The 1153433-nt window shown below is 39.9% G+C and overlaps 2 protein-coding genes and 1 long non-coding RNA gene across 4 annotated transcripts; all 3 read right to left on the bottom strand.

Moving 5' to 3' along the window:
• Nucleotides 1-207463: 207463 nt before the first annotated feature.
• Nucleotides 207464-1064737, bottom strand: PLCB1 (phospholipase C beta 1). 2 transcript variants are annotated; one of them, XM_042230393.1, is made up of 32 exons: nucleotides 1064269-1064737; nucleotides 1039839-1039916; nucleotides 785924-785992; nucleotides 504365-504502; nucleotides 473132-473211; nucleotides 470826-470879; nucleotides 469746-469821; nucleotides 461731-461831; nucleotides 460342-460508; nucleotides 427987-428133; nucleotides 408759-408916; nucleotides 395278-395360; nucleotides 388466-388550; nucleotides 386987-387164; nucleotides 378815-378882; nucleotides 376351-376447; nucleotides 373956-374040; nucleotides 372002-372126; nucleotides 366682-366836; nucleotides 362072-362236; nucleotides 360278-360377; nucleotides 359382-359486; nucleotides 358263-358372; nucleotides 346143-346275; nucleotides 344208-344261; nucleotides 340530-340749; nucleotides 334051-334231; nucleotides 313380-313456; nucleotides 313186-313275; nucleotides 312714-312771; nucleotides 311805-311891; nucleotides 207464-210739 (listed from the first exon to the last, which is right to left on the bottom strand). In XM_042230393.1, exons 1-32 carry the CDS (start codon nucleotides 1064365-1064367, stop codon nucleotides 210512-210514), a joined length of 3651 nt encoding a protein of 1216 aa, XP_042086327.1. In that variant the 5' UTR covers nucleotides 1064368-1064737; the 3' UTR covers nucleotides 207464-210511. The 2 variants fall into 2 exon arrangements, with proteins under 2 accessions (XP_042086327.1, XP_060253098.1); XM_060397115.1 differs by lacking the exon at nucleotides 207464-210739 and adding an exon at nucleotides 259711-301036.
• On the bottom strand, nucleotides 259711-288927 carry LOC105613810 (M-phase phosphoprotein 6-like). The gene has a single exon (XM_060397116.1). It carries the CDS (start codon nucleotides 266291-266293, stop codon nucleotides 265850-265852), a length of 444 nt encoding a protein of 147 aa, XP_060253099.1. The 5' UTR covers nucleotides 266294-288927; the 3' UTR covers nucleotides 259711-265849.
• Nucleotides 757557-769637, bottom strand: LOC132657599 (uncharacterized). The gene is made up of 2 exons (XR_009596004.1): nucleotides 761538-769637; nucleotides 757557-760579 (listed from the first exon to the last, which is right to left on the bottom strand). It is a non-coding gene; the product is annotated as an uncharacterized LOC132657599 (long non-coding RNA).
• Nucleotides 1064738-1153433: the final 88696 nt, after the last annotated feature.

Here is a 1153433-nt window from a genome sequence, read left to right as displayed (position 1 = left end):
TCTTTATAGTCCAACTCTCACATCCATACATGACCACTGGAAAAACCATAGCCTTGACTAGATTGACCTTTGTTGGCAAAGTAATGTCTCTGCTTTTGAATATGCTGTCTAGGTTGGTCATAACTTTCCTTCCAAGGAGTAAGCGTCTTTTAATTTCATGGCTGCAATCACCATCTGAAATGATTTTGGAGCCCCCCCAAAATGGAGTCTGACACTGTTTCCCCTGTTTCCCCATCTATTTCCCATGAAGTGATGGGACAAGATGCCATGATCTTCGTTTTCTGAATGTTGAGCTTTAAGCCAACTCTTTCACTCTCCTCTCTCACTTTCATCAAGAGGCTCTTTAGTTCTTCTTCCCTTTCTGCCATAAGGGTGGTGTCATCAGCATATCTGAGGTTATTGATATTTCTCCTAGCAATCTTGATTCCAGCGTGTGCTTCTTCCAGCCCAGTGTTTCTTATGATGTACTCTGCATAGAAGTTAAATAAGCAGGGTGACAATATACGGCCTTGGCATACTCCTTTTCCTATTTGGAACCAGTCTGTTATTCCATGTCCAGTTCTAACTGTTGCTTCCTGACCTGCATATAGGTTTCTCAAAAGGCAGGTCAGGTGGTCTGGTATCCCCTTCTCTTTCAGAATTTTCCACAGTTTATTGTGATCCACACAGTCAAAGGCTTTGGCATAGTCAATAAAGCAGAAAGAGATGTTTTTCTGGAACTCTTGCTTTTCCATGATCCAGCGGATGTTGGTAGTTTGATCTCTGGTTCCTCTGCCTTTTCTAAAATCAGCTTGAACATCTGGAAGTTCTCGGTTCACATATTGCTGAAGCCTGGCTTGGAGAATTTTGAGCATTACTTTACTAGCATGTGAGATGAGTGCAATTGTGCGATAGTTTGAGCATTCTTTGCCATTGCCTTTGTTTGGCATTGGAATGAAAACTGACCTTTTCCAGTCCTGTGGCCACTGCTGTATCTGTAGTGTATATGTGTCAGTCCCAACCTCCTAAGAGTAGAAGAGTTTTGGTAAGACTTAGTGGCACACTGGATACTGATTTTTGTTTTTTTATGAGCTTTCTATATTATGTTTCATTATGCTTTCTATATTATGGGTTTTTTTTTCTTTTTTTTTTGGCTGTGTCATGCAGTTTGCAGGATCTTTAGTTCCCCACCAGGAACTGAACCTAGCCCACGGTGTTGAGAGGACACCAAATGCTAACCACTGGGCCACAGGAACTTCCGTCCATTTTTTGTTTTGGTTTATCTCTACAATGATCATATGTATTTTAAAACTGTAAAGCAATACACAAAAAAGAAAGTGAGAAAGACCTACTAGCTTCATACTAAAGTAAATCTGCCTTTCTTTCTCTTTCCATTCTAGTAGAGATACTATGGAGAAGGCAATGGCACCCCACTCCAGTACTCTTGCCTGGAAAATCCCATGGATGGAGGAGCCTGGTAGGCTGCAGTCCATGGGGTCGCTAGGAGTCGGACACGACTGAACAACTTCACTTTCACTTTTCAGTTTCATGCATTGGAGAAGGAAATGGCAACCCACTCCAGTGTTCTTGCCTGGAGAATCTCAGGGATGGGGGAGCCTAGTGGGCTGCCATCTATGGGGTCACACAGAGTCAGACACGACTGAAGTGACTTAGCAGCAGAGATACTATGGAAGAATGCCTAGGACCTGATAAGCTCTATCAGGAGAATCAAGCATTTTTACCAAGACTATATATTAGGACTCAATTCAAACTTGCTGGAAAGAAGAGGGAACTTATTGGCTCAGGTCACCATAAAGGGTGAGTTTGGTGCTGACCTATGGAAAGGTAAGCAAACAGCTGTGACCTTCAGTACCAAGTGTTAGTTACTAGTTCTGATTGGAATCTATCTCACTGATCACATTTAAGTCTCACGCCCTTCCCTGTAATAACTGCTAATATCACAGACATAGACTGCATATTCAGCTGGGCCTTGAGTCAGACACCTTCCCTTGTGACTAAAGTCATGGAATCTCATGAGTGACAATACCCCTGGGGCCACAGAGGATGCAAAAGAAACCTATACTCAGAGGAAATAGAAGCTGCTGAAATGACATCGGAGAAGGCAATGGCAACCCACTCCAGTACTCTTGCCTGGAAAATCCCATGGATGGAGGAGGAGCCTGATAGGCTGCAGTCCATGGGGTCCCGAAGAGTCGGACACAACTGAGCAACTTCACCTTCACTTTTCACTTTCATACATTGGAGAAGGAAATGGCAACCCATTCCAGTGTTCTTGCCTGGAGAATCCCAGGGACGGGGGAGCCTAGTGGGCTGCCATCTATGGGGTCATACAGAGTCGGACACGACTGAAGTGACCTAGCAGCAGCAGCAGCAGCAGCAATGACATCAACTACTGTTTGCACAGTGATCACAGAAGAACAGAATTATCTTCAAAAAGCCTGTAATTCTTACCTAAACGTTTCTGTTCTGAGAAAAAAAAATGTTGAATTTTTCAATACCTCAAAATAATTGCCTTAAAATGACTGTCTTTCTTCTTATGATTTTGTGTTATTTGATCCCTGGGTCAGGAAGATCCCCTGGACAAGGGAATGACAACCCATTCCTGTATTCTTGCCTGGAGAATCCCATGGACAGAGGAGCCTGGTGGGCCCTCTGTGTGTGTCCAGGGGGTCACAAAGAGTTGGACACAACTGAGTGACTAACATTTTCACTTTCACCACCACCATGTACTTCCTGCTCCAACCATGTAAATTTCCAACTGTCATAACATGGAAGGCCCATCCCTGTAGTCATACAGCAATTGTTCTCAGCTTTGCTGAATATCAGACTCACCCAGAGAGCTTGTAAAAGCACACATTTCTGGACACCATACCTACAGCATTTGATTTGGCAAGTCTAGACTGAGAAGTTGCATTTCTAAAAGACCTTCAGGTAGTGTGGACGCTGCTGATCTGGGGACCAACGTCTGAGAATGCCTCTCTAAGGAAAGTGGGTGGAAAAGTCAGCATGTTTGTGTGTTGCAAATGCAAACAGATTTTAGCAGCGTGCTAAGGCGATCACAGTAGGACCAGGCAAGTGATCGCTGGTTTCAGTGCAAGTGTCGGAAGAAACGGAAGAATCCCTGTTAGAGGATCTTGGACAAATAAAACTGAAAAGGTTTTGACTGTGGAAGTTCCAGGAAGACTTCATCATTGAATAAAGAGATTCAGACAGAGATAAAGACCAGGTAAACGGCTTTCCCTTCCTCTCATCTTGAGCCTGAGGTTTCACATGGCCATTAAGTAGCTGCCATTAGCTAAAGAGAAAGGCATGGGGGCTCGGACGCAAACTCACGAAAAGCAGATTTGAGATCTATGTTTACGTCCAGAACTATGTAATGACGTGACTGTACTAAATTTTTTTAGGCAATTACATTGCCAAAGAATCTGTGAGCCAAGACTGGAAAAGTTTGGAGTGGCTGAACTTTCAAACAGCCTTCAGTCTGTCTCCTTCACTAGGAGGTAAGATCTATGAACAGAGGAACCTCGCCTGTGTTTTTAAACCACTGTCCCTGTGCCTAGCATGGGGCCTTGCGCAGAGTGTAAGCTTAGTAAGTATGTGCTAGGGGAAACAGAACGAAGAAAGACATTGTTCAGATACCTGGAAGTTGCACTAGCTAGAATCTGGTTATGAAAGCTCTATATATCCAGGGAAGGTCTACTCTCTGAACATCTTGGATATGGCCATGATGTTTATGAATAAGAAAGAGACTCTTTACAGATGGAGAGAACAAGCTCATGATTACCTGGTGGAAAAGTGAAGGGGAGGGGTGACCTGGGAGATTGGGATTGACATATACACATTAGTGCATATAAAATAGATAACTAATAAGGACTACTGTATAGCACAGGGATCTCTACTCAGTGTTCTGCAATGACCTATGCTAGAAAAGACTCTAAAACAGAGTTCAGTTCAGTTCAGTTCAGTCACTCAGTCATGTCCGACTCTTTGCCACCCCATGAATTGCAGCACGCCAGACTTCCCTGTCCATCACCAACTCCCAGAGTTCACTCAAACTCACAACCATCGAGTCGGTGATGCCATCCATCTGTCTCATCCTCTGTCGTCCCCTTCTCCTCCTGCCCCCAATCCCTCCCAGCATCAAAGTCTTTTCCAGTATGTCAACTCTTTGCATGAGTTAGCCAAAGTACTGGAGTTTCAGCTTTAGCATCATTCCTTCCAAAGAACACCCAGGACTGATCTCCTTTAGAATGGACTGGTTGGATCTCCTTGCAGTCCAAGGGACTCTCAAGAGTCTTCTCCAACACCACAGTTCAAAAGCATCAAGTCTTTGGTGCTCAGCTTTCTTCACAGTCCAACTCTCACATCCATACATGACCACTGGGAAAACCATAGCCTTGACTAGATGGACCTTTGTTGGCAAAGTAATGTCTCTGCTTTTGAATATGCTATCTAGGTTGGTCATAAGTTTCCTTCCAAGGAGTAAGCATCTTTTAATTTCATGGCTGCAGTCACCATCTGCAATGATTTTGGAGCCCCCCAAAGTAAAGTCTGACACTGTTTCCACTGTTTCCCATCTATTTCCCATGAAGTGATGGGACCGGATGCCATGATCTTAGTTTTCTGAATTGTTGAGCTTTAAGCCAACTTTTTTACTCTCCTCTCTCACTTTCATCAAGAGGCTTTTAGTTCCTCTTCACATTCTGCCATAAGGGTGGTATCATCTGCATATCTGAGGTGATTGATATCTCTCCTGGCAATCTGATTCCAGCTTGTGCTTCTTCTAGCCCAGCGTTTCTCATGATGTACTCTGCATAGAAGTTAAATAAGCAGGGTGATAATATACAGCCTTGATGTACTCCATTTCCTATTTGGAACCAGTCTGTTGTTCCATGTCCAGTTCTAAGTGCTGCTTCCTGACCTGTATATAGGTTTCTCAAGAGGCAGGTCAGGTGGTCTGGTATTCCCATCTCTTTCAGAATTTTCCACAGTTTATTGTGATCCACACAGTCAAAGGCTTTGGCGTAGTATGTATATATATGTATAACTGATTCACAAAGGCTTTGGCGTAGTATGTATATATATGTATAACTGATTCACAAAGGCTTTGGCGTAGTATGTATATATATGTATAACTGACTCACAAAGGCTTTGGCGTAGTGTGTATATATATGTATAACTGACTCACAAAGGCTTTGGCGTAGTGTGTATATATATGTATAACTGACTCACAAAGGCTTTGGCGTAGTGTGTATATATATGTATAACTGACTCACAAAGGCTTTGGCGTAGTCTGTATATATATGTATAACTGACTCACAAAGGCTTTGGCGTAGTGTGTATATATATGTATAACTGACTCACAAAGGCTTTGGCGTGGTGTGTATATGTATGGATAACTGACTCACTTTGCTGTACAGTAGAAACTAATGCAATGTTGTAACTGAAGTATACTCCAATTAAAAGGAAGAAAGAAACTCTTTGAAGGCAGATCTAGTGAAATGGGGACATGGACATGGAAATTGCTCCCAGAGAACAGAATCAGGGTCTGGCAAGCACTCCCCCCACCCCTAGGGTACTCATTGCATGCTCTCTGTGTGTATCTCCCAGCACCCCTTTCATGAAAGGGCAATTTATTTGGTCTCTGCTGGGTCATTGGTTAACATGTGCTGTGGGAGTTTGCAGATAAATCATCTTTTCTAGGTCATTGGGCTATGATAGGTCTTCAGCTCTGGGTGGAGTGGTCTCTGCCATCACCTGTGATCCTGGGATGGAGTGGATGGAGTGAGCATGCAGCTTTGAGTTGTCTCCCTTGGGAAGGGAATATGTTCTTGTGTGGGAAGAAAATCAAAGTAAATATTTAACACCGAAAGAAAGACGATGTGTTCACCAATCTGCTTCCTCTTTTCTGTCTGGGATCCCAGATGGCCTACATCTCCCAGTCTTTTTTGAAGTGAGGTGTGGCTCTGTGACTGACTACAGTAGTTCAGGCCTTTGTAACAAAGAACCATGACTGTACAGCTTATAAAAAAAGCAGACAATTATTTCTCTCAGTTCTGGAGGTTGGAAGTCTGAGATCAGGGTGCCAGTGTGGCCACATTCTGATGAGAATGTTCTTCCGGCTGGCAAACTCCTGACTTTCTGTTGTGTCATCAGAAGCTGGGAAGAGAGCAAGCAAGTTCTCTCGTCTCTTCTTACAAGGTCGCTGATCCCACTCTTCAGGGCTCTACCTTCAAGGACCCAACCACCTCTCAAATACCCCACGTCCCAATACTGTCACACTGGGAATTAGATTCAATGTATGAATTTGGGGAAGACACAAACATTCAACCCATAGCAAGAGACAATGGAATGTTCTCCAAAATTTCAAGCCTGAAGCGTAAAGATTTCCCCTGTGGATTTTTCTTTGTTAATATGTTGGATGGCTCTCAAAACCACCTCTTGCAAATGGCAGAGCTGCCATCAGCATGAGCCCCTCAGAGAGTGAGTGAAGCACTCACTAGCTATTGACCAGAACACCCGCACTAGATGTTGTGAGAGAGAGATAAACCTTTATCATGTTGAGCCATTGTAATATCAGGTTTATTTGCTATAGCAACTAGCATTCCTATGATTTATATCCTTATTATCCTCCTTCAAAATTGTAAACTTTTGCTGATGTAAAAGCTATCCGTCTTTGCCTGGAGTGAACCTTTAACATCTAAACTCACTAAATAAACCAGTTACCTCAAGGTCAAGTTCAAATGCCACCTCTTTTGAGAGAGCATAGACCTTGGTTTTTTCCTGTGGCTGCTGTAACAAATTACCTAAGTGTGGTGGCGCACAGTGTATCCACCTCCCCCCAAGTTTGGGAGGATAGAATTCTTTAATCAGTACTGCTGGACCGGAATTAGAGTGTTTGTAGGGTTGCCCTCCCACTGGAGGTTCTTAGGGAGAATCCGTCCCTTGCCTCTCCACCACTGGTAGCTGCTGGCATCCCTTGATTTGTGGCTACATCACTCCAATCTTCAAGGACAGCATCTTCAAATCTCCCTCTGCTCTTTCCTCATTTTGCCTTCTGCTGCCTCTTGTAAATGAAGATTCTTGAGAATATAAGATCTACCTCAAAGTAATCTTCCAATCTCAAATTGCTTAACTTTATTACAACTACAAAGACTTTCTTTTTTGCCTATTGTAGACATCCCTCATAGACTACAAGTTGGAAGCTAACTTCATTTAATTGAGAATGTCACTGTATAATTATTTTGTATTGAACTCTATTGGATGTTCCTATTGTATATAATGCTGATACCATTCAATCATTTATTCATTCAACAATTATTTATTAAACATGTTGTCCATGACAAGACTATGCTGCTATATCATGAGACTATAAGGGCAAAGAGTAGGCAATCACACCATTTTAAAAGAGTTATCAAATTGTAGGTGATATGCACAACTATGATAGACTAAGGAAACATGATGTGGTACCCATCAGGGTGAGTGAAAGCTACAATATGTAACAGGACACAAGGGAGAGATTCCTAACACAGACAATACACAGCTGAGACCTGAAAGAACTGCTCTGCTCTGGGAAATGAGAGGGAGAAGCATTTGGATAGGGCAGACAGAAGAGGCAAAGACATAGTGGTTTCCAAGAGCATGGTTTGCGCAAGAACTTCAAATAGCCCCTGATCCAACCGGAGCATAGAGAGAAGGGGCAGGAGAATCACAAGAAGTGAGACTGGATAGACAAACAGATAAATCCAGACAGAGTATTGAAAAGCAGAGACTGCTTTGCAGACAAACATCTGCATAGGTCTCCATAGCCTTAGTTTTCCCAGTAGTAGTGTATGGATGTGAGAGTTGGACCATAAAGAAAGTTGAACACCAAAGAATTGAGGCTTTTGAATCGTTATGCTGAAAAAGACTGTTGAGAGTCCTTTTACTGCAAGGAGATCAAACTAATCAGTCCTAAAGGAAGTAAACACTGAATATTCATTGGAAGGACTGATGCTGAAGCTGAAGCTCCAATCCTTTGGCCACTTGATGCAAAGAGAAAAGACTCTGATGCTGGGAAAGACTGAGACAAAAGGAGGCGGGCATGGCAGAGGAAAAGGTGGTTCAGTTCAGTTCAGTCGCTCAGTAGTGTCTGACCCTTTGTGACCCCGTGGACTGCAGCATGCCGGGCTTCCCTGTCCATCACCAACTCCCAGAGCTTGCTCAATCTCATGTCCACCGAGTCAGTGATTCCATCCAACCATCTCATCCTCTGTTGTCCCCTTCTCCTCCCACCTTCAATCTTTCCCAGTATCAGGGTCTTTTCCAATAAGTCAGTTCTTTGCATCAGGTGGCCAAAGTATTGGAGTTTCAATACTTTGCTTTTTGAATGTTGAGTTTTAAGCCAGTTTTTTTCACTCTCCTCTTTCACCTTCTTCAAGAGGCTGTCTAGTTCCTCTTCACTTTCTGCCATAAGAGTGGTGTCTTCTACATATCTAAGGTTATTGATAATTCTCCTGGCAAACTTGATTCCAGCTGGTGCTTCATCCAGCCTAGCATTTCTCATGATGTACTCTGCATATAAGTTAAATAAGCAGGATGACAATATACAGCCTTAACGTACTCCTTTGCCAAATTTGGAACGAGTCTGTTGTTCCATGTTTGGTTCTAACTGTTGCTTCTTGACCTGCATACAGATTTCTCAGGAGGCAGGTCAGGTGGTCTTGTATTCTTATCTCTTTAAGAATTTTCCACAGTTTGTTGTGATCCACACAGTCAAAGGTTTTGGTCTAGTCAACAAAGCAGAAGTAGATTTTTTTGGAACTCTCTTGCTTTTTCCATGACACAACATATATTGGCAGTTTGTTCTCTGGTTCTTCTGCCTTTTCTAGATCCAGCTTGAACATCTGGAAGTTCACAGTTCACTTACTGTTGAAGCCTTGGTTTGGAGAATTTTGAGCATTGCTTTACTAGCATGTGAGATGAGTGCAATTGTGCTGTAGTTTGAAGAATTAGATGGTTAGGTAGCATTATTGACTCAATGGACATGAATTTTAGCAAACTCCAGGAGATAGTGAAGGACAGAGGAGCCTGGCATGCTACAGTCCATGAAGTCACATAGAACCAGACACAACTTAGTGACTGAACAACAAAAGGCAAGCAGAGGCTGGATCATGAATGGAGGCCTTTGTAAACTGTGATAGAGGTTTTGACTTTATTTCATAAGTAAAGGGAGGCATACATGAGGAAACTAAAAGGAAATAATACAAATGAACTTATTTACAAAACAGAAGGTGGCTCATAGACTTAGAGAACAAACTTATGGTTACTAGAGGGGATGTGTGGCAGGGAAGGGATAATTAGGGAGTTTGGGATTGTACAACCGCTCTATTCCAAATGGATGACCGACAAGGACCTTCTCTATAGCACAAGGAATCCTTGTAACGATCATGTGGCAGCCGGGATGGGACAGGAGTTTGGAGGAGAATGGATACTTGTGTATGTATGATCGAGTCCCTCTGCTGTGCACTTGAAACTATTACAATATTATTATAGGTAATATTCCAATATAAAATAAAGAGTTTAAATAAAAATAGATTTCATAAGAGAAATAAAAAACTTTTAAAGATGAAAATAAAAGCAAAGGGAGGAGGCATCCGAGGGATTTTAAATTGAGGATTATGTGATCATATTGACACTGTGGAGACATCACTGTGGTGTGATTTAAAGGATGGATTGTTGTTTTTGTTGTTTTCTAAGTCATGTCTGACTCTTTTGTGACCCTATGGACCGTAGCCCTCCAGGCTCCTCTGTCCATGGTTCCCAGGCAAGAACACTGGAGTGTGTTTCCATTTCCTTCTCCAGAGGATCTCCTGACTCAAGGATCGAATCCACATCTCCTGCGGTGACAGGCAGATTCTTCACCTCTTACAAAACAGAAACACACTAACTGACATAGAAAACAAATTTATGATTACTAAGGGTGAGCGAGGGAGAGGGGTAAATTAGGAGTTTGGGATTAACAGATACATACTATTATATATAAAACAGATAATCAACAAGGACCTACTGTGTAGCTCAGGGGACTGTATTCAATATCTTTTGATAACCTATAATGGAAAATAATCTTAAAAAGTACATATATAAAAATAATATATATAACATATAATGTTAACATATAACATATATTATATAACAATAACATATATCATATATATAATACTATTATATATATAACAATTATATATGTATATATTCCAAAAGGTCGGGTTAAAGTTGGGCCATTATGGTCTCAAGAAAAGTGGTGGGTGACTGCTAACAATGAACTAGGAAAGGAATGATAGTAGGTGAGCTGGTGTGACGGTGAATTCAATATTTCTCTTTCAATATTCAGTCTTTCTCTTTGAATTTCTCCTCTCTAGATCCCCCTTGACATGTTCCATGTCCTGCTAAACACAGAGTAAATACTCCATACATTCTTGAAAAATGAACCTCTGTAACTGTTCAAAATCTGCCGAATACCAGGACAGATGTAGTCCATGTAACATAAATCTCTTAGAGATATATCAGTTGGGTGTACGGTCTCACCCTGGATATTACTCATGGTAGACTGATGGCTATAATTTAAAACCCCTGAAGTCTCAGTATCTTAACCCAAACAGGTTTATTTCTTGAGGCAGAGAGCCGCCATTCCCTAGGGTACTGGAACCCTCCCTGGATCCTTTGCACTTGGCTGTCGGATGAGGGAAGCAAGACACAGCAGTATCTATCAGTTCTTCTCTGCCTCAGCCCAGAAGGGACCCCCGTTACTCTGCTTGTGTTCCCCTGGTGAGAGCTGCTCACACAGATCCAGCGACTGCTAGGGGGCTGGAGGGAGCAGTGTGCCAGGAGGAAGAGAAGAGTGCACAGACTGGTGAGCCCAGGCAGCCTTGGCCGTAATATGCACGACTCCTGAATGACACTCATTCAATAATATAAAGCTTAATTAAATCGGGTATTTCTTTTGTCTTTAATGTCTTGCAGTAGCTGCAGGAAGGAGCAGTGAGAGATCCTTGTGTTCTGAATATGGCTTACCTCCCTGAGAGCCTTTGACTATGTATAAAATTAATTCTGAATCAAACATTTCTCCTGGCTTCGCATTATCTTCTGCTTTCAACCCTGTGATTGAGAGTATTATTATAGTACTCTCAGTATACAATAATATGCAATATTATTACAATAATATTATGTAAATAGGTTACAAACAGTTGCCAAAGGAAATTAAAAATCTTGCCAAAAACGCCAAATTTTATGACATCAATAAATGTGATATTGATGAATTTTTGACCTCCTACCCCTACCCAAATCTCATAAATAAGAGTTCACAGGATTAGCAAGTGAAGAAGAGAAATGAGAACATGGTTTTGAACAAATATGTACTTTAGAGGGGAACAATTTAAATATCAAAAGTTTGGTAAATTAACAAAAAAATTTTTATAATCAAACTGTAAGAGTCAAATGTGATTTGAATGGTGAATCACCCGTGAAAGTGAAAGTGAAAGTCGCTCAGTTGTGTCTGACTCTTTGTGACTCCATGGACTATACAGTTCATGGAATTCTCCAGGCCAGAGTACCGGAGTGGGTAGCCTTTCCCTTCTCCAGAGAATCTTCCTGGCCCAGGAATTGAACCAGGGTCTCCTGCATTACAGGTGGATTCTTTACCAACTGAGCTGTCAGGGAAGCCCCTGATAACTTTATAACTACATATACACTATGTATAATACATATACACTATGTATCTTTATAACTACATGTACACTAAAGTTAGCATTTGATTTATTGTCTGGGCTAAAACTATTGCAAAACTATCATTTAGCCTAAGTTTTACAAAATATATGAAATACATTAATTTTCACAATTTTTCTCTTTCGTTTCTCAGGCTTATATCAATATTGAACACTTTCTTCTGTGCTTTCAATGGAAATGTGGTCACTATTTAAAGTGGAATGAAGTTTTTCTGTACCCAATCTGTTCAAATAGCAAGAGTTACCAGTTATTGAAGAACACTGGTCATTGACTGCATTCAAAGTCAAACTTGTGTGTTGATGGAAAAGTTCTGCTTCTGCTTTGTCCAACATGATAGCCGTGAGCCATGTGTGATCTTTGATGTGGGCTGGCCCATTCCTGAGTTTTGAAGTTAAATCCAGATAACCTTGTTTCAAACTATCCAGCAAATTGGTAGACACACGAGTTCATGTAGAAGTGTTCGTGAATGTTATGATATTTTGAGAGGGAAGCAACAGAATCTGCTCAAGTGCAGACAGTGGAAGCTGGTAAGGGGAAATCACGAGACCAGGCCGGAAGCCAGGCAAGGGGCCAAGGTGAGCCCTCCATGAGTCACCAGCAGACCACGGGCCTCTTTATGATGCCATGGAAGTATGGTGATGTTAGACGTCCTGCCCATGTATATGAACATGTTTTCTGTAGGGGTTGTGAAGGTGAAATGTCAGAACATATGTAAATTGTAAAGTGCTATACAAACTTTAGGTGGGTTTTCCATTATTGTTCTTATCTCGGAGTATAATGTTAAAAGATTCCGCCACTTGAATTCCTTTTTGCTTTTAATATTCAGTTAGAAATTTTTTCTAACATCCACTGTGATTTTTCTTTGACCTATGAGTGATCTATATGAATTATTTATTTGCATTTCCAAATATTTGATATTTTTCTAGCTATCTTATATTATTAATCTAATTCCATTGTGGCCATAGAACATACTCTGTAGGATTTTGAATCAGTTGAAATTTATAGAGGTTTTTTTTTTTTCCCAGCATTTAGTCTGTCTCAATGGACCTATATCTTATATTTGAAAAAAAAATGCATTTTGCATTTATTGGGTAAGTTGGTGATAAATATCAATTAGGTCAATGTGGTTTTTACAGACTCTTTCATTTTAGAAAAAAATTAGTGCCCAATCATTTGGGGAATGGAAATTAAATATAGTAAATTCACATATGAGACTCTTTTATTCCTAAGTACTCATGAACAGTTTTACCCTGTGGATACTCTCAAACTTGGTAAGTTCTCTTACTACCTCAGCATTGCTCACTTCACTTTCCCTTTGGAAACATTTCCTGAGTAGATGAGAATGACTGACAGTATTGATGCCTAACTTTCTTCAGGTCACAAGTATTTATCACCAGAACTGCTGAAGCATCAGAGCCTTTTAAGCCTCAGCTTTCCACCTATTTCCCTGAAGGGCTTTTCAAAGCTCGAATGACCCAGGAATCTGGAAATGGTTACATTTTGCTTTTCTTAATCACTGAATACACAACCAGTTGAATCAGCTAATTCTTCTAAAGGTATGAGAAGCTCGAGTGTACGAGCAGTTTATTTTCTATGGCTACTGTTCACTACGAGTAATAGCTTCCATGGATATCAGAAAGATGGCCAGATTTTCAAAGTTCCATCTGAACCCAAATACCAGGAAACATTCACTTAAAAATCAGATGAAGTTTAATTTACATGGTGTATTTGAATTAGGGTTTTTAGCTGCAAGATATGATCTCTGGCTGATTTGAGCCAAAAATGTTAGGAATAGTAGGTATCTTACATAGAGTAGGGGGAGGACAGGTATTTGGGATTTGAAGATGAATAGGAACAATATGAATCCCAGGTGGAGGATGATTCTACCACACTGTAGTTATAGGGCCTGAGGGAACGTAAGGTGCTGCATGCTAAGTCACTTCAGTCATGTCCAATTCTGTGTGACCCTGTGGACTGCAGCCCACCAGGCTCCTCTGTCCATGGGATTCTCCAGGCAAGAATACTGGAGTGGGTGGCCATTTCCAAGTAGGAAAGGGATTCAGGCAACAGCGGGAAGAAAGAGACAAAGGTACCCTCAACAGTCCTTTCTGTCTTTGTAATCGAATATATTCATAGCTGAAGGTAAAGGCAGGGATTTGGGGGGTTTTGCTTCATATTTTAAAGTGTCAACAGAGGTGACTTGCACGCATATCGTGCTTATCTGCACATTAGCCTGAGGAATCAGAATTGGGTTTAGGGCTGGAAGTGCTTAGTCACAGCACTGTTTCCTCTGCTGTAAATGCAGAAATTTGAGTCTACAAGCCCTGGATTATCTGCCAAGAGACAAAGTCCCTATCAGCCTGTGATGCTGCTGCTCCACATCTGGCCTTTCCAGCCTGAAAGCCACCAGCCACGTGAGACTAGTGAGTATTTGAAGTGTGGCTGTTGTGATTAAAACTCTGAATCTTTCATTCTTCTTGTTGTTCAGTCACTGAGGCATGTCTGACTCTGCAAGCCCATGGACCGCAGCACGCCAGGCTTCCCTCTCCTTCACCATCTCCCAGAGCTTGCTCAAATTCTTGTCCATTGAGTCAGTGATACCATCCAACCATCTCACCCACTGTCGTCCCCTTTTCCTCCTGCTTTCTATCTTTCCCAGCCTCAGAATATTTTCTAATGAGTCGGCTCTTCACATCAGGTGGCCAAAATGTTGGAGCTTCAGCTTCAGCATCAGTCTTAAATCTTCTTAATTTTAACTAATTTAAATTTTAATAGCCACAAGTAATCAGTGACTACTGTATTAGACAGTTCAACTCTAAGTGATCACCCTTCATAAAAGCAAACACCATGTCTGTGTTGCCAAATTATTTACTTTGAATGCAGGGTTTCCCTGGTGGCTCAGATGATAAAGAATCTGCCTGCAATGCAGGAGATCGGGGTTCAGTCCCTCGGTTGGGAAGATCCCTTGGAGAATGGAATGACGACCCACTCTAGTATCCTTGCCTGGAGAATCTCATGCACAGAGGAGCCTGCCGAGCCATATTCCATGGGGTCCGGCAGAGTTAGACATGAGTGAGTGACTAACACTTTCACCTTCAGGGCCCAGGGCAATGACTGGCTGAGTGTTTGGCAGGGGGGCTTGGTATTTAAATGGGGAAAGTGAAAGTGAAGTCGCTCAGTTGTGTCCGACTCATTGTGACCCCATTTAAGTGGGGGAGATCAGACAATAAGAAGGAGATATTTGAGGAAAGACTTGCTGAGGCATGGAAGTCAGCATATAGATATCTGTGAGGGAGTATTCTAGGCAAAGACCCCAAGATGAGATAATATCTGTGGTGCTCCAGAAAGAGCAAGGGGGCAGTGTGCCTTAATGTTTACTCTTTGAATAAAGTGGTCTCTGTGGGGGTGGGGAGGTGGTTCCCGTAAGGCCTGGCAGTTTTTTAAATACTGATGGGAATTATTGGAGGGTTTTGAGCAGAGAAATGTGACATGATCTGATTTGTTTTCAAAGAGTCTCTCTGTTAGGATTGCCTTGGGCCAACTACAGATGCAGGGAGATACTGCGATAGGGAGAGACCCATGTTGGAAGAAACCCCAGTGATCCAAGCAAGGGGGAGAGACTTGGACCCCAAATGTGGGAAAGGTGGTGTGAAGGACCAGATTCTCGTTTTAGGGGTAATGCCAACAGCATAAGCTAACGGATTGGTGTTGGGCTGTGAGAAACAGACAGGAGGCAAAGACGACCATAATTCTTTTGGTTTGGGCAGCTAGACTGGTAAAAGGGCTCTTCCCCAAACTGGGCAGGACTCTAGCGCCGGGGCAGGCTGGAGAGTGTACGAGGAATTCCCTTTGGCATTTGCTGAGTCCCAGTCTAGAATGAAGGATGCATGTGCTTCTGAATCCCCAGTTCCAGGGGAACAGCAGACAGGAGCACTGTCTACCTCAGGGAACCCAGAGAAGCATAGGCTCCCAGCTCTGTCAGGGCGTGGAACTTCCCCACACGCGTTCCTGCCTGCACCCTCAGCTGTGTGTGATGGCCCATTTCCCAAAGAGCAGAGTGGCCCGCCAGCCCACTCACCGTCTATTCTGCCTGAAGGAAGCTGTCTAGACAGTATCTTTCAATCCTTACTAACCGAGTTCTGCCTTTTTAAAAATAACTTAATTGTGAGGTGGTGAATAGATTGTGTTTGCTTCCCAAGGTACTTACATTCCAAGGCTAGAAACCATTATCCAATTTTAGTGCAAAAGTGATTTCAAAATATGTATATCCTGGGGACAGAGCATTGCCTATTGTTAAGCCATTTAAAAATGAATTCCCCTTTATTTTACATGTGTTTGTTTAAAAGTAGGAGGACATGCTATAGAAAATAAATGTGAAAAACTTCGAAATTTATAGACATTGGATTAAAAAGATAAAAATTTTTCTTTCTTTCCTTTTTTTCCCCATGGAAAAAAAATCCCTGAAAAAGATTTTCTAGGTTTTGGAATGTTTCATTTAGTTAAGTCTGGGAGCCTGGCATTGGCTGGTTCTTGGGGTGGTGCCAAGAAAATTAAATGTTTGTCATGTGGTAGGACAGAAGTCCTCTTTGATTTCCTAGGAGAAAACAAACTTGGAGGAGGTGCAGCCAGCTGAAAGGGAGCAGGAGACGAAACCCACAGAAGGCCCACAGGCCTGCCAAGCTTGCCCTGTTGGAAAACTTTGCAGAGGAGGGAGGGACTGCACGGTTAGGACCAGAGTAGCCCAGGGCCTCTCCCTGTTTCTCCGCTGTCAGTTCCTGGTGTTCCAGAGTTGCTTCTGAGTCCTAAACATACCCATGTTCCTTCTGTCATGAACAAGGACTCAGGCCCCTCTGCTCCTCACATCTTTCTGGATCTCTGCTTGCCTCTAACTCCAATGTTGTTGGGGAAAATTCTGAGTTGAAGTGGTCTGTGTCCACTGGTGCCCAGCTCACACCCCATTTTACCATCCCGTACCCTCTCCTGGTGGTGAGAGCTGCTGATAGTGACTCCCAACTGCGCCCATCTCTGGAGAATTGCCCTTGGCCGATGGAGGCCACTTTTCTGGGAAAAACCTTGCTGGTTAACTCTCCCACTCAAGAGGCCGGTGACTAATCAGAGAACACAAAAGTTAGGTTCCTTTGCCCCACAGGCAAACAACCCTGCTGTGCAATTTGTGCTTCAGAGCCCACTGATGAGATTCGGGCTATGCGCCTTTTATTTATTCTTATTTTGTCTCTGCTGGATTTTCATGGGGGTACATGGGATCCTCTAGTTGCAGTCCATGAGCTTAGTTGCCCCACGGCATGTGGGATCTTAGTTCCCAATCAGGGATCGAACCCATATCCCCTGCGTTGGAAGGCAGATTCTTAACCACCAGGGCAGTCCCCAGGCTATGGGTCTTGAGACTCATCCTTGCTTGGTTCACTCCCCTCATCTAGCTTACTTCCAGTTTTCTTCCAGGTGTTTTCGGAGAGCACTCTCTGGATAACTTATGTGCAGCCTGACTGAGGCTCTGCTTGTAAGGAATCTGAGAGAATGGTCTCCTGACCCCAGAGTGAGGAGTGTAGGCTGACATCTTACCTTGTAGGGTGGGCAAACCCTACTATTTCTTTCTTGGTATTTTTGTTTCGTCAATCAAATTCTCTTGGTGTGTATGAAGGTCACAGGGAGTGAGCTGACAGGAGACCATTGGCAACTATGTATTATATAGCCAAGAGAGGATTGCTGGTATTTGGTGTTCACCTGGTTGCCACGTACTTGCTTCAAGGCTGAATTTATAGACCGATTTTACCTAACTATGGCCACAGCAATAAGAGGGCAACATACATTTTAAAACAAAGTACCAAGCAATCACAGGGATTTCACAGAAGATCATTTCTATCTGCAAAATGTTTGACCTTTAGAAATGTCCACTGAGTCTCTTCATGGTACCTTATTTTTAACCAAGTCAAAATCTGGTCTGGGTGGAGTTCTCCCTTGAAAGCACCCTAACACATTAATTTTCAAAGTCTGGTCCATGGACCAGAAGCATCAGTATCACCTGGGAGTTTGTTAGAGACGCAGAGTCTTGGGATCCACCTGAGGCCAGCTGAGTCAGAATTTGCATTTTAAATGAGATTCCCCAGAAGATCCTTATGCACAAGAAAGTTTGAGAACACTTGCCCTGAGTATATCCTAAGGGTGAATTTTGCATGGTGAATATCTGTGTAAAAATTTGAAGCTGACCGATTCCACAGAAAAACAAATGCTCAAGTTGGAATAGAAGCTCACTTATCTAGAGCTCATATACTCTCCACCTTGACTGCCAAGAGAAGAGCCTAGAACTAGGGGTTTCAGGCATCTGGTTTTAAAGTCTTCTGCAAGGTTAGTTTTAGTTGCTCAGTTGTGTCTGATTTTTTGTGGCCCCATGGACTGTAACCCACCAGGCTTCTCTGTCCATGGAATTTTCCAGGCAAGAATACTGGGGTGGGTGGCCAGTTCCTTCTATAGGGGATCTTCCAGACCCAGGGATCGAGCCCAGGTCTCTTGCATTGCAGTCAGATTCTTTACCCTCTGAGCCACCAGGGAAGGCCAAGTTTGAGAGCGATTAAAAAGGTGTAAACTGATTTCCTGGAGTACTGATGCTCAAACTATAATCCTGGATCAGCAGTATATGCACGCCCTGGTGACTTGTTAGAAATGGTTGCCAAGAGATTAAGGCTTCACCTTGCAATGCAGGAAGTATGGTTTCGGCCCCTAGTCAGGGAGCTAAGATATGGTTTGCTTGCATTGTCGTTGTTCAGTTGCTCAGTCATATCCGACTCTTTGCTACCCAGACTGCAACATACCAGGCTGCCCTGTCCATCACCATCTCCCAAAGCTTGCTCAAACTCGTATCCGTTGAGTTGGTGATGCCATCCAACCATCTTATCCTCTGTCACCCTCTTCTCCTCTTGCCCTCTATCTTTCCCAGCTTCAGGGTCTTTTCCAATGAGTTGGCTCTTCCCATCAGGTGGCCAAAGTACTGGAGCTTCAGCTTCAGCATCAGTCCTTCCAATGAATATTCAGGGTTGATTCCTTTAGGATTGACTGATTGGATCTCCTTGCTGTCCAAAGGAATCTCAAGAGTCCTCTCCAGGACCGCAATTCAAAGGGATCAATTCTTCTGCACTCAGCCTTTTTTTTATTGTCCAACTATCACATCCATACATGATTACTGGAAAAACCATAGCTTTGATTATACGGACCTATGTAGGCAAAGTAATGTCTCTGCTTTTTAATACACTGTCTAGATTAATCATTACTTTTCTTCCAAGGAGCAAGTGTCTTTAAATTTCATGGCTGCAGTCACCATCTGCAGTGATCTTGGAGCCCAAGAAAATAAAGTCAGCCACTGTTTCCATCGTTTCCCCATCTGTTTGTTGTGAAGTGATGAGACCGGATGCCATGATTTTCATTTTTGGAATGTTGAGTTTTAAGCCAACTTTTTCACTCTCCTCTTTCACTTCATGCAGAGGCTCTTTAGTTCCTTTTCACTTCTGGCATAAGGTTGGTGTAATCCTCATATCTGCAGTTACTGATCTCTCTCCTGGCAGTCTTGATTCCAGGTTGTGAGTCATCCAGCCCTGCATTTCTTATGATGTACTCTGCATATAAATTGAATAAGCAGAGTGACAATATATAGCCTTGACATACTCCTTTCCCAATTTTGAATCAGTCTGTTGTTTTAAGTCTGGTTCTAACTGTTCCTTCTTGACCTGCATACAAATTTCTCAGGAGACGATAGGTTAGGTGTTCTGATATTCCCACTTTAAGAATTTTTCGCAGTTTGTTGTGATCCACACAATCAAAGGCTTTAAGCATAGTCAATGTAGCAAGTAGGTGTTTTTCTGGAATTCTCTAGTTTTATCTATGATCCAATGGATGTTGGCAATTTGATCTCTGGTTCCTCTGCTTTTTCTAAAACCAGTTTGTACTTCTGGAAGTTCTTGGTTCACATATTGTTGAAGCCTATGTTGAAGGATTTTAAGCATTACTTTGCAAACGTGAAATAAGTGCAATTTTTCAGTAGGTAGTTTGAGCATTCTTTGACATTCCCCTTTTCTGGGATTGGAACTAAAACTGACCTTTTCCAGTCCCGTGGACACTGTTGAGTTTTTCAAATTTGCTGATATATTTAGTACAGACTTTCACAGCATCATCTTTTAGGATTTGAATTAGCTCAGCTGGAATTCTATCACCTCCACTAGCTTTGTTCCTAGTGATATTTCCTAGGGCCCACTTGACTTCACACTCCAGGATATCTGGCTCTAGGTGAGTGATCACACCATCGTTATCTGGGTCATTAAGATCTTTTTTGTAACCATCATGTTTATCTGGGTCATTAAGTTGCTTTTTGTATCATTCTTCTATGTATTCTTGCCGCCTCTTCTTAATATCTTCTGCTTCTGTTAGGTCCATACCATTTCTGTCCTTTATTGTGCCCATCTTTGCATGAAATGTTCTTTTGGTAACTCTTATTTTCTTGAAGAGATCTCTAGTCTTTGCCATTCTATTGTTTTTGATCTAAAACAAGACATGAAACAGAAGCAATAGTCTAACAAATTCAGTAAAGGGTCTTTAAATGGTCCACATTTTTAAAAAATCTGAAAAAACAAAATGCAGAGACTTGGGTATATGGAGGATGGGGTCCAGCTTTCTGCGTTTCAACAGGCCCTCTGGGTGATTCTAATGCATGCTCAAATTATACTTCTGCTGTCCTGGAGGAAACAAAGAGCAAAACGGATGACAACAGAAAATACAAAGGAAAATAAACAAAAAAACATAGGTACTGAACAGGCAGAGAGAGGTCTAGGATCGCTCAGGCTTGAATTAAAGGTGTAAGGAGGAGTATGCCAATGAAAAAAATCATTCAGTAGTCAATCTAAGAAAGAAATGGAAATTTGTATTTGAATCAACCTGACAACTATAACCCAGGAGACAGTTTCTTAAAGAGGTCTGAGAACTGTTCAAAGAGGTATAGGGGTGGCTAGTATATATGTGATTTTGATGAATGGGTAAGATGAGCAATCAAGGACTCATCTTGTAGAAGTTGACTGCTACTTGCAAGGGACAGATATTTTAGTTAATGGTTTTATTGCCTTTCTGTGTTTGGTAAGATGAAAGACACTGGCTTTATAAAATGTTTTCTTGGGAGGATCTAACTCTTTGAGGGCCAATTCTGTTAGTTTTCCTAGAGCACAAGATGCCTCATTCTAATCTTTACCTTGATTTCCTTTCAGGGTGTTATAGGTCAGTGACTACTGTGCTAATGACTTGATCTTGTAGAACTTGATGGTGGGTAACTTCATTTATCTTACAATCCCTTCCCTTTCAAATTTCTACCAAATTATAGGCATTTCTTGACTGATTTGTCTCATGGCACTAGGAATGTTCATTCCAAGATCAAAGATAAAGATTTTGTGGATAGGCCCCTCCATGTGCTATTGCTGGACTAAGCCCTGTTCACAGTGACCCAAATCCTCCAGACCGCCTGTCTTAAGTCTGTTATGGTCTAGGAAATGGTTCCCTCTTGTTGCTTCTTCCCGTATCTACAGTTACAGTTACTGATCTTACAGGATTACATAATTGGTCAAGTCACCTCATCATCATTACTTTTATATGAGGCTCAGTCACACATTTAGTAGAGCAAGAAACAATAATCTTATAAAATCAACAGAGTGCAAGTAATAGAGCTAGCAACATTAGTAAGGTCATAAGTAACTATTTAAGCTACAAATTTCAATTAGGTGCAGCCAAGCATCACCCCAGTTCATCTGGCCAGTCTGTTCTGCACCAATGACTGTCTTTCAGTTCAATCCAGTTCAGTCACTCAGTCGTGTCCAACTCTTTGCGACCCCATGAATCGCAGCATGCCAGGCCTCCCTGTTCATCACCAACTCCTGGAGTTCACTCAGACTCTCGTCCTTTGAGTCAGTGATGCCATCCAGCCATCTCATCCTCTGTCGTCCCCTTCTCCTCCTGCCCCCAATCCCTTCCAGCATCAGGGTCTTTTCCAATGAGTCAACTCTTCGCATGAGGTCTTTAAGGGAAATGATAAACTGGCATTGTACACAAAGTTCACCAAAGATGTCGGCATGCACAAGGTGAGTGGTGGGTCACTGTGACTTCTTACAGGATTCGGAAAGGAATGCTGTCTTCTAAGGAGTTAAGTGGTTGGCTCTGGTAAAAGAAAAAAGTGATCTTTATGGTTGAGCAGGTAGTTCTGTCATGGGGGAGGTCAGGTTTAATGCATAACAGATGTATAATGTACATTAGAGGGGAGGAAAGAGGTCCACGTGGGCAGAGGGGAAAAAATTATATTTAAATTTATCTTCTCTTGCTTTAAAATATGACTTTCATTTCACTGAGTAGATTTCAGTAAGTGGGGCCAGTGTTAATAAAGATACAGTCATTAAACAACTATATGGCTGGGGCAAAAACTGTAAAGTATGGAAGAGAAGATGCTGGAAACTTAGTGAGAGAATCAATACAGGGTGTATCAGGAGTTTGGCCTTTTTACTCCCAAATAATGTGGAGCCACTGAGACTCTCAGTGGTAGAATAATGTCATTAGGAAAGAAAAAAAAAAATAGTTTTACATTTGAAAGGGAGAGGATTCCATTATCTAAAGATTTAGTTTACCCAGTGATGCAGAATGGATGAAGCACTTTTCAGTTCAGTTCAGTTCAGTCACTCAGTCGTGTCTGACTCTTTGCAACCCCATGAATCACAGCACGCTAGGCCTCCCTGTCTATCACCAATTCCCAGAGTTCACTCAAACTCATGTCCATCGAGCTGGTAATGCCATCCAGCCATCTCATCCTCTGTCATCCCCTACTTCTCCTGCCCTCAATCCCTCCCAGAATCAGGGTCCTTTCCAATGAGTCAACTCTTCGCATAAGTTAGCCAAAGTACTGGAGTTTCAGCTTTAGCATCAGTCCTTCCAATGAACACCCAGGACTGACCTCCTTTAGGATGGACTGGTTGGATCTCCTTGCAGTCCAAGGGACTCTCAAGAATCTTCTCCCACACCACAGTTCAAAAGCATCAATTCTTTGGTGCTCAGCTTTCTTCACAGTCCAACTCTCACATCCATACATGACCACTGGAAAAACCATAGCCTTGACTAGACCTTTGTTGGCAAAGTAGTTTCTACTTTTCAGTATGCTATCTAGGTTGGTCATAATTTTCCTTCCAAAGAGTAAGTGTCTTTTAATTTCATGGTTGCAACCACCATCTGCAGTGATTTTGGAGCCCCCCAAAATAAAGTCTGACACTCTTTCCACTGTTTCTCCGTCTATTTCCCATGAAGTGATGGGACTGGATGCCATGATCTTTGTTTTCTGAATGTTGAGCTTTAAGCCAACTTTTTCACTCTCCTCTTTCACTTTCATCAAGAGGCTTTTTAGTTCCTCTTCCCTTTCTGCCATAAGGGTGGTGTCATCTGCATATCTGAGGTTATTGATATTTCTCCCAGCAGTCTTGATTCCAGCTTCTGTTTCTTCCAGCCCAGCGTTTCTCATGATGTACTCTGCATAGAAGTTAAATAAGCAGGGTGACAATATACAGCCTTGACATACTCCTTTTCCTATTTGGAACCAGTCTGTTGTTCCATGTCCAGTTCTACCTGTTGCTTCCTGACCTGCACACAGATTTCTCAAGAGGCAGATCAGGTGATCTGGTATTCCCATCTCTTTCAGAATTTTCCACAGTTTATTTTTATATACATTTAAATAATGAATAATACCCGAGGGTAACTCTGAAGTTATGGTCAGAAACTTCTACGGTAACAGGATCTAGTCAGACCAGTACTGGGGCACCTAGGACTTTATTTTGAGACAGTATTCTTTGCACAAAATGAAAACAGTCATGTCACCATTTCCGGGTACCTTTCAGTGTTTCATAAAGATAACTACATCTCTCTTCAAAACACTTTTCAATTTTGTTCGGATGGTATTTTTGCAAACTAAAATTCGCTTTCCCACTTACCCTTCACGCTTTTGTGCTTCTACCCATGATTTTTTTATTTGCAATAATACTGAATAAGAAAATGAAATCACAATTTAATATTCTTATAAACCACAGTGGAATTCAGCCCATGAAACACACTTACAGGTCATGATTTTCTTTCACTTCCTTGAAATTTCCTTATTTCTTTTTAATGAGTTGTGTAGATGACACAACATCACACAGCATGTTGCTCTGCCTAGTACATCACTGAGCTGAAATATAAGATGTTCAAAATGTCCTTCAGGATGGAGAAATACAGAGGATGCATTAAAATACATAATTCTATGAGCATTATTCAGTAGCTGCATTGCTTGGTGCTTTATGCTTAAATTATCAAACAGTACAAAAGCTAGATGATGTCTTAGTGACTGTAAGAGGTTAAGGGATCTCCTTAAACCCCAGTGTCAAAGGGAATAACATTAATTTATGGTGGTCATGTTAATCTCAGGTAGACTGTAGCCAGGTTAAATGAATGCCTACTCTGCATGGGCGGGACAGCCTGTACTCGAACACCTATGGGGGTTTCTTAGAGAGATTTCAGCTCTGATGACTAGCACGGTCACAATGTGTCTTAGTTTTCAACAGTACAAGTATTTTGCAACAGAAAACAAAGACGCAGTTGCTTTTGATAGCCTTTGCTAAAACTTCAAAAAACATTCTTTAATGATTCACAAAATGCTCCCAGTAGTTTTACTATTAATGTGGTCTTTTGTTGATTGCAAAGTAGAACACCCACTTTTACAACTGAAACAAATTAAAAGCACATTACTGGAATTTTTTTAGTGGTGTGTCTTTTTGACCCCATGGACTATAGCCCGCCTGTCTCCTCTGTCCATGGAATTCTTCAGGCAAGAACACTAGAGTATGTTGCCATTTCTTCCTCCAAGGGATCTTCCTGATCCAGGAATGGAATCTGCATCTCCTGCACTGGCAGGCAGATTCTTTACTACTGAGCCACCAGTATTGTTTTTAAATTTTTACTCTGTTTTTATATACCACTCATTGACAAGCACTCAAAAAACTGTCTCCTGATAGAGGAGCACGTAAAGCCACCTCTTCTGTATCCTGTCATAGATGAAACACGGCTCCTGCCATGAGGGACATGCCATATGTCCACGTGCACTGCCTGTAAAATGACTGTAAAAGCACCCACCGTCCTAAAGCTCCCATCCCAGGCTATCAGTGCATTCCAATCCCAAAGAAGGACAGTGCCAAAGAATGTTCAAACTACTGTACAGCTGCACTCATTTCACACACTGCCAAGGTAATGCTCAACATCTTTCAAGCTAGGCTGCAGCAGTTCGTGAACCGAGAACTTCTAGATGTGCAAGCTACATTTGGAAAAGGCAAAGGAACCAGAGATTAAATTGCCAACATTTGTTAGATTATAGAGAAAGCAAGAGAATTCAGAAAAATATCTATTTCTGCTTCCTTGACTACACTAAAGTCTTTGACTGTTTAGATCACAACAAACTGTGGAAAATTCTTAAAGAGATGAGAATACCAGACCACCTTACCTGTCCCCTAAGAAACCTGTATGTAAGGTGAGAAGCAACAGCTAGAACCAGACCTAGAACAGATTGGTTCAAAATTGGGAAAGGAGTATGTCAAGGCTGTATATTGTCACTCTGCTTATTCAACTTATATGCAGAGTATATCATGCAAAATGCTAGGCTGAATGACTCACAAGCTGGAATCAAGATTGCCGGGAGAAATATCAACAACCTCAGATGTGAAAATGATACCACTTTAATGGCAGAAAGTGAAGAAGGACTAAAGAGCCTCTTGATGAAGGTGCAAGAGGAGAGTGAAAAGGCTGGCTTGAAACTCAGCATTCAAAAAATGAAGATCATGGCATCTGGTCCCATCACTCCATGGTAAATAGAAGGGGCAAAAGTGAAAATAGTGACAGATTTAATTTCTTGGGTTCCAAAATCACTGCAGATGTTAACTGCAGCCATGAAATTAAAAGACACTTGCTCCTTGGAAGGGAAGCTATGACAAACCTAGACAGTGTATTAAAAAGCAAAGACATTACTTTGCTGACAAAGATCTATATAATCAAAACTATGGTTTTTCCAGTAGTCATGTACTGATGTGAGAGTTAGACCATAAAAAAGGCTGAATGCCAAAGAACTGATGCTTTTGAATTGTGGTACTGAAGACTCTTGAGAATCCCTTGGATGGCAAGGAGATCAAACCAATCAATACTAAAAGAAATCAACCCTGAATATTCATTGGGAGGACTGATGCTGAAGTTCCAGTACTTTGGCCACCTGATGGAATGAACCAACTCATTGGAAAAGCCCCTGATGGTGGGAAAGATTGAAGGCATAAAAGAGAAAGAGGCAGCAGAGGATGAGATGTTTAGATAGCATCATTGACTCGATGGACATGAATTTGAGCATACTCTGGGACACAGTGAAGGACCGGGAAGCCTGGCAAGGTGCAGTCCATGGGGTTTCAAGGAGTTGGACACCACGTAGGGACTCAACAACAATCAACATTTATCCACTCCCTGCAGAGACGTCACTGCTTCCACTTGGTTCACTAAGAAGTGAAAGAGGCAGCAAGACAGGGAGACAATGTTCTTTTTTTATTTTTCAAAATCATAGGAAGAATTAGGAAAAGAAAGGTTGAGAGAAGGGTGCTTCTGGGTCTTCCTTCTGTTGAGTCATTGCCTTTATTCATCTGTTTTGTCAGTTTTCAACAGCAGTATTGTTTTTGTCTTACAAGAGGAATAAAACTTGAGCTTGAGCCATATAGTAAGAAGCAAACCTTGAACACTGAGAAAAGTCACTTAAAAACAGATTCTACTTAGTGACATGAATCTATAACATTACTAAATATCTGAGTATAGTCACAGGATCAAAACACTGAGGGCACATTCAAGAACCGCCATATTGATATTTGTGTGCTCCACAGATGTATGGGGAAACTTACAAACAACACTTCTGGCCACGTCTGGCCACTTTTGGCCTTGATCTGAAGCATCACTTGAGTAAGACAAAGCTTTATTATCTATTTTCACAGGGCAGAAGTCTAAAACTTATTGTTCTATGGCTCTGGTTTCACTACCTTAAATGAAAGAATTTTGCCATGGACATATATTTTGTTCCAGGAAAATGAACATTTTCATATAATTCTCAAAGTGTTTATAAAGTGCAGGGAGAAAATTCACAGCCGGAAGAACATGACATTCAGAATGCCAGTGTGGGCAACAACAATATTATTCAATAAAAAACAACAAAAACAAGATGTAAGGATATTAATTGTTACCTTAGGGTAATTTAGGTAGCCTCAGATGGCATCTGCAGGCCATCTTATCAAGCACATATTTTATTTGTGGGCTGGCATCCCTAGTTGACAGTTTGGAATTAATGAGGGAAGGAGTGGGTGGGCCTCTATATCTCTCCACTAGGTGCACATAGCTCATGGTTCAGCAGTCTGAGGCCATTTGGCCCAGGGCTTGCATTTGCTTGGTTGTAGATTCCCAGGATATTAATAGCTAACATTTACCAGGCAGTGTTTTCCAAGCAGTGGGCTAAGTTTATGTGAATTATTCAACTTCATGCTTATTTCAGAAATACTTTGAGAAGTCCTGTTTAATAAGAAAATTGATATTACAGAAGACAAGCAGCTTATCTGGGGTCTTGCATTTAGGAAATAGCAGAGTGTGTTTTGAAACCTGTGGTCTATGTCCGTAACTGGTGGCCTTAACCACTGGGATACACAGTCACAGACCTGTTATTTTAAATCAGATATGCAGAGTGCAAAGTCAAATTTTTGTTTATTTACAACAATTGGGAAATTACTCCCAAAGGCAGCTAAACTAATATTTGCCTGCTTTGCTTGGTACCTACTGCATGCTCTGTTCTGAGATGGTAGCATGTAGTTTACGATTTATACTTCAAAGTTGCCATTTACTGACCACCTACGATGCCAGCCAGTCTTCTGATTTTAAATTGCTCTGTATCAAACTGACTCAACTTTCCAGTTGTAAAACAACAACTGCTTATGATCGTTATCTCCCCTGGTTCCGGAGGTTGACTGGGCTCAGCTGGGCTGTTCTGATTGTAGCCTTGCAGAGAGTTGCAGGCTGATGGTGGCTGGGTGGTCAGGCTGCAGACAGGGTGGAATCAACTTGCAAACTCCTTCACTCACATGCCGGAGTCTGGGCCGAAAGAATACAGCTGTGGGCTGAGTGCATGGATCTCTCTCTCTCCATCTCTCCAACACAGATGCTTGGGGTGGGCAGACTTCTCAGACGTGGCTCAGGTCTTCAAAGCTGTGTGGCCTGAGAGAGCATGCAGAGCCTGACACTTCAACCACATCCTGGTCATCTGTGGGAAGTTATGAGAGGGTCAGCCCATCCTCAGGGAGGGGGATTAGTCTCCACTTCACGACAGGAAGAGTGACAAAGAGTTTAGAGACATGTCTTAAAACCACGATGGAACAATTATAAACACTTGCATCGTTACCTTAATTTCCAAATTATCTGTGCAAAGTAGACATTACCAGTTGGGAGAGGAATCAGACACTCAGGTAGGAAGTGACAGAGCTCAGATTCAAACTCGGTCTGCCCAAATCTACAACACAACCCTATTCTCTCCTAAATGCTTTCATCTACCACACTCTAACACCTTAGTCCAAAAAGATGTGAAGCTTCCAGCAGAATTAAAACAGAAAATTTCAGGATAAAAAAGAGAACTGTTCCATACAAGTCGAGTAAATCAGTAGTGTTAGGTATTCATTCAATTATGAAATATGTTTTAAATGCCTACTGAATCCTAGGTGCTAGGGATATATGGATTGACAGATAGGATTCAAGCAGAGTAAGGAGGGGTAGGTATCAGTATCAGTATTTCCCACATTTTCTGCTCTCATGAATGTTAAGTTTTAGAGGAATGGGCAATTAACAGGCGGCCAAGACACAGCAATACGTTATGAGTCATGGTAAGTACTCAGAAGCAATTAAAGGGTACAGTGAAATTTGTGTTCTTCATTCCACGTGGTTCTTTAGAATTCACAGCCATATTACCTCACCCACCTTCACACGGATAATATAGCGCTGGCCAGGCCAAAAATAGTTGCTCTGGCGACAGCAATGGGCCCAAAAAATGGACACATGACTCAAGAAGTGCTAATTAGAGTGTTTCCTGGATTCACACACGCACAGAGGAAAATTCAGTTTTCTTTCTACAAGGGTTGTGAAGCGGGGGAAGCTGCGCATGGCAGTGGGTGGCCAGGTTGAAGATGCTTACCTGGCTGAAGATGAAGTGAGGCTGGCACTGAGAGGGAGGAAATGCCTTGTGGGGTCAGGGAGAGGAAGGAGACGGGCAAGGAGAGGAGAGACCTGGTCCGGGCCACCGGGAGCCTTCGCCTTCCGCAGAGTGCTCTGCTTACCGTCGCAGCCTTGCACTGCCTCATGCCTGTGGCTTGCTCTGCAAAACCCACTCAAGTGTGAGGCGAGGACAGGTCTTTCTTGTCTCCCCGGGTACAGACTCTGGGACATAATTGGTGCTCAATGAATTTTTATCTGATCAATGAAGAATGACGGATGAGTGAGCGAATGACTTTGAGAACAAAAAAATCACACAGAGGAAACCCTCTTTCGCCTCGATCTAACTAGAAGGACGGTGCCTAGCTGAGCTGAGGAGTCAAGGAAATTTAGCATTTTCATATTTTTTAAAATAACTTTCATTAATATTGAGTTTCCTCAAAAAATTAAAACTAGAATTGCCACACAATCTAGCAAAACCACTTCTGGGTTTATTTCCCAAGGAATGAAAACAGAGTATCAGAGAGATAGCTGCACCCCCATGCTCATTGCAATGTTATTCACAATAGCCAAGACATGGAAACAAATTAAGTGTTCATCAGCAGATGAATGGTTAAAGAGGGTGTATACACACACACACACACACACACACACACACACACACACAAAGGAGTATTAATCAGGCATGAGAAAGAAGGAAATTCTGTCATTTGTGACAACACGGAATAGACCTTAAATGTGTTATGCTAAGTGAAATAAAGCAGACAAAGGAGGACGGATAGGGTGTGGGGTCACTTACAAAGGAAGTCTGAAAAAAAAGTCAGACTCAGAGAAACAGAGAGTACAAAAGTGGTTGCCAGGGGCTGGAGGGGCAGGGAAGTATGGAGAACTCAGTGGACGAGCATAGACTTACCATAAACTTTCAGCTGTAAGATATAAGGTCTGAGCATCTGATGTAAATGCGGGACTGTAGTTGACAGCATTGTGCAGTGCAATTGAAATGTGCTAAGAGAATCAAACCTAAATGTCTCACCACTATCCCCCACCTCCCCGTAAAACAGATGATATGTGAGGTGAGGGATCTGTTAGTTAATTAGATGGGGGAAGTCCTTTCACAATTTATAATGTATATCAAATCAGTACAGCATACATTTTAAATATCTTACAACTTTATCTGTCAATTATATTTCAACAAAACCGGAAAGAATTTAAAAAACACACAGTATTGCAATTTCCCTGGTAGTCCAGTGGTTATAACTCCGTGCTTCCAGAGCAGGGGGCACCAGTTTGATCCCCGGGCAGGAGACTGAGGTCGCACATGCCGCTGCAGCATGGCCAAAAAATTAAAAGAAGAAAAACATGTAGTGTTGATTCAAATACTACATTATCAACAGTCATCAGTTAGTAGCATACAACATACAATCATACAAGCTGTAAGTTTTCCTTCACATGGACATGAATACAAGTTAGATAATGAAACCAAATATCCCAAACCTTTAAAACATGTACATTTTAAGGATCAACTTAGTTTAAGGAACTCAGTACCGACAGGTAGAGCACACAGAAATGAGAAAGGTAAGAGGAGTTAAAACATTCATAATTCCAGCTTTCTGTCATCATGGGCTTCAAGCCTGTAAAAATAATGGAACTTCCTTCAGAATTAAATAATAACAACCGGAGTTAGTACAGTTAGTGAAGAATCAGGCAGCTAGGGCCTGAGGACCAAAACGTTACCAGATTGGATGTGTCTTTGTGAAACCTCAGAGGTGTAACTTATTTATTTATTTATTTTTAGTTTTTTATTTTTTTTAATTTTAAAATCTTTAATTCTTACATGCGTTCCCAAACATGAACCCCCTCCCACCTACCTCCCCATAACATCTCTGTGGGTCATAACAACTGGAGTTAGTACAGTTAGTGAAGAATCAGGCAGCTAGGGCCTGCGGACCAAAACGTTACCAGATTGGATGTGTCTTTGTGAAACCTCAGAGTTGTAATTTAAAAATTACTGGGTTAATTTGCTTTTCTAGAGCAAATGGCCCCTGAAAATTATGGTGCAATTTATCATCCAGGCACGAGGATGAAAAGTTCCTGGTGGGTAGCCAGGCTTTGTCTGGTCTCATAAATTCTGGTGTTCCAAGATTTCCTCCATCCCTGGCGAGTTTATGGACGCAGTAGATTTCCATGTTATCACCTTTCATTTCCAGGTCTGGAAATATAGAACTTTTTATTAAAAAGAAATCAAAACAAACATAAAGCCAATACACAGCAATAAAAATTCGTAAAGAATGCAGACATAGAATCTGATGCTGCTGATTGTTAAATTCTAAAGGCTTCCTTCTTTTCCACTACACTCAGGAGACTACTACCCTCATGCTTCTTCCCATCCCGATCCCTTCTAAACTAGCCTTCACTTATCCACATTCAGGAGCAAATGACGGTGAGCAAAGACATTTCTCTTTCAAAGTGCCTTGATGATATAAGAGAGCTAAGCTTCAAGATAGGACCATGAGTTCTGATGGCAAGCTATCCAGTCTAGTGAGAAGATAGACAATGCATTTTGGGGCCCATGGGTTTTTACAGAAACCTTTCTGGTATCATAGCATAGCAAGTTTTGCAAATAAACCCAAATATAAGGGTCTTCAGTTCAGTTCAGTCCAGTCATTCAGTCGTGTCCAACTCTTTGAGACCCCATGAATCGTAGCATGCCAGGCCTCCCTGTCCATCACCAACTCCCGGAGATTACCCAAACTTATATCCATCGAGTTGGTGATGCCATCCAGCCATCTCATCCTCTGTTGTCCCCTTCTCCTCCTGCCCCCAATCCCTCCCAGCATCAGAGTCTTTTCCAGTGAGTCAACTCTTCACATGATGTGGCCAAAGTACTGGAGTTTCAGCTTCAGCATCATTCCTTCCAAAGAACACCCAGGACTTATCTCCTTTAGAATGGACTGGTTGGATCTCCTTGCAGTCCAAGGGACTCTGAAGAGTCTTTTCCAACACCACAGTTCAAAAGCATCAATTCTTTGGCACTCAGCTTTTTTCATAGTCCAACTCTCACATCCATACACGACCTCTGGAAAAACCATAGCCTTGACTAGACGGACCTTTCTTGGCAAAGTAATGTCTGTGCTTTTGAATAATGCTATCTAGGTTGGTCATAACTTTCCTTCCAAGGGGTAAGTGTCTTTTAATTTCATGGCTGCAGTCACCATCTGCAGTGATTTTGGAGCCCAGAAAAATAAATTGTCTGACACTGTTTCCACTGTTTCCCCATATATTTCCCATGAAGTGATGGCACCAGATGCCATGATCTTCGTTTTCTGAATGTTGAGCTTTAAGCCAACTTTTTAACTTTTCTCTTTCACTTTCATCAAGAGGCTTTTAATTCCTCTTCACTTTCTGCCATAAGGGTGGTGTCACCTGCATATCTGAGGTGATTGATATTTCTCCCGGCAATCTTGATTCCAGCTTGTGTTTCTTCCAGCCCAGTGAATCTCATGATGTACTCTGCATAGAAATTAAATAAACAGGGTGACAATATACAGCCTTGACATGCTCCTTTTCCTATTTGGAACCAGTCTGTTGTTCCATGTCCAGTTCTAACTGTTGCTTCTTGACCTGCATATAGGTTTCTCAAGAGGCAGGTCAGGTGGTCTGGTATTCCCATCTCTTTCAGAATTTCCCACAGTATATTGTGATCCACACAGTCAAAGGCTTTGGCTCTAATCATAGAGAATAATCTCTTTCCTTGAGTCATTTACCCTTTCATAAAATTGTTTTTTGTTTATTCATTAAACACCTGAGACTTATTCTTTTCTATCCCTTCCTAGATGACTACATTTGATAATTACTTAATTACTTTATGCACCAGTTTCCTCTTCTGTTATATAGAGATAATGATAGTATTTACCTGCAGGGTTATGGTGAGGGTGAATTAAGTTAGTTCATAGAATGGTCTCAGACTTGTGGCTAGTACTTGGTAGCTAGTGTTCTGGGTTCATTTTCATTACTGAGTAACTTCTGTGTGCTGGTGACTTTGCTAAGTACCAGGAATACAAAGAAGGAAAACAAGGTTACTATTCTCAAATGTTTTCCTGATGTGGGAGAATGGCATTCTAACATGTATACTATCATGTAAGAATTGAATCGCCAGTCTATGTCTGACGCAGGATATAGCATGCTTGGGGCTGGTGCATGGGGATGACCCAGAGAGATGTTATGGGGAGGGAGGTGGGAGGGGAGTTCATGTTTGGGAACGCATGTAAGAATTAAAGATTTTAAAATTAAAATAAAATAAAATAAAATATCACTGTAAGGGAAAAAAAATAAATAAAATAAAAATTAAAAAAAAAAAAGGAAAACAGTCATGCTGACAATGACAAGAAGTGCTTTAATAAGATGAATGTTAAGACTGGAAGCAAGGAAACCATGAGGTGTCCATGGCAAGAGTCAAAGAGAGAAAGGCCACAGGTTTGAACTAAAACAATAGATAAGAAAGTGAAGGCTGAGTGGGTTAGAGGAGAGGCTGGATGCGTGAGCCTTTTAGGAAGTGAAATAATACCACAGGGAATCCAGCTGGCCACAGGAGATGAGATGAAGGTGAGCTAGATGGTGATTGTTCTCCATGAATACAGGTAATGGAGGAAGAGCAGAGAGAGGTTAATTTTTGGACCCCTTGTGTCTGAAGTTGAGATGTTACTAAGGAATTGGATATAGGCACCTGGAAAGATTTAAACGGATAACAGATTTGGGACTTGCCAACTGATAGACAGGAGAAGGCTTCCCTAGTGCCTCAGATGGTAAAGAATCTGCCTGCAATGCAGGAGACCCAGATTCATTTCCTGGGTTGGGAAGAGCCCCCTGGAGAATGGAATGGCTACCGACCCTAGAATTCTTGCCTGGAGAACTCCATGGACAGAAAAGCCAGGTCGGCTACAATCCATGGGGTTGCAAAGAGTTACACAAAACTAAGCAATTAACACATTCACATTCAGGCAGGAAAGAAAACCATTCAACTAGACAGATGGTTAAGGATTTGTCCTGCTTTTATTAGGCAAGCTACAGGCTTCATTTTAATTAATGCTCAGAACAATTCTGTAAGTTAAAGTATTAGTTAGAACATGGTACCACCATGTGTGACTGAGGCCAAACAACACTGGCTTGAAGAAGAGCCACATTTATTTTTCTTTCATGGAAAAATGTAGTGCTTCATGATCTGAGGAACCTGGAGTCCTTCTCTTCTGTGATTCTGTCACCCCAAAATTCACTGCCAATGCCTACATCCAGGAGAAAGGGGAGGAGAACAGATGAACATATCCATTCCATTAAAGATACGACTGGCAGTTGAATATGTCACTTTCACTTTTGACTCTTTAATAAGCATTTACTATGTGTCAATATATTGCTCCAAGGAAGGCTAGTCTTCATTCTGAGGGATCCTTATAGCATTATCTATGAAAACAACATTGGAGACAACACACATGTCCATCAAAAGGGAACTGGTGCTTCTACACAAGGGAGTACTATGAAGCTGTGGAAAGGAGTGAGAAATAGCTCAATAAACTCTTAGGAAGAATCTCTGGATGGGTGTGGAAAAGCACAGCAGAGAAGAGCATGATACCATTTATCTAACAAGGGGCAGGTATATACACAGACATTTGCTTTTAAGAAGAAACTGGAAGATGAACCATACAATTCAAAAATTAGTATTCTATAGAGGGACGAATGGAACAGAGTAGAAGAGATGAGGCTGGAAGTCGACTTTTCTGAATAGACTGCATGTTGGTTTGGAAACTTGTAAATACTTTACATAATTATACAAGAAAAGTAAAAGCTAATTCCTAAACACCAAATGCCAAGTGAAGAAAATAAGTCTGATTATAAATTAATTTTGTCACATACCACCCTATTTTGGACTAACTTTATTTATTTATTTTTTTAATTTATTTTTTTTTTAAATTTTAAAATCTTTAATTCTTAAAACACAAGCATATGATATATCCCAAGGAAAAAAGTAAAATTGTAATAAAAATTATTTTTGATAATTATATATTGATGGTGATATTGTTATTCTGTTTGTAGAGAGCAGAATAAGGCATTGAATAATTTTGCCCAATGTAGCATTTTTAAATAGAAAGAAAAGGCATAGGGAGGTAAAAATCAATAAAATTAATGCCAAAATCTGTAGTTCTGAATTTGGATCAGAAGTTTTAATGGCATTTTCTTTTTTTAAAAAAATAGATGTGCATAACGCATGCACACGAATATTTCTTCGACCTCCTCACTGAAAACACCTGGATACAATGGCAGACTCAGTTAAATAAGTACCTCTTACATGAGAGTGTTCTCTATAAATGCCACTGCGCCACTGAAGGCACCAGGAAAATGGCTGAATCTGGGTCCAGGGCAGGAAATGTTCACAATGTGCCTGGAACAAGGAGGCTATCAAAGCTACTAAGTGCATATCAAAGGTCTCGGGAGAGAATTTGAAGAGTTGCGGGCCAAAAATGGGAAATTCAGACCATTAATAAGGTTAGCAACTGCAGTCGACTGAGCTGTATCAATTAGTTCAAAATCCAAAATCAGATAACAACAAGATAAAACAGTATTTTCTCATCTTTGAAGACTGCCAGGGAACAAATGATTATTTTGAAAACAACTTAATTTGAGTTATATTTCAGGTCACCACGCAGTTGATTAGAGGAGATGTATCTTTGTAATGAATTATAGCTAACAGTTTCTAGCTAAGAAATGAAGAAGGGAAGTTAGAATCGGAATATTGCTGTTTCATAATCCCTAAACGTTATGCACACATTGATCCAGGCAACTGTCCTCAACACCTGCTAGCATCATAAAACGCAAAATATTATGTGCTTTCCAAGCACATATACAGCACACTGTGAAGAACTCTTTTTAAACACTTGCATCTATTTTCACGTAGTGTTTAGACCTAGCTACCAAATCATAGGAAATACAGATAACAAAGGAACACGTTAAACAATATCTAGGTGATGCCGGTCATCAGACTTAAGACTGTGGGAAACCAAACAGGACAAAAAAAATCTAGCTTATCCAATAAAAGAATGTCAAGGGTGAAAAAAATTCAAGGAGTAGGTTATGTCAACCGTAAACAATGTATAAATTTTACCTTGATCTTGATTGAAACAAAGAAAGTTAGGAAACATTGAGGGAAAGTCAAAGACTGATGGACATTGAAAGATATGAGCTATTGTTACTTTTTAAGTGTAATAATTGCAGAAAGGTTATTATCTTTTAGAAATATGAACAGGTATATTTCTGAATAAAATGACATAATAGATTATATTTCTGGGATTGGCTTAAAAATAATATGGCAAGATTGGGATGAAGGATACAAATGAAACCAGATTTGTCATGAGTCAATAATTGTTAAAACTATATGATAGGGTTCCCTTTTCTCTTTACCCTCTCCAGCATTTATTGTCTGTAGATGTTTTGATAGCAGCCATTCTGACCAGCATGGGATGGTACCTCAATTTGGTTTTAATTTGCATTTCTCTGATAATGAGTGATGTTGAGCATCTTTTCATGTGTTTGTTAGCCATCTGTACGTCTTCTTTGGAGAAATATCTGTTTAGTTCTTTGGCCCATTTTTTTGATTGGGTCATTTATTTTTCTGGAATTGAGCTGCAGGCGTTGCTTGTATATTTTTGAGATTAGTTCTTTGTCAGTTGCTTCATTTGCTATTATTTTCTCCCACTCTGAAGGCTGTCTTTTCACCTTGCTCATAGTTTCCTTTGTTGTGCAAAAGCTTTTAAGTTTAATTAGGTCCCATTTATTTATTTTTGCTTTTATTTCCATTTCTCTGGGAGGTGGGTCATAGAGGATCCTACTGTGATTTATGTCAGAGAGTGTTCTGCCTATGTTTTCCTCTAGGAGAACAGTGTGGAGATTCCTTAAGAAACTGGAAATAGAACTCCCATATGACCCAGCAATCCCACTGCTGGGCATCCACACTGAGGAAACCAGAATTGAAAGAGACACATGTACCCCAATGTTCATTGCAGCACTGTTTACAATAGCTAGGACATAGAAGCAACCTAGATGTCCATCAGCAGACAAATGGATAAGAAAGCTTTGGTATATATACACAATGGAATATTACTCAGCTATTAAAAAGAATACATTTGAATTAGTTCTAATGAGGTGGATGAAACTGCATCCTATTATACAGAGAGAAGTAAACCAGAAAGAAAAACACCAATACAGTATGCTAATGCATACATATGGAATTTAGAAAGATGGTAATGATGACCCTGTATGCAAGACAGCAAAAGAGACACAGTTATAAAGAACAGACTTTTGGAGTCTGTGGGAGAACGTGAGGGTGGGATGATTTGAGAGAATAGCATTGAAACATGTATATTGTCATATGTGAAATAGATCGCCAGTTCAGGTTCGATGCATAAGACAGGGTGCTCAGGGTTGGTGCCCTGGGATGACCCAGAGGGATGGGATGGGGAGGGATGTGGGAAGGGGATTCAGGATGGGGAACACATGTACACCCATGGCTGGTACATGTCAATATATGGCAAAAACCACCACAATATTGTAAAGTAATTATCATCCAATTAAAATAAATAAATTAATTTAAAAAACTGTATGATAGGTACAGAGGGCTCATTGTATTAATTTCTTGTGATATATGTTTTAAATTTTCAGTAATAAAGATTTGAATCAGTATCTATGGGACAGAATGAATACTGGCAGAAAACTATTAATAGAAATTTCAACCATAGTATAAATAATAATGTACATTCATTTTATAGACAAAGAAATTGTGACAGAAAGGAGAAATGGAAGGATATCCAAAAAAGTAGGATATATATATACACATGTAGCTGATTCACTTTGCTGTGCTGTAGAAACTAACACCTTTTAAAGCAACTATACTCCAAAAAACTAATTTTTTAAAAAGAAGAGGGAAATGGATGTCATCCTAAGTTGGTACCTAAAATGGGCAGATTTAGAGAAAGGAACACAGAGGGAGTCAGAGGAGAAGAGGGGCCAGCAGGAAGGTCAGAAGAGGCTGGAGCTGCAGAGATGAAATCAGAGGGAGTTTGGACAAGAGGAAACTGCTCATAAAAATGTGCTTTCTCTTTTTTAAAAGAAAATTTATTAACCAAGCACTTATTAAGGACCCGCTGTTAAAGCTCACTGACCAAAGCCCTTCTGGAACACATCCTGAGTCAAAGTGAGACTGAGTTAACTTGCAGCAAAAGATAATTTACCCTGAGGTGCTGTGGGGCGCTTCTGTGGGATTTGTGTTAATGGTGGATGGTGCTACAATTGGTTTAAGGAAACAGGGGCTAATCTGGGGGGAATGTTGTCCAAACTGGGGTATCTGAATAATTTTCCTGTGTGAGATGGGAAGGTTAAAACAGGGCTTGATGTATTGTTGGTGGTCAGGAGGAGGCCCTGGCTAATTGTTTGTTGAGGGTGCCAAGTGGCCTTGACCGTGTCCTGTTTATATGCCGTGAGTGTTTATACTCAGTGGGGAATGTCATGGTCTAGTTGTCAGGAGGCCCATCCTTCACTGTCCAAGTCCTAATATGTAGAGCTTTATGCTGGAGTTGCAAGCCTGGACAGCAAGGCTCTGGCCCCTGAGGGTGTCAAAGTCAGCTTGCAGCTGCAAGGCCAATCTCATGGGATGCAGGGAGGACATCTTAGTGTCTTATAAACTGAGCAAACTTTATTTTGAATTTCGTTCTTTAAGAAGTACACACACACACACACACACACACACACACACGGAACTTCCCTGCTGGTGCAGGGGATAAGAATCCAACTGCCAATGCAGGGGGCATGGTTTCAGTCCCTGGTCTAGGAAGATTCCACCTGCCGGGGAGCTCCTGAGCCCATGCTCTAGAGCCTGGCCACGACAACCACTGAAGACTGTGTGCCTGGAGCTGTGCTCCACAAGAGAAGCCGCTTCAACAGGGAGCCTTCACACTGCAACAAAGTACAGCTCCCACTCACCACAACCAGAGGAAGGCCTGCCAAAGCAGCGAAAGCCCAGCACAGCCCAGAGTAAACAAATACATAAATAAAAACGAAAACCCTGTGATTCTTTATTTTTAGAAAAGGTACACACACAGGCATCCAGAATGATATGGGGAAGCAACAGAGATAAAAACGGTTCCCAAACAGTGTGAACAAGCATCAGTCTCACAGCTGAAAAGTGGAATAAAAACAGTCAATTACCCAGAAAAGACCCATGAAGAGAGAATAGATGATTCATTGGATAAAAAATTAAAAGGAGTTTCATTAATGGTTAGAACAATCTTCTAGATTGTTTTAGAAGCTATTAAAAGGGAAAAAATCCAAGCTGTGTTTTTTTAACGCACTTCGCACCATTAGCTTTACATGAAGAGCAGTAGCATCAAGAAATAAATGAAACAATTCAACTGGCATTGAGTGCAGGATAATTCCAGAGAATCACTACTTAAGACAAAAACCCTAGATGCTTTAGCGTTTTGGCCATTTCAACAATTTTAACCAAAAGAAGAAACAATAAACTAAAGTAACTTCCCTTGCTTTTGTAGGTTAAGCAGGTGCAGCTGCTGGACGTTTTCATCTTCTTTCGTAAAAGTGATTTCAAATTACTTTTGCTCTCTACTTCTTGGTGTTTGAAATACATATATTAAAAAAATTATATTATTGAAGATTAGTTGATTTATAACATGTTAATTTCTATTCTCTTTGCATGAAAAGTTCTCTTGGTATCTCTAATTTCTTGAAGAGACCTCTAGACTTTCCCATTCTACTGTTTTCCTCTATTTCTTTGCACTGATCACTGAGGAAGGCTTTCTTCTCTCTCCTTGCTATTTTTTGGAACTCCACATTCAAATGGATACATTTTCCTTTTCTCCTTTGCCTTTCACTTCTCTTCTTTTCATAGCTGTTTGTAAGGCCTCAATTTGGAAAACTCAGCAGTGGCCACAAGACTGGAAAAGGTCAGTTTTCATTCCAATCCCAAAGAAAGGCAATGCCAAAGAATGTTCAAACTGCCACACAATTGCACTAATCTCACATGCTAGCAAAGTAATGTTCAAAATTCTCCAAGCCAGGCTTCAACAATACATGAACCATGAACTTCCAGATGTTCAAGCTGGATTTAGAAAAGGTAGAGGAATCAGAGGTCAAATTGCCAACATCTGTTGGGTGATCAAAAAAGCAAGAGAGCTCAGAAAAATATCTATTTCTGCTTTATTGACTATGCCAAAGCCTTTGACTGTGTGGATCACAATAAACTGTGGAAAATTCTGAAAGAGATGGGAATACCAGACCACCTGACCTGCCTCTTGAGAAACCTGTATGCAGGTCAGGAAGCAACAGTTAGAACTGGACATGGAACAACAGACTGGTTTCAAATAGGAAAAGGAGTACGTCAAGGCTATATATTGTCACCCTGCTTATTTAACTTCTATGCAGAGTACATCATGAGAAATGCTGGGCTGGAAGAAGCACTAGCAGGAATCAAGATTTCTGGGAGAAATATCAATAACCTCAGATATGTAGATGACACCACCCTTATGGCAGAAAGTGAAGAAGAACTAAAGAGCCTCTTAATGAAAGTGAAAAAGGAGAGTGAAAAAGTTGGCCTAAAGCTCAACATTCAGAAAACTAAGATCATGGGCTCTTGTCCCATCACTTCATGGGAAATAGATGGGGAAACAGTGGAAAAAGTGTCAGACTTTATTTTGGAGGGGCTCAAAAATCACTGCAGATGGTGATTGCAGCCATGAAATTAAAAGATTCTTGCCCCTTGGAAGAAAAGCTATGAGCAACCTAGACAGCATATTAAAAAGCAGAGACATTACTCTTCCAACAAAGATCCATCTAGTCAAGGCTATGGTTTTTCCTGTAGTCATGTATGGATGTGAGAGTTGGACTGTGAAGAAAGCTGAACACTGAAGAATTGATGCTTTTGAACTGTGGTATTGGAGAAGACTCTTGAGAGTCCCTTGGACTCCAAGGAGATCCAACCAGTCCATCCTAAAGGAAATCAGTCGTGAATATTCATTGGAAGTACTGATGCTGAAGCTGAAGCTCCAATACTTTGGCCATCTGATGTAAAGAACTGACTTAGTTGAAAAGGCCCTGATCCTGGGAAAGATTGAAGGCAGGAGGAGAAGGGGACGACAGAGGATGAGATGGCTGGATGGCATCACCGACTCAATGGACATGAGTCTGAGTAAACTCTGGGAGTTGGTGATGGACAGGGAGGCCTGGCCTGCTGCAGTCCATGGGCTTGAAAAGAGTCGGACACGACTGAGTGACTGAACTGAACTGAAAATATTTATATATATGTATGTTCCTTTTTGTATTCATTTCCATTATAATTTACCACAGGATATTGAAAATATTTCCCTATCCTATACACTGGGACCTTGTTGTTTACCCCCTCTACATATAATACTTTGCATCTGCTGATCCCAAGCTCCTAATCCACCCTTGCCACAATCTCCCTCCTCCCTGGGAATCACACATCTGTTCTGTGTGTCTGTAAGTCTATCTCTGTCTTGTAGATAAGCTCATTTGTGTCATATTCTAGACGTCACGTGAAAGTGATATGATACAGTATCTGTCTTTGTCTTTCTGACTCCACTTAGTATGATAATCTCCAAGTCCGTCCATGTTGCTGCAAATGGCATCATTTCATTCAATTTATGAGTAATATTCCTTTGTATGTGTAAACTACATATTTTTCATCCATTCATCTGTTGATGGACATTTAGGTTGCTTCCATATCTTGGCCATTGTAAATGGTGCTACAATGAACACTGGGATGCATGTATCTTTTTGAATTAGACTTTCTCCTGATAAATGCCCAGGAGTGGGATCCCTGGATCATATGGTAACTCTATTCTTAGTTTTTTTGAGAAACCTCCAATAGAGGTCATACCAGTTTACATGGAATATGGATTTCCCATAGAGGTTGCACCAGCTTACATGGAATATGGATTTCATAATGGAACTTTTGCTTGCGGATATGACACTGATTCTAAAACCTGGTCCAGAAAGAAAGCCCCTCTTGTTCCATTTGGTGCTGTGACATAAAGCCTACCTTGAGATTCAGGTGCAGGAGGGGGCGAGGCAGGGCTCAGTCGAATTCTGGAGGAAGCAAGGTCCTTTCTAAGGAGTAGAAGCTGAGCTTACGTGTGCTGAAAGTGTGAGTGCTACAGGCAGAAGCCGAAGGGAAGAGAGATACATGGAGAAAGAAAGAGGAAATAAACAGGAAGAAATAAAGAGAGGTGGTCAGAAGAGAAAGAGGAAGCAGAAAAGAGTGAACTAAAATTAGAATGAGCACCTTCACTGTGCCAGCCACTTCGCTATCCACTTCAGACCCGTTAACCCCAGCCATTCTCACGGAATCTCATACATTAGATGTCACCGCTCATAATTTGGGAGGCTTCTCTGATGGCTCAGACAGTAAAGAATCTGCCTCAGTGCAGGAGGCCCAGGTTTGATCCCTGGGTTGGGAAGATCCCCTGGAGAAGGGAATGGCTACCTACTCCAGTATTCTTACCTGGAGAACTCCATGGACAGAGGAGCCTAGGGGGCTACAGTCCCTAGGGTCGCAAAAGAGTCAGACATGACTGGAGAGCCTTAGCATGGACATATACTTTAGAGGAAACAGAGAAGAGGCTGACTGACTCTCCCAGTAGGAGTGAGAGCTGTTGGAGGCTGCAGTCTGTATTGTCTGAGGCTTTGGATTCATGCTTTCATTATTTTTCATCAACAATCAGATTCCAAAAGAAACCAAATAGGTAACATGAAGGTGTCATTTGGATTGGGGGTTAGGAACGGTGGCCAAACAGAGAATGTTTGCCCCAATTAAAAATTAAGTATTGTGTTGGCTTTGCAAAACCATTCTGAGTGCCCACTGGTGAACTTTTCATCTTTTTCCTGTCATTTTTGCTCTCAGTACTCTCCCTCCCTACAGTCCTCCCAACTCTGATTCCTCTTTGTTCACCTCTCCTGCCTCTCAGCTCCAAAGATTCTTTCTTAACTAGAAAAATTCCTTTTATTTCTTTCCTTTAATCCACCAGGATTCCTGGGTCAGTAAAATTCTATCTACTTTCCTTTTTAACCTTGCTAACATAAATAATACATTTTAACTTGTTCCAGTAAAAGAACAGTTCATTTAGAGTCTGGATGATAGAAGCACTCTTCAGATCAGTTCAGTTCAGTCGCTCAGTCGTGTCCGACTCTTTGCGACCCCATGAATCACAGCATGCCAGGCCTCCCTGTGCATCACCAACTCCCAGAATTCACTCAGACTCACGTCCATCAAGTCAGTGATGCCATCCAGCCCTCTCATCCTCTGTTGTCCCCGTCTCCTCCTGCCCCTAATCCCTTCCAGCATCAGAGTCTTTTCCAATGAGTCAACTCTTCTCATGAGGTGGCCAAAGTACTGGAGTTTCAGCTTTAGCATCATTCCTTCCAAAGAACACCCAGGGCTAATCTCCTTCAGAATGGACAGGTTGGATCTCCTTGCAGTCCAAGGGACTCTCAAGAGTCTTCTCCAACATCACAGTTCAAAAGCATCAATTCTTTGGCACTCAGCCTTCTTCACAGTCCAACTCTCACATCCATACATGACCACTGGAAAAACCATAGCCTTGACTAGACAGACCTTAGTTGGCAAAGTAATGTCTGTGCTTTTGAATATGCTATCTAGGTTGGTCATAACTTTTCTTCCAAGGAGTAAGCGTCTTTTAATTTCATGGCTGCAGTCACCATCTGCAGTGATTTTGGAGGCCCCCCAAAATAAAGCCTGACACTGTTTCCCCATTTATTTTCCATGAAGTGATAGGACCAGAGGCCATGATCTTCATTTTCTGAATGTTGAGCTTTAAGCCAACTTTTTCGCTCTCCTCTTTCACTTTCATCAAGAGGCTTTTTAGTCCCTCTTCACTTTCTGCCATAAGGGTGGTGTCATCTGCATATCTGAGGTTATTGATATTTCTCCTGGCAATCTTGATTCCAGCTTGTGTTTCTTCCAGTCCAGTGTTTCTCATGATGTACTCTGTATATAAGTTAAATAAGCAGGGTGACAATATACAGCCTTGACGTACTCCTTTTCCTATTTGAAACCAGTCTGTTGTTCCATGTCCAGTTCTAACTGTTGTTTCCTGACCTGCATACAGATTTCTCAAGAGGCAGGTCAGGTCTTCAGTTCAGTTCAGTTCAGTCGCTCAGTCATGTCCGACTCTGTGACCCCATGAATTGCAGCATGCCAGGCCTCCCTGTCCATCACCAGCTCCAGGAGTTCACTCAGACTCACGTCCATTGAGTCAGTAATGTCATCCAGCCATCTCATCCTCTGTCGTCCCCCTCTTCTCCTGCCCCCAACCCCTCCCAGGTCTTAGGAATGTTCATATCTACCTTGGGAAAATTTAAGGGCTAGAGCTCACATGCTTTCCCAGGTTTACACAGGTTTCCCAAGGTCTTGATTTTTGATGAACAGCTTAATGTTAAAGCTCAGCATTTCCTTCTTTCTGTAGAACAGTTTCCTCTATCTTTTGTTCAAATAACAGAAAATCCCTGCTTTTTCACTCATAAACATTAAGAGAAGGAATTCAGGTAGTAAATATATAGGTGAAGGTGATAATATATCATATCTATATAAAGCTTCACAGTGTATTTTTATTTTTTATTATTTTGAAATATTTTTTATTTTTTAATTTTACTTTATTTTACTTTACAATACTGTATTGGTTTTGCCATACATTGACATGAATCTGCCACGGGTGTACATGAGTTCTCTCATTTGCTCCTCACAACAAACTTAGGAAATGGGAATAAAAGATATTATTTCTACTTTCCAGATGGACAAATGAAGACTCAGAGGATTTGTCTTATTTTGCCTAAATCATACCCCACAAAAGTTAAGATGAGAAATCCAGTCTCTGATCGTTAATTGAATACCCTTTTAAACATGCCGCTGTTTCTCTTTCTCATAAGGAAATCAATATTCATGGCAGCTAACGTTGCTTCATTTGCTTCTTTTTCTCCTAATTTGCTATCTGCTAATGTGTTTTAGGATCATATTAACTACTCAGTTTCATTAGTGTGGTGTCCTCATCTCTCATGGACCCCTGATGCAAGTATGTGAACTACCCCAGGCTAGTTAGCTGGAGGAAGAGAGATTAATGCGCCCATCTGTACTAATCTGAGGCAATCCTAGACCAGACTTCACTCCCAGATATGTGAGAGAGCCTGACCAAGATCAACAGAGGGGCCTCCTTGAGCTATAACTGCCTGCAGAAGGCAAGGTTACAAATATGCGCTACTAACCTGGAGACCTGGGAGCAATAACAAATGTTTCTTACTTTAAGATATTGAATTTGGGGTTGGTTGTTATGCAGCAGTAGCTAAATGATATAAAACCTTGTCTTGGGGACTAGTGATACAGATCTGACATAGACAAACCACCACAGTTTCTGCAAACCACTCAGTTGGTTTTAAAAGATAATATATTTGGAACCTGACTTCCAAATTAAAAAACTTTACTTTTTTTTTTTTAAGTTGCAAGACCACTTGCCTATCTGAGTGATTGATGGTGTATTTTTGTGTATAGAAATAATTTGAAGATGTGTTCAAGGTGGGCCAACTGACTGAATATTACTAAACATGAAAACCTACCTGGCTGTTGATATTTTGATGAGTAGTGCATTGTTTTAAAAATACCCAGTCATTTCACTAAAACAGCGTTTAATCCCCTGTTCCATTCATTTCAGATTTTTTTATAAGGAATCCAAATGAGTCCAGAACATAGAGTGGAATAAGAGTTATTACACTAAGCTGTACATTTTCAGTGGGAGCCATATTGCCCCTAAAGGAAAGACAATTGGTTATTTGGGGGCAAAAACCTTAGATGTTACAATGGCATGTAGCCTTCTGAAAAGCCCTAGTGCATATAAATATATAGTATATCCATGATATTAGACTTGGGGAGGAGAGGGATGATCTAGTATAAAAAAGTCTAAAAAGTCTCCTTAGGGGAGGTGATAAAAAAAAAGTTGCAAAACATTGTTCTAAGTAGAAGTTGGCACCAAATTGTAATGGGCAGTAATTTTTTTCAGCATACTCTCTTACATCATTTATTTTCCTAATTTATCGCCTTTAATGACGCTTCTCGTTTCTGTTTTCCATTTTCACTCAAAATGAAATCCATTTCTGGAATAGCTTCCAGAGTAGAATCCTTGCTAATATGTTCACCATCACCATCATTAATTATTTACTTTTTATAAGGAACCACTAGCGAACACTCTCTCTGGATAAATATATTCCATCTGCTACAGAGTTCTCTAGCCTTGTTTCCATAGAGTCCCTGTAGATGCAAGTCCCTTACACCTGACTGGTTTAGCAGCAAGTGTGAGAGAAAACAGCTGATTGATGTACCCAGATAAGGTGGTAAGAGAATCTTTTCATACTGTGGTCTCCTGGGAGGCAAGGGTTTCTGCTAGAGTAACCCTCTGCCCTCTCTCCGTCCCCTCCCCCTTATCCCTTATGGAGCAGAGACTCAACTAATAAGTGAGGCTGAAAGAAGCTGAGAATGCTTGGCTCAAGTCTTGCCCTGCAGGATCAGCTTGCCAGCAAAGAGCGTTCATCCCCATCTGTTCCTTAGGCAGGGTTTTCAGGAACATCCCCCAGTGGGGAGGATGGTGTTTCCCCAAGTACCTGTAACTCCTATGTAAGTTCCAAAGGAGCCAACTGGCAACAGAGAGAAGGTGCTTTCTTGAACTAGCCTTTTCCAGTCATGAAAGTTTTCCTTTGATATCTGATGCCTGTGTCTATAAGTTGGCTCCAGGCTTGGGTGGGTGCAAGACACTAGTTTCCTTAAATCTCCGCATGAATCTCCCTTAGATGAAGCTTTTCTAAAGCTGAGAGAGCCTTCTCAAGTTCAACTTCTTTACACAGCCCTTCAGTTAGACCTAAAATGGCTGGATTCCATAATTTATGCCTCCTACATGGCTAACCACCTCCTGTGTATGAAACACGCAAACCACAGAATACATTAGGATCACCACAAACGGGTCAAGCATGACAATCTTAGGTTAAATACCTCTGTAGAGCTCATGATAGAGAGTCCAGAATCCTTAAAAGGGAAAGTTCAGTGCTCTCCTCTTTTATCTGGAAACGATTAATTCATATACTTATTCAGCAAATACACGTGCCACACACATCACAAGCACTCTGCCTTTGCTACCCTGCCTCTTGCTGCAAGAGATGCATGTAAGACAGATTTCTAAATTGTGAGACCTAAACAAATTTGCTGCACAACTTCTGCAAAGACTTCTGCTATAATGGAAAAAAGTGTAAACCTGGTTGGCATTTCTTTCTTTTCCTGACTTAATTGTGGACCTGGAAGCACAGCTGCCTTCCTGCACCATGAATTTAATAACAATGAGGGTGAGACGAGATCAATCATGAGCTGAGCGTGTTGAAGCAGGAAGACAGAAAGAGCCAGAACTCCTCTTGGCAATTGAAATGATAGGAGTCAAAGCCATCAAGTGCCTTCCTCCAGATTCCTTTTGACTCTGTGGGGGCAATACATCTTATTTATTAAGTCTCTGCTAGTCAGGCCTTTTGTCACTCGCAGTCAAATGTTTTGCTGATATGTGACAGACGACAGTGGATCCGCCTCCTCCTCTGAAGTTGCTGATAGTCTAGAGCGACCTCAACAGAAGTGAGACACATGATGATAAAGGTAAACACAGGCAGACAGCAGATAGAAAAGGGGCCCTAATTTAGTCAAGGGTGGAATTTTTGGAATAGTTAAATCTAGGATAAAACCTGGAAAAGCGGAGACATTACTTTACTGACTAAGGTCCGTTTGGTCAAAGCTGTAGATTTTCCAGTAATCATGTGTGGATATGAGAGCTGGACCATAAAGAAGGCTGAGTACCAAAGAATTGATGCTTTTGAACTGTGGTGTTGAAGAAGACTCTTGAGAGTCCCTTGGACTGCAAGGAGATCCAACCAGTCCATCCTAAAGGAAATCAGTCGTGAATATTCACTGGAAGAACTGATTCTGAAGCTGAAGCTCCAATCCTTTGGCCATCTGGTGTGAAGAGCTGACTCATTAGAAAAGACCCTGATGCTGGGAAAGAAGAAGGCAGGAGGAGAAGGGGATGACAGAGGATGAGATGGCTGGATGGCATCACTTACTCTATGGAGATTTATAAATAAGTAGGTTTGAGGAAGCTCTGGGAAATGGTGAAGAACAGGGAGGCCTGGCGTGCTGCAGTCCATGGGGTCACAAAGACTTGGACACGACTGAGCGGCTAAACAACGTAGGGATCAGTGTTCTAGAGCGACAAGTACAAGCAATAGCAACAAGACAGTAGAGTTAGAAGAGAGGAAAGGAGTGAAGCCAGATGAGGACAAAGAGAGAGCCAAGGGCAAGGCGTGAATCAGATCAACTCTGCCCCAACCCACACCTGTTCTATGCCAAATGGCAGAACCGTATGTTAGCCATGATGCATTGTAGACAGGAGATTATGTCCAATCATTGTTTATTTCCTACTGGTCTCCTTTTCATCAAGAAACATATCTCCTTACATGTACTGAACATTTTGGGGATGATTCAATATACAAATCTCATAAGCTTTCCTTAATCTTAGCTGGGGGTAATTCAGAAGCCAAGCTTTTTTCTCAGATGTTTAACAATATTCTATTCAATATTCTCTTTTAAAGAAAACATGTTTTAGACACCAAATCTGTGCTCTATCTTCCTTGAAATTCTCCGAACTCTTTATGCTTTCATGGCCTGGTTCTTCTGTTGCCTTTCGTGATAGCTGAGTGAAATGAGGGGACTTGTGGAAAGTACTTGTAGGTGGCCATTCTTGCCTGAGAGGAGAGAAGGAGGACTCACAGGGTGGCCTAGTGAGCTGAGCCAAACAGCCCTCAGCTAGGGGGTGTCTGGGATGAGCTCTTCGACTTCACGATTCTTCTTCCAGGAGTTGCCATTTCATTGACTGCAAGTTTTACCTTCCACCTGCCCATGATTACTTAACAAACCTGAAAACCTTGGTGGCTTAAAACAACCACTAGTTATTTAACTCATTATAAAAGTTCAGTTCTTGGTTCAAGTTTGGCTTATTCTGGTTGGCTCTGCTCATGCATTTATGGATAGCTACTGGGCTGTGACCAGCTGCATTTTTGATGATTGTGGTTGTTAACAGCTGGACCACTGAGGTCTCTCATCCTCCAACCTGGTTTACATGATGCCTCAGGTTCAAAAGCAACAAAGAAGAAAGCACTGATGTGTAAGCATGTTTTAAGTCTCTGCTTGTGTTCTGCTTGCTACCTGTCCAAGGTCATATTCCTCCTCTTAATGAGAGGAGCAATGAATAACAGAGGCACATTGGAAAGAATACAGATAATAGGAGGTACTTAACTAGTGGCCATCTCTGGCAATAAGACACTACAGCTACACATTAAAATGAGCTGTGCCTGATTCCTGGGCAGGACACCAAGCCAATTATATCAGAATGTTCTGGGAGTAGAACCTGGGATCAATGCTAAATTATTTATTTATTGCCAATGGTCTAGGGCTCTATCTCCAGCTCTGGGGCACCAGTTTACAGAAGAGTTAGGCCTCCCAAGAAACTATTTTTCAGTAGGGATATATGATTTTTATTTAATTATTAAAAAACCAAAGGATAGTTGATTTACAGTGTTGTGTTAGTTTCCGGTATACAGCGCAGTGATTTATACATATGTTTATCTTGTGCTCTATTGAATAAGCTCAAGGGAAGGGAGTTTCTAAAAAAAAAATATATATATATATATATATACATATGTTTTTCAGATTCTTTTCTCTTATAGGTTCTTACAAAATATTGAGTATAGTTCCTGTGCTGCACAGTAGGTCCTTGTTGGCTATCTATTTTATATATAGGAGTGTGTGTGTGTTAATTGTCTTTGTTCAGTCACTAAGTTGTATCCTACTCTTTGTGATCCCATGGTATCAAACTCCTAAGTTATTCCTCCCACCTTTCCCCTTTGGTAACCATAAGTTTGTTTTCTATGTCTACGGGTCTATTTCTGTTTTGTAAATACATTCATTTGTGTCATGTTTTAGATTCCACATATAAGTGATATCATACAATATCTTTCTCTGATTTATATCACCTGGTATGATAATCTCTAAGTCCATCCATGTAGCTGCTAATGGCATTATTCCATTTTTTTTAAATGGTTGAGATGTGGTTATTGTTGTTCAATTGCTTAGTCATGTACGACTCTTTGCGACCCCATGGATTGCAGCATGCCAGGCTTCCCTGACCATTACCACCACCCAGAGTTTGCTCAAACTCATGTCCATTGAGTTGATGATATCATCCAATCATCTCATCCTCTGCTGCCCCCTTCTCCTCCTGCCCTCAATCTTTCCCAGCCTCAGAGTCTTTTCCAAAGAGTCAGCTCTGGGCATCAGGTGGCCAAAGTATTGGAATTTCAGCTTCAGTATCAGTCCTTTCAATGAATATTCAGCATTGATTTCCTTTAGGATGGACTAGTTGGATCTCCTTGCTGTTCCAAGGGATTCTTAAGAGTCTTCTCCAACACCACAGTTCAAAAGCATCAATTGTTCAGTGAATTGAAGAAAGAATTCACTGAAGAAAGAATTATGGTCCAGCTTTCACATCTGTACATGACTACTGGAAAAACCATAGCTTTGACTCTAGGGACCTTTTTCAGCAAAGTAATGTCTCTATTTTTTAATACACTATCTAGGTTTTTCATAGCTTTCTTCCAAGGAGCAAGCACCTTTTAATTTCAAGAGGGCAGCCACCATCTGCAATGATTTTGGAGCCCAAGAGAATAAAATCTGTCACTTTTTCCATTTTTTCCCCATCTGTTTGCCATGAAGTTATGGGACCAGATACCATGATTTTAGTATTTTGAATGTTGAGTTTTAAGCCAGCTTTTTCACTCTCCTCTTTCACTTTCATCAAGAAGAGTAGTTCTTCTTTACTTTCTGCCACTAGAGTGGAGTTATCTGCATATCTGAGGCTATTGATATTTCTCCCAGGAATCTTGATTCCAGCTTGTGCTTCCTCCAGCATTTCTCATGATGTACTCTGCATATAAGTTAAATAAGCAGAGTGACAATACACAGCCTTGGCATATTCCTTTCCCAATTTGGAACCAGTCTATTGTTCCATGTCCAGTTCTAACTGTTGCTTCTTGACCTGCATACAAGTTTCTCAGGAGGCAGGTAAGCTGGCCTGGTGTTCCCACTTCTTTAAGAATTTTCCACAGTTTGTTGTGATCTATACCGTCTAAGGCTTTAGTGTATTCAATGGAGCAGATATTTTTTTCCTGGAATTCCCTTAGTTTTTCTATGATCCAATGGATGGTGGCAATTTGACCTCTGGTTGTTCTGCTTTTTCCAAATCCAGCTTGTAAATGTGGAAGCTCTCAGTTCACATACTGTTGAGGCCTAACTTAAAGGATTTTAAGCATTACTTTGCAAAAATGTGAAATAAATGCAGTTCTGCGGTAAGTAGTCTGAGCATTCTTTGGCATTGCCTTTCTTTGGGATTGGAATGGAAACTGACCTTTTCCAATCCTGTGGCCACTGCTGAGTTTCGCAAATTTGTTGACATATTGAGTGCAGCACTTTCACAGCATCATCATTTAGGATTTGAAATAGCTCATCCAGGATTCTATCATCTCCAGTAGCTTTGTTCATAGTAATGCTTCCGAAGGCCCGCTTGACTTTACACTCCAGGATGTCTGGCTCTGGGTGAGTGATCACACCATCATGGCTGGAAAGTATTCCACTGTATTTATGTACCGCATCTTTATCCATTCAGCTGTCAGTGGACATTTAGGTTGGGTCCATGCCTTGGATATTGTAAACAGTGCTGTTATGAACACAGGGGTGCATGTAACTTTTTGAATTATATTTTTTGTCCAGATATATGCCCAGGAGTGGGACTGTAGGATCATATGGCAACTCTGTTTCAGTTTTTAAAGGAACCTGCCTGCTATTTTTCATAGAGGCTGTACCAATTTACATTCCTACCAACACTGTAGGAAGTTCCTTTAAGAGACTTATTTTATAGTTAGCAAACTCTTCAGTGGGGCTTCCCAGGTGGCTCAATGGTAAATAATCCACCTGCCAATGCAGGAGACTCAGGTTTGATCCCTGGGGCAGGAAGGTCCCCTGGAGAGGGAGGTGACAACCCACTGTAGTATTCTTGCCTGGGAAATCCCATGGACAGAGGAGCCTGGCAGCCTACAGTTCGTGAAGTCACAAAAACGTCAGACGGGACTTAGTGACTAAACAACAACAAAACTCTTCAGTAATTCAGGACTTTTTGATACGCAAACACTGTTTTGGCCCAGCTGATTGGGCATGTCAATCCAGTTAAAATTGGCCCCTGTAGATCAGATTTTCTCAAACTTTGGTGTGTATCAGAATCATATGGAAGGCTTGTTAAAACACAAATTGCTGAACCCCATCCTCAGAGATCCTTGATAAATAGGTCTGGGGTGAGGCCCAAGAATGTGCCTTGGAAGCTCTCAGGTGCTGCTGCCGCTAACTGGACAGGACATTTTGAGAAACTGCACATGTAGACATACAGTGTTACTAGTCACTCAGTCGTGTCTGACCTTTTGTGACCCCATGAACTGTAGCCTGCCAGGCTCCTCTGTCCAGGAAATTTTCCAAGCCATAATATTGGAGTGGGTGGCCGTTCCCTTCTCTAGTGGATCTTCCCAACCGAGAGATCTAACCTAGGTCTCCCGAATTGCAGGCGGATTCTTCACCATCTGAGCCACCAGGGAAGCCTTGGCCTTAGCTAAATATAGCATCTAACTAAGGTGGTCTCATTGTCCTGTGAAAGGACTGTGGTTATTACTGTGAGTTGAAGTGACTTTTGCAGGAGTTCCTAAAATCTTTTACTCCAGGACATTAAGATACAGCCAGAGAGTAAGTCACTCTGTCATAGGTCAGCAGGTCCTTTGTTGGGATAAGACTGTGCCAATTCCTGAGGCTTTTCATGGATCTCTCTAGAGCATTCACTTGACTAACAATCCATTTCTGTGCTTTCCCTCCCAGCTTTCTATTAAATGATGGGAAAAGATGGGGATTTGGAGTAGCTGCAGCAAAGCAGCCTGAAATCTCCAGTCTCAACAATGAAAGTCTGAGACATTACAGAGAGCTTATTCATCCAGTTAACAATGTTCAATCCGAACCCTCAACAGGTCTCAAATGAATGCCTCAAATGTGGAGTCTATGAACTTCACCTGATACCAAGAGAGAGTTAGTAATAATAGAGGAAAACCACTCGCTTTTTGCGAGATAAGAGCCAATGCGTTTTAAGTGCAGTGTTTGCAGCCCATGCCTTGAGCATAAGGAACAAAACATTCTGACTTTTCCTGATAATTGCAATGGAGAATGAAAGGACTCTTATCAGCACTGGCCAGAAAATTATTTTCTATTCTTTTATGTAATCACCCACCTATGGATAAAGTACACACGCCGTCTAAGTATTCCCACCCAATTCTAGGTAATGCGACTTCAAGAGTTTGTTATGCACACAGTTCACTCTCCATGGGAATCTCAAAAGCAGAAGGATGGTTTTACTTAATATATAAGCCATTGCTTGGCAATCATAGCAACATTACTAGCTTTGCCAGAGCTCGACACAACTCTAATTGCAGTCTAACCAGTGCTCAGCCTTGGTCCCTGAAGTGTTACCAATCTACCCTTGGCCCTCCCAGTAATTTTTGAAGCTTGAGGCTCCTTTCCTTTATGCCAGTGCCCCTGAATATCCTGGGTATTTTTTCTCTCTGCGATCATTCAGGACACACTTTATCTTAGACTCCATTTTTTTTTTTTTTAAAGAGATTGAAGTGTAGTTAATTTCGATGTTGTGCTAGTTCAAAGTGTACAGCAAAGTGATTTGTATTTTATCTATATTTATATTCTTTTTCAAATTATTTTCCATTATAAGTTATTACAAAATATTGAGTAGAGTTCCCTGTGCTATCCAGTTGGTCCTGGTTGTTTACCTATTTTATATATAGTATTGTGCATCTTTTAATTCAAAATTCCTAATTTATGTCCCCTCCTCCCTGTTATCCCCTTTGGTAACCATAGTCTGTTTTCTATGCCTGTGAATCTATTTCTGTTTTGTAAATAAATTCATTTGTATCATTTCTTTAGATTCCATATATAAGTAAGGTATGATATTTGTCTTTCTCTTTCTAACTTAATTTGATAATCTCTAGGTCAATCCATGTTGCTGCAAACAACATTATTCCATTCTTTTTTGTGGCTGAGTAATATTTCATTTCCAGGAGAAACCTCAGATATGCAGATGACACCACCCTTATGGCAGAGAGTGAAGAGGAACTAAAAAGCCTCTTGATGAAAGTGAAACAGGAGAGTGAAAAAGTTGGCTTAAAGCTCAACATTCAGAAAACGAAGATCATGGCATCTGTTTCCATCACTTCATGGCAAATAGATGGGGAAACAGTGGAAACAGTGTCAGACTTTATTTTTTTGGGCTCCAAAATCACTGCAGATGGTGACTGCAGCCATGAAATCAAAAGACACTTACTCCTTGGGAGAAAAGTTATGACCAACCTAGATAGCATGTTCAAAAGCAGAGACATTGCCGACTAAGGTCCGTCTAGTCAAGGCTACGGTTTTTCCAGTGGTCATGTATGGATGTGAGAGTTGGACTGTGAAGAAGGCTGAGCGCCGAAGAACTGATGCTTTTGAACTGTGGTGTTGGAGAAGACTCTTGAGAGTCCCTTGGACTGCAAGGAGAGCCAACCAGTCCATTCTGAAGGAGATCAACCCTGGGATTTCTTTGGAAGGAATGATGCTAAAGCTGAAACTCCAGTACTTTGGCCACCTCATGCGAAGAGTTGACTCATTGGAAAAGACTCTGATGCTGGGGGGGATTGGGGGCAAGAGGAGAAGGGGATGACAGAGGATGAGATAGCTGGATGGCATCACTCACTTGATGGATGTGAGTGTGAGTGAATTCTGGGAGTTGGTGATGGACAGGGAGGCCTGGCGTGCTACAATTCATGGGGTCTCAAAGAGTCGTACACAACTGAGCGACTGAACAGAACTGAACTGAACTGAATATTCCATTATATGTATATGCACCACATCTTCTTTACTGTTCATCTGTTGATGGGCATTTAGATTGCTTACATGTTCTGGCTATTGCAAATAGTGCTGTTATGAACATTGGGGGTGTGTGCATTTTTTTGAATTAGAATTTTCTCCAGATATATGCCCAGGAGTGAGATTGCAGGATTATGCAGCAACTCTATTTTTAGTATTTTGAGGAAATTCCACACTGTTTGTTCTCCACAGTGGTTGTACCCATTAACATTCCCATCAGCCGTGTAGGTGGTTTCTTTTTTTCTCCATACTTTCTCCAGCATTTATTATCTATAGAATTTTTATGATGGCCATTCCGACTGGTGTCAGGTGATACCTCTATGTGTCTTTTTTGGAGATATGTCTATTTAGGTCTTCTGCCCATTTTTTGATTTTTGATTATATATATATATATATATATATATATATATATATATATTTGTCAGGACACACTTTCTCCTAAACTTTTTTGAGGCTAAGCCCCTATAGCAGAGATGTTTTGGCCTCAAATAACATGGTTATTTCCATTTTACCATGAGTTCTCTCCCCTTCCATGTGCATATAGGAATACCATAGGGGCACCAGTTCAGGTGCATACAGCAGGAATTATTGTTAGGGAAATCACAATCTCCAAGTCTACGTTAATAACATCAATTTCTACTCAGGTCCGCAGTCCGGGAGGGCTCCCCTAGGACTCAGAAGCTTGCTTTTGCTCCTCCCTCCAGCATGTGTATATACTCCCGCATCCCTCCTTTGGCCACCACATCTGCTTTATTTCTGGAGTCTGTTTACCAGCTGTAGTAAGTGGAACAAAATACGTCAACTCATTCCCAAGTATTTCAGGTTTGGACAAAAGCAGGAAAGGGCAAGTTTCCCGGCACAGAAACCTCAGCAAGGCTGGGCTTAGCTTCCTTCACTTTCCTTCCATTCCTGCAGCACTGTCCCCTTCCTCCACCCTTTTTCTTCTACATCAACTCTGTCTTTTCCCCCTTAATAATAATCTCAAATACTTGCCTATTTCTTAGTTGTGAGGTTTCAGTCTAGGCAGAGGTAAAGTTATTCTCTTCACACTCACACTGGTTCACAAATCTCTTAGGAGGTGTGTTGTGCCAGCGATGGTAACGGAGTATAGTAGAGCATGCCTGGGGTTTAGACCACCTGCTCCTTCTGACTATTACATCTAATCCCTGGGCCAATGCACCAGAAGTCTCATGATGGTAGTTTCTTTAAAAAATATCAGTCAAATAAAATGTGTGTAACCCAGGAATTAAGCCAATTGATAATATTAACATTACTGTACACAGTAAGCGGCTTTGGATGAAATAACCACTTGTCTGGAGACTACGTACACAAATACGCTGTGGATTAATAAATAAACACCATCAGCCACATGAACATGTTTATCTCAAGCTGACCAACTTGGAGCTATTTTGAATTTTATAGGAACCACACTGCATAGAACAAAACAAAATGTGGAGATTGAGGAAATTGTTTCAAATGGACTTTCTAGTTCAAAATTTAGTCAATTTCTCAAAAGTAAAAAAGAGTAGATTCAATAATTTGCAAGATCTAATTATCATATCTTTCTTTCTAGGATTTTAAATTCCGTATTTTTTCCCTTTGTCCAAAGCAAACTCAGATGAGACCAGTTTGAATGTTTGATTAAAAAGTTTACTAAGCTTTTAATAGTGTTCAATCTCCTAATATTTGTTTGTTACCTGGAGATTTAGTTCATTTACATTTATTGTCATTACTAACATATTTGAACTCACTTATTAAATTTCATTTTGCCGTTTATACTTGACCTATTTTTAAAACTGATTTTTTTGTTCTCTTTTCTTAATTTGTTTTGAAATAAGGTTCACCCAGTTCTAACCTTTTCTCTGTACTCATTTTCTCTTTACTAAGCAAATAATTAGTTTGTTGGGTTTTTTTAGAAAATACTCTGGAAATTTTAATATCACCATTTAAACTTATAAGAGCCTAAAATGAATATCAGTACATTTATCTGCTTTCTGAACAATATAATACTTTTAAAACACTTTAATCACTCACTCAAGTTATATGTTTTGTTGCTCATGATATTGGGTCCATCTTGAATTTGTGTTTTTTGTTATTGTTTACGTTGTGAATATTTGTTTGGCTTTTGTGTAATTTATTCATTTTTCTGGTTCACAATTCCCTCTCATACCTCAGCTCTACCTTTCTGGAATCATCTGTTTTCTTCTTAGAGCACATCCTTTAGGCAGTCTTTAGAGTGGAATTGCTGTGAGCAAGCCCACTCATTTGTGTATGACTTTCTTTCTCTCTCTCATGAAGTAAGCCATGAGTGATGTAATGAAAATGTGTTGTTTAAAGTATAATGTCTAAACTAATACCCACCCAGGTTAAACTTTGTCAGTTTCTGTTTGTTTATATTTGCCCTTGTTATTGAGAAAATTTTTTTATTGCATATAGAATTTGAGATTGACCAATATCTTCTCTCTTTGAAGTTATTATCATCACACTTGTTTCTGTCTTCCATTATTTTTCAGAATAAATTGGCTGTCTAAGTTTTATTCCTTTGTTGGTAATGTGTCTTTCCTTTGTGGTTACTTTTCAGATCTTTTATTTTCTGCTTACTAAAATACATCAAAGTGTATGGAATTTATTGCACTTAATGAGATTTGAACAAGTTTGGAAAATGATAGCCACAATGTCTTGACGGGTCACGTTTTGCCTCTCCTGGCCCTCACCCACTTGATTTTCTCTTTCTGAAACTCAGTAGACACATGCTGGAACTCTTCAGTCTACCACCCATAACTCTTAACCTTTCATTCATAATTTCCATCTTTTGTTCTATGAGTTGTATTTTAGATAATTTTATCAGATCTAGCTGATGCCTCAATGTTTAATCTATCCATTAGACGTCAGGTAATTTCCCAAATTTTCCTAGTAAAAAATCTCTTGTTCCATTGTCATTATTTCAATATCATTTTGGATTTTTAAAAGTAACATTAAAAATTTCTTTCCTATTCCATATTGGTTAAAATAAACATCTGCTGTATTTGTCAGTCTTATTCTGGTGACCCCTTTTCCTGCTTTGTCCTTTATCCATCCATTAAAACCAAAGATCCAAGATTTTGCTCCCTCCAATAAACTAAAGACTTCTTCACTTGCTTTACAGATCTATTTGGTAAACTTCAGCAGGGGAAGAGCAAGAAGCCGGAGCGGAGAGAAAGGACTGTCTCCTTAGACAGACCTTGTCTGCTGTTCCTGCCACATACAGACAGAAAGCATGGTGTCTATAATAACTAAACTGAGCAATGAAGAAGTGAGAGGACCATCTGTGTCTGCATTTAAACAGGTTGTTAAAGATAGAAAATACAGACGAGGCTTTGGGGACACAGTAACTTGGCCCACTAGTGAAATGGGCCCAATAAAAATCAATATATGCCCAGTTGGATTAACCAGCTTTTTCTTTTGGGGTGAAACAAAGGAGAGAGGGAAAATATTGGCAGAAGTCCCCTCCTAAAAACGGTCTGTAGAAGACACTTGCGGTTTCCCACATCAACCATCTTTTGGCTCAGCTCTGATTTCAGCTGCAGCTGTTGTGGAGAGTTTTGTGTGAGCTCAGCCACCTTGCTGACAACATTGCATCTGAAATAAGTTGTGACTTCAGCTCTTTGCTTTGGAACCTTGGCTGAAGCCTCAGGAAGCTGCTCAGCCTTCGAGCAAGATGGTAACACTCAACACACAGGGAGGTACAGCTGGTGGACATTCTGGCTATTTCTTTGGGAAGTTCCTAGGTATGGTTCTTTGGGTCTTTTCTCCTGGGCTGCTGATATTCCCTGAGGACTGTCTTCTACTCTCCTGCCATCTGGTAGCTAATGTGGGAAGAAAGCAAAGTTCTCCATATTGAATACGTGTTTATATCATTTGCTGTTTTCCACTGGGGAATCAGCCACGGTGATTACAAAAAATTTTCATGTCCACAGCAATGTTCACAAGACTCACCCATGAACAGAACAGTCATTGAGCATTTTCTAAGTGGAAGTTACAGTGTTCATCTCTGTGATTCCACGCATAGTGGCCCTGGTTTTGCATGGCTGGCTATTTCTTTTCAGCTTAGCTCATCCACTGGAAAAATGTAAGACATTTATTATAATCATGGTAGAGGAAGAAAAGATTAAAAGAAACCTAGATATATGTGAAAGTAGCTTGATGACATTTCTCTAACATAAAAACTAATTATCGATTGTGCTTATATTTTAAGAATTTTTATTTTATTTTGAAAAATTCAAATCTTCAAGGAATAGCGAACTTGCATATCAGTTCAGTTCAGTTCAGTCGCTCAGTCATGTCTGACTCTTTGCATCTCCATGGACTGCAGCACACCAGGCCTCCCTGTCCATCGCCAACTCCTGGAGTTTACTCAAACTTATGTCCATTGAGTTGGTGATGCCATCCAAACATCTCATCCTCTGTCGTTCCCTTCTCCTAGTGCCTTCAATCTTTCACAGCAGCAAGGTCTTTTCAAATGAGTCAGGTCTTCACATCAGGAGGCCAAAGTATTGGAGCTTCAGCTTCAGCATCAGTCCTTCCAATGAATACTCAAGACTGATTTCCTTTAGGATAGATGGTTTGATCTCCTTGCCGTTCAAGAGACAAAAGAGTCTTCTCCAACACCACAGTTCAAAAGCATCAATTCTTCGGCACTCAGCTTTCTTTATAGTTCAACTCTCACATCCATACATTGACCACAGGAAAAACCATAGCTTTGACTAGACAGACTTTTGTCGGCAAAGTAATGTCTCTGCTTTTTAATATGCTGTCTAGGTTGGTCGTAACTTTTCTTCCAAGGAGCAAGCGTCTTTTAATTTCATGGCTGCAGTCACCATCTGCAGTGATTTTGGTGCCCCCCAAAATAAAGTCAACCACTGTTTCCATTGTTTCCCCCAACTTTGGCCATGAAGTGATGGGACCACATGCCATGATCTTCGTTTTCTGAATGTTGAGCTTTAAGCCAACTTTTTCACTCTCCTCTTTCACTTTCATCAAGAGGCTCTTTAGTTCTTCTTCCTTTTCTGCCATAAGGGTGGTGTGATCTGCGTAGCTGAGGTTATTGAATTTCTCCCGGCAATCTTGATTCCAGCTTGTGCTTCTTCCAGCCCAGTGTTTCTCATGATGTCCTCTGCATATAAGTTAAATAAGCAGGGTGACAACATACAGCTTTGACATATGTTGGGAGCCAGCGTGAGGAACTCCGCCCACGGCAAAGGCCATGAGGAAGGAAGCTTGGCATACGCAAAGGCGTGATCAAGCCTCAGGAAACCCCCTGTTCCCGAGCATCTACCCCAAAACCAGAGTACTTTATGGAGAGCTCTTCCCCATAACCATTTCTCTCAGAGAAGGAGTTAACTTGCAGCTCCAGTGAATAAAAATTCCTGGGCGTGATAAGAGTGTTTCAACTTACGAACTCTGGAGGTTCTCTGGCCTGCCTGATCAGCCTTGTCCGGCCGCATGTGATTGTTTACAGCCTCCCAACTGTGACAGGCACAGGATGTTTTAAAACTTTCTAAAAACAGACTCTTTTGAGAAGTTAGAAGATCATTAGTATAGTATTAGTAGGATGATTAGGAATTATATTGGTGAAGGGTTTTTTCATTTATCCTGCCAATAATTACTGCTGATTCCCTGCCCTGGGTGTGACAAGGATGTCTCAGGTCAAACCTCTCTGCTGACAGACTAGCTTGTGTGACAGCCTCTCCGCCATAAACAGCACAGAGAGTTTGGAGTATTAGCAAAGGGCTTTTCTCATTGATGAGTCAATGATTGCCATCAGGCCTCCATATCCTTAGGCACCTGGGAATATATTAATCAATGTATTTGGAATATAGAAAAGGAAATATAGTAGTTTTTGATGTTAGCAATACTAGACTTTTGAGTTAATGAATCTTCTCTTTTGTTATGGATCACTGTACTTTGTTATAAATCACTATAAATCTCTATGCTATGTAACTTTATCACTATCTTAAGACAAAATATATCTTAAGGGGAACATTGGTGAAGGGTTTACATTTGTTGAGCCAATATTTGCTGCTAAAACTTCATATTCCTGCCCTTATAATAAATATAACTAGCATATAGGAGAAATAAGTATTAACCTATAAGATTAATCTTGTTAAACCTTAGGTTAAGTAAATTCCTTTCTTGATTGTAACTCACTACACCCTCACCCTATAGGAATGCAAATTTATTTGGAGGGTGGCGCCTGATTTAAGAAAAAAATCACCCCTGGAAAAATAAGTTTTCTGGTTAACTGACCGGTATCAGAAAGAGCCATAAAATGTCAGCAGACCTCATGGCTAGAAGATGATGAAACTCATAAGACCTTTGTATAATTTTATATGAAGCACCTGATTGTGACAAGGGTCAGGTCTGCTGACCCCCGCGTGACTCTGTATTCATCCCTATGTATAACAAAAAGGTATATAAACAAACCTGAAAAATAAAGAAATCGGATCGGTTTCTGGAAAGACTGATTCCCCCGTGTTGTTTCTTTCTTGCTCTCCGCTTTCCTGGCTGAATTACCATCTGAAATGTGGGTGCTCACCAAGCCTGCTAATTCTGCCTGGGCTTCTGAGATTGGACTGGGGAGGCCTCAGTGCCTCCTCTCCTTTGGGAAAATGGAAAGACACCTGTGGCCTACGTAGGTGGTGATTGGGATTCAAACCAGTTATTCAGCCTCTTTTCTCCACTAATTCTCCTACTACACTATCTGTTTCTAATTTCCCTCTATATCTGTAATTAAATAAGTTTTTTCCAGGACGCCGACTCCGTCCCCACCTTTGAATCACCCTGGATCCACCGGGGCTGGACCCTGGCAGACATACTCCTTTTCCTATTTGGAACCAGTCTGTTGTTCCATGTCCAGTTCTAACTATTGCTTCCTGACCTGCATACAGATTTCTCAAGAGGCAGGTCAGGTGGTCTGGTATTCCATCTCCTTCAGAATTTTCCAGTTTATTGTGGTTCACACAGTCAAAGGCTTTGGCATAGTCAATAAAGAAGTAGTAGATGTTTTTCTGGAACTCTCTTGCTTTCTCGATCATCCAACCGATGTTGGCAATTTGATCTCTGGTTCCTCTTCCTTTTCTAAATTCAGCTTGAACATCTGGAAGTTCATAGCTCACATACTATTGAAGCCTGGAGAATTTTGAGCATTTCTTTACTAGCATATGAGATGAGTGCAGTTGTGTGGTAGTCTGAGCATTCTTTGGCATTGCCTTTCTTTGGAATTGGAATGAAAACTGACATTTTCCAGTCCTGTGGCCACTGCTGAGTATTCCAAATTTGCTGGCATATTGAGTGCAGCACTTTCACAGCATCATCTTTCAGGATTTGAAACAGCTCAACTGGAATTCCATCACCTCCACTAGCTTTGTTCGTAGTGATGCTTTCTAAGGCCCACTTGATTTCGCATTCCAGGATATCTGGCTCTAGGTTGACGATCACACGTTTGTGATTATCTGGGTCATGAACATCTTTTTTGTACAGCTCTTCTGTGTATTCTTGCCACCTCTTCTTAATATCTTCTGCTTCTGTTAGGTCTATACCATTTCTGTCCGTTATTGTGCCCATCTTTGCATGAAAAGTTCCCTTGGTATCTCTATTTTTCTTCAAGAGATCTCCAGACTATCCCATTCTATTGTTTTCCTCTATTTCTTTTCACTGATCACCGAGGAAGACTTTCTTATCTCTCCTTGCTATTCTTTTGGAACTCTGCATTCAGATGGATATATCTTTCCTTTTCTCCTTTGCCTTTAGCTTCTCTTCTTTACTCAGCTATTTGTAAGGCCTCCTCAGACAACCATTTTTGCCTTTTTGCATTTGTTTTTCTTGGTGATGATCTTGATCCCTGCCTCCTGTACAATGTCATGAACCTCTGGCCATAGTTCTTCAGGCACTCTATCAGATCTAATCCTTTGAATCTATTTGTTACTTGGACTGTATAATCATAAGGGATTTGATTCAGGTCATACATAAATGGTCTAGTTGTTTTCCCTACTTTCTTCAATTTAAGTCTGAATTTGGCGATAAGGAATTCATGATCTGAGACACAGCTTCCGGGCTTCTTTTTGCTGACTGTATAGAGCTTTTCCACCTTTGGCTGCAAAGAATATAATCAATCTGATTTTGGTGTTGACCATCTGGTGATGTCCATGTGTAGAGTCATCTCTTATGTTGCTGGAAGAGGGTGTTTGCTATGACCAGTGCATTCTCTTGACAAAGCTCTATTAGCCTTTGCCCTGCTTCATTCTGTACCAAGGCCAAATTTGCCTGTTACTCCAGGTGTTTCTTGACTTCCTACTTTTGTATTCCAGTCCTCTATAATGAAAAAGACATCTTTTGGGGGTGTTAGTTCTAGAATTTCTTATAGGTCTTCATAGAACTGTTAACTTCAGCTTCTTTAGCGTTGCTGGTCAGGGCATAGACTTGGATTACCATGATATTGAATGGTTTGCCTTGGAAATAAACAGAGATCATTCTGTCGTTATTGAGATTGCACCAAAGTACTGCATTTGAGACTCTTCTGTTGACTGATGGCTACTCCATTTCTTCTGAGGGATTCCTGCCCACAGTAGTAGAAATAATGGTTTTCTGTATTAAATTCACCCATTCCAGTCCAGTTGAGTTCGCTGATTCCTAAATTGTCGATGTTACACTGTCACATGGAAGTGGAAGTGTTTGACCACTTCCAATTTGCCTTGAGTCAAGGACCCAGCATTCCAAGTTCCTGTGCAGTGTTGCTCTTTACAGCACTGGACTTTACTTCCATCTCCAGTCACATCCACAGCTTGGTGTTGTTTTTGCTTTGGCTCTGTCACTTCATTCTTTCTGGAGTTATTTCTGCAATGATTTCAGTAGCATATTGGGCGCCTACTGACCTGGGTAGTTCAACTTTTAGTGTCCTATATTTTTGCCTTTTCCTACTGTTTATGGGGTTCTCAAGGCAAGAATACTGAAGTGGTTTGCCATTCCCTTCTCCAGTGGACCATGTTTTGTCAGATGTTCCAGCATGACCTGTCTGTCTTGGATGGCCCTTCACGGCATGGCTCGCTCATAATTTCATTGAGTTAGACAAGTCTGTGGTCCATGTGATCAGTTTGTTTTGTTTTCTGTGATTGTGGTTTTCAGTCTGTTTTCCCTCTGATAAAGAAGGGTAAGAGGCTTATGGAAGCTTCCTGATGGGAGATACTGACTGAGGGGGAAATTGGGTCTTGTTCTGATGGGCAGGGCCATGTTCAATAAATCTTTAATCCCATTTTCTGTTTATGGGTGGAGCTGTGTTCCCTCCCTTATTTCCAGTTCAGTTCAGTCGCTCAGTCTGACTCTTTGCGACCCCATGAATCTCAGCACGCCAACGCTCCCTGTCGGTCACCATTTCCAGGAGTTCATTCAGACTCATGTCCATCGAGTCGGTGATGCCATCCAGACATCTCATCCTCTGTCATTCCCTTTTCCTCCTGCCCCCAATCCCTCCCAGCATCAGAGTCTTTTCCAGTGAGTCAACTCTTCACATGAGGTGGCCAAAGTACTGGAGTTTCAGCTTCAGCATCATTCCTTCCAAAGAAATCCCAGGGCTGATATCCTTCAGAATGAACTGGTTGGATCTCCTTGCAGTCCAAGGGACTCTCAAGAGTCTTCTCCAACACCACAGTTCAAAGGCATCAATTCTTCGGCACTCAGCTTTCTTCACAGTCCAACTCTCACATCCATACATGACCACAGGAAAACCATAGCCTTGACTAGACGGACCTTTCTTGGCAAAATAATGTCTCTGCTTTTGAATATACTATCTAGGTTGGTCATAACTTTTCTTCCAAGGAGTAAGCGTCTTTTAATTTCATGGCTGCAATCACCATCTGCAGTGATTATGGAGCCCCCAAAAATAAAGTCTGACACTGTTTCCACTGTTTCCCCATCTATTTCCCATGCAGTGATGGGACCAGATGCCATGATCTTCGTTTTCTGAATGTTGAGCTTTAAGCCAAGTTTTTCACTCTCCTCTTTCACTTTCATCAAGAGGCTTTTAGTTCCTCTTCACTTTCTGCAATAAGGATGTTGTCATCTGCATATCTGAGGTTATTGATATTTCTCCTGGCAATCTTGATTCCAGCTTGTGCTTCTTTCAACCCAGTGTTTCTCATGATGTACTCTGTATATAAGTTAAATAAGCAGGGTGACAATATACAGCCTTTACGTACTCCTTTTCCTATTTGGAACCAGTCTGTTGTTCCATGTCCAGCTCTAACTGTTGCTTCCTGACCTGCATGTAGGTTTCTCAAGAGGCAGGTCAGGGGGTCTGGTATTCCCATCTCTTTCTAAAGCAGAAATAGACGTTTCCCTGGAGCTCTCTTGCTTTTTTGATGATCCAGCAGATGTTGGCAATTTGATCTCTGGTTCCTCCACCTTTTCTAAAACCAGCTTGAACATCTGGAAGTTCACGGTTCATGTACTGCTGAAGCCTGGGGCCAAACAGAGGTTAAAGCTTCTGCCTGCAATGCGGGAGACCTGGGTTCGATCCCTGGGTCAGGAAGATCCCCTGGAGAAGGAAATGGCAACCCTCTCCAGTATTCTTGCCTGGAGAATCCCATGGATGGTGGGGCCTGGTGGGCTGTAGTCCATGTCTCAAAGAGTCAGACACGACTGAGCAACTTAACTACCAGGGTCTAGCCCCGGTTGGATCCAGGGTATCCTTAGGGGGACAGCGTCATGAGCTAGACGAATAATTTATTTAGAGATATAGAAAGAGATAAAGAAGGAATATAGCAGTTAGGAAAACAGAGGAGAGAAAGAGGCTTATATTCCTTGGTTTACACAGAAAATCAATAAAGTCTTGAGACAAGAGACTTGCACCATTTACATAGGCCGCAGGAGCCCTCCTGGTCTCCAGAAGGAGTAAAGACACAGGGCACCTTCCCGTTCAGGTCTTAGAAGCCCATGCAAATAAGTAAACACGGCGCACCTCTGTGCTCCAGCTGGGAGTTAGCCTGAAAATGAGAGTAAGGAAGAAAAGACGACACAGGGAAACCAGGCTTTCTTGGAACTGGTCTTGGTCCTGGTCCATCTCTTGATTTTTCAGGGAAGCTTTTATACTTTAAGTTGTACATAGAGATAAATGTAAGAAGCAGAGTCACGCAGGGTCAGCTGTTCTGACCCTTATCTAAAGACAGAGTGTTCTTTGCATATCTTTGTTCTTCCAAGGGTCTTACGTTTGTTTATAATATCTTCTTGTCTGGAGACTGATTAAGATTTTATGGTCCCCATCTTTCTTTCTATTGATAAAGTTTAGTCAATCAGAAAACTTGTTTTCCCTTAAGATCTACTTAGTCTTAAAATAGTGATAAAGTTACATTCTTATATAGCAAGGATACAGTGGTTTATAACAAAGAAAGAGGAGTACAGTGATTTATAAAAAAGAGAAAATTCATTAACTCAAAAGTCTAGTATTGCTAACATCAAAACTACTATATTTCTTTGTCTACATTCCAGTTACATTGATTAACATACTCCCAGGTGCCTGAGGATATGGAGGCCTGGTGGCAATCATTAACTTAGCAATGAAACCCTTCACCAACATGATTTTTATCTTTAGAAAAGCCCTATGCTAACTAAGGTTTTCAAAATACTCCAGACTCTCTGTGCTGTTTATGGTTGAGAGGTTGTAAACAATCATGTGAGTAGTAGCAGGAGCATGGATAATCCTGTCACACAGGCTAGACTGCCAGCAGAGAGGTTTGACTTGAGACACTCCTTTTATATGCAGGAGACTATTAACTGGAGCTCTAAGTTAATTTTCTAGAGAAAGGTGGTCGGGGATAACCCCTGTTAATGTCAAAAGAGTGTAGTATAACAGACAGATTTTGGTTTCGGGGGTAGATGCCCGAGCAGATCTAAGGGACCCCTTGAGGCTTGATCTACCTTGCCCGCATGACCTTGTCATGGGTGGGGTCAGGGAGTCCCTTGAGTCCTGACTCACCTTTGCCCATCAGGGCTCTTCCTCATGACTTTGCCGTGGGTGGGATCTCCCGTGCTGGCTCCCAGCACTTAACTAAACTATGGTGGAGGTAATGAAGATAATGGCAACCTCCTTCAAAAGGTCCCATGCATGCACTGCTACAGTCCATGCCCCCAGCCCTGTATCAGGCCACCATAGACCCATGCCTCCGCTGGAGATTCCTGGATATTCACGGGCAAGTCTGGGTCAGTCTCTTGTGGGGTCAGTGCTCCTTTCTCCTGGGTCCTGGTGTGCACAAGGTTTGTGCCCACCAAGAGTTTGTTTCCCAGTCCTCTGTAAGCTCTGGCAGCTCTATGGTGGGGTTAATGGTGACCTCCTCTAGGAGGGCTTATGCCGCACCCAGGTCTGCTGCAGCCAGAGCCCCTGCCTCTGCGGGAGTCCACTGCTGACCCATACCTCCACAGGAGACACTCAAACACAGTTCTGTCTCAGTCTCTGTGGGGTCTCTGGGTCCTGGTGTGCACAAGGTTCGTTTGAGCCCTCCAAGCATCTCTGGCAGGTATGGGGTTTGATTCTAAAGGCGATTTTGCCCCTCCTACCCTCTTGCTGGGGCTTCTCCTTTGTTTCTGAATGTGGGTTATCTCCTCACAGTCACTCAAGTGCCACACCATGGAACTTGCATATATCCGTCACTTAAACACTTAAATTCACCAGTTAACTCTTTGCCACATTTCCTTTTCCATTCTTTCTCTTTTTCTGTCTGTTCCTCTTTCTCTCTTCTCTGTTTGTTTATATATATGTATGTCTATATGCATATATACACATATATATTTTATGAACCATTTGAGAGTAAGTTGCTAACCTTATCTTCTTTCCTAAATACTTTTGCTAGTATTTGCCCAGACAAGTGTGTTCACTTACATAACCATAGTACAATGATCAAAATCAGAAAATACAGCATTGACATAAGATTATTATCTAATGTAGAATATATATTCAAATTTTGCTGATGGTCTTGATGTCTTTAATAGCAATATTTTCCTCTTCCAGTGTCTACTATAGTATCAGGTAGTTTATTTAATTGTTGTATCTTTTTAGTCTCTTTTAATCTGGAAAAGATCATCAACCTTTTTTTGTCTCTCAAGACACTGATATTTTTGAAGCACACAGGCCAATTTTGTATATAATCTGGCGACATTAAAAAATAGTTTTAAAAATAGCTGATTTGAGAATGAGTAGTACTTCAAATCCATAGGCACAGTTGTAGTTTCTTTAGAATATGTCAGTTTGTGGTTTGAATTTTGCAGAAAGTTCCTCATCCTTTTGCCTTTAAATTGTACTGTATGGAGACACACGCGCGCACACACACACACACACACACATACACACATGTTTCAATTAGGAGAAAATAAATGAACTTAGGGCTTTGAGACATTCCCTAATATAACTGCATAATTGGGGTCAATGCTGTGGTGCCCCACAAAGCTGTGGTAGGAATCACTGGCTTATTGTGAAACACAGGACATATAGATCTGAACGTATCTGGCAGATCAACAATCTCAAAAACCTTTAAGTCACACATCTGGAAATAAAACTTAAGGTAATATATAAAATTAAGATTGGGTCAAGAAAAGGCATACTAAAACAAAACAAAAGTTTACTTGTCTACTTAGAGAATAAGACTGGTGATCCTATACAGTTCACACGAACAGTGATATATGGTAACCTACTTTTTATATGATTTCCCTTTAGAACTAAAATCCCAGTTATGATGAAGAAAAAAGATATTGCTTATTAGAAGGACATTTCAACATCCAAGCACAGAAGACAAGCAACATCTCCAGCAGCCCAGCTCCCCAAGCTTTGCCAACCAGTACATTTCAGTAGAACTAAAGCTCAGTCCTTGTGATACCTTTGAGGAACAATTACCAGAGGATTTCCTCTTGAGGAATTTGATTTTCATAATAAAGCGAAAGACAAATATGTTTGATTTTCACACCAAAGCGAAACCGAGGTGAATAAGAAAGACAAAGAGCTGCCAGTGGTGCTTAATCTCTGGACTCCTACAGGTTAATGGACTGACAAGCAGAAACAGGTAAGTGATTGATATTGATTCTATAAGCCTCCAAGTGTGGAGTTTCCTGGTTTGTTCTGTCTTCTGTGTAAGTATAGATAATGTGATTAGAAGGAATCAAGCATTTATTCAGTCCTGTCTTTGAATCATATGCTCCAAAGTAATTTTTCAGACAGTGGTTTTGAACATTTTAAACATCTCTATCCTACCACTCTGTACATTGTACTCTCTTAATTACGTTATATCAACTGCATTATAATTATGTCTAACTTCAGGACATTTCTGGTTTGTTTTAAAACTATATTGATTACTCAAGGCTCTGTACTGAGTGGCTCAGCATTTGTTCCAATTGCTTGTACTAATGTCAGCAGCTGAATTAAGCAAGTGTCTGTCGGATTTGGGGAAATAGAAACTCGCAATAAACTGCAAGGCATTCCAGATCAAAGGAGTGAAGGGAACTGCTGTTCATAGCCCTTTCTCAAGAAATATTATTATTCAATTTGAACTGAAGCCATAAGAAGATGTTATCTAATATATATTTATAGGATGTGTAGTTTAACATGAGGCAGCATCATAAAAAGGAAATTACAAAATTGTATTCAGTTTGGTGTTCTTATTAATGTTTGTTACCTTTCTTTTTCTGTTGAGTTGGTTCTCTACTAGGAAGATAGCATTGGTCTTTTTCTATTTTTGATTTAAATGAAAAATAGTGAAAACGTTCACAGCAATTTAACATGTTTTATTTGTGACTCTTACCTGCAGATACAGTGCGCTAAAGTAAGAGACTGTGGTCACATAAGTGAATAATTCATTTGATTACCTCATGCCTTTCCTTCTCTTTACAATTTTAATGAAATTATAGAAACAAAATGACTTTTGATCCAATGGATTTAGTGCCTTTGAGAGAACTAAAAATACAAGTTATCTATAAAATATTTTTGGTTTGTTTGAATGGAAGGATAAAGACAAGGGTGGAACTGAAATTGCCTTCTATTCTTGAGAGGCTAGGAGATGAAACTCAGAAACACTGAAGGGTTTTAGATATATTGCAAAGACAATATCAATAACAGAAACTCCACAGCCTCCCTTTTTTCCCCATGAAATGTTCCTGTTTTATTTTTGGAGCCACTTTTCTCCTGTTATAGCAGCAGCATATAACTCACAATAAGCTTTTCATTCAGGTTGAAAATTGAGGGTTTAGGAAAGTGTTCATGCCCTAAACCCAGAAGACTGTCATCCTGGAAAGGGTGTGTGATCCCCAAGTTAGAAGTAGGAAAAAGCATTGGAGGAATGGGGACATTGAAAAGATGTTTTCAAACCTTTTAAATGTCTGTTACAACTAGGAAGTATCTCAGTTTGGGGCTCAGTTCAGTAAATTGAAATGCTTTCTTCCTTGTTAATTCTCTTTCTTCTTTTCTCACTAACCTCTCTGGTCTTCCATTCCTGCTACATGATGGTATATTGACAACGTTAAAGAGAGTACACACACACAAAAGAACACACTGGTGAACAAGATGAGCCTATTGTGGCTGAAACCCAGTGGGGAATAATCAAAAATGAGGATAAAGACCTGACCTGGAGACCCATTATCCCGCAGGTCAAGGGCCAGCAAGCTACAGCCCATGGGCCAAATCCCGCCCTTGGGTTTTTGTAAGTAAAGGTCTATTGGACTATAGTTGTACCCATTTATTTACATATGATCTATGGGTGCTTTCAGAGAACCATGGCAGAGTTGAGTAGTAGTGACGGAGACCATATGGCCCGCCATGCCTAAAATATTTATTATCTGGCCCATTACAGAAAACATTTGCTGACCCCAGCTAAAAGCCAAATGTTATTTTCCAAAGGGTGGTCCCAGACCAGCAGACTCAGCATCTACTGAATCTAAGAATTTGATAGAATGCAAAATTTCCAGCCCCATCTCAGACCTAGGGAATAAAAGTATCTGGAGTTGGGGCCCACAATCTGTGTTTTAACAAACCCTCTGGGTAATTTTGATGCACTTTAAGACCCCCTGGGTCAGAAATCTCAACCAGATGTTGCTAATGAGTTGCAGGTGTGCCAAAGATATTAGGCTATGGGCCACGTGGCTGGCATCACATGGGATCCCAAAGGATCACAATCTGGGCAGGATATAATTAAAATTGTATTTTACAAGTTAATTTGGGCAGATCAACGATGATTTTCATACTGAATGAAATTCCTGTCACTCTCACAGACTATTTTATAATAACAAAAAATAACATTTTGTAACACTTAGTATAAAAGTAGTTCAGCGGGGTCTCAAAAGGAATTTTCGACTTGAAAATATTCCTGCACAAGTGGAAGGCCCATGTTTATGTGTATGTTTGTGGATTTAATACCTTTTTCTTCAAGAAAGAGAAATATCTTTAAGGTGGATTCAGTAGAGGGATATATGTTTATTTCTAAAATATCCACAGTGCAACCCTGGTATATTATACTTTGTTGTTCAGTTACTAAGTCATGTCTGACTCTCTGCGACCACATAGATTGCAGCAGGCAAGGCTTCCCTGTCTTTTACTATCTCCCAAAGTTTGCTCAAACTCATGTCCATTGAGTCAGTGATGTCATCAAACCACACTTTTTTTTTTTTAAATGTCTCTGCTTTTTATTTATTATTATTATTTTTTTCTTTTTTTTAATTTTAAAATCTTTAATTCTTACATGCGTTCCCAAAATAAACATTATCTATGACAATCCAGACAAGATAAATTAGTCCAGGGGTGCAAGATATTCAGTAAGTAATTTACTTGGAATAGTAGTCTTCTTACTTGCACGTGAATAGGATTCCACTGACAATAATTCATTGCAAGTCATATTTTCAGAACACTTTTGTTGCTTTCAGCAAAGCACACCTATAAGCTAGCATTCATAACTGGCAAGTACACCCTTGAATGTAAACTCAGTTCAGTTCAGTTGTTCAGTTGTGTCTGATTCTGCAACCCCATGGATCACAGCGCGTCAGGCCTCCTTGTCCATCACCCTTCAGGAGTTCACACAAACTCATGTGCATTGAGTTGGTGATGCCATCCAGCCATCTCATCCTCTGTCGTCCCCTTCTCCTCCTGCCTCCAAACCCTCCCAGTATCAGGGTCTTTTCTAATGAGTCAGCTCTTCTCATGAGGTGGCCAAAGTATTGGAGTTTCAGCCTCAGCATCAGTCCTTCCAATGAACACCCAAGACTGGTCTCCTTCAGGATGGACTGGTTGGATCTCTTTGCAGTCCAAGGGATTCTCAAGAGTCTCCTCCAACACCACAGTTCAAAAGCATCAATTCTTCGGCGCTCAGCCTTCTTCACAGTCCAACTCTCACACCCATACATGACCACTGGAAAAACCATAGCCTTGACTAGATGGACCTTTGTTGGCAAAGTAATGTCTCTACTTTTCAATATGCTATCTAGGTTGGTCATAACTTTCCTTCCAAGAAGTAAGAGTCTTTTAATTTCATGGCTGCAATCACCATCTGCGGTGATTTTGGAGCCCCCTCAAAATAAAGTCTGACACTGTTTCCACTGTTTCCCCATCTATTTCCCATGAAGTGATGGGACCAGATGCCATGATCTTAGTTTTCTGAATGTTGAGCTTTAAGCCAACTTTTTCACTTTCCTCTTTCATTTTCATCAAGAGGCTTTTTAGCTCCTCTTCACTTTCTGCCATAAGGGTGGTGTCATCTGCATATCTGAGGTGATTGATATTTCTCCCAGCAATCTTGATTCCTGCTTGTGTTTCCTCCAGTCCAGCATTTCTCATGATGTACTCTGCATATAAGTTAAACAAGCAGGGTGACAATATACAGCCTTGACGTACTCCTTTACCTATTTGGAACCAGTCTGTTGTTCCACATCCAGTTCTAACTGTTTCTTCCTGACCTGCATATAGGTTTCTTAAGAGGCAGTTCAGGTGGTCTGGTATTCCCATCTCTTTCAGAATTTTCCACAGTTTATTGTGATCTACACAGTCAAAGGCTTTGGCATAGTCAATAAAGCAGAAATAGATGTTTTTCTGGAACTCTCTTGCTTTTTTGATGATCCAGCGGATGTTGGCAATTTGATCTCTGGTTCCTCTGCGTATTCTAAAACTAGCTTGACCATCTGGAAGTTCTTGGTTCACATATTGCTGAAGCCTGGCTTGGAGAATTTTGAGCATTACTTTACTAGCATGTGAGATGAGTGCAATTGTGCAGTAGTCTGAGCATTCTTTGGCATTGTCTTTCTTTGGGATTGGAATGAAAACTGACCTTTTCCAGTCCTGTGGCCACTGCTAAGTTTTCCAAATTTGCTGGCATATTGAGTGCAGCACTTTTAGAGGATCATCTTTCAGGGTTTGAAAAAGCTCAACTGGAATTCCACCACCTCCACTAGCTTTGTCTGTAGTGATGCTTTCTAAGGCCCACTTGACTTCGCATTCCAGGATGTCTGGCTCTAGGTAAGTGATCACACCATCATGATTATCTGGGTCATGAAGATCTTTTTTGTACAGTTCTTCCGTGTATTCTTGCCACCTCTCCTGAGTATAAACTAGCAAGTAGTAAAAGTGCTCACCCATCATAAGGATGGAGAAAGTGGACTCTTCAGTCATATGTAGAACAGGGCCGCAGCAGAACACTGGAATTGGGAACTGGGCCTGTAGCTTACCCATGCTGAGTCTTCATGTTTCTTTCTGCAAATCTCTGTCCTGGAATTTAGGCCTACTCCAGGACCCTCAGAACTATCTCAGGAGAAGCCAGGTTATTTGGATCAAAGATGCTCTGAGAACCCCTGGTGGCTTTTGACTGTCTGGGGATTTCTGCAGTGTTCTGGGTCTTGGCCAATGGGTGGCTCTGGGTCCAGTTTGGCCTGAAACAACATTTGGGCTGGCACACCCTGCAAATCCTATCCTTACCCACCAAGTACACACACACACAACATGGAAACATGAGCGTGTGTAGACCCCTGATGCCTGTGGGGTGTGGGATGGAGCCATAGACTCTCCAGAAGAGAAACTGCTCAGGACCACTTCAGACAGTTCATGGTTGGGCTAAGATAATGGTGTTCAAACCTCCTCTCTCTGTACCTAACTGTGAGGGCCTTTGTGAGCATGCACCCCCACAGCAGCTGGCATGCTCCTCACTGCACTTAGGAGTATATACTCTGCAACATAGGTCTGCCATAAGAGAGATAGATGCAGGAGAGGCCCCCACAGGCAAATACCCTGAAGAGGTGTTTCTGAGCTCTGGGCACCCAGAGGTGCAAGAGGAGGCATGAGCTCTGGGTGGGTCTGTCCTCTGGACTTAGACTTCTTGCTCCACAAGGAACAGAACAACAGGAGGAAGGCCCTTGAGGCATGGGCCAGGACTGGGCCTGGCGACCTAGTCTAGGAGCAGCAGCCTCCTTACACGGACATCTGTGGCCAGATGACTGTTGTGGAGTCTGTTCTGTGCATCGCAGGTTGTGGGGCAACTAGATGCCAGGAACACCCCAGTTGTAGCAACAAAAAATGTCTTTCAATGATGTCTGTCAGGCTTGGCCAAGTGCTCCTGGTGGAGAACCACCATTCTACACAAAATAGCACTTAGTCTCAGCATGCGTGGATCTCCCTTGATTGACTCAGAACAAAATCCTCCTTCACAGGGTTTTATTTATTTATCTCCAGTTCATTGAGATACAATCGCCATATAACATTGTTTAATGTGTACAACACGGTGATTTGACAGATATATTTATTGCAAAATGAGGACCACAATAATGTTAGTTAAAATATGCATAGTTACAGTTTTGTAGTGATAACTTTCAAAATCTATTGTCATAACAAATTTCAAATAGACAACACCATCTTGTTAACTCTACTCACCATGCTGTACCTTTACTTGTCCTATATAGATAATAGCAAATTATTTCCCAAATTGATTGTACCAATTTATATTTTATCAGTGGCACAATTTTATATTTGCTTCATATTTTCTTAAACCCTTAGAAATCCTAAGAAAGACCCTCAGAATTCTAATTTTTGTTATCTGTTGGTATGCAGTGGCTTCCATTGTGATTTAACTTTAATTTGTCTAATTGTTAATGACACAGCATGTTTTCATGATTATTGGTCATTTGGATTTCCTTCTCTTTTGTGAGATGTTTATTCAATTCTTTTTCCTAGATGCCCATCCCCCTCAACTCCTAGCTTTGCCTGCTTTTCTTACTGATTTCTAGGTATCATTATGTACTCTTAATCTGAATGCTTTATTGGTTTTATGAATTTCAAATATCTTTTACCATGGTTTTTGAAACAAGAATAAAATGCAAAGTGAGGCAGCTCCTTCACATTATATTCTGTATCGTCTTTGTGCAAAATGGTGGTTCCTAACCTTGTTTGTTCACAATTACAGTGGAAATAAAAGTCAGAAATATGATATATTCTCAAATTTTATCAACTTACATTAGAACCAAAACTATCATTGCAATGGCTGCTTTTTCAGAGCTATGCCTCGAAAAAAAAAAGTTATCTCGTGCATTGATTCTATCAAATGCTTACAATAAAAACACAGACTTCAATTCGATCAACTCAGAAGAAAATCTATTTCATGTTACAAATCCAAAGTTGAGTGCGGAATGCAAACGTTCAGAATAGAAATGCTCCCCACTAAAATATATCAAGAATTATGGACATTGCATGTCATGCCCATTCCAATGTGTAGCTAAATCTCTGCTGCTGCTGCTAAGTCGCTTCAGTCGTGTCCGACTCTATGCGACCCCATAGATGGCACCCCACCTGGCTCCCTCGTCCCTGGGATTCTCTTAAAATCATGTTTCTATCATTCTCCCAAATAAAATAAATATAAAAATAATTAACAAGCTATCTGCTATTCCAAACCAACCAATTTAATGTTATTGAGCCTTGCTTATCTTTTTGGCTTTATTTTTTTCTGTAAATGTGAGTGTGCATATTAAAGAAGAAATTCTGCCTTAATTAGGCAGAAGATTATAGAAAATTACATAAGACAAGAGTTAGCAACTTATAGCATGTTGTCCAAATCCAGCCAGCCCATGATTTCTAAGTAAGATTTCACTGGAACACAGTCATGCTTATTTATTTACATATTTTCTAGGATAGCTTTTATAGCATTGGGTTGGCCAAACATTTCATTCTGGTTTTCTGTAAGATCTTATAGTAGCTATTCTTGAGTATTTTCTGGACATGCCAGGCTGTGACTAATCTGATTTTTGTTTCAGCTACTTGGGCACCAACACATTGGTTAGGGTGGGGGGCCCAGGAGTGTTGTGTTTCTCAAAGGATAAATCCAGGTTCTGTATATCCGATTTATCCTGAGATGGTTGCCACTGGGGGATCTTGGTAAAACTTGTCGTTGCCTTCTGATACATTTATCTCAAATCCAATTACAACTCCTTAAATGGTGTGCCCTCTCCTGTATTTACACACTCCTTATATTTTCTTCTTAGTACCAAGAAATACTTTCAGATGGGGTCTTTGGTGTGCTCATGTGGAAAGAGGCCAGATGGATATCTTGAAGTCACCATCTGTCACTAAGATGGCTGTCTTGGTATTTCATGGCGTTTAAAAATACTTAGGTATTGTTAATTGTGCTGGATCTCCGTTGCTGCACAGGCTGTCTCTAGCTGTGGTGAGCGGGGGCTCTTTTCCAGTTGCGGTGCACGGACTGCTCCGTGCAGTGGCTTGTCTTGTTACGGAGCGTGGGCTCCAGGGTGTGTGAGAGTCAGCAGTTGCAGTACACGGGCTCAGCTGCTCCTCAGCATGTGGGATCTTCCTGGATCAGGGATCCGACCCCCGTCTCCTGCAGTGGCAGGTGGATTCTTCATCACAGAGCCACCAGGGAAGCCCTCGTGGCGTTTTTATATTTTGATTTTTCTTTTCTGATTCAGGGAAAGTTAGCGATGGGATTTCAGTGTGATGCTTTTGATAGTTCAGCAGGTATTAGGATGGGTCTGAGAGTATGCGGTAGTTTGAGCATTCTTTGGCATTGCCTTTCTTTGGGATTGGAATAAAAACTGACCTTTTCTAGTCCTATGGCCACTGCTGAGTTTTGCAAATTTGCTGGCATATTGAGTGCAGCACTTTCACAGCATCATCTTTCAGGATTTGAAACAGCTCAACTGGAATTCCATCACCTCCTCTAGCTTTGTTCATAGTGATGCTTTCTAAGGCCCACTTGACTTCACATTCCAGGATGTCTGGCTCTAGATGAGTGATCACACCATCATGATTATCTGGGTCGTGAAGATGTTTTTGTACAGTTCTTCTGTGTATTCTTGCCACCTCTTCTTAATATCTTCTGCTTCTGTTAGATCCATACCATTTCTGTCCTTTATTGAGCCCATCTTTGCGTGAAAAGTTCCCTTGGTATCTCTAATTTTCTTGAAGAGATCTCTAGTCTCTCCCATTGTGTTATTTTCCTCTATTTCTTTGCATTGATCGCTGAAGAAGGCTTTCTTATCTCTTCTTGCTATTCTTTGGAACTCTGCATTCAGATGCTTATATCTTTCCTTTTCTCCTTTGTTTTTCACCTCTCTTCTTTTCACAGATGGGGAAACAGTGGAAACAGTGTCAGACTTTATTTTTTGGGGCTCCAAAATCACTGCAGATGGTGATTGCAGCCATGAAATTAAAAGACTCTTTCTCCTTGGAAGAAAAGTTATGACCCACCTAGATAGCATATTCAAAAGCAAGGACATTACTTTGCCGACTAAGGTCCGTCTAGTCAAAGCTATGGTTTTTCCTGTGGACATGTATGGATATGAGAGTTGGACTGTGAAGAAGGCTGAGCGCCGAAGAATTGATGCTTTTGAACTGTGGTTTTGAAGACTCTTGAGAGTCCCTTGGACTGCAAGGAGATCCAACCAGTCCATTCTGAAGGAGATCAGCCCTGGGATTTCTTTGGAAGGAATGATGCTACTGAAACTCCAGTACTTTGGCCACCTCATGCGAAGAGTTGACTCATTGGAAAGGACTCTGATGCTGGGAGAGATTGGGGGCAGGAGGAGAAGGGGACGACAGAGGATGAGATGGCTGGATGGCATCACTGACTCGATGGACATGAGTCTGAGTGAACTCCGAGAGTTGGTGATGGACAGGGAGGCCTGGCATGCTACGATTCATGGGGTTGCAAAGAGTCGGACACGACTGAGCGACTGAACTGACCTGAGCTGAACTGACAGTATGCATCTAACAAGCTCCCAGGGAATGTGCTACTGCTGGTCCATGGGCCGCACTTGGTATCACAGTTACCTAGTCACTTTTAGAGGTGGGAGAGCATTTTCTCATTTGCTGCTTTCTAGGTTCAGGTCTTTATTATACATCATTTGTGAAAACATCTGTTACTCACATGAGTTCTCAGAGTGAGTCTAATGAAGGCTTAATGTTAAATAAATTGAGACTATTCAAAACCAAATAAATTAGAAATCTTTGGAAAGGACTGGAGAAGGCGATGAATGGGGAACAGAGACAAACATGCTTCAACTCCTGTTCATCACTAAACTTTGGACTTTTTCCATACATTTTTCTCATGTAAGTCTTCCCCAAATACTCTGAGGTAAGCATCATTGTCCCCATTTTATAATAATAAGGAGACAAATCACAAGCTCATAACCATCCAAAGCAAAATGTGGGGAATTCTACAGGAAAAATGATCTCATTTGTTTTTAAAAAATAGCATGAAAAAAGGAAGAGGAGCAGGAACTGTCACAGATAAAGGCCTAAAAGAAACAAAGCAAACAAAATCAAAATTTTGTTTGGAACCTGATTTTACCAAAAGCAAGCAAAACAAACCCCACAAAACCCATGAACAGACACATTTGAGACACTGGTAAAATGAATTGGGGACTGAATATTAGCTATTAAGAAATTCATTAGGTGTGGTACTGTTACAATTATGTTACAAAACAGAGCTCTTATCTGTCAGAGGATGATTGGTGAAATTATATCTTGTCTAGATGTGCTTTAAAATATTCCACCAAAAACACAATAAATTAAAAAATAAAAATGAGTGTAAACAAGAATCAAAGAATCAAGAGTGGCAGAATATTGATTGATTTTACTTTTTAAAGCTATTTTGAAGCAATTTTAGATTTAAAGAAAAGTTGTGCTATTTTTTAACACAGGGTCCTGAATATATATTGCCAAACTTCCCCTAATGTAAACATCTTATGTAACCGTGCTGCTGCTGCTAAGTCGCTTCAGTCGTGTCCGACTCTGTGCGACCCCATAGACAGCAGCCCACCAGGCTCCCCTGTCCCTGGGACTCTCCAGGCAAGAACACTGGAGTGGGGTGCCATTGCCTTTTCTGATGTAACTGTGCAATAATGGTCAAAATCCAGAAATTAACATTGATATAACATTATTAACTGACCTACAGATTTTATTCTAATTTCTTCTCCCTTTCATCCTGCCAAGTCTTTTTTCTACTGCAGGATCCAACCCAGAGTCCCACACTGTGGTTAGCTGTCCTTTCACCTTAGTGTTCTTGACTCTATGACAGTCCCTCAGTCTGGTCTGTTTTTCTTGCCGTTGACACTTCAAGAGTACTAGTCAGTTACTTTGTAGACTAGTCCTCAGTTTCAGTTTGACTGATGTTTTCTCATGATTAGATTGAAGTTATGTTGATAATTACTGAAGCTGGGTAATGTAAATCTAGAATTTCATCATAGTGTTCTTTCTACTTTGGGGCATGTTTGAAAATTTCTTCACTAGGCATAAATGAAAAAAAACAAAAACAAAACTAAGACAGGAGGGTGTTGCGTAACTTGTTTAAATTGACTTAATTATTAAACGAGCAGAACTGGGATTAGAACCCAGATTAGTTTGACTGAAAAGAATCTGTGACTTTTACAGTATGAAGTGTAGGATATAAGATAAATGATATCTACTTGTTAAAGTTACTTCCATGGGTGAACTCTGTAGATTTTTTTTTCACTGCTCTGAATGTAATTAATCAGGCCCCAATTTCTAGGGACCAACCAATAATGGCTATATTGGATCAAGACTGAATTGTCTTGCAGGATCCATTATTACCTATGAGAGATTAAAACCACACAAGTTAGCTAAAAGAACTATTGAATAAATGGTGGAAGGGTAGTTCATGGGATTCAAATTCTGGAGAATAGCAGTCTTACCATGCATAAAGGACTGGGAAAAATAAAACTATAGACAATCACCTCTCTTTATATGTCTCTGTCTGTCTGTCTCTCTGTTTCATTGTCCTGCCTTCCTAGGAAATCTTTCATCACACATGTCCATAAAATAGTAACTGGATGCTTCATCTTGAGTCTATAGGACCTTAGATACAGGGATTATTACCAAGTGATTCTTAACTTCCAGGCTTCTTCATTCAAATCCTCAGTCGTTTAATCCAGTTTCCCCATTTTATGGGATAAATGATCATGCTATCCTGTGAACTATGGCTGTGGAGGGCACATATGGTACTCTTGGTAACAGGAGCCTGCATACTCCCTCATCTGTGGCTATAACAATGGGGTTGGGGCAGGGCGGGGTCAGGCTAAACTAAGAAGGAAAAGGCAAAGTAATATCTCAGCTCCACAGAATCAAGCATTAATGAGTTGTGTCTGCTGCTGCTGCTGCTGCTAAGTCATTTCAGTCGTGTCTGACTTTCATACTTGCACTGAGTTGTGTCTACTTTTTCTCAATTCTAAACCCTCAGAAGAAGTTACAGTTGCTGATTCCTGGTTTTCACTGTTCCAAAGGGAGGAAATAATTTACTAACACTAGGTGATTTGAATTTCTTGAAAAACCCACAGTTGCATACTAAGGAACTGATTTTAAGTTCTTTGAGTAGCTTGGCCCAATTCTTGACCTGGAGATGAGAAGCTAATAGAAGAAAGAGATGTGTAAATTTTAAAATGACAATACAATGAGGTTAATGCTGCAGAGGAAGTACATATAAGGTTCATAGGTATGATATGGAAGGAAATGTCAACCAGAGTGGTTGACATGAATCTTTCACTGTGTCTCAAAGCATCCATTTTAACCACCAGGCTGTTGAATTTCAGGGTGGAGGGTGGATCTGGTTACTTACCAGGAATGTTGGGTGGAGGATATGTGTGTATATATACCTTCTGCTCTTGTGGTTAACCTGTGTGTAACCAGAAGTCTGGAAGTCACAATGTTTAGAGTAATTAAATGAGTACAACACAGCTGGATTTATCATAGAACAATGGAAGAGTCACACTTTCCCCCTATATGCACAAGTAATGCCAGAAAAGTGCTACACAAATGAAGTCAGAATTTTAAATGGTCATGTCTATGTACCATTGGCCATCTGGAACATATAATAAAAGGAAATCCATTAGAAGGAAACATTCAAATATACTTGGCTTTCAAAAGCTGGAAGAACAGCAGAACCAGTTCCTACTTGGACTGGAGTTTGTTTATTTTGCTTATTTGAAATCAGAGCCAAAGGCCCTAATAGTTTTGACTAACTCTAAGTGTTTCTTTGTTTCTGTATATTTGGGTTGGACCAGTATCTGCAAATGAGACTTTGCAGATGGCAGATGACTTTCCTGTCCAGTTTTAAGGACCTTCAAAATTTCTGGGAAATTGTTGCTGAAGTCAGGTCTTCTCCAAAAAGCTGCCTCTGCATCATAAGAAGAAAAAGCATTATTTAATTAATAACCATTTACAGAGTCCCTGCTGTGCACGTAGGATCATTGTTGTGCTGTGGAAAAGAGGTGTGAGGTGTCAGCCTGGGTAGAAATAAACATGAAAAGAGTAAACCTTACCCTCAAAAAGTCTATGCTCCACCAGGGCAGATGAGTATATGCCTGAGTCCCTTCACTTTGCCAAGGGAAAGTGGGAGAGAAGGGCAACCCAGTAGTTGAATGGTATTGCAGACAGTGGGCATTTCCCCCACATCCCAGGGACACGGTTGAGCACAGACAGCCTTCCTCATCCGAGTCATATCACCACCAGGCCAGGCAGGGGCCCCATCATGCATTTTATCCCTTCAGTGTTGGAAGCGATAGGAGAGCCTTAGGACTTATGGCCTTGGACAGATGTTTGCCTTTGACACTGGGAGGATGTCCATGGTGTCTCTGCTGGAAATTGTAAGGCTGGGATTAAAAATCCAAATCTGGTCAACTTAAAGCCTCCTAGCTCAGGTCCTGGCATCTCATTCTGTAGGAGTTCTGTGTGTTCTATTACGTTATTTTTCAGAGAAGACTCCCTCTCCTCTACCCCTCCCATGGGAGAGTATACTTTACCACTCCACTGATGTTGGACTTGCTTTGGCCAATGAAAGAGAAGTAGACATGCCATCCTTCACATTCAAAAGCAGCTTTCACAATCGAGATGACTTTGTGTCTTGCACTCCTGGACTCTGTTGTGAGAAAAGGATGCCCCAGGCAGTCAGTGCTTCCTAAGCCTGGAAGGAAAGACAGGTGGAGCAGACTGAGTTTTACTCTTAGTCTGGAGCAGAACCTGCATGACCAAACTGCAAAGTCACAAGTAAGATAAAAAGGTTTGCTTTTGAAGGGCACTGAGATTTAGGGATGCTTGTTACACTACTAATTACAGCAAAGGGCGACTAACATAAGGGTATTAAACATAGCCTTAGAACCTGTGTCACTCAGAGTATAGATCTAATCGGTGGAGAAAAGTGACAATCTAAAATACTAAGCAAAAAAAAAACAACACAACAATGATAAGAACAAAACCCCACATTTATTCCACTGATAGTGTCCTTACCAGATAATAAAGTAGTTTTTGCTGCTTAGATGCCTGCTGCTGCTGCTGCTGCTAAGCTGCTTCAGTTGTGTCTGACTCTGTGCGACCCCATAGACCGCAGCCCACCAGGCTCCCCCGTCCCTGGGATTCTCCAGGCAAGAATGCTGGAGTGGGTTGCCATTTCCTTCTCCAATGCATGAAAATGAAAAGTGAAAGTGAAGTCGCTCAGTCATGTCCGACTCTTAGCGACCCCATGGACTGCAGCCTTCCAGGCTCCTCTGTCCATGGGATTTTCCAGGCAACAGTACTTGAGTGGGGTGCCATTGCCTTCTCTGGCTTAGATGCCTAGTGTTGCTCTATTTCCATGTTTTGTTTACCAGATACTACCTACTTTATCATGTAGTACCTACTCTGGGAGCTGCCCCCAACTCAGGTGGATGCACCATACTTTGTAATGAATCACCTGGAGTTTTTCTTCTTTATGGCTCACCCTAAAAATACACTATGAGCTTCCTCAGGGCAAAGTTCAGCCTGGAATATAGAAAGTCAAATAACAATGAGAATAGATAATATTTACTGAGCACTTGCTGCAGAAATGCACTATTTCCAGAATGTTACACTAACTCATTTAACCTTTTCAAGCATTTTATAATGTGTTTTTTTTTTTTTTTTTTTTTTGTAAATGAGGAATGAGGCTCAGAGAAGGTAAAGAACTTGCTGCAGGTCAAGCAGCCAGGAGACAGCTAAAGCAGGTTTCAAATCAAGCAGAATGCCTAGTGTGGCTTCCGAGTAGAGCTCTTCATCTTACCAGGGGTTCCTCACCTGGCATCCACAGACCCCTGAGTCCGTGAATAGAATCCAAGGGGGCCCTTTTATAGGAATGGGGAAAATTCTGTCTTTTAATACTTTTAACTGAATTGCAGCACTTCCTTCGATTGTGAATGTAGCCTGCAAACCACAGCCATGTTTGCAGAATCTGGAACTTTGTCACAGGGACACATCATAGATATTTTTTTTTTTCACCTAGCAGTTGTGGCTGCTCTCTCAAAATACTGCTTACTTTCTCCACTAGTAATTAGTAGTTACAGTAGTTATTACACCTATCACTCCATGCCGTTTTTCAAATATTTTAACTGTTTAAAGAAACTGTTTTTCTTTGTAATCCTTTGTTTTAAATTTACACATTTAAAAATCATTCCTTTTTACATTTTTATTTTATGTTGAGTATATTTGATTAACAACATTGTGTTAGCTTCAAGTGTACAGTAAAGTGATTCAGTTATATACATGAATCTATTCTTTTTCAAATGCTTTTCCCGTTTAGGTTATTACAGAATATTGAAAAGAGTTCCCTGTGCCATATAGTAGGTTGTTGTTGGTTATCTATTTTAATATTCTGAATGAAGCACTAAAACATGCCTCAAAATCATCATATTAAGTGAAAGAATCTAGCTACAGATAACCAGGTATTATATGATTCCATTTATATGAAATGCCCCAAAGTAGGCAAATCCGTAGAGACCAAAAGCAAATCAGTGCTTGCCAGAGGCTAGGGGAAGGGAGATGGGAAGCAACTGCGGATGAATATGGGGCTTCACGTGGGGATGAAGAAAAATGTTCCAAAATTAGATTCTGGTGATGGTTGCACTCTGTAATTATATTGAAAACAACTGAATTGTGCATTTTAAACACATATAGCACAGAAACTATATCTCAATAGAACTGTGAAAACGACAGCACATTATTCTGAGAAGGGGATCACAGGCTTCTGCAGAATCCGGTGGGGTCCCTCCGCAGATTCTGGTGGGAATACAAATTCAGAATCCCAGCCTGCGGCTGTGCCTGATGAATATGCAGGGATGTTCTGAGTTAAATTTTCTAAAAAGTGCTAGCTATCATGAATTTGAGTAACTGGATTGACACTATGAAATAAACCATTGACAGGTTGATGTGAACACCAGGGGAAAGCTCCCAGGTCACTTTAAGAGGACGGGGCCTGGTGTCCAATGGATCAAATATCCGTTGCTCTTTTATCGGGGCATCAAATTTCCTTTCACTTCTCCAGTTAAGACCTTGCTTCTCAGGAAGCCCCAGGGGCAGGAAACAGTGACTTCCTTTCCTTTCCGCCTCCCCCCATCCCGTGAAGTTGCTTCTGCCGCTTCATTGGCGGAGCGGACTCGTGTGGCTTGTTTCCTAGGGATCAGCACTGAGCCCTGAATGAGTTGATTTCATGGTGGCTTTCCTGCCCGCAGCTCCGAGATGGGGCCTCTCCTGGTCTAGACCTCGATGCCCACGGCCACACTGTCCCGGCCGAGTGGCCGCCTCCTCTCTAGCGTCGGCTCCTCCCTGAGCCTGCAGCAGCTCTGGGGTGCTTTCTATTCTTCAGAACAGCTTCTCATCTCGAGCACCTGCTCTGCTCTTGGGCTACAAGTGTTTCCTCCACCTCAGAAGGGTGCTCAGCCTGGCTAGGCTCAGCATGGACCAGCCAGGGCCTTAAGGAGCCCCAGAAACAGTCAGCAATAAATTGAGGACAGGAGTTGGTAGATAAACAGCCCATTTTCTTCAGTCCCCAGGGAGATTACTCTGCAGTGTATTCCCAGGAGTGAGCCTCAGATGTCCAAGCAGTAATCTGCTCATAAATACATTTTTTAAACCAGCTTTCCTTCCTTCCCTGTCTTACTTTGTCACCCTCTCCCCCTAAATTGTGCTTGTTGAGAGCATCTCCAAAAAAAAAAACCACCCCTCTTTGCACTGAAGATCCTATCTCAGGGTTTGACTGAGGGGGGACCCAGGTTAGGCAGAGGGGCCCACTGAGCAGCAAACTCAGGGTCAAGCAGATTCTCTGGGATGTCAGCTCCTTGGACCATGAACACTGCCATCACTCAGACGTTTGTGGAGCTGCTATTTTTAATTGCCTTCGGATCTCACAAAATATTGTATTCAGAACTGCACAAATTTTCACATACTGAACATACAGCAAATTGTGTTTTCTTTTTGAAAATTGTTTTAAACTACCAGAAGTTAATTCTGGCCAAGTCAAAAAAGCAAGGTTGGTTCAAGTAAGGTGATAGAATTCTCCTTGTATGCATCACAAATGGCTCTCAGGGGGAGGAAGTGTTATCCAGTTTACACCAGCCATAAAGCCAATCCAAACGTCGCCCGTGTGACAAATGGATAAGCAAATGTGGTCTATTCTTACAAGCAATAAATATTATTCAGTCCGAAAAAAGGATACTGACAGGTACATGCTACAACTGGGATGAACTTTGAAAGAGTTAAGGGAAAAAAGTCAGACACAAAAGATCACATCCTGTATGATTCAATTTGTGTAAAACATCCCAAAGAGATAAATCCATAGAGAAAGAAAGCAGGTTAGTGGCTTCCAGGAGGTGGGTGGAGGTGGGAGCAGGGGGAGTGACTGATTAATGGATATGAGGTTTCCTTTTAGGGTAATGAAAACATCTTGGAAACAGATTGAGGGTCATGATTATATAATACTGTGATTGTATTAATGCTAAATACCACTGAATTGCACACTCTAAAATGGTTAATAGTTAATTCTGCTGCTGCTGCTACGTCAGTTGTGTCAGACTCTGTGCGACCCCATAGATAGCAGCTCACCAGGCTCCCCCGTCCCTGGGATTCCCCAGGCAAGAATCCTGGAGTGGGTTGCCATTTCCTTCTCCAATGCATGAAAGTGAAAAGTGAACGTGAAGTTGCTCAGTAGTGTCTGACTCTTAGCGATCCCATGAATTGCAGCCCACCAGGCTCCTCTGTCCATGGGAGTTTCCAGGCAAAAGTACTGGAGTGGGTCGCCAGTGCCTTCTCCAATAGTTAATTCTATGTTATATGAATTTTCCCTCAATTTTAAAAAGGCATGCTTTACAGATCTTATTAGTTAGTGGTAATGTAGGATACTGCAGGTTGGGCTCATATTCTGACTATTTAGCAACCTTATTGTGGACCAGCCATGCGCTGGAGGGATGGTCTGGATCAGGCCTGGGAGGCAGGCCTTCTTCTATGGAGAAATCAGGGGGGCTCTTCAGGGGTTGCGGGCAGTGATTACTCACTTCTCAGTAGAAGTATCTCAAGATTTTAGCAACTAGAGAGTTCTAAGTTTCACTGGCTGAGCCCCCTTCTCCCAGAAGACTATTGAGAGACTGACATCTATATGTGTTTAGTGGAATCTTTTATTTTTTTAATTGAAGTATAGCTGAAGTACAATATCATATAAGTTACAGGTGTACAATACAGTGAATCACAATTTTCAAAAGTCATACTCCATAAATTATTATAAAATATTGGCTATATGTGGGATCTAAAAGGTGCAACAAACTAGAAATAAAAAGAAACAGACTCACAGATTTAGAGAACAAATCCGTGGTTACCAGTGGGAAGAGGGGAGAGAGAAAGGGGAAGGGGTAATATAGGAACAGGGGATTAAAAAGTACAAATTATTATGTCTAAAATAAGCTACGAGGATGTATTCTATAGCCCAGCAGGGTCTTGTACTGAGAATAATTCCTTCTTCCAGCCCAGGGTCCACAAAGAAGGCGTGGCTACAGCCTGGCTGTGTCTGGGGAGGGGCAGAGCTCACACCAGCGGTCCTGCCAGCATCTCACCCAGTGGCCACCAGTCCCTGATGCCAAAAGGGCAGGCGCTCTGCAGCAGGATGCTAACCTCCCTGAGCCCATCCCTGCTTGCAGGCCGGGGAAATCCATGCTTTGAAGCCCGGTGGAAGCACAGGCAGGAGGCTGGCTCTACAGCTGTGCTATTCTGAGAGTGTTCTGGGACCAATAACTTTGGTACACTCTCGCCCTGCTGAGTCAGGACCCCTGAGTGATGTCTATGCACATTACAATCTCAGAAGTTCAGCTTTAGCAAACAATCCCTTAGGTCACTTACTGTTTTGTCTCAAATTTTAGGCTTCTGTCTCCCACACTTGCTGATCTCTTATGGCCATAGTTTGGAATGGACATGTCTTTATATCCCTTTAGATGCTGTCCAGGAATTTTCGGGACAGAACCAACAGCAGTTCTAGGAAACCCATACTTTTTAAAAAAATGTCTTGTTTCATCTTAGAAATTCATATGAATGTTGCACTTTATTCCATGTATATCGATGTTTACTTGAACCTAAAACTGGTTGCTTTTTACCTACAAAACCTTTGCATGAAACTGGAGGCTTTAGGAAGTTGTAGTATATTTTTATTCACGATGGCTTTGTATCCCCAGTGTCATGTGAATGCCGCCGACTGCAGAGCAATGTGAAGTGACTCAGGGAGTTTGTGATTCAGCAGGGAAACCACTGACCATTTCAGGCTCTATATTAGGGTAAATATAAAGATACAGATGTATGATGAGACTTTGAATTTTTAACTTTGTGTAGTGACCACAAAATAGAAACAAAGATTTATGTGAGATATTCAGCTAAAGCAGGAAGGATTTAGAATAGCTCTATAAACGATTTCTAGGCCCAGTGACTGTCTTAGGCTGGGTTCCCTGGAAGCTGAGCCTGAGATAGGATTTGGGTGGACAGAGGAGCCTGGCAGGCTATAGTCCATGGAGTCACGAAGAATTGGACACAACTGAGGGACTGAGCCCACACACACACGCGGGCACACACGATTTATTAACGGGCCCGTTGGGAGATGGGGAGTGAAGGAAGCAGGACGAGGCTGGGAGCCGAGCAAGGATGTGTCCTTAGGGAGAGTCTTGGCCTGATTCACAGGGAGCTCAGGTGCATGGGTGTTGCCACAGAGCTGTCTCACCTTGAGATGAGAGCATTTAGTACCTAAGGCTCAGCCAGCCATCAGTGATGACTGCGGGGCTAGTCCCTCTGGGTGATGTGGTCCCTGTTCACCCCAGGGCAATTCACTGGAGAAACGAATCTTCTTTGTGAGCAGCGAATCCTCTTAGCAGCCAGTAAGGACATCTGCGTGTGCAAAGCAGTCTTCACTACAGACTGACATAGGAGTAGTCAGCACTGGTATTCCCATAATGCCATTCGTTCACTTAGAGACTCCTTCCTGTTTGATTTAATCCTCTCAATTTGCCCTGATGCCATTTTCTTTTCCAAAGTGTTGCTGGATACCACTAGTGTGGGCAGCCACTGGTTTCTGCTCTTGAAAACAAAATTCCCAGTGGATCCTGGTTATTCCCACCCAGTGTCTTGCTCACTTGTCATTGCATTCAGGTGAAGTTCCTGGGGTGGCTCCCTTCCTTCCCACTTTTGATTTTCATGTGGTCCTGCCCTGGTAACACCCATCAGTTCAGGGGAGATTTTTCCTGAGCACAGAGTCCCAAGGAAATAACAAAAGGACAGCCCTGGCCTTATCGTCCAGCTGATTATTTAAACAGCTGCCAGCGAGCTGCAGCTGCCTTGGCAAGAGTCCCCATGAGGAAGCGAGTTAGTCTACATGAGCGAGTTGCTGCAGTCACCCCACGGGGAGGCACCACTGAGTGTCCTTCAGACTCAGAGAAGGCAAGGGTCAGGCTATGCAAAATCTGGAAGTGGCTTAATCAGGAATGGATTAATCAGGATTCTTGTGTCAAAATGATCTGGAGGTAGGTGCCCCCGTTTCCTTTACTCACTCCTTGTCCACGCTGTTTTCCTCTGTACAGCATTTCCCCTCTCCCCGGACTGAGACTGGTTGGCTGTGGGCCATGAATGGAACCTGCAGTAGTCTAAACAGGCCCCAGGAGTTCAGAAAGAATTCCTGAGAACTTACAATAAAAATGATTCCCAATGCAACAACTTTATTTCTTATTGTCCTAAGAATGCACTGTAAGTAATAAACAATATGTCTGTTATGTATGTAGATATCCTTTCTGGAAAGAGCAGTCTTTAAAACAAAATTATAGTGTGTTCCAGATTCTTTGCTATGTTGACTGATAACACCTGACCAGAGAGTTCTTTTCTGTGGAGTCACTCATGAGATTACTGCTTCAGAATATATTTTGGGAAGTCTCATATTTTACATTGGTCTAGGTTCTCCATAAAAACAAAACCGATCGGAAATGTTTGATGATAGATAGATGCATGCTGCTGCTGCTAAGTTGCTTCAGTTGTGTCCGACTCTGTGCAACCCCAGAGACAGGCAGCCCACCAAGCTCCCCCGTTCCTGGAATTCTCCAGGCAAGAACACTGGAATGGGTTGCCATTTCCTTCTGCAATGCGTGAACGTGAAAAGTGAAAGTGAAAAGTAAAATTGAAGTCACTCAGTTGTGTCTGACTCCTAGCGACCCCATGGACTGCAGCCCACCAGACTCCTCTGTCCATGGGATCTTCCAGGCAAGAGTACTGGAGTGGGATGCCATTGCCTTCTCTGAGATGGATACATGGGGAGGTACTATATGAAATTTTCTTATGATTATGTTGGCTGAAAATTTCAAGGTCTGCAATAGGCACAAGAGGGCTAAAGGCACAGCCCCAGTCTGAGTCTGAGGGCCTGAGAATCAGGAGAAACCATGGTGTTTTGATGTGACTTCAAGTCCAAAGGCAGGAGAAGAACTTCTCAATTTGAAGACAGGGAAAAAAGAAAATTTTCTAACCCAGGCTTTTATTCTATTCAGGTCAACCCACATTGGGGAGGGTAATTAGTTTTCTCAGTCTACCAATTGAAATGCTAATCTCACCCAGAAACACCCTCACAGACACATCCTGAATAATGTTGGATCTAGTATCTGGGCATCCTATGGTCTAGTCATGTTGACACATAAAATTAACCATCACACATCTATTCTAATCTCCCTTGGGTTCTAGTGCCACAGGTCTGATCCTAATCACCTCTGTCCCTATGGACATGAAAATCTAGCTCTTGGGGACACAGTTTGTTCATCTGTGAAATGAAAAGTCTGAATAAGACAATTTATGAAATTCTGACTATATGATTAAATATTCTTTCATGAAATTCATAAAATGCAGTAATAATCACATTTGATCTGTCTTTGGGATAGAAGAGTCAGACCTTGATTTATATGTGGAATTGTGCATATTTTATAAAAGAGGATCTGGACCTGTGGTGGCAGAGAAAGTGAGTTGCTTATCAATAACTGTAATTTTAACCCAAGAAAAAGACTGTATTCCAAACCTTCTCTTAAAAGTTATGAAAGGCCAAAAAATATAAGTGGGAACTGTTCGGTGGGATCTGGAAATATTCCTTTAGAAATTTTTGCACCCTACTTTCTTTTCCCCCTCTTCCTCCTGCTCCTTGCCTGGAACAGAGATGAATATTTATTTGGAGTTACAGCAACCATTTTGAACCATAAAGACATCTCAAGGTTGGAAAACGTATACTAAGGACGGAAGAGCAAAAAAAAAAAAAAATAGAAAGAACCTAGGTTTCCCCTGACACCATGAAGCTTTCATATTAGCTCAGCATAGCCACCTCTGAACTTCATTATGTTGGGATGTTATTTTGAAAGTCCTTAAAGGAACTGAATTCACTGAATTGGTACCAGAGAGAGCCTAGCTTTTGGTTTTCTTGGAAGAGTATTTTACAAACTTCAGCATGCATTAGAGAGATTGTTAAAACATGCATTACTGGTATACCTCTAGAGACTCTGATTAAGTAAGTCTGAGGTGGAGTCAGATAATTCACACTTTTAATGAGTTCCCAGGTGATGCTGATGGTGCTGGCTCGGGGACCACACTTTGAGAACCACTGTCTCAGAACATCTCTAATTCATTTGAACAGGAAGAAGGAAACCTATGCCTCTTGGCAAAATGGTATCACAACCTAGATTATAGGGTGTCAGCAAAATTTAAATTTAACTGCCCAACACCTGATGAACGGTGTCCTGGGAAGGTTTCATTTAAATGAGCATGAAAGGATGGTCTTGCTGTCTTTCTTGAAGAGCAAAATGCTGAGAGGCCAGAGTTGACATCATTCGGCTTTGAAGTTCGTGAGCAGAGAGATGGCTCCACAGAAGGCTGTGTGTCGCCATTTTCAATGTGTGGCATTGTTGTTTCCTCTTACCCCAAACAGATGTCCATCAATGTTCATAATAGTCTCAAACGTTCTCTTTATTGACACCAAGATCCTGAGGGACATGTTTTTTCAGGTGAATTTAAACTAGTGTTTTGGAAAGTCACCTCAGGAAGCCTTCCAGTCTGAGGGAATGTCACTTTCCCAAGTCTCCTTGGGGCAGGCATCTCTGTGAGTCCTTTCCCAGGCTAACGTCACATCTGCATTCATCATGAGCAACTTACGTGGGGATATTGGCCAGAAAGTCCTGGGCTTTATGGTCCTGAGTTTGGGTTCAGGTCTTTAAGGAGAAAGAGAAGTGTGAGCAGAGGTGGTTCCGGTCTTAGGAACCCCCAGTCCCTCTAGACCATCTGCTTCTTCCTCTCCTCTTCAGACCTTTCATTTTCAGGCAGAACTAATCCCACCAGGTCAGAGCTCTGTGTGCTTACCAATCTGCTTCTACTTTTTCTCTTTGGCTACTTGGCATAGACCAGGTGCTCAATAAAAGTTTGTGAAATAAACTGGCCACAGTTGTACAAGGGTTTACTATTGTGATTATGTAACTATTACTCACTTAATACCATTGTATTATGATTGGTCAACAAAAAATTATAGAATTCTATATCATGAAAACTACTATTTAATATAAAACCCTGTAATCACTTCCAAAAATCCAGATGCATATCAGAATTATCTTGGACTCTTTTGGAAAAAATACAAATGCCCAGGTACTGCTTTTTTGGGGGGTTAGAGTTCCAGATATGTTTCTAATGAGCAGCCATGTTTAAAAACAATTGGACTATATGAGGCTCTTTTACTTTTATCTAGTTTGTTTCATTTTTTCCTATTTCATATTCAGTGCTCCCATTTAATTTAGTTTATATTTTCCAATTTCTCCATTTCTTCTTCTTTGTTATGTTCTTTCTCAAGCCTTTATCAAGTGTAGAAGAAAAGCTTTCATATACATATATATATATAACATATACAATACATATTTTAGAAAACATGAATTTTTGTCTAACTAAAAAATTTATGGTATTTTGATTTCACTTGCTTGACTTAGTATGGCTAGAACGCTAGAGTTCTAATTTAAAAAGATAGATAAGCAACAAGCAGCAAGGTTTAGTATATAGCACAAGGAAATAGTCAGTATCTTGTAATAACTATAATGAAAAATCATTTCAAAAATAATATATGTGTATATGTATAACTGAATCACACACAAAAAATTATTCTACTTTTTGAAATTTAGTAATGTTTATCTTTTTGCCAGTTTTTCTAAATGTCCTATGGACATCTAATAACAACATATGAGACACAAAATATTAAATATATTTATGTAGGATATGAGATCAATATAAGCTAATTAAATATAAATCTATTATGTTTAAATTATTAATGACATCATTCAAGAAGTTCCTATTCTTATTTTTTCTGCACTTGATAGAATACTCTCAGAGAAATGTTAATATGTCTCACAATGATTATATGTTTTTTCTTTTCTCTTAAATTTCTTCCGATTTTTACTTAATGTATCTTTGCTGTTAAGATGTCTAATGGTTTATGATGCCTATCTTCTTTGTGAATTGTACCTTTATCGTTAAAAATATTCATCTTTCTTTTGTTTAAAGTAAATAATTTTTTTTTAAGAAAAAATGTGCAAAGAGTGTGAGCACCATGACAGCTCAGGTTAAACAATTGGTGGCGCTTTTGTTTCCGTCTTTCCTTCCTCCATCCCTCCTTCCTTCCCTCTTCATGGGATTCTATTGGAGCTCCAAGCCAGCACTCTCCTGAGACATAATGTACCTGCAGTGAAGTGGACAGGCCTTCACGAACAGTTTGATGGTGGTGCGACCTTCACCTGGGTCAAGAGAAGAACACCTCTGTCACCCCAGAGAGACCCCTGGTTCCATTTTCAGTCACTTACTACTTGCCGGGGGCCAGCGTGAGGAACTCCGCCCATGGCAAAGGTCATGAGGAAGGAGGCTTGGCATACGCAACGGCGTGATCAAGCCTCAGGAAACCCCCTGTTCCCGGGCATCTACCCCAAAACCAGAGTCTGTTTTATGCTCTCACCTACACCTCTGACTTTACGGGGGCTCTCCCCCATAACTGTTTCTCTCGGAGAAGGAGTAAACGTGCAGCTCCAAGGCAATAAAAATTCCTGGGTGTGACAAGAGTGTTTCAGCTTATGAACTCCTCTGAAGGTTATCTAGCCCACCTGTATAGGTTCGTCCGGCCACATGTGATTGTTGACAGCCTCCCAACCTGAGAGGCATGAGATGTTTTAGACTTACTAAAGGCAAATTCTTTAGGGGAGCTGGAAATTATTAGTATAGTGGGTTGGTTAGAAATTATATTGGTGAAGGGTTTTTCATTTATTGTGTCAATACTTGCTGCTAATTCCCTGCTCTGGGTGGGACGAGGATGTCTCAGGTCAAACCTCTCTGCTGACAGACTAGCTTGTGTGACAGGATTGTCCATACTCCTGCCACTACCCACATGATTGTTTTCTACCTGTTAACCATAAACAGCACAGAGAGTTTTGGAGTATTTTGAGAGTCTTGATTAGCATAGGGCTTTTTCTTCTTGTTGAGCCAATGATTGCCACCAGGCCTCCATATCCTTAGGCACCTGGGAATATATTAATCAATGTATTTGGAATATAGAAAAGGAAATATAGTAGTTTTTAAGGTTAGCAATACTAGACTTTTTGAGTTAATGGATTTTCTCTTTTGTAATAGATCACTGTACTTTGTTATAAATCACTGTTTCCTTGCTATGTAAAAATGTAACGTTATCACTATCTTAAGACTAAATAGATCTTAAGGGGAACATTGGTGAAAGGATTTTCATTTGTTGGGCTGATGTTTACTGCTAAATCTCCATATTCCCTGCCCTTATAACGAATATAACTAGCATATAGGAGAAATAAGCATTAACCTTTAAGCATATAGGAGAAATAAGTATTAACCTTTAAGATTAATCATGTTAACCTTGGGTTAAATAAATTCCTTTCTTGATTGTAACTCACTACACCCTCATCCTATAGGAATGTAACTTTATTTGGAGGGTGGTGCCTGGTTTAAGAAAAAACACCCTTGGAAAAAATAAGTTTTTTGGTTATCAGAAAGAAAGGATCATAAAATGTCAGTGGGTCTCATGGCCAGAAGAAGATGTAATATCCCTAAGACCTTGTTTTATACATTTATGTGAAGCACCTGATTTGGATAAAGGTCAGGACTGCTGACCCCCACGTGACTCTGTATTCATCCCTATATGTAACAAAAGTTATATAAGCAAACCCCAAAATAAAGAAATCGGATCAGTTTCCGGAAAGACTGATTCCCTTGTGTTGTTCTTTTCTGCTCCCCGTTTTTCTGGCTGAATTCCCATCTGGAGCGTGGGTGCCCTCCACGTCTACTTATTTGCCCCAGTTTTCAAGCCCATGCGAGAAGGAGCCCAAGGAGGGGCACCTTCTGATATCCAAGTGGCACCGGTGGCCCAACGTAGATGGTACAAATTCCTTGTCTTGGAATTTTATTGGTATCCCACGTAAACCAAGTTATTCAGCCCTTTTTTCTCTCCTACTATTTTCTGGCCGAATTCCCATCTGGTGCATGGGTACCCACCAAGCCTATTAATTTTGCCTGGGCTTCTAAGATCGGACCGGGGTGGGGGGGCCTCAGTGCCTCCTCTCCTTCGGGAGAACGGGAAGATGCCTACGGCCTACGTAGGTGGTGACTGGTATTCCATGTGAACCAAGTTATTCAGCCTCTTTTTCTCTGCTAATTTTCTAATACCTCTCTATCTGTAATTAAATAAGTTATTTCCAAAGACGCTGACACCGTCCCCACCTTCGAATTCCCTGGATTCACCAGGGCTGGACCCCGGCAACTACTTTTGAACTTTGTATAAATACCTGGCTTATTCAACATAGTGGATTTTTTTAAATTTATTTTTTTATTGAAGGATGATTGCTTTACAGAATTTTGTCGTTTTCTGCCAAACCTCAGCATGAATCAGCCATAGGTATACATATATCCCCTCCCTTTTGAACCTCCCTCCCAGCTCCCTTCCCATCCCACCCCTCTAGGTTGATACAGAGCCCCTGCTTGAGTTTCTTGAGACATACGGCAAATTCCCATTTACTATTTTACGTATGGTAATATAAGCTTCCATGTTATTCTTTCCATACATCTCACCCTCTCCTCCCCTCTGCCCATGTCCATAAGCCTATTCTCCATGTCTGTTTCTCCACTGCTGCCCTGTAAATAAAGTCTTCAGAACCATTTTTCTAGATTCTGAAAATGTGCGTTAGAATACGATATTTATCTTTCTCTTTCTGACTCACTTCACTCTGTATAATAGGTTCTAGGTTCATCCACCTCATCAGACCTGACTCAAATGCATTCCTTTTTATGGCTGAGTAATATTCCACTGTGTGTATGTGTTGAGACTCAGATGGCACCTTTCTTAGTCTTTAAAATTGAATGACCCAATCTTGAGCCCCTATGGTATTGGACTGCTGGACAGTCCTCTGAGTTAGTAGGAAGGCCCTCCCGTGCACATCCACTAAAGGTCACAGCAAACCTGGGATGGGGGACAGGCAGTCTCAGGCTTCTGCTGGGGCCCCGTGCCTCCTCTGTCCATGGCTGGCCCACCATCTAAGCTGGCCCAGAGTTTGGAAATCCAGCACCCTGGGTTTGCAGGCAATGAGGGAGCTGTTGAGGCCCCTGGGGCGTCAGGTGCCCTTGTAGCTGCCAGGGAGGCCTGTCCCCGTGCAGGGCTCTGTCTGAGATCCCAAACCTGGGGCCCTTAGCCCTGCCTCTGCCGCCTTGTCTCAGCAATCTCCTTTTCCCAGCTGCAGAATCTGCCTCCATGTCCTCATCCCTTACTTTCCCCTGACTTTTACAAAAGCCAGGAATGAGATTGCTTTCTTCCAGCAGTTTCTCTGTAGCCTGGCCTGGGCCTGAGACACACAGATTTTGTCTGATGGTTCTCCTGAGGCTGGTTCTTCTGGGCTCTGCTAGTCTGCTTTCCGTCCTCTCCGCAAATTCGCCAAACGCCAATAAATTGCTCATTTTTGTGAATTATTAAAATCACTCTTTGCAAGCTATTTAATTCCAGTTTCTTCACAGTCACCTGGCAAGAAAAGAAAAAAATAAACCACGCAACTCAAAACCACACTTAAAGTAAATACCTGCCTAGTCTGTGGCAGAACCACAGAATGTTTGTGAGATGCACCACCATGCTGACTAGCCTTACCTCAAATTCAAGGCTACAAATACCAAATGGTCTGAAATCCTTTAATACTTCCCAAGAATGTTCAGTGTCCTGGCCTCCCTAATGACCCACTCACAACTCCTTGCCTCTCCTTAAGCTTCCCACTCAATTACTTCCCCAGCCCCAACACACACACCTTTCCACCTGCTTCACTGAGAACCTGTTTCTGATTCCTGTGAGAAATCAGAGTTGGCTAGGCTGTCGTCCCTCTGAAGCCTCTGAGGGAGAATGCTTCCCTGCTCCTTCCAGCATCTGGTGGCCTCAGCTTTTTGCTGGCTGGTGGCAGCATCACCCCAAACTCTCCTCTTGTGTGTCATCGTCTCTTCCCCTTTTCTTCCAAGGACAACAGCCACACATTCAGTGTGGACTCACTGACACCTATATGATCTCATCTTAACTAATTACAGCTGCAAAACCCTATTTCCATGTAAGTTCACATTCACAGGAATCAAGAGTTGACTTGAATGTAACATGATTCAACCCAAAGTACCATCTCTCTCCCTCCTGCTCTTGTGCAAGGCCCCTGTTCCCCTCTGTGGACAGTGGTTCATTGTGTCCCCTCCTTGAACTCATCCTCCTTACTCAGCCCATGCTTGACCTGCCTTCCTTGGAGATTGCTCCTATCAAGGTCACCATCAACTTTGTATCTTGCAGCATGATAGAAGACACTAAATTCACATCTTCTTTAATGAATGAATGAGTTATTCTTTCACAATGAACAGAAGAAAAAACTATTAAAAAAATAATAATAACCCAGGCACAGACAGATGTAATAGCACTGTCCAAATGAAAGATTCTTAACTGGAATGCAGTACACAAATCACATCACAGTATGCAGTGGCTCTGGGCAGTCCCAGACAACTTATTGATCTAGTAAAGGTTATGGCTTGACTAGGGCTGTGTCCGGGTATTTGAATCCCCTCATTCTTCTACCTTAAGTGTGGACTCTCACAAGCTGATTATTTATCTCCATTTCTATTAGTAGAAAAAAGTGGAGATTCATTCTGTCTGGAAAACACTCAGCCTCCTGATTGGTCTCCTGAGGTGACATCTTTTCAAATTCTACCTGGAAATCTTACTGTGGTCCTAGGGGAGAAAGAATTCTGTAAGCCCTGGACATAAATCAATTTTCCTTATTCTGAAGTGGTGCCTTCAGATGAATGCCAGTCTCAAATGAGACACCAAGGCAGATACAGATGAGGTTTTTATAGGTAAGACTTATTGGACTTGATAGGGGACATTGACCTCCCTAACTACTCCACCTGTTTAAGCCATTTTTTACACATTCAGAAAGTCTCTAAAATGACTGATCCTTGTTTCAACCAAAGGATGTCTCATTCCCAGGGAGACTTTTCTGTAGACATCTTAAATGGTGTAAAGAGCCTGTCTTTTCATTTATAATGAATAGGTTTTTGAAATTTGCTATTAATGTAGCTCCTTTAAAGACTTCAAAGGGAAGGAAATTCAAATCATGATAATAGTGCAAAAATTTGTGTTTCATTGACAATGGCTCTTTATCTTTTCATGAATTAAAAAATAAAATTGTATTGTAATATCCTTCCTTCAAAATATTTTCTTTCTTTTTTTAAAACACAAATAATCCATATCACAAGAAAGGATGAACAAATAGAAGGAAAGAAAATTAATGTCACTGATACACATACCAGCTAGTACCACCATCAGATTTTCATAGTATTAAGTATAAAGGGAGGAAATTTTTCTATATGGTATTACTTCCCCTCATGGCCCTAAAATAACTATGATTACTGATTGTTCAGGAAGAATCTGGGAAGCTACAGGAATAACTGTTTAAAATGCTACACCAAGCAGCAAATGATGAACTGAGTTTTCCAGGCTCAAGTGGTGGATAATGCATTTATGGAGTTATGGACAATTTTTCATGAAGGAAATGCTAAGATATAACTTCAAAGACACAGAAGCTCTATTAAAATTTTCAGTGCTAATCCTGCAACAGTCAACCTAAATCCTTTTTGGTTATCATAAGTATCCAGCGGCCTTGAATGCCTTGTCTGGAATTCTAATGCTGCTGATTATTGTAATTTGTTAGAGTCTTGATGCAGAGAGTGATCTGAAATCAGGGAAGAAATGATGGAGTTTCTGCTTCACAGATCACTTTTGAAAAGAAACACAAGTAGTGCAGAAAATGTTGATAGATTTTGTCCCAGTAAATGCTTCATCTCTATTTTTTCTCTGCAGAATTACAGGTCATTACCAGCAACAACCCATGTGACTGAATCTTCAATAGAAACACTTGGTCTGATAGCTGTGCTATTTTATGGGACAATTTTTCCAAGTGACATAAAGTAATTAAGAGTTATCATAAAAAATCAATCTAGTCAATCTCACTTCTTCTAAACTCAGAACAATATTCATGACAACTTGTTTCTAAACTATGTCATCAGCCATCAGAAGCAGGTTCTTACAGATTTGGAATTAGCAAACAATTTCTGGTGAAGAGCCTGATTGTAAGTTTCTGGGCCGTATGATTTCTCTCTCAACTACTCAAATCTACTTTTGTAGCCCTGAAGCAGCTGTGGATAATACATAAATGAGTGAATGATGCTCTACTCCAATACAACTTTACAAAAATCAGGTGGCCTGTAGACATTAGACCATCGTTGCAAAGTCTTTCAGAGTTCTCCAAGCAAGTGGCCAACCTTGGTTATTTCTTAGTGGAGGACAGTGAGTTAGAGAATATCAAGATTGGAGAAGCCAAAGGTAAAATTTTTGGAAAATATCCACTCGGCATAAAAACCACAGACCCCGCCCCCCAAAAAAAAAGAGAGAAAAAGAAAAACCTACCTAAACAGTTTGTTAGCTTTACTTGGAAAATGATGGTTTGCAAACTTTTCTTAGGTCAAAAATATTTTTTTCTCAAATGAAAATCTATCAAAATCTCAGTATATAAAAGGGATTAAAAAGAAGTACCTCTATTTGAAAGGGGAGATCTAATTACTGTTCTCCTTTGCCGTTTCAGAAACCTTCAAATATATTTCTGGAAAGTTCTGGAATCTCTTGACTAAAATTTAAAATGCTACAGGGTAATAGAAAATATACATTTGCCTCTAATTAAGTTTATAAAATTCAGCAAATAAAAATACAGGATGTCCAATTAAACTTGAATTTCAGATCAACAAGTCACACTTTTGTTGGTATAAGTATGTGATAAGTATCTGATGGAACTTCAGTTCAGTTCAGTTCAGTCGCTCAGTCGTGTCCAACTCTTTGCAACCCCATGAGTTGCAGCACACCAGGCCTCCTTGTCCATCATCAACTCCTGGAGTTCACTTAAACTCACGTCCATCGAGTCGGTGATGCCATCCAGCCATCTCATCCTCTGTTGTCCCCTTCTCCTCCTTCCCCCAATCCCTCCCAGCATTCAGAGTCTTTTCCAATGAGTCAACTCTTCACATGAGGTGGCCGAAGTATTGGAGTTTCAGCTTTAGCATCATTCCTTCCAAAGGACACCCAGGACTGATTTCCTTTAGAATGGACTGGTTGGATCTCCTTGCAGTCCAAGGGACCCTCAAGAATTGTTTCCAACACCACAGTTCAAAAGCATCAATTCTTCGGTGCTCAGCCTTCTTCAGAGTCCAACTCTCACATCCATACATGACCACTGGGAAAACCATAGCCTTGACTAGACGGACCTTTGTTGGCAAAGTAATGTCTCTGCTTTTGAATACGCTGTCTAGGTTGGTTATAACTTTCTTCCAAGGAGTAAGCGTCTTTTAATTTCATGGCTGCAATCACCATCTGCAGTGATTTTAGCACCCCCCAAAATAAAGTCATACATGTACTAAAAAATTATTTGTCATTGATCTAAAATTCAAATTTAACCGGACATCCTGCAATTAAACAGCAAGGCTATATCTTCTTCTTCTTTTTAAAATTTAAATAGTAAAAGATGTTTGTCAGTTTTTACAATCAATAGGAGACAAAAAATAAAAGAAATATTACAGTTGAAGCCATAATAGGAACACGATTAACTTAACAATATAAAATAATTACATACAACTTGAGAGGTTAAACAGACTGATGTGGTCGAATGGAAATGCATACGCGCACAGGTCTTCATCTGCCCAGCCAGTCTATGTCTTCGGTTGGTACGTTTAGTCCATTTACCTTTAAGGTAATTATCTATATGTATGATCCTATTATTTTTTTCTTAATTGTTTTGGGTTTATTTTCTGTAGGTCTTTTCCTTCTCTTGTGTTCCCTGCCTAGAGAAGTTCCTTTAGTATTTTTCGTAAAGCTGGTTTGGTGGTGCTGAATTCTCTTAACTTTTGCTTGTCTGGAAAGCTTTTGATTTCTCTATCAAATCTGAAGGAGAGTCTTGCCAGGTAGAGTAGTTTTGGTTGTAGGTTCTTCCCTTTCACCACTTTGAATATACCATGCCATTCCCTTCTGGCTTGTAGAGTTTCTGTTGAGAAATCAGCTAGCTGATAGCATGATGGGAGTTCCTATGTATGTTATTCGTTGTTTTTCTCTTGTAGCTTTCAATATTTTATCTTTGTCTTTAATTTTTGTCATTTTGATTACTATGTGTCTGGGTTTGTTCCTCCTTGGGTTTATCCTGCCTGGGACTTTCTGTGCTTCCTGGACTTGGTTGAATGTTTCCTTTCCAATGTTAGGGAAGTTTTCAGCTCTTATCTCTTCAAATATTTTCTCAGGTCCTTTCTCTCTCCCTTTACCTTTTGGGACCCCAATAATGTGAATGTTGGTTCATTTAATGTTGTCCCAGAGGTCTCTTAGGCTCTCTTCATTACTTTTCATTCTTTTTTCTGTATTTTGTTCTGAGGCAGTGATTTCCTCCATTCTGTCGTCCAGATTATTTATCCGTTCTGCCTCAGTTATTCTGCTATGGATTCCTTCTAGTGTATTATTCATCTCTGTTTATTTGTTCTTTAGTTCTTCTAGGTCGTTGGTAAACATCTCTTGCATTGTCTCCATTGTTTTCCCAAGATCCTGGATCATCTTCACTATCACTATTCTGAATTCTGTTTCTGGAAAGTTGCCTGTTTCCACTTCATTTAGTTGTTTTTCTGGAATTTTATCCTGTCCCTTCATCTAGGACACAACTTTCTGCTTTTTCATTGTGATTAACTCTCTGTAATATGCTTTTTGTTTCAGCAGCTGTGGGACAGTGCTTCTTCTTGCTTCTGTCTGCCCTCTGATGGATGAGGCTAAGAGGCTTGTGCCAGCTTCCTGATCGGAGGAACTGGTGATGGGAAACACTAGGTCTTGCTCTGGTGGGCAGGCCTTGCTCAGTGAAGCTTTAATCCAGTTATCTGCTGATGGGTGGGGTTGTGCTCCCTCCTGGTGGTTGTTCGGCCTGAGGTGACCCAGCCCTGGGGTCTATGGGCTCTATGATAGGGTTAATGGGGAACTCTAAGTGGGTTTACACCAAGGGGGGCCTTCCTGGCATGATGCTGCCAGTGCCCCTGTCCCTGCATTGAGCCTCTGCTGGCCCACACCACCATAGCAGACCCTTTAGTTCAGGGGTTTTAGTTTAGCTTAGCAGGAAGTTTTAGTTCAGTCACTTGTGGGGTCACTGCTCCTTTCTCTGGGGTCTTGGAATCTGCTTCCCTGTCAAAGATCCTCAAGACTGGAGTCTGTTTCCCCCAGTCATATGGAAGTCCTGTAATCAAATCCCTCAGTCCTTCAAGGTCAGTTTCCCTAGGGATCCCCAGTCCCTTCTTTGCATCCCCAGGCTGGGAAACCTGACATGGGGTTCAGAACCTTCACAACAGTGGCAGAACGTCTTTGGTATTATTGTTCTCCAGTCTGTGGGGCATGCACCTGACGGGTGTGGGATCTGATTTTATCCTGGTTGCACCTCTCCTACTGCCTCTCTACAGCATCTTCTTTATTTTCAATGTGGGGTATCTTTTTTCTTTAGGCGGGTTCGAGCATCCTCCCAGCTTCCCTTGTGGCTCAGCTGGTAAAGAATCCGCCTGCAATGCAGGGGACCTGGGTTTGATCCCTGAGTTGGGAAGATCTCCTGGGGAAGGGAAAGGTTACGCACTTTGGTATTCTGGCCTGGAGAATAACATGGACTGTATAGTCCAGGGGCAATTTCACTGTCAGCATCTTCCCGTCAATGGTTCTTCAACAGCCAGTTGCAATTTCAGTCTTCTCACAGGAGAAGATGAGCATATGTCCTTCTGCTTTGCTATCTTGAATTGGAAGCCTCTACTTCTTTATTGAGCCTGTCTGTGCCTTAATCTGTAATGAGATGAAAATCCTCACCTGTAAAATGGGAAATGATAGTACTTAGATAACAGGATTTTTTTTTAAGAAGTTATATTTGAAAGCACATAGAAAAGTTCCTGGCATGTAATTAAGTGTGATATATCTACCTATTAACCATCATTAGATATGTCATTTGCTAATTAACTATTAATAGTAGTGATATTGGTTATAAGTAGTTGTAACAATCCTGACTGATGTAATTGTTATGAACTGAACTGTTTTCCCTCAAAATTCACATGTTGAATCCCTAAAAACCCCTTGTGACTCTACATAGAGATAGGGGATTTCAAAAGGTAATTAAGGTTAAATGAAGTCATAAGAATGAGATCCTAACGCAATATGACTGCTCTGTTTATCCTTATAAAAAGAGGGAGAAACACTGAGGATATATGCACACAGAGAAAAGACCACGTGAGAACAAGGCAAGGAGTGGCTGTTTACAAACCCAGGAAAGGTGCCTCAAGAGAAACCAAACCTACCGGCACTTTGGTCTTGGGCTTCCAGCCTCCAGATCTGTGAGGAAATAAAGTCTGTTATTTCAGCCACCTAATCTGAGGCACTTTGCTATGGAATCTCTTGTAAACTAGTACAGTAATCATACATATGATTTCAGAATTTTTTTCCATTGGCTATTATAGAAATAGAGATATTTAAAATATGAGCAAAAGATAATATTTTAATAAACTGTTTTGGGGATTTCTTTCATTAAACACACTTTGCTATATATCTCATTTTTGTGCTAAAAAGAAGTCTCATTCTCCTTTGACATTTGTTATTCATTTTAAGTTCATTTCTGTAACTGTCCCTTATTTTAAAATGGTCCAATAGATGAAAATTAAGTGTCTTGAGGAAGTGAAGTTAGTAGTTGCTCAGTTATGTCCAACTCCTTGTGATCCTTGTGACTGTAGCCTGCCAGGCTCCTCTGGTCCAAGGAATTCTCCAGGCAAGAATACTGCAGTGGGCTGCCATTTCCCTCTCAGGGGATCTTCCCTACCCAGGGATTGAACCTGGGTCTCCTGCATTGCAGGCAGATTCTTTACCATTTGAGCCACCAAGGAAGCCTTTGAGGAAGTGATGTTTTAGTCAAAAGGAATACAATTCTAGTCCAGAGATAAATGGATTAAAATTCTGCTGCTTTAAATTTTCTTTTCTTCTTCTTCCTCCTCTTCTGTCACTAAGACTCATGAACTAGATAAGGAGTAGGCATTTACTTTTAGGTTTTTTTTTTAATTGTGTGTGTGCTATTCATTATTCCAAATAGACCAGGCAGTTAAATATAAAATTCATCAATATTCCATGTAAACTGCCCATGACAGCATCTTGGAATCAGTTCTCAGTATTGTTGAGACTGTTCTTGTGCTTTATTTCACATCAAGTTAACTTACCAGTAAATCCCTTTTATTGTTTTGTAAACTCTTAGAGGCCTAAGTAATCTCCCATGTCCTGCAAAAATATAGATTCACTTTCTTCCATTAAAAGACACTCATGATATCCAGGATTTGCTTCAAAATAATGAGGGACTGAGGGGAATGAAACAAGATTAGTGAGATGGTTTTTTTAGCTACATGATAGGTACATTGGGAATTGTTATGACATTCTCTCCGCTTTTGGATATGTTCAAAATTTTCCACATTGCGGTAAATTTCCAATGCCTCACTCCCTCTAAGTAACAGAGTCACATGTGCACATGTGCACGCCCTTTTCTGTTTGTGTTGTTCCCCCCTCTCCTGGGCATAGTGTATGTCCCCACTCCCTGGATACTGGCCTCAATCCAAAGACATTCTTTGGCCAATGAAATATGCGTAGATTTGGCATGGAATATCCAAACGTTTTAAATGAGCCTGTGTGTTTTGCCTTGGCTTCTTACGCTTGCATTCTTGACCTTCAGAAAAGTATGTCCTAGGTACCTGTTGTTCCTTTAGCCTAAGTCCTGGAGAGAATGTAGAGCAGACTCAAACTTCACTCAATCTGGGGTCTAGCCCAGCCTGATCCAGTCCCAAATGACTAAACCACAGTCACTCACCAGACTTGGGATAGTAAAACAAGTGTTTGTTTTTTCAAGCTTCTGAGATGTTTAAATTGTTTGTTATAGAGTGTTTTCATCAGAGAAACCTGACTAATACACACAAATGATTTTTCTAAATAAAGAAACAACACTATTAAAAGCTATATTCTATGTTAAGAATTGTATGCTCCTGAAAAATTTCATTTAATTAAACTTGATTTAAGTTATTTAATTGTTTTCCGATCTAGAATTCATCAATGTCCATTTAGCAAATTTGAGACCTAGTAACTGATTTTACCATTGGTCCTAAGGGTCTTGCCCTTTCATAGTAATTGCGAGAAGTGACAGAGGACCTTTTCTGTTTCTGCTTTAAGGCCAGAGACCCACTCAAACTCTGTTTAAGGACAGGATGAATGTGATGAGGATTCTTATCAGAATCCAAGGGCAGGAACCTGGCTCAGCTGATCTGTGGGGGAAGAAGAACTGGCACTGAAACCAAGGTAAAAGCAGAGTGGCCACATTTGATTGTGGAAGCTGGGTACTCAGGGTTATCTTCACATATCTTGTCTATTACACATTTTGTATTTATCATGATAATTTTCTGGCGGATGACATTAAAAGTGCCTTGTCCTATATTATAAAATATTTCTGTAAATGAAAGCAAAGTGTCTTGAAATGAAACTTCTCTGAAATTTGCAAAAGGCACATATGTGCCTGTAGTGGTTTTGATAACTTGATTTCTCTCCTGATCTCTTTGATCAACTGACTTTCTCAGGTTATTCAGTATGTTTAGTTTTTCCTAATTTCAACTTGTGCTTGGTGCATTGTATTAGGTGAAAGTTAATGGTCTTTGAGGGAAGGATCACATTTTTTTCCACTTTACCATCAGTGTTTTAATTAGGGTTTCCCCCCCAAAGGCAGAGTGTAACAAGTAGTTGATTTGGAAGGATACCCCAGGACAGTATAAGGAAAGAAGTCAGGAAGTAAAACAGGAAAAGGAGAGAAGCCAGTAAAAGGCAGCCAATGAGAAGGTGGCTTCGGGACTCAGTTCCCTGGGGGCCTCTGTGACCAGGCATGACCTATGCCTCAGGTTGCCTTGTGTGATGGCTGATTTTACGTTTCAGCTTGACTAGTTTTCCCATATGGCTCATTGGTAAAGAATCCACCTGCCAAGGTTGGAAAGATCCCCCCCGAGAAGGAAATGGCAACCCACTGCAGAATTCTTGCCTGGGACATCCCATGGACAGAGGAGCCTGGTAGGCCGCAGTCCATGGGGTCACAAAGAGTCAGATACAACCTAGCAGCTGCACATACATGCACAAATGCACAGGGGGCCCAGCTGGGTGGGCCTATGGCTGATCATGTCCATGAGAGTGTTTCTGGAAAGAACTAGCATTGAAGTCAGTAGACTGAATAAAGCAGATTGCCCTCCCCAGTGTGGGTGAGCCTCATCCAATCCACTGACAAGAACAGAAGGGTAGGGGAAGGGGAAATTTGTTTTGTCTGCCTAACAGCTGAGCTGGGGCACTGGTCTTCATCTGTCCTCAATCTGGGGCTTACATATTCAGTTCTCCTGATTCTCAAGCCTTGAGATTTGGGCTGGAGTTCAACCACTGGCTCTCCTGGCTCTCTACCTTGCTAATCATGTGACCCAGTTCCTTGTAATAACTCAAATATTTTGGGTTGTCCAAAGAGCTCATTTGGGTTTTCTGTAATGTTATATATATATATACACACACATAGATATATATATATAGTAACCCAGTATGTATAAGCCATATCTCTATATATTAGTACTATCTTATTGGATTTCTTTCTCTGGAAAACCCTGAATAATATACCCCAAAGAAATAAAGAAGCTAGGGTGTTTCTCTACTGACTTCTGTCTTTCATTAGCTGGGCATTAAACTTCTGGGCTGCATTGCAGGTAGGCTGAGGCAGCTTCGAGGCTCTGGCAAAAGGCTTCAAACAGTGAAAAGGCGAGAAGCAGATGCTTCAGGTTGGGAGCTGAAGGAGCAATCAGGAACTGTCTTCACCACAGCTGCCGATGATTCAGGGGTGGGCTGAGCGGCAAGGTAAGGGCCATACAGCTGCTGTGATCATTATTTAATTAGACTCAGAATTGGTATAAGGAAGGAAAATGTTCTTGCACTCAGTGTTTCAAATAAATTAACATTGAGGCTTTACAGTCAACCACCTGCAAAGGATATCTCAAGCCCCGAGGGAGAGGGATGGAGAACTGAAAGGTAGAAAAAAATCCAATATGACAGCCTCCAGCTCCGTGGCCCCCTTCTTCCTCCTCTATATCCCTCTGCTTGGAAGGAACAAAGACGCCAAGGGCAGGTCCATGTCGTAGAGGTGCGGCTGGGAGTATCTAACACACCCCGCCTGCCATCCGTCTTGTGTGATGGTGGGCCAAATTTGTGCTATCTTACAGTAAGTACATAGACTTTTTTGGTGGTGCTGAGTCTTCACTGTTGCATGTGGGCTTTCTCTAGCGGTGGCGGGGGCTGCTTCCTAGCTGCTGCGAGCAGGTTTCTGGCGGAGGCGGCCTCTCTTGCGGCGCCCCGCTCTAGGGTACACGGGCTGCGTGGTCGCTAGAGCACAGGCTCAGGAGCCTGGCCTGTGCGCTTAGCTGCCCCATAGCATGTGGGGACTTTCTGGACCAGGGACTGAATCCACGTCTCCTGCGTTGGCAAGTAGACTCTTAACTACTAGACCACCAGGGAAGTCCAGTGTGTGGACTTGTGTCTTATTCTCCCTCAGTTTTAAAGTTCCTTAGCATCTGCAACCGGAGAAGACAATGGCAACCCACTTAAGTGTTCTTGCCTGGAGAATCCCAGGGACAGAGGAGCCTAGTGGGCTGCCGTCTCTGGGGTCGGACAGAGTCGGACACGACTGAAGCGACTTAGCAGCAGCAGCAGCAGCAGCATTTGCAGCTGCCTCAACATTTTCCTGAAAGAGCTCTCTGGACATGTTATTTGTCAAAATCTTTCCTACAGAAAAATACAATGTACCCAGAGAAACAAGACAGTGGGCACATGATTGTCTAGACTATTATTAATTTATATTAATTGGAGGCTAATTACTTCACAATATTGTGGTGGTTTTTGCCATACATTGACATGAATCAGCCGTGGGTGTACTTGTGTCCCCCATCCTGAACCCCCCTCCCACCTCCCTCCCTATCCCATCCCTCAGGGTCATCCCAGCGCAGCAGCTTTGAGTGCCCTGTTTCATGCATCGAACTTGGACTGGTAATCTATTTCACATATGACAATATACATGTTTCAATGCTATTCTCTCAAATCATCCCACCCTTGCCTTCTCCCACAGAGTCCAAAAGTCTGTTTGTTATATCTGTGTCTCTTTTGCTGTCTTGCATATAGGGTCATCATTACCATCTTTCTAAATTCCATATATATGTGTTAATATACTGCATTTCTGCTTTTCTTTCTGACTTAATTCACTCTGTATAGTAGGCTCCAGTTTCATCCACCTCATTAGAACTGATTCAAATGCATTCTTTTTTAACAGTTGAGTAATATTCCATTCTGTATAGGTACCACAACTTTCTTATCCATTTGTCTGCTGATGGACATCTAGGTTGCTTCCATGTCCTGGCTATTATAAACAGTGCTGTGATGAACATAGGGTACACATGTCTCTTTCAATTCTGGTTTCCTCAGTGTGTATGCCCAGCAGGGGGATTTCTGGGTGGTATGGCAGTTCTATTTCCAGTTTTTTAAGGAATCTCCACACTGTTCTCCATAGTGGCTGCACTAGTTTGCATTCCGACCAACAGTGTAAGAGGGTTCCCTTTTCTCCACACCCTCTCCAGCATTTATTGCTTGTAGACTTTTTGATAGCAGCCATCTACCAGCATGAGATGGTACCTCATTGTGGTTTTGATTTGCATTTCTCTGATAATGAGTGATGTTAAGCATCTTTTCATGTTTTTGTTAGCCATCTGTATGTCTTCTTTGGAAAAACGTCTGTTTAGTTCATTGGCCCATTTTTTGATTGGGCTGTTTATTTTTCTGGTATTGAGCTGCATGAGCTGCTTGTATATTTGTGAGATTAATTCTTTGTCTGTTGCTTTGTTTGCTGTTATTTTCTCCCATTGTGAAGGCTGTCTTTTCACCTTGCCTACAGTTTCCTTCATTGTACAAAAGCTTTTAAGTTTAATTAGGTCCCATTTGTTTATTTTTGCTTTTATTTTCATTACTCTGGGAGGTGGGTCATAGAGGATCCTGCTCTGATTTATGTCAGAGAGGGTTTTGCCTATGTTTTCCTCTAGGGGTTTTATAGTTTCTGGTCTTACGTTTAGATCTTTAATCCACTGTGAGTTTATTTTTGTGTATGGTGTTAGTGTTCTAGTTTCATTCTTTTACAGGTGGTTGACCAGTTTTCCCAGCACCACTTGTTTAAGAGATTGTCTTTTTTCCATTGTATATCCTTGCCTCCTTTGTCAAAGGTTACGTGTCCATAGGTGCATGGATCTATCTCTGGGCTTTCTATTTTGTTCCATTGATCTATATTTCTATCTTTGTGCCAGTACCATACTGTCTCGATGACTGTGGCTTTGTAGTAGAGCCTGAAGTCAGGCAGGTTGACTCCTGCAGTTCCACTCTTCTTCCTCAAGACTGCTTTGGCTATTCCAGGTTGTTTGTATTTCATACAAATTATGAAATTATTTGTTCTAGTTCTGTGAAAAACACCAAGAGAAGACTGCAGAAGGGTAATGTTGATTGGATTTCTTCACACACAAGAAGGATAGAATCAAAACATAACAGGAGGTTTAGTCAATGATATGGGTTCTCTGGGCTCACATCATGATATTCCACCAACCAATGGGCTGCTCTGGATCAGGATGGATGCAATAAGCTATGGTCTGGAGAGACAGAGGAAGGAGGCTTCTCTGTGAGCCTGTCAGTGGGGACATTTCCCCCCAGAAGTCACATACCCCACAATTCATGGAGGAAACTGATTTTACTGTGGAGATGATATAGAAAGCTAACTCTCAGTGACAGGTTCTGAAGTGGGCATCTTTGACCATTTTACCCAAACTGTCTAGAAGGCATGCAGGTGATTATAATTCCAGCAGAGAGTCTATCATAACCTACACAGATGCACGTAGCTTCTTCTTTGTCTTAGGCTGGGCTTCCCACAAGCATACCCTGAGAGAAGGATTTGTGTGCAGTGATTTTTTTTTTTTTCTTCAAAAGGCAGCTTGCTCAGGAGAAACAAGAATTGGTGCATGACAGGGAAGGAGCCAGAGAGGATGTGGTTTCCGGTGAGGCTCCAGCCTCAGGCTGATCCAGTGAGGCGGCTCTGGAGCATAAAATACACACACCTCAGAGTTTGTCCCCACCAGAAGGAAGGGAGCTGGCTTTTACATTATGTAACTCAGACTGAGGGTCACAGGGGGCAAGGAGAGGTGAGCACACTGACTCTGAGGCACTTAAAACTCTTGAGAAATGGGGACAAAGCAGCTCTAGTGGCATGAAGGACGTCTACAAATAGAGCCACAATTTGAACCACTCCTGCAGGCTCAAAGGGCAGAATGTGAGGTCTATGCGGTCAGGGAAAAAAGATGACTTAGGTCAGTAGTTCTATTCTCATGTGTGAGTCATTAAAAAATGACTTCAGTTCTTTCCTCTTCCGTCTATCTATCTGCCTTTGCACTAACTCCCTTCCATCAAATTTACTTCCCCAACTCTTGATTCTAGGCTGCTCTTTTGACTTTCTTTGGCCTATAGCATGCAGTGAAAGTAATGTGCTAGTTCCAACCAATGTTTCAAAAGGTCTTATACTTGTCTGCTGTCTCCCAGAGCTGAATCAAGCTTCCTTATGAACAAGCCCAGGTTATCCTGCTGGAGGATGAGGAGCACACGATTCATTTGCTCTTATCAACCCAGCTAATAATTAGCCAACCCTGAGTTATATGAGTGAGAACATCTTAGATGAGCCAGACCCTGCAGACATGATTTGCCAGCTGATTAGCACCAGTCTGTAGATGCCTAAGCCAAGCCTTAACTTCAGAAGAGCTACCTAGCTGAGCCCAGTCCAAGTGCCAACTCCTAAAATTGGGAGAGAAAATGCTTGCCATTTTAAGCCAGGAAGTTTTGCATGGTCTGTTGCATAATATGCAATTGGTGGAGAAGGCAATGGCACCCCACTCCAGTCCTCTTGCCTGGAAAATCCCATGGACGGAGGAGCCTGCTAGGCTGCAGTCCATGGGGTCGCTAAGAGTCGGACATGACTGAGCGACTTCACTTTCACTTTTCACTTTCATGCATTGGAGAAGAAAATGGCAACCCACTCCAGTATTCTTGCCTGGAGAATCCCAGGGACAGGGGACCCTGTGGGCTGCCACCTATGGGGTCGCAGAGAGTCAGACACAACTGAAGCGACTTAGCAGCAGCAGCAGCAGCAGAGTTAGCTCATTACTGACCAGGGATTTTTGCAGAAACTAACATCTATGGCCAGTAATTTGTTGTGTAAGTGGATGTTGAAATGTTTCTAATCAATAATGTTCAGGTAACAAAAGACATATTAATATCAGTTCAGGTCAGTTCAGTCACTCAGTCATGTCTGACTCTTTGCAACCCCATGAATCACAGCAGGCCAGGCCTCCCTGTCCATCACCAACTCCCAGAGTTCCCCCAAAATTATGTCCACTGAGTCGGTGATGCCATCCAGCCATCTCATCCTCAGTCGTCCCCTTCTCCTCCTGCCCCCAATCCTTCCCAGCATCAGGGTCTTTTCCAATGAGTCAACTCTTCCCATGAGGTGGCCAAAGTGTTGGAGTTTCAGTCTCAGCATCAGTCCTTCCAATGAACACCTAGGACTGATCTCCTTTAGGATGGACAGGTTGTATCTCCTTGCAGTCCAAGGGACTCTCAAGAGTCTTCTCCAACACCACAGTTCAAAAGCATCAATTCTTAGGCACTCAGCTTTCTTCACAGTCCAACTCTCACATCCATACATGACTCCTGGAATAACCGTAGCCCTGACTAGATGGACCTTTGTTGGCAAAGTAATATCTCTGCCTTTTAATACACTATCTGCTGCTGCTAAGTCACTTCAGTCGTGTCCGACTCTGTGCGACACCATAGACAGCAGCCCATCAGGCTCCCCTGTCCCTGGGATTCTCCAGGCAAGAACACTGGAGTGGGTTGCCATTTCCTTCTCCAGTGCGTGAAAGTGAAAAGTCAAAGTGAAGTCGCTCAGTCGTGTCTGACTCTTAGCGACTCCATGGACTGCAGCCCACCAGGCTCCTCCATCCATGGGATTCTCGGGACAAGAGTACTGGAGTGGGCTGCCATTGCCTTGGTTGGTCATAACTTTCCTTCCAAGGAGTAAGCGTCTTTTAATTTCATGGCTGCAATCACCATCTGCAGTGATTTTGGAACCCCCAAAAATAAAGTCTGACACTATTTCCACTGTTTCCCCATCTATTTCCCATGAAGTGATGGGACCAGATGCCATGATCTTCGTTTTCTGAATGTTGAGGCTTTAAGCCAAGTTTTTCACTCTCCTCTTTTACTTTCCTCAAGAGGCTTTTTAGTTCCTCTTCACTTTCTGCTATAAGGATGGTGTCATCTGCATATCTGAGGTGATTGATATTTCTCCCGGCAATCTTGATTCTAGCTTTTGCTTCTTCCAGTCCAGTGTTTCTCATGATGTACTCTGCATATAAGTTAAATAAGCAGGGTGACAATATACAGCCTTGATGTACCCCTTTTCCTATTTGAAACCAGTCTGTTGTTCCATTACCAGTTCTAACTGTTGCTTCCTGACCTGCATATAGGTTACTCAAGAGGCAGGTCAGATGGTCTGGTATTCCCATTATATCTCTGGTCAATAATGTGTTAAGAAGCAAAAGCTTTCTGAAAAGAATTTTCATCTCTGTGGTGCTTCCTTTGCAGAGTTTACTGTTTTCCATCAGTAGAATTCAAAGATACTCTGAGAACTCTTTCTTGGCCCCCAGATTAAGAAAACAGTGGAATAGACCTGGGTAAAAGTGGGACATGAAATTTCCCTGCTATGTCAGTTGTTACAAAGAAGGCAATTGGAATAACCATAGCCAACAAATTGGATAGCCTAGAAGAAATTAAAAAAAAAATCAAACATGCCATTAGAAATATGCCATTTACTGAGACTGAATCAGAAAGAAATAGAAAATCTGAATAGATCAACTACTGGTAAAGAGATTATTTCAGTAGTCAAAAATCTCCCAACAGAAAAAAAAGCTAAACATTTAAAGAAGAATTAGCACTAATCCTTCTCAAACTCTTCCAAAAAGACAAAGAGGAGGGAACACTCTCAAACTTTTTACAAGAACAGCATTATCAACATATGAAAATGACATTACTGGGGAAAAAACCCACTATAAGCCAATATCCCTGCTGTATAAGGTGCAAAAATTCTCAGTAAAACACTAGCAAACTGAATCCAGCAGCTCATTAAGAGGATCACTCACCATGATGAAATGAGATTTATCCATGGGATGCAAGAATGGTTCAACACAGACAAATCAGTCAATATAATACATCAAATTAATAAAATGAAAGAAGAGAACCATATGATCATTTCAGTAGATGGAGAAAACATTTGAAAAAAATTCAACATCCATTCACGATAAGAACGCTTAACAAAGTTAAGGCATAGAGGGAACATTTCTCAGCGTAAGCCATACATGACAAGAGCACAGCTGCACACATGACAAGGGCCATATGTGACAAGCTGACAGCTAACATCAATGATGAGAGGCTGAAAGCTTTCCCTTCAGGATAAGGAACAAGACAAGGATACCCACTCTCCCCTATCCTAGTCAACATAGGACTAGAAGTCCTAGCTAAGGCAATCAGGCAGGGAAAAGATATAAAAGCTATCAGAATTGGAAAAGAAGAAGTAAAATGGTCTCTATTTATGTAAGACATAATTTTATACATAGAAAATCCTAGACTCAACCAAAAAAAAAAAAAAAACAAAAACCAACCTGTAGATCAGATTAATGAATTCAAATTTTCTGAAAAGAAAGAAATCAATCCCATTTACAATAACATACAAAAATACTTATGAATAAATTTAAGGAGGTGGAAGATCTCTAGTCTGAACACTGTAAGACACTGATGAAAGAAAGAAATAAAAGAAGACAGACAAATAAATGGAAAGGTAGCCTATATTCATGGGCTTGAAGAATTAATATTGTTAAAATGTCAATTTGACCAAAAGCTATCTATGGATTCAATGCAATTCCTATCATTATTCCAAAGGCTTTTTTTTTTTTTTACAGAAGTAGAAAACACTCTTCTAAAATTTATATGGAGCTGCAAAAGCCACTATAAAGACAAAGAAATACTGAGAAAATCAAATCAGGAGGTATTATACTTCCTGATTTCATGCTACACTATAAAGCTATAGTCAAACAGTATGGTACTGGCATAAAAGCAAAAAAATAGACTGAGGAATCAAGAGACCAAAGTAAACCCAAGCATATATGGGCAATGAATTTTTGACAAGAGAACCAAGAACACAATGAAGAGAAGACAGTCCCTTCAATAAATGGTGCTTGGATAAATGAATATTCATATGTAAAGGGATAAACCTAGATCCATACCTTACACCACTAACAAAAATTAACTCACAGTATATTAAACACCTAAATGTAAAACCTGAAACTGTACAACTCCTGGAAGAAAACAGGTATAAAGCTCCTCGACAAGGGAATCGGCATTGATTGTTTTTGATATGGCACATAGTGCAGAAGCAACGAGCTGAAAAATGGACAACTGGGTCCACATTGACTAAACTCAAAGGCTTCTTCACATCAAAAGAAATCAGCCATGAAGTGACAAGACAACCTACAAAACTGGCAGAAACATTTGCAAACCATATATCTGATATGGAATTCACATTTAAAATACGTAAAGGGCTCATAAAACTAAATAGCAAAACCCCCAAATAGCTCAGTTTAAAAAAGGCTAAAGAATGTGAACAGAGTTTTCTTCAAAGAGGATGTAAGAAAGACCGACAGGTAACATGAAAAGAAGCTTAGGTTTACCACTCATTAGGGAAATGAGGTTAAAACCATAATGAGATATCACATCACACCTGTTAGAATGGCCATTTACAAAAAAACAAGAGAGAACAAACCCTAGCATAGGTGTAGAGAAAAGGAAACCCTTGAAAAGTATCAGTGGGATTGTAAATTGGTACACCCTCCGTGGAAAACAGTATGGAAGATCCTCAAAAATTAAAAATAGAACTACCGTATGAGCCAGCAATTCTGCTTCTGGAGCTATATCCAAAGGAAATAAAAACACTAACTTAAAAAGATGTTGCAACCCCATGCTCATTGCAGCATTATAATGGCAACACATGAAAACACCCAAGTGTTAACTGCTGGATGAATGAATAAGGACATGGTATTAAGTACAGTTTAGCCATAAATTAAAGACTAAAATTAATTATATTAAATTATTTTAATAGTTATTGTTAAAATTAATAATACAAATTAAATGCTATGTAGCCATAAAAACGAAGGACATTTTAACATTTGTGACAACATGGGTGGACTTTGAAAGCATTATGCTATGTGAAATGTCAGACAGAGAAAGACCAACACTATTTATTTCACTTATATGCAGAAATTTAGCAATAGCAAATCAAAGTCATAGTAGAAGAGATCAGATTTGTGGCTCCCAGAGTCAAAGGGTGGGGGAAGGGAAACTGTAGGGAGGTGGTCAAAAGGTACAGAGTTCCAGTTTTAAGATAAAAATGTACTGAGGATGCAGTGTACAACAAGATAACTATAACTCTGCTGTGAGACAGATCCGTAAGAAAACTTGTTGAGGGTAAATCTTACATACGGTGGTGGTCATCAATCACTTCTCAATAAAACTGAAAAAGAGAAAGCATACATTAAAAAAAAGAAAAAGAAGACAGTGGGGAAGGAGGCTCAAGAGGAAGAAGCAGACCACAGTATTAACAAAGGCAACTAACTACTAGCTCAGGTCAAGCCAAACCAAAAGCCAAAGGGTGAAATGCAGGGCAAGAAGTCTAAAGGCACAGATCCAAATGCGAGTTCTTCCTGAGCGAATGTTTCCCCAGGACTGTCTCTAGAGCTCAGCTGGGTGCTGCCCCTTGTAGCTGCTCACTCTGCTTCCTCTGAACTGAGCTGATTTTTCAAGACCCTGAATTAGGCAATAATTCTTTCACTTCTTCCTTCTGAGCCCTCTGCTTTCTGTCTCAGTTCAGTTCAGTTCAGTCGCTCAGTCGTGTCCGACTCTTTGCGACCCCATGAATTGCAGCACGCCAGGCCTCCCTGTCCATCACCAACTCCCAGAGTTCACTCAGATTCACATCCATCGAGTCTGTGATGCTATCCAGCCATCTCATCCTCTGGCATCCCCTTCTCCTCCTGCCCCCAATCCCTCCCAGCATCAGAGTCTTTTCCAATGAGTCAACTCTTCGCATGACGTGGTCAACGTACTGGAGTTTCAGCTTTAGCATCATTCCTTCCAAAGAAATCCCAGGGTTGATCTCCTTCAGAATGGACCAGTTGGATCTTGCAGTCCAAGGGACTCTCAAGAGTCTTCTCCAACACCACAGTTCAAAAGCATCAGTTCTTCGGCGCTCAGCCTTCTTCACAGTCCAACTCTCACATCCATACGTGACTACTGGAAAAACCATGTCCTTGACTAGACAGACCTTAGTCGGCAAAGTAATGTCTCTGCTTTTGAATATGCTATCTGTCTACCTGTAGATAAATATTTGAATGTAACATCTAGAGATTATCATGCTAAGTGGAGTAAAGGAGACAGAGATGAATACCACATTGTATCACTTCTATGTGGAATCTAAAACAAAATGATACAAATAAATTTATTTACAAAACAGAAACAGACTCTCACTTCAAAAACAAACATTGTTACTAAAGGGGAAAGGTAATGGGAATGGATAAAAAAGGAGTTTGGGATTAACAAATACACACTACTATATGTAAAACAGATAATCAACAGGGATCCACTGTATATCACAGGGAACTGTACTCGATATTCTGTATATGAGTATGTTCCCTACTTGGGAGAGGAATCCAAAAAGTGGATGTATGCATATGCATAACTGAATCATTTTGCTATACACCCGAAACTAATACAATACTGTAAATCAACTATACTTCAATACAAAATAAAAATTAAACTAAAAAAGGAAGTGCTTCTTCCAGCCCAGCATTTCTCATGATGTACTCTGCATTCAAGTTAAATAAGCAGGGTGACAGTATACAGCCTTGACGTACTGGAAGAAGCACAAGCTGGAATCAAGATTGCCAGGAGAAATATCAATAACCTCAGATATGCAGATGACACCACCCTTATGGCAAAAAGTGAAGAGGAATTACAAGCCTCTTGATGAAAGTGAAAAGGAGAGTGAAAAAGTTGGCTTAAAGCTCAACACTCAGAAAATGAAAATCATGGCATCTGGTCCCTTCACTTCATGGGAAATAGATGGGGAAACAGTGGAAACAGTGTCGGACTTTATTTTTTTGGGCTCCAAAATCACTGCAGATGGTGACTGCAGCCATGAAATTAAAAGACACTCCTTGGAAGGAAAGTTATGACCAACCTAGACAGCATATTGAAAAGCAGAGACATTACTTTGCCAACAAAGGTCCATCTAGTCAAGGCTATGGTTTTTCCAGTAGTCATGTATGGATGCGAGAGTTGGACTGTGAAGAAGGCTGAGCACCGAAGAATTGATACTTTTGAACTGTGGTGTTGGAGAAGACTCTTGAGAGTCCCTTGGACTGCAAGGAGATCCAACCAGTCCATTCTGAAGGAGATCAACCCTGGGATTTCTTTGGAAGGAATGATGCTAAAGCTGAAGCTCCAGTACTTTGGCCACCTCATGCGAAGAGGTGACTCATTGGAAAAGACTCTGATGCTGGGAGGGATTGGGGGCAGGAGGAGAAGGGGACAACAGAGGATGAGATGGCTGGATGGCATCACCGACTTGATGGATGTGAGTCTGAGTGAACTCTGGGAGTTGGTGATGGACAGGGAGGCCTGGCGTGCTGCGATTCATGGGGTTGCAAAGAGTCAGACATGACTGAGCAACTGAACTGAACTAAAAAAAGGAATTGAGGCTATACAGACATGCGCTACACAGCAACTTTTTAGAAACTCTCTAATCAGGATATTTAATCAAGTCACTTGATGAATCCTGTGTGCAGGTGGCAGGGCCGGCAGAGACACAAGCATCAATCTCCCCTACGAGGCCACCACAGGCACTCACTGCCAGCCAGGTGGAGGGAGAGTTGCACTCCGACAGTGCACACACAGTGCCCAGGTGAGGTGTTCTTAAAACTGGTTCGTTATTTTGTGGTCTAAGCTCTGTTTTAAATTTGAGAATAGTTTACTAAATTATTCAGAATGTACTATAGGCAGAAGTGCCAAGTTCTTTTGCAGTCATTGATGGATTTGGCTTCTGGCTCCCAACACAGGGATCATGAGGCTTCCTACTGTTTAAAATCTCCAATGATGAAAGAAATTGCTCTGCCAAATACATGCACGCTCTGAATGCCACCTGTTCTAAAATCCCTGAGTCAAATTGCTAAAATGGTGTTTTTCTCCAAACCAGTGGTTACCAATAAAGATTCCGCCTAGTTTTGGGAATCAAAAAAGTTAAAGGATGAGAAAACAGAAAAGTCCAAAGTGCTGGGGGATAAAATGTCATTGTATGGGATTTGCTCTCCAGAGGAGTCCCATCTTTCAGCCAAACTGATTTGCCAGTAATGGAAGTTCATGTGCCTGGAAATAGGGTGGGCCTGCAATTCTTCAGATTGTGCCTTATACCTGAATGTGCTGGTTCCATCCTTGCTTATGGCTGAGCCCATTCTCCTCAGGGCTTGAAAGCCCCCCAGAATGCTGGTTGTCTCCAGAGGAGACAAGCCAACAGCTAAACTAGCAGGTGCTGGTCCATCCACAGGTCTTGCTTAAGGACACCATTTGAATCTGGCAAACATTTTTAAAGAACACACTCTGTGCCAGATATTGTTCAGAGCTATTTGGGCTTAAAAGTCAAGGATGGCTCTCAAAGATCTCTCCTCTCTGGCTCAATGTAGGCTGTAACCAAATCTGATGGAATAAAAATGAGTCAGATAATGTCTCATCAGACTGTGGGTGAGAGAGAGATGAAATAGATGCAATCACCAGGCAAGATGTGGGGCATCACCCTCTTTTCTGACCCTAGCCAATACTCTCAGCTTCAGACCCCCTGGCAGTGCCTACCCCGCTCTTCCCAGGCTCTCTTTGGGGCTCGGGTTGGATGACAAATTTAGGTTAGTGTCTGTGACAACTAGAGAAATAAGAATTCATCTTCTGAGGTTTTGCTTAACCTTTCATGGCCACTGCTTGAACATCCTGCAGAAGCCCGTCCTCCTAGCAGATGCCCTATTTACAATTCACAGTGACAGTTACTGCCAAAATGAATGGAACCTCTCCTCATCTTCTGAAGTTCAGTACTGAAGTCTTAGCCACCATGATGAGGACTAGCCTGCCCCTACAAATCTTATTCACTAGATCAGACATCCTCTTTCTTACACACCAGTTATCCTTGGCAAGAGTGACCCAAGGGTCGGGAATGGCTGGGAAAACCCAAGTGAGTTCAGGGTGATGCTGAGCCTGCTGCATATTTGTGACAGCAGTTGAAATTCGTTCCCTATCAGATCCCTCAGCCCAGATGCTAATAAGTAGTAGTATCTTCTCACTGCCTTTCATCGCTTCTGCCTTTCTCCTTGTTCCGTGGCAAAATAGGGCATGCAGAGGGAGGCTGCAGCAAGAGAGTTACACAATTCAGAGCTTTGGAGAAGAGCTGGTGGAGTTGCATGCCTCGGTCCTAATTATTTTCCCTTGGGCCCCAATTACATGTCGGGAGCTTTCAGTCTTTCCACACGTTTATCATCTTCAAATTCCCATGGATTATAGAAGCTGAAAAGCCCGATCCCAAAGCTTAACATTGTTTCTAGTGCCAGCAGGAGGCTTAAGGGATTAGATCATGTGGAGCCGGGAGAGGACAGTTTCTGTCTTAAGTGGGTAAATAACTGCCTTAAATACTGGGCTGCCTTGCTGGAAAATCTCCCTTTCCTCATCATTGTCAGAGGGCCCACAGCATTACAGTTTCTTACAGTGACTCTGTGATCTTTGGACACAGGGCAAAGGCTGTGAGGGGTCAAAATGATGAATGCTTTACACTGGTCTGGCTGCTCGACGTTAGTGTTTTGCAGGGTCCTAACTTTTTTTTTTTTTAAAGAAGACAGTTGAAACTTTTATTAAATAGAAATTTCATTGCATTACAAATGATGAATTAGATAAAGGAGAATTCCAGAAGATATTGAACCATGATTTTCCTTAGTTCTTAATCCCAGCATTTACCCATCTTTCAAAGGGTCATAACTTCCTTATTTCCTTTTGATATGTTCCTGGAGAATTTGGGAAAAGCTGGGCTACCTCCCCTGAGTATATTTTTAGTGGGGGGATCATAGATATTCTCTATGGAATAACACAGGTCTAAAACAAAGTTTTACTTGGATAGTATTATCTTCTGTTTATTGAATTCTTATTTAGGGCCAGAGAATATTTTAAGCTGCTCTGGTCAGGAGCTCAGTGTAAAGCACAGCGTACACTCAAAAGCAGTGATTGAAAGGAGTTTAATGAGGGGAAATATTTGGGTAAAGTAACAGTGGATATTGTCCTGCTAGCAATAGTCTTTATCACTCATTGGCCTGAAGGAGGTGGAATTTTAAAGTTCCTCCAAGAGGACCACCAGACAGGAGAACAGGGGCATTTCCTTGGCTGTCCAGTCTCCTGGAATGACTTCCCACTGGGAAAATCCAACCAGAATCCAGAGGCCAAGTAAACTGGATGGTATAGTCTTTACAGATCGGTGTCCTGGGGCACAGAGCTGGGATAGGCAGGATCTCATATTCACTTTATTGTTATCATCACTATTTTATAGGGAAACAGGTCTATAGTCACCCAGGTAGATAGTGATAGAAACTGGGATTCTGATCCCAGAGAGTATCCTTCTAGACTCTGAACTCCTTGTTATCATGTTATACTGCCACTAGGGGCCTCTGGGCACAGAACGCTGAGAGAATCCCAGTTTCTCTAGATCAGTGCTGTTCTGCTTACCACTCTTAGCAAATGTGGGTTCATCTGTGAGATCACCAGCCCCCACACTCCCCTACCCCCGCCAAGCTGACTATCTGTTCCAGGAAACGCCCTTTTATTCACGGCTGAATTTCTAGTACAGAACCATAGTAGACACCCACTCAGCATCGTTTCTAAGGAATGAATGAATTTATGGAGAAAGTCCCTTGGGCCAGGTTCTATCCTGGGTGTCACCTTGCTCCTCTCTGTAGGATGTCTTTCAGCAACCCACTCTGTTGACTTGCCTCCAGGAATCATCTGTTTTTTCAAGTAGAAAATTTTCATGTCAGTTCTCCAGCCTGGATGGGCAGAAGTTTGGAGTTTCAGGCCACAGCCACGAGTGGCCAAATGAGGGGGTCGCAGAGGCACTGAGCTCCCTCCTCCCCCCACCTGCTCATCCTGTGCCAACTTCAGACAGCCTCTCCCTCTTGGGGATGGATGGATCTTCTTCCCCTGTCTCCTCTGGCATGGAGAGTGTGAGTGCCTTACAGAGGATCTCGGGGTTCAGTCTGCTGCAGCCTTGGTTTTCTCCCTCTTTCTTTCCAGTTTCCCTTTCTTTGCCTCAGATATGCAGCTGAAAAGTAATACTCTCTGACTAAGGCTAGACCATATCTGGTCTCTATTTCTCCCATTTTTTCAAACTGAGAAAACCCCAGTGTGCCGAGCAATTGGATTTAATTAACCAATACTCAAAGGAGATTGGTGGTTGTACTTGCAAAAGGAAGCTGGGCAGGGCAGCACGGGGAGTTTCCAGGGGATGATTTATCCACCATCGACAAGAATGCTTGAAGACATAGATGCTGAGTCTCTCATTTCCAATGGCATCTTGTATTGGAAAAAGGAAAAATCAGTAATATGCTTCCCTCTCCCACCTAGAGATTTCAGGCACATGCTGCATTATTGATGGTTTTCCGTGTTCTCAGGCAGGAGAATACCTGGCCTTTGTTTTGGGAGAAACATTTCAGTTTCCAAGATAGTGTAGTGGAGCTGAAAAGTGTGTGTGTGTGTGTGTGTGTGTGCGCGTGTGAGTGTGTGTGTGCGTGTGCGTGTGTGTGTGGTGTGTACAGAAGAAGTAATTCTAAAACATCTTTTGGTCCATTTCTGTGTTTCTGGGCCAGTCCACATCATCCATGAGTGATCTCTCTCTCTCTCTTTTTCTTTTTTTTTGGTAAATAAATTGTTCTAAAGGTATTAAAAAAAAAAAACCAAAACACAAGCATGACGAATTGGTTTTTTGGAGCTGTTGTTTAATCAACTTAATATATTTTAAATCTAATTTTTTAGACTCTAAAAATAATTTTAATACTTTTGCTAATGAGAATTTCTAATACACACAGAGTACAATGCATAGTACAATGAATTCCCATTTACCCACCACCAGATTCAATGATTACCAAGATTTTGCCAAACTTGCTTCATCTATTTCTTTTTTTTTTTTAAGTTTTATTATAGATTTATTCCAGCATTCTTGCTTGGAGAATTCCATGGAGAGAGGAGCCTAGCAGGTTATAGTTCATGAGGTCACATAGAATTGGACATGACTAAGTGACTAACACATGTATGTACTTGTATGAATTTATTATGAAGCAAGTATCAGAAATGTCATTTTGTGCCTACACACTGCAGTGTAAACTGTAGTACTATGTACTATATATATGCATCTATAAAAATTATGGCCACTGATTCCCACAGGATTAATATCAGCTAATAATAAAAATAATAACCACCATTACATTATTGAGTAGTTATGATCTAGAAACTACGTATTGCTTCAGTCAGGGCATGTTTGTGACAAGAGACTGGAATTTCTTAGAACTAATTTTAAAAGCAGCATCTGTGCATCATTATCTCCCTGAACCAAGGGCAAAAGTATCTGGTTGAACCCAAAGGCATGAAAGCAGGAAATGCAAAGTTGTCAGTAACAGAAGTTTCTCAGAGCTGTCATGTGTTTCCCTGGTAAATCTATAGCAAGAGAAATCTCTGGCCCCTCTGCTTTTGTTCTCTTATCAAATTTTGCATGTATCCACTACTCCTACACAGTCCTCAAAACCTGAGGGCATGTGGTGAGGGAGCTGTTATAACAACTTCAATCGGAAGCTCAGTTTTTAACAATGTGTTGCTGATTATACCATTCCTGAGATTCACTGGTCTTGATGCTCAAGTTCCAAAGCTCTGGTTTTATGGGGTCATCTGTCTCTGGGTACAGTTGTTTTCTTCCCCTGTCTCATGTCTCTGATACTGGAGGATTCCAAAGGCAGGGCTCTGCAGTAAATGTTTAGCATAAATAGTGAAGCATAGGAAACGCTTTCTTTCCTTGGTTTCTACAGCTTATCCATGAGAGGATGTGGATGCTTGAGGGACCGAGATGAATGTGCAGCTTGGAGACAAGGGGAATGGTTCAAGAGTGCTCCATCCAGCAGGAAGAGACTGCTTTCATTTTCTCCACATAAATATCTTGCTACATGTCTGTTCATTATCCTCAGTCTACAAACCAGTTTCTTCTACCTTTGCTTGTGGCCAAACAGGTGGCTCAATCTAAGTGCCACAAATGAACGAACTAGAACTTCTGTTCCATTTTCAGTAATTGAGGGGGAAGGGTATGGTTGGCCCGGGACAGATTTGGCATTCAGTGTTCGTGCTTTATGCCGTCGATTGTGGCCAGAGCAGAGAAGGCTGAGAGACCTGCCCCAGCTACCTCTAGAGCTGGGGACAGTTCTCAGAGAAAGCACACCTAGAAGGTGTTTCTTGTCTCTAATTTAATCACCCTCGCATCTCACAAGAAAGACAATTTTATTCCCATTTTACAAAATGTTTCACAGAGGCTCAGAGAATTGCCAGGACTGCATGTGCAGAGGATGTGGATGAAGTTCTGATTCTCAATCTTTAATCTATTAATTCAATAATTGCTCCCTCAAGTCTGGAGGGCTGAGTACATTTTAAAAATAACCTCTATCCTATTAGAAAAGAGGAGTGACTTTCTGTATTTCAATATGGGAGTCACAGAATCATTTTAACTATTAGGGTTCAGCTGAAAGGTTAGGTGTATATTCCCTACGGATGGAACCCCAAGAATGATGAAAGTAACATTTTATCAAGGGATCAACAAACTTTTCTGTGAAGGGCCAGGTAGTAAATATTTTCGACTTTGTGAGCCATAGGGTCTCCATCACAACTACTCAACACTATTTTTTTTGGCAGAAAATCACTGAAGCATAAAAGCTTCATGTTACAAAGACAGTATGTGGGTGCATGGGAATCACTGTGATCCAAAAAACTTTCTTTGTGGGCACTGAAACTTGAATTTCATACAATCGTCATACATATGATGTATGATGTATTACAGTTTCATACATCACATGGTAACATTCTTCTTTCGATTTTTTTAAAGAAAGTAAATAAAGTAGAAACTATTCCTAGTTCAGAAATCAAACAAAAACAGGTGGCAGTTTACATTTGGTTAGTGGGCTATAGTTTGCTAACCCGTGGTTTAATTATTCTCATCCTAATATTAGTTTATTAAACATTGAGAAGACACCAGCTACATAATAGGCATTGTGGTGGGTACTGCATACATGATGAAAATAGATTTAGACTTTGCTTTTCTGCAACTCCCCATTAGTGGGAATGCAATATTAGTCAAGTAATCATGCCAAAATTTTTAAAAACTCAATAGTGATAAAGGCCACCAAAGAAAAGACAGAGGAACTTGAATATGTATTACAAGGGTAGGTGATCTAATTGAAGGGAATCAGAGAAAGTCCTTATGTGCCAGGAGCCAGCGTGAGGAATTCCGCCCATGGCAAAGGTCATGAGGAAGGAGGCTTGGCATATGCAAAGGCGTGATCAAGCCTCAGGAAACCCCCTGTTCCCGAGCATCTAACCCCAAAACCAGAGTCTGTTTTATGCTCTCACCTACACCTCTGACTTTACGGGGGGCTCTCCCCCAGAACCATTTCTCTCGGAGAAGGAGTAAACGTGCAGCTCCAAGGTGATAAAAATTCTTGGGCGTGACAAGAGTGTTTCAGCTTATGAACTCCTCTGAAGGTTATCTAGCCCACTTGTATAGGTTTGTCCGGCCACATGTGATTGCTTACAGCCTCCCAACCTGAGAGGCACGAGATGTTTTAGACTTACTAAAGGCAAATTCTTTTGGGGAGTTAGAAATTATTAGTATAGTTGGTTAGGAATTACATTGGTGAAGGGTCTCTTCATTTGTTGTGTCAATACTTGCTGCTAATTCCCTGCTCTGGGTGGGACAAGGATGTCTCAGGTCAAACCTCTCTGCTGACAGACTAGCTTGTGTGACAGGATTATCCTTACTGCTGCCACTAGGCACATGATTGTTTACTACCTCTCAACCATAAACAGAGAGTTTTGGAGTATTTTGAGAGTCTTAATTAGCATAGGACTTTTTCTTCTTGTTGAGTCAATGATTGCCGCCAGGCCTCTATATCCTTAGGCACCTGGGAATATATTAATCAATGTATTTGGAATATAGCAAAGGAAATATGGTAGTTTTTGATGTTAGCAATACTAGACTTTTTGAGTTAATGGATTTTCTCTTTTGTAATAGATCACTGTACTTTGTTATAAATCACTGTGTCCTTGCTATGTAAGAATGTAACTTTATCATATCTTAAGACTAAATAGATCTTAAGGGGAGCATTGGTGAAAGGATTTTCATTTGTTGGGCTGATGTTTGCTGCTAAATCTCCATGTTCCCTACCCTTATAATGAATATAACTAACATATAGGAGAAATAAGAACCTTTAAACAAATAGGAGAAATAAGTATTAACCTTTAAGATTAATCATGTTAACCTTGGGTTAAATAAATTCCTTTCTTGATTGTAACTCACTACACCCTCACCCTATAGGAATGTAACTTTATTTGGAGGGTAGTGCCTGGTTTAAGAAAAAACACCCTTGGAAGAAATAAGTTTTTTTGGTTATCAGAAAGAAAGGATCATAAAATGTCAGCAGGTCTCACTCATGGCCAGAAGATGATGTACCTTTTTTATATACATTTATGTGAAGCACCTGATTTTGATAAAGGTCAGGACTGCTGACCCCCGCATGACTCTGTATTCATCCCTATGTGTAACAAAAGGTATATAAGCAAACCCAAAAATAAAGAAATTGGATCAGTTTCCGGAAAGGCTGATTCCCTCATGTCGTTCTTTTCTGCTCCCCATTTTTCGGGCTGAATTCCCATCTGGAGCGTGGGTGCCCTCCAAGTCTACTTATTCGCCCCGGTTTTCAAGACCACGCGAGAAGGAGCCCAAGGAGGGGCACCTTCCGATATTCAAGTGGCACCGGTGGCCCAACGTAGATGGTGCAAATTCCTTGTCTTGGAATTTTATTGGTATCCCATGTAAACCAAGTTATTCAGCCTCTTTTCTCTGCTAATCTTCTAATCCCTTTCTATCTGTAATTAAATAAGTTATTTCCAGAGACGCCGACTCCGTCCCCACCTTCGAATCACCCTGGATCCACCGGGGCTGGACCCCGGCACTTATGTGTTTAAGGTAATGTTTCTTGTCCATCCCATGGGCTCCTCAAATGAAATTAACATTGCTAACTCCTCTACCTCCCCGGCCCCCACCATCACATGGTGCCATTGGCTCTGGGACAAATGGTTTATTTACTACGATGCCGGGGTCCAGCCCCAGTGGATCCAGGGAATTCGAAGCAAGGATGGCGTTGGCGAGGAAAGACTTGTTTATTTATTAATATAAAATTAGATTAGGGAGAAATAGTATAGTAGGAAAATTAAGTGGAGAAAGAAGGCTGAATAACTCGGTTTATGTGGGAAGCCAATAAAGTTCCAGACAAGGAGCTTGCATCATCTACGTTAGGCCACCAGTGTCCTCTTGAATATCGGGGGGTGCCCCGCCTTGGGCTCCCCCTTGCGTGGATCTTAAAAGCTGGGACAAGTAAGTATACATGGTGAGCCTCCACACCCCAGATGGGAATTCAGCCAGAAATTAGAGAGGAGACACGGGGGAAACCAGTCCAGCGACTTGCCTGTCCTCTATTGTTCAGAAGGCCTTTTATATTTTTTTATTATACATAGAGATCAATGGGTAACACAAAGTTATGCAGCGTTAGCAGCCCAGACTCTTATCAAAACCAGGCTTGTCTCTCTTCATACCTAGTTGTATACACAAGTCTTAGGTAATTTACAGCATCTTCCGACCAAAAGGGCCAATTAACATTTTACAGCCTTTTTTTCTGATAAAGGTTTGTCAACCAGAAGACTTATTTGTGTTGATCTTCCCAAAGTCTGGTGCCACTCTCAGAAAGCACTAAATAAAGTTACATTCTTACATAGCAAGGACACAAGAGGAGTGCAGTGATATATAACAAAGAGAAAAGTAATTAACTCAAAAGTCTAGAGTTGCTAACATCAAAACTATTATATATCTTTTTCCATATCCTGTTTATATTGATTAACATCCTCCCAGGTGCCTAAAAGATAAAGAATATGGAGGCCTGGCAGCAATCATTGAGTCAACAGTGAAATCCTGTCACCAATATGATTTTTAGCTCTTTAGAAAAGGCTCTGTATCTTTAAGATGCTTTTAAGCTAAGCTTCGTGCCTCTCGAGAGTGGGGGCTGCAAGCAATTCACAAGCTGTAAGAGGTCCAGGGAACCTGTTAGGCAAGCTAGAGAGCTATCAGAGGGGGTTGGAGCTGAAACATCCCTTTCAAATGCAGAAGACTAAAGCCCTGATTTGACTTTTTCAGAGAATATCAGAAGAGTGGAAAAGCAGGCAGATTCTTATTTTGGGGGGAGTGGATGCTCAGGAAATTCCAGGGGGAACCCCTGAAGCTTGATCACATCCTTGCATTTTGTCAGGTTTCCTTCCGCATGACCTTGTCATGGGCGGGATTCCTCACACTGGCCCCTGACACTACAATTGTATCCAGATAGTCTTATCCACCTTTGCAGCTACTTGGATTTTCACTGAGATGAGCTATCTTTGCATTTGTTTCCACTGTTCAGTTCAGTCATTCATTTGTGTCCAACTCTTTGCGACCCCATGAACTGCAGCATGCAAGGCCTCCCTGTCCATCACCAACTCCCGGAATCCACTCAAACCCATGTCCATTGAGTCAGTGATGCCATCCAACCATCTCATCCTCTGTCATCCCCTTCTCCTGCCCTCAATCTTTCCCAGTATCAGTGTCTTTTCCAATGAGTCAGCTCTTTGCATCAGGTGGCCAAAGTATTGGAGTTTCAGCTTCAACATCAGTCCTTCCAATGGACACCTAGAACTGATCTCCTTTAGGATGGACTGGTTGGATATCCTTGCAGTCCAAGGGACTCTCAAGAGTCTTCTCCAACACCACAGTTCAAAAGCAGCAATTCCTCAGCACTCAGCTTTCTTTATAGTTCAACTCTCACATCCGTACGTGACCACTGGGAAAACCATAGCCTTGACTAGACGGACCTTTGTTGGCAAAGTAATATCTCTGCTTTTTAATATGCTATCAAGGTTGGTCATAACTTTCCTTCAAAGGAGTAAGCATCTTTTAATTTCATGGCTGTAATCACCATCTGCAGTGATTTTGGAGCCCAGAAAAATAAAGTCAGCCACTGTTTCCACTTTTTCTCCATCTATATGCCATGAAGTGATGGGACTGGATGCCACTGTAGTTTATTTCATTTCTAACCAGCTGCTTTTTAATTTTTCCAGGATTATATTGAATTCTAGTCTTGTCCCCTGAGCCCTTTGGAACTTCATCTAGTTTCATCTTGCTTGCTCTTTTAATCCTTATTAATTCTCAATTCCTTCAGCTAGGTAATTGATTAAGATATTCTGCATCCAGAGTAAAATATTCTTCCCTCTTGGGTGCATAGTTCTGGTGCACAACCTAAGGATTGCTTATTCCATTTTCTTTGCTCAGAAGGCAGCAAATAATTCATTTAGTTGGCACTAGTACAATGCTCAGCTTAAGCAAATGGGTCAGAATTTCCCAGGATACAGTGCAAGCAAGTAAGATATCCTCATGTTCAAAGCATCTAGGGGCTTAATGCAGAATTAGTCACTGAAATGACTGATACTCATGTAAACTCTGAATTCACAGAATTGTAGCTGTAAACATTGGACGTAGGGTCAGAAAATGTAAGTTGAGATTTTAACCCTGCAACTTAACAGCTAGGGGACTGTGAGCCCTTCTAGGTTTTAGTTTCTTCAAATGGAGCAGTTAGATAACAATGCTTCTTCTACATTATCAGATCAAGGATCTGTTTTCATTACAGGGGAGCATCTTGTTGCTTCTTTGATGATAAATATTGAAATTTTGTTAGTTGTTTTGCATTTCTGTGACTACTTGTTACATTTTAGATGAAGACCCCAGGGAACATCAGTATAAGGAAGCAGTCAGTTACATTTAACATAGTTATTGTTCTGGTCACATAGCATGACCAAAATGATTAGAAATTCATTATTGTTCCTCCCCTCAAAAAGTGGGGTTTAATCCCCTCCCATCTAACTTGGATGGGGTTGTGTCTCGCATGTAACCAACAGAATGCAGCAGTAGTGATGCTACACATCTTCTGAGTCAGCGTCAGTTCTCCTGGGTTCTCAGGGAACATTCAAGCCAAGAAAATGGGTTCTTGCTGGAGTGCAACCTGGAGTGGGACTGGGCAGCTGCTCCTTTTGTCTGCCCTGTCCCACAGTGGCTGGAATGGCCCCTCTTCTTCACTCACCCACACTGGGGAATGTTTGCTGAAAACTCCAAAGCTGCCAGTGCTGTGCTCGCAGGAGCATTGCTGCTGTGTTCACCTGTCTTGAGGCTACTGTAAAAGAAGGACTGAAACCCAAAGGCAAGGAGGCTTAATCCAAAACTTTAGAGAATCAGAGAACTCCTGACTCCAGAGACCATTAATAAACAAGAGCTCACCCAAAAGTCTTCATACCTGCACTGAAATCAAACTCCACCAAAGAGCCAACAAGTTCCAGTGCAAGAAACACCATGCTAATTTTCCAGCAAAACAGGAACACAGCTCTGAACATTAAAAGACAGGCTGCCCAAAGCTATGCCAAGACCATAGACACCCCAAAACACTACTGGACACTTCATTGCACTCCAGAGAGAAGAGATCCAGCTCCACCCACCAGAATGCAGGCACAAGTGCCCCCAACCAGGAAATCTTGACAGGCCACTGGTCCAACCCCACCCGCAGGGAGTAGAGTCCACAGTTAAGAGGAGTCATGAACTTCCAGCCTGCAGAAAGGTCACCTCAAACACAGCAATCTAAACAAAATGAAAAGGCAGAGAAATATACATCAGATGAAGAAGCATGATAAAAAAAACCCACCAACCCACATAAAAGAAGAGGAGATAGGCAGTCTACCTGAAAAATAATTCAAAATAATGACATTAAAGATGATCCAAAATCTTGAAAACAAAATGGAGTTACAGATAAATAGACTAGAGATAAGGATTGAGAAGATGCAAGAAATGTTTAACAAGGACCTGGAAGAAATAAAGAAGAGTCAGTCAATAATGAACAATGTAATAACTGAGATTAAAAGCACTCTGGAGGGAACAAACGCTAGAATAACTGAGGCAGAAAATAGGATAAGTGAGGTGTAAGATAGAATGCTAGAAATAGTTGAAGCCTAGAGTAAAATAGAAAAAAGAATTAAAAGAAATGAAGACAACATCAAAGGCCTCTGGGACACTGTTAAATACCCCAACATTCTAATCATAGGTGCCCCAGAAGAAGAAGAAGAAAGAAAGGGCATGAGAAAATATTTGAGATAACAGTCAAAAACTTCCCTAAAATGGAGAAGAAAATAGCCACCCAAGTCCAAGAAACCCAGAGAGTTCCAAACAGGATAAACCCAAGGCAAAACACCCCAAGACACATATTAATCAAACTGACAAAATTAAACACAAAGAGCAAATATTAAAAGGAGCAAGGGAAAGTAACAAATAACACACAAAGGGATCCCCATAAGGATAATAGTTGATCTTTCAATAGAAACTCTTCAGGCCAGAAGGGAATGGCAGGCCATACCATGAAAGAGAAAAACCTACAGCCGAGATTACTCAACCCAGCAAGATCTCATTCAGATATGAAGGAGAAATCAAAAGCTTTACAGATGAGCAAAAGCTGAAAGAATTCAACATAAACAAACCAGCTCTTCAACAAATGCTATAGGATCTTATCTAGATGGGAAATATAGAGAAGGTTTATAAAAATGAACCCCAAACAACAAAGTAAATGGTAACAGGATCATAACTATCTATAATTACCTTAAAAGTAAATGGGTTAACTATTCCAGCCAAAGAACAAAGACTGGCCAAATGGACACATAAATAAGACCCCTATATATGCTGTTTACAAGAGACCTACCTCAAACACAGGGACACATACAGACTGAAAGTGAGGGGGTGGAAAAAGATATTTCATGCAAATGGGGACCAAAAGAAAGCAGGAGTAGAAATACTCACATCAGATAAAATAGACTTTGAAATAAAGACGATAAGAGACAAGGACACTACATGATGATCAAAGGATCAATCCAAGAAGATATAACAATTATAAATATATGTGCACCCAACTTAGGAGTACCTCAATACATAAGGCAAATGCTAACAAGTATGAAAGGGAAAACTAACAATAGCACAATAATAGTGGGGGACTTTAATACCCTACTCACACCTATGGATAGATCAACCAAACAGAAAACTAGCAAGGAAACAAAAGCTTTAATGATACAATGGATTTGTTGGATCTAATTGATATCTACAGGGTGTTTCACCCCAAAACAGTGGATTTCACATTTTTTCTCAAGGGCACAAGAACATTCTCCAGGACAGATCTTATCTTGGGCCATAAATCTAGCCTTGTTAAATTTTTAAAAATCAAAATAATTTCAAGCATCTTTTCTGATCACAGAGGCAAGATTAGATGTCACCTACAGAAAGGAAAAAAAAAAAAACCACTATAAACAACACAAACATATGGAAGCTAAACAGCACACTCCTGAAAAACCAACAGATCACAGAATAAATAAAAAAGTAAATCAAAATGTGCATAGAAATAAACAAAAATTAAAATACAACCACAAATCTATGAGATTTAGTAAAAGTTGTGCTAAGAGGGAGATTCATGGCAATGAAAACCTACCTCAAGAAACAAGACAAACATCAAATAAACAACATAACTTTACAACTAAAGCAACTAGAAAAACAAGAACAGAAGAACCCCAAAGTTAGTAGAAGGAAAGAAATCATAAAAATCAGAGCAGAAATAAATGGAAAGAGAAACAAGGGGACTATAGCAGAGACCAACAAAACTAAAAGCTGTTTCTTTGAGAAGATAAATAAAACAGAAAAATCATTAGCCAGACTCATCAGGAAATCAAGGGAGAAGAATCAAATCAATAAATTAGAAATGAAAATGGAGAAATCACAACAGACAACACAGAAATACAAAGGATCATAAGAGACTACTATGAGCAATTATATGCAAATAAAATGGACAACTTGGAAGAAATGGACAAATTCCTAGAAAAGTATAACCTTCCAAAACTGAACCAGGAATAAATAGAAAATCTTAACAGACCCATCACAAGCATGGAAATTTAAACTGTAATAAAAAATCTTCCAACAGACAGAAGTCTAGGACCAGATGGATTCACAGGAGAATTCTACCAAAAATTTAGAGAAGAGCTAATGCCTATCCCATTCAAACTCTTCCAGAAAACTGCCAAGGAAGGTAAACTCCCAAACTAATTCTATGAGGCCACCATCACCCTAATGCCAAAACCAGACCAAAATGCCACACACACAAAAAAAAAAAAAAAAAGAAAAGAAAAGAAAGAAAGAAAGAAAAAAGAAAAAAAAGAAAGAAAGAAAACTACCAGCCAATAACACTGATGAACATGGATAGAAAAATCCTCAATAACATTCAAGCAAACAGAATCCAACAACATACTAAAAGATCATACATCATGACCAAGTGGACTTTATTCTAGAGATGCAAGGATTCTTCAGTATTCTCAAATCAATCAATTTAATACACCATATTAGCAAATTGAAAGATAAAAACCATATGATTATCTCAATAGATGCAGAGAAAGATTTTGAAAAAATTCAGCACCCACTTATCATAAAAACTCTACAGATAGCAGGTATAGAAGGACCATACCTCAACACAATAAAAGCCATATATGGCAAACCCACAGCAAACATTATCTTCAATGGTGAAAAATTGAAAACATTTCCTCTAAAATCAGGAACAAGACAAAGGTGCTCACTCTCACCACTACTATTCAACATAGTTTTGGAAGTCCTAGCCACAGCAATCAGAGAAGCAAAAGAAATAAAAGGAATCCAGATTGGAAAAGAAGAATAAAATGCTCACTGTTTTTAGATGACATGATCCTCTACATAGAAAACCCTAAAGATACCACCAGAAAATTACCAGAGCTAATCAATGAATATAGCAAAGTTTCAAGACATAAAATTAAGACTCAGAAATCCCTTGCATTCCTATACATGAACAATGGAAAAACAGAAAGAGAAATTAAGGAAACAATCCCATTCACCACTGCATGAGAAGAATAAAATACTTTGGAATAAATTTACCTACAGAAACAAAAGACCTATATATAGAACACTATAAAGCACTGATGAAGAAAATCAAAGATGACACAAATAGATGGAGACATATGCCATGTTCATGAATTGAAAGAATCAATATAGTGAAACTGAGTATACTACTCAAAGCCATCTATAGATTCAGTGCAATCCCTATCAAGCTAGCAATGGTAATTTTCACAGAACTATAACAAATAATTTCACAATTTGTATGGAAACACAGAAAAACAAAAAAAGTAATGCTCAAAATTCTCCAAGCCAGGCTTTAGCAACACGTGAACTGTGAACTTCCTGATGTTCAAGCTGGTTTTAGAAAAGGCAGAGGAACCAGAGATCAAATTGCCAACATCTGCTGGATCATGGAAAAAGCAAGAGAGTTCCAGAAAAATATCTATTTCTGCTTTATTGACTAAGCCAAAGCCTTTGACTATGTGGATCACAATAAACTGTGGAAAATTCTGAAAGAGATGGGAATACAGACCACCTGACCTGCCTCTTGAGAAACCTATATGCAGGTCAGGAAGCAACAGTGAGAACTGGACATGGAACAGCAGACTGATTCCAAATAGGAAAAGGAGTCCGTCAAGGCTGTATATTGTCACCCTGCTTATTTAACCTCTATGCAGAGTACATCATGAGAAATGCTGGACTGGAAGAAACACAAGCTGGAATCAAGATTGCTGGGAGAAAAATCAATAACCTCAGATATGCAGATGACATCACCCTTATGCCAGAAAGTGAAGAGGAACTAAAAAGCCTCTCGAAGTAAAACAGGAGAGTGAAAAAGTTGGCTTAAAGCTCAACATTCAGAAAACTAAGATCACGGCCTCTGGTCCCATCACTTCATGGGAAATAGATGGGGAAACGTGGAAACAGTGTCAGATTTGACTTTTTTGGGCTCCAAAATCACTGCAGATGGTGATCGCAGCCATGAAATTAAAAGACGCTTACTCCTTGGAAAAAAAGTTATGACCAACCTAGACAGCATATTAAAAAGCAGAGACATTACTTTGCTGACTAAGGTCCGTCTAGTCAAGGCTATGGTTTTTCCAGTGGTCATGTATGGATGTGAGAGTTGGATTGTGAAGAAGGCTGAGCGCCGAAGAACTGATGCTTTTGAACTGTGGTGTTGGAGAAGACTCTTGAGAGTCCCTTGGACTGCAAGGAGATCCAACCAGTCCATTCTGAAGGAGATCAACCCTGGGATTTCTTTGGAAGGAATGATGCTAAAGCTGAAGCTCCAGTACTTTGGCCACCTCATGAGAAGGGTTGACTCACTGGAAAAGACTCTGATGCTGGGAGGGATTGGGAGTAGGAGAAGGGGATGACAGAGAATGAGATGGCTGGATAGCATCACTGACTCAATGGACGTGAGTCTGGTTGAATTCAGGGAGTTGGTGATGGACAGGGAGGCCTGGCATGCTGCGATTCATGGGTTCGCAAGGAGTCGGACACGACTGAGCAACTGAACTGAACTGAACCTGTTATGTAGCAATACTGCCAGCAGTAAAAACCAAAAGTGCAGTAGCAATGCCAGAGGGATATGATTGTAACCATACCAAGATGTTGGTAAAGATGCTGGAAGTGATGGTGAAATAACATAGCTTTAAATGTTATATTTACACTTACCGATTGTGACTCAGTTGTGTCACCAGTGTAAACTCAAAGAAAAAGCATGACAGAAGCACTGGGTTGAGGGCCAAGCCTTGGTGGCCTCCCATCCCCACTAGAGTGTTAGAGATAATATTTTATTCGCAGTATTGACTTCTTTGAGCTTATAAATATCATGACTGCTTCATATTGTCAAGCAAGGATTGGTTTTGCTTCCATGCATTATCTGTGAAACATAGACTACGTTTGAACCTTAGTAACCACTTTAAAATGTGATGTTTGCTTACAAAACAAAAGAAAACTGTAATAGATGTGAAGGAAGAAGAGGATTCCAATTTCAAAAACATCTGTATAAACTCCATTTTTGTAAAATGGTTTTAACCTGGTTGAATGTAAAGATGACATATAACAAAACTCAAGATGCAATTTTTTTCAAAAGTATATGGGGAGTATCTGAGAGCTCATTCATTACCTGAGACCTGATTCATTACCTGAGATCTCTCAACTTTGAGAGATCTCTACAAGGGTCATTAAGTGTGTTGTTTGATTGTTGTTGTTTATTGAAAATAGCATATATATATATATATATATATATATATATATAAATTTACTAAATATGCTTCAGTGATTTTTTTTTTAACTGCTCAACACTTCTAGGAAATGAGAGCCCAGGTATGAAAACAGAACATTGCCATTTCCCTAGGAGTCTGTCTGTATCTTCCTCTGACCTGACCACTGTTCTAACCTTTAACACAATAAATTAATTTGTCTTGTTTTTGAATATCATATAAAAATGTAATAAATTATGTAAGGTTTTGTCTGGATTTCTTTTACTCGGTATTATGTTTGTGAAATTTGCACATCTGGTCAGATGCAGCAAATTCATACAAAATTGCAGTATGGTACACCAGTATGCCAATATATAATACCATAATTTACTTACCCATTCCTCTATTGATGGCCTCGATGGGTTTATAATATTTCATTCAGCTTAATGAAGAATTTTCTGCTTTAGCTGGAGTAAGTACACTGAAGATCTTAAACATCCAATGTGATCGTTTTCTGGAATATGGGCTCACTGTGATCTTATTGTTGATCTCCCACCATGGAGAATTTCTGAATGGAAACCATTGTCTTTGATAATTTTTTTTTTTTAATGGCAAAAGATGCAGAGCTGACTCTTTGTGTGCCTTGTTAATGATCCTGGTTGAGTTACGGAAATCCTTTGGAACCAGCATCCATTAGCATACAGCTCTAAAAATGTCTATGCTTTCTGTTGAGGGTAAGTTTGTGGCAAGAAAAAAACTGAACTAAGGAAATCATTGAGCTCATAAGGCTTCACAGCACCAACCAAATCAAAGTTCTGATTGCAGTTTACAGTGTTAGTGGACTCATGAAGAACAAGTTAATGTCAGCTTCAGAAGCCACGCTGTGCAATAACTCTCTTTATGTGAAAATATCAAATGACACTACATTCATATTAGGAAATAGAATCCATGCAATTCACACCTGTTAGAAAAAAGCAAGCTCAATAACACTTTCCAACAGCAATGATGATTGTGATAAACAAAGGAGATCTTTCGGGATCAGCAAGGGTATGGGACGGAAACAGGCTGTGATGTCTCCCTACAACTTAGACCCCTATCTGACTAGTTGACTCTTCTTTTGTATAAAACTAGGAAACATTGTGTCAAACCTAAAGATTCTCTTTACTCAGACTCCTTAAGGCACACCTTTACGCAGTGCTATTTTAGGAAGGATTCTAGTTCTACACCCTCTAATTAATCTAGCATTAATTCTGCATGTTGCCGCAATGTGAATCCATTTTTCCTAAAGTTAGTTTTTTAAAACCTAGACATTGCTTTTTGGCTTGTGTCATTTTGTGGTTTGCTGGGGGTGATTTTGTATTAACTGAGGGAATATTAACTGCTATTTCAAATAAGCCCCAAATATCAGTGGTTCAGATAATAGACATTTATTTCTTGCCCACATAGTAGTATAATGCAAGTACCCTTGGTCAGCAGATAGCCTTGAAGGTAACACCCAGGAGTCCCATTCTGTGCTTCTCCCTCCCCAGAGAGGAAGAGGTTTAGAGACCTTTGCAATTTAGATAGCAAACAAAGAAAGAAAAATAGAGAAGATAATTGAATCTGGAAAGGACATCCATCGCCTCCATGCAGAGGACTCTGGGAATTATAGTCTCTTTGTGGGAAGCTGCTTTTCAGTTAAGTAGGGAGCACAAATTTTGGTGGAGAGTTATCCATCTCTTCTATAGAAAGGATGGGATAGTACATTTTATCTTATTTTATAAGGAAAAATTATAAAAGCCAATGTGGGTTTTAAGTAAAGTATAAGATCTAAGACTTCAAAATTGGGTGTGCAAGTTGAGGTTTGACAGAAAACAAAAATTCTGTAAAGCAATTATCCTATAATTAAAAAATAAATAAATAAAAATTGAGTGTGAAAAACTATAAAATTTTACCTTTTATAATTCAGAATAACTTACATTTTGAAGCTCTGTGCCTCTAGTATAGCACAGTCATTTAATTTGGGGTGGGGGCAGCTATCCAAGGTATTCCTTTTCCAAAATTTATTTGGAAAAATTCTAGCATTCTAGAATTCTAGAGGGCAGGAAGCAGGGCAGGAATATTATCACTGATTCATCTGTTGACATAGGTCTTTGAGAGATATCCTCTATAGCAGAAAGTTTAGCTCTTCTCAGAGCATGGGAATTTTCATGGTTTTCCCACAAATGACTCTCTTAGAAAAGAAATACTGAAGGGATGGCATTCTGTTGCTCTTTGTGCTGAGATCCCAGAATGCTCTCAAGCACTAATCTCCTAATCCTAATTCCAAATAGAGGAATTTAGTTAGAAATCTTAGCAAGAGAAATCCTTCTTCTTTCAAGTTTCTGGCCAAAATGTTCTGTGTAAACCGAGATCCTCTCTTTTTTCCTGAAGTTTAGATGATTCTTCAAATTTGCCAACTATATTACTGCCTTTGGACCTTTGCACTTTCCATCAATAGTGGATATCCAGGACTTAAAAACAGTATTTGGGACCTAGTCATCAGTCATTAATTTGTGAGGAATGAATTACTTTCAAGACAGATCATACAATTCCCATTTTACAGAAATAAATTCTGTGACTTCATAATGCTAAGAGGTCTGCAAAAAAATGTCTAAAACTAGTAAATGAAAGGTCCAGAATTTTTTAAATTGAAGGATAATTGCTTTACAGAATTTTGTGGTTTTCTGTCATACATCAACAAGAATCTTCCATAGGTGCAACTGTGTCCCATCCCTCCTGAACCTTCCTCCCATCTCTTTCCCCACCCCACCCCTTCTGGATTGTCACAGAGGACATGTTAGGTTCCCTGAATCATATAGAAAATTCCCATTAGCTATCTATTTTACATGTGGTATTGTAAATTGCCATGTTACCGTCTCCATACACCTCACCCTCCTCCCCTCCCCTCATGTCCATAGGTTGGTTCTCTATGTCTGTTTCTCCATTGCTGCCTTGAAAATAAATTCATCAGTGTCATCTTTTTAGATTCCATATATGTGTGTCAGTATATATTTATATTTCTCTTTCTGACTTCCTTCACTCTGTATAATAGGCTCTAGGTTCATCAACCTCTTTAGAACGGACTCAAATGTGATCCTTTTTATGGCTGGGTAATATTCCATTGTGTATATGTACCACAGCTTCTTTACCCATTCATCTGTTGATGGACATCTAGTTTGCTTCCATGTTCTAGCTATTGTAAATAGTGCTGCAATGAACATTAGGGTACATGTGTATTTTTCAATTGAAGTTTCCTCAGGGCATATGCCTAGGAGTGGGATTGCTGGGTCATATGGTGGTTTTATTCCTAACTTTCTAAGGAATCTCCATACTGTCTTCCATAGTGGCTGTATCAATTTACATTCCCACCAGCAGCACAAGAGGGTTCCCTTTTCTCCACACCCTCTCCAGCATTTATTGTTTGTAGACTTTTTGATGATGGCCATTCTGACTAGTGTGAGGTGATATCTCATTGTGGTTTTATTTGCATTTTGCTAATAATAATGAGTGACGTTGAGCATCTTTTCATGTGTTTATTAGCCGTCTGTATGTCTCCTTTGGAGAAATGTCTTTTAAGGTCCTTTTCTCACTTTTTGATTGGGTTGTTTGTTTTTCTGGTATTGAGCTGTATGAACTGTGTGTATATTTTGGAAATTAATTATTTGTCAGTTGTTTCATTTGCTATTATTTTCTCTCATTCTGAGGTTTGTCTTTTCACCTCGTTTGTAGTTTCCTTTGCTGTGCAAAAGCTTAGGTTCCACTTTATTTTTGTTTTTATTTCCATTACTCTAGGAGGTGGGTCATAGAAGGTTTTGCTTTGATTTATGTCATCAAGTGTTCTTCCTATGCTTTCCTCTAAGCTTTTTATAGTTTCTGGTCTTACATTTAGGTCTTTAATCCATTCTGAGTTTATCTTTGTGTATGGCATTAGGAAATGTTTCATGTCATTCTAATTTCATTCTTTTGCACATAGCTGTCCAGTTTTCCCAGCACCACTTATTGAAGAAGCTTAACTTTGTCCATTGTATATTCTTGCCTCCTTTGTCAAGAATAAGGTACCCGTATCTGGTTTCTTTTTCTTGTTCCATTGGTCTATATTTCTGTTTTTATACCAGTACCCTACTGTCTTGATGACTGTAGCTTTATAGTATAGTCTGAAGTCAGGAAAGTTGTTTCCTCCAGCTCCATTCTTCTTTCTCAAGACTGCTTTGGCGACTCAGGGTCTTTTGCATTTCAATAAGAATTGTGAAATTTTTTGTTCTAGTTCTGTGAAGAATGCCATTGGTAATTTGATAGGGATCATATTGAATCTGTAGATTGCATTTGGTAGTATAGTCATTTTCACAATATTGATTCTTCCTACCCAGGAACATGAAATATCTTTCCATTTGTTTATGTCATCTTTGATTTCTTTCATCAGTGCCTTGTAATTTTCTATATACAGGTCTTTTGTCTCCTTATGTTTATTCCTAGATATTTAATTCTTTTTGTTGCAATGGTGAATGGGATTGATTCTTTAATTTCACTTTCTAATTTTTCATTGTTATTATATATGAATGCAAGTGATTTCTGTGTATTGACCTTTTATCCTGTGACTTTGCTGAATTCACTGATTAGTGCTAACAATTTTCTGGTAGTTTCTTTTGGGTTTTCTACATATAGTATCCTGTCATCTGCAAACAGTGAAAGTTTTACTTCTTTTCTGATCTGAATTTATTTTATTTCTTTTTCTTCTGTAATTGCCATAGCTAGGACTTCCAAAACTATGTTGAATAATAGTGATGAGAGTGGACACCCTTGGCTTGTTCCTGATCTTAGAGGGAATGCTTTTAATTTTTCACTGTTAAGAATAATGTTTGCTGTGGGCTTATCATTTATGGCCTTTACTATATTGAGGTAGGTTCCTTCTATGCCCATTTTTTTTATCATAAATTGGTGCTGAATTTTGTCAAAGGCTTTTCTACATATATTGAGATAATCATATGGTTTTTATCTTTCAGTTTATTATATGGTGTATCACATTGATTGATTGATTGAATATATTGAAGAATCCTTGCATGCCTGGAATAAATCTGACTTGATCAGCTTTTTAATGAATTCTGTTTGCTAGAATTTTGTTAAGGATTTTTTCATCTATGTTCATCAGTTGGAATTTTCTTTTTGTATGTGTTATTTTTGCCTGGCTTTGGTATCAGGGTGATTGTGGCCTCATAGAATGAGTTTGGAAGTGTCCCCTCCTCTGCAATTTTTGGAAGAGTTTCAGAAAAATAGGCATTAACTCTTCTCTAAATGTTTGCTAGAATTTCCTGTGAAGTCATCTGGCCCTGGGCTTTTGTTTTTTGGGAGACTTTTTTAAATCACAGTTTCTATTTAGGTGTTTGTAATTGAGTTGTTTATGATTTCTATTTCGTCCTGGATCAGTCTTGGGAGGTTGAACTTTTCTAAGAATCTGTCCATTTCCTCTAGGTTGTCCATTTTATTAGTATATAGTTGCTCATAATATTCTCTTATGATCCTTTGAATGTCTTTGTTGCCTATTGTAACCTCTCCTTTTTCATTTCTATTTTGTTAATTTGATTTTTCTCCCTTTTTTTCTTGATGAGTCTGGCAATTGGTTTGTCAATTTTGTTTATCTTCTCAAAGAACCAGCTTTTAGTTTTATTAATCTTTGCTAGTGTTTCCTTCATTTCTTTTTTTTACTTATTTCTGCTCTGATCTTTATGATTTCTTTCCTTCTGCTGACTTTGGGACTTTCTTGTTCTTCTTTTTCCAGCTGCTTTAGATGTAGTTAAGTTGTCTATACAATGCTTTTCCTGTTTCTTGAGGTATGATTGTATCACTATAAACTTCCCTCTTAGAACTGCTTTTGCTGAATTCCGTAGACTTTTGGTTGTTGTATTTTCATTGATATTTTTTTCTAGGAATCTTTTGATTTCCCTTTTATTTATTCAGTACCATCTTTGTTATTTAGTATTGTATTGTTTAATCTCCATAACTTAGTGTTTTTCAGTCTCCCCACCCCCCACCCCGTAGTTGATATCTAGTCTCATGGCTTTGTGGTCAGAGATGATACTTGAAACAGTTTCAAATTTCTTAAATTTACTGAGGCTTGATTTGTGGCCCAAGATGTGGCCCATCTTGGAGAAAGTTCTATGTGCATTTGAGAGGAAAGTGTGTTCTTCTGCATTTGGATGGAAAGTTCTGAAGATATTGATTAGGTCCATTTGGACCAATGTTTCATATAAGGTTTGTGTTTCCTTATTGATTCTGTTTTGATGATCTGTCCACTGGTGTAACTGGAGTGTTAAAGCCCCCCACCATTATTATGTTAGTGTCAATTTCCTCTCTTATGCCTGTTACTGTTTGCCTTATGTATTGAGGTGCTGCTATGTTGCGTGCATAAATATTTACAGTTGTTATGTCTTCTCCTTGGATTGATTCCTTGATTATGTGCTGTCCTTTGTCTCTTATAATATTCTTTATTTTAAAGTCTATATTTTGTCTGAAATAAGGATTGCCTCTCCGGCTTTCCTTTGGTTTCCTTTCACATGGAATATATTTTTCTATCCTTTTACTTTCCATCTGTATGAGTCTCTAGATCTGAAGTGGATCTCTTGTAGGAAGTATATATATGGGTCTTGTTTTCGTATCCATTCAGTCAGTTTGTATCTTTTGGTTGGTGCATTTAATCCATTTATGTTTATTGATACATATGCTCCTATTGGCATTTGCTTGATTGTTTTGGGTTTGTTTTTGTAGTTCTTTTCTTTCTTTTGTGTTTACTGGCTATATAAGTCCTGTTAGCATTATTTCAAGATGGTTTGGTGGTGCTAAATTCTCTTAACTTCTGCTTGTCTGTAAAATTTTTGATTTCTCCATCAATTTTGAATGAGATCTTTGCTGGGTACTGTAATTTTGGTTGTAGATTTTTCTCTTTCAGTACTTTTTGTGTCCTGCCATTCCCTTCTGGCCTGTAGAGTTTCTGCTGAAAGATCTGCTGTTAACCCTATGGGTTTTCCCTTGTATGTTACTTGTTGCTTTTCCCTTGTTGCTTTTAATATCTTTCTTTGTGCTTAATCTCTCTTAGCTTGATTAATATGTTTTGATGTGTTTCTCCTTGGGTTTATCCTGTAAGGGACTCTCTGTGCTTCTTGGACTTGACTGACTGTTTCATTTCCCATGTTGGGGAAGTTTTCAACTATAATTTCTTCAAAATTTTTCTCAGTGCCTTTCTTTTTTACTTCTTTCTCTGGGACCCCTATAACTTGAATGTTGGCGCATTTAATATATTTCCCAAAGATGCCTGAGACTATCCTCTCAGTTCTTTTCATTTTTTTCCCTTTATTCCATTCTTCATTTATTTCTACCATTCTATCTTGCAGCTCACTTATCTATTCCTCTATCTCAGTTATTCTGCTATTAGTTCCTTCTAGAGTATTTTTAATTTCAATAGTTGTGTTATTCATCTCTGTTTGCTTATTCTTTGTTTCTCCTGTGTCCTTGGTGATTGTATTAACCGTGTTAAATGTTTCTTGCATTTTCTTCATTCTATTTTCAAGTCTTTAGAACATCTTTACTATCATTACTCTGAGTTCTCTTTCAGGTAGATTGCTTATTTGCTCTTGTGAGTTTCTGCCTTATTCTTTCATTTGTGCTATATTTTTCTGTCTTTTCATCATTTTTCTAAGTTGCTCCACTTGAGGTCTCCTTTATCCAGGCTTTAGGGTTATAGTCCTTTTTCCTTTTGATTTTTGCCCTTGTAGGGAATGGTTGGTTGAATGGTTTGTGTTGATTTCTTGTTGGGGTGACTTGTGCCCATGTTCTCATTTCTAGGAACTTAACCTGTCCCCCTGGAGGTCTGAGGTCTTCTGCTATTGCCTAGAGGTTGCTTTGTAGGAGTCGTTCCATATCTTGATGAATTTTTGATGTATTTATGGGTAAGCTGGTTATTTCCCTGTCTTACTCCTCCACCATCTTCTTCTGCCTCTAACTTTCACCTTTTAAAATAAAGGCAGCCACCACTAGGGCCAGTGTGATGATAATGGAGAACCAGGAGACCCATAATGGTTTCTTTCTGTAGTTCTGGGCTTTGTGAGGTTTTAGCTGAGTGCTGCTTTCTAGCAAGTTGATCTTGCTTCTGTCTTCAGGTATTCACAGATACATCCACACACTAGCTTCTTACTCCCTCCTGAGAGGTCTAGAATTTTAACCTGGACAGTCAATCTGCATTCACGTATATATGTATAATATGTTGCTTTGTCCCAATTCATCTGCAGTGCCTTGGAGAGATTCCTGGACTTGGAATATTGAAAGTCTTTGTCTTAGTATATTTGTGATTTTGGGGAAATCACTTTGCCTTACTATGTCTCAGTTTCCTCATCTGCAGACTAGAAATAATGATGCATCTCTTACTGACGACTGGAAAGTTTAAATGGTTGTACATGCATGCATGCTTAGTTGTGTCCAACTCTTTTTGACCCCATGAACTGTGGCCCACCTGGCTCTTCCATTCATGGGATTTTTTAGGCAAGAACATCAGAGGGGTTGCCATTACCTCTTCCAGGTGGTGAGTTAAGGCAGTTATGTCAGGTGTCTGTGGTTGCAACAATATATAACAGTGACAACCACACAGACAACCACACAGCCGCAGTGGCATACAACAATACACTGATTGCTTACATATATGGGGTCAACTGGGGTTCAGGTGAGCAGCTCTGCTCTTGACTGGACTCATTTATGTATCTGGGGTTAGGCTGGCTGTCAGCTGATCTAGGCTGGCCTTGGCTGGGATGACTGAGTAATTTGGTTCTTTTCCATTTATATTTCATCCTAGCAGGTTAGCCTGAAAATGTCATTATGGTAAGAACAAGGGCACAGAGGGTAACAGAAACAAGAAAATGCTCTTGAGCCAAAGCTCAAAAGTAGCACAACATTGCTTCTACTACATTCTGCTAACTGAAGCATGTCATACAGCTTAGTCCAGGCTTAAAGACTGGGGATATTGACTCTATTTCTTTAGCAGAGGAAATAGAATGGCAATTTATACGGCCAAGGGCTTGTCTATAGAGAGGAAAAACAATCGGGCCATTAACACAACATTTTCTGTAGTAATCCATAAAGTTTAGTTCAATCTGAGGGGCATTTGGGCACACTAGAAAACTTGGAATCTGTGTGACAGTTATCCTGGAATCAGGTTCATTAACTCATTTAGTTTCTTCCTTTTCCATTCCATAGGGTGAGTTTCTAGCTATCTTCTGAAGGGGAAAAAGAGGATAGACACCTCTCAGTGGAGAAAGGCCCACTCATCTAACTGGAGACTGCCCCTTACTGCCTGAAAATCCACAGTGAGTAAATTACCAATGTCTATCTCACGCTGTCATTTCTCCCAGTGAGAGAAAAGTCACTCTCTTGTTTCTAAATAAACTTAAAGCACTTCTATATTCAGAGGGCCAGGCAGAAATCCCATTAGTATAGTATCTAGGACAGTTAAGAAGCTCCTTCCTATACTGTCTCAGGGTCTAGTGAGCATGCCCTGGGTATTCTAGTGGACTTGCTCACTTCCTGACCCTTCTCTGTTATGCTGGCTCTGAAGACATTATGAGGTTAGGTGAGCTCCAAGATCATGGGATAATGGAAGAAGCAATAGGCACTTCTACTGTGGTACTCTGGCCTCCTGTTTGTTCTCTAACAGAGTATCTGAAGTAAAACACACCCCACCTTACAAGACTGATTTCCTTCTGAAATCTCCGTCTGTAATCCTCGTAGTAAACTAACTATGACTTTTCTCCCCCAGTGAACAAATTTCTCTGACACGGTTTGCTGAAAGAGAATTTGTCTCCTACCTGTTCTGGGCTTCACTGTTAAGTTTTTGTTATACTTCACCTGATTTTCCTAATTGTTTTGAGGTCTGTAGGCCAGTAGGGCTGGTTTATAGGGTCACTAAAAGTAATCAATAAGCAATCAGTATTAATAGAAAGCACTTTTATCTGAGCCAAACTGAGGACTGTAACCTAGAAGCCACGTTATCCCCAGATTACTCTGAGAAACTGCTCCCGAGAAGCATGGTTTTCAGTACAGTTTTGTATCTTGTCAAAACAAAGAACATTAAAATTGATGCAGCTGCTGTGAAGACCAGTATGGAGGTTCCTTAAAAATTAAAAATAGAACTACCATAACCCAGTAACCCCACTACTGATACCCAGAGAAAACCATAATTTAAAAAGATACATGCATACCAGTGTTCATAGCAGCACTGTTTACAATAGCCAGGACAATGGAAGCAAGCAAAGCATCCATCAACAGAGGAATGGTAAAGAGGATGGGGCACATATATATACGCAATGGAATATTAGGCAGCCATTAAAGTGAGAGTTGCTCAGTTGTGTCTGACACTTTGCGACCCCACAAACTATATAGTTCATGGAATTCTCCAGACCAGAATACTGGAGTGGATAGCCTTTCCCTTCCCCAGGGGACCTTCCCAATCCAGGGATTGATCACAGGTCACCTGCATTGCAGGAGGATTCCTTACCTGCTGAGCCACAAGGGAAGCCCAGTGCAGCCATTAAAAAGGACCAAAATTGGGTCATTTGTGTAGACATGGATGGACTTAGAGACTGTCATACAGAGTGAAGGAAGTTAGAAAGAGAAAAACAAATATTGTATATTAATGCATATATGTGCAATGTAGAAAAAATGGTATTGATGATCTTATTTGAAGAGCAGCAATAGAGACACAGATGTGGAGAACAAATGTATGAAAACCAAGGGAGGAAGAGGGAGTGGGATCAATTATATTGGAACTCACACATACACACATACATATTTATGGGTGTGCTCAGCTGCTTCAGTCATGTTTGACTCTTTGTGACCCTATGTACTGAAGCCTACCAGGCTCCTCTGTCCATGGGATTCTCCAGTCAAGAATCCCGGAGTGGATTGCCATGTCCTCCTCCAGGGGATCTTTGAGACCCAGGGATTGAACCTAAGCCACTGGGGAAATAAATAAATAAATAAATAAATATATATATATATATATATATATATATATATATCCCCTGGAAAAGGAAATGGCTACCCACTCTTGTATTCCTGCCTGGGGAATCCCATAGACAGAGGAGACTGTTGGGCTCCAGAGGACTGGTAGGTTACAGTCTATGGGGTTGCAAAAAGTCAGACATGACTGATCATTTTTCTCTTCTTTGATAATATGCATAAAATAGAAAACTAGTGAGTACCTTCTGTACAGCTCAGGGAACTCAGTGCTTTGTGGTGACCTAAATGGGAAGAAAATTCAGAAATGAAGGGTATTTGTATATGTATCCCTGATTCACTTTGCTGTACAGTAGAAATGAACTCAAGATTGTAAAGCAACTGTACTCCAATAAAAATTAGTTTTCAAAAAGAACAAAGAACATTAAATAAGTCAAGGATACGTTCCATTAAGATTAAAAAAAAAAAAAAAAAACAACAACTGGAAAACCACACTAGCACATATATACAGAGAGTCAGTATGGCCTTGGCACCTGAGAAGGGAGTCTTATTATCAAAGAAGTGCCAGAAATTCTTCCCAGGAAGAGAGGCATTTAATCTTTATTTTTAACATGGACATTATTTGCTTCTGGTCAATGTGCCCTTTTGTTTAATAGTTAAAGAAGGGGTGCAATATATGTTTGCTAGGCCACAAACAGATTGTTCTAGTCAATATAAAATTCAGTTAACTCATGTGCAAGCCAAAATAACTTCATCATACTTCAATGTATGAGAATTTCTTTTAACAATAACCCACTCCCTAAATCCCTTTCTGTACAGCAAAGCTTCAATAGGTTAACTTCGTCTTTTTTCCCATACATACTCCACCCATGTTATATAGCCTGCTCTGTTGACTATATAATAATGAGCAATTTCCCTCTCCAATAAATTTTTTCCTATAGTGTCCTAACACAACACCCCTCTGCACATATGGACAGAAATTCATTTAACCAAGTCTTTTGTTGAGCACTTAGATATTTTTTGGTTTGTCATGTTCATAAATGAAGGAGAAAGTTCTGAATGGCATATTTCTGCAAGCAGTTCTTGCTGCTGCTAAGTCACTTCAGTCGTGTCTGACTCTGTGTGACCCCATAGATGGCAGCTCACCAGGCTCCCCCATCCCCGGGATTCTCCAGGCAAGAACACTGGAGTGGGTTGCCATTTCCTTCTCCAGTGCATGAAAGTGAAAAGTGAAAGGGAAGTCGCTCAGTTGTGTCCAACTCTTCGCGACCCCATGGACCGCAGCCTACCAGGCTCCTCTGTCCATGGGATTTTCCAGGCAAGAGTACTGGAGTGGGGTGCCATCGCCTCTTCCAAACCAGTTCTTACAGATGAGTTATTGTCATTGCATTCAATGTTTCCACTGTGCAGGGGATAGAGTTTAAAAGCTATTAAACCAGACACCTGGTTATTATCCCAGAGCTTCGATTTATCCTAATGAAGCCAGCCTGAAGTTCTCTACGCAGGGAAGTCTGAAAATCTATATTCAAGGGAAAAGATGGGTGGGAACTCTCTAGCCTTCTATTCATCGGCATTTTCAATAATTGTGCCTCACTCCGACTCCTCACTAGAGTTATGGAAGAGGGAAGACAGATACTGCTATAGCCATCTTGGAGAAGGGGGTTCTGAAAATGTGAGTGCTTGGTCCAAGTCACACTCCTCAGAAATTGTGGGATCTGTCCTCCAGCTCAGACTTTTTGACACTCAGCCTGCTGTTTTCCACTGCAGTGTGTTACAGGGACTTATTTGCAATAATAATTTTTTGTAACAGGTAACTTTTATTAGACTTGTATTATATGCAAGACCGTGTTCTCAATGCTTTATATGTTTTAACTCCCTGAATATTCAAAACAATCATATGTAGTAGATGTTATTGTTTTGTTATTTGCTGAGGTAGTGACTGGGAGAGATTAAACAATTTTTCAAGATCACATGATAGATAGTAACAGAACTGCGATTCAAACTCAATTAAGAGATCAAGCTCTTAGCCTCTGTAACCCATGGATAAATATTGACTGTTAAATATAATTCAGGGTTATCATGAGGTTAGCCTGGAGCCTCACCTATCAATATTATTGCCATGCTAAATCCCAGGAAATTCCTCCTCCCCATCTTCTTTTTCCTTTTCATAATTCTCCTGTGAATACACACACAATTGGAATGTTGCTTGAGCTAACTCCAGATCACGGAAGAATGTCCTTATCATCAAAGCAAAGTAATCCCTTTTGGTAATCCTTCTATCCTCCCTACAAATCTCTTCTGGGCCAAATCTCCTTCAATCTTATTGCCTTCAGCTATAAATGATAAATTAATTGTTCATCTGTATTTTATTTCTTCTTGTTTAAAATATTACTTATTGTCTTCTTCTGATTGTAAAAGCAGTATACACTTACTGAAAAAAATATGAGAAACAGAAAAGTATAGGCAATAAAGTAAAACCATCCAAAATCTCTCTGTACTTGAGAGATAACACCCGTTAACATTTTTTCCTATCTTCTTCTGCACATCCTCCATAGAGCTAGATCATACCGTAGTACTATTTCTTGCTGGGTTTTTTCACTTAATGTATCGTGAGCATTCCCATGCTTTATTAGGTACAATGTGGCTTCTAACAACTGCATAATATCCCATTGTATTAATTAATATAGTAACTTAATTAATATACATTGATGAGCATCATTTTACACACATCTGTGTCTTATTCCTGATAATTTTTTTAGGGATGATTCCTAGAATTAAAATTGCTGGATCTAAAGTGCACACTTTCAGGTTCTCAGTGTACCAGTTGTCAAATTCTTCTCTAGAAACATGTACCAGTTTGCACATGTTTCCATATGGATTTAAAATGGTGCCTGGATCCTTTTTGAGCCTGTCTCTAAAGGACCAGAGCTCCTTGGTACTTTCTAGATCTATATCTGGCCAATCCAATCCCCGGGGATGACATTTGTGGTCACTATGGGGCCACATACACCCAGATCCCCACAGTCAGATAGACTCGTCTCTGCTCACACTAAGGTTTTTATTGATCCCCTTTCAAAATGACAAAAGGAGTCTAGCCCACCAGACACTTCTGTTCATGGGATTTTCCAAGCAAGAATATTGGAGTGAGCTGCCATTTCCGTCTCCAGACAAGTTCAGAAATACCTACAGACTTAGTAGGTAGAACTAGAACATGCATCATCAAAACTCTACTAAAATAAAAGCTGAAAGTAAAGGTTTCAAAGTAAAGAAACCTCAATCTTAACTGGTGTGTGTTCACTGAAATATTTATCAATATTTTAGATGCTGGACAGAGAGACACAGTGCCTGTCTTCAAGGAGGTAACAGTCTAAAAGTGGAAAGAAAGAACTAGACCCATACAGAGAGTAAACCAGGGCATTTACAATAAGCAGAATAGTATCCAGGACTTTTCCTGTTGTCTTTGAATGGCAGATGGTAGGAGGTAAATAATACATAGACGCTGAGGAGCTGCCAGACACATCTCAGAGGGTCAGAACCAACTTTGCTTCAACTATCTTCTCATCCCTTCCCTATTGCAGCCTAAACAGTCTTAGTGGAATTTGTTGGAGATGCAAGGATTGAGTTTTTGGTGGAAAACTACTCCCTCCTATGAGATGTGGGAAGGAGATACTCTTTCCTCCCCACAGCCAGGTGAGAAGGGCCTACGAGACTTGTTACCTGGAAGCAAGAGGGACTTGCTCACTGTGCCTGACAGCTGCATGCATGTGTAGTTCTGATCACTGACACTTTGCACAAGTGCAGGTAATTGGCAAGACATGGAGGTGGAGTAGAGCAGCGCTGCCCCCACTTTGGGCACAGAGAAGGTTTTGAGTTTTTGAGTTTGGGTCATTTGCCCAGTGGGGGCCTGGTCTGGAGCCATCTTTCCATTACCCTGAACACTCGGGTGGCAGAGGGACCCCAGCAGAAGGAGATTGTGAAGTGCACTGTGGGAGCTGGAGATGGGGAGATGAAGGGGTGTTTGATGAGCTCCCCTGGGAGCAGAGCCTCTTCCTGCCAGGAATCTGTGCCCTAGAAACAACTTCAAGGATGCCTCACCAGGAGTCGGCATTTGGACCACTAACCCATCAGGGCAGGATCACAGCAGCATCTGCGAAGATACCCTCTCTGCCATGGGTGTCTGGCTCATTGGCCATCCTCTCAGTCATTCTAAATGAGCAAGAATGACTCATCTAAGTGACATATTTCTATGCTTATGCAAAGCTGTGTCTGGAGACATTGTCCTGGCTGTAAATATGCAGACAAAAGTAGAGTTTGGTTCCTGGGAGAAGCTTGCCTGAAGAGGTGAATATGAGATCAGGACATGAAACGGACATATTTTTCTTCCTCACAGCCAGTAACCTCAGGGTCAAGTCCTTGATGAAGGATGGCGATTACCCATCTACTGTATCCAGGAATTTCAGCCTTTGCTCCTTCAAAGTGGCTTCAGCTATTTGGCAGTTTGCTTAATTTTTCAAACTGCCTCAGGCTACTTTGTAAGTGTTGAGGCAAATTTCAGTTGTGTGTGTATGTATCCCAGTATGGGATGTGAAGATTTACACACTGACCGGTACCTTAGATCAATACCAAAGGGGGTGTGCTCTCATAATAAACAAATGACTACAGCTGGAGTGTAAGCTGACTAATCAGCAAGCGTAGGTCAATGTTCAAGAAATTAACCCCAGTTTATTCTTATTCTTATATATAGGTTTATGTTCCAAGGTCTCTGCAGTTAGGCAAAGCCCTAATTTGTAATGCCTATTTCAGCTATAAGCAGAAAAATTACCACCTGAAGTCAGTTAGGGAATCTTAGTAAACATTTATTTCTGTGATTTAAAAAGATAACAAAAGCTAATTTATTTTAAAGAACAAGAGCAATAAAGCATTTTCCAAACTTATTATGGACATCTGCTGTGGGCTTGACCCTGAGGATACAAGGGGGAACAGAGTGGATGTGGTTTTGTCCTCAGAGAGCTCACAGTCTGGCAGAGCATTTGCTTGCAGCGCTGATGGTCATTCCAGTAACTATTAACTCTTTCCCCATAATCACTATTTTGTTTCAATAATTCATGAATAAGTTGCCACGAAATGTGGCAGTCTAACACAGTCACTTAATTTTTGCTCACTATCTTGTGGCTCAGAAATTGGGAAGGGTTCTCCTGGGGCTTCTCATATGGTTCAAGTCAAATATCTGGGGCAAGAGTCATCCGATGGCCTGACTGATGTTTGATGCCTGATGGGTCTAAGGTCCATGGGGGCTCACATGACTGTCAGCCAGAAGCTCATCTCGGCTGATGATGAGAGTGGCTCCATATGGCCTTTCCAGCATGGTAGTCTCAGAGAAGTTGTGTTTCTTGTATAGTAACTCCTTTTCCCAGAACAAGTGCCCTAAGAGAGGCAACAGAAGCTAGATAACCTTTCCTGACTTGGCTTTGGAAGCGTTATTCTTTGATTTCAATCAAGTCACCATAGTTGGCTCAGATTCAAGTAGAGGAGACATAGAGCTCACCTTTTGATGGGAAGGGTCTCAAAGAATTTGGGGTCATGTTTTTCAACCACCACAATCATAATCTGAAAGAGAGATTTTTCAGGTGGTAAATGGTCTCCCAAGGTTCATATGACCATTTGCTGCTGCTGCTAAGTCGCTTCAGTTGTGTCCAACTCTGTGTGACCCCAGAGACGGCAGCCCACCAGGCTCCCCCATCCCTGGGATTCTCCAGGCAAGAACACTGGAGTGGGTCACCACTGCCTTCTCCAATGCATGAAAGTGAAAAGTGAAAGTGAAGTCGCTCAGTCGTGTCCAACTCTTCACAACCCCATGGACTGCAGCCCACCAGGCTCCCCCGTCCGTGGGATTTTCCAGGCAAGAGTACTGGGGTGGGGTGCCATTTCCTTCTCCATATGACCATTTAGGGAACCTATTACAGCAGAGAAGGCTGACACCATACTCAGACAGGACTGGAATTTGAATCTACACCAGGATAGCCTCCTCCACTCTCTCTCCCTCTACAGTTTCTATAAAGCTAATTGAAGCAATGACTTCTCTACTGATTCCATTTGATATCAAACTTCCTAATAGCTATTTTGGGATAGAAGCCTATGCTACCACAACCAGTACTGGCACTGATACTTGTAGCATTTTGGAAAAGGGGAAATTTTGCCCTGCTGAAACAAGAGCTTTCTTTTTCAGATTTGCCAATCAAAACCCAAATGAGCATATTTATTCTCTGAACTAGTATAAAATTAAGAGCAGAGAACTTAACAGTTATTAAGGACAGCACGTGTCATATGCTTGTCATATTACAGAAAACACCCCTGAGGTATATTCACCAAGCCAATCTATTTTTACCTATAACCTTTTTTAGTTTCTAAGTGTAGACTTTCTCACATCCACCTGATGCCTTCCACTCTGGAAGGACTTTCCTGGGAAATAAGACATTCTCTGATGAAATTTTGAGGGTTCAGTTTTTTATTTAAGAAAATCTTTTATTACTAATATAACATTTTGACCTAATTGAGGGTAGTTTTTAAGTCCAATAAATACAGCAAAGTCAGCCTAGGTACCCAGCTAACACAATCAGCCATATAGTAGTGTACAGTAGTAGGCTTATAATATGTTTCACACAAACGATACTCAACAAACAAACACAGAAGATAAAGAAAACATTTTTAATCTTGCATTACATACCTTAAAAAGTACAGTAGTGCAGTACCAGCTGGCATTCAGGGGCTGGCACTGAGGAGGGAGAGGAGGTGGAGAAGCATAGCTGAAGGAACATCAGAAGTAGGAGGTGGAGAGAGAGCTGCAGTCTCTCTCACAGCTGACGTGATTGGACATGCGCGTGCCATTCACATCTTTGTAAGTTTACAGCCTGAAGGTTTGTATGTAGGGGATTTACAGGATACCACGTTTGCCACAGTCTCAGGAAGTAAGAAACCTCTTAAGGCTCCTCTCTCCTTCCTAAATTGTCTAGAATTCCAGTGCAGATGGGTCGCTAGCTCAGGTCAAAGGATCAGCATTATTTCCCATGACCAAGCAGAGAGGGGTCCAGAGGACTTGGTCAGTTTAAGGCTTTAACTGCTATCATGCGGTGTCATTGCTAAACACAGCTTCTTGAACACTGCCTGCTAATGTAGGATGGTGGTCTCAACCTTATAGGTGCTGGCATTATGTGCCAGGTGAGTCTCTGAAAATCACTTTTGTTTAGTGTTTATGCATGTATGTGCATGCTAAGCTGCTTCAGTCGTGTCCAGTTCTTTGTGATCCTATGAACGGTAGCTCACCAGTCTCCATCTTCAAATATTATCACATTAGGGATTAGAGCTTCAGCATGATTTTCAGGGGAACACTAGTGGGTTATGATATGCTTCCCAGGCGGCTCAGTGGGTAAAGAATCTGCCTGCAATGCAAGAGACACAGGAGGTGCAGGCTTAGTCCTCGGGTCAGGAAGGTCGCTGAGGAGAGTTCCCTGTATCACACAGTAGGTCCACGCTAGTTTTCTATTTTGTACACAGTAGTGTGTACATGTCAGTCACAGTCTCCCAATTCATCCTGCCTCCTCTTCCCCCTTGATGTTCATACATTTGTCCCCTACACCTGTGTCTCTGCTTCTGCTTTGCAAATGGACTCATCTCTATCATTTTTCCAGATTCCACATATGTGCATTAGTATACAAAAATTGTTTTTCTTTCTGACTTACTTCAGTTTGTTTGACAGTCTCTAGGTCCATCCATGGAGAAGGCAATGGCACCCCACTCCGGTACTCTTGCCTGGAAAATCCCATGGATGGAGGAGCATGGTGGGCTGCAGTCCCTGGGGTCGTGAAGAGTCAGACATGACTGAATGACTTCACTTTCACTTTTCACTTTCATGCATTGGAGAAGGAAATGGCAACCCATTCCAGTGTTCTTGCCTCGAGAATCCCAGGGACGGAGGAGCATGGTGGGCTGCCGTCTATGGGGTCGCACAGAATTGGACATGACTGAAGCAACTTAGCAGCAGCAGCAGCAGCAGGTCCATCCATATCTCTCTTTACTTACGTGGATGTTCTTATAAAATATCACCACAATGCCAAGGGGTTTGGGTTTAGAAGATTTCCAAATACAGCCAGGCACAGAGCTAAACACCTACCTGCCTTTCACCAACTTCTAGATCTTAGTTACCACCATATTAGGAGTGCTTTGAAGAATTTGGTTTCCTTTTCTCTTGATAAACCCTGGTCAAAATCATCCTAGACTATTACTGAATCTTACTGACTTAGAACTTCCAAAGACACAGGCCATCTCTAGATATTTGTCTTCTAGAATACTTCTTGGTTCCCAGTGGAATCGTCCCAACTTTTCTAAGACAAACACAGTACAAACCAAAGGACTGAGGAAAGGGCAAACTCTGTCTGGCCAAAAGGAAGTAAGGATAATAGTGATGACAATAGTAACAAACAATACATCTTATGTGTTTACTATGTGCTAGGAAGCAACAGTTAGAACTGGACATGGAACAACAGACTGGTTCCAAATAGGAAAAGGAGTACGTCAAGGCTGTATATTGTCACCCTGCTTATTTAACTTCTATGCAGAGTACATCATGAGAAACGCTGGACTGGAAGAAGCCCAAGCTGGAACCAAGATTGCCGGGAGAAATATCAATAACCTCAGATACGCAGATGACACCACCCTTATGGCAGAAAGTGAAGAGGAATTAAAAAGCCTCTGATGAAAGTGAAAGAGGAGAGTGAAAAAGTTGGCTTAAAACTCAACATTCAGAAAACAAAGATCATGGCATCTGGTGCCATCACTTCATGGGAAATAGATGGAGAAACAGTGGAAACAGTGTCAGACTTTATTTTTTGGGGCTCCATAATCACTGCAGATGGTGACTGCAGCCATGAAATTAAAAGACGCTTACTCCTTGGAAGAAAGTTATAACCAACCTAGACAGCGTATTCAAAAGCAGAGACATTACTTTGCCAACAAAGGTCCGTCTAGTCAAGGCTATGGATTTTCCAGTGGTCATGTATGGATGTGAAAGTTGGCCTGTGAAGAAAGCCGAGCACTGAAGAATTGATGCTTTTGAACTGTGTTGTTGGAGAAGACTCTTGAGAGTCCCTTGGACTGCACGGAGATCCAACCAGTCCATCTTAAAGGAGATCAGTCCTGGGTGTTCTTTGGAAGGAATGATGCTAAAGCTGAAACTCCAATACTTTGGCCACCTCATGGGAAGAGTTGACTCATTGGAAAAGACTGATGCTGGGAAGGATTGGGGGCAGGAAGAGAAGGGGACGACAGAGCATGAGATGGCTGGATGGCATCACCAACTTGATGGACGTGAGTTTGGGTGAACTCCGGGAGTTGGTGATGGACAGGGAGGCCTGGTGTGCTGCGATTCATGGGGTTGTAAGGAATCGGACATGACTGAGTGACTGAACTGAACTGAACTGAGGCATTGTTCTAAGTGCTTTATATTTCTAACCCATTATATTCTCACAGTGATTTCTTATCTTAACAGATGAAGAAACTGAAACATGAGCAGGGCAGCAGCTTGTCCATGTGACATTGTTAGGAATGGCACCAGGACATGGACCTACTAGGTATTTTGGCTCCAGAGTTCAGGTTTTTACCTGGACTTAGCTGAATGGCATCCTTTACCAGTGGGCAAAGTTTGATCCATGGACCTGCATCACCAGTAGGACCTGGGAGCCTGTTAGAGATGAGGAATCTCAGGCCCTTCCAAAAGCTGTTGATTCAGACCCTGAATTTTAACCCCAGGTGACTTTGATTTTGGACGTGCATAGCAGTAAATGGCAGCTTGCAGCAAGCAGCAGTGAACAGTAACTGGAAGCAAGGTCTTACTTTCCCAGACCAGGAGTCCTAACCACTGGACCAGAGGGGCCGGCGGTGAGGGCTAGTGTCCCTAGTCCTTGCCTGCCTAGTCAAGAATGAATTCAGGTGAGGAGGTACAAGGTAAAGAGTAAAGTAAGCTTTTGAAAAGTGCTTGCAGAAAGGTGCATGGGCAGGCTGAGAGTCAGTCACACCTTTGGGAAATTTAACTTCTTTAAAAGGGGCAGTTTTCTGGGACTTGTCTTCCCTCAGGTCCATCTCTTGCTTTGTCCTCTCCCCTGGTTAATTTGCCTTAGGACCCTCCCCTGGGGTGTGCACACCCCTTAGCCAAGATGGATCTTGAAGTGAAGGCTTCTGGGAGGGGCAAGACTCCTTACGGCCTGGAATTATCCTCTGACTTTTGGCTCCAAGGAACCTTTCTGCATATGTGTCGTGTCTCCCTTATCCTAGAAAGGGGAAGTGGAGATCCCTTAATCCTTTGCTCAGACAGGATTTTGCCTTTCTTTGTCCTTGCCATGATTATTTTCTTGAGATGCTTACAAGAGACAAAGACTGGCTATATACCCTGTTTCTGCTGTTACTTCCGTTTCAGAAGGCAAACAGGAGACTGGTTGTAAATTCCTCAACTGGAGCCCACCTCTCTCTTGTCTCAGGAAATGCAAAGAGGAGGCTAGCTGGTTGTAAATGTCCAACCCGGAGCCCATCTGTCTCCTTTGGGGGCACATTCACATTGGAGGAGTGCTGCTCCAGAGTGGTATACGTCTGCTCACCTTAACTTTGCATAACTTAGAGTCATCCTAAAGTCCTTTCCTTCTGTCATACCTAGCATCCAAGCCATCAGCAAATTCTGGCAACTGTTACTTAAAATACATTCAGAATCTAATACTCTTTCCCCTCCCCCACTGATATCACCCTATTCTCAAGCTCCATCTCTTCTCTCTGGATTTGTCAGTAGACTCCTTGTCTACTTCAGTCTTTTTCTGTTTGTCTCCCAACCAGCAGCCAGCCTATGAAGAGAGGGTGTCGTTCTATTTAGAATCATCATAGTTTCCTAGCCTACTCAGATCAAAACCCACAAGGCACTACATAATGGCCCCTTGCTTTCTCCTCTCTGACCTCAACACTTTACTCCTGCTCGCTCTGCTCCATTCGCACTGACTTCCTTACCCTTTAATATGGTAGCAAACCACTCAAGTTCCCTGTTCACATCCGCAGGAATCACCTTTCCTGCCTCTACCTGCTCAGCTCCCGGCGCAGCCTTCCTCAGCCACCTTGCATCAAGTAGCCAGACTCCCCGCATCCTAGCCTTCCTGTCCCCCTTTCTCTGTTTGCCTTTCCTCTACTGCACTTTACCAGCATCTGAATACTTTACACTCATGATTTTTATTTATCATGTCTTAGCTACATTGTAATACAAGGTCCATTCACTGCTATGAATGGTCCTGCACACAGTAGCTGCTCAGACACCTACTGTGAATGAGGTAATGAGTGAATGAAGGAGGAGATACTTAAGTACCGAAGTGAGAGTTAAAGATAAGTAGGAAATGGCAGTTCCTATTTAAAATTAAAAAAAAAAAAAATCATCCTTAGACCCTCCATAGGCTAAAATAGCAGATTTTGCTTTAGAGGATATTGTTGGTCCCATGGAAATAGAAGGCAATAATAAACAATTAAAAGTTCTTTTTGAGGCCAAATGAAGCAATGAAACAACTCTAAGTTTCTGCCTCCTAACCTAGATGGTTCAGAAGGTAGTATAGGGGTTTGGTTTTTTTTTTTTAAAGTTCAGCTCATCTAGGGGATGCTCTGATGGGTGGGGCTATGGTGGTTTCATCTGGCAGAGGCCAAGCAGCTGGTTGCTGGTTGACTGGCTGTCAGCTAGTCTTGGGTTCAGAATGTGCCAGAGACCATGTTGCAGCCTTCATGTGGTTTCCTTGCTTAGTCCTCATCACAGTTCAGTGGGGAGCATGAGGGCATTGTGCATCCTGAGTCCCTTGGTACTAAGAGTCAGGATTCCCCCTTCTGCAGAGCGTTTCCCCTGGGCTCTTACTCAAGTCTTGCGATGCTCTGTGGGTGCTGGGGGCACGTTCCCTAATACCTGGTTGAAGATGAGAGACCAAATGGTTCCTAAAACTTTAGAGACTGGGCTGAGATTTGGCACTGTATCAGGCGAGTCCTACTAGCTCACCTCCTCTCTCCACATTCTACACCGTAACAAGAAGGTGACTAGATACTACTGGCAATTCTATACTTCCGACAAAGAAGTAAATTCCAGCCATTCCCCAGAGGTATTGAATGCGAGGTATTCATTACTTTGGAGAATTTAAAATGACCATGAGATCTCCAGTGCAAATGAATCCACTCGCCTGGGGTTGGACTTAGCATAGCCAGATCTGCTAGTTTAAGAGGCACAGCAATCTGAACATCTTTTTTTTTGCCGAAACTTGGCCTCTCTTCACTGGTGCAGAATAGAAATGTGGAGACAGTTTTGGGTGAAGTAGAAAAGAGTGGCTTTTCTTGCTTTGTCCTACAAAGGGGGCCACAGTGGGCTAATGCCCCCAAGACTGTGTGGCCCACCTGGAGCGGTTAGTGAGTTTTACAGTGTTCAGGGAGCAGGGTGTGGTCAGCTCGTAGACAATTCTAGGATTAGTTGGCTTCAAGCTGAAGCTTCATGCATTATCAATCTCCTGGTTCCAACCAGTCTTGGGTCAATGTTCTTGTGGTCAACAGTGTTTATCCAGAGGTCTGCTTCCTGTGGAAACAACTTAGGAATGTGTGTCCGGCCTTTATCTATATTGTTCCGGAAACTGAGAGTATGGTGGTTCGGCTATGTGGCAGAATTATGATCTAAACGGTTAGCAGTTTCCCAGCCCAAGAGCTATTTTGTTTCTACATCTTCACATTTCCCAGCCATTAACTCTCGAGTCAGTCTTTCATTTCAATGTACATGGTTTCACTGTCTCCCTGTGGACAGGACCAGGGCTACATTGCTGGAAGGATGGAACGTCCCTGTGTGGTCCAGCTCCTACGGCGGTGCCTGGAAGCAGTTTCCCAGAATGCAGTGCTCACTCCCAGGGGTTGGCAAAGTAAGCCCAGGAGGCCAGGCCCAGCCATGCCCATGCCTTTAGGGAGGGTTTAGGGCTGCTCTGTGCTACAAAGGGAAAATTGAGCAGTTGTGACAGAGATCATAAAGCCCACAAAACTGAAAATATTTGCTGTTTTTAGAAAAATGTCCTACCTTGCCTTCAAACCTCAAAATGTCCTAGTAGATAGGACAGTGGCCACCTGGCTCCTCCTCCAAGCCTCCACGCCCTCCATAGGGTCTGCCCAGGGATCACTGCACACTTACAGCTTTGATTGTGAGAAGTCCTGCCTTCATGTCATCTCAGTATTCAGATTATGCTGGAGGACACATGCTTGCAGTGCAGAAGCTGTCCTTGCTGGGTCATTATAGACCAGGGTATTTGGTGGAGGGGGAGGGGTTTTGCTTCCATATTAGCCCCAGTGTGACTCCAGAGTATCATAGCCACTGTGACAGTGGCCCACCTCTCAACTGGGTTTTAGAAACTATTTCATTCTCACTGTATCCTCACATGGCTGAAAAAGAGCAAGCTAGTTCTGCGGCCTGTTCTTTTTTTTTTTTTAATTTTTTTTTTAATTTTAAAATCTTTAATTCTTACATGCGTTCCCAAACATGAACCCCCTCCCACCTCCCTCCCCGTAAGAGGTACTTATTCCATTTGTGAGGACTCCACCCTTGTGACCTCTTCATCTCCTAAAGACCCTGCTAAAGGGTCTCCCTAAAGGACCCTCCCTAAAGACTCTAACAGGAAGTTAGAGTTCAGATATGGAAGGGGGGCAGTACCTGCGTGAGGTTCAGGGCAAAATGAAAGTGTGGGAGTCTGTATAAAAATTATTAACAATTTTAAGACAGTGTCGGCAGTGTACTAAACCAAGCCTGGGCTTTGTGTGCCTACATGGGCTGAACACCCATGAAACCAGACTAAAGGAGGGAGATTTCACTGGATGGATTTTTTTATGGAAATAGGAAGGAAGAGAAGGCACTGGAGTAGCTGAAATGAGGGAATGTGTGGAAATTTGGAATTGTCCTTCAGGGGACTTGGAGATAATACTGCCTATGGACTTGAAAGAGAGTTACTGGGCAGAGATAAAAGCCCAGCATTTGTCAGAGAAGCTGACTTTGTAAGAATACGATTGTGACTTTTCACTATTGGATTTCAGAAGATTAGTTATAGGGCTTTAAACAACCTGAATAGTAGGACTGAGGCTTTTCTAGGTATATGTTATTGAAGATCAAAGGAACAAAAGAATAAAAGTTAGTAATCAGACTAGTAGGGATTACTAAATCCCTAAGGATGGGTCAGGGGAATTACCATGCGTAGAAGGTGTTTATATAAGGCCTGAGAGTTGAACAGCCTGTGGGTCAAGGTCTTAAAAATAAATAAATAAATAAATAAATAAATAAGTGTAGAAAAATGATGAAAAGGAAGGAAAATTGAAAGATTGTGGACTGAGATGGTATTACTGGGATTTTAGATTGTAAGTGTGGAGTTCTGAGTTTGATTAAGTCCAGGATCCAATTCTGTTGACTTGAGGCTGCTTGAAATGATAATGACTTGACTCACAGAACATCAAACTTCAAAAATGTAAATCTTAAGATCTAATTGAGATGAGTTATTCTCCTACACGGAAGGAGCATCCTTAACTACATACAGCAAATTGGGTGTTAATAGATGCTGCTGCATATGGTGTGACAGATGGGAAAATCGGGGAATGTGCTCCTCCCTCGTCACAGACGTGTTTTCTCTTGATGGCTTTGCTCCTTTATGGGACAGTTGTGCTTCTCACAGTTCCCATCTCCTCCCCTGTCTGCTGCAGGGAGAGGATGTGCCAGGGGGGATTGAGGAAGCTGGCTGGCATGTCACTGTCCAGGGAACCACAATACCATTTCTACTCTGATTTTGTAAATACATTTTTCAAACAAGTTTGTAAAAGTACTACAGACCATGTGTTTACACACAGTGGAGTCCATATATTAGGCCCTGGGGTCCCCTTCCCATTAAAACTCCTCCATAAGACTAATGCTTTTCCTTGATTCTAACAGTGAAAATTAGTCTCTCCTGTTTTGTATTTTATAAGAAAAATTATGCAATATGTACACTTCTGTATTTGACTTCTTATGCTCAATGTTGCATTTGTGAGACTTATCTATATTGTTACATTAATTGGTTTATCCATCCTCATTGCTGTATAATATCTCCTTGTATAAATACACTACAACTTATTTGTCCATTCTACTATAGGACACTTGAATTATTTCTAGCTTGAGGCTACTAAGAAGAGAGTGGTTTCTTGCATGTCTTTTGTGAATTCTATTTACATTTCTGCCACTCCCTTCTTCTTTTGCCTTGAATCTTTCCCAGCATCAGGGTCTTTTTCTTCACATCAGGTGGCCAAAATATTGGAGCCTTAGCTTCCAGCAACAGTCCTTCCAATGAATATTTAGGGTTTATTTCCTTTAGGATTGACTGGTTTGATCTCCTTGCAGTCCAAGGGACTCTCAAGAGTCTTCTCCAACACCACACTTCAACAGCATCAGTTCTTTGACACTCAGCTTTTTTATGATGGTACAACTTTTATATCTGTACATGACTACTGGAAAATCCATAGCTTTGACTATACAGACATGAATTTGAGCAAACTCTGGGAGATAGTGGAAGACAGAGGAGCCTGGCATGCTACAGTTCATGAGGCTGCAAATAGTTGGATATGACTTAGCAACTAAACAACAGCAACTTTTACATTTCTATTGTGTCTGTACTTAAAGTTGGCATTGCTGGTTCCCAAAATATACCTACATATTCAGTTTTACTCAATAATGTCAAATAGGTTTCAAAAATGATTGAGCTAATTTTCATTTTCATGGCACTGTAGGAGAGTCTCAGTTTCTCCACATCTTTGACAACGTTGGTCTTATTTGTCTATTTAAACTTCAGTCAGTCTTTTCAGTTGTCCGGTATCACATTGCATTCCTTCCTATTAACTTGGTATGGGCCTAGGACTATGCTGGATTCTGAGGGATGCTCCTAATGTATTTGTCAGGACCTCTCTACTGGCAAGTAAAGGAAACTCAACTTGAACTGCTGTAAATAAACACAGAAATAGATTTATTCTTTGTCTGAACTAAGGTATGGGAAGGAGGCTGAAGTGGAGACTTGAACACTGTCAAGATGCTTGGTCTTTCATCTCTGCCTTTATCTGAGTTTGCAACTCTAGTTTAAATAGTGTATGTATCTTGGGGGGATTTGGGGGCAACAGAATGACAAAATAAATGTAATTTTAAAAAGTCTGGTAGTGGTGTGTTGAACTGGGAATATGGAGACAGGAGGCTAAGGGGGTGGAGAAATTTTAGCATGCGGATATTTGGATGACATTGCAAATATCAAGTATCTGAAGACCTTGACAACTGAATGGTTTGTCATGATGAAAGTGGAGAAATTAGTCAAATTAGTTATGAGGGTAGAGTGATGCTTGGTTTATAAGCATAAGCCTAAAATTAATACCATCCATTTCTAATGATTAATCACTTATTCAGGACAGAAAATTCAATTGAGCACAGATCACAGCTTCTTCTGTCCTAATAAATATAGGATGTTGAGGGTTTGATCCATTGCTGTGTAATATATAACCCCAACATTGGTGGCTTAAAACAACTGTAAAGATTTTCTGGTTATCTCTCATGATTCTGAGGGCTCTGAGGGCTGCGGTCATGTTGTCAGGGAGGCTGACGTCCTCTGAAGACTTCCTTGGGCATATGTCTGGTGGTCAGAGACTGGGAGCTCAGTTGACAATGTCAGCTGAGACGCCTACACATGCTCTTCCCTTGTGGCATGGACTTCCTCACAGCCTGGTGGCTGGATTCAACAGCAAGTTTCCCAACAGACCAAGGCAGCTGTAAGTGCCTTACTTATGATATAGTCTCAGAAGTCTTACAGTGTTACTTCTTTCTGTTCTGTTGGTAAAGGCAATCACAAAACATCTGTCCATGTTCAAGGAGAAAGGAAACAGCCTCATAACTTGATGGAATGGATATCACCATCACATTGTAAGAAAAACATATGGAATGGGATTTGGTGGCCATCTTTGAAAAATTCCATCAGCTACACACCTACAGTAACAACAATTCAAAAGTGGAGGTAATTCCTGTTTCTTCTCTTTTTTTGGTGTATTTCTAAGAATTGTTAAGAACATGAACCAGAATGAGGGCAAAATGAATGGACAACAAAAGGAGAGATCAGAAGTATGAATTGTTGCCATAATTTAACCAGATTTAAGATTCTGGATATCTTTTTGGGTGTGAGTTCTGAAAGGTCTTGTAGGTCTTCATAGAACCATTCAACTTCAGCTTCCTCAGTGTTACTGGTTGGGGCATAGACTTGGATTACTATGATATTGAATGATTTGCCTTGGAAACGAACAGAGATCATTCTGTTGTTTTTGAGATTGCATCCAAGTACTGCATTTCGGACTCTTTCGTTGACCATGATGGCTACTCCATTTCTTCTAAGGGATTCCTGCCCGCAGTAGTAGATATAATGGTTATCTGAGTTAAATTCACCCATTCCAGTCATTTTAGTTCACTGCTTCCTAGAATGTCGACGTTCACTCTTGCCATCTCCTGTTTGACCACTTCCAATTTGCCTTGATTCATGGACCTGACATTCCAGGTTCCTATGCAATATTGCTCTTTACAGCATCGGACCTTGCTTCTCTCACCAGTCACTTCCACAGCTGGGTATTGTTTTTGCTTTGTCTCCATCCCTTCATTCTCTCTGGAGTTATTTCTCCACTAATCTTCAGTAGCATATTGGGTACCTACTGACCTGAGGAGTTCCACTTTCAGTATCCTATCATTTTGCCTTTTCACACTGTTCATGGGGTTCTCAAGGCAAGAATATTGAAGTGGTTTGCCATTCCCTTCTCCAGTGGACCACACTGTGTCAGACCTCTCCACAATGATCTGCCCATCTTGGGTGGCCCTACAGGGCATGGCTTAGTTTCATTGAGTTAGACAAGGCTGTGGTCCTAGTGTGATTAGATTGACTAGTTTTCTGTGATTATGGTTTCACTGTGTCTTCCCTCTTGCAACACCTACCATCTTACTTGGGTTTCTCTTACCTTGGACGTGGGGTATTTCTTCATGGATGCTCTAGCAAAGTGCAGCTACTGCTCCGTACCTTGGACGAGGGGTATCTCCTCACCACCACCCTTCCTGACCTTGAAGTTGAACAGTTCTATGAAGACCTAACGACATTTTAGAACTAACACCCAAAAAAGATGTCCTCTTCATTATAGGGGACTGGAATGCAAAAGTAGGAAGTCAAGAAACACCTGGAGTAACAGGCAAATTTGGCCTTGGAATACGGAATGAAGCAGGGCACAGACTAAAGAGTTTTGCCAAGAAAATGCACTGGTCATAGCAAACATCTTCTTCCAAAAACACAAGAGAAGAGACTACATATAGACATCACCAGACGGTCAACACCGAAATCAGATTGATTATATTCTTTGCAGCCAAAGATAGAGAAGCTCTATACAGTCAACAAAAACAAGACCAGGAGCTGACTGTGGCTCAGATCATGAACTCCTTATTGCCAAATTCAGACTTAAATTGCAGTAGGGAAAACCACTAGCCCATTCAGGTATGACCTAAATCAAATCCCTTATGATTATACAGTGGAAGTGAGAAATCGATTTAAGGGACTAGATCTGATAGATAGACTGCCTGATGAACTATGGATGGAGGTTTGTGACATTGTACAGGAGACAGCAATCAAGACCATCCCCATGGAAAAGAAATGCAAAAAGCAAAATGGCTGCCTGAGGAGGCCTTACAAATAGCTATGAAAAGAAGAGAAGCAAAAAGCAAAGGAGAAAAGGAAAGATATAAGCATCTGAATGCAGAGTTCCAAAGAATAGCAAGAAGAGATAAGAAAGCCTTCCTCAGTGATCAATGCAAGGAAAGAGGAAAACAACAGAATGGGAAAGACTAGAGATCTCTTCAAGAAAATTAGAGATACCAAGAGAACATTTCATGCAAAGATGGGCTCGATAAAGGACAGAAATGGTATGGACCTAACAGAAGCAGAAGATATTAAGAAGAGGTGGCAAGAATACACAGAAGAACTGTACAAAAAAGATCTTCATGACCCAGATAATCATGATGGTATGATCACTCATCTAGAGCCAGACATCCTGGAATGTGAAGTCAAGTGGGTCTTAGAAAGCATCACTATGAACAAAGCTAGTGGAGGGGATGGCATTCCAGTTGAGCTCTTTCAAATATTGAAAGATGATGCTGTGAAAGTGCTGCACTCAATATGCCAGCTAATTTGAAAAACTCAGCAGTGGCCACAGGACTGGTAAAGGTCAGTTTTCATTCCAATCCCAGAGAAAGACAATGCTAAAGAATGCTCAAACTACCGCACAACTGCACTCATCTCGCATGCTAGTAAAGTAATGCTCAAAATTCTCCAAGCCAGGCTTCAGCAATACATGAACCGTGAACTTCCAGATGTTCAGGCTGGTTTTAGAAAAGGCAGAGGAACCAGAGATCAAATTGCCAACACATGTCGTATCATTGAAAAAGCAAGAGAGTTCCAGAAAACATCTATTTCTGCTTTATTGACTATGCCAAAGCCTTTGACTGTGTGGATCACAATAAACTGTGGAAAATTCTGAAAGAGATGGGAATACCAGACCACCTAACCTGTCTCTTGAGAAACCTTTTTGCAGGTCAGGAAGCAATAGGTAGAACTGGACATGGAACAACAGACTGCTTCCAAATAGGAAAAGGAGTACATCAAGGCTGTATATCGTCACCCTGCTTATTTAACTTCTATGCAGAGTACATCATGAGAAATGCTGGACTGGAAGAAGCACAAGCTGGAATCAAGATTGCCAGGAGAAATATCAATCACCTCAGATATGCAGATGACACCACCCTTATGGCAGAAAGTGAAGAGGAGATAAAAAGCCTCTTGATGAAAGTGAAAGTGGAGAGCGAAAAAGTTGGCTTAAAGCTCAACATTCAGAAAACGAATATCATGGCATCTGGTCCCATCACTTCATGGGAAATAGATGGGTAAACAGTGGAAACAGTGTCAGACTTTATTTTTTGGGGCTCCAAAATCACTGCAGATGGTGACGGTAGCCATAAAATTAAAAGACACTTACTCCTAGGAAGGCAAGTTATGACCAACCTAGATAGCATATTTAAAAACAGAGACATTACTTTGCCAACAAAGGTCCGTCTAGTCAAGGCTATGGGTTTTCCAGTGGTCATGTATGGATGTGAGAGTCGGACTGTGAAGAAGGCTGAGCACCGAACAGTTGATGCTTTTGAGCTGTGGTGTTGGAGAAGACTCTTGAGGGTCCCTTGGACTGCAAGGAGATCCAACCAGTCCATTCTGAAGGAGATCAACCCTGGGATTTCTTTGGAAGGAATGATGCTAAAGCTGAAACTCCAGGACTTTGACCACCTCATGCGAAGAGTTGACTCATTGGAAAAGACTCTGATGCTGGGAGGGATTGGGGGCAGGGGGAGAAGGGAACAAGAGAGGATTGGATGGTTGGACGACATCACTGACTCAATGGATGTGAGTCTGAGTGAACTCCAGGTGTTGGTGATGAACAGGGAGGCCTGGTATGCTGTGATTCATGGCGTCGCAAAGAGTCGGTCACTACTGAGCGACTGAACTCAACTGAACTGAATATTCTGGACTGATACAGCTTTCTACCTCAGTAAAAGTTAAGTAAACTCAGAATGATAAAACTGCTGAGGTGAAGCAGGTCATTAGGGAATATCTAGCACTTTCCCCCATCTCCAGACAAAACCAAGTGTAACACCAAGGAGAGATTTAAAAATCACCCTGTCTGGAATGTACCCATACATGGAGATTCTACAGAAATTTTTGATTGTGTATTGCAGGTTTATTAAAGAATTTGTAACCTTTAAAATTTTTAAAATGCTAACAGTGTTTATATTTCCCTCACTATTACATCTCATGGTATCATTGCAATTTCAGATTCAGGTGTGAATCTGAATTATGCCAACAGATCCTGTCAATATCCATGGGGTGAAAAATCTGCTGTAAACCAAAATGTAGCTTTTCATTCTCTTAAATGTTTCTCTTTCCTTTCCAGAAATATCTTACTGTTGCAGGAAGGGGAACCCTTCCAGGGCTGGAGAGTGGACTCTTGTTTAATGCTTGGGGATGAATTATCCCAGGAGACATGCATGCTGACAAAGAGGCTTTACTGAGAAGGGGCTCTCTGGGCAGAAAGCAGCCGGGTGAGGCAACCCAGGAGAACTGCTTCACTGCACGGCTCGCAGTCTCAGGTTTTATGGTGAGGAGTTAGTTTCTGGGTTGTCTCTGCCCATCATTCTGACCCAGGGCCCTTCCTGGTGGCTCATGCATTGCTCAGCCAAAAGGGATTCCAGCAAGTAGGATTCTGGGAGTTTGCTAGGACATGTGGTGTCTCCCTTTGATGTTTTCTGAATTTCTCCAGTTGCTGTGGCTTGTTGATTCCATGCTCTTGATCAGGACAGCCGGTTGTAAAATAACTCATGCCAGTGGTTTCTATGGTGCCCTGCCAGGGTGGGTGGTTTCAGTGTTTCCTCCAACATGGATACTAGATATTCCAAGATCTGCTAACCATACAGCCACCAAATAATTGAAGCTGAAGACTTACTTTAAGAGGAGAATCTATGTCCAAATAAAACTTACTTGCAAAGAAACAGTCAGTCTGTAATATAGAAAACTGATCATTGCCAAGATGCTCACTCATCCTCATCCTCTGGATAGTAGCCTCATTGTGTGGGGTTTGCCAAGCTGTCCAGCTGCCTCCTCTCCCATGTCTGTCTCCCTCCGTCTGTCTCCTCTTCCTCCCCTGTGTGACCATAAGACCCAGGGCTCCACAGAACTTGGTTTGAAAATCATGGGTTCCTTAGAATTCTGGGCAGATGGGTAAGAATGATTAGGAGGGAGCTTTTGAAGTACTCTCTGCATGGCGTTACCATCACTATCATTATGATTACATGATGATTACACTGGGATGATTACAATATCACTATTGTAATCATCTTTAGAAACACTAAAAACCTAAAACCTGCATGTTCATAAGCTCCATACAAGGTCAAATAGAGAGGAAGTAAACAATTACCTCATTTGAAGAAAAAACAGCCCAGGCTGACAAGGCGCAAAAAACAAAGCATGGGGGAAATGATTCCCCAAATTCAGAGTTAATATTAACATTTTTAATCTATTCTATCCAAAGTACTTAATATCCCCAGGCAACAGTTCTAAGAGAGGTGAATGAGACTGGGAGTGACCAGCCTTGCACTGATTTCAAATCCAAGAAGAGAGAGGCAAGATCTGTGCCTGGGCTATGGGAGTCTCCTCTTTGTTAGAAGTTCCTTTTCTTAGGCCCAAGCTACCTCTCCAGGTATAGTGGGGCAGTCCATCACAGAGTCCTGTAAACTTCGCTGCAACCATGGCCTGCAGCCCAAAATATTGTTAACAGGCAGATCCTGATTCAGTAGGTCTGGGGTAGAGACAACGTCCCATATTTATAATAAGCCCCTAGATGATGTCCAAAGACCACACTTGGGGACGAAGTGTTTAGAGAGACATCCTTAGAGTGTTTGAATGCATTGATTTACCAGGTTACAACTACCTGAACAAGAAAGGGACTACTTGGGAATTTCTGGCTCCTCAGTTGGAAACAGTGACAAAGTCCATCTACTTTCTAATACTTACTGGTGGCTAGACAAGGTTAATTAGTGGTTATAAGTACCGATTTTACAAAAATGGAAGAGGTTCTGTATATACTCTTGCATTGCAGGCGGATTCTTTACCATCTGAGCCAAAGCCTGACTCTATGCATACATGTATATATACATAAAGAATATACTATATAATATTTAATATACTAAAGCAAACACGCATATATTTTTAAATATAAAACTTATTCCGTCCATCAAGAATGTGCCATTTAAGAATCTAGAAAGATGGCACTGATGAACCCTTATGCAGGCAGCAGTGGAGTCACAGACATGGAGAACAGACTTACGGATGCTGGGCAGGGGAGGAAGGAGAGGGCGGGCTGTATGCAGAGAGTAACATGGGCGCGTGTGCACTACCATATGTAAATTAGATAGTCAGTGGGAGTCTGCTGTGTGACTCAGGGAACTCAAACTGGGGCTCTGTAACAACCTAGAGGGGTGGAATGGGGAGGGGGGAGGGAGGTTCAAGAGGGAGGGGACATTTGTATACCTATGGCTGATTCATGTTGAGGTTTGGCAGAAATCAACACAATAATGTAGAGCATTTATCCTTCAGTTAAAAATAAATAAATTTTTAAAAGAATGTGCCATTTATACTTCCCTGTTAAACTAGTGTAGAACAAGTTTCACAGTGGGCTTTGAAAAGGAAGACAATCCAAACTAATTGCATCACTTTAGTCCCCTCGTTTATGACATCAGCAAGAATGAATTGGGTGTCTATTGTGTCTCAAGCATTGGAAGCCAAGTAAGATAATGTCCTTACCTTTGGGGCGGGGGATGGTGATTCAGAGTCTTGTGCAAGAGACAGATACCCGTTTCTAAGCAGTGTGGCAATTTTATAACAGATAGCTCCACTGAAGTTCTCTCTCCATATGTCTGAGAAGACATTTCTGTTTACAAACTTGTTATTGAGACTTTCAACAAAGCAGGTGCAAAATGAGAAAGAATTCTTACCCTGGAAAGCATATGGCTCCAGCAGATGACTGTTTTCTTAGTAGAGGAAACTGTCTAACAGTGAGAAAACATCAGAAGCTTAAGTGAATGAGATGAAATCACAAATTCTTGACAACCTGCCAGATTGACTCTCCTGTGAAAACTAATGTTTGTTGTTTTGAAATAACATACTTTCTCTTTTTTTGAGGCCCTCTACTTAGTATGTGAGTTTAGTCTATGGCCATTTGCTCAGCTTTCTCTCTCCTTGGGAGGTAATGACTTCTATGAAAAGTCCTGAGATCAATTATGGATCGTGTCCACATAATAACTTCTTTCCTCTAAGAAGATCTAAGTTTCAGCCTTTCTCTAATATTCTCAGATCAGTGATCAGAAGGTTTATCAAGCTCTCCAGAACTGTGGCCAGCTCCTACAGAACTTCTGTGAGAGTAATTTAGAAATATAGGCATCGAGTTATGAAAACGACATCCCTTCTGCTGCGGTTATGTCTCAAGGCTTCATTTTATCCTCCAGCACCCCTTCATTGGGTCCACAGATTCCGTATGCTCATGGGGCTGTCCCGATTTCCTCAATTCAGAAAACCTCCTCTTGGGTTTGACACCAAGTTGGATAAATGGCAATCTATTCTCAAATCCAGATATCTTGGCTAATGCTCTCCAAGGACTAGACATTTCAGGCATGGTTTTGATAGTCATATAAAGGAGGGAAAGACAAACTGAAGCTCAATGAAGTTTACAAGGGCCACCAACAGAGCAAACCTCCGAGTGGGACTGAGCAGGTATATGGAGAGACTCAGACAGCTCCTTGGAATTTGCCCTTCTGTCAGTGATGATCCAAGGAGTGTAACTCATCCCCCACCATCTTTTTAAACTCTAACTATACTCCTAGTACATGGGGAAGTACTCTCAACAATGGATGTCCTGCCTATAGAAGTTGTGTGTACATGCTTAGTTGCTAAGTCCTATCTGACTCTTTGTGACCCCATGGATTATAGTCCCCCAGGCTCCTCTGTGCATGGGATTTTCCAGGCAAGAATACTGGAGTGGGTTGCCACTTGCTCCTCCAGAGGATATCCCCAGCCCAGAGACTGAACCTGTGTCTCATGCATCTTCTGCGTTGGCAGGCAGATTCTTTACCATTGAAACACTGGGAAGCCCTTTTCTCAGGGAGCTTTGATATTTCTTAAGTGTCAGGAGGAAAGTGAGGGAGCAAGTTCAAGAAATGATTTATCTAGATAATATTTCACATCTGGACTATCTCAGGATTAGCACAGCTTTATAGAGTGCCCACTTGTCTCCAGATTTCATGTTCATTATGTCATTTAATTTTTTATTACTTTTAAATGATAGATCCACTTTTGTTTATTTACTTACTTAAAATTGTTGGTCATGCCCTACAGCATGTGGGATCTTAGTTCCCAGACTGGGGATTGAACCGTTGCCCCTGCACTGGAAGATGGAGCATTAACCCCTGGACCACCAGGGAAGTCTGTTTAATCTCAGCCATGATACTGTGAGGTAGGAACTTTTATTCCTGTTTTGTAGTTGAGGAAACAAGTTAACAAAAACAAAGGAACCTGTACAAATTCAAACACCTAGTTAAGTGATGGGACTGAGTTTTGACCCAAGATCTTTAGGTTGCATTTTTATTTTGTTAATCACAAATATGATTTAAATTTTTAAAAAATTTTATATTGGGGTATAGTTGACTTACACTGTTGTGTTAGTTTCAGGGGTACATACAGCAGAGTGATTTAGTTATCCATATACATACGATATTCTTTTGCAGGTTCTTTTCCCATGTAGGTTATGGTAAAGTATTGAGTAGAGTTCTCTGTGCTATGTAGTAGGTCCTTGTTGATTATCTGTTTCATGTAACACACAGTGTGACTTTAAATATGATGCTTGACCAAAGGGGCTTAGGGCCCAGTGTGAAAAAGAACACTGTTCTGAGGCGTGGAAATTGACTAGAGCAAGGTGCCTAGGACATACATTTCACCAATAATGTATCCATTGCCTCTGTACCTACCAAGAAATCTCCTGCTTGTCTGCTTAGGTTCTAGGCCTTGTGTGTGTGTGATTTTTGGAGAAATAGAAAGAACTGGAAGAAACACATATGGTTAAATAGTTGCTGGGATATTTAGGACTTCAAGAAGTTGGTGATGGGGAGAACACTCTCTCATGTGATAATATTTTCCTCTACCTTGACACCTTTATCATCTCCTTGGAAGGTTTAAGTTCATTTAACTTTTTCTAAAAACATTAGGGATTTGTGTTTCTTTGGAATGTGATCATGTACACTGATTGACAGCTGGCCATGGTCGTCCAGTTATCTCTGGGATCTGCAGTGAATAGAGAGTCTCTGAGGAGGTCCGTCCTGTCTGTCGATCCACTCTGACTAATATTTGCTTCAAGGTTTTATTGTGCAGCTTGGTTCCAGGGTTCGCTATGAAACATTAGGGAATCTCGTGGGGCAGGGCACTTCCACTCAGGCTTGAATTCACAATAAGTTCACCTTGCTCCACAATTTCCTCAGAAAAGGATATTTTAAAGGAGTTTGTGTCCTATCCCCTAGTCCCTTGACTCTGCCTTAGAGAAATGACACCATGAAAGTGGATGACTTTTCTCCTTAGAATGCACCGTGCCAGTAGAATAAGCAAGCAACATTCATATCCAAGAACCTACTTTCAGATTTCTTCCATTAGGAGGACATCTCTTGATGTGCCTAAGAAGTTCCCCTGCACAGATTACATCTGTGAAACTGGCCAAGGATCACGTTCTGTGCAGAACAGGCCGCCTGGGAACAGAGACCAAGACAAAAGGAGGATGAGAGACCTCGGAGGCAGGGACAGATGGGATGGGAAAACCTTATGGAAACTGCTTGTAAGTAATTACTTGAACATCTCATCTGAGGCATTTGAATGTCCTTACCAAGGTCATTAGCTGTGTATGGAGCAAAATCTTATTTTTAAAGTTTGACGCAGTCCGAGGAATGCTTTGTTCCTAATTTAGAGCACTTGTGCTGGGAGCTTCCAAGCCCCCGGCGTCCGCTGCCACCCACCGCGTGCTTTGCAGCAGGCCAGAGTCCGCTGGTGGTGAAGTCCCAGAGTTCGTCAGCTCCACAGGGAGCAAGAAAAGCCTGGGAGAGAGCTTGTTTTGGGGAATTATTTAGAAAGAAAATGAGCTTTTGAAAAGGACCTCTTGGGTATTAGAATTTGGATTCTATTTCAGTAAGTATTCACTTCTCTCCCCTTTCTGTTGTGGGCAGAGGATTCTTTTTTGCTCTTTTAATCTTGGGGTTGGCCACGTAACTTACTTGGTTTATAAAATGTTTGCAGGTAGGAGGCAGACAGAGGTCTTAACTGAACTTGTGCAGTTCAGCGTGGCTCTTTCACCCTGGTGATTTTTCAGAAGAGCTTCTTTTGGGTAGTTGCCTCTCCTATGAAGAGCAAATTTGAAATCAATGCATAGTCTAGTGGACCCACAGCCTAATGCAGAACCATCCAACTGAATCCAGCCCAGATCTGTGATCTGTTAAGATGTTTATTACATAGCATTATGATAACAGTAGATGACTAATACATGGAGTTAAAAATCTCTTTTTTTTTTTTTTTCTGCTTGGGGTTGGAGGTTTATGTAGACTACTATGATAGAGTTAAAACTCCTATCACACAAGGTATGGAAGAGAGCTTCAGTTAGCTTCCATCTAGAATTCTGAGACCAAAGAAAACAGAGGCTTGTGACACAGCAGGCCACACTCTAACACAAACACCAGTTGCCCTGAAGTGAGTCCACAGAGAGCCAGGGTTAGCAGACACTGAAAGGCAGTGTCAGAGCATTTAAGTTAATTTGGTCTGTAAGCCTGAAAAATTCATAGAACTCCTCTTGCCCATACAGACTACCTTGAAAACTATTTAAAGTGTGAACTTAAGTTGAAAATTGTAACTTAAGTCAAATTTAAGTTGAAAATTTAACTTAAATTTTAAAATCTCTAGCATCTCTTAAAAAAAATCAGAATGCCAGAAAATGGTGAGCTCACATTTCTTGCCGATAACAACTGTGAGAGCTGAGTCGCTGCCCTTAGTTATGCTTTTTGGCTTGTGAAGTCCCTGCTGTGTTCTGTTACTCATTTTCAGCTGTCTAGTGTGATTCAGCTGCTTGTCTCATCCTTAAGGACCAGGCATTGGAACTGTGTAATCTCCTAACTCAACAACCCTCTCTTCCTTTTAAGGAAATCTACAGAGATAAAGAAAGACCCCATGTTTAGCTCAGAGATGATTCTCAGTAGGGTGAGCCTACATCAGTTTTGCCCAGGATAGTCCAGGTTGATGTCTACTGTTCTGGGTTAGTTTATCAGTTTGCATGAAAGGCTATGGAGGCCCATCTGGCGGGTGACACTAGCTTTTAGTACCTCAGATGCACCTCACATGCCCGTTCATTCTTTTGCTCACAGCCTGATGGTCTCTGGTTGTTCAAAGTCTTACATAATGCTCAAGGGAGAGGCTGTAACACCTAGATGGCACTGGCCTTGGTAGTGATGGGCAATTACTATCACCTCATTCTGTCGGTCAGGATATCACCCAGACTCAGGGAACGGGACTTAGATACCACCCAGTGCTGAATGACTAGGCAGTTAGTGACCAGAGCCAAATCTGTTATTCCACTTGATGTGCATTCTTTCATTCCAGGAAGCCCTATCTGTCTCCATTCTCCATTTCACTTTTGATTTTTCCACTTGCATTACACTATTACATATATTATATTATTAATGAGTGAGCACCTGTGTATTCTAAGAGAAGTAAGCCAAGAATGGTCTTTTAAAGGCCTTTCAAAATATTGGAATTATGTGCAAAAGTTGTTCTTTATGTGTGGGACAGTCAGAGCTCTCTGGTACAGACATAGTTTAAGACTTTATTAAAGGGTTTAGATAGCTCATCACATCCCTATAAGGGTCTGAGAACGAGGCTTGGAAACTACACAGCTAGAAACAACTCCACCGTTCCAGCTCAGACTGCTCTGGGGAAGAACTCCTGCCCCTGCTCTTAGATGAACTCAACACACCTCACCAGCTGCCACGGAGCACAGTGCCAGGACCTCTACCCATGCTGTTTCTGAAAGCTCACAATCTTTGCCTTTGTCCTAGCCAGAATGAATCTGGGACATCGCTGCTTCCAAATGCCTTGTACAAATGGTTGGTACTAGGCCATGTGTCTGTACCATGGTTGCATCTATCAATAGGAAGTGAATTTCTAGCATTTCTTCTGGGGATATGCAGATTCATAAGATGAGAAAATCCTCAAGAACAATGTTTATAAGGTACTGAGGAGGCAAAAAACACACAAAAAAAGTCCTCCATGTGAATGTGTACATGCATGAACTTTTCTGAATCAAGGTTTCCTAGTTTTCATGATATCTTCAGAGAGGGTCCTAATCCTTACCTAATAAGAATCACTGTTATATGGACTTCCCTTGCAGAGACACAGATCTGTGCTTGTGTCCATATGTGTACATGAATCCTTTATACTTTTTAGAATTGAAGATTGTGAGGTTCAGTTTTCTACATCTCTCTACTCCAATAACATAACTCATTAGTAAAAGCCAGATGGATACAACAGTGGCATTTTTGTTTATTGCTAAACCTGTTTTGTGTCCTCCTGTGGGATAATGGTAAAATATAAAGTTCACTAGACCCGAGGAGCAGTAGCTGCGCAGGCGCAGGAGGGCCTAGAGGAGCTATCCCACGTTGAAGGTCAGGAAGGGTGGTGGTAAGGAGATACCCCTCGTCCAAGGTAAGGAGCAGCGACTGCACTTTGCTGGAGCAGCCGTGAAGAGATATACCATGCCCAAGGTAACAGAAACCCAAGTAAGATGGTAGGTGTTGCAAGAGGGCATCAGGGGGCAGACACACTGAAACCATACTCACAGAAAACTAATCAATCTAGGACCACAGTCTTGTCTAACTCAATGAAACTAAGCCATACCCGCGGGGCAACCCAAGATGGGCGAGTCATGGTGGAGAGGTCTGACACAATGTGGTCCACTGGAGAAGGGAATGGCAAACCACTTCAGTATTCTTGCCTTGAGAACCCCATGAACAGTATGAAAAGGCAAAATGATAGGATACTGAAAGAGGAACTTCCAAGGTCAGTAGGTACCCAATATGCTACTGGAGATCAGTGGAGAAATAACTCCAGAAAGAATGAATGGATGGAGCCAAAGCAAAAACAGTACCCAGCTGTCGATGTGACTGGTGAGAGAAGCAAGGTCCAATGCTGTAAAGAGCAATATTGCATAGGAACCTGGAATGTCAGGTCCATGAATCAAGGCAAACTGGAAGTGGTCAAACAAGAGATGGCAAGAGTGAATGTCAACATTCTAGGAATCAGCGAACTAAAATGGACTGGAATGGGTGAATTAAACTCAGATGACCATTATATCTACTACTGCGGGCAGGAATTCCTCAGAGGAAATGGAGTAGCCATCATGGGCAACAAAAGAGACTGAAATGCAGTACTTGGATGCAATCTCAAAAATGACAGAATGATCTCTGTTTGTTTCCAAGGCAAACCATTCAGTATCACAGTAATCCAAGTCTATACCCCAACCAGTAACACTGAAGAAGCTGAAGTTGAATGGTTCTATGAAGACCTACAAGACGTTTTAGAACTAACACCCAAAAAAGATGTCCTTTTCATTATAGGGGACTGGAATGCAAAGGCAGGAAGTCAAGAAACACCTGGAGTAACAGGCAAATTTGGTCTTGGAGTGCAGAATGAAGCAGGGCAAAGACTAATAGAGTTTTGCCAAGAAAATGCACTGGTCATAGCAAACGCCCTCTTCCAACAACACAAGAGAAGACTCTACACATGGACATCACCAGATGGTCAACACCAAAATCAGATTGATTATATTCTTTGCAGCCAAAGATGGAGAAGCTCTATACAGTCAACAAAAACAAGACTGGGAGCTGACTGTGGCTCAGATCATGAACTCCTTATTACCAAATTCAGACTCAAATTGCAGAAAGTAGGGAAAACCACTAGCCCATTCAGGTATGACCTAAATAAAATCCCTTATGATTATACAGTAGAAGTGAGAAATAGATTTAAGGGCCTAGATCTCTTAGATAGAGTGCCTGATGAACTATGGATGGAGGTTCATGACACTGTACAGGAGACAGGGATCAAGACCATCCCCATGGAAAAGAAATGCAAAGAAGCAAAATGCCTGTCTGGGGAGGCCTTACAAATAGCTGTGAAAAGAAGAGAAGCAAAAAGCAAAGGATAAAAGGAAAGATATAAGCATCTGAATGCAGAGTTCCAAAGAATAGCAAGAAGAGATAAGAAAGCCTTCTTCAGCGATCAATGCAAAGAAATCAAGGAAAACAACAGAATGGGAAAGACTAGAGATCTCTTCAAGAAAAGTAGAGATACCAAGGGAACATTTCATGCAAAGATGGGCTCAATAAAGGACAGAAATGGTATGGACCTAACAGAAGCAGAAGATATTAAGGAGAGGTGGCAAGAATACACAGAAGAACTGTACAAAAAACATCTTCGTGACCCAGATAATCATGATGGTGTGATCACTCATCTAGAGCCAGACATCCTGGAATGTGAAGTCAAGTGGGCCTTAGAAAGCATCACTACGAACAAAGCTAGTGGAGGTGATAACATTCCAGTTGAGCTGTTTCAAATCCTGAAAGATGATGCTGTGAAAGTGCTGCACTCAATATGCCAGCTAATTTGAAAAACTCAGCAGTGGCCACAGGACTGGAAAAGGTCAGTTTTCATTCCAATCCCAAAGAAAGGCAATGCCAAAGAATGCTCAAACTACCGCACAATTGCACTCATCTCACACGCTAGTAAAGTAATGCTCAAAATTCTCCAAGCCAGACTTCAGCAATACGTGAACCGTGAACTTCCAGATGTTCAAGCTGGTCTTAGAAAAGGCAGAGGAATGAGAGATCAAATGGCCAACATCCGCTGGATCATTGAAAAGCAAGAGAATTCCAGGAAAACATCTATTTCTGCTTTATTGACTATGCCAAAGCCTTTGATTGTGTGGATCACAATAAACTGTGGAAAATCCTGAAAGAGATGGAAATACCAGACCACCTAACCTGCCTCTTAAGAAACCTGCATGCAGGTCAGGAAGCAACAGTTAGAACTGGACATGGAACAACAGACTGGTTCCAAATAGGAAAAGGAGTACGTCAAGGCTGTATATTGTCACCCTGCTTATTTAACTTCTATACAGAGTACATCATGAGAAACGCTGGACTGGAAGAAACACAAGCTGGAATCAAGATTGCCGGGAGAAATATCAATCACCTCAGATATGCAGATGACACCACCCTTATGGCAGAAACTGAAGAGGAACTAGAAAGCCTCTTGATGAAAGTGAAAGTGGAGGGTGAAAAGTTGGCTTAAAGCTCAACATTCAGAAAACAAAGATCATGGCATCCAGTCCCATCACTTCATGGGAAATAGATGGGAAACAGTGGAAACAGTGTCAGGCTTTATTTTTTGGGGCTCCAAAATCACTGCAGATGGTGACTGAAGCCATGAAATTAAAAGATGCTTTCTCCTTGGAAGAAAAGTTATGACCAACCTAGATAGTATATTCAAAAGCAGAGACATTACTTTGCCGACTGAGGTCCGTCTAGTCAAGGCTATGGTTTTTTCCAGTAGTCATGTATGGATGTGAGAGTCGGACTGTGAAGAAGGCTGAGCACTGAAGAATTGATGCTTTTGAACTGTGGTGTTAGAGAAGACTCTTGAGAGTCCCTTGGACTGCTAGGAGATCCAACCAGTCCATTCTGAAGGAGATCAGCCCTGGGATTTCTTTGGAAGGAATGATGCTAAAGCTGAAACTCCAGTACTTTGGCCACCTCTGGGAAGAGGTGACTCATTAGAAAAGACTCTGATGCTGGAGGAATTGGGGGCAGGAGGAGAAGGGGACGACCGAGGATGAGATGGCTGGATGGCATCACGGACTCGATGGACGTGAGTTTGAGTGAACTCCGGGAGATGGTGATGGACAAAGAGGCCTGGTGTGCTGCGATTCATGGGTTTGCAAAGAGTCGGACACGACTAAGCGACTGAACTGAACTGAAAGCCTTGATTAACAAGAATGCTTATTTTAATAGATTTTTGTTTAACTTTTACTTTGAGAACAGAATGGCAACATCAAAAGAAAACAGAAATCACAGACAGCTTCCAATAAGGATTTGTTCTAAAAATACTCTTTCTGTGGTGAGAGTGGCTTAGAATGAAACCACATTCAGCTCAGGTTTCTACAATTTCCAATACTTGATGCATAAGCAGATTCCTTGGAGCTGATTTAGCTCACTATTTTAAAAAAACAACTTTTAAAAAAGTTGTTTTTAAAAAACAACTTTTTACTATTTAAAAAAAAAAAAAACAACTTTTCTCACTATTTTCTTGCTATTTAGGCAAAATGTAGAGTAAAACATTTTGGGAGATTCCAGACAATAGAACTTAGATTCCAGAACATTAGAACTTAAAGATACCACAAATCTGAGACTTAGAAAGGGTGAAGTGTTTTACAAGATTAGCAAGCTATGGCAGAGACTGAACTGAAACTGAAGACTTCTTATTCTCAGTGTGGTATCCTCTCCTCTGAAACACCTCAGGAAGGTTTGTAACAAAGATTTTGTATCAGTTAGTTACTGCTGTGTAACAAACCACCTAAAATTTTAGCAGCTGAAAACAAATCAAGTATGCAGGTTAGATGAGTGGTTCTGCTGCACTGGGCTCTTTCTGCCTCTTTAACTGGGCTCACTACAGGTCTATGTTCAGTGGTTGGTTGGCTTGGTGGCTTAGCCAGTCTCGGTTGGGCTCTATCACACATTATCTGATATAATGTCACATCTGATGCTTCAGCTGGGAAAATGAGGTCACTTCTGAATTCATGAGGTTCTATTCTCCTGCAGGCTACACAGACCTTTTCTCATGGTGATCTCAGGGTTCCAAAAGGTAGAATCTAGTCTGTGAAATGGATTATTGGAATCATCCCTCTCCATTATCCAAAGCCTGTCTTAAAGCCTACCCAGATTCATGGTTGAAGATGAGACATCACCCCCTTGAGGGCAGAATCTACTAAGTCACAATACCAGAACATAGAGAAGCTGTAAAAAATTAATGCCATTTGCTTTCAATCAATTTGTGTATGTGTGTTTATCACTCAGTCATGTCAGACTTTTTGAGACCCATGGACTGTAGCCCACCAGGCTCCTCTGTCCATGGAATTACTGGAGTGGGTTGCATTCCCTTCTCCAGGGGATCTTCCCCACCCAGGGACTGAACCTATCTCTCTTGAACTTCAGACAGATTCTTTACCGTCTGAGCCACCTGAGATGCCCTTTAATCAATCTGCCATAACTTAATTAATTCATTCAAACTTTATTGTCTTCTGTCACACTTTATTGATTGTGTCTGGCCTAGAGCTACAATAAGCATTAGGGATATAATAAAGAATAAAGTCAATCTTCTACTTATTTCTTAGTAAAAAAAATCATATAACCAAATCATTTGTGTTTTTTTTAAGGTAATTTGGTAGCTCAGGATAAGTTTTTTTTTTTTTTTAAATCACTGTCCTGAAAGTCTTTAGCCCTTAAATTTGATATTACACCTTCTATTGAAAATCACACAAAAAATTCAAGAGTAAAATAGTGTGCATAAATTAAAATCGACTTTAGTGAGACTAATTGACTTCTCAGAGGTGCTACCAACAGGGAACTGTCAGGCTAGATGAGTTTTTACACATCTCAGGAGAAATTGGAGCCCTAAATGCTAAATTTAGCTTCCAGGGATATCATAGGTACTTTTGACAATCTGAAGGTCTTTAGATTATATGGAGAGTTTTTGCCATTTCTATTTGATATTTCACTATGTAGTTGCTATTTCAGGTGAGATGTATGAGGGAGACTGTAGAACAACAAATGAGCCACTTAACTTTTAGACTCTAATTGACTAATAAGGCTATGGTTTTTCCTCTGGTCATGTATGGATGTGAGTTTTGGACTTTGAAGAAGGCTGAATGCTGAAGAATTGATGCTTTTGAACTGTGGTGTTGGAGAAGACTCTGGAGAGTCCCTTGGACTGCCAGGAGATCCAACCAGTCCATTCTGAAGGAGATCAGCCCTGGGATTTCTTTGGAAGGAATGATGCTAAAGCTGAAGCTCCAGTACTTTGGTCACCTCATGCGAAGAGCTGACTCATTGGAAAAGACTCTGATGCATGGAGGGATTAGGGGCAGGAGGAGAAGGGGATGACAGAGAATGAGATGGCTGGATGGCATCACTGACTTGATGGACGTGAGTCTGGATGGCATCACTGACTTGATGGACGTGAGTCTGAGTGAACTCTGGGAGTTGGTGATGGACAGGGAGGCCTGGTGTGCTGTGATTCATGGGGTTGCAAAGAGTCAGACACGACTGAGCGACTGAACTGAACTGAACTGAACTGGTTATTGGTAACAATATTTTCATGTTATCCAGATGTAGGACCTGGTCTAGGCAGGACTGAGGATGTTCTTTAGGCAAATAGCTTAAGATTTTCAAAATATACCCAATAGAAACTGAGTAACTCTCCTGCAGAGAGCAACTAAAATGTTAGATAAAGTAGAAACCAAAATATTTGCTTACAGGTAATGAGGAGATTGGGAAATGAAGAAATTTGGAAAGGAGGACGTCAAGGCTGTATATTGTCATCCTGCTTATTTAGCTTATATGCAGAATACATCATGAGAAATGCCAGGCTGGATGAAGCACAAGCTGGAATCAAGATTGCCAGGAAAAATACCAATAACCTCACATACGCAGATGACACCACTCTTATGGCACAAAGTGAAGAAGAACTAAAGAGCCTCTTGATGAAAGTGAAAGACAAGAGTGAAAAAATTGGCTTAAAACTCAACATTCAGAAAACTAAGATCATGGCATCTGGTCCCATCACTTCATGGCAAATGGATGGGAAAACAGTGACAGACTTTACTTTTGGGCTCCAAAATAACTGCAGATGGTGACTGCAGCCATGAAATCAAAAGATGCTTGCTTCTTGGAAGAAAAGCTATGATCAACCTAAAGAGCATATTAAAACGCAGAGACATTACTTTGCGACAAAATCCATCTAGTCAAAGCTATAGTTTTCCAGTAGTCATGTATGGATGTGAGAGTTGAACTATAAAGAAAGCTGAGTGCTGAAGAATTGATGCTTTAAAACTGGGGTGTTGGAGAAGACTGTTAAGAATCCCTTGGATTACGAGGAAATCGAGCCAGTCAATTCTAAAGGAAATCAGTCCTGAATATTCATTGGATGTGCTGATGCTGAAGCTGAGGCTCCAGTACTTTGGCCACCTGATGGGAAGAACTGACTCATTGGAAAAAACCCTGATGCTGGGAAAGATTGAAGGCAGGAGAAGGGGACGACAGCGGATGAGATGGTTGGATGGCATCACCGACTTGATGGATATGAGTTTGAGTAAGCTCCGGGAGTTGATGATGTACAGGGGAGCCTGGTTTGCTGCAGTCCATGGGGTTGCAAAGAGTTGGACACGACTGAGCAACTGAACTGAACTATGTGGAGGCAAGGGAGGTAACAAGACAAATAGCAAAAAGCATAACCTTATAACCTCAGAATTAGAATCTGGCACATAATATGAATAATTCAATATACTGAATTTTTTATGAAAAGAATATACTCTTTTATTTCTGTTCACACCTGTTGTCTTAACTTTCAGTAATAAAATTCAATAAATTTGATTCCTTAATCAGAACAAATTGCTTTACACATTATTTACATTTTGCCAAAGTCTACATCTATTGGAATAGAAAAGGCAAAGTATAGTATCAAGCATAATCAAAAGAAAATTCAGGTGTGCCCAGGTCTGGGTCTGCCCTTTGCTGTAGGTAACTGGGGAAGCACTTAGGGAAGCTACTCCTGGAGGATCAAAAGGCATTACATGCCATTTGATGCTGAAGACCCTCTGCCCGGTTTGGGCGAGGGTGAGTGCGTATGCATATGTGGGGCACTCTCACAATAAAAGGGAAGTAAACCTTCCCTTTTTATCTGTACTGGGGTACAGCCATACAATATGATTCATTTTTAGGAGATAACCTTAAAGATATACTTTTCTGGGAACAGTTATAGTCAAGAAAAAAGCTGAGCTTCCAATCCAGTTGCGTCTGGGCAGAACTGGTTCCTGGGAACATAGTAGATGTTTACTAAATTGTGTTAACTGAATGTACGAAAAATGTTGCTACTGGAGTATTTAAAGCCTCTCCCAGTATAAGAATAATTCCATTTTTGCCCACTTCGCTTATGAGTCTTTTGGGGGCTGAATTAAGCAAGACTGGAGCATTCAAGAAGGACAGGATGATATACATTAGGAAGGTTAAAGGATTACTCAAAAGGTTAAAGAAAATAGGATAAATCGAGAGATGAAGGTAGGGGGGAGAGAAGGCAAGAGCTTGAAATTTGGAGAGAAATGCTTTTTCTTTTTCAGTTTGAATTTATGTACATATATATGTATGCATGTAGTTATTTATTTAATTTTTAAGCAGTGCCATGCTGCCTGCAGGCTTTTAGTTTCCTAACTAGAGTTTGAACTCTGGCCATAGCAGTGAAAACACTGAGTCCTAACCACTAGACAACCAGGGAACTTCCAGAAAGAGTTTTGAGAGACTTTGTAGCATGTTATGAACCAAATCCTATTTTGGTACATTTTATAGATATTTCAGAACAAATTTATTTCCTTTGCAGCTATTTTTTGGATCTTGGACTGTTGCTGCTTTGAATGCAGTGCTCTCTGGAGATTGAGCTTTCTAGCAATTTTAAATAAATGAAATGTACAACTGTAGGTTCTTGTGAAGTAGAAATTTCTTTGGAATAAAGTGAAAGAAAGAAATTATGAAATCTTATTAATTCTAGAACACACTTTTACTTTTTAAAAATTGTTAACATTTTTAATTGAAGTCTCATTGATTTACAGTATTATACTGATTTCAGGAATGCAGCACAGTGATCCATTATTTTTATAGATTGCTGCTGCTGCTGCTAAGTCGCTTCAGTCATGTCCCAATCTGTGTGACCCCATAGACAGCAGCCCACCAGGCTCCCCCATCCATGGGATTCTCCAGGCAAGAACACTGGAGTGGGTTGCCATTTCCTTCTCCAATGCATGAAAGTGAAAAGTGAACGTGAAGTCGCTCAGTCATGTCTGACTCTTAGCAACCCCATGGACTGCAGCCTACCAGGCTCCTCTGTCCATGGGATTTTCCAGGCAAGAGTATTGGATTAGGGTGCCACTGCCTTCAAAAGTTATTACAGAGAACAAGATGGTGGAGGAGTAGGTGGACGTGGAGTACATCTCTCTCCACGGATGCATCAAGAATACACCTTTAGACACAGAAGTGCATGCAGAACAGCAGCTGAGAGTGGACAGGAGTACCTGACTAGCAGAAAAGAATGTATAGAACCATGGAAAACTTGGTAGGATGAAGGAACTAGGGGGAAAAACAGAAGTGTTAGTAGGACTGGACCCACCCTCAGTGAGGGAGGGGGCGAGGAACTGAAGCAGAGGTCCGATCCCCACATCAGGGCAGTTGTCTAAGTCAGAGGAGAAGTCATTTAAGGCTGAGAGTGAAACAGCTGATCTGTGGCAGCCTAAATGGAGTGAGAATCAGATAGTCCTTGCCTCAGCCTTGCATACCCCAGACAGGGGTGCAGGTCCTCTGCAAAGTGCAGTGGCTGGGAGCTGGAGTTTGGGGATTGTGGAGCAGTCCCAGGGAAAGGGCAGCTGTTGACTGTGGAGAGACGGATAAAGGGGATGTGAGGGAGGAGACTGTGGTGGGAAATGCCTGCGGAGGAAAGCCAGGCAGCCATGGAAGCAAGGCGATACTGCTGAGTCACATGCAGGGGTGGAGCCATCACCATAGCCTCTCTCTCCCCACACACCAGCATCAGGAGCTGAACAATAGAGGGGCTGGCCCATCAAACGCCTGAGGCACTGAACCACAGAGCAGGACCCCACCTAGGGTGCCGCTTTAACTGACTGATGCATCCATCTGAAGGGGAGGACCCCACCCAGGGGGCAGGCCTCTATGTTCCTGACGGACTGAACAACAGAGAAGGACTCCAGGCAAGGGAGCCCTCGAAGTCCCCGAACTGTCAGAGCTATGGAGAAAGACTGGCCAAAGAGGCCTTCTGATCCCCAGCTACAAGGGGCTTGAAAAAGACTCTGATAGGGCTGTAACTCCTGTGGTGGAGGCAGTCCGTATCCCTGCACACTTGGCACCGCCAGGGTCCCTGCAAGCCAAGCAGCTGCACCACCTTCACACTCAAATCTCACTGGGGCAGAGCTGCCACAGGAAAAAAAAAGTCTGTGTCTATGTGTACAGGGTCGCTTCAGATGTGTCCAACTCTTTGCGACACTGTGGACTGTGGCCTGTATGCCTGCTCTGTCATGGGAGCTCTCCAGGCAAGAATATTGGAACATATTGGCCAACACTGGCTGTTATCCTTCTCAGTTCAGTTCAGTTGCACAGTCATGTCTGACTCTTTGCAACCCCATGAATCGCAGCACGCCAAGCCTCCCTGTCCATCAGCAACTCCCAGAGTTCACTCAGACTCATGTCCATCGAGTCAGTGATGCCATCCAGCCATCTCGTCCTCTGTTGTCCCCTTCTCCTCCTGCCCCTAATCCCACCCATCATCAGAGTCTTTTCCAGTGAATCAACTCTTCTCATGAGGTGGCCAAAGTACTGGAGTTTCAGCTTTAGCATCATTCCTTCCGAAGAAATCCCAGGGCTGATCTCCTTCAGAACGGACTGGTTGGATCTCCTTGCAGTCCAAGGGACTCTCAAGAGTCTTCTCCAACACCACAGTTCAAAAGCATCAATTCTTTGGCGCTCAGCTTTCTTCACAGTCCAACTCCCACATCCATACATGACCACTGGAAAAACCATAGCCTTGACTAAATGGACCTTTGTTGGCAAAGTAATGTCTCTGCTTTTTAATATGCTATCTAGGTTGGTCATAACTTTTCTTCCAAGGAGTAAGAGTCTTTTAATTTCATCGCCGCAATCACCATCTGCAGTGATTTTGGAGCCCAAAAAAAGAAAGTCTGACACTGTTTCCACTGTTTCCCCATCTATTTCTCATGAAGTAATGGGACCAGATGCTATGATCTTTGTTCTTTGAATGCTGAGCTTTAAGCTAAATATTTCACTCTCCTCTTTCACTTTCATCAAGAGGCTTTTTAGTTCCTATACACTTTCTGCCATAAGGGTGGTGTCATCTGCATATCCGAGGTGACTGATATTTCTCCCAGCAATCTTGATTCCAGCTTCTGCTTCTTCCAGCCCAGCATTTCTCATGATGTACTCTGCATAGAAGTTAAATAAGCAGGGTGACAATATACAGCCTTGACATACTCCTTTTCCTATTTGAAACCAGTCTGTTGTTCCATGTCCAGTTCTAACTGTTGCTTCCTGGCCTGCATATAGGTTTTTCAAGAGGCTGGTAAGGTGGTCTGGTATTCCCATCTCTTTCAGAATTTTCCACAGTTGATTGTGATCCACACAGTCAAAGGCTTTGGCATAGTCAATAAAGCAGATAGAGGTTTTTGTGGAACTCTCTTGCTTTTTCCATGATCCAGCGGATGTTGGCGATTTGATCTCTGGTTCCACTGCCTTTTCTAAAACCAGCTTGAACATCAGGAAGTTCTTAGTTCACATATCGCTGAAGCCTGGCTTAGAGAATTTTGAGCATTACTTTACTAGCGTGTGAGATGACTGCAATTGTGCAGTAGTTTGAGCATTCTTTGGCATTGCCTTTCTTTGGGTTTGGAATGAAAACTGACCTTTTCCAATTCTGTGGCCACTGCTGTTTTCCAAACTTGCTGGCATATTGAGTGTAGCACTTTCACAGCATCATCTTTCAGGATTTGAAAGAGCTCAACTGGAATTCCATCACCTCCACTAGCTTTGTTCATAGTGATGCTTTCTAAGGCCCAATTGACTTCACCTTCCAGTATGTCTGGCTCTAGATGAGTGATCACACCATCGTGATTATCTTGGTCGTGAAGCTCTTTTTTGTACAGTTCTTTTGTGTATTCTTGCCACCTCTTCTTAATATCTTCTGTTTCTGTTAGGTCCATACCATTTCTTTCCTTTATCGAGCCCATCTTTGCATGAAATGTTCTCTTAGTATCTCTTAATTTTCTTGAAGGGATCTCTAGTCTTTCCCATTCTGTTATTTTCCTCTTTCCTTGCATTGATCACTGAGGAAGGCTTTCTTATCTCTTCTTGCTATTCTTTGGAACTCTGCATTCAGATGCTTATATCTTTCCTATCTCCTTTGCTTTTTGCTTCTCTTCTTTCACAGCCATATGTAAGGCCTCCCCAGACAATCATTTTGCTTTTTTGTATTTCTTTTCCATGGGAATGGTCTTGATCCCTGTCACAATGTCACAAACCTCCGTCCATAGTTGATCAGGCACTCTAGCTATCAGATCTAGCCCCTTAAATCTATTTCTCACTTCCACTGTATAATCATAAGGGATTTGATTTAGGTCATACCTGAATGGGCTAGTGGTTTTCCCTACTTCCTGCAATTTGAGTCTGAATTTGGCAATAAGGATTTCATGATCTGAGCCACAGTCAGCTCCTGGTCTTGTTTTTGTTGACTGTATAGAGCTTCTCCATCTTTGGCTGCAGTGAATATGACCAACCTGATTTTGGTGTTGACCATCTGGTGATATCCATGTGTAGAGTCTTCTCTTGTGTTGTTGGATGAGGGTGTTTGCTATGACCCATGCATTTTCTTGGCAAAACTCTATTAGTCTTTGCCCTGCTTCATTCTGCATTCCAAGGCCAAATTTGCCTGTTACTCCAGGTGTTTCTTGACTTCCTACTTTTGCATTCCAGTCCCCTAGAATGAAAAGGACATCTTTTTGGGGTGTTAGTTGTAAAAGGTCTTGTAGGTCTTCATAGAACCGTTCAACTTCAGCTTCTTCAGTGTTACTGGTTGGGGTATAGACTTGGATTACTGTGATACTGAATGGCTTGCCTTGGAAACAAACAGGGATCATTCTGTCGTTTTTGAGATTGCATCCAAGTACTGCATTTCAGTCTCTTTTGTTGACCATGATGGCTACTCCATTTCTTCTAAGGGATTCCTGCCCACAGTAGTAGATATAATGGTCATCTGAGTTAAATTCATCCATTCCAGTCCACTAGTTCACTGATTCCTAGAATGTCGACGTTCACTCTTGTCATCTCTTGTTTGACCACTTCCAGTTTGCCTTGATTCATGGACCTGACATTCCAGGTTCCTATGCAATATTGCTCTTTACAGCACTGGACCTTGCTTCTCTCACCAGTCACATCGACAGCTGGGTACTGTTTTTGCTTTGGCTCCATCCATTCATTCTTTCTGGAGTTATTTCTCCACTGATCTCCAGTAGCATATTGGGCACCTACTGACCTTGGGAGTTCCTCTTTTAGTGTCCTATCATTTTGCCTTTTCATACTGTTCATGGGGTTCTCAAGGCAAGAATACTGAAGTGGTTTGCCATTCCCTTCTCCAGTGGACCACAATCTGTCAGACCTTTCCACCATGACATGCCCATCTTCAGGGCCCCACTGGGCATGGCTTAGTTTCATTGAGTTAGACCAGTCTGTGTTCCATGTGATTAGATTGACTAGTTTTCTGTGAGTATGGTTTCAGTGTGTCTGCCCTTTGATGCCCTCTTGCAACACTTACTGTCTAACTTGGGTTTCTCTTACCCCGGATGTTGGGTGTCTCTTCATAGCTGCTCCAGCAAAGTGCAGCCGCTTCTCCTTACCTTGGATGAGGAATATCTCCTCACCACTGCCCCTCCTGACCTTGAACATGGAGTGGCTCCTCTCGGCCCTCCTGCAGCCACCACTCCTTGGGCATAGGGTAGCTTCTCCTGGCCGCTACCCCTCGGACACTGTGTAGCTCCTCTCGGCCACGCTTCTGCTAGGTCCATCACAGCCGCCGCACTTCATATCCTTCTAGAGCACTGTATTTCCTGCTGCCCTAGCCGCCAACTCTCTTTAGTACCTGGTGCTGCCAGAAACCCTGTGACCCAAGCAGCTGTACCACCTCCACACCTGGACCTCAGATGGGCAGACCCAAGTCTTCCAGGGCAGCTTCAGACGCAAACCCCATTGGATGACCCACATGGAGAGGTGGAAATAAAAACACAACTGAAACCCAGGGGCAGTGTGGCTAAGGAAGAAGACCCCAAACCTTCCCACCAGCTGTACAAACTGCAGATTAAAACCACATGATCAACTAGGCAGACTCTGTGTCTATGGATTATATAAAAGGGCATTGAGACAAAAGAAAAGTTCAGACAAAAGAAAACACACTAATTCTGATAGCTGTGGTCATTGCAGGCCAGAACACACAGGAGTAGGACCAGATTAGAATCTGAGCTGCCCCCGCAGCAGGTCCAGAGATCAGCACAGTGTTGCAGGGCACCCTATGGAGGTGAGGTGGACTGTGACTCCCAGAGAGGGACTCTGACAGCAGTGACTCAAGAAAAACATTTATTATTCTGATGTTTTGACTTGTTCTGTAGATTGTCTTGGATTTTTTTCTTCTCCCCTCTCCCCACACTCCCCACATTGTAGTTGTCGATTTTATTGGCACTATGAAATCTAATTAAGCTTTTGAGTTTTTTTCCCCGCTCAGTCACATTTTTTTATTGTTGCTATAAACCTCTGCCTCTACATTGGGCTTTTGCAGTTCTGTGGAGTTTCCTCTTTTCTTAATCTTAAATTTTTAAATCTATACTTTTTTTCTGCATTTATTCCTTTGTTTGCTTTTACTGCTGTTCTTTTCCCCTTGCAGCTAATCTTTAATGTATATAAATCTTCTTTATCTACCTCTATTTAACTTTTAATATCTATTCTTTTTTCTGTCCTTTCCTCTCAACATATATGTTAGTTTTATCTTCATTGCTTCATTCCCCACTTGGCACCTTGCTCTAGTTTCTTTTTCCAGTTTGTGCTTTAGTGAGTTTTGTTCTTAACTGGTAAATATAATTTTTATTTCCTTTGTTCACTGGGTCAATCTATTGTACTTTATTTTTGTTGGACTGTTTTGACTTTGCTTATGAGTGTATATGTATATGTGTATATTCCATTATTTTAATTATTATTTGCCTGATTTTGTAACTGCCATTTGTCTGGGGTTCATCTTTGGTTTCTCATTTTTGGGTATTTTTAAAATCTCACTTAATGCCATAACAAACCACTTGTGGAATCTTTGTTCCTGATTAAAGATCAAACCCTGAGCCTTTAGAGTGGGAGCACTGACTCCAAGACCCTAGACAGCCAGAGTAGTTACCTTAGGGGGTATTGAATAGTGAGAACTCACACAGAGAAAAGACCCAGCATCACCCAATGACAAGTAGTACCCTGTGCAGGACATCTCATTTAAAGAACAAACAAAACAAAAATACAAACCAAATCATCAGGAGACAGGATTACCAACTCACTCAGCCTTGCCCATCAGAGGAAAAACAAACAAACAAATGAACAAATAAAAACTCAGCACAAATCTCACCCTATACAAAGCTTACACAAACCACTGGACCAATCTTAGAAGAGCAGAAATCAAAAGGAAGAAAGAATTCAACCTTGAAGCCTGGGAAAAGGAGACCTCAAACACAATAAGTTAAAAAACAATGAAAAGGCAGAGAAATACTACATAAATGAAGGAACAAACTAGAAACACAGAAGTCCAAATGAATGAAGGGGAAATAGGCAAACTAACTGAAAAAGAATTCAGAATAATCATAGTAAAGATTTTCAAAACTCTTGAAAACAGAATGGAGAAAATACAAGAATTAATTAACAAAGACATAGAAGAATTAAAGAATAAACATACAAATAACACAATTACTGAAATTAAAAATACTCTAGAAGGAATCAATAGCAGAATATCTGAAGCAGAAGAATGAATCAGTGAGCTGCAAGATAAAATGGAAATAACTTCTGAAGAGCAGAATAAAGTAAAAAGAATGAGAAGAACTGAGGATAGTCTCAGAGACCTCTGGGACAATATAAAATGCAGTAACATTCAAATTATAGGGGTCCCAGGAAAAGAAGAGAAAAAGAAAGAGTATGAGAAATTTTTTGAAGAGATTATAGTTTAAAATTTCCCTAACATGGAAAAGGAAAGAGTCATTCAAGTCCAAGAGGCACAAAGAGTCCCATACAGGATAAACCCAAGAAGAAACATGCCAAGACACATACTGATCAAACTAACAAAGCCTAAACACAAAGAAAGAACATTAAAAGCAGAAAGGGAGAAGCAACAAGTAACATATAAGGGAAACCCCATATGTTTAACAGCTGATCTTTCAGCAGAAACTCTGCAGGCCAGAAGGGAATGGTAGGATATATTTAAAGTACTGACAGGGAAAAATCTACAGCCAAGATTACCTTACCCAGCAAAGATCTCATTCAAAATTGATGAAGAAATAAAAAGCTTTTCAGACAAGCAAAAGTTAAGAGAATTCAGTACCACCAAACCAGATTTACAAGAAATGTTAAAGGGACTTATACAGATAAGAAATATAAGAGAAGAAAAAAGATCTACAAAATCAATCCCAAACAATTAAGAAAATGGCAATAGGAACATGTTTATCAATAATTACTTTAAATATAAGTGGATTAAATGCTTCAACCAAAAGACACAGATTGGCTGAATGGGTACAAAAACAAGACCCATATATATGCTGTCTATAAGAAACTCACTTTAGACCTAAAGATACATATAGATTGAAAGTGAGAGGATGGAAAAATATATTCCATGCAAATGGGAAGCAAAATAAAGCTGGAGTAGCAATCCTTGTATCAGTTAAAATAGACCTTAAAGAATATTAAAAGAGATCAGGAAGGACACTACATAATGATCAAGGGATCAATCCAAGAGGAAGACATAACAATTGTAAATATCTATGCACCCAACATAGGAGCAACTCAATACATAGGACAAACACTAACAAACATAAAAGGAGAAACTGACAGTAACACAATAATAGTAGGAGACTAATACCCCACTCACACCAGTGGACAGATCATCAAAACAGAAAATTAATAAGGAAACACAAGTCTTAAATGATACATTAGATGGGATGGAAGTGATATCTTCAGGACATTCCATCCTAATGCAGAATAACACACCTTCTTCTCAAATGCACATGGAACATTCTCCAGGATAGACCACATCTTGGGTCACAAATCAAACTTCAGTAAATTTAAGAAAACTGAAATCATATCAAGCATCTTCTCCAACCACAACGCCATGAACTACATGTCAATTACAAGGCAAAAAACTGTAAGAAACAGAAACACATGGAGATTAAACAATACATTTCTAAATAACCAACAGGTTACTGCAGAAATCAAAAGGGAAATAAAATATTTTCTAGAAACAAACAACAATGAAAACATGACAACTCAAAGCCTATGGGAGGCAGCAAAAGCAGTTCTAAGAGGGAAGTTTATAGCAATACAATCTTAACTGAAGAAACAATAAAAACATCTAATAGACAACCTAACTTTACACCTGAAACAACTGGAAAAAGAAGAACAAAAAAGCCCCCAAAATTAGTAGAAGGAAATAAATCAGAGCACAAATAAATGAAAAAGAAATAAAAGAAACAGTAGTAAAGATTAATAAAACTAAAGGCTGGTTCTTTGAAAAGCTAAACAAAATTGACAAACTTTAGCCAGACTCATCAAGGAAAAAAGAGAGAAGAATCAAATCAACAAAATTAGAAATGAAAACAAGAGGTTACAACAGACAATGCAGAAATATAAAGGATTATAAGACACTATTATGAACAACTATATGGCACTAAAATGGATAACCTGGAAGAAATGGCCAGATTCTTAGAAAAGCTCAATCTTCCAAGACTGAACCAGGAAGAAATAGAAATTATGAACAACCCAATTACAAGCACTGAAACTGAAGCTTTGATTAAAAAAATCTCCCAAAAAGACAAAAGCCCAGGACAAGATGACCTCACAGGAGAATTCTACCAAACATTTAGAGAAGAGCTAATATCTATCATTCTAAAATTCTTTCAAAAAAAAATTGTAGAGGATAGAACACTTCCAAACTCATTCTACAAGGCCACCATCACCCTGATTCCGAAACCAAAGACAACACAAAAAAAGGAAACTACTGGCCAATATCACTGATGAACATAGATTCAAAAATCCTCAACAAAATTTAGCAAACAGAATTCAACAGCACATTAAAACTCTCATACACCATCATCAAATTGGGTTTATTCCAGAGATGCAAGAATTTTTCAATACACACAAATCAATCAATGTGATACACCACATTAGCAAATTGAAAGATAAAAACCATATGATAACCTCAAAAGATGCAGAAAAAGCCTTTGACAAAATTCAGCACCCATTTATGATTAAAACTCTTAAAAAAATGGGCATAGAAGGAACCTACCTCAACATCAATTCAGTTCAGTTCAGTCACTCAGTCGTGTCTGACTCTTCGTGACCCCATGAATCACAGCACGCCAGGCCTCCCTGTCCATCACCAACTCCCAGAGTTCACTCAGACTCATGTCCATTAAGTCAGTGATGCCATCCAGCCATCTCATCCTCTGTCGTCCCCTTCTCCTCCTGCCCCCAGTCCCTCCCAGCATCAACATAGTAAAGGCCATATATGATAAGCCTACAGCAAACATTATTCTCAATGGTGAAAAAGTGAAAGCATTCTATAAGATCAGGAACTAGACAAGGGTGTCCACTTACTATTATTCAACATAATTCTGGAAGTCTTAGTTACAGCAATCAGAGAAGAAAAAGAAATAAAAGGAATCCACATCAGAAAAGAAGTAAAGCTCTTATTGTTTGCAGATGACATGATACTGTACATAGAAAACCCTAAATATAATATCAGAAAATTATTAGATCTAGTCATTGAATTTAGCAAAGTTGTAGGATACAAAATCAATACACAGAAATCACTTGCATTTCTATATACTTACAATGAAAAATCAGAAAGAGAAATTAAGGAATCAATCCCATTCATCATTTCAACAAAAAGAATTAAATATCTAGGAATAAACTTACTGAAGGAAGCAAGTTGTACACAGAAAATTGTAAGACATTAATGAAAGAAATCAAAGATGACATAAACAGATGGAGAGATGTTCCATGTTCCTTAATAGGAAGAATCAATATTGTGAAAATGACTATACTACCAAATGCAATCTACAGATTCAACGTAATCCCTATCAAATGGCCAATGACATTTTTCACAGAACTAGAACAAAAAATTTCACAATTCATATCGATTCACAAAAGACCCTGAATAGCCAAAGCAATTTTTAAGAAGAATGGAGCTGGAGGAAACAACCTTCCTGACTTCAGAATATACTATAAAGCTACAGTAATCAAGACAGTATGGTACTGGCACAAAATCAGAAATATAGACCAATGGAACAAGATAGAAAGCCCAGAAATAAATCCATGCACCCATGGGTATCTTATTTTTGACAAAGGGGGCAAGAATATACAATGGGGCAGACTGCCTCTTTGATAAATGGTGCTGGGAAAACTGGACAACTACGTGTAAAAGAATGAAATTAGAACTCTTCCTAACACCATACACAGAAATAAACTCGAAATGGATTAAAGATCTAAATTTAAGACCAAAAACTATAAAATTCTTAGAGGAAAACATAGGCAGAACAGTTGATGACAAATCAAAATAAGATCCTCTATGACCCACCTCCTAGAGGAACAGAAATAAAATCAAATAAGCAAGTGGGGCCTGATTAAACTTAAAAGCTTTTGCACAGCAAAGGCAACTATTAGCAAGGTGAAAAGACAACCCTCAGAATGGGAGAAATAATAGCAAATGAAACAACTGACAAAGGATTAATTTCCAAACTATACAAGCAGCTCATACAACTCAATACCAGAAAAACAACCCAATCAAAAAGTGCGGAAAAGACCTAAAAAAAATTTCTCTAAAGAAGACATACAGATGGCTAACAAACCCATGAAAAGATGCTCAACACTGCTCATTATTAGAGAAATGCAAATCAAAACTACAGTGAAATATCACCTCACACTGGTCAGAATGGCCATCATCAAAATGTCTAGAAACAATAAATGCTAGAGAGGGTGTAGAGAAAAAGGAATGCTCTTGCACTGTTGGTGGGAATGTAAATTGATACAGCAACTATAGAAGACAGTATGGAGATTCCTTAAAAAACTAGGAATAAAACCACCATATGACATGACAATCCCACTCCTAGGCATAGACCCTGAAGAAACCAAAACTGAAAAAGACATCTCATTGTTCACTGTAGCATTATTTATAATAGCTAAAACATGGAAGCAATCTAGACGTCCATTGACAGATAAATGGATAAAGAAGTTGTATACATAACGGAATATTACTCAGCCATAAAAAGGAACACATTTGAGTCAGTTCTAATGAGGTGGATGAACCTAGAATCTATTATACAGAGTGAATTGTCAGAAAGAGAAAGATAAATATCATATTCTAACACATATATATGGAATCTAGAAAAATGATTCTTAAGAATTTATTCACAGGGCGGCAATGGAGAAACAGACATAGAGAATAGACTTATGGGCATGGGGAGGGGGAAGGAGAGGGTGAGATGTATGGGGAGAGTAACATGGAAACTTCAGTACAGTTCAGTTCAGTTGCTCAGTCATGTCCAACTCTTTGCAACCCCATGAATCACAGCACGCCAGGCCTCCCTGTCTATCACCATCTCCCGGAGTTCACCCAGACTCATGCCCATCGAGTCCACGATGCCATATAGCCATCTCATCCTGGGTCGACCCCTTCTCCTCCTGCCCCTAATCCCTCCCAGCATGAGTCTTTTCCAATGAGTCAACTCTTCGCATGAGGTGGCCAAAGTACTGGAGCTTCAGCTTTAGCATCATTCCTTCCAAAGAAAACCCAGGACTGATCTCCTTCAGAATGGACTGGTTGGATCTCCTTGCAGTCCAAGGGACTCTCAAGAGTCTTCTCCAACACCACAGTTCAAACGCATCAATTCTTCAGCGCTCAGCCTTCTTCACAGTCCAACTCTCACATCCATACATGACCACAGGAAAACCATAGCCTTGACTAGAGAGACATTAGTCGGCAAAGTAATGTCTCTGCTTTTGAATATACTGTCTAGGTTGGTCATAACTTTTCTTCCAAGGAGTAAGCATCTTTTAATTTCATGGCTGCAGTCACCATCTGCAGTGGTTTTGGAGCCCCCAAAAATAAAGTCTGACACTGTCTCCACTGTTTCCCCATCTATTTCCCATGAAGTGATGGGACCAGATGCCATGATCTTCGTTTTCTGAATGTTGAGCTTTAAGCCAGCTTTTTCACTCTCCACTTTCACTTTCATCAAGAGGCTTTTAGCTCCTCTTCACTTTCTGCCATAAGGGTGGTGTCATCTGCATATCTGAGGTGATTGATATTTCTCCTGGCAATCTTGATTCCAGCTTGTGCTTCTTCCAGTCCAGCATTTCTCATGATGTACTCTGCATAGAAGTTAAATAAGCAGGGTGACGATATACAGCCTTGAAATACTCCTTTTCCTATTTGGAATCAGTCTGTTGTTCCATGTCCAGTTCTACGTGTTGCTTCCTGATCTGCAAAAAGGTTTCTCAAGAGGCAGGTCAGGTGGTCTGGTATTCCCATCTCTTTCAGAATTTTCCACAGTTGATTGTGATCCACACAGTCAAAGGCTTTGGCATAGTAAATAAAGCAGAAATAGATGTTTTTCTGGAACTCTCTTGCTTTTTCCATGATCAGGTGGATGTTGGCAATTTGATCTCTGGTTCCTCTGCCTTTTCTAAAACCAGCTTGAACATCAGGGAGTTCACAGTTCACGTGTTGCTGAAGTCTGGCTTGGAGACTTTTGAGCATTACTTTACTAGTGAGTGAGATGACTGCAATTGTGCAGTAGTTTGAGCATTCTTCTGCATTGCCTTTCTTTGGAATTGGAATGAAAACTGACCTTTTCCAGTCCTGTGGCCACTGCTGAGTTTTCCAAATTTGCTGGCATATTGAGTGCAACACTTTGACAGTATCATCTTTCAGGATTTGAAACAGCTCAGCTGGAATTCCATCACCTCCACTAGCTTTGTTTGTAGTGATGCTTTAAGGCCCACTTGACTTCACATTCCAAGATGTCTGGCTCTAGATTAGTGATCACATCATCATGATTATCTGGGTCGTGAAGATCTTTTTTGTACAGTTCTTCCGTGTATTCTTGCCACCTCTTCTTAATATCTTCTGCTTCTGTTAGGTCCATACCATTTCTGTCCTTTATCGAGCCCATCTTTGCATAAAATGTTCCCTTGGTATCTCTAATTTTCTTGAAGAGATTTCTAGTCTTTCCCATTCTGTTGTTTTCCTTGATTTCTTTGCATTGATTGCTGAAGAAGGCTTTCTTATCTCTTCTTGCTATTCTTTGGAACTCTGCATTCAGATGCTTATATCTTTCCTTTTCTCCTTTGCTTTTCGCCTCTTATTTTCACAGCTATTTGTAAGGCCTCCCCAGACATGGAAACTTACATTACCATATATGAAATAGACAGCCAGTGGGAATTCGCTGTATGGCTCAGGAAACTCAAACAGGGGCTTTGAATCAACCTAGAAGTGTGGGATAGGAGGGAGACGGGAGGGAGGTTTAAAAGGGAGGGTTCATATGTATACCTATGACTGATTCATGCTGAGCTTTGACAGAAAATAACAAAATTCTGTAAAGCAACTATCTTTCAATAAAAAATAAATTCTTTAAAAAAGTAATTACAGAGTAATGGAGATAATTCTCTGTACTGTACAATATATCCTTGTTGGTTACCTGTCTCTATACAGGGTAGTTTATACCTCCTTGTCCCATGGCCCTATCTAGCCCCTCCTCCCTTTCCTCTCCCTACTGGTAACCACTAGTTTGGTTTCAATATTCTTGAGTCTGTTTCTTTTATGCTATATGCACTTGTTTGTTTTATTTTTAGATTCCAAGAATAAGTGATATCATAGAATATTTGCCTTCCTCTGTCTGACTTACTTCACTAGGCATAATGTTCTCTAGGTCCATCCACACTGTTGCAAACAGGAGAATTTCATTCTTTCTATGATTGAATAATATGCTACATCTTCTTTTCTCATTCATCTGTTGAGAGGACTTAGGTTGCTTATGTATCTTGGCTATTGTAAATAAGGATGTTGTGAACATTGGAGAACATGCATTTTTTTTTTAATTAGTGTTTTTTGTTTTGTTCTGGTTATATACCCAGGAGTAAAAGTGCTTGAGCATATGGTAGATCATATGATAGAGATCATATCATAGATCATAAGGTGGAAAAGCTCTATACATTAGGCAAAAACAAGATCTGGAGCTGCCTGTGGCTTAGATCATCAATGCCTTATCACAAAACTCAGGCTTAAATTGAAGAAAGTATGGAAAACCACTAGGCCATTCAGGTATGACTTAAATCCCTTATATTCATAAGGGATTACACATTATACACTGAAGGTGATGAATAGATTCAAGGGATTAGATCTGGTAGACAGAGTGTTTGAAGAACTTTGGATGGAAGTTTGTAGCATTGTAGAGGAGGCAGTAACTAAAACCCTCCCAAAGGAAAAGAAAATTCAAGAAGACAAAGTGGTTGTCTAAGGAGGCCTTACAAATAGATGAGAAAAGAAGTGAAGTGACAGGCAAAGGAGAAAGGGAAAGATACACCCACCAGAAAGCAGAGCTCCAGAGAATAGCAAGGAGAGATAAGAAAGCCTTCTTAAGTGAACAATGCAAAGAAATAGAGGAAAACAATAGAATGGGAAAGACTAGCGATTTCTTCAAGAAAATTGGAGATACTGAGGGAAAATTTCATGCAAAGATAGGCACAGTAAAGGACAGAAGTGAAAGCCACTCAGTTGTGTCTGACTCTTGGCGGCCCCATGGACTGTAATTCTCTAGGCCAGAATACTGGAGTGGGTAGCCTTTCCCTTCTCCAGGGGATCTTCCCAACCCAGGGGTCAAGCCCAGGTCTCCCACATTGGAGAAGACTCTTGAGAGCCCCTTTCACTGCAAGGAGATCAAACCAGTCCATCCTAAAGGAAATCAGTCCTGAATATTCATCGGAAGGACTGACACTAAAGTTGAAACTCCAATATTTTGGCCACCTGATGCGAAGAACTGACTCATTGGAAAAGACCCTGATGCTGGGAAAGATTGAAGGCGGGAGGAGAAGGGGACAACAGAGGATGAGATGGTTGGATGGTATCATCGAGTTGATGGACATGAGTTTGCTTTGGGAGTTGGGGATGGACAGGGACGCCAGGCATGCTGCCACCCATGGGGTCACAAAGAGTTAGACATGACTGAGTGACTAAACTGAAAGGGCAGAAATGGCAAGGACCTAATAGAAGCAGAAAAGATTAAGAGGTGTCAAGAATACATAGAAGAACTGTACAAAAAAGGTCTTAATGACCCAGAGAACCATGATGGTGTGGTCACTCACCTAGAGCCAGACAGCCTGGAGTGTGAAATCAAGTGGGCCTTAGGAAGCATTACTATGAACAAAGCTAGTGGAGGTGATAGAATTCCAGTGAAGTGAAGTGAACTCTCTCAGTCGTGTCCAACTCTTTGTGACCCCATGGACTATAGCCTACCAGGCTCCTCTGTCCATGGAATTTTCCAGGCAGTAGTACTGGAGTGGATTGCATTTATAAAATCTTAAAAGATGATGTTGTTAAAATGCTGCAATATGATAGCAAATTTGGAAACTTCAGCAATGACCACTGGACTGGAAAAGGTCAGTGTTCATTCTAAACCCAAAGAAAGGCAATGCCAAAATGTTCAAAATGTTTGAATTACTGTACAATTGTGCTCATCTCACATGCTAGCAAAGTAATGCTCAAAATCCTTCAAGTCGGGCTTCAGCAATATGTGAACTGAGAAATTGCAGATGTACAAGCTGGATTTAAGAAGCAGAGAAGCCAGAGATCAAATTGCCAGCATCCATTGGATCATAGAAAAATCAAGGGGATTCCAGAAAAACATCTACTTCTGCTTCATTGACTATACTAAAGTCTTTGACTGTGTGGGTCACAACAAACTGTGGAAAATTTCTTAAAGAGATTTGAATACTAGAAAACCTTACCTGCCTTCTGAGAACCTGTATGTGGCTCAAGAAACAACAATTATAACCCATGCTCAGTGGGTAAAGAATCTGCCTACAATGCAGGAGATACAGAGATGCAGGTTTGTACCCTGGATCGGGAAGATTCCCTGGAGGAGGAAATGGCAACAGACTCCAGTATTCTTGCCTGGAAAATCCCACAGACAGAGGAGTCTGGCAAGTTATAGTCCATGTGGTCACAAAAATTGGACATGATGAAACAAAACAATGGAATAATGGACTCGTCCAAAATTGAAAAAGGAGTAAGTCAAGGCTATATATTGTCACCCTGCTTATTTAACTTCTATGTAGAGGACATCTTGTGAAATGCTGGGCTGGATGAATTGCAAGCTGGAATCAAGATTGCCAGAGGAAATAACAACCTCAGAAATGCAGATATGAAAGAGCCTCTTGATGTGGGTGAAAGAAGAGAGTAAAAAAGAAGGCTTAAAACTCAACATTCAAAAAATTAAGATGATGATATCTTGTAATCAAGATGTCATGATGGCATCTTGCCATACTTCATGGCAAATAAAAGGGGGAAAAGTGGAAAGAGTGACTGGTTTTATTTTCTTGGGCTCCAAATCACTGCAGATGGTGACTGTGGCCCTGAAATTAAGACACTTGCTCTTTGGAAAGAAAGTGAAAGTCGCTCAGTCTTGTCCAACTCTTTGCAACCCCATGGACTGTATAGTCCATGGAATTCTCCAGGCCAGAATACTGGAGCCTTTCCCTTCTCCAGGGGATCTTCCCAGCCCAGGGATCAAGCCCAGGTCTCCCACATTGCAGGAGGAGTCTTTACCAGCTGAGCTACAAGGGAAGCCCAAGAATACTGTAGTGGGTAGCCTAGCCCTTCTCTAGTGGATCTTCCTGACCCAGGAACTGAACTGGGGTCTCCTGCATTGCGGGTGGATTCTTTACCAGCTGAGCTATGAGGGAACCCAGAAAGCTATGACCAATTTTGCAGTGGCTCAGTTGTGTCTGACTCTGTAACCCCATGGACTGCAGCACGCCAGGTTTCCTTGTCCTTCACCGTCTCCCAGAGTTTGCTCAAACTCATGTCCATTGAGTCAGTGATACTATCAACTATCTCATTCTCTGTCATTCCTTTTTCTTCCTGCTTTCAATCTTTCCCAGAATCAGGGTCTTTTCTAGTGAGTCAGCTCTTCTCAACAGGTGGCCAAAGTATTGAAGCTTCAGCTTCACATCAGTCCTTTCAGTGAATATTCAGGGTTGATTTCCTTTAGGATTGACTGGTTTAATCTCCTTGAAGTCCAAGGGACTCTCAAAAGTCTTATCCAGCACCACAGTTGAAAAGCATTAGTTATTTGGCACACAGCCTTCTTTATGGTCCAACACTCACATCCATACATGACTACTGGAAAGATCATAGCTTTGATTATATGGACCTTTGTTGCAAAGTACCATCTTTGCTTTTTAATATGCTGTTAAGGTATGTCACAGCTTTTCTTCCAAGGAGCAGGGTCTTTTAATTTCATAGTTGCAGTCACCATCCGCAGTGATTTTGGAGCCCAAGAAAATAAAGTCTGTCACTGTTTCCATTGTTTCCCCATCTTTTGCCATAAAGTGATGGGACCAGATGCCACGATCTTTGTTTTTTGAATGTTGAGTTTTAAGCCAGTTTTTTCATGCTTCTCTTTCACTTTCATCAAGAGGTTTTTTTGTTCTCTTCAGTTATACCTCTACTTTCTTTTAAATTCCATTTGCTTGAAATATTTTTCCACCTCCTCGGTTTAATTCTGTGTGTGTCTTTAGCTTTGAAATTAGTCTCCTATAGCCAGCAAATAGATGGTTTTTTCGTTTAAACCAATCAGCCACCCTTTGTCTTTTGATTGGGATGTTTGTTTCATTGACACTTAAGGGATTGATAAATATGTACTTTTGGCATTTTGTTGTTTTCTCTTTGTTTTTATAGTTCTCCATTCATTTCTTCTTCTTTTTATTTCTTCCTCTATGGTTTGATGATTTTCTTGAGTAGTATGCTGGGATACACTTTTACTTTTAACTTTGGGTTGTGTTGGGGTGTGCCTATATGTTTGATGAAAAGTCATAGTTTTATTGGCAAGATTTTTCTAGATTATTGATATATTTCTTATTGACACATTGAGTTTTTTGATTTCATAAATTTGATAACATAAATTGTTAGCTTCAATTCTCAAAGGTTCTGTGGTAAATATTTCCTTAGCAATAGTCAAACTTTCACTTGTCCTTAATAAATTTCCTTCCATAAAAAATTCACTAAATCCCAGTGAATTCAACCCATATTTATGGGACTTAATTTTTAGTTTGTTCTTGAAAGGCAGAGTCAAATCTTGGAAAATAAACAAATACATGAGATTTAGTGAAAAAAAAAATAAGCAGACCAATTACTTTTTGGCTTCACATAGAAAATAACCAGGAGCATATTCCAAATTAACTCCAGGTATTCAGTAATCAAGGAAGGAATGATAATTGAGAGAGGCTTCTTAGAAAAGCTTTGGAATAGATGAGCACATAAGGGATTGGAGGACAAAAATCAAGAAAGAGGACCCAGATTTTAAAATATTTACCCAATTAAAAATTCACAAAGGTTTTGAATAGACATTTCTCCAGAAAAGATATGGATATGGTCAAGACACACAACATCATTAGTCATCAGGAAAATGCAAATCAAAACTGCAATGAAATCCTTTCACATCTGCTAGAATGGTGACAATCAACATGACAGAGAACAACACGCATTGGCAAGGATGAGGAGAGACTGGACTCTTCATACATTGCTAGGTTCTAAAATGGTGCAGCCACTTCGGAAAACTCTGGCTGTTCCTCAAAAAATTAAATGGGGTTAATATACAAATGAGCAATTCTACTTCTAGCTATATATCCAAGAGAACTGAAAACATTTCCATGTAAAAACTTGTACATGACTATTTATAACAGTCATTATAATAGTCAAAAAGTAGAAATAATTAAAATGTCCATCAAGTGATGAATGAAGGAATGAAATGTCTATAAAAGGGTGTATTATTCAACTATTAGGAGGACAGAACTACTGATTCATGTTGTAAACTGAACCTTAACATTTTTGCGTTAAATGGAACAATCCAGATCCAAAAGGCCACAAATTATATAAATCTCATCATTTAAAATGTCCTGAGTAGATAAATCCACAGAGATAGAAGATAGCCTAATGCTTTCTGGGGGTTAAAGAGAGGAGGCAGGGAAAAGGAGGAGTGGAAAGTGACTGCTGATGAAGATGGGATTTCCTTTTGGGGAGATGAAAATGTTCTGAAATTAGAGTGGTGATTGATGAATAACTTTTGGCTATACTAAAAGCTATTGAAAGGTATACTTTCAAAAGATGAACTTTGTGTATGTGAATAAACTACTAAATAAAACTGTAATTAAAAATATATGCAGAATGCCCCAAGAAACACCTGAACTGAACGTGAATTCCAGGGGACAAAGAATGGCTCTTGAGTTCACAGTTGTGGGCAAAATGGAGCTGTTGGTATATGCACTGGAATGCAAAGTGAGACTAGCTTTCTCCATCTGTGTTCCAGAATCTACTATTTGGTGACTGATGTACTTTCATCTCTCTCTTGCAGTGTTGTGTTTTGGGGTTGGTGTTGCAAGTAAGGGTGGTTCTGTGTAGTCTAGCCCTGTTATCAGAGAGCTGTGAATAAATAATACTGTAGTTTTGAGTTAGTAACTCTTATTCTTCATATATAAATTATTTCTACATTAGCACTACTAACTGGACAAGTAAACAAATTTATTCACAATAAATGCAATATTTACTGAGGGATTTAATTATGGTGTGTTTGGGGATGAGATGTGACTTCTGATATCAAAGGTTGTCAATGGAGGATGGGCCAGTGCATTGCAGTTGGTACATACTCTATGTGTGAGAGAAATTACATGGTTTTGATGGATTTTTTGTGTCAGTGGCCACGCTGTGTCCACATCATTTTTTCTATAGCACCATAGTATCCTTTTAATCTTAAACAGGACTGGTCTTGTGGCTTATGTTCACCAACAGAATGTGTTGGGAGTAATGGTGTGCTAGTTCTGAGTTTAGACTTCAAGAAGCCTTGAAGGCTTTTGAAAGGCTTTTGCTTGTTCTCTGCTTGTTGTCTTGGACACGTGAAAAACCCATTGCTAGCCTGCTGAAGGGTGAAAAAAATCACATAAAGAAGAGCCAAATCAGTCTAGTTGTTCCAGCCAACATTCCAGACATGTAAAATAGCCCAGCCAGGGTTAACCACCAGGAACTCATAGTTAACTGCAGGTTAACAGATGAGCCCAGATGAGATCAGCCTAGCCCAGGTGAGCAGAATCAGGTACTTATCTGTAGACTCACGATCAATAGAACATTTTTAAAAAATATAACACTGAATGTTGGAGATGTTTGTAATACAGCAAGTGGTAACTGATGAAGCACAGATGAGGGGGAGCTTGGGCAGATCAACAAAAGCTTCCTAGAAGAAGTGACATTTATTTTATAAACCTGAAGTTCAATTAGAGTTAGGAAAAAGAGAGAACTTGAGTGTGTGTATAAGTGTGTTTTCAGGGGGTTCAAGGAAAAGAGAAATAGAAAGTACGAATCTAAGTAGTTGAGGGAATAGTATTTAAAAAGCCCAGAAGGTGATTGTCCATAAGGCAGGAGTGGAGAGTTACGTACAAACCAAATCATGTAAGATCTTAAACATTTATTATGGAATTTAGACTTTATCCTAAAGACAGCTGGGGTTCTTTAAAGGCTGTTAATTTCAGTTTTGTTTTTGTATGATCAGTCTGGCTCCAACATGTAGAAATGGTTACATGATTTAGAACTAGAGGCTGCAAACCATTTAGAACCTTGGCAGGTGGGAGGAGATGGAGGCTGAAACTAGCATTAGCAGAGGGGATAGAAAGAGAATGGATCTGCAGGCTATTCCACAGGGTCAGAACTGACCCAGGTTGGTGGATTATTGGAAAGGGGATGAGGGAGAGGGGACTGTCAGGGATGATGGCCACCTTTTCTTGGGCAACTGAATTGATAATGATTTTATTCTTTGATGTAGAAAACAAAGGCTATAGAGCAGGTTTGAGTGTAAAGAAATTCGGTTTGGTGCATACGGTATGTGGCATGTTGAATTTTCCACAGATGGCCGTGCATATATTTTCATGTACTTCAATGTGAGTGACATTGCTCCCAAAGTGAAATGGGTGTGTGTGTGTGTGTGCATGCTTGTGTGCAGGTGCTCAGTCTGACTTTTTGTGGCCCCTGGACTGTTGTCCACCAGGCTCCTCTGTCCATGGAATTTTCCAGGCAAAATACTGGAGCAAATTGACATTTCCTCCTCTAGGGGATCTTTCCAACCCAGGGATTGAATTCGTATCTCTTGCATCTCCTGCACTGGCAGGCGGATTCTTTACCACTGAGCCACCTGGGAAGCATTAGGAGGTCTATGAGACATTCTCATAACTCATATGTGTATTTCTTTTTCAAAAATCAATGTGGCAGACTCTTTTTTATCTTTTGTATAAGAAAACTTATGTCAAATACCCTGTCAGTGCTTGTCACATCCTTTATTTTTCAAAAATCCTTTGGCAGTTTCGCCTTCCTTACCTTTGGTCGAGGAAGGAAGGGAATAAAGGAGAGTCCTGAGTATCGGAGCAATCGGTAAGTTCAGTGCCTCTCCGGATGGAGGGGGTGGACTGACGGAGTGCTGACAACCGGGCCCTTGAGTAGAGGCATTTCAGCCTCTGGATTTCCTGCATGGGCACTAAAGCGCCCCATGAGGGTGGGCATTATGGCCCTAAAAACTGGCATCAGAGCTGCTCCCACCTTCCTGCCCATCCAAAGAAGCTTGCTCCCAACACCACGAAATAATAGCTGGGTTGTGTTAAGAAATTTTTATTGTTTCCTTTGGATTTGTGATGAAAGCACATAAAATTACAAGTGGAAGAAACATCATGCCACAAAATTGCATAGAATTATTACAAAATGTGAATTATGCATTTTAAATAATTTGAGATAGAAGAACCAAAATATGTACATTTTAAGAGCTTCAAATATTTTGTCCTATCTTTTTTTTCTTCTGAAAAGGCAAAAGTCACAATGTCCAATCCATCACAAACAATATTTATACAGTGCACAAGCGGAACAGTAAATTCAAAGTAATGCAAGCAATGGCCCTTCCTTTTGGAATTATTTAATGACTGCTTATCTATCACAGGAGTATTAATTAATGTATGGCGATACTGAAATGTTATAATGAACTGTTAGAAACCAAAACCACATGGCATGTCATTAGAACTTTGAAAACTGGTTTACACTGCCAAAACCACGCTATTCTCAGTAGTGCAGAGGATCAGAGGGGCACAGTCTAATTTCATACACAGTTCCACTCTCTATTATAGGAAAACCACAGTACAGAATTTCACACATTCAACAAGGAACAAGGCAAATACAGAAAGGCACAAACTGCACACCATACAGACCCTTTTTCTTTATCTTACTCTATTTCAAGTAATATTAATATTATTAAATGATAGTATCGCTGTAGTAGTTTCAATGATGCAAGATGGACAGTGTTACACACTACCCCCACAACTGCAAAAAGTGTTACTGTACAGATTTAAAAATGTGATTACAGGAAATGGCCAAATACAAACGTATTGCAAAATGATTACAGTCACTAAGATAATGAAATCCAACTACTAAAACAGTTTTGTGTAAATCAAGGTTATTCAACTTCAGTCTGTCTCTGGACTAAAATGTGATACGACGTTCTGTAATGATCACCATTGTGTGTTTTGGTTATTAATGCTATTGTTAATTCATTCTTCTGCAATTTTATACAGTCTGTAATTTTGTTTATAAAAATGCAGCATTCTATTTTGACCGTTCTTGCTTCCTTATGATTATGCCTTTCTTTCAAAGTGCAAAAGTTGAATGATTTACAAAAGTGTTCTCATTCAGTAGAAGTGAAGCTTTATTAAGTGTCTAATTAACACCCCAAATCCTTCAGATCAAAATATAATCATCTCCAAAGGGGATGGGATTTTTTTCCCCTTGTGTCTCCCTAGATGTGTTTTTTTAATCAAATACTCTTTCCTAATGTTTGAACTAAGCCTTCATTTTGATTAAAACTTAATTGTGATCCCTAGTTATTGCTTAAAGTTAAATAGAATAATTTTCATAAAAATATGAAATTCTTAAAACACAATTTTCAGGACACAACTAGCTTTTGTGTTTTAAAATGTTTTGCTAAGCTACAATCAGGCAGGTTTTTTGTTTTTTTGTTTTTTGTTTTTTAAGTAAAATAAAACCAAGCATCTTGCTTCAGGGCTTTAACTTCAATGTTACTTGTGTTACTCTCTTAATTATATTTTCCTCTATATAATTATTCTCTCTTACTTAAGACTTTTCAATAATGTTTTTGATCCATTTTATTACAATATGTTTCTCTTACACCACTTAACATAGGAACTTAATTAAAAAACAGTTAAGTGAATTAAATGTACATAGCAAATATATAATGAAAGATTTTTTAATGTGAGAAATAAATTGAAATCTGTCAGACATGGACAATACTAATACATTTCCATATTGCTGTCCTATATATTTTTGTATATTTTTACCATTAAAACAAGCTTAAAATACTTAAAATCCAGTTTTTGATCTTGCAAAATACACATCAAAATCATATTATAAGTTTTCAATCTACCTCAACTTGCATCAAAATCTCCGTCAACTGTTTCTTAGAATTTTGATATAATTTAATACCACATAATCTATATGTTTGACCATTTTCTCCTCTTTGTTGAATTTGGTTTCAAGTCTTGTGGAAGAGATTTGGGTCATTGCCAATTAAGAGACTCATATCCAAACTCATAGGAATGTGTGTGTGTGTTGTGCATGTGTGCGCCCTTATATGGCTGAGTGCATATATATATACATGGAGATTAACTTGTAACATTTATATGTAGATCTGTGTAGTCTCTAGATAAATATTCAATCTTTATCTCTGTATTAAAATAAAGGAACCATAAAGAAATCAGACAGCAAAATAACTGCTGGAACCTGTTCACTCTGATTGAATCTCTGCTCAACAGACATGGGCTCAATGGGTTTTATTCAATTGAACAGATCTTTGCAGTTTTTTAATGATTTTAGGCCAAGGACCAATGAATATCCAGACTCTGAGTGCAATAGTTGACTCAGATAGCACACTGCCTGGAAGTGTGCGGCCACCTTGCTCACACAGCCAAATGTACAAGCCATGTTGTCAAGTCTGGAGATGGCTTCACTGACCATCAAGGCAGAAAGCCAGCTTATTAAGTCACTGTGGTATCCAATAAAGCCATGTCAGCAACAAGTACATTGATGCTTCTATGATAAATAAATCAGCAAACAGCAAGCCACCAGTGCTTGCAAAGCAAAGGATGAAACAATTTAATATGCATGTTAACCCAAAGATATGGTAGTTGAGGGGCAGTTAGGGAAAAAAAAAAGCTCTAAGTTGGCTGTGCAATAGTGTTAAATAATGCTATGCATTTCTCAACTATTTCTATTACTTTGACATACTTTACAACAGAGCTTCAAATAAAAACATGAGCTTGCTTTTCTTCAAAGAAGACACTATCCTTCATTACATGTTCCATGGAGCCTGGAAGTCACCTGCTTTGAATGGACTATTAGAAAGAAAACCAGAAGCCCACATACATGCACTCTTTACTAGCAGATCTGCAGTAGTTTCCACATGACACATGGAGCTTGGGCACAGGAAGCTGCATGGATCCTTCTGGAACTCTCCCTCCAGGTGGATTTTAATCTAAGGGATGCCTCTCAGGAAGATGCTCCTGGGCAGTGATCTTTGTAAGAAGAGAGAGTTTGATGGAGCTGGAGCGACAATGCGTGTTCTGAAGGCCTGGCAGGAATGATCACAGAGGGGTATCAAACTCTTTTCCTGGGTTTTCTCCTTCCAATTCTTCACTGGAAGGAAGCTTCTGGTTTAGTTTTCCAGAGTCTGAGGTCATCAGGGGAGGGGCAGAGCTGTGATTGCTGTCTTCACTAATCTTCCCTTTCATGGCTTCCTGCACGAATTCCAAAATCTCCAGGGGCAGCCTTTTGAACTTGTCTTGGTATTCTTGCTCCAGCTCCACCTGTAGCTGGGAGACAGCAAGAGAGAGAAGGTGATTTTATGTCATTTGGGGTCGCACAGAGTCAGACACGACTGAAGTGACTTAGCAGCAGCAGCAGCTTTCTGTGAACACCCATGGAGGAGCTCTTTGAGAGATGGACAAAGACTGGGGAGGAATCAATTAATTTTAATGTCATCCACTGGTTCCCTACAATGGAAAATTCTTCAAGAGATGGAAATACCGGACCACCTTACCTGTCTCCTGAGAAACCTGTATGCAGGTCAAGAGGCAACAGTTAGAACCAGACATGGAACAATGGTCTGGTTCAAAATTAGGAAAGGAGTATGTCATGGCTTTGTATTGTCACCCCGCTTGTCTAACTTCTATGCAGAGTACAGCACGTGAAATGCCGGACTGGATGAATCACAAGCTGGAATCAAGATTTCCAGGGAGAAATACCAACAACCTCAGATATGTAGATGAAACCACTCTAATGGAAGAAAGTGAAGAGGAACTAAAGAGCTTCTTGATGAGGGTGCAAGGAGAGGGTGAGAAAGCTGGCTTCAAACTCAACATTCAAAAAATGAAGATCATGGCAACCAGTCCCATCACTTCATGGCAGATAAGAGGAAAAAGTGAGAACACTAACAGATTTTATTTTCTTGGGCTCCAAAATCACTGCAGATGGTGACTGCAGCCATGAAATTAAAGACGCTTATTCCTTGCAAGAAAAGATATGACAAACCTAGGTAGTGTATTAAAAAGCAAATACATCACTTTGCTGACAAAGGTCTATCTAGTCAAAGCTATGGTTTATCCAGTAGTCATATATGGATGTGAAAGGTGGACCATAAAGAAAGCTGAGCAATGAAAAACTGATGCTTTCAAACTATGGTGTTGGAAAAGACTCTCGAGAGTTCCTTGGACTGCAAGGAGATCAGACCAGTTAATCCTAAAGGACCTCAGTCCTGAATACTCACTGGAAGGACTGATGCTGAAGCTGAAGCTCCAATACTTAGGCCACTTGATGTGAAGGCTCAACTCATTGGAAAATACCCTGATGCTGGGAAAGACTGATGGCAAGAGAAGTGGGTGACAGAGGGTGAGATAGTTGGATGGCATCACTGACTCAATGGACCATGAGTTCAAGCAAACTCTGGGAGATAGTGAAGGACAGAGAAGCTTGGCTTGCTGCAGTCCAGGGGGTTGCAAATAGTTGGCCATGACTTAGCAACTGAACAGCAACAATAACAACTGGTTACCTACAGAGAAGATGTGAAACCGAGGTGAGTTGGACATGTCATTTGTCCTTACCTAAAAGTCAAGTCTGAGTTGTGTGGCAAAATAAAGTTAAAGGCCATTTATTTAATATAAATACATACATGCACAGATGGGTCTGTTGAAAAAGTTTACAGAAGTAATCTGCCATGATGTGAAGTTCTTAAATTTAGAGACTGGCAACTACTGGTAGCTGGGGTTGCAAAGTCAGCCAGAAGCCAGGCTGTGAGAGCCAAGGAGTCAATTGCAGTCGACAGATGGTCAAGGAGTGGGCTTTGTGACGTGCAGCCTCACCCAGAGGCTGGGGAGCCAACACTTCTAAACAGGAGCTCAGTGCATCTCACAAACCTGGCATAGTTAGGCAACCAACCTGAACTTCTACAGTGACTTATCATCTCTTTATTCTGATTCCTTTTTTAATTCTAATTTTTATTTGCCTCATAAACTGTTTCTGTTGCATTTTAAATTGCCTTCAGATGTATCTGTTTAATGTTCTGGAGAACTTTCAGTATTTCAAAATGATAGAACCTTTCTTCAAATGCAGACGTATGGTGGCCTCAGCCATAAAACAGGTAAAAGCCTGGAGTCTGGCTGAAGTGGGGTGAGGGGAAACGGGTGCTGCCTGCTGGGAAGCTCTGCTGAGCAGAATTCAATTGAAACCCAGAATCTTGAATAAAATTCCCTTTGTTTATTGAATGGTAAGCAGGGGGCTTAATCTTGGAAGCTGCGTGTGAGACCAAATGCTTTTTCTAAATGCCCAAAATCTTGCATTTCTTAGCAACTCACGGGTAATTCCTATGTGGATGTGATTGATTGATCCCTGATTCAGACACCCTGATGATCTTCCTGCCTTGGTTCTACTCTGAGCTCCCAGTTTTGCTTTGGTCTTGACTTGGCTGTATGTCTTCCATCTCCAACTTCAGGGCAGTCTGAACCCTGGAACGCTGAGGCCACAGACAGTCCTCAGGGCACCTGGCCCACCTTGTCCTGATTCCCTTTTCTCACTCATATTCTGGACAGCGCCAGCAGCTTGTAAATATCCCCTTTAGCTCACTTGCTTTTTGTTCTTGCTTCTATGCCAGAGAAGTATGGCCAAACTTTGTTATTTAATACTGATCAGTAATCTCTTATCTGCAATTCTAAAATCTCCAAGGTTCTGAAATTAAGAAACTTAAAAATTTGTCATAAAATGGTCTTTGTGACACTAATTGATATAAGGCTATTTATCAGTTCAGTTCAGTCACTCAGGCATGTCTGACTTTTTGCAACTCCATGGACTACAGCACACCAGGCTTCCCTGTCCATCACTAATGCCCAGAGCTTGCTCAAACTCATGGTCATCAACTCGGTGATGCCATCCAACCATCTCATCCTCTGTCATTCTCTTCTTCTCCTGCCTTCAATTTTTCCCACCATCAGAGTCTTTTCCAATGAGCTGGCTCTTCGCATCAGGTGGTCAAAGTATTGGAGCTTCAGCTTCAGCATCAGTCCTTCCAAAGAATATTCAGGACTGATTTCCTTTTTATTGACTAGCTTAATCTCCTTGCAATCCAAAGGACTCTCAGATAGTCTTCTCCAACTCCACAGTTCAAAAGCATCAGTTCTTTGGTGCACAGTTTTCTTTAAGATCCACCTCTCACATCCTTACATTTAGTTGAGTTCAGTTGCTCAGTCATGTCCGACTCATATGATTCCCCAAAACTGCAGCACACCTGCACATCCATACATGACCACTGGAAAAACCATAGCCTTGACTAGATGGTCCTTTGTTGGCAAAGTAATGTCTTTGCTTTTTAATATACTGTCTAGGTTGGTCATAACTTTCCTTCCAAGGAGTAAGTGCCTTTTAATTTCATGGCTGCAGTCACCATCTGCCGTGATTTTGGAGCCCAGGGAAATAAAGTCTGTCACTGTTTCCATTGTTTTGCCATCTATTTGCCATGAAGTGATGGGACCAGTTGCCATGAAGTGATGGGACCAGATGCCATGATCTTCATTTTTTGAATGTTGAGTTTTAAGTCAGCTTTTTCACTCTTGTCTTTCACTTTCATCAAGAGGCTCTTCAGTTCCTCTTTGCTTTCTGCCATAAGGGTGGTGTCATCTGCATATCTGAGGTTACTGATATTTCTCCTGGCAATTTTGATTCCAGCTTATGCTTTATCCAGCCCAGCATTTTGCATGATGTACTCTGAATATAAGTTAAATAAGCAGGGTTACAATATACAGCCTTGTCATACTTCTTTCCCAATTTCGAACCAGTCTGTTGTTCCATGTCCAGTTCTAATTGTTGCTTCTTGGTCTGCATACAGATTTCTCAGGAGGTAGGTAAAGTGGTCTGATATTCACATCTCTTTTAGAATTTTCCATAGTTTGTTCCACACTGTCAAAGGCTTTGGCATAGTCAATAAGCAAAAGTAGATATTTTCTGGAATTCTCTTGCTTTTTTGATGATCCAACGGATGTTGGCAGTTTGATCTCTGCTTCCTCTGCCTTTTCTAAATCCAGCTTGAACATCTGGAAGTTCACGGTTCATGTACTGTTGAAGCCTGGCTTGGAAAGTTTTGAGCATTATTTTACCAACGTGTGAAGTGTGTGTTAGTTGCTCAGTTGTGTCTGACTCTTTGTGACCCCTAGCTTGTGAGGTGAGTGCAACTGTGTGGTAGTTTGAACATTCTTTGGCATTGCCTTTTTTTAGGACTGAAATGAAAACTGATCTCTCAAGTCCTATGGCCACTGCTGAGTTTTTCAAATTTGTTGCAATATTGAGTGCATTCAGGTATGGCCTAAATCAAATCCTTTACAATTTTACAGTGGAAGTGACAAATAGATTCAAGGGATTAGATCTGATAGACAGAGTGCCTGAAGAACTGATGGAGTTCATGACATTGTACAGGAGGCAGTGAACAAGACCATCCCCAAGAAAAGAAATGCCAAAAAGACAAAATGGCTGTCTGAGGAGGCCTTACAAATAGCTGAGAAGAGAAGAGGAGCTAAAGGCAAAGGAGAAAAGGAAAGATACATCCATCTGAATTCGGAGTTCCAAAGAATAGCAAGGAGAGATCAGAAAGCCTTCCTCGGTGATCAACATAAAAGAAATAAAGGAAAACAATAGAATGGGAAAGTCTAGAGATCTCTTCAAGAAAATTAGAGATACCAAGGGAACATTTCATGCAAAGATGGGCACAATAAAGGACAGAACCAGTATGGACCTAACAGAAGCAAAACATATTAAGAAGAGGTGGCAAGTATACACTTGAATTGTACAAAAAAGATCTTCATGACCCAGATAATTATGATGGTGTGATCACTCACCTAGAGCCAGACTTCCTGGAGTCTGAGGTCAAGTGGGCCTTAGGAAGCATCACTATGAACAAAGCTAGTGGAGGTGAAGGAATTCCACTTGAGGTATTTCAAGTCCTGAAAGACAATACTGTGAAAGTGCTGCACTCAATATGCCAGCAAGTTTAGAAAACTCAGCAGTGGCCACAGGACTGGAAAAGGTCAATTTCATTCCAATCCCATAGAAAGCCAGTGCCAAAGAATGTTCAAACTACTGCACAATTGCACTCATCTCACACGCTAGCAAAATAATGCTCAAAATTCTCCAAGTGTGGCTTCAACAGTACATGAACCAAGAACTTCCAGATGTTCAAGCTGGATTTAGAAAAGGTAGAGGAACCAGAGATCAAATTGCCAACATCTGTTGTATCATAGAAAAAATCAAGAGATTTCCAGAAAAACACCTACTTCTGCTTTATTGACTATGCCAAAGCCATTGACTGTGTGGATCACAACACACTATGGAAAATTCTAAAAGAGATGGGACTACCAGACCACCTGAACTGCCTCTTGAGAAATCTGTATGCAGGTCAGGAAGCAACAGTTAGAACCAAACATGGAACAACAGACTGGTTCCAAATCGGGAAAGGAGTACAACAAGGCTGTATATTGTCACCCTGCTTATTTAACTTATATGCAGAATACATCATGGGAAATGCTGGGCTGGATGTAGCACAAGCTGGAATCAAGATTGCTGGGAGAAATATCAATAACCTCAGATATGCAGATGACACCACCCTTATGACAGAAAGTGAAGAGGAACTAAAAAGCCTCTTGATGAAAGTGAAAGAGGAGAGTGAAAAAGCTGGCTTAAAACTCAACATTCAGAAAACTAAGATCATGGCATCTGGTCCCATCACTTCATGGCAAATAGATGGCAAAACAATGGAAACAGTGACACACTTATTTTGGGGGGCTCCAAAAGCACCATAGATGGTAACTGCAGCCATGAAATTAAAAGATTCTTGCTGCTTCCAAGAAAAGCTGTGACCAACCTAGACAGCATATTCAAAAGCAGAGACGTTACTTTGCCAACAAAGGTCTATCTAGTTAAAGCTATAGTCTTTCCAGTAATTATGTATGGATGTGAGAGTTGGACTGTAAAGAAAGATGATTGCCAAAGAATTGATGCTTTAACTGTAGTTTTGGAGAAGACTTTTGAGAGTCCCTTGGACTGCAAGGAGATCAAACCAGTCAATCATAAAGGAAATCAGTCCCGAATATTCATTGAGAAGACTGATGCTGAAGCTGAAGCTCCAACAGTTTGGCCACCAGATGCAAAGAACTGACTCACTGGATAACATCCTTATGTGGGAAAAATTGAAGGAAGGAGGAGAAGGGGATGACAGAGGATAAGGTGGTAGGATGGCATCACCAACTCGATTGACATGAGTTTGAGTAATCTCCGGGCATTGGTGATGGACAGGGAGGCCTGGCGTGCTGCAGTTCAAGAGGTCACAAAACGTCAGACACTACTGAGCAACTCAACTGGACTGAACTGAGTGCAGCATTTTCACAGCATCACCTTTTAGGATTTGAAATAGCTCAACCGGAATTCTATCACCTCCAGTATTTTTGTTGGTAGTGATTTTTCCTAAGGCCCACTGACTTCAAACTCCAAGACATCTGGCTCTACGTAAGTGATCACACCATCATGGTTATCTGGGTCATTAAGATCTTTTTTGGTATAGTTCTTCTGCCACCTCTTCTTAATATCTTCTGCTTCTTTTACATCCATCCATTTCTGTCCATTATTGTGCTCATCTTTGTATGAAATGTTCTCTTGGTATCTCTAATTTTCTTGAAGAGATCTCTAGTCTTTCCCATTCTATTGTTTCCCTCTATTTCTTTGCACTGATCACTTAGGAAGGCTTTCTTATCTCTCCTTGCTATTCTTTAGAACTCTGCATTCAGATGGATATATCTTTCCTTTTTTCCTTAGCCATTTGCTTCTCTTCGTTTCTCAGCTATTTGTAAGGCTTCTTCAGACAACCATTTTGCCTTTTTGCATTTCTTTTCTTGGGGATGGTTTTGATTACCGCCTCCTGTTCGATGTCACAAAACACCATCCATAGTTCTTCAGGCACTCTGTCTATCAGATCTAATCCCTTGATTCTATTGGTCACTTCTACTTTATAGTCATAAGGGTATTTATAATCATAAGGCTATTTGTAATCATTGTTTAACCCCACTTCATGTGAATATCCATACATGGTACTGTAGCTATATTAATTTGCTTGATTATGAGGGTGACCCAGGCCCCCTTGGGGTACATCATGCTTATGGTATATGCATCATATTCTCTTTCTAAAATCAGCAAATTTATGAATTTTGAAAAACAAGAGGACCCAAGAGTCTTGAACTATGGATATGTTTAAATGACTTTTTTTTTTCTTTTCATATCAAAAAGTGCCTAATAAAGTTGCTTGGCCTGAGTATTGATAGTTCTCTATCCTCCTCAAATGTCAAATGTTGGGCATTTATGAGTATGTTTTGCTGGCATATGAATTCCAATAAGCCAGGAAGGAAACGTGCTATGACAGTGATACCCACAGGGCCTTGAGAATCACATTGCCATGATGGGTCAAGTCACCTTCACACACAGCTCCACCCTCAGGGTCAGGCGACAAACCGTGGGAGGATCAGACGCAAGAAGGCCATGGCCAGTCCCTCCCCAGGTTGGGGTTTTCACACCGTCACACTCAGGCATAAGTGAAATCTCAGTGTGGAGTCTGATGTTTTCCATTTACCTCCGTCCTGACCTCATCATGGGTTTGCCTCAGTTTTAGTTCAGCAACATGGACAATGCTTCCCAGGAATGTAGGGAAAGGGAGAAAAAGCATGGAGCCCTGCATTTAAGAAACAGCAGATTTCATTTAGGCTAGTTTGGGCAGCCTTCAGCTATAAATATATTGTACCGGACCTAGCTACCAATTTCTCTTAGATGACTGGTAGATAAGACCCCATGGTGCCTGGTAGGCTGGTACTTTTTTTAATTTATGAAAAAAAAAAAGAAATGTGAGAAAATGCCAAAAAAAAACCACTTAAACTAACATTTTCTAATAATATTTTAATAATCTAATTTTAATAATTATGATTTTCTACCCAGTTCAGACATGTGGTTGTTTTTTCCCACACCACCAAGCAGTTCTCTGTGACCAGCTGGGTGTCCTACAATTAAACTCAATTCTGACCTGATTTACCTGGAGATAGCATCAGATTACACAGTTTAGGAGCCCAGTCTACAAGACTGTGACCTGCCCTCGCCCCCACCCAGCTTTAATGCCGATCTTAAGTCCAGGTTGCCACCTGTACTTCTGCCTGACCTGCTCTAGTTTGGAGGCTCCCAGAAGCCCCTCACTGGGATCTGTTTCTTTGAGAACTTAGTGAAACATTTTACTTCCTAGATCATAGGTTTATTATAAACTGATATAACTCAAGAACAGCCAGATGTATCAAACAAGATATGGGAAAAAGGCACAGAACTTTCAAGGCCTTTCCAGGTGGGCCCCTCTGCCCAGTCTCCACCTGTTCACCAACCTGAAGAGCTCCGAATCCAGGCCTTTGGGTTTGTGGAGGTTTCCTATGCAGTCATGACTGATGTCTCTCCCTGCCTTTGGTGACTGAACTCCATCTCCAGAGCCTCTTCTCTCTCCACAGGTTGGGAGGAAGTACCTGAAAGTATCAACCCTCCAATCACTAGAATGGTTCCCCTGATAACTAGTCCCATCCTTAGGTGCTTCCCCTAAATTACGTCACTAACGTAACAGAAGGAGAAGGCAATGGCAACCCCCTCCAGTGCTCCTGCCTGGAGAATCCCAGGGACGGGGGAGCCTGGTGCGCTGCCATCTATGGGGTCACACAGAGTCGGACACGACTGAAGCGACTCAGCAGCAGCAGCAGCAGCAGCATAACAGAAGCCACACTTATTGCGCTTAATACTTAGGAATTCCAAGGATTTCAGGAGTTCTGTGCCAGGAACTGGGATGAAGACCAAATGCATATTCCTTATTATAAATCACAATATCATCTTAATAATAATAACCTAATTGTAATCATTTTTAAAATCTTAACATTGATCCAATTGTGGCTACACTATAATTTTGGTAGGTTCCTCCTTTTATCATGGGTTAGTAGTAGATTTTATTATGCTCTAAACTATTGTAATAAATTAAAATGATTAATTTATAAACTAAATTAAATGTACATTAAATGCCATATATTTCACTTTTTAAAAAGTCTTTTTATTTATTAGTGAATTACAAAAGTGCATTTATTATTGAATTTCAACTTAGAGCGTTTCTTTTTTTGTTTATTTTTCTTGTAAATGAAACACTTATTCATTGTAAGAAAACATGGAAACTATGCAGTGCAGGATCCGGCTCTGTTTCCTAAAAGCCCCATTGATTAGAAATCTAGAGCTATGCTGGTCCAAGGGTTGCAAAGTCAGGTGTTCAGGCGGAAAAGGCAAGTCAGGAAAATAAGGGAAGTGGGCTGTGTGCAAGGAAGTGGGCGTTGGGGAGGACACGCCAGTCTAAAAGGTCTAACAGGGGTGCCAGGCCCTCAGCTCAGACAGAAGCTTGCCAGATTCTAACTTTCAAGAGAAGTCAGACATGCAAATTTTCATGTAAGATCTCCTGAGTTTTTATTATTGGCAATCAATTCAGTTCACACTCATGAGTCCTATTGTGGAGAGTTTCTAACCTCTCCTCACAGACTTAAATGTGACTGAGATCAGAGGACCTGAGAGTTTGGGTCCCCACTGCGGAATTTCAGTTTGGATCCCTCTTCATTTATTTCTCCCTACAATCATGAGCTCCACTGATCACCACCATTTGCTCTTGATTACTCCCTGCTCGTGTCCAGGGGGATGATCTCCCATCTAATTGCCACCTTATGGTTCATGTACTCAAATATGTTGAGGTTCAATTCTGTGCAACTCAAGTTTTGTGTTCTGCATAGATCTGTACAAACGGGCAGCAATTCTTCACCCCTCCTTGTAGTCATAACCTTTGCAGCTCTTCCCACCAAAAGTGGGGCATATTTTTCATTTTCCTGAGTCTGGGGAAGCTTTGTGATTGGCTTTGTCCAGTAAAATAAGACAGAGACACAGAATGCAGTTCTGAGCCTAGGCCTCAAAAAGCTTTGCGTGTTTTCACTCTCACTGTTGGAAGCTTATTCAGGTGTTTTGTGAAGAAGCACAAGCTACCCTGCTGGAGGAGGAGACACATGGCCCAGTTATACTCTTTTCCATCACTTCAAACACCAGACATAAAAATGGAGCTATTATAAACCAACCAGCCCTTAACTGACCCCTCAGCCAAACAAAGACTAGAGCCAGGCTACTGGGATCAGCTGGCCCAGATTAGAACTGCCGTGCCAGTTCACAGACTCATGAGCTCAGGAAGTGCTTGCTTTATACCACTTAAAGTTTCATGGTTATTTGTTAGATCAACAGTATTATGACGATAACATATAGTGGGGGGAATCCATAAATCACACACAATTTTATTCAGTTGGTGCCATCTTTTTATTGCTATGATCTCTAAACACATTGTTGAGGGAAAAATCACCACAGAACAGATCGTCATGAGAAGGTTGATTTTGCAGGATATACCTTGGAGCTTGTCTATATTAGTAAACATGAGCTCCCTTGACCTTAGGTTTGTAAGATCTATTTTTGGAAAATGGGAAAAAAGAGGGAAGAACACTGTCAGATTTAACCTCCAATTTTAAGGCAAATTGTTACATTACACTCAGATATTAATACAAAAGGCATAGTCAGAGTTTGTTCTATAGACTGAGTTCTCCAATTTGACTAGCTAGACTCAATTTCTAAATTTCTTACTTAACTTGATTTTTCAAAAGATGTTGCCCACTCATTGCTTCTGTGAACTCTGGAAAATTAAGCAGGAAAAGGCAACACAGTCAAGTTCAAATGTGTTCGGTGCTCCCTGATTATATTGTCCAACATTTTTAAACTCAGAGCTCTTCTGTCTCTGGTATTTTTTTCAGCTGCCTTAAGAAATAGAGATCTGATCTAGTTAAGCAAGGTTTTTAGATTCATAAATATAAGTGAAAACCAAGGAGAAAGCAAAGTTACTCTTAAAGATTGGTTTACAAATGAATTCAAACACTCAGTATAGCATAAATGTGTTATAAATAAAAAATAAGCCAGATGACTGAGTTATTAAAGTGATATAATCAAAACCAATTTTTTAAGGAAACAAATCAAAATCAGAGAATAATGAGCTACAGTGGGATAATGAAGATAGAAGAACTACTGAAGCTTAAAAAAAATGCTACAAAAAATTCACAGATATTAAGAAGATAGTCACAATTTGACCTCACGTCCAATTCAAGTCATTTTACCCAATGAAGTATATCAAAGACCTTAACATAAAACATAAAGCAATAAGAATTTGCAGAGAAGACTTAGGGAAATAATTGTATAACCATGGGGCTTCAGAGATGGCTCAGTAGTAAAGAATCTGCCTGCAAATTGGGAGCCATAGGAGATATGGGTTCAATCTCTGGGTCAGGAAAATCCCCTGGAGGAGGGCATGAAACCCCACTCAGTATTCTTGCCTGGAGAATCCCATGGACAGAGGAGCCTGGCAGGCTACAGTCCATAGTGCTGCAAAGAGTCAGACACGACTGAAGGGACTTAGCACTCATGCACACACAGGGACAGTTTAAGCAAGAGAGAAAAATCATAAGCTGTAGTATTATAGGTATATTTATCTAAGTGAAAACAGCCTTTTCTGGAAAATGGGCAAAACCCAAGTGTTCACAGGAGGAGAAAAGCAAATATTCAATATATATATGAGAAGATGTTCACTCTCACTAGCAATCAGGGATGTGCAATAGCCCAGTGTCTTTTTAAAGGGCATTATATTGGTAAATTTTTTTTTTTCTGAGAGAAGCAATAACATCTAGTGGGTAACTGACACTTTCAAACATTAGACAATAATCTGATTATATTCATAAAAAGGAAAAGGTACATAGCTCTCGACTCAGCACTCCACGTTTGGGAATCTGGCCCAGAGAAATAAAAATACTAACTCCTAAGGATGGAAACACTAACATATTTACTGCAGCAGCTGCTGCTGCTGCTAAGTCGCTTCAGTCATGTCTGACTCTCTGCAACCCCATAGACAGCAGCCCACCAGGCTCCCCTGTCCCTGGGGTTCTCCAGGCAAGAACACTGGAGTGGGTTGCCATGTCCTTTTCCAATGCATGAAAGTAAAAAGTGAAATTGAAGTCACTCAGTCTTGTCCAACTCTTATCCACCCCATGGACTGCAGCCTACCAGGCTCCTCTGTCCATGGGATTTTCCAGGCAAGAGGACTGGAGTGGGTACTCCACCCCAGTACCCACTCCTACTTCTCCTACTCCCACTTACTGCAGCACTGTAGAGCCAGAAACTGAAAAAATAACACCTAAAATACCCAGAAAAACCCCTCAGTTTACTTTAATCTTTTGCCACCTGTGTATTGTCATTGTTTATCGTTATATTTTGGAGTGAATCATTTGAAAATAAATTTCAGACATCAAGGCATTTACTACCTAGTGGCAATATCTTAATCATTTAAAGAAATTAATAATTCCTTAATATTAGCTAGCACCCATCCATGTTCAATTTTCCCCATTATTACTCTTCCTAGTTTTTTCTAGTTTTTTTTAAATAAAATTCAAAGTTCATTTTGCATTTGATTGTTATGTCTTTCTCATTCTTAACACTTGAATTATTTATTGTTTTACATTTTTTATGACCTTAGATTTCTTTGAAGAACCCTATTCAACTTCCTTGTGGAATTCCCACATTCTGAATTTGTCCGATTATTTCCTTATGGTGTCATTTAAGTTGATCCTAGAAACCCTAAATTGTCTGTAAACTGGAAGTTAAGAATATAGGCTTGGTTAGACAGAGATTAAGCATTTGTTTGGGGAAGAATAGTCAGTAGGAACTCTTTTGGGGGTTGGCCAAAAGTTTATTCAGGCAGAAAAGCCTAAAAGAACTTATTAAAAAAATTTTTTTTAACTGGAGGGTAATTGCTTCACAAAATGTGTTGTCCCCTGGGGTAAAACAAAGCAAACCCGTTGTAGCTTCATGGAGCCTCCCTCTTGAGCCTTTCCACTAACCCCCTCCGCGTCCCACCCCACCAGGTCATCACAGAGGGCCAGGCCAGGCTCCCTGGGTTATACAGCAGGCTCCACTAACTACCTGTTTTATATACAGCTGGGTGAGCTTTTTGGCCAGCCCAACATATCTCGCATTGCCTCAGGGCACCAAGTGCCAGGTGGTTGCATTATCTGGTTCTAAGACTTATCACTTGGCTAAAAGTAGTAACTAACAGACCTCAATTTTGTCTAAAGTTTTTTCTTTTGAAATCAACAGTTATTCTGAGGGGTAAAATTCTATCCACCTAAAATTTCCTTAGAACCCTTTCATGAATGTGATGAGTCTTGCTTATCTCTTTGGAGGTAAACTCTTCCTTATTTAGCTCGCATTTTTCTGTAAGGAAGATGTGGAGATGAACTAGAATTCCTCCTCAAAAGGCAGGACAATTTTTTAATGATTTTTGTTTAATTACATATATTGTGGTTAAGGAGTTGGAACAATAATTATTTCAAAAGTTGGCAATTGAGTTTTCTTTTTCTTTTCTTCCTTTGAAAATAACAGGAGATAACATTTTAATTTTTAATTTCTGTTGTCCAAGTCAGTTGCAGCCATCATTCTTTCTGAAGCTCAAATTCTGCCACATGTGATCAGGGGGCTCCTTTCAGGCTGCCTCCTGGGTGCTTTTGCCATGCACCCTCCCCTCTTAGTTTTTGAGCACTTGCTTGATTTTTGAGGTTTAAAAGGTACCTCGGACATCATGTGTATTTTCCTTGCCTCAGACCTGATATCAGGCACTCTTCGAAGGAGCCTGTGCAGAGGGTAAGCCAAGCTCTGGGTGCTAAAACGTTGACTGTGACTGGATTCTCACTGTGTTTAGGCCATCTCAGGGGACAGAATGTGTATTTTGAAAAAATCACTACTATATATTTCAAATTTAAATGTTACATAATAGAGTTTTTTAACTTTGATTTTTTATTTGTGGTTTTCAAATTTTGTACTCTGTATATTTGGCTTTCTGATAACATTAAGCTATTTACTTATTTGATTTGCATGCAATACACTGAAATAGTTAGAAAATTATGATCTATCAACAAAATGACCATCTTTGCATGAAATGTTTCCTTGGTATCTCTAATTTTTTTGAAGAGATCTCTAGTCTTTCCCACTCTGTTGTTTTCCTCTATTTCTTTGCATGGATCACTGAGGAAGGCTTTCTTATCTCTCCTTGCTAACCTTTGGAACTCTGCATTCAGATGCTTATATCTTTCCTTTTCTCCTTTGCTTTTTGCTACTCTTCTTTTCACAGCTATTTGTAAGGCCTCCTAAGACAGCCATTTTGCTTTCTTGTATTTCTTTTTCTTGGGGATGGTCTTGATCCCTGTCTCCTGTACAATGTCACAAACTTCCATCCATAGTTGATCAGGCACTCTATCTATCAGCTCTAGTCCCTTAAATCTATTTCTCACTTCCACTGTATAATCATAAGGAATTTTATTTAGGTCATACCTGAATGGGCTAGTGGTTTTCCCTATTTTATTCAATTTAAGTCTGAATTTGGCAATAAGGAGTTCATGATCTGAGCCACAGTCAGCTCCCAGTCTTGTTTTTGTTGACTGTAGAGAGCTTCTCCATCTTTGGCTGCAAAGAATATAATCAATCTGATTTCGGTGCTGATCATCCGGTGATGTCCATGTGCAGAGTCTTCTCTTGTGTTGTTGGAAGAGGGTGTTTGCTATGACCAGTGCGTTCTCTTGGCAAAACTTTATTAGCCTTTGCCCTGCTTCATTCTGTACTCCAAGGCCAAATTTGCCTGTTACTCCAGATATTTCTTGACTTCCTACTTTTGCATTCCAGTCCCCTATAATGAAAAGGACATCTTTTTTGGGTTTTAGTTCTATAAGGTCTTGTAGGTCTTCATAGAACCGTTCAACTTCAGCTTCTTCAGTGTTACTGGTTAGGGGATAGGCTTGAATTACCATGATATTGAATGGTTTGACTTGGAAACGAACAGAGATCATTCTGACATTTTTCAATTGCATCCAAGTACTGCATTTCGGACTCTTTTGTTGACCATGATGGCTACTCCATTTCTCCTAAGGGATTCCTGCCCACAGTAGTAGATACAATGGTCATTTGAGTTAAATTCACCCATTCCAGTCCACTTTAGCTCACTGATTCCTAGAATGTCAACATTCACTCTTGCCATCTCCTGTTTGACCACTTCCAATTTGTCTTGATTCATGGACCTGACATTCCAGGTTCCTATGCAGTATTGCTCTTTACAGCATCAGATCTTGCTTCTCTCACCAGTCACATCCACAACTGGGTATTGTCTTTGATTTGGCTCCATCCCTTCATTCCTTCTGGAGTTATTTCTCCACTGATCTCCAGTAGCATATTGCGCACTTACTGACCTGGGGAGTTCCTCTTTCAGTGTCCTATCATTTTGCCTTTTCATACTGTTCATGGGGTTCTCAAGGCAAGAATACTGAAGTGGCTTGCCATTCCCTTCTCCAGTGGACCACATTCTATCAGATGGGCTTGATAAAGGACAAAATGGTCTGGACCTAACAGAAGCAGAAGATATTAAGAAGAGGAGGCAAGAATACATGGAAGAACTGTACAAAAAGAGCTTCATGATCAAGATAATCATGATGGTGTGATCACTCACCTAGAGCCAGACATACTGGAAGGTGAAGTCAAGTGGGCCTTAGAAAGCATCACTACAAACAAAGCTAGTGGAGGTGATGGAATTCCAGTTGAGCTCTTTCAAATCCTAAAAGATGATGCTGTGAAAGTGCTGCACTCAATATGCCAGCAAATTTGGAAAACTCAGCAGTGGCCACAGGACTGGAAAAGGTCAATTTTCATTCCAATCCCAAAGAAAGGCAATGGCAAAGGATGCTCAAACTACTGCAAAATTGCACTCATCTCACAAGCTAGTAAAGTAATGCTCGAAATTCTCCAAGCCTGGCTTCAGCAATATGTGAACTGTGAACTTCCAGACGTTCAAGCTGGTTTTAGAAAAGGCAGAGGAACCAGAGATCAAATGGCCAGCATCCACTGGATCATGGAAAAAGCAACAGAGTTCCAGAAAAACATCTTTCTGCTTTATTGACTATGCCAAAGCCTTTGACTGTGTGGATCACAATAAACTGTGGAAAATTCTGAAAGAGATAGGAATATGAAATCACCTGACCTGCCTCTTGAGAAACCTATATGCAGGTCAGGAAGCATTAGAACTGGACATGCAACAGACTGGTTCCAAATAAGAAAAGGAGTACGTCAAGGCTGTATATCATCACCCTGCTTATTTAACTTCTATGCAGAGTACATCATGAGAAATGATGGGCTGGAAGAAGCACAAGCTGGAATCAAGATTGCTGGGAGAAATATCAATAACCTCAGATATGCAGATGACACCACCCTTATGGCAGAAAGTGAAGAAGAACTAAAGAGCCTCTTGATGAAAGTGAAAGAGGAGAGTGAAAAAGTTGGCTTAAAGCTCAACATTCAAAAATGAAGATTATGGCATCTTGTCCCATCACTTCATGGGAAATAGATGGGGAACAGTGGAAACAGTGTCAGACTTTATTTTGGGGGGCTCCAAAATCACTGCAGATGGTGATTGTAGCCATGAAATTAAAAGACGCTTACTCCTTGGTAGAAAAGTTATGACCAACGTAGATAGCATATTAAAAAGCAGAGACATTACTTTGGCAACAAAGGTCCATCTAGTCATGGCTATGGTTTTCCAGTGGTCATGTATGGATATGAGAGTTGGATGGTGAAGAAAGCTGAGCGCCAGAGAATTGATGCTTCTGAACTGTGGTGTTGGAGAAGACTCTTGAGAGTCCCTTGGACTGCAAGGAAATCCAACCAGTCCATTCTAAAGGAGATCAGTCCTGGGTGTTCACTGGAAGGACTGATGCTAAAGCTGAAACTCCAATACTTTGGCCACCTCATGAGAAGAGTTGACTCATCGGAAAAGACTCTGATGCTGGGAGGGATTGGGGGCAGGAGGAGAAGGGGATGACAGAGGATGAGATGGCAGGATGGCATCACCGACTCGATGGACAGGAGTTTGGGTGAATTCCTTGTGTGCTGTGATTCCTGGGGTCGCAAAGAGTTGGATACAACTGAGTGACTGAGCTGACTGAATAAAATGACCAAGTGAAACTTGTGATTTTTTTGAAGGCTTTTTTTTTCCCCCACAGAATACATCCCATTAAGAATGTAATTACATTACTCCTAAATTCACTTGAAACAATTATATTCTTTGCACAGTTATGCTGCTTTGATACATAGATAAGGTCATTGCTTCAGTTTGTTTTCCATTAGACATTTTAGATTACTTTGCTTTTTTCTTTCTTTGCGAGCACCTGCTATATTTTAAACGTTTAAGTGCTCAAAGCCTTTTTACCTTTTTAAAATATCTCTGGCCTTTAGGAAATAGATACAGTAGTATGGTACTATAATTATCTTGCTCAATGTATTTTGAAATTTAATGCTAAAAATTAGGAAAATGATAAAACAAGTAAACAAGCAAATAAAAATTAATGAAACTTAGAATCTGTGTAAAACACAACAGAAGGCTCCCACTTAAAGAAATGTAATTTATCCAATAAGTGTAAACCAATAAATTTTCTTGAAAACAAGGATATATAATTATGTTACTGTGATAAATGAAGAAATTTGACATACAGGAGTATATGTACTTTGTTTATGAGAATATATTCTATGAATATAGAATGATTTTGAAAAGAAATCCTGATATATAAATTATGGTGGGATTATGAACATTTTTATTTTTTACTTCTCATTTTATGATAATGTGATTATTTATTTTTAGTACAAAAATAACATTATAAAGGAAAAAAATTTAATATATATTTTAAAATACAAAATAGAAAAACACAAAATGCTGAGTGTGGATGAGTGAACAGAAAAACCTGATGAAAAATTATTACAGAGACTATGGTATTTTAACCATAACGACATGAATTAATTAGCGAAGAGGCTATCAAAAACAAAAGCATAAAAAAGTACATACTCAGAGTGGATGGTTTCAAAATCAGTCTGAACAACCTTGCAAAGTTTTGTCTTATTTTTAGAATAATCTCATGAATTTATACTTTGACCAAGAATAGAAATAACAGAATCACATAAAAATTACAGAGTGAGGTCAGTCAGGTTATCAGAGGATAGTTAGAAAATGGGATATGGGAAAATGGGACTACATTGTATATCCCAATCATTCTTGGTTGTGTTTATTTGTTTTCCTCTAAATTTCTGTAGAATAAATTACAATGGGACTTTGAGTAAAAATGGCTGAGCAATTCCTTTTTCTGCTCCAAACACAGGGAAATTCTAAATGAAACAGAGTATATTCATTTATTTAAATTTGTAAATGATTTCTCATGTGAAAAAAGGAAACCCCGAAGTCATGGGGATACAGAGGAACTCAAAGCCAAAAGGCCCATGGATGGCAAAGTAGATTGGCTGTTTTGGGTGGTTTCATGTTCTAAGGCAATGGGGAGAAGGCCTAAGAACCTGGGATGTTGAAGTGCTGAAACTGAAGTCCCTGCAGAAAGCTTGGAGTCTCCACACTTGAAATGGAGACTCAGAAAACACAATCTGTAATCTTGGGGGCAAGTTAAAGAAGCTAATGATTAATGGGGCTCAATGGAGGAAAAATGTAAGCAACAAGGAATCAATAACCTAGACCAGCACAGTAGTGAGAGAAATTTCCAAATTCACCTTACCCCTGTGCAAGGGTACTCAGTGTCAATAAAACAAAGAAATAACTGTTCAAAAATTGAGATGTCTCTGGGGGTCCATTGGTAAAGACCCTGCGCTCCCAGTGCAGGGGGCCTAGATTCCATCCCTGGTCAGGGAACCAGATCTTGCATGTTGCAACTAAGACCCAACACAGCCAAATAAATAAATAAAATATTTTTTAAAAACTATTCAAAAATTAATAAAACCCAAGAGTCTCAGAGCAGAGGCACAGCAAATTCAGACTATTTGGATTCTCTACAACCCAAGATAGGAATAACCCCTGTAGATAAAGAATTCCCACTGAACTTGAACTCAAAGTTCAAAATTACAAACCACTCAGGGAAAATGCAGCATTTGTTCAACCTTGTGAATCAAGGTTGCTATCAGCAACGGAAATCTAAAGAAAATGAGTAAATGGTGATCCGTTTATTTCTAGGTCAAAATGGAAAGTACTCCAGAACAACATACAAATAAATGGAATAGTTCACGCTAATGTCGAAGAATACAATTAATTCATAATGGGTGTATATTCCTGATGATTTTAATCAAGTGCTGGACTATGGTGCATGCTTATATTTTAGGCAGATTTTTCCTAACTAATTACATCTTCTTGAAAATGATGTTAAAATGAATTTTCATCTTTTGAACAAACACCAACAAACAATATAGCCTGTTGCAAAGGGCAAGGAAAGCAACAACAAATTAAACTGATGCCATAGATCTACACAAGTGGATTCTTCATTGATGGATAGATAAGATCCTCTGGCCACATAGGGTGGTAGCATTTTACTATTGATCTTGGGCAATTTATTTAATCTCTTGGAATTTAAATAGTCTCATATATAAAATGGGAATAATATCAGTTTCCATAGACAAGGCTGTTATGGAAAGTTTAAATAAGATAATGCATGTTAAATAACTAGCATATTGTGCTTGCTTGTAAATTAATTTTGTGTAACTTTATCTCTGAAGAGAGAGAAAAGAACTCACAGATGAAGACATCCAGTACCCTGTTTACTAAGTGGTCTTTGATGTTTCCATTTATATCATTTGAGTCATTATTTGGTCAATGTAAGATAATTATGGTACTTGTTAAATCTCTCTTTTTGGACTCTGTTATGGGTTGCTGTTGATTTTTGAAGCATCTATCAACAAATAATATTTTTGAGCACTCTAATTGGTGCAAGGTCCTGTGTTTCATGCTGTGAAGAATGAAAACCTTAGAATCTTTCCAGAGAGACAAGCTATGTGGATGGAGCATAAGTCAGGCTGAATGGCTGCCAGGATAAGATGTGCTGCTGCTACTGCTGCTGCTAAGTCGCCTCAGTTGTGTCTGACCCTGTGCGACCCCATAGACGGCAGCCCACCAGACGCCCGCGTCCCTGGGATTCTCCAGGCAAGAATACTGAAGTGGGTTGCCATTTCTTTCTCCAATGCATGAAAGTGAAAAGTGAAAGTGAAGTTGCTCAGTCGTGTCCGACTCTTAGCGACCCCATGGACTGTAGCCCACCAGGCTCCTCCGTCCATGGGATTTTCCAGGCAAGAGCACTGGAGTGGGGTGCCATTGCCTTCTCCATAAGATGTGTTACGGGTGTTAAACATGAAAAGTGGATCAGAGCCTTGAAGTGACATGAGAAATACTTTATGAAGGAAGTGAAAGTCGCTTAGTCGTGTCCGACTCTTTGTGACCCCATAGGCTATACAGTCCATGGAATTCTCCAGGCCAGAATACTGGAGTGGGTAGCCTTTTCATTCTCCAGGGGATCTTTCCAACCCAGGGTTCGAACCTCATTGCAGGAACACTCTTTACCAACTGAGCCATAAGGGAAGTAGGGCTTAAATTGTTGGGCTTTCCGGGAGTCTGCTAATACAATTGGTATTATCACTATCCTGGGGCAGAAGCTTTCAAACTTCTCCCCATGTAGCATATAACAGGTGAAATTTCCAGGGTAGGGTGCTGGAGCTCTCTAGCTATAACTTCTCTTGTATAAGTACAAGTTTATTTATATATGGATACATCTGTAAGTAGATAAAGATCTCTCTCTATATATCTATATCTTTGAGTCTGCTCTAATATATAAATTAAATCTTAACCAAATTTCTTCAGTGTATGTAATTAGCCACAGATTACAATGGAGGAGCCTCATGGTCTGTGGTTGAGAACACTTTTTAAAAAGATGGCTGCCTGTTAGAAGCGACATGATAAGCAAGTTTCAGGTCAGTGCCTCTCAGTAGTTAATGTACATACAAAGCACCTGATGATTTTGTTGAAATGCAGATTCTGATTCAGTAGATCTGGTGTGGAGGTGTTGATATTCTGCATTTCTAACAAGTTCTGGGGTGGTGCTGATGTTTCTGGTCTAAGGACCATTGTTTGAATAGCACCACTTTAGACAAAGGATGTCCAACAAAGTGCTCTTTTTTGGGTTTCCCTCCTCAAATATTATTTCAAGATCTGGATTTATATTTTAAAAAAAAACCTCTTTTTGTATATTTCATACCTCTGAATCTCTGAAGTTGGCCAGTGTTCAGATTTGGATTCAAAATATTTGTTGGTGGTTATTGAGTAAAGGCAGAATGAGGATTTTCCACTGGATAGAAAGGAAAGATGGAGGGATCAAAGACAAAGTAGGCAACAGATCCAAGTGCTGAATCAGGGGCTTCCCTGGTTCACTGAAGGTCCAGTGGTTAAGACTCTGTGCTTCCACTGCCAGAGGCATGGGTTTGATCCCTGGAGAGGGAACCCAGATCTCACATGCTGTGTGGCATGGCCAACCACCTCCCTGCTCCTCCCCCCCAAAAAACCACCACCAACAAAACTGAATCAAGTGGTAGATCCAAACACTGAATCAATAAAAGAGGAAAGACAGGAGCTAGAGATCCTGTGGTTTACTAAGCATAGTTCCAAACATGTATTTGCATTTTAAATTTTATTTCAAACCAAAAGCCAAATGCATAGCTTTTATGTGTTGCTGTTGTTCAGTCACTGAGTCATGTCCAGCAGGGTTCCTTGTCCTTCACTGTCTCCTGGAGTTTGCTCAAACTCGTGTCCATTGAGTTGGTGACACTTTTGTGTATAAACTCCTCTATACATACCTATACTCCATGAAACTGCCCATTGAAAAATGTGGCTCTTCATACATCAAAGAAAATCAGATTCCTTTGACTTTTTTCCTAGCTCCAATCTCATTTCTTCTTCACTGTCCTTTCTGAAATAAATGTCTCTTGAAATGCTGCAATTTCCCAACTTAACCTGTAATTTATATCTTTTTTGATTCTTAAAATGTATTTCATAATTTCTTTTGTAAGCAATTTACAGGTGTCTACAGATTATTGTAGAAACCTTTGAAAGGGACGTTAGCAATTATATAGTCAGCTCTTCTAAGATGAGGTAGTATTGGAAAGGAATTTTAGAAATTATATAGTCAAACCTTTTTTCCCCTTAGTACAAACCTGTGACTGAAAGAAGTTAAGCGTTTTCTCAAGGACTTAGTTTGCTGATAGCGAAAGCAGGACCAGAACCTAGCTGATTCTCCTCTACTGACTGGATTGATGGTCTGATACTTACCTCCCCCTGTTTCCACCCACAGTCGTTGCCTTATAACTCTAAGTTTCTCTTAGGAAGGAAATAGGATCTACCTCTCCACCACTGGAATATGAGGTGATCACACATCGTTTTTGGCCAATAGAATGTTAGCAGAAACCACCCAAGCAGACACTTGGAAAAGTTTTCACTCCTGTTATTCTGCCATGGGCATGGGAGCATGCCTGGACTAGTCTAGGAGAGGATGAGGCCTATGGAATATAGCTTAGTCACCCCAATCATCCCAGTCACACAGCCCAAAGATCAAAGAGCAGCTGACTGGTACCCAGAGATGTGAACAAGTCTGGCTGAGGTTAGTAGAGTCACCTACATGACCTACTTAATTAATCACAGATGTTGAACATGCCAAACTAAGATCCGCTATGTTCAGCCCAGATCAGCTGAACTCTGCAAAGTCATGAATTAAATAAATATCGCATGTCAGCGAAGATCTGTGGTTTGTTATGCAGTGGTTATTGCAGCATTTCCCCATGACCCTCATAATTTCTCTCAAAAGTGTGCATGAAACTCTGGTGAAGGATACCAAAATCTGAGGATGTTTAAGTTCCAAATATAAAATGGTGCATATAACATATGAGCATTCTCCCATATCCTTTATATCACCTCTAGATTACTTTGAACACTTAATACAATGTCAATTCTATGTAAATGCTATGTAAATTCTAATAGTTGCTGGCATACGGCAAATTCAACTGTTGCTTTTTGGAAATTTCTGGAATTTTTTCCCAAAGATTTTCAATTTGAAGTTGGTTGACCCCACAGATATGGAATTCATGGATATAGAGGGTTGACTATACAAAAATGTAAGGCAATAATTATGCCATTTGGTAAGCCACTTCATCCCAGCTAACCTGTGTGTTCTAGACCTTGAAATTTTTGTGTTAGAATTGGAGTTGTTTTTGTTGTTCAGTCTGTAAGTCGTGTCTGACTCTTAGCCACCCCAGGGACTGTAGCACACCAGGCTCCTCTGTCCTCCAGCATCTGGAGTTTGCTCAAACTCATGTTCATTGAGTCAGTGATGCTATATAACCATCTCATCCTCTGTCCCTGACATCTCCTCCTGCCTTCAGTCTTTCCAAGAATCAGTGTCTTTTCCAATGAAATGGCTCTTCACATCAGGTGGCCAAAGTATTGGAGCTTCAGCTTCAGCATCAGTCCTTCCAATTAATATTCATGGTTGATTTCCTTTAGGATAGGCCAGTTTGGTCTCCTTGCAGTCTAAGGGATTCTCAAGAGTCTTCTCCAGCACCAGCTTGAAAATATCAATTATTCAGTGCTCAGCCTTTTTTATGGTTGAACTCTCATGTCTGTACATGACAACTGGAAAAACCATAGCTTTGATTAGATAGACCTTTGTCAGCCAAGTGATGTCTCTGCTTTTTAATATGCTGTTTAGGTTTGTAACAGATTTCCTTCCAAGGAGCAAGCGTCTTTTAATTTCATAGTTGTCACTGTCTACAATGATTTTGGAGCCCAAGAAAATAAAATCTATCACTGCTTCCACTTTTCCGCTGTCTATTTGCCATGAAGTGATGGGACCAGCTGCCATGATCTTAATTTTTTTAATGTTGAGTTTTAAGCCAGCCCATTTACTCTCCTCTTTCACTTTAATCAAAAGGCTCTTTAGTTCCATGTTGCTTTCTGCCATTAGAGTGGTATCATCTGCATATCTGAGGTTGTTGATATTACTCCCAGCAATCTTGATTCCAGTTTGTGATTTGTCCTGCCCAGCATTTCACATGACATATTCTGCATATAAGTACAACAGTACTCCTTTCCCAATTTTGGACCAGGCCATTGTTCCATATCTGGTTCTAACTGTCACTTATTGATCTGCATACAGGTTTCTCAGGAGACAAGTAAGGTGGTCTGGTACTCCCATCTCTTTTAGAATTTTCCAGTTTGCTGTGATCCACAGAGTCCAATGGTTTAGCATAATCAATGATGCAGAAGTGATGTTTTTCTGGAATTCTGTTTTGCTTTCTCCATGATTTGACAAATGTTGGCAGTTTGATCTATGGTTCCTCTGCCTCTTTGAAACCCAGCTTGTACATCTGGAAGTTCTTGGTTCATGTACTGCTGAAGCCTAGTTTGAAGGATTTGAACATAACCTTGCTAGCATGTGAAATGACTGCAAGTGTATAGTAGTTTGAACGTTCCTTGGTACTCTTGCCTTATGGAATGCCTGCTCTTAAAGCCTAGTGAAGTTGACTCTTCCTAAAACAGAGTTCCCCTGCTGAGTTTATGATTAATCTCTCTATTCAAAACTTTATTCCATTTCTTGTCCACCCTGGTTCCCTTTAAGACCAGGGAGTACCAAAGAAAAGGGGAGATTGAAACTGAGCAGGACCCTGCTGGGCTCTCCTGGATGTAAAAGCCCCTCTTGGTCCCCTGTTTCTTGTTTGCAGAAAAAGCCTTTAGTTTCCTATATCTTCCTATGTTCTAAAGAGCAGGCATAAGGAGTTACTAATTAAAGAAGTAAAGGAATGCAGAAATGAAGGAAACATATTTAAATAAGAAAAGAAATGATCATTTAAACAATAGTCAGTGACAAAACAGAGTCCTAGTTTCTTCTCAAGAGATATACACATGATTTGACACATACCTGTGAGTTGTTCTATAAAAAGTAAGATATCCCCACCCAAGTGGAGGATGGTGACTATATGCTGATCACAAGCACAGAGACTCCAGACTGATTGGAACTAGAAGGCTCATGGTTAAGATTCTTGTTAAGATCCCTATTACCTCATCACCTACTAATCAAGAAAGTCACTTAACCTGAAGCCCTCACCTCAACTACTGTCTTAAAAAACCCTTCCTGGAAAGCCATTGGGAAGTTTGGGCCTTTTGAGTTTGAGCTGCACACTCTCCTTGCTTGGTGCCTTGCAAATAAATGCTGTACTTTCCTTCAGTACAACCCAGTGTTAATAGATTGGCTTTGCTGTGCAGCAAGCAAGTGGATCCCAGTGTGCTTGGCAACACTAGGAATTTTCTGTTTTCAGTTTGCTGCTTTCTGTAGGAAGACTCAAATGGGGCCTATCACAGCTGGGAATAAAAATGACTGTGAAAGAGAAAAACAATTTTGATTTTAACAAAATGATTAATCATGGTCCAGAGATACTCTGTCAAACTGAAAGATGCTATTGTACTTAAAATACCAAAAGATGGTCTAAATCTTTGAAGACCTGTGCTCCAGGCTATGGAAGCTAAGCAACTTGAATGAACACACATTCTGTACATTATTAACCAATATTTTTTAAATAAGGAAGCTGAAGCCTACCATCCAAGTGGTCTAGGGCAGATTCAAGGTCTAAACCTCAAATCCTTGCCTTCTAACCTAGGCTCCATCCCTACCATTCCAGGCCAACCTCCTCCCTCTGTGAAAACATGGTTTGTGAAGATTTTAGTATTCTGCATGTTGAGAGAAGTATAACAAATAACTTCAGCGTATTTTCCTTATGTGCCTAGGATTTTAAAGTTGCTGTCACAAATAACTGGGCAGTGTCTTTTACAGAAAAGTGATGCTGAGGAGGGGTTTCTATAGGGTCTAACTGACATGCTCTTTTAATAGCAGAGTACACTGGGGAGAATGGATACTGTACATGTATGTCTGAGTCCCTTCACCGTTCACCTCAAACTACCACTACCTTGTTAACTGGCTATACTCCAATAGAAAATAAAAAGTTAAAAAAAAGTAATAACAACAGAGTAGGGGCACACTTTGGAGACACTGTGGTTTCAGTCTCTGACCACCACAATAAGTAAATATTGCAATAAAGCAGGTGGCATGAACTTTTTGTTTCCTAGTATATATACAAGTTACATTCATACAATACTATGGTCTACTAAGTATACAAAAGTATTGCATCTAAACAACAATGTACATACCCTAATTAAAAATACTCTGTTGCTAAAAATGCCAGCAATCATCTAAACCTTCCATGAAGCAGAATCTTTTTGCTGGCGACCTGTTTGAAATATTATGAGAATTTCCAAAATGTGACACAAAACACAAAGTGAGCGAATGCTGTTGTAAAAATGGTACTGATAGACTTGCTTGAAACAGGGCTGCCACAAACTCTCAATATGTTAAAAAAAAAGAGTTAAAAATCGCTATCTGCAAAGAGTGATAAGGTGATGTGCAATAAAACAAGGTATGCCTGTATGGGTTCATGGAAAATAATAACGGCTCCAATCTGGCTGCAATTAGCCTGATTTATTTCTAAACCTTCACTGGACTTTTCTGTTTGTGTCTGTCATGCTTGGAAGACACTGGCTGTTCACTTCCCATATGCAATTTTTCAGTTTAGGATCTGTTTATTTGGTCAGCTGGCTATTTTCCTGTTTGCCATTAAGTGCAGTCTAATTTAATCAGACTATTTCTGTAAAGAGTTAGCTACTCCAAGAAAGGATAAGCAAATGGAAAATTGGAATAATTAAAAATTCTAGTTTAAAAGAGAAAATAAAGATCTCTTGGGATAGAACCTATCCAGTATATATAGCTAGTAAATTGCAATGAAATAGGGAACCACAAAAATAATGATGGTAACACAGTGAAAGTAGTAATTGCAATTTTACTGTGTGTTTACTGTTTGTCATGCACAGTTCTTAGGACTTTTCATGTATGAATTGATTTAATACAAGAACATTAATTTCAAAATCTCTAAATTCAGAAACAACATAAAGCTACATAAAGCAGTTTGGTATATGGCATAAAGCAGTTTGGTATATGGCAATAGAGAAATACCAACACCTGTGGCCAAATGGAATTGTATTTCCTGTGTAAAATACTGAAATTAAAAAACGGTAACATGTACCAAAAGCCCAATAGAAGGCTCAATTTAGTCTGCAGTTTGTGGCTCCTGATTTAGCTGCTCTATAAAGAGCAAGGGCATGACAACAAAGGGTGTTTTCTGTCTACTGGAGGGATGCTAAGAAGACACCACCAGAAGAATCTCATTCTCTCAACCACAGAAACCCTGAATCAATAAAAACCTCTGGTCAATGGAAATATAAGGCCATTCAAGGGCTAATTATTTTTAGATGAAGTGTGTACATTTTCTCCATCAAGTGGAATGCCACCAGCAGGGAAGAATTGAACTTGCATTATGATTTCAATTCCTATGCTGAGTCATACTAGAAACAAATGTCTATAGTACAGATGGTGCTGTAATTGTTTCAGATAAGTGGGAGTCCCAGGGACTTGTCCTCCTGGCAAAGTCTTGGGATAGGAGCCCTTAAAACCTGCCAGAGTGGCCTCCCCAGGCTTTTTCTCAAGGAGGTCCTGCCCTGATGGGCCTCTCTTCGGATCAGTGTCCTCACCTGTACACACTTCTCTCTTAACTTCTTTTAATTCATAATTAGCCCCACTTGATCTCCAGCTAAAAATGCTCTCTCTTGACTTAAAGCCTGTGCATTTAAAAAGCAAGAGACAGACTGTGTCGAGCGTCCTTGAATGAACTCAGCCACGTCCCTGGAGAATGCTCTTCTCCTGATCACCTAAAATTAGTTTAGTTTTTTTTTTTTTTTAATATAAATGTGTATTTCACAAGTGGTTAGCTGTACTTGGGTTTTATCAGGATAATTGATTTTGATGTTTAGGGAGTGAGTATTTTCTAGACAGTCACGCCTTCTAAACACGATGTTTATGTCTTCTGCCTCAAAAGGCTGTGGTTTTAGGTTGACCATTTATAACTCGATCTGAGAAGAAACTAGACATTTGATCTCTTGGCCTCAAAGGGGTTTGGAGAAGTTGGTTGTCACTCCTGAATTCTCTACCAAAGGTCAAGTTGGAAACTATGATGAATTTTCTTAGAGACAGCAAACTGAAACAAGGCCAAGAAGAAAGGTAAATAAGAGGCTGGGGCCAGGCTACGATCACAGACAGTGGCCCTCAGGCCCTTGGTTACAAAGAGGAGCTGCCCACTCTTGCCAACTAGACTGCTCCATGTTTACTCAAAGTTGGCACATCTGATTTTTCAAAGAAAGCTAGCAGTCTGGATCGTCCTGTTAAATCTTCTGGTTTGTCAGTGTTAGCATCTATATTAGAAATTTAAAAAACACCTTGCAGGTCAATTTGCAACTTCTAGACTATCTGGGTAATATATTCTGTGGGTATGTCTTTGGACCTGATAGGTAACTATCCAGAAGTCTACCAAGGCCTCCCCACTCAGGAACTGGCTACCACCCTCTTTGCTGCATGAATGGAGACATAACCATATTATGCTGGTGTCCTAAATCTGTGGCAGGATGCTCATCATTGGGAAAAAGAAGATCCTTATATATGAGATAAGCTTTTGACCCTATTCTAGGCAGCTCCTCCAGAAGGAACTTGCTAAATAATTCGATGTCTATTTTGCTATTTCCTTCTTTATCAAAAGCTGGTGATATGACTACTAAACCCATGGGGTCTGGAATATGGAATCTGATTAAACTAATTGCAAGGTATTTTTACAGAAATGCTCTTTTTAAAGTCTTTAGGGCCAGATTCTTTCTCTGATGGATCTCTTTCTTTCTTTCTTTTTTTTTTTTTTTTGTTCATGAAGTCTACAGAGGTGATTTGGAACACAAAGTGTTTACTCTGCTAACTTTACAATTGGGGTCTTAAATGAAAAGCAAAAACGGAAAGTGAGAGTCACTCAGTCATGTCTGACTCTTGGCGACCCCATGGACTGTACGTAGCCAACCAGGCTCCTCTGTCGATGGAATTCTTCAGACAAGAATAAGGGAGAGGGTAGCCATCTCCTTCTCCACGGGATCTTCCTGACCCAGGGATTGAATATGGATCTCCCTTATTACAGGCAAATTCTTTACCGCCTGAGCCACCAGGGAAGCGCTTACATGAGTGGCAGTTAATTCAGAGTGGAGCTTGGTCTACATCACAGAAAATGACCAGACGTCCCCTGAATTTACAGTCACCCTCCTAAGTGTCTGCTGTGCCTGGATGACAGCTGCCTCGACAGGGACAGTGCTTACAGGCCCTCTTCACCATCTTTGCCCCTGGGATGGGGGGAGGCATTTGACCTGCTCTTGCAAATGAAATATCAGGATTGGCTTCTTCCAGGCATATAGGGGCATCTCTACTGTCTCTTTCCCTTTTCCAGCAGAGTCCTAGACAATAATGGATCTACATAATGAAAAGGATATGGTTATCTAAATTACCATGTGGAATCAATCATGCTGTCTACTATTGTTGAGAATCATTGATATATTTAATGATTAAGTCTTGCTAGAAAGTAGCATTAGATTTGGAAACTATATTGTAAACCTAAACACACTGGACTGTTGTCAGGTACAATGTCAGATGTAAAGTACCAGATACAATACCACTGGACTCTGGATTATGGAGGCTGCAGCATTATAATCTTCCTTTGGAGTAGATTGCCCCTGACTCTCGGTTGGGTCCAAGCCGCTGCTCGTTAGTCCAGTCTAGGGTGGGGGCTAAGCTGGCTGGGGCCCCACCTCATCCCCAGTTCTGAGTTTTGCATGACATATTTAGGATTAGGATGGCTCGCTGGCTGGCAAGGTCAACTGAGAACTAGAACTGGATTGGTAGAACCAAGTGGCTTTCCCTAAATAGCCACTTATTCCTGTGTAAATAAAGATGCCCATGACCCATCAGAAGGGCTTTTAATCCCCTCGACTGGGTGATTTCAAGAAATCACCCAGGTTTTTGAAAGTAGCCTCAGGGTTATACACACGAGGAGATGGTTACCTCATGGGAGGGTGGAAACAGAAAGTAAGATTTGGTAAATTAGCTCTGCTTGTTTTCCAAGCAGATAAAAAAGGAATAATGTTTTAATATTGGTTTGCAATAATACTACTTAATTGGAAAGTCACTCAGTTTTGTCCTTACAAGCATAGCTTCATGATAGCCATAGACTCTATGTTCTGTATACATTTTAATACAGTGGTAACAATGGAAGAAAATAGAGACTTTTTCACTCCCATAATTTCCTTGTAGAAGAGAAATAAAGATTGATGGAAAGTGATAATGCCTTTGGGATTCATAACATCAGCTCTTTCTTTTAGCTGTTAAAGTAGGTAAATAAAGTACTCAAGATTTATTGTTAGGATTATTCTCTAATTTTACTTGAAATGCAGAATAACCAAATATTTCCCAAGCAACTTTAAGAGGCTATCTTTACAGTATAAAATTGCCTAACAAATATGAATCATAAATAGCAGAAACATTTGTCATATCTACACATATTCCCTTAACTATAACATAAATCATGCAACACAAATTATGTATGTGAGAATGTATTCGTTAGCATAACACTGGCTGCTGTAACAAATTGCACCAAAATATGGTAGAATTCTATTTCTCTGTCATGTAACAATTCAGTGTGAGTATTTCCGGTTGGTAGACAGCATACTTCCACATGGAAACTTAGAGAATGATATCCTTTTCATTACGCAGCTCCATCGTTGTCTAGGATGTCTAACTTGCTAACAAACACACACTCTATACTGCTACCTTCCTTTCCCCACCTCCCTTCCCTACATTCCACCAGTTTCCTGGAATCACTCCTCAGAATCACTGCATGTACTTAAGTCCATGTCCCAGGGTTTGCCTCTGCAGATACCCAAACTAAGACATTAGCTTAGCTTTTGAATTATTAGCTGGCATATATTAGGTGGGCTTCCTTGGTGGCTCGGAGGTAAAGAATATGCCTGTCAACGCAGGAGATGAGAGTTAGATCCCTGGGTCAGGAAGATCCCCTGGAGAAGGAAATGGAAACTCACTCCAGTTTTCTTGCCTGGGAAATCCCATGGACAGAAGAACCTGATGGGCTACAGTCCATGGGGTTGCAAAGAGTTGGACATGACTCAGTGATTAAACAGCAACAACATATAAAAACTGCAGGGGGCTTATTATAATTTTGAGATTGATGTGTCCCAATGTCTAATGCACATTGATGTTATTTGACTTGCTTATAAATGACTTGAGCTAAAGATCTACCATAAATCATCCAATGCCTAGATTTAGCCAGAAAAACAGCCATTCCTGTCTGAAACTACCCAGATCTAACTGGTCTTGAAGTGCGTTATATTCAAGCAGATGCTTTTCCTGCTTTTTCCACTTGTGTCCCTGTTGAGATGTATGAATTTTTTCAGTTAATCATTGGATTGCTAATGAATATTTATTGAGCACCTGCTAATGTAAATGGTTGGCTTGAGGTAGTTGGTTTGAGGAATCGTGAATAGTGTTTCACAGTTGTCTCTTAAGGGTTAGAAACTTAAAATATAATTGGTGAGCCAAGCCAAAGTTACAAAATAACATGAACTATTCATACAAGATGAACTGCCCGTTCAGTATGTTTTATTGATTTGGGAACTGCGAATCACTGTGGGGAGACCTGCCTCTGAGCTAATCCATGAAATTAAAGCTTCTAGTTACCATGGGAATGAAATAATCACCAGTGTCTTAAGCGCAGAGAAGTTTCCTTCCACTAGGCCTTTAGCGATTTTCCTGTAATATTGTTAAATAAAAATGACTTACTATGAATATTTATGACGCTTTTATTATATGCTGGGTACTGGTTAAATGACTAACATGTATTATCTGCATCTATTACTCTGAAGTCTTACATTACTCTATGAGGTAAATACTACTATGTGGCTATGTCACACAGCTGGTGAATAATGAAGTCAGAATTCAAACTCTGTTATTATTACACTATAGTTTCTCTTATAATAACCGTCTCTTCTATTAAGCATGAGCAAGAAGCCAGTACTTTGGCCACCTCATGTAAAGAGTTGACTCATTGGAAAAGACTCTGATGCTGGGAGGGATTGGGGGCAGGAGGAGAAGGGGACAACAGAGGATGAGATGGCTGGATGGCATCACTGACTGAGTGAACTCTGGGAGTTGGTGATGGACAGGGAGGCCTGGTGTGCTGCGATTCATGGGGTCGCAAAGAGTCGGACACGACTGAGTGACTGAGCTGAACTGAACTGAACTTAACTGAACCAAAGAAGCCACATATGTGTATTTCCTTAATGATTCACTAAAGCAGAAAGTTGGTAGGAGCTTTTCTATAGAATGGAGGAAGAACAAAGGCAAAATTGATATATATGCTATAGCAAGAGAGTTCCAGAAAAACATCTATTTCTGCTTTATTGACTATGCCAAAGCCTTTGACTGTGTGGATCACAATAAACTGTGGAAAATTCTGAGAGAGATAGGAATACCAGACCACCTGACCTGCCTCTTGAGAAATCTGTATGCAGGTCAGGAAGCAGCAGTTAGAACTGGACATGGAACAACAGACTGGTTCCAAATAGGAAAAGGAGAACGTCAAGGCTGTATATTATCACCCTGCTTATTTAACTTATATGCAGAGTACATCATGAGAAACGCTGGACTGGAAGAAACACAAGCTGGAATCAAGATTGCTGGGAGAAATACCAATAACCTCGGATATGCAGATGACACCACCCTTATGGCAGAAAATGAAGAGGAACTAAAGAGCCTTTTGATGAAAGTGAAAGAGGAGAGTGAAAAAATTGGCCTAAAGCTCAACATTCAGAAAACAAAGATCATGGCATACAGTCCCATCACTTCATGGGAAATAGATGGGGAAACAGTGGAAACAGTGTCAAACTTTATTTTTGGGGGCTTCAAAATCACTGCAGATGGTGACTGCAGCCATGAAATTAAAAGACGCTTACTCCTTGGAAGAAAAGTTATGACCAATCTAGATAGCATATTGAAAAGCAGAGACATTACTTTGCCGACTAAGGTCTGTCTAGTCAAGGCTATGGTTTTTCCTGTGGTCATGTATGGATGTGAGAGTCGGACTGTGAAGAAGGCTGAGCACCGAAGAATTGATGCGTTTGAACTGTGGTGTTGGAGAAGACTCTTGAGAGTCCCTTGGACTGCAAGGAGATCCAACCAGTCCATTCTGAAGGAGATCAGCCCTGGGATTTCTTTGGAAGGAATGATCCTAAAGCTGAAGCTCCAGTACTTTGGCCACCTCATGCGAAGAGTTGACTCATTGGAAAAGACTCTGATGCTGGGAGGGATTGGGGACAGGAGGAAAAGGGGATGGCTGGATGGCATCACTGACTCGATGGACATGAGTCTGAGTGACCTCCGGGAGTTGGTGATGGACAGGGAGGCCTGGTGTGCTGCAATTCATGGGGTTGCAAAGAGTCGGACATGACTGAGTGACTGAACTGAACTGAACTGATCATGGTAGGTGGAATGGAGACAGGACATTACGTTCTTTTTTCTTCCCTTTCCTGTTCCCACTGTGTTATCCAGGTCTTACCACATTCAAGTAGATATTTATTCTGCTGAACAGTCCATAATCTTTGAAAATATTTTACATGGTCTAATAGACTTCAACTTGGAGTCTACATTGGAAAAAATACTTCAGTAAGAAATATCTGACCAATACCTCAGAATTAGAGATTCTGCAAATAACCAGACAGATAAAGAAAAAAAAGCAGGTTCTTGAATTAATATAGGTCTGAGGTAAAAAATTCAAGAGGTTTTCCAAAGAAAGCCAGAATGTCATCTCTAGAAGGAAAAGTTCTCCAACTCAGCTATGTGGGATAAAATCACCTTATAAAGCATTGCTACTCAAAGTACTTTTTTGCTTATACTCAAAGTACATTGCTACTCAAAGTATCTTAGCAAGCTTACCCCAGACCAAGAGAATAAGAATTTTCATTCTGAACAAGATCTCTAGGAAATTCATATGTACACAAAAGTTTGAGAAACATGGATTTAAATATATGTTATTATTTTTAAAATATGAATATGAAGGATTAAACTGAAAAATGTTTAAGTTGTGCTGTTTTGAAATATTTTCTATTTTTCAACAGATGTTATTTATAAGAAAGTTACAAACACAGGGCTTTTTTGAGATAAATTCAAGGTATTGAGCCAGTTAAGGATGAATCCTTTCTTCCTAAGTGCTGGCCTTAGAAGTGGATGAACCAACTACAAAGAGGAAGGGGTATTTTACTAGACACAGGGTGTTATGGAGTTATCGTAACCAAGAGGTTAGTGCAGACACATGGATAGACACGTTAACCAATGGAACGGGACAGGTAGCTAAGAAACTGGCCCAGGTATGCATGCAACTTTGATATATGAACACGGTGACATGACAGATCATTGGGAAAAAGAGGAACTGAGACATAAATACATCTTTTGGAAGACAATATAAATAAATATAATTCAGACTGTGGGGGTAGTTAAGGATTGCTTAAACAAGCCTCAATAGCTAACACTAAGCATTAAAACAAAAATTTTAACACTTAAAATTAAGAAATCTGTTAATCAAATGACACTGTCAACAAAGTAAGAAACAAGTTATAAATTTGGCAAAGATGTCCACAACAGACACCTGACAAAGATACAGTATTGAGAATATATAGAAATTTCTATAAAGCAATAAGATAAGAAAATATAACCAGTTTTTAAAATGAGTATAAGAAAGGCATTTTACTTAAGAAACACATCTAGCCAAAACCAGAGTTACAGCAAAGAAACAGAAATTAGAATACGCTCATTCTCTTTACTCATTAGAGTTAGGCAAACACCTCCATGAGATGTCACTGTATTCCCATGTTAATGGGAACTCTTAAGAAATCTGACTTGAATATTAACTGTTGGCAAGTGTCTGGATCAAGGTTCCTTATATACTGCTTAGGGAAGTGTAAAATGATAGAGTTAGTTTGGAAGACATTTGGCTTTTTCTTGTAAAACTGAAGATTTGTATTCCTTATGACATAGCAATTTCAGTGTTTGGTATACAATCAAGAAAAACTCTTGGGACTTCCCTGGTGACCCCGGGATTAAGAGTCTGCCTTGCAGTGCAGGGGATGAGGGTTCAATCCCTGTTCCAGGAACTATAATCCCACATGCTGTGGAGCAACATAGCCCAAGCCCACATGTGGCAGCTAGAGTCTGAGATTTGCAATGATGGATCCCACATACTGCAACTACGATCTGACATGCTCAAATAAATATATATATAAAGAAAAACTTATATTAGGGTACATGTGCAGGAATGTTCATAGCAGACCTGTGTATCACAGTAATAAATGAAAAATCCCTAAAGTGCCCCTCAGTAGGAGAGTGGATAAACTGTAATATATTCATGGAGTAAAATGTTGGACTGCAAAACAAACTAGAGCCACATTCAACAGTATAAACAGACATATGCAGATCTAATTAATTTTATTAAAAATTCTTATTATGTATAGTTGTGGTTCAGTTGCTCAGTCGTGTCCAACTCTTTGTGACCCACGGACTTCAAACTCATGTCCATTGAGCCAGTGATGTCATAGTGTGCACAGAGAAAAGTACATATATCCTAAGTGTAATAGATGGACACTTTAAAAGGCCACACTTCTTCATTCTTCACCTGTGCCTTTTATTTCTTGTCAATAGAAGGTGACAGAAGTGACACTGTACTAGTTCTATTTTTCAAAAGGCCCCCCGTGCTTCCATTCTTGCTCTTTGAACACCGTCACCAGCATATGAGAAAGCTTGGGCTTGCCTGTTGTCAGATGAGAGGCTAGGTGGAGAGACCCTGAGCTCCCGGAAGTCAACCTAGACCAGCCTAGAGCCAGTCGACTCCCAGTCCTGAAAGAGTGTCCAGCCAAGCTCAGTAGAGTTCAGCTGACACACGAGTGACATCAGAAAGACCAGAAGAGTCCCAACTCCAAAACTTTTTTGCTAAATGCTTATTGCTTAGGCACTGAGTTTTTGACTGGTATTTGTTATACAACCACAGATAATACAATAAGTCAATGGATTTGCGCTTTTTCTTTCATAAAGTAAGCACACTCATTTAACCAGTGCCCGGATCAGGAGAACAAGAACAGCATTTGAGAAGTTTCCCTTTTACCGCCTTTCAATTGCTAGTCACCCTGTCCCCCACCAAAAGTAACTATCCTTTTAACTTCATCTAAATGTAATAATATTGTGCATGCTTTTGTATCTGGCTCCTTTCACATAATATAGCACTTGTAAAAAGCATTCGTTATGTTGTGTGCCACTGTAGCCTATCCAGTCTGGTGGCTGTGCAGTAGACAAAGGCGTGACTATATTACACTCTATTTATCCATATAACACTTGATGGACATCAGGCTGCTTTCAACTTGGGACAAACAGTACAACTACAAACATTCTTGTATTTGTCTTCTTGGGACTATATGTGCACATTTCTGCATATATTATATTGTATTATATTATAAACAGGCCAATGGGGCTTCCCTGGTCGCTCAGTGGTAAAGAACCTGCTTGGCAATGCAGGAGATGTGGTTTGATCCCTGGGTGGAGAAGACCCTCTGGAGAAGGCAACGGCAGCCCACCCCAGTATTCTTGCCTTGGAAATCCCAGGACAGAGGAGCTTCTTGGGCTACATCTCTACGTGGTCTCAAAAGAGTTGGACATGACATGGCAACTAAAAGCAAAAACAACAAATAGCCCAGTATGGTCTTGTATGAGCCACCGAGAAGGGTGTGTCGTGAACTAAGGATTATTATCAGGTGTACACAATTCTGTACACCTGATGTAGTATCAGTTTAAAAATGTGTAGAGGTACCTAAATGAAGGATACAGTTTGATCAGAAGGGCTCCCCAAAAGCCACCAATCTATGTGGCAATTTTATACTTGAAAAGATTGAAGACCATGAAGTTTAAATGACTTGGCCAAAGTCATTCAGATATTTTTCATGACATGAATCCATTGTGAAACAACACTGTAAAGACAGTTTGGTTTTCTTCCTCTATGGTTTATGCATGGCATGAGTTCTGTTTCCTTGCAAATGCCAAGTTCTGATGTTGAAAGTGTTGCCAACATAATCTAGCATCGGAGGTCTCAATTGTTTCTTAAAATAAAATATTCCTGCTTTCTTCCATTTGAAGTGTATTCTTTCTTCAGATAAATTTTCTGAACTTTCTTATCAAACTTGCTGGAATGCAGAATGAGGAAATTATAACAGTGGGCTTTTTGTTCTGTTTTGCCAGTAATGTCATTAACTGCATCACATTTCTTACGTTTCTTAGAAGTTGGAGGCAATCCTGCCTGGGGAAGCACTGATGATTTGGGGTAAGTTCTGTTGCAGCTGGACAAACTTGGCCTTTATAGACTTCCCTCTTCAAGTTTAAATCAAGAGGAAGATTTGACCACAGAGTTTCAACGGAAAACTGGCATCGTTTTTCCATTACTTATTGCTTACCTAAGAGCACAATTCAAAGTATACTCTGGCCTTCATTTCTCTTATCAGACAATCCCCTAGAATTTGTGGGGGTGGATTTCAGGGAGGACCAGGCCTCTCTTGCCCCCTTTTATGAAATGTCTGAATCTTTCTCTCTTCTAATCACAAGCTCAAGAATGTCAATAGAGAAAGATTTCCAGATCAATTTTACACTTCTGTCACATTCCCTTCTTAATCTGATGTTTTTGCTACTTCCAAAGCAGAGAGAAATTCTAAATTTCATCATGCACACAGCATTTAAAATCCCCCCTCCCTGTTAGGTTATTTAAACTTTTCCTACATATCAATTAGTTTGAAATAATAAGTCTTTAGGCTATCCACTAATTGCTGCACTGTAGACACGATCTGTATTTAAAATTATGCCAGGAAAATTAAGCTGCAGCACAAAGGAGTCTTGGCTAACAGAGAAGGCGTCTTAGCCCTTCGGAGGAGCAGAGAGAGCTAACGGGGACAGGGAATACACAGGGGGCTCCTTTCCCAGTTTGTCATTCGCCAGGGTGAAATGTGAAAGCAGACTGCTCCAGCTGTAGGCTCCTCTTCCTTGCTTTACCGTTCGCATTTTGAATTCTTACTGTATTTGGTCATGCGAAGGCAGAAGAAAACGGTTGTCAGCCAAATGTCCTTTTCTAGTAGAAATTTATTATAAATAGTCTCAAGGCAACTCGCCTTCATAATGAATTTCCCAACCTCTCCTCCCACTGCAAAAACAACACATCTTGGGCTGTGATCTTGATTAACTTTGCAGGAGGTAAAGAGGATGGAGAGAGGAGAGGTGTGACAGCCGGCAGCCTTACCCATCAGTGCCTCGATTTTAGTAAACACGGTGGCTTTATTGGAAGAAATATCACTTACAAAGAAGAGGAGGTGGCAGGATTTCCTACAGCTGGCTGAAACCCCTGGCACTTTGGAAGTTTCATAAACTTCCCTCTAACCCTCATCAGGGCTCTAAGTTGAGCTGAAAACTGCCCGCTGAGATCTGTCCAACTCAGTCCCACCCTACTGAGCTGTAGTTTCAACAACTGAGAATCGTGGCATTGATTTTTAAAAAGGAGGATGGAAGGAAAGACAGAAAGTTAGAAGGTGACTCACAGGTGAATTTTTTCATACCCACCCCTGCCTCCAAATAAGTTTCAGTTTATGGGTGTATATTTTGCCTTCAAGTGCTCTCGCCTGGAGAATCCCAGGGACGGGGGAGCCTGGTGGGCTGCCGTCTATGGGGTCGTACAGAGTTGGACACGACTGAAGCGACTTAGCAGCAGCAGCAGCTCTCTCCTTTCCTCTCTGACTTCATGTTTTCGCCTTGTTTTGCGATAAATCATTTTGACTTCAGGTCTGGCAAAGGGAAGTGCTGCGGAGTCGTTCTCGCCCTCTAGTGGTGAAAGGCTACCTTAACGTGCAGGTCTCCCGGTTATCCTCAAAGGAGAGCGATCCTATGAGATTTTTGTAAGCAGAAACGGCATACAGCGAAGGAAGAAGCAGTTACTTTAGGACACATCTTGCTAACTGAGGCACAAAATAAACTGAGATAGAGTACAAACATTCACAGACACAGTTCACACTTCTGGCGTTTAGATGCTGAGTGTAGTTCCGTGAAGTGGCTTGGTGGTACCTCTCTCCTGAGTTGAGTTCTGCTGCAAAACAGAGGCTGCTGGACACTATTCTCCCCTTTTTTCAAAGTGAAAATCCTCCTTGGATTTCTTTAGGTTAGCCAAACAGGTCCTAATGTAGGTCTTTCATAACAGTGTAGTTGCATAAAGTGAACTTTGGAAAAGAGGGGGATCCTGTACTAGAAACAGTTTATGACAAGTAAAATGGCTGTCTGGGGAGGCCTTACAAATAGCTGTGAAAAGGAGAGAGGCAAAAAGCAAAGGAGAAAAGGAAAGATATAAGCATCTGAATGCAGAGTTCCAAAGAATAGCAAGAAGAGATAAGAAAGCCTTCTTCAGCGATCAATGCAAAGAAATAGAGGAAAACAACAGAATGGGAAAGACTAGATATCTCTTCAAGAAAATTAGAGATACCAAGGGAACATTTCATGCAAAGATGGGCTCGATAAAGGACAGAAATGGTATGGACCTAACAGAAGCAGAAGATATTAAGAAGAGGTGGCAAGAATACACAGAAGAACTGTACAAAAAAGATCTACACGACCCAGATAATCATGATGATGTGATCACTCATCTAGAGCCAGACATCCTGGAATGTGAAGCCAAGTGGGCCTTAGAAAGCATCACTATGAACAAAGCTAGTGGAGGTGATGGAATTTCGGTTGAGCTCTTTCAAATCCTGAAAGATGATGCTGTGGAAGTGTTGCACTCAATATGCCAGCAAATTTGGAAAACTCTGCAGTAGCCACAGGACTGGAAAAGGTCAGTTTTCATTCCAATCCCAAAGAAAGGCAACGCCAAAGAATGCTCAAACTACCACACAATTGCACTCATCTCACATGCTAGTAAAGTAATGTTCAAAATTCTCCAAGCCAGGCTTCAGCAATACATGAACTGTGAACTTCCAGATGTTCAAGCTGGTTTTAGAAAAGGCAGAGGAACCAGAGATCAAATTGCCAACATCCGCTGGATCATGGAAAAAGCAAGAGAGTTCCAGAAAAACATCTATTTCTGCTTTATTGACTATGCCAAAGCCTTTGACTGTGTGGATCACAATAAACTGGAAAATTCTGAAAGAGATGGGAATACCAGACCACCTAACTTGCCTCTTGAGAAATCTGTATGCAGGTTAGGAAGCAACAGTTAGAAGTGGACATGGAACAACAGACTGGTTCCAAATAGGAAAAGGTGTACGTCAAGGCTGTATATTGTCACCGTGCTTATTTAACTTATATGCAGAGTACATCATGAGAAATGCTGGACTGGAAGAAACACAAGCTGGAATCAAGATTGCCGGGAGAAATACCAATAACCTCAGATATGCAGATGACATCACCCTTATGGCAGAAAGTGAAGAGGAGCTAAAAGCCTCTTGATGAAAGTGAAAGAGGAGAGTGAAAAAGTTGGCTTAAAGCTCAACATTCAGAAAACAAAGATCATGGCATGCGGTCTCATCACTTCATGGGAAATAGATGGGGAAACAGTGGAAACAGTGTCAGACTTTATTTTGGGGGCTCCAAAATCACTGCAGATGGTGACTGCAGCCATGAAATTAAAAGACGCTTACTCCTTGGAAGAAAAGTTATGAACAACCTAGATAGCATATTGAAAAGCAGGGACATTACTTTGCCGACTAAGGTCCGTCTAGTCAAGGCTATGGTTTTTCCTGTGGTCATGTATGGATGTGAGAGTTGGACTGTGAAGAAAGCTGAGCACTGAAGAATTGATGCTTTTGAACTGTGGGGTTGGAGAAGACTCTTGAGAGTCCCTTGGACTGCAAGGAGATCCAACCAGTCCATTCTGAAGGAGATCAACCCTGGGATTTCTTTGGAGGGAATGATGCTAAAGCTGAAACTCCAGTACTTTGGCCACCTCATGCGAAGAGTTGACTCATTGGAAAAGACTCTGATGCTGGGAGGGATTGGGGGCAGTAGGAGAAGGGGACGACCGAGGATGGGATGGCTGGATGGCATCACGGACTCGATCGACATGAGTCTGAGTGACCTCCGGGAGATGGTGATGGACAGGGATACCTGGCGTGCTGTGATTCATGGGGTCGCAAAGAGTCGGACATGACTGAGTGACTGAACTGAACTGAACTGAATGTTAGTATTTTCTTTGTAGAAGAATGCTTTGGCTGGACCCCACCCAATCATACTCTGTCTCAGCACAGCAGATTGCTGAAGGGGCAGAAAACATCCCATTCTGGCTGTCATTGTTCAGCAGATTCACACAGAAGTAAGAGAATTTTTCCAGGGAAATTTCACACCCTTGCTTGTATTGAATTTATAACTTAGAGGCAGTTATCCTTAAGTCTTTACACTTTTCTCTGCTGTAAAGTATTCAGAGCAGCACTACTCATAATAGTCCATCAAGAGTGAAATGGGTAAATAAATTGTGATGTATTCAAATACACCCAACTGTGGCTACATACAACCAAGAAATGATGCCAGATGCAGAAGACTACAAACTTCACGGACCTCCCCAGTGGCTCCGATGGTAAGGAATATGACTGCAGTGCAGGAGACCCAGGTTCTATCTCTGGGTCAGGAAGATTCTCTGGAGAAAAGAATGGCTACCTACTCCAGTATTCTTGCCTAGAGAATTCCATGCACAGAGGAGCCTCATGGGCTACAGTCCATGGGGTCATGAAAGAGTCAAACACAACTGAGCCACTATCGCTTTTACAGACTGCATGAGTCTACTAATGTAGGGTTTCAAAACTTCAAAAAAAAAAAATCACTAAGTTGACTGAAGTTGGAATGGTTACTTCACTATGGAGGTAGTATTGATTGGAGCTGAGAATAAAGGAGACTTCTAGGACACTGATAATATTCTGATATATATTATAATATTAGAATTTTATTATATATTATATATAATATACCAATATTATATTATTAATATAATTATTATATTAATATATTATATTGTATATATTATTAATACATTATACACCATGTATGATATTATATATATTATGATATCATTATAATATCTTATATTGATATAAGTGGCAATTTCATTACTTTTTAAAAAATTTGTCAAGCTGTTCACTTATGGCCTGGACATTTAATGTTTCTTCCCATGTTTATTCCCTATGGAAACAGGTGAACATGGAAATAATCTATTTTACTTTTAATATGTCCATCATTTATTTGAAATGCTTTTTCCTAGATGAGCTACTTTTCAGAAGTTTCAAAGTGTCTACATATTTTTGTGCCATCTTGAAATGCGTCTGGTTGGTGGGGGTGATTATGAGGGCTCCTTCCCACTCCCCTGCTGAGGGTAGCTCATCTCTCCTCCCTGGTCCTTATCTCCCCACTGGCCTATGGACTGTTGCACTGTAAACGACTCTGTGACTTCTGGTCACCGCCCAGGGGCCATGCTAAAACCAGAGCTCACTTCCCGGACACTGGGGTGGTCCAGGGGCTGCTTGGATGTAGTGCTTGCATATTAAGCATCCTCTGTCTGGGATATCTAGCACTGGAGAGGTAGAAATGACAGGCAAAGAGTATAAGAAAACAACAAACATTACCCAGAGAGGAAAGAGTGGAGGAAATCAGAAAGCAAACAATGCTTCTGCAGGTTTGTGAGGACTTCTGGCCCTTTCCCTTCTTAGGCTCTTAAAGTGACCCTTTTCACACTTCCCAGAACAAGGAATGCCTCTTAACTTGGGGTTCGTTATTTGTCTAGGACCAACCCCTTGATGATGTGCTTTCTGAGAGCAAGGGAAAGGTGAGGACCCACAGGCCCACCATGAGGACGCTGAGATTCAGCCAGCTGCGCCTGCGTGGGTGAGGGTCCCCACTTCTCGGCCTGATGAGTCTCCAGAGGAAGGGGAAAAGGGTGATAGAACAAGCGGACAGGAGAGCTGGCGTCACTTCCAGGGAACAGCCCAGGACGGCCGGCAACAGACTCTTCCCAGTTAGAGGGGGTGAGGGTTTCTGGGTTCTGGCCTGAGGATGGCTCTGTTGTCGATGAAGTACAGCCTGTGATGGGGCAGTTTGCTCAAGCTCTTCAATTAGCAGTTAGAAAAATAATCAGACTTTCTTTTGGGAGACCTAACGAGAAGATGCCAATGTTAGTAGTTACTAGGTAGAAATGACACTTGGTAATCGCAGGTGTGGCTGAAGTGGCAGAATAATTGAGAGGCAGGGAAGAAGCACAAAATCAAGAAAAAGTGCAAAGAGCTGATGGCTCTGCTAGCACAGCTGTGGTGATCTTGGCAGACATTACTAATCAACCGTGGCCGTCTTTCTGGGTGAGTCTGCAGAGCCACGGAATCCTCATCAACATAAAGTGCCAGACATCTACCACGATACGTTGGAGGTGGTAAGGAAGAAGGAACATGTCGTCAGGATAAGACACTTGGGGACTAAAGGTTGGATGGGCACTTCGGGTTATTTGCCACCCAGTATAGCAGTGGCCAAGCAATGACTATCTCTCAAGCTAGTGTGACCTGTTGAAACAAGGCTCATACATAAGGAAATACTCATATCATAAATGACAAGGGATCTTGAACAACAGGAAACTTGCAGTTATTAACTATGAATTTCTATAGAAGGAGGAGATGTAAAGTTTGGAGTATAAAGCAGTGGTGATGGTGGTGGCGGTATGTGTCTGTAAGGCAACAATGAAAGATGGTGATTTGGGCTACAGGGAGCTCCTATGCTCATCTAAAGTGGGAACCCACTGCTCTGGTCCAGCCAGTCACTGCCAGCTGGTGACACTGACTCAATGCAGCTGTGACCTCCAATATTTCAAAAGAAGTCAGAAAACATTTTAAAATAAGAAATCCCTTGATTTTTAGAAGTTAGAAACCCGTTCAAAGAGAAAATTATAGTAAAGAAAAAGTACTCTGACAACGGTGAGTCAGCTAAATTGTTTCTGCTGTTTATTTCAGCCTGGTTGTCTGTCTGCAATATCTGGCTCATGGATTTTGCTTGGAATAGGATTTTCAGAGACAAACTTTGACAGCAGGTTGGGTAATTTCTTCAGATACTTAGGATGAGACTCACCAATCAACTGCCCTGGGGAGTTTAGCCTTTTATCTCTTCCTAACCAAGGAAAGGGAGCCTAGCCTTGTTTCTAAGGAACATTTGTCTCATCCATGATTCATGAGGGCTGTTGGTACAACTATAGCCTCTTAAATGCCAAGCACATTTCTTGGCTCTATAAGCTCAGGGAGAAAATGTCTTGTGGGTATTTTTGAGCAACTTGGTCCACCCTGAAGCTACAGGGTCTGCTCTTGCTGTGACAAACATTAACATTCACAGTGTCACCTCCTTTGGTCTCAAGGAACAGAAACTCTGCTGGGAGTCACATAGCTCCCAGTTGAAAACGGTAGCAGATTTACTGCACATGTGAGTTCTAGGAGGTCATGGAGGGGAATGGTTTGGAGAAGGACTTCCAGGTTCCAGGTGTCTTGATTCACATCTCACCTCTGCCAGTGAGGAGCTGTAGGAGCCTGGGCAGTGGCCAGTCTCTGAGCCTCAGTCTCAGTTTCCATGCATAACATGAAGATGCTGAATCAGCCCCACAGACAGAGTGGAAGGTCACAGGAGACGTCGCAGTGCTTAAGCCCCTAGAAAGAACTCAGCCCTCTTTATTCAAAATCCTGAAGCCAAGGTGGGCTTTACTTTCCAGGGGAACATCCAGCTGAAGGCAGTGCCCACTTGGCTGTTTGGCTTCTCCTGTATTTCTAAGTCACATGTGATAACAACATTCTAGCAGAAAGAGCTCCCATAAGCTGAGGGTGCAGCCAGCCTAAATTTCTAATTTTCTCAAAGCCTGTGGCCACTCTCATCAAATAAATAGTTTGGAAACTCTAGCTCTTTGGTTACCAAGCCCCCCAAACATGATGCATCTGCAAAAAGCATGATGAATTCCTGGTTTGACATTCCACGTGTGGCCTCCTCAGTGTTGGGACACTCAGGTGGTGTGTTGGAAGAAATATAGTGGGTCTTTGGTTCTTACACAGCGCTCTTAAAACCCTTGGAATTTCCCGAGTTATTGGAGTGTCTTTATATCTGAGTTAATACTGATGAGGTAACTTAGTGCCCCTGGGTAATCTCTGAATGAGACTAATCAAAAGAAGGACCAAGTGATGACAGGGTTGGAAACTTCAGGCCCTAGTACCAATCACCAGGGAAGGAAGGAGTTAGCTTGAGAATGGTTTACAAAAACTTTCAAACAACAGTGTTCAGAAAGTTTCTGCATTGGCGAAACCTTGCTGGGAGGAGGGTATACCCTAGCTCCTGGGGACAGAAGGTCCTGTAGTCTAGATGCTTCCAGACCTTGCCCTGTGTGCCTCTTTATCCATTGTTCATCTGTACCCTTTTAAACAAACTGGTTAACGAAAGTGACGTGCCTTTCTGAATTCTATAAGCCATTCTAGCAAACTGTCAACCCTGAAGAGGAAACTGCCAATTTATAGCTCATTGGTCAGAAGTATGGGGAGCTCAAGACTGGGGATGAGCATCTCAACTTGGAGCAGACTTGTGGACAGAACCTTAAGCTGTGGAGTCTGTGCTAACTTGGAGAAGTTAGGGTCAGAACTGAATGGGAGGACCCCAGCTGCTCTCAGAAAACTGGCTGGTGTCATGAAACACATCACTGGAAAACCAGGCTTTCCTTCCCAAGTGGCCCTGGGTGCCCTTTCCAGGCCCACACAGTCTTCTTTCCTTAGTCAGTCCTCCTGAGGGCAGACCTTGCTGCCATTTTGCATATACCTAAGTCTGGGCTATCACCGAGGGAGGATGCTTGATGGGAGTAAGGATGGATCTTGGACACATGTGCTGGGATGCCCCCTCTTGTGGACAGAAGATCCTCTGGGATACAAGAAAATGAGTTGACTGGGTAGTGAGGTATTGGAAGGGAAGGGAGAAGGCCATGGGTTGACAGTCTCCTTTTGTCTTGGGTCCTGCCAATATTATGAAATGGGTGGTCTTGACCTTCTGAATCACAATCTAAGGATGGTGGCTGAGAACCTTGCTGGAGTGGTTGCTAAATTGATTTAAACAGAAGTACTTAACGTTGGCTGCACATTAGAATTGCCTGGAAGCTTTCAAAATGACCAGGCCTTATCCCACACCAATGACATGAGGCTCTTAGCGGGTGGGGCCCAGGCATCAGCCCTTCTCAAAGCTCGCCTGTGATTGCAGTATTTAGCCAAGGGTGAGAGCCCTTGAGGTTAGTAAGATTAGATGGATCATGGGCCGAGGCTCAGTGTGACAGAGCTGGGGATTATTTTAGAGGGTAAATCATAGCATCCCTAAAGTGGCAGCCTCCACCTGGCTCCAGCTGACTGAGGCCAGGCAGGAAGAAGGCTTGCTCTGGCCAGCTCGTCCCAATTTTCAAGGGAAGCTCCAGGTGCTTACATGCTATTTCACACCTTGGATATGTTAGTAGCTAATTCTACACAGCAGTAGTGAAACAGCTACTGTCATGATTTGATGTTTGGGCGTCTGAGTTAGAGTCTTCCTGCTCGCAGTGTGGTCCAAAAAGTAGCATCAGTTTCATCTGAGAGCTTGTTATAAAGTCAGACTATAAAAGTAGACTTGTTAGAAAGTCTACACAGACCTTGGAGAAGGCAATGGCAACCCACTCCAGCACTCTTGCCTAGAGAATCCCATGGACAGAGGAGCCTGGTGGGCTGCTGTCTATGGGGTTGCACAGAGTCGGACACGACTGAAGCAACTTAGCGTGCATGCATGCCTTGGAGAAGGCAATGGCAACCCACTCCAGCACTCTTGCCTGGAAAATCCCATGGACAGAGGAGCCTGGTAGGCTGCAGTCCCTGGGGTCGCTAAGAGATGGACACGACTGAGTGACTTCACTTTCACTTTTCACTTTCATGCACTGGAGAAGGAAATGGCAACCCACTCCAGTGTTCTTGCCTGGAGAATCCCAGGGATGGAGGAGCCTGGTGGGCTGCCGTCTATGGGGTCGCACAGAGTCGGACACGACTGAAGCGACTTAGCAGCAGCAGCAGCTACACAGACCTACTAAATTAGAGCCTGCATTTTAATAGGATTGCCCAGGAGATTTGCATGCACATTAAAGTTTGAGAAACACTGATGAGCAGCTTAAACAGTATGGTGACAGCAAAGACCAAAGTGTAGGAGTGCTTCCTTTATGTGCCACCAGTTTGCCTGAGTTTCCTGGTTGTAGAATCGTATACCTCCTGCTGCGTTACTACAACAACCAGCGCCTGCCCTGGGAGGAGACTGGGCATCAGACAGCACCTACAGCTCTGCTGTCTCCGTTGTTAACACCAGTGTTCGTGGTCTGGCGCTCATGTTGCTCTCCTACTTTTCTGAAAGGTGAAATGTAAGAGAAGCTCTTTTTCATCTTTAAAACATTCACATTTCGTTGTTCCTCCTTCCCTGCACGCTCCACTGAGGCCCCTAGAAGGCTTTGTTTTAAACGTCCCGCTCCCTGCGCACAGCATGTTCACAGTTCATGGTCACTCTATTTCCCAAGCATTCTTCCAGCTCTCAGCACCTTTGCTATCTGGATCATGCTCTTATCTTATGATTCAACTTAATTGATGAAAAACAGGCTTTCAGAAGCCTGGCATAATGGAAAGAAAATTGACTTGGATGAAAGTTTAGCCAACTACAATTTCAAAGTAAACTTCTTGGTATCTGGGCAACAAATGCAATTAAGTTCATTAGAGAGATATCAGTCTTGGAGTGGTGTGTTTATCAGTTTCACTAAGCATGTTAGAATAATGAACCGACCCTTTAGCCTTGTGGACTTTCTTGACTATTGCTTATTTTCTATTTTGCTGATTCCTAGTTTCATTTTTTGTATTTCCTTTGTTTTACTTTCTCTGGGTTTAAGAGAAACCTTTTTACTTTCTTGAGATGGACGCTTAGAGAATTAAGTTTCTTCTTCTTTTTAATACATATATATGTATGTATATGCATGTATATATATACACACACAATATTACTCAGCCATGAGGAAGCTGGCCCTGGTCATTTTATTCAGGCTTTGAGGATGTTGTAAAGCATGGTATTTGCAGTGGTCAAATTTCATTCTATTTTACACTGATGTCATCATTTCCTTGTTTTGTCCTTATTTTATTACAGTTGGCAACAGTGGCCACACAAGCCAAAAACTACTGACAAAGGGTATTCCTTCCAGCTATGAGAAAGGTAGGACAATGCTAATGTCTTATTTACATTTACCCCCTTGTTACTCTAAAACAGAGACCACATCAAATAACTAGCTTTTGGCACCAAGCAAAAGAATCCAGTCAAAGCTGCTCCAAACAAGTTCAACATCCCTATAACATGACTCCAAGATGTTACAACAAGCATGAATCACACATTAAAGGGCATGAGCTCAGTCAGTGGAGAACTTGAATTTGAAACTGCAGAACCTGAGAGCCTCCCACATATATGTATACAACCAACAGATATCATGACCTGCATAGTTCAGATTTATTTCCTGTAGTGACATTTACCCTGGAATCCTGGTCTTAATATATACTGGCACAGGTGTTAAGAATGGAAATTACAAACCAAGAGCTGCCTGCACACGTTTACCCAGGTGCTTGCTGAAAAGCCCTTGCCAGCAAGAGGATTTGTCTTATGGAAGAACAGAATTATGAAGGCAGAAAACGCTCGGGATCCACCTGAACACAGAATCAACAGAACTGCTGATCCCACTTACTATGATTGCTCTGATTTTTTAAAAATCAAGATTGGTTTTAGAAGGAAAAAGGTGAGAACATGAGCCTCATGATTCCCACAAGAGGAGAAATAACTTGTCTGTATTTATAACAGTCATGAGAAGAGGTTCCTTTCTTTAACATACAGCCATAGCTTAAGGTAATTAAGGTAACATGATGGACTGTATTGTTTGAGAAATCACTCCATATAGTGACTTAATTGCCATTACTCACTTATTTTAAGGAAACTGCCTCATGAGTTAACAACAGGCTACTTCTGCTATAGATTGCTATCCTAGCAATGCTGATAGAAAGGTTTTTATTAGTTGCTTTCTTTTTTTTTTTTTACTTATAATTGTGGATGCTATAGCTGCATATAAAATAAAAACTGATTTCCATTTTAAAAAGAAGGGGAAGTCATTCAGTACAATGGGTGGCTCAAGTCACATTATTCTTGATGAGATTCATTCTGAAGAGGTCTCTTACTAAATTAAAAAAGAAAATGAAATCAACTGAGGATTTCATGTTCAATTTGCTCTTACAGCATTTGTGAATTTATTGCTCCAAAAAAAAAAAAAAAGCATACTGACCAAAGTTATTGGGAAGTTTTGAAAGCCTGGAAGTTTAAAAGACAGAGTCCATGCTTTGCTCTGAGATAATTCACTCAACTTCTTTGAAGACTTCACACCTTCCCTAGATGTTTGTAATATCCTCCACCCAGCTTGCAATGCCCTTTCTCCTGTGCAGCGTCCATAGACTAATCACTCTTTCTTTTGCTGTTATTAAATTTTTGTCTACCTAAGGCCAGAGTCACACAGCCTGGCTCTTATCTCTTCTCATCATTTCACTTTGTTATATCACCATAATGAGATTACCAGCCAACTGAAAGCAGGGACCAGGTCCTTCATCTTTAGATGCTCACACTAGTTTTGGATTGGCTGACTGAGGTGCAGGGCTGTGCATGGGCTCAGACAGGAGAAGGCCTATTAATGCTGCTCCAGAATAGTCTGTGAGATACTTTTGCGCCCTATGACAGCACCGCAAATGCTGAAGAATTCTCAGCAGTGAAATGAGAACAAAACACTTGGCGAAGTATGTAAGAAAAACAACACACACATCAGCCTTGAATGTTTTGGAATTCACAGCTCTAGCAGTTTCTTTTAGAAGTACTTAAAAAAAAAAAAAAAACTAATAATGAAAAGAAAGTAGGCTTTGGAGCCTGCTATAATCATGTCTGATGTCTTGTCCGACTACCTGTGTGTTGTAAGATCAGTCACTTAGCTGGTTTGAGCTCTTTGTTTCTTCATGGGGTGTGTGTGTGTGTGTGTGTGTGTGTGTGTGTGTGTGTGTAGTTGTGATAATATCTATTTCCCGGGTTTACTGGGACATGACACGTTAAATCCAGATCCTGCTGGATCATCCATTGAAGGCTGACCCTCCTCCAAGTAAGACAGAATTCTCCTGTCTAATGGTCTTTAAACTGAAGTATCTTCCTGGTTCTACAGCAACTTCTGGCTTTTGAATTTGAACTAAGACACCTACTCTGCAGATTTTGGACTTGCCAGCTTCCATAAACAGGTGAACCAATTCCTTCTAATAAATCCTTTTATATCTCCTGTTGGTTCAGTTTCTCTGGAAAGCCACCTCCACCAGGTCACTGTCTTGGTTATGCCTTCCCCAACCATCCTAGAAGTCAGGCTTCCCAGGTGGATCAGCAGTAAAGAATCTGCCTGCCTCTGTAGGAGACGCAGGTTCAATCCCTTGTTCCAGGAAGATCTCCTGGAGAAGGAAATGGCAGCATACTCCAGTATTCTTGCCTGAAAAACCCCATGGACAGAGGAGCCTGGAAGGCTACAGTCCATGGGGTTGCAGAGCGGGACACGACTTAGAGAATAACAACAACAATAGACCATCCTAGTAAGAATGGAGGACTTCCACTCCCCATCCCGTCTCTCCCTTTAATTTTCTCTGTAGTTTCTGTTTCCACCCATATTATATATTTTGCTTCATTATTTTACTTATTACTTGCTTATGAACACTTCATGGAAACAGACATTTTTGTCCATTTTCTTCCCTGCTGTATCCCCACCACTTAGAACTATGCCTGGCACACAGTAGATGCTCAATAAATATCTGTTGAATGAACGCACGTGAGAAAAAAAGTACAAGAGTTGCTTTTTGCCAAATACTGTTTTTTGAGCTCTAGAGATTTCACACATACAATTTATAAGAAATGAGGTTGTAATGGTTTAGACTACTGCACAGAGAATGTTCCAGACAGGGTTGTGCACGTGCAGGAAGGGAGAAAGACCTTCAAGATATCCCACCCAGAAAAGCAGACATTAGGAGAGCCTACCTTCTATAGGGTGGAAGGTAGCATCCCCTGATAGCATATTAGTTTCTTGTGGGGACTGTAACAAATTATCATACATTAAGGGGGTTATTCTCTTACAGTTCTGGAGGCCAGACGTCTGAAATCAAGATGTTGGGAAGACCACCCCACTTCCAAAGGCTCTCGTGGAGAACTGGTTCCTTGACTCTTCCAATTTCTTGTGGCTGCCAGCTTCCTTTGACTTGGGCATTCAACACACCAGTCTCAGCCTCTGCTGTCACATTGCCTTCTCCTCTTTTCTATGTGTCAAACCTATCCTTGCCTCAATCTTATAAGGACACGTACTATTGGATTTAGGTCCCACTTGGGAAATCTAGGATGACCTCTTCATCACAAAATTCTTCACTTAATTACATTTTCCAAGGGTCCTTTTCCCAAATAAGGTAATATTCATAGATTCAGGGAATTAGAATGTGGACATATCTTTTAGAGGACCACCCTTCAGTCCACCATAGTTTTGAAAAGAATTGGAGTTTGCTATGATTACACAACAATTCTTTATTGTTTCCAGCTGCCAATATGGGGTGCTTTCTGAGGGATGTGAGTCTTTGTCCACATCTGCTTGGATTTCCCTAAGGCCTCAGATTAATTCATATGGTTAAATGTTAAACAACTACTTCCTGAAGATCTTTGCTCAGGAAGCCATGTGTTGAAAGCATTATCAAATGTTGTCCTTAAAACAAGGAGTCAAGTGTGGGTCAGGCTTTCAGTCTGGATTCTTTCCACTCATTTTCCATAATCTTATGATAGGGATTCTTATAATCTGGCTCAAGAGCTATCATGTGCTTCAGTCCATGGAAAAGGAATACACTGCACTTTCCACTCAAGTTTACAAAATGTCAGTAGTCGTCAAGATCATCTTTCAAGGCATGATACCGTACAAGGACATGCAAAGAAATCCAAGTTCAGAATTTCTGGCTGTATTTCCTGGTGCTAGCCTTTATATCTCCTGACTGCATTTTCACCTTCCCCTGACATTCAAGAGACCTGAAACTTTTAAATAAAATTTAATTTGTTTAAAGTATTATAATGGACATTTTTTAGGACCAAGTGTTCCACAATTTAAGTATCGTCTATAACTAACTCTCCATTTCCCCGATTAAGTATAAACAACAGTTCTATTTAAATTTTAAGACCACTAAATTTTATTGCAGCCAATAATAGTTTTTATTTTGCTGTTAGAAACGGAACCACCTAAGTCTTAGTCCTCATCATCCCTAGGTCAATAACATGTTTATTACAAGGTCATATACAAATGGCAAGTAATAGCTACCGAGTGAATTCATTAGCGTGAACCTTGAAAATTACATTTTAACTGGAAGAATGGGGAAGTATTTGTGAAATTTACCTCACAAAATTCATTTATCAAAAAATAAATTCCAACTTAAACTCTTTTATTTCAGGGCTTAGCTTTTAAGAAAAAAAGGCACATTATAATAAAAGGAACTGGTGAGATTTATTCAACATCCCAATATCTAAGATATGTCCTGAGGTCATTAGTGATGGACCTCACTCTTTTATAATGACCTGACCTTCATGCTGATAACCTGAAGGCACTGAAAGCCAAGGTCAAACCGTGTAGTGATTTAGATAAATAGCAGGGAGAGTCTAAATAAGTCTTGAGAAGAGGAAAGGTCACTGGTTAGCCTGTGGTCAATATCAGGATGAAACCTGACGGGATGGCTTATCATGTGGCAGGCAGGTGTGTGAGCCAGTGACAAAGCCGGGCCACCCTCTCCCTGCGCAGGCTGTCCTGAACTTGAGCAGATGTCATAAACTCTGAGCGTGGAGTGCCCCACCTGCAGAGAACAGCATTGCTTCTAAAGGTTGCATCTGATCTCAGGGTCATCCCTGTGGAATCTGGGCTAGAATATACTGATGCAAGCCTTTGGATCCATTTGATTGCAATAACACATGGAGATTCACATTTAAGAGGTAACCATGAGACTTAAATATTTTTAAAAAGCAGTTATACAGTTTTGTTTCATTTAGAAAGGATGGTTGTTTTGTTACATAAAGGAATATAGAAGTAATGAGTTAGCAGTCCCCTAATGTGTTCTTTATCTTTCTTCATCTTTGGTTGTGGAATAGTCTTATTCTACAAAAGATATATTGGGTGACCCTTACTTCTGCTTTCTTCTCAAGGGCATAGACACGAATAGCCTTCTAACTAGTCTCCTGGTTCTCTTTTCTACTAAAATGGAAATTGGACCATGTATCTTCAATGGTTGCTATTGTCCTCTGAGTAAAACTCCAAAGCCCTTATGGCTTCTTACAATGATCTGCCTGTTCTGGGTCCATATTCCTCCTCAGCCTCATCGCCACCCTAATGGACTTCTTTCATTTCCACCAGCAGTCCCCTCACCTCTGGGCAGCCATACCTCCTCTCCCTCTACCTGAACCTCTTCTCACAACTTCTAGAGTCCTCACTCTTACTCACACCTGCTAGTGCCTCAGCATTCACATCCTCTAGAAATGACACATGGTGAAGCTAAGACTCTGTTTTGTTATTAATATTAACAGGTTATTTCTTGATACAACAGTTATATGTCAAAGACCACTGGTCCAATAAGCATTTAAAAAGAGACTTAGGGTTATAAACATAGACAATTTGAAATAATTATGAAAGACAGTTTGGCTTCATGATATTTTCTGACAAAGCCATCCATCTATCTGGTCTCAGGTACTGTACGTGGTGAAAAATCACCCAGTGCTTCCAAAACTGCCACTCTGTGCTCAGTTCAGTTCAGTTCAGTTGTTCAGTCGTGTCCGACTCTTTGTGACGCCATGGACTGCAGCACACCAGGATTCCCTGTCCATCACCATCTCAAACTTGCTCAAACTCATCATGGAGCTTGATGGACCCATCAAGTCAGTGATGCCATCCAACCATCTTATCCTCTGTTGTCTCCTTCTCCTCCTGCCCTCAATCTTTCCCAGCATCAGGGTCTTTTCCAATGAGTCAGTTCTTTTGCATCAGGTGGCCAAAGTATCAGAGTTTCAGCTTCAACATCAGTCCTTCCAATGAATATGCAGGACTGATTTCCTTTAGGATTGACTGGTTGCATCTCCTTGGAGTCCAAGGGTCTCTCAAGAGTCTTCTCCAACAACACAGTTCAAAAGCATCAATTCTTTAGCACTCAGCTTTCTTTATGGTTCAACTCTCACATCGATACATGACTACTGGGAAAACCATAGCTTTGACTAGATGGACCTTTGTTGGCAAAGTAGTGTCTCTGCTTTTTAATATGCTGTCTAGGTTGGTCATAATTTTTCTTCCAAGGAGCAAGCATCTTTTAATTTCATGGCTGCAGTCACCATCTGCTGTGATTTTGGAGGCCCTCACCTCCCAAAATGGTCTCTCACTGTTTTCATTGTTTCCCCATCTATTTGCCATGAAGTGATGAGATCAGATGCCATGATCTTCGTTTTTTAAATGTTGAGTTTTAAGCCAAGTTTTTTTATATATATGAAAATGGGTATTTATTATAGAACAATGTCTAAAAAATAATTAAAGGCTTAAGCTTAAACAACAATGAAAAACATAATTCCACACATTGACATTGACTTTGTGGCATGAAAATCCTTAGCCCGAAGAGGCAAGTTTGTTCTTGATGAATTAACATATCACAAATTCTCATGACATGATTCTAAAATATATGTATGAACTGACTTGACATGTTTATAAACATAAGGGCAATTTAAACACTGGTATTAGTTTTCATGAGTTCAATTTAAGGTCAGTGACTGGAGAGTTATATTAAAAAAAAATCTGAGATAAAATATTCTTTAGGAAGGTACCACATACCTATGTACATTTGAAGATCAAGGGTTAAAAGTCCACTCTTGATGAACACTGTTAAGCAAAGGATGTATAACATCCATCACACGTCTGTTCCAAAAGCAGGATGTTTCCAAAAGTATACATTTCTTTACAAATAAACATTATGACATTAATAACTATAGAGGAACCCACAGAGTTGAGTTCCAAAATATGCTCTCATCCCTGAACTATATCTTAAGGCCTCCACTTTAACCTTGGGGCTTTCAGAACATCTTCTTTACTTTAATTCTTCTTTACTTCTTTACTCCATTTTCATCTTCTTCGTAGATGGCACAGTCTCTTTTCTTGGCAAACTTTTTCCCAATTATCCCCACCAAGGTCTCATATCTTCTAGCCATTTCTTCATCTGACACATCAAGCTCCACTGTTTGCTCTTCAGCTTCTTCTGCTTTGTTCTTAGCGTTCATCTGAAGCATTAATTTCTCAACCTTAGGATTAAATCCTCTGAATGACATTCTTTCATAGAGAAGTTCTTCACACAACAAGAAACTCTGCTCTTCTATAATGAAACTCTTCTTCTCTTTCAGCTCAGGCAAATCCAAGTACCAGTGCTCTTCACTAATGATTTTCTTTTCTTCCTCTTCTAGTTGTTTCTTGGTTTCCGAGTCAAGTCCCCTTTGCATGAACTTCATGCACAGCAAGTTCTTGGACAGCTTTGTTTTGTGCTCGGCTGCCATACTGACTCCCACCGGGCGCCACTGTCTGCAACTCTTAAGCCAAGTTTTTCACTCTCCTTTTTCATTTTCATCAAGAGTTTCTTTAGTTCTTCTTCACTTTCTGCCATAAGGGTGATGTCATCTGCATATCTGAGGTTATTGGTATTTCTCCCGGCAATCTTGATTCCAGCTTGTGCTTCATCCAGCCCAGCATTTTGCATGAAGTACTCTGCATATAAGTTAAATAAGCAGGGTGATAATATACAGCCTTGACGCACTCCTTTGCCCATTTGGAACCACTCTGTTGTTCCATGTCCAGTTGCAACTGTTGCTTCCTGACCTGCATACTGATTTCCCAGTAGGCAGGTCAGGTGGTCTGTATTCCTATCTCTTTCAGAATTTTCCACAGTTTATTGTGACCCACACAGTCAAAGGCTTTGGCATAGTCAATAAAGCAGAAGTAGATGTTTTTCTGGGACTCTCTTGCTTTTTCAATGATCCAGCAATGTTGGCAATTTGATCTCTGATTCCTCTGCCTGTTCTAAATCTACTTTGAACATCTGGAAGTTCATGGTTCATGTACTGTTGAAGCCTCCTTGGAAAATTTTGAGCATTATTTTGCTAGCGTGTGAGATGAGTGCAATTGTGTGGTAGTTTGAACATTCTTTGGCATTGCCTTTCTTTGGGATTGGAATGAAAACTGACCTTTTCCAGTCCTGTAGCCACTGCTGAGTTTTCCAAACTTGCTGGCATATTGAGCGCAGCACTTTGAATTGAAATAGCTCAACTGGAATTCCATCACCACCACTAGCCTTGTTTGTAGTGATGCTTCCTAAAGCCCACTTGACTTCGCATTTCAGGATGTCTGGCCATAGGTGAGTGATCACACCATCCTGGTTATCTGGGTCATGAAGATCTTTTTTTGTATAGTTCTTCTGTGTATTCTTGCCACCTCTTCTTAATATCTTCTGCTTCTGTTAGGTCCTGTTATGTCCATACTCTGTGCTCCAGAGATCTCAATAATAATTTCAAAATGCTTTCAGTAATAAAAAGTTTTATGCTAAGGTTTTTGTTTTGTTTTTATTTAAAAACCAAATGGCTAAAATAAAGCCAAATAGCTTATACATATCTAGTATCTTCTACTCTCCCCATTCTTTAATATTAAATCAAATAAATCAGATGCATGTCAGTGGGAAATTTAAATGTCAAGAGGGATGATATTTACAACTTCCCTTTTACTATGGAAATGTTGGATCAGAGTGCTCCTCTTAACATTTTAATGAATCAGGGACACTGGATATATCTGTTGGCTGGAGGATATAAAGAAAGTACAAACTAAGGTAGGTATACAGGAATCGGGCTCTCAAATCTTAGAGCCTGAAGTATAAGTGTTTTGTTCTTAGCCTGAATTTCCTCCAGCAGCCAAGGACAGGTTGAGGTCAACTGACATGAGAGGTCAGTGGGTGCACATTTCTAAGGGGAGACTTGTACGCATGCCTGAACTTGAGTCATGCCCAGGAAAACCTAGACAGCAAGCTTTGGGGTCATGGACTTTTCTTAATGATTTATTCCTGTGAAGTCAGTTAGGCTTAAAGCTAATGCTAAAGAATTAGAGGCTTAAACAAGAAATACATTTGCTGAGGATTTCCCCTGCCCCTCAGATACAATCTTGTCCAGCAACATATCAAATGCATAGGCTGAGTTCCCTAGGGTGCTTTGTAACAGCCCAGTCAACTCACAGTATAGAAGACACAATCCTACTCCCACAGAAATGCTCGATAGCCTTGTGGCATTTCTAATAGAGAATGACTTTATTAAGTTCTTGCACGGATTTAAGCCTGGCCTAATAAGAGACTACAAATTCGTCTTAGTGAACGTAGTATTCTCAAGAGGTGGGAAGAGAGGATAGAATAAGAGCTGAAGGATGCCGAGTTGGCTCAGGTCCCACTGCAAACTAATTTTTCATTGTCTCAGCCATTAGCCTAAGAGAAGGTTAAAAAGATAATTGGCATTGCTGTCAAGAGGGTAAGTGAATTTCCTTGTTTCATATTGTCAAGCCTTTGAGAGAATATAATTTGCCTTTTGACAATGAGGAGGATAGTGGACCACAGAGAGAAGTGAGCTTTAGACAGTATTTTTTTTTTTTTTAATTACAAAAAGACACTGAGAAAGCTGAAGGTTTCATGAAGCCCTTAGGATTCATGTTAAAGGTGACCTCCCAGTACTTCTGGAGGCTTAACACTCCAGTCAAATCCTAAAAGGCAGGGTGGTGTCCTACAGCAATCAAGTCAAGACATGGGTTCTGCACACGTGTTCTCTTCCTCTAATGTCCTTTTTCAAACCATACAGGTCAGTCTCTAGTAAAGTGGGTTGTGACCCTGTTACGGGGAAGAACAAAATCTGACTACATGTTGGATCTGTTTCTTTTACTTTAACCTTTTCTACTCATTGCTTCTGTTCACTGCAAGGACACTGTCTATACATAATGGCCTGTCTCAGGGAACCCTGCACTTCTGCCTGAATGTTAAACCAAAATGCCTTTTGTTCAGGGTAACATCTTGACCCCTACTCCTGTGAACGCATACAGGAAGTAAGAAATTAACATGTCTCTCCCCTGAGGCTGGCCATTGGAGGAGATGTTTGCAAGACTTGTGACCTTTCTACTTTACTGTTCCATTTCTCCCCCGCTGGGTTCTATAAAAGAACCTGGCATCCAGACCCCCCAAAAATGGTGATTTTGAGATGATTAGTCTACCATCTTTTCAGTCAGCCTGCTTTCCAAATAAAGTCATTATTCCTTGCCTCAATACCTCGTCTCCAGTGAACTGGCCTGTCATGTGGTGAGCAGAGTGAGTTTGGACTTGGTAACAACACTATTACCCTCCCTCCTTTAACTCAAACATGGGCAAACTTTTCTGAAGAGCCAGAGTGAATATTTTAGATTTTGCAGGCTTTAAGGTCTCTATCATGGCTACTCAATGGGGCTGCTGCCAGGGGAAAAGTCATAAACAGAGTGAAAAGGATGGGGTTCAGCTGTGTTCAACAAACTTTATTTAATGACACTCAACTTTGAATTTCGAATGACTTTCCCTGCGGTTAGTGGTTAAGACTCTCTGCTCCCATTGCAGGGGCCCTGGGCTTGATCCCTGGTCAGGGAACTAGATTCCACGTGCCACAACTAAGCATTCCCACGCCACAACTAAAGATCCTGCCTGCGTGCCACACAATGAAGATCAAAGATCCCTGCTGCAACTAACTAAGTGCAACCACAGTAAATAAATACATATTTAAAAAATTAAAACTTTCTTCCTTTGATTATTTTTCAATCATTTCAAAATGTAAAATCATTGTTAGTTTGTGGGCTCTGCAAAAACTGGCAGCAGCCCTGATCCCTGGTTCAGAGCTGTTTCATAAAACTTTCTGCAATGGTGGAAAAGTTGGATATTGGCACTGTCCAATACTGTAGACACTATTGAATTGTGGCCAGTATGATGGAATAACTTAATTTTTAATTTTAGTTAATTTAAAATTAAGTCACTATTTGTGGATTAGTGGCTTCCATGTTGGACATGCAGTTCCATTATATTCTTTCCTATTATCTTGAAAAAACATTATTTCCTCTTACCTATATTAAAATGAACAGCAAAAGAAAAGGAATCCTACCTGCTGCTTAAGTTACACAGTGCTCTTCTGGGGATATCACAGGCTGGTGTCTTGGTTTTAATTACATAGTAAACATGGGCAAACACACAGAGAACATGTGAATATCCATTGTGCACACATGAACACAATGCAGCTTTCTTGGCATGACATTAGTATCATGTTCAGTGAATAAATAATCATGGAAAGAAAACCATGTTTATCAATAAGGATCTTTCCATCTCATGCACTGCCTACTATGTGAATACAATATTGGACAATGAAAACCATTCTATAGCATGAACTTAAGCTTTTCTGTTGGTTTCTTCAATTATCTGTCACAAAATTCTATACTTTCTTTAGCTGTACTTTGCAATAATGAACTTGCAAAACTGACTGAATGGGTGTCCTCTTCTAAAATATGCAAATGGATCATTTCTAGGTAAATGACAGTGAAAACTCCAGGTCATCTCAAATAAAATCTCAGAGCGTCTCTGGGCAGCACCTCATGCAGATCTCACAGATAGATCAAGGAGAGAGCAACTGACCCTTAAAAGACGAAAGCATAAAGTCACTAACATAACATTCACATGGGTTTGATAACAAGCATCATTTAGCAGGCATATTATAAAGTCCTATTCATGAAACTCTAACCCAATTATAAAATATCCTTTATTTTGATTAAACCCATTTATGGTGAAACTTCTCCTATCATCCCTGGAAGAGGCAATTCATGGCTAACTAAGGAAATTCTAGTGTGAGAGATGGATGATAGTTGTCCATCCTTGGTAAAACAACACAAAATAAAACAAAATAATAGGAAAGAGGTGTAAGTTAGTTTTGGGAAAAAAAGAAAAAGAAAAAGACTTGCCCCTGCAATCTTGTGTTGTTTTTAGAATAATCCCAACCCAAGGAGCATCTTAAAATCTCTTCAAGGCTCCATCTGTGGTCTCTTCTCTCTTTTCATAGTCTTTCTCTTGGAAACTTCGTTTCATGCTCAGGCACTCTTCCATCTTTATATTATATATGATTTTCAAATCTTTTTTTTTTTTCCTCCAGAAGACTTCTCTCAATTCCAAATGGATATATCTCATCGTTTCCTTAACTTCTCTACTTAGATTTCAATCATACCATGTCCAGTATTGCCCTCTCCTCATCTCCAGTTTTGCTGTATCCTGCCATTCTCTAGGCCAGTGTTAGATGACAATACTCTCCCTGTTGCACACACTATTAACCCACATCACTCCTTGACTTCCTTGCGCTACACTGTCTCATCAACCCAGCACTAAGTTCTCCCTCTCACATTCTTATACTTCTCTCCATCTCCAAGTCCATACTGTGAATGTCTCTTGCTGCATTAAGAGTCCTAACTAATCTCTTGCATCCTGTTTGATCTTTCCACCCTTCTATTTGTTCTCCACTTCAGTCAATAGAAACCTTTTCAAAACCTAAATCTGATCATATCACTACCTCTACCCAGGGTTAAGGCTTATTAGAATAAAAACCAACCTTGTTAAGGCAGCAACCAAGGTTATATGGGTTTCACTTCGATCAACATTCCTTTTCCCATCATACACTCTCCTCCTTGTTCTCTGTGCCCTACTGGTTCAGTTTCTTGAACACACTATGGTCCCTGCAGCTACAGCGCCTTTGCATGTACTATTTCTTATTTCTAGAAAGGCTTCCCTTTATTTTCTTGGGCTCCAAAATCACTGCAGCTATGAAACCTAAATTAAATTAGATGGTGACTATAGCCATGAAATTAAAAAATGCTTGCTCCTTGGAAGAAAAGCTATGACCAACCTAGACAGCATATTAAAAAGTAGAGACATTACTTTGCCAACAAAGGTCTGTCTAGTCAAGGCTATGGTTTTTCCAGTAGTCATGTATGGATGTGAGAGTTGGACCATAAAGAAAGCCGAGCACTAAAGAAATTAAGCTTCTGAATTGTAGTTTTGGAGAAGACTCTTGAGAGTCCCTTGGACTGCAAAGAGATCAAACCAGTCAATCATAAAGGAAATTAATCCTGAATATTCACTGGAAAGACTGATGCTGAAGCTGAAGCTCCAATACTTTGGCCACTTGATGTGAAGAGCCGACTCATTGGAAAAGACCCTGATGCTGGGGAAAGGTTGAAGGCAGGAGGAGAAGGGGACGACAGAGGATGAGATGGTTAGATGGCATCACCGACTCAATGGACATGAGTTTGAGCAAGCTCTGGCAGATGGTGATGGACAGGGAAGCCTGGCGTGCTGCAGTCCATGGGGTCATAAAGTGTCGACACGACTGAGGGACTGAACAACAACAGCAGCAGCAAGGGCCTCCCTCCATCCACACACGCCCCCTCGCTCCATGGATCCTACAACATTTACTCAGTTATGTCCTACTGAGCTTCAGCTCTCAGTTTAAACATTATTTGCTTCAAGAAATTCCCCCTAATCTTTATCTCTCTATTAGATCATTCTGTATTTTTCTTCTTAGAACCATGTTTCTTTCCTACAGAGGTGTCTCATTCATTTATGTGATTATTTTGTCTCATACATTTTTGTGATTATCTGCTTTTTGTCTATCTCTGTCACTTCTCTGAAGTTCCACTAGAGCAGGGATCATGCCTACTTTTACAAACCATGGTTTCCCAAGAACCTTACATGGTGTTGGCACGTCAATACATTTACAAAATGTTTGAGTGGATGAGTGAGTGCAGCAATGAAGACCTGGAGGTAGTGTGATTGAGTACATGGAGGGCTCTGGATATGGGACAGTGTATAATATCAACCTTCTTTGCAAGCCCAAAGTCTTCAAGGGGTTTTCTCCTCTATAGCTAGTTTTGACCTGTGGACTCTGTGGCCCAACACCAATTAATATACAGGTTATTATGGTGTGTGCTTTTGTGTGCAGTTTATAAACTCAATCCTTCTTGCCTCTAAATTACCTTTCTTATTTTCCCTTGATCTGATTTCCCTCATTTATTTTCTATTGATTTTTGTCTTTCTATTTCTGAACACACTATTTTAATCTGTATTCCATCTTATTGGAACCTTTTAATAAAATAACATTTATAATTATACTGATTAATCTCAGTCCTTACTGTACCAGCAAAGCTCTGAAGTTCAAATTGGGAACCAGTTCTGATGGTCAAAGAAAAACCCGGTAGCCAGTTGGATACACAAGCCTCTCTGTCTTAGTATTATTATTATTATTTTTGTCCTTGAGGCTACTTGTAGTTTTTATCACACACTCTTTCTGATCCTCCCTGCTGTCCCTGAGTGTCCCTGAATTTCTGGGCATGCAACAAAATTAAGGTAAATGAAGCAGAGATAGGACTTACTCAGACTCATAGCAGCCAATGAAAGTGATAGTGAAATCATACAGCCAGTATTTAAACCTGTGCCGTGATCTTTGGATTTACCTTCAGTGCATTCTTCTGGGAGTGGGTAAATGTCCTAGGGTCTATGCTTGGTATATCAGCACTCTTTCCCAAGGTTCCCTCTCAGAGATATATTTGCATCCATCTGACATTGATTCATGTAGCCAGATGGCAGAGGACAGAGCTGGATCACTTAACACAATGTGTGACCCACTTAGAAGTTGAACAATCTGTGGTTTAATATTAAATAAAAGACTTGAGCTTTTGAGTTAAAAATGCAGATTGGTTTGTGGTTATCTTATACTCAGCATGAATAGTCTGAATGCTGAATGCATCGGTTTCAATAAGCAAGGAGATTAAGATGTAAAACTAATTTCCCAAGGATGGGTGATGGGATGTGTTGGTAGGTGTCATTACCAATTTAGTGTGGTGGTAACAAAAATCAATGAGAACCAAGAGTGCACATTTCAGCACCTAAGGAGCAAAAGGTCACTAGCAGACAACTGTGATAACCTTATGGCATTGTCAGCAGTGTCCTACAGCAGTTAGAAAGCAAAAATTCCTCAAGGAATTTCTGAACTATCTCACAGAGATTGTAGAGGGTAACTGTACCCTTTATATAGAGAGCCCTCTTGCTTTGAGCATGTTCTCTGTCGGAAAGGGTGTAAATAACAAAAAAAATATGAATGGAATCAGAGCATTCCATAAAAACAAAGATACAGTTGGGGCAAGTGTCCCTACATCAACCAGCGAACCAGTTATGTTCAAAAATGGCTTTGTTCAAAACTGGACACAAATATCTCTAATCAAATAGCAATATTTTAGCATGATATAAAACTGGGTAGAGTGTATTGACTAGGAAGCTAATTTAGCATTGTGTCAGGGATATTGCAGCAACTTCTCTGTTCTCTCTGGGTCATTTCTCATCTTTCTTGCAACAGACCAAAAGTAGAAGCATGATTTCACTAATCAGTCTTGGAATTCAGACGGGTTTTCTCAGCTGGGTTTTTCAATGACATTTATGAGGAAATGTTTAGAGAGACGTAGGACCATTATTCAGAAACTGATGCAGTGACTCATGTTTTGTTGCCTCTGATTTTTTGCTTTCTGGTGGAAGATCTGGCATTTGCTGCTATGATGGCCTTTCTATCCTAAAGCTTTCATTTTCTCTGATATTCTCATCCTTTAATCTTCATGATGTCTTGAGGTATCACTATGGAAATACCCCCAATTACCCTTAAACAGAAATACCCAGAATCTTGTCCTTAGTTCTTCAGTATCTTGGCCTCTAAATTACTCTGCTCTTAATTTTACACTGACCTCTACAAGCCTTTGCAACTAACAGCTGGAGCCCTGTCCATCCCCAGCATGAGGTTCCTGGTACTGCCTGCCTGTTTAACCTACATCCTGGCATCTAGTATAATGTCTAACACATTAGAGATGACAAATACTTGTTGAATGAAGGAAGGAAGGAAATGGCTCTTTGAAATTTAATGTTTACCAAATTTAAAAAAAAAATTATCCAGAGACAGACGAATATCATGTTATTCCTTATATGTAGAATCTAAAAACATGGTACAAATGACCTTATTTACAAGACAGAAATAGAGCCACAGATGTAGAGAAAAAACTTACAGTTACCAAAAGAGGGAAGAAGGGGCCGGGTTAAATTGGGAGATAGGTATTCATATATACACATTGCTACATATAAAACAGATATCTATAAGAACCAACTGTATAGCACAGGAAACTCGACTCAATACTCTATAATGACCTATATGGGGAAAAGAATAAGAAACAGTGGATATATGTATAACTTAGCTGTATAGCAGAAACTAACACAATATTGTAAATCAATATACTCCAAGAAAAATGAAAAGTGCTAAGTTTTTTGCCCAAAATATTTAGCAAAAATATTAATGCCATTATTTTTTTAAGTATTTATTTATCTGGCTGTGCTCTGTCTTAGTCGTGACACTTGGGAATCTTTAGTTGGAGCATGTGGATCCAGTTCCCTGACCAGGGATCGAATCCAGGTCCCCTGCATTGGGAGCATGGAGTCTTAGCCACTGGACCACCAGGCAAGTCCCCATTATTTTTAATTGACAATCTATATGCCAACCTTAGCGAAAGTGAAAGTTGCTCAGGGGAGTCCGACTCTTTGCAACCCCAGGGACTGCCAGGCTCCTCTGTCCATGGAATTCTCCAAGCAAGAATACTGGAGTAGGTTGCCATGCCCTTCTCTGCGGATCTTCCCGACCCAAGTCTCCCACATTGAAGGTAGACTCTTTACCTTCTGAGGTGCTCGGGAATCTGCCAAGTACTTAGGGCAAGAGTAAAGAGATGCGGCCCCTGCGCGGAAGTAAGGCCGCTAACAAACACGTAACCACGTGAACATGATAGGGGATAGTGCCGCAGATAAAAGGAAACAGACAGGGGCAATAAGAGTCTATTATGTAGTCTGAGAAGTTCTCTGTATGGAGTTGCTATTTGCACTGAGGACTGAAGAAACAGGAAGCAGCCACAGGGAAGTCTGGAGGTGCGGTGGCTGGCAGCAGAAGGCACAGAGGGGACCGGCGCGCTGGGCGGAGCGCCGCAGCAGGAGGGAGGGGGCCGACTGCAGAGGGGGCGAGGCCGCGGAGAAGGCCGTGGAGGAGGCGGGCTTCATTCAACACTTTCCGACCCGCCCACAGGGCGGTTAGCAAAGCAGCGACTTGATCTGGGTGAGTTTATTTTCCACTTTCTACATGGAATCATGGCAAATCATTTCAATCCCAGGAAAAAAACTAAAGATGGCAGCATATGAAGAATCTCACCTATCAAATTGAATTTAGTGCACGAAAACATCATGACTACTCTCTTTCTTCCTTTTTACTTAAAACCGGTGTTTCTTAAATATTAAATAAATATAAAAGTGGGTAAAATACTCATAAGATACCAAGAACAGTTTATTACTAATAAATATCCACTGACCAGTTTATAAAACATTGGGCTTCAAGTTCTCCACGATCTCATCTCCTCTCTGATGACTCAGAAGGAAAAGCAGTCTAGTGTTTTGCTGTTTGTTTGCTTATCATTCCCACATTTTACCAAGTTTGCATTCCTAAGCAACACACTAATCTGCTTTGCAGGTTTTTAAACTCACAAAAGTGGAAGCATGTTCTCTGGCCACTTGCTTTCCACTAAACACTGTGGTCCAGGTTGCTGTCTGTGGCTCTAAGTCAAATTTATTTGGTGGTGGTGGTTCAGTTGCTTAGTCCAACTGTTGCTACCCCATGGACTGTATCCCCCCAGGCTCCTCTGTCCATGGGATTTCCCAGGCAAGAATACTGGAGTGAGCTGCCATTTCCTTCTGCAGGGGAATTCCTGACCCAGGGATTGAACCCGTGTCTCTTGCATTGCAGGTGGTCCGCTGCATTGCCAGCAGAGTACTAACTGAGCCATCGGGGACCCCTTCATATTTATTTTGTTGCCACATAATATTCTTGTGTATATACTATTAAAATTTCTTCATTCTACTCTTGAAGTATAGTTATTTCCAATGTTTTGTTGGTATAAAGAGTATTGTTATGAATTCTTGCTCAGTTCTCCAGATGCATGTAAGTGGGAACTTCTCTAGAGAGTTTCTACCTTGGCCAGGAATTTCTGGTCCTGGGAATGTATTATCTTCAACTTTCCTAGATTGTGTCAAGTTGTTCCCCAGTGTATTTGGACCAGTTTACATTGCTAGTGATAGCAATCTAGAACTGTCCTAGGTGCACCATTTTCTTGAAAATCACCTGACATCAGCAGACATAAAACTTTTACCAGTCTGACAGTATACAGTAATATAATGTTATGGCTTAAATCTGCATTTCCTTAAGTACCAAAGAGGGTTTCCCTGGTGGCTCAGATGGTAAAGAATCCACCTGCAATGTGGGAGACCTGGGTGTGATCCTGGGTTGGGAGGATCCCCTAGAGGAGGGCGTGGCAACCCACTCCAGTGTTCTTGCCTGGAGAATCCCACGGACAGAGGAGCCTGGTGGGCTACAGTCCATGGGGTCACAGAGAGTCAGACACGGCTCAGAGACTCAGCACAGCACAGTTACCAGTGAAGTTCGGCCTACTCATGTTACTGGCCATTTGTGCCTCTCAACAGAAGCATGGAAGTTCTTGCACAGTTTCCAATTGTTTGTGTTTTTCGTTTTTTAATAGAAATTAAGTTTATATTTTTATTTTTAAATTTTGAAGTATTATACAATTGTCATGATTTTTTCAATAGTAATTATATTTTAATTTTATAATTTATTTTTGAAGTCTAATTGACATACTTTTTCTTAACCTATAGAAATCTTATATATCTTATGGACATTAATTCTTGATGTTATGTGTTGCTGTTTCATTTTTCCACTTTCTTTAAAGAATTATATATATATATATATGTATACATATCCATAATTTTACTTGTTTATTTTCGGCTTTGTTGGGTCTTGGTTGCTGCGTGGGCTTTTCTCTCACTGCAGACAGTGGGGGCTGCTCCCTAGCTGCGGTGCGCGGGCTCCTCACTGTAGAGTCTTCTCTTGTGGAGAATGGACTCTAGGCTCTGGGGCTTCAGGAGCTGTGGTGCTGGGCTCAGTATCTGCGGTTTCTGGGCTCTGGAGCACAGGCTCAATAGCACAGGCTTGGTTTTGCTCTGTGGCGTGTGAGATCATCACAGACCAGGGATAGCGCGCATGTCTCCTATAATGTCAGGTGGATTTTTCACCCAAATCACCGGGGAAGCCCTCCAGAATATTATGATGAACAAAATATCTTTAAATTTAGACCAAATTATCAATATGTCCTTTTATGTCTTGTTCTTTTTTCTTGATATTGTTAGAAAAAGCCTTCCCTTTCCACAGTTCATAAACGTACTCTCCATTACCTTCTAAAGATTCATAGTTTTATATTTCATATTTAAGTCTTAAATGTATTTGGACTTGATTTTTGTGTATGATGTGAGGTAAGGATCCAATATTTTTTTGTGCATATCAATAACCAATAGCCCTGACAGAATTTCTCAAAAAGCCTTAGTTTCTTAGATAAAATTTTGAGTGCCAATTATATCATAAGTCAAATTTTCTCAGCACATTTGTTTATAGACCACCTATTTGTGTCAATGTTCAACTTGCCAAATTCCACCAATATCTTAATTACTATATTTTCATGATGATTGTGTATGATAAGTCTTTATACTCATACTTTGTTCCTTTTAGGAGACTCAGCAACTTCTGGGCTTTTGCTTCTCCATGTAAATTTTGGAATCAGTTTGTCCAATTCTACAAATATTGAGGGGACTTTTTTTTTTGGCATTGCGTTTAATCTATAGATCAATTTAGAAGAACCCATTTTTTATGCTATTGACTCTTCTAATTCATTAGCATATTATAATAGGTCTTCTCTGATGTTTTTCAATAGAGCATTATATATTTTTTCATGATCTGTATTTAATACATGTTGCTAAAGTTATTATTGGGTACTGTATATCTGCTACAGTATTAGAAATTTTAAACTTATGCTAGCTGCCTATTGCTTACTTACAGATATGCAACTGATTTTTGTATATTGATTTTATACTCAGTAAATTTGCTAAACAGTTATTGATAAAAATAGTTTATATGGAAATCCTTTTTAATAGAGAGTCATGCTGCTGCTGCTAAGTCGCTTCAGTCATGTCCGACTCTGTGAGACCCCATAGACGGCAGCCCACCAGGCTCCCCCGTCCCTGGGATTCTCCAGGCAAGAACACTGGAGTGGGCTGTCATTTCCTTCTCCAATGCATGAAAGTGAAAAGTGAAAGTGAAGTCGCTCGATTGTGTTCGACTCTTAGCGACCCTATGGACTGCAGCCTACCAGCCCCCTCTGCCCACGGGAGTTTCCAGGCAAGAGTACTGGAGTGGGGTGCCATTGCCTTCTCCTATAGAGAGTCATAGCAATTGCAAATTATATTTTTCTTCACATAATGTCTAATTGCTATACCACTTTTTTTTCTTTTTCTTTGATAGAAGGGAATAACAGTGGGCATCTTTATCTAAGAGGAATATTTTAAGTATGAAATTTCCCTTGGATTTGAGTTTTGTCTTATTGTACATGCACATAAAAACATTATTAAAGTTTCCAGTTGTGTTGTTTTATCTGAATTTTGTATACTTTAATGATACTTTTGGAGGGGTCTGCTTGAAATATTGACTGCTAAAAGAAATATGAATATTTTCTAATAGAGAGGTAGATTCAATATTGCCAATATTTTTGCTTTATCCATTATAAGAGTGCACATTATTTTGTGCACAGAAGTTTAAAATTGTTATAGTCTGTTAGAGAACTGAAAATTTCACCATGACATAACATCCCTCTTTCTTTCTGCCTTAAAATTCATTTTATTTGATACAAACATAGCCCAAGCAGGTTTCTTTAGATTAGCATTTTCCTGGTATAGTTTTTCTTTTCCTTTCCTAGCCCTCATTCTTCACCTATGTTCTTATTAAACAAAATAACTCACTACAAATAACAACAACAGTAACATAACAAAAAAGCTGAGCTGAAAATCTTTTATGTTTATAAATGGAAAAATTTAGCAGACATACTTAGTTAATTCCTCTAACTAGGATATAGATTTGTGATTTCCTTTAGTGAAGGTCCTCTTGTGGCAAACACTCAGCCCTTCCTGCCACACTCTCACCTAAACATCTACAGTCATCTTGAGTTGGGTTGAAGGTGCGTTTATTGCTTTCACTCTAAGTGATACTCTTCCTAGATATAAATTGCTAGATTAGCAAATATTTTCCTTCAGCATGTTGATGATATCATCCCACTGGTATTTTTTTTTTCTGTTTTTTTTTTTTTTTTCTGCCAAGAAATCAATTGTCTAATTTTCACTTCCCTTTAGTTGTTTTTAAGATATGTCCTTTAAGATTTTAAACTTTTTCCTTTCCCTGCTGAAATTTCAATGTGATGTATTTAGATATAGAAATGTTTAAAATGCTTCTTGACTAGGATTCTGAATCTATGAGTTTGGGTCTTTCATCAGTTCTGTCCACAACATATTTTGAATATTTTACTATCCTCATTTTTGCTCACCTCTTCTTCTCACTCTATCTTTCATGCCTCTTAATCTCTATTTTATTTACTGTTTGACATTCTTCTACATTCCTGAGTAATATTATAGACCTCTTTTTAAATTTACTACTTTTCTCTCTATTACTGCAATGATGCATTAAATTTTATTTATTATTTTTGTCTTTTAATTTTTTTTTACTTTACAATACTGTATTGGTTTTGCCATACATTGACATGAACACCATGGGTGTACATGAGTTCCCAATCCTGAACCCCCCTCCTACCACTCTCCCCATATCATCTCTCTGGGTCATCCCGTGCACCAGCCCCAAGCATCCTGTATCCTGTATCAAACCTAGACTGGCGATTCATTTCTTACATGATAGTATACATGCTGCATTAAATTTTAAATGTAATTATCTATTCAATTATAGAAATTCAGTTTGTTTTCAAACATACATCATTGTTTTTAGTCGACTGATCTTCACTCATATTGTCAGTCTTAAAAGTACTTGTTTAACATCCTGTTCTCATAATACCAAAATACTAAGTTTTTGTAGGGCTCATTCTACAGTCTTCTGTTTCTGCTGTGGTTCTCACTCATGAACTTTCTCTATATTCACTGTAATTGCTTTGATGGGTTGACATTTCTTAGAACTTTAAAGGTAGTAATAGCTTAAAGCCTGATTTGAAAACAGCCTTTCTTATAGATAAACTGATTAGTTATAATCAGTTATAATCAGAAGACCAGAGGATTTCCAACATGAGACAGATTTGCAATAAATTCTGAATTTGTCAGGTGGTGTGAATTGACTTCAGGCTTCAAGTTCACATGAGGGAGAGCTTTTAATCACAAATTCTCAGGAAGGATTTTTTTCTACCTCTGTTTAAAAACCTACTTGTGCAAGTAACGATTTTCTTGCAGTTCTTTGAGATGATGGCTTTTTTTAAAAATTTTTAAAAAAATATAAATTTATTTATTTTAATTGGAGGTTAATTACTTTACAGTATTGTATTGGTTTTGCCACACATCAACATGAATCCACCACAGGTATACACGTGTTCCCCATCCTGAACCCCCCTCCCTCCCCCCTCCCCATACCATCCCTCTGGGTCCTCCCAGTGCACCAGCCCCAAGCATCCAGTATCATGAGATGATGACTTCTTTATTCCTGCCTTCCCTGAGATTATGTGGCTTCTTGTAGTCCCAGGTTTACGTGGTGAGTCTATTACTAGACTTCTCACTTTGGCTTCATTTCCTGTTTTCCCATTCCTCATGCATCATGAAAAATCTAAGCTCAGTAACTGGCAGATAACTTCAAGATGAAAGACAGCTTTACTGCTCTGTGTACCTCTCTGGGTATCTGCTTTCACTAGGAGCTTGTTCTTTGAGCATTCCTTGATTTCTTTTCCATTCACTGACTTACTTAAACATATTTTAAAAGTTATACAGAATCTTTGTTTTCATTGGAAACTCAGGACTCTCCAACTTGCTTTGTGATGTTTTTACATTTTAGATTCTATCAACAGCAGATGTAGGTTTTTATATGGCAGAGGAAGACAGGTGGCTTCAGGATTGCTTCAGAATCACTGTAATTCTACTAAAAACTAATCAAGTTTGAAGGGCTAATTATCAGAAATACAGTGATATCCAGAAACCATAATGGCTCCTTTTAGCCTAAACTGGCTTTTTTAAAGCTAGAAAATGAGACAAAGAGGGCACTACAAAGAAGTGGATCCAGATGAACACTTACAGAAAGGCTTACAATTTCAAACAGTCTCCTATTTAGAACTAACTTTTACCAGTAATGGAGTCTTTTACATTAAAATTCAAAATATTTTTGATCACCCACATAATATATATAGATAGATTATTTTAAGAAATACATGCAAATACATAATATAGAGAGCATATAGCACCCTGACCACCCTCTCCAATCTCAGCCCCTTCTTCAAGTTAACCACAGTTTAAAAGTTTGCTGTGTCAGAGAGTGTTGCCTATGTTCTCCTTTAAGAGTTTTATAGTTTCTGGTCTTATGTTTAGATGTTTAATCCATTTTGAGTTTATTTTTGTGTATAGTGTTAGAAAGTGTTCTAGTTTCATTCTTTCTGACATAAATCACAACAGGATCCTCTATGACCCACCTCCCAGAATATTGGAAATAAAAGGAAAAATAAACAAATGGGAGCTAATTAAAATTAAAAGCTTCTGCAAAACAAAGGAAACTATAAGCAAGGTGAAAAGACAGCCTTCGGAATGGGAGAAAATAATAGCAAGTGAAGCAACTGACAAACGACTAAACTCAAAAATATACAAGCAATTCCTGCAGCTCAATTCCAGAAAAATAAATGGCCCAATCAAAAAATGGGCCAAAGAATTAAACAGACATTTCTCAAAAGAAGACATACAGATGGCTAAAAACACATGAAAAGATGCTCAACATCACTCATTATCAGAGAAATGCAAATCAAGACCACAATGAGGTACCATTTCATGCCAGTCAGAATGGCTGCTATCCAAAAGTCTATAAGCAATAAATGCTGGAGAGGGTGTGGAGAAAAAGGAACCCTCTTACACTGTTGGTGGGAATGCAAACTAGTACAGCCACTAGGGAGAACAGTGTGGAGATTCCTTAAAAAACTGGAAATAGAACTGCTTTATGACCCAGCAATCCCACTGCTGGGCATCCACACCGAAGAAACCAGAATTGAAAGAGACATGTGTACCCCAATGTTCATCGCAGCACTGTTTATAATAGCCAGGACCTGGAAGCAACCTAGATGTCCATCAGCAGATGAATGGATAAGAAAGCTGTGGTACATATACACAATGGAGTATTACTCAGCCATTAAAAAGAATATATTTGAATCAGTTCTAATGAGGTGGATGAAACTGGAGCCTATTATACAGAGTGAAGTAAGCCAGAAAGAAAAACACCAATACAGTATACTAACGCATATATATGGAATTTAGTAAGATGATAACGGTAACCCTGTATATGAGACAGCAAAAGAGACATAGATGTTTAGAACAGTCTTTTGGACTCTGTGGGAGAGGGAGAGAGTGGGATGATTTGGGGGAATGGCATGGAAACATGTATAATATCATATAAGGAACGAATCACCAGTCCAGGTTCCATACAGGATCCTTTGGGCTGGTGCACTGGGATGACCCAGAGGGATGGTACGTGGAGGGAGGTGGGAGGGGGGTTCAGGATGGGGAACACGTGTACGCCTGTGGTGGATTCATGTTGATCTGTGGCAGAACCAATACAATATTGTAAAGTAATTAGCCTCCAATTAAAATAAGTAAATTTAAATTAAAAAAAAGTTTGCTGTGTAAATGTCCAGAACTTCTATATCTATTCTTCATAGTCATATGTATACGTATACACAGAAAGAAATACAGAGTTTGTTCTGCTTTTAAAAAATATATAGGTGGTGTCTGCACATATTTTAAAATTCTAGTCTCTTGCTTAATAGTCCAGATGTATAATTCTGCATTAAATCACTTAATGGAGATTTTGCTTCACTCCCTCCAAACTTCCACATTTTCTTAGAGAAGCCTGATCCCATTAAGACCTTCAACTTGTGACCTATAGTTTTCTTTCCAGAAACAGAAATTTCTGTTATTGGTGCTCCAAAACTTCCCAGCTTTGGAACTTACTGTTGAGTTTTCCTTTCTTATTGCTGAGCCCTTCAATCTGGTAACTAATGTCCTTCAGCTGTGAAAAGTTTTCCTATTGTATTTCTTTGATAATTTGCTTCCCTTGGTTTTCTTTTGGTTTCCGTCTTACAAGGGGGTCCTATGCTCTGGGTGCTTAGTTTTCTCCCTCTTTTTTCCCGCAAAATCAGTTACCTCCCTTCTATTTTCCTTCTACCTTCCAATTGTATATTGATCTTCTAACCACCATTATCTACTCCTTTGTATTCTTCTTTTTTTTTCACTATCATTTTATGAGAAATCACTTAAAACATCATTTCTAGGAATCTGTCCCACAGAAATATACAAGCCTCCTTAAGAATATCTACACATAGTTTACATAAATATGTGTGTAAAACCATATCTTATGGCTTCTGCTGTTTTATATTTTACATGATTATTATATGTATGTACATAGGTATATGTGATTATTGCTACTACAGAAGAAAGTTGTTGACCTTTAATAATTAAATTGCATCCAGTGCCTGTCTGGATGCAAAAAATAATATTTTTTCTCATGTAAGTTTTCAGCTGTTCTCTGATCAACACATAATTTAATATTCAAAATGTATGGTCTCACTATAACTCACTAAGATGCAACGTGATTGGGAGAAGAAAGGAGTGGGCTCAGGAAGACAAAGTAAGGAAGCAGGAGACTGATTTCTGGCCTGGTCCCTTCACTACCTGTAAGTGGACCCTCTGGGCCTCTTTTTACATCTGCTAAGTGAAAGTGTCAGCTCAGCTTATTTCAAAACCCCTTACACTTCTTGCTGTCTATGTAATTTTCTAAAATTTTCTACCTTAGGATCACCAGAGTTAGCAATAGCTCTGTTATCCCACATTTGAATGATTATAAATTCAATTTGTCCGCAGTCCATGAACACATGTTTCCATGAATAATGAGAAGAGCAGAGCATGACACCAGAGTGTGAACACAAGATGTTGTCAGGTTGGTAGAAAACTCCTCTATTAAGTCAGGGCAGATTAATCAATCAGGGAAAATGCTGCTCCTGGACACTGCAAGCAAGCCTTCAAGGTTATGTAATCAATTTTTCAATTAATATGCTTCTCTGTCCTTTTAATTGTGTATAAATTAATAGCAGCTGAGAATGAATACAGAAAAGAACACAGAAGGAAGAAGAATGGAACAAACAACAAAATAGAGCAGAAATCACATTTATCTGACATCTGCACGACAGAGAAGGGAAACGTGGTCTGAAATCAAAGGAAGCTGGATTTTTCAAGCAGTAGGCATTATACCTGGGTATAATCAGGGTAGATACAGCTGTGTAGCAGGACACAGCAAGATGTGCTCATTTTAGAACATGTTTGCTGATGTCATAGTAGAAGTATGTGTATAATAGCATTTACACATGTTTTAAAAAAGTCAATGGATTAATCAATTTAAGAGACAGGTAATACACATGGTACAAAACTCAAATTGAGTAAGAGGTTATTTAGGGGCACTCATACCCTCATCATATTATAATACAATTTCACTGATAATAGGTTACTAAGTTCCAACACAGGCTTCTTTAGATTAGAGATATGTACCCAAACAATGAGTAAGTCTGCTTCTGCTTATATATATTAATACATGCAATATATGTAGAGAAAATATTTTAAATATATATAACATATTTAAATAAATAAATAATTATATGTATGAGTATGCATCATGGATGGATGGACAAATGGACTGCTTTCAAATCCACTGCCCTCCAGTTTCAAGAGATAAAAAAAAAAAAAATTAAAAAGAAAACCCATTTTCTATTTTACTCCTTGACATGTGAGTACTATAATTCCTAGATTAGAAATCTGTATGATAAAACAGTTCTCAATAAACAGTTCCGAGGTTTTTCAACTAAATTAGCTCTAATCCTTAGAGAGAATGTTCCTGAAAGCCAGAATCTTGGTAACACAATGATAGAAAGGCATTGAGGACCCATCCCAAGTGTCTTTATTCTTCATCTTGGGCTCTTATAAAATCTCACATAATAGCTTTTACCCATGTTAGTTTGCCAATAGTATTTAAATATGCAGGAATTGTAAGTATGTAAATGATCATGATAAAACTCTGGCCAACACACTTTGTATATTTAGGTACAAAGCTTAAAAAAAAAGAAGTGATTATTTCTGAAAGTTGCAGCTGAGCCACAGTTCTGGGGATTATGTCAGCATGGAGAGGAGACTGGCAGGCCAGACCGAAAGCTTTGCTGGCTTTGTGCCCTTGCTGGGACGCACCTTCACCTATGGATGCACCTACAGGATTAACCCCTTGAAATAACAGCAGAGAAGTGGCTGTCAAGAGCCAATCTTATTAATCTATTAGGAATATCTAATTTTAGAGCTGCTCTTAACAGAAGGATATTCTGAGCTCTTACATATGAAATGGGTATTAAAAATAAATTTCTGCAGAATTAAATTCAGCAGAATTGAGCATAATTTTCAGCCCCGAAACAGTAAACATTTCTTCTTCTAAAATAAGCATTTAAGAGGTTTTGACTAAAAATCTTGCTGAAGCATTTGAGCAGAGTTCAATTTGGCAGAGAAGTTGACGGGCGAGAACAGGGAAAGGCTCGTGCCACCCAGGCACGGGTGCCTTTTGTTCCTGTGTGACCTAACCTTCATGAAACTGTCTGTCATCCACCTCACTACAAACATCTCTGTGTCACAGCAAGTGCTCGGTCAGGAGAGGACATGGTGTCCAGGAAACCGGCAAACAGGTTAGAAAACTCCCAGGTGACCCATTCCTTTTCAAATGCCTCTGAGCGGCTGGCCCTGTACAGCACAGCGCCTGAGCTCCCTGCCTGTGACGTGGCTGTCATTTAAGTCACAGCTGAGGCACTTCCCCAAACCACTCTCCCTGGAGGTATAGGAGCTGTTCTTCCAATGACGCTGAGAGGAGCTGTGCTAGCCTTTCTATTAAAGGAAATGTCAGTTTCCTTAGAGTTGCTTCAAAAGTCCAGTTCCCTATAGGGTTAGTCTTATGTTTCTTGCATGTATCACTCTCTTTAGCTGAAGTGCAGTCTTTCAAGATGTTCTTCTTATTTTCAATTCTCCAAGATGGTGGCTAAATCTCTATAGATCATGAGTCTTCAAAGTAGAGGAAGAGTAGGTGGTGGCTGAGACCCACTAGGCTTCCCTTACATCCCACAGGTCTCTGCTGTGAAGGGGCTGCTCTAGGTTTTTCCATGGACTAATGGCTACTGCCCATTTGGGATGACTGATTGGTGGCTGCTGCTTTGGTCCATGGTCTGGACCAACTGACCTGGGGGAGCCACTTTGTCTTGTTCTTAAGCTTCTACCGGCCACTCCCACCACCACCATTTCCCATCACTGGGGCATTCAGAGACATCCCAGTCCTTCCAAGGCACACATGATATGGGAGCCAAGGGCTTTGCCCAGAATCTTCCAGATGCTGGCCCAGAGAGAGGAAATCAGAGAGGGTACATACACATCTCACCTCCTGCTCTGTCCTCACTGTCCTTTCCTTCCCCACAATTCCTAGGGTTGGAAAAGGCAGGCCCTCCTTTCCCCATGCCATATCCTGAGTCCTGGGGTGGGTGGTTAGTAAGGCTCTAGCCCTTCAGGACTGGAGTTAAAAGAAACTAAAGGAATTTGGAGAAATTCCTTTCTGTCTTGAAATCTCTCTTTTCCAAGATTTCTGCCCTGTTAAGTAGGGTCTTCTTCCTTGCTAGCATCTGGTCCCATCATTTAATGGCAAATAGATGGGGAAATAATGGAAAGTGAGAGACTTTACTTTTGGGGGCTCCAAAATCACTGCAGATGGTGACTGCAGCCATGAAATTAAAAGACACTTGCTCCTTGGGAGAAAAGCTATGACCAATCTAGACAGCATGTTAAAAAGCAGAGACATTACTTTGCTGACAGAGGTCCATCTAGTCAAAGCTCTGGTTTTCCCGTAGTCATGTATGGATGTGAGAATTGAACTATAAAGAAAGCTGAGTGCAGAAGAATTGATACTTTTGAACTGCAGTGTTGGAGAAGACTGTTGAGAGTCCCTTAGACTGTAAGGAGATCCAACCAGTTCATCCTAAAGGAGATCAGTCCTGACTATTCATTGGAAGGACTGATGTTGAATATGAAACTCCAATACTTCAGCCACCTGATGCGAAGAACTGACTCAATAGAAAAGACCCTGATGCTCGGAAAAATTGAAGGTGGGAGGAGAAGGGGACGACAGAGGATGAGATGGTTGGATGGCATCACCAACTTGATGGACATGAGTTTGAGTAAACTCCGGGAGTAGGTGGTGGACAGGGAAGCCTGGCCTGCTGCAGTCCATGGGGTCTCAAAGAGTCAGACACGACTGAGTGACTGAACAGAACTGAACCGAATTGATGCTGCACACTCATTAAGATATCCTTCTTCTGCTGAATATTGATTCATCAGATGAAAACATAACCCTGCCAACCACTTCCCTGGCAGTCATTTATTTGGTAATCTCATGATTAACTAGCCTGGATCATAGGTTACATGTGCTCACTCATCTCTTCTCAAGTGTCTCTTCCTTTGATTCCTGACATCCCTTGTTACTATTCCAGATTTCTGGGTACCTTCAAGTCTGGGCTTTGAGAAGAGGGTTAGACAAGCTGTCTACTGTTCCTTGCCTCCGGCTCATCCCACTCCTGTTTCACTTTGCGCCCACCTTTCCTGTGATCCCTACCTCAAACCCAGGGCACCAAAAACCTTCTGGTCACTAAACTCGTGACACCTGGTCACTGAAGTAGCGTCTACTCAGTTCCGTAAACACTATGGGTGACTCCCTTCATAGGGAAGCCTTTTATTTCTCTTGGTTTCCTTCCCAACTCACAGGATGTATATTTTCTGTCCCTTTCAGCTTTTTCTCCTCTACCAAATTTCTTAAAATGAAGAGTTGTCTGGAACCCAAGTCCTAGGGTATTTTCTCTTTTCCCTCTCTATGCCAAGGATCTTATCCATTCTATAGTTCAGTTCAACCTAGATTCACAATTCTCAAACATTTGCACATGTAGGTTATCTGGAGAAAGGGTGAAAACTTCAAGTCACTTAATCTTTTCTGGTTGAATGCCTTCTTCTCTCACCACCCTCGTGATAGCCTCATACAATATGCTGATGATAAAATAAATTGTAAATGAACAGGGTTGTAGTCAGAAAACAAGATGTACTAGGGTGTCAATTTGGAGTGAAAAACGTGGGAAGAAATGAGTACTGTTCCTCTGTGACTTGGACAAACCACGTTTACCTCCTGGGCTGCAGAGTTTAGAGGCCATAGGTGTGACTTATTTTTAGTTTTAATAAAAGATTGAATGAGAATTGTGCCAAGTGCATTTCATTTTCAAAGTCTGAGCTACTTCTTACTGGCTTGGAAGAAAAGGATAACATTGGAGTGAAATGTTTACCACAAAAAATAAAACTTCATCTGAAAGCTGTTATTTACCCCAGTAGTTTTCTATTTTATTTCATTTATTGTTACTTAAAACTGTTAGTAGAGACAAAAATGGCCTCTTTAAGCTAAATGAGGCCAGTGTTGGCTTAGTATTCACTATGGTGCAGTATTAGCAGTGGGGGGGATATTATGTTATAGCTGAGGCAGTTTTCCAGTGGAAGACATTTCTAAGTGGGTTAGAAAAATGTTGTCAATTTTTGGCTTAGTTTTGAGGGGGCTTTTCGGTCGCTCTCCAAATTTTTTATATGTGCAGAGCCTGAGAGTTCACAGGTCAAAAAGCAGCATTGACTCTCGTGGAGGAAATATAGAAAAAAGGTTTTAAAAGGTAATAGATCAATATATATAAAGAAGGCTGAGTGCTTTCAAACTGTGGAGAAGACGCTTCAGAGTCCTTTAGAGAGCAAGGAGACCAAACCAGTAAATTCTAAAGGAAATCAACCCTGAATACTCATCAGAAGGACTGATGCTAAAGCTGAAGCTCCTGATGTGAAGAGCTGACTCATTAGAAAAGACCCTGCTGCTGGGAAAGATTGAGGGCAGGAGGAGAAGGGGACAACAGAGGATAAGATGGTTGGATGGCATCATTAACTCAATGGATATGAGTCTGAGCAAACTCGGAGATGGTGAAGGACAGGGAAACCTAGTGTGCTGCAGTCGAGTTGTAAAGAGTTGGACATGACTGAGTAACTGAACAGCAACAATATCAATGTTACATTTTAGTAGAAAGTTTAGTTTACAAAAGATGAGTAAGAATGTTTGAAAAAGGAGCTCTGCATAACTCTGACAAAAACTTATGCCATAAACAGTTAAGATTTGTGTCAGTGGTATGCTGGTCAATATTAATAGGCCATTCTCCTGGGGGAAAAATAGCCTGATTTGTAGCATTTCTTGATTTCTGTGGTGTAAGTATACCCCCTGTAGCCTATTTCAAGTTTCCAGCATGATGCTCCTGAACTGAGAGTTAGGAAGAGGTGTGTGGTAGGAATCCTTTGTAGTGATGCTACAGCCACCATAGATGTCACTTACCTCCAGGGCACAAACGACAAAGAAATGTCTTACCTAATTAGCAATGGTGACTTTGGCATATTTATTTCTTTTGTTTTTTATCCTTTTCCTTTTTCTCTTTTTTATACATTGAAGTACAACATTGTTAGTTTACAATGTTATGTTAGGTGTATAACAAAGTGATTTATATATATGTATATGTATATTCTTTTTCAGAATCTTTTCCCTTGTAGATCCCTTTGCTTTTAGTATGATTTAACTGTAAATTTATATAATTTATTTTTTCCCTGGTGGCTCAGAGGGTAAAGGGTCTGCCTGCAAAGTGGGAACCCTGGGTTTGATCCCTGGGTCAGAAAGATCCCCTGGAGAAGGAAATGGCAACCCACTCCAGCATTCTTGCCTGGAGAACCCCACGGATGGAGAAGCCTGGTAGGCTACAGTCCACGGGGTCACAAAGAGTCAGACACGACTAAACAACTTCAATTTCATGACTTCACTTTCACTTTCTTTTCACTTTTTCATAGTGTTTGTGTTTAACAACCAGCTCATGGAATCCCTGGAAAAATTTTAAATGAGTTCCTGTGAGCTAGTATAATCAACTCTAGCTCACTGATGGTTTTTCCTCAGAGAAAAAGGAAAATTAATATTAATATTTGCTTAAGTAATATTACTTAAGCAGTCCATCTTAAAGGAGATCAGTCCTGAGTGTTCATTGCAAAGACTGATGTTGAAACTGAAACTCCAATACTTTGGCCACCTGATGTGAATAGCTGACTCATTTGAAAAGACCCTGATGCTGGGAAAGATTGAGGGCAGGAGGAGAAGAGGACGACAGAGAATGAGATGTTTGGATGACATCACTGACTCAATGGACATGGGTTTGGGTGGATTCCTAGAGTTGGTGATGGACAGGGAGGCCTGGTGTGTTGCGGTTCATGGGGTTGCAAAAATCTGGACATGACTGAGAGACTGAACTGAACTGAAGCAATATTTAATTGCATTCAAGTTATGAGAGGTGGACACTTCGCTTTAGATGTTTTTTTTTTAGCTTGTTAATTTTCCAGGACCCTATGTTATATGTTAATAGACCAATAAAATACAGGAATTAAAATCATGGATTGCTAGATCAGTAGGTGATAGCTTTCTGCATGCATATATTAACTGAGTGTGAGGTATATATCTCCTCTCAGGGAAAAAAAAAACACAGAAAAAAGATATTTGTTTTCTGAATGATGTGTTTTATGAACTGAACTGTGTCCTCTCAAAATTCATATATTGAAGCCTCCAACATACTGACTGTATTTAGAAATGGAGCCATTGAGGAAGTGAAGTGAAGTGAAGTTGCTCAGTCAAGTCTGACTCTTTGTGACCCAATGGACTGTAGCCCACCAGGCTCCTCGGTCCACGGAATTTTGAGGTAAGAATACTGGAGTGGGTTACCATTTCCTGCGCCAGGGGATCTTCCCGACCCAGGAATCAAACCTGTGTCTCTCCTGCATTGCAGGCAGACACTTTACTGTCTGAACCACAGGGGAGCAACAAAGGTTAGACAAAGTCATAAGGATAGGGCCCTAACCTGACAGAACTGGTGTACTTATAAAAAGAGGAAGATGCACAGAGTTTCTCTCTCTCTCGAGTGCTGGGTAAGGACACAGCAAGAAGCCACTGCCTACAAGGAGACGAGAGGCCAAGAGGCCTCACAGGAGCCATCCTTACTGGTACCTTGATCTTGGACTTCAGACTGCAAAACGGTGAGAAAATTATTTTCTCTTATTCAGGCCACCCTGTTGGAAATATTTTGTGATGGCAGCTTAAGCTAACTAATACAACATTAAATGATGAAATTATGTGCAACTCCACAGCAGCTGCACGATCCTTGCACCACAGGCTTTTTCATAATGTCATGAGGAGTTCTTTCCCATCTGCTCCTCTGCTGGACAAACTCTGACTTCATCCTGTAGGTCAGGGGTTACCAGCTCTGGGAAACGTTCCTAGGTTTCCCCAGGAAGAGTCAGCCCTTCCTCCACTATAAACAGCTCTATTATAATGATGATAATAAGAGTTTGGTCCCAACACAAATCCTTTGTAGAAAGGTAGATTATACATTAGAAATCCAGATTCAGCATGTTACCTTTCTGGGCTGTCCATATGTTAGCCACTAGCAGCATGCAGCTGTTTATGATTAAATTTAAATAAAATTAAACATTCAATTCCTTAGTTACACTAATCACATTTTAAACATTAATTAACACCTGTGGCTACTGTACTGAACTCTGGGACATGGAAGATTTCCATCACTGCAGACAGTTCTATTGGATAGGGTTGCACTAGACTGTAAGCAATTCATGGTGGGGCCAATGTGTGTGTGGTAAGGCTTCAATCTTATTACATAATTTTATTTTCCCAGCATGTAGCCCGGTGCCTGCTATGCAGTAGCATTCAATAAATAATTGAATTAAAAGAAAAAAATTGATGCTATTTTCATAGTTGTAGCTCCTTAAGTATTCATGGTCCCTAGAGACCAGAGAAATGAACACACATATAAACATTTATTTTTATTACTGACAAGTAAATGAAAACTAAGCAATTTCATTTCCCTGGGATGAGAACACCCATATGCAGCATTAAGATATAATTATAGAATTTCTCTCTCAGGTATTCATGTAGCAATCTATAGCTGTTAACTCAGAAGCCCAGTATCGATTCTAATTTCTTTTTTCTAGGTCATCTATGCTCCATTGTTCTATAACTGACCCTATGGACTCATTAAATCTTTCAGCACGATATTTATGCAAACCTATTTAATAAGTCCTCCAACACCTTGAATTCTCTGGATCTCATACCTATTATTTTAGTGGCAAACTTCTGAGTTTAATTAACTGTATTCTTCATGGACTAAAGGAGACCGTAAAAAGTCATGCAATTGGTACACAACTTTCAGACAATCTCTTTGCTGCCACATTTGAAGATCTCCAAAAAGACACGGAATAACCCTTGGGAATCTCTTTGGGTATTTAGATATTCTACCTCTCAGAAACTTTTCTTTCTTGCTTAAATCTTTCATAATTTAGCCCAAAGCAGTTCTCCTCACTCTAACTCCAGGGCAAAAGGAAAACAAGAGCCCCCCTGTCCTATGCTCTGGAGAAACCCCTTTCTGTGCTTTAACTCAGACATAAACATTGGTCTGATCAAAAAGTTCATTTGGGAACTTTCTGGCCAACCCAAACAATCTGAAAGGAGATATTGCCCTTCCAAGATGTTGCTTTGGATTTCTTAGTAATCTCGGGGTAAATAGTAGGACTGAGTAGAAATATTATTTGAATAAAAAACTGAAAGCCATAAAAATAATTCTTTAACAAGTACAAATAGACCACAGAGCAGAGCTGTGTGTGGACCCCAACTCCTTTCTCATAATCCAGGATACGACTTTCCAAGTGGGAGAAGTAGGTAAGTTAACAAGGATGCTCTTCTAGAGCTGGGCAAAGAGAAGGATTTAAGAGGAGAGAGTGTGAAGAGATGAGAAGAAAGGTATTGTCAAGGGAAGCAAGCCCCCTCAGTCTCTGGTTGGTTTCAGCATCGACACACACAAGCTGGGTGACTGTGAGTGGAGATACGGGGAGGAGGAGGAAAGACAAGATTGGGAGGAGGTAAGGATGTCTGACCTCAATCCCAGTGCTTTAAGGAGCAGGGTGGAGGGTGTTCAGCAAGCATGGATCCTTTGAACGCACTCCTGCAGGCCCCACCATGTCTGATTCCCTCCCACAACCCCCGGCTACCATTCCCACTGGGTGCATCAGACACAGAAAACAGCTACCCATACCTCAAGGACAGGTTTCCTGGAGATGAGGCCTGTTTTCACTGGGCTGGAAGTTTTCTAACATCTAATCCTGGGAGAGGTTCTTCTCCAAGACATTTGTTAACAACAAGTGATTTTGAGAAACTTAATGTCCTGCCAATTCCTCTTGCTGTGACCAGTTTGGGGACTAAGCCCTGGTAACATTTGGTGGTTATTTGTAGAGGCTGGGGTGTGCCACCAGCAAACAAAACAGGCTTTGTTCCACATGACTGGCGTCTGGCCCTTCTAAACACCCAGAGACATGCTTCTTGCAGCAGAGAGGCTGGGAGTCTATCCATTTTACAGATGCGTATACTGAGGCACAGATGGTGTGCCCTTATTGCTTGCCTGTCCATGAGATGTTAGAAAGTGATATCACACCCCGATATCTAGATCACAAAATCATAGTTTCTGATATTCATTGGGGAGGCTGAAAGATTCAAAACATGGAGTCTCCAAGGCTTGACACTTCTTGTATGACTTTAATAAAGTAATTAAACTTTCCAAACTTCACTCAACTGTATAATGGCAAGAATAAGAGGACACATGTGATACATTTTGAAGGTGCTGGCAACATCGTAAGTACTCAGTAAATGCTGGTTGTTCTTGTTTTCATTATTTAAGTGTCAGGAAAAAATGTTAATGTGCTTCTATGGCCTTGAATTGCTCTTTTTTTTTTTTTTTTTAAGAGTGGGTAAGAACTGTAGTTTTTGTGTTCCCTATTAAAAATAGGCATAAGTGAAAGAAAGTGAAGTTGCTCAGTCATGTCCGACTCTTTGTGACCCCATGGACTGTAGCCTACCAAGCTCCTCTGTCCATGGGATTTTCCAGGCAATAGTACTGGAGTGGATTGCCATTTCCTTCTCCAGGGGATCTTCCCGACCCAGGAATCAAACTCGGGTCTCCTGCATTATAGACAGACGCTTTACTGTCTGAGCCACCAGGGAAGTCCAAATAGGCATAAAGCAGACACTTAATGTAAATTTATGGTTTAAACAAGATTAAAGCAAGATTGGTTTAAGCAAGGTTAAAAACAAAAAGGATGTTTTCTCATTGTATGTATGCATTAACCTTTAGGTAGAGTTATAAAATGATCAATTTAAATAATAACAATAATAATGAAAACAAAAAATAAATAAGTACATAAAATGAATTTCTAAAATGACAATGGTAAAGCTTTGGAAAACCATAAGTTTGCATTAAAATAGGCATAAAGCAGACACTTAATGCAAATTTATGGTTTTCCAAAGCTTTACCATTGTCATTTTTAGAAATTCATTTTATTTACTTATTTATTTTTGTTTTCAAAACCAAGCCAGGCTTCAGCAATACGTGAACCGTGAACTCCCTGATGTTCAAGCTGGTTTTAGAAAAGGCAGAGGAACCAGAGATCAAATTGCCAACATCCGCTGGATCATGGAAAAGCAAGAGAGTTCCAGAAAAACATCTATTTCTGCTTTATTGACTATGCCAAAGCCTTTGACTGTGTGGATCACAATCAACTGTGGAAAATTCTGAAAGAGATTGGAATACCAGACCACCTAATCTGCCTCTTGAGAAATCTGTATGCAGGCCAGGAAGCAACAGTTAGAACTGGACATGGAACAACAGACTGGTTCCAAATAGGAAAAGAAGTACGTCAAGGCTGTATATTGTCACCCTGCTTATTTAACTTATATGCAGAGTACATCATGAGAAACGCTGGGCTGGAAGAAACACAAACTGGAATCAAGATTGCTGGGAGAAATATCAATAACCTGAGATATGCAGATGACACCACCCTTATGGCAGAAAGTGAAGAGGAGCTAAAAAGCCTCTTGATGAAAGTGAAAGAGGAGAGTGAAAAAGTTGGCCTAAAGCTCAACATTCAGAAAACGAAGATCGTGGCATCCGGTCCCATCACTTCATGGGAAATAGATAGGGAAACAGTGGAAACAGTGTCAGACTTTATCTTTTGGAGGCTCCAAAATCACTGCAGATGGTGATTGCAGCCATGAAATTAAAAGACGCTTACTCCTTGGAAGAAAAGTTATGACCAACCTAGATAGCATATTGAAAAGCAGAGACATTACTTTGCCGACTAAGGTCCGTCTAGTCAAGGATATGGTTTTTCCTGTGGTCATGTATGGATGTGAGATTTGGACTGTGAAGAAGGCTGAGTGCTGAAGAATTGATGCTTTTGAACTGTGGTGTTGGAGAAGACTCTTGAGAGTCCCTTGGACTGCAAGGAGATCCAACCAGTCCATTCTGAAGGAGATCAGTCCTGGGATTTCTTTGGAAGGAATGATGCTAAAGCTGAAACTCCAGGACTCTGGCCACCTCATGAGAAGAGTTGACTCATTGGAAAAGACTCTGATGCTGGGAGGGATTGGGGGCAGGAGAAGGGGACGACCGAGGATGAGATGGCTGGATGGCATCATTGACTCGATGGACGTGAGTCTGAGTGAACTCTGGGAGTTGGTGATGAACAGGGAGGCCTGGCGTGCTGCGATTCATGGAGTCGCAAAGAGTCGGACACGACTGAGCGACTGAACTGAACTGAACTTATTTATTTTTGTTTTCATTATTATTATTATTTAAATTGATCATTTTATAACTCTACCTAAAGGTTAATACATACATACAAAGAGAAAACATCCTTTTTTGTTTTTAATCTTGCCCTATTTAGTGGTTTATATTTATTTAAAAAAATAGTTAACAGGGTTAAAAAAATGATTAGCCTGATCAGCTGCACCTATTAGTCTTTAGTTGATAACAAGAAATATATTTTTTATCCCTGAAGGTTTGCATTCACAAATTAAAAGATGTGAAATTTCAAGTGTTTATATGATGAATATTCTTGAGATCAGTTTCATAGCAAAAAAACTCATTCCTTCCAGCAAAGGTATGATAGTTTTAAGTACTATTACTTTTCATTATTCATTTTGTTTTTAACTTCAGTCTATCAATGGAGACACATTTAAGGTGAAGAAGGAACATTTAGGGAAATATTAAACTTGGTCCTGAGAGACTTAGGTAGGTTGATAAGAAGCCCAAGGAAAAAGGGTTCTGGGGCTCTCAAGGGAGAGAAAAGGACAAAGTTTTTTTCTACATTCACTCACCTTAGTCACAGAGATATTTCTTTTTTTTCTTCTTTAAGCCAAGAGCTAATGATTACACAGCAAAACAACTCATCTTGCTCGAGGGTATGTTTTTCTTTAAACTCTGTACCAATGATTATATCACAATAATATATTCTGCTTGAGGACATGTTTCTCCTTCTTAAGAAAGTGAAGTCGCTCAGTAGTGTCCTACTCTTCGAGACCACATGGACTGTATGTAGCCTACCAGGCTCCTCTGTCCACGGGATTTTCCAGGCAAGAGTATTGGAGTGGGTTGCCATTTTCTTCTCCAGGGGATCTTGCCAACCCAGGGACTGAACCCGGGTCTCCTGCCTTGTAGGCTTTTACCATCTGAGCCGCCAGGGAAGTCCTTCTTAAGAACCTTCCGACTAATCCTGTCATCTTAAAATGTAAATTGTAGAAGTAGATCTAGTAAGACCTTTACAAACTTGAGACATTCTTTTGATTTATTGTTAATAACTAATAGAAAAAATATAGAACTCCCTTGCAAAGGCAAGTGACAGGGCACTCTCCGTTCCCCTCTGATATCCGTGTTGGAAGCTTCCTCTGTCCTCTTTCACTAACAAAACTTCTGCCACACAAAAGCTCTGAGAGGTCAAGCCTGGTCCTTGATCCTGAAGTTAAATCTTCTTCAGAGACCATGAATCTGATATTCTTCACAGTAAGCTATCAGTACAAAATATACTTCCCATATACTGCTATAAAAGAAGAAAATTTTGCTCTTTTCCAAACAGAAAAAGTGTGGTTGTTTTAAATTTTAGCAATGAGATCTATTTTTCTATGGAAAGTATGAAATTGGCTTATTTTTATGTTGCCTTTTTATATGTGGGAAGCTAAAGGGGTCAAACTATGTGATTAGATAATTTTTTAATGTCCAAGTATTGTGGGAATCTCTCTCTCTTTTGAAAATAATTATTGTTGCTAAGCAGGAAGCTCACATTCTGAAGGGAAATCAAATTGTGAACCAGCCATTACAAGTCTGATGGAGCACAGTGACAACACTGTAACCTTTAAGTCTCTATTGCATTTGTTTTGAAAGACAAAACCTAAGTCATGTGTCTGTGACTCACTGCCATTCTGAGAGAATTCAATACTCTACCTGGGGTATTAAATGTTTCACAATAACTCAAAAATACCAGGACCAGCAAGTGCAACAAAAAAGCAATCCAATGCTTATAATAAATGACTTTAAAGGCAGCCTAAACATTGAAAACCCAGTGAGGAAGACTTCTTAAAGGTCTCCCAGACACCTTCCTGGGGAAATCTATTTACCCCTCCTACACCCCATCTTCCAATGTGAACTTTATCACAAGGTCACTTGTCATCACTGCTGGGAGGACATGGACAGAATTCATAGCCACGCTATGGTTTGACTCCCAAATAACATTCTCTGCCTCTCTAGTGTCACAGTCAATCAGTTCAGTAGCTCAGTCATGTCTGACTCTTTGCAACCCCATGGACTGCAGCATGCCAGGCTTCCCTGTCCATCACCAACTCCCAGAGTTTACTCAAACTCATGTCCATTGAGTCGGTGATGCCATCCAATCATCTCATCCCCAGTCATCCCCTTCTCCTCCTGCCTTCAATCTTTCCCAGCATCAGGATCTTTTCAAATGAGTCAGCTCTTCTCATCAGGTGGCCGAAGTATTGGAGTTTCAGCTTCAACATCAGTCCTTCCAATGAATATTCAGGACTGATTTCCTTTAGGATGAACTGGTTGGATCTCCTTACAGTCCAGAGGGCTCTCAAGAATCTTCTCCAACACCACAGTTCAAAAGCATCAATTCTTTGGCGCTCAGCTTTCTTTATAGTTCAACTCTCACACCCATACATGACTACTGGAAAAACCATAGCTTTGACTAGATGGACCTTTGTTGGCAAAGTAATGTCTCTGATTTTGAATATGCTGTCTAGGTTGGTCATAGCTTTTCTTCCAAGGAGCAAGCGTCTTTTAATTTCATGGCTGCAGTCATCATCTGCAGTGATTTCAGAGCCCCCCAAAATAAAGTCTGCCACTGTTTCTCCATCTATTTGCCATGAAGTGATGGGACCGGATGCCATGATCTTAGTTTTCTGAATGTTGCGCTTTAAGCCAAGTTTTTCACTCTCCTCTTTCACTTTCATCAAGAGGCTCTTTAGTTCCTCTTCACTTTCTGCCATAATGGTGGTGTCATCTGCATATCTGAGGTTATTGATATTTACACAGTCACAGTCAATAGTACAAAATAAAAAGATATCAAAGGGTCAGACTCTTGATTCGGCCAAAAAATTAAAACACGATAAAACATCATGAAGGCAGCGTAAAGCTTTTCCTTCCAGGTGCTTCTGCCAGAAGCATTAGATCCCTGCTATTCAAATGTGGTCCTGGAGATGCAGCAGCCAGGGTACCAATGGGAGTGAATCAGAAATACACATCTCAGATCCCATCCAGACCTCCTGAATCAGAATCTGCATTTTTTTTTTTAGGACCTCCAGGTAATTCATGATGCTCTGAGCTACAGCATCACTGTATGTGGCAATTGATGTAGAGGATGACCAAAAACTTATACCTCTTTCTCAGTAAAATAGCTGTTTCTCACTAATTCCTCAACATGTTTCTAAACTGCACTGCTTCACAGATCAACAAGTACTTTAAGACAAAACTATTATAACTCTCACTACAAATCTATTTTCAATGCATCAGAATAGAAGTTTGCTTTCTCTGTGATCATAACAAAGCCTCTTTTATCCCTGAAATGCACACCTGTTGCAATGGCATAGTTCATTTTCTTATTAGCAAATAGATATAATTATGTATTTCCTCTAGCAAGTTAAAGTCCTCTTTAATTTTCAAGCTTCAGTTCGTTCCAACTAGAAGTTCCTGGCCCAAGCTCCCTATTGGTGAGAGAGTTATAAGAGTTCTTGATTCTAAAGAATCAGTAAATCCTGAGATATCCTCTTAGGTCAAAGTACCATGCAGGGATACAACGACTTTTACTGGAGTTTTAAAAGGAGAGGTGTGATGAATTGAGTGGAGTGAGTCAAGAAGATTTTCTCAGAGTTAATTTAACCCCATTGGATTTTAAGGTCATAAGACTGGAAACCAGTGCTTTGAGAAGGAGGAATTTAAAACATGTTTCAAAAGTGGAAATAATAGTGTGAGCGTAGGAAAGATCAAGGACAAAGGGGGAGCCCGTATTGCAAAGAGAAAAACAAAAAGATGACAGAAGACAGCAATATGGAAGAAGGGAATTTACGACAGAAGAGAGAACAGTGAGGAAGCAGTAAACACCCAAGGAAGACAGGCGAAGATGAGAGACACAGCACCCACCCGACCACGGCAGGAAAGTGGTGAGAGTGTAGAGTGCGGAGCAGAGGTGCAGGGCCACGCACAGCGCCTGTAACCCGGACGGCCAATCGCCATCCTTCTCTTGAAAGTGCCCCCTCCCATCGTGTCCTACCTGGCCGGAAGGACACCGGTCTCACTGGTCATCACTTGAGAGCTTGAGGGTTGGGGGGAGTAAAGTTGGGGGAAACAGAGGGATCCTCATGGCAAGTTTCCGACAAGAATGAGGAGGAACCGTCCCCCTGTGTGGGAAAAAAAGCGAGGCTGTCATTTTTGTGACACTGAAACTGATTTCTGAGTCATCTGCTGTTTCAAATTCTCTGTCTGGGAGCTCTGTTGGAGTGCCTTCTAGAATGGAGATTTAAAACCTCCAGTGCCTTTATGCTTCAACACTTCTGTCACAGATGCAATGGAATAGGCCGTGGGATTTTCTTTGGTTCTTCCCTCCCTTTGTAGGAATTAGATATTAAATATGATCACAACTACTGTTTTTGAGAAATTCTCCATGAAAGTCCACTACTGTCGAGAAACCCGAGAAAAGACTGCACTGAGTCCCAGAGAGTAGTTGAACAATACAGTCCAGTGAGTCTTCGCTTAACAGCTATACATTTAGGGACTATACTTGCCTCTGGAAAAGACAGAACTGTTTTTTAATATGCAAAATTAGTTTCGTTATCCATCAGCATAAGTTGAATTAAAAAATTAAGTATTGAGCACCAGCTGTGAGCCAGGCATTGTTCCTAGATGCCTAGAACTCAAGAGGAGCAGTGAGGCAAAGCCCTGCCCCCATGGAGCTTACTTTCTAATGAAGAGAAACCCATACTGAGTAACAAGAAAGAAATCGGTGACCTAAAGAGAGGTAATAAATGCTATGAAAACCAGAAAGTGCAGCAGAATAAAGGAGAGAGGCGATGCCAGGGATGGGAGAGTGGACAGGGAGCGTAAACTTAAAGTGGTCACGGAAGGCCTCTTTGAAAAGACAGATTTGAGCCAAGACTTGAAAGACAGGGGACAGTTATCCAAGCAGACATGTGAGAAACGAATATTCTTGGCAGAAAGAACCTGTGCAGTAGTCCCAGGTGGAATTGGCCTGGCTTGTTGGGGCCCAGCAAGGAGCCCAGGATGGCCTGAGCAGAGAGGAGGTCAGTCAGGAGAAGCAGGGCTGCAGCTAAGCGGGCTCAGATCACGTCACACCTTGTTGACTCTGATTCTGAGATATACGGGGAGCTGTGCAAGGGTCTTGCAGAGTGGTCTGGTTTGTGTTCCCAGAGGGTGACTCTGGCTGCTGTGCTGGGAACTGGCTGTGACTGGGCACACACGGAAGCAGGAAGACCTCTTAGGAGGTTATTAAGAAATCCTGGGGAGAGACGGCAGTGACTTTGCACTGGATAATTGATCTGCAGTTGGTAGCTGAATGATTATAAACATGTCCTAACTGATTTTATAATATTTTTCAAGTCCTAGGATTATTTTCACTCCATCAAAAACAGAGACTCCATAAAAAGTTAAGACTTGAAACAGCTTATTATATATTTCCCCAAACCTAGTGAAATCATTTTCAACCAAAGCTAGAAGACAACATATTTATTTTTTATTTGTCACCAAATATATTACATGCTGTGACGACTATCTTAAATGTGATTTTTCCATGTCTTAGCATAATAAGCTAGGTCAAAATCTGTTCTGATGCCCAAATGATTAGGCACACTAAGCTTCCCCCTACGTGCATCAAGTTGTATATGTGTGTGAGAAATGGCCATAAAAAGTACGTAGTGGAAAATCCATCCAAACTATCAGAGACATGATAAGCTGTTTAACTATTCTATTGTAGAGTCAGAAAAAGTTAAAACCAATCCTACTGATAAAACTCTTTGAAATATAAAATATTATTCGTCTCGGTTTAAATTACAAATCAAAGATCTTGTCAAATTCAAAGATTTTTCTCAGCAAATGATTATAATAAATGTAGGAGCTTGTGTCAATTGATTTTTGTTGACAGGGAATGTATAAGCAGGACTTTAAGTGGTAGGTAGATTTGTTACATTAATTTGGCCTTAATACGTGGGAAATAGAGTTCTAGTTTCTTGTTCTGAGAAATTGCTTTCCTATCTGAACAGAAACTTTCTTCAGCATGTGCCCTTTTGCACTAGCCTTTTCTCTAGTTCCACATACCACTTCATCAAAAATTTCAAAGCACTAACACAATTCCTTTTGGAACTTCTACAAATAAATACTTCTCTTGGATTGAGTTTGGCCATTCTCACCCTGAAAATGTTGAAGGTCATAGAAAGATCAGATATTAGTATCCTGAGATCAATTAAATTTTACATTTAATAGTCTATTTGATTATTTTTACTATGCTAGTTATATCAGAGCAGGCCTTTAAAAACAAACTAGAGCTAAATTAGGAACAAAATATCTAATGACTGTTGGCAAAATTCATGTAAATCATGCACAGTGATAGGCACACAGCGTAGAAATAAAAGTAAATCCAAAAGGTTCTGTGGGCCATCCATGGTTTTGGACTTCTGGTTTATGGCAGGTGGGTAAAAGAAAGTCAGTGGGGTTGAAGTCCATCTCATCCTGTTCCTGATGCTAAACTCAGTGCCTGTTGAGAAGACTCAACCCCACCAATATAAATGTTATCTGTTCCAGCAGGTGTTGAGTGTTGTCTTCGGATCCACTTTCCTCCATCCATTACACCCATCACCACACTCCCACACATTTTCTCATCCTTAGGAAAGGAAAATAGGACAAAGGAAGGGAAAAGAAAGGTAATAGGGTGGAGGAAAAGGGGAGTACTCAATGGTGCCCAGGAGAATCTCAGTTTCAAATCTGTTTAAATCTCAAACTCAGTTGTCTTGTAGGGGCCAACCTGGGGAATGCCCTGCAGGTCTGAGGAGAGGGTTCCTTTCAGTTCTAGAAATGTGTTTCCATGTTGGATCCCTGTAATCATATAATACAATCTTTAAAGAAAGAAAAATTGAATAAGAAAAGTGCTGATTTAAAAATGATAGTGAGATGGTTTCATCCTGGCTTCAACCTGGCTAAGCTGGACATATGCCAGGGTTTCCTTTCTGTATGTTCCCAGTTAAGAGTGGGTTGGAGGGCTGATGAGAAAGGCAACAGCCACTTAACAACACGCATGCCTTGTTGCTGATCTGTTGACGTGTACTGGGGTGAAGCAGCTACTGGGCCTGTAGCCACTTTCCCTCCTGCTTGGGTCTTGCTTCAGTTGTTCTGACTCCTAGGCCCGCTAGGTGTGTGTGTGCACGTGTGTATTCAACCCTGTGGCAGAATTTCAGCTTCTGCAGGTTATCCTGGTGGCCAAGCCCCACTGTGGTCTTCTCTTCCAGACTTCCTGCCAGCCAGGGCCCAACATTAGATTGAGAGATGGCCTTGTGGAGACTGCACAGCCAGCCCCCACAATTACATGAGCCAATCCCCTGTAACACTTACACATAACCTCCTACTGGCTCTGCTTCTCTAGTTGAACCCCAACTGATACAGATGCTCATATGATGTCCAAACTGATACTAAATCTGATGCATTTTAGAAACACTATATGGAAAATTTCTATTTCTAGTAATGGTTAGGTTATTTGGACCATTATTCTCATTGAAAAACAACTAGAAAAGCTGAATTTGATATTAACACTATATTCTTTATATATTAACACTATATTCTTTAAAGAAACTAAGAATCACAAAAATTTAAGGAAGGCCTAAATTCCAAGGGATGTCAAAACCTATATAGGTAATTAGCAGGGAAGTTGCTTTTTTCCTAAGGGGCTTTTGCTACTGTTGGAAATTTTGAATTCATCTTTTGACAGCCTTCTAGGATAAGGACAAAATTCAAAGAAAGCCTGTGGCTTGCAGGAATGAGGAATCTCAGAGGAAACCTTTCCTACAATAAGCCAGATACACAAATCATAGATTTGAAAATAAACCAAATAGAATTTCTAGAATTAAATGAAATACAAAAGCTATGATTAATGGAGTGGATGAGTGAAATAGCAGTATAAACAAAGAATTAGGGAATTAGAAAAAGGACCAGAGATAAAACTGTCCACAGCACAAAGGATGGAAAATACTAGAAAGAGTTAAAAAAAAAGGAGACAGACTAAGAAGGTCCATTCTATCTTATATGTAAATAATGTGATGGAAGGAATTTTTTAGAATATGTATCAGAAATCATTTTACTGACATGATAGCTGAGCTCTTACAGGACTAGTGAAAGCTATCCATCCAGTCACCTCAAATGCTTACATAGACACATTAAAGGAATGTGCATAAAACATAAAGAAAATTACATAAAACATAAAAAAAATCTAAATGCATGCAAAGGAGGAAAAATACAGGTTATCACCAAAAGAATTACACTAAGATTTATAGTTAACTTCTTAGTAACAGGAGCAACTGGAGGAATCTTATTTTCAATGTGCTAAAAGAAAATAACTGCCAACCTAAAATTTTATGCCCAGTGAAAATTTTATACCCAGTGAAAGCTGCAGAATGAAGGTAAAATAAAGTCATTAACACAGAGAAATGAAAACAAACAACAACAACAACAACAACAAAACCAAGGAGTTTACCATGAGTAGACTCTATGAAAGGAACTTCTAAAGGACGTGGCAGATAATGATCCCAAATGGATGATCTGAGACACACGTATCCAGCTAAGAAGTTTGTGAATATAAAGATAAATCTAAATGAATGCTGCCTATATGACACGAAACAATAATGTCTTGTGGGTGTAGAAATCAATATAATGAAATTTCAAAAATAAATCAAGAGGAGACAAATGGAGTTTAAAAAACTGCTTTAATGTTTGAATATTGCCCAAAGGAAGTAAAGCATGATTAAACTTTACTTTAAAGAAAATAATGAATAGCTGTATATATTTTTAAAAGTCATTTCTTCACATTGATAAGAATGAAATGAAAATTTCTTCCAACTAGAAAAATAAAAAAACCAAACCAATGGATGGATCATCCAGTACTTGACAAAAAGTAGAACTGATAAGCAGCCAGTTTGCACTCTTTGGCCTGGCTTTTACGAGAGGGCCCAATGAATGCTGGCAGAGAGAATGCACATTTCTCCAGAGGATCAGAGAAGGCACAAATGAATCATGGAATATAGGAGCATCTACTTTAAATCCCTAAATTGGTCTCTCTCTGAACACTGGGAAGGCAGACTGAAATAACTGCATGTAGGTTTCTACCTCAGGGCCCAGTGGTGGGTCTGACAAGACTAACTTCACCCAGAGGGATGAGTCACTCACCCTGTTACAAAGATGTCAGAGGAGAAATGAGGAAAATCAGTCTATATTCCCCTGGTGAAGGGGTGTGTGTGTGTGGGGGGGGGACAACAGTAGCTACATGATGAAATGTTCTTTGGGTAGAAATTAAAATGCCCTAAAGCTTCCTGGAATTCTGTCTTGCTGATGAGCTAAATTAAAACAGAAAACCTGTGTTCTAAGAAGCATCAAAAACAAATTAAGTGTCAGAGAAAAAGTAAATTACACATTTATCTACTTTTATGAGGTTATGGAGATGGTTCATGAAAAAGTCCCCTGAAAAGATGATTTTTCTCATAATGATAGCCCAGCGCTGCAAAATGATCAATAGACATTGGAGGAATCACAGCAGATTCAGGGCAACTCCTGATTAATAATGCTTCAACAAGTTAAACTAAATCTCTTTGCAGTGTTCAAGAAAAAGGCAGATATCTTTTTCAGAATGAATCAATTCTGAGTCACATGCAATAGAGGTGTTATTTCTTTGCACTGGCAGTTGGGTCCTTGAGTTGTTTCTAACACTGTTTGTACACATAAGCCCTTTCCTGCTAACTTTGGCAAACCCGAGTATGGAAATCCCAAGGAAACCAGTTATGTCACTGAGTTGAAAGACTGGTTAGGGTTTATTGCATTCATCTTAAGAATTCTGAAGGTATAGATTTCAGAAGGAGAACACTTTGAACAAATCTGAAAACAGCAGACATTCAAAGACTGAATCAGATACCTGGCTGCAAATAAATGTGCAGTTGAGCATTTCTCCGGCTTCCCTGGTGGCTTAGAGGTTAAAGCGTCTGCCTGCGGTGTGGGAGACCTGGGTTCGATCCCTGGGTAGGGAAGATCCCCTGGAGAAGGAAATGGCAACCCACTCCAGTATTCTTGCCTGGAGAATCCCATGGACGGAGGAGCCTGATGGGCTACAGTCCTTGGGGTTGCAAAAAGTCAGACATTACTGAGAGACTTCACTTTGAGCATTTCTCCAGAATTTAGAACTCCATTGACAAGGAGCTGAGTATTCTCTCTTAAGAACTTAATAAATTTCCATGGGATTTACATATAGGAATGTACAATATAATGTTATACCCAATTGAGAGCCAAAATGTTTATCTATTGTATAAGTTGCCTCTAGGGATCATTTACTTCCAGTTTCCTCAACTCTCTCAAAAATTACATACAAAAGAAACAGACTTATTGAATCTCCTTTTAAATGTGAAAAAATGGATTCTACACATAAGCTTTCACACTGGGCGGGGGCAGAGGAAGCTTGCTAAATTTGGTCCCCTACCAAATACATATCAGCAGGATGAAAGTTCTTGCCCATGAATGGAAATGAAATGGATTTTTAACCTGGTTTTGACTGAGGCACCTTATTCTGTTCTGTTGTGCAATGGTAAACATGTTTGGAACTTGAATTGATCCTTCAAGATCATAAGTACATGGTTGAATAAAAGGCTATATTTTCAATTAATCTACATCTGTTAACTAGCTCTAAATCTAGCCGGAATTCCTTGCCTCTGAAGAATGGTTGTTTTTGAGCAACTGGATTTTCAAATTTCTTTGGTTAAAAAAAAAAAATTTATACTTGTTAGTTCACTTTTAAAGGAACTATTTGGTTACCAAACACTTGGAAAATCACACAGATCATGATTGTGGTTCAGGAAAACTGCAAATAGTGGCACTAGGAGAGAAATAGGAATGGAAACAGAGCACCTTCCTTGTTTACGTGGAGGTTAAGAACAGGAAAAACATGATCACAATCATTAGAATAAGTGGATGAAGAGGAAGAAAATGATTATAATCAACAGTACAGCAAAAGACATTAATGAATGGGAAGAAATATGATGCCATGTAGTGTATGATTTGCTCTAAGTGAAAGATTAGCCTTTCCAGGTTTCTAATTAAAAATTGCTTATCCCACCTGAAAAAAACACTTGAAGGAGGAACTTTATTCTCTTCGGCAACTTCTGGCAAAGTTTGTCATCTTTCCTCTTCATAAAATTCAGTTCAGTTCAGTCGCTCAGTCGTGTCCAACTCTTTGAGACCCCATGGACTGCAGCAAGCCAGACTTCCCCGGCCATCACCAACTCCTGGACCTTGCTCAAACTCACGTCCATCGAATTGGATTCATAAAATTGCAGCTATCTTACTATTACCTACTACATTGTCAACTCAATTTCCTTGTCCAACTTTGAGTGATGAAACAGTTTATAAATTTCTATATGTCGTAAAATCACCCCATCTTCTCATCTTCCTGACTGAATGGAACTCAGTCAATTAACCTTTCTCTTAGACACTGTTGGTCACTTTCATTTCCTTGAGTTGCCTCTCTTTCTATTTCATTTCTACTTTTGTTAGTGTCCCTCATATCTATGTCAGGTTTTAAAGGCCATTCCAATACCAGATGTGAAGAGGGATTATTTCAAAGCCAGTGCCATTCTATTTTTGGTCCACATCCAGCAGTTACATGAGCAAGGAGGACTGCTCTTCTGGCCTGGCCTTTCACCTGCTCGGTTTGCCATCCTGTGTTTTGGTCCTCCATTTGACAGGCACTTGACCTTATTGTTTTATTCCACTGTTTATTAGTGCTCCTGGTCATGGTCATTTCCCTTTATTAGTCACTGTGTCCTACAATATTAAAAATCATGGTTTCTTATTACAGTATGGTTCCAAAGCACATGTCATGCTTTCAAAGCACAAAATTTTTAGGCCCTGAAGAACACTTCTCAATAAATGCTTTAGTTTGCCATAGAGCCAATGATCTTCAAGGGCAACCTTCAAATCCAGACACAACAGGATGGTCATTAAGAGCAACCTCATGAGTGAAAAGCAAAGAGAAACCATGATGGTACCTATTTGCAATAAAAAATAAAGACAACAGAATGACTAAAAATTCATAAACACTTCAGATCTCTTTCTCAGGGGCCAATAAAGAAATGGAAACTTGCTATACATGTGGTAGGACACCCACAGTTAATTACCTACCCAACTGGTGTCTCTCCTCTTAACAAGAAAACATCAGTTTTGTTCAGGAGCCTAGTGGGTGTGGAACTGAGGAGAAAGTGAACTTCCTCTCCCCTTCTGGGTAAGTTCTAATTACTTTAAGCCTATCGTGAAAATTACACTCTCCTGCTTGTAATTAGTTTAGGAATGGGCATATGACACAATTCTAGCCAATGAGGGGAGGCCTATTGAGGAGATTTAGGAAGTTTTCTTCAAACCTGTAATCAGTTACAAGATGAAGACTATTTGCCTTTGAATAGTTTTATGTAAGGTTGTAATGCATGGAGCTATGGCAGCTATCTTGTAACTGTGGGTTTGCAGCCTGGGGATGAAAGGCAACAATATAAGATAACACAGTGAAAATTCTGAAAAGACTCTGATTCTTGATGAGGTTATTCAACCACTGAATTAACTATTCCTGAACTTTCACCACCTTTGAACTTCCAGTAATGTGATTTACTAAACATTATTGCTTAATCCAGTTTTAACTGGGTTTTCTGTAAAGTTGCTGCTGTATGCACACTGACTGATATATTATCCAACAGTTATTTGGTCTAATGTTTGGTTATATTAATGAAGACATTTACTACTGAAGTTGATTTTAATCATGGTGAACCAGAGCAGTAACATAAAACCTTTGTAGGGTTATTTATACTGAGATTTATGTAACTTAAACACATTTGTGATTGCATTTTATTTATGAGTAAAGTGGGCTTCCGAGGCGGTACTAGTGGTAAAGAATCTGCCTGCCAGTGCAGGAGGCACAAGAGATGGATTTGATCCCTGAATCAGAAAGATCCCCTGGAGTATGAAATGGCAACCCACTCCAGTATTCTTGCCTGCAAAATTCCATAGGCAGAGGTATGCAAAGAGTTGGACATGACTGAGTGCGCGCGCGCACGCACTTACATACACACACACACACACACACACACACGTAGAGCAGTTGACATTTTTGGACAAAAATGAAAGTGAAGCAAAACTATATGGGAATAACAATGTTTTCCAAGGGAGATTTTTTAGAAATATAAAAACTGGCTAGTGAAATATCAATCTCAAGCTAAGTATATCATACAAGTATACAAAGCAATGACAAACTGGAATTCAGACAACATGGATTGAAAATGTATGCATTTGAATATATCACTGGGGACTCATTATTGTTTAAGGCATTTCTGAAATTTCAGTTGAACTTTGATCTTTTGTTCCAAATACTTGCAGTTCATGGGGTTGCAAGGAGTTGAACACACCTTAGCAACTGAACAAAAACATAAATATTTTTAAATATAAATTTTAAACATAAAACATAAATATTCATAAACCTCTTGATTATGCATTAGTAAGGTGGAATACATTTTAACATAATTTTAGACATTGCAATGCTCTCTATTTAGGATTGATTTTATTTTTTAAATGCTCAAATGTTTGGAGCAAGAGATCCAGGTTTGACTGAAATTTCAGAAACACCTTAACAATAATGATTCCATAGTTATATATTCAAATACATACATTTTCAATCCTTGTTGTCTGAAAGAGTATTAAATTGTATATTTATATAAAAATATAAAAATTAACAGCATGCCTCAAATTATTAATTCTTGGATTTTCCTCACAGTTAGAGAATCTATATTCCCAAGTCAAAAAACTTTGAATTAGCAACATTAAATAAAAGTTCTGTCCAACAAGTATGAAAGGATAAGATCAGAAACAATGACAAAAATGTATTAGTATTTTAAATTAGCCACAAGAAACCTTTACAAAGCACATTGATGAATGGACTATACAACAAAACAAAAGTGACACTTGATCTTTGTAGGTACTTAACAGCAGAGCCTGTTAAAGAAGGTATTTTAAATTGTAGATGGAAGAACAGGAAAACTGAAAAGCACACTTTTCACAAACAGAACAATAGTCAATGACAAATCAAAATTAATAGAATGATCTAAAACTGAGGTTTTGGTAACCTGAGAGCATTTGATTTATATATATTTAGTTCATTTAAAGTTAATATTCATGAAACAATTGATTTTCACCAAATAAACATAAGGTTATTTTAAAGTGGAGCCCCAATAAACTATTATGGGGAAAAATTATTTTCTTTCTTTTTTTTGTTTTGGTTTAAGAGAATATTTTGTTAGATTAAATACCAGGGTGATTTTGGTACAAGACATCCTCTGCTGGACAGAGCCTGACATTACAATATTACATCATCTGTTTAGAGCTAAAGAGGCTTAGCTAACTTCTTTTCTTTCCTGGAAGGGAGGTAGGGGGTGAGGGGGTGGAGGGGGAAGGTGTGCTTTAAAAATATCTATGCCTGAGCTACATCCAAGACTAACTAAAATCAAACTTTAGGATCTGAGTTTCATGTATTTGCAGTTTTTAAAGCTGACCAGTACTGGGGAAGGAAATGGAAATCCACTCCAGTGTTCTTGCCTGGTGAATCCCAGGGATAGAGGAGCCTAGCGGGCTTCCGTCTACGGGGTTGCACAGAGTCGGACATGACTGAAGCGACTTAGCAGCAACAGCAGCAGTGATGATAAATGCTTACTGAATATTGCTGTCAAGATTTTTTTCCATAATTGAGAAAGTTACATGACTTTCACGTGCAAGAACTGGTCTGAGACTGTGCAAGAGGGATATGAACTAGGGAGGTTTTATTCTAATTAAATGGAAAGAAAATGAAGTTACTGTGTATGATTATTTGGTTCAGTTTACCTTGGGCTTTTCATCCAGGATCTGCTGGCGGATTTCTTTGTGTTTCTCCACGAGTTTTTCTTGCCGTTTACTTTGTGCCTCTTCTAACTGTAAGACATTTACAGAAAAAGTCATTTTCATCTAAACATTCAAGTGAATGTTTTCAGGAAAAAAAAAAACAAAAAACACCTTTTCAGATTTATGGCATGCGTTTAACTTTTTCACATCCTGGTCAAGAACTGTCCTTACAAGTATAGGAGACATGTAAGTGTTGAAGCTGGGTGAAGGGCACACAGGCGTGGCAGTGATATGACCACTGGATATACCATTCTCACAGCTTTGTTAATGTCTGAAAATGTCCATAATACCAATTAAAATTAATTAAAAACCTTTAGAAGTTGTCATCTACCATTGGTGACAACTAAAGTTTCTTTGAGGCTTCCCTGCTGGTTCAGTGGTAAAGAATCTGCCTGCCAATGCAGGAGATGCGGGTCTGATCCCTGATAGGGGAAGATGCTCTGGAGAAGGAAATGGCAACCTGTTCCAGTATCTTTGCATCGGAAATCTCATGGACAGAGGAGCCTGGCAGGCTAGCTCACGAGGTCGCGAAAGAGTCAGACACGACTTAGCAACTTAACAACAGCAGTAACAAAAGGTTCTTTTCAGGGAGGTCCCCTTGACATCATGTTGCTAGGTTCCTGACTCTAGAAAAGATTCTTAACATCTATCTTTAGATGAACCTTTTTATACAGAGGTTTGCAATTAAACTTGCAGAAACACTGATTACACACTGGCTGCTCTGGGCAGTTGCTCGGCTGGGGGCTGGAGACAAAGAATTACCACGAAGTGTGGCATTTCCCTCCAGAGACTCATACAGTACTCATCAAACATGGTTTGCAAAAGAGAGAGGGATTCATGAACATGACATACCCTCTTGATGTATTGCACCACCTCCTGGATGTATGACCGGATCATCTCTGTCTTTTCCCTGAAAATGAATGACAAAGAAATCATTACTTGAACTCATCCATCTTCGACAAACATGGGAACTGCAGGTTTCCAGATGAAAGTTTATAGAACTCTCAACTTTCTTCTTACTGCTGCAGCAAGGGAGATACAACTTGTCAGCTCTGACAGAGGTCAGGTTCTACCCAAGGCACAAGCTCTATTTTCACTAAATGGCAGGAAGGCTGTCTGACAATATCAGAAGAGAAGATAGAGCTTTTTCCTTAGGGCCTGTGGGCACCTCAGTGCTTCAGTGAAAACCCTTACAAAGTGGGTCTTTGGCAGGTTAATTTGAGGAGAAATTTCACAGACAGGTCTTTGTACGGTTGAACCGCTGTTATTCTGTAGAGGACAATCCCCGGGTAAAAGGTGGGAGAAAAGGGTTCTTTCTACTTACTCCTCCATCTGGCTTTTGTCTTTGGATTTAGCTTCTGTTATCTTCTCCTGCCTCTTTTTATCCATTTTCTTCTTTAATTCCTTCTTCTCTCTGAAGGCAAAATGGAAGCAAAAGGGAAAAATGATCAATCCAATAGCAAGTTGTACTTAATACATTTACATGTACAAATCCATTGTAAGAAAATGGAGGCTTACTTCTCACAGATTTCTTTGAGCTTCTTTAACTGATTATTCTGACATTCTTCAGCAACATCAGTCAATTTTTGAATAAGCTGGGGGGGGGGGAGAGAAAAAAAAAAAAAAAAACGCCAGGTGGCTATTTTACATGATCACAAGCAAAGCACCCTTTCTCTCTCCCATGCCACATCAAACAGTATCTGAGGTTAGAAAAATCTGTGATTGATGTTTCTGTGCTATGTGTGCTAAGTCGCTTCAGTTGTTTCTGACTCTTCTGTTCATGGGGTTCTCCAGGTAAGAATATGAGCGGCTTGCCATTTCCTTCTCCAGGTCAGCAAGAGTAAAATCGTCAGACATTTTACAACACATAGGTAATAAGGAAATAATTTTAGACTATACATTATCTAGGTTTTAATATGTAATTCTTACTATCTCTTTCTAATTGAACAGGATTTCTTAGATTATTGGGCTTGCTTTTGCCAAGTGCAATGATAGCTAACAGTGTGGACCCAGGTACCAATTCCCACTCTATGACTTACTAAAACTATGATTTTGGTCATAGAGCCTACATTTCCTGAACCTACATTTTCTTGGTTATAAATGAGATAATCAATGCCTTTCTATCTTGGAGGTACTATGAAGTTTAAAATAAAAATGAGTGTGATACAAATGTAAGTTATAATCAACTGTGATTTATAATTCTTGGTTTCCAGTTATTATTCATTGCTTAATCACTTCAAGGATGACATGAGTTACCCATCTTGGAAACTGATGTTTTGTATCCTATGTGGGTAACTTCCAAAGAGCGCTGGAAATTCTCTTCTGTGCTACCATTTTGAATTTTGGACACATTGCTATGATAGCAAGTATTTTGTCTTGCATTTATTTGCTTACCAGACTAAGCGTCAAGAGGGCAGTGACTATGTTTTCAAAACCCCAGCTCTCCACAATTTCTAGCTTTCAGTAGGTGCTCAATAAATGCTTGTCAATTACGGGAGAGTAACTGTGCCTTCCAAGCACTTCTCTTTCTTTATTCTACATGAAGAACCTATGGAACCTTCTGCCATTGCTTAGGCAGCAGTAGCAACTGGACTTAAGCCTTCTTACTGGTGCACCAAATAGATGGTGTGGACTTCCTATTGAACATTCACCCTGTTCCCCAGAGATGGAGATTCTCATATACAGCTGCCAGTTATGTATATGTGGTAGCTACAACAGTACCAAGGCAATATAATCAAACACTAGCAAACTTTCATTGATAATTTACACATGCCAGGCACAGTTTGATAAGTTTAAATGTACTAACGTATAATATTTAACTTATTCAGTCCTAAGAGTTGTCCTATGAGGTCATATTGACACATGAGGGAAGTACTTGGCAGCACTGGGTATATGTGTGTGCATGCATGCTAAGTTGCTTCAGTTGTGTCCAGCTCGTTGAGACCTTATGGACTGTAGCCCATCAGGCTCCTCTGTCCATGGGATTCTGCAGACAAGAATACTGGAGTGGGTTGCTAGGCCTTCCTTTGGGGAATATTCCAGACCCAGGGATCAAACCTGTGTCTCATTATTTCTCCTAGCGGGTAGGTTCTTTACCACCAGAACAACCACCTGGGAAGACCAGAACTTTGTACAAACCCAGATAAATTAGGCTCCTCACTTTGTGGTTGTTACCACTTTCCCAAGCTGCCTTTTTGTTATGATTTTAGAAATTGTTTTTAATAACCTCTTCTTATCTGAGAGAATAAAAGAAGCTGAGGGAGAAATTCTTTTACAGAATTGCCATAAAGAATCCACATTAACTTGACATTAACATGAAATTCAATGCACTCATCTGTGAGGCAGATTAAATCTGAACAAATATTAACTGGAGCTTAGGGCAGCAGAAAACCTATTTGATCATTCAAAAGACAGTACCTGATCATGACTGTCACAATTAAAGAAATCAAGAAATATTATATCCTGCTAATGCTATTTATCAAATGAGTTAGATGTAAAATTCTACTGTGCAGACTCTTGCCATTTCCTTGAGGATTCTCACAGCACCTCTATTCTAATTGAGAGATACCCACAGGGTTTTCCCCTCCACAGGTGACCTTCCTCCTCCCCAGTTCAGCCCAAGGAATTACAGAGGGTAATCCAGGGATCCCCAGCCTTGGTGGCAACACCAGAATCTCTTGTGAGCAACTGCTTGAAAACACAGATTCCAGGGCCTGTCCCTAGGCCTATGGCCTCTACATGTTTAGGGGCAGGGCTGGGGAATCAGTGATTTCAAAGTCTCTTCCGTTGATTCTGGATTCTTTGCCAGACATAGGGGATCTTGGTGGTCTCTCATTTTACAGCTCCTGCTAAGTCTCTGAGCAGTGCTTCTGAATTCAGTGATATCCATGCTTCTGTTTCCATGTTCTCATCTCCAGCGTTCAGTGTCATTCAGGATCACTTCTCGATTTTGCCAGCTCCTGCTCACATTTACAGCTCCCTCCCACCCTCTTTCTCAGCAACATCAACATCCAGGCAGTGAAGCCACTGAGCCTGAGATCACTCAGCCCTTCAGCTCACTCAGTCCTGAGGTTGACGTACATCTGTGTTCAGCACCCCCACAGCTGCCAGCACCAACCTCCCGCACAGTTCCGCAGAAGTTTCCCGTGTGCTGCACACCCTGGCCTTCCTCCTTGCCCCTCCCTTGGACCATCAGCACTTGCTGCTTATTCTTCTCAGAGCTGGTTCCCACCTCCTGTGCTCCCAGAACACACACATTCATCTAAACTATTCAAATCAGCCACAATTCAGCAAATATTTGTCAAATGCTTACGTAATACCTGGCATTATTCTAGAAACTCTGAGCTATGCGTTGGCTTTATAGATCCTGCTACTTGAAGTGTGGGACAGGATTCATCAGCATTGGCATTGCCAGAGAATGCAACAAAAAAATGCAAGTTCTCAGCCCCTACCACTTTGGATTAAATAAAGATCTGCATTTTAATAACGTTCCCGGGAGATTCGTGTGCACGTTATTGAAGAAGACGGAAACAGTATAGAAACTTACGGACTGAATGTTGTGTCCCTCCCAAATATCAATAAATATATTGAAATCCTGACCCTCACTGTAAGAGGTGGGAACTTTGGGTGATTAGGAGCCTTCATGGATGGATTAGTGCCCATAATTATGAAGCACCCCAACAGCTCCCATACCCCTTCCACCACATAAGGACACAGAATAAAGCTCTCTATGAACCAGGAACTGGGCTCTCCCCAAACACTAAATCTACTGGTATCTTGATGTTGTTCTTCTCAGCCTTCAGAACTGTGAAAAATAAATGTGCGTTGTTTAAGCCACCCAGGCTCTAAGACACCCTTTCAAATTCCCTCTTCTCTGTCTCAAAAGAGCTGTGAAACTTTATCTTCATTGTCTTCATTACCCTAAACTCAGCTTCCTCACCTCTGAGGCAGGGATAATGCTTTCTTCCTTGGGTGGCCCTGAAAGCTGGACAGAGATATGCGATTCCCTGGCTTCCTTACCCCGCCTTCCCTGAAAAAGGGGCTCCCCTCGCATTGCTTTCCATCTTCCCCCTCCTGCAGGAGGACTACCATTTCACTTTCTTCTCTCAAACTTTCTTCATATTGGACACATTCTTGCCTTTTGCCTAAAAACACATCTCTATTTTCTTATCCTTCAGAGCACTGAATTTTTGTTCCATCTTTGACTTTGCTTTTCTTTCTGTGCCTAAAATGGAAGACCGGCGGCTGCTTCCGCAACTGTAATGCCTCACCCTATTTCCTTCAACCCCACCATCTCGCTTCCACTCCAACCACTGGCATTTACCTGATTTCACTTTAAGATTACAAAAACTCTTTTGTTACTGAACTCATTGGCCAAGTCTCAGTAGTGAACTTTTTATTATTCTAGAGATCCACAAGTTTTTTTAGTTCACTGTACCCTTAAGATCGCAATAATTTTTTCATGGCATCCCTAAGCCAAAAGAAAGAGGAACAGTTCCATTTATCAAAAGATTAGGTTCAAATAACTTAATAGAAGGGCTTTGAACAGATTCCAATGGATGCTGCTCTGTTTCTTTTGAAAATGCAAAACATCTCACAATGCCCTTGTGAGTTCAACACAGTATCTCATGGTGCCACAGCACATGGTTTGGGAATCACGACTTTATCTTCTTGGTAGTATGTCAGCTGCCAACCACTCTCATAAGAAACTCTCTTCTCTTCATTTACAAGATCTTCAACATTTCCCACATCAGTCTTCTCCGACTCTTTTAACTGCTTCAGTACATTTTTGTGTCAACGGCCTTTGAGCATCTCTAGCTGAGGACGGCTCCCCAGCATCTCAACATCTCTCATAGAAGACGAATCATCGTATTTTCCCATTAGGTAGCATCACTTAGTTTAATAAGTGTACATCACATTTGACTGACCCCTTGAGTGATTTCCCCATCCAGTGAGTCATGGGAATTTGTTCATTTATCTCGTCATCATGTATCTCTGAGCTTTGTGTTCACAATACTCTGTGCAGATTCTCATTAATTCTGTCTGGACTTGGCAAGCATTCCCTCCTTGCCTTCAGTCTCTTCTGAACTTTTCTACTCCATACCAAATTGCATTTTTCATATGTCCCAGAGTCTTAACTGGCTATCTATCCTCAACTGTTATCTGTTGTTGTTGTTCAGTTGCTTAGTAGCACCTGACTCTTTGTGATCCCATGGACTGCAGCAGGCCAGCCTTCCCTGTCCTTTACCATCTCCCAGAGCTTGCTTAAACTCATATCCATTTTTGGATGGATGCCACTGAACCACCTCATCCTCTGTAATCCCCTTCTTCTCTTACTTCAATCTTTCCCAGCATCAGGGTCTTTTTAAGGACTCAGCTCTTCGCATCAGGTGGCCAGAGTATTGGAGCTTCAGCTTCAGCATCAGTCTTTCCAATGAATATTCAGGATTGATTTTTTTTAAGATTTATAAGTTTCATCTCTTTGTAGTTGAAGGGACTCTTGAGAGTCCTCTCCAACACCACAGTTGAAAGCAACAATTTTTCGGTGTTCAGCTTTATGGTCCAACTCTCACATCCACACATGACTACTGGAAAAACCCTAGTTTACTAGAACAACCTTTGTCAGCAAAGTAATGTCTCTGCTTTTTAATACGTGGTCCAGGTTTGTCATAGTTTTTCTTCCAAGGAACAAACATTTTTTAATTTCATGGCAGCAGTCACATCTGCATTGATTTTGGAGGCCCCCCCCCCAATTCTATCACTGTTTGCATTGTTTCCACATGTATCTGCCATGAAGTGATGGGACCGGATGCCGTGATCTGTTTTTTGAATGTTGGGTTTTAGCCAGCTGTTTCACTCTCCTCTTTCACCTTCATAAGAAGCTCTTTAGTTCCTCTTTGCTTTCTGCCACAAGGGTGGTGTCATCTGTATATCTGGAGTTATTGATATTTCTCCCAGCAATCTTGATTCCATTTTGTGTTTCATATAGCTCGGCATTTCACATGATGTACTCTGCATAGGAAGCATCACTACAAACAAAGCTAGTGGAGGTGATGGGATTCCATCTGAGCTATTTCAAATCCTAAAAGGTGATGCTGTGAAAGTGCTGCACTCAATATGTCAGCAAATTTGGAAAACTCAGCAGTGGCCACAGGACTGGGAAAGGTCAGTTTTCATTCTAATGCCAAAAAGGCAATGCCAAAGAATGTTCAAACTACCACACAATTGCACTCATCTCACACATTAGTAAAGTAATGCTCAAAATTCTCCAAGCCAGGAATGAGGGACTGAACGGAATTGAACTGAACTGTTCCTGGGGTTCTCAAGGCAAGAATACTGAAGTGGTTTGCCATTCCCTTCTCTAGTGGACCACATTTTGTCAGAACTCTCCACCATGACCCATCCATCTTGGGTGGTCCTACATGGCATGGGTCATTGAGTTTCATTGAGTTAGACAAGGCTGTGGTGCATGTGATCAGATTGGTTAGTTTTCTGTGATTGTGGTTTTCAGTCTGTCTTTCACAAAGAAAGGTAATGCCAGAGTTTATTCAAACTACCGCACAACTGCACTCATCTCACACACTAGAAAACTAATGCTCAAAATTCTCCAAGCCAGGCTTCAACAGTACATGAACTTTGAACTTCCAGATGTTCAAGCTGAATTTAGAAAAGGCAGAGGAACCAGAGATCAAATTGCCAACATCCATTGGATTATCGAAAAAGCAAGTGAGTTCCAGAAAAAAAAACATTTATTTTTGCTTTATTGACTATGCCAAAGATTTTGACTGTGTGGATCACAACAGACTTTGAAAAACTCTTAAAAAGATGGGAACATCAGAACACCTGACCTGCTTGTTGAGAAATCTGTATGTAGGTCAGGAAGCAACAGTTAGAACTGGATATGGAACAACAGACTGGTTCCAAATAGGAAAAGGAGTATGTCAAGGCTGTATATTGTCACCCTGCTTATTTAACTTATATGCAGAATACATCATGAGAAATGCTGGGCTGGATGAAGCACAAGCTGGAATCAAGATTGCTGGGAGAAATATCAATAACCTCAGATATGCTGATGACACCACCCTTATGGCAGAATGTGAAGAAGAACTAAAGAGCCTTTTGATGAAAGTGAAAGAGGAGAGTGAAAAAGTTGGGTTAAAACTCAACATTCAGAAAACTAAGATCATGGCATCTGGTCCCATCACTTCATGGCAAATAGATGGGGAAACAGTGGAAACAATGACAGACTTTATTTTTGAGTTCCAAAATCATCTGCAGGTGGTGACTGCAGCCATGAAATTAAAAGATGCTTGGTCCTTGGAAGAAAACTTAGGACCAATCTAGACAGCATAGTAAAACGCAGAGACATTACTTTGCTAACAAAGTTCTGTCTAGTCAAAGCTATGGTTTTTCCAGTAGTCATGTATGGATGTAAGAGTTGGACTACAAAGAAAGCTAAGCACTGAAGAACTGATGTTTTTGAACTATGGTGTTGGAGAAGACTCTTGAGAGTTCCTTGGATTTCAAGGAGATCCAACCAGTCAATACTAGAGGAAATCAGTCCTGCATATTCATTGGATGGACTGATACTGAAGCTGAAACTCTAATACTTTGGCCACCTGATGCAAAGAACTGACTCATTTGAAAAGACCCTGATGCTGGGAAAGATTTTAGGTAGGAGGAAAAGGGGATAACAGAGAATGAAATGGTTGGATGGCATCACTGACTCTATGGACATGAGTTTGAGTAAATTCTGGGAGTTGGTAATGGACAGGGAGGCCTGGCATGCTGCAGTCCATGGGGTCTCAAAGAGTTGGGCACAACTGAGTGACTGAACTGAACTGTACTGACCCTGACCTTGGAGATAGCTCTGGTGCATCATGTCCACACCATGGTCTGTCTTATCGAAAATACTTTTAAAACTACATAATTTTGATTTTTAACAAGCTAAGCTTTGTTCCTTTAGGAACAAATGCCTTATTGTGAAATCCAGGCATGTATTTTTCTTTTTTTTTTTTAATGTGGCTTTTGTATGCAACTAATGAAAATAGTATTTCCCTAGCATCCCAAAAATGTTTTAAAAAGGATAATATCTGTGTTTAATATGACAAATGTCCTTCCACTCTGCTCAGTTCCCCTGTGCCTCCCCAGCACTCCCATACTACAGACCCTTCCCTGTAACATTCTGCCTTTTCCAGCTATTTTCAAAAACTCTTACTATAATTCTCCCCTTATAGCATTTACTGTTTTCATTTAAACTTCTACTTAAACTCCAGGAGGCAGAGTGATTAATATCATAAATTTGTTAATAATACTGGTTTTCCAGTAGTCATGTATGGATGTAAGAGTTGGACTATAAAGAAAGCTGAGCACTGAAGAAATGATACTTTTGAACTGTTGTCTTGGAGAAGACTCTTGAGAGTCCCTTGGACTGCAAGGAGAGCAAACCAGTCAATCCTAAAGGAAATACAACCTGACTATTCATTGGAAGGACTGATGCTGAAGCTGAAACTCCAATACTTTGGTCACCTGATGTGAAGAGCCGACTCATAAGAAAAGGCCCTGATGCTGGGAAAGACTGAAGGTGGGAGGAGAAGGGGACGACAGAGGATGAGATGGTTGGATGGCATCACTGACTCAATGGCCATGAGTTTAAGCAAGCTCCAGGAGTTGGTGAAAGACAGAGAAGCCTGGCATGCTGCAGTCCATGGGGTCACAAAGGTTTAGACATGACTGAGCGACTCAACAACCACAACATTGTCGGACTCCCATTAAACTCGCAATGAGATTACATCTATGCATATATTTTCTGGTAAGGGGAAGCCTGTGTGCTTCTTTGGAAAGGAATAATACTAATCTACAGGCTTCCCTGGCGGCTCAGCAGTAAAGAATCCATCTGTAATGCAGGAGAGACAAGTTAGTTCCCTGGGTCAGGAAGACCCTCTGGAGAGGGAAGGGCACCCCACTCCAGTATTCTTGTAGGGAAATCCCATGAAGCGAGGAGCCTGGCGGGCTGCAGTCCATGGGGGTCACAAAAAATTGGACACAACTGAGAGACTAAACAACAGCAACAATAATACTAATATACAGAGAAAATCAGGAGAGAGAGGTAGATAGGCAGAAAGACATAGAAAGAGCTGTGAGTGATTTCTGGCAACTGTCTGTCCACGCCTTCCCTCCTCCCTTGTGAATGGTCAGTCCTTTCTCACGCGATCTACTCTCTGTAATTTTATAGTATATACTCATCTTGTCCAAGTCCAATATAGGTTTCCAACACTTGCAACTGAGAGAATCTTGACAAAAATAAATAAATACATAAAAATTTCACCTCTTAAACCCTAAATAAGATGAAGGAATCTCTGAGTATTAGGCCTAGGATTTCTATTGCATAAGGCATGAAAATTGAACCCAGGAGGATTTTTCATACAATAATTGAAGTGCTTTTTAACTAACCTAAGGGTACCCTCATTTCAATGTATTTTTAAGCAGACAGGCTCTACTCAAAGAGCCATTACATCATATATTAGCCACAAAACTCACCAAAGATAGAAAAGAACAAAAGATTAGTTTAGAATTCCTAGGGGAGAAAAATCAGGAGAGTACACAGTAAACTTAAATGCAGTAAATAACATTTAATTTTAACTTTTAATATGATTCTTTTTCTGACCCAAAGGAATAGACACATTTAAATTATTTTTCTTATTTATTTACCACTCATGACAACTCTCCTAGCTAAGTATTCCAAACCTTCTAAGGAATGAAAAAGAAAAGCCCTTGGGAATATAATGGCATGCTTATTCTCAGCTCCATGCTGAATTTCATTTGGTTTAGTCATTTGAGGGTGAAAGAATGGTTTCCAAGGAGAATAATAACTCCTTAACTCTAACTTGAAAGGGATTAAAAGAAAAAAGTATGTGGACAGAAATTGCCCTGTTTGGAAACTCTCCTAAGAAGGATAATTTGGGGAAGTAGGCAAAGAGCCAACTATAGAATGTTCATGATTGCATTCAGTGTTGTCCAGCTCTTTGTGGCCCATAGACTGCAGCCCACCAGGTTCCTCTGTCCATGGAATTTAATGCAAGAATACTTGAGCAGCTTTCCTACTCCAGGGGTTTTTTCCAGCTTAGGGATCGAACCCACATCTCTCGTGTCTCTTGCATCACAGGTGTATTCTTTACCACCGAACCATCTGGGAAGCCCAATAGAATGTTCATCCTCAGGCAAACTCATTTCCCTTCTCCTTCCACTCACAGCTGGAAGAGAGAGCACCTACTCTTGCTTTTTTAGACACTTTTAAATTTTATATTGGAGTATAGCTGACTAACAATGCTGTGATAGTTTCAGGCCATGGCAGACTGACCCAGCCATCCATACACATGTATCTATTCTCCCCCAAATGCCCTTCCTGACCAGGCCACCACATAAGGCTGAGCAGTCCTCCCTGGAGAGCACTTTCTTTTGTGCTAGTCAAAGCATCCATTCTGCACTCTCACCATAATTTTTTTTTCTATGAAGAATTAATTTATGTTGCATCTAAACTAAATAACAATATATATATTAAACACATTATTGATAATTTAAAAACAAGGGGAATGTTTATACTGGGATGTAAACTGGCTTTTCAAATTGAGAAATATTCATTTATTCATTCCACTCATATTTTCTGAGCACCTATGATGTGCTGGATACTGTGTGATGCTCCAACTAGGAGCTGGCAGACAAGCCCTGTCCAGGTGGAGCTCATTTCACCCACCAGCTCTCTTCTCTTCTCCAAAGGAGGAGAAAGTCTTGGACTAAATGAACAACCATCTTGATCATTTCTGAGGCAGTCTGACATACCTATGAAATTACATTTTACATTTCCATAGCTAAACAGAATTTGGAGCTGCTTATTTGAATCTAAAGATTTAAAGAATCCTTGAAATTTTCTTTTTTACTTTCTGGGTAAAGCAAAAAGTGAAAATGAAAATCTGACTGCAACTCCTAATCAATGTCAATAAGTTGGCCTAATGAATCTATAACATTTAAAATTATTTTTCACTTTTGAAATATACCAAAGTAAATGTCAGTTTCTTAGCTTTCTGGGAAATGTAAATGGGTCAATGTAGCATACTCCCTTGAATGATATTTCTGGTATCCTTTTATAAGGCTATCAACTGGAAATGTTTCGATGCATGAGACAGGGTGCTCAGGGCTGGTGCACTGGGATGACCCAGAGCGATGGGATGGGGAGTGAGGTGGGAGGGGGGTTCAGGGTGGGGAACACATGTACACACATGGCTGATTCATATCAATGTACGGCAAAAACCACTACAATATTGTAAAGTAATTAGCCTCCAACTAAAATAAATAATTTAAAAAATAAAAGAAAAAGAAAGAAAAAAATCAAGACATTTGGTAAATGAAACTCTGAACGAAGTTGAGATGTTTTATCACCGTAGATGATGCTTATGTTTTCTATCTTAACTCTTGAGCCTTGTTTCCTCATCAGTAAAATATGGCATCTAAATGATCTCTAAGATTCCTTTCATAAATTATAAAATTATGTTTCTATCATTATAAATATTTTTTTAGAATTCAATGATGATTTTAAAATGTCCTAAAATAATAAAAGTAGATATTTATGGCCATAAAATATTTATTTTAATGATAAAGGGAATTTATTTTATGATAAAAAGTTTCATTAAAAATAATTCATATATAGTCACTCGGTTGTGTCTGACTCTGTGACCCCACGGACTGTAGCCTGCCAGGCTCCTCTGTCTGTGGAATTTTCCAAGCAAGAATACTGGAGCGGGTTGCCATTTCCTACTCCAGGGCTTCTTCCTGATCCAGGGGTTGAACCCACTTCTCTGGCGTCTTCTGCATTATCAGGAGAATTCTCTAACACTGCACTGCCTGCGAAGCCCTTAATATTTCAGTAGTCCATTTGAAAGCTAGACCTAGAAGATCTGCCCATGAAGATAAACAGCACAGCATGTCAGCTCCTTTTTTCCTTAATGCAAAATAAATCATTTCAAACATCTCTCACTTACCAGATGGAGTGCAATGAGTCTTGTAATTCCAGAGGGCACAAACTAAATTATCAGACTTGTGGATTCTATTTTGGAATTATCCTTTCAGCAAAATTTCTTCCGTTCTCTAAGCTCCTTTAAGTTGGTACAAGACAGGGCTATTATTTTCTTTGCCTTGGGGATGGGTTCTGTTTACTGACTCTTTTCCCTTCATCTTACCTAAATAGTTATCAATTAACACAAAAAATACACTAAGACATACTGTGCACACTCAGACACACACAACAACAACATTTGCTTATTGCTTTAAACTGAAATCCCTGATCATCATTTTAATAGATATGAGAGTTGAATTATCTCTGTAGTCTATAGAAGTCAGAGAGAAACTTAACCAGTATTCTTTTACAAACTTTTTCTTTTAGAAATAAGGATACAGATACTTGAAATGGTGAAATGATTTAGCTCAAGCTGCATAACTAAAAATAGAAGCCATGTCTTCTCATTGTAAATCTTGTACAAACTGTCCTTTGATAAAGAATGGTGACTATGTTCTAGGCACGGTGTTAAGTTTTCCGTGGATTATTTTATTGACTCTCACATCCAAACTATGAGGGCTATGTGTTGATTTTTGCAAAGAAAAATAGCCCTAATTCTCCACCATTCCCTGCATTCACTCTTTGCAATGACTTGCAGGTCCGGTGAAAGAGATACAGTCTGTTTCACTACCCCTTGTATCTGGGTGAACCTTCTGACTTGCTTGGAGGAAGATATTATAAGACCTGTCAAAAACTTGCCGCCTTCTGCTGCTCTCAATTAGAATCCTTTCCAACTTCCATGCAGACAAGCCCAGGTTAGCCTTGCTGGATGATGAGAGAGGCGTGTTAGTCACCTGCCCAGACCAGCTGACAGTCAGCCAAACTTCAGGAGCAGAGTCTCTAGGTAACTGGCAAGTGAATCACAGACACGTGAATGAGCTCAGCCAAGAGCAGAAGATCCTTCTAGAAAAGTCAAGTTCAAATTGCTCCACAAAGAAACATGGGCTAAATAAACAGTTGTTATTTTAAGTTTTGAGGTGTGTATTATGCAACATAGCTAAAGAATATGGATAGGCATACTACTAGAAGGTTTGTCTGTCTTCACAACTGTGTTCTTAACCATGGTGAGCCTCTGAGGGTAGGGACTACATTTAGGCTGGGGCCTCGGGAATCCCCCCACCAGTATAAGAGCTGTGGTAGGCCTTCAGTAACTATAGCTTATATGACTACATAAGCATATTTTACACTCTCTAACTCGCCCAACTTCCCAAAATAATCAATTAAAAGACACAGCATAGACTCTGTAGGTCAAACGAATAAGACAGTCCAGCAGAAAACTAGGCAGTGGATATAAATTGTTTGCAGAAAAAAGAAATACAAATGGGCAATACACACATGGAAATATGTTCCTTTTTTCATAATTCAATCAATAGAAATGGCAATAAATATAATGTCTATATATTTATCCATAGCTATCTATCTATCTGAGCTTCGCAGGTGGCACTAGAGTTAAAGAACCTGCTTGCCAATGCAGGAGACTTAGAGCCTCAGGTTCAATCCCTGAGTTGGGAAGATCCCTTGGAGGAGGGCACGGCAACCCACTCCAGTGTTCTTAGCTCACACTCACTCACTCAATCTATCTGTCTAACCTAGAAGAACGTCAGTTCAATGAGTTATGCAATGATAATCAGGAAGACTGACAAATCAGAACACATTTTGACAATTATTTCATTCTTTATTTCACTACTAAAGCCTTTTATTTATTTGTCATTTCTTTTTTGGTAGAGAAAGTAAAGTTTTCAGGAAAGCTAGATCATCTATTCCCCCAGAAAAATGACCTACATCAAAGTCAGAATATTGGAAGAAGACAGATCACACCACCACAACCACAGTAGATTAGTTACTTCCTGACACTGAAGTTACTCCTGGTACACAGAGAACCAGAGACAGCAGAAAATTCAAGATTGGCTTCCAGAAAGGCTGCAGCAGCAAATAATGCTGATAGAAATCATCAGAAAAGAAGATGCTGAGCTCCCTCAGTCACAGGACATCAATATTCTTATCTTCACTGGACAGATGAGAAAACAGAAGCCCTCGGTGGGGGATTGGTGGCCAGAAATGATGACATTTGACCCCACACCCTCACTCATCATCGCTTACATCTTGATGGGCTGTTCCCTTAGCAGCTGGTCAGTATCTACCCAGGGCTTTCACTGTGAAACATAACCCTCATTCCCCAGAGTTGACAGGGAACTGGAGCACTCAGTGAACACTCAGCAGGTGCTACTGTGGGTTTGAGGCCCAAGACTGCTTGCCAATGGGACGGACGGGAGGGTATATGAGAATAATCCCCACCAGGAGATCCACGTGAAGGAAGGAGAAATGCACGGTTTGGAACACGTGGGACACAGAGTATGAGAAAGAGGAGGAAAGGTGCAGAGGACAGCACACTAAGCCTCTGCAGAGGGTAAAGAGAAGGGTGCTGTGAGAGGGGGTGCCCCTGAGAGGGAGAGAGAGGATGGAAGACGGAACAGTGGGTCTAACCCTGTGGCAACTGAGAAGCGACCCCGTGGATGTCACCGTAAAACCTCTTCTCCTTGAGCTGTGGGTATTGTGCCTTGAATGTGATGCTGGGGCTGATTCTGAGAGTAATCAAGAACCCTCAGAGGGACCGCCTAAGAATTTCTCTTACCAAACTCATATTTAAAATTAAGAGCTTTTCCTAATGGTATCAGGGTCAGCTTATGGCAGCTGATGAAAAACAGGTAAGTTAGAGCAGATTTCCCAAACATAAGAGTTCTTTCCTGAACACAGAGCCTTCACTGGGCTCCACAAACCCCCAAGATAGTTATGAAAATTTTTCGGGGGGTGCAAACACTTGCATGGGGTCAGGGAACTGACATCTTTATTTTCACTTATGCCCAACTGAAAGTGCTTCTATCATGAACACAGGCAGGAAATCACAGAGGGGATTTCCATAGGATCTGTCCCTTTTATGACTAAGAGATAACCATTCCGCTTGATGGTCAAGGTGTGAGGAGTAGAGACATATTTTCTATCTCAGCCAAGAACGTTATGTTTATTCAAAAACACATTTTGAGCAAAGGCTCTAAAACCTGTTTCTGTAACTTTAATGTATAGCAAGTCATCTAGGCTTCTTATCAAAATGCAAATTGTGATTTAGCAGGCCTGGGGTGGGACCTGAGACTCTGCATGTCTAACAGGCTGGCTTCAGGTGATTTGGGGATCTCACTGTGAGTAATTAGGCTACAGAGCTGTTTGCACATAGGATTTTAAGGCTAATGATTCCTATTTGGACAGTAGAATAAGTCCTCTGAAGCTACAGAGTGTATCAAGCTTGGTGTGCCTCCTATGAAAACATGAACAGTCACCTCAGAATATTCTTTTGGTTTTTATCAATTTTTATGGTTAGGCAAACTGTCCTCACACCTGTGTCTCTGTATCAGTCTGCTGATATCTCTGTGGTGTCAATTCTCACGTGGTGTCATGACTGGAGCACACGTTCCCTGCGTGTGTGCTGATCACATCTTTCTCATCTGTATCTCCAGCATCTATCAGAGGGTTTGGCAGATATTAAGTTGTAATGAATATTTGGCAGGGAGTTTATAGATGTGGTTTCTTTCTCAATCCTTGAACTGTGGGTTTACATTTGCATTTAATTCCCAAAGCAATTTTAGGAGATAAAATACCTTCTGCTTAATTTTCCTCATCACCCGAATACTCCTTTTTACCTGCGGCCTTCTTGCTGTTTAATTACACTTCCATTAGTCTCATTTAGCCTAAAAGGACATTTTTAATTCAGAACCATAACCAAAGATAGAATTGACACGTCCAGGTGTCTTTCAATCAAAATACTTCCTGGTAGAACAATTTCTAGTTACCACAAGTGGGGTTAAAGTTCTAATCCACATGTCAGCTAAAGACATGTCATATAAATGGAGGATGCTCTGAAATGGCTTTAGAATAAACTCTGTGTTGCTCTAAATCCTAGATGTTTGGATCTTAGCCTTCTTAATAAGGGCCCACACAATTGTGTTCAAAGGCACTGGGGCATTCTCTAACCCCAGATCCACAATCACAGTGGTGAATGAGGCAGCATTTCAAGTAGGTTCCATACATTTGGCCTGAAAGGTCAGATTGGCTTGGACACATGCATTTGCTTTTCTGAAAACCCTTTAAAGCTTTCACTATGGACTCACTCGTTCCTTCCCGGGGAGAAGGAGTCAGAAGCACGTGTTCTGGGATTGTCACCTACACTGGGAGTTTCACCAGCTCCCCTGCTCCAGTGGCCCTTCCGGTGGCTTTTCCCACCTGTAAGTTCAGCTTGGTCTTCTACAGCTCCTGCCAACCTTCTCCTTCAGGGGAAAGTCTGTCCAGCAGCTTTTTATGCCCCATCTGGTGGTATCTGATGTGGTGTCAACACTCACGTAAAATTACCCCTGGGACTTTGAGCTTGTGTAGCTATTTCTTGGGATTTCTGCACCTCATTTCTGAAACTCAAGTCTCCTTATCCCCAGGAGGCCCTTCTGGAATGTTTGGGTTTCTGTTTCTACTCACACCCCTAATTTTTATTTTAGGAATCTGCTATGAATCCTGGGATTCCCTCTTATTCCATCATATCTCTTCTGAATAGCCATGTTTCTTTTCTTGGGAAAAGGATCCTGCTGTGGACTGGTGCTCTGAGGAAACTCCAAATGATTATGCCTGCATTGCTTAGTATTTGTGGTTCAAAAACTAACTACTTTAGTTCATCACGGAAAGTCACTACATTTCTCTTAAGTTTTTAAACTGCAAAATGGGCTGACAATAGTACTAACTGGTAGTGTTCTGAAGATTAAATTGGATACTTTCTGTAAATGATTTAGCACAGCGTATGGCCCCATGGGGAGTGTTCAATACACAGTTGCTACTTTAATTTTTATGATTGTTATTATTTCTGGAGTCCTAGATATGGGTGACTGAGAAGACCAATGGTAGTAGACTGTAGCTCCCAAAGCCATTCTCTCCTGTTAAAATTCACTTGTACTTTCTCAGGTCCAGCAAGGCAATCTCTAGCTTATAGGAAACCTGACCTCTACCCAACCGTAATTTCACTGCTTGATCTTATTTCAATAGTTCAAAAATAAGGCAGCCCCTCAACAGCATGTGGAGCTTTTAAAAATAAATCCTTGAGCCCAATGTTTAGGTTTAGAGCAGTGGGTCTCAAAAGGGGGGCCTGGGACCAGAAGCGTCAGAATTGCCAGCCCCACACTAGGCTTGCTGAATTTACAGTTCAGCGTAGGGTCCAACAATCTGTGATTTAACCACCCTCCAGGTGATTCTGATGCTGCTCAGGTTGACACTAACTGACCAAGTGGAATCTGATTTTTGACAAGCTCCTCTTGTGATTTTGACCTGCTCTTTCACATACTATCACTGCAAACTAGACTAGTAATAGAACAAGAGCATTACCTTGAATCATCTAAGACACAGTCATGACGAAACTATTCACTGTTTACCACCTACCAGCAGAGAAAGCTTCAGAATTCTCTTACATGGAGAGGCCTCCAGCAATGAAATGAACAGAACATATAAATGTCTCTTAGAATCCATTTACCCTAGGTACACTAATTTTTATTATACTTACTCACTTGTTTTGTTTTTGGCATGAACTTATTTTCAAGGCTACTTTATTGCTTGATTCATTTAATTTATCTGTCACCAAACATTTATCATGTCCCTATTATGTATCAAGCCATCAACAACAATGAAATGCAAGCTGGTGCAGTAACTATGGAAAACTTTCTGGCGGTCGCTCAAAAAAGTAAAAGGGGACTTGCCGTGTGATCCAGGAATACCACTCCTGCGCATATATCTGGACGAAGTCATAATTCAAAAAAATACATGCACCCGTGTGTTCATAGCAGTGGCGACTGGCTAATGGGGCTTCTCAGATGGCATGGTGGTAAAGAATCTGCCTGCCAATGCAGGAGACACAAGAGACGTGGGTTCAGTCCCTGAGTCAGGAAGACCCCATGGAGTAGGAAATCCAATATTCATGCCTGGAAAATTCCATGGGCAGAGGAGTCTGATGGGCTATATACTCCAGGGGGTGGCAAAGGGTTGGACATGACTGAGCACCGCACAGCAGCAGCACATTGGCTACTGACAACAGCCAAGACAGGGACGCAACCTAAGTGCCCATCTGCAGATGAATGGATAAAGAGGATGTGGTACACGTATACGACGAAGTGTGACTCAACCATAGCAGAGCGAACTAACGCCATGTGCGGCAAAATGGATCGGCTTAGAGATTATCATACTAAACGAAGGTAAGTCAGAGGGAGACAAATACCCTATGATTCCACATGGTATCACTTACATATGGAATCTAGAATACGACACAAATGCACCTGTCTAGGAAACAGACTCACAGACACAGAGAACAGACCTGTGTTTGCCGAGAAGAGGTGGGAGAGGGACAGACTGTGAGTTTAGGATTAGCCGATTCAAAGTATTATGTAGAGGATGGATAAGCAACAAAGTGCTACTGTATAGCACAGGAAACTACATTTCTCCAAAGACATACAGATGGCAAACAAACACATGAAAGAATGCTCAACACCACTCACTATCAGAGAAATGCAAATCAGGACCACAATGAGGTACCACTTCACACCAGTCAGAATGGCTGCGATCCAAAAGTCTGCAAGCAATGAATGCTGGAGAGGGTGTGGAGAAAAGGGAACCCTCCTACACTGTTGGTGGGAATGCGAACTAGTACAGCCACTATGGAGAACAGTGTGGAGATTCCTTAAAAACTACAAATAGAACTGCCTTATGACCCAGCAATCCCACTGCTGGGCATACACACCAAGGAAACCACAATTGAAAGAAACACGTGTATCCCAATGTTCATCGCAGCACTGTTTATAATAGCCAGGACCTGGAAGCAACCTAGATGTCCATCAGCAGATGAATGGATAAGAAAGCTGTGGTACATATACACAATGGAGTATTACTCAGCCATTAAAAAGAATACATTTGAATCAGTTCTAATGAGGTGGATGAAACTGGAGCCTATTATACAGAGTGAAGTAAGCCAGAAAGAAAAACATCAATACGGTATACTAATGCATATATATGGAATTTAGAAAGATGGTAATGATAACCCTGTATGCGAGACAGCAAAAGAGACACAGATGTATAGAACAGTCTTTTGGACTCTGTGGGAGAGGGAGAGGGTGGGATGATTTGGGAGAATGGCATTGAAACATGTATAATATCATATAAGAAACAAATCGCCAGTCTAGGTTTGATGCAGGATACAGGATGCTTGGGGCTGGTGCACTGGGATGACCCAGAGAGTTGGTATGGGGATGGAGGTAGGAGGGGGGTTCAGGATTGGGAACATGTGTATACCTGTGGTGGATTCATGTTGATATATGGCAAAATGAATACAGTATTGTAAAGTAAAATAAAGTAAAATTTAAAAAAGATTCTCAAAAAATAATAAACCCTCCAATATAGGTAATTATAATAAAAACAAATGTACTAATTTCAAAAAAAAAATCCGGTGATAGGCTATAATGGAAAAGAATTTTTAAAACATGTATGTATACATATAATTGATGTTTTTGAACTGTGGTGTTGGAGAAGACTCATGAGAGTCCCATGGACTGCAAGGAGATCAAACCATTCAATTCTAAAGGAAGTCAGTCCTGAATATTCACTGGAAGGACTGATGCTGAAGCTCCAATACTTCTGCCACCTGATGTGCGGAATTGGCTCATTTGAAAAGACCCTGATGCTGGGAAAGATTGAAGGTAGCAGGAGAAGGAGATGACAGAGGATGAGATGGTTGGATGGCATCACTGACTTGATGGACATGAATTTGAGCAAGCTCTGGGAGTTGGTGATGGACAGGGAAGCCTGGCATGCTGCAGTCCATGGGGTCACAAAGAGTCAAACACGACTAAGCAACTGGACTGAACTGAACTGATATATAATGGAATCACTTTGCTGTACAGCAGAAATTAATACAACATCATAAATCAACTATATTTCAATAAAGGGCTTCCCTCGTGGCTCAGATGGTAAAGAATCTGTTCACAATGCTGGAGACCCTGATTCCGTCCCTGGGTTGAGAAGATCCCCTGGAGAAGGGAATGGCAACCCACTCCACTGTTCTTGTCCATTATTCCATGGACACAGGAGCCCAGCAGGCTACAGTCCTTGGGGTTGCAAAGAGTCGGACATGACTGAGCAACTAACACTTTGACTTTCATTAAAAAAAAGAAAAAAATGGAGTGTCACAATTACTGAGAAAATGTTTTGGAGGACAAAACTGATCATTCATGGAAATGATGGCATTTCCTTTCATAGGGAGCCTCAGAAACTGAGTGGACAACATTCCATACTGGCCACTTAAATATTGTCTTTTAGATTCTAAACCTAGGCAAGTGGATTGTATAAACTTTTCTGCTCTTTTTATACCACTGCAAAACTACACTACTGCATAAAAAGTGAACCATTATTTGCAGTATGTTCTTAATTTTCTTAAATATAAGTATTTTCCAATTCCTTGTAAGATTTTCAAAATATCCCCCCAAATGATTATAGCCAAAAAATGAATTAGTGAAAATAAAAATAAAGCATAGCCTCATTGGAGAACAGAGAGGAGTTCAGAAAAGATGTTAGAATAATGGAATTTGCAAAATATTAGTATAGTAGATGCTATTTGCCTCATGTAATTTCCATTTCTAAGAAATGATGACTTTGTTGCTTTTTAAAATCCAGCTCCTAAGTTTTGATTATGCTTTCATGTCAAGCATGTGTTAAATCACATGTCACAATATGGATCTGAGAAATGCATCTTACCTCTCTCCATAACCTGGTAACAAAAGAAGATTACTCAATAAGGAAGCAAAATGAAAGTGCCAGCCAAACTTGCTGCTGCCTCCTGTTAACAGTATCCAAGAGAATCAAACATGTATTCCTATGGCCAATCCACGTATGGCGAAAACCATCACAATATTGTAAAGTAATTATCCCTTCAATTAAATAAATTAATTTTAACAATATTCTTTATAGAAAAAAAGTTTTGGGTATAGACACATAAATCACATTTTTCAGGCTTACCAGTTTAATGTGTTCTCGCTTCTGGTATTTTTCGCTATAATACTGCTCTTGTCGAAGATTAAGCAGCTGCTGCTGCTGTTTGTCCTTCAGATCTACTAACTTTTGGGTCATTTCGGCATCCAGGGCAGCAAGGTCTTGTTCAATTGTTGATGAGACGTGGTCAGGGCTACTGGGTTCTGATCTGCAGAGACAAAGAGATCGGCTCACAAAATGTGCAGTTCAGAGCAAGGTAGAGAGAGGGCTGCTCAGCAAAGTCCTTCCTAGAGAGAGGAATGTGTTTGGAAATAAATAGTCAATAAACCACTTGAGACAGAGGCTGATACCCCAAGGACAAGCTTAGCAAGAGAGAGTCTCCAAACACGGAAAGTAGATGAAATCTGGGTTGTTCTACAAAGAGGTAGGGGCCGAAAAGGAAAGCCAGGTAGCTAGGTTTCCTCATGGTGGTGCCGAAGAGGATAAGCCTCTTTGGGAAAAACAATGTCTAATAAGGACTTTTTGAGGCTTTTGTTCTTTTAACATAGAATGTATAACGCAATTCCCAGCTACATCTCTTGTATGCATTTCCTATACATTTCTCCCATACAGCATTGATAATGCTGTAGGGGAGTTAAAAAGGTGCTGAATTTTGCTTCCAGATGGTACAGATTGACAACAGACAGCATACGCAGACGGCACGGCAACACTCCCACCTGACATGTTCTGTTTCTTGACATCTTTTAATAGCAAAGATTTGTCATTAACATAGTTTTCTCTGGGAGCTGAACCAACTTCATTGATATCTCCACCCAAACGTCACTTTGGTTCCAAGAGAAAGGAGGATGAATTGAGTTCATTATAATATATTTGTCAAGAGCTCACTCTGTGCAAGGGGAGTTCCTTTGAGTTATTCATAGAGAATTACACAGATATTTAGAAGTTTAGGACTAATGTTGAAACAAAACAAAGCAATTCTCACTAACTTATTATTGTGCTAAAGTACATAGTGTGGTTCCTTCAAAGTTTGTGCTCTGACTTCTTTAGGTCAAATAGAAAGAGAGGCAGTGTTGGAAACAGTACTAGGAGCAGGTTTGTTCTGTTAATTTACATAGAAACCTCTGCAGGAAGAACCACCCAGAACATCAGATTCTGTCTCTGTGCTTTCACTTGTGACCAAGTGGAAGAGGTTTCTTGGATCAGCTGGTACTGATTCCTCTTGCTTTCTCTTTGAATTAGGCCAACACAATAGTGCCCTATGGAGAAGCAGTTGGTAGAAGCTAGTGTTAAGATCCTAATTTGTCAAATAAAGCACTCAGAATTCCCTCAAAGATCTAAACATCGGCATCGCATGGCAGGATTGAAGTGGCCCTCTAGTCTGCACGAATATAAGTCTATTTATCAGCATCAGAGTGTTGGTGGGGCGACCTCTGTCTTGGCACAAACATGAGATACATTTGTCATCTTCTGTAGCAGGAAACTGAAGCAGTCAGAAGAGAAAGGTGATGCTTGAATGAGGGACAGCCACCACAGCAGAGGCACCAGGGTTACATTTCGTGACCACTCAGCAGGTGACAGGGATGCTCTGCTTGGCTTCTGGCTTTCACGATAAGCCAACTAGAAGGCACAACCACCTCCAGTTTGTATCTGAGGAAACAGGTTCAGTGAGGCAGTTTTTCTGAGGACACAGTATGAGGGAGCGGCAGTGCTGCCTGCCATAGGACAGCCATCTAGAAAGTGCGGTCTATGCTCTGGGAACAACACAGTGCCCGATGGAAACTGTCTTTGAATGATCTGCTCTTTGCATTAGGTGGAAGCTCAGTTGAGATGATAGGTATTTGAATAAGAAACTAATCTAATATAATATTGCACACATGAAACTTACAAACCAATGTTACCTCAATAAAAATACATCTGAAATGTAGTTATTAAATCATTTAGAAAGAACAAGCCCATTACATATTCAGTTCAGTTCAGTTCAGTCGCTTAGTCGTGTCCGACTCGTTGCGACCCCACGAATCGCAGCATGCCAGGCCTCCCTGTCCATCACCAACTCCCGGAGTTCACTCAAACTCATGTCCATTGAGTCAGTGATGCCATCCAGCCATCTCATCCTCTGTCATCCCCTTCTCCTCCTGCCCCCAATCCCTCCCAGCATCAGAGTCTTTTCCAATGAGCCAACTCTTCTCATGAGGTAGCCAAAGTACTGGAGTTTCAGCTTTAGCATCATTCCTTCCAAAGAAATCCCAGGGCTGATCTCCTTCAGAATGGACTGGTTGGATCTCCCTGCAGTCCAAGGGACTCTCAAGAGTCTTCTCCAACACCACAGTTCAAAAGCATCAATTCTACGGTGCTCAGCCTTTTTCACAGTCCAACTCTCACATCCATACGTGACCAGTGGAAAAACCATAGCCTTGACTAAATGGACCTTTGTTGGCAAAGTATTGTCTCTGCTTTTCAATATGCTATCTAGGTTGGTCATAACTTTTCTTCCAAGGAGTAAGCGTCTTTTAATTTCATGGCTGCAGTCAGCATCTGCAGTGATTTTGGAGCCCCCAAAAAGAAAGTCTGACACTGTTTCCACTGTTTTCCCATCTATTTCCCATGAAGTGATGGGACCAGATGCCATGATCTTCGTTTTCTGAATGTTGAGCTTTAAGCCAACTTTTTCACCCTCCTCTTTCACTTTCATCAAGAGGCTTTTTAGTTCCTCTTCACTTTCTGCCATAAGGGTGATGTCATCTGCATATCTGAGGTTATTGATATTTCTCCCAGCAATCTTGATTCCAGTTTGTGCTTCTTCCAGCCCAGCGTTTCTCATGATGTACTCTGCATATAAATTTAAAAGAGCAGGGTGACAATATACAGCCTTCATATACTCCTTTTCCTATTTGGAACCAGTCTGTTGTTCCATGTCCACTTCTAACTGTTGCTTCCTGACCTGCATGTAGGTTTCTCAAGAGGCAGGTCAGGTGGTCTGGTAGTCCCATCTCTTTCAGAATTTTCCACAGTTGATTGTGATCCACACAGTCAAAGGCTTTGGCATAGTCAATAAAGCAGAAATAGATGTTTTTCTGGAACTCTCTTGCTTTTTCCATGATCCAGCGGATGTTGGCAATTTGATCTCTGGTTCCTCTACCTTTTCTAAAACCAGCTTGAACATCTGGAAGTTCATGGTTCATGTACTGCTGAAGTCTGGCTTGGAGAATTTTGAGCATTACTTTACTAGTGTGTGAGATGAGTGCAATTGTGCGGTAGTTTGAGCATTCTTTGGCATTGCCTTTCTTTGGGATTGGAATGAAACTGACCTTTTCCAGTCCTGTGGCCACTGCTGAGTTTTCCAAATTTGCTGGCATATTGAGTGCAGCACTTTTACAGCATCATCTTTCAGATTTTAAAATAGCTCAACTGGAATGCCATCACCTCCACTAGCTTTGTTTGTAGTGATGGTTTCTAAGCCCCACTTGACTTCACACTCCAGAATGTCTGGCTCTAGGTGAATGATCATACCATTGTGATTATCTTGGTCGTGAAGATCTTTTTTGTACAGTTCTTCTGTATATTCTTGCCACCTCTTCTTAATATCTTCTGCTTCTGTGAAGTCCATACCATTTCTGTCCTTTATCGAGCCCATCTTTGCATGAAATGTTCCCTTGGTATCTCTAATTTTGTTGAAGAGATCTCTAGTCTTTTCCATTCTGTTGTTTTCCTCTATTTCTTTCCATTGATCGCCGAAGAAGGCTTTCTTATCTCTTCTTGCTATCCTTTGGAACTCTGCATTCAAACGCTTATATCTTTCCCTGAGCTTCCCTGATGGCTCAGATGGTAAAGAGTTGCCTGTACTGTGGGAGACCTGGGTTCAACCCCTGGGTTGCAGAGATGCCCTGGAGGAGGGCATGGCAACCCACTCCAGTGTTTTTGCCTGGAGAGTCCGCATGGACAGAGAAGCTTGGTGGGGTCGCAAAGAGTCGGACATGACTGAGTGACTCAGCACAGCACACACACACATTAACATATTTTGTGAAAATAACTATACTTTCTAAACACAAAGAAAGTCAGTGGGATTTTATGGACATTATGTCCATTTATTACTCTGAGGTGTTCTCAGGATTTTCGCATGTATCATAGGGAGATGGACAAACATAATCAGATCTCAGTGGCTTTGCCTCTTGGAAAAAAAGTTTCTCCTGATGCATTTTCTGATGCTAGATGCTTAAGAATTTTTGTTTGTTTGTTGAAAGAAAGTATAGAAAAATAACCAAGGGATGATGTTTCTGCATCGTCCTCAAAAACAAGGTTGAAGACATTATTCCCTTTTGCCTAATGTTGCCTGCATATGATCCAAGAGATACATTGAATCTTTTTCTTTGTGATTTATTAGTGATACCAGGAAAATGTTTCTTCCTCTTAGAAAAGAAAGCAAGTTTCGTTTAACCAGATAAGGAGAATTATCTAACCCACATTTCCTTTTCTCAGAAGCTAAGAGCTAACTTCAGGGTTCAAGGACAGAAATTACATTAAAAGGTTAGTGCTGTCCAGTTGAAATATAATATGGGCCATGTATTTGATTTTTTTTGACATCGCTATCTTAAGAATAAAAAAGAAATGGGTAAAATAAAGTTTAATAATGTATTTTGCATAGCTTGATCATTTCAGTATAGAATTAAAGTAAAATCAATATATGTTAATTTAAAACATGAGTTTTCTAGTGAAGTCTTTGGATTCTGGTGTGTATCTTGTACTTGAAAAACACTTTAATTACAGTGTGTCACTGTTTGTGGCTAATGACTCACGCACTAAGCAGCAGGTCTGGCAGCTGGTAGACAGGCTGTGTGCATGTGTATGTGTGTGCTTTTTGGGTTGTTTTCCTACTTTTATAGGATTTGATTTTCATGTCTTCTATGATAAGCTACTTCAGTATTCTATTGGAAGTTTGCATGATATGACTTATAAGTAAATAAATATAGGAATAAACAAATGACTAAATATATAGCACTAACATAGACATTCAGGAGAAGTTTTAGGCCAAGCTTTGCCTGAACTGTTTGTAACTGTGGGTAAATGTTAAGCCTTTAGTTTTCAGATTCCTCCTTGAAGAATTGACAGCAGTTCACCTAGATGGCTTCTAAGGCTGCTCCAGGCCTAAAAAAATGATGATTTTGCAGATTTTAAAACCCATGTACTAGATCTTGATTGCTTTAAAGTTAAGCACATGTTAAAGCATATGTCACAAGATGCATCTGGAAAAGGCCTCTTACCTCGCTCCAACTTGGCATCGGGATTGGAATACGGAGTAAGGAAGTAAAAGGAAGGAATGGTACCGCCTTCCTGACTCAGTTTTCATGCTCTCATATTTTCCCACACTACCATCTTAGGCACGCTGGGGTGATAACTGAATAGGTCATGTTCATTGCTATGCCCCCATTGGTTGAATGAATATGTGAGAGATGCTTCTCCCCAGAACTATCTGAGTACCTGGAACTGTGGGGCTTAGGCCCTGAAAAGGCATTATCTGGACAGAGGTCTGTGGGTTGCAGATAGGGCAGCAAAGGGTAGTAGAGATTCTCTTTTCAGTGAGACCAGTCGCCTCTTCAGTGAGGTTCTGGACCATGGCGAAATGTCATATCCCCCAGGTTGCAAGCTGCAGGCTCACCTGCATCAGTCACGTTCAAATCTTAGCAGCCCCATGGACCATATGCAACCCATCAGGTCCTCTGTCCATGGGATTTTCCCAGCAAGAATACTGAAATGGGTCGTCATGCTCTCCTCCAGGGGGTCTTGCCGACCCAGGGATCGACCTTGTGTCTCCTGCATTGTATATCAGCTGCAATATGGCTAGTCAACCAGCTGGTCTTGGGCCTACAGGCTAGAACTCAAGGGGAGTACTTCCTGTGTATCTAGTCTCAAAATCTGGTCAAATGAAGAAATTCACAAGCAAAAGTAAACTGAGGGGACACCAGAGCTGTAGAGAGAGGAGGAGGGGGTTGGGTGGCTTTCCTTCTTGCAGTGGTATAGATCCAAAACATGGTACAAAACACTGAAAATCATCAACTATATTTCAGTTTAAAAAATCAAGTAAAGACCACAACATGACAATTTGCAAAGGAAGAAATATAAATTGACAATAAATATGCCAAAAATTCAACTTAACAAAGAAGTGCAGATTAAGATACTAAAAGCATCAATTTTTCCTTGACCGGTTTGCACTTTCATATCTTGCTGATAGCTATAAACTGAAAACAGAAAAGTCTTTAAATTGATCTAGGGATCTCATTTCTAGAATTTTAAGAAAATAATTAAGAATATGTGAAAGATTTATCCATACATATTTATCGCTACATTTCTTGCAATAGCAAATAATAAAAAGAAAAAAACACCCTTATGTTCAACAATAGAAAATCATTTAAATTGTAGTTTGTCCATTAAAAAAAAAACACTGAAAATCCACGCAAATGACTTTCTTCCTTTATGCTATAAAACACAGAAAAAATACCCATTCAACTTACTTTTTCTTATTGTCCTTTTTGGCTGTCTTTTCCAGAGCTGCTCTCCTTCTCAAGTAGTCGTTCTGGATTTCATTGTATTTTGTAGTGTGCTCTTTGATGAGGTCGGTGGTTTTCTTGTGGTGTCTCTTAACCAGGTCTTTCATTTCCTTGTAGTGCTTCTTTTGAAGTTTCACAAACGACTTCTGCTGCTTTAGCTCTTCAATCGTCTGCGCTTCTACTTCTGCAACAAATGGATATGAGAGCTGAGAAGGTTGGGAGGGCTCCGTGGGCAGAGCCGTGGCTGCTGAGCAGTTATCTGTCTGACCCTGGCCCACCGGCTGGAGGGCAGGGCTTGCAGGTTGGACGGTGCTCCCGGGTGCTGGCTATTGCTTGCTAACTTTGTGACTATGTTACCAAATTTCTCAGACTCAGTTTCTTTACTGGTAAGTTTTTTAAAGGTTAGAGTTCCCCAGAAACAGAGCCCAAGGCTCTGTGTGATCTACCGCAGGGCCCTCCGGAGGGGAGTGAGGGCAACAGGTACGGAAGCAGCAGCAGCTGATGCGGTCTCGGCCAGGGTCTGCTTCTGCCTGACCCCAGGGGGCGCTCTGCAGCTGTGAACTGTACTACAGGGTCAGTTTCACCTTGAAGCAACATACTTGGCAATGTCAGTGGGAGAGGCATAAGCTCCCTGGAGAGGGGGCTTCCTTTCAGCTGGGGGCAATTTTCTTTCTTTTAATGAAAGACCTCCTACACAATCTTCATCTCTCCCTGTGGTTTGCTGCTGCTTTTGCTAAGTTGCTTCAGTCTTGTCTAACTCTGTGCGACCCCAGAGGTGGCAGCCCATCAGGCTCCCTCGTCCCTGGGATTCTCCAGGTAAGAACACTGGAGTGGGTTGCCATTTCCTTCTCCAATGCATGAAAGTGAAAAGTGAAAGTGAAGTCACTCAGTCGTGTCCGACTCCTAGCGACGCCATGGACTGCTGCCTTCCAGGCTCCTCCATCCATGGGATTTGCCAGGCAAGAGTACTGGAGTGGGGTGCCATTGCCTTTCCAAATGCTTGCAAATAGCACTACACCTGCTTTGATACAAATCTTTGATGCTTAGAACATCAAATGCATCAGGGCATTGTCAGAGATACAACTGTGTAACAAGTAGCTCAAAGAGATATAATGAGACATGCTGCATGATCCAGTACCTGACACAGCCCCTAGATATTTCTCAGATGAGAAATCCCTCTTCCCAATCAGTGTGCCTTCCATGAAGACAGTTTTCGAAAGCAGAGGAAGTTCTGAGCTGTTAGCAACCATTGTTCACTACAGCTGGGAACTGGGTGCACCAGACGGTAGAAGCAACTTGGGTGGGCACCAAAAGGATTCACTTTAAGGGTCACACAATGTCTATTTCTTAAGGTTGTTATGGTGATGATGAAATGAAAGAATTAATGCAGTTTTTTAACAGTTTCTCGCTTAACAAATGTTTGCACAGGTTCTTGAACACCATTTCTCAGGGCCACTATTCACAGGATGGACGTGGTAGGTTTGTATGTTTCTCACAACATTGCTCCAGTATAAATCAGTAAGATGAAGGAAGGTCCTTACTGTGATTTGCCCAAACGCACCATGAGGTTAGTGGTAGCTTACATGACTACATAGTATTTTATTTAATGCTAAGGAAACACTTAATGTGACAGAGCTCGATCTTAAAACAGTCTGCATTTTATGGACTTATTTAATCAATTTTAGAATATGCACTTAAAATACGTTAATATTTCTAAAACTAAGATGCATCATACAGTCAATGGATAGTCACAGTTTGTTGGTGCTTTTCCTTTTTGGCACTCCATGAGTAACGGGATACCTGAAAATGGATGGTGCCTTAAATTCAATGAATTATCATTTATTTAGACCTAGATTAAGTCATGGTTCACATGTTTCCAATCCTTGCATGTGAACTTTCCACTTCTGGGAACAAAAATAAGTTGTTATAAATATTTAGCAATGTCAAGAGATTCAGATATAATATATGCCATGAATACCAACAGACCTAAATAGGAAATGGAATGTCTAGTGGATAAACATTGACATCAGAGTAATAATTTATGTGCTTAAATGCTAAGGTTTTTAAGGAATAAAATATGCTTCCCTTTTAATAATGGATCTATTCTCCTGACATTCAATTCCTTTTGAGAAGGAGGCCAGGGAGAGAAACAGGTCCATTTGTTTAACGGTTTCCCTCAGGCCCGAGTGGACTCATTATGGTTGCATAATGACTTATTATGTTAAAATTTATAATCCTAAGGAATCGTGCTGTTTTGGTGACATATTCAACCCCGCTTCTTTAAAAAATGATGAGCAATGTGTCAGCTATGGCAAGTTTAGGGACAAGGTTCCAGGTGTCCTAACGTATGATTGAAAACAATCTCGCTGAAAGTACTATTTTTTAAAAAACCTATGGATAAAAGGCTACTTTTTGAATATGTCCTTGAACATAAAGAAAATGTCCATTTACATAAGGAAATACATAGCACTCATAAGCAAACCATCCTGATATAATCACTGCTAATATATCAATACAAATACCCACTTTTCATCTATGCATTTGTGTATTTTTAAATAATATTGCAATCATGCTCTGATTTATTTTTTTCTCTTGTTTCATGTGTGAACATTGTATTGTGTCTCATGGAATGAAGTCTATAAACACATGTTTTCTTTTCATACATCACTAAAATAATTTTGATGCATATTTTATGTCTTATTTTGGTGAAATCATACATACACATTCCTTTCAATTTTCACAAAGTGAACAGGCTTCTATAGCCACCACTTAGACCCAAATCAGGATATTATCAGACCCCAGAGGCCTCTTTGTGACTCCTGCCCTTGCACCCACCCTCAATGTAGAATCCAAACCCTTGTTTCTAAGACACAAATCACCATTGCCTGTTTTTGAACTTTATGTAGCTGGGATCGTAAAGAATGTGCCCTTTTGTGCCTGTCCTTCCTTCTCCAACACTATGCTTATAAATTTTATCCATGTAGTTCTGTGTAATTGTAGTTTACAGCTACAGATGAATCCTATTTTATTCTGTCACTAAACCACAATTTATTTCTCCACGCTCTTGGTTATGGATATTTGGGTTGTTTACAGTTTGGGCTTCTGGCCCGTAGTTCCGCTTTTGGGGTACATTTCTGTTGTATATCGGGCCAGCATGCTACATACTGCTACACACTGCTCACTTTATTAAAGAAAGCTCATACCAATTTTAGTCCTAGTAGTTTAAGAAACTTACTGACTATAAAGTAGTTCCAAACCGTATCATCATTCTTAAACACTGTGTATTCTATGGTCAAAAATAGTCCATATTCTGCATTTCTAAAACATGCTTTACTGTGGGTACTTTAGGAAGACTGCATTCCTGTTCATTGGGTCACATTTCCAACATGAAACTATTCCTTGATTCCAAAATATATGAAAGTATGTTATTTTTTATATCAACAAGGTCCTATCTGCCAAGTATGGTTACGTCTCTGTGATTACATTATGTAACATGAGTTGAACCAGGATATATCTGTAGATGGTTTTAGAAAAGAAATACCAATCATGTTATATTTCAAAGGTAAAATTTCCTCCCCTCTAAATACTTACACTGTGAAATATTCAGGTGCCTAAATCCTTAGAGGGGAAGATGGTATTTACCTGTTAAAACACTCTGAATAAGATCTTCTGTTTTGGCAGGTGCCTTTACAGAACCTAAAATAAAAAGACAAAATAAATAGCCTCCTATAACTTTTAAAATTATCTTCTTCCTGTAAAACAACGTTTGGCTCTGGTCTCTAAGTTTCTTTATTACAGATTACAAATTCCTGAAGACAATTATCCTAAAAACATTCTAAGAAGTGTCTTCATTTTGTAATTTTGGGTCAAACAAGTTAAATGTGAACCTATATGCTCCATTTATAGACAGAAAGGACATCTCTCCACTTTGAATCAAAACTCTGTCAACAAATTCGGTTTTGACAATGCTACTGCCACCTTCTGGCAAAATCAGGAGTGACAAGTGGTCTTTTACAAAGACCACTGGTAGGTCAGCGGGCAGGAACAAAGTTGCAGGCAAGACCTACTGGGTGCCAAAGTCACTGGTCAAAAGTTTAAGGAGAAACAGGATAGTCTCATGGTCTTAAAGTCTCTCCCCCAAGATATTTGTTAACTATAAAGGGGAAAAGTACAACTCTAAGTGGAGGAATCAGGCAGGTGGCACCTCAATCAAGGGACCCACCATGAGGTACAGCAACATCAGGTGCTCCTGACATGATGCTCTGGGAACAGCCTCACTTCTGTGACATTCCTGTCCCAAACGCACACCTCCAATCTCACCGTGAGAAAACACTGGGCCAATCCAAATTGAGGGGTCGTCTGCAGAATAACGGACCAGTACTCTAAAAGTGCACAGGGCATGGAAAAATGAACAGCCTGAGGGACTGTTGCAGATTCAAAGAGGCTAAGGACACATGACAGTTAATACAGTGTGGGATCCTGAGCTGGAACCTGGAACAATAAAGACAGTAGTGGAAGGCAGGCGAAGTTCAAAGTCTATGGTTTAATTCAAGGCATTATGCCAATGTTAATTTCCTGGTCCGACTCTGACCGATGTTAACACCAGAGAAGAGGGATCCATTTTTGTAATGTATTGTGTGTTATTTTAAAAATGATTCTGTAAGTCAAATGATTCTAAAATATCCAGTTAAAAAAGTCAAATGCTAAAATGCTAAGTTTTCTCTTACTCTCAAAAGCACAAGGTTATTCTTTATTTAAATGACTTATTCATATTCTAGAAACACACAGTGTTTGTGTTTGGTACATAAAATTTCCATTTGAAAATATCACGTCTTGTTTATACTTAAGTCACTCCTTAATATTATTAATCTCAACAGTCTCCTTTCTTAAGTGGCCTCAGTAGGAGCAAGGAGCTAAAGGGAAGAATTTTAGGATCATGGAGAATGGTGTCAGTTTCGCCTTCACTCTTCATTAGCAACGTGGCCTTCAAGAAGGAACTTATTTCTGCAATTTAAACCTGCAGTTTATTCATCTGTACTGTGGGGACGATGGTGGAATCAGCCCTCAGAGGCCTGCTCTGAGAGTGAAATGAGATAATCCATGTGAAGGGCTGAGCACGCTCAGCACGTGGTTGGCACTTAAAATTAGTGAAAAGTGAGTTGGAGAAAGACGGGAAGGAATTCTTGGTAGAGACTTAATTTAGTGAAGCAGAACCAAGAAGGTGCTTCTAAAGCATAAAGTATAAGGTGTTTGAAGAACCCCTCACACACCCTGCCAGCAGATGGACCAACATCCATCACTAAATAAAGACATGGGGAATCTGGGTGATATTTTGTTTTGGTTTCACAAGCTACCAGCAGAGCTAGATGAGCACTTACGAGTCTCATAGAGAGGACTTACGAGCCCTCCCTTCCTTCCTTCTGTTATTCATCCCTCAGCAAACACTTCTGGACTGCCTCCTAAGCCCCTGTGTCTCCCTCGCCTGATGATGCTAGCTCAGTCATGCTGCCCGCTTTTAGCGTGGACCCACTAGAGGCTGCTGGTTGCGTAGTGCAGCTCTTTCCTCGGAATGTTTACCTGGAGCCGGTTGGCTGTGCAGAGCCTGGGAGGGCGGTTTGGGTGTCAGGGACGCCGTGTGATTCACCCCATTTTCTGCTGGAGCTGGCCTGGCTTCACTCGGAGCTTCTGATGGGGCTTCCCCAGGATCAGCCTAAAATAACAGACATGTTTTCATTTTCCACACCTCTTACTGTTCTTTTGTTACCTTCTGAAACCCACAAAGTTACATTTGATGCCATTTCCGCAACTCATTTGGACTCCGAAATATCACATTTGAAACTGTGGAAAGCAGGGTAAAATCAGCATGGTTTTGAACCATGACTGTGGTAGGTTAATTGTATTAAAGTCCCAATATCTGTGCCTTCCTGTGTTCTGGCCCTTGAGGGTGTCATCCCACACGACAGTGGAATTGAGCATGTGATTTGCTTTGGTCAGATGAAAGAGTAGCAAACTTAAAGGAAGCAATGGATTGAAAAGCCATGTGCAAATGTTCCTTCTCTTTCTCAGACTCCTGCTATAGTCATGGAGCATGAGAATCCATGTGAAGGTGAGCTGAGTCACATAGGCAAGGACATCCTGGACCAGGCAGCCCCAAGCTGACCATGGAAACTTAAGTGAGTCCAGCTCAGATGAGCTGAGACTAGTCCAGATCAACAGAACTGCGCAGCTAACCAAATGACTCATGAACAATAATAAGCAGTTGATGTTGTAAGCCACTAAATTGGAAGACTATTTGTTATGCAGCAGTAACCAATAAGCATTGATTTTAGAGTCAGACTTATCTAGGCTATAAGGCCCTGCCACTTATTAACGGTGTGATATTGAGCAAGTCACTTAACTGTCTGCCACTCATTTTTCTCATGTTTATTGATGAGGATATGTATTGGACTGGCCAAAAAGTTCATTTGCATTTTTTGAAACACCTTACAAAAAAACCTCAAACTTTTTGGCCAACTTAATATGTACTGGGGATTATAATATTATCTACACTGTAATGTTGTTTAGAGAATCAAATAAGTTACTATTTATAAAGTGCTTAGAATAATTCCTGGAACAGAGCATATATGTGCATGTTAAAGAGACAAAACATTTAAGCTTGTATAACACTATTAATGAATAATAGTAACAAATACATTAACACCTATGAAATCTCGAGACTTCCCTGGTGGCTCAGACGGTCTGTCTACAATGTAGGAGACCTGGGTTCGATCCCTGGGTGGGGAAGATCTCCTGGAGAAGGCAATGGCAACCCACTCCAGTATTCTTGCCTGGAAAATCCCATGGATGGAGGAGCCTGGTAGGCTACAGTCCACATTGTCTCGAACAGTCGGACACGACTGAGCAACTTCACTTTCACTTTCTATGAAATCTCTACTGCATTCCCTGTAGCAGCTAGTCTGCTATGCACTGTGTAGAGCAAACATTTAATGTTTGATGAATAAACGTTGATCTTCATAAAAACAGTTGCCTCCATAATTATGTACCATCTCAGTGGTGCTTTCTGGGGTTCTACAAGTCTTTTCTCAGAATTACCTTCTGAGTTCAGGGCAGATTTTCCTGACAATGAGGCTACCCCAATGCTCTACTTTGTAGTATCATTAAAAATATAATTAGGAAATGGCCAGAAGTCATTTGGAGCCCAATGTTATGATATTTTGACATGTAATTACAGAAAGCAGGTTGTCTTACAATACCATTTTTAGAAAATGTAAGATGAGAATGAAAATAATTACTCTCATTGTAACAAGTGGCTTTTTAAAATTTATTTTAATTGGAGGCTAATTACAATATTGTAATGGTTTTTGCCATACAAGTGGCTTTTAATCTGTCCCCCAAAGCATCTTTAAAATATGCTCCAACACTGCTTTTGGTGATGGATGGCAAACTTATTTTAATTCAGTGAACAATCCCTGTTTACCTACCACAGCCTGCTCTGCTCAGAGCTGTGACGCTGAGATGCAAGAGATGTGCTGGGGTCAGTGGTGACGATGGGGCAGGGAGGCAAGAACCTAGGCCTGTGGAACTCATGATACAGAACGCTGGCTTCTGAAAGACAGCTGCTCCGAATGGGGAAGTTCTGGTGTGTTTGTGTTATTCAGTTACATCCATCAGGAAAATTCTCATTAGAATCATGATGCTCAGGAGGGGATTGCATATTTTTTGTTCAGCAAGAGACTGCAACCTGAAGGCTTATGGTTCCTAGAGTGCATGGAAATGCTAAGTGTTGCCAGATTTTAAAATGAAGGAGATTTTACCTTAATAAAATGGATTTCCTACTTCACTTGAAAAATCATATAGGGCACCACTGGACCTGCAATCTCAATCTGGGTGAGAACAGAGGAGTTTCTGCTCCTTTAGCACAATTCCATCTTGCTGATTTACCTGCCTTGGTCCTGTAGTCACTGGGTTTGCAGGAGACACTTGAGAAGAATGAACTATCAGAGATGTTTGACCACAAAATTCCTAGAGAAAGTGTATTTACGTTGCACAGAAGAGAGCTGAAGTAAAGGGAGTGCTGGAAAGAGGACTGGGTCATCAGCAAAGTTACCCCCAGCTTTGTCCTCTGGCTTGAATACTGTGAGGGAAACTCTTCCGCCTCCCAGTTGTAGGGAGTCTCCAGTCATCAAGCTCAGCCACCTGGGAAGTAGGGAGAGAAGGTGCTCTGTTCCATGGGCAATCTGGAACCCATTTATATCCGGGCAGGTTTCTGGAACCAGGTGGGGAATAAACAATTTTTTCCGGTATGACAGCTGGCTGATACCAGCCGTCTGGAGGAAGACAGGTAGGAGGACAATTTTGATGGAGCAAAGAATGGAGGTGGTGGAAAGTCGGTTTCCATGAAGGCAATCCTGTGTGGCTGCTTTTTGGCAATTAGGAGGAGTGTCAGGGGCACTCAGGCTGGAGGCATATTCAAAATGAACGCAGAAGGCTATTGCACCTATATCCAGTTTGCAAGTATTCCATGGAGATGTGTGCCCTTGGGAAATCAAGTTCAATCATTAACTCTAGTTGAGATGCAGGAAATAGAAACCTCTGCTTATCAAGGGTGTGTCCAAAGCCCTTACATTCCAGAAATTGATATAATGTATGAATTCAAAGACATTTTTTAAAAAGCAGATACATGTTGGCTTTCTCTTAAGAATCCACCTTGCAATGGAAGGGACACTGGTTGGATCCCTGATCTAGGAAGATATCATATTCCTTGGAGCAACTAAGCCTGTGCACCGCAATGACTGAGCTCACGCGCCCAGGAGCCAGTGCTCTGGGGAAGCCACCGCAGTGGGTCCCAGATACAGGACAACGAAGCGAAGCCCCCACCCCTTGCAACTAGAGAAAGCCCGTGTGCAACAAGGAAGACCCAGCACAGCTGAAAAATTAACAGATTAAAAAAAAAAAAAAAGCAGATTAACGTTGAGGAAATATAACTGACAAAAATTTTGTAGTTACAACTGAGGAACAAGAGATGGTCAAAGCCTGGAGCTGGATTTGGGGCAAGCTCTGGATAAACGCTTGGTCTGGGGGTCCTGCTCCCGGCAGGGCAGGCTGCATCACATACATAATCCCAGGGTCACGTGGGGCCCCTCGCATGTAACAAGCAGTTGATAGAAATGATGGAAATGAGCAAAGCAGACGAGATGGAATGCCACAGGCTGAAGCGAGGCTGTGCCCAGACCTGGAGAAGGAGCCGCTTAGAGCAGCGACTGCTTTCAGCCTGGGCTTCCAGGAAAGTTGGAAAACTGCATTTTTGTCAGGTGTCTCCCATCTTAAAACCACCGAGAAGCCAAACAAAGCTCATCCTCAGAGTGCCTTTGGATGAGAAGCTGCGCACCTGGGCCCTGCGCTCGGAGGAGAGAGCTCGCCCAGATTTCAATCGCCGGAGTCAGCTGTGGGCCCACACGGCGGCTGGAAACCGAGTGGGCGGGGCCACCTGCCTGCGGTCCCCGCCCACTTTCCTCATGGGGCCAGCAAAGGGCAGAACACTGAACACTAAGGACTCGAGGCCGCTTGTGTAGACTTACTCCGGTCAGAGACCTCTTAGGGTTTCCTGGAAACTGATTATAAGCTTAGTGAGAATTTATAGTGGCATAAGCATCAGACTGATGCTTAAAATATGTTGCCAACGAAGGGCAGTATATACAGATTTGAATTGGTATCTCCCTGATGAAGACTGACCGTAGAAGCGACTGTAGATCACCGTGTGCCAGACACTGTCACACATGCCAGCTTCATCTCAGCCAGCAGGGGAGGCAGTTCAGCTCCATCAGACGGCAGATTAGTTGTTCAGTCGCTCAGTCGTGTCCAACTCTGCGATCCCGTGGGCTGAAGCACGCAGGCTTCCCTGTCCTTCACCATCTCCCAGAGCTTGCTCAAACCATCAGGGGCATTCAGTTCAGTTCAGTTCAGTTCAGTCGCTCAGTTGCGTCCGACTCTTTGCGGTTCCATGAATTGCAGCACGCCAGGCCTCCCTGTCCATCACCAACTCCCGGAGTTCACTCAAACTCTCATCCATCGAGTCGGTGATGCCATCCAGCCATCTCATCCTCTGTCATCCCCTTTTCCTCCTGCCCCCAATCCCTCCCAGCATCAGAGTCTTTTCCAATGAGTCAATTCGTCGCATGAGGTGGCCAAAGTACTGGAGTTTCAGCTTTAGCATCATTCCTTCCAAAGAACACCCAGGGCTGATCTCCTTTAGAATGGGCTGGTTGGATCTCCTTGCAGTCCAAGGGACTCTCAAGAGTCTTCTCCAACACCACAGTTCAAAAGCATCAATTCTTTGGCGCTCAGCTTTCTTCACAGTCCAACTCTCGCATCCATACATGACCACTGGGAAAACCATAGCCTTGACTAGATGGACCTTTGTCGGCAAAGTAATGTCTCTGCTTTTGAATACGTTATCTAGGTTGGTCATAGTAAGTGTCTTTATTAAGATTTTGTTAAAAGTCATTAGTAACTTGCTGGAAGCCACACTGTTAACAGGGGCATTAATGTTTGAATATATGTTACAGTCTAAAGACTAGGTTTTTCTACTGCATTAGTTCACCCTCTATTCTGTTAAGAGCAACGTAAGCAACCATAATAGTAACTTACTCTATTGATGAGATACAGAGATGTATAAATGTAAACATTATTCTCAAAGAGCTTACTCTGTTGCACTAAAAAATCATTTGTGTATTAAAAATGAGTTAAATAAAGCAGCTAAACACAAGAATTGGGGGGGACCCCAGTACAATACTATAATTTCTAATATCATTGAAAGGTTTAATAATTCACATGAGATGAAATGCCAAAACCAGATCCCTTGCTCCACTCACAAGCATAAGTGGAAGGCAATACTTGTGACTTTATTTCTCCCCAGTCCAAATCTTCTTTTTCATGAGTTAGAATGAAATAAACCTGCAATCCTTTCTCACTGCACTGGAAATTACAATAGCAACAAAAGAACTAGAAATATGTTCTCAATTTAATGGCAGGACTCTTGGGATCAATTAAATTTTCAAGGAAAGAAGTTTCAGAAGTTTATTTCAGTTGCACTAAATTTTGCTTAGGTGAGTAGAGAAAAATGAGTTACAGCTCCAGTGGCCAAGTGGAAGCATTACACTATTTTTTCTTTAAAAACATGAAATAGTAGATGTTTTTAAAGCCAAGATTTTATAAAAAATATTTTTATCCTTCCTATTTCCAATATGAACAGAAAAACCTTAAAACATAACATAAGTGGATCAGCAAGAAATATAACTAGAAAGACCATTTTCACAAGTTTTAGAGAAGGAGGAAAGGCTACGTGGACTGTTAGCTAAAAAGACTTCAGTCCCAGGCATTAAAAATTGGGTCTGTCGATGAAGCAATAGAGAACTAGGATTTAGGGAATTTGGTGAGGAGGTTCTTACGGTAAAGTAAAAGGTTTTCCAAATACCAGATGTGTGACTGGGCTACTGGCGGTGTTGGGGTTCTGCCTGAGTCATCTAAAAATACAAAAGCAATTAGCCTCCAATTAAAATAAATCAATTAATTAAAAAAAAAAAAACAACACAGTGCCTTCCATGTCATTGTTAGGGTAATACTGTCTTCATTCGGACGCCGGGTGGGTGACGGCAAGGGCAAAGTCATTAGTGTCTCCAGAATATTTAGGTCAAGCTCATAATTTCACCATGTAGAGATCTAGTCCACTCAGGACTAATTCAGGCAGTGGAAGTGGCTACATCAAAACCAGCCTTTCCCTTAACAAAGAGCTTTCTTAAATATCCGTACAATTGGTATCTTAAGTTTATATTGCCTGAGTGAAATTAGATTATGTATCTGCCCTACATTTCTAAAACCTGTACCCTGATGTATGTGTTCTAAAGCACTGAGGGATGATGTATGTTAATATTTGCAGCCTACTTTTAAATGCATCAAAAGTCAGATGGAATAGTGAAAGAATAGAGGGCAGCCCACCAGGCTCCACCGTCCCTGGGATTCTCCAGGCAAGAACACTGGAGTGGGTTGCCATTTCCTTCTCCAATGCATGCAAGTGAAAAGTGAAAGTGAAGTTGCTCAGTCCTTAGCCACCCCATGGGCTGCAGCCTACCAGGCTCCTCCAGCCATGGGATTTTCCAGGCAAGAGTACTAGAGTGGGTTGCCATTTCCTTCTCCAGAGGATCTTCCCGACCCAGGGATTGAACCCAGGTCTTCTGCATTGTAGGCAGACACTTTACCATCTGAGCTCATTAGTCATCTCTAATAACCACATTAAACTGGTAGAGCTGTGGAAAATTTATCTTTAATTAAGAACTTTTGTAAAGGAATACTATACATTCATAGAAAATGTGCTAGAATGATGACCACCAAAAATGTTAACCTGATCTGCAAGATTACTGAGAGGACTTTTTGTTTCTTTATTATGTTTTAAAATTTTTATATACCATTTTATTTAGAGAAGTAACTAAAAATATTATAAAGCCTTAGTAATGACTCAGATTAGGTAACTTTCTACGACTTTACTCACCCACGATCCTGATTTATGACTTTAAAAGAGACAAAATAAATTCAGCAACTCAAATCAATTATTCCTTAATTTCCAATTATATACTGGAATTATATATATATGTAACTATGTATATTTTTTTCACATGATCTGAAACAAATGTCTATTGTTCAAAGCAATGGGGGAATTTTAAAATTTCCTACTTTTTTGGTTTGTCAATTACTTATGAAGATAATTTATTAGACTATTACAATTCTGGGAATATTTTATAGTTCAATAATGTCTTTCATTTTCAAATAGAAATGACCTTTATAACTACCAAGTTAAAAGGATTATACTAAAAAAGTCTTTGCTGCTAAAATAGTGTCTCCAGTGTCTGCCATGTCCTAGATAGAATTTTCTTTTGAGAAAACCATAGTTACTTCTTTTCAGTGGCCTCGTTCAAACAAACTTACATTATTGCAAGACAAGATAAAGGGCATGCTGGTGTTCAAAGGTGTGAAATGCCATTTTTCTCCCAGCATTATATGGTAAGGGCAAATAATTTTTCTTCTTGAGCTTTAGAAATGAGGTCAGTTAAGGGTTTCGACATTTCAAAGGAAAAAAGAAATGTATTTTCTACAGGACCATGTCAAATTTATGCAATTCAATGTGAAATTTATGCGATTCAATGTTTCTAAAATTATTTCTAAAACTGAAAATGTTCAAATATTATTTGCGTGTAACCAACAGTATACATTTACTGAAAATCCGTATGACCATCATTTTAGACGAGAAACAAAAGTAATGTTGACCTAAAATTCTACTTCTGTATTTTTGTATCCATTGCTGTTACACTCTCCACAAATAGCTTTTATTTTTTCAAAAAATCAAAGTATAGTTGATTTACAATGTTGTGTTAGTTTCAGGTTTACAGTAAAGCATTCAATTATATATATATATATTTCAGATTCTTTTCCATTATAGGGTGTTACAGTTCTGTTTGCTATGTGTGTGGTTTATCTATTTTATATATAGTTGTGTGTATCTGTTAATCCTAAACTCCTAATTTGTCCTGCCTCCCTTTCCGTTTGGTAACCATAAGTTTGTTTTCTACCTCTGTGGGTCTATTTCTGTTTTGTGAATAAGTTCATTTGTATCACTTTTTAGTTAAGTAAGACAGAAAAAATAGAAAATCACATGATATCACACATACGTGGAATCCAAATAGCTTTTTTATATGCTTTGAAAGGACAGTGACGTAAAAGATCTGCAGTCTCAAAGGCCTTAGGTCTCCTACTCTGCAAAGTGACATTTTTCTCATTAGAGAAATGGTCTCTGTTTCATTACAAGGCTTTTACCTCTATTGCTACATTATATAAGCTGAAATTGGTGGTGTCTTGAAATCTCTTCAAGTCAGAGCTCACTCCTTGGAGAAGATGGCCAATATCTAGGTACAAGTCGATGATATAGAAAGTATTGTTTTGAAATAGTAGCAAAACATAATTTTATCTGAAAATGCTTTCTTTAAATACCTATTTTTTTAGAAAATAAACTGCATCCAGTTGATTAAAGAGATTCCTGTTTTCTAATTAGAGAAGGCTTAATAGTAATCTAATTATATCTCCATAAATTATCTTTACTGTGAATTATATTTTATGAAATATGTTATTAAGTTAAAGTCAGTAGAATAGAAAAGAGTTTCGGAACTTGGAAACCCATTGATATCTACGGAGAGCCTTTAATTTCATATTGGGGTTTATATGAGCAAAACAAGAAATTCACTGAAATCTCTAGTCTTAATCTTTTCAGAGGCCATTACAAAGGAAAAAAAACACTATTATCTTTGAAGAAACACTGAAATTAAAGATGTAACTATTGTCAAACATTTAAATTCTAGTTCCCAAACAAACAAACAAAAAATCAGAAAGCGTATTCAATCTTTAATTCTAAAACAGCAGCTATTTAGCATTGTGGGATTCCTTATTAGCAGAATTGTACTTGGGATTCTTGTCTGCGTGATAAGTTGAGAGGATGTTCTCAGGCGAGAACTGCAGGGAAGTAAAGAAAACAGGCTGAGACAGGGAAACAAGATAAACCCAGAGTGGTTTCAGCTGGAGTCTAGCCTCAGCCTGATCCTATAGCGTGGCGGGTGGGGTGGGGCATGGGAGCTTGAACTGCAGCATTGAAGGTGCCCATCCAGCAGCGAGAGACCTGGGCTGTTATTCTATGTGCGACAGTCACAGGATACAGTCACCTCCTTGAAAGAAGAATCTGCTAGGCATCCCCAAGCAAGGCAGTTCCTATCAGCCTAGGCCAGGCTTCTGGAGAAATGTGCGGCTGTGAGCTGTTTTCAGCCCACCCTGCAGCAGCCCTGCAAAGGAACTCTGGGCTGGTACCAGCAAAATCTGCTTAGAGCGTGGATGACATGCTTGCTCTCTCTGCGCTCTCTGGACCAGCCAAGCAGTGAGTGCTCAGACTAACTGCTCAAATTCAAGCAGTAGACCTAACTGGTGGTGTCTTTTTTTTTAAGTGGTGTTTTTTTTATTCAGTTTTTTTTTAATTAATTAATTAATTTATTTAATTGCAGGATAATTACTTTACAATATTGTGATGGTTTTTGCCATACATCAACATGAACTGGGTTTCCCTGGTAGCTCAGCTGGTAAAGAATCTGCCTGCAAAGCAAGAGACCCTGGTTCGATTCCTGGATCATGAAGATCCCTGGAGAAGGGATAGGCAACCCACTCCAGTATTCTTGGGCTTCCCTGGTGGCTCAGACAGTAAAGAATCTATCTGCAATGTGGGAGACCTGGATTTGATCCCTGGGTTGGGAAGATGCCCTGGAGAAGGGCCTAACAAACTACTGCAGTATTCTTGCCTGGGGAATCCCCATGCACAGAGGAGCTTGGCAGGCTACAGTCCACGGGGTTGCAAAAAGTTGGACACAACTGAGTGACTAAGCACAGCACAGCAACAACATGAATTGGCCACAGGTATACAAGGAAAAGCTTTACAGACAAGTAAAAGCTAAGTGGCTTTTAACATATGAAAAAGAAACATATGCTAAGCATAGGTGTCAAATACACAACGTTGGAAGTAATTCATGTCTACTGTTAGATGTACTTTTCCAGAAGTGTAAAATTTCCCTAGAACTCCATTTTCTGCATACAAAGAAAAATATTATTTATGAAACTTTCCAGGCTAACTTTAAATTTCATCAAACAGGACAATATATTTATTGGTTCTATAGAATATGATGCTTGCAGTGTAAATAAGAGCCTGAAAAATTTTTATGTTGACATTAGATATCTTTCTTTCTTAAAGAATATTTATTTATTTGACATGCAGGATCTTCATTGTGACATGAAAGATCTTTCACTGCAGTGCATGGACTCTCTAGTTGTGGCACACAGGCTTAATTGCTCCTCAGATATGTGGGATCTTAGTTTTCTGACCAGAGATAAAACCTGTGTCCCCTGCGTTGCAAGGCAGATTCTCAACCACTGGACTACCAGGGAAAACCATATTTTTCTTTTTTTCCTTTCATTTTCTCTCATGTTCAATTAACTCGACATCTTAGATCACAAACTTCTAAAGTTCTATACAAAATAAACAAAGAAATAATAATAATGTGCTAAAAAACATACTTATATGATGTTTACTGAAGATCTATTTAAAATATTAAAGTATTCAAAATATCCAATAATAGAGATTAGAAAGATAATGTGCAGCTATGTAATGGAAGATTACAAAGTTATGAAAAGTCATGTCATAGAATATTTTACGACATGGAACTGTTTGCATTAAGTGAAAATAAAAGGTTAAAACACAGATTGTGAATATTATCCCATTCTATGAAAAAGTACTAATTGTGCATAAAAAGACTAGCTGCATGTATACCCTATATGTACAGTGCTGGGCGTCCCAGGTGCCACTAGTGGTAAAGAACCCACCTGCCAATGCAAGAGACGTAAGAGACATGGGTTCGATCCCTGGGTCGGGAAGATCCCTAAGAGGAGGAAGTGGCTACCCACTCCAGTAATCTTGTATGGAGAATCGCAGGACAGAGGAGCCTGGCAGGGCTACAGTCCATGGGGCTGCAGAGAGTCAGGCACGACTGAAGTGACTTAGCGCGCACGCGGGCACGCATGTACAGTGTTATCCCTGTGTGGCTTGGGTGTTTGGATTAAAGGTGATGTATTTGGGATGTTTCATTTCTCATTTCCATTTAAAAAATTTTCTGTGACAAGCCTAGGTTTCTTTATTCTTTTGGAATAAGAAAAAGCTGATTTAGTAATATCAACTTGAGTGGACTTGCTATTAAAGTCATCCAAACAATTTTCAAGGTTTTTTCCTATACTGATAATTCTCCAATTTTCTCATCTGTTTCCCTGAATCTATCCTCTGAATATTCAAATGAAGTATGAAAATAGCTAGTTTTTATCACTATTTGTAATGTTTATGTCATCCCCAATAATCATGAAATTCTATTTCAGTCTACACGGAAACTTCATATTTTTTCTTAAGCACGTCAAAAATTTTATTCAACTCATTGATTAGTGACTAAATCAATCAGATGACAAGGCAAATTCACCAGGATTTTGAGGAAGCTTCATATTTTTAAACTTCACTTCTAATATTTCTAGGCCCTTTCTTTGCATTATGACATCTAATTTAGAATAACACACCAATTATTTTGGGAATATATATTATAATACAGAAATATACGGTAATAATAGTTGCCACTTTGCAGCCTGTACTACGCAACAGGTACTGTGTTAAGTAACTTTGGTACTGTAAGAAATCACAAAAGCGCTTTGAAAACCCTGTACTTTAAAGACAAAAGAAAACAACAAATGACTTGATGATCAACTTCTTTTCTACATGTTTTATTCACCTTTAATCAGCAGGAAATGATCTAGAAAATTTCCCCTGAAACAGCAAGATGTCTACTGTTTAATGTGGTCACAAAAGACGATGCTGGTGGTGGCCACAGAATGCCAAAAGAGAATGAAATATGAAAAATTCAGGGTATCTTCTAGATGTTTTGGGAGATGAGGCTCAACTCCACCAAAGTGGTTTTCCAGTGTTCTCTTTTCCTTTCCTGAGGGTGAAGTTATGTAGGAAAAGCTAGCAACAAGATTTGGAAATCATGCTTCATGCCACGCACAAGACTAGAACAACCCTCTCACCTCTTTCTTCACTTCTTCTTCATCTTCCAGGGTCAAGGCAGCCAGCTGTTTAGCTCTCTGCTCCATCAGATTCACATATCGGATTGGATTTGACAAAGCTTCAATCACGTCTAAATAGGAAAGAGACATTTTAGATTGATGGTCCTGGAGATACTGATTATCCACCATGAGTCAGTCTACCCATTCATCCCTCCATCCATCCATCCAATCACCCATCCATCCATGTATTTGTTCATCATCTCTCTACTTGTCCATCCATTTCCTGATTCACCATCCATCTTCCATCTTTCCATATACCCATATAACTATCTACTTATCCAGCCAACACTTTGGAAATGGACAAGAGTCCACTGGCTGAACCTCAGGAAGAGAGAACTCAAAGGTCATCTCTGAGTCAAACTGGACAAGCTCCAACTCAGGATGTGTCAGCGCTCCAAATTTTTAAGTTTTATTTGAGCATTTCATCCAATTCAGAAACGGCCCATAAATTTGTCCTGTTTCCCACACTGGTGATTCACAGGGGAGACATTTCCCATAACAAAGGCTGCTTTATGGACTGCTGAAACAACCCAATGATTTGGCAATATGGGTATCATTTGAACATGATGCTGTCTAGCTGGAATGAGTTATGGCTGTCGTCTTCAGATTGGACACCCGCTCCAAGACTGCCATAGTCTCCACCACTTCCCAGGATCTTCCACTCAGGTACCTTGGCACCACAAGAATTTAAATGTGTGATTCCAGGCTGACATCACCATAAGTTAATTTCTATAGTTTACGATTTCACTCATAGAAAAGGTCAGGATTCTAAAACTGGCTGAAGGCAAATTCACTGCACAGACCTAGATAGTAGGTCTGTATATCAGCTACCTGATACTACACAGTACTGAACTCATGAGAATAATATTACCAATGGACAAAAATTCTCAATAGTTTATTGAGATTTAAACTAAAATTTATTCACAAAGGTTTGATGAATTACTTCTAAACATGCATACAAACAGAGGTGATTCTGAGGTCACACTCTCTTGCCTTTGTTTAGTCCAGTTTTCTTTCCACTGAGTCACAAAAATATGGATGACCCCAGATGGAGATATCCTTCCAGGTTAGGTGGTTTACCTGCATATGTGTCTGGGACATAGTCCTTCACCTCTATGTAGACAAAGAGGGCTGGTAGCATCAGAGGCTGGTTCCTCTCATTCCTCAGACAGATGTAGTGATAGCCTGGGGGGTGACATGATACTGTGCATCATGGTTTCCTATAATGCAAAACATCTACTCGATCGGAGTACTTATTCCAGGTAACTCTGGATGACCAACAGCTTACTTCTACCTCATCTTAATCATATGCTCTTGAGTGATAGGGTATTATTTTTCTCATCAAACAGGAAAATAATGTTGACTCTGATTTTTTTTTTTTCTCCCTTTCCAACCATGTTTTTCCCCACAAGAGAGAATTTGAAACCATGTGTCATAGACTGAATTATCAGTCCAAATTTGTATCCTGTATATGATTTCTTGATTTGGGGGTTAGCCTGTTTGGCCAATGGGATGTTAGTGATGTGTACAAGCAGAGTCTTCACACGCACTTGCAGATACAAGCGTGCATCCCACGGGGCTGCCGTGAGATGCCTGGGAGTGCAACTGCTTCTTCACCTGGAGCCCCTAAGTGAGCAGGTGTGGGAAGCCCACAGCCTCAAGCACAGTGGCACAGCCGAACCTCACCAAGCCCTACTGCTCCACAGACCTGTGAGCACGAAGATGAAACACCTCTTATAAGCCTTTTAATTTTCAGGTAGTTTGTTACACATAACATCTGGCAAGAGTTGACTGGCCTAGTAGTCATAGCGCATCACAAAAACATAATATTGCCAGGTTTAAATATATAATCCTATAATCCTTTTTACAGAGTAAAACAACAAATAGCTTCCTACATTGTTCTTTAATAATCTTATAAGGCAGTGATGATTTTCTTTACAACTCTGATAAAAAGTTTCCCACAATGCTATCCATACCTGGCCGAATTGCTTGTACTGGCAAGATTCGGTGACCAATAAATTTACCTCCTTCTTCATAAACTGCTATCCTCAGACAGGCTAGTGAAGGAAGAACCACCTACAGGACATTAAGAATACATATGGTTACAAGAAGGAGTGACTCCCAGAAAGAATTAGAAAGGTAATATTCAAACAGGCCCTACTTTTCCAAATCCAAGTAGAAGTTTCTGCTGAGCAAATTGATAAAAAGTTAAGTTACTGCTCTATAATTTAGATTTTCAAAAAGAAAAGGATTTCCAGAGATATGGCTTCATCTGTGTTTTATCACCTTTTCAAAATGAGGAATCTGTTCAACAAACAGACCATTTTCTTTTGGCATGAACATTCTCAAGGCAGAAATGACAAAAGTTCTACGTTTAAATACTGTGAGTTAATGGTTTAATCACAGTTTGAGCATTCACTATTATATTTTCAAAGCAAACTACCTTTGTATTTCAGAGCAAATGCAAAAATTATAAAGTAGCTTTCAAGGATAGCTTTCAAAATGAGATTACTTTATTTATTTGTAAATTCCCAAATTAGCCATAAGTAGTACTCTTGCCCGGAAAATCCCATGGATGGAGGAGCCTGTCTAGTAGGCTATAGTCCATGTGGTCGCAAAGAGTCGGACAAGATTGAGCAACTTAAAAAGAAAAAATTGCTTACTTCTTTTTCTCTCAGTGTAAAACATCTGGAGTACATATGCAGCTATACTATATCAACATGTCAAGACCATGAGGCCAATTATACCTTAAATATGTATTTCTTTGGAACATAAGAAAACTAACATTTATTGACTACTTTCAATGGGTTAGGTATTTTCTAAATGTTTTCAGTATATTAGAAAATACTCATATAAGAATGCTTATAAGACAGTATAACTAAATCCAATTAACAGAAGAAGAAAAAAAAAGCTGGAGTATAGAGATCTTTACCACAGATAGGATACCCCCTGTGCAGAAGACTGCCTTTGCAGATATTTTGGTTAGATAAAAGCAAAGTGATCAGAGTGCGCTCTACTTTCTACTGCACTTAATGTCTTCCTTTTTGTTTAAAAAGGAAGTGAAAAAGATCTGTTTTTTTGTGAAAGGAGAGGGAAAGACAAGTCAAATGTGAAAGGTATTAACTGTCAGATAGAATCCAGACAAGTTACACAGACCAACACCAGTGGTTGGAGATTCCAGGGAGTTTAATTGCTATGCTTTGTAAAGGAAGCATGGACTTCCTTTCTCTTGGCTACCATATTACTCCCTATTTACCACTCTACTTCATTCGAATTATAGTGAAGACATATCATTTATCACTTGTATTATGAGAGGCTATGAATTAAAATTACACATTATTCTGGTCTTCCAAATGAGGAATCCTAGAATTAATTGATTCATAATTAGGAAAAGTCCAAACAAGCAATTCACAGAAATTTTGAAGTTTTCAAGATGGTTTTGAAAATGCTATTATATTATTAATGTGTAAATTCCCAAAAGAAACAGTAAGTAAGTCCTCATTTCATGTTTTTTCCAGTATAAAACACCTGAAAGTGACTCTTTGCGACTCCATGGACTGTAGCCTATCAGGCTCCTCCGTCCATGGGATTCTCCAGGCAAGAATACTGGAGTGGGCTGTCATTTCCTTCTCCAGGAGATCTTCCCGACCCAGGGATTGAACCCAGGTCTCCCCCATTGTAGGCAGACGTTTTACCATCTGAGCTACCAGGGAAGTCATAAAACACCTAGAAGATGCATTAACATCTGACGTGAAGAACACAGGACCAACCTTTTTGAATACAATGGGTTCTTCTTCCCAGATGGGATTTACAGCGTTTCCTTGTGATGTTTTGGTCTTCAATGCCTTCCTCCTTGTGTCCACAGGCAAACCAAACATATCCACTTCCACGTAAGTCCCGACTTTCTTATCAGAGAGAAACTGACCTGAAATAATCTAGAAAGTTAAAAAAAAAAACAACTCTAAAAAATGAATAACAATTATACAAGAGAAAACTTCAGGGAGGGACAAATGCTAATGATGAATATTGAGCCATAATCAAAGTAAAACAGAAACAACAGTACAAATATTATTTCCTTTTTGGTTAAAGAATTGTTAGAAGAATAACGATAATGTCAGGGTTAAGGGTTAATTAATAAGACAAAGTTGTATAGGGTGAAATACATGAACAAGCATGAAAGCTTGAGACTATGGCTTTTATATTTGAGACATACTATCTATTAAAAGTTAAAGGTTGGTTTTTAGAGCCAACTGAATATAAGGATTTTTCTAATACTTAATAACTTTATAAGAGAAAAAAAATTCTCAATTTAGCATGATTGTTCAGTTCAGTTCAATTCAATTCAGTCGCTCAGTCGTGTCTGACTCTTTGTGACCCCGTGGACTGCAGCACACCAGGCCTCCCTGTCCATTAAGAACTCCCAGAGTTTACTCAAACTCATGTCCATTGAGTCGGTGGTGCCATTCAACCATCTCATCCTCTGTCGTCCCCTTCTCCTCCCGCCTTCAATCTTTCCCAGCATCAGGGTCTTTCCAAATGAGTCAGCTCTTCGCATCAGGTGGCCAAAGTTTTGGTGTTTCAGCTTCAACCTCAGTCCTTCAACATCAAACCAGACCACCTGACTTGCTTCTTGAGAAATCTGTATGCAGGTCAGGAAGCAACTGTTAGAACTGGATATGGAACAACAGACTGGTTCCAAATAGGAAAGGAGTACGCCAAGGCTGTATATTGTCACCCTGCTTATTTAACTTATATGCAGAATACATCATGAGAAACGCTGGGCTGGATGAAGCACAAGCTGGAATCAAGATTGCCGGGAGAAATATCAGTAACCTCAGATATGCAGATGATACCACCCTTATGGCAGAAAGTGAAGAACTAAAGAGCCTCTTGATGAAAGTGCAAGAGGAGAGTGAAAAAGTTGGCTTAAAATTCAGCATTCAGAAAACTAAGATTATGGCATCTGGTCCCATCACTTCATGGCAACTAGATGGGGAACAGTGAAAACAGTGGCTGACTTTATTTTGGGGGGCTCCAAAATGAAAATGAAAATGAAAATTAAATGAAATTAAAAGACGCTTACTTCTTGGAAGGAAAGTTATGACCAACCTAGACAGCACATTCAAAAGCAGAGACATTACTTTGCCAACAAAGGTCCGTCTAGTCAAGGCTATGGTTTTTCCAGTGGTCATGTATGGATGTGAGAGTTGGACTATAAAGAAAGCTGAGCACTGAAGAATTGATGCTTTTGAACTGTGGTGTTGGAGAAGACCCTTGAGAGTCCCTTGGACTGCAAGGAGATCCAACCAGTCCATCCTAAAAGAAATCAGTCCTGAATATTCATTGGAAGGACTGATGTTGAACCGTGGTTGTAGATGAAATTAAAAGGTTGCTTAAGAGTACAAATTTAACACATAGCATAGTAGAAAGTTTAGCATTTAAAAAAAAATCTTGTTCATAAAATTCAACTTGACAGAGTAGTTATACCATGCTACTCCAATTCTCAAAGTTGTTACAGTTTAATAAAAAGCCACAATAATGATAAAAGTAAAAACAAATACCAAGTTTAAACTATTAAACTCAGTTTATTATCACTCCTAACCGCACTGGTTAACCATCCACATGATTGTGGTATCCTTTGCCTAGATATAAAGCTAATGAATATTGTGGAATTAAGTGAGATTTTAAAACTACACATTCATAATTTTCAGAATCTGAGGGGTTCTCGAATGTTATAAAAGTTAATGGAGACAGACACAATGTCCTTCTGCTTTAACAACAGAGAGGGAAACGTGGAAATCAAGTGTTGGTGGAGCGGACTCAGTGATCTGTGTTATCTGCTTGACAAAGCTTCACTTTCTGAGCTCCAGTCGGTGAAAGGAGACAGAATCACCAAGATGGTGGTGGGCTGGAAACAGACACAACGGCGGCCTGGGGATGGCCATGGCGACTGGGGAGGCCAAAGGCAGCTGCTCGCTGATGTGGTTAGAGATGCCACACAAGTTAGAAAGTTATGAGGAGGACGGTGTCCGCATTTACCCTGGGAAAATGCATTTCTCCTGAATGTTCTCTGTGCCTGAGTGCATGAGACCTGCAAGGAACAATCTCTGTGTTTCCTTTGAGGTTCTACATGAGAACAATGAGCAGACATTTTATAGCAGGTTTGAAACTTCCAAGTTAAATGAGTCATGCTGGGAATTCAGATGCATCAAAGATGGTGTGTGCTTAAGATTTTTTAGAATTGAGTTTAAATTTTTTCTTTTCCTTGTTTTTATCTTTATCTGCCCAGCATGTGGATCTTAGTTCCCCACCCAGTGATTGAACCCGCACCCCCTGCATTGGCAGTGTGGAATCTTAACCACTGGTCCCCCAGGGAAGTGACAATATGCTTAAGATTTTGATTAAAACAGACTTCTTAACTAAACTAATAACACTGAGCCTCAGTGTTCTCATCAGTAAAATAGGATCATGGAACACCACCAGAGCTCAGAGGTCTACTCTGGCATTATAAAGTCTATGTCAGGGGATCGAAACAAAGGCAATACTGGGTGGATGTGAGCTGCATTTTGGCTCCAGTCGTCATGGTGAAGGCAGGATTCTCTGCAGGGTCTCTGAGGCATTATGGCCTGTCCTTTCAGAGGACACTGACATCTCCAGAGCAGTGTCTCCACTCCAGACTCAGGCAGCAGTGTACACCTGTCTGGGACTCAACTGTTTTCCCCAGTTTCTCTATGTGATTGTTTATAATCACTTACACTGTCATGATAGAATTTTCAAGAAAGAATAAACAGCAAAGCAAACATATAAAATGAGATGAATCAGCAAACAAGGACAAAAGATTATTTTGATAAAATATTACTATCAGTTTGACCTGACTACAACTATAGTTAACAAAAATTCTAAAACAGCATTTTATCTGTGAGTGATGTTTGAGTTTATCTTAATCAAACTTGACAGGAATTAAACATCCTTTGCTGAAAACAATTTCCTAAACTAAATATAATCTTGAAGCTCTAATTCTGCCAACTCCACTTGGCAGATATATGGGGTGAAATAATTTCAAATGATATCATTGAGAGACACTCCAGTGCAACTTTATTTTTAATCTCTGGTGTAACACAAATTTTAAAGTAAAAAAGGGTTCAACAAGCTTAGAATAGATATAAATTAGTGAAATTGTTATTGTTATTATTTAGTCACTAAGTCATATCTCTTTGTGACCTTGTGGACTATATAGAGTACTTTTTTAACACATTTTTTATATGCTTTTGGTTTAGGGTCAATTGGAAAATTGCATTTATGCTTTATTAAAAAGGTTTCTTAGTGCTGCAATTATCCAGTTAAACAGAAAAGAAATGGAACTTTTAAAAAGTAAATGAAACTTAGCTACAACAACCAATGGCTTATAGGGTTCACGTAAAAAGTTTTTTATAAAAATAATTTCCCATTTATAGTATATTTTCTCATAGCTAAAATAATACCTTGTGTCACCTGTAAAATCAATTTCAAAGACTGCAGAAATCATTTGTAATTAATTTTTTGAGGGTCAGATGTATGTTTAATGATGTGATTCTTGTATTTAAGCCATGAGGGAAGGCCTTAATATCATTACTCATTATGTGTTATAAATTCCTGAATACTCTGATAGATTTTCAAAAGCCATGCTATGGTAACTGGAGAACTTTTATTCAATATTTAATAATTTATTTAGAGAATACCTTTATTTTTTCTAATTTTTCTCAGTGTGGCTATTTTTCTAAAACTAACAAACAGTGGGAGGGAAGACCAGATTTCTCCAATATGAGTCACTAATTTTTGTGGTTTTGGCTTTCCTGGTGGCTCAGACAATAAAAAATCCACCTGTAATGCAGGAGATCTGGGTTTGATCCCTGGGTCAGGAAGATCCCCTGGAGAAGGGAATCCCCTCTCCATATTCTTGCCTGGAGAAACCCATAGACAGAGGAGCCTGGTAGCCTACAGTCCATGGGTTTGCAAAGAGGTGGACACGACTGAGTAACTAAGCGCATGTGTGCGCGTGCGCGCGCGCACGCACACACACACACACACACACACACAGAGTTTTCATGGTACATTTCTCTGTAGGATCATTGCACCTAAAGAAAGGACTAGCCATGGTGAATCTCAGCAACTTGCTTCACTGATTTTGGATCTAATTTTTAGCCCATTAAAAGTGGGGCATCTTGTGCATATAGCTTTTGAAAACTTTTAATATGAATTTAGTCTTCAAATTAAAAAAAAAAATACAAAGGAAGTGAAGACTTTACTGGGAAGTAAACGCTTAGTGACTAAACTGCTTTACACAAAATAGGTGTTGTTGAAGACTTTTGCTGGGTACAGTTGTGTGATGGGATGAATATACCTTAACAGATAAAGTGTTGGCCACTATGCCATCCACGATGCCTTCTGTGAATGGATCAAAGTGCTTGTCAGGTCTCCTCATGAACTCCGGCTTCAGCCTGTAGCCACTCTTCCCATTGTATTCATACATCCCCATGTTTATCTGCATAGCCAGGTCTGCGAATAAAAGACACAAACCTTACTGGGACTGTATTTACATTTGGAGCAAGAACGTCTAAGATTTTATTACAGTACACTTCTGCTCCCTCTTTAAGAAGAAAGACTTATTATAGAAACTTAGGAAACAGATAAGAAAAAAAACCAAGCTGTCATCTCCAAATTCAGAGGTAAACGACTGCCAACAGGTTGGTGTATATTCTGTTTTTCTATTTAAAACATATTCATATATTTGAATATATAAATTATATGCAGTATGTCCATTTCATTAAATATTCACCTGCTTTAATTTTAATAACTGTATAAAATACTTTTGGATAAATATACCCAAACACAGATTATACCAGGCCCCACTCTGGACATGTTCGCGTCTCTCCCAAATCTTCATCCTTACATATAATGTTTCGATTTTACCACATTGTTGTGGTGAAGTCTTTGAAGATATCATTAACGATTCTCTCAGGAGTGAATTTTCTAGGTCAGAAAATATGTTTATTGGAAAAGCCTTTTGATAATTCTTACTCAGATACCCTTCAGAAAGTTTAAATCTCCAATCCTTGTTTTTGAGGATGGACTTCTTCATACTTAACCCACAGTAGATGCTATAATTCTTTTTTTAATTTATAGGAAAAAGGTTTTCCTTTAATTTTTTTATTTGTTTGATTACTCACTACCAATATCTAATCACTCATTGACTCGTTTCTAGTGGACAGAGATTCCTGGTCAAAGTTTGCTAAGACTTGATCAATATATGAAATAAATGTCTACATTATTTGCAATTGCTAGAGCTAAACAAACAAGCTTTAAAGTCATAATGAATTTGAGAAGCTATCAATTTGTTCCAGACTGTCTGAGTTACAACTCAGCTCTATTTAGATGGACAATAAAGAAGTGACAGTAGAACTATTTCAAAGTTTCATGTAACAAGTCATTTTTAGAGCAGGGAAAAAAAGTGAATTTTTATTTATCATTTCATAAGTTATTATGACTGTGATACCAAAATTGGATAAACTACCAAATTTATGCTTGAAAAAATTAACTTCAAAAGCCTAAAAATTAATTGCCAAGTCATATTTTCTAAAAAACAATATATAAGCAAGTAGAATTTTTCTCAGGAACAAAAGGATACTTACATATTAGGAGATATATTAATAAAATTTATCACATTTCTCACAAAGAAGAAATGGACATATGATCATCCTGATAGATGCCAAAGAGACATTTAATAATATTCAACATAAATTCCTAAAACCAGTGTTGTCATTTAGGCCAAGAGTAGATTCCTTTAGTGTGTAAAAGACTGTCTCAAAGTCACAGTTAGCATCTACTCATTGGCATCATGATGTGAAATTCTCATTAGTATCAAGATGAAGTGTCAAGATGATTCTTAATAGTATTAGTTAATATTATTTTAGAACAGTCAGTCCAAGGCAAAGAAACACTGAATGGTAATAGAAAAGGAGAATTTCATTTTCCACATATTAAACCATATTATTAAATATTATAATAATAACAAGGTTATTGGCTCCAGGAAGGTAAAAAATTTATTAATGGAGAAGACTTACAAATTGAAAAAATGAACCCAAATTAACAATGAAAATGACAACCTCTAGTATAAAAGACTGGTCTCTTACCAAGATTATACAGGAAAATTAAATCTGTGTAGATGAAAGGGTTAAATTACGTGTGAAAAAGAAACTATGAAAGAAATGGGAGTAAGCATGGATTGACTTTCAGATGTGGAGCTTGTAATTGTGAGAGTAAACTAAGATTCCGTAAAATAAAACATTAATCAATCTGATCTCATCTGTCCCCCAAAATAAGACAACATGACTTTTATATTAAAAGTACGGCTATAAATGAACAGAAAAATTGACAGCAGTCCTGAATAAAAGCAGAAATGCAAAAATAAAAATCATATCATTCCATCATAGGGGATTGCAGTGCAGAAGTAGGAAGTCAAGAGATACCTGGAGTAACAGGCAAGTTTGGCTTTGGAGTACAAAAGGTAAAGGGCAAAGGCTAAAAGTGCTTTGCCAAGAGAATACACTGGTCATAGCAAACACCCTCTTCCAACAACACAAGAGGATTCTACACATGGACATCACCAGATGGTCAATACAGAAATCAGATTGATGGTATACTTTGCAGCCAAAGATGGAGAAGCTCTAGAGAGTCAGCAAAAACAAGACCTGGAACTGACTGTGGCTCAGATCATCAGTTCCTTATTGCAAAATTCAGACTTAAAATTGAAAAGTGTAGGGAAAACCATGAGGCCATTGAGGTATGACATAAATCAAATCCCTTATGGTTATACAGTGGAGGGGATGAATAGATTCAAGGGATTCGATCTGGTAGACAGAGTGCTTGAAGAACTAAGGACAGTAGTTCATAACACTACTCAGGAGGCAGTGACTAAAACCATCCCAAAGAAAAAGAAATGCAAGAAGGCAAAGTGGTTGTCTAGCAGGCTTTATAAACAGCTGAGGAAAGAAGTGAAGCAAAAGACAAAGGAGAAAGGGAAAGATATACCCAATGAAAGGAGAGTTCCAGACAATGGCAAGGAGAGATAAGAAGGCCTTCTTAAATGAAGTATGCAAAGAAACAGAGGGAAACAATAGAATGAGGAAGACTAGAGATCTCTTCAAGAAAACTGGAAATATCAAGGGAATATTTCATGCAAGGATGGGCACAATAAAGGACAGAAATGGTAAGGACCTAAGAGAAGCAGAAGAGATTAAGAAGAGGTAGCAAGAATACACAGAAGAACTGTAGAAAACAGGTCTTAATGACCTGGAAAACTACAATGGTGTGATCACTCACCTAGAGCCAGACATCCTGGAATGCGAAGTGAAGTGGGCCTTAGGAAGCATTACTATGAACAAAGCTAGTGGTCGTAATGGCATCCCAGGTAAGCTATGTCAAATCCTAAAAGAGGATGCTGTTAAAGTGCTGCACTCAATATGTCAACAAATATGGAAAACTAAGCAGTGGCCAGAGGACTAGAAAAGGTCAGTTTTCATTCCAATCCCAAAGAAGGGCAATGCCAAAGAATGTTCAAACTACTGTACTACTGTGCTCGTTTTACATGCTAGTCCGTTTATGCTCAAAATCCTTCAAGCTAGGCTTCGGCAGTATGTGAACTGAGAACTTTCAGATGTACCAGCTGGGTTTAGAAAAGGCAGAGGAACCAGAGATCAAAGTGTCAACATTTATTGGATCATAGAGAAAACAAGAGAATTCCAGAAAAACACCTACTCCTGCTTCAATGACTATGCTGAAGCCTTAGACTGTGTGGATCACAGCGAACTGGAAAATTCTTAAAAAAATGGGCAATACCAGACTATCTTATCTCTTGAGAAACCTGTATATAGGTCGAGAAGCAACAGTTAGAATCAGTCATGGAAACTCACTGGTTCAAATTTGGGAAAGAAGTACGAAGCTGTATATTGTCATCCTGCTTATTTAAAGTATATGCAGAGTACATCATGTGGAATGTCAGGCTGGATGAATCACAAGCTGGAGTCAGAATTGCTGGGAGAAATAGCAACAGCCTCAGATATGCAAACGATACCACTCTACTGGCAGAAAGTGAAGAGGAACTAAAGAGCTTCTTGATGAAAGTGAAAGAGAAGACTGAAAAGGCTGGCTTGAAGCTCAACATTCAAAAACTAAAATCATGGCATCTAGTCCCATCAATTCATGGTAAATAAAAGGGGAAAAAGTGGAAGCAGTGACATTTGCTTTTCGTGGGCTCCAAAATCACTACAGATGGTGACTGCAGCCATGAAATTAAAATATGCTTGTTCCTTGGAAGGAAAACTATGACAAACCTAGACAGCATATTCAAAAGCAGAGACAGTACTTTGCCGACAAATGTCCTACAGTCAAAGCTATCGTTTTTCCAGTAGTCATGTATGGATGTGAGAGTTGGACCATAAAGAAGGCTGAGGGCCAAAGAACTGAGAGTCCTTTGGACTGCAAGAACACCAACCCAGTCAATTCTAAAGGAAATCAGTCCAGAATATTCATCGGAAGGACTGATGCTGAAGCTGAAGCTCCAATACTTTGGCCACCTGATGGAGGAGCTGACTCAATGCAAAAGACCCTGATGCTGGGGAAGATTGAAGGCTAAAGGAGAAGGGGAGCAGAGGAGGAGATGGTTAGGTAGCATCACTGACTATGATGAATTTGAATTTGAGCAAACTCCCGGAGACAATGGAGGACAGTGGACAGTGAGGAGAGTGGAGGACAGCCTGGGGTTCTGCAGTCCATGGGGCTGTAAAGAGTTGCAGACTTAGTGACTTAACAACAAAAATAAAAACACAAACTTACAATTTTCAACTTCAACACTCAGAGAAATGAAACAAAAAAGAACAAGGAGATATTTGTCTGAATTATTACCATTATTTAATAATAATACTTAACCAAGAACACAAATGTGAGGGAAAAACATACCATACGTTGCTGATTGAGAAGAAATCTCGTGCCACATTTTTGATGTACAAATTGGCATTGTACAAAGGCTCATAAAACTTTCACTTAATTCTATTTTAGGAACTTTTCCAAAAGAACATTAGGAGATAAACTTGACAATTTATATTTCAGCCTGTTCTCAGGGTATTATTTATAGCAGAAAAAAATGTCCTAAAGCTCAGTGATAGGAAGTGTGCTTTAGTTAATTCTGAGATGTACTTAATATATAGCTATTAAAATTCATGTTTCCATGTAATAAATATATATGAAGATATATATGTTAACAAGGTATTAAGTGAAAAAGCATGTATATGCATTGCCAAAATACTTACAGATCACAAAGCCAGAAGTTAACAATGTTGAGAGAATCTCTGAGTGGTAACATTCCTGGAAGTTTTATTATTTTCTTTATACTTATTTTGAATTTATAATATTTTTTAGAGTAAATGTGTATTACTTTTAATGTTTGAAAATAAGTAAAACAAATCTAAGTAAAGACATCTATAAACTATCAGAGATAATTCCTCAATATTCAAAATGTGCCTTTTTTGTAGTGATATTTTCTTTATGAAAATGTATTTTGTTTGTTTATTCAATCCAGTCTGGCAGTCTTTCTCCTCCTTGGGATGATTTTCAGGCACTTGGAGATGCGGCTTTTATAGGATGGAAATGAATAGTGTGTGACTTACCCACTGTTTGGAAATTAAGGGCAACCATTTGGCAGCCTGCATTCCAGAAGAGCTGAGGCATATAGTTAGATGAATCCACGCGTGTTCCCTTTGGATATATCCTGCTAAGCTGCATTTTGTTATATCTGGGCCATCATGTTAAGTAGTGAATACAATTACAAAAAGAATTAGCCAATAATACCAACTGAGAAGCTGCTTCCCATCTTTCTCTGAGGGGGAAATGAATTAAAGATGGATGATCTCATTGAACTAGCGAGTAAAATATGTAAAAAGCTTTCTGAATAAACAGAATAAATGTGCTTTTATAATACAAATGGAGCATCATCTTTGCAGAGCCTTGTGGGTAAAAACTAATGAAGCAGCAAAAATGGTTGAGTCAATGCAATTTTTTGGAGACTGTTAAGGACTGGCCTAGTGATTAAGGACATAAAAGGAAATCCGAATGGAGCAAATCATGGGACAGGATGATATTGTGCTTGGCAGAAGCAGATAGCATGAACTGTACAGCTATTTTTGAAATGCTCTCTGCTCATTTTCTTAACCTTCTCAGGGAATGCTCTTTGCCAAAACTATGGTACTCTTTATGATTGATAACAAGGTTAATATAGCACAGAAGATTTTTACTCATATTTTGATTCCTACCATCATCAGTTTTCCATCCTGAGAACCTTTTGGTTATTGAATGATGCTATGTTCTTAAAACACAATTAACTATTGCTATTACCAAGCTTTAAAGACTCCTCCTGCCAATGCAGGAAATGCAAGAAACACAAGTTAGGTCCCTGGGTTGGGGAGAGCAACCTGGAAATGCAACCTGCTCTAGTATTCTTGCCTGGGAAATCCCATGGACAGAGGAGTCTGACAGGCTACAGTCCATGGGATTGCAAAGAGTCAGACACAGTGGAGCAACTGAATACACACACACACACACACACACACACACACACACACACACACAATTACCAAGTTTGGCAGAGGTTAGCTCAGGTTCTGGGCTTGACAGGGGACTTAGGCCAAAGAGGGTCTGAAATTTAATTCTGAAACTTAGCTGTATGATCCAGGACAAGTTATTTCCCTTTTCTGTGCCTCAGTTTCTTCATCTATAAAAGATATATGATTCCTACATCATAGGGCTGTTGTGAGGATTACATTAAGACATAACAAAGGTCTACCACGTAGTTAGTACTTATTGATTGCTAATGAGTATGTCTATCGGCACTTTGTTTATGGAGTTTATCTCTATTTCCTTTCCTATTGTTAATGAACTTTAAAGATGATATTTTTTCTTTTATATAACTATTACATTTAATATTAATTTTATGAAAAAATTCTAATGTTTATGCCATTTTATTTTAATTCAGGAATAAAATAAAAAAAATTGTCATCAGGAGTCTCAACAAAGCCATTATTAGTAATATATATTTATGATATATATTATATATCATTAGTAATATATATTTATATTATCATCATCCCAACTATTTTCCAATTGGATGTCTATTACATGTAAGCATGTGAGACACCAGAAAGGTGTCTCTATTATCTATATAATATATACTTTGCATACATCATATTTTATGTATGTATAAAGTACACACACACATTTCGTATACACACGCATTTTACATATGTGATCCCTAACCCAAACAGCAAGCAACAAAGCTGGCATCATCATTTCTGTTTACTGGTGAGAAAACTTGGAATTGCCAAGGGTTAAAGAGCTTGATATTGTGAAGGTAACCTTGAAATCGTCCTTTACTCCAAGGCCAGTTCTCTTCCACAGGCCAGACTATCCCTCTCACCACTACATACGAAACCTGAAACTATTTGTCACTCCCAAGTGACAGACTTTAGCCATTTCATGCACCTTTTCCTTATTAAAGACAAAAATTAAACCAATAGCACAAGACTTCATTATTGTCAATTCGGCACACGTCCGTCAAATCAAGGATACTCTACAAATTCCACCGGAGACTTTGTAAGTTGCTCAAGACCTTTGGTTTCCACAAAGGAAGACATCTCGAAGCTTCTATTTCTTTCTGTGTTAACGACAGCAAAAAAAGTGAGAAATAAAATTCAGTGTTATAAATAATAGCATATAAGAAGTAGGCAAATGTCCACGAAACTGAGGGCAAAGACCCGCAAGTAACTTTTATATTTAATTTTGTTTTAGTTTTAATTTTCAGTCTTATTTGTGTCTTCTAATATTTGCTACCTGGTTAGGTGTTGTGCAAGTTAGGGACACGGTGGCCTCAATGTTAGAAGATGAATTCTAGACATGGAGAGTGTGGCTAGGCAAGCTGATCTGTCAAAAGAGGAAGGACCTTTTGTTTTAAATCCATTTAGATTGGTTTCTTGAAGCCGTCACTGATAATTAACAATACAGACCACGACCTCATGTACATTCCTGCCAGATGCTGATTATCTCCACTTGACTATACCCACATTGTCATCACCTCAAGCTTGTAGGTACCCTTCTGGTTGAAAGAACTAATGTGACCTTAGAATTTTGTTATTTTAAAGCAGAAGGATCCTTGAACATTTTCCAGTTGGATGGCCTCATTTTCAGATTACATGTCAGGGGCCACAGAGGTGAATATCCTAGAAGGTCTCCATATTCTTGGACATGGAGCAACATCTTGAAACCAGAAGTCAAGCTTCCAATTACAGTGAGAGAAACCAAAAGAAGTTATCTTAGTTTAGAAAGGCAAAGAGCCAAACAGCTTTTCTGACCTCTTTCCAACTAGAAATCACACTGCTACATATAAAGACATGTCACTTGGAGCTCAGTGATTTAAACCGAGTTACCGTCAGGCATTGTTCCCTCTTTGATGCCCATTTTCCAGAATTAAAGCCTCATTTTTCTTCCTAGTCATTCCCACATTCCTCCTTTATCCACCTCTTCACCTTCCCCAGTTTAGTCAACTCTAAAGGAAACGCTTGCTTCTCTTATTTTGGTCCATCAAAATTCTACTTTCATATGACTATTTTAAGCACAGCTGTTAATTAAAATTAAGTCGCTTTAATAGGTTCTTTATAAACTATGTGCAGTGTTCTTTTGAAAAAAGTGAGAAAATGGTGTAAAATACAAGAAGAAAGTACTTGTTTGTAAATCTTTGGCTGGTGCTGTTGTTATGAGGTTCTTAAAGGCCTAAATGTACCAGCTCCTTCCCAGTTTGGCTACTTGTCTGGGAGCTTTTGAATCATGAATTAAGCAAACATTTAACAGCCAAAGACAGTCATAGTAATATAAAAATAAGTACTTTATAGGATGTTTCATAGCTTGCGGTAAGAAGACTAGTAGTTATAACATCAAACAAACTGTTGAAATTTTTATGTCTAAACCTTATTGAAAGTTAGGCTTCCCTGGTACGTCAGACAGTAAAGAATCTGCCTGCAATGCAAGAGACCCCAGTTTGATCCCTGGAGAAGGGAATGGCTACCCACTTCACTATTCTTGCCTGGAGAACTCACTGAACAGAGGAGCCCAGTGGACTACAGTCCATGGGGTCACAAAAAGAGTCAGATACGACTGAGCACTTTGATAAAAGGGCTCCTTTCTCTTGCATCCAGTATGGACGGGTTGTCGGATGAAGTAAAACATCAAGTGATGTGAAGTTAATTATATATTCCCCTAAGTATATGAAACATAGGCTGAACAAATGAAATGTAGGTCCATTGATTTGGTTCCATTTCTATTTATCAGGATCGATCAAGTCTCTGCTTCCTTTTAAAGGATGGCTAAATAGTTTATTTCAACACTGTCATTTATACAATTGCCCTGTGTGGTCACGAATGAAAAACAATGTAGAATCCTCAATTAACTGTACTCTGGTCAGGTATCTTTTAGATAATCATGTACAGCCTGTAGGTCTATTAAGAATTTGGGGAAAATATCATGGAATATGTTCTCATATGGTTATATAGATATACACAATGCATATAAATATATGCTTATGTATATCTGGGGCTTCCCAGGTGGCCTTAGTGGTAAAGAACCTGCCTGCCAATGCAGGAGACTTAAGCGACTCTGGTTTGATCCCTGGGTTGGAAAGATCTCCTGGAGAAGGGCACGACAACCCATTCCAGTATTCTTGCCTGGAGAATCTCATGGACAAAAGAGCCTGGTGGGCTATAGTCCATAGGGTCTCAAAAAGTTGGACACGATGAAGCTGCTTACCATGCATGTTTATTTAGATAAATAAAAATCAGAGAGTAAAGACACACATATATTAAAAACTTCATAGAATAGTGCTAATAAGGGTGATTTTTTTTTGGTCTAATTATCCTGTGGGTATAATATACTCATTCTATACTACACCAGGGGTTTTTCTCCAGGGCAAACTTACTTTTTGAAGTTTCAAATGACTCGAACTTGACTGGCTGGATATAGTTCACCAGATTAGACATCTCTTCTGTAGCCATGGCCTCGCTCCCTGCGGTCCCCTGGAAGCAGGAGTAAAAGCAATGTTCCCAGAGTCAGCATTATGTTAGGGAGGGTTCTTTTCCCAGGGCAATGATCAAATGACCCATGAGGGCAGAAAAGGATCACTCCTTTTCTGAAAACAGTTATCGCCAACAGAAAATGGATCAGAGGAGAAAGGAAAAGCAGCACCTTGCACTACACGCTGAGGGGTGGCAGGAGGAAGGTCTCTGGGTGGCTCCCCGAGCACCCAGTGCCAGCAGCATCAGGACCACCCGAAAGCTCGCGGGAGAGCAGCCTCCCAACCCTCCTGAACCAGGATCTGTAATGTACTAAGGTGACCCAAACGCACAGCAAAGTCAAAGAAGCCTCGAGCTGTGTCCCATCTGTCAAAACAGGGAGTCTGCAGGTGATGTCTGAAGTTAATATATCGAGAATTCATTGGACAAGTCATGCCGGGGGGTCACTGTGCCTGTGCCCCGCAACTACTGAAGCCCGCTCACTCTGGAGCTCCTGGACTGCAACTAGAAAGTCTGTGTGCTGCCAGGGAACAGTCCCTCTGACACAACCAAGATCCTGCAGGCCACAACGAAGACCTGACACAGCCAGGTAAATCAATAAAATAGTTAAAAAAGAACTCATCATACAATACGAAAATGAGCATGTAGGTGACCACTGGGTGAATGGAAAATTGTTATTGAAAAGGGTCGCCAGTGAAAGTGGGTTGGGGTGGACAAACAAATATTGCTTTTCTTTAGAACCTTTCTGCTCGGCCTCCCTTCCTAGCTCCTGGGCACCGATTAAGCAAGCAGCACAATGCATCTTTCCTGCTGGCTCAGTGGTAAAGAATCCGGCTGCAGTGTGGGAGAAGACAGGTTCGATCCCTGGGTTGGGAAGATCCCTTGGAGAAGGAAATGGCAACCCATTCCAGTATTCTTGCCCGGGAAATCCCATGGACAGAAGAGCCTGGTGGGGCCACAAAGAGTCAGACACGACTTAGCGACTAAACAACAATACATAGAAGGTCAGGAGCTCAGGGTCTAGAGCCAGTCTGGGGCAAGTTACTTAACTGCTCTGTGCCTCAGTTTGCTCGCCTATAAAATTAGGAAAAAATTAGTCTCAATAACAAATAGAGTTCTTGTGATTATTAAGTGTGTAAACTTATGTGAAAGAGCTCAGAAGAGTACCTGGCATATTAAAGCCTCATATTACTTTAGCTAATATTAGCTATTATATAAATACCACTTTGATGAAACTTTTTATAAAGAAGAAAGCCTACAGTGAAGTACTGATATGGGCAGACCTTTGTAGGCTGATTTAACATTTTCTCCCACTTTTAGAAGGCAGAATACAAGGGAGACAAGGTTTCTTTTGAAAACTTCTGTAGCAAGGTTAAGATTAAATGTTAATTAGGAAATATCCATTGTAAATGGTTATCCAACTAGTAAGATAGTTTTAAAATGATCAAAAGTTACAGATAAAAAGTTTACACAATTGAAATAATTCTCAGGAAAAGCTACTTTGTAATAGTTTTTCTTCTGGGTATTAGGTTGAAATTTAGTGGGGAAAATATAATCAAGACTTTAGACTACATTAAAGGAAATAATTATAAGAGGAAGAACTCCATGTCAGAACAGCTTATTATTTGTTATTTATCTTTATTAATTAAATTGTAAAGATACAATTACTGAGGCATACTTTTCAATATATTTGAAAGCAGATTCGGTATACATTTTTTGAACAGGACTCCTGCTAAATGTTTTAAAATGTCAATTGACCTATCCTTGATTTTCTTCTAGAGTCTGTGCAATTAATGTTTCTGAGTTATTTGGGGAATCTTGAACTTCTAAATATTAAATATACATAAATATTCAGTAGAAATCTCTGGTGGTTCCAAAATATAAGAATGGGGAATTCCATGAAGGTCCAGGGGTTAGACCCCAGGCTTCCTCTGTTGGGGCTTGGATTCAATCCTTGGTCAGGAAACTAAGATCCTACAAGCCAGGCAGCCAAACAAAGGTCAAAATCATCAGGAGGAAATTAATGTCAAGTTTACAAACATTTTTCCAAACCTCATGTCTTCTCTGGACTTTGGACCATGACATCCATTTAACTGCCTCAAAAACTGAAGTGGGAAGATGGAGATCACAAATTTTGAATTCATCCTCAAGATACTACATTTGATGAAAGACAGCCTCAGCAAAACTGTTCCTTAGAGAGAACTTTGCTTAACACAATACTTGGTTTAGTGATCAATTTTGCATTTTCAGTTTTAAACTATTTTTACCACTAGATGGCAGAAGGTGACCAGAACTACATTCAGAGCGAGCGGACTGGAATGGCAAGTTGGTGAAAAATCTCTGACCAGAAGTCAAGCCCTAGAAACCTACCTCATCCATTGAAGACTTTTTACAGTCATCATCATCGTCATCATCGTCACTCTCTGTATCAGCTTCTCCTGTCAAATTTTAATAACAGATCATGAAGCAAACAAGCAATTACAGGTTTGAAGCACATGTAACATGTATATTTACCAAACATTTCCTTGAAAGTTGGCCTTTCACTAAAATTATCCTTTTGGATATTTAAATTTTATTAATTGTAAAGCATTATACTGGGCTTGAATTTTTTTTATAAATTTGATGTGTGAAATTTCCAAACTCTATAAAAGATGCTTGTCTTAGCATTTTTATCTATGTTTTGCAAAGCATATGGCATCTTTTACAGTTACCTCTCTCTAGTACACATATCCTATCTTGATGTATATATCCTCTTTCAGGGTCTCTATGACCTAAAACAGATAAACGATTACTTTTCCATCTTTCCCTTTTCTTCTCAGCCCTAACTCTTCATGTGATTCTTGGCCAGCGCTCAGTGACCTTGGCTAGAGAGGACCTCATGGAAGTGGAAGTAGAGGACAAGAGATGGGACAGGAACAGGGGCTATAGCAGCAACCTGATTCTCCAGAACTGTAAGGTACTGACTATATCCTGTGATTTGTCTGCAGGCTTATTTGATGGAGGCATTGTTGTCTAAGGGCTTCCCAGGTGGCACTAGTGGTAAGAACCTGCCTGCCAATGCAGGAGACGTGAGATGCAGGTTTGATCCCTTGGGTGGGAAGATCCCTGGAGGAGGGCATGGCAACAGACTCTAGTATTCTTGCCTGGAGGATCCCACGGCCAGCAGAACCTGGTGGGCTACAGTCCATGGGGTTGCAAGGAGTTGGACATGACAGAATCAACTTAGCAGGCACACAGGCATGAACTGTTGTCTAAACAGTGCATGTATCTTTACAAATGGCATATTCTATTTAAAAGTGCAGAATAAAATGGGTGAATCTTAAATAACTATGCATGGGAATCTCCCTCAATCAGATCTCATGCAGTTTCATATTTAGCCAATATGCTGGCATTTCAATAGATTGTTTTTCTCTCCAAAGTTTAGGTGGATGTTTACATCCTTAATCATCATTACATACTTAAAGAGTCATATTGGCATGCAGCATTCTGTTCTTCACAGCTCTGGGATTCAGTTAGACCCAGTGATATCAAGTAAAAAGTAACAAACAGCATACTTCTAAATTGTTTGATTTGACTTCCCGTGTCCAGACAGTGCAATAGCATAATAAACCCAGTAGATGGCAACCTTGGCTCAACAACGAGGCAGCTTACATGGGCCAGTAAGGGCCTCCCCTTCCTGCCATCTATAAATTAACTCCCCTGCTCGGGCTCTGTAAACGGCACTGCCACTGCCTCCAAGAAGCTTATTAATGTTTTCACTTGGCTGACAACAAGAGCAGTGGGCAAAGTATTCATGAAATAATCTTTAGAGGAAAAAGTTGTCTGGGACCAACATGGTTTATTATTTATGGCTTGTTTGTTAAAGAAAGCCACATATAACTGTTTTATGAAGCTAATATTGTGTTAGTTAATAAGGGTGAATCAATTCCACTTTGAATAGAAAACACGGCTTATTCTGTAGAGATACATTCTTTTAAGAGGTCGATGCAAAATTTCTTAGAGTCAAATTTATTGTCTCAAATTTTGGTAACCACTTTTTTTTTTTAAATTAAAGAGGAGGTTCTTTTTATTGAGTAATTTAAGGTGCTTCATGGTACAACATACCAGAATTTCAAATAATCATGCCATTCTCTGCTTTATGTGGGAAAGAAAGAATTTGTCATCCTTTACTCTATGAGCAGGGACGTGGTTTCTCCCTTAGATTTTGGAGGGAACTTGAAGAAATCCTGTTGCATAATATTAATAATAATAAATTATTCTAGTTCTTTAAACAAGTGTACAGGCAAAGGGCTGGATCTCTTGGGGGAAGATCTCACCAATAGGTGCTAAGAAAAGTAGATTAGCTTTTGTATAAGAAATATTCCATTTTTCAAGTTACTTGATTTCCCAATACTGAGCACATCAACAAGCCAAATGGCAAATTAGTAGCGGTCTTTATTCAGGGGCCTACTTACATATATAAATGTCAAAAAATTTCCATCACGATAAATAAATATTGCACAACAGAGAATTGGGCTAGTTTAGGAAATCCACTGAATTACTAACAGATTGGGGCTCTTTCTCTGAATTAAGCAATAATGTTCATCGCCTGTAAAAATCATCATTTGTCTTACGCATCCAGTTAATAAGAGGGAGAGAACTGGCGAAGGCAGATGGTAAAACAACAAGCTCCCACACACAAGGGAAGACTTGGTTTACTTGGTTTACTCAAGGGATAGAATTGTGCTGGGAAATCGGTGGCCTGTCACTGACTTGCTTTCCGAAACTTCAAAAAGAACATTCTCACTGAGAATAGAAGTTATTTTTGAAAAAAGAATCAGAATTGTGTAGTTATGTTTTAAACGCACTTTTAAAAACTACCAAAAAAATCTTTCTAGGAATTACATAGTATCTGTGGACAAGGATTTTAATGTAAACAATAAATGTAATTGGTAACTATGATGGAAAAATAGAAGAAAAGATAAATCAGGCTCTTGATGAATCTTTTTTTTTCTGATTTACCTAGAGTTTATATTTTAATTTTTTAATTTTCTTTTTAAATCTTTTAATTGACATATGATAGATATACAGAGAAGTATGCATGCCACGTGTGTACAGCAATGGTACCCAGATCAGCAAACAAAATATAACCAGAAGCCTCCTTGGGTCCCTTCCAGTCACCTCGTCACCAGGAGTCACCCTCTCTTGACCTCTACAAGTCCTGGTTAGTTCTGGCATTTTCGTACTTTATATAAATGGGATCAGACAGTGGACACTTACTTTTGCATTTGATTTCTTTTCCTCAACACTATATTTCTAAATGAGAGTCATCTATGTTGTTGAGTGCACTGAAGACAGCTACACATTATTCCAGGAGGGGAATTACTGCACAATGTATCTGTCTGTGGATGCGCTATTCTGAGTGGTGCTGCTTTAAGAGTTCTCGCCCATACTTCTTGGTGAATATCTCCATGCACTTCTGTTGGCTATATACCTAGGAACAGAATTCTCTGGGGTACAGGGGCTTCATATGCCTCTGTTCAGCCTAGCTTCTGTAGATGCTGCCAAATACTTTTCCAAAGCCACTGTCCCAATGTTAGCTAATTTTTTATTGGAGAACTTTCTAGATTCAAGCTTAAAGTTTGCTTTACATAGTCAGCCTCCAATCAGGAGCTCTTCATAATGCCATCATGTCAGATCTTTTCAGACTGCCAAGATACTGCCTAGAACTGGAAAAGAACTTAGACTAAATGATAAATAAGTCAAAGGAAATGGGTGACCGCTTTGAATTCTTTTATAATCAATCACAAAAGTCTATTTCAACTTAAATCTAATATGAAAATAAATGATACTAAACATCATTTCGGATGCAGGGTAGCTCCTCCTGGCTGCCTCCCCTGACCTCGGATATGCGGTACTTCCTCTCGGCTGTTCCTGCGCTGTCGCAGCCTGACACTCTCGGCTGCTGCCCCTGACCTCGGACGCCAGGTAGCTCCTCCCGGCCACTGCCTCTTGGGCATGAGGTCCTCCTGGCTTCTGCCGCTGGCCTCGGATGTGCGGTAGCTCCTCTTGGCCAAGCTAGGTGCACATTGTAGCCACCCGTGCTATGTGCGCCGTCGCAGCTGCCTGCACTATGTGCGCCGTCGCAGCCGCCCGTGCCCCTCACGTCTGAGGTGAGGGGCGGCAGTTGGGAGGAGCTACCCCGCGTCCGAGGTCAGGGGCGGGGGTCAAGAGTGCCAGGCTGCGACAGTGCAGGAGCAGCCGAGAGGAGCTGCCCTATGTCCAAGGCCAGCGGTGGTGGCCAGAAGGAGCTACCCCACACCCGAGGCCAGGGGCAGCGCTGGGAGGAGCAACCCCACATCCAAGGAGCGGTGGCTGCCCAGGTGCAGGAGGGCCCAGGAGCTATTCCAGGTTCAAGGTCAGGAGGGGCGGTGGAGAGGAGATACCCCTTATCCAAGGTAAGGAGCAGCATCTGCGCTTTGCTGGAGCAGCGGAGAAGAGATACCCCACATCCAAGGTAAGAGAAATCCAAGTAAGACGGTAGGTGTTGCAAGAGGGCATCAGAGGGCAGACACACTGAAACTATAATCACAGAAAACTAGTCAATCTAATCACACTAGGACTACAGCCTTGTCTAACTCAAATTTAGCCATGCCCGGGGGGCCACCCAAGATGGGCGGGTCATGGTGGAGAGGTCTGACACAATGTGGTCCACTGGAGAAGGGAATGGCAAACTACTTCAGTACTCTTGCCTTGAGAACCCCATGAACAATATGAAAAGGCAAAATGATAGGATACTGAAAGAGGAACTCCCCAGGTCAGTAGGTACCCAATATGCTACTGGAGATCAGTGGAGAAATAACTCCAGAAAGAATGAAGGGATGGAGCCAAAGCAAAAACAATACCGAACTGTGGATGTGACTGGTGATAGATGCAAGGTCCAGTGCTGTAAAGAGCAATATTGCATAGGAACCTGGAATGTCAGCTCCATGAATCAAGGCAAATTGGAAGTGGTCAAACAGGAGATGGCAAGAGTAAACATCAACATTCTAGGAATCAGTGAACTAAAATGGACTGGAATGGGTGAATTCAACTCAGATGACCATTATATCTACTCCTGCGGGCAGGAATCCCTTAGAAGAACTGGAGTAGCCATCATGGTCAACAAAAGAGTCTGAAATGCAGTACTTGGATGCAATCTCAAAAACGACAGAATGATCTCTGTTCGTCTCCAAGGCAAACCATTCAATATCACAGTAATCCAAGTCTATGCCACAACCAGTAATGCTGAAGAAGCTGAAGTTGAACGGTTCTATGAAGACCTACAAGACCTTTTAGAACTAACATCCGAAAAAGATGTCCTTTTCATTATAGGGCACTGGAATGTAAAAGTAGGAAGTCAAGAAACACCTGGAGTAACAGGCAAATGTGGCCTTGGAATGCGGAATGAAGCAGGGCAAAGACTAATAGAGTTTTGCCAAGAAAATGCACTGGTCATAGCAAACACCCTCTTCCAACAACACAAGAGAAGACTCTACACATGGACATCACCAGATGGTCAACACCAAAATCAGATTGATTATATTCTTTGCAGCCAAAGATGAAGAAGCTCTATACAGTCAACAAAAACAAGACCGGGAGCTGACTGTGGCTCAGATCATGAACTCCTTATTGCCAAATTCAGACTTAAATTGAAGAAAGTAGGGAAAACCACTATAACATTCAGGTATGACCTAAATCAAATCCCTTCTGATTATACAGTGGAAGTGAGAAGTAGATTTAAGGGACTGATAGATAGAGTGCCTGATGAACTATGGAATGAGGTTCATGACATTGTACAGGAGACAGGGATCAAGACCATCCCCATGGAAAATAAATGCAAAAAAGCAAAATGGCTGTCTGAGGAGGCCTTACAAATAGCTGTGAAAAGAAGAGAAGTGAAAAGCAAAGGAGGAAAGGAAAAATATAAGCATCTGAATGCAGAGTTCCAAAGGATACCAAGAAGAGATAGGAAAGCCCTCCTCAGTGATCAATGGAAAGAAATAGAGGAAAACAACAGAATGGGAAAGACTAGAGATCTCTTCAAGAAAATTAGAGATACCAAGGGAACATTTCATGCCAAGATGGGCTAAAGGACAGAAATGGTATGGACTTCACAGAAGCAGAAGATATTAGGAAGAGGTGGCAGGAATACACAGAAGAACTGTACAGAAAAGATCTTCACTACCAAGATAATTACGATGGTGTGATCACTCACCTAGAGCCAGACATCATGGAATGTGAAGTCAAGTGGGCCTTAGAAAGCATCACTGCGAACAAAGCTAGTGGAGGTGATGGGATTCCAGTTGAGCTATTTCAAATCCTAAAAGATGATGTTGTGAAAGTGCTGCACTCAATACGCCAGCAAATTTGGGAAAACTCAGCAGTGGCCACAGAACTGGAAAGTCAGTTTTCATTCCAATCCCAGAGAAAGGCAATGCCAAAGAATGCTCAAACTACGGCATAATTGCACTCATCTCACATGCTAGTAAAGTAATGTTCAAAATTCTCCAAGCCAGGCTTCAGCAATATGTGAACCGTGAACTTCCTGATGTTCAAGCTGGTTTTAGAAAAGGCAGAGGCACCAGAGATCAAATTGCCAACATCTGCTGGATCATTGAAAAAGCAAGATAGTTCCAGAAAAACATCTATTTCTGCTTTATTGACTATGCCAAAGCCTTTGACTGTGTGGATCACAATCAACTGTGGAAAATTCTGAGAGAGATGGGAATACCAGACCACCTGACCTGCCTCTTGAGAAACCTATATGCAGGTCAGGAAGCAACAGTCAGAACTGGACATGGAGTAACAGACTGGTTCCAAATAGGAAAAGGAGAACGTCTAGGCTGTATATTGTCACCCTGCTTATTTACCTTCTATGCAGAGTACATCATGAGAAATGCTGGGCTGGAAGAAGCACAAGCTGGAATCAAGATTGCCGGGAGAAATATCAATAACTTCAGATATGCAGATGACACCACCCTTATGGCAGAAAGTGAAGAGGAAGGAACTAAAAAGCCTCTTGATGAAAGTGAAAGTGGAGAGTGAAAAAGTTGGCTTAAAGCTCAACATTCAGAAAATGAAGATCACGGCATCTGATCCCATCCCTTTATGGGGAATAGATGGGGAAACAGTGGAAACAGTGTCAGACTTTATCTTTTTGGGCTCCAAAATCACTGCAGATGGTGACTGCAGCCATGAAATTAAAAGACGCTTACTCCTTGGAAGAAAACTTATGACCAACCTAGATAGCATATTCAAAAGCAGAGACATTACTTTGCCGACTAAGGTCTGTTTAGTCCAGGCTATGGTTTTTCCTGTGGTCATGTATGGATGTGAGAGTTGGACTGTGAAGAAAGCTGAGCGCCAAAGAATTGATGCTTTTGAACTGTGGTGTTGGAGAAGACTCTTGAGAATCCCTTGGACTGCAAGGAGATCCAACGAGTCCATTCTGAAGGAGATCAGCCCTGGGATTTCTTTGGAAGGAATGATGCTAAAGCTGAAACTCCAGTACTTTGGCCACCTCATGCAAAGTGTTGACTCATTGGAAAAGACTCTGCCGCTGGGGGAGATTAGAGGTAGGAAGAGAAGGGGACGAGAGAGGATGAGATGGTTGGATGGCATCACTGACTCAATGGACATGAGTCTGAGTGAACTCTGGGAGTTGGTGATGGACAGGGAGGCCTGGCGTGCTGCGATTCATGGGTTCACAAAGAGTCGGACACAACTGAGCGACTGAACTGAACTTAAGTATCATCTAGTAGCTCTGGTATATAATTCAAGTAACTTACCATTTACATTTTAAAAGAGTTCTGGAAAATATGGATGAACTTAATGACTCAGAACTCTTCAACAATGAAAATGCATTTGGTGAACATCTTGGGTCCAGACCTGCTGTTAATGTCAAGGGATCAATGTCCTGAGAAGATTAAAACCACCTGGCTCCTCCAGAGATTATTTGGCTTATACGGTGACCTCCCCAAAATGTCCATGCCTTGTGAACATCTCCTGTGTCCTGTGAATACATGGCACAGGAGACTTTGCAGATGAGATTAAGTTAAGGACCTTGAAGTGGGAGAGATTTTTCTGGATCATCTAGATAGGTCCAACTTAATGACGTGAGTTCTTAAAAGCAGAGGACCTTTCCAAGTGTTGTTGGTGACAGAAGAAGTGAAATGGGACCTTGCTGGCTTTGAACTTGGAGGAAGGGGGCCATGAACCAATGGATGTGGGTTGTCTCTAGGAGCTGAAAGTGCAAGGAATGATTCCCTCAAGCTCCAGAGAGAGAAGCAGCCCTGCTGATGCCTGGAATTTAGCCTGGTGAGGTCACATGGGCCTCTGCCTTGCAGAACTGGGGGCTCGTATTTTTGCAGTTTTAAACCACCAGCTTTAAAACAGAAATAGGAAACAAACACAGTTTACTGTGCCCAGGTGGAAATGTTAAAAGTCCTTCTAAGTTCCTTCCAGAGCAGCCGTTCTTAAACCCACACATAACAGAGGAATGAGAGTCTACCAGCCCCTCACCGGCTCCTGGGGACGAGGGCTCAAACACACTGGAGGAGTCGCTGTACGTGTTGGAAGCTTGTTCTGAGAGCTTCTTCTTGCCACTTCCTTCTGACGACTTGTGTGATTTCTTCTTATTTTTCACCAAAATTTTGTACATTAAATCCATAGGACTTGGAAGGGGAACTCCAGATTCCAACTAACAGAAAGAAAAACACATTCTTTAAAAACACTGACCTTTCCTTTCAGATTCTATCCCTAAACCCAAGGACTGCGTTAGATACCACAAGCTTCTAGACTGTTCTTTACTACCTTCAACACAGCTCATTAAAGTATCTTAATGTAGGGGCTGGTTCATAGCTCTTCATTTTTTCACATGAAAGGTGTATTTTAAATACTGTACCCTTTATTTTTCCACCAGAAGTATACATGAATACAGCCATAGACATGTATTGGGTGATTTGGCCTGCTAACCTAAAGTTTCATGAGTTTTCTCTTGGGCCCTATGAATCCAACCATCTTGATTTAGAACAGATTGGAAGGACTCGGCTTGGATTATCAAAGGATAGAAACTTGTCACAGTGTGATTCCTGCCAGGAAGATGGCAAAGACAGGCAGGAGCTTCTGGGAAAGTCTTCAGAATCGACTTTTCAGATGATGCAATTTAAAAGCAGCAAAGTCCCCATCCTGGCAGGAGACTGTAAAGTTGCACATCTTCTTGGCCTCAGCAGAAGTGGACTGGGTGGCCTCAGATTTACCCACTGCCCTGAGATTCAAGCTGTTTGCAAGCCTTCTTTCTAGTGTATTCAGCTTGTATATCTAATGGGAAAACTCAGTTTCCCATGATAAGGATATTATATATTTTATCAGAGAGCATGTGTGCTAGTCTCAAGACAGGTTATTTTTAGACAGTCTATGGGCTCCTGTAAGCGGGTCCTCAATTCTTCACTTGCAACCAGTCTGAGGACTGGTGTAAAAACAGGAGAGACGGGTGGAGACTGGGGCAGGGGCTGAGGAGGGAAGAGGCTATGAGACCATCTTTCTGCTGCTTTCCTTCCCAAAGCAGGGAGCGACAGCTACAGGGCGGCCTGGATTGTGCTGGGCATATGCAGGAAATAGAAGCGTGGCCAGCAGGGACAGGCTGGAATGTTCCCGCACCGCCTTCAGCGTCCTGTTTTCCTGGCCCGCCTCTTTCAGAGGTGAGGTTCCTGGACGTGCTCAGAGCCTGTGCCCCGGGGCTCCCTCTGTGGGCGGATGCTGTGGTGGGGATTCTGCAGCCCCGGCTGGCTCCCGAGGGGCAGGGAGCGGAGGAGGGTGAGGGCACAGGAGGAATCAGACAGGGATTTGCCCCCTCAGGGGCTCCCCGCCAGCCTCCCGAGGGCTCACGGTCCACTGCGTGACTCACACCAAGAGGCAGACACACGGAGCGGGCTAAGGGAGCCCCGCTAACCGGGTCATAGGGAGGCGTGCGCCCCTGCGGGATGGGCTCAGAACACTTACCGGGTACTTGTCCAGCGGCTCCATGAGGAGGGCGTCGCCGAAGATGAGTCTGCAGTACTCTGCCATCTTGGCCTGCTGCTTCGGCCTGAGGGGAGAGATGCGGAAGCGGGCGGGTGATGCAAGAGAGCCTCAGCAGGGCTGCACCGTACAGGACACAGACGGCGTTCCTCCCCTTTCATCTTTCTAAATTCCTGCTTGCAGTTCCCACTTGTGTGGATGTGAATGCCACAGGCAGGTGGAGAGAGGAAGCTCTTCCACCGAGGACACAGATGGAGGGGACAGCAGGTCACCGGCCTATCCCTGGATGCTTGAATGTCCCAGGGTTAGAGACTCAGTCCCTTTTGGTTAATTTCCCAATTCTAAGTCAAATGCCAGATACTTGGGGGTAGAACTCATTCATGACTCTGTGAATTTTTGGGTGAGATTTGTCTAACAGACAGAGCTGCACTGCAAAGAAATATTTACAAGGAGGTGAAGAAACAGGAGAGGGAAGAAGGTGGACACAGAGAAAGAGAGAATCTAAAAATGCAGAAGCGAAAAGGCTGACAGGCAGAAGTGTGTCCGCTTGGGAAAGGGCACTGAAGGAAAGACAAGCGAAGCAGGCATCTTGGGGAAGGGTGTCTGCAGCCCTTTTGTGCACAAGAGGGGTGCAAAGGTGGTGTCAGCCTAATGAGATGCCAGGGGAACTCGATCTGATGGGAAAAGGCTGGAGCTGAGTTGGTGGAGCTGAGTTGGTTGGGCTGAGTTCCAGGCTCTCAACCTCTCAGGATCTATAAAAAGTAGAGGAAAATAATTGTTCTTGGAAAGGGGCAGAGGATGCTGAGGAGATGAAGTGAAGTAATAGATGCAAACACCTTTGAAGTGGAAGATGATCCCGGTGCTGCAAGGAAGCCTCTGCCAGCTAGACAGGAGGAATGAGAGCCTGCTCATATATAAACAGAGTTGATATGAGGGAACAGCCGTAATCTTTCAAAACTGCTTCCCTTGACCTTTTAAAAAGCCATTCTCATTCTGTAGGATGTAAAATATCATTATAAAGGTATCCAATTCCATCAGGTTTTATGGACTGTGATTTGATCTATAGGCTGTTGGATTCGATTTCCAATAGTTGTCTCTACGTGCTGCAATGTTAATACATATTAGCAGAACTGGGGCTGCAGTAAGAATAGGTAAGTGATAAAACTTCTTTACTACAGTTCAAGTTGATTAACAAATGCAATTCTAATTTTTATTCCTTTTACCATGACTATTATACCTGGATCACGGACCATGCTTTTTCCAGAAGGGGGATGTTTTGGGGGTTCAAATCATATTGCAATGGATCCATAGGGAAAGCACTCTTCATATCACCTTTCTAAAAAAACATATACTTAGAGGAGGTGTCAAATGAGTTCTCTGGGCTTCACATTCAAACCCAAGTTCACTACCTTCTTGAACTGCAAGGGGAGGCAAAGCAGAGCTTCACAGAACTTGCAAAACTCTACATGACAACTCCCAAATTCTCATGACACCCATTTTGACCAGTTGGATTTATCCTGTGCGACTCATGCAGCCTTTGGAATATCCTGCAATTCTCCCAGCAGTATCACTGATGGAGGAAACCCTGCCAACTGAAGAACTGATCCTAAAAGCACTGAGAGTGGTTGTTAGGGGATCATGTGTTATAGCTGAGGGACAAGTAGAAGTGGCTGATTTGGAAGAGCATCCCTGGGCATTCACAGTTCAGACATCTTTGCCCAAAAGACAGCTGGTCCCAGGGCTCCACCAAGCCAGTGGGCTCTGCAGCTGTAGATTAGAAAAGCCCATTGAGCCTGGGCCTACATGCTTCATTCTGCCCCAGGGTTCTCCAGGCAAGTGGAGTGGGTTGCCATCCCCTCTTTCAGTGAACCACAGTTTCTTAGAACTTTTCACTATGACTCATCCATCTTTGGTGGCCCTTCACTGTGTGGCTCCAGGCTTCATTGAGTTACACAAGCCCCTTCACCATGGCAAGGCTGTGGCCCATGAACAACAACAACAATGTGAATAACGACAACAACTACTTTCCAGGTTGCACAAAAGAAACTGTCCAGCGCTTCCACTTCACTTTCATGGAATGATGCTATTAAATGGGGTTTTCCTGTTCCAAGTGTGGTCCACAGATCAGCAGCATCAACAGGGCTTGGAGCTGGTTAGAAAAGCAGATTCAAGGCCTCCTGGGAAGACAGACAAGTTCCATGTTGGAATCTCAGGTTCTGAGTCAGAAAGGAAGGAAAGAAGGGAGCAGGGCTCAGGGGTCTCAAGAGGCCCCCTCTGGAGGATTCTTCTATACACTCAAGTTGGTGAACCCATGTGATGGGTGAACTAACTCACCAGGTTCCTCAAGGATGTTACTTTCCTTGAGGATTCGAACTTGAGAGCCCCAAGTTCCTTTGCTCAGAAGCCTGGAGTGAAAAGGAAGGATTTATTCCCTAACACCCCACTTTTGAATATTCTCACTCTTAGAGGAACTTCAGGGTGATGTTCCAGGTGCCCCTAAACAGGTGACAGGTAGATTCTGTTCTCTGTCATGCGGTCCCCAAATCAGACCCTGGAGAGGATTTTGCTAAACCAAAATCTTACTCAAGTAAAGAGTAAAGTCACTAAAGAATCACCTGGGCTTTTAATGCTGCAGGTGTCAGAGCTCTGTCCCCAGGCCCCTGATTCACTGAGCTGGTAGTGGAGCCTTGGAACTTGCATTTGTAACAAACCTGCAGGTAATAAACAGCTGGTTAATGAACCTCAGTGTTTAGAGCAGTGCTCTAACACTTTACCAAATCACCTGGGGTCTTAAGAAAATGAAGAGTCCAAGGCAAAGACTGGGGTGGGGACTGAGAATCTGCATTTCTAACAAGCTCCCTGATCATGTAGATGCTGCTAGTCCATGGATAAACCACACTTTGGAGAGCAAGGATCTGTGTCTGACCTAAACTCTAAAACCTGCTTCACCATGAGCCAAGATGGGGAGAACAAGAGGCAGTGTCCACGGATAAAGGAAAATGTGTTTGAAGATCGAACACACATGCGCATCTAGAGGGGACCTAACTAGAACAGAAAGCAAGCTGGACAGAAGAAGTCAGAGGAGAACAAAGCAACTTTAATTGTGGGTCATAATTGCAGAAACAAGACATTACATTTGCCATGAGAGAGCAAACGAAAAAAAAAAAACAAACAAACCAAAAATCCTAAAGCATTTAGAACATCAACACTGGCTACCAAGGAGATACAGCGAGAGGAAAATATTCACAAATACATTTTGAGCTTCAGGCCACACCAGACCCATATGGATATGTTAAAACATTGGGAAGGAGATCAGTTTTCTGACCAAGGAGCAAGCCCACATCATCCAAGGTGAACTAAACCAACCTCCTTCTCTATATATGAAATATGTAGGAAGGATTTACAGCTGCTGGCAATTAAGGACTTCATCCAAAATCTTACATTCTCTGTGGCTGAACCAGATGTGGTGGTTTCTTCACTTGAGTGTAGTGGAGAATTCTTTTAGTGAAATGCTAGTTTACAAGTTAAAAGTAGGTGGCTCATCAGTTAACTGAGACTTATAAAAAATATTATTCAAAGTCTCACTATACAAATTCAAATACAGGTGTGGAGGTGAAGCTCAGGAATTCTGCATTTTATGGGGCTGTGATATAGCAGGTGGAAGAAAATTTGTCAGCTGCTCACTGCAGATTTCTCCTTGTCACTCATTGATAGGTAGTTTCAAATATTAGGAGAGAAAATGAAAAAATTTAGAGGTTTCCTTCTTTTTTTCCAGTGTGGGTTTGTTTTGAAGGCATGGCTCAAGTGGGCTGGGACTAGGGTTCTGATTCTGGCATTTTGTATACACAGCACGAAGGAGAAAAAAATACCTGTTGCTAGAGATGGTATATAGGTTTCAGATGTTTGGGGTGTGTGTGTCCTGTGCTGAGGAAGATTCTGTATCTAGTGCATCTAGTTCAGTGGAGAAGAGTGCTATAACTGATGAATGGTATCCACCACTGGTTTGTTCAGAAATGAGGTGGGATGGCCCATGAGTCAAGCATAACGTTTTACCGGCAAAGGGGAAGCTTGTCAATTTTCTTTGGGTGTGTGACAGTCCTCCCAGGAAAGAACTGCAGCTGAATGATGTTGATATGTGTGTGAGGCTCAAGGACAATGGAAATAGGAAGCAAAAAACTTCCTCCCACAATAGAATTCAGCATCTCAGGATTTCACTGCCATTCCATCATCTCAGTGGTTTGGGATCAATATCATAGCATCCTAGGAAGGCCGTTTTCCTGATTTCTTTTGTTATTTATGCATTATTAATGAACTTTTAACAGCTCAATTTCTCATTTTTTTCAACCTGAAAGGGCTGTATTAGGGGACAATCTTTTTTATTTTATCTCCACTGTAGATTTAGTTTTCATGCTCAGTTTGGCTCTCTGTATGATTGGGGTTGAAGACTAAAAAAATATGCTGTGGTTAAGGTCATGAGCCACAAAAACATGACTACTTGCAGGCTATTGCCTTGTGGGATGCTCTGCTTGACTTTACCATGTTTGGAATGCTCATGATCCTTTGGTTTAGGCTTGGGGGTGGTATTGCTTAAACAGATGAGTTTTGAAGCCACATTAGCCAAATTTAAATCCCCACTCTCATATTTTAGCTGCATGACCTTGGGCAAGGTACTCACCCTCTTTGGGATTCAGTTTCATCACTTGTAGAATATGGATAATGATAAAAATATTTATTTCTAGGAGCACCTGGGTTTGTGGTGAGGTTACATGAACTAAGGCTTGGAACCTTGCTTGGCACATAATACATAGTCAGTAAACAGTAGCTGTTGTTTAGTTTGTGGTGCTGGTGGTTGTTGATGCCTCTCTGGCTACATGGTGAAGTCCAGTGACACTCAAGGGTGGGCACTCAAGGTTATGACACTCAAGGATGATACAAAAATTTTTCATTTTGTCTAATTTATATAGAAATGTTTCTTGAAGCAAATGAGTGCACTAGACTTAGAGATATTTCTGCAAAAAGAAGTGACATGTCAATCTTTCCAGGAAGTACGGTTCTTGAAAAAAAGGTGCTAAGGCATTGTTAGAGCCCAATCACAAACAGATGGGCCGAGATGAGGAAAGTCACATGCACATCAGAGTTGTCACAGCAAGGGAAGTACTAAATACAGCAACTAAAGAGGTTCTCCTTTCATTAGAAAAGAAATTGCAATGAAACAGAATAAATGCTTTTCTCTTCAGTTGCCCCTCAGGAGTGCAGGAGTGCTAGAAAAACTATGTGCCAAATGATTACATTATTCACTGGCTGGTTGTCTCCTAATGAAATAGAGTCATGAGCTGGTAAATGTAGTATAGATTTCCCGAGGGCAAACTAGAAATACAAATAATTATAATTTGGTTATTTCTAAATAAGGTCTCTCTCCACGTATATGTAAACAAATGATTTAACTATTTTGAAATTGCTCAAGCTGAAATTTGGTCACTACCTAACTGGTTCTTTAAGGTTTAGTGCATTCTTTAAGAATTAGTGAATTGAAGCCTGTGTTGCAAATTAGTTGGACAAAGGGAATCAGTGGCCTGGAAAAGATTTTCTACTGAAAGGAGGATAAAAAGGGATCTAAGAAATCTGTGGGCCAACCTGGGATAGGTGTTGTAGGCTTTTAGTGGAGAAAACTGGCTTAGGTGGTAGCTTAGATGTTTGATTGAAACATAGAGCTTCCCAAATGCTCTTATGAGCAGTGATGGTCAGTACTAGTCACCATAGTGTCTGACTAGTCTTCAGACATTAATGCCAGAGACTAGAATTTTAGTTTCTTGAATTTTGACTCAATGTAGATGAGAATCTTTCATGTTGAAGCTCTCTAGATTGAGTAACTGTATGATAAATTTATATGTATGTATCTGATGTAAATGTGCCTAACTCTGATCCTTTGCCTTAAAATGAATGAAAGAGGTAAGTAAAAATTACCTATTTTTTATGTGGCTCAGCAAAAAACTGGCGTTGTTTTAAAATAAAATACAAATATTAACAAATGGGAAACCAACAAAAATAGGAAGGAGGAAGAATTTGGTGGTCTGAGTTCTGTGTAAGTACAAAGTGGCAAAATATAATTAATATTTTAAACTCACCCTCCATCAGCTCTAGTGTGTATAGAACCGGCCATTTTAGGGTGGCAAAACTGACTATAAATTTGCACACAGTACCACTCCAGTACTCTTGCCTGGAAAATCCCATGGACAGAGGAGCCTGGTAGGCTGTGGTCCATGGGGTCGTGAAGAGTCGGACACGACTGAGTGACTTCACTTTCACTTTTCACTTTCATGCATTGGAGAAGGAAATGGCAACCCACTCCAGTGTTCTTGCCTGGAGAATCCCAGGGACGGGGGAGCCTGGTGGGCTGCTGTCTATGGGGTCGCACAGAGTCGGACACGACTGAAGCAACTTAGCAGCAGCAGCAGTAGAAAGAGCTAATGAAGGAGGGTTATAAGAGCAGCCACTGAAATAGAGACATGTATTATATAAGGAAATGGGTTTCATTTCACTGTAAAAAGAGGAGTCCTTAAATTAAAACCCTATCATGGCAAGAAAATAGATTCCACAAGTCCAATGGATCATTCTAATATTAATGAAATTTAAACCAACGAATCCCATCATATACAGATGAACATATGCCACTTAATATACAGCTTAATTGAGGAACAGCATAAATAATGTCAAATATCTTAAATCTGATGAACAATGATTAAACATGCTCTATCTGGAGAAAAGACTCCCTACTGAATCTGCTGAATACTTACGAGTCCACATGGTTCTCAAATGAAAGCAGAATTGGAAAAGGTGAAGTCTTAAATGCACACTCAGCAATGGCTTCGATCACTTCCTAAAAATGAGAACATACATATTCAATAAGCCAGAAGTTTAATGTGTCTATTTTTTTGAGTTAAACTCTTTAATACCATTGTCTTTTTCATTCATAGAATTGTATCAAAGGGCCTAAAATAGCTAGAGGGGGTTTGCAGGCTGCTGGATTGTAAATTTTATTACTCTTATCTTAGCAAGATAAAAGAAAGAACACTGGATTTGGGTGGAGGGGAGTCATAATTGTGAAGGGGAATGGTTCTCCTCTTTGGTAATTCCATTTTTTTAAAAAAAATAATGAAAGAATTCTAATCTCATTATAAGAATTTTGGACAAAGAGAAGGCAAAATTTTTCATCCATAAATTCGCCTGTTGAATTAAACCATTGTAGACATTTTGTTATATTTATTTCTACGTTTCTCGTGTATTTGCATAACTTAGTAAATATTTTATTTGTATTTTTAATATTGTTGTATATATTGTTTATTGTTGTTTATTTTATATTGTTTATATTGTTATGTATATTGTTTATTGTTATGTTTATTGTTTATATTGTTTAATATTGCTATATATTGTTAATATTTAAATCCAAAGTATACAGCTGAAAAATTTTAATATTCACACTTTGCAATCATCTCCCCAATCTAAGTTAAAACATTTTAATCACCCCCCACAAAGCTATGTCCCCATTGGCAGTCACTCTGCATTTTCCCAACCCCATCCCACATACTCAGACATAGGCAACCACTAACCCATGCTCTGTCTCCATAGATTCACCTACTCCTAACATTTCAAATAAATGAATCATACAACATGCGGCCTTTTATGTCTGGCATCTTTCATTGAGCCTACTTTCAGGGTTCATCCATTCTGTAATATGTGTCAGTACTTCATTTTCCAATCTATTTTTTTTTTTTTAATGTATAGGTCACAGCTTTAATATCTGTATACAATTTTAGGGAGTGGCAGTATCATAATTTATTTAACCACTATCCAATTATTAGATAGACATATTTTAAGAGCTATCATTCAAATAATTCTCCAAAGAAACTCTTCATTTTCTCCCTTAAATTTTGTATTATTTTTAAAGAATGAATTCTCAGAAGGAGAATTATCACATTAAAAATAAGAATATTTTTCTAGTCTCCTGTGTTTCTCCAAATTACTTTTCATCTTAGACTGCCTAGAATAATAGAGCAACTTTCAATGCATATTCACCAACTTTGGACATTAGTTTTTCAAAATGTTTTCCTTATTGAGCTGGTATTAAAGGATGGATCTCATTTATTTTTAATTATATCACTGTCAATACTCTTGTGGCTTCACATCCTTTTTTTTTTTTTTCTAATTTTGTTTGCATTTATTCTTTACATCTTCTCCTTCCAAGTAAGAATTTTTACTCTGATTCCTTATGCCTGAGGCCTTTCCATTATCTTCTCTACCTTCCTTGAAGAATTCATAGCTTGCTTTCTATCCATGCCAGAAAGCTATTTCTCTGGCCGCAGAGTATAAATAAGGCTTTCTAATTCTAGACTGTATTTGCATATACCCTCTAAGAAGGAATTGACTGCATGGAGCAAAAGAATCACTCACTGTTTCTTAACAGTGAATTCACAGATTGCCTTTCATACATTATTTTAGTTGATACCATCAAAAATAAGTGTGCTATAAATAGCAAGCATTGGTCAGATTTAAAACTCTTTATTTGATTTATTTGAGTGTGGGCTTTGGATTCAAACAGGCTTGTATTTGAATCCTTCTTCTTAGCCTTACAAGCTGTGTGACCTTGAGAAAAATCACTTAATACCTCTGTCCATTTAGCTTGCTGGCCTGCAAAGTGGGAGTAATAAGCCTCATTCCACAAGCTTGTTGTGAGGATGCAGAGAGAGGAGGTAAGCGATGCAGCTTGTGATGGGCAGATAGTCTCAAGGGAACCAAGGTTACTTACCTTGCTGATGCCTCCCTCTCCATTCACCCTAAACCCAACTAATACAAACATAGCTGCCATTAGATGAGCATTTACATTCCAGACAAAGATCTTATCTCATGCCATAAACATTCCTTAAGGAAAATACTATATGTCATCTTACAGATTATAAAATGAAAACTCAAGAGATATTAACCAATATGCCGAAGATCACAGAGAAGAGAGTCCAAGAAACCCCAGGAAAATCTGTCTGACTCTAGAGTTTGTGCGCTTAACTATTTTGCTAACTCCCATGCAGCTAATTGGAGAGGGCAATGGCAACACACTCCAGTACTCTTGCCTGGAAAATCCCATGGATGGAGGAGTCTGGTAGGCTGCAGTCTGTGGGATCACTAAGAGTCAGACACGACTGAGCAACTACCCTTTCACTTTTCACTTTCACACATTGGAGAAGGAAATGGAAACCCACTCCAATGTTCTTGCCTGGAGAATCCCAGGGATGGGAGAGCCTGGTGGGCTTCTGTCTATGGAGTTGCAAAGAGTTGAACACGACTGAAGTGACTTAGTAGCAGCAGCATGCAGCTAATGACCTTAGCCACCTAAGATCAAAGGCCTCGAAAGAATCACACAGCAGTAGTCACAGCAGCCAAGACATGGAAAAAACCTAAATGTCTGTTGACAGATGAATGGATAAAGAGGATGTAGTATATATATACAATAGAATATTACTCAGCCATAAAAAGAACAAAATAATGCCTTCTGCAGCAACATGGATGCAACTAGAGGTTATCATACTAAATAAATCAGAAAAAGACAAATACCATATGATATCTCTTATATATGGAGTCTAAAATATGGCACAAATGAACCTATATATGAAAGAAACAGACTCACTGACATAGAGATGAAACTTGTGGTTGCCAAAGGGGAGAAGAGAGAGAGAGGGGTGGATTGAGAATTTGGGGTTGGTAGGTGCAAACTCGGAGAAGGCAATGGCACCCTATTCCAGTACTCTTGCCTGAGAAATCCCATGGGTGGAGGAGCCTGGTAGGCTGCAGTCCATGGGGTTCGAAGAGTCGGACACGACTAAGCGACTTCCCTTTCACTTTTCACTTTCATGCATTGGAGAAGGAATGGCAACCCACTCCAGTGTTCTTGCCTGGAGAATCTCAGGGACGGGGGAGCCTGGTGGGTTACCATCTATGGGGTCGCACAGAGTTGGACACGACTGAAGCGACTCAGCAGCAGCAGGTGCAAACTATTGCTTATAGAATGGATAAACAACAAGATCCTACTGTATAGCATGGGAACTATATCTAATCTCCTGGAATATGCTATAATGGAAAAGAATATAAAAAAATGTATATATGTATATTACTGAGTCAAATTGTGTGGCAGAGTTTGGCAAAATATTGTAAATCAACTATACTTCAATTAAAAAAAGAATTGCAAATAGATATCATAAGGGAAGTGAGTAGCATATATGGGGTGAACGGAGGCTAGATTTTGTTTATTTCCTAAATTTGGCACTGTTTTATTGGCTACAGGCAAAGCACATGAGAGCCACTCTTGATTCCTCTATCACATCTTTTAATTCATATGTAATCCTGTCCAAATATATATTTGGAATATAACCAAATATTAGCACCTCCACCTCTATCATCCTGGTCAAAAATCCTTGTACTAACTGCTGGGATAGATTTTGTCGTCATCCCCACATATTCACTCCCCTTCCTGTGATATCTGTTGACAGTGGGCATGACCTTATGTTTTGTTTTGGTTGCTGAAATGCATGTGAAAATGGCACAGGGTTTTGTTGAACAGGGTCTTAAAGAGCCATCTTGGTTTTTGCCATTTTTCTTTTCTGATTGCAATGAGCCTGGTGATCTCTCATATTGGCGCTGCTTTTTCTGTATGGATTACAGATAATATAGCAAGGAGAGATAAGAAAGCCTTCCTCAGTGATCAATGCAAAGAAATAGAGGAAAACAACAGAATGGGAAAGACTAGAGAGCTCTTCAAAAAATTATAGATACCAAGGGAACATTTCCTGCAAAGATGGGCCAATAAAGGACAGAAATGGTATTGACCTAACAGAAGCAGAAGATAGTAAGAAGAGGTGGCAAGAATACACAGAACTGTACAAAAAAGATCTTCATGGCCCAGATAGTGTGATCACTATCCTAGATCCAGACATCCTGGAGTGCAAAGTCAGGTAGGCCTTAGGAAGCATCACAACGAACAAAGCTAGTGGAGGTGATGGAATTACAGTTGAGCTATTTCAAATCCTAAAAGATCATGCTGTGAAACTGCTGCACTCAATATGCCAGCAAATTTGGAAAACTCAGCAGTGGCCACAGGACTGGAAAAGGTCAGTTTTCATTCCACTACCAAAGAAAGGCAATGCCAAAGAATGTTCAAACTACTGCACAATTGCACTTAACTCACACACTAGCAAAGTAATGCTCAAAATTCTCTAATCCAGGCTTCAATAGCACATGAACTGTGAACTTCCAGATGTTCAAGGTGGATTTATAAAAGGTAGAGGAACCAGCGATCAAATTGCCAACATCTGTTGGATCATCAAAAAAGCAAGAGAGTTCTAGAAAAACATCTACTTCTGCTTTATTGACTATACCAAAGCCTTTGTGTGGATTACAACAAAATGTGGAAAATTCTTAAAGAGAAGGGAATACCAGACCATCTGACCTGCCACCTGAGAAATCTGTATGGAGGTCAAGAAGCAACAGTTAGAACTGGACATGGAACAACAGACTGGTTCCAAATCAGGAAAGGGATATGTCAAGGCTGTATATCATCACCCTGCTTATTTAACTTATATGCAGAGTACATCATGAGACATGCTGGGCTGGGGGAAGCACAAGCTTTAATCAAGATTGCCGGGAAAAATATCAATAACCTCAGATATGCAGATGACACCACCCTTATGGCAGAAAGTGGAGAGGGGCTAAAAAGCCTCTTGATGAAAGTGAAAGAGGAGAGTGAAAAAGTTGGCTTAAAATTCAGCATTCAGAAGACTAAGATCATGGCATCTGGTCCCATCACTTCATGGCAAATAGATGGGGAAACAATGGAAACAGTGAGAGGCTTTATTTTTTTGGGCTCCAAAATCACTGTAGATGGTGACTGCCAGAATGAAATGAAAGGACGCTTGCTCCTTGGAAGAAAAGCTATGATCAAGCTAGATAGCATGTGAAAAAGCAGAGACATTATTACTTTGCCAACAAAGTTCCATCTAGCCAAAGCTGTGGTTTTTCCAGTAGTCATGTATCGACGTGAGAGTTGGATTATAAAGAAATCTGAGCGCCAAAGAATTGATGCTTTTGAACTGTGGTGTTGGAGAAGACTCTTGAGAGTCCCTTGGACTGCAACGAGATACAACCAGTCCATCCTGTAGGAAATCAGTCCTGAATATTCATTGGAGGACTGATGCTGAAGCTGAAACTCCAATACTTTGGCCACCTGATGTGAAGAACTGACTTACTAGAAAAGATCCTGATGCTGGAAAAGATTGAAGGTGGGAGGAAAAGGGGACGACAGAGTATTAAATGGTTGGATGGCATCACTGACTCGATGTACATGAGTTTGAGCAAGTTCTGGGAGTTGGTGATGGACAGGAAGCCCTGGTGTGTTGCAGTCCATGAAGTCTCAGAGTTGGACACGACTGAGCAACTGAACTGAACTGAATTCCAGACCTGCATATCTCCAGTTAGGCCAATGAGAGGCCTGAAGGTGAGTGAAAACCCAAGGGTCTATCTCTCTTTGTGTTTGACCAATGAAATGCCCATGTCTTTTTCTGGGCCTGCTCTCACACACATTTGTAGAGTCCATGTCCCCACCTGTCTTTCTTGTTCTCTGGGTGGTGTTCTCTCTATTCCCGCAGTAGAGATTCTGGTGTGCCCTGAAATGCTGCTGAATTGAAGGTTTCCTAGACCTTCTTGACTCATTTATCCTGAGAAAGTGAAAGTGTTAGTCACTCAGTTGTGTCCAACTCTTCACGACCCCATGAACCATAGCCCACCAGGCTCCTCTGTCCATGGAATTCTCCATGTAGGAATACTGGAGTGGGTAGCCATTCCCTTCTCTAAGCGATCTTCCCCATACAGGGATCAAACCCTGCCTTGGGGGTGGATTCTTTACCAACTGATCTGCCAGGGAAGTCCTTTGTGTATCCTGCCTGCCCCTTTCCTGCCCCGATACTGTACACATTTGGTCTTTGCATTTGACTGAGGGCCCCATGTTCACATTGAAGCCTCCAAACTCACCAGTCACATCCTTCTCAGCTCTCACTGGGCCTCTTACCAAGACTGGGCTGTGTTTCATTTGCCACGTGGTGTGGCCTTCTGGCCTCTTCCTAGAGGTGAAGTGGAGGCCAAACGTTGTGTCTGGGCACTCCTCACATCCTCTATCGTGACAGCTTTACAAATGACTTTATTCAACCCCCCACCTTTACCCTGACTTAATAACACCTTGCATATTTAATACTGCTACTATTTAAAAGTATGGCTTTAAAAGTTTCAATTATAATGTCAGTAGCTAACATTTATAGAGTACTCACTGTGTACCATGTATCATTCTAAGCCATGTTGTATATTAAGTAGGGTCACTGAATTCTTCCCTGGTGGCTCAGTAAAGAATCCACCTGCAATGTGGGAGACCTGGGTTCGATCCCTGGGTTAGGAAGATCCCCCTGGAGGAGGGCATGGCAACCCACTCCAGTATTCTGGCCTGGAGAATCCCATGGACAGAGGAGCCTGATGGGCTACAGTCTATGGTGTCGCAAAGAGTCAGACATGACTGAACGACTAAGCACAGCACTGAACGCTCAGCACACCTCTAGGAGGTAGGTAAGCACTGTTATCACCCCCATATTCTCCTGAGAAAGAGGCTGGATCTGTAAGGGAGCTTCCCCTGGTCGTGCAGGCAATCAGTCCCAGAACCCTGGCCGGCAGCTCCAGAACTGCACTCTGAACCACAACAATCTCCTTGCTCTCTTCCTCCCAGCCTCGTCCTCCTCCTTCTCCCCATCTCCACCATAACTCTAGTCTTGGAAACCTTTCTGAACCTTTAAACATTGACTGAATTTCATCTTACAATTTTACTAGTTATTTTTCAGTCATTAACTCATGTCTGACTCTTGTAACCCCACGGACTGTAGCCTGACAGGCTCCTCTGTCCATGGGATTTTCCTTCTGGGAGTGGGTTGCCATTTCCTTCTCTAGGGGATCTTCTGGACCCAGGGATAGAACCCATGTTTCCTGCATGTTAGAAGGATTCTTAATACCTGAGTCACCTGGGAAACCCTAACAATTTTACTTGAGAGAACTTAAAAAAAAAGTTCCCTTAGAGGGCTTTTGGTTTTTCATACCTTTGGAATACTTTGCATGGAGCACCTGAGGGTGAGGATTCTGCTGAGGATGAGACCAGTCATAATTTTTAAGTTTGGTTCTTTCACATAAGCTATCCTTAGTGGACTATGGGCCTGAAAGTACCTTACTGCTTGATTGCCCCTTATTAAGCCAAAATTATTTTTTTCATAGATTTATAATACTGGATCCAATAATCTATACACTATATGTCTCACTTACTAGCTTCCAGTGGGAAAAACTGCCCTTGAAATCCTTTATCCTTGACAGACAATAGCAGGGTGTATTTGGATATCCATTTTATGCAAGCATTTATGTAGCAGTTAAATTGCATCCTAAATTATTATTACTTATCTTAGATAATGATGCTTTATTTCCAGAAATGCTCCATTTAACCACATACTCATATTTAATATATTTGTATTATATACTTCATCACTTGACTCTGTTTTCCATCTTATATAATTGCTGGGAGTTACAAAGGAACTGCCCGGGCGGGGGCAGGGGGCAGGGGGCAGGGGGCAGGGGGCAGGGGGCAGGAGCAGCTTGGGGGTAGAGCAGGCAGGTGGGCGTCCAGTGTGGGAGGAAGGAGACTGCATGGGAGCAGAGAGAATGCAGACCAGACGGCGAGTTACTATGTCATGACCATTGGAGAGACTAAGGCAGTGAGGCAAAGACCCCAGCAGGCAGATATATGGGGTGTGTAATAAATAAATCCAGAATGCAAAATAAAAAGTCCTCCATAAAGAGGCTGAATTACAGCATGTCCATTTTCCCAGAACACACCTTTTTATTTTGGCCCAACAATAAATAGGTGGTAAATGCCAATAGGAACTTTTGCTGTGGGTATATATCATAGACCTCACAAAGCTTTCCAGATCACATCGACTTAGAGCAGATAAACTGTGTGACATAAAAATGATGGACTTTTGCACTTGGTTTATTTTGCTGCTGCAATACACACTGCGGCAATAGAATATTGTCTAATTACACCATGCCGATCAGGTCCAAACATACAGGATAGCCCAGATAGGCAAACATTGAGAGAATTTTTTCACCACCTATCAACATATGGAATTTTACAGCAAAAATGGAGAAAGACAAAGCTCATGTACCTGATGAACAGAGACAAGGAAGACTAAAAATGAAGTCTCCACTATAATTTGTCTATTTGCTTGGGGATAGAAATAAAGTGAGAAAGTGTTAGTTGTTCAGTTGTGTCTGATTCTTTGAGACCTCATAGACTGTAGCCCACCAGGCTCCTCAGTCCATGGGATTCTCCAGGCCAGAATACTGGAGTGGGTAGCCTTTCCCTTCTCCAGGGGATCTTTCCAAACCAGGGATCGAACCAGGTCTCCCACATTGAAAGCAGATTCCTTATAGTCTGAGCCACCAGGGATGGAAAAAGTAGCAAAATTCTGTAAAGCAATTATCTTTCAACAAAAATAAATTAATTAAAAAATTTTATTGTTGTTCAGTCACTCAGTCATGTCCAACTCTTTGTGACCCCACTGCAGCATGCCAGGCTTCCCTTCACCAGTACCTATTATATGCCAGTTCTTTTTAAAGATTTTTTTTATGGACCACTTTTAAAAGTCTTTATTGAATTTATTACAATATTGCTTCTATTCATGTTTTGGTGTTTTGGCCATGAGCATGGATCGAATCCACGCCCCCTGCATAGGACGGTGAAGTCTCAGCCACTGTACTGTCTGGGAAGGCACTTTGCCAGACTCTTTTTAAAGTGCTTGGGAAAGATTAGAAAACAAAACAAAGATCCCTATTTTTATGGTGCTCAATGCTATTAGAAGGACACAGCTAATGGCGTTAATGGTAAAAAATCTGCCTGCCCATGCAGGTGATATAAGAGACACAGGTTCGATCCCTGAGTTGGGAAGATCCCCTGGTGAAGAAAATAGCAACATACTCCAGTATTCTGGCCTGGAAAATTCCAAAGGCAGAGGAGCCTGATGGGCTACAGTCCATGGGTCACAAAGAGTTGGACATGACTGAGTGAACACACACACACACACACACACACACACACACCGAGCCAATAAAGAAGGAACTCAATAAATGATTGAGTAAATTAAGCAGAGTGTTAGAAGGTGCCACTTGGTAAATGGAAGAAACAAAGTGATGGGGAGCAGACCAGGAAGGCGGGAGCGGGTGTGATGGCTGGTCACGGTATTAAATAGGTCCCAGGAGGCCTCCTTGAGAAGGTGGCATTTGAGAAAGACTTCAAGGAGTTCCCTGGTGGCTCAGATGGTAAAGAATCTGTTTGTGATGCAAGAAACCCAGGTTAGATCCCTGGGCCAGGCAAATCCCCTGGAGGAGGGAATGGCAACCCACTCTAGTATTCTTGCCTGGAGGATTCCAAGGACAGAGGAGCCTGGCAAAGAGTGGGACATGACTGAGCGACTAACACTTTCAAGGAGTTAAGCAGTGAGCCATGCAGATAACTGGGGGAAGACTGTCTCAGGCGGAGGCACAAACTGGCAAAGGCTGTGAGGTATCCCTGCCTAGCTTGGTCAGGAAATGGCACAGAGGCCTGTGGAGCTGCAGCCCAGGGAATCATGGGCAGGGGTACTGAGGGTGAGAGCGCACAGGGCTGTGGCCCCGTTTCTCTTCATCTCCTTTATGAAAAAGTCACTGTACCCAGTCGGTTCTGGAAAAGCAGGCTGCATGCTGACAATTAGGCAGAGCGGAACTGGGACTTGGGTGAGGCAGATGAGGTGCCTAAGTACAAAATTTAAAGAGATGCTCAATCTCAGGTGCCACCTCTGCATTTACACACCAGTGAGAATAGACACCTCTATACATTTTGCATGTAAGGCATTTCACTCACCTCCCTCTAGTCCTAATCCTGATGCAGAGAATTCCTGCTCTGTTTCTACAAAACAGGCTGGCATTTCTATTGCTCACACTCATCCCCACCCAGCACCACCACCACACACTCACTCACGTCTCTGACAGAATTATCTATCCTGCAAACGCACAATAGCAGGAAGCAGAGCTGTGCCAATCAACCGCCAGGATGACGAGTTTCCTGCTCCTTTTTGGCCGCACCTCACCCTCAACTGCAGTAGGCAGAAAGAGGAAGCAGAATTCTGAGCTAGATTTAGTTTTTTTAGTCTCTAAATCTGTCAACAAGTGTGTGCATGTGGTTGAAAAATTGTACTTCTGGAGCCCAGGAATAGATGCTCACTAGCCCGTGACTCTGGGGTCACAAATGTGATTGAAGGATCACTTGTAAGGTCAGGTGAACAGGGAGAGTCATTCCAAGCTGACTTGATGGCTGAGGCAAGAAGCAAAAGCTTCATATAAAATAAATGTGCCTTAGAATGTGCTTGGTGTTTATATTCCCCCTGTAGTCCCCCTTACCCCTAAAGGAACTCAAACAACCTTGAGGATTATAAATGTTTAAGAAAATAAAATTGCTCCTCACATGGACTCATGAGGGGCTGGTGGGCAGGGCTGTGAGTGGCCCTCCTGGAGTGGGTATGTGCACACGTGCATTGGTCCCCTAGCTCACAAGGGTTCCATCTGGATATGTTGTCTCCCACTGCATGATCCTCTTCATCATCAACAGATGGATGAACCCAAATTGCATCCACTCCACACAACGGTTGTGTGTCCCCCAATTTTTAAAAAGAGCCCAACAGTTAAGGCTGGTATCTTAGCTGACAAGGGACCATGGCAGGAGATGGGAGAGGGGGGGGACTACAGAAATGGAACCAAAATACATGGATCTTCCATTAAAGAAAAACCAAAAGACATTGAGTGCTCACCCCATGAATGACCTAGTGAAGGTAATATTGTATCAATTTTACAGATGAAAAGTTAACTTACAGAACAATTAATATAATTTGTCTAAGGACACCCAACTGATAAAAGCAAAGACAAGATTCGAACTTAGCTCTGTTGATGCCCAAATTCATAGCTCCACAGTGAGATAGAATTGAATAGTTTTCTATTGCTTTTCTTTGATTACCAGCTCAATAAAGTCTGAGCAGTGCAATGCCAAAAAAAAAAAAAAAAAAAGAAAGAAAAAGAAAAAAGGAAAAAGAAAGAAAGAGTGTTCAACTTCAGGAGCAGATAAAACTTCTGAAGATTTTCATCAGAATTAAGGTCAACCACATATTAAACATTGTTGTAAAATTTTGTGAAAGTGAAAGTCACTCAGTCATGTCTGACTCTTTGTGACCCCATGGAATTCTGCAGGCCAGAATGCTGGAGTGGGTAATTGCTATATAGTAACTCTGCTCATTGAACTTATATGCAGAGTACATCATGAGAAATGCTGGGCTGGAAGAAGCACAAGCTGGAATCAAGATTGCTGGGAGAAATATCAATAACCTCAGATATGCAGATGACACCATCCTTATGGCAGAAAGTGAAGAGGAACTAAAAAGCCTCTTGATGAAAGTGAAAGAGGAGAGTGAAAAAGTAGGCTTAAAGCTCAACATTCAGAAAGCGAAGATCATGGCATCTGGTCCCATCACTTCATGGGAAATAGGTGGGAAAACAGTGGAAACAAGTGTCAGACTTTATTTTTGGAGAGCTCCAAAATCACTGCAGATGGTGACTGCAGCCATGAAATTAAAAGACGCTTACTCCTTGGGAGAAAAGTTATGACCAACCTAGATAGCATATTCAAAAGCAGAGACATTACTTTGCCAACAAAAGTCCATCTAGTCAAGGCTATGGTTTTTCCAGTGGTCATGTGTGGATGTGAGCATTGGACTGTGAAGAAAGCTGAGCACCGAAGAACTGATGCTTTTGAACTGTGGTGTTGGAGAAGACTCTTGAGAGTCCCTTGGGCTGCAAGGAGATCCAACCAGTCCATTCTGAAGGATATCAGCCCTGGGATTTCTTTGGAAGGAATGATGCTGAAGCTGAAACTCCAGTACTTTGGCCACCTCATGCAAAGTGTTGACTCATTGGAAAAGACTCTGATGCTGGGAGGGATTAGGGGCAGGAGGAGAAGGGGATGACAGAGGATGAGATGGCTGGATGGCATCACTGACTTGATGGACGTGAGTCTGAGTGAACTCCGGGAGTTGGTGATGGACAGGGAGGCCTGGTGTGCTGCGATTCATGGGGTCGCAAAGAGTCGGACACGACTGAGCGGCTGAAATGAACTGAACTGAACTGAACTGAAGTTTCAGAATACTTTGGCTACCTAATGTGAAGAACTGACTCATTGGAAAAGACCCTGATGCTGGGAAAGACTGAAGGTAGGAGAAGGGGACGACAGAGGATGAGATGGTTGGATGGCATCACCGACTAAATGGACATGAGTTTGAGCAAGTTCCAGGAGTTGGTGATGGACAGGGAAGCTTGGTCTGCTGCAGTCCATGCGGTCGCAAAGAGTCGGACACACCTGAGCGACTGAACTGAAGTTTCAGAAATCATGAAAAGTCAATTTCATAACAGTAAATACATTTTAAGGTGTAAATATTCCTTCTGAACATATATATATATATATATATATATATGTTGCTGTCAAGTAAAATATCAGGAAATCCACTTTTCTAAACTGAATCCTGGCTGTCCCTTGAAAATCTTGGTTCTTTTTGTTTCCCTCTCAAATTATAGATGTTCATTTTATCACATCCCAAGTGTTCCAGGGCTAAAAGCCGAGAACTGGAAACTTTTTGCTCCCAATGCTCCCAATGAGGAGAAGGCAACCCACTCCAGTATTCTTTCCTGGAGAATCCCACGGACAGAGAAGCCTGGTGGGCTACAGTCCATGGAGTTGCAAAGAGTCAGATATGGCTGAAGCAACTTAGCACAGCACATTCTTTATATATGTTGTATTTCATAATGACAAAATACAATTAAAAAAAGAGAATATGCTAAATAGGCAAGTAAATTGATAGTACCTTTTATAAGACAGTTTCCTTAGATTTTGGTGACCAGTTCATCTGATGCCAATCACTCATGTAAAAACTGCTAAATTTTAGCCTCAGAAATTGCAAATATGATTAATAGCCTATGGACTTAACTGTGACCCTTATACTGCTAAACCTGCTGAAGCAGATTTTACCAAAAAAGGGGGTCAGGTCTTTCTAGCTTCTCCTCTTAGTAATATTCACTCTACCTTGAAGGATATTTCTGTGGTCATGGTGAACCCATGGGTGATGACGGGCTCCTCTTCTGCAGTTCGTCCCTTCCAGCAGTCCAGCTCCACACAGCGACAACCAGACAGGAGCACTTGGCGATACATCTCGACGGAGGAGTTTCCAGCCAGCTGGCCAGCTGTAAAATGTCAATAAAATGAATGTCAGACTCATACAAAGCAAGGAACACACTGATGGTTTCCTAGAAGAGATCGTCAACAATGGGAAAACAAAGAGTTCAAGACCTTGAGTAGTTCTCAGCCTTTCTTCTGTCTCAACATACCAGAAGGTAGTAACATAATCCCAAATGGAACTGGGGCCCCCTAGCAGTGGTTTGGAGAAGAGAGACTAGAAGGATATGTAACAATAACAGCAACTCATGTTTATTAACTGCTAACCATGTGCCAGTTATAATTCTTTGAACTTTATATATATATCACTACATTCAATCTTCACAAAAATCTGCCCAATATAACTATCTTTGTTATTAAATGCTTATTTTCAGATAATAAAAATGGCATAGAACATTTTATTTGTCCAAGTTCCCAAAGCTGGTAAGTGGAAGATCAGGATTATAACTTTAAAACTCAGTCTTGTCATTCTGACCCTCCCTATGCATAAGTATTATTGACAGGCTATTGTATTATACAAGTCAAACCTTCTGTCATTTTTGTCCAAGGCACAAATACTTAGCATAGCTAAACATTATCTTTGCAAAATGGAAATAACTTTGTAGAAATAAATTTAAATTTGACAAATGAAGTGTAAAATTTATAGTCTATAAGACACTAACAAAATTAAACAAGACCTAAGTTAATGTGGCAGCCCACTCCAGTGTTCCTGCCTGGAGAAGCCCAGGGACGGGAGAGCCTGGTGGGCTGCTGTCTATGGGGTTGCACAGAGCCGGACATGACTGAAGCGACTTAGCAGCAGCAGCAGGTAAATGGAAAGACATCCCATGTTCAAGACTTAAAATTGTTAAGGTGGCACTACGTCTCAAGTTGATTTACAAATTCAATTCCCATAAAAATCATATCTGTCTTTTTTGTACAAATTGATCCCAAAATTCATATGGAAATTTAAAGGACCCAGAATAGCAAAAATGATTGTAAAAAATAAGGACGAAGTTGGAAGACTTCCCAGCTTCAAACTTAACTACAAACTCCAATTATCAAGGCAGAGTGGTACTGGCATAAGATTAGACACATAAGTCAATGGAATAAAATTGAGACTCCAGAGATAAGCCCTCACAATTATGTTAAACTGACTGATAGCTAGGGTTCTAAAACAATTCACTGCAGAAAATCATCTTTTTAAGAAATGGTGCTAGGACAGCTGGATTGCCATATGGAAAACAGTGAAGTTGGATTCCTATTACATCATACACAGAACACACACACACACACAATCAATGAAGCACTTAACTGTATGGGCTAAAATTATAAAACTCTAAACAGAGAATGTAGAGGTAAATTTTTGTGACTTAGGCAATTGTTTCATAGATATGACACCAAAAGTACAAATAGCAAAGAAAGAAAATAGACAAAATTTACCAAAATTAAAAACTCTTTGAAGCAGAACTGAAATTCTGTAGTAAAGTGATATGAATTGTAGTCACAAGCACTTGAGAAATCTGTGGGCAGGAGTAGAAGCCCAACTATTTCTGTTTCACTCAAGAAGTCAATGGAAGGTTGTAATTTCTTGATAAATTATTTATTTATTTATGATTGCACCTTGCAGATTGCAGAATCTTGGTTCCCTGACCAGGCCTTGAACTCGGTTCATGGCAGTTATAGCTCCAGGTCCTAACCATTGGATTACCAGGAAATTTCTTTGATAAAATTTTTTAAAGATTAATAATAAATAAGTTTTGAGGCAAGCCCAATACCATCAACACAAAAATGGAAGTTTTTGGCTTTCCACATTAAAGATTTCCTGTGAGTTATCTTCTATATGCCTCCATTTTTTCAGCAGTAATTTAAAACTGATAAATCAATGAAAACTGTCAAAATGATTTTGAAATGGACAAGATCTACTCAGTGGAGACACACAGGACAGAGAAAATGGGATTAAACCTATTGGCTTAATTTTAGTTTTATATGCATCTCACAACATCCAGTATCAGCATCACAATAGGGTGACATTTTTCAGTTCTATAGAGCCCTTATGCATGGAAAGGCTGATTAAGTAGGTTTGCAAAATCTCTTTTCTTTACTGGAAAAAATAAAGCATTTTAAATACACAAATATTTGCAAAAGCAGAAATGCTGACAAAATAACCTAGAAAGTTTCTGATGCTAGATAATTAATTTGCTATTTATAATAGCTTCAAAGTTTGTTGTAATAAAGCCTTTCTGCCTAAACAAAAAGGGAGAGTGGGAGTGAAGGAGAACTGATGTTCATTTACATGTTAAACTTAAGGAGGGCTACTTTAGCTAAAGTGAAGAATTCAAATAATTAATCAGGTTGACTCATTAAAAATGCTAGCTCCTGCAGACAATTGCACAGCTATTCAACAGTAGAGCAGATTTTCTTGTGTACTACCTAGGATATTCTTTAAGTATATTACTGACTATATCCAATACTGTTACATAATGTGCAATTTCATTAATATTTTGTTAAGTGTTACTAACTTCGGTAAGGAAGTTTTTGGTGGGAAACCACCTTTAGAAGAGTGACATTGCTCAAGGACATGACATAAACTGATTAGAACCAGTTCATGTCCAAAATGGTAGACAAGTCCACTTCCACTATACCTCAAACCTCAGAATACACTCATTGTAACACATCAGCAAGTTAAATGACACCCACAGGCACCATGACAGCTCCAAGTAGATGTTCAGTCACTCAGTCATGTCCGACTGTTTGTGACCCCATGGACTGCAGCACACCAGGTTTCTCTGTCCTACACCATCTCCCGGAATTTGCTCAAACTCATGTCCTTTGAGTTGGTGATGCCACCCAACCATCTTGTCCTCTGTGGTCACCTTCTCATCCTGTCTTTAATCTTTCCCAGCATCAGGGTCTTTTCCAGTGAGTCAGCTCCTTATATCAGGTGGCCAAAGTATTGGAGTTTCAGCATCAGTCCTTCCAGTGAACATCCAAGATTGATTTTCTTTAGGATCTCCTTGCAGTCCAAGGGACTCTCAAGAGTCTCCTCCAACACCATAGTTTGAAAGTGTCAATTCTTCTGCATTCAGCCTTCTTTATGGTCCAACTCTTACATCCTTACATGACTACTAGAAAAACCATAGCTTGAACTATACAGACCTTTGTCAGCAAAGTTATGTCTCTGCTTTAAAAAATATATATATTTTTGGCTGCACGGGTCTTCGATGCTGTGTGTTGTCATTCTTTAGTTGTGGTTGGGGGGGCCTACTCTCTAGTTGTGGTGCACAGCCTTCTCATTGGTTGTCTTGTTGCAGAGCACAGGCTCTAGAGAATGAGTTCAGTGGTTGGGGCTTAGTTGCTCCATGGCATGTGGGATCCTCCTGGACCAAGGATCAAACCCATTTCCCCTGCATTGGCAGGCCTATTGTTAACCATTGGACCACCATAGCTTTTCTTCCAAGGAGCACGCGTCTTTTCATTTCATGGCTGCAGTAACCATCCACAGTAATTTTGGAGCCAAAGAAAATAAAGCTTCTCACTATTTCCATTGTTCCCCCATCTATTTGCCATGAAGTTATGGGACCAGATCCATGATCTTCTTTTCTTGAATGTTGATTTTTAAGCCAGCTTTTTCACTCTCTTCTTTCACTTTAATTAAGAGGCTCTTTAGTTCCTTTTCCCTTTCTGCCATAGGCATGTTGTCATCTGCATATTTGAGGTTGTTGATATTTCTCTCCACAATCTTGATTCCAGCTTGTGTTTCATCCAGCCTGGCATTCTGCATGATATAATCCAAGGTTGACCATCAAAAAGTTGGGCAGTGGCTCAATTTCTGGAAATCTCTGCCCTTTCTCCCAAAAAGTTGGAATAATCTTACCACTCATTAGCCCATGAAATTACTCAGCCCACAAAAATTAACCACACTATATTTTAGGGCTGCTCTTGCCTTCTGAGATGGTCTACACTCTGTCTGTGGAGTGTAATTCTCTCTAAATAAGTCCACTTCTTACCTATCACTTTGTCTCTCACTGAATTCTTTCTACAATGAGACATCAAGAACCAGAACTTCATTAAGTCTTGAGACCAGGTGTGTGATCTCAGTTAAAAGACCGTGGGCTCAAATTCCAACCTGAGTTGCATGGTTCCACACTGAAGGTATATCTTACTTAACCGACAGCAGAGTGTTTGTCATAAAAGATTCAAAGTGTTTCCAAAAGTTTTTTTTTTTAATTTGCTTGCTGCATATATTTTTAAATGGATATTAAGCATTTTAATTACCTGAGTTATTATCTCCTTAACAATGAACACTATACTCAGTAGATTTTCAATTAAGTATTACTTGTGCCTTATCAAGTGCAGTTCATTGATAATTTGAAAAAGTTACCATATCTTAGACACATTCTCTCTCTCTCTCTCTCTTTTTTTTTTTACTTCACAATATAGTATTGCTTTTGCCATACATCAACATGAATCCTCCACAGGTATACACGTGTTCCCAATCCTGAACCCCTTTCCCACCTCCCTCCCCATACCACCCCTCTGGGTCATCCCAGTGCACCAGCCCCAAGCATCCTGTATCCTGCATCAAACCTAGACTAGTGATTCGTTTCTTATATGATATTATGCATGTTTCAATGCCATTCTCCCAAATCATCCCACCTTCTCCCGCTCCCACAGAGTCCAAAAGACTGTTCTATACATCTGTGTCTCTTTTGCTATCTCGCATACAGGGTTATCATTACCATCTTTAAAATTCCATATATATGCATTAGTATACTGTATTGGTGGTTTTTTTTTTTTTTTCTGGCTTGCTTCACTCTGTATAATCGGCTCCAGTTTCATCCACCTCATTAGAACGGATTCAAATGTATTCTTTTTAATGGCTGAGTAATACTCCATTGTGTATATGTACCACAGCTTTCTTATCCATTCATCTGCTGAGGGACATCTAGGTTGCTTCCATGTCCTGGCTATTATAAATAGTGCTGTGATGAACATTGGGGTACACGTGTCTCTTTCAATTCTGGTTTCCTCAGTGTGGATGCCCAGCAGTGGGATTGCTGGGTCATAAGGCAGTTCTATTTCCAGTTTTTAAAGGAATCTCCACACTGTTCTCCACAGTGGCTGTACTAGTTTGCATTCCCACCAACAGTGTAAGAAGGTTCCCTTTTCTCCATACCCTCTCCAGCATTTATTGCTTGTAGACTTTTTGATAGCAGCCATTCTGACTGGAGTGAGATGGTACCTCATTGTGGTTTTGATTTGCACTTCTCTGATAATGAGTGATGTTGAGCATCTTTTCATGTGTTTGTTAGCCATCTGCATGTCTTCTTTGGAGAAATGTCTGTTTAGTTCTTTGGCCCATTTTTTGATTGGGTCGTTTATTTTCCTGGAATTGAGCTGCAGGAGTTGCTTGTATATTTTTGAGATTAGTTGTTTGTCAGTTGCTTCATTTGCTATTATTTTCTCCCATTCTGAAGGCTGTCTTTTCACCTTGCTTATAGTTTCCTTTATTGCGCAGAAGCTTTTAATTTTAATTAGGTCTCATTTGTTTATTTTTCTTTTATTTCCAATATTTTGGGAGGTGGGTCATAGAGGATCCTGCTGTGATTTATGTTGGAGAGTGTTTTGCCTATGTTCTCCTCTAGGAGTTTTATAGTTTCTGGTCTTACATTTAGATCTTTAATCCATTTTGAGTTTATTTTTTGTGTATGGTGTTAGAAAGTGATCTAGTTTCATTCTTTTACAAGCGGTTGACCAGTTTTCCCAGCACCACTTGTTAAAGAGATTGTCTTTTATCCATTGTATATTCTTGCCTCCTTTGTCAAAGATAAGGTGTCCATAGGTGCATGGGTTTATCTCTGGGCTTTCTATTTTGTTCCATTGATTTATATTGCTGTCTTTGTGCCAGTACCATACTGTCTTGATGACTGTGGCTTTGTAGTAGAGCCTGAAGTCAGGCAGGTTGATTCCTCCAGTTCCATTCTTCTTTCTCAAGATTGCTTTGGCTATTCGAGGTTTTTTGTATTTCCATACAAATTGTGAATATCTTCTAGTTCTCTGAAAAATACCGTTGGTAGCTTCATAGGGATTGGATTGAATCTATAGATTGCTTTGGGTAGTATACTCATTTTCACTATATTGATTCTTCTGATCCATGAACATGGTATATTTCTCCATCTATTAGTGTCCTCTGATTTCTTTCACCAATGTTTTATAGTTTTCTATATACAGCTCTTTAGTTTCTTTAGGTAGATATATTCCTAAGTATTTTATTCTTTTCATTCAAATGGTGAATGGGATTGTTTCCTTAATTTCTCTTTCTATTTTCTCATTATTAGTGTATAGGAATGCAGGGGATTTCTGTGTGTTGATTTTATATCCTGCAACTTTACTATATTCATTGATTAGCTCTAGTAATTTTCCGGTGGAGTCTTTAGGGTTTTCTATGTAGAGGATCATGTCATCTGCAAACAGTGTGAGTTTTACTTCTTCTTTTCCAAATTGGATTCCTTTTATTTCTTTTTCTGCTCTGATTGCTGTGGCCAAAACTTCCATAACTATGTTTAATAGTAGTGGTGAAAGTGGGCACCCTTGTCTTGTTCCTGACTTTAGGGGAAATGCTTTCAATTTTTTACCATTGAGGATAATGTTTGCTGTGGGTTTGTCATATATAGCTTTTAATATGTTGAGGCATGTTCCTTCTATTCCTACTTTCTGGAGAGTTTTTATCATAAGTGGATTTTGAATTTTGTCAAAGGCTTTCTCTGCATCTATTGAGATAATCATATGTCTTTTATTGTCAGTGTGGTGTATTACATTGATTGATTTGCAGATATTGAAGAATCCTTGCATCCCTGGGATAAAGCCCACTTGGTCATGGTGTATGATCTTTTTAATGTGTTGTTGGATTCTGATTGGAGAAGGAAATGGCAACCCACTCCAGTATTCTTGCCTGGAGAATCCTATGGATGGAGGAGCTTGGTGGGCTACCGTCCACGGGTCGCAAAGAGTCAGACACGACTAAGCGACTTCACTGATTGTTAGAATTTTGTTAAGGATTTTTGCATCTATGTTCATCAGTAATATTGGCCTGTAGATTTCTTTCTTTCTTTCTTCTTCTTCTTCTTTTTTTTTTTTTTTTTGGTGGCATTTTTGTCAGGTTTTGGTATTAGGGTGATGGTGGCCTCATAGAATGAGTTTGGAAGTTTACCTTCCTCTGCGATTTTCTGGAAGAGTTTTAGTAGGATAGATGTTAGCTCTTCTCTAAATTTTTGGTAGAATTCAGCTGTGAAGCCGTCTGGACCTGGGCTTTTGTTTGCTGGAAGATTTCTGATTACAGTTTCAATTTCTGTGTTTGTGATGGGTCTGTTAAGATTTTCTATTTCTCCCTGGTTCAGTTTTGGAAAACTGTACTTTTCTAAGAATTTGTCCATTTTTTCCACGTTGTCTATTTTATTGGCATATAATTGCTGATAGCAGTCTCTTATGATGCTTTGTATTTCTGTGTTGTCTGTTGTGATCTCTCCATTTTCATTTCTAATTTTATTGATTTGATTTTTCTCCTTTTGTTTCTTGATGAGTCTAGCTAATGGTTTGTCAATTTGATTTATCCTTTCAAAGAACCAGCTTTTGGCTTTGTTGATTTTTGCTATGGTCTCTTTTGTCTCTTTTGCATTTATTTCTGTCCTATTTTTTTTTTTAAAGATTTCTTTCCTTCTGCTAACCCTGGGGTTCTTCATTTCTTCCTTTTCTATTGCTTTAGGTGTAGAGTTAGGTTATTTATTTGACTTTTTTCTTGTTTCTTGAGGTATGCCTGTATTGCTATGAACTTTCCCCTTAGCACTACTTTTACAGTGTTCCACAGGTTTTAGGTTGTTGTGTTTTCATTTTCACTCATTTCTATGCACATTTTGATTTCTTTTTTGATTTCTTCTGTGATTTGTTGGTTATTCAGAAGCGTGTTGTTCAGCCTCCATATGTTGGAATTTTTAATAGTTTTTCTCCTGTAATTGAGATCTAATCTTACTGCATTATGGTCAGAAAAGATGCTTGGAATGATTTCAATTTTTGAATTTACCAAGGCTAGATTTATGGCCCAGGATGTGATCTATCCTGGAGAAGGTTCCATGCGCACTTGAGAAAAAGGTGAAATTCATTGTTTTGGGGTGAAATGTCCTATATATTTTTATCATTCAAATAGAAGGGATTTGATATACTTTTTGAATGTTGATCAGCTAATATTTTGAAAGACATGGTAAGGCATCGAGTTGAGTTTGTGAGAGAAAAAGATTCTGAAAAGTAAAACAAATCAAAACAAAGAAAGGGAAGGGGGAGAGTGTATATGTGTTTGTTTGTGTGTGAGTGTGTGTGTCTGTGTGGTGTTTACTGTTCAATATCTAAGACTCCCAAAATTTCTCTAAGGTAATTTGGTTCATTCTCAAAATGAACAATTTGTATTTGTAATGGAAACCTCTCAAAGGAAGCATTAAGAACCATACATTTATCCATAGTTGTCTTATTGCTTGGAATGCATATTTGGTTCTCCATGTTTTCCTTCATTTATGGAGCTTTTTTCCAAATATATGAATCATTACTGATATTCTCCCCTACTCCATTTCTACTTAAAGCCTCAAAGCTGGTTTATTGTTCTTCTCTAAAATTTGTAACCCCTCATTATTATATTCCATCCACTTATTATATTTTCATTTGATTAGATCAATAAATTGACCTTCTGGGGCCAGGGGATTGCTGTGGGTTAGGATTAATGATATGTCATGAGTCACTCAACCTTTGTTGTTTCTGAAACTAGTATCTGACATCATCTCTGCCTGGCTGTGAACATATTTTGGAGTACATTCCAAGCCCATGATTGAACTTTGGAGCTGAAACTCTATCTTAGATTAATTCATAATACCACCCGGAGACATAGCTCTGCAACTTCTCACTTGACTGCATTAATTTTGGGCAGCTGGTTCCATTCACTTGAGCTTTCTCTCAGATTATCCAAGGCATCCATAGGTGGAAGAGACCAAAAATTGAAAATAACAATTCCTCCATTGACAGTCTTCTGAGAAATTTCTCATCTTGTGGACTTTGATGATTGATTGCCTATATTTACATTTACTATTATTTATTGTCTTCTCTTCAGCCTCAGGGGAAGAAGGTTATAGAATGTGATGCATTTGTTAATTCAGTGGCTTTCTTCAGTAAACACTGTCTCCTTCAAAAAATGGAGATGGGACCATTTCTCCTTGCTTTAAATTCTGTGAAACCAACAGCTATACTTGAGGAAAATATTCAAAATACAGAGGAAGTGTCGTTCATCCTGACCATCTCTAGGACTATTGGTTTGATGTGATCTCTCTCTTCCATATTATCTATCTGCCAACTTATACTTAAATTGAAGTATAGTTGATTTATCGTGCCATGTTAATGGTACAGCAAAGTGAGTCAGTTATGCACACACACACACAATGTGTATGTATATACTTCATTACATTCTTTTCCATTATGGTTTATCACCATGAAGCTCTTTTGAAATAGATCTAATTGCCATGGGATGGCTTAGGCAAGTGGGAAAACAACTTTAAGCATATTCCTTATTGATTATAGGAGCCTCACCACTAGGGTCTATGCATATTCTCAAACATTCTCCATGGGAGGCAAATACTGGCGGCTTAGGATACAAAAATGACACAGGACATATTCCTTACCCTTACCATTTAGGTAAGGGTAGGTAAGTAAGGGAGGTAAATATTGTATAAAGAAAGGAGAACATTCTTATGTGTAAGAGAATTTAAACTCTCACCCCACTATCACACTTCTGGTTGCCATTTCTTTCTCTCTTTCCTTGGCATCAGAATAATCTGTTTAGGTTCTGATAAGACTTAGGGTCTCCTTCCCAGGTCTGGGGTAAATCTTAACTCTTCTCAGCCAATCATAGCCTTTCTGCAGCCCCTGCTAATGCTATTTGTATGTCATTGCTATATGGTGTAACTCTGCTCTACATCCAGTAGGAAATAAAGTAAAGTCTACTGGGTGGGGTGTGGGGAACCTCACTCACACAAAAGGCCACAAGACAGAGATGTCCCTGGGCCACACATGGAGCTTATTTCTTAGGAGGTGATGCCCTGGGTGCACAGCCGTCTTGAAACTGTAAGAGGAATGAAAAGATGGAAAGCATTTGGGTCTCTTACAACACCAACAATTCCTGATTTCATCAACCCTCAATCACTCTGCTTCTGGATTTCTTGTTGTATGAGGTAATAAATTCCTAAATGTTTAAACCACTGAGTAATAGTTTCCTTTTATGTAATCAGGTGGCACCAGTGGTAAAGAACCCACCCACCAGTGTAGGAGACATAAGAAGCATGGGTTCCATCCCTGGATTAGGAAGATCCCCTGGAGGAGGGCATGGCAACCCACTCCAGTAATGTTGGTTGGAGAATCCCATGGGATGGACAGGTGAGCCTTGGTCCATCAGGTCATGAAGAGTCAGATGTGACTGAAGCGACTTGGCACACATGTACACACTTATCGCCCAAAACATAATGGCTGTTTAAACTTCCTTTCGTTTTCTAAATGAAGAAGTTAAAGTTTAGAACTTGAACACAAAATTAAACTTGGTCTGTTTATTTGCTAAGCTCAGCTCTTTATATTCTATCATCCAACTTTCATTGGTCTGTGTGCTAACCAAAAATTGGCACTTGCCATCTGCCTCTATAAGAATTAGGTCACTAGTCACTGTACACCTTCAATACAGACTGAAAGGAGTTCAGGGTGGAGACGACTCTATGCTCTGGGAAAAAACTGGCAGAACCGGCCTTCAGGTAGTTAGATATCTTCAGGAGAAGATCTTATGAGCCCAACTGCTGCATCTTCTCATCCCTAGAAAACCATTAAAATGTCTAACAGTGACATGAGCTCCTTGTGACTAGCAGCAAGCCTCTGTTAAAGCCTCCATATAAGCCTCTGACCACACATACACCTTCAATAAAGTCATAAATAATACTATCTTCCCTCTCTCTTTGGAGCAATTTCTCAGAGCTATCTGAAATGTTGTTTTCCAGGCTATCGTCCTGATTTTGCCCCCAATAAAACTTAATTGACAACTTCCATCTTGCACATTTTTTCAATTGACATATGTGCTCTTTAAAGAAAAAATAAATTATTAAAGGTTGCATATGCCAAGGACTAAATGAGTAGAAGAGATGAAGAGAGGGAGTGACAGTAAGCCAGGGCTGGTAGTGACTGACAACCAACTGAGGTTGGAATGACTGATTCTGACAAGAGTGAAACTACTTTAAAGGGTATAGGTATATTTTTAGAGCTTTTCTGCAGTCAAGAACATACATCTCAGGAGTTGAATAATCAGATAGTTTAATTCATTAGACTGATAGCTAAAACCTCCAATGTAATGCTTTATTTCCTAAGTGGAATAAAAAATGTTAATTATTCAGAGATAATATCACTTTGCTTTTCCTGAGTATATGGAGCCATTTTCTCCCACAAGCTGGAATCAAGATTACTGGGAGAAATATTAATAACCTCAGATATGCAGAGGATACCACTCTAATGGTAGAAAGTGAAGAGGAACTAAAGAGCCTCTTGATGAGGGTAAAAGAGGACAGTGAAAAAGCTGGCTTGAAATTCAACATTCCAAAAATTAAGATCATGGCATCTGGCCCCATCACTTTATGGCAAAGAGATGGGGGTAAAGTGGAAACAGTGACAGATTTTATTTGCTTCAAAATCACTGTGGACAGTGACTGCAGCCATGAAATGAAAAGATGTTTGCTTCTTGGAAGTAAAGTTATGATACATATAGACAGTGTATTAAAAAGACATCATGTTGCCGACAAAGGTCCATATAGTCAAAGCTATGGTTCTTCCAGTAGTCCTGTATGGATGTGAGAGCTGGACCATAAAGAAAGTTGAGCACCAAAAAATTGATGCTATTGAATTGCGGCGCTGGTGAAGACTCAAGGGTCCCTTGGACAGCAAGGAGATCCAGCCAGCCAATCCTAAAGGAAATCAACCCTGAATATTAATTGAAAGTACTGACGCTGAAGCTGAAGCTCCAGTACTTTGGACAACTGAGCAAAGAGCTGACTCATTGAAAAGGACTCTGATGCTGGGAAAGATTGAGAGCAGGAGGAGAAGGGGGGCGACAGGTTGGATGGCATCACCGATTCAATGGAGATGAGTTTGAGCAAACTCAGGGTGATAGTGAAGGACAAGGAAGTCTCGGGTGCTGCAGCCCATGGGATCTCAAAAAGTCAGATATTACTTAGCAACTGAACAACAACATCTCCCAAACTGTTTGGAGTATGGAAAGATTTACTTAAAGCTGAAAAATTTTAGGTTGAAATGAATGGACACTATTCAGTCCTGCTGCTGCTGCTGCTAAGTCGATTCAGTCGTGTCCGACTCTACACAACCCAATAGATGGCAGCCCACCAGGCTCCCCCGTCCCCGGGATTCTCCAGGCAAGAACAGTGAAGTGGGTTGCCATTTCCTTCTCCAGTGCATGAAAGTTAAAAGTGAAAGTGAAGTCACTCCATGTCCGTCTCTTAGTGACCCCATGGACTGCAGCCTACCAGGCTCTTCAGTCCATGGGATTTTCCAGGCTAGAGTACTAGAGTGGGTTGCCATTGCCTTCTCCAGTTCAGTCCTGAAACAATCTTGTTTTGAGTCATAAGGGTAGATTCCTCAAGGAAAAATAATAATTTAAACCATAGTCACTACTTAATGTACTGCCAAGTCTATCCAAAACCCTAGAAAATGACCATTGTAATTAAAAATCTACTTATTTTATGTGTGCATTTCTCTCAGTGATCCAATTTTATTTTTCCTTCTGGATGTCTTGATAGTCAACAAAGGGGCAATAATGAACAGGGAAATAGACATAATAATTAATAATGTACTGCTAAATAGATTGGTTTTTATACTGTATATTTAATTTTTACACTTCCTTTGAATGCTCAAAAGAAAACATTTGAAATATTGAAATTCTCCTTTGAATTTAGACTGGCATTTCTCAGGAAATACTCCGAGGAGATAAGTTCTTAAAATGTTCCAAGGAAATAAGTAGTGTGGTCATGACTGGGACGGTGGGGGGGGGGGGCGGGGGGAGGATTGATCTTAACCCTAGTGAGAGTGTCTCTGTACGTCTTTTTTCCTATATTTGAAACACTGCAGTAGGTGCCAAACTTTCTTTGTGCCTAGCATTTTAAAGGCTCATGTGAATAGAAAAACTTTTCTTTTTCCACCAAATACACCTTGTATGAAATAATGTTTCTATAGAAAATATTTCTACTTGTTCTGGAACTGCTTGTAAAGTATAAAATCTAACTCATTTTCTAGATACTGATTTTAACATTTAGCTGGATTCTATGATGTTATTAAAATTTTATAATATTCATGATTGGCTTTTGGAAGTTTGAATATCTATATTATAGATGTTCATATTTACCCAAAGATCTCTGAAAGATGAGTTCTACATGAGGTTTATCTATATTTAGAACAAGGACACTAATAATATCATATGAATATCATACAAAGTAAAACCAAATTTTATCTCAAAAGAGGATTTCAGTCAAAATCTCAAGATCCTATATTAGAATTTATATGCTGTTTTAAAAATTAATAATATGGAATTCTCCTTAATTCTGCAGAAGGAAAATAAGAAATTTTGACTGGTAGTGGGACAAAATGTTTTAAGCATGGAAATTTACATAATGTAAACTTTAGTTTGACAATATATGGCTCTGAAAAGTGAAGAAGTTTAAAAACAACCTTAAAGATCAAAACACGATCTAACATAGGTAACAGTTTTAAAAATTGAATATTTAAAAATATGTGAATTCTAATACTACTAGAAATTTAAAAATTGGGGAGAGTTGGTACACTTGGTCAGAAATCATGTATATCAGATGGTGGTGATATGAAATCATTGTTCAGAAGTTTGGAGATAGCTATTGGAGTTCTTTCTTCAATGAAAAATAGAGTGGACCCTCCACTTTTTTAGTAGCTGAAAGACCCACTTTCTGAAAACTATTGGCCATTAATATGCTAACATCCCAAACCCAACTGAAACAAAGAAGCCAAGTTCTTTACCTTATATGTGCTTGAACAAGTTAATCAGAGGGAGGGCAAATGAAGAAATTAATTGGATTAAAAATGCTGTGGTACATAATACACAATGGAGTATTACTCAGCCATTAAAAAGAATACATTTGAATCAGTTCTGTTGAGATGGATGAAACTGGAGCCGATTATACAGAGTGAAGTAAGCCAGAAAGAAAAACACCAATACAGTATACTAACACATATATATGGAATTTAGAAAGATGGCAATGATGACCCTGTATGCAAGACAGCAAAAAAGACACAGATGTGTATAGCGGACTTTTGGACTCTGTGGGAGAGGGAGAGGGTGGGATGATTTGGGAGAATGGCATTGAAACATGTATACTATCATGTAAGAAATGAATCACCAGTCTATGTCCAATGCAGGATACAGCATGCTTGGTGCTGGTCCACGGGGATGACCCAGAGGGATGTTGTGCGAAGGGAGGTGGGAGGGGTTTCATGTTTGGGATCGCATGTACACCCGTGGTGGATTCATGTCAATGTATGGCAAAACCAATACAGTATTGTAAAGTAAAATAAAGTAAAAATAAAAATTAAAAAAAATACTTAGTAAAAAGCAGTTAAAAAAAAAACAGAGCTGTGCTGAGAAAAAGTTAACCGTATTTTGTAGTTTTATTGTTTGCATTGATATTGAACAATTTTCTTACAGTTATTATTGTGTTACCAGTAAAGCAAATGAGTGATTATGCGTAATTTGCAAGGAATCAAGACTGATAAAGGAAGCACAGCTACAGAATCAAAAATTTAAATTGGAAGGAATAGAAATGGTTAAGTGAACTCTTGTGCCTTCACAAGAAAACAAAAAGTATCTATTCTTGCTTTGTTCACTGAAATGGTCCAGAAACAACATTCCATAGCACAGGGTTCAAATTGCTGTTGCCCCTGCTGCTGCTGCTAAGTTGCTTCAGTCGTGTCCGAGTCTATGCGACCCCATAGACGGCAGCCTACCAGGCTCCCCTGTCCCTGGGATTCTCCAGGCAAGAACACTGGAGTGGGTTGCCATTTCCTTCTCCAATGTGTGAAAGTGAAAAGTGAAAGTGAAGTCACTCAGGAGTATCTGACTCTTAGCGACCTCATGGACTGTAGCCCACCAGGCTCCTCCATCCATGGGATTTTCCAGGCAAGAGTATTGGAGTGGGGAGCCATTACCCATACACATATTTTTCACACTAAAAGCAACAAGGGCTTATTGAGGGAAAAGTCTGATTCCATGCATGGTGCAGGAAGGAACAAGGTGAGTCTGTAAGACCTCTATGTGCCAGGAAACAAGGACATCTTCAAAGATCAATGGGTCATGTTAAGAAGAGAGAGCAGCCAACCTAAAAAATGTTCCCACTGACCACAGCTGAGACAATCTGACATCAAAAGGAGAATAGAGGCTATGGTTGGTGAATCTACATAAACTCTGAAAACTTTAAGTCCATAATGATATACACACACACACACACACACACACACACACACACACGCCACCAGTCAATACTGCAACTCAAATTGTTTTGGTACCATTGCCTCTCTTATTATATGGCAAATAATATAGATACTAATAGACATAAATATATTCAATTTTGGACTTAAAATGGGCTATTTGTAAAATTACTGCATATTGTGACTTCTAGATGAAACAACATCTAGAATTCACCTGAACATACATTTTTATGAGTTTTGTGGTCCTAAGTACATGATGAATGCAAGATTCAATCATGTCAAAGTCTTCACAGTTACATTTCTTAGTATCCTATTAAGTAAAAGATCTAGACTCTTAACTTGAGCTTCCATGAAAGTGAAAGTGAAAGTCGGTCAGTCCTGTCCAGTTCTTTGTGACCCCATGGACTATAGAGTCCATGGAATTCTCTAGGCCAGAATACTGGAGTGGGTAGATCCTTTCCCTTCTCCAGGGGAATCTTCCCAACCCAGGGATTGAACCCAGGTCTCCCACATTGCAGGCAGATTCTTTACCATCTGAGCTACCAGGGAAGCCCAAGAATACTGAAGTGGGTAGCCTACGCCTTCTTCAGTGGATCTTCCCAGCCCAGGAATTAAACCGGGGTCTCCTGCATTGCAGGCCGACTCTTGAGCTTCTATAGATCTCTTCAAACTTAGATGAGAAAAATGATTATATCTTCAGTGCAAACCACCATGCATAGTTTAACATTCTCTTCAGTTATGAATGTAGGTCACAAATCACTGTAGTATTAGTGGTACTGTGACTTTGTAACTACTAGAAATCACAGACATTTTCATATCATATTTCAACAGTTACAAATATCACATGCATTATTTATGATTCTTAAAAATTGTGTCATAAAATACATGAGATTTAAATTGTGTTAATAAAATGTACACAACTGTATCACAAATTTGTTTTTTAATATTTGATAAAAATATTTCAATGGAATTTATTTCCTCTTTAATTTTACGTACATTATTTTATGCATTTAACATCCTTAGAAGGGTTCATAGTCTTCACCAGAGTGCCATATACATCAATGACACCAAATAAGATTAAGGATCTCTGAGAGGGAAAAAAAATCCTTTACAAAGTGTTAACAATTTGAGTGGGAGCTGCAAAACTTTTGTAATAAGCCTAGGAAACTGAATCCAAGAAAGTGTGCTAAGTGGAGACTCTTCTTGAAGCTGTGAAACCTGTAGTAATTTTAAAAGAAGACTAAAAATATTCTAACATTCCTCCCATTGAGGGCTGTGGTCTACGTCCCCTACCTTGAAACTGGGTAGTGTTGTGACTTTTTTGACAAATAAAGCAGTGACAGTATGGAACTTCAGAGGCTAAGGGCACAAAGACAATTAAGTTTCCTCCGTGTTCTTTGGGACACTTGCTTTGGCAGCTATAAGCTGCCATGTAAGATGCCCACCTAACCTGAGGAAGTCCAAGCCACACAGGGAGGCCTTACAGGCGATTAGGTCAGCAGTCCTAACTGAGCCCAGCTATTGTGTCTCTAGCCCAGGTGCCAGACATGCTTGTGGAGAAGCTTCCAGATGATTCCCACAACCAAGGTGTTTGCATCACCCCAGGCATTGGCTTCCCAGCTGGAGCCCAAGATGACAGAGAACAGAAACAAACCACCTGCTCTGTGCCTCGTCTGAGTTCTTGACCTATAGAATATGGACCAAAATTAAATGGTGGCTCTTTTATGCCCATGAGTTTTTATGTGATTTGTTATACAAGAAGAGATGACCAGAGTGGGTTTATGATGAGCCAAACATGAATCTAATTAGTTTAATACCATGAATCTCGCTTAGTAGGCAATGTGGTTGAAACAAAACAGGCCACACAAATAGTCTGAGAGCCATCCAATTTCCAAGAAAATCATGCCATTGCAGTTCAGTTGATGGCAGAACTCAGTGTATGATTCCAATTAGATGGTCTAGGATCATATGGAACCATCCTGAGAGTGCCCATTCCAGCCTTCCAGCGGCCACATATCTGTCTAAGAGGCATTTCTACTGTAAGCTATTTTCACCAAGTACGGGCTACCAGGCCAATGCTGGATTTGATTCCAGCCAACATACATTTGTGTCTAGAGGAATGAATTCCTTTAAGGAATTTAGAAGAAAGAACTACTTATTTGTCAGATGCCTGAACCCTGTGAAAACCCCACACACATTTAGTACCTGGATCTCACTGCCATCATGTGCATGGCATTGCCGGTCTGTCTTGTTACACAAACCACATGCCCCCAGACAGTAAGCCATAAATGCACCAGAACCACCCCTAAGGCATGGCGAGCAGCTACTACTTACAGATACCAAATGAGACCCCAGACTTTACTTTGTTTGCATTATGGGTCTTAAGGTCTGACTATCTTATATTCATTTGGATAATGGATTGTGTGAAGCAAGAGCATGTAAGGTTTTTAAAAGTCTTTTTTTTTTTTTAACTAGTAGGTCTTTTTTAAAAGTTTTTCCAAAGCTAGTAATCAGAGAGTATTCTGCAATAAATATATTTTGATTATAAAAACATTTTTAGCTTATACAAATTGGTATTTATTAAACTTTCAATTCTAAACTATGTAGAGGTAATATATAGATATGTTTTAATATTTTTTCTATTTAACAATCTACTAAAAACTAGATTGTCAGTCTACTCAATTGACAATCCTCAATTTAGGGCCAAGTTAGGAAACAGAGTGTTGCTTTTTTTCCCCTTTATTATAATATTTACAACAAAGTATAAGTTGTTGCTCACAAGAAATTTGTTTATGTCTAAAACTCTGTACCTTCCCTGGTGGCTCAGTGGTAAAGAATCTGCCAACCAAATAGAAGATGCAGGTTTGATCCTGGGTCGGGAATATCCCCTGGAGAAGGAAATGATAACCCACTAACCCACTCCAGTATTCTTGCCTGAGAAATTCCGTGGACAGAAGGGCCTGTTGTGATACAGTCTATGGGGTTACAAAAGTCAGACACAACTTAGCAGCTAAACAACAGCAATAATAAAGCCCTGTCCACTTCGAGCAAAATTATTAATTTACCTTAAAGCCGAAGTTATTTAGGGTTTTGGAACTTTTCTGTAGATGAAAACAGTCCAGAGAACTAGACAGGATAATAAATGGATTGAAGTCCATTGAAGATGAATTCAGTTACATTAAAATTCCATTGGTCTGAAGATATCAGACATGGATACATTTCAGATGAGTTGAAAACATAGGAAGTGTTACAGTATTAGTTGCTCAGTCGTGTCTAACTCTGTGACCCCATGGACTGTGCCTGCCAGGCTCCTCTGTCCATGGTGATCTCCAGGCAAGAAGGATATGTGAATAAATGATATTGTTACTTTTGGGAAGAGCCTCTAGTCATGGAGCCCCCAGGTCTCACAGGAAGTGAAAGGAAATCCACCTGTACTTCTGAACAACAGAAAGCAGAGGTTGGTGACATTCGGTGAGACTGGCTACAATAATTGTCAAAGAACTATAACTCATACCTGTGAGGTAGGTGTTGTGTGAGGAATTAATGAAATAGTGAGAAAGGGGCTGAGACATATCTTCATTCAAATCCAGTTTCTCAGGTGAAACAACTCCATTTTCTTCTCCACTCAGATAGCGCATAAATCCATCCACTGATATCTGTCCTAGAGGAAATGAAGAGTTAAGAGGAATGTGAATGTATTATTTTTATAGGTTTCTGATATCATATTATTATTATTAGTTTGCAGAAAACTCTGGTAGCATCCAAGATGGAAAACAGCCACAATTGCAATTTGATATGGATAAACAGTAGTCTAGGGTCATGCTGCTTTACTATATTTATCCCCAAATGCCAGAAATAATAGAGAAAAATGTAATTACATGAGTCTCACAGACTTTGAGAGAATTTAAATACCTAAACATGGATCAACTGTTTTTAAAATATAGAATGGTTAAAATCCTATGCATGGACACCAAACTGTTTTTAGTGCTTATCTCTGGGTAGTAAAGTTAAGGGTACATTTCCCGATGTTCTCTCATAAAAACATGTTACTTTTATGATCAAAAGACTTATTCACACATGGTTTTATTATTTAAAATAAAGTGAAAATATTTTCAAATAATAATCTTTTTCCTCTGAAAAGGAAAATAAATATGACCATAACTGAGGAATAAAAATCTGAATGTTCATAAAAATGAAGGTCCTTAACATTTCTTATTTAGAATGACTTTACTTCAAATGAAAGAAATATGACTCACACTTTAGTTTACTCAGATTCTATTTAGAATTTTTCTTTTGTTGTAATATTTCTGAGGTGACTAATACAGAATATTGAGATAATTCTTTATCATTACTACAGCAGTTTTTATATAATACATGGAGAGAGCCATCTTCCTGATTTTGGTTCATCATCATAGCTTGTTTCTTCATTAACAATCAAAGCCTCAAAACCCAACCAACCAACCAAAGAAATAAAACAAACACAACCACCAGTGCATTTGTGAATAGAGAAGATCTTTCTGGTAAATGTTCAGTTTAGTTCAGTTCAGTCGCTCAGTTGTGTCTGACTCTTTGCGACCCCATGAATCGCAGCAAGCCAGGCCTCCCTGTCCATCACCAACTCCTGGAGTTCACTCATATTCACGTCCACTGAGTCAGTGATGCCATCCAGACATCTCATCCTCTGTCATCCCCTTCTCCTCCTGCCCCCAATCCCTCCCAGCATCAGAGTCTTTTCCAATGAGTCAACTCTTTGCATGAGGTGGCCAAAGTACTGGAGTTTCAGCTTTAATATCATTCCTTCCAAAGAAATCCCAGGGCTGATCTCCTTCAGAATGGACTGGTTGAATCTCCTTGCAGTCCAAGGGACTCTCAAGAGTCTTCTCCAACACCACAGTTCAAAAGTATCAATTCTTCAGCTCTCAGCTTTCTTCACAGTCCAACTCTCACACCCACACATGACCACTGGAAAAACCACAGCCTTGACTAAACGGACCTTAGTCAGCAAAGTAATGTCTCTGCTTATGAATATACTATCTAGGTTGGTCATAACTTTTCTTCCAAGGAGTAAGCATCTTTTAATTTCATGGCTGCAGTCACCATCTGCAGTGATTTTGGAGACCAGAAAAATAAAGTCTGACACTGTTTCCACTGTTTTCCCATCTATTTCCCATGAAGTGATGGGACCAGATGCCATGATATTCATTTTCTGAATATTGAGCTTTAAGCCAACTTTTTCACTCTCCTCTTTCACTTTCATCAAGAGGCTTTTTAGTTCTTCTTCACTTTCTGCCATAAGGGTGGTGTTCATCTGCATATCTGAGGATAGTATTTCTTTTTCCTTGTTGAAAAAGTTTTGTATTAATATAAAAGTAGTATGTGTTTATGGAAGAAAAATTAGGAAATGAGATGAGCAGAGAGGGAAGAAAACTGAAACTTTTCTGAACATGCCTAACTCTTCATTCAGAGAGACTTACTATTAAAATCTTAGTATATACACTTCCAGAGGAAGAAATGTGTGTATGCATGTGTATGTATAGTTCTTTTATCAAGATGCAATCATATATATATATATATATATACACTGAAAAATATATTATGAACATCATCATGTAATATTAATATTTTGAAAGTGAAGTTGCTTAGTCATGCCCAACTCTTTGCGACCCTGTGGACTGTAGGCCACCAGGATCCTCCATCCATGGGATTTCCCAGGCAAGAATACTGGAGTGGGTTGCCATTTCCTTCTCCAGGGGTTCTTCCTGACCCAAGGATCAAACCTGGGTCTCCCACATTGTAGGCAGAGGCTTAAGTCTCTGTATTATAAAATATATAGAGCTATAACATGACTAACTAATATTCCATTATCTTTTGAGTTCTCATTTTTCACTAGTATAAATAATATTGTATTTAATACTCTGGTAGCTGAATCTTTGCATAAACTTTTTCCTCAGAATGAGTCCTCTGCAATAGAATTGCTGGTTCAAAGACTGCATATTTTTCAGACTTTTAATATACATAATCAATTTGCTTTCTGTTAAAAGTTCTAGCAATTTACTCTTTCACCAATGGTTTGTCTTCTCTTCATCCAGATGTCAAACTCAGAGGTAAAAGCATGATAGCAGGGGGGCGGTCCTAAGATGGCAGAGGAGTAGGATGGGGAGACCACTTTCTCCCCCAGAAGTTCATCAAAAGATCATTTGAATGCTGAGAAACTTCCACAAAACAACTTCTGAATGCTGGCGGAGGACACCAGGCATGCAGAAAGGCAGCTCATTCTCTTTGAAAGGAGGTAGGACAAAACACAAAAGATAAAAAGAGAGACAAAAGAGTTAGGGATGGAGACCTGTCCTGGAGAGGGAAACCTGAAGGAGAAGTTTCCAAACACCAGGAAACCCTCCCACTGGCAGGTCTGTGGGGAGTTTTGGAATCTCAGAGGGCATCATAACTGGGATGGGGAAGGAAAAAAACAAAACAAACCTAGACTTCGTGCCTGACCACAACTCCCAGCAGAGAAGTAGCCCAGACACTCGCGTTCACCACCAGCGAGCAAGGGCTGAACAGGGAGGCACAGTCTGCATGCTTAGGGTAAGGACTGGGCATGAATGCCCTGAGGACAATCTGAGGGAACTAATGTGAGATAGCAACCCAAACTGTGGAATAGCCAGAGAGAGAATAAAAAAGAGAGAGAGAGGGAGAGAATTTTCCTGTGAAAAGCTCAAATCTAGGGCACAGCCTGGCCTGCTCATAGAACAAAGGACTGAGTGATCACTAGAGGAGAGCCAGCCAACTACAGACCGGCCCACCCCATGCCAGAGGCAGAGAGGCAGGTGGGAAACAGCCAGAGGCAGAAGGCAAGGGGCAATCTTGGCCCCAGAGATGGCATCCTCCACCAAACTGCGAGCAGGCTCCCAGTTGCTAACGTCTTCCTGGGATTTTGGATGGTTGACATCCATCAGGAGGGTTGCAGAGATCAGCTTCCCAGAGGAGACACATGGCACACCTGAGACAGCGCTCTCACGGTGCACCCAGGAAACCAAGAGGCTGGAACAGGGGAGGTGTTAAAACGCCCCACCCAGCTGAGAAGACTGCGCTTACCAAGCACCTAGTCATGTGAGCTGCTAGGACCTGGGAAGGGGACAAATTGCAGGCCCAACTGAATCTGTGCCTTTGTGGAGTACCCAAAAGTCTGAACCTGAGCAACTTAGACCCGGGAAGTGCACACAACCTAGGGTCCACTTTAGACAGTTCCCTGCAGAGCAACCTGGAGCCTGAGCAGCATAGACTGGGAAAGCACATATCCCATGAGCAGGGGAAACCCAGTGTGGCCCAGGCACTGTGAGCACTCCCCACACACGCCAGTAGATTTGTTTGCAGTGCTCCTTCTTCCCCACAGCACAACGGAACAAGTGAGTCTAAATAAGTGACCACCTTTGCCTCTTGTGTCAGGGTGGAAATTAGACACTGAAGAGACTTGCAAACAGAGGAAGCCAAAATAAATAAAGAAGAGGGAACTGCTCTGGAAGTGACAAGTGCAACAGATTAAAACCATGTAGTTAGCATTGACTACATTGGAAGGGGCCTATAGACCTTGAGAAGTATAAGCTGGAACAAGGAACCATCTGAAACTGAACTGAACCCACACTGCCCTCAATAGATCCAGAGAAATTCCTAGATATATTTTTAATATTATCATTTTTTTAATTTTTAAGTTCTTTATTACTCCTTTAATTTTCATTTTTATAACCTACTATTACCTTGTTTAAAAAAAGACCCCATTTTAAAAGCAAATTCATATATATATATATTTATAATTTTTGCAATTTTCTTTTGGTTTTTATTATTGTATTTTTGAGAGTCTAACCTCTACTCTAGATTTTTAATCTTTGCTTTTTGGCATTTGTTATCAATTTTTGTACCTTTAAGAATCTAATCTTCAGTATCCATTTTTACTTAGGGGTGTGATTACTGGCTTGATTGCTCTCTCCCCTTTTGACTCTCCATTTTCTCCCCGGGTCACCTATATCTCCTCCCTCCCCCTTCTCTTCTCTACTTAACTCTGTGAATCTCTCTGGGTGTTCCAGTCTATGTAGAACACTTAGGGAATTTATTACTGGCTAGATCTGTCTCTCTCCTTTTGACTCCCCCTCCCCTCCTCCTGGTCACCTCTATCTCCTTCCTCCCTCTTCTCTTCTCTATGTAACTCCATGAACCTCTCTGAGTGTTCCAGACTGGAGAGCAAATAGGGAATTGATTACTGGCTAGACTGATCTCTCCCCTTTTGATTTACCCTCATCTCCTCTTGGCCACCTCTATCTCTCTCCTCCCTCTCCTCTTCTCCATGTAACTCTGTGAACATCTCTGGGTGTCCCTCACTGTGGAGAATCTTTTCTCCATTAACCTAAATATTTTAACATCTGTGATGTATGGATGGAGAAGTCTCGAGGCTACTGTAAGAATAAGACTGAGAACCAGAGGCAGTAGGCTTAAATCCCAAATTTGAGAACACCAGAAAACTCCTGACTCCAGGGAACATTAATCAACAAGAGCTCATCAAAAAGCCTCCATACCTAGACTGAAACCAAGCTACACCCAAGAGCCAACAAGTTTCAGAGCAAGACATACCACACGAATTCTCCAGCAGGAACATAGCCCTGAGCAATAAAATACAGGCTGTCCAAAGTCACACCAAACCCATGGACAATTCAAAACTCACTATTGGACACTTCATTACACTCCAGAGAGAAGAGATCTAGCACCACCCAGCAGAACACCAATGCAGGCTTCCCTAACTAGGAAACCTTGACAAGCCACTAGTCCAACCCTGCCCACAGGGAGCAAACTCCACAATAAAGAGGAACCACAAACTTCCAGCATACAGAAACACCACCCCATATAGAAGCAACCTAAACAAAATGAAAAGGCAGAGAAATATTCAGCAGGTAAAGAAACATGATAAATGCCCATCAAACCAAACAAAAGAGGAGGAGATAGGGAGTCTACCTGAAAAAGAATTCAGAATAATGATAGTAAAGATGATTCAAAATCTTGAAAACAAAATAGAATTACAGATAAATAGACTAGAGACAAGGATTGAGAAGATACAAAAAGTGTTTAACAAGGACTTAGAAGAAATAAAAAAGCATTAATCAATAATGAATAATGCAATAACTGAGACCAAAATCACTCTGGAGGGAACCAACAGTAGAATAATTGAGGCAGAAGATAGGATAAGTGAGGCAGAAGATAGAATGGTAGAAATAAATGAAACAGAGAATAAAAAAATTTTAAAAAAGGATTAAAAGAAATGAGGACAACCTCAGAGACCTCTGGGATAATGTTAAATGCCCCAACATTTGAATCATAGGAGTCCCAGAAGAAGAAGACAAAATGAAAGGCCATGAGAAAATACTTGAGGAGATAATAGTGAAAACTTCCCTAAAATGGGGAAGGAAATAGCCACCCAAATTCAAGAAACCCAGAGAGTCCCAAACAGGATAAACCCAAGGCAAAACACCCCAAGACATATATTAATCAAATTAATGAGATCAAACACAAAGAGCAAATATTAAAAGCAGCAAGTGAAAAGCAACAAATAACACACATGGGGATCTCCATAAGGATAACAGCTGATCTTTCAATAGAAACTCTTCAGGCCAGAAGGGAATGGCAGGACATACTGAAAGTGATGAAAGAGAAAAACCTACAACCCAGCAAGGATCTCATTTAAATACGAAGGAGAAATCAAAAGCTTTACAGACAAGCAAAAGCTGAGAGAATTCAGAACCTTGTCAGGAAAAACCAGCTGTTCAACAAATGCCAAAGGATCTTCTTTAGACAGGAAACACAGAAAAAGGTTTATAAACTCGAGCCAAAAACAACAAAGTAAATGGCAATGGGATCACACTTATCAATAATTACCTTAGATGTAAATGGGTTGAATGCCCCAACCAAAAGACAAGGACTGGCTGAATGGATACAAAAACTAGACCCCTATATTTGCTGTCTATAAGAGACCCACCTCAAAACAAGGGACACACACAGACTGAAAGTGAAGGACTGGAAAAAAATATTTCATGCAAATGGAGATCAAAAGAAAGCAGGAGTGGCAATACTCATATCAGATAATATAAACTTTGAAATAAAGGGCATGAAAGAGACAAAGAAGGACACTACATAATGATCAAAGAATCAATCCAAGAATAAGATATAACCATTACAAATATATATGCACCCAACATAGGAGCACACTGCAAATATGTAAGGCAAATGCTAAGAAGTATGAAAGGGGAAATTCACCGTAACACAATAATAGTGGGAGAGTTTAATACCCCACTCACACCTATGGATAAACCAGCTTCCCTCGTGGCTCAGATGGTAAAGCATCTGCCTGCAATGTAGGAGACCTGGGTTCAATCCCTGGGTCATGAAGATCCCCTGGAGAAGGAAATGGCAACCCACTCCAGTACCCTTGCCTAGAAAATCCCATGGATAGAGGAGCCTGGTGGGCCACAGTCCATGGGGTCACAAAGAGTTAGACATGACTGAGCAACTTCACTTTCACTAACACTTATGGATAGATCAGCTAGGAAACATAAACTTTAAATGATGCAATGGACCAATTATACCTAATTGATATCTATAGGACATTTCACCCCAAAACAATGAATTTCACCTTTTTCTCAAGTGCACATGGAACCTTCTCCAGGATAAATCACATCCTGGGCCACAAATCTAGCCTTGGTAAGTTCAAGAATATTGAAATCCTTCCAAGCATCTTTTCTGATCACAATGCAGCAAAATTAGATGTCAACTACAGGAAAAATATCTACTAAAAATACAGACATATGGAGGCTAAACAGCACACTTCTGAATAACCAACTACAGGAAAAATATCTACTAAAAATACAGACATATGGAGGCTAAACAGCACACTTCTGAATAACCAACTACAGGAAAAATATCTACTAAAAATACAGACATATGGAGGCTAAACAGCACACTTCTGAATAACCAACAAATTACAGGGGTAACAAAAAAGAAATCAAACTATGCATAGAAATGAATGAAAAGGAAAACGTGACAATCCAAAACCTGTGAGATTCAGTAAAAGCAGTGTTAAGGAGAAGGTTCATAACGGTACAAGCTTACCTCAAGAAACAAGAGAAAAATCAAAGAAATAACCTAACTTTACACCTAAAGCAAGTAGAAAACGAAGAAATGAAGGGCCCCAGGGTTAGTAGAAGGAAAGAAATCATAAATATTAGGGCAGAAATAATTGAAAAAGAAACAAAGGAGATGATAACAAAAATCAACAAAACTGAAAGCTGGTTCTTTGAGAAGATAAACAAAATAGAGAAATCATTAGCCAGACTCATCAAGAAAAAAAGGGAGAAGAATCAAATCAACAAAATTAAAAATGAAAATGGAGAAATCACAACAGACAACACAGAAATACGAAGGATCATAAGAGACTACATTCAGCAACTACATGCCAGTAAAATGGACACCTTGGAAGTAATGGACAAATTCTTAGAAAAGTAAAACCTTACAAAACTGAACCAGGAAGAAATAGAAAATCTTAACAGACCCATCACAAGCATGGAGTTTGAAACTGTAATCAAAAATCTTACAACAAACAAAAGCCCAGGACCTGATGGCTTCACAGGTGACTTCTACCAAAAATTTAGAGAAAAGCTAACACCTATCTTATTCAAACTCTTCCAGAAAATTGCAGAGGAAGGTAAACTGCCAAACTCATTCTATGAGGCTACCATCACCCTAATACCAAAACCAGATAAAGATGCCACAAAAAAAGAAAACTACAAGCCGACATCACTGATGGACATAGACACAAAAATCCTTAAAAAAATTCTAGGAAACAGAATCCAACAACAGATTGTACATCATGACCAAGTGGGCTTCATCCCAAGGATGTAAGGATTCTTCAATATTTGTAAATCAATCAATGTGATACATCACATCAACAAATTGAAAGATTAAAAACCATATGACTATCTCAATATATGCAGAGAAAGCCTTTGACAAAATTCAACATCCATTTATGATAAAAGCCCTCCAGAAAACGAGAATAGAAGGAACATACCACAACATAATAAAAGCCATATATGATAAACCCACAGCAAACATTATCCTCAATGGTGAAACATTGAAAGCATTTCCCCTAAAGTCAGGAACAAGACAAGGGTGCCCACTCTCACCACTACTATTCAACATAGTTTTGGAAGTTTAAGCCACAGGATCAGAGAAGAAAAAGAAATAAAAGGAATCCAGATTGGAAAAGAAGAACTAAAACTCTCACTGTTTACAGATGTAGGATCCTCTACATAGAAAATCCTAAAGACTCCACCAGAAAATTACTAGAGCTAATCAATGAATATAGTAAAGTTTCAGGATACAAAATTAACACACAGAAATCCCTTGTATTCCTATACACTAACAATAAGAAAACAAAAAGAGAAATTAAGGAAATAATTCCATTCACCATTGCAACAAAAAGAATAAAATACTTAGGAATAAATCTACCTAAGGAAACAAAAGACCTATATATAGAAAACTATGAAACACTGATGAAAGAAATCAAAGATGACACAAATAGATGGAGAAATATACCATGTTCATGGATTGGAAGAATCAATATAGTGAAAATGAGTATATTACCCAAAGCAATTTATAGATTCAATGCAATCCCTATGAAGCTACCAATGGTATTTTTAAGAGAACTAGAACAAATAATTTCACAATTTGCATGGAAATACAAAAAAACTCAAACAGTGAAAGCAATCTTGAGAAAGAAGAATGGAACTGGAGGAATCAACCTTCCTGACTTCAGACTATACTACAAACCTACAGTCATTAAGACAGTATGGTACTGGAATAAAGACAGAAATATAGATGAATGGAACAAAACAGAAAGCCCAGAGACAAATCCATGCACATATAGACACCTTATCTTTGACAAAAGAGTAAGAATATACAATGGAGAAAAGACAATCTCTTTAACAAGTGGTGCTGGGAAAACTGGTCTACCACTTATAAAAGAATGAAACTATAACACTTTCTAACAATATACACAAAACCCAACTCAAAATGGATTAAAGATCTAAATATAAGACCAGAAACTATAAAACTCCTAGAGGAAAACATAGGCAAAACACTCTCTGATATAAATCACAGCAGGGTCCTCTATGACACACCTCCCAGAGTAATGGAAAAAAAAGCAAAAATTAACCAATGGGACCTAGTTAAACTTGAAAGCTTTTGCACAATGAAGGGAACTATAAGCAAGGTGAAAAGGCAGCCTTCAGAATGGGAGAAAATAACAGCAAATGAAGGAACTGATGAACAGTTAATCTCAAAAATATACAAGCAGCTCATGTAGCTCAACACCAGAAAAATAACCAAGCCAGTCAAAAAATGGGCCAAAGAACTAAACAGACATTTCTCCAAAGAAGACATACAGATGGCTAACAAACACATGAAAAGATGTTCAACATCACTCATTATCAGAGAAATGCAAATCAAAACCACAATGAGGTACCATTTCACACCAGTCTAAATGGCTGCTACCAAAAACTCTACAAACAATACATGCTGAGAGGGTGCAGAGGAAAGGGAACCCTCTTACACTGTTGGCAGGAATGCAAACTAGTACAGCCACTATGGAGAACAGTGTGGAGATTCCTTAAATAATTGGAAATGAAACTGCCATATGACCCAGCAATCCCACTGCTGGGCATACATACCGAGGAAGCCAGAATTGAAAGAGACATGTGAACCCCAATGTTCATCACAACATTGTTCACAATAGCTAGGACATGGAAGCAACCTAGATGTCCACCAGCAGACAAATGGATAAGAAAGCTGTGGTATGTATACACAATGGACTATTACTCAGCTATTAAAAGGAATGCATTTGAATCAGTTCTAATGAGGCTCCACTTCTGGAGCCTATTTTACAGAGTTAAGTAAGTCAGAAAGAAAAACACCAATACGGTATATTAACGCATATATATGGAATTTAGAAAGATGGTAACGATGACCCTATATGTGAGACAGTAAAGAGACACAGATGTAAAGAACAGACTTTTGGACTCTGTGGGAGAAGGGGAGGGTGGGGTGATTTGAGAGAATAGCATTTAAACATGTTTATTACCATATGTGAAATAAATTGCCAGTCCAGGTTTGATGCATGAAACAGTGCACTCAGGGCTGGTGGCCTGGGATGACCCTGAGGGATGGGATGGGGAGGGAGGTGGGAGGGGGGTTCAGGATGGGGGACACATGTACACCCATGGCTGATTCATGTCAGTGTATGGCAAAAACCTCTACAATATTGTAAAGTAATTAGCCTTCAACTAAAATAAATTAATTAATTAAAACAAACAAGAAGAGGAAATAAGCAGAGGTGAGAATCCAGATTATAAAATATTACAAATTAAAAAGACTAACAAAATTATAAACAAATGCCACTCATTAAACTTTTTTCTTTCGGGAAAAAAAAAACATAGCAAGTAATTCTCATTTTTATTGATTTGAGCATTATCACCCTTACAGCAGAAAGTGAAGAAGAACTAAAAAGCCTCTTGATGAAAGTGAAAGAGGAGAGTGAAAAAGTTGGCTTAAAGCTCAACCTTCAGAAAACTAAGATCCTGGCATCTGGTCCCATCACTTCATGGGAAATAGATGGGGAAACAGTGGAAACAGTGTCAGACTTTATTTTTTTGGGCTCCAAAATCACTGCAGATGGTGATTGCAGCAATGAAATTAAAAGACGCTTACTCCTTGGAAGAAAAGTTATGACCAACTTAGAAAGCATATTCAAAAGCAGAGACATTACTTTGCCAACAAAGGGCCATCTAGTTAAGGCTATGGTTTTTCTAGTGGTCATGTATGGGTGTGAGAGTTGGACTGTGAAGAAGGCTGAGTGCCAAAGAATTGATGCTTTTGAACTGTGGTGTTGGGGAAGACTCTTGAGAGTCCCTTAGACTGCAAGGAGATCCAACCAGTTCATTCTAAAGGAGATCAGTCCTGGGTGTTCATTGGAAGGAGTGATGCTAAAGCTGAAACTCCAATACCTTGGCCACCTCATGCGAAGAGTTGACTCACTGGAAAAGACTCTGATGCTGGGAGGGGTTGGGGGCAGGAGGAGAAGGGGATGACAGAGGATGAGATGGCTGGATGGCATCACTGACTTGATGGACATGAGTTTGAGTAAACTCCAGGAGTTAGTGATGGACAGGGAGGCCTGGAGTGCTGTGATTCATGGGGTTGCAGAGTCAGACACGATTGAGTGACTGAACTGAACTGAACTATCCTAGAATGATAAGAGATATATCACCTGTAAATGGAAAAACTGTTTACTCACAGTGTAAATCTTTTTACATCCAATAAATTTCTCAAAATAACTGATCAGTACATTCCCTAATTCTAGAAACAATATAGTTAAATCATCTTTTATATTTTCCAGGAATTAATAAATAAATGAAAAGAAGAAATCTGGTTATTGGCTTTGAATGAGTGGAGCTATTTAAATGGAAATCTTAAATAGGAACAATTATCTGCACTACAAACTGCATAAAAATCTACTCTAACATGCACCTTGATTAATATCCATAATTACAAAGGAAAAAGTGCTAAGATAGTTTCTCTTGCATTAGAAATGAGAAATGTGACACAACATTCCTCACACTGGTATATTTCTGTGACCAATTCCTAATAGAGGCAATAGTTTGTATCTTCAAATAACCGTCACCTACCAGGGTGATCATTTCAATCATGCTGATTGATGAGTACTCTTTAGTTACTACCTTTGAAACCTTCCTTTGAAATTCATTTACAGTGGAATGCCTATATTTTTTCAGACTGGTTTCAATTTTTGTAAGCAAACCAAAGCCACTTTTGGCCACTTAGGGCCAAAGTTATTTCAGTAGGTAGTTTCCAACAATATTTTGAAACTTAAAACATGTAGAGATAAAACATTTTTTAAAAAAATTGGATTTCTTCCTAGTTTTCTACTTCATCCCTTTTATTAGTAGGAATAAAGATCATATAGCAGGAGTACAAAAGATAAAGATCTGGGATGCTTAAATTAAGCTTTAGAAGCCAGGGTTTAATAGCCTTGCTAGGATCAGGGCTACTGGGGCGCCAGGTCCTGGGTCTTTCCATGCTCTGCCTCACTAGGACTTTTTAAAATAGAAAAAAATGGGTGTTATTTTTACTTATTTTTTTGTAAAGTGATTTTCAGTTTGTCATTTGAAGTTTGGGGTCACCCTTCATCTGCATTGTGTACAATAATCATTTTACTCTGATTAATGCCATTTCGCCAGCTTCTTCTCAAATGAGTTTCCATTCCTCTCTCCCTCATCTCTTCCTTCTCCTCTGTCTGCTTACCTTCGACTCACTTAACATTTATTGAATCTCTGCAATGTAACGAATACAGAGAAATATAAAGTAGAGCAAAGCCTCTGCTTTCAAGTAGATCATAATGTAACAGAAAATAAGACCATTCACCCCTTGAACAGCAGGCATACACTACTCCAGAGTAGGACATGCATGTCTCTTTGTCATCCTTGGGAACTACCATGATTCTCTGTGCACAGTTGGTACAAAGTCAGGACTTACTTTGATAATTAGTGATTCAAAATAGAAGAGAAATGGTTTTGAATCTGGAAGATCATCAAGGATGGCATAATTTTGATTCTTCTATCTGCTTAGGTCGAATCATACAAAATTGTTAAAATCTGGCATTTTTAACCTACATAAATGACAGTTTCATACAACCCAATCTCTATTGCTATTCCTCAAAGCACACAGTAAGTGCAGGTGTCTTTGGGGCCAACGAAGGAAAGTAATATGACTCCCGGAATAAAGTGTGCCCCAAGGAAAATTCACAAGTGTACACTTCTTCTAAAGGCATGCAAATATGGTGTGGCCGGAAATATCACTTTTTATGGTGCTGCAGTGGACCCTGAGTCTGTGTTTGTGTCTGATATCTTGAGAATAAACATTCTTTGATCTGATCAGCAACTTGTAAAAGGAATTAAAACAAACTGTATGCCAATATGGTATGGGTAATAGGTTAATTTTAAATTTTTAGCCTCAATTTCTATGTATTGCCTCTAGTACCTTATGTTGAGAAAGATTCTGAACCATGCTTGTGATTAATTTTTATGACAGTAACGGGTACAGGATAGAAAAGTTATGCCCAAGTGAGTATATTAAAATTATGGTCAATTTGTGCTCTGAAACATGCCAAAGAACACGTGTGAAAATTTTACTTAGTTCATTAATGAGGAAATCAGAAACATGATTAATCCATTTCAAAAGAGGCTATGAAATATTGACACATACATATATGTATGGCAGCACCCCCCTCAAACAAACAAACAACACCAAAAACAAACTTATAAAAATATTGCTAAATTTCATATAAACTTGGTTAAAGTTCTACAGGTTAATTAAATGAATCCTTTGTGTTATCTACTCTACTTTTATTGTTTCCTGGAAATCGAAGATTTTAACATAATTTTTAGTATAGATTGACATCAGTAAAAAACAGAGTTAAGTGAGTCAGTGTTTGTAAGGATTATTTACAATTAATTATATCAAATAATTTAAAAATCCCCAGTGAAGGAACTCGGAGAAGGCAATGGCACCCCACTCCAGTACTCTTGCCTGGAAAATCCCATGGACAGAGGAGCCTGGTAGGCTGCAGTCCATGGGGTCGCTAAGAGTCGGACATGACTGAGTGACTTCACTTTCACTTTCATGCATTGGTGAAGGAAATGGCAACCCACTCCAGTGTTCTTGCCTGGAGAATCCCAGGGATGGGGAAGCCTGGTGGGCTGCCGTCAATGAGGTCACAGAGTCGGACACGACTGAAGCGACTTAGCAGCAGCAGCAGCAACAGCCTCAGTGAAGGAATTTGCCTTCACTGAATAAGGACATGTTAGTTTGGAGGACAGTTCAGAATATGATTGCAGACTGCAAGTAGGCAGACACCTGGGAGTAACTTTTCAACCCCAACGCTTTGTCTTGCTAACTAAGGGAGCAAATATGCAAGACTTTTAATGTGTCAAATAATTAGACAGGGATATGTTGAAATCAAGAAAAGCCAATGAAAAAGTAAAGATAGGGAGTTGGAGGTTTGTAAGTTACAAGGCATCAGCTAAAGGTGTCAAAAGTTCATTTGCAAAAATGTAGATGTGTTTGGCATAATGAATTAGCCTAAAAATAAAGTTCTGACTAGTAAAGGCTTTCAGAAGAAAACACACCCTTAGAGGATATTCTTTCGTTGCATGTAACTAACAGCTGGAATATTGCTGTTGCTATTGACTTAAATGCACCAGTACTTTTCCACCAATGTCTTACTGTTTTTGCAAAGCTGTTTACGATTTTTTCTTTCAGGTCCACTGAGGCACGCAGAAAAAAGAAAAGCCTTGTAAATTAAGATGGGGAAAACAGTGTTTTTCTAAACAAATTTGTCAAAATTAGTAACAGTACAAGATATGTGGCTTCCTTTCCTGCCAGCGGTAACTGATCAGTGACAAATTCTTCAACTACATGAGAGAAAACTAGATGGGCTCGTATGTTTCTTTCAGTTCTAAAATTCTATGAATTCAAGTGGTTAAATATATTAGTGATAATTACCAGATAAAACAAAATGTCATGTATTAGAACGAGATTATGAAACATCAAAATTAAAAGCAATGTGATGATTTTCTGGAATAAAATCAACAGGAAAAGAAGTTCAGAAGGATAATGCCAGCTGGCAAAGGCTAAAAATAAAGCGCTTTACATATTTTCTTAATAAAAGATTGACATGCTTCCAAGTGGACATATCACTCTTATAATGGCACCTAAAGACCTTTACAAGCATATACATTATTTGAACTTCTTAGAACAAAGTAGGAAAAATATGTCTCTTACAGAATGTAGAAACAATGCTCTACAAAGATTTTTGGTTCAAAAGACGTTCTCACGTATATTGAGAAAAAAGGCTGGTGATCAAAAGTGAAAAGATCTGATTTCAATGGGGAGGAACCATCTTATAAAGGGATATGAGAGGAAAGTGGGATGACAAAATGATGGTCCCTAATGGCCATTTATACAACCTGTCATTTCTCAGCAATATCTTTACTGCAAAGAAACTGGCAAATGTCAGGTGGCTTTGGAATGTCAAGTGCCATGGCCAGGAACTGGACCTCTGCCTCCTTTGACCTCTCTCTGTCCCCTTGTAGATAGTGACTGAGGCTCCACTGGTGTCTTCCTGAACATGTCAGGAAGACGGAAATTTAAAATTCTGTTGTGACAAAAGGAGACCTTCCAGGGATGCTTTTATTATTATTATCATTTTTTTAATTAAAAAAAGTGTTTGTTTGTTTGTTTGTTTGTTTGTTTTTTTTTTTTGCTCTGCTGGGCCTTCGTTGTGGTGCACAGGCTCCTTGTTGCTGCTCTAGGGCTTTCTCTAGTTTCAGCAAGCACTGCTATTCTCTAGCTGCGGGGCTTTTTTTATGGGAGTGGCTTCTCATTGCAGAGAGCAGGCTCTAGGCCATGGGCTTCCATAGGTGTAGTGTGTGGGCTCAGTAGTTGTGACTTGCAGGCTCTAAAGTGCTGGCTCAGTCGTTGTGGCACATGAACTCAGCTGAGCCATGGGATGTGGGATCCTAGTTTCTGGACCAGGGATTGAACCCATGTCCTCTGCACTGGAAGGCAAATTATTAACCACTGGACCACCAGAGAAGCTTCTATATCTTATAGTAAATCTAAGACATTCAGCTGGATGCATTTCATGTTTATGTACTGGGGGACAAGCTATTCAATTGCCTTCTTTAAACCTGGAAGCATCCTGTGGACCTTGGGAACAATTAAGAATAGGAAGATCTGTGTCCAAAAAAGGGAGCTCTGGAGAACAGAACAGAACAATCTAAAGAGCTTTGCGGACTTGTTTTCTTATTTTCTCAAGTTCTGACACTCATTACATATTAACCCCCAGAAACCTACTTCCCGCAGAACTTTCAAGCTTGACTTCCCGTTCCAGGCATCTAAGAAAAGATATTTCAGCTTAAGTCTCTACATCAAGAAGACACAGTTATCTAAACCTCTTTGCAATTTGTTCAAACACAATAAGTTTTCTCTCGGTTTCATTTTCAGTCACTTTTTTCCCACTTCTATTCTTTGTTGAATCTCTTTCATTTTTCCTAGACCATGTCTTCCTCCTTCATAGTTAGTTTTTTCATTTTAGTGTGAGCACATTTGTCAGTAGCTTCCTGAGAAAGGGTTCCTGGCTTTTAAATTTTTTGAGCCTTGGATGCCTTAAAAATCGCTTCATGACTTTTGCATCCTTTACTGATGGTTTAGTTGGGTATAATATTGTAGGTTGGAGAAAATTTTCTTTTAGATTTTTGACAGAAAATTTGCTTCATTGTCTTTTAACTTCTAGTATGGCTATTAAGAGATTTAAAGACTTATTGATCAATCATCCTGAAAATATATATGCCCTGTTTTCTTGGGGCTTCCCTGGTGGCTCAGAGGTTAAAGCATCTGCCTGCAATGTGGGAGACCTGGGTTCGATTCCTGAGTTGGGAAGATTCCCTAGAGAAGGAAATGGCAACCCACTCCAGTATTCTTGCCTGGAGAATCCCATGGATGGAGGAGCCTGGTGGACTATATAGTCCATGGGGTGGCAAAGAGTAGGACATGACTGAGTGACTTCATTTTCACTTTCCTGTTTTCTTATTTGTTTATTTTGTCTCTTGGAAATTTCAAATATCTTATTCAGTCCCAGTTTCTTAAAACTCACATTTATGTGCTTTGCTATCGGCTTATCCCCTGTGCTGGATATTCTTGGAGCCTTTGGAGTTGGAAAGCTATTTTCCTATTTGGAACATTTTATAAATTATCTCTGTACTTATTTCTGATCTCTCTCTTCTGGAATATTTGATCAAATTTTACATTTTTATACATATCCAAGTTTTTTTTTATTTCCTTGTTTTACTCTCTAGGAGCTTTCCACAACTTTATTTCTAATTCTTTGAATGCTTTGTTTCTGTTACCCTCTATTTAATATCCAAAAGTCAGTTTATGTTCTCTGACTTTTCCTTTAAAAGTAGCATTTTTTCCCCAATGGCTTAATATATTCTATTATCATTCTAAGGATATTAATGATATATGTATATTTGAAGTTTTCTTCTCACTACATATTCATTATTTTCCCCAAGGTAGTTTTTTTCCTACTTATTTCTACTATTTAAGGAAGTTTTCCTTATATATCTAGTGATTTTAATTGTCTATTCATATTTCAAATTGGTGGACTAATAAGTAAATTGGAATTTTCAAATCATCAATATATCTGAAAGTGAATGTTAAAAGTATGAGAGCTAATAAGGCATTATTGTAGAGGGATCATCAGTCTTTGTCTCTTTGGAGTAACCCATAATGTCAATACCTTGAGCTGATCAAGTCCTGAGAAATCTGTCTAATTATTTGCAGGGAGAATAAAACCCTGGAGGCCAGCCTTCCAGAGCCAAATGTGGGAAGAGGTAGCCAGTATGTTTATGATCCTTATATTGCTTTGCTTTCAAATGATAGGTAGCTCTGCTTTCACCTGGGGTTCTTCCCCAGACTCTCTGTTTTCTTGTCTCCAATAAGTGAACCTTTAGTTTCCTTCTGGGTGGGAATTCTGTGTGTGTGTGTGTGTGTGTGTGTGTGTGTGTGTGTGTGTGTGCACGTGTGCACATGTATGCACATGCTTTGTCGCTCAGTCTTATTTGACTCTTTGAGGCCCCATGGACCATAGCCTGCCAGGTTCCTCTGTCCACGGAATTTTTCAGGCAAGTTCAGGGAGTTCTGATTATTCCTTAAATAGCTTTCAACAGATACTCCTTATTTTAGACTGGGCTCTAAACCCAATTCAGAGGAAATTAACATGATCAATTTCTGAGACTTTTAAGGTTTTCACAGAATAACTTAGGTTGGTCCCCAAAGTCTCACACAGTAACCTATGATCAGTTTTCTCAGATATGATATAGCTAGAAACCTATATGTAGCTGCCAAAATTATGAAGTTATTGTCTCTCATCCTATTATTATTTCCACACTTACTCAATTATGCCTTAAAATATCTCTTTAAATGCAATTTTCATGTAGTTTTAAGAGAGAATTTAATTATATGAATATGTCTGGACCATTCTATTTATCCTGTTTCATGATTTTTCTACTACACCAGACTGCAAATTTTTGCTAATGAAGTTTAAAAAGTTAGATTTCATATGCTTTGTTCTTTAATCCTACTATTTTTAGGCAAAAAGAAATAAAATGAGAAAAACTGAAGGCTTTCTGTCACAGACCTGCTTTACCTAGCCAGGGGTTCATGAAGAATCTCCTTGGTTTTCTTTAATTCATTTATTTTTGGTGAAAAGTATGCAGTGATTCCTATCACCACAGATGGCATTGTATGGATAATTTGTCAGCCATATTTTCCATGCTGTATCTTTTCCCAGGTAGGAGGTCAGTCACAAAGGCAGCCTGAGCTCCCAGGTACTTATCAGGTGGGAGTATTTAACAGGTGAGATATTTCCTTTCTTCTAAGACCCTCTGTATTCTCCAATACAGATGGCAACAAAGCATTATAACTTTGTCTCAGGGAATGGAGGGACAGAGGAGAGGGAAACAAAAGAATACCTTTTCTATTTGGTTCTGAGGATACTGTATTGGGTTCCTTGTCCCCAAGTCTAGGGGACATCCCAAGTCCTAAAGAAAGAAGCTTATGGCTCCTTTCCCCGGAGATGCTCCAGAAATTTCCAAGCCCTCATATTCCCCAGCAGCTGGAAAAGCAGAAGAGTTGTATTTTATTTTTTGGCCCTTTGGCAAGGCGGTGATCTAGTTCCCAGAGCAGAGATTGAACCTGTACCCCCTGTACTGGAAGTATGGAGTCTTAACCACTGGACCACAGGGAAAGTTTTATCTTTCTTCTTTCCCTCTGCCTAGCCCCTGAGGGAAGCACTAATCAGACAGCATTAAATGTCTAAAACCATGAAAATAGAAGCAGGGGACTAAAATAATTCACAATAGAGTAAGTCAATCTTCAAACAATAAAAGAGTTGATTGTCCTGCCTGACACTGACATAAGTTACCTGCTCTATTAATACTTTCTCCTCCTAACTTCTTTGATCAGTATTGCTAGAATTTCTTTTGAAATTCACAAGAAGTTTATTTGAAAAAATCCATATGCCCTTGTCTTCTACCCAGAAGCTAATAAAAGTGACTTTCAGTGATGTTAGATAACAAAAGCTGATGGTCCTCCTTGAACTGATGAGGAGGCTGATGGCAAGTCTGTAGCACCAGACTCACTCATGATACTTTACATGGGCTCTCTGACCAGGAGGGAAAAGGACAGCAGGGAATGGTTGTAAGCTAATCTCTAAACAGAATTCAGGATTCATTACTAAGGTGCCTTGTTTTGAAAGTTCCTGGTCAGGCTCTTTCCTGTTCAGTGTATGTGTTTTACTGGGATGGTTACCTTGGAAATGACCTCATCATGGCATCAAGGTAGCAACATGGGACTGCTGCTGAGTTCATCCTGAAAGCAGACATAAGGGAACAGTGGCACAGTGCTAAAGTAAAAAACAATGATAATGCTGTGAAGGGCTAAAAAAATATGATATGGCGGTCTTTGTTAAAAAAATAAATAACAACGCTAAAAAAAGAATGTATTCTGACTTAAAAGGAAATGTACTATATATATGCGAACAAGATGGTAAAGAAAAAGAGAACCAGCTTTTGAAGAGTTTAGTGAATTTAGTCTATCTCCTGTATATTACTTAACAAATCTTTATATACTGTTTGTGTGCTTTGTCGCTTAGTCATGTCCAGCTCTTTGTGACACCATGGATTTGTAGCTTGCTAGGCTCCTCTGTCCATGGAATTCTCCAGGCAAGAATACTGGAGTGGATTGCCATTCCCTTCTCCAAGGGATTTTTTGACCCAGGGACTGAACCCAGGTCTCCTGCATTTCCAGAAGATTCTTTACAGTCTGAGCTACCAGGGAAGCCCATATACTGTTTACTATAAGCAAATATTCATTCCATCCTCACAGTAACTCTATGAAGTGGGCACTATTTTTAGGCTTATTTTATGAATGAGAAACTCCAGGCAAGTAGCTTGCTCAAGGTCACATGGCTTACAAGTGAATAAAATGGGATTTGAATGCAAAGCCAGGTTTTGTGTTCCATGCCTTTAACTACTATGCTATCCTGCTGTAGAGCCCATACTCTAGTACTGGAAAAAGGCATCAATAAATCATCACCATCATCATCATCCCAACAGGAAGGGCTAGCATTACCTGGGCAGTGATCATGTGCCAGGCACAGAAATCCTATAAGAAAGGTACTTTTTAATTCCCATTTTCAGTTGAGCAAACTGAGGCTTCGAGAGGTTAGCAAGTTGTCTAAGGTCACAGGGGTACTCAATGTGAGTGCTGGAGGCAGTGCCAGGGCAACAGAAAGGCAGATGGTAATGAGTGTGACTGACGATGTTTAATCTCCATAACTTTCCCAGCACTGGCCTGGATGAGAAACAAGGATGATGAAAAGGAGAGAACCCTGCCTCTGTAGCAGTTGGCTTCAATCTGGGCACCACAGATTAGTCCTAAAAATAGCTCCAAATGTGTCCAAGGAAGCATTTTTTTTCCTGTGATTTACTTATCTCTCCAAAACGTGTGACTTTAATCTTTCTGTTAAAAGAAGCTGGGCTCAGGCAGGACAAATGACCCATCTGGCAGAGGCATAAGGAAGGATTAGCTCTTTGATTTGGCTTTGTCTATCAAGGTCTAAAATTCTTTTCCAGACTTAATTTACATTCTATTCTCTGCAAGTAATTTAGAGGCAACCACTAGCATTTTTATTCTCCCACTCACGAGTCTAACTCTTAGAAAGAAAAATAAAACACAACAAAAACACGTTGTGCCAAGATAAGGACAGCAGAAGTGCTAAACAGAGGCTGTGATATTGCTTTGTGGGTTTTGGAAAGAAAAAATATGCAGGTAACCTTTTAAAAGGAATAGCCAAATGCTTGCAAATATCTTTCAAGGCTGGAAGCACAGAGAAATCTCTACAAATTATGCTTTGGAAGACAGATGGCCTAAGAATCCTCACAGCATTATCACACAGTTGAGCTGGGCAAACTGGACAATATGCCTGCCAGCTAGCATGGCCACCAGCCTCACTTTTTTGAGTCAAATGCCAATTGGGAAGGATCTGGCACTCACATGTTTGGATGTCACTGGGATTAGGCAGTTGAAAATCCATTCATCATCATTCAACCCCTGCTCTTACTGTAATGATACCAGAGCATGTTGGAAAGTTACTGGTCCAACGGCTTAGCACCTCCTAAAACCATTTCCAAGCAGAGCCCTCAGAATTAATTTCCTTGGCTCATATTGGTTCTCAGTGCTGTGACTGTGATGTGTGTTCTGCTAGACCAGCTAGGAGAAGGTAAGTGCAGATGGTTCAGTATCCCAGGGCTCACCAAAATCTATTTGCCTGATTTCAGAAATAATCTATTAAACGCTCCCTTTTTAATTATCTTTTCTCAGGCACAAACTTTTCTGTTTGCCAACTAGCTGTGTTTTTAGGTAGTATGTGAACTTTGCTGGCTTCTTCGTCTATTTTACCCATTTCTTTCCATTCCTGGAGTTACTATACTCTATGAATGTCCTCACACATTATTATTTTATCTTAGGTTGGAAAGTGTCATGCATTCTTAATCTATCTTGATGGCAAAAACTGCTCTCTCTCTCTCTCTCTTTAGTCACTCAGTCATGTCCGACTCTTCTGACCCCAGGGACTGTAGCCCACTAGGCTCCCCTGTCCATGGGATTCTCCAGACAAGAATACTGGAGCAGGTTGTCATTTCCTTCTCTCTATAACCATAACTATATAAAAATATAAGCCCAAGATACCAATGATAATATCCACTAAATGGATATGCGTTCTACAGATCAACCTCATGACCCAGCTCTCATGGCTTCTGTGGCCCTGTTTGTAGTTCTACTTGCATTCAGCTGAACTTATTAATGTGGTTTGTATGAAAGTTCTTAATAATAAATAACACCTCGCTTTGAATTAGCACTTTCCCTTTTTCAAAGTATTCTCACATCTGCAATTTCTTTTCATCTCACTGTTCTACTTGGTAGGTAAGACAGCATTTTATTATTTAACAGGACAGATAAACTTTGACTGAGTGAGATTAAACAGTTCTTTTAAGTTGACATGATTAGATAAGAACAAAATCCAGATTAAAACTCCACATTCTTAAAGATGGGTTTGGAGTGGTTTTTTTTTCCACTAAATTTATATAAGGGCTGATTGATCATTTAAAGCTAGAGGTACACAGAGGGTAGTCTATCACATTTTATTAGTGCACCGTCACATTGCTCTATCAGAGGAGACCCTTCACAATAAACCTCAGTCATGTTCAACTCTTTGCAACCCCATGGACTGTAGCCTACCATGCTCCTCCGTCCACGGGATTCTTCAGGCAAGAATACTGGAGTGGGTAGCTGTTCCCATCTCCAGGGGATCTTCCTGACTTAGGGGTCGAGCCTGGGCCTCCTGCATTGCAGGCAAATTTTACCATCTGAGCCACCAGGGAAGCCCACTGACAATAACACAAAGGAAACCAAAATGTTCTAGATCCTCCACCAGGACGTCATGTTCCTTGGTTAAGATGGACATTGGTTTTGCCCAGGACTGAGATGATGATGCATTATTAATGGCTGCCTACTCTCTTCATTCTCACTTCCTATATTACTCTATTTGTGCTATCTGGGATCACATCTCAAATAAACTCTTTCGATTCTTTTCCCAGAATCAGCTTCTGGAAGAATCTAAACAAAGAGAAGTAGCAACATGAAGAAGAAGCATTTTAGGGTCCTTTTCTACATTTAAGGTAGAGTGTTAGGTGAGAGTTTGATTTTTTACAAACATCCTCATTTGTCTTCTTAAAACTGTGCTATCCCTACTCTGCAGGTCATTTTGCTTCTGTAACTGGAGTCCTACAGATGGCACTGGTTCAGCAAGACAGGCCTCCTACCATCTCTACAATGAATGAATGAAATTATTGGTCAGTCTCAGCTTTCTGACATTAATTCACCCTTTGCCATGGCATATATTTCAGCTTTTTTGTGAAGCATTAGGGTAGATAGTACACAGCTCGCTTCATCTGGCTTCCTTGTGGTCATCATATATTTTCCATGGAGTTGATTCCCTTTGCATTCAATTTCCTTCCCACTTATTTGGTATAAAATCAACTATCAGCCAAACTCAGCTCTGGCACACTTTGGGGCCAAGTGCCTGTGGCTTCAAGGCCTTTCTACAGCACAGTGCGACTGCTAAGCTGTTTCTTCTAACTGAGTCATTGGCCTCCATCCTTACCCCTGCTGAGAAGGGAAAAGATGTAATACTGACTGCTAATGCTTTTTTGAGATGGGAGCACTAGACATCTAGAGGAAAACAGCCATTATCTGCTTTGTCCCAATAGTTCTCACATGCAATGGCAACATATCTTGGGAAGGCATAATCTGATGAGGGAAAGAGGTTTTTAAAAAGACTTGGCAGACTGGGGTGGAATACACTACCAATTCCCTTCCCCACCTTTTAAAACTTGCATTTGTTTTTGTCTTTTATCATATAAACAACCAGACTGGTTGTTTTCTGAACAGAGGCCATTTCAGCTGTGAATGAACCCAGTTGTGGCTTTCTGGCTAGAGTTGTGATTCTTAGCAGACACTGAGGTTACTGAGAGAAAAAGACCAGGACTCCTGGACCAGGCATTTGCCTTCCTCAAGCCCACTTCCTGCCTCCTGGGAAACAAGGAAATGCAATCAGAAAAGGAAATCCAAGGAAGTTACCAAGTGAACTAACAAACAATGGACTCATAATGGCTCTCTAGAAAAAAACATTTTTTTTCATTTTTGCCAATCTCAAATATTTCAGAGAAGTCTATGAACAGACGAAACACAGAGTTAAGAGGAGCTTGGAATACTCACAGAAGCTAATGTCATTCTTCTATGACCTTCCACCCACAGAGGCTAGAAAGTCAATAGGTGGGATTTAAAGGGGATCATAATCAGTAAAATATTAGAGTGGCTTTTCAGCAGCTTTCTCAGCATAGGAACTTAATTAAGGCATGAAAAGAACTGGCTTTGTCACACAGCTTTTATCTGTCTTTGTCTTTTGGGAAGAAAAACTATCTTATTTGAGTTGATTTCTGCTCTTTTATTTCTTGTAGTGCTGCACAGATCATCTATATAAAAATATTTAAGTGAATGCCACCTTGATGGTGAGACAGATCATTAGGCCAGTCAATATCTCCTCCAGAAAATGGTTTTAAACTGAGCGTCTTGAATCTCCTGGGGTTTGGCAGAAGTGCCTTCCGAGGAAGGTATGGAGCAGAAGAGGAAACAAGAGTAGGGCAGCTGTCTTCAGCAGCAATGCATGATCCCCAATTCAACCAAACAGTGCTTCTACTGGTTGGAAAAACTGAAAGGTGTTTTTACACATTGACCAATGAGTGAGCCATTATTAGAAGAAACAGACACAAATAAAAGTATGCTGTGTCAATGGCGATCTGAGAACTACTGCTATGGATGCAAATTACTAACTTCTAAACAGATGACACTGCCTTTTCTGAGCAAGTCCTAACAGAGGGCTCCACGTGGAGTCCAGAGTAGTGCAGAGAAGTCCGCACTGGGACACAGAAAATACAGTTCTACTCTCAACATTGTTACTTCCTTAGCTGCCTCTTCTACCACCTGTGAGATGGGGCTAAAAGGATAAGTTGCTTGTAGACAAGAGATCCTGTAATTTTGAGGCTTCGAGCCAGGACTTCAGGAGTGATAACAGCTAAGACCTTAGTGACAGGTGAGAAAGGATGAGCCGTGAGCACAGCCCTTCATTTATTTTTTTTCCTCTCAGTGTTCAGCTACACTGACCTTACCCATCTTTCACTTTAGATTCTGTTAAGGCCATTTGGAGAAAAGTGTTTGCCTTAGTTTAGGTTCTTCTAAAAGTAGGCTTTGAGATAAGAATTTGAGTGCAATAGTGGCAGATAACCTAGGAATTAACAGTTAAGGGGAGTGGGGAAATAAGAAGGGAAGAAAAGGCAGCTAATAAAGGGAATGTTATAAAGTAGGTTACAGTTGTTGGTAACTGGGTTTCAAACCTACTTGAGAGCTTTGGAGGATACGGAGAATACTTATTCAACTGTCCCACACAGTGGGCAAGGAAGAGAGGTACTACTTCCCGAGGGAAATTTACTCCTGGGGATATGAAGTCCTGGACACTTGGAGGCTGGCTGTAGTTGGGCTGAGAGAAAGACCTGGAGAGTTGCAGAAGATGCTGCGGACTAAAATGGAACCGTGAATGCCAAGGGATATGGGATGAGCACTGATGTTTACTAGTGTTGGTATCATCCCATTTTACAGATGAGGAACCTGAAGTTCAACAAGACAAGTCCATAACACAACACCAGCTTCTTTTTTAAATTGTGGCATGTTTTACTTCTTGAGGATAAATAATACAGATTTATAAAAATAATCATCATTTTGATAACTTCTACCTAGTAAAGAAAAATGGTGCTGAGAAAATAATGATTTTTAAAATTCTAGCAGGAAAATTAAGTGATAAAGTAAATAGTAAGATTCCAGTATAAATCCTTATACTTTAAAATATAATTATAATTTAACTTTAATACAAATATAGATAAAATATTTATTGAGTCAGAAATGAACATTTCTGCACAGAAATGACTTGCCATATTTTTTCAGGTTTCATCATCAAATGAGTCTAATTTATTATTAATTGCAATAAGTTAAATAAGCCTGTTAGCCAAGACACAGCAGCATTCTGGAAAGTCTTGCCCAGTGCACTGAATCTCACTTTCAGGCCCATAAATGGGTTGAAATTATTTGGCATAAATACTAATTCTTATTTTTTCATTAGTTCAGACCAACAAGAGTTCAATGGGCAACAGTTAAGATATGCAACCTTCTTATCATTAGCAACTTATTTAATTCTTCCAGTAAATCTCTCAGAATATTTTCAAAGATGAGCAAACTAGGGGGTGGAAACGGTCAAAGGTTTTAATGGCTTCTTAAGGTATCATAACAGGTGGATAAACAGTGATGATAAGTTGTTGATTTCTGACCAGTTTTAGTGAGACCAGCTGTTCTATCTGCCTGGTGAGTAGTCTTTTTTCCAGGTAGCACACCCAGGCTGAATTTCAGGGAACCACCTCTCTCCCACTCTCAGTCCAAGTAGTTTAGGTATCTGACTCTTTACTGGCTCTAGGGGGAGTCATGTGACCAGTGTTTGTCCAATTGGTATACTCCATCCTCCAGGCCACAGGGGTCCTAGTTCAGGAGTGGTCCTGGGTGGCTGTTAAGCCATGCTCTGGTTTCTGGGATTTTGATGGAACTATGCATAAGAGGAGTTTCTACATACTGAGACTGGCGGGCCTGGAGCTGCTGATGGCTATCTTGCCAGGGGAGTTTGCCCAAGAATTACAGTCAGTACAGAGAACATCACTGGGAGATGAAAGATGGGTCTTGAGGACATCATTTGAGTCCCTGGATATAGTTATGCTGCAAGTCATTAACACACTTGCTTTTTGCCTTTATGCACTAATTATAAGCATATATGTTTATATGCATTAATTTCTTTCTGTGCTTCAGTTTCAGTTAAGTTTGTCATTTTTCAGCTAAAGGAGTTCCATCTAATACTGCAGTCGGCAAGACTCCCAAACCCAGTGCCCAATCTAGCACACTCTGAGTGCTTCTTGCTGCTGATGATAATGACACAATATAATTCACTTGCAGGAGTTTCTTAAAATGATATGGAAAATACAATGAGGTTTTTTCTAAGTGTAGGTGGATTTGGAACAAAAATGCTTTCTATATCTGAACTTCTATTTGCTTGGTTTAAAACAAAATAGCTCTGCTATTATTCATTTTGAGTTCACCTATTAAGCTATTAACTCACAGTATATTAATAATTTAATTGCAACAAAGCAGGGAAGCTTTCATATGCCACACCTGGTAAAAATTTAAGGGAAAGAACATGTTGAAAAAGAAAATTACCTTGAAACATTTGCTAATGTTATAATCTACTATATTAATTCAACTGCTTAACAAATACTTACGAACAACTGTTTTTCACAGAAGAATAAAAGTATGAGCAAATTAAACTGTTTTCTTTTGGTTTGGCAGCTTAAACAGTATTTGGTCTTCTTTCACAGACATAACTGCTGAATCTAGAGGTCTGTAGTCTGTTACCTAAGGTACCAGTACAAATATTTCATTTTTCATATGAATTTTACTCACTGCCTTCCTTTTAAAGAATTTTAGTGATAAAAAAAATTAACAGTTTAAGAAACATTAGTCTTCAAACTTACATTCATGACCGTTCACTAGAGGCAGGGGTCATTGTGTAGCCCTATGTTAAGCATAGTTAGGCCTCAAGTACAAACAACATGGTAAGGAAGAAACATTTGCTGACTTGGAGTCGCATGAATTTTTTAGTGGGTGATTTTAAATTGTAGAAATTAATCTAACTCCCTTGAGAACAGTAGCTTCTGCAACAAGATTCCAACTCTGTGCAACCCAAACACATGAACGTTTGGCCTTAGACAGCACAGAAACCTTCCAATTATTTATAACCAGTGCATAGCCACAGAGACCAAAACTCCAGCGTGGGATGTGGATGGCACACTGATGACAGCAGCACAGAGCATCACCAGTGCTCAGCTCTTCCAGGTTTTCACTTCATGCTTCCAGGTGCTGCGCCATCAGTCAGCTTACATATGCTCAGTCTTAGCCATTAGGCTTTTAGCTACATTCAAAGTTTTCCACTTAAATAAAAATTACCCTCTATGTTGAAATTACATAAAATGCACATAATACTAAACCTCAGCATATGCCAAGTTTGCGTGTTGCCTATTTGTTTCACACCTAACTTTAGAATACATTTCTTGATATCAGAGAGTATAAGTGTATTTTTGTTATTATATGTGTATATTCTGGCTTCTCAGTTGGTGCTAGTGGTAAAGAACCAACCTGCCAGTGCAAGATTCGCAGGAGATGTGGGTTCGATCTCTGGGTGGGAAACATCCCCTGGAGGAGGGCATGGCAGCCCACTCCAGGATTCTTGCCTGGAGCATCCCATGGACAGAGGAGCCTGATGGGCTGCAGTCCATAGGGTCACAAAGAGTTGGACCTGACTGAAGCAACTTAGCATGCATGCTTGTATATTCTGTATGTATCTTACTCCCATCATTGTATATCAAATAAAGGCAAATATGGAAGTGGTTTTTTTTTCAGATTAATGAGACTGAGTTTGGGGGTCATTTTAATTAATGCTTGAACACATTTGAAGAACTAGGCAAAATGTGAAGTACAACAGAAAAAAATATAATATTAAATTTCACTACTTATTCTCTTAGGTGTTTATTGATTAAAATGGAAACTTACATTACCATATGTAAAATATACAGCCAATGGGAATTTGCTGTATGGCTCAGGAAACTCAAACAGGGGCTCTGTATTAACCTAGAGGGGTGGGATGAGGCAGGAGATGGGAGGGAGGTTCAAAAGGGAGGAGATATATGTATAACTGTGGCTGATTCATGTTGAGGTTTGATAGAAAACAGCAAAATTCTGTGAAGTAATCATCCATCAATATAAAATAAATTAATTGACAAAAGATATTAGCTCACTGACTGAAAATTAAAAACTGCTTTTTTGAAGAGTATCTTGGTATGAGATCTTAAGTAAGTCATTTGATCTTGAAGACTTGGTTTCCTTCTTTGCAAAATGATAATGTATATTCTGAAAGTCACATAATAAATGAAAGCTAATTTCCTTGCATATCAATCAATGAAGCCATATAATAAATACTTTATTAAAATGTACTTTGTTGGACATATAAAGGAGTTCCTAAAAATACATTAAAAGTTAAACATCAAATAATATGAACTGCAAAGTCAAATAAAACTTTGAAAAAAAATTTGGAAAAAATATCTCAAAGTCTTGGGTACTAAAAAATTGAGGTCTAATCCAACTATTTCTTATTACTACAAACACATATTTCAAAATTGTTATCCTTTTGACAATGTTACATCAGTTGCTAGAAAAACAAAACAATCTTCTCTAATCTTTGTTGTTCACATAAACAGAGCCAAAGCAGCAAACAAAGTGACTTGGTGTGAGACATTACAAGTTCATCTTCCTATTGAAGTTTTGGGATTGAGAAGCGAATACCGTGGTTATGAAAAATATTTTATCGTCTGTATTTTAGAAAAGTGTGTTTAATTACCACTCTGTAAAGCATAAATTTTCATTTAGATCAAAAGACTCTTCTATTAATATATTAAATTTTCCTTTCCTACTTGAAAAAAAAATCACATCAAGGCTGACATGGAGACTCACAATCAATTACCATATTAAGGTGTAGAAAAAACAAAGTTGTGGAAAAATAAATTAAATTGCTATTTTATTTCCTAAATTTTATTTATTTATTTACTGGTTTTGTTTCATGAGATCTTAATTCCCTGACCAGAGATTGAACACAAACCCCCTGCAGTGGAAGCATGGAGTCTTAACCACTGGACCACCAGGTAAGTCCCCAGAGTTGCTGTATTAAATATACCTGAACTATATATGTCTGCATGATTATATAATTTATATCTAGTATGGCTGTAAAACGGGACTAAACACTGTTGCATCTGCAAGAGTCTAATCTTAATTTCCATTAGAATCAAAATTGGTTTCTCCCGGATGACAGAGTTTTACAACAACCTATCAGAATATTTTCCTTTGTATCCTCTACTTTGTCTGAGTCACATATGGGGGTGTCACACATTAGATGAAGTATGGACCATCAGCAGTGTGGTGTGAGGGGATGAAAAAAGGGCACAGTTTAGATTCTGAAGTGCCTCATTGGTTTCACAAAAGCTTTTTGTTTTCCTGGTGTCATGGGCTGTTTTTAGAAGTCTTGTCGGACTTGTTAAAACACTGTTAGTTATTTTTGGTGAAGTTTGGATTTCAGAAGGGAACTGTCAAGCTATCCATGAGAAATTTCCGAGGAGTCTCTGGTTTAATGATAGGGAGAACTCCGAACTCTATGGCATCAAGGAAGAAAGAGCACCAGATCTGAGGAGGCTGGAGGGCTGGCCTGGCAACACCAGCATGTGCTGTTGGGCCAGTCGTTTCCTTCGACGTCAGCAACGGTAAGAATGATGCTATAACAGAGGCAAAGTGCCTGACAAAGAGACTTAGACTAGAATGAAAATATGTAAAGTAATAAAACTAAGAACTAAAGTAAATCATCTCTAAATTCTCAACTAATAACATGTAGAATAGAATTCATAATAAGATATTACTTTGATATTAATGAATACTTCCATTTCTCATTTACAGGACTAGTTCCAGAAAAAAGGCAATATGCTAAAATAACTTTTAAATTTACTTTTATGATAACTATTCTTATTAATGACCATAAGCTTGCCAGAGCTGACTGTTACTTATGAATTGCTTGCATATTAACAGGCAATCTATTTCTTTTTAATAATTATTTAATTTCACTTTATTTTCTTTACTCCTTATGGAATATTGTCCAAGTTGGACAATATCTAGGAAATTTACAGTAACATCAGTAATATACTGTTTTTCTCAGTGAAGGAATTTCAATCCAGATGAGACTTGGTCACTAGTGATAAAGGGAGAACTGATGATCCAGTTCAGAGACAATGATGCCATATATTAATACAATTAGAAACTCCTTGAAACTGAATTTTCATGATCTTATTTTTGCAAATCTTTTCTCCAGAATCAAAGATATAAATATCTCAATAACTTTCAGGCAATTTAGTTCATCTATCTGATACCAGTTTTTTCCCCTTACAAACACTAATTTTTTTAAGCACAGAAGGACAAAGTTTAAAATATTGTTTCAAGTGGAAAAATTCAATAGTGTAAGCTAGAATAAGATAAGGTTCTAATGGATTGAATATTCTCTTCAGTTTTAGTGATTTAGAAATATCTGTGGGTCATGTCACAGAACTAGAAACAGAACCAAAAGGGCAATCTTTAAGACAGTGAGTTTCCTGTCTGAAGAAAGATGCATCCAGTCATGGGGAAAATTTAAAACAAAACAAATGATTAGACATTTAAAAAACAATGTTGCATGCACGCTAAGTCACTTCAGTCGTGTCTGACTCTTTGCGAACCCACAGACTGTTGCCCACCAGGTTCCTCTGTCCAGGGGATTCTCCAGGTAAAAATACTGGAGTTGGCTGCCATGCCTTCCTCCAGGGGATCGTCCCAGCCCAGGGATCGAACCCGCATCTCTTAAGTCTCCTGCATTGGCAGGTGGGTTCTTCACCATGAGCACCGACTGGGAAGTCCCCCAAATAATGTTACATACACATCATCACAAACATCACATAGCGATGGTGATGGCTTTGCCGCTCAGTCGTGGCCGACTCTTTGGGACGCCATGGACTGTATTCTACCAGGCTCCTCTGTCCATGGGATTTCCCATGCAGGAATACTGGAGCAGGTTGCCATTTCCCTCTCTAGGGGATCTTCCCAAGTCAGGGATCAAACCCAGGTCTCCTGTAGTGCAGGCAGATTCTTTACCAAATGAGCCACCAGATAAACATCACATACCAAACTTAAAAAAAAAACAAAAACCCTAAATGACCCTTGATGCCCATGACTATGAAGAGTGGCCCACTCACAGTTAGAACTCGAGCCTCATTCTGGTGTGGGAAAAAGTGAACTGACCCGAACTGACCTTTTTTGGCGAGGCTGTTGTTAGGTTCATACTTCTCAATCAACACTTGGACTTGCTCTTGCTTTAAAGGTGGGTAAAGTATTTCATTTAGCCGGGGATCTCGCTGCTTGAGGTTGATAAAATCCATCATCTGATCAACTGTAAGGTATGGTTTGCTTTTGGCACCACTAAAAACAGTTAAACACCAGGAAATTAGCAGGTTTTTCTGTCAAGTCTCATGCATATATTTGCATTTAGCAGTGCTGTAGAAATAATCGCCTGCCATACCTGGCAAGAGCATGGTATACTGGAATTCCTATCTTGCCCTAAACACATTGCGTTGCTCCATCACAACCGCTGTATCTCTGTGGGATGCAAACACTTTGCAATGACTGCCACCAAATCCCAAGGCCCTTGAACTATACCAGATGCAAAAGAAAACCACAGCAGGGAGCATGCGTTCTGTGTGAAGGTGCTGCGCTCTCAAGGGAGCACAGGTTATGGGTTGCTGTTTTGATTATGATGCTAAACTGGTTTAGTCATCAATTTCTCATATTCTGCTTAATCAACCTAAAGATTTATTTATTACCCATTACTAAAAAGAACCAATATGATTGGGCACATTCTCCTTTGCATTAAAACTATGCTTTAGCAAGAGTCTATAACTCTGCAGTGTTGTGTGATTCAAACTTCCCATTTCAACCCTGTGACACCCAAAGACAAGTTCAGTGGCACAGATGTTGCAGATGTTCTATCAATAACTGATGGCAATGAACTCAGCAAAGCACTGCGCTTGATTTCCATATGAAAAAAATCTTTATTTAGCCTATCAATTTTGGATTGGTCTGTCAGCATGTAGATTTCACTATATCAAGAAGGTTAAATTGCTACTTCCCCATATTTGCCTTGGTGTTTTGATTTGTTTCTTAAAAAAAAAATCATTTACAAAAAGTAATGTCTGTATAATTTCCAATATAAAAGCAAATACTTTTCAGCCAGGGGGTGGTTTTAGTGATCTGAAATTCTCATTTCACTGATGCAATGCAGAGAAGCATGATGACAGGTTCCCGGTTCAGCATTCTTTCTACAACGAGTCTATCTCTGCAAAGACTCTTGCCTACATGCCGCTCAGTTCTAGCCATAGTCTTCAAACTATGCAGAGACCCCCGAGAATATTAAGACAATGACACCCTGCAATAAGTCACAGCAAATTTCACTCATTACAAGCAGTGATTGAACCTCAGAGGTAGGAATGCGTGATTGTCTCCAACAAATGATGCAGAAACACTGCTGTTACTCATTGTACAAAGAATTTAAGACATCTCCCTCTACCACTTTGCTACAGCCACACTGAGTACCACTGAGTACCACTGTAAGCAGGAACAAATGGGTTAAAATGTATTCTCTTACAATTCGGAAAAGATGTTATCAATTTCAGGTCGAGGACAAAGGTTGTTCAGGAAAACTCTGTACACTTCAGGAGTGAAATCTTCTTGAGGTATCGAATCATTCTGGGGAATAAAATAAGAGGGTCAGTAAATGGTCTTTTTCTTCATTATCTTTCCTCCCTGTTTTGTCTCTCTTTCCTCCTTCCTTCTTTTCTTTTAAGAGCTCAGGGTAAGCATTCAAAAAGCATCTATGGGGCTAGCATTACAGGGACACTAGTTTTTGAGGTATCAAAAGCTCATTTTCTGTTTTCTCATTATATTGTAAGCTTAAGAGTTTTCTCCTTCTGAAGGGATGTTAAGGCAATTTCTAAAGTAAGTTGGACCTAGTGAAACATGATCTGTTCAGCAATTTTTTTTTTCTTTTAGGTTGCTTTTCCTGGTGACTTTAATCTCATTTTTAATTGTGATAAAATATACAGAACTTAAATATGTCATTTTCCCCACTTTTAAGTGTACAGATCAGTGGCGTGAGGAACATTCACATTGTTTATGCGCTGTTTAGGAGACTTTTGAATGAATGCATTTTTCTTTCAACAACCTGGAGAAAGATATTTTCAAAATGAAAACATAAGATTCCAATTTTGTGTCTTTTTTTTTTTAAACAGTGTTCTTTCTTTCTTAAGTAAACTGATAAGTTGCAACACAGTTTTCATAAGTAGGACACCAGTCATTATTTGTCACTGATTCCTCTCAGTTCTACTGTTTAGAAAGCAAGTCACTGATATAAAAACTGACTTCTGTGACTTAGCTTTCTGTTTAGTGCGGCTGCCATGGAAACTGGAAGCATGTATTCCAGCATTTGTTAACAGGAAGGACACTCTTCATGCCGCTTTTCCTATTTCGGGTATGTGTTTATGTGATTATTTTTATTTTTAAGCCCTTAAAGAAAACATCCTTCCTTTTACCATATTCATGTTTTTGTAAATATACTTTTATAGAAGTATCTAAAAAATATTGTCTGAGACCGCACTGCTTGCTAACAGATAAGAAAACAGCTCGCCACTTGGCAAACAGCAGGAGTCCTATATTTGAGAAATGACCACATAAAATAACATTTTCTTTATTAAATTGATTCATAGAGCAGGAAAAAAATCTGTTTTGAAAAATAGCATTTTGAGACAATCAACCAATTCATATCATTTATATATAGCAAGAAGCATTAAATGGTTAAGCTCAGTTACCTGAACACTAACTTTGAAATCATGAGTACAAGGAGCCAGTTCCAAGAAGGAAATTCCAACATATTGTTTCATGATGTTTTGCCACTCATAAAATGGGGAAAAGTTTAACGTATGAACAGGTTTCCAAAATTCCATTTAATTTATAAAGTGAGAGAAATCCTTTTGAATGTATACTTTTTTAATTGCCACACTCTCTGAGTCTCTTATAAGTAGCTTTGAAAATAGCCAACAATGAGCATTGCTATCATATTCTCTGGCTCAGAGATACAGGGAAGAGAGATTTAAAAACAAATCTCAAGGAAATACTCAGTGCCTCGTTTGGCCAACTCAAGCATCAGGCTTTACTGGAGTTGATGAACCCCAAATTTGTTCTCTTATTCTCCCCACTGTTTAGTTACTATTTAGAGCTCACTCAACTTCCCTTCCTCCTGATCTCACTAAAAGCATACAAGCAGATTTTGTCTAAGGTATCAATCATTGTCTTCCTTTTCTTGCCAACTTCCTTTATTTTTCTTCCTTCTTGTCTTAGCTTAAAACCTCTTCCTCCTACACCAGGTTTTAATTTCTAGTCTGTGCTACTATCACACCATGCTTGTCTCCTGTTTCAGTTCTTATTTAACTGTTTTGCGCCTCCAATTGTACAGTTTTCTGTGTTACTTGCTAACCTGCAGACTGACACAAACTAGGACCTGTGTGTTGCTTGTTAACTGCTCAATCTCTGTAACATATAGCAGGTCCACAGTAAATATTTACCAAATGAATGAATGTAATTTTTGAAAAAGGTGGAAATTGATAGCAAATATGCTTCCCATAAGAGATCAGATTCAATTAAAAAGAGTCCATACACATCATTTCATAAAATGACATGCTTTACTAAAACTCTATTTTTCTATTTACTATCTAAAAATTAGAACTTCTTATTAGAGGGGACACATTGATGAAATAATCTGAATAAACACAGTATTACTTTTATTACCAGTCAGATGTTAGTACCTAGAAATAGGAAAATGTTTCAATACAGTTTCATTTTTTCTTTTGCCCAACTTGACTGATGAGGATACCCTTTGGGGTCAGTGGGTAAAAATGAGGGAAAAACATTTTGGAGAAATAAGTTGAAATGAGCATGACTGAAAGCTAAAGTGAAAGAATATGGAGGAGATATTGAGGGAAAAGCTATGGTCAGTTAATAATTCCTTACATTTTAAATAAGGCTGGAATGTGCAAAGATCATTCACATTTTTTATTTTCCTGGATCTCATGGTTTGGTAAAGTGGATAGAACAGACTCATTGTGCCAAGTTTGAGCAGGACGAAATCCAAGGACGATGCTCAAGAGCATACCAAAACGTCAAATACTCTTCTGTGAACACTTCTTAACCAACCAGGTAGAGATGATACATTTTTGCTTTGTGAGTCTGCAGTCCACCTTCATATACCTTCTCTATAGAATTCACTACACAGTTTTCCTTTAGTTGTTATATTTCTGATCATCGACTAGACGGTGTGTTTTTGAACAAAGTGCACTATCTTATTTAATTCCTTTGTGTCTCCAGAATAATGCCTGGCAGATAATATACACCTAATGAATATTTGTTGAATTCACTCAGGATATGGCACCGGACCTTAGATCTGTCTTGTGGTCCAGGACTTCGTTTACCTCATCATGCCTCCAAGACAAAACAGATTATCAATGATTATTTGTTGCCATTACTATCAAACTTTATTGGAGGAAGGATTAAGAAGGCCAATACAGTCTGAATCAGGCCCATTTATTCCAGAAACTACAAAGTATTTTCATTAAAAATGAAGTTCCTTCAATTCTATGGCTGAATACAAAGAATCTACCTTCAGTACAACTTGAAGGTAGTACTGGTGGTGTTTACATTTCCAGATTCCAAAAACAGGTTATGAAATATCTACATGCCAAATTAAAAATAACAAAATGAAGTAAGCCAGACAAAGACAAATATTATATCATTTATATGTAGAATCTTAACAAATGATACAAATGAACTTACATACAAAACAGAAATAAACCTGGAGGCATAGAAAACAAGCTTATGGTCACCAAAGGAGAAGGCAAGGAGGGGTAAACTAGGAGCTTGGGATTAATAGACACACACTTCTGTGTGTAAAATAGATAACCAACAAGGACCTACTGCATAGACAAGGAACTATACTCAATATTTCATGATGATCTATAAGGGAAAAAAAAGAATCCGGAAAAAAATACATGTACATGAAAAAGAGAGAAAGTCATGTATATGCAGATAAATAATTCTCAGAGGATAATAAGAATAAATATTCATTGAGCACTTACTATATGCTAAGCATATAGTTCCAGGAGCTTTACCTGAATGCTTTAACTCCTTGTCAGCTTTATGAGGTTGGAATGGTTAGTGATCCCTTTTACAGATACGAACATTAAGGAGATGGGAGTTTACAAAACTTGTCTCTGACATCAAGTTGGTGGGGGCAGGTTTGCTATGTTTTAAATTAAGGTTTCTTGATTCCTCAACTCGTGCTGTAATCCAGAAAACTACATTTCATGCCAGTTTTTGGATATTGTTTGTATTTTCTTATTTATACTCTGTAATAAGTATTTAGCATTCAGAAGTGTTATTCTATAACATATTAATTTCAGCGGACTCTAATGAATAAGGAGTCCACATGCACATTTTATCTTGCCTAATAAATGAATCATTTTCCAGTAAATTCAGGATTTCAACCTGCTCTTAATATTTTTGTTCTAAAGAGATAAAACAAAAGTTATAGCCAGAGAGGACATGAAATAATTACAAGTAAGCTACTGATAATGAACCAAATACTTAATGTGGTTCTAAAATGGAATTGTGTATTAGTGATTTTAAGATTCACAGCTGAATAAGTAACTATATTTCTGATTTACATTCTGGGTATAAGGTATAGGAGAAAGGCAACATATTGCAGTTATTCTGGGAGAAGTTCTTTTGTAAATTTCATTCATACTATTCTTTACTAAAATATATCAAATTCTATAAATCCAAAATAATCACTTTTTGGGGGTAGTATTACATGTATATTGATAGCTATAGTAAAATTTATTATTTTAAAAAATATATAGATTTATTCCTGTTTTCTTCATTAAAAGGCCAGTGCCATGCAAAGATTATAATGTGATTCCAAATTCACTGAGCTTTTTTTCAAGTTAAAAAAGCCTTAAATCAAAGGGAATTTGGTGCAAGTAAATTATTTTCTGTTCTCAGAAAGCTTGTGGGCAAAGTAGCAATTTTATGAATATGGAAAGGTCTCAAAGTTCTCACTGAAATATATATTTGGATTATTAATAGAAGACAGTCCTTGTTTTACCTCTCTTTTTACATACAGTACTACTTTTTAACAATTAAGGTAACTTTAACAAGCAATTGAAATAGCTAAAGGAGTACCCATTAAGGAGTGTGTTATTTCAATGGATCATGTTGGTCAGGATACAAGTTCAAGCACATTAATTATCCCTAACAATGTGCACAAAGATAATGTTTAAAAAATCACAACAGGATGTCCACAGTATTTCTGGTAATGTATCTATTTACAGAACACAATTAAACCTAGTTGAACAGTTCAGTTCAGTTCAGTCACTCAGTCGTGTCTGACTCTGTGACACCATGGACTGCAGCACGCCAGGCCTCCCTGTCCATCACCAACTCCTGGAGTTCACCCAAACTCATATCCACTGAGTCGGTGATGCCATCCAACCAATCTCATCCTTTGTCATCCCCTTCTCCTCCCACCTTCAACCTTTCCCAGCATCAGGCTCCTTTCAAATGAGTTTGCACAACCACTGGCTATATGAGGCTCCCCGATATGTACTGTAATTGATACCATCTACCATTTGTGTAACCTTTTCTTCTGTGAAGTGTCTAAAACACCCCTTGTCAGTATACCTTTGGTAATTAGGAGATATTCTCTAGAGCCACTGTTCTGTAGATACGAAATTACAGCAAAGATTCAAAATATATGGCCAGTTCCAGGAAACATGTGTTTCCTCACTCTGAAACTGATTTTGTTTTTTTCTAATTTTTTAATTTTTTTTTAAATTTTATTTTTACTTTATTTTACTTTACAATACTGTATTGGTTTTGCCATACATTGACATGAATCCACCACGGGTGTATACAAGCTCCCAGTCCTGAATACCCCTCCCATCTCCCACCCCATATAGATCTTTTCACAGCATCTATTTCTACCACTCCTCCAAGTAGAGTATACTTTACTATGAATAATGAGCTTTAAAAACTTTATGATGGAGGTTGATATTTTTTTAAATCTCCAATTTGTTTTCAGAAAATTGTCATAACATTTAATTTACTAAAGATAAATATCGTTTCAATTTAAACCCAACTCCTGCTTTTCGAATCTCATTTTCCTTTAAAAATGTCTCCAGTTGATACTGTTTGAAAGTGCAAACCTATAAATAAAAGACACAGTGGATTATAAAGACTCAATTTGTAATTATTGACTGAATTCTCAGAATCCAATTGTTTAGAAAGTTGTAATTTACAGAGAACTGATTGATGGATTTGATTTTCTATTCAGCTTCTTCTATTCCTTTTTTCCCTTAGCTAGACTTATAGTAACAAGTTAACATTTTCTATCTCCTCCCCCACCACAAGATGTTAGGTCAAATCAGGTAAAGGTCAAATTGGGAGCAACTTTAGAGGAAACAAATTCTTTGCACCTCTTTCTAAATTCATGTTTCATGCTTTTTTTTCATGCTTAAATACAGTGATATTTTTACAGTTACTTAAACTGGTAAACTTTTTCCAGCCTCAGGGTGCCGCACACAGTTTTCTTTTTCTGGAATGAATTTCTCTTATTCTCAATAGCAATGCTCCATTCCATTTGTTCATGGAGTTTTCCCCCAATTTACATGTGTCAGTTGAAGTTTTTAATTGGCACCCCTAGAGAATGTGTCCTTGAATCTGGGACTGGAATTCATTTTTCTCACTACCATATTCTCAGGGATGGAGGGCCCACAGTAAGAACTCAAGAGATACTCCTTGAGTCTGAATGGATAAAGAAGATGTGGATAAAAATATAGTGGAATATATGTGGTATATATAGTGGAATACCATTCATCCTTAAAGAAGAATGAAATAATGCTATTTGCAGCAACATGGATAGACTTGGAGAGCGTCATGCTAAGTGAAATAAAACAGACAGAGAAAGAATACTATATGATTTTACTTATATATGGAATATAAAATATGGCACAAATAAATCTACCTACGAAATAGAAACAGATTCAGAGACATAGAAAACAAATTTAGGGTTACCAAAGGGAAAAGGTGAAGTGAGGGGGAAATGGGGGGAGGGGTGGATTAGTGGTTTGGGATTAGCAGATGCTAACTATTATATTAATATACAGGATAAATAAATAACAATGCTCTATTTATAGCAGAGGAAAAATCTATATTCATAGTGGAATCATTTTGCTGTAGAGCATAATCAACACACATAAATCAATGATTTTTCAATTAAAAAAATAAAAAATACTACAGGTCAAATTTTAAAAAAGAAATATTTGTTGAGCCAAGGACAGGATCTTAACTGTTACAGCTTTCTGGCTCCAAAGCATGAAACAAAAGAGCAATAATAACAAGCTTGATCATTTTCTTTTGCTTATTAAAGTGATGGGGAAATGTTTGGGGAGCCCTTCCATAGTTCTGTCCAGTGTTTGCAGCATCAGCAACTTTTTCCACAGACAGCAAAAAACTGACAGCAAACAGTCACTCTTCTCTTTTCTGTTACCTACAAAAGTCTTTAATATGTTTCATTTTTTTTTTCAAAAATATTCTCAGTAAGAACTGGCCAATGCAACAGCTCTCGACACTTTTCATAACTTATTCACAATTTAAGAATGTTTTCTCAACTTCATTCAGTGCAGCTTCAATGTTGCCAGTATGTTTCAAGAGACTCAGAGGTTCTTCCTTGGGCATAAGTGTTATTTTTGCTTACTTGTTGCTTAGATACCAGGATAAAAATAATTTGTAACAGAAAGGAGTGTTTTGCATAGAGGACAAGAAAAAGGTTTTATGCACTATACCCAGTTACCCCAGAAACAACAGTAAATTGTTTTAGAACCAGGTATGTAGAAATTCATTTAAAGGAAGGCAAATTACTTTTGTTAGGACGTTAACGTATACTAAGTGCCTCAAGGCAAAAAACCAAAAGCATCTCACATCTTTGTCCTCTCATCTATCTGTTACTTAGGTGCAAAGTAGGCAATATCCAAAATGTTTTGATTCTGCACCTTTCCCAGACAAAGCTTTTTAAGCACTGCCCTGCATAGTACATAAATAACATTTATTTATAAAAATGTACTGCCATTCTGTTTATTAACTTATCAGTCTTAAAGCTAGACTTTTAAAAGGGGGATAAAATGAAATTAATATTTTAAAATCCTCCTAATCATAATTCTTAATCATCAGTTAATACCTCAAGGAAAATCAAGAAAGGATTTGTTATTAATGAGCAGCTTAAATTCTTGATAATGTTAATATTTTTTTGCCAATACATTTTTGGCGTTAGTTGGTTATTTTTTAAAAAATTTACAAAGAACAAGGGGCTTTCTTATTGAAAATACTGGGATTACAGGATTGAAAAAGATATATAGAGACCCATATATTGTAAATATTAACAAATAAGTCATATTCTTAACTTTAAAAATGTTTGGGTAATATTGGGGCATGATATATTTTAGTATGATTATCCAGAGCTATTAAGCAGTGGTAATTTTAGGAAGGCGTCATGCTCACCCTTGAAGATGGAAGACTACAAGCCTCTAAAGCTGTCTCGACTCGCTTCCGGTCTGCTGAGAACAGGCGGTATATGCTGTGAAGGGAAAGCAGGCCAGGTGAGAGAGCTGCAGATGCCAGCCGCAACACCCTACTCACTCAAACCTCGGCATCCCTCATCTGTAAAGACTTAAAATATAACACTTGCTCCAGTATCAGCATCTGTGCTCTGAAAGATATATGTGTGTGCTTTTCAAAATCAAAGTGTCTAACAGAAAATTAATATTTTGAGACAATGATGACCCGATTAAAAAACATTGCATTAAAAATGCTTCTAGTATTAAGCTTTAAAATAAATATCTTAACAATTTTGTTTCCTAGCTGCTAGCACTGCTCTGAAAGTGTACACTGCTAATGTTATTATTAATAAATAACTTTTTATGAGCAGAAGCTCACTGGTAGCTGTCAAAAGTTGAAGGCTTTTGACTGAATACAGGTCTAGAAATGCACATTTTTTGGTCAGTGATTTTGCTTTAAAATATATAACTTAAATAATGGACCGTTTAATAATTTGGATTTATGGGTTCTATTGAAACATTAGGAAATCTATCACCCGGAAACTACCAGCCCCATGAGGAATCTGGTAGAGCTGAGTTATCCTTGTCTCTTTGAGACAGATTTCATTCTTCAGTTTTCCTTCTTGCCCCTGGGCCTGCTTTGTCATGGATGTTCCCTGCCTAACTTCTGTTGACATTTGAGTTTGCAACCCTTTCTTCAAGGGTAGTGTCATCTTAGAAGAAAGAGGCATCACAGTTGCCTAATTCCCATTCCTAGACTAGATCTGGGTTTCAGGTGTTCTTTTAGGTTTAAGAGCACAGGTCTCCCATCCCCTCCACCCCCTTCCTGCTTTGGTGTTCCATGAAAGTGATGCCACAGGGAAGGAGGAAGCCCAGGAAGCCTCTGTGAGGAAAGCAGCTGCACTGTAGGGCCTGGTGGCCACACAGCTCCAGGCTCCCCTGGACCAGAGCAGAGCCACGGCACAGATTCAGGTCTCTGAGGAAACAGAAATAGAAAATAATGGGAATTGCTCGCAAGGCTTACTTTTTGAGAGGAATGCGTCCTTCTGGAGTGACTTGCAGCTTAAGTTTAGTATACCTGTTGGAGAAGCAGAGAACAGTGTCTAATTTTTTAAAAAAAAGCTTTTTACTGAAGAATCAAATGCATAGAAAAAGGCGTTTTCATGTGTACAGTTGGCTGAATTTTCACCTATTGTCCAAGTTTCTGCAATTAGCACCCATATCAAGATAGAATCCCAGGAGCCCCTCTCATGCCCCTTCCAGAGTTGGTCCCCCAAGAGCAAACCATTATCCTGCCTTTAAACATTCAGATTAATTTTGCACTTTACAAAATAGAATCACACTCTTTTATGGCTTCTTTCACTCAATATTATGTTTTCGAGATCCATCCATGTATTTGCTTTTCACTGTGAATCTTTCTCTCTCATTGCTGTATGGTATTCCATTGTGTGAATATAAAACTGCACTTATCTCTTTCCACTGCTTCTGGGCGTGTAGACAAAGAGAAGGCGCAGGAGAGCTTCAGTTCGGTTCACTTCAGTTCAGTATTCAGTCATGTCTGACTCTTTGCGACCCCATGAATTACAGCACGCCAGGCCTCCCTGTCCATCACCAACTCCCGGAGTTTACTCAAACTGATGTCCATCGAGTCGGTGATGCCATCCAGTTATCTCATCCTCTGTTGTCCCCTTCTCCTCCTGCTCCCAATCCCTCCCAGCATCAGGGTCTTTTCCAATGAGTCAACTCTTTGCATGAGGTGGCCAAAGTATTGGAGTTTCAGCTTTAGCATCAGTCCTTCCAAAGAACACCCAGGACTGACCTGCTTTAGAATGGACTGGTTGGATCTCCTTGTAGTCTAAGGGACTCTCAAGAGTCTTCTCCAACACCACACTTCAAAAGCATCAATTCTTTGGTGCTCAGCTTTCTTCACAGTCCAACTCTCACATCCATACATGACCACTGGAAAAACCCTAGCCTTGACTAGATGGACCTTTGTTGACAAAGTAATGTCTCTGCTTTTTAATATGCTTACAAACTCTATTGATGAATATATAACTGGGACCACCAACTGCTCATGCACACAGCCATTCCATTCCTAGGTGTAGATGCAACAGAAATGCTTACAGTGTGTTCCCCAAAAAGCATGCTCTAGAATGACCATAGCAGCTATTCATAGGGAGGTGCCTGTTGGAAGTGGACATCTCCAATAGGTATGATGAGCCAACTAGCTGTTTTTCTAGCTGTAATGTGCTATATCTATGTGTCACTTTCCACCAACATTCTGTGTGGCACAGCAGATTTTCCAGAAAGTCTGTTAGAGGAAGAATGGTAAGAAGACAATTGAAACAACAACAAACAAGCAGAATAAAGGGAGGAGGAGAGGGGAAGGCATGTAGGAAGGGTCCTGAAGGTGACGAAGTAATGAGATGAGAGGATGACACGAAAGAGCATTTGAGTAAACCCATGAAGTCCTGGTTAACCGCAAAAGAAATTCATGGAAGAGTAGGAAAGCAATGTGGACTGGAGTCTTCGGTTTGGAATGATGGGTATGTCTTACAGAAGAGGGAAGACAGAAAGTTACTAAATAAAAATAGAGGACCACCTAGTAATGTTTCCATTTGCGGTTTTGATTTCAAGGCTTTCCAACCTCTTGGACAGCCAGTGTCCAAGCTGATCACAACCAGCTTTCCTACTTGCTCATCTGGCAGAAATCATTATTTTCCTTGGTCAAATAAATTTCAGAAAGACTATGTAATTCAAGAGTGACTAGGTACTCCTGATTTGCTTTTTTTCCTTTTCCTTTTCATTCTGCTTTTTTCTTTACATTCTTTTTCTCCTTTCTTACTAACAGTTACTATGATTGTCTAGAAGGACAGGAATCTGGACATCAGCTTACTGATTTAAGTTGCATCTATCAGAGATCTTAGACTCTGGAAAATTCAGTCCCATATGTTGTTCGTTCTCTTCCTCAGATTAATAATTGATACAATGCAGGCAGATGTAGGGCTGAAGACTCTCTGAGATGAATAATTTTTGATTCTGGGCATAGTTGCCAGGATTTAGAAGCATCTCCTTACTGCGTGTCAAAGGCATTGACATTCAGGGAAGCTCAGTGTAACACAGATGTAGAGCTCAGAGGAAAGAGCAATCTTTACTGGAAGTATTCCAATTCCAAGTAGTGAACCTATCAGTTCTCTAACAGGTCCCAGAGGGAAATTTATGTTTATCAATGTGAGAAGCCAGTGCAGCATAAACAAAAGACTCACAAAGGAGAAAGGAAACTGACTCAGATGAAGCAACACCCTTTGCAATAAAATTAGAGCTACTTACGCCTTTTCCAGAAATGCGTCCCTGGACATGTTTTGGGCCAGCAGGTTTGTTGCCAAACTGAAAACCTCATTTGTCCATTCCTGAAAAATGTGAATCACACTTTCATCAGCTTAAATACTGTGCAGTCATTAGACATATGTTTTTAGCGAGGCTACTAGGAAGACAAATTAGTTCAATTTGTATGCCTAAGGTTTTTTCCCTTTTTTTCCTCTGTTAAAATGAAATAATTAAATTCAAATCACTAAATGACTATTCTTTTCCTAAGGAAATGTTCTTTATCCATGAACAAAATTTTATCTGCTTTTTAAAATACCTACAGATAAGAGAACTGGTATATTGCCTTTAATAACCAAGTATGTCTCACTCCTTTTCTTGCATTATAAACACATAGAGAATTTTAAAATGTAGTCAGTTATATTTCCGACACAGCTTCCCAGGTGGCGTTAGTAGTAAACAAGCCACCTGCCTATGCAGATTTGATCCCTGGGTTGGGAAGATCCCCTGGAGGAGGAAATGGCTCCCCACTCCAGTATTCCTGCCTGGAGAATCCCATGGACAGAGACGCCTGGCAGACTACAGTCTGTACAGTAGCAAAGAGTCGGATATGAATGAAGCGACTTAGCACATATGCGTGCTTTCAACACATCTGCAAACAAGATCTTCCTATTTTACTACTCAAGTCAAAACAGCTACACCAGGGAATCTTTAAATGTTAATTACAGTTCTAGAAGTCTCTCAATGAGCTGCAGTCCCAGTGTCACACAATACTCAGTACCATTCCCTCCCCTCAGCTCTGTCCATTCCTTACTGCTGCCCTAATCCCAACCCCTACCTCACACCATCCACCTCTGATTTCTCTTGGCATCCAAAAAAAAAAAAAAAAAGCAAAATAACAAATGATGATTTGGAACACTCAACATTCTGGGCTGGAAAAAAAGTCTCTAAGAGAAGATGAGATAAGAGCTAAGTAATGTAATCATCTGATGTTTTAGTTGACTTGGCTCCCTCTTCAACGTTCAACAGCTTTTCCATCTAATTTTGTTACTTCTACTATAGCTTTTATTGTTATTTTGTGTTTTGCCTCCTGGTTTATGATAATATGCAAATAATATGCCATCATGTAATACAGAAATAATTGAGGTAAAACTTGGGGTACCAAGTGATGGGGGAGGGAAAGGGACACTCTAAGCAGAGTTTTGTGTGTTTTATTTTAAAATATTGAGTTTGTTTAGAAAAGTCAGCACAATATAAACTGCCACACAAATAGTTATCAATGACAGATGCTCCTATCCATTCAAATATAGATATGTAACTCCTTAGATTAAAGATCTTTCATTTTCTTGAGAGTCCCTTGGACTGCAAGGAGATCCAACCAGTCAATCCTAAAGGAAATCAGTCCTGAATATTCATTTGAAGGACTGATGCTGAAGCTGAAACTCCAATACTTGGGCTACATGATGCAAAGAACTGACTCATTGGAAAAGACCCTGATGCTGGGAAAGATTGAAGGTGGGAGGAGAAGGGGATGACAGAGGATGAGATGGTTGGATGACATCACTGAATTAATGGACGTGAGTTTGAGTAAACTCCAGGAGTTGGTGATGGACAGGGAAGCCTCGTGTGCTGCAGGTCATGGGGTTGCAAAGAGTCGGACACAACTGAGCGACTGAACTTAACTGAACTGAATTTTCCTTGACCATAAGGAAAGCTGAGCACCAAAGAATTGATGCTTTTCAATTGTGGTATTGGAGAAGACTCTTGAGAGGCCCTTGGACTGTAAGGAGATCCAACCAGTCAATCCTAAAGGAAATCAGTCCTGAATATTTATTGGAAGGACTGATGCTGAATCTAAAGCTCTGATTCAGATACTTTGGCTCCATGATGTGAAGAACTAACTGACTGGAAAAGAACTGACTGCAGCGTGGTGTGCTGCAGTCCAAGAGTTGGTTATGACTGATCAACTGAACTGAACTGAATTTTCCCTGAAGACTTGTAAATTCTGGGGTTATATAAAATTAAGCAAAAAACATTCACATTAAGCACAGATCAATTTTGCACAAATAAGTGTAATCAAGCCACTTAAATTATCACCTGAAATACCTTGGACTTCAAAGAAAAATCTCAGATAACAACACTATATGTTCTGTAAAAAGATTCACATTATTCTGTGGGTTATAACTTACTGGCAGAATTTAGTGAGAATGGGGAGTAGCCTAAAATGAATTGGAAAAAAGAAGGGAAGTTGTAACAAGAAAAGTAGAGTTGGGAAAAAATAAAAAAGACAAGAAAAGTAGAGTTTGGGGACTTCTGTGGTGGTCCACTGGTTAAGACTCCATGCTCAATTATGGGGGCTCAGTTATGAAGCTGTCACAGTCCAGGTGAGAAGTGTTGGCACTCTACAGATTGTTGGTGGAGGGCTTGGGGAAGGCAGGACAGAAGAGCTGTCAGGGAAGTAAACTTGATGGACACAGAGGAAAACTTTGGAGTAACTATTAATAGCTTTAAAATAAAATGTCCTCAGATTAGATTATTTTAAACTAAGAATAATAACTACTGGCACTGATTTTCAAAATATGTTTCTGGTATAATACTCAATGTTTTTCAGGTTAGGGCTTAAACTGTAGACTTTTCCAACTCCAAGGCAACCTTGAGTGTGTGTGTGTGTTTTAGTTGCTCAGTCATGTCTGACTCTTTGCAACCCCATGGACTGTAGCCCGCCAATTCCTCTGTTCATGGAATTATCCAGGCAAGAATACTAGAGTAGGTTGCCATGTCCTTCTCCAGGGGATCTTCACACACAGGAATCAAACCCAGGTCTCCCACACTGCAGGCAGATTCTTTTTCACCATCTGAACCACCACGGAAGTCTATGGCAACCTTATGCATTGGTAAAAGTATTTATAATTGAGGGCAGTGTACCATTTTGTATATTTACTGGGGGCCAATTGCACACCAGAAATAGGTACAGTGAAGATATTATGAAGAACTAGGGAGATTTAATTTGGTCTGACATTTAAGGTTGAAAGCTAAGACCTCTATTCCATTCAGTTCAACAGAAATATAGTGGGAGGTGCACAAATAATTTAAAATTTCCAGTAGCCACTGTTTTAAAAGGTAGAAATAAACAGGTGAAATAAATTGAATACTAAATTTTATTTAACCCAATATTTCAAACATATTATTTGCCATATAATCAACATAAGATTACTGGGCTATTTTCTTTTCTTCTTATGCACTTGATCTTTGAAATGAGGTGTGCATTCTCCACTTACAGCCCATCGTAATTTGCACTGGCAACCTTTCAAGGGTTCAGCAGCCACACATAGTTGGGAGTTGCGGCTGCATTATTGGTCAGGACATGTCTTCTAGATCCTTTGCTCTTTCTATGGGTTCTTTATAAAGCCAGCTGAAGGACTGCATCATCACCACATTCACTGAACAGCCACAGCTCATTCAGAAAGTAAGGCATAGCTTATTTCATCACATTCTTAGAATGTGAGCATCTAAATTTCCAAGTATGGAATTCCTAGACTCCACTGATTTCCTGTAGCCTTTTGAGGTACGCAGAAGATCTGATCCAGCTTGAATCAAAGACTCAAGGTCTCAAGCAGTGACCAAGACAACTTTAGAAACAACACAATCCTTGACTATGTACTGGTGTTAGTTCATATTATATGGAGCTAAAACAGCATGGTATGTTGTAGTCCATGGAGTCACAAAGAGCGGGACACGTCTTAACAACTGCACAACAAAAAAAGAGCATGTGTTTAGTTTGGGCTCCCCAAACCTTGAGACAGGATTTAGGAGAAATGGGTTTATTATGAAGTGTTCTTGGGCAACAATATCAGGAAGTGAGCAGGACTGGGAAGGGAAGAAGCAGAACGGTGAAGTACCAAGTAAACTCTGCAGATGGTAATTTTGGTGTAATCCTTCCCTGTGCAGAACACTATCAAAACTTGAACTTGAACTGATGAGCAGAAAGGGAGCTGGAGTTTGAAGATCCCTGTGCCTAACCCTCTTGGAGGGCACAAACAAAATTTTGTGCATACCAAGACCCAGGAGAAAGGAGCAGTGACCACACAAGAGACTGACCCAGACTTGTCTGTGAATGTCCAAAAGTCTCTGGTGGAGGCATGGGTCAGTGGTGGCCTGCTGCAGGGTCAGGAACACTGAGTGCAGCAGTGCCTGGGACCTTTTGAAGGAGGTCACCATTATCTTCATTACCACCACCATAGTTTGGCCTCAGGTCAAATTACAGGGAGTGAACACAGCCCCACCCATCAACAGAAAGTTGGATTACAGATTTACTGAGCGTGGCCCCACCCATCAAAACAACACCCAGTTTCCCCCTCAGTCAGTCTCTCCCATCAGGATGATTTCATATGCTTCTTATCCTTCTCCATCAGAGGGCAAAAAGACTGAAAATCACAATCACAGAAAACTAACTGATCTGATCACATGGACCACAGCCCTGTCTAACTCAATGAAACTATGAGCCATGCCATATAGGGCCACCCAAGACAGATGAGTCATGGTGGAATGTTCTGACAAAACGTGGTCCACTGGAGAAAGGGATGGCAAATTACTCCAGTATTCTTGCCTTGAGAACCCCATGAACATCATGAAAAGGAATGCTACTGGAGAAGAATGGAGAAATAACACCAGAAAGAATGAAGAGATGGAGCCAAAGGAAAGCAATAGCCAGTTGTGGATGTGACCGGTGATGGAAGCAAGGTCCGATGCTGTAAAGAGCAATATTGCATAGGAACCTGGAATGTTAGGTCCATGAATCAAGGCAAATTGGAAGTGGTCAAACAGGAGACGGCAAGAGTGAACATTGACATTTTAGGAATCAGTGAACTAAAATGGACTAGAATGGGTGAATTTAACTCAGATGACATTTATATATACTACTGTGGGCAAAAATCCCTTAGAAGAAATGGAGTAGCCATCATGGTCAACAAAAGAGTCTGAAATGTAGTACTTGGATGCAATCTCAAAAACGACAGAATGATCTCTGTTCATTTCCAAGGCAAACAATTCAGTATCACAGTAATCCAAGTCTATACCCTGACCAGTAATACTGAATAAGCTGAAGCTGAACAGTTCTATGAAGACCTACAAGACCTACTAGACTAATACCCCCAAAAGATGTCTTTTTCAATATAGGGGAATGGAATGCAAAGTAGGAAGTCAAGAAATACTAGAGTAACAAGCAAATTTGGCCTTGGACTACAGAAAGAAGTAGGGCAAAGGCTAATAGAGTTTTGCCAAGAGAACACACTGGTCATAGCAAACACCCTCTTCCAACAATACAACAAAAGACAACCATGGACATCACCACATGGTCAACACCAAAATCAGATTGATTATATTCTTTGCAGCCAAAGATGGAGACGCTCTATACAGTCAGCAAAAACAAGACTGGGGAGCTGACTGTGGCTCAGATCATGAGCCAAATTTAGACTAAAATTAAGGAAAGTAGGGAAAACTAATAGACCAGTCAGGTATGACCTAAGTCAAATCCCTTATGATTATACAGTAGACGTGAAAAATAGATTCAAGGGAATAGATCTGATAGACAGAGTGCCTAAAGAACTATGAATGGAGGTTTGTGACATTGTACAAGAGGTAGTAATCAAGAACATCCCCAAGAAAAAGAAACGCAAAAAGGCAAAATGGTTGTCTGAAGAGGCCTTACGAATAGCTGAAAAAAGAAGGGAAGTGAAAGGAAAAGGAGAAAAGGAAAGATATACCCATTTGAGCACAGAGTTCCAAAGAATAGAAAGGAGAGATAAGAAAGCCTTCTTCAGTGAACAATGCAAAGAAATAGAAGAAACAATAGAATGAGAAAGACCAGAGATCTCTTCAAGAAAATTAGAGATACTAAGGGAACATTTAATGCAAAGATGGGCACAATAAAGGACAGAAATGGTATGGACCTAACAAAAGCAGAAGATGTTAAGAAGAGATGGCAAGAATAACAGAAGAGCTATACAAAAAGATCTTCACAACCCAGATAATCACGATGGTGTGATCACTCACCTAGAGCCAGACATCTTGCAATGTGAAGTCAAGAGGGCCTTAGGAAGAATCACTGTGAACAATGCTACTGGAGATGATGGAATTCCCATTGAGCTATTTCAAATCCTAAAAGATGATGCTGTGAAAGTGCTGCACTCAATATGCCAGCAAGTTTGGAAAACTCAGCAGTGGCCACAGGACTGGGAAAGGTCAGTTTTCATTCCAATCCCAAAGAAAGACAATGCCAAAGAATGCTCAAGGTCAGTTCAGTCACTCAGTTGTGTCCGACTCTTTGCAAACCCATGAATCGCAGCACGCCAGGCCTCCCTGTCCATCACCAGCTCCCGGAGTTCACTCAGACTCATGTCCATCGAGTCCGTGATGCCATCCAGCCATCTCATCCTCTGTCGTCCCCTTCTCCTCCTGCCCCCAATCCCTCCCAGCATCAGAGTCTTTTCCAATGAGTCAATTCGTCACATGAGGTGGCAAAAGTACTGGAGTTTCAGCTTTAGCATCATTCCTTCCAAAGAAACCCCAGGGCTGATCTCTTTCAGAATGGACTGGTTGGATCTCCTTGCAGTCCAAGGGACTCTCCAGAGTCTTCTCCAACACCACAGTTCAAAAGCATCAATTCTTCAGTGCTCAGCTTTCTTCACAGTCCAACTCTCACATCCATACATGACCACAGGAAAAACCATAGCCTTAACTAGACAGACCTTAGTCGGCAAAGTAATGTCTCTGCTTTTGAATATGCTGTCTAGGTTGGTCATGACTTTTCTTCCAAGGAGTAAGCGTCTTTTAATTTCATGGCTGCAAACACCATCTGCAGTGATTTTGGAACCTAGAAAAATTAAGTCTGACACTGTTTCCACTGTTTCCCCATCTATCTCCCATGAAGTGATGGGACCGGATGCCATGATCTTCGTTTTCTGAATGTTGAGCTTTAAGCCAACTGTTTCACTCTCCACTTTCACTTTCATCAAGAGGCTTTTTAGCTTCTCTTCACTTTCTGCCCTAAGGGTGGTGTTATCTGCATATCTGAGGTTATTGATATTTCCCCCAGCAATCTTGATTCCAGCTTGTGTTTCTTCCAGTACAGCGTTTCTCATGATGTACTCTGCATATAAGTTAAATAAGCAGGGTGACAATATACAGCCTTGACGTACTCCTTTTCCTATTTGGAACCAGTCTGTTGTTCCATGTCTAGTTCTAACTGTTGCTTCCTGACCTGCATACAGATTTCCCAAGTAAGATGGTAAGTATTGCAAGAGGGCATCAGAGGGCAGACACACTGAAACTGTACTCACAGAAAACTAGTCAGTCTAATCACACTAGGACCACAGCCTTGTCTAACTCAATGAAACCAAGCCATGCCTGCGGGGCAACCCAAGACGGGCAGGTAATGGTGGAGAGGTCTGACAGAATGTGGTCTACTGGAGAAAGGAATGGCAAACCACTTCAGTATTCTTGCCTTGAGAACCCCATGAACAGTGTGAAAAGGCAAAATGGTAGGATACTGAAAGAGGAACTCCCCAGGTCAGTAGGTGCCCAATATGCTACTGGAGATCAGTGGAGAAATAACTCCAGAAAGAATGAAGGGATGGAGCCAAAGCAAAAACAATACCCAGCTGTGGATGTGACTGGTGATAGAAGCAAGGTCCAATGCTGTAAAGAGCAATATTGCATAGGAACCTGGAATGTCAGGTCCATGAATCAAGGCAAACTGGAAGTGGTCAAACAAGAGATGGCAAGGGTGAACGTCGACTTTCTAGGAATCAGTGAACTAAAATGGACTGGAATGGGTGAATTTAACTCAGATGACCATTATATCTACTAGTGTGGGCAGGAATCCCTTAGAAGAACTGGAGTAGCCATCATGGTCAACAAAAGAGTCTGAAATACAGTACTTGGATACAATCTCAAAATGACAGAATGATCTCTGTTCGTCTCCAAGGCAAACCATTCAATATCACAGTTATCCAAGTCTATGCCCCAACCAGTAACGCTGAAGAAACTGAAGTTGAACAGCTTTATGAAGACCTACAAGACCTTTTAGAACTAACACCCCCAAAAAGATGTCCTTTTCATTATAGGGGACTGGAATGCAAAAATAGAAAGTCAAGAAACACCTGGAGTAACAGGCAAATTTGGCCTTGGAATGTGGAATGAAGCAGGGCAAGACTAATAGAGTTTTGCCAAGATAATGCACTGCTCATAGCAAACACCCTCTTCCAACAACACAAGAGAAGACTCTACACATGGACATCACCAGATGGTCAACACCGAAATCAGGTTGGTTATATTCTTTGCAGCCAAAGATGGAGAAGCTCTATACAGTCAACAAAAACAAGACCAGGAGCTGACTGTTGCTCAGATAATGAACTCCTTATTGCTAAATTCAGACTCAAATTGAAGAAAGTAGGGAAAACCGTTAGACCATTCAGGTGAGACCTAAATCAAATCCCTTATGATTATACAGTGGAAGTTAGAAATAGATTTAAGGGCCTAGATCTCTTAGAGTGCCTGATGAACTATGGAATGAGGTTTGTGACATTGTATAGGAAACAGGGATCAAGACCATCCCCATGGGAAAGAAATGCAAAAAAGCAAAATGGCTGTCTGGGGAGGCCTTACAAATAGCTGTGAAAAGAAGAGAAGCAAAAAGCAAAGGAGAAAAGGAAAGATATAAGCATCTGAATGCAGAGTTCCAAAGAATAGCAAGAAGAGATAAGAAAGCCTTCTTCAGCAATCAGTGCAAAGAAATTAAGGAAAACAACAGAATGGGAAAGACTAGAGATCTCTTCAAGAAAATTAGAGACACCAAAGGAACATTTCATTCAAAGATGGGCTCAATAAAGGACAGAAATGGTATGGACCTAACAGAAGCAGAAGATATTAAGAAGAGGTGGCAAGAATACACGGAAGAAGTGTATAAAAAAGATCTTCATGACCCAGATAATCACGATGGTGTGATCACTCATCTAGAGCCAGACATCCTGGAATGTGAAGTCAAGTGGGCCTTAGAAAGCATCACTATGAACAAAGCTAGTGGAGGTGATGGAATTCCAGTTGAGCTCTTTCAAATCCTGAAAGATGATGCTGTGAAAGTGCTGCACTCAATATGCCAGCAAATTTGGAAAACTCAGCAGTGACCACAGGACTGGAAAAGGTCAGTTTTCATTCCAATCCCAAAGAAAGGCAATGCAAAAGAATGCTCAAACTACCGCACAATTGCACTCATCTCACACGCTAGTAAACGAATGCTCAAAATTCTCCAAGCCAGGCTTCAGCAATATGTGAACCGTGAACTTCCTGATGTTCAAGCTGGTTTTAGAAAAGGCAGAGGAACCAGAGATCAAATTGCCAACATCTGCTGGATCATTGAAAAAGCAAGAGAATTCCAGAAAAACCTCTATTTCTGCTTTATTGATTATGCCAAAGAATGCTCAAACTACCACACAATTGCACTCATCTCAAGCTAGCAAAGTAATGCTCAAAATTCTCCAAGCCGGGCTTCAATAGTGTGTGAACCATGAACTTCCAGATGTTCAGGCTGGATGTAGGAAAGGCAGAGGAACCAGCAAATTGTCAACATCCACTGGATCACCAAAGGAGCAAGAGAGTTCCAGAAAAACATCTAATTCTGCTTTATTAACTATGCCAAAGTCTTTGACTGTGTGGATCACAACAAACTGTGGAAAATTCTTAAAGAGATGGGAATACCAGACCACTTGTCCTGCCTCCTGAGAAATCTATATGCAGGTCAGGAAGCAACAGTTAGGACTGGACATGGAACAACAGACTGGTTCTCAATTGGGAAAGGAGTATGTCAAGGCTGTATATTGTCACCCTGCTTATTTAACTTATATGCAGAGTACATCATGAGAAACCCTGGGCTGAATGAAGCACAAGCTGGAATCAAGATTACTGGGAGAAATATCAATAACCTCAGATATGCAGATGACACCACCCTTATGGCAGAAAGTGAAGAAGAACTAAAGAGCCTTTTGATGAAAGTGAAAGAGGAGAGTGAAAAAGTTGGCTTAAAACTCAACATTCAGAAAACTAAGATCATGGCATCTTGTCCCATCACTTCATGGCAAATAGATACGGAGACAATGGAAACAGTGACAGACTTTATTTTTCTGGGGCTCCAAATCACATGCAGATGTTAACTGTAGCCAAAGACACTTGCTTCTTGGAAGAAACGCTATGACCAACATAAACAGCATATTTAAATATCAGAGATATTACTTTGTAAGCAAAGGTCAATCTAGTTAAAGCTATGGTTTTTCCAGTAGTCATGTATGGACATGAGTGTTGGACTATAAAGAAAGCTGAGTGCCAAAGAATTGATGCTTTTGAACTGTGGTGTTGGAGAAGACCCTTGAGAGTCCCTTGGACTCTGTAAGGGTGAGTGATCCAACCAAGGTGATCCAACCAGTCCATCCTAAAGGAAATCAGTCCTGAAGATTCATTCAAAGGACTGATGCTGAAGCTGAAGCTTTAATACTTTGGCCACCTGATGGGAAGAACTGACTCATTGGAAAAGACTGATGCTGGGAAAGATTGAAGGCAGAAGGAGAAGGGGACGATAGAGGATGAGGTGGCTGGATGACATCAACGACTTGATGATGGACATGAGTTTGAGCAAGCTCCAGGAGTTGGTGATGGACAGGGAGGCCTGGCATGCTGCAGTCCTTGGGGTCGCAAAGTCAGACACAGCTGAGTGACTGAACTGAACCGAACTGTGCCTGTCAGTCTTGGGTCATGGCTGCAGAAGGGGATGGCAATCCCCAGGCCTTTCCTGCTTTCCTTCATAGCAAAGGGGGTTCTGGTATCCAGAGGGCACAGCCAACAAAGAGACATGGTGCAGGTTGTTGAAAGTTTAAGCTAGTCCCCACAGAGGTGTTGTGTGTGAATCAGTTGGAGGGGATCTGGACAGAGCATTGCTATGGGCAGCAGCAGGATAACAAATTCCAGGAGGTTTGTTTGTGTACCGGAAGTAACTACACTGTGTAAGTGGGAGATGGGTAACCACAGGATCGGAGAACTGGTTCACACAGGTTCTGGAACCAGCCTTCTCAGACTTCCACATGCACACAGATCACTTAAACAATGATTCTTGTTGTGTAGACAGATGCGGACGCGGATGCTGGGGACTGGAGGAAGAGAATCCTTATCCCAGGGGAGGGCCATGCTGGAAGCAGGAGGATTTACAGCCCTGACCAGAAACTTGATAGAAATGTTGGACTTTAAGCTCCATACCAAATCATCTGACTGAAACTCTGCATTTTCCCAAGAAACCTGTATATATTTCATGCATGTTAAGGTTTAAGCATTCTTCTGGGCCAGGGGCAGCACTTTGAGGAGCAACCTGCTCCAGGACTTGACTTAGGAAGCATTACTCTAATCTTTGTCTACTTGCTTCCCAAGCAAAGAAGGAAATTATTTTGGCTATTAGCTTTAGAATAACCCAAAAGCCCTTCCAGCTGTATTAAGAACAATGTGGCTAAGAAGTGTGGCCAAAGCAGCTTAGAGCAGCCTTGGCTTATCATGAGATTATGACATAGTCTTTGCTTCAGGATAGATGGATCTATCTACACTGGCAGTGTCTCATAAATCCAGTGCTGGGCCCTAGTTAGTATAGCTTTGGAAGGATGGCTTCTTATTTAATCTGGAGGATTTGTATTTCAACTTTCAAAGGCAAAGTTCTGATGATTACCACTAAGCTGGGTTCAGCCCCTGCTGTCTAAATCCTGAAGCTCTTTAAGTTTTCTGTCTTAGGATCAATCTCTTCTCCTGATGAGGACTACAGAGGCCTGAACTAGAGAAAACAGATCTAAAAATCACCTGTCATGGAGTTTCTTCTGGAGCTTAAATGCATGTATTCTGTAAGATGACTTCTGCAGTTCCCTCACCCCAGAGTCGTTACTGAGATCCCAGTCTTGACACTATTAAATTTTCCAAACCTGTCACAAAGTTGTTGTTGTTCAGTCAATCAGTCACGTCCGACTCTTTGCCACACAGACTGCAGTGTACCAGACTCCTCTGTCCTCCACTGTCTCCCAGAGTTTGCTCAGATTCCTGTCCATCGAATCAGTGATGCTATCTGACCATCTCATCCTCTGCTGCCCCTTTCTCCTTTTGCCTTCAATCTCTCTAAGCATCAGGGTCTTTTCCAGTGAGTTGTAGTCATGCTTCCTAAGGCCACTTGACTTCACACTCTGGGACGTCTTGCTCTAGGTGGATGGCCACATCATTGTCATCTGGATCATTAAGACTTTTTCTACATCATTCTTCTGTGTATTCTTGCCATCTCTCCTTAATGTCCTCTGCGTCTGTTAGCTCCTTACTGTTTCTCTCCTCTATCGTGCCCATCATTGCATGAAATATTTCCTTGATATCTCCAGTTTTCTTGAAGGGATTTTTACTCTTTCTCTTTTTACCGTTTCCCTCTGTTTCTTTGCAGTGCTCACTTAAGAAGGCTCTCTTATCTCTCCTTGCTTTTCTTTGGAACTCTGCATTCAGTTTGGTACACCTTTCCCATTTTTCGTTGCCTTTTGCTTCACAAAGTTACTATGCTTTTATTTCTACAGTTGTTTCAGTTCTGTCATTCTTGCCACGGGACTTATGTGTTTGCTTAATGTTACTAACAATTGTTTCACAATGTTCAGCTACTCTCTATTAATCCTTTCTTTTGTTGATGGACACACGTGGTTTATGTGCACAAACCAACTTCCTGCTGCCTCAAGCCACACCCAGAGGTTTCTCTTGGGTAACTGCTACCGTGATCTTTTCTCTGGATGCGGCATCTTCAGCAGTACCAGATGCCGCTGCTGGCTCACCAAAGCAGTAAGGACCTTCTATGTTCCTTTTGGCAATGTAGGAGAGCTTGTATTTTCCTACATTTTAAAAAACACTTGCTATTATCAGCCTTTCAGAAAATGTTTGCAAATCTGATAGACGCAATGTGGGACCTTGGGTTGGCCTGAATTGTCATCACTGATTTACCTGTCTGGTTGGCTTTGTTTAATTCCTGTCAGGGCTGTTCCACTTTATCTTTTCTGCAAATTTCCTGTTAACATTCATTTTTCTTTTGGTTATCTGTGCTTATTGTCTTTAAAAGAAGGAAAGTTTTGTTTGTTTGAGGTTTGTGCTCAAACACAGGGTGATAGTCTCAGTCTTATTGACAAAAACAGAGACACATCTTGTAAATACCACCTACGATCGTGTCATGCCAGGTTGCCAGTTTATGGCTCCTGATACCAAGCAGCTGGAGTTACAAAGAAAAGGCAGAGTGTGAACTCTGTCCTCAGAAGCATGTATTTGTTCTGTGAGATCTTTGGGGAAATAAAAACATTCTAAAAGGAATACTCAATCAATCTCTCTGTATATATTGAATATAACCAATTATGAGCCAATGGTTACCCTAATGAAATAAAAGGAGTCACAAATGATAATCTAAAAGCAAGTATTTTCAAAGTACCTTATTTGGAAACATCAATCTATTTTTTTAAATAAAAGATTCTTGGAATAAATAATAATTTAAAATGGAATATTTTAATATTTGTGAGATATATGAAAGTCCTAACAATTTTAATAGCTTTCCATTATTTTTTAGTTTGTTGGCAAACTCCTATTGCCATAATTGATAATGGTGTCATTTCCATTACTTCTGCTCATCAGCAGGCAGCAGGTTGGGATTTGAGTAAGAAAGAACAATGCATGGCTCATTCAGGGTTGCATTGCCTGGCTCAGCATGCTTCTCTTACCTGCTGGCAGGCATCAGAATTCATCTTGCCATGCATTTGTCTTAATGGCACAGTAAAGAATGTTTTCATCATGAAAGATGGTATATGAGCTGCAAAGACTTTCATTAAAAGCAGAAAAGACTGTCTGAGTAGTAACCAAGTTTATGGGTCTATATTGAGTATTTAGAATTTGGGCAAAATTTCTGATACAGTTCCCCTATTTTAGGTGGCAGTGATGATCTTATATCTTACATTCAAAATGTTTACCTGATACAAATATAATTACCAAAACAAAACAAAAACCAAGGAGCATATAACAACCCAATATTATCAGAGTTGGGACACTAGAAAAATCATATTACTCAAATGACATAAGGGAAAGGTGCATAGTGATTTTCAGACCATGTGATTCAAATATCTTTAGTCTATAGTTGCCAAAACCACAGCTCAAATTAGCCTAGGAAATATGAGAATTTGCCAAGGACACTGGATCGTTCCTGTAACTGGAGGAAACATCAGACAAACTGCAGCAAAAAATTGTGTATTTATAAGATCACAAGGAACCAGGGGCCTGAATGCCAGAAAGACTTTCTTCATTGCTTTTTCACTTCTCTCTCTTCCTGATATCATTACTTTCTTCCTTCTTCTCCATAGTCACCAATTGCACCAAGAATTGTCACACATGGCTCCTCTCATCACTACAGAGTCTGACTAATTTCCTACTTCCAGTATGAAAAATCCTGGGGAAGGTCTCTGCCTGGTTCCTCTACCTCTAGAACAATCCATTTGGATGTCCATGAGAATCAGATCATTGGGCCTGGACGAGAAGCAGTGAGTAGAAGCATGAAGAGTATAGGAAACACTGCATATAGCCGTTCACGGGAGTGTATGAAAAAGCAGGTGGAAAAAAGGATATGGGTATCCCCACAACCTGTGCGGGATCTCATAGCTCTGTAACCATTCTTTTTCTATCCCAAGAAATAGATATGCACTTGACGACCTGAGTTGACTGCATGAGTGGATGAATGTGTAAATGAAAGGGGTTACATCCATGCCATATAATTCATGCTTTGTGAAATTAATTGTTATGTCTCCCTTGCTATAAGTATTAAACCACCATGGTTTGCTCTGGTGTTTTGGATAATAGCTTCACGCATTTCCTATTGTAATTTGAACTGTGCTGCTACAGCTACTGCTAAGTCGCTTCAGTCGTGTCCGACTCTGTGTGACCCCATAGACGGCAGCCCATCAGGCTCCCCTATCCCTGGGATTCTCCAGGCAAGAACACTGGAGTGGGTTGCCATTTCCTTCTCCAATGAATGAAAGTGAAAAGTGAAAGTGAAGTCGCTCAGTCATGTCCAACTCTCAGCAACCCCATGGACTGTGCTAGAATAGGTTATAAGAACTCAGAGTCCTGTGTGTAGCGATTTCTAACTAATAAAGTACAGAAGCTTTAGTTTTAGGGCTTAGAGCATCTGCATTGGCTTCATAGACGTGCTTTATGCTTTGTTCTGTTTGGGGCTGCTTTCTGAAGACTTGTTGCTCAATTATTTTTCCCTGGATAAGTGAAGCACACTGTAATAAATGGTACCCTGATGGACCAAGGAAGAGTTCAGTGTTCAAGTGCAGTGTTCAAGATATGGATACAAGAATCCACACTTTGAGAGCTAATAGTCTAGTATATCCCTAATCCTGCTCTTAAACCTTTTGGCATTCTCCGGAGCAATGGGAAAAGCTTAATGTGGTAACAGCAAATTGAAAAAAATCTTAAGAGAATTCTTCAAAGGGGGGAAAAGAGCAACATACTTGCTACAGAGTGGAAAAAGAGAAAAATGTTTGGTTTGGTTATGTTTCATGATGAAAGGTTTTCAGTTGTATCACTGTGAGTCTCATGCATTTTTGAACATTAGCTGAGGAGATATCCACCTCTCTCTCCAGCTAGTTCCTGAGTCATTGTTTATTTGTATAACTGAGAGAATGTCCATCAAATGTCTCAGATGAAATTTCCAAAGCTCTGTTTCCATGGCGTCACTCCACCATATTCTTGAAGTGGTTCTGTCCAAAATGCTCATCTCACTTTTACAGAAACATTTGCTATTATGAACCCTAAGCCTAGCAGTATCCATGCAAATTACTACTCTGATTGCATTTACCAAGGTATTATGTATTGTAGACAATAAAAATGTATATAACCAGGTTCTGAACTTATAATTGATACTATATTTTTTAAGCAAGTCTATTTGAGGAGATCAAATGAAAAAAAAATTTAAAAGAAAAAAACAACAGCTAATTTCTTTAGTAAGATGCATATCAAGGCTGGAAAAAGAGGAGCAATCACAATTTCTTGGGAGTTAAGTGGTGCTGCTTTTCATTAAATGGAATTTGTTTGACAAAATCAAAACTGCATTCCATGAAACTGATTAGTAACTACACACAGGTACTTGCTCATTAAAACTTAGTACATATAATTTTAAAATATAATTTTCTCAATTGGAAACCAATTTGTTTTAAATAAACTTAATTATGCCCACCATCACGTTTATTTTAAAACTTTTTTCGAGACAGATTCTTCTTTTTTTAATGAAGGAGTATTTGGCCCTTGGTAATTGACTCCACCTGTTAGTCCTTTCTCTCTGATGACTAGTCTTCGTCCTTGGTTCTGATGGCCTCACTCACTTTTGGTCAATTCTCACTGCCTATGAAGGCTAAGGAAGGGTGAGTCTTAAACACAATCTGTGCTTATCTTTTGATTTAAATTTACACTACCAATACCTGTTTATTTAATGCTTCTCATTGACTCTTATACTGTTTATGCTTTTACTAGTTTACTTAAACATATATTTCATTGGGTTTCAGAACCCTACTCTGCCACTGTCTAGCTGTGGAACCCCCTGCTGAGAGCTACCTAATTTCCATTTCCTCCTTCTGTCCTGAGTGAAACCTGACATTATTCAGGCCAGAAAATATAACTGAAAAATCTATTTTTTCCCAATGTCTCCAGCAGTGAGAGTGGCAAGGTGGCACATGGTGAGTCTCATGCCGTCAGGAGTCTACTGAGAGGCTCTGGGAAAGTGTGGTTCCTGATGTAGGGGTCCTGTCATCTTCCTGCTGGGGACACAAATAGCTGGAGTGGCACAGGCATTCCTCTTCTTAAATTTTGTGGGGTTTCTTTCATATTTATAAATAATATATTTGCAGTGCTTTTTTTAATTGACTGGCTTTAAGACTTAACTATTGATTTTCACTCTGGTTGATGAGGTTTTCTTAATTTATTTAATTGGAGGGTAATTACTTTACCACGCTATGATGATTTTTGCCATGCATCAGGATGAATCAGCGGTAGGTATGCGTGTCTCCTCCACCCTGAAGCCTCCTCCCTCCCCACCCCATCCCCCCACACTGTCACGGAGCACAGGCTCCCGATGCACTGCTTCACGCATCAGACTCCCACTGGCCAGTTATGTCACGTATAGTAATGGATATATTCAGAGAAGGCAATGGTAACCCACTCCAGTGTTCTCGCCTGGAGAATCCCAGGGACGGGGGAGCCTGGTAGGCTGCCGTCTATGGGGTCGCACAGAGTCGGACACCACTGAAGTGACTTAGCAGCAATGTATATATTTCAATGCTATTCTCGCCCTCTCCTCTCACTGAGCCCAAAAGTCTGTTCTTTACATCTACGTCTCCTTTGCTGCCCTGTATGTGGGATCATTGGTATCACCTTTCTAGATTCCATATATATGTGTTCATATACAGTATTTGTCTTTCTCTCTTTGACTTACACACTCTGCACTGATGAGGTTGATGAGGTTTTAAATCTGTTACCATATCTCCCATCTCCCCTTTCTCCTTCCTCCTGATAGAATTCTTATCACTAGTTTTCTTTTTCCCCATCACTATAACTTCAAGCAACATACTCAAACCACTTCGTAATCCACCAATTAAAGATAGTATCATTTGGCTTCTCTGTTTGTGAAAGGAGGACATTTACCTGCAAATCTTGTCACCTCTGATTCTTGTTTAAATTTACTTTCTAACTTGTCAAAGCTGAAATACGTTTGTCTTATCCAGTATCCATAATTGACTTTAATATTTTGCATATAGATTGATTCTAAAAGTTTAAAACTAATAAAAATAAAAATTTACATGACTGTATAAAAAGCAAATATACTTTTCTGTTGGGCCATATATTAGACTTTTATTATTTTACTTGCTGTAGTTATAACACCATGAACTACATGACTTTCAAAAGAGAACATTCTTAATACCAAGACAATATGGATCTTTTTTGACTGCTCCTTCTATTGTTGAAAATCCTGATATTCTCAGCATGGCTTGAGTTTAAATAATGCATTTCTTATACATCTATCTCTTTTTCAACCTTAATTTTCTTTTAGGGAGAAGAAACTTAAGCCATTTGCATTTATCTTATATCTTCTAGCTGCTGCTGCTGCTGCCGCTAAGTCACTTCAGTCGTGTCCGACTCTGTGCAACCTGAGACGGCAGCCCACCAGGCTCCCCTGTCCCTGGGATTCTCCAGGCAAGAACACTGGAGTGGGTTGCCATTTCCTTCTCCAATGCATGAAAGTGGAAGGTGAAAGTGAAGTCGCTCAGTTGTGTCCAACTCTTAGCAACCCCATGGACTGCAGCCCACCAGGCTCCTCCGTCCATGGGCAAGAGTACTGGAGTGGGGTGCCGTTGCCTTCTCCAATATCTTCTAGCTTCCTACTCATATTTTCTGAACCTATTCCAATCCTACACTTCCTATGTCAGCCTCAAGAATACACCTTCCTTTAGCTCTAACTTATTTTCTTATATTATGTTTTTCATATTTTCCTCTCTTCGGCTTTCTCTTTTCATTGGCTACCACCCTAGCTGGACTGATTATACCTGTATTTCTTATATTTTCACTTTTCCTACCCTTTTTTTATCTGTCACTTTCTAGTTGTTTGTTTGCTGCCTTCATTGTTGTTGTTTTGCTTGGTTCCACATTCTGAGAGATTTCCTTCACCTCCTCTTTCAGTAGTTCAGGAGAATTTTTATTATTGTTCCATTATCTTATATTTTATTTCTAAGAGAAATTTCTTATTTTTGTTACCCATTTTTCATAGCATCTTGTTCTTTTCTTAAGGGTAAAATATATTCTCTCTGAAGATACTTCCTAGTTTTTTTTTAAACTGTTTACTTAATTATACTAATGGGGCTTTCCCGGTACCTCAGACGGTAAAGCATCTGCCTACAATGTGGGAGACCTGGGTTCGATCCCTGGGTCAGGAAGATCCCCTGGAGAAGGAAATGGCACCCCACTCCAGTACTCTTGCCTGGAAAATCTCATGGACTGAGGAGCCTGGTGGGCTGCAGTCCATGGTGTCGCGAAGAGTTGGACACAACTGAGCGACTTCACTTTCACTTTTCACTTTCATGCATTGGAGGAGGAAATGGCAACCAACTCCAGTTTCTTGCCTGGAGAATCCCAGGGACGGTGGAGCCTTGGTGGACTGCCGTCCATGGGGCCGCACAGAGTCGGACACGACAGAAGCGACTTAGCAGCAGCAGCAGCAGCAGCAGCAGCAGCAGCAGCAGCACGACTTCACTTTATTATTACTTCTATTTTCTGTTCATCTTTGCATTCCTTATCAATCAGTATTGTAGCTTTTTTCAATAGCTTGTGGATAATTTGTTAGTTCCCATCTTAGATGGGGCAACAGAAGTGCTGGCTGGGAGCCCTGAGCATGGGAGTGGGGTTGACCAGCTAGCAGACTTCTTTTCCAGTGAGCATGTGGGTTCCAGCCACCATGGTGTGGTATCCACAAATGTTAGAATGAGAAGAACTTTACTCTGGATCCTGAACTTCGGTGCTACCCACAATGATACTTTTCAATCATTTATTCAATTTCATAAAAGACACACCTCTCAAATTTTTGATGCAGAAAGTAACTGGTTATTGATTATTCTATATGAGGATCAGGAGTAGGGAATGAAAGGCTGTTTTTTTCACTCCCACATATTACTCCATGTTCTGCTGGGCTGGTAGAACTCAAGCCTGGAGCATCTCTTGATTGTTTCTGAGCAGGTCAGGGGCTTTCTCATCTGTTACTCTCTATATAACCCAGACTGTGGTTTTCTCTACTATGACATCTCTTCATTTTCCACCCCCTGCAAACTTAGTGAAATATGTCATGTCCTAGTGACCTATCTTGTCCTCTTCATCATTGTGTATTTATGTTCCTTTATCATTATTTTCACAGTACCTCAAGAGAGATAAGATGTCATACTTGCGCTTGTTTTGCTGTTTTGGGCTAATACTATATTAAACTTTGTGTCCAGAACCAAATTTCTGATCTTCCCAGATAGGAATGTCTGGTTCTTTACTTCAGTAAATTAAATTAAAAGAACCTCTGAGATCATCCTTAGCTCTCTCCCTCATGTCATGTATCTGGTTCATTCAGTAAATCTTTTGGCTTCATATTCAAAATGTATCAGGAACCTAACCATCTCTCACCACTCTATTCCAGGCCCTCTGCTCTGCCTATCTCTGTTTCTATACCCGTACTTACAGCTTTTCAACAGAGGAACTAGAACAATCCTGTCAAAATATGTCAGCCCAAATCCATCACTTGCTCAAAACAATGTAATACTTCTGTCACTGAGAGTAAAATCATTCTCACAGTGGCCACCTACCGCTAATTGGGTCACTTGCCGACACACCCAGGCTCTCCCGCTGCTCTCTCCCTGCTCATCGCTCCCTCCACCAGTGTGCCAGGTCACACCTGCCTCAGCACCACTCTCCTCTGTGATGACCCCTTGACACACTCCAGCATCTGCAAGGTCTCCCTCATAGACCACCATGTCTTAGTGTGACTGTATCTGACCAACTGATTTAAAATTGGAATATGTATCCCCTCAAATGCTTCCAATCTCCATTCTCTGCTTTATTCCTTCCTAGCTCCTATTACCATCTTATTTATTTTGTTTATCATCACCCTTCCCCCACCATTAAGTAAGCTTCATGAAGACAATCATTTTTGTCTGTTTATTTTATCCCCAGCATTCAAAACTGTGGCTGGTACAGAGTAGGCAATGAAGTATCTGTTAAGTGAATGAGTGAATGATTATTATTATATAGCCAATACATTAGTATGTAATTACAAAAATTATTCCTAAGGGCAGCTTATTCCTTGGGAGCATTTTGATGCATTGGAAACATAACAACTAATAATTAAGGCAGTAGATGAAACAGATCAACCTGCCACTTTCAAAGGGTGTCAGGTATTTTTCCATAGTAATTAGGCATGGAAGCCAAATTTTCTTAGATTTCTTCTTCCTTTCCAAAAATTATAGCTTTTTAAAAAGTATTTTTGTGCCTTCTTTAAGGCTAGATACACAGGAAATACAATTAGGGCTTTTTCAGCTTCCAGAGAGGCAGAGGAATGAGGAAGCAGCGTATTTCTGTGTTATTGGGTGACTGGAAAGAAAGGGAAGATGCTGCTGCTTAATCAGTTTCTAAATTTTTCCTGGGGAAAAGCAGACTTGCACGCAGTAGCCCACAGTCTGAAATCATGATTATTTCTGAGTCTTAGAATATATATCCTCCCTTAAGTTGGGCATTGATTTCTCTTTGTGGCACCCTTGAACCCTGCCTGGCTCAAAAGAAGCTCTCCTTTAACGAATCAGGAAAGCCACTTGGGGAAGGTGGGTAGGTATGATTTCTGCCACAGTCAACAGGATAGCAATTGGTTGTTCTTATTTGGATGTAAGAAGAGATTAATTTCTGAATTGCCTTTTTTTCTCCCTCCTTTTTTTAAAATGAATGTTTTCTTGGGGGAGGAGGTGACTTTGAACTTTTAAACCTTTATATGTGTGTTCCAAACAGGTGACATTTTCACAATTTAGAAGTTTAAAATATATATCCTTATCTGCCCCATAATCATCCAAAATTCAAGTGCAAAATGTGGGGTGGATCTCATTTTCCAAAAAAGAACACCCATGACTATCAAACCCTAACACTAACAGAGCGATATATGGACCTGGTAAGAACCTGGGCCTTATTTATGACGGGATGGAGGAATATCCTGAGATGACATAGGTATGTCTTATTAATATGAGAAGGTGAGAATGCCAGTGAATGAAGATCTTATGAAACACAATAACCCAGAGGGCTAACTTTTCACACGTGTAAAAAGCAATATATATTCAATACAGTAATATATTTGGCATGTATATTCTACCTCCAAGGAGATCAGCACAGTTTTCCATTATGTTCCAAAGTATATTGCTGAAAAGAATATATGGTACCTTATTCTCTTTTTCTTCATCATTTTTTGTTTAAAAAGTCCAACTTATAGCCACTGCTCATCCACCATAAGTTGGTGCTAAATTCAAAAAGAAAGTGAGATAGACTTAATTGTGTACAAAAAATCTGTTAGTGTTTGAAAATTCTATCTCAACATATATGTCCCCAGAATAAAAAGAAATATATGAACTTCATGTCTCTTGAAGTTATTTTTAAATATCTATACTATTAATTTGGAGGGAAGTCTAAGAAAAGTGGAAAGTTTTTGAGGAATCAAGTTCTCTATCAGGATGGTCAGAGGACTGAGGCAGGACCATTCACTAGTCCCTCTTTCTCTTTTCTATTTCATTTAGTAGCCTATAGTTTCTTTTTCCTAAAAACCGCCCCTTTTGTGGCACAATCTCTTATTCCTTTCCCTGAACCATCTCAACTTATTTGGCCAGTTGAAGATATTTTTCCTTTTCTTCAGAAAAATGTGGTAACTGATGGGCAGAGGAGGAGGGGGACAATAACAGTGACTCTGAGTTGTGCTTGGAAGGACGAAGAAGGTGGAAGCCACTGGGCATCCTGGCAGACCTTGGAAAAGGCCCATGTTCAGAGCAAGAAATCTGGAACAACTAGTTCAAGGGCCTCAATATTTTCAACTCAAAAATAAGGGGATTAGAGCACATGATGTTCAAAGTCTCTGGAGCTCTATAATATTCCATGAGCTATTAACTGTTTTCAAGGACCCATAAGCTTTTCTCTTCCTTTCTTGGTCCTTCCATTCCTGAACTCTCCTGTTTTCCTTTCTTCTTTCCTTTTTTAAACATCCTCCTCTTCCCTGCCGAAGACACATTTATTGGGTACCTATTATCAGTTGAGACTAAAATAGATCTTGGGAACACAAATGACTAAACTATATTTTCTCACTGAGAAGCTCACAAATCCAGGATAGGGTGTCAGACATAGTGACAGATAATTATAGTTGATAAATGCAATAGAAAATAGGCCTGGCACGATCAAAGAAAAGGAAGAAACTGTCAGTTATTCATGGAAATCATGGGACAGAGGGGAGACAGGTGAGTTGTATATACGGTGAGTCCCTAAAGGAGGCTTGGAAATTCTGCTGACGGACAGAGTGGAGAAAGGACATCCAGGAAAGCATGTAAGTCTGAATGCACTCAGGTTATGAAGGCAGGAGGAATCGCAAGTGGTTAGGAATTGCTGAGGTGGAATGGTGCTGGGGTCCAGGTGGTGATTCAGAAGCTCCTAAGGGCGCAGGCTATGTTTGTTTTCACCACTGGTAACTCCCTAGTGCTTGGCACTTACTAGGCCTTCAAAGAATATTTACTCACTAAATGAATGACAATTAAATAGACAGAAAACTTCATTTTGTAGGTAATAATGCCACAGAAATGATTTGAAGTCTGATCAGATTTGAGGCTTTTTAAGGATCATTGCTAGCAGACAGACACACAGAGTTGGAGAAAAAGGAGAGAATTCTAGAAAAGGAGGTAGAAGGTAGTTACAGAGAAGACCTGTCATGGATTTGAACACGATGGGAGAGGGTAGCAGGATGCGGAAAGAGAGGTGGGAGCTAGTTAGGAAATTCAGAGAGCTTGTGACATATTTGGACAGAGGTTAAACAGTGGAAACAGTGTCAGACTTTATTTTTTTGGGCTCCAAAATTACTGCAGATGGTGACTGCAGTCATGAAATTAAAAGACACTTACTCCTTGGAAGAAAAGTTATGACCAACCTAGATAGCATATTGAAAAGCAGAGACATTACTTTGCCAACAAAGGTCCATCTAGTCAAGGCTGTGGTTTTTCCAGTGGTCATGTACGGATGTGAGAGTTGGACTGTGAAGAAAGCCGAGCACCAAAGAATTGATGCTTTTGAACTGTGGTGTTGGAGAAGACTCTGGAGAGTCCCTTGGACTGCAAGGAGATCCAACCAGTCCATTCTGAAGGAGATCAGCCCTGGGTGTTCTTTTGGAAGGAATGATGCTAAAGCTGAAACTCCCGTACTTTGGCCACCTCATGAGAAGAGTTGACTCGTTGGAAAAGACTCTGATGCTGGGAGGAATTGGGGGCAGGAGGAAAAGGGGACGATAGAGGGTGAGATGGCTGGATGGCATCAACGACTTGATGGACGTGAGTCTGAGTGAACTCCGGGAGTTGGTGATGAACAGGTAGGCCTGGCATGCTGCGATTCATGGGGTTGCAAAGAGTCGGATACAACTGAGCGACTGAACTGAACTGAACTGAACCAACCGGTGTGGATGAAGTTAAGGCAAGCTTCCAGATGACACTTCCCAAATGACTGAACTAGACTCTCTATGATATTCATACCTGCTGAAGTAACAGATGTTACCCCCAAATTCTAAAATATACCTTGAAGGCTGATGTCAGTATATAAAACATTTTTTTGGACAGCTCATTTATTTTGTGACAGCTACTTCAATAGCTAACAATTTAACAGAGATCCTCTATTAAACTTTTTTATTTTTTGCCCGAGGGAGTTAACATTTAAAAACCGGACTCAAACAGTTTGGAAAATTGGCAATATCCATCTAAGCTTTGGGCTTCCCTGGTGGCTCAGATGGTAAAGAATCTGCCTGTAATGCAGGAGACCCAGGTTTGATCACTGGGTTGAGAAAAATCCCCTGGAGAAGGGAATGGTTACCCACTCCAGTATTCATGCCAAAGCTGAATCCTGTCTCTTGGGGTGATGGGCTATCTCGCTATTATAATGCACTGAACAAGGATCTCGGATAGGAAATGGGCAGGTGGATGAGTGTCCAGGGACCCAGCCATGGAAAGGGACCTGAACCCAGAGGAAGGCATGCAGAAAATAATTTTAGATTTCTTAATCCAAATAGGGAAGGCTTCACTTCTGCTGCCTTTGCACACAGAGATTCTTCACTAATTATGAGACAGATTCCATTTCTTATTGAAATTTTTTGATGAAGAGAGGTTTCCCACTGGATCCTTGAGACCTGATAGTAAACACCAACATATTGCAATTCTGTGAATCCTGCCCCTGGTTCAGAGCAATCTGTTTTCCAACCCACACAATGGTGTTTAGGCTGCATGACCGCAGAGAGAAGTAGCAGAATTAGATGCCTCTGCGTCACCTCCCACCTCAAAGGAAAGCAGAATATTAGAAAGAGGCACTAACACTGGGCAGGAAGAAGAAAATTATTTTGTCTTCAGACTCTTTGACCAATGGAAAAATTTGCATGGACCTGATAAATGATTAACTTGTTCACATGATATAGATTTTGGGTTGATGTAGATGATCTGTCTTTTGCAGTCCATGTTAACCTTATCAGTAAGATCATTTTTGTATATAATTTTCTTTCAATTATTTATTTTGGCTACACTGGGTCTTCATTGCAGCACCTGGCTTCTCTAGTTGCTGCGTGCAGGCTCAGTAGTTGCGCTTAGTTACTCTGCAGGCTTAGTTACATGGGCTTAGTTACATGGGCTTAGTTACTCTGCAGGATGTGAGATCTTAGTTACTCTGGGCTTAGTTACTCTGCAGGCTTAGTTACATGGGCTTAGTTACATGGGCTTAGTTACTCTGCAGGATGTGAGATCTTAGTCCTCTGATCATGGATTCAACCCAGATCCCCTGCACTCGAAGCATGGAGTCTTAACCACTGGACCACTAGCCAAGTCCTCACCAGCCAGCTCTTTAAAGAAATTCACCGACTGGTGCAGAAAAAGTCTTGAGGATTTAAAAGTTACTTAGGAAACTTACTTATCCTTAGCTACTGACTTCTATCCCCTTTGTCACCGAGAAAACAGAGGCAGCCAGAAAACCTCTATCATTCCCTACCTACCAGCATCTCTACTGATGGACTCCACTTTTCCTCCTCTTATCAGTTAAGTGTCCTTGCTCCTGTCTGAGCCCAGTCCCTCTATTTGTGAATTAAGATAGATTCCGCAATTTTTTTTAAACAAAGGACCAGAGAGTAAATATTTTAGGCTTTGTACTCTATATGGTTTATGTCATAATGACTCAACTATGTCCAGAGAAAGCAGCCATAGACAATATGTAAATAAATGGGTTTGTTGTGTTTCAATAAAACTATATAAAAACAAGTGATAGGTCAGGCTTGACCTCAGGCTATACCTTCCTGAATCCTATACTAGATCCTGCCATGCTTGCCTACTTAAGGACACGCTCCAGCAGTTCTCCAGCTCTCTTATATTCTTTACCCTCCACAGGATCATTGCCACCAGCATACATGCATGTTGTGGTTTCTCCCATCTTAAAACTATCTCTTGATCTTGCTTCCCTCTTGCAGCAACCTTCTCATCTTTTCCCTGCCTTTTACATCAAAACTTCGCACAACAACAATCTCTTTTGTCTTCATTTCTCTCCACTGATTCCTGAGCTGCTGCTGCTGCTGCCAAATCGCTTCAGTCGTGTCTGACTCTATGCGACCCCATAGGTGGCAGCCCACCAGGCTCCTCCATCCCTGGGATTCTCCAGGCAAGATTGATCACTGTTGATCACTCTCTTCTTGAAATGCTGTCTTCCCCTGATTTCCAAACTCACAGACTTGCCTCACTGCCAGGCCACTGACCACTCCTTGTTAGACTGCTTCTTCTGATTCTCTCTTATCCCCTCAATCTTTTCAAGTTGGAGTATCAGTGACTCAGGCCTTGAAAATTTTCTCCAACTGTAGTTGCTTCCTGGATGATCTCATCCTGGCTCATTAAATACTATCTATAATCTGATGACTTCCAAATTGATGCATTCAACGCCAGGCTTATATATTTAACTGCCTACTCAACATATCTGCTTGGGTATCTAATAATAATCTCAAACCAAACATAATCAAAGCTGAACCCTTGCTGTACACCACCAAATGTGCTCTACTTTAAATTCTCCCTATGGAGTACGTGGTACTTCCATCCTTTCTGTCTGTTGGGTCAAAAGTCTAACATCATTCTTGATTCTTCTCTTTCTCTTACACGCAACATACAATCACAACGGTCCATGCTCTCGATGATACACTTAAGTAGATGCAGATATAGATAATCAGATTATCTACAAGCTATTACCTTATTATCTATGATCTTATCTCTACAAGCTCCCTTTTCCTTCAAGACGCTAACAATCTAATGAAAATATTTCGATAACTTCTTAACTGATCTTCCTGCTTCCATTATTGCCTCTTCCCTTCAGTCAATCACTAACTGAAGAGTTGTCAGATCATGTCTATCACCTGCTCCAAACCCTCCAGTGGCTTCTATATCCCTTAAAATAAAAGCCAAAGTCCTTCAAAAGCCTACACCACAAAATAAGAAATCAACTTCTATTGCCTTTGCTAATTTCCTTTGCTGGTACCTCCAACTTTGCCAGGAGTCCTGTATTAATACCTGTATGTGGAGTGTGTGGAGGACTGTTGGGAGTTAACAGTGGAGGGTAAAGGGAAGGATGATGATACCCTGCATCTCTCTGTAGCTCTGAGGAGGAATCAGGGCATCCCAGAGAGGGGTGCTGAAGTCAGGGACTACAAACACGGATGTGCTCATTGGTCCTCAAGGCAGTAGGAGATGCAGGAAGACGTGTGAGACTCAGCGGACAGATGTGAAACAAACCCCCTATTTTCCAGGTCTATTAAAGGGAGGTATCCCTTGAGGGAGCAGAGAGATCTGATCCTTAGGACACACAGGGTTGGCAAATTGTTGGCAACCCACTCCAGCATTCTTGCCTGGAGAATCCCATGGACAGAGGAGCCTGGTGGGCTACAGTCCACGGGGTCACAAAGAGTCGGACACCACTGAGCGACTTCACTTTCACTTATCAAGAGGAATACTGTTGTTTAACTACAAAAGATACCACTTTTATAGTCCAACCACAGAGGGAAAAATTGAAAGACACAGTTTTCTCCCCAACCCATCTTTGAAAGGAGTCACTTGTCTAAAAGAATAAATAAAAAATTCAATCTCAAGTGATTTATGTAAGAAAGAAAGCATGAAAATCTGGACAAATATATTTAGGAAAGTTGAAGTCCTGGTTCTGACAAAAAAATTAATTAACTGAACAGATTTCTCAGAAATTGATGATACTGTTGCCATTGAGCAACTTCCTTCAGATTTTTGCCTTCTCTGAGCACTCCATCAAGAAATAATCCCCTTCCTCCACCATCACACACTCTTCGTCTGCTTTATCCCCACACACAGGCCTCCATCTGACCCACGATCAGTGTGCTTCATCATCATGATTTCTCTGTTTTCTACAGAATGCTGTGTCCCTGACACTGGCACAGAGAAGGCACCTGACAGACGTGTGTTGAATGAATGAATGAGTCCAAATCCCTTTGTCAACAATTTCTTCTGGAGACATTTGACTTTTGGAGAAGCTCAGGTTCCTGTTGGGCATTCTACACAATGAGGTAAACCGCCTCCTTCAGTGTGGCCACTACACCAGGTACTATGTATGTTGGCTCCCAAGACTAAATAGAAGGTGTGATGTTATGAGATAGTACTGACAATTAGAAGGGTGGAAATTAAGTTTTCAGAGCACATGGTGCTTGCAAATCTAAACTTTCTGGATGAGCAATTTCAATGAGGGAAAAATACCCTACAGAATATCACAGTCAGGGAAGGCAAAACATATTCTGTAGCTTCATTAATTATACCAGGCAAGTAGCTGCTGGAAAAATGTCTATAGATGCAGTTCTGACAGGGAATACTACAGGGCTTGCTAATCACAATCTCTAAAGGAAATTAATGAGCAGAAGACCACAGAGAGGAGAAAATTAAAATGTTTAGAACATAAGCGCACAAAGGTTTATTGTGACATAAAATATGCAGATTTGTTTGTAATATGATATCTACATTCACTCATAGTAAAAGCCTCCCTGTAAGTTACTCTCATTTAGTAAATCCTTCTGATTGAGAGTTAATGAATATTATAAATTGGTAATTTTACTAAGAACTGAATATGATTGTATTCTAGCAGTGACATTTTAAAATTACTGTAGAAATATTTAGTATTTATTTATCTATGTTCATTCACCCATCCAATCATACATACATATACTGAGAAGTGAAGCGTATACACTCAACAGATTACCAGCTGGTACCAGAATAAGAATGATTGCAAAGCAAGTACAATGTGGCCACACAGACAGTGTCTCACTGAACTGAAGTCTCTCTAAGCACAAATTATACCATAGACGTAAATGGGTGACTTAGTTCTTGAAGATATAAAATAGATTGAGTTTTTAAAACAGCCTTAAAAAATAGCTTCTCAAGACCTCAGAGTATCAAAGCTAGATAGCATTTTATTCATCCCATTGTAAGAATTGAAGTTGCTATTATGCAACTTTTGGAAATAAACCTCTACCATAATCACTAATTGACGCTTTAGAACTGTGGTGTTGGAAGAGACTCTTGAGAATCCCTTGTACTGCAAGGCGGTCAAACCAATCAAACCTAAAGGAAATCAACTCTGAATATTCACTGGAAGGACTGATATTGAAACTGAAGCTCCAATACTTTGGCCACCTGATTCGAAGAGCTGACTCATTAGAAAAGACCCTGATGCTGAGAAAGATTGAAGGCAGAGAAGAAGAGGATGACAAGGATGAGATGGTTGGATGGCATCACCGACTCAGTGGACATTAGCCTGAGCAAACTCTGGGAGATGGTGAAGGACAGGGAAGCCTGGCATGCTGCAGTCCATGGGGTTGAGGTTGCAAAGAGTAGGACATGACTGAGTGACTGAACAACAACAAATAGTCACTAATAAATTAGAGGTCAGGACATATTATTTGGTGTATGTAGCTCAGAAAAATGCCAGAGCACTGAAGGTCAAAAAATTATAGATCGTAATGCTCAGACAATGAACACTGGCCTGACATGACCCCATAGTTGTCATCCACGATGTGAGAAGCTATATAAGGCCACAGATATGACATGCAGACTTCAACTTTTACTTAGATTCATATACGTTTTTTGCCACTATATTTATTTTATAATTGAAGGATAATTGCTTTGCAGAGTTTTGTTGTTTTCTGTCAAACATCAACAATAATCAGCCATAGTTACAGCCATGTCCCCTCTTGAAAGAAACTGTATGTAGGGTCAGGATCAACACTGAAAGTGAAAGTCGCTCAGTCATGTCCAACTCTTTGTGACCCCATGGACTATATATGGTCCATGGAATTCTCCAGGCCAGAACACTGGAGTGGGTAGCCTTTCCCTCCTCCGGGGGATCTTCCCAACCCAGGGATTGAACCCAGGTGTCCTGCATTACGGGTGGATTCTTTATCAGCTGCGCCACAAAGGAAGCCCAAGAATACTGGAGTGGATAGCCTATGCCTTCCCAGTGGATCTTCCCAACCCAGGAATCAATTTGGGGTCTCCTGTATTGCAGGCAGATTTTTTACCAGCTGAAAGCCCCAGGACCATGATTAGTATCTTACAAACTATAATCATGGAAAAAGAAACCTTCTCTTTCAATATGTTCATTTCAAGCTCTTTTAATGGCAATTGAACAGTTTTAGAGTCCAAGTTGCCCAGAAGTTCGTAGCTTCTTGTTTGATATATCCTGCCTTTCTTCTGATTATTTCTGTATTCGTCTAAAAGGCCCACTATCTTGGTAAATTAGCAACTCTTTAATGAAGAATCCTTATCTAATTCATCTTTCTAGTACATGGCTGAATAAATATTTTTTATTATTTAAAGTTTTTATTTAAATTTTTAAGAATTTTTCATCTTTCTCATATTAATTGAGCAGTTATTATGTATATAATCATAGATTAGGTGCTGTCCATTGTAAAAGAAATTGAATAGGTATTGAAAATGTCTGCCTTTGAGGAGACAGATGGAAAGAAGATGGTAAGGCTAAGAGAAAATGAGTTGGGATAAGATGTTTAGATGAAATGGAATGTGGTTTCATCTATATTTTCTTTTGAAAAGAAATGATATCAAATGCTTAATTTCTAAGGAAAAAATCCATAATTTTAACTTAACACCATGATTTGAAAGCATTTGAATCACACTTCTAATTGGCAACGAGTTGATTTTTAGATGGAATTTTAACACAAGATAAATATGTTGAAAACTCAAAGTCTTTCAAAGGAATCAGGATAATATAATAGGAATTCAGACTGAGGTGATCAGCTTCAAAGACTTCAGTCCACCATACCTTGGCCACTTCTTCTTGGAAAGCCACGAGGTTCAAGTGGGAGATGTTCACTAAGTCAGGCCCATACACCACTGTTACCATGCGATGTTCCAGGCGCCCAATGTTCCCCACATCCAGAAGTTCACGTAATTTAGGGTCCTGGATAATAAACAAAGATTGAAAAAATTAGTCAGCTAGAGATCCCAACATGGCAGCATAATTTCAAAAGAATTAGAGCTAGAATGCCCCCAAACAAAGTTTCCTTTTATTCTTTGATTTTTTTTAATTTTAACATTTTTATTGAAGTATAGCTGATTGATAATGTTCTGTTAGTTTCAGGTGTATAGTAAAGTGATTTGGCTTTTATATATATATATATATAAAGCTTCCCTGGTGGCTCAGACAGTAAAAAATCTGCCTGCAATGCAGAAGACCCAGGTTTATTCCCCGGGTCAGGAAGATCCCTTGAAGAAGGAAATGGCTACCCACTCCAGTATTCTTGCCTGGAGAATTCCATGGACAGAGGAGCCTGATGGGCTATAGTCCATGGGTTGCAAACAGTCAGATATGACTGAGCAACTAACACTTTCACTTTTCATATGTATATATTCTTTTTCAGATTTTTTCCCCTCATAGATTATTACAGAATATGTAGTGTGTATATGTTAATCCCAAGCTCCCAATTTATCCTTCCTCCCTCCTTTCTTCTTTGGTAACCAGGTTTGTTTTCTATGACTGTGTTGTAAATAAGTTCATTTGTATCATATTTTTAGATTCCACATATAAGCAATATCATATGATATTTGTCTTTCTCTGTGTGGCTTGCTTCACTTAGAATGATAATCTCAGGACAAAGTTGCCTTTTATTCTTAACAGAAATTGGTATGACTTGAAGGCTCTCACCCCAGAAAAGTCCAGAGAGGTGAAATAGCTTGCCCAAAGATTTTGGAGAAAGGATTTCTGGATCAAGATTTATGATCCTCATGGTATCATGGTAAGTGAAAGAAGTCAGAAAGAGAAAGGCAAATACCGCATGATATCACTTACCTGTAATCTAAAAGTTCTGAAATCATAGTAACAGAGACTATGGAGTGGTAGTTACCAGGAACTGGACGATGGGAAAAAATGGGAAGATGTTGGTCAAAGGGTACAAATTTCCAGATATAAGGTGTGAACATCTATTGTCCAGCATGTGATTATAGTTAATATTGATAATGTTGTATTACATACTTGAAAAATAGGAGGGGAGTAGATCTTAAATGCTCTTACCAGAAGAAAAGAAGTGATAATTATGTGAGGTGATGGAGGCGTTAGCTAACACTCTGCTGGTAACCATTTTGCAATGTATAAGTGTAACAAACCAACATGCTGTGCACCTAAGCTTCCACAAGGTTATGTCAGTTACATCTCAATAGAACTGGAAGAAAGACATCTGCAGTCAAGATCATACTGTCATTTAGTAACACATCCATTTCCTCCAATCAACCTATGAATTGAAATGCAAAAATCTCATCCCTCTCCTCATGAACACATTTTACATGAAAAAGGTGGTTCTGGCAGAATCAGAGCACAGCACTGCCATCTGGGGAGGCAGGAAGCTATCTGAGGGCACAGCGCGGGCCGCCTCCAGCATTCAGCAATGGTGAAAGCGAGGCTGCGAACACAGGCGATCATTGCTATTCAGCTGCTCAGTCTTGCCTGACTTTTTGTGACCCCATGGACTGCAGCACGCCAGGCTTCCCTGTCCTTCCCCATCTCCTAGAGCTTGCTCAAACTCATGTTCATTGAGTTGGTGATACCATCCAACCATCTCATCCTGTTATCTCCTTCTCCTGCCTTCCATCTTTCCCAGCATCAAGGTCTTTTCAAATGAGTCAGGTCTTCGCATCACGTGACCAATGTATTGGAGCTTCAGCTTCAGCATCAGTCCTTCCAATGAATATTCAGGACTGATTTCCTGTAGCATGGACTGGTTTGATCTCCTTGCAGTCCAAGGGACTTTCTAGTGTCTTCTCCAACACCCAGTTCAAAAGCATCAATTCTTCGGTTCTCAGGCTACTTTATGGTCCAACTCTCACTTCCATAAGCCGTAGTTTTGACTAGATGGACCTTTGTTGGCGAAGTAATGTCTCTGCTTTTTAGTACTCTCTTTAGGTTTGTCACAGCTTTTCTTCCAAGGAGCAAGCGTCTTTTGATTTCACGGCTTCAGTCACCATCTGCAGTGATACTGGAGCCCAAAAAAATAGTCTGTCACTGTTTCCATTGTTTCCCCATCTATTTGGCATGAAGTGATGGGACTGGATGCCATGGTCTTAGTTTTCTGAATGTTGAGTTTTAGGCCAGCTTTTTCACTATTCTCTTTCACTTTCATCAAGAGGCTCTTTAGTTCCTCTTTGCTTTCTGTCAAAAGGGTAGTATCATCTGCATATCTGAGATTAGCGATATTTCCCCTGGCAATCTCGATTCCAGCTTGTACATATCCAGTCCGGCATTTTGCATGATGTACTCTGAATATTAAAAAAGCAGGGTGACAACATACAGCCTTGACGTACTCCTTTCCTAACTTGGAACCAGTTCATTGTTCCATGTCCAGTTCTAACTGTTGCTTCATGACCTGCATACAGGTTTCTCAGGAGGCAGGTGAGGTGGTCTGGTATTCCCAACTCTTTAAGAATTGTTCACAGCTTGTTGTGATCCATGTAGTCAAAGTCTTTAGTATATAGTCAGTGAAGCAGATGTAGATGTTTTTTCTGGAATTCTCTTGCTTCCAACGGATGTTGGCAATTTGGTCTCTGGTTCCTCTGCTTTTTCTAAATCCAGCTCAAACAACTCGGCATTCTTGACTTACATACTGTTGAAGCTTAGCTTGGAGAATTTTGAGCTTTACTTTGCTAGCATGTGAGATGAATGTAATTGTGCGGCAGTTTGAACATTCTTTGGCATTGCCCTTCTTTGGAGTTGAAATGAAAACTGACATTTTCTAGTCCTGTGGCCCCTGCTGAGTTTTCCAAATTTGCTGGCATACTGAATGCAGCAGTTTAATAGTATCATCTTTTAGGATTTGAAATAGCTCAGCTGGAATTTCATCACCTCCACTGGCTTTGTTCTTAGTGATGCTTCCTAAGGTCCACTTGACTTCGCACTCTAGGATGTCTGGCTCTAGGTGAGTGATCAGACCACCATGGTTATATTGGTCATTAAGATCTTTTCTGTATGGTTCTTCTGTGTATTCTTGCCACCCCTTCTTAATATGTTCTGCTTCCGTTAGGTCCATATCATTTCTGTCCTTTATTGTGCCCATCTTTGCATGAAATGTTCCCTTGGTATCTCTATTCTAGCCTCACAAATACTGGGATTTGGAGATAGAGAAATTCTGCAGTCTTTGCAGAGCAGATGTTCTTTAGGACATCAGAAGCATGTATTTTTTTGAGACTTAGACCTGCTGGGAAAAGGATGTTTCCAAAGTTTCTGAATTCATAATAAAATCTACCATAAGGCTCTGTTGGTTTGGCTGAATTTATTTTCCTTTCATAAGACAGGTCCTGAAGAAAATGAGAGGGTCATGCAGAAAATTAGCCTCAAATGAATCACTTAGCAAATCTGCAGCCAGCTTCTGAGCAAGGAATAACTCACATTCTTATTTATTTAGCTACACGCTGGACCAACACAGCTTAATGACTTAGGCTGGTTATTCTGATCTCCCTTCTGAGGTTTTTATACACAGGCCCTTGTAAAGAAATAGAGAACTAGAAAAACAAACAAACAAAAGAGAAGAAAGCGATATCTTTCCAGCTGAGTTATTTTATTTGGTGACATTAATTTTCCCTTTACTTAATAAACTTTCTCCTCTGTTTGGCTGCATGAAGAGGAGCCCTTTCAGGTAAGTTACGAAGAGAGAAAATCCCATTTCAAAGCTGCACTCGATATAACAGAAACTTAAACTTGACTAACACGTTGATAATTTTATCAAGAACATCAGGTTTCTGTGAAAGATCAAATGCTATCACAAAAGCATAATTTGCATGACCTAGAAAAGGAAAGGAATACAGTAAAAAAAAATACTAAACAAAACAATCAGAGCAAAAAGGGAAATTTTTAATCATTTTACCATTAATGAAAGATTAAGGAAAAATGTTCAGAAAGAATGAACTTTTTCTGAAGGCTGATTAAAGAATGATACCAGCTGTTCTGTGAAACAATTAACTGCATCCCAGGTTTTGAACACCACTGAGGCAAGGTTTAGAGAGAAAGCACATTGATCAGTACTTAAATTTTTGTGTGTGTACTTGAAAAAAATTATAATCCTCAGAAACCACCTGAAACTTGTAATTATAAATCTCTAGTGTTAAATCAGTGATTGTAGAGTTCATTGATGTCCTTATTTCTACATTGAATGGGACAATTTGGGGAAATGAAAGGGCTCTGACTTTGTACCATTGCTTCCTTCCAGTGAGAGCCACGTTATCCATCCTCTGGCTCTTTCCTCTCTCGAGTATTTTCTCTTCCTTCTATACACTTTCCTGCCTGATTCACATGTCCATTAAAAATACTTTTGCCCACTTATTAAATCAATAGTTGAATATTGATTAAATCAATCGATAGTTGATTGATTCATGTATTCATCAGAATTTCCCTTGAGAAATAGGCGAGTAGAAAGCATCCAGAGAATGTGCCCAGAATAGAAAATAATTCTGGAGAAGACTTCTAGAATTCCCACTCTCCCTAACAATACTGTTAGGTACAGAATTTATAAGAAAGATGACTCTGTGGAATTTCCATAAGTTTTCCCACTAGTGACTGTTCACATATATTTTAAAAAGGTATTGGTTTTATGTAACTAATGAAGTATTTACAAGTGATATCTAGGATTATGAGGATAATGCAGGCTGGCAAATGACAGTGATGATTGAATATGAGGGGTAGTTATTTGAGGATTTATTATTATATCTCTATGTATCTGAGATGAACGTGAAAGTCGCTCAGTCATGTATGACTTTTTGCAACCCCATGGACTATACAGTCCATGGAATTCTCCAGGCCAGAATTCTGGAGTGGGTAGCCATTCCCTTCTCCAGGGGATCTTCCCAACCCAGGGATAGAACCCAGGTCTCCTGTATTGCAGGCGTATTCTTTACCAGCTGAGCCACCAGGGAAGCTGGTTAACAATTAAAGAAAGATTACTGAGCATAACATGGAGAAGCAAGACATTTTGGAGCTATTTTTTCAAGGGAAACCACACTAGTTTAGAGTTATGTCATTCTGAAAGTAAACAGAAAAATCATTTAAATATGTAAAAAGCAACTTTCTCTCTAATACCCCTTCTTGGTGAGAGATCAGAAGTTTTGAACTGTATCTTTCTTTTCCATCCTTAATCATTTTATTTCTCTTTAAAATGGACCCTTTTCTTCATCTATTTCATTTTTATCAACACCAAACTTGGTTATATTAGAAATACCTTCCTGAAGACATGACCTCACTTTTCTTTTCCCCTAAACTCCAAGTTTTCTCATTTTGAACACAACAGCCCAATCTGACATGGTGGCTTCAAGCCTCATTCTTCATTCCTAAGCAGATTGATATGTGAAGGGTATTCTCGAAAAAGATGTTGATCCTTTCAAGTACCAAAAGTTGCCCTCTATTGTTTTCCGCAGAGGAAATCCTAGGAGAATAGGCAAAAGAGGGAAATTATCTAGAAGAATAGAAAGCAAAGGTACCCAGTGTTTGCAGAAACTTGTAAGTGGAAGGGATTGAAAGTAAACATGTCTAGGGGGTTCCCTGGCAGTCCAGTGGCTAGAATTGGTATTTTCACTGCCCGGCCAGTTTCAGTCCCTGGTCTGGGAACAAAGATCCGCATAGCACAGCCAACAAACAAATAAAAACAAGCAAAAAATAAAATAAGCATGTCTTAACTGTGGTTATCTCTGGGGGACTGTTTTTCAGATCTGGGGACACGAGTGGCTGCATTTCAAAAACAAACAAAATAAAACTATGCTGTAACAGTAACAAAAATCTACAGACAATCTGCATAAACCCCTCCCCAAACCTATTCCACTAAGGAGATTTATATCTTGCTTCTCATTGGTGGAATCTCCTGACCAGTTTTCACAAAAGGATTTACCTACATGGGTTACTACGAGATTCAAACACATTTCTTGGTTCCTGAAATGGTAAACATTCTTTGAAATTTTTACAAAGAAAAAAAACAGGCTATCTCCACAACTCTATAAAAATATTAAATTTCTCTGTTGCAGAGCCTGAAAGAGTATAGCTCAGAAAAAAATCAGGTGAGGTGAACTTGGAATTTCTAGTTTCAGGAACTGTTCTCTAGAGAACAGCCCCCATGTGTCTCCACAGCTGGAATTAGCCAGACCAACAAAGACTCCTGGCAGTTAAGTGTACTTTTAAAGTTAAGTGCCGGATCATCTCTGTTGCCACAAAAGTTATAAAATAGAGACCTACCAAATAAACTCATTTTCTCTCAATCATCAGGATTCATGATTAAATTACTTCAGTTCTACTGCAAAGAAAGCTAAATCGCTCAGATTAATGATTCCCATTTCCAGGTAAAAGGCAACTGAAAAATTCAAGACTAGTCTACACCTGAGATACTGTGTGTTACTATAATTATATCATTCAACATGGTTGAAATTAATAAAAGAGAGCATCACAAGCTAAAGGATGATATTTAAAAGAGTTTCAATGTTCATTCTTTGATTTATATGATTTTTAAAGAAAAACTATTTGTAGTTCAGATATTCACAAAATAAAAAATCTTTTCAATACCTTTAGATTTCATTTTGACACAAGAAAACACTCTTGGTGCAGAAAACGTACCTCACTCATTTTTTACCCCCATAAAATACATCTTGACTGGATGTTAGGCTTATGGAGGCAATTTGCATATTAGGCTAATTTCATTCCTATCACTTAATACAGGGTTTTCAACCTGAATTACAGTTAAATGGATGTAACTTTAATCCATCATTTACTTAAAAGCCAGGTGTGTAAAAGTCTATTAAAACTCAGTACAGCAATTGGAAATGAAAGAGAGATTAGTTTTTAAACTAAAGTGATGTTAGTATGTTTATGCTTTATTTAAATCTGTTGTGAAGGAAAGAAATAAACTTATGCCCAGGATGATTTTCCATCAAAGTCATGAATTTAATTTTTGACTTTTGGAAAATAAAAAAATAGATGAATGAATCCCCTTGGAATCAGTACTTATTCTTCACTGTAAGGTTTTGCTCTCTTTTTTACAAATGTCATGAGGAATACCATTCTCTTCTTCAGGATGTACCAGTAGTTTAGGCAGCTCACACAGCCAGCAAGGCTTTTTGGATAAACACTAACCATGTGTGTGGACTGAACACCAAAATGCAGTGCCGTGAACACCCCCTCCACAGAGGGGTAGACTTGGAGCATGTTCGAGCTGTGCGTGCGTGCCAAGTTGCTTCAGTGTGGTTGACTCTGCAACCTTATGGACTGTAGACCCCCAGGCTCCTCTGTCCCTAGGATTCTCCAGGCAAGAATACCGGAGTGGGTTGCCATGCCCTCCTCCAGGGGATCTTCCTGATCCGGGGATCGAATCTGCACCTCTTATGTCTCCTGCATTGGCAGGTGGATCCTTTACCACTAGTACCACCTGGAAAGCCCAGGTGAAGGTGAAGGTAAAGGTGAAGGTGAAGTCGTTCAGTCGTATCTGACTCTTTGCGACCCCGTGGACTGTAGCCTACTAGGCGTCTCCATCCATGGGATTTTCCAGGCAAGAATACTGGAGTGGGTTACCATTTCCTTCTCCAGGGGATCTTCCCGACCCAGGGATTGAACCCGGGTCTCCCGCATTGGAGGCAGATGCTTTAACCTCTGAGCCACCAGGGAAGGTGGATGTTGTTTATCCATTTTTTCCTGTAAGTGACAATGGGGGAGCTTGAATATTTTCAGCTATTCTTTTAGATAGAAGGAAGAGTTAGGTGAGAATAGACTGACTATAGCAAAGCAAAGTGACTATCAGCAAATACTAGAAAGAAAAAGAACAGATACCGACCTTCTTATCTTACAGAGGCATTATCATAGCAAGAATCCTTATGCTTGTTTGGATATAGTGGTGATGAAGTTGCATACAATGTCCACTGCATATGGGAGACTTCCATGTATGAGTAAAGAAATCTTTCAGTGGTAAAGAGAAAGTTTAGTTGGCCCGGCTATGCATATCCATCCAAAATAAAGTGCCTTGAAGATGCCAGATATTAGTTTGTTGAGCTAAAAACTAACAAACTGTTGAAATATAAATACAATTTGATGGAGTTGATATAAAAATCAAGCAAATAGTTTAGATGGCAGAACAAACTTAAATAAACTGGCATCCATTCAAGTCATGTTTCGTAGTGATATTTTAGGCAGCCCCTTAAAATACAAAATAATCCAAATGTGAAATTAAAATAGGAAAGAAATATGGCACCTCTTGCCTTGCTCGGAAAGAATGGAAGCTAAACAGCAAAGTTCAATCATCATTAGCACAATCATCTTTCAGTTCAGTTCAGTTCAGTCACTCACTCAGTCATGTCCGACTCCTTGCGACCCCATGAATTGCAGCACGCCAGGCCTCCCTGTCAATCATCTTTATGGAATGTCAAACGCATGAAATATATAGCAGTTGTTTTTTTTTTTTTAAAGTCAGTGGGAAAAGTAGTCAGTTTCCTCCACCTCATCTAGTCAGTATTTGTCAAACTGAAAAATTCTGAAGTATAGATAGCTTGTCATTCATTCCTCAAACTCTCCCCACGGCCTTCTTTGACATATGCAGCTACCACCTAACTGTCAGCTAAATTCATATGCACAGTCATTTTCACTCCAATGCATGAAGAGCCACATGTCCAGAGGGCTAGTGGTCTGTGCAAATCAGGCAATTAGCCCTGGTATCTTCCTTCCTGTTTAAAATCCACCATAGAAAGGTGATATGCATTACAGCTTTGTGTGTGTGAGCTGCTTCTGGGTAAGTTTCAATACCACTGTGCCTAAGTTTTAGAATAATGAGGCCTGTTTGTTAAAAGCATGCAGATAACGTTTACTAAGTTGTCTCTAGGCCATGAGTACTTTATTGATGAAACTTTTTTTTTCCTATTTTGTTGTGGGATCTGCCTCCTTATATGGTATTTGACACAGTTAGAGGGCACCCATGGGATTTCTGAAACCTCAGAATGTAAGTTTAAATCAAGCATATAAAAACAGAAGGTCCAACAATTCCCTACTAATGACAAATACAAACAATGCTCCCTTTGCCATTTCTGGAAAATCTGGGTGCTTAGCATAGATGCTAAGGACTTCTGACAGTTGGAGGGAGACCGTGGAAATTGTATCCTGTTTCACTGACTGAGTTTTGGGTGAGTCAACTAAACGTAATGCAGCTTCTTGAGCTTTCTTAACCCTTCTGTGATTCAGTTTCTTCGTTACAGGAATAAATGAATAACTGTATGTTAAGTGCTCAGGGCAGCACATAATAAGAAATCAATACTTAAAAAAGAAATCAATAGCCTGAAAATGAAATACAGTATGGGGGTATCTACTGGATAATTTAATTTCTTAAGGGCACCAGAACATGTTACTACATATGGGATATATATATATATATATATATTTACCTACTTTGTGACTTACCAAAAAGGACATATATTTATATTTACATTTATATATTTACAGCTTCTACCTATATTTAAACACACACACACACTTAACTTTTATATTTTCCTTAACTTGCTCTTCCACAGGAAGCATAATTTAAAGAGTGCTAAAAGACACTTCTACAACTATTGCATTTCTGACTCCTATGTATAACCAGCTTTGACTTATTTTTTCTGAGCTTCAGCTTAATTTTCACTCAATAATGACGCCTACTCACCTTATTAGTGTGATTAGTGTGGTGACCAAAATTAAATCTGCAACTGTACTGTGTCACATGTAAGGAAATAATTTCTATATTTCTTGTGATGACTGACATAATAAACTTATATTAAGTATCACATGACAAATAGCAGTGAAAAGACTGTAAGCTGCTTATCTCCTTATCTCTCCTTATTAAAATTATAAAGCAATAGGAAGCTTAGGGGCTCTCCAGGTGGCACTAGTGCAGGAGACACAGAGACACTGGTTCAATCCCTGGGTTGGGAAGATCCCCTGAAGGAGGGATGGCAACCCACTCCAGTATTCTTGCCTGGAGCAGCCTGGCGGGCTGCAGTCCATGGGGTAGCACAGAGTCAGACATGACTGAAGCGACTTAGCGTGCATGCATAGAAGTTTATAGGAGAGAAATTTTCCTGTCAATTTGTTATAGGAAACTGAAGGAGTTTGAAGTAAATTGGATAATTTATCTAGAACCCAAATATATTGGGTTGGCCAAAATGTTTATTTAGATTTTTCCATAGCACCTTATAGAAAAACGCAAATGAACTTTTTGGCCAATCCAATAGATGGAATATGTATCTATTAAAGATTCTAAAAATATTTCAAATTTTCAGATTTATATCCTAGTTTTATTCATATCTCTTTTCTTTTCCATTATTCTAGATAAATTAACTATATTCCATAATGAATAAAGATCAATAATGTATTATTCATTCAGGAACATAGAGCTATAAAGCTCTTTATAATTCAAAGTCTGGAGGAAGTCTGATGACTACTTTTACAAGAAATAGCTAATAGCATCTAAACAAGTCCGTATTAAATATGCCTTTTTATGTACATGCTTCTCCTTGAAAGTAATAAAATGTTTTCTAAAGCTCTTTGCTATCTATCCTTCAAAATAATCCAACATTTTCCCTGAAGCCCAAAGTTGTCATCTCTAAGGCTGCAACTTTCAAAGAGAAAACAATGATCTTGAGAGTTATTTGAATGTTTCTGGTCAGTAATATTAGGCAGGTCAATAATATCTCCATGCCATTATGATATCACCAAGATTGTTAGTACATTTCTAAACAGGATTGAAAAGAGAATTAAATGAGTTTGACGCTCTCAAAACTTTACAAAAATTGTACAAAAAAGCAATTAAGTATTCCCAGGACATTATTAGCCAATTCTTTGTACTTTACTTGTCCATGCACTCAGTTTTTAAAAATTAATTAATTCATTTTAATTGGAGGCTAATTACTTTAAAATATTGTAGTGGTTTTTGCCATACATTGACATGCATCAGCCATGGGTGTACATGTGTCCCCCATCCTGAACCTTCGCATCGCATCCCTCAGGGTCATCCCAGTGCACCGGCCCTGAGCACCCTGTCTCATGCATTGAACCTGGACTGGTGATCTATTTCACATATGTAATATACATGTTTCAGTGCTATTCTCTCAAATCATCCCACCTTCCCCCATTGTCCGAAAGTCTGTTCTTTACATCTGTGTCTCTTTTGCTGTCTCGCATATAGCATCATCATTACCTTCTTTCTAACGTCCATATTATGCATTAATATACTGTATTGGTGTTTTGCTTTCTGACTTACTTCACTCTCTACAATAGGCTCCAGTTTCATCCACCTCATTAGAACTGATTCAAATGCATTCTTTTTAATGGTTGAGTAATAGTCCATCGTGTATATGTTCTATAGCTTTCTTATGCATTTCTCTGCAGATGGACATCTAGGTTGCTTCCACGTCCTGGCTATTGTAAACAGTGCTACGATGTCCATTGGGGTACACGTGTCTCTTTCAGTTCTGGTTTCCTTGGTGTGTATGCCCAGCAGTGGGATTGCTGGGTTGTATGGCAGTTCTATTTCCAGTTTTTTAAGGAATCACCACACTGTTCTCCATAGTGGCTGTAGTAGTTTGCATTCCCACCAACAGTGTAAGAGGGTTCCCTTTTCTCCACACCCTCTCCAGCATTTATTGCTTGTAGACTTTTGGATAGCAGCCATTCTGACTGGCATGAAATAGTACCTCATTGTGGTTTTGATTTGCATTTCTCTGATAATGAGTGATGTTGAGCATCTTTTCATGTGTTTGTTAGCCATCTGTATGTCTTCCTTGGAGAAATGTCTGTTCAGTTCTTTGGCCCATTTTTTGATTGGGTCGTTTATTTTTCTTGTATTGAGCTGCATAAGCTGCCTGTATATTTGTGAGATTAATTCTTTGTTGGTTGTTTCATTTGCTATTATTTTCTCCCACTCTGAAGGCTGTCTTTTCACGTTGTTTATAGTTTCCTTCATTGTGCAAAAGCGTTTAAGTTTAATTAGGTCCCATTTGTTTATTTTTGCTTTTATTTCCATTACTCTGGGAGGTGGGTCATAGAGGATCTTGCCGTGATTTATGTCAGAGAATGTTTCGCCTATATTTTCCTCTAGGAGTTTTATAGTTTCTGGTCTTACATTTAGATTTTTGATACATTTTGAGTTTATTTTTGTGTATGGTGTTAGAAAGGGTTTGTTTCATTCTTTTACAGGTGGTTGACCAGTTTTACCAGCCCCGCTTGATCAATTTTAATGTAATTTACTTTAACTTTGTTCTCAAATATCACTTACCCTCTTTTTCATCTCTTCTGCTCCTTCCTACTCTTTTCAGTCATCTTTTCTCTTCTCTATCAAAGTAGGCCCTGGGGGATTTTTTAAATCCTCTGGAAACTGGCAAACTAAATGTTTTGACATCATCTTAAGAAGATTAACATTTAATGCATGGACTGTTTTAGGATAAATTTAAAGTAACCCAGTTTCATATTAAAAGAAATCATCCTATTGTCAAGGATTAGCTCAAATTATTCCACTTCTTGAGTTCTCTAATTAATCCATTCAAATATTTGCTCTATGATTAATTCATAACAAACTGACTTGGGGGCTCAAAAATAGAGCAGTATATAAAATGGAATCAAGAGGACTGATTCATGCACTTTCCTTTTTATTTTTCTTTAATGATTCCCATTCACTACTTTTTGTGCAAAATATGCTTTAGACAATACTGGACGATTTCTTCAGAATTTCATTTCAGTCTAGTGATTTCCCAGCATTGTTGGAAATTTCAACAATTAAGGACAAAAATGAATTACACTGAACCATGAATAGGTTGGGCTTCCCAGGTGGTGCTAGTGGTAAAGAACCCCCCTGCCAATGCAGGAGACATAAGAGATGCTTGTTCAATCCCCGGGTTGGGAGGATTCCCTAGAGTAGGGCATGGCAACCCACTCCAGTATTCTTGCCTGGAGAATTCCACAGACAGAGGCGCCAGGTGGGCTACAGTCCACAGGGTTGGAAAGAGTGGACACAACAGAAACAACTTAACACACGCGCATGCAGAAATCGGTCGCCTCTCATGGTATGCTGGTACAGATTTAAGGGTTTCAAAGGTAAAAAAGAAACAAAAACAAGAACAAAGCCCCCACAGCCCTGAGTTGTGGCATTTCCTGCCTTTCATAGTGCGAATACTGTCACCACAGCAAATGTGAGCTGCCTGAATAACATCATTGAAGTCAGACGTGGAAAGAGATGTACAGCAGTGAAGAATCAAAGCTACTCCATTTTGTAAGGTTCTGGGAAGAGAGCCTTTGGAAATCCCCTGACCTCACCCCACCACCTGCGAACCAATCAGAACCCTTGGCCAGCCCGGGAAATTCGAATCAAGCCCGGGAAAGGAGAACCAATCAGAACTCAACACCTAACCCTTCATCAGAAGGTGACCAATCAGACCTGGAGACTCCCGTTTTTCGAATTTTTCGCGGGATAATACCCTATATAAGCAATGTAACCCAGAGCTCAGGGCTCCTCCCTATAGCTGCTGCGTCGGTATCGGTGGGAGCCCCAGCTCGAGCTTGGTAATAAAAACTCTTTTGTTTTTGCATCGGATATCGGCTCCATGGTGGTCATTGGGAGATTTCGTGACTTGGGCATAACAAGCAACACACTATTATATAATATTTCACTGTACAGATACAAGAGCTACAAATAGCCTCAAGATCACAGATAATCATAAAATGTAACAAAATAAATAGAAAGCAATGCTTTGAGCATTTATTACCTTTGTTTTTAATATAATTTCTTTGCTTATAAATTCACCTTTTTTAATTTGTGGTAATGGCTATGTTTAATAACCAGTAACAAATTTAGGTCTGGGGGGAGTAGATGGTATGGTCACAAACTGGGTTTTTAGTACGCGAGTCTGAGGTGCCTTGGATCATTCCTCTTTGTGAAGGAATCTGATTGCCAGAGTCATCTCTACCAGAGAATGGTTACAGAAAGCAAGTCCCTGACTTCAGGTTTACCCTGGATTAGATTCTAAATACAGCAAAACAACGTGCAGAGCAAGATGTCAAATGGATTTGTTATACTTTTCCTCATCCATGGCTTTCAGATCATTGTTCTTTAACCTGTCAAATAGATTTTTTTTTCCTTTGGTTCATATCATTAAAAGCATTCTATATTTATCAAAATGTAGCCTAAGGAAGCCAAATGAAGTATATACATTTAAAGAACAATTTTTAAATGACTTAAAGAGAGGTGACACATTTTGAATAGGTCTCCACACAAGACAGAGGTTAACAAAGATTTCTGTGCATTGTTACATTTAGTTAGTGGAAGTGGATGATTGAATTATAAAGCACTTCATCAAACATACTGATTTCTAAGGCCATTATATTTTAAGAGGGTCATTTTGAATAGTGATTTAGAATAAACAAAGCATCTTCAAAGAGTGATATATTATATATTCATGTAACTATAACAAAAGAACTATGAATTAGTGTCTTTATTATGAATTTGATTTTCCAAAGTCCAAGTGATCTGCAAAACTCTTAAGTATTTTAGTGGTATTTCAAGTCAACATATAAAACAAAAATCACTTAAGCACATAGAATGGAATTTTATGCAGCTTTTAGAAGTCATATTTATGATTCAATATTATATGTAAGAGCAAATCTAAGAAGTTATACATATGATGTTAATAATGATCTCTGTTCATTTTCAAGGCAAACCATTCAATATGATGGATTTCCAAGTCTATGCCCTGACTAGTAACGCTGAAGAAGCTGAAGCTGAACAGTACTATGAAGACCTACAAGACATTCTAGAACTAACACCCCAAAAAGATGTCCTTTTCATTATAAGGGACTGGAATGCTAAAGTAGGAAGTCAAGAAACATCTGGAGTAACAGGCAAATTTGGCCTTGGAGTACAGAATGAAGCAGGGCAAAGGCTAATAGAGTTTGGCCAAGAGAACACACTGGTCATAGTAAACACCTTCTTCCAACAGAGAAGACTCTACACATGGGCATCACCAGATGGTCAACACTGAAATCAGATTGATTATATCCTTTGCAGCCAAAGATGGAGAAGCTCTATACAGTCAGCAAAAACAAGACCAGGAGCTGACTGTGGCTCAGATTATCACTTCCTTATTGAAAAATTCAGACTTAAATTGAAGAAAGTGGAGAAAACCACTAGACCATTCAGGTATGACCTAAATCAAATCCCTTATGACTATACAGTGGAAGTGAGAAATAGATTTAAGAAATAGAGCTGATAGAGTGTCTGATGAACTACGGACAGAAGTTTGTGACACTGTACAGGAGACAGGGAACAAGACCATCCCCAAGAAAAAGAAAGGGAAAAAAGCAAAATGGCTGTCTGAGGAGGCCTTACAAGTAGCTGTGAAAAGAAGGGAAGAGAAAAGCAAAGGACAAAAGGAAAGATATACCCATTTGAATGCAGAGTTCCAGAGACTAACAAGGAGAGATAAGAAAGCCTTCCTCAGTGATCAATGCAAAGAAATAGAAGAAAACAATAGAATGGGAAAGACTAGAGATCTCTTCAAGAAAATTAAGAGATACAAGGGAACATTTCATGCAAAGATGGGCTCAATAAAGGACAAAATGGTAGGGACCTAATGAAAGAAGAAGATATTAAGAAGAGGTGGCAAGAATACACAGGAGAACTGTACAAAAAAGAGCTTCATGACCCAGATAATCACGAAGGTGTGATCACTCACCTAGAGCCAGACATCCTGGAATGTGAAGTCAAGTGGGCCTTAGAAAGCATCACTACAAACAAAGCTAGTGGAGGTGATGGCATTCCAGTTGAGCTATTTCAAATCCTGAAACATGATGTTGTGAAAGTGCTGCACTCAATATGCCAACAAATTTGGAAAACTCAGCAGTGGCCACAGGACTGGAAAAGGTCAGTTTTCATTCCAGTCCGAAAGAAAGGCAATGCCAAAGAATGCTCAAACTACCACACAATTGCACGCATCTCACATGCTAGCAAAGTGATGCTTAAAATTCTCCAAGCCAGGCTTCCATAATATGTGAACCAGAACTTCCAGATGTTCAAGCTGGTTTTTGAAAAGGCAGAGGAACCAGAGATCAAATTGCCAACATCCGCTGGATCATGGAAAAAGCAAGAGAGTTCCAGAAAAACATCTATTTCTGCTTCATTGACTATGCCAAAGCCTTTGACTGTGTGGATCACAATGAATTGTGTGAAATTCTGAAAGAGATGGGACTACCAGACCACCTGACTTGCCTCTTGAGAAATTTGTATGTAGGTCAGGAAGCAACTGTTAGAACTGGACATGGAACAACAGACTGGTTCCAATAGGAAAAGGAGTACGTCAAGGCTGTATATTGTCACCCTGCTTATTTAACTTGCATGCAGAGTACATCATGAGAAACGCTGGGCTGAAGGAATCACAAGCTGGAATTAAGATTGCTGAGAGAAATATCAATAATCTCAGATATGCAGATGACACCACCCTTATGGCAGAAAGTGAAGAGGAACTAAAAGCCTCTTGATGAAAGTGAAAGTGGAGAGTGAAGAAGTTGGCCTAAAGCTCAACATTCAGAAAACTAAGATCATGGCATCTTATCCCATCACTTCATGGGAAATTGATGGGGAAACAGTGGAAACAGTGGCTGACTTTATTTTTCTGGGTTCCAAAATCACTGCAGATGGTGATTGCAGCCATGAAATTAAAAGACACTTACTCCTTGGAAGGAAAGTTATGACCAACCTAGACAGCATATTGAAAAGCAGAGACATTACTTTGCCAACAAAGGTCCGTCTAGTCAAGGCTATGGTTTCTCCTGTGGTCATGTATGCATGTGAGAGTTGGACTGTAAAGAAAGCCGAGCGCAGAAGAATTGATGCTTTTGAACTGTGGTGTTGGAGAAGACTCTTGAGAGTTCCTTGGACTGCAAGGAGATGCAACCAGTCCATTCTACAGGAGATCAGTCCTGCGTGTTCTTGGAAGGTCTGATGGTAAAGCTGAAACCCCAATACTTTGGCCACCTGATGTGAAGAGCTGACTCATTTGACAAGACCCTGATGCTAAGAAAGAGTGATGGCGGGAGGAGAAGGGGACCACAGAGAATGAGATGGTTGGATGGCATCACTGACTCAATGGACATGGGTTTGAGCGAACTCCAGGAGTTGGTGATGGACAGGGAGGCCTGGCGTGCTGCAGTTCATGGGGCTGCAAAGAGTCGGACATGACTGAGCAACTGAACTGAACTGAACTGATTGGGTTTGCCAAGAAGTTTGTTTGGGCTTTTCCATCAGGTGTTACAGAAAAACTCTAATGACCTTTTTGGCAAACCCAGTGTTAGCAGTGCTCATGCCTACATTGTGAGATGCTATTTTTTTTTTCAGATGAAAATTAGTTTTGAATGTGAAGATGTTGCATACTCATAAAAAGTCAAGGAATTCAGAAAAGGGTAATGAAACTAAATTAACTGTAAATTCCACCAGCCTGAAGTAACCACTAAAAATATGTCAGAAAGCACCTTTCTAGGTCAGTGTTGCCTAATAGAACCTTCTGTGTTGATGGCACTGTTATGTGTCTCTGCCGTCCAGTAGGGTTGCCATTAGCCACAATTAGTATTCAAGCACTGAATACTTGGGGCTTCCCTGGTGGTCAGTAAAGAATCTGCCTGCAATGTAGGAAACCTGGGTTTGATCCCTGGGTTGGGAAGATCCCCAGGAAGACGGTATGGGAACCCACTCTAGAATTCTTGCCTGGACAATTCTAGAATTCCTGCATTGCAGGTGGGCTCTTTATCAGTGAGCCACTGAGGAACTGACCCCACAATATTCCTTTATATAAATTACCATAATTTATTTAGTATATCTTCCATCACTGGATAGGTTTTACTTTTATAAACAATACTTTAACAAACATCTTTGTATCTACATTATCATGTACTTGACTGAAGATCTGCTTGAGGTAGGGTTACGGGTATCTGCAATACATGATCTGTACTGGGATGCATATTGCTAGATGCCCTCAAAAGTTTTTACTAGCTTATAACCCCATAAATGCCTGATGAGGTCTCAAACACAGGTTGTTGGCAATTTCATCTTTGATAGTTTACTGGAAAAATATATTGTTATTGTTTTGTTTTTAAAAATTATTTGTGAGGATAAGTATCTATCTATTTATTGGCTATTCAGATGTCTTTTATAGTATGAACTGTTTGTCCAGGCCGTTATCTCATTCTAGTAGGATACTTCTCTTTCTGGTTAATTTATAAGAATTTTGCTTTTATTGACACTTTGCCTGGTATATATGTTGCAATATTCTTTTTCCAAATGTGCCATTTGTCATAAATGCTTGTCATGATGCATTTTTCTTTGATAGAAAATTTTCAGATTCTGATATTCATATCTTTCAGTCTTTTCATTTATTTTCTGATATATCATCATGTATGATATTACAGAAATAATCAGTTTATAAGAATTTGTTTTTTCTCTATCCTTTCTGTAATTTGAAAATGTTTATAAGAATCATGCATTCTTAATACATTATTGAAATAACAAGAAAAATATAATGAGGAAAACACTTTTTTTTTTTTTTTTTTAGTTATTAATAGCCTTTACTCTTCAAAGATCACATGGGTTCTCTGGAACTTTGTGTATTAGTTAAACAACCCAGGCCGCCTTGAAAACCCTGCTAACTAAATGTTTAGAAAGTCTTTCAATATGTTTTTTAATGTTCTCCTTAACATATATGATTCTTTCCTTTTGTAGTCATTTTCAGTATTGACCCAGATTATATCCCAGGGAATCTGACTGAGGAGGGGTAAACCACAAAACATCTCCTACGTAAGACAGAAGACAATTTGAAATTCGACATTTATTTGGCGTTCTCTTTCCCCTAGGACAAAAAGTCAATATTTTTCTATTTATGTTCCTTTCCCAGAAAACCTTTTCTCTAAGCCTCAGTTTTTTTTTTTTTGTTTTTATTTTTTATTTTTTTATTTTTAAATTTTAAAATCTTTCTGGGAAAACACTTTTAAAAAAACTAAAAATCAAGTTTTCTTTTAAATGGGAACTTGTGCTACCATTTTCTTTTCCATTGATAGATGGGGTTTTACAAATGTTAGACTTTGTAAGAGAATCTTGCTATTGACTGAAGGTTACATATTAGTATAGAAGGGAGCAGTCTGTGAACATACATTCTGAGTTTCCCCTTTGAGGTTATTGCAATACTCTTAGGGTTGCTTAATGAATACAGCTAATGTCCCTGAAGTCAGTACCCAAATGTCATCATTGTTGAATATATCGCCTCTAGAAGTCCTTGAAACGGCTCTGCAATGATCATGCTCTAATATCTGAGTACTTGAAGTATATACATGCATGCATATACAGAGCTTTTAAGCGTTAGATGGGATGCTGAAAAAAAATACTTGATAGTGGTTATTTTACATGACTGCTGGTTTTCCTACGTGTGTGGCACACAGCTTTATAATGTACAGGGGAAATTACAAATTTAACATAGTATTGGACACAACTTGAAGACCTTTAAACATCTTTTTTCTTTTAGAGAAATAAAGAGACTCATATTTGGACATTTAATACATACAGTAGAGCCAGTATTCAGTTTCAAGCTTCATTGCTTTATGGTTAAAAAGAAAGCAATTAGAATGGCCTTGCAGGCACCCACCTCACATCCAGATTCACTTCTACTTGATTTCTCTGTCTGGCTGACACACTTGAATGCACCACCCATGTAGGACCCACACATTCTTCCTGGAAGGTCTTTAACAGAAGGTAACTTTCTCCAGATCGTCTCAGAAAATGCCCTTGGTTCAGAAGGAAGGGTGGCTTTTTCATTAATTTAGTTGGTAGTTATAGTCTCATTTTTGCATAATGAAGCTCTGCCAGGAAGGGGCTTAAAGCTCAGAGGGCAGGCTATGGGGGTCCACAGATGCTGAGACCCAGCTGTAACTGGGGCAGAGGAGTCAGTGGTAACCTGCAGAGCTGCGGTATTCAGTGGGTCCGTGATATCCCAGGGCACTCAGGGAACACAGGGTGCTCCTTGTAATGCCTCCAGGATCTATAAGCAGAGGATGATGGGCCTCCTGCAACTCTAGAACTCCGCTTGGTCATGGTAGAGGACAGGGCTCTCGGCTACAGGACAATAAGGCCACAAGAAGACAGGACCTGGAATGTATAGGGTACTGGGTTGAGGAGGGCCAGCTAGCTTTGGCTTACCCACCACCTTTTCTCTACTGTGCCCATCCAACGAGCAACAAACATGAGGCCTTCTGGTCAGCCTTCTTCAAAACCGCTTTTTGTATCTTTATATCACAGAATCCTAGGAAACCTGCGAGTATTTACTTCTGGTGATCTTTAGTGTAAGAGTTGATTCACCTATGTACAAATCAATATTCTGAGAGCTTTAGAATAATCACAAAAATGCTTTTTTTGAGGTATTCTTTCAGTTGTTCTCCCGCCATTAATTTAACAAACTGTACGCGTCTGTTTTCCTTCTCTATACTTCTGTCGTTCAGTCACTCAGTCCTGTCCAGCTCTTTGCAACCCCAGGGACTGCAGCACTTAGGCCTCCCCTCCTTCACTATCGCCTGGAGTTTGCTCTGTCTTAGTGTTCGGAGAAGGCAGTGGCACCCCACTCCAGTACTCTTGCCTGGAAAATCCCATGGACAGAGGAGCCTGGTAGGCTGCAGTCCATGGGGTCGCTAAGGACTGAGCAACTTCACTTTCACTTTTCACTTGCATGCATTGGAGAAGGAAATGGCAACCTACTCCAGTGGTCTTGCCTGGAGAATCCCAGGGACGGCGGAGCCTGGTGGGCTGCTGTCTATGGGGTCGCACGGAGTCAGACGTGACTGAAGCGACTTAGTAGCAGCAGTGTTATGTTAGTATCACGGCATACACTTTGCTCTCAAGGTTCTGATAATTAGGTAGAGGAGAAAAGTACATAGACGCTTAGCATGTAATGGGAGAAAAGTTTTGGGAGCACTGAAGAAGGCCATCGACTGTAATTAAGGAAGTTAAAACCAGCTTTAAAACTGGTGGGTTTTTCTTCTTTTTAAATTAATTTTTATTGGAGTACAGTCACTTTACAGTGTTGCATTCATTTCTATTGTTCAGCAAAATGAATCAACCGTGTATACACACACCCCTCCCTTTGGACTTCTGTCCTATTCAGGTCACTGCAGCGCACTGAGCAGCATCCTCGGGCTGTACAGTCGGTTCTCATGTCTATTTTATCCGTAGTAGTGAATACATGTCAATCCCAACCCCCCAACTCCTCCCATCCCCCCTATTTCTCCCTCGGTGTCCATATATTTGTTCTCTACATCAATGCCTCTAATTGTGCTTTGCAAATCAGATCATGCATGCCATTTTTTTCTAGATTCCACATGTATAAAGCTGGTTGGTTTATCAACAGAAAAAAGTTGTCTCAAGACTATAGCTCTTAAGAGTTTGCAAACACATAAATAATGCTAAGTAACTGTTCTGAAAACACCAGTAGAAATTCTTGGAATGCTGATCAAAGGGTCAGTGCTTTCTGCACACTCAGCCAATAAAACTCCTTAAGCTGTATCTGACCAATAACATTACCTCCAGTTCATGTTATTAGCTCTCAAGGTAATCCTAGTCCTCATTAAAAAGTTGTTTCTATAGCTTCTACAAGTGAAAAACACGGAAATCATGCTTTTAGGAATTGAGGAACTCATAATTTTATTTATCATTAAAATAAAGCCTTAACAGAGGCTTCTAAATTTTCAGATAGACAACAAGGTAACTTGATGTGAATGAAATGAGTACATGGAACTCTTTCTTTATTTCATAACTAATAACTCAAGAAGATAGAGCCTGATGAGGCCATCTTGCACACATGTTCTCCTAACCTTTAAAACACAAGGGCTTTTATTTTAAAATAAAACTATGCACTAATACAGACTTCACACACACACACACACACTCACACACACACACACACACGTGTATATATACTTCTCTATTCCACCATCAGTTCAGTTCAGTCACTCAGTCATGTCCGACTCTTTGTGACCCCATGAATTGCAGCATGCCAGGCCTCCCTGTCCATCACCAACCCCAGAGTTCACTCAAACTCATGTCCGTCGAGTCAGTGATGTATCCAGCCATCTCATTCTCTGTCGTCTCCTTCTCCTCCTCCTGCCTCCAATCCCTCCCAGCATCAGAGTCTTTTCCAATGAGTCAACATTTCGCATGAGGTGACCAAAGTATTGGAGTTTCAGCTTTACCATCAGTCCTTCCAAAGAACACCCAGGGCTGATCTCCTTTAGAGTGGACTGGTTAGATCTCCTTGCAGTCCAAAGGACTCTCAAGAGTCTTCTCCAACACCACAGTTCAAAAGCATCAGTTCTTCGGTGTTCAGCTTTCTTCACAGTCTAACTCTCACATCCATACATGATCACTAGAAAAACCATAGCCTAGACTAGATGGACCTTTGTTGGCAAAGTAATGTCTCTGTTTTTAATATGCTATCTAGGTTGGTCATAACTTTCCTTCTAAGAAGTAAATGTCTTTTAATTTCATGGCTTCAGTTACCATCTGCAGTGATTTTGGAGCCCCCCAAAATAAAGTCTGACACTGTTTCTACTGTTTCCCCATCTATCTCCCATGAAGTGATGGGACCAGATGCCATGATCTTAGTTTTCTGAATGTTGAGCTTTAGGCCAACTTTTTCGCTCTTCTCTTGCACTTTCATCAAGAGGGTCTTTAGTTCTTCTTCACTTTCTGCCATAAGGGTGGTGTCATCTGCATATCTGAGGTTATTGATATTTCTCCCGGCAATCTTGATTCCAGCTTGTGCTTCTTCCAGCCCAGCGTTTCTCATGATGTACTCTGCATCTATGTTAAATAAGCAGGGTGCCAATATACAGCCTTGACGTACTCCTTTTCCTATTTGGAACCAGTCTGTTGTTCCATGTCCAGTTCTAACTGTTGCTTCCTGACCTGCATACAGGTTTCTCAAGAATATAGAGGGTTATATTCTGCCACAGCCCTCTATAAATTAAAATTAAAATAAAGTAAAAATTTAAGTATAAATTCCCTCAGTAATATGGAATAAAGATTGATTTTTCTATAAAGCTTAAAAAATATGATATATTTCTTAGATGCTTATGGTTTAGCTTTCATTTAAGGTTTTTTCTTTATTGGTTGTCAAATTTCTTTTTTTTTTTTTTTCAGTTTAGCTCTACTTTATTTTTTTTTTATTGAAGGATAATTGCTTTACAGAATTTTGTTGTTTTCTGTCAAACCTCAACATGAATCAGCCATCATAGTATTTTAAAATAAAACTTATTATCATGCTCATAATGAAGTTGTACCTAAAACTTACACTATATAAGAAAATATTAACTCAAAATAACTCAGAGATCTAAATGTAAAATCACTAAATCCAAAATCACTGCAGATGGTGACTGCAGCCATGAATTTAAAAGACACTTGCTTCTTGGAAAAAAAGCTATGATCAACCTAGACAGCATACTAAAAAACAGAGACATTACTTTGCCAACAAAGGTTCATCTAGTCCAAGCTATGGTCTTTCCTGTAGTCATGTATGGAAGTGAGGAGTTGGACTATAAAGAAAGATGAGGGCCAAAGAATTGATGCTTTTGAACTGTGGTGTTGGAGAAGACTCTTGAGAGTCCCTTCAAAAGTTCAGGGGACTCTGTGGTGTTGGAAAAGACTCTTGAGAGTCCCAAGGAGATCCAACCAGTCCACCTTAAAGGAAATCAGTCCTGAATATTCACTGGAAGGATTGATGCTGTAGCTGAAACTCCAATACTTTGGCCACCTAATGTGAAGAACTGACTCACTGGAAAAGACTCAATGAGTCTGGGAAAGACTGAAGGAAGGAGGAGAAGGGGAGGACAGAGGATGAGATGGTTGGATGGCATCACCGACTCAATGGACATGAGGTTGAGTAGGCTGTAGGAGTTGGTGATGGACAAGGAAGCCTGGTATGCTGCAGTCCATGGGTTCGCGAAGAGTTGGACATGGCTGAGTGACTGAACTGGACTGAAATGTAAAAGATAAAGTTACAAAAATCTTAGAAGAAAAATCTATGTGATCCTTGATTCAGCACTGGTTTCTTAGACACTGAGAGCACAAGCAACAAAAGGAAAAAGAGATAATTTGGATTTCATCAGAACTGAAAACTTTGTCCTTCAAAGAACACCATATAAAAGTAAAAAGATAACTGATAGATGGAGAGAAAATATTTGTAAATGCTATATGATAAGAAATTTAATAGATACACTTCTGGGGGCCATGGAAAATCCTGCAATCACTTTTGAAAACAGCTTTACAGTTCCTCAAGTTGCTAAACATAACATGATCACGTGATCCTACAATCCACTCCTATGTACTTATGCAAGTGAAATAAAAACATGTACAAACAAAATCTTGTACATAAAAGCTCATAGTAGCATCATTCAAAACAGCTAAGAAGTAGAAACAAAGTAAATGTCCATCTGCTGGTAAAACGTGGTCTGTCTCCACAGTGAAATAGTATACTGCAATGAACAGCAACAAAATATTTTACACAGCACAGCGTGGGTGAATCCTGAAAATAGGCTACGCTAGGCTAGAGAATCGGGTCGTGAAAGTCCATGTATTGTATGATTCCATTTACATTAAATCTCTAGAATAGTCAAATCTATAGTGAAAGAAAGTAGATTAATAATTATCAGGGTCTGGTTGGAGGCAAGAAAGGGTGAGATTGTTCATGAGCACAGAATTTCTTTTTTATAATGATCAGAATATTCTCGGGGTGAATTAATTGGTGTGAGAATACAAATGTTCACCCAGGTGCCCCCTAAAGTATCTGTGTACCTCCACAATGCTGTGAAAAAATCGGCTCTATGTCTCAGACAGAAGACATGAGTAAATACGGAATTTAGTGGTTTTGGAGAAGGTGTCAAAATATTGTTATTCTTGGTAAGTGAAGAGTTTTCTTGGACTAATAGTGAATTGAAGGGAAAGAAGATGCTTAAAACAATGGAGGCTAACTAGGAAGATGCCTTGGGGTCAGCATTTATAACAACCGCAGCTTTTTAAAAAAAATTAATTTATTTTATTTTTTAAAATATAAATTTGTTTATTTTAATTGGAGGCTAATTACTTTACAATTTTGAGGGATACTGTTAGCCTGGCTCAGTGACAACTCAGGCTAATCTTCACCATTCCCACTTTTTTTCCAAATGCTGAGGAAGAATTGATGCTTTTGAACTGTGGTGTTGGAGAAGACTGTTGAGAGTCCCTGGGACTGCAAGGAGATGCAACCAGTCCATTCTAAAGGAGATCAGTCCTGGGTGTTCATTGGAAGGAATGATACTAAAGCTGAAACTCCAGTACTTTGGCCACCTCATGCAAAGAGTTGACTCACTGGAAAAGACTGATGCTGGGAGGGATTGGGGCAGGAGGAAAAGGGGACAACAGAGGATGAGATGGCTGGATGGCATCACTGACTCGATGGACATGAGTTTGAGTGAACTCCAGGAGTTGGTGATGGACAGGGAGGCCTGGCATGCTGCAATTCATGGGGTCGCAAAAAGTCGGACACGATTGAGCAACTGAACTGAACTGAACTGAGAAGCTTCTAAACTGTCAATCTCCTCATTCTTAAGCTCTAAACCACAGATAAAAATGCTCAAACTAGGACTAACTTCTTTGGGAAATATATAGTCACAGCCTATGTCTATCTACTGGGAATCTAATCCCCAGTAACCAACATTGTTTTTGTTTTACTGCCCAGCCTGCTCTGTAAATGAAGGGAAAAATGCAAAAAAGTTGGAGGAAAAGAACACTTAACCAGCCAATAAAGTTTCTCTCATTGGGAAGGGAATCAGAGAAAGGTATTTAACTTTCCCTAAACTTAAAAGTCCTAGGAATGCTGAGGTCAGTTCTTTAAGGTATATTTAAAGATTAGGGTGTCTATTTATGTTTCAAAATATTTTAGGAACAAATATACTAAAGTAAACAGTTCACCACTCTTGTACAATTGATCAACAATTGTGGCAGTCTTCCAATTATGATTAAGTGAAAACTGAATTCATTCAAATATTTGAATCTTTAAATAAAACAAAGCTTTGTTAGGAACCCCAAATAACTACCTCTAGTTTAAAAAAATTTTACCCTCATTTACTTATTTATTCAGAAAATATTTGAGTTTCTACAGTGTGCATTTCCCTATGCCAAATGACTCATATTTATGTTTTTATAAAATGTTTTTGAAACGACATATGAAAAGCATCAGTGTCTCATGCAACAAACCACTCTACTAAATCAAAGTATCATTTTCTAAACATCAGAAAAATATTTCACTTGGATATTTAGCAAATGTCACATGGTAATGTAGAGCTATCTAATTTAAGGTGAGCACGATAAAGTCCTTTTGGGGCTGAAACAAGTTTGTCCTGTGGGTACATCCTTTTATTTTAAGCTAGAGATGATTACATTTTGAGGCCCATTTACTACCTTGAATAAGGTGAGGAATTTTGTATATCAACCCTATGTTAGAACCCCAAATCTTCACAAAATCCACAAACTTATTCTCAAAGAAATAGTTAATTCGCATGTGCTATCAGGTCTTCAGTACAGTTCAGTCACTCAGTCGTGTCTGACTCTTTGTGACCCCATGGACTGCAGCACGTCAGTCTTCCCAGTCCATCATCAACTCCTGGAGCTTATCAAACTCATGTCCATTGAGTTGGTGATGCCACCCAACCATCTCATTCTCTGTGGTCCCCTTCTCCTCCCACCTTCAATCATTCCCAGCATCAGGGTATCTTCCAATGAGTCAGTTCTGCATATCAGGTGGCCAAATATTGGAGTTTCAACTTCAGCATCAGTCCTTCCAATGAATATTCAGAACTGATACCCTTTAGGATTGACTGGTTGGAAATCCTTGCAGTCCAAGGGACTCTCAAGAGTCTTCCTCAACACCACAGTTCAAAAACATCAATTTTTGGCGCTCAGCTTTCTTTATAGTCCAACTCTCACATCCATACATGACCACTGGAAAAACCACAGCTTTGACTAGATGGACCTTTGTTGGCAAAGCAGTGTCTCTGCTTTTTAATATGCCGTCTAGGTTGATCACAGCTTTTCTTCCAAGGAACAAGCGTCTTTTAATTTCATGGATCTGTCACTATCTGCAGTGATTTTCGAGCCCACTCAAATAAAATCTCTCACTGTTTCCAAAGTCTCCCTGTCTATTTGCCATGAAGTGATGGGACCGGATGGCATGATCTAGTTTTCCAAATGTTGAGTTTTAAGCCAACTTTTCCCCTCTCCTCTTTCACTTTCATCAAGAGGCTCTTTAGTTCCTCTTCACTTTCTGCCATAAGGGTGGTGACATCTGCAAATCCAAGGTTGGTTATTGATATTACTTACTCCCTGCAATCTTGATTCCAGCTTGTGCTTCATCCAGCCCAGCATTTCGCATGATGTATTCTGCATATAAGTTAAATAAGCAGGGTGACAATATACAGCCTTGACATACTCCTTTCCTAATTTGGAACCAGTCTGTTGTTCCATGTCTGGTTCTAACTGATGCTTCCTGACTTGCATACAGATTTCTCAGGACGCACATCAGGTGGTCTGGTATTCCCATCTCTTGAAGAATTTTCCACCATTTGTTGTGAACCACACAGTCAAAGGCTTTAGCAGAAGTAGATGTTTTTCTGGCACTCTCTTGTTCCTTCAATGATCCAGTGGATGCTGGCAATTTGATCTCTGGTTCCTCTGCCTTTTTACAAATCTGGCTCAACATCTGGAAGTTTACAGTTCATGTACTGTTGAAGCCTGGCATGGAAAATGTTGAGTATTACTTTGCTAGAGTGTGAGATGACGGCAATTGTGCGGTAGTTTGAGCATTCTTTGGCATTGCCTTTCTTTGCGATTGGAATGAATACTGACCTATTCCAGTCCTGTGGCCACAGTTGAGCATTCCAGATTTGCTGGCATCTTGAGTGCAGCACTTTCACAGCATCATCATTTAGGATTTGAAATAGCTCAACTGGAATTCCGTCACTTCCACTAGCTTTGTTCTTAGCGATATTTTCTAAGGCCCACTTGACTTCGCATTCCAGGATATCTGACTCTAGGTGAGTGATCACACAATTGTGGTTATCTGGGTCATGAAGATGTTTTTTGCATAGTTCTCCTGTGCATTCTTGCCAGCTCTTCTTAATATCTTCTGCTTCTGTTAGGTCCATACTATTTCTGTCTTTTATTGTGTCCATCTTTGCATGAAATATTCCCTTGGTATCTCTAATTGTCTTGAAGAGACCTCTAGTCTTTCCCATCCTATTGTTTTCCTCTATTTCTTTTCATTGATCACTGAGGAACATTTTGTATCTCTCCCTGCTATTATTTGGAACTCTGCATTCAGTTGGGTATATCTTTCCTTTTCTCCTTTGCCTTTAGCTTCTCTTCTTTCCTCAGCTATTTGTAATGCCTCATCAGACAACCATTTTGCCCTTTAGCATTTCTTTACCTTGGGGATGGTCTGAAAAATCCAGAGAGAATGAAGAGACAGAGCCAAAGTTAAAAAACACCCAGTTGTTGATGCGACTGGTGATGGAAATAAAGTCCAAGGCTATAAAGAGCAATGTTGCATAGGAACCTGAAATGTTAGGTCCATGAATCAAGATAAATTGGAAGTGGTCAAATAGGAGATGGCAAGAACATTTGCATTTTAGGAATCAGTGAACCCAAATGGACTGGAATGGGTGAATTTAGCTCAGATGACCATTATATCTACTACTGTGGGCCAGAATCCCTTAGGAAGAAATGGAGTAGTCATCATTGTTAACAAAAAAGTCTGAAATGCAGTACATTTGTGCAATCTCAAAAATGACAGAATGATCTTTGTTCATTTCCGAGACAAACTATTCAATATCACAGTAATCCAAGTCTATGCCTCTACCAATAATGCTGAAGAAGCTTAAGTTGAACAGTTCTATGAGGACCTAAAAGATCTAGAAACAATACCTCCAAAAGATGTCCTTTTCATTATAGGGGAATGGAATGCAAATGTAGGAAGTCAAGAGCTACCTGGAATAACAGGCAAGTTTGGCCTTGGAGTACAGAAAGAAGCAGGGCAAAGGCTAATAGAGTTTTGCTAAGAGAACACACTGGTCATAGCAAACACCCTCCTCCAACAACACAAGAAAAGACTCAACTATGGGCATCACCAGATGGTCGATACCAAAATCCGACTGATGAAATTCTTTGCAGCTAAAGATGGAGAAGCTCTATATAGTCAGCCAAAACAATACCAGGAGCTGACTGTGGTTCAGATCATGAACTCCTTATTGCCAAATTCAGGCTTAAATTGAAGAAAGTAGGGAAAACCACCAGACCATTCAGGTATGACCTAAATCAAATCCCTTACAGTGGAAGTGACAAATAGATTCAAGGGATTAGATCTGAGAGAGTGCCTGAAGAACTACGGAAGGAGGTTCATGACATTGTACAGGAGGGTATTAGGTCTTAGAGTATGTGAAAATGGAATCTTCTGAGTTAGGCTTGTTGCTTACATTTCGTGCTTTCTCTAACTATTTTAAGGAAATATTCATGAATTTATTTTAAGAGATAACCTACGCACATTAAAGAGTACAGAGTGCATTGATTTTAAGTCTACAGCTTGATATACCTATTTTCTAGTCACATTTATATCTATTTTAAAAATATTCTCATTCTTCAGTCTCTCAAATTTACTCATGTTTTATCATCCTGACTGCATTCATTCATTCAGTCATTCATTCAGTGCCTATTATTGAAGGCAAACATGTGCCAGAGACACGTAAACAACACATACAATGTTTATAGACGAGCAATGGACAAACAACCACAGTGAATAAGAAAATTCCAGAAAGAGATAACTGTATGAAGAAAATGAAGTGAGACAAGGTGAAACAGCGAGTAGATTGAGGTTACAGGGCCAATTTTAGATGGAGTGACAAGTGAGGGATCCATGGCAAAGCCCAGACTGCAGAAGAAGGAGCCACACAGAAGTCTGGAAAAGGATGTTCCAGGCAGTGGCGGTGCTCTGAGGTGGGAAAGCACTGGCTTATGCAAGGAACATAAAGGTCAAAAAGGCTGGAACACAGCAGGAGAAGGGCACAGTGACCTCTGTATGGTGAGGTTAACTGGGCTGGACCATCATACGGGCTCTTGTCAGGATGGAGTTTGGATTTGTATGGAAGTCCATTTGTATGGAACACAGGAAAGCTGTTAAGCTTAATGCAGGGGGTTGACATGATTTGATTTACAATTTTGGAAATTCACTTTGCCATGTGAAAAGCTGGAAACAGGAGGGCCAATTAGGAAGCTATTTCAGTCTATTTCATGATGGTTGGATTAACGTGGAATCAATAGGGATGGCAGTGGAGTCATTCTGGATGTGATCTGGACAAGAGGCAACAGGCATTATTGAGGGATATAGTCACAGTGGCAGGTGGTGCTGAAGAAAGGAAGGAACTAGGGAGGTTTCCAGGGAGCCTTCCAATAGGGATGAAGGTGCTGCTATTTACTGAGACTGAGATTACAAAAAAGGGATGAATTTAGGAGACAGGACCAATATCACCTGAATAGACTGTTAGAAAAACTTCCTTAGTGATGTCCACCTTTGAGCATGTTTCTAGCAACTCATTCTAGACAAAAATCTTACTTACCAAAGCTGATCTAAAAGAAAATAAAATTTTTAACGGATCTCCAAATCAAAGAAAACTCTGAAATGGTTTTCAACTTCTTATAGAAAGTTTCAGGGCTCATACAAGTTTGAGAGGAATTCTGTCAAATGTAATGTAAAATCAATTTTACATTAATAATTAGAAATAAAAATGAAATTACCTTATTAAAAGCCTGACAAAGCTAACATAAACAAAAAACAGACCACTGACTTCTGAATATATATATATATACACCTTATATATATATATATATATATATATATATATATATCTCTTAGAAAGAATAGTAGCATTTTGAGCTGGAGAGGGCAATAATAATTAAATATTACTTCTCATTGCAGTAGTGGTAATCTAATGCTGATCAAGTGTTTATTCTGCATTAGACATATTTTCATATAATATTCAGATAGGAAGACAATATTAAAAAGAATATTGGAAAAAATATTGGACAGATAAAGAGAAAGGTTGATATTTTTAGTGTAAACAGAGACCTTACATATCAATATAGTGGAAAAATAATCAGTAAAAGCACAAAAACTTAGGTATAAGGATGCTATGACAAACCTAGACAGCTAGACACTGTGTTAAAAAGCAGACACATCACTTTGCCTACAAAGGTCCTTATAGTCAAAGCTATGGTTTTTCCAATAGTCATGTATGGATATTAGAGCTGGACCTTAAAGAAGGCTGAGTGCCAAAGAATTGATGCTTCTGAAGTGTGGTGCTGGAGAAGAATCTTGAGAGTCCCTTGGACAGCAAGGAGATCAAACCAGTCAGTCCTAAAGGAAATCAACTCTGAATAGTCATTGGAAGAACTATTGCTGAAGCTGAAGCTCCAACACTTTGGCCACCTGATGTGAAGAGCTGACTCACTGGAAAAGACCCTGATGCTGGGAAAGGCTGGGGGCAGAAGGAGAAAGTGGTGGCAGACAAAGAGATGGTTAGATAACATTACTGACTCAATGCACGTGAATTTGAACAAATTCCGGGAGATAGTGGAGGACATAGGAGATTGGCATGCTGTAGCCTGTGGGGGTCACAAACAGTTGGCAATGACTTAGCAACTGAACAACGACAACTAAGGATGTTAGTTCACAGTGGTACAATGATTATATTCATTTGTGGAGAATTAATCAATTAATCTAGTACATTATATCTGTAGGCTGGAATACTAGGCAGCCTTTAAAGTGGTACTGATAATATGGAAGAACACTTCCTGTCAAGGGAAATATGATATGCTAAGGGGAAAGCAGGTTTCAAACTGGAATATGTTGTGCATTATTAACTGTAGTCTGTTTGTGCACGTGTGCTCTGTGCTCACAAGATAGAGCGGATGTTATTTCTTAGTTGTGAAGATTCAGGAAAATTGTTTTCTATTTTTTATATTTGTCTCTATAATATTTCTAATATATAAATTATAATATTTCTAATATAAAATGTTTTTATATTAGAGATAAATAGACAGTTGGGAGGTTTGTATATTAAAATGTTAATTTAAAACTTAATCGTTGTTTTTCACTTTAAGTGAATCTTCATAAGATTTTTTTTATTTACTGAAAAAAATCTCCTAATGAAACTGATATTGTTCAGTAGCCAACAAATCCTTAACCCACAAAAGGCAATACTTGAAGAATTTTGTGATGCATAACTGCAGGGCACACTCTGAGAGCATATCATAAAAGATAGCATCTATATTAGAGTCCTTAAAAACAATAAACAACAAGGTCCTACTCCACAGCACAGTGAGTGAACTATATTCAGCATGCTGTGATCAATCACTATGGAAAAGAATATTAAAATTTAGAAAAGTAGATTCCATAAGGAATAAAACTCTACTCACAGAATATATATAGATGTTTATATAATTACTTTACAGTATCAGAATGGGGGTCAGATAAATATTGTATTCTAACTCATATATATGGAATCTAGAAAAATGACAGTGAAGAATTTATCTACAGGGCAGCAGTAGAGAAACAGACATAGAGAATAGACTTCTGGACATGGGGAGAGGGGAGGAGAGGGTGAGATGTATGGAGAGAGTAACGTGGAAACTTACATTACCATATGTAGACTAGATAGCCACCAGGAATTTGCCATATGGCTCAGGAAACTCAAATAGGGGCTCTGTATGGGGAGGCAGATGGGAGGAAGGTTCAAAAGGGAGGGGATATATGTATACCTACGGCTGATTCTTGCTGAGGTTTGACAGAAAACAGCAAAATTCTGTAAAGCAACTATCCTTCAATAAAAAATAAATTAAAAAAATACACACTGGATTTTGAAAACACTATAAAAAAGAATATAAAATACCCACTAATTATTTGAAAAGTAGTTACATGCTGAAATGATATTTTGGATATGCCAGGTTAAATAAAATGTTACAATTAAAGCAAAAGCAAAAGTGAAAGCTGCTAATTCTAAACGACGGAATTATTGGTTAGTATCAAGTTGAAACTCAAGTATCTATTAGTGCAAAAGTGGCTCTCAGACTTACATGTGCATCAGAATCACTTACAGGGTTTGTCAATACACATTGCTGATCCCCATCCCAGGCGTGTGATTCAATAAGGTGAGACCTGAGATGTTGCATTTCTAAGAAGTTCCTAGAGGATGCTGGTCTTGGGACCAAAATTTGATAACCACTGATCTATGAATTCAGAAACAGTTGAACTGACAAACTTTGACTCTTGTTTCAGTGTTTAAGACTCCCTCCTCTTCGTAGAGAGAGCAAATGGCCCAGTTGGAGCCAGTTGGTGATGCTAAAACCCACCATCAGGGATAGCTCAAAAAGCTATCTTGGGAGTTCCACTTCAGGGAAAGTGCAAATGTTAACTTGATTTTGGATTAGAGCCACTTTGAAAACCTTAAACATTGGGCTTAATCATAGATTTAGAGGAATGTATACCAGAAAAAGGGCACTTGATTCTTGAAATGTATTTTTAGTGACAAGTTCCTTTCGTAGTGAGTTAAGTCAATGAGCAAAAAAATAAAAAATGAACAAAAGCATCTGGAATATTTCAGTTTTCCAAAATAAGTGAAAATCAAAATTTCTTTCTTGCTAGAGCTGCTGCTGCTGCTGCTAAGTCACTTCAGTCGTGTCTGACTCTGTGTGACCCCATAGACGGCAGGCTCCTCCGTCCCTGGGATTCTCCAGGCAAGAACACTGGAATGGGTTCTTGCTCGAGCACTTATCCTGTTTTCCACAGACAATAAATCTTTCATTCTTTATGGTTTCAGGGTTCTTAATACAGTTCAAATGATCCTACAATACAAACAATGCAGTGCTTTAACAGTTGAGCTTTATATATCTGGGGTGTTTGAAGCCAAGGTGTGCTATCGACAAAAAACAAAACAAAAGCTATATGCTGGACCTCTAACCGGGGATGTAACTGCTTTTGGAGCCCGGTTCTCCAATAGGCAAGCCTTTAGAAAAATTCTATTGCTTGGGAAGAGCAAGGAAAGATCTCAACTGAGATACCAGCTTTAAACTGTTCAGTTCACTTTTAGAAGCCCTAGAAATTAAGCTTTTTTTTTTAAAAAAAAGAAAGGCCTACATATTTGACACTACTGTAATTAATGTAGTATAACTCACAGCACACAGGTTTTCTAAATCATCGAGAACAATAGATCAAGAGAACAATTAAGCATAATTTCTAAGATCCTTTAAAGACTCTCTCTGTTTGCCCTTTCAGCAATGGAAGCTTTTCTGTTAATATTCTTTGACCTGAACGCATTCCTCTATTAGAATTCTAAAAATTTTGATTTGGTTTCAGCTAGAATCTGTGATCTCTGATTAATGGTTGTGTATTACACATTTTGTGGATAAAATACTTTTGGACAGGGATAGATAAGTCTATTCATGTTAATTCACCATTGACATTCAGTGTTTAATTCAATTTTTAGAAGCGATGATATTCCTGGCATTTCAGTAAACCTATTTTAATTAGTATCTCCAACCCTCTTTAAATGCCATTTTGTAGTTTATATACCAGAAGGCAATGACACCCGACTCCAGTACTCTTGCCTGGAAAATCCCATGGACAGAGGAGCCTGGTAGGCTGCAGTCCATGGGGTCGCTGAGAGTCGGACACAGCTGAGCGACTTCACTTTCACTTTTCACTTTCATGCATTGGAGAAGGAAATGTCAACCCACTCCAGTGGTCTTGCCTGGAGAAGCCCAGGGACGGGGGAGCCTGGTGGGCTGCCATCTATGGAGTCGCACAGAGTCAGACACCACTGAAACGACTTAGCAGCAGCAGCTTTAACTTAAGGGTGTTTAAGGTCTGTTTTAAGAAGCTTTCTTCTGGGATTTGACAGTCAAACTTGCCTTTGTCTAATTAAAAAAAAAAAAGCCTCAAAACTTGGTGTCAAACTCTGTCCTTTATACAGAACATCCATATGGATATTAGAAACCTGTGCTTTGTCTTTTATGATCAGTTTCCAAACCAGCTTCATCAGACGAATTGAATTTTTATCTTAGAAAATGTGGTGCTCCACTTGAAAATGTGTTTACAATTAAAAAAAATTTTTTTATGTGGACCATTTTTAAAATGTTCATTGAATTTATTACAACATTGCTTCTATTTTTTCTTGTTATTTGCTTTGGCTGTGAGGCATATGGGATCTTAGTTCCTTGACCAGGGAATGAACACATCCACCTTGCTCCTTGACCAGGGAATGAACACATCCACCTTGCATTAGAAGGGAACGTCTTAACCGCTGGACTGGCAGGGAAGTCCCTAAAATGTGTTTTTAAGAATGTGAAATTAGATGAGCTTCAGGTCTCCTTAAAGTTGAACTCATACAGTTGTAGGAGATTAAATAGTAGTGGCAATGGTGGTAGATCTGGAAAAAGGGAAGGAGGGTGAGAGACATAAATAGAACCATTAAAGTAACAAGTTTTTCAGAACAAACCTTGTCTCAAAGTAAGGGGAGATCACACCAGTTAGCATAAGGAGGTTTAGAAGACTTGTCATTTCAAACTTGGCTCTCCATCAACATCTAAAAGCTTTCCAACAAATATGGATGCCTCCACTTTACTCTGATACAAAGGAAACTAGCTCAGAGTCATCTGGTTTAGAAATGACACCCTGGGTGAGTTTGGCTTTGCCCCATTGTTGTTTTTCAGTTGCTCAGTCATGTCTGACACTTTTTGACCCCAGAGAATGTAGCACACCAGGCTTCCCTGTCCTTCACCATCTCCTGGAGCTAGCTCAAATTCCTGTCCATTGAGTCGCTGATGCCATCCAACTATCTTGACCTCTGTCATCCCCTTCTCCTCCTGCCTTCAATCTTTTCCAGCATCAGGGTCTTTTCCAATGAGTCAGTTCTTCACATCAAATGGCCAAAGTATTGGAGCTTCAGCTTCAGCATCAGTCCTTCTAATGAATATTCAGGATTGAGTTCCTTTAGGATAGACTGGTTGGATTTCCTTGCTGTCCAAGGGAGTCTCAAGAGTCTTCTCCAACACTACAGTTTAAAAGCATCAATTCTTTGGTACTTAGCCTTCATTATGGTCCAACTCTCACACCCATACTTGACTACTGGAAAAACCACAGCTTTGACTAGAAGGAATTTTGTTTAAAAGGACAAGTAAATTTAGTTTCGATCTTTTTTTTTTTTTTTTTTTGAAATTATTTTGGTGGAGATTGAAGTGGTTATGTGAAATCTTACAGTTTCAAAAGTGACTTGAAAAGTCACCTGATTCAACATTTCTGTTTTACAGTCATGGACTGGAACATTCGGAAATGTTTAATAATTAGTCCATGGCCACTCTGCTTGGGAAAACTAGAACTCAGGACCTCTGGCTTCATGTGCAACCTGTTTCTTGGGTTTTAATTATTATGTTACATACACAGATGCCGGTATAAGCAATTCTGTATTACCGCTCCACTAATTTGAACAACTTACAACCTCAGGTAAGAGTGTTATTAACTGGGACACAGTGGTTGCAAATGTTGATGTTGTTCAGTCGCCCAGTTGTGTTCAACTCTTCCCAACCCCATGGACTGCAGCACACCATGGGACACAATGGTGAAAATGTACAACTATGTTATTTCTCCCCCATGCAAGCAGAAAGAAAAATTGGAAAATAGAAAAACAAAAGACTCCTGAGGTCTTCAATAAGGGGTGTCTCTGCTCTCAGGTTTATTTTGCTACTTCAAGTTTGGTTTTCTCTAACTCCTTGGAATGCCATGGAGTTCTCCCTTGGATGGGCTGGAATATATATATTTTTTCAGTCACACAGGATCTTATTTCCCCAACCAGGAATCAAATCCGTACCCCCTATATTGGAAGTGTGGAGTCTTAATCATTGGATCTTCAGGGAAATCCCTGGGATATATTCTTGTTGGAATTCCCCCTTACTTGAACCATAATGATATTATTACATAAGAAAGAATAGAATTAAACTACCACACGCCCTCTCGAGAGAGTCCCTGGCAGGGTATATAGTAAGAACAGTGCTGTGCATGGTCAGATAATTGTTTTAGATTCTACCAATTAATAATAACCCAACTCATTTAGTATAAGCCCTAGGAGAATTCTCTATTGGTAATGCTCAGAGCTAAGTGGATCCTTCATCATTCCCCTTTCAGAGTTCCCAACAGTTTTTATATTAGCTTTGACATTAGTCTTCTAAAATAGAAAAGAAAGCAGATCACTTTTTGTTCTTAAAATTTTGGCACAGTTTTACAAACTATATAATGCTTTTGCTAAGTAAAAATACTTTCATCTACTAAAAGATATTTTTAGGCCTGCAAATTGAATAAAAATATCATCATTATATAACTTCTGAAAGCTCATCTTCTATACTTTTAGGAACTCCTAAACTAAAACAAACCATGTGATGCTGAAGACATATGTCTCAAAGATTCCACAGTGTGTTTATATAAGGGTCTCTGTTTTTATAGCTCAGACTTTTGAGTTAATATCATGGTTCTGGATTTCTGGACTCACAAATTAAATTTTTGAATGCTATTTGCTTAAAAGGTAAAGAGGAAAACTTAAATTGCTCTTAATCTAATTTTCATCAAAACAAATATTGCAACAAATGTGAAAAGGAGACCTGTTGAACCTGCAAATTTAATATCACAAGCTTTTCCTATTTGAGAGTGATCACTAGGGTCTATGGCACATTGGGATTTGTCATGGTGAGTATTAGACTATACAAGGCCATCAGGGAGTAGGGAGATTAGCAAACCTGGCCTAGCCACTGGCACATCATCTGCTTTTTTTTTTTTCTAATTTTATTTTATTTTTTTACTTTACAATACTGTATTGGTTTTTGCCATACATCAACATGAATCTGCCACGGGTGTACATAAGTTCCCACTCCTGAATGTCCCTCCCACCTCCCTCCCCATACCATCCCTCTGGGTTATCCCAGTGCACCAGCCCCAAGCATCCTGTATCCTGCATCGAACCTAGACTGGTGATTCATTTCTTATATGATATTATACATGTTTCAATGCCATTCTCCCAAATCATACTGCCCTCTCTCTCTCCCACAGTCAAAAAGTCTGTTCTGAACATCTGCATCTCTTTTGCTGTCTCACATACAGGGTTATCGTTGCCATCTTTCTAAATTCCATATATATGTGTTAGTATACTGTATTGGTGTTTTTCTTTCTGGCTTATTTCACTCTGTATAATCAGCTCCAGTTTCATCCACCTCATTAGAACTGATTCAAATGTATTCTTTTTGATAGCTGAGTAATACTCCTTTGTGTATATGTACCACAGCTTTCTTATCCATTCATCTGCTGATGGACATCTAGGTTGCTTCCATGTCCTGGCTATTATAAACAGTGCTGCGATGAACATTGGGGTACTCATGTCTCTTTCAGTTCTAGTTTCCTGCAGCTCAATTCCAGAAAAATAAACGACCCAATCAAAAAATGGGCCAATGAACTAAATAGACATTTCTCAAAAGAAGACATACAGATGGCTAACAAACACATGAAAAGATGCTCAACATCACTCATTATCAGAGAAATGCAAATCAAGACCACAATGAGGTACCATTTCACACCAGTCACAATGGCTGCAATCTAAAAGTCTATAAGCAATCAATGCTGGAGAGGGTGTGGAGAAAAGGGAACCCTCTTACACTATGGGTGGGAATGCAAACCAGTACAGCCACTATGGAGAACAGTGTGGAGATTCCTCCAAAAACTGGAAATAGAACTGCATTATGACCCAGCAATCCCACTGCTGGGCATACACACCAAGAAAACATCATCTGCTTTTGAAGGTAAATTTCCTTTTCTACTCTGTTTCATGTTGACAAGAAATAGTCCATTGTTACATTTAGTTGTTTAACATGTTTTCTTTGTGAAAAATGTGCCTAGAATAAAAGACAAGGACTGAGATTGGTGAAATGATCCAGAAAGTTGACTCTTAAGACACATCTTCTGTGATATCAAGGTCATGGCAATTCTGTAAGTCATACTGCTTTTCTAAACTCAGAAAGTGGAAACAATATCATAAAATGTCTTTGACCCAGTTTAACTGAGGTGATTAATCAATGAGTCATGTTTATTCACTAGGTCTGCATGCATTCAGGGGGTGTTAACTGAATCTGGGGGTGCTGAGCTCGGTGCTAGAGTGGATTAAAATACAATATTGAATAAGACATGGTTCCTTCTCTCAAGGAGTTTTTACAATTTGGAAGGAAATATAAAATGTGAAAACCATGAAGAGGTATTAACAAACTGTCAAATTTGCATAGACAGGAAGCAATAAATTTGATTCGATAGGAACTGGAAATAAGAGGTAGTGTCCAAAATTGAATTTAAAGAATGGAGAATATTGAACACATGGAGCTGTCAAGGAGCAGGAGATGTCAAGGAGCAGGGTTGCCTCAAGTTTGGGAAACAGTGGAAGTAATACTTAAAAAAAAAAAATAGCATGGGGACTCAGAGGATAAAGACTTGGCATTCTCAGGTCAGTTCAGTCCACTTGCTCACTTGTGTCTGACTTTTTGCGACCCCATAGACTGCAGCACGACAGGCCTCCCTGTCCATCACCAACTCCTGGAGCTTACTCAAACTCATGTCCATCTAGTCAATGATGCCATCCAGCAATCTCATTCTCTGTCGTCCCTCCTCCTCCTAGCTTCAATCTTTCCCAGCAGCAGGGTCTCTTTCAATGAGTCAGTTCTTCGCATCAGGTGGCCAAAGTATTAGAGTTTCAGCTACAGCATCTGTCCTTCCAATGAATATTCAGGACTGATTTCCTTTAGGAGTGACTGGTTGGATATCTTTGTAGTCTAAGGAACTATCAAAAGTCTTCTCCAACACGAAGTTCAAATGCATCGATTCGTTGGTGCTCAGCTTTATTAATAGTCCAACTCTTACATCCATACATGACTACTGGAAAAACCATAGCTTTGACTAGATGGACCTTTGTTGGTAGAGTAATGTCTCTGCTTTTTAATATGCTGTCTAGGTTGGTCATAGCTTTTCTTCCAAGGAGCAAGTGTCTTTTAATTTCACCACTGCAGTCACCATCTGCAGTGATTTTGGAGGCCAAGAAAATAAAGTCTGTCACTGTTTCCACTGTTTCACTGTCTATTTGCCATGAAGTGATGGGGCTGGATGCCATGATCTTAGTTTTCTAAATGTTGAGATTTAAGCCAACTTTTTCACTCTCCTCTTTCACTTTCATCAAGAGTCTCTTTAGTTCTTCACTTTCTGCCATAAGGGTGGTGTCATCTGCATATCTGAGGTTATTGATATTTCTCCTGGCAATCCTGATACCAGTTCGTGCTTCCTCCAGCCCAGCATTTCTCATGATGTACTCTGTATATAAGTCAAATAATCATGGTGACAGTACACTACCTTGACGTACTCCTTTCCCGATTTGGAACCAGTCTGTTGTTCCACGTCCAGTTCTAAATGTTGCTTCTTGACCTGCATATAGATTTCTCAAGAGGCAAGTCAAGCGGTCTGGTATTCCCATCTCTTGAAGATTTTTCCACAGATTGCTGTGATCCACACAGCCAAAGGCTTTGGCATGGTCAATAAAGCAGAAGTAGATATTTTTCTGGAACTCTCTTTCTTTTTTGATGGTCCAATAGATGTTGGCAATTTGATCTCTGGTTCCTCTGCCTTTTATAATCCAGCTTGGACATCTGGAAGTTCACGGTTCATGTACTGTTAAAGCCTGGCTTGGAGAATTTTGAGCATTTGTTTACTAGCGTGTGAGATGAATGCAATTGTGTGGTAGTATGAATATTCTAGAAGGTTTTGTATATCTTCATAGAACCATTCAGCTTCAGCTTCTTCAGCATTACAGGTTGGAGTATAGACTTGGATTAGTGAGATATTGAATGGTTTGCCTTGGAAATGAACAGAGATCATTCTGTCATTTTTGAGATTTCATCCAAGTATTGTGTTTTGGATTCTTTTGTTGACTAGGATGGCTACTCCATTTTCTTCTAAGGGATTCCTGCCCACAGTAGAAGATATAATGGTCATCTGAGTTCAATTCACCCATTCCAGTCCATTTTAGTTTGCTGATTCCTAGAATGTCGACGTTCACTCTTGCCATCTCCTTTTGACCACTTCCAATTTGCCTTGATTCATGGACCTCACATTCCAGGTTCCTATGCAGTATCGCTCTTTACAACATTGGACTTTACTTCCATCACCTGTCACATCCACAACTGGGCATTGTTTTTGCTTCCACTCCTTATTTTCATTCTTTTTGGAGTTATTTCTCCACTCTTCTCCAGTAGTATATTGAGCTCCTACAGGCCAAGGGAGTTCATCTTTCAGTGTCAAACCTTTCTACCTTTTCATGCCAAGATGGTGGAGGAATAAGATGGGGAGACTAATTTCTCCTCCACAAATTCATCAAAAGATCATTTGAATGCTGAGCAACTTCCACAAAACAACTTCTGAAAACTTACAGAGTATACCAGACACCTAGAAAGGCAGCCCATTCTCTTCAAAAGGAGGTAGGCTGCTGCTACTGCTGCTGCTAAGTCGCTTCAGTCGTGTCCGACTCTGTGCGACCCCGGAGATGACAGCCCACCAGGCTCCCCCATCCCCGGGATTCTCCAGGCAAGAACACTGGAGTGGGTTGACATTTCCTTCTCCAATGCGTGAAAGTGAAAAGTGAAAGTGAAGTCGCTCAGTCGTGTCCAACTCCCAGCGACTCCATGGACTGCAGCCTACCAGGCTCCTCTGTCCATGGGATTTTCCAGGCAAGAGTACTGGGGTGGGGTGCCATTGCCTTCTCCATCGAAAGAAGGTAGGACAAAATATAAAAGACAGAAAGACAGACAAAAGAGTTAGAGATGGAAACCTGTCCTGGGGAGGGAGTTGTGAAGAAGTTTCCACACAGTAGGAAACCCTCTAACAGGCAGGTCTGTGGGGAGTTTTGGAATCTCAGAAGGCAACATAACTGGAAGAAAAAGAACAAAAAACCAGCATAATACACAGCTAACCACAACTGTAGAAAAGAGAAATTTCCCATGAAGGACTCTAACCTAACAACCTAATGGGCAGCCTGGCCCACTGACAGAACAAAGGACTGAGTGACTCCCGAAGGAGAGCTAGCCGGCTGGTACTGGCCCCTGCCTGTAGAGATGCACGCTTATGACAGCCAGAGTCAGAAAGCAAGGGACTGCTACAATCTCAGCCCCAGAGACGGCATCTTCCACTAAACTGTGAGCAGGCTCCCAGCTGCTGACCGCATATTCCTCAGATCCTGAATGGTTGATATCCTCCAGGAGGATAGCAGCCTGAGATCAGCTCCCCAGAGGAGACACACAGTACACCTGAGATGGTGCTCTCGCAGACCACCAGGAAACTGAGTGGCCAGGACCAGGGAAGTGATTAAGAGACACAGCCCACCAGGAACAGTGCACTCACCAAGCACCTGGTCGTCTGGGCTGCTCAGAGCTGGGAAGCCACAAAACGCATGCTCAACCCACAGAGACTGAGCCAGAAGTGTGTGCCTCCTGTGGAGGTACGGGTCAGCAGTGGACTGCTGCAGGGGCTCTGGGGGCAACAGACTTGCAAGGGTGTGCTATAAGCTCTCTTGGAGGAGGTTGCTATTAACCCCACCATAGAGCCACCAGAACTTACACAGAACTGGGGAACTAGACTCTTAGAGGGCACAAACAAAACCTTGTGCACAGCAGGACCCAGGAGAAAGGAGCAGGGACCACACAAGAGACTGACCCAGACTTGCCCATGAGTGTCCAGGAGTCTCTGGCAGAGGCGTGGGTTGGCAGTGGCCTGCTGCAGGGTCAGGGGCACTGAACGCAGCAGTGCGTGCATGGGACCTTTTGAAGGAGGTTGCCATTATCTTCACTACCTCCACCATAGTTTGGCCTCAGGTCAAGCAACAGAGAGGGAACACAGCCCCATCCATCAATAGAAAATTGAATTAAAGATTTACTGAACATGACCCCGCCCATCAGAACAACACCCAGTTTCCCTCTCAGTCAGTCTCTCCCATCAGGAAGCTTCCAGAAGCCTCTTATCCTTCTCCATCAGAGGGCAGACAGACTGAAAACCACAATCATAGGGAACTAACCAATCTGATCACATGGACCACAGCCTTGTCTAATTCAATGAAACTATGAGCCATGGCATGTAGGGCCACCCAAAATGGAGAGGTCATGGTAGAGAGTTTGACAAAATGTGGTCCACTGGAGAAGGGAACGGTAAACCATTTCAGTATTCTTGCCTTGAGAACCCCAGGAGCAGTATGAAAACGCAAAAACTTGGCATTCTAGGTTGTGACAATTCACCCAAGACTTGAGGGAAAGGAAAAGAACTGAAGTCAAGAAAGGTAAAAACTTGGTAGTTCTAAAAAGAAGTACAATATGATTAAAGGTGTGGAGACATGAACCCACATGGTATACCAGAAATTAGAAACTGCTGGGTTGTAACGGAGTAAAATGTGTATACAGCACCATGCAAAGAGAAGAGGTTGTAGTTTTTTCCCACTCCATCTCATCCTGAACAATTCTGCAAGTGGCTGGTCTAAGGATGAGTCAAACAGTGATGTCTTCTGAGGTGTGCATATTTAAGTCAGTAAACTTGAGGAGTGGCAGTGGCGTCTATCCCTTATGGCCCTTGCTCATATGATGGTATGGTGGCACTAGCTTGAGGTGTGACTTACCTCTGGCAGCTAAGAGATCCTGAAAGGATCTAGATTTGGGTCCTACAATTTGCAGATATGCATCCAGAACAGAAGTGCCAAGAGTCTGGGATGTGTTTTGCTCCAGAAAGTGGGCAAAATCTCCAAGGATCACCTTATGACTGTGACTATCACATGGGTAAGGGTGCCCAGTGGGGATGATGAGAGGATGAGCTCTTCCGCGAAGCAAAAGCTAACGAGTCTTGAGATAATGGTGGATGAAAGAGATGCTTGAAAGAGGCAATGAATGGTTACTATGACTTACTAGTCACAGTATTAAGGGAAACAATTATTCCACAGATAAATGACAATCTAGGAAAATCTGCAGTGTAAGGTCAGATGGTGGTTACTTTTGGTGGGGAGATAATTGAAGGAGCTTTCTGGAGTACTAGAAATGTTCTATCTCTATATAAGTGATGATTATGTGTGTGCGAATGTGTCTATAAATTTATCAAGACATACCACTAAGATTTAGTCACTATAATCAATATAAGTTATAGCCTGATAAAATATAAAATTTAAGAAGGTGAAGTTGCTCAGTCGTGTCCAACTCTTTGCAACCCCATGGACTGTTGCCTACCAGGTTCCTCCGCCCAAAATTTAGGAAAGAGGAAACTAAAGATGAGATATTCACAATTACTGGTTCTGAATCCTACCATTGATATGATTTATGTATTTCCACATTTATAGAATTCCTATTTGGAATGGAGCAAGGCATCCTACCAGTTACTATTCCTTCGTATTTTGGATATCATCAAATTTTGCCACTTGTTTATAATCCTTATATGATCTACTCATGTTTTTAAAATACATGTTATTTTTTAGAAAGTTATTCAAAATGATTCTTATTAATAAACTAATTCCAGAAGTGTTCTTCCTGCAGTTAATTTACAAATGCAGATGGAAACTAATATTATTTTTCACTGCTAAAGTGCTTCATTTCATTTCTCTAGGGTCTTTGTATTTTGCCCCGGAAACACTCATTTAAATGCAGGTGTGAGGATGCATAAGCTTCTTAGCAGTGACTCAGAGTGCTGACAGGCCCCTTTTTATGATTTTTCCAGACGGAGAGGAATGGTTCAGCATATTAAGTAGCTACAGATGGTATAATTCAGCCCTTAATGGCTGCTCCACGTGACTGCCTATTGCCACTGAATTGCTCTACCTTAAATGTCATGAGAATACACTGGAGTTTCATTTCTCCTTTCTCAACTTAGTTAAACAGAGGAGGATCCAAAGTGCAAAGTGCAAAATTGAAAATTCCCCTCAAAAACATTTTGAGGTTACTACTAGATATGTACAAAGAAGGAGGGAGAATTACAAATGAGATTCCAGAAAGCTCAAGAATCTAAGGGGTGCTCTTTGCTCAAAGGAAGGATGAAGATCAAAAGTTCTCTCGACAAGTCATTAGTTAGCACATAAGATATACCAGGGATCATATGTTCATTCAATGGAGGTTCTTCTGGACTGGGTATGATAAGTCATGTTCCCTAAAAGCAGAGCCTAAGATGGGGAGTCTCTTATGCTGTTTTTTAGATTCTTTTCCCTTATAGGTTATTACAAAATATTGATTAGAGTTCCCTGTGCTATACAGTAGGTCCTTAATGGTTATCTGTTTTATATATAGGCGTTACATATGTTAATCCCAGACTCCTAATTTATTCCCTGCCTCTTTCCCCTTTGGTAACCATAAGTTTGTTTTCTATGTCTGTGGCTCTATTTCTGTTTTGTAAATGGGTTCATTTGTATCCTTTTTTAAAGATTTTATATATATAAGTGACATCATATGATATTTGTCTTTCCCAGTCTGGCTTACTTCACTGAGTATGAAAATCTCCAGGTCAAGATGGGAACTCTTAAGCCAGTGATTTTTCAAAAGAGACTCTTGGGAAAAAACACATAAGGAAATAAGAGAAGCAAGATGGGGAAGGAGAAGCAGGTGGGCAAGGATGTGATTCCATCTGTGACTAGTCTCAGCATGATCCCAGAAGGAGTACTGGCACACACAGGGTACCACAGCGTTGTCCCAGCTTGTGGCAGGAGGGCTGACCTTGGATGCTACGCCTATGAGTCAGTCTTTGGCTACAGGCCACCACTGGGTGCAGGATATTACCATCCATGCATTTCCAGGCAAGGCAGCTCCCGTCAGCTGAGGACAGTTCTCAGATGAAGAGGGTGGCTAAGAGTTGTTGGCAGCCAGGACACGCAGCATCTGGAGGATAGGCGCACTGCCTTAGGAAAGGGATGGTGTGGAGCACCAGCTGCACCTCCAATGACCGAGCCCATGATGCAATGTCTGCCACACTTTTTCAACTCAGCTCTGGGCAGTGGTGTGCTTGTAAACATTTAAAACCCAGTTCTGGGGTGGCCCTGATTTGTAGTACTATTTACCAATTTCTAGCATAGGAATTCTACCAGCATAGCCAATTTTGACCTACCAGCCTGACTCCCTACATATGGAGTTGGGAAGAAATGAGCAGAATTCGCTCTTGTGAGCTGATGCGAGTTGGTACCAGCATGACTCTGGCTTACAGCATTCACATTTTCTTCCTTATCCTGCCAAATCAAGATCCATGGTCTTTGGAACTGAATGGTAGCTGAGATACAGAAGTTTGGAAGAGTCTAGATCTCTCTAATCCAGATTTCTGAATTCAGGTGGTATAGCAAAGCAGACCTAAGGGTGACCAGCCATCCTTGTTTACCTGGGCTATCTCAGTTTTGGCACAGAAATTTTCTCTTGCATCCCAGGGAAACTCCTCAGTCCTGGACAGGCAACCTTGGCTGGTGGGCCACGCTAGCATTCCCCATAAAGGGCTATATGTTTTAATATTGTTCTTTCTGATTGCCCATAGTAGTTGTCGATATTATGCGTTGCAACATTTAGCTCTATTCTGATGAAAAGTTCATCTCATAGTTATTTGAACTCAAGATATCCAAAATGGAGCCAACTATCTTTATCCCAAACTTATTCCTTATAATCATTTCTGAATGATCCAAGCAAGATTTTGAGAGTCATTCTAGGTTCATCTCTCATCTTCGCCTTCTATATCCAAATGGTCACCAAATCACTTCTGTTAACAGTCATTGGCCAGAGCTAATTACAAGGCTCCAATTTAACTGCAAGGAAAACTGGGAAATGCAGGAAAGCATGTGGGATGTGTAATTAGCACAGTGGTCTCAACTGCATGAATGTGTACTAAGGACCAGGCGCTTCATTAGGTGCTGGGGAACAGATGTGAAATAGACAAATAGAATCCCTACCCTAAGTGAGCACAGGATCCTCTATAGTAGAGCCCCCAAAACCTTTAAAAAATGAAGCTTTTTCACATTATTTTTTCTGATTAAAACTCATAAATTGTCCCTTACTGTTGGTGGGGTAAATTCCTTAGTACAGCATTTAAGACCCTCCTTGATCATGAACCTCCTGCTTAGCCTAATTTCTCACCACTTTTCCATAGGCATCCCAGGTTCTGGTCATACAGAAAGTGTTTTTAGCTCCTTATGACTAGCTCATTTCCACTTCTGTGCCTTTGAATATATAGTTTCCACTGCCTGAGATGTTACCCACACCCAAGTGTCAAATTCATCCTTGAAGGTCCATCTTGAAGATCTATCTGAAGCTGTGACTCATTTCAACAGAGTTGACTTCTAATTGTAGCTCAATAATTTGTTTTCCTATAATTTGTGCTCAGTAAATTGTGAGCCCCTTGAGAGTCTAAGTGCCATTTGATTAAAATCCTACAGCATTTATCATAGTGCCTGGCACATAGCAGGTACTAAATAAATCATCATTAAAGTGTATTTAGCTGACACTGCCTTCTACTTATCTGAGATAGCTTCCCCTGAAAACATTTTTGTCCATTCAGAGAGTGTGTCATATATTTTTCACACGTATTTAGCAGAATGCTAAGATGGTCCTGTGTTAATGTTGAACACTGGGAAAAAAAAAAAAAAAAAACACCAGAAAAAAGACAGGATACCAGAAGTCAAATGGGACTGAGAAATACTTTAAAAATATTTTGAGAATGCTGTGGTAATTGTATCACCAGGGGGCCAGTTTACATGATTTTATGAAATAAAATTGAGACTTACTGAACTCTCTCAGAACAGTAATATATTATAGCTTTAGGAATATAATTTTCAAATGGGGGTTGTATTAACCATGCCTTTTTATTTTCTACTTTTCTGATGTTTGACATCTCCTCAGGCCTTGATGGCACTGAAGGAAGTCCCCCTTCCAGGGCTAACATCCCAGCCTAACTTCCTGGCCTCTTCCAGGCCAGTAGAGTTTACCAAGAAGAGTAAACAGTTCATGCTGAAGGTTCATATACAAACCAACCAACTCAGAGCCACCCCCCCACCCCCCCACCCAAGCCCACCCCACTTCCTCTGTTGGGCCCTTCTACTCCCTGCCCTGACCACCCAGGGCTAACACTTACACCCCAGCTCCCACTGAAATTATTCAAACCAGCCAATCGTTGGCCTGCTGACCCTACCTAGCCGATTCCTTCCAGCACAAGCCACAGTAATGGCTCTTGTCTACGTTTTCCCTTTTCTGCTTTCTCCTCCTGACTGACCCTGCTGCTTCTCCATGAGACCCATTGTGCCATGGTGTGTGCCCTCCTTTCAGGCACTATGAGTAGCAAACTGTCTTTCCAGTGGCAGCTGTCTTTTGATCTGTTGGTCTCACCATAACTATGAATAGTAAAACCTACATTGTAAGACAGGGGTGGGATCATCTTCCATGAGCCAGAATGTAGGAAGGACATATAGGCATGTAGGGCATGTAGGGTTCTAGTCCCCCATCAAGAAGACACAGGCGTGATGTAAGAAGTAGATTATCTGCAAAATGGCTGTCATGATTCTGCTCTCTGTGACAATGCAAGCTTCCCTTCCCTCATGTCTCTCCCACCCCAAAGACTAACTCTGGGTTTGGCCAATGGGACAGCTAACAGAGGTTTTAAAACCCTTCCTTGCTGCTGGGAATGCTTCTGCTACCATCTGAACAAACTCAAGGTAGCCCACTGGGAGACAAAAGATTTCTTGGCAAGAGGCCTCAGCTATCCTAGCTGAGAGCCTAGACATGTGAGTGAGGTCATTACTGACTGGCAAGATGCTACCTCAGATTAGATCTGCCTAGTCAACCTGTAGAATAGTGAGAAATAATAAGTATTTATTGTCCCATTCTATTCCATGCAGCTGAGGAGACTGCCTTCCAGAGCATTACTAAAGTCTATTGTCATACTAGCAAATGGAAAAACTTCATATAATTTTAGAGAATTCAAGAGGCAGGCCAGGTGGATTCCTCTGTAGTTGCTCAATTCTTGTTATGGGAAAAAAATGAAGAGATCATAATTTGAACAGTCTCAGAACTTAAAAATCTATTGCATTTTTAACTTTAATTTGATACCATATCCTTAAAATAGAATCATGCACATATTTGAAGAATTTCTGTTCATTGCCCAGGTGCTTTTATACTTATAATTAACAAGTGATAATTAATTATATATTTGCATATTGAGAAATCAAATTGTATCCGGTAGGAATTATCATATTAATGCCATGGAATGAACTGCCGCAACAAATAACAGCTTAAAACAACAGGCAGCTCTTTGGCTCTTACTTCTGCGGGTGGGTTGTGTGGTTCTGCTGGCCCCGACCCGGCATGCCCACATGCCTGCAGGTAGAAGTGCCGTCAGCTGACTTAGGCTGGCCTTGGCTGAGACAGCTGTGGCTACCAGCTCTGCTCCACGTTTCCTCTTCGAGCAGGTTAGCCTGGGCAAGTTCTTATGGCATCCGAGGGCAACTCTAAGAGCAAGCCTGACTGCACTATGAATTCATGTCTGTGAATTTCATATTAGCCAGCATTTCACTTGCCACTATGTATCACATTGGTTGAGCTGGAAGTCAGAGCAGAAGGCAGTTATAAAGTTACATGTCTAAGGGCATGGCTGCAGGGGGAGGGAGCGCATGGCAGTGAAGAGCTGGGGCCAGGAAAACAATCAATCTCCCAACAAAGCAAACAGCAGCAAGAATATCTAAAGGAAAACAGGTGCTCTGAAAACAAACTAGATTAATATTCTACCATCTGTCACGAATGCTTGGGAATGCAGACATATGTTTATTAAATTAATTCCACTGAACTAATATTTATTCCTATCAAGATGTTGTGACTGCTCCATTTTATTATTGATCTACTCACTTGTGATTATATATGAGAGGCTTAAAGAGAGCTTGAATCATTGCTTAAAGAACAATTCGAATCAAGAGCTTCATTGCATGAAATTGTGATTTATTTCTCAGGAATCCAGGTCACAGTTGAGTTCTTTTTTTGATGACCCTGACTGGTAATGGACATAGAAGAAAAGTGTATTGTTTAAAAACCTAGAGAAAACCAGAGAGTAAGAAAGGGCTATTTTACCTAAGAATTTAATCTCATTTCTACACTCTGGATAGTCCTTTAAACAATGCTGGTTGGAACAAATTTGCATACAACTTTGTAATATATTTACTCCTCTTACAAATAACTTAGATATGTTCCCTATCATAACTTCTAATCATGGTCCTTTTAACCAGTCAACACATCCTTTGTTTTCCATTGTGTATTTAGGAGAAGTTATTTCTTGTTAATTAATTTTTATGGGTCAATATCTTTGTTCCCTTCACTCACTGTGCTTCAACAGACTGAAGACTGTTCAGTTCTGATCATGTATAACCTTCACCGAAATATAGCTTTAATCATCCTGGAGAGAAAAAGGTATCATATAGAAGTGACTGTCTCAAGTCCATCCAAAGAAAGTTGGTTCATTCAGCAAAAATATTGATGGCAGATATAATATAACCAATATATATACCAAGCACCGGACTGGCCGCTGGAAAACACAGCACATACATGCACAATGTTGGCATTGTCCTTGCCCTCACTAAGCTGTTCATCAGTGAAGACAAAGAAATGAGCACACCAAAGTAAATTACAAAGGCTTACAAAGGCTAAGATTATAGTGTTGGTAAGGTTTATTAGAATAAAGAGATGAAAGAACTCTCTATGGCCTAAAGGACCAGGTTTATTAGTTGCTGGAGCAAATTTTTAAGAAGTGATTACAAAGGCAGAGGCCCCACAGCCCACACTGCATGGACCCAGTTGTAATGAGAATCTGGTACATATAAAAGCACTAGTGGTTTTCACAAGGCAGTTAAATACAGTTAGCAATAATGAGCTCCTTGGCATTTTAACTTTGAAAACAAAATCAAACAAAGACGACACAGGGAAAAAGCCAAAAGTAATTCATAACCTATAAATTAGTTTAGAGAAGAGAATTAGCATGGTTTTCTGTATACGCACTTACTTTTAGTCTTTTAAATTTATTTTTAAGCATTTTTAATACCAGCTCTCCTCATTCTCTTTAAATACTAAACTAGGACACTATATCATAAGATAATTTTAATTAATTTTTTCTTTTGCTAGAAGATCATCAAAGAATATGTGAAACTGTCTTATACCTTCAAGACTGAAAAAATATTCATCTGTGATACATCTACATATAATACATGATTTGATTGCTGGTATTTCCCTAACAGAATTTATTTACCATTCATTCTTTATCCCCATCTCCTCTGTTAGGGTTCTCTACTTTCTTTCCATGACTTGGTCTTATAGAATTAAGATAAATTCTGCAATATTATTTACTTCCTATAGTGACCTCTGTTTGGTCTTCATCTCAACTAGAGGTATCATTCACCATCACACATAGCTTTTAAAATCTCAGAAATTTAGGAGGTGTATAGAATATTATGTAGTTCATTGATGACTAACACTTAAAAAATTAAAACAAGAAATGGCAGGAAACATGATCCCACAATTCAATTTTAGTTTGGCTAGATAAAGTTAAAAATGAGTGACTGCCTAAAAATATTACCAGGAAAAATGAGTAATGAATTCTTTCTGAGCCTTATAGATCCATGTTATACAAATTTCTAAAATGAGTTTCCATTATTTAAGTGTGTATATGTATATACATATATGTGTCCATGTATATACATATATACTTATGAAAATAAATATACATGTACTTACATGAAAAACTGGGAAACCATACATTTAAATATTGTCCGGAAATACTGTTTGAAGGTATGTCAGTATTACGTTGCTTCCAAACCTTTTGCTAAAACTGAGAAAAGAGATTCTTAATCTCTGTTTTAAAATTAAGAATATCTAGTCAGAGAGAGTTCTTTTATTCTCCTTCGTATCTTACTTATTGCTTTATACTCTGCTCATTCCAGACTGGAGGAATTGCATCAATAATGAAGATAGGCTCATAGGAATGCCTTTAACAGTCTGGCATGTCTTTGAACTCCTAAATAGCATTTTAAAAAATTAAGATATGAAATCAGGTTAAGTGCTTCAGGAGGACAAGCTAAGCTACTTGCCTTTCATGAAAATTAGATAGAAATCCCCACCAACAATCAGATGTTTTTCAAATATTACAATTGTGAAGTCATTTATAAAATAAAGAAATTATATTTCTTAAACATTTTTCTGCCCCTGAATATATGTGAGCATGTGTGATTTTAACTGGGATGATATTTTTATTGTATTGTATAAATTAGTCTAGTCTGTTAATGACCTAGTTAATATGCATATATTTGAATTATGGGTATCCCCCATGAGGCAGGAAGATTTGGTCCCCACTCAATTTGATCAATCAGTTTCAAATGGTGTTTGACGCACATCTCTAAACTTGTCATTGGTGTAAAATAAAGAGATAAAACATAGCATGGACCATTTCTGAAGGTGGGTTGAATATCAACTCTTATATAATGTTGGGGGAAAGGCAAATCAAACCAAGATGATTACAGGTCAGAATTCCACCTGAAATCCAGTCTTACTTTGTAATTTCAAAATTTCAAACTGAAATCCTCATGTGCAGATGAACATGAGCCCCTCTGTGAGCACTCAGGTGAGCTGAGAAACAACCAAGAGTTTCCCTACTTATGGTCAATCAGTTCCGTCCACCAAAGTGATGACCAAAACACCAATCCAGGAGAATTTATTTCCAGATAAAGTGCCAAGATGGGGTCACCACTTGGTCCAGGTCTAGTTCAAAGGACAAAAGGAATGTTAGCCCCACTTCTTATAACTTTTCTTTGCCCAATTTATGTCAGAGTCAAGAACAAAAACATGGCAGTCACAGGAAATCTGTCTATCCCCAGACACACGCTGTGGGCACAATAATCAGGTGTCACAGGAAGAGGACAACTGAGAACTCCCCATGGGGTCCTGATGCTGTCTACTCAGGTCTCCGTGTCTGCTTCTGACTCTGGTTGGGAATAAATATAAGTTAAGCAGTTCCCACATTGAATGCTTCACTTGAAAGTCCAAGACAGCTAATTTCTTCCTCTCTAAATATTTGAAGATGCATAATTCACTGATTTCCATAAGACTTATATATTAAAAATCAGGATGTCTGACTTCTCTGTCACATCTGTGCATCTTGGAGCAAGTCACTAAGCGTCACTCTGACCTCAATATGTCGATCAGTGATTTGGACTCAATGGCTGATTTTTTTCCCGTGTACTGGGTCTTCATTGCAGTGTGTGAGCTCTCTCTCGTTGCGGTGCATGGGCTTCTCTAGTTGTAACCTGTGGGCTCAGTAGCTGTGGTATGGGCTCTCCATTTGGCCTGGTTGCCTTGTGGCATGAAGGACCCTGTTCCGTGACCAAGGATTGAACCTGCGTCCCCTGCACTGGCAGGTGGAATCTTAGCCACTGCACCCCCAAGGAAGTCCCTCAGTGGCTGATTTACAATGGGGCCGTGGGAGGCCTCATCTGGACTATTAGCAACAAGCACTGGAGGAACTCTGTTTTAACTTCCACGTGTCTCCTTCCACCAAACCTCTGCTGGCATCCTGATCATTCCCCCGTTACCATTTTATTGTGTGTTTAGACTTGACCTCAACTGCCAGCCTTTGTATCTTTTTGGCTGGAGTGATTTTTCTATGTCCAGAGACTGCTTAGTTTCTAGCAGCCTGGCAGTGTCACAGAATTAATATCCCCTAGAAACACCCTCAGCCAGTGACTGAAGGAAGTTGGTGGATACATACTCTAGCTCCCGTGCATCTCAGGTGGGAAACCTGAGCTTTGTACTCAATCCCAGCTCCCAGTTTCCAGTGGGATTGATTCTGGTTGCCCACGCTGGTAACTAGCTCAATAACACATCCTTTATTGACTATATTCCTTCCCTATTTCACTTCCCTGTCTCACTTTCCCAAACCTCCAGTGCTATTTCTTGAGAATTCCTTCAGAATAAACAATTTCCTTTCAAATCCTTGACTTAGCACCTACAACAAACTAAGATGCTTTCCACTACTAAGTGTTTTGCAGTGAAAAATAATTCAGAATCATAAATGTTTATTTTTCTATTTTCTATGATCTGAAGATTCCCTAGTCTTGACCTTAGCATTTGCTGTGTACACTGATTGCTATTAATTTCTGAGATCTATTAATATATGCTTCAAACATGAATCAGACTATAAAAACAAATTCTTAGAGGAAATTTTAAAAGATCCACATTTATCTTACTCTTCTTTTGCCCACTAAATGATGATCATCAACTACAGACAACAAAGTGTAAGTGCTCAATTATCATGAAAAAATAGGCTTAAAAAGGAGTGGAATTCTTGGCCTTTTGCCTTGTCTAACTTTGATCATTCCCTGAAAGTCGTGACAGCAAATATTGCTGTAATCACCCACGGATACTCCAGAGTTCCACTCAGACAGAAACAATAAACAAAAATTAAAAAAAAAAAAAAGAAAAAAAGAACTTATGATTTGGGAGCTAGAAGCAAGGCTTGATTAGCAGAGATTGACATGAAGCTCAAAGTGAAACCATATAAATGTTGATCTTTTTACAGAGGGATCATAAGGATCACGTGGCCAGAGCTTAACACTCATGAATTGGAATGTAAATAATTGGGAATTCTTTTTGCTACTGATGGCAGTGTAAACTGGTACAACCACTTTGAAAAACAGATGCATATGTAAGCATCCATACATATATTTGTTTTAAAATAGAAAAAAATATATTTAGAAATAGTCTAAATGTCCAATGGTTTAGAAAAGATATATAAAATTTGCAGTAGTTTCAAGAGATCTTTTAAAGACATACACAGAGATTTGCCCCTCCCTGCAATTATATTTATATAATCCAGTATGTCTCATTGTTCTTTGCATGAAACTCAGATGAAATTACTATGGTTTCCAAAGTTCTACGTAACCTGGTATCTATGAACTGCTCCAAACTCTTCTCAGCCCACACTCTTTTTCATACCCCGTATCTTTGTTTCACAGGACTGTTGTTTCTCCAGAAACTCAGGATCCTTTGCATTTAAAAAAATTTTTTTTAATTGGAGGGTAATTACTTTACAATATTGTAATGGTTTTGCCATACATTGACATGAATTAGCCATGGGTGTACATGTGTTCCCGATCCTGAAGCCCCCTCCCATCTCCCTCCCCAGCCCATCCCTCTGGGTCATCCCAGTGCACCAGCCCTGAGCACCCTGTCTCATGCATCGAACCTGGACTGGTGATCTATTTCACATATGGTAATATACATGTTTCAGTGCTATTCTCTCAAGTCATCCCACCCTCACCTTCTCCCACAGAGTCCAAAAGTCTGTTCTTTACATTTGTGTTTCTTTTGAACTTTAAGATAAGAGGTCAGATAAGATATAGTTGCTCAGCTGTGTTCAACACTTTGCATCTCAATGGACTGTAGCTTGCCAGGCTCCTTTCTCCATGGGATTCTCCACGCAAGAACACTGGGAAGAGTAGCCATCCCCTTCTCCAGGGAATCCCTTCCCAACTCAGGGTTTGAACTCCGGGTCTCCCGCATTGCAGATAGATTCTCTACTGCAACCGTCTGAGCCACCAGGGAAGGCCTCTTATGCTAATAGACCTTCTTACACTGCTATATTTAAAATGGATAACCAACAGAGTCTCTGTGTAAAGGGAACTTGGCAAAATGTTATGTGGCAGCCTGGATGGGTGGGGAGTTCGGGGGAGAATGCATACATGTGTATGTATGGCTGAGTGGCTTTGCTGTGCACCTGAAGCTATCACAACATTGTTACTCGTCTATACCCCAATACGGATAAAAAGATTAAACAAAATACCAATGGAGCTTCTTGATCTATACCATGATCAAGATGTTTGCCTGGAAAGCTCTTCTCTTCATGCAGATCTCAACTTAAAACGTTTTCTCCTCAAGAGTCCTTTAACCAACCTCTCCAAACAGAAGAAATTCATCTTGTTACTCTAACAGGCATCTTTCTTTAATTCCTCCACATTGCGTGTCTCGTTTATACATTTATTTGTTTATTGTTGGTTTTCTTCCATGGAGATATCAGCTCTGTGAGATCAGGGACCTTACTTGTCTCATCTAATGCTGTGTATGTAGTATCTAGAATAGTATCGGGAATCAGATTGGTACATAGTGAATATGTATATACTAAATGTGTATGAACAAACGAATCAGCTTGGTGGCTCAGCTGTGCTTCCTCTGGAGATGGGTGTGCATGTGTGTCTATATCTGTGCATATATGTACCTACATGTATACATGTATATTTGCATACCATAGTAGATACTGGCATTGTCTCCTCAGCACTTATGCTCACCGTGTAATAGCCACCAATTTAGAATGGAATCAACCCATTTACAGTTGTAGAGCAGTGCCCTGATTGCCTTAAAGTCAGTCTTATCATCTGGCCACACTTTTGATTCAGTGATGGCCATGTTGTTGTTCAGTCACTCAGTCCTGTCTGACTCTTTGCGACACCATGGACTGCAGCACGGCAGGCTTCCCTGTCCTTCACCATCTCCCAGAGTTTGCTCAAACTCATGTCCATTTGAGTCGGTAATACCATCCAACCATCTCATCCTCTGTCGTCCCCTTCTCCTCCTGCACTCAGTCTTTCCTAGCATCGGGGTCTTTTCCAATGAGTCGACTCTTTGCATGAGGTGGCCAAAGTACTGAAGTTTCAGGTTTAGCATCAGTCCTTCCAATGAATATTCAGGGTTGATTTCCTTTAGGATGGACTGGTTGGATTTCCTTGTAGTCCAAGGGACTCTCAAGAGTATTCTCCAACACCACAGCTTGAAAGCATCAATTCTTTGATGCTCAGCCTTCTTTACGGTCCAACTCTCACATATAACTCAGAACTTTGGGATTTTGTTCAATGCTTGAGGAAGAGAAGTCCTGTTCTGAGACTCAGCATGACCAGTGCAGCATCTAGTTCTAGTTTCTGCTGGTATCAGAGTGACAACCAAGAGAAGAGCCTGCTTGCATGTGAAGAAGACATTCTGGAAGGCAGAGTAAAGAGAAAATAACCAACTAGATTCAACAAACTTACTGACGTTCTGGATCAAGCTTGAAGCCCAACCACGGGCTTGCCAGTTACCCAGGGCATTGGATTCATTCATTCACTGCTCAGGCAAGTACAAAGTGGATTTTCTATTACTTGCAAATAAGACACTGTACTTGACAATGGCACTAAATTCTAATTATTGTTATAGCATAGGTATTGACTTTCCTGCTAATTCTTATCTTCACAACCATAATTTTGTTGGTTATATAAATATCCACTGATTGCATTTACTATAACTTAACTATTTGTTCATTTTTCACACACAAGGGGTATTATCACTTATGCTTTAATTTCTTCTCAAAATTCTCCAAGCCAGGCTTCAACAGTACATGAACCATGAACTTCCAGATGTTCAAGCTGGATTTATAAAAGGCAGAGGAACCAGAGATCAAATTGCCAACATCTGCTGGATCTTTGAAAAAGCAAGAGAGTTCCAGAAAAAACATCTACTTTTGCTTTATGACTATGCCAAAGATTTTGTGTGAATCACAACAAACTGTGAAAAACTCTTAAAAAGATGGGAACATCAGACCATCTGAACTGCCTCCTGAGAAATCTGTATGCAGGGCAAGAAGCAATAATTAGAATTGGACATGGAAAAACAAACTGGTTCCAGATCAGGAAAGGGGTATGTCAAGGCTATATACTGTCACCCTGCTTATTTAATGTCTATGCAGAGTACATCATGTGAAATACTGGGCTGGATGAAGCACAAGCTGGAATCAAGACTGCTGGGAGTAATATCAATAACCTCAGATATGCAGATGACACCACCATTATGGCAGAAAGCAAAGAGGAACAAAAGAGCCTATTGATGAAAGTGAAAGAGAAGAGTGAAAAAGTTGGCCTAAAACTCAACATTTCGAAAACTAAGATCACAGCATCCGGTCCCATCACTTCATAGCAAATAGATGAGAAAACAATGGAAACAGTGAAGGCCTACTTTTTTTGAGCTCCAAAATCACTGCAGATGGTGACTACAGCCATGAAATTAAAAGATGCTTGCTCCTTGGAAGAAAAGCTATGACCAACCTAGACAGCATATTGAAAAGCAGAGACATTACTTTGACAACAAAGGCTAGTCAAGGCTATGGTTCTTCCAGCAGTCATGTATGGATGTGAGAGTTGAACTATAAAGAAAGCTGAGTGCTGAAACATTTGATGCTTTTGAACTGTGGTATTGGAGAAGACTCTTGAGAGTCCCTTGGACTGCAAGCAGATCCAACCAGTCCATCCTAGAGGAGATCAGTCCTGAACATTCACCGGAAGGACTGTTGCTGAAGCTGAAACTCCAATACTTTGGACACCTGATGCAAAGAGTTGACTCATTGGAAAAGACTCTGATGCTGGGAAAGATTGAAGGTGGGAGGAAAAGGGGATGAGAGAGGATGAGATGGTTGGATGGCATCTCTGACTCAATGGACATGGGTTTGAGTAAGCTCTGGAAGTTAGTGATGGACAGGGAAGCCTGGCATGTTGCAGTCCATGGGGTTGCAAAGAGTCAGACATGACTGAGTGACTGAACTGAATTTAATTTCTTAATGCTTTTTTCTCAGAAATTTAATTATTAGGTCATAATGTATGCAAATTGGTTTTCCTCTTGAAAGACAATGCCAAATTGCTTTTAAAAATGATTTGAATATTTAATACCATCAGCATTGTGCTTGTATTGGACTTTGTCACAATTTTACTTTTTACAAAAATTTAAATGCATTTAATATTTGATTTCCTGTACATTTTAATTTGCATTTTCTCTGATTATTAGTATTTGGATAATTTCTCATATATATTTTATCATTGATATTTATTCCTTTGGGAAACATTTGTCACTTCGTAGTTGGAATTTATAGTCAACTTTTCAGACTCACTGTGGCCAATGCTATCAGTATCCTAGCAATATCTTCTGAGTTCTCATCACTCCCATGTACCCAGATAAATGACTTTGACAGAAAACAACAGAAGCTCTTTGCTTAAGAGATTTGTTGCTGGTGCTCACTTGATTCAAGAATGGGACGAGCATGAAGGGCAAGTGCCCTTACACGAGGCAGAAGCATCCATTATTCAAAATCTGATAGGAGCTGGCGTATAACTACCCCAGCTTCCTCTCCTTCACGTGGAAAACAGTGAGGCCAAGTCTACATTCTCGCTCAGAGCACCCCAGTGGGACTGAGTTCCAGCTGTCTATATTGTTAGTTTCTTGGTGATTCACATCATGTTGGCTGCCTTCCCTTTCCTGCGTCATTTCTCACTCCTATATTGGTGCTTATTGACATCACCTTCCAAATAAACTCTGTGCTCAAAACCTTCTCCCAGTCTGTCTCTCTCCAGGGTATGCAACTTAAGACACACATCAGGTGAGATTTACTGTGGTATAATAACTTAATACTTATAGAGAATATGAAATCTTCCCTACTCTACATTAGAACTCCGCAAGTTTAGAATGAAGCAGTTCACTTTTCTTTAAAATAAACAGAAGTACTTGTACAATGTACATTGGCTATTTAAAATTCTTAAAACACATTCAAGAAAAAGAAGTAAAAATAGCTAATGATTTGTTATGATTTTTAATCTAAAAGGAATATTTAGGAGAAGGCAATGGCACCCCACTCCAGTCCTCTTGCCTGGAAAATCCCATGGATGGAGGAACCTGGTAGCTGCAGTCCACGGGGTCTCAAACAGTCGAACACGACTGAGCGACTTCACTGTCACTTCACTTTCATTTTCATGCATTGGAGAAGGAAATGGCAACCCACTCCAATGTTCTTGCCTAGAGAATCCCAGGAATGGGGGAGCCTGGTGGGCTGCTGTCTATGTATGGGGTCGCACAGAGTCGGACATGACTGAAGTGACTTAGCAGCAGCAGCAGCAGCAGCAGCAGCTTTGGGGTTTAGTTGTTTGTTTGTATTCCCCCTCTGGGGGAATTCTTAGAGTCTTTGATAAGTACAAATTTCTTTCTCCCTAGGCTTTAAGCATCATGCTTTAAGGAAATCTTTTGAAATGAAGGCAGCATCTGTTGCAATAAGTAGGCCCTTTCATTAAATTTATCCTGTAAGAAAAGCCCTCACAGTAACTGATTTTTGACCTCAGTTCAAATAGAGCTTTGGCTAGGAAATTCTCAGAGGTAAAATAGCAAGAGTAATGGGAACTTTTCATATTTTAACGTTTTCCAACAACCACAATACACTTTTTTCCAGAATATATTTGGTTTGTCCTATTTGAAGTTCATCTGGAATTTAGATGGTATTTTACAGATTTTATGAAGAGTCTGTTATCCAGGTATATATGACCTACTGTTCTAAGGATTCGTAACATAAAAATAAATTCTCCTTTCAAAAGATAGTTTGTTGCTAAGACAATATCACAGCTCTACATGTGTATCCTTTCCAAATACTGCATTTTAGAACTTCTAACTTCTTTGGATATTTCAGTATGAGATCCATAATTCAACTGATCTTAAATTCCCTTTAAAGTACACATTGACTTCAAAGTCATGTCTTTGATTGCTAAGCCACAACTTCTAAATAATATTTTTAGAGAAATTTTTACAACTTCAATGGGCATTTCAACACTTGTTGCTTTTGAGGCGAATAGGAGCATGTACCACCTACTAATAATGATTATTGATTAACTTATTTCAAAGCATAATGAAATTGTTTCTGATGTATACTAGTGAATTACAGGCTTACAGACATCACAATATACACTCAAAATGTATGAAACCTGTAAGGAAGATTTTGACATTATAATTTGGAGAGATGTTCCATCCAGATCTGAACATTGTTGTAGAATATTGCACTTATAAATATCATGTGTTCAGGGCTCGGGCTTTCTACAAGGCCAAAATGGGGTGTGAAGATTGGGATGTCTGAATAATTTAAGCTAAATGCTGTTAGTATAATTGAGTGAAAGGCTTCAAGTGAGAGGGGGGAGACTGAATGAAATCACCACAGACCTCTACCAGAGCCGCTGTTTTAACAGTCCTGCTCTTTATCTTGTAACTGCAATACTTGATCCCAGGTTTGCCCCATCCTAATCAGAGCTCAAGATTCAGAACACATCAATCAAGAGGCTTCCTGGAAACCTATAGCAGCGTAGCTGGCTGAAAAGTCTACTCCCTTCCAATGTTTACGAAGCAAATTCCTAGGTCCATATCACATAATGGCTCCAAATACCAATAATACCTTCATTGTGAAAAACTGGATATAGTCTGATCAAGTTGCCCGATGCAGAGCCAGAGTCACAAGTGCTGTTGTTCCTGCTCCAGCCCTCCTGGCAAATCTAAACTGTCTATCGCAGAGTAATCTGAGGAATCCCCAAGTACAAATGACGCTATCAAAACTGGAGTATCAGCATGTTCTGACTGGATCACAGAAAGGATCTTCTATATAGATGCTATGTTTCCTGAATGTGTGGTTTTTAAAAATCAGAAGTGAACTATACTCTCAAGATAGCTCAAGCTAGATACCTGAGGTCCAGAAACTGTAAAACAGGCTCCAGCACCCTGAAGTACTACATAGTCACGTATCATAGCTAATTGTGCACTAAATTTATGTTACCTCCCTGGGAATAGTCCAAGGAAACTCAATAATGCCTGTTTATTAAATTTCATGCTATGATTATCAAGCAAGCACAACAAAGCTAAAATAGATTCTATGGGAACTTCAACTGCTTAAAAGGTAGCCAACGGAAATGTTATATTTATTTGGTGATATTTAAATAATGATCATCATCTCACTCATAGTCACATGATTCTGGAGAAACATTATGTTTCACATTTCCAAGGATAAACCACACATTATTCCATTATTTCTCAGCCCTGTTTGACTTTGAAGGTGCTGGGATATCTGTTGTCCTGTGTATTAGCAAAAAGCAACTTTTAGGTGAAGTATACACTTGATTCATAGACTAAAAAAACTGAAAGTGTGGGTTCACCCATTCACTTGGCACATATTTTTTAACTTACTTATTGTAATTGGAGGATAATTTACAATATTGTGATGGTTTTTGCCATATATCAACATGAATTGGCCATAGGTATACATGTGTCCTGAACCTCCCTCCTTCCCACTCTATCCCTCTAGGTCGTCCCAGAGCACCAGCTTTGGATGCCCTGTATTTTGCAGGGAACTCACACTGGTCATCTATTTTATATATGGTAATATATATATTTCAATGCTATTCTCTCAAATCATCCCACCCTTTCCAAACGTTCTTTATATATAATGATGTCTCCATCTATTAATGAGGTACAGGCTTCATCTCAAAGAAATAAAGCTCACGAGTAGACAGTGGCTATTGTAAGGTTGTCAAATATACTATGTAATATTAGAAACAATTTGGAGGTTGAAAACTAATATAAAAATTTAAAAAGAATTATTTAAAAATATCTATGTCATATTTAAATTATGTGTATGTGTGCTAAGTCACTTCAATTGTGTTCGACTCTTTTGCAAACCCATGGACCTTAAACTGCCAGGCTCCTCTGTCCATGGGATTTTCCCAGCAAGAGTACTAGAATGGGTTGCCGTAACCTTCTCTAGGGGATCTTCCTAACCCAGGGATTGAACGCATGTCTCTGGAGTCTCCTGCCTTGGAGGCTGATTACTTAAGTTATGTAGTTGATAGCAAAAAATGAGGTGAAACTTTGGAACTGTTGAGTTTGTTTGTGTTTTCTTTTAATATATAAGAATTAATTTTCCTTCTTATGAAGCAAACCCAGAGTTGGGATTCAGGCTGATGTGGTGGCTTCATTCAGTAGGCATGCAGATCCCTTGTAAATTCTGGCTCTACCATCCTTAGCAGTGACTTCTGACTGCAAAGTCACTTCATGGTCCAAAATGGCAGTTGGAGCTTCAACCTTTATCTCTGTCCTACAGGCATCAGGAAAAACAAAGGCAGGGAGGACAAAGGGCACAACCTGGCCTTGGTAGACATACCCTCTTGGAAAAAACTTTAAAGTTCCACCTTATGCTTTTGCCTACATCACGTTGATCATAAATTAGTCACACAACCAAACCCAGTCTTTCAGCTGATTACATTGCCACCATGAAGGTTACTGAAAAAAAGGAGGGAAAGGATATTGGCTGAGCAAATACACTGTATACACTCAATTCATTGAATGAATGAAAGTCTTATTTTCCAATTCACAGAAGGACTGTTACAACTGAAAATCATTTACAAATTATCTGCTTTCCTATCTTATGGTTTAATATATTATGTACACTCCTTTGTTTTTGGCTGTCAGCCTCAGAGGTCTACATTATATGCCACCAGGAAGGTGCAGTTTCAGGCAAGTGGGAGAGGTAATGTCATTAACGGTCCACAGATTGGCCAGCAATGTGTCTCTCATAAAGGTGAGAGGATGTTTACTTTAACAATCCAGATCTCCATGACGTACTTTTCCTGATTTAGAATTTATTCTAGTAAGTAAAAATAGAGTGCCATCCAAACATAGTCATCTGAGATTAGAAATATTTTAGAAATTACTTCATTTCAGGGGTTTTTAATATTAAGATTACCCCCAATGTTGCCTAATTTAAATCCATGTTATGCTTATTAAAAATGCCACCCATTTCTTTGAAGAGCTACTTCCTGTCCACAGAGGATTCGGTGTACCATTTGGCTAAAAGACTGCATACCATTCTGTTGGGAGAGTTGGCTTCATACAAATTAACACAGCCAGAGAAAACGAGATTGCTTTGGCACGGTCTTTACTTAAATAGGCACCAAAAGCGAAAACTATTTCAATGAGCAGGGACACTTGGTCTGCTTTTTTGCTCTTACTGAAACAACTGCTTTTCCTTTCCCAAACTCTCAGATACACCCTTGCTTTACCAGGTCACAGATAAAGCACTGCTTTCTATAAAGTAGAAGTTCTCAAACACGACCATACATTTGGATCACTGAATAACCTTCCAGATTCCTAGTCCCTGGGTTTCACTTCATCCCAAGTATGTCAAGTTCCTGGAGTGGGGCTGGACATTAAAACTTTTAAGGCACCAAAACTGATTCCAATGTGCAGCCATGGTTGCGCACCACTGCTATAAAAGGACAAGGTTCAGGATGTGTGTAGAATGTGGGTTTAATTTATGCATCCCACTCAGGCAGCCCTTCCTTACTTAGCTATGATGGAGTGTGGTTAAATAGGCTAAGAGCTAACTGAGCAAAGATCTCTCCCTCCCCTCCATCTTTCCTCACCCAGGGGAAAATCTGTTAAAAGGAAATCAGAAAGCATGCTGAAGACTTTGTTTCAGTCTCGTACCAGGGAGAATTTCTTGCTGCAAGGATACCAAATTGACTTGGCTCCATAATTTCAAGTGATGCAGTATGTGTGGGAGGGTGACATATTAGTTCATGTGTGTTGACTGTAGTGAATGTTCTTCATTTTATACAAAAAATTCCATTAACTGTAGACTGGACTTTCTTTAAGGGATTTCTTATCAATGGCATTGATGATCTTGATGTCAATGTGGTTACGATATAAAGCATATTTATTCTATAAACTACAGTCTCTAATTGCATCTGTTAATGAAAGTTAATCTTTGTGCAAATTGAGGCACTGAAATAAGTTTATGAACACAAACGATGAAAGGTAATGAGTAGAGGAAAAAAGTTAAAAAAAAGAGAACACTTTACTTTTATTGACAGAATTAAGCCTTAGCAGTTATTTTAACACGACAGAACAGAAAGTGTTTTTGGACATCTACCTGAAATGTCAAACCTATTAGATTTCTAGTTTCCAGTGTTTTGGGGGCTTGGTGCCAACTTGAGCTAACTAATAGACATATTTTCAAACTGCTTATGTCCCAACTGTCTTAGAAGTACAGACCAAGAATGAGGGTCCAGAATTATACATCATTCCACTGCTCAATACAAATCTTATTTACATGAGTTATAATTATATTATGTTCTGTGTTAAAGATACCAAATTTTATAATAGAAAATGTAAATCTAGTTCCATTACTTTAGGCTAGAAGATATAGTCACACACCACAAGATGGGAAAGTATACACAGAAGTCTATCTAACTAAAAGATATATGAATAGGCCAATAATTGCTACCCATAGTGTTTAACACTCTACATGAAACCATCCTTGACAAATCCCAGATCATCTCTCCATTGCAATTTCCCCATTACTTGGCCTCTTAGACAGGACTCTGCTCATGTCTTCCATAACTTGATTAATCAGCACATTCATCTCTTGGACAGCTTAACTCTACTGACCATTAAGCTCTTTTTAGTGCTGCTGCTGCTGCTGCTAAGTTGCTTCAGTCGTGTCTGACTCTGTGAGACCCCATAGATGGCAGCCTACCAGGCTCCCCCGGCCCTGGGATTCTCCAGGCAAGAACACTGGAGTGGGTTGCCATTTCCTTCTCCAATGCATGAAAGTGAAAAGTGAAAGTGAAGCTGCTCAATCATGTCTGATTCTTAGCGACCCCATGGACTGCAGCCTACCAGGCTCCTCCTCCGCCCATTGGATTTTCCAGGCAAGAGTGCTGGAGTGGGTTGCCATTGCCTTCTCCCTCTTTCTAGTGAAAACCCCTAATTATCCTGCTGTTACGAGAGTTTATTCTTATTGTCATTCCTCAATGAACATAGTGAAAAAAAGACCATCCTGTGGCTTACTTAAAGATACTCTTGCAGAATTTGAAACTTAAACACGTATGATCTGGATAAAACATAAGCATATGGCCAAACATTGGATGGGAAAAAGTGTATGATTAGTTAGCTCTTTTTTTGACCATGGTTGCGTTTATATTTTTGAGCATATTTAAGAGTTGATTTAAAGTCTTTTTCTAATAAGTTCAATATCTGCTCTTCCTTGAGAAGAATTTCAGGTAATTCCTTTTTTTCCTGTGAATGGTCAGATGTTCTTGTTTCTTTGCATGCCTCCCTCATAACTCTTTGTTGAAAACAAAATATTTTTGAATATTATTATGTGATGACTCTGAAAATCAGATTCTTTTCCCTTTTCAGCATTCATTGTTGCTGCCTGTTATGGCTTGGAATTGTTTCTTTGTTTAGTGAATTTCATAAACCATTTGTTTTGTGGTAAAATATACCATTTTATTGTGGTAAAATTTCCCATTTTAACCATTTTAAAGTATATGGTCCAGTGGCGTTAAGTGAACTCATATTGTTGTGCTCTGCTATCATCACTATCATCATCTCCAGAACTTTTTTATTTTAGCAAACCAAAACTCTGTCCTCATTAAGCAATAACTCCTCATTCTCCTGGACAGCCCATGGAAACTACCACTTTACTTTTTGCCTTGAGAAATGGAATATCGCCTGCTGTATCAGTAAACCAAAGATGGCACAGTTATCAGCAATTACAGCCATTGCAGATGGGGAGTTGGTGAGCCCTGAGGGAACAGGAAGGAAAGAACACCTGCCATCCAGCAGCCATCAGACTGCAGCCACTCCCTAGGGTGAGCCCCGAGGAAACTCAGGATGTGGAAACACAGGACACTGGCCCCAGAGAGCAGAGGTGCAGATCACGGGAATGATTTCAGTGAGCCCAGACTCTTGCATCTTCCCATACATAAGAAAGTGCTAAATTCCTTAATTTGGGATATCTGGTATTCTTTAATTAACAATAACATTTTGAAGTTCGGACTACCTGTCCTTTGTTGTAAAAGTTCTATAAAATCTGGCTTCCCCCCTTGCCTCCTTGGAGCAGTTCTCTCAGGGTTACTTGAGATGCTATCTCCTAGGGCTTGAAGTCCTAAAAATTTCCACTGAAGAAAACATAATTCTCAGCTTCTGGGTTGTGAATATGTTTTAAGTTCACAGCCTCTATGAATTTGACTATAGTTGCCTCATATAAGTGAAATTTGTGTCTGGCTAATTTCACATAGCATAATGATCCATGTTGTAGCAAGTCAAAATTTCCTTCCTTTTTATGTTGAATAATATTCCATTGTATTTACACACAACATTTTGTTTATCCATTCATCCATCAGCGGACACTTGGGTCACTTCCACCTTTGACTATTGTGAATAACGGTGCTATAAACATGACTGTACACATGTACATGACTGCACAAAGTGGCAACTGTTACAGTGCCAACTTTCAGCACTTTGGGGTATATGCCAGGAGGTGAAATGTTGGATCATATGGTGATTCTATGTTTATCTTTTTCCAAAACATCGATGCTATTTCTATAGTTTCTGCGACATTTTACATTTTTACCAGCAATGTGCAAGGGTTTCCATGTATCTACATCTTTAGCAACACCTGTTATTTTCTCTTTCTGTTTGACTACAGGAGAAGGCAATGGCACCCCACTCCTGTACTCTTGCCTGGAAAATCCCATGGATGGAGGAGCCTGGTGGGCTGCAGTCCATGGGGTCGCTGAGGGTCGGAAATGACTGAGCGACTTCACTTTCACTTTTCACTTTCATGCATTGGAGAAGGAAATGGCAACCCACTCCAGTGTTCTTGCCTGGAGAATCCCAGGGACGGGGGAGCCTGGTGGGCTGCCGTCTATGGGGTTGCACAGGGTCGGACACGACTGAAGCGACTTAGCAGCAGCAGTCATTTCTATGGGTGTAAAGTGCTACCTCACATAAGTGAGGTACCATCACATAAGTGATGTTGAACATCTTTTTATGTGCCTATGGGCTATTTGCATATCTTCTTCTTGAGAAAGTTCTGTTCAAGTCCTTTGAGACACTTTTTCAATATTTGGCTCGCTAAGTACAACTCTATCTCAGCTATGACTTCCGGCTGGCATGAAACCTAAAGATCAGTTGGAGGTGAAAGTTATGGAATCTTCTTGAATCTTTTCTGAGCATGCATCCTACCCTGGGTATCTTCATGGCTTTTTAGATTTCTTGTTATATTGGGGTATTTTTAAAACTATTATTCCTCAGAGTAACTCTCTCTGCATGGTTTCCTCCCAGGCTTTAGGCATGGCTACTGTTTTCCCCAACTGAATTCCCAGCTGCCCCTGGTGGTGGCAGCTTGTTCATTTTCCTTTCAGTATTTCTGAGGAATGTCCCCTGTATATCTCCTTTTCTGTCCTGAGAGAACCCCAAACTAAGCAAAAATAGGCAGACGCCTTGTGTCATTCCTCCAGGAAACTTCCAGACATACCAAAATGGACAAGGATAACTCTCTGATAATAAAATTCACTTTCTCCTTCTAGAACCGGAAACCCATATTGAGAACATGGGCTGCTATCTTTACCACTGCCACCATGCTGAGGAGGGGTATGGGGCAAGGCTAGGTTAAATGTCACAGAGCTCTCATAGTGTTTAAGGGGCGTTTGCCTTGATTTACTTTTTGCTTGGTTCCTTTAAATCTTTGACCATTTTTCAGATTTAATTATGGTAAGTTTTACTAGGTTTATTGGTGTTTCTGTGGAGGAATGGACCCTTGGAGTTTCCAGTCTGCTATTTTTGCTGCCTTTACCACTAAACCTCACATTCATAACTTTATACTTTTAATAGGGTTATTCAGTTCAGTTCAGTCTCTCGGTCGTGTCCGACTTTGCGACCCCATGGACTGCAGCACGCCAGGCCTCCCTGTGCATCACCAACTCCCAGAGTTTACTCAGACTCATGTCCATTGAGTCAGTGATGCCATCCAGTCATCTCATTCTCTGCCGTCCCCTTCTCCTCCTGCCTTCAATCTTTCCCAGCATCAGGGTCTTTTATTTGTCACTTCTTTGCATCAGGTTGGAGTTTCAGCTTTAGCACCAGTCTTTCCAGTGAATATTCAGGACTGACTTCCTTTAGGATGGACTGGTTGGATCTCCAAGGGAGATTGGTTGCAGTCCAAGAGACTCTTAAGAGCCATCTCCAACACCACAGTTCAAAGGCATCAATGCTGGTGCTCAGCTTTCTTTATAATCCAACTCTCAAGCCCACACATGACTACTGGAAAAACCATCACTTTGACTAGATGGACATTTGTTGACAAAGTAATGTCTCTGCTTTTTAATATTCTGTCTAGGTTGGTCATAGCTTTTCTTCCAAGGAGCAAGTGTCTTTTAATTTCATGGCTGCAGTTACTATCTGCAGTGAAGTTGGAGCCCAAGAAAACAAAGTCTGTCACTGTTTCCCCATCTATTTGCCATGAAGTGATGGGACCAGATGCCATGATCTTAGTTTTCTGGTGGTTGAGTTTTAAGCCAACTTTTTCACTCTCCTCTTTTACTTTCATCAAAAGGCTCTTTAGTTCTTCTTCACTTTCTGCCATAAGGGTGGTGTCATCTGCATATCTGAGGTTATTGATATTTCACCTGGCAATCTTGATTCCAGGTTGTGCTTTATCCAGCCTAGCATTTCTCATGATGTACTCTGCATATAAGTTACATAAGCATGGTGTCACTACACAGCTTTGACATACTCCTTTTCCTATTTGGAACCAGTCTGTTGTTCCATGTCCAGTTCTAACTGTTGCTTCCTGACCTGCATACAGATTTCTTAGAGGCAGGTCAGGTGGTCTGTATTCCCATCTCTTTCAGAATTTTCCACAGTTTATTGTGATCCAGTCAAAGGCTTTGGCATAGTCAATAAAGAAGAAATAGATGTTTTTCTAGAACTCTCTTGCTTTTTTGATGATCCAACAGATGTTGGCAATTTGATCTCTGGTTCCTTTGTCTTTTCTAAATCCAGCTTGAATATCTGGAATTTCACAGTTCACATACTTTTGAAACCTGTCTTGGGGAATTTTGAGCATTACTTTGCTCACATGTGAGATGAATGCAGTTGTGTGGTAGTCTGAGCATTCTTTGGCATTGCCTTTCTTTGGGATTGAAGTCTTCCCTGGTGGCTCAGAGGGTAAAGCATCTGCCTGCAGTGCAGGAAAGCTGGGTTCGATCCCTGGGTTGGTAAGATCCCCTGGAGAAGGAAATGGCAACCCACTCCACTATTCTTGCCTGGAAAATCCCATGGATGGAGGAGCCTGGTGGGCTACAGTCCACAGGGTCTCAAAGAGTTGGACGCGACTGAACGACTTCACTTCACTTTCTTTGGGATTGAAATGAAAACTGACCTTTTCCAGTCAGTTTTAACCTTTTTAATAGGGTTGAATCGGATTCACATGGCAGGTCAAGCAAAGGATCATGATGTCAAGCCAGTGGTATGAGCTTTGACGTAAAAGAGGCAGTTCTGATACAGTCTGGACACACATCCCCTCCTTTTCCCCCTTCCTCTCAACTTACATCATATAATTCAGAAGCATGAGGTAAACACCAACACACAGTCTAAGACCATCCACCACCACCTGGAGGGTGGCACCTCACTGAAAGTAAGAACTTAGCTTGCGCTGTTTTAGGCAGCTTTTATGATGTAAGTACTTCTAAGACATACTTTTTCCCTCCTAGTTGGTCTTAAGACTTCTGTGGCAAGGTCACACACTTGCATTTTCTATAAATTTCTGGCTGTATTTTAATTCTTAAGTGTTTCTTTTAAATCTGATAAGTAAAAAGCAAGCGGAAACAATTTGCTTTAATGGTAAGTTTGGATCCCGTGTGTATATTAGGGTAGGTTATAGCACGTGCTGTCACCATAAATGCTACAGGAGCTATTGGTTGTCAGGGCTTCATTACAAGCATCAGAAAATTGCTTAAGTTGGAGGGGAATAGACTATAATTTCCATGTCTGCCTCAAATAATCAGTTACTGACAACTCAGACAATTCTTACCAATAAAGATAAATCCAACTTTCTCTATTCCATCAAAAATTAGCATATTATTTTCAGAAAGAATTTTTGAGTAATTTCTAGACCCGACTAAAATTACATGAAAGAACAGTGAGTCAGTCATAAGAATGAATTTTAAAGAGAAATTTAATCAGTGACCATGAGTGTCTGTGGATACGCTGAGCACCCCATCTCTGCATGATCAAAGGTCTATCTGATAATAACCAAAACATCTAGGTTAATGTTATGATTGAAAAGTTCTTTGAATTAAAGGTCTTTCTGTGATTTATGTCAGAGTGTACTGCCTATGTTTTCCTCTAAGAGTTTTATAGTGTCTGGCCTTACATTTAGGTCTTTGATCTATTTTGAGCTTTTGTGTGTGTGTGGCAGGGAGTAAATTTCATTCTCTTACATGTAGCTGTCTAGTTTACCCAGCACCATGTATTGAAGAGACTGTTAATGAAAATAAAAGTAAAAACAAATGGGACCCAATTAAATATTAAAGCTTTTGCACAGCAAAGGAAACGATAAAATGGAAAGACAACCCTCTGAATGGGAGAAAATATTTGCAAACAAAGCAACCAAAAAGGGATTAATTTCCAATACTTATAAATAGCTCATGCAGCTCAATATTAAAAAACAAACAAATGAATCAAAACCCGGCAGAAGATCTAAATAGACATTTATCCAAAGAAGACATACAGATGGCTAAAAAACACATGAAAAGATGCTATTAGAGAAATGCAAATCTAAAGTACGTGAAGTATCACCTCACACTGGTCAGAATGACCATCATCAAAAAATCTACAAACAATAAATGCTGGAGGGGTGTAGAGGAAAGGTAACCTTCCTACATTGTTGCTTGGAATGTAAACCAGTACAGCCACTACGGAGAACAGTATAGATGTTACTTAAAAAACCAAAAACAGAGCTACCATATGATCCAGCAATCCAATCCTGGGCATATATCTGGGGAAAAGTATAATTGAAAAGGTACATGCACCCCAATGTTCATTGCAGCTATATTTACAATGGCCAGGATATGGAAGCAACCTAAATGTCTACCAACTGAGGGATGGATGAAGACTTGGTACACATATACTCAGCCATAAAAAAGAACAAAGTAATGCCATTTGTAGTAACATGAATGGTCCTAGAGGTTTTCATACTGAGTGAAGTATGTCAGACAGAAAAAGATAAATATCACATAATATTGCTTATATGTGAATCTAAGAAAAGAGTACAAGTGAACATATCTACAAAACAGAAATAGAGTTACAGATGTAGAAAACAAACTTATGGTTACAGGAGGTAAACAGGAGAGGGAAAACTGGGAAGACTGGGATTGGCTTATACACACTACTATATATAAGACATAACTAGTAAGGGTGTGCTGGGCTTCCCTGGTGGCTCAAGAATCTGCCTGCAATGCAGGAAGTGCAGGAGACTCAGGTTCGATCCTGAGTCTGGAAAAGTCCTCTGTAAGAGGGCATGGCAACCCACTCCAGTATTCCTGCCTGCAGACTCCCATGGACAGAGGAGCCTGGTGGGCTACAGACCATAGGGTTACAAAGAGTGGGGTTAACAACTGAAGGAAGTTAGCAGGCACGCATGCAAGGACCTAATTAAGGCACAGGGAACTCTACTCAACACTCTGTGATGGCCTATATGAGAGAAGAGTCTAAAAATGACTAGATATATGTATATAAATACGTGAATCATTTTGCTGTACACTTGAAATTAACACTACATCATAAATCAAATATACTTCAATAAGGTTTTTTTTTTTTTAAAGAAAAAAAAAAGACAAATTATTTTAGTAATGTGTCTAATCTTTCGGGTATCTGTCAGCTTCCTTCAACCTGACCCTGTGATCACACCCATCTCTCTTCCCCCAGTTTAATCATTCTGCTTTTTTCAAATCACAAACAATTCTGCCTATTCATTAATATCAAGCAATAGGACAATAGGACTAGAGAAAGATACAAGTAAAGGGAAATGTGTATATTCCACATATTGACAATCTTTCTGATGTATGATGTCTTAGTGTGTAGAACTTACTTGTTTGGCTACTTTGAAGGATATTAAAATGTGGGAAAATTTTTCTCAATGCAACTTTAGATATTTAATATGAGGCCTTATTTTAAAGGGGAACAAAACAAAAGCAATCACTGATTTTACCAAGAAACTGATTAATTTTTTTTTAAACTTGGCCATTGACAGGGAAAGTTTCAATTATCTGGAGAATTTCCTTAAATGGAACAGTACTGATCCCAGTAATTTCACATGAATTAGATCACACCATAGGCTGAACTTGAATTTAGCCTCCAAAAGCTAAACTAGAAAAAAAAAAAAACAACAAACAAGCAGATAATATCAGTATTGTCAATCAGGAACTAAGAAGCTGGGCAATATCTTTAGTTAATGTTAACATTCCTTTATTGAGATGTGATTGATATACAGATAATGTACTGTGTAGATCACAACAAACTGTAGAAATTTCTTCAAGAGATGGGAATACCAGACTATCTTACTTGCCTCCTGAGAATTCTGTAGGCAGGTCAAGAAGCAACAGTTAGAACTGGACATGGAATAATTGGGAAAGGAGTATTTCAAGGCTGTATATTGTCACCCTGCTTATTTAACTTCTATGCAGAGTACATCATGAGAAACATGGGGCTGAATGAAGCACAAGCTGGAATCAAGATTGCCGGGAGAAATATCAATAACCTCAGATAGGCAGATGACATCACACTTAAGGCAGAAAGTGAAGAAGAACTAAAGAGCCTCTTGATAAAAGTGAAAGAGGAGAGTGAAAGAAATGGCTTAAAACTCAACATTCAGAAAACGAAGATCATGGCATCTGGTCCCATCATCTCATGGCAAATAGATGGGGAAACAGTGGAAACAGTGGCTGACTTTATTTTTGGGGGATCCAAAATCACTGCAGATGGTGACTGCAGCCATGAAATTAAAAGACACTTACTCCTTGGAAGGAAAGTTATGACCAACCTAGACAGCATATTCAAAAGCAGAGACATTACTTTGTCAACAAAGGTCCGTCTAGGCAAGGCTATGGTTTTTCCAGCAGTCATGTATGGATGTGAGAGTTGGATTATAAAGAAAGCTGAGCACAGAAGAATTGATGCTTTTGAACTATGGTGTTGGAGAAGACTCTTGAGAAACCCTTGGACTGCAAGGAGGTCCAACCAGTCCATCCTGAAGGAGATCAGTCCTGAATATTCATTGGAAGGACTGATGTTGAAGCTGAAACTCCAATAATCTGGCCACCTGATTGAAGAGCTGACTCATTTGAAAAGACCCTGATGCTGGGAAAGATTGAGGGCAGGAGGAGAAGGGGACGACAGAGGTTGAGATTGCTGGATGGCATCACTGACTTGATAGACATGGGTTTGGGGAAACTCCGGGCGATGGTGATGGACAGGGAGGCCTGGTGTGCTATGGTTCATGGGGTCGCAAAGAGTCAGACAGGACTGAGCAACTGAACTGAATCTTGTTAGTATCTTTAAAAATTTAAGCCACTTTAGTGAATATATATTTGTAGAATAGTGTTTTTTTGAGGGGGTTAATAAATGATTTTATTAAGGCTCCTATTTTTCTCTAGATTCATTTGCTTGATTATTTTTTTTTGTTTGTTTTTTGTTTTTTAAAACATTTCCACATTCCCAAATGCTATCAACAGTTGCACACAAGAATAAGAAAAACATTATGCACACAAGATTAGAAAAACAAACATGTCATTGTTTATGTGTACAAATATCAGAAACAGGCACATGGCATATACCTGTATATGTATAAGAATCTGGAGTTGTGTTTTTTTTGGGGGGGTTGATGTTTTGTTTTTCTTTTTTGGCTGCACCTCCAGGCATGCAAGACCCTAGTTCCCAGACCAGGGATTGAATCTGCATTACCTGCAGTGGGAGAGTAGACTCACTAGGGAAGTCTGGTGGTTTTGTTATTTTAATAAAAAGCATTCAAAGACTGAGAACTCTGTGGATCTTAAAAAGATTTATAGGCATCAAATTCTTGTTTTATTTCAGGAAGTTATTTCACTTTGAACTTGTAGTTGTGTTGCCCTCATTTTCCAACATTCGCTAACTGAGATTTTTGGCATGCCACTAAAACTTCAATGGCAAATCTAAACAGTGAGAAACTGTCCACATTCTGTCTTACAGCAAAAACCCAAAGGAACCCTGAAATTGCCTTTTTTGTACTTGTAACGAGTGGACCTTTAGAGTTTTGTGATTACTGTGTGTGTCATGAGAAACTATTGAATGCACACAGGTTATAAAATCACCCTGGTCCTGATATCTGACATAACTATGGCCTACACTTGTGAACTGGGAACAAAGCTCAGCTTTGTTCAGCTTTGTATCTATGAGTGTGCAGCTCAGGAAGAGCTTTTTAGACACATGCTCCTTGCTTACCAACCCAAGATTATCCTGGATTCTTAGTAACTCCCCAAGGTGATTAACACACAATCACTATGAAATCAGCTTGAAAATGCTTTTCCAGGTATAAAACTTACAACCTGGATGGGGAACTGGGAGTGCTGGGCCATATGTGAAATGTCTGCTGCCTGGGGGTGGCGATGCGGGGAGTGGCGTCTGGCTATGTACCTGGAACTTCGTCCACCACACTCACTTGGTCAAAGAGCAAGTATTCATTGTGGAATTGTATATGTATGTGTGTGGTGGGGGGAGTTGGCCTTACATTTCTTTCCCCATGAACTTTTTTAATTTAGAAAACAAAGCAGAGGCAGAAATGTAATCCCAGCAAAGTCCAATCTATTGTATTCTAGTCAGCATCCTATTTTTTGTAAGGGTAGTTCAACCTGAAATGCTGACACAATTTCCCAGAAGTTAATCAGGTACTGATTGTTTTCCCCATCCTTCAATCTCCTATTTCTCTCCTCTATCCACATTCCTAAAAATCTAGCAAATATGGTGGAACACCAAGAGCCAAGGATGTCTGTTGAGAGAAGTAATAAATATTGAGTTAGGGAAACAGAACTTCAAAGTCTTCTCTACACAGTAAGCAAAGGAAGAAATCTACCTTTATTCTTTCTAAACCGCATTTGCATTTTTAATAGTTATTTTATTGATTATTTACTTATTTGGTTGCACCAGGTCTCTGGCATGGCACACAGGATCTCCCCTGAGACATGTGGGATTTTATTTCTGTATTTATTTTTTAGTTGCAGCACGAGGACTCAGTTGTGACAGGTGGGGATTGAGTTCCTGGCAATCCTGCATTGGCACCACGGAGTCGGAGCCACTCACTGTACCATGAGGGAAGTCCTCAGAAGAAATGTACTTTGAATCTGGGTTGGGCAGGTGCCAAATTAATCACAAATAATATTAAAATATTTGGTAACCCACACAGACAGGCATACATATCATCTAGAACAGTTGGTGTCTGTAACACCAGACGAGGGTCTTGGAATCTCCTGTTGTGGCCTTTGTTGACCCTCATTTGTGGAATCATGGGTAGGAACTGGTACCAGGGCAGTGGCCAAATCCTCTAGAGACTTTGGAGAAGCAGCTCTTTACTAACTGATATAAAAGTACTTCAATATTTTAACAATTAGTTGGATATAATAGTCTGATAAGCCTAACCTTAAGCCTCAAATCTCAATTTAATCTCAGCTTTTCAAGAATACCAAGCCCTCTCTCTCAGTTTGGACTGTTTTTTCAGAAGTAGACCTTCTTACAGAAATCCAAAGTCATTCCCTCTCACAGAAAAATCTAAAGCCCAAGACAAAGATTCTAAGACAAGTAATTTATTCAGAAAATACTGATGGGCAACGGAAGTGAGAAGGGAAGGGGGGCAGTGAGGCGGTGGTGCGCAGCAGTGAGCCCTTGGACGACGGGCCTTCGTCACTGGGGCCCTCTGCGGACGCCATGGCCAGCTGGGGCTGAGGAACCGAGTATTAACCCCCGGACAGCACGGCCTGCAGGCTGCTTCTGGGAGTGCTCACCCTCAGCGCCCAAATGGACTGCCCATCAGAGAAAGCCCTGGGAAAAAAACATCCAGTTACGAGGTGGGAGGCAGCAGGGAGTGCAGGACAGACAGGAAAGGTCACCACCACCCAGAACACCTCCATCAGGCCTTTAGAAGACATGAGGCCCATGAAAGAGGAAAGCTGAGTATACATTTTAGTTGGAACCAAGAAAAGTGACCAAGTGTTTAGAAATACAAAAAATGATTCTCATAAATTAGAACAAAAGTCTGAGGATATTTACTCTCTTTAAAGCAGATATTTATTTACTGCTCTGATCTACTCATAAAAAAATATTACAGTAGATCTCTTCTCATATAAAGATTTTTTTTTTGGTAGCATTTGTTAGAGCCAACTTAAAGGTAAAATTTCTACCCTTCAGTAATACAAAACTAAAAAATCCCAATTTAGCAAGAAAGGAATTTATGAGTGATTTGTGGTGAAATGCAGTCACTAATATTTTACATTCAAGACAATTTTGATATTACACTCAATTCAAATTATTCCTCTTAATCAGCCCAGATCTTATTTAATGCAAAGTCTAAATGTCTGTTCTTTGTCCACCCCACTTCTCTGTTATAGAATCTAAATTGGTAAAGCTCTTAGTCTGGTCCTGGTAAAAATTTCATCATTCAGAGAAAGAAAGAGAGGAAGAAAGAATGGATAAGCTGTAAGCTGGGATTCTCCAACATCTTAACTGCTCAGGGTTATTCTTTTAATTCATTATACATCATGAATTTCATGTAAGATGTGCAAGAAACCATAGAAAAAACTTAAAAGCAAAGCATTGGTTTAAAGTTTGACACTTTAAAGTTTAAAGTTATTTAAGGAATAACTCAAGGCACTGTGATGGTCCAGAGAATGAAGGGAGGTTTGGAAAGCGTCTGAGCTAGGGCTTACTTTAGTAATCAGAGCTAAATGGTGTGTATAATGGAATCACTTTGCTTTACACAGATTACACAATTAACCCAACATTGTAAATCAATTATACTTCAATGAAATACATTTAAAAAGTCAAATGTCACTTTGCCGTCTGGTCTTCCCAGTGCATCCTGAACTGCTCCTAAACTGTTTTTAGTTACTAATTGGCTTAAAAAAATAAGAATACATAAAAGCAACCACTGACAACTGGGCCTAGATTTTCTTCTTTAATTCCACTTTCTCTCAAATATGAGAGTAGCTGAAGGAAGGGTTTCATTTTTATGTGCTTAATTTATCTCCTCATATCCCTTTTAATTTCTTTTGATCTTCAAGAAATATGTCTTCCTTTTCCTTTCTGCATCACTGAAGACTGTTGAGAAATGGTAAAATACTTTACTTTCTTGGAATCCTATAATTTTCCAGTGGTTAAGTCTTCTTGATCAACATTCAAGGCACAGCAAAACACTTTAACTTGTTCTACAAATATTCATGAGAACCCACCTGGGCCAGATATTGAATTAGATATTGAATATATAAAGTTAAATAGATACAACCAATGTTCTTATGGAATTTACAGTCTAGTAGTGGAGACTGTGGACACAAATACACATAAATTTACAAATGGAAATAAAGGCTCTGAAGTACAATGAGTCAGTCCATTGAACATGCGCATATAGGATAAATAGAGGATAGATAAATAGACAGACACACAGATAAAGACTGATCCTAGAGGCAGAGTCTCGGTGGTTACACAGACTTCTCTGAGGAACTGGCACTTGAGACATAAAGGTGAAGGAAAAGAATGAACCAAGAGAAGAGATGGGAGAGAAAATGCAGGCTTGATGGAGGGGCTCTCCTTCTCTCAGAGGAGAGGAGAATAGTAACAGATTGTCTGGAGAAGTAAGTGGGTTTAGAGCAAGACTTTGGTCTTGGTACTTAGAGCAATGAAACCCCCTATTGAAGGGGTTTAAATCTGGGGCTCACTTGATACACTAGTTAATCTGAAAATATCACTTTGACTATAATGTGGACAAAATGCTAGACAAGAGCCCAAGTGAATGGCGGGTAGACCAGTTAGTAGGAAGTCACTGTGAAACACTGACGAAGTGGGGATGGTTGGAAAAGAGAAAAACGAGTGCATCCAGGACATGCTAGAATAGATTTCAGAGGTGACATTCAAGAACACTGAATGGTCTGGAAATGCACTGGAAGGACAAAGTATAAAAGATGACACTTAAATCCCCAGCCTACAACACCGGATGGAAGGAGGAGCCACCATATAAACCAAGGAGGCGGCGCTGTTGTAATGCACTTGACACATTTCCCCATGCAGGAATAATTTCCTTTGAATCAACCTTAGGCTTCATAAGGAATAACTGTCTGGTCCAAATCTGTGATGGGTAATTAGATCCTCTTTTGGGTAAGACCCAAAATTTGAAAGCACTGTCATTGTTTATTTTTAAAAAGTGATCCTGAAGTCAGCTATAGAGCTTCAGCAAACAGAAGAGCGGGAGTAGACACGGAATGAGCACAGAACCCAAACTGCCGGATGCTGACTGAGTAGCCGGAAGAGACAATGAGGCTGGCTTTGCTACAGGTTTAGGGAAATGAGAAAGTTCTGCAGAGTGACAGCCTGCCACTTCTGATTCTTCAGAGAAGAAATGAGTACATTTGTTTTATCAGTGGGGCATTACAGCACTAACTGTTAATTAATGCCAACTCTTGATTTACAACCAGGAGGTGCAATTATACAGCTTCAGATACATATAGCAAAATATGTTCTGTGGAAACAGGGAAGTATACAAAGCCACTGCCAGCAGATAATATTAAGAAAAGCACAGCCAAATTCCAAAGAAGAACTCATTTGCTGTGACATTAAAAAAATAAAAACCTCTTATTTGCAAAACAGAAATGTGATTTTTGTCAGGAAGCTTTATGGTACTAGTTATTCGCTACAAACACACCACTTGAACAAGAAGCAGCCAGCCCACAACAATGGTAATAATGTTTATTAAAATATCATCAACTGCTAATTTCAGCCACAGATCTGAGATTTGTCATCCATGTTCTGAATATACTTATTTTTGTAGTAAGGTCTGTTTAGGGGGTGATTGAGCTTTGATACACAGTTTGCATTATATTCTCTTTCTCCCACATCTTAAGTGTATGATATGAGTTTGTGTGTATAATCAGAGTGGCATTCTTGGCATTATAAGAATGTTCTGAATCACAGTGTTCTCTCAATACACAGTTTAGGAACTAATTTGTGAATGTATCGTATGTTAACAAAATACAACTGAGAAGGGCACTGGAATGATCTTTGATATCCATCCAAAGTGATCACTGGACCAGGAAATCATCTCTATGTTCTAGATTGTGTAAGGCTATGAAGATCTATTGAATAGATTTTCTAGTGTTCTGCACTGTGTCAGGAAGGAGAAAACTGCATTTTCTCAATAATTTCCAGTAAAGCCACCATGTGGATTCCACATACAGCTGTCTGCTAGATTTTCTGCGATGGTGATATACAAAGAATGCAACATTTAGGTTTCTTTTTTTTGATAATTTTGCCACCTTAGGTAGGTTACTTTAACTCTTGAGCTTAAATCCCTCTATCTGTAAAACTGACATGACCTTACTCTTCTCACAAAGCCATCTTGAAGATTAAATAGGAAAACAGATGCATATGTATTCAGTATAGAAAAAATACCCAATAATATTAGCTGTCCCACTGGCACAACTAACTTGGTATGTGTTAAAAATAAATATACTATATTTCATCCAAAGCATTCTTCCAAGGATTTTCATTTTGGCTGGAAATCTGAACATCTTCTTTGATACTTCTTGTTTACCTCCCACCCGCAGGAAGTTTTAAAGTCCAGCCCCTTTTTAATATCAATGTTACTTGTATTTGCGCTTATGAGACAGGAAATGTGCAGGGCACAACCATTAAAAAATATTATACAACCATTAAGAAAAACAGAATACCACAAAAACCAGTTACAACCTACTAGGCCCAAGACGGCAGATTTGATTTCCAGGAGACCTTAATACAGTTGCGCACCATGCCAAACCTGATTCTGATCAGCGCCTCTGTACACAGTATATCATCTATGAGGACTTATCTAATTATCGCCCAGAAAGGGTTCGGCAGGGCAAAGTCTGGATGGCTCCTTCCAGCTGGTTTATAGATTGTGTGATGTCCTTCGAGTTGCTCCCTCTTGACAACTGAACTCACACAGTGTGATAACCTAGTGATTGCACTGTTTTCATCAGTCACATTTTTAAAAATAGGTAGACTCATTCATTGGAGAAAGTGATGGCACCCCTCTCCAGTACTCTTGCCTGGAAAATCCCATGGACGGAGGAGCCTGGTAGGCTGCAGTCCACGGGGTCACGAAGAGTCGGACACGACTGAGCGACTTCCCTTTCCCTTCCCTTTGGCCTCATTATATATTCACTGTAATACATTAGAATCTAAATGATGTACCCACAGGGGCCATGATTATTCTGAGGCTAATCATAAAGGCCAAAAAAGTAGATGGTGGTCCAACTCCTGGAAATCCTCGCCCTTTCCCCATAGCAGTTGGAATATTCCTCCTACTCTTTAGCCTGTGAAACAACCCAGCCCATACAATGCAATCACCCTTCACCTTGGGACCACCCTCTCCTGCTGAGATGGCCCCCACTCTGTCTGTGGAGTATGTATCTTCCTGAATAAACTTGCTTTCACTTTGTTATGACTCACTCTTGAATTCTTTCCTGCACTAGACCAAGGCCCCTTATGTGGTGGCCCATCCCAGGGACTCACCTGCGACCTGGGACTTGACCCTCCTCTGGCACCTCAGTTTCCTGGAGCACTTACCTTCCTCTCCCTACCTACTGTACTAGTTCAAAGCTTCACTTTCTTGCCCCTTGATCATTGCATTAGTTTCCTAGTTGGCCTCCCTAGCACTGGTATCTCCCAACACGAGTGCACACACAGCCAAGTTGCCAAATTCATTTTCCACTGGCATACTTCAAGTCATACTTCTGCTCAGAAATCTCCAGTGGTTTCTCATTTCCAGCCAAGAAAGGCTGGCGCATAAAGCCGTCCAGGGTCCTGTCCTCAATTCCCCTTCTTCAGCCTGGTCTCCCGCACTGGTACCCTGAACACCATACTAAAATGCCCTGTATTTCTTGGACTCCATGACCTATCTCAATCTACTCTTCCACCAGAGCTTCCTTTCCTGTTCTCAGGGGATCCCTACTCACTCTTGAATGCTCACTTCAAACACCACCTCTCTCATAAAGTCTTCCAAGAAACAAGTGTTTATCCCTTTTCCAACACCATTGTGCTACACTTTTTCTCATGATATTTTCCACATATGGTTTTGCACTCTAATTACTTTTAGACATATATGATCCATCCTTCCAGATGATACTGAATTTGTTTTATTTATCTTTTCCTTGACTGTGTTTGTTTATCTTTGCATGTAATTCCAGGCCTTGCTCATGCTAAACTCTCAAAAAATGTCATTGAATACATGAATGTAAATATCTATTTCAAATCTACTTTGTGACTTTCAAATTTGTTACATGTGTCCTTTCTTTACTAAACACATTTTTGCCTTTCTCTATTTTTTTCTTTCATTGAGAAGAATCTACCTAAAATATGTATTAGAAGTGGGCTGGCACATGCACATCAATAAAAGCTGACCACATCCTGAAATTGTCACTGTCACTAGTACCCTATATTTGGAGTCATTTCCAGCTTCTTGGTCTCACTGACATGAATGTAAACAGGGATGGAAATGTTAGTAACCACTCACATGTATATGGTCACTTTGAACTTTCAAAGCACTTTCCCAGCTCTGATGCTGCACTTGACCCTTAAGAGTAATGTGGGAACAGGGGTTCTGATCACTACTTGAGAGAGAAGAAAGTGTCTTCCCAAGGAGAGGTGACTCACCCAAGGTCACAAAGCTGTGAAATAGTAGAAGTGGAAACAGAATCTGTCTTCTAGATGCTGATTAGGTGTTTCTTCATTTCAGTATCTCACTGCATTCTCTCTTCTTTTACTCTGCCAGCTCCTAAGCTTTTGGGGATCCAGGAATGATTTTTTTTGCAGCATACAATCTTATACATGCCACACATGCTGTTTCTCCCCAGGTTTGGAGGGAAGTGTGGCTTCAACTGTAACACTTCATAAAAGGTTTTATCTCACTGCTTTATTTTACATTATTTAAATTTATCCTTGGTAGGATGTGCCTGACACTTTTTTATTTTTAACTTTTGGGGATAATTTTCATAGAATGCATTCGCTCTATGGATGCATAGATGGATTCTGACAAACGAATATGCGTGTTTCTACCACAGTCAAGATATAGACTATTTCCATCACCCTTTGTAGCCCGTGCCCCATTTCCAGGCCACTACTGATCCGTTCTGTCTACCTAACCTTTGAAGCTGTGCTTTGCATTTGTAACTGTAGGGCAGGTCAATTAGCCTTGGGTCTCAATGTACTGATCTGTACAAAAGACACTGAACATCACCTCTAAGGACTTTTTTGATTTGAAGTATGTTATTATATGAAGTATATGAGAACAATAACTCCCTAGAATTTGAAAAATAATTTTCCAATCAAATCAGAAAGAAAGGCAAGTTTGGTCATGTTCCTGAAGTCCTTCTATTCTCTTCTTCTTTCCCCTGCACTCCACCATTTCTGGTCAAAAGCTTCCATCATGTGATTTCAGAACAGGTGTCTGTTGAAGATTATAAAAAGAAAAAGGTCCTAGACCATATTCACAGCCACAAGGATACTTAGGCGAATCTACATAATACCCACTGAGACATTTGACAAAAGTGATCCATTAATGTGGAGAATGTGGGAAGAACACATCTATTGTGCTCAGAACGATCCAAAGTGGCTGCCACTTTCACTAGCTCACTGTCAGTATTCCCACTGACGCTTGCTTTTGTGTTTTACATGCTGGGGTTTAAGAAATATACCCTTTCCATTTAGGCAAAGATTAGGTGAATACCTGAGGCACAAATGGATTGTTACACGGTCAAATTCTTGTCTAGAAAATGTCATGCAAACATAGAAGCCTGGAGACCATTCACTTCTGAAATGTTGACCTGGCCATTCATATGCATGTTCAGCATGGCAGAAAGAAGAGGCAGGGGGGCCGTCTGAGACTACTATATGAGTGAAATAGACGAGTGCCTGCATTGACAGGGCATCTTGCGTGCAGTGCTCCTACTACAGAACGTGCTTTCAGTCTATTTAGAATTCTACCTCTGATTGGGAGGAAAATTACTCACAGCTGGGTAACAAAGTCACATCTGTGTTCAGTAGCTAGCTGAAACCACCTCATTCCTATTTATCTGATCTGAACTGTACTGCTATTTCAAAATCTTATGCAAATATAAAGGGAGGGAAATTTGAAGGGAAAATTACATCTCAGAAGTCTTTGTGGCTTCTGGATTTGAGACCCTGCTTAAAGGTCAGTGTTGATTCAGTACTGGATTATTAAACCATTACATGAGGCATGGAGCAAATTATGTTTTTACTCAGATACTTCTCAAAAAATGAATATAAATCATCCAAAAGTACAGTAGATTATAGGCCTTGTCCTGAATGCTCATCAGTACACACCCCTATTTCATCATCTTTCTTTCTTCACTTGGATTTGTTGATTAATTATTCAATCATCACAATCATTTACAGCACTTTTTGTTTGTTTATAAAATGAGGAGAACAACAGTGCCAGAAATAGAGCACACTTGTGTGTCCAGGAGAGTGGGGCTTAGTGACCCCTGGCATGGACATCTCCCCTCTGCAAGTCATTGCAAGTCTTCGCTCTTAGCATGTTACTCTTCTGTCCCATGACCACCAAGGGCTCAGCTCTCAAGAAAGTCTAAACATCTTGGAATGACCTTCAAAACCTCCCTCAAGGTTTGAAGAGAGTTAGCAGTTTGCCAGAAGTCATATTACTACTAAATGATGGTGCCCAGATACTATCCCTCATGGGGTTGGTTCTAAAGCCTTAACAAGTAATTTCTAATCACACAGCTTATCATACAATCTGTGTTTACTCTAGAAGTGCTTAACTGAGATAAGGGATCCAGTAAAGTGGCTCAGATGGTAAAGAATCTGCGTGTAACGTGGGAGATGTGGGTTTGATCGCTGGGTCAGGAAGATCCCCTGGAGAAGGGAATGGCAACCCACTCCTACATTCTTGCCTGAAGAATTCCACGGACAGAGGCAGACATCCTGGCGGGCTATAGTCCATGGGGTCAGAAAGGGTCAAACACGACTGAGCGATTACACGACTGAGGCAAGAACCTCATTACTTCAAATAGAAGAGACGGAACAAAAGCAATGTCGCTGTACTTCCCTTTTCAGTTTGAACGCGGGCTCTGTCATGCCTTTTCTTGTCATGTGTTTGTACACATGACACCCATGCACTGCCCAGGTCAGGCAGTCCAAGTGATAATAGTATGCCTTACTGCATGAGCAGGAGAATTATTTAAAAAACAAATAAATACAAGGAATCAGGGTTCTAAATCATTGGCTTGTAATAGCCCTGGAAAAAAGTGGTATTTTCATGAGCCAAAAACAAGTACTAACTTCAATAGCTCAATTGAAGGTGTAACAATGCTGCCTTTATTCACTCTCTGTCAACAATGTGGAGAAGGTGGGAATAATTCCAGTCATAGAGCATCTGACACAACCTCCATTCCACTTTTCATCAATGGGGGTTTATGACCAGGTGCGCGCCAGTGGTTTGGAAACATTTTTAAGGAAAACAGGCTTGTGGGGTCATTAAGGCTTGAGGGGGTAACTTGATAGATGAGAAGGAGGGAGTTGTCTGGAGGTTCCAAATGAATCAGGAGGAAAGTTTGTGTGAAAGGAGCCATTGAGCCTGACAGGTACAAGGCACAGGCTTTCTGAGACACAATGTGCTTCTAATTGCTGGCTGAAAAGTTATTTCCTTTTCTGTCTTCTAAAATATGCAAGACTTTTTCCATGTTGTGATTTACAACTGGGTTAGGTTTCAACCACCTGTGGGCCTCTGCAAACTGTGGCGTGTGTTCCCAGTGAGATAACATGTTTTGACAGAAGCTTCACCACATCAAGAAAGCTAGAGAGATGAAAAATCCCACCCTGCTCTCTGGATGAAATGGTTATTGACGAAGAAAGAGAATATCAAGGAATCGCTCATTCATTGGACCCCAAAGTTAAATAAGGACTTCAATATAAACGAATTTTTCAGATGAATGAAAAAAATCTGTAAACCTTTTTCTTTTCTGCCTTGAGTAGAGTGTAAAGAGCACTTAACATTCAAAAAAATAAACTAATATCATTCTATGAGCATCCATGAGTATGCTGTCCTAGATGGAAAATATATTGAATCATCCCTTTTACTATCAATTTTAATTGATTCTTCTTTATCAAGGCACTGAAGTAATGCTGGAGGTTCAGTAGGGAATAAGACTGACATGACCTCGACTCCATCAGGGCTGCTAAGATACGGAAGACCATTTGGTCAACTCTCAGTCTGATAAGCGTGTTACATTCTTATCTCTGTGTATTTCCATTGGTGTTTGTGTGTTTAAAATGCCACTCAGTTAAACAACAAAAAGAAAATAGGACCAACAGAAGGAAAGAGAGAAAGATGGAAAGGAAGAGAGAGAGGAAGAAAAGACCATTGTGAGCATCTGCTCTGTGTCAAGTATAATCTCAGGCACTGGCACTATAACAGCAAACAAGACAGGTGAGTCTTTTCCTATTCTCCAAGGCAGAGATTGTAATTTATTATCTTTAGTGCTGTTTATCCTAAGCATCAGCATTGCACCTAAATATGTGTTCACTGGGTCCCTGAATAAATGAACATGAACTGGTATGGTACAGGCTGGGAAAACATATTTCACAAGTTTATTGGAAATGCATCAAAAATCAGAGAAATATGATTTCAAATTATTTTCCCAGGAGCATTTCTTTAGAGTCTTCATGATATCAGACCTAGCACTTTACTAAATGGTTTCTTTTGCCATAAAATTGACTAAAGAAATGGTTGTCTGTTCTTTGCAAATGGTACTTCTGCTTTATCTGTGAGAATTAAGAGTATGGTGAAAATATTTGATGACTTTTTTTAGGGTGAGGCAGTTAAGAAGTTAGCCATGAAATGAAATGGGGGACTGGTAAGGGTAAGATATTTTAAATTTATTCTCTTACAGTCCCAGAATTGAGGCACTGTCCTTTGATATCAAGAAACAGGATTGTTAGAGAGCTTTACAAAATATCAGATGTAGCATGAAATATGGTACAAAGAAGCAAAAATACAGCTCAGTGCTGGTTTATTTGTGGTGTACTAGGACGCTTCTAATAAGTGGATTGAGTCTGTCCTTCTGTGTTGATACTTGCAAATTGTCTGTTTCACCACATGTACATATTTTAATTGACTGTTTGCTCATTAATTACAAGTAAGACTAACTGAATCCATGGAATATCAATCCCCAATGCAAACAAAATACCATTTACTCATACATTTAGACACATAATGTGAATCTCCAGTGATCCTGCAAAGAGGAACACTAGTAACTAGTCTTGATTGAGTCAGTGCTGATGCAGGTGGCCTTTAGTGAGCTCTGCTTCCTCACCTACTCTCCCAGGCACTCCACAATCATGGAAAGACAGTGTTTTTAAGGTTGAGAAACTTATCTTCAGTGGAAAATAATGTGTATCTTCTCTTTCCAAAAATTTCAATCCAAATATTAGTTTGCTAAAATGAAATGAACTGCAGCTCTGGGGTCCCCCTGCACCCCCAACCCCACAGATCAACAAAGATTTCACTCTTTATGTGTCAGGAAGAGAATCTAAAGCATGGCTTTTTTGCTCTTTCTGATGCCTGCTGTGAACATCTGTCTCTGACAGAAATCTCTCAAGCCTGACTCCCTTTCTCACATGTTGGAAACATTACCTCCTGTTGCTTTACTCCAGTTGCCCAGTGTTGAAGGAGCAGGGCACGCCTCTCTGAGCTGCCTGCCCCAATGGGGTTTGTCTCTGAGGAGGCCACAAGCGCCTCCCACAGGCCTGCCTCGCCCTCCACTCCTGCTCAGCTATGATGGCCAAAGCCCTCAGCCACTGGGTAGGTGGGGTTGTCAGGTGAAAAGCTAAGCAGAGATGATGTCGTCATTGATCTAAATTATTCCTATAGGTAAATATTAGGTAAGAGTTCAAGGAATCAGTCTCTGTATTAAAGTAAGGCCGTGCATGCGTGCTAAGTCACCAGCTGTGTCTGACTTTGTGTGACCCTATGGACTGCAGCCTGCACACAGACGATCTGTTTAAATTTTAAAAGAGTGTGCCATTTACTTTTTAAGATGAAAAGATGACTGCTCATTAAATTTCTGACAAATACTCATAGAGGCAATAAATAGAAGTCATAAATATTAGTTAACATTGTTGAAATAAAGACATATTCACAGATAGCCAAGAAAAGAATAGGTAATCCTTCCCTAAGAGATCACAAAATTAATGTACACTTCCAAATTTACTTAATGAATAGCCTCTGTTATGTAAACCATAAAATTCACAATTCTCAGATTATTTTATCAGAGGAACAAGAATGATTCTGAATTCCTGTGATCTGAATTTTGATTGAGGATCATACAGTGGATTGTGAAAGATTTTATTTAGACTATATGGGAAATTAATACGTTTATTCATAAAACTGAATGGCTTTTAGTGTGTTTTGAAGAAAGGAATTGACATAGTACAGGCAGAAAAGCAGCATAAAAGTCTGCATGTGAGAATGTTCCACGGCAGTCCACGCTCACATACAGGACTGATTAGGGTGGTGTGTCCTTCCGCCTCCCCTGCCTTCCTCCCGCATTTCCTTTCTTCTTTCCCCAAATCTCTCTTTTCTTTATTTTTCTTCTCTCCCTTTCACTGTCCCATTTTTTTTTCTTTCCTTCTGAAGACTTTTTGCCAAATTTCATGAAAATAGAAGTGAAACATAGATTGTCTTTAAATCCTAATACATTCTCATCCATACTCTCAAATTCCACAAATGGCTTTATTTTATTTCTGTTCATTGTGAGTCTTCATAATCAGTTAATATAAATTTACCATGTAGATTCACCCAGGAATGTCCTTGACAAAAGCTGACACACAAATGGTGTGTCTGTGCCAAGGAAATGACAAACAAAGGAAGGGACACCAGGACCTCGCTAGCGACTCTCTGGCCAGTTTGGGAAGCCTGGTGTGAAGGGCAGGCCTGTGAGCCACGGGTCTGGGAGGACCTGCTTCTCCTACTGATGCCTGGCAACCAAAGCTTGTACCTCACCCACCTTTTAATGGGCGAGATTATACAGTGGCTATATATTTCAGTTCAGTTCAGTTCAGTCACTCAGTCGGGTCCGACTCTTTGCAACCCCATGAATCGCAGCACGCCAGGCCTCCCTGTCCATCACCATCTCCCGGAGCTCACTCAGACTCACGTCCATCGAGTCCGTGATGCCATCCAGCCATACTGATAAAACAGCTTTCTTGCTGAAGAATCTAATATTACCAATAGTTCAGAAGAATTCACTAAGTTTCCAGTTTAGATGCTCACTTTATTTAAATAGAAATAAATGCAGGCAATGTAAAGTTGGTTCACAAAACATATTGGATTGGCAAATAAGGCACTTTCTAGAGTAAGAAAGGAAACAAAATAATAACGTCTCAGAAAAGGTAATGGGTCTCTCCACACCCCGACTTACAGGTTAAGCAGAGCCCAGTAGATCAGACTTTAACATAAAATCCACTATTATTTGAACATTGCTATATATATATATATAATATATTATTTTTAATTTTTAGTTTTAAAAAATAAAGTCAAATAAAATTAAACTGAAGCTTTTTTTAAAAAATGGCTTATGCTTCAACAGTTTCATAGGTCCTAAAATCTTGGATAAGTGGTAATGATTTTGCTTTTGATATAACATCATCACAACATTTTCAAGATACATATTTTTTAGCCTAGAAAAATTGTGAACTCTCGGCGATCCCTTTTCTCTCCCGTCCCTTCTCTCCACAGTCTGCTTGGGTGCCGCGCTAGTTTCAGGTGGGCAGTGCAGGGACTCGGCCACACCCAGGGGTGCTGCACGTGCGCGCTCAGTCGCTCAGTCCCGTCGGACTCTCTGTGGCCCTGGGGACCATAGCCCGCCAGGCTCCTCTGTCCATGGGATTCTCCCGGCAGGAATACTGGAGTGGGATGCCATGACCTCCTCCAGGGACTCTTCCCAGTCCAGGGACTGAACCCAGGCCTCCCGCATTGCAGATGGATTCTTTACCGACTGAGCCACCAGGGAAGCCCCTACTGGGGTGGTCGGGATGAATTCTTTAATGCATGAGGGGAGAAACAGAGGTTTAAGAAGCATTGATGAAATTACATAAGTGAGCATTAATTTTACATGAGCTCCACACATCCTAGCTGCCGCTGCTAAGTCGCTTCAGTCGTGTCCAAGTCTGTGCGACCCCAGAGACGGCAGCCCACCAGGCTCCCCTGGGGTTCCCCAGGCAAGAACACTGGAGTGGGCTGCCATTTCCTTCTTCAATGGATGGAAGTCAAAAGTGAAAGGGAAGTCGCTCAGTCATGTCCGACTCTTCGCGACTCCATGGACTGCAGCCCACCAGGCTCCTCCATCCATGGGACTTTCCACCCCACTGGAGTGGGGTGCCATTGCCTTCTCCGACACATCCTAGAGAGTAGATTATAAATACAAACGTGGAATGTCGGCCTCATTTACTAGGAGGGTGTGTTCTAGGAATGAGGACTACAGGTACTAACTTCAACATAACATTCTAATAGCAGCTACTATGTCTTGCCATTTTTGTTCGTAAATTTCTTTAATCTGATTGGTTTAGACTAGAGTCAAAACAGCATAAAACATGCATTAACCATATTCACCGTTTCTCTGGAGGCACAAATATGCGTTGCAAGTGTAATTTAGTATGATGTTTATCTCCCTGACATCATGCCTTTTAAAGGGGAAAGCATTGCAGAGTCCTTTTTATACAGTTTAAATAAACTGCTGACAGTGTGTACTTTCCTCTGATGAAACTTGCATTTTCATCCATTCTAGGTTCACTCCTCTTTAGGCAAAAAGATTATGATCCTACCTATCTTTCTAAAGTCTTTACTTCACTTGTCCATCCTTAGCCCTTCAGTGTATCATTCCATCAAAGCTCAGTTTTAATTTTTACTGCTGACTGTCATCTAATGAAAAAGATTCATGGTTATATTAATAGATCAGTAGAAAAGAATAGAAGTCCACAAGCAAACCAAAAATGCAATTATTTGGTCTGACATAACAAAGTAGGTGGTGGAAATGATGAATTATTCCACTACTGTATAAATATATTTTATAAAATTGTATTTATTATATTAGATACATGTATTATTTATACATAAATATATTAAATAACTATGCATTTGTATACATTTATATTTTCTATTGTATAAATACATATACTATAAAAGTTGCTGTCATTATTAGGATCTGGGAAAAAAGTTGGATCTCAAACTCACACTTTATATCACAATCAATCCAGAACAACCAAATATGTTTTATATAAAACCTGGAAGCATTAGTTATGCTACTAACAGACAGATAAGACTTTTTGATAATTGGTCTAATAGTAAAGATGTAGAATTGTTTAAAAGTACAATCTTGAATTTCGATTTAGAGGAAAAGATAACATTGTGTTTAAAAAAGTGAAAGTGTGAGTCACTCAGTTGACAAGAAGATTAATGCAATGCAAAAATAGTAAAAATGTTAATTGGTACAAAAACGTCTACTGCTAGAATGGATAAATGAACTGCAGTGTGTTCTTACAATGGAATATCGTATAAGCAAAGATGAAAGAACTACTCTCACACGGATCAATAAGAATGATCTCAGAAATATAATGTTCTGAGGAAGAAGCAAACTGCAGAAGAGTTTATACTGAATGGTTCCATTTAGGTGCCTATATTTTAAAATAATACATTATTTAGGAACCTATATATGTATGTGTGTGTGTGTGTGTATATATATATGTATACCTACTCTACCTATTCTGGAGAAGGGAATGGCAAACCACTCCAGTACTCCTGCCTGGAGAATTCCATGGACAGAGAAGCCTGGTGGGCTACAGCCCATTGAGTCCCAAAGAGTCAGACACGACTGAGTGACTAACACTACACTATGCTACCTATAAATATATACACGTATATAGAAGCGGTAAAAATATAAAGAAAAAACAGGGGATCCCAAATTAACATTCAGGACAGTGCCTCTGTCTCCTGGGGTGGGAGGAGCATTGAGATGGGTTTGGAGGGGCCCGCGGGGATTGTCCAGGCGCCAGGGACATTCTCTAATAGCACAGAATCGCCCTACAGTGAGCATGGCGCCTGCACGCACTCATTCAGTCGTGTCCGACCCTTTGTGACCCACGGACTGGAGCCCACCAGTTTCTTCTGTCCATGGGATTTCTTGGGCAAGAATACTGGAGTGGGTTGTCATTTCCTCCTCCAGGAGATCTTCCCGACCCATGGAGCAAGCTAATATCTACTAAAATCACCAAAGCACATACTCTTATAAAACTAAGTACCAAAAATAACCCAACACATACATAGTAATGTGCATCTAAGGTAATTCACTGCAGCACTGTTTGTAACAGTAAAATATTGGAAACATTCTAAGCCCTATCCTAGAGGGCTGGTTGACTCAGCTGCAGTTCAGCCATGCAATGAAATACAAGGGAGCCAAAGAAAAGATCGCTCCAGTGCCTTACGACTTAGTGCATGAAGACTTCAAAGGCACTGCTGACAAAAGATTTACAGCATTGTGTAAAATATGTCAACAGCATACGCATAAAATAGGATGAAAAATATATATACTTGTAAATTTAAAATTATTTTAAAGTATGTGAGAAATCACGATAATTGTTTGAAGGGAAAGTAACAGGGTGGATGGGAAACAGCTAAGAGTGGGCTTTTTATTCAGCATCATTTTATACATTTTTCCTTTTGTAAAAAACATTTCACTTTATATTGGAATATAGCCTATTAACAGTATTCTGATAGCTTCAGACAACAAAGGGATGTTGAACTATTTGAAGATGTTATTTCTGGAGAAGAGGACAGAATGGACTGGAGAAGGGTGTGAGAGAGACTCATGCTTTTTATCATCCATCATTTATTTGTTCCTTTTGAATTTGGTGACTGCAATACATCACTAATATGAACTACTGATAAAATAAAAGACCATGAAAAAATAAAAATAAAACCATCCAGTTCTCATTCACTAGGACTTTGTTAAGAGACTGAACCAAAAAAATCTGTCAATGATTAGCCAAATACCATAGAAATGGAATCACAAGAAGCAACAGGGTTACTGAAAACCCCTACAAATGTTCCCTGGGCATGTGTCAGAAGTTATTCAGTAAGTGTTGCTGTTCATAGTGTCTTGGAGAAGGAGTAACATATATTTAAAATAACTGGACAGAAAATTGAAATTATCTTTTTCTCAAAGATACAAGAAACTGTTAACAATGCCATAAAGAACACAGAGGTGCACATTTGTGTATATATTAGTCTTTTGGAAAATGATAAATGGAGATATAATTAAATACAATCATGAAATTACTAAAGATTTTCATAAATTTCTTGATGAGAACACAATTTAAAATTTATCAACACTTCTTAAAATAGAACAAGAACAAACAGGCAAAATAAATCAGTGAAAAGTAAAAACATCAAGTATGTGAGTTTGTTCATGGGATTCTCAAGGCAAGAATTCTGAAGTGGTTTGCCATTCCCTTCTCCGGCGGACCACATTTTGTCAGAATGTCCACCATGACCCATCCGTCTTGGGTGGTCCCACATGGCATGGCTCATAGTTTCATTGACTTAGACAAGGCTGTGGTCCATGTGATCAGATTGGTTAGTTTTCTGTGATTGTGGTTTCCATTCTGTCTACCCTCTGATGGAGAAGGGTAAAAGGCTTATGGAAGCTTCCTCAGGGGAGAGACAGACCTGAACATTCTTTGGAAGGAATGATGCTGAATCTGAAGCTCCAGTACTTTGGCCACCTGATGTGAAGAGCTGACTCATTTGAAAAGACCCTGATGCTGGGAAAGGCTGAAGGTGGGAGGGGAAGGGGACAACAGAGGATGAGATGGTTGGATGGCATCACCGACTCAACGGACTTGAGTTTGAGTAAGCTCCGGGAGTTGGTGATGGACAGGGAGGCCTGGCGTGCTGTGGTTCATGGCGTTGCAAAGAGTTGGACACAACTGAGTGACTGAACTGAGCTGATGTGCACTTGAGATATGATAAAAATCTATTATTGAAGAGACTGGACATGCAAATATCTACATGTGGACCTACCTGTGCCTCCACAATGAGAAATCATTAAGAGGTTGGTGTGTGAGGCTCTATTTTCACTGTCAAACCATCACAACTTTGGCAGAATCTCCTCAAACTTTTTTATCTTGTCTGTTGTGATCTTTAAGAGTTATATAGGAAATACCCTTTCAGTTTCTATAGGAATTGTCACAGTTTTTAATCTCCTTTTTTTCTCACTAGGGAGATTGAGAATTGAATACTACATGATCTAATCTTGGCCATATGTGTCCACAAGGAAGACACATAACCTCTCTGGGTTTTAGTGTCATTTTCTGTAAATGATAACGTCCTTTCTATGCCTACCATTCTATAATGCCAGAGTGACCACTAGAGGCTTCTAGAATTCCTGCAACTCTCATTAATAACTCCTTTTTACACTGACACAAATCAAAGCAGCATTTCCTTGAGTCTTCTCTTACAAGATGTTATCAGCTACAATGATTAAACAAATAGGACCTTATCTTCTTTTACACGAGAAGTATGAAAGTATATGGATTCTGTCATTGGTTTATCAGCTTAACAATTTCAGGACTGGCATCTTTACAGTTCTACTGAGCAGACCCTCAAGGTCACAGTATGTCTGCTGCAGATCCTGCGAAACAAGATAAAGACTATCTGCATCATCAGGCAATTCCGTGCTTTCCAGTTACAGGCAATCACTGTTCTAGTATCTATTACTATAGACTAACTTGGCCTCTTCTGGATCTCATATGAATGGAATCACACAGTATCTAATCTTTTATATTTGGCTTCTTTACCTTTTTTTGGAGATTCATTCACATTACAGTAATTGCTGAATAGTATCACATGGTATGACTATACTGTGTAATTTCTTTATCCATTCTCCTATGGATAGATATTTGGATTGTGTCCAGCTTTGTGCTACTGTTGAAATGAGATTGCTATGAACATTCACGTGCAAGTCTTTGTGTGAACTCATACATCTATTGGGTAAAAATCCAGAAGTGGAATTGTTGGGTCATAGGTCCAATGTAGGTTTACAAAATACTGCTTCCTCTAAAATGGCTACAGCACTATTTTGCAGTTATTTTTGATGACTGCATAATTCTTGAATTGATGCATCATCAAATATGTAATTTTTCTATACTGTTGGACAATTAATTTATATTGTTTTCAACACTATTTTCTTAAAACAAATAGAAAATGTTGCAATTAATGCCTTAGTGCAATTAATTTTTATCTGTGGCTGGAAAATATCTGCTGTTGGGATATTTATTTGAGACAACAGGGGAAGAGTTACTGCATTATCATGACTTTTTACTTTACAAAAATCTGCAGTAATTTACACTGCCTCAAAACTTTGAGAAATCTATTGTTTTTGTTTTAATGAGTTTTAACAAGGATAGAACTTAAGTATACAGCTCAATGAATTTTTTACAAATATAAAATTCACTAGCTATGGCCTAGATCAAGAAAGAATATCTTTAGCACCTTAGAAACTACATCTCTCCTAGACTATACCAGGGTTCACAGAAGCAACTGCTACTCTGACACTGATCCTGTAAAATGACTGTGCTTCTATTTAAACTTCGTATAAGTTAAACCAAATGTTTATTCATATTTATTCTCATATGCAAGGTTTAAAAGAAAAAGTAGAGCTTAATTTTTAATTTGATTGGAATGAGCTACCACCTAGTATTTCATAAAAATAATGGTCATCATTTGTGGAGCTCAGAGCTGCATACCAGGTGCTATCTAAGAAATTTACATCCATAATCTCATTTGATCTTTTCAATAACCCAATAAGAAACAGACAGTTGTGTCCATTTTCTGATAATAAATCTGAGGCTGAGTGGAAACTAGATTGCACAAGGCCAGTATGTGGCTCAGCAGGAATGCATACCCAGGTGTATTTGACATCATCTAGCTGCTTCTGGACACGACTGAGCGGCTCCACTTTCACTTTTCACTTTCATGAGCTGGAGAAGGAAATGGCAACCCACTCCAGTGTTTTTGCCTGGAGAATCCCAGGGACAGGGGAGCCTGATGGGCTGCCGTCTATGGGGTTGCACAGAGTCCCACATGACTGAAGCGATGCAGCAGCAGCTGTTTCTAATATCCCTGTCCATGGCTTAACAATTATCTGAGATCAGTCCTTTAGAACTGCAAACGCTTGAGCACCAGGTAAAAATCTAAACAATTATCAGAGGATGCTAGCACTAGCCCTGCTTTTTTCCACTCTTCAATAAAAGCTAAAGCCAAGGTGCCAGAGATGAAGGATCAAAGGCCAATTTACTGACAGATGTAATTACCAGGCACGATTTTCAGAATAAACTGTTTTCTTCAGTCACTACAAGCTTTACTAGAAAACTGAAACTGTGGGTGAATGTTAACACAACTTATCATATTACTGCTAACTGGGGCCATTTTTCATTAAAATGTAATTATTGCCCCCAAGACATCAGTATACAATATTATACAGAATGTAATGAATTGAGTATCCTGGAAGAGCAGCATGAATTCAAAAGTATACTTTGACTAAAGACAACTCTCACACAATTTTACCATATTGGAGGACAATAAAGATGTTCACTACCCAGGAATGGATGATACAAAGATAAATCAGAGCAAAGGCTTAGAGGTGAAGGTACCTGGAAGCTTAGGGCACCATATAAACCAAGAGATTTTCTAATCCCAACTGGTAAGATGATATTAATATGTATAACATATTAGAAATTACAAATAGGTTTTACATTATAGAAACAAGGCCCCAGTTTAAAAAAAAAACAGAGAAAATGTTAGAATACATTTGATAAAAATGCATGCACCTAGAAAACATGACATCATCAATTAAAATGAAGCAGCCAATACTTAAGCAAAATTTGAAGTCTGTGTAAAACTTCATTGCTATGAATGAATAGAGGAACCCAACTGGTTTTTCTAATAATTCCTTTAATTGACAGATGAATGGATAAAGAAAATGTGGTACACACACACACACACACACACACACACAATGGAATACTACTAAGAAACAAAAAGGAATGAAATAATGACATTTGTGGCAATATGAATGAACCTAGACATTATCATACTAAATAAAAGGCAAATATTGTGTGCTATCGCTTATGTGTGGAATCTAAAAAAAATTATACAGGTGAACTTATTTGCAAAACAGACACACAGTCATAGAAAACAAACATGGTTACCAAAGGGGAAAGGAGGGAGGGATATAAATCAGTAGTCTGAGATTAACCATGATGTATGATCACTAACCCAGAGCCAGACATCCTGGAGTACAAAGTCATTAGGCCATAGGAAGCATCACTATGAGCAAAATTAGCAGAGGTGATGCAATTCTAGCTGAGCTATTTCAAATCCTAAATAATGATGTTATGAAAGTGCTGCACTCAATATGCCAGCAAATTTGGAAAACTCAGCCATGGCCACAGGCCTGGAAAATGTCACTTTTCATTCCAGTCCCAAAGAAAGGCAATGGCAAAGAATATTCAAACTAACACACAATTGCACTCATCTCACACGCTAGCAAAGTAATGCTCAAAATTCTCCAAGCCAGGCTTCCACAGTACGTGGACTGAGAACTTCCAGATGTTCAAGCTATATTTAGACAAGGCAGAGGAACCAGAGATCGTATGTATGCCAACATCGGTTGGATCATAGACAAAGCAAGAGAGTTCCAGAAAAACATCTATTTCTGCTTCATTGACTATGCTAAAGCCTTTGACTGTGTGGATCACAACAAAATTGTGGAGAATTCTTAAAGAGATGGGAATACCAGACCACCTGACCTGCCTCTTGAGAAAGCTGTATGAAGGACAAGAAGTAACAGTTAGAACTGGACATAGAACAACAGACTGGTTCCAAACTGGGAAAGAAGTAGTTCAAAGCTGTATACTGTCACCTGCTTATATAACTTATAAGCAGAGTACATCATGTCAAATACTGGGCTGGATAAAGGACAAGGTGGAATCAAGATTGCCGGGAGAAATATCAATAAACCTCAGGTATGCAGATGACAGCACCCTTATGGCAGAAAGCAAAGAGGAAGTGAAGAGCCTCTTGATGAAAGTGAAAGAGGAGAGTGAAAAAGTTGCCTTAAAACACAACATTCAAAAAATGAAGATCATGGCATCCGGTCCCATCACTTCATGGCAAAATAGAGAAACAATAGAAACAGTGAGAGACTTTATTTTTCTGGGCTCCAAAATCACTGCAGATGATGACTACAGCCATGAAATTAAAAGATGCTTGCTTCTTGGAAGAAAAGCTATGACTAACCTAGACGACATATTAAAAAGCAGAGACATGAATTTTCCAACAAAGGTCCATCTAGTCAAAGCTATGGTTTTTCCAGTGGTCATGTATGGATGTGAGAGTTGCCCATAAAGAAAGCTGAACTGAGAATTGATGCTTTTGAACTGTGGTGTTGGAGAAGACTGTTGAGAGTCCCTTGGACTGCAAGGAGTTCCAACCAGTCCATCCGAAAGGATATCAGTCCTGAGTGCTCATTGGAAGGACTGATGCTGAAGCTGAAGCTCCAATACATTGGCCTCCTGATACCAAGAGCTGACTCTCTAATAAACCCTGATGCAGGGAAAGATTGAGGGCAGGAGGAGAAGGGGACGACAGAGGATGAGATGTTTGGATGGCATCTCTGACTCAGTGGGCATGAGTTTGAGCAAACTCTGGGAGACGGTGAAGGGCAGGGATGCCTGGCACACTGCAGTCCATGGGATCACAAAAGGACACGACATGGTGACTGAACAACCACCATAACTACTTGGCAGGCATGAAATGCAGCCTCATGTGCGCCTAGGAAGAGGAGGGCAGGATGCGAGTGCTGCTGGAGCTGCTGAAGCTATTTCTGCAACACAGGCGTCACTGGATCCTCTAACTTCACTGCTCTCCATCCTGAACTGGACTAACACCACTCATAGAAAGGTGAACTTTCACTGGTTCTCATCAGCCTGACACTGGTTTCAGTTCTAAACGTAGACAATGCCTCTGAGGGGATCTACCTCTGTTTCAAGTCTTCCCATGTTCTGGCAACCCTAGGCTCCAGGCTTTTGACACAGGTCCCTTCAGGGTCTGACACCCTCGGAACAAGATGCCAGGGTGAAGGTATCACAGGGGTCCCCAGCCCCCGGTACAGGTCCATGGCCTGTTAGGAACCTGGCCGCACAGCAGGCGGTGAGTGGTGGGCCAGGGAGAGATGCTTTATCTCCATTTACAGCCACTTTATCACTCACATGACCGGCTGAGCTCAGCGGGTTCACAAGATTCTCTTAGAAGCCTGAACCCTATGGTGAATCGAGCATGCAACGGATCTAGGCTGCATTCTCCTTATGAGAATCATGCTGAAACAATCTTCCCACCCCACCCTAGTCTGTGGAAATATCGTCTTTCATGAAACCTGCCCCTGGTGCCAAAAAGACTGGGGACTGTTAGTCCTAACAAAATACTCCTGATCCACTCCTTGCAGTTTCCTGAATGGAGTGTGATGCTATCTCTCTATGCAAATTGCCTAACTCCTCTAACCTCCTGATGGATTTTTTTCTTCCTTTTCAAGATTTGGATCCAGTCCCCACCCTTCAGTGGTTAAACTCACTCTCCATGAGAAGTGGCATACACACAGTATACAGGACCTGTCACCTTTTACCGAATGTGTTCTTCATTCATGTGTAAGAATTGTGAAGCCTGGAACTGTGTTGAATTCCTCTCTGGCCATAATAAAGGGGACGTGGAAAAGCTTTGAGGAATGGTTTCCTGGTTGAATGAATGACCTGCCACCTTGACTATGACTTGACTATTACACCCATCTTGCCTGAGATTTTAGTTACCAGACTTTTGAAATTTAAAACCCTTATCTGTAATTAGTAATATAGAAAATTAAACTAAAAAATAATGCATAAATGGATGTTAGGGCCTTAATTGCTTTCTGCTATACAAACCTGAGATTCTTAAAGAAACAATTCAATCCTAGTGTTCCAAGTTGGCTAAATATAGGTATGGCTATTTGGCATATTATAAAATTAAATGACTCAGAGCCTTTAGACATGACTTGTACTTACACATGTAAAAGGAAAACTGCCCCTGGTGGGTTAGATTGTTGTCCTGAAAGGATCACTCATTATCCTTCAAACCCGTGAAAGGATGACCTCTCTCTGCTCCATATAATCTGGGCTTGGTCATGTGACTTGGTTTAACCTCATCAGGAGCAGAGGGGTTATACACTGGGCTGAACTGTGAGCCTGGTTTTGACCAATATAATGATACTAGCAGATGCGGCGGCGAAGGCGATGGCACCCCACTCCAGTACTCTTGCCTGGAAAATGCCATGGACAGAGGAGCCTGGTAGGCTGCAATCCATGGGGTCGCGAAGAGTCGGAAACGACTGAGCGACTTCCCTTTCACTTTTCACTTTCATGCATTGCAGAAGGCAATGGCACCCACTTCAGTGTTCTTGCCTGGAGAATCCCAGGGACGGGGGAGCCTGGTGGGCTGCCGTCTATGGGGTCACACAGAGTTGGACACGACGGAAGTGACTTAGCAGCAGCAGCAGCAGCAGATGTGGAGGAGGCTTGCAATGTGCCTGCGGGTTGGAAGTGCTCTTCTATGCACCAGCCATTGCCAGGGCAAGGCTCAGAGGAGGCGCATGAGGAGCAGATGGCCCCCCAGTCTCCTCACCTGACAGAAGTGAGAATAAATGTTGTTTACACCTCTGCACTTACAGGTGTTTGTTACACATTAACACTTAATATGTGCACTTTCCATAAAGACATTTCTTTATATGGTGCCTCCCTCAAAGCCAAAGACATGCCCAGCTAGACAGCAAATTATTTCTGATTGAGGCCCTAAGCACTGACCTGATCCACACTGAGGGAAGTAGAAATTGGGAAGGAAGTTCTAATTAACTACTCTTTAAAGGGGTGATATAAGTTTCTGGACAGAGCATGCATCAATTTCCATAACTCTATGGGACACAGGAAAACAGCTACATTTGAAAGCTAGCCAACATTGACACAAATTCAGAGTGTATGACAGGAAGAAAGTTGTGGGAGAGGTAAATGATCAGGGTAACATTTCTAATAATTATATACAACCTGAATATATTTACTGTCATAATTACAATACAATTACAGTAATGGTGTCTTCATGCTAACAGTTATTAGTTTAATAAAATCACTGCTCTAATAAAGCAGATGCTAGTACTGAAACAGTGTTTTAATTGAAGGGCTATTATTACAATCACCTTAAAACAGGAACATTAAAGAAGTGGTAGTGCTGTTAGAGTGGGGGACTGTTTCTCCAGGGCGGAATATATTTAAACATCTACCATTTTTTACATAGCAATACAGTTAACTCCTGACCGATGTGGGGGTTAGTGGCACCCAGTTGTGTTTCTGCTTTCACAGGTTCAAGGAACCAAGGATGTGGAGCTGTAGTGGCTATTCATTCATTGAAAAAAAGTCTGCACATAAGTGGACCCCAAGCAGTTCAAACTCATGTTATTCAAAGGTCAACTGCATTTTCTGTCTTGACTAACGTTTGCCTTTGGTTCTCCCTCACCACCATCCCTGACTTTTATAAGTTAATTCATGTCAGTAAGTTGAAATTATCTTTTAACCTAAGACCTAGCTATGTGATCTCTAGGTCTAACCCAGAATTGCAGAACCAGAGTCTGACTACAGCAAGATTCATATGCACATTAAAATATGCAAAACTGCTGTAAAAATAGCTCCTTATCACAAAAATGTATTAAAATCTAACGTCCAAAATTACATGGTAAAATCCAGGGTTTATTTCTATATAATTGAATCAATAGTAACAATGTCAAATAGTAACAATGTCAAAGTCAATAGTAACAATGTGGTCTATGCAGCAGTTTTAGCATCACCTGGGAATTGTTAGGAACCTAGCACTTTAGCCCATCCCTGCAGGACTGTAGAACAAGCTCAGTTTTAATAAGATACTCAGGTGATTTGTATGAATATTACAGTTTGAGAAGCTGAGCTCTGTGTTTCCTTTCTAAAGAATTTCTTTACATCTGAAGCAAAATATAATACTATAGGAATATTCATTTGTCCATACTATATGGGCTATATGATGAATAAACTAAAATTTACTGTTTTAATATTTAACCATAGTTTTCTTTGCTAGGGCAGAAAAAACATTATGGGAAAATAGGCACAATATTGCTTAGGGATAGGATTTCTCATTTTTATCTTTCTTTTTAATAATGAAATTTAAAATGATTTTGCTTCTTCATCTCTTGTATCCTTTACATTCATCCGAAACTATTAATTTGGCCCTATCCTCACCCAGTAAGTTTTAGGAAACACTATGCTATTTAATGACAGCAACTAGCGGTAGAGGGAACTGAATTTTTATAAGACTTTAATGGGGATGTAACTCTTGTTTTCAGCACTTGCGGTAAGTATAGTTCAATTCAAACATTTTGAATTATTCAGGATATCCTAACACACTTGGTGCATTAAAACAAAGATATTTATATTTATATTTATAAAATGTAACTTGTCTTACTGAAACTTAACATGAAATGCCTTCTGTACCCTATTGTCATTTAATAGATTACTTTTCCTGTGGTAAATGAGTGAGTATACGTGTATGCCCTTCATTACTGCCAGACTCTAATACTGACTGAGTTCATGGCTTAAGAAATTTGTCCCCATCTATAGCTCATGTGACTTTCTCTTAGACGAAAAAATATCTCTGGTCTCTTCTCTTTGATTAATTTTGCCTGTTCTTGTCCATCACATACATAGAATAATACAGTTCAGTTCAGTTCAGTCACTCAGCTGTGTTTGGCTCTGTGACCTCATGCACTGCAGGCTTCTGCGTCCTTCACCATCTCCCGGAGCTTGCTCAGACTCATGTCCCTTGAGTTAGTGATGCCATCTGACCATGTCATCCTCTGTCGTCCCCTTCTCTTCCTGACTTAAACACTTCCCAGCATCAGGGTGTTTCCCAATGATTTGGCTCTTCTCATCAGGTGGCCAAGGTATTTGAGCTTCAGTCTCAGCATCAGTTTTTCCAATGAATAGTCGGGGTCAATTGCCTTTAGAATGGACTGGCTGGATCTCCTTGCAGTCCAAGGGACTCTCAAGAGTCTTCTCCAGCACCACAGTTCGAAAGCATCAATTCTTCAGTGCTCAGCCTTCTTTATGGTCCAACTTTCACAGCTATACATGACTAATGGAAAAACCACAGCTGTGACATATGGACTTGTTTATGTCAGATTTAAATATTAAACCCTTTTGTTTCAACATTTAAAGAAAGAAGCCACAAAATAAAAAAGGGGAGAAAAGTTGATATAAATTCTTCAAAAATCTAAAACAATTCATTTAAAGAATATTTTAGAGAAGTTGTAGTAGGTTTATATTCACACAGCTTCAATACTTTCCCCAAACACAACCACAGCGAAGAAAAGAAACTATTTAGTAACACTAACTTCTACGAAATTATTAAAATAACTTAAAAAGACCCAGATGCTGGGAGATTGAAGGCAGAAGAAGAAGGCGACAGAGGATGAGATTGTTGGCTTGCATCACCGATGTAATGGATATGAACTTGGGCATATTCTGAGAGATGGTGAAGGACAGGGAGGCCCGGCTGCAGTCCATGGAGTAGCAAAGAGTTGGACATGACGCGGCAACTGAATAAACAACAAACTGAAACTATATCACCCATGTCTAAATTGTGATTTTTGTTATGAAACAGTAACTTGTTTATAGTTTATTTACATATTGTTCTGTAAATGCTCATACTATCTCAATGAATAAGAAATAGTTTAAAAGTGGTGATTGCACACTTTATAGTTTTGGGATTAGAACTTCATCATTCTTTTAATTCCAAAATAATCGATCACTTAACCACAAATCCAATAAAATTTAAGTCATATGGACTGAAATTTTAGAATACAAAACATTTTTTCTGCTTCTACTTAAAATAATGGTTGTTCTATCTAAAAGAATTTAGGTGCATACATGGTAAAAATCCTCTCCTTTAGAAGTAGTCCAGCTGAGGTTTAATTAACTTCTGCGGAACAGTAATTAAAAATTAATTCACTTCTTCTGTGAGAAGAGTAAATTTAAAAATTACAGATTAAAAAGATCAGTATTATCACCCAAAATACAATTCAGACAATTAATTTTGTTATGAATATAGAGGATTCATTTTGACTAGTGAAAATTTCTCACTTGGAAGCAACCTGTCCCAGTTCTGAAGTCATTTGGTTACTAGAACAAACAAGATCCTCATCATACTCGACACTAAACTCCCTCTAATATCACCAAATCTTTAGGGATCAGACACAGTAGACAAAATGATGACGTCTACATACCGAGAAAATCTTCTCAGGCTCTTTGTCCCTTGTTATCCAAAAAATCTGTATTAATCAATTAGTCAAATGTTATTCAGTCTTGCACTGTGGATCATAAAATTATAGTCACTGCCAGAAATAATGGTGAGTAAGTGTTCCCTAATGTAGTTCCTCAAAAGAAAGCATAAATATAAACAAAGAGATGAGCAACAAAGCAGATGGCAATGCTTTTTCATGCCTCCACCAGCCCTTAAGTGGCTTAATGGAGCAATGGTGTACCAAGCATTCACCTGAAAATGTACATTTACTCCTGGATCTTCAGAAGCAAAGCTAGACTAAAGTCACCTCAACAGTCTAAATACTGACAAAATAACTTTTCTTTTTTTTTACTGACATCTAATATTTTTAATGGTTTTTCTCATGCCAGTGTCTTTAGTAGAGGGTGCCACTGTCTAAAAACTAAACCAACTTAATGTTAATTAACTCCACAGCTACTGTCATTTTTTCTTCATTATATTTTATAAGCAGAAAGAATAATATAGTTCAATGAATAGCATTAACTAGCTTTCTGTTAGAATATAAGCAAAATGGTAACCATCATCTGCCTTTGATTAGACCTCACTGAAGGATTTTTCATTTGAATTTGTGTTTATTTACAAAGCACATGGAAAATGCATTCAATAACCTCCCTGCTTTCAGCTCAGAGTGATGACTTCATTTCCAGTTGTCCTACAAGGATTAGTGTTTGTTCTTGTAATATACGTTTGCAGGCATTCTGAAGCAAGATTGTCGTTGTCTACCCAGACCCAGGCAGAGGATTCCTATGATGTTTCTGCTACAATACAGCATGAAGACCCCAAACGTTAGTAATAACCAGTGAAGTTTAAACTCTGAATTGCTACTACTGAAAAAGTGCAAAACTTTGGTAGTCAATTAATTGTAATTTTTAATAGACACTAAAAGAAAATACTAAAATATAAATATTTAGGCAGTCATGTAGACAAGGGTGAATTGGAGGAAGTTGTCTGCCCTAGGAGCAGATAACTGAGGAATGGATTATCTGAAAGAATTTCTAAACATCTATAACTACAAGTTTTTTTATTATTACTATCATCCTTTCCTGGCAATTCTTAACAAAGTCAGTGATAAAATACTTCCCTCTCACCTCCTCCCTTCTCCCACAAAGAAAAGTCTGTTGGCTCAAACAATTGCTGAGCTTCCTACTGAATTTTCATAAGACACATATGAAATACAATTCTCTCTCTATATATAACTCTATGTATTTGTTTGGGTCTCAACAAAATGATGACAAAATGATGACTTTTACATTCCTAGATAATCTTCTCAGACTCTTTGCCCCTTGTTGGCCATGAGATCTACATCAATTAATCAATCAAATAAAGCATTATGCAGTTCTCAACTGTGGGTCAGAATTTATAATCACAGCCACAAATGATGGTGAATAGTGTTCCATAATGTGATCATAATATTTATTTAACTATATATTCTCATTCTACCTTGACTTTAATAATTGCTTACTATGGATTGCAGCATGTGGGAAAACATACTCCCTAACATTTTCACTATCCCAAAGGGTTTGCAACGTATTACTGTTACTTTCTCAGATCAGCCATGAAGTAACCTCAGATTTACTGAGGTCAACAAATTCCTACCTAGTATGACCATGAGCTTATAATTTATGGTTGAAATCATGACACTTGTGAGACTAAAAGGATTTTGACTAAGGAGCAGGATTTATTATATTAATAGCCATGTATAACAGCTGTATTGAAGATATTTTAAAGATAAATTTCAATAATAACATCATATTTAAAATGATGCTGTTAAAGTGCTACACTCACATGTCAGCAAATTTAGAAAACTCAGCAGTGACCACAGTATTGGAAAAGGTCAGTTTTTATTCCAATACCAAAGAAGGGCAATGACAAAGAATGTTCATACTATCTTACTAGCTCATTTCATAGGCTAGTAAGGTTATGCTAAAAATCCTTCAAACTAGGCTTCAGCAGTACATGAACTGGGAACTTCCAGATGTACAAGCTGGACTCAGAAAAGGCAGAGGAACCAGAGATCAAATTGCCAATATTTGTTGGATCATAGAAAAAGCAAGGGAATTCCAGTAAAAACATCTGCTTCATTAACTATGTGAAAGCCTTTGACTATGTGAAAGCATCACAATAAACTGTGGAAAATTCTTAGAGATGGGAATACCAGACACCTTACCTGTCTCCTGGGAAACTGTAAGCAAAGGTTAAAGACCTTCAAGGAACAACCGACTGGTTCAAAATTGGGAAAGGGTTACGACAAAGCTGTATGTTGTTATCCTGTTCTTCTAACTTACATGCAGAGTACATCATGCGAAATGCCAGGCTGGATGAAATACTAACTGGAATCAAGACTGCCAGGAGAAATATCAACAACATCAGATATGCAGATGATATCCATCCACACATCAGAATTAAAACTTATATCCAGAAAAGCTAGTTAAATTCTCCTGCTGTGTCGAGTTATTCCCTCAAGAAAAATGAAAAACAGTGCTTTCCCAGTTGTCTGTTTTAGCAGATTTCTCCAGTAATAATAGCAAGTAATTTGCATGTAATCTAACCCATCTTTAATTAAGTTGTTATCCCATTCACTCCCTTAAAGGCCAACTTGTATCTCCAGACAGATGTGACATAATTACCAGCTCTAAGATTGCTTCTCAGCTGAGCCCACTGTATTTCCCCTCCTCTCTTTTTTAGATGCTAAAATTTCCATGGTTTTTTGGAGAAGAGTTAATCTCACTGAGCAATTTGACAGTTTCAGAAAATTGCCTCCATCAAATCTAGCAAAACAGGATATATTTTACAGAGCATTTCACTTGATATCCCAGCAATGAGAAATTTGGCATTGTAAAGACTTTATAGGCTTTTAAATTTATATCTGAAACACACCAGACAGATACCAAGGTTCTATTTCTTTATTCTTTCTACTTCTTTCTCCCACTAACTGGAAAAGGACATAAACATTTAATTTCTATTTTATTCACCAACTGCATTAATTTAAAATGTCTCTGGTGGGATAACTAAAATCAATATCTATTCCATACATCCCAGCCCATGTTCCCCTCATAGTCACAGAGGGTTGACACAGAGCACATTACTGAGTCTCAAGAGTGTCTTCTCCTCACTTAGAGAAGAGGCAACAGACACAAGAAAAAGAAATGACCCTGGAAGAAAGCATAGGGCAAAAATAATTGCCACCGGTCCTCCTTCAGTAAGGGCTTGTAGTTTCATCTTCATAGCAAGAACTACCCTGTAAGCTCCTTCTGGAGAGAAAAGCTACAGAAGAGCAGAGCTGCTCAGGTCTCAATGCTGTTCTGGCAATACTGGACAATTCAGACTTCAGGGGGCCTCCAGATAGTACTATTTTGTGTTGTTTTCTGTTTTCCTGGTGACTTATGGGAAAAACTGTTTTTAGGGTGAGGTCAAAGAAAAAGATAAGAGAAACTCAAAAGAAGGAGAACAAGGAGAGAGGCAGAGCAGAAAGTCTGGAGCAGGGGCTGAGGCACAGGCATATTATTTTTTAGTTATGTGAATTTCATATGACACCCTCAAAATATTGGGGCTCAGGAAACAACCAAATTAAAACTTAAAAAGACTTCTGCTTTTGATTGATATTCCTCAGAAAATATTTATCAGTGTGTTTGCCATCAATTTGATATTTTTGGACACACGGAAGAACTGCAAGTCTCCACCCAGGGTATGTCACCTGGAGTGGCCAGGGTGACTTCTGAGTGGACACTTTCAAGAACTACGACATGACTTGTCACTGGTCCTTTCTTTCTGCTACAGTAACTGGAAGAGTGATTGGATGCAACAGATGGGCGCTGCTCCGTCCCAGGGTCCTCAGAGTGAACGTGACGTGGAGCACAGCGCCTGCCTGTGCACAGGCAGAACCCGACTGCAGTGCAGCTTGACTGGGAAATATGCTTTGTATTAAACTCTTCTGCCAAACACGCAATTAAAACTATGCCTTTGAAGTAAAGCCTCATGTCCCTTCTTTCTCTCCTTGTCCCAGCTCCAGCCCTTCAGAGATGTCAGAGTGTCATCCTGCGTAATGTAGGAAAAGTAGACAAGGGTGTAAACAGGGACAAAACCGGCTACATTGTTTTCTCTCCTGCAAACTTACGAGTTTACAGGCTTTTGGATGAATGAGTTTCATATTAGACTCCCCTGGACTTTTAAAATTTTATGTTAAATGTTTGTTATTTAATATTTAAATGAGAAATATACTCCCATGATTCAAAATTTTAAAAATGTAAACAATGAAGTCTGTCTCCAAGCCTTGATTCTATCAGCCCAATCCTAACCCTCAATTCCTTTTTATTTCTTTTTAAAAATCTTTATTGAATTTGTTACAATATCGCTTCCGTTTTATGTTTTGGGTTTTTGGTCAAGCGGCATGTGGGATCTTAGTTTCCCAATTAGGCATCAAATCTACGTCTCCTTCCTTGGAAAGTGAAGTCTTAACCACCAGGGAAGTCCTTGTTCATTTGTTTGTTTTAAATATACACATGTTTCCTTCCAGAGAGTTTTACTTTTTATGTTTGTGGTAGTGTCAGGGTTTCCCTGAGAGCGCAGAAGGTAAAGAATCAGCCTGCAAGGCCCACACAATGTCATATTAAATATCTTTTTAAAGAGAGACTATTTGTAAATAAGCAATCTACATCACTGTAATTTATGAGGAAAAAAGGAAAATAAACCAACAGAGTTTGATTAAAAGTTTATGAGATAAGAAATTAAGTGACGTTCTTTTCTCTCCATATTCATCCAAAAAGTTGTCCATTAGGTAAGAAAAGAGAAGGGACAAAAACTGATATTCTTAAGATTTGGTCTGTGGAGTACTTTTCATGTATATTGATGTAGCAGATAGAGTGTCTACTGACCCTTCAGGTAAGAGAGAAATTAACGGAGTTGGAGGGAAGAAGTGATGTCAAGGAGGGGTTGGGATTGAACTACATGTAGGAGTTGGACAGAAGCATCTTGCCAGGAATCCCAGGAAAAGGAAGAGGCTATAGTTTTTAGTAAAACTAAAGCTTTACTTCAAAGGCATAGTTTTAATTGCATGTGTCCCAGGGAAAGGTAGCATCTTAGAAGAAATAAAAGAAATAGCTGATATGAGCAGCTACCACCATGGTTAGAGAGTTGAATGTCGTTCTAAGAGTCTTGACACATCGTACTATTGGAGGTGTGTTGAAGGAAACATTTCATCAATTGGAGATTGGAAAGATTACTTCTTAGTATTCCTTTACTATGGGTGGGTTTCATGGTTAAGTGTCCAGTGTATCCTCTTCTCTATTAACTAATTTGATCTTCATATTAAGCTCTACGGTGGATCTCATTTTGTCATTGTTCAGATAACGGTCAACTCAGGTTCCAAGATTTCCCAGCACATAGTTGGTCAGTAGAGGGTCACACACTGTTTAGCCCTGCCCGGGACTGTGGAAGTATAGAGACTGACTGAAATTGAGTTGCAGAGGACATTGAATATGCCCAACGTTTATGGATTTTCTATAACTTGGAGAAAGGAAATAGGAAAACATGAGACATGGTAATAAAATAAAATTAGTTTTGTGAACATATTCTAAGATTTACCAACAAAATGGAAAAATATTGTCTTGGATTGGGATCTGTACACATTCACCAAGAAATAGTCCAGGAATTTTGCTAAATGCACACAGAACAAACTATTTTCTCCCAGGTCTGGAGAGTAGCACTTGAAAAACTACTCATCACAAACAATAGAGTTACTATTAACCAAAACTTTGCAAATTTTATAATCTATGAGAATGCAGTTATTCAAAGAATAACAAGAACTTGAAAATGTTCAATGGATAAATGCACTTAGATATGGAAAAACTAAATTAAATTCAAATCAGTGGGTCAAAAAATAAATAAACATTTTATTTTCTCTAAATAAGGACACATATGCATGTAAACTATGATATATAACTGTAAATTAAAGATTTTTAAAGTGCAAACATATACATCTGCCTTGTCAATGTTAGAAAATTAGAAAATGTTAGAAATATGTTAGGTAATTCATTTTCAGAAAAATGTATGGCTATTAATACTACCTTTGTCATTCACTGTGACAGAGCTGACGGGAGTAAGAAAAGATTTAAATGTCAGAACAGTTCATGTCAAGTATTTTTCCTTTTTGGAATACTTTAAATATATACATATATTCATAGTTATGCTATCTTTAGCAGAAGCATTGTTAATTTTAGTTTATACAGTGGTATTTTTATGCAGTAGTCATTATATATATTAAAAATAGAGAGCAGTCAGTAATAAAGAAGATAAATGTTAAATTCATTCAACAAAGGAAGGGAAGTCATTGATTATAAATTTTATATCCTTTTATATTTGATTATTTATTTATCTTTGAATTGTATTCTTCATGCCCTAGAAGAAAGTGCCAACCTTAGAAGAGGTAAAACACAGGCATTATAGAAGGAAGAGAAACCCAAAGGAGATAAATATATATATAACTTGTCCCACAAATAGTAGCATATGACAAACACTGCAGTACTTTTTAATATCTTTTAGAAAGGAGACTGTCTGGAAATACTTGTTAAGACCGTAAGCATGTCCACTACCAAGCAAAAAGCACTCCTGTAGGGGAAGCTCAACTCCACAGAAGACTCATGGAGCAGCCTAGGACCTCAGCAGGGACATGACCACAGACAGGCACTTCACTTGCCTCGGCCTGAAAATCTTGTGGGGCTGGGGTTGATGCCCCACAGTGTAGGAGGGGCTGTGCAGCAGGCGGGCAGGGCCTTCTCTGCAGAGCAAGCCCAGAAGGCGGGCAGCGTCCAGTAGCCCTCGCAGGGGCACAGTGGAGGTGGCCTGGATGAGCACACTGTATCCGACTATAGCGTGCCCTTTGTCTTGGTTTCTTAGCAGCACACTGAGGGCCTCTGCTAGGCACCTGCTGTGTACAAGGCACATTCACTGTCTCTCCCAGGCTGTCTGCCGAGAAGGGAGTTCCTGAGCAAATCGATGAAGAAGTGAATTTTGAGTTGGAAATTGTGCCAAGTGATTTGGTTTGGCAGAGGTTGGTCTTTGCCATGGAAAAGGCATTATCTGTCCCAGGCACTGAAGGGAATATGCCCTCTGTCTGGTTGGTCCACGTTACATTTCTCTCAGAGCAGCTGGCAGAGTGAGAGAGAGAGGAGGAGGGCCTGGGATCAGATAATACCCAGGAGGCTCTAGGTATCAATTTGTTGTCTGGACCTGAAGGTTAGGATATCTTGGAATTTTTAAAACTGAGATATAGTTAATTTACGAAGTTGTGTTAGTTTTAGCTTGTGATGCTCCTGGACCTGTTGTAAACTATTTCAGGCATGATCTCCTTTAAGCCTCAAATTCACTCTACCAGCAAGTTAGAGTCAACCCTAAGAATTCCATGTTACAGAGGAGAAAGCTAAGTCTTAGGGAGGTTAAGCCACTTGTCCACAGTGGTAATAATAGTAAAAATGACTCTAAAACTTGGATTCAGGCAAAAAAAAAAAAATAACATCTGATCTGCGTATGGGCTTGTAATCACTAATAAGAGATCTATAATAAAGGAATAAAGGATTTGGTGAAAGTTTACTTTCCTAAATTGACAGAAAAAACAATACTTAAAGACTATGAACTCTGTGCACATGCTGCTAAGTCGCTTCAGTCGTGTCCGACTCTGTGCGACCCCATGGACGGCAGCCCTCCAGGGTCCCCCGTCCCTGGGATTCTCCAGGCAAGAACACCGGAGTGGGTTGCCATTTCCTTCTCCATATTGTGCACACAGTGAATTCTAATTATGACTTCCATGATCCCTGTCATTTTGTCATTTCTACCATCACTCCTCGGGCTTCCCCGGTGGGGCTAGTGGCAAAGAACCCTCCTGCCAATGCAAGAGACATAAAACATGGGTTCAATCCTTGAGTCCAAAAGATCTCTCTGGAGGAGGGCATGGCAACCCACTCCAGTATTCTTGCCTGGAAAATCCCATGGACAGAGGAGCCTGGCGGGCTACAGTGCATTGGGTTGCAAAGGGTCAGACATGACTGAGTGACTTGGCATGCAGCTACCATTACTATCCACAGGACAAGGGATCGTACAAAGCTCTAGATGTCACCAAGGACTGGTCTTTCATATATCTTAAATGTCTTTAAATCCTAAAGCCAAGAAGAGTATATAGAACCTATACCCAAACATTGGCTGTATTGGTGGTTAAGATATCTGAATTTTTGAACTCTCGAGAGAACAATCTGTATGACAAGAAAGAAAATTGAACAATTTCTAACATGTTCTGTGTAAATGCTTAGACTCTTATTCTTTTTCCTTAGCTTCTTTATAGCTCATGGCCTGATTTTCATAGATGTTTCAGATCAAAGTGACCTTTTCCTAAATGAATAAACTACTTTTTAAAAAGCACTGGAATACTTGATCCAGCTCAACTGTCATGCAATTCCCTGGTAAATTTCTTATATGATGATTTTTGTTAAAAAAGTTATCAGTACCTTGCTTTTAAAAAGTAGAAAATCTGAGTCATCCACTTAATATCCAACTAATGGTAAGCTGTGAATGGATTGGCGATAGATGCAAAGTTCGATGCTGTAAAGAGCAATATTGCATGGACCTGAAATTTTAGGTCCATGAATCAAGGCAAATTCAAAGTGGTCAAACAGGAGATGACAAGAGTGAACATCGACATTCTAGGAATCAGTGAACTTAGATGGACTGGAAGGGGTGAATTTAACTCAGATGACGATTATATCTACTACTATGGGCAGGAATCGCTTAGACAAAATGGAGTAGCCATCACAGTCAACAAAAAAGTCTGAAATGCACTATTTGGATGTCAATAACAATAGAATGATCTCTGTTCATTTCCAAGGCAAACTGTTCACTATGACGGCAATTCAAGTCTATGCCCCAACCAGTAATGCTGAAGAAGCTGAAGTTGAACAGTTCTATGAAGACCTACAAGACCTTCTAGAAATAACACCCAAAAAAGATGTCCTTTTCATTATAGGGGACTGGAATGCAAAAGTAGGAAGTCAAGAAACACCTGGAGTAACTGGCGAATTTGGCCTTGGAGTATGGAATGAAGCAGGGCAAAGGCTAATAGAGTTCTGCCAAGAGAATGCACTGGTCATAGCAAACATCCTCTTCCAAAAACACAAGAGAAGACTCTACACATGGACATCACCAGATTATATTCTTTGCAGCCAAAGATGGAGAACCTCTATACAGTCAACTAAAATAAGACCAGGAGCTGACTGTGGCTCAGATCATGAACTCCTTATTGCCAAATTCAGACTGATACTGAAGAGAGTGGAGAAAACCACTAGACCATTCAGGTATGACCTAAATCAAATTCCTTATGACTATACAATGGAAGTGAAAAATAGATTTAAGGGACTAGATCTGATAGACAGTGTGCCTGATGAACTATGGATGGAGGTTTGTGACACTGTACAGGAGACAGGAATCAAGATCATCCCTAAGAAAAAGAAATGCAAAAAAGCAAAATAGCTGTCTGAGGAGGCCTTAAAAATAGCTGTGAAAAGAAGGAAAGTGAAAAGCAAAGGAGAAAAGGAAAGATATACCCATTTGAATTCAGAGTTCCAAAGAATAGCAACGAGAGATAAGAAAGCCTTCCTCAGTGATCAATGCAAAGAAATAGAGGAAAACAACAGAATGGGAAAGATTAGAGATCTCTTCAAGAAAATTAGAGATACCAATGGAACATTTCATGCAAAGATGGGCTCAATAAATGACAGAAATGGTATGGACCTAACAGAAGCAGAAGATATTAAGAAGAGGTGGCAAGAATACACAGAAGAACTGTACAAAAAAGATCTTCATGACCCAGATAATCACAATGCTGTGATCACCCATCTAGAGCCAACATCCTGGAATGTGAAGTCAAGTGGGCCTTAGGAAGCAGCACGATGAACAAAACTAGTGGAGGTGATGGAATGAATTCCAGTTGAGCTATTTCAAATCCTGAACGATGATGACATGAAAGTGCTTCACTCAATATGTCAGCAAATTTGGAAAACTGAGCAGTGGCCACAGTCTGGAAAAGGTCAGTTTTCATTCCAATCCCAAAGAAAGGCAAGGCCAAAGAATGCTCAAACTACCGCACATTGCACTCATCTCACACGCTAGTAAAGTAAGGCTTAAAATTCTCCAAATCAGGCTTCAGTAATATGTGAACCATGAACTTCCAGATGTTCAAGCTGGTTTTAGAAAGGAAGAAGAAACAGAGATCAAATTGTCAACATCTGCTGGATCATCAAAAAAAAAGAGAGTTGCAGAAAAACATATATTTCTGCTTTATTGACTATGCCAAACCCTTTGACTGTGTGGATCACAATAAACTGTGGAAAATTCTGAAAAGGATGTGGTATACCAGACCACCTAACCTGCCTCTTGAGAAACCTGTATGCAGGTCAGGAAGCAACAGTTAGAACTGGATATGGAACAACGACCTGTTCCAAATAGGAAAAGGAGCACGTTAAGGCTGTATATTGTCACCCTGCTTATTTAACTTATATGCAGAGTACATCATGAGTAACACTGGGCTGGAGGAAGAAAAAGCTGGAATCTAGATTGCCAGGAGAAATATCAATAACCTCAGATATGCAGATGACACCACCCTTATGGCAGAAAGTGAAGAAGAACTAAAGAGCCTCTTGATGAAAGTGAAAGAGGAGAGTGAAAAAGTTGGCTTAGAGCTCAACATTCAGAAAACGAAGATCATGGCATCTGGTCCCATCATCTCATGGCAAATAGATAGTGAAACAGTGGAAACAGTGACTGACTTTATTTTTGGGGGCTCCAAAATGACTTCAGATGGTAATTGCAGCCATGAAATTAAAAGACGCTTACTCCTTGGAAGGAAAGTTATGACCAACCTAGACAGCATATTAAAAAAGCAGAGACATTACTTTGCCAACAAAGGTCCATCTAGTCAAGGCTATGGTTTTTCCTGTGGTCATGTATGGATGTGAGAGTTGGACTATAAAGGAAGGTTAGCACTGAAGAACTGATGCTTTTGAACTGCGGTGTTGGAGAAGACTCTTGAGAGTCCTTTGGTCTGCAAGGAGATCCAACCAGTCCATCCTAAAGATCAGTCCTGGGTGTTCATTGGAAGGACTGATGTTGAAACTGAAACACCAATACTTTGGCTACCTGATGTTAAGAGCTGACTCATTTGAAAAGACCCTGATGCTGGGAAAGATTGAAGGCAGGAGGAGAAGGGGACAACAGAGGATGAGATCATTGGATGGCAATACCAACTTGATGGACATGGGTTTCGGTGGACTCTGGGAGTTGGTGATGGAGAGGGAGGCCTGGCATGCTGCAGTTCATGGGGTTGCAAAGAGTCGGACACAACTGAGTGACTGAACTGAACTAACTGAACTGAACTGTAAGCTAAGGGGAGCAGGAACATTTTCTGCCTGATTTTTCAAGTGTCTCTAGCACCTAAAACAATGCCAAGTATATAATAAACATTTACCACATATTTGTTGAGAGACTTAATGAAAAATATCAGTAAAGAGAAAATCTTTGTGAATCACATAAAAATCTCCACAAATGTTTACTTTTATGTGCATTTCTATTTGTTAAAACACAGCAAATTTATATAATTATTCAGTTATTACAAGTATAGGGTAGTTGTATACATTCTTTGAAACACTTTAATACAGTTGACTTTAAAGGACAGATGGTGGAACACATACCAAGAAAACAAGATTATATGAATTTATTAGGTTTTTTATTAAGCACTTGATGGTATTTAATACAAGAAATACATTCAAAGTTTATTTTAGATAGACTTTAGACTTATACATGAAAGAAAAACTATAAAGCTTTTAGAAGAAAACATAAGAAGAATATCTGTAACCTACTGGTAGGCAAAGATTTTTGTGCAGAAGACAGAAAGGCAATAACTATAAAAGGACACCCTTCATGGATTATAGCCTTGTCATGGCAAAGGGGCTTGCATAACTCAATGAAATTATGAGGCATGCCATGCAGGGCTACCCAAGATGGTTGGGTCATGGTGGAGAGTTCTGACAAAATGTAGTCCTCTGCAGGAGGAAATGGCAAATCACTCCGGTATTCTTGCCTCGAGAACTCCCACCACGAAAGCTGAAGAAGCTGATGTTGATCAGTTCTGTGAAGACCTACAAGACCTTCTAGAACTAACACCTAGAAAATGTCTTTTTCATCAGAGGGGGTTGGAATTCAAAAGTAGGAAGTCAAGAGATACATGGAGTAACCAGGCAAGTTCAGCCTTGGAGTACAGAATGAAGCAGGGCAAAGGCTAACAGAGTTTTGCCAAGAGAATGCACTGGTCATAGCAAACACCCTCTTCCAACAACACAAGAGAAGACTCTACACATGGACATCACCAGATGGTCAACACCGAAATCAGATTGATTATATTTTTTGCAGCCGAAGATGGAGAAGCTCTATACAGTCAGCAAAAAGAAGACCAGGAGCTGACTGTGGCTCAGATCATGAACTCCTTATTGCCAAATTCACACTTAAATTGAAGAAAGTAGGGAAAACCACTAGACCATTCAGGTAGGACCTAAAGCAAATCCTATGATTATACAGCGGAGGTGACAAATAGATTCAAGGGATTACATCTGATAGACTGAGTGCATGAAGAACTATGGCCTAAAGTTCATAACACTATACAACAGGCAGTGACCAAAATAAAGCCAAAGAAGGAAATGCCAGAAGGCAAAGTGGTTATCTGAAGAGGCTTTACAAACAGCTGCAAAAAGAAGAGCTGTGAAAGGCAAGTGAGAAAGGGAAAGATATACTCGACTGAATGCAGTTTCAGAGAATAGCAAGGAGCGACAAGAAGGCTTTTTTAAATGAACAATGGAAAGAAATAGAGAAAAACAATAGAATGGGAAAGACTAGAGATCTCCTCAGGAAAACTGGAGGTATGAAAGGAACAGTTCATGCAAGGATGGACATGATAAAGGACAGAAATGGTATGGACCTAATAGGAACAGAAGAGATTAAGAAGAGGTGGCAAGAATACACAGAAAAACTGTACAAAATAGGTCTTAATGACCCAGAAAGCCATGATAGTGTGGTCACAGACCCAAAGCCAGATATCCTGGAGTGTGAAGTCAGGTAGGCATTAGGAATCATTACAAGAAACAAAGCTAGTGGAGGTGATAGCATCCAAGGTGATCTATCTCAAATCCTAAAAGATGATGCTGTTACAGTGCTGCACTCAATATGCCAGCAAATTCGGAAAACTCAGCAGTGGCCACAGGACTGGAAAAGGTCAGTTATCATTCCAATTTCAAAGAAAGGCAATGGCAAAGAATGTTCAAACTATGGTACAACTACACTTACTTCACACTGAGCGAGGTAATGGTCAAAATCCTCCAAGCTAGACATCAGTAGCAATGAACCAAGAACTTCCAGATATACAAGCTGGGTTTAGAAAGGCAGAGAAACCAGAAATCAAATGGCCAACATTCACCAGTCATAGAAAATGTGAAGGAATCCCAGAAAAAGTATCCACTTCTGCTTCATTGACTATGCCAAAGCCTTTGACTGTGTGGATCACAACAAAATATGGAAAATTCTTTAAAAGATGTTGATACCAGACCTTACCTGTCTCCTGAGAAACTGTATGCAGCTCACGAAGCAACAGTTAGAAATAGACAAAGAACAATGGACTGGTTCAAAACTGGGAAAAGAGTACACCAGGCCTGTATATTGTCATCCTGCTTATTTAACTTATATGCAGAGTACCTCATGCAAAATGCCAGGCTGAATGAATCACAAGCTGGCATCAAGACTGCTGGGAGAATTATCAACAGCCACAGATATACAAATGATACCACTCTAATTGCAGAAAGTGAAGAGGAACTAAAGAGCCTCTTGATGAGCATGAAAGCAGAAAGCGAAAAAGCTGGCTTAAAATTCAGCATTCAGATAACTAAGATCATGGCATCCGGTCCCATCACTTCATGGCAAATAGAAGGGGAAAAAGTGGAAGTAGTGACAAATTTTATTTTCTTGAGTTCCAAAATCATTGTGGTGGTGACTGTAGCCACAAAATTAAAAGACAGTGGCTCCTTGTAAGAAAAGCTATGACAAACCTAGACAGCAAATTAAAAAGCAGAGACATTTTGCTGATAAAGATTCATATAGTCAAAGTCATGGTTTTTCCAGTAGTCATGTATAAATGTGAGTATTAAAATATAAAGAAGTCTGAATGCCAAAGAACTAATGCTTTTCAACTGTGGTGTTGGAGAAGACTCTTGAGAGTTCCTTGGACAGCAAGGAGGTCAAACCAGTCAATCTTAAAGGAAATCAACCCTGAATATTCATTGCAGGAGTGATGTTGAAGCTCAAGCTGAAGCTCCAATACTTTGACCACCTTATGTGAACAGCCAGCTCCCTAGAAAAGACTCTGATTCTGGGAAAGATGGACGGCAAGAGGAGAAGAGGGCAACAGAGTATGAGACAGCTGGATGGTGTCACTGGCTCAAGGGACATGAGTTTGAGCAGGCTTCTGGAGATTGTGAAGGACAGGGAAGCCTGGGTGCTGAAGTTCATGGGGTCTCAAAGAGTCGGACATTACTTAGCACCTGAACAACAAATAAAATCTTTAAAAAGTACACTGGACTTCATCATAATTAAGAATTATTAATTCCCCAAACATAAATGTGATAATGAACCCTTACCTAGAATACAGAAAGAGGTCCTTAAACTCCATCACAAGAAACAGGAACAATCTAATAAAAACAGGGAAAAGATTTGAGCAGACATTTCAAAATGGAAGATTTCCAAGTGGCTAATATAAGAAACCATGATCTGGGTGCTAGGCATGATGCTGTTGCTGGAATACGATGATTATTCAACAGAACAAAGAAGTAATTTTGTTGTACATGAGTGAATATTGATACTTCTAATTCCAATGTAACATTATAGTATTTTCTACATTATAGCATTTCCACACAACAAAATATTTTATTTTAAAACACTTTAAAATAAGGACCAAAATAACTCTAAATTTTCTAGAGTGTATATATAATTCTTCCCTATATGATGATCTTCTGTACCTTCTCTTCACTGAACACCTTATATGAAGGGTCTGGCACTGATTCTGTACAGGTATACCTCCTTGTATCTCAGTTTACTGCCTTTTTACACATTGAAAGTTTGTGATGGCCTTCTGTCAAGCAATTTCTATCAGTACTATCTTTCAACAGCATTTGTTCACCTTATGTCTCTGTGCTGCACTTTGGTAATTCCCACCATTATTCTAAATTTTTCATTTTGGTTATATTTGTTATGATGATTTGTGATCAGTGATCTCTGATATTACCATTGTAAAATAATTATGACTCACTGAAAGCTCAAGAAGACAGTTATCATATTTCAGCCTAGAATATTCTAAAATTAAGTTAGGTAGATTGTTTTCTGGATATAATATTGTATACTTAATAGACTACAGTGTAGTCTAAGCATAACTTTAACATGCACTGGGAAACCAAAAGTTTTATGTGATTCACTTTATTTTGAATTTGCTTTATTGTGGTGGTCTGGAAGCAAATCTGCAGTATCTCTAAGGATATCTGTATATCTTTCTTGCTTCCCTATGATAATAAAAATTGCATAGTTTTTTTACTTCTCCCAATGTAAGTCCTGCTCAATGTTGTCTTTTTAATATTGTATTAGTGTTTGACAGGCCAGGTGGATAGATGAGAAAGCATCTCACTGAGACAAGTGTAAGAGAAATACGTAGGAGAATATTATAAAAAAGCAGTATCTGTATTTTCCCCCAAGTTATTTTTTTTACCCTTACCTGGAATATCACATAAGTCCGTTATTATAGACTTGACTCATTAGAGTGGTCATAGTAAAATAGTTTTTCTCTAAATGAGAATCACATAACTGGTTTGAAGTTCAACAAATATACATCTTGGCACAAGGGTAGATTTCAAAAGTTTATTTCTACCACTCCCTCAGCAGAATGAGTCTTGTTTTTCTCATGGGTTTTCAACCCTGACAAATGCAACAGGAAGATTTGTGGATCATCTGATCACTTTTATTCAGCATACACTCAGAAGAATGAAACCGAGGCAAGAATGTTATTTTCCCCAAGGATCTCTGCTGCAGCTGAAACCCCTTTAACCACCATTATGTGAAAAATCTAACAGGAGAGACCATCAGAAGCAAACAGGAACCATTTCAGTTGAAGATACTCTTGGCCAGTCTCCAGCTGATCTGGAAGCTGAGAGCACTTTCAGAAGTTGCTCCAACTGAGATAAACTTGGCGCAGCCTCGATCAGCAGAGCCAGACAGCTAAGCCTAGCCACACTGCAACCAGCTGAAAATGAGCCTAAATGATGAGTTGTCCTAAGTCACTAAATTTTGAGACAGCTTGTCATGCAGTAAGGCATAACTGCATTGGTCACTATTACACGGTCATATGTCCTAATTCTCTTCCTTCTGGATGTTTCTTCCCTTCAGAACGTAATTTCTATAAGGGCAGGGGCCTTTGGCAACCTTATTTTACCATGTGCCTCAAAGTCTCAAAGGAGTTTATAATTATTAGTAGCTCAATAAGCATTTGTGGAGTGAAAAAAATGAATCTGTTTCATACAATTATTTTGAAGGTTAAATGAAATAACCTATAAAATGAACATTTTAATTCTTGGCATTTAGCTTACTATAAGAATATATTTTTGTTATAGACTTCATGATCTTCCTAAAAGATAATTAGTGACCAAGGGGAAACACACACACACACACACACACGACAGTCACCATCACATAAAAAGACAAATGCAGACAGAACTTACATGTTTGTGAAAAATATAACGCCCTAGATGAACAAATGACTGTAGTGATTAAAGAGAAACACTCCCTAAGAAATAAGACTAAATGTCTGTAATGATCTCACCTGTTTACTATTTATTAACTAATTTTAAAAATTCATAAGAAGCCTAGATATTTTCCATGCCTTATTTATTTAACTTTATTTATTCAAACATAGTTTGTTTACCAGGAAAAATATCTTATTAATCTTACTGAGTTTTTTTGATCATTCATACAGATAATTGGGCTTCCCAGGTGGCTCAGTGGTAAGGAATTTGCCTATCAATGTAGGAGACACGGGTTTGATCCTTCTGTCAGGAAGATCCCCTGGAGAAGGAAAAAGCAGCCCACTGAAGTATTCTTGCCTGAAAAATCCCATGGACAGAAGAGCCTTGCGGGCTACAGTCCATGGGGTCACAAAGAGTTGGACACAACTTAGTGACTGAGTAGGCATGCACAGATAATCATTGTACTCATCAGAGAGTCAAAGTAATGCTTGGATCTTCATAAAATCATCTAAAAGTATAATCCAGCAGTCACAACCAATCCATTCTATGGTCAAGTGCATGGCTGAATCATTTATCATTAATTGGCTTGTTACTGCTGTGAGCAGCCTTCCAAAATGGAAAAAAAAAAAAAAAAAGATTCCCTTGCTTTTCAGAAAAGGCCAAGGATAAGATGGATAATTTGGATAGTAATTTCTCCTCAAAACATATTTAGTAACTGTTGCCAGAACTGTATTCAAAATATTATCTTCTAATTTACTTTCCAAAATTACTTTTGGACAGACAGTATTTACATTAATCTTTACATATCATTTTTAAGTTCAGTAACAAATATATGGGTATTTCAAATATCTGATAATGCATTGAATAAATTAAAATATTTTGCTATTAACAAGTGAGCAGAAGGTATATACAAAGTAATATGCAGATTTTCTATTTGCTTCCAAAATTAAATGTTTTTTCTACATAAAATGCATGAGCTTAAATAAAAATTTTGTAGACCTTTCCTTTTTCCAAGCAATTACATTCATTAGCACATCTAATGTATAAATAGGTATCAGATTCCTCAGAGACATATATATTACATATATATAATATCCCTGGAAATAGAATGGTCCTTTACAACCTTATATCAAGCAAGCTTCTAATATCTTCAAAATAGTTCAGACCAAGTACACAGAGATCTCATACAGGTTAGCATTTTTTTTTTTTTTAAGAGCTAACATTTATGTACCTTTTGTTTTGTGCCTTTTTCCACCTGGGGTACCGTTGCTTTTAAAATGTTGTATTAGTTTCTGCTGTACAACAAAGTCAATCAGCTATATGTATCCATATATCCCCTCCCGCGTGAGCCTCCCTCCCCAAAACCCCTGATCCCAACCATCCAGGTCATCACAGGGCACTGAGCTGAGCTTCTTGCCCTCTACAGTAGGTTCCCACCAACTATATATTGTTTCATACCTGGCCGAGAACATGCGTCAATCTCAGTCTCTCAGTTCACCCACCCTCTCACCCTGCCATGTCCACACTTCTGTTCTCTACACTGTGTCTCTAAATTGTTGCTTCGTCTCTAAGTTGTGCCTGGCTCTGTGCAGCCCCATGGACTGCAGTACACCAGGCTCCTCTGTTCTCCACTATCTCCAAAAGTGTTTTCGGATTCATGTCCATTGAGTCTATCTAACCGTCTCATCCTCTGCTGCCCCATTCCCCTTTTGCCTTCAATCTCTTCAATCTCTAGCCTAACCTTTAGTATTATTCTCAAAAATGAAGGATAATTTTTGAGGCATCCATTTGAATATGAAGGCTTGGTATGAACAAAAGACTATATGTCGCAGGGTTCATTCTTTTACTTAGGGTCCATTCTTTTACTTAGGGTCCACTCTACCACAGGCTGTCATTGACCAGTTTCCAAGTTACATCAATGCAGATAGCATTTTAAAATGTCATTAGCCAACTCTGTGCCAAAAATTAATTCTGGAAGAAAATCTACTTTCTATAAGTGGCCTTACGGTGTCTGTTGACACTGTTCATCACCTTCTCTTCAAAAGGCCCAGAAGAAAGACAGAACTGAGGACAATCTCTAATTATTAATTATGGCAAAGTTGTGATACATATAAGTGACCCCATATTTTTGAGAGTAAATTCTCCTTAAATGCTTTAAGTCTAGGACAAATCATCATCACTGCAGTGTAAAATACAAGCCTCTTAGTTTTTCATTCATAGTAGAGTCAGACACGACTGAGTGACTTTATTTTCACTTTTCACTTTCATGCATTGGAGAAGGAATTGGCAACCCACTCCAGTGTTCTTGCCTGGAGAATCCCAGGGACAGGGGAGCCTGGTGGGCTGCCGTCTATGGGGTCGCACAGAGTCGAACACGGCTGATGCGACTTAGCAGCAGCAGACATTTATTTGGAGAAGGAAATGGCAACCCACTCCAGTGTTCTTGCCTGGAGAATCCCAGGGACAGAGGAGCCTGGTGGGCTGCCATCTATGGGGTCGCACAGAGTCAGACATGACCTAGAAGCAGCAGCAGACATTTATTATATGACAGGGACAATACTTGGCACTGAAAAGAAATCAGGAAGCAAAAAGCAATGTCCAAACTCTGTAACACCCTCCTTCAGATGGCAGACAGAAGACAAGGAAGAAAATCTAGTAAATACAGACAATAGTATCTTACTGTGATAAGTATTCTGAATAAAGCAAACCATGCATAAGAGTGGTTGGTGGGAAGAGACTCTATTACTCTGAAGAGAGTGATCACAGAAGGTGTTTTGGGAAAATAATATTTTGCTGAGCTGCAAAGATCTGGAAAATTTGTGGTGAGAATCAAATATATACAAAAGCTCTGAGGTAGAAAAGAAGTTGGATTTTGAGGCCAGTGCAGGTCAGTGGCATGACTGTCAGGAGAGGCAGGTAAGGCCTGATGAGGAGAGCATGAGCACATTACGGAGATATCAGTGCTACCCGAGCTCAGCTGCACCGAGACTGGAGGGTCTGAAACCAAAATGCCACATTTGACTCCACTAATTGCTGGCTTACCCTCTCTAAGATCTTGTTTCCTTCAGTATAAAACAGACAATGACAAAACAAATTTATGCAAGTGAAGGGCTTAAAATGGTGTGTCAGTGTTCAGTTCTCAGTGGCTGGTGCTTTTCTTTTCCTTCTGTTCATGGTTTCATACCTCGTCTTCTCCATAACATTTTTTTAAGATTTTGAACTAAATCTGAGATGAGGGGAAAAAAATTGCAGAGTTAAAAAAAAGAGAAAGGAAAAGTAAAAACAATATTTATTGAGTTCAGTTCAGTTCAGTTCAGTTCAGTCACTCAGTCGTGTCTGACTCTTTGCGACCCCATGAATCGCAGCACGCCAGGCCTCCCTGTCCATCACCAACTCCCGGAGTTCACTCAGACTCACATCCATAGAGTCAGTGATGCCATCCAGCCATCTCATCCTCTGTCGTCCCCTTCTCCTCCTGCCCCAATCCCTCCCAGCATCAAAGTCTTTTCCAATGAGTCAACTCTTTGCATGAGGTGGCCAAAGTACTGGAGTTTCAGCTTTAGCATCATTCCTTCCAGAAATCCCAGAGCTGATCTCCTTCAGAATGGACTAGGTACTAAATATCATGGTGGGCTTTCTCATTTGTTGTGGCTCAATCATTATCATAAGAAATTTCTGACATAGAAAAGTATCATCTGCATTTTACAGATCAGGAGGCTGAAAGTGAAAAGTTATTGTTCAAGCTCCAAAAGAACCTAGTAGTAGAGCTGGTCTGTAAACCACAGGAGGTAGGGAAGGAAGGAAGGAAGGCATGAAGGAAGGAAAGAGAAAGAATGAAAGAAATGTGGGAGGGAAGGGAGGAAAGAGAGAGAGAGAGAGAGACGGAAGGAGACGGGAGGGAGACGGGAGGGCCAGAAAGCCAAAGGGTGGAAGCCAATTGTCCTGGGGGACAAGCATTATTGAACGCTGCCTAATAAAGAAAGAAGTAGAAACTTACGTAAAAAGTCAGCAAGGGGAGCATTGTGACACGTTGAAACAACTCCCGGAATCACCACCTGAGAATGGTCTATTTTACCTCCTCTCTTGGTTCCTAAAGTACTTCCTTCACTCTGGCAGCTGGCCTTTGTTTTCTGATTTAAGAGCAAGCTAGCGTCTGAGATGAAAGAAAATATTCAAGTACTTCAAATACATTACTAATTTTAAAATGTTAGGATGGATCCTGGCATTTCCCCCACTACAACAATACAAGACCTATCCTGTCTCGAATGCATTCTTATATTATTTAATTTCCTGATAATTATCATCTTAGAATTCCTTGAACATACAATAATTCAAACCAAAATACTTCTGAATATATACTGAAAAATCTAGAGAAAACAAAATAGAAACATTTAAGAAGTAGAAGGAAAACAGTTTTCTAAAACGCTATTAATTGTCCAGTGTATCAAATGCTCAAATCACTGTTAATTCATTTTCAAAATCTTCTAAAGTAGAAAGGCAGATCAAGGTAAGGACTACCTGATGTTCACCTTTTAATCATGCCAAAACACGTAGAATGCTGAAAACTGTACGAGAAATGAACTATCAAAAGCTACCTATTTGCTAGGTCCTGAAAATCATTCAGAGAACTTATCCCAGACACCTAGAATAAACCAGAGTCCTCCAACTATCCTAAACTGTGCCACAATTGGAAACTGCCATAAAATCAATTAAACTCTAATGATGCATAATCTTTGGATTAGATAAAAATTTAATTCATTGTACAACTTAAAGAGAAGATTTAATCAATGATATATTTACTTTCATTCTAAATTCAAAACTTGCTTTTGTAATAATCCAAGTTTGTGTTCCTTTTTTGCTACTTTCTCTTCCAAGCAATAGAACATGTAGGGCCCTTGATGATCAGAAACATCAAGAAATCAGTGAAAGATGAATGACATATAGAACTGACTGAAACAAAAAATCATAATGCAGGAACAGACTTTTACAAAAGAAGAGAGCTGCCTATGAGAATTCACACCTCAAAGGTGGCAGGTATGGATGAAGACTGGGATTTGGGGACTACCACTGGGAGTCATTCACAGCAAACTCATTTCAATGATGACTTCCTGGGAAAGAAAGATATTGGAGATAAGAAAATACAAGGATATTGGAGATAAGAAAATACATTTTATTTTATCTGAATTTTTTGACTTTTTTACAATGAGAATGCTATTATTACTCATGCACATATGTAGTCAAAAATGTAATTCAAGAAATAAACAGAAAAATGAGAGCACATATAAAATAACCTTTGTTTTATGGAAATTAAGGCATGAAAACAAAGTCCCAACTTAGACTAAATCATTACATGAAAAAAATCTACTTCTGGGAATATCTGTGCTTAAATTTAATCCTATTATGTATTCCAAAGCAGATATTCTTAGATCCTGACTTATGTCTACGTTATAATTTGAGCCCAGAGGAAATGCATCATTTTCCTCCTTTTTATCACACTGAAACTATATGCTGCTAAAATTATTCCTTAACACTGGTAGAGGAGGAAATCTGACTAAAAAAAAACTTCCTGCTTAAATTACTTACTGTTATGCCATGCTATTTTTTAAAAGGCAAGAAAAGACAGTTAGGCCAAACACATCCATAAAACTTTCTTTGATGCAAACTTTAAAAAGATTTATTTGAGCAGTGTATCAACATCGTCAGAATTCCATTTGGAATCACCATTTGGAAGATGTAGTTGACTATCCAAACTACACAAAAGTGAGTAACTCACACACGCAGTCACATGACAGAAAGGCTCTTTTCAGAATTCTAAACAATGGAGCTCTATGCAAGTCAACAGAAAGCGGGCAACAAGTTTAAGGTGCTGGTTGGATAAAAATGGTTGGCAGAGGAATTATTCATTAAAAATGAGAAGGCTTGCTAGTAAATGGTGTGGCTAAGATAAATAATACAATTTGGACCTATCTTTCATCCACCATACATGTATATGTATGGCTGAGTCCCTTCACTGTTCATCTGAAACTATCACAACATTGTTAATTGGCAATACACCAATACAAAATATTTTTGGTGTTAAAAAATAAAATAAAGACTATGTACTGATTTCTAAATCAATTTAGTTATTTCTACTTCTAAGCAGAATGGAGTAACAGAGATCAGAATAATCCTCCTACTTGAAACAACAACAGTCAAAATGCATGAAGCCACTCTTTTTAAGACACAGAAAATCAAATAAAGAACAGTGGTATCTGGGTGATGGTAAACAAACGAGGTGAGTCTTATCATAACCCAGCTATTGTCTAGAGAGAGCTGGCAGTCTGTGGTGCAAGGAGAAGGGACCTACGCACATTCCGGGGATTCTCTGAATTGAGGACGCAGAGCTGAGTAAATACGCAGACTAAGTCAAGAGGACTGGAGAAAGGAGAGCTGCAGAGAGAAGCAAAGCAAAAAGGTTTCTGTCTTGATAATAAGCAATATCTAACAGTAGGCTGGATGAATACTCCTGTGGTCTAAAAAATCTTAAATGCAAGACCCGCAAGGGCTAAATAGTTTCTTAGTAACTTAATTGTGTCTAGAACAAAGTCATGGCCATTGGAATAGAAAAAATTCTGGCAGCTAACACTGTAAAATTCACAATGTCTGAAATCCAGTTAAACCTTGACAGATTTTCAAATAAGTAGAAATATAAAATACCCAAAGAGGAGAAAAGCCAAGCAACTGAAACTGACCCAGACCACATACAAATGTCAGAATTAGCATACAATGACATATTAAACAGTGTTCATGACTATATCACACGTGTGCAAAATGTTAAGTAGAGACATATTGCTGAGTCGCTAAGTTGTGTCCAACTGTTTTGTAACCCCATGAACTGTATCCTGCCAGGTTCCTCTGTCCATGGGATTTCCCAGGCTAAAATAATACTGCAGTGGGTTGCCATTTCCTTCTCCAGGGAATCTTTCTGACCCAGCAATCGAACCTGTGTCTCCTGCTTTGCAGGTAAATTCCTTACCATTGAGCCACTCAAGTAGAGACACGGAAGATATTTAAAAAGACCCATACACAACATCATACACAAAGATAAACCCAAAATGGACTAAAGACATAAATGGAAGACCAGAAAATATAAAACTCTTAGAGGAAAACATAGGCAGAACACTCGATGACATAAATCGAAGCAATATCTTCTATGACCCAGCTCCTAGAGTAAAGGAAATAAAAGCAAAAGTCAACAAGTGGGACCAGATTAAACTTAAAAGCTTTTGCACAGCAAAGGAAACTATAAGCAAGGTGAAAAAAAGACATCCCTCAGAATGGGAGAAAATAATAGCAAACGAAACAACTGATGAAGGATTAATTTCCAAAATATACACACATCTCATATAACTCAATAGCAGGAAAAGAAACAACCCCATCAAAAAGTGGGAGAAAGACCTAAACAGACATTTCTTCAAAGAAGACATACAGATGGCTAACAAACACATGAAAAGGTGCTCAACATTGTTTATTATTAGAGAAATGCAAATCAAAACTACAATGAAATATCACCTCACACTGGTCAGAATGGCCATCATCAAAGTCTACAAACAATAAATGCTGGAGAGGGTGTGGAGAAAAGGGAATACTCTTGCACTCTTAGTGGGAATGTAAATTGATACAGTCACTATGGAAGATGGTATGGAGATTCCTTAAAAAAAACCTAGGAATAAAACCACTATATGACTCAGCATAATCCCATTCCTAGGCATATACCTTGAGGAAACCAAAACTGGAAAACACGTATGTATCCCATTGTTCATTGTAGTACTATTTACAATAGCTAGAACAGGGAAAGAACCTAGATATCCATCGACAGATGAACGGATAAAGGAGTTGTGGTACATACACACAAGGCAATATTACTCAGCCATAAAAAATAATGCATTTGAGTCAGTCATAAAGAGGTGCATGAACACAGAACCTATTATACAGACTAAAATAAGCCAGAAAGAGAAAGATAAATATTGTATACTAATGCATATACATGGATTTAGAAAGGTGGTACTGAAGAATTTATTAACAGGGCAGCAGTGGAGAAACAGACATAGAGAACAGACTTATGGACACAGGGAGAGGGGAGGAGAGGGTGAATGTATGGAGAGAGTAACCTGGAAACTTACATTACCATATGTAAACTAGATAGCCAACAGGAACTTGCTGCATGGCTTAGGAAACTCAAACAGGGGTTCTGTATCAACCTAGAGGGGTGGGATGGGGCGGGAGATGGGAGGGAGATTCAAAACAGAGGGGATATATGTATACCTATGGCTGATTCATGCTGAGGTTTGACAGAAAACAACAAAATTCTATAAAGGAATTATCCTTCAATTTAAAAATATATAAATTAGAAAAAAAAACTTCTAGAAACAAAATTACACTATGTGAGATGAAAAATCTTCTTACAAATGACACTTGAAGCCCAGATGTCTTTACTGGTGAATTCTATCAAGTATTCAAAAAATGAATAATACTGATAATTTACAAACTCTTATAGAACATTAAAATAAAATTGAACACCCCCAACTCATTTCATAGGCCAGCTTTACCTGAGTGCCTTAATCAGACAAAATCATGAGAAAAGAAAATCATAGTTCAATATGCTTTATCAGTACAGATGCCAATTTGGAAGCAAAATATTAGCAAATTGAATCTAATAATATATGCAAAAAACAATACTGAATGATCAAACGAGGGCTTTATTCTAGGAGTGCAAAGGTAGACTTATTAATCAATGCAATTAATCATAAAAACAAACTAAAAAGAAAAATCATATGCTCACCTCATGGATGCAAAAAATTGATAAAATCCAACATGCATTCTTGATTTAAAAAAAAATCCCTCAGCAAAATAGGGATTTTTATCTCTTAAATAAAGGCATCTACACGTAATTATCAATATTTAATCATGAAAATCTAAATACTCTTCCTTTAAGAACAAGAACAAGATGAACATCGCCATTCTTGCCACTACTATTTAGCATTGTCTTGGACATTCTAGCCAGTGCAAGAAAGCAAGGCAATTGGATTAGAAAGAAAGAATGACAAGATTGTAGAAAATTTACTGGAATCTATTAAAAACTATTATAACAAACAAATAAGTTTAGCATAATTGGAGTACTCACAACCGATATAAAAATCAATTTTATCTCTATAAATTTTTTTTTCTGTATATGAGAACATATAATTGAAATGAAAAAAGCAAAAGCATAAAAGCATGGAATTTTCAGCACTAACTTGGGAAAAACAAAGGGTGCAAAAAATGTGTATACTGAGAACTTAAAAAAATCATTGAAAAAAATTAAAGAAAAACGAAATAGGAACTTCCCTAGTGATTCAATGGCAAAGAATCCGCCTGCCAATGCAAGAGACCAGCTTTCAGTCCCTCATCTGGGAAGATCCCGCATGCCGCGGAGCAACCAAGCCAGGGCGCCACAACTACTGAGCCTCTGTCTGGAGCCTGAGCCAACAGGCATCAACTACTACGATCCCTAGACAGTCAGTGCCCTACAGTAAGAAAGGCCACCGCAAAGAGAGGCCTGCACACCGCAGCCAGAGTAGTCCCTGCTTTCTGCAACTGGAAAAAAGTTAGTGCAGCAACAAATTCAGCACAGCCAGAAGTAAATAGAGAATTTTTTGAAAAAGAAGAACTAAATAAATGGAAAGACATACCATGTTCATGGGTCAGGTAACTCAATATTTTTTAAATTGTAAATTTTCTCTAAATTCATCTATATAGTTAGCACAATCCCAATCAAAATCCATGACCAACGAAACTGCACAGCTGAATCACTAATTGTCTCTTCAAACTTTTGTGAGAAAATGGTTTACATTGCTTCTCCTCCATATCAGAGTTCAAAGCAAGACATGCGTCCCAGCCTTACAGCAATGGGGCATGGAGAATAGTCCTTTAGAAAGGAGGGACTCAACAGGGAAGACAGATGGAAGGAGCAGCAAATATCTGACAATAATTTAACTCACCTCAGTACTGGAATCCTCTCTTGCCTGGTTCAAGGCATTTTCCATAGTGTTCTCCCTGGATTCTTTCTATTTTACCTCCAGAGGTGACTGGATCACTGTGAATGAGTCTTCGCATGCCAGCAAGGAGGCAAGACTCTTAATCAAATAAGCCAAATATCTTCCCCAGTGGTAGCAGCACCATTGGGATAGACTCATTTGAGCTGACTCATTTGAAAAGACCCTGATGCTGGGAAAGATTGAGGGCAGGAGAAGGGGATGACAGAGGATGAGATGGTTGGATGGCATCCCCGACTCAATGGACATGAGTTTGGGTAAACTCCGGGAGTTGGTGATGGACAGGGAGGCCTGGCATGCTGCGGTTCATGGGATCACAAAGAGTCGGACACGACTGAGCTACTGAACTGAACTGAACTGAACTGAATTACCCCAGTGGAACTCCTGCAGCCTCATCTGAGAGTCCCAAATCTGCAAAGAAGAAAGGGCTCCTCTTTAGATTCAGATATGGAAGGTTCCAGGGTAAACATGATAAGCCTACAAAATTCTCTTCAAATCAGTACTTCCCCAAAGCAAGAGCTTTTTGGAGATACCCTGGTGCTGTTAATATGATCGCGGCCTTGCATCTGTGCTCTGGCCAACCTCAGTTCACCTAGAACCCCACCAGTCCACGGCTAGGGCCCACATGATTTCTGGAGGCAGTTATGGTTTTTACTACCTCCCTGATCCAATCCATAACTTGATACAATATAAACATTTTGAAAAACCTACTAAATCAAAGATAGCTTTTGAACTCCAAGAATTTATTGGAGGAAGAGGGTAAATAGAAAAGGGGTGCCAAGTTATGTGTTTTACAAAATGAGCAGCTATATAAAGATATGAAGACATTTTCACTTCCCATGACTATTTATCTTTCTAGGTCATTCAGCTGAAATATTTTAGTTATGTAATACTGATCTTGAGAAAAAGAATATTAAGTTCATAGCAGAACTTCCCTCTGCGTTCCTTTTGCACTTTGCTCAGATCCTCTGTTTTGCCATGCTGTAGACAGGTCTGATGTACAGATGTTTACTTATAAATTATTTACAGATCTGAGATCACCCTCAATCACCCCCCTACTCTCCCTCAACAGACTGTGCATTTTTTCTTGGGAGTAAGATCCATATTCTACTTCTTCTGGTTTCCCCCAGACCTTACCAGAGTGTACATACTTTTAAGGTATTCAATAAATATATGAGCACTAAATTATTTAATGTTGTAAACACTGCTTATCAGAACCATGTAAAATGAGGTATTTTATTTAGGAAAATTTTTCCTAATCTCCATCTGTCTTCTTAACATGCCACTGCTGAGATTAAACAGGACTATGAGTCTTGGTCGTGTTGCATTTTTCATTATATGAGCTATCAATTAAACTTTCATATCAATGACAACACTGTTTAAAACAGAGTCATTAAATCTAGGAAATTTACATAGATTCACTGAATTCCTTTATTTGGAGGTTTACTGTGTTTAACACCAAAAATATAGTTACCAAATGCAGTTCAATAAATTTTGACACTATGTTATGATGAGAAGACAGAAAAACTGTAAAAATGTTCATTGGATACTTATAGAACCATGAAGTTTTAAAAGATCTGAGGGGTCTAATTGAGAGCAGGGAACATCAGCCTAGTGAAAGGGATATGGGCTAACACATTTGCTGCTTTTAAAAAAACTTGTCTGTTTATGATACTGATGTTTTCAATAGTAAGGAACTATCAACAACCTAAATCTCTGATAAACATCCAAATTGCAGTATAGCATAGCTACTCAAAACAAGGCTTTACATTGTTTTATTATAGAAAATATCAAACTTATGCAAATGTACAGAAAGGTGAAAGTGTTATTTGCTCAGTCTTGTCCGACCCTTTGCAGCCCCATGGACCATAGCCCACCAGGCTCCTCGTCCATGGGATTCTCCAGGCAAGAATACTGGAGTGGGTAGCCATTCCCTTCTCCAGGGGATCTTCCCAACCCATGAGCTGAAACCAGGCAGATTCTTTGCCATCTGAGTCACCAGGGAAGCCCACACGTGTACAGAAGAGGCACATAAAGATCCCATAAGTAGTTGCACTCAACAAATATCAAGCAAGTGCTACCCTGTTTTCTCTTGACCTGTTTCATTGGCCTCACTCCCCTTCTCTGATTATTCTGAAGAAAATGTCAAGCTGAATGTTTTCATCATAAACATTAATGCAAGATTTTTGAAGAATTTATGATGAACTGTTAAACTTTATTATTTTTTTATTCAAATAACAGGTTTTTTTTTAAATTTTACTTTATTTTACTTTATAATACTGTATGGGTTTTGCCATACATCAACATGAATCTGCCATGGGTGTACACGTGTTCCCAATCCTGAACCCCCCTCCCACTTCCCTCCCCATACCGTCTCTCTGGGTCATCCCAGTGCACCAGCCCCAAGCATTGCGTATCCTGCATCGAACCTAGACTGGTGATTCATTTCTTATATTATATTATACATGTTTCAATGCCATTCTCCCAAATCATCCCACCCTCTCCCTCTCCCACAGAGTCCAAAAGACTGTTCTATACATCTGTGTCTCTTTTGCTGTCTTGCATACAGGGTTATCATTACCATCTTTCTAAATTCCATGTTTTACATGAAAACTCAGATTACAAAAATCTATACAAAATGCTAGCCCAATAACTTTTAATGTGTGTGTGTGTATACACACACACATATAGTTTGATAGAGAAAAAAAGTGGTGTTAATAAATAAAACTTTCAAGAGGGTATTATCTGAAAATTCTGAGTTTATATTTGTTTGTACTTTTCAAATTTTCTATAATGAATAGGTCCTTTGTCTTCAGTCCTCAAATGTTTTTACAAAAATGTGTCTAAATTATCAGTTCTAATGAGGTGGATGAAACTGGAGCCGATTATACAGAGTGAAGTAAGCCAGAAAGAAAAACACCAATACAGTATACTAACGCATATATATGGAATTTAGAAAGATGGTAATGATAACCCTGTATGTGAGACAGCAAAAGAGACACAGATGTATAGAACAGTCTTTTGGACTCTGTGGGAGAGGGAGAGGCTGGGATGATTTGGGAGAATGGCATTGAAACATGTATAATTTCATATATGAAATGAATTGCCAGTCCAGGTTCGATGCATGATACTGGATGCTTGGGGCTGGTGCACTGGGATGACCCAGAGGGATGGTATAGGGAGGGAGGTGGGAGGTGGGAGGGAGGTTCAGGATGGGGAACACATATACACCCGTGGCGGATTCATGTTGATGTATGACAAAACCAATACAATATTGTAAAGTAAATAACCTCCAATTAAATAAATTTATATTAAAATAAATAAATAAATAAATTATACCTTAAGAAAGCTTGTAAAAAAAAAATTAATGGTTATCTTTAAAAACCACTCCACTTTTCCAGGCCAACCTCTGAAATGGGTCATCTATTGAAACAGATAATTTCATCAACGTGTCTCCTTTGTCCAAAGAGATGGGCCATGGGTTGCTGCAGCAATGTAAGAAGAGCTCTGGCTTGGAAGTCCCATATGTCTGCTCATCCCCCTGCATCTGATCAAACCCATTAAGAAAGACTTGGTGCCTGTCCTATGTTGAAAAATGCCAGTCACCCCAGGGGAAGTAGAAGACAGCCAATCTCATCTTACAAAGTAGTTCTTCAAACCCTTCTGAGTCTGGGTCATCACCACAGACGATGCAGGGCAAGTCCTGATCTCCTGGAGAAGTCCATTACAAGAGTATCTGGAGTCTTTGCTATGTCTTCTGGAAGCACTGATAAAGGTGTAGCTGCAATCCTCCACTCCTTTCTTCCCAGAAATGCAATCAGATATGGCCAAACCAGTACCCAAAGGGGGGAAAAATGTCATGCTGGACCTATTTTGCAATTTGGGGGATTTAGTCAATGGCAACCCACTCCAGTGTTCTTGCCTGGAGAATCCCAGGAACCGTGGAGCCTGGTGGGCTGCCGTCTATGGGGTCGCACAGAGTCGGATGCGACTGTAGCGACTTAGCAGCAGCAGCAGCAGCAGTCACAAACATCTCTAACATGTGCTGCATAAGTATTTCTACTTAAATTTTAAAAATATATATGAATAAAGAAAAAAACCTGAGAATAGCAAAGACTCCACCTTTTGATTCTATTAATATCTTGTAACGGGATAAGATTTTGGATTCACACACACGTGTGCACACACAAAGGTATCCACATGCACACAAAGTCACATGGCCCATTTTTTAATACGAAAGAGAAGTGTTAGGAAGGACTTGTGAACATAAAGCATTCGAAATGCTCACATTTCTGTAAAGATGTCTACTGCTGCAAATGCAACAAGATTTGTTTCCATGTAGAGTTTAGACGGCAAGGATTATCTGAAATAGCAAAGCCAAAGTCACTTGCATTCAGTCCTGACGAGGATGCAATGATCTATTTCTACTGTTCATATCACAATGACAAAAGTGCTCTAGAAGGCACTCTGAAAGAGAATGTTCATAAACAGATACCATTTGTCTTTTATTAACATATACCTTCACAGGTGTCAGCAACTCTGGAGATTTTAGAATAGAAACAATTCAGAGGAAAAAATGAAAAATGAGTTTGCTATATGGCTATTTTATCTTACTGAATCTCAATTCTTTTTTAACCTTGAAAGTCTAAACTAGGAAAGTAACTATCGCATTGAACAAAGGTATAGATTTGGATGGATTAGAATCATAGATATCTGAGATACTCGGTTGGAGTTTACCTTTTCTCTGCTTTATCTTTCCTGAAAAGATTAAGATTCTTTTAAATTAGTGGACAAGAACAGCTTGATCAACTAATGTGCTTCCTCATATCGTAGCTAAATTATAGAGTTAGAATAGGAACTCCCAGATTTTGCCACTGCCAGGACATTAAGTATCATTCATCCAACAGATAGCGGGCACTTACATGCTAGGCGTTTGTTAAGGTTCTGGAGATGCCACAGTGGAAACACACTGCTCCCGGCCATCCTGCTTTTCTGGAATGTACGTGCAGTGGCTTGTTCAAAACAGGTTTGACTATTTATTTAATTTCATAACAAATTCCTGTGTTCCCAGAAAATATTCAGAAACTCAAAGTAATGGGTATATAGACAACGTCAAGCTACTTCTCTTTTATTGATTCCTATGGAAATTAATCTTTTATTAGTCATCAAAATAAAGATCCTTCTAAATATGCCACTAATAACAAACTCTAGAACTAAAAGCCTATAGTTCCTTTAATGTTTTAGAGGGAAGGTCTTAATCATAATCTGATTGACTATTAAGAGCTCATGGTATGGCTTGATAAGCAAATTATACGTGATCTCCATCTGTTACTATCTGGGAAAACAGTACATCTTTTAAGAACATGTTTAGTTTATGCCATAAGGGTGAAGAATAACTGTTTACTTGGTTATTACAAAGTAACTGATGGGAAATATACGATGCAAAAGATTTTGGATAAAATGGGGAAGCCAGTTAGAGAAAATGAATGTGTTCAGATAATAGCAATAATTTGAGCTCCAATAGGGAACAATCAAGATCTCACTGTATTTGGCATCTATTATTGCACAGTGAGTCAGTTCACACTGACTCTTCCTAAATCCAAGTCATATGTCCTCATTTAAAAAGCCATCTGTATTACCAAGTAGCACGTCATTTATTTCCAAATGATGAGAATTTGGAAATAGCGTGTAGCCACTTTTAAACAGTACACAGAAACTCATAAAAGTCTACAACTATTGCATTTCCAGTGGAAGCAATGATTGTTTTTGTCTAACTCATATAAATAATCTACTTCAGTGTTTTTTTAATCTCATTCTAATCTCAAAACCACACAGGGAGCCTCTGCCAGTTACAAAACCATCATTATTCAAAACAAAGCGAAACAACCATGCACCATAATAGTCACCTGCAGTTAAAGACAGGAGAGGTATGAAAGCAGTGAGTCAGGCACTTAATTGGGAGTTTCAGGGTGCTCTAAAACATGTTCTTAATGAAAGAGATGAAATATCATCACCAAAAATCAAAGCAAAATCTCCCATTATAGATGACTAATCTGATAAGAGATTAAAGTGTGAGAAAGTGGACTAATTTTTAGTTACCTAAAGTGCAATGGCCAGGGAAACCACCCCTACTAAAACATCTTGCTGCGTTAAAAGTATCCTGCAAGTTTAAGACAATAAATGATTATTCATGCCTGTGAAAACTCTGAGTGTATAGGTTTAAGGGACAGGGAGGGGACTGGGTAGGACAGAAAACACAGGCAAGCAACACTAACATTCTCATTGGCCTTGAAATGTTTTGGCATTTTATTTTGAGCATAAAACACTCCAGAGTTTTTATGCCTACACTGAAATTAAATTTTCTAACTCCACCCAGATTATTTTTCCACTTGACACGTATACTATAAATACTGCATGTGCTGACATTTGCATTCAATGCAGTAAAGTTTAATTTTTATATTTTCTTTCCTCATAACAATGTAACATTTTTTGGGCTTGAACAACAACTGAAAAAAAAAACAAAAAACAATTCCTAAAATAGCTACTTTAACAAAACCTCTATTTCCTAACACAACACTGAAACATTTTATCTATCATTTAAATGGTTCTTTCTGTGTTACCAAGTCAAATAAAAACCTAATCTATAATAAATGAAAACAGGACTAATTATCCTACTAATCCTATGTTATATACAGTCCAAAAAATTTAACACACGTTTTAAGTCTAATTTTAACAGTGTCTGCAGTCCCACATATTTTAAGGTTTATGGTGTAAAAGCAATATTTTGTATTGTTAGAAAAATTTTCAGCTCCTGCTCTTGATTCAGTGAGGTGGAAAAACAAATGTCCTGTTAAAACTGTGAAGTCGGACTAAGGTTTCCCAAAGTTGTACTTGTTTAAGGTATCTGTGGTAGACTGAAGATCAGGAAATCTTTGACACCACCCCCAAGAAGAGGAGGTGTTTCTTCTCTCTCCCACCGACAGTTCTCAGTGGCCTCTGCTGTGACCAACAGAATGCAGTGGGAGTGATATTGCGCTAGTTTCTGAGACTGAGCTTCCTAGGAGACTGACAGCTTCCTCCTCCTGTCTCAGAACACCCTGAGCCAAGGGAAGTCAGACTATCTGAAGTTGCCATGCTGGGAGGGAGTGTCACCTGAGAAACATCTAGAGAGGTCTTGCTGCTGCTGCTGCTAAGTCACTTCAGTCGTGTCTGGCTCTGTGCGACCCCATGGATGGCAGCCCACCAGGCTCCTCCATCCCTTGGATTCCCCAGGCAAGAACACTGGAGTGGGTTGCCATTTCCTTCTCCAATGTATGCATGCATGCGAAGTCGCTTCAGTCATGTCTGACTCTGTGTGACCCCATGGATGGCAGCCCACCAGTCTCCCCTGTCCACAGGATTCTCCAGGCAAGAATACTGGAGTGGGTTGCCATTTCTTTCTCCAGGAAAACAGTGATGCTAAACATTCCCAGCTGTTTCCACTCTGGCTCAGGATGGAACAAACACTGTGGAGCTATGACAAGTCTCTACCCACAATACTCTGTACACAGCCATGGCAATAACAATAATAAAACAGTTGTTTCAAGTCTTTAAGTTTTGGAGTAGTTTTTTATGTGCAGTAGCTAATTAGATCCTTCTAGCTAAGCTTCTCTATATTTCCTAGATATTTTATCTATTTTCCTTGAATTGCAGTGTATTCTGCCAAGATCTGGAGAGAATTTAAAGGCTATCTCTGCACATCCAGCATCTGTGAATATGCAGTAGAGTCCAGACATCTACATTTTTAATGCTTTCCTCCTGTAACTTAGATGTACGTTAACTTTGGAGAATCACTGGTATTAAGTTAATTAAACAATAAGGGTATTAGATTGAAGTGACCTTAATGCCTTACCAACAAACCAAAAACCTAAGCCTGTAATGCCTCAAAGTTAGGAAACTGAAACCTAATTACAACCCATGACAAACACCAAATAGACTTTCTCAAAGAAGGCAACCACTCACTACAGCCAATCAAATAATTTCCTCGCTTTCCTTCCATGTCTTCTCTATAAAAGTCCTTGCCCCAGCCCCTGTTAGTAGAGTACTCCTAACCATTTTCAGTTGATGCTGCTGATTCAAATTGATTTTTGCTCATAAAATCTTGACTTTTAAAATATGTTCCATGTTGTCTGTTAACACTGGCATAGCAGAATGAGCCTCTGTCAATAACTAGTTGTGCTTGTTCAGGTCCAGATTCATTGGCTGAAGCCCTCTGGCTCTGAAGTTCTGTGCCCAATTCTGGCTCATGTTGTTTCTTAGAACTTGGCTTGAAAAGGTACAGATGATAAAATTTGCTTATGCATATAACGGATTTCTACGTGATTAATGAATGCATATAATAGCTAAAGCAAACCTTGATTCTCAACTAATACTGGTCAAGTATAGGGACTATTTTATGTTCTAGGAATAAGCAGAAATATAAAATATGATATAGTTTCTGCCTTACTCAGCCTACAATTTATTTGAGGCATTAAAATGAATCATGAATGCAAGAAGAAAAGGAAACTTCAAAAAGTTAAATATTGAATAGCTTTTCTTTTGTTTCAGTTGTTATTGTTTGTCTTTTCTCCAGCTCCTGTCACAACTGCAGAGGTGAGAAATGAGATTTATGGATTATTTACTCCTTTAATCCAAGTTCTATGTTCAGACAAAGCCAACTTAGCAGAAAGTTTCAGATGCAGATATGTAAATTTGTCTCCAAGGCAACATTCTATGTGACAGTTATGCCTTTCACATTTCTTTTATTTTTTACTTGAAGAAACCTTAAGAAATAGCTGGGAGGCTTCTGTTTCCACGTTTACTGTAGGAATCTAACTGCCTCAGTCAGTTCCCCTTGAATGGGGTACCATGCAGTAGGAGCTCTGGGAAGCATCCTTCTCTCAGTTTTGACTTCCAGAAAGTTTAGGGCCACATGACAGCTTCATAAGAACATTCCTTCACTTAACATTATTCATAAAGAATCCTCCTGCCCTGGGCACATTTTTCAAAGTTGGAGTGAGCAAGGCCCTTGCTCTCCTGGAACTGGTATTTCAGTTGTGGAAGAATGACAACAACACATAAACACATATGTGAACAAGAAATTACTTGATTTTGGTGACTGCTCCAAAGAACATAAAGCAAAGGGAGGTGACAGAGGTGACTGAAAAGCTTATACGGACAAGGTGGTCAGTGAGACCATCTCTGAAAAACTGATATCTCAGAAAAGACCCACAGCACATAAAGGAGTGATCTAAAGATCCGGGAAACTGACCCCAGAACAGGAAAGAGGAAAGGCTCTGAGAGGTGAGCCAGTGTGGCTGTTAGGTCTGTGTGTCTGGGTTTTGTTTGCCTTGCTTTCGGTTTCCTAATTTATTTTTGGAGGGGCTCTAATTCTTGCCTTATAGTTATTTTATTGCATATACTTTCCCTCAGTCGTCTTTGATCATTTATAGAATGAAGGAAGATTGCTAAAGGAGTTAAATGGTTTTAGCAAGACACAATTCTTTGTTCAAAGCCCTACTACTTTTCCTGCAACATTGTATGCCTAGAATATTTTAACTTGAATGTGTGGTTGGCACTGAATTTCTATTGGACAGTATTATTCTCAGTGAAGTTCAGTCGCTCAGTCATGTCCGACTTTTTGTGACCCCATGAATCGCAGCACACCAGGCCTCCCTGTCCATCACCAACTCCCGGAGTTCACTCAAACTCATGTGCATCGAGTCGGTAATGCTATCCAGCCATCTCATCCTCTGTCGCCCCTGTCTCCTCCTGCCCCTAATCTCTCCCAGCATCAGAGTCTTTTCCAGTGAGTCAACTCTTCGCATGAGGTGGCCAAAGTATTGGAGTTTCAGCCTCAGCATCAGTCCTTCCAATGAACACCCAGGACTGGTCTCCTTTAGGATGGACTGGTTGGATCTCCTTCAAGTCCAAGGGATTCTCAAGAGTCTTCTCCAACGCCACAGTTCAAAAGCATCAATTCTTTGGCACTCAGCTTGCTTCACAGTCCAACTCTCACATCCATTCATGACCACTGGAAAAACCTTTGTTGGCAAAGTAATATCTCTGCTTTATTAATATGCTATCTAGGTTGGTCATAACTTTCCTTCCAAGGAGTAAGCATCTTTTAATTTCATGGCTGCAATCACCATCTGCAGTCATTTTGGAGCCCCCCAAAATAAAGTCTGACACTGTTTCCACTGATTCCCCATCTATTTCCCATGAAGTGAAGTATTATTCTAACCTTATTCAAATCAAATGGCCCAAAGTTGCTTATAAATTTAAGGTACTAACTCCATGATTTTAATCAGAAAGACCTCAAAGAACTATTTGTTCAAGTGCTTTGATGAGAAGCAGAGAAGGTTTGATCAGGTGAATCACTGGGCAGGAATTTAGAAGGATAATCTTGAACAGCAAATCACTGGAAAAAATGTGTTCCACATTTTTGAGGACCAACTTCATATCACTAATGTTAACTTTAACAATTTGATGAAACAATTTAAGCTAGCATATTAGCATGTGGCATGTAATTAATGAAACTATGAAAACATATGAGTAAGATATCACTCATCTGTGGATTCTAAAATATGACATGAGTGAACTTATCTTGGAAACAGAAACAGACTCAGAGATACAGAAAACAAACTTATGGTTACTAAAGGGAAAAGGTTGGAGGAATGGATGGATTGGGAGTTTGGGATTAGCAGATACAAACTATTATATATAGGATGGATAAACAAGATCCTACTGTATAGCACAGGGAATTATAGTCAACATCCTATTATAACATATAAAGGTAAAGAGCACGGGAAAGAATGTGTGTGTGAATATATATATATATTTATTTAAAACTGAATCACTTTGTTAATAAAGCATCAAATAACACAATATCGCTATACAGGAGAAAACACAACATTGTAAATCAACTATACTTTGATACAATACAATTTTAAAAAATAAATTATATGTATATTTATATAATGTTTGTGTGCCACATTATGGAGCAGGGAAGATGAAACAGCAGGAAAGGATGGAACAAGAATAATCAGGAAACTTTATGCTGAGACAGAGGGTCCACCAGTCATTCACAGAGCCCTACTATACACCAGGTACTTTGCACCCATTATCTGCAATGCTAACTGCAGGTGAAATTTATTATCCTCACTGTACAGTTGAACAGACTGAGGTGGGAGGCTGGTTAAATGCTCAGAGGCACACAATTAGGAAGAGTAAGATCAATAATCTTAGCAGAAAGTATTTCTGGAGGATCTCCTGTGGATAAAATATTGTATCAGCTGTTGGTCAAGAGGACAAAGTAGAAGACTTTTTATCTTGAGCTTACAGCAGAATTAGAAAGAGAGCAAACATGCTTTAATGTGTTCGAATTTAATGTATATTAGATGGAAAAAGAGGGCTGGTGCAGAAGATTGTACTCTCAAAGACTACTGGTCTGGTTAATCAACTAAAGTTTGATTTAGCCAGTCTCATTTATCTTTGTTTGTGTAGATGAAAAGTGTGTTCATTTCCAAGGCAAACCATTCAATATCATGGAAATCCAAGCCTATGCCCCAAACAGAAGGCTGAAGAAGCTGAAGTTGAATGGTTCTATGAAGACATACAAGACCTCATAGAACTGACATCCCCAAAATATGTCTTTTCATTATACGGAAATGGAATGCAAATGTAGGAAGTCAAGAAACTCCTGAAGTAACAGGCAAATTTGGCCTTGGAGTATGGAATGAAGCAGGGCAAAGACTAATAGAGTTTTGCCAGGAGAACGCACTGGTCGTAGCAAACACCCTCTTCCAACAACACAAGAGAAGACTCTACAAATGGACATCACCAGATGATCAACACCGAAATCAGGCTGATTATATTATTTGCAGCCAAAGATGGAGAAGCTCTATACAGTCAACAAAAACAAGCCCAGGAGCTGACTATGGCTTAGATCATGAACTCCTTATTGCCAAATTCAGACTTAAAGTGAAGAAAGTATGGAAAACCACTATAACATTCAGGTATGACCTAAAAAATTCCCTTCTGATTATACAGTGGAAATGAGAAATAGATTTAAGGGACTAGATCTGACACATAGAGTGCCTGATGAACTATGGATGGAGGTTCGTGACACTGTACAGGAGACAGGGATCAAGACCATCCCCATGGAAAAGAAATGCAAAAAAAGCAAAATGGCTCTCTGAGGAGGCCATACAAATAGCTGTGAAAAGAAGAGAAGCAAAAAGCAAAGGAGAAAAGGAAAAATATAACCACTGAATGCAGAGTTCCAAAGAATAGCAAGGAGAGATAAGAAAGTGTTCCTCAGTGATCAATGCAAAGAAAGAGAGGAAAACAACAGAATGGGAGAGACTAGAGATCTCTTCAAGAAAATTAGAGATACCAAGAGAATATTTCATGCAAAGATGGGCTCAAGCAACTCCTGCAGCTCAATTCCAGAAAAATAAACGACCCAGTCAAAAAGTGGGCCAAAGAACTAAATAGACATTTCTCCAAAGAAGACATACAGATGGCTAACAAACACATGAAAAGATGCTCCACATCACTCATTATCAGAGAAATGCAAATCAAGACCACAATGAGATACCATTTCACACCAGTTAGAATGGCTGCAATCCAAAAGTCTATAAGCAATACATGCTGGAGAGGGTGTGGAGAAAAGGAACCCTCTTACACTGTTGGTGGGAATGCAAACCAGTACAGCCACTATGGAGAACAGTGTGGAGATTCCTTAAAAAACTGGAAATTGAACTGCCTTATGACCCAGCAATCCCACTGCTGGGCACGCACACCGAGGAAACCAGAATTGAAAGAGACACGTGTACCCCAATGTTCATCGCAGCACTGTTTATAATAGCCAGGACATGGAAGCAACCTAGATGTCCATCAGCAGATGAATGGATAAGAAAGCTGTGGTACATATACACAATGGAGTATTACTCAGCCATTAAAAAGAATACATTTGAATCCATTCTAATGAGGTGGATGAAACTGGAGCCGATTATACAGAGTGAAGTAAGCCAGAAAGAAAAACACCAATACAGTATACTAATGCATATATATGGAATTTAGAAAGATGGCAATGATAACCCTGTATGTGAGACAGCAAAAGAGACACAGATGTATAGAAAGGTCTTTTGGACTCTGTGGGAGAAGGAGAGGTGGGATGATTTGGGAGAATGGCATTGAAATGTGTGTAATATCATATAAGAAATGAATCACCAGTCTAGGTTCGATGCAGGGTGCAGGATGCGTAGGGCTGGTTTACTGGGATGACCTGGAGGGATGGTGTTGTGGGGCAGGGTGAGAGGGGGGTTTCGGGATTGGGAACACGTGTACACCTGTGGCGGATTCATGTTGATGTGTGGCAAAACCAATACAATATTGTAAAATAAAAATAATAATAATAATAAGTAAATTGTGGTGTTGGAGAAGACTTGAGAGTCTTTTGGACTGCAAGGAGATCCAGGTAGTCCATTCTAAAGGAGATCAGTCCTGGGTATTCATTGGAAGGACTGATGCTAAAGCTGAAACTCCAGTACTTTGGCCACCTCATGCAAAGAGTTGACTCATTGGAAAAGACTCTGATGCTGGGAGGGATTGGGGTCAGGAGAAGAAGGAGACGACAGAGGATGAGATGGCTGGATGGCATCGCTGACTCAATGGACACGAGTCTGAGTGAACCCCGGGAGTTGGTGTTGTACAGGGAGGCCTGGTGTGCTGTGATTCATGGGGTCCCAGAGAGTCGGACACGACTGAGCGACTGAACTGACTGAACTGATAGGCTTCAGACAAGTGGAGGGAAAGCTTCTCCCACACTCCTTCCACCACCATTTCCTCAGCCTAGATAACTCACTCAGTTAGTAGAGAACCTTTAGAAAAAGTGGTAAAAAAGAAAGTTAAACATCCTGCTCTGTTTCCATTGGCAAACTATCTATTTGCCTTTTATAGCAGTTTCACACTATGTCACTTTCTGATTATGTTTTGAACATAATTTTTCAAAACCCACTTTATTATGTACAGTCCCATTTGGCAAGCAGCTACACACACACACACACACACACACACACACACACACACACACACACACACACACATATATATATATAAATAAATATATTCCAATAAATAAATATATATATCCCAATATATAAAAACAAGTCCTTTGTAATTAAATTGCTTTCTGGTTTTCTGAGTATAAATGAGATCTGCAGGTGGTATTCTCAAACATTTCTCTACAATCAAGACTATATGTGGTTGACTGGAGAACTAAATAATTTTGAAAATACTGCTCTTATCACTTTCAATTAGGGGGATTTATAGAATGTTATACCAATATATTGAGAAATAACCTTTTAAAATTCACTGCTATAGGTTAATGGGCATACTGCTTTGTGAAGCTTGACAAAAGACACACATTTCACCCTAGGCTTACAGAATCACAGTTTTAAAATCATTTCCTTCAAGCACAAAATAAATTGAGCTGCAGAAAAACATAGTTTTTATTGAACTGTGAATAAATGACATACTCAAATAATTTCTTAGCTGTGGCCATTCATGAAAATTCATATCACTATTAAGCTTTATTTTTTCTTTTATTTCTAAGCCAGAAAGATTTCCTGATATTTAACTTTTCCTCTTTCATAAGAGAAGGGTATATAATAGACACCAACTTTTACTTTCTTAAAGTAAAATATTATTCACAGAAGCACTGGCTTTCAATTGCTTTTATTATCTATGAATTTCAGATCAAGGAACCAATTCAAATTATTTGTTTACTGCCTACTACATTCAAAGTAATATTATCAAACTAAAGGATGAAAAAGGACAAATAAGGCAGAATCTAGTGGGGGCAAAAACAAATAGAATAAAAAATAGTTCCATCCAAAATAGTAATTAAGGACTATTACATATAAGGTGGGCTTCCCAGTGTTGCTAGTGGTAAAGAAAGTGTCTGTCAATGTAGGAGAAGTAAGAGACATGGGTTCAATCCCTGGAGGAGGGCATAGCAAACCCCTCCAGTATTCTTGCCTGGAGAATCCCCTGGACAGAGCAGCCTAAAGGCTACAGTTCATAGGGTTGCAAAGAGTCAGACACGACTGAAGAGACTTCACATGCACGCACATGTAAAGTAGTCTATGATTCCATTTCAAAAATTTAACAAAAATGAACTAAGTTCATTGTACAGCCAAGAAAGAACAATGTGAAATGCTTACTAAGGATTCAGTTTCATCAGACTAAATGCAACCCCTGTTAGCCGAAACTAATTAGGGCTTCCTAAAGCATTACCTTTTAAGTACAAGGCAAACAGCATGCACTAATCAGCTACAAATGATGAATATTGAGTGTTAGTATTACTAACACTAACAAAGGAAAGAAAACAATACTTTCAAACTAAAATATACTTATCAGAAGTCATCCAAAAATTCACAGTATTTAGTATTTTCAAATTAGTTCAATTTCACTAGGAATTTGTTAGCAGTTAATATCAGAAGATGCCACAAGACTCTTTGAAAGAAATATGTGTGAATATTTTTGTTGTCTGCCTGGTGATAACATGTATAAAACCTTAATACATTATAATTTAATTTTTTAAACTTTTTATTTTATATTGGGATACAGTTGATTATCAATGCTATGTTAGTTTCAGGTATACAGCAAAGTGATTCAGTTATACATATATAAGTATCTAATCTCTTTGAACTTCTTTTCCCTTTAGGTTGCTACATGGTATTGAGCAGAGTTCCCTGGTTTTACTTTATAAAGCCAGCCTTAACACAGTTCCTGTTGTGGTTCTCAGCTATCTTCAGAAACTTCCCTCCACCCAGCCACTGTCCCACTCCAGGGATCATTGTCTGGTTACAGTTTGGAGGACTTGATAGGAAACCCCCGTTGTATAGCAGTTATCAGTAGATATGGAACCTTCCCCTTTCCACTTGTGACAGAGGTTGTACACAAAGACTGTAATCTGTCCACACCGAAACTACTGTAAAATCGCAGGGAGGCCCCAGAGGACTCCTTCGAGGATAAACATGCCTTTCTCAGTAATCTCCTTAGGAATAGCCCCTCTCCACCTCCTCCACCTCCAGTTTCTGGACTAACCTTTTCCCAGTGCTTAAAGTTTGTTCCTTATCACTTGAACTACCAATTGACAGCTAAACTTATATTGGTAGTTTTCTGTTCATTTTGCACTGCTGAACATGAGCTTGATCTCATCCCTGAGTTTTTATTCTTGGCCCAGCTTGGGCATTGGACAGGGACTCTAACTTGCCACCCACTCAAGTACCAGTTCACAGCTGTGGAATCTTCCCGTAGCAAGTGCTTGACCCCGATGTTTTCCCTTTGTATCACTGAGTACTTAGGAGCCCCAGAGATGGGGAAGGCTGCTGGCCTGGTTGATTTCTCCTCTGTTTCTTGGCTACTGTCTCACTATGCATAAAACCTCTAGAAACCAATATTTGGCTATTTCCCTACCAGCATCACATGCTAGAGCTCAGCTTAGAGGATGCCCGTTCACAGAAATCCCAGAACTATGACAGCATACAGGTGCTTTTTGGGTACAGACCGGTGTCTGCAGGACCTGTACTATGGTGGGATCCACTACTATTTATTCCACCCACCCAACCATAGCAAAGATGGGGAGCAAAAGAATTGCGAACTCATGATGTTGTCTACATGGGTGTTCAGGCTGTGAGAGTAAGAACCATACAAACAAGTCTGTTCTAAGCAAGCCTGCAGTCTAGTGAGCCACCGTGTGCATTCTGAAGCATCTTCTGTTAGTGGAGGCACAGACATAGCACACAACCATTTTTCTCCCACAACTTTCCACTGCCAGTTTATAGTCACAGATTTTTATAAGATCAAATGTGTAGAGCAGACTTTTGGACTCAGAGGGAGAGGGAGAGGGAGAGGATAGGATGATTTGGGAGAATAGCATTGAAACATGTATACTATCATGTAAGAATCGAATCGCCAGTCTATGTCCAACGCAGGATACAGCATGCTTGGGGCTGGTGCACGGTGATGACCCAGAGAGATGTTATGGGGAGGGAGGTGGGAGGCGGGTTCATGTTTGGGAACGCATGTACACCCGTGGTGGATTCATGTCAATGTATGGCAAAACCAATACAGTATTGTAAAGTAAAATAAAGTAAAACAAACAAACAAAAAAAGCTATTTGATCAAAGATCAAACACAGAAATTATTTCATGTAAGCCAGTATTTTACAAGTTCTTGTGTGTTTTAGTAATCCTGTATCTCCTGAAATACATTTCAGCACTCTTATTGAGAATACACCGCATTTGCGTGAGTGCTGTCATTTGTCGTGTCTGACCCTGCGCAACCCTGTGGACTGCAGCCCACCAGGCTCCTCTGTCTGTGGGATTCTCCAGGCAAGAATACTGGAGTGAGCTGACATTTCCTTCTCCACACTGCATTTTTCTACAGCCTAAATAAAATATTTGCATATAAATACACAATTTGGTGGCCTACATCTATTCTATAAACAGTATACTTTGTTACTGTTAGCGTTCTAAAGTAGATAAGGTAAAATAAGTACAGTTGATAATAAAAAAGTAAAGATATTTAAAAAATGTGAATTTATTCATCATATCATTCTGTACTATTTTGAATACTATCATTAACACATTATTACCCCAAAATAGAGAACGCTTATTTATATTGGAATTATAAATCCCATTCTCTACATAGAAGAGTTGATGACAACAGAGATTTCAAATAGCATTTATTTAAAGAATTAGGCATAGCTGCTGGACTGCAAAATTGCCTCTATAAACCACATAGTGAAGATTTTACAAGTATAACAGAATGAAGTTCATGAAATATCAGCCCATAACATCCATGCAATCTTGAGCAATTTTAATTTATATAAAGAACCTGCTTAAATGAACATTTGCAGTTTTTTTAGATCATTACTAGACAAAAACTTTTTTAAAAATTTAATATTTCATTGAATCTTTATACTTTCCATTTTGAAGTTAGCAAAAATTACCAGGAAACACCATAATCCATACCCTTGAGGAAAAAAAGTAATGAAAGTGATAACTGTTGAAAATATATTTAATTTCAGAACTAACTCCCTTCCTTAATAAGAATTAGAAAAACAGCTACAATTTTCCCAATATGTGTAAAATTCTGCACCCACAATTAAAAAGGTGAGTGCTAAATTAATGTTACATGTTTAAGAGTAATTTATCATCCTATTTGTTCCCTATCATCATGTGCTGCTTAATTCTTTTGCCTTTGTTAAAACTGTTGCCTCTAAATGGAATGTCCTCCACCCTGTATCTACTCAAATCAAGGCCCACCAGCTCAGCTTAAACTGACATTGCCCTGGACTTCCCTGGTGGTCCAATGGTTAAAAATCTGTCTGCCAATACAGAGGGCACAGTTTTGATCCAGGGCCCCTGGAAGATTACACACGGGCAGTTGAGCCACAACTGCTGAGCCCATGCACCCTGGAGCCTGTACTTGGCAACAAGAGACAAGTCACTGCTATGAACAGACCCAAAGCAGACAAAAAATTTATTATTTTTTTCTTTTCATTTTTTTAAAATTTACTTATTTATTAATTATTTTACTTTACAATACTGTATTGGTTTTGCCATACATTGACATGAATCCACCACAGGTGTACAAGAGTTCCCAATCCTGAACCGCCCTCCCCCCCCACCCCAATCTCTCTCCTCATATCATCTTTCTGGGTCATCCCAGTGCACCAGCCCCAAGCATCCTGTATCCTGTATCAAACCTAGACTGGCGATTCATTTCATATATGAAATTATACATGTTTCAATGCCATTCTTCCAAATCATCCCAGCCTCTCCCTCTCCCACAGAGTCCAAAAGACTGTTCTATACATCTGTGTCTCTTTTGCTGTCTCACATACAGGGTTATCATTACCATCTTTCTAAATTCCATATATATATGTGTTAGTATACTGTATTGGTGTTTTTCTTTCTGGCTTACTTCACTCTGTATAATCGGCTCCAGTTTCATCCACCTCATTAGAACGGATTCAAATGTATTCTTTTTAATGGCTGAGTAATACTCCATTGTGTATATGTACCACAGCTTTCTTATCCATTCATCTGCTGATGGACATCTAGGTTGCTTCCATGTCCTGGCTATTATAAACAGTGCTGCGATGAACATTGGGGTACACGTGTCTCTTTCAATTCTGGTTTCCTCGGTGTGCGTGCCCAGCAGTGGGATTGCTGGGTCATAAGGCAGTTCAATTTCCAGTTTTTTAAGGAATCGCCACACTGTTCTCCATAGTGGCTGTACTAGTTTGCATTCCCACCAACAGTGTAAGAGGGTTCCCTTTTCTCCACACCCTCTCCAGCATGTATTGCTTATAGACTTTTGGATTGCAGCCATTCTAACTGGTGTGAAATGGTATCTCATTGTGGTCTTGATTTGCATTTCTCTGATAATGAGTGATGTGGAGCATCTTTTCATGTGTTTGTTAGCCATCTGTATGTCTTCTTTGGAGAAATGTCTATTTGGTTCTTTGGCCCACTTTTTGACTGGGTCGTTTATTTTTCTGGAATTGAGCTGCAGGAGTTGCTTGTATATTTTTGAGATTAGTTGTTTATCAGTTGCTTCATTTGCTATTATTTTCTCCCATTCTGAAGGCTGTCTTTTCACCTTGTTTCTAGTTTCCTTTGTTGTACAGAAGCTTTTAATTTTAATTAGATCCCATTTGTTTATTTTTGCTTTTATTGCCAGTGTTCTGGGAGGTGGATCATAGAGGATCCTGCTATGATTTATGTCGGAGAGTGTTTTGCCTATGTTCTCCTCTAGGAGTTTTATAGTTTCTGGTCTTACGTTTAGATCTTTAATCCATTTTGAGTTTATTTTTGTGTATGGTGTTAGAAAGTGTTCTAGTTTCATTCTTTTACAAGTGGTTGACCAGTTTTCCCAGCACCACTTGTTAAAGAGATTGTCTTTTCTCCATTGTATATTCTTGCCTCCTTTGTCGAAGATAAGATGTCCATAGGTATGTGGACTTATCTCTGGGCTTTCTATTTTGTTCCATTGATCTATATTTCTGTCTTTGTGCCAATACCATACTGTCTTGATGACTGTGGCTTTGTAGTATAGCCTGAAGTCAGGCAGATTGATTCCTCCAGTTCTGTTCTTCTTTCTCAAGATTTCTTTGGCTATTCTAGGTTTTTTGTATTTCCATACAAATTGTGAAATTATTTGTTCTAGCTCTGTGAAAAATACCGCTGGTATTTAAAACAAAAACAAAAGAACATGACATTGTCTTTCTCTAATTTATTTTTTTGCTCAGACTATCTATACTCTGCTGTTAAGCTTTTCCTTGATGCTTTTCACTACTCCAGAACTTAATAATGCACTACTTACACATTATTTGTTAGTTAAACACTCATGACTTCAACAAGTTTCAAGCAGGCTACTATTCCCATTGATCTCCATCATCTTTAGCATGAGGCCAGGCATAAAGTAGTTCCTCAGCAAATGCTCACCAAATTGCTCCTTGCCTCTCCTGGGTTTTAGCCAAGTGACAGGAACTGCCTCCCTGCAAAGTAGCAAGAATATGAGCATAGCTGTCTTTACGCCAAGAAATTCCAGACTTCAACTGTCTATTCAGTTTCCTTCAGATTACCTTCTACTCAGTAAATTTGAAGCTGAAAGCAAGTGATGAAAATGTTTGTGAAAAAGTTGAGGAAAAAATCATGAAAAACAAGAGCTAAAAAGAGATGGATTGCTGATATAAAGCACTAGTTACAGTGACCTGGGTGCACTTTCCATATCTTCTTCCTATTATTTTACACCATCCCAGAAGCTTCAGGTTAGGTCAAAGTACCATTATGTCTGTCTGTCTTCTTTTAGTCTTAGTATCAGGCAGAGGCCCAAACTATCAGACAGGAAAGGAGGCATTTAATACCTTACAATTATGTTGCCGTGGCAACTATCCAGGTTTGCCTCCCACTCAGTAGTGTCTCTGGAAATTGAACATGGATTAGAATGCTTGGGGGACTGTTTGAACTGTAGATTCATGTTCAGTAGATCTGGATGGGGTGTGAGAGTCTCTATGCGTGATAAGCTTGCAGGTGCCACTGCTGCGGGTCTAGAGATGACTTCTTAGATCTAGGCCCAAAAATTCTGAGTTAGAGGTCTCAGGGGGGCCCTGAGTGTCTATGGTCTTAGAACATGCTGAGTGATCTAAAGAAGATCTTGAACTGAGAAAAACTGGAATGCATTCTCATCTTACTAACAAAAATCTTTTTTTGTAACACTGGTATTTGAACAGTCCTTCATGGTAAGAAAATATTGTGATTGTGAAACTTTTGATCACTTCTCTGTGTGATAAGGAGGATGCCTCCCTTCTAACATTTCAAACTATTTGACAGTATATAACTTCCTCACCACTTTGACTACCTCACACATACACATATATAGATACATGAGCCATTTTAATACAAGACAAGGTCAAATAAGACCTCTCTACTCATAGTGACCCAAGGGTCTACAGTATTAGCCTTACCAAGGAGCTTCTAAGAAATGCAAGATTTCAGTCTCCACCTCAAACCCAATGAATCAAAATTTATATTTTTAATCAGATTCTAAGGTGATAGGTTTGCTCATTAAAATTTCAGAAACAGTGCTCAAATGAAGAAATTCTCCTGCATGTTTTCAAATGATTCACATTAATTAATTTCACAAATGGGATGATTTTAATATAGGGACCAAAGCACTTAAGAAAATTAACTTTAGCATCCAGCCAGAATGAGTAATACGAGGAATGCACTGTTGGCTTCTTCTTGTCTTGCTTCAGCAAAATAAAACTGAGGTGACAGCAAAGAGCAGAATATTCATTCCTCAAGGTTACATACAGCTTTTCTACCTAAGGGCATATGTCTTCAGATTGGCTGTGCTGACTCTCCTAACAAGGGGTAAATGACTGGGGTGTGGTTCCTTCAGGAGTGAGGTCCAGCTTCCTTTGGTACACTTACACCTTTTCTTTTAACCCTTTCCCATTACTCTATACTCTCTTGAAATTTCAGAAGTTGCTCTACTGGACAGTCTTCCCAGTAAACACTCTTGAAAAAGTAACCAGTGGAGGAGATGGGGACCCAGATACTGCTTCTAGTTGGTGCCAGAAGTGATTGTAACCACCTTAAGCTCAGAGTGTCCAGACCATTGTGTCTGTGTCACCTGGGAGCTTGGTAGAAATTCATAATCTCAGGCCCCAGCCTAGTCCTGCAAATCAGAATCTGCAGTTTAACAAGATCCCTAAGAGAGTCATAAATATCTTGAAATTTGAGAAGCAGTGGTACATGATACAGCGTTAGATAGTATCCAGGTAGAGGTGTGGTGAAGCAGCCATATGTATGATTGTGAGTCACAGAATTAATAGAAGCTATCACAGGGGGATGAAGACTTGTTCTTAAAGAAGAAAATCATGTATGCTTTGCCATATATCCCAGTATTAATTAATTCTGTGTGAGCTGATTCTACTTGTATTGGATTATCCTGTATGTTTTTATACTGCATATAAACAATGCTCCCAAATGGATGTTAACTATATCTTCTTAGATGTTATACACCCATCCAGATATACACCCATTCCATATGGATAGTGATATTTCACAATGCCAATTATCTCAAAAAATTTAATTAGTGCAATTAGTGCAAGTATCAGAACTTTGTTTTGGTTTTGTTTTGTTTTCAGAAGAAAACATGTAGAAAAAAATGGTACTTGAGTTCCAACTCTTCATTATTAGCTCTGTGGATTGAGTACAGATTGAAGTCCTCCAAATCTCAGTTTCCTCATTTGTAAATTTGGAATAGTTAAGCCATACTTTGTGGTGTGATACAAGCCCCTTGCTTTTGTTCTTTATTTCTTCAGAAACTCAGGTAAGTTCCACAAAATGGTTTCCTTTTCCACCACTTTGTTTTTTTAATTGAAGAATAATTGCTTTACAGAATTTTGTCATTTTCAGTCAAATATCAGCAAGAATCAGCCATAGTTACACCCATGTCCCCTCCTTCCTGAACCTCCCTCCCACCTGCCTTCCCGTCCCACCTTCTGGATGGTCACAGAGGCCATGCATGTGTTCCCTGAGCCATATAGCAAGTTCCCTGTCAGCTGTCTATTTCACAAGTGGGAGTGCAAGTTCCTACGCTGCTCTCTCCATACATCACACCCTCTCCCTCCTCCCCTCTCCCCATGTCCACAGGTCACAAAATGGTTCTTGAACAAATCAAAATGTAAGGAAAAAGCCTGCCTAGCACATCCTAAGTACTGAGTAAATATTAGTTTATCTTAATAATTTCATATTTTCCATGTAAGATCTTTTGATTTCAAATATTTTAAATTTCATTTTAAATTTCTATATTAATACTTCATGATTTGTCCTTGCTACATATGCTAAAGAATATATATGTATGTGCTTGTGTGTATATGTGCATGTGCACATAGTCTTCTTTTTTTAAACAACTATATATTGTTGTTAGATGTATGGAGGCTTTTGTTTAGTCAATGTTTGATTATGACAGGAATCTTCAGGAGAAAGCAGTGACATACCAAAGGATGCGGGGAGATGGTGGTGGTCTTGTGCGGAGGTCCAGTGTCAGCAGAGTCCAGGGATACCCTCAGGATGAATGCCATTGGTGAAAGAATGACACAGGGAGACCAAGCTTCAGTGAGCAAGGCCCGTAACTTTATTTGCAAAAATAGCTTTTATACCCTGACTTGTACATAGAGGAAAATGAAAGATGCAAGGTCATGCAGAGTCAGCTCAAACATTCCAGCAGTTTTGCCCTTATCAAAACCAGGATTTTTTCTGCATACCTTTCCCATAAACAAGGTTCTTATGTTGTGTACATTATCTTCTGGCCTTGGAGGCCTGTTGACATTTTATGACCCCCCCCCTTTTTTTTATAAAGGTTGATCAACCAGAAAACTTGTTTTTCCTCGAAGTGTTTTTTCTTTATACCTCTAATCTGTGTCAGCCTCAGAAAGTACTAAACAGAGTTACATTCTCATGGAGCAAAGGTGCAGTGGGGTACAACAACAAAAAAGAACTTATTAGCTCAAAGGTCTGATGTGGTTAATACCAAGGCTACTACTTGTTTTTCTTACATTCCAACTATATTAACTAATGCACTCCCGGGCACACAATGGATAAGGGATATAGGAACTTGGCAGCAAGCATTGGCTCAACAATGAAACCCTTCATCAGTATTATTTTAATAAAACTTTTTCACCCCTCGAAGGGCTCTGTATTTTTAGAATACTTAGGCTTCCTGGTCATGGTTGGGATGTTGTGAATAATCAAGAGTTGCAAGAGTCTGGATAAACCTGCCAAGCAAGCTAGAATTCTAACAGGGGGGTTTGAATTGAAATGTTCCTTTCATGCCCAGGAGACTTATCAACTAGAGCCCTAAAACTGATTTTCTCCAGAGAAAGGTGGTCAGAGATAGCCCCCTGTTAATGTCAGAAGAGTTGGTGAAAGGCATAATGTAGTAGACAGACAGATTTTGGTTTGGGGGAGATGCTCGAGCAGGTCCAGGGAGTCCCTCGAGTCCTGATCCGCCTTGCCTGTCAGGTCTCCTCCACATGACCTTGTCATGGGTGAGATCTCCTGTGCTGGCTCCCGGCAGTCTGGCCATGAGGGGAAGAGTATTTTATCCCTGAAATTGTTTAAGCATTATGATAATAAAGAGTAGACCAACTCTAAGACCACTTATAATTGTTTTAAATTCTTCATGGATCATGTATGTCCTTATTGCCTGAACCCAATCCCTCTCCACCTTCTCCAATCACCTAAGGCCCAGAAATGACAAACTGCAGTCCTCAGCCATGTCAGCACAAAGTATCATCAAAGAGAAGCCTCAGTGGGGTAGCACTGTGGATCTTTACGGTGGTCAACAGCAGCAGCTACAGGCTTTTTTTGTGTCCCACCTCACCCAAGCAGACTCCCGACCCCTCTCCCTCTCCTTCCCTGTTGCTGCTCTACAAACTTGTCAAGCACACTGACAGCCCACGGAGTTGTCTTCCAGCTGTTCCCACCGCCTGCAACCTTATCCCCCTAGATTTCCACATAATTTTCCCCTCACTTCCTTGCTTCTCTCTCTGCTTCAATGTCATACACTCAGACCACTTTTTATTCCTGTCATGTACCTCTGACCTGGCATTAGACAACAGCTTTATTTGCTTATTATCCATAAGAAGAGATATTTTATTTTATTCACTGCTAAATCTCCAGCACTTAGGTTACTATCAGACACATAGCAGGTGGTCAGTATTGCTAAATATGTAACTAAAAACCATCTCCATATTCTGTCCTTCTTTGCCAGTTGGGATTGGAATGAGAGGAAGGCTGTCATGATGTGCCTACCTAGTCTTCAATATGTGCTGAGGTGAGACACTGACCAGAGTCAGCATCATAACATAATTTTTCAATCCAACAAATTCTCTTAGAGGCATCAGTGGTGCTCTGGAGCACATTTCCTGTGTTTAAAAATAACCCACCGTGTTTCTGTAATAGGGAGGAACAAAATCTGACTACATGTTGTATCTGTTTCCTTTACTTTAACCTTTGCTTTTCATTGCTTTTGTTAATACAGTCACCAAAAGGATTCTGTCTATAGCTGTAAGCATATAATGGCATGCCTCAGAAACCCTGCCCCTCTGCCTGAATGTTAAGCTAAAGTGCCTTTGTCCAGCTTACAGGGAGACATTCTGACCCTGCAGAAAAGAAGAACTCAGCATACTCCCTCCCCCAATGCTAGCCAAGCCAGGAGATGTTTTGCAAGATTTATGGCCTTTTTACTTAATAGTCTCACCTCCTCACTCTCTCTGTCTATGAAACAAACTGTCATCCAGAGCCCAGTAAGAGGGTGCCCTAGGCCATGATTCCATCATCTTCTAGGATATCTGACTTTTCAAATAAAGTTACTATTCCTTGCCTCAACACCTCGTCTGATTATTGGCCAGTCATGTGGTGAGCCAACAAACCGTGGATTTGGTAACATTTCCGTTTGAGAAAAAAGTCACTACATTGTACAAAAGAGATTAAAGTTCTTCACCAGGTTTATGTACTGATTCTGGCTCCAACAATCAGGCTGCTGAGTGCCCAGTCTCCCTGAGAATCTGCTTTGGGAATAATGACATCATGCCTTAACTCCTCAGAATCACATTTTGAGCCACTGGGCAGTTCAGACAAAACCAATTACATGACGTCATTTTCTATTTCAGAAAGGAGGCCAGGGTGCTTGTGTAGGTCTTTACTTCCATTAGCACACTGGAGATATGGCAGGTGGCGGGATCTTCCTGCTAATGGTAGCTGTTTGAATGATCATAACTAGTCTGGGCTGTCAAAATCCATTCTCTAGCCAGGTGTGATGTTCAGCTACTCAGTCTGATGTAAGGGATTCCAGAGATATAAAAATGAGCTGGTTATTTGTTTGTAAATTGAAACTAGATCCTTTGCTCAACAAAATTTGCCTTACCAGGAATGCAAAAAAAAAAAAAAAAAAATCTTTGAAGCAATTTGAAAAAACTTATTTAGGAAATTATTTAAAATGGTATATATTAATTATTAGGCTGAATTTTAAATGCATAATTAATGCGTATGTTTATTTCTTTTCTAGATAACTAACTCCTTTTCATGACTCAAATTAATTTCAACACCATGAAAAAATACAAAAAAGCAAACATCCAGAGACAGTTGAGGCAAACATAGCTGCATTTCCTCCTTTAGGAATCCCCATGGGGTACATATTCCAGAGGGAAGATGTGGTCAAGTGACCGACTTTTAACTAGTGGAATAAGACCTAAAGTGTGTGCTCACAACCAACTTCCATTGGTGATCCTCCATGTTCCTTTCCCTTTTGGCCTGCTGCAGCTTAGCAGGGTAAACTGGAAGTCTCTATTTGAAGGTGATGAGCTATAAAATGTAAGAATCCTGGGTCTGTAAGTCATGGCCTGAAAAGAACAATCCACCATCTGGGGCATTTTGTAAACAATACATGTAGAGTCAAGTTCCTGAGATTTGGAGGTTCATGTTCTCTAGCATCTGGCATCAGAGAGGACAATGGACTCCCTCCTTTCCCTTCTTCTACCTACATCCTGTCTTTATAATCTAGTGCTTTGATGTCATCCTTTAATCATCCAGAATAACTGAGTGATCACTATAAGATCTGTAAATGAAAACTGTTGCCTGCCATAACAAAGAATGTCACCACCATCAATTCACTACAGTTTCCCTCAGAGTGAGCCCTGAGGGGACTCAGTATGGAGACAAATGGGCTGCCAGCTGCCAAGCCCTCAGCCAGGGCACCTGCCCCCACTGGTATACCCTGGGGGATTCAGAATGAGAAAGAAGAGATCCTAGCCCCAGACAGCTGAGGCGCAGATCAAAGGAATGATTTCAAGGAGCCCAGACTCTTGCATCTTCCCAGACACAGAAACGTGCTAAATTCATCAACTTGAGATGTCTAGTTTTCTTTAATCTTAATGTTTTGATGTTCCAGCTACCTGGTATTTGTTGCAAAACCCCCTACACATTCTGGTTCCCCTCTTACATCTTTGGAGCAGTCTCTCAGAGCTATTCTAGAAGCTGTCTCCGGGGCTTAAAGTCCTCAGAAAGTCCACCAAATAAAACATGATTCTCAAATTTCAGGTTGTGATTTTTCTTTTCAATCAACAAATCCCAATGATTAAGATAACTTTTTATTTCAGAGAGTCATTCTACAAAATGATGGTATTCCTGGCATCAGTGTAGCTGGTTGAGATGGCTTTAACTATTATATCAGAACTTGGTTTACACAACATCTACCTTCTACCTAATAATAAAACTAATCACCAGAACACCATCACTAGTACCATGGGCACAAAGATAAAATGAATAACACATGAAATAAGCAAAATGTTAAAGTTAAATGAAATAAAATAACAAAAAGAGAGAGAGAGAGAAAAAAAAACTTTGCTGAGTTATATGCAGTAATTTATTTTGGCCGAAAATAAATTCTACAAAGAAAGAATGTCACCGCCATCAATTCACTACAGTTTCTCCCAGAGTGAGCCCTGAGGGGACTCAGTATGGAGAAAAATGGGCTGCCAGCTGCCAAGCCCTCAGCCAGGGCACCTGCCCCCACTGGTATACCCTGGGGGATTCAGAATGAGACAGAAAGAAATCCTAGAGGTTTGCAAACAATAATATCTTTAGAATCAAGTTATCTATGGTTAATTTGCCTTGAAACAAAAATTCAACTACTTTGCCAAACATAAAACAAAAATTAAAAGCCGAATTTCCTAAGGAGCTCATCACTCGTATCCTTAGGGGAAATCTGTTAAATGATCATTTTTGCATGTATTATGAACATCGGATCATTTAAAAATCTTTTATATCTTCAACCCAAAGCAACAGTAACTGGCAAAAGCTATTTTTTGTGGTTTGGGTGAGGGCAATTAGAGAGTCAGGAACAAATAAACTCTCAATTCCTATTTCCAGAAATAGCTTTATTCCCTACACATTTATGAGAAAATTTCAGGTTCACCAAAATAATATGTAAATGATATTTCCCAGAATTACATTGGCTTCATTGAAAAGAAGTTTTTGGTCTAATTTAATAGGGACAGAGAAACTTTCCCAGCTAGACTACAGCCCATAAGTGGAAGGTTGGTCAAAGCTCACACCTTGAAAATCAGCATGTGTTGAATTTCAAGCTCTTTGAAATACCTAACAAAGAAGGCCTGCAAATTCCAATTCACTTACCAGGAGGTCAATCACAACTTTAGTGAAAAATCAACATGGCAGCTAGCAGAGAGGAATCACACACTATTTGTCTCAAAAATTCCCGGTTGTTTTCCTTTCTGCTTAATTAATATTAACTTTCATTTGGTAAAATCTCAGGCTCCTTCCAATATTAATTATGATAATGTAGCAGGCAACTTATCAATTGCTGCTTCTCCACCTGGCTGTCATCCCTGTCCTATCATCACCATCAGAGCTCCCAATAGCAAGTCCCTTTCTATCACAGAATCTAGTATCTTTAAGGGCTGCCTTGGTGGCTCAGATGGTAAAGAATCTGCCTACAATGCAGAAGACCTAGGTTCTCTCCCTGGGTTGGGATGATCCCCTGGAGAAGGAAACGTCAATCCACTCCTGTATTCTTGCCTGGGAAACCTCATGGACAGAGGAGCCTGGCCGGCTACAGTTTATGGGGGTCACAAAGAGTTGGACACGACTGAGTGACTAACAGTTTCAGGTTTTAGGAAGATATCTGCTACCTGTGATATTGTGAACAAGGAAAAACAAATCTTTGCTAATTTTGCTATAACAATGCAAAAGTAATAGCCACAGTGCTTGGTCATTGCATAGTTAAAAGAGAAAAGGAATTAAATTTGGACAATGAGATACTTTGTGAGAAAGATAGCATTCTCATGACTTTTATTACAATATATTGTTTTACAATATATTGCTTTGTCATATTTTATTGTTAGTCTCTTATAATGTATTATTTATAAATTACACCATAGGTATATTCATATTTGTCATATAATTTATATATAAATTATATGGTAAAGTGCTTCCTTTACATGTAAAGGTATTAATAAAAATTTTTGACTTACTAAAGAAAGGGAAAAAATATGTATGGTGAGGTTGCTGAGATCTACAGTAGGAAATTATACCTATGGTATAACTTATAAATAAGATATCATAAGAGACTAACAGCTATAATGTGTATATATAGGAGAAAAGGATATATATAACTTTCAGGTATCTTTAGGGATCTTGCAGCATATTCCCCAAGATAAGGGGAGACTATTGTAGATGCAAGCCCCCACCGAAAACACTTATGATGCTCATTTACATATTAAAGTTTTTAGGAAGCTTTTTAGCTAAGACACTGCATACTATTTATTGAATCTAAGGTTCTACAGACTTTCAAGCTACAGAATTGCTATTAACACCTAGGAACATTCATTCAGATATACTCATCTGAATGCAGAGTTCTAAAGAATAGCAAGGAGAGATACGAAAGCCTTCCTAAATGAACAATACAAAGAAATAGAGGAAAATAATAGAATGGGAAAGACTAGAGAACTCTTCAAGAAACTTAGAGATAACAGGGGAATATTTCATGCAAGGATGAGCAAAAAAAGGACAGAAAAGGAATGGACACAACAAAAGCAGATAATTTTAAGAAGGCATGACAAGAATAAACAGAAGAACTGTAAATAAAAGATTTTAATGACCTAGATAACCATGACAGACATCTTCCAGTGTGAAGTCAAGTGGGTCACAGGAATCATCACTACGAGCAAAGCTAGTGGAGGTGACGGAATTCCAGTTGAGCTATTTCAAATCATAAAGATGATGCTATGAAAGTGCTGTACTCAATATGCCAGCAAATTTGGAAACTCAGCAGTGGCCATAGGCCTAGAAATGTCAGTTTTTATTTTAATCCCAAAGAAAGGCAATGCCAAAGAATGTTCAGACTACCACACAATTGCACTAATCTCCATGCTAGTAAAGAAATGCTCCAAATTCTCCAGTTCAGGCTTCAACAGTGTGTGAACCAAGAAATTTCATATGTACAAGCTGTATTTAGAAAAAGCTGAGGAGCCAGAGATCAAAACTGCCAACATCCATGGGATCACAGACAAAGCAAGAGAATTCCAGAAAAATGTATCAGTTCAGTTCAGCCGCTCAGTCATGTCCGACTCTTTGCAACCTCATGAGCCGTAGCACGCCAGGCCTCCCTGTCCATCACCAACTCCTGAAGTCCACCCAAACCCATGTCCATTGTGTTGGTGATGCTATCCAACCATCTCACTCTCGGTTGTCCCCTTCTCCTCCTGTCCTCAATCTTTCCCAGCATGAGGTTCTTTTCAAATGAGTCAGCTCTTCAATCAGGTGGCCAAAGTATTGGAGTTTCGGCTTCAACATCAGTCCTTCCAATGAACACCCAGGACTGATCTCCTTTAGGATGGACCGGTTGGATCTCCTGGCAGTCCAAGGGACTCTCAAGAGTCTTCTCCAACACCACAGTTCAAAAGCATCAGTTCTTCAGCACTCACCTTCCTTTAGTCTAACTCTCACGTCCATATACGACCACTGGAAAAACCATAGTCTTGACTAGACAGATCTTAGTTGGCAAAGTAATATCTCTGCTGTTTAATATGCTGTCTAGGTTGGTCATAACATTCCTTCCAAGGAGTAAGCGTCTTTTAATTTCATGGCTGCAGTCACCATCTGCAGTGATTTGGGATCCCAGAAAAATAAAGTTAGCCACTGTTTCTACTGTTTCCCATCTATTTCCCATGAAGTGATGGGACCAGATGCCATGATCTTAGTTTTCGGAATATTGAGCTTTAAGCCAACATTTGCACTCTCCTCTTTCACTTTCATCAAGAGGCTCTTCACTTCTTCTTCACTTTCTGTCATAATGGTGGTGTCATCTGCATATCTGAGATTATTGATATTTCTCCCGGCAATCTTGATTTCAGCTTGTTCTTCCTCCAGCCCAGTGTTTCTCATGATGTACTCTGCATATAAGTTAAATAACTAGGGTGACAATATACAGCCTTGATGGACTCCTTTTCCTATTTGGAACCAGTCTTTTGTTCCATGTCCAGTTCTAACTATTGCTTCCTGACCTGCATACAGGTTTCTCAAGAGGCAGGTCAGGTGGTCTGGTATTCCCATCTCTTGAAGAATTTTCCACAGTTTATTGTGACCCACACAGTCAAAGGCTTTGGCATAGTCAATAACGCAGAAATAGATGGTTTTCTGGAACTCTCTTGCTTTTTCGATGATCCAGCAGATGTTGGCAATTTGATCTCTGGTTCCTCTGCCTTTTTAAAACCAGCTTGAACATCTGGAATTTCACAGTTCATGTATTGCTGAAGCCTGGCTTGGAGAACTTTGAGCATTACTTTACTAGCATGTGAGATGAGTGCAACTGTGTAGTAGTTTGAGCATTTTTTGGCATTGCCTTTCTTTGGGATTGGAATGAAAACTAACTTTTTCCAGTCCTGTGGCCACTGCTGAGTTTTCCAAATTTGCTGGCATTTTGAGTGCAGCACTTTCACAGCATCATCTTTTAGGATTTGAAATAGCTCAACTGGAATCCCATCGTCTCCACTAGCTTTGCTTGTAATGATGCTTCCTAAGGCCCACCTGACTTCACATTCCAGGAGGTCTGGGACTAGGTGAGTGGGAGTGATCACATCTTCATGATTATCTTCGTCATGAAGATCTTTTCTGAACAGTTCTTCTGTGTATTCTTGCCACCTCTTACTATCTTCTGCTTTTGTTAGATCCATACCATTTCTGTCCTATGTCAAGCCCATCTTTGCATGAAATTTTCCCTTGGTATCTCTAATTTTCTTAAAGAGATCTCTAGTCTTTTCCATTCTATTCTTTTCCTCTATTTCTTTGCATTGATGGCTGAGGAAGGCTTTCTTATCTCTCCTTGGTATTCTTTGGTACTCTGCATTCAAATGGTTATGACTTTCCTTTTCTCCTTTGCCTTTCGCCTCTCCTTTTCACAGCTATTTGTAAGGCCTCCTCAGACAGCCATTTTGCCTTTTTGCATTTCTTTTTCTTGGGGATGGTCTTGTTCCCTGTCTCCTGTACAATGTCACAAACCTCCATCCATAGTTCATCAGGCACTCTATCTATCAGATACAGTTTCTTAAATCTATTTCCCACTTCTAGTATATAGACATAAGGGATTTGATTTAGGTCATACCTGAATGGTCTAGTAGTTTTCCCCACTTTCTTCAATTTATAGCCTGAATTTGGCAATAAGGAGTTCATGATCTGAGCCACAGTCAGCTTCTGATCTTGTTTTTGCTGACTGTATAGAGCTTCTCCATCTTTGGCTGCAAAGGATATAATTAATCTGATTTCCGTGTTGACCATCCGTGATGACCATGTGTAGAGTCTTCCCTTGTGTTGTTGGAAGAGGGTATTTACTATGACCAGTGCGTTCTCTTGGCAAAACTCTATTAGCCTTTGCCCTGCTTCATTCTGTAATCCAAGGCCAAATTTGCCTGTTACTCCAGATGTTTCTTGACTTCCTACTTTTGCATTCCAGTCACCTATAATGAAAGGACATCTTTTTTGGGTCTTAGTTCTAGAAGGTCTTGTACGTCTTCATCAACAGTTCAACTTCAGCTTCTTCAGCATTACTGGTCGGAGCATAGATTTGGATTACCATGTTATTGAATTGAGACTGCATCCAAATACTGCATTTCAGACTCTTTTGTTGACTATGATGGCTACTCTATTTCTTCTAAAAAAAAGTCTACTTCTGCATTATTGACTACTGTAAAGACTTAGACTGTGTAAATCTCAACAAACTGTGGAAAATTCTTAAAGAGATGGGAATACCAGACCACCTTACCTGCCTTCTGAGAAACCTGTATGCAGATCAGGAAGCAACAGTTAGAACTGGACATGGAAAAATGGAGTGGTACCAATTTAGGAAAGGAGTATTTCAGGCTGTATATTGTTACCCTTCTTATTTATCTTACATACAGAGAACATCATGCAAATGCAGGCTGGATGAAGCCTAAGCTGGTATCAAGATTGCTGGGAGAGATATTAATAACCTCAGATATGCAGATGATACCATTTGACTCACAGAATTTGAAGAGGAACTAAAGAGCCTCTTAATGAAAGTGAAAGAGGAGAGTGATAAAGCTGTCTTAAAATACAACATTCAGAAAACTAAGATCTTGCAATCCAGTCCCATCATTTCATGGCAAATAGATGGGGAAACAATGAAACAGTGAGAGATTTAATTTTCTCGGGCCCCAAAATCACTGCAGTTGGTGCCTGTAGCCATTAAATTAAAAGACGCTTCCTCCTTGGAAGAAAAGCTATGACCAATCTAGACAGCACATTAAAAAGCAGACATTACTTTTCCAACAAAGGTCCATTGAGTCAAAGCTATGGTTTTTCCAGTAGTCATGTATGGATGTGAGAGTTGGAGTATAAATAAATCTGAGCACTGAAGAATTAATGCTTTTGAACTGTGGTATTGGAGAAGACTCTTGAGAGTCCCTTGGATTGCAAGGAGATCCAAACAGCAAATTCTAAAGGAAATCAGTCCTTAGTGTTCATTGGAAGGACTGATGCTGAAGCTGAAACTCCAATACTCTGTCCACTTGATACAAAGACCTGATTCATTAGACAAGACCCTGATGCTGGGAAAGACTGACAATAGCTATTTCCATACAATTCAGTTCAGTTCAGTCGCTCAGTCGTGTCCGACTCTTTGCGACCCCATGAATCGCAGCATGCCAGGCCTCCCTGTCCATCACCAACTCCTGGAGTTCACTCAGACTCACGCCCATCGAGTCAGTGAGGCCATCCAGCCATCTTATCCTCTGTCGTCCCTTCTCCTCCTGCCCCCAATCCCTCACAGCATCAAAGTCTTTTCCAATGAGTCAACTCTTCGCATGAGGTGGCCAAAGTACTAGAGCTTCAGCTTTAGCATCATTCCTTCCAAAGAAATCCCAGGGCTGATCTCCTTCAGAATGGACTGGTTGGATCTTCTTGCAGTCCAAGGGACTCTCAAGAGTCTTCTCCAACACCACAGTTCAGTTCCATACAATTATCAATGTTATAATCGATGCTTTTGAACTATGAATTGGCAGTGAAGAATTGATGCTTTTGAGCTCTGGTGTTGGAGTAGACTCTTGAGAGTCCCTTGGACTGCAAGGAGATCAAACCAGTCAATCCTAAAGGAAATCAGTCCTGAATATTCATTAGAACGACTGATGCTGAACCTGAAGCTCCAGTGCTTTGGCCACCTGATGAGATGAACTGACTCACTGGAAAAGACCTTGATACTGGGAAAGACTGAAGGCAGGAGAAGGGTACAACAGAGGATAAGATGGTTGGATGGCATCACTTACTCAATGGATGTGAGTTTAAGCAAGCTCCGGAAGATGGTGAAGGACAGGGAAGCCTGGTGTGCTGCGGACCATGGTGTTGCAAGGAGTCCAACACAACTGAGAGACTGAATAACAACAATAATCAATCCCATTGGCTCCAGAATCATTGTCAAGTGTTTGGGGCATCAACAGAAGTTATCAGAATCCAAACTATTTATATTATGGAAATTTCCTACCTATTTTGTTCCTTTATTTAAAATCTTGCAGAAGTTCTAAAGACTTATGAAGGAAGTTTTGTACAAAAATCACAAGCTTCTTATTTGGGGATAATTAAAAATAAGATCTATGGAATATTTACTTCCCCTTCTAGATAATGACATTAAGTAAAACCTGCTTCTTTGTAACTGATGCTCTGATATTACAGTGGAAGTTTAAAGACTGCAAGAGTAACTATACAAAAGTTCCCAGTTTAAACATTCCAAGACTACAGCAATGGAAATGAAAAAAAACTCTCATGTGTTAAACAGTAGGTCATATTAATGTTGTCCTGAATATAGCATAGAAGTTATGCAAGACAGGGAAAGAGACACAGATGTGTATAACGGACTTTTGGACTCAGAGGGAGAGGGAGAGGGTGGGATGATTTGGGAGAATGACATTCTAACATGTATACTATCATGTGAATTGAATCGCCAGTCTATGTCTGTCGCAGGATGCAGCATGCTTGGGGCTGGTGCATGGGGATGACCCAGAAAGATGTTACGGGGAGGGAGGTGGGAGGGGGGTTCATGTTTGGGAATGCATGTAAGAATTAAAGATTTTAAAATTTAAAAAATAAAAAAATTAAAAAAAAAATAAAAATAAAAACTTCTAGTTATAAAATATAAAAAAAAAAAAAGATTGAGGGCAGGAGGAGAAGGGGTTGACAGAGGACATGGCATCACTGACTCAATGGACATAAGGTTGATCAAGCTCCAGGAGTTGGTGAAGGACAGGGAAGCCTGGTGTGCTGCAGTCCATGGGGTCACAGACCAAAATATGGGACCATTACATTCTAAATATTTTAAATGAAAGGAGTTTGTAAAGTAGCATAAAGAGGATGGTAATTCTGACTTCTCCTCTGCTCTTCTTCCATGAAACAGGTTATAGAACCATCCAGAGGGAAGTGCCCTCCTCCTGGAGAAAAGGAGCATCCTTATATCCAAAGATAAAGAGATATCCAGAAGATTCTGAACAAACAGGCCTTCCTAAGTTTGCCCCAGTTTATAACACTTACCTGTACCCCTGGATCTATCATATGTCTTTACACCTGTCACTCTTCAGCAAATCTAGCATAAAATACTAATCAGCTATTTCTTTAGGTCCTTTTTTTCCTATGCAGGTTCTTGTGTCATGTAAAACTTGCATTAAATAAATGTGTATGCTTTTCTCCTGTTAATCTGTCTCTATCACTTTAATTTTCAGATCTAGCCAGGGACTCAAAGCGGGTCAAAGAAAATGCTTTCCTCCCCTACTCTAGTGAATCAAATATTGACCTGTTGTTACTAATTGGCAAATCTTAGTTATCATGATTAAGATTAAGACGAGGTGACAAGAATACACAGAAGACTACAAGCCTGACATCCTGGAGTCTGAAGTCAAGTGGGCCTTAGGAAACATTACTACAAATGAAGCTAGTGGAGGTGACAGCATCCCAGGTGAACTATTTAAAACCCTAAAAGATGATGCTATTAAAATGCTGCACTCAGTGTGCCAGCAAGTTTGGAAAATTTAGCAGTGGCAAAAAGGCTGGCAAAGTCAGTTTTCAGTCCAGTCTCAAAGAAGAACGATGCCAAAAATGTTCAAATTACCATATAATTGTGCTCATTTCACATTCTAGCAAGGTTATGCTCCAATATCCTTCAAGCTATGCTCAGCAGTACAGGAACTGAGGACTTCTAAATTTACAAGCTGGGTTTAGAAATGGCAGAGGAACCAAATATCAAATTGCCTACATTGGTTGGATCATGGATAAAGCAAGGAAATTTCAGAAAAACATCTACTTCTGCTTCAGTGACTACACTAAAGTCTTTGCGGGAGAAATTCAATAACCTCAGATATGCAGATGACACCACCCTTATGACAAAAAGTGAAGAAGAACTAAAGAGCTTCTTGATGAAAGTGAAAGAGGAGAGTGAAAAATTTGGTAAAACTAAACATTCAGAAAACTAAGATCATGGCATCTGGTGCCATCACTTAATGGCAAATAGATGGAGAAACAATGGAAACACTGACAGATTTTATTTTGGGGGCTCCAAAATTCACAGATGGTTACTGCAGCTATGAAATTAAAAGATGCTTGTTCCTTGGAAGAAAAGCTATAACCAACCTAGACAGCATATGAAAAAGCAAAGACATTACTTTGCAAACAAAGGTCTGTCTAGTCAAAGTGTTGGTTTTTCCAGTAGTCGTGTGTGGGTGTGAGAGTTGGACTATAAAGAAAGCTGGGTGTTGAAGAATTGATGCTTTTGAATTGTGGTGTTGGAGAAGACTCTTGAGAGTCTGTTGGACTGCAAGGCAATCAATCAGCAAATCCTAAAGGAAATCAGTCCTGAATATTCACTGGAAGGGCTGATGCTGAAGCTGAAGCTTAATACTTTGGCCACCTGATGCAAAGAAGTGACTCATTGGAAAAGACCCTGATACTAGGAAAGATTGAAGGCAGGAGAAGGGGACGACAGAGGATTAGATGGTTGGATGGCATCTCCGACTCAATGGACATGAATTTGAGCAAGCTCCGGGAGTTGGTGATGGACAGGGAGAGCTGGTGTGCTGCAGTCCCTGAGGTAGCAAAGGGTAGGACACAACTGAGCAATTGAACTGAACTGAACTGAACTGAACTGAACTGAAAGTTGTTGTGTGGAAAACAACAAATGGTGGAAAATTCTTAAAAAGACAGGAGTATCAGACTACCCTACCTGTCTCTTGAGAAACCTGTATGTGGGTCATGAAGCAACTGTTAGAATTGGGCATGGAATAGCTTACTGGTTCAAAATCAGGAGAGTAGTAAGACAAGCCTGTATAATGTCACCCTACTTGTTTAACTTATAAGCAGACTATATCAAGTGAACTGCCAGGCTGGATGAATCACAAGCTGGAATCTACACTGATGGGAGGAATATCAACAACTTCAGGTATGTAGATGATACCACCCAAATGGTAGAAAATGAGGAGAAACTAAAAAGCCTCTTGATGAAGGTAAAAGAGAAGAGTGAAAAGGCTGGCTTGAACTCAACATTCAAAAAGCTAAGATAATGACACCCAGTTCCATCACTTCATGGCAAATTGAAGGGGAAACAGTAGAAGCAGTGACAGATTTTACATTCTTGAGCTCCAAAATCATTGTAGACTGTACCCATGAAATTAAAAGATTATGGTCCTTGGAAGGAAAGCTATGACAAACCCGTGTATATGCTAAGTCGCTTCAGTCATATCTGACCCTTTGCAACCTTGGCCCATAGCCCACCAGGCTCCTAGGTCCATGGAATTCTCTAGGCAAGAATACTGGAGTAGGATGCCATGCTCTCTCTCCTACAGGGGATCTTTCTGACCCAGGGATCAAACCTATGTCTCTTGTGTCGCCTGCATTGGGAAACGGGTTATTTACCACTAGTGACACCTGGGAAGCCCCAAACCTAAACAGCATATTAAAAAGTAGAGATTTCACTTTGCTGACCAAAGTTTGTATAGTCAAAGCTATGGTTTTTCCAGTAGTCACATATGGATGTGAGTTGTGCTATAAAGAAGACTGAGTGCCAAAGAATTGATCCTTCGAGTTGTGGTGCCGGTGAGGCCTCTTGCAAGTCAAGAGGCCTGGATTGCAAGGAGATCAAACCAGTCAATCGTAAAGGAAATCAATCCTGAATATTCATTGGAAGGACTCATACTGAGGCTAAAGCTTCAGTACTTTGGCCACCTCATGCAAAGGGACAAATCGCTGGAAATGACCTTGACTCTGGGAAAGACTGAAGGCAAAAGGAGAATGGTGCAGCAGAGGATGAGACGGTTAGATCACATCACTTACTAAATGGACATGAATTTGAGGAAACTCCAGAAGACTGGAGGACCAAGGAGCCTGACGTGCTGTAGTCCATGGGGTCTCAAAGAGTCGGACATAAGCCAGCAACAGAACAGCAACAACATTATCCTGCTTGCACTTGTCCAACACTGTTTAGTTCTCTCTCCTCTCCCCTTGGTTGTGGTTGTTTAGTTGCTAATCTGTGTCCAACTCTTGTGACCCCATGGACTGTAGCCCCCCAGGATCCTCTGTCCATGGGATTCTCCAGGCAAGAATACTGGAGTGGGTTGCCATTTCCTTCTCCAGGGGATCTTCCCAACCCAGGAATCAAACCCGAGTCTCCTGCCTTGCAGGCAGAGTCTTTACTGGCTGAGCTACAAAGGAGAACTCTCCCCTCCCCTTACCTCTTCCTTTATTATTTCACTGTAGTCATTTCATTAATTACTCACTTTCAAACAAAAGCAAATGGTTAACCAGAGCAAAGTAAACAAACCTACAAAAATCATGACTCAGTTTTTCCAACTCAATTATAAAGATACCTAACCCAGTTCTAAAAAAAAAAAATGAGAAAAGGATCTGAATAAATATTCTCCAAAAAGAGAGACAGAAATGACCAACAAGCACGTGTAAAGATGCTCCCCATCTCTAAGATTGGGTAAATGCAAATGAGACATCAACTCATATCTAGTATACGGTTATAAACAAAAAGACAAATAATCACAGGTGTTGCTGAGGATAGGGAGAAACTGGAATTGTAATGCTCTGCTGATGTGTGTGTGTGTTAGTCATTCAGTTATGTCTGACTCTTTGTGACCCCACTGACTGCTGATAAAAAGTAAAAAATGCAACCCTTTGTGTACACAATCTGGAGCTTCCTTAAAATTTAAACTCAGAGTTACCATATGACACTTTCCTTGGTATACAGCAGAGAGAAATGACATGGGAGAGAGGCAGCAAAGACACCACAGATGTAAATGTCAGAACTGATCGACCTCTCCTCATTTTAGGAAGGTGAACAAATCCTGAGGGATACCTAAAAGAAAACCCACATCTGGAGACATAACAGTGAAACTGCAGAACAAGCAAGACGCTGTAAAAAGGTTGTTTTCCAGTCACTAAGTTGTGTCCAGCTCTTTGTGACCCTGTGGACTGCAACACACCAGGCTTCCTTGTCCTTTGCTATCTACCAGAGCTTGCTCAAACTCATGTCCACTAGATCGATGATTCCATCCAATCATCAAATCCTCTGTCGACCCCTTCTCCTCTAGCCCTCAACCTTTCCCAGGACCAGTGTTTTTGCCAGTGAGTTGGTTCGCTGCATCAGGTGGCCAAAGCATTGGACCTTCAGCTTCAGCATCAGTTCTTCCAAGGAATATTCAGGATTGATTTCCTTTAGGATTGACTGGTTTGATGTCCTTTCTGTCCAAGGGAGTCTTCTCCATCAGCACAGTTCAAAAGCATAAATACTTCAGCGCTCAGCCTTCTTTATGGTCCAATTCTCACATCTGTTCATGACTACTGGAAAAACCATAGCTTTGACTATACAGACCTTTGTTGGTAAGTGATGTCACTGCTTTTTAATATGTTGCCTAGGTTTGTCATAGCTTTTCTCCTAAGGAGCAACCAGAAGAAAAAGTAACTTCAGGTAGAGCAACTGGACTGATAGCCAACTTGTCAACAGCTTCAGTGGGTCCCAGACTGTGGGAGATCCTTGTCATTGTGCCAAGAGCTAACCAGTGTCAACCCAGAACCAGAGCCCAGTGAACCTTTCAGTATAAGGGATAAAATTTTCATTAAAAAGAAAAGGTAAATGTTTAACAACAGATCGTAACTAGGGAAATTTGTACAGAATGTTCCAGGCAGAAGGAAAATAATTCCAAATGCAAATGAAAAATCAGAGACACACAGAGAGGCAAACTAAGAAACCAGTAAATATACAAGTGAGTTTACATAAGCATTGATTATATTAAAATACCTATTTGTGTGGCTAAAGAAGATAAAAATAAATAAATATTGGATAATAGCTGAAATTTGAATGTTTAACATTTTTATTATTTCATACATATATAAAGATGTTGATTAAGAATTAAGTATTAGGTTAAAATTTCCAGGATAACCAAGAGATTAAAGAATATAATATGCAAATTCAAACTAACTCAACAGGGAAAAGAAAAAGAATAAACCTGGAAAAACTGAGACAAATATAGGACAGTCAAATATGAATGATTGTAGCTAACTGCATCAACATAAATAAATTGCAAGTAGCGCTACTGAATGAAAAATCAAGTTTCACAGGAATGTATACAATATGATTTCATTTATATTCAGTGTGATTTTTTGTCAAAGGCTCCTAAAACATGTAAAATTAAACAACGTATTTTTAGAGCTTTTTGGTTTGTAGTACAACTATAAAGAGAAGGATGGGAAAAATAAGCATGGAATTCATAACAGCGGTGATTGCTGGGGAAGAAAAGCTGGAGATGGGGTGGGATACACAGACAGCTTCCAAGATAGGGCAAGTTGGTGGCGTTCATGTGTGTGCTTAGTCACACAGTCGTTTCCAACTCTGTGACCTCATGGACTGTAGCCTGCCAGGCTCCTCTGTCCATGGAATTTTCCAGACAAGTATACTGGAGTGGATTGCCACTTCCTTCTTCAGGGGATCTTCCTGACCCAGGGACTGAACCTGCAACTCCTGAATCTCCTGCACTGCATCTGGGTTCTTTACCACTGCACCACTTGGGAAGCCCCATTTTATTATTATTCTTTGAATATTTTATATGTATTATAAACATTCCAGTATATATTCAAAACAAAATTAAAAGCATGTGTGCTCAAGTACAAACACACACAGACACACACACTAATATGCTGTTCTGTGCCAGGTCAGATTGTTCCTGGAGAAAAATGCCTTTATTTGTAGAAACCTTAGTTTAAGGAGACAAATGAACACAATCTGAAAGAATAAAAGTCATCATGTCAGGGAGGTGTCTAGAAATCAGAGGGCACTGGAAATATCATTACATGAACTAACGGCAGTTTTTCCATCAAAGAATGAAGTTAAACGGCGTCAGGATGCTTTTCATAGCATTTAGGTGCTTTTTATAGTCAATTGGTTAGATGGATCCATGGAAAACGTTAGTAGTGATCCATGGCAATTTATGAAGTCATATAGATTTGGGTTTATTAAAGGGCAGACATTCTGCTCTCTATCTCAGACACGGTCCAGAGCTGAAATTTGGCAACTCAGGAGGAGTTAAAATATTTGCATAAGGACAGATTTAGCCTTCTTATGGGATTTTTGGTTTTAGATAACTTTTGACCTTATAGTCAGTCTTTGGAGAAGGAAATGGCAATCCACTCCACAATTCTTGCCGGAGAAATCCATGGACAGAGGAGGCTGGCGGGCTACAGTCCATGGGGTTGCAAAGAGTCAGCCACAACTGAGAGACTGAGCACATAATCAACGGTCAGGCTTCCCAGGTGGCACTAGTGGTAAAGAACACGCCTGCAAATGCAGGAGATATAAGAAATGTGGGTTTGATCCCTGGGTCAGGAAGATCTCCTGGAGGCAACATGGCAACCCATTTCAGTATTCTTGCCTGAAGAATGTTATGGACAGAGAAGCCTGGAGGGCTACAGTCCATGGAGTTGCAAAGACTGGAAATGACTGAAGCGACTTAGCATGCAGGCATGCATAGCCAATCTTCAGATACAAAAATTTTCCTTTGGGTCACTTTATACTTCATGGAAACATCTCTCTTGCTTTACAGATATCAGGCTTTCAGAGGCTGTCCAGAACTATGTTTTACATTTTTATGGTCATGTTTTATACCCAAATGGTCATTTTTCACATGATATTTCTACAATAGCCTGCAATTCTCTGGTTTCCTCTTTGATAGTGGAACTCCTAATTATGGATGCTTGATGCAGAAAAAACAGCAAACATACAGGGTTTTCTTTTTCTTACATAACAATGTCTGCAGGTTTGTAGGGCTGTTACAGTTGTTTAGGGTTCTGGGTTTTAGGTTTTTCTGCTCTGATATTTTCACACTGTGGATTTTGTCTCCATGATCACAAGATGGTTACCAGACCTCCATTTTTTCATTTGAATGAGATTGGAATTACACAGAAAGGTATTCTCAGAGTTCTTTATTTTTTTCATTCATGGAAAGAGGTTCTCCATAGTGTTTTCTGCTTATTGACCAGTAGTAGTTCATGGTCTATCACATTTGAGACATGATTAGGAAAATAAAGTATTTTTCATTCAAGTCTTACTGTGGAGGGAGGTGGAAAGAAAACACACTGCAGTGATGAGACAGAGTTTGGGTCCTTTTTCCTGCCATAAAAACTCAGACCAAAGACAGTATTGATTCAGTCTTGAGAAATTGTTAACAGTTAACATATCATGTTGGTTTTTACTTTATCCAGACTGGCTGATTTACTTTAAAATGTAATCTATAATGAAGGTAAAGTGTCTATAAAGAAACGCTGATGAATGCAAAGAGGAAGATGAATTTTGCAATATCAAGTTTTAAACAAAACATTTAAATTATTTAATAAGGTCTATGGGCTTCCCTTGTGGCTCAGCTGGTAAAGAATCTGCCTGCAATGTGGGAGGCCTGGATTTGATGCCTGCATTGGGAAGAACCTCTGGAGAAGGGAAGGGCTACCCACTCCAGTATTCTGGCCTAGATAATTCCATGGACTGTATAGTCCATGGGGTCGCAAAGAGCAACTTTCACTTTCACGTTCATGGAGCTTATTTAAGAATATATAAAATCAGACAGCTGCATTATAAGCTATAAACACTTTAACTGAGAAACATAAAATCAATCCATCCTATTTCAGAAATGCCTTGATTTGTCTTAATCAATCATTCTTAAATCATTCTGCTGAAGCTCTCAGTTCAACGCATTTATAAATCATGATTGTACAAAGGTCACTGGATGGCTGCTCCATGCCACCACCAGTAGTAAGAAAGCCATCAATATTTTCAGAACTCAACACATTTGCAAACAAACAAACAAAAAAAAGAGCTTAAAAAGTTTATTCAGTCTCAATGGCAACTCAATGTGTTTATACATGTAAAGTGTTTAAAATAGTCTGTAAAAAAATAAATAAATAGTCTGTACACTTGCTAAATGTTAGCTATTGTGATTTTTCTTACACTCATGAAGCAAACAATGCTTTATCAAAAAAGGATGTGGGGAAAAAAAGGCTATTCCAAAGCCCATCTGCTCAAGAAAATATGTCTGTTGTTCATTTCATCACTATAAACAAGTGGGACATTAGGTTTTTGGCAAATTGGAGTGGGGTATATTTAAGATGAAATGGATTCATACAACTTCAATTACACTTAGCAAGACATTTATGACCTATATTTATTAGCAAATTTAATCAGAGAGCACACAGTTCCCAAGCAAAAATACCACACCCATTTCTACAAAAAAAGCAATGCAATGCCATACAGTGAGAGAAACTTATAAAAGCCTTCCTCCTTGACCATCTGACCTGTTTTCTCCACATGAAGGAATATACCAACTGCACATGAGTTTGTGGTATCATTTCACTTCCCAATTAAGACTGCCATCCTGTCCACATAAGGCATCTTTCTCTATAAGTTCACCAGAAATAAAAATATTTAGGGGAGGGAAAGAACACATGCTAATAATAACAACAAAAACTAGCATTTCTAGAATAAATATCACTTGAAAAAGTGATTTGACAAAAATTCTATGTGAATAACACCTGTGAATAGCAACCCTATGTGATAGGTATTACCATAATCATGATTACTATTTTGAGATGAGTAAATTGATGCTTAGAGGGATTAAGCGACTTGTCAGAAATTATCCTGTAATTGGTGGAGGCAGAACTACCTACACGCTATGCCATGTAGCTTTAAAGTAAAATAATTTTTTGTTGTATGACAGTTCTATGAACCTGCTTTCATAACTGGAGATAGATCTCTCACTAGGGATGCTGTTTATATGGACACATAATGTTCTTAGCACTATGCAAGATTATGGAAGTTCAGAGATAAGTTCAGTTCAGTCACTCAGTAGTGTCCGACTCTTTGCAACCCGATGAACCACAGCACGCCAGGCCTCCCTATCTATCACCAACTCCGGAGTCAACCCAAACCCATGTCCACTGAGTTGGTGATGCCATCCAACCATCTTATCTTCTGTCATCCCCTTCACCTCCTGCCCTCAATATTTTCCAGCATGAGGGTCTTCCCAAAAGAGTCAGCTATTTGCATCAGGTGGCCAAATTTTTGGAGTTTCGGCTTCAACATCAGTCCTTCCAATGAACACCCAGGACTGATCTCCTTTAGGATGGACTGGTTGGATCTCCTCGCAGTCCAAGGGACTCTCAAGAGTCTTTTCCAACACCACAGTTCAAAAGCATCAATTTTTCTGTGCTCAGCTTTCTTTATAGTCCAACTCTCACATCCATACATGACCACTGGTAAAACCATAGCCTTGACTAGATGGACATTTGTTGGTAAAGTAATGTCTCTGCTTTTTAATATGCTGTCTAGGTAAAAAGCCCTCAATCTTGAGATCACCCTTCTCGAGACTGGGCAAAATCAATGAACTGTTAAGACCTTATTGTAAGTCCTCTGAAGTAGTCAAATATTGTGGCAGCTATTAAAATACAGACTAATTACAATTCAGTAAAATAAAATTTCAGTTTCCCAGTTACACTAGCCACATTTCAAGTGCTCAGTACTCACATGGGGAAGTGGTCACTGCTTTGGACAATGGAGATATGGAATATTTTAACTGCTGCAGAAAGTTCTATGAAAAGGCACTGCTCGAAGGCCTTGGGACTCACGGTTGCTCTGAGCATCGTCTCATCACCTGGGAGCTGGTTTATCATGAAGAATCTCAGGCCCCAAACCAAACCTACTGAATCAGAACAATTGCAAAAGGCCCCAGCGGTTCCTATGAATGTTCAAATCTTAAATGGGGTGTTTTATAGAAAAGCTTGAATCTTTCCCCACTCAAACCAAGTAAAATATGTGAGATGGTGAGTGGGTGGAAGAGGGCAACAGTGAGGAATATTTAGAAGACTATAGGGGATTTTATATCCAGAACAAACACTAGAAGGTCAATAATAACAGACTTCCCTGGTGGTCCAGTGGCTGATAATCCACCTGCCAATGCAGGGGATGTGGGCTCGACCTGTGGTCCAGGAGGATTCCACATGTTGCAGAGCAACTGGGCCTGTGTGCCAAGATTACTGAGCCTGTGCTCTGGATCGTGTGAGCCGCAACAGCTGAGCCCACACACCACAACTATTGAAGCCCATATGCCTAAAGCCCATGCTCTGCAACAAGAGAGGCCACCACAGTGAGAAGCCTGAGCACCTCAGTTGGAGAGCAGACCCCTCTCACTGCAACTGGAGGGGTCCGTGCTCAGCAGTGAAGATCCAGCTCAGCTAAATAAATAAATAAAAATTTTTTAAAGGTCAATAATAAAAATAATGGTCATCAAATACGGATAACCTACATATCAAACAGCAAACAGAAACTTTGCTCATGTCAAAAGCAATCACTTCTTGAGGACAGAATTTTGAACTGTGTTTGGTGCAGAGAGTATATCCACCTTGTGTTCTGATAAATGTTTGAGAAGATGGAAAGTTTTCAATGAAACGTGAGCAAGCAGAACAATCTCCAGGAGGCGTCCACAGGGGTCTGAGCAGGGTGTACTGGAGGTAGATGCACTGAGGGTCAGCAAGCATGTATCTAAAAATTATGCTCGAAGCCATGAGTAAGAAGAGGATCACTTCCCAGCTCTGAGGGAAGGCCGGGAAAGTAGTTGTGGGGCCCCTTCTGATTGCTCTTGGGTGATGTCAACATGTGACTATAGCCAAGAAGTCTAGAAAATGCTGTGAAGGCTGTGATTAAGAAGGATGTACTGGAAATCACAACCCACCATGATAATGTCTCTGCTATTGCCTCATTCTAATCTTGAGTATGGAAGAAAATCTCTACCACTTTTCTGTTAACAAAGAAGATCTGCGCAAATAAGACTTTTCTATCCATAGAGACCAAACTGGCTTAGGAACACAATACATTAGTTCACAAACATCTTCTAAACTAAGAATTACCAATGAAATTGGCATAATATGAATGTAATTCAGTTGTCTGATATTTACATTCATTAAATTTGGGGAAGATATTACATAGTAAGTTGATTACATGTCTTTCACGAATTCTAGGAAATCCTATTGGTGAATATTCATATTCATCACTCCAAGGTAACCTTTAGAAACCTTGATCAAGAGTTGTACCATTCAAAGTAGTGGTTTGTGAAATAACCTTGAATAGAGTAGGGGCATGTAGAAATGTTGTGACCTGCAGGGCAGACCATGGGATGCAATGGCTTCAATGATCTGAGGCCATCTGAGGTTCCTGGAACAATCTCAATAGATAATTACCATGGTCACATTTTTCATGAGCATCATGGTAGCCACATTAAAAATGTTAAACAATATCACACACCTATTTCATAAAAGCAGACTTAACTATCATTCTCTTAATACTTGAAACCTTATACTACATAAGAGCACTTATTAGTGACCCTAAATCAAGTCTGCTCACAAAATTCAAGTGACCAGAACCTGGTAGCAACAATAAAGGCAGCTGCAACACATAGCAGACTAGAGTCTTAAGCATCACATTACACAGAACCAAACCACCAAAATAAATCAGTACTCAACATCCATAATTTACTACATAACAATTCTCTAGGAACTATATTAATCCCTGTCCAAAGAATATGATTGAAAAGCAAAAGATGACTTCCAGACTGATGCACACTCAGATCCAATACAATTACTATGCAAATACCTTATGATAAAATTAACTTGCTTAGCCAAAACGTTTTCTTGGAGATAAGTAGACAGATTTCCATGATTTAGCTGCATAAGGGGTTTCTTGGTTCACATTGTAGCCCATTGTTTTCCTACAAAGATGGATATGAATAAATACCACTGTCACCTCCTTCCCTTCAAACCAATCACATTCTTCAGAGGTACTGCTAGACTTAGCTTTGAAGCTGAAGCTGAAGCTCCGATATTTTGGCCACTCGAGGCCAAGAGCTGACTATTGGAAAAGACCCTGATGCTGGAAAAAATTGAGGGCAAGAGGAGAAGGGAGTGACAGAGATGAGATGCTTGGGTGACATCACTGATTTGGTGGACGTGAGTTTAAGCAAACTCATGGAAATAGTGAAGGACTATCTCTATATGGTGTGATGCAGTTCAGGGAGTCGCAAAGAGACACGACTTAGCGACTGAAAAACAACAACAACATCAATGTAGCCTTACACCTCCATGCAACATCTTGACAAGCAATTTACATTTTATCCTACACTGACTTTTAATTCTGTTGAAACAGAATCTAAACATTTCATAGAGTAGACACCATGTTATTAGAATATTTGGTAGAGTGTCAAGCTTTATACAAACATTTCATGCAACTGAGTGATCTTTCTGGAGTGGATGGCACATTATTATCACAGTTTTTAAGTAAGAAAAGTTATTTTTGAAGGTCAAATTCTTAATCTGTAAAGGAAGAAGTTACATAAGAATAGAGAACTACAACCGTACACATCTTTCATCTCAGGCAAGTGATGTCAGTGAGGTCATCACTGACCAAACGGGACAAGCGGCAGTAATGGACTGTGGAACTCAAGTTCCCATTTCATCTGAGAATGGTGGGGTCGCCTAGTGCTTAAGGGTAAAAGCTTCGGACACTTCTTTGGACAAGGAAATCTCCTTCCCCTTGGAATCAGCATGTCCAGACCTATGCGGAGGTTCCCTTTCTATACATTAAGCAAAGGACTTACAATTGTTGACAGATAGAGAAGCTGGAACACTGGAATTTATCATTAAGTTGGAAGTGGAGAGAATGAACACTTAATGAGCTAAAAAGTTCATCTGCTTATTCAGCAGATATTGATTGACCAGAGAAATTGAACATACAAACAGACAACAGCCAGACCATATACGACAAGACAACTCTGACCATGACCTCTGTGGTGACCAGACCATGAAGCAAACCCAAATGCTCTGCAACAACTGGCTACAAGCGATCGGTATCTGGCCAATGACTTTCATCTTTCCTATTTACGTCCCCACCATCCTTCCACCTCAGGGCCAACCAGAGGAAGCCAAGTGTGCTTCCTCAAGCACATCAGATGCCCATTTCTAGTCAGCTGAACTCCGGCTTCCCCATGCTCAGATCCTTCCAGAAAACCCTACCTGAAAACTTCTTTGTTTTACTGTAAAGGCTTCCTATTCTTCTGCCTGCCTTGGAGTCTCTGTCAAATACAAGTAATTGTTGCTGACACCCTCGCCAGGTCTAAATGAATAGTTTTGTTAATTCACATCTGCACGGTCTTCATTTATTTCCACAGACATATATTTAAAACAACTTTAAAAAGTGATCCTGAAAGTGAATGAAGAGAGTGATTTTACAAAGAGGGAAGGCACTCAGGGTGACACGCAGGATGGCATGCTAAGGACAGTACTGATAGCTGAGCATATCTGGGGGGTAAAGAGCTGCGTCGGGGTGTGTGTGTGTGTGTGTGTGTGTGTGTGTGTGTGTGTGTGCTTGAGAGTATAAGCATGAGATGACTTTGAACAAAGAATCCAGGAAGATCATGAAGGACTTTAATGACAAACGTGCAAGTCTATATACATTTATCCTCTAATTATAAGAACAATGAAAACATTTAAATAGGAACTAACGGGATTTCACTTGACTTTATAAAATGTTACTGTAGCAACAGGATGGAGGATGGATGGACGGCAGGGCATCCATGAGGTGAGTATGCCTAGGAAATCACCACTGTGGTCCCGACGACAGATGCTAAAGGCCTAAACATCGGCAGCAGTGATAGAAATGACACTTATGTTACAGACAAACCACTGCCACGGTGCAGAGTGAACCAGAGAAAACCAAGAATTACTCCAGGTCTCTAGGCCACGTGCTCATGGAGAATAAGAACTTATGAAGTAAAGCCCAACAATAACTACGAACATCTGCTAAGTGGTAGAGGTGGGGCACAAGGTCAAGATCATGGAAGCCTGGAAAGCTCGCATCACCCCTGAACATGCTACATCCCAGGCAGATGCAGATGCTTAATGACAACGGACAGTGCTCAACTTCAACTCTCTTTCCCTTTGCTGGTGGAGGTGATATATACATAAATACATGTTCTTGTATAAGAGAGTGATCGGTTAAGAAATAATGCCCTCTACCAAGTCCAAGGAGGATAATTCTGGATAAAATGCACCATATATAAAGATAGTAAGATGTTTTTCTTTCCCTTCTATGCATGTTAATTCTTTTCTTTCATATTGGAATTTATTCAATTTTCCCTGTGTGAAGTACATGCTTTTATTTTATTTTTTTTTCAATTTGTATCTTTTATTTTTTTATTTTTTTTATTTTTTATTTTTTTTTTAGTTTTTTATTTTTTAAATTTTAAAATCTTTAATTCTTACATGCATTCCCAAACATGAACCCCCCTCCCACCTCCCCTCCCCATAACATCTTTCTGGGTCATCCCCATGCACCAGCCCCAAGCATGCTGCATCCTGCGTCAGACATAGACTGGCGATTCAATTCACATGATAGTATACATGTTAGAATGTCATTCTCCCAAATCATCCCACCCTCTCCCTCTCCCTCTGAGTCCAAAAGTCCGTTATACACATCTGTGTCTCTTTCCCTGTCTTGCATACAGGGTCCTCATTGCCATCTTCCTAAATTCCATATATATGTGTTAGTATACTGTATTGGTGTTTTTCTTTCTGGCTTACTTCACTCTGTATAATCGGCTCCAGTTTCATCCATCTCATCAGAACTGATTCAAATGAATTCTTTTTAACGGCTGAGTAATACTCCATTGTGTATATGTACCACAGCTCTCTTATCCATTCATCTGCTGATGGACATCTAGGTTGTTTCCATGTCCTGGCTATTATCAACAGTGCTGCGATGAACATTGGGGTACATGTGTCTCTTTCAATTCTGGTTTCCTCGGTGTGTATGCCCAGAAGTGGGATTGCTGGGTCATAAGGTAGTTCTATTTGCAATTTTTTAAGGAATCTCCACACTGTTTTCCATAGTGGCTGTACTAGTTTGCATTCCCACCAACAGTGTAGGAGGGTTCCCTTTTCTCCACACCCTCACCAGCATTTATTGCTTGCAGATTTTTGGATCGCAGCCATTCTGACTGGTGTGAAGTGGTACCTCATTGTGGTTTTGATTTGCATTTCTCTAATAATGAGTGATGTTGAGCATCTTTTCATGTGCTTGTTAGCCATCCGTATGTCTTCTTTGGAGAAATGTCTATTTAGTTCTTTGGCCCATTTTTTGATTGGGTCGTTAGTACATGCTTTTAAAAGCAGAGAAACCTACTCCTTAACTGCTACTTCAAAGGGGGTGATCAGGTAAAAAGAAAATCACAGTGCCTTGTGAAGATAAGGCACTGGGAGCAAACTAACAACACTGTCACTTACCAGAAAGAAGCAAAAAATTCACCTCAAATCTTTTGCTCAAAAAGCACAGCAAAGACAGGAATCTACTTAACACTGTGAAGAAGCATATTAGCCATTTTTATCTCATGCCTATATCATTTCACTTGTAAAGAACTTTTTCTGCCCCGGGGGTGCAGGTTATTCTGTAAGAAACTAAGTAAAGGCAGATACTAAAAGTTCTTTTGTTTTATGGATTTTTTTTGGGGGGGGGTCCCATGTTTCAAAGGAGAAGGATAGCATGGTAAGACATACAGCAAAACTTTTCTTGCTTATAAACAAGTCTTAATAAGCTGAGATTATGAGATAAATTCTTAATACTTTCCTCTTGGCCACTTTTAAACCTAATCTTTTGTTCCTTTTGCATCAATCGTGAAAGCAAGATCAGAATCATTGATTAAACTATAATATGTATTCCTCTAATTTACCGTGCAATTTTGATTTTGATGTAAAAAGCCTTGATTTTGATGTAGACATCATTTTGATTACTGTCCTGGCTTGATTACAGTCCTTGAACACAGATGAGAATTAATACTCAGCACGAGGATGAGCACTTAGGAAGGAAGCAGTCAATCTGCATAAGCATCCATCTGCGTGATGGTGGTGAGCGGGGGCTGCCCAAGGACAAAGACCATCCACAGCCACTTCCCTCACCGCTTGCCTCCCCACCACACACCCCAGAGCCACAGAACCAAGAGTTCCAGGTCTGAGATAATTTCAACCAGGGTGCAGTCAGAGGTGGACACTGCGGGCTCAGGAATATTTATTCTCTTTGTTTTTTTTCTGCCTCTTCATCTTGTACAGAAACAAGTGCTACTCTTCCAGGGTTCACTGAACTGTGTTAACAGAACTTCCCACTGTAGAAGCTGGCTGTGTTCTGGCACATAAGTCATTATTTGTTTTAGCTCAGACTCTCTTCTGTAATATTGCTGAAATACATCACCTATATGTTAATTCAACTCACATCTTCAGCATGCCAACATGTGCTTAGCACTTTTGAGAAACACCATAAATGTTCGGAAATTGAACTTCAATTTCCAAATGAGAATCTTGATACTTGCCCAAGATAATTAACTAATAGCAGAGCTGGAGTATGAATCTAATTCCTCTCCCTAAAACTTCATATTTTTCCAATATGCTATATCGTATCTTTTTAAGTCATTTCAGCATATGTTCTCACAGGGCTAACAAATTCCATGGAGGGCCCTACTCACCTTTTACCTTGAACTTCCAGCTCTGGCAAAGAAGATTAAGAGTTGAGTGAAAATCATCTTCAGAAAAGAAAACTTAAAAAGAATAATCGCTTTCTACCAGAGAATATTTATTTCCTAGCAAAGGCATAAGAAAAGAGAGTTAAATGGAATGATGTTTTGCAAATTAATAACCATCTGAAGTACAGTTGTTTCATGAATATTACGATTTAAGCAAAAATTCACCATTGAAATGGTTTCAAATTTTCCTAGTAGATCTCATTTTACTTGGTAGAAATATTAAAAATACGACAGAACTCTAAAACTGAGTTGCAAGGGGAAACTTTGCAGAGGATATCAATCCCCCAAACATCTATATCACAGAATTTTTTTTTTTTTTAGATGAGGGAAAGAAATAAGGAAAGAAGGAAGGGAAGAAATTGCTCACAAGAAGTATAAGCCTTTTTTAAAGAAAGCAAGCTCTTGCAGGTTTATAGGATGAGTCAGAAATAAGCGAGTCCACTTAAAATTTGTATCTAAATACAAATTGCAATAGTTTCTTGTAACTAACTCTTTTATTTATCACAAGGTTAGAGTGTATTATTAAAAGGAAAATAACATTTGATATGAACACAAAAAGGTTTAGCTGAATACAGAATCCATGAATGAATACCGTGTTTCAAAAATGAAGACTGTGTTACCACTGATGAGAAGCAAGCTTATGGTTTCTGTATTATTGCAAAGTTTAGTATTCATCCAACTGCTGGGATAGGTCTAGGGCACGGGGGCATGAGGACCTTATCTCACCTTGCCCTTTGGTACACATCTCCCATGGGCATCACATCCAAATCTGTAAAGTATTTCCTTTAGGTACAAACTCTCTCTTTACAACTTAGCAGCGAAGTGATGAAGTCTAGTGTGGGGACTTCTATTAGTTGGGGTTTATTCTAGTACCACAGTTCCTTCACAAAATGTTTGTCAACTGTCTGAGGTAGCATAGATACCAGGAACCAGTTCTTATTTTTACCCACTCCAGTATTCCTGCCTGGGGAATCCCATGGACAGAGAAGCCTGACAGTTCATGGGGTTGCAAAAAGTAGGACATGGCTAGCGACTAACACTTTCACTTTCCCTGAGACATTAGTGGAGGATTAGTGGAGGATGGTAGAATTTCTCAAAGAAAATCTTCCAGCTAGATTCATTGTTGGCACAAAATGTAGAATCTCTGGTGGCTGCTTTACTAAAAACAGAGTCCTTAAAAAGAAGCATGCTTCCTAAAGGCTAAGGAAAAAGGTATGCATAGTCCAGTACTCTTCTTGAAGCATAAAGCAAAGTCCCCAGATACCAGAGGAGCAGAGGCTAAAGAAAGAAAAGATGAAAACAGTGGTACATTTGCAGAATTCTGATGTGACTAATGTGGACAAGCTTCATCACTCCAGAACCGTAATTTTTTCACGTAAGGAAAAAGAAAACAACAACATCTAAAAATGGTCCCAATGCAACGGAAGACAACACAGAGCCCAGAAATGCAGAAGAAAAGAAATGGTCCCAATGGATACTTCTACCTGCTCGTTAATTTCAGAGATTGACAAGAAATTGAAAGAAAAATATATATGATGATTTTGTTCACTACTTTCAATAAAACTTTTTGTAGCTGTTTTAATCTATTAGATCAAGGTTTGAAGTATGTGGAAAGAGATTTGGCATGCAATTTTTCAAAAGAAATGAGAACATAATCATTTCACCTACAATCTCTGACTCATCTAAGACCACAAAGGAAATAAATAGCAGACAGTTTGGGGAAGGGGCTGATAGGAAGCCTAGAAAAATGATCTTGAGATATTTCTGCTAAATCATTAGGCTTTTTGAAGATTTCACAGGGTAAAGATTCTCTTTTACTTTATTGAATAACTGAATTCCAAAGAGCAAAGTTCAATATATTCACTATTATATAATTAGAGATTTGATGCTACAGAAATAATCAGCAATAATTAACTTAGGTTTTCTGAAGTCGACACCACGGTGCAATGGACATTGCACCAAGGATGAATGGTGAATCACTACCATCAGTTATAGAGATGAAGGATGAAATAGTAGCTGAAATAGTGTTTGTTCAGTGTCAGTTCCATGACACGTTACAGATTATCTATACTCTGCAGTTTCCTCATCAATAAAATGGTGATAATAATAGAGTCTACAATGCACATAAAATGTCTGATAGAGGACCTAGCATATAAGAAGCAGTCAAGGGAAATGAATTGCTTTCATTTTCCTAAAGAAATATTTCTAAACATCTTTTTTGATCACCAGAAATGCTCACCAAGCCAAGAAAATGTATCCAATTTCTTTTAGTGTTTTTACTTTAATTTTCCCTGAAGTTTATTCTACGCTCCTTTTCCCTTTAGTTGGCATTTGAAATAGCCTATTGATGGGTTATGAAATGTCACACCCCCTGGAAGTTGCTATGCTATGGAATCAGAAAAGACTAGAAAAGAAAGGGAGCACCAAGACCAGCCCATCCAGAGGTTTGTGCCCTGCTTCTCCACAGATGAAAATTCCTTTCTTAACTAGAAGCCTGTTGACCTCAGTAATTGAGACTGATTTGGGTGAGAGCCATTTCTTTACTTTGTTTTCATCACCTCTCATACAAACAGCTAAAATCCAGACAGGGCAGGAAAGCACAGTTTGAAAAGCTAAAAATGTTCTTCCAAAAAGAAGTAGTCAGTAGAAAGGACACTCATTTTTCAAAAATGAATTACCCTTGAGATATTACACTGACATTTTCTCCAGATTTGTTCAGAAATGGTAGGCATGCTATTTCCACCTGGATGATGAAACGAGTTTATATAAGACGGGTTTTCATGGTCTTGGATCCACTGCTTGTCTTCAGTGGTGCCCTAGCCGAGCAATTAATCTGCCAGCTCAGATCTCTTCTGCTGCCTCCTGAACACAACACATCTACAGATTTGCTTGAAAGTATATTAGCCACTTTTCCAAACAAAAGTCTGCTTTCACCAAAAATATGTTGTGTGTTGAGTATCTTTGAAAAGCTTTAATTATCGATTCCTAATGGTACAAACAGAAATAGATGCAAGACTGATGTGTGCCACAGGTTTCCAGAGGCTGCTCCATCAGGGTAAAAATACCAGGTGAGACCAAAAGGAAAACACAAACATTGTGAGGTATTTTTCCCACTCAATACATTTTTCATTCTGGTCAAGAAAAGAAATCCCTTTTCAAAGGGGTTTGTTCCAAGTCAGTGAGATATTAGTACCAAATACAGTTTCTTGAAGAAGTCTGCAAAGCTGGTGACACAGAAGCCATTGTGTGCCACCCAAAGGCAAAATCCAGAAGGCAAAATCCTCTTCACAGGAAAATATAACTGGGACAGTCAGGACTTGCTGGGACAACATGTCTCAGGACAACTGCCAAAGGGCCCATGTGAAGAACGCAAGATAAATACAAACAAAGGTTGCAGCCATTTTCCTGATATTCTGTCCAACACACTAGACTCGTAAATCACAGAGTCCCAAAGGGAAATTAAAGGTCATCTTGTCACCTTTTCCTTCTATCATGCCGCTCCCCCATGCCAGCCTTTACTAAGGTTCAGTTCAGTTCAGTAGCTCAGTCAGGTCCAGCTCTTTGCAACCTCACTGACTACAGCATGCCAGGCCTCCCTGTCCATTACCAACTCCCAGAGTTGACCCAAACTCATGAACATTGAGTTGGTGATGCCATCCAACCATCTCATCCTCTGTCATCCCCTTCTCCTCCTGCCTTCAATCTTTCCCAGCATCAGGGTCTTTTCCAGTGAGTCAGTTCCTCCCATCAGGTGGCCAAAAGTATTAGAGTTTCAGCTTCAGCATCAGTCCTTCCAATGAATATTCAGGACTGATTTCCTTTAGGATGGACTGGTTGGATCTTCCTGCAGCCTGAGGGACTCTCAAGAGTCTTCTTCAGCACCACAATTCAAAAGCATCAATGCTTTGGCGTTCAGCTTTCTTTATAGTCCACTTCTCACATCCATACATAACTACTGGAAAGACCACAATTTGACTAGATGGACCTTTGTTGGCAAAGTAATGTCTCTGCTTTTTTAATATGCTGTCTAGGTTGGTAATAGCTTTTCTTCCAAGGAACAAGTGTCTTTTAATTTCATGGCTGCAGGAACCATCTGCACTGAATTTGGAGCCCCCCCCCACCCCCCGCCGCAAAATAAAGTCTGTCACTGTTTGCATTGTTTCCCCATCTATTTGCCATGAGGTGATGTGATCGGATGCCATGATCTTAGTTTTCTGAATGTTGAGTTTTAAGTCAACTTCTTCACTCTCCTCTTTCACTTTCATCAAGAGGCTCTTTAGTTCTTATTTGCTTTCTGCCATAAGGGTGGTGTCATCTCCATATATGAGATTATTGATATTTCTCCCAGCATTCTTGATTCCAGCTTATGCTTCAAATAGCCAGTATTTCTCATGATGTACTCTGCATATAAATAAAATTGATATTTCTCCCAGCAATCTTGATTCCAGCTTGTGCTTCATCCAGCCAGTATTTCTCATGATGTATTCTGAATAAAAATAAAATAAGCAGGGTGACAATATACAGCCTTGATTAACTTCTTTCCTGATTTGTACTTCTTTCTTGATTTGCTGTTCCATGTCCAGTTCTAACTGTTGCTTCTTGACCTGCATACAGATTTCTCAGGAGATAGGTAAGGTGGCATGGTAGTCCCATCTCTTGAAGAGTTTTCCACAGTTTGTTGTGATCCACACAGCCAAAGACTTTGGCATAATCAATAAAGCAGAACCACATGTTTTTCTGTAACTCTCTTGCTTTTTCAATGAACCAACAGATGTTGGCAATTTGATCTCTGGTTCCTCTGCTTTTTCTAAATACAGCTTGAACATCTGGAAGTCCACAGTTCACACAGTATTGAAGCCTGGCTTGGAGAATGTTGAGCATTACTTTGCTAGCATGTGAGATGAGTGCAATTCTGTGGTAGTTTGAACATTCTGTGGCATTGCCTTTCTCTGGGATTAGAATGAAAACTGACTTTTTCTAGTCCTGTGGCCAATTCTGAGTTTCCCAAATTTGGTGGTATACTGATGCAGCACTTTCACAGCATCACCTTTTAGAATTTGAAATAACTCTGCTGGAATTCCATCACCTCCCCTAGCTTTGTTCCCAGTGATGATTCTTAAGGCCCACTGGACTTCACATTCCAGGATGTCTGGCTGCAGGTGAGTGATCACACCATCGTGGTTTCTGGGTCATGAGTTTCTGTTTTGTATAGTTCCTCCGTGCATTCACAAAGAGTTGGACGTGACTGAGTGACTGGAACTGAACTCTGTGTATTCTTGCCACCTCTTCTTAATATCTTCTGCTTCTGTTAGGTCCATAGCATTTCTGTCCATTATTGTGCCCATCTTTTCATAAATGTTCCCTTGGTGTCTCTAATTTTCTTGAAAAGATCTCTAGTGCTTCCCATTCTATTGTTTTCTTCTATTTCTTTGCACTGATCACTGAGGAAGGTTTTCTCATCTCTCCTTGCTACTATTTGGAACTCTGCATTCACATGAGTATATCTTTCCTTTTCTCCTTTGCCTTTCATGTCTTTTCTTTTCTCAGCTATTTGTAAGGGCTCCTCAGACAACCATTTTGCCTTTGGCATTTTGTTTTCCTGGGGATGGTCTTGATCACTGCCTCTTGTACAGTACCACAGACCTCTGTCCATAGATCTTCTGGCATCTGTCTATCAGATCTACTCTCTTGAATCCAGTTGCCACTTCTACTGTATAATCATAAAGGATTTGATTTAGGTCATACCTGAATGGTCTAGTGGTTTTCCCCACTTTCTTCATTTTAAGTATGAATTTGGCAATAAGGAGTTCATGATCTGAGCCACTGTCAGCTCCTAGTCTTGTTTTTGCTGACTGTATAGAGATTTTCCATCTTTGGCTCAAAGAATATAATCAATCTGATTTTGGTATTGACCATCTAGTGATGTCCATGTGTAGAGTCTTCTCTTGTATTGTTGAGAGAGGGTGTTTGCTATGACCAGTGCATTCTCTTGGTAAAACTCTGTTAGCCTTTGACCTGCTTCATTCTGTACTCTAAGGCTAAATTTGCCTGTTACTCCAGGTAGCTCTTGACTTCCAACTTTTGCATTCCAGTCCCCTATAATGAAAAGGACATCTTTTTTGGGTGTTAAATCTAGAAGGTCTTGTAGGTCTTCATAGAACTGTTCAGCTTCTTCAGCATTACTGGTTGGGGCATAGACTTTGATTACTGAGATACTGAATGGTTTGCCTTGGAAACAAACAGAGATCATTCTGTTGTTTTTGAGATTGCACCCAAGTACTGCATTGTGGACTCTCTTGTTGACCAAGATGGCTACTCCATTTCTTCTAAGGGATTCTTGCCCATAGTAGTAGATGTAATGGTCATCTGAGTTAAATTCACCCATTAATCCATTTTAGTTTGCTGATTCTTAAAATATTCATGTTCACTCTTGCCATCTCCTGTTTGACCAGTTCCAATTTGCCTTGATTCATGGACCTATCATTCCAGGTTCCTATGCAATGTTGCTCTTTACAGCATCAGACTTTACTTCCATCACCAGTGACATCCACGACTGGGTATAGTTTTTGTTTTGGGTCCATCTCCTCATTCTTTCTGGAGTTATTTCTCCACTGATCTCAAGTAGCATATTGGGCACTTACCAACCTGGGGTGTTCATCTTTCATGTCCTATCTTTATTGCAGGATTTCCTGCTAAAATCATACTCCACATAGCAATTATTCAGTTTTACTGACAATGACAAAAAGACTTTCATTAGTCTGTTTCTTGTTGGACATCAGGAAACTAGAAAGGTATTTGTGATGACAAGCAAAATGACATTCCCTGTAATTTCCACTGTGTCTCCTTCTGACTCTCTAGAACATCTTTCCTATTGAACAATCTTTCACATTTTCATAAAGCCAACTTCACTCATCAGTATGTCTTTTCAACCAGAAACAAAACTCTCCCCAATATCCTGGACTGTTTCTCACATAACTTGGTTTGCAGACCATTCATACCCTTAGTGATTATCAGCAGTTTTCTAGGTATAATTTGCAGAGTATGTGGTCAGCACAGCTTTATGTAACTTTTTTCTCACTGAATAATCATTATGTCTTGGGATCTTCAGAGAAGAGGAATATGAGGTATCCTTCTGTCCCAAATTTCACAGTGAGGGAGCTGAGAGTAAAATCTAGGCCACTAAAATCCAGCACTCAAATTCTCTGCTTGGAACCATTTGCTATACAGCTTTCTTGTTTGTCTACCTGTTCATGGGAATGCGCCAAACTAGAAGTATGTCTCTAGCTGTGGTCTGGTTGGTACTGTCTATAGCTGGCTTTTGATTTCTTTTAATGAGGCCTAGAATGTGATGACTACTTCTAAACAGCCAAATCACAGATATCTGACACTGGATTTATGATCAAAACAATTCACTCAGTCTGTTGTCAGTCATATATGCACATTGTAATTTGTGTCCAATTTCAATGCAACTCCAATTCTACATATCCAGGATTCTATAACATTGAGACCTCTTTGAATATTCATTGTATAAACTGCGTCTCCAAAACTGTGTATCACATAACATTTGAAAATAACATCTTCCATGATGGCTTCATAGACTTTCTTGGTAAAAATAATTGGTCAGAAGAAGAAGGTTATACTCCTGAGATATAAGCCATCATAAACACCCATTCATTGGAGATGACTATACAAAGAGATACTAATCTACTTGGCTAAATGACCTACTCTTGCAGTCTCTTAATGATCATCTTGTTCTTGTCTAAGTACTCCCAAACAAGGGACTTAAAAACCCCATATCAGTCAAGATCCCACCCACTCATGCGCCCCTCCCACTTTTAATTAGAATATACATGAAGTAAAGAGACTTTACTGAAGGAATAGAACACAGTGCTCTAGGCAGGTTAGGAAAGCCATTAGGGAAGCTGGTATAGGCAGGATGAGCCCCTGTGGGGAGCTGGGTGAGAACAGATGGGGTGAAGTGGAGGAGAGGTATGATCGGAAAAGAGGGACTGTCTGTGGTTAGAGCTGCAGCCATAAAAGACGGGCTGCCTTTGGGGAGATACAGGTGAGGAGATATTCCACCAGTGCCAGAAATGTGGTGCTGAAGGAGAGAGGAGTAGATGATAAACACCCTGCATTTCCCTCCCCCTGCCCTCCAATAGCCTGATGGGTTTCCTCCTGGCCAAACTCAAACTTTCCCCAAGAGTCACCATCCCAGGGCAAGCAGCCGAGAAGGCAATGGTGGAGACTTGACCTCAGCGGAGGCGAAATGAGTAGGAGGCAGCAAAGAGTGAAAAATCAGCATCTGTCCCTTCTACAGTTTGGCTAATGGTCAAAAACTTTCTTGCCAATTTCTTTATCACATTGGTAAATGTGATTTTTAAATTGATATTGAATGACATACTCTTCCATTACCAGGTAAAAATCAGGAGTCTCACCTCATCAAGATGCAGGAACTGGCCTCTTCCACACCAGCCAACAATTCTAGAGAAAAACAGAGGCTAAGGCCAGGACCCACCATCAAGTGCCATTTGCATTAAACTTCACAATGCACTTTTAGAACAAAAATGTCAAATGCAATTTTTTCCTGTCCTCTGGAAAACAGCTTTATTGAGTCATTTTGGGTGGTACTAATATTCAAGAAAATAAAGATGACTCAGTAGCTATTTCATAATTAAATAGTATTATCCCAGCATGCTTGGTTTGTTGATATTTGGCTGTTTTACTAGTTTTTCTACAGCATGGCAGAACTACTTGAATCTCCTGGGTTTCATCAATAAAACCAAGAAGAACTGAAAAGATAATATCATATATTTTGATAACTGATGTCAAGAAATATCTACTAAATTAGTTGCAAAAGAAGATAATTTTGATTGGGGCTTTCATTAAATTTTAATATAGCTATTCATTGAACTGGACTTTAATTTTTTTTAATTAGGAAATTATTTTTAAAATAAAGAGAAAAATTAAGTATTTAAGATACATACAGACTTCTTTAGAAAATTCTCAAAATAAAATTCAGTTATACTCAGTGTGTCTTATTTTTTTCTTCTACATGAAATCAGAACTAGAACAAAGTGTATTTCTTAAAACCAAATCTTTATTTCTTTCTACTTTCATTTCCCTTGACACAGTGCTTCCTTATATTAATTATATAAGAGGTAAAGATAAGGTACCTTATTGCTACTGCTCAGCTAATCCTCCTGTATTGATTATTAAATTGGTTTAAGAAAAATTTCCAACACAAAGAACTTCATAGCTGAGCAAGCCAAGGGGAATGGTCCTTCTTCCTAACCAGAATTTGAAGATGATTGCATCCCCCACCTCCCCTTTAGGAATTCTTACTGCCACTGGAAACATGAATATTTTCAGAGCCATCTTCTGTCCTGTTTGGTCATTGCTCATGTTTCATATCTACTTGGCTCATTAATTAGTAAGGAAACTTAATTCCAAGTGTTCATGCATAACCATCTATATTTAGAGAAATGTTAAGTTACTTAGCAAACCTTCAGATTCAGTTCATTCAGTTCAGTTCAGTCGCTCAGTCGAGTCCGACTCTTTGGGACCCCATGAATCGCAGCACGCCAGGCCTCCCTGTCCATCACCAACTCCCAGAGTTCACTCAGACTCACATCCATCGAGTGAGTGATGCCATCCAGCCATCTCATCCTCTGTCGTCCCCTTCTCCTCCTGCCCCCAATCCCTCTCAGCATCAGAGTCTTTTCCAATGAGTCAACTCTTCACATGAGGTGGCCAAAGTACTGGAGTTTCAGCTTTAGCATCATTCCTTCCAAGAAATCCCAGGGCTGATCTCCTTCAGAATGGACTGGTTAGAACTCCTTGCAGTCCAAGGGACTCTCAAGAGTCTTTTCCAACACCACAGTTCAAAAGCGTCAATTCTTTGGAGATCAGCCTTCTTCACAGTCCAACTCTCACATCCATCCATGACTACTGGGAAAACCATAGCCTTGACTAGACGGACCTTAGTTGGCAAAGTAATGTCTCTGCTTTTGAATATGCTATCTGGGTTGGTCATAACTTTTCTTCCAAGGAGTAAGCGTCTTTTAATTTCATGGCTGCAGTCACCATCTGCAGTGATTTTGGAGCCCAAAAAGATAAAGTCTGACACTGTTTCCACTGTTTCCCCATCTATTTCCCATGAAGTGATGGGACCAGATGCCATGATCTTTGTTTTCTGAATGTTGAGCTTTAAGCCAACTTTTTCACTCTCCACTTTCACTTTCATCAAGAGGCTTTTTAGTTCCTCTTCACTTTCTGCCATAAGAGTGGTGTCATCTGCATATCTGAGGTTATTGATATCTCTCCTGGCAATCTTGATTCCAGCTTGTGTTTCTTCCAATCCAGAGTTTCTAATGATGTACTCTGTATGTAAGTTAAATAAGTAGGGTGACAATATACAGCGTTGACATACTCCTTTTCCTATTTGGAACCAGTCTGTTGTTCCATGTCCAGTTCTAACTGTTGCTTCCTGACCTGCATACAGATTTCTCAAGAGGCAGGTCAGGTGGTCTGTATTCCCATCTCTTTCAGAATTTTCCACAGTTTATTGTGATCCACACAGTCAGAGTCAAAGCCTTTGGCATAGTCAATAAAGCAGAGCCAGATATCCTGGAATGTGAAGTCAAGTGGGCCTTAGAAAGCATCAGTAGGAACAAAGCTAGTGGAGGTGATGGAATTCCAGTTGAGCTGTTTCAAATCCTAAAAGATGATGCTGTGAAAGTGCTGCACTCAATATGCCAGCAAATTTGGAAAACTCAGCAGTGGCCACAGGACTGAAAAAGGTCAGTTTTCATTCCAATCCCAAAGAAAGGCAATGCCAAAGAATGCTCAAACTACCGCACAATTGCACTCATCTCACATGCTAGTAAACTAGTGCTCAAAATTCTCCAAGCCAGGCTTCAGCAATACATGAACCGTGAACTCCCTGATGTTCAAGCTGGTTTTAGAAAAGGCAGAGGAACCAGAGATCAAATTGCCAACATCCGCTGGATCATGGAAAAAGCAAGAGAGTTCCAGGTTAAGGAGTATTTATTATTTCCTATTGACATGAGTTGGAATTACACTGATTAAATTCCTTACTCTGTGATCAGGTTATCTTGCAACCAGTACACTGCAGGATATCAAAAGTGTTGGTTAGAAAATGAACTCAAAGCAATTCTTTCTTATAGTCAATCTCTCTACCCTTCAGAAATTTATGTCATATTCAGGAAGTCTTTGGTTGATGGCCTTTATTATCAGACTCTTCTGTAAGTATCCTACTATGGTCTGTAAGCTTGAGATAGATACTTTCCTATAGATTTCAACTACTACCATCTAATTCTGAATTTATTCTTTTTATTAAAGAGAATCACATGGGTAAAATTTTTCACTCAAATTCGGAACTAACCATGCTTGAAACCAAGGAACAAATGGTGATACTGCCTTAATTGCATTATCAACAGTTAGAAACAAGGACTTATCTTTGGCTTAAAACTCAACATTCAGAAAACTAAGATCATGGCATCCGGTCCCATCACTTCATGGCGAATAGATGGAGAAACATTTTCTTGGGCTCTACAGTCACTGCAGATGGTGAATGCAGCCACGAAATTAAAAGGCACTTGCTCCTTGAAACAAAAGCTATGACCAACCTAGACAGCCTACTAAAATGCAGAGACATTACTTTGTCAACAAAAGTCCATCTAGTCAAAGCTATGATTTTTCCAGTGGTCATGTTATGGATGTGAGAGTTGGACTATAAAGAAATCTGAGTGCCGAAGAATTGATGCTTTTGAACTGTGGTGTTGGAGAAGACTCTTGAGAGTCTCTTGGACTGCAAGGAGATCCAACCAGTCAATCATGAAATCAGTCCTGAATATTCATTTGAAGAACTGATACTGAAACTGAAGCTCCAGTACTTTGACCACCTGATGCGAAGCACTGACTCACTAGAAAAGACCATGCTGCTGGGAAAGACTGAAGGTAGGAGGAGAAGGGGGTGACAGAGGATGAGATAGTTGGATGGCATCACTGATTCGATGGACATGAGTTTGAGTAAGCTCCAGGAGTTGGTGATTGACAGGGAAGCCTGGCATGCTGCACTCCATGGGGTTGCAAGAGTTGAACACGACTGAGCGATTGAACTGAACTGTGTACAATAATAATAACTGGAACATGGTAATCAAGAGATGTAGCTATTTATTTGCAGGGATACAATCAGATTTCTTGTATCAGATGCTTTTTCTGAAAAGACTATTAAATGACAGCACAGACTTTTGAATTTGTCCTGTTTAAAGTCTCTCTACTGTAAAATAATGCAACTGTGTTAATTTTTTAGCTGTGTGCTAGCTGTAATACACAGACTTCCCAGATATTTGGCAACACAAGTAAGCCCTGAAGAGACAAGTATTTTACTGGTTAAAAGGGTGAGAGGAAGCAACAATAGCAGTCAATTCCTGAGGAAAGTCCAGAAAACAAGTAATCTCTGGGGACGCCTTTGCTCTGAGTTCACCTTCTCTTTTCAGTGAACCAGCTAACTGTTAAGCAGTTTTCTTAGACAATAAAATGTGAATAAAATAGTTCAAAGTTTTTTGAAGAATAAAAACAAAGATAAAAATGATAAATTCTTATTTATCATCATCTATAACAATATTACCTATAGGACTCTCAAATGTTTAAGGCTTTCTCACCAGCAAAATATTGGTCACCATTAAAATGACTTTCCAGCTTTAGAGATATGTTTTCCAGTCACTGATTGATTTCTGGCTTTCAAGTACAAGGCATTTCTATCCAAATACAGCTAATTTAAATCATCCTATTTAATGGTGACCTTGATGTGATCAGCTTATATTTCAAATGCTCTAATGAAAGCTCTGAATATGTGAAATTCTGCTTTTCAGGATCCCATTGCTTCTTTTGCACAACATGTTTTGAAACTAACATAATCCTTTATATGAATCAGTCCTGTACACTTAACAAGATAATATATATGTCCCTACAAATAAACTAGCAAATCTCTAAGACACTGTAAAATAAAATAGAAAGTAAAGGTCATGATAGTTTCAAAAATGAACAAGGGATGATTTAGTCAAAGTAAATTTTTAAAACTTTAAGAACTTTGGTACATGATACATAAAAAAAGAAAGAAAAAAAAATCTAGCCAGTCAAAAGAATTGGGGAAAGATTTAAATCAAATTTAAGGCAGAATTTAGAAAACATAGTAAAAGAGGATAATATCAGAAAAGATTCAAGTTTTATTTACAGATCCCCTATCCACATATCATCTACCCAAATATCTAAATGTCATACATCTAAATGTCCAAATGCCAAGTTGTGATTTTAAAGAGTAATAAAGGTCTGCTTGGGATGTGGTCTGAATAGTATGAGCTATATACACCTTTGAAAGAAATTTCTGACAGAAAATCCAGCTTCCTTGGTTAAGTATCTGAGTATTTATGTAGCACAGTTTTTCTTCTGAAATAGTAAGCTTATGTTGATTGTATTTATGTATTTAGGGAAAAATCACATCCTGCCATCTCTTGCAGGCTATAAGAGAAGAGCTTTCTGTTTTAGGTATTGTTTGGAAATGGTCAGTAAAAGAATTCCCTGGTCCTAAGAAACACGCTAGTGTGCTAATGTTCACCTCAAAGCCCGACATCTCTACCACAGCTACTTCAGCCAATGACTCTGAATCCTGTGGATAGAAAAGACAGAGGGAGCCAGCAATTTGCTCTCTGTTAAGGGTTACATTGTTTGCTCAGTCTTGCCAAAATATTGACTGCATGTCGGCTCTATGCAAAGAACTGGGGATGCTAAGGTAGTTTAAAGGAACCTTATAGGCTCTCAGGAGATGCTCAGAAATTACTGTTGAGAGGGGGATCTGAAGAACATGGTCTTCTGAGTGTGTGTTCTGACCCTCTTATCTCCCTAGTTTTCTTTCTGGAGTGAAGTCAACAACCAGAGAGCAACAGTCAGCGTCTAGAGGGCACAGGTAAGGTCAGGAGTGCTGTGCCAAGTTCCTTAGGAAGAGCAGGCGATTTGGTTTCCTTCACCTCAGGGCCAGATGAGACAGCCAGTGGTCACTGAGTAAGCAGCACTCTCCTTGTGGTTTGGGGTGAGGACTGAGAATTTTGTGGCTGCTTAAGAAGGTCAGTTTTCATTCCAACCCCAAAGAAAGGCAATGCCAAAGAATGCTCAAACTACCGCACAATTGCACTCATCTCACATGCTAGTAAAGTAATGCTCAAAATTCTCCCAGCCAGCCTCAGCAACACGTGACCCGTGAACTCCCTGATGTTCAAGCTGGTTTTAGAAAAGGCAGAGGAACCAGAGATCAAATTGCCAACATCTGCTGGATCATGGAAAAAGCAAGAGAGTTCCAAAAAAACATCTATTTCTGCTTTATTGACTATGCCAAAGCCTTTGACTCTGTGGATCACAATAAACTGTGGAAAATTCTGAGAGAGATGGGAATACCAGACCACCTGACCTGCCTCTTGAGAAATCTGTATGCAGGTCAGGAAGCAACAGTTAGAACTGGACATGGAACAACAGACTGGTTCCAAATAGGAAAAGGAGTACATCAAGGCTGTATATTGTCACCCTGCTTATTTAACTTCTATGCAGAGTACATCATGAGAAACGCTGGACTGGAAGAAACACAAGCTGGAATCAAGAAATATCAATAACCTCAAATATGCAGATGACACCACCCTTATGACAGAAAGTGAATAAGAACTAAAGAGCCTCTTGATGAAAGTGAAAGTGGAGAGTGAAAAAGTTGGCTTAAAGCTCAACATTCAGAAAACAAAGATCATGGCATCTGGTCCCATCACTTCATGGCAAATAGATGGGGAAACAGTGGAAACAGTGTCAGACTTTATTTTGGGGGGCTCCAAAATCACTGCAGATGGTGACTGCAGCCATGAAATTAAAAGACGCTTACTCCTTGGAAGGAAAGTTATGACCAACCTAGATAGCATATTCAAAAGCAGAGACATTACTTTGCCAACAAAGGTCCGTCTAGTCAAGGCTATGGCTTTTCCTGCGGTCGTGTATGGATGTGAGAGTTGGACTGTGAAGAAGGCTGATCTCCAAAGAATTGATGCTTTTGAACTGTGATGTTGGAGAAGACTCTTGAGAGTCCCTTGGACTGCAAGGAGATTCACCCAGTCCATTCTGAAGGAGATCAGCCCTGGGATTTCTTTGGAAGGAATGATGCTGAAGCTGAAACTCCAGTACTTTGGCTACCTCATGCGAAGAGTTGACTCATTGGAAAAGACTCTGATGCTGGGAGGGATTGGGGGCAGGAGGAGAAGGGGATGACCCAGGATGAGATGGCTGGATGGCATCACAGACTCAATGGACATGAATCTGAGTGTACTCCAGGAGTTGGTGATGGACAGGGAGGCCTGGCGTGCTGTGATTCCTGGGGTCGCAAAGAGTCGGACATGACTGAGCGACTGAACTGAACTGAAGAAGCAAGGAGATGAGCTGGGTCCCAAGGACCCTGTGGGAAGGATTCCTGTACAGACGCCATGGAAAGGCAGACCTCAGAGCATCCAGCCAGAGCCAGAAGGAAGTGATTGCTAAAAGACCCTGTGGCCAGAAGACAGTGAGGGTTGCACTGAGATGCCCAAGAACCTCCTTTCATGTTGATATAAGCCATAAACATCTGTATCTATCTATATATCACATAAGGTTTTATTTCAATCTATAACTTATCTTTTACCTTTGTCTGCATCTTTGGGTTTCCCAGGTGGCTCAGTGGTAAACAATCTGCCTGTCAATGCAGGAGACAATCTCTGGGTTGGGATGTGGGTTTGATCTCTGGGTCAGGAAGATTCCTTGAAATAGGAAATGGCAATTGACTTCTGTATTCTTGCCTATAAAATTCCATGGACAGAAGAGTCTGGCAGGCTGCAGTCCACGGGGTCACAAACAGTCGAACACAACTGAGCACACGACTGAGCATGACTGGCCAAACAAAGATTCAATGGTCCTAAACAGACAATCTGCCTGCGTTTTCCTTTCGGATTTCTGAGTTTTATATTATGTCTAGAAATGTCTTCTTCCCCTCCATAAATATAAAGCATATTTTCTACATATTCTAGTAATTTTGGATTTCCCTCAATGTTTTAGAAATTTATTCCTTCTGGAACTTATTTATTTACATAGTGTAAGGCAGGGTGCCAAAATGAATTGAATTACATATAAATCTAACAAAATATAAAAGTTTTGCCCAAAACCCTTACAGAAGATACAATTTCCCAGATAATTGGAAATGTCACTTATGTTGTTGTTGTTCAGTTGCTCAGTTACGTCCAACACTTTGCAACCCCATGGACTAAAACACACCAGGGTTCCTGTCCTTCACTGTCTCCCAGAGTTTGCTCAAACTTGTGTCCATTGAATCAGTGATGCCATCCAACCAGCTCATGCTTAATTACCAAAACTAAACATATATGAAATTATGCATACATATGTTGTGCTAGTCACTCAGTCGTGTCCGACTCTTTGTGACCTCATGGAATGGGGTCACCAGGTTCCTTCATCCACAGGATTTTCTAGGCAAGAATACTGGAGTGGGTTGCCATTTCCCTCTCCATGCATACACATATAAAATACTAATATATACAAAATAAAATGTAACATAGAGGTATAAAATACATAAATAAAAGAATTCTATAAATAATAAATAAATATATGAAATAAGATATTTATAAATATATAAAGTGTATTAAATTATTCATGTAACTTACTTATGTTTGAATGCACGACGTTCAATCATTGCACAGTTTGTATAGTCTATAAAGAGGTGTGATCTCAGTATCCCTTATGGGTAATTTCTTTCCCCCAGTTGTCAATCCTCTAGGGTTGCAACAGTGTGTATATGACCTACTAAGTTCTCAAAGATTTTTCCTAATACCTAATAACTATATAATTGGTAATTTTACCTAATATTTCCTGATAATCATCTTGCGAGCACCCAAGGGCCCAGTAAAAATGGTATTTAACATAAAATTGGATATTTTTCTTTCCATTTTTGTGCACATTGCCACAGCTAACATATGCACATTTTATTAGCCATCTTGGCTCAGAAATGTTCACGATAATACAAAAATACTGCTAGAAATAGACACCACATCAGAGAGAATAAATTGATGTGAATGCAATAGGCTTTCACTCTACTAGATGACTGGTTATTTGAGAAATATATATTAAACGCACTAAGGAGAACAAGATGTGTGTTCATGTGTCTGTATAGAGTTTATTAAAAAACATTTCTAAAACAATAGCTTTATAATGAATTAGCATTCAGTGCAGCCATTCTAAATGAGTCATGCCTATCTGAATAGGTTTTAATCTCTTCTACTCCACTATTCTAGTTTTCTCTTCCTATACTAGTAAGTGATATTAATATTTTAGTAAATAGGCTCTTTGGAATGTTCTTTCTTCTAACCCTAACTCCCTCAAAACCTTCAGATGATTCTAAATATGTTTTCCAACTTCCACTCCTTGAAAAAACTTTTATTTTTTTGAAGTCTTTTCAGTAAAAAAAAAAAAAAAATCATTTATTTCCCTTTATTTGCAAATAGAACTGTAGTCCACATGGTTCTGATTAACCAACCTTGCTTCTGGCTACAACGAAGGGATTAGATTTCAAGCCAGGCTACCAGATCATCAAAGCCCATGGCCAGAGTGACTAGGTCAAGGGTTGGCCCATGATATAAGCTGGTCCAAGGAAAGGAACACCAGGGTTCTTGTTGGAGCAAAAGGAACCAAGGCTCTTTCTTGAATTTGGAGCTGGAAGTATGTAAGTCTAGCACTGAGGAGGACTGCATGGAGGGGAGCTAACAAATATTAAGATCTGAGGGATGATGGGGGAGGGGAGAGAGAAGAAGGAGAGAAGGAACAGAAACATATTAGATGATAGATAACAGATTTTTTAAAAAATTACAAACCTCTTCCCATGTAATAACAAAGCAAAAGCATTGCCTTGAAGTGCCTGCATGCTCATTTTTTGGAACACAAAGTGAGGTTTCTAGATTTAGTGAAGCAGAAATAGGCATTGATCAAAAAAATTAATGCATGTACTCACATATTCAATATTCTTAATGAAGGAGCTTTCAAAAGAAGTAAAGAATCACACATCATTATCTTTCTCATATGGAAATGAAATTTAACCCAATTCATCTAGGGATCATCTAGCATTTTGCTAGTTTATCCTTAAAGATGCTTGAAATCTTTTTTTTTTTTTAATATATGAATACATTTTATTCACTTATTTGTAAGTTAAGGTTTCTGATTTTTTTTTTTCCATTTTCGAGTCCCCCTCCCCCTTGAATGATAGTGTCCAAAGTGAGATTGATGAGCACAGAAAAGATCTGGCAACAGTGAACAGTTTTTTTTTGTTTTTTGTTTTTTTGTGTTTTTTTTTTTTTTTTTACTTTACAATATTGCATTGGCTCTGCCACACATCAACATGAATCCGCCATGGGTGCACACATACCCTCAATCCTGAACCCCCCTCCCACCTCCCTCCCCACACCATCCCCCTGGATCATCCCAGCACACCAGCCCCAAGCATTCCGCATCCCGCATCCCGCATCAAACCTAGACTGGTGACTCGCCTCCCACATGATATTATACATGTTTCAATGCCAAACCATCCCACCCTCTCCCTCTCCCACAGTCCAAAAGACCGTTTGACACATCTGCGTCTCCTCCACTGTCCTGCATACAGGGCTATTGTTACCATCTTTCTAAATTCCATGTATATGTGTTAGTATACTGTATTGGTGTTTTTCTTTCTGGCTTACTTCACTCTGTATAATCGGCTCCAGTTTCAGCCACCTCATTAGAACTGATTCAAATCTATTCTTTTTAATGGCTGAGTAATACTCCGTTGTGTATATGTACCACAGCTTTCTTATCCATTCATCTGCTGATGGACATCTAGGTTGCTTCCATGTCCTGGCTATTATAAACAGTGCTGCGATGAATACTGGGGTACACATGTCTCTTTCAGTTCTGGTTTCCTCGGTGTGTATGCCCAGCAGTGGGATTGCTCATAGTTCATCTTTTCACCTGGAGTTAGTCAACCACAATAATGGTATTTCAAAATGCACAGCCTCAATAAGAGAAGAAAAAGAAAAGAAAAGAATCCAGATTGGAAAAGAAGAAGCAAAACTCTCACTGTCTGTAGATGACATGATCTTCTACAAAGAAACCCTAAAGACACCATTAAAAAATTACTACAGCTAATCAATGAATATAGTAAAATTACAGGATATAAAATTAATACACAGAAATCCCTTGCATTCCTATATACTAACAATGAGAAAACAGAAATTAAGGAAACAATCCCATTCACCATTGCAATGAAAAGAATAAAAAACTTCAGAAAAAATTTAGCTAAAGAAATAAAATACCTATATATATATATGTATATAAAAGTATAAAACACTGATGAGGGAAATCAAAGATGACACAGATAGATGGAAAAATATACTGTGTTCATGGATTGGAAGAATCAGTGTACTGAAAATGAGTATATTACCCAAAGCAATCTATAGATTCAATGCAATCCCTATCAAGCTACAACAGTATTTTTCACAGAACTAGAACAAATATTTCACAACTTGTATGAAAACACAACAAACCTCGAATAGTCAAAGCAATCTTGAGAAAGAAGAATGGAACTGGAGGAATCAACCTTCCTGACTTCAGACTATACTAAAAAGCTACCGTCATCAAGACAGTATGGTACAGCCACAAAGACAGAAATACAGATCAATGGAAAAAAATAGAAATCCCAGAGATAAATCCACATACCTATGGACACCTTATCTTTGACAAAGGAGGCAAAAATAGACAATGGAGAAAAATAAAAATCTCTTTAACAAGTGGTTCTGGGAAAACTGGTCAACTACCTGTAAAAAAGGAAATGGGAACACTTTCTAACAACATACACAAAAGTAAAACTCAAAATGGATTAAAGATCTACATGTAAGATCAGAAACTATAAAATTCTTAGAGGAAAACATAGGTAGAACACTCTCGGACATAAATCACAGCAAGATCCTCTATGACCCAGCTCCCAGAGTAATGGAGATTTAAAAAAATAAACAAATGGGACTTCAGTTCAGCTCAGTTCAGTTGCTCAGTCATGTCCAACTCTTTGCAACCCCATGGACTGCAGCATGCCAGGCGTCCTTGTCCATCACCAACTCCCAGACCTTGCTCAAAGTCATTTCCATTGCGTCAGTGATACCATCCAACCATCTCATCCTCTGTCTTCCCCTTCTCCTCCTGCTTTCAATCTTCCCGAGCATCAGGGTCTTTCCAATGAGTCAGTTCTTTGTATCAGGTGGCCAAAGTATTAGAGCTTCAGCATCAGTCCTACCAATGAATTTTCAGGACTGATTTCCTTTAGGATTGACTGGCTGGATCTCCTTGCAGTCCAAGGGATTCTCAAGAGTCTTCTCCATCAATTCTTCAGCGCTCAGCTTTCTTTATGGGCAAGTCTTACGTCCATACATGACTACTGGAAAAACCATAGCTTTGACTATATAGACTTTTGTTGGCAAAGTAATGTCTCTACTTTTTAATATGCTATCTAGGTTGGTCATAGCTTTTCTTCCAAGGAGCAAGCATCTTTTAATTTCATGGCTGCAATCACCGTTTACAGTGACTTTGGAGCCCAAGAAAGTAAGATCTGCCACAAATAGATGCTTCCCCATCTATTTCCCATGAAGTGATGGGACCAGATGCCATGATCTTCGCTTTCTGAATGTTGAGTTTTAAGCAAGCTTTTCACTCTCCTCTTTCACTTTCATCACGAGGCTCTTCAGTTGCTCTTCCCTTTCTGCCATAAGGGTGGTATCATCTGTATATCTGTGGTTATTAGTATTTCTCCCTGCAATCTTGATTCCAGTTTATGCTTCATCCAGCCCTCCATTCTGTATGACGTACTCTGCATATAAGTTAAATAAGCAGGGTGACGATATATAGCCTTGACCTACTCATTTCCCAATCTGGAACCAGTCCATTGTTATATGTCTGGTTCTAACTGTTGCTTCTTGACCTGTATACAGGTTTCTTAGAAGGCAGATAAGATGGTCTAGTATTCCCATCTCATTAATAATTTTCCACAACTTGTTGTGATCCACACAGTTTAAGGCTTTGACATAGTCAATGAAGCAGAAGTAGATGTTTTTCTGGGATCTCTTGCTTTCTCCACTATCCAATGGATGTTGGCAATTTGATCTCTTGTTCCTCTTTCTAAATCCACCTTGAACATCTGGAAGTTCTTGGTTCACATACTGTTGAAGCCTGGCTTGTAGAATTTTGAACATTACTTTGCTAACATGTGAGATGAGTCCAATTGTGTGGTACTTTGAGCATTCTTTGGCTTTGCCTTTCTTTGGGACTAGAATGAAAACTCACCTTTTCCAGTCATGTGGCCACAGCTGAGTTTTCCAAATTTGCTGGCATATTGCATGGGACCTATGGGACCTAATTAAACTTAAATGTTTTTGCACAACAAAAGAAACTATAAGTAAGGTGAAAAGGTAGCCTTCAGAATGGGAGAAAATAACATCAAATGAAACAACTGACAAAGATTTCATCTCCAAAATATACAATTATCTCATATAGCTCAATACCAAAAAATAAATGCCCCAATCAAAAAATGTGCCAAAAAACTAAACAGACATTTGTCCAAAGAAGACATAGAGATGGCTGACAAACACCTGAAAAGATGCTCAACATCACGTATTATCAGCAAAATGCAAATCAAAACCACAAAAAGGTACCTCTCACATTGGTCAGAATGGCTGTCATCAAAAAGTCTACAAAATATAAATGCTGCAAAGGGTGTGGAGAAAAGGGAACTCTCTTACACTGTTGGTGGGAACACAAACTAGTACAACCACTATGGAGAACAGTGTAGAGATTCCTTAAGAAAATAGAATAGAACTGCCATACAATCCAGCAGTCCCACCGCTGGGCATACACACCTAGGAAACCAGAATCGAAAGAGACACATGTACCTCAATGTTCATTGCAGCACTGTTTACAATAGCTAGAACATGGAAGCAACCTAGATGTCCATCAGCAGACAAATGCTTAAGGAAGTTGTGGTACATATTACTCAGCTATAAAAAATAACACGTTTGAGTCAGTTCTAATGAGGTGGACGAAACTGGAGCCTATAGTACAAAGTGAAATAAGTCAGGAAGAGAAACACCAATACAGTATATTAACACATATATATGGAATTTAGGAAGATGGGATGACCCTATATGCAAGACAGCAAAAGAGACACAGATGTAAAGGACAGACTTTTGGACTCTGTGGGAGAAGGGGAGGGTGGGATGATTTGAGAGAATAGCATTGAAACATGTATTTTTACCATAAGTAAAACAGATGACTAGTGCAAATTTGATGCATGAAGCAGGGCACTCAAAGCTCATGCTCTGGGACAACCCAGAGGGATGGGGTAGGGAGGGAGGTGGAAGGCGGGTTCAGGATGTGGGACACATGTACACTCATGGCTGATTCACATCCATGTATGGCAAAAACCACACAATACTGTAAAGTAGTTAGCCTCCAATTAAAATAATTAATTAAAAAGAAAAACATCTTCTTTGGAAAAAAAAAAACTGTTTGAATTTTAGTCTATCTGATAGGAGAAATGGAATATTAACTTTCCTGAATCCAAAGCTTACCTGTGAGAAATAGAACCATAGGAAAAAAAACAGTGACATAATGGTGATATTTGCTAACCATAGTGGATTACAAATGAGCTAAACCACAAGTATTAGCTTTCCATTGCTGTGTAAGAAATTACCACAAATCCTGCAGCTTACAACAACAAACATTTTCTCTGTTTCCATGTCTGAGCATGAGCAAAAGCTTTGCTGAATCCTCTGTCAGAGGCTCACAAGGCTGCAACTAAGGTATTAGTCAAGCTAAATTATCAAGAAGAGACTTGACTGAGGAGTAATTCTGTTCTGTGATCATTCAGGTTGTTGGTCATGTTCAATTCCATGACCTGTGTGCTTAAAGGGCCTGTATTTTTTTCTGGCTTCCATAGATCCCAGAGGCTGCCCATGGTTCCTAGAATCTGCCATGTCCTCGCCATGTGGACCCCTGCAACATGGCCACAATCTTCATCAAGTCTAAGGAAAGTCTATGAACTTAGGGATGGCCCAGTCTCTTTCTTGGGGGCTTCCACTTAAGTCAAACCCACCCAGTGTGATCTCCATTTTAAATCACTCTAAGTCAACTGATTTGGGGCTTTAATTATGTCTTCAGAATCCATTCATCTTTGTCATATTCTACAACCAAGTCCTTAATTCTGCCCACCCTCCAGGGGGCGGGGAAGATTTATGGAAGATTTGGAAACAGAGGGTGGGGGTCAGGGGACCATCTAGAATTCCACCTACCACATCTATGTTCTACAGTTTTGTATAAGAATATAAAATGTCTTACTGTTTAGAGGATAACTACACAAGAACTAAGCAGAGTAGCAAAAGGTGCCCAATTCAAATCAGGAGGTAGCTTGTAAGTTTCACACCAAATTCCATCCCCGATGGGTTAACTATGTAGCTTAATTCCACAGGTATCCTACTGCAGACATGCCACATGTCATAGGATCAAGAGCTGTGACTACATGACAGCGTCCCAGCACAATGTGTACACAGTTTCACTAGAATGTGTGTGTGTCTACTGTCTATGTGCTTAAGAGGCTAGGTAGATAGAGTGCACATTTGGAGTCCTGACATTGTCAGTGTGAACATCCTTTCCACTAAACAGCCCTGCCTTAGGAAGTCTCAGCTGCATTACCCATAAAGGGGAGGGGACAGTCCCTCCACCTCTGTGCTACTAGGGTAAGACAGGGTGAAAGATGGCAGTACTGGTTAAGGCTACAGACTCTGGAACCAGGAAGTGACATCTGGCTCTTATGAGCTGTATGACCACACGTGAACTATACAACTTCTCAAGACCTTGATGCTCACTTCTGTTTTATAACACTAATAATGGCTTCTGATTCATAGTATTGCTGAAATGCCACATACAGTGCATAGTATATGGATACGAATTGCACAATAAATGTTAGCTCTTATATTTTTAATATATACAAAATGCTTGGTATAGTAATTTTTAAAGAAATATTAATTGAGCATCTAATCTATTCAAGGCACTGTTTCAGGAGTAGAGATATAGCAGTTAATAAGAAAGAAATGCCCACTTTCCTGATCCTACATGTTCACACAGAGACTTTAGATATTATAACTACTATTTTTTTTTTAACAATGTCCTCTGCTACATGCTGTACCATAAAAGATAGAGGCTTGGTACTTCATTACTGTGCAACCTTAGTGTCTAGTGTTTCGAACACATTCATCCAAATTTCATATGAATGAAAAAATGAAAAAAAAAACCACACAAGATGAAGACCATGCTATCAAAAATGTTTACATTTCAGGAGGAAGTGCAGACACTAACTAACTGGAATAAATTCAGGAATTAAATAATTGTCAACTAACTTTCTGTCTTTTCCAGGGACACACATTTTAGGATGTGTGTGCTTGTTTGTTAGTTTATGAATAGAAAATCAAATTCATAAGAAGGAAAAGAAATAAGCATGTTAATAACATAAACTAATAGTCACTGTGATTGAAGATCATCTTGTAATTTTCTGGTAATAAGAGAAAGAATAAAAAACATGATGGGCTGACTAATACATCTTTTTCAATAGAAGGATGTTTACTATTCTTGCAGAGAATCAGCTTATCCCCTGGTGCCACCCACAATTATCCTAGATTCATAGCGTTAGAATTAAACACTTTCAGCATCTATATACAGGCTTCTTTCACACTATTTCCTGGGACAATGAGCAGTGGAATATTATAAGATGGATACAACCATTATCATCTGATAAAACCTACCTATTATAGTAATGCTGATGATACAGAAGATAATGATGATGGTGGTGGTGTATTCATCATTTACTGATCACTCACTCAGTGTCAACTCCTCCTGTAAGTTCTTTGTATATTTTCTCATTTAATCCTTGCAACAATCCTGGGAGACAGTTGCTTTTATTACTTGAATTTAAAAGTTAGGAAACTGAGGCACAGGTGATCAGAAAACTTGCCAAAGTCCACACAGACAGAATACGGCAACAGCAAAGTCACTCCACACCACTTGTGCTTGACTTTGGAATTCATAGGTCCTCTCTTTTCGAGAGACCTTCAGAAAGCATGGGCAAAAATTTCTTCGATGTTGCAAATCAAAATAACCATATTCTCCCCAAATTTAAAACCATCAGCACTTTAACAATTAATTTCCAGGCAATTTTTCTAGAATCCATTCTTGCTCCACAGTTCTTAGAAACTTAGATTTTCCTTTACAGTTACTAGAAAGTTTATAGTTAAAATTTTACAGTTATTAAAAAGTTAAGTTCCCAGATGTTAACAATTGCACTCCTGATTCTGAAGCTTGAGGTTTTCTCTGTTGATCAACTAACATTGTGTAAAAAAAGGAGAGTATGTTGCAAGAAATTTACTTCCTATTGTAACTGTCCTCCAGAAAGTTAATTGTGTTAATAAACCATTCTGGGTCTAATTAAAAGTTTGGTTAACCTCAGCTGACTATACCCATGATGTTGAACCCATTCATTCCAGGAAACTGGTTCTAGCCAGGGCTGGTGAACGGATCCCATGTGTGATGAGAAAAGCCTGCAGATGGCACAGGCAAGGGGACTCACACTGCACACGCCTGCGGACACTCTAGGGAGAAAGCAGTCAGAAATGGTGGGTTCAGTACTAAATTTAACTCAAGACAGGAAGTAGTTTCCATGCCAGCTGAATTTTTGTGCCTCTGTGCTGTGAATTTTGGAGAAGGTAATGGCACCCCACTCCAGCACTCTTGCCTGGGAAATCCCATGGATGGAGGAGCCTGGTAGGCTACAGTCCATGGGGTCGCTAAGAGTGGGACACAACTGAGCGACTTCACTTTCACTTTTCACTTTCATGCATTGGAGAAGGCAATGGCAACCCACTCCAGTGTTCTTGCCTGGAGAATCCCAGGGACAGAGGAGCCTGGTGGGCTGTCGTCTATGGGGTCACACAGAGTCAGACACAATTGATGCGACTTAGCAGCAGCAGCAGCAGCAGCAGCAGCTGTGAATTTAGAAGGCCAAGTGATTATCTTTCCTCCTTTTTCTACTGAGAGCTAGGTGCCATCCATCACAGGTTTAATGTTGGCAACTTCAAATGACACTTCTGGGTTCCTGTCTCTTTGATCATGCAGGAAAGAGATTCTTAGAAAAGAAGCAAACATGGAATTGAAAGAAAATAGGATTTTAAAAAGACTACCATTAACCACAGCCTCTAATCATCTGACAAACAGTGAAAGTCACTTCTGAATTTTAGCATACGCTACAGACTGATTTGTGACTCCCTAAAATCACACATTGAAGGCCTAAGCGCCAACGTGATGATAAACAGGGAATTAATGAAAATCAAATGAATATAAGAGTGCAGTATTGGGGCTTTTGGACTAGTGGTCCTACATGAAGAGACACGAGAGAAGGCCTTCTTTCTCTCTCTGTACTCACAAGGCACACACAGGAGATGGCGGCCATCTGCCAGTCAAGGTAAGGAGCCTGTAAATGAACCTCACCTTGCTGGCACCTTGAATTTGGATTTCCCAGCCTCCAGAATATGAGAAATGAATCTCCGTTTTTAAATCATCCATCCTCTGGTATTTTGTTTTGGCAGCCCAAGCAGACTAATTACAGCATCCAAGCCTTTTCCAATCAAACTGTTAAATTAAACTTCATCTAAGAACTTTTTCTTTGCAAAACCTTCACATGAAAACTTGAACTCCAAAGTAAGCTTTACTGACACTGTTATCAGGAGATCTTCATACCATTGTGCAGAATGTGCTGACATGGACAAAAACCCAGAAAGGGGACATCGGGAAGAACACTGAAGCCCTCCCCACACTGCACACACCAAATACAGGTCTGAAGTCTACCACTTGAAATTTGTAAATTCTAAAATCCCTGGAAACCACAAATATGGCCAAGAGTTTGCAGTAAATTCATTTGGTGGTAAAACTTATCAAGAAAGAATGAAAAACAATTTATGGTACTCAAAAATCACACTTGGATCCATACATCTGTTGCATTTGGTTGGAAATAATTTTTATTTTTTCTCCTCCCTCTCCATCTGCCTTTCCACTGTTTCTTTTTAGAAAAGTAAAAAGTAGTGACATTCCCACTCAGGTAAACATTCTTCTAGTATAGCATTCTGATGATGATCATAACCCACTGTTCATGTCTATCCGATGACAGTGAAAATAGCCTAATGATAAGAATCTTAGAGGTTTTGTTATTCACATTAAAGAACTTAAACATTTGGAAGAATGCTTCAAACTGAGTAGGTTTTTTGATTGGTTTTCTTTTCTACCTCGTTCGGAACACAGCAATCCCACTGCTGGGCATACACACCGAGGAAACCAGAATTGAAAGAGACACGTGTACCCCAATGTTCATCGCAGTGCTGTTCATAATAGCCAGGACATGGAGGCAACCTAGATGTCCATCAGCAGATGAATGGATAAGAAAGCTGTGGTACATATACACAATGGAGTATTACACAGCCATTAAAAAGAATAGATTTGAATCAGTTCTAATGAGGTGGATGAAACTGGAGCCGATTATACAGAGTGAAGTAAGCCAGAGAGAAAAACACCAATACAGTATACTAACACATATATATGGAATTTAGAAAGATGGTAACGATAACCCTGTATGCGAGACAGCAAAAGAGACACAGATGTATAGAACAGTCTTTTGGACTCTTTTGGGAGAGGGAGAGGGTGGGATGATTTGGGAGAATGGCACTGAAACATGTATAATATCATATATGAAACAAATTGCCAGTCCAGGTTCGATGCATGAAACTGGATGCTTGGGGCTGGTGCACTGAAACGACCCAGAGGGATGGTACGGGGAGGGAGGTGGGAGGGGGGGTTCAGGATGGGGAACACGTGTATACCTGTGGTGGATTCATTTTGATGTATGGCAAAACCAATACAATGTTGCCAAGTAATTAACCTTCAATTAAAATAAATAAATTTGTATTAAAAAATATATGTATAAGCTTAATGTTGAATAAAACAATACATATTTAATCAATACACAATTATATAAACTGACTTAAAATTCAACATTCAAAAAACTAAGATCATGGCATCCAGTCCCATCACTTCATGACAAATAGATGAGGAAACAATGAAAACAGAGACAGACTATTTTCTTGGGCTCCAAAATCACTGCAGATGGTAACTGAAGCAATGAAATTGAGACACTTGTTTCTTGAAAGAAAAGCTATGACAAACCTAGATAGCACACTAAAAAGCAGACACATTACTTTACTGACAAGGGTCTGGCTAGTCAAAGATATAATTTTTTCAGTAGTTATATATGGATGTGAGAGTTTTACCATAAAGAAGGCAGAGCACCAAAAAATTGATACTCTTGTTCTGTGCTATTGGAAGAGACACATGAGAGTCTCTTGGACTGCAAGGAGATCCAACCAGTCGATCCTAAAGGAAATCAGTCCTGAATATTCATTGGAAGGACTGATGCTGAAGCTGAAGTTCCAATACTTTGGCCACCTGATGCTAACAGCCAACTCATTTTAAAAGAGTCTGATGCTAGAAAAGATTGAGGGCAGGAGGAGAAGGGGATGATAGAGGATAAGATGGTTGGATGGCATCACCAAATCAAAGGATGTGAGTTTGAGTAAACTCAGGAAATAGTGATGGGCAGGGAAGCCCGGTGTGCTGCAGTTCATGGTGTTGCAAAGAGTCGGACACCACTGAGAAACTAAACCACAACAATCAGCAAACAATGAGAAATTGTGGGAAAATATTTCCCCCTAATTTCCATTTTCCCATCTTTCTTTTGATGAAAAAGTACAATAGAAATTTCCCTCATCAGCACTGCTATAGTTCTATTAGCTTAGTTTTTGAAAAGTAAATTCTTACATCAGAGTCAGTTTGAGTCCTAACATCCTTGGTGCCCTAATGCTCTCAGTTAGCTTCATCAAACATGTTACCTGCAACCTGCATTCTCAGCCCAGCTCTGTGTCCATTCTGCTCCCTGGCAAGGTGGTCCCAAGGTTACTGTGCACAGGTGCACCAGCTCAGCCTGCTCTAGCCATGCGCCCAGTTTTCCTGAGAAATATAATCTCAGCCTTAAAAGCGATCTGGGAGAAGCTCCTGTTTCCTTTGCCTCTATGTCTGGTTTTCAAATCAACTTCAGCCTCTCTCCAGTGACCTAAACCTTTGCTGATCACCTCTACCCTCTCTACTTTAGAAATTCTTCCATCTTGAACCCAACTTGGCTCTTTTGCAAATTTAACTGAAAACACATTGCACGTTTTTCCTCTTCTCTCATGGACTTATGTTCTAGTTTAGACCTGTCTTCAGATTCACACTTTTAATTGCCCAATCATAAAGTAAATAGCCCTTGGCTTTACTCTAGGTTTCAGACTCTCAGCCCTCATCAAAGGCTTCCAGTTTCTCAGTCTGATCTGTGATTCTGTTGCCCAATCTTGAATTCTAACAACCGGTTACTGTGGCTAATGCAGATACATGTTCGAATTCAGGCCCTGACAAAAGCAACAAAGAGACTAAAGTTAACTTACTTTTTAAGCCACAGACATCAATTCACCTTTATAAGCCATTAAGGGTTCACACATAAATGTAGTAAAACATAATACCTAATCAGTTCAGTTCAGTTCAGTCGCTCAGTCGTGTCTGACTCTTTGTGATTCCATGGATTGCAGCACATCAGGCCTCCCTGTCCATCACCAACTCCTGAACCCATGGTCGAGTTGGTGATATCATCCAATCATCTTATCCTCTGTCGTCCCCTTCTCCTCCTGCCTTCAATCTTTCTCAGTATCAGGGTCTTTTCCAGTGAGTTAGTTCTTCACATCAGGTGGCCAAAGTATTGGAATTTCAGCTTCAACATCAGTCGTTCCAATGAATAATCAGAACTGATTTCCTTTAAGATGGACTGGTGGGATCCCCTTGATGTCCAAGGGACTCTCAAGAGTCTTCTCCAACACCACAGTTCAAAAGCATCAATTCTTCAGTGCTCAGATTTCTTACAGTCTAAATCTCACATCCTTACATGACTACTGGAAAAGCCATAGCCTTGACTAGACTGACCTTTGTTGGCAAAGTAATGTCTCTACTTCTTAATATGCTGTCTAGGTTGGTGATAGCTTTTCTTCCAAGGAGAAAGTGACTCTTAATTTCATGGCTGCAGTCACCATCTGCAGTGATTTTGAAACCCAAAGACAAATAAAGTCTGTCACTGTTTCCACGGTTTCCCCATGTATTTGCCATGAGGAGATGGGACCAGATGCCATGATCTTAGTTTTCTGAATGTTGAGTTTGAAGCCAACTTTTTCACTCTCCTCTTTCACTTTCATCAAGAGGCTCTTTAGTTCTTCTTCATTTTCTGCCATAATGGTGGTGGCATCTGCATATCTGAAGTTATTGATATTTCTCCCAGTAATCTTGATCTAGATTCCAGCTTGAGCTTCACTCAGCCCAGTGTTTCTTATGATGTACACTGCATAGTTAAATAGCAGGGTGACAATGTACAGCCTTGACATACTCCTTTCCCAATTTGGAACCAGTCTGTTGTTCCATGTCCAATTCTAACTGTTGTTCCTTAACATGAATACAGATTTCTCAGAAGGCAGGGAAGGTGGTCTTGTATTCCCATCACTTTAAGAATTTTCCACAGTTTCTTGTGAACCACACACTCATAGGCTTGGCATAGCCAATAAAGCAGAAGTTGATGCTTTTCTGAAATTCTCTTGCTTTTTTGATGTTGGCAATTTGATCTCTGGTTCCTCTGCCTTTTCTAAATCTGGCTTGAACATCTGGGAAATTCACAGTTCACGTACTGTTGAAACCTGGCATGGAGAATTTTGAGCATTACTTTGTTAACATGTAAGATGAGTACAATTGTACAGTAGTTTGAACATTCTTTGGCATTGCCTTTCTTTGGGAATGGAATGAAAACACCTTTTCCAGTCCTGTGGCCACTGCTGAGTTTTCCAAATTTGCTGGCATATTGAGTGCAGCACTTTCACAGCATCATCTTTTAGGATTTGAAATAGCTTTCCTGGAATTCCACCACTTCCACTAGCTCTTCATAGCAATGCTTCCTAAGGCCCATTTGACTTCACATTCCAGGATGTCTGGCTCTAAGTGAGTGATCATACCATCATGGTTATCTGGGTCATAAAGATCTTTTTTTTGTATAGTTCTGTGTATTCTTACCACCTCTTCTTAATATCTTCTGCTTCTGTTAGGTCCATACTATCTCTGTCCTTTATTGTGCCCATCTTTGCATGAAACGTTCCCTTGGTATCTCTAATTTCCTTGAACATATCTCTAGTCTTTCCTATTCTACCATTTTCCTCTATTTCTTTGCATTTATCATTGAGGAAGACTTTCTTATCTCTCCTTGCTGTTCTTTGGAACTCTGCATTCAGATGGGTATATCTTTCCTTTTCTCCTTTGCCGTTAGCTTCTCTTGTTTTCTCAGATGTTTGTAAGGCCTCCTCAGACAAACATTTTGCCTTTTTCCACTTCTTTTCTTGGGGATGGTCTTGATCACTGCCTCCTATACAATGCTGAACCTACATCCATAGCTCTTCAGGTACTCTGTCTATCAGATCTAAACCTTTGAATCTATTTGTCACTTCGACTGTATAACCTTAGGGGATTTGATTTAGGTCATATCTGAATGGTCTAGTGATTTTCTCTCCTTTCTTCAATTTAAGTCTGAATTTGGCAAAAAGTTGTTCATGATCTGAGCCACAGTCAGCTCCTGGTCTTGTTTTTGCTAACTGCATAGAGCTTCTCTATCTTTGGCTCAAAGAATATAATCAATTTGATTTTGGTACTGACCATCTGGCGATGTCCATGTGTAGAGTCATATCTTGTGTTCTTGAGAGAGGATGTTTGCTATGACCAGTGTGCTCTCTTGGCAAAACTCTGTTAGCCTTTGACCTGCTTCATTTTGTACTCCAAGGCCAAATTTGCCTATTACTCCAGGTAGCTCTTGAGTTCCTACTTTTACATCCCAGTCCCCTATAATGAAAATGATATCTTTTTTTTAGGTGTTTGTTCTAGAAGGTCTTGTAGGTCTTCATAGGACCATTGAAGTTCAGGTTCTTCAGCATTACTGGTTGGGCCATAGACTTGGATTACTGTGATAGTGAATGGTTTGCCTTGGAAATGAATAGAGATCTTCTGTTGCTTTTGAGACTGCATCCAAGTACTGCACTCTTTTGTTGAATATGATGACTATTCCATTTCTTCTATGTGTTTCTTGCCCATAGTAGTAGGTATAATGGCTATCTGAGTTAAGTTCACCCATTCCAGTCCAGTTAGTATTTATTAGGTATTATAATACCTAACAATCCCAGGTTAAGAGGATTAGAGAGTAGAGGTTAAAAGGACTGTAGAAGAGATCCTCCCATTTTTAGTGTTCCTTCCTTTTACTCTAAAGAGCATCATTTAAAAATCTTCCTAACTGAGACACATTGATGTTTGTCAGAGGTTTTACATTTTTCTGATCATCCCTCTCAGTCAAAATGCACATCATCGCTCAGTACACTGATGCGTACAGATATATATGTACCTGAAACATACACAAACTAGCACCTAACCTTATAAGCTGTGTTACACTATGTTGTTTCCTACTATATTATACTCCATTGTATTCTATTTCATTTTTTAAAAGACAGCCCTCACAATTGAATTTATAACCCACAGATAGGTCAGGATCTGAAAAGCCCTGACAGATAACCTCATTGTATGACCTTAGAGATGGATGGCACTGAAATCTATGATGCTACTTCAGAAAAGCTATAGGAAGTCTTCATACCTTCAGCTATTTTGTGTAGTTATTAAAGAGTTTAGAAAGTTTAAAAAAAATCCAAGACAGTTGTTCCTTCTCTGGAAATTAAAATTGAATGAGTAAGTGACTGGGTACCTACTCGATGTTACTAGCAAACTCCTAAAATGTTGAAGACAAGCAGGAAGGTATATCCAGACATCTCCTATCTGAAGCATGTTCCCAGGTCAGAGGAGGAAAGGACAGAAATGAGTAGAGTTGTTTACAACTTTGATCCACAGACAATACTTGTATAGACACGGATCTCCTCTTTTCTTACTGGGTGTCACGTCCTGGAGGCTTTTATGAACGTTTCTCTTTGAGGAGCCACTGATGGCTGAATCAAAAATCTAACCCACAGTACACAAATTCTTTATTAACTGCCACGGCACAGAATGAAAACTTTTTCCTCTTTAATTCTAATATTTTTGAGAACTGTTTGACAAAGATGCCAAGCAAAATTCTAGATGGAAGTCAAAGAAGCGCCTAACTTCTGACGCACTCCTATTCTCCATCACTTCTCAAAGACGGTGTGGATTGCCTGAGTCTGAAGCCACCCCTTCACTAAGGTTTCTGAACTCATCTTTAGTATTTAATGTGCCACACTTCCCTCTTCATAATGCTTAGTATGTCTTTGCAATTTAAGTGTTTTGGGAGGATACAGAATACAAACCAGAGACGAATAATCCTACTGCACATTCTACTGACACTACACATATCTTTACTGTGCAATTTCTTTCCTTTTTAAAAAAATTTAAACATAGTCATAAAAACCTTTACCATTGACCTCAGATTTACTTTTTGAGACTCAGGCCATGAAAGCTTCAGCTGAGTATGTCCATCTGGGCCCACCTCTGGTCTTATCTTCCTGCCTCAGTTTTATTTCAAACAGTTTTTTTTTTTTTTCTTTTTTTTGGAACCTGTTGCATTTTTTTGCCACTAATTTTTTTTTAATTGAAGGATAATTGCTTTACAGAACTCTGTGATTTTTCTGTCATATATCAACAAAAATCAACAAGAATTTCTTTGGAGAAATGTATTTTTTTTAGGTCTTTTCCCCACTTTTTGATTGGGCTGTTTTTTTCTTTTTTGGGGAACTTGTTGCATTTTTGCCACTATTTATTTTTTAATTGAAGGATAATTACTTTACAGAATTCTGTTATTTTCTGTCATAAATCAACAAGAATCAGTGTGTCTTCTTTAGAGAAATGTCTTTTTTTAGGGCTTTTCCCCACTTTTTGATTGGGCCTTTTTTTTTTTTCCCTGGTATTGAGTTGTATGAGCTGTTTGTATATTCTGGAAATTGGTTCTTTGTAAGTTGTTTCATTTGCTATTATTTTCTCCCATTCTGAGGCTTGTCTTTCACCTTGTTTGTAATTTCCTTTGCTGTGCAAAAGCTTTTAAGTTTAATTAGGTCCCACTAGTTTATTTTTGTTTTTGTCTCCATTATTTTAGGAGGTAAGCCAAAGAAGATTTTGCTTTATGTTTATTTTGATTTATGTCATTGAGTTTTCTGCCTATTCAAACAGTTTTTAAACACCTCCCCCTTCAGACAGCTCTCTGTGAACCCCTCACTCCCACTCAAGCTCCATCTGACCCCTGTCCCCCCTTATTCTCTAACTCAGTGAAGATCAATTATGATTAGCGAATCAAATTTCAAGGTGCTCAGATGCCAGGTTTCCTTTTAGACCCTTTAGTTGGGGGAACAGACTGGACTTTCATCTTTCATGAGTCCACACTGGGAATCTGGGTGTATCCACGTTCCTGGTCTCTATTATTCTCTTGTGATAATAATCTTTTTTTCCACTTTGGGCACTTTCTCATCCTCATTATTTTCCTCTGTGTTCTGAACATCTCAGCCTATTTGACAGTCTGAAGCTTAGAACTGTAAATGGGCTTACATTTAAATTCCATTTTCCTCATCATTTCTTTTTTGAGCTTCATATTTGGGGTGTGTGTGTGTGTGTGTGTGTGTGTGTGTGTGTGTACATACACAAGCATGTGTGTGTACCAAGGAAACTAGTTAAATTCTTTGGTTTTCATGAATAGAGTGGAAATCAAATTGCATAGATTTCCTATTTTCTTAAATACCACTGGAAAGAAATAGAACTCTTCCTTCCTGAGTATTATGATTTATTTTAAGCCTTGACCAGAAACTACTGAAAGTTAAAGTAGTGCATACTCATGGCCTTGGTCCCCAGGGAAGAATGATCTCTGTGCTCTGTTTCATTTTCTCCAATCATCCTTCCACATTTCAGGGAAAATAATCACGTTGTCACCAAGCCTCTTGCTTTTCCAGAGAAGAAGCAGTACTTTCCATGGTCTTTCCAACTTTGCATAAAAGAAGACTCTTCTGACAGTCGTGCCAGAAAAGTGTCACCATGAAATTCAAAGTGAAAGAGGGATGAACTTAAGCAGGTTTCCCCACTGCTTGCTGGAAGATACCAGAAAAATGAGAAGGAGGTTTTAAAAACAGCACAGACTTGCAAAAACTATTTTTTTTTCTAAACTTGTATAGTATAGACATAACACACCAGCTCAGTGGAATGGCAAGGCTAGAAATTAAGGGCTCATCTCTTCTGGACATAGCTGCTGATGCTGTGTAAGACTTTTGCATACATTGCTTAGAAGCTTTATATCCTTCCATTTCAGAGGCAAAGAATATGCAATGATGTTTCAAGGATGAAGATACAAGATTTCTTTAAAAAATGAAAAAGAAAAAGGGATCAGTTCCAGATAAGTGACAGATGTATTTCCTTCTAGACCTGGTCCATGGCATCACCTGGGACCTTGTTAGAAATACTGAATCTCAGGTCTAGCCCAGACTTGTGGAAGCAGAAAGACCTTTTAAAAGGCTCTCCAGGGGATCTGGATGCACTTTGTAGCTTGAGTAGCTGGATACACTTTGTAGTTGTCTCAGCTGACTAGATTGGGTCTCTCTGAGTGTTGGTAAGTATAAAGGTGTACGAGTTCTGCTAAACTAAACCATCTGTGCTTAACTCAGGCTATTAAAAAGGATATTGGTGAAGCTGGAAGACAGCCTAGAGGGTTAATGTATTCTTACCATAAAAATATTCAGAAATTCAGGTGAGAGGAGAGAGTCAAAAGGGAGATTTGGTCTTATATCAAATACTTTTTTTCCTAAAACATTCTAAAAATGCTAAAAAGAGCCCCCTCCACCACCTGTATTAAAACAATGCTGTCACAGTGAAAATCAGAGAAATTAAGTTCATCTCAACAAAATAATAAATGTGTTATTGAACAAATATCTTGTTGTCTTTGAAACATAAGTGTGTTATCTGAGCTCCGTGGAAATAAATGTTTGAGTTCCTGATCTTTGACTCAAACATAGATCTTCACAATATATTCTGCCGTGTTGTAAAATCTTGCAGTTTATCTTATAACTCACAGCTGTGGAATCAACTCCATGCTCATTACTATGTTTGGTCAGTGTTTTGAGAGTAGGGGGATAAACCGCAGGCCAAGCAGGGTCAATAAGAAATTGTAAGCTATAAGGAGTGTGTCTAATTCCTGGATTGTAGGGTGATGCTTCTGTCCTCCCAGTAGGCAGAATCTTAGTAAAACACTAAACCTTTCTTTGCAAATCCTGGGTCTCAAGCTCTTGGGCCTGTGGTCTACATTTTCAAATTCAATTCATATACATTCATTATATATTAATTGTGCTTATGATGTACAAAGTACTTTGGGAAGCTTCTAAAAGGTACACAGAGGAATGACCCTTGGAGTCTGAAGCCAAGTGCAAAGATTAATGAAATATAGTCCTTGCCAAATTGGAAGGGCAAAACTTTTCCGTTGTTGGTTTGGCTTTACTGCCAATCATAATATCAACCACCTAATCTTAGATGACGTATTATCCTAAAGGGAAAAAAGGTAAATCTAGCATAAATAGATGCTATAATAAATATCTGGGCTAAGCTTTTATGTATTCTGAAAAGCAGAAGTTTTTGTTTCTCTGAGACAAATAAAATCTTATTCTAAATATTGATAAACACAATTTCTTCAGATTCTAGAATGAGCTACTACCACTGGAGATTCAGGGCTTGGCAACGGCATTTCCCTCTACCTGAAACACCCATTTCTTGGCCTTTCAAAATGTCGTCTCTTTCAATGGTGCTTTCTTAATCCCATCAGAACAGACCCCTCAGCTTCAGGAGCCATTATCCTACACTAAGTACATGTGATAGGTCCATAATAATTTATTCACTATTGAAGAAAATGAGATTACATCTCAGAATTAACTTCTTTAAGAACTGGTTTGGTTTAAACTTTATTCACATATTCATTCATTCAATATGTTATGTAGCATTTACTATGTGTCAGGCATTGTTCTGTGCAGAGCTGTGGTGATAGGGGATGGGGGTGGTAGGTACAGCAATGAACAGTACAGATTGGTTCATTAGATCTTGAGGCTCATGGAATAGCTGGGCACATACCTGACAATAAACATGCAAAAAAATTCACAAAAGATCATTTTAAACAGTGCAAAGTGCTCTTAAGAAAATAAAACTGGTGAAGATGAGAGAAATGGTGTTATAGTAGCTACTTTATTTGAGCCATTTTACTTACTAACATATATAACCTTTGCTATGTGCTAGGATTACTCTTGTTCCTTGGAAGAAAATCTATAACAAACCTAGAGAGTGTATCAAAAAGCAGAGATATCACTTTACCAACAAAGGTCCGTATAGTCAAAGCTATAGTTTTTCCAACAGTCATGTATGGATGTGAGAGTTGGACCATAAAGAAAGCTGAGCATCAAAGAATTGATGCTTGCGAATTGTGGTGCTGGAGAAGATTCCTGAGAGTCCCTTGGGCAACAAGGAGATCAAACCAGTCAATCGTAAAGGAAATCAACCCTGAATTGGAATTCATTGGAAGGACTGATGCCGAAGTGGAAACTCTAATACTTTGGCCAATTCAGTGGAAAAGACCCTTATGATGGACGAGATTGACAGCAAGAGGAGACGGGGTGACAGGATGAGATGGTTGGATGGCATCACTGATTCACTGGACATGAGTTTGAACAAACACAGGGAGATAGTGAAGGACAGGGAAGCCTGACATACTGGAGTTCATGGGATCACAGACGGCTGGACACAACTTGGCCACTGAAATACAACAACAAGGACTACTCTTAAGTTCTTTAAAAATATTAAATCATTCATTCTTGAAAATATGACTACCAAAAAATACATTTATCACTGCCATTTTATACATGAACTCTAACCCCTAGGCATGGCTTCCCTGGAGAATTGGCACCCCACTTGGCCTGCCTATAACATTAACATAAACAAGCCTACACAACCCCTGTGGCTATGCCCTGCAATGAAATACTTTCCCTATACCGAGTAATGGGTATTACCAAATGCACATTTTCAAGGGAAAAATGCATTGCTGCATCTAATATCAACTGTATTTAAATTTCATAAGACAAAATCTTTTACTATTTTATTCAAGAGTAATTAAAATATAATAAAATATACAGGTCTTAAGTGAAAAAACTACCAAATCTGACAAATACCTATACGCATGGAACATCTATCAAGACACCGTTTCCATCATCCAAGAAAAGTCCATTCTGTCCCGTCTCAATCAACTGTATCCATTTTAGTTGCTTCTGCTGATGCTTTGCATCCAAACAGTGTTTAGATTTCTCATCAATGTGTCACCTGCCAGAACAAGCCAGTAGTCATATTTGAAAGTTACAATATCCATTGCAATTTTCAAAAGCAAGCTGACATTCTGTATTTCTTGCCCTTTTTTGTGTATATCAGTCAGTTCAGTTGCTCAATTGTGTCCAGTTCTTTGCGAGCCCATGGACAGCAGCACTCCAGGCATCCCTGTCCATCACCACTCCCGGAGCCTACTTAAACTCATGTCCATAGAGTTGGGGAGGCCATCCAACCATCTCATCCACTGTCATCTCTTCTCCTACCTTCAATCTTTTCCAGCATCAGGGTCCTTTCCAATGAGTCAGTTCTTCGCATCAAGTGGTCGAAGTATTGGAGTTTCAGCTTCAGCATCATTCCTTTCAATGAATATTCAGGACTTATTTCCTTTAGGATGGACTGGTTGGATCTCCTTGCAGTCCAAGGGACTCTCAAGAGCCTTCTACAACACCACAGTTCAAAAGCATCAATTCTTTGGCCCTCAGCTTTCTTTATAGTTCAACTCTCACATCCACACATAACTCCTGGAAAAACCATAGCTTTGACTAGATGGACCTTGTTGGCAAAATAATGTTTCTGCTTTTTAATATGCTGTCTAGGTTGGTCATAGCTTTTCTTCCAAGGGGCAAAAGTCTTTTAATTTTATGGCTGCAGTCTCCATCTGCAGAGATTTTGGGGCCCCCAAAATAGTCTGGTTTTCATTGTTTCCCCATCTATTTGCCATGAGGTGATGGGACCAGATGCCATTATCGTAGTTTTCTGAATGTTCAGTTTGAAGCCAACATTGTCACTCTCCTTTCACTTTCATCAAAAGACTCTTTAGTTCTTCACTTCCTGCCATAAGGGTGGTGTCATCTGCATATCTGAGGTTATTGATATTTCTCCCGGCAATCTTGATTACAGTATGAGCTACATCCAGCCTGGCATTCTGCACGATAATCTGCATATAAGTTAAATTAGCAGGGTGACAATATACAGCCTTGATGTACTCCATTATTGATTTGGAAACAGTCTGTTGTTCCATGTCCAGTTCTAACTGTTTGTGCCTGACCTGCATACAGATTTATCAGAAGACAGGGAAGGTGGTCTGGTATTCCCATCTCTTCAAGAATTTTCCACAGTTTCTTGTGATTCACACAGTCAAGGGCTTTGGCGAAGTCAATAACACAGAAGCAGATGTTTTACTGGAACACTGTTGCTTTTACGATGATCTAACAAATGTTGGCGATTTGATCTCTGGTTTCTCTGCCTTTTCTAAATTCAGCTTGAACACCTGGAAGTTCACTGTTCACATACTGTTGAAGCCTGGCTTGGAGAATTTTGAGCATTACTTTACTATCATGTGAGATGTGTGCAATTGTGTGGTAATGTGAACATTCTTTGGCATTGCCTTTCTTTGGGATTGGAACGAAAACTGATCTTTTCCAGTCCTGTGGCCACTGCTGAGTTTTCCAAATTTGCTGGCATATTGAGTGCAGCACTTTCACAGCCTCTTCTTTCAGGATTTGAAATAGCTCTGCTGGAATTCCACCACCTCCACCAGCTTTGCTCATAGTGATGCTTCCTAAGGCCCATTTGACTTCTCATTCCAGGATGTCTGGCTCTAAGTGAGTGATCATACCATCATGGTTATATAGGTCATGAAGATCTTTTTTGTATAGTTCTTCTGTGTATTCTTGCCACCTCTTCTTAATATCTTATGCTTCTGTTAGGTCCATACTATTTCTGTCCTTTATTATGCTCATCTTTGCATGAAATGTTCCGTTGGTATCTCTAATTTTCATGAAGAGATGTCTAGTCTTTCCCATTCTATTGTTTTCCTCTATTTCTTTGTACTGATCACTGAGGAAGGCTTTCATATCTCTCTTTGCTGTTCTTCGGAACTCTGCATTCAAATGGGCATACCTTTCCCTTTTTCCTTTGCCTTTCATGTCTTTTCTTTTCTCAGCTCTTTGTAAGGCCTCTTCAGACAGCCATTTTGCCTTTTTGAATTTCTTTTTCTTGGGGATGGTCTTGTTCACTGCCTCCTGTACAATGTCACAAACCTCCATCCATAGTTCTTCAGGCAGTCTATCAGATCTAAATCCTTGAATCTATTTGTCACTTCCATTGTATATTCGTAGGGATTTAGGTCATAATTGAACGGTCAAGTGATTTTCCCTACTTTCTTCAAGTTAAGTCTGGATTTGGCAAAAAGGTATTCATGATCTGAGGCATAGTCAGCTCCTGGTCTTCTTTTTGCTGATGGTATAGAGCTTCTCCATCTTTGGGTGCAAAGAATATAATCAGTCTGATTTTGGTATTGACCATCTGGTGATGTCCATGTGAAGTCTCCTGTGTTGTTGGAAAAGGGTGTTTGCAATGACCAGTGCATTCTCTTGGCAAAACTCTGTTAGCCTTTGACTTTGAATTTTGTACTCCCAGGTCAAATTTGCCGGTTACTACAGGTAGCTCTTGACTTCCTACTTTTGCATTCCAGTCCCCTATAATGAAAAGGACATCTTTTTTGTGTGTTAGTTCTAGAAGGTCATGTAGGTCTTCATAGAACCATTCAACTTCAGCTTCTTCAGCATTACTGGTTGGGGCATAAACGTGTATTACTGTGATACTGAATTGTTTGCCTTGAAAACGAACAGAGATGATTCTGTCGTTTTTGAGATTGCACCCACGTACTGCATTTTGGAGGATTTTCTTTACTATGATGGCTATTTCATTTCTCTTGAGGGATTCTTGCCCATAATAGTAGATATAACGGTCATGTGACTTAAATTCACCTGTTCCAGTCCATTTTATTTCACTGATTCCTAAAATATCAATGTTCAGTCTTGCCATCTCCTAAGTTGATTCAGGACCTAACTTTCCTGGTTCCTAGGCAATACTGCTCTTTAAAGCATCAGACTTTACCTCCATCATGAGTCACATCCCCAACTGGGCGTTGTTTTCGCTTTGGCTCCATCTCTTCATTCTTTCTGGTGTTATTTCTCTACTCTTCCCATAACGTACTAGGGCATCTACTGACCTGGGAAATTCATCTTTCAGTATCATATCTTTTTGCCATTTCATAATATTCATATGCATATTTTCTTCAGAAGTGTTAGCTGCACTTTGATTTTGGTTCAGTACATCTGTTTCCATACACTCCACCTGCTGACATGGTGCTTGGGCAAAGGCTTGGGCTCCATTGTCCACTGTTTGTAATCTAGAGAGTCATCATGCACAGCCCACTGAAGATGTGTCCTACCATCCTAAAAGCTAGAGAGAAGGCACAGGCAGATACTACTTGGGTTCCGCACATTCCCTGAAATTCCCAAACTATTTAAAATCTGCACATGAGGTATTTTTCGGCAGATCTCTAACTCATGGAAGCTCAGTTCAGTTCAGTCACTCAGTCATGTCCGACTCTCTGTGAACCCATGAACCACAGCATGCCAGGCCTCCCTGTCCATTACCAACTGCTGGAGTCTACCCAAACCCATGTGCATTGAGTTAGTGATGCCATCCAACCATCTCATCCTTGTCATCCCCTTCTCCTCCTGCCCTCAATCTTTCCCAGCATCAGGGTCTTTTCAAATGAGTCAGCTCTTTGCATCAGGTGACCAAAGTGCTGGAGTTTCAGCTTCAGTATTAGTCCTTCGAATGAAACACCTAGTACTGATCTCCTTTAGGATGGACTGGTTGGATCTCCTTGCAGTCCAAGAGACTCTCAAGACTCTTCTCCAACACCACAGTTTAAAAGCATCAATTCTTTGGTGCTCAGCTTTCTTTATAGTCCAACTCTCACATCCATGCATGACTACTGGAAAAACCATAGCCTTGAGTAGATGGACTTTTGTTGACAAAGTAATGTCTCTGCTGTTTAATATGCTGTCTAGGTTGGTCATAACTTTTCTTCCAAGGAGTAAGCAGCTTTTAATTTCATGGCTGCAATCATGATCTGCAGTGATTTTGGAGCCCCAAAATATAGTCAGCTACTGTTTCCCCATCTATTTGCCATGAAGTGATGGGACTGGATGCCATGCTCATGGAAGTGAAGGTGGTAAATCAGAATGAAATAGGCCTGTGCTTCTCAGTCTTGAATATGCCTATGGACTACCTAAGGATCTTGTTAAAATGCAATGTATCATGTTGATGTGTGGCTAAACCAATACAATATTGTAAATTAAAAAATAATAATAATAAATAAAAAAGAAAAATGCAAAGTATCATTTACCAGGTTGGGGCTGGGTCTGTGACTGAATTTCTAAAAAGTTCTGGGTGATGCTGATGCTAGTAGTCCAAAGACCACAAGTTGAGTACTCAGGACAAATTTAAGGTCAGATTAAATAAACATTTACCAATGAGCCAAGATCTAGGGCATAAAAGGGACTCTGCTAAAATAAATTTAGGGGTTATTGGGTTAAATTTAAAATGGTTTCTTTAATATAGGACTCATAGAACCCATAACATGCTGATGCAAATTGTTACTTATAATATATGAAGTTTTCCATGTTTATTAGATCAAGGAGCACTTTTTTTGAAGAGCGTCTGATAGGTCCACTGCCAATCCAGCAGGGTGAAAGGACCTTGTAGATCCTTCTGAACCTAAACTTCTATTATTTCTAAGGAAGCTCTCTCAAGGATTTGATTATCTTGACAAAGTAAATACAACACAAAACTTCCCATTGTTTCATATTCCTTATTTCTTTTTATGCCTTTTTGAAATTACAGATTCCACAAACTTTCAGAGCCGGAAGGCTAAGATTCTACATTGTTGGCAACTTAATGCCTAAAAACAAAGAAAAGTGGGTACCTAGATAGCTGGTACATATAGATGTAACATATAACCTATGAAAGTAAATTATTGGCATCAATGAGCTTCACAAATAATGGGTAGCTTATGGGCTTCATTCTCCCCACATTGTAACAATGCTGTTCATTCCTCTCACTAACTTAACTGGGAAACTGAGTCCTCTGTCATTTCTCTAAATAATGACTTTCCCTCAGTATGCCTCTTATTTGGGACATGACTCAGATGACAGCTGAGTTTTTAAATTTCTTTCAGAGTGTCAAACTGGTCTATCTTATTGAGGTATTTAAAACAAAAACAGACTTTAAAAATATGCACTTCTAGTAAACTTAAGAAATTCAGAATTGTGATGGCAAATTTCTCTTTCTGACTGGAATCTTTCCATTACTGTCACAGACACACTTGGATTTCTGAAGTACAGCCTTGCATTGTCTTATGACAGTCTTGTTTTAGCTACCTAAGTGCACTGATTTAATGTACAGGCTTTCAAAGTTGTATTTACTGAAGATAACATTAAAAACATCACTAAAGCTATTCAGTAAACTCTGGTTACTCTAAGATTTCATATTTATATTTCAAATACTCCCAAACAAACCTGGGGGGGGTCACAGAATATTTAAAAATTATAAACTGGAATCATGTCCTCTGCAAGGATCAGGGGCAGGAACAGGACATGCAGACCAGTGAAAGTGACCAGCTGATGGCCCACTACCTGCAGCTCGGCTCTGCTTGCTTGTTCTCATTGAGCTAATTCAGGAACCTCTCTCATTTTCATAATTATCCATAAGGTAGATGTTATTACCCATTCTTTACAGGCAAGGAAATGAAGGGCATTTTCTGTTATGAAAATGTATATTTATAAACATCTTAGCAGTATCCTCAGAGCTCTCAAGAATCAGCTCCATTAATCAGAATTACTGCTGTGACCTTATTAAATAATGGAACTTCGACAGGCTCATTTCTAATATGCAAATACATTCATAATAATTTCAGATACAAACTGATGCTCACGTAGATAACCAAGGCCTACAAATCAAAGACAATGACACACCTACCACAGTGTTAAGAGAATAGTTATCTCAGAATTTACAAACATTATAAGCAAACTGAATACATAAATATCTGAGTTACAAATAAACTGTATTTTTGAGCAAATAGTCCAATTTTCTACTATTACTTCCCTGTGAAATTACCCTAACAATCACTAACATTTTTGGATAGTTTTTATAAGGTAAGCACTGTCCCAGGCCTATTTAAGTCCCATTTCTGAAAATACAAGCTTACTTAGTAAAAAGATGTTTCTGATGACAGACACAAAAGCTACCGAACAGTGTTAGAGAAGCACCAACAGGCTCATGAAAAGGTACTCAAGATCACTCTTAGAGAAACACACTTCAAAACTACAATGAGGTATGACCTCACACTGATCAGAATGGCCATCATTGAAAAGTTTACAAACAATAAACGCTGGTGAGGGTGTGAAACGAAGGGAAACTTCTTACCCTGCTGGTGGGAATATAAATTGAGGAAGCTACCACTGGAAACAGTATTGAGATTCCTTAAACAGCTGAAATAGAGCTATCATATGATCCAGCAATCCCACTCCTGGCTATATGTGGAAAAGACGAAAAATCTAATTTGAAAAGATACATGCATCCCAACTTCATAGCAGCATTATTTACAATACCCAAGACAAGGAAGCAACCTAAATGTGCAACAAGAGAGGAATGGATTAAGAAGATGTAGATATATACAATGAAACACGGTGCTGTGCCGTGCTTAGTTGCTCAGTCATGTCTGACTCTTTGTGACCCCATGGACTATAGGCTACAAGGCTCCTCTATCCATGGAGATTCTCCAGGCAAGAATACTAGTATGGGTTACCATGCCCTCCTCCAGGGGATCTTCCGAACCCAGTGATCTAACCCAGGTCTCCTGCACTGCAGGCAGATTCTTTACCACCTAAGCTATAAGGGAAGCCCACAATGGAATATTACTCAGCCATGAAAAGAATGAAATAGTGCCATTTGCAGCTACATGGATGAACCTATTTAACATCATATTTAACTTATATGCAGAGTACCTCATGAGAAGTGCTGGACTGGATGAAACACAAGCTGGAATCAAGATTGCCGGGAGAAATATCAATAACCTCAGATATGCAGATGATACCACCCTTATGGCAGAAAGTGAAGAACTAAAGATTCTCTTGATGAAAGTGAAAGAGGAGAGTGAAAAAGTTGGCTTAAAATTCAACTTTCAGAAAACTAAGATCATGGCATCTGGTCCCATCACTTCGTGGCAAACAGAAGGGGAAACAGTGGAAACAGTGACAGACGTTATTTTGAGGGGTTCCAAAATCACTGCAGATTGTGACTCTAGCCATGAAATTAAAAGACACTTGCAACTTGGAAGAAAAGTTATAATCAGCCTAGACAGCTTATAAAAAAGCAGAGACATTACTTTGACAACAAAGTCTAGTCAAAGCTATGGTTTTTCCAGTAGTCATGTATGGATGTGAGAGTTGGACTATAAAGAAAGCTGAGCCCCCCAAAATTGGTGCTTTTGAACTGTGGTGTTGGAGAAGAGTCTTGAGAGTCTCTTGGACTGCAAGGAGATCCAACCAGTCCATCCTAAAGGAGATCAGTCCTGAATATTCATTGGAAGGACTGATGCTGAAGCTGAAACTCCAATACTTGGGCCACCTGATGTGAAGAACTGACTCATTGGAAAAGACTTTGATGCTGGGAAAGATTGAAGGAGAGAGGAGAAGGGGATGACAGAGGATGAGATGGTTGGATGGCATCACCGACTCAATGGACATGAGTTTGAGTAAACTCCGGGAGTTGGTGATGGATGGGGAGGCTTGGTGTGCTGCAGTCCATGGGGTTGCAAAGTGTGGGACACAACTGAGAGACTGAATTGAACTGAACTGAACTAGATGAACCTAGACATTATCATACTAAGTAATTCAAACAAAGATGAATATTATATGATATCTCATACATGTGGAATCAAAAAATGATACAAATTAAGTTATTTACAAAACGAAAATGGATTGACAGACATAGAAAGCAATCTTATAGTTACCGAATGGGTGAATAGGGGAGGCATAAATTAGGAATTTGGGATTAGCAGATACACACTACTATATATAAAATAGATAAACAACAAGGACCTACTGTACAGCACAGGGAACTATTTAATATATTCAATATCTTGTAATAATCTACAATGGAAAAGAATCTGAAAAAAGTATATATATATATGTGTGTATATATATGTATATGTACATATACATATGCATATATATGTATGCAACAAAGTTATTCAGATACATATATATTCATAGTCATATACATATGCATATATACATGTATGTAATTGAATAACTTTGTTGCATATATAAACTAACACAACACTGTAAATCAACTGTAGTTCAACTTTAGAAAAGAGAAAAAGGTATTACAGAAGCTGGTAAACATTGCGTGAAGTTCAGAGTAAGTGTTACAAGTTTAATTTTATACATCAAAGACACGTTAACTTTGATTTTAAAAGATTATATGAAAAAGCTTTCAAAACTTAGACATCTTATAAACAACCACTACTTACTATCATCAATGTCAATATTTTAACATCTTTAATTTTCCACATGATCAGTGATGCTTACATAAATAATAGTTGCAATAATCATGTGAAAATTACACTAATGAGCTTAACTGCAATTATGATGTGAAAATTATATTAGTGAGCTAATGGAAATATCTTAAAAGTATTTTATACTGATGGGGATTTTAAGGTTCATTGGACCCTTAGAAAGCTCAGTGTTGTTCCCTCCTCTCTGTGTAGGCAAGGTGGCTTTGGGGGTTTTGGGGAAACCCAGAACCATTTCTTCCAGTCTCTCTCCAGGATGGCTAGGTTAAGATAATCAGAATCATCAGTGTATTTGAGTCAACCCAGACATCAAAAACACTTAGTCATTGTATGAAAATTAGACTATGATTAGAGAAGAAGGTCATAAAGTAGTTATCCTTTTTCTAAAATGTAGATTTTATTTCCTCATTATAGCCTACTTTTTCAAAACCCAAAGATCACCTTTGAAAAAACAAAGAAAATAGAACAAAGAAAGCTTTCAGAAGGTGTTTCACTAAGAGACTGCCCTTCATCACTCACTACAGATTTCAATAAAATAAGAACTTACATATGCTCATTTCTAAGTTCTTTTAGGGCATGTGAACAGAAGCCATGATCTACATGTTCTGAAGATATTCAATCCCAGAGTTTCTGACTTTGTAAGCGTCCCTGATCACATGATGCTTTAAGGCTTGGAGGCGGCCTGACGAGCGGCGTGGAGGGAACAGGTGCTAATGAAGCTGGCACAAGATCCAGGAGGCAGAGCCACTCAGAGTGACAGGAAAGCAGGGTTACTAGAGCAAGTCTATCTCACAAAACTGTGGGAGCTGGTGAAGGGGTCTATGGAAGATTGGTGCTTTTGCGTTTACTGGTGGGACCCACACGGCTGTACATCAGGCAACTTGGAAAGACAGATGGGAATGAAGCGGGAGACAGTGAGGGCAACCAGGAATCTATGTCTGACTCCCAGCACCTTCAACCTTACATTCAGCGGACCTGCAGAACACCCCAGCATCCCTCACGGGAACACCCATGAGCTTCAGGCTTGAACTTGATGAAAAGGATCCACCCTGAGTTCAAGGACGGCAAGTTGCCGCCCACTCCAACTAGGCAACTGCAGACTAGTGACACCAATGTATCAAGCTTGTGGGCAGCTTGGCTTTCCTACAGGTAGGTCTGCAGGCTATTTAAGCATGCCTCAGAACATCCTTCTAGAAGAACTATTACGCAAGAATAAAAATGAGCTTTTAGTATCTGATAAACTGGATTTTCTCTTGTAAGATTTTCTGCTCAGACATTCTGTCTTGTTACAAAGTATGTGCGATTCCATTGAAAATAGGAATTAAATAACAAATCAATTAGAGAATCTAATTAGGCTGCATACAGTTTCATGGACACTTTTTATTTAGGTTTATCGCATTGAACTGAAATCATTTGTCAACCTGTAGGGTGAGCTCTTCTGTTCAGTGTTGCAGTTCTAGTTCAAGGACTCAACAAAAGTAAAGAAATGGATGAACTCTTTAATGAATAACCCCCAAACACTGGTCTTATACAGGACAAAAAAAAAAAAAAAAAAAGAACTATTGAGACAATAACGTCCTATTGCCACAATCAAGTCCACCTTGCAAAAACTACATGTGTAGTGAACCTGGTCCTTTCAGCTGTGGAAGAGGGCCCTAGGACTGCAGCACTCGAATCCTGCTCCTGGCACTCATGCTCCCCCTGGCATGCTCAACTTTCCCTTTTCTGCCAAATAGTCTCCTTTAGTCAGGCTATCTACACACGGCCCTCTAAACCCAACATAATCAAACCCAGCTCGGTTTGCATGATCCTCTTGGAAGTCTCTATTATCTATTTCTAATTCTTCAATCATTGGTTCAAACACTCCCATGTCCAGAAGAGTCCTTACCGAGGATGCTAAAAGACAGCTTTGGTGCTCCCCTGGGCTTTCTCACACACACATTCTCCCAAATATCCACAGAATCTCCTTCTGGTCCTACTCATGAGATTGTGGGTAAAATATATTCACTCAAAGGTTATGTTTCTTCTTCTTTCAGTTCAGTTCAGTCGCTCAGTCATGTCCGACTCTTTGCGATCCCATGAACTGCAGCACAACAGGCCTCCCTGTCCATCACCATCTCCCAGAGTTCACTCAGACTCACGTCCATCGAGTCAGTGATGCCATCCAGCCATCTCATCCTCAGTCGTCCCCTTCTCCTCCTGCCCTCAATCCCTCCCAGCGTCAGAGTCTTTTCCAATGAGTCAACTCTTTGCATGAGGTGGCCAAAGTACTGGAGTTTCAGCTTTAGCATCATTCCTTCCAAAGAAATCCCAGGACTGATCTCCTTCAGAATGGACTGGTTGGATCTCCTTGCAGCCCAAGGGACTCTCAAGAGTCTTCTCCAACACCACAGTTCAAAAGCATCAATTCTTCGGTGCTCAGCCTTCTTCACAGTCCAACTCTCACATCCATACATGACTAGTGGAAAAACCATAGCCTTGACTAGACGGACCTTAGTCGGCAAAGTAATGTCTCTGCTTTTGAATATGCTATCTAGGTTGTTCTTCTTAGGGATATATTAATATCTTACCTCCCAAAGGGACAATAGGTTACTTGCAATTAGTATGACTACTTGTCCTGGGTTTTATTGTAGAGCTTTCAGAATTCTGTTTTATGTAGGAAAGTCAATCTGATAATATATAACTAAATCTGATTTTATGCAATATTTTTAAATCTAAAGGACTTTTTTTTCTATAGATACTTGCCCTTATTTTCTACCCATCCAGAACTTATTGTACTTGGAACTTATGCAAATGACTTTCAGTAATTTTTGAGATAAACATAAATGAAGGCACGTAAGGAATAAAGAACTCCTTTACCATACCATGCATGTCCATTCTCTTGACTCTGCAAGTATACTTCAAATACAATATCTTGAACTTAGAAGTAGCTAAACCACACACAGGCCAAATGGAACTTCAACCCAAATCATGCCTATGCTTTTTGACATTCATTAGCATCTAGGTTGGTTTGTGTTCTCTGGAGGAGTAGGGAGAGAGATGGAAAGGGTTAGTCTCGGTAAAACAGAGATAACTGATGGTTATCTCAGATAACAGATATCTCAGATAACAGATAACACAGATATTGATGAGGAAGGGTACAGAAGAATAGTGACATTAGAGCAGGGAATACTGTTGTACTCTGGGGCCCAGAGTACCTAAGCCAAATAATTAAAGACTAGGAGACCTAAGTGAGATTCAATTGTCCTGGTTCTTAGTCCTCACTCCCCAGTAGCTCTTATTATCTTTCTCCAGGGTAACAGCCTATTGCAGAAGCAATGTCCACTATGGTCAAGACTCTGCAGGCCCCTCCCATCATCACCACTTAGGAAGTCACCAGAATCTGAGGCAGATAGTTCCCAGATATGCTGGTGTCTTCCTCCCTCGAACACCCACAGCCTCTCAGATGCCCCCCAGAGGGACTGAACCCCAGCTACCCACATCTCTGACCCAGGCGGCAGTGTGCCCTGCACTGCCCTCCTTCCTGCTTGGCTGCCCCCACTGCGCTCACAGTGGGTCTCGGGATCACTGGCAAACAGACGTCCCCAAGTTCTTGTCTCAGAATCAGATTTAGGGGAAATCAAAGTAAGACATATAGTAAAGGCTCAAATACAATAAACTGTTTAACCAACATCATTCTCCAGTTCTAGCTCTTAGGACATTGTCTTACTTTGACTTTTTTAATGATAACTTTAAAATCTCAGTCCCAAGAATGAAACTGGTAACCTGTTTATCCCTCCCCGCCTTTCCCCTCACTTCAGAGAAATAAAGAACATGCTCAGATTTAACTGAAGATGCTCAGTAAATATCAGACAGCACCTCCTATGTAAGGACTTTGTATTTCTCTCATAAATGGATAAATCAACGGATCATTCAAGGGGGCACATTTTATTCACGTTTGGAAAAGATTTAAAGTAAGCAGTTCCAGCACTATTGCAGCTCACCCCTACGGCCTCACTCTTCTGTGGGTAAAATGAGCATGTTTCTAATGTGTCTTAGCCCGTGGTGAAATAGAGAATAGAGTTTCTTTCTGAATGGGTGATTATAGCACAGTGAAAATTGCTCCAGGGCAGGGCCTTTCAAGCTTTCATACTACTTGCCTTAGGGTGTTGTTAAAATGCATATTCTGAATCAGTATGACTGATTGGGAGCCAAGATTCTGCACTTCTAATAAGCTCCCAGATGTTGATACTTCTGATGCAAAGACCACACATTGAGCTGTAAAGCTGTAAACCTGTGCCTTCCCCTAAGGCAGCTACTAGCTACATGTGCTTATTTAAATTAGAAATTAAATAAATTAAAAATTCATTTTCGTCAGTCACATTAGTTACGTTTTCTAAATTTATTTATTTATTTTAATTGGAAGCTAATTACTTTACAATATTGTAGTGGTTTTTGTCATACATTGCTATGAATCAGCCACGGGTGTACATTTGTTACCCATCCTGAACCCCTCTCCCACCTCTCTCCCCATCCCATCCCTCTGGGTCATCCCAGTGCACCAGCCCCGAGCACCCTGTCTCATGCATCAAACCTGGACTGGTGATGTGTTTCACATATGGTAATATACATGTTTCAATGCTATTCTCTCAAATCATCCCACAACATTAATTATGTTTTAAGTGTTCAATAGCCACATGAGGCTAAGTGGCCCTACCATACTAGAGAGCACAAACAGAGAACATTTCCAGCTGTGCAAAAAAGTTCATTGAATTTATTACTTTAAACATTGAAGAGATGTTCTCAGATATCTTTTATTTATCACTCTTTTAATCTTTCTTTCCTACCTTCCCCACTCCCTACTCCCCTCCAGTTCTCTACACTGTGGAGTTTTTGTTCTTGCTTTTACACTTTCATAAAAATTCTGCAATAGGGGACTCAGAGGCATTCTCTGAATACATTTCTTCTCAAAGAATTGGTTGAAACTCCACAGGCCATCTAAACAATGGACCCTCCATAACTATCCTATTTCTAGTCTGTTTTTATAAGATTTAGTGAATGACATATTCAGTTAGACAGTTTGGGGCAAACACACCAAATTTGATATGGCTTAAATGTCCTCTTAGAATACTAGCCACAGCAATAATCTTTCTCAGTTTTATTAACCAAAATACAATATTTGTACAAGCCATTCATGTCTTAGTGTCAAGACTGAGAAGATAAAGCACTTCTAATAAAAAAGGAAAGATCTCTGCCTTTGTCCTGATAGTGCTCTCTCAAACTGCCTTTTCATAAAAATGATACTTGTAATTGACTCGTATTGTAATTTCTCTCTCTAAGCTGAAAATGCTTCAGAAATAAACTTGTTTCTTGGTTAATCTGTTAATGTCTCGGAAAGTTAGGATTGGCTGTTGGATAACAGTTTTTCTAGAATAGATAGATACACCCAAAGTTTAGATGCAGCATGAATTGCCTGATTATAATGAAAAGCACTTAGGTTTAGAGAACTGCAGTAGATAGCAGAATACGCTGTAGGCAACTCTTCTACGGAAGGCGCTTGAAACGGCACCAGTTCAATCCTTCTAGCTCTTGAGTTCTAAAATCAATTTTCAGACAGGGAGCGTTTCAAAAAAAAAAAAAATAGAACATAATATTTCTGATCCTGCAAATAGAGAAGGATCTAGAACTGCACTGTCTCCTGGTTGTCCTTAACCTTCATGGTCAAACAGCGGTGATGGGAACCTTCCAAAGTTGGTCCTTTCATATTTAATTAGAGTACTTTGAAAGAGCCTGTGAAAAGTGGCAAGTAGGTATCAACTCAACTCCAAGATCTGGAGCAAATTCAGCAAAACACTCAGCCTATTTCAAGTGTTTGATAAACTTCCTGCACATTAATTACAAGGACTGGTAGTGGAAGCAGAACCTCATATTTTCAAAGGTCCTAATTTATTTATATTGACAACTTGAAAAAAGGAAAAACCCAGGCTGTTGACTGTTCTATGTTACTGCTGTTAAATTTTAACAATTAAAACAAACTTGAGAGTATCTGCTTATAGTAAAGGTTTACTGTGGCAGTATACCCATCTTTGCCCAAGAGAGGAAAACAAGCAATCCTGTACCATTTTAAACAGGAGGGTAAGGCAAGAAAGAAATGGATATTACTGGTTACACAGTTGAAAAGATGTAATATAAAATAAACTTTGAATCAATTATTAGAAATCAAATTCACATATATATGTACATAATAGAAGTTTTCTAGAGAATCCAATGTACGAAAACAAAACAAGCTTCAGTGTTTGCATGATTATCTACATAATTTGGTGAAATACTTAAGGAAGTAAACAAAATTGGAGCTGGAATTTCCACATGTGAGTCAATACACTGGGTAAATTATCTGTTAAAATGTATATAGATCACTGTGGAAATTTTTTAAACTATCTAAATTTATTTTAAAAAATCATTATGCTAAAACCCAATATAGGCACTATAGACATGTTAGTGTATTTCTTCTATATTGGTTTTCTTTGAAAAGTTCATAAACATATACATATATTTCATTATTTTAAATTAAGGGCAAACTACTCAGCTAAGTGGACAAGAAAATAGACGCAGACAAGGACTATAATCTTTATGTCAGGTGCTGTGCACATTCCGCATAGGTCTAACCACACGGAACGCCTGATGACTTTATAAGACAGGCACTGTGTTATCTCTGCTTTAAAGATGAGGAAGCAGAAGGTGTTAAATAATGGGCCTGTAGTCTCCAAGGGAACATTTCATGCAAAGATGGGCAAAATAAAGGCAGAAATGGCAAGGAACTAACAAAAGCAGAAGAGATTAAGAAGAGGTGGCAAGAATACACAGAACTATACAAAAAAGATCTTAATGACCTGGATAACCAAGACATTGTGGTCACTCACCTAAAGCCAGACATCCTGGAGTGCAAAGTCAGGTGGGCCTTAGGAAGCATTACTACAAATAAAGATAGTTGAGGTGATGGAACTCCAGCAGAGCTATTTCAAATCCTAAAAGATGATGCTCTGAAAGTGTTGCACTCAATATGACAGCAAATTTGGAAAACTCAGCAGTGGCCACAGGACTGGAAAAGGTCAGTTTTCATTCCAATCCAAGAGAAAGGCAATGCCAAAAAATGCTCAAACTACCATAGAGTTCACTTCAGTTCAGTTGCTCAGTAATGTCCGATTCTTTGCGACCCCAAGGACTGCCACATGCCAAGCTTCCCTGTCTATCACCAACTCCTGGAGCTTGTTCAAACTCATGTCCATCGAGTCAGTTATGCCATCCAATCATCTCATCCTCTGTCGTCCCCTTCTCCTCCTGCCTTCAATCTTTTCCAGCATCAGGGTCTTTTCCAAAGAGTCAGTACTTCACGTAAGATGGCCAAAGTATTGGAGTTTCAGCTTCAGCATCAGTCCCTCCGATGACTTCCTTTAGAATGGACTGGTTGGATCTCCTGGCAGTCCAAGGGACTCTCAAGAGTCTTCTCCAACACCACAGCTCAAAGCATCAATTCTTCGGTGCTCAGCTTTCCTTATGGTCCAACTCTCACATCCATACATGATTACTGGAAAAATCATACCTTTGACTAGATGGACCTTTGTTAGCAAAGTAATGTGTCTGCTTTTTAATATGCTGCATAGGTTGGTCATAGCTTTTCTTCCAAGGGGAAAGTGTCTTTTAATTTTATGGCTGCAGTCACCATCTGCAGTGATTTGGGAGCCCCCCAAAATAAAGCCTGCCACTGTTCCACTGTCTCCCCATCTATTTGCCAGGAAGTGATGGGACCAGATGCCAAGATCTTATTTTTTTGAATGTCGAGTTTTAAGCTCATTTCACATGTTAGTAAGGTAATGCTCAAAGTCCTTTAAGCTAGGCTTTAGCAGTACGTGAACGAGAACTTCCAGATATACAAGATAGATTTAGAAAAGGCAGAGGAACCAGAGATCAAATTGCCAACATCTGTTGGATCATAGAAAAAGCAAGGGAATTCCAAAAATCATCCACCACTGCTTCACAGACTATTATTATTTTCTTGGTCTCCAAAATCACTGCAGATGGTGACTGCAGCCATGAAATTAAGATATTTGCTTGCTTCTTGGAAGAAAACCTATGACATGTATAGTGTATCAAAAAGCAGAGACATCATTCCACTAACAAAGATCCATGTAGTCAAAGCTATGTAGTCATGTATGGATGTGAGAGTTGGACCATAAAGAAAGCTGAGTGCTGAAGAATTGATGCTTTTTAACTGTAGTGTTGGAGAAGACTATTGAGAGTGCCTTGCACTGCAAGGAGATCCAACCAGTCCATCCTAAAGGAGATCAGTCCTGGGTGTTCATTGGGAGGACTGATGTTAAAGCTGAAACTCCAACACTTTGGCCACCTGATGTGAAGAGCTGACTCATCTGTAAAACTCTGATGCTGGGAAAGATTGGAGGCAGGAGGAGTAGGGGACGGCAGAGGGTGAGACGGTTGGATGGCTTCACCGACTCAATTGTCATGAGTTTGAGGAAACTCCGGGAGTTGGTGAAGAACAGGGAAGCCTGGCAGGCTGTAGTCCATGGGGCCACAAAGAGTCGGACATGACTGAGCGACTGAAAAACAACAACGTGGGCAGAAAAGCTGATGAGTATGAGACTAAGAAATTTGTCTCAGCTGCCATGCTTGGTAGTGGCACAGCTAGAAACAGACTGTAACAAAGCTGTCTTTTTTACAGTGTGATTTCAGCTACTTAGGTTAAAGTGCTAATATGCTTCAAGGTGTAAAGCTTCTCCAAATTAAGCATCATTGTATTGAGGATGCCTTATCATCTACTACCTACAGATTTACACTACACTTAACTTTTAAATTGAATAAGATAATATATCCAAACATCTTCTTTAAAATATAGGAACATTTGGTAATGGAAGCCTAGCATTTCTATCATGGCAATTTTAAGAAATATTTATTTGTTTACTTTGGTTGAGTCACAGTTGTTGCACGTAGACTCTCTAAGTTGCGGCATGCAGGCTAGCTGCCCCACGTCATGTGAGATCTTAGTTCCCTGACCATGGATTAAATCTGTGTCCCCTGCACTGCATGGTGGATGCCCAACCACTGAACTACCATGGAAGTCCCATGTGTCATTGTAATTTTTTAATAAAAATTCCTTCAGAATTTATAGGTATTTCAAATAATTATGCTATATACCTAAAACTAATAACATGTTATATGTCAATTGTACATCAATAATATACAAATAATAAATTTCCAATTTGGTATATTTTTACAGCAACTATGTTAGTCAATGGCCATACAAAAACTATTGCCAAGATTGTTGAGAAAATCTCACTATACCCCACATCAAGTTTTCCCAGTTATTACTATCTTGTAAGCGCATGATACATTTGTTACAACTAAAGAACCAATGGGCTTCACAGGTGGCTCAAATGGTAAAGAATCTGCCTGCAGTGTGGGAGATTTGTGTTTGATCCCTGGGTTGGGAAGATCCCTTGTAGAAGGGAATGGCAACCCACTCCAGTATTCTTGCCTGGATAATTCCATGGACAGAGGAGCTTGGCGAGCTACAGCTCATGGGGTCACAAAGACTTGGACACAAATGAGCGAATGACACACACACAGACGGAAAGAACAAATACTGATGTATTTTTTTGAACTAACGTACATACTTCGGTGAAATTTTCTTAACTTTTATCTACTTTTTTTTTTTTTTCTGTTCCAGGATTCCACCCAGGATACTACATTATCTTCAGCCTATAAGTCTCCATAGTGTACTCTACTGTGACTGTTTCTTAGATTTTCCTTTTTGTTGATGACTTTCACAGTTTAGAGTACTGTTCAGGCATTTTGAAAAATATGTTTTGTTGATATTTTGCTTATGACTGGACTGAAATTGTCAATTTTAAGGAGAAAGACCACTAGCTAAAGTGTCACCTTTATGACATCACATAAAGGTTACATATGGCAGAAAGTGAAGAGGAACTAAAGAGCCTCTTGATGAAGGTGAAAGAGGAGAGTAAAAAGCTGGCTTAAAACTCAACATTCATAAAACTAAGATCATGGCATCTGGTCCCATTACTTCATGGCAAATAGATGGGAGGAAAATGGCAATAGTGACAAATGTTATTTTCTTGGGCTCCAAAATCAATGCAGACAGTGACTGCAGCCATGAAATTAAAAGTAGACACTTGCTCCTTGGAAGAAAAGCTATGACAAACCTAGACAGCATATTAAAAAGCAGAGACATCACTTCACCAACGGAAGTCTGTATAGTGAAAGCTATGGTATTTCCAGTAGCCATGTACAGATGTGAGATTTGGACAATAAAGCAGGCACAGCACTGAAGAATTGATGCTTTCGAACACTGGTGCTGGAGAAGACTCTTGAGAGTCCCTTGGACAGCAAGGAGATCAAATCAGTCCATCCTTAAGGAAATAAATCCTGAGTATTCATTGGAAGGACTTATGCTTCTTCGGCCAGCATGTGAAGAGCCAGCTCATCAAAAAAGACCGTCATGCTGGGAAAGCTTGAGGGCAGGAGGAGAAAGGGGATAGAGGATAAGATGGTTGGATGGCATCACCAACTCAAAAAGACATGAGTTTGGGCAAACTCTAGGAGACAGTAAAGAATGGGGAAACCTGGCATACTGCAGTCCAGGGGGGTCTCAAAGAGTCAGACACAGCTGAGTGACTATAGAACAGCAGTCATCAACCTGATTCAGTGCTGATATCCTGACCCTGGCTACTCTGAGGCAGTGGTTGGTGGGTTGCCCTAACATAAAGTTTCTCTTTCTCCCCCTTTCCATAGTTTTCTCTTTGGAAGGCAGGCAACAGGTGAAGCCTACACTTAAAGTCTTAATATTCTACCATATTAAGGGATCATTATTTACATCAATTATTTGGACTCTTCTCTATGGGAGAGTTTTCTATTATTATCTATTATTTCCCATTCTAAAATTTTATTCAATCATATAGTTATATACTCATGGAAATTTATTTAATACATTGGGTTATAAGCCAATATTACATTATTTTCTTGCTCACATGGTTCCCTTGGGAGCTATTTCAGATTGCTTTGGTGTTCCTTTGATACACCCTCATTGTTTAATTTTTTGACTACTTAATTTATGGACTCAGACATGAGCCAAGCTTATCATGTCAATTCTCTGTCACAGCTCCAGGATCAGCCACTTCTTCAAGGAGCCCTATTCTAGTTATTAGAGAATGGTATTAGAAACCAAGTTCTGGACACTTGATGTTCTTATTGCTTCTGGGGGTATTATTGCTCCTAAGTTTTGTTAGTGGGCAGAGCTTGAGAATATATGTGTGTATGTGTATACATATAAATACATATGTTGTTCTGGTGGTTGTTTAGTTACTAAGTTGTGCCTGACTCTTTGCAACCACATAGCTCCTCTGTCCATAGAATTTCCTAGGCTGGAATACTGGAGTGGGTTACCATTTCCTTCTCCAGGGGATCTTCCCAACCGTGGGATCAAACCCATGTCTCCTGAAATGGCAGGTGGATTCTTTTAACACACACACACATACACACATTTGTGTGAAAATGAAGTCGCTCAGTTGTGTCCAACTCATTACAACCCCATGGACTGTGTAGCCCACGAAGCTCCTCCATCCATGGGATTTTTCAGGCAAGAGAACTGGAGTGGGTTGCCATTTCCTTCTCCAGAGGATCTTCCCAACTTACATATATATAAAACACTTTGTTTACGTACACATATCTATATTATTTACCTATTAGTCATGTGTATCTATAGTAAGCTAAACATGGGTTCATACCAATGTCTCATTCTAGTATCACAAGATTCATTCTACCTTTCAGCGGTTGGCTATCTGTAGCAATGAAAATATTAGGAGATTATGGACTGAAAGTTAATGGCTCAATGGTAAAGAATCTGCATGCAATGCAGGGGACACAGGAGATGCAAATTCGATCCCTGGGTCAGGAAGATCCCCTGGAGAAGGAAATGGTAACCCACTCCAGTATTGTTGCCTGGATAACCCATGGACAGAGGAGTCTGGTGTCTACAGTACCTAGGGCTGCAAAGAGTCGGACACAACTGAGCCAACACACGTGATGCAATGGACTTAAAGTTAAAATGACCTTCTTAAGAGCTATTAGAGGCTAGAAACTGAATCTTGATTCTGTACTTAGTTACCAGTCTCTTATTTTCCCACTCTAAAACATTATATCATTTATCCTAAGTTCTCACCATGCAATACCATAGTCCAGCATTCATCAAAGCACTCTTAATAAAAGGATTTTAAAAAGAATGAATAACCCAGTGAAGCTGATCCTCACACAGAACTGCTGCAATTCTTGCTTTTTCTGGGAATTCACAATGAAGTTGATACAATCAAACTATAGGATTTGAGTAGCCTTACTTTTTGTATTTTATCTATTTTCTAGTGCTTCTTCAGTGAGCTTTCTTTCTGAAAAGGCTTTCTGCTTGACAGGCTTTGTGTAGATGGAATGACCTTTTGCTGTGTAGGAATATTGGAAGGCAAATGTCAACCCATCTGACTTGGGAAAATAAATAAGACCTGGTCTCTATTCACAAGGAGATAAAACATAGTAACTTGCTTTTTGTTGATTCTTAAGGCATAAAACTCACCCTAAAATAATGTGTTGAAAACACTTCATAAAAGGCAATCTTCTCCTGCATGTGCATAGCCTATGCTATGACCATGGCTCTCATGTGAAATAATGCCACCCTATTCCTCCACACAACCTGAAAGTTAGGCTTGCACCTTAGTAACTTGAATTAATTTATGTTTTCATTTCTACACATTCGAGTTCACCAAGGAAAGACAAAAGCAGCTTTTCCCACTATGGTCCTTATTGACTTTAAACTGCACATTTAGGAGATTTAGTTTCTGCAATTACTCTGCATTTTTGCTTTCTTAAATTGAAGCAATAGAACATATAAGGTAAATAAGGTGAATTTGTGGCAACATGGGTGAACCTTGAAGGTATTATGCTAAGTAAAGTAAATCAGACAGAGAACGTCAAGCACCGTATATGATCTTACCTGTATTTGTAATCTAAAACAACCACAACTAAACAAAAGCCCGACTTAGAAAAAGTGATCAGATGTGTGCTTACCAGAGGTGGGTGGTGGTGCTGGGAGGTGGATGACCTGGGTAAAGAGGGTCAAATGCACAAACTTCCAGTTATAAAATAACCAATGTAGTGCACATTTGAAAGTTGCTAAGAGATTATCTCTTAAAAGTTCTGATAACAAGAAAAATGTTCTGTAGCTACATGTGGCGATGAATGTTAAAAAGACTTATTGCGATGATCATTTCACAATACATACAAATATTAAGCTAATATGTTTATATCAATTATATCTCAATTTAAAAAAAGAGTAAATAAGGCGAATTTGTAACTCATGCTACAAAGGAAGGACTTGACTGAAGCCTCCAAATTCTCCCTCACACTTCCAGTCACTGATGTGTTGATAAATGTTAAAAAGCATATATCAAAAAAAAAAAGGGGGGGGGGGCCCTGATTAGTAGCGTTTGTTAATTCTAGAACTGTAAATACTTCGGTGGCCAATTTCAAGCTATCAACATGATGGTACAGATTTGAGCAGTGATATGCAATAGTGATCCATTATATAGCATTTCCACTATCTAGATATTATAATTGTAAATAACATTGAGAGCATAGATAAAAATAAAAATAAGCAGGACATGGAAGGGGGTACTTACTTTTTTTTAGTTAGTAAATTTACCTTCTTTCAAGGTAATGCATTTTCTTTAAAACTGATATAATTTAATAGCTTGTGAAAACTAAGACTTGCTCTTTAAGAAATACCACTAGTAAATACTAGTATTTCAGGGGAAGGGTAATTAAAAGGATATGTATTTCTTTCTTTTTTTTTTTTTTTTAATCTTTAATTCTTACATGCGTTCCCAAACATGACCCCCCCCTCCCACCTCCCTCCCCACAACATCTCTCTGGGTCATCCCCATGCACCAGCCCCCTCTGAGTCCAAAAGTCCGTTATACACAGCTGTGTCTTAAAAGGATATGTGTTTCTTAAATTGGGGTGTAGTTGCTTTACAATGTTGGGTTAGTTTCTGCTGAACAATGAAGTGAAAGAGCTCCAAGCACAGCATGCATGTGTCCCCTCCCTCTCTGGTCTCCCTCCCGCCCCACCCTCCCCCTAGCCGGCTGTCTAGGTTTCCCCAGAACACTGAACTGGATGCCCTGTGCTATGTGCGGGCTCCCTCTAGCTGTGTTACACATGGCAGTGTCCCCACACCACTCCCAGTCTCCCAATTCATCACGCCCCCTCCCCACGCCCTAATGTCCATTCCCTATGTCTGCACCTCTATTCTTGCCCTACAGAGGTTCATCTCTACCATTTTTCTAGATTCCACATATATCCACCAATATATCATATTTGTTTTTCTCCTTCTGACTTACTTCACTCATATGACAGATTCTAGGTACATCCATGTCTCTACAGATGATCCAATTTCATTCCTTTTATGGTTGAGTAACATTCTACTGTGTGTGTGTGTGTGTGTATATATATATATATATATATATATATATAGTTATATATATATATAGTTGCTTCTGTGTCCTGGCTATGGGCTTCTGAGGTCGCTCAGTGGTAAAGAATCTGTCTCCAATGCAGGAGGCACAAGGATGTGGGTTCAATCTTGGGTCAGGAAGATCCCCTGGAATAGGAAATGGCAACCCACTCCAGTATTCTTGCCTGGAAAATTCCATGGACAAAGCAACCTGGTAGGCTACAGGCCACGGAGTTGCAAAGAGTCAGACACACGGAGCACAGGCACCACACGTGATCTAGCTATTGTAAATAGGGCTGTAGTGAACACTGGGGCACATGTCTCTTTTTGAATTATGATTTTCTCAGGGTGTACATCCAGATATGCTCCAGATATGCGAATGCTGGGTTATATGTTAGTTCAAAATGCACCATTTCCCTCATTAGTAGTAAAAATGACATAATAACAAGAAAATATCTCACCCATTCTTTCTTAATGTGGTAAGATTTTTGAAGAGTAAGACTTCTTAGATTTTCTTCCTATAATATACATTTTCTTATCATGCAGAGTATTGAAAAGGAACAGGAAATAAGTCACAAGTGATTTTAATTGATCACAAAGAAGATTAGCTGTCTTAAGCTTTGAAATAAACAGTGTGATGAGGAATAAATTCAAATATCTAACAGCAAAGTCTTAGAATACTCAAACTCCCTTCTATGATTGGATCTTTGCAGATTCTTATGCATTGTCTTGCTAAGACATATTTATGGAAAGGCAAAGTATGTCTCGAACAACACTAAGAGGCTTAAATGGATGGTATTGGGGGTGGAAGGGAAGTCCAAGAGGAAGGGCATATACATATACAAAAAAACTGATTCACTTCATTGTACAACAGAAACTAACACACACTGTAAAGCAACTATACCCCAATTAAAAAAAAAAAAGTACTAAGAGATACAGGTGCTGTGGAGAAGATTGTCATGTGTATGATAAACTGAGGTTTAATAATCTGTCAAAACATTTTAACTTCCCAAATAGCTTAATAACTTGCTTCTGGGAGGAATAAGATAAAAAGCAAAGAAGGACAATAACAGAAAATAATCCTGGGAATCATCCTTTTGTCCTTTGTATAAGGTTCTTTTCAATCTCTTATATTTAGGTCAGCACCAGAACTTCTCTATGCATTTCTCTGCATAGAAAAATACAAATCACTGGACGTACAAGGCAAAATCGGGGTTGGTTAAAACCATTCAGGAGAGAAGAGACCTAGGAATGTTATGATTCCATATCTTGATTGAACACAATAGGAACCTGATGGCAACAGGTTTCATGCCCACAGATACTTCCCCAAAATAAAAACTTATGCCAATAAACTCTTAGCACAGAGTATTCTTTCCATAAAATCAGAAAACTCATTGCTTTTAATGATGGTTCAGTTCAGTTCATTCTCTCAGTCGTGTCCAACTCTTTGCGACCCCATGAACTGCAGCACAACAGGCCTCCCTGTCCATCACCATCGCCCGGAGTTCACTCAGATTAACGTCCATCGAGTCCGTGATGCCATCCAGCCATTTCATCCTCGGTCGGCCCCTTCTCCTCCTGCCCCCAATCCCTCCCAGCATCAGAGTCTTTTCCAATGAGTCAACTCTTCGCATGACATGGACAAAGTACTGGAGTTTCAGCTTTAGCATCATTCCTTCCAAAGAAATCCCAGGGCTGATCTCCTTCAGAATGGACTGGTTGGATCTCCTTGCAGTCCAAGGGACTCTCAGGAGTCTTCTCCAACACCACAGTTCAAAAGCATCAATTCTTTGGAGATCAGCCTTCTTCACAGTCCAACTCTCACATCCATCCATGACTACTGGAAAAACCATAGCCTTGACTAGATGGACCTTCATCAGCAAAGTAATATCTCTGCTTTTGAATATACTATCTAGGTCGGTCATAACTTTTCTTCCAAGGAGTAAGCGTCTTTTAATTTCATGGCTGCAGTCACCATCTGCAGTGACTTTGGAGCCCCCAAAAATAAAGCCTGACACTGTTTCCACTGTTTCCCCATCTATTTCCCATGAAGTGATGGGACCAGATACCATGATCTTCGTTTTCTGAATGTTGAGCTTTAGGCCAACTTTTTCGCTCTCCTCTTTCACTTTCATCAAGAGGCTTTTTAGCTCCTCTTCACTTTCTGCCAGAAGGGTGGTGTCATCTGCATATCTCAGGTTATTGATATTTCTCCCGGCAATCTTGATTCCAGCTTGTGTTTCTTCCAGTCCAGCGTTTCTCATGATGTACTCTGCATAGAAGTTAAATAACTAGGGTGACAATATACAGCCTTGACGTACTCCGTTTCCTATTTGGAACCAGTCTGTTGTTCCATGTCCAGTTCTAACTGTTGCTTCCTGACCAGCATACAGATTTCTCAAGAGGCAGGTTAGGTGGTCTGGTATTCCAATCTCTTTCAGAATTTTCCACAGTTTATTGTGATCCACACAGTCAAAGTCTTTGGCATAGTCAATAAAGCAGAAATAGATGTTTTTCTGGAATTCTCTTGCTTTTTCCATGATCCAGCAGATGTTGGCAATTTGATCTCTGGTTCCTCTGCCTTTTCTAAAACCAACTTGAACATCAGGGAGTTCACGGGTCACGTATTGCTGAGGCTGGCTTGGAGAATTTTGAGCATTAGTTTACTAGCATGTGAGATGAGTGCAATTGTGCGGTAGTTTGAGCATTCTTTGGCATTGCCTTTCTTTGGAATTGGAATGCAAACTGACCTTTTCCAGTCCTGGGGCCACTGCTGAGTTTTCCAAATTTGCTGACATATTGAGTGTAGCACTTCCACAGCATCATCTTTCAGGATTTGAAAGAGCTTCACTGGAATTCCATCACCTCCACTAGCTTTGTTCGTAGTGATGCTTTCTAAGGCCCACTTGACTTCACATTCCAAGATGTCTCTCTCTAGATTAGTGATCACATCATCATGATTATCTGGGTCATGGAGATCTTTTTGTACAGTTCTTCCATGTATTCTTGTCACCTCTTCTTAATATCCTCTGCTTCTGTTAGGTCCATACCATTTCTGTCCTTTAATGAGCCTATCTTTGCATGAAATGTTCCCTTGGTATCTCCAATTTTCTTGAAGAGATCTCTAGTCTTTGCCATTCTGTTCTTTTCCTCTATTTCTTTGCATTGATCGCTGAAGGGCTTTCTTATCTCTTCTTGTTATTCTTTGGAACTCTGCATTCAGATGCTATTATCTTTCCTTTTCTCCTTTGCTTTTCACCTCTCTTCTTTTCACAGCTATTTGTAAGGCCTCCCCAGACAGCCATTTTGCTTTTTTGCATTTCTTTTCCATGGGGATGGTCTTGATCCCTGTCTCCTGTACAATGTCAGGAACCTCATTCCATAGTTCATCAGGCACTCTATCTATCAGATCTAAGCCCTTAAATCTATTTCTCACTTCCACTGTATAATCATAAGGGATTTGATTTAGGTCATACCCTAATGATGGTAGACTGGCAATATTCCTTAAACTAAAATTTGTCTGCAAAGAAAACAACAATTTTACTCATACAAAATGAATGTTGCCCTTTTCACTTATTAAAAACAGGTTAAAAGCAGAAAACTTCTGTTCATACATAAATATCTACAAGACAAAAATCAGCCTGATTTACAAGTCAAAGTTCAGGATGGATTCTGAACAACAAATGAAATTATAGACAATCTCTGGCTCTCAATTAATGAAAAAGAAATCATTCTAATTTCCAATAGAATGGCCATCCAAATTAAGAAAAATGAGCCACTAGCGTCTCATCCCCACAGAGATGCAGTCTCCAGATGATCGTGAATGTGCGCTGGCAGACTGTTCCTAGGTGCTGAATAAAATTATCCTTCAAAATGAGTCCTGATTGACCTCTGGACCTAGATTGGCCGCCGGAGCAACACACCCCTGTCTCCTTCTCAAGCATCTATTGAGATTCCACTTAAATGCTATGTTTGCAGTGCAGCCTTGCCTGCTTTCTCCCACTCCTGCCATCTCAGTTCCCAGCCCCAAAACAAAATTAAAATCATGTTATCCCTGAATGCTTTCTTTGCCTTCTTATTTTATCATTTTCCACATCTGAATTTGAATTATGGACATTTGCATACTACCTCTGGCTTTCTTGTTTCAAGCATAAGAACTATGAGAGCAAGGACTTTGTTTCATTTCTCTTTTTATATCATTTGGGACAAATCATAGGGATTTTCCAGCGGGAGGTGTTTAAAATTTTTATTGAATTGTGTATGTGTGTGTGTTAGTTGCTCAGCCATGTCCTACTCTTTGTGACCCCATAAACTGTAGCTCACCAGGCTCCTCTGTCCATGGAATTCTCCAAGCAAGAATACTAGTGTGGGTAGCCACTCCCTTCTTCTAGAGATCTTCTTGATCAAGAGATCCTACCCAGGTCTCTTGCATTACAGGCGGATTCTTTACCACCTGAGCCACCAGAGTAGCCCTTTATTAAATTAGACAGTTCTAATTCAAAAAGAGTTTAGAATCTAGTAAAATATTCGATACATTGATTAATTTTTTTCCCAGCAATAAAGGGAGAAGAACTTTATCAAATCATCAAAATACATGCTTAAGTTCAAATATATTAAAAAGGAAACATTTGAATCAGTTCTAATGAGATGGATGAAACTGGAGCCGATTATACAAAATGAAGTAAGCCAGAAAGAAAAACACCAATACAGTATACTAACACATACATATGGAATTTAGAAAGATGGTAATGATAACCCTGTATGCAAGACAGCAAAAGAGACACAGATGTGTAGAGCAGACTTTTGGACTCTGAGGGAGAGGGAGAGGGTGGATGATTTGGGAGAATGACATTGAAACATGTATACTATCATGTAAGAAACGAATCGCCAGTCTATGTTTGATACAGGATGCAGGATGCTTGGGGCTGGTGCACGGGGATGATCCAGAGGGATGATGTGGGGTGGGAGGTGGGAGGCGGGTTCATGTTTGGGAGCTCATGTACACCCGTGGTGGATTCATGTCAATGTATGCCAAAACCAATACAGTATTGTAAAGTAAAATAAAGTAAAAATAAAAATACAAATTAAAAAAAACAATAAACACATGAGAAAAAAAAGAGAGAGGGAAAAAAGAGAAAACAAAACAAATATAAAGAAAAATAGGTATAAAATTTGTAAATGAAGAGACAACATTATCATTTGTTACATATGGTATCGTTATATATTTGTTAGAAAGAAAAACATCAAGTGAAAAAGACTGCAAAGAGTTCTGTGAAGTTCCTGGATATACAACAATATACCCCAAATCAGTTTTCCTTCATTAAATACAAGGCACTTGGAAATATGAATGGAAGCTCTACTTAGAACAGCATCAAAGTGATGGGATATCCAAGAAAACACCTTAAATGTGTATGTTCTATGGGCTCCCAACCCTTGGGATCTAATGCCTGAAGATTTGAGGTGGAATTGATGTAATAATAATGGAAATAAACTATACAACAAGTATAATGCACCTGAACCATCTGGAAACCACCACCCCGCACCTGCGGAAAAACTGTCTTCTACAAAACCAGTCCCTGGTGCCAGAAAGATTGGAGACCACTGAATGAAGCCTTGAGAACATTAAGAAGGCATGTAACCGACAACCTGAATAAAAATACAGACATGCTGTACTTGAATGGAAACACTCAGTATGCTAAATACATAAACTGTTACTATGTCAATCTAATGGAGAAGGCAGTGGCACCCCACTCCAGTCCTCTTGCCTGGAAAATCCCATGGACAGAGGAGCCTGGTAGGCTGCAGCGACCCCTGGTAGGGTCGCTAAGAGTCGGACACGACTGAGCGACTTCACTTTCACTTTTCACTCTCATGCATTGGAGGAGGAAATAGCAACCCACTCCAGTGTTCTTGCCTGGAGAATCCCAGGGACGGGGCACCCTGGTGGGCTGCCGTCTATGGGGTCGCACAGAGTTGGACACGACTGAAGCGACTCAGCAGCAGCAGCGGCATATTAATCTAAACATTTAAGTAATACCAATAAGTAATCTTCACTGATGGCTTAAGTGATAAAGAATCTGCCTGGAATACAGGAGAGTCAGGTTCAATCTCTGGGTCAGGAAGAACCACTGGAGAAGGAAACAGCAATCCACTCCAGTATTCTTGCCTAAAAATTTCCATAAACGGAGGAGTCTGGTGGACTGCAGTCCATGGGGTTGCAAAAGAGCTGGACATGACTGAGTGCAGATGCAGACTAGACCAGAATAAATAATCAATGGGAATTTTAGGAAAATAATATAAATTGATCTTGAAATTCATATGAAAATAAAAATAAGTGAAAAAAACTTAATGAAGTAGGACTACCTCCATTAAATAATAATATGTATTAGAAAGCTATAAAAATTAAAACACTTCAGTATTAGTCTAAACTACATAGAAAGTTCAAAAATACCAGAACATAGAGAGGCTTTCAGAATATAATCAGGATAGCATTTAAAACCAGTGAGAAAAAGAGAGATTATGCAATAATTAATGTTGGACAACAAGGTAGCCATGTAGAGTTCAATAATATTGATACTGTAGTAGACATTACGAGGTCAGTAATACAGTAAGTTCCCTGAAGATTATACAAATGAGTTCTGTTTCAGCTTAGGTACCCAACTAACACAATTGTCTATATAGTTCTGTACTGTAACAGGTTTATAATAATTTTCACACAAATAATACATAAAAAACAAACACAAGAATAAAGAAAACATGTTTAACTTTTATAGTACAGTGCCTTGCAAAGTACAACAGCTGGCACACAGGGGCTGACACTGAGCGACAGGCAGGAAGAGTTTCTGCCCAGAGGAGGGGGAGGAGGCGGGAGATGGTGGAGCTGAGAGATCAGCAGCAACAGGATGTGAAGCAAGCTGGGGTTTCACTCACACCTGACGCTGACGACATAGGTTCTGCTGGATCCAATTGCATCTACCCCTTTGAAACAATGATCCAGTGATATCGAGGTAGCAGCTCTTGTTTTCGTCTTGTCATAGATGTCACAGTTAGCGGTGGACTGCATTCTCAATGGCTGCCGCAACCTTTGTGTATTGTTCTAAGTTTGGGTCCTGTGTCACAAAATCTAACAATGCTTCTCAAATAAAGAAAATCCCCTTGCCATTTCCTGTACCATGAATCTCTTCAGTGCTTCAGTTACTTCTCCCTCTTGTCTCTCTTCTTCCCTTCTCTGGGGTCCAGTTCCATCAGGTCTTCATTCGTAAGCTCCTCACATTGCACAAGGAGTTCAGTGAAGCTGTCTTCTTGGAGGTCTAGCTCCAGCTTCTCACTGGAGGTCAGTAAGCTACTGAAGACTTCTTCAGACTCCTCGTCAATCTTTGCAAATCCATGAACTCATGAACAAGCTGTGGGCAAAGGTTCTTACAAACTCCAGTCATGGTGATGGCCATAACCTCACTCCAAGCAAAGCCAATGTTTTTCATAGTCTTGTAGATGTTATAGTCCTTCCAAAATTGTTGCAAGGCTATTCCTGATCTGTCACTCACCTTTACTGACTGATGAAAAGTGTGACATAAATAATATTTATCAAAAGTCACTATAATTTCCTGGCCCATAGGTTGGCTGAGCAATATAGCATTGGGTGTTAGATGTACTACCTTGACACTGGGATGAAAGTGAGCCATGTGTAGGGAGTGTGGCCCATTTGTCAAGCAGCAAAAGAATGTTGAATAGGATGCTCTATTCCAAGCAATATTTCTCTATCTCTGGGATAAAGTGGTGGAAAAACCAGTCTTGGAAAATGGCCTATGTAACTGAGGCTTTGGGGTTACTCTCCCACACAATAGGAAAATAGCCCATGGCTATATTTTTAAGGGTTCTTGGGTTCTCTGAATGATTAACTAAGACAGGCTTCAGTTTTACATTGCCAGAAGTGCTGCCACCAAACAGCAGATTGACCCTATCCTTTGCTTCATACCCTCCCATCAACTTTTCCTCCTTACTGATATAGAATAACTTTGCGCTGGCATCCTCTTTCAGTACAGTCTTGTCTCACCACATTAAAAATATGCTTGGGTAAATACATGCCTTCATCAAAAATTTCCTGAAGCATTTCAGGAAATTCCCAGGCAGCTACCATATCTGCACCTGCTGCCTTGCCACTTACTTTTATATAATGAAGTTTGGCTCTAGCCTGGAACTGATGAAACCTACATGGCTCGTATTAAAAGATGCACAGTCTGATTCTTCACCATGCTTCTTCTTCAAGTCTTTGTAAAGGCTTTTCGCTTTCTCTTGAATCAGCATTAAGCTGAACAATACTCACCAGTGACGCTGATTCTGCCTCCACACACTGAGAAGCTTCTCCATCTCCTCCACCCTTCTCCATCTCCTCCATCCTTTTCCATGATTCTTCAGTATGATTTCTGACATAATCAGCATGGAAAACTTCACACACTCCATGATTTTGTCCCTGTTCTTTAGAATCATGCCAATGGTTGAAAGATTTATGTTATAAGAACAAGTAAAGCCTACCATCTTTTTGCCTCACTTCAATCTCTCAATTATTTTCACTTTTTTATATTATTTTTATTGAGGGATAATTGTTTTACAGAATTTTGCTGTTTTCTGTCAAACCTCAACATGAATCACCATAGGTACACATATTGCTTAGCAGTACCACTTATATCACCGCTGTTTTTATGCTTGCTTCTGGACATCCTGGGCTTGAAATCAAGATACTGTACTACTATGTTGTATACAGTACTGCAAAGTAGACGAAAGCACAACCACTTGTACAGGATGCATGCACGTGATGTTTTGTGTGAGACGCATGAACTAACTTACGTGATTGGACATGCCAACACAAGGTCAGATCTTTGAAAGTCAGTAACCTGAAAGTTTGTACACAGCGGACTTACCGTATTTGGTCTTCCTTTCTTCTCTGGGAATATTGGAAACTATATTGCCCAGTCCCCATGCAGTTGAGCTGGACCATGTGACTAGATCTGGCCAATGAAATGTGAGTAGAGGGAATATGGGTCACTTCTGGGCTGACCCACTGAAAAGTCTCCATTGTTTCCACAGCTGCTTCTCATCTCCTTACCCAGAAAAAGCAAAGGCCTTCTGTTGAGATGGCAGAGCTCAAAATAGAAGAAGCCTATATTGCTGAGGGTAGTTTGGAAGGTTTCCGACCTCCAGCAAACAGAGGAAGTAAGAAATTTCTGATGTGCTATTCCACTGACATTGAGCAGTTGTTTGTTTTCAGGGCTACCTTAGCCTATCCTGACTAATGAAGATCCCTTTGTCACTGAAATAAAATAAGGTCCAGATGGCTTAAAGGCACAATCATAAAAAATTAAAACATAAAAAAAATCAGAAGAAATCACAAAATTTTCTTTATTATTTTAGAATGGATGACTCTTACAAGTAGCACTCCAAATTGGAAACTCATAAAGAACATGATTAACAAATATGATGACCAAAAAAATCTGGAAAGCAAAAATTCCACAAAATCAAATTAAAAAGTTGGAAATAACACATGACAGACTGCTCTTAACATATCAAAATACAAAGCAATTTTTAAAAAAGTAAATAATCCACTGGAAAATGGGCAAAGGTTCAGTTCAGTTCAGTCACTCAGTCATGTCCAACTATTTGCGACCCCATGGACTGCAGCACGCCAGGCTTCCCTGTCCATCACCAACTCCAGGAACTTACTCAAACTCATGTCCATAGAGTTGACCAAAGGTTATAGGAAGAAATAAAAATATACTGCAGAGAAGAAAAAGTTCTTCACTCATCATGGGAGAAACACAAATTTAAATAATAAAGAGCTATCAGTGTTTCATCTATCATATTTACAAAAATCAAAAAAGGTTAGTAAAACACTATTAACAATGTAAATAAATAGGCAATTTGAATGTTACTGATGGAAGTATAAATTGATTCAAAAGTAAATTGGTAATATGTTTTATAATTTAAAATACAGGTGGATACAAGAATTTTAGTTGTAGGAAATTCAAATGTACCCATATTATATCCCAACATATATTTAATAAATCCATATTGAAGCATTATTTGGCGCAGCAAACACTTAGAAATAATAAAATACTTATTAAGAAGTAACTCAAAAAATAAACGCTGGTGCATCTATAAAATAAAATAGAGTTTCTAATGAAGTAGATATATGGCATAATTTCTGAGACATATTGTTGGAGTTTAACATTTGATAGTATGCCATCATTTATATAGAGTTTAATGTTTTTAATTGGGCCAGTAGATGCATAGATTTCCTGGGCAGTGGGGTGTGGGGCGGGGGTGGGGGGAGCACTGGTGGGAAGGAAATAAGTATGAACTGTTGCTTCTGGGAAGGGAGCAGAAGAAATAAGGTAGAATGTATACTTTTTAATGAAACCTTTAACATTGTTAGAATTTATTTTTTTTAGTTAGATGCATGTATTGCTTTTTTTCCAAAAATAAAAACAATTTAAATACATTAAGCTAGACCAATTCTACTGTGATTCAAATGACTAATATAATTTGAATGCTCACATCTCAAAGGTTATAAATGGTAAGAATGGTTATGTTCCTGGTGATCACTGTTAAGAAAAATTCTGACTCAAATAAACAGGTCACAGACACTTGCTACTCCTATTATTCTTTGAAAGGAAAACTGAGTCAACCTGGAACATCATTTTAACAGTTAGAAAGGGAAACTGACAGCTCTCACCTTCCTTAGATGAAAATCCAATCAGAAAATGTGACATTTTCACCCACATAATGCAGCTCCAGTACTTCCCTGGGCCACCAGAAGCAAAAGGGCATGTAAAAAAGACTTTATGTAAGATTTGTATTCCATAAAATTGACAGACTTAAAAAGCACAGGGCAGATGCAGCATTAATCTGCTCCCACGTGTTTTATGGCTATTTAAAGGGCCTGCCAACATGAATAATGCGCAGGAGTTATTTTTACATAAAACGCGCTCAAAAATTATAGAACGGACAACTCGAGGACGGCATAGTTTTCTAAAAGTCAAAATTATAAGGCAGAAAACCACACATGTTCTCATGTTTTTATTTCTTGGATCTCGTGGTTAAATTTACAAGATGTCAATATCAATTGCTTATCTGATAATGATTTTGTTTTCGATTCCTAGGGATTAAAAAAATAAAATTAAAAATTAAACATTTTTAAATTAGCAAAGTCATGTCATAACTACATAAAATACATAAAACAAACAAGAATTGCCTAAGGGCAAAAAATTTTTCTATGAGAAGTTTAGAGTAAAGGAGAGAATAGTATTGAGTGCAAAATTCAGCAGACATATGGGTTGATAAAAAAAATTATAACTTCCTTTTGTTTTGTTGTCATTTTGAACTAATATTTCACTTTTCCCTTGTAGAATCCGAATTTAAAGTACTCCAGTATACATAACAGTCCAACTGAACAGTGAAATAGAATATAGTCCAGAAATAGGCTCAGGCACATGTCAAAAGATTACATTAATATATGAAAAGAGTAGAACCTCAACTCACTAGGACAAAAGTTAGACAGCTAAATAAATCGTGTAAAACATGGCCTTTACAATAAATGGCGTTGGCACAAGTGCACAACAAGGTGAAAAAAGATACAACTGGACTCTTAAATGGCATTGAAACACCTTGACACCAGATCAAGGCAAAACATGGACTTAAGGAAATAGTGCGGTATGGCAGTTCTATTTCCAGTTTTTTAAGGAATCTCCACACTTTTCTCATAGTGGCTGTACCAGTTTGCATTCCCACAAACAGTGTAAAGGATTCTGAGAATAGCATTGAAACGTGTATTACCATATGTGAAACAGATGACCAGTGCAAGTTTGATGCATGAAACAGGGCTCTCAAAGCTGGTGCTCTGGGACAACCCAGAGGGATGGGGTGGGAGGGAGGGGGGTTCAGGATGGGGACCCATGTGCATCCGTGGTTGATTCATGTCGAAGCATGGCAAAACCCACCACAATATTGTAAAGTAATTAGCCTCCAATTAAAATAAATTACTTAATTTAAAATTTAAAAAACAGTGTTTTGACAAAAGGATATCAAGCTGGAAGAAGATAAAACTGGATCCATACCTCAAAAAATACAATATAAAATATTTCTAGATGCTCCAAGATCTAAGTGTAAAAACACGAAACCATACTAGGAGAAAACTACAGGTGAATGTTTTTGGATACAGAAAAAGACTTTCTGTGACTCAAAATCCAAAAGCAATAAAATAAAAATTTAACAAGTTGACTCCATAAAAATAACAAGTGAAGACTTACTTGCATGGCAAAAAAATCATAAGCAATTTCAAAAGGCAAAAGACAAAGCAGGAGAACATTTTTGCAGCTTTATGATAGATAGAGGTAACTATCTTAAAGAACTGCAAAAAAAAAAAAAAACAAACTAAGGAGGCTAAACGAGCAGGTAGAAAAATGCAAAATAGATGAACAGAAGTTGACAGAAAAAATAAATATGGTTCTTAAACATATGAAAGAATGCTTAATTTCAAGCAGAGTAAGAAAAATACAAGTTAAAACTGTATTAATAACATATCAAACTGACAAAAATATAAAACTTAACAAAATACGTTGTGTTAAGGCTGAGGGTAAGGGGGGGAAGATATCCTTATACATTACAGGGGGGATAAAAGCAAATGAAACACAGTCAAAATCCTATGAAGGAGATCTTAGCAAAATAATCAATCCTAGGAATTTATCCTGAAAGGAAACCTCTGCATATGTATGGCAAGACATACAGAAAGTTTTGGGGGCTTGTTGGTTTTGTTTTTGAAATTGCAGCTTCACACAGTAAACTATTGGCAACAACCTACATGATCATCCACAGAAGACCAGCTGAATAAACTACAGTGCACCACGCAGTGGGGTACTACACTGTTGAACAAAGGAATGAGAAAGATCCCAGGACCAGCACAGAGTGCCCTCCTTGCTTGTACACCAGGGGGTGTGGGTACCCACAGGGTGCCCTTAGGAAACAGAACTGCCACTGTGAGAAAAAAGACACACGCACGTGGAAGGAGAGAAAATGAAGAACTCCATGATAACAGGCGTGATCAGATGTATTTGAACAAGTAAGTCCATTGCTAGGACTACAATTTAAGGAAATAACAATAAAGACACAAAATAATAGATGTTTGTTTCAGAGTTATTTATAACAGAAATAAAATGGAAATTGTGCAATTATTACATAGTGAATTGACGGTAAATATTTTACATTTCAGTGGATTATTATTCAGCCATAAAAGTGATAAGTATGAAAAGTATTTAGCACCGTGGCTGTACTTACCTTGTCATGTTAAATAAAAGAACTTTACTATGTCATGTATGCAAATGCATAGATGAACAGAGCGTGATCTTTTGGAAGATAAACACGTGATTGGGTTTTTCTTTTTACATATTTGGAATTATTCAAGCTTTAAGGTAACTTAGGTTTTTGTTTTTTTTTAATACAATTTTTTAATAGCTTCAATGTTGCCAAAATTGAAGACAGAATCTCCTTCCATCACTCTCTCTAGCTTGTTCTTAAATTATTCTTTATGCAAGTTCTCATTGTTGGTGACTGAGTCTTTATTAAGGCAATAATTTAGAACTGGCCCCTAAAATAATTGGCTTTCTCTCCTCACTCAGAGCCAAGAGGATTTATTTAGAGTCAAGGCAGCATAATTCTAGTGTTTCAGTGTAGTGCTAGAATTAATGGCGCATGAATTTTTTGCCTCATGCAACTAATAGCAACAAATTCTATTAAAGCAATATGTTTTATTATGATTAAAGAAAATACTGTGATGGACTTTGATTCACCACTGTCTGCATTTCTGCCCTTGAGCTAATCAGACCACACCTTATTCATTGTGGCAAAGATACCATCAACATAAGCCAAGTAACAGCCCTGAACTTCCTGCACCTCCCTGCCTCCTAGACTGCATCGTTTTGATGCATTATTTATCATCTAACATCTTGTTGCCAGATAAGCTAGCTCAGTTTACAAAGGCAAGGCCTGGTTCAGCACAACATATTACTTTACTCTCGCAACTTCATAGTTTCTCAATTCATAATCTCAAATTGGGCACAGATATTGCTAAATTAAAACCAAAACATTTTAAAATCTAATTAAAAGAAGCTTGATAAATTACTCAGTTCTTGGAGCGTTTCTGAAAATTTAGCTAAATAATATAGGGTAATGTAGCAAAGCTAAGTATCAGTCAAAACATGTACAGAACAGACAATCAATCTATATGATTTCTTATAATTTATGCACTAGAATAATAATTTATTTTGCTTTTTTCATGGAAAAAATAAGAGATCTTTTTGTACATCTCCACTATGCTCTACAGTATCCTTCAAACAAATTATGTGACTAAGAATTATCAACTAGAAACATGAAATTTTGAGCAGCTAGCCATAAAATCAGATATCCAATCTAGCTTGCTATTATTGACACAATTTATTCTTTAACATACTTTCCCAAATATCTGTCAATCATTAATTCATGAAATGTCTCACGCAATCATCTTTCTTGATGTTTTAAGAACTTTCTCTCTTTCAATATTGGGCACTGATAATTTATTTGAAATCATCACTAACTATTAAAATATGTAAAGAAGTTTTCTTTCATTGTTCAGCTATTCCACATTCTTAGGTGTATGTGTGAGACAAACTAACATGAGATGTTAATTTTACTTAATTTTTATCTAGTATCCATATTTGTAAGCATAAATATGTAGACAGTGACTTCTAGAGAATCTTCAATCTTCAAATAAAATGACATGGGTGGAACTAGATTAATATAGAAGTGTGTTTTCAGTACAGTTCACTTCAGTCGCTCAGTTGTGTATGACTATTTGTGACCCCCAAGGACTGCAGCATGCCAGGCCTCCCTGTCCATCACCAACTACCAGAGCTTACTCAAATTCATGTCCATGGGGTCAGTGATGCCATCCAACCATCTCATCCTCTGACATCCCCTTCTCCTCCTGCCTTCAATCTTTCCCAAAATCAAGGTCCTTTCAAATGAGTTATTTCTTCGAGTCAGGTGCCAAAGGATTGGAATTTCAGCTTCAGCATCAGTCCTTCCAGTGAATATTCATGACTGATTTCCTTTAGGGTGGACTGGTTAGATCTCCTTGCAGTCCAAGGGACTCTCAAGAGTCTTCAACACCACAGTTCAAAAGCATCAATTCTTTGGCACTCAGCTTTCTTTATAGTCCAACTTTCACATCCATAAATGACTACTGGAAAAACCATAGCTTTGACGTGACAGACCTTTGTTGGCAAAGTGATATCTCTATTTTTAATATGTTGTCTAGGTTAGTCATAGCTTTTCTTCCAAGGAGCAAATGTCTTTTAATTTCATGGCTGCAGGCACCATCTGCACTGATTTTGGAGCTCCCCAAAATAAAGTCTGTCACTGTTTCCATTGTTTCCCCATCTATTTGCCATTAAGTGATGGGAACAGATTCCGTGATCTTAGTTTTCTGAATGTTGAGTTTTAAGTCGATTTTTCCATTCTCCTCTTTCACTTTCATCAAGAAGCTCTTTAGTTCTTCTTTGCTTTCTGCCATATGGGTGGTGTGTCTGCATATCTGAGGTTATTGATATTTTTCTCAGTAATCTTAATTCCAGCTTATGATTGATCCAGCCTAGCGTTTCTCATGATGTAAGAGAAACGTTTCTCTGCATATAAGTTAAATAAGCAGGGTGACAATATACAGCTTTGTTGTACTCCTTTCCCAATTTGGAACCAGTCTATTGTTCCATGTTCATTTCTAACTGTTGCTTCCTGACCTGCATACAGGTTTCTTAAGAGGCAGGTCAGGTTATTCCCATCTCTTAAAGAATTTTCCACAGTTTGAGGTAATCCACACAGTCAAAGACATTGGCATAGTCAGTAAAGCAGAAGTAGATGTTTTTCTGTAATTCTCTTGCTTTTTTGATGATCCAACGGATGGTGGCAATATAATCTCCAGTTCCTCTGCCTTTTCTAAATCCAGCTTGAACATCTGGAAGTTCACAGTTCACATACTGTTGAAGCCTAGCTTGAGGAATTTTGAGCATTACTTTGCTAGCGTGTGAGATGAGTGCAATTGTGCGGTAGTTTGAACATTATTTGGCATTGCCTTTCTTTGGGATTGGAAAGAAATATGACCTTTCCAGTCCTGAGGCCATGGCTGAACTTTCCAAATTTGTTGGCATATTGAGTGCATCACTTTCACAGCATCATCTTTTAGGATTTGAAATAGTTCAGCTGGAATTCCATCACCTTCTCTGCTGCTGCTGCTGCTAAGTCGCTTCAGTCATGTCCGACTCTGTGTGACCCCATAGACGGCAGCCCACCAGGCTCCCCAGTCGCTGGGATTCTCCAGGCAAGAACACTGGAGTGGGTTGCCATTTCCTCCTCCAATGCATGAGAGTGAAAAGTGAAAGTGAAGTCGTTCAGTCATGTCCGACTCCTAGGGACCCCATGGACCACAGCCTACCTGGCTTCTCCATCCATGGGATTTTCCAGGCAAGAATATTGGAGCGGGGTGCCATTGCCTTCTCCATCACCTTCTCTAGCTTTGTTGATAGTGATGCTCTCTAAGGCCCACTTGACTTCAGATTCCAGGATGTCTGGCTCTAGGTGAGCATTCATACCATCGTGATTATCTGGGTAGTGAAGATCTTTTTTGTATAGTTCTTCTGTGTATTCTTGCCACATCTTCTTATTATCTTCTGCTTCTGTTAGGTCCATACCATTTCTGTCCTTTATTATGCCCATTTTGCATGAAATGTTCCCTTGGTATCTCTAATTTTCTTGAAGAGATCTCTAGTCTTGCCCATTCTATTGTTTTCCTCTATTTCTTTGTACTGATCACTGAGGAAGGCTTTCTTATCTCTCCTTGCTATTCTTTGGAACTCTGTATTCAAATTGGAATATATTTCCTTTTATCCTTTGCTTTTCACTTCTCTTCTTTCCACAGCTATTTGTATTGAACTCCTTATTGCCAAACTCAGACTTATATTGAAGAAAATAGGGACAACCACTAGACCATTCATGTAGGACCTAAATCAAATCCCTTATGATTATACAGTGGAAGTGTTTTCAGAGTCTTCAATAAAAATAAACTTCTTTCAATTCCTATTTTAGAGAGCAAGGATTTGCCTATGGCAAAGATAATCATTTTAATTGAAGAATAATAATCATAATGATTGAAGAAATTAGGGAAAACCACTAGACCATTCAGGTTTGATCTAAATCAAATTCCTTACGTTGATACAGTGGAAGTGACAAATAGATTTAAGGGATTTGATCTGATAGACAGAGTACCCAAAGAACTATGGACAGAGGTTCATGACATTGAATAGGAGAGGCAGTGATCAAGACAATCCCCAAGAAGAAGAAATGCAAAATGTCTGTCTGAGGAGGCCTTACAAATAGCTGAGAACGGAAGAGAAGAGAACATTAAAGGAGAAAAGGAAAGATATACCCACTTGAATGAAGAGTTCCAAAGAATAGTAAGGAGAGATAAGACAGTCTTTCCCCCGCCAATTAATGCAAAGAAATAGAGGGAAACAATGGAACAGGAAAGACCAGCGATCTCTCAAAGAAAACTACAGATACCAAGGGAATATTTCATGCAAAGATGGGTGCAATAGAGGACAGAAACGGTATGGACCTAACAGAAGAAGATATTAAGAAGAGGTGGCAAGAATACACAGAAGAACGAAACAAAAAAGATCTTCATGACCCAGATAACCACAATGGTGCGATCACTCACCTTGAGCAAGACATCCTGAAATATGAAGTGAAGTGGGTCTTAAGAAGCATCAGTACAAACAAAGCTAGAGGAGGTGATGGATTCCAGTTGAGCTATTTCAAATCCTAAAAGATGATGCTGTGAAAGTGCTGCACTCAATATGCCAACAAATTTGGAAAACTCAGCCATGGCCTCATGACTGGAAAAGGTCAGTTTTCATTCCAATCCCAAAGAAAGGCAATGCCAAAGAATGCTAACACTACCACACAACTGCACTCATCTCACACACTAGCAAAGTAATGCTCATAATTCTCCAAGCCAGGATTCAACAGTAAGTCATCCGTGAACTTTCAGATGTTCAAGCTGTATTTAGAAAAGGCAGAGAAACCAGAGATCAAATTGCCACATCCGCTGGATCATTGCAAAAGCAAGAGAGGTCTAGAAAATCATCTACTTCTACTTTATTGACTATGCCAAAGCCTTTGTCTGTGTGGATCACAACAAACTGGAAAATTCTTCAAGAGATGGGAACAGGAAACCACCTGACCTGCCTCCTGAGAAATCTGTATGCAGGTCAGGAAGCAACAGTTAAAACTGGACATGGAACAGCAGACGGGCTCCAAATTGGGAAAGAAGTACATCAATACTGTATATTGCCACCCTGCTTATTTAACCTATATGCGGACTACATCATATGAAATGCTGAGCTGGATCAATCACAAGCTGAAATCAAGATTGCTGGGAGAAATATCAATAACCTCAGATTCACAGATGACACCACCTTTATTGCAGAAAGGAAAGAAGAACTAAATAGACTCGATGAAAGTGAAAGAGGAGATTGAAAAAGTTAGCTTAAAACTAAACTTTCAGAAAACTAAGATCATGGCATCCAGGCCGACATTTTTACTCATAACAACTGCTAGTATCCCAGAACCCACGTGGAGAAATACGGTCCTATTTTTTTTTTTTTTAATTTTCTGTCTAAGAAAAAATAAAATACATAATCTTCACAAAGTTACATCTATCCATTCACGGCCAACAGTGATCAACAAGTTCTTCCAACTCCACTGGTCTTCTTAAAATCTGTAAAGCTTGGATGCAACTTACAGTATCAGGAAACACCTGGATGCTAAAACACGAAACGGCACTGAGAAGATGTGCTGGTGTGAGAATGAAAGGTGAATTTCCTGACCTCTTAGGACCAATGGTCCTGTTTCACAGGTGAACAACAAATATTTTGCTTAATTAGTTAGGCTATTCTACCTTCTATAAACCTCTATGGATGTTAATTTCAATAGCCTCTGGAAACCTCATTTCTGCCATTAACAATGATCTGTTAAGTAGCAAATAGTTCACTATGTTATTTTGTCTTTTAAATGTCACTTTTTACACAAAATCAAGGCTATTTCTCAAGGTACTTGAAATTTTATATTTTAGACAGCAAGAATGCTAATTATGTTCATATTCAGGAACAAGAGAAAACTACAGTGAAAGCATTGTTTCATCCCTGAAAATACCTTAGCGTTAGGTATCTCATTCTCAGGAAGGGGAGGACACATGTATACCCACGGCCGCTTCATTGTGATATATGGTGAAATCCAACACAGTACTGTAAAATAATTATCCTCCCATTAAAATAATAAATTTTAAAAAAATCTGCAATCTGGGATTTTGTGCTATTGTGGTAGACAAAAGGAATTAAGGAATTTTCAGTCATTTTCCAATGAAGGGTAATAAAAATGAATTTCTACTATATATTCTTTTTTATTTGTATTTATTTTCATTGAAATACAGTAGATTTACAATATTGTGTTAATTTCTGCTGTGCAGGAAAGTGATCAGTTATATATTTATATACATTCTTTTTTTAACCTTCAGGATGACTTTCCTAAAAACTTTTATTTTATATTGTAGTATAGTTGGTTACCAATGTTGTGTTAGTTTCAGTTGTACAGCTAAGTAATTCAGTTATACATATACATGTATGTATTCTTTTTCAAATTATTTACCTATTAGGTTTCTATATAATATTGAGCAAAGTCCCCTATCCTATACACAGGGAGTTCCTTGTTGGTCATCAATCTTAAATATAGCAATTTTCCATTATGATTTATCATAGGATAGTCAATATAATTTTCTGTGCTATACAATAAGACCTTGTTTATCTATCTTGTATATATTTTCAAATTCCTTCCATTATACCAAGCTGCTCGTGACTGCGGCTGGCAAAGTCACTTCAGGTATATGCATCATTTAATTCTCACAATGACTCCGTGGTAGTCATAAACATTACTTTCACCCCCCCAACTTTTTCTTCTCTTACATCATTCCACTTTTTCACCCTGTTTGTGCACATGTTAAATTACATGAAAAGCACATTAGAAGCTAATCTCCAACAAGAAGGTAATTCAAGTAATATATGCGCTTAATTACCCATCAGATTCATTGAGAGTTAAGAAAAATAAACCAACATTGAACCCAAGGCAGGCAGGCAATTAAGTCACAAGGAGTGAACTCCTAGAGTGTATCCAACATTAGGATGTATGTCTTGTTACCAATGATAATTCAACTCCCCAGACAACCTTATATCTAACCGGTATTATTCTCACAGAGAAGCTAAGAAACCTTCTCAGGATCTCTCAGTTAAGATAATGCACTGGGATTTGAATCTGGGTTTTTTTAGATAACTTTGGTCTTCCCTTTTCAAATAGTGCTTCCAATTTTACTTCAGTGGTTTCAAAGTGCAGAAAAAGATACCAACATGTTCTTAACTGAAAGTAAATTGCTGTAATATCGTGACTGCAGCCATGAAATTAAAACACGTTTACTCCTTGAAAGGAAACTTATAACCAACCTAGACAGCATATCAAAAAAATAGAGACATTACTTTGCCAACAAAGGTCCGTATACTCAAGGCTATGGTTTTTCCAGTAGTCACGTATAGATGTGAGAGTTGGACCATATAGAAAGCTGAGTGCCAAAGAATTGATGCTTTTGAACTGTGGTGTTGGAGACTCTTGAGAGTCCCTTGGACTGCAAGGATATCCAACCAGTCAATCCTAAAGGAAATCAGCCCTGAATATTCATTGGAAGGACTGGTGTTGAAGCTGAAGCTCCAATACTGATGTGAAGAACTGATTCATTTAAAAAGACCTTGATGCTGGGGAAAGATTGAAGGCGGAGGAGAAGGGGATGGCAGAGGATGAGATGGTTGGATAGCATCACCGACTCAATGGACATGAGTTTAAGTGAACTCCGGGAGTTGGTGATGGACAGGGAAGCCTGGCGTTCTGCAGTCCATGGGGTTGCAAAGAGTCGGACATGACTGAGCGACTGAACTTAACTGAATATTATTTTGATTGTTGAGAAAATCTATTTAACTCTTTACAAACCTACGCAGTTTTCTAAATAAGAATTGTAAGTCTTAGCACAACAAGTTGCTGTGATGGTCCACTAGAGACAGGTGTTTGGCTGCAAGGATAAGTATGCTTCAAGTTCATTTTTCTGCAGTTAATATATAAAACTAGATGTTTGCAGATAGGTTTAAAGTAGAGCTACAAAGGTATAAATCTCTCATGTGGAGTAAGCCACAGCAGTACCTGAATTCTGCTGTAAATAGGTAACTAACTTGCTTTTACCTGCTACAATACATGGCATGAGCATCAATTCTATATTTGACTCACTTAAAGTCATTAAGGGTGAAAGCTAAAATGTATTTAACATACACAATGGACATGAGAGTTGTATCAACTGCTTTAGATGCATTTTACCATTGAGTCTTTACAGCAACCAAATAAGATAAACATAGAGATTATTTCCATAATTCATATGGGGCAATTAAATCTCAGAGATGTGGAATCGCTTCCTGGGTTATATATAGCTAGTAATTGGCTTTGAGGCTTGACCATTTGACTCAAAGCTTGTATAAGTAATGACTACACTATAGTAGGCACTTAGATGTGCAAAGACACATGTTGGGGGCCTGGGGTATAGAAGAACGGGCACAAATGTAATGATACAAAAATAATGCAAGCTGCAATACGGAGCCTCTGTAAAAGCAATAAATAATGTGTTTTTCTGAAATAATTCCAACTATACATTTCTATCCACTTTAACAATCAAATTGATTATAAAGAAAGAGTCTACTTATTTATATTAGATCCATTGTGAAATAATCCTTCGCATGCAGTGAGAAAATATTGTTATGGCCTGAATTGTGTCTTCCATCCTTCCCCTGTATGCCTAACCACCCTCACCACAGATATCTATTAATCAGAATGTAGATGGTAAGGAGCCTGACTGCAGTGCAGGAGACCCAGGTTCAATCCCTGGGTCGGGAAGATCCCCTAGAGAAGGAAATGGCAACCCACTCCAGTATCCTTGCCTGGAAAATTCCATGGATGAAGGAGCCTGTACAGTCTATGGGGTCACAAAGAGTCAGACACAACTGAGCAACTTCACTTCATTAAAGTCCTTAATCTTTCAAGGAAATCATGATAAAATGAGGTAATTAGGGTGGGTTCTAGTCCAATACACTGAGTCTTTACAAGAAGAGGATCAGGACACAGGTAAGTACAGGGAGAGGCCCAAGTGAAGAGAGAGGGAATAGCCAGCCATCTACAAGCGGACAAGAGAGGCTTCAGAAGAAACCATGCCTGCCAACACCTGGTCTCAGGCTTCAAACCTCCAGAATAATGAGAATACAAGTTTCCATTGTTTAATTCACCCCATCTTTGGAACGTTGTTAGGCACCTGGAAAACACTCCTCCAAGAAGCACACTTCTTGTTCTATTAAGTACAGCTGGGCAAGTGGAGGGAAGACTAGACTGAAAACCAGACTTTTGATGAGGGAATATTACAGGAAAGTTCTCAGAACCTTACTGTGTAAAGTCCTTATTTGAAAAAGAGAAACGTCTATTTAAGCCGATTTTTTTTTCTTTTCTTTTTTTTTTTTAATGAGAGCAGTGCAGACTTTAACCAAGGAAATTTAAACATGGGAATCTCTGGGGAGCTTTAAAGAAACTATCAGTGCTTGAGCCCCACATAAGATATTCTGATTTAATTTATCTCGATGAGGCCTGGACATTGAGATTTTTAAAACTCCCCAGTGTTTCTCACATCTCTATATTGGAAACAAAGTTTGAAAACCCTGGTTTAGAGAGAAATTCACTGCGTAGCATTAAAGTATTATCAGCTAAATCCAGAAGGTGGCGTATTATGGCATTTGAAAGAATTATAATTGAGAAATGTTTCCCAAACGCAACTCTGTACCATTGCATGTAAAGCAGACTGCATTTAGGTTGCAGCTACACAAGACAGGAGCAATGATGGAATGAGTCAGAACCTTCTAAAAAGACCTGAAGTTTAGTTAACTCATGATACTAATCCTGTCCCCCTGCTTTCAACAGGAGGTCCACACTGGCCAGAAGGAGAACGCTCCTAGCTGTCAAGGCTCTCACCCACTATTAGCCTTTGCCAAAACTGTGACCTCTCCCTGGCCCCTCAGGAACTCTTCAGGGGCCTTTGGAACTCTTTGGCAGTAGATACTAAGACAGAGGCTTGCTATTATTTTTTAAAAACAGAATCTTTACTCAGCCATACACATATTTAGTTCACCATGTTTTACAGATGGACACACACATATGTACACCGAATAATGGAGGCATCACTCAAATATTCAAATTCAACTGTTGATAAGAGACACACCAATCCCTTTGCAAATTTAGTAATTTATACCAACATCCCAGAAGAGACTTAGCCTATCTGTGACTGGTTATGAAGAAGTTAAAAACTTGTAACCATTAGAGAAGATATTCTATAATTTAATGGTAGCTTTAAAAGCCTTCACTTATTCATTATAGAATGTCCACGAGGTTGAGGGGAAGGTGGAAGAGACCGAAGAGTTTTAAACAGAAAGATCTACCAAAGGAACCATTCCTTACCCTCCTTAGCATCCTGATATTTCTGCTACTAAATCTCCAACTAGTTACATAAAGGTTTTTGTTTCCAAGGAAACCACTGACATCTATGGAATTTAATGAACATGAAAAAGGAGCTATGCCATATAATTTACATCTGGAGATAAATGTGATTAGCTGTCAAAATGATTATGCACACATTGATAATTCTGTGAAGTTTTAACCCTTTTTTTCTCCATTTGGTAAAGACGTAAATAAACATTTATGTAAATAAAATGACAGAAGAAAATCCTGTACCCTTCTTACCCCAAATCAGCTGTGGCACCATGTCGGATAAATTACGAAACAGTTGGAACCAAGATTACGGGCCAAAGGTAAATCTCCTCAGCAATTGAGTGGAAAGAGAGAAACCTTTATCTTGTTGTATAAAGGGTTTTCTTATTCTTTAGTAAACCTCAAATATCTACATCACATTATGACTGTGGTTTCAAATAATGGTGGAATGTTCACAAATCAGGGAAATAGCTTATAATCAGCAAAGGGAGACAATAAAGAAAGCACAATTCCAGGCCTCAAGGATGATTAATTAAAACCACTGTTGTATAACATCCAAATAACAGCTCATTATGAGATTTTTTATATTGGCATCCAGATTCTATGATGAGCTATTTAAGATTTGACAACCCTTAAATAAATAGCCTATTTTGAATATTAGCAAGGAATGCTAATCATATAGGGAATATATTAAAAGTGCATATAAAGTTTTATCTTCAATAAAGTTACAAGTAAGCAAAACTAAGCAGAAAACGAGTAGCAGGAAACTACCACTTTATTAAAATGATGACTCCTTCCTCCTTTTAAACGCTCTTAGGCTTCCAAGGTATACCTTCTTCTCATTCTGCTTCCTTCTCAGTCTCTATTTTTATTATCGTAGCAAAATACACATACCATAAAATTTATTATTTTAGTGATTGTCAAGTGTTGCAGTTTAGTGACATTAAACAAATTTACATTGGTATACACTATCACCACCATTCATCTGCAGAATCTTTCATCTTCTCAAACTGAAACTGTGACCTCATTAAACAGGAACTCCCCATGCTCCCTCAATCCAGCCCCTGGAAACTGCCAATGCTATTTCTGGACTCTATGAATCCAACTATTCGAGGTACCTCTCCTAAGAGGGATCGCATGATGTTTGTCATTTTGTGTCTGGCTTATTGCACTTAGCATATCTTTTCCTAGGGTTATCCTTACTGTAGCAGTTAAAATTCTATTCCTTTTTAGGGCTGAATACTATTCCCTTGTGTGTATGTAGGGCATTTTGTATATCCATTCATCTTCTGATGGACATTTGGGTTTTTCCACCTTTTGTAAGTAACGTCACCATGGACACTGGCATATAAGTACCTTTACAGTTCCTGCGTTCCATTCCTTGGGGAATATACCAGTTTCAGTCTCTTTCACTGCTCCTCCTCATTCCCTTGAAGCCTAAATGCTGGAGATAGCATGGTTTAGATATCAGAAGTTTCTTTTATACCTATATTCCTTTAAGGCCTCCCTTGACTTTGAGTTTTGAAGAATCAAAATTATTAACTCCATGGCCAACATTTCCCCATATATTCAAATACGATACCAGGTGGAAGTCTGATAAGCATCTCAAGCTTTAAATATCCAAAAACCAAACTAAATTTTTCTGTTTAAATGAGCTTCTTCCTTCCCATCTGCATGAAAACCCAATTCCCGGACTTTCCGAAGTCAAAACACTAAAAGTTGTTTTTGAATCCCTTCTTTACCCCATCCCTCACACCCAAGGCACTGGCAAAACCTTTTGTCTTTAAAACACATTAGATTCTGGCGTTTGTCTACACCTTTTAGTCAAAAATCATCAGCAGCACTGCCTGGGCACTGGCAACAGCCATTTAGTTGGTATCCTTCTTCCTTTGTCCTCTGTGGTCTGTTTTCAAGGCTGTGGCCAGTGATGCTTTTTAAAAGCTAGGTCAGATCTTTGTCACTCGTCTGCTCAGAACATTCAGATCCTTGCTCATGTCTCTCAGAGGAAAAGCCAAAATCATTAGCATGGCCTATGAAGCCCAAAATACGTGGCCCCCAACCACCTACAGCCACCTATCTGACTTTTACTTGTCCTATACTTTGCTGTAGCCACACTGGGCACAGAGTTGGTTCCTCAAACATGCCAAGCTTGTTTCTACTGCAGGGTCTTTGTTCTTATTGCACCCTCTGCCTGGAATCCTTCCCCTTCCCTTAATTCATGTCTCTGCTCATCTGATCTCAGCAAGAGAGCCTACTCTGCCAGGGCTCTAAAAACCAGCAACCCTCTCTGCCACTCATGATCTGTGGCCCCTTATCCTTGCTTGATTCACTTCAGTGGGACGTATCTGCCATCTGTTTCCGGACCCCGAGGGGTACTGGAGGGAGCCTGCTCACAGGGCTCTAGGCTGCGTGCACATTGCTTTCGAGCTCTAGGTGATGGCAGCATCTGGTCTGAAACTCCCCAGGTTTGGAATATTCACCCAAAGGAAATGAAGAAACACAGCAGATCAGGGATTTCCTCCTCCCTTCCTCCCTTCTTTCCTTCCTTCCCCTCCCTCCCTCCGTCCCTCCCTCCTCTCTATCTCCCTCCCTCCTCTCTATCTCCCTCCCTGTCTTTCTTACTTTTGCTTTTTTTCCTGGAAAGCCAGTTTACCACCACCACATGTTTCCTGCTCCTAAAAAGAATGTTATATGAGAACAGAGTTATTTTTTCCCTAGTACCCAGAACAGTGCCTGGCAGAAGCAGAAAGTCAATGGTCATGTGTCAAAGCAACAGTGAAATTGAAAAGGTATCATTCTGCTATAAGGATTAGAAAAACAACACCCGATCAGCTTTCTGTATTTAGTTTTACTCTAACCTGCCTTATGCGACTGTGGTGATATATGCACAGGTTTCCTGCATTATCCAAAAGTAGACCATTCCTGTGAAAGTTTCCATAAGCTGAAATGGCATAAAGTGGAGAAGCAGTTGTCTTCAGACACATCTTGCTAAGCCAGGCACAAAATAAATCGAGATAAAGCACTGGTGCTCACAGAGGCAGTGCAAAGCCTGCTGAGTTGCTGAGGACGGTTCCCGGGGAAGGAGCTTGGTAGTGCCCCTCAAAGTTCACAGTATACCGCCTCTGTAAAGGCTCCTCTGCTGCAAACAAGTGCTGAGCGGTATTTTCCCACTTTTTGCTTTTATTCTTTTTTGTAAAAGTGAAAATCCTCTTCAGATGTCTTTCATTGAGCCAAAGCAGGTGCTAATGTAGGTCTAATGAAGTGGTGTAAAGCGAACCTTGGAAAAGCGTGGGGTACCTATACTGCTGCACTCTGCTGTACCGCCGCGCCACGGGGCTGTACCGCCGCGCCACGGGGCTGTACCGCCGCGCCACGGGGCTGTACCGCCGCGCCACGGGGCTGTACCGCCGCGCCACGGGGCTGTACCGCCGCGCCACGGGGCTGTACCGCCGCGCCACGGGGCTGTACCGCCGCGCCACGGGGCTGTACCGCCGCGCCACGGGGCTGTACCGCTTCACTGCTGACTGTGTCATATACCATTGCGCCCTGTTCTGTGCTGCTGTGCGCCTGGGCTGTGCCACGGTACCACTGAACGGAGCTACTGCGCTGCAGTGCCGGCACCCCCGTACCACTTAGAATTTAACTGCGACCTGGATATATACAAGGTTCTGCGGTGCTGTGCTCTGTCGTCTCCGACTCTTCGCAACCCCATGGACTATAGTCCGCCAGGCTCCTCTGTCCATGGAATGTTCAGGCAAGAAAATGAGTTGGTTGCCATTTTCTTCTCCAGGGGATCTTTCCCAACCAGGGATCAAACCCACGTCTCTTGCATCTCCTGGGTAATTATCCGTTGAGCAAGAGAAGCAGTTTACTTTGCATAAAACACAGTTTGAAAGTACAGCCACAGAAATCCTTGTCAGTGATACTGCTGCATATGTATCATGAGACCTGAATAAAGCCGGGAGCGTATAACTGTGGTGTTGCTCCTTCTGGAGTCCAAGGCAATCTTAGAACTGCTTCCAAGAAGACATGTGTAAAATTTGACATGTCTTTCTTCTTTTTAAGTTCATGATTTGCTATGACCAGGGTAGGAAGTTTTACCTCAGTTTTATAATCTGTAAGATGGAGTGCCTTGGCTTGATTAACTGCCCTTAAATGTTGGAAATAAGCAGTGAACAAAACTTACATGCATAAAATCATGTGCTCCCCCGACACTGATTTCTTCGATGAGAAAGCAGAGGCATGGAACAACCTGAGCTCGTTAATGGCAGGGCAGGCATCCGAGACCACAACTCCACTTCCCTAGGCCCATCTACTTTTCAGCACTCCTAAGGATAAGATAGTTCCTAAGAGGTAAAGGAATTACCTTTTTTAGCAGCATTTCTGAAAACTTTCTGGGACGAGTAAAGAATACCCTAGGAGATGCAGGTTCAATCTCTGGGTTGCGAAGATCCCTGGAGAAGGAAATGGCACCCCACTTCAGTATTCTTGCCTGGGAAATCCCAGGGACAGAGGAGCCTGGTGGGCTATAATCCATGGGGGTCGCAAAAGTTGAACACTACTGAGCATGCATGCAATCAGGATATGGGGTAGCCCATACAAAAAATATACTTTTTGTTCTGTTCCAGAGCATACACTCACACACATAAAAAAGTATCACAAAATTTGCTCTGCACAAGACTGATCTTTTTTATTCTAGTCAAGCCTATTTTATTTAATTAATGCTATACCACTGATAGATCAGAAACCATAGTGATACACTCTCCTTTAAAAATCAAAGCTCCTTTTGAAATGAAGATCCAGTGTGTGTATATGGCATAGATAAGACGCATGCAACATAGACTCTTCCTCTTACACGCGCTTCATAAACCTGAGGGTGCAGGGGGCAGGAGAGGAGGCAAAAGAGAGGGGAGGCAGAGGACAAAAAGGGAAGCATAAACACATTTTATATCTCAAAAACTTAGGTACTTTTAGTTTAGCTTTTCTATTTGAATAAACATTTCCTAATTTCTCTCCAATGAGAAACTGCAGACCTGCTAACCTGAACAAAAGCTGTATACAGCAAAGCAGATCTGGAATTGAATGCATTGTGTCGGGAGTAGACATTTAAAATTCGTTAACACATAGACGCTTTTTCATTTCCTTTAATGCTATTTCAAATCACAGCAGGCATAGGAAACAGTTCATCTTCAACTAGATTGTGAATTTTTCTATAATGAGATGTTGTGAAAAACAAAAATAATAGGAATACATGGATAAATACTTGCGGGGTTCTTGCGTATTTGATAAACACTATCTGCTCCACTGTTCTGCCTTCCTCTGATCATTGTGCCCACAGGAAGTCTTCCACTCAGTCTGTCTCCATGTTGCACCACCTTCTTGTCCTAAGCTTCCCAACTTTTCTCACTAATCATCATCCTGCTGCATCTAGTCTCACCAACACAATGGTCCCCTCCTACTGAGGTTTCCTCCTCCGGACCAGACGCCTCCTTCTATGAGGCGGTTATGCTTCAGTCTTTCTGGAATACTCTGTAGGAAGCTAACCTCTCTTTTGCTGCCTGCTACACAGAATTGCTGCAGTGTGGGAAGCTGTGCGCTGCCGGGGTGGTGTGTAGAGATGGCCACCACGAGGACCCTGAGGATAAAAAAGGAATTCCTTCCAGCACCTTAGAAGCCAGTCCAGTGAAAGAAAAAGACATCTATTATTTGGTAACAGTTCTTGAGCAGCTGAATGAGACTCGATGCAAACTCAGAAATTTCATTGAATTGTTCAACACATTCCAATCATTTTTAATAAATTAACTTTTCATTTATTCAGTTCAAGAAAAGATTTTCTTTTGCAATTTAAAGATCTTAAATCTGGTATTAATAACCTACTTCTTTCTTGCCTGTCCATCCACCAAGTCCCTTTCAGCCAAGCGTCTATTCCAAACTGTTTTTACAACATAAGCTTTTCTAGTTTGAGTGAAATGAAACTGATTTCTGGAAATTTGAAATTTAAATAATGATAAATAAAAAAATAATGATGATAATAGTGATAATAGTGGTTACTATTTAATGAGTGCTGATTATATAGTAATGATAACTTCAGGCAGTGGTGTTCAAATTTTGTGACAAATTTACTCTTCAAAACCCAGTGTCCACACTACACATATTAACTAGATTCTTGTAGCATCTCTCGGAGTAGAAAACAAGGGTCAGCATTTTTTAAAACTCCCCAGGGCTGACCCTTTAATTCTAATTTGAGAACTTCTCTGCTGCTAGTGGTTTGTTAATGAATTATTTGATTTAACCCTTACAACAATGTATATGAAGTATTCATTTTTATTATTATTATCTAGTGTCTAAGAAACAGTGCCCAGTTGTGGATGTGCTGGTGGTGAAGGGAAAGTCTGAGGCTGTAAAGAGCAATATTGCATAGGAACCTGGAATGTTAGGTCCATGAATTAAGGGAAATTGGAAGCGGTCAAACAAGAGAGGACAAAAGTGAACACTGACATTTTAGGAATCAGAGAACTAAAATGGACTGGAATGGGTAATTTAATTCAGGTGACCATTATATCTACTACTGTGGGCAAGAATCCTTTAGAAGAAATGGAGTAGCCTTCATAGTCAACAAAGAGTCTGAAATGCAGTACTTGGGTACAATCTCAAAAATGACAGAATGATATCAGTTCGTTTCCAAGGCAAACCATTCAATATCAGAGTAATCCAAGTCTATGCCCCAACCACCAATGCTGAAGAAGCTGAAGTTGAATGGTTCTATGAAAATGTCCTTTTCATCACAGGGGACTGGAATGCAAAAGTACGAAGTCAAAAGATACCTGGAGTAACAAGCAAGTTTGGCTTTGGAGTACAGAATGAAGCAGGGGAAGGCTAAGAAAGTTTTGCCAAGAGAATGCATTGGTCATAGCAAACACCTTCTTCCAACAACACAAGAGATGACTCTAACATGAACATCATGAGAAGATCAATACTGAAATCACATTAATTATGTTATTTGCAGCCAAAGATGTGGAAGCTCTATACAGTCAGCAGAAACAAGACTGGGAGCTGACTGTGGCTCAAATCATGAACTCCTTATTGTAAAATTCAGACTTAAGTTGAAGAAAGTAGGGAAAACTACTAGACCATTAGTTATGACTTAAATCAAAACCCTTACAATTATACAGTGGAAGTGAGAAATAGATTCAAGGGATTAGATCTGATAGACAGAGTGCCTGAAGAACTATGGACGGAGATTTGTAACATTGTATAGGAGGTGGTGATCAAACTCATCCCCAAGAGAAAGAAATGCAAAAAGACAAAATGGTTGTCTGAGGAGGCCTTACAAAGAGCTGAGAAAAGAAGAGAAGTGAAAGGCAAAGGAAAAAAGGAAAGATATACCCATTTGAATGCAGAGTTCCAAAGAATAGCAAGAGGTAAGAAAGCCTTCCTCAGTGATCAGTGTACAGAAATAGAGGAAAACAAAGAATGGGAAAGACTAGAGATCTCTTCAAGAAAATTAGAGATATCAAGGGAACATTTCATGCAAAGATGGGCACAATAAAGGACAGAAATGGTATGGACCTAACAGAAGCAGAAGCTATTAAAAGGTGGTGGCAAGAATACACAGAAGAATTATTAAAAGATTTTGATGACCCAGATAACCACGATGGTGTGATCACTCACGTAAAGCCCAACATCCTGGAAGGTGAAGTCAAGTGGGCCTTAAGAAGCATCACTACAAACAAAGCTAGTGGAGGTGATGGAATTCTAGCTGAGCTACTTAAAATCCTAAAAGATGATGCTGATATGTTGCTGCACTCAACATGCCAGCAAATTTGGAAAACTCAGCAATGGCCACAGGACTTGAAAATGTTAGTTTTCATTCCAGTCCCAAAGAAAGGCAATGCCAAAGAATGCTCAAACTACTGCACAATTGCATTCATCTCACACACTAGCAAAATAATGCTCAAAATTCTCCAAGCCAGGCTTTCAACAACAGTAAGTGATCCATGAAATTCCAGATGTTCAAACTGGATTTAGAAAAGACAGAGGAACCAGATATCAAATTGGCAACATCCATTTTATCATCAAAAAAGCAAGAGAATTTCAGAAAAACATCTACTTCTGCTTCATTGACTATGCTAAAGCCTTTGACTGTGTGGATCACAACAAACTGTGGAAAATTCTTCAAGAGAATTTGGAATACCAGACCACCTTATCTGCATCCTGAGAAACCTGTATGTCGGTCAAGAAGCAAGTGTTAGAACCAGATATGCAACAATGGACTGTTTCAAAATTGGGAAAGGAGTATGTCAAGGCTGTATGTTGTCACCCTGCTTATTTAAGTTATATGCAGAATACATCATGTGAAATGTCGGGTTGGATGAAGCACAAGCTTTAATCAAGATTGCCGGGAGAAATACCAGTAACCTCAGATATGCAGGTGACACCACCCTTACAGCAGAAAGCGAGGAAGAACTAAAGAGCCTCTTGATGAAGGACAAAGAGGAGAGTGAAAATTTGCCTCAAATTCAACATTCAAAAAATGAAGATTATGGCATCGAGTCCCATCATTTCCTGGTAAATGGATGGAGAAACAATGGAAATAGTGACAGACTTTATTTTCTTGGGCTCCAAAATCACTGCAGATGGTGACTTTAGCCATGAAATTAAAAGACACTTGCTCCTTGGAAGAAAAGCTATGACCAATCTAGACAGTATATTAAAAAGCAGAGATATTACTTTGCCAACAAAAGTCTGTATAGTCAAAGCTATGGTTTTTCCAATATCATATATGGATGTGAGAGTTGGACCATAAAGAAGGCTGAGTGCCTAAGAACTGATGCTTTTGAACTGTGGTGCTGGATAAGACTCTTGAGAGTCCTTTGGACTGCAAGGAGATCCAACCAGTCAATCCTAAAGGAAATCAGTCCTGAATATTCATTGGAAGGACTGATGCTAAAGCTCCAGTACTCGGTCATCTGATGCAAAGAGCCAACTCTCATAGAAAAGGCTCTCATTGTGGGAAAGATTTAAGGCAGGAGGAGAAGGGGATGACAGAGGACGACATGGTGGGATGGCATCATTGTCTCAATGGACATGAATTTGAGCAAGCTTCCGGAGATGGTGAAGGATAGGGAAGCCTGGCATGGTGCAGTCCATGTGGTTGCCGAGTCGGACACAACTGAGTGACTGAACAACCACAGCAATATGCAAAGAAACTGGCTCTGAAAATGTTAAAGTGTATTGAGATGCTTGAACTCCAGCAAGGAATGTAAAGTAAAAAAAAAAAAAAAAAAATCAAGAATGTGGATAATAAAATAGAGAACACAAACCTAGGTTGAACAAACTTTAAAAGCCAGAGTATTCTGAGGTTGAAATCTGTCCTGAAGGGTAGCATTTTAGGATCAAATAGTGGTTTATCAACCAAGCAGAGTACATACCCTAGTGCTGTTCATTTCTCAACATTCAGTAGACATTTATCAAACTGTGTCCGTATATGAAATATTTAACTTAAGTAGGCTGTGGGCTGCAGTAAAAGAATCAAACCTAAAAGAAGGTCTCTGTGTGCCAGAGGAACTGACTTGAACACCCAAAGCCTGGAAACAAAAAGGAGGGCAGGCAACTGACTTTAGCCAATAATGACTAGGAAACTCAAATTAGGCCAATGAATTTGCATTAAAAGACAACATTTGTAATTGTTATCAATATAGTTCTTGGAACTAATAGGCTTATGTGAAACCTGTCTAAAATCTTGGGAGAAGAATAAAATGTCTACCCTGAAAACTGAACAATTCTGACAAAACATTAAAAGACAATAAGCTTGATACAAAAATGAAAGACCAAACTATTGAAACACCATTGTATTTCTAAGTGAGTGAAACACCATTGTATTTCTAAGTGAGTGAAACACCATTGTATTTCTAAGTGATTGAAACACTATTGTATTTTCAAGTGAGCGAGTGAGTGAAAGATGCTCAGTCGTGTCTGACTCTTTGTGACCCCATGGATTATACAGTACATGGAATTCTCCAGGCCAGAATACTGCAGTGGGTGGTAGCCTTTCCCTTCTCCAGAGGATCTTCCCAACCCAGGTATCGAACCCAGGTCTTCTGCATTGCAAGCATATTTCTAAGTGATTGATGCAAATAATGGACCATTTTCAGGTGAAGCACAGAAACCGTTCTAAAAATAATTTTGATTTTTCTTTCTTTTCATTTACCCCATTTTTCTGTAGGTATTTTAACATCTTCAGCAATAAAATTTGTATTGTATTTGGCTGTTTGCTCTATGACACAATTCACCAGCAACTACCACACTGCTAGGTATCTGAAGACAATCACTCTAGGTGACTTTCCTCGCCGCATCTCCACAGCAACAGATAATTTTTGATGTCAAAGTATATGTTTTGACTTTTAAGGAATAAAGCAAAAGTTGCAGGTAGATACTCAAATAGAAAATTGCTGGTTTTATATCAATTATGGAAGGAGGCGAGTCCCTGAATGGCACCTGTACTTCCCTATTTGCCAACATTCTCTCTGTGCTACAGAAGAAGTCCTTAAAGTATTAAAATTTAAATACACTAAAGCATAGTTTCCCAGTTTGATAACAAGTCAATACATCCTGCTACTATACCTTACTAGACAATCTAAATTTTTAAAATATATGTAATGTTTTATTCAACACTTTTTGGGCCATACCACATGACATGTGGAATCTTAGTTCCCTGACTGGGGATCAAGCCTGCACCCTCCTCAGCAGAAGCATGGCATCTCAGCCACTGGATCACCAGGGAAGTCCTATATTCAACATTTTAAAACAATCTTCCAAAACTAAATAAATTGCAAACACTGCTTTAGATGTTTCTTCAGTAAGTTTTTCAAACGCAGGTAAGTTGACATTCCGTATAACTGATCCCAATGTCTGTGGGTGTTCATTGGGAACATTTGCAAAAAGATTTGACACTCTGGCTTCAGGGATGAAATGACTCCAACTACAAAACATTTGAGCTAAAAGATCCTGTTTATCTGTCTAAAAGGTAGGTTCACGTATGCTTACAAGGCTCAGGGAATTTTTCAAACACTTTAAAGCACATTTTGAGTATTTAGAATTATCCAATAACTTTTGCATATTATTTTTTAAAAAAATCCAAGGGCATAAAGCAAGTCCTATGTCCACTGATTCTATATTTGCTCATTGTTTCCATTTTTCATCAAAAATGGTACTGTTTGGACATACTGGCTTCTGGAAGGATTGGCTGTTTTATTGCATTTTACAACATCTACAACAGAGAAACTTTTAACTGGGGCAATTAATTGATGCCATGACACAGCTAAATAATCAAGGCAGCATCTGGTACGCATAGCATGCTCCACTTCCTACCTTGGGTGCCTTGGCATGCTTCCCACATCTGGCGTCTTTGACAAGGCTGAGATCTAACAGTTCCGTCTCCTGGAAGGCAAAAGTGTGAGATCGTTAAGCATCCACACAGATCTTTTTTCTTTTGTTTCATAGCATTGACATCACTTTAAAAATAATATTATCTTGAGACTTCACTGAAAATTTCCCTGCGGTTGGGATATTTTTCTCCTCTTACAGGCACTGCCTGTCAATGGAATGGGAGTGGAAACAAAAAGATACCTACCTGCTAGTTCTCAGCTTCATATATCATAATGCATTCTGAAAGTACAATGCTTTGGGTCCCCAGTCTACCCTATAACCCACTCCTAAGTCATGATGAGTCAGGCCTTCCTATTCCCTTGCTGAAATATAATCCTGAGAGTCACTCTGAGTGTTTTGAGGATTTGTGAGTCGGGTGAGGGGTTAGAGTGGGGCTTGGAGGAGGTGTCACCCCCAGCTCGCAGCATACCCAGCCCACGTGGCCAAGCTAAAGAGATGGGTATGCCTCCCATACCTGCACCTCAAGCCTTTTGCACATACCCCTTGCACCTATCTTTTCATTTATTCATTATATATTTTTGAATGTCTATAATACTCAAGTTACTCCAGGATATAAGACACATAAGATATGGCAGCTTCTCTGAATGAACTTGCAAAGTAAAGAAATAAATATATGCATAAGACAAGGGATAGTGTGTTAATGCCAACTTTAAAGTTCACTGCTATGATGGAGGAGGGTTAAAAAGAAAGATTACTTTTCCCCTAGAGGCTCAGAAAAAATATTCTGTGGAGGCATCATTGAGACTGGAGAAGAGAAGTGAGGAGATAAAGGTCTCCCTCATCTGGAGGTCCCTCATGGGCAAACATCCAGCGAAGAGAGGACCAGAGGTTTGAGCAGAACCTTGAGGTTTTCATGCCTCTTAGTTGCTCAGAGAAGGAGGACAGTGCGTGGGAAGCAGATGGGAGGGGGAGACGCAAAGGAAGAGAGGGATGAGAGGGGGATCTGTGTAGACCTACGGCCGATTCATGTTGAGGTTTGACAGCAAACAGCAAAATTCCGTAAAGCAATCATCCTTCAATTAAAAAAAATTAAATTAATTAATTAAAAAAAAAAAAACTAGTGAGTGAGGGAAGGCACAAGGGAAGACACAGTGGCAGTGCAGGAAGGGGCGCACACAGGCGGCATGCAGAATTCCACTGTGGGCACAGAGCATATGAAGAAAAGCGAGCGAGAAGACCAGAAATGGATTTGGGCAAAAGGATAGAAACCCTAAAAGTCTAGTGAGGGACACTGAACCATGGCGTCTGGGACATGCACATCACTGAGTTACACAGAGAACTCTGCCACCAGCCAGATGAGACTGGTGCAGTGAGCAAAGACATCCAAGCTGTTTGCTAGACAAGGAGCCATTGGGATGGCTCCTCCGTGCCCCCTCTCACAGCGGGAGGTGCTGCACCCTCACAGGAGGGGTGGTAATTTCTCACAGGCCCTGGCTTTTATGAGGACCAGCACATGGGATTCCCAGCCAGTTCCTTCAAACAGCCCCCAACCCCAAACGTTTGGTGCAAAATGGTCTGATTATTTTCCTGAACTGAACTGAACTGAAGGTTGATTTCATGATTGCAGGACAATAAGGGTCAAAGATATGATGGACTCTCTACATTGGGGTGCAAACCCCACAGCAGGTACAACAGAACCCCGGGCCCTTCACAGCTCTCCACGAGCGGAAGGGAGCACAGCAAACAATGCCTTTTCTGCTTTCACTCACACTGGCCTTCTCAATTTGCTTTCCCCCATTTTAGTGAATTCCTTAACCCATTATTGTGCATGACTCTGTGGAGAACCTCCCATACCCTGGTGTGTGACAGGAAGCAAAACCAGCAAGGATCTTGCAGGACAGAGTAGCGGGAGTCATCCTTCCCCCAAGGATGTACCGGCCACAGTATCGAAGGTCACCTGGTGAGAGTTAGGAACCAACAGCTCTCAAATGCGGGACTTAAGACTTCACCCAGGCAAAGGCATTCAGAGGATTCAGGAGATAGGAGATGGGGCAACTGGCCCAGGTTTCATCTTCATGGCAACAACAGCCAAAACATTTACTGAAAGAGGAGAAACAGGAAGAGAACCTAGCTTGAAGAAACTTAATCTTTTAGACAAGAACTGAGTGGAGTGTTGAGAGACAGACACCAGATAAACGTCAGGGTGTTAGGAATAAAGACGACAGAGGGTGAGGTGGCTGACTGGCATCACCGACTCGATGGACCTGAGTTTGAGCAAGCTCTGAGAGTTGGTGATGGACAGGGAAGCCTCGCGTACTGCTGTCCATGGGCTCGCAAAGAGTCACACGACCGAGGGACTGAACTGAACCGAACTGACGATAGGAGGTAGAACTGACTAAAGTAAAGAGAGAAGGCATTGACAGCTCTAGGGATTCTGGCTTCCTCACTGGGACTTGGAAGATTGGGCAAAAACGACAGTGCATAGAGGAGATGCTGGTTTGAGGACTTTATCCATTTGGAAATGCCCGTCATTAACTCACGGAAGCATTATTTATTGAATCCTGCAGTATGTCAGGTACAGACTAGATACTGAGGAGTGACACCTGAAAATATAAAGAGACACTCATGCACATAGCTAATGATTATACTCTGAAGGAGACATTTCAAAGTGCATTGCAGGCATGGACCAGAAAGGGCTAAGGCATCTTTTCAGCCAACACATAAGGATGAAAAGGAGTTTGCCAGCCTTATAATTCTGCATTTTGTGGGGAGGGCTCCAGGGAAAGGAAACCGCAATTGCAAATGCAAAGAGGCAGCAGTCCTGAGCAGAAAACAAGTCACTCTGGACACACAGCAGAAGTGCGTAGAGAGTCACCAATCCCTTCCAAACTTAGCAGTTGTTACCCGCATGTTCTCTTTGTAATTATTCATGAAATACTGACATGTTTATCAAGCTTTCTTTCCCCATAAACGGAGCATCATGTTTTATATATATGCAGAATAAAAACCACACCCAAATGCATGGTACATTCACCTAATTGCACACTAACATCTTCTATTCAAGGAAATTCTTCCTAGTTGAATAAACAATAGACTTAAAGTTTACTTATTTGTTTTTCACACAAAGCCCAAACTGAGTTCACAGAGAAACAGGCCTCAGCAGGCAGCACTCTACAGACTTTCCTATTACAGATAACGGCCACTGTTTTCTGCTTTCAGCGCAAGAGGAAACATTCATTTCCCAAGTCACAGAGGGATAGTTAACATTCATTTTGATACCACAGCAACTAAGAAACTTCTCTGTAGCGTGTGTAAAATTGTGCATGCAGGAAAACCACCACAGGGCACTCTGAGCATGGGTAATGTGGTGTGCGAAAGGCCCTGGTGGAAATCTATCCACAGACTCATTGGGCTAGGAAGACATGATTAAAACAGTCTCCCACTTCTGTTAACATGCAACCGCCACCTCTCTGGGATTTAACTACATCCTATTTGCACTCCACTAAAAAGAAAATGAGGAACACAATGGAGGGACTGCAAAATGTTCCTTGCATCATTAAAACTCTTTCTAGGTTAATATTCTAGTGTTAATAGTTTTAAAACCCACTTTCATGATGAGAAAGCAAGGAAATGGCCCCTTTCTCAATTCATTTACGAGTGACTGTTTTCCTGGTCTATGGAATTCACTATTTCTTTATTATTTTCTTTAATTATTTATGTATTTTATTTATTTAATTCTTTATTTATTTTCTGGGTTTGAGGAAGGGCCCTAAAATGAACTAGCCATTTATTTCTGCAATCATCAGACCACAGTGAGCATCAACTGTATCATCTCTACAATGAGTATGATAATACTTTCTACATCAATGGTTCTCATAGACTACACTGGAGTCACCTAGAACACGTGTAAAACATAGACCGGTTGAGCACCATTCATCAGCATTTCTAATTCAGCAGGACTTGGGTACACCTAAGAGTCCACATCTCTAACACGCTCTCCTGTGATGCTGTTCCATGGACCATAATGGAAAACACTGATGTACTCATTCACAGAATTGCTATTATAAGGCTTCTTAGGTGAACATGAGAGAGAAAACTATGTATTATATGTTATATTATGTTGCATGAAAAATTTTAAATGCTTACTTCTTTATATACGGAATGGGCAAATAAAAATGTACACGTATTAAAAGCAAAAGTGTGACTAGTGGTGACTAACCTAGGCTCAGATTTTATTTATTGAAGATGAACTATTGAATGACAAAAGCCACTCTCTCCTATTCTAATGTGTCCTTACCATTAGATTTTACTCCACAGAATAAGTGTCCCTGTTTGTCAATTTAAGCAATCATTGATTTTTGATGAAAATTGCTACACTATACAACTTTTGTGTTACACTTTGTAACAATAAAGACGTTTAGCAAAGTAAAAGAAGAAAATATGTCCTTCTCTCTCACCTCTAAGCCCACCCAACAAGGAAAGAGGGCTGGGGTGCCCAAAGGCCTGTGATCTACCTGGAACAGTCAATGAAGAATGAACTAATAGACCCCCTTTTATTTCCAAGGCATACAATGGCCCCTGAAGAGCTTAGAGACCACATTCCTGGCACCCCCGATACATACAGTGACGTATTGACAAATGCGCCTTCTCTCTAGGTCAGAATGGACAAAAGTCAATTAACAGGAATCAATGATTTATTTTTGATACTTTGAATGAATGATGAGAAACTCAAACAGAAAAGCTAGGAGAAGACCAAACTGTCTCTGATGTTTACTATTCAGCAAAAAGACTTCAATTTGTCAGCCACCAACACACTGTGAGGTAGATGAGTCATAAAATGCACTGCAAACTCAGGAAAGAATGCAATTTAAAACTCAGCCCTCTTCCAGAATACCAATTACTGTGCATTGCCACCAAATTCTATTACTCATCCAATACATTAATGTGCTTCAAGTTCACACAATATACAATCAGAGCAGCAATTACAGTCATAAATATTACACAGGGAAGATATTAATGGCTGAGTATGTGTACTTCCCCATGTGTTATACTCATTAAGTTGTTCAACCTCGATTTACCAAAAGTAGAAGACATTACTATGTTTCATTGGCTGCCAACCCCCTAAAATGTCCAATGTTTAAATAAAGCAACTTGAGCATCATTTAATGAAGTGTTTAAATTTAAAGACAAGCAGATAAAATAGCCTGTGTTCTTTAACTTGATTTCACTCCTGAGGGAGTGAAAATCTGTTTAGTATACCTCTCAAAAAAAGATCCCCTGCACCCACCTTCACCTGGTCTCTTGCTTTCTTTGCTCCCCAGCCTCAGGTGTCTTTCCCTCCCCAGTCTGCAATGGAGCCTCAGTAGGAACCATACAAGGAAATGAGATGCCCAGGTCACCAATACCAGCCACAGCAGAGGACAGAGAAAGATGACACATCTGCATTTCTTTATTTAAAAATTCTTGGTTTAATATCGTGCAAATTTCATAGAACTAGAAGGCGGAACCCTTAAGCTGTCTCTTGGAGTTACCTTTTGTAATCTGTGTACTATTAAGCCAGTTACTACAGATGCCTGTTCCTTCAATCCTTCTGTGTCAAACAGATGCCAATGCTATCAATAGCTTTCTCAGTGGGCTGTTCTTTAACCTATTGAGATACCAGACGGAGAACTCCACTTGGCTAGCAGGGACTCCTGCATCTATATAAATTCTTATGCTGGCAATAGTTGCCATGCCAAGTGAAAGGGAAAGGGCCCCAGGAGAAAAGCCAGTAACCTGTAAGTAAAGCACCTAGAAGAAAAGCACAGAAAGCAAACCAGAAAACAAACAAAAATGAAAATCTAGTCATTGAGATATTACTCATTAAATGTTGAGTCAGCTTGGAAAGGAAGTTGGATTTACTTTCAGGGTCACAGTTAAATGCAAAACAAAACTACTATTTGAAATCAAGAACACAAGAACTAGCATGTCTTATGAATCGTACTGTAAGTATTGACATAATTTTCAGACAACCAAATAAAACTGAAAAATTATTGCATGAGATAAAAGGAACCAAAATCAAGTAATATAATTAGTATGACAACAATAATAATAATTTTAACTAATAATAGAGAACCGACGACGTGCCAAAAATTGTAAGATAATTTGTACACATTATCTTGTTAGTCTTGACTGCACTACGGAAACATCAGTACTGTGTTCCTCTACTTTGAAGATAGGAGAACTAACGGAGACCTTAAATGACGACTGCTCATCAGATGAATAACTGCATCACGAATCTCAACTTTTTGCCCACCTGTAGCAAGCCGAATTCCAAGCTGACCACCAGGACTCCTGCCCCTGACTTCTGTGCCTCTTTGGAAACCTCTCCCACTGACTGTGGTCAGGACCTACAACTTGCTTCAGGGCAAAAGAATACAGCAAAGGCTATTCTTCCCTCCCACAATTATGTTACCTTATGTGGCAAATGTGAAGGAATCTTACAGGCGTCATGAAATCTCTGAACAGATAACTTAAATTTAACTAAAACAAAGACATCTTGGGTGAGTCCTTCAGAAGTGACCGGCTGTGATAGACTCGAAGCCATAGAGATGCTCACGTGCTGGCTCGGTTCTGGATTGTCTCTGGAAAGAGAAGGCCTCTAAGAGCTAAGGGCCTCAGTCCTATGGTGACAAAGAACCACAGACCTTTGTCAGCTGTGGGAACAACATGAATGAGTTTGCTAAAGGAACTCTAGCTCCAAATGGAAACACAGCCCAGTAGCCACTTTCATTGCAGCCTGTGAGACCCTAAGTAGATGAGACCGTGACCCACTTGAAACTTTGAGATAATATTTTAAAATGTGAATTGCTTCGAGCCACTAAGTCTGTGGTCATTTGCTACGCAGCAGTGGATAACTAATATACTATACCATTGTTTCCACGTTCTAAGCCATTTAATTAAAATCTAAATAACTTTACATATATGGCACTCTCCCCAGCATAAAAATGACTGCAAAGCTGTCATCTTTTTTGACACATCCTACAGGAAACAATGACTACAATGTAACCATAGACTTTTGGTACTGGAGGAGATCATAGGTGAGGAAACTGAGTTTCAGAGAAACATATATTCACTGCCAAAGATCACTGAGACTGAATACAGGATAGCAAAAGAATTCATGTTCCCCCAGATCTAAACGCAAAAAAGCAAAATGGCTGTCTGGGGAGGCCTTACAAATAGCTTTGAAAAGAAGAGAGGCGAAAAGCAAAGGAGGAAAGGAAAGATATAAGCATCTGAATGCAGAGTTCCAAAGAATAGCAAGAAGAGATAAGAAAGCCTTCTTCAGCGATCAATGCAAAGAAATAGAGGAAAACAACAGAATGGGAAAGACTAGAGATCTCTTCAAGAAAATTAGAGATACCAAGGGAACATTTTATGCAAAGATGAGCTTGATAAAGGACACAAATGGTATGGACCTAACAGAAGCAAAAGATATTAAGAAGAGGTGGCAAGAATACACGGAAGAACTGTACAAAAAAGATCTTCACGACCCAGATAATCATGATGATGTGATCACTAATCTAGAGAGAGACATCTTGGAATGTGAAGTCAAGTGGGCCTTAGAAAGCATCACTACGAACAAAGCTAGTGGAGGTGGTGGAATTCCAGTTGAGCTATTTCAAATCCTGAAAGATGATGCTGTGAATGTGCTGCACTCAATATGCCAGCACATTTGGAAAACTCAGCAGTGGCCCCAGGACTGGAAAAGGTCAGTTTGCATTCCAATTCCAAAGAAAGGCAATGCCAAAGAATGCTCAAACTACCACACAATTGCACTCATCTCACATGCTAGTAAAGTAATGCTCAAAATTCTCCAAGCCAGGCTTCAGCAATACGTGAACCATGAACTCCCTGATGTTCAAGCTGGTTTTAGAAAACGCAGAGCAACGAGAAATCAAATTGCCAACATCTGTTGGATCATGGAAAAAGCAAGAGAGTTCCAGAAAAACATCTACTTCTGCTTTATTGACTATGCCAAAGCCTTTGACTGTGTGGATCACAAGAAACTGTGGAAAATTCTGAGAGAGATGGGAATACCAGACCACCTGACCTGCCTCTTGAGAAATCTGTATGCAGGTCAGGAAGCAACAGTTAGAACTGGACATGGAACAACAGACTCGTTCCAAATAGGAAAAGGAGTATGTCAAGGCTGTATATTGTCACCCTGCTTATTTAACTTATATGCAGAATACATCATGAGAAACGCTGGACTGGAAAGAAACACAAGCTGGAATCAAGACTGCCGGGAAAAATATCAATAACCTCAGATATGCAGATGACACCACCCTTATGGCAGAAAGTGAAGAGGAGCTAAAAAGCCTCTTGATGAAAGTGAAAGAGGGGAGCGAAAAAGTTGGCTTAAAGCTCAACATTCAGAAAATGAAGATCATGGCATCAGGTCCCATCACTGCATGGGAAGTAGATGGGGAAACAGTGGAAACAGTGTCAGACTTTATTTTTTTGGGCCCCAAAATCACTGCAGATGGTGACTGCAGCCATGAAATTAAAAGACGCTTACTCCTTGGAAGAAAAGTTTTGACCAACCTAGATAGCATATTCAAAAGCAGAGACATTGCTTTGCCAACAAAGGTCCATCTAGTCAAGGCTATGGTTTTTCCTGTGGTCATGTGTGGATGTGAGAGTTGGACTGTGAAGAAGACTGAGCGCCAAAGAATTGATGCTTTTGAACTGTGGTGTTGGAGAAGACTCTTGAGAGTCCCTTGGACTGCAAGGAGATCAACCAGTCCATTCTGAAGGAGATCAGCCCTGGGATTTCTTTTGGAAGGAATGATGCTAAAGCTGAAGCTCCAGTACTTTGGCCACCTCATGCGAAGAGTTGACTCATTGGAAAAGACTCTGATGCTGGGAGGGATTGGGGGCAGGAGGAGAAGGGGACGACCGAGGATGAGATGGCTGGATGGCATCATGGACTCGATGGACGTGAGTCTGAGTGAACTCGGGGAGATGATGATGGACAGGGAGGCCTGGTGTGCTGCGATTCATGAGGTCGCAAAGCGTCGGACACGACTGAGTGACTGAACTGAACTGAACTGAAAGAAATCTTTTTCAGTATTAAAAAATAGCAGGAATATTAACAGAATAATACAAGTAGAAAACAAACATGTGTCTTTCAGTTCAGTTCAATTCATGATAAATGATTCTTTATCATGATTCTCATGATAAATGTCTTCAATGTAACAGAATTTTAAAGAGGCTGTGAAACTGGGTCAAATACGTGAAATATTCTGACAAATACCTACTTAACTTTTGCTTTGTACATAACCAGAAAGATAGTTCAGCCCCTTGTTAAGCAACAGTCGCATTTCCTCCTTCTAACTTCCTTCTTCAACTCTCTGAAAAACTTTTATATATTCATCTAATAATAAAAAAGCTGCTTAAGTTGAAAGTTAATGCAACTGAACATAAACTTATACCCATAGCACCGAACCTATATTATAACATTAATAAGACTTAGCTCTAACAGCACACATGTTTATAACGACACATGTATAACTCCATGCATGTAAGACTGTGGGAGAAAAGAGATCTAGAGCTTATAATATCAGAAAATATATTTTGGCAATTTTTTAAAATGATGGATGAAAACCTGGAGAGACTTAAATGGATAGTAACTGGATTTATTTTTAACTTATTTGTTTATTACTTTAAAAACTGAGAAAAAGACTATAATCAACAGGGAAAATCTATACATATACTAAAGATATATTCAGGGTTATAATGAAATTTTATGAAAATATGTGTTATTTTCCTAGCTCATATCTATTAACAGGATATGAATCCCCAAGGAGGGATTCATGGCATTTTTATGGACAAATAATGATACTGCATTTGCTAAAGACTCAGGGTTTTTTAAAAATTATATTATCGTGATAAATATTGCATTGTCAAATTTTTCTATTATGCTCTTTTTCAGCAAATGTCCTAATTTCAGGCTAATCGGATGAACTAGAAACAGCATTTATCATTTGGCAAATAGTTTCATAAATGTAGAAAACTATCTTTATGGATATTTAGGTGAGCATAATATCCAATCTCCATAAAATATCTCTTAAAAAGAAATACCAAAATGATATAGATTAATCAGGCAAACAAGCTGTTTCCACTTGAAAAGTCCAGATAATTTAAACATAGTCAGATTTTTCCATTAAGTCATCTAAAATGTTATCTCTGGTCTACACCTATTTCCCTATGGCTGAACAGCCAGCCAAGTTTTTTTATCTGGTAGTTCAAGCTGCTTCTAGTCTCTTAATCTTAGCATACTAGAATATTTGAGCATACCATTTATCTGCTTCCATGTACTAAACTCTTTCATTTCCCTAAACTAGTAGTTCTTAAAATGTGGTTCCTGGACCAGTAGGATCAGCAACAACATCACCTTGGAATATGTGCAAAATGCAAATTCTCTGGCCCTACCCTAGACCTACTAAATCTGAACCTCTGGGGTGGGGCCCAGAAATCTGTATTTTAATTAAGCTTTGGGGTGATTCAGAAGTAATCTTAAATTTGAGAACCTCTGTCCTAGATATTAAATGGAGACAACAGCTGCCCATAGAGAAGACTACTTCACCAGGGCTGGAACTTGTGAAACATCCTGTAGAATGCTGGACAAATTGCCTATATCCATGTAATATGAAATAACCGCATCAGAGTCCCAAAAGCAATGAGAGAACTGATAATAAGACTGCTTGAGAAAAGTCTTCAGACTACTGAGCTTATCCATAGCATCAGTATCATTACAGATTAAAGCAGTGATTTCCTTATCATGCCCTAGAGCCTGGACAAAGTCAAGGAGAGGTTCTAAAGATGCTTGGCCTATTGCCAGATGTTGTGATTCAGCCCTGTAGCAAGGTTGGAAATGGAAATACTTCCTTTTCTTTTCAATCACACAGTCATGGCATGTATGATGACTTTTAAATTTTCTGAAGTATATGAAAACATCATTTGTCCTTGCTTTCCCGAGCAATCACACTGTATTAACAGTATCAAATCACAGTCTCATGTTTTCTCCCTCAGCTATTCATTCCAACACATTATCACAGAAACACAAATGTTTCTGTCCAAAAGTCTGCTTTTATCTTGTTATGACTCTCCCAGTGTTCTGGCAACCACACATCTGCTTTTTTAAGATTCAATAAAATTTTTATGGGTTCATGAAGGATATTCTAAAGCCTTTTTAAATCTGTGATTCATGGAAATTAAACAACACACTTTTGAACAACAATTTAATCAAAGAGAAAATCAAAAGTGGAAATAGACAATATTTAAAACAAACAGAAGGAAAACACAGCATATCAGCATGTGTGGGATGTGGGAACAGCAACAACCCTAGGGTTCTGGTGATCTTTTAATCTCATGTGACATCCTGAACATGCAAGGAGTTAATGTAGCTTCTAAAATGAGATATTCGAAGTTGACAAGTATACAATAACATGTCATTTTCTTTTCCCAAAGAAGACGTCCTTCTTAAGATCACTTTTCATTTTCTGGCAAGACAAAAAGAAGCCAACAAAGCTCTTTCCAATGTTCATGTGTAGGGATAAGGTCTGGGTATGTCCAATGAGGAGTAACATGCTTAATGAATTGTCCCTGGAAGACGAATAGTCATTGAGTCAGTGAACACATCATTCCTAAAGTCTCGACTGTGTGCTCTCAGTTCATCAGAGGTAAACTCCTTCCTATTTGCCTGTTGATCAACCTAGTGCAAGTACACATAAAGAAGCCAGGTACTCATGTTGAGAACTGTAAATAACAGAAAGCGAAAGTGAAGTCGCTCAGTCGTGTCCGACTCTTTGCGACCCCGTGGACTGTAGCCCTCCAGGCTCCTCCGTCCATGGGATTCTCCAGGCAAGAATACTGGAGTGGGTTGCCATTTCCTTCTCCAGGGGATCTTCCCAACCCAGGGATCGAACCCAGGTCTCCCGCATTGCAGGCAGACGCTTTAACCTCTGAGCCACCAGGGAAGCCCCCAAATAACAGAAAAAGTTCATTAAATTCAGGGTCATGTCCTGCTTACCAGGAAATTCTAGTAAACTTCCTGTAGGAAACTTGATTGATGCCCACCCTGATGCTCGCCAGTTCCCTTTCCTGACTGGACACCATTCCCAGTGCCTGTGAGATTCTCCCTTAAGCACTGACCCTGACTGTCGTTGGTCTCCTGGAGCACTCGGCCCATCTGCATAGAGACTTGGAAGAGCCTGGGGGGCAATGCAGCAGAGGGTGAGAGCTCAGGAGGGACAGGAGCATCATAGCCCAGCCACCTTGTCTCCGATCGAGCACATTCCCAGGCCAAGGCTCCCCTAGGGTTGGCGTCTGCTCTTTCACGGTCCTGTTTCCCTCTCTCTTCTTGTTGTCTTGGGGAAGCCCTACCTTAATAAATCTCTTGCTCACTACCACTTGTATTTGGGTCTGTTTGGAGGACATGGTCCAAGACAGCTATCGTTTCCAAATAATCAACTTAGAAATTAATGTTAAAAGCATTCTGAATCAAGTGTATATAAATCTTAAAATCACATTTTTACATTTATTATTGTCTTTGACTTTTGATATATTCTGTGTACTTTTGGAATTCTTAAATTTTCTTTGAAAACAGGCTGAACTATTATGATACATCTACTAAAATGAGCATTTTTTGAGACAGTGAGTTCTTGGTCACTGTACACTGTGTTTTATCTTGTATCATCCTTAATCCAGTGTTAAAATATTTTGATTATTTCCTGGAAATAGTTATATGAGTATATATCATCTAATCTAATGTGTAAATAGTCTTCTCTTTTCGTAGTGAGAAAAGATTATAAAAAAACATCAGCTTACCTAATTTCCAAACTAGAGTTCCCTTTTGTCACATTTAGGGCTGAAAAGAAATATATTCATATCTACTACATTTTAGGTCAATTTCTTTTTGGTGAAGATTTATTCTATTTTCAACCACCTACTATGGTTTCCCTTCTTTAAAAAATATATATCCCTAGGGAGAACATACACACTTTACTCCAAAGGTGAATAAAAATAATTCATTTCATAATTTTATCAAAAATTTAAATGTGAATGAAGATGAATTTTTTAAAAAAACCTTTCTATAAACAACATCACTTTTCCAGGTATTTTCACAAATCCTATTATTTTGGTATTACTGCTTCTCTATAAGTGGTGAGGGAGTAAGTAAAAGCAAGCACAGTAAGACCTAGTGTGGGGCAGATTTGAAAGACGACGTAGGGAAGACTGTTAAACTGAAAACTTACCGCTCTTGAGGGGAGACCCCTGCAGGAGGGGAAAGAAAAGACCTAACTTCCATTAAGGGGTCAGACAAGGATAAAGATCAAGAAGAAGGCAAGTGGCTACATGAAGTTTATCGCAGGAATTTGGGGATAACATGGAGATAGCACAGATTTAGAAGGGAAATAAAATTGGGATTTACACATTTATAGGAATCAGACTTTAGTGGCTAACATGGAAAGAGGGAATTCTATTAAACATAAAGTTTAATGAACTCTAAAAGGTCACTAAACATTAAAATGTTTTAAGGAGGAATTATAGAATTTTAAATTACCAGAGTCAGATGTGGACAGCATTGGGAGGTGGGAAGTCGGCTACTGGTTCAAAGGAAGCTTGAGTAAATGAACTTGCTGGACCTTTTCAGCTTGGAGCAACACACCTATATCCTCCACATTTGCAATCCATGACTTAAAAAAGGTACTCATACTCTGTAAAATTTCTTTCACGAGGCCTAATGTTTACTCCAATTACAGCTTCAGAACAGCACGTAGAAACAAGACGGAAGGAAAATTAATAGAAGACGCTGTCTTTTTCCAACCCATCTTTGTCTTGACCTTCATATGAAATTCATGTGGCATTTCATCTCAGGAGATCAGATGTGCTGGGGTCAGCTCCCAGGCTGGCCATTACTGGGCAGAGTCACAGCAGAATGGGCAAACCCCAGACTAAAATCGGGAAGGAGGAAAGAAGCAGGGGGCCCAGGACAACCTCGCTGCGTGATGAAGCTGCGTGATGACAGCAAGCGTGCCAATGTGACTCCCTGAAAACTGACTCTGAGGCACTGAGGGGCACTGGGCCCTGGGTTTCTGTCCATGCCTTGGCATGGGGTTCGCCTCCTCAAGGCAGAACACTCTGAATACACAGAGGAAGTGTAGAGTCGTGCCAAGAAAAACAACCATAAAAACCCTTCCTGGGATGACTTCCCTGAAATGTTAAATCAGGTGATAAAAGAAGAAGCTAGGGAGAATGGAATAGATCCCAAGTAAAACTGGCAAAAGGCAGGGCAGAATTTCTTAGTATCCTTTCCTTCCTTCAAATCAAGATATTTTCCTTGCTAATGCCTCTTTTGTAAATATAATTGAGAAAAATAACTACATAAAAATTTTCATTTTTTTATGAGAAGAAAAAAGTCCGAAGAAATATTCTAACTATCCTTGGCTGCTTGAATGTTACCTTTCTGGTGTGTAAATTGCCTTTTTGCTCCAGATCATCTCCTTCAAGAATCACATATTGATCGTCATCACTGGTCACCTTTTGAAGCGAGTCCTATATGCTGACTTTAGGCAGGCTTCATACTTTAAAAAGCAACCCGATGTAATTCTTATTCTTTCATTCCACAGTTTTTCATGTTAGGTTAAACTACTCGATTCTCTAGAGTATGCTGCTGCTGCTGCTGCTGCTAAGTCGCTTCAGTCGTGTCCAGCTCTGTGCGACCCCATAGACAGCAGCCCACCAGGCTCCGCCATCCCTGGGATTCTCCAGGCAAGAACACTGGAGTGGGTTGCCCTTTCCTTCTCCAACTGAATTTTATAATCTTCTAGGCATGCATGCTAAATCACTTCAGTCATATCTAACTCTTTGCAACCCCATGGAATATAACCTGCCAGGCTCCTCTGTCCATGGGATTCTCCAGACAAGAACACTGGAGTGGGATGCCATGCCCTCCTCCAGCTGACCTTCCTGACCCAGGGATTCAACCCACCTCATGTCTCCTGCATTGGCAGGCAGGTTCTTTCCCACCAGCACCACCTGGACCAGGTTCAGTGCCCCTGGGTATATGATTTTCCAAATAAATAACTTATGAACCCTTAACAGAACGGTTGAACATCCAGAGAACAGAGCTCTTTTTCTTTTTTCATTATTGTACAACAGATTTCTTCTTGCTTAGGTGAAAGCCTTAAAAATAAATTGTCTTCAGAATTACTTAAGAAAGTAAATGCCTAGGAGAAAATTCTTGAATCTGTATAGCTCAGACCCTGCACTCATGCTTATGGAAAATATTCTAGCTTGCTTGTTCATAAGATTTGCATAATTTTCTGATTATTTTGCTTAATGTCGGAGCAACTTACTCACCTGTAGCTTTGGTCCAATCACTCTTACAATTCTAATAACCAGTTTGTCTCCTTTTAGGCCCCATAATAAAAATGTATTGTGTTTTCCAACCTAGCTTATTTGGGTTTTCAGTTTTAAGTCAGATGAATCACATTTGTTCTATGTGGGTCAGTCAAAATTAAGTACAGAAATCTCCATGTACCGAATTTGGTACTGTTCTGCCTTATGATTACGGAATTAAATTAACCTTAGTCTTAAGCACTGAATGTCTTTTGGCATTATTATTATTATTTTTTTTATTTTAGTACAAAAGCTGAGACATATCAAATACTCCAACCTTCAAGAAACTGCATAAATTCAGTAACTTTATCCCTCCCTCTTTGGTATTACTTGATAGAAAGATCATTTTACTCAAAGTACTGTCCCTAGGCCGGCAGCAGCAGCATCACTAGGGAACTTGCTAGAAAAAGAAATCTGTGGGTCCCATCCCAGAGTCACTGAAGAGGAAACTCCGGCAGTGGGATCCAGAAATCTGTGTTCTAAACAAACCTTCCAGATGATCCTGATATACTCTCAAGGTTTAGGAACACTGACATGGCCACACATAGATCAGAAATAAATAGCGTGTGGCTTTCTTGCTTGTATTGCTTCACTTATAAAAGCTCATATTCAAATTAAAGCACACCAATTAAAGAAAAAGTGCCTCATGTTCGTTAAAGAAAATCACTGATGTTAATAGTGATCAGATGCTATTTTAAAATAAAAATCTGTGAATAATTGAAAATTGAGATGCCAGGGAAGAGAGGAAGTGAGAGAAAGAGGGAAGAAAATCTACCAGTTCAAGTTCAAAGGGAAGTATGTTACAGACATGGCAGTCTTCATTTATCTCACATTCATTCTGCGTCTGTATTTAAAAAAGAAAAGTACAGCGCAAAGAGGTTCTTTGTTACATAAAATATCATTTGATGCTGAGACTGGAGTGAGTGATTTCCTTAATATTATTTTAGTAATATGAAAGCATTCCCAAGAGGTTTAACAACACTTTCTGATAGAATTATTATTAAGTCATTTACAAGGCACAGAACTAAAGGGTTAACTGCACCATGCCACTTGGCAATTCTGAAGGACTGTGTTCTCATAGTGCCGACTGCTCCCTATACCCAGGTGGGTGGGCTCCAGAAGATCAGCATTAATGGGCAGTGCAGGGTCTAAGGCAGCGTGGATAACTGTCCACTGAAAGTCTGCACTCTGCCTTACAAACTGCAGGCTATTGCAGAAAATTCACCATCTAATCATAAATCACATTTCAGAGCACCCTTTTAATTTAAGGAGGGTCACATGAGAAGTTTTCATAAGCAGAACATAAATGGAAAGGATGAGGACCATTTTCGAGCCTTTCCTCCCCCTTCTTATGTTACACAGAGGTCAAAGAGAGCCTAAGAGATACTGGAACCACAAGATTGAACACAGCCTATGTCCCTGGTCATTGGTAGAGAATAGGCATCTTTAGATCAGATACACTGATGCTGAACTCTGAAGTGAATGAGAAATACTAGAATACTTACGTTAATACTTTGACATTCCAGATTTTATCTTTTATACTAGTACCCAAACATTCACCCAAAGATGGAGAAGCTCTATACAGTAAGCAAAAACAAGACTAGGAGCTGACTGTGGCTCAGATCATGAATTCCTCACTGCCAAATTCAGAGTTAAATTGAAGAAGGTAGGGAAAAATACTAGACCATTCAGATATGACCTAAATTAAATCACTTATGATTATACAGTGGAAGTGACAAACAGATTCAAGGGATTAGATCTGATAGACAGAGTGACTGAAAAATTATGGATGGAGGCTCGTGACAATGTACAAGAGGCAGGGATCAAGATCATCCCCAAGAAAAAGAAATGCAAAAAGGCAAAATGGCTGTCTGAGGAGGCCTTATATATAGTTGAGAAAAGAAGAGAAGCTAAAGGCAAAGGAGAAAAGGAAAGATATACCCATTTCAATGCAGAGTTTCAAAGAATAGCAAGAAGAGGTAAAAAAGCCTTCCTCAGTGATCAGTGCAAAGAAATAGAACAAAATAATAGAATGGGAAAGACTAGAGATCTCTTCAAGAAAATTAGAGATACCAAAGGAAATGTTCATGCAAAGATGAGCACAATTGATCTAACAGAAGCAGAAGATATTAAGAAGAGGTGGCAAGAATACACAGAAGAACTATACAAAAAAGATCTTCATGAACCAGATAACCATGATGGTGTGATGACTCACCTAAAGCCACACATCTTGGAGTGTGAAGTCAAGTGGGCCTTAGGAAGCATCACTACGAACAAAGCTAGTGGAAGTGATAGAATTCCAGTTGAGCTATTTCAAGTCCTAAAATATGATGCTGTTAAAGTGCTGCACTCAATACATCTGCAAATTAGGAAAACTCAGCAGTGCCCACAGGACTAGAAAAGGTCAGTTTTCATTCCAATCCCAAAGAAAGGCAATGCCAAAGAATGCTCAAACTACTGCACAATTGCACGCATCTCAAACGCTAGCAAAGCAATGCTCAAAATTCTCCAAGTCAGGCATTTATCTCACACAGGAGCAAAGTAATGGTTAAAATTCTCCAAGCCAGGCTTCAACAGTACATGAACCGTGAACTTCCAGATGTTCAAGCTGTATTTAGAAAAGGCAGAGGAACCAGAGATCAAATTGCCAATATCTGCTGGATTCTGCTTTATTGACTACACCAAAGCCTTTGACTGTGTGGATCACAACAAACTGGAAAATTCTTCAAGAGATGGGAATACCAGACCACCTGACCTGCCTCCTGAGAAATCTGTATGCAGGTCAAGAAGCAACAGTTAGAAACAGACATGGAACCACAGACTGGATCCAAATTGGGAAAGGAGTACAGCAAGGATGTATATCATCACTCTGCTTATTTAACTTATATGCAGAGTACATCATGAGAAATGCTAGGCCAGATGAAGCACAAGCTGGAATCAAGATTGCCGGGAGAAGTATCAATAACCTTAGATACACAGATGACACCACACTTATGGCAGAAAGAGAAGAACTAAAAAGCCTCCTGATGAAAGTGAAGAGGAGAGTGAAAAAGTTGGCTTAAAGCTCAACATTCAGAAAATGAAGATCATGGCATCTGGTCCCATCACCTCACGGCAAATAGATGGGGAAACAGTGGAAGCAGTGTCAGACTTTATTTTTTGGGGCTCCAAAATCACTGCAGATGGTGACTGCAGCCATGAAGTTAAAAGACGCTTGCTCCTTGGAAGAAAAGCTATGACCAACCTAGACAGCATATTAAAAAGTAGCAACATTACTTTGCCAACAATGGTCCATCTAGTCAAAGCTATGGTTTTTCCAGTAGTCAAGTATGGATATGAGAGTTGGACTATAATGAAAGCTGAGCACTGAAGAACTGATTCTTTTAAACTGTGGTTTTGGAGAAGACTCTTGAGAGTCCCTTGGACTGCAAGGAGATCCATCCAATCCATCCTAAAGGAAATCAGTCCTTAATATTCACTGGAAGGACTGAGGCTGAAGCTGAAACTCCATTTGGCCACCTGATGCGAAGAACTGACTCATCTGAAAAGACTCTGATACTGGGAAAGATTGAAGGTGGGAGGAGAAGGAGACGACAGAGGATGATATGGTTGGATGGCATCACTGACTGGATGAGCTGAGCAAGCTCTGGGAATTGGAGATGGACAAGGAAACCTGGCATGCTGCTGTCCGTGGGTTGCAACAAGTCAGACATGACAGAACAACTGAACTGAACTGAACTGAATAGTTTTAGGATACTCCAGGTAATATAAGGCTCATATGAACTTTTTTATCTAAAAAAAGTAAAAGACAAACCCAACCATTTCAGATCATAAAACATCAGAGACACATTGTCCTTTTAATCATATGTGCTGTCAACTGAACCAGGCCATAGTGTATCTGGATATTGGCCAAACATCTGGGTGTGTCTGTGAGGGTATTTCTGGAATGACATGAGCATTAGAATCAGTAGGCTGACCTAGTGGCTTAGACAATAAAGAATCTGTCTGCAATGTGGGAGACCCTGGTTTAATTCCTGGGTCAGCAAGATCTCCTGGAGAAGAGAATAGCAACCCACTCCAGTACTCCTGCCTGGCACATCCACGGACAGAGGAGCCTGGTGGCCCCAGTCCATGGTTTCGCAGAGTTGGACATGACTGAGCGACTAACACACACAGGCTGAGAGAAGCAGATTGCCCTCCCCATGTGGCTGGGTATCACTGAATCCTCTAAGGGCCTGGAAACAGTACCAATGATGGCCCAACTGAGGAAGAAGAAAATTGGTGAATTAAAAAAAAAAAAAAGAACTCAGATTGTCTTTACTCACAAATGAGAAGATATTTTAAACAGGAACCCCCAAAGAAGCTGTGAAAAAACTACATCTGGATAAGGACTCCAGTAAAATTGTAGCATACACAGTCAATGTATAAGAAGTCTATATCCCAGCAATAAAAATTGAAAGTTTAAATTTTATATATATATATATATAAAATTTATAGTCACACCAAAAGTTGAAACACTTCAGGTTAAGTCTGACAATCTATGTCAAGGATCTTACATGTGAAAAACTACAAAATACTGATGAATGAAGTCAAAGAAGTTGTAAATAAACTGGGAAATATTTCATGCCCATGGATGGGAAAATTCAATATGGTAAAGATGACAGTTTTTCCCAACTAAACTACAAATTTAATGTAGTCCCAACTAAAAATACAGAAACCATTTTTTTTAAAGATATCAACACACTTAAAAAAGTTTATGGAAAAGCAAAGAACTGGGAATTAGCGAACACAACACTAAAAGGAAAGAATAAAGTTGGAAAATTCACACTGCCAGATTTCAAGTCTTACTATAAAGCTACAGCAATTACGACACTGGTATCAGAGAATACTTGCCCAAACTTCAATGGTACTTTTTCTATTAACCAGCAATCCCATATTTCTCCTCAGAGTACTGTCTCTCCACCTGGTCCCCTCAAACCAGCTTGCCACATTTCTCCATCTTACTTTGTTCCTCTCACTTGATCATTTTAAATGCCCAGCTTTCCAATTTCCATGAGAAATGCCACCAACCCCCACCAAAGCACCCTGCTTCACTTTGCAGACACAGTCATCACAGTGCAATCATCCACTCATTTCTTTGACCACAGAATTGCAAGTCAAACTGCAAACAGTAAGGTTTGTTCATAGAAAGAATCCAGACACCAGTTGCAGAGTTTTCCTGAAAATACCACCAGGGGAACTGCATGGTCTATCATGGCAGTGTGACACTCCATCAAGAGCAGCTGAAGGAAACGAGCATTAGCAGAAGGTCCTTCACCAGGATGCAGGCGGAGTACATATCATACTAAGATAAACGTCTAAAACCCCTTCATTCTGTTGACAATGTATTCACTGTATCCCATTTCCTCTTTTTGTCACCTATCTAATCTTTCCTTCTAATCTTCAAAATCTAGTTCTCTGCCCAAACTCCCTGATCTCTTTCAGTCTTTTTCAGCTGTTTCCTCTGAAGGGCTGAGGATTTCATTTCCTGTGCTAATCTTTTGCTCTTTGCTCCACTGGTTCTATTGGATTGAACTGTTACACAATGGGATGCTTTCTATTGCTTTGCGTGTGAGCGTGTGAGCGTGTGAGCGTGTGTGTGTGTGTGTGTGTGTGTGCGCGCGCGCGCACATTTTTCAGTGCTTTTTCACCTTAAAGAAAATCTCTTAAAGGCCAAAATTCCATTTCACACTTCTTTTCAATCCATATACAAATACATTTAATTGATTAATATCTGTTTCTAAGCAAAGATTCTGCCCTAATTTTAGCATGAACTGGGAAAATCATGTAAATTTCTGAGTATAAATGTCATTTAATCCTACTTTTAATCACAGTGAATGTATGTTCAGCAGTAAGTTAAAAAAACTGGTGAAAATAACAGTTTAGCTTAGACAGGCTAGAGACTCACTTCCTCCTCAGGTAAAGAAGTCCTGCAGACAGGAGCACAGTCTGGGAGGGCTGCACCACAAGGTGGCTGATGTCCCACCTTTTCTGACAGTGTCTCAGTCCTCAGCGTGTGACATAGACCTCATGGTAGGGATAGCTGCTCAAACACAATTTATATTGGCAACACTTCAGCCAATATGTGATGGAGTTTTCAACCCTCCCACTTCAGCAAAGAAGGAGGGTTAAACAGCATATGCCCTTTCTTCTAAGAAAATATCCGTGAAGGCTCACAGGCTTCTGCTTATACCTCTGAGCCAGAATTTACTCTCACGGGCACACACTAGCTGCTAGGGACATCAGGAAGTGTGAAGAGGGAATGTATATAGCTCAGTTACTAGCTGACTTCCTCTGTCTGGAAGAAGGACATTTCTGTGCATGTGTGTATTAACACAACTTGTGTGTTCAACAGTAACGAAATAAGCATTTGCTAAAAGACAATAGAGTCAGTGCATGAACAATCATGCATGAATCCCCTTTCTCTGGGATTGTCCTATGACCTTCTCAAGTACATGATCTCTCAGAGATGACTGCAAACACCTCTTTTCCAATAGAAACTTGCCATGTGCCTACATCTCCCCGCCAGAGTACTCCCAATCTTTTTCTCTTGGGCGAAAAATTGACCATCTTAGTACGTGGCTTCTTAAGGACCTATGACTTCTATGTCTTTGAACTACTTGAAACTAAAGGAAACTTGAGATTTCATAAATCTCTCATCATAGAATTAAGTGGAAATTTAACTTAAAAAAATTCATCATCCTTATGCTTTGTCCTAACTCTAATGTCTAAGTCAGTCCCTTGTAATAGTAACACTGTCAGTAAACATTGGAAGAAGCTCTAAAAGAAACAGTAAGTGTAACAATATTTTGATGAGCTGTTCTATTTATTTTTCAATCATTCCAACTCCCCTAAAATAGCCACATTCTCAACTAACAGCAAATAAAGAAGTGCCTGCATCCATTATGTACCCAGTATCATCCAACTAATGAAAATTTCCATGAAAACCAATCCAAGGCAATAAAAAAGCACGCGTGACATGTACTTTAGCTTCGTCATCTAGCTCCAGTTAGATTCCCTTTAGTCCAGCTCCGCCTGCAGCTTTGGCTTCAGCCTTGCTCCTCGGAGTTCACAAGTATGGTTTCTTTCCTGGTCAGCACAGATAATTAAAATAAGACACCTACTCCTTTGCAACAAATTGCATAACAGACATTTCAAGACAATGGACAGTATACTTTTATCCTGCATACACTAGAATTTTAATTATACAAAAACGCTTGTTTGGACATTCTTGCCTTTTATTTAATAAATAGCAAAATTCAAAGGTAAGACATGTTTGCTTTTCTTAATCAGCATATTCTTAACCCTTTCCTATTTGTAGCTTTGCACAGGAACCCATTCAGAGTTGTTTTACTGCTTAACATCAAAGCTAAGACTATCCAGGGAGCATAGGCTATTTATTTTCATAGTTTCTATATTTAGAGTCTTGGCTTTGTTTATAGTTTTCTCTCCTCCGCCCCACAAACACTTGAAAATTCCCTTTTCTCTTATAATCCTGTATCTTCCCTCTGTCTCTCACTGGCCAGCTTTTTACCGAGCTGTGCATTTCCGTTTTGAATTCTCTTCCAGATGATTCTTGCCTTTCCTCTTTGATTTCTCTCTGGAGAGGACAGAAGTTGCCTTTTGGAACTGAAGAAGTGTTCCAAGGACACAATTCCTACTGTTGTTTGTCTCTTTGGGAGAAGGAACACATTCCAAAGGCAACTGTCAAGTGCAATTTGAGCTCCCAAGAAAGAATACTTTTCACCCCCCGAATCAGTGGATATGCTTAATGGCTCATTTAAAAAGTGAACATCAGTTTTACTTTAAAGCAGGTTAGGATTCCCAGGCTCCTCCATCCATGGGATTTTCCAGGCAAGAGTACTGGAGTGGGTTGCCATTGCCTTCTCCAGGATTTGGGGACAAAAATTTTGCTTGTTACTGCCTTGATTAATGTAACAACATAATACAAAATGACAGAGGTGCATGCTTAACAGTTCAAACAATAACTAATGATTACCTTGGGAAAAGGCACAATGTGGGCCGTGCAAACCAAAAAGAACAGAACACCAGGAAACAATATAAACTAAATCTTTATTGGGCGAAGGGCCTTGTTCTGATGCGTATTTCTTAGATTTAAATTTCACTACTGAGCAAAGTACAAGGTCAACATCACAGTCTTAAAATGTCAAATTCGTAGTAATTAATTATTCAAGCCTTGAAAATCAGATTGGCTTAATTATCTCTACCACGTGTAGGCCTTCCATCAGGATATACGTGAAGGGCTGAGTTGCAGGGGCAGATAAAAACTAAAGAAGAACATGGAAGGTTGAAATTTATCAGCAGGAAAAGGTTAAGATTAGTTTAGTCAGGCTCATGATTTGGGGGTAACATATTGAATAGTGTGTCTCCATCTTTATAACATCAGGCAATTATACTCACTAAGTTCTTTTCTTTGAAAAAATATCATAGAAGTATGTGACACTATTAAAGCTCTTTTACAATTTTGAACCCTGCCACAATCTAACATAAAACATGAATATCCTTGGCCTCCCTACTTTATATCAGGACCATTTTTAACCTCTTTACACTCATTAAGCTAGAAAGCATCCACCTTCTCGCTCCAATCATTTTGAATGTTTGAGGAAATCATCACTGTTAAAGCTTGGTTAAAACTGAAGAGCAGAGAAATTGCAGACTATCTCTTCTGTCCTTTGTTCTCGGAAAAATTCTAGGGAAAGACCTAACTTCTGTCCAGCTCACTTTCAGATTCTCAGTAGACCAGTGCTTCTCCGTGCTGGTGGTGGTTTAGTCGCTGAATCATGTCTGACTCTGTGCTGTCCTGTGGACTAGAGCCTCCCAGGCTCCTCTGTCCATGGGATTCTCCAGGCAAGAATACTGGAGTGGTGCCATTTCCTTCTCCAGTGGTTGTCCATAGGGAACAGCTTTGCTGCTCACTGCTCCCCCACCTCGAGCTCTGGGCATTTAGCAAAGCCTGGAGACAGTTTGGTTGCCAGCATGATACTGGCATTTCTGGGTAAAGGACATGGGTATGGCTGCCCTTCCTCAAATGCCCAGACCAGAACCTGTACCAGCAGACGGATGGTGCACTGACCCCAAAGCGTCTGGTCAGGAGACTGATGTTATCAGCTGCTCAAGGCTTCCAAATTTATAGTCCTAAAGAGTGAAGATACTACTCATTAATATGTGCATAATTTTAAAAATACTATCTTAAAACCTCAGATGTGAAGATGTTTAGCTCCCTTTTGGGGGTAAGGACATTCTGCTTTTTTCCTTAAAAACATCAAAGTCCTAAGCACGTAGTCTGTTCCCTAACATGAACAATATATAATATCAATCCAGGGTACTGATGCTTTCAAATTGTGGTGCTGGAAAAGACTCTTGAGACTTCCTTGGACTGCAAGGAGATCAAACCAGTCCATCCTAAAGGAAATCAACCCTGAATATTTATTGGAAGGACTGACACTGAAGCTGAAGCTCCAATACTTTGACCACCTGATGCGAGGAACTGACTCATTGGTAAAGACCCTGATGCTGGGAATGATTGAAGGCAAAGGAGAAGGGGACGACAGAGGATGAGATGGTTGGATGGCATCACTGACTCAGTGGACATGAATCTGAGCAAATTCTGGGAGACAGTGGAAGACTGAGGAGCCTGACGTGCAGTAGTCCACGGGGCTGCAGACTCAGACACGCCTGAGAGACTGTACGACAAGGGTACTGATGGGCGGAAACGCAGAAGAACGTAAAGAGCAAAAGAAACTCAAATTTCAACCTGCAAGTCATTTCAAATCTTTCAACTGCATCTGTGTCAATGCCTAAAAAACCCAGAACAAACAGCCCAGCTCTGTCCTTTTTCCTTCCAAGGCCCAGTGAAGAGAAAAGGGAGAGTCAGCTCTCGACAGTTTTCAAGTGTTTACTTTCCAAAAACTCTACAAAATATGCAGAGTGAGTATAGAGTGAACCACACGTACTGAAAAATAAACGTCAGCTTGGTTAGAGCAGTTTCCCGCTTCTAATTGCCTCAGGTCTTACAAACAGAACGTGGAGATCACGAAGCAGCAGACGGTCCTCCCGGTGTGCCAAGACTGCGCCAGCTGTGCCCACAGTGACAGACCCCCACATCCTGCTCCCCTCAGTCTGCTGATGGTCAGACATTCGCCTGCAGCGAATACCTCCTTCCTCCCTCCCACATTCCTAGGAAAACCAGACCAAAGGAAAACAGGGACACGTCAGAGGCTATCGCCTTCTGGGGCAAACCACATGATTTCCAATGAGCTTAGAAAGACCAGCGTCCTGTCCGAGGAGCCCTGCACGTGTGGGCATCAGCAGGCTGAGGTGGGAACCAGAAAAGAGGCAAGGGAGGTATCAGTCTGTGACATCTCTGGGGTCCCAGGATGCAGAACCCCAGTGCCAGCGGCTGGGGGAAGACCAGAGCCACCAAGGGCTCAGATGCTCTCAGAAGCCTAGAAGAACTTGGCCATGAAATGGAAACCTAGGAAAGAAAGTCATTTGACAGACAAAGCCAGAGCATCAGGCCATCGGGAAACCAAATTTTAGTATGGCTCCATAAATAAAGGGACTGTTTCCACCCACAGGAAAGAATGACACGTTCCCTTTTATGTGTGCAAAGAAGAAGGTGGACCAAGGACAGGGTGCCCAGTTGGCACAGACTGCAAGACCAAACAAACCCACGAAATCCAGCTCTCCGGTAGGTCAGGAAAGCTGGAAGCCTGCATCTGGCAGTGCGTTCTGGAGGCCAGTCAAGCCTCTTTATGGGCTGCATTTGGAGTATTTACAGATTCAAAGAAAAGGAATTAGGACCAAGATCCCCACAACAAAACAGGCAGTAGCAGCAGCAACAAATAAGCCTCACATCTAGCAGTCTGGAAAAGTAATAGCTGGGGTCTCACAGGAGAGAACTGGCCAAACTACTGCAGAGCATAGAACAGCTCAGGTCAGGAGACAGGGAGGAAGTGTCTCTTGCTGACACTTGTCAGTTTCCCAAGACACTGGACTCAGGGCTGACAGTAAAATTCTGATGTATGGTCTGATGAGCCCATCATTGGTATTATGTTTTTATTACAGATTACTAAAAAGTTTACAGACATCATTCTTTACGTATGTTTATTCATTCTCAACAAAGCCTTCTGTTGTCTGCAGAATAAATTCTTTTATTCTGAAATAAAGAATTGCCTGAGGCCCTGATACATACAGGCATGAATGCCCAGCAGACAGTGGCTACCGCTGCCAATAGAGAGCCCAAGAAGCAGGTTTCTGACAAAATCCCGTCTCGGGATGCTTGTCCCCAGCCATATGTGACATCATGCTGAAGTGTCTAGAAATGCATTCAATGGCCCACTGAGTTTCACTGGCAGTTGTATAAACAAGGTGGGAAAATCCTCATTTTTAGGATTTTAAGGAGCATTCTGGTGATTTGATGAAGAAAGTAGAGGGGGCAGAGAGACAAGACAGGGGCTGCTACAATAATTGAGGGCAGTGGTTCTCAATGTGTGGGCTCCAGTCAGCAAGATGGTTATAAATGGAATCCCACACCTGCTGAGCCATCATCTCTGTCTTATCCAGAGTCCAGGTGCTTGTGGTCTATTAGTTTGAAAACCTGGACCAGGTAGTAAATAAGATCCTAGAAGAAGGAGTCGCTGTGGGTGTGGGGAGGACACACAGATTGGAAGAATGCCTTGGAAGGTTAGTGAACAGCACTGATATTTCATTTATAATCTAATTCAATACAAAATGTAAAACTACCCCTCAGATACCCTTGAGGACTGGGTTTGCTGGCCTGTTGAGACTTGAGGATCCCCAGGGTCTACCATAGCTGTATGACAGCGATTTTTCCTCCTGTGGGATTCCACAATCAGCCTTTCCAATTGTCCTCTTTGCCTGAAATGCAAACATTTTGGGGTTAGGGGAAGTTACATATGAATTCATTAATATAACGCATCTGAGACAAAGAATTTTTTGTCTCTTTTGGGAAGCACAGGCAAAGGTGAGGGTGCCATGTGGGGCCACCAGAGAGGCAGAGATGGGGTTTGCTGTGATCAGGTGAGCCCCAGTTTGAGGTTTTGGGGTGCCAGCTCAGAGCTCTGAGCCATGACTCAGAGCTACCTTCGCTTGCCAGCCACAGGTCAACAGTTCACAGGAGCGTGAACAAGCCAGGGGAGTGTGCTGCACATTCGGGTAAAGAAGGCAAAGTCCAGCCTGGGAGACAGAACCTGACAGGGAAAACACCTGCTCTCTCTTGCCACAGAGTGTCTTACAGCCAGCTGCTCCATGCCAGTAATTCACAGAGAGTATGGATCTCATGATTAACTAGAGTCAGAGGGAAAAAAAAACGGAGATTGGCTCATCTTCCTCTCTTTGCTTTAATTAAAAGCTACTTCCAGTTCATCCTAGATTATTGATTCATTAACAAGTAAACTAATGCATGTCTTGTAATTTATAAGCTGCAAGCTTCACAGATGTATATTCTTACTTGAAAACTTATTACAGGACTTATAATGCACTGCCTTATCATGTAATGATTCTTTGCCACACTGAACGCAAAATGAGATGAATGCCTCTCAGTGTCTGATATACTCTTTTCTGAGTCACTATAAAGCCAAACCGAAATTCTCAGCTCTCACTCCCAAGGGAACATAAAATGTTGGTTCTCCCCAGTTGCTGTCACAGAAGATGTTCTGACCCACCAAGTCTTCCCCGTCCTCTCAGAAAGCACGTGGAAGCAGCGTGATGCAGGGATTTTCACAGCAGCGACTCTGCTGACAGATCCTGGACTCAGAATGACGAGATGGGAATCTTTGCTCTGACACCTACAGTTATTGACAAGTTACTGAACTTCTCTGTACTTCAGTGTCCACATATATAAAATGAAGATAAGAGTTCCTACTTCCCAAGGTCATTGCGAATATGAAATAGATGAAAGTACGCAAAGTGTTAAGAATAGTGACCACCATGCAGCAGGTCATAAATGTCACCTATCAGTATTGCCAGATATGCAATTTGACAGAAAGTATGCCATGAAATGTTAGCATGCATATCAATCAATGAGAGTGCCAAGTACAGATAAATGCTGTTTTTTTATAGGTAGAAAGTGAGGCAAAGAAACAACAGAAGCTGCTTTGGTTAGGACAGTCCAGAACTAAGAAAGCCTCCGCAAGCAGGTTAAATGGACAAGAAGTAACATCGCCATGACAATCTGGGAGAAAAGAATTCAGGAGGAGAAACTGGCAAGGACGGTGCCTCAGAAATGATAAAGAAGAGAGAATTTCATGGAAGAAGTAGGTCCCTGAGCCACATCCCATGTCAAGTGATGTTAAGAAGTCAAGTGAGAGGAAAACAGATGACCAGGCGTAGGAAAGGGTGACTGTGAAAAGACCTTTTCAGCAGAGCTGGGAGGGAAACAGAAGGGGAGCAAGAAGAAATGGTGAGAGACGGGCACTCTGGAGTCCTGAGATGATGGATACGGCAAGTCAGCTGACTCCAAGACGGTGAGAAGGAAGCATTAACCAGAGATGGGGTGAGGCGACCTAAGGCACAGAGACAAGAATCACAGGGCCGGACTGTGTCCCCAGGGTGCGGGGATCACAGGGGAAGGAGAGATGTCCATGAGCAGGCTCCGGAGAGCTGAAGTAGGAGGCAGCAGGGCGTGAGCACATGAGCCAGACTGGGGACAGGCCTCTTGCCTGAACGCTGCACGATGAAGAGCTTGGGTAAGTGAGCAGCTGTTAGATGGCGGAGTTTAACATAAAAGCCATGACCTCTCTGTCCCCAGGACTCACCAAGTGCCCTCTGTCATCATCTGTAAGGCAGCCTTAGCATCTGTGTGATCCTAGGATGATGATAAGGTAGGGTAACCGTGTGTATGTGCTCAGCATATGCTAACAATGGGAGGTACTCTTTACATGTCAAGAGCAGAGTGAACCAATGTATTAAAATCCTAGAAAATGCAAAAGAGAGATCTATATTTAGCCTAAGGTGCTTAAAACTTAATCCTTATCCTGGCAAATAGGGAAGAGGAACTCTGAAGGGCCCCAGATCAAACAGGCAGGGACTTGAAAGTCTGCAGTGGAAATGGTTCCTGTTTTCTCTTGTTTTTCAGAGTAAGTTTCTGGCTGAGCCTTGAAAAGGGAAGGGACCTGGATAAGTATTCATAGAGCAGTTCCAAGGAGGGATTTTGACAGGAATGATCATTAAGGAGACCCAGGGGACTGGAGAGGCCACACATAAGAAGCAGAGCAGCAGGGGTCGGGCAGGGACCAACGCCTTCAGCACTTGCTGAGCAGAGGCTGTGTCACCAGAGCCCGTGCAGCACCCTGGACCCACTGTCCATCACTCACAGCATCCTCATCCCTGTCTCACAGGTGAGGCACAGAACCACTGAGATGGTCAGTGACTCACTTAAAGTTACATGCTTCTGAGACCATGTGACTCCAGCGCTTCAGGGTTAAAGGGCCAATGAACTTAATCACCAAAAATAGGACAGGGATTTTGTGAAGCTGAAAGAATGCAATGTGGGTGTGGAGAGAGAACAAGCAGAGATGAGGTCAAGGTGCAAGTGGAATGAAAACCAGTCCCAGAATTAATTCTGTGACACAGCCAGTCTGCCAATGGTGTCATTTTTAATGGAAGGTTGGCAAGCATCCCTGGTCTGCAAAGAGATTACGGAAGCAAACGAGCTCATTCTGCTGATGGGAAAGGGCAGCTACCTCTCCTGGGCACTAACTCTCATTCCATGTCTCCCATCCCAGCCTTCTCTCTTTCCTACTCTCTCCAGCTCAGGGATACGTAAGGCTGAGGAGCTGCCCACATTGGAGCTGCTGCTGCTGCTAAGTCACTTCAGTCGTGTCTGACTGCGACCCCATGGACTGCAGCCCACCAGGCTCCTCCGTCCATGGGATTTTCCAGCCAAGAGTACTGGAGTGGGTAGCCATCACCTTCTCCCACATTAGGAGCAAAGGGAGTTTATCACTGTGATCAGGACCATCCTTGTATGTTCACACACTACTGGTGAGAATACAAGTGACGCAGACTCTTTGGAAAACTAGGAGTTTCTAATAAAGTTAAATAGACACCCACCCTATGACTCAACAAGTCCCCTACGCAAAAGAAGTGAAACCGTATTTCACAAAAAGTATGTATATATTGTTTATAGCAAATTTCCTCATAATAGCTCAAAACTGGAAACAAACCAAACAGCCATCCACCGGAGAATGGATAAACTTTGTGTAACAAAGTTACACAAAGGAATATGACAGAGCAAAAATTACGAGCAACAGAACATGAAGCTACATGGATGAATCTCGAAAACAACGTGTGGAGTGAAAGGAGCCAGACCCATAAAAATATGCTGTGTAATTCCATTCAGAAGAAGGGTTAAGAATTGGTAGAACGAAGCTGGGTGGTTATTAGGAATGTGTGGGAGCAACGGGAGAGACACTGCCTGGAAAGGGCAAGATAGAAATTTCTGGGGTCAAGATGGTCTTCTTTCTTGAGCTACTCGATGGTTACACAGGTGTATACGTTTGTCAAAATTCAGTGACATATTTGAGATTTGTGCATTGTACTATATGTAAATTATGTCCCAAAGAAGGACCATTCGCATGTAAAATAAAAATATTAAGAACTGTCCTTGTTCAGGGAACTGGGGAAAGAAAACCTCTTCCCTGGTGACTTTTAAGTGACTTCCCTGGTGACCTTATAATCCTTTTTCAGGCCTGCTGATCAAGTTCACAGCATCATCACACATTAGAAAATGCAAAGAAACCAACGCATCACGGAACCTGCACCAGAGCAACAACTAATCTTGCCCTGGATCATTGTACCGGTTTTTCCCTATATGACGGCATTGATAAAAACACATATGTACCATTAACATTAACAATCGAATGATCATGCTGGGGCTCTATTGGCGGGTTACCCTCCTGCAGAGAAACAGGATGGTACATGAGCTTTCCTGAGAATGTGCCAAGCTCTATGAACAATCAACATGCCTCTCATTGTTAAAATCCTGCCTTAAATGGTTTTGGAATCATGGGAATGTATTATCTGTTATTAAAATTTAATAAACGTCAGCATTTGGAAAATAGAAACCAACAGCCTCCGCTAATTCCTAGAACTATGACTCACTCCACAAGGAACACCGATGTCCCCATGTCAACAGCACTGCTGGGCATCAGAACCTTCGTCATGGGCACCTTTGGGGCACTGGCCTTATTCCATGTCTCATCTTTCTCTCCAACTTTTAGCAGTGGCCACAATGTGTTGAAATGGGGATACTTTCTTGCTATGGACACATTTGTGGCTTAAGATATCAGGTTGTGCCTGGTCACTCAGTCATGTCTGACTCTTTGCGGTCGCATGGACTGTAGCCCACCAGGCTCCTCTGTCCATGGAATTTTCCAGGCAAGAATACTGGAATGGGTTGTCATTTCCTACTCCAGGGGATCTTTCCAACCCAGAGATCAAACCTGCATCTCCTGTATTGGCAGGCAGATTCTTAACCAGTGAGCCACCTGGGAAGCCCTATGGTGCCAGGAACTCACTCTTATTTAATTACTCCTTTTCATCTTGCTTACAGGAAAACAAACAAACAAACAAACAACAACAACAACATTAAAGAGTGAATACTAAATTTTAAGCATAGTTAACTTACTAAGAAAATAAGCCTCTTTGGAAAAAAAATTGCATATCTGAATTAACTTCTTTCTTAAAGATGATATAGAATACTTCAGGCATTATGTGTAATTTTGCCAAAAAAAAATTAAATTACTCAAACCAATGCTGAGTTGCAGATATCCTTTAGTTTTAGCAAATGTCATAAAATTATATCTATAAATTTACAAAAGTCTCATAGGCATCCTACAAATGCTTTTTTAAGTTTTATTTCATGAACCATTAGTCCAAAAGATCCCATGCATTCAAGACCTTTCACCAATAAATCAGAATTTACAACACACATCACAGATCTCTCAAAGGCTAAGCAAAGCATATTTAAAAGACTAAGTTATCACAAAAATATACTCTATTGATAATAAAATGAAAATTCACACTGTGAGACATCTTCTTTCAGATCATCCTAATGAATTATCCCAGTGTGGCTATAATGATTGCGATCACCAGCTTCAGAGCTAGCTTTCTTGGGTTCAAATCCTAATTCTGCCACTTGGAGCTGGGTGACTTTGGGCAAATTATTAGTTTCTCTCTACCTCACTTTATTTTGCTACAAAATGGGATAATAGTGCCTATTTCACAGATCCATACATTAGGTTAAATATATTTTAACCTAATATATATTTATAAATATATTTTATATTTATTATATATTTTATAGATAGATAGATAGACAGAAGGAAATGGCAACCCACTCCAGTGTTCTTGCCTGGAGAATCCCAGGGACGGCGGAGCCTGATGGGCTGCCGTCTGTGGGGTCGCATAGAGTCAAACACGACCGAAGCGACTTAGCAGCAGCAGCAGCATAAGTAAATAGATGTAGGTTTAAGTCTATGTTAAAAAAAAAAAAAAAAACTTCTAAAAAGATATCACCCAACTGTTGCTGCTAGTAAATAACTTTTAAATATGCTGTTTGAATCTCTAACTGTGACTACATTTTTTTTAACCCTATACTGTTAGTTCTTATCCATTGGAAAATTCAAGATCAGTTTTCTATTAATTCTTTCTCAGAGAGCTGAAATAACTCCCTGCTTCCCCTTGGATTTCTTCTCCACTCCAAACTAAAGGTTCCAAATGTTCTCAGTGGCTCCTGCTGTTGCAACATCCTTACCTCCCCATTCTAGATCCCTCCATGCTGAAAACAGGTCTCTTAGAAGCAGTGCCAGAATCCAGGTCACGTTGACAAGCATTAGCAATCAGCTGATATCCAGGAGTGCTTTCTTCTTAGCTAATAACTTCTTCATTTGGAAATGTCATTTTTAAAAGCCATGACAGAAATTAGTCCTAAATAACATAAATGATTTGAGTCATTTTCATTTGAGATGCTCCAAATGCATTGTCAATGCTAGGAAGAGCCCTAGACAGGAAGAGAGCAAGAATTGGGGTGTCATGGGGGAGATCTGGTCATATGCACACAGAGATACGCAAGGTTAGCCAACAAGAACAGTCGAGAACATTTAATTGAGTTCCTACAAATGAGGTGACAATTGATGTAACAGCCTAGAAAATATAAACCAAGAAAAAAACTTTAATAGGAACTAGTTAGGGGGCCAAGGGTTAGAAGTGGGTATGTAGAACTTTGTGTGAAACTGTCTTTTCGTAATTCAATGTTGAGGAAATCTAGAACAAGTCAGCATGACACAGATGGGCTGTGACAGGTCTGCCTCTTGTAACTCGGTGAGGCCTGGTCAGCTGAAGACCCCAGCTGGTCACCTCTAGCACCAAGGGAATTGCAGACACATTATATTTGTCCTGTGTATGTTGATCCACCTTCCCCCCGCCACCAACAAAAATATTTATTCAGAAACCCTGGTATAAAAAGATATTTTTTTTCCTGTCAACTTTCAAGGCTATTTTGAAAACACATATCATAGCAGTGGAGCAAAGAAAATATGCCCCAAGCAACAGAAAGACACATTTATAGTGCAAGCCTTGATGGCTAGATTCTTGTTCATTAAGGCCTGTGTTAGTCACTCAGTCGTGTCTGACTCTTTGCAACCCCATGGACTGTAGGCCACCAGCCTCCTCTGCCCATAGGATTCTCCAGGCAAGAATACTGGAGTGGGTTGGCATTTCCTTCTCCAGGGGATCTTCCTGACCCAGGGATCAAACTCGGGTCTCCTACATTACAGACAGATTCTTTACCATCTGAGCTACCAGAGAAGACTCATTAAGGCCTAGTACTGTGTTAATCTGGGCTGACACCACTGCATTCAGAAATAGCAATGGCTGTGGGAAACAGATGAGGATTCTAACCCAGTGCCTGAACTTGGAGCCCCTGCAAAGAGCACCTGGGCACAGTCTGCACGGTCTTACCAACCATGATATAAGAACAGGAGCAGCCATACATGGAAAAGCATAGGGCAGATGCATGGGCACAGGCTAGCTTAGGATGTGAATGAGAAACGAAAGAGCCAGAGCCCACAAACGAGAAGGACCACAGGCGAGTGGGCAGGATAGCAACATTTTTCCAAGTCACTGCTGATAGAGGGTTTCCTACTTCTTGGTCAAGGGCCTAGAGTAAAACCTGGAACCATATGAGTTGCAGCTGAATATTAAGTTTAATTTAGTTTCTCTTTGGAAAGAAATACGCTTCTACACTGTCTCAGTCTCAGCACTACTGACCTGTGGGGCGCATGGTCTCTCTGTTATAAGGGGCTGTCACATGCACTGTGGGGTGTTGGGCAGCATCCTTGGCTCCCATGACATGCCTTCCCTCAAGTTGTGACAACAAAAAATGTCTCCAGACATTGCCAAATGCCTCCTGCAGAGGGAAGGAGAGGGCAAAATTGCTCTGATTGGAGAAACACTGCCCTGAAGACACGAAACAAACATTTTCTTCATTGAAGAGTAACATAAGGGAAAGTGTTGGTCCCTCAGCTGTGTCCTACTCTTTGTTCGTGACCCCTTGGACTGTATCCCATCAGGCTCCTCTGTCCGTGGAATTTTCCAGGCAAGAATACTGGAGTGGGTTGCCATTTCCTTCTCTGGGGATCTTCTCGACTCAGGGATAGAACTTGAGTCTTCTGCATTACGGGCAGATTCTTTACCACTGAGCCACCAGGGAAGCCCCTTCTCTAAGAAGAGTGGCAGAAGACATTGCTAAATTCAATGACTTGCTCAGCAATTTAAAGGGGTGGACAATAACAGAATCATTGGTTCTTGACTCTGGACCTAGATTAAGGCAACAGTGCCCTTGTCTTGGGCCTTCATAGAAGATAGACTAAGTGACTCCAGATGCTATAACAGACACAATCTCAGTATCTCATCTCATTGCAAGATTCGTCCGTATAATCCAGTGAGGTGTGCCTGTCAGATGGCGTTCCTCCAGGTGCTCACTCAGGACCCCCATCTTCGGATGTCTTTGGTCCCATCATCTTTAATGCATGACTGGAACCCCCTCCATTCTATCTGGGCAGTGAGACTGAGCGGGGGACAGTGGGGAGGGCACATCCTCTGCAAAGACATCAACCAGGAAGCATCCACATAGGCCCTCACATCTTTAGGGGAAAAATGGTCAGGCAGTCCTGCACTGCTGGAAAACTTTTTCCAACATCGTGAAAAGGCGTATGTATTTTTAGTGTTTTTCTAGCCATCTGTGCCACAATTCTGTATTTTCCAAAGGCAGCCACATAAATACTCCAGCCTAATAAGAACCCTGTAAGTTAGACAAATATGATTGGACTTGTATATGTCTTATTTCTGCATTTTATATATGGTAAAGTTTAGACATGGGTAGTTCCTGTGACTTGAGGGTGATATCATAGAGACAGAACCCCAGAATCTGAGTCTCAGTGGAGGGTTTCCAACTACAGGACAGGTGATGTGTATTAAGAATAACAGAGAGTGGCATTAGCTAAACAGAGGAACGGTGTTACAAGCACTATCACTGGAGTCTGACTTGTCTGTGCCATTAACGGCTACATGTGCCATCAGACAAGTAATTTAGTCCCTCAGACTTCCCTCTCCACGTCTAGGGATAATCACAGAGGTGGAGATGAACTTTAAATTAGATGATATATAGAAAGTACTTAATACAATGCCCAAAATTTTGGTTATTGATTTTATACCGCAAGAAATAATACATGATGTATATATAAATTTACAGAATCGTCTAGCCAATACAAATCACACATTAGTTCTATGAATTTGGAAGACTATTTAGGTTTGCCCACAGGGCTTCTCTACTGTAGCTCAGCTGGTAAAGAATCCCCCTGCAATACAGGAGACCCCAGTTCAGTTCCTGGGTCAGGAAGATCCCAGGGGGAAGGCATAGGCTACCCACTCCAGTATTCTTGGGCTTCCCTGGTGGCTCAGATGGTAAAGAATCCAAGAATCCACCTGCGATGTGGGAGACCTGAGTTCGATCCGTGGTTGGGAAGATCCACTGGAGAAGGGAAAGGCTACCCACTGTAGTATTCTGGCCTGGAGAATTCCATGGACTGTATACCCATGGGGTCACAAAGAGTCAGACACGACTGAGCGACTTTCTCTTTCACTTTTCAGGTTTACCCACATTTACAAAGAACAAGTAAAGGCTCATTGACTTTGGCAGATTTGCTAGTTACAGTAGAAACCAGGAGAGGAGGCAACTGGGAAAGAAAGTGCAGATGAATCAATGCAAATTCACTCCCCTCACTGGAATGCAGCCCAGAGTACAAGCCCCACCGATGGCAAGGCAGTAGAATCATGTTCATTTAAATACCAAGGGCATCACTCAGCATTATGAAAGATGCAAGCAAGATCAAATGCTTTGTGTGTTCTTCTGTCAATTAATTGGCCAGAAACTCTAGGGCTGAGAACAGAAACCCCGCACCCAACCTCACTTTCCAGTTCGTGGTTTTGAATTATCTTATTTTGCAGATGAGGAAACAAAGGCCCAGAGAGAACGGTGCTTAAATAAGAGACAAGAATCCCAAACTCATGTTTGCTAATTCTTGGGCCAACTGCCTTATCTATGCTGCTTTCATATCTATGTTACTTTATATTCCATGTTCTACAGAGGGAAGTTATATTAAGCCACATGAGGTAAATACAGAGGTCTACAGAGTAACTTTGCAGAAGCTGTCAGTTTTTCCCATACACAAACACCTCTTCCAATTTAAGAGATATTTCTCCAAAATTTACAGTGAGTCCCCACCTTCTGTGAGCATTTGACCTTATTTCTTTAATAAAAACAAAACAAAGCAGAAACCAGCGACTTTACTCCAATAACAACCTCTTTGTTAAGGATCAAAATACTCCAAAGCCCCTCTTTCCACTGGAGGCTTGATAACAAAAAATGAAATGGTTTGCTGGATGTGGACGTCACACCTCAGTAACTTCTGTCAAAAAGATGGACATGAAAAACAGCTCTCATCAGTTTGGCAAACACATTCCCCCAACCACAAAACCTCACGAACAGCATCAGCCTGCCAAGAATAGAGGCTTCATCTTCAGCAGAATAGTGTAAAAAAGAAAAATCTCAAATGTCAGCTCTGGGTAATATGCTTCCACTGATTTTAATAAGAAACAATTTCACATGGATTGAGTCTCACTCTTTTAGGGTGTAAATCTGGCCTTGAGAGTATGATAGCAACCATAATATTCCAAAAGCAAGTCTCAGATAAAACCCTAAGAATTGGTTCTCAGGGCCAACTCCTAACTTCAGCTATGCAAGATTTTAATATCATCTAGAAGTCAAGAAAATCCCACTAGGTGTATTTGAGCTTTGTTTATTTGTTTTATTGACTGAGTTTACAGGATAAATATCTTTTGATGTGTATGTATATGTGGGTCTGTGTATATGTGTGCATGTGTATGTGAGTGAAATTTCTGCTCGTCCACTGTTTTTGAATTACAAAAATGGCTATTTCTTAGGGCTCAACTCCACATATTCAAAAAATGCCTAATACATATGAAAAATTCAATGTACATTGAAAACCTTCTTCATGCCCTAGAAGAATATAACATCATACTTCCTACTTCTCTCCTTTATAGTTCATTCTATTTTACATCCATCCCTTATGACACAGCAAAGAACTTAAAGGTTTTTATCATAGATCCAGATAATATTCCTCAGACTCAACCAATAACAAATGCCATCAAAATGCCCAGACACAGGCTTTCAGAATCTGTTATGTGACAATGAGTTTATCCTTAAAGTAGGCCTACAGAATGGTCTGTTGACTTCAGGAAACTTTGAACACTATTGAGAAAACAGAAATCCGAACTAGTCTTTTCTACAGAAACAGGAAAGCTCTAAACAATGACATGTTCATCAGAATCACAGAACTTAGAGCTAATCAGTGGATATAAGATATGAGCATTGGTCTGATGCAACTGAACCAATGAAAGGAGATTGGTTAACCCCATCCAGTCACCTAGAGCAACACTCCAGAGGCTTCTGATGAACCCTCTTTACTAAGGCAGCATGGCTCTTCTATGGCTATAAGATTCATCCTCTTGAATATCTACATGCAACAAGAAAGAACTAAGTCCTTGTTAAGCATATAGACTCAGGAATTAGACTGTCTGGGTTCAAATATCAGCTTTATAGTTGTAGCTGTGAGACTTGGTGCAAGTTATTTAATCTCTCCTTTCTCCACTTTCCCATCTGAAACTGAAAATGAGAGTAAGATATGCCCCCTCTGGTTGCTGCAATGATGAAGTGGGTTAATACAGTGTAAAGTTCTAAGAACATAGCTCAGCACAGGATAAGCAATTGATAAATGATAGCTATTATTAATGATTTGATATCACTATTTCCATTCATTCTAAGGCCCCAAATTGAATCCTACATTTTTTCTTTTTCAGCAGGAGTGAAAGAGGGTCTTTAATTAAGTGAGTTTCGCAAACAAGAAAGAATTATTCCTGAAGACCTTGTCACCTACCTATTTTTCTATTTTAAATACAAAAAAAGCATTTAATGACAAGAAAGAAATCTGAAACACAGTTCCTTTACAAACACTGAAGTAATGCTTATTTTAATGCCTGTTTCTGCTGTCAGAGGTTTCAAGAAATTCATAATGTAGGGGCCTAATGACTTGGCACTATGTTGAGCTGCTCTAAAGTTAAAGAGATCTAACTCTAGCGTATATGCTGGGACACAGCTCTGACTACTGTTCAGGTCAAGTCTGAAGCAAACTCTATCAGTGGACCACAACCCATTCAAATGGTGACTTTCACAAAAAAAAAAAACGATGCTAAACAGTCTCATTGCAAATCTAGCTTTGGGCTCCACCAGTAGAGAATGATGTCATTGCCTTTATCGTTGTATATATGACAAAATATGGTAGCTTCAAGAGGAAGCTGGATCACTGAGATTTTTCTTGCAGTTGAAAAAAGGGAATGGTACTGTTGTCTGCATGCAAGGTAGAAAGAAAACAATGGCTGCAAATGTGGCTGATAGAAATGAGTCTGTATTTTAGGCTGGTAGGAAAATTGCTGCCTGACCTCACATCTGGCAGCTCTAGTTGAGAGACTTTCAATCATTTCCAAAAGCAACTGGTAGAAAGGCAAGTAAACATTCTAGAAGTCATCTCTGAAAGACACTGATATTAACTGGGACACATGTAAAACCAAACTTCTCCCTTTACAGAATACTGGCTATAAGTGCAGGAACATAGAATTAAATGTTCTTTAAAGCATCCCAAAGCTATCCAACTGAGTGGTAGTATTGAGTGAGGATATCACTTGAATTTTGCATTCTTATTTGACTCTGGATTTTGAAAATATTGGAGCCATTCAAGGTTGACTGTGTGGATCACAATAAACTGTGGAAAACTCTGAAAGAGATAGGAATACCACACCACCTGACCTGCCTCTTGAGAAATCTGTATGCAGGTCAGGAAGTAACAGCTAGAACTAGACATGGAACAACAGACTGATTTCAAATAGGGAAAGGAGTACGTCAAGACTGTATATTGTCACCCTACTTATTTAACTTATATGCAGAGTACATCATGAGAAACGCTGAGCTGGATGAAGCATAAGCTGGAATCAAGATTGCTGGCAGAAATGTAAATAACCTCAGATATTCAGATGACACCACCCTTATGGCAGAAAGTGAAGAGGAACTAAAGAGCCTCTTGATGAAAGTGAAAGAGGAGAGTGAAAAAGTTGGCTTAAAGCTCAACATTCAGAAAACAAAGATCATGGCATCCGATTCCATCACTTCATGGCAAATAGATGAGGTAACAATGGAAACAGTGACAGGCTTTATTTTGGGGGGCTCCAAAATCACTGCAGATGGTGACTGCAGCCATGAAATTAAAAGACGCTTATTCCTTGGAAGGAAAGCTATGACCAACCTACACAGCATATTAAAAAGCTGAGACATTACTTTGCTAACAAAGGTCCATCTAGTTAAGGCTATGGTTTTTCCAGTAGTCATATATGGATGTGAGAGTTGCACTGTAAAGAAAGATGAGGGCCAAAGAATTGATGCTTTTGAACTGTGGTGTTAGAAAATACTCTTGAGAGTCCCTTGGACTGCATGGAGATCCAATCAGACCATCTTAAAGGAAATCAGTCCCAAATGTTCATTGGAAGTACTGATGTTGAAGCTGAAACTCCAATATTTTGACCACCTGATACGAAGAACTGACTCATTTGAAAAGACCCTGATGCTGGGAAACAATGAAGGCGGGAGGAGAAGGGTGTGACAGAGGATGAGACAGTTGGATGGCATCACCGACTCAATGGACATGAGTTTGAGTAAACTCCGGGAGTTGGTGATGGACAGGGAGGCCTGGCATGCTGCACTCCATGAGGTTGCAAAGAGTCCGACACAAGAGAGAGACTGAACTGAACTGAAGGTTGAATGCATTTCCTGATTTTGCATTCAAGACTGTTTTATTTGTATCTAGTTAGTTAGTTCAATGCATGCTGTGTGCTAAGTCATTTCAATCATGACTGACTCTTGGCAACCTCATGACTGTAGTCCACCAGGCTGCTCTATTCATGAAGCCATCCAAGCAAGGATCCTGGAGGGGGTTTCCATGCCCTCCTCCAGGGGATCTTCCCACCCAGGGATCAAACCCGCTTCTCTCACATCTCCTGCATTGGTAGGTGTGTTGTTTACCACTACTGCCACCCAGGAAGCCCCATTAGTTGAATAGATGTCCATCATTAGTTGGTGATATCATAATATAATATTAGGCTTATGGCTCATTTTTCTTTCTAAGCAGTCTCTCTGCTCCTTCCCCAGGGAGTCTTCTAGGAACCCTAGAGCAGCAAGAACTCTCTTGAGATATTTTATTTTGGGAAGTCTACCTCAGAGCATATTACAACTCAAAATAGCATCAAGTTTAACGTCCCCAAGGTAGCAAAGCAGTAGAATTGTAGTAAGCTATGGTTTTACATGTCTATGTATTTATTTAATTCATAAATTATATAATTCCTATATAATAATGCTTAAATATATTCATCTTCCTCGGTGGCACAGTGGGAAAGAACCTGCCTGCCAACGTAGAAGACACAAGAGGTGCAAGTTGAATCCCTTGGTCAGGAAGATCCCCTGGAAGAGGAAATGGTAACCCGCTCCACTATTCTCGCTTGTGAAATCCCATGGAGAGAGGAGCCTGGTACCCTACAGTCCATGGGGTCGTGAACAGTTGAACATGACTGGGCACTGGGCACAAAATATATGTCCTCCTGGAATAAAGACATAATAAGTAAAGCAAACCAAGAGAAATTATGCAGAAAAACAAAAATTAAAATGGAATGGCTAAGACCACCATCAAGCAATGCACCAAGAAAAAAAAGAAAGAAAGAAACATGAGTCATATGCTTCAAAATTAAGATAAGAAAAGCCAACACAGTGGCAAGAAAGGATGGCTGCAGATACCAGCAATTCCTGCATCTGCCTCCTCTTTCCATTTTGAGCACTCTGCATAAGCAGCAGAATTCAAATTTTAGCTATGACAAAGAAGTTCAGCAAAAGGAATGAGGGGAACAGGGTTTTGGTGAACAATATAAGAAAATTACCCCTAATTATGTTCTCATGCGCGTGTTTGTGTGTGCATGCAGTGTATTACCACATATGCATATATGTACACCAGTATTTATGTGTTATATACAATATGCATTCAGTTCAGTTCAGTTCAGTCGCTCAGTCGTGTCCGACTCTTTGCAACCCCATGAATCGCAGCACGCCAGGCCTCCCTGACCATCACCAACTCCCGGAGTTCACTCAGTTTCACGTCCATCGAGTCAGTGATGCCATCCAGCCATCTCATCCTCTGTCGTCCCCTTCTTCTCCTGCCCTCAATCCCTCCCAGCATCAAAGTCTTTTCCAATGAGTCAACTCTTCGCATGAGGTGGCCAAAGTACTGGAGTTTCAGCTTTAGCATCATTCCTTCCAAAGAAATCCCAGTTATTATAATACAATATGTGTTAGTGAAATGAATTAAAGATAACTGGTTTTATATGGTGAAACCTAGAACACAATAAACTTTTCAACCATCTATTAAATAATTTGCTGTTGTTTAGCTGCTAAGTCACGTCTGACTCTTTGGCAACCCCATGGACTGTAGCCTGCCTCTGGCCATGAGATTTCCCAGGCAAGAAAACTGGAGTGGGTTGCCATTTCCTTCTCCAGGGGATCTTCCCAACCTAGGGATTGAACCCACATCTACTGCATTGGCAGACAGATTCTTTACTACTGAGGCAAGAGGGAAGCCCACAGAAAAGCCTCAAGAAAGTATCTGGAGGCTTAAGTATTCCATAAGAGCATTTCAAAATTGGAATATAGAATTGTGCATGAAGCCGAATTAGGAAAACCCTTTTATCCACCAACCTAAACTATGATGGGAAAGCTTTCTCTGGTGGAGACTGCTAACTGGTCTCCAATACACAGGCTGATTTTCTTCCATTTGGTAAATGCAACGTCTAGTGTTGGTTGGACTCTTGGCCATTGAGCTAGAGACTGCATTTCCCATCTTTCCTTGCAGCTAAGCCTGGTCATTCGACTATATTCTTGCTGATAGTATGTGAACACCATGATCTATTAACACTCTAAATCACGCCTCTTAAAGACAACCACTTGTCCTCCACTTTCTTCTCCCTTTCCACAGCTGGAACAAGCATATGGTGCTGTGATCCATATTCAGCCACATAACTATGCCAGCACACATAGGGCAGAATCCAGGTAAAAGTACGCAGCATATCTGTACTACTTGGGGCAGGGTCACATTCAACTGCCATAGGTTCACACATGGGAAAGAACATGGAAAAGAAAGAAACCTTCCATCTTGTTTACATCTTTTGTTTGGGTCCTATGAAAGTATCCATGGCAACATTCAATGTTTGAAAAGTGAAAGGGAAAGTGAAGTCCCTCAGTTGTGTCTGACTCTGCAACCCCATGGACTGTGGCCTACCAGGCTCCTCTGTCCATGGGATTTTCCAGGCAATAGTACTAAAGTGGATTGCCATTTCCTTCTCCAGGGGATCCTCCCAACCGAGGGATCAAACCTGGGTCTCCGGTATTGTAGATAGACCATCTGAGCCACCAACACCTAACGTTTACTCAATATCAATTATTAACTTCTGCCTCAGTGTATGTTTCAGGCTTGATGATCCGGTATACTTTTGAGGACCTTCTGGAAAGCCACAGAAGCAAATAAAAACAAGATGTGACCTGGTTCTTGATTTCTTTTTAAAATGTGTTTTTAAAAGGAGAAGACATTGAGGGTTACCTGGAGAGACGATAGGTCTAGTAACAGGTACTCTGTGGCTTCAAAATGTCATTGTTTGGTAGCTGAATTAAGTCAGAGTAGAAATTTGAAGTAAACAGCCTATACCAAGAACAATTTTCTGAATCATGAGAAAGAAATGTATTTTTAAGGACTGGTTAAATCATAGGCCAAGGAAAACCATAACCTATCATTCCTAGAAAGCCTTAGAACACTTGCAAATTACCAGCTCTGGCCATCATTCCGCTCTGCTTCAGGAGCTGGTCTGGAATGCAAATCTTCCAGCCCTCCTGCAGGCTTATTCTTGGTACATGGGTCAACATTTATAAGCTGACAAATGAGCAATAATACAAAATTAAAACCACATAAATTGTTTTGTATTGAAAATCTATTACATAGAGGTCAATATTTACTCCACCATTTCCCAGAGAATTAATTCTTAGTGTCAAGAGTTTTAAGAAAATAGCTTAGGAATCTTTCTGAAGTTAGAGAGGCCCATGTAAACACACGCGGAGATATTTACACTTCCAAGTAGGAACATGTAACAGAGAGCAAAATATTTACTTACACGATCCAAAAAGGTAAATCGCTTTTAAAAGAATTAACTTTTAATTACTCTTAACTAGAGTAGAAAAGCAAGTAGAAGTACTTTATAGCTTCATACAGATTTTAAATATATTCTAAAATGATTTGTTCCCTGGAAAAAACAGCCTCTTTAATAAACTGCTCAGTTCAGTCACTCAGTCGTGCCCAACTCTTTGAGAGCCCATGGACTGCAGCACGCCAGGCCTCCCTGTCCCTCACCAACTCCCGGAGCTTACTCAAACTCGCGTCCACTAAGTCGGTGATGCCATCCAACCATCTCATGCTGTGTTGTCCCCTTCTCCTCCCACCTTCAATCTTTCCCAGCATCAAGGTCTTTTCAAATGAGTCAGTTCTTCACATCAGGTGGCCAAAGTGTTGGAGCTTCAGCCTCAGCATCAGTCCTTCCAATGGATATTCAGGACTGGTTTCCTTTAGGATGGACTGGTTGGATCTCCTTACAGTCCAAGGGACTCTCAAGAGTCTTCTCCAACCCCACAGTTCAAAGGCAGCAATGCTTTGGCACTCAGCTTTCTTTATAGTCCAACTCTCACATCCATACATGACTATTGGAAAAACCATTGCTTTGACTAGACTTTGTTGGCAAAGTAATGTCTCTGCTTTTTTTAATAAGCTGTCTAGGTTGGTCATAGCTTTTCTTCCAAGGAGCAAGTGTCTTTTAATTTCATGGCTACACTCACCATTTGCAGTGATTTTGGAGCCCCCCAAAAATAGTCTGTCACTGTTTCCATTGTTTCTCTGTCTATTTGCCATGAAGTGATGGGACTGGATGCTATGATCTTAGTTTTCTGAATGTTGAGTTTGAAGCTAACGTTTTCACTCTCCTCTTTCACTTTCATCAAGAGGCTCTTTAGTTCTTCTTTGCTTTCTGCCATAAGGGTGGTGTCATCTGCATATCTGAGTTTATTGGTGTTTCTCTCTGCAGTCTTGATTCCAGCATGTACTTTATCCAGCCAAGAATTTTGCATGATGTACTCTGCATATAAGTTAAATAAGCAGGATGACAGTATACAGCCTTGACATACTCCTTTCCCGATTTGAAACCAGTCTGTTGTTCCATGTCCAGTTCTAAATGTTGCTCCTTGACCCGCATACAGGTTTCTCAGGAGGCAAGTAAGGAGGTCTGGTATTCCCATCTCTTTAAGAATTTTCCATAGTTTATTGTGATTCACACAGTCAAAGGCTTTGGTGTAGTCAATAAACCAGTAGTTGTTTTTTCTGGAACTGTCTTGCTTTTTCTATGATCCAACACATATTGTCACCCTGCTTATTTAACTTATATGCATTACTTCCTGGCAAATAGGTGAGGAAACAATGGAAACAGTGACAGACTTTATTTTTTTGGGCTCCAAAATCACTGCAGATGGTGTGTCCTTTGCAATTCAGGTCAAGGGTGCTGTCCTTCCTGGAGCTCACAAATCCCCAGGCAGTCAGCCTTCCATCATCTGCATTTTCAAGCTCTTTCTGAACATTATGCTATACCACTTAATTGTGTGATTATTTGTTTGTCCACCACCATCCCATTTAACTAGGACTTCCTTGAAAACAGCTCTAGGTGTTCAAGAGCATGGACTTTTAAGACAACCAGCATTCAAATCCTAGCTACATCAAGTCATATGCATGTGACTTTAGGCATGTTACCTTACCTTCCACAGCCTGATCTCTAAAACAGGTAACATTATTAAATTGGCAAGCAAGTCTGTGGTTAAATGAATTAATAATAAATATTTCAGACAAATTACTGGCACATAGTAAGTGCCACATAAGTGTTTTTTTCAAATCAGTTCCTGATTTCATAAATGCCTAAAAACAACAAAGGTAGATTAAGCAAGCTAGCTTCAAGAATAATATGAATCTTACAAGCAAGTATTACTGTTCAAATATTTAAAACTTTTCCAATGGAAACACAACTCCATGATACACTGGGATGGCCACAACCCAACAAAATTATCTCAAGAGTAGATTCCAGAAGGATGGTCTGAAATGCAAAATCTGAGCTCAGAATGTCTGTCCTTCCTTTGAAGCCCTGTGATTGAAATCTAAAACACTGCTTTAAAGAATATATCTTTAAAACATTAATATATCTAACCAAGACATTAAGTTGTAGTAGTTTTAAGTCATTTACTTATTACAGAGAAAGTCTGAAATCTCTCTTCTCTTTCTCCTCTCCTGTTAACTCTCATGACTTCCACTTCTATGAATCGTTTGTGAATAGTGAGTGTCTTCTAACTGCTCATATCATGATTGTTACATGAAAAACTTCTGTTTAAAGGCAAAGTTTCACAAGAAAAGTAACTGAAAGCATGTCTCCTTATTATATCAGTGTCTAATATTATTTTTTAAAAATGGTATTTTCCCTCTCTGAAAATCATTTAGGAAATTCTTCTTATATAGATAGTCCCTATGAGTACCTGGCAAATACCTAGCACCCCAGTCATAGCATCGCAGTTTGGGTTTTCTTCTAGAAGCAGTGATTGTGACAAGGATTTGAGCACAGTCATTTTTTCTTGGAATGTGAAGAGAGAGAGGGAGGGAGGGCTGAAAGCCAATAAACGTGTGATATCAAGAAAGACTGGTTTTGCAGACCTTTGGAAGGATCTCATTAGAACTCTCAGAGCCAGAGTAAAACATGTGTCAAATTGTCACGCCCAAGGCTGGAGGGAGCCAGGCACTTGCACATCCATTTACAAAAGTTCCTGTTTGAGGCCTGCTCCAGTGGTTATCAACACTCAATGGCACATCCAGCTGCTACACATTCTAGCAGAGCAATTCAGAATTTTGAGAAAAAATAAAAGGAGCAGAACTCAGACACACATTGTAGATCCAAGCAGCTGGAAAGGGACTGAGCACATTGACAGGTTTGAGGGGAAAGGGAGCAGGTGCTGATGGCATCCACTATGCCTGCTCAGTCCTCTGTCCATTTATAAGTGCCAGAAGGAAAATAATTTAATAATTAGGAGAAAGAACCTAAGAAATAAACACAACCTGTGTCTGTTCATTGAGAAAGTGATTCCGGAAATGGACTGGGCTGCTGATGCCTACCCACCCCTGAGACCAAAATTACACCGAAGACCAATGAGCAAATGCCTCTTCACATCAATTACACTTTAATAAAATAAAGTGAGAGGAAATTAGTGCTCTTATTCTGTTTCAACACTTCTTTCTCAAGCGATCTCAGGACTCCTTGATCCCCAGGTAGAAGACCTGTCAGTGGCAGCTTTTGTCCAATAATACTAGGCAAAGTTTCACTCATTCAGCAAACATTTGCTTGATATTTGTGATTCATAAATTATAGTTTACAGGACAGAAAAATATCAGCCAAGTAATTGTTGGCAGATGTGATTAGCCTTTTTCGTACCCTCTCTAATAAAGTCTATTGTTTAGAGCATCCTTTGGGTTGATTATGGATTTGGGAGAATGTTGGGAAGCTTTCCTTGGTGCTTCTACAGGATATTAAGACCCATTTTTCTGCAGTATTCTGTTAGTGTGGCTTCTGCAGTGATGAGTAAATAATCCTTGTTAATGAGCTGGCAAACAACTGTGAGCTCCTGAAAGACCTTGGACTACTTCTATTCCTAGTTTTATCTTATTTTTATTTGTTCTTTCTGTTTCCTTAGTCCCCACCAGCGTTCCTTCGTGTTTAGTTCCTCTATATTATAGATGTTCTTTGAGTTAAAAAATTATTTCAGTCTTGATTTGCAGTGTTAGATAGCTGTCTTCATCACAGCAGCCTGGCACAGTGTTATGCTTGTCGCACCCACTGTAGATGTCAGCTGAATTCAAGGGAGAAAGCAAGAGTATTTGTTTCTTCTTGATTTAGAAGTCAACATCTTACTTCTGGATCTCCAGTTTTCCTGTTTAACACTGCCCTCTAGATAAATATATTTAAAAGAACAGCTAGACACCACATTCAAATTAGCAGAAGTAGTGCTGTATAATAATTTTGATAAATTAGCCTTTTTTTTTTTTCAGCAATGACCAGGCACAGCGTTAGGCCAGAGGCAATGGGACTGCAAGACTGATAAGGCCCTGTAATGATGAAAGAGCACTGCACACAGGGTTTTCAGAATCTTAAAATTCTTTGATAATCCTTTCCTCAGCATGTGGAGTCTCAGGCTTCCCTGGTGAGTCAGGGGTAAAGAATCTGCCTGCCAATGCAGGGGATGCAGATTCAACCCCTGATCCTGGAAGATTCCACATACCATGGAACAACTAAGCTGTGTGCCACAGCTACAGAGCTGGCTCTGCGGAGCTTGGGAGCTGCCACTATTGAACCTACGTGCCACAAGTGCTGAAGCCGGAGGGCCCCGGGGCCCGTGCCCTGCACAAGAGAAGCCACCGCAGTGAGAAGCCTGTGCAGGGCAACTGCAGAGGAGCCCCCACCCTTGGCAACTAGAGGGAAAGCCGAAGCAGCAACGAAGACCCAGCGCCCCCCAAAATAAATAAATTATTATTAAAAAAAAAAAAAGTGGAGTCTCTTCCTTATACATGGGGCTTTAATGATTTGCTTCTAACTGACAAAAGCCGAGGTCATAAATCAGCTGGTTGCCTGATTCTCTCTCTTTTTCTCTCTTGACATTGCCCCTTTGGAACACTGGGGCCCCGGGTGAGAAGCCCAGCTCTCCTGAATCCACACTGCTCAAATTCCACATGGAAAGAACAGAGACAGAGATGCTCACGCCCAGGAGCCCCAGCTGCTCCACACCCCAGCTGCTGATGTCTTCCCTGCCAGACAACCAGCGTTTGAGTGGAGGGTCTGCTCTGGCATTCCAGTGGTTAAGACTCTCAGCTTCCAACGCAGGGCACATGGGTTCAATACCTAGACAGGGAACTAAGATCCTACATGCTATATGGCATAGACAAAAAGTAAAGACTTTTTAAAGATAAATAAGAACAAGTAAATAAAAACGAGTCATGAAAAATGCATGAGTGGAAAAGGAGGCCTTTGAGGTAATTTGGGCCCCGGGTACCTTTTGAGTGAGGATTTCTTACAGATTTCCTATGATTATTACCTACTTGGACCTGGAATCATAACAAATAATAGTAACAAATGATTGTTGCTGTTTTACAGAACTACATTTGAGATGATGTGTTATATATCCATATACAATACAATTACATACCCATAGATAACTGTTACATTATGTGTTGTTGTTCACTGGCTAAGTTGTTTCCAACTCTTTGTGACCCCATGGACTGTAGCATGCCAGGCTTCTCTGTCTTTCACTATCTCCCACAATTTGCCCAGGTTCATTTCCATTGAATCAGTGATGCTATCTAACCACCTCATCCTCTGCTGCTCCCTTCTCTTTTGGCCTTCAACCTTTTCCAGCAGCAGGGTCTTTTTCAACGAGTTGGCTCTTCACATCAGGTGGCCAAAGTATTGGAGCTTCAGCTTCAGCATCAGTCCTTCCAGTGACTATTCAGGGTTTATTTCCTCTAAGAGTCGCATTGTGTACCTGTAAATAAATTGTCCTACTTTAAAGTACCCATGACTATATTTTAGAAAGGATGCCAAATACCAGAAAGAAAAGAATGGCCAGACTTTTCAAATGCGTGTGTAACAAAGGTAACTCTGGCATTGAGTCCATCTTGGGACTGAGTTTCCAAAGCAACTGGTGATCTGGTGTGGACTGGAAACTCTTTTCACGTGGTGGGATGGACATTTGACTGCGGCAAGTTTTTCAGAAAAGCTTCACTTCTCTAATGAACAAAAGCAGCTCCTTTCAATCCTGACACATCACAAGGTGTATTTTTTATGTCAGGTCTGCCAGACTTTGACATGCAGTCCAGCCCCGAACAATTCAACATCTGTCTGGTCAGTAGCAGAGACTCCCTCTCCTCTGACAGACCACAGAGGCTGCCCACCCTACTCAGTGTAGGAGAATTCTGAGGAAACCTTTCCGAATGTTCTCCTTCATCTGTCATTTTTCATTCAAAACACTGGAAGTAAATTTATGGGCACGTCTACATTCTGAGAAACACCATGTTTTGATCTTAAGTATAAGTGTTTTTCTACTTTATGTCTGATGGCATAAAAGCTCTTTAAAAGTAATTTAAGAAATGCTTGTAGAATATCTCTTATCTCTTTATTCTATTTTTATAACCATCTTATAATTTAATGAGTTATGTTTTTTCTTAAGGGCATCATCCATAAGAATTAATACGATTCCAGCGTCACATTCTATATACAGCATTGTACTCCACCTGCCTACTGTCTCAATTTATATATTATCCCTTCACTGGTAGTGTTCTTACACATTATCTCAATGATCTTTACCTTATAGGATGAGGCTAAGTAACCTTAGAATGCAAGGGAAATGGAGAAAAGGAGAAGGGTTGACAGAGGGAAAAAAATGATAGAAAAATTAATTGAAAAATTAGGATGGTTTACTCATTTAATTGTTGGAATCTTATGGTAGATGTCTTCCGTAGGGCTCCCTATGAAACACACCTGAGATAAACCCTGACGTGCCAGGAGTTCGTCTAGGAAAGTGGGGCTGTGGGGCAGGGAGGTGAAGGAAGCCAGAAGCCGGTACTTATTAAACAGGGACTGTTAGTGGTGATGGGTCTCCATCCTGCTGTGGAGAAAGCACCACGGGTTTGTCCAGCTGAGAGCCTGGGGACATGGGCTTCTACCAAATGCATTTGTACTGGCAGAGGACTGCTTCCAGGTGCTTTAACTCTACACTTTCGGCCTGTCCAGCACATGCTGAGAACATTTCGGAGTCCAGAGAGATCTCTTAGCTAGGAAGTCACAAGTACCTACAGCAAGAAGCAGCAACACTGCCAAGGGACCATGGGCGGGGGAACCAACACCTCCGCTGCAGCAACGCTTTTCCTCCCCAACCCCATATGCAAGGTAGACCAGAGTATGGTGGTGATCATTAACTAGGAATTTTCACTTCCATGGAGACATCTTGATGACCTGGTTAACATAGCTCTATTGCTACCAAAGTCAGTCTAATTTTATTGTTAATCCAGTACCAATGGAGTATATTTTATGTGATATTCTAAGAACCAGGGAGTATTGATAACAATATTTAAAGGATCCCTTGCCCTTTTGGCTTATTATCAGAAGCCTACTGTCTCCATCCCAGGATGCATATCACCCCTCCAATTGCTTCAGAGTCTCTCCTAACCTCCAGGGCAGCAAAACTGTTTATTGAAAAAGTTTATTTTTACTAACAAATATGCCAAACACACAGGCAGCAGAACATAAAAGTTTATATGAGGAAAACAGAGGACTGAAAAACAAATTTATGAAGTACTTGGAGAATAACAATAAGGGGTTTGATGAGTAACAACTGGGAGCAGGCAAAGGGCTGCTTGATTTTAAATCTGTTTTAAATTACAATTTTTTCACATGTGTTTACATTCTGTTATAAAACGAAATAAGTACAGAACCATAAAAACAACATAAACCAAGGAGAATACTTTTGCAAGTTGCAAGATCGTATACCGTCTTCTTTTGAACATGGAAAACCAGTTTACTACCTAAAAAATTTATTGCAATGATGTGTGCTTTTAGAGAAGCTCAGAGTGATGGGTGGATGAACCCCAAACTGAGGACAATAGAAAAATACTGAAATCCCACTCTGTTTACTTTTCTTCTCTTGTCTTTTCCTCTCCCTCCATCTCTTCCTATCCTTCTATCCTTTTATTTTTATTTTCTTTCTTTTTCCTTTATTTCTTTCCTTTCTTTCTTTTTAATGGAGAATACCAGAAACTAGGAGGCAGGGAAAAAGAGAAAGTGTGGATCAAAAGATGTAAACTTTCAGTTCCAGAAAATTAAATTCTTGTGACCTACAGCATGCATGGTGACTCTGGTCAATACTAACATATACTTGAAATTTGTAAAGAAAGTAGATTTCAAATGTTTTCACCATAAAAAAGGCATATGAGATGATGGATTTATTAATTAGTTTGATTATGGTAAACACTTCTTTGTATATCAAAACATCATGCTGTACACTAAAGTATATTTAATTTTTATTTGTCACTCATAAATCAGTCAAGGTGAAAGAAACTATTTCTCATTAAAATCCTTTTCCATTTCACGATAACATGTGAATGGATGGCAAAGGAAAGTCTTGTTAGTTAGGTACTGAGCGGGTAACAGCGTAGAGTCAGAGCCGGGTGAACAGTGCCCATGGAATCAGCTGGCAGTCATGGCTGGGTTTCCCTGAGCGGTGACCTAAAGGAAAGGGGCCGGAACAGTGAGGGGACCATGTGTGGCAGTCCTCCCTGGAGCAAGGGCTTAGGGCTCTGAGCCTGGAACGATCCTGTCTGAGAGTATATCTCGCCACTGCCGTTTATAAGCTGTGTAACTTGGAACAACACAGTGTCTATGAACGTCAATTTCCTCATCTGCAAAAAGGGAACACTCATGATGCCTGATATGTATCTTCTAAAACTCAAATGTGCTAATACAGGGGGTTCCTAGAACAGAGCCTGGCATATAACAGATACTCCATAAGCATTAACTGCTGTTGTATGGACTTTCAGATATTTGTGGTTGATTTCTACAATCCTCAGTTCCGTATGTATGTGTGTCCATGTTCCTTTGAAAGATCCTAAAGTGAAAATGTATTTACTTTATTAATAACAACACAATAATAATATAAAGAGAAGCACATTCATTCATGCATTGTATACTTCTGAGAAAAGTTCCCTGCACTGATCTAAATCCAGGCGCACACAGGTAGCCAAAACACCGAGTCACGCATCTCACCCTGTCCCTGCAAACCTGGTGCTAATACTTTCAATAAGCTGCTCCTCCCCTCCTCACGTCACAGGGGCAGTGACCCTGGGCATGGGGCTCACTCTGTGCCTTAGTGGTGAGTGAGAGGGTCTTTATTTCATCAAAGTAATGCATTACCATGATGGAAAAGCACCACTATATGGAAAAGAAAAGCATTAACCATTCCTCCTTGCCCAGAAGAGGTGTGAGGACATTGCTCCAACTGGCTCATGAACAGCTTGGAAGACTGCACGCATGGCCCCAGGTCAGCAGCCTCTCTGTACCCACACCTTCGGCCAGCAAGAAACTGGGTCTCTTTCCAACAGTTCTTGAATCTGGCTAGCCTTGTGATGTTCTTTGGTCATAAGAATGCACCAGAAGGGGCAGCGTGTCATGTGGCACCTAGACCTGCAATCTTCCTGTGTCTCTGTCTCTGTCTCTCTCACAGCCCAGCCTAGCTAATGTGTGAACATCCCTGGACCAACCTGCTGAAGGATGAGACCCGCGACTCACTCACCCCTGCCACTGTAGTCAGCCAACTGGTGACAGACAGAGGTCAACAGCCAGACACAGAGGTGAGCCACCCCAGAAGGCCAGAGCTGCCCAGCTGGCCTCTGCCCACTCCAACCCACACGTACAGGAGCTAAGTAAATGCTTATTGTTTAAAGCAACCAAGGTTTGGAATAACTTGTCATGCAGCATTATTTGGCAATAGATAACTGATACAATAGTGAAGGTAAGATTCTGATAGTAGCTTTTATAACTCCAAGACCTACGTCCTTGAAGCTGTACAAAAACAGTCACTGCATAATTCAAATATATGTGTATATGTATGTATATATAAAATACCTTACATTACAGAAGTATACATTGAGTAGACACAGATAACGGCTTCCCCTGTGGCTCAGGGGTGAAGAATCCACCTGCAATGCAGGAGCCATAGGAGACATGGGTTCGATGCCTGGGTAGAGAAGATCCCCTGGAGGAGGGCATGGCAACCCACTGTAGTACTCTTGCTTGGAGAATCCCCATGGACAGAGGAGCCTGGCCGGCTACAGTCCATGGGGTTACAAAGACATGGGCATGGACATGACTAAGCAACTTAACACACAAGCAGATAAAAATAAACAACCATACAACTAAACAAAACCTACTTGAAGTGGGGTGGATTAGCTGCGGGAAGGAGAATAAAAATGTATCACTTTGTCCAAACAGAAAATAAGTGACAATTTTTTAAAAATGAGAGACTATAACTCTTAATACTTAACAGATTATAAAGCATTAAATTTAAGGCTTTTACTATTTGACTCTCAATATTATTTGAAAATCAGACCACAGAATTATATACAAAGATAAGCATTTTATTGGTTTATCAAAGACATCGTTTTCCTACCTTTTTCTTATCTGCTCTTCAAGGAACATAATACCGTCATGCAAACCCACAAAATACACACATAAGAAAATACAGTGCCCTTGGGTAAAGCAATAACAATGAAACTTTGTTAATGGCACTCGTCAAACATTGACTGGGCATTTGCCATGTGGAAGGCACCCTGCTACCCCAGGGATGAATAAAGCAGCCTTAGTCCTTTCTTGAGTTTTCTGTGTAACTGAGCAGCAACATAGAAGTTACTTTACAAAAAAGAAGGGGGAGTTTCTAAAAAATAACATTTAGCCTAGTACTTTAAAAATATTCCAAAATGAAAGGTTCAGAAGATCTGCTTTTGACTAGTCAAATGGTCTTAATTCAGATGTACTGTATTCAGTAAAAATTTTCTCCAGGAACATCAAAGGAGGAGTTAATAATGAACTTGAGTTACTGTAAAATACAAATACTTATCTTTGACGTGATTAAAGAATTTTATAAAAACCCTGAAGGTCTTATAAACTGTATAAAAAGTTACAAAAAAATTTTTTATTAAGTCCTGGAATGAATACTAGGATATATTATGATGGAGCTCAGGCTTTAGAGAAATAATGCCTGGTTGTAACTGCCATTTTATTTATGAATTCTAAGTTCATTGTTGGCCTGTGCATTCTGATATAGAAGTTGAGATACTAAATTTAAAAAAAAAAAGAAGAAAACAATAGAAATAACTCTAAATGTAGTCTCCTTAGAATTAAAAAAATGCTAATAATGCTTGAGAGGAAATAAGAAATCAGAGTTTCAAATAGACTAAAAGAGAACAGATGAATGAGTTATTAATAATTATCTTTAAAACTATAGTTTTATTGTTACAAGGTGAATACTAACATTTTATGCTTTATGTCTTTAATGAACAAAACAACCAAAATTAAACTGAATCAAGATGGGTAAACAATTAACAGTGAAAGCAGGTACCAGAAGAAGCTGAGGATCCTCTCCTGTTGTACAGCTTTAACGATAACCTGGGTTGGTTTTTAGCTCTTATATATCAATTTTGGGATCGAATGGGGTATAGGAACTGTTATTTTAATTTTGTGATACAAAAGATTTGCAATTTCTCTAATTTCACATACTTGCATGGGTTTGGGGGGAGGGGTGGTAAAACCGCTCATTTAAGCGGTTTACACCAAGCATTCCAGTAGGTACCAGGAGATAGAGTGTGGTAAGCATGACCGCCCCCGCCACCATGGAGCTCTCAGTCCATGATGGTGGACTTTCCTTAAAGACATCATTATTGAAATGAGGTCGTGATTACAGAATGCCTATTGCAGTGACTCACAAAAGGTCTATTCTAGTCTGAGAGTCTCAAGAAGGCTTCCCAAGAACTCCCCAAGTGAGCTGAGATCTCAACAGTGGGAAGGCCTCAGAGCCAAAGGAAGATTAGGAGACACAACCTCTGCCAAGTGAGAACACTGACGAGTCCAAGGAACCAGAAGGAGACCTTAGTGAGTGCAGCAGGGTAAGCACAGCGGACAAGAGCAGAGGGCAAGGCTGGAAACCGTGGGGGAAGCCAGAGGCCAGCTCTCAGCCAGTGTGAACTCAGACCAGCACAGTAACCTCACCTGGAAAGGCATCAGAAATGAAAATCATCAGGCTCCACTCAGACCTCTAGAATCAGACCCTCTGGGGTGGAGCCCAGGGGAACTGGATGCACCTTAAAGTTGAGAAACTGAGGTTGTTTTTAAAGCTCTTCGGCGTCCTCTGCATGTGTGCTGGTTGCTTAGTCGCTCAGTCATGTGTGACTCTTGCGACCCCATGGACTGCAGCCCACCAGGCTCCTCTGTTCAAGGGATTCTCCAGGCAAGAATACTGGAGTGGGTTGCCATGCCCTCCTCCAGAGGATCTTCCTGATCAGGGATCGAGCCCTTGTCGCTTGTGCCTCCTGCGTTGGTAGCTGGGTTCCTTCACCAGTGCCGCCTGGGAAGCCCTCTGTGTACTCTACTTCCCCCAAATCCTCAGAGACTTTGCTTTTTCTCATTTCCACTCTCTTGTGTCATCCAGCCTCTGTGGCCTCTCCCCTATTTTACTTTCACAGTATCTCACTGCCTCTGTCTTTTTACTCAGTTACTCATTCATTCATTCATTCAGTATTTCTCAACAACTACTATTTGTTTATAACATATTAGCAAACAAAACAAAGATCCTTGTCCAATACCTGAGCAAATTAGATAGGCTGGAAGGTGATAAGTGTTGTGAGGGGCTAAAAGGAGAGTGTTTATAAGCAGAGTGCTTGTTTAGTAAGCAAGTGGCCTTTAATCCTCTCAACAAAGCCAATTTATAAATGGAAAAAGAAACTCAACATCCAGGAACCAGGAGTTGCTAGGTAGCTTCCATCCCATGTGTCTCTGCCTCCCCAACTTTGATGTCTCTCCATGTTACAGCAGTTGCAGCTTTGCTTACTTGGAAAGCAGACACTGAGATAGAGATATCTACACAAGCATTTATTATGAGATACCTATGGGATCAGCACCTACAGAAGGGAGGGAAAAGGAGAAAAAGTAGGAAGGGAAGGAAGCGGGTCCAGGAGGGAGAACTTAGCCTGTGATGCAGTCGCTAAAGAAGTCTCAGCCAACCCTACTGGAGCTCTGAACTGAGATGACCCTACAGAGTTTTGTCCTGAACTGGAGAGGGGGGTGGGGCCTCCTGTAATGGAACCAACACTTCCTGGATGTCTGCAGCCGGAAAGGATGCAATGATAGGCAAGACAGCTCTCTCTGGGCACCACCCATCCCCAGACAGGGGACTGCCAGGGCGAGACTGTGAGCCAGTAACTAGGACTGGTTAACTCACCAGTCTGGGGTGAGAGGGGAAAGACGTAAGTAAAAGCCCCCAAAACAGTTCCTTCAGCTTTCCCGGAATCTTCTGCTCCAGAGTATTCCACGATAGCATCTTCCCCTAGAACCGCCCCCGCCCCACCCCCCGACCCTGGGGCAGCTGTGCGGTGGGAGCACTCTGTTGAGTTCATGTCAGAACCTAAGTGAGTGTCTGCATGGAGGGCACCAGCCCTGTGGACGTCAAGAGGTGTGCCAGTGCTTACTCAAGGAGTGAAACTGCCAGGATGATCATCACTTATAACTGGAGGGAGGCAAAGAAATTAATGGAGATGAATACCATGCAGTCCCCTGAGAGCTGGCAAACTGAGTCAGGATTGCTAATCATTAGAAAAACCAGAGTGCAACATCTCAGTCAATATGGTCAATTTCCCTGGAAATCCATGAGTGGTCACGGTTAATGCAGTAAATATTTAATTCCAGCACTGACAATTGCCCTCTGACCCCACCGCTTACCTCAGCGGCTCTGAGAGCTTAGACTAACACACCGGCTCCTTCCATTGCTCTCGCCTGGCTTTCCCCCGGCTGAGCTCACAGAATTGCAGTAAGCGTGGAAGCAAGACCGACAGACACAAGAGACGGAACAAAGGCAGGATGACAAAAGAATAGACTTAGAGCTGGAAGGGGCCTCGAGGGTTGAAAAAGTCACCCTTGTGTTCCCTATTACACAGGAGAGTACTAAGACCTAAAACGGAGAGAGAGGTTATGTGGTTGTGCCTAAGGTCACATGGACAGATCTCCTAAGCTGAAGCTGGTTCTCCTCCTGTTGTAGGACAAGGTGACTAGTGGCCACTCTGTCATGCGTCAGCTTAGCTGAGCTGAATAAAAGTCCCAGCTTCCTTCCCTGCATTTCTCTGATGAGGGTGGGTCCCAAGAGATGCTGTGCAGCAGCTGGAAGAAGTGGGCGACAACCATACTGTTCCTCACACTCAGAAGGCCACACACACCATGTTTCTAGTTCAAGTCCATTGCCACTTACTTGATGGGTCTCTTAATGGATAGGCAACGACTCTGCCTTCTTCTGCTCTTACATTCTACGCCTCCTGGTCAGTCATGTGTCTAGCTCCATGAAGAGGCTTCTCCTGGATACCTGCCTATCAAGGTCAGAGGCAGTGAGAACTGTCACAGGTTCAGTCTGTTTTGGTGGCGTCTGTCCCATTCCTGGTCATGAGTCCAGCCTGTACTGTTCTTGCCCATGTTACACTTGTCTTCCCTTCCTTGTAGGTTTCAAGGTCCAGCTTCAGATGGGCAAATGGCAGACCAATAGACACTGCTTAGTAGCCCCCACAACTGTCCAAGTCACAATCGCTATAAATCCCTGTAACAAATCTGAGTTGGTCGTGCTCCATCTGGAATTAAACTTGACTGAAATTAGGTGCTGATAGAATCATTGTTCAAAGTAGTTAAAGGTATCTTGCAAGTGGTTTACATGTCATTAGACCCAGGTTCAACGATCTTCCATCCTTCTCATCAATTATTATCATCTAAGACTTCCAACTTAGGAGTTGTATTTATTTTCATTTTAAATGTACATTTTCCTCATTTGAAAATTTTTCTGCTGCTTACTAATAAATTAGTAGCTAGTATTTACTGAGTGCTTACTAGGGACCAAGAGGGCTCTTCCCTGGTGGCTCAGATGGTAAAGCATCTGCCTACAATGTGGGAGACTTGGATTCGATCCCTGGGTTGGGAAGATCTCCTGGAGAAGGAAATGGCAACCCACTCCAGTACTCTTGCCTGGAGAATCCTATGGACAGAGGAGCCTGATAGGCTACCGTCCATGGGGTCACAAAGAGTCGGACACAACTGAGTGACTTCACTCACTCACTCACTCAGGGACCAAGAACAACCCTATTAATCATGTGTAATATAGTATTATTTCTTAGTACTTAAGGAAACTCCAGAAACCTAAGATTATATAGTTTTCCCAAAGACACAGAGTTAAAAACCAGCAAAACCAGAATCTATAGACAGGTTGGTCAACTGAGGCCCCACCCTTAGCACTTTACTGCCTCTTATGAAGATACTTTGCTTGAATGATTTTAATGATTATCATCACTACTTTCCTCCAGAGCTTAGAAAATATATGGCCACTCAAAGAAGAACTAGGAATTGCTTTGGTACCAAATATGAATGGCTCATCCTCTTCTTGCATCCATAACAGACTTTAGTAAACAGTGATGATGCTCATTCCGGCTCTTTCTGGTTATGACTGTAGTTCACTTCAGTTCAGTCGCTCAGTTGTATCAGACTACTTGCAACCCCATGGGCTGCAGCACGCCAGGCTGCCCTGTCTATTACCAACTCCCAGAGCTTGCTCAAACTCATGTCCATTGAGTCGGTGATGCCATCCAACCATCTCATCTTCTGTTGTCCCCTTCTCCTCCTGCCTTTAATCTTTCTCAGCATCATGGTTTTTGCCATTGAGTCAGTTCTTCACATCAGGTGGCCAAAGTATTAGAGCTTCAGCCTCAGCATCAGTCCTTCCAGTGAATATTCAGGACTGATTTCCTTAAGGATGGATTGGTTGGATCTCCTTGCAGTCCAAGGGACTCTCCTTTAACACATTTCAAAGGCATCAATTCTTTGGTGCTCAGCTTTCTTTATAGTCCAACTTTCACATCCACACATGACTACTGGAAAAACCATAGCTTTGACTACACAAACCTTTGATGGCAAAGTAATGTCTCTGCTTTTTAATATGCTGTCTACGTTGGTCATAGCTTTTCTTCCAAGGAGCGAGTGTCTTTTAATTTCATGGCTGCAGTCACCATCTGCAGTGATTTTGGAACCCCTCAAAATAAAGTCCGTCACAGTTTCCATTGTTTCCCTTTCTTTTTGCCATGAAGTGATGGGACTGGATGCCATGATCTTAGTTTTCTGAATGTTGAGTTTTAAGCCAACATTTTCACTCTCCTCTTTCACTTTCATCAAGAGGCTCTTTATTTCTTCTTCACTTTCTGCCATAAGCATGGTGTCATCTGCGTATCTGAGTTTATTGATATTTCTCCTGGCAACCTTGATTTCAGCTTGTGCTTGCTTCATCCAGACTGGCATTTCACATGACGTACTCTGCATATAACTGTAGAGTTGTTCTCAATATCATAGCTAAGGCAGCTGGTACTGACTGAAGGTGATACTCAAGAGGCTTAGAGAAGGAATATAATGTAGGTAGAGACAAGGAAGAGGAAATCAGCACTGAATATGGAGAACAGACCTCCAGTTAATCAACATACTTATTAAGCTCTTACTGGTGGCTCAGACAGTAAAGCATCTGCCTACAATGCTGGAGACCTGGGTTTGATCCCTGGGTCGGGAAGATCCCCTGGAGAAGGAAATGGCAACCCATTCCAGTACTCTTGCCTGGAGAATCCAATGGACGGAGGAGCCTGGTGGGCTATAGGCCATGGGGTCACACGACTGAGCAACTTCACTACTCACTACTATAATTTGAGCAAGCTCCCAGAGATGGTGAAGGGCAGGGAAGCCTGCTGTGCTTTAGTCCATGGGATCACAAAAGTCATATATGACCAAGTGACTGAACAACAACATAGAATAAACACATTTTGGGGACACAAATAATTATAAGACATGGACACTGAATTTAAGAAACTTACTGGAACTTATATTGAAGTAATAAGACATTTACACACATAAAAATGATCATTAATATCAGGCAATATGTCAGTGTTGAGCAATGATACCGACATTTGGTTTCCAGGAAAGTGTGAATTTGAGCTGGGTTTTGAGAAGTACTTGGGGCTTGTATAGATAAATAGAAGATGGGGAAAAGATATTCCAAGAAGAGAAATGATTTGTGCAAAATTTCTAATGGTAAATGAAAACGATCAAAATGCATAGGAGCCAGGTGTCTGGATAGGAAAAAAAAAAAAAAAAAACAGAAAGAAAATATGAAGTTAAAATTGGAGCTTTAAGGTTCCAACTAAGGAGATTTGCATTTCACTTGATAAAATTCTAGAGTTGTGTAAACCTGATGAATCAATGCCTATAATTATCAGTCCCTCCCAGTATTCACACCTTTGCCCACTCATCTTGCAGGTTCTCCTACAGTAACCCTGGGCCTGATTATGTTACATAGCTTGGCCAGTGGGATCTCATCAAATGTGACCCAGGCAGAGTCATGAAGAGTGGATAACGCTTGCTCTCATCCTTGTTTTTCAGGAGAACATGGCTGCTGGAGAATGAGAGAGAGAGACGGTTCAGCCGTCCCGATGGCTCCAAACAATAACCAGCTGACCACCAGGCACACGAGTGAGCCTGCCGGGACCGGAAGAACAGCCGGAAGAGCGTCGTCCCTCCCGGTGAAATGCAGACGCTGCGATCATCACGCAGCACTGTTCTGTAGCTATTTGAGACAGTCTTTTACTGTTCTTGTTGATTCTCCTTACTTAAAAAGAAACTGCTAGGGTTTCTGCTTTAAACAAAATTCATGCTGCAAGCAGGCTGAGAAGCCCTCCAGGGCACCCCAACTTTTACTCTAGAGACAAAGAAATGGATTTCCCTTCCTTTCACATTTCATTAAAATACAAATGAGCAAAACATCATTTTCAAGGTAAAGTAAGTAAGCAGAGTAAAATTAAATTTTTTCCATGACTCTATCATCAGTTATTTTGAAGAGAACAGTCACTTTGCAACAAATGGTGGCCCTTTCAGACACAGCAGAGGTGACTGAAGGATGAAGTCATTTTTCCCCAGAGAGAAAACATAGAGGCTCTTGGCTCCCAGGAGTTACAAAGTGTCTGGAATGAATATGCTAATGACTCAAGGATTTATACTTCTGTATGTGTCCCTCCTGTTGAAAGTTCTACAGATGGAATGAGTGTAAATGAAGACTTTTCAGATGGTGTAAGGAAGCAAGACAAGTCAAATGTTGAAAACATGCTTTTCCTGTTTTTCTCTCGCTTATTATTAATAATATGTGGGAGGGTGATTATTCTTGGTTCTGTTTCATACAAGAAAAGTCACTCTCCCCAAGTATAAGATGCAGCTGGCTTCAGGGCAGGAAAAGATGAAAATGGCCAATACCTAATTACACGGACCTAAGCACCACATGTCAATTCATATTAGAGGCAGTCAGCGCTGCTGCCTTAAGGTGGGTCCCTTGGTCCTGAGACAGGCTGGAACCTGGGACCCTTGGCTGCAGTGCCTGCACCTGGAAGAACATCTCCTCAAGCAACAAAATACAAAGAAACTACAAGGGACTAAAAATTACTGTATGTGTGAACATTTGGGACAAATTATGGACAATAAGATATGAAAGGACCCAAAAAGGCCAACTGCCACTTCTGAAGATCTGGGAGCAAAAGCAGGGTCTGCACACGCACCTTGCACTCAACACCACCACAGAGGTGGGCAAACCACCCAAGCACCCCCTCCCGATCCAACCCTGGACACACCTCTACCTCACCCCACATAAGGAGCTCTCCCACGCCTGCCTTGGGTAGCTAAGAAAGGAAACGACTTATCTTTACTCCCTCCTGTGGGTGCAGGAGCTCCAGTAAAGCCCTGCCTGAAGTTCCTGACTGGCCTCTGATCAATTTATATTGACTGGAGAAGGCCAAGAAGCCCAATTAGTATCAGTTCCCTTAGAGTTCCTTTGAGGCCCTTCACCATTCTCATGGGGAAGATAAACAGGAAGACAAGTGTCTGAGCACAGCCTTTGCCCTGATCCCCAAGGGAACTCTGGAGCTGGACTACTTGAACAGGCCTGTTGGCTGAGGGAAGGGGTGTGGGGAGAGGGGTGTGTGTGTGTGTGTGTGTGTGTGTGTGTGTGTGTTGGGGGTGGATCTGTATTTCTCTGACAAGACAGCTCCATCAGACAAGGGTAATTCTCTGCGGAGGGAGGAAGCCTCAGAAAGCATCACAGCTGGGATGGAAACGCACAGCCTTGTGTAGGGAACGTGGGTGAGCTACCCTGTGATTTCTCCAGCAGCATGGAGTAAGAGGAGAGAGAGGCATCAGCAGAGGGAAAAAAGCCACCAAGGAGATGGACAGTGAGGAGCCCTTCTCTCTGCACCTCGACATTACTTACGGTGTGTTCCATTGCTCACTTTCCTAGCCCTCATCTGTGCATTCATGCTTCTATCAACTATGTCATAAGGACCAACTGTAACTTCAAGGCAAGAACTCAGAGCCAACTTCCGTCAGACCCATCTGCCTCATGTCCCACTTCCTCAGGTTCCTTGCCAAGTTCAAGTGGCTTTTTTCAAAGCCAAAGCATTGGTAAAAGCAAAAGATCACTCCAGAGTTATAGTAGCATTTTAGAAAGCCAAGATTTTCTGAACCATCAGTCAGCTCACTGTCTGAGAACTGATGCACTTTACAGAGATTAAAAACTAAGCTTTCCCTGAGAAACAGGGTTAAGGAAGATGGATCAAAACGAAGGCCAAATGGTCCACTTTCTAATCCAATCAAATCATGGTTGAGCACATAAAAATTATAAACCAAGGTAGTGTTTCTGGAAGCAGACACCTTTCTACAGGGATCTAGAGATTCAGGTAAATATCTGAAGTAACAGAATGAACATATCCACACATGATTTCCAAGTACTGTTGATTGAACTGCCACTAATTTTGCTACTTTAGTTCAAAGTCCAGTTTTTGTGTGTTAAGTACTGCACGCTAAACAACTGCACCATGGAGCTCTTAGTTTTTCTAAATATCTGATACAATAACCCCAGATTTTGCAATAAAAGATTTTATTAATTCATGGTGGTGGTTTAGTCGCTAAGTCCCGCCTGACTCTTTGCGACCCCATGGACTATAGCCTGCCAGGCTCCTCTGTCCATGGGATTTCCCAGGCAAGAACACTGGAATGGATTGCCATTTCCTTTTCCAGGGGATCTTCCCAACCCAGGAATTGAATCCAGATCTCGTGCATTGCAGGCAGATTCTTTACCAACTGAGCTATGAGGAAAGCATACTTTTGAGATAAAACTGAATATACATTATACAGTGAAACATACAAATCTTAACTATACCTTCCTGAGTTTTGAATGTATACACATGTAACTCAAACCCCATCCAAATATGAAACATATTTATCACCCCAATCCTTGCCCCTACCACTGAAAAGCAACTACTGTTCCTTTTTTTTTTAACCATCAATTAGTTTTCCTTGTTCTAGAACTTCACTTAAATGGAATCAAACAGTATATACTCTTTTGTCAAAGGCTTCTTTCACTCAGCACCATGTTTTTGAGATTCATCCATGTGGTTGTATCAGATCTTCAATCTTTTGTGTTGCTAGGTAGTATTCAATAGAGACATTCTAGAACCAAACATTTTCCAACGATAGTTCTGATGATTAAAGCTGATTAAAAATGCTGATTCAGAGAATTTGGAAAATTTCTAAAAAACATGATGTCTTTTAAGAAAATATTTCAAAGTGAATGGGGCAATATGTCTCCATTAGAGAGACCCACAGCCACAAAAGCAAACAAAATCTTGAAAGTTAACCTTCCAGAAATCCACTCCTGCTCCACAGTAAGATCATACACACACACACACACACACACACACACACACACATACACACACACACACACACACACACACACACACACAATCTGTTTTAATCATTTGCAAATGGCTTAAAACATACAGTAAGAAAAAAAACACCACTCCAGATCTCACTGGAGACATTTTATCTTTAAGACTCAGGGCTGGCCTAAGAAAGCCAACCGACTGTTTTTCTGTTCTTGGGCATAACAGCAGTAATATAACTTGAAGAATAATTCCCTGGGTGCTTTATTTCTGGCATACTCTCTTAATTGGCTAGCACGCTAATCCCTTTCTTAGAAGAACACTTAGCACTGGAAATGTGTGAGGCAAACACAAAAATACAAGTCCTGGTTTGGTATGCAAATCAGCACCATGGAAACCAGCCTAGCAATGCTGAGCTCAGGGCTATCTATCTGCGGGGAGCAGATGAGCTCTGAATCAGAGCCTGAAGAAAAGTGCTGTCAACAGGATTAGGGACACAGATTGCTTCTCACCCTGTGGCTCCCTTAATTCTGAACTAGGAAACTTAAACTTGACACTTCAGTGGACTAGATCATTACGGGGCCTCTATTTCTCATTTGTAGCCTCAGCTAACAAAATTCTTAGTCATTTAGAATATAGACATCAAAGTGTGACACTATTTTAGTTACTATTTCCAGATCTAAGGAACATATTTGTACAAATATAATGTTATGCTTTGCATTCAAACAATAAAATAAATGCTTTTCTTTGTCAGCTGTTATGTGGGCAACAGGGAATTCTCTTGTCCTTGGCTCTACTGGCATGACCCTTGTGGTCTAAGAATGTCTTGGGCATTCTTTTGCGGGCAGAGAGAATGTCTCTCTTTTTGCCTCATGAAGAGATATTTCCAAGGACTAATCATTGCTCTCTTAGAAAACCGTATGTGACCCTCTTGTTCACAGAAGTATTTCTCATATCCCTAGTGCCTCCCTGAGTCCACTCACCTAGACTGCATGGGCAACTTACTGCCGTATGAAACCAGAGACCTGAACAGACCTTTTGACTAAAAGCTTCTGTTCCACACGTAAGAGAAGAGTTGGTGAAGACAGTTGTCCAGCCGCCACAGACTGTATTAGAGATTTCAAAAGCCAAAAAGACAGTGACAGGAACAGTGCAGCCAAGACAACCGGCGCATGTAACAACCATGAGTCACCAGGGTTCACAGCATGCTGTCCATGGAACTCAGGAGGCCCATGGTCGGGAGGGAAAACAGCTTTCTTTCTAGCAGCCTCTAACAAAGTAATTTCTTTAATTAAGGGTGTAGATAATAAACCACTTTAATATTGGTAATATTTGTTATTTTGCCACCAATAAAACCATGACAGATGTTTTCATATGATATTACAGATATGCCAGATGTCCATCACACATGCTCAGGGCTACTTCACAATTACAGTAGTTACTCGACTATTAGACCCATGGCTAGAGCTTACTATTAATGCATTAATAAAGAGGCATACATACCAAATACATACCAGATGCACTAGGAAAGAGGTATAATTACCAAATATTGCATAATTAATATTTTCCAAAAATATGCTGACAACTGTATTTCAGAATAGTTTCCTGTTCATGTATAAAATTATATACTTAAAAATCTTATTTAAAAATCTTATTGAATTATGCCATAATAAAAACAACAAACAGCTATATGCACAATAACATGAAGAAGCCCGAAAACATTATAAGGAGGGAAAAATCCAACACACAAAAGACTGCAGACAGCATGCAGTTCACAACTATCTTTGGTGGTAGAAATCAATAGTGACTGCCTCTAAGGTAGGGTGTGATTATGCATACATTTGTCACAACTGCACATAACATATGTTAATTTTACAATATGAAAATTTACCTTAATAAAATGCTGACAACAACAATATTATTCCAGGGGCTTCATCAAAGGGGCCAACAACTCAGAAGAGGTTAACAATCCCTAATCTCCCAACAGTGTCTTGGAGCTGCAGGAAAGCCCCATCAGAATCAAACTGGCCCTTGAGTTGCCCAGACCTCATAAGGGACCCAGGGTTAGCACCCACAGACAGCCCTGCTCAGAAAGTCTCTCCAGGCCCCCATCCAGTTAGCCCACTCCACATGAACAATCTTCAAACTCAGTGTTCCACACAACCCCCAGCCCAAGACAGATGGGAGCGGATGCTTGGACACATTGCAAGGCCACAGTGGATTGAGAGAAAATCCCTCCTTCAGCTAAGGCAAGTGACATCCCACACTGAGCCCTGGCCCAGCAGAGCCCCCAATGCTGTAATGATCTTCCCACCTCTGGAAAATGGTAAGGAACACTGATAATTGTGTTCCACCAAAGGGTGTCTTCACTCTGGTTTTTCAAAATCAAATTCCAGTCAGGCTCACTCTAGAAGTTCATCTGACATCATCACTGATGGCTGAGAAAACTGAATTGAGTTCAGTTCAGTTCAGTTCAGTCGCTCAGTCGTGTCCGATTCTTTGCGACCCCATGAATCGCAGCACACCAGGCCTCCCTGTTCATCACCATCTCCCAGAGTTCACTCAGACTCACGTCCGTCAAGTCCGTGATGCCATCCAGCCATCTCATCCTTGGTCGTCCCTTTCTCCTACTGCCCCCAATCCCTCCCAGCATCAGAGTCTTTTCCAATGAGTCAACTCTTTGCATGAGGTGACCAAAGTACTGGAGCTTCAGCTTCAGCATCATTCCCTTCAAAGAAATTCCAGGGTTTATCTCCTTCAGAATGGACTGGTTGAATCTCCTTGCAGTCCAAGGGACTCTCAAGAGTCTTCTCCAATACCACAGTTCAAATGCATCAATTCTTCGGCGCTCAGCCTTCTTCACAGTCCAACTCTCACATCCATACATGACCACAGGAAAAACCATAGCCTCGACTAGACGGACCCAACCACCTTAAAAAACTTACCACTACCCGTATTGCAGAAAGCAAAAAAGAACTAAAGAGCCTCTTGATGAAAGTGAAACAGGAGAGTGGAAGAGCTAGCTTAAAACTCAACATTCAAAAAACTAAGATCATGGCATCCGGTCCTATTCAGTTCAGTTCAGTCGCTCAGTCATGTCCGACTCTTTGTGACCCCATGAATCGCAGCACGCCAGGCCTCCATGTCCATCACCAACTCCCGGAGTTCAGTCAAACTCATGTCCATCGAGTTGGTGATGCCATCCAGCCATCTCATCCTCTGTCGTCCCCTTCTCCTCCTGCCCCCAATCCCTCCCAGCATCAAAGTCTTTTCCAATGAGTCAACTCTTCACATGAGGTGGCCAAAGGATTACTTGATGGCAAATAGATGGAAAAACAATGGAAACAATGGACTGACTTTATTTTCTTGGGCTCCAGAATCACCGCAGATGGTGACTGCAGCCATGAAATTAAAAGACGCTTGCTTCTTGGAAGAAAAGCTATGACAAACTGATACCTTACGGTGAATGGTGTCGGATTCATGATCTCTGAAGAAGATTTAGCTTTGGGACCAGGGATCAGGCTCGATCACTCAAGACCTTCTGTGTAGCAGAGTTTTATTAAAGCATATAAAGGGACAGAGATACAGACACAGAAGAGGGGCAAGAGAGCCCCCTCACTAGTCTAATCAAGACCTTATACACTTTTACCAACCCACTCCCACAACATATACCTTAAGTTAACAAGATTAGAGCTGACAACAGAAAGGTTTTACCAGACCCACTCTCACAACATAGTCTTAAAATAACAAGATTAGTCAGAAGGTTCCTGTAAAGGAGGAGAAACATGTCCTTGAGCAAGATGCATCGCTATATTGACAGAGACAAAGCACTGTAGCAAAAATATGTGTCCTGTTCTCTTCTCTGAGAGCCCCAGACCCTGAGTGAAGAAAAAGTCACTCAGTCATGTCTGAGTCTTTGTGACCCCATGGATTATACAGTCCATGGAATTCTCCAGGGCAGAATACTGGAGTGGGTAGCCTTTCCCTTCTCCAGGGGATCTTCCCAACCCGGGAATCAAACCCAGGTCTCCTGCACTGCAGGCAGATTCTTTACCAGCTGAGCCACAAGGGAAGCCTGTGAGAATGGATGGGAGAGTTGGACCATAAAGAAGGCTGAGCACTGAAGAACTGATGCTTTTGAATTGTGGTGAGATCAAACTAGTTAATCCTAAAGGAAATCAGTCCTGAATATTCACTGGAAGGACTGATGCTGAAGCTACAACCAATACTTTGGTCACCTGATACATAGATCTGACTCATTGGAAAAGACCCTGATGCTGGGAAACATTGCAGGAAAGAGGAGAAGGGGATGACAGAGGATGAGATGGTTGTGGCATCATTGACTGAACAGACATTAGTTTGAGCAAGCTCCAGGAGTTGGTGAAAGACACAGAAGCTGGTGTGCTGCAGTCCATGGGATCACAAAGAGTCAGACACGACTGGGTGACTGAAATGAACTGAAAACACTCATCATCAATTAACAGAAGACAAATCCAGGTGATAATCACCAGTTGTTTATCTTTTCAAAAGATAGATGTCTCCTCCATGCCAAAGAGCCAGACAACCTGTGCACCTGGCACACATAGTGTTCCAGATTCTATGGAAAGACTTAAACTGCTTGGAGAACATGGAAAAGACCAAGGGCATCTGTTGGATTCAGCCTTCAGCATGTCTTTGGCCTGTCTTCTGGGCTGTGATGTCTGAAGCTATTTCAGGAGAATGGTCCAACAGAAAGGCTGGTTTAGGAGCTGGAAGTCGTGTGTCCAGATGGAGCTCTGTCTCTAGTGGGATGTATGACTCTGGTTCAGTCACTCCCCCTTCCCTACCTCGGGTTCTTCATCTCCAAAAATAAAAGTTAAAAACATACTGAGCCTCCAGCCCCATCAGGTTGATGATCCCAAGGGCCACACTATTGACCAGGTATCGCTGTATCTCACTGTTTATGAACTCTGGGTAGGCAAGGCATGAGTGGGGAAGCTGAAAGAAAAGCTACCGAGTCATAGGAACCACAGACATGTTTATTATCTCCAGGCTGGCACAGTGGCTGTAGTAGAAGCAGAGATGCTATATTCTCTCGCGGTTGACCCATTGGACACATAGCCATAACACAGCCATATGCGGCCATAATGTAGCCACAAGGGCTTTGCAGGTGGAGCTTACATATGTTTACAGGGCAAAAGTAGCCCGTGGCCAAGCAGGTACACGTGAGGTGCATCACAGTGCGATAAGTGGTCTCAGCTGTTACATTACCATGTATGTACAAATCGTGGGGTGAGAGAGCCTGACCACGGCCATCTTGGCCAATCTGTTCTTTCCCTACAGATCCAAACATAAAGCTATACCCAATAACACTCAGTTCTAAGTCTACAGTGTTTTTTCCCAATACTACTTGCTTTTAGGTCCACCTTTTCAAAATTTCCTATTTGGATGTTTATTCAAAATCACCAAATTTGATGCTATTTTCATATCAAAAAGAAAGCATGGATGAGAATTTGTATATGGGATTCAAAATGAACAGCATTATAAAGGCACAAGAGTGACAATGTTTACATTGGCAGGATTTATTACTGTGATTATTATAACTTTTATTAGACTAAATTTAGAGGTATGAACAAAGGTACTCGTAGAGTGCTGACTGAGCTCATGAACACTGCCTGGGTTCAAATGCCACTCCTTCCACTTAGTATCTGTACAATTTTGGACAAGTTACTCAGCTTCACTCTGTGTTTTTGTTTTCCCATCTGTAAAATGGGAAAATTTACAGTGTTTTATTCATTTAATCATTATGCAGATTAAATGGTATTTGCAAAGAATAGAGATTACTTGGAAGATGGTAAGTGCTATATATACATGCATGGAATAATAAATTAAAAGCAAATGTTTTACTCAGGAAAAAAAAATGATATGGCCTTCCTATCTCATGTGGCTTTTCATTGTTGGCTGTGAAACTGTCCCCTTGTTGAAAGAAGGTCTCATGCATAAAGTAGTAACGTATTTTGCTTGTTCAATCAAAGCAAAAGTTTCTGGATTAACTACTTTTATATTTAAAGCTCCCTGTAAAGCAGACAATAAATAGCTCTCCTGTATAATTTGTAGAAAAGAAATAAAGCACCATAAGCCGACTACATGAGTTCTTAACTAACAACACAATTAACGATGAACAGGACAGTGAAGGGAGTCTCCTAAAGACACACACACACACACACACACACACACACACACACACACACACACACACACACACACACACACACCAAAAATCCAAAACCTTATTAACACTGAAATACTGTCTGCAGGATGAAGGGGAGCAGTCTTGCCTTTATAGTCAGGTCTTCAGTGGACTATTTCAATTGATAATTGGTAGTAAAGCAATGGATTGTTCAATTCTTCCACTAGATTTGCCTCTGCAGATTCAGTCCCTAATTCATTTGAAAATGACATCGGAGAAAGAAGAAAGGCCAGTTTTACTTCATTTTATCCAATTAAAGTAAAGTTGAATCCAGAGACTAAGAACCTTTTACCTGACCCATCGGAGTGCCCTTGCCTGCAAGCACATTTGCCCAGACCCACGGGCACCCACGTCAACCCTGAGGTCTCCAGGCACACTGCATTTACAAGAAACACTATTTTTAACCACTAAATGTGGATGCTTTGTTTATTCTATTTACAGATCATTGCAGGATGCCAGCTAAATGTCCCATTTTACATCATCCCTCACCAGACCTGACAGTTGGAAACACTTAGTCCTGCTCTGCTTCCATTGTGTTTCTGAAGTCATTTGAATGACTTAAATCAGAGATAAGTATTTGCAAATGAGGTAAAAGAAAAACGATGTGTCTGAAAACTCCAAACCTCCTTGCTAAGAAACCACTCAGTTCTAGTTTAATTCTTGAGGATTAGTTAATGCTTGTAAACTGCAGGGGCAGTTCTCTGATGTACCATTTCAACATAATTTTTAAGGATTCTCTGTTTCCAAATCAAATATTTATTTAAAATGAAAAGGAAACTATGTAAAAGGACAACTCTTCATTCACTTTTCAATAAATACACAATCTAATATCCAAACAGCAATAATTGTAATGGTGTTGTATTTTACTGAGCATCTACCATGTGCCAAGCGTTACTCCTTCTCTGACAATGTAAGACATTAGCCCAGTTCCCAAGTCTCAAAAAGTCAGTACTATTAGTTTCACTTTCAGAAGAAAACACTGTGGACTGCAGACACTGAAGAATTTGCCCAAAGTGAGAAACTGACATAGCATTCAATCCAATACTTGGGTAAATTTGATCAAAAGATAATGAGTGTCTTTCTTACACTTGCCTTATATACAAGATTCTACAGGTTGGCATGACCAAGTGACTAGTGACTTGGACCTAAATGTGTCCAGGAATCCAAGTGGAACCTTCTAGACCTAATGATTTATAGTTAAGATGGAGAGGAAAGAGCTGGAGAAAGCCAAGAGAAGACAAGCCTGAGACACTTTCCACCCTTTGTGATTCCTCCTTTTCCAACAAATCACTTATTCCCCTGCAGTCTGTCTCTGTAAACTGTAACCCAATAAAGCAACTTATTCTATGAGATTTATCCACTTGCTTTATACTGTCTAAGAGTGTTTACACCTCAAAAGAAAAATGTGTTAATCTCAACAAACCCTTATCCAACCTGTTGGTGGTAGACATGGAAGAATAGCTCCTCACTTAGACTCCTGGGGTTCACTCCAGGGAGCATCCCTACCCACCACTTCTGGGCCCTCATCATCAGGGGGCCACTTGCATAGACCCCTACGTAAGTTACTTTAGCAATCCACAAATCAAGATTCCTACATTCAGATTTTCTCTTTGTAAGCAGCTATAAAAAAATCAAAACCACCCATTGCACTGGAATAGAAATGAGCATTTCAGTAAATGATTTGGACAGCTTCTAAAGGCAGAATCTACATGGCAGTGCATGTGAGCTGAGGACCTGAGGACTAAGGAAAAGATAAATAGTAAGGCTGAAGGAGGTTCAGGGAACCAGTTTTGGGGGTGATTTTTCTTCTGAATGCCTGAGAACAAACCATAAACCAGAAAGCCCCTTGCCCCATTCTCATACCGCTAGGGGTCACTAGTCATGGGGGGCCTGGCTATGCAGTGTAGGAAGGGGCTCCTCATTCATTCACCACAGGTAGTTGGAGCCCAGGGCAAACCTCAGTAGAATGGAACCTCCACGGATGGTTTTGACCCAGAAGTGCCTGATTCAAATCTTTTTTTTTTTTTTTTTCCTCTACTGAATTGTTATTCTTTAACCACTTTGAGTCTATTTCTCAGCAGGACAGACAGGGCTGATAGTGTTTGCTGAGTGTTGAGAGGCTTAATCAGGACAACACATTTCAAGTTGCAAGCACATGTTCATGTGGAACAAATTTAGAAACATGAGTTTCCCACAGGAAAGTGTAAATGGTTTCTGTCTTCTGAAAAGGTATGGTTGAAACAGACAAATAAGAGCACAGGAAATGTTGAAATGCGTGCATTCTGGATTCAAACCCTTGTCTCATTTCTCCTCATCTGTAAAATGGGATAATCCCAGTAATCAGTTCAGAAGATTGCTGTAGGGATTCATGTGAGCTCTTAGAACACTACCTGGACCACTGTATGTACTATTTATTATAATAATAATAATAATTATCATTTGCACAAGACCAGGTGGACACACACACACACACACATCCATGCCCCATGAAGCCTGTTTGAAAGATTCAGGGATGTTTTGCCCATAGAAGAGGGAGTGTGAGACATGCCTTCCCTTTTATTAAAGAGCTATTGGGCATAACAACGGTTTTGATTCATTGTGTTTGGCCCTCAGGGATAAATCAGCCTCAGTGGATTAAAGCAGCAGGGGATTCATTTTGGCTCCAGTTTAAGAAAAAAAAAAAAAAAAGGAAATTGGCCTAGCCACTCAGAGATGAAACAGGCTGCTCCTGGAGGGGGAGTTTCAGGTCACAGGAGAATCCAAGCAGCACTGGATACGCCTTTGGCAGAAGTGGTCCCTGCAAGCATCAACAGAGTGATGGGAATAGACAACTTTCCCAAATCCTCCCGAGCCTGAGGTTTATGATGATATTAGAAATAATGAGTCCAGGAACGTAGATGCTCCATAAATACCCCAGCGATTAATGTTACAGACACAAAATGCCTTTGAGCCCGTCAGATTTGTTCCCCCTTTCCTGCTGGAACCAGAACCTGCTTCTCTGTGCTTGCTAGTACTTACTGCTCACCCCTCAGAGTTGGGGAGCTGGCGTGGAAGCTTGCTCACCTCTCTGTCTGAGACGATCTTTCAAGAAAACAGCAAGAAATGCTATTCATTTGAGATGAGAACCTGGCCTTCGGTGCACCATTCCATTTTAATTCATGGCTTATTGGCAATCGCTCATCTCCTGCTGGAAATTAATTAAAGCTGGTGTTCCACAGGAGTGGCATTTGCTTTGAATACTAGACCCCACCATTGAAAGTTTGAAATGACAAAAACATGTCTCCAATTTAGGACTCAAAGAGGCATTTCAAGAGCCCCCTGTCGCTCTCAGCTATTCTGTTCCGAACAATGTGCTATAAATGTTCTCAGAGACAATGCACAGGGTGGATTTTAGCCACCTGGAAGTTCCTGCTGATTTTGCCAGAAAAAAAAAAAAAAAAAGCCTACCTAAGACTGGACATAAAAGGCCAATTTGGAGGACAAAATATGAGAACATCCCATTTGCAAATTTTTAAATGACCCTCTTAATATTATGCTTCTCTAGTTCTTTTATGAAAGAAGTAATGTAACATGTATAAGAAGGGTGGTAAAAAGTTAATGATTTATCTGCTTTGAATTTCCCGCATTTCTCTCCCATACCCCTTTTATTTCATTTTTTTTCCAAACCCCTTTTAAAATTTATGTGCATCTGCTCAGGAGGAGAAGCCCAGCCCTCCTGGCAGGGTCAAGAAGCAGCAGCTCCTTTGCTGCAAAGACAAACTGACCAAGAGACAAAACAACCCAGGAAATACAATCATGATCTTTCCTCTGAAATCCCAGATCTATATAAAGAGTAATGTAACATAAAGGGAACAGGAACCCTTCTTTCTGCCCAGACACTCTTCTATTTTCAGGGGGTGTCTATGGTAACAGACCTTCCACTTTAGGCATGTACACAGGATACTGAGATGGATCAGTCCTGCCTGCTCCAGGAAAGAATATTCTCTATTTGTTCTCCTTGTAGAGACCACTGACTCTCTCCACAAGTACCAAGCCATGTGTACCCACCTCACAATATAACGGTGCAATCCAAGTAATCTGTTATAATTCTATATATCTGTTTATCTTTTTCATCTTTTGATACCAGGACTGTCTCCTACCACTGTCAAGCCTCTATCCCTTTGTCCAGATACTATATTAATGACATAGTACAGTATTTGATCAATGAAATTGTTGCTTAGGGTAAAAAAAGACCCTAGGTTTTTTTACCTGAAAGAGAAGACAGAAATAATTTGTCTTGAAGAGTTCATATTTGGTTGGCAATAAGTTTGGGGTTTTTTAGGAAGACGTTCCAAATATTGGTGCCCATATAGCACCAATCCTATATATGAATAACGAGTTTATGAAATGAAATGAAAGTTAAAAATTGAAGAGTCATTAGAGCATGCAACTATCAACTTCTGCCAGCAGCTGTGATTTGAATTCTCTTTAATGGAAGGGGGAAAAAAACTAGAAAGCTATATTCTGCACATGCAATAAGAAGATACAATGCATTACTATTACATTTCTCATGGAAAGCCAAAGTTTCAAATACATAAAGTACAACACTGACTTCTAATGTTACATACAGTATACTTAAAAGGCTAATTTTGACTTAACCTAGCCTGTTTAAATTGGACTCATAGCTTATTTAAATTGACCACTTATCTGGGCCTAATTTCAAGTTACCAGGGCCTTGAAAAACTGTCATAAACTCTTCAGATGCTACCATAAAAGAGAAGAGGAGTTCAGTTCAGTCACTCAGTCGTGTCCGACTCTTTGCCACCCCATGGACTGCAGCAGCGGAGGCCTCCCTGTCCATCACCAACTCCCAGAACTTGTTCAAACTCATGTCCATTGAGTTGGTGATGCCATCCAACCATCTCATCCTCTGTTGTCTCCTTCTCCTCCTGCCCTCAATCTTTCCCAGCATCAGGGTCTTTTCAAATGAGTCAGTTCTTCCCATCAGGTGGCCAAAGTATTGGAGTTTCAGCTTTAGCATTAGTCCTTCCAATGAATATTCAGGACTGATTTCCTTTAGGATGGACTGGTTGGATCTCCTTGCTGTCCAAGGGACACTCAAGAGTTTCCTCCAACACTACAGTTCAAAGCATCAATTCTTCGGTACTCAGCTTTCTCTGTGGTCCAACTCTCGCATCCATGCACAACTATCGGAAAAACCATAGCTTTGACTAGATGGACCTTTGTTGGCAAAGTAAAGTTTCTGCTTTTTAATATGCTGCCTAGGTTGGTCATAGCTTTTCTTCCAAGGAGCAAGCGTCTTTTAATTTCATGGCTGCAGTCACCATCTGCAGTAATTTTGGAGCCCATGAAAATAAAGTCTGTTGCTGTTTCCATTGTTTCCCCACCTACTGGCCATAACGTATCAGACTTAATGCCATGATCTTCGTTTTTTGAATGTTAAGTTTTAAACCAGCTTTTTCACTCTCTTTCACTTTCATCAAGAGGCTCTTTAGTTTTTCTTTGTTTTCTACGATTAGAATGGTATAATCTACATATATGATGTCATTGATACTTCTCTCTGCAAACTTATTTCCAACTTTTGCTTCATCCAGTCCAGCATTTCTCATGATGTACCCTGCATATAAGTTAAATAAGCAATGTGACAATATACAACTTTGACATACTCCTTTCCCAATTTGTAGCCAGTTCATTGTTACATATTCTAACTATTGCTTCCTGACCTGCACACAGATTTCTCAGGAGGCAGGGAAGGTGGTCTGGTATTCCCATCTCTTGAAGAATTTTCCATAGTTTGCTGTGATTCACCCAGTTAAAGGCTTTGGCATAGTCAATAGAACAGAAGTAGATGTTTTTCTGAAACTCTCTTTCCTATGCTCCAATAGATGTTGGCAGTTTGACCTCTGGTTCCTTGGTCTTTTCTAAATCCAGCTTGAACATCTGGAAGGTCTCAGTTCACTTCCAGCTTAGCTTGGAGAATTTTGAGTATTACAGCATTACCAGCATGTGAGATGAGTGCAATTGTGCGGTAGTTTGAGCATTCTTTGGCATTGCCTTTCTTTGGGATTGAAATGAAAACTGACCTTTTCCAGTCCTGTCACCACTGCTGAGTTTTCCAAAATTGTTGGTATATTGAGCACAGCACTTTCACAGCATCATCTTTTAGGATTTGAAATAGCTCAACTGGAATTTCATCACCTCCACTAGCTTTGTTGTAGTGATGCTTCCTAAGGACCACTTGACTTCACATTCCAGGATGTCTGGCTCTAGGTGAGTGATCACACCATCGTGATTATCTCGGTCATTAATATCTTTTTTTGAATAGTTCTGTGTATTCTTGCCACCTTTTCTTAATATCTTCTGCTTCTGTTAGGTCCATGCCATTTCTGTCCTTTATTGTGCCCATATTTGAATAAAATGTTCCCTTGGTATCTCTAATTCTCTTAAAGAGATCTCTAGTCTTTCCCATTCTATTGTTTTCCTCTATTTCTTTGCATTGATCCCTTGAGAAGGTTTTCTTATCTCTGCTTGCTATTCTTTGGAACTCTGCATTCAGATGGCTTTTCTCCTTTGCCTTTCACTTCTCTTCTTTTCTCAGGTATTTGTAAGGCCTCCTCAGACAACCCTTTTGCATTTCCTTGTCTTGGGATTATTTTGATCACTGCCTCCTTTACAATGTTACAAACCTCCATCCACAGTTCTTTGGATACTCTATCTAACAGATCTAATCCCTTGAATCTATTTGTCACTTCCACTATATAATCCTAAGAGATTTGATTTAGGTCATACCTGAATGGTTTGTAGGAATGACGTATTGTCTTCAGAGAAAAAGCACTTTCTTCAAGTTAATTCTGAACTTTGCAATAAGGGGTTCATGATTTGAGCCACAGTCAGCTCCTGGTCTTGTTTTTGCTGACTGTATAGGGCTTCTCCATCTTCGGCTGCAAAGACTATAATCAGTCTGATTTGGGTATTGATCATCTGGTGATGTCTATGTGTACAGTCATCTCTTACGTTGTTGGAAGTGGGTGTTTGCTATGACCAGTGCGTTCTCTTGGCAAAATTCTGTTAGTCATTGCCCTGCTTCATTTTGTACTCTAAGACCCAACTTGCCTGTTACTCAGGTATCTCTTGACTTCCTACTTTTGCATTCTAGTCCCCTATGATGAAAAGGACATCATTTTTGGTGTTAGTTCTAGAAGGTCTTGTAGGTCTTCATAGGACCTTTCAAAAAAAAAAGATAAGTAGTTTCCTCAAATTAGAGAGTTGGCATGCATTCTTCTAAGAGAAATTAGTTTAATTTTAGACCTTCATTATTTTTCTTGACAAATTAAGAATTATTTGTAGAATATCTATACTAGCCAAAGCCCCAGGTAAAATGTTTCAGAGAATACAAAAAGTAGGATGTAATTCTGTTAGTAGTAGTAACTGCAGCAAGAAAAAAAAGTAGAAAGATCCACAAATAATGAAAACACATCTGAAAACAATAAGTATTCACATGTGCAAAGTTTCTTATTGTGTGCCAGGCACCATTCAAAGTATATCATGTTTATTGACACGTCAAATCTTCCCAACTATTCCTGGGAGGAAGATGCTAATATTAACTTCATTTTAAGTACAAGATACTTGGGGCAAAAAAGTTAAGTGATTTGCCCAAGGTCACACAGCTAGCCAATAGCAGAGCCAGGATTTGAACCCAGGAAGTTCCCAGTTCAGTTCAGTCTCTCAGTCGTGTCTGATTCTTTGCGACCCCATGAATCGTAGCACATCAGGCCTCCCTGTCCATCACCATCTCCTGGAGTTCACTCAGACTCATGTCCATCAAGTCAGTGATGCCATCCAGCCATCTCATGCCCTGCCGTCCCCTTTTCCTCCTGCCCCCAATCCCTCCCAGCATCAGAGTCTTTTCCAATGAGTCAACTGTTTGCATGAGGTGGCCAAAGTACTGGAGTTTCAGCTTTAGCATCATTCCTTCCAAAGAACACCCATGGCTGTTCTCCTTTAGAATGGACTGGTTGGATCTCCTTGCAGTCCAAGGGACTCTCAAGAGTCTTCTTCAACACCACAGTTCAAAAGCATCAATTCTTCAGCGCTCAGCTTTCTTCACAGTCCAACTCTTGCATCCATACATGACCACTGGAAAAACCCAGGCAATCTGATGCCAAAGTTACATCCCTGGTTGACAGATTTCCACTCTGGAAATGATAGAAAAACTGCTGATGTTCTGGAGTCTTACCATGAAATCTCAAAGCAACAGACTCAATTCTATCCTTCAAAACAAATCCACTGGCTCAAAGCATATGCACAAAATTTTCATAATATCTGGTGCTTCCTGTCGCATAGACTAGGAAGGGAGGCAGAGGGTATTCCAGATGGCGGAAACAGCATGAGCAGCAGGATGATGGGGCTCGGGATCCAGCAGCAATAGGAGCTTCATTTGCTCAGTGTACAGAGGGTGGAATGGGATGCGTAGTGGCTGGTTGGCAGAGCAGTGGATGGGGCTCAAGTACCACATTTCTTGATGACTTTTTTCTCAAAGGATTTAGATTCCTCTTGAATCCATGCAACTGCTCAATTGCACTTGTGAAGTCTGCACTGGTTATTTGTTAAAAAAGAAATGAGTATTATGGATCTTTCAAGGGCTTCTTAGTTCTTAATGAATTCTTCTGAAGACCCTTTACAATAGACAGAGGATGACTTAACTATTAAATTATGAGTTACCAAACTCAGCTCTTGGAAATGGCTTGCTTTTGAACTGCAAGAAAGTTTTACTAACAAAAATGTTTCCCTTTCAGTGGAAGATGATACTGCCTCACTCACCATTAGCAGGGTGTACATTCTTTAGGATACATTCCCTGAAAGGAGAGTCGAACTTCAGATAACAGTAGGGTTTCTCCAGCTCCCTTGACTGGTTCCTGTGATTTTAGCCGGGAGCGTAACAGGCAGAAAAAGACAGGGAAGACTCCTCTGAGTTCAGTATTATAGTACTGATTCCTGCCCGCATCTCTGGTCCAGGGAGAAAAGACATCACAGTTACAGCCACAGGAAGTGGGCATTTCTCAAAGGCTCATGATGAAGGGTCTCATGGGAAATGGGCCAATTCACCCTGGGCCTGAAGTCCTTATCTCTAGCTGCAGATGTGACAGCACCCTACTCTGGGGCACGATGAGACCCACCCCTCACTGCGGATTCTGTCCTGGAGCATATTCCACATCAACAAGCACTAACCATGAACTAGGCATTGTGCTAGACTCTGAGATGGAAGAAACAAAAGGAAGCTCATCTCTGCCCGTTGTCTCAGGGATCATAAACGCAAGTAGTAAACAGGTATTTTAAAATAACCACTTCCAAACATATGGCTATGATGTAACTGAAAGGGTGTCCTAGAGAGGCAAGACTCTAATTTGGGGGAAAGGGCATCTCTGACTTTGGTATGGCAGATTTAACGCATTAATGGGTCCATTTCATTCTCCTCTCGCCATCCATGCCTCTCGCCATGGAATCTGCAGGTTTTTACACAGGAAGCAAAGTCTGATACCCTGCCCTTTGATCTCAAATTCAAAAATGTGATTTGCTTTAAGGAATAGGATGCTAGGAGATGTGATAACCCAGAGTAACAGATTTGGGGTCTCTACTTGAGCTCTGCTATCCACATGGAGAATATTCTCCAGCTGGGCTCCTGGAGGATGAGACATAGATTAGGATCAAGACAACCCAGTCTTTTAGTGGATGCCATCCTAGATCAGCCAACTCATCTCCAGGCACCAGACAGGCGAGTGAGCTCAGCTAAGCCTGGCAGAGTGAGCAGGGCAAACACCACCCCCAAAAGACGTGAACAACAAATGCCCACTGTTGCACTGCATGCCAGGGAGGCTTCACGGTTATGAAACAGTGTTAAGTGGCAAGAGATCACTGACATACAAGGTTACGTTGGTGCTGAGCTCTAAGGAAGGGGCAGCCAGGAAAATCCACCGGAAGTCCTTGGCGTTCAGAGAAAGTGCACATGGAGGGCCGTGTGTGGATTCAGGATGGATACCGGATATAAAATCAGCAGGACGTTGTGACAGATCAGATAGTGGAAGACAGGGGAGGACCCTATGTATCCAGTGTGGGCCACTCAGGAGACAGGCATGGAATTTACTAGAAGGGGGATCGAGGAGCAGCCGTTTGGGGTGTGTGGAGACAACGGGTTCAGCGTAGACATGGAGCCAGGGAGTGTGGCAGACAAGGGGCGGCAGTGTCGGAGCCTCGGGATCAGGAGGCCCGAGAAGGAAGGCACTACAAATGTGGTTGCGAGAGGACAGCAGGTTTATCTCCACTGTGAGACCGAACGACACGCCTCTGAGCAAGGCTGCTGGCTGAAAATAAAGGAACGTCTGGGCCTGAGAGAAGTGTGTGTGTGTGTGTGTGTGTGTGTGTGTGTGTGTGTGTGTGCGCGCGCGCGCACGCACGCATGCACAGGCGCACATGCATTGTTGTTGTTGATTTGTACATTGAGGTACATTGAGGAATATGTTTTATTGCAACTTCAATCAGAAACAAAACCCAAAAGCTCAAAGAAACCATTCTAAGGCACAGTTATTGGGTTGCTTGGCTCCTCCTAGCCATTACAGTTGGTCAGCATAATGCAAAGCATAGTCTAAGGAAAGAGTCCAAAGAGATTTCTTTCAGGAAAGTCATGGAGACACTCCTGGAAGAAAACAGATCTAGAGAGCCGTGGTGGTGGGAGTGAATCAGGGGAAGAGCAGCTGCTCCAACACTGGGACTTTGTCTAAGATAAGTGAGGAAGTTTTACAGTCTCTCTTTTGCTATTTCTTCAGTAAAAAGTTAATGAATAAATGGGGTTTGTCTACCCTCCCTCACCTTCCCTCCTTCCCTCCCTCCTTCACTCTCCTTTTTTATTCTTTCCCTCTCCCTGCGTTTCTCTAATTGTAATGAAGCATGTTTATAGTTAGAATGGTACTTGAGATATCTCTTTCTTTTAGCAGAACATATGCCCCATGCATCTGTTGGGTCCTTTGGGATGCTCCACTGCATTTAAATTTCCATGTGTTGTGTAATATCATCTAAGCTTGGAATACAATTAGTGCTGAATAAATACTTCTGAAATTAAAGAAGCAATGGTTTTACATGCAATTATTTATTTTTCTGATAGAGTGCCTGAAGAACTATGGACAGAGGTTCAGGACACTGTACAGAAGGCAGGGATCAAGACCATTCCCCAAGAAACAGAAATACAAAAAAGGGAAAACGGCTGTCTGAGGAGGCCTTACAAATAGCTGAGAAAAGAAGAGAAGCAAAAGGCAAAGTAGAAAAGGAAAGATATTCCCATTTGAATGCACAATTCCAAAGAATAGCAAGGAGAGATAAGAAAAACCTTCCTCAGTGATCAATGCAAAGAAATAGAGGAAAACAATAGAATGGGAAAGACTAGAGATCTCTTCAAGAAAATTAGAGATACCAAGGGAACATTTCATGCAAAGATGGGCACAATAAAGGACAGAAATGGTATGGGCTTAACAGAAGCAGAAGATATTAAGAAGAGATGGCAAGAATGCACAGAAGAACTGTACAAGAAAGATCTTCATGGCCAAGATAATCACGATGGTGTGATCACTCACCTAGAGCCAGACATCCTGGAATGCAAAGTCAAGTGGGCCTTAGGAAGCATCACTACAACAAAGTTAGCGGAGGTGATGGAATTCCAGTTGAGCTATTTCAAATCCTGAAAGATGATGCTGTGAAAGTGCTGCACTCAATATGCCAGCAAATTTGGAAAACTCAGCAGTGGCCACAGGACTGGAAAAGGTCAGTTTTCATTCCAATCCCAAAGAAAGGCAATACTCAAGAATGTTCAAACCACCTCACAACTGCACTCATCTCACATGCTAGCAAAATAATGCTCAATATTCTTAAAGCCAGGCTTCAACAGTACATGAACTGTGAACTTCCAGATGTTCAAACTGGATTTAGAAAAGGCAGAGGAATCAGAGATCAAATTCCCAACATCTGTTGGATTACAGATAAAGCAAGAGAGTTTCAGAAAAGCATCTACTTCTGCTTTATTGATTACACCAAAGACTTTGACTGTGTGAATCACAAGAAACTGTGGGAAATTCTTCAGGAGATGGGAATACCAGACCACCTTTCCTGCCTCCTGAGAAATCTGTATGCACGTCAAGAAGCAACAGTTAGAACTGGACATGGAACAACAGACTGATTCCAAATTGGGAAAGGAGTATGTCAAGGCTGTATATTGTCAGCCTGCTTATTTAACTTATATGCAGAGCACATCATGGGAAATATTGGGCAGGATGAAGCACAAGCGGGAATCAAGATTGCCAGGAGAAATATCAATAAACTCAGACACTCAGATGACACCACCCTTATGGCAGAAAGTGAAGAGGAACTAAAGAGCCTTTTGATGGATGTGAAAGAGAAGAGCGAAAAAGCTGGCTTAAAACTCAACATTCAAAAAACTAAGACATGATGGCATCCTGTCCCATCATTTCATGGCAAACAGATGAGGAAATGGAAACAGTGACAGACTTTATTTTTTGGGCTCCAAAGTCACTGCAGATGGTGACTGCAGCCATGAAATTAAAAGACACTTGCTCGTTGGAAGAAAAGCTATGACCAACCTAGACAGCTTATTAAAAAGCAGAGACATTATTTTGCCAGCAAAGGTCCATCCGTCTAGTCAATGCTATGGTTCCAGTAGTCATGTATGGATGTGAGAGTTGGACCATAAAGAAAGCTGAGTGCTGAAGAATTGATGCTTTTCAACTGTGGTGTTGGAGAAGACTCTTGAGAGTCCCTTGGATTGCAAGGAGATTACACTCATCAATCCTAAAGGGTATTACTCCTGAATTTTCATTAGAAGGACTGATGCTGAAATTGAAACTCCAATACTTTGACCATCTGATGCAAAGGACTGACTCATTTAAAAAGACCGTGATGCTGGGAAAGATTGAAGGCAGGAGACGAAGGGAAAGAGATTTCATGCAAAGAGGATGAGATGGTTGGATGGCATCACTGACTCAATGGGCATGAGTTTGAGCAAGCTTCTGGATTTGGTGATGGACAGGGAAGCCTGGTGTGCTGCAATCCTCAGGACTGCAGAGTCAGACATAACTGAGCAACTGAACTGAACTGAATTGATTTATTTTTCTGAGTGAAAAATTATAACACATACAAAGAGTAAAAAGAACAGAATTCAAATACTTAAATAAAGAATCAGTGTTTCCCACTGGTTCATGCCATGGGGAAAAAGAAACCCAGATTCCACACTTCTATATGAAAGTCCCTGTTCAGTCACTGAATGAAGCCTTTTCTCAGTACTTTAAAGTATATCAGTTTAAACAACAAATATTATAACTATGACTGAGTCCTATCTCTTAAAATAATGAATACTTTGAGGAACAGGAAAACCATATGTACTTTTTCCTCAGTGCCTGTGAGCTTCAAGGACTGTTGAATGGAAAACAGAAGACTCTTCTGTGTTTTCAGCTTTACAATCTTGATTCAAATTCTTACTTCACCTTATTAAAGAAAACCGGCGATTGGTGGGATTGTGTTTCAAAATGACAAATGAAGAGTGGGAGAGCCTGCCAAATCACACAGAGAAGCTTTGGGCAACAAAATGAAAAAGGACACCCCTAGGTAGTGAGACAGTGAATGCACGCGGAGGTTAAAAATCAAAGGTGGCCCCATACGGGAGCTGCTCATATAACATCGGCAGCATGTACTGGAATTAACAGGTCTTTACTGACCAGAATGCCTCAGACCTTCCTGAACAATGTCAAAACTCCTTCCCCATGGTCATGTACTAATGATACCGACATCCTGAGTCCCAGGGAAGCTTTTTTTGGCCAATCAACAGCATCCTCTCTCAGCCACCCCCCAGTGATCATCATTATTATGATTTGCCTTTAAATTACTCTTTCCCATCTTCTCCCATTCCTCTTTGGAATTTCTTATCAACACACAATTAAAGAGAACACATTAGTTAGCATACTTTTTCCTACTACTTAGGTATTGATAATTTCGAACATCAGTATACTCATTTGATCTCTGTATATTGGACATTATTACCACTCACATGGCTATTCTCCTTTTTTGAATTTAGCTTCATCTTTCCTTGCAGATAATGAAAAAGGCTGATAGTTTTTAATATAAGAAAAAATCCTCAAGTGATATAGTTCAATACCAGGGCCATCTAATCCTTGATTTTACATGTAGATAAATAAACTTATTGTTACCCATGTCTGTCCAAAGTAAGGGAAAAGTTGGTACACTAATATAACACAGGCTATATCTGAGTAAAAACTATTTTGTATCAAAAGTAAATGTTTCCACAAATGGGAACCAATAAAGTGATAACTATATTAATTAGCTTGATTGCGGTAATCATTTAGTGATTTATACACATATTAAATCATCACACAACTAAATATATATATAATTAAATATTAAATATACACATTTTTATTAAATATGCACAATTTTTACTTGTCAATTATACCTTAATAAATCTGGGGGTAGGGGAAGTCAACCCAAGAGATAATAATCAGACAATGAAAAGAATAGGACACTTCTAACTGGTTCCCAAATCAATAGAACTGCTATACAAGAAAAGTAAACATTTAAACCCTCTCATTTTCTATATAAATGGCTACTCAAACATATGATACTTCCATCACCTACAGCTCATGTCTAGGTGAAGCTGGAGCACGTGCGTTACTACACACTCTCACAACCTCTCTCTGTACCTGCCCCACACTTCATGAAGAGCCCTCACTACGCCAGAGACCTTCCATCTGTGCCATGATTGGTGGTAGAAGAACACGATAATAAAGGCTGGACACACCTTGGCTGACTTAACAAAATACCCAGAGGAAGGAACACAAAACAAGGAGACGTAATTCAGGAGAAAATGACTATTCATGTCTTCCCTCCATCCTCTCCCTTGTTTCCTCAAGTCACCTTTCCTCCTAACCGCAAGACTGGTCTTTATAACTCCGAAGTTTAACAGGTAAAAGGACCTAGAACTTTGCTAGGGAAATAAGCTTGTGTTATTGCCTCAGCTGGACAAGATGTAGAGAACTCCTGGCTCTTGGTGAGTTTGTTTCTATGCCCCACCGTCCTTACTGTATGAAGGTTAAGAGGGCAGGGCACAGAGGAGTGAGGACAGCAATAATCCTTACAAGGCCCGAATAACACTGGTGGGCGATGGGGAATGACTGCAGATAATTTTGCCAGATAGCTGGACATGCTACACGTATACACACATTATTTAAGATACAGCATTGCACTAAATAAACCTGTGTATTTCTCATGTCAAGCCGCACCAAGGCTTAGCGGATGCAATTAGATTGACATATTCAATGGCTGGTTACTATAACACATATTCGTTTGTAAAATATGGCATTGTTCTGACAGATGGTCTTACCATGAAAACAACTATAGTAACTATCTTAGCATAGGTGTCAATTCCCTGACTTAGTTGGTCAAGGCAAACTTATTCAGTAAACAGTCAAAATCAGTTCAGCAATCTTTCTCCTATTTAAAAAAAAAAGTTAAAATTTATTCGTCTCAGTATGTTGAACAACTATTTAATCGTATTAAACCAAACACAAAGAGACATTCCTTCTTATGTGAATGCATGTAAAATGTAACCCACAGAATATGTACCTGAAATCCTATGTGGGAAAAATAATTGAGGATTTTATATATATTCTGAATGCAGCCAAATGATAGCTAATGTCTTTAGGTCAAAGACATAATTGAAAAACCAGTGAATCTTGTACTTACAGATCAACCCAGAAAAATGTATTAGATTTATTTATTTATGCATTTATGTATTTATGTATACTGTATTAATTATTTTTGGTTACAAACAGATTTGGTGCCTTATATATCCTAACAATATTTTTTATTTTAAGGCAGGACATAAACATGACTAAAATAAGGTCACGTTTTGCCTGGAAGCTCTGGAAATTATCAGGAAACATGCAGATAAACTCAAATTCACAATACAAAGCAAAAAACATGAAATGACTGAACAGTGAGGGACAACCTTAACAAGGAAACTTTTCTTTTTTTACATGTTAATACTATTTTGTTACTATATATATATTTATCTGAAATGACATATTACATGATATAATGGTGGTTTAGTTCCTAAGTTGAGTCCAACTCTTGCGACACCATGGACTGTAGCCTGCCAGGCTCCTCTCTCAATGGGATTTTCCAGGCAAGAATACTAGAGAGGGTTGCCACTTCCTTCTCCAACATGATGTAATATTGTGGTACAAATATGTACATATAACATTTGTATATGTTTTGTTATAAATATATACATTATATATATGCATATACTCTAAATAATTAAAATAAACACCCATTTATCCACCTCCCCAATTGAAAATGTAGACTACCAATACCATTGCACGACCTATATTTGCTTTCCATATCACAACTTTCTGTCTACACAACTGCCAGAAGAAAACATTTCCTTAAAATTCTGAGTTGATTGCAGGCCTGTGTTATTTCTTGTACAGTTTTATCAAATAGGTACATACCCATAAATAGCATACCTAAGCTTTGTTTGCTTTGAACTTTATAAAAAGTGTATCTACAGTATGTAGTTTTCTAGAATTTTCTTTTTTCAAGTTTGTATTTCTTCGATTTACAGATATTATTGCATTTAGCAGTTTATTCATTTTCTCTGTAGTGTAGTATCCTGGTGTAGGAATATACCACTAATCTCTAACTGAGGGTCATTTAGATTTTTACCATCTTTTTTTCTGTTGCCATCATGAGCATGCTATTATCCATTTTCTTGTAGTTATCTTGGTGAACCTGTGCCAGACTTTTGGTAGTCTATCCCTGGTGGATTTTGTGGATTGTACAGAATATAATGTTCAATTTCACAAAATGTTGTGGAACTGTTTTCCAAATTGCAAGAGTGATTCCCCTCACACAACTGGAAGACTAAAAGCAGTCTTGATAATGCGCACCATCTTGGGATTGACCACCTTTTACATTTTCACCAATCTATTAAGTAGACAGCGTTTCCTGGGATATTTGCATTTCTCTGACTAATGATGAGATTAGAATGACTATATATTGATCTGTTTAGCGACAAAGGAGGGAGGAAAAATTTACATCACTGTGGGGAGGCAGGGAGGAGAAGGCTGTCTTTGGTAAACTGGGATACCTTGTCATTGCCTTGCACCATAATCAGGTAATATTTTTTTTTTCTAAATATATAATTTAGGTCATCCTCTAAGGAAGCTTACAATCTCACTAAGAAAATGACTCCTGCATGAACAAGGTTCAGAATGAAGTACATTCTTATTGTCCCCAGCACCAGTGGCTGCTCTGTCATGAAATCTTTCATGACTGAACACTTGCATAAGAGGCCCTAAGATGAGCAACTCAAAAAGGATATCTTCCAACCACCTCAGGCTCCAAAGTGGAAATGATCTTTTCTGCCCCAAGCCTTTGCTTTCCTTCCTCTAGCCTTTGCTTTCTCTGCAGTGCTGTCTGTGCTGACACACATTCTCAGAATGGAACACTAAGTCACCCTCGACTCTGTTATACCTTTCATGCCTTTCATATACCTTTCATATGACCTTGACTCTGTTATACCATTTATGACAGGTGGAATCCTGACAGTTTTACCTCCTGACTGCATCTGTAGCTCAGTGAGTCTCAAAGCATGGTCCATAGACACTGGGTTATCCTAGGACCCTTTTGGAGCATCCCTGAGGTCAAAAATATTCCATAAGGATCCCCAGAGGTCATTCCTTTTTTTCAATACGTTGACAGTCACACTTTTTATACAAAAGCAACAGTGGATAATACTTCACATGAATCAAGATGATGACACCAGCTTCCAGGGTACCAGAAGTCATTGGGTTCTTCTTTCTTACACACTGTTCGAAAATATGTCCTTCTTGAAGTAGTAACACTTACCAACTTTATTAAAACTTGACTCTTTAAAGTATGTTTTAAAAAAAATTTTGTGTGGCAAACAGGAAGTATGCAGAAATATTACTCCTGTAGGATACTGAAGCATAATGGGGTTGACTGAATTGCAAAATAAAGCTGTTCTTCCCATGCAAAACCTTGCTTTTACTTGAAAAAATGCCTGACAGGAAAATCATGGTTATTCAGACTTGAGGACATAGCAGACATTTTCCTGAAAATGAATGGAGTCCATCACTTCGAGGTAAATAACTGACAGTATTTGTTGCCAGAGATAAAATGCATGTTTCTAAACAAAATGTATTTCGAAAAACTTGTATCCACCACCATGAGCTTCACAGCTTTCAATGTATATACACTTATCTGATGAGATCAGTGGTAGTAATAATATTAACGAATGAGTTCATATAGGAAATCAGTTCATGCTAAGACCAAATAATATGTCCTGGGAACTACAGCAACAACCAAAGAATATGCTTTAATATGGAAAGTTCATCTCTACTGTGGCTATTGACCATCCATTCATTATTGAGCACCTACTCTGGGCTGGGTTCTGGTATAGAATAGTAATAACAAAAAGACAAAAATTCCAGAAACCTCAGAAAAGTTCTGTAATTATTTAAATATTAATTAAGTTAGTGCTTAAAATAATGTTATGAGAAAAGCAGTATTAATGACCTCATTTTACAGTTGGGGAAAATTAGCCATAGGGAGGTTGAGTATCTTGATTAGGTCACAAGCTTTCAGGGAATGGAAACAAGAGCTTATTAAGTCTATTCATCATAGTACTATTATGCAGGACAATATGATACAGTTTAATCTCATTACAAATGCTTTAAATTACCCTCTGACTTTAGAAAAACAATAACACCAAACATTCAGAGCATCCTTAGTAAGTTCTAGGCACCCTTTAAACAGCTTAATGGAAGTTAATCCTAGGAAGTTAAGTGCAGATTATGTGCCCTTTTTACAAAGAAGTGAAAGTGAAAAGTGAAAGTGAAAGTTGTTCAGTCCTGTCCGACTCTTTGCAACCCCATGGACTATACGGCCCATGAATTCTCCAGGCCAGAACACTAGAGTGGGTAGTCTTTCCCTTCTAAAGAGGATCTTTCTAACCCAGGGATCAAACCCAGGTCTCCTGCTTTGCAGGCGGATTCTTTACCAGCTGAGCCACAAGCGAAGCCCAGAATACTGGAGTGGGTAGCCCATCTCTTCTCCAGCAGATCTTCCAGACCCAGGAGTCGAACCAGGGTCTCCTGCGTTGCAGATGGATTCCTTCCCAACTGAGCTATCAGGGAAGCCCTGATAGCTCAGATGAAGAAACTGAGGTTTAAAACTTTATGTAATTTGTCGGTGTTAAATACATAAGAAGATGAGCATTAAATTCAGCCCTTCTGCCCCTTGAGATCCTTTTGTTAACCATTAGACTATACTTTCAGAGCAGGCAATGGCACCCCACTCCAGTACTCTTGCCTGGAAAATCCCATGGAAGGAGCAGCCTGGAAGGCTCCAGTCCATGGGGTCGCTGAGGTCGGACATGACTGAGCAACTTCACTTTCACTTTTCACTTTCATGCACTGGAGAAGGAAATGGCAACCCACTCCAGTGTTCTTGCCTGGAGAATCCCAGGGATGGGGGAGCCTGGTGGGCTGCCGTCTATGGGGTCGCACAGAGTCAGACACAACTGAAGTGACTTAGCAGCAGCAGCAGGCTATACTTTCTTGTAAAGTCCAATTGTTCTTGGGTTCACATTCTCAGAAATGACAAGCCAATTACCAGTTATTAAGATTTGAGAAACTTGATGTGAAAATAGAAAGGAATCAGCTTGGCAGGCAAGCAAAACCTTTGTTGATTCATTCATCCAACCTTCATTGATATTTAGGGATTTGATGGTTACCTTAAAATTTGCTGATCTGAGAAAGTCAGCAAAAGTCTCTCTAGATTTTCTTTTTGTTCCTTTCTTTAGTCGAGCTCTGTTGTTTTAGAGCTTCAGCAGAGGGTTGTGCACTTAAAATTACGTAGAAATGGCTTGGAGACATTTGGGAGCATGTTCAAGGGCAATTTTGACTATGTGGCATTTTCTCCCCTATGGACTGACTTTACAATCATCCTTCACTGTAACTAAATCAGAGCAACATTTTTTCTTACAATAATCCAGAGAGAACACAGAAAAACCCTTTAATATCTATAGCAAAAAAACACTCCTAAAGCCATGTGGGGTGGCAGCAAGGAGGGACAGAGGATTAACCGAGTAGTCAAAATGAGTTAAGGGCTTCCCTGGCAGCTCAGTGGTAAAGAATCTGCTTGCCAGTGCAGGAGACATGGGTTTGCTCCCTGGGTCAGGAAAATCCCTGGAGGAGGAAATGGCAAGTCACTCCAGTATTCTTGCCTGGGAAATCCCATGGGCAGAGGAGATTGGTGGGCTACAATCCACAAAGAGTTGGGTTCAACTTAAAGACTAAACAACAAAAACAGAATTATTTAAAAACTACATTTCATCAGTCATAATGCTGCTTTCATGAGAATACCAGAGTGCTAACTTGTCAGCGCTTCAATTTCCACGACTGTAAAATGGGGGTAAAAACAGCACCTACGTCACGGCAAAGTGATGAAGTTGAAATGAGGATAATTCGACAAATGCTTGGGGATATTTGTCTGGCATATGGTGCACAATTGTGGTTTGTTGAGTAAAATATAATGAAAATGAAATTGTGTTACTGAATTACACAATGAAGCACACAAAAATGAACATACATTTCTCCTATCTCAGAGTAAATCAGAGAGAGGTCGTGAATCCTTCGGGCCTGTCGGGCCCATCAGGACCGTGTTCTTAGGGGGTGGCTGAGCAGACAGGCCAACAACGAGTGCTCCGGGCCTGAGTACCTTCACAGCGGGGACAACACAGTCAGAGGGGAAAGGCTTTCCCGAACCTGGAGTCTGGTGTCAGACCACACCGCTTCTGTTTTATTTTCTTCTTGTGGGCAGAACAGAGGCACACAGGTGGGCAAACAGCAGCTGGGTCTGAAAGGTGGCAAGACTGCCCACGTGGTGCCAGTCAGGAGAGCCGGTAATGACACCACAGAGCTGGCAGTCCCTAGGAATGAGCTGAATTTATTTCTCCTTGGCCTGGAATGTACTTTCTTCTTCCTCCTTCTCCTCTGACGGTGCTAAACATAAATGTTGCATTTGCAAGATTAATTTTTAAACCCATTAAAAATATTACAACATAGAAGCTTCTATTCAATTTTCAGTTTGGCTGGAAATACTTTGTTTTTTCAAGGGTCCACTTGAAGCCAAGTTGCCATCATGATAGCTTTCTGAATAAACTGATGAAATAAAAATCCCAAAGTACTTTTTAGTCTATATAATCTCACCCATAGACGGCGTCTAACTCTGTTATTCTAGACTGGGAGACAGAGTTGTATTATAAAATGTAAGATAAGTAACAGCCCTAGTTAACTGTCTCCGAGTCAGTGACACAGTCAGACTATGGGTACTGCGCAAGGTTAGGTACAAGAGACTGGTGTTGGAATTGCTGGTACACAAAATAAGACACTAACAGATGCTGAAGGTGCCCTGCCCACACCCCCTCGACACTGACCATCCTCATGTCGGCCCGAGGCCACTGCCCTAAGTGCCGAAGCACTTCCATCTCTTCGGTGGATGGTTTTCTCTGGCTGCCGTAGCTTGCCAGTCCTCTGCCCAGAAGGGCTGGGGCTTCATGCCTTTCCCCCAAGACCTAGCCCTCCACACATGGCTGATGGGAGCAGTGAATGAATATCCTAGCTGACTTGTTCCTTAGTTAGAATCACTCTAAAGTGGAAGACCTATGTTGTCTCTCAGAGAAGCCCAGAGATGGAGCTCCCATAGTGGTGACTAGTTTGACAATGAACCCACCATGAATGAGTGTTGCAGAGTCTTCTTTCCCTTTCTCTCCTCCCATTACTTACACAGGTTTCCTGGCACTGCCTTCCAAAAAAACTACACACACAAAGATCCTTATCTCAGAATCTCCTCCCCCTCCACCCCGCTGGAGAAACTTAAACCAGGATGGGGGTAATCCAGGGTGCACTGTTGAGGTTTTGGAGTCAATTTTTTTCCTTTCTGTCTGTACCTCAACAGTAAAATCAATTTCTATTTACCTTTCAAATAAAAGGCAAGTCTCAATTTTTCATAACTGTTACATTGCTGCCTTCTAACAGCTTTCAGGAAGCCTACTGCACCATTTTAGGTACACAGAAAAAGTTAATGAGACACAAGGAAGCCAAGAAATCAATTAGAGTGAATCGGGTTATAAATCTCCAGTTGCCTGCTGTTTAACATTACATGTTGAAATATCACAGAAGACAAATCAAATGATCTTGGAGAACTTATTTATAACTGTTATCATTCACCTCTATTAGGCACTGGCGCTCACTCATTTGTTACTTTTAAGCAGCTGGGAAACACTATCAGAACCCAGCACCTAATGGGTTCAAGTCATGGAGGCTGGAAGTTACAGTGCTAGAAATTCTTTCTTTGAGTCACACACACTCAATGAGTCGGAGCTTCCAGGGCCGTATCAAGGCTTCATGCATCTTGAGATCAGACACATAGGCTTCACTTATTGGCCTGATCAACCCTACTCAGAACTTCATCTTTCAGCAGTGACTTTCCTTTTAATAGCATTTAAGATGGCATATTTAGGAGTCAGTATGCCTGGGTTCAAACCCTGGTTCCACCTCTAACCAGCTGTGTAACTGGGCAAATTACTTAACCTCTCTGTGCCTCACTTTTCTCATCTATAAAATGGAAATAATAGAATCGACATCATGGAGCTATTATAAAGATTAATGAGTTGAGCTACATCCAGCAGCATTGGCAGTAGAGAACTGAATAGAAATACAATTCCTTAAGCCCCACACCAGACCGCCTCCACCGGAGGCTGCATTTTACAATCACGAGGGGACTGACTGCGCACACATTCAAGCCTGAGAAGCACTGACTTAACACATGTCAAGTGCTTGAAGCAGAGCTCAACAGGCTAAAAGTGCCCAGTTTTCACTATTATTATCTCAGCTAATGAGATGTTACCCTAGGAAAGTCTTTAGCGATCTCCAAAAACTACGTAAGTGCTTCTGTGAAACCATTCTTTCACGGCACATGCTACAGTCACCCTGTTACATATTTTCCAGTTACTTGATTCACGTCTTTCTCATTAACTTATTACCTCGTGTCACAGATCCAGTTGCCTAAAACGAAATCTTGAGGGGAAGGTACTTAGACATGTGATTTGTTGACTTAAAGAAGAAACAGATAGTGGAGGGAGGATAGGGAGGCCAAGTTGAGTTTGCTTCTGCGTGATCCTATAGCGAGCTCCAGAGTGTAGATTATATCAGTGTTTGGAGCTTTGAGGTGAGGAAGCTGGACATTCATCTTCACACCCCAGTCAATTGCTGGCCAACAACGTCCCCAGGAGGAAACTCCCAGGCACTCCTGGCACCTTTGAAGAGGAGTCAAGGGCTGTCTTCTGAACAGGGAGCAGGTGTTGGGAGTGAAGCATGTGAAAGGAGGGGGATGGGAACCCAGGACCGAGAGGCAGGGACCCAAGACCATCTGGGCACGAAGCTGACACGGTCCAATACAGCCAGGCACTACCCAGACGTCGGATGGTCCCAGATGGGCCCCTCTGACACCCTACCTCGCCCCACCCCCAGCCACTCATTCATGTAGTCAACAAATTATGTTCCGATTATGTACTAAGTGCCAGGTACTGTTTTAGAAACTGGTGATAGAGCAGTGATGAAATATGGGGCGTATGAAATCTAGTGGAGAACAGGCAATAATAAGCAGTAAGCACACAGATGTACAAGATACTTCCCACCGCTGATACCTGCCAAGACTGTATATGCAGAGTAATAGACTGACTTCTGGGGCCTGGAGAGGAAGAGAAGCTGGAACTGCAGCACCCCACACGGATCCCCGCTGCTGGACGGGAGCCCCAACTCCACAGACACGGCAGGTTTTTGCTAGCAGCCCCACCCACACTCTGCTGGGGAGAATGGTCCCTTTCTGAGGAGTACACCTTGGCAGAAGAGCACCACTCTGGGAGGAGGCAGCTGGAACGCACCCCTGGGTCAGAGAGGCTGTGGGGAGCCAAGGATGGGCTGCAGTCCATGAGGGACAACTCCTACTCCAGAGCTTGCTCAGGGACCAGGCTGAGGCGGGACGCCTTCCTCACTTCCTTCCAGCCCTACTTTGTTCGGATTCCCTCACTCTCTTTCCCCTGAGAGCATCCCCTCAATACACAGCTTATGGGGGAATCCCACTCTGCTTCCAAGGGACCCAACATAAGACAGCCACTTCTCTTCTCCCCAGAATTCTCTTTCCCTACACAGCCCTGGGCAATGGTCTCAGCCGTAAATAAGCAGCCACTGATCTCACTTGCTTACGGCCTCCAGGCCCTCCAGGAGAGGAATCAGGGTAGCAAAAGGCCCCACTTCCACTCGCACTGGCCTCCTGATGGAAAGGCAGGAGCGGAGAAGGGCAGACCTACAAGACAGACCTCAAGGTCCGCCAAGAATTCTTGACGTCCTGGTTGGGAGGGTGCGCTGCTGTCCAGCTTACTGGAGACCAGCCTGAGTCATGGAGAGACAGACGACTGACGATTACAGTGTGAATAGAGGAATCCTCTAGCTTACAGGGTGCTCAACACACACAGGTGCCAATTACACGTACCAAAACGCCAAAGGCAGCACGTACCTGTGGCCCTTTTCTCAAAGGATGGGAAGATCTCAACCCTTAATGCTTAAGCTTCACTGGTCACTAACAAGTTTTTAACTGTCCAGAGTACTTTAGGTTTCTGAGGCAGCTGGGAGGCAAAACTCGTGGTCACAGGTCAATGCGATAAATTCCTTAATCAATTACCAGTCTGTATAGGTGATGCTGAGACGATGAACAGGTTGAGAGGGTCCAGGCTGATTTTCTGTACATCCATCAAACAGATGCTATGATTCTGTTGGCTCCTTACACATGGTGGAGATACACACAGGGAACATACTTGCCTTGCCAGCAGCTTCCCAGGGGACCAGTGCTGAGGGATTGCTCTCCATCCCATAAGGATCAGAGGCACAGAACCACAGGTGCCATCTGGCTCCCTGCCCTCCCCACATGCCCAGCAAGCCTCCCGGGACAGATGAAGCATTTTAGGTGACTGCTGCTGCTACTGCTAAGTCGCTTCAGTCGTGTCCGACTCTGTGCGACCTCATAGATGGCAGCCCACCAGGCTCCCCCGTCCCTGGGATTCTCCAAGCAAGAACACTGGAGTGTGTTGCCTTTTTCTTCTCCAAAACATGAAAGTGAAAAGTGAAAGTGAAGTCACTCAATCATGTCTGACTCTTAGCAACCCCATGGACTGCAGCCTACCAGGCTCTTCCGTCCACGCCCAGCAAGCCTCCTGGGACAGATGAACATTTTGGGTGGCAGTGCGTATCAATAAGCTGGGGACACCCTATCTCCTTCTTTATTTACATCACAAATTTTATATTATTAAACATTCCTGACACCTGTAACACAATGCTAAATATATATACACAAATTTATAAATTTATGTTCGTATTACATTAAATAGTATTATATCATAGGTATATTATATGTCAGTATTATAAATAATATACAAATATATGCATAGTGTATAGTGCTAGTTGCTCAGTTGTGTCCAACTCTACAACTCCATGGACAGTAGCCCATGAGGCTCCTCTGTCCATGGAATTCTTCAGAAATATATGCATACATAAATATAAATATATATATATATATATAAAATATTGAAGTGTGATCCTTTGGAGTACAGGATAAAGAAAGTCACACATGAACAGGTTAAAAAAAAAAAAAGAAATAGCACAGTAAAAATTGGCTACTGATTTCTGAAGAAAATACATTCATCTGAATCTTACTTATCACAAAAATTTAATAAAGTCCTGTAGAACTTTTTTAAAGGTAACTATTAAAACAAAAGATGAAAAATACAGATCTGGATATATATCAGTCTTATAGGTCATTTGAATATTTTTTTCATACATAAAACAAATGGAAGAATTATAAAGAAAGCCACGGATAATTTCAACAGGAAAAGGTTTTTCAAATTCTTTAGGCTAAACCATCGTATGTCTTAAAAAGAAAACAGGAAGTTAGGAAGATATTTTCCTGCAAATCTAATAGATAAAAGGATTATTATTATTGTGAAGAGATCCTCTCAATATAAAGAGCTCTAGACCTCTGGAGTTGCACTGAAGTAAATCTTTTAGGAATATTCACGATCTCTAACATATAATAGGTACTATATACTTATTTTTTCAATAATTAACACTTAACCAACAAACAAGGAAATGGGTAGAGAGCACACACATACAATTTACAGGGAAGGCAATGTGCAGAATCCACATATGGGGTGCCGTGGGTGCCCCTGCTGATCCCCATCACCCAGCTCTTGAGTGTTGCCCGCTGACAGCTCCTAGTGGCCCTTTCTGAAAATTGCCTTCAACCAAATGTGAGCTGCCTCACCCAGAACCGACAGAACTTCAGCTAATCAGTGACTCTTTTGGGTGAAAGATGTCCAAGCAACAGGAGGAGGTAGAAAAATAATGTATGGTACTTTCATAGACTAGAAAGAAATCATTCAAATAATTTTTTCCAGAATACCAAATAATATAGAAGTATGGTCATTATAGGGCTTCCCTACTGACTCAGATGATAAAGACACACATATACATATAAAACAAACAAGAATGTATATTTGGGGAAACATTAACAGAGCAAAACAAGTGAAGCATCTGCTTTATGGCATCAATAAAATTCCTTGAAACAAGAAGTATATAAATAATGAAAAGACAAGGCCAAAGGATGAGATAAAACAGACAGGCAGAAATAATATCAGAGCTGAATAGCCAAAGAAGACAGAAGACAACAGCAAGAAAGAAAGAACCATAGCAAAATTAGTCTTTGCTACAAATAGGGTGCCTAATTGTCAGAGCAGAAAAATTAAACCACTGATACAGAAAAAAAATCTTTTAAACTCAGAGTGTTTTTATTTTAAAAAGATAAAATCAATGAGAAAGAAGATAACACACATGAAAAGTACACCCAAATAGTGCAAACTGATACTCCAGAGGCTAAGGCCAGATAAATCCAGCAGGATTAAGAATTAAGGAAAAAGCAGCTGGAAATGTTTCCAAATCTGTCCATCTAAAATAATTCCTGAGATTCCAAGTGAAACTTATAAAATATTATCAATGTCAATACATATGATAATGACTTGATTTTTACAAAAATACTTCAAGGGGATAAAAAAAAAGTCCTTAGAACTTTCAGGAAGATAAAAGCAGCAAGAATTTCTTACAAAGAAATAAAAATCAGGATAGCTGCGCTTCTTTTATCACATAACAGGTCAACAAAGTTTCAGAGAGAAATGCCTGTAATGAAAGAGTCTATACAATTATCCAAGTACTTGGGCAAAATTAATAGAATGATATTTTGATATGCATGAGAACATCAAGTTTAATATATATGAAATATTTCTCAAAAGTATCACTAAAATGTACATTCTAGTCAATAGATACAAATCAAAATTACAGCTTCAGAATGGGGGAATTGTGATAAAAAGATGAAAAACTGCTGTACAGCAGAAATTTAATACAACACTGTAAATCAAATATATTGAATAAGATTTTAAAATATAAATGTTCGTTTAATGAAAGGCTGAAAGAGTAAGCAATTTGATTTATTAGCAGATTTTATGTTACTTAATTCTAAAGGCAAAGTGACTCAGTTATACATACATACATATATATAAGTGTGTATCAGTTCAGTTCAGTTGCTCAATCATGTCCGACTCTTTGCAATCCCAAGAACCGCAGCACACCAGGCCTCCCTGTCCATCACCAACTCCTGGAGTTCACTCAAATTCATGTCCATCGATCAGTGATGCCATCCAGCCATCTCATCCTCTGTCGTCCCCTTCTCCTTCTGCCCCCAAATCCTCCCAGCATCATGGTCTGTTCCAGTGAGTCAACTCTTCGCATGAGGCGGCCAAAATATTGGCATTTCAGCTTTAACATCAGTACTTGCAATGAACACCCAGGACTGATCTCCTTTAGAATGGACTGGTTGGGCCTCCTTGCGGTCCAATGGACTCTCAAGTGTCTTCTCCAACACCACAGTTCAAAAGCATCAATTCTTTGGCGCTCAGCTTTCTTCACAGTCCAATATATGACCACTGGAAAACCATAGCCTTGACTAGACTGGCCTTTGTTGGCAAAGTAATGTGTCTGCTTTTGAATATGCTACCTAGGTTGGTCATAACTTTCATTCCAAGGAGTAAGCGTCTTTTAATTTCATGGCTGCAATCACCATCTGCAGTGATTCTGGAGTGCAAAAAAATAAAGTCTGACACTGTTTCCACTGTTTCCCCATCTATTTGCCATGAAGTGATGGGACCAGATGCCATGATCTTCGTTTTCTGAATGTTGAGCTTTAAGCCAACTCTTTCACTCTCCTCTTTCACTTTCATTAAGAGGCTTTTTAGTTCCTCTTTCTGCCGTAAGAGTGGTGTCATCTGCATATCTGAGGTTAGTGATATTTCTCCTGGCAATCTTGATTCCAGCTTGTGCTTCTTCCAGCCCAGTGTTTCTCATGGTGTACTTTGCATAGCAGCTAAATAAGCAGGGTGACAATATACAGCCTTAACATACTCCTTTTCCTATTTGGAACCAATTTGTTGTTCCATGTTCAGTTCTAACTGTTGCTTCCTGGCCTGCATACAGATTTCTCAAGAGGCAGGTCAGGTGGTCTGGTATTCCCATCTCTCTCAGAATTTTCCACAGTTTATTGTGATCCACACAGTCAAAGGCTTTGGCATAGTCAATAAAGCAGAAAATAGATGTTTTTCTGGAACTCTTTTGCTTTTTCCATGATCCAGCGGATGTTGGCAATTTGATCTCTGATTCCTCTGCCTCTTCTAAAACCAGCTTGAACATCTGGAAGTTCATGGTTCACGTATTGCTGAAGCCTGGCTTGGAGAATTTTGAGCATTACTTTACCAGCATGTAAGATGAGTGCAATATATATATATATATATTAGTGTTAGTTGCTCAGTCATGTCTGACTCTCTTTTCTTCCCCATGGATTATAGCCTGCCAGTCTCCTCTGTCCAGGGGACTCTCCAGGCCAGAATACTTCCCTTCTCCAGGGGATCTATCCAACCCAGGGATCGAATACAGATCTTGTACATTGCAGGCAGATTAATCCTGGGTTTGATCCCCTGAAGAAGGGAAGGGCTACCCACTCGCATTTTGGTCTGGAGAATTCCATGGACTATATAGTCCGGGGGTTCCCTGGCGGCTCAGACAGTAAAGCATCTGCCTGCAATGCAGGAGACCTGGGTTCAATTCCTGGGTCAGAAAGATCCCCTGGAGAATAAAATGGCAATCCACTCCAGCACTCTTGCCTGGAAAATCCCATGGACATAGGAGCCTGATAGGCTACAGTCCATGGGGTCGCAGAGTCGGACACGACTGAGCATAGTCCATGGGGTCGCAAAGAGTCATATACGACTGAGTAACTTTCACATATATATATATTATACATATATTATTTATATATATATGTATTCTTTTTCATATTCTTCTCCATTGTGCTTTACCATAGGATATTGAATATACTTCCCTGAGCTATAGAGTAGGAACTTGCTTTTATCCTTCCTATACATAATAGTTTACCTCTGCTAATTCTAAACTCCTAACCCTTCCCTTCCCCACCACCTCTTCATTTTGGCAAACACAAGTCTGTTCTCTGTACCTGTGAGTTGAGTCTTTCCCCCCCCGCCCCCATCAGTTCAGTTCAGTCGCTCAGTCATGTCTGACTCTTTGCGACCCCATGAATCGCAGCACATCAGGCCTCCTTGGTCCATCACCAACTCCCGGAGTTCACTCAGATTCCTCTTCATCGAGTCAGTGATGCCATCCAGCCATCTCATCCTTTGTCGTCCCCTTCTCCTCCTGCCCCCAATTCCTCCCAGCATCAGAGTCTTTTCCAATGAGTCAACTCTTCGCATGAGGTGGCCAAAGTACTGGAGTTTCAGCTTTAGCATCATTCCTTCCAAAGAAATCCCAGGACTGATCTCCTTCAGAATGGACTCGTTGGATCTCCTTGCAGTCCAAGGGACTCTCAAGAGTCTTCTCCAACACCCAGTTCAAAAGCATCAATTCTTCGGCACTCAGCTTTCTTCACAGTCCAACTCTCACGTCCATATATGACCACAGGAAAAACCATAGCCTTGACTAGACAGACCTTTGTTGGCAAAGAAATGTCTCTGCTTTTGAATATGCTATCTAGGTTGGTCATAACTTTTCTTCCAAGGAGTAAGCATCTTTTAATTTCATGGCTGCAGTCACCATCTGCAGTGATTTTGGAGCCCCAAAACATAAAGTCTGACACTGTTTCCACTGTTTCCCATCTATTTCCCATGAAGTGATGGGACCGGATGCCATGATCTTCATTTTCTGAATGTAGAGCTTTAAGCCAACTTTTTCACTCTCCACTTTCACTTTCATCAAGAGGCTTTTTAGTTCCTCTTCACTTTCTGCCATAAGGGTGGTGTCGTCTGCAAATCTGCATATATTTTTTTCCATGGATATGGTGATTCGCATTGTATTTTAGATTTCACATATAAGTGATATATGGTATTTGTCTTTCTCTTTCTGACTTACTTTGCCTAGTATGATAATCTCAGGTCCCCCATGTTTCTGCAAATGGCATTATTTCTAAATAAACATTTATCAGTTGCTTACTAAATGTGAATAAAGACTTGTAAATATGGTGACAAAACACATTTCGAAGAATACTTGAAACAAAAGAGCAACTGAAACTGGGAAATTATTCGAACATAATACTTGAATAAAAGAGCAACTGAAACTGGGAAATAATTCGACATGTTATGGAGAAGGCAATGGCACCCCACTCCAGTACTCTTGCCTGGAAAATCCCATGGATGCAGGAGCCTAGTAGATTGCAGTCCATGGGGTCGATAAGAGTCGGACATGACTGAGCAACTTCACTTCCACGCATTGGAGAAGAAAACAGCAACCCACTCCAGTGTTCTTGCCTTGAGAATCCTAGGGACGGGAAAGCCTGTTGGGCTGCTGTCTATGGGGTCCCACAGAGTCGGACACGACTGAAGCAACTTAGCAGCAGCAGCAAAGACGTGTTAATATCTTTATTATACAAAGAACTTTCCTAATTTAAGTATAAACAGAAATATGGGCCATAAAGAAGAAATTTAAACTAGATTCTCAAATTACTATGAAATATTTTATAGAGGTTCAGTGTTGTTCATTATCAAGGCATTTGAAATTAAAACAATAAGAGATCACTTATTAACTTTCAATCTTAAAAAATTATACTAGTTAGTAGTAGGAAACACTTGGTATAATATATACTCTTAGATATAACTGTGAGAGTCTAACTTTGTATCACAAGTCGGAAATTATTAATAAGTTTAAAATGGTCATTTCATCTCTAAGTTAATGATTTTGACATGAAAAGATTTATAAACGTGGATGATCTTAAAAATGTAAATATTTAAAAGTATGACTTCATTTAAATATATGATATATATTTATCATACCTGTATGTAAATATCATGCAGTCATTAAGAGAATATAATGAAGTTCATTAAATTTGGGGAGAGGTGTTCATAATAAGCTATTATAAAAAAATGAACACAGCATATTTTAACATGTAGTACAATTCTGTTTTACAATATCGACTCCATTAAAGTAATGAAAAAAAATGTTTCAAAAGTTAAGGGCAAGATTATCTTTAGGTGGTGAGTTTATGAGAGATGCTTATTTTCTTCTTTATACTTTTATGTATGGTGGCAAAGATCACCAGCTGTTCCCGTAGTAACAGAACCACTAATTGTACCTAAGTACATGACTATCTGAAATTAAGACTAAATTTTCCAGTTTCTGTTGTGTGACTGAGCATATATTAATGCAATTTACATGGAAGCAATGTATAATACCTCTAAGAATGTCCAGAATATTCTCTCTATTCTATTCCTCGCTGAAAGGTAACTGTGAAGGCTGGAGTGGAAGCAGCCATATTAGATCATGAGGCAAAAGCAATGTTTGATGAGGGCAACATAATACATGAAAGGAGTCCAGGTCCTCAGTACCAAAGGCACCACATCAGCTCTTGACTGTTTATCTCAGAGTAATGTGGGACAGAAATAAATTCAAATCATTAGACATTTGAATCTTTTTTATAGTAACTAGATGATATTCTTACCAATATTCACACTTTTCAAAATTTCTACCAGAAAACCTTATTAATTTTATGGGAGAAAATATAGTTTCAAAATAAAGAGAAATGGAAGTTTAATTGAAAGCAGCTTGTCTGACAACTTGGATGCACATAGTCAAAAAATAAAACAAATTATAAACTTATGATAGATTATTTTCCTTTACTTTGCTTGTTTATTTTTTAAACAAGTAGATTTGAGGTAATAAAATCTATCTACATACTTCCTCCATATTGTTGATGTCATTTTCTTTGCTGGATATAGCAGAAAATAAATGTTATTTCATTGATAACCAAAAATATGAACAAAGAGTTGACAAAATAGCTTCCTGATGAAGAAAGGAAAAGAGAATATGAGTTATACGTCGTGATTGTCTGTCAATGCAAATTTAAAATATCAGATGACTTTAAAGCTGAGAGCCAAAGAGCTCTCTTACCCAACATGGCTAGCTGACCTAACCTACGTCAAATAGCCTGGAGATATATATATGTATATATATGTATATATATATATATATATATATAACCTTGTCCCCAAAAGAGGCAATAAAAACCAAGATTAAGATCATAAGGGAGAAAGCATGATTTACATGATTTTAGGTTGCTTATGTTTCATTTTTATCCTCTTCTCCCTTTTATTATAACTATAAACAGCAGGAAGGACAACATTAATGCTTGACATACAGTTGATTCCCACAGTAGGTATTATCTATGCTGCCAGAGAAACTGCTGCATAAAAATGATACATTCTGATAGGAGATCACAGCAACCCACATCAAATGCAAACCAATGTACATAACAGTTACAAGGTGTTAAATATGAAATGAAAACCTGAGCATTTTAACACAAAATTTTTAAATGGCTTTTTAAAACTTCCTGGTTAGATTTTACTACGATAGTTTACCTAAAATTTTCTTTTTAATGAAAATAATTAGTGGCTGTACAACAAACATACTAGGAAAACACAAAAATAAAGTGAAAAATCAAACATCTCTAAATTCTGAATTACTAAGTAGACAGCATTTAGAATACTGCCTGTTACAGTAATATATATGCAATACCTTCCACAATTAGAATGGTAAAGGATTAAAGGAAGGGAGTATTCTAAATGGAGATAAGCATATCAGTTATTGTTTGTTAACTTAAAAGAAAAATAGGACAAAAGTAAAAGGGAATAATTGAAAACAAGCATACCAAAATAAAATAAAATAAAATAACAGCAGGCAACATCTTCATCCAAATTCTACCTATAATTTTGAGAATTTTTAAGGCCAAAGACACAAAGTCAATTTGGAAATGAATTGAGGGGAAAAAAAGAAGGGCTACCTAATTGAAATCTCTGTGTAGATATTTAATTTTGGATGTGTGAAGATTTATTGGTAAAATGAGTCTGACAGTTTAAAGTTATCCAGTAAACAAACATCGTCACTTCACATGCACTTTTAAAAATCTGATCTTTGCTGCAGAATTATTTGCTGAGGACAGTTCATGGTATCTACAACAAAATGGTTTTCAAAAATAATTTAAGCAAACGGGAGAATAAAGAGATATGGAGGTTTCTAAGAAAAACAGGAAGAAACTGCTTTTACAAGATTCCTACAGAGAAAACAAACTTACGGTTACTAAAGAGGAAGAAGGGGAGGGGCTAAACTAGGACTTTGGGGTTAATAGACATGTACTTCTATATATATATATATATATATATAAAGTAGATAAACAACAAGGGCCTACTGCATAGCACAGGGAACAATATTCAGTGTCTTGTAATAATCTATAATGGAAAAGAATCTGACAAAGAATATATATATAAAACTGAATCATTTTATCTGAAACACTGTAAAATCAACTACACTTAGAAAAAAAAAAAAAAGAGTCCTAGGTTTACTTAGATGACTTTTTAAAAAACATAAATAAAAAGTCCCAGTGATTTTAAGAATGGCTGCCTACATATAACCCTTGAGCTTCCTAAAGTACCGCACCTCTTCTTAAACTGACTGTCCTTGATAAGCTGTTCTGTAGATTTCCAACAGGATGTTGCTTTCAGAGCTAAATGTATATTTTCAAAAGAAAGATGCTAACATTGTTTACCTTGATTTTTTAATTCAACAATGCCATCTTACTGCAAAATGAGACATTTTCAGTGGGGAAAATGACTTTATTCAGAAATTTAATGTGTGATCCAAACAAAGAAGTCAATTTGGCTTGCTCTGAGGCCTGTCTATGGGGAGAACTGCTATTCTGGTTCAGGCCCTGGCCAAATAGTGTTCAGTCTAAAAAAGAAAGAAAGAAATCCATCTTCCTTCACAGTTTTTTTTATTTGTAATAATTAAATGCCTAATGTTCAATGACTTAGGTCAAACAGGGTTTCCAAGGGGAACTTAATACAGAAAGTTGGATTCTGAACAGAAATAAAATTTAATATTTATAGTTGAGATACATATTTTTTTATATTTGCACAAGTGTTCTTGTTTTCTGGAAAGTGATAGAGATTGAATATGTAAAATCAAGAATTTTTTTTGTAGTTATCTAATTCAGGTTAAAGTGAAAGTGAAGTCCACTCAGTCATGCCGGACTCTGCGACCCCATGATTAGTAGCCTGCACCAAGCTCCTCTGTCCATGGGACTTTTCACGGCAAGAAGTACTGGAGTACATTTCCTTCTCCAGGGAATCTTCCCAACCCAGGGACCGAACCCAGGTCTCTCACATTGCAGACAGACGCTTACCATCTGAGCCACCAGGGAAGTCCCAATAATTATTATCCCAATAAATTATTATCCTAATAATTCAGGTTATTGATTGCATATTGATATACTATTTAAATTTTTAAAAATTAAACATAATAATCACATAGCTAAAATACTAAATAGAATGGAATAAAATTTAGAAAATCGTACTCACTCCATCCAGTTCTTCACTGCTATCTTTACCACATAACCGCTTTTATTATTTAAAAAAAATTATTGTGATATATAACACAAACAGAAAACTGGATTCAAAATGTACAGTTAAAATTTTATAAAGTGAGTGCCCAGAGAAACGGAGCACTGCCAGCACCTCGAAGGACCCGTCATTCGTCCTGACCCTACCCCCTCATAAAAGACAGCCTCCACCCTGCTGCTGCTGAAACTCCGGCAGAGCCTGTGTTACACGCGTCCCTTCACTCCCACCCCTACACTCTATAGTTTAGCTTTGCCCACTTTGTCATTGATACAAATGGACTTATGTACATTTAATGTTATGCATATGTCCTGTAGAGTTCCCTGTATGCAACATTGGGTTTGAAAGATTCATCATACTGAGTGCAGCTGTAACACCATCATACTGAGTTACAGCTGTAACACCTTTATTTTCATCTCTGTTCTCTTCTATGAATGTATTGTAACGGGTTTTCCTATGGTAAAAACATACACACTATAACACTGACTATTTTAACCACTTTAAGTATAAAATTCAGTATCATTATGAGCATATCATTATGTCATAGACTTAAGTCTTTTATATCCAGGTTTCTTTTGAGTGATGTGACTTCCCTTATCAAAGAACGTCTAGATACATGGGAACTATAATATTGAACTATATATGTGACTTTCTCGTGAATCTTGGAAAAATGAAAATTCTGATTCAGAATATCTAGGCTGGGGTGTGAGCTTCTCTATTACTGACACACTCTCAGGAAGTGCTAACACTGCAGATCTAAGTGCCCAGCTGAGTAGCCTAGATGGTACAAAACATTCAAAGCAGCTTAGGGAAGCAATTCACAGCAAATCAAGTAAAACAGTCATTCATTTAAAATAATCCAGATTTATTAAGATGCTGCACTCAAAATTTTGTTGTTTAGTCACTAAATCATGGCTAATTCTTCTGTGACCCCAGCGACTGTAGCTCCCTGCCCCGCCCCCAGGCGCTTCTGTCCTGGGATTTCCCAGGTAAGAATATTAGAGCGTGTTGCCATTTCCTTCTCCAGGGTATCTTCCCAAACCAGGGAAGACAACGCTCAAAATACCTTATCCTCATAAAAAATGACTCCATGTATAGTTTCCATGTGCGCAAAGGGAATAACCTCTTGGAGAAATGCAACTTAATGAACAGTGAGCTATGCTTAAGTGAGGCTGAGATCAAGGCCAGGATCTAGCAATCGAAATGCTCAATCTAGAGGCCTTTCATGGAAGGGCCAAGGGTGTGTGGCCACATACGGGATTTCCTTACTGCCCCAGGCCTGGACACAGGTTGAGAAAACTAAACCTGTTCCTGGGGACCACTGTATTGATAGAAAGTGCATCTGAGGTCCGTCCCCAACAGAATCCATTGACTTTACTTACATCATGTTTTAACCAGTGAAACCAACATGTTCCAGACAAAAGTTCAAATGGAAAACATAGAGTTTACACTTTAAATATTATGCAAAATCTCATTGAAGGCCAAAACTCCTCAAAGAGAATGTTTTTGTTATAACAAAGCCAAATGAGGAAACTACAGTTGTTGCTGCTATAGATAATACTCATCAAGCACTTACCAAGTGCTTTCTATGTATTTGCTCATTCACTCTCATAGCTGAAGTATGAGGCAGGTTTCTCAAGCAGCGCTCCACACAGAGTAAGAAGAAGAGAAGAAAATCTAACTGTATCCTGTTATTCTCACATGTAAACAAATGGATACTCAAGGGGGAAAAAAAATCAATTAGCATTTGAAAGTACAGAAAGTCCTAGCTCTTCACCTGGAGATACTAATCCAATGTCATTCTGCCTTTCAAATCAGTGAGAATTCCTGCAGAATATATTTCAGAAAGAAAAAGACCTTCCAATTTTAGACATACTTAATTTTAGCTACTTCTTTTTTTTTCTTCGATTGTAATCATTATTATATATACTCAGCACAGTATTCAATACTCATTTAACATGGCTGTGTCTGTTCATAAGTATAAAGCATTTGAGCAACACTAATTGTGCATTATTAAATTTCAACTGAAAAACCAATACGTGCTGAATCAATATCTGAAAATTTCAGATAAAAGAAATAAGAATTGAAAACCTACAGAAGTTTCAACACTCAATATGTGAACAACCCTATAGTATAGTCTCTGCCATCATGTCTTAATCAAGTACTAGTATAATGAATTAAACAGAATTTTTAAGTTATACCCACTTGTAATATTGTTTATGTCATGTAAGAGTTAAAAACAATCAACTGATAAACTTGAGTACAGTTGGTTAGTACTGCTGAATTCTTAATAAGCAATAATAATATCCAGAGACAATGATGGTTTCATCTATAATTTATAATCAAGTGGTATAAAATGAGAGATATTTCCCTTCATCTTATATATTTCCCTCTATTCTTCTTGGGAGAATAGGAACTTAGATTTCCCAACTCTGAGGCTTTTTTAAAATGAGGTAAATGCCATGTCTAGGTGATTACCTTAACTGGCTAAGAAAATGCTTTTAAGTGTACAGGAGTGGCCCCTATAACATATGCAAAACAAGGGCCAGTAAGACTTCTGCTTAGAAAGAGCTTTTTCCTCTTCTGATTAACTAATAATGAGAAGCAAACATAAAGTACTATGGCTGATAAAACAGTACAGATAGAAACTACTGCGTCTTTTCTGTAACTGTGATTAAGAATTCTACCTCTTAAGTGTGGCTGGTCACTGCACTTGCTGTACTCTGATTCTTTATCTAACAATGGATTTGTTACAGCATCTACATTTGATTTGGGCCACTGATTTTTTTAAACCTTTGATTCAGTAACTTCCTATTACATAATAATAGCTACTTCTTTTTTAAAGTTTTCCTTTCAAAGCATTAAAGATGCTGGAGTTTTAAACCATCTTGATAATGTGTCTTATCTGACTGCTTACCATTTCCCTTTAGGGTTATAAATCTCACAGCAAAGAAAAATAAATCAAGAGGAAAAAATAAGAATTTCCAACCACAGAAAAGTCAAGGAGGTGTGAATTTTCTTTCTTATCCAGCTTCTTAGAGGTAACAACAATAAAAAAAAAAGAGAGAGAGAAATTGGAAAAGATATGAGACCCTTGACACTGTCAAGAGCTAAGAGTAAAAATATGAAAGAGGCTGTTCAGTTAAATATCCTTCTCAGAAGCTGAGCTCACACAGGAGACTCTACTCCTCCAGACTGCCTCCCCACAGAGACAACACACCACCCTCAAAGGCCAGAGAAGCAGCTTTCTGGGCTTAGGTCAAAATCCTGTACTGATTTTCAGGTTAAGATGAAGGATGAAAGCTGCTTTGGAGAACAAATTATTTTAAAAGAACAAAAACAGATAAACACAAGATATAACCAAAGCAAATAAACAAGAAATGAAACTTGACCCAGTGCAACAGCTCATACAGCTAAGAAAATAAGAGAAACTTCTGGTGCAGAGCGTTGCTGTGAGTCACTGTTAAGCTTCAAACACCAATCCTTCCCACAAGCCGATGGGGGAGTCCAAACTTACTGGGAATTCGTGTCCATACCCACAAATCAAGAAAGAAAGAGGCTGAATAAGTTTTCCTTATAGTTTCTCTTGTCTGAGAAATACAGACATGCCTCTGGGTGAGGAACATGATAGAGAATGATTCTCCCTGAAATAAGGGAGTAATCCATCAAGTGTTGTAGGATGAATTGAGAAAGCTATCTCAGGACTGAGGATGCCTGCCTATAGGAAAGGGAGGCACCCCTTGTCCTTGATACAGGACATTTACCAAAGTGTCAGAAGAGAAAATAAAGCCGAGAATACAAAGAAAGAATGTACAGGCCCATCAGTACTTCGTTCAGCCTTCTTTTTGAAGAAAAACAGAAAGAACTCAGAACTCTCAGCTCTCAAACCATAGCCTGTGAAGGGAAAACACTCTGGTCTCAGATAAAGGAAGGAAGTCCAGACATCACCAATACTTTATTAGGAAAAAACCAGAAAGTCTCAAAAGGACCATTCAATCAAGAAAAGAGCAAAGCAACTATGCAAAATATCCCAGGATACAGGTAAATAAAAGAATGTTTAAAACATCTAGGCATCAAAAACAAATACTGTATCCTTTTGCCGGGGAAAATCAGGTTCTCCTGAGACATTTTTCCAGGCAACATCTAGCGCTAGAAGATCCTGGAATAACGGCTGCAGATGTGACCCAAGAATCTCACATCAAGGAGTAGTTTAACACAAAAGAGTGACACTGGCAAAAATGGAAGCCCTCATGAAACACAGCCACTTCTGAACCCTTCTGAAATATGTCTTTACATAGACTTTGACCATGAAACAGAGCCAGTTTAGAGAGGACAGTAAACAGTTTAGAAATGCAAAGCCATGGTGAATGGTGGATGGACAATATTGATTTCACTGAAATACAGGATTAAAACTAATCAGACATGGAAATTATAGTTCTAGGACAATGTGATTTTTAAAAAGCCTGATTGTTTTAATGCAAACATGACACAAGTAACAAATACGGAGAGATGGGGCCAGGTGGAAAGGGAGGGACACCCTGGGGGTGAATGTTTTCATGCTTCATAGACAGGCATTCAGTACAAGATCGAAATTTTAAGACTCCATGTTAAAACAGTTTCTTCAAAATGATCCTATTTTTATACAACTATTTTTAATCCTTCTCACTATATTTTTATCTATATATAAATGCTTAGATGTATATTTGGAATGACATTAATCTAATGTTAATGATGGCTATTTCTGGGCATTAGGATTTCAGGTGATATTTTAAAATTTCATTTTTGTCTTATTATCTGACAAACATATACATATATACATACATGAATATATGTGTGTGCAATACAAATATAATGCCATGTTTAAAAAAAGGACTGAAAGTAAATATCAGTTCAGTTGCTCAGTCATGTCCAACCCTTTGCGACCCCATGGACTGCAGCACATCAGGCCTCCCTGTCCATAACCAACTCCTGGAGTTTACTCAAACTCATGTCCATCATGTCGGTGATGCCATCCAACCATCTCATCCTCTGTTATCCTCTCCTCCCACCTTCAATCTTTCCCAGCATCAGGATATTTTTCAGAGTCAGTTCTTCACATCAGGTAGCCAAAGTATTGGAGTTTCAGCTTCAGCCTCAGTCCTTCCAAATGAATATTCAGGACTGATTTCCTTTAGGATGGACTGGGTGGATCTCCTTGCAGTCCAAGGGACTCTCAAGAGTCTTCTCCAACAACACAGTTCAAAAACATCAATTCTTTGGCACTCAGCTTTCTTTATAGTCCAACTCTCATATCCATACATGACTACCGGAAAAACCATAGCTTTGAGTAGATGGACCTTTGTTGGTAAAGTAATGTCTCTGCTTTATAATATGCTGTCTAGGTTGGTCAGAGCTTTTCTTCCAAGGAGCAAGTGTCTTTTAGCTTCATGGCTGCAATCACCATCTGCAGTGATTTTGGAGCCCCCCAAGATAAAGTCTCTCACTGTTTCCATTGTGTCCCCATCTATTTGCCATGAAGAGATGGGACCAGATGCCATGATCTTTGTTTTCTGAATGTTGAGTTTGAAGCCAACTTTTTCACTCTCCTCTTTTACTTTCATCAAGGGCCTCTTTAGTTTTTCACTTTCTGCCATAAGTGTGGTGTCACCTGCGTATCTGAGGTTATTGTGGAAAGTTGTTAATGCTGGCTCTTTATCATCTAAAATAAGTTTTTATATGAAAAATCTCAATCAGTTTCTCCTGTCTTCACTCATCACATCTATTAATATAGGATTATTTGTCTTGTATTTCCTTTTCTATCACTTTCAGTAGTGTTTATATATGGAGATATATTTACATCTTCTATGTTGATACCCCTTGAACTGTTGTTATCTGAATGTCACAGATCAGGAAACAGGCCTGTCCAAGTACATCTTATACAGAAGAGGTGACGTCAGAACCCAGATCTGTCTCAACCCATAGTGTTTTTACCATATTATTTTAGAAATAATTTATTATCTTACTCTATTTTTTTAAATGAATCCATGTAGAAAACTAACACCTTTGAAATCTACTGAAAATCAAATTCCTGAAATAAGTGGAAAAGGGAGCACATGGGAGGCAATTCTTTGACTCGGCTCAGCCACGGGGCAGTTTGCCTGCTTATAAACAGTCTTAGGGCTTCCCAGGTGGTTCAGTGGTAAAGAATCCACCAGATAATGCAGGAGATGAGGGTTTGAACCCTGGGTCAGGAAGATCCCCTGGAGAAGGAAATGGCAACCCACTCCAGTATTCTTGCCAAAGAGATCCCATGGACAGAGGAGCCTGACAAGCTACAGTCCATGGGCTCAGAAAAGAGTCGGACATGACTTAGCAACTCAACAACAACGACAAACATTCTCAGTCTGGATGCTTTGAAGCAGCAAAGTGGGAGCATTTCACTGATGCAGGGCCTCCCTACATTACCACCAAGTTGGTAATTTATTTTCTACTGTGAAAGTTTATAAGCAAATTACTGTTGCCAAATGGCATATATGGAAAATATAGCCCCCATTTTGAAATGAGTCAAATTAACAATCAGAAATGAGTTTAAAAAGCAATTCATTCTCGCCAGTTTCAATTTCTGAGACATTCAGATTGAAGTCCATTGGAGCCAAAAGTAAGTAGCTGTTCATTAATATTAATGAAATAAAAAGCCAAGTCATAAAATGAGAGATAAATACTAGGAAATGATTATATTATCCACCAAATATCTTTAAATATGAATTTGGTTATTTGCCAACCTCCCTTATTAAAATTTAGTTCATCCAACACTAATGATGGTAATTTCTAAAGGGTAGAAATTGAGGCAATTTTTCTTACCTGTTTGATCATCTTTATTTTCTATTTATTACTACCTCTTTAGCTGGTTTCAGAAACTGTTTTCATGTGTTTATTGTCATTGCTTAACTCTTATTTGTTCTCCTTTGAGTTTCAAAATTCTGTCACTGAGTGAAAAATTCCCTTGAAAACAGGGAAGTCACAGATGCACTGTATCTTCATCACCAGATGTTTGGCATTCAGAGGAGCACAAATGTATAAGGTAGCAAAATGGCTATGTATGAATTACAACGCTGTCAATTTCAGCATTTAATTCATCAGACACTTTAATTTTTTATTTCTTAAACTAAAAGTTGTCACCCCAAATTTGAGGCAAACACAAGGTACTAAACTCCTGGTATCTGACAGAAATGGTATGGGGACATATTTCTAAATCGTTCATCGCTGCCAACAAACTCTAACTTTGGAGAAAATAGTAGAAAAAAAAATCTAGAAAGTAGTTCAGATTTTTCCAATTTGAGTGTACTCAAGGACTATTAGGAAAACATATTTTCATCAGGAATTACTGTTGTTTCCGATTTAAGAGCACAGGAGAGAGAAAAGTCTTATTAAGACTGCTATTGAATTGGAGAACTATAAACATGGTAGTTGGAATCATTCTGCTGTACCAATTGCCCCTTAGAATGAGGACTGCTGATTCCTACAATAAAACCGCTTATTATCATCTTCCTTTTTCCCTCTATTTTCTATCTTCCCAAGATGCTGTCTGACTAACAAAACATATGCCATTACCTGCATTATTTTTTATTGTGCTAATCATATATTAGTCCAATTTTCTAGCTCACACATGCCAAAGCACAATAACGTGCTCTCCATATACCTAGTACTCTCCTTCCCAGTACAAAAATCAATCTATCCAAATAAAATATATTCTTAGGTAGAGAGTCTTGCTTTTCTTCCATAGACTCAGATCTTAAAGGGCAAGTATTGCGTGTTTCTCAAATCACTGAGCTCATTTTTTTGTTTGTTTGTTTGTTTCAAAGGCTGTCTGATCAAGGACTTTAAAGAATAAAACTGTAGATCACCAGGCAACTGAGTGATATTATGCAGGATACAAAAAAAAAAAAAAAAAAAGTTTGAAAGAAACCAAGGCACATAACAAACTGTTCTTAGTCATCATTCCTTAAAAATTCTTCCCTATCCACCTCCTCCATCTTCAGAGCTTAGGTAGGTGGCATGGGCTGCTTGATAAATGTAGACTAATTATATAACTACACTTCTTTTACAAGATGTTATACCAGAGTCACCTCATTTCTCCCCTGTTTTGTAAGCGAGCTGTAGGATATGTAAGCCCATAGCAGCGGCAGCAGTGTTAAGTTGCTCAGTCGTGTCCGACTCTGTGAGATCCCACAAACTGCAGCCCGCCAGGCTCCTCTGTCCATGGGATTCTCCAAGCAAGAATACTGCAGTGGATTGCCATTCCCTTCTCCAGAGGATCACCCTAATCCAGGGATCGAACTCAGGTCTCCTGAACTGCAGGTGGATTCTTTACCATCTGAGCCACCAGGAAAGATCTACTTAAGCCCATACATCTACATTAATATTAGTTTTATTTCTGTCTTTTGATTCCAAGGCTTTCAAGCTCTAATTTTACACTTTTAAGGACAACTTAAAAGTTGTATTCTTTGAATACAAGACACTCTGCCCTGCCTTTTTTTCTATCAATCAAACAATTCATAAGCCAAGCTCTCTTATACCCCAGCTATTTTATATGCTATAGTTCTTAAATAATCTTATGCAGAAATGTCTCTACCTTAGATCAAATGAGTCAGAAAGTAATAACAATGTAAGAAACAAGGAGAAACCATAGTTTAAGGCAACATGCATTGTTTTCTTTAAAATAATTTAACCCTAATTTTTAAGTTTTAATTAATTTTAGAATATGGTTAATTCTCTCAAGGGTGGCAATAAAACAATGTGATTTTGTGATTATACTGGGGAGGGATGCAGCAAAGTCTTCATGAAAGCTCAAGATATATACAACAGATGGCCAGAAATTTCAACCATGTAACCTGCTATTGAATGCCTTAAATGTTCATGTTATACAATTGACCAAAAAAATGATGAGGAGATTAGACTAAATCCCAGGGGGTAAATGGGAGTTAGCCAGAATGTTATTATTTCCATCTCTCTCTCTCTCTCTTTTTTTTTTTCCTGACACTTCTTCTAGGCAAACCAAAGCTTCAAAGGGAATGATTCCTATCACCTTCAGTGAAACTTATTGTAAAGAAAAAAATTTAAATAGCAAACAAAACACAATGGTATGGCAAGTAACACATGGTCCTGGTTGAAGAATGTTCAGTGTTTAGGTGCAACAATGCATTCTATTGTGTGGCACCGGGGTTGGTGTCCGCTGTGGATAATTTCTTCCATATTTGCGTAGGTTTGTTTTGCTCTATCAGCAGAAGTGGTACAAGATGAGACTGAAGTCAGTTATATAACAGCAGTTCTATAAATTTTAAATGACTGAGGCATTTCATCCAAAAACAGATGACTTATTCCAGACATTATTGACAAAGAAACAAAAATCTTCCACCAGTGTTCGCTTTCAAAAAGAAGAAGAAGAACATTGGGTTTTAATCATAGACATCAAGATTAGCACACACCAGAGAGCAGATTCAAGGAAAAAGAATTTTAAAATCTTAACCTTAATAATTCTCAATCCAAGGTTTTCTTTGCAAAATTCCATTCTCTTGTTTTTCCCCAGATTAATCAATTTATTGCTTGATCTAAACATATATCTTTCCTTCCTTAAATGAAGCTATAGTACTACATGTGGACAACTGTGTCCAAAGACCCCCAAATATTAGCCAGTATCAACAGTCTTGGAGATTTTCAAGCCCATTTATGTCATATCCACCATTAGGTCATAATCAGTGTCAACTTTTTTTGGAATCTAAGTCTGCTAACACTTTTCCCTTCTCTTGAAATTTTCAAATTTCTGAAAAAATATTTTTGAACAAAAAAGGTATTTAAGAAAGGACATACAGTGTGCATTTCACCAAGTAAAAGGGAGGGAAAAGAAAGAATGAATAAGTCAATGCAATGTAACTAGAAAAGTGATTTTAAGAGGAGATCTGCTTGCAGACACTGGCACTCTGAGTATGTGAATTTGGTGCACGGTGTTTTGAAAAGTCCTCATTAGCATTTGATTTTCATGAAGGAGAAACAATTGTTTTTGGTAAATTGTTTACCAATCATTCTGGCCACAACCCTAAAGATTATTTTCAATTTAACCCTACTTTGACTCAAAGTACGCATAACTTTTATCACTGATGTGGTACCAAGAAAAGTGTCAGGCTAGGCCATGTGAATGCCCAGCCAAGTTCAATGACACCACATATTAAGAGCTAACCTACAGCTGACTGCAGACACCGGCATATATGCTGTTGAAACATGCTCAAATCAGCAGGACCACCACATTTGGACTGCAAGAAGCAACAAGTAGTTGTTGTTTCAAGCCCTGAGTTTTGGGGTAGCTTGTTACACAGCATTACTGAGGCAATAGCAAACTGATACACAATTCAACTGCCAACACACAAAGCCTCGGCATTAGCATTGACCAAGGAGAATTCAGAAGTTTGTCAGCATGTTAAGACAGCATTCAATAAAGTAAGGAACTTTAAAAGTTACACAATCTTATTTAAATTGTACATAAACATCCAGGTCAATATGGCTATTTTTACAATCAAAAAATGAATTCTAAACTCTAATCTTAATGACTTATTTTTACAATGACATTCACATGATTTCCTAATGGTGATTGTGGAAAAAAATTTAAAAATGGTTCAAAAATCACTAAAACCTGTTACTTCTGTCTTGGCAAATGCTCATCCTGTTAAGTCATTGTTATGGTGAAAAGTTTATGATTTTGTTAATAATATTGTGATAACATAGCAACATATTTGAAAATCATATTTATGCTCCACAATTCTCTGTTTCAGAAATTACAAAAGTATAGGCAGTATAGAACCAAAGAAGTTTAAGTACAAGATAACATTAAGATGTAAACCTGGGATTTACCAACAGTAATAGGTGCTCTGAAAATATTTTTGAAAGCATAGATGAAAGGATGAAAATACTTATGAAAGAGCTAGCTCTACATTCCAGCAAAGATCCCTGGTACTAAAAATTATGGAATGACCTCAACTTAGAAATTATCAGTGATATCATTTTTGGATATTAAATAGCTCTCCCACCCTTTGGCAAATCTCAAATGATATTTAGTCATTCCCTTTTAAAATGAAAATGTTTTAAATTAGATAATTCCAACAATAACTACCCTAGTCCCACCATATGCCGGATTCAAGACCAATTGTTCTATATGCATTACTCTTTTAATTTTCACAACTGTCCTATAGGCTAGGCACTGCTATTCCCATTTTATGGATGAGAAAACTGACACTGTCCAAAATCACACAGCTAATAACTGGTAGAATTGAACTCAAGTATGTTTGCTTTTAAACATTCAGAATTATATATAAAGTTAGACAAATGATAAGTTTTTGACAATTCTTGACATGATTTTGATATTTTGAATTTTGGTAATTCTTGACATGGCCAGGTCCTGGCCTTACGAAGAGTTTCTGCTCAAGGAGTTGAGAATCTGGATCCACATTTCAAGGTTTCCCTATTAATCATTTCTCATAATGCATCACAATCATAGATGTTGGTGACTCATGAAGAACTGCTAGATTTTCCTGGGAAAATATGAAGAAAATACCAAAAATCTTTAGCATGAGACTTCAAATCTGATTCCTATTAAGATGAAACATCCTTTAATGCCAATAAATATTAATCTTCTATATAGTAAACCATGAACTTTCAGATGTTCAAGGTAGATTTAGAAAAGGCAGAGGAACCAAATATCAAATTGCCAACATCCGTTGGATCATTGGAAAAGCTCCAGAGTTCCAGAGAAACATGTGCTTCTGCTTTACTGACCACGCCAAAGCCTTTCACTGTGTAGATCACAACAAACTGTGGGAAATTCTTCAAGAGATGGGAATACCGGACCACTTGACCTGCCTCTTGAGAAATTTGTATGCAGGTCAGGAAGTAACAACTAGAACTGGACATGGAACAACAGACTGGTTCCAAATCAGGAAAGGAGTATGTCAAGGCTGTATATTGTCACCCTGCTTATTTAACTTACATGCAGAGAACATCATGAGAAATACTGGGCTGAGTGAAGCACAAGCTGGAATCAAGATTGCCAGGAGAAATATCAATAACCTCAGATATGCAGATGACACCACCCTTATGGTAGAAAGCAAAGAAGAACTAAAGAGCCTCCTGATGAAAGTGAAAGAGAGTGAAAAAAAAAATGGCTTCAAACTCAACATGCAGAAAACTAAGATCATGGCACCTAGTCTCATCACTTCATGGCCAATAGATGGGGAAACAGTGGAAATAGTGATAGAGACTTTATTTTTGGGGACTCCAAAATCACTGCAGATGGAGACTGCAGCCATGAAGTTAAAAGATGCTTATTCCTTAGAAGAAAAACTATGACCGACCTAGACAGCATATTAGAAAGCAGAGACAAATTCACAAATTTTCCAACAAAGGTCCATCTAGTCAAAGCTATGATTTTTCCAGTAGTCATGTATGGATGTGAGAGTTGTACTATAAAGAAAGATGAGCACCAAATAATTGATGCTTTTGAACTGTGTTGTTGGATAAGACTCTTGAGAGTCCCTTGGACTGCAAGGAGATCCAACCAGTCCATCCTAAAGGAAATCAGTCCTGAATATTCATTGGAAGGACTGAGGCTGAAGCTGAAACGCCAGTATTTTGGCCACATGATGGGAAGAACTGACTCATTGGAAAAGACCCTGATGCTGGGAAAGACTGAAGGTGAGAGGAGAAGGGGACATCAGAGGATGAGATGGTTGGATGGCATCACCGACATGATGGACATGAGTTTGAGTAAACTCCCGGAGTTGGTAATGGACAGGGAGGCCTGGCGTGCTGCAGTCCGTGTGGTCACACAGAGTCAGACATGACTGAGCGACTGAACTGAAGAAATACATATATATATATATATATATATATATATATATATATTATATATTTATAAATGTAAAGCAAGAATTGAATTATCAACTTTGTGTTACATAGTGTAGGCAGTCAAATTTCTTCTGAATTTATTGAGTCAACTGATGTCGTATTTAAGGAAACAATCTCAGGATATTTAATGTCACAATTTGAAATATTGGATCAACTGAATATTTTGTTGACAATATGATATCTAGCATTTCCTTAAAGATGAAATAATTGTTATTAATATCTCTCAGTTAACTACTCCAGGATTTAATCTTAAGGTAACAACAGGGCTTCCCCGGTGGCTCAGCGGTAAAGAATTCCCCTGCCAATGCAGGAGCCACTTGAGATGCAGGTTCAATCCCTGGGTCAGAAATATCCCCAGGATAAGGAAATGGCAACCCACTCCAGCATTCTTGCCTGGGAAATCCCATGGACAAAGGAGCCTGGAAGGCTACAGTCCATAGGGTCGCAAAAGAGTCAGACACAACTCAGCGACTAAATAACAACAATAACACTGAAGGTTCAGCATGTGCCACACACGATTCCAGTTGCTGCGCTGCTGCTGCTGCGTCGCTTCAGTCGTGTCCGACTCTGTGCGCCCCCAGAGACGGCAGCCCACTCCCGGGACTCTCCAGGCAGGAACACTGGAGTGGGTTGCCATTCCCTTCTCCAGTGCATGAAAGTGAAAAGGGAAAGTGAAGTCGCTCAGTCATGTCTGACTCTTAGCGACCCCATGGACTGCAGCCTGCCAGGCTCCTCTGTCCGTGGGATTTTCTAGGCAAGAGTACTGGAGTGGGGTGCCATTGCCTTCTCCATTTAGTTGCTATAGACATTTACTAATTCTTCCCCATTTAACAGAGGATGGAATCAAGTCTTAGAGAGATTAACTTGTTCAAGGTCCTCAGGTAGTCAACTTATGACTGTATAATGTATATGATTGGAATGCTGACTCTATTATTTCTATACTGCATTAAAACCAGAAATACAGGGGAACATAAGAAATTCACAAAATGAAACTGGGCTTCTAGGTATCTAAGAGCATCAGTCACACCAAAGGTTTTCCAATGATTGAAGGCAATTCTAAATTTTATTTTCTTCTGCTCAGTTCTGTGCTCTAAACTGTCTTCCTGTTTCCTTCACTAAGGTTTTCATAAAGCAAGGACCTCATGGTTAGGCATTCCCCACTCTTTCTTTCCTCCAGGTGTCTAGGTATTTCTTCTGATAAGAAAGGAAGGAAAAGATCCAGCTGCTATCAAGAAGAGAGCAACCAAGAGTGCCCTGTCAGTGACTGTAATTAATAATGCATCATTGTACACTTGGAGGGTGCTGGGTAGATCCCAGGCATTCTCCCCACACCCACAGAGTTCCCTGTCAGAGGTCTCTGGGTCTGCCAGGATGACCAAGACATAGAGACTTGTGTGTTTGATAGAATATATCTCACTGATAGTTAACGTTAGTACTAATTAGAATACTCATACCCTCTGCTTAAGAAGGAAAGCGAGTTCTCTGCCTTCATCTATCAGGGTCCAGCAATTCACTACACTTTGTCCTTTCAATTATTCCAGGGTAACAAGTAACCAAATGGTCAAGATTCACTTTTCCCCACAACCTCCTTAAGCAAACAGAGTGAGTGGGTTATTCTCTCACTGCTAGATGAAAACTTAGGCAGACTCCACGGACTTTCAGTTACATTTTCCAAGGGCACCCAATCAGTACCTCGGATCATAAAAATGTCATGTTGATTTCATGTCAAGGCTTCACCTCCCATGGTACAAGGCCAGTGACAGAACTGGAATCTTGGAGGAAGGAAAGGTTCGTGATGTTCTCTTTCCCTGAGCAGCTTGGTCAGGCACTGCCTTCTTGCCTTTCCATCATGGTTCCTGACAACTGAGAAACGGTGAAGAGCTGGGGGAGGCCGGAGCTCTTCCCTAACTGCTTTAGTAGTAAGCTGAAATTAACTTCTGTAAACTCTGCACATGTTCAAAACACACAATCCACATCTCTGTCTGTCTCTCTCATTCTCACTTTCTCTCTCATGCTTTTGTGGATTCTTCAGAGATCCCTATTGTAGGTTAGGTGCTCTCGATGTAGAGCCTGCGACAGGGATTCTTGTGCACCGATTTTCGAGGGAGAGCTCTCAAAAGCAACCTCTAAACAACTAAGAGTAAGATGAGACAGAAGAAGGAGGTTGGTAAAGAGCTTTTTTCAGCTGAAGTTTATTTTCAGCCTGGTCCCTGGAGGGCTCTGGAGCACGGCTCTAATGCCTTGAGGCAAAGATGCTGAGTTTTCACACTGTTGTATTTTTCAGTCAATGGCCATGGGCAGCTTCCAGATTGATGGGAGCCATAAACCACAAGGCACTTCTGGGCAAGGAGGCTCCTGTCAGCCAGGGTGGTCCTTCAGAGCATAAGAGCAACTGAATTGCTAGCAGCTGGCACCCACAGTCGCCTGCCGATGCATGCAACTCCTCAGCTAAAGATGAGGCCAGAGCACATGCTAACCTCTCTTCCCTGCCCAGAACTCTTCTACCTGCAACTCTGTAGATGGGCACGACGTATTATCTAGCAGCTCATTTTCTATTCCCTCCTTGACATTAAGCATAGACATGCTGAGCTATACTTAGCTCTTCAGTCGAGTCTGACTTTTTGTTACCATATGGGCTGTATCCTGCCAGGCTCCTCTGTCCATGGGGATTCTCCAGCAAGAACACTGGAGTGGTTTGCCATGCCCTCCTCCGGGGGATCTTCCCAACCCAGGAATCAAACCCAGTCTCCTGCATTGCAGGCAGATTCGTTACTGTCTGAGCCACCAGGGAAGTCCCTAAGCATAGATAATCCTAGCTCTTTTCTGCTGGGTTCCAATTGCCCCTCCTGACAGCCCCCATGGAAAAGATAGAGAGAGACCCCATGTTAGCCACAGGTTATTCTGAAAAAAAGCCCAACTGAATCCTGTCTCATGACACTAGATATGTATGATTAGAATCAGAGAACATTAAGAGCTCTCACACAAATTTTCTTCCAAGCTCTAGTCTCTACTTTCTCACCATTTCCAAGCATCTGGGCTATTCCTGGTGATCTACATGAAGCAATGTAGCAGCCATTGTTTTTACACCTTGTTTTTTTATGTTTTTTACACTGTTTTTACACTGGCTTACAAGAAGTCAGTCACTCAGTCATGTATGACTCTTTGCAGATCCCATGGACTGCAGCACACCAGGCTTCCCTGTCCATCACCAGCTCTGGGAGCTTGCGCAAACTCATGTCCATTGAGTCCATGATGCCATCCAACCATCTCATCCTCTTTGCATGAAATGTCTTTCCCTTCTCCTCCTGCCTTCAATCTTTCCCAGCATCAGGGTCTTTTCCACTGAGTCAATTCTTCCAATCAAGTAGCCAAATTTTTGGAATTTCAGCTTCAGCCTCAGTCCTTCCAATGAATATTCAGGACTGATTTCCTTTAGGATGGACTGGTTGGATCTCCTTGCAGTCCAAGGGACTCTCAAGAGTCTTCTCCAACATCACAGTTCAAAACCATCAATTCTTCGGCACTCAGCTTTCTTTATAGTTCAACTCTCACATCCATACATGACTACTGGATAAACCATAGCTTTGACTAGACAGACCTCTGTAGGCAAAGTAATGTCTCGGCTTTGGATACTGTCTGGGTTTGTCATACTGGGAAGGTAATGGCAACCTACTCCAGCACTCTTGCCTGGAAAATCCCATGGACAGAGGAGCCTGGTGGGCTGCAGTCCATGGGGTCGCTAAGAGTCAGACAGGACTGAGCGACTTCACTTCACTTTTCACTTTCATGCACTGGAGAAGGAAATGGCAACCCACTCCAGTGTTCTTTCCTGGAGAAGGCCAGGGACGGGGGAGCCTGGTGGGCTGCCATCTCTGGGGTCGCACAGAGTCGGACACGACTAAGAGAGTCTGACTAAGAGTCAGAAGCGACTTAGCAGCAGCAGCAGCAGAAGGTTTGTCATAACTTTCTTCCAGGGACTTCCCTGGTGGCCCAGAGGGTAAAGCATCTGCCTACAATGCAGGAGACCTGGGTTCAATTGCTGGGTTGGAAAGATCCCCTGGAGAAGGAAACGGCAACTCACTCAAGTACGGCTGCCTGGAAAATCCCATGGACGGAGAAGCCTAGTAGGCTACAGACCATGAGGTCGCAAAGAATGCGACACGACTGAGTGACTTCACTTTACTATATTTTTCTTCCAATGAATAAGTGTCTTTTAATTTCATGGCTGAAGTCACTATCTGCAGTAATTTTGGAGCCCCCCCAAATTAAGTCCCTTACTGTTTCGATTGTTTCCCAATCTCTTTGCCATGAAGTGATGGGACCAGATGCCATGATCTTAGTTTTCTGAATGTTGAGTTTGAAGCCAACTTGTTCACTCTCCTCTTTCAGTTTTATCAAGATGCTCTTTAGTTCTTCTTTGCTTTCTGCCTTTGGTTGTGTCATCTGTATATCTGAGGTTATTGATACTTCTCTTGGCAATCTTGATTCCAGCTTGTGCTTCATCCAGCCCAGCATTTTGCATGATGTACTCTGCATATAAGTTAAATAAGCAGGGTAACAATATACAGCTTTGATGTACCCCTTTCCCAATTTGGAACCAGTCTGTTCCATGTCCAATTCTAAATGTTGCTTCTCGAGTAGGTCAGGTGATTTGGTATTCCCATCACTTTAAGAATTTTCTACAGTTTTGTGATACACACAGTGAAAGGTTTTGGTGTGGTCAGTAAAGCAGAAGTACATGTTTCCCTGGAACTCTCTTGTGTTTTTGATGATCCAGCAGATGTTGGCAATTTGATTTCTGGTTCCTCTGCCTTTTCTAAATCCAGGTTGAACATCTGGAATTTCATAGTTCACAAACTCTGGAAGCCTGGTTTGGAGAATTTTGAGCACTACTTTGCTAGCGAGTGAGATGAGTGCAGTCGTGTGATAGTTTGAACATTCTTTGGCATTGCCTTACTTTGGGATTGGAATGAAAACTGATCTTTTCCAGTCCTGTGGCCACTGCTGAGTTTTCTGAATTTGCTGGCATATTAAGCAGAGCACTTTCACAGCATCCTCTTTTAAGGATTTGAAATAGCTCAACTGGAATTCCATCACCTCCACTAGCTTTGTTCACAGTGATGCCTCTTAAGGCCCACTTAACTACACATTCCAGGATGTCTGGCTCTAGGTGAGTGATCACACTATCATGGTTTTCTGGATCATTAAGATTTTTTGTATAGTTCTTCTGTGTATTCTTGCCACCTCTTTTTAATATCTTCTGCTTCTGTTAGGTCCATACCATTTCTGTCCTTTATTGAGCCTATCTTTGCATGAAATGTTCCCTTGGTATCTCTAATTTTCTTGAAGAGATCTCTAGACTTCCCATTCTATTATCTTACTCTATTTTTTTTTTTTTTGTATTGATCACTGAGGAAGTGTTTCTTATCTCTCTTTGCTATTCTTTAGAGCTCTGCATTCAAATGGATATACCTTTCCTTTTCTCTTTTGCTTTTCAATTCTCTTCTTTTCACAGCTATTTGTAAGGTCTCCTCAGACAACCATTTTGCCTTTTTGCATTTTTCTTAGGCATGGTCTTGATCACTGCCTCCTGTACAATATCAAGAAACTCCATCCATAGTTCTTCTGGAACTCTATCAGATCTAATCCTTTGAATCTATGTGTCACTTCCACTGTATAATCATAAGGGATTTGATTTAGTTCATACCTGAATGGTCAACTGATTTTCCCTACTTTCTTCAATTTAAGTCTGAATTTGTCAATAAAGAGTTCATCATCTGAGCCATAGTCAGCTCCTGATCTTGTTTTTGCTGATGGTATAGAGCTTCTCCATCTTTGGCTGTATAGAATATAATCAATCTGATTTCAGTATTGACTAGCTGTTGATGTCCATGTGTTAAGTCTTCAATTGTGTTGCTGGAAGAGGGTGTTCGCTATGACCAGTGCATTCTCTTGGCAAAACTCGGTTAACCTTTGCCCTGCTTCATTCTGTACTCCAAGGCCAAATTTGCCTGTCATTCCAGGTATTGCTTGACTTCCCATTTTTACATTCCAGTCCCCTGTAATGAAAGGGACATCTTTTGGGGGTGTGAGTTCTTGAAGGTCTTCATAGAACCATTCCACTTCAGTTTCTTCAGCATTATTGGTTGGGGCATTGACTTGGATCACTGTGATACTGAATGGCTTGCCTTGGAAACAAACAGAGATCATTCTGTCATTTTTAAGATTGCATCCAAGCCCTGCATTTGGACCCTTTATTGACTATGAGGCCTACTCCATTTCTTCTAAGGGATTCTTGCTCACAGTAGTAGATACAATGGTTATCTGAGTTAAATTCACCCATTACAGTCTACTTTAGTCACTGATTCCTAAAATGTCAATGTTCACTCTTGCTTTCTGTTTGAGCCCTTCCAATTTACCTTGATTCATGGACCTAACATTCCAGGTTCCTATAAAACATTGCTCTTTACAGCATTGGACCAGACACATCAGACACTGCGTGTTGTTTTTGGTTTGGCTCCATCTCTTCATTCTTTTGAGAGTTATTTCTCCAATGATCTCCTGTAGCATATTGGACACCAACTGACCTGGGGACTTCATCTTTCAGTGTCTTATCTTTTTGCCTTTTCATAGTGTTCATGGGGTTCTCAAGGCAAGATTACTGAAGTGGTTTGCCATTCCCTTCTCCAGTGGACCATGCTTTGTTAGAACTCTCCACCATGACCCACTGGTCTTGAGAGGCTCTACACCCAAGGGCACGGCTCATAGGGCATGGCTCATACTTTCATTGAGTTAGACAAGGCTGGACTACAAGATGGCAGAGTAAAGGATGTGTGCTCATCTCCTGCTAGAACTCCAAAATTACAACTTGCTGCTGAACAACCACTGACAGGAGAATGTTGGATCTTAGCAAAAAAAAAAAAAAAGATATCCCACATCCAAGGGCAAAGCAGAAGCCCCAGTGAGATGGTTCAGTTCAGTCGCATAGTCGTGTCCGACTCTTTGTGACCCCGTGAATCGCAGCACGCCAGGCCTCTTTGTCCATCAGCAACTCCCAAAGTTCACCCAAATTCATGTCCATCAAATTGGTGATGCCATCCAGCCATCTCATCCTCTATCATTCCCTTCTCCTCCTGCCCTCAATTCCTCCCAGCATTAGGGTCTTTTCCAATGAGTCAACTCTTCACTTGAGGTGGCCAAAGTATTGGAGTTTCAGCTTTAGCATCAGTCCTTCTAATGAACACCCAGGACTGGTCTCCTTTAGGATGGACTGGTTGGATCTCCTTACAGTCCAAGAGACTCTCAAGAGTCTTCTTCAACACCACAGTTGAAAAGGATCAATTCTAAGGTGCTTAGCTTTCTTCACAGTCCACTCTCATATCCATACATGATCACTGACTAGCCTTGACTAGACGGACCTTTGTTGGCAAAGTAATGTCTCTGCTTTTGAATATGCTATGTAGGTTGGTCACAACTTTCCTTTCAAGGAGTAAGCATCTTTTAATTTCATGGCTGCAGTCACCATCTGCAGTGATTTTGGAGCCAAAAAAAAAAATAAATTCTGACACTGTTTCCACTGTTTCCTCATCTATTTGCCATGAAGTGATGGGACCAGATGCCATGATCTTCGTTTTCTGAATGTTGAGTTTTAAGCCAACTTTTTCACTCTCCTCTTTCACTTTCATCAAGGGGCTTTTTAGTTCCCCTTCACTTTCTGCCATAAGAATGGTGTCATCTGCATATCTGAGGTTAGTGATATTTCTCCTGGCGATCTTGATTCCAGCTTGTGCTTCTTCCAGCCCAGTGTTTCTCATGATGTACTCTGCATAGAAGTTAAACAAGCAGGGTGACAATATATAGCCTTGACGTACTCCTTTTCCTATTTGGAACCAGTCTGTTTTTCCATATCCAGTTCTGTTGCTTCCTGACCTGCATATAGGTTTCTCAAGAGACAGGTCAAGTGCTCTGGTATTCCCATCTCTTTCAGAATTTCCCACAGTTTCTTGTGATCCACACAGTCAAAGGCTTTGGCATAGTCAATAAAGCAGAAATAGATGTTTTTCTGGAACTCGCTTGCCTTTTTGACAATCGAGCAGATGTTGGCAATTTGATCTCTGGTTCCTCTGCCTTTTCTAAAATCAGCTTGAACATCTGGAAGTTCATGGTTCGCGTATTGCTGAAGCCTGGCTTGGAGAATTTTGAGCATTACTTTACTAGCGTGTGAGATAAGTGCAATTGTGTGGCAGTTTGAGTGTTCTTTGGCATTGCCTTTCTTTGGGATTGGAATGAAAACTGACCTTTCCAGTCCTGTGGCCACTGCTGAGTTTTCCAAATTGATGGCATATTGAGTGCAGGACTTTCACTGCATCATCTTTCAGGATCTGAAATAGCTCAACTGGAATTCTATCACCTCCACTAGCTTTGTTTATAGTGATGCTTTTTATGGCCCAGGAGGGGTGAAATTGTTTTTAGAATCAAATCCCATACCCACCAGAGACACTCAGAAGGCTCAAACAAAACCTTGTGCACACCAGGAGATCCCACAGAGACTGAGTCAGACCAGGCTTTGAGTGTTTCCTGTGGAGGTATGGGTCAACAGTGGCCTGCCATGAAGGGAGAGGCTTTGGTGTTTCAGACCTCGGTATGGCACAAGCCCTCTTGGAGGAGGTCACCATTAACCCCACCAGAGAGCTGCCAGAACTTCCACAGGACTGGGGAAACAGACTGTTGGAGGGCACATACAAAACCTTGTGTATACTAGGACCCAAGAGAAAGGAGCAGTGACCTCACAAGAGACTGAGCCAGACTTGCCCGTGAGTGTCGAGGAGTCTCCAGGGGAGGTGTGCCTCAACGGTGGCCTCTGCAGGGTAGGGGCACTGAGTGTGGCAGGGTGTGCATGGGACCTTTTGAAGGAGGTGGTGCCATTATCTTCATTACTTCCGCCATAGTTTGGCCGCAGATCAAATTACAGGGCAGGAACACAGCCGGCCCATCAAAACAAGACCCAGTCTTCCCCACAGTCAGACTCTCCCATCAGGAAGCTTCCATAAGCCTCTTATCCTTCTCCATCAGAGGCCACAAGAAGAGTCCTATTTTAACATCCTGATGAACTAGAATATTTTCCATATGACATCCTCCTGTTGAGGGACAGAGCACCTGGCAGTTACATGATTGTGTGGTATACCCCCGAATTCCTTGATGCAATTGCAGTAAAACCAATGTAATGCTTTTGTGTCAAACCTGGTATCATTTTATGTTCTGTGAAAGACAAAAGTATTTCACATAGTTCATTAGAGAGAAACTTAAGATTTTGAAAATGCAACATTTTAACTACATTGTGAAAATCAGAAAAAGAGAAGCAAGTTTTGAACTTAAGCAACAAAGGAGCAGTGATGATTGTTGGGCACAGTTTGAGAACTGTTGATGTGCCTGATTACACCAGCTGGCAACATATACTGTTCTTATAACACCTTTGGACTAACACTTCCTCACCGGAACCCTCACTCCCCCCACAAAAAGTATTAGTACTTCTTTTACCATCTTATTTCACTGCTTCCAAAATGAGTAAAAACATCAGAAACAAATAACAAATGTCCCTCAAATGGGAAAATGAATGAACCAACCCTGCTGGATCCATACAATGAAATACTACTCAGCAAGAAAAGGAATGAGTTACTGACAAAAGGAACGATATGGATGCATCTCAAATGCCCTATGCTTTATGAAAGGAGCCAGATTAAAAAGGCTGCACACTGTATGGTTCCACTTATTCTAATTTTGGCAAAGGTAAAATTATGGGGAAGGAAAACAGACGGGTTTTTGCCTGGGGCTGAGGGGAAAGGGCTAACTGTGAAAGGGCCCATGGGAATTTGGGGAGAGGGATGACAGAACTGTTCAATATCTTGGCTTTGGTGACAGTTACAAGAACTTAACATTTAGTATTTTAAAACATACGGAAATGTAGACTTACAGAGGCAAATCTAACTCTATGTAAATTATACGTACATTTTTAAAAATAATGCACAGTTTACCAATAAATTCTTTGTTATATAAGCAAAAAATAACATAATTAAATTAAAAACATAATTCATTCACTTATTTATAGCCTTAAGAATCTCTGCCCATTTTCAATTTGTGAGCATCAAAATCTTGAATTCTAAGAGACATTCCAAAACATTGGGTCCTCAAAAATTACTTTTAATTTATAATGAATATTTCTTCATAATTAATTAATCCTAATCCATTGCATATCAGATTGTTGGAGTATTTATTGAAAAAACATTTAAAGTAGCCCTCCAAAAAATCAATCCCATCTAAATATCTGTTTCACTATATCTCTTTGACAAGGAAGTTGTTCAGACACTGCTTGCTGTTCTCATGGACCAGGAGCAGATAAAAGCCAAAGTCAACGCATCTTTTGATTTCTCCAGAGGCATGGGGTATGGGAGGTCTTTGTCGGCTCTACGTTTTGGGGACTGATGCAGAGACTGGATATATGGCAGGAAAAGGCTGACCTCGAGACCCATTTCTTCAAACAGCAAATGAAAGTCATGCTCCACAATTTTTCCTACCACATAGCTCACCACTCTCAAAACAAATCCACAGCAGGGAAGGCGGTGGAACCAAATCAAGAGTAGCAAAGTTAGTAGTAAAAATTTTATGGTATTGGCATAACCTGTTATCCAGGCCAGCTCCACAACCAACCAATGCATTTTATGGGGTCGAAGGATCTATGAAGAGAATTATAATCACTTCCTTTTCTTTGTGGCAGAGTTCAGTCAATATTAAATTTGGTATGGAGGGGTCATTTTCAGGGGATAATTAGAAATCACCGAATGAAGATTAAAGTCCTTAAACACTGCAAGAGTGAAGAATAAGTCATGTGTCCAAGGCCGAATATACTCTATGTAAAAAGCATGCCTTATGTAATATTGGGACATTTCTGTATAATGGTTTAAGATACTTAACAGTATAATATTTGATAATATAATAATATACTCTATGTAAAAAGCATGCCTTATGTAATATTGGGGCATTTCTGTATAATGGTTTAAGATACTTAACAATATAATATTTGATAATATAATAATATACTCTATGTATATTGCTGAGAAATATAGAGGCTGAGTGTAAACTTCAGTAAATCCAGCTAATTCAAGATACTTTAGCTAACAGCTGAGAGCACACACGTTGGTTCAGAGAACTGGATGTGTGAAATCTTTTTTTTTAAGACAGAAACAAGTTCCGTGGACATTCTCAATGACCTTCAAGCTAGCATCCCCTCTATGGGTGGCGGCACCACAAGCGCGTCCGTGTTGGGGGCGGGGGCGCGCATCGAATGCTTCCAGCTCCTATCCTTTGTTCTATGTTTCTGCCTCTCAGACTCCCGATACAGCACAGAACACATGAGTTCAAGCAAGTCTGGAATGAATCAGTGAAAATGCATGAGGGTTGAAATAAAATGATAGTGAGAACGAACATTTATTGAATGTGTACCACACATGGTCACGGCACTGTTCTTATCGAATCTTCACAAAAACTTATAAATCAGGCACCAGTATAATCCCCATTCTACTGGGAGGTGTATAAGATAACGTGGGACACACAGGTAACACGTGATAGAATTCAAATTCAAATCCAAGCAGTCTGTCTTTGGAATCAGTCACCTTCCTCTACTTCATAAGACTAAATTGCTAATTATATTAGACTACATACAATAGTCACAGGCAAGAAAAGTATACACAAATGCCATATTTTGCTTAAGTTTTCCTTATAAAATTATTGCCATATAAATAGGCATTTAGCACCACCCTTTCTAATTTCCCTTCTAGTTGCCTCTAATTTCCTTTCTAATTTGTTCAAAATGAAACAAATGATTATGTAAAAATCACTCGAGTACCTAGTTATTTCTAGACTTAGTTGATGAAACTATTCTCAGCAGATTATATTCATTTTATCTGCAAGTTTTAAATGACACATTAGCCTTTCTGGCCCAAGTTTTGGGCTATATATAGCAATTATGTTCAACAGGTGAAGGTCACTTTGGAGAACGTGTCATTGCAAAAACTAGGACTTCCAGATACATCTGTGGGAAGAGAACACATGTAAAAGGACCTCTTTAAATTTCAGCCTCAATATCAAAATCTGGTTTGACTTACATCCTATTTACCCACACTCTTTTAAGAAAGCATTTATTCAGTAAGGCACGCTTTATAATGTTCTGAGAATAAACACAGTCCTTCCATTAGAAACAGTCAACTTTTAAAGCACAGTATTTATTGCGATCAAACTGAGAGAAAAACTGACCAGTTTAAGTAAATAAGCTACTTATTAGTGCATCAATTACGTTAATTTCCACATTTATCTTCTTTGTACTAGAAGTTCAGACAGAAGCAGGAAAGTTGGTCCTTATGGACATTTATCTGAAAATCCGTTTACCTTACTCTGAAGAAGAGGATAGCAAGAGAAAAACAATGTTAGGTCGGTTGCACTGATGGTTCCAGTTAATGACGTTCTGTATCTCTGTCCTTTGCCCTGCGACTGCTTTGCCATTTCTCTTATGAGGAGGTAGTCTATTTGCTCTTCCCTTAAAACTGGCTGAACTGTGACTTGCTTTAGCCAGCACGATGCAGTCAAGGTCATTCTGTTCCAGATCCAGCTTAGCCTCAGCATGCTTTCCATTATTTATCTTCCTCTTTCTCTCTCATTCACACCCCTTTCTCTAACTTCTGAACAGACTACTCGAGGATGAGAGGCAACTGGGGTGGGTAGGAGCTGAAGTGCCCCAGTCAACAGCCAGCCAACCCTTAGAACCAGAGCTTAGCAGGCTCAGGGCTGACCACACACACAAGGGAGCCAATCAAGACCGGAGCAACCCAGGATAGCCGAGGTTAAGGCACGGCCCCGCTGAGCTGGTACTAAATAAATGCTGTTGTTTAAGTTGCTTGCGTTGGGATGGTTTGCTACACAGCAATAACTGACAAGGGAAAATACATGTAAAACTAATTCAAATGATATTTCAAAATCTATAACAGCCTTTTAAATATCACCTATTTAAGATATATTTATATCGCACGGAAGAAGCTAAACTATCATTTTACATATAGTATATAGGGGGGCTTCCCAGCTGGCACTAGTGGTAAAGAAACTGCCTGCCAATAAAGGAGACATAAAAGACGCAGGGTTGATCCCTGGGTTGGGAAGATCCCCTGGAGGAGGGCAAGGCAACCCACTCCAATATTCGTGCCTGGGATATTCCATGGACAGAGACCTTGGCAGGCTATAGTTCATAGGGTCAGAAAGAGTCAGACACAACTAAAGTGACTTGGCATGCAAACAATCATATAATCTCAATTTCATTTGCTTGATGTAACTTTTATATATATTTAATTCTCAAAAAATGTGTTGAACTGAAGTGGATATCTGGTTGTCAATCACTCAATGATTTATGAAAGTGAAGGTGGAGTCACTCAGTCATGTCCGACTCTTTGTGACCCCATGGACTATAGCCTACTAGGCTCCTCTGTCCATGGGATTTTCCAGGTGAGACTACTGGAGTGGACTGCCATTGCCTTCTAGAGGGGATCTTCCAAACCCGGGGATCAAAACTGGGTCTCCTCCACTGCAGACAGGCACTTTAATATCTGAGCCACCAGGGAAGCATGTTGATATATGGCAGAAATCAGCAAGATATTACAAAGCAATTACTCTTTAATTAAAAATAAATTTTAAAAAGGTATAAAAAAGAAAGACAATAACCTTTATTCTGGATTCAGAAATAATAGGCTTATGACCTACAAATACCTTAAGATTTTTTGGTCACAATTTACATTTAATAAAATAATTATCTAAAAATAAAAATTTTTAAACAAAGATTATGGCAATTGTATTCATTGTTATTGGGTTTGTTTTGCTTTACTTTTGAGCAATGATTTTCAATAAGGATATTTTAATTTCCATCCAGTGCTTGGGTAAACATATATATATTTACACAATCTATATATATTTATATAAATATGTCTTTTATGTCTCCTGCAGTGGCAGGCGGGTTCTTTACCACTAGTGCCACCTGGGAAGCCCCCCTATATATACTATATGTAAAATGATAATTTAGTTTCTTCAGTGAGATATAAATAAATATATGTATATAAATATGTATATATTTCTCAAAACAATATCTATACTTAAAATCTGTTATACATGTATTCTATTCTACTGTTCTTTTTTTTTTTCTTTTAATGCTGATCTCTAACCAATAAACTGATTTTACAACCTACTCAAGACCTCTGGTTTGAAAAACACTGTCTCAGGAGTTAGTTTCCATCTGCTATGAATCATAGTCACTGGAAAACATTTTCATTATAAAGTACTTGCCTAAGGGTTAAGCTGTTCTTTGCTCACAATTAAGACTTTTTCTCTATTCTGAGTGGCCATGGGCAGTTTTTTCAACACAGTAATGACAACGATTAAAACACCAATACAGTATACTAACACATATATATGGAATTTAGAAAGATGATAACAATAACCCTGTATGCAAGACAGCAAAAGAGACACAGATGTATAGAACAGTCTTTTGGACTCTGTGGGAGAGGGAGAGAGAGAAGGTGGGATGGTTTGGGAGAATGGCATTAAAACATGTATAATATCATATGTGAAATGAATCACCAGTCCAGGTTTGATGCATGATACTGGATGCTTGGGGCTGGTGCACTGAGACAACCCAGAGGGATGGTATGGGGAGCGAGGGGGTTCAGGATGGGGAACACGTGTATACCTGTGGGAGATTCATGTTGATGTATGGTACAACCAATACAATATTGTAAAGTAATTAACCTCCAAGTAAAATAAATAAATTTAATTTAAAAAAAACAACTGTCTAGTGGTTTTGTGATTAGAAATCATTTTCATATACATTACTTCAAACCTCAATTGGGTTAATTGGCAAATGAAACACAATTGGGTTAATTGGCAAATGAAACACAATATTCTGCCATTAATTTTATTATTCAAGATAAAGTGAAGCTTCAGCAAGTAAGATACCTCATACCATTTTCACATGTCATAGTAATTTAGATTTGAATGTTTGATGCACAGGGATTTTCTAGAAGAAATACAAGGTCTTTGAGCCAAAACACCACTCTTCAGTTCAGCTGAGTTGCTCAGGCGTGTCTGACTCTTTGTGACCCCATGAACCACAGCACGCCAGGCCTCCCTGTCATCACCAACTACTGGAGTCAACCCAAACCCATGTCCATTGAGTCAGTGATGCCATCCAATCATTTCATCCACTGTCGTCCCCTTCTTCTCCTGCCCTCAATCTTTCCCAGCATCAGGGTCTGTTCCAATGAGTCAGCTCTTCGCATCAGGTGGCCAAATCACTGGAGTTTCAGCTTCAATACCAGACCTTCCACTGAACACCCAGGATGGATCTTCTTTAGGATGGACTGGTTGGATCTCCTTGTAGTCCAAGGGCCTCTCAAGATTCTTCTCCAACAACACAGTTCAAAAGCATCAATTCTTTGGCTGTCAGCTTTCTTTACAGTCCAACTCTAACATCCATACATGACTACTGGAACAACCATAGCCTTGACTAGACAGACCGTTGTTGGCAAAGTAATGTATCTGTTTTTGATATGCTGTCTAGGTTGGTCAGAGCTTTTTTTTCAAGGAGTAAGCATGTTTTAATTCCATGGCAATCACCATCTGCAGTGATTTTGGAGCCCCCAAAAAATAAAGTTTGTCACTGTTTCCACTCTTTCCTCATCTATTTGCCATGAAGTAATGGGACCAGATGCCATGGTCTTTGTTTTCTGAATGTTGAGTTTGAAGCCAACTTTTTCACTCTCCTCTTTCACTTTCATCAAGAGGCTCTTTACTTCTTCTTCACTTTCTGTTTCTCATAGCCATATAAAATAAGTCAACCATGTTGGACTGCACTTTTCAAATTGTTTAGTAGTAACTACTTTGAGCCATGGTCAAAAGAATTCTCAAAGTCAAAGACCTATAGTCACAAGCCATGTTTACCAAAGTGGAAGGGGATAAGGGAGGGAAGGATTGGGTTTGAAATTAGCAGATGCAAACTACTACATAAAGGATATATAAACAACAAGATCCTACTGTATAGCACAGGGACTATATTCAACAATCTGTGATAAACCATAATAGAAAAAAATAAGAAAATTATTTTTCAGTGAACATAACTGAATCACTTTGCTATAAAGCAGAAATTAACACAACACTGTAAATCAACTATATTTCAATAAAGATTTTTAAAAAGATCTGTAATGAACATTGGGAGGAGGGGGAGGCTCATGAAGGATGGGACATATATAATTATGACTAATTCGCATTGTTGTACAGCAGAAACCAATACAACATTGTGAAACAATTATCTTCCAATTAAAAAATAAGTCTGTAGTTAGAAAACAATAAGCCTAGATATAAACGGCAAATTTGTTCTTGACAAGTGTCCCTCAGAAACAAAGGACCTGCTTTATAGTCAAGTCCTAATAAGCTGTGGAAAACTCTGAAAGAGATGGAAAACCAGACCACCTGATCTGCCGCTTGAGAAACCCGTATGCAAGTCAGGAAGCAACAGTTAGAACTGGACACAAAACAACAGACTGGTTCCAAATAGGAAAAGGAGTATGCCAAGGCTGTATATTGTCACCCTGCTTATTTAACTTCTATGCAGAGTACATCATGAGAAACACTGAGCTGGGTGAGGCACAAACTGGAATCAAGATTCCTGGGGGAAATATCAATAACCTCAGATATGCAGATGACACCACCCTTATGGCAGAAAGCAAAGAAGAACTAAAGAGCCTCTTGATGAAAGTGAAAGAGGAGAATGAAAAAGTTGGCTTAAAGCTCAACATTCAGAAAACTGAGATCATGGCCTCCAGTCCTGTCACTTCATGGCAAATAGATGGGGAAACAGTGGAAACAGTGGCTGACTTTATTTTGAGGGGCTCCAAAATCACTGCAGATGGTGACTGCAGCCATGAAATTAAAAGACACTTACTCCTTGGAAAGAAATTTATGACCAACCTAGACAGCATATAAAAAAGCAGACATTACTTTGCCAACAAAGGTCTGTCTAGTCAAAGATAGTTGTTTTTCCAGCAATCATGTATGGATGTGAGAGTTGGACTATAAAGCAAGCTGAGCACTGAAGAATTGTTGCTTTTGAACTGTGTTGTTGGAGAAGACTCTTGAGAGGCCCTTGGAGTGCAAGGAGGTCCAACCAGTCCATACTAAAGGAGATCAATCCTGGGTGTTCATCGGAAGGACTGATGTTGAAACTGAAGCTCCAGTGATTTGGCCACCTGATGCAAAGAGCTGACTCATTTGAAAAGATCCTGATGCTCTGAAAGATTAAGGACAGGAGGAGAAGGGGACAACAGAGGATGAGATGGTTGGATGGCATCACTGACTCAACGGATATGAGTTTGGGTGGACTCCAGGAGGTGGTGATGACAGGGAGGCCTGTTGTGCTGCAGTCCATGGGATCACAAAGTGTCGGACACGACTGAGTGACTGAACTAAACAGAACTGAATAAAGGCATTAATGTACCATGGGTTCTTAATTACTTTAACTTGAATAATAGTACAATATATGGGAATGATGACTTAGCCTGTAATTTCCTCTTATTAATCCTAGTTTTGACACCTTTAGAGGTTTCTGTAAATAGAACTAGTATAACAGAAAGTAAGGAGACTGTTTCCAGGCGGGCATGATGTGACAATTGCAAATATTGTATATAATTTAAAGGGACCTTTTCAGGATCATTTTAAAAATAAACACATAAAGTAGTTTTGCAGATCTCCTCTAATATATGCAGGATTAATGGCCAAAAACATCTATCCTAATTTTTGCAAATGATATTTATGGCTTGGGCTAAAATTTCCAGTGGCTGTATCATTTGAGGTTTCAAAAATTGCTGCATTTCAAATAATATAAAAAGAACTGGATAGATTCACCCTGGAAAACTTGATTGCATGCGTGTGCGCTCAGCTGCTCAGTGTCTGACTCTCTGCAGCACCGCGACCTCAGTCCTCCCGGCTCCTCTCCCCACAGAGTCACCCTCGCAGGAATACTGCAGCAGGAGGCCATTTCCTCCTCCAATGGATCTCCCCGACCCAGGGATAGAACCTACATCTCCAGCAGCTCCTGCATTGACAGGTAGATTCTTACCACTGAACCACCTGGGAAGCTCAAAACTCAAGTAGAGGACTCCAAAAGATGCTCCAGTGGCAAAAAAAAAAAAAAAAAAGGCTATGTTCCAAAAAGTCATGTGACAATTTGGGGGATGGGGGAGGTTCTATGAAATGAATAAAGGCATTATACATATAATTTTTTTTCTTAAATACAAACTTTGATTTGAATATATATGCAGCAGTCTCTGTTATCTGTCAACTCGATATCCCTACTTGATGAATAAAATCCCAATTTCAGTTAGATCAGCAATGCATTCTGCCATAGGCAATCAGTCATGACTCGTCTAACTTTGATGGCTTATTATAGTCATGTGGGGATAAATACAGTCATCTTGTATCAATGTAAAAGACACAGCTCAATATAATAGAAGGGAGTGTATAAACTCACACATATAAAGTCACTTAAATGGGACTGTCCCCAATAAATTTAAATATGTGGTCACCTAAATACAAACAAGTCAAACAAAAACTACAATGGCACCATAGATATGGTTTTATCTCATACCTATTGAATTGATACTAATTTTAGCCTTGAGAGGAAGACAGGATGTAGACAAAGGGCATTCCCTTCATGCGCTTTTCCATCAAATACACAGTGTACTGGCTCGTGGAATTCAATACTCAGAGCTTTGTGCTGCAGAGTTAAATGAAGGGTGGTGGGAGGGTTAATCAAGTGAGAATTTTATCTGCCTCGGTGTGTCAATGAGGTATGATTAAAGCGATCTCAGGAATAGTGTGGTCCAGCTGCATTGCTTACACATGAAAACAGCTATTGAATAAATCTGAAATGTCTTCAAAATGAAGCTCCTATTTTCTCTACCGATACATGCGATCACTAGATCAGAATTAGCCATTACAGATCTGTAAGACCCACTTCTCATCCTATTTTCCTCAACACTCTTCAGGCATAATAGAAAGGAGGTACCATATAAGATGGAGGAGGAAATGGTAACCCACTCCAGTATTCTTGCCTGGAGAATCCCATGGACAGAGCAGCCTGGCGGGCTACAGTCCGTGGGGTCACAAAGAGTCAGACACAACTGAACGACTAAGCACAGCATGTGTGCACCATATAAGGTGTTCTTGGTGTTAGTAACACTAAAACTTGTGTTGAATTAGACATAGTTTTCCCAAATGAAGCCAGCCATTTCATGCCATCTGCAAGACCTGGATATCACTCCTTACAAATTGAAAGTACTGTGTTCCCATTGGACATAGGACCACCAGATGCCTGACTCCAAGTATTGCCCCTTGGGAGTTAAGCATAGTCAAAGATAGTATCTCCTTGTTTATTTGAGCAGCTGTATATGGAGGCCCCAAGTTCACCTTAGGTTTCTTTTTTCCCTTTCCAGTCTATGGTGGATGTATCACTCTAGCCTTGTTCTCTCATTATCAATATTTTGCGGACTACCTTCCTCTCTACCATTCATTTATGGCCATTCTCAACTCCAATAATTGCTACTGAAACAAACAAATGAGCTCAAACTTCATCATCACAAAATCTGTTCGACCTCTACAGGTTTGGGTTTGAGTATAAGTATGTAAGTTCTGCTACTGGCACATTCTCTTTCCTGTCTGAACCATAACAGATGCCTTCCAGAAGGAGACACATCCTTCCAAAATCTGCCAGGCAATGAAGATAGGAACCACTTGGAACAGCATTTATAGCTCTTTGTGATCTGAGCTCCACCTATTCTCTACTGCATCTACTCTTTATTTATTTTTTTTTAGATTTGCTTAACTTTTTTTTTTTTTGGGGGGGGGGGAGCTGCTCCTTGACATACACTTCATTCTCCAATAAAGCAGAGTCACTGGTAGCTATGGCGGCTCTGGAGGGTTTTGTTCTTTTGACCTGGTAGGGAAGGTGTTGCTTCCATACCTGAAATGACCCCCATGCTCTTATCCACCTGGTGAACTCTTCTACATCTACCAAGTCTCAGCTCCAAGCCTATGTTTCTACTCTCCCTGACAGATATAAACCTTCCCTCATGAGAATTTCCCTGTACTTGGCCTAGCCCTTCATCAGAGTATATACCTTAAGTCTACATTGTTTTATTTTTGTCTCTGCTGTAAGTGACTAAAGGGAACTGTGTCTTTCAAGTTCTGAATCCCCAGCACCTAACAAAGTCCCTGGCATATGTTAGGGCTCAATAAATATTTGAAGACTGACAACCTCAAAGTAAGATGAAATGTATCAGCGTCTAGCAATGCCTCCAGTATATTGTTGGGTTCAATGAATATTTGTTGACTGACACAGAGAAAGGAAGATTAAATTGTCAGTTCACTGAAAAAATTTGAATGGAACTTCTGCAACTGTATTTTATTGGTAGTTTTTCCTAGTTTGCAAAGACTATAGATTAAGGGGTTTTTTTTTTAAGGATTAAAAAGCCATTTAAAGATGACAAAAGCTATAATGCTGCTGCTGCTGCTAAGTCGCTTCAGTCGTGTCCAACTCTGTGCGACCCCATAGACAGCAGCCCACCAGGCTCCCCCATCCCTGGGATTCTCCAGGCAAGAAACTGGAGTGGGTTGCCATTTCCTTCTCCAATGCACGAAAGTAGAAAGAGAAAGTGAAGTCACTCAGTCATGTCTGACTCTTAGCGACCCCATGGACTGCAGCCTACCAGGCTTCTCTGCCCATGGGATTTTCCAGGCAAGAGTACTGGAGTGGGGTGCCATTGCCTTCTCCAAAAGCTATAATGAAGAGTATCTAATTACTAAGTATGCTACAGATGCAAAGGCAGTTGGAGCACAAGGTCACAAAAGCCAACAGACCACAATCAGTTCAGTTCAGTTGCTCAGTTGTGTTCAACTCTTTAAACCCCATGGACTGCAGCACACCAGGCTTCCCTGTCCATCACCAACTCCTGGAGTCTACCCAAACTCATGTCCATCATGTAGGTGATGCCATTCAACCATCTCATCCTCTGTCGTTCTCTTCTCCTCCTGCCTTCTATGTTTCCCAGCATCAGGGTCTTTTCCAATGATTCGGTTATTTGTATCAGGTGGTCAAAGTATTGGTGTTTCAGCTTCAGCATCAATCCTTCCAATGAATATTCAGGATTGATCTCCTTTAGGATAGACTGGTTGGATCTCCTTGCAGTCCAAGGGACTCTCAAGAGTTTCCCTCAACACCACAGTCCAAAGGCATCAATTCTTTGGCACTCAGCTTTCTTTATAGTCCAACTCTCACATCCATATATGACTACTGGAAAAACCACAGCTTTGACTAGACAGACCTTTCTTGGTAATGTTTCTGCTTTCTAATATGCTGTGTAGGTTAGTCATAACTTTTCTTTCAAGGAGCAAAAGTCTTTAATTTCATGGCTGCAGTCTCCATCTGCAGTGATTTTGGAGCCCCAAAATTAAAGTCTCTCACTGTTTCCGTTGTTTCCCCATTTATTTGCCATGAAGTGATGGTACTGGATGCCATGATCTTAGTTTTCTGAATGCTGCGTTTTAAGCCAACTCTCTTTTTCACTCTCCTCTTTCACTTTCATCAAGAGGCTCTTTAGTACTTCTTCACTTCCTGCCATAAGGGTGGTGTCATCTGCATATGTCAGGTTATTGATATTTCTCCTGGCAATTCTGATAAATACAATAATAAAGTAAAATAAATCAGACTGTATCACAGAAGGTGAAGTATTTATAGCGGTGATTTATGCTATATGCTAGACAGCATACTAAAAAGCAGAGACGTTAGTTTGCTGACAAAGTTCCACCTAGTCAAAGCTATGCTTTTTCCAGTAGTCATGTATGGATGTGAGAGTTGGACCATAAAGCTGAGCATCAGAGAATTGATGCTTTTGAACTGTGGTGTTGGAGAAGACTCTTAAGAGTCCCTTGGACTGCAAGGAGATCCAACCAGTCAATCCTAAAGGAAATCAATCCTGAATATTCATTGGGAGGAGTTGTTCTGAAGCTGGAGCTCTAATACTTTGGCCACCTGATGCAAAGAGCCAACTCTTAGAAAAGACCTTGATGCTGCGGAAGATTGAAAACAGGAGGAAAAAGGGACAATAGAGGATAAGGTGGTTGAATGACATCCCTGGCTCAATGGACATGATTTTGAGTAAGCTCCAGGAGTTGGTGATGGAAAGGGAAGCCTGGTGTGCTGCAGTCCATGGGGTCACAAAGAGTTGGACACGATTGAGTGACTGAACAGAACTGATGCTATATGATTGGTCAATAATTTTCTTTTTAATCAAATAATGAATAATTGCCAAGTGTTAAATGGGGAACACAAAGGATTAAGACAGCCTTTGAGACATACCTTGAAACATCTGTCTAAGCTTGCATGTCAAATCCCTGGCTTCAGATTCTTACATATACAGGGCGATGCCCATCAGATACAGAATAATAGGCTTAGACCTAAATCCTAGTTTTCAACAATTCCTGATTTGTTTGATTTTCTGGTGTATCAGAGAAAATGCACTCTTTTTTAGATAATTCTACACTAAACCTATCAAGCCAGAAATTGGAGTGATTTTTCCTGTCTGTTAGTACTCTGCACCGAAAACAATGACGGTAACTCTCTGGCAGCAGACTTAAGCCTCGGTTCCTCAGGCTCCTAATCCACTGTCCTCATTGTCATAAATTTTGAATGGGTAACACTGGAAGCATGAATAATTAGGGAGGGCATAGCTAATACACTCAAGCAGTCACATCAGAGAGATGGCACAGACAGCAATCTGCCAATAATCAAAAGAAATAAATTGAAGCTTAAGGCCTTCTGAGTATGAGAACTGATGGAGTCAGATACTTAGACAAGCCATCTCATCATTGTTGTTTCAGACTGACATACATGAAGATGTAGCTTCCATGGAGGCTCAGATTTCAGAGTGGGTGAGACCCAAAATCACAGGAAACAAGGGGAAGTGGAAAATGAGCTCTCCATTTGCGATACCTTTTGTCAATCAAAATAGGTTGAAAATGCCACATCATTTCAATAGCCTTCATAATCAATTTTGGAATCTTGCCACCATTCACTATTTAAGATTCTGATTCCAGTTCTCAAGCAGCTTTAGCGAAAGTATTTTTTTCCAGCTGCTTCCACTGATAGACAAGTTCTTAATTCAGACAAGAATAATGTACAAGGAATAAAAACCATGTTGTTGTTGTTTAATTGCTAAGTCATGTTTGACTCTGCAACTGCAATGGACTGCAACATGCCAGTCTTCCCTGTCCTCTCCCGGAGTTTGCTCAAACTCATCGAATCGGTGATGCTATATAACCATCTCAGCCTCTGCTGCCCACTTCTGCATTTGTCTTCCATCTTTCCCAGCATCACAAGGGCTTTTCCAGTGAGTCAGCTCTTCACATCAGGTGGCCAAAGTATTAGAGCTTCAACTTCATTAACAGTCTTTCTAATGAATATTCAGGGTTGATTTCCTTTAGGATAGACTTGTTTGATCTCCTTGTTGTCCAAGACTCTCAAGAGTCTTCTCCACCACCACAATTGGCAAGCATCAATTCTTTGGTGCTCAACCTTCTTTATGGGCCAAAAGCCATGAGTCACAGATAAAGTGTTTTACTAACTTATCTCCAAAATTCTCAAAATTGGTTATTGGCAATTTTTATCATGAGCCAAAGATAAGGATCATTAGAAATAATTATATCTTAAATAGCTCTTTTTTTTTTCCCACAAATATAAGTGCCTTTTTAAATATGTCAAACACCATGAGCAGCTTTTTGGCAATTTCCTATTTCTAATAATTCTCTTATTTAAATCAGCCCTCAGATTTTTTTATTATTTAATTTTCTCAACTAAAAGACTATAATGGAAAATTTCTGTAACTAGAATATTTCATTTTAACAAATATTCATGAAACTTAGTATTTCATTTCCTAAAAGAAGAATTTTAGAATTCCTTCTCAATCCTAAAACTTTCTTTGCTTTCTAAGCTGCCCATTCCTAAAAGCTCTAGTTAAAAGTTCACTCTTTTAGAAGTAAATCTCTCAGGTTAGCCATTCTTTTAGGAGGAAGAGCCCAATATGACCTGAAAACTAATCACCAGTTATTTCCTTAAAAAGAATAGTAAGAAAGCTGATTCTTGAACACAATCTTCCTTCATCTCTAACCCCCTCATCAAATATCACTAGCCACACTCAGATCACACCTGCCAGAAGATTAACAGGGGAGACTGAAGCTTGACACTGACTTCCTGGGTGCTTGATATTCAGAGATGGACTTGTTCCTACTGATTGATATTGCTTTAGTTGCTGCTCCCCAGAATATTGTATGACTTTGACCTAAGCAATAGCCTTGCCTTTGCCACTGGAGGGCCACCATCTAACCAGAGATTTGTCTTCCTGTTCCCTAGAGAGGGTGAACACTGCTGTTGCCCACCAAGATCTGCCATCTCCATCCTTTCTGTACCTTCCACGCACTTGCCTCCAGCTTCTATCTGCTCAGTTTCTAAATGCTTGCGCCCATAGCCTTCCTTGGGGGTTTCCCCAGGGTCACTAGGGCTGCCCATGCAGTATGGAGAACTGGAAGGGCCTGAAAGTTACACCAGGATGACCCATGACCAGCAGAGACTGGTGCAGGAGAATGAAAAGAGGCTCTCTCACCTCAAGGCAGGACACATTCCAAGATACATGTACACTCTAGAGCACCCCACAGACCATGGTAAGGCTCAAACTACCCCTGAAATGAAGCCGTTATTTGGCTTCTTCCCCACCCCTGGCCTGTGGCCACCACACTTCTGCATTGTTTCCTGGGATCCTTCCCTGATATTCCCCTGCACAAAACCCACATCTCGGAGTCTGAATCTGGGGAACCCAAACTAATACAAAAGGCTGATGTAAGGGCTGTTCAGCTGCCAGGAGGAGAGGGAGTAAAAGAGAAAGGAAGTCAGTATTTATAGACCCTGCACTAGGTGCTTTATATGCATTATTTCATTGGATCTTACCAAAATATGATACATGGAGTGTCTGGACACGTAAAAGAAAACTCTAAATCTAAGATAGAGAAGCACAAGAAAGTCTGCACAAGTGATCCACTGTCCTGTGGCCTCCATACCTGACATGAGAAGGGCATACATCTATTCTGCTCCTGGTTTCCAAGAGTAAGACTAATAAAGATACACAGATGGAAATAGGTACATGAAGAGATGCTCAAAGTCACTAATCATCAAGGAAATGCAAATCAAAACCACAATGAGATCACTTCATACCTGTTAGAATGGCTATCATCAAACAGACAACAAATGTTGGTGAGAGTGTGAAGAGAAGAGAACCCTCCTGCCCTATTGGGAAGAATATAAATTGGTTTAGCTACCATGGAAAACAGTATGGAACTTTCACAAAAAATTAAAAATGGAACCACCGTCTGATCTAGTAATGTCACTTCTAAATATTTATCTGAAGCCAAGAAACACTACTAGCTCAAATAGCTATACACACCCAAGGTTTACCGCAGCATTATCTACAATAGACAAGGTATGGGAAACAGCCTAAGTGTGGACTGACGGACGAATAGATATGGAAATATGGCACTGATATACAATGGAATATTATTCAGCCATAAAAAGGAAATTGTGCCCTTTGTGAAAACATGGATGGACCTAAGTGAAATAAGTCAGACAATACACTCTAACATATTTTTGCTCTGAAAAACAAAAATACCTCATAAACACAGGGAACAGATTGTTCTTTGCCAGATGCAGTGGGCAGGGAGTGGGAAAATGGGTGAAGGGAGCCCAAAGGTCCAAACTTCCGGTTACAAAAGTCATAGGATGCAATGTGCATCATGGTTAATACAGTAAAACCTGCACTGCACATTTGAAAGTTGCTCAGAGTAAACTGTAAAAGTTTTTACCACAAGAAAAAAATATTAACTATATATGGTGATGGATGGACTTACTATGGTGATCATTTCTTAGTATACACAAATATTTAATCATTATATCGTATACTGAAACTGATATAATGCTATACATATATATATATACATATATATATATAAAACTAACAGTGTTATATATTATGAAAAGTGAAAGTGAAGTCACTCAGTCGTGTCCGACTCTTTGCCACCCTGTGGACTGTAGCCCACCAGGCTCCTCCATCCATGGGATTCTCCAGGCAAGAATACTGGAGTGGGTTGCCATTTCCTTCTCCAGGGGATCTTCCCGATCTAGGGATCGAACCCAGGTCTCCTGCATTGCAGGCAGATACTTTAACCTCTGAGCCACCAGGGAATAACATTAACTACTTCTCAATAAGAAAGAGTAATAATAATAATGATAAACATTTACTAATTTTTTTTTTTACCACAATGTGGCAGACTAATACGTGTGTGTGTTGCCTAATGTCACACATCTTATAAGCGGAAAATCTGTAATATGAATCTCAGTCTGGTCAATTCCTGAATCCATACCTTCATCTACTATACCATGTGACTAAAACAAAAAAGGAACATTTACTAAAACAACAAATTTTACATGGTTTTCTATGCCTCCATCACTTCACTTCAGCTAGTGGAAATATCATGTTGAAAGGATGAGTTAACAAATATCTCATTTTAAGCTTCCAAAAGAAAAAGAGAGATGGTTCCTAGAAAACCCTCAAACAACGTGAAAATCAAATTAGACAGTGTATATGGCCAACAACCAAGAAGTGAGAAAATCTTGCATCGCAATCAATGAATGCTGTATGAAACTGACATATTTTCCTATACTTCAGGTTATTTAACTGTTAAATGCATGTCCTTTTTTGGAACAGTGGGGCAAGGATGCTGGGAACTGACAGTATTACGAGAGCATGCTAAAGATGTAGGAAGGGTACCTGTCTTGCAAAGAAAGCATGACAGTGCTCTTTGGGAAATGCACAACTTATATACATTATAAGCCGCATGAATTAGAGAATTTGGTTGTGATATAACAATTATGTAGTCAAATAGTTACATTCTTTTGAAAAGACATAAATAATGGCATGTCCTCTGGCTTCCTGAGAAATAGAAATTAAAATCATTCAATATAGACGGACTTCAATCAAGAACATGAGGATGGCTCTAAAGCCTGAGAGATTTGATTAAGCTTAGACATACAGACTGAGCCAAAAGAAAACCAGCTGTTTGCAAGCCAAAGAATACACATCTCATTTTCAGCAGAAACATAAACACAGCACTGATAAGAAATAAGTGCCAAGTTCTATGGGATAAATGGAGTAAAACTTATTTTTTCCTTTTTTTCCCCATTTTGGATGAGAGAAATTTTTCATCACCCTAGATCTTAGTCTTCCTGCCCTGTGAGTTGGTGGCAATTCCCATCAAGTGGCTGAATCTGGGATAGGCTTGTGATTTGCTCTGATTTAGAGAATTTGGAAGAAACCATGGTGATACAGTTCTAAGTGTAGGCCTCAAGAGTTTTTTTGTGTTTCCATTCTCCCTCTTGAAATTACACTGTAACTGTTTGCATACGCCTGACAAACTCTGACACCCCATGGTCCAGTTGTCCCCACAGTCCCAGTTAGAGTCAGGAAATCTCTAGGCTGCACTGCTCAGCGGACCCAGCAGCTAACACAGATTCTTGAGTGAGCCCAGATTAAGCCAGAAGAACCATCCAGCTAAGCCCAGCCCAGATTGCTGACTCACAGAATCATGACCAATATAAATGGCTGTTGTATTAAGCCACTGAATTTTGGATGATTTCCTACACATAAATAGTTATCTGATACAAACCTCTACTTTTGTTATGAACATTGACAACTGACAGTGTAATTCCAACATTTTTTTGAGAACCATTCTATTTTATGTTTTCTGTAGATATTTATGTATAAAATAAAATGTCTAGTGAGCATTACATTTGAGAGGCAGTGTTGCATGGCAGCTAAAATTATAGGCTCTCAAAATGGGACATATACAATTCTAATCGGACATCTCCTGTTGACCTTGTATAAGTTACCCCAACTTTTTTCGTCTAGAAAATGGGAAAATAATAACACAGAGCACCTCACTTGGTGCTCACATCAAACATGTAAACTCCTATATACCATGGTTTTTATTCTTTTATCTTCCCTGTATTGTTGGGGGGGGGACAGACATAAATGTTTCCCCCTTTGATGGATGAAGAGACAGGCTCAGACAATGTAAGTGACATAATCCTACTCACTGCTTTTGAATTCAAGACTTTCTCACCACAGTGCACAAAAGACCTTGCCCAACCAAAGCCCAGGCACACAGGATTGTTTGAGTAAATTATGGCATATCCACCCTATGGACAATTAGGCACCATGATATATCACTTGATTTGCTGGCATTTTCATGGAGTTTTATTGGGAGAATTAAAGCAAGATGTAAGAATATGTATATGATATTATACTATTTTTGCAGCACAAGGACAAAGAAATTTGTACCTATGGGCATATGCATACATACACATATACACATCTAAGTATATATATATAAAATAAATGTGCCTTGCCATATAAGCATAAGAAAATTAGGTAAGATACACAGTAGATTGTGACACCAAATTAGGAAGTGACATGGAGAGAAGAACCACTTCAAATAAACTGCACTAAAAAAAAATCCTACAAGTAAGCATATGATCCTATTTACATGACATGGTATATAGATATGTATGTATGTATGTATGTATGTATACATAGATATAAAATTTTTAAATAAAAATATACTGAAAATTGAAAATACTCTTTTATTGAATGTATGTAATATGGTATAAAATATAAAAATATTATTACTTATTCTACAGGCCAAAAAAAATTATAATATCTCCAAAGCCACATCATTTTGCTACTTTCCCAATAGAACCAATGTACTTCTTTGCAATAAATACAAGGAAGTTAAAGCCTCCTGTATTTGTCTCAGTACTTCATTTGCACCCATCTCCTCAATTTAGCCAAGTAGCAACCTTCTGCATTAGAATTAGCTTGTCCATGCTGACCAGAACTGGAAAGAGGAAAATGCATCATGAATTCCATACATTTACTGAGGTATAATATGCATGTGGTGAAATTCTCTAAGGCACAGCTGGGTGAATGTTTACATATGTTTACACTCATGGAGACACCATCTGAACTGAGATGCACAGCATCTCTATATCACTCCCAGTTGCTCAGGTGCCACTTTCCAACGTTATCTTCTCCAGAAGGAAAGTAAATCACTATTTTGATCTCTATCTCCAGAGATTAGTTTTGCCTCTTCTTGAGCTTCATACAAAAGGAATTTTCTGTATCTTTTGCATCTGGCTTCTTTCATTCAATATGACATTTATGAGATTTCCTTCATAATATAGCATGTATTAATAGTTCATTCTAACAATGTGTTTATTCTTTCTCTTGTTGATAGATGATTAGGTATTTGCAGTTTGGGATTATTACAAATAAAAAATCCTATGAGCATTCTAATAACTGTCTCCTTAAGAACACATGTTCATTTATCTTAAATTCATATGATAGACATATGCTTTCCTTTAACAAATACTAATAAAAAGTTTTCCAGTGTGGTCCTAACCAATTTACACTCCCACTAGCAATGCATGAGAGTTCCAATTATCCACATCTTTGCAAAACTTGGTACTGTTGGTCTTTTCAATTTTTTTGTCATTTTGGTGGTCATGCAGCATATCTTTATACTGATTAAAAGTGTATATCATTATTAGTTTGCTATATTAATTTTTACCATACAAAATCCATACAAATCTCAGATACAAAGGATAAATCTGATCTTAATGTGTAAAAGACTACTGTTTTAATTCTTCAAAAATTAGAGAACTAAAGCATTTACCACATTTAATTTTGAAGTAATGCATAAAAAGGTTGAAGAAATTGAAATTGTATTATACAAATAAATGATTAGCAATACACTGCTCTTTGGAAACTAGATGACATTTGTTTTCAATTCTAAGAGAACAGCTAAAAACAATTATTATAAGCCTTTAGTGTTTGACCTTACTACAAGTTGTGGGGCGGAAAATATTCTTGGTTTTTGATTCCACAGCCAAATTACAAAGCATTCCTCTGTGCAATCATATTCTTAATGAATAAAATTGAGTGGTTTTAGGAATTAAAGTGATTGTAAGTCAGATCTGTAGTTAAATAAGGTAACCACTACAAAGCATATGGCTTGTCTCCGTAAAGGTTCTATTTATACACATTGGATGACAACCATTAAGCAGTACATAGTCCTCTTAGCTCGAGTTATAGAGATCTAAAAATATATTTCCTGGCTTGCACCAGGAACTGGCAGAATCTCAAAAAGGAATTCGTGTCTTGGCCAAAACACAATCATTTTTTGAGACCAATGTTATCTGCATTAGGCTAAGTCCCACTAGTAGAAGTGGAAGAAATGTTTACCCCTGTATTTGAAAGTTAACCATCTCCTGTTTGCCTTTGTAGTCTAAGACACAGTTTGGGAACCATTGGCCATTGGCCATTTTATTGTAATTGGAGGGTAACTGCTTTACCCTGTTACAAACTGTGTTGGTGTCTGTTGTACAACAATATGAATCAGTTTTAAGGATACATACACCTCCTCCCTCTTGAGCCTGCCTCACATCCCCACCATCTCACCCCCTGGTCTTATTCACAGTAACATTGGACTTGCTTCCAGATTTTTCCCTACTGGAGGGACCTCATTTATCACCACTGTTTCAGTACAATATTAGGTCATGATATTTTTCAGGTGTTTCAAGACTGACCTGTCCACCTGGAAGCTCAGTCAACAAATGCAGAGACAGCACAAAATGATGCAGATTTGGATGGAAGGCAATTGGCTTCCAATTCAGTTCCTCATTGTCCGCCAAAACCCATCCCCCATCTCATCTCTTTCACTTCAAACTACCATGGCTTCCCACCCTACCAAATTCCCGTTGCCCACTGCACTTGTAGCCTACGGCCAGTGCTCACCCACCACAGACAGATCTGAGACCACATTCCCCTGACAGATGTGTTCTCCCTCTCCTCAAAATTGCACTCCTTCTCCTCCTTTATCTCCCAAAGGCTCACAACTTTGTCTAATACTTGGACCTGAAAGCTGCCTTTTCTTTATAATAATCCTGCTTGTCCTTTCAAAGTAGCTTCTGTCTGCTTTGCCGTCCCCGCTCCACTCCCATCTCCGAAGCTAGTCGCCACGCCCTATTCTGTTACCTCTTAGCTCAGCTCTGTGCCAGTCTCTCACCCTTGCAACTTACCCTTCACCAAGCTCCTTCACCTTGCACACTTCTTCTCTCAGTTAGAGAGCCAAGTGCATGCGTTTTCACTGGCTTTCAAGATACTCTGTAAGTCTGACCACACTGACCTCCCATCTCTCACTCCTGTAGTTCAAACGCCTTCTTAAAGAAGCTGCCTGTGCCATGATATACAAGATCCTGCTCCCAGGAAAGGGAAGTGAGCCCTGGAAGCTGACTGCACTCGAGGTGGACCTCTGGCCCTTGGAATCCGGCACCGAGGCCCACCGATGCTAGTGCACCTCTGCTGCAGTGGGGCAGCCATACTCAGGGCAAAGCAAATGAGCTCTCCTAGAGAGACAAAGTAGAAAGCAGCAGCAAGGTCAGAAGAAGGAGGGAAGAGACACTAACTTCCCTCGAGAGACACAGGTAGTTATCTGAGCTCTGCATTCCGCATTTCTAGCTGCTATTTCTCATCAGTTCCCACTGGGTTTCTTGCCAAAGTCCTTTGTCCTCCAAAATCATGCTGCCCAAAGCCAGGTGCACAGGGTTCTGATCCTCATTGTTAAAGCTGAGTAAGCCAAATTTGACACCATACCTGCTTGCAGCTGTGTGTCTCTGTAAAGACTCCTCCTCTGACTTAACTGCTACCCACCCCTCTTCATCAGACTCTTAACAGCGCCTTTTCAGATTTAACTCAAGCGCCACTCCACTTCTTCCTAGAGGCACTCTTTGTTCCAGCTTTCACTGATTTCTGTTGAGATGGGAGGCAAGGTGGTAGAAAGAAGGAGAAAAGGCTTAAGAACTTTTACATTTACTTGTTATATATTCCTTTCTTCTCTCAGACTCTATTTCCTAATACAGAACTTGAATAAAATAAAATTCCCTACATGAGTCTCTTGTGAGCCTACATTAGACAACATACATGAAAATGCCTAGTCAGTTCCTGGTTCTATTCAGGGTCTACTGAAAAGTTCATTGTATTTCTTGCATTTTTTGGCCTTGCATTTTTTGGTTGAACTTTTGCTTCAACATCAAGCTGCCACTAGGCAGCAACAAAGACATATCAGTCCTTCAGAAATATGTATGATGCAGGCCCAATTTTCTTCCAGTATTGGAGAGTTCAAGTGATATGTTCTTCCACATCAAGAAGTGGAGAGAACCCAAGTGAGGTTGACTGAATGCCTACCCTGGACCATTAGGTGTCTATGACCCATCCTGACCCCAGGATATGAAAGGACTTCTGGAGAGTAAATCCTCACTCCATTAAAATGGTTTTTTTTTTTTTTTTCTAGAAGCTAAAGATTTCATTTTTCAAGTATATTACTTGTTTGTATTTTTCCCATCAACTCATTCTTCAGATTTTCTTACACTTGGAAACACATCAAGTGAAAAAATGAAGATGACTTGGTTGATAAGTATATGAAAATAAAATTTCTAAACCAGAAGAATTTCAATTACATTAGGAAATACTCCAACCATGAAAATTTTAGTAGACACAAGATTACAGGATCACACAACCTGGAAAACATAAAACCAATAAGAATCTTATTTTGAATAGTTTCCCATAACTCCTAAATTGAAAATGAATTATATTATTCTTCAACTTGTTGATTTAAATGACCAATCAGAAATGGTTTTGCAAGTTAGCAAACAATAAGACAAATATAGAGCAAAGTTTCAAGGAGGCTAGCTTAATACATTGGAGAAGGAAATGGCAACCCACTCCAGTATTCTTGCCTAGAGAATCACATGGACAGAGGGGCCTGGTGGGCTGCTGTCCATAGGGTCGCACAGAGTCGGGCACAACTGAAGTGACTTAGCAGCAGCAGCAGCTTAATACATATTAATAATTTCATATACACATTTCCTACAAGCATTAATAATTTCCTACATGCATTCCTATAATAATTTCATACATACATTCCTTCTTTTATAGATGAACTAATGCTTTTGAACTGTGGTGTTAGAGACGACTTTTGAGAGTCCCTTGGACTGCAAGAAGATCCAACCAGTCTATCCTAAAGGAAATCAGTCCTGACTATGCAGTGGAAGGACTGATGCTGAAGCTGAAACTCCAGTACTCTGGCCATCTGATGTGAAGAACTGAGTCATTGGAAAAGACTCTGATGCTGGGAAAGATTGAAGGCAGGAAGAGAAGGGACAACAGAGGATGAGATGTTTGGGTGGCATCACTGATTCAATGGACATGAGTTTCAGTAAGCTCTGGGAGTTGGTGATGGACAGGGAGGGCTGGTGTGCTACAGTCCATGGGGTCACAAAGAATAGGACACGACTGAGCAACTGAACTGAACTGAACTGAACATACATTTACATTAATAATTTCCTACATACATTCCTGTAATAATTTCCTACATACATTTCCTCTTTTATAAATTTGGAGGCAGGTTGGTGCACTTACTTAGTAGTTCAGATCGTAAAGGATCTGCCTACAATGTGGGAGACCCAGGTTTGACCCCTGGGTCAGGAAGATCCCCTGGATCCCTGGAGAAGGGAATGGCAACCCATTCCAGTATTCTTGCCTGGATAGTTCCATGGACAGAGGATCCTGACAGTCGACAGTCCATGGGGTCACAAAGAGCAGGCACAACTGAGTGACTTTCACTTTTACTTTCTTTCTCTAGTGCAGGCATTAAAAATCTATCAGGGAGATAGGTCACCTGATTCCTATTCCTTAGACTTTTATATTTGCCAAGTTATATAATTTTGTGCCTCATTTTCCTCATTCCTAAAATAAAAAGATTGCTGGTGGGAGAGAAAATTAGCAGGCAGATTCTTTACCAGCTGAGCCACAAGGGAAGCCCAAGAATACTGGAGTGGGTAGCCTATTCCTCCTCCAGCGGATCTTCCCAGCCCAGGAATCAAACCGAGGTCTCCTGCATTGCAGGTAGGTTCTTTACCCACTGAGCGATCAGGGAAGCCCTTTAAAAGATAATTGCTGCTGCTGCTGCTGCTGCTGCTGCTGCTGCTGCTGCTGCTGCTGCTGCTGCTGCTGCTAAGCCGCTTCAGTTGTGTCCAACTCTGTGTAACCCCAGAGATGGCAGCCCACCAGGCTCCCCCGTCCCTGGGATTCTCCAGGCAAGAACACTGGAGTGGGTTGCCATTTCCTTCTCCAATGCATGAAAGTGAAAAGTGAAAGTGAAGTCGCTCAGTCGTGTCTGACTCCTAGCAACCCCATGGACTGCAACCCACCAGACTCCTCCATCCATGGGATTTGCCAGGCAAGAGTAATGGAGTGGGCAATGTCTATTAAAATGTAAAGTGCATATAAGCTTCTTACATTTTAATATTAGCATCTCCCTTCTCTTTGGTATCCTAAAAAAAAGCCAGTGCAAAGAGGCTTGTGCATTCCAGCACTATGCGTAACAGGGGAAATTCTGAAACAAGCCAAATGTCCATCTGACAGAATGACATGAAACAAACTATGGGGCATCCACAGGATGAAATACAGTGGTAAAACATGGGGTAACATTTGTCACCACATCTGATAAAACATGTGAAACAGCTCTGTCTGTTAATACGCAGTTAATGTCTCTAAGGCATATCATTAAATATAAAAAGCAAGTTACATAAAACATGGTGCTGTTTATTACACACAGACTAAATGGTAATACGTATTTTCTGTAGATACACCTATTCGTATCTCAGTGTTCAAGACAAGTTCAGAAGGTTGCAGAGTAGACTGATCACATAGCCAGTGCTGGTTTGGGAAGCTGAGAAGTGCCAAAGTGGACATTGACTTCATTTTGTTGCTTTCGGTTTTTAGATGAAGAAATCATTCATAGATTCTATGTATAATTACAATTAATTTTTTTAATTAAAGTCTTAGTCTAGACAATCTCAAAGCCCTTTCTGAGTTCCATGTTTGTTGAGAAAGTACGGATGATTTCTTAGTTGGAAATCTTAACATATCTCACATCTGAACACACCCAAACTCCCCTTGCTGCTCAGATGGTAAAGACTCTGCCTGCTATGCAAGGACCTGGGTTTGGTCCCTGGGTCGGGAGGATCCCCTGGAGAAGCGAACAGCTACCCACTCCAGTATTTTTGCCTGGATGGAGGAGCCTGATGGGCTACAGGCCACGAGGTCACAAAGTCAGACACAACTAAGAAACTAACACCAAACTTAACTAGTCTTTAACATTGTTAGTCTAGTATTTTGTAAAACCATATCTGATTTATAAGCAAATAGTTGCAGATAGTTACTTATCATTTCAAAAGGAAGTGACATAAATGTGAAATGGTTTTATAGATTTGTAACCAAATTCTTAGAGCCTTGGACAGGATTTTTAACACAGTTTCCAAGTTAGCATCAACAAAGGACCCACTTTATAGCATATTAGTGGCTACAGTGTTGGGCTCTTCTGGATTGAAACAGCTCAAAGTACACTGGTGTTGCTAATTTTATAACAAATTACTAACACAGAGAATGAAATGCTATTTTGTGTTTAAGAAAAAGGACTGCTATAAAGCATCATATCTTTCTAAAGTGTTAACCAATCAACTCAATAAAACAATCAATATTCTTTTCTCAAGATTTATCTCAGAATATACCTAACTTGACTTTATCTTTCTTCCCCAAGTATTAGAGAGAGGAAACACAATTATAGAAAACACTGAAGCACTATTTGGTAAAACTAAGTACAATTTACTGGAGGCAAAATGTAAGACTTTTGCAAATTACCTTTGGCACAATCGCCGATGTCTCCATGCCCATTACCGGCCCATTTGTGAAACTCTCTAAATTGGTCCCTTATGTCTTACACCTGATGATGGTGACACTATGAAAGAGTATTATTAGTACTGCAAGCAATGGCTTAAAAGTATTTCTGCATCTATCACAAGACATATAAGTGTCTGAGAACTTGTGAGAGACCTTGTTCGTGACTTTAGTTCACATTCCAACTAGGTTTTAAGTTGGATTCCATGACCTAACTGATTTTTCTTCTGGAAGAAGCTACTTCCCTGTCCCTCTCAGTCTCATCCTGAGAAAGAGTCTCTCCTTTTTTCTAGGTTCAATACTCAGCTTGACATAATAATCCAATCCCATCCTGATTTCCTCAGGACTTTAATTACGAAACTTCCTTTCTTTCTCTTGCCCCTCCAATTTCCCCTTTCCCCTGATTCCTTCTGTTCTACATGGAAATGCTCAGGCTTCTCTAAACAGAAATAAAGGCCCTTCAATCAAGGAGACTCCCCTCTGAATACAGCGTCCTTCTCCCTCCTCAGGGACTGGCTTCTGCTCCTGGGTGCCTTGATGGCTTCTTTCCTGTTATTCCGTAGACACCACTAGCTCCAAAATTGTCCATTTCTTTATACGTTCAGGCCCAGTGGCCTGTCTCATCCCTTACTGCCTAAAATCATTTGACACCATGGTCCTAACACTCCCTGAAATTTGCCCCGTTTCCTTCTTCCCAGGAGCTCACTGCCTCCTGTCTCCCCCTCTCTCATCTTTCAGGTAATGTGAGACTCCTTACACATCTTCTGTCTTGCTCTGTTTAGAGAACTCATCTAGTATGTGCCACCTTGCATGAAGAAGGCAGAAAGGGACACTGATCTTACTATAGCTTATCGGAGTGGCTTGCCCTCGAGCATACCTTCAGAGAACAGAATGAGAAGAGCTGTCCTTGGACTTGGACTTGTGCAATCAGGGCTCTCTGAACCCACGTGGATCCCCTGCTTCCCCAGTGCGTCCACTGTCGCTTTTGGCAACTGGTTCCCACATCAGGATCACGCCCTGTTACTTCTGATTCAAGAGCCAATTCCATAATCCCAAATGCCTGCTGGATATCACCTGGGTAGTCTGCCAGCTCCTCAAATCAACTTAACTGAAATCCCAGTCTTACAGCACTTAGTCCCACCTACACACTGCAAGTCACCTTTCTTTCCAATAAATTTCTCAAGGGCACAAATCATCACTTATTCACTTCATTCAACTCAGTCCTACCAGGGCCATCATGAAGGCATAACTCAGAAAGTATTCTGTCAAGTCTTTGGACCATTCACTTTCTTTTTGAGAAAGATTTTATGTCCTCAGAGAAGGAGTAAATTCTGAATTCAAATCTACAGTGCTGTCAGATTTAACTTTCTTTTTGTAGAGTCTACCTTTTATTGAATAATCTACTATTAACCAACTGATTTAGTATCTTTATTACATGTTACTTTTGTCTATTTGTTTTATAGTTGTTAGGTGTGTTTATGAACTTTCCATTTTCTTTTACTGGTGTGCTGATTTCCATTGTCGACAAAATGCTGCATTAGCTGTCTTACACTGTGTTTGAAAATTTAATCACCAACATTCCCTCTTAGTGTTTCTCAAGTAGCTTCTCCAAAAAATGTCATGTTCACTTGAGTTGCTTTCCAAATTTATAAAATAACTTTTTAACTTTGAATTTACATTCATTTAATTTGGGAATGGTGTGTATCTTCAACATTTTACTATATCTATAAATGTGGTATCTCTATTTAAAACTGTTTTTTATTCCTTTGAAAATGTTTTCATTTTTGTTTCTTTTTTTAAATTAATTAATTTATTTTTAAAAAATTTTATTTTTACTTTATTTTACTTTCAATACTGTACTGGTTTTGCCATACATTGACATGAATCCGCCACGGGTGTATACGAGCTCCCAATCCTGAATCCCCCTCCCACCTCCAACCCCATATCATCTCTCTGGATCATCCCTGTGAACCAGCCCCAAGCATCCTGTATCTTGTATTGAACATAGACTGGCACTTCGTTTCTTACATGATAGTATACGTTTCAATGCCATTCTCCCAAATCATCCCACCCTCTCCCTCTCCCTCACAGTCCAAAAGTCTGTTCTACACATCTGTGTCTCTTTTGCTGTCTCGCACACAGGGTCATCATTGCCATCTTTCTAAATTCCATATATATGTGTTAGTATACTGTACTGGTGTTTTTCTTCCTGGCTTACTTCACTCTGTATAATCGCCTCCAGCTTCATCCATCTCATTAGAACTGATTCAAATCTATTCTTTTTAATGGCTGAGTAATACTCCATTGTGTATATGTACCCCAGATTTCTTATCCATTCATCTGCTGATGGACATCTAGGTTGTTTCCATGTCCTGGCTATTATAAACAGTGCTGCGATGAACATTGGGGTACATGTATCTCTTTCAATTCAGGTTTCCTCGGTGTGTATGCCCAGCAGTGGGATTGCTGGGTCATAAGGCAGTTCTATTTGCAATTGTTTAAGGAATCTCTTTTTTTTTTTAAATGTATAGATTCCATCCACTCCATAAGGCTGTTTTGACTATCATCTTCAAAAAATTTTCATTACCAAACATAAGGAAGCTTCTCATTTCATAAATTTATTTTGGAAATATTCTCTTTATTGAATTCTTCATTAGCATTAATCTTTTTACTTGTTCCTGTATTCTTAGAGTAGATAACCATACTATATGCAAATTATAAAATGGATTTTTTTCTAATATTTATAGTTTTCAATTTCATTTTATTGGCCAAAGTTCACAATATGAATGACAGTTAAAAACTTGGCTCCTTATCAATTTAATGGGAATATATCTCCAGAATGTTACTATCACATATGATGTTGGTTGCTTGTTTGACACAGAATCTTACCATTCTTAATTTGTAAGATCTCTTAAAGATTATCAGGAGTAGATGTTGACTTTTATTCCATCTTTTTGTCACTTTATCAGTATGACCTGGGTTCAGTCCCTAGGTTGGGAAGATCTCCTCAATGAGGGCAAGGCAACCCACTCCAGTATTCTTGCCTGGAGAATCCCCATGGACAGAGGAGCCTGGCGGGCTACAGTCCACGGGGTCACAGAGAGTCAGACACGACTGAGCGACTAAGCACAGCACAGTATGATCTCATCATTTTCCTCCTTTTGTCTGTTGAGGTAGTGCTAATACGGATACTTTTCCCAGTATTAGAATATTCTTACACTTCAGGATCAATCTCTACTTTATTATACCGTATTTTTCTTATCCTGCTAGATTGTATGTATAGACACAGTCAATCTTATTCACCTAATAGACTAATTCTACATCATGGTTTACAAATGAAATACATTATACGAATGAACAGGAAGTGACGCAGGTAATATTTTCATTTCCTCAATGCTCCCCATATATTTCAACATTGTTGGAACAGAGGCTTTAAAATTATCATAGGTAATGATTTCCAAGAAAATCATAAATAAAGTACATATTCAGAAATGTCCAATAACTAGTCTCTTAGCCCCAAAAGAAGCTACACAAACTGGACTTGGTGAAATAGCACTAAAGGCGTGCTCCCTTTTAGGGGAAATTACTTCTATTATAAATGACTACCTCAGAAATCATTATTCATCTGACACTTTCACTAGGTAGTTTTGAACCTCCCAAAGACAGATTCTAACAAAGAGAAAAATAAGTTCTAACCATGATATCGTAGACAAAAACGGGTTAAGCTGTCAGGATTATGTTCCTGGTGATTCTTAATATCGTGGTATACAGAGACAGATACTCACTCACACTGTCTCTTGAGACACTGAGGATCAGCCAAGAGGTCTATTTTTAGTAAAATACTGCTTTCAACCTAATAAACCACTACTCCATAAAACTTTACCAGTTGTTGCCAGATCCACAAAGTCAAAGGAATAACAACAGAGGCCAAAAAAACCCTGGATTTTCAAACAAAAAACTTCACATTCACTAGATCCTTCCATGACAATGAGTATGTGTATGTCTTTGAATGGAGTAGCATTGTGAAACATTATATCAGGCTCCAGGAACAAGATTTAGTAGGATGTGGAAATTTTACAGTTGACCTTTAATGTAGTACTATGTTGAGAAGGAAGAAGTTCAAAAAGGGTAAAGTGTTACATTCCATTATGGCTGGAAATTTCAGGCCAGAATAAGCAAGGCAAACTCATGGCAGGATTTCAAATTCATGCACATGGCTAAACCAGTATCAACCAATTCTGACAATCATACACTGTGCATTGCTGGAAAACTCTTTCCTGTTTCTTTTTTAACCCTATGGCTCTTACTTGCTTCTTGAAACTGAGCGCTAGGTAAAACCACTTTGGAAAACTGTTAATATGTACTGAAACTGTATGTATGCAGTGTCTATTTATTAGTGGTGTGCAGGCTGGCATCCACCAGCTCATGAGCACACTGTACACATGCCTCTCCATTCTATGTTTGAGGACATGGCTGCTTATAACTCAGTAATTTCACTCTGAGTTACAGACATGCCCAGAAGACATGCTTTCTCCACATGTGCAACATAGATATGCACTAGGAAATCCACTGTAATATTATTAACAACAGCTCCAAACTAGATCTAGCCAAATGCTCGTAACTTTACAATGGACGGATGAATATTGGATCAATCACACCATGGAATACTTTTCAGCAATGAGAATTACAATTGTGTATGATAATATGGATTAGTCTTACAGATAGTATGTTGAGTGAAAGAACCCTGAGCAAAAGAGGTCCTGCATTATGTTTCCATTGATATAAAGTATGATGCAGACACAGTTAGTCTATGCTGTTCAAGGCAGGAGGTGACCCTTGGGCAGAGGGGCTGGAGCATCTGGAAGGGATCAGGGCAAGGAGGGCAGGGGTACTGAGGGTTAGGTTGGGAGGAAGTGAGGGCTTCTGGGATGCTGGGAATGAGATTACATGGACATACTCAGGTTGTTAAAGTTCAAGAACTGTGTATTTTTCTAACTGTATTTTGTATCTTAATAAAATATATACAAGAAAGAAAGATGAACGCTCAGACAGATATCAATTTCTCAAGGGGGTTTCCCCTATCTCAGACACCTGTCCACCTACCAAAAGGTTGTGAGACTTTAAACAGAAGTGTAAATATTGTATAAAATAACTAGTACAGACCCTGGCATAAAGACTGCCCCTCCAAAGTGTATTTATTCTTATCATTCTCTAACTCCCACCTTATCCGTGTTACATATCACTTTGTATGTGATACTACTACTGTGCTGTGATCATGTTTTTACTTCATTTCCATTCCCACTAGATGATCAGCAGCTTGAAGCACAGGACAACATCTTAACCATACCCACAGGGGCTAGAACAGAGTGGGTATCTGATAAATATTTGATGGGATAGAATGAAAGTCTATAACAAAGCTCCAGGACTGCTTAGCAGGTCCCAGGTGACATGTGAGTTATTTTCTCAGTCCACTTAACTGACCATGTAGTTGAGTTACAAAGGAAGAAAAATTGCCATCCAGAAATGAGAGTGTGCTCAGGCTGAGAAAGGTACATCCTGGGTTGGAGAGGAAGTTCACTTTGCTATGAGGAAATGTATACACATTTCCTCAAGATAGTGATCTTATTTCCTTTGGATCTCAAAGCAGTATGTGCACTGTCATATGCATGGCCATCTTCACAATGACCAAGATACAGAAAGAACCCAAATGTCCATGGACAGATGAATGGATAAAGAATACACACACACACACACACACACACACACACACACACACATACACACACAGTAGAATATTATTCAGTCTTAAAAAAAAAAGAAGGAAATTCTGCCCTTTAAAACAATGTGGATGGACCGGGAGGATATTCTACTAAGTGAAATAAGCCAGATATAGAGAGACAAATACTGCCTGATCTCACTTACATGTGAAATCATATAAAAAAATAAAGAGTCAAATACAAAGAAATGGAAAGTAGAATGGTGATTTATCAGAAGCTTCATTAACTACGCTAGAGCTTTTCACTGTGTGGATCAAAACAAACTGTGGAAAATTCTTAAAATATGGGAATATGAGACCGCCTAATCTGTCTCCTGAGAAACCTGTATGCAGGTCAAGAAGCAACAGTTAGAACTGGACATGGAACAAGAGACTGGTTCAAAATTGGGAAATGAATACATCAAAGCTGTATATTGTCACTCTGCTTATTTAACTTCATGCAAAATGTTGGGCTGGATGAATTGCAAGTTGGAATTAAGACCGCCAGGACTAATATCAACAACCTCAGATATGCAGATGACATCAATTTAATGGCAGAAAGTGAAGAGGAACTAAAGCGTCTCTTGATGAAGGTGAGAGAAGACAGTGAAAAAGCTAGCTTGAAACTCAACATTCCAAAAAAAAGAAGATAAGATCACAGCATCTGGTCCCATCACTTCATACAAACAGATGGGAAAAACTGGAAATAGTGGCAAATTTTATTTTCCTGGGCTCCAAAATCACTGCAGATGGGGACTGCAGCCATGAAATTAAGACACTTGCTCCTTGGAAGAAATGCTATGACAATCCTAGACAGCATATTAAAAAGCAGAGACTTCACTTTGGTGACAAAAATCGTTATAGTCAAAGTTATGGTTTTCCCAGTAGTCATGTTCAGATGCTGGGAGTTGGTTCAGTTGAGAGTTGGTCCATAAAGAAGGCTGAGAGCCCCAAAATTTGATGCTTTCAACTGTGGTGCTGGAGAAGACTCTTGAGAGCCTCTTGGGCATCAAAGAGATCAAACCAGTCAATCCTAAAGGAAATCAACCCTCAAGATTCATTGGAAGAACTGATATGAAGCTGAAGCTCCATACTTTGGCCAAGTGATGCAGAGAGCTGACTCTTTGGAAAAGACCCTGATGCTGGGAAAGGTTGAGGGCAGGAGGAGAAGGGGGCACCAGAGGATGAAATGGCTGGATTGCATCACTGACTCAATGGACATGAGTTTGAGCAAACTCTGGGAATTAGGGAAGGACAGGGAAGCTTGGCATGCTGCAGTCCATAGGGTTGCAAAGAGTCAAACAAGGCAGTGACTGAACAACAATACCACTGAACTGAGGATAAAGACAGTAAGTTATACATTATGTGTATTTTACCCACCACACATGAAAAAGAAATGCTGATACATTTCCATGTAGAGCTCTGACCATAGCATCAAGGCAATGTCAGAGCGAGAGGCCAACACAAGCTGCTGCAAGGTGATCCCAGAGTCTGTAGGATCAAATACGACCAACAGGCAGTCTGCAGGATCAAATACGATCAACAGGCAGTCTGCTAGGATCAAATACGACCAACAGGCAGTCTGCAGGATCAAATACGATCAACAGGCAGTCTGCTAGGATCAAATACGACCAACAGGCAGTCTGCTAGGATCAAACATGATAGACAGGCAGTGGCAGAGTGAGGATCTAAGATGGGAAGAGGACTTCATCATCTTCCCAGTCCAGAACAAGAGAACAGCAATGTCATGCCCATCAGAGCCTGGCATAAAGACATGGGAAACCTCTGGGGAGAAACAGTGCCCAGCCTGAAGGGCAGACATTATGAAGCCCAGGTTTTCAGAATGTTGAGAAGGGCTGATTCAGTCTTCTCAGAGGATTCTAGAAAGAAGAGCAAAGCAGAAAAGCAGACCCCGGCGATGGTGGAGACTTGGGATATAATTCCTGGGTCCCTTCTGCTTGGCTGGAGCAGTATCAGAGAGCTAAGCTGGGTCACCATCCCATAACCCTTCTCCAGTGCCAGGGCCCTTCCTGGAGAGCAGACCAGCAGCAGAATACAATGTTTGGGACTTTCGGATCATGAATTTCACTGTCCTGTAACTTTGTATTAGTTACCTATAATGATGGAGCCACAAAACTCTATGTTCATCTAGGATGCTATTGGTGACCAGAGTAGGACCTAACAAAACATCCATACATCCACAGATAAAATGAGGCGACTGGAATGCATGATTTTTGAGGTTCCTCCAAATTCTACATTCTTTAGCTAATAGCTGCTTAAAAAGCTAACAGATATGCCAACACTGGATCATAGTCAAAACAATAAAACTGAGCATCACAGGGGGACTGTCACCTCTGATTCACTCTCAGGCTGTCTTCAGTTTAGGAGACTGATGACTGTCCATCCTTCTACTGTGGATCAGCCAACCAAACTAACTGACTTTGGGAGATACATCTGACCAGAGACGATCCTTTCTGTGGGACCCTCCCTCTGGGTTGGTGAGTTCACTCAGGATATCAAATTATAGACATGAGAATACATTGCTTACTGTGCAAATAATGGAATAAAAGAAAAAGGAAGAAGGGGACAGAGGAAGAAAGTAAAGAAAGACCTGATGGTAGATTTTACAGACAATCATTCATTCAATATTTGTACCAACACAGCACCAGTCACGTGCAGAAACTGAAGAGTTATGGATTGAAAGTATCACATACACCTTGAGAGACTCCCTTTATAGAGTTTATAAATCTAAGTAGTGCTTCTCAATCACTGGTAATTTTGTCACTCAGGAAACAGACAACAATGCTTGGAGACATTTTTGGTGGCTGCACCTGGGGGTATTACCTGGCACATGGTGGGTAGAGGTCAAAGACATTGCTAAACAGTGCGCAATACACAGAGTACCTCCCTCCTTTTGGCTCAAAATGTTAAAAGTATCAACACTGAGAAATGCTGATCTAAAGGGAGAGAACAAATCAACCACAATAAAGAATGCAACATATGCATACATAGCCTTATATCTAAGAAATGAAAGGGGGCAATCTAAAACTGTGCATGTGTGTGGGGGTGGGGATATATGGATGTCTCCTCGAAATGCTTTTTGGAGCAGTTTACCCATGAGATGAACATACAGGTTAATTGAAGAATATGGGGACTTCAGTAGAGAGAAGCAAAGGAAACAATCGTGCTCAAGACAAAGGATCAGCAGGTACAAAGACACATGAGAACTCAACTATTAATATACAATCATTCATGTCAGAGGGAAGGTCAACCTGGGGCACTGCAGCATTTGGAGCTTGAGAGGTAGGCAGGGGATAGATGGTGCTGACCTCTGGATGCTGAACTAGAGACTATACTAGCACTGTCCAATCAAAGTTTCCTCCACAGAGTGGTCTTCTCCAGTGAGCATTTGCAAATCACTAGCCCTGAGGACAAACATGGAGGAAGGGATACAAACAGAAGTCACAGGGATTTTTAGAAGCCATTCCAGAAATCCAGGTGGACAGTGAGGATAGAGAAGCAAGTGCAGTTCCAAGAGGAATGGAAGGGGCATAATCCCCAAGATTTGGTGACTGAATACATGAATGTGGGTGGAGGGCATGTGCTTGTATGGTCGCTGAACCCAGCATCCTCTACAGGGGCAGAATCTGTTTTGTAATAAGAGTAATACCTCATAAGAGATGTGGGGTTTCCCTGCTAGCTCAGCCAGTAAAGAATCCACCTGCAATGCAGGAGGCCCAGATTCAATCCCCGAGTGTGGAAGAGAGGGAAATGGCAACCAACTCCAGTATTCTTGTCTGGAAAATCCCATGGACAAAGGATCCTGAAAGGCTATAGTCCATGGGGTCACAAAGAATCGGACATGCCTTAGTCACTAAACCACCAGATGTAGCTGACTTACTGGAGTGAAAGTAACTCAGTCATATTGAAATGTACTTAATTAGAATTATCACTTTCATATATCATCATATCTTATTTTTAGATAAGGTTTAATCCAGTCTCATCCTTCTATTGATAAGTCATTGTTTTGAGTGAGTTGTTTGCTGATACCATTTATTTTACTTGAATTTCTGTGAGTGGTAAAAGTCAGTGGCTATTGTTTTTATTAAGCTTTAGTAGAGCTTTGTTGCTTTACAATGTTGTTAGTTTCTATTGTACAGCACAGGCAATGGCAGCCACTCCAGTCCTCTTGCCTGAAAAACCCGACGGACGAAGGAGCCTGGTGAGCTGCAGTCCATGGGGTCTCAAAGAGCTGGACACGACTGAGTGACTTCACTTTCACTTTTCACTCTCATGCATTGGAGAAGGAAATGACAACCCACTCCAACGTTCCTGCCTGGAGAATCTCAGGGACAGAGGAGCCTGGTAGGCTGCCGTCTCTGGGGTCGTACAGAGTCGGACACGACTGAAGTGACTTAGCAGCAGCAGCAGCAGTTATACAGCAAAATGAAGCTGCCACACATATGCATACAATCCCTCCCTTTTGGTCTTGCTGCCCATTCAGGTCACCACGGTGCATTGGGTAGAGTTTCCTGTGCTGCACAGTAGGTTTTAATTAGTTATCTATTTTATACATAGTTAAGGGACCGCTTCTGACTTCTAAATCCTTGCGGCACTCTTCATTTAAGCCCTAAAATGTCCACCTTTATCGCACAACTTCAAGTTCTCTACATTAACTCCCAAACGCTGCATAATGAAATCTTCTCCAAGTGTGGCTGTATGAACCTTAAACCAAAAAAAGGGAAGGTACAGAATTGGGAATCTAGGGTTAAATAACTAAAATGTACTCATTCAGAAGTCAAGTTAGGCAGTGAAAACAACACTATTCTAATTGTTTGGTTTATGTATTGTTTGGTTTTCTTTTAAATTATCTGGAGGTCTTCTAGGGGACCTTGGGTCACCTAACCCGTGGCTGTCTAATATGCTGGCCATTAGTCCTGAATGCTGCTGGTTCAAATCGACATTCGCCATCTGTGTAAAACATACGCACTGGAATTCAAAGACTCTGTTCAAAGAAATGTAGCATACTTCAATCATATTTTATATTATTTACATGCTGAAATTATAAATACTTTAGGTATGGAGTTGAATCAAAAATATTTTTACATTAGTTTCACTTATTTCCTTTTATTTTTTGGTAATGTGGCAACAAGAATATTTAATATTACTTATGTTACCTGGTGGTGAAGAACCCACCTGCCAATGCGCGAGACACAGGAGATGTGGGTTCAGTCCTTGGGTCAGGAAGATTCCCTGGAGAAGGGCATGGAAACCCACTCCAGTATTCTGGCCTGGAGAGTCACATGAACAGAGGAGCTTGGCGGGCCACAGTCCATAGGGAAGCAGAGTCAGACACAAGTGGAGCGACTTAGCAAGCACATGTAACTTTAAGGAAAGCACCAAATCAATCCTGAAAGACTTAAATGCACAGTGTTTAACAGTAAGCCCTGAAGAAAGAAGTAGGAGGCTATAATGTAAAGAAGATAAAGAGGAAAAAGCTCAAAGAGTCCTGGGAACTTCTCCAAGTATAACCTAGAAGATGTGAGAGAAGCACTCAATTACAGTTTATTGCTATATATATATACACTATATCTATATATACATTATATATATATACACACACTGCTTCTCCACAGTGTAGAAACTAAGTGTATAATCTAAATAATAATGTGTACAATAATAATAATAATATAGTATAATATAAATATATAATCTAAGTAATAGTGTATATAATAATAATAATATAGTATAAGTATATAATCTAAGTAATAATGTGTATAATCCACAGTGTATAATCTAAGCTTAGTCATCTCTATCTACTTTTGCTTTATTGACTATGCTGAAGCATTTGACACTGTGGATCACAACAAACTGGAAAATTCTTCAAGAGATGGGAATACCAGGCCACCTTATGTGCCTCTTGAAAAACCTGTATGCAGGTTAAGAAGAAACAGTTAGAACTGGGCATGGAAGCACAGACTGGTTCAAAATTGTGAAAGGAGTACATCAAGGCTGTACATTGTCACCTTGTTTATTTAACTTATATGCATCATGTGAAATACCAGGCTAGATGAAGCACAAGCCAGAATCAAGATTGCAAGGAGAAATATCAATAACCTCAGATATGCAGATGACACCACCTTTATGGCAGAAAGCAAAGAGGAACAAGAGTCTCTTAATGAAAGTGAAAGAGGAGACGGAAAAAAAAAGTTGGCAGATGGTGACTGCAGCCATCAAATTAAAAGACACTTGCTTCTTGGAAGAAAAGCTATGACAAATCTTGACAACACATTAAAAAGCAGAGCCATTACTTTGCCAATAAAGGTCCATTTAGTCAAAGCTATGATTTATCCAGTAGTCACGTATGGATGCGAGAGTGGAACCATAAAGAAGGGTGAGCATCGAAGAATTGATGCTTTTAAACTGTGATGTTGGAGAAGACTCTTGAGAGTCCCCTGGACTGCAAGGAGATCCAACCAGTCAATTCTAAAGGAAACAATCCTAAATATTCATTGAAAGAACTGATGCTAAAGCTGAAACTCCAATACTTTGGCCACCTGATGTAAAGAACTGACTCATTGGAAAAGACCTTGATGCTGGGAAAGATTGAGGGCAGGAGGAGAAGGGGATGACAGAGGATGAGTGGTTGGATGGCATCACCAACTCGATGGACATGAGTTTGGGCAAGCTTGGGGAGTTGTTGATGGACAAGGAAGCCTGGTGTGCTACAGTCCACGGCATTGCAAAGAGTTGGACACAACTGAGTAACTGAACAGCAGCAACAAGCCATTCCCATGACAGTGTTCTCAGCATGACCCAGGCACAATGTAAAGCAAAGGTGAGAGAGATGACTGGGGCAAAGGGTGACCTCACAGAGCCCAGCATACCACACAGGGAGAGGAGACAGCAGCCAAGAGCAAACAAGTTCCAAGGGTCAGTGCACAGATGAAGGACTGGGGTTGGGGAAGACCAGATCCGGAGGGGAGCTTGTGACTAGAGGCAATTGAGAAGGTCATTAACAACGGGGGCCAGGGTGACCTCCAAAAGATACTGAGTTCTCAGTGACCACAGAGACTTGGCTTCACATCAAACAAGATGATGTGAAGGTCCCTCCACCAACCTGTGAGTATTGTTAAGGGCAAGATGCCCCTCCCTGTGCACCCAAGTGCCATCTTGTGACGGGAGGGACAAAAAGCCAAATTCTCACACAAGTGACAGGTGATGAAGTAGAAACTTTAAAAGACCAATGAGTGAGCTGAAGCTTCAACTGGAAAAAAAACTGAGAGATATTTACCTGGAAACTTCAAATGTTTTCTGTGTTCAGGGATAGTAACAGCTTGAAAATAAGATAAAATTTAATCAGGTTTACTTTTAAATTCCAGCCCCACTTGGAGAAGTGAGAACTTGAGGTGAGAACACATTGGCTATCTCTACAGAGTTCCTTTCAAGGAACCTTCTCAGGGATCAGTGAAGAATCTCTTCAGACAAGCGGAGCTAAAATAGTCCGTTGTACTTATCACTTTGTAGGTAAATCAAAGCAGTAAAACAGGAGGGGGGAAAAAAAATGACTCTATAATACCAAAGGCAAAAAAAAAAAAACAAAACCACAGATCTGCCTGAAAGCTCACCTCCAAAGCTGAAGGCGTATCTAAAGAGGTATCTTATGCAAAGACATAAGATGTCAGGAAATTAAGGACTTACTCAATTTTTAGGACTCCAAGCTATTGTAAAGCCCAGTAACTGATCTAATCTGATTAGATTAAGAATTTTTCTCTCTTCATATGTGTCAAAAAGAACCATCAGTTCAGTACAGTTCAGTCTCTCAGTCGTCTCCGACTCTTTGCAACCCCATGAGTGCAGCAGGCCAGGCCTCCCTGTCCATCGCCAACTCCCAGAGTTCACTCACACTCATGCCCATCGAGTCAGTGATGCCATCCAGCCATCTCATCCTAGCCGTCCCCTTCTCCTCCTGCCCCTAATCCATCCCAGCATCAGAGTCCTTTCCAATGAGTCAACTCTTCACATGAGGTGGCCAAAGTACTGGAGTTTCAGCCTTAGCATCAGTCCTTCCAAAGAACACCCAGGGCTGATCTCCTTAAGAATGGACTGGTTGGATCTCCTTGCAGTCCAAGGGACTCTCAAGAGTCTTCTCCAACACCACAGTTCAAAAGCATCAATTCTTTGGCACTCAGCTTTCTTCACAGTCCAACTCTCACATCCATACATGACCACTGGAAAAACCATAGCCTTGACTAGACGGACCTTTGTCGGCAAAGTGATGTCTCTGCTTTTGAATATGCTGTCTAGGTTGGTCATAACTTTTCTTCCAAGGAGTAAGTGTCTTTTATTTCATGGCTGCATTCACCATCTGCATTGATTTTGGAGCCCCCCAAAATAAAGTCTGACACTGTTTCCACTGTTTCCCCATCTATTTCCCGTGAAGTAATGGGACCAGATGACATGATCTTAGTTTTCTGAATGTTGAGCTTTAAGCCAACTTTTTCACTCTCCAAATGGTTCTATGAAGACCTACAAGACCTTTTAGAACTAACACCTAAAAAAGATGTCCTTTTCATTATAGGGGACTGGAATGCAAAAGTAGGAAGTCAAGAAACACCTGGAGTAGCAGGCCAATTTGGCCTTCAAATACGGAATGAAGCAGGGCAAAGGCTAATAGAGTTTTGCCAAGAGAACGCACTTGTCATAGCAAACACCCTCTTCCAATAACACAAGAGAAGACTCTACACATGGACATCACCATATGGTCAACATTGAAATCAGACTGGTTATATTCTTTGTAGCCAAAGATGAAGAAGCTCTATACAGTCAACAAAAACAAGACTGGGAGCTGACTGTGGCTCAGATCATGAACTCCTTATTGCCAAATTCACACTTAAATTGAAGAAAGTAGGGAAAACCACTAGACCATTCAGGTATAACCTAAATCAAATCCCTTATGATTATACAGTGGAAATGAAAAATAGATTTAAAAGCCTATATCTAATAGATAGAGTGCCTGATGAACTATGGATGGAGGTTCATGACATTGTACAGGAGACAGGGATCAAGACCATCCCCGTGGAAAAGAAATGTAAAAAAACAAAATGGCTGTCTGGGGAGGCCTTACAAATAGCTATGAAAAGAAGAGAAGCGAAAAGCAAAGGAGAAAAGGAAAGATATAAGCATCAGAATGCAGAGTTCCAAAGAATAGCTAGGAGAGATAAGAAAGCCTTCCTCAGTGATCAGTGCAAAGAAATAGAGGAAAACAATAGAATGGGAAAGACTAGGTATCTCTTCATGAAAATTAGAGACACCAGGGAAATATTTTATACAAAGATGTGCTCAATAAAGGACAGAAATGGTACAGACCTAACAGAAGCAGAAGACATTAAGAAGAGGTGGCAAAAAAAAAAAAAAAAAGAACCATACAACCACTCAAATATTCAGTGTAAATAAATTAAACACAATTCCCAGCCTTACACTGGGCATTTTAAAAAACAATTTATGCACACTTTATTCAGACCCTGTTGTTAAAAAATCCAACTGGGAAAAAAAAATCACTTCTGAAACAATGGGGAAATATTTGATTCCTAATAGGATACTGATCTAATGTAATTACTGTAACACTTTTAGGTGTGACAAAAAGAATCCTCTTCTTATGACTCAAATTGAAATATTTATGGATGAAATGAAAGGGTAGTTCAATAAAGTCATCTAGTGCTTTGGGGCAGCAGAAATTAGGTGGCTGTTCTGATGAAACAAAGTATTTATGACTTAAATTTGGGTTTTAAAAGGTAGTGAACAAATAGATGGGGAAACAGTGGAGACAGTGTCAGACTTTACTTTTGGAGGCTTCAAAATCACTGCAGATGGTGATTGCAGCCATGGAATTAAAAGACGCTTACTCCTTGGAAGGAAAGTTATAACAAACATAGATAGAATATTGAAAAGCAGAGACATTACTTTGCCAACAAAGGTCCGTCTAGTCAAGGCTATGGTTTTTCCAGTGGTCGTGTATGGAGGTGAGAGTTGGACTGTGAAGAAAGCTGAGTGCCAAAGAATTGATGCTTTTGAACTGTGGTGTTGGAGAAGACTCTTGAGAGTCCCTTGGACTGCAAGGAGATCCAACCAGTCCATTCTTAAGGAGATCAGCCCTGGGTGTTCTTTGGAAGGACTGATGCTAAAGCTGAAACTCCAGTACTTTGGCCACCTCATGTGAAGAGTTGACTCATTGGAAAGGACTCTGATGCTGGGAGGGACTGGGGGCAGGAGGAGAAGGGGACGGCAGAGGATGAGATGGCTGGATGGCATCACCAACTTGATGGATGTTTGAGTTTGAGTGAACTCCAGGAGATGGTGATGGACAGAGAGGCCTGGCGTGCTGCGATTCATGGGTCGCAAAGAGTCGAACACAACTGAGTGACTGAACTGAACTGAACTGAACTGAACATGTTAGAGTTTGTTGTGCTTCTCTTTGAGTACATTTGAAACTTTTCATAATAAGTAAGTCTTTAAAAATGAATATCAGAGAATGGATAAACAACAAGATCCTATGGTACAGCACGGGGAACTATATTCAATATTCTGCAATAAACTATAATGAAAAAATATGAAAAATATATATATAACTGAATCACTTTGCTATACAGCAGAGGTTAATACAACATTGTAAATGAACTATACTTCAGTAAAAAAAAATTTAATAAATAAACATCAGAAACAAATGATACCGAGCTAAAGAAGCCAGACATCAGAGAGTACACACGATATGATTCCACACATAGAAAGTTGAAAAACAGGAAAAACCAATCTTATGTAAGAGAAGTCACAATACTCTTGGTGAGGAGAAGATGGAATGGAGGGAGCAGTCAGGGACTCTGGTTGGTGCTGAGAATGTCGATTTCTTGATCTGGACAAGATTTGTTCATTTCGTAAAAATTATCTTGAATTGAGCACTCATCACCCACATACTCTTCTGTATGTATAACTCCATTAAAATGTTTTAAAATTTCCTCAAAAATTTGAAACATTGAGTATTGGCTACCATTCAATCCATAAACATACATTTATGGTTTAGGTGGGCTTGCCCAGTAGCACTAGATGTAAAGAGCCCACCGGCCAATGCAAGAGACATAAGAGACGCAGGTTCGATCCTGGGTTGGGAAGATTCTCTGGAGGAAATGGCAATCCACTCCAGTACACTTGCCTTGAGAGTTCCATGGACAGAGGAGCCTGGAGGGCTACAGTCCCTAGGGTCACAGTCAAACACCACTGAAGCAACTTAGCATGCACAAGGTTCACTAAGAAATTTTAGTATATAGTCTCAGTTGTTTCAATCTAACATCATAACTATGAAAACAAAATAACTTAAAAAGTATTAGTCATAAACAAAATGCTTACATGTTCTGGTCTTGTCTATTCCCAATAATGATAGCATTTATTGGAGACCCATTAGGTGCTGGCTGAATTTCTAACCCTTCAATCCATCCTAAGATGTGAGCATTATTTTTCATGTATAGAAAAGGAATCTGTGACTCAAAGGAGTTAAGTTACTTGATCAAAGCCGCAGAGCTAGTCATCCAGAATTCAAACCCACACTTACCTGGCTCAGAAAACTATGTGACTATTTCCATTTCACCACAATGATTTCCAAAACAAGCATCCATCAAATGTGAAAATTAAGTTACATGTTTATTTTACATTAAGCAGAATGTTTGTTTAAATTTGGGTTTCTGTTTTTAAGCAAAATAACTCAAAATGAAAACAATTTGAAACTGTAAGCAATAGTTTGGTTTAAAAAATTCCATCAACCTCACACATGCAAATCATGAATTCTGAGTCTCCCGAATTCATGTACTGACTCTATGCTTCTTGTAATTTCTAAAATTTAATTGTCTCTCCCCAAGCAAGTACTTTAGGGTTGATGCTAATTCCCTCACCTTAACTGAACATGCATTTTATTTTGAAGAATGGGAGTTCGTTGAATCAGACTTGGAAAAGTCACTTTCAAAACTATTAACACAATATGCCTCCTTGAAAAGGAAGTTTAATCTACATGCATGTGTTTGAATTGAGTCACTGTTAAGAATGTATGCTCTTTTCAAATTTTACAAGTATCTGACTGGATATTTATATATCCAGAACTTAATCCTTTCCCATGGAATTTAACCAAGATTTTATACCCTGGGAAATGAAGAGACCTGGACTTAATTCAACAAAAGCAAATGTGCACAGTAAAACAAGTTTAATGCTCAACTGCTGAATTTTAAAAGTTGATACACATTATAATCAATCGTAAGCAGTCATTCGTCTATTTGCTTAAGAAAAGAAAGAAAGACTGAAAGGTCAGTGTTGGGACTTTACCAAGCCTTCAGGCTTGAAAGCTCAACTCGGGTTCCTCCAAATGGCTGGCCTCCAGGGTATTTGCCAATGTGATGGTAAGAATGAATCTTTAAGTCTTGTTCAGGACAGTCTTATAGCCTCCTTCTAAATAGAGCTGTGAGACAATACAAATGTTCAAAGAAGACATTTTACTTGACTGACAAGTATCCTAAAAGGGTAAGTCTCCTGAGAACTGTCCTGTTTTCTATGGTAGAAATGCAACTAAGTCTGTATATGGAACAAAAACAAGAAAGGTTAATGAAGATGGAGTCGAAGAGAATGCCACTTAAAAGAAGCACTGCTCAGTGCTTCAGTGAGATTGGAACATTTACCTATTAGTGGAAGCTTGATCATGTAATTGAGTGAATCTGCTTGAGAAAGTCAATAAATATTGAGTTATATATATTGCTCATGAGTAAAGTGGTAGTTTAGCTGGTTTATATAAATGACTGGCCAAACATACTTCTTGGACAGTTGAACAGTATTTTTTAAAACAAACAAATATTAACCCAACATGAAAAGAATATAGTGAAAGCATTGAACTTATTTCACCAAGAAGGCCAGAGTAACCAAGGTTGAGAAAGACCATTTTTTTGTATCTGATTACAATATTGAAGATATAAGTTTAAAAAATACTTAAAATAATGTAAGGTGGGGCAATATAAAAAAAAAGTCTAACATACATTCAATTGCAGCCCCAGAAGGAAAGGAGGGAGAGAGAAGAAAGAATCAATATCAAAACATTAAAAAAAAAAAGGCTAAAATTTGCCAAATTTGGTGAAGTTATGAATTTGCAGTTAGACACTGAACGAAACCTCAGCAGAATTAATACAAAGAAAAATACACCTAGACTCTTCATTTTTAAAAAGCTGAAAAGCAGATAGAGGGGGAAAAAAAATCTTGAAGCTAAAAGAGTAAAACAAGATACTACCTACAGATGAACAATGATTTGAATTACTATCATGTGGACAAGAGTTGGACAAACATCTTTAAAGTGTTGAAAGGAAAAAAAAATGTCACCCTAGAATTCTAAATCCAAGAAGAGTATTATTCAAGAATGAAAGGAAAATAGAGACATTCCAAAGCAAAAACACTAAGATTTTTTTCTTCAGATCTTACTTCAAAAATGTAATGAAAAGACATCAAGAATTGAAATGGAAAGTTAGTCGTCAAATGAGGCTAAGTGACCAGTTCCCATAACTGTTCATATGACAAAGGCTAATTCTGGTGTTTTGAGGATGGATCCTAAAGGAAGCTCTTCAGAGTCAAGGGATATGACACAAAATGTAAACCCTGAATCTTCAGAAATGAATAATGAGCATTGGAAGCAGTAAATATGGGGGTAAATTATTTTAAAGATAATTTTTTTTTAAATTTCTTTAAAATATATAATACTTCTCAAGAAAAATTATAACATTATCCTGTTGGGATCAGAATGTATGTAGATGTAATTAGCACACAACTATTGATACTAGGGAACAAAGAACCACATGAATGGGCCTATAGGGTTGCAAGGTAACCCATACAACATGGCACAATATGAAAATAATGAAAAAAATTTAAGCTAAGCCTAAATTTCCAGACATTTGATCTTTTCACTTCAGCCTACCAAACCAAGCAAACAGATGTCTGAGATGTATTGATAAATATACAAGCCTGTGGAATATGGAATTTTCAGGTCTCTTTAAATATTGAAAGTTTTTGTGAATCTGAACTTTGACTTTAATCTCCTCTGCAAGTTTCTCATAATATTTATGTTGTAAATGCATTCAGGTTGCTATTTGACACTTTACTGCTGTTTGAGAACAATTCATTGACAGAGAGATGGGAGAACCTGGCCTGACTCACAGAAGGTAGTGAGAGTGCATGAGGAGGGTCTGGCTTGCTCCTCTCTCAATTAAAAATGCTAGAAAAAGCCATTCTGGGAGCTGACATTTAAAGTCTTGCTTTTATTTTGAAACATAAACCAAGACTTCAAAGCAACTGCAAGGTCAAGGACTTTTTTAAATTCCTCCTAACTTTCTATTCCTGGGTTCCTACTCAATAATGGCAAAAAGCTATTGCAATTACTTTAAAAATGTAATGAAAAACACATCCAGAATTAAATGAAAGTCAATCAAATGAGTTTAATTGACCAGTTTGGGTTATCATCCTCACAACAAAGGCATATTCTGATGCTTTGAAGGCAAGGTGTTTAAGAACGCTGAAATCAAAATGGAAAATGTCATTTGTTTAAGTTCTTTTTTGATACCTTGGTAGAGAAGAAATATATGGAATTGGACTATAGGACTTCCCTGGTAGCTCAGCTGGTAAAGAATCTGCCTGCAATGCAAGAGACCTGGGTTCGATCCCTGGGTTTGGAAGATTCCCTGGAGAAGGGAAAGGCTACCCACTCCAGTATTCTAGCCTGGAGAATCTTAGTCCATGGGACTGCAAAGAGTCGGCCACGACTGATTGACTTTCGCTTTCAGTTTTGTCTCAAGTTACCTAGTATAGTAAATAACCAGCAATCTTCAAAAAATATTCCAAATGACATGTACACATACCCTCCAAGCCTCATTTAATCTTAGATCATTTAATAGGATACAGCTATTACCACTTGGATTTTACAGCTGAGAGGTGGAGTATACACAAGCTCCCACAGCATTGCCAATGGTAGAACCGAGATCCCATCTATGTCAGTCTCAAATGCTCATGCTTTTAAATCTTATGCTTACTGCTTCTCTTTCCACGAATGTCTGGTTAATGATAATGGTGCCGAAGATGCTAGGTAAACTTCCAGAAGCATGAAGTCACCTCTGGTCCCGCCCTGTTCTTCACAGGAGGGAAAAACAACCACACCTTGTTTCAGTTTCCTAGAGCTGCCTTCACAAAGTACTCCACACTGGGTGACTTCACACAGTTCTGGACGCTAGTGGCCCGAAGTCAAGGTGTCAGTAGGGCCATGCTCCTCTGAAGGCTCTAGAGAGGAAGTCATCCTAGCTTCTGGAGGTCAGTGACAACCTTGGCATTCCCTGGCTTGTAGCTGAATCATGCCAATCTCTATAACGTCTTTATATGGGACCCTTCCCTGTTTGTTCTCTCTCCTCTTTATAAGGACACCAGTCATTGGATTTAGATCCCATCTTAATCCAGGATAACCTCATCTTAACTAATTAACCTGTAAAAAACAATAATATATAAGGTTTCTATATAAGGTTAGAGTCTGAGGTTACAGGCATGTGTGAATTTTGTAACTATTAAGCCCACTACACCCCTTACGAATGCAACATTTCTCTGTGAATAAACCCAAAGTCTATTCCATGTTTTCCGTGGGAATTATTAAACCTTATGCTTAGTTAGATCACCTTACCTGTCTCATGAGAAATCTACATGCAGGTTAAGAAGCAGCAGTTAGAACTGGACATGGAACAACAGATTGGTTCCAAACTGGGAAAGGAGTACATCAAGCCTATATATTGTCATGCTGCTTATTTAACTTATATGCAGAGTAAATCATGTGAAATGCTGGGCTGGATGAAGCACAAGCTGGAATCAAGATTGCCAGGAGAAATATCAATAAGCTCAGATACACCTCAATAACCTCAGCAGACACAACCTTTATGGCAGAAAGCAAAGAGGAACTAAAGAGCTTCTTGATGAAAGTGAAAGAAGAGAGTGAAAAAGCTGGCTTAAAACTCAACATTCAAAAAACTAAGATCATGGCATCCTGTCTCATCTATTTCGTGGCAAATAGATGGGGAAACAATAAAAACAGTGAGAGATTTTTTTTTTGGGGGGGGGGGGGCTCCAAAATCACTGCAGATGGTGACTACAGCCATGAAATTAAAAGACTCTTCCTCTTTGGAAGACAAGCTATGACCAACCTAGACAGCATATTAAAAACCAGAGACATCACTTTGCCAACAAAGGTCCATCTAGTCAAGGCTATGGTTCTTCCAGTAGTCATGTATGGCTATGAGAGTTGGACTATAAAGAAGGCTGAACACCGAAGAATTGATGACTTTGACCTGTGGTGTTAAAGAAGACTCGAGAGTTCCTCAGACTGCAAGGAGTTCCAACCAGTCCATTCTAAAGGAAATCAGTACTGAATTTTCACTGGAAGGACTAATGGTGAAGCTAAAGCTCTAATACTTTGACCATCTGATGCTAAGAACTGACTCATTGGAAAAGACCCTGATGCTGAGAAAGATTGAAGGCAGGAGAAGGGGACAACAGAGGATGAGATGGTTGGACGGCATCACCGACTGGATGGACATGAGTTTGAGTAAACTCCAGGAGTGGGTGATGGACAGGGAGGCCTGGTATGCTGCAGTCCATGGGGTCACAAAGAGTCAGACATGACTCAGCGACTGAACTGAACTGAATGGTTAGGACTTTATGGTTTTCAAGTTAGGTTAGGACTTTATGGTTTATCTGATTTCTTTTGATTTTAAAAATCTTATACATAAACTGGGCAAGAAATATATTTAAATATATATACCTCAGCTTTTAGATGATGAAAACAAAATTTTAAGTCACTCGAAGTCCAACACTCAGTTCAGTGTCAGATCTGGAAGTATTACCTATAATATATAGCTCCAACTCATTTTACCTCCCCAAGCCCACCAGTGCCCCATGCAAGCATTCATCCACTCCCCAAAGATAAACTACATTCTTATTCTACCCCAGGCACTGTTTTAATCACAAGATGCACAATGATATTCAAAACTGACTACTTGTCTGCAAACAGTTTGCAATCTAGACAAAACAAAAACAAAACCAAAAAAAATCACTTGTGAAATTGAGATTGTTTAAGCTGACCATACATACCTATTAGAAGTAACAATGTATTACATTTGTGAAAGAGTAAGTTTCTAACATATAAAGATTCAAATTCTTATCTATCTGTCTAATGTCACACTCTTAGGCTGAAGGAAAGTATCTAGGGAAACAATCTTGTTTTAGCAACTGAGCTTAAGTACAGAAGTGCATGAGTATGTGAACGGGTTTAGACATAAATTCAAGCCTACTTTAGGTGAACTGCCTATTCTCCACCAGACACTAACCTCTACCTTTTTTATGAAAGTTCAGAGAGAATTATCAACATCATCCTCAAATAAATAGAGCTTGGCAAGCTAAGACTACACTAAATCCCTCATGGGACAATTTGTGCCCATTTAACAGATACCTTCCTCATGGACAGAGGCCACCGTCCAGCCTCCAACACTTGCCCATGCCCCACACCTCTCACAGACGCTTCCCCAGGGCACTTGCTTGCACTAGTGGATCCCACCCACATAAGTCCCAGTTCTGCCACCATCTAACAAATATTGGCAATAAAATAAAATTTGCTTAGAATGCAACCATTATCTAGCCATCCACTTACAAATGGCTTCAGAACAAATAAATAAAAAGAAAGTGAGTTACTCTGAAAGCACATGCATTTCAATATCTCAGTGCTTGGCATAGCTTCACTAGACGACACGGGAAGTCTTTGGATTTTTGTACAAATAAGGAGATTCACACTGAGTGCTTCAGGCTGATGGAGCTGCCTTGCATCAGGATTCGTATGCTGGGATTGATGTTGCATTAGTGACATTCTGAAATGGTGAATAATTCTTGGTAACGCTCTGAACCAAATAAAGTACGATCATCCCTCAATCCACAAGGTAGTTGCAGTCCTGGAAAGCTCAGTGTATAATAAAACTCTGTAACACCTTACTCTTGCAATTATATGTAAGATGAAGTTATATGTAACTTCAGACCATTCTAAGCTTTTTTTTTTTTTTTTTTTTTTTACCTACTTGCGTGTCTGCTAGGAAACTTGAAAACTGTACAGGATATGCTAGCCCTTTCCCATCATATTCCCCAAGCAATAGAACAACCACCCTCCACAAAATCCTGAAACACATTCTAGACCATGGTACTATCTCAGACCCACTAATTCACACTCTGTGTTCTCTGTTATTTTCCAGATTTTGTTTAGCTAACTACCTGTTATTATTTACCAATACTTACATTGTGCTTGCTATGTGCCAAGACATTTTTATAAATATCAACACTAATTCATTTAATCTTTAAAACTCTATGAAATAAGTATTATTATTCTTGCCAGTTTAGGTAAGGGGAAAAAAAGATTTAGAAACCTAACAAAGACCACACAACTAGTAAGAAGCAGAAGCTGAGATTTGAACCTAGAATCAATACTCTGTACCAGTGTTGCCCACATTTAACATTCATTAAATTGCCCATCTTGTACATCCTCCCAGGGAAGCAGATGCTGCTCATCTGTTCATTAGACTTGGAATAGCAAGGTACCACACCGCACTCCCCACTGATGTCAGCAAAGACTACACACACCTGCCTTGTTCACCACGTGAGCCCCTCTGAACCTTGGCCATACGATGAGCAATCTAAATACTGCTGAATGGATGGGCGAGTAAATGGGAAGAAGCTCATCTCTTTCAACAATTAATCCAACTCTTTCCAACCTTCCTCAGAATCCTCAATTTTATGACTCATGCTCTGGTCAGATGTCTTTATCTCTTACTTTGGTAAGAAGCTTGGGGTCATGGACATCAAAAGCCCATAAGTCCTTCCCATCACCTCCAGGTTACCGCATACTCCACCCACTCCCCCACCTGCAGGTCCCACTGTGCTGCTCTCTATCCACCTAGTCTCTGTCCACCTATTTCCTTCTGGAACCATATCCCTTCAGCCTCCTCTAGCTTTCTTCCCTGTGAACTGATCAGTCAGCTTACTGTTTGTCAACTCTTTCCATCTCTGAACACCACGACCCAGTCTCTTCACCCTCACTTGTGGTGGAGACCCTCTGCTAATAACTAATCCTAGCCCCCTTGCATCAGAAGGGGTATTTACTCAGAATTACAGAACATACTTTAGCTTCTGGGTCAAGGTCCCAACTACTTTAGAAAGGAGATGTGGATAAGGGATGTGGTCTGGGAATGACTGGGAATAATGTCACCTTTAGTAAAGCACAGTGTATTTAAAACAAGGTTTAGGAGAGGTAGACCAAGGCTGCACAGCAGTCGCTCACCATCATGTCGACATGATTAGAGAGGTTATGTAGAGAAAGAGAGTGAGGCAAACCGCACTGGAGGCAAGTTGTGTACCAGTGACATGTCATGAAGAATGTCTCTGGGGAGGGAGGAGGATGCGGAGGTTCCACTCCTAATCATGCCAGGTCAGAGAAACTGGTTGACTTTAACACCATTTCATTTTGTTCTGGCTTCTGAATGTTCCACTAGCAGATAGAACTCCAAGTACGTGCATACTCATCACAGATATTTTTGTGTCCATGTATAACGAGGGGGATCATCTCAATTTCTCTTTTATGGTATCTTTCGTATGCATGGTTCTATAGTATACACTGACCTCTTTGATAGCAAGGATCTTCTACTTCCCAGAAATCTATCTTGAGCAGAGTGGACACCATAAATCTTGATCAGATTTCTATTCCTACTTAAATATACCCACTTCATATCTTTTCTCCAAATTTTCTTTTGAAACTCAGATGCATCTCTGAACCCTAACCCAGTTTTAGAAATACCTCTCAAACTGTGGAGACCAAAACAGAACACAATAAACTCTGCTTTGGCTCTTTGGAAGACAGTTTCACCATTCCAGGGTAGCCCCAGGCTCCTATCTGTTTCAAGTGTCAAGAAAAAGTCCTACAGCTTGATGCTGAGCTCGAGACACACGACACCCTTAGGTCTGTGCAGTGTTCTCATTCTCTAACCTCAAATTCTATCTTCCCCAATAAATTTTCTATACTCATCCTCTGGCTAGAAATCTATGTACAAAATACGGACTTAGCTCCATTATAGAGACTCCCTGGGTCAAAAACATACAATTTACATAACACTTTGCAAGAACTCCCAAATATGGCAGCTCTGTGACTGTGGGAGCCTTCCAGCTTCTCTGAACTTATGTCCCCATGTCCTAGAATTATGCAAAATGTCAAAGGATCTTAAAATATCAGCTAATTTGAACAAACTCTTCAAAATCATGTAAATAGCTGTTTAAATGATAAGAATAAAAGAAAGTTCAACACTGAATTTTTGAGTGCTTAGAGTATTATCACATCAACCATACATAAAGTAGATATTTCTCTTATATTCATGGTGTGTGTATTATTCCCTCATATAAGTAAAAGTATATCTATGTAAGCATATACTACATATAAAATTTAAAATACAGCAGACTATTCAATATTTTGCCCCATTTAAGTCCTTCTCTAAGATATTCAACCTTGTTTCCAGGGTTGATCATTTTGTGCAAGCTTTGGATCTGTGCCCAGAGCACTTGGTCTATATAATCAAAACAAGGCTGACAGTCACAAAGCATCCAGCAAATTCAAGTTTGTCAAGACAGGCCCAGATCTCTCAGTGTTCACAGGCCTGCCTGAGCCTCAAACTAGGACTGCTGAAGGAGAATTCCAAACAGATTGCACAATCTAGTACTCCAAGGGGAACAGAGGCAGTGAAATGTCAGCTCTTTGAAAGGGAAAAAAACTGGACTTCACCACCTTACAAAACAGAGTATGGCTATAATTCAAAGGGACCATATGTCCTACTCAGTGACAGGACCCTGTCACCTTTAGGCCCTCAACAAACAACAAAGGTGCTCCCCAAACATCCTAGCTTCAAAGTCATCCAGGAATTTAGCTTTCATTTTTCTGGTAGCTGTTGAAGTTTTCAGATTTTTACAGCCTTTTGAGATTCACAAGATTCATCAATGTAAAAAGCCTATGGGCTGGCTTCTACTCATAATCTGGTGGCAGTAGGTAGGAGGAAAAAATGGGGATGGGAGCTTTCTGGGAGTCAAGAGATCACAAAAACAAAACAGCCATTTAAGTGGCCTTAAACGCACATGGCAAGCACACAGTTTCTGCATTGAGTGTGTGCTCTGTCACTTCAATCATATCCAACTCATTGCGAACTTATGGACTGTAGCCTCACAGGCTCCTCTGTCCATGGGATTCTCCAGGCAAGAATACTGGAGTGGGTTGCCATGCCCTCCTCCAGAGGATGTTCCTGACCCAGGGATTAAACCCACATCTCCTTCATCATCTGCGTCACAGGCGGATTCTTTATCACTGAGCCACCAGGGAAACCCTAGCTGCTGCATTAGGCCTAGTAGATTAGATGTAAATCAGTCCTGAAGAAGTTGAAGTGCAGTTGGATTCACAAAAGACTTTATTAGTTAGTGGCAAACAAATAAGTTAGATGGTGAGAGACATATTTCATCCATAACTGCACCATTTTCAAATTGGCTTATTTTTTTTTTCGAAGAGGCTTAGCAATCCCACAGAAACAATCCTTAAGCAAGAAAGTGCAGAGTCTCTGAAATAATTCAGAAGCAGTGCTGGGCCCTTTGTATCTGAGAAAATAAAAGACAAGTTAAATAGCACATTATCCCCAAACCACCATCCAAACCCCATAATCACTTAATTGTCAACACAAAGGCAACATCAGAGAATATTATCACATAAATAGGAATGAGGCTACTTTAGTCCTTAAACCAAAAAACATTAGCCCTAAATTGGAGGAAAGCAATACTGCAAAATGAAGTACAAGGTACATTTCAGGAGCCCTTTAATGAATAAAGACACAGCTACTTTCATCAGCAGATATTGGACCTATTTCTACCAATATTATTTGCAATTGTTCACAAAGTTGAAACATTCCATCCAAAATGGTACTTTCCTCCCACCACCTTTGCTTAACTTTTGCTTTCTAACAGCCTTAAGGAGGAGGGATTTTAAAAACATGGTTACTAATGTCCTGGCTTTGGTCAAGTACTTAAGGATTAAATTATATTGACACTGTTAGTTGTGGACACTAAATTGGACTGGGACTCTCTGCCCAGGAGGAAATTGATGTTAGCATTATCTCTTTGCTAACCTCTGGAAAATTACTGCATTGTTGAAAAGAACTACTTCCAAAAGAATCATGAACTATCAGCTAACATAGGTAACTGGGACAAGGTGAGCAAGACAGTAACTTTTTAAACTTTAGGCATTATTTTCCTATTTTATTATAATTTATATGTTAATATATATCTAACCACTAGACTCAGGTATGACCTAAATAAAATTCCTTATGATTATACAGTGGAAGTGAGAAATAGATTAAGGGACTAGATCTGACAGACAGAGTGCCTGATGAACTATGGATGGAGATTCATGACATTGTACAGGAGAGAGGATCAAGACCATCCCCGTGGAAAAGAAATGCAAAAAAGCAAAATGGCTGTCTGAGGAAGCCTTACAAATAGTGGTGAAAAGAAGAGAAGCAAAAAGCAAAGGAGAGAAGGAAAGATATTCCCATTTGAATGCAGAGTTCCAAACAATAGCAAGGAGAGATAAGAAAGCCTTCCTCAGTAATCAATGCAAAGAAACAGAGGAAAACAAAGAATGGGAAAGACTAGAGATCTCTTCAAAAAAAATAGAGATATCAAGGGAATATTTCATGCAAAGATGGGCTCGATAAAGGACAGAAATGGTATGGACCTAACAGAAGCAAAAGATATTAAGAAGAGGTGGCAAGAATACATAGAAGAACCGTACAAAAAGATGTTCATGACCCAGATAATCACGATGGTGTGATCACTGACCTAGAGCCAGACATTCTGGAATGTGAAGTCAAGTGGGCCTTAGGAAGCATCACTACGAACAAAGCTAGTGGAGGTGATGGCATTCCAGTTGAGCTATTTCAAATCCTGAAAGATGATGCTGTGAAAGCGCTGCTCTCGGTATGCCAGCAAATTTGGAAAATTCAGCAGTGGCCACAGGACTGGTAAAGGTCAGTTTTCATTCCGATCCCAAAGAAAGGCAATGCCAAAGAATGCTCAAACTACCACACAATTGCACTCATCTCACACAGTAGTAAAGTAATGCTCAAAATTCTCCAAGCCAGGCTTCAGCAATACGTGAACCGTGAACTTCCTGATATTCAAGCTGGTTTTAGAAAACGCAGAGCAACAAGAAATCCAATTGCCAACATCTGCTAGATCATGGAAAAAGCAAGAGAATTCCAGGAAAACCTCTATTTCTGCTTTATTGACTATGCCACAGCCTTTGACTGTGTGGATCACAATAAACTGTGGAAAATTCTGAAAGAGATGGGTATACAAGATCACCTGACCTGCCTCTTGAGAAATCTGTATGCAGGTCTGGAAGCAACAGTTAGAACTGGATATGGAACAACAGACTGGTTCCAAATAGGAAAAGGAGTACGTCAAGGCTGTATATTGTCACCATGCTTATTTAACTTCTATGCAGAGTACATCATGAGAAACGCTGGGCTGGTAGAAGCACAAGCTGGAATCAAGATTGCCAGGAGAAATATCAATAACCTCAGATATGCAGATGACACCACCCTTAGGGCAAAAAGTGAAGAGGAACTAAAAAGCCTCTTGATGAAAGTGAAAGAGGAGAGTGAAAAAGCTCAACATTCGGAAAACTAAGATCATGGCATCTGATCCCATCACTTCATGGGAAATAGATGGGGAAACAATGGAAACAGTGTCAGATTTTATTCTTTGGGGCTCCAAAATCTCTACAGATGGTGATTGCAGCCATGAAATTAAAAGACGCTTACTCCTTGGAAAGAAAGTTATGACCAACCTAGACAGCATATTCAAAAGCAGAGACATTACTAAGCCAACAAAGGTCCATCTAGTCAAGGCTATGGTTTTTCCAGTGGTCATTTATGGATGTGAGAGTTGGACTGTGAAGAAAGCTGAGTGCCGAATAATTGATGCTTTGAACTGTGGTGTTGAAGAAGACTCTTGAGAGTCCCTTGGACTACAAGGAGATCCAACCAGTTCATTCTAAAGGAGATCAGTCCTGGGTGTTCATTGGAAGGACTGATGCTAAAGCTGAAACTCCAATATTGTGGGCACCTCATAGAGAAGAGTTGACTCATCAGAAAAGACTCTGATGCTGGGAGGGATTGGGGGCAGGAGGAGAAAGGGACGACCGAGGATGAGATGGCTGGATGGCACCACCGACTCAACGGGCATGAGTTTGAGTGAACTCCGGGAGTTGGTGATGGACCAAGGAGGCCTGGTGTGCTGTGATTCATGGGGTCGCAAAGAGTCAGACACGACTGAGCGACTGAACTGAACTGAACTGAACTGAACTGAATCATGTTACTTGCTTATGAAAACACACGCAGATACGCATCAACTCCACCTTGACTTCCACCTTCGCTTACATTCTTCCCTGGCTTCCTATGCACTGAAGAAATAAACATGGCCAACCAGGCAGTCTTTATTCTAGTCCCTGTTCTGGCTTGACCTTGCACCAACCTTCACCTGGTGTTCTGAGCTCAGTCCTAAACATGCTTTCAGCTCACTTTCTGCTCAGTCCCAAACTCACTTGGCTGCCTCCTGCCCTTTGCACCTTTAGTCTTCTTTGATTACAGAGCTCTTCCCACACCCCCCACCATGATGGGCAATTCTCTGTTAAGGCATCTTCAGAGGTAGGATCTGTCCCCAGTGAGCCTTTCCCCGCCAGCCACCAGCATCAGACTGAGCCAGCTCCTTCTGTACTCCCAGGCCTTTTCCCACAGGTAAGAAACACACATGCCTTCCTACAATTATCTCCATACCATCTGTTTCCCTGACCACCTGGACTGTAAGTTTCATAAAGGAAGCTAGGGAAGATACTGTTTTTGTTCACAGTTGTGGCTTCAGCCTCCAGTGCAATTCTGGACCCAATAAATTCTTGGGTGAATTACTGAATATAGTTTTGATCACTACCCAGTTTTGAGATAATATAGAGGTTTTATGTGCAAACATGGTATCTGAAGGGCAGCTGAAGAGCCTTTAGAGAGTGGAGAAAGGAACACAAGAAATGACTTGCTTTACAATTTTCAAATTTGCAAACAATAAAAAGTTCATAATATTGATTTTTAGAATGGCTTTTGTTGCAGCACATGTAAAAAATTAAATTCTCACATATTCTGAAGAAAAAAATTCACATAAGAACTCCAAACAATATAAAAGAACGTTCTTTAGGAATCTCTGTATGTGGGGTGTAACTGAAACTTTAAAAAGTGCTCTAAATGTCTTTTCTTAGGTAAATAAGCAATGGTGTGTTCATGCAAGGACACATCTATCTATCATAAGCAAACAGTGAACAACCTTTTTTCCAAGGTTAGAAACTGTAGAGATAGTTTGGCTTTTGTGTTATCTTGTCTATATGGTTTGTGTTTTCTACTTGATATCAGTTTTATAATCCTAAATATAATCCTATGTATAGATGTGAGAGTTGGACTATAAACAAAGCTGAGTCTGAAAAATTGATACTTTTGAACTGTGGTATTGGAGAAGACTCTTGAGAGTTCCTTGGACTGTTCAAGGAGATCCAACCAGTCCATTCTAAAGGAAATCAGTCCTGAATGTTCATTGGAAGGACTGATGCTGAAGCTGAAACTCCAATATTTTGGCCACCTAATGTGAATAACTGACTCATTGCAAAATACCCTGATGCTGGGATAGATTGAAGGCAGGAGGAGACAGGGATGACAGAGAATTTGATAGTTGGATGGCATCACTGACTCAATGGACATGAGTTTGAGCAAGCTCTGGGAGTTGGTGATGGACAGGGAGGCCTGGTATGCTGCAGTCCATGGGGTCACAAAGAGTCGGACATGGCTGAGAGACTGAATTGAATGTATAAGCCTAAGACACAATAATAATTAAAATCACTACTCCATGAGGTCCTAAAATAAGAACTTGCTATAAGAATAATCAGCATCATTCAATCATTTCATTTTATAAACTGAGACAGAGAGACTCAGCAAACAGACATAAAGATGGATTTGTTGGGCAAAGGCCACAAAACTGAAAGAAAAGCTGGACTCTCACTCCAGTGCTCTTTACACCAATCATATCTCCTTGATATAAATTTTGTTTAGAATAAAATATATTTAAAGTGTATAGATATTCTTTTTAAAGAAACTATGTATCAATTAATAGAGCTAAAAAATCAGATGCCATTCTAAACTTTGTAAGTTGCTTCTCATTTATTTATGCTCAGGGTTTTGATGTTCTTGAACATAAAGTAGGATAATAAAATTGCAGCTTTTTCTAATGTACCCATAATTAAGTGTCTCTGTAACAATTCTAAATCTTGCTGTCGTGCAAATTATACAAGAGAGGCACATCCATCATCAGAAGTTAAATAAAAGCATGGTCCAATAAATTAAAAAATGGTTCAATAAACAAAAATCTTGTACCCGTGCATACCAGACTGAAGGCTACTAACATCAGAGCAAAACTGCTGAAGAGGATTCAAGTCTCAGTTAATGCCCAAAGCAACAACATTCTTATTTCAGCAGCTTTTAGTTGCTAATAAGGGAAATAAAAGTCTTATAATATGAAAAGGATATTAATAGCTTAATGAAGATTGACCTAGAAAGCAGATTGTTATTTTAACTCAGGATAGAACTATAGATAATGAACTGCGTTGAATAATTTATTTTAGGAAAATTGATATAAGAGATTCTTCAATGTTTCCCAATAATAATTCATGGAAGAACTGCAATAGATTTCAGTAAGAATTGGAATAAACATATGTACCACTATAAAATACAAACTTAAAAACTTAAAAAATTTCAGCAAGCAAAGACAACTTGGTCAATATTTTCCAAATTCATTTCATCATTAATATTCACAGTTTTGCATCTTTTCCTTTTTTGAAGACTTTTATAGACCAGTCCACACCCTTGACTATTTCATTTGAATATAATTATGCATAGGGAATCTGAAAGTTCAACTTCAAGAAAATATATTAAGGCTCATCCCTGGCATTTTCCTCTTAATAACCAACTCGTCTGATATGTGATCTAGCATGTTGTTGCTCAAATGGAGATGTGTGAACAGATCAACATTTTCCAAGAGAAACGTACTGTTTACCAAGCAAAGCCTGCCCTCATCCAGTCAGACTCTTACTAAAAAGTTATTATCACATAGGCACCCAAATAAAGGGATGATAACAGGCTCCTGCATCCAAGACATCATTCATAGGCTTGTAACGGTGCTTTGGACAGTCCATCATGAGTACACTCTAAGTTCAGATATGTTGTCAATCAAGTAAGGCAATTTGAGGGCTACAATATTCATTTAACACACGTGTCTCTCCCATCCCTACCCGAGAGAATCAATGCACCCATCCTGAGGGGGCGTCCCACGAGAACAAATGGAAACAAAGTGGAAATACATCTAAACAGCAGCACAGGGCCCCTTCACCAAGATAAAAATGCACAGCAAAGCTTTACGCCTCTTCTGTCTCCCACTCAGAATTCAAAAATTAGGTGCATATCATGGCAGTTTGTATTAACATGGCAGCTTGTTTATTTGAATCGTAAAATTAAATCAGGCTTTTTCTGACAGTGATGTCCAGGTTTCTGAATTAGATTACGTGATGAACATTTTCCATAAATTGAATGAGTTAAGACTATAGTACCAAGCTTTAGGTAGAAATAAAATTATGATAAAAGCTTTTCTCAGAAAATATTATATATTCAAAGTGTATTGAGATTACCAACAAGCTGATTTTCCAAAACCTGCAAAGGTTACACTTGCTGCCTCTAGGTGAAAGTCTAACTGGTAGAGAGAATTATCTCTTGATGTCTTTCCCTTAAATTCAGAAAGTAAAAGACCTTAAAATTGGCAAATAAATCATTTTACAAGTAAAATTGTTTCCAATAATTTAACAAAATTTAGAGAGAGTCTTATTAAGAGTCTGTCAGTCAAGAGAATAATAAAACAACTTTTAGTGATATATCAGTAACATTTTTTTTATATATAGCATAGGAGTCCAAAGAATTGAGGGGCATTGCTATAAGAAAAGTATTTCTATTAGCGTCCATCTATGAGCATACTTATCAGTATGTATGTTAATAAAAGGAATACTCTTGATGCTGAAACTTATTTCATTTTAGCAATCATAATTTTCACTGTAGAAACATGAATTTTTTAAAAATAGCATTGTTTGTCTCACTAATAGGTATAATTCCAATAAAGTTTCACTTTCTATTTTAGAATTATTATAATATATAATTATAGGCATTTAATCATCATTTATCAAGAAATAGCTGTGTTTGTCAATTATAACTAATAATAATTAAACTATTCCATCCAAGTTTTCAACACTTGGAGACTATGTTCACAGAATTTTTTTAATTCACATATAAATACCCACGTATATATATACCTTTGCTGCAGAAAAAACAATAAAATAATCAATATAAGCATTTCAAGTATAACATTTTAATTAAAATTCTATAGGAGTGGTATAAAAGTTCAAGTTAAAGCAAAAACCAATCATAGATCTCTTATTAGAAGGGGACTTCAATGTTTTCCATTTTTTAGTATTATTATTTATCTATCTATTTGGCTGCACCAGGTCTTAGTTACAGCACATGGGATCTTTGATCGTCACTGTAGGCAGGTGGGATATTTAGTTGTGGCATGTGGGATGTAGTTCCCTGACCAAGGTTTGAACCTGGGCCCTCTGCACTGGGAGCATAGAGTTTTAGCCACTGGACCACCAGCGAAGTCCCAGCTTAAGTGTTTTCTAATTGGAAAATGTTGGCATTTAAAAAAAAAAAAAAGTTTTTTGATTCCATGGGAGACAGCAGGAGGGTCAATTTTGGGGATATCAATTTTTTTAGTATTTATAACAAAGGTGGAATTTACATCTTTTGCAGCTACTTAAGCTCAGATTTTAAAATGTAGACATTACCTTAAACACTTGTAAAGAGACAAACAGATTATCAAAGTTATTTTCAAGAGTGGTGTAGTTGTTCAGTGGGTATTTCACGTCCAGCTCTTTACAATCCCATGGACTGCAGTACGCCAGGCTCCTTTGTCCTCCACAATCTCCTGGAGTATGCTCAAATTCATGTCCATTGAGTCTGTGATGCTAGCAAATCATCTTATCCTCTGCTGGCTCTTTCTCATTTTGCCTTCAATTTTTCACATCATCAGGATATTTTCCAATGAGTAGGCTCTTTTGAGGTATTTCCTGGTGATCCAGTGGTTAGGAATCTGCGTTGCAATGCAGGGGGCACAGGTTCAATTCCTGGTATGGGAACTAAGATCCATCCCTGGTCAGGCATGAAATTATAGAAGGTTCTTGAGAGTCCCTTGGAAAGCCAGAACATCAAACCAGTGAATCCTAGAAGAAATCAACCCTGAATATTCATTGGAAGGACTGATTCTTTGGAAGCTAAACTCTAATACTTTGGACACCTACTGGGAAGAGTTGACTGAAAAAGACCCTGATGCTGGGAAAGACTGAGAGCAGGAGGAGAAGGGGCAACAGAGGATGAAACGGCTGGATGGCATCATTGATTCAATGCACACTCCAACAGACAATGAAGGACAGGGAAGGCTGGCATTCTGCAGTCCATGGGGTTGCAAAGAGTCAGACATGACTGAGTGTCTGCACAAGAAGGCTCTTTCAAGGGTATGTTAGCTAAAACACTTGCTCACCTTGGATCTAAAAGATCAGGCGAAGTGGAGCTCAAGTCTCCACTACCAATGATGGTTGTCTCTAAAGTAGGTCAAAGTTAAGAGACTGTGAAACATCATTAACTATGGACTGGCATTCCTGAAAAAATTGCCTGTGTCAGTTTGACTACATTTCTGCCCTGTGTAAATCAGAAGCTTCCAGGCAGAAAGAATCATGGTTTGTTCTTCTTTGACAGTACTCTCGAATGCATGGCATATGAGGCAATTAACTTATTGAATAAATGATTAAATTTCTCTTGGATGGTCCTTCCTACTTTATTACAAATTACCCTTTGGTGACAGTGTAAGCTGGTAAAGTATTTAGAGTATCTTTCACAAATTTCAAGTCACCACAGTTTTATATAATTGATTTATTTGGCTGAGTTGAGTCTTAGCTGCAGCATGCAGGATCTCTCATTGTGGAACACAGACTCTCTAGTTCTGGTGCATAGGCCTATTTGTTGTGTGGCATATGGAATCTTGTTCCCCAACTAGGAATCCAACCCATGTTCCTATACTGCAAGGCAGATTCTTAACCATGAAATCCCTCAACACAGTTTTTGACTCAACAACATTACTTCTAAGAGTCAGTACTATAGCAATATCTCCACTTGAGAACCAGTTCAGTCACTTCAATCCCTCAGTCGTGTCCAACTCTTTGCTACCCCATGGACTGCAGCACGCTGGGCTTCCCTGTCCATCTCCAACTCTCGGAGCTTACTCAAACTCAAATCCATCCAAACATCTCTTCCTCTGTCATCCCCTTCTCCTCCCTCCTTCAATCTTTCCCAGCATCAGGGTCTTTTCCAAGGAGTCAGTTCTTCGTATCAGGTAGTCAAAGTATTGGAGTTTCAGCTTCAGCAGCAGTCTTTCCAACGAATATTTAGGATTGATTTCCTTTAGGATTGACTGGTTTGACCTCCTTGCAGTCCAAGGGACTCTCAAGAGTCTTCTCCAACACTACAATTCAAATTCATAAATTTTTCAACGCTCAGATTCTTTATGGTCCAACTTGAGCACCAGGATGTATATTTAAAAAAAGAGCCCATCACTTTTTAAATAGAACTCAAAGAGAAACAATGTAGGTGTCTTAAAGAAAGAGCAGATCCCTAAAACAAATTCTAGTGTATACCAACTATGGAACTGTTAAAAAGTCACAAAACTTTTAGGAACAATACAAATAGAGCTATATATACAAACATTGGAAAGTTGGGCTTGACATTGTAAAATAAAAAAAGGAAGATGCAGCTGATGCACTTAATGACCATTTTTTTCTTTTTACAAAAACAAATATTATACATCTGGACATACACAGCTATTCAGTTTATTTTTTTAGGGTTCTTTGTCATAGTTAAGCATTTTGACTTGGCATACATACTCCCAGGTTTGGATTCCAATTCAGGCTTTCACCATATGAATTTGCACAAATTACTTTCAATTTCTCCCTGTCTGGTTTTCCCCTGTATATTATGGAGGTTTATAATAGCACCTATATCATAAAAGGTTGTAAAATTTAAATGATAAATGTTTACAAAAGCATTCAAGTAGAGGCAGGGCTAGGGTAAACACTCATCAATGTTAAATACAATGATTATATGTATTTCTAAGTTTTCCTCTTACTTAAAATAAAATATTCTGTATAGCAACACACCAAACTGACTCCAAACATGACTTCTGGGAAGGTCAGGAAATAAAGACAAACTATACTTTTATATCACATATAGATACATTTGATTTTTATTTTCCAGTAGAGATTTTGACTTTGGAGTTTGGCTATCATCAACTACTTTCATTAAGCAAGTACTACATTTGTAATTTTTAAAAAATGACAAAAGCATTTTTATGCTTATAGAAGTAAAATAATACAACACATCACAGTAAATTACCATAAAATGACACATCCTTTTTATTTTCCAAAATTACATTTTCCATACACTCATTGTTTTAAGACAATAACTAACTCCTCTGAGAGCAAATGCTACATTTGCCAAGGAAAGTTCTTTCTACTTTTATTTACAATGGAAAAGTCATTTGGTTACTGAACTGAAAAACTGCATGCTGGTTCCTGTGAACTGTTCATTTTATTCTACAACTGTTGACAAACCTCAAGGTTAAACACATTGTGTAACCTCAATACTATTTTTTTTAAAGGTTCTTTTCTTCGGCCCTCCAAGTTTAATTAAAATAGCAATCAAAGTTCCTATGGTCAAGGCGGCTGCCCCTCGAAGACCATCTGTACAGTCCATAGAACCAGTTTTTCTTTAATATTATCTCTGCCAGTATTAATCATCCTCTCCAAATATAACCACCAGAAAAGCACTTTTAGAAACAAACACATAAATTCAATCTTGACTACCTGATCATAATCTTCACTGAAAATTTTCAAGCCAAGAAAAGCTGAGGAAAATGTTCATATCAAGCAGGACCAAAATCTCCTGTATATTTTACTTAACTGATCTGTGGATTTGATTAAATAAATTAAGTTCATGGATAAAAATGTTTATTTTGTATACTAACTTATCTTAAACAGTATTTTCGTTTTTCCTTATTTTCAACAGTCTCATGAAATAAATGAAAAACACTGCATTAGTCCTCACTGCTAATTTGATTTGCAAATTTTTTATATTTGATATCTATACAACAACCTTATCAAAAAACGTGTATGAAGTCCTTGGGACAGAGACCATATTTTTATACCCGAAGAAGAGTACACCCTAAAATGGATATAATGATATTAAGTCTATATTTTATTAAGACTTCTGTGTGTGTCAGTTGTGTCTGATTCTTTGAGAACCTGTGGACCGTAGCCCACCAAGTTCCTCTGTTCATGGATTTGTTCAGGCAACAATACTGGAGTAGGTTGCCATTTCCTTCTCCAGGGGATCTTTTTGACCCAGGCATTAAACCAGAGTTTCTTGTGTCTCCTACATTGGGAGATGGATTCTTTACCACTGGGCCACCTGGGAAGCCCTTCCTGTATATTAGTAAAATAATGCCTGTTGAATCCTTTCATTAGCTTTTTAAAATACACTACATAAACAAGAGACAGGGAACTATTTGCTTCCTAGCAGCAATATGTGAGCGGTAGAATGAACCAAGCATGTCTGTGTTTGCTAATATATGGGAAAACGACACCTACTCCCTTCCCCTTCCATTGCCAACCCTTATCACAGGTTCTCAAAGAATCAGACACAACTGAGTGAGCCCACTTACACACACAGAAGTCTTAATAAAATATAGACTTAATATCATTATATCCATTTTAGGGTGTACTCTTCTTCGGGTATAAAAATATGGTCTCTGTCCCAAGGACTTCATACATGTTTTTTGATATGGTTGTTGTATAGATATCAAATATAAATAATTTTAAATTAATTGTACAGGAAAAATGAATTAGCTAAATGGACATGGGGATCGGGGGGAGAGGCTAAGATGTATGGAGAGAGTAACATGGAAACTTGCATATAAAATAGATAGCCAATAGGAATTTCCTGTATGTCTCAGTAACTCAAACAGGGGCTCTGTATCAATCTAGAGGGGTGGGAAGGGAAGGGAGATGGGAGGGAAGTTGAAAAGGGAGGGGATATATGTATACCTATGGCTGATTCATGTTGAGGTTTGATAGAAAACAACAAAATTGTGTAAAGCAATTATCCTTCAATTAAAAAATAAATTAAAATTTTTTAAAAGGTATTAGCCAAAGAAACACTCCAAAACATGATCTTGCCTTATGATCCTACACTCCAAGAATTTCTTTAAGTCAATGGAACAAGCCACTGGATCCTAGAACACCACCTACAGTGTCTCAGACGGAAAAAGAAAGAAAGACAAAAAGAAAAATAGTTTTCTACAGTTTGGTTCCAATGTCTGCCTATTCTTTGGGATCCTGACAATGAGAAACAAACCACCAAATGTTTTGTAAATGCCAGGAGTACAACAATGCTGTTGCTGCTGCTGCCAAGTCACTTCAGTCATGTCCGACTCTGTGCGACCCCACAGACGACAGCGCACCAGGCTCCGTCGACCCTGGGATTCTCCAGGCAAGAACACTGGAGGAATACAATAACCCCCAACAAAGAGCCAAATTCGTCCCCAACCTCTTCCATCCATCAGCATTGCAAATACCCCTCAAAACTATGGGGAGAGTAGGACTCAAAGGCTAGCACTTGAAAACATTATCTACAATTCCAAAGTTGTAACGTAGATGGAGAAAGAAGGCAATTATTGAAAAAGGAATGCAATTTTAAAGAGAAATAAAATGTGACATTGTTGAAGAAAATACTGGTTCTGGGAAGCACTGACTCTGAGATGCAAAGCCTCAAAACCAAGCTTTCAGCCTCCCCACTAGTGTTCAAGTGCCCACCTGGGGCCAGAGGTACTGGGTCACTGCAGAAGGGGAAATGGATGGAGTTTATCTTTACAGTGATTCAGTGATTCATTCAGAGTACAAAATTTGCAGAGCATTTCCCTTTCTATTTCAGGCCAGAGCCATGTATTACAAGTCCTGCACTGTCTCTTATAATACAAGCTAGATTTAAAACCCAGCCAGTCCATTGCAATTTATGTATTGTATTTCTTAGTGTTAAGATTAATCTTCCATTTTCTTCCCTTTAGAACTTTATTTGCAAAACTTAGAGATTTTCATGGCAGAATTTGTTGTTTTATACACATTTTTTTCACTTCAACTTTTTTTCATTATAACAACAGAAGGGAATTTTAAAGAAAAAAATAAATCATTCTTAATACCACAACTCTAATGCAAAAGCTGGCTTCATTAGTAAATATACCCTCCCAGTCTTTATCTATAAATTAACATATTTCATATATTTATTATCAGGGTGAAAGCACAATATTTCTTCTGTTTGTCTTTCCCCCTCATTTCATATCTAAATATTTCCATATTGCCTCATTTTTAAAATATATTTCTCACAGTAGTTCACTAATTAATTTTGCTGAAATACCATGAATTACATTTGCTTTTTGCAACTTTTTACTGTTCAACTCATATCTAATTATTTTGGTCTTGAAAACGCTGTAGTGACTATCTTCATGTGTGTTTACATTTTTTTCTTTTTTGAAATATTTTCTCGGGATACATTTATATGATTCAGCATAGCAATTCTGATAATTTTGCATACTTACCATACTTAGGACTAAAAATAATTTAAAACAGTGTGTTAGTGAAGACACAGTACAATGCATTATTTATTTCGTATCTCATATTTTAGGTAGAAGCAAAATCTAGATGCAGCTCCAAAAACAAATTATATTAATTTTGCCAAATTGCTCTATTACACAAGCGAATGTAACGATTTCCAACTCAAGATATGGACCTTTCCTTTACAAATGTAACAAAGATTTCTACATTCTATTATTAAACTACCCAACATCCAACATTTCTACCTCATTTTATTGAACTTGGCAATTCTAAAACTAAGCAAATTTAATGGAGAGGCAATATATAAGATTTAAACATCTTAATTCAAAATACTGGCAATATATAGTAATGATTAAAATATAAAGAAAGATAACAGGAAGATGTGAGAGGGATGAAATAACTTTGGGCAAAAAAAAAAAAAATCGCTAATATCTATACAAGCCATGAGTAGGGGAAAGAACATGTACCAAGGTGTTCTTTTCATATTCTTTTCTTCTATGAACAGAGGTCAAAGCTGGATTTGCAATGAAACATCATAGTATGATTGTAATTGATTCTTGAACTACTAAAAATTATTTCTATCAAACAGAAAATTTAAAAATCCATGGTATTATATGATAAGACATTTTTCATAGAGATATAACATCAAAGGTGATTTATTCTTATAGAATTAATTTAATTTTCATCTTATAATTTTCAACATACACAAAAGTACACAGAAGAGTATAAGGAACACTCATAGCCATAAACCATCCTCAAATTACCAACCATGGCCCATCTGTACCATATATACAGATCATCCTCTTCCCCCACTGCTCTATTCTGTTTTAATTATATCCCAAATATCATGTAATTTTATCTGTAAATAATTTAAGATGCATCTCTAAAGGTGTGGACTCTTTTTTTTCACAATAATACTTTTATTTCCAGCTTCTTTTTTTCTTTTTAGTTTTCTTAAAATTAATTAATGTATTTTAATTGGAGGATACTTTACAATATTGTGGCTTTTCCCATATATCAGCATGAATCAGCCACAGGTGTACATGTGTCCCCCCATCCTGAACACCCCCAACTCCCTCCCCACCCCATCCCTCTGGGTTGTCCCAGAGCACCGGCTTTGTGTGTCCTGATTCATGCATTGAACTTACACTGGTCATCTGTTTTACATATGGTAATATACATGTTTCAATGCTATCCTCTCAAATCATCCCACCCTCACCTTCTCCCACATAGTCCAAAAGTCTGTTCTTTACATCTGTGTCTCTTTTGCTGTCTTGCACATAGGATTGTCATTATCATCTTTCTGGGTCATATGGCAGTTCTATTTCCAGTTTTATAAGGAATCTCCACACTGTTCTCCATAGTGGCTGTACCAGTTTGCATTCCCACCAACAGTGTAAGAGGGTTCCCTTTTCTCCACACCCTCTCCAGCATTCATTATTTGTACACTTTTTTAAAAAAAATGTATTTATTTATTTTAATTGGAGGCTAATTACTATATAATATTATACTGGGTTTTGCCATACATTGACATGAATCAGCCATGGGTGTACAAGTGTCCCCCATCCTGAACCCCCCTCCCACCTCCCTCCCCATCACATCCCTCAGGGCTGTCCCAGTGCACCAGTCTGAATGCCCTGTTTCATGCATTGAACTTGCACTGGTCATCTATTTTACATATGTTAATTTATGTGTTTCAATGCTATTCTCTCAAATCATTCAACCCTCTAGATTGCTTTGGGTAATATACTCATTTTCACTTATTGATTCTTCCAGTTCATGAACACAGTATATTTCTCCACCTATTTGTTTCATTTTTGATTTCTTTCATAGGTGTTTTATAGTTTTCTATGTATAGGTTCTTTGTTTCTTTAGGTAAATTTATTCCTAAGTATTTTATTCTTTTCATTGTAATGGTGAATGGGATTGTTCCCTTAATTTCTCTATTTTTTCATTATTCGTGTATAGGAATGCAAGGGATTTCTGTGTATTAATTTTATATCCTGCAACTTTACTATATTCATTGATTAGCTCTAGTGATTTTCTGGTGGAATCTTTAGGGTTTTCTATGTAGAGGATCATGTCATCTGCAAATAGTGAGTGTTTTACTTCTTATTTTCCAATCTGGATTCCTTCTATTTCTTTTTCCTCTCTGATTGCTATGGCTAGGACTCAAACCAATTTTGAATAGTAGTGGTGAGAGTGGCCACTCTTGTCTTGTTCCTGATTTTAGAGGAAATGCTTTCAGTTTTTCACCACTGAGGATAATGTTTGCAATGGAGTCTATCTTTTAACATAATAAAACACCATCAAATTAGCAATAATTCCTATATACCATCAAGTACTCAATGTTCAAATTATCTCATAAATGTCATAATTTTCTTTTTAAACTACAATCTAAATAAAGGCTATGCATACAGAGTAGCCTAGTAGGCTACAGTCCACGGGCTCACAAAGAGTTGGACACTACTGAGCAACTTCACTTTCCTTTACTTTCCTTTAAGTACTTTAACCTATAATTTCTCTTTCTGTCATCTTTCTTCTTGCAATTTATTTGTTCACTAAGCCAGGCTGATTGTCCTGAAGAGTTTCCTATTTTCTGTAGTATGTATGGTGCCTTTATATCCCCCATGGACTAGTCACATGCTTCTCCTCTTAGTATTTCCAAAAAATCAATAGTTGGACCTAGAGGTGTTATGTCAGGTGTGATTTTTTTTTTTTTTTGGCAAGACTACTTCAAAGGTAGTGTATCAACAAGTCTTTTAATTATATAAAGGTAATATGTATATGCTAATAATGTTAGACGTCAGAGAAGAACCAGATAAGAGAATTAGACAAGAAAAAAAATTATTTTTCTTTATTTTGGCAAATTTTAGAATATTAATGCCTTCGATTTCTTTGGAAGGAATGATGCTAAAGCTGAAGCTCCAGTACTTTGGCCACCTCATGTGAAGAGTTGACTCATTGGAAAAGACTCTGATGCTGGGAGGGATTGGGGGCAGGAGGAGAAGGGGACGACCGAGGATGAGATGGCTGGATGGCATCACGGACTCGATGGACGTTGAGTATGAGTGAACACAGGGAGATGGTGATGGACAGGGAGGCCTGGCGTGCTGCAATTCATGGGGTCGCAAAGAGTTGGACACGACTGAGTGACTGAACTGAACTGAAGGTCCTGCTATATTTCACAGCAACACTCGTAAATCAATTATTTTAAATAATTTAATTTTTTAGTTTTGTCCTTCCTGATTATTATGATCAATGTATTTTAATACAAAGAATTTACAGGAAATTCCAAGAGGGATATTCAATTTAAGTGCAAAAAATATTTCCAAGATAATACTTCATTATCATAGGTGGTAAAAGTAGAGAAAGTTGAACTGAGTTCAGTGTCAGAAAAGTAGAAGCAACCAGTGCTATCGGATAAATGGTAAGGAAAAGAAAAAAGATGGAAAGGGAACCTGTCTCTTAAGCCAGAAAATCACAGTGTGTTACATAGTGTGTGCTTTATAAATAGTATTTGTTGAATGAATAATAATCATACACAAAGGGTGAATAGAGTATCCTGGGGTATGCTCAATAAACAAGTCTGTCTCTTTCTGTAGGAAATAATAGAATAAATGATCAAGAAGACATACAGATGGCTAACAAACATATGAAAAGATGCTCAACATTGCTCATTATTCAGTTCATTTCAGTCACTCAGTTGTGTATGACTCTTTGTGACCCCATGGACTGCAGCACGCCAGGCTTCCCTGTCCATCACCAACTCCTGGAGCCTACTCAAACTCATGTCCATGAGTCAGTGATACCACCCAACCATCTCATCCTCTGTCATCCCCTTCTCCTCCTGCCTTCAATTTTTTCCAGCATCAGGGTCTTTTCCAGGGTCTTCTTCACATCAGGTGGCCAAAGTATTGGAGTTTCAGCTTCAGCATCAGTCCTTCCAATGAATATTCTTTAGGATTGACTAGTTGGAGCTTCTTGCACTCCATGGGACTCTCAAGAGTCTTCTTCAACACCACAGATCAAAAGCATTGCTCATTATTAGAGAAATGCAAATAAAAACTACAATGAGATATCACCTCACACTAGTCAGAATGGCCATCATCAAAAAGTCTACAAACAATAAATGCTGGAGAGGGTGTGGAGAAAAGGGAATGCTCTTGCACTGTTGACAGGAATGTATATTGATACAGCTACTATGGAAGACGGTATGGAGATTCTTTAAAAAACTAGGAATAAAACCACCATATGACCCAGCAATCCCACTCCTAGGCATATACCCCGAGGAAACCAAAACTGAAAAAGACACATGCGTTCTATTGTTTATTGCAGCACTACTTAACAATAGCTAGAACATGAAAGCAACCTAGATGTCCATCAACAGATGAACGGATAAAGAAGTTGTGGTACATATACACAATGGAATATTACTCAGCCATAAAAAATAATACATTTGAGTCAGGTCCGATGTGGTGAATGAACCTAGAATCTATTAAACAGAGTGAAATAAGTCAGAAAGAGAAAGATAAATATCATATTCTAACTCATATATACAGAATCTAGAAAAATGGTACTGAAGAATTTATCTACAGGGCAGCAATGGAGAAACAGACATAGAGAACAGACTTATGGACATGGGGAGAGGGGAGGAGAGGGTGAGATGTATGGAAAGAGAAACACGGAAACTTACATTACCATATATAAAATAGATAGCCAACAGGAATTTGCTCTATGTCGCAGGAAACCCAAACAGGGGCTCTGAATCAACCTAGAGGGGTGGGATGGGGAGGGAGATGGGAAGGAGGTTCAAAAGGGAGGGGATATATGTATACCTGTGGCTGATTCATGCTGAGGTTTGATAGAAAACAACAAAATTCTGTAAAGCAATTATCCTTCAATTAAAAAAATAAATTAATTTTTTAAAAAAAAGGACCTATAAAACCCAGTACAGATAAAACTGAGTTTTTATTCATGCTGTAGGTAAACTCATATAGGTTCCTCATGCATCTGCTCTTTTTTTTTTGTTACACTTTTCAATTTATTCAACATTAATCTAAAATAATGTCATTGGTGTCATCTATTGCAGATCCTTAAAGTAAATTCTGTTGTAGATGTGCAAAACTTCATATTTTTTGAGCTATTCACCTTGCTTCTGTAAACTTGGGAATTCTAACTGCTTGCAAAGTAAATCTTTAGCTCTACCTGAGTAATAGTTTGTATGCATTAGGAAGATTCCTGAAGCAAATTTTCTTGTCTGTTTTTAATATATTTTGAGATGAAGGCTTACTTCTGTGTTAAGTATGGAATCATATTGTTGAGTTAGGTAGACACCTAGATTTATTTTGAGCCTGAAACTATAGCAATTCTCTTGGGCACCCCAGCTGGTACCATGAAGAATATATTTGAGGCTTCTGCTAAAAATGGCTTTGGACTTTTTCCCTGGTTTTAAAATAAAAATTGCATAACCTCGTCTTGGTCATGTATATAAAGAAGGAAATTCTATAACAGATAAGAAGCAAAGCTTATTACTTAAAATTTAAAGGTCAACACGCTTCCCTAGTGGCTCAGCTGTGTAAAGAATCTGCCTGCAATGCAATGCGGGAGACCTGGGTTCAATCCCTGGGCTGGGAAGATCCCCTGGAGAAGGGAAAGGCTACCCACTCCAGTATTCTAGCCTGGAGAATTCCATGGACTGTATAGTCCATAGGGCCACAAAGAGTTGGACACAACTGAACAACTTTCACTTTCTTTCAAAGGTTAACACAGTAAAATACAGTATCTAAAATATAAGAAAAAGGGAGGTGACTCTTTATCATGTTGGCAAGAGAGGCCTTTCTTAATAACACTCAAACCAGGGGCTAAAAAATAAATAACTGAGAAGATTTGGAAATATTTAAAAAACAATAAATAACAAAACCAATAAGAAAATATTTCAAACATTTTATGAAATATATTATCTTGATATTGGAAAAGGACAGTACAAGAATGAATAATTCTATGTCTGTCTCATTTGTGAATATAGAAGCAAAAGTATTAGCAAGCAGATTTTAGCAGTGAGCAGTAGAATTTTTCCTAACATATAATAAAAGTTGATTTTAATATATGCTAAGAACTCTCTGACAAAAATAAAACACATATTTATGACTGTTCTAAAGCCCTTAGCAAACCAGACACAAAAGGGAATTTCTTTAACTTGTTAAGGAGTATCTCCTAAAGATCTAAAGAAGACATCATGCTTAACAGTAACCATGAGAAGCAGTTCCTTTGAGGCGAAGGAAAACACAGATCCAGGCAGCTCTGCCTTTACTCAGTATTGTGCCAGAGATCCAAGTCGAGGAGACAAGAAAAAAATATGGTAAAAAGGTTTGGAAAGAAAAATGTCGCTATGTATAGATTATATACTTATTACTTCCCTACATAGAAAATCCAAGAAAATATTCAGAAAAAAATTATTAGAATGTAGAAGACAACTGATCATGATTAGTAAAGCAATATTCTAAGACTTTTTAGCATTTCCTACACACTAGAATAACCAATTTGGAAAGGTAAAAAACAAAATGAGTTCATTTTCTGTCACAAGAAGACTTTAAAAACACCTAGAAGTAAATAAAATATGAAGTCTAAGACCTTTATAAAGAAATTAGATGAACAAATACTGCTGAAACTATACTTTCTATAACATAAGTAAAGTGATGAAATTCCTGTTTCATATCAAATAAAAAATTAATTCCATATTGATTAAGGCTCTGAATGTTAAAAAATAAATATTAGAGATTTTCTGAAGAAAGTATTGGAACCTATCCTCATGATACAAGAGCTGGGATGGATTTCTCAAGCATGTCACAAAAAAAAAGCATAATCCACAAAGGAAAAGATTCATAAAACTCATCTCATTATTATGATCATATAATGGTTAAAAGATACTTCTTCATGTCAAAAAATAACATAAACAAAATTTAAAAAGAGACTTCCAAATGGGATAAGATATTCACAGTGCAAATGATTCAACAAAAATTAGTATCTATCATAAATGAACATATTTTTAATTCATAATAGAATACAGTGGTAAAATCATGATCTTTAAAAGCAATTGTCTGACTTTGAATTTCCATGTCTCCATTCAGTAGCTATGTGAGCTTAGGCAACTTATTCAGTCTCTCTGTACCTGAGTATATTGATTTGTAAAGTGGATATAAAATCAGGACCTATCTTAAAAAAGTTTTATGAGGATCAAATAAACTAATATGCATAAATTCTTGAAGAAGTACCTGTCACAGTAAGTACAAGTATTGCTTCATTATTATATGTTAAATACGAGTCATAGGTACAAAGATATCTGTCATTTATGTTTTTAATTTTTCTGTAAGTAATATTTAAGTAATTATGAAGTTAAAAGATAAGTTACAAAATAGAAGATTTTTGGCAATATAACTGATATATCATGAAAACATAAATCTATAAACTTTATAAGAATAAGATATACAACCTAGTTTAAAAAGTAGTAAACTATAACCAACACTTTATGAAAAATGATAATAGGTATAATATAAACAAGGAGGTTCAACTTCAAAGTAATCAAAGAAATAAAATGAAGCAACGAGTTATTTTCATTTTGTTGAAATTTTCCTATTACGGCAAATGTCCACAGAAGTGGACAGTTTCCTATTGGTGGGAGTTAAAATTGAGAATCCAAAGACTCAAACATATATATGTTTGCATTAATAATCCAACCCTAGGAAATATATGGTCAGAATACAAAATCAACATACAAAGATGCCAACTGCAACAATGTTGAGAATGGTGAAATTTTCAACAATATGAGACCAATTCAAGACAGTATGGAATACAGAATACAGAAGGGAACATTACTGAGCCTTGAAAAATGATCTATTGTTCTGTATTCATAGTCAAGGAAAATATTCCTATTAGTAAAAGCAAATAAATAATGTGGGTATATTTAATTATCTCACTTTTGGCAAATGTAATTGTATAAACAATTACATAAACACATAGAAAAAAATCTCAAAACATACTGAAAAGTTAACATGTTTCTGTCCAGACAGTGGGTTCTGGTGCATCTGTCTGTCTGTGCCTATCCGTTTGTCCATTACCACTGCTTCCTCCCAGGGGCCACAATGTTGGCAATCCAGGATGGATAAAGGAGTCCTTGAGAAAAGGAAAAAATGCTCTGACCTACAGCAAGACTACAAGGAATGTCTTGGAGGCTGTTTGCAAAGGGAGGTGCACTTGAGAGGCACCCCCTTCTCCAAGCCCACTTCTGAGCAACTGTCTTTACCCCTCCTCTTACCCTAGCTTATAAGAACAGTTTGCAATATTTGGGTATGAAATTTTAATTTCTTATTTCAACATGTATAGGAAAAAATACCAGACTAAAATGCTAAATTGTAATTCCATCTTTCCCCCCTTATTCTATGCTTTTGTGAGTAAAATGGAGAGTAGGCAGCTAAAATTACAGATCACCAAAAGCTTGCTCAATAATGATGCAGAAACTGAATTAGAGGAAAACTGGTCAAACAGCCCCTTGTCAAATGATACTGCAAAAGATAATTTTCTCCCTGATTATGATGAGAAGGGCACGTGATCACTTCTGTGATGTTCTTGTCAAAAATACATAACTTCCATCTAATCATGAGAAAACATCCCAAATCTCCAAAATCAAACAGAGATACAGTCTACAAAATAACTGACCCATACTTTTCAAAAGTGTCAAGGACCTGAAAGACAATGGAAGACAGAGGAGCTGTCACTGATTGCAGGAGGCTAAGGAAACATGATAACCAAATGCAACACAGAATACTGGATTGGATTCTGGAACAAGAACAACAAAAAATAGTTGAAATACAGTGATGTTCAAATTAGGTCTGTAGATTAGTTAATAGTATTGAATCAATGTTAATTTCCTAGCTTTTAAAATTATGCTATGATGATGTGAGATGTAACATGAGAGCAGGTTGTACTACCTTTGCAACTTTAGATCTATGTAGATCTAAAATTATGTGCAAGTAAAAGGTTACAAAATATATAAGGTTGTAGGATAATGAAGGAAGTCTTTAAAGCTCAGTCTCTCTCTCCCTCTTTATCTCATTTGCTTCTTTCTCTTGCTCTCTAAGCTCTAGCCTCATTGGCCTCATACTGTAAGCTCTACGTGTGGCAAGAGTAAAGCTTTCCTACAAAGCAAAGATCCACAGGGGTGCACCCCACCTCGAGCCACATTTTACCTAGACTTCAGCTCCCACCTGCTCAATGCTTTCTGAGCCCACAGACTCAGGTTCCTTTGTTATGCACTCTTATAGTATGGTCTATCATCCCCAACATCTATCTCAGTCTATAATCACCAGTATTTATTGAGGAATTCATTCACTGAATGATAAAGACTCCTTTACATAGCTCTAATGACATCAGAGACCAACTTTGTTATCTCCAGCTCCAAGGTTCTGGCACAGAGTAGATGATCAGTAAGTATCTTCAGAATAATGAATACAGAAATGAATAAATAAAGAATATCCTTGATATAAAGATCATATCACCTCTATCTGTGTAAGTTATTGCGTTATAATGAGAAGAAGCCTTATCTTCAGTGATATAAAGACAAATGACTACTATATCTTCTAAACTTCTTTTCCCCAAACTATTTTCCTTCTGCATACTTTCTTCTTTACTTTCCTAAAATATTTTTCACTTAATAGCATGTGGGAAAGCCCATCTCCATAATGTAGAATAATTATGTAAGAATGTGTTGTAGAATATTTTTCCTACTTAAAGCAGAGAAAGTGGCTTCTAAATAGTATGTACAAAATAGAATCAGTATAAGGACCCCAGAAGAAGTCATTCAAGGTCTATGGAAAGTTAGAAATTATGAAATACCAATTGAATTTGTTTACTTCTTCAATCTATTAGATTTCTCTTTAGTGAAGTTATTGCAACACTTTTTAGTGAGCAGAAGTTGATTTAGACAAACGGTTCTGTGCAACCACTGATAGAACTGCCTGCCCCTTCTGATATGAAAAAAACTATGCGTTTTCCAGCGATGACATAGCAATATACCTTTTAAAAAAAGGTTAATGTTTACTTAATAGATAATGTTTACTTAATAGATATTTAGTCTCATTAACAGATGTCTTGGTGAAAATAGATCAGTCCTCCACACCATCAAACAAACATCCTAAGAATCAAAGAAATAAATTTCATCCATGTCTCCATGTATTTTTCTTTATCACTCACTACACTTTTTGCTTGAACTATAGGTATGCAATAACACAGACATGTCCCTTTCCAAAAATCAATGTATTTCCACATCCTTAAGTCCATGATTGAGAATCTGAACATTTATTCTGACATGGCAAGCATGGTTATTTTAACTGCCATTAAATATTAAAAATGCAGCTGTACATTTATATTTTAAAAAATGACATGATGCACTTATGGGAATCTTTCCAAGACCAGCACTTCAGACTGTAAAACACAATGATAGATAGGAGAGGGTGATATGTACAGAAAGAGTAACACAGAAACTTACATTACCATATGTAAAAGAGATAGTCAACAGGAATTTGCTGTATGTCTCAGGAAACTCAAACAAGGGCTCTGTATCAACCTAGAGGGGTGGGATGGGGCAGGAGATGGGAGGCAGGTTCTAAAGGGAGAGGATATATGTATACCTATGTCTGATTCATGTTGAGGTTTGACAGAAAACAACAAAATTCTGTAAAGCAATTATCCTTCAGTAAAAAAAAATTTTTTAAAGAGTCACATCTCATGATTCTCTGGAAAGATTTATCACAAACCATATTATTTCAGCCCAAAGAGGGACTAAATTTGAAAAAGGAACAAGGGCAGAAACTGAGAGTGCCCCAATGAAGTTCACAAAAGAAAAGATCTTAAGGAAAACATGATTTTCCTACATTGAGGGTGAATACTGGATTAGATTGTTACGTATACTCCACAACATAATGGTCAAAGTAAGAGTGATGCACACAAGATAAAAGCTAGTTTTTAGTTTTGATGTTTTTTCTTTTGCATGTAACATAAAACAGGAAGCAGCTCATATGCTGTTGGCCCCACAGCGCCCACAGGGGTTCATGATTCTATCTTTCTGCTCTGCTGGCTTAGCGTATGGTTTCTAATTTCAAGGTCATCTCACTGTCCAAGATGTCTGTTGAGGCTCTGGACACCAAACTTATATTTAGGAAGAAAAAGGCAAGGGAGATAGACCCTCCCTCATGGATGAAGAGATCCATGTAAAAGTACTAACGTGTACACAGCAACTCTAATGATATCTTACTAATCACAGAACCACATCTAGCTGCAAGGGAAGCTGGGAAAACATTATTTTAACCCTAGAGGACAATGTTCTGATTTAAAATCAAAGCAACCAGAATAGATGTTTAGACAGAAAATCAGCAGTTTCTGCCATTCCTATAAGAATCCTATAGTCCTCTTTTTAATTTTTTCTCAATAACTAATATGTGAACACAGTTCCAAAATTTGACAGTATAAGGTTTACATAGTGGAAACTTTCACACCTACCCCTGGCTCCATCTGCCAGTTTCCACCTACCACACAACACTTTTATTCATTTTTTAATATTTACTTCCAGTTTCTTCATGCAAGTACATGCAAAGGAGATTATCCCTGCCTTCCCTCTAGGAGCTATTTCAAAACATGTACAGTACATAATACATGTCTTAATTCCTTCCCTTTAAAATTTTTCTTTTACAGCCTCATAGTATTGCATGGCTGGATCTACCAGGGTTGATTTGTTCAGTCCTCATTTTCAAACTTAAACTTAGTTTGAGCTGCTATCTTTTCTGTTACAATGGACTACAGTGCATTTTTTTCTACACTGTGCATAAGTGAATCTGCAAGAAAAATTATAGAAGCTAAACTTCCAGCACACAGGGCATATGTAATTTTGATGGATATAACCAAGGTGTTCTCCATATGTTTCATTATGATTCACTCCCACTAGCAACATGTGAATGTGTCTGTTTTCCCACAGCCTTTTCTACAAAATATGTGTCAAATTAACAGTCCTCTTTATCCTGGATATTTTTTTGTCAGCATCTTACTGTATCCTGTTATTATATCATAAATTCTATACGCAAAGGCAAAAATTCCAAAGGCTGGACATCGCTTTGGTAATGGGCATGCACAAAAATCCTAGCAGAGTTACAGATGTAATAAAATGTACATACATAAGGTACTAAAAATGGATATTTGGAAGTCACTCACCCATTAGGGATAATCTATTATAGACTTTCCTGGTGGCTCAGATGGTAAAGCAACTGCCTACAATGTGGGAGACCCAGATTCAGTCCCTGGGTTGGGAATATCCTCTGGAGAAGGAAACGGCAACCCACTCCAGTACTCTTGCCTGGAAAATCCCATGGACGGAGGAGCGTTGTAGGCTTCAATTCATGGGGTCGCAAAGAGCTGGACATGACTGAGCGACTTCACTATTATAGTTAAAGGATGTTAGGGACCACTTCCTTTTCCACCCTATTTTCACTAGAACTGAGAGCAAACTGGAGATCTCCAACATACACATTCATCCCCAGTTCCCGTGGTATTTGGCTACACTCAGTAGCTACCTGCTTCTTTATAGCTATATCATTTTATTTACACTGTTTCTTAGGAAGTTTTCTTCCCCTTTGTCCATGTCCAATTCCTCCCAAGTCTTCTCTGTTTGTCTCTAAGACACTCTCTTCATCCCCTGAACCCTTAGTTACTGCACTGGTGCTAGGCAGGTGGCATTTCCACCCGTCCATGATATGAGTTCTGCTTTCATACTTGCCTTGAGACTGATGCATGTCATATCTCCATAGCCCACCTGATCATCCAGGTGATGCTACACTTGTTTTCTGAAAACTCCAAATGCCAACTAAGAGGCTTTCATGTTAATTACTCTAGAGATACAGCTGATGGTGAGCCCTCCTCCTGTACCTCTAACCCATCCTCACAGGTGGGTAATCCTCCTGGCTGTGCTGTGCTTAGTTGCTCAGTCATGTCCAACTCTCTGTGACCCACCGGGCTCCTCTGTCCATGGGGATTCTCCAGGCAAGAATACTGGAGTGGGTGACCATGCCCTCCTCCAGAGGATCTTCCCGACCCAGGGATCAAACCAGTCCTCCCGGCTACACCTGCCCTTTATGGGATGCTTCATTGTTCATCTTAACCCCACCACTTAGCATCTACACTTCAGTCTTTTTTTTTTTTTAATTACTCTCTAAGGCAAAAGACCTCCACTTGGCATAATACCATTTTTGAAAAACAGACTTTAAAAAATGAACATGAGAGAGTCAGTAGAAACAGATGATTCTAATGGGTAGGCATCTCCCTAAAGTCATCAGGTAGAAGGATTTAACCTTTATTACTACTAAAATAGTGCTACATTAGAAAGTCTAAATACATTTGTGACATTTTAAAAAAATCTGATTTCCTAAAAGTTAGTTTGTATTACTTAATATTGCTACACTGACTCTCCCACAGGTTGTACTGTTAAGTTAGGAATGTTCTTTATTTTAGATAGATTTTGCCAACTTTTTATTGTATCTTAATTGTATTTGCACTAAATTCCATACTTAAAATTAGAAATCCAATATGGTGATCAAATTCCAGGACACCAGCAATGAAGTTCACCTGAAAATTCAGCTTCAAAGAGGTACAACAGTTATGGCTGGATATTAAGGTCAAAGTCAACCTTCCTTGATCTTTAATTCAAACCTGCTTTACAAATGCAGTGTAAAAACTGTGCTTGACTACGTGCCAATAATCATTTCCTTGGAAAATCATTGGGAAAAAAGAGAAAACTTCTAGGTGACTAAGAGAAGCAAAGGAGTTATTGAATAAGTGACTCTCATCTAATCAGCTTTTGGGCCATTTAGCAAGTTTATAACTGAAATTTAGCCTAGTATGTGACCATTAAATAATTAAGTTCACTTTATTTCACAGTGATATAGCATAACAATTTGCCCCAGTGCAACTAATGTCAGAATTGAAGCCATTCACTTGCATTTTCTTGTTTCTCTATATATCATATAATTTATTTTAAAAACACAATTGGATATGTATCATTAAATTTTCTGATTTTGAAAATTATACACTCTAGTAATTTTAAAATATATATATACATATATGTGTGTGTATATATATATATGTATATAAATGGAATAATTTAGAGGTCAAGAGGTATTATGTCTTCACCTTACCTCCAAATGGTTCAGAGAAGAAAAATATATGGATTGGTAACTTGGTAGATAGAATGATGAAACCAGTGGGAAAAATTCTAAAACATCATTGAATATGTATGAAGGATATGGAACTGTTCCTTGTTTTAGTCTTGCAAATTTGCTGTAAATTTGAAATATATCAGAATTAAAAGTTACCCAAAAAGATATTCAGCTGGAAAGATATTCCTTCAAAAGATATTCAGTTCAAAAATTCTTATGTGTGTATATACTCTGATCTAATGAGTTTGCTATATTATACCTTAGATTTATTTCAGACTCTCTGAGCTTCTGTTTCATCCAATGATCAGCTTTTCCCTGCCAAATTATTATAGTCATCAACTTGATTTGCTGACTATGTACTGGCCGGCTACAAATAAGCAATCAACCACCTAGGTCTACCAGACCTAGGTCACTCACTTGGGAAAGAACATTAAATATTTGAAACTGTGGAATGACCTTCAGTGAACTGCACCTTAACAAAACCTGGGTATTTAAAGAACTACATGAACATCTCCAGGTCTCTGGTTACTTATTAAATGGTTGTGTGGTGACCCTGGAGAGTTAATGCTCACCCTTAAATATCCAACTTCTACCAGCCAGGGACTCAGGAATTGAGAACAGAAAGCCATTGGAGTTTCTGGACTTACCAGGCTGTTTGTAGGTAAGCCAGTGTCCAGCTTGGTTTGCCTATAAACATAGCGGCCAGCCAGCCCAGAGGCCTTACTGTCAAGATGATTGTCTGAAACCTTCACTTTGCTGCGCCTTCATAAACACAGAGCTATATGTGGATATTGAGCTCACTGAGCACAGAATTTGTACATGACAGGGAGACCCAGGGTGTTTCAAACTTCAAAATTATAATATTAGTAATCAGGAACAATTAGTTCAAAAAGAAAGTGTAAAAGTGAACAATTTTATAGAATCAAGCAAAAACTGCTAACTTTTAAACAGTAAATGCAAAAGAAATATTAAGAAATGACTTATCTGAGAATTTCAAGTAATGTGTACACTCTGACCTATTTAATAATTAACTAGGTTTTACAAAAAGGGGATTAGGAATACGTGTTACAAACAAAATGGGGAATGCAGACCACACTTCAAGAATACAGAGGTACTAGTGTCAGCTGCCATTCAGAATTTAGTTTTTTAAAAACTAACCTACATAAGTACTCTGACTTTACTGCTTGGTATGGGGTCTATATTTTTCATATGTTTATATATCCATATACAGGGAAAAGAAGATCAGTGAAGCCACTTCTTCATATTAATTCAGGACATGTTACTTGGTTTTCACATCATGACCCTTTCTTAAATATTTGATAAAATTTATATTTTCTATTCCACACCTGTACAATTCTTTTCCTAATAAAACATTCCATGAAAGCATAGTACACAGTTATGTATTAAGGCTAATGAGTTATGAAAGAGGAGAATGACAAATACCAAAGAGGTATGAAGTTGTCACTTCTTGAATCCTTCTCATTAAAAAAAACATAAGTTTATTGAATGAATTTCACCATGAATAATATGACTGAAGAAAATCTGAGTGAAAATTAATGACATTATTATATCCATGTTTCATAAGAAGACACAGATGAAAATGTATTGCAATTCTGACAAATTTCATAACTTAATAGAAAATTCTAGTACTTTCAACCACAAGTTCATTGTGTTTCCTATGACTGGATAAAAGTATACCTGCCAATACTTCTGGTATAGAAGGAAGAGACACTTTCTATGTGTAATGTCTTTCCTTCCATATAAAATGCAAATGAAAGTGTCTTTTGCCTACAAAGAAAATTAAAATTCTTCCTAATACTAGTAATAGGAAACTTAAATCATGCTCATTTAGGTAACCTTATTTTTAAATATTACAACCACTCACCTCTTGGGACACATCTCATTTTAATTTCTAAATCATTTGATGTGCAGAGTTTTTCTCTGAAACACTTAAAAATATTTTAATTACCAATCAAATCACAATCACACTAGTCATATACTAACTGTAACAGCTAACCATATAATACTTTAAGAATTATGAGTTCACCTTCTGAGAATCCATTTCCTGGGAATCAATATCCAATGCTTAGGTGTTAATGTTTGACTATTTATCTCATTTTCTGAGACACTAACATAACTGGCTGAGACTAGTTTGAAAAGTGAAAAACATCATATTATCAATCAATTCTATCTCTGAATTGGTCTGGGATTACAAATGTGAATGAAAATGAATGATTCCCAGGAAGTTTCCACAAGAACTGTGAAACTAGTTTGTCATTTGGTGGCTATTCTTATCAGAGAATTAGCATGTAATAATGCCATAAATCTATCGTATAAAAACCTAAATGACATTCTTTTAGTTTTCAATTTAATTTTCACAGGAAAATGAATCTCTTCTCCTAATGAGATTAAACATATAGCATGAAAGGCATGTACACACAACAGAGTCCAGGTCTTTTATAACTGTTTTCTTTTTATGGAAAGCAATAACTATAACTGTGTTAGGCTGCATTATTGTTTCCTGTACTTCACCCCTCCCCGTTTATTTCCTTTGCAGTTCCTCTCACTGGACCCTCTAGGTTACATCTGTCATGTAATGTGCTTTGGCCAAAGGAATGTTCGTGGACATGACATAAGGAGAGACTGCAAATGTACTTGTTTGGTGGGTTGTGCTTTCACTCTGAGAAGAGCCTTCTTTAGATGTCTGTGGGCTTGGCTCCGGAGCTTGGGCTCCACAGTGAAAACATGCAGGAAAGACCAGAGCCTAACCCACAGCCAGGATGGGAGTGGATTTGAAGTCAAGGTTCGCTGTGAGTGCATGTGAACATTGCTCAGTCGGGTCCGACTCTTTACGACCCCATGGACTATACAGTCCACAGAATTCTCCAGGCCAGAATACTGGAGTGGGTAGCCTTTCCCTTCTCCAGGGGATCTTCTCAGCCCAGGGATTGAACCCAGGTCTCCCACATTGCAGGTGGATTCTTTACCAGCTGAGCTACAAGGGAAGCCCAAGAAGACTGAGTGGGTAGCCTATCCCTTCTACAGCAGATCATCCCGACCCAGGAATAGAACCAGGGTCTCCTGCATTGTAGGTGGACTCTTTACCAGCTCAGCTATCAGGAAAGCCCTGGGAGTGGACTTGAAGTAAGGCCTAGCTGAGTCAAGCCTAAATCAGCTAAACTCCAGCAACCAACAGATGAGAGCTAGAAACATTGATTGTAGTTGTCTGCAACAAAGAATCTGTGGTTGCTTGTTACATAAATACCTTATTAATACAGTAATCAATTATTCAATGCTTTATCTTGTCCATATATTTATACACAGGCACAGTACCACGATCACTATAAAATGTGTAACAGTACTATACATTTACTGATTTAATTACCTACTTTTGATATTTTCTGTATTTCTACATATGGATTAGGCACTGTCAGCTCTAGCACTGGGATCTTTCCCATGACACAGAAAAATTATCATTCACAACAACATGACAGGTAGAAAATCTGCCACAACTCTGCCTCATTCATCATTGCAGACTTTGCCTTTATTACAGACATAAGTGCTGAGGAATTGTCAAAAAGGAGCTGATCAGCTATAGAATTCTAGGAAGAAGAGAGATATACCTGTCAATAACCTACAAACCCCATTACTGGGCATATACCTTAAGAAAACCATAATTCAAAATGGCATATGCACCCCAATGCTCACTGCAGCACTATTTACAATAACCAGGATATGGGAAAAACCTAAAAGTCCAACAGAGGAATGTATAAAGAATATGCAGTACCTATATGCAATGGAATATCATTCAGCCATAAAAAATAACAAAATGAGATCATTATTAAACCTACAGTCTATTATAGAGAGTGAAGTAGTCAGAAAGAGAAAAACAAATACCAAATGTTAACACATATATGTGGAAACTAGGAAAATGGTACAGATGAATTTATTTCCACGGTGGGAATAAAGACACAGGTGGAAAGACCAGATATGTGGGCACAGGGGAGGGAAAGGGGATGGTGAAACAAATTGGGAGATTAGGATGGACATATATACATTAAAGTGCTGCACTCAAGCCAGCAAGTTTGGAAAACTCAGCAGTGGCTACAGGACTGAAAAATGTCTTTTCATTCCAATTCCAAAGAAAGGCAATGCCAAAGAATGTTCAAACTATTGCAAAAGTGCACTCATTCCCCATGCTAGCAAAGTAATACTCAAAATTCTCCAAGCTAGGCTTCAACAGTACATGAACCAAGAACTAAAACTTCCAGATGTTCAAGCTGGATTTAGAAAAAGCAGAGGAACCAGAGATCAAATTGACAACTTCCATTTAATCATAGAAAAAGCAAGAGAGGTTCAGAAAAACATCTATTTCTGCTTCATTGACTACACTAAAGCCTTGGACTGTGTGGATCACAGCAAACTGTGGGAAATTCTCAAAGAGATGGAAATACCAGACCACCTTATCAGCCTCCTGAGAAACCTGTATGCAGGTCAAGAAGCAACAGTTAGAACAAGACTATGGAACAATAGACTGGTTCCAATTTAGGAAAAGAATACACCAAGGCTGTATATTGTCACCCTGCTTATTTAACTTATATGCAAATAACATCATGTGAAATACCAGGCTGGATGACTTACAAGCTGGAATCAAGATTGCTGGGAGAAATATCAATAACCTCAGATACACAGATGACTCTAGCCTTGTGGCAGAAAGCGAAGAGAAACTAAAGAGCCTCTTAAAACTCAACATTCAAAATCCAAGATCATGGCATCTGCTCCCATCACTTCATGGCAAATAGATGGGGAAACAGTGGAAATTGTGACAGACTTTATTTTTTTGAGCTCCAAAATTACTCCAGATGATGACTGCAGCCATGAAATTAAAAGACACTTGCTCCTTGGAAGAAAATCTATGACCAACCTAGACAGCATGTTAAAAAGAAGATGCATTACTTTGCTAACAAAGGTCTGTATAGTCAAAGCAATGGTTTTTCCAGCAGTCATGTATGCATGTGACAGTTTGACCATAAAGAAGGCTGAGAGCCCAAGAATTGATGCTTTTAAACTGTGGTGATGGAGAAGGCTTTTAAGAGTTCCTTGGACTGCAAGGAGATTAAACCTGTCAATCCTAATGGAAATCAGTCCTGAATTTTCATTGGAAGGACTGATGTTGAGGCTGAAGATCCAGTACTTTGTTCACCTGATGCTAAGAGCTGACTCATTGAGAAGACCCTGATGCTGGGAAAGATTAAAGGCAGGAGAAGAAGGGGACGCCAGTGGCTGAGATGGTTGAATGGCATCACTGACTTGATGGGCATGAGTTTGAGCAAGCTCTGGGAGAAGGTGAAACACAGTGAAACCTGGTGTGCTGCAGTTCATGGGGTTGCAAAGAGTTGGACAGGGTAAAGCAACTGAACAAAAACAAACATACATTACCATGTGTAAAATGGACAGCTGGTTGGAAGCTGCTGTATAAAACAGAGAGCCAGCTCAGTATTCTGTGATGATCTAGATGGTGGGATGGGAAGGTGGGAGGGTGAGTCAGGAGGAAGGGGATATATGTACATAGCTGATTCACTTTATTATACAGTAGAAACTAACACAACATTGTAAAACAATTGTATTCCAAATAAATAAAAGACATGGAGTGGCAAGCCCTATCCATTCAGTTTTATTCACTTAAGCAGTGTTTTGGGTAATGAAACATTCATAAATACTCCTTTAAAATTAGCGAGATGACAAAAGTCTAGCTTACCAAAATGTGAATCAAATTACTGAAAGTAAATTAAGTTAAATCTTTTTAATCATGAAGAGAAACTTGTAGACTACATCAGCACTGTGACAGAATAAATGGAAGAAGGAACCAAAATCTAGAATTTTGGTCATGACAAAAAAGGTCCAGACAGCTGGTTGGATAGTTGAGATGAAGAGCAGGAAAAGGTGAAGATAACTCCAAGGTTTTAACTTGGGAAGGAAAATAAGATAATGCAATAAACTGAAACAGGGATATAGGGACACAGAATTGGGGAGGGGTGAAGCAATATGAGTTCACTGTGAGGGGTTGAGTTTGGAGGGCCTAGAGGGCAGCAAAGTGGATATATACAAAAGGCAATGGGAAAATAAATTTGGCATGTGATCAAAACTACAGACTGAGACTAAATAATGACTGTCCGTGTGCTAGGAATGGAAGAGGTCATCCAAGAACAAACACTAAAGGAAGAGGCCCAGTGTAAGCCTGGGACAGATGGACTCAGCCTGCTTAGATCCTCTGAAAGCCATCCATACTTATGCTAAGGCCACAGCCCCAGCTGGTGCTCCCAACCAATGCCTGACCCTAGAGATGGATACAGACCCTTTCCTAGGAGAGGAAACTCCTCTGACAGTTGCCTTTGACTCCTTCAAGTTTGTTGTACCTTCCTTAAAAGCCACGCCAGTCTAGGATACTTCCAACCAACCCCTTCTCCCTCTCTCTTTCACTCAGGGTCAAACTTGCACCACAGGCTGAAGGGTCTCCCGACCTCCCCAGCTCTCTGCAAGTTTTACTCACAGAGGTGTTTTCCCTAATTAAACCTTTTCAGATTTAATCCCATCTTGGCATCTGCTTCTCAGATCTGGGCCACTGCAGGCACATGGAGGCACCCAGCTGACTTTCCTCCCCTTGTTGTTTCAATCAGAGTGTTTTAGCATCACACAGGCAAAGAGGTTTGCAAGACATTGTGTACCTTCTGCACACAGAAAAAAAAAATTATCTATACTGCTTATCTCATAGTCAATAAAGAATAAAGCTATTAAGTAACCTACCTCTCTATTGAAAGAACATTCATACAATTCTAAACCGAAACAATATGGTAAAGAGTTAAGAATATTAGCATCAGTTTCATGATACATGCAATACAAACAAGTACAAAAACTCAGATTATCCTTGTAGTTCAGTCACATACTCATGGAATATATATATATATATATATACACATATATATACATATATATATTATATACATATATAATTTCACAAAGAATATATTAATTAAACCACTTGAGAACTAAAATTCCTTCATGAATAAATTTCATATTCAAAAGTTAAAACTAAGATTCACAAAATAAACAATACCAAACACCCTAAAAAAGAAATCCAAACTTCTGGGTAAAATTAAAGGATATGAGCCATTTTTAGTGAATTATTTCATCTTACAAAAAGTCTCCAAAACTACAGCAACAAAAGAAAAGTAGAAGGTTAAAAGAAAAAAAAAATCCAGTTCGGTAAAGACACCACAATCTCATTCCAGAAGAAAGTGAAATGATGCCAAAAACATTTTGAGGTAGAAACAAGTGAGACCAAAGGATTTAAAGTGTTTTCAAGTAAGGATTCACAAACAAAATTGTGATAGGTAAATATTCTCATTCATGCAGCAATTTAAGACCTAGAATCCTCATGAATCCTCCTTTTAAATTAGCTGCATAACAAAAATGCAGCTAACCAAAAAGTAAACCAAAAGATAGAAGGCAGGAAAGAAGAGTCTGAGAAAAAAGAAGTGATGCTGAGAATTGAATCCACTCAGCTAATGCTTTAACTTTCTTTTTGGAATAACTAACGGTCACTGACTAATAAATCACAATGATTTTGAAGAGCTAGAGTCCACTACAGGACTTCCCTGGTGGCTCAGACAGTAAAGCGTCTGCCTACAATATGGGAGACCTGGGTTCAGTCCCTGGGTCAGGAAGATCTTCTGGAGAAGGAAATGGCAACCCACTCCAGTATTCTTGCCTGGAAAATCCCATGGATGGAGGAGCCTAGTAGTCTACTACAGTCCATGGGGTCGCAAAGAGTCAGACACGACTGAACGAATTCACTTTCAGAGTCCACTAGTGCCTCTCCTGCCCAGCCATTCACACACCAGGCAAATACACTCACTAATGTCATATAACTGTCTACATGCAAATACAGACAAGGAACATTCTTATCATCTCTGTTTATTGCACACTTTCTGAACATGAACATTTTACTGATCAGCATATCTCAGAGATCTTTCTAAGTAAATACAAAGAGCTCTCCTTGCTCCTTTCCCCTCCTCCTCCCATCTCCTCCTTAGCTGCAAAACATAAAAGAATAAATTATGTCAACTAGTCCCTTACGGTTGAACACTTAGGATGTTTTAAGATAGACTTGATAAGCAACTCTGAGATGAATAACCTTGTACATATGTCATTTTGTACATGTACAAATATACATGACTTCCCAGGTGGTGCAGTGGTAAAGAATCCACCTGCCAATGCACAAGAATCAAGAGACACAGGTTTGATTCCTGGATCAGGAAGATCTCCTGGAGAAAGAAATGGCAACCCATTCCAGTATTCTTGCCTAGAAAAGCCCATAGACAGAGGAGCCTGGTGGGCTACAGTCCATGGGTCTCAAAGAGGTGGACAAGCCTGAGTGACTGGAACACATACACACCAGAGATATACAAAAAAAGGTAAACACCCAGAAGAGAAATTACTGGATTGAAAGATAAATGCACTTTTAGTTCTGGTAGATAGTACTGAATTACACTACATAAGAGTGGCACTTAATTGCACTTTTCCCAGCAATACATGATAAGGCCTATGGCAGACTTCACAATTACTGAAAATCTTGATTATTGACAATTACCATTATTGACAATTGGTAAAAAATGGAAATTCACTGCAGTTACAATTTGCATTTCTACTATTATGAATATGTTTGGGTGTTCTTTGTCATATCTAAGCACTTTTTACAATCCCCATTTTAATTTGATTACTGGTCTTTAACTTTAAATAATTTCAGGAGTAATGACCATGGAGTACCGTGGCATGGTAGAAGGCTTAAAAATATAAGAATTAATATTATAACTAATACAGATAGGGATTGTGAGAGTAAAGTGAAAAAGATGCAACATTTATCTAATATCTTAATTGTTCATGGCAATAATTACACACGGTTAAAGGGAAAAAATGTTTTGTTACATAAGTACTGACTTGAACTTCAATTTCTTTCATAACATTTTTTCTTTAATTTTAGAGAGATCCTTTAGAAACAACTTACTTTGCAGTGAAATTGTTATCTGGAGTTCAACTCTTTAGGTTATATTCAGATTTATTTTTCATGCTAATTTTATGTAAAATGAAATCTAACATGTTAATTGAATTATAATTACCATATGGTCCATTTTTTAAAAAGAATTCCTATTTATGTGTTACTTTTCTATAAGTATTAAAAAGTCAGTATCTGAAATATATTCTCCAAAAGTTAATGGTGAAGGTATCTGAAGAAAATTTTATTTTAGTGTATTATTTTATTATTATTTTACATTTTATAATGATTCGATACCATTATTCAAAAAAAGCTGTTATTTAAAAACTAGAAGTAGTCAGAATTTTCAAGATGATATATGCAAAATATGTAATTTACAGTCAAACGAACAAAACCATCTTCCTTTCTTGGAAAGATAAAGATAAAACAGTAAATTATTTTTGTTATACTAATAAATAAATTAAATTAATTAGAATAAAAATTTATCTTAAAATTTTATTTAATTTTTATCTAAAATAAAGTAAATAAATCAGATACCAAGAGTCACTTTTATCTATGTGGCTACAAATAAAACAACTGAATGTTGTTTAGATTTAATTTGAGAAATTATTTCCTATACTTCAAAATCATACAGTGATCTGTGGACCATGAAGCAAAAAAACTGAAATGTATTTTTTAAAAGCCAATTTATAATTAATTCTCTCTTTGCACATGCCATTACCTGACTAGAGCATGCAAATTTTACCCTAATGTACCTGGAGCCTTATAGACATATTTCACATTCTGAACTAAAAAGTAAATCAAAGCTTATTTTGTTTCATTTTATTTAAAGGCCCCCTTCTATAAGCCATATTTACAAAAATACAAAATTTTTCTTCTCTTGCTAACTTCATATTTGAGAACAGTATATCAAAACATACCTGCATTAATTTAAAACTGATTGGCATGGCTTTAAAATACTCTTTATGCTTGTTTGTTTTATTTAGCAGGTGAAAGATCAACTGCATTGGAGAAAATTTAGACATGGTGTACATGTAAGTGTAGAGTACAGAATTTCAAGTTAACCTAAATTTGAATTATAATTCATAGCTACTAAATTTTTTGACAAACTCTTCATTTCCCAGTAGCAATTTCATGAGTTAGATAAGTCTTTTTTTCCCATTTTACATATGCCAATCAGAGATATTAAAATATTTCCTGAATGTCAAATATCTAGTTAAATGGAGAACTAGAACCCCAAAGGCTATACAGTCCATTTCTTTGTCTGTAATGGATAAAGACAGCTGTATCTGTTATCTGCAATAATGCTGCATAAGAAACAACCATAAAACCTCAAGGCAACAGAATACATATCTAACTTTGTTCATAAGGGTATAGGCCAGATGAATGGACCTACTGATCTGGGCCAACCTCAGCTGAGCTCAGCTGTCTTGCTCACACACATGCAATCAACTAGCAAGTCACATGGTTAGCCAACAGTCCGGCAGGACTTACCTCTGCTCCACGTTGTCTGCTGGCTTCTATCAGGCAGGCCTGAGCTTGTTCTCTTGACAAAGAAGCAGAAGCACAAAAGAACTCTTATAGTCTAGGATCAGATATAACACTGCATCACTTCTATCACATTCCATTGGACAAAGAGAGTCACAATGCTAGCCAAAATCCAAGAGGTGAGGGAGTAATCTCCACTTTTTTAACGGGAGAACCAACAAAGTGAAATTACAGAGGTGTGAAGACAAGGGAAAATTTGAGGCTACATATCCTCCGCAACAGTGTAGCTGTTATATACATGGTTCACATGCTTTATTTCTCAGAGAACTGCTAGTGCTGAGTAGTTTTTGACCTACATTTCAGAAAGATATGAGTGAATACTCATATTTACTGTGAGTGAATACTACTGTGAATACTACTGCTTCTGTATGCTTACAGAGATTTCACTGCAGGTATCACTCACTAACAAAGAGATGGCATGATCTTCTTTGTAGGGACACCCTTGAAGAAAAGTCCATACCAATGGCAGTGATATTATTAGCTACGGTCACCATAAAGCTTCTGAATGGCCAGTCTATTGGCTTTAATCAACACTGAGAATCATTGTATGTCCTGCTTAGGAACTAAGTAAACTGCAAAACAGTAAATTTCTGTGAGTTATTGTGAAGGCGCTTTTTGGTGTACCAGCTATACCTCCAAATTCATCTCCCCACCCCACACCCTAGTTTTCTGTTTGCTCTGGCATTTTCCTTAAAAAAAAAAAAAAACTATTTATTGTATTAGTTTCTGTTTTCAAAAGTAATACAAAGTCATCATAAGAAAGTCTGAATATGAAAGGCATAATAAATAAAATAATTCCACCCATATTCCTATATTCCTTCCATGAAAGGAAGACCCATGTTTCTTCCAGAAGCAGAAGATATTAAGGAGAGTTGGCAAGAATACACAGAAGAACTATAGAAAAAAGATCTTCATGACCCAGATAACTATGATGGTGTGATCACTCACCTAGAGCCACAAATCCTGGAATGCGAAGTCAACTGAGCCTTAGAAAGCATCACTACCAACAAAGCTAGTAGAGATGATGGAATTCCAGTTAAGCTATTTCAAATCCTAAAAGATGATGCTGTTAAAGTGCTACACTCAATATGCCAACAAATTTGGAAAACTCAGCAGTGGCCACAGGACTGGAAAAGGTCAGTTTTCATTCAAATCCCAGGAAAGGCAATGCCAAAGAATGTTCAAACTACAGCACAATTGCACTCATCTCACAGGCTAGCAAAGTAATGCTCAAATTTCTCCAAGCCAGGCTTCAACAGTATATTAACCATGAACTTCCAGATATTCAAGCTGGATTTAGAAAAGGCAGAGGAACTGGAGATCAAATTGTCAATACCCACTGGATCACAGAAAAAGCAAGAGTTCCAAAAAAACATCTACTTCTGCTTTATTGACTATGCCAAAGCCTTTGTGTGGATCACAACAAACTGGAAAATTCTTCAAGAGATGGGAATACCAGAACATCTGACCTGCCTCCTGAGAAATCCGTATGCAGGTCAAGAAGCAACAGTTAGAAGCGAACATGGAACAATGGACTGGTTCCAAATCAAGAAAGGAGTACATCAAGGTGGTATATTGTCACCCTGCTTATTTACCTTATATGCAGAGTACATCATGTGAAATGCCGGTCTGGAAAGCACAAGCTGGAATCAACACTGCCGGGAGAAATATCAATGACCTCAGATATGCAGATGACACCACCCTTGCAGCAGAAAGTGAAGAGGAACCAAAGAACCCCTAGATGAAAGTGAAATAGGATAGTGAAAAAGTTAGCTTAAAACTCAACATTCAGAGGGGCGGTCCTAAGATGGCAGAGGAATAGGATGGGAGACCACTTTCTCCCCCACAATTCATCAAAAGAACATTTCAACGCTGAGTAAATTCCACAAAACAACTTCTGAATGCCGGCAGAGGATATCAGGCACCAAGAAAAGCAGTTCATTGTCTTCGAAAACAGGTAGGAAAAAATATAAAAGACAAAAGAGGTAGGGAGGGAGCTCCATCCTGGGAAGGGAGTCTTAAAAAAGAGAGAAGTTTCCAAACACCAGGAAACACTCTCATTGCCGAGTCTGTGGCGAGCCTTGGAAGCATAGAGGGCGACATAATAGGGAGGAAAAATAAATAACTAATTAAGACATACAGATTACGAGCCCAACGGTAACTCTCCCAGCGAAGAAGCAGTGCAGATGCCTGCATCCTCCACTAGCAAGCAGGGGCTGGGCAAGGAGGCCCGGGCTGCAGTGCTTTTTAAGGATCGGACCCGAATGCCCCGAGGGTAACCAGAGCGAACTAACTTGGGCTAGCAAACCAGACTGTGGGATAGCTACCACGCGAAAAGCTCTAACATAAGATACCACCAGGACTGCGCACAGAACAAAGGACAGAACAGAATTAGCCGGCTGCAGACCAACCCCCTCCGGTGACAGGCAGCCAGAGCCGGAAGGGCAGGAAGGGGGCAATGGCAGCCCCAGAGAGACATTAACTACCAAACTGCAAACAGGCTTATTTCTCTAACTAAGTCTTCTTGGGGTTCTGGACAGTCACCATCCGCCTGAGAAGGGGTGCCAGTTGTACACCCAGAAAACTGAGCAGCAGGGACAAGAGAGGCGATAAGTCGCAGCAACCGCGCTCGCCAAACACCTGAGCTACTCAGACCCGGGAAGGGCACAAAACACAGGCCCAACTGAGTCTGTGCCTCTGAGGACTACCTGAGTGCCTGAGCCTGAGCAGCTTAGACCTGGGAGGCGCATGCAGCCCAGGGCCAGTCTCAGACCGTTCCAGGCGGAGCAACCTAGAGCCTGAGCGGTGTGCGCCGTGAGCGGGGGCAGGCCCTGCGTGGCTGAGAAACTGCGAGCACACGCCAGTGTTATTTGTTTGCAGCACCCCTCCCTCCCCACAGCGTGACTGAACAAGTAAGCCTAAAAAAAGTGTCCACCACCGCCCCCCGCCCTCCCCCACCCCCTCCATGTGTCAGGGCAGAAATCAGACACTGAAGAAACCAGCAAACAGAAGAAGCTAAAACAGAGGGAACTGCCTTGGAAGTCACAGGCGCAATAGATTAAAACCCTGTTGTTAGTACCGACTACATAGAAAGGGGCCTATAGATCTTGAGAAATATACGCTGGACCAAGGAACTATCCGAAAGTGAGCTGACCCCACACTGCCCACAACAACATCAGAGAAAGTCCTAGATATATCTTTAATATTTTTACAATCATTCTTTTTTTGTCTGTTTTTTCTTTTCTTTTCCTTCTTTTTTTAACATTTTTTTTAATTTTTAAGTCCTCTATTTTTCCTTTAATTTTCACTTTTATAACCTACTATTACTTTTCAATAAAAAAAGACTATTTTTAAAGCAAACTTCATATATATATATATTTTTTTAATAATTCTTGTGACTTTTTTCTTCTTCTTCTTTTCTTTAATATTGTATTTTTGAAAATCCAACCTCTACTCTAGATTGTTAATCTTTGCTTTTTGGTATTTATTATCAATTTTGTACGTTCGAAAACCCAATCTTCAACACCCATTTTTACTTGAGAGTGAGATTACTGGCTTGAATGCTCTCTCCTTCTTTAAACTCTCCTTTGTCTCCACCAGGTCACCTCTGTCTCCACCCTCCCCCTTCTCTTCTCTACCCAACTCTGTGATTCTCTGTGTGTTCCAGACGGTAGAGAACATTTAGGGAACTGATTACTGGCTGGATCTGTCTCTTTGCTTTTCATTCCCCTCTTTTATCCTCCTGGCCACCTCTGTCTACTTCCTCCCTCCCTCTCCTCTTCTCTGTATAACTCCGTGAACATCTCTGAGCGGTCCAGACTGTGGCATGCACATAAGGAAGTGATTACTGGCTAGCTTGCTTTCTCCCCTTTTGATTCCACCTCATCTCATTTAGGTCACCTCTAAATCTGCCCTCCCTCTTCTCTTCTCCATGTAACTCGGTGAACCTCTCTAGGTGTCCCTCAATGTGGAGAAACTTTTCATCTTTAACCAAGATGTTTTATCAACAGTGTGGTATAGAAGGAGAAGTCTTGAAGCTACTGTAAAAATAAAACTGAAAACCAGAAGCAGGAGGCTTAAGCCCAAATCCTTAGAACATCAGAGAACTCCTGGCTTCAGGGACCATTCATCAATAGGAGCTCATCAAACACCTCCACACCTACATTGAAACCAAGCACCACCCAAGGGCCAACAAATTCCAGAGCAAGACATACCATGCAAATTCTCCAGCAACACAGGAACACAGCCCTGAGCTTCAATATACAGGCAGCTCAAAGTTACTCCAAAACCACTGACATCTCATAACTCATTACTGGACACTTCATTGCACTCCAGAGAGAAGAAATCCAGCTCCACCCACCAGAACACCCACACAAGCTTCCCTAACCAAGAAACCTTGACAAGACACTGATACAACCCCACCCACAGTGAGGAAACTCCATAATAAGAGAACTCCACAAACTGCCAGAATACAGAAAGGACACAACAAAAGCAGCAATATAACCAAGATGAAGAGACAGAGGAATACCCAGCAGGTAAAGGAACAGGAGAAATGCCCACCAAACGAAACAAAAGAGGAAGAGATAGGGAATCTACCTGAGAAAGAATTCCAAATAATGATAGTAAAAATGATCCAAAATCTTGAAATCAAAATGGAATCACAGATAAATAGCCTGGAGATAAGGATTGAGAAGATGAAAGAAAGGTTTAACAAGGACCTAGAAGAAAAAAAAAAAAAGTTAATATATAATGAATAGTGCAATAAATGAGATCAGAAACAGTCTGGAGGCAACAAACAGTAGAATAACAGAGCCAGAAGATAGGATTAGTGAAATAGAAGATAGAATGGTAGAAATAAATGAATCAGAGAGGAAAAAAGAAAAACAAAGTAAAAGAAATGAGGACAATCTCAGAAACCTCCATGACAATATGAAATGTTCCAACATTCGAATTATAGGAGTCGCAGAGGAAGAAGACAAAAAGAAAGACCATGAGAAAATATTTGAGGAGATAATAGTTGAAATCTTCCCTAAAATGGGGAAGGAAATAATCACCCAATAAACCCAGAGAGTCCCAAACAGGATAAACCCAAGGCAAAACACCCCAAGACACATATTAATTAAATTAACAAAGATCAAACACAAAGAACAAATATTAAAAGCAGCAAGGGAAAAACAACAAATAATACACAGGAGGATTCCCATAAGGATAACAGCTGATCTTTCAATAGAGACTCTTCAGGCCAGGAGGGAATGGCAAGACATACTTAAAGTGATGAAAGAAAATAACCTACATCCCAGATTACCTTACCCAGCAAGGATCTCATTCAAATATGAAGGAGAAATCAAAAGCTTTCTAGACAAGCAAAAGCTGAGAGAATTCAGCACCACCAAACCAGCTCTCCAACAAATGCTAAAGGATATTCTCTAGACAGGAAACACAAAAAGGGTATATAAACCCGAACCCAAAACAATAAAGTAAATGGCAACGGGATCATACTTATCAATAATTACCATAAATGTAAATGGGTTGAATGCCCCAACCAAAAGACAAAGACTGGCTGAATGGATAAAAAACAAGACCCCTATATATGCTGTCTACAAGAGACCCACTTCAAAACAAGGGACACATACAGACTGAAAGTGAAGGGCTGGAAAAGATATTCCACACAAATAGAGACCAAAAGAAAGCAGGGTAGCAATACTCATACCCAATAAAATAGACTTTAAAACAAAGGCTGTGAAAAGAGACAAAGAAGGCCACTACATAATAATCAAAGGATCAATCCAAGAAGAAGATATAACAATTATAAATATATATGCACCCAACATAGGAGCACCACAATATGTAAGACAAATGCTAACAAGTATGAAAGGGGAAATTAACAATGACACAATAATAGTGGGAGACTTTAATACCCCACTCACACCTTAGGATAGGTCAACTAAACAGAAAATTAACAAAGAAATACAAAGTTTAAATGATGCAATAGACCAGTTAGATCTAATTGATATCTATAGGACATTTCACCCCAAAACAATGAATTTCACCTTTTTCTCAAGTGTTCACAGAACCTTCTCCAGGATAGATCACATCCTGGGCCATAAATCTAGCCTTGATAAATTCAAAAAAATTAAAATTATTCCAAGCATCTTTTCTGACCATAATGCAGTAAGATTAGATCTCAATTACAGGAGAAAAACTATTAAAAATTTCAACATATGGAGGCTGAACAACACGCTGCTGAATAACCAACAAATCACAGAAGAAATCAAAATATGCATAGAAACAAATGAAAATTAAAACACAACAACCCAAAACCGGTGGGACACTATAAAACCATTGCTAAGGGGAAAGTTCATAGCAATACAGGCATACTTCAAGAAACAAGAAAAAAGTCAAATAAATAACCTAACTCTACACCTAAAGCAACTAGAAAAGGAAGAAATTAAGAACCCCAGGGTTAGTAGAAGGAAAGAAATCTTAAAAACTAGAGCAGAAATAAATGCAAAAGAAACAAAAGAGACCATAGCAAAAATCATCAAAGCTAAAAGCTTGTTCTTTGAAAGGATAAATAAAATTGACAAACCATTAGCCAGATTCATCAAAAAACAAAAGGAGAAAAATCAAATCAATAAAATTAGAAATGAAAATGGAGAGATCACAACAGACAACACAGAAATACAAAGCATCATAAGAGACTACTATCAGCAATTAAATGCCAATAAAATGGACAATGTGGGAGAAATGGACAAATTCTTAGAAAAGTACAACTTTCCAAAACTGAACCAGGAAGAAATAGAAAATCTTAACAGACCTATCAAAAGTACGGAAATTGAAACTGTAACCAGAAATCTTCCAGCAAACAAAAGCCCAGTTCCAGACGGCTTCACAGCTGAATTCTACCAAAAATTTAGAGAAGAGCTAACACCTATCCTACTCAAACTCTTCCAGAAAATTGCAGAGAAAGGTCAACTTCCAAACTCATTCTATGTGGCCACCATCACCCTAATACCAAAACTTGACAAAGATGCCACAAAGAAAGAAAACTACCAGCCAATATCACTGATGAACATAGATGAAAAAGTCCTTAACAAAATTCTAGCAATCAGAATCCAACAACACATTAAAAAGATCATACACCATGACCAAGTGGGCTTTATCCCAGGGATGCAAGGATTCTTCAATATCTGCAAATCAATCAATGTAATTCACAACATTAACAAATTGAAAAAAGAGGCCATATGATTGTCTCAATAGATGCAGAGAAAGCCTTTGACAAAATTCAACATCCATTTGTGATTTAAAAAAAAAAAAAAAAAACCCTCCCCAGAAAGCAGGAATAGAAGGAACATACCTCAACATAATAAAAGCTATCTATGACAAACCCACAGCAAACATCCTCAATGGTGAAAAATTGAAAGCATTTCCCCTAAAGTCAGGAACAAGACAAGGGTGCCCACTTTTACCGCTACTATTCAACATAGTTCTGGAAGTTTTGGCCACAGCAATCAGAGCAGAAAAAGAAATAAAAGGAATCAAAACTGGAAAAGAAGTAAAACTCTCACTGTTTGCAGATGACATGATCCTCTACATAGAAAACCCTAAAGACTCCACCAGAAAATTACTAGAGCTAATCAATGAATATAATAAAGTTGCAGGATATAAAATCGACACACAGTAATCCCTTGCATTCCTATACACTAATAATGAGAAAACAGAAAGAGAAATTAAGGAAACAATTCCATTCACCATTGCAACGAAAAGAATAAATTACTTAGGAATATATCTACCTAAAGAAACTAAAGAGCTATATATAGAAAACTATAAAACACTGGTGAAAGAAATCAAAGAGGACACTAATAGTTGGAGAAATATACCATGTTCATGGATCACAAGAATCAATATAGTGAAAATGAATATACTACCCAAAGCAATCTACAGATTTAATGTAATCCCTATCAAGCTACCAGCGGTATTTTTCACAGAGCTAGAACAAATAATGTCACAATTTGTATGGAAATACAAAAAAACCTCGAATAGCCAAAGCAATCTTGAGAAAGAAGAATGGAACTGGAGGAATCAATCTGCCTGACTTCAGGCTCTACTACAAAGCCACAGTCATCAAGACAGTAAGGTACTGGCACAAAGACAGAAATATAGATCAATGGAACAAAATAGAAAGCCCAGAGATAAATCCATACACCTGTGGACACCTTATCTTCGACAAAGGAGGCAAGAATATACAATGGAGTAAAGACAAACTCTTTAACAAGTGGTGCTGGGAAAACTGGTCAACCACTTGTAAAAGAATGAAACTAGAACACTTTCTAACACCATACACAAAAATAAACTCAAAATGGATTAAAGATCTAAACATAAAACCAGAAAATATAAAACTTCTAGAGGATAACATAGGCAAAACACTTTCCAACATAAATCACAGCAGGGTCCTCTATGATCCACCTCCCAGAATACTGGAAATAAAAGGAAAAATAAACAATTGAGATCTAATTAAAATTAAAAGCTTCTGCACAACAAAGGAAACTAGAAGCAAGGTGAAAAGACAGCCTTCTGAATGGGAGAAAATAATAGCAAATGAAGCAACTGACAAACAACTAATCTAAAAAATTTACAAGCAATTCATGCAGCTCAATTCCAGAAACATAAACGACCCAATCAAAAAATGGGCCAAAGAACTAAACAGACATTTCTCCAAAGAAGACATACAGACGGCCAATAAACACATGAAAAGATGCTCAACATCACTCATTATCAGAGAAATGCAAATCAAGACCACAATGAGGTACCATTTCACACCAGTCAGAATGGTTGTGATCCAAAAGTCTGCAAGCAATAAATGTTGGGGAGGGTGTGGAAAAAAGGGAACCCTCTTACACTGTTGGTGGGAATGCTGGTAGTACAGCCACTGTGGAGGACAGTGTGGAGATTCCTTCCAAAACTGGAAATAGAACTGCCTTATGACCCAGCAATCCCACTGCTGGCATACACAGAGGAAACCAGAATTGAAAGAGACACATGTGCCCCAGTGTTCATAATAGCCAGGACATGGAAGCAACCTAGATGTCCATCAGCAGATGAATGGATAAGAAAGCTGTGGTACATATACACAATGGAGTATTACTCAGCCATTAAAAAGAATACATTTGAATCAGTTCTAATGAGGTGGATGAAACTGGAACCTATTATACAGAGTGAAGTAAGCCAGAAAGAAAAACACAAATACAGTATACTAACACATATATATGGAATTTAGAATGATGGTAATGATAACCCTGTATACGAGACAGCAAAAGAGACACAGATGTATAGAACAGACTTTTGGACTCTGTGGGAGAGTGTGAGGGTGGGATGATTTGGGAGAATGGCATTGAATCATGTATAATGTCATGTAAGAAATGAATCACCAGACCAGGTTCGATGCAGGATACAGGATGCTTGGGGATGGTGCACTGGGATGACCCAGAGAGATGGTATGGGGAGTGAGGTGGGAGGGGGGTTCAAGATTGGGAACTCATGTACACCCGTGGCAGATTCATGTTGATGTATGGCAAAACCAATACAGTATTTAAAGTAAAATAAAGTAAAATTTAAAAATAAAAAGAAAGGAAAAATAAATAAATAACCCCCCCCCTAAAAAAACAAACAAACAAAAAAAACCCTCAACATTCAAAAACCAAGATCATGCATCCGGTCCCATCACTTCAAGGCAAATAGATGGGGGAAACAGTGGAACAGTGACAGACTTTATTTTCTTGGGTTCCAAAATCTCTGCAGATGGTGACAGCAACCATGAAACTAAAAGACACTTGCTCTTTGGAAGAAAAGCTATGAGCAACCTAGAGAGCATACTGAAAAGAAGAGACATCACTTTGCTGACAAAGGTCTGTATAGTTAAAGCTATGGTTTTTGCAGCAGTCATGTATGAATATGAGAGTTGGACCATAAAGCTGAGCACAAAGAATTGATGCTTTTGAACTGTGGTATTGGAAAAGACTCTTGAGAGTCCCTTGGTCTGCAAGGCAATCAAGCCAGTCAATCCTAAAGAAAATCAGTCCTGAATATTCACTGCAAGGACTGATGCTGAAGCTGAAGCTTCAACACTTTGGCCACCTAATGCAAAGAACTGAATCATTAGAAAAGTCCCTGATACTGGGAAAGACTGAAGGCAGGAGGAGAAGGGGATGACAGAGAATTTGATGGTTGGATGGCATCACTGACTTGATGGACATGAGTTTGAGCAAGCTCCAGGAGCTGGTGATGAACAGGGAAGCCTGGCATGCTGCAGTCCATGGGGTGGCAAAGAGTCGAACATAATGGAACTGAACTGAATTGAAGCATTGAGCGTTTACTCTGTGCACTATACCAAGCATTTCAGGTGTGTGATCTAATTTAATCCTCACCAGATTCTTATGAAGCAGCTGTATTATTCTCCTTGTGGAGAAGAAGAAACGGAAGCTCAGAGTGGTTAAATAGCTTCCTCAGAGACACACACAATGTTGAGATGGGTTTCAAACCCAGGGGGTTGGATTTCAGAGTCCATTATCTTACTCAGGGCATTTTTTCCAAAGAACAGTTTCAAAGATCTTACTCCAAAGAACAATTAGGGAGATTGTGAACTAATTTTATAAAGTACAGATAAAGAGATGGCAATAAAGTGAATGTTTTAACCTCAGTGGCTCCCAGCCCAATATACACTCACTGGATAATGGCCTTCCTTGCCTTTCACTGCAGGCTCTGTTGGCTCAGTTGGATACAAATATGCTGATGCCTGCATCTTCCCAGAGCACACTCAGCTTAAAAAAAGATGAGCTCAGAGTAAGGACTGATCCCTTCTCATGCTTCATTGATAAAACCAACTAACTCGTCCTCAAAACCAATTAACTCGTCCTCAGTCAAACTCATGTGTTTCTCATTCCAGAAAAATGCATTTGCAGCCTAGGACATAAGAAGTGATCTGGAAAGATTTCCACCTCTCCACTATGGAAATTCCCCCACAATCATTTTCCAGCAGTAAAGAACCCTGAGGTTTAATTTCCACTTCCCCAGTGTTCTTCCAGATTTTGACACCTGTCACTAACAGGGTGCTGCCCAAGTCATCATGGGTTGAAATGTGGCTCCACTGCCCCATCACCTCACAGGGATCCTTTCATATCCAAACACCAACGGCAGACCCAAAGTCTAGGGTATGAAGAGAGACTCCCACCGCACAGCAGTATAAGATTCAGTGCTGCATGCATGCAGTCAACACAACAGTCTGGCTAGGGTATTTAGCACTGCCTCAATATCTCAAGAAGCCTTGGAAGCCATTGGTCAGTTCTGCCCCACTGGGACACTTCACTATTACAGAGTCTCCTATCATTTGAGGAAAAGATTCCTTTTCTGTACTTGATTGCAAAAACCATTACAAATCATCCCCTTCTGTGTTTCAAGGCCTCTTTGCAGTATGGCTTTGCAGACCTTGATATCAAGAGCTGGCATCTATTTCCTCACCCTAGGAATGATTTTATTTCACACATAAGTTGGGGCAGAAGTATCTATATAGCAATTTTGATTCTAGGGTCTTGTAAGTTCCGTTCCCTCTCAGAACTCTGCCAACCCAACACAAAAACAAGATGAAGGATCAGGGACCACCTAGATCAGACCAAGTCAACAGCATCCTAGCTGCAGCCTCAGACATGAGGCAGCCATGATCAACAGTTTCATACCCATCCCCAGCTTCCTGCATTTGCCAGGGAAGCCTGGGTAAACCAGAAAAGGGGTCTACACCACACTGTCAGCCCACACAGCAGTGGCTGAAAGAAAGGCCAATATATTTTGGAGTGGTTTACTGCACAGCAAAAGCTAACTAATATATTTAATCTGCATATAACTACAAGAAATAATTAAGGGGGGAATGATAAAGGGGAAATCTCTCTGAACAGACAACCTAAAATTTAATAAGAAGATCAAACAGTGCCTTTTCTCTTGTAAAGTAGGTTTATTTATGATATGTTCAACTCTGCCACTATATAATAACATGACCTGAATGATAAAATTTTACTTCTTTTGGAAGGAATGTGCACAGGTAATTAAGAGATGTGCACTTTAACTTGGGTAACTTTACTAGCTAGTTACATGATTGTGCCAGATTCCATTCCCTGACCCTCAATTACAAGAGACAAAAATGATGGGATAGCTGATAGTTTAATTAAGGCCAAGTCCAATTCTAAAATGAAAGATTTTATGCCGGTTTGTCTTAAATATTAGCATTTTTACCACTACATTTCTATGATGACATAAAGACACTGCATTTAACCCTCCAATTAAGAGTCACTATCACCAAGGTGCCTAGCACAGCCCCAAGTCATGAAGACATGCACAGCAGTGAAGAGGATGGCCATATCTGAGTACTATGCTAGAATTTTCTTTTAAGCTTATGAGAGGCAACTGTAACCTCTTCCCAAATTTGCATCCAGTGGTGATATAATGGTAGCTTAAAATAAAATACAGTGGAAAAATTTACACCATGGAAATCAGCAAATGCCAACAAATCATTTTTCCCAGCAGGAGATCCAGTTGTTAAAACATTTACCAGGACAACATGGACACCTCTCTCATTGAGTCAACATTCTAACAGGGGTGCTAGACACCGTATAACTTTGTGCAAAATATTTTGTGACAGCTATGAGGAGTGTGGCAAAGCAAGGCAGGGAGTGATGCAAACAGCAAGAACACATCCTGCAAGGAGAGGGGAAGTACTGTGATGGCTCTAGGTGGAAGGAAGTGGGAAGGCGTAGACTCACCAGTATGGCTAGTGTGACTGCAACACAGAAAGCAAGAGGCCAAGAGCTTGACTGGAAGGTGGAGAAGGAAGGGGAGAGGAAGCTCTCCAGGGTCCAGATGGTTCAGGTTTAAGGGGGTGGCACCTTCAGTAAGGCAGCAGGACCAGGTCAAGGGTGAAGGGAGGAAAAGATCACTACCCACCTTAGAAATGCTGTCTTCTGGGTTTCAAGGGGATAAGATATTGGATGATGACATAAATCTGCAAGTCTTTGTGTCCAGATGGTAAATGAAGCTGCAAGTACAGATGTGATTCTGGGAGTAGAAAAGAATGGCGACCTAGAGCCAACCATGAAAACTGAGTGGGGTAGAGGAAAATATATGAAAGCAAAGAAGCCAAGAAAATCAAATGTTTCATAGAAATGTGGCAATCAACAATACTAATAATATTCTGATAAAACTTCAAGCACAAAGAGCTAAAAATGGCCAATATATGCTGACATACGGTTTTTCCATATGGTCATGTATGGGCGTGAGAGTTGGACTGTGAAGAAAACTGAGCGCTGAAGAATTGATGCTTTTGAACTGTGGTGTTGTGGTGTGTTGGAGAAGACTCTTGAGAGTCCCTTGGACTGCAAGGAGATCCAACCAGTCCATTCTAAAGGAGATCAGTCCTGAGTGTTCTTTGGAAGGAATGATGCTAAAGCTGAAACTCCAGTACTCTGGCCACCTCATGTGAAGAGTTGACTCATTGGAAAAGACTCTGATGCTGGGAGGGACTGGGGGCAGGAGGAGAAGGGGACGACAGAGGATGAGATGGCTGGATGGCATCAACAACTCGATGGACATGAGTCTGAGTGAACTCCGGGAGTTGGTGATGGACAAGGAGGCCTGACGTGCTGCAATTCATGGGGTCGTAAAGAGTCAGACACAACTGAGCGACTGAACTGAACTGATGCTGACATAAAGGTCACTGGTAGCTTTAGAAAGAACAGTTTGGAGTGATGGGTGCAGAATCCAGGTTGCTATGGACAGAGGAGGCAGTGAAAGGTAAGCAGAGAATACAGGCAAGTCTTTAAAGATGCTTATGTGAATGACAAGGAAAAAGAAAAGAAAGTTGGGGTCAAGAGAGTGCCTAAAGCTTTCTTTAGAGGTGGGACAGGCTTGTCAAGCTTAAGACTGATTGTATGGATCTGGTGAAAGAGGGAATATTGATAATACATGAAATAAAAGGGATAAATATTAGTTCAAAATCTTTGGGAAGTCAGGGTCTAGGACCAAAGAGGTAGGAACTGACTGGGAAAGAGGAGGGAAATGGGAGGAGAGAGCAGATGAAGGTGAAGGTGGGTTTTGGGGACTCATGGCAGGAAGGAGCTAGAGAGAGACTCTCCCTTCTACTCCCCACCGCCACACTCCCTCTCTCTTCCAGGAAGCTAGTCACAAAAACTACTGGGGGTGAGGCAGCTGGAGAAGGTGTTAATAAACAAGAAAGAGCCAGGAAAACCACTGGCTTTGGGTCCTGATAGATTTGGCTTCCCACCTATTGTGATCCTAGGTGAGTGGCACAGCCTTGCTAGACCTCGTTCATTTGATCTACAGTGATTGAGCAATCATTGTATGCTAGCAGTGGACCTGACATGCCAACCGTACTGGATAAAGTACTTAAATTTAAAGACTTCCTGACATATTGCTGCTGCTGCTGCTGCTAAGTCACTTCAGTTGTGTCTGACTCTGTGCGATCCCATAGACAACAGCCTACCAGGCTCCCCCATCCCTGGGATTCTCCAGGCAAGAACACTGGAGTGGGTTGCCATTTCCTTCTCCAATGCATGAAACTGAAAAGTGAAATTGAAGTCGCTGTCATGTCTGACTCTTGGCGACCCCATGGACCACAGGCCACCAGACTCCTCCATCCATGGATTTTCCAGGCAAGAGTACTGGCGTGGGGTGCCATTGCCTTCTCCTCCTGATATATTAGGCAAGTATAATGAATGAGACACAATCAGCAGAGCATAATGACAGCTAAGCTGAAGGGGAGCACAAGGCACACCAGGGGGGCTGAGGAAGGGCCCCAGTCTAGTTTGGCAGCGTGGGATGTCTTCTTGGGGCAGCCACACTGCCACAGCCTAGGCTTCCCAGTGCAAAATGGGGAAAACCAACCAAGTAATTAACAACACAGTCTACAGAAGGCACACAGGCATGATGCGTGCAAAACAGTGGTTTACCAATAAGCTCTCCTTTCCTTCCCTAGAAGTCCTTCTGGTACAATTGAAACCAATTACAAAATCCAATTTGTATATTAGACTAATATACAAAGTTCCATTTGCTGCACAAATTTTCACGTTCTCCTTGTTTCTCAATATATATTCTTCTCTAATTATGCACCACAACCATTCCTGAGAGCTACAGCTCCACACAGAAAAATGCACAAAACAACATACAATGATGTCTTGCACAGGGGATTGTAGAGAAGATTGCAGAAGTGTTGTCTTCTCTTTCCTCTTTCACATTTATGGGCCAGATGCAGCTGGATCCTAGATATCTGAGTCCCTGCCTTCCTTCAAATACATGAATGTCCTATGATTCAGTTAGCAATCTTGACTGAAAAGGGACAATGTCCCTTCTGAAACCAGCTTACACAATGAAGGAGATTCACTCGCTCATGGATTTGAGACGGTCTGATTTATGTCTCAAATGACATCGCTGAGGATCTGGCCCTTCACTGGTTTGTCTTCTGTGGGATCAGCCTACCTGTTAGGCTCCCAAAGTGGTATCTGAAGCACCCGAATGTCTTCATCCAAGGGAACAAAATATGAAAGTCATGTCTACAAAACATCTTTACAGGACATGATTCAACAAAAGAGAAGAAAGTCTTTCCCCATAAATTCAAAGAAACTTTCACTTTTCACTGGCTTTGATTAGACTATTCCTGACCCAGTCTCTATGCAGTGACACCCAACAGAACTTTCTATTAGTGATGGAAATGTTCTTTAACTTTACCTGCCCACAGGTGGCTATGGAGCACTTGGAATGTGGCCAAGTGTGGCTGAGGAAATGCATTTCATATTTTAATTAATTAAAATTCAAGTTTAAAACTCAACATGCCACTTTATGGGACAGTGCAGATATACAGTGGGGAATGGGTGGGTGTAGCTGACTTAGCTACTCAGTGTCCACTGCCTTGAGCTGGTGATGGAATTAAACCCCATTCATTCCACAAAGGAAAGTCATTCTGCCTGGTGTTCTATAGCCCACCATTTTTATTTCCTATAGATTAATGGCTCGACTCCACATGAAATCTTTTGCCAAGGAATCATACTGATAAATCTAACACAGCACAATGCCATGTGAAAGTCATTTTATAATAATAACCTTCTAAAGCTCAGAGTGACCTCAGAGCTCACACACTTCAAATCCATATCTCATAGAGAAGAAATGGGCTTGGGGCATCAATTACTTTGCTCTGGCAGTTATGAGTAAGGCCTGGATTTGCTGACCTTTAGCCATTTTCTACTGTAAAATCAGTCTTTACACCATAGCAATCCAACAAGCCCACTGTAGCAGAACTGACTGCATTCCACAGGAGCCTTCATAATCATTAGCTTATTGAAGCTTCCAGTAAAGGATATTGCCATAGACACCTGATATTGTACACCCAAAAGCCGAAATGAAAGAGGCTGGATCCCACAGGCCCTGTCTGACGCAGGTAGCCACATGAGGCCATGGTGGTATGGTGACCAATGTTGCCAAGCCTTCCGATTTTCTGAGAAATTCAGATTTGCATATGAACTGTCCAGATTTTTTAACGCTGGCTTTTACATTTTAATATGTTATGCAAACAAAGCAAGATCTGTCTGTGAATTGGTTTACTCTTCTGTCTGCACCCATGGTAGAGACTTTTTAAGTCTCACTTAAAATCAAAGCCTTCAGAGTAGTCGCTGCTGCTGGTGGCCATGTGTATCCATGCATGCCCACTGACAGCTTCCAAAGGCAACTTTGTCTGAGCGCTTTCTTGAAGTCTGGGGACACTAGTCTGAAGGCTCCTTGGCCACAGAGAAGAGCTGGCAGAGGTGCTGCGAACAGAATAGCCCTGGGCAAAGCTGTCTTCAGAGACACATAGGAACTGGTGGTAGATATCAAGCTCTCTCATCTCAAACGAGATAATTCTGGGGTGTGCTCCATGCCCAGAGCTCCCAGTGGGATGGAGATTTAGTTGCCCAGAGTGTTAATGGGTATCTGATAATTCACCCTCTATCGCTGCCTTCCTTTGCCTGTCTCACTTCCCCACTGCTTGGTCCATGCTTCGGGAGCTCACCTTCCAAATAAACTACTTGAACTTGAATCTTTGTTTTGAGGTCAACTTCTGGAAGAACTCACCCTACAAACACCAAAAAGCTGAAACAGTTTTAGAACTTTGTTTGTTTAGATTTTTGTTTTGTTTATTGAAGTATAGTTGATTTGCAATGCTGTGGTAGTTTCAGGTGTACAGCAAAATGATTAAGTCATACATATATATTTTTACAGATTCTTCTTCTTCATAGGTTTTAGAGAATATTGACTATAGCTCCCTGTGCTATACAGTAGTTCTCGGTTGGTTATCTATTTTATATATAGTAGGGTGTATATGTTAATCTGTTTTGTTTCTAATTTTTCCCCCAGTCATGAAATATGTTAGGGCTAAAATAGTTGAAAATTTCACAACCTAAAGTCCCATCTCCCCTGATCATCGAAGTCTCAGTATTCACAATGTGGGGCTGAAACTGCTGGCCTCTTGCATAAGGAAGACAGGCTATAGGAACACATGTTCATCTAAAAATAGAATCCATTATGTATATCAGCACAACACTTAGTTTCTTAGCATAGCAAACGGTTCTGCCCCATAAAACTTTTCACTGAGGCATTCACTTCACCAGGTGCATTGTTCACCACGCACAACACTAAAGAGAAATCTCATGTAAAATCTTTCTCATAACAATGCATATTGAAGACTGAAGTAAAAACCAAGTATTCTTATGGGAGAAATATGGATTTTCACCACTTAAATATATTATTTAGAACTGATTATATCACAGCTGCCTATCACCCCTGTATATGACCTCATTGTCTCTGGTTTCCCTGCTGGGCTAATGTGTCAATAAAGAAATAATTTCTACAAATTAATAAAAAAAATGACATGATGTCATAATTTACCAAGATGATATCTGCTTTGTATCCATAAGTTTAAGGTATAATATAATTATATAAAATCATTTTTGAAACCACATTTGCTCATTCAAAAGTATAGCTAGTTTAATTAAATATGTTCAGATAGCAACTTGGTTTAACAGAAGATCTAGAAAAACATAAAGGTTAATAAACAGGAATGAATGCTGACGACATGTTCAGCAAAAATAAAACGAATACCTAGTACTTAGAACATCCAGGGAATGGAAAATTAAATGAATTTTAATCAACTGAATATAACAAAAGTATCTATTTTGATTCAATCTTGGATACTAAGACTCCTTCTAAAAAATGTTAGTAATTTCCTGCCTTCCTAAGTACAGTATAGGGAATATTATTCAATTGTAGCTAAATAATTCAGAGTCTTGTAGGGCCTCTGGGTGCTTAAGCTGAGTCTGATTTTTGATAGAAATGAGGCCACAGAAGGAAAGGCAGAGTGAACACAAGCCCTCAGGAACTTCACTGAATTGATTTGCAATGTCAGTTTGCTTCCTATCAGTGTTCACCTTGGTTGCACGTTAGAATCAAACGAGGAGCGTTTAAAAAAAAAAAAAAATCCAAGGTCCTGACCGCACCCCAGAGCAATTAAATCGGATGCTCTGGGGATGGGACCCAGGCAGCAACAGTTTCTGAAGCTCCCCCGGTGATTTTAATGTTTCCTTGCGCAGCCCAAGTTGAGAACCACTTCACGCTGTTTGCCTTTTCCTTGCACATGCAACATGCCTACTGAGACTTCTTTTCAGACAGATCTAAGGGGGGGAAAATCTGAGAAAAACAACTTTACAAATCAAACAAGATCTTTAAAAGGCAAGAAGTTAAGGGTCAGGACACACAGCCAGGCTACCTGGATTCTAGTCCCGTCTCTATTCATGAACTGTGTAACGAGGGTCAGCACTCTGTGTACATGTCAATGTCCTAACCTGGAAATGGGAGTGATAAGAGGCCTGGCCTCATGGGTTCATGGAAATGACTGGATGTGTATGTGTGCACGCACACACACACCCCGGCATGCACATGCACACATATACCACAGCAGTGACTGGTGTGCAGAAAACTCCATATATGTGATGCTATTTTTGGTGATGATGATAACAGTAATAATAACAATAGATAAAAGGTGTGTGCAAATTGAACTAGTGCATATGAAAAGCAATTTATGTGATAACAAGTTCCTAATAATCAGGTTGTTTAACCTTTTAAAATTATTTAAACAAAGTAAGGATAAAATGTGAAAAATGGAAAATTTTTATTTTGGTCTATTTTTGGTAAATACTTAAATGACAATTTAAGTATTACAATTTTCCACCTTTATTTATTTTACCAGATGGAAAAAAGAGGCTTGTCATGCTGATTAAATACGGAAAGAGTATGACAAGAACTGCATCAGTAGAATCAAACAATTTTGCATTTGCAAGAAAATGACCTAGAGGACAACCAAATATGCTTTTCTATCTACAACATCTATAATTCAAGCAAAGAAACATGACATTGGGTCAATACCAAGTGTCTGGGAATTCTATTCACAATAAGGGCAAATGGGTTTTCCACATAACAAGGAATAGAATTATGAACAATACAGAAGTATTTCCTCTACACATTCCTTTAATCCAGTGTCTCAAACTAATTTTTTATCAAAAGATACAAATAAACCATCATAATAACTTCATAGCATGCAAAGCATCCAATTTAATTGCTACTACAAGACTAGGCAATGCAAAAGAATGCTCAAACTAACACACAATTGCACTCATCTCACATGCTAGTAAAGTAATGCTCAAAATTCTCCAAGCCAGGCTTCAGCAATACATGAACCATGAACTCCCTGATGTTCAAGCTGGTTTTAGAAAACGCAGACGAACCAGGGATCAAATTGCCAACATCCGCTGGATCATCAAAAAAGCAAGAGAGTTCCAGAAAAACATCTATTTCTGCTTTATTGACTATGCCAAAGCCTTTGATTGTGTGGATCACGATAAACTGTGGAAAATTCTGAAAGAGATGGGAATACCAGACCACCTGACCTGCCTCTTGAGAAATCTGTATGCAGGTCAGGAAGCAACAGTTAGAACTGGACATGGAACAGCAGAATGATTCCAAATAGGAAAAGGAGTACGTCAAGGCTGTATATCGTCACCCTGCTTATTTAACTTCTATGCAGAGTACATCATGAGAAATGCTGGACTGAAAGAAACACAAGCTGGAATCAAGATTGCCGGGAGAAATATCAATAACCTCAGATATGCAGATGACACCACCCTTATGGCAGAAAGTGAAGAGGAACTAAAAAGCCTCTTGATGAAAGTGAAAGAGGAGAGTGAATAAGTTGGCTTAAAGCTCAACATTCAGAAAGCGAAGATCATGGCATCTGATCCCATCACTTCATGGGAAATAGATGGGGAAACAGTAGAAACAGTGTCAGACTTTATTTTGGGGGGCTCCAAAATCACTGCAGATGGTGACTGCAGCCATGAAATTAAAAGACGCTTACTCCTTGGAAGAAAAGTTATGACCAACCTAGATAGTATATTCAAAAGCAGAGACATTACTTTGCTGACTAAGGTCCATCTAGTCAAGGCTATGGTTTTTCCAGTAGTCATGTAGGGATGTGAGAGTTGGACTGTGAAGAAGGCTGTGCACCAAAGAATTGATGCATTTGAACTGTGGTGTTGGAAAAGACTCTTGAGGGTCCCTTGGAGTGCAAGGAGATCCAACCAGTCCATTCTGAAGGAGATCAGCCCTGGGATTTCTTTGGAAGGAATGATGCTAAAGCTGAAGCTCCAGTACTTCAGACACCTCATGCGAAGAGTTGACTCATTGGAAGACTCTGATGCTGGGAGAGATTGGGGGCAGGAGGAGAAGGGGACGACCCAGGATGAGACGGCTGGATGGCATCACGGACTCGATGGACGTGAGTCTGAGTGAACTCTGGGAGTTGGTGATGGACAGGGAGGCCTGGCGTGCTGCAATTCATGGGGTCGCAAAGAGTCGGACACGACTGAGCGACTGAACTGAACTGAACTGAACTGACAAGACTAGGAAGAGCTAAATATAAGCAACACATAAAACTGAGGCAAAATTTTGTAATTAAATTATATTAGGGGTGATGAAGTTTGAATTAAAGCCAGGATGCTATATATTTCTAAACTCATATTACAACTTATTCAAATGAGCACTGCTGTTGTTATCAGCCTGATGAAGTGCTGTGATAGAGACATGAAAATCAGATTAATTCACTAACACCCTCAAAAGGATTCTAAAGAAAGTACAGTGATGCCATTTCATAATAATCAGCTTGATTTTAAAATACATTTACTAAAGGACCACGAATCACAATCTGGTAAAGGCTTCCATTCTAACAACATGTTCTTCTGTTGTATCTACATAGGCTAAGCAATCATAGCATCTGGCTGTCCTACAGTAGCTCGAACTCATTGAGGCAAAAACTCTGGGACTTGTGGCAGTGAAAGAAAGGTTGGAAATAAGTAAAGCTCAATCTGGAAGCAAAATTGATGAAAAATGGCTTACTCCTCAGTAATCCAACAGACCACTATCTAAATTATACTCACAAATGACTGCAAGCTTACTCTCTCAGGATGTTATTGGAATGGAGAAGGAGGAGCTGCCTGATGCCAATACAGCAGTGAAAATCCCAAAGTGATTATCTTAGGAAAAAAAGACACAGACAACCATGGTGGAAACCAATTCTGCTTGTGAATAATAGCATTTCTCCTACCTAAGACTTTTAAATCATCTTTAAGCTCATTCCACAAGATGCTTCCAATTCCTGAGGGTCAAAAACCTTTCACCTATGATGCAGTATTTATTAGTGGATTACCCTCAGTGGGAAAGTCTTCTCAACGATAAATCCCTTCTTTCGCCTTCTGTAGTTCTGCTCCTGAAATGTTATGAAATACATAAACATCTTGTTTGCTCCAACAGACCTAAGGCTCAATGCTTTAGGTCAAAGACCACAACAGAGTCTAGAGAGGAAACAATCTATTGCCTTGAAGAAGAAGAAAAAATATTTTTAAATATATGTAAACAGACAGTCACTTGGCTTTCAAAACAGAATGTTTGTAGTCCCTAAAACTTAGTTAGGGACTAACTGTTTAGTCAGAGACTAACTGTTAATTATATACCAATAATAGAAACTACTACAATGGACCTTGAGGGCATTATGTCAAGTGAAATAAAGCCAAATAGAGAGAGATGAATATGACATGGCATCACATATATGTGAAACCTTCAAAGGCGGGGAGGTGTCAGACTTATAGGAACAGAGAGCAGAAATGCGGCTGCTGAGGCTGGGGCACAGTGCGACCAGGGGGATGGTGGTTCAGCCCCTGAGCCGTGACCGACTGGAACGCCATGGACGGCAGCCTGCCAGGCTCCTCTGTCCACGGCCTTTCCCAGGCAAGAACACGGGAGTGGGTTGCCATTTCCTTTTCCAGGAGACCTTCCTGATACGGAATGAATCCGAGTCTTCCTGTTTAGCAGGCAGATTCTTTACCACTGATGACCTGGGAAGCCAGGGGAACTAGGAAGAGGTTGGTAAAAGGCTATGAATTTTCAACTATAAAATGAATAAGGTCTGAGAATCTAATGTGTAATACAGTGAATATAGTTGATAATACTGTATTATATGAATGAAATTTGCAGAAAATAGAACCTACATGTTCTCACACATGCAAAAAAGAAGAAAATAAGTGAGATAGGTGATGGATGTGCTAATTAACTAGATGCAGGAAATTTTTTCACAATGGATAAATTTCTTTACTTTTATTTTTTTTAATCACCACAATGCACACTTTAAATATCTTACAAGTTTATTTGTCAACCATACTTCAGGAAAACTCACATTTAAACTTTGATTTAATTTAAAAATTAAATCTTTAAAAAGCCACCACAAAGACTGAGTCTACAAAGCAGTATCCATTGTTCTTGGACAGAGGAGCCTGGTAGGCTACAGCCCATGGGGTCACAAACAGACACGAATTGAGCAACTCAACAACAACACAGCATTGTGCTACACACTTTGTGTGTCATATTTAACAGCAACTCTGAGAAAGTTAACACTCAGTCTTACAGATGAGGAAATGGAGGCTCAGATGGTTGAAGAGATTCGCCAGATATGACTCACTGGATGTGAGCTAGAACTAGAACTCCAATCCACATCAGTCAGATTTCAAGTTCTGGCCTCTCAGATGAAGACTCAACTAAAAAATCTCCCTGGCTTAAAACAAAATATTTACCTAACAGTTCCAGTTACGGTGCCTCTTAGTAAGAAATCTTCTTAATTCCCTTAATTATGGGGCATCTCCATTAAGCTGTTAGACATTAAGGATCCATGTTAGGCAGTTCCTAAATGAGGATTTTACTAAAATGAGTTTATTTTAGAGGTGTCTCCAGGACACATGTGGAATAGAGATAGGAAAGGAAGGAAGTCCATGAAGCGTGTGTTCTCAAGCCAGTTACCTCTGAGGGTAAAGGGGCCTATTGCCCCTGGAGTGCGCTAGGATAAAACAGAAAGCTTGACCTTCGAGTTATGCCACCCAGAAGTTTGTGGTATTTGCCCATCAAACTTGTTTGCTCAGGTGGGTGTTAATTAGTTCAGTCACTCAGTCATGTCTGACTCTTTGTAACACCATGGACTACAGCATGCCAAGCCTCCCTGTCCATCACCAAATCCCAGAGCTTGCTCAAACTCATGTCCATCGAGTAGGTAATGCCATACAACCATTTCATCCTCTGTCATCCCCTTCTCCTGCCTTCAATCTTTCCCAGTATCAGGGTCTTTTCTAATGAGTTGACTCCACATCAGGTGGCGAAAGTATTAGAGTTTCAGCTTCAGCATCAGTCCTTCCAATGAATATTCAGGACTGATTTCCTCTAGGATGGACTGGTTTGAACTCCGTGTAGCTCAAGGGACTCTCAAGAATCATCTCCAACACCACAGTGCAAAAACATCATTTCTTCAGCACTCAGCTTTCTTTATGATCCAGCTCTCACATCCGTACATGACTACTGGAAAAACCATAGCTTTGACTAGACGGACCTTTGTCAGCAAAGTAGTGTTTCTGCTTTTTAGTATGCTGTCTAGGTTTCTCATAGCTATTTTCCCAAGGAGCAAGTGTCGTTTAATTTCGTGGCTGCAGCCACTATATGAAGTGATTTGGGAGCCCGAGAAAATAAAGCTTGTCACTGTATCCATTGTTTCCCCATCTATTTGTCATGAAGTAATGAAACTGGATGCCATGATCTTTGTTTTATGAACGGTGAGTTTTAAGTCAGGTTTTTCACTCTCCTCTTTCACTTTCATCAAGAGGTTCTTTGGTTCCTCTTCGCTTTCTGCCACAATGGTGGTGTCATCTGCATGTCTGAAGTCATTGACATTTCTCCTGGCAATCTTGATTCCAGCTCGTGCTTCAACTGGCCTGGTATTTTGCATGATGTACTCTGCACATAAGTTAAAGAAGCATGGTGACAATATACAGCCTTGATGCACTCCTTTCCTGATTTGGAACCAGTCCATTGTTCCACGTTTGGTTCTAACTGTTGCTTCTTGACCTGCATACAGATTTCTCAGGAGGCAGGTAAGGTGGTCTGGTATTCCCATCTCTTGAAGAATTTCCCACAGTTTGTTGTGATTCACACAGTCAAAGGCTTTGGTGTAATCAATAAAGCAGAAGTAGATTTTTTTCTGGAACTCTCTTGCTTTTTGAACCAGAGATCAAATTGCCAATATCCGCTGGATCATAGAAAAAGCAAGAAAGGTCCAGAAAAACAATGCCAAAGAATGTTCAAAATTTTGAGCATTACTTTGCTAGCTTGTGAGATGATTGCAATTGTGCACTAGTTTGAACATTCTTTGGCATTGCCTTTCTTTGGGATTGAAATGAAAAGTGGCCTTTTTCAGTCCTGTGGCCACTGCTGAGTTTTCCAAGTTTGCTGGCATATTGACTGCAGCACTTTCACAGCATCATATTTTAAGATTTGAAATAGCTCAGCTGGAATTCCATCACCTCCACTAGCTTTGATCGTAGTGATGCTTCCTAAGTCCCACTTGACTTCACATTCCAGGATGTCTGGTTCTAGCTGAGTGATCACACCATTGCAGTTATCAGGGTCATGAAGATCTTTTTTGTATAGTTCTTCTGTGTATTCTTGCCACCTTTTTCTAATAGCTTCTGCTTCTGTTAGGTCCATACCGTTTCTGTCCTTTATCGAGCCCATCTTTGCATGAAATGTTCCCTTGGTATCTCTAATTTTCTTGAAGAGATCTCTAGTCTTTCCAATTCTATTGTTTTCCTCTATTTCTTTGCACTGATCGCTGAGGAAGGCTTTCTTACCTGTCCTTGCTATTCCTTGGAACTCTGCATTCAAATGGGGATATCTTCCCTTTGCCTTTGGCTTTTCTTTTCTCAGCTATTTGTAACGCCTCCTCAGACAACCATTTTGCCTTTTTGCATTTCTTTTTCTTGGGAGTGTTCTTGATCACTGCCTTCTGTGCAACATCAGGAACCTCCGTCCACAGTTCTTCAGGTAGTCTGTCTATCAAATCTAATCCCTTGAATCTATTTGTCACTTCCACTGTATCCTTGTAAGGGATTTGATTTAGGTCATACCTGAATGGTCTAGTGGTTTTGCCTGGTTTCTTCAACATAAGTCTGAATTTGGCAATAAGGAGTTCATGATCTGAGCCACAGGTCAGCTCCCAATCTTGTTTTTGCTGACTCTATAGAGCTTCTCCATCTTCAGCTGCAAATATAATCAATCTGATTTTGATATTGACTGTCTGGTGACATCCATGTGTACAGGTGTCTCTTGTATGGGTGTCATGAGCTCCAGAGGCCAGAAAAAGCAAAGGAATGCAAATGCCACTGGGGTCCAACTCTCAGCCACAGGAGCAGTAAGGACTTGGCTTTAGATTTGGGGCTGTGTTCCTTCTATTAATTTCTTTATGTGAAGAAAATCTGGGGAAGGTGAAGGAAAAGACTTAATCCATAGATGCTGCTGCTTGTTGGCAATGACTGGTGTCCTGCTACAGGCCTAGCAAAGATACCAGCCTTCCAGCAGTGATACTCACATGCTCTGCACTGTTTTCTGAGATAAATCAGTTGTTGTTTCAGGGTTCGGGGGAAGCTACTAAATAAAAGTGTGTAGAGCTGATCTTTTAATTTATAATCACATTGTTGCACTCAATGGACAGTTGAGTGTCCTACCCCAATTACCATAGACAAGAAAGTTCAAACCTGATGTTTCTGGTATATTCTAGAGAAGTGTGTGTGAAAGAAGTGCTGTTGATACACAGTGATTAATAAAATCTGTGGTGCCTGGTGGTTCTTTATGGAGCCCAGACCATTTTTTAACATGATATTGCTAGCTTTTCTTTATAGAGGTTTATGATACAACAGCTTAAATATTTACAAACTCTTGACTTCTTTGCTGAAAAATATCACCATGTACTATGTAAAGATGTAATTTTTGAACTTTGCATTTGAACTCGGTATAGAAATATAAGGTTACTATAAGAGAAGGCAGTCTATAGTTTTCATTAACAGAAACTTACCACTTTGCAAGGATCCCCAATGACTGTCTCATGCAAAATAATAGGCCAGAACAAGACAACAGATGGAACAGATGGTGGAGTCCTCCCATGTCCTGTTCCCTAGAAATGACTGAATACACAGGTGAAAACGTATGTCTATAATCTAGGATCATGAGTAAACAGAAGGGGTTGTACTTCTTGAATCCGAAAGCGTGGAAGGCAGAAGATAAATGCAATAAAAAACAAGCAGGAGGTGACACCCCAGAAACTCACAGGCATTAAAACAGGAATAGATCTGGACCACCCAAACCAGGTGGTGGAGGTGTCAGCATTGGGAGTAAAGTGGGAACATCTGATCAGGACACCCTGCCATCATAGTTCGCACTTCCCATACCCTCCACACCCCAGCCAGAAGAAAATTACATGGCAGATAGTGATATCAGGGCCAGTTCCAACCAGAAAAAACAGGGACCACCCAAAGACAGGACTAACCATTTGAAGAAATTAGACTTCTGAGATCATCAGTCCTCAAAATACATATCATTGGTCTGAATGATATCTATGGTCTGAATGTTTATGTCCCCACACTCCATGCCAAATCCTTATGTTGAACACCTAATACCCAAGGATGGTATTAGGAGACTGGGTCTTTGGGAGGTGATTAGGTCCTGAGGGCAGAGTCATGGGATTAATACCCTTATAAAAGAAGCTCAAGAGAGGGATCCTCAGGCTTCCCTGGTGGCTCAGTGGTAAAGAATCCACCTGCAGTGCAGGAGACTCGGGTTCAACCCTAGGTTGGGAAGATCCCCCGAAGGAATAAATAGCAACACATGCCAGTATTCTTGCCTGGGAAATCCCATGGACACAGGAGCCTGGCAGGCTACACTCCATGGGGCTGCAAAGAGTTGGACACGACTGAGTGATTAAGCATCAACACAGAGACCCTTAGCTCCTTCCATCACATAAGGACACAAGAAATCTGCAGCACAGAAGAGGGGTCTCTCTGGGCCATGCTGATACCCTGGTCTTGGACTTCCAGCCTCCTGAACTATAAGAAATATGTCATTTATGAACTACCCATTCTATGGTGTTTTGTTACAGTGGCCCAAATGGACTAAGGCAATTTTACATGAATTAAAAATCTGAACTAATAATAATGATGGGTAAGAGTATAATGAATAAGAAAAATCTTGAATAAAGCACAAAGCAAAAAAAAAGTTGGAATGTGAATATATCAAATTTGAAAATGTCAAGTCATCTTTTGTCATGCATAAGTTAAGAAATTCAAAGACAAGCCACAAACAGGAAGAAAGTGTTTGAAATATCCCTAACAGCTAAAGGATTAACATCCAGAATAAATGGACAACTCTCAACACAAGGCAAAGAATTTAAGCAGGTTATTGATGTAAGAGGAAACAGAAATTGCCCATAATGTTGGAAAATGTACACAGCTCAGCAGCAAATACGGCAACAGCAAATTAGAGCAGAGATGCAATGGTTGCATCAAATTGACAAAAATTAAAATGTTTCTTAATCGTGTTGGTGGGAATTGAGGAAACAGTTCCTCTCACACAAGACTGGTTAAGCTATAAAATGACACAACCATTAACTAAAATTTAGGATATATATAGCCTTCAATCAGCAACTGTACTTCTCAAAATTTACCTCAGGGATGCCTGACCCATATACTCAGAAAGAGATACATAAGACAAAGTATTACTCCAAAGTACAAGATTGTTTTCGTGTAGCCGCAAACTAGAAACAAATACCAAGAGTCCACCAATGAGAATATTTTATTGTTAAATAAAATTTAGTCATCCATTCCCTGGGCCTCTCAGGTGACACAGTGGCAAAGAATCCACCTGTCAATGCAGGAGACGCAAGATACTAAGGTTCAGTCTTTGGGTCAGGAATATCCCCTGGAGTAGGGAATGGCAACCCACTCCAGTACTGTTGTCTGGAACATTCCCTGGACAGAGGAGCCTGGTGTGCTACAATCTATGGGGTTGCAGAAAGTTGGACATGACTGAGTGACTAAACACACAGCCATTCCATGGGATATTATAGAGGTGTAAGAAAAACAAAGCGGATACACATGTACTTACATGGAAAGTTCTGTAAGACATACTGTAAAGTGAAAATCAAGTGTGTGGAAAAGTAAAAATAGAATGATGGTATTTAGGATACAGATGGATATAAACAAAACAAAATATTTCCATAGTTAATACACACATAAATTCATTAAACAGAGACCTGGAAATATACCATGAAGCTGTTACCAGCAGTTGACTTCATGCTGCACTGCACAGCTGGTGGGATTTTAGTTGCCTGTTCAGGGATCAAACCCGGGTCCTCTGCAGAGTCTTATCCACTGGACCACCAGGCAAGTCCCACTAGCAGTTGACTTTGGACAAGGCCAGGATTGCGGTCAAAGGTGGGAAGGAGTCAAGGACATCAACACTGCTTTACTCTCTTACAAAAAGAACCTATTAATATTTGCAGGTTAGCAACAAAAAGAAAAATAAATATCTGTAACAGAAAAAGATCAAGTAGTAGGAAGTCTTCCTTTAAAACATGTATCTCTCCTCCTCTTCCTTTTTAATTATGTGATCCTCTCTCCCCTTCCCCAAGCTCCTGTTTCAGGGATACAAGGAAGAGTTTAATAAACTATACTGAACTTCTTGTATCTGAACTGGTGATGACTAGTTTTATTTTTACACTAATCTTGGCCCAGGGTCAGGGCCTCAGGTTGCAAGGCAGAGGTCTACTTTGTTTCATATTCTAACAGACTATGTTTGGGTTTGCCTTTTACATGGACCCCCCTTTTTTTCTTTGGCTCCCATACAGATTCCTCTTGTAGTTCACATGTTTTTCATGGATAATACTTCCTACTTTGGTTTCTGGTCCTGACATGGCATAGCTCCAAAGAAAAGTCATAATTTAATGTAGGAAACCTCTTCCATACTCAGCCTGTACAAGAGCCCTTTCTCACTCATGATCACAAATAACCTGATCCTCTTCACATGACACGTACTGACATAAGAAAAACACCCATGCTTAACATAGTCATATTCAGAATCTCGTTTCTGCAAATTACCGTCAATAAAATTTACAGAGCCAACATTAAAAGGGAAAGAGTGATTAGAATAAGCCCAGAGCTGATACCAAGTATGAACATTTCCCTTAAGATGATGTTCATATTTATCTGCTCCCCACCAACCCCCAAACATGCCTTCAATGTTTCATCAGAAGCACATTTCTGCTACCTAAAAGCCAGCTCTGGTTTCTACGTTGTTCAATCTGTAATCTGGGTTATCAATCTTCTTTGCCACCTACCAATTCTATGGTGGCAAATCAAAGGCTGGGTTATAGGCCACGTGTCAAGGTTCACAGAGAGCAAAATCAGTGGCTTCAAATCAGTGGTCCATGGTACAGTGTGGTCAGGACAGGAGAGAGGATCTGGATAAGAACCCATCAAATGTGAGGATTCTCCTCCAGGGCTATAAAAAGAAAATCCTGTAACAATATTCTTTACTTCTTAAGCCATTCAGCTCACCTCTGAGCAGTCTAGGCTTCAAGTGATCACTAATCAAAGAGCTTCATAAAACAGGGAGCTCAGCTGGTGCTTGGTGATAACTTAGACAGGGGGATGGGGGAGGTGGGAAGGGGCTCCGGAGGGAAGGGCGTATGTATACTGAAAGGTGAGTCAGCAGAAACCAATGTTTGTTGTGCAGCAGAAACCAATACAACATTGTAAAGCAATTATCCTCCAATTAAAAATAAATAAAAATTTTAAAAAACAAAGGACTTTGGCACAGACTTCGTGGGCCAAGGAGAAACACGGATAAAGACGAAAGAAGAAGCTCCAGGGAGAAGAGGTGAATCACACAGATACCAATGAAAGCTTTCAAGCAGAGGCGAGGAGGGAATCAGGGGATAAACTTTAAAAAGTATCATATTTTTTCTCTGAGATGTAAACTCTGTAGGACATGTGATAGATTCACATCACCAAGACTAACTGTCAATTAAAATATTTTAAAGAAAGTGGGCCTCTAAGCAATATCATGATTGCAACATTCAGCCCATCCTTCCAAATAATGTTATGCAAAAACATGGACTTAAAGCTTGCTTGCCACTGCTCATCTGTGAGCACCGTCTCTGCTCACATGCGTTTAAGCTGCTAATATATCACTCACAGGGGTCCATCTCCTAGAAGTGGACTCATCACTCTCTCTGGCTCTAGAACTAGGCTTAAAGCCAGAAGAAGATTACAAACTTGGAATCATGTAAAGTTTCATTTTTTTCTTAAACTACGCCATCTCTTAGATATTAATATATGATCATCAAAAAAACAAACCTCCAAACTCTGATATATGACTGATGGTTGACTTAGAAAGTGAAAAACGAAACTACCATCTCTTGGCTGGAACTGAAAGATTGATGCTCATGAAAAGAAAGTAATAAAAAGACAGAAGTATTGCTACCACAACATCTGCTTCACCTGGTCATAAACTGCATTACAGCCAAGAGAAAATGGTCTGCATTCAAAAATTGAGATTTTTTCCTACATTTGGAAATAAGCATTAGTCAAAATACTGGGTTCAGGGAACAAGAGATGTACATCAAAGAGCCTCTGGTCCTAAACACTTTCTCTTTCTCAAGCAAAGAAATATTTATGATTGGTTTTAAAGGGGAGCTTAACTGAGTTGCTATGAATTATTTAAAATCCCCAAAATATCTTCTGCTGCTTTTGTAGAAGCTTGATTTACAAGCTGAAAAATCAAACTGACACTCCAGTCTCTCGTACAAATACCCAACTTTAAAAATGCTCTAGGCATTATAAATATATCTTTCATGAATATAGCTTCAACAGTTCTAAAAATAGCCTTTAGGAGGAAAAAAAAAAAAGAATAAGAACCCTTTCAAGCCATTGTTTTATACATAACAGCAGGAAACCAAACAGAATGTCAAAGCCAAAGTGATTAACACACCCAGTAATAAACATGAACAGTCAGTATGAAATCTTACTCAAACGTCGTTTTTGACATTAGCTTGGGGTCTATGTCTGTGGCCCCATGTCTGTCACCAGAGGTGACTATAGGGCACCCATCAGAAAGCAACTCCAGGACAACAAAGGTAAAATCTGTCCTTTGGAAGATATATTAAAGAGACACATTCAGGACTGACCCTGGGGGGCCATATATTACTTTCCAGCCCCCTAAGAGTTTCCCCAGGCTCCAGCCTGACCCCGAACCAGCCACTGTACAGCCCAGGTTGCCCCCAAAGGCAGAAAGCTAGGCTGACAACCAATAACCCTGGATAGAGAGGAGTAACACAGGATGTGAAAAGGTTAATAGTGCCTCACAATTTGGTCCAGATATTTTATCGTTTCAGTATCATTTTGGCAAATCTCAATTAAAGCTGCCCCATCTTTCCAAATATCAGAACTTACAGGACCAAAATATTCTGTGGTCGGTGGCCTTGGAGGTTCAAGTGCAGAACCATAGCACTGTCTATTGAAATGATAACCACTTTCTATGAATATTCTGGTCTAACTGCCTGTTAAACTCCAAATAAATTTTATGATATGCAGACATTCTACTTTTTAATAATTCAATATGGAATCAGCTCAATTGGTTCCATAATAAATTAGATTCTAAATTTATGATATGGTGAACAGAAAGCTAAAACAGGAAAAAAATTCCTGAAAATGGGAAGAATTTTATTCCTGATTTTCTAATGTGAACCAATTATCAAGGCCAAATTCCTACTGAGGCTGGGAGACCCTAATAAGCAACAAAGGGCAAAAGGAAGAGAAAGCGAAAGTCACAGTTACAGTCATGGGGTCACAGAGGCTTTCTCATCCCTTTTCTTCATTCCCTATGGATAGAGCTGCGGGGAGACTTACAGCAGTAACACCGACTAACTTCCCTCTACAACAAATGTAATTCACGGTACCATGCTCTTGTCCTGAAAAGTGCCAAATGTTCTAGGATTTAGCACATCTAATACTTCAGGCTACAATCCTTGGAAACTCTCCAGACATTTCCATTTTAGGCATTCTTTTTAAGTAGAATCTTTAAATAAATTACTAAGAGTCATCCATGAAACAGATAAAAACCTGAATACTTTGCAAATCAGCAACTCACTGGAAAATGTAAAAGAGACATATCTCACTTCTTACCTTGTTTTGATCTGTCCAGTAAAAGAAAAATCCCTGAGGGTCAGTCCTCAAAATAATCGGAGTGACAATAGTGGAGTCCTAGAAGTGCAAGAAAAGACGTGTGTATCAACATGTGCCAAAGTAGAAAGTCTTACCTGGGATGACTTAACAAGTTAGTAATTAAGAGTTTCTCCAAGACCATCAGTTATTAGTAAAACTTTCAAAAAACTAAACGTGATATCTTTAACATCAGAGGATTATTAATTACATAACTGGAGATGCTCTCCTCATAATCAGAATACTAGTTAAAAAGGAAAAGGTCAGTGATGTGTGTATTTATTGATTGAGGCATGTTTTTAAAGGCATTGGCATGTTTTCTATTAAAAAGCTATATTTAGTATTCCAAATATAACACTAAACATTACATACTTTATATGATTAAAATTAATTAAAATCCATGCTTGAGGATATTATTTTAAACTACATTTGCTCTATAAAATGATCTTAATTGTACTAAAGAGAGTTAACACAGCATTTAGGTATTGCTATTTCCAAGGTAACAGTAAATTAGGCCATCTTCTACGTATTCAGAAAGCTATAAACAAAATTGTTTCAAATTTAAATTTCACACAATAAAATAAAACATCATAGACAGTCTTCTGAGTTTTAAGCATGCATATTACAAAGCAAAAACTGCCTGCATTGTAATTACAATATTTAACATTTCTAAAATATGTGTTCTTTCCTTTTGGCAGTTTTCACAGAGGCATACCATCTGCACCAAAAAACACATGTCACTGGATATGGATTTTTATACTGAAACACTGAGGTCTCTGCAGGGATTGCATTTTTTTTTAAGAGACATAAATAACTAGTTTATTCCAACTTTTTCATACACATTATAACTGTGGTATGTCATATCCTCTTGATCAAAAAGATCTGTAATAAATTTAGAACTTGCAGAGATAATTTTGGAATTTGGGATTATCTTCCTGATGGGTAGAATGGATCTAAGGCTTTGTGTACATGGTAAAATTTACTCTAAGAGTCAGGTCAACTCCTAACTGCAGGCCACCCGTTGGGCTCAAATCACTGCCTGTGCCCTCCCTGTACCTCAATTTAAGCAACAACAACTGGGAAAAAAAATAAGATAATAATCATACCTCCCTCAGAGGTTTTTAGTTAGAATTAAATTTCATTCCAATCGCAAAGAAAGGCAATGTCAAACAATGCGCAAACTACCGCACAATTGCACTCATCTCACATGCTAGTAAAGTAATGCTCAAAATTCTCCAAGCCAGACTTCAGCAATACGTGAACCGTGAAATTCCAGATGTTCAAGCTGGTTTTAGAAAAGGCAGAGAAACCAGAGATCAAATTGCCAACATCTGCTGGATCATGGAAAAGCAAGAGAGTTCCAGAAATGCATCTATTTCTGCTTTATTGACTATGCCAAAGCCTTTGACTGTGTGGATCACAATAAACTGTGGAAAATTCTGAAAGAGATGGGAATACCAAACCACATGACCTGCCTTTTGAGAAACCTATATGCAGGACAGGAAGCAACAGTTAGAACTGGATATGGAACAACAGACTGGTTCCAAATAGGAAAAGGAATATGTCAAGGCTGTATATTGTCACCTTGCTTATCTAACTTCTATGCAGAGTACATCATGAGAAATGCTGGGCTGGAGGAATCACAAGCTGGAGTCAAGATTGTGGAGAGAAATATCAATAACCTCAGATATGCAGATGACACCACCCTTACGGCAGAAAGTGAAGAGGAACTAAAAAGCCTCGTGATGAAAGTGAAAGAGGAGAGTGAAAAAGTTGGCTTAAAGCTCTACATTCAGAAAACTAAGATCATGGTATCTGGTCCCATCACTTCATGGCAAATAGATGGGGAAACAGTGGAAACAGTGTCAGACTTTATTTTGGGGGGCTCCAAAATCACTGCAGATGGTGACTGCAGCCATGAAATTAAAAGACGCTTACTCCTTGGAAGAAAAGTTATGACCAACCTAGACAGCATATTCAAAAGCAGAGACATTACTTTGCCAACAAAGGTCCTTCTAGTATAGGCTGTGGTTTATCCAGTGGTCGTGTACAGATGTGAGCTGGACTGTGAAGAAAACTGAGCGCCGAAGAATTGATGCTTTTGAACTGTACTGTGGTGTTGGAGAAGACTCTTGAGAGTCCCTTGGACTGCAAGGAGATCCAACCAGTCCATTCTGAAGGAGATCAGTCCTGGGTGTTCTTTGGAAGGAATGATGGTAAAGCTGAAACTCCAGTACTCTGGCCACCTCATGCAAACAGTTGATTCATTGGAAAAGACTCTGATGCTGGGAGGGACTGGGGGCAGGAGGAGAAGGGGATGCCAGAGGATGAGATGGCTGGATGGCAATCCTGACTCGATGGACATGAGTTTGAGTAAACTCCAGGAGTTGGTGATGGATAGGGAGGCCTGGCATGCTGCAATTCATGGGGTCGCAAAGAGTTGGACAGACTGAGCGACTGAACTGAACTGAAATAGGGTAATTTGGGTAAAGCACCTGGATCAAGTCTTGGCACATAAAAATATTTATTATTATTGTAGTAGATTATTGTAGTAACTTTTAAAAGTTGAATTATTAAAATATTAAATGATTATTACAGTATTCTTTTTTATTGGGGTAAACATATATATATACGTATACATATATAAAATTCACCTTTTTAAGTGTAAGGTTCATTAAGTTCATTAAGCAAAGTATTTAATGTTTTCACACTGCTATGCAACCATGACCACCACCCATCCCCAGAACTTTTTCATCTTTCCAAACTCAAACTCCACACTCAATAAACACTAACTCACCATTCCCTCCTTGCCGCAGGCCCTGACAATCACCATTTCTATATCTATGACCAGACTGCTCTTTGATAACTCACATAAGTAGTCTGGTGGGCTACAGTCTATGGGGCTGCAGAGTGTCAGACACGAATAAGCAACTAACACACACATATAAGTAGAATCACACAAGTATTTTTCCTTTTGTATTTGGTCAATTTCATTCAGTATAATGTGTTAAGCTTCATCCATGTCACAGTAGGTGTCAAAATGCCCTTCTTTTTTAAGACTGAATACTCCTCAATTATATGGATATATCATTTTTAATCACTCATCCATCGATGGACACCTGGGTTGTTTTCAACCTCCTCTTATTGTGAACTATGCTGCTATGAAAAGGGTCTACAAATAACTGTTTGCATCCTTGCTTTTAATTCTTTTCCATATATACTCAGAAGTGGAATAACTGGATCATATGATAGTTCTATATTTAATTTTCTGAGGAACTGCCATTATGTTTTTTCCTGACATTCTTAAGATTCGTACTTAATGTGCAGTCTGAAAATATCCTTTACAAGGCTTGTGCTTCTGCATAGAACTTCAGCTGAAATTTTAAAATTCCAAAATTATTTCTAAATGTAAAAAAAAGACATTTGGAAGAAAATTTGATATTATAATGCAAGAATAATTTTTAAAACATTTTAGGCTTCTCCTATAAGATTACATGCATAAAAGTTCAGAGCAATATTTCCAATAAATCGTAGCGATATTTTCAGTTCCATTATATCACCTACTCTTCCAGAGTTGGGCAAAATAAAAGTTTCCATCAGACTTCACAGAACACACAACCCCATTTCCAGGTAAATCTGCAATTAACCTGTAGATGTAACTTCTCATTCTCATGTCAGTTCCTTTTCTTATCAGAGTGTCTGACAAGAGTATTAGGTAAGATTCTAATCAAAATCTTGGTGACAGTTCACTGCCAGGATCCGACATAATCAAATACTTAAAGTTAGCAGAGTAAAACTACTCAAATTTATATGCTGGAACATTGTGTTAGGCGGCCTTGGTGCTTCTGATACTGCTATTTCTAGCTTATTCCTTCTCCTCCTCCAAAATTAAAGTTCCTTTGTTCAATATTTTTTTGACCCCACTCTTCCTGCCACAGTTCTTCTGCTAAATGATCATTTATCTCGGCTCTCTGCCTACTTCCTCCATAATCACCTCTAACATTCCAAGATCAGCTGGGACTTGGCATTCTTGCCATGCAAAGCAGGATCTTACCCAGAAATACATGAATATCCACTTTCAATTCCACTGGTGTTTTTCCCACCTCCCACATAGCAGCAAGTGTCTATTTTCTCCCCCCACTGAAGCAGCCACTCAACCCAGAGCTCAAGTATCCCTTTCTAAATTGACTGCTATTGGCGCATAATTGCTTTACGATGCTGTGTTAGTTTCTGCTGTATAGCAAAATGACTCGGCTATATGTGCGTGCTCAGCTACTCGGTCATGTCTGACTCTTTGCAACCTCCTGGACTATAGCCCTCGAGGCTCCTCTGCCCGTGGAATTTTCCAGGCAAGAATACTGGAGTGGGTTGCCATTTCCTCCTGGATCTTCCCAACCCAGGGATCAAACCCACATCTCCAGCATCTTCTGCATTGCAGACAGATTCTTTACCACTGGGTCACCTGGGAAGTCAATGTATATATATAACTCCTCCCCTTTGGACTTCCTTCCCATTCAGGTCAACACAGTACATTAAATAGAGTTCCCTGTGCTATGGAGTATGCAGCCATTTCTCCAAAGAAGACATATAGGTGGCCAATGGACACATGAAAAGATGCTCAACATTGCTCATTATTAGAGAAATGGAAACCAAAACTAAAATAAGGTATCACCTCACCCTGGTCAGAATGGCCATCATCAAAATGTCTACAAACATAAGTGCTGGAGAGAGTATGGAGAAATGGAACCCTCCTGCACTGTTGGTGGGAGCAAAAATTGATACAGCCACTATGGAAAACAGTATGGAAGTTCCTTAGGCAAAACACTCTCAGACATAAATCACAGACCTATGATCCACCTCAGAATTCAAAATAAAAGCAAAATAAAACAAAATGGGGATCTGGGGAGAGAGTAATTGGCAACTGCAGCTCAACTGGTGGGGCAGAACTAAATAGACATTTCTCCAAAGAAGACATACGGATGGCCACGCAAATAGAACTACCTTATTTACTTGAAAGAGACATGTATGTTCATCTGTTTATAATAGCCAGGACATGAAACAACCTAGATGTCCATCAGCAGATGAATGGATAAGAAAGCTGCATATACACAATGGAGTATTACTCAGCCGTTAAAAGAATTCATTTGAATCAGTTCTGATGGATGAAACAGATTTTGGGAGAATGACATTCTAACATGCATGAATTGAATCGCCAGTCTATGTCTGACGCAGGATGCAGCATGCTTGGGAACTATCATATGACCCAGTGATCCCATTACTGGGCTTATACCCAGAGAAATGCATAATTCAAAATGACACATGCATCCCAATGTTCCAGAGAAGGCAATGGCACCCCACTCCAATATTCTTGCTTGGAAAATCCCATGGATGGAGGAGCCTGGTAGGCTGCAGTCCATGGGATTGCAAAGTCGAACACGACTGAGCAACTTCACTTTCACTTTTCAGTCTCATGCATTGGAGAAGGAAATGGCAACCCACTCCGGTGTTCTTGCCCGGAGAATCCCAGGGACAGAAGAGCCTGGTGGGCTGCCATCTCTGGGGTCGCACAGAGTCGGACACGACTGAAGCGACTTAGCAGCAGCAGCAGCAGCAGCATCCCAATGTTCATAACATCACTATTTACAATAGCCAATTTAGGAAGCAACCTAAATGTCTATAAACATTCAGGAAGCAACCTAGACATTTAGGAAGACAACCTAAATGACTCGCAACAGCGGAATGGATAAAGAAGTTGTGGTACATATATACAACAGCATATTACTCAGCCATGAAATGGAACGAAATTGTGCCATTTGCAGAGATGTGGATGAACCAGGAGAGTGTCACACAGAGTGAAGTAAGCCAAAAAGAGAAAAACAAATACTGTATATTAATGCATATATACATTAGAACAATCTACATGGAATCTAAAAGAAATGGTATAGATGATCTCATTGGCAAAGCAGAAATAGAGACACCAGATGCAGAGATCAAATATCCTTAATTGTCAGAATATCTGCTCTAGTTTGAAATTTGAAATACATGGCCATCCTTCATTTCCAAGGCAACTGCAGCATTTCACTGCAGAATAATGGAGATAACTCTCACATGGTCTAGTTTTTATTCTTTCTTTATCAACAACTATAATATGTCTATTCCATAGGACAGTGATTTTCAAAGTTTTGGTGCATCAGATTTACAGGTGGTCTTCTTAAAACACAGACTCCTGAGCCCTTTCTCTGAAGTTTCTCATTTAGGAGATAATCTCAAACTGGAATAGAGTTTGAGAATCTGCATTTCAACTTAAGTTTTCAGTGACGTCAGGAATACAATGATGCAAATGCCAAGAAACACCAGTGAGGTTAAAATGTAGAAGTCCCTGTTTCTTGTAAGTAAATGGCTTATATCTAGGAATTCAACTTTAATTTGCTTATTTAAAGTTATAGGGTATTTTTCCAATAAACTTCTACCTTGAAAAGAGGAAAATTAATAAACACACTGTCTTAAGTTAGTAATTGTGGATAGTGTACAGTAAACTTCTATGTACCTCTTTCCTTCTAGAAACCATTTCACTCTCAATCTTATTGCCTCAAAAGTGAAATGTATTATAATGATATAAGAAGCTGCTGTTTTGCTATTTACATGAGTTCCCCAAAAAGACTTTAGGTCAAATAAAAGACAATCAAGGAACAAAGTAAAAGGCCTCCATAAAACCTCAATTTGGGGAAAAAAAAAAAGTGAAAGCTAGTACAGCAAGAAAAAAATCACTGGAATCAATATTACAATCAACAAAATCCTGTGACAGCTATATTTGCTCATGATTTGCTCATCAATGTGCTGATATAAGGGCTTCTCAAGCAGCTTAGTGGTAAAGAATCCACCTGCCAAAGCAGGAGACATGGGTTCAATTCCTGGTTTGGGAAGATCTCCTGGAGAAGGAAATGGCAACCCACTCCAGTACTCTTCCCTGGAAAATCCCATGGACAGAGGAGCCTGATGGGCTACAGGCCACGTGGTCACAAGAGTCAGACCTGACTTAGCAACTAAACAACAACTGCTGATATAAAGCAATAATATATGCTAATATAATGTTATATGACAATTACATCTCACTAAAATGATGAAATATGAAAATGAATAACTATAAAATAAATCACATATCCTGGGGTATGATCTACAGAAACACTGAATCAATACGCTGTACACCTGAAACTAACATAATAAATCAACCATACGCTAATAATAAATAAATCAGATGTCTTAAAGAAACTGGTAAGCAGTGACAAAATAGTCCAAACTCCCTTCTGATACCAGAATATTCTTTACAAAGCTCCCTGACCAAATAATAACAGACACATCCTAAACATTTTTGTCTGAGCTGCAGTTTAAACTTTAAATGGATTTTCTCTTTTGATATTTATAAAATTTTAAGAGGTAGACACTGTTATTATCCTCATTTTACAGATAAATAGACTCAGGTTTAACTTAACTAACTTGTCCAAGGAAACCTAGCTAAGCTAGCAAGTGTAGTACTGGATTAAACCTTTAGGACAGACTCTACACCACTGCCACTCAGTGCTATTTCATTACTGACCAGCTGAAGAGCTTTTTTTGACATCTAGTTTTCTAATCATCCTCCATGAAATGTTAATATCACAGATGTTCTGAATATTTATTTAGATGTTGTGTGTATACTGTGCTTTATATAAAATAAAAAGAGTTAAGCTTTTTACCCATCAAGAACCATTTTTCACTTCTTTGGAGATGATTTGGTCCCAATTGAGCAGGCATGCTCTCTACCTATGCTGCTGAATATGGGCTCACCTGAGACCACAGAGCATTTGAAATGTGACAAGTTTGGCTAAGATGTGTTAGTATATTGATTATACATTTAAATCAATTAAAGTGGGAAAGCATTGGTCGCTCAATCATGTCAGACTCTTTGTGACCCCACAGACTGTAGCCTGCCAGGCTCCTATGCCCATGGAATTCTCCAGGCAAGAATACTGGAGTGGGTTGCCATTCCCTTCTCCAGGGGATCTTCCCAACCCAGGGATCGAACCTGGGTCTCCTGCATTGCAGCCAGACTCTTTACTGTCTGAGCTGCCAGGGAAGCCCATGAAAATCAATATATGGGTTAAATAAAGTATATTGCTAAAATTAATTTCACCTGCTTCTTTTTACTTGGTTTAATATGGCACTAGAAAATTTTAAATTTCCAGTGTGACTTATTTTATATTTCTACTGGGCAGAGCAGCTCACAGTAAGTATTCTCCTTAATAGGGAAATCTTTTTCACAAGTAAGCTTGGTCAGATAATTCTAGCTAGAAAGTTTCAGTACTTTTTATGTATGTATGCAGCTACCATTTAGTTTTAATATCTTAGTCCAAAGTCTAGTTGCTTCCAAGAGTCAATTCTTCAAGTATCTGAATAGAACCAATACCCTGCTGCTCTGAGCTCTCCTTTACCAGGCCAGGTGCATAATGAACTGGATTGTCCCTCTCCAAACTCAAATGTTCAAGTGCTATGCAGTGCTTCAGAGTGCAACCTTATCTAGAGACAATCTTCACAGAGGTGATTCAGTTAAAAGAATTTATTAAAGGTGGGCCCTAACTCACTAGGATTGGCATCCTTATGAAAAAAAAAAAAAAAGGAAATTTGGACCCAGACACATACAGAGGGAAAATGACGTGAAACACAGGGAGAAGTCAGCCACCTGCAAGCTGAGAAGAGAGGCAACAAGTCCTTCCCTCAGGGTCCTCAGGAGGAGCCAACTCTGTCAACGCCTTATCTCAGACGTGCAGCCTCCAAAACAATAAGAAAACACATTTCTGTAGTTAAAGTCTCTCAGTCCATGCTACTTTAGGGACACCTCAGAAAACTGATATAAGCTGCAACCTGAAGGCTGTAACCCATTTCGCCTTTTGTCAAGGGCCAGCCCACAGCCCCACAGCCCCCACTGTCAGAAAGCCCACCCACCGACCGCGGCTGACCATGGTCCTGACTCCACGGTGAGCCCACGTCCTCATGCTACTGAACAAGAGAACACAAGCAGCAAGAGCTGCGTGCTTCTAGACCAATCAGTGCTTCAGAGTCAGCAAGGGAAAAGAACCAGCCATGCTCTACAGGGATCACCCTAGACTTCCCTCAGACAAGCAGCAGAGCCAAAGATGGAAAATACATATATGATGGGGAAGAGTCATGTGAGGGAAAAAGAATTTCTAGGGTCACAGAAAATCAGATGTGATGCCCAACAAATGTCAGTCACGCAGCCCTGACTACGAGATACACATGCACACGCGCGCGCACACACACACACACACACACACACACACACACACACACACAACAAAGGTGGTCTTAGATGTTTGAGTATGAGACTAGGATCAGTGAAGTAAACCTAGGTGCAACAGCATGCATTAGAAGCTTTTCCCCGGGGTCTGTCCAGTCTGAAATTTCCCGAAGAACAGGAAAGTGAAGGAGGGGAGAAAGTCCAGGATGGAGCAGGCAAAAAGTGGAGAGAAGCGCCATTAAAATAACTGCCGTTTACTGACAAGTATAAAAATCTCTTTTAACAAAATACAACAAACAGTTGAAAGCATGCACCTTCAAATACCATACAAGGTACTGCAGGTCTGTACCAGGGATTCAAATGAACATCCAGATCCCCCATCACCCAAAGTGCTCACTGTTTAGTGGGGGCATCAGATGAGTAAACCGATCATTTCAGGAAGATATAGATTTAGGTCTGGGGGCTGTAAGGTGGCATCTCACTGGTGGTTTTATCATATCAATGCATTTCCCTGATGACTGATGACAAATGATGAGCATCTTTTCACACGGCTGCTAGCCAGGTGCATGTGCACGCACATATAGTGGCCCAATACTTTTTGTATATGATAATGTCCTCTTTCCCTTTCTCTCTCTCTGTCCCTCCCTCTCTTTGCCTGTGCCATACAGCATGTGGGATCTTGGTTCCCCAGCCAGGCATCAAACCTGGCCCTGCAACGGCGGCACAGAGTTTTAACCATTGAAGTATCAGGAAGGTCCTGGCTCAACACTTAATCAGTTAAGATTTAAATCAGTGGTTTACATTTTAATCAAGGATTCTGAACCAGGGCAGTTTTGCTCTCCAGGGAAATGCTGGCCATGCCCAGAAACAATCTTGGTTGTTATACTGGAAGTTTTTTACTGGCATCTAGTTGATAGATGCCAGGGATGCTGCTGAACATCCCACAGTGCACAGGCCAATCTCTTTAACAAATAATCATCTGGCCTCAAATGTAAATAGTGCTGAGGTTGAGAAACATAACTTAGTGGCTTCACATTGCCTTCATGATAAAATCCTGCAACGGCCTACACAGGATATATGCAGCCCCTTGCCCTCTCTCCTCATTATCTGAGCCATTGAGCTCCCCATTTGCTTATTCTTCTCTGTCCTTCAAAGTCCCCTGTGCCCTCCTTCCTTCGGATGCTCACCAGTGCTGTTCCTTTGACCTTACACACTTCCCATCCTCTTGTTAGCTGAAGAACTACTTATAACTCAGGTCTTCCCCTACACAGAATTTCTCTAGGGACTCCTTCCAAGCTTCTTACACTCATTTGTATTTTTGCACTTTTTTCTGTAGTACTTAGCACAATTAGAGTGACATCCCTTACCTCTATTTGCTGAGCATCTATCTCCCCTAGCAGAATATCAACTTCGTGAAGATGGGAACCAAATCATTTATCATCATCAATCCACAACACTAGCAAAATGTCCAGCTTATAAGAGGCATCAACACACATTAAAAGTAGGAACTCTGAACAAAAAAGTGGATGGAAGGAACCTGCAGAAAAAGAAGTAAGGTCGATTCTGAAAAATATCAGCTGGCAAAATATCACCTGCCAATAGCATTGGCGAGAGAAACTTCAAAGCAGTGGCAAAGGCAGAACAAGGCTCAGGAGGACAGGTGGGAGGGGAGGAGAAGGTGGGGGGAGCGGCATCTCCCTGCAGAGGAAGGGAGGAGGGGCAGGGCGGCAACTGCAGAGGAAGGTGGGCGGAGGACTCTGCTGGAGTCTACGCCAGCCTTTGTGGGACTACAAGGCGTATTTCCATGTTCTTAGAAGAGCGTCAGCAGAGAAGAATCTTTCACAGACACTGTCAAAGGGGAGGATAATTATGAATCCAGGATCCAGAGAAACCAGGAGGCATGGGCCCCTGGACACAGAGAAAGTACGCTGCTTCCCCAGGAACAGAAGAGAAGGCAGGACCACGGAGGTGATCCAGGTGCTTGAACTAGGAGTGGGGAAGGGCATACATCAATACTATTGTCCTGGTAACTTCCATTCCCTCTATACAGAAGAAACAGTGTAGGTGGAATTTTTAGTATTAATAATATTTTAAAACTATATGTCTTTTACTTGATATTTTTCTCATTTTGGCAATAAAACTCACATTCGATTTTCTCCTTGTGAATCATTATCCTGATAGAGAGGATGTTTTCACAACCATCAGTCTTTTGTTCATCACTCCCAACACTTCTAAGTTTCTTTAAGGGCAATTTTCCTTGCAAAATCTGGGTAAATGTGTATCTTCTTCAGAAAACAGAAGCCACTGGTAACATCCAGAATAAGAGATGTAAATACACTAAGCATCGTAATTTTCAACCAATATTGAACCACAATTGAGTGCACACTCACCCTTAAGCCGTATTTAGCCTTCACAGGAGATGTGTGCCTGTGACAGCAATCTACACGCTGACAGTGAACATTTTGCTTCTGGAACCCACATGGAGAAACAAGAGTTAAGAAGGCCACAGAGGGAGATTTCAGAGGGAATGGAAAGATGGACCCAGCACCACACGCGACATGGCATGAAAGCGTCTTGGGAGCATGACTGTCCTCCAAGTCTCCCTAAGACCGCCTGCCTCCCTTCCCACTGTGAACCCACTGTGAGCGAGAAGAACCCACTGTGAGGGAGACACACACTAGATGAGTCCTTTATTCTACAAACATTCCCTGAGCACCAAGTCAGTGCCAAGCCTCTGCTTTGTCCTAGGGAAAGAAGATGAATAACACAGAGGCCCTGGTCCAGTTAAGGTATCACCACCTCCCTAGAGGTAACTTCCTGTCCTGGCAGCTTATATCTGACCTCTCAGTTGACACCACCTTGAATTCCAAGTAATCCTGCCTCTTGCCTAGGGTCATGGGGCAACTTCTACACTTCCCTCATGCCCACCTTATCTTCCATCTTCCAAGATCAAAAATTTCTTATAGGAAGCCGTGGGATCAGCCTTAGGGGAATCCAACAAAAGACAGCATTTGCAAGTATGTTTGGAAGAGAAAAAGATGGAAAAGCACATGTAATGAGTCTTGCTAGATACAAAGTGTCACTTATTAGGTAATGAAAAAATGAACTTTGCTTTAAACACCATTCTTAAATATCTTTCCACAAGCATGTTTTATACTGACTAACTAATATAGAACATTTGAAGAATAGACTGTCTTTGTGCCTCAAAGCAGCAATGAAGTTTTCCTACATTTCCAAGTCCTATGTTGTATAATAAAAATGGACTTTGTGTGTACATCGTAAAATATTGCAGCTGTTTATTAAGACACTAGCAAAGAGGGATGCGTTTGCAAGGATCTTAGCCTCATTTGTATGAATCCTAAAATCAGGGGGATTCTTTTGAAAAGTCAGTGAATCACTTTCAACTTGTATTCATTTGAATTCTATTAAAAGCCTTTTGTTACCGAAAGGTTCCTGTTTCGAACCTGTTTGCCACAGTAGATTGGAAAGTGAAGTTGCTGAGTCGTGTCTGACTCTTTGCGACTCCATGTACTGTAAGCCGGCCACTCTCCTCTGTCCATAGGATTTTCCAGTTTAGAACACCAGAGTGGGTTGCCATTTCCTTCTCCAGAGACTGGAAGAGGCCCATAATTTAACCTAAAGACCCGACTTTGCCTCTAACTAGTTGTGGGCAAGTTAGGCAACTCACCACCCACTAGCCCCAGCTGACATCTACATAAAATAGGAATAGTAACACTTCAATGGCACCCCACTCCAGTACTCTTGCCTGGAAAATCCCATGGGCGGAGGAGCCTGGTAGGCTGCAGTCCACGGGGTTGCAAATAGTCAGACACGATTGAGCAACTTCACTTTCACTTTTCACTTTCATGCATTGGAGAAGGAATTGGCAACCCACTCCAGTGTTCTTGCCTGGAGAATCCCAGGGACGGGGGAGCCTGGTGGGCTGCCGTCTATGGGGTCACACAGAGTCGGACACGACTGAAGTGACTTAGCAGCAGCAGCAACACTTGATCTTTCCCTACCACTTGAAGTGGTCTTCATGACTGAATGGGCATGACTATACATAAATAATGGCCTTCCCAGCGGCTCAATGGTAAAGAATCCACCTACCAATGCAGGAGACATAAGAAACAAGGGTTCAAACCCTGGGCCGGGAAGATCCCCTGGAGAAAGAAATGGCTGCCCACTCTAGTACTCTCGCCTGGAGATTCCCACAGACAGAGGAGCCTGGCGGGCTGCAGTCCATGGGGTCACAAAGAGTTGGACACGACTGAGACAACTTAGCATGCATAAATAAATGATAGTGGTTTGTAAATATCAGGGCCAGTTATTAGCACTCACTCTCAACATTGAACCCAAGAGGCAGTATTATAGCAAAACTCATTATACTCAAATGTAATATTGAAGGAGAAAATTACATAGGCGGTGTGGATGATTATTGCATGTCAGGACTGAAAGTCACGGAATCCTAGAACCGTAAAAGGCCATGTTGGGCAGGTATTAATAAAGGAAACAGAAACCTCTCTGGAAGCTTTGTACACAAAGGAGTTTAATCCCAGGCACTTGACGGCATCATTAATAGGACCGGAGAAGCAGGCTTCAGGTTGGGCCTCTGTGAATGACCCCAGAATGTGATACGCAGACCCTAGAGTGGAACTGCTGCCTCCACCCCATTCAGAAAGGTGAGAAATCAAGACGGAACTCCTCAAGTGACACACACAGCAGCTTAGCTGAAGACGAAGGAAGAGTAATCCGAGAACGGGGAGCAGCCGTGATGGCCACCACCTCTCTGCAATCAGACACAGGGAAAGGGCACAGAAGACAGCACTTCTTCCTGCGGCAACCCACGTGTCCGCAGAAACAGCTCAGAGACGGCAGAGAAGGGGCCTCCTTCACAGATCAGCCTTCCACATCCCATACAAGTGCATCTCATACTAGCGGGGCTGAATTTACAGCCAAAATAGTAGATGCTTCCAGGAAGTCCAGTAAATACGGCTTTAGATTCCCAGACTCTGTATTATAAAAAGTCCCACAAAGAGGATGAGGGGATGGATGCTAAGTGACATTCAACCAAACAGCACACTTGACAGAGAATCCTGGTCAGCCTCCTTCATCATTTTTTAATCGACTGGGCCACTTGCTGACTTGCTCTGGGGTCTTTCTTTTTCAGCTTATTTGGCCTCTTCTACAAAATGAATCAAATTAACTTTCCTTTACCTATTTTATTAACAAGTTTCAAAGAAAAATTGATTTTTAACAGCAAAAAAGATTTTTTGCTGAAAATAGATTTTCTTAATCTATGTATCAATGTTATATATAAATAGCCACCATGACTAGTTTAGATAAAAGCACTTTGCTAACTAATTTGTTCTCCTTGAACTTGTTTATAAAACTTCACTGTGATGAAAAGAAAAGAAAAAAAAAAAAAAGAGCAAATATTGTGAACTAAAAAAGTCCTTGCTCAAGAGGGAGGGCAAATATGTGTATTTGATTCACATCATTATATAGCAAAAACACAACATTGTAAAGCACTTATATTCCTATTTAAAAATAACAGTGAACAAAAGTATACTTGGAATTGGGCCTTTCAGGTGGTGCTAGTGGTAAGAACCCGCCTGCCAATGCAGGAGACACAGGTTCAATCCCAATCAGGAAGATTCCCTGGAGGAGGAAATGGCAATCCACTCTAGTATTCTTGTCCGGAGAATCCCATGGACAGAGGAGCCTGCCAAGCTACAGTCCATAGGATTGCAAAGAGTGACTTAACACACACATACACACACACATTTGGAATTAAGAAAAAAAAAAAAAAAAAAGAGTCCTTGAAATGAAAACCATATGTAGGATGCTTTTAATTGCCCTTTAACACTAAATTTTTCAAAATTTTATATAATGGTGTTTCTCCATTGATAATAATTTTATTGATAAATGCATATGGATTTAATCAACATCAATTATATTTCAGCATATACCTAAGCATTTTTCAGAAAAAATAAAATAAAAATAAAAATTTCCCCAAATTGAAAATAACATGTGAAGAAAATAATAAAATCAAATCTCAGAGCGCGAAGTGGTCAGAGGGGAACTTGAAGAATTCTCCAAGAGTCTAGCTTTCTTTATATTCTATTTCATTTACTTTTTTTTTTTTATTACAGAATCGATGGCATCCTTAGGGTCTCATGTGTAAATCTCAGAAACACGGCCTAGTTCCTTTCCTTCGTGCAATATAGGGGCTCTGGCTCTGACTGTGGGGTCTGATAAGGAATAGATGGGGAAAGGGGAGCATTATGTAATCTCTCTGAGCAGATGGAATTTATGATAGGATCCAGAAAGGCTGAATAGACCTTCTATTAGCTCCAGTAACAGGAAAACTAAGGTCTTCCGTTACAAAAGATTTGTCATTTAGGTGGAGACCCAGAGTGTTAGTTAACAATTCACAATCAATCCCATTCCATTTTCTACCGGCACTCCTTGTTCATGATAAAATGAAATGATCCTGATAAGAAACAGGTAACCATAGATAACAAAGCTTGATATAAAAAAAGCAAACTGTTCCTGGCCCATTTAAACAGTCATTGCAGGTAAACATCATTTGAAGGTATTTACTGATAGGATAAAACTTTCCTGGGAAGGATTGGAGATATGCTAATAGCCAGAGTAAATTATCCTAATGTACCACAGATGGGAATATCGGGTCAGGAAAGATAAGAGAAAAACTACTAGAGAAAAACACATTCCAGAAACAGCACTCTACTACTATGCTTTGCTATGCCAATAAAAGCCTGTAGGCATTAAATTTCCTTGCTCAATTACCAGAGTTTTGTTTAACTGTTTTTTCCCTGGGGCATTTACCTGCTTCACTTCCCAGGCTTTAGGACAGATAAGGACCTAATCAAGGTCCATCTAAACCCAGGATAAGTCATTTTTGTTATTGCTGAAGAAGGTCCTAAAGCAGTAATAAAAGTGCTTTAGGTTTTTGTTTTCATTGAAAATAAAAAGAAAATAGCTTTCTTAGATCAAAGAGAGGCAACACCAACCTACAGAGCTATAAGTCAGAAGAGTGGGTATGCAGAGCTGGAAGGGAGCGCTCAGGAGCTCCTAAGGGAGGGCTGGCAGGCAGTTTATCTCGATCTGGTGCTGATCACAGCATTCATTTGGTGAAAACTGATCCAGCTGGACACAAGATTTGCAAGTTTAACTTCATGAATGTTACACTCTGATCAACAGCTTGAAATAGGTTTATTTGCTCACTTTGGAAAAGTGATATTCTTACACTTAAGGCTGCAGTAATCACTGTCAATGAGAAATTCACAAAAGCTCTTTGGAAATGAAAAGTGGACATATCTGGGCATATTTAAGTGACAGTTTAGAGGGCTTCCCTTGTGGTTCAGCTGGTAAAGGATCTGCCCATGATGTGGGAGACCTGGACTTGGCCCCTGGGTTAGGAAGATCCCCTGGAGAAGGGAAAGGCTCTTCACTCCAATGTTCTGGCCTGGAGAGTTCCATGGACTTTCCATGGGGTGGCAGAGTCGGACACGACTGAGCGACTTTCCCTGAGAGGGCACCTGCCAGCCTTCTGGGACTACCTTTGGATCCACCATCTACCGACCAGCACTGTTTCTCCCCTTTCTCTCACACAGCTTGCTCCAAGTGAATGCTGCTGACCACCCACCTCAGAAACCTTCCCGTCTCCTTCCTCATTAATATCGTCAGTGTCATCTTGTCACCACTTTGGAAACTGCAAACTTCAGATTCTACATAATCTGAAAGTTCTAACTGAGCTTTTGTGTAGGATGTTGGGAAAAGCGCAATATACTACTAAGGTTTTTTATTATTATTACCTCTTTTAGCTGTGGGTTTTCTGGTGCAGAGGGCAGAGTGGTATAGAAAGGAGAGGGTGTTACTTGTTTCAGTTCTTCAGCCTTTTTCCCAAACAATGTACCCAGTCTAGCAATTATGACTTTCCAATGTCAGATTACTCTTGTGACATACAATATACAATGTGAGATTTACATGTATCTATTAATACATAATTTTTTCTTGCTAAATCACAAGAATTTTGTTAACTGTTTCCTACTCCTTCTGGGCATCAAACCTGTGTACTTATTCTGTGTGTGGGCGTGGGGGGGTGTATATATTAAGGTTTTTAAGTAGAAATAAAAATTTAGAACACTTTGGAAACTGACTCGCTTTAAAGAAAAAGAGTGCTGATTTTAATATAGATTTTCTCTAAAATACTTACATTTTCCAAAAGGGTAAAAAATGGATTTTTTTTTCCATTTCAAATTATAAAGCATGAGAATCAAAATATACATTAAAGGAAATGGAAGAAAGGTCTAGCTCCTCCTACTTGGAGAATAAAACTGTCATCCAACACATACTGACCACCTTGATAAAGTTCATGGCCCTCTAACTATTGGGAGACCATCACTTTTCCCAGGTGGCACTAGTGGTAAAGAACTTGCCTGCCAATGCAGCAGACACCAGAGATGTGGGTTCAACCCCTGGGTTAGGAAGATCCCTGAAGAAGGACATGGCAACAATTCCACGGACAGAGAAGCCTGGAGGGCTACAGTCAGGGTCACAAAGTTGGACACAACTGAAGTGACTTAGTATGTATGCATCACTTTAAAAAGATAGTTTAAGAACCTACTACATAGCACAGGTAACTGTACTCAAAGCTTTGCGGTGACCTAAATGAGAAGGAAATCAGAAAAGGAGGAGTAATCATTGGCAAAGTCCCTGATGCTGGGAAAGATCGAGGGGAGAAGAAGAGGGTTTCAGAGGATGAGATGGCTGGACGGCGTCACCAATGCAATGACCGTGAACTTGGGCAAACTCCAAGAGATGATGAGGGACAGGGAGGCCTGATGTGCTGCAGTCCATGGGGTCGCAAAGAGTTGGACACAACTGGGTGACTGAACAACAACAACATATGTAAACATAAAGCTGACTCACTTTGCCATACAGCAGTAAAAACACAAAATTGTAAAGCAACTATATTCCAATAAAAATTAATAAAAAATAAAGATTAAAACATACTTCATTGAGTGTTGTATGTCAGGCACCACACAGAGCAGGGCATATACCTTTGCTCTTTTAATGGTACCAGCTACTCCGTGCAGCAGGAGATACTACAAGCCTCACCTTACACATGAGGAAAACGAGGTTGCAATGTGCTAAGCTATTCATCCACAACTGAGCTCTGAATTTGGAGGGTGAGAGTAGAGAAAAGGAAACAATCAAATGAGCAGCCCTCCATGCTCCAAAGTTTGTGGAACAAAGACACAGATCTTTAAGAGGAAGAACTTAGAAAACAAATTTTCAATGACCCCTTAGAAAGCATAATGGTGCACTTGAAGATGATGAGTTTGGGGCAAATCCAAGACTGGGAAACCTTTGCCTTTCCCTCCACACCCTGTCCAACATGGAGAAATGAGAAGGGTCAAGCTCATAATCTCCCAAATTCCCTAGCTGTGATGGAGAAACTCACTCATATCCCACAGACCGCTCTCAAATGCCCAGTCCTGTACACACACCTCCTACCACCAGAGTCTGATGAGACACAAATGCAAAATAAAAGCAAGGCACATCCTTTCAAAACACTGATGAGACAAGTCGCCACCGTAGGTTAGTTCCTTATCTACTGGCCAAGCTCTGGACAGCAAGGCCTGGCCTTGATGTTCAACTATATATACCTATACCCCATTATTCGTTGTTCAGGTAAGCTATTTAAAATCCTAAAAGGTGATGCTGTTAAAGTGCTGCAGTCAATAAGCCAGCAAATTTGGAAAACTCAGCAGTGGTCTCAGGACTGGAATGGGTCAGTTTTCATTCCAATCCCAAAGAAGAGCAATTCCAAATAATGTTCAAACTACTGCACAATTGCACTCATTTTGCATGCTAGCAAAGTAATGCTCAAAATCCTTCAAGTTAGTCTTCAACAGTATATGAACTGAGAACTTCCAGATGTACAAGCTGGATTTTTAAAAGGCAGAAGAACCAGAGATCAAATTCCCAACATCCATTGGATTATAGAAAAAGCAAGAGAATTCCAGAAAAACATCTACTTCTGCTTCACTGACTATGCTAAAGCCTTTGACAGTGTAGATCACAAAAAACTGAGGAAAATTCTTTAAGAGATGGGAATACCAGATCACCTTCCCTGCCTCCTGAGAAACCTGCATGCAGGTTAAGAAGCAACAGTTAGAACCGGACATGGAACAACAAACTGCTTCAAAATTGGGAAAGGAGTACGTCAAGATCGTATATTGTCACCCTGCTTATTCACCTTATATGCAGAGTATATCGTATGAAGTGACAGGCTGGATGAATCACAAGTTGGAATAAAGATTGCCAGGAGAAAAATCAACAACCTCAGATATGCAGACGATACCACGCTAATGGTAGAAAGTGAAGAGACACTGAAAAGCCTCTTGATGAAGGTGAAAGAGGGAAGTGGAAAAAGGTGGCCTAAAATTCAACATTCAAAAAACTAAGCTCATGGCATCTGGTCCCACCATTTCATGGCAAATAGACAGGGAAAAAATGGAAACAGTGCAAGACTTTATTTTCTTGGGCTCCAAAATTACTGTGGATGGTGACTGGAGCCATGAAATTAAGACGCTTGCTCTTGGAAGAAAAGTTATGACAAACCTAGACAGTGACATCACTTTGCTGACAAAGGTCCATATATTCAAAGCTATGGTTTTTCCAGTGGTCATGTATGAATGTGAGAGTTGGACTATACTGAGAGCTGAGCACCGAAGAATTGATGCTTTTGAATTGTGGTGTTGGAGAAGACTCTTGAGAGTCCCTTGGACTGCAATGAGATCCAACCAGTCCATCCTAAAGGAAATCAGTCCTGAATATTCATCGGAAGGACTGATGCTGAAGCTGAAACTCCAATACTTTGGCCACCTGATGCAAAGAACTGACTCATTTGAAAAGACCCTGATGCTGGGAAAGATTGAAGGCAGTAGGAGAAGGGGACAACAGAGGATGAGATGGTTGGATGGCATCATTGGCTCAATGGATATGAGTTTGAGTAAGCTCTGGAAGTTGGTGGTGGACAGGGAGGCACGGAGTGTTGCAGTCCATGGGGTCACAGACTCAGACATGATTGAGCGACTGAACTGAAATGAAACGATTCATTGGAAGGACTGATGCTGAAGCTGAAGCTCTAATACTTTGGCCACCTGATGTGAAGAGCCAACTCTTTAGAAAAGACCCTGATTGAAGGCAGGAGGAGAAGGAGATGACAGAGGATGAGATGGCTGGATGGTGTCACTGACTCAATGCACATGAGTTTGAGCAAGCTCTAGGAGTTGATGATGGACAGGGAAGCCTGGCATGCTGCAGTCCATGTGGTCACAAAGAGTCGAACACAGCTTAGAGACTGAACAAGAACAGTTGTTCAAAAGTGGAAATATTTCCATTTGCCCCTGGAGACACTGGGGACCCCCAGGCCTTCCCATGATTGGGCCAAAGAAAGGTTAATACCTGGCCCTAAGGGAACAGGATATCTCCAGGACCCCGTTCCAGCTCCACCCCCACTTTCTGTCTGCTGTGATTGGTTAACTCCAGTGTCAAACCTTTTAACTACCACTCTTAAAGTATCCACAGCCTCACCATGACATTGGTAGGTAGCCAACAGACTATGTGGGCACTGCAACCTCTGGGTGACATCTTCTGTTCTATATGGGGGTCAGGACAGCAGGACTGGTGACTGCGGTTCTTTAGCCACTCAAGGAACAAGGGAGAATCTCTTCACAATTCTAAATAGCTCCAAATGCATCATTTTCAAATGTACCATTAAACTTTGTAATGGGTTATTGAAAATCTGTTCTGAGTTGCCCATCCTTACTCTTAAAGATCAGAGAAGATGGTTTACAATTTTTAAGTGGGGTCAGATATTTGAGGTATTTTAAATTATTTCCAGCATTTACTTTTCCTTGTTAGCAGATGGGGCACACCCTTGGGGGAAGGGGGCAGCATGCATTTCCCAAAGTCAGAGCCAAAAGGAAAAATACAGCAGCCTCCCCTGCTCAAAGGCAGGAAGTCAGACTAGACAGCCTCTCAAAACGCTTCTCTGCTTCCTTTCCTTTTCTAACACTCCCACTAGAAGCAGATGAAAATGCTGAAAACGTTTCATTGACTATAAGAAATTCAAAAGAAATGCATGAATGTGAGTTAACTTAACCTGGGCATCAGAGGCCTTTCCTAAAATATCCCGGAAGATCTAGAAAGATTACCCATGATTATGTTACTGAGGTTGTTCTACCTCCTGCTGCTGCTAAGTCGCTTCAGTCGTGTCCGACTCTGTGCGTAGGCACAAAGGTAACAGTTGGAAGAATTCTCAAAATGCAAACACAGAGATAAAATGAAATCAACAAACCAGTGGAAATATATGCAAGCCAACAAGATTATGCTCTCTACCATACTTTCCAAGTTTGTTTGTTTTTCCCACAAATCTTATCTCAGTGGTTTCAAAGTGTGGTTCCCCAAACCAGTAGCACCAGATCTCAAGATCTGGTGAGAAATGATCCTATTCTCAAAATCCTATGAAAAACGCAGATTCCCAGACTCATTTCAGACCTTCTGAATCAGAAATTGAGGCTGGTTCCCAGAGCCTTCTTAAGTATGCTCAAGTGTGAGAAGTACACTATCAGCTACTGCCAACTTTCAGACGAAACAGGTAGGAAATGTAGCACTCTCAGTCTGTGCAAGACACAGTGAAGATTCAGAGAGGTTAAGTGACTAAGCTAAAGTCACACAGCTGACTGGTAAAAGAATCAGAAGGTACTCATGGACTGAAAAATCTAGTTCTCCATTGTCTTCAACACACAGTCTCATGAATATGCAATATAATTAGCCAGATAATCAAAACTGGTTTGATCCCAGAAGAACAAATATGAACTGGGAAGAGGAGAAGGGTGACATCTAGGGAAAGGAAAAACCATCCTAAGAAAGTCTGGGTTCTCTCACTCCACAGATCACCATGGAGACCAAGAAAGCCAGACAAGGAACTTGAATTGCATTCTAGACAACTTGACTAGACATCATTGCATTCTAGATAACTTGACTCCTGGGTGCAGCCTGGGTTCTCGCCTTTGAAAACTCTGAGATTCCACAGGCCCTCTCCTTAGTCCCCACAGTCCTCCTACAGGGCCGTCCCAGAAACTCACTGTTCAATGCTCAGAGGGAGCCCTTCTTAGCGTCTGCAGGCGGCATTCAACTAGCAGGCTCTCCAACACTCTCCCTGCATCCCTCACTCTCTATATCACTGGTCCTCTCGAAAACATTTTTTTCTCCTTCACCTAGGCTATAAGGTCTGCTAAAAGGTCAGCAGAAGGGTTACTGCTTTCTGTATCACACCAGGCTCTAGTCCAGGGCCTGGCATTAGTAGGTAAGAAAGAAAGAAATGTGACATAAATGCACATAATAAAAATTATCTACCTGGATGTATCAAAATGCGTTTCTAAGGAAGACCGTCACTTCCAGTGACACTCCTATTTTCTTCCAAACAAGACATTGCGGATCATTACTTAAAAAGCAATTTAAAATCATGGCTGTGAATAAATCCAGAGCTTATACTGGAATATCCTTCTCTATCCTGCAAAGTCTCTCTCTCTCTTTTCCTTCTACTCTTCATTCTTTTTCTCACTAAACCCATCATCACATCAGCTCTCTATCTAAGGATCTCCAGAAGGGCAAGACTGTTTTATTTGTTGCTGAACTCCATTGTCTTTGTTTCTCCTTGACACAAATAAAGCCTTTCATCTGTGGCTGAACTTATTGGTTAGATTCTACTATATTCCATTTACAGAAAACATCCAGTCATTAGACTAGGACAGAGGAGAAAGGTGTAAAGTCCATAGTAAAAGGTTGCCTACAGCATTTAATAATTGGTATGAGCTTTCAGGAAAGCTGTGGACTCAGCCTCTAAGTCCTGTTGGCACTTCCAAAATACAGACACAGACCAGCTCTGCTAAGTAACTGGATTCTCTACCTGGAATATTTAAATTGTTTTCAGACACTGGAAAATGTCTTAAGGAGATTAAAGAAAAATACCCTGGAGAATAACAGACTATAATTTACTAGGTGGAAAATCTTTTCAACAAGAAAAGATCCTCCTATAATTTCTCCTGTTTAAGCGATGCCTTAGTCATTTGGACCTAACTACCCTTTGATCCAGCGGCTCAAGGATCTAAGGACTGACACCTTCAATGACACTCAAGACGTAAATCTAGAACTTACTGTTCTCCATCTGAAGATCCCTATGCATACAACAAAATTATTAACTGTTTGAAAGCAATGGGGGGATTCATTTTAAGCCCTAGGGGCCAGGGTCACTGGAGATCCGGGGCTGGGCTTTTGCCAGTCCTGGCAAAAGATGAAGGTAAATCGAAGGAGTGTCTCGTGTTCTGTCTATTTCGAACTGAAGACTGAGCCAGCTCAGTTCTCAGAAACTCGCCTTCCCGTGTAGCCTGCAGGCCCAGCGCGCCCCGCTGACCCCTCAGTGACCCCCTGTGCCCTCCCCCGGTGCGTCCTTCCGAGCCTTCTCGGGGCCCTTCCCTGCGGAGCCCAGAGCTGAAGTTTGGCATCACCAGCCACCTGTCGGCTGGGCTGCCGTGTCCTCTTGCCTCTGCCGCGTGGGCACCTAGAACAGCGCTAAGAGGTGAGCCACCACTCAACAGTTCAGACTCCGGGGCAGCTCCTTCTCCAAAGGGGCCAAAGGAGGTGCCGGTCGGGGGCGGGGTGTGCATCTGCCGGCGGAGAAGGGCGCTACTTGTCCCCATCCCAGCGATTTCCAGCGGGTGCCAGCTTCACCCTCCCCACTTTCCAAACTCTCAGGACCAGTCACCCGGCAACACCGGCCCCTCCTGCGCTTCTGCTCCACTGGCCCCAAGATCCCAGACCCTCAGGGGGCGCCGGTCATACCCAGCCCGGACGCCCAACTGCCGACCCAAGGGCCCAGGAGCGGGCACCCAGCGCCGCCGTCGCGCGCCCCGAGGCCCGGGCGCCCGTTGCGTAACTCGCCCCCGCCCCGCCCCCGCGAGCCGCCCGCCGCCCGCGCCCCCGCCGGCCGCCCCCACTTACATCCTCCCACTTGACGAATTTGGTGCCCTTCTTGAGGCTGTCGGACACGCACACCGGCTTGAGTTGCAGCGCGTGCACTCCAGGCTGTGCCCCGGCCATCAGGGCTCATCGGGGCTCCGGGCGGCCCGGGCGCGCGCGGCAGGGACGGGGCGCGGGGCGCGGGCTCCTGCCCGGCTCCGGGGGCGCTCGCCTCCGCTCCGCGCCGGCCTCGCCGGCCTCCCGGCCTCCGCACCGCCTCCCGCGAGACTCAGCAGCCGGGGCGCGCGGGGGCGAGGCGCCCGACCATGCCCGGGCGGGACGCGGGATGTGGAGCCTCGGAGGAGGGAGGAGAGCCGCCGAGCGGCAGCTCGGGCTGCCAGCCGCCGCCGGGAACGGCTCCTCGGCCCCCGCCGGGTACGGCTCCTCGGCCCCCGCCGCCTCCCGGCGCCGCGCTCAGCACATCCTCCCGACTCGGAGGGAGCGCGCGAGTGACACACGCCCGGCGGCCCCCCACCCCCCCGCCCGGCTCCTTCCCCTGCCGCTTCCCGCCCCCTTTCCCCGCCGCCGCGCTCGCTCCGTCCCTCCTTCCCCCGGCGGCTTCCAGCCCAACTTTGCGCGCTGGGTCAGGCGCCGGGAAGCGGAGATGCAGCGGCACCTCCCGGCGCCCGGGCCCCACTGCAGCCGACGCCTGCGCCGCCGCCCTCTGAGCATGCCCGGTGCCCGGTGGCGCGGTGCCCGCGCTGCCGGGGGTCAGGGGGCCCGGGTTCCCGGGGGCTGGCTGAGGAGCGGGCGCCAGAGCCCTGGATGTCTCTGGGTCCAAATGGGGTGGAAAATGGAACCGTGGGGAGGGAGCGGAGAGGCAACCCACAGGGTTCCTCTCGAGCTGAAGCTCTCCAGCGCTAACCACACACCAGCTCTTTGAAAAGACAATTATTATTTATTAGTAGAGAAGGGAGCAGTTGAGAGGCTTGGAGTGAGAGCTCTTTGGGGAAAGCTCGCTGCGCCTGAGAGTTTGCAGCGCCCTAGTCTTGAAGCCCCGGCATCCGGTTGTTGTGCTTCTGAGAAAGCAAGCCCATTCTACGAGAAACAATGCTTTTATTTCCCAGGATGACAGAAGGCCCCCGAGTGAGTGTGTGTGGAGTGTGTGTGTGGGGTGTGTGTGGGTGTGTGCGTGTGACAGACAGCGGAAGAAAGAAAGGTGTCTTACAGATAGAAACTTGCTCATTTAGGAACACAGGGGTACAGATGCTTTTTGCAGTCATTCAACAAACATGGCTTATTTCTTTTAAAACAAAGAAAGAGATACCCCCTTCAGAACAGATCAGATTTAAAATACCGATGGTTGAGAGGGTGAGGAGGACCTGGAGATTTCATCCATTGCTGCAGAGAATATAAAATGGTAAATCCACTTGGAAAAACAGTTTCTTACGAAGTTAAACATTTACTTATTACAAAACCCAGAAGTTCCACTTCTAGGCATTTGCCCATGATAAATGAAAATGTATCTTCACACAGACTGTTCAGTAATGCTCATAGCTAGCTTTCTTCATCATACCCTAGAACTGGAAATCACAAATGTCAGTCAACAAGTATGTGGATAAACAAAATGTGGTATGTCCAACTATGGAATAGTATTCAGTCATTAAAAAAAAAAAGGAATGGGCATACAACCACACAGACAAATCACACAGACTCTAAGTCTAGCTGGACACAGTAGTCTACATATAGTACAATTCTATTTGAGGGATTCCAGAACAGGCATTCAGGCTGTGTTGACACAAGGAGGCTGCCTGTGGCCAGGAGTGGGCAGAGATTGACAGGGAAGGAAACCAGGGGACCTCTGAGAGTGACAGAAATGTTCCATATCATGTGTGTACACGATACAGAATTGTAGAACTGTACACCTAAAATGAGCATGTTTTATTGTAGGTAAATTATTTCTCAATAAAGTTAATTTTAAAAAACAAGAAACAGAATATGAACAAAGAAGGAGAGAAACAGTCTTTTAAGTGTTTGTTCTTTCTTCCTCTGCCCCTGAGGCTTCCAAGACCCAGTGTTTACAAACTCGGTCAAAATATTACCCAAAATATGGTGGGGAAATTTGCTATTAAATATGTCGGTGCATTCAAAAACTATGTATTGATTAGCAGCTGTATGCTAGATGCTATGATAATCACCAAGGATAATCTGGTGAATGAGCTTCCTAACTCCTGCTCTCTTTTGGGTGTTTTGGCTGATCCTTGGAAGCCAATTGATGAAAGTGAAAGAGGAGAGTGGAAAAGTTGGCTTAAAGCTCAACATTCAGAAAATGAAGATCATGGCATCTGGTCCCATCACTTCATAGCAAATAGATGGGGAAACAGTGGAAACAGTGTCAGACTTTATTTTCCTGGGCTCCAAAATCACTGCAAATGGTGACTGCAGCCATGAAATTAAAAGACGCTTACTCCTTGGAAGGAAAGTTATGACCAACCTAGACAGCATATTCAAAAGCAGAGACATTACTTTGCCAACAAAGGTCCATCTAGTCAAGGCTATGGTTTTTCCAGTGGTCATGTATGGATGTGAGAGTTGGACTGTGAAGAAAACAGCGCCGAAGAATTGATGCTTTTGAACTGTGGTGTTGGAGAAGACTCTTGAGAGTCCCTTGGACTGCAAGGAGATCCAACCAGTCCATTCTAAAGGAGATCAGTCCTGGGTGTTCATTGGAAGGACTGATGCTGAAGCTGAAACTCCAGTACTTTGGCCACCTCATGTGAAGAGTTTAGTCATTGGAAAAGACTCTGATGCTGGGAGGGATTGGGGGCAGGAGGAGAAGGGGACACCAGAGGATGAGATGGCTGGATGGCATCACCGACTCGATGCACATGAGTCTGAGTGAACTCCAGGAGTTGGTAGTGGACAGGGAGGCCTGGCGTGCTGTGATTCATAGGGTCGGGAAGAGTCCCACACGACTGAGTTACTGAACTGAACTGAACTGGAAGCCACTTGCTACAAAGAATCTCTTTAAAGACTGATTTGTTTCATTTTGATCATATGTCCCTAAACTGAAACCTGAGTATATTGTCCAAACACCCTCTATCAGTGGCCTTGGCTTGCTACATGCAGAAAGCCGCATCACATTCTCACATTGCTCGTCTCTGCTCTAGAAAACAGCAGCACAACTCCACTGGCAGCATTCCTGCCCTTCTCAATTGTGCTTATAATTCGTCCTACCAGGCTTGTTCTTCTCTCTTTTCTGTCTGTTATTCCTCCACTGACTGCCACAATCTCAGTTATCTACTGAAAAGATTAGTGGTCTATTAGGCTTTACACCAGAGTGTCATAGGAAGGTAAGACAGATCAGAAATATACCGTCTAGAAGAGGGGTTTGGAGGATTAGAAATAGACTCTAGGGTAAGTGAGAAGATAGACTCAGCCTCTTCGTGTGGCCGATTGCATCATCTCTCTGTATTCCCTGTCCCTCTCTGTATCCACACATTTTGTCATGTGACCTTATAGTGACCTGGGTATTCACGCCACTGATATCAGCCAATGAAAGAAACATGACCTAAGAAAAGGTTTGAAATATACTCATGAGGATAGGCTGAAGTATACTTGCCCTCTTGGATTTCTGATTATTGCCATGAGATAAATGTGTCTCAAGGAGCCGTATGGGGCAGATGTAGGCCCGATCTACAGCCTGGAGGCAAATCCAGCAGAACCCAGCCACAGCAGACTTGTGAGCATGACAGTATATGCTCGTTGTCGAGTCTACCGAGCTGGCCAGGGACTATGGGATCATTCGTTATGCACCGTTACCGTGGAAGTAGCTGGTTGAGTCATCCGGCTAGTATTCCTGATCTTTCCCAGCTATTGCTTGTGGCTGTGAATGTCAGGAGAGTAAAGCTGTAGAATTCTGAACAGTGTTTGGCTTCAAGACAGACATGGACTGTGGGAGCTTCTTCTGCCAACAGAAGGATGTAGTTTGATCCAGGAGAGCTGTGGGATAACCTTCTTCAACATGTAAGATGAGGCTTGAGGCAACTTGTTTCGACTCCCTCATTTTCCACACCTCTGCTTAAGATACAAGACAGAAGTAGTTCTAAAGGTGGGGATTTTTGCCATGCAAAAGATTCAGCAAGAACATCCAAAATTGTGTGAGCCAGGCCTGTGATCCATCAAGTTCAGTGCTCTGTTCTGTTTCTAAAACAAGAGAAAGGTCTGTTTTATGTGACAGCACAGAATTGCCCTCCGGAATGCTCGCCTTGGGGAGTTGGCAAAGCTAACCATTATTGAGTATTCTCCATATGCCAGGGCACTGGGCTGAGAACTTCCCAGATATTCAACAGCATAACACTTACTGTGCAACAGCAGCATGCCACCCTCTTTTCCTTGGTAAGCAAACCATGATTTGGTCAGGTAGCAACGTGTTCAGGGGAGGGGGCTCTTCCTCTTCCCAGGAAATGAACTCTGATAGGTCTGTTGGTCTAAACCAATTATAGAATCACATTTCTCCTTCTCTATGGTTGGTTTAGAAGGCCATTAGGAGACCCTGGTATGCCCAGTGGATTAAGGGAGATAGAGTGTGTTCCTCTCCCTGACTCTGTCTGTCTCCATCACCCTGTAAAGAGGACAGCCAACTAGAAACAGGCAAAAGCCTGATCAGTCCTTCATGAGACTGTTAACCCTTTCAACATCTCTAGAATTCCTGGTAAATGAGGCACTAAGTGTCTTTACTGCTTAAGCCTGGGGCCGTTTTATTGTTATAAAATTGAGACTTGGAGAAGTGAAGTGACCTGCTTAAGGTTACCCAACTTGGAACCAGGTTTGAGACCTATGATATCTGACTTGAGAACTTAACTCTTAACCACCATGCTAGGTACCTCTAGAACTAACAACTCAGATCTGAGTAGTTTTCCCCTATTGAACTGCAGTGTAATGTAAATAATCCCAATTCTTCTAGAAAACTAGTAGGTATCCCAGTCTCTCAGCAGTTCCTCACTCACTCGAGGCATGCCACTGTGGGAAGGAAGGGTGTTTTGATTTGAACAGCTGGCTCTTACTACGAGCCAGCTCTACCAATGACTAGCTGTGTGACAATGGGAGAGTATCTTCCCCCTTCTGAAATACAGAAGCCTTACATATTAATAATAATTAATAATGGTGATGAAAGCCTACTATGTGCCAGGTACACTTCTAAAGTTTTATACTTTTAATGCATTAATCTTCACATTAACCCCAGGAACTGGGTTATCATTATCATCTCCATTTTATAGTAGAGAAAATTGAGTCAGAGAAGGGTTAAGTACCTGTACAAGATTTTTCCAGCTAGTAAGTGGAAGAACCAGAAATAAATCCCAGGTGACTTGGCCGTGGATGAGACATTTAAATGCCCCACTATGCTATCTTGAAGAGTTATTGTGAATATCAAATGAAATCATGCATGCTAGTCTCTATCACACAGTACTAATCAATAATAGTTAATGCACTTATAATTATTCTAAAATTGTACTATATTGCTTTTGTGTGCTCTAGAATAACGTTTTATGAGCATTATTCAAAGACAGCATCCTAATTCTGTGGTCTGTGATTTAGTGAACTTATTTCTCCCTGCACTGATTCTATAAACTTTAATCATATCCATTTTCATCTCTAACCTTCTAGAATTCAAAAATTCTTTTCCATTACCAATAAATGAGTTATAATTGCATCCAAGCATCAGGGTTCCTCTCAGTTCAGTTCAGTTCATGTCCGACTCTTTGAAACCTCATGGACTGCAGCTTGTCAGGTTTCCCTGTCCATCACCAGTTCCCAGAGCTTGCTCAAACTCATGTCCATCCAGTCAGTGATGCCATCCAACCATCTCATCTTCTGTCGTCCCCTTCTCCTCCTGCCTTCAATCTTTCCCAGCATCAAAGTCTTTTCCAATGAATCAGTTCTTCATTGAGTTCCTCTATCTTTTTGGAAATAACGCAGAGATATGGAAGAAAAAGTGGCCAGAACCAGCTTTCTCATAATCACATCTCGGTTACATTAAATAGTCTTTGGTACACAAAACCTTCCATCTGTGCTGCTCCATGCCCTTCCCCTGCCTGCCTGTCTGGAATGAAGATGACCCCCACAGGGACCTTGAGGATCACGCATTGAAGAGACAGAGCCTCAGCCAGCCTGGTCCCTGAAAAATGCAGGCTGAAGGTCATGCGACCACTTGCACAGTACAATTCTGTAAACAAGAGTTAAACTTTTAGAGTACTCAAGCTAATAAGTAAATGTCATTCCCATCATTATTACCATTATTAAATTTCACATCAATATGAGATAAGATTTGAACATCCTAGATGGTAAGTAAGAATGGGCATTGTGATGACATTGCCAAGTTCTGACTCAGTGAGTTCTATTATCAAGTAAAACCCTAAGATGGGGCAAGGACTCAAAAAAAAAAAAAAAAAAGACAGCTTAAAATTATCACCAGTGTCTGGAGAAAAACTATGCTTTTCCTTCCCCAGGGGCTCTCGCTTGAACCCTTTCTTAATAGCACAATGCATTTTCTCTAAATTCTATCACACAAAAGAAAAAAAAAGCTTTCAGATTGCTTTAGTTATGTTACAAAAATGGTAGGTTTTTTTCCTTCTTGAAAAACAAGAAAAATGACCTGATATTCATTTACACTCTATTTTATCCTTCATTTAAAGTAAAAGCTTTCACTGAAATCTGTCTGATCATCTTAAAAAGCATTTTGGGGGAAAAAAATTAGAAGCACAGATCCAAAATTGTCTAAAGAGAGAGAGTCTAAGAATTCAGTTTCACAGAAGATGCAGGTGTCAGAGTGCATGGCCCCCGGAAGCAATGCCTCAGGACAGGAAGCATCAGAGAGGGACCACCGCACCTCACCTGCTTCTCTCCTGCCATCTCCAGACCCCCGGATAGAGTGGTGAGACACCCAGGTCTCGTGAATCATTTTATCTTCTCTGTTCTATAAAGTAACGTCAGAACCCCCCTAATCCTCTCTTACTTCAAATATCAACATAACCACCAATCTTTAGGTCCCTAGGGATATCTCACCCGAATTTAAAGGAAATGTGTTACTTTTGAGCTTTTGAATATATGAATGAATTAATCAACGGTAAAAAAATATTTTGGCTTACTGACTAGTTTCAGATAATAATTCTCCACCTAATTAAACTGAAGTTAAATTTTCTAATTTTGAGCCTCTTCTTCTTATGGAAAGATTTCAATCACCATTTACTGGTACATTGACATACATAAAATATGGATAACCATCTTTTTGTATTTTCCCAGTCTTTTAACAAACAAGAACATGACTTTGGTTCCCATCTGGACTTCTCTTTTCTGGCATTCTCTCATTTCACTATGGTTGCTCCACCTTAGGGGTCTAAGAGCAACCTTTTCCATTATAATCAATCATACAATTACGTAAAACATAAAACAACAATGGGGAAAGATGCTCCTCATGGAGTCTCTGTTAGAGAGAGTCTGATTGCCTATCCAGTATCTATTCTCCTAGAGATCAAAAGCAAAAAGATTCCTTTGGCTCCAAATTTCAAAAGTTTCCGGTGGCGGGGGTAGGGGGTGGGGGTAGGGGGGTAGGATTTGAAACCAGAGGGCAGGAAGAAACCAAAGAAAGAGGCAGACACTCCAAGGGAACCTATTGGATTGGCCCAAAAGTTCATTTGATTTTAAGTAATAGACTTTTTTTTCACCAATAACTTTATTGAACAACATCCTCACTAACCAAACAAAATTTTTGTCCAATCCAACATATAACCTGGTTTGTCTCCAGCACTGGAAGAAGAGTGGATCTCCCCACTGGCCCACCAGAATAGTAAACTTTATACTTAATGGGGTTCAGTCAGATGGCCCATCAAGATGGTCTCAACAACTCAGTCCTTCCGGGGCTGCATTCTTGACAACTGCTCCCACTGTGAAAGTTGGGCAGAATGTATATTTCAGGGACAGGAGATGGGACAGGTAAAAAGTCTCCGATTGCTCAGATTTGGCTTGTGGGTAAACAGGTCACATCTTGATGACCTCCTGCAACAGACTCCCATCAAATCAGGGATGGCTGTGTGCTTTGTTCACCGGCCCTCCTTTCTGATTCTTGCTGCATTGAATGCCTACTTGAGGGCTGAACTTGCAGCCATGAGGTAACCTTGAGAATGGAAGTCAGAAAATAGATAGGTAGATCAAAAAGATAGAAGTCCTTGGTTCTTCCAACAATCACATCACCAAGACCACCGAGATATTAACTCAGAAAAAAAAATTCTATCTTGTTTAAATCCCCACAATTTGGGGGTGGGGGCATGGGTTTCCGCCTCTGCAGCCACAGCCAGCCCTGACTGATACAGAAGCAAATATTCACACACTAGTAGCTTCTGGTGCTCTAGTTTTGTTCCTCATCAGTTCTCTAAATGACTTTCAGTGCTCTGTGCCAGCAGGTTATGAAAAATGTCCTTTTGTTTTTTCATGTATTTCCTCTGGGTTTCTATTCCTGAAGAAATTGCTGGTTTTCAGCCATTCCACCAAATTCAGGATGAGGGTAGAAACACTAGTTTTCATGGAAGAGAATTATACTCGAAGTATTTGTGAGGTTAAGTAATAAGAGAGATGGCGTAGTGATGCATTTTATTAAAAATAAGTCCCAGTGCTACTATAGCAGCTACATAATTAGAGATGGATGTCGCCATGTATGTCAAGCTATGATGATTTACAGAGACTGTGAACTTGTGCTTTTTCTAACTTGCATACCATCTTTTACTTTAATGCTGACATTATAATATGCTAGGGAATTGACAGGGCTTCCTGGGTGGCTCAGCAGTAAAGAATCTACCTGCAATGTAGGAGATACAGGAAACATGAGTTCAATCCCTGATTTGGAAAGATCCTCTGGAGAAGGGCAACCCACTCCAGTATTCTTGCCTGGAAAATTCCATGGACAGCGGAGCCTGGCAGACTACAGTCCACAGGGTTGCAAAGAGTTGGATACGACTGAGCACACATACAGGGAATTGACAGAATAAGGGTTTCATTATCATACTAAATAGCATGACTGAAAGGAAAGAAATACATTTCAGCTTCCTTTTAATTTTACAGACATAAATAAATAAATAAATAAATAATCCCACATCTCTGTCGACCCAGCTTTGTAATGCCAAACTGAATCATAGATTAAGAATAATGTTGAGCTGAAATTTTGTATTCACAAAATGAGTACCAGGTTAGCACTTTAAGGCAGATAAAAAACTGAGTCAAATTGTACATGTATTTATTGGGTAAATACAGATATTTTATGAACATATATGCATTTCCCTAATATAGATTACTTCCACTGGTATGCATTAAATAGCAGATTCCCTTATACAAATGTGTACAAAGAGCAGAGAACAGCTAAGCCAAGGAACCAATGGCAGTGACTATGTCACAAATTCTAGAAGAAAAATAACTTGGGAAATATTTTACTTAAAATTGTAGTTAAAAAATTCAAATTATAAATTTGAAGATGCAAAACATCCACTTTACTTGACTACAGAGAAAAAAATGAAAATGCCCTAAAAAGAAGTAGTCACCTTTGTTTGGAAAAACAGTTAAAAAGAAAAGTTAACTTGTAAATAGACAATGGAGGGAACTGCTTCCTTTCAAATAAAATGCATATTTTGTTATTTGAGCTATGTTGTTGCCACTGCACCTTCCAAAGTATGAAACAACGTAAGATTTGCAATCACTCTGTATTCTAATTCTAATCTTACCAACTGAAGATAGTAATATTCTCTCCTGTCACCTTTCAAATTAATTTATTAAGAAGACTATCTTTAGTTGTATGACAGGATTGATGGGCAAATATTTTAAGGTCAGAGAGTAAATATTTTAAGCTTTGTGGGTCACATGATCTTATCACTATTCAACTCCATCCCTGTAGGCTGAAAATAGCTATAGACAGTATGTACATAAGAGTGTGTCTGTGTTCCAATAAAACTGTATTTACAAAACAGGTGGAAAGCTGGATTTGCCCATAGGCTGTAGTCTGCAAACTTCTGTTCTATAGGAAGAAAAATATTCAAGACTTCTTGAACTTTCCCTGAAAGTAATTGAACAATTATTGCATCATAAATGTCCCATTTATTTCTCTGTGGCATGGAATGTGTAGCTCCAATAAATTCTACTAGTAAACTATAAAGAAGTAAGCCCGCATAAAAGCAGATCAAAACCAAAATATATTCTATACATGAAGACAAGCAACTGTCTGAGCTAGGTGAATATAAGTGAATATAAAATGTGGCCCAAACAACCCCTAACAACAAAAACAGACTGGCAGTAGCAAAACCTGCAACAATGAAAGTCTAAGGAGATCATCTTGCAAAGTCGTGTTATCCATAAAATAATCTCCGTATATCTAATTGGTAATTATTCAGATTAACCCTTCTTGCAAATATGAGAGAAATTCAGTTGTTAAAATAACACTTCTCAGTGTTATTAAATAAATTTGAATAAATATATGCACCCAGCATATAGAGATACAGAGTTCAATTCTCACTGAATATGGCTAACATATGTTCTCTGGGGTTTCTCTTCAACTCCATACTTACCCAAGGATAGCACAGTCTCTTTAAAGGTATAAACTGAGTTCGTACTATGTGGTAGGTAATCTATTAAACTCTTAAACTCTATACTTATTTTTCTCTCTTTTATGGCAGCATAGGAAACTTAGCTATCTAGCCAATGAGAATCTTATGATATCATTTAGCACCTAACTATTCCATTTGTATTCTATAGACCAGCAACAGCCTTGGGGCACTTTTTAGAAATACAGAATCTTGGGCCCCACCTCAGACCACTGTATCATAGTGTGCTTTTATCCAAAGCCCAAGGGATTGGTATGCACGCGGGACATGCACGCATGCAGTAAAATGCCTCAGTAGTGTATCAGTGTCATAGGCAAGCGGTTGCCCAGTATCCTGGAGTCCTGATTCCAACTTCCTAAGTAACCAGTTTCTTCCCAAGGAATATCTTGGCATTGAGGAGAATCTAGTTTATTATACATAAAATATTAAATCATAGTGCCTTCCAGGCATACATCTTTAGCCTCACTTCCTGAGATATGTATTCTTTGCAGAATAGCTGAAGTCAACTTCATATAATGTCACACTTTAAGCTTTGATGGACTGTTAAAATTGAGCAACATATCCATGTTGACTCCACACTCCATGGGCAACATACCAACTGGCTAGCTGCAGATGTTAGAATATGTTTAGTGGTGCTATTGTGGAAAACTAAGGTTGCACCTCATGAGAAAGCTAACATGCTGTTTAATTTCTATGCTCAGAGAATTATTTGTCTTGATGCAATCTCTCTTTTTCATCCCTGAGCATTGGGAGTATTGATTTTTTTTCTGGTAGTAAAATAACCAGTGCTACTCCAAAAAATGCACTACTTGCTAATAGTTGATATTTGAATTTTTAAATATTGAGATTTTCTGTTTACATAATGATTTTTTTCCTTTGTATGCATTTAATTTCTGATCCCTCATTTAGGCAAAGATATAAATTTTGATGAGATCAATTATTATCTTGTTTCATTTTTGGAAGCATTTTTTAAATAATAAAATATCTTCTATATTTGCATAATTATTTTTTATTCCAGAGAAATGGCAAAAGAAGGTTGGTCACTGCTTCTTGTGGACTAGCCTTAGCTATAAAGTTGCTTGGCAGGTTTGGGTTCTCAAGAGTGTGAGATGAAATCTACAGACAAAAGTTAGACAAAGAACTGTAGTACTCACACATAGGGGGAATATATGTTTCATGACTAGAAAATACTAGTAATTGCTTGGTGATAGTGTTGAATATCTCTGGGTGTGAGAGAGAGAGAGAATATTCATGTTTAAAAACTATCAAGCATCTGCTTATTTGGGGAAATATTTGTCTTCATTTTCCAATAAAAGCAATGTCATGGATACACTGCTTTTATTTAGATTTTATGTTCATCGAATTATACAAACTCTGTTTTTAAGTGCCAAATGTATAGAGCTTCTCATAGTTGCAACTTCCTGTCCCAACCCCACCCAATTTCCCTCTCTTCAAATATAAGTACTTTTAATTGTGTCATCTGATTCTTTTGACAGTTAGCTGCGTATCATTGAACAGTACATTTTGATCATGACTAACTGATTCACTCTGTCCCCTATCTGTTGACTTCTCAATATGGAAGATAAGGAATTTGCTTTTTATCATCATCTTTTCCTCGTCTTTCCTCTGCCCTCATTATCCCACTATAAATGTAGATATATCTTAACTTTGGTCAGCTTTATATTTCATATTTATGTTATGAAATATGTTATATTTCACATTTATGTTATGAATACTAATCATACATATGTGTATGTATATATATATTATAGTCATAGCTGAGTCAAGCAACTGTCATAATTGCTGTTCGTTTCCTGCACAATATTATTTTCCATATACCTTGTTTTATCATTTGGTCAGATTGTTTTTTTACTTATTGCTAACTCCATATAGTTGCAGCCTCAGCTGACATCTCATGACATGTGGAAACATGTTGACAGTCTCTCAGTCTTTTTCATGAAGATGTCTTCCCTGGCACTTCTGACCCTCTCCAATCTGAATCCTCTGTCCAGATCTTTGTTCCACTATCTTCTCAGACTTATTCTTCAGAAGGTTGAGAGTGGATTACCTTTGCTTTGTTACTGTGCTGGAACTTCCAATTCTTTTCTTCCTCATTTTTGCTTAACCCTTTGGTTTCAAGAATTTTATCTTTATACGCTTCCTGAGAAAGTATGGAAGAGAGATATATTATTTGGGACCTGATATGTATAAACATATTGATGTTTTCATTCCACCCTTCAAACTTAATTGATATTTTGGCTGAACAGAAAATTCTAATTTAGAAATTATTCCTCTCAGAATTTGGAAGGGTTTGTCTTTTAGCTTCCAGCATTAAAAGCTAGTTTTCTTTCTTGATTTTCCTTATGAATAATTTTTTTGTTCTTTCTTAAAACTTGTTGGACTTTCTCTCTACCCTCAATGTTCTGAATTTACAGGAATTTTGGACTTTGGTTTGGGTTATTTTTATTCACTGCACTGGGCATCCATTGAGTTCTTTCAATTTAAAAAACGGTGTTGTAATACTGAAAAATGTTCTAAATTTTTTTATTTATTACTTCCACATCTCAATTTCTCTCCTTCTGAAACACCTCCTATCTGGAATGTCGGACTCTCTGGGTTGTGTGTATAATTTTCTTATCTTTTCTCTCTGCCTGCTTTATCTTTTTGTTTTACATTTGGTGGTATTTTCCAACTTTACCTTCCTTCTCGCTTCTGTTTCAGTTTCCCTCTTGCTATCATGTTGTGACTTTTAAGGAGCTCTTTTTTTGTTCTCTGAATAATCATTTTTATAGCATCTTAGCTTCGTTTCCAATCCCCTCCAAGATATTAGCTGACTTTTTATCTTTGAAGTCTTCTGGCGGCTGGTCTTTGTTCCTGCCTGGTTATTTCTCCTGCTTGCTTTGTGCCTGTCTTTCATAACAGAAACTTCCCACAAATATCTGGTGATTTCTGGGTGCTGGTCTATTTAGAAGAGAGGAGCAAAAAGTGGAAGCAGTGACAGATTTTATTTTCTTGGGCTCCAAAATCACTGTGGATGGTGACTGCAGCCATGAAGTTAAAAGATGCTTGCTACTTGGAAAGTAAGCTATGACAAACCTAGACAGTGTACTAAAAACCAGAGACATCACTTTGCCAACAAAGGTCCATATAGTCAAATCTATGTTTTTTTTTTTTTTTCATTAGTGGTGAATGGATGTGAGAGTTGAACCATTAAAGCAGGCTGAACAACAAAGAATTGATGCTTTTGAATTGTGGTGCTGGAGAAGACTCTTGAAAGTCCTTTGAACTGCAAGGAGATCAGATCAGTCATCCTAAAGGAAGTCAACCCTGAATATTCATTAGAAGGGCTGATGCTGAAACTCCAGTACTTTGGCCACCTGATGCAAAGAGCCGACTGATTGAAAAGGACCCTGATGCTGAGAAAGATCGAAGGCAGGAGGAGAAAGGGGGCAACAAAGGGTGAGATGGTTGAATGGCATCACTGACTCAATGGATGTGAGTCTGAGCAAACTCTGGGATATAGTGGAGGACAGAGGAGCCTGGCTTACTGCAGTTCGTGGAGTCACAAAGAACCGGACATGATTTAGCAATTGAACAATGGCAGCAGCAGCAAAGAAACATAAAAACTAATTAAGACTTCCAAAGTCACCGGCAAAACTTAGGAAATGTGGCTTGCTCTGTAGGGTGATCAGACTGGAATATTTCCTTGTGTAATAATATTTTTAGTCTTTCCCCTATGTTAGTGAGATTTCTAAGCAAAAATTTCTCCACATGTTACTATGTGTGTATTTTGAATGAAGCATAAATTCTAGATATCGTCATTTATTGAAAGCTCACTATGACTTACGTATATTACTTCATGTATTATTATAATAATCATATTAAATAAGTAATATTATTATCCCCACTTTAGATGGAGAAGATGAGGTTTAGAAGGTGAACTACTCCCTTGCTGTGTTTTCATGCTTAGTCACTTCGTGGTGTCTGACTCTCTGTGACCCCGTGGACTGTAGCCTGCCAGGCTCCTTTGTCCATGGGCTTCTCCATGCAAGAATACTGGAGTAGGTTGCCATGGCCTTCTCCAGGGGATCTTCCTGACCCTGGGGTCAAACCCAGGTTTCTTGCATTGCACGTGGATTCTTTACCAACTGAATCACGGGGGAAGCCCACCCCCTTATCAGTGTTATCTAATTAGCAGCATAGGAGCTAGGACTTAACTGTTAAGCTCAGCTTTCTCCTCTGCATCCTTAAAGGTTATTATTATTTTAAAATGTTACAAATATCTCACTCAATACATGAATTCAGTGAACAAAAAGCTACAATGGACAATCAGTTAATGTTCAGTAAATAAAAGCCAAACAGAGCTCTGAAACAGAAGGCTACATAAGATTTTAATCCCCAAACATAGCCTGTAGATTGTCACAGGCCTTTGAGTTCAAAGGCAGTTCAACAAGCTGAAGAGATGGAAAGTTTGAGAGAAACAAGAATTCCAGTTAGAATTTTGGACAGTGAAATATTAGAGTAACAGTAGTTTCCTCATATAAGCCACTAAGTGTATGTTATATACACTATCTGACATTTTTAATCCTGACTAGAATGAGTAAAAGCCCTGTAGGTTGCAGAATAACATGAAAGCTTTATTCCTACTTTATGGCTGCTATATTTTATTATAATTTCAAACTTTCTCTTAGGAATGACCATGGCCAGGCTGTATTTTGAAGTATCTAAAACCATCAGTGGGGTTATAGTCACTGTTTTCTCAATTATATATTTAAAAATTTCAGCTTTGATTTCTTTTTAAATTTCATTGAAGTATAGTTGATTTACAATGTTGTGTTTAACTTCTGCTATAGAGCAAAGTGATTCAGTTTTATATATATGTATTTTTCATATTCTTTTCCGATTATGGCTTATCACAAGATGTTAGACATAGTTCCCTGTGCAATACAATAGGGCTTTGTTGTTTATCCATCCTATATATAATAGCTTATATCTGATTTAGCTGAATTTATTATAATTATCTACTTTTACTTTCCGGGGTCGCACAGAGTCAGACACGACTGAAGCTACTTAGCAGCAGTAGCAGCGATAATATTTTTACCACTTTATTTTTTAATTGAAAGATAATAGCTTTACAGAATTGTGTTGTTTTCTGTCAGACATCAACAAGAATCAGCCATAGGTACACCCACGTCCCTTCCCTCTTGAGCCTCCCTCCCCATCCCCCTCCTCTAGGTTGTCACAGAGCCTCTGTGTGAATTCCCTGAGTCACACAGAAAGTTCTCACTGGCTATCTAGTCTACATATGGAATTATAAGTTTCCATGTTACTCTCCCCATCCATCTCACCCTCTTCCTTCTCCCCTCCTCATGTCCATAGGTCTGTTCTCTCTGTCTGTTTCTCCATTGCTGTCCTGAAATAAATTCATCAGTACCATCTTTCTAGATTCCATACATATGCATCAGTATACAATATTTATATTTTTCTTTCTGACTCACTTCACTCTGTATAATAGGCTCTAGGTTTATCCACCTCATTAGAACTGACTCACATGCGTTCCTTTTCATGGCTGAGTAGTATTCCGTTGTGTACATGTACCGCAGCTTCTTTACCCATTCATTTATAGATGAACCCTAATAATATTTTTAATTTTTTTCCATATTGATGAAGATACAGGCAAAAAAAAACTTTGTTATTAACAAAGGCCAAGCAAAAATATATTATTTCCATTGATCTAAATTCCTCTTTGAAGCTCCATATTTAAATGAAGAAAGTGTCTACACTGTAGAAGCAAAGGCTTGCAAATAATCCACCAGCTTCCCCGTCTATACACACACCTTTTAGTGTTAAGCTATGAATGATTGCACTATATAACCACCCTTTGTTCAAAGGCCTGCATTTCCAAATATGATTAAGTAAAGATAACTTTCCTCCCTCTAAAAAATAAGCAAATGAGATGGAAGTTTTCAGAAAATGACATGTTTATTCTGAAATTAAATCCAATATATAAAATAAATAGTCTTAAGAATTATCCTGTCATAAAGGTGTCGGAGAAAGGTATCACATCACCAGTTACTGTACCTGACTTTTTTGCTTAGGTTGCCCAAGTGAAATATTCCAGATGTTAGAAAATGTAAGTCAGCCAAACTTGTACATCCATAAAAAGAGGTGACATGTTTTATCCCTCTAAGTACAAATTTGGCTTGCTGTATGAAGATCGCTTGTTGCAGTGGCATGCTGGCATAGCAATGTCCAAATTCTGAAACCTTCCAGATGTTTATAAGCCCTTGCTTATTGCTCACAGGACAATTTAGGTTGAGTAGTAAGGAAGGCTGAATGCCAAATGGCTCCAATTCTCTCACTCCCCCTGTGTCTGTACACTGCAATGTGATTCTGGAGCTTCTCCCATCCAGCAGTGGAGTCTTCATCTACCCCTCAAATCTAGCCTGGCATTGTAATTTGCTTTGCCTCCCCCCCCCAAAAAAATATGCAGAAGTGGCAATAGACCACTTTTGAGCCCAAGCCTCAACCCTGTCTAGCCATGATGAACATAAGCCCCAGTTAGCCTGCTAAATGCATGAAAGAAACAAATGAAGAAAAGCTTAGTCATTCCAGCTGAACCTATCCAAAACAGCTTAGAGCCAGTCTACCTCCAAACATGCATTAGACCCCTGCCAAGGTCAACACTGTTGCCTCCCAACCCATAGCTGACTACAGACATGAGTGTGTCCAGCCAAGCCAGCTGACCCCATACTCAAAAGCAATCATAAATGTCTGCTTTTTTAAACCACTGGGTTTTGAAGTGGTTTATAACACACAATTGTAGCAGCAATAGATAAATTATGAGTACAGATACCCCTAGCTTATAAACCAAAATTTTGCTAAACTTATTAAAAACTTAAATATATGTATATGTTTATATATATATATGTCTTTAGTATTCTTTCTCTTTGCAAATCCAGGTTTCTTCCACTTGACCAAAGTCACTTAGGTCATGAATTTCATATTTTCTTTTTAGAAATGCTGAAAGATTCCATTTTCACAGATTAGAATCCTGACTCTAATATTGATCAAGAGTAACACAACAGTATTTATGCAACATGAAAATAAACTGATGTTTCAAATATTATGACTCATCATCTGCACTAACCTAAAAAGTAACTTTCATTTTTTAACTTCATTTTTTTAAAAGCACTTCTGGTTCTAGAGAAAATTCAGGAAATAAATTCTGATTACCCTAATTTCTCACAAAGAAAGAAAGTCTAAATCTTAAAAGTAAAGTAATTTTTCCTTTATCATGCAACTTTCATGACTAGTTAAAATAAAAGCACATTTCCTTTATTTTAATTAATACATTGCTACTTCATGAACCCCAGGCACTATTCTGGAGAAAACAAAAGGCAAATGTAAACCCTTTCAAATATTTAAAATTTATGTTTAATAACTATAGATTATTTAATAACTATGAATTATGCAGTTATATTATCTTATAATTAGGTAGCACTTCAGAGACTTCCAAACCCTGGGGATCCAGGAAGGGAAAATAAATGTTTCCTATCCATAGATGGAAATACCAAACTTTGCAGAGGTAACAAGTTCACAGGGTCATACAGTGGTGGAACCAGATGCATTTCATCCCAATTTTTAGACATTGTTACCAGAAGCTTGAGTCTGACCCTTTGCTTGAAAGAGATTTATTCAGGTCACTTCCTTAATATTCTGTGTGTACACATTGCACACCAACACAGCTGAGCTCATCACGGCCCAAGAGGAAAAGTCAGGCCAAGTAAGTTAAAGGGGAAACTACTGCTGGATGAGCAGTGTTTAGAATTTTCAAGCTCGGACTCATCTGGACACACCACACAGAAGAATCTATTCATGAAGCAATAGACCAAACTGATTCATTGGCTTCTGTGGTGTGTGTTGTTTGGAGTTCATAGTCAGAACAATCTTTGAATAAGTATTTTGTCCTCTCAAAAAAGAGGGGTAAATGCACTGTCCTATTCAATTAATGAAGAATATCCTTTGATACTAGCAGTGTGGCTAGATTGTACTTACTGGACAAAGAGTATGCCAGTTGTTCTTTGGAAGATCTGCAGTGCAGATTACGGCCTGCAACTCTCTGGAACCCAGGACTGCAGCCGCAACTGACAGCCGCACAACTTGGAAGTGGTGAGTTAAACCGCGGACCCCAACTGTTTATGCTCCTCGCTCCTCGACAAGAACGAGTCAGTCTTCCAAAGCGTGGCACCAGCCTCATTAGCACAACACCCCCTTCCGAGTACACTGGCTTCCCCAGTCTCCAGCAGGGGCAGGCTGAGTACTCAGGGCAGCTTCACTCTGTCCCGGAAGGCTGGCGCCAGGTGCTCCGCGCTGTCTTCTGTCAACCCCCTCGGACCGCCTCCCCATCCTCCTTCCTGCCCTCCGCCCTGGGCCTCGGGGTGTTAATCCGGACGGATTTATCAACAGAAAGAGGTGGATGAAACTGGAGCCTATTATACAGAGTGAAGTAAGCCGGAAAGAAAAACACCAATACAGTATACTAACGCATGTATATGGAATTTAGAAAGATGGTAACGATAACCCTGTATGTGAGACAGCAAAAGAGACACAGATGTATAGAAGAGTCTTTTGAACTCTGTGGGAGAGGGAGAGGGTGGGACGGTTTGGGGGAATGGCACTGAAACACGTATAATACCATATATGAAACGAATCGCCAGTCCAGGTTCGATGCAGGATACAGGATGCATGGGGCTGGTGCGCTGGGACGACCCGGAGGGATGGTACAGGGAGGGAGGTGGGAGGGGAGTTCAGGATGGGGGACACGTGTATGCCCGTGGCGGATTCATGTTGATGTGTGGCAGAACAATATTGTAAAGCAATTAGCCTCCAATTAAGATAAATACATTTAAATTAAAAAAAAAAAAGAAATACCTTTCTCTTCGTTTTCCGGCTTCTGCCGTGGTATACACCAGGATGCAATGCAAGGAAGAAAGGAAAGTGAAGCCAGGGTGTTTATTCTCCTGTCCCCTGCCTCCTAGATCTCTGGGAGTTAGCTGGCTCCATCTCCTGAAGAGCCCACTCCTGTTTAGTTGCCCTTATGTGATGCTCTCCCCATGGGTTCCAGGAGCTCCTTTTTACCTCTCCAGTTCTAGGAGTGGTAGAAACTCCAAGTTCTGATCACTTGGCCCAGTGTCCTGCACTCATCCTTGTCTTCTTCCGTAACCTTTATAATAATAATGTAATAAATAGTCCTTTTATCAGCCTTCCCCATTTACTCAGTTTGAGTATGTCATCTACTTCCTGCTGGGACCCCTGACTCACTCTTTGTTGGATGGCATCTCTCTAGATCCACTCAAGGTTATTGTGTTCATTTATTTTGAAACATATGTGACACATTGATTGCAATTTAAAGAGCCATTTACATGCTGTACTGAAAAGCACAAAAACTTGGTTTTCATCCCAGTCTTATGTGACTTAGTTTTGTGACCACAGGCAATTAAATTCTACTTTGAAAACTTTTTTCTAGTCATCTGACATATGCCAGGCACTGGCTAGGTTATGGGAATACAAAAATAAATAATGCAAGATATCCACCCCTGTGAAGCTCATAATCCAAACAAGTGAGGTTCAGACATAAAGATCTTGAATACAATATGAGCAAATACATGATAGTTTATACGTGTTATGTTTACCTACATGACCTCCAGTATCCTTGTTTGGTAAACGAACACAATGATATCTGTCCTGCTGATTTCATGAGATGAGAAAACAAGTTATTTGGTACTATGAGTGAAAACACTTGGAAAGAATTAAGAATATTCAACAGTAAAGTTATTAGTAGAAGTATTACTATCATGTTATCATTATGTCATCTGCTTTACTCCTTATCCTTTTATGACTTTTTATGACCTCCTGTACTGTAATCCACCAGGCTCCTCTGTACAGGTTTTCCAGACAAGAATAGTGGAGTGAGTCATCGTTTCCTACTTCCTCCTGATCTTCCTGACCCAGGGATCAAACTCACACCTCTGCTGTATCTCCTGTATTGCAGGCAGATTTACTGCTGAGCGACCAGGGAAGCCCTATCCTTTTAAAATGAAATAATTATAGTGTTAGTTCCTCCCCATCTTTATCAGAAACTTAGGTATTACTTCTCTCCAGGAAAAATTTTGACTAGCTTGAATTTAAAGAAGTAAGAACAAACATTTTGAACAGCTAACCTTATGACTTTAGTCTCATTTTCAGCGAGCAATATTTATGATGGATGATAAGAATTAATTCACAAAGTAAATGGAATCCTGTTGAGCCACAAATAAATCTGCCCAGATAGGCGTTGAAGACATTGCTTCAACTAATTTAGAAAGTAATTAATGAAATAGGTTGCTGGTTGTACTCAGGTGGCTTTCCAGGAAGATAAATGATCTTCTGTAACTTTAAACTTCTAGCTGAACTGTTTGACAAAAGAATTAAGAATCAGTTGTTTTCCTCAAAATACACAGATGTTATGTCTGATGCACAACTTTTGTCTTCCCTTTTTTAAAGCAATATTAGTATCTCTTTGAGAGAACTTTATTCACATAGCTTAGGTTAGGGTGCCCATCTTTTACCTCTTTTCACCTGGGAACACATGATCAGGTCTAAAAGAATCAGAGAATCTCAAATACATGGTCACAAAGTTTGGCTTAAGATTTGTCATGTGACCCGAGGCAAGACAATCAAATCTTCACTGAAATGATTCTGATGCGATTACTTGGAAAGACTCCCATGTACCCTGGGCATCTTGCTCCCGTGAATAGAGAGTGTTCAGAAGATGGAGAGTGAGATAGATGATTCATCCATAAATTAAGCCAGATAAACACATGGGCTTTTTTTCAATTATATCAGCAGGAAGAGGATAAAAATCCTTTCTTTGCTTAAGATAATTTGATTTATGTATCTGGCAGTGACAATCAAGTCTTAATTATTGCATATCACCATATAACTTAAAATGAAAATAACTGAATTAATTGGAAATTAAGATCCACATTTTTGCTTTAAAAAATTTGAAGAAAAAAGAACTTTGAAATATTCTAATTACTATTTTCAAAACAATATGAGATGATTTTGCAGTTGTAAAACAAACATAGGAAACTATGATCAATGAATAATTTGAGAAAAAGAAAAGATTCATGTAAATTCAAAATAAAACTATTGAATGAAATGTTTCATTGAGGAACTGGAACAAAGAATCATTTAATTTTCTAAGACACATTCAGTCAATGACTATTAATTAAATATCTACTATGTGCCTCGTTCTGATAGTATATACTAGGATCTTCAGTTATAATAGTGGAAGCAGATACAGATCACTGTCCTTCAGAACTGACCTTCTAGCTGCTGGAGAAAGACAATAAATATGAACATAATACATAGATAAACATCAGAGTATTAGGCAACAAATAAGAGCATGGAAGGGCTTCCCTGGTAGCTCAGCTGGTAAAGAATCCACCTGCAATGAAGGAGACTCTGGTTCGATTCCTGGTCAGGAAGATTCACTGGAGAAGGGAATGGCTACCCACTCCAGTATTCAAGCCTGGAGAATTCATGAGCTATACAGTCCGTGGGGTCACAGAAATTTGCAACACGACTGAGTGATTTTCACTTTCAACAGCATGAAGACAAACTTGGGAATACTGTGGGAGGGGGGAAGTTTTTACATCTTAAACAGGACTGCTGGGGACAGCTCACTGTTTAATTAAGATATAAGCAAAGACTTGAGAGAGTGTAGAGAGTGGGGCAAGTGAGTATCTGAGGGATATGGCAGTTCCAGGCAGAGGGACGAGCTTGCATAAAGTCTCTAAGGCAGGAGTGTGCCTTGGAAGACAGAGACAGAACAAAGAGGCTATGTAGCTGGATTAGGGTGAACAAGGTGAGAGTAGCAAGATGTGAAGCCGGATACCAGAGGAAGATCATTTAAGGTTTTATTGGCTATTATTGACTGCATTGATCACCACCTCTTCCAAATGTCACAAACCTCCATGCATAGTTTTTCAGACACTCTGTCAGTGATCCAGGAGGCAGTGATCAAGACCATTTCCAAGAAAAATAAATGTAAAAGGCAAAATGTTTGTCTGAGGAGGCCTTACAAATAGCTGTGAATGGAAGAGATGTGAAAGGCAAAGGAGAAAGGGAAAGATATACCCATCTGAATGCAGAGTTCCAAAGAATAGCAAGGAGAGATAAGAAAGCCTTCCTCACTGATCAATGCAAAGAAATAGAGGAAAATAATAAGATGGGAAAGACTAGAGATCTCTTCAAGAAAATTAGGGATACCAAAGGAACATTCTATACAAAGATGGGCACAATAAAGAACAGAAATGGTATGGACTTAACAGATACAGAAGCTATTAAGAAGAGGTGGCAAGAATACACAAAACTATTCAGAAAAAAGGTCTTAATGATCCAGATAACCATGATGATGTGATCACTCACCTAGAGCCAAATGCTGGAATGCGAGGTTAAGTGGGCCTTAGGAAGCATCCCTATGAACAAAGCTAGTGGAGGTGATGGAATGCCAACTGAGTTATTTCAAACCCTAAAAAGTGATGCTATAAAAGTGCTGCATTCAATACGCCAGCAAATTTGGAAAATTCAGCAGTGGCCACAGGACTGGAAAAAAATCAGTTTTCATTCCAATCCCATAGAAAGGCAATGCCAAATAATGTCCAGACTACCATATAATTACACTCATCTTACATGCTAGCAAAGTAATGCTCAAAATTCTCCAAGCCAAGCTTCAACAGTATATGAACCAGAAATTCCAGATATTCAAGCCAGATTTATAAAAGGCAGAGGAACCAGAGATCAAATTGCCAATATCTGCTGGATCATAGAAAAAGCAACCAGAAATACATCTACTTCTGCTTTATTGACTATGCCAAATCCTTTAACTGTGTGGATCACAATGAACTGTGGACAATTCTTCAAGAGATAGGAATACCAGACTGCTTGACCTGCCTCCTGAGAAATCTGTGTGCAGATCAAGAAGCAACAGTTAGAACCGGACGTGGAACAACAGACTGGTTCCAAATTGGGAAAGGAGTACGTCAAAGCTGTATATTGTCACCCTGTTTGTTTGACTTATATGCAGTATATCATGCAAAATCCCAGACTGGATGAAGCACAGCTGGAATCAAGATTGCCAGAAGGAATATCAATAACCTCAGATATGCAGATGACACCACCCTTTTGGCAGAAAGTGAAGAGAACCAAAGAGCCTCTTGATGGAAGTGAAAGAGAAGAGTGAAAAAGCTGGCTTAAAACTCACATTCAAAAACTGAAGATCATGGCATCTAGTCCCATCACTTCATGGCAAATAGATGGGAAAACAATAGAAACAATGACATACTATTTTCTTGGACTCCAAAAACACTGCGTATGGTGACTGCAATCATGAAATTAAAAGACACTAGCTCCTTGGAAGAAAAGCTATGACCAACCTAGAGAACATGTTAAAAAGCAGAGACATTACTTTGTCAACAAAGGTCCTTCTAGTCAAAGCTATTCTTTTTCCAGTAGTCATGTATGGACATGAGAGTTGGACCATAAAGAAGAGTGAGCACCAAAGAATTGATGCTTTTGAACTGTGGTGTTGGAGAAGACTCTTGAGAGTCCCTTGGACTGCAAGGAGATCTAACCAGTCCATCCTAAAGGAAATCAGTCCTGAATATTCATCGGAAGGACTGATGCTGAAGCTGAAGCTCCAATACTTTGGCCACCTGATGCAAAGAACTGAATCACTAGAAAAGACCCTGATGCTGGGAAACATTGAAGGGGATGACAGAGGATGAGATGGTTGGATGGCATCACTGACTCAATGGACATTAGTTTGAGCAAGCTCCAGGAGTTGGTGATGGACAAGGAAGCCTGGCTTGCTGCAGTCCATGAAGTCACAGAGTTGGACATGACCAAGTGACTGAACTGAACTGACTGACTGTGTTTGCTTTCAGAGAAATGGGGACCCACTACACATTTGAGTAAGAACATCATGACCTGACTTATGCTAAGCCTAGTTCACTCTGCCTACTGTATTGGGTAAAATGCTAATACTAAAACCATGAATATAAAGGAGAAAAATTATTTTAAAGCACAGTTAAAAGCATCAAAGTTCAGTTTAGGAAATATAACATCTACATAATAGATGTTCCCCCCAAAAAAGAAAGCAGTAGTTGAAGATGAGGAGTTGAAGCCTCAGGGTAAATAAATAATCATAGAAATCATAGCAAAAACTTCTCATTGCCAAATGAAAACACAAGTCTTCTACCTGAAAGCACCCTGGAGATTTGGATAAATTAAAAAGATCAATAGCTGAAATCAAATTAAAAAAAAATTTTAAACACCAAAAGTATTTTGTACGGGGTATAGCCAATTAACAATGTTGTGATAGCTTTAGGTGAACAGTGAAGGGACTGAGCCATATACATTCATGTATCCATTCTCCCCCAAGCCCCACTGCCAACCAGGCTGGCACATAACACTGAGCAGAGTTCCATGCGCTATACAATAGGTGCTTGTTGGTTATCCATTTTAAATAGAGTAGTGTGCACATGACCTTCCCAAAGTCCGTAACTATCCCTTCTCACACAGCAACTATGAGTTTGTGTTCTAAGTCTGTGAGTCTCTTTCTGTTTCGTAAGTTCATTTGTATCTTTTTAGATTCCACCTACAAAGGATGTCATATAATGTTTCTCCTTCTCTGTCTGACTCACTTCACTCAGTTACTTCACTTACTTCATTTACTTCACTAGGTCCATCTATGTTGCTGAAAATAGCTTTATTTCATTCTTTTAATGGCTCCATAATATTCCATTGTGTATATGTGCCACGTCTTCTTCAGGCATTCCTATGTCGATGGACATCTAGGTTGTTTCTATGTGTTGGCTATTGTAAACAGTGCTGCAATAAACATTGGGGTACATGCATCTTTTCGGGCCATGTTTTTCTCTGAATTGGGACTGGGATTGCAGGGTCATATAGTAGCTCTATTTTTAGTATTTTAAGAAATCTCCTACTGTTCTGCATAGCGAGTGTACCAATTTACATTCCCGCCAAAAGTGCAGGAGGGTTCCCTTCTCTCCACACCCTCTCCAGTATTTGTTGTTTGTGGAGTTTTTGATGATGGCCATTCTGGTGAGGTGATGTCTCACTGTAGTTTTGATCTGCATCCTCTGATAACTAGTGACACTGAAAATCTTTTCATGTGCCTCTTGGCCATCTGTATGTCTTCTTTAAAGAAATGTCTGTTCAGGTCTTCTGCCCAGTTTTTGTTTGTTTTGATGCTATTAAGTGTCATAAGCTGTTGTAAATTTTGGAGACTATCACTTATCAGTCACATCATTTGCAAATATTTTCTCCCAATCTGTGGGCTGTCTTTTTGTTTTGTTTATTGTTTCCTTTGCTGTGCAAAAGCATCAGAGTTTTAAGGGAGTCCCATTTGTTTATTTTCTGCTTTTGTTTCCATTATTCTTGTCAATAATTACTTTGCATTTGCACTGTAACATTGTATTTGAACTTTTGTTTCTATATGTATATGTTATTTTTATAAGAAATAAGCAAAATTTACATGTTTGGTTTTCTGTTTCTCATTTTCATTGAAACTTAAAGAATAAAGTAGAATATCTTGAAAAGATACCCAAGAAAACTTTCGCAGGTGATGTGCAATATCTAATGTATGAACACCAGAAATGTTATCTGTTATAATGCAACACAAATAGAAAAGTCTGTCTATGAAAAAGGCAACTTTTAAACTTTCTCCCAAGTCAAATTGCAGTATAGGCAATAATAATAGGCAATCAGGGCAGAAATAACTAGTTATTTGAACTAATAACAAAATTTTAATTCTATAATTAGTCTATGAGTTTGCAACTAAAACAACACAGGTTTAAAAGATACACACAATACTCCAACACATACTTGTCACAGTTAATTGTAGAAGATAATTTCATTGAGAATAACTCTAAACATTATTGAGTACATATAAAATCAGGAATAGAGAAGATAAGGAGTAGATATATAAGAACATATAAGTACAGGAATAAATCCTTGTTCATAGAGAATTTCTTCATGTTTTCCATTTTTCCAAATACTTTATAGGCATTTTACAGAGGAGGAAGACTGGGCTTAGAAATAAATTTATTAAAATAGCAAAAACAAGATATGAATACCACATGAGTATCTGGAGTGTGAATGTTGTTAAAACACTTTCTAATTTTTCTCACTGAACTCCACCCTAAAATCATGAACAGAGAACCTGGTAAGCTACAGTCCATGGGGTCACAAAGAAGCAAAGCCCCAACAGCCTGTGTGCACTGGTTAGTGAAGGAAATTTTAACAAGCTATGCTAGTTCAAATGCCCTTGCAAAGTGGCTTCTACCGATGGCATCCTAAAGAACCCCCTGAAATTTCATGCTTCCTTTGCAACACTTTTCTTACTGGCCATTCTCTTTGACTGAAAATGACTGCTCTTTCTGTGTCTAATCCCTGTCATTTAAGATCAGAAGGGCTTTTGTTGTCCTCATGTGGTTAGCTATTGGGGACAAAAATCTACTCTGTTTTCGCCTTGCCAAGCTAAGTGTCCCAGTGGGTTGCATCATAAGAGGAAAATACTTGTTTTGTTCACACAAAAGCTTTGCACCTGTGAGGCTGAAAGTTTAGTTCTTTCTCCTCCTTTGCTTAATGAGGTGTATAGTGACAAGCTGACGAGCATTGTGTCATCCTGATGTTATTATGATTGAATCCAGGCTCAAGTGTCCTGGAGTTCTTCAACTAAGAGTGTCAGTCCCATCTTTATATGTTTTAATTTAACTTTTTATTTTGACACCATTGTAGATTTATATCCAGTTTTAAGAATAATATGAAGAAACCGTTGGTACATTTTACCCAATTTCCCCCAAAGATAATATCTTAGAAAACAATAATGCAGTATCACAACCAGAATATTGACATTGATGCAGGGAAGATACAGAGCACTTCTATCACCACAAGAATCCCTCAAATTGTCTTGCTATAGACACACCTGCTTACCTCCCAACTCCACCATTTCCTTAACCCTGGCAACCACTAATTTGTACTCCATTTCTATAATTTTTTCAAGAATATTATATAGTAGAATCATATCATGTAAAACCTTTGGGGATTGGCTGTTTCCCATCAGCATAATATCATGGAGATCCACCCAGGCTGATACATGGCACAACACGTATCAGTGTGTGCTTACCTGCTCAGTTATCTCTGACTCTTTGCAACCCCGTGGACTATAGCCTGGGAGGCTTCTCTGTCCACAGGATTTCTCAGGAAAGAATACTGGAGTAGGTGGTCACTCCCTTCTAAAGGGGCTTCCCTAAGCAGGGATCAAAGCCACATCTCCTGCATTGCAAGTGGATTCTTTACCACTGAGCCACCTGGGAAGGGTGCATGTATCAATAGTTTAATTGTTGAGCATCATTTCATAGTGTGGATATATAACAAAGTATATAGCCATTTACCTGTTGAAAATCTGCCTTGTGTTATGCTATTATGAATAAAGTTGTATATACATTTTTGTACAGGTTTTTGTATACACGTAAGTCTTTACTTTTCTGGGACAAATACCAAAGAATAAAATTGTAGGATTTTTGCATGTTTGTTTTTTGTTTTTTTTTTTTTTTACAAAACTAACAAACTCTTTCCAGGAGTAGATATACTATTTTACATTCCATTTAGCAACAGCTGAGTGATCTAACTTCTTTCCATTATTAACAGCATTTGGTGTTATCGATATTTTTTATTTTAGTCACTATGATAGTCCTCTAATGATAGTCCATTGGATTTTTAATTTGTATTTTCCTAATGGCTAGCGATGTTGAACATCTTTTTTATGTGCCTATTTGCCATCTGTATATCTTTTTAATTCAATGCCTGCTGGAGGAGGTCGCTGAGAGGACACGACTGCTAGGTCAAACTCACACTGGACCAGGCTGCTTACTCCCTCCTTTATGCTTACAGTGTAGTTTAACCCCCCATTTCTGCACTACAAGCCACTTTAAGGTCACAACCTTAAGAGACAAACACGTCATTGAGACCATTTGGGCTGGATACATGATTGAACTTGGTTAAGGCATCTACATAAATTCTTAAGATTCTGGCAGGCAGGTGCAGACCTACTTATCTTGTGATGGCCCAAGAAAAGTTTCATGTGTAAGTTCTTTGGTTATTAAACACAAACACCTACTTGGAGAGAGTGTTGAGGGAAAAGGAACCCTCTTATACTGTTGGTGGGACTGTAAATTAATACAGCAACCACTATGGAAAACAGTATGGAGATTCCTTAGAAATCTAAAAATAGAGCTATCATATGATCACACAATACTACTCTTGGGTGTACATGTGGAAAAGGTGAAAAGTCTAATTCAAAAAGATACATGCACCCCAATATTCACTGAAACACTATTTACAATATCCAAGACATGAAGCAACCTAAATGTCCATCAACAGATGAGTGTGGTATATGTTCGTGTGTGTATATATACACACACACAAAGGAATATTACTCAGCCATAAAATGAATATATCATAAAATATCACTTATATGTGGAATCTTAAAAATGATACCAAACAATGTATTTACAAAATACAAATAAACTCAAAGACAGAAAATAAACTTATGGTTACCAAAGGGAATAGCTGGAGGAGGGAGGGAGAGCTAAATTAGGGGTTTGGGATTAACATATACACACTAGTATATATAAAATAGATAAGCAATAAAGACCTACTGTATAGCACCTCAGATACACAGATGACACCACCCTAAGGGCATAAAGCAAAGAAGACCTAAAGAGCCTCTTGATGAAAGTGAAAGAGAAGAGTGAAAAAGCTGGCTTAAAACTTAACATTCAGAAAACTAAGACCATGGCATCCAGTCCCATCACATCATGGCAAATAGATGGGGAAACAATGGAAACAGTGAGAGACTTTATTTTGGGGGGCTCCAAAATCACTGCAGATGATGACTGCAGCCATGAAATTAAAAGACACTTACTCCTTGAAAGAAAAGCTATGACCAACCTAGACAGCATATTAAAAAGCAGAGACACTACCAACAAAGTCCGTCTAGTTAAGGCTATGGTTTTTCCAGTGGTCATGTATGGATGTGAGAGTTGGATTATAAAGAAAGCTGAGCACCAAAGAATTGATGCTTTTGAACTGTGGTGTTGGAGAAGACTCTTAAGAGTCCCTTGGACTGCAAGGAGATCCAACCAGTCCATCCTAAAGGAAATCAGTCCTCAATGTTCATTGGAAGGACTGATGCTGAAGCTGAAACCCGAATACTTTGGCCACCTGATGTGAAGAACTGACTCATTGGAAAAGACCTTGATGCTGGGAAAGGTTGAAGGCAGGAGGAGAAGGGGATGACAGAGGATGAGATGGTTGGATGGCATCACCAATGCAATGGACATGAGTTTGAGTAGGCTCTGGGAGTTGGTGATGGACAGAGAAGCCTGGCGTGCTAGAGTCCATGGGGTCGCAAAGAGTTGGTCACGACTGAGCAACTGAACTGAACTGTATAGCACACAAAATTATATTGAATATCTTATAGTAGCCTATAATGCAAAAGAATCTGAAAAAGAATATATGTGTACCAGCACACACACATGTGTATGTGAACATCTATAAGTGAATCACTTTGGTGTATACATAAAACTAACACAACATTGTAAATGAATTATGCTTCAACTAAAAAAATATTTTTTAAAAATCCCCAAACCCTGATACCTACCAGTCTAGAGTAGTCTGTCTCTTCTCTTTGACCTCCTAGAACAGGAGCCAGTTTCAAATTTCACTGAGGAAACTCCCAAGGCTGCAAAGCACCAATGTTCCTTCATATCTTTAGACTATATTCTAATTGGATTGCTTGATCTTTTATTTTTGAATTTTTAATGGTTTTTATATAGTCTAGATACTAACTAGTCCTTTGATATGTGAGCTGACTGTACTCTATCGGTACCCTGATCTCAGACTTTCAGCCTCCAAGATTATGAGCAATAAATTTCAGCCTTTTATAAGCCATACAGTCTGTTTTTCTTATTATAGCAGCCTGAACGGACTAAGATGTATGATTTACAAATATGTTCTGCCATCCTATATATAGCTTAACTTTATATCCTTTTAGCACTGTTTTTCAGTGTTTAATGAAGTCAAATTTATGCGGTTTTTTTGGTCTAAGAACTCTTTGCTTAGCCCTAGATCCCAAAGATCCTCTCATAATTTTTTATCTAAAATTTTATAGATTTACATTTTATGTTTGTCTGTGATCAATTTTGATGCAATTTCATAATAAAATGTGAAGTTTAAATTAAAGTTCTTATATCATTTTATTTTTCTTTTGCTTATGAATGTTTTGCCTATGGCTTAAACAACATTTGTTGAAAAGGGTTACCTTCCATTGAACTGCTTTTACAAATTTGTTGAAATCAAATTCATATTGTATCTCTATCCTGTTCCATTGATCTATACATCTATTCTTCTGTTAATACCACAGTCTTGACCACACTGTACCTGCATAAAAATATTAAAACCAAACAGATCATTTCCAATTCCTCCCACTTTAATATTTTCAGATGATTTTTTTGTGGATTGGGGGCAGGGTATGATGAAAATATTGTGGAATCAAATAGTGATAGCAATTGTACAACTTGTGAATATACATAAAACCACTGAATTTTAATGGGTAAACTTTATGGTGGGTGAATTTTCTTAGTAGTTTGAAGGAAATGTGCAGAGTCGGAGGAGAAAGTAACAGGTCTCTTCTGATCAAGAAAATCCTAACTTAGTGCTGATTTTCAGTCCTCGTTTCCAGTTTGGTGCATTCGCTACTGACTTCCACTTCCTCACTGGCCTGATGTTTATTTCTACATTTCTACCCTAACAGACATTCCATGGGAGCTCTTAATGGAACTGAAATTTTCCTCTTGAGGAAATAATTTGAGGTCACCTCAAATTATCTGAAATATTTTGCCTACTTCACCTATGTAATTGCATTTATCTAATCTCTGTGGAGACTTTGATTCTTACATTTGTCCAGTGTGATTTCTGACCACTTATTTGACCCGTTTACTGTATTTTCTCTCTGCTGCTCAGCTCTGTAGTTGGAGCAAACTAGACTATCTGGTTATGCAAACTTCTTATCTTTAGTGTCTGTATGCCCATGATCACTATCTAATGTCTAGCTTCAGTAATCTTCAAATATTTTGGCCTTGCACTCCATCAGTAAAAATTGTTTGTTTGTTTATTTGTTTGTTTTCATATACCATTACAACATATCTGTCTATGTACTAATATATTTATACATTTTTATTCAGATCAGTTATTACATTAAAAACTTTCACAAAGTCTAATAATATAAGACAGCATTTTTTTATGCTCATGTACCCTGGGCATCAGGAACTTGGATGGGGAATGATGGTCTCTCTTTGCTCTGTAATGTCTGGAGTTTCAATTGGGAAATTCAGTTGCCTGTGTCTGGAATCATCAGAGGACTTCTTTAATCAATGCCTGGTGCCTTGTCTGAGCTTAGCTGATACTTTTGAAAGATCAGGGTGTTTTATAACGGGCTCCCTCACAGCATAGTGGTTTCCACGGTGGCTCAGGTTTGCCAGGGCAAATGTTTCAGCAAACTAGACATAAGCTGCATGGCCTTTTGTGACCTAGCCTGGGAGTTGCATAGTCTTCCCTCTGCCACACTCTGTTAATGTAAAGTAAATTCAAATTCAGAGGAGGGGACAAGGAATCATCTCTTCATAGGAGAAATGTCAAAGTACTTCTGGTTTTGCTTTAACCTTTCTACACGTGACATTACATACACTCAAAAAACAAATTAAAAAACCATGAGATAAAAATAAATATCAACATAAGCTGTAATATTTTCTTTTTGCCCCTTGAATCATCTTGCTCTGTCTTTGGGTACGGACCCCACATTGGAGATGCATTGGTCTAAAGAAGTGAGAACATTTGTCTGCTGAAGCCTCAATGAGGCTGATGTTCACATAAGGAGCACATTTTCATGGATGTACCACTTTTATGCACACTTCCCAACATACTTGTTGCAATTCTACCCCTCTCTCTCCCACTCTAGAATTTATTTTACAATGCAAAGAAATAAGAATGATATTTTTTGCAGAATTAATCTTGAATCCATCCTCACTTGATAATAAATATTTTTCACAGCACAATAGTAAGAAATTACTTGCTCTCACTTCACAATAGATTGTGGCACCTCAATGCAGTGACACAAGGATCAGTTCAGTTCAGTCTCTCAGTCGTGTCCGACTCTGTGCGACCCCATGGACTGCACTATACCAGGCCTCCCTGTCCATCACCAATTCCCAGAGTTTACGCAAACTCATGTCCATTGCATCGGTGATGCCATCCAACCATCTCATCCTTTGTCGTCCCCTTCTCCTCCCGCCTTCAATCTTTCCCAGCATCAGGGTCTTTTCAAATGAGTCGGTTCTTTGCATCAGGTGGCCAAAGGATTGGAATTTCAGCTTCAGCATCAGTCCTTCCAATGAGCATTCAGGACTGATTTCCTTTAGGATCTCCTTGCTGTCCAAAGGACTCTGAAGAGTCTTCTCCAACACCACAACATTTTGAACACCACAGTTCAAAAGCATCAAAGACACAAGGATCAACAGTTGTTATATCAAGTATTGTGAGGTAGGTCTCATCCTACCCCGCCCCCCCATCCTGTAATCCACCTCTGAAAAATTTGCCCAAGATAGTGTTTGTTGGATGGATAATCTTGAGAGAGACTGACATATCATTTTAGTGAAAAGTCAGAGACATCTAAGAGGAAATTCAGCTCTGAATATCTAAGACCTTCAGTCCTTAGATAAGGACTAAGGGAATCTAAAAATAAAGATCACATGATGGCAATATCTAATTATAAATATCTGCTCTTCCGTGCTGTGATGTAACACCCTCTTCAGCTGTTACAATTGTGTCCTATGCTAGTGACCCCTGTCCTTCCCTGAGGGGCACAAGGTGAGAGAAGAGAAGCCCTGCTGAGTTACAAGAGTAAACTCTAAGCCAGAGAATTTCACAAATAAGAAACTGGCTGACTGTGCTGACTGTGAGGACATAAACCCTCCCTGGAAACCTGTGGAAATCTTAGGGAGGGAAAGAACATTTACACAAGACTTGAAGTGGGAATTCAAGCCAGTTTTGTAAATCTCAAAGGACACGATGTAATGTTTGATTAGAAAAGTATAAAGCCAACAAAAGCATTGGCTGGTCCTGGGCCAAAAGTCCAGTTTCCTCCAGTCTTTGTTGACAAAGTAAAGGAACCTGATTCAGCCGCCTGTGAAACGAAGTCAGGAGAATCTGCCATGCTGCAGGTATGGCCGATAGAAAGCAATGCTAGTCTCCAGTGTCCACTGCCCCAGCTCATGCGTGCTCCACCATGCGGCAAGTTTCAACAAGAAAAGCAACAGGTCTCACACCACACGGAAGGCACACCAAGGAGAGCACAGGGTGATCTATTGGAACTTGGCAAGAAAAGACTTGAACTCTTGTCATGGGAAGAGGAATCCCTTCTAGCGCCTGAGAATGAGCTCTTGTCTAACACTTGGAAATGGACTGTCTGAGGAGAAGCAGGTGCTGACTGAGCAAGAGACTATTGGGAAGGGCACCTGGGATGAGAGCAGCAGGGTAAGGGAAGTCAGGAGGGCTGCTCTGCCATGCGGCTCACCATCTTGGCTGTTATGGTGACAGGATTCGTTTCTAGGCTGTCTCTGTCCAATCATTCTGACTCAGGGCTCTTCCTGGTAGCATATGCAAGCTCAGTTCAGTTCACTTCAGTCACTCAGTCATGTCCAATTCTTTGTAACCCCATAGGCTACAGGACACCAGGCCTCCCTGTCCATCACCAACTCCCAGAGCTTACTCAAACTCATGTCCATTGTGTCGGTGATGCCATCCAACCATCTCATCCTCTGTCACACCCTTCTCCTCCTGCCTTCAATGTTTCCCAGCATTAGGATCTTTTCCAATGAGTCAGTTCTTCACATCAGGTGGTCAAAGTACTGCGCAGCATCAGTCCTTCCAATGAATATTCAGGACCAATTTCCTTTACAATTGACTGGTTTGATCTCTTTGAAGTCCAAGGGACTCTCCAGAGTCTTCTCCAACACCACAGTTCAAAAGCATCAGTTCTTCAGCACTCAGCCTGCTTTATAGTCCAACTCTCACATCCATACATGACTACCGGAAAAACTGTAGCTTTGGCTATAGGGACCTTTGTTGGTAAAGTATTCTCTGCTTTTTAATATGTTCTCTAGGTTTGTCATAGCTTTCCTTCCAAGGACCAAGCACTGCTCAGTAAAGATGAAATGGTAGAAAATGTGGACTGGCATCTCCTTCTGATCTTTTCCAAATTCTTCTAGTTAGTGGTGGCTTGTCATTCTGTGTTCCTAACCAGGACCTCCTGTTGTAAAATAACACACAAATGGTTACTGTGGCATCTGGCTAGGATGGGTGGGTTTCAGTTAGTGTTTCCCCTGACACTTCCACTCTACTTGTTTTTTATCTATACTTTAAATGTGTGTACTGTGTTAGTATGGAAGAGCACATATGTCATTTATAAATACATTTATTTTAAAGATAGTATACACAAACTGTTTTACTAATTTGGGGATCAAAATGTTGGATATTGCAAATTTTGAGGATAGGGTGTGGTTTTAGGGCCTCCTAGAGTTGAATCAGAGCATGCTTCTAGGTAGCCTAGCAAGATTCAAAGGATCTGCTAAGCTCTAGCTCAAGGAATAGATTTTTTTCCCCCAGTTTTTCTATATGCATCACAGCAGTTAGTTGCTTTTAGGACTGAGATGGATGAGAAATACTAAGATGAATTATACAAGTTCCTTGGGAAAACATCTACTAAGAGAGGACAGTATTCCTTGTAATACTAAATTGTCCTTTACATCACTTTAAGCCATAAATCTGGGAAGATATGTATTGATACTTCCCTGATTCTTCCACCATTGACAGTTAACATGATTCAAACTCACAGTATGTGCTTTACCATGAAAACAGAAGGAACTGATATTCATTCTCAGACACTATATGTGTTAATTTATTCATTCTCAGGCACTTTACATGTTCATCTAATCCTCATTGCAGCTCTAGAAAATAGCTAGTTACGGGATAGGAATCAGAGACGATGCAGCTTGTCTAATATGTCACAGGTAGGATGGAAAGAACTGAGAGTCAGATCTAGTTTTCCTTGATCTCAAATGTCATGTTCTCAGCGGTTTTTCTCATCTCAACAAAGATATAAGAGTTCTTTGAAGCTCTAGGATCTAAAGCTATCTTTCCCTTGTGTTTTTGGGATAAATGAGAGGCACTGCCCACAGCCCTGATATTTTAAAAAGGAAGTAGGCACATTAAAAGATTATCAAATTCATTTTAAAAAGAGAAAGTGAGATCATTAAAACTCTAGTCACGGAGTTTAATTGTTGACCCCTGAATGATTTGTAGTGCTCCCTTTGACACTCAGCAATCAAATGTTGAATTAGAGAAATGATAATTGGAAAAAGTTAATTGTCATCTCGTTCCCATTAAGCCAATTTTGTGGGACAATTCAAGAGAGTAGATGGCTTTGCAATTTCCACGCACCATTTGTTTGCTAAGTCACTCAGCCTTGGATACCATTTATTTTCGAATACAGAGTCAAATACATCTATGATTTCTTTTTTAAAAAAATGAGTTTAGAAAAAGAGTTGATGTCAGTTTGATGGAAAAAGGTCAGTGGGGGCCCTTTCAGCAATAACCCCATTGGATAGAAAGCGTATCTCCCCTTAAAGTGTATACACTTCAAAGCATGCTATTAAATGATAAGAAGGAGGAGGAAAATGTAATTTCTCCAGAATAATTTTTGCAACCACAGAAATATCTTGCTCAAGTGGACACTCAGTTCACTCCTAAATGTGCATTGGTTGGGACTGTGATGAAATACTTAGAATATCTAAGGAACTGTGTCTTCTGGGAGTTACAGATAACAAAACCATTGCCTGCAAAAATCATATTTCTATTTCCTGAATAGGTGAAAAAAAAATAACACAAGGAGACTACAGATGTGAGTTAAAATCCACTCAGTACAGTGGACTTGCGAACAAACTAGTAATAAATTCCGAAAGAAAGAGTAAATCTCATCTGAAGAATCATGAGATGTTGATACAAAATATTTGAAAGTAGTACTTTTTTTAAAGAAAAGAAAAAAGTAATAGAAGGTTTATGCTCACTGCATAAAATTGTCTGATAAAATATGTAGATAATCCTTTAACTATTTGGAGTATTTTACATACTCAATTCTTGTTTCAGTGATGTTAAATATGCAAAACATTTCTTGTTTAATTTTGAAGCATTGGTAAGTAAATTAGAAAAAAAAACCCCACACATTAGAGTCACATAGAATCACCAAAGATGGGGAAGTCATCTGCTGTCCAAGCCAGACCTATCATTTATCCAGAAATATCTACTTTTAAATATAATTATCTCTCCTTCAGGGCTTCCCTGGTAACTCAGACAGTAAAGAATCTGCCTGCAATGTGGGAGACCCACTTTCAATCCCTGGATCAGGAAGATCCCCTGGAGAAAGGAATGGCAATCCACTCCAGTATTCTTGCCTGGAGAATTCCATGGACAAAGGAATCTGGAGGTCCATGGAATCACAAAGAGCTGGACACGACCAAGCGACTACACTTCCACTTTCATCTCTCCTTCATGCTCCCCAATCCTGTTGAAATCTTCAGCCTTGCATTTCTTTTCTTGATTCAGTATCCTCCAAAGTAGTTTGAAAATAAAGGTTGTCCCATGTGTCAGTTGATATGGTGGCTAACCATTCTTATTAAATATTTCCTTCCATTTAGGGTTTTTGGATAAGTTGTTAACTTGATCCAAAAGAAAAACAGATTCCTTATATTCTCCACTGTTTTATCTATACCTTCTGCCTGTTTTCCTGTTTCTGCTGCTGTGCTGAGTCGCTTCAGTCATCTGACTCTGTGTGACCCCATAGACGGCAGCCCACTAGGCTCCTCTGTCTCTGGGATTCTCTAGGCAAGAATACTGGAGTGGGTTGCCATTTCCTTCTCCGATGCATGAAAGTGAAAAGCGAAAGTGAAGTTGCTCAGTCGTGCCTGACTCTTAGCAACCCCATGGACTGGAGCCTACCAGGCTCCTCTGTCCATGGGATTTTCCAGGCAAGAGTACTGGTCTTGTTTCTGAGTGAATGCTAAATTATTCTGAGCCATGGTACACTGTCCTCCCTTACTCTTTTCCTTTCTTTCAAATTTCACATCATACTCTCCTCCAGTAATATTTTTATCCCCTCAAGTGTTCATTTATAGAGACACAAGGGGCCAAATATTAGGCACCTAGCACCTACTCTGTACCAGGCACTAGGCACGTTTCTCTAGCTATATGGAGGCAGCAAGGGATGAAACAGAGGAACTATTTCATATACTTTTCTACTTCAAGGTTTGCAATAAACATCACTTTATCAGCTGCCAAATGCAAAGTATTAGCTGTCAGCTAAGCAAGTCATGAGAAATGGTTAGAATTAATCAGATAGAAGCGTAGGGCTAGAAGAAATTTTAAGATGTCACTTCTAGGTTTATCAGCCTCTTGTGGTTTGGGAAATGTATGTACTAATTCAGTACAAACTTGTATATACATGCTTCAGAAAAAAAAATGATAAAGATGCCCATTTTAAAAAATAAAAAATATGTGACAATAGTTTATTGGTGATGTCTACCTTCTTTTTTCGTCTTAACTCTAATAATCACCTGGGCCTCTCACTCACATGTTTCGCAAAACTGAACTAATCAGAAATTTTGGCCCATGTCTCATTAATCAGTTCTGATAAGATTAAAAACAGTGACTTTCAGCAGAAAACTCATTGAAGAAATCCATTTTAGATCTCTTTCTCTCTCTCTATATATATATGCATGCATATATATATAGAGAGAGATCCTGGATTCACAACTTTCAGTAACCCAAGAGTTCTTAAATGTCCAAAAATAAAAACTTCTTAAAGTTTAATCTGAATCCATTGTGCTAGGATTTAGCTCTATTTCTTCTTGGTCAAACTTAGCTATTTCAAAACACATTTTTAAAGTCTACACTTGAATGACTTTTTCACAAATTTCGTATAGTTTGTTTATAAGTTCCTTGCCTGTGTATAACTAATCTGATCCTTAAAATAATATTTCTGGTTCCATTAAAATTTTTTACTTCAATGTAATAGTTTTTGTTATTATATTAAAATAAGGACTACTTGTTGAGTGCTAACTAGGTGGCAAGCTCTGGAATGCTATTTACATAATTTGTAGGGAGTAGGGGTCAAGAATTAATGCTCTGGAGTCTGAAAATCTATGTTTGAATTCTGGCTTTACCACTTAAGGAAATTATTACCTTTGTTTCAGTTTATTCATTTGCTAAATTATAATGAGAAATTACTTATTCCTTTTTCTGCTTCTAGCAAAGACAAAAGGACTAGGTTTACCTTTCCATCAGGAATAATAAAACAACTGGAAAAAATAGACAAGTGATGGTTTTCAAGACAGTGGCATCAGAAGCCCAACAACGGTAATCCTCAAGAGACATGAAACAACAAAGAAGAGATGAGCCTTGTAATGGGCCCAGTTTACAGCCTTGAGAGAATTTCCATATTCTAGCACAAGGAAGGAGAAAACCAGGAGGGTCCAGCAGATTCTGTGAATTGGCGAGATAGCTGAGTCTAAGGAAAATAAGCTGGCTTCACATCTCTTGACAGAGCTCTTGACAGAGCACTGTAAACGGGTGAGCTGTACAGAAAGAGAACCCTGGAGATATGTAGAGGACCTCCTTAGACTATTCAGCCAAGCATCAATCAATATGTGCATAAAAAGGAATTACCCAAGGTCAGAAAAAAATCATACGAAAGGGTTAACATTAACATTGTTTGGCATTCATTCAGGACTGGTAATAGTAGCTGTACCAGCTACCTACAGCTTCAAAGGACACGACATTTGGTTCAGTACTTAGAAGGTACTCAGTAGTAGGCCTTCAGTTCAGTTCAGTTCAGTCGCTCAGTCATGTCCGACTCTTTGCAACCCGATGAATGGCAGCATTCCAGGCCTCCCTGTCCATCACCATCTCCTGGAGTTCACTCAGACTCACGTTCATCGAGTCCGTGATGCCATCCAGCCATCTCATCCTCGGTCGTCCCCTTTTCCTCCTGCCCCCAATCCCTCCCAGCATCAGAGTCTTTTCCAATGAGTCAACTCTTCGCATGAGGTGGCCAAAGTACTGGAGTTTCAGCTTTAGCATCATTCCTTCCAAAGAAATTCCAGGGTTGATCTCCTTACCAATGGACTGGTTGGATCTTCTTGCAGTCCAAGGGACTCTCAAGAGTCTTCTCCAACACCACAGTTCAAAAGCATCAATTCTTTGGCACTCAGCCTTCTTCACAGTCCAACTCTCACATCCATACATGACCACAGGAAAAACCATAGCCTTGACTAGACGGACCTTAGTTGGCAAAATAATGTCTCTGCTTTTGAATATACTATCTAGGTTGGTCATAACTTTTCTTCCAAGGAGCAAGCATCTTTTAATTTCATGGCTGCAGTCACCATCTGCAGTGATTTTGGAGCCCCCCAAAATAAATTCTGACACTGTTTCTACTGTTTCCCCATCTATTTCCCATGAAGTGATGGGACCGGATGCCATGATCTTAGTTTTCTGAATGTTGAGCTTTAAGCCAACTTTTTCGCTCTCCTCTTTCACTTTCATCAAGAGGCTTTTTAGCTCCTCTTGGTAGTCGGGAATACTTAGCCCTAGACTAAATATCCCATGAATACGCAAAATTATAAAAGCAAGACCCTAAAAAAAATCCAACTGTTTTCAAGTAACTTTCTTCCAGAATAAAATTCAAATATATTTCAAGTAATATAAAACATTTTAGCATCCCCAGAAAAGTAAAATTGAAATCAGAACCAAGCATCCAATTAAAATTCCCAGGTAGGAAATTTAAAAACAGTGATTTTCAGCAGAAAACTCATTGGAGAAATCCATTTTAGATCAGGAAAGTAATATTGATCATAAGAAGAAAAATTAATCCATTGAAATGGATCTAGAACTGATACAAGTGTTAGTAGAGAAGGACATAGACATAGTTCCCACACATTTGAAAAGGTAAGTAGAAAAATGAAAGATTTTAAAAGATTAAATTAAAAGTCCAGGAATAAAAACTATAGTGTCTGAGATGAAAAATACAATGGATGAGATTAACAGCAGAGTGAACATTGCAGAATGAAATGTTAGAGATTTAAAGATATAACAATGGAAATTATCCACAATGAAATACCAAGAGAGGAAAGAAAAACAAACTTGGAAATAGCATCAGTGGCCACGGAACAAAGTCAGTTGCTCTACTTGTATGTGTAAACAGAGATTCCAAAGACAGCGAGGCTATTCACAGACAGAAAAGTTGACATTTTTCCCAACTTGAAGAATATTAAACAAAACAAATCCAACAAGTTCAAGAAATATTTTTAAAAGTATACCTAGGTACAGCATAATCAAATTGCTCTAAATCAGTAATAAAGATAAAACCTTAAAAGTAGCAAGAGGGAAAAAAAGAACATGTTCTGTGTAAGGAAACTAAATTAATGTAGCAGATGTCTTGTCAGAAACAACACAAGAAGGTAGACAATGGAGCAACATCTTGAAAATACTGAAGCCTCCCTACCCACCCCAATCCCCATGTCAGAAAAGGGAAAAAAAAAAAAAAAAGGGAAAGAAAAATCCTATCAACCTAGAGTTTTGTACATAAGGAAAATATCTTTCAATGATGAAGGTAAAATAGTGATAGTTTTTCAAATAGATGAAAACTGAAAAAAATCTCTTGCAACTTATCCACACTATAGGAAATCTTAATGAAATTCCTTTAGGCAAAAAAAAAAAAAAAAGACTACAGACAGAAATATAAATCTATAGAAAAGAACGAAGTATCCTGGAAATGATAACTATATGTGTAACTATATGGTGATTATCTTTCTTATTTATTTAAACACCTTTTTTTTCTATAAGCAAGAACTTTTGCTGTGTTTTCTTTTCAAATTTATTTTATTTTTTATTGAATTATAATTGATGCACAAAATTATATGTTACAGTTGTACAATATAGTAATTCTCTATTTGTAAAGGTTATGCTCCATTCATAGTTGCTGTAAAACACTATACACTGTTGTATAATATGTATTTACAGCTTATTTTATACCTAATAGTTTGTGCCTCTTAATCCCTTGCCACGCTACTGTGCTTCTCCTTTCCCGTTCCCTACTGGCAACCACTAGCTTGTTCTCTGTACGTGTGAGTATGCTTCTTTTTCATTATATTCATTAGTTAGCTGTGTTTTTTAGAAAACACAAATAAATAATATACAATATTTGTGTTTCTCTATCTGACTTATTTCACTTGGCATAATACCTTTCAGGTCTATCTACATTGCTGTAAATGGAAATTTTTTCATTCTTTTTATGGCTGAATATTATTCCACCACTTCTTCTCTATCCGTTCATTCACTGATGGATATAGATAGGTTGCTTCCATACCTTGACAACTGTAAATAATGCTTCTGTGAACACTGGGGTTCATGTATCTGTCTGAATTAGGTTTTGTTTCCCCAAATATATGCAAAAGATTAGAAGTGCTAGGCCATATAGTAGTTCTATTTTTAGATTTTGGAGAAAATTCCATACTATTTTTTACATTGGCTGTACCAATTTACATTCCCACCGATAGTAAATGAAAGTTCTTTTTTCACACTCTTCAGAATGAGGGAAACAATAGCAAATAAAGCAACTTACAAAGAATTAATCTAAAAAATGTACAAGCAGTTTACTCAGCTCAATACCAGAAAAATGAATGACCCTATCAAAAAAAATGGGCCAAAGAACTAAACAGACATTTCTCCAAAGAAGACATACAGATGGCTAACAAACACATGAAAAGTTGCTCAACACTCATTATCAGAGAAATGAAAATCAAAACCGAATGAGGTACCATCTCACGTGGGTCAGAATGGCTGCTATCAAAAAGTCTACAAGCAATAAATGCTGGAGAGGGTGTGGAGAAAAGGGAACCCTCTTACACTGTTAGTGGGAATGCAAACTAGTACAGTCGCTATGAAGAATAGTGTGGAGATTCCTTAAAAAACTGGAAATAGAACTGCCACATGACCCGCCAATCCCACTGCTGAGCATCCACACCAAGGAAACCAGAATTGAAAGAGACACATGTACCCCAATGTTTATTGCAGCACTGTTTACAATAGCTAGGACATGGAAGCAACCTAAATGTCCATCAGCAGATGAATGGATAAGAAAGCTACGGTACCTATACACAATGGAATATTACTCAGCTATTAAAAAAATGCATTTGAATCAGTTCTAACGTGGTCGATGAAACTGGAGCCTATTATACAGAGTGAAGTAAGTCAGAAAGAAAAACACCATTATAGTATATTAATGCTTATATATGGAATTTAGAATGATAGTAATGATGACCCTATATTTGAGACAGCAAAAGAGACACAGATATAAAGAACAGATTTTTGGACTAGGTGGGAGAAGGCGAGGTTGGGATGATTGAGAGAATAGCGTTGAAACATGTATATTATCATTTGTGAAATAGATCACCAGTGCAAGTTTGATGCATGAAACAAGGAACTAAAAGCTGGTGCACTGGGAAAACCCTGAGGGATGGGATGGGGAGGGAGGTAGGAGGGGTTTCAGGATGGGGGACACATGGCTGATTCATGTCAATGTATGGGAAAAACCACTACAATATTGTAAAGTAATTAGCCTCCAATTAAACTAAATAAAAATTTAAAAATCTATCAATATTAATAGACTAAAAAAGAGCTCCATTTTCTTATCCATAGAGGGAGAAAAAGCATTGATAAATTCTGTAAATTTGTACTCAATTCAGCTCAGTCGCTCAGTCATGTTCGACTCTTTGGGATCCCATGGACTGCAGCATGCTAGACCTCCCTGTCCATCATCAACTCTCTGGGTTTACTCAAACTCATGTCCATTGAGTCGGTAATGCGATCCAACCATCTCATCCTCTGTCGTCCCCTTCTCCTCACGCCTTCAATCTTTCCCAGCATCATCCTAGCATCCTGCATCCTGGATTGTGAAGTCAAGTGAACTTTAGGAAGCATCACTACAAACAAAGCTAGTGGAGGTGATAGAATTCCAGCTGAGCTATTTCAAATCTTAAAAGATGATGTTGTGAAAATGCTGAACTTAATATGCCAGCAAATTTAGAAAATTCAGCAGTGGCTACAGGACTGGAAAAAGTCACTTTTCATTCCAATCCCAAAGAAGGGCAATGCCAAAGAATGTTCAAACTACCGCACAATTGCACTCATCTCACAAGCTAGCAAAGTAATGCTCAAAGTTCTCCAAGCCAGTCTTCAACAGTACGTGAACTGTGAAATTCCAGATGTTCAACCTGGATTTATAAAAGGCAGAGGAACCAGATATCAAATTGCCAACATCCGTTGGATCATCAAAAAAGCAAGAGAGTTCCAGAAAAACATCTACTTCTGCTTTATTGATTATGCCAAAGCCTTTGGCTGTGTGGACCACAATAAATTTGTACTAGATAAAATCTAAATCAGGAAACTAGGAATAAAAGGTAAGTTTCCCAACCCAGTAAAGAACACTCATGACACAACTATAGCTAACATCATAATTAATGGTGAAAACTGAATTCTTTCTCCCTTAAGTTAGGAGCAAGACAAAGATGTGCACTCTCACCACTTGTATTCAACACTGCACTGAAGATTCTATCTACTGAGTAAAGCAAGATAAACAAGTTTAAGTCGCTCAAATTGGACAGAATGAAACAAAATTGCCTTCATTCCAGAGATCAGCTAATCTGTATTGAAAATCCAAAGGAATCTATAAAAAAACTTATCAAACTAAATGAGTTTAACAAGGTTGCAGGATATAAGATCAAGGTAAAAAATTAGTCATATTTCTATATACTAGTAATTGGGCTTCCCTGGTGGCTCAGAGGGTAAAGCATCTGCTGCAATTCAGGAGACCTGGGTTCGATCCTTAGATTGGGAAGACCCCTGGAAAAGGGAGTGACTACCCACTCCAGTATTCTTGCCTGGAGAATTCCACGGACAGAGGAGCCTTTTGGTTGTTGTTTAGTCGCTAACTCATGTCCAACTCTTTGTGACCTCATGGACTGCAGCATGCCAGGCTTCCCTATATTTTACTGTCTCCCAGAGTTTGCTCAAACTCATGTCCGTCGATCAGTGATGCCATCAAACCATCTCTTGGTCTATTGCCCCCTTCTTCTCCCGCCCTAAATCTTTCCTAGCATGAGTCTTTTCCAATGAGTAAGCCCTTTGTATCAGGTGGCCAAAGTATTGGCGCTTCAGATTCAACATCAGTCCTACCCATTACTATTTAGGGTTGATTTTCTTTAGGACTGATTGGTTTGATCTCCTTGCTGTCCAAGGGATTCTCAAGAGTCTTCACCAGCACCAGGGTTCAAAAACATCAATTCTTCAGCGCTCAGCCTTCTTTATGATCCAACTCTCACAACTCCAGTACGTGACTACTGGAAAAACCATAGCTTTGACTATGGAACATTGTCAGCAAACTGATGTCTCTGCTTTCTAGGACACTGTCTATGTTTATCATGGCTTTTCTTCCAAGGAGCAAGTGTCTTTTAATTTCATGGCTGTGGTTAGTATCCACAGTGTTTTTGGAGCCCAAGTTCCAAGATGATATCTGCCATCGTTTCCATTTTTTCCCCAACTATTTGCCATATGGGTTGGGACCAGATGCCATGATCTTAGTTTTCTGAATGTTGAGTTTTAAGCCAATTTTTTTCACTCTCCTGTTTCACTTTCATCAAGATGATCTTTAGTTCTTCTTCACTTTCTGCCATAAGGGTGGTGTCATCTGCATATCTGCGGTTATTGATATTTCTCCCAGCAATCTTGATTCCAGCTTGTGATTCATCCAGCTTGGCAGTTTTCATGATGTACTCTGCATAGAAGTGAAATAAGCAGGGTGACAATATCCAGCCTTAATGCACTCCTTTCCCAAATTTGAACCAGTCTATTGTTCCATGTTCTGTTCTGTTTCTTTGGACCGGCATGCAGGTTTCTCAGGAGGCAGGTAAGGTGGTCTGATGTTTCCATCTTTTTCAGAATTTTCCAGTTTGTTGTGATCTACGCAGAAGTAGATGTATTTCTGGAATTACCTTGCTTTCTGTATGATCCAGTAGAGTTGGCAATTTGACTTCTGGTTCCTCTGCCTTTTCTAAATCCAGCTTGAATATCTGGAAGTTCTTGGTTCACATACTAGAGAAGCCTACCTTGAGCTAGAGTTTTGAGCATTACCTTGCTAACATGTGAAATGAGTGCAAGGGTGCAGTGTTTGAACATTCTTCGGCATTGCTCTTCTTTGGGATTTGAATGAAAATCGACCTGTTCCAGTCTTGTAACCACTGCCGAGTTTTCCAAATTTGCTGACATATTGAGTTCAGCACTTTCACAGCATTATCTTTTAGGATTTGAATAGCTCAGCTGGAATTCCATCATCTCCACTAGCTTTGTGTGTAGTAATGCTTCTTAAGGCTCAGGTGACCTCACACTCCAGGAAGTCTTGCTCTCACACTCCAGGTAGTCTGGCTCTCAGTTCAGTTCAGTCGCTCGGTCGTGTCAGACTCTTTACAACCCCATGAATTGCAGTATGCCAGGCCTCCCTGTCCATCACCAACTCCCAGAGTTCACCCAAACTCATGTCCAAGTCTGGCTCTAGGTGAGTAATAACAGAGGAGCTTGGCATGCTGCATTCCATTAGGTGGCAAAGAGTCAGACATTACTGAGTGACTAAGACTAATATACTGGTAATTAATAATCAGAAATTGAAATTAAATAATACCATTTAGAATAGGATCAAACTATTAAATTCTTGGTGATAAGACTGACAAAATATGCAGAAATCCTAATCACTGAAAACTACAGATTTAATTAGAATATATTCCTAAGTGAAATTAAAAAGACCTAAATATATGGAAAGACAGACAGACATCCAATGTTAATAGATCAGAAGACTCAATATTGTTAAGATTGTTTTTTCTTTTTTTAATTTGATGAACAGATTCAATGCAGTACCAATAAAATATAGCAGACTTCTTTGGAGAAATTGACAAAGTGACTTTAAAACTCATATGAGAAGGTGTAGAATAGTCAAAATAATGGAAGAACAAGAGCAAAATTAAGGACTAACTCTATTTTAATACTCATAAAGCTATAATAGTTGACAGTGTCTTGTGTTAGATTAGCTTCTTCAGTGTTACTGGTTGGGGCATAGACTTAGATTACCGTGATATTGAATGGTTTGCCTTGGAAACGAACAGAAATCATTCTGTCGTTTTTGAGATTGCATTCAAGTACTGCATTTTGGACTCTTTTGTTGACCATGATGGCTACTCCATTTCTTCTGAGGGATTCCTGCCCACAGTAGTAGATCTAATGGTCATCTGAGTTTAATTCACCCATTCCAGTCCATTTTAGTTTGCTGATTCCTAGAATGTCGACGTTCACTCTTGCCATCTCTTATTTGACCACTTCCAATTTGCCTTGATTCATGGACCTGACATTCCAGGTTCCTATGCAATATTGCTCTTTACAGCATTGGACCTTGCTCCTATCATCAGTCACATCCACAGCTGGGTATTGTTTTTGCTTTGGCTCCATCCCTTCATTCTTTCTGGAGTTATTTCTCCACTGATCTCCAGTAGCATATTGGACACCTACTGACCTGGGGAGTTCCTCTTTCAGTATCCTATCATTTTGCCTTTTCATACTGTTCATGGGGTTCTCAAGGCAAGAATACTGAAGTGGTTTGCCATTCCTTTCTCCAGTGGACCATGAAGACCTACAAGACTTTTTCGAACTAACACCCAAAAAAGATGTCTTTTTCATTATAGGGGACTGGAATTCAAAAGTAGGAACTCAAGAAACACCTGGAGTAACAGGCAAATTTGGCCTTGGAATGCAGAATGAAGCAGGGGCAAAGACTAATAGAGTTTTGCCAAGAAAATGCACTGGTCATAGCAAACACCCTCTTCCAACAAGTGAAGATGCTACACATGGACATCACCAGATGGTCAACACCAAAATCGGATTGATTATATTCTTTGCAGCCAAAGATGGAGAAGCTCTATACAGTCAACAGAAACAAGCCCAGGAGCTGACTATGGCTCAGATCACGAACTGCTTATTGCCAAATTCAGACTTAAATTGAAGAAAGTAGGGAAAACCGCTAGCCCATTCAGGTATGACCTAAATAAAATCCCTTATGATTATACAGCGGAAATGAGAAATAGATTTAAGGGCCTAGATCTGATAGATAGAGTGCCTGATGAACTACGGAATGAGGTTCATGACGTTGTACAGGGGACAAGGATCAAGATCATCCCGATGGAAAAGAAATGCAAAAAAGTGAAATGGCTGTCTGGGGAGGCCGTACAAATAGCTGTGAAAAGAAGAGAAGCAAAAAAGCAAAGGAGAAAAGGAAAGATATAAGCATCTGAATGCAGAGTTCCAAAGAGTAGCAAGAAGAGATAAGAAAGCCTTCTTCAGAGATCAATGCAAAGAAATAGAGGAAAAGAACAGAATGGGAAAGACTAGGGATCTCTTCAGGAAAATTAGAGATACCAAGGGAATATTTCATGCAAAGATGGGCTCATTAAAGGACAGAAATGGTATGGACCTAACAGAAGCAGAAGATATTAAGAAGAGGTGGCAAGAATACACAGAAGAACTGTACAAAAAATATCTGCATGATCCAGATAATCACGATGGTGTGATCACTCATTTAGAGCCAGACATCCTGGAATGTGAAGTCAAGTGGGCCTTAGAAAGCATCACTACCAACAAAGCTAGTGGAGGCGATGGAATTCCAGTGGAGCTGTTTCAAATCCTGAAAGATGATGGTGTGAAAGTGCTGCACTCAATATGCCAGCAAATTTGGAAAACTCAGCAGTGGCCCCAGGACTGGAAAAGGTCAGTTTGCATTCCAATCCCAAAGAAAGGCAATGACAAAGAATGCTCAAATTACCACACAATTGCACTCATCTCACATGCTAGTAAAGTAATGCTCAAAATTCTCCAAGCCAGGCTTCAGCAATATGTGAACCTTGAACTCCCTGATGTTCAAGCTAGTTTTAGAAAAGGCAGAGGAACCAGAGATCAAATTGCCAACATCCGCTGGATCATGGAAAAAGCAAGAGACTTCCAAAATACATCTATTTCTGCTTTATTGAATATGCCAAAGCCTTTGACTGTGTGGATCACAATCAAACTGTGGAAAATTCTGAAAGAGATGGGAATACCAGACCACCTGACCTGCTTCTTGAGAAATCTGTATGCAGGTTATGAAGCAACAATTAGAACTGGACATGGAACAGCAGACTGGTTCCAAATAGGAAAAGGAGGACGTCAAGGCTGTATTTTGTCACCCTGCTTATTTAACTTCTATGCAGAGTACATCATGAGAAATGCTGGACTGGAAGAAACACAAGCTGGAATCAAGATTGCTGGGAGAAATATCAATAACCTCAGATATGCAGATGACACCACCCTTATGGCAGAAAGTGAAGAGGAACTAAAGAGCCTCTTGATTAATGCGAAAGAGGAGAGTGAAAAAGTTGGCTTAAAGCTCTACATTCAGAAAACTAAGATCATGGCATCCGGTCCTATCACTTCATGGGAAATAGATGGGGAAACAGTGGAAACAGTGTCAGACTTTATTCTTTTGGGCTCCAAAATCACCGCAGATGGTGACTGCAGCCATGAAATTAAAAGATGCTTACTCCTTGGAAGGAAAGTTATGACCAACCTAGATAGCATATTCAAAAGCAGACACATTACTTTGCCGACTAAGGTCCGTCTAGTCAAGGATATGGTTTTTCCAGTGGTCATGTATGGATGTGAGAGTTGGATTGTGAAGGAGGCTGAGCGCCAAGGAATTGATGCTTTTGAACTGTGGTGTTGGAAAAGACTCTTGAGAGTCCCTTGGACTGCAAGAAGATCCAACCAGTCCATTGGGAAGGAGATCAACCCTGGGATTTCTTTGGAAGGACTGATGCTAAAGCTGAAGCTCCAGTACTTTGGCCACCTCATGCGAAGAGTTGACTCATTGGAAAAGACTCTGATGCTGGGAAGGATTAGGGGCAGGAGGAGAAGGGGACGACCGAGGATGGGATGGCTGGATGGCATCACTGACTTGACGGACCTGAGTTTCACTGAACTCCGGGAGTTGGTGATGGACAGGGAGGCCTGGCGTGCTGCTATTCATGGAGTCACAAAGAGTCAGACACAACTGAGTGACTGAACTGAACTGTGTTAGATCAGTGCCTTGAAATAAAAAGTGCATAAAGACATAAATACACATATTGATTTTAGGCACAAGTGAAAAAACAAATCAGTGGAGAAACATTTTTTTTTAACAAATAGTACTGGCTGAATTGGATATGCAAATATTAAACTTTGATTTATATCTCTTACCATATATAGAAATAAACACAAAGTGAACTGTAGACTGCAATGTAAACTTAAAAAATTTAAGCTTATAAGAGAAACTATAGGAGGAAATGTTTATGCCTTTAGGATATGCAATGAGTTCTTAAATAATAGACCTAAAGAATAATCTATAAAAAATATAAATTGAGCTTCACGAAAATTAAAATTTTTTTCTTCAAAGGACAGTTTTAAGAGAATAAAAAGCTAACCCACAGGCTGTGAGAAAATGTTTACCAATCATATATCTGATAAAAGATGTGTATCTAGAATAAGCAAATGATCCTGAAACCCAAACTATAGAACACCCAACCAAATTAAAGCGGGCAAATTATTTGCACAGACACCTCTTCACAGAAGATACACAGAAGGTGCATGAAATAAGCATATGGAAAGATGCTCAACACTGTTAGTCATTAGAGGCAAATTAAAGCTACAATAAGTTATCACAGCACACCGGTAAGAATTGCTGGAAATAAAAAGTCTAATTATACTAAGTACTGGTGAGAATGTGAAAAAACTAGAATGCTCATACATTGCTGGTGGAATATAAAACATAAAATGACCTTTTATTAAACTATGACACATTCATTCATCATACAATACACTTATTCCAATCCTGATTATTTGCCCAAGAGAAATGAAAGCATAAATGCATATAAGAGATTGTACATAAAAGTTCACGGTGTCTCAGATGATGGCAGAGTACAAGGACATGCTGTCATCTTCTGTAAAAACACCTAAATCACAACTGCTGCTGCTGCTGCTAAGTTGCTTCAGTCGTGTCTGACTCTGTGCGACCCCATAGACGGCAGCCCACCAGGCTCCCCCATCCCTGGGATTCTCTAAGCAAGAACACTGGAGTGGGTTGCCATTGCCTTGCATATAAGAGATTGTACATAAAAGTTCACGGTGTCTCAGATGATGGCAGAGTACAAGGACATGCTGTCATCTTCTGTAAAAACACCTAAATGACAGCTAGCTGCTGAATAACCATCAACAGGAGAATGAGATTGTTGGATCCCACCAAAGAAAGATACCCCAGGTCCAAGGGCAAAGCAGAAGCCCCAACAAGATGATAAGAGGAGCACAACTGAATGTAAAATCAAATCTCATACACTCCAGAGACACTCAGAGGGAGCAAACAACCCTTGTGTGCACCAGGACCCAGGGAAAAGAGCAGTGACTTCCAAAGAGACTGAGCCAGATCTGTCTGTGAGTATCTGAGTGTCTCCTGCAGAGGCATGGGTCAGCAATAGCCTGCCAGGGGGGCAGGGGCTCTGGCTGCAGCAGAGCTGTAGATGCAGCAGGTCGTCATGAGCTCCATGACAGAGCCTCTGAGCAGATGACCCGCAAACTGGAGAACAATTATACCAAAGAAGTTCTCACACTATTGAAAAAGTTCTAGGGCCCACAACAGATTACCAACCTGGGGGTCTGGCAAAGGGAGTGAGAATCCCCAGGGAATTTGACTTTGAAGATCAGTGGGATTTGATTACAGAACTAATACAGGACTGGGGAAACAGACATTTGGAGGGCACAAACAAAACCTTGTGCATACCAGGACCCAGGAGAAAGGAGCAGTGACCCCATAAGAGCCTGAACCAGACTTGCCTATGAGTGTGCAGGAGTCTCTGGTAGAGGTGTGGATCAACAGTGGCCTGCCACGGAGTCAGAGGCACTGACTACAACAGTCCTGAGAGCCTCAGTGTGCTGGCGTAAGTCCTTGTGGAGGAGGTCACCATTACCGCCCTTACCCCTACCATAGTTTGGCCTTAACTACAGGCTATGAAGCCTTAGCTAGGGCTTCCCTGGTGGCTCAGAGGGTAAAGCATCTGCTTACAGTGTGGGAGACCCTGGTTCGATCACTGGGTCGGGAAGACCCCCCGGAGAAGGAAATGGCAACCCACTCGAGTACTGTTGCCTGGAAAATCCCATGGACTGAGAAGCCGGGTAGGCTACAGTCCATGGGGTCGCAAAGAGTCAGACATGACTGAGCGACTTCACTTTCACTTTCACAGGCTATGAGGAAACACAGCCCCACCCATCAGCAGATAATTGAATTAAAGATCTACTGTGCATAGCCATGCCCACCAGAGCAAGACCCAGTTTTCCCCAAAGCCAGTCCCTCCCACCAGGAAGTTTCCACAAGCCTCTTATTCTCATGAATCAGAGGGCAGACAGAATGAAAACCACAATCACAGCAAATGCACCAAACTGATCACATGGATCACAGTCTTGTCTAACATTAATGAATCCATGAGCTATGCTGTGTAGGGCCACCCAAGATGAATGGATCATGATGGAGAGTTCTGGTAAAACATGGTACACTGGAGAAAGGAATCACAAACCACTTCAGCGTTCTTGCCTCAAGAATCCCATGAACAGTATGAAAAGGCAAAAAGATATGACATTGAAAGATGAACTTCCCAGGGCAGTAGGTGCCCAATATGCTACTGGAGAAGAGTGAAGAAATAACTCCAGAAAGAATGAAGAGGCTGAGCCAAAGCAGAAACAATGCCCAGTTGTGGATATGTCTGGTGGTAAAAGTAAAGTCTACTGCTGTAAAGAACAATACTGCACAGGAACCTGGAATGTCAGGTCCATGAATCAAGGTAAATTTGAAGTGATCAAACAGGAGATGTCAAGAGTGAACATCAACATTTTAGGAATCAGTGAAACAAAATGGACCAGAATGGGCAAATTTAACTCAGATGGCCATTATATCTACTACTGTGGGCAAGAATCACATAGGAGAATTGGAGTAGCCCTCATAGTCAACAAAAGAGTCCAAAATGCAGTGCTTGGGTGCAGTCTCAAAACAACAGAATGATCTTGGTTTGCTTCCAAGGCAAACCATTCAACATCACTGTAATCCAAGTCTATGAGCCAACTGCTAATACTGAGGAAGGTGAAGCTGAACAGTTCTATGAAGACACACAAGACCATCTAGAACTAACAACATAAAAGGTGTCCTTGTTATCATAGGGGACTGGAATACAAAAGTAGGAAGTCAAGAGATAACTGGAGTAAGGGGCAAGTTTCACCTTGAAGTACAAAACGAAACAGGGCAAAGGCTAACAGAGTTTTGCCAAGAGAATGCCACTAGTCATAGCAAGCACCCTCTTCCAACGACACAAGAAGACTCTACATATGGGCATCACCAGATGATCAATACCGAATTATTATAGTCTTTGCAGCTGAAAATGGAGAAGATCTATACAGTTAGCAAAATAAAGACTAGGAGCTGACTGTGGCTTAGCTAATGAACTACTTGTTGCCAAATTCAGACTTAAATTGAAGAAAGAATGGAAAAACCACAAGGCCACTCAGGTAAGACCTAAATCAAAATTATAGTGTGAAAGTGACAAATAGATTCAAGGTATTAGATCTGATAGAGTGTCAGAAGAACTATGGATGGAAGTTCACAACATTGCACAGGAGGCAGTGATCAAAACCATCCACAAGAAAAAGAAAGGTAAAGGGGCAAAATGGTTGTCTGAGGATGTCTTACAAAAGCTGAGAAAAGAAGAAAAGTGAAAGGCAAAGGAGAAAAGGAAAGATATACCCATCTGAGTGCAGAGTTCCAAAGAATAGCAAGGAGAGATAAGAAACTATTCCTAAGTGAACAGTGCAAAGAAATAGTGGAAAACAATAGAATGGGAAAGATTTCATGTAATGATGGGCACATAAAGGATAGAAATGGTAAGGACCTAACAGAAGCAGAAAGATTAAGAAGAGGTGGCAAGAATACACAGAAGAGCTGTACAAAAAGGTCCTAATGATCCAGATAATCACAGTGGTATGGTCACTAACCTAGAGCCAGGCATCCTGGAGTGTGAAGTCATCTGGGCCTTAGGAAGCATCACTACCAACAAGGCTAGTGGAGGTGATGGAATTCCAGCTGAGCTATTTCAGATTCTAAAAGATGATGCTATTAAAGTGCTGCACTCAATATGCCAGCAAATTTGGAAAACTCAGCAGTGGCTAATGGATGAGAAAAGGTCAGTTTTCATTCCAATGCTAAAGAAGGACAACGCCAACGAATGTTCAAACTACTGTACAATTGTACTCATTTTACATGCTAGCAACTTAATGTTCAATTTCTTCAACTTAGACTTCAACAGCGTGGGAACCAAGAATTTCCAGATATATAAGCTGGATTTAGAAAAGACAGAGGAAGCAGAGATCATATCGCCAACATCTATTGTATCATAGAAAAAGCAAGGGATTCCAGAGAAACATCTGCTTCATTGACTACACTAAAGCCTTTGACTCTGTGATTGACAGCAAACTGTGGAAAACTCTTAAAGAGATGGGAATGCTAGAACACCTTACCTGCCTCCTGAGAAACCTGTTTTAGGCCAAGAAGCAACAGTTAAAACAGGACATGGAATGATGAACTGGTTCAAAATTGGGAAAGGAGTATATCAAGGTTGTACTTGATTACTTAACTTATTTGCAGAGTACATCATGAGAAATACTGGGCTGGATGAAGCACAAGCTGCAATCAATATTGCCAGGAGAAATAGGAATAAACTCATATATGCAGATGACACGACTCTTATGGCAGAAATTGAGTTTCCTGATGAAGGTGAAAGCTGAAAGTGGAAAAGCTAGTTTAAAACTCAACATTCAGACAATAACATCATGGCATTCAATTCCATCACTTCATGGCAAATATGGGAAAACAATGGAAACAGTGACAGGCTTCATTTTCTTGGGCTTCAAAATCACTGCAGATGGTGACTACAACCATGAAATTAAAAGATGCTTACTCTTTGGAAGAAAAGCTATGGCAAACTAGAAAGCATGTTAAAAAGCAGAGATATTACTTTGCTAACAAAGGTCTCTATAGTTAAAGCTATGGTTTTTCCTGTAGTGATGTATGGATGTGAGAATTGGACCATAAAGGAGTCTGAGCACTGAAGAATTGATGCTTTTGAACTGTGGTGTTGGAAAAGACTCTTGAGAGTCATTAGGACTGCGAGGAGATCAAACCAGTCAATCCTAAAGGAAATCAATCCTGAATATTCACTAGAAGGACTGAAGCTGAGGCTGAATCTCCAATACCTTGGCCACCTGATTCAAAGGGTTGACTCACTGGCAAAGACCCTAGATTGAAGGCAGTAGGAGAAAGGGACAACAGAGGATGAGACGGTTGGATGGCATCACTGACCCAATGGACATGAGTTTGAGTAAACTCTGGGAGTTCATGATAGGCAGGGAAGCACTGGCATGCTGCAGTCCATGGGGTCATAACGAGTCGGGCACAACTGTGTGACTGAACAACAACATAAATGCTCACATTTGTAATCTCTAACAAATGTGCTAACAAAGGTGTGTCTAGCGCAAGCTATAGTTTTTCCAGTAGCCATGTATGGATGTGAGAGTTGGACTATAAATAAAGCTGAGCACCAAAGAATTGATGCTTTTGAACAGTGGTGTTAGAGAAGACTCTTGAGAGTCCCTTGGACTGCAAGGAGATCCAACCAGTCCATCCTAAAGGAAATTAGCCCTGAATATTCATTGGAAGGACTGATGCTGAAGCTGAATAGAAGCTCCAATACATTGACCACCTGATAAGCAGAACTGACTCATTTGAAAAGACCCTGATGCTGGGAAAGATTGAGGGCAGGAGGAGAGGCGCACGACAGGATGAGATGGCTGGATGGCATCACCAACTCAATGGACATGAATTTGAGTAAACTCCGGGAGTTGGTGATGGACAGGGAGGCCTGGCATGCTGCAATTCCAAGGGTCGAACATGACTGAGGGACTGAACTGAACTTAACTGAATATCTAAAGCTGGAAAGAGCTCAAGTATCTTTCAATAATGAATGGGCAAACATACTGTAGGATGTTCACATAATGGATTAAGCTCAGCAGTGGAAAGGAAAGAATTATAGATATACACAATGGTATGAATGCATCCCCAAACAGCCATAAGTGAAAGACACCATGTTGTAAAAGAATAGCTTCTGTATTATTTCATATATATAAGATTCTAGTAAATGCAAACTAATCTATAGTGACTGTTTTCTGAGGAGGAGAAGAGGTAAGGAAAGGAGAAGGAAATAATCCTTATAAAAAAGAATTTTTAAATAATCCTTTTAAAAAATCTTGAAGAAACTTCTAGGGATGTGGGTATTTAGATGGCGGTAATGGTCTCATGGATATATGCAAACTTAAAATACTGCACATTGTAAATATGTGCAGTTTTCATGTAAACAGTGAATATATATATTTAAAAAAACCCAAAAAGTCCAGTAAGAACACTATCTAGAGTTCAAGATATATTAGCCATAGAATAGGTTATCACATATAAAGCACTTAGCGTATTTCCTGACTCATGTAAGTTTTTAGTAAGTTAGATTTTTTGTGTGTTGTGAACCATTTTTTTTGTCAATCCACAATTCTCTTGGGTTGAGGGATCATATATTTACCTTCAGTTTCATGCAAGTTTAGAGACCATGCTGGAAGTCTCTGCCAAAGCAAAAAGAGTTTTCCTTCTGGGATCACCTCAAAATTAAAGATAGGAAAGAGAAAATGTACCAGAAATTAATAAATACATCAGGTGACATCAGTTTGGATCAATCGCTCAGTCATGTCCGATTCTTTGTGACCCCATGAATTGCAGCACGCCAGGCCTCCCTGTCCATCACCAACTCCCAGAGTTCACTCAAACTCACGTCCATCGAGTCAGTGATGCCACCCAGCCATCTCATCCTCTGTCGTCCCCTTCTCTTCCTGCCCCCAATCCCTCCCAGCATCAGAGTCTTTTCCAATGAGTCAACTCTTCACATGGTGGCCAAAGTACTGGAGTTTCAGCTGTAGCATCATTCCTTCCAAAGAAAACCCAGGACTGATCTTTAATGGACTGGTTGGATCTCCTTGCAGTCCAAGGGACTCTCAAGAGTCTTTTCCCACACCACAGTTCAAAAGCATCAATTCTTCGGTGCTCAGCTCTCTTCACAGTCCAACTCTCACATCCATACATGACCACTGGAAAAACCATAGCCTTGACTAGACGGACCTTTGTTGGCAAAGTAATGTCCCTGCTTTTGAATACGCTATCTAGGTTGGTCATAATTTTCCTTCCAAGGAGTAAGCGTCTTTTAATTTCATGGCTGCAATCACCATCTGCAGTGATTTTGGAGCCCCCCAAAATAAATTCTGACACTGTTTCCACTGTTTCCCCATTTGCCATGAAGTGATGGGACCAGATGCCATAATCCTCGTTTTCTGAATGTTGAGCTTTAAGCCAACTTTTTCACTCTCCTCTTTCACTTTCATCAAGAGGCTTTTAGTTCCTCTTCACTTTCTGCCATAAGGGTGGTGTCATCTGCATATCTGAGGTTATTGATATTTCTTCTGGCAATCTTGGTTCCACTTGTGCTTGTTCCAGCCCAGCGTTTCTCTTGATGTATTCTGCATATAAGTTAAACAAGCAGGGTGACAGTATACAGCCTTGATGTACTCCTTGTCCTATTTGGAACCAGTCTGTTGTTCCATGTCCAGTTCTAACTATTGCTTCCTCACTTGCATATAGGTTTCTCAAGAGGCAGGTCAGGTGGTCTGGTATTCCCATCTCTTTCAGAATTTGCCACATTTTATTGCGATCCACACAGTCAAAGGCTTTGGCACAGTCAATAAAGCAGAAATAGATGTATTTCTGGAACTCTCTTGCTTTTTTGATGATCAAGCAGATGTTGGCAATTTGATCTCTGGTTCCTCTGTCTTTTCTAAAACCAGCTTGAACATCAGGAATTTCATGGTTCATGTATTGCTGAAGCCTGGGTTGGAGAATTTTGAGCATTACTTTACTAGCATGTGAGATGAGTGCAATTGTACATAAGTCAAATCCCTTATAATTATACAGTGGAAGTGAGAAATAGATTTAAAGGAATAGATCTGATAGAGTGCTTGATGAACTATGGATGTAGGTTCGTGACATTGCACAGGAGACAGGGATCAAGACCATCCCCATGGAAAAGAAATGCAAAAAAGCAAAATGCTGTCTGAAAAGAGGCCTTGCAAATAGCTGTGAAAAGAAGAGAAGCGAAAAGCAAAGGAGAAAAGGAAAGATGTAAGCATCTGAATGCAGAGTTCCAAAGAATAGCAAGAAGAGATAAGAAAGCCTTCCTCAGAGATCAATGCAAAGAAATAGAGGAAAACAATAGAATGGGAAAGACTAGAGATCTCTTCAGGAAAATTAGAGATACCAAGGGAACATTTCATGCAGAGATGGACTCGATAAAGGACAGAAACGGTATGGACCTAACAGAAGCAGAAGATATTAAGAAGAGGTGGCAAGAATACACAGAAGAACCGTACAAAAAAGATCTTCATGACCCAGATAATCATGATAGTGTGATCACTCACCTCGAGCCAGACATCCTGGAATGCGAAGTCAAGTGGGCCTTGGGAAGCATCACTACGAACAAAGCTAGTGGAGGTGATGGATTCCAGTGGAGTTATTTCAAATCCTGAAAGATGATGCTGTGAAAGTGCTGCACTCAATATGCCAGCAAATTTGGAAAACTCAGCAGTGGCCACAGGACTGGAAAAGGTCAGTTTTCATTCCAATTCCAAAGAAAGGCAATGCCAAAGAATGCTCAAATTACCACACAATTGCACTCATCTCATACGCTAGTAAAGTAATGCTCAAGGTGACATACCAAGTCTGAATTTGGCTCCTAAATGAAGAAAACTTACTGCTTTTTGTATGCCCTATTTTAAAACATTTCAGAGTGTTTGAAACTTCCCCAAATTCTTTCATAATGCAGAATCTGATTTAAATGTGCAAAATTGTCAAATAAGGTGTCAAGTCGGGTTCCTGAGACATGGTTTTAATCCAACTAGCAACTGAACCTCAGACATGGAGTTGAGTCCAGATATGGATGGCCCTGGGAACACTGATTGCTATTAGATGTTATCTCAGGAAACACTGATAGTGGAATAGGGAACTGACACAGAGTGGGAAATCAGGCAATAAAGTTTACATCATCAAATAAGTCACCGTGTGGGTAACTGTTTCTTCAGTGTAGCTGGGGAACTCTTGGAGACAGCATAGAATATATATTAGAATTATGCCAACACAGCAGCAAGGGAGATTGTGCATCTGTCTTCCAAACTCTGAGCCAACATCAGTTGGACTTTGCATCCAGAACATTATCCTCCCTCTGGCATTTCTGGCTTGCCAAGAGCATGGGCCAGAATGAAAGCTAACAGGCAGAGAGCAGCAAGTGTTTGCACTAAATAGCTTTCCTAGTGTAGAAGAGTCCCATGGGAGAAAAAGCAGGCTCTCAACAGCCTCAGCTGCATAAATCAAGCAGGAATGTGGCCTTCCTTCAAGTGTCCTTCCCAGTTAAATTATCTTTAGAGTCTATTTAGGCTACCAATCTTTTCCAGCCGCTATTGAATGAATTGCTTCACCACATTTGGGTGTATGACTTCAATTGGTTAGTAATGTAGTTGGAAAAAGCTGTAGGATTCCAAGATGCATTGCAGCTGTCTCAGGCATGTTATTAACAAAGACAAGTTCATTGAATAGTCTGATCTGGATTATTATTGTATAAATTTTCATCCTAAAGAAGCCAAATCATCGACATATCTAGGCAAACATCACATATGTTTTATCTGTTTTAAAAAATAGTTTTGGTTATTTATTACCATTCTGGTGATAACTCATTTTTTACTCTCTATCATGTTCTTCAGAGCATGATTATGTTACCATTTTCCATTTCCATTTTCTGGAAGTGACATGTTTTACACAGGAAACATGACTAAAGAAAAACTTATTAGACCAAATGTGCATGACTTTCTCCTAAATAACATAGTTTTTCTTTTAGCCTTGATCAGTAATATAATTTGCTTTATCCCAATAACAGTTGATCACAATGATATGAAATTTTATCATTATCAAGCAACTCTTACAGGGGAATTTCCAAACCCAACTGAAAATGTTCAGAACAGGGGAGGTATTCAAGTGTGCTTTAGCCATCATTAGCAGAAATTTTATAGAGATTCTCAAACATTTAATGGGGCATGGAGCTAGTTGATTTTAAAGTATCGTCCTATCCCAATATTCTGGATACTTTACAATACCCACAGAATTTTTCATTGTGAGGTGGCCTGTATTGGTTATCTATGCTGCATAACAAATTACCCCCAATTTAGGTAATAAGTCTTTAGGCAATAAACCTTTATTATCTCACAGATTCTGTGGGTCAGGAATGTGTGTGTGGCTTAATTGGTCTTACATCTTATGGTTTCTCACAGGGCTGCAATCCTGTTATGAGTCAGAGCTCCATTGGGGGAGAATTTGCTTGTATGGTTGCTGATAGGATTCTGTCCCAGGTTGTTGGACAGAGTCCTGCTTGAGTTCTTCTTCACTCAGGCCTCTTTTTAGGGCAACTGACAATGTGGCATTTGCTTGCTAATGAGCAAGAGAAAGCCAGAATGGATAAGCAAGTTGAAACTTAATCTTGTGTAGCTTAATCTCAGAAGTGATATCCTGTCACTTTTGCCACACCTAGTTAGTTGCAAGCAAGTCACTGAGCCCAGCCCACTCTCAAAAGAAGGATTACATCAGTCATGAAACTCCAGAAGGAGTGGTCATCAGGAATCATGTTAGAGGCTCCTGTAGGACCTGAAATTCCCCTAAGACAAAAAACATCTCTTCTCCCAGGCTGTCCCAGAAGCTGATATTGTGACATTCTAGGAAAGAATTTTCTATCTCTTGATCCCCAAATTATGTGAAATGCAGTGTGTTTTACAGGAGAGTTACTTTCAGGAGCAGACATGAGAAGCTAGGAGGACAGATCATCTTTAGGTTCATTATACCTGTGACAGAGGTCATTTTGCTTTTCTTTAGGGTTGAAAAGCAGAGAAGAATAGTTAGCATTTCTAGAGGGATCAAAATATGGAAGGCCACTGTGCAGGAGAAAAGGTTGGCCCAGTAACATGGAGCACATTGAGGAGAAGTAAGGATTTCAACTTTCTCAAACGAAAGATGAGTCTTTTGTCTTGAGCAGTCCTGATTTCAAGATTTCCAGGTATGTCAGTCTGTGAAATCACAAGGGGATCAAGTTCTCTTTCTGTAAAAGTTTTCTCTTGGTTTCCTTTGATGTATATAACATATGACCGACTTCTTAGCAATTCATTTATTTTTAAAATTTTTAAAATATTTATTTATTTTTTATTTTTAAAATCTTTTGGCCACAGCACATGGCATGTGAGATCTTAGTATCCTAAATAGGGATCAAACCCATGTCTCCTGGATTGGCAGCATACAAGTCTTAATCACTGGACCACCAAGAAAGTCCTTTCTTAGCTGTTTAAAACTCTATCTACATACACTGTTTTTTCGGTCTTTTCTCTAATAACACATCCTCCATTTATTCTGTTTCAGATAAACTGATTCAAGGGATTGAGGAACTCCCCTGATCGGGAACCAGATGCCCATTGTGTCCACGTACTTGCCTTTCCAGAGCTACTGTCAGAGTTCAGAGTCTAGCTCAATCTTTCCACAGCACAATAATCTGCTTTCCCAAACAGGCATGGTTTTTATGGTTTATTCTATTTACTTGAAAATTAATGTTGTTTTGTCTTGAAGCTCCTCATTTATTATTACTTTTTTCTATTTATGTCATATCATTTTTATTGTTTATATCTCATTTCTCAAGATAGAGTTTAAGTTGTTTGGGGGTCAAGAACTTGCCATGGCTTTTTTTTTTTTTTTGGTAGTTTTAGAGTTTTACATATTGATTGTTACTGATGTGAAGTTTATATGTGGGGTCATTAAAACAAACAAACAAACAAACAAGTACCTTACATAGACTTTGGTGTAGCTAAAATGGATCTATATTGTTAAACACTACCTAAGAGAAGGTCACCACTTTTTAAGCTTGACCTCTTGCAGATCTGCTGTGTCATCAGCCATTGGCTGTGTGGCCTCTTGGGACACCCTGACCCACACAGGGCACTGCAGCCAGAGTGCAGGGATTTGGCCTGTTTCAGTCACTGCTTTCTCCCAGGGCTTAGGAGAGGGTGACTGGCAAATAATGGGCACTCAGTAAACTCTGTTAAATGAATGAAGAATATGATTAATTGTTGCCAATCATAATCCTTCTGTGGGTTTGATCCCTGGAGGAGGACATGGCAATCCACTCCAGTATTCTTGCCTGGGAAATCCCATGGACAGAGGAGCCTGACGGGCTACAGTCCATGGGGTCACAGAGTTGGATATGACTGAAGTGACTGAGCATGCACGCATGCAAACTAGAGAGTCAAGAATACGTATACATCTATGAGAATTTCATGTATTAATTAAGTGGTATCTCTCATCAGTGAGGAAATGAGGTAGTCACTAAATGATATTGGGAAATGGATTTTTCATCTGGAAAAAATAAAGCTTGAACCCTACCTTCTACTCACAAAAGTTATTTCCAGATGAGTTAACATCTAAATATATAAACAAAACATAGCAAAAGTGACAGAATATGTTTAAGACTTTGGCGAAGTGCTGAAAATGCTATGCAGAGAAAGTTTGATGAATTTTAATCATACAATTTTAAAGTTAATTATTAAAATAATTATAAAATATATGATGATTAAAGTTAAAAGAAAAGTCAGAAAATAGGGGAAACAATATATCACACAAATTAAATAGATATTCAGGATATATAAATGATTTTTACAATTAGACAAGAAACTACTTTCGTAAAATACAAAGGAACAGTTAAATAAAACATTTCCAGTCTCTTCTCCAAAACAACTATACATGTTGGTTAAAAAAAGATGAACAATTCTTTATGTTCTGAAAAGCAAGAACTCTGAGGCATTTCTAAGTAACCCAGATAGAGATACAAGTATATTAAATTATTCATATATCAAAAATCCCTATATATTTATATTTCTATAAGGTCTTCCTTTGAATTTCATAGGAAATAGGAAATCCATACATAAGGAAATGTAAATGGCCACTATGTGGAAAATATACTCAACTACACTTGTTTTCTATTTTTTTATGTGTCTGAATGTATTCACAAACATCCACACACTCTTATGCGCCCACATACAAACATCACAAAACAGATGAGAGGTATATATATGGTGGGGATGCTGGTATTGGTGACTACTCAAAGTGCTCTTGAGAGTCCCTTGGACTGCAAGGAGATTAAATCAGTCAATCCTAAAGGAAACCAATCCTGAATATTCATTGGAAGGACTGCTGCTGAAGCCAAAGCTCCAGTACTATGGCCATCTGATGCGAAGAGCTGACTCATTAGAAAAGACCCAGAACCTGGGAAAGTTTGAAGTCAGGAGGAGAAGAGGATGACAGAAGGTGAGATGGTTGAATGCCATCATTGACCCAATGGACATGAGTTTGAACAAGTTTCGGGAGATGGTGAAGAACTGGGAAGCCTGGCATGCTGCAGTCCATGGGGTCACAAAGAGTCGGACACAACTGAACTGAACTGAACTGAATGATTTAATTCCCAATTTTCCTATTGCTTGCTAGAATAAATGTATCAAAACAAAACAAAATTTTCATCCTGGAAAATTACCATATTCATTTTTAAATACTTTTAATATGAAATATCAAACCATGTGTTCAAAAATGCCTCTGAAAATGCAAGCCGGATCTTCCCTGGTAGCTCAGAGATAAAGAATCTGCTTGCCAATGCAGGAGACACAGTTCCATCCTTGATCCTGAAAGATCTCACAAGTCTCGGATCAACTAAACCCACAGCCTGTGCTTCTGAAAACCACAACAATTGAGCCCATGGTACTGCAAGTACTGAAGCCTGCATACCCTAAAACCCATGCTCCACAGCAAGAGAAGCCACCACAATGAGAAGCCTGCACACCACAACTAGAGACTAGGCCCCACTCACCACAACTAGAGAAAAGCCCTCACAGCAGCCAAGACAAAGCTCACCCGAAAGTAAATAAAAAAGGTAGGTATATCCCTAAGTATTTTATTCTTTTCATTACAATGGTGAATGGAATTGTTTCCTTAATTTCTCTTTCTATTTTCTCATTATTAGTGTATAGGAATGCAAGGGATTTCTGTGTGTTGATTTTATATCCTGCAACTTTACTATATTTATTGATTCAGTTCAGTTCAGTCGCTCAGTTGTGTCCGACTCTTTGCGACCCCATGAATCGCAGCATGCCAGGCCTCCCTGTCCATCACCAACTCCTGGAGTTCACTCAGACTCACGTCCATCGAGTCCGTGATGCCATCCAGCCATCTCATCCTCGGTGGTCCCCTTCTCCTCCTGCCCCCAATCCCTCCCAGCATCAGAGTCTTTTCCAGTGAGTCAACTCTTCACGTGAGGTGGCCAGAGTACTGGAGCTTCAGCTTTAGCATCATTCCTTCCAAAGAAATCCCACGGTTGATCTCCTTCAGAATGGACTGGTTGGATCTCCTTGCAGTCCAAGGGATTCTCAAGAGTCTTTTCCAACACCACAGTTCAAAAGCATGAATTCTTCAGCACTTAGACTTCTTTACAGTCCAACTCTCACATCCATTAGCTCTAGTAATTTTCTGGTGGAGTCTTTAGGGTTTTCTATGTAGAGGATCATGTCTTCTGCAAACAGTGAGAGTTTTACTTCTTCTTTTCCAATATGGATTCCTTTTATTTATTTTTCTACTCTGATTGTTGTGGTCAAAACTTCAAAAACTATGTTGAATAGTAGTGGTGAGAGTGGGCACCCTTGCCCTGTTCCTGACTTTAGGGGAAATGCTTTGAATTTTTCACCATTGAGGATGTTTGCTGTGGGTGTGTCATATATAGCTTTTATTATGTTGAGGTATGTTCCTTCTATTCGTGCTTTCTGGACAGTTTTTATCATAAATGGATGTTGAATTTTGTCAAAGGCTTTTTCTGCATCTATTGAGATGATCATATGGTTTTTATCTTTCAATATGTTAACGTGGTGTATTACATTGATTCATTTGCAGATATTAAAGAATCCTTGCATTCCTGGGATAAAGTCCACTTGGTCATAATATATGATCTTTTTAATACGTTGTTGGATTCTGTTTGCCAGATTTTTTTTAAAAAAACACAGGCCTAATTCACTATTAAGCATCCTAAGAGTTACTGCTTTTTCTGACCATATAAAGTTGCCAATGGTTGGTTGATCTCAGCCATTTTCTTTTTACTTTTTAAAACTAATTTTTGCCAAGTGTGTTATTAATTATTGGGGACAAATTTATACCAGTTCACAATTCTTTACATGTTGAAATCAATTCCCTAAATATTGGGAACTGATTCTGCTTTGAGTTGCATTCTTGTGTAATGTCTCATGCTTTCTAGAAGTATTTGTATATGCTTTTAAAGGACTGACTGCTGCACTTCAGTCCTTTAAAATAATGGTAATGTATTTTTTTTCCGTATATAAAGGGTCACTCAAGAGAGTAGGAAGAAAAAGTTATTTGGGTCCATGGGTTTTCTCCCTAATGGCTGCTTCTAGTTGGCATCTGTAAGATTTACCAAAGTAGAAGACGTAAAACTTACGCTTCATGATAAAATGTGTTTCACGGTTCTGTTGGTTATTTATAACTTTGGCAAAATCACAGTCATCTGAATTATATCAAATGTAAAAGCCAGAAGCTGACTAACCTTGGTTATCTCTTCCAAGTATGCAATAAGGCTGCTTCTGATAAATTCTGTTCTGAAACTCTTATTTAAAAATCCTGTAGGCCTACAAACCATGTTTGATTTGTGAGTTGCACATAAATTATGCATTTGCTTACTCTTAGTAGGGTTTCCTAGGGTCTTCATCAAAGAGCATCCAACAGCAAGTCTCTCTCCAATATTCTGAGTCTAATGACACCTGGAGAAAATGTTTGAATAAGAACACCAAGCCTCCCATCATGATCTCAATTCAATCTTGAGGAAAATGTAGCTCGGAAGTGTAACCCTACCAATCATGCTTGCTTCAAAATTGGAAGTTGGAACTTCTACTGACAGTCAGCATCCCTCCAACATGTAAGGCCAAAGTGGATAGGTCTACTTTCTCTCTGTCTGTTTGATATTTATGAACAGTAGATTCCTGGAATTGTGGAGCTGGGTAAACTCACTTCAGAACTTCTATTATTAACAGTGGGGAATAAAATGTAACCGTCCAGGAACTGAATAAAGAATGTTATTTGTACCACAAATAACGTAGAGTCACAAACTGAATAATAATAAAATGGTTTTTGAAGTTGACCAATATAGTAAATTTTCTTATAAGGCTACAAGAAAAACCATGAGTACTTATAAGTATGTATGGTAGACGAGTCTTACTAATATCCTGAAGTTTTCACACTTCCTTGTATCTGCGGTAGTGCTTGCCTCCACTGATTGTGGCTTTGGACAGGTAGTTATTGACCCAAACAGAGCTTTGAAAAAGCACTTGGCTATTTCACTTTCTTTCTTGGACCCCTGCACAACTTCAAGAACACGTGTGGATTAAGCTTCAGAGGATGAGACATGTGGCTAGACCTGAGCTGTCCCACTGAAGACATGTTGCATTATCCAGTACTCAGCCAACCCAGAAGCTGACATCAGACACATGAGTGAGCCCGGCCAAGATCGGCAGACCTACTAAGATGAGTGCTACATCCATGCAAAGTAACAAGTGATTATTGTTTTAAACCACTAGGATTTGGAGTGATTTGTTAACCTGAAATTTGTGATATTACATGTAATCAGATTACAGCAATGAACTAGAAAGCTATCAGTTAAATTTAAAAAGCTGATAGTGAGGATTATATGTCTTTGAGTTTCTTTGTTTATTTATATGTGAAGAGAAGTGGAAAGTGTTAGTCATTTAATTGTGTCCAACCCTGCAACAAATCGTCCAACTCACATCAGTTTTCCAGCCTGAGATGTGACATGTGATAAGATTTCAAAGCAAGGAGTTTTCATCATAGACATTTTTACTGACAGCAGTGAGAAATGTTGTCATGTATATTAATTTAGGCAGTTTTCTGAAAATCTCTTGCTCTCTTGGAAGAAAGTGAAAGTGTTAGTCACTCAGTCATGTCTGATTCTTTGCAACCCATGGACAGTAGCCCTCCAGGCTCCTCTGTCCATGTAATTCTCCGGGCAAGAATACTGGAGTGGATTGTCATTCCCTTCTCCAGGGGATCTTCCCGACCCAGGGATCGAATCTGGGTACCCTGAATTGCAGGCGGATTATTTATCAACTGAGCCACTAGGAAGCTCCAGTTACTCTCTTGGGCTAACATTATTCACAGAGAAACAATTGCCACACAGAATCATTTTTATTTTTAATTTTGAAAAATAATATAAAATAGAAGGATAAGAAAAATGTTTATATCATTCACCCCACATTTAAGCATGATTATATTTTATATTAATAATAATGTGTCTAAAGAAATAATAAAAATAGGCCTAAAAATAAAATAATAAAATTTTTATTGGTTTCTTCTGGAATCACTTTCTTCTCTCCTTTCCAAGGTGATGGTTAGCATGAATTTGGTATATATTTGGTCATTTTTCAAATAATAATAATATAGAATTACTATTATATATTTTTATTTATCTCATTATTTTTGATGTTTTAACATATAATTTCAAAGCATAACTATAACATTTGGCTACTGATGGACATTTGGGCTGTTTTCTATTTTCGTTATTTCAGAAAAGCCCAAAATATGTATCTTTGTTCATATCTTCTTGAGAATATACCTAGAAATGGCAATCCTGTTTCCTAGCTATGCATATTTTAATTTTTACAAAATGGTGCTAAACTGATTTCCACAGCAGTTGTGATAACTTACACTTACCAACAGAGCATATGAATTATCATTTTTACATACTTAGGCCATACTTGACTTTATCAAACTTGTAAAGATTTTGTCAATCAAATAGGTGTAAGATATTACTTGTTCTTTAAGTTTCATTTATTTCCCTGAATGTTAGCAAAAATAACCAGTTTCAAATGTTTACTATCAATGCAGGTTTCCATTCTGTGAAGTGCCTGATCATTTCATTTGCACATTTTGAGTGGTTATTTTTATGTTAATTGATGTAACTTTCATATGTACTATGCTTTCTGAATACAGTACTAAATCTTTGACTGTTACGTGTGTTATAATGTCTTGTCTCACTTGGACTCATGTCTGTGTGTTCATGGTATCTGTATAGTTATCTATTACTGTAAAACAAATGACCACAAACTTAGGTTAAAACTACACATGTGTTTTATCTTACAAATCTTGTGAATCAGCAGTCTAGATGTGCCTTAATGCAGAACTGACAAAGCTACAATCAAGACGTCACACAGGGTCAGGGTCTTACTTGAAGGACCAGCTGAAGAAGACTCCGCCCACTGATATGATTTTTGGCAAAAATATGCAGTTTCCTTTGGGCTGGAGTAAGGGACTAACTTCTTTTCTGGCTGTTGAAAAGGCAACATGGCAACTTGTTTCATCAAAGCAATCAAGGGAGAGAAAGTACCGGCAAGACAGTTGTCAGAACATTTAGTAGTCTAATCATAGAAATGAGTTGCCTATATCTTGGGGCTTACTGTTGGTTAGAAGCAAGCTACTTCAGGGGAGCGGATTATCCAAGATCATGAATACCAAGGTAAATGAATATTTGGGGACCCTACTAGAAATTACCTACTTCGATGTCTTATTTGTATAGAAGCTTTTAATTATGATGTAATTCAACCTGTCAATCTATTGCTTTGAATAATGTCTTGTTTACGGTTTTAAATTTTCCTTTAACTCTATAATAAAAAAAATCATTCTATATTCTGAGGTAGAAAAGATAATACTGTTATAGGTTCACTTTTTTTCAAAGTTAGTCTTTACCCACTTAGCATATTTTTGATATGAATTTTGGATTACATTTTCCATATAGGAAACCAAATGTGCTAATTCATCCTGCCACTAAGAATTTTTTTTTTCAATTCTTACATGATAGTTTACATGTTAGAATTCCCATTCTCCCAAATCATCCCACCCTCTCCTTATTTTTTTCTCATATCAATGTCCCATGCATGATTTTGTTTCCTTTTGTTTTATTCAGTTTATTTATTTATTTAAGTATCACTGCTACACTTAAAAAAATTATCTTAGTTATGGTATCTTTATCATACATCTTGATAATTGGTAGGCAAGTCATCTTTCTTCTACTTTTTCAAAATGATCTTAGTTATTCCATTACTTTTCCTCTTCTATACATCTTAAAATAAGTTTGTCAAACTATTTGATAAACTGTGTTTACTGCTTATTGGAATTGACTATATTCTCTGTTATGGTTAGAAACGAAAAGAATGGAAATCTTTTTATATTGGATTATTTCATCCAGGATTTATTTCACCATTTCATAAGGTCTTTCTTTTGGTTTTTTAATTTTTTTAAACAACTTTTCTCCAAAAATGGCTTATATAGCTTTTGTTTCAGATAATTTATTCAAATTTATTTAAACAGTAATTTTTGTTACCATTTTGAATTATCTTTTATATAGATTATATATGTATATTAACACACACACACATATATATATATATAATCCAAATCTTCTGTTTGAGTAAATCTGGGTTTTCACAATATTTGCTTACAAAAATGGGAAAAGGACATTGCCTGTATAAGGTATCTGCTCTCTTCAGTTTGACCCAGTTTTCTGGTATGGGAAGACTGAGTCAGCATAATTTCTCTTATTAATTGGACAGAAACAGATAAGAATTATTCCATGAAAATGCAAGTACAAGGAGTCTCATTTTAATTTATTGCTTAAAATTAAATTAAAATGTGTGTCAGGCCCTCTTTAGTGAAGCTGTAGAATCAAATCCTTGTGGCTTCATGAACATTAAAGAGCTATGGAGCTCAAACTTCCTCTCCTGTGTGGGTAGGAATAATGGGACCTTAAACTCTAATTTGGTTCTTGCTGGTGTTTGTTCTTGGTGGAAAATGCACCAATCCACTGAGCTATGCTGTGCTGGGATTCTCCTGGTCCTGCAAAGGCTTATACTATATTCTTCCCATGTTCAGATTGATGCTAGGATCTCTTAAGTTAGGTCTCCAAGGATTCGATCTGCAGCATGTACCCACCTCTTGGGACCTTCCGGGTGGCTCAGTGGTAAAAAATCCATCTGCCAATGCGGGAGATGCAGGTTTGATCCCTGCATGCAGACACACACACACACACACATTCATAAATTGAGTTCTTGCTGAGTCTTCTGTCACAATTTTATTTTTCCCTATTATTGCTAATAAGTAATTTAAACCATTTTATAAAGAGGACCTAAAATAGTCAAAATTAGATGAAATTTTAGAGGTAATAGACCACAGTCCCAAGAAAACATATGCTTGTGGAAGGTGCTTTTTCTTCTACCCAGAGATAACCATTCTCTGTCTTTTTCTATTTGAAAAACTTTTATGAAATATTTGGGTATCAGTGGCATCAGTGATCTCATGTTCCTATTTTAAATCTCATAAGACAAAATTTTGGATACCCTTTTTCCAGATGAGGAAACTGAGGCTTTAGAATTGGTAACAAACTAGCATTCTAGGCTGAAATGACAAAATTAGAATGTCTTCTTGACTTTGAAGTCCATGCTTATAAGCATTGTATGATTATAATGTTTCCTTTGCTAATATACTCTGAATTATAAAGCATAAAAATATTTAAAATGACAAAGTATTATTTTTTGTATTAAGACCTTGATTATTTAGAATTGGATTAATCACAAACCCAGATTTGTGACATTCTCATGTACAGCTTACCTTTGTGGCTATATTGTTTACTTAATAAATCAGCCAACTACCAAAAAGAGTGGGGTTTCCCTGGTGGCTCAGATGGTAAAGAATCTGCCTGAAACACAGGAGACCTGGGTCCAATTCCTGGTCCAGAAGATCTCCTGGAGAAGGAAATGACAACCCACTCCAGTATTCTTGCCTGGAGAATTCCACGGACAGAGGAGTCTGGTGGGCTACAGTCCACGAGGTCACTACGAGTCGGACACAACTGAGGAGTTAACACACACACCAAAACCAAAGCTAAACTTAAAAGAAAAAAATTGCTTATTTGTTTATGATTCTGTTGGGCCTTTGTTGCTGTGCACAGGCCTTCTCTAGTTTTGCTGAGCAGGGACTTCTCTCTAGTTGCAGTGCTCAGGGTTCTCACTGTTGTGGTGAAGAATCTAAGCTACTCCATTTTGTTTACAGAAAAACTCCATTTTGTAAGGTTCCGGGAAAAGAGCCTTTGGAAATTCCCTGACCTCACCCCACCACCCACGAGCCAATCGGACCCCAGACCAGAATCTCCTGACTTAACGTTCAGGAACTTGTGGTCTACCTAGGTAATGGGGACCAATCAGAAGCCAACACACAACCCTTCGAAAGAAAGTAACCAGTCAGACGTCTCCCTACCTAGAAATTCTTTTTTCTTCATGAACACTCCCTATATAAGCAATGTAATCCAAAACCTGGGGCTCCTCCCTATAGCTGCTGCGTCGGTAATGGTGGGAGCCCCAGCTTGAGCTTGGTAATAAAAATTCTCTTGCTTTTGCATCGGATATCGGCTTCCTGGTGGTCATTGGGAGATTTTGCAACTTGGGCATAACAGTGGCTTATCTTGTTCCAGAGATAAGCGGGTTCTGGTGCACACAGGCTTCAGGAGTTGTTGCCCATGGGCTAAGGATTTGCAGCTCGTGGGCTCTAGAGCATGACCTTAGTAGTTATGGCACACAGGCTTATTTGCCCTGCAGTATGTGGAATCTTCTCAGACCAGGGACTGAACTCATGTCCCCTGCATTGGCAGATAGATTCTTAACCACTGGACCGCCAAGGAAGTCCAAAAGCTAAACTCTTGATCATAACCTATCTAAATAGGATCCCTTCCCTTCCCACCTTTACCTCTCATTGCCATAGATAACTATTATCCCAAATCCTATGTTCTTGATTTCCTTTGATTTCCTCTCCCTGACCCAATATTTAAAACATAGTTACTGATGGTTTTCAAACTTTCAACCTTTTTCAAACATTCGAGACTTTAATCCAGCAGGAGTTCATTTTTTTAATATGATATGAGCTAGAAATTCAACTTCATTATTTTCCAAATAACCAACCACTTTACCTAGTTCTATTATTGAAAGATCTATCCATTTCTCACCTGTTATAGACCAAAGTTCATTGCTTACTAAGGCCTCTGTCTGCATTTTTGTTAAATTTCATCATTTAATATTTCTCTTCCGGTGTCATTACCTCCTTGTTTTAAATTCCATAGCTTCAAAATATATGTGGGTTCCTGATACAGCAAGCTGGCTCTTTCTGCTTCTGAAGGAATTTTCAAACAGGTCCTGAGTATTCCCAGTCTATTATACTTCCCTGTAAATTGAAGCTTTATCTTATCTGTTTCCAGGAAAAGCTCTGTCAAGATCTTAACTGGAATTGCATTAACTCTATAGGTAATTGGGGTGGGGGATGGATTAGAATATTTATAACAACAATTTAATCATAAAAATCTCTCCATTTATTTATAACTTCTTTGGTTTCAGTTCAGTTCAGCTCAGTCTCTCAGTCGTGTCCGACTCTCTGCAACCCCATGAACTGCAGCATGCCAGGCCTCCCTGTCCATCACCAACTCCCAGAGTCCATCCAAACTCATGTGCATCGAGTCGGTGATGCCATCCAGCCATCTCATCCTCTGTCGTCCCCTTCTCCTCCTGCTCCCAATATCTCCCAGCTTCAGAGTCTTTTCCGATGAGTCAACTCTTTGGTATTGGAGTTTCAGCTTTAGCATCAGTCCTTCCAAAGAACACCCAGGACTGATCTCCTTTAGGATGGATTGGTTGGATCTCCTTGCAGTCCAAGGGACTCTCAAGAGTCTTTTCCAACACCACGGGTTTATCTCAATGCAATTTTATAATTTTCTCTGTGGTGGTCATGCGTATCCTTTGTTTGACTCATTCCTAGGTCCTTGGTATTCTCTGACATTATTGTATATGGTATCTTTTTCTTTAATTATGTTTCCTAGGTATTTAAGGGCTTCTCTTATAGCTCAGACAGTAAAGAATCAGCCTGCAATGTGAGAGACCTGAAATTGAGCTAGGGTCTGTTACATTGCGGGTGGATTCTTTACCAGCTGAGCTGCAACTCTATTACATCTAATAATATGGGGTTCTGTGACCCATGCAAACAGTGAAACAAACATCCCATGTGAATAGTGATAAATGCAATTCTTAACTTTCAAATCCTTATGTGTCTCATTTCTTTTTCTTCTCTTACTGCACTAGACAAGACCTCCAATATAATATGTAAAAGTAAAGATGCCAGAGATCATTATAATTAATTTTAAGAGGGTATTTTAAATGTTGCTTCATGTAGAATGATGTTTAATCTAGTTTTAGATTTTGTTTTTTAATTTTTGGCAGAACTTAAAATTGTCTTCTACTCCAGTTTTAGTGAACTGTTTTCTTTAAAAATTATGAATGGACATATATTTTGTAAGTGCTTATTTTCTACAACTTTTAAACTTATTATGTATTTTTTCTCTTCATGTGACATAGTGACAAAGGCACTAAGTCAAGTGTCATTACCTAGTTCATTTCCGTCCGAGGGCTCAGTTTTCGGCCCTCTGTCATTTGTTGATACCATAGGCAATTTGAGACATACTCCTGAGTAGAGATGACTAGTCTCCCTGTCACTAGGGGGAAGAAAGTTACCAGGAGAGAAAGTGAAAGTGAAGTCGTTCAGTCATGTCCGACTCTTTGCGACCCCATGGACTGTAGCCTACCAGGCTTTTCCATCCATGGGATTCTCCAGGCAAGAATACTGAAGTGGGTTACCATTTCCTTCTCCAGGGGATCTTCCCAACCCAGGGATCGAACCCAGGTATCCTGCATTGGAGGCAGAGGCTTTAAACTCTGAACCACCAGAGAAGCCCACAAGACCTGCATAATTGTTCCTACTTTAAATGATTTTAATATGCTTTTTTCTTTAACACGTGTGTAGCTCCTGCTAGACAGAGTTACCTGAATTTATGAAAATTCTGATACAGCTTAATCAGTAGATTTGGCACAGTTTTATTACTTTCTGTTGCTTCACACAAGAACTACATAATATCACTAAAAGATTAAAAATGCATTCTTGGGTTGTTCCTTCCCAGTTACTTATATTTCAAAGACATAGCGAGCAAACAGAAGAAGAATGGGAACTAAATAAAAATATGAACTATGGTTCCTTTTGATGACTATTTAGATGTCATCACAGTTAATTCATTAACAGAGTCACTGCCATATGATCAGATGAGATTTTGCTTTCAAGATTGACCTAAGTAATGAAAGGTTGAAAAATAACTGAGCAGAGTTTCTGGAATGAGATTCCCTTCACTTGTTTGTGTTTCCCGCAAAATATAGGTGATTGGCTCCAGAACAAAGACACAGCAAAGGAAGCGAAGATACTTACTTATATTCTCAAAGTCTAATAACAGTGTCTGTTTTGAATTTTTATTATTTTTGTAAATTGGATACTGGTACATAAATTATGAATTTTCGAATGAATATAACGCTAGTTTCTTCTCTGTTCAAAAATGTTGCAGCTGCTTATGAGGGCAGAACTTCAAGTTCTCAATCTCCAGGTTTTCGAATAAACAGACCTTAGGTCACATTTGTCCTGGGTCCTACTTCTCCTTAGCCATCCCATAATGGTAAATGGCAGTTTCTAGATCCAGATTTATCAGCTTTGAGATTTTAGGCGAGCTTCTTAATTTCATTTTCTGTAAAAATTGGGCCTCTGACAGACTCAGCTTACTTCTAAAGGTAATTTGTTTAATTAGGTTATGCTATGTAAGAGTCACTAATATTTACAAATTGTTTCTTTACAATTTGATTTGAGGCAGGCATTACATTTTACAGCTAAGGAGGAAATCAATCTAGTTTTTGACAGGACTATGTTCCAGGGATAAGAATGAAGTCATCACACTTTTTATAGATCATCCTCTCCTCCTTTCTTTTTTTGAGGGCAGAAGTCACATTCTACTTTTTTATCATCTTGGTCATTTGAATGAGTGATTTGTTTGCCAGCGCTTGAACTGTTCACTGTATACTACTTCTGTGTGAGCTAATGTCAAGAGAGCTGCAAAGTGCAGGTAATAAAAGTGACTTGAAATGAATATGAGCTTTACTAGGTAAGTAAATATAATTTGGGAATATAATTTGATAAAAGTCCATTTTCTACCTGTTGTGTAATCTATAATCCTTAGGTTATAACTAAGTAAGACCACTGAACATGCCTTCTCAGGTCAGCCCCAGTAATAGCTTCTGTCTTTAATTCTACTTCCTTTCTTCTAACATGAGATGAGAGAATTATTAGAATTTCACCAAAAATATATAAACCTAATAGTGTTACTAAGTGGAATCTGATATCATTCCTATAAAATTAAATTTGTGATTATCTGGAAATCCACTGGCTAAAAGATAAAGACTATGAAACAAATCATACACATGGGAAACAGCCTTCCCTTCGTGTTAATGGCTCACTTACCACAGAATATTATCACCAAAAGTATTATCCTTCTGTCACCATGTTCCACCTTAAGCTTGTAATGTCTGGACCAAAAAAAAAAAAAAAAAGGCAACACAATGTGAATTGTATGTTTTTTTCAGATTACATCTTTTTACATTTTAAAATCACTTATAGTAGGTTTCAAATATCCTTGATCCACAAAATATAATATTATTCTAAATTTATTGGTGAAGATAGAGCAGAGCACTTAACATCTTAAGACAGAAAGTTAATAAAAGTGATTGCATTTCGATAAGTTGTTCTTTAGCAATTTATATCACTTATATGTATATGCATGGCACTACTCAAACATGACTCCATCAGCTAACACTAAATCAATTAAACATAACCCATCCCATCTCTCTTCATCTGGGTTCCTGCATTAGCAGACTCAATTACAAAGATTTGAATGCAAGAAGTATATTTGGAAGGTGATCCAGGAGTAACAGCATAGTGGTGACATCTGCTCCACAATCCAGTTGTGTCTCAGGATGTCCTAGAATAAATACAAGTGAAAAATAATGTGATTCACTAAAGATTTAATCCTACAAGACCTCTCATATCAACGATGCCAAAACTCTTATATATGTACCACTATCACAGAAAATTGTCACAACATATTTTAATTATCTATTTTCTCTTTAGTTTCTGCTTTCTCTCCTGCCCCATAAAACCTTCTCTGACTGCCTACCATCAAGAAATCTGTCTCCTTTAAATCCACACAGTGCTTATTGTCTGTACCAGTTATTAGCAACAGCCATGTTTTCCTTTGTAATATTATTTATACATTGGTGCACCCATTTTCTCACATCTTGATGTATATATCTATAGCCCAGTACCTAACACTTAGTGGACATCCAAAAGTAATTTGCTTATCTTGCTTGCCTTAAATAAAGGAAATGGATGGTTCTCAAAGTTTAACACCTAAGAATTATAAATGTACTTGTCTTTGATTTTAATAAAAAGAGTTGGGGTCCTTACAAAATAAGAAGGAAGCCAATATAAAGTGAACAATAAGTAGTAGCATTATAAACTTTTCTATTAGAAATAATAATTTTTAAAAATTAAGAATGTAGAAATGTATTTTTGAGCTATGCAATATTTATCAAAAGCTTCTAAAATAATGCATCCATGACCATTCACTGAATTTTACCTATTTGCCATTTAAAAACTGAAAATGTTTCTTTTGCCTTGGTAAAAACCAAGTCTGAGAGTTTCTGTCAATTGTTATACATCTCAATGTTCTCTGAAAATAAAAGTGACTTTTCCCGGCCACCACCTCCCATGCCCAGCTGAAAGCCTGTTACCTTCTCCAGTGATGCAAACTATGGAAATAAGTAACTGGATTGCTACTTATCGAGGTCCTGCAGCCTCAAAATATGGTGGTCTTGCAGGAGCCATAAACTAAGGAACACCTTTCTGGCAGCTTTGGTCAACCAATCTGATTGTTTACAAGACTAGGATAGTTTTAAAAGTGAAAGTGAAGTAGCTCAGTCATGTCCAACCCTTTGCAACCCCATGGACTGTACAGCCTTCCAGGCTCCTCCATCCATGGAGTTTTCCAGGCATGAGTATTAGGATGGTTTGCCATTTCCTTCTCCAAGAGATCTTCCCCACCCAGGGATCGAACCTGCGTCTCCCACCTTACAGGCAGACAGACGCTTTACTGTCTGAGCCACCAGGGAAGCTTTTAGCTCACTATTAAAATCCCAAGTCATGGCCAAAATGTACGTTCCTCAATATTTTTCAGCTATTTCGAACAACACTTGAAAGCCACTTGTTTTTGAAGACTATGGAAGCTCTATTCACACGATTGACTTTTGCTCAAAGAAATACCAAAATGTTGCTCATCTCCACTGCACTCTCGGCAGTTAATTTTTAAAAAGATTTGTTTATATCTTGCAGTCTTCAATAGAGTGACAAATAAATTCAAAACTTCAGTAAGGTGAGAAATAAACTTTGAACTCCAGTAAAGAGAGAGAAATCGTCTGCATGCCATTCCTTTACTCAAAACTGTTCAGTATTTTTCATGAAACAATCACATCTAAGCCTCTAAAGACATACTTCAGTTCAGTTCAGTTCAGTCGCTCAGTCATGTCCAACTCTTTGCAACCCCATGAATCGCAGCACGCCAGGCCTCCCTGTCCATCACCAACTCCTGGAGTTTACTCAGACTCATGTCCATCAAGTCAGTGACGCCATCCAGCCAACTCATCCTCAGTCGTCCCCTTCTCCTCCTGCCCCCAATCCCTCCCAGCATCAGAGTCTTTTCCAATGAGTCAACTCTTTGCATGAGGTGGCCAAAGTACTGGAGTTTCAGCTTTAGCATCATTCCTTCCAAAGAAATCCCAGGGTTGATCTCCTTCAGAATGGACTGGTTGGATCTTCTTGCAGTCCAAGGGACTCTCAAGCGTCTTTTCCAACACCACAGTTCAAAAGCATCAGTGTGGTGTTAAAAATAAACATGCAGATAAGCCAACTTAATCATGTGTTTTGAAAAATTAAGCCAATACCCCAAATACAATCTTGGAGGTATAATGTATAAAAAGATTCAAGATCTAATCTGAAGATTGTGGATTATGTAGTGACAAGGAATAGATTATGCAGTTAATGTATGACTAACACACTATAGAAGAAGCTTTTCATGCAAAATAAATTTAGCAAGCTATCTTATTTATAGTTTTATTTTATGATTTCCCCTGCTGGAATCTTTTCAAGAGAAACTAGTTGGCATTAAGAAAAATAAAAAATCTATTCATCACTTTTATTTTTTTTTAACCTCTTCACATAGTTTCTATTTTTTTACTTGCTTTTTCAAGACTTCTGGTAGATATTTGGCTTTCTTTATATTCTCTCAGAGGAAAAACACATATTTCAAGACATCTGTAAAATCTATAAATACAATGAACAGAATCTTTTAAGTCTAAAATAGTGCTCATTCAAGGTGAGAATATCCTCTTAAATTCTAGATTTCTTTCAGATGGCTATTTTGAAATGTTTTGTCTTATTTCAGTTACATTTTAGTATTTTAGGCAACTTTTACATCTGTGAGCCTTGAACTGTGTTAGTTAAAGCAGCCCAAAATAAGTAGCAATACTAATGAATTTCAAGGCAAGATTTACAACACACAGAGGCCATAGTTCAACTAGGATAAAAGTATGTCTGAATATGATTTTAAAATAAGTATTTACTAACATCCTGTTTGTAAATATTTTGATTTTTAGTGACAATTGAGGAAAGTATATATTTACTTTCAAATCCTGGGAACTTTTCTGGGCCTAAGATAAAGCATCAGCCAGTTTTAATAGTGTGAGTCAATATTTTATATGGGGATTTCTGACAGTGAAGTCTCCACAGTGCCTTGTATTTTATGACTTAACTATGTAGAATTCCAGAATCAAATTCAAAGGGGAAATAATAGTAAAAAAGCAGCAATGCAGTTTATTTAAAGTATAGCATCCTATCCAATCACCTAATGACATCCTTCCCATAGGAATTTTCTCTGTCTTAAGGCTATGAAATTGGCTGTGTGTGTGTCTGTGCTCAGTCACTCAGTCAAGTCTAACTCTTTGTGACCCATGGACCGTTGCCTGCTAGGCTCCTCTGTCCGTGGAATTTTCCAGGCAAGAATACTGGGGAAGGTTGCCATTTTATACTCCAGGTATCTTCCTGAGCTAGGGATGTGTCTGCTCCATTGTTTAGCAGGTTCTTTACCACTGAAATGGGCTGCTAGCCCTCAAAAGGGGTCTGTTTTCCCTTGAGCAGGCCCACTGTTCTAACAGCAACTCTCATGCTAATAAATTCTGTTCTCTCAAACAAACAAACAAACAAAATATGCCTTTTATATTTTTGTAAAGGAGACCACTTAGAATAAGATCCAGACTTAAAAGATGAAAGTAAAGAAGAGAAATGAGCCAAAGCCTATTAATACAATGAGAACATCCAAATTTTCACAATGACAGCAGAGCCAGTTCACTCAGAGGTTAGTTAAATAATTGTTTTAAGGACTCACTGTCCTTTCTGGGAAAATGAACAGTGTAAGTTTAAAGCTCTCACGATGAGAAAAATTGGAGCAATCATGCACATAGATTAATACATACTCACAAAATACTGACTTCATTTACTGAATCACTGGAGGCACTTTAAGTGTTTATTTGCATTTTACAGTTAACATAGTTGTACTGAAATCTCAATACCAATTTATCTCTATTAGATATCACACTACCCATTGTGATTGCCAAGTCTCTTGCAGGTTGTACATTACAATCATGGGTGATTTTGGCTGTGGTTACCTTTGATAATGGGAGGAAGAGTATAAACAAACAGATAAGTTAATGTTGATTTTGGGGGGAGGATTACTTTTTGGATAACCAACCACACAAAGGTTCTTGAGAAAGATTAAGATTTGAGGTCGATTGTATGCATTCCTATATCTAAGTGCTTAGAACAATCCCTGGAACAGTTAAGAAATTTAAAATTATCTTTCAGAGGAATGAACTACAGTGATACAAGCACTAATAAAATAATAAAAAGACATATTATTTGGAAGATCTCCTTTCTCATATCATTTCAGTTCAGTTCTGTCACTCAGTCACGTCTGACTCTTAGCGACCCCATGTATACAGCACACCAGGTCCCCCTGTCCGTCAACAACTCCCGGAGTTTACCTAAACTCATGTCCGTTGAGCTGGTGATGCCATCCAACCATCTCATCCTCTGTCATCCCCTTCTCCTCCCACTTTTAATCTTTCCCAGAATCAGGGTCTTTTCTAATGAATCAGTTCTTCGCATCAGGTGGCCAAAGTATTGGAGCTTCAGCTTCAGCATCAGTCCTTCCAATGAATATTCAGAACTGATTTCCTTTAGGATGGATTGGTTGGATCTCCTTACAGTCCAAGGGACTCATAGAGTCTTCTCCAACACCACAGTTCAAAAGCATCAATTCTTCGGTACTCAGCTTTCTTGATAGTCCAACTCTCACATCCATACATGGCTACTGAAAAAACCACAGCCTTAACTAGACGGACCTTTGTTGACAAAGTAATGTTTCTGCTTTTTAATATGTTGTCTAGGTTGGTCATAACTTTCCTGCCAAGAAGTAAGCACCTTCTAATTTCATGGCTACAGTCACCATCTGCAGTGATTTTGGAGCCCCTAAAAAAAGTCTGCCATGGTTTCCCCATCTATTTGCCATGAAGTGATGGGACTGGAGGCCATGATCTTTGTTTTCTGAATGTTGAGCTTTAAGCCAACTTTCCCACTCTCCTCTTTCACTTTCATCAAGGGGTTCTTTAGTTCTTCTTCACTTTCTGCCATAACGGTGGTGTCATCTGCATATCTCAGGTTATTGATATTTCTCCCAGAAATCTTGATTCCAGCTTGTGCTTCCTCTAGCCCAGCATTTCTTATGGTGTGTTCTGCATATAAGTTAAATAAACAGGGTGACAATATACAGCCTTGATGTACTTTTCCTATTTAGAACCAGTCTGTTGTTCCATGTCCAGTTCTAACTGTTGCTTCCTGACCTGCATATAGATTTCTTAAGAGGCAGGTCAGGTGGTCTGGTGTTCCCATCTCTTTCAGAATTTTCCACGGTTTATTGTGATCCACACAGTCAAAGGCTTTGGCATAGTCAGTAAAGCAGAAATAGATGTTTTTCAGGAACTCTCTTGCTTTTTCAATGATCCAGTGGATGTTGTCAATTTGATCTCTGGTTCCTCTGGCTTTTATAAATCTGGCTTGAACATCTGGAAGTTCACGGTTCACATATTGCTGAAGCCTGGCTTGGAGAATTTTGAGCATTACTTTGCTAGTGTGTGAGATGAGTGCAATTGTGCAGTAGTTTGAGCATTCTTTGTCATTGCCTTTCTTTGGGATTGGAATGCAAACTGACCTTTTCCAGTCGTGTGGCCACTGCTGAGTTTTCCAAATTTGCTGGCCTATCGAGTGCAGCACTTTCACAGCATCATCTTTCAGGATTTGATATAGCTCAACTGGAATGCCATCACCTCCACTAGCTTTGTTCATAGTGATGCTTCCTAAGGCCCACTTGACTTTGCATTCCAGGGTGTCTGGCTCTAAGTGAGTGATCACACCATCATGATTATCTGGGTCATGAAGATCTTTTTTGTACAGTTCTTCTGTGTACTCTTGCCACTTTTTCTTAATATCTTCTGCTTCTGTAAGGTCCATACCATTTCTGTCTTTTATCGAGCCCATCTTTGCATGAAATTTTCCCTTGGTATTTCTGATTTTCTTGAAGAGATCTCTAGTCTTTCCCATTCTGTTGTTTCCCTCTATTTCTTTGCACTGATCACTGAGGAAGGCTTTCTTATCTCTCCTTGGTATTCTTTGGAACTCTGCATTCAAATGGGTATATCTTTCCTTTTCTCCTTTGCCTTTCACTTCTCTTCTTTTCATAGCTATTTGTAAGGCCTCCTCAGACAGTCATTATGCTTTTTTTGCATTTCTTTTTCTTGGGGATGATCTTGATCCCCGTCTCTTGTACAATGTCACAAACCTCCATCCATAGTTTGTCAGGAACTCTGTCGATCAAATCTAGTCCATTAAGTCTATTTTTCACTTCCAGTGTACAATCGTTAGGGATTTGACTTTGGTCATACCTGAATGGTCTAAGGGTTTTCCCTTTCTTCAATTTAAGTGTAAACTTGGCAATAAGGAGTTCATGATCTGAGCCACAATCAGCCCCCAGTCTTGTTTTTGCTGAGTGTATAGAGCTGCTCCATCTTTGTCTGCAAAAAATATAATCAATCTGATTTCAGTGCTGACCATCTGGTGATGTCCATGTGTAGAGTCTTCTCTTGTGTTTTTGGAAGAGTGTGTTTGCAATGACCAGTTCGTCCTCTTGGCAAAATTCTACTAATCTTTGCCCTGCTTCTTTCTGTACTTCAAAGCCGAAATTTGCCTGTTATTCCAGGTGTTTCTTGACTTCCTACTTTTGCATTCCAGTCTCCTATAATGAAAAAAAAAAACATTTTTTGGGGGGTACTAGTTCTAGAAGGTCTTGTTCAAGGTTTGTCATAGAACCATTAAAGTTCAGCTTCTTTAACATTACTAGTCGGGGCATAGACTTGGATATTGAATGATTTGCCTTGGAAACAAACAGAGACCATTCTGTCATTTTTGAGATTGCATCCAAGTACTGCATTTCAGACTCTTTCATTGACTATGGTGGCTACTCCATTTCTTCTAAGGGGTTCTTGCCCACAGTAGTAGATATAATGGTCATCTGAGTTACATTCACCCATTCTTGTCCATTTAAGTTTGCTGATTCCTAGAATGTCAATGTTCACTCTTGCCATCTCCTGTTTGACCAGTTCCAATTTGCCTTGATTCATGGACCTAACATTTCAGGTTCCTATGCAATATTACTCTTTACAATCATTGGACCTTGCTTCCATCACCAGTTTCACCCACAACTGGGTGTTGTTTTTGATTTGGGTCTGTCTCTTCATTCTGGAGTTATTTCTCCACTGATCTCTAGTAGCATATTGGGCACCACCGACCTGGGGAGTTCATCTTTCAGCGTCCTATCTTTTTGCCTTTTCATGCTATTCATGGAGTTCTCAAGGCAAGAACACTGAAGTGGTTGCCATTCTCTTCTCCAGTGGACCACATTTTGTCAGTATTCTCCACCATGACCCATCCGTACTGGGTGGCTCTACATGGCATGACTCATAGTTTCACTGAGTTAGATAAGGCTGTGGTCCATGTGATTAGATTGGTTAGTTTTCTGTGGTTGTGGTTTTCAGTCCATCTGCCCTCTAATCAAGAGGGATAAGAGGCTCATGGAAGCTTTCTGATGGAAGATACTGACTGACGGGACTGGGTGTTGGTCTCCTGGGCAGGGCCAAGCTCAGTAAATCTTAGTTTTCTGTTGATGGTTGGAGCTGTGTTCCCTTGCTGCTATTTACCTGGTGCCAAACTATGGTGGGACTTCCCTGGTGGCTCAGATGGTAAAGCATCTGCCTACAATGTGGGAGACCCGGGTTCAATCCCTGGATCGGGAAGATCTCCTGGAGAAGGGAATGGCAACCCACTCCAGTACTCTTGCCTAGAAAATCCCATGGGCAGATGAGCCTGGTGTCCAGGGGGTCGCAAAGAGTTGGACGCGACTGAGCGACTTCACTTCACACATGATGGTGGAGGTAATGAAGAAAATGGTGACCTCCTTCAAAAGATCCCTTGCATGTACTGCTATACTCAGTGCCCCCAACTCACACCTCCACTGGAGACTCCTGGACACTCACAGGCAAGTCTGGATCAGTTTCTTGTGGATCTGCTCCTTTCTCCTGGGTCCTGGTGCACAAGGTTCTGTTTGTGCCCACCAGTTTCCCATATAAGAGCATTCAAAAATATGGAAATTACTTAATATGGTTTCCCTTAATTACTCATTTTTTATGGTGTTGATGACTCCCCATTCAATTGGGATTTTGGAATGAAGATATCATGAAGGAGAATTTTTGTATTCACAGAGAAATCTAAGTATGTTTTAGATGTCTATCATAGAACATGTCATCAATATAGAATCTCTATTGTTTCAATGTCCAGATTTGTTTGTCTAATGAATTTACCCCATATTTTATGTTTACTTTTCTGCTTCTTCCTATATTTTATTATTTCCCCGACAAATGCTCTGATCTTGATAATACATTTTTTATCAGTATTCTCATTGCATTAATAAATTCAAAGGAATTAAATTAACAGATTAAAAAGTCTCACAGTAAACTCATTGTCTTCTTCCCAAATTTGGACCATCCAGTCCTATTAAGACTTTGTAAAATTAGAAAGTACTAGTTCAGTTCAGTTCAGTTCAGTTCAGTCGCTCAGTTGTGTCCGACTCTCTGCAACCCCATGAATTGCAGCACACCAGGCCTCCCTGTCATCACCAACTCCTGAAGTTTACTCAAACTCATGCCCATCAAGTCAGTGATGCCATCCAGCCATCTCATCCTCTGTCATTCCCTTCCACTCCTGCCCTGAGTCCCTCCCAGCATCAAGGTCTTTTCCAATGAGTCAGCTCTTCACATGAGGTGGCCAAAGTACTGGAGTTTCAGCTTCAGCATCAGTCTTCCAATGAACACACAAGACTGATCGCCTTTAGAATGGACTGGTTGGATCTCCTTGCAGTCCAAGGGACTCTCAAGAGTCTTCTCCAATACCACAGTTCAAATGCATCAATTCTTCAGTGCTCAGTTTTCTTCACAGTCCAACTCTCACATCCATACGTGACTACTGGAAAAACCATAGCCTTGACTAGATGGACCTTTGTTGGCAAAGTAATATCTCTGTTTTTGAATATGCTATCTAGGTTGGTCATTACTTTCCTTCCAAGGAGTCAGTGTCTTTTAATTTCATGGCTGCAATCACCATCTGCAGTGAATTTGGAGCTCCGAAAAATAAAGTCTGACACTGTTTCCACTGTTTCCCCATCTATTTGCCATGAAGAGATGGGACCGGATGCCATGATCTTAGTTTTCTGAATGTCGAGCTTTAGGCCAACTTTTTCACTCTTCTCTTTCACTTTCATCAAGAGGCTCTTTAGTTCCTCTTCACTTTCTGCCATAAGGGTGGTGTCATCTGCATATCTCAGGTTATTGATATTTCTCCCAGAAATCTTGATTCCAGCTTCTGCTTCCTCCAGCCTAGCACTTCTCCTGATGTACTCTGCATATAAGTTAAATAAACAGGGTGACAATATACAGCCTTGACGTACTCCTTTTCCTATTTGGAACCAGTCTGTTGTTCCATGTCCAGTTCTAACTGTTGCTTCCTGACCTGCATACAGATTTCTCAAGAGGCCAGTCAGGTGTTCTGGTATTTCCATGTCTTTCAGAATTTTCCACAGTTTATTGTGATCCACACATTCAAAGGCTTTGGCATAGTCAGTAAAGCAGAAATAGATGTTTTTCTGGAACTCTCTTGCTTTTTTGATGATCCAGCATATGTTGTCAATTTGATCTTTAGTTCCTCTGCCTTTTCTAAAACCAGCTTGAACATCAGGAAGTTCATGGTTCATGTATTGCTGAAGCCTGGCTTGGAGAATTTTGAGCATTACTTTACTAGCGTGTGAGATGAGTGCAATTGTGCAGTAGTTTGAGCATTCTTTGTCACTGCCTTTCTTTGGGATTGGAATGCAAACTGACCTTTTCCAGTCCTGTGGCCACTGCTGAGTTTTTGAAATTTGCTGGCCTATCGAGTGCAGCACTTTCACAGCATCCTCTTTCAGGATTTGATATAGCTCAACTGGAATTCCATCACCTCACTAGCTTTGTTAGTAGTGATGCTCTAAGGCCCACTTGACTTCATATTCCAGGATGTCTGACTCTAGGTGAGGATCACACCATCGTGGTTATCTGGGTCATGAAGATCTTTTTGCACAGAAGTACTAGTAGTAACCTAAAATCCTCAGTGTAATTTTAGACCACTCTTCCATTCTCTTCATTCAACAGGTCATCAAATGTAATCAAGCTTGTTTAATGAATATACTTCAAATAAATCAACCCTTTCACCTTTTCTCTCTCACCAGCATATGAAAAACTAGAGACATTACTTTGCCAACAAATGTCCGTCTAGTCAAGGCTATGTTTTTTCCAGTGGTCAGGTATGGATGTGAGAGTTGGACTATAAAGAAAGTTGAGTGCAGAAGAATTGATGCTTTTGAGCTGTGGTGTTCGAGAAGACTCTTGAGAGTCCCTTGGACTGCAAGAGTATCCAAACAATCTGTCTTAAAGGAGATCAGTCCTGGGTGTTCATTGGAAGGACTGATGTTGAAGCTGAAACTCCAATACTTTGGCCACCTGATGTGAAGAGCTGACTCATTTGAAAAGACCCTGATGCTGGGAAAGATTGAGGGCAGGAGGAGAAGAGGATGACGGAGGATGAGATGGTTGGATGGTATCACTGGCTCAATGGACATGAATTTGGGTAAACTTCGGAAGTTGATGATGGACAGCGAGGCCTGGAGTGCTGCAGTTCATGGGGTCACAACGAGTCAGACACGACTGAGCTACTGAACCTATAGTCAGGCTCACATCATATACCGACTCTTGCAAAAGTCTTTCTGGTTTTCTTGCTACCAAACTTAATGGATTTCATTCAGTTTTTTCAAAGTTTCTAAAGTTTCCTTCCCAGATTATATGCACATCTTTTTTTCAATTCAAAATCATTTCCCTAGTCCCTAAAGGCTACACACACACACAAAAAAAAAAATCCAGAAAGACAGTCAAGATCCACCATAATCTTTGCAGCCTGCATTCCTCTACTACCTTTTGTGTACCTGTGTTTCCAGACCTTATGATCCTCTGAACATTACATGTACAATATTTTGTCAGTTTTTTCATTGTTATTTGTTAATGACTTGATATGTTCTTCTTGCCTTCAGCTCCAATATATCCTACTCATCCTTTAAGGTTTACATCATATGCTAGTTTAGTATTAAAGTTTCTCCATGTCAATTTCTGTTTAATCTACCTATGCAGTAGACTAGTGCAGTCCAGACTCCACTTGACAGTTCAACTGATATCAAAAGGTGACAATTATGAAAATAAGCCTCAGATTAATTGTGCTGAATATTATCAGTGTATCTTATAGATATTATTCATTCATAGACCAACGATAAAAATATCTAGGTCAATGAAATATGTCAAAAGTCAAATTACAGTACATATACACTGTCAAAGATAAAACCTTTTAATTTCATTATTTTGGCCCTCACTTAGACATTTAAGATTATATTTATCATTGAAACAAAAGTAGTGCAGTGGCTCAAGTGACTGATTAATTTATTTCTGTTTCAGTGCCCGTTCATTTTTATTAGCTCCATGAAAGTGATTCGTGTTTGTTTGTTTTTCACTCAGCAGTGACTCTGGATTTCATTTTCGAATGGAATATTTAGTAGCAAAGATCATTACATTTTTAGGCTATTCTTTGTTTATCAGATAAAATACTGACATTAATATATAATGTTAATTGTGCTCTTACTCTCTGCCAGGTGTCATATTGACTGTTTTAACATGGATCCTTTCATGCAATTATTGACCACTCTGTGGTATAGATGCTATTATTGTCTTCATTTATAATCCCCATAACTACTTGTAGGATGAATTATTAGCAGCCTTTAAAACATAAACATTTAATTGCCAATGGAAATATAAAGTGCTAACTTCATTAATCACCAACAGAATAGAAATGAAAACTACAGTTCAATACTTTGACATAAAATGGCTAAAGTGAGGTTTAAGAGGGAGGAGAAATATGTATAGCTGATTTACTTCCTTGCACAGCTGAAACACAACATTGTAGAGCAACTATACTGCAAATCCCCAATTAAAGACAGAGACATTATCAGTTGTCTGATATGAATCAGTAGAAATTCTGACACATTGCTTTAAGGAGAAAAAATAATTGTTCCACCACTCTGGAAAACTATGCGGCAAAATCTACTAAAGCTGAAAAATAATGCCTTTTCTTTAACCTAGCAATTCAACTCCTAGTTAAACAGACACAAAGATGTGTACCAAAAAGATATAAAGATGTTCATAGCAGCACTATTTGTAGCAGTCCAAACTAAAAACTACAAACGCCCACCAATATCAGAATGGATAAATGAGTTACAGTTTGTTCAACTCAAATAATTCACACCCAGCAAACAAAATGAACAAAATATAACTACATACCACGGCACAGATGCATCTTACAGAATAATGTTGAACAAAACATATCAGATACTAAAGAATACATATTATTTTATCCCATTTATAGAGTTCAAAAGAGATAAGCAATGGATAATTCTAGAAGTTAGAATAATGGTTACCTTTGGGGAGTTGAGTCACATTTTATTTCTTCAGGTGGCTCAGTCAGTAAAAAGAATCTGCTTGCAATACAGGAGACCTGGGTTCAATCCCTGGGTCAAGAAGATTCCTCGGAGAAGGAAAAGCAAACCACTCCGATATTCTTGCCTGGGAAATCCCATGGACAGAGAAGCCTAGTGTGCTACAGTCCAAGTTGCGGTGAGTAGGACATGACTAAGCAACTAACCACCATCACTGGATGTTTATTGCACGGATATGTTCAGTTTGTGAAAATTCATCTATTTGCAAATATGATCTTTGCACTTTTTAACATGCTTGTCATTTTTCAAATGAAATTTTATGCATAAAAGTAAACATTTGCTATTTTTCCTAAGTTTGTGGCCTGAGGCTGGAGGACAGCAGCCATTTTGTGACCATGAAGCAATTTCATCATACATTCACTCCTCAATTAATTCACGGTTGTCAAATTAATTGACTTGAGGTCAAATAAAGATAATTTGAAAATAACAG

Source organism: Ovis aries, chromosome 13, assembly GCF_016772045.2.
Source record: "Ovis aries strain OAR_USU_Benz2616 breed Rambouillet chromosome 13, ARS-UI_Ramb_v3.0, whole genome shotgun sequence".
Lineage (NCBI taxonomy): Eukaryota > Metazoa > Chordata > Mammalia > Artiodactyla > Bovidae > Ovis > Ovis aries.
Note: the sequence above shows the minus strand (reverse complement) of the source record. Positions and strands in the feature narration are given on the sequence as shown.

Excerpts from the sequence above, each read along its gene's own strand:
- PLCB1 (XM_042230393.1), bottom strand. The coding sequence starts at position 1,064,367 with ATGGCCGGGGCACAGCCTGGAGTGCACGCGCTGCAACTCAAGCCGGTG. Across the intron at positions 408,917-427,986 it reads ACACAACACCTACCTCACAG|CTGGCCAGCTGGCTGGAAAC; the intron begins GTATGAGTTATA and ends GACATTTTACAG. Across the intron at positions 378,883-386,986 it reads GCCCTCGTCCCCAGGAGCCG|GAGAAGCTGATACAGAGAGT; the intron begins GTGAGGGGCTGG and ends AAAATTTGACAG.
- LOC105613810 (XM_060397116.1), bottom strand. The coding sequence starts at position 266,293 with ATGGCAGCCGAGCACAAAACAAAGCTGTCCAAGAACTTGCTGTGCATG.